At 40.3% G+C, this 1063366-nt stretch overlaps 26 protein-coding genes and 1 non-coding gene across 39 annotated transcripts; 18 read left to right on the top strand and 9 right to left on the bottom strand.

Annotated features, from left to right (window-relative positions):
* The first annotated feature begins 3315 nt into the window (after window positions 1-3315).
* On the top strand, window positions 3316-17653 carry LOC137298838 (proliferation-associated protein 2G4-like). The gene is made up of 13 exons (XM_067831159.1): window positions 3316-3452; window positions 5304-5432; window positions 5690-5795; window positions 6474-6543; window positions 7224-7316; window positions 9469-9532; window positions 10107-10185; window positions 11459-11537; window positions 12033-12111; window positions 12797-12848; window positions 13790-13884; window positions 14779-14906; window positions 15866-17653. The coding sequence occupies exons 1-13, from the start codon at window positions 3368-3370 to the stop codon at window positions 15971-15973; spliced, it is 1167 nt and encodes a 388-aa protein (XP_067687260.1). The 5' UTR covers window positions 3316-3367; the 3' UTR covers window positions 15974-17653.
* A 15999-nt stretch (window positions 17654-33652) lies between these two features.
* Window positions 33653-49995, bottom strand: LOC137297970 (dentin sialophosphoprotein-like). Its single transcript, XM_067829977.1, has 4 exons — window positions 49813-49995; window positions 44654-44855; window positions 42196-43632; window positions 33653-34990 (listed from the first exon to the last, which is right to left on the bottom strand). Exons 2-4 carry the CDS (start codon window positions 44787-44789, stop codon window positions 34605-34607), a joined length of 1959 nt encoding a protein of 652 aa, XP_067686078.1. The 5' UTR covers window positions 44790-44855; window positions 49813-49995; the 3' UTR covers window positions 33653-34604.
* A 5691-nt stretch (window positions 49996-55686) lies between these two features.
* LOC137298600 (chitin synthase chs-2-like) lies at window positions 55687-80220 on the bottom strand. Its single transcript, XM_067830897.1, has 14 exons — window positions 80200-80220; window positions 71376-71503; window positions 70669-71050; window positions 68862-69910; window positions 68386-68464; window positions 67552-67664; window positions 66612-66688; window positions 66001-66100; window positions 63193-63349; window positions 60957-61173; window positions 59651-59851; window positions 58662-59059; window positions 57188-57691; window positions 55687-56736 (listed from the first exon to the last, which is right to left on the bottom strand). Exons 1-14 carry the CDS (start codon window positions 80218-80220, stop codon window positions 55687-55689), a joined length of 4476 nt encoding a protein of 1491 aa, XP_067686998.1.
* Window positions 80221-89519: 9299 nt separating this feature from the next.
* LOC137297997 (cilia- and flagella-associated protein 65-like) lies at window positions 89520-120987 on the top strand. The gene is made up of 43 exons (XM_067830015.1): window positions 89520-89632; window positions 91621-91876; window positions 92341-92479; window positions 93105-93235; window positions 93712-93826; window positions 93970-94054; window positions 94660-94805; window positions 95741-95854; window positions 96258-96366; window positions 97114-97229; window positions 97502-97651; window positions 98305-98433; window positions 99364-99432; window positions 101568-101663; window positions 102166-102246; window positions 102784-102838; window positions 102969-103054; window positions 103458-103584; window positions 103941-104109; window positions 104373-104511; window positions 105190-105329; window positions 105692-105776; window positions 106030-106188; window positions 106304-106469; window positions 107318-107446; window positions 108047-108203; window positions 108977-109045; window positions 109509-109637; window positions 109872-109956; window positions 110204-110362; window positions 112780-112890; window positions 113304-113381; window positions 113470-113583; window positions 114082-114240; window positions 114733-114876; window positions 115157-115273; window positions 115685-115828; window positions 116029-116109; window positions 116806-117008; window positions 117725-117853; window positions 118553-118841; window positions 119459-119589; window positions 119992-120987. The coding sequence occupies exons 2-43, from the start codon at window positions 91647-91649 to the stop codon at window positions 120152-120154; spliced, it is 5427 nt and encodes a 1808-aa protein (XP_067686116.1). The 5' UTR covers window positions 89520-89632; window positions 91621-91646; the 3' UTR covers window positions 120155-120987.
* A 6027-nt stretch (window positions 120988-127014) lies between these two features.
* On the bottom strand, window positions 127015-180864 carry LOC137298361 (advillin-like). Of its 2 annotated transcripts, XM_067830582.1 has the most exons (26): window positions 180729-180864; window positions 160989-161071; window positions 154954-155028; window positions 154073-154114; window positions 150510-150578; window positions 150068-150198; window positions 149577-149679; window positions 148577-148687; window positions 145834-145935; window positions 145331-145443; window positions 144731-144809; window positions 144461-144559; window positions 143221-143365; window positions 142526-142629; window positions 141556-141693; window positions 141022-141108; window positions 136711-136782; window positions 136117-136221; window positions 135406-135489; window positions 134888-134943; window positions 134386-134479; window positions 133980-134069; window positions 133425-133538; window positions 132804-132926; window positions 131933-132115; window positions 127015-130442 (listed from the first exon to the last, which is right to left on the bottom strand). In XM_067830582.1, exons 2-26 carry the CDS (start codon window positions 161061-161063, stop codon window positions 130329-130331), a joined length of 2508 nt encoding a protein of 835 aa, XP_067686683.1. In that variant the 5' UTR covers window positions 161064-161071; window positions 180729-180864; the 3' UTR covers window positions 127015-130328. The 2 variants fall into 2 exon arrangements, with proteins under 2 accessions (XP_067686683.1, XP_067686684.1); XM_067830583.1 differs by lacking the exon at window positions 154073-154114 and having other exon boundaries at window positions 180729-180819.
* A 36055-nt stretch (window positions 180865-216919) lies between these two features.
* On the top strand, window positions 216920-258159 carry LOC137299021 (CTD small phosphatase-like protein). 2 transcript variants are annotated; one of them, XM_067831492.1, is made up of 8 exons: window positions 216920-217138; window positions 249359-249510; window positions 253203-253304; window positions 253605-253661; window positions 255248-255340; window positions 255640-255738; window positions 255999-256085; window positions 257095-258159. In XM_067831492.1, exons 1-8 carry the CDS (start codon window positions 217063-217065, stop codon window positions 257239-257241), a joined length of 813 nt encoding a protein of 270 aa, XP_067687593.1. In that variant the 5' UTR covers window positions 216920-217062; the 3' UTR covers window positions 257242-258159. The 2 variants fall into 2 exon arrangements, with proteins under 2 accessions (XP_067687593.1, XP_067687592.1); XM_067831491.1 differs by lacking the exon at window positions 216920-217138 and adding an exon at window positions 241481-241915.
* Window positions 258160-336306: 78147 nt separating this feature from the next.
* Window positions 336307-776890, top strand: LOC137299020 (frizzled-2-like). 2 transcript variants are annotated; one of them, XR_010957775.1, is made up of 2 exons: window positions 336337-339118; window positions 776875-776890. XR_010957775.1 is itself a non-coding variant. In XM_067831489.1 (1 exon), exon 1 carries the CDS (start codon window positions 336515-336517, stop codon window positions 338237-338239), a length of 1725 nt encoding a protein of 574 aa, XP_067687590.1. In that variant the 5' UTR covers window positions 336307-336514; the 3' UTR covers window positions 338240-340062. The 2 variants fall into 2 exon arrangements, 1 of the variants encoding a protein (XP_067687590.1); XM_067831489.1 differs by lacking the exon at window positions 776875-776890 and having other exon boundaries at window positions 336307-340062.
* On the bottom strand, window positions 389029-399427 carry LOC137298821 (uncharacterized). Its single transcript, XM_067831094.1, has one exon. The coding sequence runs from the start codon at window positions 398569-398571 to the stop codon at window positions 397318-397320; it is 1254 nt and encodes a 417-aa protein (XP_067687195.1). The 5' UTR covers window positions 398572-399427; the 3' UTR covers window positions 389029-397317.
* Window positions 425968-426864, top strand: LOC137298599 (sex-determining region Y protein-like). The gene has a single exon (XM_067830896.1). The coding sequence runs from the start codon at window positions 425968-425970 to the stop codon at window positions 426862-426864; it is 897 nt and encodes a 298-aa protein (XP_067686997.1).
* On the bottom strand, window positions 502333-522627 carry LOC137298598 (metacaspase-3-like). The gene is made up of 2 exons (XM_067830894.1): window positions 522549-522627; window positions 502333-502664 (listed from the first exon to the last, which is right to left on the bottom strand). The coding sequence occupies exons 1-2, from the start codon at window positions 522625-522627 to the stop codon at window positions 502333-502335; spliced, it is 411 nt and encodes a 136-aa protein (XP_067686995.1).
* On the top strand, window positions 580427-640534 carry LOC137298481 (uncharacterized). Of its 6 annotated transcripts, none has more exons than XM_067830764.1 (11): window positions 580427-580519; window positions 625005-625076; window positions 625601-625732; window positions 627807-628661; window positions 629003-629091; window positions 629320-629372; window positions 630297-630451; window positions 631628-631805; window positions 632935-633108; window positions 634157-634237; window positions 638919-640534. In XM_067830764.1, the coding sequence occupies exons 2-10, from the start codon at window positions 625016-625018 to the stop codon at window positions 634218-634220; spliced, it is 1761 nt and encodes a 586-aa protein (XP_067686865.1). In that variant the 5' UTR covers window positions 580427-580519; window positions 625005-625015; the 3' UTR covers window positions 634221-634237; window positions 638919-640534. The 6 variants fall into 6 exon arrangements, with proteins under 6 accessions (XP_067686865.1, XP_067686869.1, XP_067686866.1 ...); XM_067830768.1 differs by lacking the exon at window positions 580427-580519 and adding an exon at window positions 592910-592992; XM_067830765.1 differs by lacking the exon at window positions 580427-580519 and adding an exon at window positions 606087-606231.
* Window positions 645019-645100, top strand: Trnal-aag (transfer RNA leucine (anticodon AAG)). The gene has a single exon. It is a non-coding gene; the product is annotated as a tRNA-Leu (tRNA).
* Window positions 719141-725653, top strand: LOC137299055 (uncharacterized). The gene is made up of 13 exons (XM_067831540.1): window positions 719141-719386; window positions 719628-719786; window positions 720041-720274; window positions 720664-720816; window positions 721104-721181; window positions 721371-721538; window positions 721806-721847; window positions 721983-722160; window positions 722415-722605; window positions 722829-723009; window positions 723346-723513; window positions 723825-723915; window positions 724175-725653. The coding sequence occupies exons 1-13, from the start codon at window positions 719332-719334 to the stop codon at window positions 724241-724243; spliced, it is 1767 nt and encodes a 588-aa protein (XP_067687641.1). The 5' UTR covers window positions 719141-719331; the 3' UTR covers window positions 724244-725653.
* LOC137298597 (zinc finger protein 616-like) lies at window positions 752659-753743 on the bottom strand. Its single transcript, XM_067830893.1, has 2 exons — window positions 753083-753743; window positions 752659-752735 (listed from the first exon to the last, which is right to left on the bottom strand). Exons 1-2 carry the CDS (start codon window positions 753741-753743, stop codon window positions 752659-752661), a joined length of 738 nt encoding a protein of 245 aa, XP_067686994.1.
* Window positions 754321-767013, top strand: LOC137298596 (pneumococcal serine-rich repeat protein-like). Its single transcript, XM_067830892.1, has 11 exons — window positions 754321-756349; window positions 756482-756570; window positions 757176-757237; window positions 758462-758491; window positions 759193-759368; window positions 760519-760690; window positions 762076-762255; window positions 762570-762687; window positions 763143-763295; window positions 764272-764314; window positions 765312-767013. Exons 1-11 carry the CDS (start codon window positions 754321-754323, stop codon window positions 765323-765325), a joined length of 3066 nt encoding a protein of 1021 aa, XP_067686993.1. The 3' UTR covers window positions 765326-767013.
* Window positions 776891-787033: 10143 nt separating the features above from the next.
* LOC137298595 (mucin-17-like) lies at window positions 787034-803380 on the top strand. Its single transcript, XM_067830891.1, has 12 exons — window positions 787034-787142; window positions 787697-787804; window positions 788387-788416; window positions 792035-792132; window positions 793449-793507; window positions 794907-795094; window positions 796377-796539; window positions 797760-797939; window positions 799829-799934; window positions 800822-800965; window positions 801310-801338; window positions 802412-803380. Coding segments are annotated over exons 1-12 (1212 nt in total). The 5' UTR covers window positions 787034-787036; the 3' UTR covers window positions 802413-803380.
* Window positions 803381-805565: 2185 nt separating this feature from the next.
* Window positions 805566-819609, top strand: LOC137299008 (protein phosphatase 2C-like domain-containing protein 1). Its single transcript, XM_067831468.1, has 7 exons — window positions 805566-805625; window positions 806935-807193; window positions 810066-811139; window positions 812889-812990; window positions 813568-813791; window positions 815503-815523; window positions 819037-819609. Exons 1-7 carry the CDS (start codon window positions 805566-805568, stop codon window positions 819607-819609), a joined length of 2313 nt encoding a protein of 770 aa, XP_067687569.1.
* Window positions 819610-830806: 11197 nt separating this feature from the next.
* Window positions 830807-842170, bottom strand: LOC137298404 (EF-hand domain-containing family member B-like). Its single transcript, XM_067830665.1, has 9 exons — window positions 841859-842170; window positions 841272-841334; window positions 840524-840854; window positions 839574-839898; window positions 837268-837490; window positions 836184-836379; window positions 834015-834194; window positions 833065-833246; window positions 830807-832247 (listed from the first exon to the last, which is right to left on the bottom strand). The coding sequence occupies exons 1-9, from the start codon at window positions 841958-841960 to the stop codon at window positions 832068-832070; spliced, it is 1782 nt and encodes a 593-aa protein (XP_067686766.1). The 5' UTR covers window positions 841961-842170; the 3' UTR covers window positions 830807-832067.
* Window positions 842171-848575: 6405 nt separating this feature from the next.
* LOC137299010 (ras-related protein Rab-5C-like) lies at window positions 848576-860973 on the top strand. 2 transcript variants are annotated; one of them, XM_067831471.1, is made up of 6 exons: window positions 848576-848658; window positions 853491-853705; window positions 854590-854741; window positions 856081-856203; window positions 856553-856646; window positions 858277-860973. In XM_067831471.1, exons 2-6 carry the CDS (start codon window positions 853543-853545, stop codon window positions 858384-858386), a joined length of 642 nt encoding a protein of 213 aa, XP_067687572.1. In that variant the 5' UTR covers window positions 848576-848658; window positions 853491-853542; the 3' UTR covers window positions 858387-860973. The 2 variants fall into 2 exon arrangements, with proteins under 2 accessions (XP_067687572.1, XP_067687571.1); XM_067831470.1 differs by lacking the exon at window positions 848576-848658 and adding an exon at window positions 848792-848945.
* A 4764-nt stretch (window positions 860974-865737) lies between these two features.
* Window positions 865738-882196, top strand: LOC137299011 (ras-related protein Rab-5B-like). Of its 2 annotated transcripts, XM_067831473.1 has the most exons (7): window positions 865837-866188; window positions 876293-876450; window positions 876752-876903; window positions 877151-877276; window positions 879279-879372; window positions 880275-880423; window positions 881155-882196. In XM_067831473.1, the coding sequence occupies exons 2-6, from the start codon at window positions 876315-876317 to the stop codon at window positions 880379-880381; spliced, it is 615 nt and encodes a 204-aa protein (XP_067687574.1). In that variant the 5' UTR covers window positions 865837-866188; window positions 876293-876314; the 3' UTR covers window positions 880382-880423; window positions 881155-882196. The 2 variants fall into 2 exon arrangements, with proteins under 2 accessions (XP_067687573.1, XP_067687574.1); XM_067831472.1 differs by having other exon boundaries at window positions 865738-866188; window positions 880275-882196.
* Window positions 882197-884110: 1914 nt separating this feature from the next.
* LOC137299017 (ras-related protein Rab-6A-like) lies at window positions 884111-904386 on the top strand. The gene is made up of 6 exons (XM_067831487.1): window positions 884111-884358; window positions 896678-896846; window positions 897201-897352; window positions 897843-897959; window positions 902228-902321; window positions 903430-904386. Exons 1-6 carry the CDS (start codon window positions 884296-884298, stop codon window positions 903534-903536), a joined length of 702 nt encoding a protein of 233 aa, XP_067687588.1. The 5' UTR covers window positions 884111-884295; the 3' UTR covers window positions 903537-904386.
* A 5583-nt stretch (window positions 904387-909969) lies between these two features.
* On the top strand, window positions 909970-933612 carry LOC137299044 (uncharacterized). The gene is made up of 6 exons (XM_067831519.1): window positions 909970-910294; window positions 915137-915312; window positions 918156-918307; window positions 918769-918894; window positions 929376-929469; window positions 930571-933612. Exons 2-6 carry the CDS (start codon window positions 915159-915161, stop codon window positions 930696-930698), a joined length of 654 nt encoding a protein of 217 aa, XP_067687620.1. The 5' UTR covers window positions 909970-910294; window positions 915137-915158; the 3' UTR covers window positions 930699-933612.
* A 20821-nt stretch (window positions 933613-954433) lies between these two features.
* Window positions 954434-963166, top strand: LOC137298594 (atrial natriuretic peptide receptor 1-like). The gene is made up of 7 exons (XM_067830890.1): window positions 954434-954608; window positions 957525-957887; window positions 958686-958843; window positions 960256-960393; window positions 961942-962077; window positions 962567-962658; window positions 963017-963166. Exons 1-7 carry the CDS (start codon window positions 954434-954436, stop codon window positions 963164-963166), a joined length of 1212 nt encoding a protein of 403 aa, XP_067686991.1.
* A 1235-nt stretch (window positions 963167-964401) lies between these two features.
* On the bottom strand, window positions 964402-966646 carry LOC137298593 (uncharacterized). Its single transcript, XM_067830888.1, has 2 exons — window positions 966591-966646; window positions 964402-965704 (listed from the first exon to the last, which is right to left on the bottom strand). Exons 1-2 carry the CDS (start codon window positions 966644-966646, stop codon window positions 964402-964404), a joined length of 1359 nt encoding a protein of 452 aa, XP_067686989.1.
* Window positions 966647-970812: 4166 nt separating this feature from the next.
* On the top strand, window positions 970813-986210 carry LOC137298592 (atrial natriuretic peptide receptor 1-like). The gene is made up of 15 exons (XM_067830887.1): window positions 970813-970863; window positions 971489-971557; window positions 972638-972715; window positions 974320-974424; window positions 976146-976217; window positions 977126-977288; window positions 978988-979137; window positions 979917-980085; window positions 980446-980598; window positions 981644-981767; window positions 982241-982309; window positions 982851-983025; window positions 983303-983401; window positions 985155-985246; window positions 986160-986210. The coding sequence occupies exons 1-15, from the start codon at window positions 970813-970815 to the stop codon at window positions 986208-986210; spliced, it is 1620 nt and encodes a 539-aa protein (XP_067686988.1).
* A 10688-nt stretch (window positions 986211-996898) lies between these two features.
* LOC137297787 (uncharacterized) lies at window positions 996899-1038808 on the top strand. Of its 3 annotated transcripts, none has more exons than XM_067829735.1 (14): window positions 996899-997015; window positions 1029100-1029295; window positions 1030672-1030817; window positions 1031035-1031200; window positions 1032628-1032767; window positions 1033884-1034064; window positions 1034219-1034373; window positions 1034825-1034948; window positions 1035480-1035604; window positions 1035971-1036157; window positions 1036863-1037011; window positions 1037244-1037361; window positions 1037965-1038086; window positions 1038461-1038578. In XM_067829735.1, exons 1-14 carry the CDS (start codon window positions 996988-996990, stop codon window positions 1038496-1038498), a joined length of 1875 nt encoding a protein of 624 aa, XP_067685836.1. In that variant the 5' UTR covers window positions 996899-996987; the 3' UTR covers window positions 1038499-1038578. The 3 variants fall into 3 exon arrangements, with proteins under 3 accessions (XP_067685836.1, XP_067685835.1, XP_067685837.1); XM_067829734.1 differs by lacking the exon at window positions 996899-997015 and adding an exon at window positions 1026254-1026339 and having other exon boundaries at window positions 1038461-1038801; XM_067829736.1 differs by lacking the exon at window positions 996899-997015 and adding an exon at window positions 1027412-1027638 and having other exon boundaries at window positions 1038461-1038808.
* Window positions 1038809-1038811: 3 nt separating this feature from the next.
* On the bottom strand, window positions 1038812-1060650 carry LOC137298591 (atrial natriuretic peptide receptor 1-like). The gene is made up of 23 exons (XM_067830886.1): window positions 1060608-1060650; window positions 1059792-1059953; window positions 1058964-1059329; window positions 1058208-1058365; window positions 1056792-1056926; window positions 1056023-1056158; window positions 1055154-1055242; window positions 1054258-1054414; window positions 1053488-1053575; window positions 1052547-1052718; window positions 1051906-1051983; window positions 1050811-1050915; window positions 1050113-1050184; window positions 1049501-1049663; window positions 1049099-1049248; window positions 1048549-1048717; window positions 1044840-1044992; window positions 1043754-1043877; window positions 1043155-1043223; window positions 1042585-1042759; window positions 1041468-1041566; window positions 1040860-1040951; window positions 1038812-1040003 (listed from the first exon to the last, which is right to left on the bottom strand). The coding sequence occupies exons 1-23, from the start codon at window positions 1060648-1060650 to the stop codon at window positions 1039947-1039949; spliced, it is 3012 nt and encodes a 1003-aa protein (XP_067686987.1). The 3' UTR covers window positions 1038812-1039946.
* Between the last annotated feature and the right edge of the window lie 2716 nt (window positions 1060651-1063366).

The raw sequence follows: 1063366 nt of genomic DNA, 5'->3' as shown, positions 1-1063366 counted from the left end.
AGACCAGGGGGACTATATAGAGATTGTAGATTATCCCCGGTGAGACTAACAGGGCTGCAGTCAATATGCATCTTATATGGTGCATTCGTTCAGCAAATTTGATACTGTGTTTAAGACATCTCTAGTTGTTTGGATACAGGAGCTGCTAATATATATATATATATATATATATATATATATATATATATATATATAGTGTGTGGTTCATAATTATTGAGAATTTTTCTTCTTACTTTGAGCTACCCTAACACCTCAACTGATTCACTGATGCTTAAAACTAAGTAATGGTATAAGGGAGGTAACTCATCTTGGCCTACTGAGTATAGTACAATTAGAGTTACCTCCCCTGAATTTGTAGCAGACGTCATTTTCCTCAGCACTGTCAACAATGTCTGCTGAAGATAAAAGAAGGTTGATTTTTGAGTTGTGTAATCAAGGAATTGATGATGTAAATACATTGGCAGAGAGAACAGGAACTCCTCTTTCTACTGTGTATAGGATTAGGAAGGATTTTAAAGAGGGAAAGGATTTGGGGCACCAGAAAGGAGCAGGGAGACCCAGAAAATTGCACTTCTCAGATCGCGTCCGGCTGGGAATTTTAGCGTCTAAAAAGCAAAAGGCAAGCATCTCCAACATCAGGTATGAAATGATAGAAAGGGGATCAACAGTTGTATCAAAATCTACAGTTAGAAGAACTTTGATTGTTCTTGGATGGGAGAAAAAGACTGGAATTCCTTCTCCTCTCATGAAACAAGAACATAAAGACAGGCGTGTTGAGTGGTGTTTGGCACATGAAAACTTTGACTGGGAAAATGTGTTTTTTACTGATGAAAGCTCAAAATGGGTATATCCCAATAATGTGAAAATATGGACAAAGTCTGCGTCAGCACCGTTGTATCGACGACCTAAATACAGCCCAAAGTTTCATGTATGGGGAGGGATATCCTTATTAGGAACGACCCCGCTGTGTGTGTTTGAGGGAAATCTGACAAGTCAACGCTACACTAACATATTAGATAATTTTCTCCTTCCAAGTGCACATGTGTTTTATGGAAATGACTGGATTTTGCAGCAAGATAATGATCCTAAACACACCGCAAAACATGCCAAGCAGTGGTTTCAGGAGAAAAATGTGACTGCATTACCATTTCCTGCATATAGTCCTGACTTAAATCCCATTGAGAACATTTGGGGGATGATGAAGGAATGTGTGAATCAAAAGGGGTTGACAAAAATTGAAGACATGAAGAGAGAAGTGGTCCGATACTGGGACAGCATAACTCACGAGACACTAACCTCTCTGATAGGAAGTATGCCTACCCGTCTTAGACTGTGCCGTGAAGCTCAAGGAGACTTGATAAAATATCAAATTGTTACCTACACAACATGAAAAGGTCAGTTCACTTTCACAATACATTCAATTTTATCTGATTTGTTCTCGTTTAATAATATGAAATGCTTTAGCTATTCTCAATAATTTTGAACCATACTGTATATATATATATATATATATATATATATATATATATATAATCTGCAATGACGTAGTTTAGTCGTCATCATGGATTATTAAAAAGATCAGGAAAACAAATGTTTTATAAGCTTAAGCTCCTTTAACGCGGTACTCGCCCAATGGCGTAGATGAAGTTTATATTTGATTTACATACAAATTGTAGTGTATATGGATTTTATACATCAAAGCAGGGATAATCTACAACAGGGATAGGTCAATCGCTTGCAGTTGCTTTCTTTACCATCTACTGTCGAAATACCGACACTAATAACAATGATTTGGCTTAAACTGACATGACAAAACAGTTAGCTTATCTTCTACATATAGGTTTTCAGTTGTCACAACACTCAGCGAATTTAATCAGCTGCTGAAAATAAACCGAGCTCAATATTAAATACTAAGCTGCGGGTTATAGCTAAAACGGCACCACAGCAGAACGGCACCAAAATCGTTTGGTGAAAACGGCACCAAATTGGCAAAAACGGCTACTGATTAAAGGGCTAAAATGTCACCATATATCAAACATTGTTATATTGACTTTACTATTATGTTGACTTTATTGTTTAATTGTTTGTAATGTTTAGATGTTTATTTCTCAAGTTATCAAGCATTCTTTTGGGTTGTTTGTTGGTCCTGAAAAGGACCGTTGAGATAAGAGTTTTTTAAACTCAATGGATGGGCCCATGAATTGCCGCACATCTCGTCAGGAGTTGGGACAAGGAAAGATCGCCATCCTTGAACTGGTTCCACAGGGAGAAAACCTCATCTTGCCTTGCCGATGACGTCTTTCCTACATAGGCCTTCAGACGTCCCTCCTGGATGAGCCTAGTCTGGAGGGGAAGGAGTTTAGCCTCCTGGTATAGTTCTGGGACCAGGCGGTAAATTCGTTATATTGGCTGTCGTTATATTGGCTACACTGGTTACGTAACGACCCACAACAAACGTTCGAGGGCTTTTCGGGGAGTTTCCTCCCCCTCTCTATATAGTCTTGATCAAAGTGAACAAATAAATGCCCCTATGATGCGATTTTCAGTTTTTAAACGCATTTGCCCTTGTCAAGGTCAGAAAAATATTCGGCTTAGCCATAACTGTTTTGTTTACAGGAAATCTCCAACTCTCACATCCTTGACTCGAGTGAGTTCAGTTTTACGCCACCTTTAGCAATATTCCGGGAATTTCACGGCGGGGAACACCAGAATGGGTTTCACGAAGGTAATCGAACATAAAGTCTGTGACGAGCAGACGCTTTCACCACCAGGCTATCCCACCGCCCCGTCGGCTTGAGACTCAAGGTTGTATTACTCCTGAAACGTTCTCACGATAAGACTGAAAAAAATGACGCCAAACAGGGTACATATTAAAAAATAGACAGAGAGGTCCGCGTTTCGAATTCAATTTCGCATTTTGGCCACCGATATTAGTCGCCAGCCCTTGGACGCTGTCACCTTTCTTTCTTTTTTTGTTTGGTGTGTGTGTGGGAGGGGGTTCAGTTTTCAAACTATGACTTTAAAATAGTTTAATGGCACAGTGTCGATTTCTTCTTACAGCTAAGCATTTACGGGTGAGTGCGTTAATTGTTATATCGCAACCATGTGGTCACTATCAATTACAGATCTATTTAGATGTATACTCACCCCGCCACTCACTCGCTAATTCTCATTTTTGACCATTTTCAGAAAACAAACAGAACATTTTATTTATATAAGGCAATGCGCAAGAATACAGACAATGCATTGTGTACTTAGTTCATATTTGCCGCCATCAGTTTTCCGCGACTGGCCTTGACGAAGAACTGGGCCCAAGTTTCCTTTCCCGCCGTCGCATAGGATTGTGGGTACCATGTGAAATAGCAAAATGGCGGACTCAGAAGAGGCAGAGTTAACTCCCGCAGAAGATATCGTCGTCACCAAGTACAAAATGGGCGGCGATATGGTCAATGGTATGAAATTAATAGATATTTCCATGGGGTGTATTTCTGCGAAATAGTACTAGAAATAGGAATGGATTATAACCGTGAAATAGCCGTCAGTATTGTGCCCCTGGTACACCATGTGGTTACCATGCTGCATGATGTCACAACCATGAGCAATTTTTTGTCTTTTGGAAACAATACTAATTGTGATATTGTGCCAATCGTCTCATTATTTTTATTTGATTGTTATTTGACCGCGATGTATCTTTCTGTTGATGTTTATGGTATTATGCCCATTCTGGTTCACAAAGACATTCGAGCTAAACATGCCATATTGTTTGTTGCTGCCATGAAAGGCAAGAATGTGATCAGCTGATTGTACATTAGAGAACCTCAAATATCACCAAAGAAGGAAAAATATCATTCTTATTACCTGCTTACCATGAATAGATTGTTAAACGTGTTTTGAATTTAAATGAATGTCACTAAAGAATATAAGTGGGGCTGAGCAAAACCTTTGTAGTTTCGTCACGAAATTGTAGTTTTTTTTAAAACATTTTAACATGCAGCCTGTTCCTTTTTTCTAATTATTACAGTAACTGTTAAACATATTGACATTGTCAACATATTCTAATACTTTTTGGTTGAGTCCCATCCGGGATTCGAACCCGCGCCCTCAGTCAGGCACCTAATCACCAGCACACGAAGTCAGCCCGCCCAGCCAGCACAACTTCCACAAAAGCGAAAGTCTGACAACTGGTAGTCTAGACTGCGTACTTTGTATACCTCTCTGATAAGTGTAAAATTGGCACGGTTCCCACGGCAAATGCTATGGTTACACGATGCCGTTTTAGAAAGTGGTCATATGCAACATATTGACCAGTTTCTAAAATGGCATCGTGTAATCACATTGACTGCAAATGCAAACGTCTGTTTCTTCTAAAATACATCCCTGAATTTGGGAATATTGAATGGGTCATTATCACCAAGATACAGACAAGTAATATAATATTTGACTTGCTTCCACTGAAAATGAATTTAAACTTTATTGTTTACTTGTGATCAAACCATTGTATAAAAATGTTTTAATTGGAACTGCCAACTTTCTCTTTTGATTGTTAAAATCATCTCAAAATTCTGTACCATACTGAATTATCAAAATATGTGAGAATGATTGATGTGCATGACATCATGTGAAGTCTCAGCATGGGGAATAGTTTATTGCTGCAAGTTGCTCTGTAATATTGTTTTGAGTGGCTTATTTAAGCAGTAATTGGGTCAGACACCTGGCGATTTCTCTCACTTCAGAGATCTTGCATGATTCCTCAATAGTTAACATGCTTTGGGTTGTGTGAGGGTTAAGGAAGGTTGCACCCTAATGTATCCTCAGCCCATGGATCCCTTTTCCATTCATTCCTTTATGGTCAGGTGTCCTTTTACAGTCCCTAGGATTAGTTGTCAAGAGTATACATTACTTACCCCATTGGTAAGATTTCAGCAGATATCCCCCATAAATTCAAACATCAAGGATAAAAGTGTTTGAGAGACATTTTCAGACATTGGATATGTCTTTCAGTATATGATCAGAAACAATTGAAGAAACGTGTTAGAACTTGTCTTTATCATCGGAGGAATTTTCAGGTGATATGATTTGACTATGATTAAATTAAAGATATGTGTGATATGGGCAAAAGTGTGTCTGTGCACCGCTCCCGGTAGTTGAAATCAATGTATGACCTTGTGTCCTTGGTCCTGAGCCTGTTAGCCTCTGCTTTTTCCTTGTTTATTTGATGGCAATATGGCAGTTATATTTACTGAAACACATTGTCATGTTTGATTATTGTGTTAAGTTTATGTGTCACATGTATATATTTTCAGAAATATTGAAGCAAGTGATCACCAAATGTGTCGCAGGAGCCTCTGTTCTGGAAATCTGCGAGTTTGGGGACAAGCAACTTATTGAAGAAACAAGCAAGGTTTTCAAAAAGATGAAAGAAATGAAAAAAGGTTAATACTGATGTTGCTAAGGTTGTGGCATACTGGCAAACAGCAAGCACACCATTATATGATAGGTTTGACAACACTGTGTGCTAGTGTGAAAGAATTAGTCAAAAGTACTTGGAAAAGAATTAGATGTTAATCGTGTTGATTGTAAAAAGTGTGTAGCCCATTTCTTGTATCCATCGCTGTCATTTTGCCTCAATATTGCTATTCTCAGTGTAAAACCCTACTCGCTCACTCATACATTAATCATTTCATCACAGGTCTTGCCTTCCCAACTTGTATTTCCGTCAACAACTGTATATGTCATTTCTCCCCGCTGAAGTCTGAACCTGATGTCATTCTCAAGGATGGAGATCTAGTCAAGATGTAAGCGGCCATGTCATGTTTACATCCATCTTTTAACTGCTTTTTAAGATTGATAGACTTTTGTATTTTTCTCACTGCTCATCTTCAGTCAGTGAAATAATACAATCAAGTATGGGTATATATGTATTGTGTAAAGTTAAGTAATATGTTTCTCTTTTTTGCGCATTTAATTTTTTGTGCCCCAGTATGCTTAAGGACTTTGAGCTTTATCACTGTTAGCATTTTGGATGTGAGTGGTGATTTCTTTGTGTATCTGTGCATGTGTAGCAAACCATGACAGAAGGTCTAAGTGAACCTTGGCATGCCTGACTGCACTTTGACTTTTCTTTGACCCTGAGAGCCAGATGAGAATTTGTCACCAGCATACCTTTACGTCGTTGATCATTTTTCAAGAAATCAGTAGGGTCAAGACTCGATCCAAAACTTTAGTCACTGTGAGTTTATGCTTCAAGAATTTTTCATTGGTACTCTGTCCCAAGTGCCATTATAAGCTGTCACACCACTGACATTTTCAAGTCCAGACTTAAACCCATTTTTTCTGAGCATGTTAAGTATGATTTCGCTGTAAATACTCAAGAGTAGATATTCTGTAGTGCTTTGAACATGCCTTAGAGTGTGGAGTAGGTTGAATAACAGTGGAGGATGTATACGGTATTAGAAACATTGTTTCTCTTTCAGTGACCTTGGGGCTCAGATCGACGGCTTTATTGCAGTAGTAGCACATTCGTTGGTCATTGGTGCAAGTGCTGTAAGTAAACACCATCTTGGATCTTCGGATAAGTGAAATGTTCCCAAATAACGTGTAATGCAAATTGATACACCCAAACATTCACATATATGTATATCAAATGCATTGCAATGAGGCATGCTTGTTTTTAATTAGACAAACAACCAATATGTTACAAATTGGGGAAAATGTGAAAAAATGTCAATGTCATCAGCTGTTGTGATCTTTGCGGCTGTCCTACATGTGTTGAATGAACAGAATACAGGGAAGAGCAGTCTGTCTGTGTTTTGCCTCCTTTGAAAGGCATAAGTCTATAGCATCTGTGTTGAAATTGGCATATCCATTTCCATATTGTATTGTGATGTGTGTGTTCATGTAAATTGTTTCATTACACTGCAAATGTTTAAATGTGTCTTTAGTTGTCTACACAGTCAGGCTGTAATATTCACTGTTGGCCCTTTGCTATTCCAAAGCTGTTTTTAATGCTTTAGTTTGGTTACAAATCATAAATCCTTAATTTAACTGATTTAACTTACCATATTTAGAGAGTAAATATTTTGTCTAGTTTCAAGCAGGACTAGGGCCCTAAATATTTTGTTCCAATAGCAATTGGGTGTCGGGGTGTGGCATAAATCCTCTCACTAGTGGGCTATGACAATTATACTGATATTTGTAAACTGATGAACAAACATTTCATTCAGGAGAATAAAGTGAAGGGGAGGAAAGCTGATGTGATGATGGCAGCACACCTAGCCAGTGAGGCAGCCCTTCGTCTTGTGAAACCAGGCAATGAGGTACAGGTTTTATTGTTTAAACACTTGTTGGGTAGTTGTCAAGACATGATATCCCATGTGGCACAGGGATGGGTTCAAGTTTAATTTTAACACATCTCAGTTTGTAATGATTGATGATCATGGTACCCAGAAACTTAAATATTGTTATTAATGCATTTATTGTATTGTGTATCATGATCATCACAGAAGTTGTTACAGTAATTAAATTGCAAATGATATCATAACCCAGCGTGTAGCAAACTTAGCAATAACATATTGTTACTTGATTGAAAATTTGAGAAAAAGCATATAGAATTTTTCTGTGTCCATTTGTATGTGCTAATAAATGTTGTTGCGTCCACTGTCAATTTTAATGAATATACGATGCATGTATTTGCATCCTGTAAATCCCAGGTTATTTACAGACATCACACCATATAGTAAGAATATTGCAGAGTGTTGCATTCAGCAGCAGACCAAACAACCAGCTATACCTTGTTTATGTTTTGAAACAAGTTTGCAATGGCAAACCATGCCTAAATGTGTATGTTTTATCCAATCTTACCATTATGTCTGAATTTACCTTGACTTTATGTCCCTTAATTCCCACTAAACTTGGCATGGCAAGCCTGCTGGCCTGTCATGGATGCAACGGTGGGATAATAATCTGAGTGATGTCTTCAGTGCTGATGTCTTTTACATCAGAGCTACCAATTTCCTCAGGACATGCTGAATCAATAGAACACTAATTTACTTGACTTCATGGTTGATAGGAAAGGTTCTGTAAACCCTCTTCCCCTCTTTGGCATGACTTTTAAATATTGATCCAGCATCAATGGACCACAAAGAGCAACATGCCACTGAATGACTGCAAAGCATCACATGACCGAGTGGATCATGAAGAATGAGGATTATTTTTATGATTATACCTTTCAATTCTAGATTCTAGTCTGGTGAAGCAAGTGATACATGAGAAGCAATTTTGGGTGATATTTACATGAGATCCTTGGACAAAAGACGTGGGATGAGGCAAACATCCCATGTAAACATCACCCCAAATTACCTCTCAGGTACCACTTGCTTGACAGAGACATTGGAATCTGTCAAAACATCGCCCATACAGAATAAAGAAGTTTCATATTCATGAAGAAATTATCCTCTTTCATCTCAAGACCCGTGAAGGTCCGGAGTAGAATAGGCCTTCAGCAACCTATGCTTGCCATAAAAAGAGGCAAGTAACAGGATCAGGTGGTTAGGCTCATGCAGTTGATCACTGGATTGTCTGGTCCAGACTCTATCATATATTTCCTTGAACTAAGCCAGCATGGCATCAAGCCTACCTTCATGAGTGCTTTTGGGGACAGGAAGACCAAAATGTTAGTGTGAATAAGAACTTTAACAAAATACGAAAGATGATGCTTATGTCCTTGAAGATTGTTCATTATACTATCCACTAACTTGGCATGGCAAGCAAACTAGCTTGTCATGTATGCAACGGTGGGATAATAATCTGAGTGATGTCTTCAGTGCTGATGTCTTTTACATCAGGGCTACCAATTTCCTCAGGACATAGTCATTTTTTAATGATACACACAAGTGGTGACAAGTAATGTGCTCTTATTTGACTTCTGTGAAAGCTTGATCAAGGCTAGTAGCATTTCTATGAAAATAGGACCAGTGAAAAGAAAGCAGTGTAATTTTTATTTACTTTATGTACATTATATTCACATTATATATAAATGTATGTGGAATAGTGTATTTAATTCTGGGAACCCTCAGAATATTCCAGATTCAAACATGACAAATACAAGTGAACCTTTATGCATACCTCTATCACTTCCTGTATGCTTGTGTTTGGATTGTCTGGTAAGGGGATTATGTGAAGCCCATTTCTGGTGATTCTCCTCTCTTTCTCTCTTCTCTCTCCTTCCTTTCACACACACACACACGCCACCGCCACCACCACCGCCACCGTTGCTGGAATAAGGGCTAGAAGCAGCTTAAACTAGCCTCGCACACTGACTCAGTAACTAGTATGGGGATTATGTAATCATCATCAGATAGCTGCTTTACCATTGACTGCTAGTGCTGATGTTCTGTAAATGTTTTTCCATGTGGCTTTACTTTTCTTTTCATAGCAGTTACTTGACAGAAATATTGTTCATTTTCACAGAACTACAATGTAACAGACAACATTCAGAAAGTTGCGGAATCCTTCAAATGCAAACCTATTGAAGGTAGGTATTTTGTACTATCGATATGAATGACGTCAGAGGTAACATTTGAGCTGCCAGGAATTAGATTATGTCCTAAGGATATGGATGTATTTTTCCTTATCGTGACCCATGACGAAAGCAATTGAGCATGAGTCACGATATGTATGAAATATCAATTTTATTCAGAAAATTACATTTTCTTATGTTTATTGCAATAGTAATTGAAAATTGTGAGCATATTCTAGTGCACTTGGTGACATGTAAACCACTGGTTCTTATCGTGATTGATATTTGTTGTTATTTACGATGTAAAGCGGGGAAATGCATATGAACTTTGTCTTCAGATCCTGGCAAGTGCTGTAGGTTCACCAAAGGGTTCATTACATTTGTGTCACTAACCGAGGTTTCTTGGCTTACGTTACCTTGACATACTTTTCAAAATAGTCACATAACTGTTAAATTGTTTGGATTATTTTTTCGCTGTTGGTCATCATTCATGCCATGACAGGTTTAAATTAAATAATGTTAAAGAAACTCTAGCTCTTATCTTTTGTTAGATAAATAAACTAATATTCATTAATTTTCTGTATTGCAGGCATGTTGTCTCATCAACTCAAGAGACATGTCATTGATGGTGAAAAAGCTTTTATACAGAACCCCACAGAAGCTCAAAGGTAAGAAAATAGTACCATTGTAGTTTATTGTGAATGAGTCTCAGGGAGGGAAATATTACGGGTCGGATATTATAAATTTTATATATGCAAAACCATTTCAGTAGATGACGATCTTAGCTTTTATCGTTCACTATTTACTGTGCAGTAACAGTTTGCAGAGACCCATGCTCTAATTTACGGCTGTTAGTGGGCTCCGGGGTGAAAGTGGCACGTTTTGAACGGCACTAGTCTCATACTACGCGATCTCACGCTGTGCTACCCAATTTTAATATTGTTGATATATACATCAAATTAAAGGGGAAATGTTGCACTTACCTTGAAAATGGCGAGCACTTGAAAATAGATGATTTTTTCAAACGTCAATTCCACACAGTTCCTCTTCATTCGTCGAAATATAAAAAATACCACTTGAAAGACCGTCTTCTGATCTTATGGTTCACCAATTTTCATGACATTTGAACTTAGAATGGCAGCACCACGGTGCTTTGAAAATACCCCGACGAAACTGGGCACTGCCATCAAACGGTCCACCGGGTGGGACCTTTGACAGACTGCCAAAGCTGACATTCACCTCGCTGTCGCTAATTAACTAAACAAACAACAAACACCATTTATGGATATTATTTACTTTAATATGTTGTCTAAACATATCAGAAGAAATAATTGAAAAAGATTCAATAGTTTTTCTGTAGTATACAAATAAAGAAAATATTCCAGGGTAATTAGCCAAATCCAGTCAATTAGTGGGAGCCAGTGGTTATAGCTAGTCTCAGTGCCAGAGACATAATTATTTAATGTTTTCAAAGGGCCTTGGGTAGGGGGTTGGTTGTAAGTGGTTAAAGTATTTGCTTGTCATGCTGAAGACCTGGGTTTGATTACCCACATTGACACAGCGTGTGAAGCCCATTTCAGGTCACTGGAAAATTGCTGAATGTAGCATAAACCAGTGCTTGCTTGCTTGCTCATGTACTTCGGCTTGTACGTCTTGGCGCTTCAAGTCATAAAGTATTGTCAAGGAGTAGTGATGTTCTGACTCAGTATATTTTTTATCCAAAAAATGAAGTTATGTATGATGTACTTGGTCACCCAATTTGCAGAGTATTCTTTCATTTGAGTTTACTGTTAACTGGCATTTTAATTATGATGGATTTGCATTAATTTTATCATTAATGTGTAGTTAGTTGAATCAGAATCATTGGATTGTCTAGAAGGCACTCTTTATTCTAAACACCCTACCCCCTAGATAGATACATTGTTTTGTTGTACTTTTCAGGAAAGAGCATGAAAAGTGTGAATTTGAGGTCTATGAAGTGTATGCTATTGATGTCTTGATCAGCACAGGTGAAGGAAAGGTAAGTTTTGGGGCTTATTCCGTAGATTCAGTATTGATGTGATTTTAATGTTCAAGATGCGATGGACCTCAGTCATCTTAGGAACTGCAGTAACCTGTATGGATATAAATGCATTGATAAAAACCTGGAGCACATGTTGATTACTGTTTCAAGGCACATTGTTTTGTGCATCAAGACCTGAACTGAATCGTAATTTGGCCCAATTAAAAAAAAACAACAGGTTTGTCAACAACATGCTGTACTTGTAGCTTTCACCAAAGATATAAATATCAGTGATAAACAAATTTTAGGATTTTATGCCTCTTTTTAAACTGAGCAGCGTAATACAGCTGGAATACTGGTCAGGTGTCTTCAAAACCGACCCATGCTCGCTCTGCCACAGGTCATGGTACAGATGTGACACTACTTGCATACACTACATACCTGTAGTTGCAGCCCATTAGTATTTGTGTGTTTGCAATATGAGAGATGTAGCTGTAACCTGTTTGTCATCAGGGCAGGGAGTCCGACACAAGGACAACAGTGTATAAGAAGAAAGATATTGTTTATCAACTGAAGATGAAAGCATCAAGGCGTAAGTATCTGAATGAAGAAGCCATTTTGACAAGTTATCGTGTCATCATGTTAAGGTGACTGTGTGTGAATCAAACTCAAAAGGTTTCTAAGCCCAAGTACAGAAAAAAGGAACGTTCCTACCAATCCCCAAGCTAGTAGCTTTGTGTGTAAGTTTTCATAGTCCTTTCAAATTCAGTATTGCTGAAGTAATACCTTTGACATACTATACCATTTAAAACAAGCAGGGGATATTTTGCCAACAACTACTAGCCAGTGCCTTTGCAGATGAGGAAAAGTAGTAGATATCCATACAGATTAACTTTTCCAGAGGAATTTAATAATTTATCAATTTTCCTCTAATTTCTCTTCATTTGTGTCCTTCATGGCTTCATCATTTGCTTTTTATCGATCTTGTAAATCCAGTATCTCCCGCCTTTTTTAATGGTATATGATAGATATATGTTGTCGAAAATGTGATTCAGGGTTTGACATTTTCTTCAGAAATAGTTGTCATAATCCATGCAACAAGTGTCATTTTGTTATTTGACACTTGTATATGATCTCTGGATGATGATAAACACAGACCTGTACTGATCTGATATTTGAAGACAAATTACATTTCTGACAGAGATTCTTCTACCTGTGGTTATGACTTACCTTTATCTCTGACTTGCATTACTGTGACGAGCAATGATATTTTTCAGAATTCCTCAGCGAAACTGATAAGAAGTTTGGATTGATGCCTTTCACACTAAGGTAATTCAAGTTGTTTCTTGTTTTCCTCTTACCTTCATAATCTTCTCAAGGCTTATTACATAATCTTCGGGTGTCTCTCTGCTTATTGTAACCCATGAAGCTCCAGGTTAGAATTGGTCTTCTGTAACCATGCATGTAAGAGGCAACTAACAAGATCAAATGGCAGTAGTATCCCATTGGTATATAACTTTGCTCATGATGTTGATCACTGGATTGTCTGGTCGACTATTTACAGACCACCGCCATATAGCTGGGATATTGCTGAGTGTGGCGTAAACTAGGCTCACTCACCCAACTCCTCACACGATGGAGGGGCCCATCACATCAATGTCGTTTTCTCTCCCAAATGATTTTCATGGGTGATTTTAGCCTTGAATTTCGTAGAGGTTGTTTATTCTTTTTGCGAGTGTCTGATGTAATACAAGTTTTAAGTTACTTCCCTTGGTATTATCATTTTTAAAGTGACCCTGCCTGAAAAATGAATTTCAGATTTAACCTAACAGTGGTCAGAAGTCTTGTTTGTTGGTATTTTCATTAGGTTTACTTATACAATTGCTTGTCTTATTGGCTTTAATGTTGTTACCCAGAAAAGCCTTGAAAAAGCCTCATCTTCTGGTCTTTAAATTCTGTACAGACCCTTTAACCTCTTGAAGAAGAAACCCATTTCCAGTGTTTTGTTGATTGTTGTAGCCATTTGTAATATTCAGTGTCACTTGATGCTTTGCAGTCTTGAATGACTTGAAATGCAAATATTTGACATTTCCCATGTTTGTTTTCAAAAACCACTTGATTAGGTAATTACACTGTGTGAATTTTGTAACACTGCACATATCAAACACTGGTGTACCACACACAAAATTTAGACATTGACTGCTGTAGCTTGTTAATGATTGCTGTGTCAGATAATACCTCATTCAAGATCTCAAACGTAATTTTTCCAGGTTATTTGAGGATGAAAAGAAAGCCAAGATGGGTATCGTTGAGTGTGTGAAACACGATCTCATGCAGCCATTCAGTGTGCTATACGAGAGGGAAGGTAAGTGGATATGCATGGGCAGTTTTATTGGCCTGTACACTGTACCCATGTTAAGCCTGTTTAAGACACCTCAAGAAAGCCAAACATGAGTATACCATTTTCATGGTCAAGTGCAAATTTCTTGTCTTTACGTTCACTTGAACGGGTGAAACAGCAGCTACCTCATAGTATCTGAGCCTGAAGTTGTACTGAGGTCTGATGAACTTGCTGCACTCTGAATGATGAGAAACACAGACCTGTACTGAACTGTCTGTGAAGTTTAAAGTATGATTCTGACAGAGTGTTTGCTCATTTCCTGAAGATCATGGCGTGTAAATTCAGATTTCCGCATTAGAATATGGTTTTACCCAACCCCACCTAACCCTATGCTGTGTATGGTATGTATGATGTGGTTATTTGGTAATCTGAAGTAGCCTAGCTTAAGTTAGTGTGTTCCTCATATCAGGCTGTCATGGAATTAATATCAAAAGTACTGATTGCTCCTTTGGGCGGTGGTGTAGCCTAGTGGTTAAAGCGTTCACTCATCAAGCTGATTACCTGAGTTCGATTCCCCACATGGGTCCAATGTATGAAGCCCATTTCCTGTGTCTCTTGCCATGATATTGCTGGAATGTTGCTCGCTCATCCCTGAAAAGCTTTGCAATTGAGAACAGCTACCATGAAAGTATTCCTTCTGACCGTGAGATCACAACTTGCAATATTTGAAACAATCTCTAAACTAGTCCTACTGATAAAAAACTGAATCACCATAATTAACTTTCAATAAAAACTCCACTGTCCACGAGAGAATATTTCAGTGAGGTAAGAGCCCATAGAATCAAACATGCTGATTACATTAGTATTGTTTCTCAGTACAAGCATGTGTTTAAAGGGGTACATGTTTTCTTGTTGCAGGGGAATTTGTAGCCCAGTTCAAGTTCACAGTAATTTTGATGCCAAATGGACCATTGAAGATCACAGGCTTACCGCTCGACACTGATGCATTTGAGACAGAACACAGCATTGAAGATGAAGAGCTGAAGGTAGGGTTGGTTGCTGGGAATAGAATGCCAGACCATTTATCTTCCCATAATGCAATACCCACTGCCACTTTGGGACATTGGTCAGAAAATCTTTATCCCCCCACAACATGTTTTACAGAGGGTATTAAAATAGACTCTGTCTATCCATGTACATTTGTCTTTTCCAGAGCAGAACTTTACTCTGGTGCTGAACTGTTGCCTTTCGGTAGTTTCGGATTTCTGAATCAAAATGTTTTTTGTGTTTCAATGGTAACAAGTTTAGCTTCAACTGCAGTTGGTGGTAGTACTCGTTTCTTAAAAACGGTTCACCGTTCATGCACCAAAGTTGGCACATACATAAGACTTTACAGGGTACTTGTGCCTTTTGGTACTTTTGGAAGTCTGATAAAAATATTTGTAGTGTTCCCATTGCTACTGGTCCACTGAAACTGGTGGAAGTGCTCTTTTCCAGGGCAGTGTTCTAAAACCATTAAATGTTTCTTCACCAAACTTAGCACATGTTTGTCAGGTGATGTACTTGTGCCTTTTGGTATTTATGAATTACTGCATGAAATATATATTATGCGATTCCATGATAACAAGTTGGTGTGAGTGTTTGGTAGATACATCGAACAGAATCTGGCAAGTTGCCTTTTGCTGTTTACAGATTTTTGGCAGCAAAAACAATTAGGATTTAGTCTGAAAATAAGGTGGATTTCATTTCCAGAGCACAACACAAAAGCTGCTTAAATAATATCAGGAATACTTGGAAGATATAATGAACAGATCTTCAGGTGGTGCCTTTTGGTGTTTTACTGTCAGATGATTTTGTTTCCAATTTGTAGGGGCCAAAGAGATTTGCTATCTTCTGATGATTATTGTTATACTTACGATTACAATCTAAATATACTTGGTTGACCACATGAATTCTCTTCCTCCACGTTTTCATTTTTTATTGCATTGTGATAATTATGTTCCAGACTTTGCTAGCTGCATCAGCCTCCAGGAAAAGTGCTAAGCGGAAGAAGAAGAAGGTTGAGAAGGCAATCGCAGAAAACATGGATGCTCCGCCAGCTCCAGCTGACTGAATGTGACCTTGACATTGTAGCCACAATTCCGGAATACATGGCAACCTTGATGTTGCTTGACGCTCAAGGCTGGATCAGCCAAGGGTTAGCAAGTCATCAAAATGGACGTCAAAAGTTGAATATCTTTTCTATGGAGTGGGGGTTTCTTGTCTACATATGTAATGAATGGTGAAGCTTTTCAAAGATGGATTTAATTCTTTCTTTCAGAGACATGTAGAAATTTTGTTGAGAGTTCAGATTTCGAAAGTAATTGGGCTTGTGCTAAATTCTGGGGGAAAAAAACCTGTCATTTGTCTGAACCATTAGATGCGCCTTTGAGAAGCAAGTCCTATGATTTGTGAAGGGATGTCACATGGTAATGGTGGATGGTATAGGATTTATCAAATAGTTGATGAATATAATTCAGTACCATGAGGGACCAGTTCAAATGTTCAGTGCAGGATAACAAACTTAATTCCTTTAGTTTTCAGACATAGTTACTCAATACGTTGAATTCTTAGAAATACTCAAACATATTCTGTAGTCAAGAATGACAAACTAATTTCCAAACTGTTGAGGATGCTATTGCTCAAAGCAATTTTGGTGCTGGGGTGATCATAGCTCATAGACTTGCAAAGGTTGTAGCACTATGGCTTCTTTGCACATTTACATGTAATACTATTTTTGTTATTGTTATGGTACTTGTTATGGTAATGCTACTTGTGCTGTGATGGCATTAAAGAAACCCTACTTCGCATATTTAATGACAACTAGCAACAAATTCTGTTTCATTACGGCCTAAATTATCAATTCAGTGAAAAGCACAAAGCAATGTTAACTATTACTCAACTTGTCCTGAAAATGCTAAGTCTTGTGACTTTTAAATAATATTGGTGAAATATGTTTTGAATTTTTGCCCATGTTAAAATAAGGAAAACTTGTAGGACAAATGACTGTCCCTCCCCGACCCCTAAACATTTGGAATTAAGTTTTTTATCCAACATCAAACTTTTGAACTAGTCCCTGATGGTCTTTAATTGTACAGTTCTCTTAAGGTTTAAATTGTTATGTACTACCCATGTGAACACGTTTCGGTATAGCTGTTGTTTCTCACAACACTAAAATGTACGTTGAAGTTGGGGCCATGCTTTACACTGGAATTCATTGTATTGTGTACTACTACTACTCCCCATCCTACTATTGTCTGCAACATTTCGATGGAATTGGTCAAGACGATTGTTGTATTATTCAGGAAACCGTTGTTAGTGTGATGACATATCTGTTTGTGATGAAACCGGCTGATGATGTTCATGCACTCATGGGTTGATGTTACAAAATTAAAATGGGCCAACAATTATCCAACTGATGTTTACTATTTTTTATCATATGTTAAAGTATACTTTTCCAAATATTTCACGTTCAAGTATAAGATGACGGGGAACCAAAGCATCTCCATGAGTCAACTTTTTGTAAATATATTGATAGCTAATGTATTTCAAGGACTTGTGTAGATTTCAGAATGACAGCTTGAAAAGTGCTATTTATTGTTAACCATCCAAAACTTTTGATTAAGCAAGTGCCCCTCCAAATTTTTTTACCCTTTGTTGGAGAACTTGATTTTGAGAAGAAAAAAATAAAACCAAACCAAAAAAAAATTGCACTTGTTCTTCCTTCAACAGCAATAAATGGCTTCTGAAGTTACCAATTTTGGCACTCTTTGTTGCACTGTTTTATACGCGCACACATACACACACCTGGTCAGGGCACAAAAACTAAGTGATACTGTGTTCCCTATGGTGATGCGATTCTTAAATTCAGATGATTTTGTTTTGCTTAGTTTTCTATATTGATGAAGGCAACTTTTGAAAGGAAGAGTTGACTTCTTAGTTTGAACAAATGACTTAATATTGGGATGTTGTAATTAAGAATTATGTGAGGAGTGAGATCATGATTGTTCCCCTTTGCAATGCATCTGTCCAACCGTACGTACATCCCTTTTTTTGTGAACGTCTTTAAATTTTATGACCGCCCACATTAGGGGATTACATAGAAGCCAATTGATTTTGCTGACCTTGACCGTAATTTCAAGGTCACATGACTGACCACTTTTCAAACTACCATACTATTAACGCGATATAACATGAACTGTTGTACCCAGACTTCAAATTTGGCGACAGTCTACATCTTGGGGGGATTACACAGACACCTTGGGTGTCCTTGATCTTATTTTCAATGTGACCAAAATGCTTTGTCCACTTTTTGAACTAGACAACTGAAACCAGTTCACAAAACTTTGTAGTGCATCTTTGTTGTCTGCACATTTTCATTACAGCTGGAAAGAGACATCAAGAAACCCCTATTGAACTTTGGACCCTAGTTATATTTTACATCTTTGAAGTGGTAATTTTGATCATCAAATCTGAGTTCAGGTCTGTACAAGCCATCCCAGCCCAAACAATTTGAAACTAAAGTCCTAGAAACCCTCTTCACCCACCTGCCACTAACCTCGATGTCTCCAGAAACGAAGCCCATCCCTCCATTTTGAGACTAAGTCCGAAACATTTCCATGGAAACCAAGAATATGATAAATGACAAAAACCTGAAAGTAACAAAACACACAACTTCAGCTTCTGACTGATATATCTACCAAGTTTTGCAGAAAGATATTGAACTTTTTTTGAGTTCTGCTCCGGGAATGAAGCCCGCCCTACCATTAGCCTAACACCTAAATGTTCCATGGAAAAACAAAAAAATATAAATGCCAAAAATCAGTAAATAGCGAAAGGCACAACCATAGGCAGAGATTACTATATCAATCAAGTTTGGTCTAAAAATATTGAATGGTTTCTGAGTTATGCTCCAGAAACAAAATGATTATGGGCGGACAGACGAGGCGTCAACTATATCCCCCACATTACCTGCTGGGGGGATAAAAGTATATACAAGAACTCCTACTTCTTTCAGAAAACATCTGCATGGTTTGTGTAGTTTTTTTTATTGGTTAGATAATTTAAGAAGTGAAAGTTGTGATTGGTATGCTGAACTTCCCAGCGTTGACACCAGAATTGATTAAAGTTGGCCAAGGGAGGTAATAAAATGACTGGGCTGACCCGTAGATGCATCCAGAGTTCAGTGGAGACTTAAAGGTCACATGCAACCAAAAAATCAAACATAATTTAAACACATTTATCACTTATTCACGACATATAATATACATTGCTGCTTTTAAAAAACAAATAAACAAAATTATAAGCGTACAATCGCGATTCAAAAGTGCAATATTTTGTACTTGGGCTTACTTCCCCAGAAACGAAACCCTCGGGAGACCGAACCCAGTCATAGCGGGTGGATATGCACTCAAGTGTAACGACGGTTTCCGATTGGCTGTTTCATTTGCTGACATGCTGAGGGTTCATTGTGTGTACACAAAGATGATGTGTTTGATGGGCATTTTAGAAGTATAGCCAGTCACAAGAAAGTAAGATTCTTTATGGATAACAACTTCTTTTTGTGTACTTGATGCGTCGTTTCAGTATGGATTCATATACATGTACACGAAAAGAAGTCGTTATCCATGAAGAATGTATATAGAGATGTTGGGTTTAGAAAATACATGTTCTCTGAATTTGCGCTCGATCCAATAAAAAATCATGTCAGTAGAGATGGTAAACTACTGCGTGGCTGGAATCTGTCATTCGTCCAAGTACAAAGCAGGACTTGAATCTGACAAGAGTTTGCACAAGTTTCCGTCAGATCCAGTCATCCGAAAAAAATGAATGTAGTTTGTTTGCAACCCACAGACATAAAAACATGTCATGTGTATCACACGTGCCTAATTACATAATGTGGCAGACACGGGACTCGGGTGCACGAGTCATAAATCAACTTATTTTCTTTATGTTGTATTGTCTGATAGGTGTTAAGTTCAAATTGCACATGGTCAATGATTGAAGCTGTGTATTGCATGTTGTCTTCAGACAGACATATAGGTGTGAATAAACCAGACACTGAGCTTTCTCTGTGACACAGACTGCTTACCACAATCAACAAGTTCTTTTACGTAACGAGTAGATTATTTACTTGTTTGTTACTTGGGTGCACGAGTCATAAATCAACTTATTTTCTTTATGTCGTATTGTCTGATAGGTGAAATTGCATGTGGTCAATGATTGAAGCTGTGTATTGCATGTTGTCTTCAGGCAGACATATAGGTGTGAATAAACCAGACACTGAGCTTTCTCTGTGACAGAGACTGCTTACCACAATCAACAAGTTGGTTTATGTAACGAGTAGATTATTTACTTATTTGTGTACACAACCTAGATTAGACTACTGCTCACGACCTCAGACGCTGGGCACGCATACTGTTTAAGCTCCGCGAACCTATTCACTGCGCATGCGTTATGGACGCAGCGCAGCACAGCTGTTGAAACCAGTTTTCCCCCCAGCGCTGGGGGGAATTTAGTGAAACGTTTGAACTCCGATTTCGCGGGCTTTTTTCATCGCATTTTTTTTCAACTTTATATATAAGGTTGAATTGGCATTTTTTATGATTTATTTCAGTAAGTGCACACTGAAAGGTACCAGAATCTGCAAAGTTGTATTTTACGTTGCATGTGACCTTTAACAGAAGGTATACCCTGGAGATAATCGAGGATGACCTGTCACAGGTCCATCATACTAGTAAGGAGGATATCTCTTAATGGCCCACAACATGCGACGGCATCTGTGGTCCAGTGTATTGTGGCTTCACAGACTGCAGGTCATTGGTACGTTTCCATGTGGGATTGTACCAAATGGCATCAAGACATGGTACTACTTACCTGCCCGAAAACCTTGGAGTAGCCAAGTGGTTAAAGCATTCACTCATCATGCCAAAGACCCTGGTTTGATTCCCCACAGGGGTACCATGTGGCAAGCTAAATGCTGAGTAAAACCAAACTCTGATACAAGTATCAAAGTATGAAAGCTTACTTCATTTTTAAAATTACAAAAGAATAACCAATCAATATTCTGACTAGACTTTATTCAAATAAATTAATGCACCTTTTTTTGTGTCAATTGACAAATATGAAATAATTGACATAATAACAAAAACACTTGTACAATGTCTGGCCAGCTGGCAAACAGCACAAGGTTGACCAGTAACACAGTATTCACAATTAACAAGTGCCGTTGGCAGGAGAGGAAGGCTTCTTGCAGTATTATATGAACAAGGCAGAAAGGGTGTCCATGCCTGATGATACAAACAAGACTAATATTTCTTTCTGTCCTGCCTGTATCACTATTTTGAAAAAATTAAATAATATATTTCTTGGCCAAATATGGAGGTAACTTAACTGAGCCTTGTCATTCATACTGCATATCTTGACCATGTTGGACACCAGTGCTTGTCACTGTCCATTAGGCCATGCAGTTAATACTCGTGCTGTTGATCTATGGACATGTAGATGTTTCAACAGTTAGTACACCATGTTTGGTTTTAGTTACCTGATGCATTCAGTGGCTAGTTCCACTTCAGCAAGAATCTTGGGAAGGTAAAAGGTGTTATACTTATTACTGAGTAGTATGTTTACTGCTGTGGAGAGGTCCTGGAAATAGGGAGGACTAGATGAAAGGAATAACAATTATTGGGCTGACCAAAATATCTGTGAAAGACTGAGCTTGATCTGCCTTGAAGTGAAATCTGCTCACAGATCTAATGTTTTCAAAATAAAAGATCTATAGACACTGTATGTAAATAACAACAACAAAAGTGAATCTTTGTGCTTAAAGATTGCAGATTCAAACTCATGAATTTAGTAAAAAGTAGCATAACTTTAAATGAAAATATCAATATCTTGCCCTCCAAACTGAACAATTTATGATCAGTGACAACATATCTTCTACTCTGGTGAGGTAGTGATATATTGTCGTGTGAATTTGACTACAGTCATGTTAATCATATTAATGAGACAATAGATGTTTACAGGAACCATAATTTAAGTAATCTGAATAAAAGCAAGGTTTGACTCCCCAGCTGATTTTCTTAAAATACATTTATGAAAGATAAAGATAATACAATGATTTGAAGGTAAATGATATATGGTCACTACCAGGCTCCCCAATAAATTGTCTCTGGAATTTAGAAATTTTATCACTTAAGCTATTGTCTTCTTCAACTTCGATGACGGAAATTGTAAATGAAAGAAAAATGGACAAAGTTTTCCTTAATTTAGCAAAATGACATTTTCATGCCAGACAGTGAAGACCTTTGGAAACCATGGGATACATCTGATACGATTCATGCAGTGTACATACCCTGTATTGTCACGTTTGTAATGCATGACTAGTCCAGTAAGTGTTAAAAAGGCTTGCATCAGTATACACATCATTGACAAACAACAAAAATCAACATTTCCAACAATTAGTAGGGTGAGTCAGTGAGAGTTCTCTAACACTGCTCTCCATGATATATGACCGCAATCAACTGACTGGTAAGATGACAGGCATCAACCAAGTAATCAAGACTGGACACTTAAGTTCTGAGTCACATTTAACAACAAGTATTGGTTGCTGAAGAGCTGCTCGAACTAGAGCTTCAAGGGATGCAGACAGAGTTTGGTTCCTGTTTTGTCCCACAGCTGAGGCTTATGGTGCCACAATCAATACAAACTGATTCGAACACATGATTGTGTTGCAGGTACTGAAGTTGTGGGCCTACCTTGCCCTCCATTCAAACAATTGTAAACAGAAATAGTTACCTAGGGAACACCATAATATATCCTGCCAGCTGACAGACTCAGTTGACTCTTTCAACATCGATTTTACATCTTTCTTCTTCCAATGAAATAATCCACTACGTCCAGTTCTATGTATCAACAACATGTACATTGAAAGAATATAGAGGCTGAAATCAGATTCTCTCAGGAACTTTCATACAATTTACATAAGTTTATGTGACATGACAAGAAAACCATGCCCTCTGTTGAAAAAAAACAACATTCATCTAAAGCATGCTGTTATCCATAAAATGACTTGCTTGAAAACCAACACTGTATGATAAGTGCTGGGTCCAATGTGGGCCCAATTTAGTTTGCTCATTCAAAGTGAGGAAACGCACAAACTCTCACTTCACTGTTTCTCATGAAAACAACACAAATGTGATAGCTACATCAACTTGAGAAAATGGTGCTGGCTGAATACTAAAATATGATTCAGCCATCTCTCATCCATATGCATCATCCAATAAATTTGTGGCCATAGTACAGAGCTCAAGGGTGCTGACAGCATAATATGGAGGAACACTGAATGTTGATAAGCTCCAGAAGTGCTCCTTCAAAAATGCTTAGGATAATGGTTGATATCTTGCTGAGCACAAATACAATACTAACATGAATATATAAAAGAATCCATATGCAACAATTCCAGGGATACAGCACAAAACAAATGTCAAAAGCACCTTAATCCAGTATCATAATGGTTGGTTGGCTGGATGGTTGTTGAACGTCAATCTTCCAGCTAAATGGAGGCAGTCTGTGATAATGGGATATACAAGTAAGCTTGTCATCTGCATATACCTAAAACAGACCTATCAGCCTATTAAAATGAATGTGGTCTGCAAAGCTTCATATCTTACCTGATAACAAATTACCTTCTTCTCATAATTTACAGCTAGTTGTAAAGATTATTTCATGGAGAAGCATGTACTATGTAAATGATCCCCCCAACTCCATGCTCCTCGCAGTTATGTTCAAAGCAAATGACTCCCCATCTGAGTGCCATGTACAAATTTCTGCCAACTTAATTACCGCAAAATGTTGCTGTAAGGCCAAATTTATATTTCAAACACCTTGATTAATTTGCCAATGAAAGAAACATGGGGCAGTCTTCACCCCTTTGAAATAAAACGTGGCGAGAGTTCACAGCATGATTTTGTGCTTATGCCACATGGCCTTGACCTCCTACCTCAGTGGAATTGAGTCCCATCATAATATTGAGATGATTAATGTCAGGTGAAGGAACATGTTCGCCCGACCATCTCTATCCAACCACCTCACTGTACGTTCAAGACTCAATGTGACCACAATAAACAATGACCTTGACAACCATCCCAACTTATGATGGTGTGACTAGCAACAAACTTAGGCAGAAGCAGATAGTGTAGAGGTATTTATATAAGGCTGTGTGGTAGACATGCTGATGTATGTAAGCTACCAACCATACTAAGTGCATGTATCATAAACTCATTAAATATGAACATTAGGCCAATTTTTGGTTAATTTTATTTCTTCTTTTATGAATCCACCTGCCATATTTTTTCAAGAATAAGAAAAAAGACAAAAGCAAATTTTCCCCGTTCCAAAAATACAATCCTAATGTTTTTATTGGCCAAAAACGTAAACTTACATGAAAATCTGTTTTTAGTTGCTTTTTGCCCCATATACATATCATAAATTGCCAAAAGTAAAATACTTTGAGTATTTAGAAGGAATAATACTTTCATACTAATCATAATTTTTTCCCCTCTTTCCTTTGGCTTTGCCGAAGACAAAAATCCATATAACAAAAAGAAACATTTGTCTGGCCCTACCAATTGTAATTACTGGTGGGGTAACAGATTCTAGTCCAAAAGTTAAAAATTAATTCAAACACACTTATTGCATTTCCTCTAAAAGTGAGGAAGAAAGAAAAAGAATATGGGGATACATTTTTACCGATTTTACTTAACTTTACTTATTTGGGGTTCAGCATTGAAAGCCATTGCTTCTTTTTTTTTATGTTATATTTTGTAAGTTGAAAGCCTTTTAAAACAAGTTCAAAAAGTCTTGCCATGACATATTCTTCCTGTGAATCAGTGTTTCAGTTCCATGGAATACATGTGGAATACAGTTCCAATAAATAGCGTGGTTTGAGATAGAGATCTCACAAATAGACGCAAAGAAATAATATTGTGATGCATCCCTAAATGGGCCCCTTTGAGTTAATGATGTTCGCGCATGCGTGGTGTATGGTTCCGTCATTAAAAGTTATCTAAACAAGAAGCACGTTGTTGGTCATCTGTCCCGGTATTATTACACTGGTGTCAGAAGTAAAAAGAAGATTAACATCGCCAATTAGCAAACTCACATTCGGGTTTGCTAACTTTCAAAGGGTTTGAAGTGTTTCGCCGATATTGCCTCTGCTTTGTAGGTGCACTACTGTGCGATCTACGCGAGATTTCGCTGCCGGGCGGTTCAGCTTACCACTGAAAAATCGTTTGACATTTTATGTGCTATAATCTTCGCCCCATAGTTTTTCTAAGCTTTGGCATTGAAGAGATATAGTTTTTCGTTGTGTATTGCTGGTTGTTGAGCCCGCGTAACTTCGCGCATCAACTGGCCTAGTCCTGTTTTGTCGTCTGCTAGCCGATCGTTTTGTCCACTCTCTGTGTTGTTGCCTATTGAAACATGTGTCCTTGTCTAGTTTTTTGAGTGTATTTTCTGATGATTTTGCATAAACCTTACATGACACATAACCTTTCATTCAGATTTCTCAGATTTTCGCTTAGTATCATTAATTTCTGGCAAGGCGTCTGTGCTGTTGAACATCTGTCATCACAGTATCCGGCCAGACGGGCGTGTTTGTTTCTGCACATCCATGCTATTGCCCATTGATTTGACAGGTTGCCTTGTCATATTGTGCCAAACTTGCTGGTAAGGTTGTTTCTGTTTGTAATTCCATCAGCTAGGCTTATGTAATATGTTATTATGTGATAGTTGGCACGATCTAGCTGTTTTAGTTAAAGTTGACCTACTTTAGTCACAGAATTTCACTTCTGCAACTGGATGTGTTTGTTTCTGCACCTTCATTCTTAAACCTGAGGAGGCTGGATTTTGACTTAATTACTGTGCCTCAGAAGTTCCACCGTAGTGGACACTGGGATTCACTGCGAATCCTTCAATAACTGTAAAGAGTTGTTTAAGGTGTGATTCACTGCGAATCACATGACAAGCTGAATGAGTGAGCGAGAGTTAGTGAAATTCATAGAAAGACACCCATTGAATGTGCCGGATTCGTCCTCTCCATTTATTCCAGTTCTTGTATCAGATAGTAAAGGACTGTATTTGAAAACTGCTGGTCCACTCAAGTGTTTAAATTTGCAATTTGTATGTGTGAGAGGGGGGACAACTGCAGATCTGGTTAGATGTCTTCGTCAAGAGTTGAGGCAAATCGTGGACACCTTTGAAAAACAACCTTATGTTTATTGGTGGACAGGAACCTGCGATATAACTGAGAAACTCCATGGTCGACTGCAAATAAGAAATTCAGAGAGAGAGACATGGCACAATTTTCGTAGAAAACTGAAGGAGGCTAGAGACATCATACTGGCCCTGGACGGAAGAATTAAAGTCATTGGAATTCCCACGTATTCCTTTTCTGCATACTGTGCAAGTGCACATCTGAAACATCCAGAAAGTGCAAATCTTCACGAGTTGGACCTTGAAGTTCAACATCAAGTTCATGAACTAAACATATACATTGAACATTTCAATAAGAAGCTAGGACGCTCCACACTGAAATTTGATGCAGATCTCTTAAAAACAAAACCAGGAAAGAGTCGTTACAATTTTAATCTTCTTCGTGACGGCATTCATCCAGGAGAACTTTTGTCAAGAAAGTGGCTTCACAAACTACAGTTGGACATTGTGAACGATTTATTCAGGGATAGAAGTTCTTCTGTCCTATCCATTGCTGCTGATCCTCAGGAAGTACTTGCCTTACGGTAACAGTCATGGACATGGGAGAGCCAGGGGGAGCTGAGGGAACTCATAAAATTAAAGATTCCAAGAACCAAGAGGATGCACAAGCATCCCTACAAGGAATGTTGGAGCTTGGTCAACAGACTGCCACATTAGTTGGGCTGATTAATGACCAGAGGCAGCAAATAAACGACCTACTTAGTATGAACAAAAGGCTGGTTTCGGAGTCGCAGAGAGACAGAGATCGCGACAGAGATTGTTTCACTTCGACACCGTATAGGGATCCTGAAAGTGAACGTGAGAACATGATGGCATCTTATGAGGACTCAAGCCCATTCGGAGAAGACCGGCGAAGGCAAGATTTTAGCAGGCAGGCACGGACTCTTCAAAATAACAGACACACTTTTGATAGATCCATGGGAAATTCACATGGGAACAATAGTTCCTTCTTTCAGGATACTCAACGCCCGAAAATGGCTTGCTTTGATGGAACCGATGATTGGGAAGGATTTATTTTACCATTTGAGCGAATGAGCCGTCGAAATGGGTGGTCAGATATCGAACGTCTGGATCGACTCCATAGCTGTCTAAGGAAGTCTGCAGCAAAGTTTGCCTATACCTTACCAGAAGAAGTTTTGGAGGATTACCATAAACTGAAAGAACAGTTGAAAGGGAGATTTGGAAGGGATGAACCACCTTCAACTTTAAGGAAGAAGTTGTCTGAACTTCGACAAAAGAATGAAACAATTGATGAATTCGCAGAATCTGTTAGGCGTCTGGCTGCAAAAGCATTCCCCTCCGTGCCATTAGCAATGCAAGAAGAATTGGCTGCAGAGGCCTTCCTAAAAGGAATTAGCAACACACGTATTGCATTTGAGGTTATGAATAAAGAACCAAAGTCTGTCTCGGAAGCTTTAGAACTAGTAACAACCCTTGAGCACAATTATAAAGCCACAGTAGGACGGGACTCAGAGGGAAAACAAAGTAGACGAGTGTCTTGGGACACCGCAAGCACAGGGGAGAAAGCGGTTACTACCTTAACTGAGAATAAATTCGAGGAAGTGATGAAACGAATGGAGAAAAGCATTTCAGACCTCACACTGGCTATAAAAGGAAAGATCCACGATGAGCAGATTGAAAGGGAGAAGTCAAAGGACTTAAGGTGCTACAAATGTAATCAGTCTGGACATTTCCAACGAGACTGCCACTTAAGCAGGTCACCCAGTCCTAGTCCAGCACGAAGGCGCTGGTCACCATCTCCAAACTACCGCAGGTCTAGGAGCAATAGTCCTGTCGAAAGCCCTTCAAAAATCAAAAGGCTGTCAGGCAACGGGAGTACCATGCTAGTTGATGTCACAGTGAATGGGAAAATATGCTCAGCTGTCGTGGATACTGGAGCTGATTGTACAGTGCTTTCTCAATCATTTGCAAAGAAACTCGGTCTTCAGCCAGGTAGTGAAGAAGTACAACTCTTAAATGCCCAAACAGGTAGGAGCATGACCGCTATTGGAGGTATGACCACTTTGATCAAGCTTGGATCTGAAGAGGTGGAGTGGCAGGTTTGCATTGCACCTATTAGTGACACGATGTTAATAGGAATGGATCTTCTTCGGCACCTGAATGCGATAGTTCTGACCAGAGATGGAGACTTGGTGATAAATGGGTCAAGAGTTGAAGGGAAGTCGCGGGGAGAAGGAACAGAATTTCGAGCAGCAAGAGTTAAGCTAGTAGCAAATGAAATCATCCCACCTAGATGCGAAAAAGTTGTTTTGGGAAGGATAACAGATCCTAGTCCATCAACTCTAGGTGTTCTTGATCCGAGTGATCTGCAAGATGATGTCCATGCTGGGTCAAGTCTGGTGTATATGGACAATGTGATACCAGTGCGAGTACTAAATGTAGCAGAGAAGGATGTAAAATTATCGAAGGGAACACTGCTTGGTAAGATAACTGAAGCAGAACAAATTTCATCAAGCAGCAAGCTCAGTGGAACAGTAAGAAGAGTGGAAACATCAGCACCCAAACAAAAACTGCCCCAGCATCTGGATGACCTGTTCCAGAAAGCATCAGCTGATCTGACCACAGTCGAAGCGAAGCAATTCAGAAGTCTCCTCTTGAAGCATCACGAGGTCTTTGCAAAGGACGACATGGATCTAGGAACCTTTTCAGAGGTTAAACACACAATTGAAACAGGGTCAGCTACTCCAATACGCCAGCCTGTACGCAGGACACCAATTGGATTCCAAGAAGAAGAACGAGCGCACTTACAGCTTCTGCTGGACTCCGGTGTCGTTGAACCATCCAGGTCAGAATGGGCATCCCCTGTGGTCCTTGTGAGGAAAAAAGATGGAGGAGTAAGGTGGTGTATCGATTATAGGAAGCTGAATGACAGGACAGTCAAGGACGCGTACCCTCTGCCTAAAATCGAGGAGTGCCTGGACACACTTGGACAAGCAACCTTATTCTCCACCTTGGATCTTCAAAGTGGGTATCACCAAATAGAACTTGCCAGTGAAGACAAGAACAAAACAGCCTTCATCACAAAGTTTGGCCTATACCAATACACTCGCATGCCTTTTGGTCTGTGTTCAGCTCCGAGCACTTTTCAGCGTGCAATGGAACTAGTTTTTCAAGGCATTCAATGGGAATATGTGTTGATATATTTGGACGACATCATTGTCATCAGTGGCAGTGTTTTAGAACACATTCAACGTCTGGATGAGGTCCTTACCAGATTGAACAGGGTTGGATTGAAGCTGAAGCCAAGAAAATGCCACCTCATGCAAACTAGAGTGTTGTTCCTCGGACACGTGATCAGCTCTTCAGGGGTTGAAACAAACCCGGAGCTTACCAAAACTATCAGATCGTGGCCGGAACCTACCCGTGAGAAAGAGCTCTCTGCATTCTTGGGCCTAACCAACTATTACAGGAAATTTATAAAAGGTTATGCCAACATTGCCCAGCCATTGTATAATCTCCTAAAGAAAGGGACCAAGTTCATTTGGAATAGCACAGCACAAGCTGCTTTCGAAGAACTTCGAGAAAAACTGACCAACCCTCCAGTCCTGGCATTCCCTAAGTCAGAAGGCACCTTCATCCTTGATACAGATGCATCAAATGATGCGATAGGTGCAGTGTTATCCCAGGTACAAGAAAATGAATGCAAGGTGATAGCCTATGCCAGCAGGACACTTGGAACAACACAGCGGCGATACTGTGTAACAAGACGGGAATTACTAGCGGTGGTAGCATTCATCCACTATTTCCGCCACTATCTCCTTGGACGTGAGTTTTTGTTGCGAACTGACCATGCAAGCTTGGCCTGGCTATTTCGATTCAAATCACCAGAAGGTCAACTTGCCAGGTGGCTAGAGGAATTGAGCCAATATCAGTTCATAATAGAACATAGAAAGGGCACTAACCATTCCAATGCAGATGCACTGTCACGCCAAAAAACATCAGTGGGTTCATGCAACTGCTACGATATTGGCACTAAACTGGTAGATTTACCATGTGGCGGATGCAATCATTGCCAGAAGAGACACACAGAATGGGAAAAATTTCAGGAAGATGTAGACGACATAGTCCCTTTGGCCATAAGACATGTCGAACTAAGGGAATCTAAAGACACTGAAGAAAAGACAGATGGGTTCAATTCTCTCACAGTAGAGGAGATCAAGAAAGAACAAAAGAAGGATCCAGATCTCCAGGAAGTGTACCATTGGCTTACCACCGGTACAGTGGTGCCACAAGAAATGATGTTCAGTGAGAGTCCAGCACTGCGCAGATATTGGCTATTCCGGAATCAGCTGAAGCTCCGCGATGATATCATTTACTACCAATGGGAAGGTTCTAGTGCACATGATTGGTCACTGCGGCTGATTGTGCCAGAAACACTGAAGAAGAGAGTCCTTAGTGTGAACCATGATGCCCTTTATGCAGGCCACCCAGGAAGCAGTAGAATGCTTGAACGGTTAAAGCTGCGATACTATTGGCACAATATGGCTGATGATGTGGAACAGTATGTTCTCAAATGTGCAACCTGCTGTGCTCAGAAGAAAAGTTGCAAGGCAGCAAGAGCCCCCCTGAAATCATACCAGGCTGGCACTCCCATGGACAGAATCCACATTGACATTCTCGGTCCTTTTCCAAAATCGGAAAGTGGCAACAAGTACATTCTGGTTCTAACTGACCAATTCTCCAAGTGGGCTGAAGCCTATGCGATTTCTGATCAAGAGGCAAAGACAACTGCACAGAAAGTTGTGGAAGAGTTCATTTGTAGATTTGGGACACCGGGAGAAATACATACCGATCAAGGGAAAAACTTTGACAGCAAGCTGTTTCGGGAAACCTGCACTCTGCTCCAAGTTTCAAAGACCAGGACCACTCCGTACTATCCGGCTTCAAATGGGGCAGTAGAAAGACTCAATAGGACTGTACTACAAATGATCCGCTGCTTTGTGAACACGGGTCAAACAAACTGGGATGCCTACCTACCTCTGCTGATGGCAGCATATCGTAGCACACCACATTCTTCTACTCGCATGACGCCGAACTTAGTCATGCTTGGCCGCGAGGTGAGCACCCCTTTTGATGTCCAGTCAGGCGACTTAATAGATTTCACTAACCTGCCGGACTATGTACAGGAACTACAAGCCAAAATGAAACTTGTGCACAGCGAAACTAGGAAAAACCTCAAGAGAGCCTGTAAGAGGCAAAAGCGCCTGTTTGATTTAAGAGTCAACAAGTCTCAATATGCCGTTGGGGATGTTGTGATGATCATTGACACAGCTAGAAAGAAAGGGAAGTCCCCTAAGTTACAACCGCAGTGGATTGGGCCCTGCCTTGTCACAAAGAGATTTGGTGATGTCTTGTTCGAAGTTCGTTGCCAGAAGAAATCGCGGGTTGTTCACCACAACAAACTGAAGCCCTGTTTGGCTGAGACCCTTCCTACCTGGCTGACCCGATGCAGGAGAAAGCTTACTGACCAAGGTACACTGGAGGATACTGTGGTAGAGGAGTACCAGTGTCCGACAACCCCAGAATTGAACTCAGACCAGGAGTCACTGCGACTTCCTGTGCCTGGAGTTTTAGAGAGAGCATCAAGACAGAGGCATGCAAACATCGAAAAGGAGGAGACATCCACAGAGCCGGAACTACATCCTTTGACCATGGAGTCATCCAGCAGTGAAGATGCAGAGGATCCGACAGGCGAGTTGGAAGTCCAGTCACAGCGACTGACTTTCCCAAAGAAAACCATGACTGATCAGTTGTCAACAGCTACCTACAGAACTGATGGTCGTCCGAAACGAATCACAAAGCCACCAGTGAAATTGAACCTGTGAAATGACTTTCTCTTACAAAAAAAAAAAGGGGGATAGTGTGATGCATCCCTAAATGGGCCCCTTTGAGTTAATGATGTTCGCGCATGCGTGGTGTATGGTTCCGTCATTAAAAGTTATCTAAACAAGAAGCACGTTGTTGGTCATCTGTCCCGGTATTATTACAATATCAACACTTACTTTCAAGACCATGCAAAAGGAACACTTCTTTTGTGAATCATGACAAAAAAAGGAAAATCATTCTGAAATATTGAACGATCATGCACCTGCAAATACACAAATATTGCACAACTGACAAAGGTTTGTCAGATAAATACATGTATAAATATACTAACGCATGACTACATGATTCTTTCCAAAATAAATACCATTTCCTAAGGCAATTTAAGTGCGACACAAACAGAAGAATAAATAATCATGAAATAAACCGTTAAAGACTTAATAATAACATATATGAAACCAATAAAACAATTTCTTGGAAATTGATGTCATCCCTTGATTCAAGGAATAACCTTGACATCATCCCTAATTCGCAAAATATCCTCATAATCAATAATATGGATAATCTTTGATTATCCGTTATTTTGTCACCATTCCATCATATAAAAAACAATTCACCTCCTCGACTCAAATATTTCTTGTGAGTAGTCTTCAAATGAAATGATGTTAAAAGCTGAAATTATCAAACTGCAGTGACCTTCCACGATTGACACAATAGGAAATGTTGCCACACTAGATGCAAACCAGCTTATTAGCCTGTCCTTCCAAAAACACACCAATTCCTCAGCTCCAGTCAAGCTCTAAAACAGTCAACATTGATTGCAGCGTAATACGTCATCTGGATAACAGTTAAGAAAATACCTCATCATCATAATCTTGCCAAGGTTAGTATGAAACAGGTGTTGAATTGGGAAATGAGGTTTGAAGGTTATGAGATTATTTTTTTTGACTTTTTGTAATTTAAGATCATTATTTTAATGTTATGTGGAGAATGATACTTATTCTACCATGACTTCATTAAATACTGGACTGTGATTGGTTAATGAATGTCATTCAGAGGTATAAAATCATGTTATATACCTCTGATTCTCCACCACTGTATGTATTGTTTTTAAATCTTAATAAAGCGGCTGTGATAGAATGGAGATAAACATACTGGGTTAGAAAATCAGAGGCGTATAACAAAGTTATAATAGCTCTAAATTTTATATTTACAACCCTACGCGTTTATTTTTAAGTCAAACTTGGAGCTATTATAATTTTGTTATATAACTCTGATTTTCCAATACAATAGGTTTATCTCCTAATTATTTTCAAAAGAGGTGTTTTTTCGGCATAGATCTATCAATCATTGTAAAGGAAGAGGATGAACAGATTTGTTTTTGTAGTCTGCAATGATACCTCCAGTTGCTGACATTCATATAGTTTTTGATCGTTAGTAGTTCCATTTTCAATGCAATATAGTGGGATGGTTTACAAATGCTTACATACACTTGATTTTCTGGAAAGCCCTGAAAAGAATGTCCATACACACTGGCAATTACGATACATACTAATAGTACCATTGATATTGAAATCAACAGTCAACGGTAGGACATGGTGACATTACTGAGATCATTGCTTGACACAATCTGAGATTTTCTTTTTGTATGAGGTGTTTCAAAATGAACTTGTCCACAGTTCAGGTATAAATACAAAATAGACACTACTTATTGCTACCTTGTTTTCCCCCATGCTTACATGTGGAACTATTAAAGTAAACCAATAAGTGTCTGTTCTGTCTGGAGCGTACTGTGATCTCACAGCTCCAGTATCGTCTGTACTAAAGCACTGATGAATCCTTACACTCAAAATGACCAGCATTGTAAACTCATGTCTTATCCAATTTCTGTTAGAAATAGGAAGATTTTAACATACAGTTTCTTCTCTAACTTACAAACAACACTTCATCTCGAACACTATTCAATTTACTAACAGTTTGTTGTCTAACTTTCCATCAAAGCTTCATTTACAACACTATTCAAATTCACTAACAGTTTTCATTCTTACTTATGAACAAAGCTTGATTTAGAACACTACTCAAACTCACTAACCGTTTCCAGTATTACTTACGAACAAAGCTTGATTTAGAACACTATTCAAATTCATGAACAGTTTCCAGTCTTACTTACGAACAAAGCTTAATTTGGAACACTATTCAAACTCGCTAACAGTTTCCAGTCTTAATTACAAAGCTTGATTTAGAACACTGTTCAAATTCATGAACTGTTTCAAGTCTTACTTACAAACAAAGCTTCATTTGGAACACTATTCAAATTCACAAACAGTTTCCAGTCATACTTACGAACAATGTGGTTTCTGTATTCTATAAGACCAGAAGTCAGTAGACTTTCTCCACTGTGTAGAACAAAGTCTGGCATTAAATTTCAGTATCATGTGTTATATTCAATATGTAACACATGCAAGAAAGACATAGAAATGTATTACAACTTTTGAAAGACCATTGAAAGAACAACAACAAAGTTCTTAGATTACACAAACAATACAAACTGACAGGCTGATAAGAAGTGACCAATCGCTCATGTCTTGCTACCTTGAGTTGTCCCTGGTTAAATATGGTGGGACGCCGGTTCTCCTGAACGGGCCATGATTGAGTCGGTAATGCTCCTCGAGGTGTTTCACGCTTGATGCTTGCATGTGACACACCGGGCAAGTGATCATGGCGCTGTTAGCATGACGTTGTAGATGCAGTAGAAGGTGCTCACGACGATGGAATGCCTTTGGACAAACAAAACAGTGGAAGCGCTTCTCTCCATGAAGTGTCTTGTGTCGTGACAGCGAGGACTTGAACCTGAACACTGCTCCACATAAGTTGCAGGTCAAGTTTGGGTCACTCTTCGATTGGGTGTTGGGGGTTATGTCAACATCCCTGCGACTGGATCGGCCATCTTGATTACTGGATGATGGACTTGTTTCTGAAAAAGTACCAGTGACCCAATGTTATTTAACGCCACAATATGTTCCTTCATTTCTTGTTTTACAGATTTTTGTCCTCAAAGAAACTAATGGCAGGAGGGAGAAAAGAACTCACCAGTCAAAGCAAACACCAACATGAGCTTCCATGTTAACTCTTTTCGTTTGTTTACATGAACTAAAACTAAGTTGAGTGAACTCAGGTTTCACACTGATTTCACTTGCATCCCATTATCATTTATATTTTGAGTAGGGAAAATTAATTTTTGTTTCTTAAAAAAAGATAAGAATGAAGGACCCCAAAACAAGAAATAAAATTTGTCTACCTTAAAGGTCACATGCAATGTAAAACACAACTTTTGCAGATTCTGGTACCTTTCGGTATGTACTTACCGAAACAAATCTAAAAAATGCCAATTCAACCTATAAAGTTGAAAAAAACGCGATGAAAAAAAAAGCCCGTGGAATTGGAGTTCAAATGTTTCACTAAATTCCCCCCAGCGCTGGGGTGAAAACTGGTTTCAACAGCTGTGCTGCACTGCGTCCATAACGCATGCGCAGTGAATAGGTTCGCGGAGCTTGAAACAGTATGCATGCCCAGCGTCTGAGGTCGTGAGCAGTAGTCTAATCTTGGTTGTGTACACAAACAAGTAAATAATCTACTCGTTACGTAAAACAACTTGTTGATTGTGGTAAGCAGTCTCTGTCACAGAGAAAGCTCAGTGTCTGGTTTATTCACACCTATATGTCTGTCTGAAGACAACATGCAATACACAGCTTCAATCATTGACCATGTGCAATTTAACTTAACACCTATCAGACAATACGACATAAAGAAAATAAGTTGATTTATGACTCGTGCACCCGAGTCCCGTGTCTGCCATATTATGTAATAAGGCACGTGTGATACACATGACATGTTTTTATGTCTGTGGGTTGCAAACAAACTACATTCATTTTTTTCGGATGACTGGATCTGACGGAAACTGTCCTGCTTCGTACTTGGACGAATGACAGATTCCAGTCACGCAGTAGTTTACCATCTCTACTGACATGATTTTTCACTGGATCGAGCGCAAATTCAGAGAACATGTATTTTCCAAACCAAACATTTCTATATACATTCTTCATGGATAACAACTTCTTTTCGTGCATATGATTTGGTTCGACAACAGTATATGAATCCATACTGAAACGACGCATCAAGTACACAAAAAGAAGTTGTTATCCATAAAGAATCTTACTTTCTTGTGACTGGCCATACTTCTAAAATGCCCATCAAACACATCATCTTTCTGTACACACAATGAACCCTCAGCATGTCAGCAAATGAAACAGCCAATCGGAAGCCGTCGTTACACTTGAGTGCATATCCACCCGCTATGACTGGGTTCGGTCTCTCGAGGGCTTCGTTTCGAGGGAAGTAAGCCCAAGTACAAAATATTGCACTTTTGAATCGCGATTGTACGCTTATAATTGTGTTTATTTGTTTTTTTAAAAGCAGCAATGTATATTATATGTCATGAATAAGTGATAAATGTGTTTTAATTATGTTTGATTTTTTGGTTGCATGTGACCTTTAACAAGTAATTGGTTATCAAGTAATGTCCCTTAACACATAACAAATACGCTGATTCCAAACACTGAATAAATTATTTTGTTCAAAATTATGCTATTGGTCATATTTAAACATAATCACCAACAGACTGGGCAGTAACATGTTGTTTAAGTCTAGACATGACAATCCAGTGATCAAAAGCATCGATCTACGGAATTGGGATGCGATGACATTTCAACGAAGTCAGTGAGTAATGTTCTCTGAATTTGCGTTTGATTCAATAAAAAATCATCTCAATAGAGATGGTGAACTACTGACTATTCGTCCAAGTACAAGTCAGGACCTGAAACTGACAAGAGTTTGCACCAGTTTCCATCAAATCCAAAAATCAGAGAAAAATGGATGTAGTTTGTTTGCAACCCATTGACATAAAAACATGTATGTGTACAAGTATCACACCTGCCTAATTACATAATGTGACAGATACAGGACTCGGGTGCACGAGTCATAAATCAATTTATTTTGTTTATTGCGTATAGTCTGATAGATGTTAAGTTCAAATTGCACATAATCAATGATTAAAGCTGTGCATTGCATGTTGTCTTTAGCAGACAGGCAGGCAGACATATAGGTGTCAATAAGACATTGAGTTCTCTCTGTGACAGAGGCTGCTTACCACAATCAACAGTTTTTATCAAAGTTTTTCTTATGTAACGAGTAGATTATTTAGTTGCTTGTGTACACAACCAAGATTAGACTACTGCTCACGAGCTCACATCATGAGGTCTGTATTATGAGCCGGAATGCCTCTGGATGTAGCATCCATTCTGTTGAGACAGCTGCTGTGGTCAAGATACAGCGCCTGCTATGACATTCTTTGCCTCTGGAATGTGGCATGTTTGCACAAACATGTTCTTCTACGAAATCACAAAAGCACAGCAGACAGAGTTCGAAAAACTGGTGAGGGATCTGGTATCACTCATAGAAGGTGTGTCCTGATCACCAGGATTTGTTTCTCTGGGTCAGAAAGAGAAACGTAGGGACACTTTTCCAGTAGGTTTTCGAGGACTTCCATGTGTACCTCATCTATACAACCTCGGATTTGTGTGTATCGAGCTTGTAATTTGTGGTACTTTGGCAGATGACCCAATCGAATCTTGCTACAGGCTTTGCATGAGAGTTTGCTTCCTGACATTTTTTTCTCTATACCTATGCACCTGCATACTTCCAAATGGAGGTCCAGATTTTTTTTTAGATCTAGGGCGGCCTGCAGCCCATGTTTCGGTTGCCATCTTCTACTCTGTGCTGTGGTGTTGTTCAGGTGATCATTGACAAATCTCTGTAACTCTGTAACCTCCCTTTGCGTGTAATGTTTCGGGCTGACACCAGTAGACCAGATCAATGGAGAGAGTATTGCTTGCACTACCATGTCTTGTATTTTGTCCCAACGATCCTCAGGGACAAGTATGCGACTCAGAGCCTTGCTGAACCGTGTCCCTTAGAATTGTTGATCCTCCAATGGTTCTAGCTCCGACTTGAGTAGATTTACAAACCATCCCAACTGCATTAGTAGCTGAGTAACATTGAGATGTTTGACATATCACATTGGCCAATGTGTCAATAGATTTAATCATCAATACTTCACGGAACTCTGAAGTATCATTCCTTGCAACACTGCCTATGCCACTGCCAAATAAAGTTGAGTCCACCCAAGGAGTTCTAAGTAAAGACTTTGTGTAGTTTTCACTCCAAGTACATGCCAAAAATAAACCTTGCCTCCTCAAAAGGGTTAGTCCTGCAGAAGTCGAAGCCAAGTGCTCCAAGATAAATATCTAGTCTTCCTTTTGAGTCAACAATGAAGACAAGATTATGCAATCTTCCTTGGAGTTTCAGTCCTTGAACCTTGAGATCAGGGTTTCATTGATGGCTCTAGATTGTGCAAGTGCATAAAACAAACTTCCAACTTGTATCCAACTGTGCCATCTTCTTATAATCAACCCTATAAGACCTACTGCGAGACTCTGATACAAGCTTGTAATCTTCGTCTACATTAGGAGCCTTGGTAAACGGTTCTTTGTGGTGCAGGGGAAACTTCTTTATGTTGAACATCGGTATATGCTGACCCATATTTAATTTATCAAATGTCATGCATAGATTCTCCAGAACCCTAGCTTTTGGTTCAGTTGGCGAAATGGTGAGCGTATCAAAATCAACGTCAATCATCTTATAAGTACGTGCGTCTTTAGACTCCTTGGAAGGTGATTCTAATTCAAAACTATTAAATGTTACTTCTGCATCTGGAAAAACGCCGTCCCCTTCATCCTCATAATGGTAGGAATCCATGCAAGCCTGCTAACCATCCCTAAAGGATTCCATATGCCTTCACGCAGGTGAATCCCACGGTGAATAGTCTCGGCGATGATTCCTCCATTATGATGAGCCTCAAAGTCCATCGTCGATGAAGACCCATGTTTACAGTGACTTGTTTTATGTCTACATTGCTTGTCACTACAACTGCACCGTCTGGAGGTGGTCAATTCTTCCTCGCAGGTAGACTGTAAACTTCTGCTGTCCTGCAACGCAGGTTTGGTGCGGAGACTTGCCATAAAAGACAACTATGCTTGTCGTAAGAGGCGACTAACAGGATCAGGTGGTCAGGCTCTTTGACTTAGTTGACACATGTCATCGGTTCCAAATTGCACAGATCGATGCTCATGTTGTTGATCACTGGATTGCCTGGTCCAGACTCGATTATTTACAGACCGCCGCCATATAGCTGGAATATTGCTGAGTGCAGCGTAAAACTAAACTCACTCACTCACTCATGGACATTATCTTGTCAGTAAACTGCTGCATAAACAGATCCAGGTCGAAGCTCTGCACTGAACTTTATGGTTGAGATGAAGGGGAGGACAAACCTCGTGTCTGTGAAGGCTGTAGGGGTTGACTGAAGTCCTGTGCCAGAGTTGAAACTAGCCGCTGTAACAGGTCGACTGAAGACAGGAACCTCTGGCAGGAGGATCAGATGCTCATCAAAAAGACATCTGTTTCATGTGGCGGGATAGTATCTTTTCCCATGCACCCATGCACCGATGTAGACATGTGCTTCTTAGTCTGGGATGACGGCAACTCGGAAGACGACGATCTCTTCTGACTGAAGACGGTAGATGCCACTGCACCAGATGACTGTCTCCAGGAGCAGCTAGGCGATTCACTAGGATGATGAATTTCTGCATCAGTCGACAGACGGTTACTAGCGCTTTTATTAGTATATTTACCCGACATATGACTTGGTTATGCCTTCTATACACCTGGAAATTAATCAAGCAACACCCCAATTTTTTCTATTGGAGCAACTTTGAAGTGTTCTGACAATCAAAATATGCCGGGTTGATATAGTTTGACACTTTTTTATTCAACAGACGATCTCTGACAAACAACTTAAAGGGAAAAAGTATCAAGACTTTGCTTTATTGCAACGAAATCCAAATTCTTAAAACTGTCTTAAATTCATGAAAAAATGGACACAATTTACTATTCATCCACAGACGTTGTTGTCAGGTGTATTAACACAAATGTCACATGGAAAGAAAGAACAGTCATCTGAGAGTCTGCACACCGACTTTCATCAATATCTAGTGTGTCCTCCCTGCGCACGCACCACCGATTCCAGACGCCTCCTCATTCCTTGGATGAGTCTCCGGATCTGATTCTGGGGGATCCTGTTCCACTTCTCATGCAGGGCAGCCGTCAATTCGTTGAGATTATGGACTGGTGGGTCTCTCTGCCTCACACGACGGCCAATAAAGTCCCACAAATGTTCAATGGGGTTGAGGTCAGGGCTCATGGCAGGCCATGGAATTCTGTCAATTGCATTTTGAGGCAAAAAATCATTTACAGCATGCGCCCTGTGAGGTCTAGCATTGTCGTCCATAAATATGGGTCTCGTTGCCAGAGGATGGTTCTCAAAATGAGGTACCACAGCCCTGTCAAGAACCTCCTGTTGGTAACGAACACCGTTAAGGTTGCCACGGATGGTAATGATATCCAACTTGCAGTTCATGGAAATGCACCCCCATACCATAACGGAACCTCCCCCAAAGGCCACAGTCTCCTGGATGTTCCGTGGAGCCATTGCTGTGTTCCTCTGCCTCCAGACCCGAGTACGACCGTCCACCATGTGCAGCAAGAACCGGCTCTCATCTGAGAAATGGACCTTCCTCCAAGAGGCAATGTTCCAGTGCAAACGGTCATTACACCAGGCCAGTCGGGCTGCCTTATGGGCTGGAGACAGTCTGGGTCGCTTGATTGGCCTCCTTGCCCGGTATCCTGCAGCTTTCAGACGATTCCGAACAGTCCTGTTCGAGATGGGTCTCCCTGGAAGCCACTCCTGTCTCAACCGAGAGCTCGAGTCGAAGGACCTGCGCCGTACAAGTCTCAGTAAAGCTCTGTCCTCCCGGACTGTGGTCTTCCTGGGTCTTCCTGGTCTAGGCAGGTCTTTAACTTCATTAGTGGCCCGGTATTTTTTCAAAAGTTTTGAAATTATGGAATGATGTCGTCCGATTTGAGTCCCGATTTGTCTTAGAGACATACCAGCATTCCTCATGCCGATTATTTGCCAACGAGTGGCCTCTGATAATTTCCTACGTGCCATGACATTGAAATGAATGAAAAACCGAATGCAATCGACAACCTGCGCTTGTAAACACCCCAGGGAAAAAGTGCATTTTTCGAAAGTTGAGGTTAAAGCAATGCACGTGCGCTGTGCAAGCTTCACGCGCGTCATATCAACCCATGAAAAGCTCATGCTGTATGTCAATACATCAAAATTGAATAATCAATCATCAAAATTACTTCGTTAAACTTTGTTAAGTTTTTATGTGTCTTTGAATTTGGTGTTGCTTAATTAATTTCCATATGTATATTATAATCCTTTGCTCCCCTAAGAACAGCAAATATATAACAACTGAACTGTTGAATAGTTAAATTTTGACAAAGGTTACAACATGAACTGAAAGAGCAAACATCAGTGCAAGAAACAATAAAAATGCAGAGCAACTGCCGACAACCGATATTTGCAATGCAAACAAGTTTTCATCAAATGTTATGACACATTCCACGATGAATAGAAGTTAAATAGGCAAACAAATTATGTATAATTTAGTAGCAATTTTGTTACATGTTACAATTGTATTCCAAAAACAAATACAGCTGTAATTTAGTTGATTATAAGGCCGAAACTAGAAAAAGATATTTGCTGTACCAGACCATCCGTCCTCTAGAGTGAATAAGGACATGTGAAGTGCATTGCATGTCATGTGGATGGTTTGCTCTTCCAAATGCATGGGCTCATGGGAGGTTACTCGTTGGGTGAGTACTGATTTTATGCCTGCTTTAAAAAATGGATCTTCAACTATGTCTGGATAGAAGGAGGAGACAAGCTTCCACTATGTTGGGATAGACGCAGGAGACAAGCTTCCACTATGTTCGGACAGAAGGAGGAGACAAGCATAATAAGCATGAGTCAGGATAAGGAAAAATGGTGACAATTGTGTTTTATGTACGTTTGTCGTTTTGGTTACATGCGACCTTTATCCATGAGACTATCCCACAATGCTCCTTGATACAAAACAATCACTGACTACTCACCTGCTCCACTGTGAAAGCCCTGGCTGCTGTCAAGGTACTGGTTGTAGCTGATTGCATTCCAGTCGATGCCCTCAAGGTAGCCAGGGCTGGACCTGCTGCTACTGCTGCTGTAGGCAAACTGCTGCTGTTGTAGGAGGTTGCCAGAGTCAGATGATGATGGCTGGTTCATGTAGTTCGGACTGTTGAAAAACGAATCATTAGGCGAAGTGTCAACTGGCTCTAGCTTGATCTGAATTTCATCCAAGAGTGACTCCTCTTTGACAAGTTGAGGATTGACACCAGTCGATGTTGAGTCCTGGTGTGTTGTGGTTGAGGTCGACGGACTCTGTGTTTTACTTGAAGGTTGAGTTTCATCTTTGTTTATCAGAGATTTTTTATTCCTGTTTGCAGATGTCTCATCAGAGGATGCAGTATCATTCTTTGTGGATGACACTGGCAGTGAGCTTGAGCATTGTGTGTCATTTCCAAGTGGCATATTGTCATTTGAGCATTGGTCTTTATCACCTGAGGATTCATTTCTCAATTCTGTTTCCTCGACAGAATCTGTAGATGCAGTCTTGATAGTATCAACTTCAGAGTTTCCATCACATGTCGAAGTACCATCTTCAGAAAGACCTGTAGCTGTTCTCTCTTGTCCAGCATCTCCTTCTTCATCCACCACAATAATGTCCCCTTTTGACCTTGAACTTGACTCTTCATACTGACTAGACAAAACCTGCACATCATCATCCATAGATTCTACAAGTCTACTTTTAAGCTTTGTTTCTGCATCTCCCGGGTCAGATCTGTCCTCAGGATGTAAATCTGAAAACAAACTGTTTAGAGACCGTCTGGTCTGTGATGGAGTTGCAACATTCACTGATGGGCTGACTGACTGTGAAACAAAGGAACTACACGACAAGTTATGACTCTCTGTTTCAGAACTATCCAAATCCATGACCGATTCAGACCCCTGAGCATGTTTTGATGACGTCCCTGACTGTGACACACTGGAGGATATTGACAAGTCTGATTCCTGAGGATGCAGACCAACAGATCCCATATACTCCTCTTTCCTTCTGTCGTCCCGAGCCCCAACCGAGTTGTAGATACCGCTACTCAGAGCTGTCAACAGGGAAGCTGAGCTTCTCCGAAACACCTGCTGCTGTTTGCGTCTGTTCGTCCTTCCTCCAAACAGGGGGCGCTTGAAGATGGGTGTTGTCGAGGCAGAGATGGAGGAAGTGGAGGCAGAAGAGGAAGAGGTGGGGATCCGGTCAGTAGAGAGGCTGGGTTTGGGAACTACCAAACATGGTGCTCGTGGTGAGGTATGCTGAGAAGTGGAGAGGTTAGACTTATCACTTGTGGCAGTAGTGAAGGAGGTGACAGAGCTACTGGAAGATGTTCTTGCTGAAGATTCTGATGAGTTTTTAGGGTCACTGGTCAGACTTGTGCCTTGTTCTGTGGAAAATACAGTCAATGAATGTAGATATTGAATCTGTAACTGTACCACTTCTCAACATTCAACAGCCATTTTGTATTTATAGCAAAGAAAATAAATCACGATTAAATGATTCCAATCAATGAAAGGGGCCATCATCAGAATCCTGTGAGCAGTTCTATTCAGCAAAGTTTGTGTATATCACAAACTTTGTCAATAGTGCTAAAAATAATTCACAGATTGATTTACTTATTTTCAAACTACTTATTACAAACTAGTAATAGGCATACACAACACACAGTAAAAAAATGACTTCACTTGACTACCAAACAACTATCTGCATGCCTGAAATGCTGTGAATATATTCATCCCTAGACAAAAGAATGTATGTTACAGAGCCAAGATCGCAAATTTTCTCATTACCATAAGATAATGTGTTGTTTGTTTTTCTTTAAATGAACTAGGTATCTTTGTTAATTAATAAACTTAAATCTGTTTAACCAGATTTTGTTAGACCCAGTATTGAAGTGTAACGAATAACATTGGGGCTAAATTTACTTTTTACTGTGATCTTTTGTGATTCCATTTTAGTTGCCTAGACCAGTGAAAATGTGTTCACACTTAAATGCTACAAGTAAATGTAGACTACTATCTCTTGATACAGACCTGTCCTTATGCAGTGTATGAAATAAGGACCATCTGATCGCCCAAGACGAGCCAGATTTCTGACGGACCACCTTTATTTACAAGCTAGCCAGCTTGTAAATATCTGTTAGAAATTGTAGATGTTCCATTCATGTGGGTAAATTCACCAGATCTGGTCTGGTTAAATCGGTTTGGGGGTTGGAACATTCTGAAGTTACCAAATAAGATATCTGGCTGGGTTTGGGGCTTTTTCATACACTGCCTTGACACAATTGAATTTTTGAAAATGTCTAGGTCAACTGTCAGAGACTGTGCACGAGACGACGTATGCCTCAGGTTGTGTTATCAGTTCAGAGATGTTTAACAGCTAAAGTCAGCTGTAATACTCGCACCCACCTAGAACCATGTAGCCATAGACTTTGTACTCCGCCACCTTGAGATCCAGCCACATAACGAAGTGTGATAGGATCCATGGCTGAGCCCTCTGGACAATGTCACAGAAGGCTTGCTTCAGTGACAGAAGATCAGTCATCGTCACAATAGTTTGTACGTTGTTTCCTAGTTACTCGTCATCTCTCGACATCAATCCTCCAGCTGTCTGAAAAGAACAAAACTATGAACATAATTCAGTGTTTCCATTTACCAGTAATTACCGGTATTTTACATCCTGTACTGGTAATCTAAAACGCTGTTCGTTCAGTGTGCCGGTAAAAATCATTTGCAGTTAGTTGGCTATTTTGACTAGTTTGGGTAATCTTATGTTAAAAACTCACCAAGCGATAAAATCATGTTGATATGAGTGGTTTTGACTGGATTTCAATGCACACGTCAAATGGCAACTAGAAACCAGATGACACTGTCATCCTTTTTGCTCAGGTTTACGTCATTCGCCGAAACGTAAGGCTAATGAAAGTAAGGAAGCAACTGGTGACATTAGTAACAACAATGATGGCAAAAAAAAGTCAACCTGTCACAGTGATAAGAAGAGAGAAAAGTGGTTTAATGATGACTGGTTTCACAAATTTTACTGCTTCTGTAACAAAAATGATCAGAAACGGAGTCATGTTTTGCAAAGTTAATAAAGCAGCTGTTAAATTGAATGGATTTACTTGTGGGTGCATTAATTTACAAAAATCAGTGTTGGAAGACCACCATGACAGCTATAGTCATCGTGAGGCTGTTTTGCTTTTTTAGGTTTTTATTTTATCAAGTTCAGGTTATAGTACAGTACTGCTGAAAACTGTACCACAAAAAATTCATTGCTGTCGGTACACTATGCCAGCAGTTTGAAAAGCTAGTAGAAACACTAATAATTATACCAAGAACTGGAGCAAGTGAGAGTGAGTCTAGTTTTATGGCACATTAAGCAGTATTCCAGCTATGTGGCAGCAGACCATAAGTAACCGAGTCAGCACCAGAAAATCCAGTCATCAACAGCATGAGCTTTGATCTACACAGATGGGACGCAAAGACACGAGTCAAACAAGAGTCATCAGAAGATGACATATCCCCCCGGCAACCACAAATATTTCAAAGGACAAATCATCTGACAGTTACTTGATGTTTTCTTAGATTAAGTTTGAACAGTTTCCATGGAAGTCACGAAAAATATAAATGCCATTTATCTGTAAACAGCAAAAGGCACCACTTCCAGATCTGTCTCATATATCTGCCAAGATCTGTCAAAAGATATCAAATGGTTTTCTGCGGAAACGAAGCCCATCCCTCCATTTTGAGACTAACTCAGAATTGTTTCCATGGAAACCAGGAAAAATAAAAATGCCAATAGAAATTGTAAATAGCAAAAAGCACCACTTTGTGGTCTGCCTCAAGTATCTGCCAAGTTTTGCTGTAAGATATTAAATAGTTTTCAAGTTGTGCTCTGGAAAGGAAACCCTTCCCTCCATTTTGAGACTCAAGTCAGAATTGTTTCCATGGAAACTGGCAAAATGATAAATCACAACAAGAGTCATCAGAAGATGACATATTCCCCCGGCCCCCACATGTCTGAAAGGACAAATAATCTGAGAGTTACTCATTGGTTTTTTTAGACTAAGTTTGAATTGTTTCCATGGAATTCATGAAAATTATAAATGCCATGTATCTGTAATCAGCAAAGTCACAATTTCATATATCTGCCAAGATCTGTTGAAAGATATGAAATGATTTTCGTGTTGTGCTCTGGGAACGAAGCCCATCCATCCATTTTGAGACTATGTCCGAAACGTTTCTATGGAAACCGAGAAAAAAATAAATCACAAAAATCTGTACATAGCAAAAGGCACCACTTCAGCTTCTGACTGATATATCTAACAAGTTATGCAGAAAAATACTGAACGGTTTTTGACTTCTGCTCCGGAAATGAAACACACTTATCACTTTTGAGACTATGTCCGAAACGTTTCCATGGAAACCGAGAAAATAATAAATCACAAAAACCTGTACATAGCAAAAGGCACCACTTCAGCTTCTGACTGACATATCTACCAAGTTTTGGAGAAAAATATTGAACGATTTTTGAGTTCTGCTCCGGAAACAAAGCCCACCCCACCATTAGACTAACACTAAAATGTTCCTTGGACAAACAAAAAAAACATAAATGCCAAAAATCTATAAATAGCAAAAGGCACAATCATAGGCTGAGGTTACTATATCTATCAAGTTTGGTTTAAAAATATTGAACGGTTTCTGAGTTATGCTCCGGAAACAAAATGATTACGGATGGACGGACAGACAAGGCATCTACTATATCCCCCCACATGACATGCGAGGTGGATAAAAAGACAGCGAGCACAACCACCCTATCCCATTGGTTGGCACTTCAGCATGGGTTGCTGAAGATCAGTTCTAACCCAGATCTCCACAGGTCAACTGGAATACTATAAATATAATAATCCTAAAAGCATATGTTGAGTATGGATTCTCTGCAGAATGCCCTTCATACTACATTATTCTATGTATCAGTATACACTCAAATTACACTCTCATCTCTCTCAGAATACATGTTTCTCTGTGTACTTGAGATACTTTGGACAAAGTGAACAAGCACTGACATGATTTCTCAGACTCTCCCTCCTACTACTTTTGTTTTTTGCTTGATCCTGCGATCTGTAAACAATTCATGTCTGGATACTCAAATGCTCAACACCATCAGGATCAGGATCAGTCTGGGACAGGAAAAGACGAATCAAGTTAGTGAATGAGACTGACAACCTTATCCACTTAGCCAAATTTTACAGTAAGCATGGGTCTACCAAATCAATGGCAATATTTCAGCCATTTCGGGACCACTTCTGAAGGAAGTGTTTCTTCAACAGTGTTTCTTTTGGTCTTTTGGACACTAAAAAAACATCCCTTGTTTTGATCATCACTTGAAGAAGGTTTTTAACTTATTAGACTTAGAGACAACTTTATCTTAAACATGCAACAGTAGTTGGAAAGACTCTGTGTGGCTACCTGCCTCATTGTTGCACAAATCAGAGATAAACTACTACAGGGATTGGTCACTTGCTTCCTTTCTTTACCAGTTGTACTAATTAATGTGCACCTCATCACGGTCCAAGGCACACAGTGACTTGGTTTGTTCCCAGCACAATTTCCGCTGTGTTTAATAGTACTTCAGCCAGCTTATAATTACTGTATAAGGCAGAATTTTACAATGAATGAATGAATGAATGAATGAATGAATGAATGAATGACATCACTCCCCAAACATTTAAAAGAATGCAAAACTATCACTAGAACCAGCCAGTCTTTAACAGGTTGTAGATTATCCCTGCTAGAACACATGTTTTTTTAAGAATCGACTTTGAGACATCTTTTACATTAGTAAGCAATTGCATGTGGGGAATGGCATGGACATTGAATGTTAACTGACCATGCCAGATACCCCTGGAATACAGAAAGTTTTAAACTATCACAAAGCTTTGTAAACATCTTTCCAGTTTTGTCAAATACTAAGATCAACAAGAAAGAAAGAAGTTTTAAATGATAACACTTAAGCATCACAAGCATCAATGGTGGATCAGATCAGAATGGCGATGTGTCATATTTTACACACACATCAAAGACACCTTAACAATTTTTCTGAAAGCATAAACCCATCAATATTACTTGCAAACACCTTTCAACTGATGGTTTATTCCCCTTATAGAACTTAAAGGGATATGCGAAAGAGGTTTTTAGCAGAATAGTTAAAAACACTCAAACAACACACTGCAGTATTTCAATGGCGTATCAGATCAGATCGGCAATATGTCATACTTTTCACACACCTCAAATACACCCTAACAATTGGTTTCAAAGTTATAAAACTATCACCATTACTTGCAAACATATTTGAACTTAAGGTATTGTTCCCTTCTGAAAATTGAATGAATATGTGAAAGAGGATTTTCGCTATAGAATTCAGCCTTTCTTCTCTGTGTATCAAGAATCGAAGCATGTGAGCTAAAACATGCCAACTTGAAACTTTACTACAAATCTGCTGTACCAATACTGACACTAATAACAATTACATGTATATGACTTAAATGAAGTGACAGAAAAAGTAACTTATCTTCTACAGACAGGTTTTCCGTTATCACAACACTTAGCGAATGTAATTAGCTATTGCAAATGTGGAAAACCTTCTGCCAATAACCCCTGCTTAATATGTAATATTTATCTACTTGGACAATTTCGAGGTTTTAAGGAAAGGATTTGGGTGGTAGGGTTTGGGTTAGGAGATGGTTTAGGGCTATGGTAATAGTTGGTGTTAAGGAGTTTTGATGAATAAACTTTTGTTCACATTTCTAGAGTGATAAAATAAAATGGGGGTTACGGGCGGAAATCTTTCCGAAAATGCACCGGACTCAATCTTAGACACCAAGCTGCAGCCATATTGGCAACACTGATCACGAGACGACCTGCAGCTAACATGCTTTTAGAGGAGTGACCATTCCCCTTGTTAGAGTTTCCCTGCACAAATAAACAAGTACAGCACAAGTAAATAAGTATAGCACAAGTGGACACTTTTGTCCTAAAAACATGTGACATCTGAAAAAAGACTATCATTCATTGATAATTGGAATTACTGTGACCTTTGATTGATATGCAACCAGAAATAATATTAGACATTAAAATCAAAATGAAATTGCTACACCCCAGATCTTCAGTTCATACCTCCCGGCATATTATTAGACGATTTTACATTGTACAAAGCATATCCATATGAACTACATAGACTGATACTCAGAATTCCAATCACTGGATAGTCTGATCTAGACAGGGTTATCTACTGAGCAACAAGCAAAGCCGAAAACAACAACACTCGTTTTCGGACGCCATACGTTTTCGGAAGGCAGCTGTAACTTGGGTGTTGAGTCACAGACACTGAACTCTTGAATGATGCATTGTTTTCTTGTATTGATTAGTGACATCCTTCACTACGAATTATGCGATAACCAAAACAATAGCGAATGTTCTAAAGTTCCGAAAACCCAGTAACAAGACTATATGGATCTTTGTTTTGATATTTTTGTTCTGACAGGTGACGATTCTGGTGACTTACTTACCTGGGTTTGCAAGGCCACTGGCAAACCTAGTACAAAAGGCACAACTATGAAACTGGGAACCCTCCGCAAAACAAAACCGTTACTGAAAATTACATACTACGCATGGTTTACAGTGCACCTTGTTCTGTTACGGCATCAATTAATGAAATGGGTGTGAGGGTCTGTCGGAAGTTGAATACAATCGGAACTTTGCTATAACATGAACACTGACTCGGATATTACTATAGCATTGAGTGTTATCGTAACTAGCCGAACATTTCCGAATGTTGTTTCAAGGGAGATAACTCTTATGAAATCTCCACCAAGTAATTTGCCATGTCAATAATTAGAGTTCAAGCCTAGCTCGTCGAAGTATTTATGTTTGTGAATCATATGTTTCTAAACAGTTTCTGCTAGATATTTCATTTGTTTTGGTGCACTAGATAAAGAACAACACTCTACCTCCCTGATAAAACGAAACCGATTCGAAACTTACTGTCATGGTGAAACAAAGTTTATAACAGAATATGAAAAGTTCATTTACTGTATTTTTATTTTTATGACAGCGGCGCATTTCCTAACCTAATACGGAATAAAATAAATAAGCAACGAGTTTAATTCTGTCTTAACAATATATGTTAACACGTAGCTACTGAGTCCTCACCTCATTTACTGTATTTTTATTTTTATGACAGCGGCGCATTTCCTAACCTAATACGGAATAAAATAAATAAGCAACGAGTTTAATTCTGTCTTAACAATATATGTTAACACGTAGCTACAGAGTCCTCGAGTACAGTGTTATTCCATCAATATTGCGGTGTAGTACATAACAATTGGGCTTCACCCAGTGGTACCGGTGCCCATGTCTGGTCTCGAACCAGGCACTTTAGTGTGACGAGCAAAGGAAGGTCTAACAGCGTTGCTTTTTTTAAAGAAACAGACAACCATTTAAATGGAAAAGGAACTACAATGAGATGGCAGATCCATACCCTGGGTAAAATCCAGATTTTCTTGATATGTTTACCTATCGTGTTACAGCTAGGACCTGGTGGGAGATAAAATAGTATTGTTCAGGGACGATCTGTTTGATTGTCATTTTAGAAGTTGTTGAACAGGTTTTACGCCGCTTTTGGCAAGATTTCACCAATAGCACGACGGGGAACACCAGAAATGGACTTCACGCATTGTACTCATGTGTGGAATCGAACCAGGGTCTTCTGCGTGACGAGCGAACACCTTAACCACCAGGCTGCCCAACGCCCCGGTCTGCATAATGAAATACGTCGTTATTTCAAATGGTCTCAGGTATATGCAAGTGAATAATTACCAAACCCTGACGCTGTGTGATTTAAACAAAAGATTCAAACTCATATATATATATATATATATGTTTCGAAAACGTGAAATCTCATAAATGTATGCGTTCATGTTAATGTCTTCTATTTAAAAAGCTAAAAGCCAGAGTTTCGTTTCTTTTGCTGTCCAGTATAAAATCTCACCCATGATGATTACAGAAGAACGATATTCATTTATTCGATGTCATGTCACTTCAACCTTGTGGATTCCTAAATATACCCAAACTGCAAGATAAGGACAAAACTGCACGAGAATACCACGGTATTATCTTATCAGTGGTTACAGTATACTGACAAATGACGAGCTAGTCTTAGTGATACCAAGCATTATGTCTCGCATGTTCGGATTTTTTTGCTTTGTCTTGACTGTTGGTAAGTACACCCTGAGTCTGAAATACCCTACACCTTGTAGTCTGAGCAAGGCCACATAATACAATAGTTTGGTGACTTAACATAACATAAGAAGCCTGGAAACAAGTAATTTCATGGGCGGATACATCTTTTTGAAAAAGTGGTTCGTGTGTGTGTGTGTGTGTGTGTGTGTGTGTGTGTGCTTGCCTGCTCGCGTGCACACACACTATTGAGAAAAAGGTGTGAGGCGGTGTGCACACTTCACTGTTACCTGTATTTCAATGGTCATTTAGCAAAATGTCAAGACAAAAGGGGGCACCCCTGCACCACACACACGCCCTCTGGATCGTCTATGAATTTAGATTGAGGCGAGACTGAAGTAGTAGTAGTGACTGCAGCGGTTGTCGTAGTAGTTGTTTTTATCAGTGTTGTTGTTGTGTTGACAGTAGTAGTAGTAGTAGTAGTAGTAGTAGTAGTAGTAGTAGTAGTAGTAGTAACAGCAGCAGCAGTAGTAGTAGTACTACTAGTAGTAGCAACAGCAGTAGCAGTAGTAGCAGCAGCAGTAGTAGTAGCAGCAGCAGTAGTAGTAGTAGGAGGAGGAGAGGAGGAGGAGCAGCAGCAGCAGCAACAACAACAGCAGCAGCAGCAGCAGCAGTAGTTGTTGTTTTAGCAATACTGGTCGTTTGTAATCGTAAGCGTGTGTCCAACCCCAGGTCCCTTGCTGGGTCAACTCCTCCTTCCCTGGCAGGTGTGTGAGATGCAGTGTCTCAAGGACAATAACACCACCTGGCCCCATCATTCCGCGCCGGAAATAGACGAACATTGCCGAACCTATTGCCGAGCTCACTGGTAAGTACTTAATACTAATTTTTAAAAGAACTATTCATTTTCATCATTTATTATAATAATGATGATACTGGCGTATGAATTATGTTTTTAAAGGTGTTGAAGCATTAACTTCGTTACAAGTGTTGATTTTCTTTGTCACTTTGAAATATATTATTTGTCAGTACTTCGCCTGTGCTCATAGTTAATGTTCATTCTGTAAAATATCTATTTCTTAAATATCTGGTTATAATTTGATCTTTGAATTTGTCCGCGTTTGGATTATTTTTTCTCTCTTCTGTTCGGAAAGAAATATTGAAATTCAATTGAAGAACAATTTGTTCCAAGGAAACACAGCTAACGATTATCGCCCTTTGATGAACGCAGTCGTATCTATCAGTTGATTTTATCAAGTTTGTTTTTCAAATAAAAATATGTGAAGTTAGCATTGTGATATCGAAACGATGATCCAAAACAATATTTCTGCATAAGTCTAATTTTTAAAAAATGGTTTAAAACAAACTTGTAATTATAATGCAGATGTGTAAATTGACATCGTATTTTCATCAATAAATGTGCCTTCTTCGACACAGATCTCCAAAGTAACAACCGTGGCAGAATTTATCGCTCAATTAATCAGTATGCACGTATGCATTCATTTTATATATGCATGTATGTAATCAGAAAACATTTCATTACAGGCAGGACATGTTTACGACACCACCGATGGCTGGTCAGTAGGATGTGAACGTCTGAAATATGACGCTGCACTGGCAATAAATCAAATAAATATATAACGATGTTGTGATCCTTTTGTTTGATTATCTAATTCAAGATGAAATGGTAGAAACCCATGCTTGCCATAAACGGTGACTATGCTTGTCGTAAGAGGAGAAAAACGGGATCAGGTGGTAAGGCTCGCTGTCTTGGTTGACACGTCATCGGTTCCCAGATCGATGCTCATGCTGTTGATCACTGGAATGCCTGGTCCAGACTCGATTATTTACAGACCGCTGCCATATAGCTGGAATATTGCTGAGTGCAGCGTAAAACTCAACTCACTCACTCCTTTTGTTCTATGGGGTGGACACTCGATTTGGTTAGCGATCACTTTAACCGATGATCTACACCATCGTCCCTGATGAAAATGCGACTGTAACACGTGTACGGATTTGAAACGCAAACGATTTATCAAGACTCAAATAAACACAGGAAACACATGGCATTTGATGGTAGACAGTGCTGTGTGTGTTTGGAAGCAAGGCCAACAAATAGTCCAAAGCGACAAATATGGAAACATGCTAGACGCTTATTCGTTGACAATATATATAATCATAGTCTGTCGTAATATAATGATTACCCGTTGCCAATATACCACATGTTCACTTTTTTAATTTCTACATTCTTATTTGTTGACAATATACATTGTACTTTTGTTTATTTCTTGACAACAGAGTACATGCTCACTTTCTGACAAGATTCTGCATTTTTATTTGTTGACAATTTATAAAATGCTCACCTGCTTACAAAGTACTTCATGCTTGTTTCTTGACTATATACTACGTCTTCACTTTTTGACATTCTATAGTCTTATTTGTTGACAATATACATTGGACCTTTTATGTTGCAACTATGTTGCTCACTTTCAGACAACATTCTGCGTTTGTATTTGTTGACAGTATACATGCTGCATGCTTTCTTGCTGACATGTTACAGGGTTTCTTATTGACAACATTGCTACATTCTACTATTTGACAGGAAAGAAAATAGGGAGCGAGTATGGTTTCATGCCGCTATTTAGAAATATCACACCAAGCGGGGGACACCAGAAATGGACTTCACACATTTTATCCATGCGGGGAACTGAGCCCGGTTCTTCTGCGTCACGAGCGGACGTTTTACCCTTACAGAAAATAGAGCGATAGTGATGTCATAAATTGTCACCTGGTGATACAAACTTTGATCTTTTGTACATGTTATTTGAGTTCGCTGGGGCATCCCATCTGTACTACCCAGTGCCTATCATCCCAGTGCCAAGATGCTATTACAGTTTCTTTTAATAAATTTGAAACACTGGACAACACAGAACAATCAAATGCCAAAACACGTCTTTCATGCCAGGTCGCTAATGGACAGAGTTTAGGACACTTAGATAATCTATACCCACAATTGAACTATAGCACCTCAGATCACTGCACAACTAATTCCATCGATGAATGTCGTCATGATCTTTGCTTATAACACAAATAAGGGTAATGGGAATAAACATATCTGTACCCACATTTAAAACTATTGCAACTCAGGACACAGCACAATATATTCTATCGATGGATATCGTCATGATCTTTCTTTATAAAACAAAGATCCATTATGTAACTGGAACAGACCATCACAGCATTAAATAAATCAAGCTTACGCCTGAAGTAACACTTGCATAAGATGGCAAACTGTGTAAACTCACACTCAATATCAACACAACACGCCAACACAACACGAGAGAAGTTACTGTAATTTATATCCGGTTGTGCTCATGCAGTCAAAGCTATGTTTATTAGAAACAATCACAGTATTAATCACTGCAATTAGAGTTTCAGTTGAAATGGCAATTTATCCTTGAATACCCGTTTACTGAATTTCATATACGCTACTTGTGTTTACCTTGTGACCCCGGTCTCGTGAAGATCCAGATAGAATTAGTCTACAGCAACCCGTGCTTACATGGAAAACAGAATGTGGTGTCAGGCATGCAGACTTTGGTAGACACATGGCATGGTATCATAATTTCGATGTTCCTGCTGTTGATCGCATGATTACATACTTGATTATTTTTACTGACCTCCGCCATATAGCTAGAAAATTGCGGAGGGCGCCATGAATGAATGAATAAATAAATAAATAAATAAATAAATAAATAAATAAATAAATAAATAAATAAATAAATAAATAATTTTTTTAAAAAAACGGACAACAACACTGGATTTCAGACATCATACGTTTCCGGATGGCTGTAACTTACTTGTTATACTGTCATAGTTATTGAAAACTCGATTAGTTCGGCGTTAAACAACAAACAAAACAATATTTAACAATCCCGTGGCAGCGTGAGTGAGCTTAGTTTTACACTGCTTTTAACAATATCCCAGCAAATGTCAAGGCAGGGGACACCAGAAATGGGCTTTACATATTGAACCCATATTGGGAATCGAACATGGATTTTGAGGGTGAAAAGCAAACGTTTTAACCACTAGGCCACCTCACTGTCCCGCTAGACACATATGATGACTGATCAATCTCGAGTTATGTAAAATATCAAAGTGTAAATTAGAATACAGTTTCTATAAAACCTCCAGCAGATATTCTACTAGTCATAGTCAGGTTTTATTTCTCCTTCCTCAATTTCCTGGCTGTACAGTGTAGGTATGTCAGAGACAGTTGTGTTTCTTGATGGTCTGCAGTATTCATCTGATCCCAACGTTCCCCCAGTAGCAAGAGCTGGTCGTCTGCGTTTCTTGTCATAAACGGTCAACCCAAATACTGAATTTAAGGTTTTGGACTTTTTACGAGTCTTCTTTTCATCTCGAATCCCACTCTTGAGTGTTTCAGCCAAAACCGTTTCGGCAAACGGTATCAATATCTTGCCATCCCCGATTCCCAACAATTGATCAACTGTCTTTTTCAGCAGGATTTCAATCGTCTTCCTCGACATCAAGGAAAGGTTTTCAAATGACCTCCTCACAGCTTCATCAAGGGAGAAATCACGATTCTGGTTAATGTACATCTCTTTAGCTATCTGGCACATCTTGTGCCATAGATCTCTGTTACCAAGATCAATTTTCACGCTTTTCAGTCGATACCTCCTTCTTCTGTCCTCTGTCTTTTCATCATCCGTCGATATTGTCGTTGTGTCTGAACTCTTGGTTTCATAGTCATGGATTAGCCTCATCAACTCTTCAGGCTGGACATCACTATCGGCTCGTTTTCGTTTGCAAATGTAACTGAAGTTAATTTCTTTACCGGCAATGATCTGCAGCAAGGTCGAAAACCGATGAAATAGCATAGCAATAAACTGAACCAGCAGCAACAATCCGAACACCACTATGAAAGCTATTGATAACGGTTGTACCTTTTCCGGCTTAAATGAAGGATCTGGACACGGGAGTTCAAAGGCCAGGTTTGGTGTATATTGTGCTATGCTCTCCAGTGCGAACAGAAGTATGATAAACACCGCATTGATGAGGATGAATCCAAGACAAGCTGTGTTCCGAAGTGACGTCAGATTCTTTGCAAGCGTTGGATCCTTCTCATCGATAGGTTTCAGGTATTCACTGATAAGATTTGACCAAAATGTTTTCTCTTCGTCGGACAAATTCTCAGAGTGGCCTCTATAAGGATCCAAAAGGTCGTTGGTCATCTCTCCTGCAGCAAGAAACACACATTGGTAATTGTCTTAATCCATACGTCATTACACGAATTCGGATTCTGAAATTGGCGTGATTAAATCGTGGCTGTGCAAAAGATGAGTTGTATCCTAAAAATATATATAAGTTGAATCGCATGATGTTATGTCATAAAGAGCTCCAGTGCTTCAGTTTAATAGTACAAACATGTGGTTAGGTGGTCTGTTGTGTAACGCCAAACACGGCAATATTCCAGCTATATGGTGGCGATCTGTGAGTCTGAACCAGACAATATAATGATCAACAGAATAAGTATAGATATATGTAATTGAAATACGACGATATACATTAGTCAGCAAGCCTGAAAACGCTATCTCGCTAGTCGCCTCTTAGGAAAAGCACGGGTTGCTAAAGATCAGTTCTAACTCGGATCTTCACAATTTAGTACGACAAAGAGTGATACACTGATATAGGTAACTCACCGCCCGGCAAATCATTAGTGTTCCTCTGTGTACTATTCTCATCCGCTGGTCTATCTTCAACCACCTGGTTTTCTTCAAGAAGAGGAGCCTCTAGACCATCACCACCACCAGTTACTCTTGACAGTAGTAGTGACAACAATTTCTTTGAAGTTGCCATTTTCTTCTTCGGTTCATCATTTTTCTGGACATTGGTGGACTCACCACTGTCTCTCGTTCCCCATGACACGTCATTCAAGTTGACCAGAGAGTAAATAACCATCAGAAGGGTTGTGCTTGGGATGAGAAGGAAGTACAGTACTCCGTGGAAAAGGCAAGTGAATTCCTGGAGATGGAGCAGTGCAGAGATAACAAAGATGCCAGCAACTCCTGTCAGGAAGATGGTGGAGATAGAGCAGAATCCGCTCTCTGCTGCCTGTTTGATAATTCCGACCAGCACCACCGTCATAAGCAGGCAGTAACATACTGTAAGAACTTGAGCGAACATCAGCTGGAACGATGAATCAGAATGTAAGAAGACTGGTAAGTTGGTCTTTGAATTCATGTGGGTTTGTTTTGTTTTTGTTTTTTTTCCCTCACTCTTTATAAAGAGACTACGATTGGAATATGTCGACCTGCTTATGTCACGGTTAGGGAACCACGCTCGTTTTCAGACTTAATTTATTTTCATTCGATATCCATATTATTGTAATCCAACGGGTACTTCACTGTAACATAACTTGTTTAACTCAGCAATACTCTAGCAATACTCGGTCTGTCAGTAATCGAGTCTGGACCAGACAGACCACTGCTCAACACCAACAGTCGGCCGTAGTCGGAATACGATTCCATGCGTCAACCAAGTCCGCGAGTCTGACCACAAATCCCGTTAGTCGCCTGTTATAAGCATTCTTTGCTGATGGCAAAGTCTTACCCGGATCTTCCCAGGTTGCTACATGCATCAGGTATTTTGTATTCAGCGTTGGAAATAACCGCCGTCGCGGAGTCACAGCGCCGGTTGTCATTGTATCGGGCCGGCAGTTTCAAATATGCGCAAGTCTTTATGGCCTTCAGTAAATTACATGTCGATTATTTTTCAACTGAGATGTTTTCCCATATTTTTCTTTAGTAACGTTCGGATCATCCACGATCCATCATGTTTTAAGGTTTTACTTCCTGGTGTTTCGGCGCTTTGGCGTAGGAATGTCAACAACAGCCAAACCAATAAAAACTCCCCTGTGAGCCACAGACTTCGCTTGATTTTGTAGAATCAGTTTGAAACTGTGTACAGTGTAGTCTACTTTGTTTTTACTGATTTGATGGGCCCGCAGATTTCATTCAGGGTCTGTAGATTTTAAAGCGTGCAGGTACCAGCAGGCCCTGATGGTAGGCTGATAAATAAAAGTATTGCAAACACTGGTTGTATTAAATGTCACTGAAACATAGGTCTTACAGTGACCAATAGAACGGGATGACCTCACCTGGATTTGTGTACTGGTCTTGAAACAGAGAATAACAAATAGCACCAGGGGTGCCAGGTTAATTAGGAAGGATGTCGTAAGGGTTATGCCCTGGAAGCTAGAACTGAGAGCCCCGACAATCAGCATAAAGACCGTCCCCGGGGTGACAACGGACGAGACAAATAGCCCTAGTTGATAGATGATGTACAGGAAAGAAATGTCAGAATTGTTTCTGGTAGTCGTTCTCCAGGACATGATCAGGTCAAGGATGTTGACCATCGTGGAGGGCGTCCATCGCCGTCTCTGCTTAAAAAATTCTATGAAATCCATCGGGGCAAAGGTGAAGGAGTCGGATGCGGCACTGTACTCCACTCGGTGCCCTTGTTGTAGAAGAAGCGTGCATAGCCATCTGTCTTCACCTTAAATATTGAGTAAGAAAATCAGCAGCTTGTGTTAAAGTGAGTGCATAGGCCCCCACTCCGGCTCAGAAAATCGTTGAAGTAAGCACTGTTTTACTACCCAGTAGCATCCCTATGTAATATATATGTGAAGGTTCATCCCAGAAAGACGGCGACTGGATCGAAAACCGAACAATGCGCACAAGCTTAAGTCAATATGTCGAATTTTACACATGGACTTATATCGCCAAGAAACGGCGTTCGAAAGACATGTTGGTGTATAGACCCTACGCTAGTACTGTATAAAAAGGATCCTTTTAAGCGATACAAGTGGAACTTGTAATGGTCTCACAAGCATCAAAACCTTATGTCAATATCTCTGATGTGTTTAGGGGACAAATACACTTCCCCTCCGTAGGAATGCATGAGTTGGGGTTTTTTTCAAATGGCAAGCGCTTGGCTTTACTCCTTTCGGCAATCTGATTATTATGTGTTTCTTTAAAGAATATTTTACTCGTTTTTTAAAATTTATTACTACCATGATAAAACATCAGGTCGTGACGTCTTGTCAATATGAAAGACGTTTGAGTTTGACGTCACTAACCAACCCACCCAAGTCATACTGTATCTTCTCTGCTGCCTCTGATACCGTCTTGGTATATGCCCTCATCACGTTAGTATCCATGAGTGCAGAACCCCGAAACAGGCTGAAACATCCGGGGCTGCACAAGACACACCCAAGCATGTTCTCTGACGCCTTCTGGAGCCAGTGACTCACTGCATACTCAAATCTCTGATACCACACCATTGGACCTGGAACCATACAGTGAACCTGTGCATTTTGTACCTAACACTGTATTTAAATGAACTGTCTGTTTTTGTTTTGTTTGTGATTTAACGCCGTACTCAGCAATATTCCAGCTATATGGCGGCGATCTGAAAATAATCGAGTCTGCACTAGACAATCCAGTGATCAACAGCATCAGCATCGAACTGCGCATTTGGATATGATGTGTCAGCGAGTCTGACTACCCGTTCTCGTAACTTACGACAAGCCTGGGTTGGTGAAGATCAGTTCTAACCCGGATCTTCACAGGTAAATATATTGTGCTGCATTTGCAGAAACTGTGTATGTGTGAAGCTCAATATACATTCTTTTCATATTGACATATATGTCATAAGATAGAGATGGTCGTTGCCATGGGTTTTGTTACACTATCCCGCGGTGTTTAATAGACCAGCGACTAGATTTTCGAAGCCCTCTTAGCGCTAAGACAGTCGTGCGAGCCGTACATCAACACTATCTTACGACTATCTTAGTGCTAAGAAAGCTTCGAAAATCTAGGTCCAGACAATTAAACGATCAACATCATGATCATCGATCTACCCGTGGTCTACCCGGGGTAGAATAGGCCTCCAGCAACCCATGCTTGCCATGAAAGGCGACTGTGCTTGTCGTAAGAGGCGACTAACGGTGGTCAGGCTCACTGATTTGGTTGACACATGTTTTTGGTTCCCGATTGCTCAGATCGATGCTCATGTTGATCAATGGATTGTCTGGTCCAGGCTCGATTATTTACAGACCGATGACTTATGGTTGGAATATTGCTGAGTGCGGCGTAAAACTACACTCATTCACTCAATCGATCAATCAATCAATCAATCAATCATCGATCTAGGCAATTGGGATACGATGACATGCGTGAAACAAATCAACGAGTTTGACCACCTGATCCTGTGGAAACTCAAGCTTAACGCCACTGACGGACAAGCATGGGTTGCTGAAGACAGGAGGCCTGTTTCAAAAAGCAATCTTAGCGTTATTACTAACATAACTAGGACGGTTATGGCGCTATAATCGCTTTGTGAGACTTTTCTGGCTCATTTTAGGAGCAAACTAAGCATAATGGGTGCCTACCAGACCCTTCTGGGTGAATCCGGCCACAAACAGCGCCTATGTACGGGTTGACCTTCATTCTGTCAAGGAGAATACGAACAGCGTCAGGCTGAAAGTCCACATCTCCATCAAGGGCCAACAGGAAGGTGTTCTGAGCCTTCTCCTCAACAGCCTCTTTGGTCTCATAGTTGGAATTGTCTGTGATGCCATACTTCAGGAAGTAGTACATGTACATCACCTGTCAATGTACAACATTAAGATCAAGCCGGGTACCCTCTGCGTTCTATTCCCATACGGTAATAATGTGTGAAGACCACTTGTGTTTCCTGGTTCATCATTCATTTGTAGGAGTGCATCAAGTGCACTATGTGATTTATTAGTTAACGCTGTTTAGATTGCTGCTCAAGTGATGAAGATGGGTGCGATGATGATATGGCTAAATGCCAAAACAACAGAGCCTGACAGGATATTTATGGTAAACTTTGATAGCTAGGCATCAGTCCAATCAAGTCAGGTAGTCGGTCAGCTTTGTTGATCTAAGATCGTTTTGGTATTTACGGAAAATGGCATTGTAGAATTACGTGTGCCATCGAAGATAAATACCATTTTTGGTAGTTTGTGTACGGTTTAAATACTGCGTGAGAAGTAAATATATGCATCATATACACCCATAATAAATATAATATGCCTTTGGCTTAAAAAATATATTTACTATACAAATTGCTTCAGAATAACTTGTTAATTATTATTCAATATATTTTTGTTGTCACATACACTATATGCTGACTGCCCGCCTGTATGAACACGGGCAGGGCCACCATTCTTCGTAGAGATCTTCCGGTTATGTATGACAAACTTGTATTTACGGCTGTCACGTTGTCCACAGGGACTTGTATCGCTTAGAAACGGCGTTCGAAATACATGTAGATGTATAGAACCTATACAGACTCGGGCCATCCGATTGGCCATTCCCACTGTATATTCTAACCAGTCGGATGACCCGAGTCTGTTTGTGCGGATCTGCTCTGGTTTCTTCGTTACATCCCTTCCCTTTTATATAGTACTAGGGTAGGGTCTATACACCTATATGTCTTTCAAACGCCGTTTCTAAGCGAATCAAGTCCCTATGGCGTTGTCTGCACTTGGAATCATATCAAGGCATCGGTACATTTTGTCCCACAGACATTAAAAAAAAATGCGGCTGACATGCAACGCAGACAACCAACACTGTCAACCAGGAAGTTCTGACCATTTCATGCCTTGATTTTTCGGAAATGGAGAAGGACAAGAGGGTAAGATTCTTTATGGATAACAACGTCTTTATTGTTATCATATGCAATAAAGAAGTTGTTATCCATAAAGAATCTTACCCTCTTATCACTTACCAGCTTCTAATAATGCCAATCAAACAAATCAATGGAGAAGGACGTCTTGTGGGTTGCCAAGGACGCCTACCTCGTCCGCCAATCGCTGTCTAGTTAAAAACCTCATTCATGCGTGTTTTCATGAGGGACGAACATGTGTTTCGTGGAAAACGGTTTGTCCTTGGCACAGTTCGTGGGGAATGGTGTGAGGGTTCTTAGGGTGTGTACGAAGTTAAACTGTTTAATGGAATAAGCATTTTAAATAATGTCTCCGACTATTAGTGCAATTTGAAATGTGACTTAATCTTTATAGGCAAATATTTATCATCCTAAACTGTGTTCCACGTGAGATATTGCTTTTGTGAGATCATACGATGACTCCGAGGGGACATCGTTAGTAGATTTTGTACAATGGCATGACAATGCTTGCTCATGTCACAATGCTATGACATCGCTGCACTGGAAGTCAAATATTAGTTTTGCATTCAGAGATGTACATTGTTTTCAATTAGGAGATAAACATCGCCGGAATGCACGTGTCAAACGCAGCGAATAGTCTTACAGTTTCCGGGAATCAAATACCATTTGATCATTTTTTTCAACCAATCAGATTACAGAACACAGTGACATTTGGGTCACAATGAAAACTAATGAAGAATGATTTTTTATGATAAATAGAATCTCACCCTCGTGTCTACTGGTATCAATAGCACCAACACTCATTGATAAAAGTAAACCATTGCAAGTAGACAGTAGACACTTGATTGAGATTCTCTACATACCCTCTCACTACTCTTTGTCAGTATAATTGCACACGCCCTGCTGTAGATTAGTGAATCTAATCACGTGCGTGTGTCTGTGAGAGCTTAGTCACAAATATTATTAACACTTACTTGACTCCATCTCTTTTTACGACGAATTTTAGAACTGTCTTTAAGATGTACCATGAGCTTGTTATCATTTGGCAAAGTATATTCTAGTCTTCCCCCATAAGGAGTTTTTACTTTCTTGGGACGATCCAGTTCTATTTCTGCTGCCGGGTACACCTCTCTGTAAACATTAACATAATTCAAACATATATGAATATATTAAAGTAAACTCATTTACATCTTGGACAATTTGGTTGATCTAACCACTAGACCATTCTCTTCCCACAGTGGTTACTTGTCACATCGTCCTACGTAACCTCTGTTCTAATACGACCTTTTCATGGCACGAGTATTCAAGACTCGTGATTGGAGGCAATCAGATTTAGTAGTGCAATCAGCGACCTTAATTGATTCAAAAGTAACCGTTCGCAAGATCTCGGTAATTTCCGGATGCATCTTTAAAACTGTAACTTCTTCCCGAGCGCGATATTCAAATGATTCTTCTAGACAGAACTCAGTCATGTTATTTTTGTTTCTCCACATTGCTTGCATTTATCAAGTTGAATCTAAGTCGACGTAACACATGTTCTGATTGGACAGAAAAAGGGAGATAAATCTGCTGCCATTTTTTGCCGCTAGGCGATTTTAAGAGAACCGCAAAATATGGCCGTATTAGAACAGAGGTTCGTAGGAAGATATGCCAAGTAACCTCTGTGGGAAGAGAATGCCACTAGACACAAGTAACCGAAAGTCAGTTTGAAATTATAGTCTTCCGGCCTCATTTACAGATTCCTACGCTAAATCAAGACCAGACGTTAACAAGCTGTTATCGACATCAGTGCATGCAGGCCGAATCTTCCAGGGACGATTGGATGATTTTGTGTTATTGGTTGTGTGTGTATCAGTGTTCATCCATCCAGTAATCGTAACTTACAAACACATTAATATTTGCTTCTGGTGTGGAAGTGGTGCTTGTGTGTTAAGTGTAGTCGGAACAACATGGGGTTTGGGGTCTGCTGCGGTAACGCTTCAGTTTCAGCGTAGCAAACACCGGGAACCAGACTACTCGGAAAAGAAACTTGTTTAACTTTTAATTCATTGCGACTTACCATGTATGGTCAGATTTGACACACGCGATCATGCCATAACTGTTGAAGGCTCACATATTAAAAGAACAACAGCAAGCAAACCACATCATGACTAGTATTAGATGAGCCATAACCTGACAAATGACCCCAGTTGGCATATATGGGAACGCCATCCAGAACATTCTATTTGAAACAAGAAAGAAACAGGTTGTCGTCTGAATGTTGGAAAGTTCAATTTCCTCGTGCTAATCGTGTCGTGATGGTGTTTTGCCGAACTATATCGCTCTACGAAACATGTTAAACTGTAACGGTATTGATTAATTACCAATCTACCTGTAGCATCCAAGTGTATTCGTCCAGATTACTTGCCCCGCCTGCTTGTCACAAACGCGTTCACTGCGCTGGCTCATCTAATACTTGTCACGCAGTGATGCATTGCGTGACAGTGTCACAGCTGGTTGGGTCTGTTATTGCGAAGGGGTGCATGCTTGTCAGTTGATTGTAAACATGTCGGAACAGCCGTCGCAAGGTCGCCATCTGACATTGTAGTGCCGTTATCGTCGGCATTGCCCTAACTTTCTATAAACAATTAGCCTCAGATAGTTCAGTGCTTCCGCTTCGAGCCTTTCGGCAGCCACAGCAGCGGCAACTGGTGTTTCCTGTAAAACTTGGTGGGCGAACTGGCTAAGGCGCCGGGCTAGTGATGCAGCGAGGTTGAGGTTTCGGGATCGAGCCCACCTGTGACCGGGTGTAAAAACCTTGGAGTCAACTTTGTGTGCAGACCCCTAGTGCACAGTACACAACCCTGTGCACTTACAAGAACCCACGAATCCGTTGGTAGATGACCAGATGGTGGCCACATGAACACGTGCATACGGATAGTTGCGGGCACAGTAACGTGCAGTAAACTTGGACAAAGTGCTGTGACTATGTGTCCCAGTCCGCCCAGCTGTGAATGGGTACCTCGTTAGGATGAGAGAGACACACTAAACTCGGTGCGCCTAGTGGCAGCAAGAGTTCTATACTCACCAGGGAGTTGAGATTGAAATACGATGTGCTGTTGAGATTGACATCCAGTAATCGAGCGAAAATACCAGCACCTAGACGCCTAGAGCATGCACTAGTGCGTGGATATGTGCGCTATATAAATATCCTATATCTATCTAAAACTTGAACTGATTGTAGAGGATGATAGTGGTTGTGAATGGAAATGTGAAACGTGAAACTAACGTGTGTACGTTGTAAAAGTAGATGATGTGACTTAAGTCAGTTAAAACATGAAATGATTGGGGTTTTGTTGTTGAAGTGTTGTTTCCCGGGACAGGTTCTCTAATGAATCCGTGTATCCACGTTTCGCACCACCGCAACGTCAGTAACATTCTCTGATCCCCTATTTAATTAAGTTAACTCAACCTGTCGTTTGTGCCATTTGACCTCCCGGGTCATTCATATGTAGAGTAACCCAGGACAAGCTGAACAAGCTGTATACAACATTTGTATAGCGCCGATATCCAGTTCAACTACTCAGAGGGGCAGTATTTGTTTTTCCCTCGAACACTGGCCGGATGTCCATCACAACGGCACATCTTACTTTCAATCTCAACTCCCCGTGGACCATACCTTCGGCAACTGCATATATTTAAAAGGTTATTTAAGAGGTAAAAGGTTATTGAGGAGAAAGTGAACACATATCGTTGAAGTATTGTGAGAGTGTAGGCATCGATACATTCATGCTAAATCTCACCTGCATGCCTGTTGTATTGCCTGGTGTAGTCGCTGGACATACTTGTTAACTGTTCTCTGTTTCTTGTTCCCACGAAAAGCATTGTCGAAGAATATGTTGGCTGCAAAAGTAAACTAAATGAAGAAGAATCTTTTCCATCAGAATAATCGGGCATTGAATGTCTTCTATATTTGCAGCATTTTAGCATTTGTCGAGGCTGATTCGTCAACGGAACCCATATTCTTCCAGTTGCTTCACTGTTGAAAAAACGATATCACCAAAACAGCAAATTTACACTTTCCTTCCACACGTAGAAGACACGCCGGCATCAAGAGAACACCGTTTTCAAAACCTTGTTAAACAACCTCACTCACTCACTCACTCACTCACTCACTCACTCACTCATTCACTCACTTCCATTATTACCTAAAATATTAGCCAAAAGGCTATTAACCCAAACTCAGTGACTCAAATTGAGGCTTAAATTTCAAGTTAGGATAAGATATAAACATGCTGAAAGGCAACTGGCAACTCACTCACCAGTATCAAGAAGACACAAAGTAATGTATCTGACAAACTGTTCTCAGCGATGATGAACAACCTCACAATATGCTACACAAATGTCGGCTTACCGTCAAAGTTATAGTTGTCTTTAGACTCAATTCCGAAAGCTTTACTTGCATGAAACTTGGACTGATGTATGTCTAGCCTGAAAAACACCAAAAACAAATCAAAATCCGAACGGTCACTCACTTAAATTTCAAGTACTGGATAAGTAATGATAAATTGTAAAATTTAGTTTCACGCTGCAGTCACACTTTGACGGAGTAGGGGGAGAGAAAGGATTGTTCTTCCAGTATTTGGCCATTGGATCAGTATTCACTAAAGCAGGGACATTTAATAATTGTATGGTCTCTGATTAAAGGTGCAATATCCACCTGACACGTGTCTAAAAATCAATATTGCATTTTCCTCATTAATACTGACTATCACACACCTCCCCTACCCCACCCCCCATACGCACACACACACACACGCACACACACACACACACCACCACCACCTTTAAAAATCAATATTGCATTTTCCTCACTAATACTATCAACTCCACCACCACCACCACCACCATCCCACCCGCCCCTCCCCCCAATAAAGCTACCCATATGTATTCTGTAAAAATGAATATTTATCAACTTTACAACACAATAAAAAGTTCGAATGAATTACTGCACCGTTGCATTAAAATCGTCTCTCGCGCCGATCGAACTTTTTTTAAAGCGAACCCCATAAAGTTATGTCCCTTGGAACGCTCTTTACGAACATCCTCACAACTTGTCACTAAGGTCAGTTCGTCAAACAGTGCCAGCAGCGCCTGCGACAGTTTTCGACGTACGGAGCAATCGTTTACAATCCATATATAGCAAGTGTTATCAGTTTGGAAGCTGTTTGCCTCGATTTCAGGCAAGTCGTAAGGGGTAGTAGTGAATGTACATGCCCTATTTCATATAAATAAGAGTAAAATGTTGTCGAAAAAGAGTGACATTGTGCCTTTTTTAAATTAACACACCCCACCTCAACATGGATTTGATCAGTTGTACCATTTCTCTCAGTTCCTCCTGCCACATGGTGGCACACAGGTGTATCACTGGGATGTAAGCTGACGTGGCTTGCTGCTGTGGCTGAGCCTGTCAGGAAGATACATGTAAAATGTCAATGCCAGAGAATAACCAGATTATTCTCTGAAACATATTCCATTTCGGGCTCAAGGGCAATATGACGGTGAAACATAAATGAATGGATCACTAACTTTCTGTGATAATGCCATGTGTTCTGTAAAGATTAAGCTTGGAACTAAGATGACAATGGTATACTTTCTGAAGGCAACCCCACGTTCAGTTCAAACGAAACAAGTATTATATTTCGAAGTACAGTGAAACATGTCTAAAGCGGTACCCCACAAGATCGAAACAGAGTGCCGGTTTAGACAGGGTGTCGGATTAGACAGTGGTGACCATTTTCCAACATGGCTGCCATATAATTTACATTCGTCAGTCTCTTTATCTCTACGATGCCTTTGATCTTTTATAATTGTGCAAGAAATCTAAATAATGTTGATGGCACATACTTTTCCTTTATTCAGCAATAAACATTGTTCGCAGACAGATGAAATTTTACTAAATCCTTTAAAAGGAATGATGTAGTGTTACACACCATAATGCCCATCATAATACAATAAGAATGCCAGTCAGTGATTCCGACTTGCGATCAACGGATCCTGGCACAACTAAGGGCTATAATTATGTATTTCTTTTCAGCTATCTCCCAAACGTTTTCGGCAATCTTGACCCTCGTTTACTACAGCTGGACAGATGTTTCCACCAGCAGCTGACGGAGCTCATTACCTACCCACTGTTCTTCCCTGCTGCGGTTGAGAATCAACGATACATCAAGCAACACCCCACAGTATAGGGGCTTCTGGAACAACCTGGACAAAACATCACGGGAATATTTTAAGAAATCAAAATGGTTACCAGTTTTTCATTACTTCAAATTCGAGGATTATGAGAATGTATAATAAGTGGACCCGTAAAAAAATGGTACCCATCAGAGAAAAACCGAATACGTCACCACCAACTCCCAACTCCCAGATTTTGATAATATGTATGACGTTGACCCCTAAGCACCAGAGATTAACCGAATACGTCAACACCCCACCCCGTCCTATACGTTATGCAAAGTAACTGCCGTAGGACGCAAAGCAAACATTTCCAAGTACATGCAAAATGCAAATGAACATACGTTGCTCTTCCAAGCGCTTTTCACCGTTAATTCAGATACTGTTTCTTCCAATGAATGGAGAGCTGTTCTCTAGTATGTCTTACCTCCATGTAGGGCTCATTCGGTTGCACTTTGGGATCCAGATATGGAATCCCACACCGAACATTAGGTATACAACAGAAACAGCCCCAACTGGAATCCAGTATACATTAGTATACGATGTCAATAAAGTAAGTACATCGCTGGCATGGAAATATGTTTGTATCACAGTTGCCCCAATGCCTTCGTTGACATAATCCGTTTTCAAAGAAGCATATCCAAGGATACAGAGGGTTGAAGGGAACGCCAGTGTCAATGGAAGAGCGAAACACAGTTGTTGAGCTTGTATTTTGCAGGCGTACTTCGATATCTTGTAGCACACGGCGCTCGATACCACACTCACACTTGCAACTATCCATGGCAGTGGGAGAGGCTTGTTCAGAAGAGTCACATCAGCATTGAAGCTACATCTGTTTCCTTGAGTCCGGACAAAGAAAAACGTTCCCCAACAGTTAATATTGCCAAGATTGAGGTAAACTGCCGCCAGCCCCAGTGTGAGACAGATTTTACAGATCGAAATGCACAAATTTGCTTTTGAGGCTCGTTTTCCTACCTCTGTCTTTACCCAGCTTAAAGAACAGGACCTTGAAACTCGAGTGCCAGAATAGCTGAATTTTGTATCAACATTTCTGTCTCCGTTCGCTCCGTGTTCAACATTCTTGGTTGTATTTTGCTTATGGTTTAGCCGAAGTTTTGGTACAAAGTTGTCCCAGTATGCGATCGAGATGAGGAAGAGTGAGATGGGTACGAGGCATGTCAGCAAAACATCCTTCCTCACCTCGTAAACCCGGTAGATGAGACATGCTATGACTGTCAGATGCAAAAGAAACGTGACCGTGTTCCAGATTCGTACACACCACATCTTGCTGGTGCAAGTGCCTTGACAACCACCATCATCACATGAACATCCAACAGATTGGAGAAAATTCAGTATCCCTGGAACTGTTCCCACACTCACTGTCAAGACCAACCCGGTGATTGGGTCAAAACTAGGTAGGACATGGAAGATGAAAAGATTCAGACCTCCAGTATGAAGTACTTCCGGGATGAGGGCCTGAAAGAAATAATATATATTATATTTATATTGGGTATGGTCAGTATTCACTGTTTACTGATTTATCTTCATTTTACTGAGATGTACAGAGGAGGAGGAGACTACATGTGAATATTCATGTTTGAACAACACATTTCATGTATTCAATATGAATGTTACCGCCTTGAAATACATGCACCTGTGGGTAATTGGAATTATTTGCAAGATTTTTCAAGAACAGTTTTATATAAGTTGTAATGATAACTATATTTATATTAACTTGTCAGTAATTCAGTTATACCATCGAGTGCCCTTTTTAAAGATTTGAAGATTTTTATATCGTGTTTCCTTGTTTGCTGTGTAACCTCCAACATTATTCCAGCTCTGTGATTTTTCCAGCAACTGTAATACTATGACATGTGTCAACCAAGTCAGAGAGCCTGAGCTTCCAATCCCGTTAGTAACTTCTTACAACAAGCTGAAGACCAATTGTAACCTTCACGGATATCTTAAATGTTGTATGAGCTATATTCATGTGTTGATCTATCTTGTTAATACATAGGGTAGCCAAGTTCCTAAAGTGTGATGAAGACCCACGATATTTTATAGCAAGGTGTAGCATTGGGGTAGCCTCATGGTTAAAGTGTCTGTTCGTCATACCGAAGGGTTGGCTTCTGCACACATGTAAAGCTCATTTCTGGTGTCCAGCGAGATTGGAAAGCAGGAATATTGATAAAAGCGGCGTAAAACCACGTTCACTCACTCACACACTCACTTACCAGAATAAGAGCCGGCAGATGCAATTCGCCAGAAATCATAGTAAGAACAGTCCATAGGGATGATAGCCCTGTAAATATGTAAGGTAGGGTCGTCACACACAGTAACGCCCAGATCCATTGCACATTGATGACCAACTCGGTGTTGGACACGGCGTGATCTGTGGCATTCCTGAACACGACATCGACATCTCTGGCCACGTGGATGTTGGACACCATCACCAACAGGGACAACTTGGAGACGGTAGCCGTGACGAGGACCAGACAGAAAAACAGAGTGCAGACAACGACACGGATGAATGTGTACAACAGGCCCCAGTCTTGGGAAGAACTGTCCTGATGTCTGTCGACTTTTATTTGAGTGGTGTCCCATCCGGCAGGTGCTCTGTAAAAAACAAATCAGTGTCGTAGTTCTTTGAGCTTGGGTGATGGATAGCATAGTCGGGGAAAGTTTTCTATCGTCACGCTGATGACCCGTGAGCCTATGGGAGTAAGTGTCTATTTTACGCCAGCAGTATCACGGAAGGGACACAAGAAATGGGCTTCACACATTGTACCCATGTGGTTAATGGAACCCTGGGTTTCGGCATGACGAGCGAACGCTTTAATCACTAGGCTACCCCCGCCGCTGTAAGAAGAGAGTCACATCACACTATGAGAAAAGAAGTTCTAGAAAGCACCATACGGGATAGAAAAGAAAGAAGACCTACTGGTGAGCTGTACAGACACTTGATGTGGATGGTATAGCGGCTGGGTTGTTTCTCGGCGGTGGTACGTCATCCGGATCGTCGCTTTCAAAGGCAGGATTCTGATGGGTCACGGTCACTGGTATAGCTTCCTGAAAGGAGAACTTTATTGTTCAATCGAACATGGGCAGGTTCATATCATAAGTATCGATCTACGTAATTGTGATACGATGATATCACACACATGAGCTGCCAATGACCGATTCTAACTCGGAACTTCATCATGATGATTATAGATGCAGTGCAAAGAATGGCCGGTAGCTACATAAGCAGCTATTTTTCTATTTGTTATATTTAGTTTATTTGCACATTTTTTGAGAGTATAGGTCACATGTTGCTTGTTGTAATCAATAAACCAGGTTTCAATTGCATGCTGTTACTATTTCCAAGAGAATATGCCAGGTTGAATTCAAGAGATGCCACCCTACTTCTTGCACCAGGTGCAACCTATGACAAGGAAAATAAAGTATGAAGTGATGACCAAACTTTTGTAACATTATCATGTGAACAGGTTGTAAAAGCTATACATTTTGAGACATAATAGTACTGGCAGCAGATTCTAAAAATGTTCTTTTGATCTGGTATTATTCCATATTTTCGGCTACGAAAGATTGTTTGTTTAGTAGGAAGCAAAATTATATTCAAAGGGTCATTTCGATTTTCCTTTAATCCAAATAGTGTAATTTGTGGGGTAAGTTTTTTTTCTTATTCCAGCATCAGACATGAGTCACTCACCAATTTTCCTCCAAAGTCTATGTATCAAATTACAGTCTCCAAAAAGGTGTAAAATAGTTTCATTGGAAGTTTTACAGTAGCTACACAGGGATGAGTTAATGGTTTTTATTTGTATTTTAAGTTCATAATAGTTTGTGCCTAAGATATTGTTAATAACTTTCATTTGGAACCATCTTAATTCTGTACTCTGTGTACATCTACATGTAAATGGAGTAATGTTGTAAGATCAGCGATCTGATTCATCAATGTTAGATTCAAGTATGGTTTTCCTGTTTCACATTTGAGAGTGAGGTCTTGGATTGTGACGGGAGAAGAGTGATATAGAACAGCTTGCTACCGTTATCAGAATGTAACAGTTTATGAAAGTATTAAATTGCTATAGGCAATGCTAATGTTAAGTGGTCTGAGTTAAGGGTAGCAAGATTATAATATTTTTGTAGGTGTTTCAAACAACTGATCATTCTTTGATAAGATAAGAAATTGGCATTGCAATGAAATTTAGTTACAAATTCATTAAATTCTAAATATTTTCCATCATTATCCCGTAGATATTTGACTGACCTTGCTTCTTTCTTGTACCAGTCTGAGTTAAAAGGTGTTTGATTACCAACTATTAGTTTGTTGTTGAACCACAAAGGAAATGTCAGATATTCCTCAACACATGGTGATTGTTCCAATAATGTTTCAGTGTAATCTACCAAAGCTATAATTACATCTCTCCAAAAAGGATTATTCATGTTATCTGCATGTTCTCCTATCTGACTTGGGCCTATTTCAAAGAAACGTACAAGTAGTGCACGGAGATATATGAAAACATGATTTTGTAGATTTGAATCTTAACAAGATTCTATTTATCCAAGATTTTTGGGGGGATTGGATTGTTTTTAAGATATGTGGTACTTTAATTCCTCCATCTTTATGAGTATAGTACATTTTCTCTCTCTATATTTTGTTAGTCTTTCCTCCCTAAATAAATCGAAAACAGGTCCTTTGAAGTTCAACTATACTTATTTTCCACAGGCGACATCATGTGAGTGATTGAGTTTAGTTTTACACATCACTCAGAGTTATCCGAGCTATATCACGGCGGTGTGTAAATAATTGAGTGTGAACCAGACAATCCAATGATCAACAGCATGAGCATCGATCTACGTAACAGCGGTACGGCGACGTGCCAACCAAGTCAGCGAGTATGATCACCCCACCCTGCTACTTGCCTCTTGCAAGCATGGGTGGCTGAAGATCAATTCTAACCCGGATCCTCACGGGTGTTTAAGAAAGACTACGGTCTACGGATTGACTGATCCACGAGCGGAACGACCTAACTGCATTGGCGGGTAACAAGCTTAGACCAAGCTAAAATGGCATACTGACAAGAACAGAAGTGTATCTGGTGATCTGATTTTTTTATAAGGAAAAGTACCTTTTTAATAAACTTTACATCATGTTCATATGTGAATTGTTTGGCGCAGTGCATCCTCGATATCTCCAGGGTATACGTTCCGATAAATCTCCACTACACGAGGGCTGGTCGACAGGTTCTAAGCCTACATAATTTCTAGACTGGTTAAGCCAACTAATGTTCGTTTTGGACAGTGTTCTTCATCAGTATTTCCAATTAATTTACTCATCAGACCACGAAACCAAGGATGATCATCGATCTAACCGATTGGGATATGATGTGTCAACCAGGTCAGCGAGCCAGACCACCCGATCCCGTTAGTTCCTTCTTACGACAAGCATGGGTAACTGAAGAATTTATCTAACCTGCATCTTCACTGGTCTTTGATTCATAAATCAAGTAGCGGCTGCAATAAAGCATTGACTATACCAGGAAGGTGTTGCCATTACAAGCATGGATTTCTTCGAAATGCTTGTGCGTAAGTAGATAGGCGTCTTGTTGGTTGTACGTGGTCTACCAATCACAGGCTAGTAAAATCAGCGTCTCGTGGAAAACATTTCCTTTGTCGCTAAGGCTGCATAAAAAGAATTACATTTTTCTCGAGTACATTTTTTTTGCAAAATTCATAAGGCGGTAGGACTTTGTTTTTTAATTTTGATAAAAAAAGTGACGAGGGAGGAACACATTTTGTTCTCTCAGAAACACAATATGGGAAGTTAAGCACGTGTTAATGAGTTGTCGATTCAGTCACACTCGTTCTTACTCTCAGTCTTGTAGTGGACAAATGGATGATTGGGTTGCAGCCAAGTCAAAATTATTGTTTTAAATGGCAATTTAAAAAATGTTAAGCGCACAAATAAAAGAGACTCGCCGATTCCCGTGAAACATTTCACTTTTTTTATTTAGCCTAACTGCGCCTTTTATCTGTCTATACAAATTTGTGTGAAACATAACACCCAGAGAAGGAATATTTAATGTGAAGTTTAGCTTCAGCTTTGTAATTGAAAATACACTTCCAAAAATGCTACCAGTGTTCCCCTCGTGAAATGTGTTGTGTGCAACTGCGAACATGAAATATTATTGTATAATTCTCCTCGTGTCATCATTGCATGCATTCCATTACAGATTCGACTAAACACGTCAAACACGAGTGTCAATCTAATCGGGTTTTATATACGCCTGAACAAAGATAAGCATTATTCCAGTTTGTTGATTTTCAGCTCACGTGAGCTCACAAACAGGACTTCGATCGGAAAAAAATATTTCTGCTAAATTCCTAACAAGGAATTGTGACGTCATTTCCGATATAGCATACCGCAGTGAGTGGGACAGGGTACATGTGGATGGAGACATCAACTGGACATCAATTGATGTACAAAAAAAAGTAAACACCTAGTGTTGGGGAATAGTGCTGTCCATTGGGCAAACTTGGCTGTCGAAATCAAGATCACTGCATTCTGAGAGTTACGGGACTTAGACTAATGCTTAGTCTGTGAATATATAAACGTGTGCGCAAGCACACACACACATAATGTTGATAATAACAAACTAAACCAAATAAATTGGAACAGAACCCCAGGGAGACCAGCTATTCAGATCCAGGGGAAATCCAGACTTACTTCATTTAAGCCTTCATTATTGTAGAGAAGACATGGCAATAGGCAAAATGATGCGGTTCGTGGACTGTGAGACAGACTTGAGACAACTCTGCACAGCGATTTTTTAATTCACCCAGGTTCACCCAAATTGCCATTATAAGGATCAAGATGGTTTTTACTTTTCTTTGTTGTTATTTTCTATTCATATATGTGATCAAAGATATTCTAGTGAATATTGCCTGTCAGTTTATTGTAAGAATTTCCCCGTAAAGATTTTCACTGCAACATGTCGGTGTTCATGATGCCAAACACTTAATTGTCTATTACATACAGACAATCGTTATGTATAGGTGAGAGCAACGTTAAACATACACTAACAAAATTGTAAGAGTTCGTCCCATCTGCCCTTACACGTAGCTGACATCAAAAGTCAAAGCACTGATAACACAATAGGCTCATCTCCAGCTGACTGGGTTCCGTCCTACTGCGCACCTTAGTACAATAACCAGTCCAGAACTTTGAGAGCACCCTATTCAACTGGATATATAAATAATAATCAGTATTATCTGATACATCCAATGACTTGCATGTTGCAACGATACGCTCCTTCTAAAATTTGCAAACACGCTGTGAAGCGTGCTCTGCCGTACAGCGTGCTCGGATAAACGGACATCTGGAAATCGTATAAACGTCAATACGTGGCTCGGCCGCTAGAAAAGTTTGGTGGTCTGGTACGGATATTATGTCAATCGCAACTGTACGTACAATAATACGTATAATAAGCTCAAAGAGCACATAACAGCATTCTCTTCCCACAGTGGTTACTTGTCACATATTCCTACTCTTCCCACAGAGGTTACATGTCATATCTTCCTACGAACCTCTGTTCTAATACGACCATATTTCGCGGTTCTCACAAAATCCCCTAACGGCAAAAAATGGCAGCAGATTTATCTCTATTTTTTCTGTCCAATCAGAACACGTGTTACAACGACTTAGATTCAACTTCCAATCAATGTGGAGAAACAAAAATGACATGACTGAGTTCTGTCTAGAAGAATCATTTGAGTATCGCGCTCGGGAAGAGATTCTAGTTTTATCGATGCTTCCGGAAATTACCGAGATCATTCGAACGATCACCTTTGAAACAATGTCGCTGATTGCACTACTAAATCTGATTGCCTCCGATCAGGAGTCTTGAATACTCGCAACATGAAAGGGTCGTAGATGTGACAAGTAACCACTGTGGGAAGAGAATGTGCAAGTAACCTCTGTGGGAAGAGAATGACATAACAGGTGTAACTAGTGAATCAGACGAATTGTGAGACATAGTACGACCTCTTCAAACAGGGGCATTATGTAACTTCTAAGTTGACGTTATGCTGCCTAAACCTCGGCAGAAAATACAGAAATAAGTACGACGTTATTAAACTTTAAAATTAATTTATAAATACCATTTTCTTATGAAAAAAGAGAACTGGAATTTAACAGCTATTTGAAGTGTCTAATAGTATTTTCACTTTTACACGATAAAAATCGGATTAGCTGAAAAGTAGGTCTTAGTCTGAATTGGTTAATGAGAATCATGTTTCGGATAGATTTTTACATGACGTAATTAAATATCGAGGTAAAAACAACCCACAGACTTAGGATCAAATTGAATCAGTCATTTCACCATCCACGTGTTAGAAAATCCGAAAAAGCATACATTGCTGCCATACTGCAATCAGACACGAAAAGCAGGGTATATTTTCAAATGACGTCGTCTGATGGACATCCGTCTTTCCTAACAATTATGTCCCACTGTTTAGTCCCACTGATTGTCCAGTGCCCGTGTCCGTCACGGTCGAGGGAGGAGAGACTGACCGGCTTGCAGCCAGTATTCGTAATTAGATTGTCAGAGTGAAACAATAATCACTCTGGATCAGTACCCCTTTAAGATTGCTTGAAGACAGTAAATGGGTTTGGCAAACGAAACAGCAACGCCAATTATTTGCAACCTTAGATAAACACTGACATACCCTCGCCTTGTGTGCGAGTCCAGAGAATGGTATTGAACAAGACCTTTGATGTATACTGTTTCTGCCCAAAGTACACTCACACTCTGTGTAAGGGCCTATCGTGTGAATACGGCTGATAGTGATACTGCCCTTAAAGAACGCGGAAGGTCGACACGGTTGAATATGATTAGGTAATAACGATTCTCCGAAATATGCCGCACGACTTACTGAATACAGTTCATATGTAGTAACCGTTGCGTACACAAAGACATGTATAGCACCGAGAGGGTCCATAACGTCAATTACTCTTTGGGGGTCGGAGCAAATCACTGAACAAAAAACACCCTCATTCACGCATATATCTGAAGTAGACTAAGGCTTAGTTTCTGAAAATATCTACTTTTAAATGTACCAGATAAACCCATTTAAACTAAAAAGGAACCCTAGGGAGATTCACAACGTGGAGAAATCGAGACTTGCTTAATTTAAGGATTTAGCATTACGGGGAGGGCTAAGAAAATAATGTGGTTCAGGGACCGTGAGGCAGACTAATACCCGGGGTGAGTGAGTCAGTGAGTGAGTTTACTGTCGTTTTATGCCACTTTTAGCAATATTCCAGCGACATCACAGCGGGGGACACCAGAAATTGAGGTAGTCAGTTTATAAAATTGGCGTGCTGATTTTTATCTATTTGTATAATATTCATCGCTGTTTTAATGATTAGACTGAAAATCGTTAACATTTTGTATTTGTTTAATTTGGTATAGGAGTGAATCTCGTATGCATATACGTATGCGTTTGCTTTGATGCATTTCAGAAACGTTGCAAAATCCACCTGCACTCTAACACAAAAGTCTTTTAGTCTCAATCGACTACTACTTTCGCGAAAAAAAATCCACAGCAAACTTACAGGATAATTTACGAAACTGTACTCCTTTCACGTGAATTCTTAAACTGAGGTTCGAAAAAAGTACACAGCCCATTCTTTTGGATAATTTTGAAAATAAAAATCAGAAAAATCAATGGATATATTTTGATAACTGTTCTGATTTTGACAAGTTTGCCAGTCTTTACGCGGAATATCATGAAAATCAGGATTTGTTCATCTGATATCCACCAACAGTCAACAACAGTCCTCTGTGACTGAAAGCATGCATCAAAATGCCAACATACCACAAACGGAGAGAGAACGTATTATATAGGAATGACGAAGACAAGGGCTTCAAACAGCCATATTGTCACAGCGTTCCAAACTTTACCGATGACGAATAAAAGAAACTACCCACCCATGCAGTTCTGTTGGATTATTTTTAAAATACATGGAAAAAACTCAACGTAAATTTTGTCAAGGCCTGACATCTGATCGTCCCATAACTGGAAGACCTAAAAGGACCTCATCTCAAGGTGATCATATCACCTGCACATTCTTCCTCTGGATGCTCCGGATGCTCACAATGACTTCATCAGCATCAACAGGAAACCGTGGATGACACGACTTCGTGCTGTGGACATCCGGCCCTGTCGACCATTTCCGGGAGTATCATTAACCGGACAACATCGACTAATGTACGTTGAGCGATGAAATGCAAAGAAAACTCGATAAATATGTCCACTGAAAATCCTCAACTATCAAATTACACAAGTTTACTTTCTTAGTCAGTGTCGTAGAAACAAGAATTTTTTTTTAAAAAAAATACCAGACTCTGTGGCATATCTGGTGAAGAAATACACTATAGTTCTCAGCACTAGCTTCGGGACGGAATCTTGCACGGACGATTTACGAAGTCCATGGGAATACACACCGCAAAAGTCGTGTCTTGTGATTCCTATGAATGAAAATATCTTTTGAAATTTAACTGAATGCCAATACATATGACCTAGAAGGAACATAGCTTTCTGGCCTTAAATTGCAGCCGCTGGAAAGCGCTAATTGATTCGTCACTGATATCCCATCACGGCCACCATGCCAACATGCTTGCGAAATAAACTTTGTGTGATTGTCTGTTAGTCGGTTTTCCCGTTATTTGAGACTTGTTATCAGTTCCATAGGTAATAGTATAGACTCTTTGTTCAAACAGGAATGTCCCCACAGGTAGCTAGCCAGTAGTAGTTCTCTGTGTATTCAGCTATCTACAAATATCAGTCACACATGTTGATAGACAGGTACACGTACGGACGCACGCACACACGTACACGCATTCGCACGTGCATACATAAGGCCTAACAAATGGTCACCGCGACAAAGCGTTATCGATGTTCTTGTCGCGTGTTATCGCTTTATCGGAGCTGCACAACGATGTCCCTTCTTGCGAGAATTTTCCGATGATTAAGAAAACTGCAGCTACAACTACTAGTATTTAAACAACATACATTAGACACATACTAGTCATCTTTAACTTGGCTATCTATGGGATAGATTAAAGCTAGGTTGTACTTACGGTGCTTAATCGATGTCATTCGATAACTAATCAACGGAAAGATGAAAGAAAATTATGTACTTAACTGAAGATGGTTTCTGGAGATGATGTTTGCAAAGTATCAAAACAAAATATCTTCTAAACTCAATTTATTATAAGAATATTCTTACAACAGTTAATTAACATTGCAAGTCTATGGAAATTTCACAACTGATTACTCACTTGTGGCCAACTACTGTAGCTAGAATATTGTTGAGACGGCTAACGGGATCGGGTGGTCAGGCTTACAAAAATGGCTGACGCACGTCATTGTATCCCAGCTGCACAGATCGATGCTCATATCAATCACTGGATTGTTCGGTCCAGACTACATTATTTACAGACCAACTTCCTTTAACTAGGAAAACCGAGCACAAAGAGCATGAAGGAAACTAGTTATTAGTCAAATGTTATCATAATGGATGGTCGGCAACCTCAACACGTATATATATAAATAATGCCATGAATACCACGAAATGGTGAATTGCGTCACAAATCTGCACACTACACCATGGCTTCTTTTGAAAACAAAAACTGATGATTTATTGTTAATCTTTCTCAAAACACAAACACAAATGATAAGAAATGATCACTTACGTCTGATCCGTCAGCTGCCATGTCGTATGATAACGAAAATGTTTATAGCATGTCTTCAGTGAAGTATACACGCCGCTTCTCTGGTCTGTGTAGCAACGCCTAGCTATACATGCACGCGTATACGGTTACCGGCACAGTAAGTATTGACGACTATACCCACAGGTTCCAGCCCAGTGACTAAACCTCACGAAATGACCCAAGAACATGCTAAACTGTCAGTGAGTATTACTAGGCGTTAACAATAAACGATAACCTATGAACACCTTATATCCTGACAAAAAAAAGAAACGCGACTGTTTATCTCTTATCTTTTGTGAAGTTTTTAAAAAGAAGACATAAACATGAACGCTTACTTTTATGAGATTTCACTGTTTCGAAACTTGCTTTTCTTCTGCTGTTCAGTAGCGACACGTCTATTTCCTTAATCGTGCATGCAAAATGTTAACATTGTACGATTCCGACTCTAGTGAGTGAGTGAGTTTGGTTTTACGCCGCTTTTAGCAGTATTCCACCGATATCACGACGGGGGACACCAGAACATGGGCCTCACACGTTGTACCCATGTTGGGGAATCGAACCCAAGTCTTCGGCGTGACGAGCGAACGCTTTAACCACAAGGCTACCCCACCGCCCCTTCCGGCTATAGTATAATGATGTATTTATGAATGACTGTACAGAGCACTGATGGGAGGTACTGGCGAAAACGTGAGTGTATCCATCCGATGTCAAAACAGATGCAAAGCGAAGTCAAGTCTGTATTTACCTACTAAAGACGGGATCACACGGCATTTGTCTGTACGGGAAATAGCATTGATTAATTATAGTCTGTGTCAACAGGCAAATTTGGACACAATAAGACAAATATCCAGTAACCAATATATTCTGCTTACTCCCGTTGAGCCCGTTATCGTTGAGGTTATCTATGTGTTTTAAGACAGAGTGAGTGAGTAAGTTTGGTTTTACGCCGCACTTGGCAATATTCCAGCTTTATGGCGTCGGGTTGTAAATTTGGACCAGACAATCTTGTTATCAACAGCATGAGCATGGATCTTCGCAACTGGGATACGATGACATGTGTCAACAAGTCAGCGAGCCTGACCACCCGATGCCGTTTGTCGCCTCTTACGACAAGCATGGGTTAGTGAAGATAAGTTCTACCCCGTATCTTCATTGGTTTTTTAAGACAGACAATGGTCTTAAGTGCACAGAAAGCACAGAAAGCATTTATATTCATCAGTGGGTGGAGCTTATGTGATTGCGTCACATTCACAGCACAGCACAGCACAGCACAGCACAGCACAGCACAGCCCACCACATACGGTCTACCGAGAACAACCTGTCCTGTTATTGATACCTCTGTTTGTCTGATGCACGAGCGGAACGACATTACTGCATTGTTATCGGTAGACAAAAAATTGATGTTATGGAATTTAAAAGCTGGAGTCAGTGCGTCTTCGAGGTATTTTCTTTGTGAAGTAAGAAGAATGGTCTAGTTTGATTTAAAGGTCGTCTTTGACAGTATTCGGGTTCATAGCCTTGTGTGTGTTTCTAAAAGAAAAAGAAAATGATTGTTTATTTTTCTTTCCTGACTCTCCGTTTCGAATACATCCAGGGGATTGTATAGTTTTATACAGAATCGTTATGGAGGCGAGTTTGACAAAAATGGAATACAGGAAGTGACTGTGAAGAGGACTTATACAGGTGGTTCAATAATCATCATCATACTAGGTCGTGATTGACTATTAATGTTGCTCTGTCTCACTTGTTTGCAGTTGAGCTGGGCTGTAGGCAAAGGGTCTTCTCTCTCTGTTCATCTTCTGTGTGTTTGCTATATTTCTGAAGACCAGATATTTACCACTTTCATGAAAACCAGGATCACAGCCAGTATGTCGAGGAAAAAACTAGAAACATAATTTCGGTCACAGGTTTCTAAGATGAAAATCGCCTTAGACAGCTTGACAAACACTCACTATTATCACGTGTACAAATACCAATTGTGAGTGAGTGAGCTGGGTTATAAGCCGCTTGCAACAATATTTCGGTAATGCCGAGAACGGGTAACACCAGAGATGGGGTTCACACATTGTTTCCTTGTGGGGAATCGAACCCTGTCCTCGACATGAGGAGCAAATGCTTTAACTAGAAGGCTACCCTGAAATATCAGTAGTGATCAGTTGAGGAGGTATGTTAACTTCAATCAATTGACGGAGACGTACTTATTGACAATGAACTTTAAATTTTATTTAAAACCGAAAGCGTTTCACATCACCATACCATTCCCCGTGGAGAAACCATTGTGGCCTATTATATTTGATTTAAAACCGAAATAGAACATTTAGATTTCCAGCTCATCCTACCATAATCGCGTTATTCAGATATTTACGAAATTACATATGTTTGGGAAAATCAGATATATATAACGTGATTTTGCTACACTTTAATTGCTAAAATTGTCGAATTTTGATTAATATCCAAAGCAAATGAAACTGTGTAGGCTGATTTGCGATGGTGTACAAACCGTACACCCCGTCAAATTTGTCACGTGACACACTACATGGGTTGTACAAATGCCCTTGACCTTAGACTGAATGTGGCTTCCAAACGGCTGACATCTGACATGTTTTTATATGTTTGTGGCGATAAATATATCCAAAATGTAAAATGTTTCTGTATTTTATTTGTCATTTAACAAAACCTCAAATTCGATCATTTTTAAAAATAAATTAAGCCATCCCGAGTTATCTCTCTTTATGATCGTTCAGGAAAAATGGCGAAACATTTTGCTTCTCATTCGGCCGAAGGTTGAATGTTGTTGTTTAAAAATAAGTTAATTAAAAAGATCTTAAGGGTAATACCTGTCATCCTAAGATGCATCTGTGAAAGATCAGAGGCGGCGACAATACTTTATCAGACGATAATGTGCACTTTTTGCATTATGTCACAATGTGTTGAGGTCCCTGCGCCATTCCAGTCTGCCCCCTAGTAATCGAACTTTTTTGCATTACGTCACAATGTAACCGACGTCACGATGGATGTCAGTTGCCGTCGCCTCGGACAGCCTCCAACAGTAAACTGCTTCGTCGCATCCCGGTTCTTGGTTTGCAGTTGCATCAAACAGCTAACATCACCGGTGGAAACATTATGTTAATGTTTTCCGAAGGATAGTTCGTAGTTCGGCTCAAAATTTTACAGTACACTTTACATTACACGGTAATGTTTGCAATGTTTACATTCCCACATTGCAATCTTGGAATGTCACATGACTAGTCAGCTGCATCTGAATGTACTGATCTAACCTTTCGTTGGTAGTAGAAATGAGAAGGTGATTTTGCCTTGTATGGTTTAAAGCGTCCTCGTGCTTTAACTATTATAGTTCAGGGCGAAAGTGTGCTTTCACTATACATGGTGGTAGAACGAACTGTATTTCTTAACCCCCTGGATGCCGATCTTTTTTTCAGGCGCACATTTTCGTAAGGTTTGAAAAGTGAACGTTGTGCGAGATTTGCGCTCGCGTGGTCCTGGATCTGCGTACGGCTATGAAATTGCACAGAAATGTAGAATATTTAATTTCCTATCGGTTGGTATAAATATAACTACGGCTACCTCAGAGGTTTGAGAAATAGACGCTGCTAAAAGTTGTCCAAAACTTTTGTGTGTGTTGAAAAACAGTAAATTTCTCCGTTTTTTATCGTGCACCAATAAAGGTACTCTGCTACGATTTTTTTTAATTTGGCATCTTTACGGAAAGTGTGAGCGAAGAAAATACAGCTTGATATCTGAACGACGTAAGTGTATATGTAATGGATGTATTTGCTATTGCATAACGTCATACTCACAAAATAAAAAATGACCTGCAACAAAAAAATGCCAAAAATCGATTTTCTTCTATGACGTCAAACGTCGACAGAGAGGTCATGCACGTATAAAGAAAAGGGGGCATAACTCCGCTGTGCTTTACATTAGGTCAATGTAACCTAACATGGAGAGAATTTGCTGTGGATACGGACAGTATATTTTCGTTATGTTTTGTTCACACTGAGCCAAACCATTCCAATACAAAGTTCCCCAATGTGAGAGGATACCTTTTGGTAGTTTCACAATTTGTAAGAACAGGTGCCAATGTACTACATCAAAAAGCAGATACTAGCGATGTCTCCATCCGATACATAATTTAGTTCCTAGATTCCTATATTCTCCTGTTTGAGTAGATGTATTTTGATTAATTTTGCATCGTTATTAACTGAGTAACAGCCACATTTTCAAATGTAATGAAATAACTGAAAATAATGCGATATTTTAGTTGACGTCACGGCATGTTTTGTGCATTTTGTGACGTCGGAAAAAGACCACTCTGGTTGCTGATTCGTATATATCTGACCTACTTTCCACTCAATGTGTAAAAGATCTCGGTTTCTGTGTCAGAATTCAACACTTTCTAGCGAAAATATAAAATGAGTGGTTTTACCACTGAAATAGTGTCCTGAATATATCAACAATTACACAGTTTTACTACACATCTTATTGTGAGCAACACGCGCACATGTCTAGCATCAGTTTAGTGTAAATGAAAATTTCACAACACCTGAATATTCATTGAATATTCATTTAGGAAAAACACTTTTCTTCTCATGATTATGAAATTATTTCACTTCATGTGTATGCAATGAAAGGTACAAAGAGATCGCTTTTTCAGTACAGAAGTATTAGAATATGGACGTAACGCTTGTCCAAATTAAGACATGACCTGGTTTATATATTTTTAACAATTTTCGTACAAATATTGTTTGAGTTAGATATTCTGCCATCAGATATATTTTAATGGAATTTGAATTGACTTTATTATCGAAAAAAATGATAATGAATCATAAAACGTTTTTGACAAACTCGCACCTTGTCAATCAATATTCATAATTGTTTTGTCTACAAAAACGATACAAACCAATACAATGAACAAGACAATTCCTTTAAATATGCGTGCCTCTACATTTCATAAAATGTACAAATCATTTTCATTAATATTATCAGTTTTACTTATAAGTTGGAATTAAATCGCTGTTTATTAACCTGTTCATATGAAACTGCAATATTTGTCCAAACGTATTGAATATTGTACATCACGTGAACTAAAGCACATGTTGCAGTGATGGCTACGTGTGACTTTCCAACACTTGTGCAGAGGCTTAAAATGTGGTACAATACACTTACTGAGTCAATTTCGCATGTAAATATTAGTCAAACAAGCAAAAGCTTTCAAAGAATAAAAACACATACCTTATATCCACATATGATATGATGTTGAACATGGATATATGTAGACACTGAAATCAGTTTCATGAAAAAATATCTGAACGATATGCAAAATATACATCACAATACTAAAAGTGCAATCGGAATGGTATGGGCATTGTGTTTACTCTTGTTCAACTGACCTTCACCTCCAAGAAATTGCTGACAAGGGTACACAGGATTTTGCGTGGACTTTTTCCTTGATTCAGGGATCTTTTGAACATACAGTATGGTTCAAAATTATTGAGAATAGCTAAAGCATTTCATATTATTAAACGAGAACAAATCAGATAAAATTGAATGTATTGTGTAGGTAACAATTTAATATTTTATCAAGTCTCCTTGAGCTTCACGGCACAGTCTAAGACGGGTAGGCATACTTCCTATCAGAGAGGTTAGTGTCTCGTGAGTTATGCTGTCCCAGTATCGGACCACTTCTCTCTTCATGTCTTCAATTTTTGTCAACCCCTTTTGATTCACACATTCCTTCATCATCCCCCAAATGTTCTCAATGGGATTTAAGTCAGGACTATATGCAGGAAATGGTAATGCAATCACATTTTTCTCCTGAAACTACTGCTTGGCATGTTTTGCGGTGTGTTTAGGATCATTATCTTGCTGCAAAATCCAGTCATTTCCATAAAACACATGTGCACTTGGAAGGAGAAAATTATCTAATATGTTAGTGTAGCGTTGACTTGTCAGATTTCCCTCAAACACACACAGCGGGGTCGTTCCTAATAAGGATATCCCTCCCCATACATGAAACTTTGGGCTGTATTTAGGTCGTCGATACAACGGTGCTGACGCAGACTTTGTCCATATTTTCACATTATTGGGATATACCCATATTGAGCTTTGATCAGTAAAAATCACATTTTCCCAGTCAAAGTTTTCATGTGCCAAACACCACTCAACACGCCTGTCTTTATGTTCTTGTTTCGTGAGAGGAGAAGGAATTCCAGTCTTTTTCTCTCATCCAAGATCAATCAAATTTCTTCTAACTGTAGATTTTGATACAACTGTTGGTCCCCTTTCTATCATTTCATACCTGATGTTGGAGATGCTTGCCCTTTGCTTTTTAGACGCTAAAATTCCCAACCGGACGCGATCTGAGAAGTCCAATTTTCTGGGTCTCCCTGCTCCTTTCCGGTGCCCAAAATCCTTTCCCTCTTTAAAATTCTTCCTAATCCTATACACAGTAGAAAGAGGAGTTCCTGTTCTCTCTGCCAATATATTTACATCATCAATTCCTTGATTACACAACTCAAAAATCAACCTTCTTTTATCTTCAGCAGACATTGTTGACAGTGCTGAGGAAACTGACGTCTGCTACAAATTCAGGGGAGGTAGCTCTAATTGTACTATACTCAGTAGGCCAAGATGAGTTACCTCCCTTATACCATTACTTAGTTTTAAGTATCAGTGAATCAGTTGAGGTGTTAGGATAGCTCAAAGTAAGAAGAAAAATTCTCAATAATTATGAACCAGACTATAAATGTAAGATGTAAGTAATCAGAATTATTCTGACTATCTGTGTTTTGTTATATGTTTTTATCGTTTGCATTGTAAATGACGGAAGAAGCCAGAAATGCCGATAAGTACCGTTGTCGTTCTGCGTGATTTTGCGTCAGTCATGGCGTCACGCTGCACTAAAAGTTTGACAGTTTCTTATGAATTACCAAATGATTTCATTGTATCTGTATTTAATTTGCCATTTCTTGCTACGATACTCTTCCCCCGAATATACTAAGCGTATTGAGCCATTGTAAGCAATGATTAGACGTCTGGATGTTGGAAAATTTCCGAAAATGCTACGCAGTGTAAAACTGGAATTTTTCTTTGTTTACATTTCATTCGAGCTCTGTCTTTCGAGCACAGCGTTCGTTTTCATACCAAGTAGATTTTGTTTCGTTTTGTCTAGACAGTTGGTACTGGTGACAAAGACCACTTGCAATTTAATTCTAAGATGCTTGGGGAATTCAATGATGCATTTGTCGCAGCTAACTATGAAGTATATATGATGTTATAGGCGTCTCAATACCGGCCTTCTCGAAACGTGATTTTGTAAACACTATCCAATACGGTGACGTTTCAGAATTATCATTACTGGTTACATGAAAACTTGATATCAGTGATCATTAATATGCTATTTGTGAAATTCATTACTCCCAGTAATTATCCGATTTTCACATTTGAAAACACACTGCAAATAACGCTGTGAATCTCGATTTTGTACAGTTTGAAAGTTGACGATATTTACGATGAAGCCTATTTTGAAAGGCGATTTTAAGCACTTTAGCTTGGTCTGATGTAATAGTGGATGGTATCAAGAAACTGGGAATGTTCCGCAGAATCCACAACTGTGAAGTGTTTATATATGCGCGATATATTTAGAATTTTATTGGACTTCAAAGTGAGGGATGTAGAGGAAGGACATATATGTCCCTGTGGCATCCAGGGGCCCGTTTCACAAAACTCTCGTAAGCCTAAGAACTCGTAAGTTTTCTCGTAGCCATTGTACCTCCTATATTGTAACACAGGAGCTACGGATGCTACGAGAAAAGTTACGAGATCTTAGGCTTACGAGAGCTTTGTGAAACGGGGCCCTGGGGGTTAAATAGAGCGACTGACATCATCCAACTCTAGTCGACTCTTGTGATGATGATATGGGTGGTAAATGCATTGTTACCTCAGTGTGTTTCTTGATCCGTGTATACACCACTGTGACGTCACAAATTTGACGTCACAGTACACTTATTGTCAGGACAATCTAGGGCCCTAGCTGGGTCCCGTCTCTCATACAGCAAACGGAGTCGGCCGTCAGTTCAGTTCGGACTTGACGTAATCTCCATAAACTCATGTTAATCTAGTGTAGCATTAATAATTTTCGTAAGACAAAAAGTAAATTGTGCACATTTGTGATAAATCATCTTACCTATAATGACATAATTTCTGTTTTATTTTCTGGTGCTTTTTTATCGAATGGCAACGGTTTAATCAACATATGTAACATGGCAGCCTATTGGACTGTACATTGTGTAACCACACGTAAGTTTATAAATGTGATGTCATTAGTTAAATAGTGGTCGGAACTGTAATTATGGGCAGAAGACGATTGCAAATGTACCTGCCTTAACGACGCGCATAGAGAGGATGAAACCAGCCTAAAAATTTAAAAATTGACATGAGAAGATCTGTCTGACGTGCTGCCTTGGAAACGCAAAGGATTTGTTTTCAGCAAATGGTATCAGCTCTGCCTTTATCTGATGTTGATTGCCTGTCCATCCGCTTAGTTTAAATATCAACCGTTGTTACCGCGTGATTCGGAAAATGGTTGGCCAGCAGTCTGAGGTACTGTCTTGTTCATGTCCCATGGGTTCCCAGCAAGATGGGTTCCAATCCCGGTTTATCCGGATTCTAGTTTTAGATTCCTCGTCACATCACCAAACAATTGCATTTGGTGAAACAAATGTGATAAACATCTGATACTAAAGCCAGTGTTATTTCATACTCAAACATAAACCACCTATTGATACCTCATGATACAGAACTGCGTCTTTGGTAACTCTAAAAGATAATTGTGTCTACAGATAGTATGCCTACTGAGTGCGAAGCTCCTTTCCCTTAGCGAATAGACTAGGGGAGAGACATATTCATCTATTCACCTGCCTGTTTAAATGTTAAAACAATAAATAGCAATTTCACCAACTTCTAGAATGGCCATTAAACAAGTATAAAATCTCAGCTAGACAATAGTCACTGAAGCGTACGTAGACTCCTTGGACGAAGTACTTGCGTGATAAGCGCAAAATCTTATTCTTAATATTTCAGTAAAATGTTACATGATATGTAAGAGAGAACTGTTTGTTTAGCTTGATTTTTATTCATAAACAAAGACAATTAAATATTATGCGATTGCTCCGATAGCGATATGCTACGTTAAGGGAGGTAACTATGCTTTATCTGTGTAGCGCAAGCGCTGCCTACCCGGGACACCAGACTACGATCTGCGTTGCTTGGCAACTTCCGCCATGATTGTTTTTAGTTTACAAGATGGCGGATCTCGTCTTCACTGTGACACCCGATAAACATTAGCTAAACCTTGTCATGGATAGAAACTGAGAATAAACTGACCACAGAAAAGGTAAGGAAATCTTGATATCAAAGTTTAAATTGTCACCATGAGCATTTTGAAATCGTTGAAGTTATCTTCGCAACCAATATCGAAAGTAAACATGATCAACGAATTTGTAAGAGAAAAAATGTCGAAGTTATGTATTGAATTGTTTTCTGAACAGATGCCTTGTGAAGGGGCTGTCAATACATAATGATAGTCAATAATACCAGTATTAACGGTGACAGCTCATTTTGTGCGGTGTATTTTTTAAATTTATTCTGTTAGATGAACCATGCATGCTCTCAAATTTATTTTATTGTGCATGTTTATTTTATTTGTCCTTGTGTTGTTATAAACTTTTTGGTTCGTATTTATACATTGATCTTTTTTATCCATATTGACAGTTTGTAATGCACTATAGTAAATGATGCAATATTTTGTAGTTGAAAATCTTTTGTGTTCAAATTCCTCCAGCTAGATGAGAGCTGTGGAAACTGAAAAGTTCGAGAATGTTTAAGGACAGATTACACCCTCAGAATAAGACATACTTATGCAACCCCACCCCACCCCCTCCTTCCACCACGACAAAAAAAATCTAAACAAAGCCAAAATCCCCCAAAAGTCAATAAAAAACCCTCAATAACAAATACATGCATCTATCTCCCAAATGCATTTGATGCCACTTAAACAGCATCACATGGCAGTGTGACTATTCTTAAAACTGGGTGATGGGAAGCATTTTATAAATTTCCAAAATAGAAGTTCAATATTTTGCTTGCAGGAGCCTTAGGAAAACATTTTCTGTCTGTTCTGAACATGATTAACATTATAAATGACCTTTTATTTCAAGTCACTCTGTGTGCAATCAAAAGAAGGATTAAAGAGGATTATCAATTGTAAAAAAACAAACAGATCAAACAGTATTTTGTTGTTTTAGTATAACACACTTGAATGAAGTAAACTAGCTATTAAATATGATGAATATTCACAAACAAACATTCTCAACAGTGTAAAGTTATGCGCATTGCAGAATGTACGCACTTTTATTGTCCAATTACAATTCCAGTGTTTTTCTTGCATGTATGCCTTTCCCTGCATGGCAGTATTTATTGTAAATCCATTCATTAGAAAACACCTGGTTAACTCCCTTAAAATTAGTGATTACATTAAAATTGTATATGTTTCGATTCTAATCAATAATCGTTCACCACAAGGCCTCCAGTTATCAACAGTACATTTGGTTTCCCATTCCCATGCTAATAACTATAATGATAACAACGACCATTGATCAGGTGTGTGCTTGTCGTTATCACTGGATTGTTGAAGACAAATCCCAATGCATCCAAATTTCAGTTGTCATGCATAATTTTTAAATGATGTATGGAGACATCGTGAACCCAGCATTTATCTTTTTTTATTCTTTTTTTAATGTGTTCTCTTGATGATTGTAGGTACAGTGGACTCTGGCAATATCGGCCTACGTAAACACCAGGACTCTGTCTACATCAGTATAAAATTTCAGTCCCGTCAGAAATGCACTTAATTATCATTTGGAAACATCTGTAAATGTTGACTTCTGTCTACTCAGGACATCGGCATTGTTTTTCAGTCTGAATTAACAAATTGTTATGAAAACAAATTACGTAAAAACCAGCAACAGGAAAGATGGTCCAACCCTTTGATGCAGTTAGGTCCAAATGATGTAACAGTTACTCCCGAGAAATTTGAGAAATGAGAAGTGTCAGTCAGTATATTGTTAATTAGTAAGTGGTACGTGTCACTTACATAGAGTTATACATAGTGGGCAGGAGTTACATGTTATTGATTCAAGGGTATTTAAGGTAAAATCAACAACATAATTCCTGAGGTTATTCAGAAATGGGAAACTTCCAGTGTTTGCCAGCGTCACAGGCAAACTGCCTATACCATCACTCTGTGAAAACTGGCATTTTTATTTGATTTTGTTGGTATTGACAGTTTACACTGTACTATAAGGTCTTTTGTTGTTTCTTCAGTACAGAGGAAGAGATAAATAACCAAAATGCCCACTGCTGAGGTAGCCCAACAGATGACCCCGTCAACATATGGCAACATCGGGAAGGTGAAAACCGACATTCTTCCTACAGGAGTGGCACCAGCTGGCAGGGTCAACAAAAATGGACTGGAAGTCACAGAACAGCTCTTGTGGCAGGGCTGGGAGCCTGGGAGAGAGTATACCAAGAATATTGTCCTCAAGAACATACAGATCAAAACACAAAAGCTAAGATACAAGTAAGCATTTGGCAGTGTTAACCCTGTTGCATTTAGAGCTTTAAATGACACAATCGTGATCTAAAACTTAACAAAGTAGCTTCTTAAACAGAATATATCTTTCATCATCACAATTTTCAAGTGAAGCCCTTTGAAGTATTTTTGCTAACACAGTTTGTGAAAAGAAAAGGATTTTGAAGAATGTTGTTGTGAATCAGTGTTCCTAAATAATAAAATAATTAATTTGAAGATCAATAAATGCAACTATATCGATGTACATCATTCTAAATTTAACAAGGGGTGGTAGGGTAGTCAAGTGGTTAAAATGTTCGTTCATCATGCAGAAGACCCGAGTTTGATTCCCACATGGATACAGTGTGTGAAGCCCATTCCTGGTGTCTCACCCTGCTATAATATTGCTGAAAGCGGTGTAAATCTAAACACACTCACTTCTTACCTGATCGTGTGTTTTGATTGGCTTCCAGAGTTCCAAGTTCCCGTTTCTTCAGTACTGTGTACCCAAAGCCAATTGTACTTAGTGCTGGCACTAGTTTCACCCTCCCCATCACATTCCGTCCTTTGGAGAAAAAGCAGTACGAGGACAAGGTTCAGTTCAGGACTAAGGTGAGGTTTCATGTATAGGAGAAAACACGCACCTGAGGTTTAATAGACAGTGTAAAATTGATGGGGGAGATATTTCCCGAACCCGATAGTGTTACATTATCTACCAAAACCAAGGAGAAATGTTTTCTATAACATATATAGGTCAATGATAGATAATTACAATGTGGATGATCATTTAATGAAGCTACATGGGAATAACTGAAGCACAAGTAAACTCAGTTCATGATATTAACTATAAATAAATAATTCAACCCCATGTCGGCCTGGTAGAGCATCTCCCTACAAATCCGAAAGTTGCAGTCTTGCTTTGGAGCTTGCACTTTGAGCTGAATCTTGAACAGTATTTTCAATTCATTTCAAAAGACAATTACAAAAAGTAAAACCTGGTAAGAGGTCTTACTAACAAAACAAAAATTTCAAATGCGGTTCCTCTGGGAAAACGAGAGATGACCTAATATATACTGAGAAGCAAACTTGAGGTTTATATTCATATATAAAGATGGAGACTACAAAGTGTCACCTAAAATGAAGTTGATATTAGTTGATGTGATTCCAGAAGTGGAAGTATGCATGCATGCAGCAGTAAAAAAGAAAATGAACTTGGATATGTTTATTTCTCTTGCAGGATGGGGACTTTGAGGTGTGTATCAAAGCTATTCTGCCACAGACTGTCATTGACAGCCCAGCACACCTGGACTTCAACATGTGTGCCTCCAAGGACTTTGTGGACACGACATTTGAAGTTGTAAACACTGGGTAAATAAATTACAACTTTTGCTAGCATGGCAGAAATGAATGTCATTGAATAATGTCAGCTTTGAGTATATATATACAAGACTAAATAACATTTGTTGTCAGTGAGAGGTACATAGCATTTGTTGTCAATGCAAGGTAAATAACTTTTGTTGACAGTGCAAGGTAACTAATGTTTGTTGTCAGTGCAAGGTAAATAGCTTTTGCTGTCAGTGCAAGGTAAATAGCATTTGTTGTCAGTGCAAGGTAAACAACATTTGTTGACAGTTCAAGGTAAATAACTTTTGCTGTCAATACAAGGTAAATAGCATTTGTTGTAAGTGCATGGTAAATAACATTTGTTGACAGTGCAAAACAAATAACATTTGTTGACACTGCAGGGTAAATAACAGCAACGTTTCTACCAGTTAGTTACACAAGTATCTACAAAGACTTGTCCTGTGAGTTTTTCCAACAAGGTTCTGTTTATGTTGATGTAGAGATGTTGAGACCAGCATTCAGTGGGAGGTGAAGGAACCATTCGTCATCGAGCCAACAGAGGCCAACCTCCCAATCAGGTCATCCTGTCAGTTCAAGGCCACCTTCAAACCAGAGGTACCAACACTGTTCACACAATGAACATCTCAGTGTGTTAAGTGTGTAACTGTTAGAGAATGTTCTATATTAATTGGGTGTTAACATCATCTGTTCCATACAATATTGGTGTGGTTAACCTGATGTAATATGTTCTCTGTCAGGGAGCTACGGTTTATGAAGCAGAAGCCTTATGCAAGTACGGAGCCGACGGAACCTTATCGAAAATTATAAAACTCAAGGGAATTGGTAAGTCAAAGAAGATCACTGCAAGTGGCCTAATGATTGTACAACAGCTGACTGCAGTAATGGTTCATGTATTTCCTTATTATTATTATATATACCTTTACATATTTTATGCATTATATCATTGGTTATAAACTGAATAAACAATATACCCAAGCATGAGGTTTGCTTCCTATGTTTATTACATCTTTGTACTTGTCCACCATTTTTGTTGCTGTGGTCACAATGCATATATAGGTAATTGGCCCGTTGTATACAATAAGTTGATTGTGGTCAGTTTCTCCTGTTTGTTGATCACATGAATCAGCTGCTATTTTCTGTATTGCAATATATGCATTTCATTTGTCACCAGTAAGATGAAAATAAACCTAATTTTGAAAAATTCAATGTGGCTGTATCATTTAAATGTATGATCATCCATACTTGTAACTGTTGCCAGTATACCAGGAATACACCATGGTCTTCTAATTATATCTGATTGTTGCTATAAAATCGTCTGAAATCACATTTTCTGTATATCTGTAATATGTGTCTAAGCTGAGGTTATCTGAAATGTTTATTCTGCCATTACCAAAATTCCATCATACCTTGATTTTATTGGTCATCAGGTAAATATCCTCACCTGCTGGTGTCGAGCCCAGGTAAACCTGCAAGCAACCTGAACAGAGACAACCTGGAGGCTGCAGTGCATTTTGGGAAGACCCCGGTAGGATCTACTATAACAAAGTGGGTGGAGCTTCACAATCTGTCTCCAGTAAGTATCGTCCTTGTCTTGGTTCTAGTCAAGGTTCTGTACATGAAGAGGTGCTGGGGCATACAAGTGGTTCAAGTGTTTGTTGGAAATTTGATTCACAACATGGGTGCAGTGTGTAAATTTGTGTCCTCTTCTTAGTTATTGCTAGACTAGCTAAAGGTTATGTAAATATCATATGTACTCATTTCTATTTTTGTCAAAACTAAAATATGTCCACATGTCTGGCTTTGCCAAGATTATACATTTCCATGTGGAAAGTTGGGCTACAATGATTCAGTTTGATTTGTCAAAAATTGAATCTGACACCAGTTTTGATTCTTGATAACCATTTTGACTATTTTTGTTTGACATTTTAATACCTATTTAAATCATTTCCACCCAGCCAGAAGAAAATTTTGTCTCCTCAGGCAATAAGGCTAAATGTGATAAGTTGATGCTGGACTAAATATCCAATGAAAATTGTTGTTAGCAGCTATTGTCAAGTTGATGATGGATTCACATTAAAAATGCCAACTCTGAGAGTTAACTGAATTCAGATTTTTTTACTTGTATGAAGAATCGGATCGGAAATGATTGAATCAAGGGTTCAGTATCTAATATCAAATCAAATGAAGGTCTGGGTGAATCTTTTGCAGCCCAAGTGGAAAGCATTTGTAGCATTAGATGTCATATCTAGGGCAGATCATTTATGCTGACTCTTTAAGATGCTCATGAATATCTTTTATTAAGAAAATATGCTACAGTGCTTACCAAGTTGCCTAGAAACACGTCATGCAGTACAATATATATATATATAAACTGCATGAAGATGCACCAGAGCTTACAGATTATAGTTGGTTTTTTTTTCATAATGTTTGTGTTTGTTTTGATTAAGATAATTCAGTAATACTGACTCTGACACCGTCGTGTTTAAGTTACTACGTGTTGTATTACAGGTGAGAGCTCCATTCCGTGTAGAACACCCAACAGGTATCAGCAGGATCGACACTGTGTTCCACTGTCCTCAGAAGATAGGCATTGTTCCTCCGATGTCCTTGGTTAGAATACCGGTCAGTTTTATCATGCAACTTCCTCTCTGCTGATATTCAGGTCTGGTGCATGAAACAGTGCAAGAAACATTTCAGTTTTGTAATGTAATCCAAACTTTGTCAACCTAATGAAATCAATACACAGAAGATGATTTGGAAAGTGCAAGAACATGTGCCTCAATGGATGTGACACTTTGTAATTTTAGATTACACCCTGTGAAGTCTTTGGTAACTTTATGCCATGCTCAGCAATGTTTCCAGTCATATGATGTCAGTGTGTAAATAGTCAAGTATGGATGAGACAATCCAGTGGTCAATAGCATGAGCATCAAAGTAGATATTTGGGATGTTGGCGGTCAGGTATGTGTTGCAGCTGAGATTGGTGCCCACATGTCATGGAATGACTCCTGTTTCTGTCACACAGCTGACGTTCAGCCCCAACACAGTTGACACCACCAGCATCGACTACTTCAACATTGCTGCTGTTGGCAACATCAGTCAGAGCATTGTCAAGTGCACTGGTTCCTCAAAAGGTATGCAGTTCATGTGTCCTTTTAGTCAGTGGGATTTGGAAAGCCCTGGCAATGATGATTACATGATATGTTATCTACTGTTCTTTCAAAACTTTAGACTTACTAGGGTAAATATAACCACTTACTTCAGGAAACTTTTCTAAACTAACCTTTGCAAAATATTCCTCAGTGTTTAAAGGTCCTGTTTACACATGAACAGATGTAGAGTTAAACAAATTTGTAATGTTGAAAAGATCATTGTCATAAGTTCAATATTAGATAAATATCAGTGAATTCTTAACAAAACATTACACCAAAATGCAGTTGTTCAAGCATGATATTTTCACGTGCTTTTTAGCTATTTGATGCATGATCCTTGTGCAATTCATCTGCATAAGGTTTTCATATGGTTCCCCAAAGTTAGTGGAGAAATCATTCTTCGATGTAACCACATGTATCCATAACATGTAGTGAGTGTTTTAGGTGAGCCTAACCTTTTGAAAAGAAGTATATATATATATTCAGGTATATATATTTGTTCAACTTTGGTTTATCTGTTTGAAGAACAGTGGATTTGTATGCTTCTCAGTAATCACTCTCAGGAGAATATACAACTCAAGCTGCCTTGAGGATTTTTACAGCTGCCTGTGTGAATACAGGCACATCTTAACTAGGTTTTCTGTAAAAACTGTCTGGCTGAAGTGTCAGTACCTCATAGAGGAGTTTGTTTGATTGGAATAATGGACATGTTGGCAATCTCTCTTCAAGGTCCAACAGTACAACTGAGCTCCAATGTTGTCAACTTCATGGAAGTCGACTCCGGTCAGACAGGGACTCGTACTGTGGACATCATCAACAGCAGTGATGTGGAGGCAGTGTGCCAGGTATGTCAGATACATATATGTACCATACGGAGATCACCTGTTACTGCCACAGGTAGCATTGTTTATACTGACATGAATATAAGCAGTGGACTATTGTCTAAAGGCTTCATTAAAACTCACTCACTCACTCACTCACTCACTCACTCACTCACTCACTCACTCACTCACTCACTCACTCACTCACTCACTCACTCACTCACTCACTCACTCACTCACTCACTCACTCACTCCATAACTGCATTATATCCCATGTTGTCTTTTCTTTCTTCCAGTTTATGATCGACTGTGAGGAGAGCGTGTTCAAGTTCCAGTTCCTGTCTGGTGTCCTAAAGCCCAACTCTGTGCAGACGGTCATCCTCCAGTTTACACCCACCCACCCCATCAACTACTACAGGAGGGTCACCTGCCTCATCCACAACCAGGTGGGGGGACCAGTTCATTGTTACAGTCTCTGATTTGTGTTTCAGAATGGGATTATGTAACTCACGTTCCTGGTGACCACAGTGATAAAACTACGCCCAAATTCACTGCATGGTTACTGGAAATAAGGATTAAGTCCTTTGTCAGTTTCACATGTCAGAGATATTTACATTATATCCAATTTTCTCATGAGATTTGTGTTTGATATTGATTTTTTAATGTGTACCACCATTCTAACAAATTCTTGCTTATGAAGATTAACAATAACCGGAAAATGCAACAGTTTTTGAAATGAAAGAACTGTTCAGAAAAGATTTTGAATTTGGAGAATGTTTCCATTTGCTTGCCTGCATGTCTTCCTTTATTTAACTCATAAATATAATAATGCTTACAGACTAAATGAAAACAACACCAAAAGGCCTTACAAAAAGTAACTTATATCTCCAGATATTTTTACACAATACAAACTGACTAACTTGCAAAAAATCTGCAAACCATAAGATAAGAAACATACAATCAAAATCAAATGTGTTTATTGTGCATGTGAAGTTTAGCCAAACTGTAGAGATATTGAATAAAGGTATGTATCTTAGCACATCTGACATGACATGGATTTACCCAGTATTTGTGTATATACTGCCGGTTGTGTTCTTAGGGTCCTCTGTTCCTGGACATGCTTGGGACCTGTCACTCTGAGATGGTCAAACCGGCGGTCCTGCAGAAGAAACACCTTGACCGCTTCAAGATGCATGTGGAGAGAGGATTCTCCATGTACCCACCTGAGGTAAGAGCTGGTTAAACCTCCACTGCTTGGATGGGTGTAGATCACTGGTGGTGCATTGTCATATTGTATCTATGTGTTAATATCATGGAGAGACTCTTCTCGTTGTTGTATCTTAAATTGTCTTCAGACCCTTTGATTTCATTTACTCAACAGCCATGGTTGTAGGTAAGAGATGAACAAATGATATCAATTCTTTTTTAGGAGATCTTGTTTCGGGATGATTGGACGTACTGTGTCTAAGAAATCAGAACACCCTTTCCTAGATAAACAATGTTTAGTTCACCATTGTCACCATAGTAAAGTTGTTGGGTAGATAGTGCAGGTGTCCTCAGCACTGCCAGTATATGTGTATAGACATTGTCTTGCCCGAGACGTGTGAATGTTAGGGGTAGATTGACCATGGGATTTTGATTTGATGACACCCAGGATAAGCAAACTTTGTGTATCAGAATGTGCTGTCATCCCACAGATGATATCCTTACCTTGTCATCTTGCTGATGGGGTGAATCTCTTTGGTCATGTGGACAAGGATCAGATCAGAAACTCCATGGTTTAAATCCATTTGTGAAACCCAGAAATGCTGTCAGGAACAGAGAAAGTTGCTGACCTGGCTTGGCTTCTCCCTATGTTCTTTTTGTAAACACTATCAATTATAACTTGTTTCACAATACAGTGATAACTTATTATCAGTAATAGATATTATACATTGGATGTATGATAATCACAATCAGAAAAAGAATATGATTCAGGTTTTGTATCAAACCTATACACTATTAAAAAACAGATTTTGTGATATATAGAAATGCTCCTACTGTTCCTGATTTCCACTTCCATGCCATGCAGGCTGCATGTTGTACCTACTCTCAGTACTGTACCAGTAACACCTGTGTATCACCCATGTGTCTGCACCTGGAAGTATGTTTGTTGCAGCAACTGAATGAGCTGCTGAGGGAAGGCAAGCTGGAGACTGATGAGGAAGGGCTGATCAGGATAGCTCTGGTAGGTAACAGTACATAGCAATGACACTGTCGTCTTTGGTGGCCATCTTGGATTTCCTGACTGGGTTTATTTTTTTGCATATCTGTGTCTGTGATGGAGTTCAATCTTAAGTATAATCTTTTATATACACATTTCAAGCATTATTTATTAATTGACAATGAAATTATGAAATGTGTGATCTGAATTACTGATATTTTATCACCCTTTCTTTTAGTTTAAATATTAATAATGAATATGACTTTATGTTAAACTGTACATATTGTATGCTTCCACTACCCTAGCTCTCCTTTGTTTGAATTTTATTGTACATGATTTGCATTCCTTTCAATACAAAGTCTAAAGTTACTATGATAGTAAGACATCTTGCAAGAACTTAGTTGTGTTAGGTCTCATCTGTCTTCAAAAGATATCACTCCCTGTTCTCCATGTGTTGTTCCAGCGGACCAGAGTGACACTTTTACTACCTGACATGGTACTTCCTCCTTTGTCTATACCTGGTGTATCTTAGCCTCTCCTGATACTGCTTGTAGTTTGTATACAATCCTGTTGACACTATTTTACCTCGCAATAGAATTAATATCTGTTTTAACTCTTGTAATATTAGTTAGATGTGTAAAATACAACTGCTTATTCCCTTGCCAGAGTTTGGAGCATTTTAATTATATTTTTGATATTATACATTGAGAATCTGACTAAAGTGTGTTCTGATGGTAATATGTTTGCACAAGTTGATGAAAGGTTAAAGCTGCCAAGGTGTTTTAGCTTTTTATCATCAACTGTAGATGTATTTGATATTAAAACACACTTTGATGTAGTTTTTCAGTTTGTTAACACCAATGATTTGTGTCTTGTGTGTAGAGTAAACATCTAACTAGCCTGAGTGACTTCAGTGATGTACATGACTTGTGATGTCACAGTGATGATAATGTCACCATGGTCTGCAAAGCATTCTGATGCAATGAAATTACAGCAGTATTTCCTAGAACACATTGTTTTATCTCAGCCATGTGTCTCCTATGGAAGCTTGTTTTCTATTGGCTTACTGGCCTATGATTTGATATTGATATTTTTTTCTGTTAAAGAAGGTCATAGGTTTGATTGACAACCGCGTCATATCAAAAGATGTTAAAATGTGGTACTTGTTGGTCCCTGGCTAGTGCTGGGCATTCACAGGTACAGCAAGACTGGTTAGTTCGGAGTCAGTGTAATGTGCCTGAGTGGGGTATTCATGCTTAACTGTGGCTTAGTAGCTCCATGAGCTAGCACAGTAAAACCAGCTGAAGTCGGGGCTAGTACAAGCAGCCACACATACACATGCATGCACATTGTCATAGGAGCAAAATATTACTGAACATAGTAATTAAATGCTAGTCATTAACATATAACATGTAAGTAATAATTTTGAATAATGAAATGACTTGCCAGGACACTCGAAACACTGTAAAATCTTCAATGAATCATTGTGATGGAAGCTCTTACACAAATTACACACAAATTACTTATGTTGGGAATTAAGCTAGGCCTTTGACATGATGAGTAAATGCATTAACCACTAGCCTAGCCCACCATCCAGCGTTGATGTAGATATAGTATCATAGACACATAGTCATGTAGAGTATCATTACATGTGTTTTGTCAGTTAGTGAACAGTAGATAATTGTCTGTGTTCAAATAGTAGCCCAGTTTAATATAATGTTAGCTGTGTGGCTTTTCTTTTGGAAGTATTTAATTAGACTTTAGTATTGATAATATTCTATCACTGGTTTTGAATGCACAAAGCTATTTACAAAGTGGTCAAATGTAAAAAAATTATATTTGGGATTGCCTTTTCTCGGTAAAATACAGATTCTAGCACTTTTGTTGGGTTAAGTCCCATCTGGGATTCAAACCTAAACCCTCAGAGTCAGGGGTTCAAATATCCCATCACCCGACACCCGGGACAAGTCAGTTTTCATTTCGGGCAATCAAATACATGCTATATCACTGGTATAAGAAGAAGGTTTTGAACCATGTTTTGAAAAAGATTTATTCTGCCTTCCATTTTCAGATGTAAATAGATTCAATTATCAAGAGACTTTTAGTAATGTCATGGCAATATGGTATTGTATGAAACACAGTAATGATTTTGTTGATAGACGGAACCAGTTGAGATGAAGGAGAATGAAACAATGACGCCAAGCATTCCTCCGACAGATGAATACTTCAACGATGGATTCCACTGTGACCTGGTAGTAAGTGCTGTGCTTTACATTCTCCTAATGGTGATTCTTCCGGGTTAGGCTTGCCCCCTGTAGTCATCACTGGTGGCAAAAGATGACTTCCTTGACCACTTCTCAGTATAACCCATGAAGATCGTGATTAGAATTAGTCTCCAGCAACCCATGTCTGAGAGAAGAGGCAACTAACAGGATCATGTGGTCAGGCACGCTGCTATTGTGTAGATGGATGCTCATGATGTTGATCACTGGATTGTCTGGTTCATTTACACGCTGCCTCATCATAACTGGAATATTGCTGAGTGCACGTTTTAACTTGTGAGCTAAATTAAATGTCAACAAAATGCTATTTTTTTATGATTGTTTCTTTTTCTCAATTTATGCAACTTGAATGTTCATCAGTGACCTTTGGGAATGTTCAGTGTTTAACTGACACAAGCCACCTTGGTATCCTCATCTGGTTAACCAAGTAGAAGTAGGAGATGTGATAGTGAAATAATGGTGCTTCAACTTTCAGAACTTTGTCCCACATGTGAGCACAGATGTCCACTTGGCTGACTTTGGCAACTGTCAGAATCTGAGAGTCATTGAAGACAAGGTGAGCTTACTGACCATGATCATGTTATTTAGCATACTGCTGAAGTAGTCTACAATGTTCATTTTAGATGGCTTAATGCAAGGTTTTGATATGTAAAGAACATAGGCATATTTTGTGTTTTCTGATTACAAGATTATGTTAAAAAAATGAAAAATGTAATATATGAGATTTGTGTATTTTTCATTTTACCATATTATTATGCTCTTTCGAGATATGGCCCATGAAGATCTGGGTTAGAACTGATCTTCAACAACCCTGCATGTTGTAAAAGGCCTCTAAAGGGATAGGTCGGTCAGGCTCGCAGACTTGGTTGACATATAACACTTGTGTAGATTGATGCTCATATTGTTGATTACTGGATTTCCTGGCGCAGACTTATTTACAGACTGCTGCCATATAGCTGCACTATTTCTGAGTGATGCGTTAAACAACAAACCCACTAACCAATCATCCTTAGTGATGTGATTATTTAGAATTTCTTAAATTCAGTTGTCTTGTCTCATTGCAATGTTGATGCTATTATTGTATTCTCTACAGACTGTGAATATCACCAACCATACCAAGGGCAAGGTCACTGTGCAGTGGATGGGAGGTAAGGATGCAAGCTGTCATCATTGTTACCATTTCCATGTTCAGTACTCATCTATGTTTTGTCGAATAATATCAACTGAGTTTATAAAGCAGCTTGGGTGTAGAGACTGATGCTTCTGATGTTGTTACAGAGGGAAGTCACACGTTCTCGGTCTACCCCACTGTCATGGACATCCCACCCCTCAAGAGCTGTTCTTTCCAAGTCTCATTCAAACCGGTGAGTTGTGACTTTCTTATATCCCTACACTGAACACTACCATTTTAATGACTTTTTAACTTCAAGTAAATGCTTTTGAGTGTTGAAAAGTAACCACTGATTGAAATATAAAAAGTTTTAGAGGTCCATGTCAATGCCTAATGCCAAAGATTTAAGGTGTCCTTAGATCCAAAAAAGACATGAGCACCCCAAAGGACCCCAAAGGGCCCCAAGAGGTGTCTTAAGTTGGAACACTGACATCTGGGTCCTGTCCAATTAATTTTTTTGAGGACCAGTGGAATGAATAAAGTTGTGATTTGGTAGTCTAGTGTTGTTAATGTACCATCTATTACTTCTGTGTATCAAGGAAAGGTTAAACCAAGCCCGACTGTCTGTATTCGTGTCAAATCTTTGGTTCTTCCAGAATGCCCCAAATCAGCTGTATGGAGCCGAGTTGGAGTGTTTTGTATTCTACAAGAGCTTGCGTGACTATCGGCTGGTAGAGGAGGTCACCCACTGTCCACCATGGTGTTTGACTGTCAGCTGTACAGGTAGGTATAACACCAAACCGATCATCCTCTCATATTACATAATTAAGGACCAATGGGGATTCAGAGTCAGAACACATCACCTGGAACCAATGCTGGTCCCAACTGGAGACTTGATGAATTGCATTTTCAGGATCAGAAATTTTATGAACTGCATGTATTCTTACTCTGACAGGATGGCGTGGTAGTCTAATGGTTGATGGATTGTCTGTCTACTCATGATACTGGATTGTCTAGTCTAGAGTTAATTAGTTGAAGGTCACTGTGAAGGTCAGCTGTAATAATGCTGACTGAGATGTAACAACCACAACTTACGGGTGCCGAAAGAAGATGACATCAACATTGTTGTGTTGCTCCAGGTCACACCTTCATGCCCAACAATGAGACCTTCCTGCCACGTTACAATGTCAACAGCCCCAAGCTGGTGTTCCCAGCGGTGAACGCCAAGGAGTCAACGTATCGCACACTGTGTGTACATAACAAGGGCACCACACCCATACTGTTTGATCTGGAGAAAGACCCTAGCAAGTAAGCCACTTTCACATTCATGTTTTGTTGAAACAAAAATGTAATTGATATAAAACTGTAATATAGGGGTCCAAATGTAGAAACGTGAAGGTGTTTTGTATAATTGTACTGTACTGCTAAACTGTTTGAAAAGCTGTATATTTCTTATAACAATACCTACAACACTTTTGTCCTTATTTAATTTTCTGATCATCCAGAATTAACCATCTGGCACTTGTACTTTGTAGGTGAATTCTCACTTCCTAGTGCTTTATTGTTTCCAGCACATTTGCTGTAAAGCCAGCCAAAGGTCTTTTGAAAGAAGGTGTGCAGATTTTTATGGTGAAGTGTACACCTGCTGAAGTGAAGACTTATCATCATGCCATGCTTCTCAAGCTCAATGACAATGACAAGTACAGCAGGGTAGGTGGTGCTTCATTAGTTTTCATTAATAGTGTTCCAGTCAGGACAGAGTAATTGGATATACATGACCTCCAGGGTTAAAGGAGATAATGAACATATTGAAGCAGAATTCTTAGCACCATCAAATTCCAGTTGGTGTGCAGCAGTTTGAGAGTAACACGAGGTAAAAGATTTTGATGAGTGAGTGAGTGGTTTCACAATCATTCTGCAATGTTTCATCAACATCACTAACATGGCCATCAGAAATATCCTCCTCACATTTTACCCATGCTAGGATTTTTCAGAATGCTGAACAAACACTTGAAGGCTAACTGGGTTGTTGATGCAAAATGATGTCATTTTGCTGCTTTGTTGAAAACAATACAATGTGGAGTCATGCATGTTTTCAGCGTGTCACAGACTTACAGTGCCGTTACTTGATCAGTAGGCCGACAACTGAAACTTGTTTTGTTTTTGTAATTGTATACATTTGAATCATTTTCTTTTTAAACTGATTTATGAACTTGAAATTTGGTTACTTATTAACTTTTATGGAATTTCCTAAACCTTTTGATCTTCCAGAGCATGTTGCCAAAGTATTCATTCCTTTGAGTTAGAAGATGTGAAACCCCTTCATACAAGTAGGTTTTTCACTGACTGTAAGACTTGTGGTGTACAGTGTGCTATGTGTTTGTGTAGGCCTTGCAGCTGTGTGGGTCAGCGGAGTCTGCAGAAGTCATGATGGATTCCAGTGGAGTGATGTTCTTCAAGCCTACCTGTGTGGGGACAGCCTCAAAGAGGACATACTCCATCAAGAATGTCTCAAGAATACCTCTCAGGTGATGTAGCCTTCATTGTGGATAGTTCTCCCTGTTCAGCAATATTGTCTGTTTCAAGATTAGGCTCGTGTTAAGAAAACTATGTTACTGTATGGATGACAACATCTATATTACATTTTGATTCAAAGTTTCACTATCAATTCTTATACCTTTGTCAAACATATATATGAGAATCTGTACCAAAACTTTCCATCATAATATATGAAAGAAGTTGTCATCCATATAGTTTCATATGGTTCTGATTATTCATGAACTTCTTCAATGACAGTCGTTCTGGTAGATTAGTGTGGTGCTGAAATTTAAATTATGCGCATTGTGTATATCGCATATACATGTTTTAACATCCTGATGTTTACTTGTAGGTTTGAGTGGAAGTTGAACCATGCGGACTCCAAGCTGCTGAAGGTTCAACCTGACTGTGGCATCATTCATCCTAATGAATCACAGGTAACTCTGACAGAGCCTTGTAGTTATTGTACCTTTAGACCAGAAAGTACTCCCTTCCACTAAACTTTGGGAGGAGTTTTTCAGGAACTGTTTTCTGTATGTTTTGACTTTCAGACAAATTCATTAATGATACTAACAAATTGTTTTTTGCTCTTAAATTCATATTAATACTGATAAATATTTGAATTCTATCAATGCGGAATGATTTCTGCTCCTATGGCCCTTGTAATGGTGGTGTGTATTTGTTGTGTAGAGCCAGACTTGGTCGTTCATCCCCGGGGGTGAGGAGAAGTATGTGATGAAGCCAAGCCTCATTGCGTGGGGGCAGGGCTTCATGACCAACTCATCTGGGGGCAAGAAAAAACAGTTCAAGCTGCGTGCTATTGGAGAGGGATCACTCGGAGAGATCCTGGTAAGTGAACTTTCTGGATGACAGAGATGGATGTCCCAAATATATGGTATACTGGTTTGGTATCTTTGTTGTCAGATGTCATTGAATGTTTTTCATTAATGTACACTCATTGCAGGCAGAGGAGAAGTACTTTGACTTCGGTGACATCGTCGTTGGCAGCTCTGCCTCCCACCACATCACCCTGTACAACAGCAGCAACTGCAGCCTCCACTACCGACTGCTGCTGGACCAGCATGTTGATGGCCCGTATGCAGACAGTATCATGAGAAGTGACAAGATAGGTCTGTAATATTCTACTTATACTTTACAGATCTTTGTCCATATCAACGTTTAAAACTGAGGATGGTTCATGTGTTGTGTTGCTTGATTCAGTAGTACCTGAATCTAGGGACTCCCTCGACCTTTAACGTTCAACAGGGTGGTTGGGTAGCCTGGTGGTTAAGGTGTTTGCTTGTCATGCCAAAGACCCTGGTTCAATTCCCCACATGGCTACAATATGTGAAGTCCATTGCTGGTGTCCCACGCTGTGATATTGCTGAAATATTGCTAAAATTGGCACAAAACCCAACTCGCTCTCTCACTCTAACATTCAACCCCCTGAAATTCTCGAAATTCATGCTTATATCTGAACAATGCATATGGATCTTTGAGTGGTATATGAACAACGGTACTTGATTACATGGTCATTTAGGCTTATTGATCATCGTGCATGTTATTTTGGGTCAGTTGGAACAATACTATTAATTGTAAGCATCGTTAATGTTAAAAGAAATAACTTTAATTGCCTTATATGGCCACTTAGTAAAGATAAATTTCTGATCAATTCTGACCCCAGACTCCCCACCCCCTCCTTTTTTCCTGAAAGTTTATGAATGACCATTGAAACTGTTGTCAAAACGAGTGAAAACGAACTGTGCAGCTCACCCCTTACCCCCACTCTCTTTTTGAACTGTGCAGTCATCCTTTCTCAGAGAGCATTATCCACCCCTGGTCATAGACTTTCAAAGCTTTCTTAGCGCTAAGATAGTCGTAAGATAATGTTAATGTATGACACTTACAACTATCTTAGTGTTAAGAAAGCTTTGAAAATCTAGGCCCTGGTCTGTAAGATGGCTGCTGCATGTTTCAGGCCTTGAACTAGAGACCATGGAGGGAGTGTTGCCAGCTAGATCCAGACAGACAATACTCCTCACAGTGCGTCCACTCAGGAGAGTCACCTACCAATACAGTGTGTCCTACCAGCTCCTCACTCCAGAAGGTAAGGTATCCACCTCAACCATTCAAATCAATCCACAAATATTTAAAGTTTAATAAGTAATTGTGACCTTATTTTAACTACCATGGACATTATAGGAGAAAATAGGTCCTCAGACCCAAGTCTGTTCAAGTGAAAGATTGTGGTTACATCAAATCCAAGCTACACAGATACTCCCAGCTATTTCTTTGCTGGTCGAGACGAGGCCACAGTATTAGATAGCTGTTGTATTCACTCACTGGGATAATGATAATGTTGGGGCAGTGGGATTGCCTATTTGTTAACTTCATCTGGCTGAAGTTCTAGGTTTAATGGAGACAATGTGTGAAGCCTATTTCTTATGTAAAGTGGCATAAAACCCAACTCACTCACTAATGATAATGTCAGTTTGTGTCCAAACCTTTAAGCCTACTGGATCAAATGTGGCTCTGAAGCATAATTTTGGGATTTGTATAGTAGACTGTTACAAGTCCAGTCTGCTACACAGAACAGAATTCAACTGGATTTGGCCTTTAAACTAGTGTACACTAGGCGAAGGTTGGATACATGTTTATGACTTGTCACTGTGTACCAAATGTACTATGTACCAAATGTTCTCCCTAGGCACCAAGTCCCAGGCATCAGTACAGGAACCAAAACATCTGTGCCACATCCTGATGACGGGTGTCTTCCCCATCATGGCCGTCACGGACGCCCGGTGCTACGGCAGCGCCATCGGAATCAGCAAGAAACAGCTGTGGAACCTCTTCTCTCTTGACAAGTTAGTAGATAGATGTGATCAAAATTGTTATTTAACTTGGAATCTGTGTTGCCTTGGTATTGTATAAACATATGATCATATAATTCATAAGACCTGAAGTGTCAAAGTGTAGCAAGTTTTGATAGAGCAAGTACAAACTGGGTAAAACTTCCATGTCCTCTCATCTGTTATATATGGGATTACACTTTCTTGGCAAAATACCAATTCTAGTACTTTGTTTGGGTTGAGTCCCATCTGAGATTCAAACCCATGTCCTCTGAGTCATAATCAACAGCACAGACGTTTAACCCAGTCAGCCACCAACTTCCACTATCTTATCTGTGAACTCTGGGGGAACTCTCAAGCTGTGTGTATATGCGTTAGGTGGTTTGAATTTGTCATTGTTATTTCTCATTGTTACCTGTCATTGTTACCTGTCATTTGATAGTGTTACTTATGCTGTTAACCACTGGGTCAGACTGGGTTAGTCAAGCCATGGTTTAATTGGACCAATCCTGGATCATAAAACAACATTCACTCACTTGACCTGTGTGTCTACATATCAGTGTCCTAAACTATTACAAATATCACAGTGACACCCAATTACTCAATTTATCACTTAAGACAACATACATTTTGGATATGGCAGATCCCTAATATATGTAATGTTAGTACAAATAATGTCATGCTCCTTGTGTATCCTTGTCTAGAACAAAGGATACTTTGTTATATGATCCCAGATGTCTATGTGAAGGTTTTAGTCATTGTGTGAATGATTGTGGTTATACTTTCAGCATGAACGTGTGCCTGGACTCAGACCCATCAGCAGAAGAACTCATGTATAATGTCTCCACCAGGCACAGGTGAGCCAGTCTCAGGAGAACACACCCTTACTCTGTCATCCATTATTACCTTGTACCCATTCAATGCCAGTACATTATCTTGAAATAGAATCAAAGTTCCAACTCTAACTTTCCTCAGATTGTGTCCTGATCGAGAGCTCTTAAATTGTAATGATACCCATTTTGAAGTGATCATTTATAATTAAATGCATCATTTTTTTTTTTCATCTGAAAAGGGGTGTTCCTGGAAACTAACAGACAGAGAGAATTCCTTATGCTAAGCAAGGATTTCTGGTTGTGGTTATGATGGCATGTAAAGCTGAGACTTGTATAAGGTCCCTTTCCACAAGCAATCTTTCCCAGTACTAGCATGAGTCTGTATGTGTGATTGTGTATACCTGTATGTATTTGCTTCAAGATGATGGAGTTTGAAAAATATGCATTGACATTTTTTAAATTTTTGTAACTGACCATTTCTTTTCAGCCATCGGCGCCGTCCTCCAGTGTACACCCGTGCGATCTTGGACTTCAACTTCAGTGCTGCTCCCCTGGACAGTGAACCATGTGTGGTTAACCTGATGTTTGAGAACACCGGCACTGTTCCAACAGAATGGTGAGTCTAGATTGGTCTTGAGACTGCTACTTGGGGCAATAAGCCCGATTAGTTTTATGAAAACATCAGTGCTTTATATGAAAGCATACATGATGAGTACTAAGGTGAAATATTCTTCTTAACTGTAGCATGATTGAAGATGTCAGTCAGGACTATTATTGGATGTCATGAAGGGTATGGATTATTCATGTCTGTTTGCCTGCGGTGATCGAGTACATAGTTGATGTGTTTCAGGTCCTTCCTGTTCCCATCTGACCTGCACCTGGAGTTGGAGTACTGGGCAGAGACTGGCGAGTTTGATGAGGATGAGTTGCACCAGGTTGGTCACTCTAAGCTTCATATACCCACATTCACTCTAGGCTTCACACACCCTCAGGTCATGCTAGACCTCGTATACCCTCAGGTCATGCTAGGCTTCATACACCCCCAGGTCATGCTAGGCTTCATTTACCCACAGGTTGTCTGTGACAGCTGTGTCAGATATTGATTTGATGTAATCATCTTCAGAATGACAGTACATTTTATTTCAAATTTAGTGATGTTAACATATTGTCCTGTGTGTCCAGATGAAGGTGATGGACAACAAACTGTTCAGTATCGAACCAAAGCGAGGCAGGATGGCACCAGGAGATACTCAGACAGTGACCTTCACCTACAACCACACCATGGCTGGAACTGACCGTCTGCCTGTACTCCTCAAACTGTCCAAGGGCAGGGAAATACTGGTGAGTCTGTCCTGATCCTTGAATTTTTTTTAAGGCATTTACAAGTTGGAAGAACATGTATATGAGAAACTCTTTCAAGAATAACAACTTCTTATTCATCATAAAAATGTTTCAGACTAGTGTCTTTCCTTTCATATAATGATCCCTGTATTGTAAAAATATGGTGGGAATACATTGTTCAGGTAATGATCCAAATGGAGACATGAAGTGATTGTTATTCATCCTCCACTAGCCGTTTACTGTGACAAACGGAGACATGAAGTGATTGTTATTCATCCTCCACTAACCATTTACTGTGACAAATGGAGACATGCAGTGATTGTTATTCATCCTCCACTAACCATTTACTGCGACAAACAGAGACATGAAGTGATTGTTATTCATCCTCCACTAACTGGAGACATGAAGTGATTGTTATTCATCCTCCGCTAGCCGTTTACTGTGACAAACGGAGACATGAAGTGATTGTTATTCATCCTCCACTAACCGGAGACATGAAGTGATTGTTATTCATCCTCCACTAACTGGAGACATGAAGTGATTGTTATTCATCCTCCACTAGCCGTTTACTGTGACAAACAGAGACATGAAGTGATTGTTATTCATCCTCCACTAACCGGAGACATGCAGTGATTGTTATTCATCCTCCACTAGCCGTTTACTGTGACAAACGGAGACATGAAGTGATTGTTATTCATCCTCCACTAACCGGAGACATGAAGTGATTGTTATTCATCCTCCACTAGCCGTTTACTGTGACAAACGGAGACATGAAGTGATTGTTATTCATCCTCCACTAACCGGAGACATGAAGTGATTGTTATTCATCCTCCACTAACTGGAGACATGAAGTGATTGTTATTCATCCTCCACTAGCCGTTTACTGTGACAAACGGAGACATGAAGTGATTGTTATTCATCCTCCGCTAGCCGTTTACTGTGACAAACAGAGACATGAAGTGATTGTTATTCATCCTCCACTAACCGGAGACATGCAGTGATTGTTATTCATCCTCCACTAGCCGTTTACTGTGACAAACGGAGACATGTAGTGATTGTTATTCATCCTCCACTAACCGGAGACATGAAGTGATTGTTATTCATCCTCCACTAGCCGTTTACTGTGACAAACGGAGACATGAAGTGATTGTTATTCATCCTCCACTAGCCGTTTACTGTGACAAACGGAGACATGAAGTGATTGTTATTCATCCTCCACTAACCGGAGACATGAAGTGATTGTTATTCATCCTCCACTAACTGGAGACATGAAGTGATTGTTATTCATCCTCCACTAGCAGTTTACTGTGACAAACGGAGACATGAAGTGATTGTTATTCATCCTCCACTAACCGGAGACATGAAGTGATTGTTATTCATCCTCCACTAACTGGAGACATGAAGTGATTGTTATTCATCCTCCACTAGCAGTTTACAGTAACTGTGACAAACGGAGACATGAAGTGATTGTTATTCATCCTCCACTAGCCGTTTACTGTGACAAACGGAGACATGAAGTGATTGTTATTCATCCTCCACTAGCAGTTTACAGTAACTGTGACAAACAGAGACATGAAGTGATTGTTATTCATCCTCCACTAGCCGTTTACTGTGACAAACGGAGACATGAAGTGATTGTTATTCATCCTCCACTAGCAGTTTACAGTAACTGTGACAAACAGAGACATGAAGTGATTGTTATTCATCCTCCACTAGCCGTTTACTGTGACAAACGGAGACATGAAGTGATTGTTATTCATCCTCCACTAACTGGAGACATGAAGTGATTGTTATTCATCCTCCACTAGCAGTTTACAGTAACTGTGACAAACAGAGACATGAAGTGATTGTTATTCATCCTCCACTAGCCGTTTACTGTGACAAACGGAGACATGAAGTGATTGTTATTCATCCTCCACTAGCCGTTTACTGTGACAAATGGAGACATGCAGTGATTGTTATTCATCCTCCACTAACCGGAGACATGAAGTGATTGTTATTCATCCTCCACTAGCCGTTTACTGTGACAAACAGAGACATGAAGTGATTGTTATTCATCCTCCACTAGCCGTTTACTGTGACAAACAGAGACATGAAGTGATTGTTATTCATCCTCCACTAGCCGTTTACTGTGACAAACGGAGACATGAAGTGATTGTTATTCATCCTCCACTAACCGGAGACATGAAGTGATTGTTATTCATCCTCCACTAGCCGTTTACTGTGACAAACAGAGACATGAAGTGATTGTTATTCATCCTCCACTAACTGGAGACATGAAGTGATTGTTATTCATCCTCCACTAGCAGTTTACAGTAACTGTGACAAACGGAGACATGAAGTGATTGTTATTCATCCTCCACTAACCATTTACTGTGACAATGACCATGTCATGAGAGGACTGTTTGTGCTTTCAGCTGAACTTCATTGGAGTGACCGTGGAACCAGAGAGGCATTACATCCACTTCCCCTCCAACAAGCACCTGTTCACACCTGTTCCTGTAGGAGAACAGAACAGCCCCAAACAGGTATCAATGTGCCTTCAGTAACAAGCATTGGGATTGAGATAACTCATGTTATGCATAAGTGACTGACGATATACTTGTCTAGCCAGATGGTTCATGTACACCAGTGTGTGAAATTTATGCTGGTTCTGGTCCAGGCTAGCAAAAATTTATCAGGACCATTAAATGACAAGTTTACTGTGTTCCTGTTGGCCAGTGAATTTGGAAACAAAAATTAAAAGATGTTAAGAGTTCAAATGAATATGATAGTATTGATAGTTAAGTAAATCAGCAAATGTTATTTTGGACCAGTTAAGAACAGACAGGACCACTAATTATTGTCCACTCACTGGTCCTGTGGTCTAGCAGGAAGATTTGAAAGGTTTCTAATGCTGTGTGTGAAAATGTAAGTCAGTGATTGTTGCTGTTTGTTCCAGGTGTATGAGCTGTACAATGGGGGAGCTGTGCCAGTCAGGTACGAGTTTGACCTCACACCGCTGGAACTCATCAGACAGGTGAGTGGAGCTTAGATACCTTTTTATCATTGCTCATATGTGTGTCTTTGGAGCAATTTTGTGATTCTTTAGTTATGATTTGTTATAGGAGAACTTTGACCAGCCAATCTTTGAATGTCTGAACCCCATTGGTGAGATCCCACCAGGACGGTCCGTGGCGCTGGAGTGGAGGTTCTCTCCCTTGGAGGCCAAGACATACATGGTGAGATCACAACCCTACTGCTTATAGTGCAAAGATAAAGAATTATCAAAAATGATTGTCAGCATATTTTTTTTTTATCCATAGGCTGAGAATAGTAGTTTAGTCTATCATGATAACTAAAATATATAGTAACTTTGATTTCAAATGGGCTTGAGAAAGGTTTTGTAATGTTGTTTGTGTACGCCTGGCATTGAAGTGGCTGTCTGTGTCTTTTTGCAATAATGTTGTATGTGTTTCTATTAATACTGACTATGAGTTCATAAATTATAACCTCCTTTCTGCTGAAAAACATTTCCATACATTAATAATACCCAAAAATGCAGTGGAATTTGTATTTGTATAAAGGTTGCATTTGTGTATGCATGACCAAAGTATCAGTGCCTGCTGAAATGAGTGAAAAAAAGAGAACTGCATCATAATGTTAAGCCATGGCAATGACTAGTTGGGTAAAATAAAAGATGGCTGACATTTGTTCCTGAATATGTTGATGTGTTGTAGATCGACGTTCCAGTCCATGTCCATCAGGGAGACACAGCCATCATTACCTTCACCGGTGTAGGGTTTGACAAGCGGGTGATGGGAGACACCATGCCCATCACAGACCAGCACGACCTCACTGGCGTACCTAGTGTGCAGAGTGTGGGAATACCTGGACAGGTACTGTAATCAGTGTCATGTCAAGATGAAAATGTTGATGTTAGTACAGAGTGCATCCTGCTCTCATACCATGATGTGATAGGTTCTCCGCTGTGTTCTATCATTGTGTTGTTGATATTACTGATGACTTTTTACATTGCAGGAGTTTTTGTGATGGAGAAATTACTCTAATCTTTTGATTCCAAAAATAAAATCAATCAGCATCTTTGGTGAAGTATATATTCTTAACCAAACTCTATTTCTACTGAGTTTGTGATAGTTATCTGCAAATATCTGCAACACAATAGCTATTGTTTTCATTGTTTAGTTCTCAATAAAACTTGTTTATAGAGCAAGCTGGGGCTGGTTTTACAAAGATTACAACTAATGAATGTTTAAACTAAAGATGATATTCATTATCCATGGATCTTGGTTTCATTAAGTAACATGATTTAGGATCATGTATCAGTTTGTGATGCTGGTAAGAGTATAAGTGTTGTGCTGATGTTACAGCTGGTGTACCTGTCCCGAGAGCGTATCTCCTTCAACAACATGCCTCTCTTCAGTCTTGCAAGGCAGATGGTGTTTGTCATAAACAAATCCCAACATCGGCCAGTGTCCTTTGAATGGCATGTCACATCTCAAGCCGACAGCAAGGTAGGGTTTGTGATAAAAGTGGCACAGGAATTCTGAGAATTCTGTAAATTGAAATATACGAACGAACTGTGGATTAGGTTCAATACATTATATTTAACAAGAAGTATGTTTGACTTAAAGCTATTTGAACTGTGTGTACCTGATAGGTTTTTATCTGAATTATAGACGTTCTTCTGTTCACATTTTGTTGGCCTAGCTGAATTGATAACTTGAAAGAATGTTAAGACCAAGTTCAGACCTGTTTGATCAGACCTACTACAAGATTCCTGTGTTTGTCCAGTATCTGTCCATCTCACCGGTCAGAGGTCAGTTGGAACCTGGGGGTACTGGGATGTGCAGAGTAACCTTCCTTGCTGCTGGGGTGCCATCATTCTATGACCTTGATCTTGTGTGTGAGGTAAGGCTTTCCTTACAACATATATCATGGATATGTGTGAAAATGTGTTGAAAATATTACTTAAAACAATTTATATAGGCTTATGTATGGAATATTTGCGTATATACTCCTTTCTCTGAGAACAGTCTAGTAGTCTGTGTTTCTTCAGTTGAGGGGCATAGCCTTTGATATTCCAGACATGAAAACCTGTGTCCTGTTTCACGAAATGATCACAAATGTGATTGCAACTCCCATACTTTAACATAGTCTTATGACAGATCGATTTGTGAAACGAGACCCTGATTTGATTATGTTAGAGCCTGAATAAAACATGCAGCCCTTGGGATGATGATGATGATGATGATGATGATGATGATGATGATGATGATGACGACGATGATGACGATGGTGGTGGTGGTGGTGCTATTACAGGTAACAGATGAATATGAGATGGGAGAGTACAGGAAAAGTCTAGCTGACTGGGAGGCAGAGAAGGAACGTCAGAGACAAGAGTTTGTCATCACAGAAAATGACCTCAATGCTGACCTCAGACTGACAGATGATGTGGAGGTGGTGGTAAGTCATTGGAAAGATTTGAAATCATCCTGATAGTGATGTGTCTTGTCTAGTTATAGTTTGAATATTTTGAACAACCAAAAGAAAATTTGACCACTGTAGAATCATGTTGTTAACTGGTTACATGATAAAAGATAACTGATTTAATGAATATAACATGAGTAAAGTTTGATGATGAGCACATACTGTATCTATGACAGGAGCGCCCCTCATCCCGCCTCGCGTCTCTGGACGACTACCGGTCAACACCCAGCCCGGACGGTGAAATGACCAGGTACAAGGTAAGTACATGCAGTCTTAGTAAATTTGGTCTCAGTGTTACACATTACATTCCTACACTGAGTATAACAAACCCTAGTAGGGGGGCACTTCGGAGAAAATAGCAATCGGAATCGTTCGTGTGCAAACCTGTTCCTGTCTCAAAGGTTACCTGATGCGACCTCCTAGGGTTTGTTAGACTCAGTATTAGTGTAGTTAGTGATTTTGAGAGTTAATACTTACACTGTTAGTACATGCTATTGAAGTCCTCATGCTTCTCCATGGCTGCTTGTCCAGTCATTGCTTTATTAGTTAGAGGCAGATTACTGTTGTGTTGACAATTCATGCAAAGACTTGTCACCACCCACTAGTTAAATATATTCATTTCTTTCACACATTTTTTGCATTATTGCTCAAAGCTGCGTCTCTGATATGTATCAATAATCAATGGGCATTTATTAATGATTATTAATCTCTGTGATATATATCAATAACCAGCCAAGACTAGAAAATATGAGATCTGGAAGAATGAGATTCATAAGGTGATAATTATAGAACATGCAGAACTTGACTCTCTAGTTCACTGGATCACTGTTTAGTGTCTGTTTGTATCTCCATAGTGTATGGCAGCTAGTGTATAGAAAAGCACATATTGACAAGGATTGTATCTTGATAAACACTCCTTTACATGCTTTACTGATAGAGTGTGTGTGTTGTAGACACTACCTCCCATCAAGCAGAAGTCTTCTGATGAGGTGAAGGCAGAAGAAAGACGGAGGAAGAGGAAGGAGAAGGAATTATGGGAAAAACCAGTCCCACCTCGCCCCTTCCTGCTCCACCTAGGTCTGACGGCACGCACACACGATGTGCGAGAGTTCCAGGAGAACTTCCCTGATGACTACAGGAAGTTCTACATAGACAGGTTAGAATACACTGTTTATTGTTGAAAGCCCCAATCTGCAATATTCCAGCTATGTGGGGGCAGTCAGTAAATAAGAGACAGTTCAGTGATCAAGAGCATGAGCATCAATTTACACAATTGGGATACAATAACATATCTCATCCAAGTCAATATTCTCACCATCAAATTCTGTTAGTCATCAGTTACAACAAGCATGTTAATGTGAAAACCAATTCTAGCCCACATCTCGGGTTTGATTTTATGATACTGGTGATCTGGATCTGTGATTTGGTTGATGGTGTAGTAGTGATAGAAATTAACTCAGAAGTTTGTCTGGGCGAATTAGAACCATACTACTGGTTGCCCGCTGTCATTGCTGATTATAAAGATGGTGTTTAATATAAAATGAGCTGTTTTGGGTTTTTTTTGTCTGAAAATAAGGTTAATTTTTATGACTGTCGTAGGGTTCTAAACTAAAGGTGCATATTGTTTCGGATAAGATCATTCATGTGATTGTCTGCCTAATGTGAAATTTAACAATCATCACCTGAAATATTGCTGAGTGGGACATCAAACTAAAGCTTTCAGAGTGCCAAATAAAATGTGACTCTCGGTCACTGCTTGACCTGGCATGAAAGGATTCATTGACAGGTCACTGTCTTATCGCTGACTGCAATTTTAAGCAAACTTCATTAACCACTGATCATCATACTGACTGCACATATACTTCTCCACAGGTCTCTGAGTGAGAAGCTGAGCAAGGCTTCAGAGAAGAAGCAGGAGGAGATGACAGTTGTCACAAACACCATCCAGTGCAACCAGGCTGAGGCCAACATCATCTCAGGCGTCCTCAGCAATGTCCTCAGGTAACTCCAGGATGTATTTTGAAGTATCATCAACTTCCAAGAAATGGTGCTTTTGATGTTTCATCGAGACAGGTGGTAGCTGTCACCCTAAAGTAATTGTATGTTTCAAAGAGAGATGACAAAACTTGTCAACTTACTTATCGTCACAGTAGTGATGTTTTGGTTTAGCTTCTGATACTGTTTTAAAGTATATGAAGCTGTACGGAACGTCGCTACTATGAAAATGAAGTTGATCATTAACTTTTGTTATCTCTATACCACCAACTTCTATGATGCCACTCAAACAAATGTTTCATAGAGTAAGATGATAATGATCTCATCTCAGGGATATAAACATGAATGTTTTTATCTATGTTTCAACTATCAGGCCCATAATAACTTTCACTTTCTTTGAAGCCTGTGAAGATGAAATAGGTCTTTTGTAACCCATGCTTGCCACAAAAAGGCGACTTTGCTCGTTAGAAGAGGCAACTAACGGAATCGGGTGCACAGGCTCACTGGCTTGGTTGACATGTAATCTGTGCACAGTTGTGCAGATCGATGCTCATACTGTCGATCACTGGATTGTCTGATATAGGTAATATAATGCTGAGTGTGGCGTAAAATTAAACTCACTCGTTTTCCCGATCCATCATATATTGTAATACTTCTCATATGTATTACTGATAATGTTGACCGTCTTTTGTCCACTGTTACCAGAGGCCTGTTGGACGATGCATATTTCCAAGAAGCAGTCAAGAAAGTGTCCAAGGAAGAGATCCCCTACTTCAGACAATTTGGTCAGCGACCAAAGACGGCGCCACCTTCTGCTAAAGATTCTGAAAGACAAGTAGGGTCCAGACATAATTCAGTTGCAGGTACGCCTGTCAGGGAAACCACCAGCCAAGAAGGGGGCAGTCGTGCATCATTGGTATCAGTGGAGGATGCTGTGAGGACCCCTAACAGTGTAGAGAGCAGGATGTCATCAGTCAGTCTGCACAGTCAGAAGGTTAGTGGCTCTGAGATTGAGATATTGCCCTGTGGGGCTGGACAGTTCCATCCTGTGATTGTTGGTGGCAGCTCACAATATCGATCAGTGGATTGTCTGGTCATCACCGTTGTTTACAGGAAATCTTTATGTAAATTGAGTATTGCTGAGTGTTCCATTGGACAAAGTTTAAGATATTTGGGATGGGAGTGTTCTGTGTTAGTTGTGTGAGATAACAGAAGTGCGGATAGAGTGATTGCAGTGTGTGACCTTGGCCCTGTTCAAGACTGCGCGGCAGTTTTAGTCATCAATATGCAAAGATTACATTATGCAACAGCTCCCAGCTGTAGTGACAGTGTATCTTTTCAGTTGTGTGGTTCATATCATTTTTTTCAGCAGGGGTGGGGAGTGAACACTCTTGAGAAAAACAGGGGTGCACACTTCATTTTCACATGTTCTCACAGCTTATTTAAAATATACTTTCAGGACAAAAGATGAGGTGTGCAACCCTGCTCCCTACCTCTGGATCCGCCTATGCATATATGGCTGTCATGTTGCCATGATTCTGTATTTGTGTTGTCCAGGATTCTGTATGCATATTTTCATGTTTTCTATGATTCTGTATTCATGTTGTTCAGGATTCTGTGACAGCTGGAAGTGTGCAGTCCTCTGTCCGATCAGCAGCTCAATCACAGCATCCATCCCGCACTGATTCCAAACGTGCCATGGAACTTGAAAAGCAAACTCATCAGAAACAGGCTATCAAGAAGTAAGTGAAACATCCACTGCACAATGATGGTTCGTGATCTAGATAAGTAGATATGTTTACACTGAACTCTAACGCTGAATGTAGTTTTTTTCCATTTATCTTGCTTCTAATCATACTTCATGGTATTTTTATATCAATATGGACATATCTTTATATATAGAAAAAACATATATCAAATGATATGGTCAACAATTTACTTTTAAGTGAACTTTTATTAACATATTACTTTTTACAGTCGGTTTTGATATTTTGTATCTAACCTCCTTAGAGTTCTTGAAAAGACCTCAAATTGGATTCAGACCTGTTGGAATATCACTGTCTGACTTAAAACCCTCTTTTTCTCCTAATGCTTGTGCTGTGAATTCATTCTGAGACACTGTACTGATTACTGTCCCTTTCCAGAACTTCTGAGTTTGGCAACTGTTTGGAATCTGTGCTGGAGAACACCCTCTTGAACATCATGACAGAAGCCCTGTCTGAAGAATTCAACATCACAGCTCGTCCACGCTTCATCGCTCTTCCTAATCGTCCATCCTCAGTCAGCAGTCGGACTGGGCGACTCTGAACACTCACAGTGATGACTCACTGTCAACCCAATAGTGTTCAGAACTCTGTACAATTGGAAAAACACAACAGAAATGTTTTAACCTACTGGATTGGAAGTTATCTTGTCTGTGATGTGTCAACTTGAAACTGAGCCTGTATATATAATTTAGTGTAATGATATTGTATATAACCATTTTCATATTGAACCAAACTGTAGTAATAGAATATGATGATGTATTGTTGAAATGCGAATTCCTGAAAACTATTCTTCATTTTCTGTTGAAATGTATGACTGATGATTAATTCAGTGTTGCCATTACGTTATGATTGTTTTCCTCATTCGGCTGGTGTGGTGTCAGGTTGTTGTGACATTAATCCTTAGTTTTCCATATTTTTCATAATTTTTTTTCTTTTGCAACATATATCAAGAACTGGATAAAAACTAATCATTTCAGTTCAATATTACATGATAATCTGTTGTATAGTTTGATAATTTGACAAAAGCAGAATTTCTTGAATCTGAACAACCATTTCTCAGAGAATGTGAACGTATTCTTCGACCGATCATGGAAGCTCAGTTTCTTTTAAAGAAGTAAGATTGAAATATATATAGAATTGCTTTTCAAAATGTGATAAACATCATATCTTTGACTGTATTCATGTTGATATTGAGACAGTCTGTTTTCTTTCCAATTCCCAGTTGTATTGTACAGTATAATATATCGAAGTCTGTGATACGTTCCTGCTAGTATTCCTGTACATAACAGTATTTGTTCCTGTTACATTTACAACCATGATCCGTCCAGCTTGGTGTGTAGACTGAAGAAGGAATAAACAAGTACCATTTTATCACTGTTCAGTCTTGGTACTACTGCCTGATAATAACTCTATAAAGTTGCAAATGGATTCAACTACCTGAAAAAATATTTCACGGAGTGCCTGAGAAGTTCTGATGAACTGTGAAGGATGTATGGCAAATACATATAAGTTACAATACAAGACTTTTCAGGTTTACAGGTTACATTTGAACCCTATTAGAGAACCAGTCTGTCGTGGTGATAGTAATGCTTGCTGGTGGTAGTGGTTAATTTTTACAATAATTCGGGAAAGAATGAAATAATGTGACCTGTGCAGGAAAGAGGAAATGAGGAAGGCCAAGGACAGCAAGAACATTAACTTCCAAGTGAAAGGTCACATGCAACGTAAAACACAACTTTGCAGATTCAGTATGAACTTACCAAAACAAATCATCAAAAATGCCAAACGATTTCAAACGATTCACTGATTTTTCCCCAGCGCTGGGGGAAAAAGTGATTTCAACAGCTATGCTGCACTCATAATGCATGCGCAGTGGATAGGTTCGCAGAGCTTGAAACAGTATGCCTGCCTGCAGTATGAGGTTATGAGCTGTAGTCTAATCTTGGTTGTGTACATAAACAAGTAAATAATCTACTTGTTACATAAAAAGACCATGTTGATTGTGATAAGCACACTGTCACAGAGAGAACTGAATGTTTGGTTTATTGACACCTATATGTCTGCCTGCCTGTCTGCTGATGACAATATGCAAAGCACAACTTCAATTACTGACCATTTGCAATTTGAAATCAACACCTATCGGGCTTACAAGCCATACACAAAGAGCCGCTGAGCATATTGGCAAATGAACCAGTGACCAATGACAAGGCTTTGTTACACATGAGTGCACACGCACTGGCCCTGACTGGGTTCGGTATCGTGGCTGCTTCGTTTTAAGGGAGGTAAACCCAAGCACAAAATACTGCACTTTTGATTTGCGATTATATGCTTATAATTTTGTTTATTTGTTTTTTCACAATCAACAATGCATTTTACATATCATGAACAAGTGATAATTGTCTTTTAATTATGTATGTGACCTTTAAATGAGATAGACACATCAGTAGGAGAGGCACAAGTTCTCGCACAAGACAGGAACAAATGGAGAGAGTGTGTTGCAGCCTTATGTTCCAAAAGAGACGAAGAGGATTAAGTGCTCCTATTCAAACTGCAGGAATTACAAACACCAGAAGGAAATCGAACCAGGCAACATTTAAGCATGCAACAGAGTGGCTAGATATTGAAATGCTTCTGAGAAAAAATTCTGGATCGTCCAAGATCAGGAAGACCTTCAACTGCTGCAGTTCCTAATATTTGACAAATTAAACCCAAATATAAAAATACCAAGTCAGTCCTTATCATTAAATGAAAGCTTGAAGCCATGTGGTATTTGCAATAGATTGTCTCCAAACAACTGTATACAGGAAAGAAGATGAAAATGATAGACATTCAAGACTGAGGAGTGCCCCCTCTTGCATGTAACACGAGCAGATGACATATTCATGTACATAATTTTACACATCCACAAAGTCATTAGCTAATCTTCAGAGAGTAGCTTCTGGACAAGGTTTTTAGGATGCATCAGTCGAGGCAAGAGACGAAAAGAACAGGCAGGCTAAAACAAACTAGAACAAATATGTCAGCTGAAGGAAGATATTTCAAATGACATGGTAAGTAACCATCCAATTCAAATGTTGGTTTCTTGAAAATGGGTTAGTAAAGGCAGTCTGTACAATGCAAGTTAAAAATTAAACCTGAAGACATGAAGTTTTTGGAACCCTGGGGCTCCTTTCACAAAGCAACTTTTACCAAGGTTAACCTTAACTCCCATTTGTTAACACTACACTACACTAAGGTTACATTGGACTTAGGAATGTTAAAGAATGGGACCTTAGTTAACCCTAGGTTAAGCTTAGTAAAGGTTGCTTTGTGAAAGGAGACCCTGGTGAACAAGCAGTAGGATCTGAATATAAAAGGGTATTTGTTTTTCATTCCTTCTCACTATCTGTCCTTGAAGGATGGTTTTGGTCAATACAGATAATATACCATCAATACAATCTAAATATCTTCTTCGTTGATGATACATTCTGTCACGTCCAAAAGTTCAGTTATCTTGGATTATCACTCCCTGATGAAAGGCACAGCCATTATTGGCCAGTATTATGCACATGTGCATCGGATGCATAGGTAATTGCATGAGAATAACAGCTAAATTTGGAGGAACATTCTCTAAAGGTGGTTTGTTCTACCAGGACAATGCACCTGTGCTCACATCAGTTGTCACTGCTTCAATGTACTGGTTCTGTCTCTGAAGTACATGAACATCTTCCATGTTCACCAGATTCAAAATATGCAAAATATTTCTCTTAAGGACTTACACCACCAGACGGAAGTATTCCTCACCTGTGACATCCAAACATCATTGGCAGTGAGTGAATTTAGTCTTACACTACTTTTAGCAATATTCCAGCAATATCAATGATAAATGGAATCTACCTCATGCCATGGAAGCCTTGGTCGGGATGCAAATCGCCATTTGAAAACCACCATCAACTAGACGCCTGTACCATAACTGTAACGGCTTCTCCATCATTCTGTTATCACTGGTAGATGTCGTCTACAGGTTCCTGTGGATAGATGTTGGTGGGATGGGCCACATGTTTGATGCCTAGATATTCTATGCATTGGAGCTTAAAGAATGCACTGAAGACGAAACCATCAACTTCCCCAGGTCTGAACCACTCCCATACGACGACACTGACAGGCGATGCATCCTTCTGGGGCTTTTGCCCTCAGAAAGCACCTCATGAAGCCATACTCCAGATCAAACCTCACAGAAGGAGAATAGTGTTCAACTGCAGGATATCCAGAGCACGCAGAGTTGTTGAGAATGTCATTTTCATCTTGGAATATCGCTGGCAATGCCTTCTGTCTACACTGCAACAAGGGCTAGATCTTCACAATGTCATGAGGACAAGAGTACACTGCCTACCAGGATGCACTTGCAGACAGAGAAGACGATGACCACTACCATTATCCCTGGTCAGTGGCGTCAGATGGCCAACTGGCATGATTTGACCAATGCGATGGGTCCCAACAGAGACATTGTAGAGGCCAAGAAACAGGGAGAGTATCTTAAACCCTACTTCAACAGCAAAGTGGGACATACTGTTTGGCAACCATGTCATCAGACAAGTGTAATTGTGTGAAGATGGATGGATACAAGTATCTTCATATGTAATATGCACACTAGACTCTTGACGCAGTATCACCTCACGCAGTGGACTCTTTATGTATGCTGTCATTGTAAATTATTGTGATATGAATTCGCATTTTTGCATTTACTCCTTCTTGCTTTAAAATGTAGTCTAAAGTTTGCTTTGTCACGTTTTCCTTACAAGTTACAGTTATGTTGGGTTTTGAAGCTTCAGACTTATGTGTTTGTAGCAGCCACAAAATTACCAAGTCCCGTTCTGGGATTCGAACGACGGATCTGAAGTCGGACGTCTTGTCCACATGACCAAAGAGGTTAACCCCGTCACCAAGCTGACAAGGTAAGGATGTCATCTGTGGGATGACTCCACTCCCTGCTACATGTTGATAGTTGGACATCACCATTCCGTGCCTTCCATGTGTGAGTGAGAGTATTCCGTTTTCATCTGCAGAAGAAAGAATATGGGGGAACAGAAGAAACTCCTTCCCTGGAGGAAAGGCGAGGGAGATGAGGAATATTTAGCGGATGCAACAATTTTTGCTTCTGTAATTATGTCATGGCCCAGTGACATGTGGGTATTAGAGTTCTTCCCATTCAACCATCCCAAATAACATTTATAAACTCATATATTACAGAACTATTAACAAAACCTACCACAATAATTATTAGAGGACTCAGAAAAAAACTAAAAGTCCCCAAATTAAATACAATATGTAGGGTTGAACCACATGTTACCTCTCTTAATCTGAGGAAGAAATAATATGGGGAACGGAAGGAACTCTTTCTGGGAATGCATCATCTACATCGCGAACACGTGAGGACTACATATAATCACAAGCTGGAACCAAGGTTAATGACGCTTTGACCAGAGAGAATCAAATCACTTCCAACATACCACCAACATTCAATGTCATGTTCATTAAATCTGATCTTTCTTGGTAAGTGTTGACATCATTATGATAGCCTATTCTACTAGTATTCATAAATTTTGCACAAAGGTAATATCAAATATACTTACATGAGGACTATAATCAACCTTTCTGTATGTGGTATGTTACATATGTGGAGATTGTCAGTGATAGAGACTTATCAATGACACAACTTGCCATTGGATGGTTGAGCTGAGGTAAGCTTACAACAAAGGCATGTTATGTAATTGTGGCTTGGCCGTTTGTCTTTGTTGAAGATGAGCACAAAGTGATCAGTTCCAGGTCAGGAGTGGTTATGAAGGGATATGGTAATGTTACAGGTGGTACAGTTATAGGTTATGGTTGTCAGTCATGATCTAGAGGACTGAGAATAACAAAGTGACAGGCATAGTAAGTAATTCTCATAATTTTCATAGATATAAACTGACAAGCAAAAGAAACTACACTGATTGTGTATCTTTCAATAAGATAAAAATATCAAAACCTTTTGATGAAATGGAAAATGTATGTTGGGTAAGAGTTCCGCCCGTAACCACCGCCTAAGACGAATCATTTATTCATTATGATTGAGGTTTCAGGGTTAGGATCTGGGTTTGCCTTGCCAAACAGTGTCTTTGCAATATGGCTGTTGGAAACACCCATTTGTGACGTTCCTGTGTCCTGTTCTCATTGCCCCAAATGTCAATCTTGTCATTTTCTTGTGAGATTTTTGTCAAGTGATTGTTTAGTCTTCACGACAAACAGGTTTTATACCCTCTGTACAAACGGAACAATAATCACGATCTTGTGAAAATTCATACAAAACGCATACAGATGATTTGGGCAGCATTTTGCCAAATGAAACATGATGGTTGTGTTCTATACAATCAATGCTTCTCAATAATTTTACTAGTTAAAAAGCAAGTTTTGGAATGCAGTAATAATTACACTAGTGTACTTTCTTTTGCTTGTCAGTTTATTAAATATATTTACTTTCATACAAACTATATCCATCCTTACTACATGGTCTGAGAGTTTCTAGAACTTCAGTCCTGCCCGCAACAAAGCACCTGTGATACACCTTAGGTAGCGAGTCTGTTCAAACCCAGAAAATGGGTACCCGGTGGGAAAAGCCACGTGACCATTAACCTTCTAGCAGCTTGGGTTATCTGGGGTAATAATAATCAGATCGAGCGTTAGTGCTTTGAGCATGTGCCTTCTATATGGAAAAGACCCACTGTCACTTCAAGGGGCCGTGGGGTAGCCTAGTAGTTACAGTGTTCACTCGTCAAGCCAAAGACATGGTTTGATTCCACACAAGGGTACAATGTCTGTACCCTGTGATAAGAGTTCCGCCTGTACCCCTACCTCAATCAAAAACTGAACATACAAAGTAACATGCACAGCTTGCCCTGAATATACATTCAATAAGGCAGAACAGGTATAAAAAACAATCAATGAACTTACTTCAGAGTTGGAATAGAGAATGACTCCCTTGGAGCAAATTTACTATGTAAAAGAAGAGCACGGACACAACTCTTTCCAAGTCCATTTGTTTTCCCTTGCCATATTGCTGGAATATTGCTAAAAGCGATATCATTATTATCATAACTACATCATTATTAGTACATCAGGTTCATGTTTGAAGAACAGAGATGTAAACCTACCAGTGAGTACGTCCATGTGGTAACAATCCAATAGTCAGAGTCTGCCTGAGGGATATTTTACCATAACTACTGTTCCCAGATGTGATATCTGTGGATATGAACCTTTTCTAAGTGAGGAGATGATGAACAATTGAATGACCAAGTATGGTAGCACTATTAATGCATTCACTTTCTGTCACATGTTCTTGGTGAGGATTACTGTTACTACCAACAAACAACAAGTCTGGTTACATTCTTTGTATTTTTTAATAATGTAAGAAGCACATTCCTGTTTACAGTGTGTATGCATCTAGATACAGACTGAGTACAGGAAGATCTCAAAGTATGGACGTGAAAAGTAGTGTATATAATGACTGTGTGATAAGAACAGTGGACAGTGAAAACTTGCACAGTCACAGCAAGTTACACAGTGTCAGTTTCCCAAAACCGACATCTTGCACCAAGAGAACCCCTTATGTCAAGGACAACCTATACTGTTGGGATGTTCCTGAAAGTGACAACCAGTATACTCAGGGCATTTTTGAATCTGCCAACCTGTAGAGTCAGAACTCTCCTGAAAGTGACAACCTGTAAAACCACAGATTTACTTGTAGTCTGATGTCAAATCTACAGACTGATGTCTATAAGCAATATTCTGCTGGCAAACCCAACAAGCTCCTTGTGTTTTAGAGCAGCTTTGTACCACTGTCCACTGACAGTCATCTGTACCCAATTAAGGCTGTAATCTTATATATGTTTCTCTTTGAAGGTATGACATTTAGCAGTAATCGACACAGTAAACTGAAATAAACACATTCACAATGGACTGATCTCTTGAATGCCTATTTTTGGGGATAGTTTATTGCCAGTTTAGATTTTGCACCAGTCTACAGTGGTGAAAAAAATACATTGACCCAGCAAGTGACAAGATCGAGTCTCATATAGTACTGGTGACAATATCATTTAGAAAACAACTGATCTATTTGTGTGTGAGAAATATCAGCACAGGCATGTACATGTTATTCCAAACTAACAACATTATTTCCATACAAGGTAGCAACACCTATAATATTAAACATCTTCCTTATCAGTGTCACAAGTTACAGCAAAACTTTACCTTTCATATGTGATGGTATGATAAAGTCGGTCTTGCCATTCTAATCATATCTAGCCACAAACATGGCTATAAGCCCTAGATCTAGGAATCTGGTGTCTCAGATCTAGCCATACACAGACTCAGATATACCTATAGGCCTTTAGATCTAACAATCTGGTGTTTCACATCTTGCCATGCACAGCCTCAGATATACCTTTAAGCCTTGGATCTAGCAATCTGGCGTCTCAGATCTAGCCATACTCAGCCTTGGATGCAGCCATTCACAGCCCAAAATATAGCCATAAGCCATCTTAGATCCAGCCAGAGGTTGTTTCAGATCTATCCATACACATCCTCAGATTCAGCCATACGCCATCTCATCTACCCACAGGTGTCTGATCTAGCCACAAGTCACCTCATCTAGCCATAAATGGCCTCTGATCTAGTCACAAGCCATTTCATCTAGCCATAGATGGCCTCTGATCTAGCCACAAGCCATCTTACCTAGCTATACATGGCCTCAGATCTAGTCTTTCACAGATCTACTGAAATGATTATGCATAAAGTCCATATACACGTCTACAAATATTATGATATATATGCATATACCTGACAGTTTTCATGGTGAATATTCACTAAAAAAAGATCAAGTTAGATTCATCCTGCTAGACATCATTCCCTATAGATGGCATCATTTCACAACTGTGTATATCATAACAAATTTGATATCATTAAGTGTCAAATACCTACAGTGGAAGATCATGTTTTAAATGATTACCAAAAATGAAGGTGAGATTCTTTAGCAATGTCTACCCTGGTTGAATATTTTCCAAGATATTTTACACATGAAAAACATTTTGCCTCTCGTCTCACAACAGTTCCACTTGATGACAATTTCAAAGATTTCAAAAAACAACATACCTATGAAGTGTGTAAAAAAATATGTATATACCAAATATTGGAAGAGAAAAACAAATTGAAACTTCATGCAGTGAAACATCAATAATTAAATGGTGATAACGGACATTTGTAATCTTAACATTACACTGCCAACACCCAGTACATATTGCTGAGCAAACAGACATCTGAGTGTTATTTTGTTTAAAATCCTGTAACAATTAAATGCTTGAACTGTGTAAACAAAAGCAACAATCAGCAGTCTCAGAATGACAACAATGCAGTCACATTGACAAAGTAAGATGCATAACCTATAAGTGAAGTGATATCACCCCAAAATTAGGTAAATACATTATGTACATGAAGAAATTTAGAAATAGGTAATGATTATACAATGTTATGTTCTCTCACGCTAAAAAATAACATACTTGGTTTCCAGGCATAAAAAACCTCACTTCAAGCTGTACTGATTAATGTTCAAATTATTTTCCGATGAAAAATTACATAAAAAAGGTGAAATTGCCTGAAAACCAAATATTAAGTGTTTGCTTTTCGTTAAATCTATCCACATTATGAGTGACAAATTACTCTTCACAAACTAAACATACATTCTTGGATTGTTCTGTACTGTGTCTATTGAGCAAAATGGGTAACAAATCACAATATAAAACTGTGAGCAAGTTAATCAGTGAGGACTTAATATTTTTTAATAATGTCCAACACAAAACATTATGTATCAAAATAATGAGAATGAGGTAAAACAAAATATCAGGCTTTCACAGAACTGATAATATTCTTAAACTGGTGAAAAGTAATAAATTTAAGAATATTTGGAATGAATTCAGTAGGTTGGAATGACATCAGCAAATAGAAATAAACAATATTCACATCTACCTATGGAGGAGAAAATTATACTTACAAAAGAAGCTATTTTTCCCTGGATACAGAAATGAATTGGCTAAAAATATAAAACCTACCAAGAAACTTTCAAAACAGTATGCAGTGGTAGAATTATTAGAAGGTTTCTGTGAGACAGAATTTAGCAATAAATGTGTATCCAAGTAATAACATATTTCAGCAGTAAATACTAGGTGTAGATTGCACACAATTACAATATTGACATAGTAAACATGGATGTGTAAAACTAAAAGTACATACAGCTGGTTTCTGTATATAAGAATATGTGGTCTTGGTAACTGAATGTCAGTCTGTAAATAGTATACAAATCTCTTCTCTATCTCTGTATCTAAAAAAATAAACAACCAATCAGAGTGCACCTGGCAGTGATAGGTCCTGATTGGTTATTTCAGCCAATCACAGAATACCATTATTTCATTCACTGTTGATTGGAATCTGCTGAACAGGACGTTACTCCATATTAATATATAACTGTATAAATACAATTCATGAAAGATATATGGTAATACTACTTCGTTCAAGTCATCTAACACTCCTTTTCTCGAATGAACTATTCCTGAAATAACCAAGGAGTTTTCCATTCAGCCAGGTAGGGGTGAAAGGTAATGAATGTACTGAGAACATAAGCATGTGTTATGCATTAGAGGTCACCAGGTCTAGAACAGTTGTAGGCCTTTTTTAATATGTTGTTGTTTCCATGCTGGCTTTTTGCTAAATTCTTCGTAACTACATTTGAAGACCTGCTTGAACTCATCAGAACTTAAATGAATCTGAAACAGAGATAAAATGAATTTGAGATGAATGACAGTTAAGACAAATCAGGAATATAAATGTGTTGCTAGTTGTGAGCGTGTGAGGGAAACAATTCTGCAATGGGCAGTATTACTTCTATACAACAGTAACCCACTAGTTGTTGGTAGCTGCAGGAATCAAAGATGGCAGTGTATGAAGATAAGCTGTAGACTCACTACATCTTTTCAGTGGAACACTATCCATGAATATGCGGGTTAGCAATGATCTTCAGTAGCCCATACTTGTCATAAGAGGTGACTAATGGGACTGCCGACCTGGTTCATACATCATATATCTCAACTGTGTAGATCAACGCTCATGCTGTGGATCAGTGGATTGTCGATTATTTACACACCTCTGCCATATAGCTGGAATATTGCTCAGCATGGCATAAAGCTAAACTCACTCACTCACTCAGTGTCACTCACTCACTCTCAGATGAACACTACACATTTTTGAGATGCTGAATTAGAAACACATTTGAAAAAGATATTGCATGTATGTATAAATAGTAATCATGACCAGCTTCTTTAATATTTATCATAAAGCCTTGGGGCTGAACTTGCTGCTTGAGAAAATAAACTCCAAGGTTCAAATCTAAGAACATTTTGTTTGTCGACCACCATGATGTTTCTGGATTGTGATGTAAACCTGACCTCACTCAGACACTCATAAACTAACTTATCGAACAAAGCTCTTTCAACCAAATGGATGAAAATCCCCATGGCTGACATTTAGTCCAAGCCTAGTACCCCTTTATGACTGGTTCATTAATGAGGTCAAGATGTGGAGTATGTCATTCCACGAAATTCTTTCACAGCCCATTAGCAGACTCTGGGGTGATGCTCTCCTTCACCCTGTGAACCATGGAGCTGTTGTATAAAGCAGTCTTAGCGCTAAGGTGAACGCACCTCCAATACCTTAACATAGACATATGTAGTCAAAGCACTAAGGTTGTTTTGTATAGCAGCACCCAGGTATTTCTGACCTCCCAGGCAGACAAAACCAAAGTACTATAAACATCAGTATCCAGTGTGCTTCTTTAGAGCAACATTGCTAAAACATACCAACCTCACTTTAACCATCCACAAACATATTAAGGATTCATGAGTTTGGCAACATCAGGTGAAAACTGTTTTGTAGGAGTACGGACAAATGACATACCAGAGTTTAACACAAATACACCACTCAAGCACACTTCACAGACTCTAAGCTGCCCAGTCCTTGTTACATCCCCTAAATGCTAAGCCCCAGGCAGGTTAACTGGATTCTTCTTTTAAACCCTTTTTGGTACGACAGAGCTGGGATGAAACCCTGACTTTCCAATATCCCAAGTGCTCTATCCACTGGGCCACAGTACCATATGATGTCTTCCGTATTAATATACACAACAATCTGGACGAAGGGTCCTGGATAACTACTCTTGATTGTGTTCCAGAAGCCTATCTCCTGCCAGTGTTTGCTTTACCTCTCTGTTTTCTGGGTTGACTCCACTGGGTAGTTCATCAGTGGCCACTATGAGTTGTGAGTAGGGGTACTTGGGAACCTCGTTGAAGTCCTGGTCATTGCCGTTTATAGCCTCCTGGACTAGCGAACCTTGCACAGCCTGTGCTCCCAACTCTCGCTTCAGTTCCTCATACGTCTTGCCTTTCTGTGGACATACAAAACATTATACATGAACAATTCATGCTGCTGATTCATATGGACTCAATCATTGTTCCTCCAGTGTTGGCTTATTGTTGTATTACTGGATCAGCCTACAGGAACACAATGTACATTTAGTGTTCATATTAAACCACCCCACAGTATCCCTGAAACACAATCTTGAGACAGTGTTCTTGTTCACCACCCAATGACATACTGATCTCTGTAGTAATACCCCTGTGTCACTGAAAAAACTATTTACACCAAGTTTTCATGTTATAATGCCAAATGATAAACTTCAATGCGTTATGCTACCTTCTGTTACTACAAAGAATGACATATCTCTATGCTATAACCCAATGAAGATCTGGGTTCGAATTGGTCTTCAGTAACCTATGCTTGTCTCAAGGGGTCACAGTTTCGGGAGGTCAGGCCTGCAAATTTGGTTGACATATGTCATCATATACCAATTGCATAAATTGATGCTCATACTCCTGATCACTGGATCATTTGGTCCAGACTTGATTATATACAAACAACTGCCATATATCTGGCATATTGCTGAGTGCAGTTTTAAACACACATACCTGCCCATTCCCCCCCAAAAACTCTATGCTATACTGTTATATTCATGAATGAAATCCGTACATGCTATACCTCTATGAGGTTTGATCTAGTGTTTAAGCAAGACTTACGCTCCAGAGATCTCGGTCCCAGACTCCAAAGAAGCCAGTAAATGTTGGTGGCTCGAGACCCTGCTTGACCTTGATAATGGGCGTGTCTTTGTCCCTCCCTGCCGGGTCTGTGCTCAAGTATTCCTGAATAATGATGGTGCAACATGCTAAACTTGGGATCTTAACAAGAAACCTCCACGGAACACAAATGGCAAGGAAAGTAATTATTTCATTTCATTTTCTGCCTTTATATACCCAAGGCTGCAACAAATACACTACAAGGCGAATAAAATGTATATCGAGTGATGTACGCTTAAAAAATAAAAAATAATAACTCTTTGTAGTGATCATAAATGACAAAGTGAATTCACAAAGGGTTACTGCTCAACTCATCAAATATAACCAATCACAACAGCCCTAACATACACCCTGTGTAAAGCGAGTCTTATGCCATCAATGTTGGAAATCTGATCATAATAGAAGTTATCTTATCTCACAGAACTACTGGGCATGTTCAGGAACCCGGAAACATTCTAAGGGTTCCAGTCACATTGCCAACTGGCATCAACAGAGCAGGAAGAGGTCAGAAAATAACATGGGACAGGTTTAAAAGTTACCATGGTAACACATCATGCATCATACCAGAGCAACTGTCTCTGCTGAATCCCTCTCTTTCTTGTTAGATCCAGATCCAATCCAGAGATACAAGGCATCCCACACATCTAACAGCATCACATCCTCTGGCACAAGGTCATCCTGGAAACAGGAAACTATTATAGTACTTGAACATATGTAGTGGGTTGTAAAGCATGAAAGCAATATTAACTACATCATGCATGTAAGTAAATGTTGAACTATCAAGACAATTATTATGTATACTATGTATGAATAAATCTGACATTACACACAATCCCTGATAATTTCAGCCATTATGCTTAAATTTGGTACAGCTGTTTACACTGGTTAAAATGATAAGATGCTCTCACCTCAGAAGTAAATATTTTAGGATATTTTGAATCTATATATCAACCAAATATTAGTCTTTGCCTTTAAGTTTGACAGTGAATTGATCATAATTATAATGTTGAAAGTGATCAAGTTCAGTTACTTCAGTGACTCTTGGGTCCATGAATACAGATTGTGTGACACTGATCCACCAGGCTCCTGCTTAATGTCTAGCAGTGACTATGAACTTACCTGAACAAAGTCTTGGATCTGTTCCGCTCTAATTCTGCCGGATGCATTTGAAATCTGGTACAGGCGAGGGGGATGGGCTGACTCGTCATCCTGATGGGGAGGGACAATCGGACATATTTCATTTATATTTCATCTCCTACACCTTGTAGATAACCACAAATGTAAGCACTTTTGACAAAGGAGGGGATAAGAAAGGGAAAAACATACAATAACCACTTCACTGCATCTTTCCAGAGATGTAATTGTAATTCTAAAGAGACACCTTGCACATGCATTCTGATGAATACAGGTTTCAAAACTTAAATACATTTTTGTGTCATCAAATGATCTGTTTGTCCAATACTGACTCAAATGCCAAACACAGTACCCTAAAAACTAATAATAATAAATAATGTCTGATACCTACCTGTAACCGTTTGTCACTGGCATAAGGCTGTTTGCCACCTAAAATATTCCAGAAAGATTCCTTTTCCTGCCCTTCAAACACCATCTCAGGAGTTCTGAAATCAATAAACAAGCATGCAATAATTCTCCTAAAACAAAACACAAAAATCCATAAAATTCTTGATAATGAAGATAATCCTGAAGTTTTCTGCTTTGTAATTAACTATGCAGTCAATACAAATTCTATAATTATTTTTGATTTCACAGATCTTAAATATGTTATAACTTCTGAAGTTTTAAAACAGCACAATGATTCATTTAGCAGCTTGTGTTTCTGATTCTATGTATCACAAGTCAAAAACTCACAACCTGTGTAAAGTCTTAATTTAGTATCTAGCAATTGTGATTTTCGGGCAGTATAATTTATTATAGTGTATCGCTGTATGTTATAACAACAAGGACAATACATGACAGAATTTGTATGACCATATGACAGACAACCCATGCACTATTTAAAGCATTACCTTGGTGACCTGGAAGCTATATTCTTTCCATACTCCCGCTCGTCTCCTGTGCTACCCTGGAACAAAGATTGAATCAACTCTTAAATTTCAGAAATATTAACTAATATTTTAAACTTAATACTACTATCTTTAAATAGAATATTTAATGCAAATCAGAAGCTTCATTGCATACGACAAGTATATACGGGTGTTAAGAAACTATCATCATAAAAGTTTGTAACTCCAGTTATGAATTTTACTATTAACTGCGTCCTCCTGGGCCAAGGGAGAAACTGATAACATAAGTCCAGTTTCCATCATTGCCAAACTAGGCTGAAATTTAGGAGGACAAGGTGTGATGATATGTCAGCAGTTGAAGGATGAAAAGTGAGTTTGGTTTTATCTTTACCCTGACTTTAGCAGGTTACCAGCAATATCATGCAACCAGACACAGGCTTCATACATTGCACCCATGTTAGGAACTGAACCCAGGTCTCCGACATAATAAAGGTGCACTTTGACATGGCATTCACAGTTACCTTTCCTGCCCAGATGCAGACTGCTGATTTGGTAAATACCACAAACACGTCGTTGGAGTTGAGTGATGTTGCAGAGAGGTCCACCTGTAATGGCATTGCTTAAAACTAAATTACTAGGCAGATGATTAAAACAATGCTAAGGTATGAAAAAGGACAGAAAACATATTATTGATGAGATTCCTATTTAGTTCCATTCATATATTCAAATATTTCAAATAAAACTGTACTATACACAAGGAAATTACCTGGTAAAAGTTACAAGGGACATAGTTCCAGGAAACTATCACACCTTGGTTACTTTTTCCACTAATATTCAACTTGAACAAACTGAATACAATTTAAAAACATAATTGGGAAACAAATGGCTGAAAATTTAAAAACTTATATCTTTGCTTGGCAACTGAACACACAAGTAAAACTACTTTCAAGGGAGATAAATATGTTGATGAGTGTAATTAGGTCTTCTCAAGTCCTTTAACTGACTAAGTATTGTCAAGTCAAGATATCTTTTCCAAATAATTCTGTGGTGGGCATGTTGGCTCCTGTTAACCAATTTGCAAATGGACTCTTGAACCTATCTGCAAGTACATTTGTAGGGTATTATTGCTTTAGATGCATGAACTGGGGGTCTTGAACCCAAGTAGTACAACAGGGACTTGTCACAGCCTGTACTGTGGTTTGAGTCCCCGTTGTGGTATCTTTGACACTAACCTGAACAGCCTTGCAGTTCAGTTCTGATGTTCCCCGAACCTGGAGCATGTACTTGTCGCCTGGGCCCATATCCTTATCCCCTTTCTGCCAGCCCGCTTTGCCACCCTACAAACATGACATGTTCAAATGTCAATGAAAATGGAAATAATTACTTTCTGTAGTGTCGTTGAAGTCATTACCCTTTCTGTTCTCATCAATTGACAATTAACATGAAAATGGATATAAGTGGTAGAAAAACATGAACAAAAATATTTCCTGTTGTGTCCAAAACACAGAGAACTTAAGCAAATTTCCTCTTCAAAGTTCTTCAAAACAATCATGTTGTAAGAACCATGAGCTTGGATTCTTTCCAAAACTTCAAACAGTTCATACTTGTAGCAAGAGAGAGAACTTCACCACCAATCAGTTACTACCAGTTATGGTGCCCAGAGGTCATTAATTTTGAAACACATCAGGTACAAATCCAGCTGACCTCTAACCTACAGTAACTACAGATACGAATACAAACATTATTATGCCTCAAAGTGAGATCAACCAATCAGGAAGCAGAACCCCTACATGATCAATCTAACCCATGCTATTGAGGCCACTCACACTGAAGATGACCATCTTTCCTCCAAACATGGCCATGAAGTGTGGGGGTTCTTTATTTTGGACAACTCGAATCTGAAACATATTGGTTTAGTGTGAATTCAAAATCAGTCACAATAATTTAGACAAACCTGTAGAAGTTTCCAATTCTTTGAAGAGAATTGTCCTTGGGGTACATATATGCATTTTCTGCTACCGGAAAATGTCACGTGACAGTTGTATCAATGTTTCAATAAAATATTGTACAATAGACTAAAGGCCAGGATCCGGCGAGAGAGCACGTCTGCTTGCACATTCTCCCGCCCCGGAAGATAAACCGGAATCACCTGACAGTTGAACTTGTCGCACCAGAGGAGAAAATCCCATGGCACATGGGACACCGTGCCGCCTTGCTTCAGGATGTAAGTCATGGCTGTATGGTTGTCCAGCTGAAGACGAACCACCTGGCCCCTGACATGATCCAGAAGGCGCTCGAAAACCAACCTCACAGTTCTCAGTTCTAAGACATTGATGGCTTCAGCTTCAGACCAGCGTGCGGACACCGACAGACTGCACAGAACGCACCCCCCAGCCCGTGAGGGACGCATCGGTTTGAACTGTAAGAGCTGGCATTGGGAGCTCAAAAGGGACCCCCTTGGAGAGATTCCCAACATCGGTCCACCACTGAAGGTGACGAGACAACCACCGGGAACTGTGAGACACTTCTCCAGATCCTCTGAGTGAGCCCAGACTCTCCAAAGCTTGCTGTATGGGGTGCATCCTCAACCGTGCCCGCCATACCACAGAGATGGTAGTCGCCATGTGACCCAAGAGATGAAGCCAAGTTCGCGCTGCGGCATGCAGCAGTGAGAAGAAGGAAGACAACATCTCCCGTACTCTGCTGACCCGGTCGGGCGACAAAGACACAAGACCCTGATGTGTTGTGAACCTCTCCCCGTGAAAAACCAAGTCCTGGGTAGGTACCAGGTCGGATTTCTTGAGGTTGATGATCCACCCTAGCCGAATTAGAATATCAATCACATGAGTTGAGTCTAGACTTGCTTGCTGAGATAGCGCACTGAGCAACCAGTCGTCCAGGTAAGGGTGACAACGCCTTCCTTGCTACCTGGCTAGAGTAGCCGGCACTATCATGAGTTTGGTGAACACCCTTGGGGCTATGGAGATGCCGAAGGGGAGCACCGTGAAATGGTAACACACCCTGTTGCAAGAGAACCGGAGGAAGTGGTTGAACGACGGGTGTATCGGCACGTGAAGATACGCATCCTTCAGGTCGATCGACGTAAGCCAATTGTTGGGCTGAACAGTAGAGATCACCGAGCGAAGTGTCTCCATCTTGAAGGATGGAACCTTTAACATGCGATTCAACCCCTTGAGGTTGAGAATGGGACGGAACTCACCGTCCTTCGGAACGAGGAAGTCTGTGGAGTAAAATCCTGCCTGTTCCTCGCCCTGGGGTACACACTCTATTGTGGACTTGTCCAACAAAGCCTGAACCTTGTTCCACAGAGTACCCGCCTTGATTGGACAGGCCAGCACCGGAGTGCGCCTTAAGCCAACAAAGTCTGGCGGGCCTCGCTTCCACAGCTGTAGATGGCAAACACGAATGGTGGACAGCACTCAAGGATTTCGTGTTGCCTTCTCACATTCCAGTAGGAAGAGGGAGAGGCGGCCCCGCAATGAGACATGCGGCAAGAGGGTGTGAGTACTCCCTTGCAGTACTGGGTGTGACAGGGACTGTCCTGCGGGAACAGCCGGCGGAATTAGTGGTAGGTCGGGGCAGAGCCCCCGCGCCAGCGAAAAGGCTGCTGAAAGCCAGACAAAGAGGTCTGTTCCTTTCCCTTGCCCTTGGTGGCGCTGCTCCTCTTCCTACTCCTGCCCAGTGGCCAAAGCCAGCCAGCAGGCTTGTGCGTAGACTGAACTCGCTACAGGAGCGAGAAACCTGTGGTTGCTCAAGCAAGGCTTTCGAGTCTATTAAAGACGTTGCAGCTGCTGCAGCCTCCCGAATGACCTGCTGGAAACAACGTCGCTCCCGGCCGAAACGGAAGGGCCAGCAAGGCTTGCTGTGTTGCTGTCGAGTACCGAAACGTCGACAGCCACAGCTTGCGCATCCCCATGACCGCGCACATCACTGCACTTCGGATAACTGACGTAGGAGAACTACATTCGGGGAGGTAAGCCGCATGGACCACCCCCCGAACCTCCTTCATGGCTTTCTGGTAGACCTCCTCATAGGTTCGGTATGTCTGCCTCAGGGGGGCTCCCGACTGGGCAAAAGGTGGAACTAAACGCCCTTGCTTGGCAGCCGGAGCACCCGAGGAAGCCGAGCCTCACCCGAGGGCCACCAAAGTGAACACGCACTCGTCCACAACCAGCACAAGGAAGAGAGAATTGTCCTCCAGCTGGTAGCGCCGAACAAGCTCAGGTAGATCAAAGCGTAGGCGGGTACCAGCCAGGAGGGGAGAAGGCGGAGCTGCATCTGCAAGGGTTGCCTAGAGGCAAACGCCTCACCCGGCAGGTGGAACTCAGCCAAGTCCGGGTGGCTAGTCAGGACTGTGGCCTAGGGAATAGCCTGTGCGAGGAAAAGCAGAAAGCTCCATCGGGCTCGTCCACTTCCCTGACATCCATAGCTTTGACATCCAAGCCCGAGGCCAAGGCAGAATCCTCCCTGAAAGAGGACCCACACCCCGACTCAGGACGAGGAAGGAAGAGCCCAAGGCACCTTCCACTCCAGTCACCGAGGCAGTACTGTACAGTATCCCTGTCCCGAGACGCAGGAGGAAGCTCGGACAGAACCGAGTCCTCCGCTCTCATGGGGAGGGATGGCGCAGAGACTGGAACCCCAGGAATCCTCAACGGACCCTGCACCAAGACCGAGAGAAGGACTGGGAGCCAACCCTCCCTCTCCGGTGTAGCCAAGATGTCCGGACCCGAAGCCAAAGGCAACGGGTCAATAGACATCTTGAGGCTAGCAGAGTGAACAGAGCCCGGCGATCCGTCCCCCAAACTCTTTGTCCCCTGTCCAGAGTGCATGAGCAACTCCTGCCGGAGACCTCCAACAGACTCATGGACGAGGGACTTCACCAAGTCCATATGCTGTTGAAACATATCATATCAAAACAACTTGAAGAAGAGGAAGAAAAAGCAGACTTAGGCTTACTTTTAGACTTAGGTTTATCATGCTTAGCATGTTTAGTCTTGGACGAGGGAAGCTCTGACGGCTCCCCTCCCACAACTCTTTATAAAAGAGGAAGTCTGTCGCCCTCCTTTTCCTGGTCCAGGGGAGAAACCCTTACAAAGTTCACAGACTTCAGGGTCGTGGACAGCCTTCTCAAGGCAACATAAGCACATAGTGTCCTGATCTTGGGGAGGGATGTTAGTCCCACACGAAGTACACGCCGTAAATGCCTGAAAGCCAATTATGCCAGGCATAAGCTAACGGCAAACACAACAGCACATATTGTTATAACTATCACGTACAAAACATTGAAAATTACATGAATACCCGCAATGTGAACTAGTACAAGACGCCATATTTCAACATGCGGGGATTCCAGCTTCCTGCCATGGGAGAGCAACATGTGCTTAGCCCACAGGAAAGCCAGCGCTAATACAAAAGTCACAAACAACTTAGCTCTTGGTTTAAAAATTGTTCTGTTTCTCTATTAGCAAACGAATAAACCATACATACAGTAGAGGAAGATTCAGACATCTTCAAAGTACGTAGAGAGAACTCGTTCCAAGAACTTTAATCTTTTTCCAGCACATCCGTACACCATGGTGACAGCAGAAGGAATGATGATACGGACTTGGATGCTTACCTGGTTGCCTGCACATGCGCGGCAGAGGGGTGACTCCACGTGGTGAGGGTATAATGAACAAAAAAAGACTTTTTGTTTATTGTACAATATTTTATTAAAACATTGATCATCAATACAACTGTCACGTGACATTTTCAAGCAGCAGAAAATGTATATATGTACCCCAAGGACGATCTCTATGAAAAAGATTGTAAAATGTGCACTTGGTAAATTGGTATGCATCTTTGTATTTTTTTCATTAACATTTCATAAACACTATCAGAGCCATACCACAAGTTCACCATTAATCAAATTTTTTCCTGGATTAATATTTTTTTAAATAATGCAAAACTCTCTTTTCTTTCTGCAGAATCGATTAACCTAATTCTGAGCAGATAATATTATTTTAGTAACCTAAAAAGAGTTTAAAATCACCCCTTTGACATTATATTCATTATTCCCAAACTTTCTTCTTTACTATTGTTGTACTTTGTTTTTCATTACTGCGAGTTCCCACCTGTGTTGCGGCACCTCCAACAGCGTCATCCATCTCCACAGCTTTCAGTGCTGACGTCCCCCTCTCATCAGCTGTAGACTTGCTTCCCTGTCAATGGCAAGCAGGTCCATTGATCACACAAAGGGGTCATTGATCACACACTGCAGGTGACTGATCACACAAACAGGCCACTGCAGTGGTACAGTCTGCCATGTGGCCTCCCACACTGAATTTATTTCTGATACTGGTTTTATTTATTGCGTTTGTTTTACGCTACTCTCAGCAATATTCCAGGTATATGGCAGCAGTCTGTAAATAATCAAGTCTGGATCAAACAATCCAGTGATCAAATGCACGAGCACCCAATTCTGTTAGTCCTCTCTTACAGCAAGCATGGTATGCTGAAGACCAATTCTAACCTGTATCTTCATGTTTCAAACAAACCTGAACTATTATAATGGTAATAAGAAAATACCATAACTCATTCTCATCTGAAACACACAACCAACTGTGACAATTCTCCACATCAAAAGCCCCAGGTATGCCCAAGCTTACCTGCCAGTAGTAGATGAGGTACTGGTCGCGACCATTCACTTTGTATGTGTACTTGATGACGTAGCTGTCACCTGCATAGAAGTCCCCGTAGGTGTGCTTGTCAACCTCTACCAGGTCGAAGTCTTGCACCTGCCACACCTGTACAAAAGTCAAGGTTAGCCTAATGAATAAAGGTCTCTCATAATCAATACATTATTCTTAAATATGAGTGAGTATGGTGTAAGGCTGTGTTACCACTATTCCAGCTACTCTATTCCCACTTGCAAACAGGTGCAACAAATTCAGTGTAACAAATAAATGATCTTTCAGAAACGCATGCTTTCTGCTATTGTCAGTTAGTGAGTGTGTAGGGTTTTACACTACTTTAGCAAGTTTCCTGCAACATCACAGCAGGGGACACCAGAAATGGGCTCCACATATTGCACCTGTATTCCAGGTCATTGGCGTAACAAGCGAACACTTTAACCAAAAGGCTACACCACCACACCCTCAATGCTGCAACTAATTGTGACAGGGTATTACCAGGCAACCAGATGTGACCCATGGTTTTCAGTGTGTTTCCTGCATTTGAGAAAGCACATGTGAAACACTGCTTGAATTGTCAACCATCCATCCTGTACAGTCTGTGACTGCTCATTTGTGCCTCAACTACACTACTAAAAGAACTGTTTGAGTGAGTGAGTAAATATTGCTGTAATATTTGCAGCTCAAGAAAGAAATAACTACATTAGCACAAAAAGAATCTGTTCATACTTTGAGAACCGTAAAACACTCAATTTTCAGCAATGCAAATAGCTTAATTGAAAACTTTATGCAGCAGGTGAACAGTGAACAATAACTTGAGGTTCCCATTTATTGTAAGTCAGGTGTTATGTTCAACATGTAAACATGTTTTGCTTTGTTCATATTGTCATGGTCAGCACTTTTATGATTTAACCCTGACAGGACAAACACCTGTTGGTCAACCCACCTCAACTTTCCCAGTGCCATCGTCAAACATTTGACTCTCAGCAGCCAGGGCAGTGTTGTTGTTGTGCAGAGTAGATGCATCAAACTTGGTCTGGACAGTCTTTGCTACAGAAACAAGATAAAAAATTACCAACACTCCCCAAGACATCCCATCCCATCACACAAATGTTATGTATTTATTGTATCACTGTTAGGGACTGGCACTGATATAAGCATGTTTTATGCTTGTTTGCCAAACCCATCATGATCACATGAATAAATATGTTAATTAATGTTTGTTGGTTAATGCCACGCCCAACAATATTCCAGGTAGAAGGTGGCAGAAATGTTATGTCCTCCAGATTCCCTGAAAAAAGCTTACGCCATCCATATTCTATAGTTTATCATAGGATGAGTAGACTGCCTTGGGTGGTGAGTGCGGTAAGTTTTACACCGCACTCAGTAATATTCCAGTTATATTGCAGCGGTCTGTAAATAATCGTGTCTGGACCAGACAATCCAGTGACCAACAACATGAGGATCAATCTGCGCAATTGGGAACCGATATGACATGCGACAACCAAGTCAGCAAGCCTGACCATTCGATCCCATTAGTCGCCTCTTACGACAAGCATAGTTGCCCTTTAGTGTAAGAATGGGTTGCTGAAAGCATCCCATGTGGGCTCCATCTACACCCACACCTGCACAATGTCTCACCTATTCTGCTTCTTGAGTAGACTTTTCCTGGAGGTGGAGGTTGCGGCCAGTCTGGGAAGAGACATTTGAAGTCTGAAGGCTCGCCACCATCAACAACTCGAGTCACTGGCGTATCTGTTGGATAGCCCTTCTTCTGAATGAAACCCTACAACAAGAGTAAGTAACTAGATGATAAACTACTTGAAATAAAATCGAGTCCGAAGATTCAAATGTAAAAATAGGTCTGTAAGTTATAGTTTGACCCCATCAAATACCACAGCTGGTTTACATCCATTACAACAATGGATAGATTGCTTTGACAAACATGCCTCCTGAGCCTGTGTGCAATGTAAGTTCAACATAAATCAAATACAGTCTCAATTGCTTCTTAATAATAATAAAGTCCCAAGATGTGTCACTGCAACTTGTTACATACTGGTATTGGGTGACACATCCAGTCCTTCAGTTTATCTTATAGGGGTGACAGATTGCAGAGATAGTAAAAAAATATACTAAATAAACATTTATCCAACAAACTTTTGAATTTTCATTTTTCTGTATTTTCTTTTCAATATTCAAGTTAAAATCAGCAAATAGACCTGATAAATATTATGAGTTTGTATTAGATGTCTCTGTAGAATGAAATGGAATATGGATTCACGTGACTCACATTGCAGTGAATCACCATGACTGCCAATGAATGAAAATGAGCAAGAAAAAGAGGTGATTTGAAATGGGTCTTAGCAATGCACTTAAGAATATCTCGCTCGTGCTGACATACAAGTGTATATGTGTCTGCTTGTACTAGCCCAGACTTAAGCTGGTTTTACCATGCTAGCTCACTGAGATACCATGCCACTGTTATGTATCTGAATGGAGTATTCATACTTAATACTGACTCTGACCCAACCAGTCCTTGCTGTACCCAGTAATGCCAAGCGGCATCAAGTACCATATTTTAACGTCTTTTGGTATGACGCAGCTGGGGATCAAAACCATGATGTTTCACTCTCCAGGCAAACATTCTAACCACTATACCATGGAGGCAGTCAGTAAAGAAAAAGATGAAACCACTAGCTTGCTTCAGGTAAAAAAATGAGTGAGTTTGGTTTTATGCCACTTTAGGCAATATTCCAACATGATGACAGGGTACACTAGAAATGGGCTGTACACGTTGGGAATTCAATCCACATCTTCAGCATGATGACCAACTGCTTTAACCACTATTCTATCCCACTACCGCTAAAACATTTGAACATACCACAGCATTCCTCATAGCCTCCGCTCTCTCGGACTTGGTTGCCTGTTTGCCGATCCACACCCAGATGTGTTCTGGCCCACAGTCAATGATGAAGGAATCCTGATATTAGAAAATTTACAATTTTTGTCAGTTACACAGAAAGTTTTGGCATTCATAAAGATTCTTCTTATAATTCACTACTTATATACAAATCCATTACTCAATATATTTGTCTCACATGGAATATATTCTATATACTCATATCTTCAATGCATGCATATTTGGACTTACATCTGATGTCATGTCCTTACGAGACAGCGGCCCAGTTTTCACTTCCTTGATGGTCAGGTTCCCATCTTCTTCTCGACACCTACATATATAACATCAGTTGTGAGGCCAACAGCATCTTCAACTTTCTTGCAAAAGGAATGTACTTCATGTGCAGAGCAAAAGTACATTACTGTCATGGGGGTTAAGATAAACAATAAAATACGATGGCATGCATTCTTTAGATTTGTGGTCATAATGCCAGTGTAAGTAAGTGAATGAGTGAGTGAGTGCGGAAAAGAACTTGGGTCTTCAACTTGTTGACTTCATTATGGGACTGTCTCAATCAAATTTGCTTGAAAAAAATAATAACAGTTGACTTTGTTTTTGCTGGCTGGTTGTTTCAAGTGATGACAAACTCACAAATGTTCCATGTACATGACAATATTCTGTAAGTAAATGAATCTGCCACCAGATAATCCAGTGACTGGCATATTGTGTGCATTGATCTACATAGTTGGTGACACTCATGCCAGCCAGGTCAATCTGTCTGGTTAAGTCTTTCACAACAAGCTGAAGACTGTTTCTAACCCAGATCTTAATGGCCATCTACTAGCTACTTACGAGAACAGTTTCATATTTTCGGCACTCTTCCTTTCAAACACATTATCACAAGCAACAGCATCTGTGGCCTTGACCTGTGACTTCTCATTCAGGGGGAGATGTTGCTCAAACAGCTGCAAGAAAATATGTCTGATTAGAGCAAAGTGTGTGTGAGAGTCAAAAGATTTATGGAACAGTTACAGTTTCAAGCTGTGGCCTTTATAAATACATTAGAATGAACCAGTCACACTTGTTTGCAGTGGAAACAGAAACAACATAATTATAAATAGAGATAGCCACCAGTTGACCATTTGGTCTTCGTGTGTTCACAGACAGACAAGGTCATTACTTGAAAACAACATTCAATTCATCAGACTTTAAAGCCTTTCATCCAAAGGATTCAAAATGAGAAACATAAAAGCTTAACAGCTTTTGTTAAAAAGGACTGAGAACTAGCATGAAACTTTTGTTATCAAACTGTAATACTCTGTTGGGGTATATATTACAGCAGCTATGTCACAAACCTTTTTCTCATCTGCTGTCATCTTTTCTTCCTCTCCATCTTCAACAGCTACAACAATACCTCCTGGACGCTCATCACGAAGGGACCGGGCATGTTCTAGGGACTGAAACCATGATAAATCCAAAATGAAAATGTGCGATCAAAAATCTTAAGATAATAATACCCAGGTAGCATGACAGCATTGGCCCAATGCTGTATTACTGCCGCGAGTTACGCTTGTGCCGGCAACGGGGCTCACGGCATTGGCACAGCACTGGGCCACCGCCGGAGAGCCACTGTCTCTCAGCCACCAGCTGCTACTAGTAGATTCCCAGCACTGACCCATGTGTTCTAAATTTAACCTCTTTATCAGTTCATCTGCCCGGAGCTACTTTTAGTTGTGAAACTTGAAGATTAACTTACAAATATATCTAAAAAGCCCTTGTCCAGTTTCACACAATCAGTGCACAAGTGTTTTTGCGAAAGATAAAAGTTTATAGTCTAATTATAATTTAATAGAAACTACAAACAATGGAAACATTTGAAACAGGCATTTGCTGCAGACTGTCAACTGAAGAATTTCTCCTTAGAGCGGTATCTTACACCAGTGTTCACTCTTGCACTTGCCCGAGGATTTACAGATTTCAAGTCCCTTTTCCTCGTGATATACCAGGATCATTAAAGAAAGGTATAGTCTACCATATTTTCACAGTTATATAAATATAATGCAAACATGTTACTAAAGGATAAATGGGTTATTTGGAAATGGTTGTAATTTGATACGTAAGTGCCACTGAGTTAAACATGGCCATCCTCACGATTTACAGCAGCATTTCATTTCACTACTTTACTTGTCAGTTTTCTGTAATCAGAAATACATATGCTTTTCGATCAATACCACATTTGGTAACAATTGCATACTTGACTGACTGGGATTGTTAAAATTTAAAATTATATTATGAAAGGAAAGTGTTTGAAACATACAAACTTGATGTAGTTAAATATTAATCAAAATTGAAAGGAGCTTCAGAGGTAAGGCAATCTAGAATTGTCAAACTTGTGGCTTTATATATGACAATGCACAATAATATACATTGAAATGTTTAATGAAATTAGAGAATTATTGATACAGCAGTTTTATGTACTTTTACGTCCAATTTCAATTTCCATTTCAGAAGCAGCACGGAAGAACCCAGTGTGCACAATGGCGTCTGATTGCGAACTTGAAAGCCTCATAAAACTGCAACAAACGTACAATAAACAACTCCATCATCAAAAACTGTGTTCCACAGGAGATATCGCTTGTGTGAGATCGTGTGTCAGCTCATGGGAGATATCGTTTTGACAGTAGACTTTGTACAGTGCCCTGTCAATGAACTTTTTGACGTCACAATGCTGTGGCATCACTGCACTGCAAGTCTAATGGTAATACAGTTTTGAGAGTTGTACATTTTCATTGAAAACTAATGAAGCATGATTTTTGATGATGCATAGAATCTCATTTCATTACATATTATTATAAAAGAGAGAATTAAAGTTAAGAAGATACATTTAATTATTTTGTTTTCTGTTTTCAACCGCATAGATTCAACTATTTATGACATACACACATTTTAGTACTATTGAATTGCATATCTTAAGACAATTCGTAGATATTTGTTAAAGTTCTATTTTTTGTAAGATATATAATGATATGTGAACACATGTTCCGTTTCATAACGTTTTAATTAAACATGTTTTCTTAAACATTCTTGTTAAGAAACCTTAGAATTTAACTTACAGTTGGTACATACAGTGTTTTAAAGTGTTTTACAGTATCTTTACAAATGCTGATTGTCACAATCACAAGGGATGGATGGCAGAGAAAACCAAGATACGATTTTTTGGCATTAGGCAATGAAGAATCATATATGTAGATTAAAAAGCCAGGATGATATGACTGGCAAAAGGAGGGCACAGTATTGGCTACAGGCTGGCACGCCATCATTGGGCCAATGATGGGCCAGTATTGGCTACATATTGGCCTGCAAACATTGGGCCAATGCTGGGCCAACGTTGATAATCAGCATTGGCCCAATGCTGAATGCCAGCATTGGCCCAATTTTTTTTACAGCAGTGGCCCAATGCTGGCCCAATGCTGCCATGCTACCTGGGTAAGTAATAATTGCAATATGGCTGTTTGGGAAAGGTAAGAATGTTGTTGTTCTCAAACCAACGGCCTGTAAAGTATTAAATATGGGCACAGCAAACCAAGTAGTGACATTGCAATCACTTTTATTCTAATTTATAAGGTGCAGTGTGATACCCTAGTGGTTAAAGCTTTCTCTTGTCACACTGAAGTCATGGATTCGATTCTCTACATATGTGAAGTCCATTTCTAACATTGCAGAAACAATGCTAAGGGGCATAAACTAAGCTCACTCACTGTACAAAAAGCATCAGTTACAGCATTACTCCAGATGGAGTGATAGGAAAAGATAAATTTGAGTGCTGTCATCAAGTCTTATGCTTAATTGGTCACACATTCAGTTTCCTGTGTCACACATCTAAGTATGGGTTTACACAGCTTTCAGCAATATTCCAGCAATGGCTGGGACACCTGAAATGGGCCTCACACATTGTACCAATCACGGTGATCAAACCAGGGTCTTTGATGTGACAAGTGAACACTTTAACCTCTTGGCTACCCTACCACCCCATCAAGACATGTATTTGTAAAAGTACCCCAAGACAAACTACCCTTTGCTACCATGTAACACACTCACCTTGAAGTTTTCCTTTCTGGAGCTCTCTTGGCCCACCCACACAAAGAGGACTTTACCAAGGTCCAGGATGTAGGCGTCGCCATGGTTCATGCTCTCCCAGCTGATATCAACCTGTATCACACAATAAACAGTACAAAATACACTGTAACACATGTGATGTTACAAGTTATTACACATGGTATGTTATAAGGGTAACGCTATTTTTCAGGGCATTATCATTTGCAGAAGCCTGAGGTCTTTCATTAACTGCCCGACGAAGGAGGACAGTTGAAAAGACCGAGGGCTTCTGCAAATGATAATGCCCTGAAAAATAGCGTTATAGTTATTATAGCTAAAATGAATAAAATTTTTAATACAATAAGAATAAAAACAGTGGCATCGGTTTAGAAGCATTTACTGCCAACAACAAAGCGACGAAGGTCACTGACACACATTTTGCAAATATAGAAACGTCATAGAACAACACAGATGACGTCACTATTGAGAGCGACGACATTCGACCTTGACCTATGCTCATACTACCAGCCGCCATTGTTTTCAGTCATCAACAACGTTAGACTTCAAGTTGATATTTTCATTGCTGTATGTTGTCATTTATGGTACAATTGTTATGGTTGGCACAGGCAGGAAAGTGCATAATGGCACAGGCACATGTAACGAATGTGAGCCAGATATATGGTCAATAATGAACCCAAGTTCATTCGAGCCGGAGTTGATTGAACTTCAACAGCTGAGCTACTTATGACGTCACCTAACAACGGGCTTGATAATGGCCCATCGTCAAGCATTTTGCGGGCGTTATCAAGTTACAGTGGACCGCTCATTTCTGATAACGAGCGGTCATTTTCATAATTCTATCCATTTTAGCTATAATCACATACAGAGCATTTGTGTAAGTAACATCATATGAAATACATGAGGAGTGTGTGACATGACACTGTTAAAAAAATGAAAGCTGAGTTATCACATAAACAAGGGGACTATTAAGTAAGACTCATACCTGTGAAATACGTGGGTTCCTCTTGCCCTTTACTTGGTACAAACGGATCTGGAAGGTGTTATCTACATGGTTGAAGCCTGACTTGTGACCTCCCTCAATAGTCCTGAAACAGATAATCTCCTCTGAGGGTCTTCTGACGTTTTATGGATGGTCAACTTCAATACATCCTCGAGATCTCCAGGTTATACATTCCGATGAGTCTCCACTATACCCTGGATGAATCTATGGCTAAGCCCGATAAATTTGTTACCTCCCTTGGCTGACTTTTTATCCTTTTATCCTTTCTATCAGGTGTATACGCTGGGAAGCTGAGCAAACCAATCACAACTCACTTTTGCTTGAACACAGTATCTAAGTGACATTGTTTTTACATTCTACAGGCTAGAGGCCTGTATAACATGGCTTTCACAACACAGAAAATTAAGCAAACTTTATTCCAGCAACAGTTCAGAGAAGGAAGAAGCAAGTAGACAAGTGTGAGAGGAACTGACTTGAGTCCTTTGGGGAAGTAGCTGAGGAAGAGCTCTGACTCATGGCCCTCCACCTCACGATGCTGAACTGGTGCCCCTCCAAGAAAGTCATCCAGCTCTACAGTCTTATATGCTGCAGCCCCTGCCTCGTCCTGCAACAATGCAAACAAATGCTTCATCAGACCCATCCAGAATTGCTCAGAGATCGATATTTGGCCCCAAGTCTGTAGATGAGTGAACGCTTTAACCACTAGGCTACCTCAATGTCCATCGGCACAATGAATTGCAGGATCATGAGCATCCACCAGGGACCTACTGTTTGTAGCAGAGAGCACAAAGGTGCAGAAACATACTGTGGTACCTGCTATCAACTATGGTGACTTCTTATTCATTTAGAAAACCTCAGGTTGCTAGGGGCACATCCCAACCTGTAATGTCCACTGAGTAACTGTTAAAAGCCTACCTGTGATGTCTTGCTGCCAAGCCAGAAGTGGATATTCTGCTCCAGCCTTTGACCCTTCACCTCTTTCATCTGAAACACACAGTTTGCATGTAATACAACTGTCAAATCTGATAGTATAGTTCTTCACAAACACACTGGCTACAAGGAACATCTGAGTAAAATCTTTGTATCACTGACTTTCTTCAAGATGATAATGAAATAGATACCTACCATTTGCCCTTACCAGAATGCGTGTGTCATACCAGTCAGCAATATAACCAATGTATCAGTTGAAAGTGATGATGCATTATATGACTGTTTTGTGTCTAACACTGTACTCATAAATATTGCTGCTGCAAGATGGTGGCTCCATTATCCAGTGATCAACACCATGAGCATCAATCAATGCAACTGGGACACAATGACATGTGCCAATTCCATTACTAGCTTCTTACAACAAGCATGTACTCAGGAATGCCAAAAAAACGATATTGAGTGAAGCTAAAATGTTACATGGCTTTGGTTTATCCTATGGTACGGTGCCAAACAACCTGGATACATAATCAGTGTAAACTGGGGATTCAAACCCACAAATATTGTTTTCTAGCCCATCTGACAGACAACACAGTGAAATGTGCCTCCATAAACTCAGTCAACAACCAGGGCTGTTCAGGATTGGTATGGCCAGTGACATGAAAATGGTTTCTAAATAATATGTAATAATGAGAACAAAATATGAAATCAAAACTGCTAAATGAAATTAATCTTGAAGACTAAAAAACTTTTGCAAAAACACCATGTAAAAATAGTAGGGGATATTGGATCTACAAGATTTATAAACTGCAACTGATGAAGCCAATGATGAAACAGCTGATGAAGAGAAATTAAGGGAAATGTGACAATTTACTCTGCATGAACGTAATTCATTGGCCTTGGCTAGTGAAATGCTTGCAAAATGGAATGCCCCCTACTTTTTTTAATGATATCTGAAAAAGTGTTGTTAAAGAACAAAAATAACATTGACCCTGTTCTACAGATTAAGTTATGTCAACAGAACAATGATTCAGGACACTGCAGATGTATTGATATATTAATCATTGAGGGCTGCTACACATTTTCTGAACAACTCAGTCATATGTATAAATAATATCCTGAGCTTAAGTATTTGAAATACATCATGCTGCTGTTGTCCTGCTCTGCTTGATCCTTCGTCAAAGATAATGTGAGTGTCCATAAAATTTAATCGTTTAATCTTCATGAACCAAGGTACATTTGCAAATTCTTGGCACATTGTTTACCAAGGGAGACGACTCATGGATACATATATCGAATTCAAATGAAATTGAATCACATAATGTGACAGTACAAAAAGGACCTAAGGGCTTAGGCGATAAGACTGCTTAAGACACTAGTATCATTTGTAGAAATATGTCTACTTTGTACCCTAATGCATAATTGTGCTCTCAGGAATATTCCAGCTGATGTCATCCTGTAAATAAATCTAGAAGTTAATCCTGTGATTAACATGTTTGGAGATTGCTGACACATAACCATAGAACACACCCAAAACCAGAACTGAACTTGGGCCTAGATTTTCTAAGCTCTCTCAGCGCCAAGATGGTCGTAAACCAATGTTAATGTATGGCACTTACAACAATCTTAGCGCTAAGAGAGCTTAAAAAATCTAGGCCCTGGTCTTCAATTGATAAATAAATGTTTCAACCATTTGCCTACCCCGTCACCAAATGTAATAAAATCAAACACAAAACATTTACAATGAAAATCATTAGACAGCAAACAAAACAATGTAAAAAGGATAACTTTCCCTGTACATACCATGCATGTTAGAAACAATAAGTACATAGCTAACACGTGTCACTGGCATGTATTAACATGATTAATGAACTAGTTGAATTGTATCTTGGTCTAACACACACAAAAGTCATTTTCCTTCTACATAAACACCTTGATATGTTTGAAGACCTATACTGATCATTAGGCCAGACCAATTTTGTCTCTTGTTTATGGATGTTTGTCCTCAGAAAACCTAAAGACAGTGAGGAATATATACAGTGAGTGATATTCCTTCAAAATTCTAAACGCATTTTTCTTTTAGTAATTTATGAAGTGTATATGGGGAAAAAAATTCTTAGAATAATGTTAATGTAAGTTCATATTAATGGCCCACAAAAAAACATAAGAATTGTACTCTTTTTTTTTCCGAAAAAAAATTAATTTACATTTTGGTGGATCTGTAAAACTGGTCTGGCCTTATCAAGACACATCAGATTCTGTTTACCTCTGATGCAGGTCTGAGATATATAGTAAACAATCAACTTATAACAAACTAAGTCTGGAGGTCCCTTACAACCACAGTCTACAAGATACACTTTGCTGAAACTATGTGACACAGATATGGAGGTGGAGGCCAGTGGTTGGGCAGAGAAGTGGGCGCAGTGGTCAGGGAAGGGAGTGTTCTAACATACAATCTTAGGCTTCTGGTGTTAGAAAGGAGGCAAACCGCAGTGCCTTAGATGATTAGGCCAGCCATGATACTTTACTCATTTTTTTACTCAGGTAAAATTAATTCCAGCCATGGTACTTTACTCATTTTTTTACTCAGGTAAAATTAATTCCATTAATCAATCAATTGTGATTAAAAATAAATACATGAAAATCCCAACCATATTAACAACAAGCTTTCAAAAGACAACCTGAAATCTAAATTTATCAGTAATGTTAAAATAAAACATATCATATTCCCCTCTAAACTCCCTACCAGTACAACAGGTGAGTATAGGCGCGCGACACAAGAAACAGTGGGCTGCAACGAGGTGGTGTCCACAAAAGTGGGAATCACGTCTTTGTTGTTATGCCATCTGTGAAGTAGGGCATTGTGAGAGGAATACCTTACACACAACACGGACTGAAAATCACTCATGTGCCTTGTGTGAAAGAGTGAAGGTGAGGTAAGGGAAAGTCAAATAGGAACCAACACATTAATACATCATAGTGTGCAATATCCCGTTACTATATGTGGAGAGTGCAATATCCTGTTTACCATCTGCTAAGTACTATTCCCTCATTATCTTGCTGAGTGAGCTCTTTACTGTTTACTATCTTGCTGTGTGTGCATTTTTCTGTTTACTATCTTGCATCTTGCTGAATGTACATTTTTTCTGTTTACTATCTTGCTGAGAGTGCAATTTTTCTGCTGGCTATCTTCTAACATTTTCCATGTCCATTCATCAATCACTTTTCCAAGATTCCACATTGTAAATGGTATCATCACTAAGGAACAGAATCATCAATGGTATTGTTGTGTGATGCTTAAATAATAATCCATCCACACAAATCATAATGAATACATATTTCTGAAAACATTGCATATATGTACATGTGTTTAATCTTTTTGTTTGGGACCACAAAATGTGTAAAAATAAAATGACTAGTGCTGCCACCCAACTAAACAAAGCAAAAATAACTCTCATCCATTGCTATGGAAGATGGCCCTTGTCCAAAAAGGTTGCCATGGATGCAGGTGTAAACAAAATTGAACTCTAAGAGCAAAGCTCCTACATTACCTGTACATTGAGTCCCCGAGGACTCTGTCCAAAGGCAGTTAGCTGTCAGGTTAAAATCAGTTATACAATGATTCCATTATGATGTGAGTGAGTGAGTTAAGTTTTGTGCTGCAATCAGCAGTATTGCAGCTATATGGTCACAGTCTGTAAATAATCGAGTCTGGACCAGACAATCCAGTGATCAACAACATGAGCACCAATCTGCACAATTAATCACGTGTCAACCAAGTCAGCAAGCCTGACTACCATACCCCTTAGTCATCTCTTACGACAAGCATAGTTGCTTTTTGTGGCAAGCATTGCATGCTGAGGACCTATTCTACCTGGATCTTCACAGATCCCATAATGTCAGTGTTTCACTTTCTATTCATGAAGCTGGACTTGTATTGCAGAATCATGCTATTGATGAGTGAGTGAATCTAGTTTTATGCTGCTTTCAGCAATATTACAGCAATATCACGACAGTGAACACCAGAAAAGGGCCTCACACATTATACCCATGAGGGGAATCGATGCTATAAATCTGTATGAACAATACCAAAATATACTCATGGAAACAAAGAAGGGAAAACATAAAAGTATAAGTGTTCCTTTATCTATTTCCAGATTTTCACCCTCAGTGCAATATAAACCATGACAAGAAACCTGGAAAAGAATATAGGAACACTTGCACTTTCGTGAGTTTATTTATTTGTTTCCATGAGTATATATACTGAACATTAAAAGAAACACAACTTAAAAAAAAATAAACAATGAAATCTCATAAAAGTATGTGTTCAAGTTATGTCTTCTATGTAAAAATTGACGAAATGCAGAGTTGGGTTTCTTTTGCTGTTCAGTATTCATCCATATTCAAGTAACTGAGAAAGAGGTGTACTCACGCTCAGAAGGATATATGAATCTCCCTTGTAAAACTGACCAATCCTGTCCTTGGGGACCTGGACTGGCTTCATGTCCTGAAACACAGTAAGTGCCGGAGTTAATGCAAATATCTCACTTATCTCACACATTGTGATGTTTCCCACAACATGCTGTATCACTAAACCTTCAGACAAGACTTGAAAAATATCCCTTAAGAATGTCATGTATTCCACCACATCTTGGATGTAATGCATAGGTTTTCGTGTTTTCTGTACATATATAGTGACAAGAGACTTAAATAGATATCTGTCATGATAATAATACAGTCTAAGTAAACTTAGTCTCAGTACTTTTCGTTACACTCCACCACTGAGTCTAACAAAACCTTATGGGAGGTCGCGTCAGGTAACATTTGAGACTGACCAATCAGAACAGCTTACCAAATCGCGAAAATGGACATTCACATATACCTTTTGAATGTTTTATCTCGAAAAGGTTCATACCCGAACGATTTCGAATACTATTTAGCTTACGCTCGCTTCTAGGTGATGCACATGGCTTACGTACAACAACGACAACGGTGAGTAAACAGTCGCTGAAAATGGTGTTTTTGGCAATATTCAAGGATGTCATCTTGCAGAAATATTAGCTAATGGTAACCATGTCAACAGAAACTTCAAAGCGTATATACTGCACGTCAAATATTTGTGTAATATGTGGATTTTTGTTTGTGGAGAGATCTGTGTCAGTAACCTCAATATTTTGAAAGTACCTCCTATTCCAAAATAGTAGCTGTTGTCTGATTGGTTAAATCTATTTAACCGTCTCGCGTTTGACTGGATGGTCATTGGTCGCTTAAAGGTTACCTGACGCGACCTTCTACTGGGTTTTGTTAGACTCAGGGGTGGAGTGTAACGAAATACACTGAGACTAAGTTTACTTAGAGTGGATAATAATAATAATAAATGGTTTATTCTGGGCTTTGTTTCCAGGTGTCAGGATGTACATTTTATATTGATCTTAATAGGTCACAAGGAGGGACTGATGGGATTGGGTGCTTTGACTTGCTGACTTGACTGAAGAATGTCAGGTGTCCCATTTATCTTTTGACAAATCAGTCTGGATCAGGCAAACCTGTGATTGACATCATGATGTCAATCACAGGTTTGCCTGATCCAGAAGCGGTATTTTGTAAAACAAATCTGTAATATACATGAGAAAATGTCAAATGCCAGGAGCAATCCTCAATCCCAGTCACATTATTTACTTAAAAATTGGTCGGGAAATCTATTGGGGGTGTCTATTGTTGTATCAGGATGTAGGGCCGTAATTAGCCGTAATTACCACTAACGAGCCGTTGTGAGCGGAGCCATGTTTTATTGCCGTACTCAGTCAAGACAACCACAGTTGTCGGCCCTTGGTGACATTGCAGACCGCTAATAATAGATACCACTACATCTCCCTTTGGGATGGAAATGATGCTCACTCATTAACTTAAACGAAAAACCAAACTTGGGAATGAGAAGGTAAATTATATAATTACCATTACCATTAGAGTCCAAAGCAGAGATGATAAAACTTACTATTAACTTTAAACTATAACGTTCATTAACACTTTAAATTCAACACTGGATCAATAGTGTCCATCACTGGTACTGGTCATCAAATCTGACAGGTGGTTTGGATGGCCTTCCAGATCGTGTGTGGTACACACCAGTAGGCGCTGGAGCTGGTGCGCTGGTCTCTGGAGTGCTGGACATCTCAGACTTCACCACCTCCTGTTTAGGAAGGAAGTTCAAATCTTTCCTGTTGCGACGGTACATTCCTGAGTCTGTCTGCACCGTGTAGGAACGAGGTGACAGTTTGTCGACTACAGTCCCTTTCTCACCTCTGTCCTTCATCCATGTCTCATCTCCCCTACACAGTGGTCGGAGGGGTAGTGCTGCATGGCGTCTGTTGAAGTGTAGTCTGCTATCTTCACGGCGGGATGATTCGTGGTCCATGACCTTCTTTTCATCAGGCGGGCTACACATGAGTTTCTGTGGTAGGATGGGCAGCTTCGTCCGGAGACGTCTGGACATGAGTAACTCAGCAGGACTGTATCCACAACTTAAGGGTGTTGATCGATAGCTCAGGAGTGTAGCATACGGATCGTCTGCTGATTTCAAGAGAGTTTTGATCGTTCTCACTGCACGCTCTGCTTCCCCGTTTCCAGATGCATGACCTGGGCTGCTTGTGACGTGACAAAATCCATATTCGTTACTGAACTCTGCAAACTCCAATGAAGAATACTGAGGACCATTGTCCGATACAAGTATTTCAGGAACCCCATGTCGGGCAAACATACTTTTCAAATGATTGATCACCACTTTCGATGATGTGCTGTTGAGTTTCGCAATTTCGATGAAACGAGAGTAGTAGTCCACAACTAGCACATAAGGTTGTTTGTTGAGTTCAAACAAGTCTGAAGCAACCTTCATCCATGGGCGTTCTGGCATTTCTGATGGCAGCAGAGGTTCAGGGTGATTGTCAAACTTCTTAACGCATACATGACACTTAGAGACAAATTCACCGATTTGCTTGCTCAGGTTCGGCCACCATACACATTGCTTGGCTCTTTCTCGTGTCTTCGTGATGCCCTGATGTCCTTCATGGAGTGCTTCCAGAATTCCGGGGCGCATCGTTTCCGGTATGAGAATTCTCCCACCACAGAGAATTAGATCATTGCAGACAGTGATATCTGCCTTGTAAGGCCAATAGTGTGACACAATGCCTTTAAGTTGATGTCGTTCCGGCCAGCCCTCCATGCAGTATTGAAGAATCTGTCTACAGATGTCGTCTTCATGTTGATGACGTCGTATGTCATCCAATTTCTTGTCTGAGGCGGGAAAACTGATTGCGTTCACGAAGGCCTCTACCTCCTCCTCCAGGTCAGAACGTGATGAACCTTTCTCTGGAGCACGAGACAGTGTATCTGCAGTGTAGAGTTCACGACCTGGCACGTGGTTGATTGTGTATGCAAACCTCATCAACCTCATCCTAAAGCGTTGAACTCTTGGAGGCAAAGTATCAAGATCCTTCAGACCTAGAAGTGGAACTAGGGGTTTGTGGTCAGTCTCCAGTGTGAACTGAAGACCAATAAGGTAGTCCTGGAATCTCTCGCAAGCCCATGTGAGAGCCAGTGCTTCCTTTTCAATCTGCGCATATCTAGTTTCTGTGTCAGAGAGAGAACGAGACGCATAGGCAACAGGTTTCCAGTCTCTAGAGTGGCGTTGACACAAGACTGCTCCTAGCCCGTATGATGAGGCATCAGCTGTTACTTTCGTTGGTAGGTTGGGGTTGAATATAGCGAGAACTGCCCTGCTGCTGACAGCTGATTTGATCTTTGAGAATGCCTCTCTTTGCTGCTCACCCCAGTACCAGGAGTTCTTCTTACTGAGGAGGTCCCTGAGTGGCTTGGTCAACTCTGCAAGGTTTGTGATAAACTTGCCCAACTGGTTAACCATTCCAAGGAACCGGCGTAAGTCTGGAACATTTTGAGGTTCTGGGAGGTTCTTTACAGCAGAAACTTTGTCCTCACTTGCTCTGATACCTTTCTCTCCCACTGTCTGTCCTAAGAATTGGACCTCTGACTGTCCGAAGTCACACTTGTCCTTATTCAAAGTAATCCCTGCCTTCTGTAGAGAGGAGAGTGTCTGTCTAACACGCTCATCATGCTCTGTGTCATTAATCCCGTAGATCAAAAAGTCATCCATGATGCCTGTAATTCCTTCATGACCTTCCAATGTCCGTGACACTTGTCTTTGGAAATACTCAGGCGCTGAAGTTATTCCAAATGGCAACCGTTTGTAACAGTATCGTCCAAATGGAGTCATAAAAGTTGTGAGATAAGAGGACTGTTCTGTCAATTTCACCTGGTGAAACCCTGAATTGGCATCAATCTTTGAGAATACTCTGGCATCCTTCAATTGTCCGAGAGTATGATCCACCGTAGGGAGGGTGTGTCTCTCTCTGAGTACTGACTCATTCAATCTTCTCAGATCAACACAGATCCTGACATCTCCATTGGCTTTAGGTACAACCACCATAGGTGCACACCATTCTGTTGGAGCATCAACCTTCGAAATAACTCCCAGTGACTCCAGTTTCTCAAGCTGTTCTTTAACCTTAGGCAGCAGAGGTATGGGTACCCGTCTCGGTGTAGTGACAGCATACGGTTGAGCATCAGTCTTCAACTTGATGTCATATTCACCATCCATTTCACCTAGACCCACAAACAGACCTGGGAACTCTGAAACCATATCCTCCTTTGTGACTGCTGAACAGAACTGGAGTAATCCGAGGTCCTCACTGGCATCACAGCTCAGAAGTGAGTGACTACTTTCTGTCAAAACATAAAATGTTTCTTTCACAGTTCTCTCTTTCCACTTCACAGTAGCATGAAAGCACCCGACTACTTTCAGCTGGTTCTGAATTCCTCTCAGAATTCGTTTGGGACTCTGAAGTTGTCTACCTGGGAACACTTTGTCGAAAATGTCCTGAGATATTAAGCTAACATCTGCCCCTGTATCAGCTTTGAGAGTGATAGTTTTGCCATCAACTTGCAAGTTGAAGTAACGACGACTTCTCTGCTTTGGAGTATCACTGCTGATAGAGCCAAGAAATACTGTTTCTTGTGAATCGTCTTGCCCACAGTCATAGTCATCCTCATATCCATCCTCATCTATAGCTCGCACATATCCTTTCTGAGACTGGCATACACTTGCGTAGTGTCCTCGTTTCTTGCAACTGTTGCACGAAACATGTCTAGCTGGACAAAACTTCCTGTCATGTTTTTCCTTACCACAATATGGACAATTTTCCCTTTGAAGTTTTTGATTTTGTGCTTGAGGTTTACTTCTACTCGGCAATTTTGGTTTGGTATGACTTTGTTTTCTAGCAGATGGTGTTTTTCTCTTGACATATCCAACACTTGCAGCTTTATCATCCTGGAGGCTTTTTACTTGACTTTCTGTAGCTTCAGCTGTTCTACATATGTTTAATGCCATTTCAAGAGTGAGATTTTGCTCTCTCAATAGTCTTGATCTAGTTTCTTCACTCTGAATTCCAATTACAATTCTATCCCTAACTAGTGAGTCTCTCAGATCTCCAAATTCACAGCTGGCACTTTTATTTCGAATGTCAGTATAGAAAGAGTCAAACTTTTCTCCACTTTGTTGATTTCTGGTTCCAAATACATACCTTTCAAATGTCACATTCTTTCTAGGATTACAATATTGTTCAAATTTTTCCATCAATACCTCACATTTTCCCCTATCATCTTCGTTTGCAAACTCAAACGTGTTATAAACCTGTCTAGCGTCCTTGCCGATCACATGCAGAAATGTAGAAGCAATAACGTTTGCATCTTTGTTTTCGAGTCCGCTTGCAATTTTGTAAAGTTCAAATTCCTGTTTCCATATCTTGAAATTCTCTGAAATATTGCCAATTAATTCCAGTGGAGGCGGTGGCTTCAAGTTATTCATGATGAACACTGAACATTCGCCGATACGAGTTTATCACTATAGGACCGTGCGTCAGGACGATTTTTCTTCAACGGCGAGAACGTGTGTGCAGAGAGCGCGGCAACTTATAATCTGTGCAAGAGGACGATAGTCAGCACGATTTCACGCTACACACAGTTACAGCTTTGTCAATGAGTGACGACCGATCAAAAAGTTCAAAATTTGAGTTTGATTGAGAGTCCATAAGTTGTCTCACCAGATCCCAGTTCTGACACCATGTTGTATCAGGATGTAGGGCCGTAATTAGCCGTAATTACCACTAACGAGCCGTTGTGAGCGGAGCTATGTTTTATTGCCGTACTCAGTCAAGACAACCACAGTTGTCGGCCCTTGGTGACATTGCAGACCGCTAATAATAGATACCACTACATCTATGAGAGACACCTCTAAATATCTTCACTTTAACATTACATGGTTACAACAATGAACCGGTGAATGGTGTTGTACCTATACTTCCATCCACAATTCATCTCTTCTGACTTGGCACTTACCTCAATTCTCCATACAAAGAAGCCAGATCTGTTTGGCGTAACTACACGAAAGGCAGGGTCCACTTGGCTTCCCATCTTGACACCTGAAGCAAAGACAAGAATTGTAGGAGAAGGTGGGTCTAGAAACATCATAGCCATAATGTGAATCAAACTTAGATCTTAGGCCTGGCAAGCGTACGCTTTCTCCACTAAGCTAATACTAGGAGTGGCTCTACTAGCAAAATATACCATTAGTGTGGTGTCAAGATACTGTAAACAACATAACACTGAGTGACAATTTTTGATGTTCCTCTCAGACCTGAAAAAATGCTGTGGTTCCCATATGCCCTGTGGATCCTTGAATTCTGGTGCTAACCCCATTGTTATTAGGCAGTATGAATAAAATAGGCTTTCAGGTATCATTGGTTTTTTTCCCGGCACTGACAGACATTGGTAATTTTGATAAAGAAAGTCAACATAATGGCCTCAAGTCAAACTTGATTTAATAAGCAATTTACTTCTAGAAAAAATGCCAAAACTAAAATATAAATCCATGTACCTAGCCTAAATATTTAAAGGTCTGTAATCAGAACATTTCTTTTTTTTATTATGCCTTATGATCAATTAAAATGTACAGCTTTATAAAATCACAATAAGTTCCTGTAAAAATGTGTCATGTGTATAACAGAAAGATCTTGTTGCATTACACACACCAGTCAATCCACTGAGTTCAGTCTATTATCAATACTATTCTCATTCCAGACAAAAATTTCCATATTTTAAGGAGTAAAATATTTCATTGTGATGGGAAGAAGTGTGTTCCTTCGGCTAGACCAGATAAATTGTTCCAGATTTTTGCTGAATTGCTAAATATGACAATCGGTGGTAATATTTTAAAAAAATGTTTGGGAATTTAGTGTGTATTATCATGCAGTATATTACAAACAGTGATGACAAATCCTTACATTGCATGGCATCAAATGTGCAAACTGCATTATTCTATGCTGCTGATGCTTTATGTACAGTTTTCTTTTCTGATATGATATGGTAATCAAAATCCAGGTAGACATGTCACTCCAAGAGATAAGCAAGGCTCAAGGCCAAGGGAGATAATTAAGTATGAAGGCAATAAATAAAGACCACTGAATATTTTAGGAAAATGACACAAGGTCAGTTTGTGTATAAGCTCTTCTACTGTTTACATGATGTAATGCAGCTGTGACCTGGCACTGACAACAGATCAATAATACAATACTGAATGCAATGCAATACTGAAACAGGCATACATTGTGACATTCAGATCACTTCCATGTGGCAAGAAGAACACTAATCTATATATGTTACTATGTTTACAAGTTAAGACCACCACACAGATACCATGACCAGTTTGTGGTCAATAACTACAGGATAAATGTGCTAGTTGGATGCCCATACCTGTAATGGTATCACTTCAGAAATCTTCAAATGGTTCAAATAAATCATATTGTTTGATTTGCTTACATTAATAACTTGATAGAATAAAAACGGCAATTGGAGACAGCCATATATAGTTAACTTCAGTGTTCAACACAAACACAGTAAACTATACATAAAGCGTACTGATGGATGTAACAGTACATGTCTGGTCCTGGCCATATGCAGTATCTATTACCTGCAAGAGCAAAAATATCAGGGTTCGTATTTTTCATGTAATGTTGTCAGCTATGCATGGTGCATAACAAACTTCTGAAATGTTGTCAGGTATACATGGTGTATAACATACTTATGTTATCAAGTATAATTACCTACCATTTTTAGGGTAGGTTCCTTTGCCTGACAAAGTAAACATCCTGCAACTGTATTGTGCTGTGTGGTCAATGTCCAAGTTGTTCTACTGAATTGATACCACCAAACCTCCCAACAAGAGATAATTATTCCTCATGCACTGAAATACTTCCTAGCCTTCACATACACACAGACATGGACACCAAACAGGCTTGAATTTACAACAAAATAAGTTGCAGAAATTCTGCACAATCATCTATATTTTCAACTTTTGCTCTTTCCAAGGCATCAAAATCTTCCTAATGCTGTACGTAAATTAGTAATCCAAGATTGAATATGTTAACACTGCTTGTCTGTCTCAGTCCACAGATCACTGCAGTCCTGACATTCACACCCTTGAAAATACTCAGCAAACAAATAGAAATATGCCCAGGTCGATTCCAGCCAAGCAGCCACTCCTAATCCTATCAGCAACCTCTAATAGGCTGGACTCCTGTTGCCTACATAATCTGTAAACCTTATGGAAGGGAATAATAGGCTAACTTGTTTTGCTTTTGTTTTGTTCCAGATATGCTTCCTTTCCCCGGTGGAGATGAAACGTGCGAGAGCGTGAACTGTTTGTTCTTCAATATTTCTAGCTCTCCACAACAAACCAACAGCGTAAGAAGGATGTGGGGATGACATTTTTCTCAGCAGTTGTTATTTTCTCATACTGCGGACAAACAGACATGGTAACTATTCTAAAAAATATAAAGTTAACACACAAAGTTTAAACATTTGTGTTTCAGATGAGTTTAACGCCAGAAGGAGATATTTGTTCATAACGCCTGCATGCGAGTCTTTAGACTCTGATCTCCATGATACACATTTAAACTACAGTGATCTTTCCGAATCCTAGTTTCTAATGCTTGTAAGCTTTAAGATTATTGTCTATCCTACATCGGAGATTTGTTTGGTGAGCAAAGGATAAAACTATTTAACTGTATAATGCTATGCAAGTGTTGGCTTCTTCAATCTAATATTCCCATTCATTATCAACAATGTCTGTCATACTCCCCTTTGACTATGTTGACATAATCATTTTTAACTATGCACCACTGGTGTAGGCACAAGTTGATAATTTACTGTTTCAGCAGTGTCCTAAGCATTGTAATAGACCACAATGATTCTGAGTGCTATTTACAGTCCAAGACAGGGTGATGTGGTAGTCTAGAGATTCTTTGCTTGCCACGCTTAAGAACCAGGCTTGTTTGAACTCATGGATACACTGTGTGAAGCCCATATCTTGTGTCCCTGCTGTGATATTGCTTGAATATTGCTAAAAGCACCAAAAAACAAAACTTACTCACTGAAACATTTTTGTTTCTGTTTTAAAGAATGTTTTTGTTGAAGTTGATTTGAACCTCACTTCTTAAATACAACAGTTGAGTGACCATTATTATTCAAGATAGCTTTAAGAGCACACTTTCTGTCAAGTAGAGCATCCTCCCTAACTTAAAAATGCAACTCTCAGAAAAAGTGAGACAATTGTGGGCATAGCAGGGTCCTCCATATAATAAAAAAATACATTTGTTTGACCAAGAAATAATATCACAGAACAAACATTTTATGTCAGAATTCAAATATGTACATTTTTAAAGTTTTGTTTTTGGAGGATCAGGTTAGCTTACGCCCTGTAGTGTTGAAGTCACTGATGTGTAAAGAAGCTTATAATATTATGCCCTATTGAGTAATCGAGTGACAATACTACAAAGAGTTGACAACCTGGAGATATTACCTGTGATGCTGTAACACTTGAATGTTGTTAATCACAGGTACCTGGGTAACAGGTAATACAGCCTCAGGGGATAACTTGATACATAACTTGGGTACTTATCCACAAGTCTTCACATAAATGCCAAGCCTAACTTCTATAGAAATTACGAATCAATTAAAGATTACAACACAGTACAGAGGCATGGGAAAACCTATCCTAAAATTTCTTTAGGCCTACTCATTCTGTTATCCACTTACAGTCCTTTACAGGTAAGTGATGGTCATAACCCAAAGTACAGCACCCATCCTCAGAAAACCCAATTATCCTTAGTATATATAACTCTTACATAATCCTGGGTATAATTTACCATGCTTACAAAACCCTGAAAGCAAAATTCCCATTGTGTTAGTTAGATCAATCCAGCCATTGGTGAATATACCCTTATTGACCACAAACACTGTCTCCGCAGCACAGAGGTCACTAATTATGTTACAAATCTCATGACCTACAGGCAGCTGGTACCAGATCATTTGAGACAATTGCATCAAGGCCAAACAGCTACCAGATCGCTGAGTATAGTCAGCCTTAAAGCAAATTAAGAGTCATGAAGACCTCTTGCTTTTAACAATCCAGTACAGCAGAAGCAGCCATTGCAAGCCTCTTGTGCTGATTATTCACTGCACTGCAATGGAGTACTATGATACAAAGAAGTACTATGGTACATTTTTCACATGACACCTACATACATCCACAGACAAGCATACAATAGAGGGTACAGGTTGCCTGATAGTGTTTCTGAATGTAATTTCTCCTCATGGTTTTCCAGTGTCCTCTCATTAGAATAATGACAGACGTGCTCAGTGTCTAAGGGCTTGTATGTAAATTTGATACCGACATCCTTAACTTGATACTATAAGACTTGGAGGTTTCACGTTTCAATGCTGACTTGCTACCTCAAAACACATTGATGTTAAACCTTAACCAGACAGATATCTGCACATGTTGAGAGTGTCCTGGGGCTATTCTCTACTGCATACACTATTTGCTATAGCACATTCATTCTCCTGAACTGTAATTTATTCCAACTTCACAAATGGTACATTGATATCAAATGGATTGGGACGAGCCTAACCAACTGCATCACTCAGTTATGACCACAATAGTTTAACCCTGATAGTAACATGGTTCAAATAAATCATATTGTTTGATTTGCTTACATCAATAACTTGATAGAATAAAAACGGCAATTGGAGAGAGCCATATATAGTCAACTGGACGACATTGACATGCACTGAAATAACTACAAAGGTGTTAAAAATTCCAAAAATAATCCTGAAACATAATTGTGTTTACACTGCTCATAAATGTTGTCGTTTTAAAAATCTTCAAACATTGCATGAAAGAGCTGAACATGCCCTGTTTGTGTATGCTTGGCTGTTCTTTTAACACCCCTCCACAAGTTAAACATTTATTGTATGTCTTCACTATATTTATCTTGACAACATATGGCCTCTCTAGGACTCATAAATAGCACTGCACTGACTGTTACAGACATCTTACTGTCTGGATTATGCGTACTAACTACAATAAAACACCTTGAGATCTCGAAAGTGTCTGGATAATATCTCAATATACACAGTATAATTCCTGATACAATGTTTGTATACACTATTTAGGATTAACTTACTGTATATGTTTTGGAGGACCCTGATAATCATCAGGCTTTATTTAACTGGGGGACTGATACAATAAGTCATGTTAGTTGAACACAAATATATCGAAAGTCACATAATGTCTCTCCCACTTTCTAAGAGTTTTGCTCAAGTAAACAAATCATGCATTTAACTGTGAGCTCTTTAAAGCTATATTTTTTCTTTAAAATCAGATAAAGAATAAAATAAGATCAGGTTTACTTACAAACACAAATAATATGAACAGTGATATGAATTATTTTGAATTTCCCGGGTTTGACTATGACCCTGCAATGGTCATCCCAACTTTAAAATCATGAAGCAAGAAATAAAATGTGTCTTGCTCACTACTGCTGAATATTATGGGTGACTGCTGAAGGGAGACAACTACTGAGATTGCGATAGTCTATCACAACATACTACTGCGATAGTGATAGTCTATTGTGACCAACTCTTGCATTAGTATCGCTATAGTTTCTCTCTCCCTGAATTGAATCACTTGACGTCATTTCCCAAATGAATGTAAGTGAAACAAAAACATAGACAAGGCAGTTTTAGTCTTGTTCAATAACTGACAAGAAACTTGAAACCCCGATCTAGTAAATAGTTAAAACATAAACTCAAGCTGCAATCCAGCAACAAAACATCCTGCCTTTTGCATTGCGAAATTTATCAATGGAAGTCAGTTCTAAACTACTGATAGTCACACATACAATCGATGCATCAACAGTTTTTCATTTCTGCCAATTGCTATCGGAGTCTCAACAATTGCAATCCTTCAATAGTTTGATGCATCGTTACAACCCTACTAAATATGATCAAAAAACCAACACATCTGAAGCAAACAGTTATCTCACAAGTACAGGAAGTTCTTCAAAACGACAGCCATCTCTTCCTCTCCTTATTGATCTCCAGATAATATGATGAGGATTTTCATACTGTCTTAACAAATATTGGGCATGTGGTCTCTCAAACAGTATCGCCAAGTAAACACTGATACCGACGGCAGAGCATTTTATCTCTTCACACCACATCATTGAATATTATAAAGCTAACCTTTATACTTAATGTAAATTGTCTTGTCAAAATTACAAGCTTTCCACTAGTCCAATTTTTAATTAAAAAAGGCTACATGAAAACAAACTTAATATTCAAAACGATTATGACATACAAGTGGGTCAAACTGAATACTGTTCACACAAGGCAGAAATATCAGCAGGATTAAAACTATATTTTTCAACCTAATCTCTTTGGAAATATATGGACACTAAAATTGTAAAGCTCTGTGACAGGTAGCAAACATGTCAGTGTTGATATATTTCTTGAATCTTTGTTGATATACGAGTTTAAGTATCTGTGTGCCCCAAACACGAGATGGCAAGTAAACACATAGGTTCAATGATGAATATGAAGCTTGAGGTATTCCCCTCCAAGCCCCACCCTGGAATGTAAGGAGCAGTCCGTCACAGATCCATCACCCTGTGACAAGGTGTCACTCACTCTCTTGTCAGTTTCCAAGGAATATTCTGACTTCAGTGTATGCAGCTGAATATATTGTGTCAATATTGAAATAATACCTTGGTTCTCTTGTGCTGTTGACAGTTGCAATACAAACCTGCATGGCTGCACTTTAAATCTATACATATACTTATAGCAGCGCACGCCAAAGCAAAAATATAAAATTCTAACACCCATTTCTTTCCAGCTGGAGAAAGGTTGTTAGATAAGGATTCCAGAATAAGAAAACATGAATAATAATGGAATGGATCTATCAAATGTACGATATTATTTCATTTATCTTCTAATATGGACTGTCACACATCAGATCTTTATCATTTTTTCAAGTAAACACATACATTATCACGCCTACTTATGTCATAGTTATTTTTTATATTTTTGCACCTTCAAAAATTCTATTGATGTACAAAATCATATTATCGAGGACTAGTTCACACTGATCAGTTATTGAGAGATTTTAAGGTTGCTTCAGGCACTTTAGAGTATGCATTTTAATCATGGTAGAGACAGACACAATCATGAAGATCTGAGTTGGGACCTGTCTTCAACAACCAATGCATGTCATAGGTGATGTATGGTGTCAGGAGTCATGCTGTCTTGGGTCATAACTGTGTAGATTCAAGCTTATAAGGTCAGTCACTGACTTATATGACCAGATTCAGATCTTATACTATATTGTTATAAGGTAATTTACATGTATATGTTGATGAACTGATGTAACTGATTTAAAGTACTGTACTCATCAATTAAGTTGAAAAAAAAAAGAAGAAAAAACTTGGCAGACATGATAACTTTAACTATATGCTGAAAAAATGTCTTACTCATGAATTGTGATGGTTTCCAACTTAAGCATGTATAGTTGCATTAAGTCTGTGGACAGAGAAGGTCTCCCTCAAAACTAATTATGATGTCAGAAAGATGCCTGTTGAAAATCTATTTGCAGCACAATAAAAGCCAAATCCAACATCATGGCTATGATGTAATAAACGTTATGTATTCCAAGGAACTATTTTGTACATTTTACTCAAACAAAACTAAAGAACTTCTTGTTCTTTCAAATTACTTCATTAATCTGTCTACATCTGAGCAGAAATTCTGCTCAGTATAATCTGATAATATATTCCTAATTTTCTTGCACTGCTAAGAATGTAAATTAAGGTGTTGAATGAATTAAATGAAAAAGATGTCAATTAACTAAAGTTAACATATTTGTAATTGATACAAAATATTTCTGGAACTTGAACTTGTCAGTATGTTTTAAGCCACTGTTATTAAGTTTTATCATTCCAGAAAGAACAGGGCAGGTAACACCAGAAATGGGTTTCATACACTGTACCCATGTGCGGAATTGAACCTGAGTCTTTGGCGTGGCATGCGAATGCTTTAACCACTAGGCTACCCCTCTGCCCTGAATGTGAACTAAGTCGCACCACATGTATTCATACACTGCAAGCCGCACTATGAAGAGCTGACCTATTTGGTTCAGTTGCGTCAAGCACTGAAACTGTTACTGACTCTCTCTGGACACAATGAAGCGGAACTGGTATGAACATACCCACATTTCAGAATACACGTCAGTCTCTCAGGGGTAAGGAATGCTAATGCATTGCACAGCTGGATAAGCATGCATATGAGCAACTTGTCATAAAGTAGGTGACATGCACAACATATCCAAAGGTATTATGTGTTATTTCTTACATGAGAAAAGTAGGACATTTACAATACACTATTAACATGATTAACAAGAGGGCGCAGAGTTATTTCAGTCTTCCACAGGTGGTGGTTCAGTAGCATAGTAGTTGAAGCGTTTGCTTGTCATGGTGAAGACCTGGGTTCGATTCCCCACATAGGTAGAATGTATGAAGTCCATTGCTGTCCCCCAACTAGATATTGCAGAAAGTGAATGAAACCATACTAAAATACTCAATCTTCCATTGGAAGTTGATAAATAACTGCTTTTGAATGTTCCATGTAATTCAGCTTTGCAAACTTGATACGAAAATATAAACTTAATAATCATTAAAATACCAACTGTGTCTATTGGAAATGTAATCTTGTAACCTAAATAGTGTGGTTTTACTTTTAGCAAAATCACAGCAGAAGACACCTGAAATGGACTTCACACATTGTACCCATTTGAGGAATCAAACCTGGGTCTCCAGTTTGACAGGCAAACCCAAGCAAAGAAGTTAAAACGTAAAATACCAGTGGTGCTTCTAATCAACATAATCTACATGATGCATGTATGTAATTCAGAGATAAGATCACTAAACACAGTACATGTACTGACAGCTCATCACAAGGGCTAAAAAAGTGATGGCTTAACATAGTTTTTCAAAAGTTTGCTTTAAGCATGTTAAGATCAAAAGCTGGGATTTGGTTCTTCACATAGGTGCAAAATCATAACTTGATTCAGGTTTTCATTGATGTAACAGGGACTACAATAAACATACAAAGGGAAGTCTCCTTTTCACTAGTGAATATGCTCCCATGGGAGATATGGCAGCACATACATTGTTATTACAAAGTAATGTAATATTGCAAGAACTAACCCTGAACTGATACAACATCTCTAACCCACATATTTACACTTCAGTGTTTATATTGTTTAAAGCATGCTCAGTCATCCCTGGAGGCTTCACATGAATGTACAAAGATCCACCACCCAAACTACAAACACCTAGTTTGCTGAAAGGCTAGCTCTGTCACACAACATGAATGAATATTGGGCTCATGTCTTTCAAGACTTCACCAATAACCACTGTCACATATTCACATCATACCTGTCTCAATACATACAATCATATTCATAAGAACTCATGGTGTATAAACTCAATTATAACATATTCAGAAAACCATGGTTAGGAAAAACTAAAATTAGTGATCTCTTTGAGTTTGTAACAACCCTACCTTAGAGTAATGCTAAACTTCAAAAGAGATACAGACATGTTTTTGATGCAGTACTCAAAAGAACAGTCAATTATTTCTTGTGATTCTTTCTTGGCACTATTGCTAATCTGTCATGTAACACTAACAAGAAATAATTACATCTTAGCTTCTATTGAGGCAAAAGACATGTTATTATATTCCAAAGAATATAATTATTACTTAAACATTATTTGTCAAGTGGCCTTTCAACCTGATGACAAATTTGACATATATTGCTACTAAGTGTGAGAAACAACTCATTGTGCATAAACTCAATTATAAGTCTAGGTGCAGCAGCTAAAACATCCTATCATTGCATGTGGTTATTAATTAACTTATCACACCAGCGAATCAAATACTAACATTCCACAACACTATCAGAGCAAACACCACCTCTCAGCATTCCACAGTAGCCTGCTAATGAACCTCTACTTAAATGGTTCCATAACCTGCGCCAGCTCCTTCCTACCCTAAACCATTCTCATACAGTCTCATTCAGTAACAAACAACCTCCATGTTTACCCTCACCTCCCACTGACTCCATTTCCTCAATTACAAAGTTTAAGTCAGGGGCCTCCTTGACACTTCAAATATCCCACCAATGTGACTTTGCACCCACCTGTTAGGCATGAGGTTTCTTCCAAACTGAAACACTTTGGTCATTAACTTCCACGTCTTACAATTTACTCTAGAAAAGCCAAATAAATCTGATTGTGTCTGTATTCAGAGCACCTGTTAACACATGACCCTAATTTTGTCAGTGTGGGATAACACATGCTAAAATCCTTGTACGGAAATATCACAATACACCTGATTTCATAACCAAGGAGCCCTTGATCGTATAGACTCAAAAATGCTGAATTGTATCATCAAACACAGACCCATTGTTTCAACTCACATAATTAATTGTTTACCCATTGTTCCTATGTTAATATTTGTTCAAAACCAACATAAAGCTAACTGCATTGGTGTTTACCTTTTGAATTACCCAAACACTTCCATTACTTTGTTTAAACAAATTCTGAATCTGAATTGAATGATAAAGTTTGATTTATGCAAAAACTAAACACCAAGGAAACTTGTTTTTCACAGGAACTCCACTACAAATGCCTTCAATGTAATGGTTGTACTTGTAGAAATGAGATTCTGTAAAGATGCCCCATGCATGCAGACTGTCAAGGAGGGAAAGAGATCTATTCAATTAATGTCAACAACAACGATTCGCAGTATGGACAAGAACTTGGAGTCCAGTTCAGAAAAAAGTCAGACACTTGGCACCAGGTAACATTTCATCAGAATTGGTAACATTTTCTGAAAAAGTGTTTTTCAAGGAACAATCTGAAATACTTGTTTTCTTGGTCAAGACTTTTTCAGACAAGTTTCAACACTAAGAACTGTAAACTAAATAACCTGTCACATCACAATGATAATCTGCAAGAAGAGCTCTGCAGGATTTGGGGGATGTTTGTGGCAACAGGGATTGAGGCTATGTTCATGACTGGTGAAACTCAACCACATGTGTCGAAGGAGAACATGGTGAAGAATAACCTGTTTTATCTTTCCACAAATTTGTTGACAGTGAGCGAGTGAGTATAGCTTTGTGCCAGTCAGCAATATTCCAGTTATATGGTGGTGGCCTGTAAAAAATTTAGTCTGGACCAGACAATCCAGTGATCAACAACATGAGCATCAATGTACACAAATGGCACAGAAAGGCCAGGATCACTATCAAAGCATGTACAACAGTTTACACATGATATCAAACCAAAAACATGGCAAGAAAAATATCCAAAACATTCTAATGAGAGCACTCTCTGAAGAACACGATAGATCACCCTGGAATGTACAGGGAGCATCACATTAAGGCTGGAGACAATTAGCACAGTTGCTGCACTGATCCAACCATAGCTGCAGCAGTGTTTTGATCCCAATCTAGATAACTACCAGGCTCATGAGTTACCTACAAACTGTCAACTGGTGTAATTAATCAAGCTACATTGCTGCATATTGCATGACTCATGCAATAAATATAAACACTAACTTGAGCCAAATCAGGCGCCATGCAATCATTGAATTCTGCCTGCAACATTGGTCAATCAATGTCCATCCGTTCTTGGAAGACCGAGTGCTCTCTATTCTGGTGAATACTAACGAAATAGCACAGAATACATTGACATTACCAAATCAGATACAACCCAGCTAATGGCAGTTCTACTTAACAAGTGTGTTGTTTGATATTTATTGTACCAGCATACATCAATTCAAAGTACACAGAAAAGCTCTCTCCTAGCAATGGTGTGGTATAAATTTTCACATCAAACCAGCTGGTGTATACAGAGCATAGTTGAAAAATGTTAAACATACCAATGATACTATCATCAGATTTCCATAAATGAAACCATTAAATGTATAATTATTTAGAATGGATACAAATAACACCCACTCTGAGATCCACTGGTTAAGTGATAAGTGTTTTTACATCGCTGTTTTAAGCAATATTCCAGCAATATCATGGCTGGGGACACTGGAAATGGGCTTAATTGTATATGTGTGTGCCCTCTGGGTGAAAAAGTGTAAATATAATATATAAACTGAAGCAAGCATATAAGACATATCATAAATTATGTATTAACCTTCTCTTATGTTTACAAAGAATATATACAATTCAATATCAGTTAGTCTTTCTTCATGTAGTCAATCAATTTTAAAATCCCTATCTGATGCATCATCTGAACGTGTCAAGCTATTCTTGGCACAGTGACCACCAAAGCAGAAAATTTGGTCCCTGATATATGTCACACTGTATATACCACTCCTAAAAAGGCTAATATCAATTTCCCATGTCACTGTGTTCTTTAACTACTTTTGAGTAGTAGATATACCCATAATTTACCATGTTTACAGATGTATTTGACAAACATCATGATCTCTAAGAAGCTAAATTCATACACATCTGAAATAATGTTTTGTAAAATATCCACATATTCACATCCTTATCACACCTTTGAAGGCCACTGATTGAATCAAACACTGAAATCCGATCTAATGATCCAACATTCTGATCACTCATTATGTTGAGATGTATGTCTTCAGATAACTGCTGGACCAGGGTGAGCAAGTTCATGCCCAGTACAAAGCCAGGATGATATAGATCATATCGCCACTGGTTGCAAGATTGTACACAAACACAGCCAGTGCTTGGTCTGTCATACACAGATGTTGTTCATTTCAGATCAATAAATCTTTAAACACTACAATAGACATGCAGCCATTACTGATATATATTGCTGACCGCGGCTGCTTACATTACTGGTTGACACTTTAATCATGATAATGGATGCAATTAATATCATCATTCATATTTAATAATTATACCTTATTTTAGACACTGGTACTCTTTGTAGTAAATTGTACACGTAGCTCCTGTTGACCAGACCAGGTATATCATGGTGTATGTGTACATAGATATATGACCCGTGAAAGTCCCGGGGTAGAATGGGCCTTCAACAACCCATGCTTGCCATAAAAGGAGACTATGCTTGTCGTAAGAGGCGACTAACGGGATCGGGTGGTCAGGCTTGCTGACTAGGTTGACACGTCATCGGTTCCCAATTGTTGAGATTGATGCTCATGTTGTTGATCACCGGTTTGTCTGGTCCAGACTCGATTATTTACAGACTGCCGCCATATAGCTGGAATATTGCTGAGTGCGGCATAAAACTCACTCACTCAGATATAGATATACATTTCAACCATGGGCCTGTATATGTGCACCTATATATAAAGGGAGATAACTTATGGATGTCATCTAATAAATCATGAAGTTTCTGAGTGCTTTATGTTGTGTTCCTCATACAGAAGTTGAATTTGAATTCATGCACACCCCTTTACATGTTTCACTTCTAAATGCCATTCAAAGATTGTATACAGTTCAATCAAACTGCACATTGGACAAAGCTGAGTATGGTGAGTTTGGTCCCTCTGACTTTTAAATAACAATTGCTTACAGTAGCTACATTTTGTCCTTAATATTGTTTCTTGCCCTTAACAGGCGATGGGGTAGCCTAATGGTTAAGCATCACCTTGTCACACTGAAGACCTTGGTTTGATTTCCCACATGAGTACATGATGTGAAGCCCATTTCTGGTGTTCCTTGCTGTGATTTTGGTCGAATATTTCAAAAAGCGGCATCAAACTATACTCTACACTCACTCACACCCTTAATGCCATATCCAAAAGGATATTCAAGTTCTTTATTTCATCATAGATGTGGGTCAACAGCCCTAGTGCAACACTGATTGGTCCATGACACAAAAGTATATACATACATGTATACACATTATTGGGGTATGAGGTAGTTCACCTTACTTATGCATGTCTACTCTAAGCTGCGGCAATGGTATATATATTGGGAAGATGTTTAATTAGAAGACGTGAGTATATGAAATTTGTAAACAATTAATAATAATATCATTAGGTCTATATTTAGTCAAATTAGTGTCAACATCTCCCTCACATTTTCTGTTTGACTTCTCCACACAAACCAGACTGCAGATCAGGACTAAACAGGGGTCAGGGCTAACTACACACACCCATCCCACCCCTAGACCTCACCAACACCCCACCCACTGGGACCCATCAGTGATGAGAGGTAGGTGCAATTTATACACTGATGTGACTCATGACTTGGTAGAGCCAGACATGCATGTACAGGCAGTTTCTGACAGCCCCACAAAGTGTTCAACTCGCTACCCATCTGTAGGAAATCCTCACTGTACTTTCCGATGTTCCGCTCCATGTGTTCTATTGAAACCCTCACTTCTCTAAGAGCAGCACATTCCTCAGTATACTATGGTGCTTTATCTACCGACACACTATAATGACCGTCCATGCCTTAAGGGACACATGAATACCAAACTGGCCTGGGGGATTGACAGAGTTCTAGGTCTGTACTCTGACACCTCGCTCTCTCTCATATCGAAGTGCTGATCGTTCAAATTTGTATTTTATGAGAGCATACGATGTATGTTAACTTGTTTGTTGTTTATTATCTCACTCAGCCATCAGTTAACTATATGATGGCAGTCTGCACATAACTGAGTCTGGACCAGACAGACTAAATCAAGGTAGACTGGTCAGATATAACAATCCCAGGCTTTGATATTATTTCTGACAGCCATCTTGACTGCTTAGGTCAGGCCTAATGTGATCTAATTGAAATCAAGTTTTGCCTATTTCACTATATGTCCTAATACAATCTAATCAAAATGAAGCCTTACCTATTTCACTTGATTGATGTACTAATGTGATCTAATCTAAATCAAGTCTTGTCTATTTCACTAGATGTTCTGTGTGTACTTGACTGTCAAAAGACAGACATTGCCTAAAATTAAAAACAAACTAAGCTCAAATTTGTCAAGTAACCCACACCAAACCCAGCAAAACTACATTAAGGCGTGGACAGCTGCTTAAAGTCAAAACTGATAACCGTCATTATCTCAAACAAACCATTGCAGGATTGCTGTATAGAACACAGATCCTATTGCCATGTGTGTCTGTATCGAATCAGCAAATATCACACACACCAATTACCCTTAATTTAGCACAACAGTCATTTTGACACACTCATTCATGAATACTGTGAGCAAGTCATTTCATCTTTTTAAGAAGGCTATATGCAGGTTGAATAGTATGCAAGATTGCTTCATAGTTGAGAATGTAGGTCAGGTGACTTGCGATTCCCCATACAACCCTGTAACTAATGCCGATACCCTCCACCGCAGATAGATGTCACTTAAGCTATGGGGTTTACCCCTACATTCCTTGAGAAGTGGAAACCCAACTATGTTGTACTGACAAGAAAGTCTGAGGTCAAGAACTCTCAGAACTTTAAAGATCTGTGTATAAATCACACACACCTGCCTCAATATCAATTTTTACAAAGTTAGCCAATAAGAAAAGACAAATAAGATCCAGTGAACAAAGTCTTAATGACATTTTAATGGCAGAGATTAGTATGTGTTTTTTCACTCAATGAAAAAGGAAATCATCATTTTTTCAATGGTGATTTGGTGTTTTGGATATGCACTGTTCAAAAGAAGTTAAACAACACCTGATTCTTTCACATTACTCTATTAACCTGACAATTAGGCCATGAAAGATTAATAATAGTGATCTGTAAGAATTAAGTGTTCTTTAGTTTGTTCTGAGTATAAACTCAGGCTCAAACATTGTAATAAGAGCTGTTCTTGTCTGGGTTTTTCTTTTCATGAATGGTACAAATATTTTTATCTATGAAGGCCATATTTCATCTTTTAACCTTATACATTCATAGCTATGCATGACGTCCAGTATTGTATTTATACATAATCAAATGAACTGATAATAAATTCCCTGTTAACAAATCAAGTGATAGCAACAGTGTCATATATAACATAAGGAATAATGATACATCACATATAGTGGGATATAAACTGTTACAAACTCCCTCCATAATTTACACACAGTATTACTTCATGAGATGACATCACAGTGGAAATATCACATTGTTGCTAGTGTAGTGCATACCTGAACAAGAAAAGGCTTGCACACTGAGCTGAAAATACCATTGTTAGGGATGATAAGCATGATGAGCAAGAGCATATATCACTGAAACAATATTTCTTGAAAAACAGTGCGCTTAGACTTCACTCCTAAATATATCCTCAATATATTTATGATCCCAGCTGGGCCATGGTTAGCCCTGTGGTTAAAGCATTCACTCGCCATGCCAGGTTCAATTCCCAACATGGAACAATGTGTGAAGCCCTATTCTGGTGTCCTCGCCGATATTCCTGGTATATTGCTGAAACAGACATAAAACTAAACACCCTCACTCATTCATGATCCCAAAACTTTGTGTCATCAGTATACTGACGCACTAAATTAACTGGTATGCCCGGGTTTACTAAGCCCAAGAGCGACCTACTGTTGAACATGCTGGACAAGAATACAGGATTTGGCCTCATGAATGTATGTGATGGTGCTGTTGACACTTTCATTCATGTTTACCTGCACAACATTCAGTTATTTACAGGCTGCCCTCATAACACTAGAAAGTAGAATATACTTCAGCATTCAAGAAACACGAATACCCACTCACTCACTCACTGACTGCACAGTGTGAATTCCAACTTGTCAACCCCAGGTGGCAATGATGTCAGGTCAAGTTCACCTATCCTTACCTTATTCCTTGCAAGTTACACACGACAGCTGTGTGTTATTAAGTGTTAATTTGTCAAGCCAATATCTATATAAACCCATTGACATGTCCTACACATCCATGTGTGGAGAGGCAGGGTTTATCTTACTCAGCTAAACTAGGGGTCCAGGACTCCTAATTACTAAGATCAAAGTTCAAACAGAAAATATGAGGGTCCAATAAAGTGGTGTTTACTGGAAGATATGATGACATTTATAACAGGAACTTCACACTGCTTGCCTATAATTGATACAAAGAATATTACCGGGTGTGCTTATGTATGCGTTACTTTTTATTCTGCTTCATTCTACAAATCTGTAGGTACTGCATGCATGTTTCTGTGTCATGTAAAACACTGGTCAGGTCAAGACATTCATGTTGTCAAAACCTGTCCTGAAGTTATTGCCTCAACACCTGGTGTAACTTGACAGCCTGATGCTCCTTGTGCAGTTCAATTACTGCCTCAACATGATAAAAGCTATTGTCAGTACCTTCATTTATCAGATCTGTCAGGCTAACAAGGTTGGGTGTGATAATTTATGAATGTTGACATTTGGAGCTGTGTCACCAGTAACAGGAATATTATGAGTGAGTGAATAATCTGAATGAATGAATAAGTGAGTGAGTTTAGTTTCATGCCGCTTTTAGCAATATTTTAGCAAAATCACAGCAGATGACACCAGAAATGGGCTTCACACATTGTCTTCAGTGTTAAGAGAAAATGCTTTAACCACTAGGCTCCCTCATTGGTTCCACAGATATATAACTTGTCTCATCTGACAGTTGACAGGCAATTGCAAAACATTGGTCCTAAATATACCGTTTACATTACACATACAGTGTCTCCTCTTTCTGCAGACAATCCAAATTAAGGAACCTGTGCTTTCATCCTGTAAAAGCCACTACATATGCCCATTGGGAAACTGGTCCCAGTGATTCTCACATGCATTCTGCAAATGAATCTTCATATCTACTGAATTTTGAAAATATACACAACAAATACCCCTTGATATTTTAGATTTTGCTTTCAGTTTAACCTGCATCACTTCAGTTCTACATAAAAGGGTCAGTTGGAAATGTTAGCAAGAGTATGTCAAAGTCAACTTCTTCAATTGTAGGAGTGAGTGAGTGAGCTGAGTTTTATGCTGCACTCAGCAATATTACAGCTATATGGCGGCGGTCTGTAAATAATCGAGTCTGGACCAGACAATCCAGTCATCAACAACATGAGCATCGATCTGCGCAATTGGGAACCGATGACATATGCCAAACCAAGTCAGCAAGCCTGTCCACCCAATCCCGTTAGTCGTCTCTTACAACAAACATAGTCGCCTTTTATGGTAAGCATGGGTTGCTGAAGGCCTATTCCCCGCCGGGACCTTCAGGGTATCAATTGTAGGAAGACTGTTACTAGTGTTAGTGTATCAGTCTATCCATCACCTTACACCTAAACAAGTTATGTATGGCATTAAATGCAGTTTCTGGATCTAGGCTGGAAATTTGATCGAGACATAGTTTGATAGAAATTCAATAGAATAGAGACTTTTCAGAGTCCACTTTTCAAATATGAAATATTTGTGGTGATTTGAAACTATTTCAAGCTGATCAGGAAAGCAGTCATATCCAGGTAAAATTTCACAAGAAATACTTCAAAGTAGTGAAATCAGGATATTGTTATAGTGACTGATTTGACAATACTTCACTCAGAAACATGTATATCTATTTCTACATAAAGACCATACAACACCATAAAATATATGCTGGATCAGCTATAAAATCTCTCATTTGGTGACATCAAGACTCTCAGGGCAGGATTTATTTTCAGTTGTCAAACATGGTAGCAGGTCAATGGATAATTTTTAGCAAACATCTCTCTCAAGGATATAAGTCTTTCTACACTCCTGAAACAAACATGCGTCATATATTACAAGCTTGCAAGAGCCAACACACCCATTAAAGGTCTATTCAGAGAGTTATGGAGACAATTGGTGATCTCTGCTAGTTGGAATGAGGTAAATGAAACACTTTACTCAAGAACTTGCCAAATGTTAATGCTCTAATTTCGTCAGCAATCAACACGTAACCTAATTTGAGTCTGTGACAATGTCTTAATTATCCACAAGCCCTTGATTACAATGTCTGACAATCTACACTATCCACTCTGCTCATAAATGTTTATTATGACCCAGCAGCCCCTATTTATTCATACGAAATTCCCGAACATGACTGAAGGACAATGTTATACAGATGAATAAATCCACAAGCTTATTCTTGCAACAATTATTTTGTGACAAAATACTCTTAAAATTTATAATTATAGTTTAACATTTATTTTCAAAACTGTAATTAGTTTAACATATTCTTTATTGTATTCGTTGGGGCCTATTCATTGAATAACCCAAAAAAAAACAACGTCGATATGTGGCGTTTTAGGTAAACATATTTGGTTGCATTCAACTATAAAGAATAGTTGTTTTGGTCACAGTGGGTGCACCACTGCAGGACGCAACCCGACCTAACCGATTGCAAGCTGACGCTCTCTCGCAAAATTCCATGAAGTCATAACATTATGGGAGGAAGATGTCACGGATTTTTTTCACATGTCCTCACAGCTTTTACCCGCTAATTAAATTAAGTGACACTGATGACTGAGTGCTGGCTTTGGACGCTAGGACGACACTCGCTTTCCGAACCAGTCTACCTGGACTGTTACGGTAGCATCTCACCTGGATTCTTTGATGGACCGCCATGTTTAGACAGCCAAGCGAACGAACACGTAAAATAAGGCAGACGCTTAATCGAGAGAGTGTCAGTGCAAAAATATTTCACGTAGAGGAAACACAAGAAAAACGAGTTAGATCTACCTGATATTCCGAGCTTGTCGACGACACAGTACTACTAAGTTGCTGACAGGCATGCACAGTTATCGTACCTGATGATATGCTGAACCGGTATGCTCTAAAAATAGATCAAACCGCAGCACTCATCTGTTATCAATGCGCGATCGATTGTAGTTCATTCCGATCGTCTGCTCGTCTCATCCAACATGAAAACGTCCCATTTGCGTGACAGGGAGTGACAGGCGCGTAGTAATAGTTACATACCTACATGTAGGTGTATATTTTTCATGTAGGTTATAGTAGTAAAAGTACTAACCTCAACAATCATTCACACTATACGAACGATGTAGAAAATCTAGCCTGTCCACGGGACTGGCTGGTCAAAATTTTTACAAGTCCTGCCAAAATCTAGCCTGTCCTCCAAATATAAATAAAACACCATTTCAAGATACGCACACAGAGAGCTTGGACTGTTAAATCTCTTCTAGCGGAATCATCTAGTTGCAACATAATACTAGTCTTTAGACAAGTCATCAACATCTCCATCAAGATCTGAAAACTGACCCGACATGAGGACGTAGCCTACTAGACGTTTTTTAACCCGTCCACCTCAAAATTCACCCGTCTCGGACGTTGGGACGGGTTATATTTCCTACGCTGTCATTTATAAAGTGGTTCAAATATTACTCAGGTGGAATAGTGTTTTTAAGGATTTTTCATTCATTTATAATCAACGACAGTATTTGAATTAGATGGAGTCTGGTCTGGGGTAGTATTGTGTTAGAAAGTCTGAACATAGGTGTGTGTACTTTTGAATGGTATAACAAAAGCAGCTACATACTCTGTGTATACCTTGGTATGGGTGACGCCTATATAGGGCGTGCAAACATAACGTCCGAAGTCAAACAAGAGTGTATTGATGCAGTTTCATATTGCACAAGAAAAAAATGTTCCCAAGTCTTGAGATAGTTTTCGAAGAGTCCATCGAAATATACACTCGTGTTGGATAAGACATCACGCATGACAGTGTGTTCCTGAAGAAAAACTTCGAAATATTACACACGCATTATCAGTTGTACACTTCACAGAATTGGGAATGTGTGTAGATCTATATTTAGACGTGAATACACCATTCACAATGGTCAGATAGGAGTTTTGTTTGGGATTACACTCTCCCATTAAAAGTACAAATTTCAGAACTTTGTTTTGGGGTGGATGGGTGTTGGGGGTCACCCCATTCGAGATTCGAACCCATACTCCTAGTGGTGAGGTACTAAGTCGACAGTGACTCAAGTCAGCCATGTAATCCTTTCAGTCACCAAGGTGTTCCTAAAATGCTATAATCACCAGACAAGTGTTTGATTCGTGGTATGTATGGGATAATTTGGGAGAACCTAAGTAAATAGTGTGCATTCGTTCCGCGCATTAGATATGTTGGGATAGGGGTGTTTTGATATATTTGGGCGTGCACATGGAAAATTATGTGCTGTGATACATTTCGGAACAAACGGGGTGGTGTGGGATCCAGTGGGTCAGGTGTGTGGTGTGTACTCATAAACATAGATTCATTCAGTGACACCAGAAACCATCAATAATATGGTCTCTGGGGACATCGTATCCCTCGACAAACGTGGTCAACATGGAAATCTGAAACAATAGTTGTGTTCAAGTAGCAACTGACTTGGAGAATGACATAAAACCCCAATAGTTATTCTGGTAGTTTATACATGTAAATAAAACAGTATGTATGAACTACATATATGTACGTGGAACTGAACCGTGAAGATCCCTGTCTGAATCGATATTCAGTGACCTATCCCTGACTAACTGGACCGGAAGTCCGGACTCGCTGATGTTTATCGTATATGAAGTTATATAACGACGCATTGCCGCTTGGTTTACTTGTTACTAAAAAAATCTAAGATCCCCCTTTGCCGACAGTCAGGTTATAGAAGATTTATGAGTCGAGCTTTCATATCAATAAGTTCAAATTTCATAGATTTTTTTTCTTCTTACAAGTGGACACTAACTTGCAGGCCGGACGTAGAGAACGTACTGGAGAGAGTCTTAGTGCTCCCACATAATCTCACCACTGAAATGGAGGGTTTCTCTGATTTTCTTGCCTGGAAGCCAGTGTCCCCAAAAGACCATATATCTGGCCATATTGCTGTCTTGCCAAGGCACCCATGGCTATCCATCATTGTGAGGTTCGTGGTACGAAAGTATCAAGTCACATACTGTTCCATTACAAAGCCCAATACTGAGGAAATCGACCTTCGGGTCCTCCAAGGTGGTGAGGGGAATGTCTACCAGAGACATGTTCTAAACATGGGTAAAGGTAACGGAAGAAGACAGGTCAAATCATACATACGGGCCCTCCCCCGCTCCCATCTAACTCAGCCCAGGGGAATGATGCACACGTAAAAACACATTCACCCAAAGGACCGCTATATCCAGGTCCCTCAGCATGCACAAGGTGACGGTCTGGAGAATATAGCATTGAAATGCAGGAAAATCTCAGATAGGGAATCGGAGGAGGGGGCGGAATGGGATCTATATGGCTCCGGTCTGTAAATAATCGAGTCTGGACCAGACAATCCAGTGATCAACATGAGCATCGATCTGCGCCATTGGGAACCGATGTGTCAACCAAGTCAGCTAGCCTGACCACCCGATCCCGTTAGTGGCCTCTTACGACAAGCATAGTCGCCTTTTATGGCAAGCATTGGTTGCTGAAGGCCTATTCTACCCCGGACCTTCACGGGTCAGGTGGGACAGAACACGGTTTGCAAAATATATGAAGGTATACCCTGTGGGTAATCGTGCATACGGAGATACCTCTGATCATATTTATGGCAGCCATCAATGTTCCCAGTCCATAAGGTCTTGGAAGTATGGAGACAATACTGACCGCAACCCAAGGGAGCATTATTCAATAGAAGGTAACAGCTGAAACCGAGTGGATACCTCACATCTTGCGGCCCGCGCACTAGCGAGTGGCTAGGAACTCAAGCCTCTCCAATATCATTCTGGGTTTTATAAAGGTGATCCTGCACATGCCCCAAGATACAAGCATAGGATCTGTAAACCGCTACGTAATGAGTAGACAGATTCAGAGAGCTCCTCAGCTTGGTACTGGATATTGCAGCGTCCACGGAATAGGACAGCTGTCTGTCAACGGTAAGGTTCCTGTAAAACACAAGACTTTTAGTAACGTCCCCAGGCCTGTCAGTCCCATGTATGCATGTAACGTCTGTAGAAATTTAAAAAAAAACCCAATTAATTAGTAACTTGGTGGTGATGAAAACTTGATGAAGACAAGTATACACAGAACCTGAGGAATGCATATAATTTCAGCTAAAAGTTTTCATTCGTTTCAAAGATATAGAAACGGAAACAGGGCCTTGTATCATATGAGGCCCCGGATACAAGGTAAGGGTCATGCACTGGACTGTCTGGCCCAGACAGTTATATAATTGCTGCATTAAGCAACAAACAAAATTAACGTAGAGCTTGTAATTATATGTGATGGGTGGTTGTTTAACGCCACAATCAGCAATATTACATGTATATCACAGACGTATCTAACACAGCATGCACACATGGCGTTAAATTGAGTTTTTCTACGTTCGATTTTAGCCTATGACATGTGGAACCTCATTTTCAAGTCTATGGTGAAAGGTATTGTAATGCATGTTCTGTGTTCGACAACTCTCCTGCCACATCACCAACCAATACACGCACACACGTACAAACACACACTCTTTATTCATACACATGAATACAACATGTGAAGCCCATTACTGGTGCCCCCCTCTGTTGTGATATTGCTGGAACATTGTTAAATAACGGTGTAAAACCATACTCACTCTCTTTTTAATCATAAGGCCTTTGATTAACCATGATTGCCCACACTCCCTTACAGCACGTCAAAAGGGACGCCAAACCACCCACTTACTGATTTTCACTTTTTCTACCATCTATATGCTCAACCGTACGTACGGACGCAACCACGCACGCATACACACACGCACAAACTCGGAACACGTGTTGCTTGCACAGCTGCCTGGCGATCGACCTGGCAACGATGTCTCGACCAACACATCGAGGTGTCATTACTAGCATGTGTTTAGTAAACATAACGAGGGCTGTAGCATTCACTGCGTGTATCGATTGCTGCTTATGGCAATAATGCTCATTGTCCCACTGCCTGCATGTATCGTCCAGGTATAGGTGACTCGAATATTAGGCATGACATCGGCAGCTTGATTACAGGTGTACAGGTAATGGTTACAGGTACATATATCATGCTTATATGTGGCAATAATGAAATTTGTGCTGTTACGTGAAGTAAGTTTCGTATTTTTCTCACGCAAGTGTAAGTATAACATGAAACTAGTCTCATTATTGTTCCCAGGTGGAGCAAACTGGTTCCCTGGGTATGCTGCGCTATCTCCTCACTCAGCGCCCCGCAGTGAAGCAGCAGCGCAACACCCCAAGGGAACCAGTCAAACTGCTGAGTAGCCCAGTGGTTAAAGCTTGTAACCGGTCCATGGTTCGATTCCTCATATTGGTACAGTGTGTGGCACCATGTCTTGTTTTCCACGCCGTGCTGTTACTAGAATATTGCAAAAAGAGGCGTGAAAGGGCACTAACTAATTTACATTCAGTTCATGAACATTAGGCTTCCTGGATATACGAAGATCCGTTCTGTTTTTCACACAGTTCTTCAGTCACAATATTAAAAACAACTTCCAAATATAAACAAATTTATTAGCGTTTATGTTCTGGTGTTTTGTCAATACACGTATGATTGCAACAATGCCTTTCTAAATTATTGGTATGTATTTCCATGGCGGTACACACATGGATCATCCCATTAACCTTCTGCTCATCTGTTTCCATGGCAATGCTCACACGGGTCATCACATTAACACCTGTTAATATGTTTCCATGGCAATGCACACATGGCCAAAACGTCTACACACTAAAGCAACAAAATATATGATCCAGTGCAGAGCTATTCCCCTGTCACTGGATTGACTAGTCCGGCTAGTATTGGGCTTCGTGGGGGAGGTTATAGGTGTATGATGAACTGTTCATTGACATATAAATATCATAACATGTAATGTATCAGCATTTAATACGATTTTAAAAAAATACACGGTATTGTATTACAGAACTTATATCAGCCTCAGTACTGGCTTCCGTCTGAAATGTTAGAACATCATGTCTGATTGTTCTAATGTCCGTACGCATGTTTCAGGAAGTGGCCGACAGCATGTAGAAATTCCATTGGTGCTTTTTGCCTGGTGAGCAGCTTGGGCTTCAATCTCGTCAGTCGATCCTCTGTCTCGCTGTAGACACGTTTTCTCGTGTCTACAGTCTCAGTCTTTTTAATCACTTCATTTTACCTGAAGATATTTGGATGGCGTTGAGGCAATGTCTGGTTGAGCCTGCTGTGGAATTCCTCCAATTTGTTGTTATAGGTTGTAAGGGTTATAGGTTATATACCACAGTTTTAATCTCTTACAAAATGGGAAGACTCAATTAGTAGTATTAACTTCATCTTTACCGAAGTATTTATCAGGTAATCAGTTTATATTAACATGTTTAAAATTATAACTGCTGCATGTCTCCGCTAATTTGGTTGTTGGGTGATGTTGTTACTGTACACACATAATACTCTTTCATCTTGTTTAGTAAGTAATAAGTAGTTACTGACGTGTTTTGATCCTGCACCCCACCCCCCACCCCCCTGCACATGTAGTCCTCTACTCCCAACTGCTACCTCTATCATCCCACCCCTGAGCTGTTCCATTATTCCACGAGGTAAGTGTATAATTCTGCCTTGACTTTGTGTCGAAGGTTTGGCATGTAGACGTTTTTGGCATGTAGAAGTTTTGACGTGTAAAAGTTTGGGGAGATAACCTTCCATTGCAATGCAGACACGGGTCATTCCATTAACATCTGCTTATATGTTTCCATGCCAATGTACACACGGGTCATCCCACTGACACATGCACATATGTCTCCATTACGGTACTATCACCTGTACCGTGATCACACAACACATATGCTGATTAAAGGTATGATATGAAAAGACGAAAGTTTGGCATTAATAAATGGGCTGCATCAAAACAGTCGTCATCGTCATTGTTTCACCTGCAAAACATCGTCCGTTGCTCGAGGTGACCTTGTTCGTCTCACCTGTGATTGCAGGTGTAATATAAGCTGCCCATGAGTCATTTGAATGATGTCTTGATGACCTGCGGTAGAAGTAGCACTTGCCTTCAGTCATAAACCTTTGCAATAACGTATACAGTAAATCAAACGTCACTTGTAACAGGAAACATGACAGTGAAACATTGTTGCATAACTGTCGTTTTTGTTTGATATCACTTTTTGACAACTGTCACTTTATTTCTGCAGGTCCCAATGGCTCATTAGCTTCAAATCTGGCAACGTTTCCGTAAATTTGGGATATTCATTCTTCATGTCACTTGTTTTGGCCCCTTTTGTCAGTTTTGATCGATTATCTAGATAAGATGTTAATCAATGAAGTACGATAAATCCGAAATTCTGCCCATGGTTACAGGTACCGTTTATGCAAATACCCGTTGTCTTTACTAATTTTAAGTGATACCTCCATGTATTTGCCTTGGCATCCAATGGTCTGTTTCGGTAGGTGATCGAGAGGTACTCTAGGTTGGCACTGGTGTTTGGATCTTACTGTAGTGTGCACCAGCTAGCTGCATGAAACGCCGGGCTGTCTGTCTTCTCATATATCATGACACAAAGCTGCAGTGATCTCACTCGATAGCTCACCCCGTCAAACAGGAATTTGCAGCACAACTCTCACAGCGATGCAAATGCAACAACTACAACTACAAACTACCGTTGCCACTACTACTACTACTACTACTACTACTACTACTACTACTACTACTACTACTACTACTACTACTATCCTCGCCTTTGCAACTACAACAACTGCTGCTACTACAACTACTGCTGCTACTACTACAACAACTGCTGCTACTACTACAACAACAACTACTGCTGCTACTACTACAACGACTGCTGCTGCTGTCACTCGCACCACCACCACAACCAGCACAACAGACCATACTGTCTCAGAGCGCGCCTCAGGCCTCACCGCCATCATGATGGCAGTGGCCAATACGTGTCAATATGTCTAGGAACGTGTAAGTGGCCGGTCTAGGATGCGCCTTTGTTGTTTGGGAAGTCCAGTGGAGTATTTGCCGTGACTGCCAACGTGGACACAACCCTGATCTCTGCCACTGGTGTTTGGACGGCATCGATTTGATCCTCAGCAAATATACACTCAGCTGGATCAGTGTAGGATTAAAGCACAAGTCCGTCCTGATTCATGCCAAATTACTTTACACAAATACAATCTTTGTGAATTTCAGCCAATACGTTCCGTCTTGTTACGTGCATAATGTGTTCGTAATAACTAAGCTCCAAAACCTACCACACAAGTAATTCATAAGTATTCAGCTTACATTGATGTTACTTTCCCTATGTCGCCCTCGTCAGACCTCGATCGGATGGTCAAATTCACTGACCCGGATGTATGCTAGAATGATGCATATGATGGCAATCCCTGTAATTTCAAACTCCAGGCTCGATTATTTATACACGGTCGTCATATAGCTGGCAGATGTATTCGACGTTACACAACAACCAAAGAAAATAAATAAATAAATAAATAAATAAATAAATAAATAGATAGATAGATAAATAGATAGATAGATAGATAGATAGATAGATAGATAGATAGATGGATAGATAGATAAATAAATAACGCCGGTTACATATTCTATTCAAAAGAAGTTGTGAAACACCCATTAATTTGATTTCATACAGATCATTTTGTCATGCGAAAGCAAAGGGTGGCCGTTAACTTCTTTATTTAACATTTTACTTCTGCATACGTTGGTGAAACCAGCAAGCATGAGTTATGTTTTATCAGGCTAAGGGTCATGATCGGTTTGAATTTAGGGTTTGAATTCGTAACAAACGTATCCTTGCATCTAAGGGACACAGCTATGCACTTTCGAGAGTACATTGGTACAGGATTCCTTAATACAAACGCATCTTTATACAGATCATGCACTTGTTTTACTGGTTTCGAATATATACTAAATATAAAACACGTGACTGAGAAAAAGGCCATTGTTTCATGCCTCGGTCACCAATACTATCACAGCATCTCAACATAATGCACCCGGCTGTGTCATACCAAAAGACGTTGGTTCCTGCCTGCGCTGGGTGTTAATGGGTACAGCAGGGACTGTTCGGCTCAGTATAATGTGTCTGAGTGGGGTAATCATGCTTACTTGCGGCATGGTATCTCAGTGAGCTAGCCCTGTAAAACCGGCTAGTACAGATAGTTTAACATACACATACATGCACGTCGGCACATGAGCCAAATATACTTAAGGACGGCGTTAAACCCCTCACCTCACCTCACCTCACCTCACCTCACCTCACCTCACCTCACCTCACCTCACCTGAAGATGCCGTAAAGCAAACTGACCTTCACTTCGACCTTGTTGATTCAATTACACGGCGGGCCTAGGGTATACACTCGATGGGGAAGAGATATAAATCATGCAAAAGCCCTTGGGCCAAACGCCATAGATTTTATAGGTCAAACATCACGTTGCTCAGCATACACCTGAGCTTACAAAAAGATATTCGTTACAACCCTAGTCTCTGTCAACTGATGCTAAATACTTATTATAAGCTGACATTATATATAGCCATATGCATACTGACGAACAAAAGAAAGTATACATCACTGGTGGAAAGACAGCATTAAATTGGTGGTGCTTTTTGGCTTGAACTTTACATTAAGCTTATAGACTTAGGACCACTGTTTTCAGTTTCGTAACGATTTGATAACGCCTGAATCCATGAAGATCCGGATTAGAATTGATCTTCATGCTTGGCGTAAGAGGCGGCTAACAGGATCGGGGGTCAGGCTGGCTGACTTGGTTGACACATGTAATCGTAAATAATTAGGTACCTAGATCGATACTCGTGCCTTACAACTGATCAAAACTGGCTGTAAATGACTGGACACTTCTACTTGAATATTCTAATGTAATTTATGTATCGCCTTGATTTTCAGATGAATATTATAAAGTTCCAGTAGAAACAGGTTAAAACTGGTTCGGAATGCAACAACAGCACACGTATGTGAATGATGTTTTATGCCGCAGTCAGCGGCATTCAAGCTACAACGCCAAAGCATGCTGGGAAAATGTCCCCTCAGTGAATTAGTTTAGTTTTATGAATTTAGTTTAGTTTAGAACAATTTATTAATACTCCAGCAATATCATGGCAGGGGACACCAGAAATGGGCTTCGCACATTGTACCTATGTGGGGAATCGAACCCAGGTCTTCGGTGTGACGAGCGAACGCTGAGAGCGAACGCTGAGAAACCAATGATTAATAGAAACAACAATGCTGGAATCAGTCGGGGCTTTCCACACGGACCAATATGGTCATGTAACACTGTAATCCGAATTTACAACTCGAAAAGAAAAGGGTCATAAAGATGTTTTCTGTGCCGGAATGAAAAACACGTTTTTATTTATGTTAGATTGTAACTTTGAGGTGAGCCACGCTAAGCCCAAGCTTAATACAGTCAAGGATTCTAATGACAAACGTAAACATACCTATCCTGACATATACGTGATCCGTGTACACAAAAGGCTCTATGTACGTTACGTTCTCGGTAGGCTGAAACTTTAATGTCATCATCTTAACATACACCAGAATAATATTCTATGGTAATCTATGTCCTAAAAAAGTATTATGTTTTTTTTTTTGTTCTAGCAAAATGTACCGTTATGTACGTGCGCTTTACGTCATACAATTAAATACGAATAAAAGAAAGAACAATGTATATGTCAACAGCCTGACACACACCATATAGGTGTTCTTTTGTGACGTAAGCCTAAGTCCGAAAAAAAAGTTTTTTTTTCAAGCAAACTGTTCCGTTATGTACACGTGCTTTGCGTCATATATTTAATAGGATAAAACAAAGAAAAATATAAAAATTAAAAGAAAAAACCTCGCGTGTAAGGAATTAGGGCGTTTTTTCTGCAAACCCCTTAAGCATGTGTTAATGTGGGTATAAGTATGTAATGAATTTCTTGTCATTAAGCGTGACAGGTTGGAGTGTCGGGCACAACTCATCGCCATATCAATCAAACAGGGAAACATGACATTTGACCCAGTGTATCCCTACACTCACAGTTATCTTATATGGGCGCGGTCGTTCATATTTTTCTAACGAACACTCAATTGCATTAAAATCAAGTATATGGTATGTCAATGAATAGCTGACACATTTCACAGTGTAATCGGATACATATTCTACTGAACCATTTGTTGATTCGTGCTATTTTTTTCTAAAGAAACCAAGGTCGATCAGGGTCTAGTTAACTTTTCTGAATGAAAGGGGCACTATCAATGTTAAAGTAGGGCTACATCAATGATTTACCCGTATAAGAGAACCCTAAAAGGGCAGCTGCTTCCCCCCTCGTCGAACTACGTCCCTGTCGATTCTAGATCAAATTTGTTGATTGCATAACGTTCGCAGTTGTGTATCAGTCACTGTATTGTCTGAAGACTAACATTTAGTTCAAGGACAAAAAGTTATCTTTCATGAATAAATATCCTCAAAATCATAAGTGTGTGTGTGTATGTGTATGTGTGTGTGTGTGTGTGTGTGTGTGTGAGAGAGAGAGAGAGAGAGAGAGAGAGACAGAGACAGAGACAGAGAGAGAGACTCTCCCTACACAAATTTGTTGTTGGATTGTCACTAAGAGAAACACATTTGTAAAAATTATACATTTTCAAGTGATTAAAAACCTATAAACACTGTTCGTCTCCATTTACACGTTTCTTAGTAAATAGTTAATGTCCATAGACTGTTGGTAAAAGAAAGTATACACTTGAATAATGTATCTGATAAAGGAAAACACTGCACGATGAAACAAGGTTACAGTTCCCGAAATACTGTGAACTTTTGGTACAGAAACTCCTTTCAAATACGTGTCAAATCGAAATTGTCTAAAAATATCACTCCAAAAAAGTCACTTATCGAATAACCTATTTGTGTATGTTTATACAAACTTAAAGAAACACGTGGTGCGTGTGTAAAAAAAAAGACAAAAAAGGAATAAACACTGTTTCAAAAGTGAAGCCATCAACTTGTGTCTGTGAGAGGCTATATCAATATGTCGAATATGAACTTACGACTCTATTCGGTTTTATCAATACGTCGAATTAAACCTTAAGTGATGAGATGTATACTTGCCCACAACGTATGTTTGAAGTGTTATATGTAACGACTTTTCTGTATATAGACATTTCCCTGATACTTTATAGTGAATGAAAACTAAGATAGTCTTCAGATTGTGCCCTTTTGCTCCTTTTTCAAACATGGGGTTCTTTTCACTTTTATGAGAGAAGCAAATATGGTTTGTTAGCTTCCTTTACGTTTGTCTCCTTAGTTTGTAATTGATGGCATGGGAAAGAGTGGCTTATTGCCGATACGTAATAAGCATCACCATTAACTGCCTCGTTGGGATACCGTGAGAATGCAGAATAAGAAAGTGAGTGAGTTTAGTTTTACGCCGCACTCAGCAATATTCCAGCTATATGGCGGCGGTCTGTAAATAATCGAGTCTGAACCTATCAATCCAGTGATCAACAGCATGAGCATCGATCTGCGTCATTGGGAACCGATAACATGTATCAACTAAGTCAACGAGCCTGACCACACGATCCACAAGCAGAGTCGCCTTTTATGGCAAGCATGGGTTGCTGAAGGTCTATTCTACCCCGGACCTTCACGGGTCAGAATGAGAGAGTTAGTGAACTACGAGACGAAATTACATTCAGTAAACATTATCGAACCCCTGTTGTGAACCTGTACGTTTTCGTCATGTCATGGAAAGTGTATCATCGTACTCCATTGCATGTAGTGCAGCGAATGATAGGAGGATTGTCACGAAGACTTCTGCTCAACAGAATTTGAAATAATAATAGTAAAAAAAACAAACAACAAAAACAAGAAGAAGAAAACGCAGAAAGGGAAAACTAGATGCCTTCATGACTCTTAATTATGTTGGAATTGATCTTCAACAGCCCATGCTTATCGTCATAGGCGACTAACGGGCTCGGGTGGTCAGGCTCGGTGACTTGTGTGACACACGACAAAAAAAACAAACAAAAACAAACCAAACCAAATCAAACCAAAAAACAAAAACAAAAAAAACCCCAAACAACAACAAACAAACAAACAAAAAAAACCCCCCAAAATCCTCCAAAAAACAAAAGGAAAAGAAAAAACAAACAAACAAAAACCAGTTCCCCTTTACCAACAGTTTGAGTGAGTGAGTGACTTCGTTTTACGTCACTTTTAGCAATATTCCAGCAATAATCTTGAGGTCTTCTGAATGACGATCGAACGCTTACCGCCCCGCCTCGCCCCGACCATCTGTTCGACAACATATCATACGCACATATAATATTTTGACTATACTCTTCAAAATAAGTAGGGCAACCTGAACTTTCAATTTGGATAGGAACTGTGAACGTTAACAAACGTTTCAAGGACAGACATCTTATGAACGCACCACCATTTCCCTCTATTACCACCCCAAAACACAACGCATGATATGCACGTGCAGAACGCAGTAGCCCCATACACGTGCATGGGGTCCCATTCTTGATTTTGACGTTTTTCCAAGAAGGTCGCGAAATCAATTAGAACATTACATTTGACACTCGTCTTGCATCACACATTTACTAGTGTTTGTTTCTAGTGTTTTTTGTTTGTTTGTTTTTTTTAATGAAAATCGTATGCATGCAAATTACATGCATTCCACCAATCATCTTTCAAAATACATTCCAAATAACTATGGTGATGCGCTCTCAAAACATTCAATAATATCATATCTACATTGATTGACTTCGATGAATCTCCTAAATATCTTTAATCGTAAATAAAAAAATGAAGATCCCCTACTTTTTTGGAACAGTATATTATTTAATGCTAATTTCAGAATACATTTGTAATTTTATTTACATAATTACGCATATGCATGCAAATAGTTGAACTGACAAAGTGAATTTGACTTTCTTGTAAATTTCGTTCAGTGATGATTTAATATTAAATCTGTATGATACGTATCTAACTAAACTAATTGTTTGCGTTTGAATGTCTGACACCGACATCTGATAAAAAAATGTAAGTGACAATGGCGTAATTCGTTTTGGTTGCTCTTGTCTTCAATGTACTTCTACATAGGACTACAGGTACTTCGCTCCCCGGGGAGGAATACTTGCATCTATCTTCTGCACGTTACGACGGCGAGAGTATGCGTGCCGCATGAAGGAGTCAAAACTTGACATGTAAATGTCTGTTTTTGACCTCTTGATCTACGAGTAGTCTACAATAACCGGTTTTACATGTTAGGGGCGTCTGGATATTTATAGGCCCGTTTTTCAAGGTCACGCCTGAGGATACACCCGCTGGGATTCCGGCGCGCAGGAATACATAACCTGCGCAAGGTGACACGGTCGACTGTGTCGCCGTGTGCAGTTTACAGTGAGTGGGTACGTATTATGTGACATGGCTGAATGCAGTTTAAGGTTTGTGAATAAAGAATAAATCGTAAAACTGCTATTACATTTTAAATTCCTCAGACGTTGTGTGGGTATTTTACGACGCTTCAAGTAATATGCGTCTTTAAAGATTTCGATGAAGCTGTGTTCTCTGGATATAGTACACACTCCATGGTTGTCACGTCCTTCCAAGGGGATACGGACAAACCGTGGCCTTGCAACGTGCAGATTCTGGTACTGATGTGCGTCTCATCACGGCCTGTCTGCCGGGGTACGAGGGCGCGTCAAAAGATTCCAGCGGCTGCTGTCACTGGGCAACAGTACAATGGCTGAAATGCGAGGTCTTCAACAGTGTTGAATGAAGCGTTTGGCTTTAAACAGCCACCAGTAGGCATAACACCTGACTTTGGCGGTAAACGCTTTCAACAAAGCGTCATCGTCATAAAAAGCACCTCCTCCACGAACTTCTATAATCGAGGAAAAAAGTACTAAGGATGGTCTGTACAACCGGCAAACCATAGATCAAGCTACAAAGAGCAAATGGTACGCGGCCATTGTATACATGGGTAGCCAAACAATTGGTGCACTGACTGACTCGAGAGTCTTTGTGGGCAATACAACGTATGTAAGTATGTGCTAGTTGTTATTTACAAATGTGGCATGCACACACCCTGCACCCACCCTACGACTGGCAGTTGGCAACCATGCCTGTGCCATTCATATGATTGACAGTTTAAAAGAACACGGTCAACAGATATGCTAACACACTGAGCAACACTCTTCAACAAGTTCACGACACGGAACAGCGAGTGCTCTCAAAATACGTTTGACAGCTACCTTTAAAGATCAGATAACACGACATTTCCGGTAACACAGGCTACATGCCCCGATAATTTCATTAAACTCAAAGAACCTGAGCGGATACCGGATTAAAAGAGAACCTCTTGTAGACATCCTGTAGGTGATGTGTTTGATTGCTATCAGTGTAATATGGGTTGCTGCTCATGATATCAACCACTGGTCTCTGTTTACCAAATTTGATTGTTAGCACGCCAAGTCAAAGTCAAAGATGGGTTACTGTATCTAAGGCCATGGACCCATATACAAAAATACATTTGGTGAAAATTCACCGATTGCTCGATACAGTGGAAATGATAAAAATACAGCATTCTTTTAACAATTGGTGGTAACCAGGGGCGCTTTTTAAAGTAACGTAATGAAAAAACTGTAGTCCATTCAACTAGTTATTTCTTAGTTGCATTCCATGTTTTATAAGTAAATATGAAATACACATTACAACGACATAATTGGATGACAAGATAGAAACAAACTCTATTCTACTCGTCTTTGATGAGAAACGTTTTGGTACATATTTAGTTCAGATTTCTGCATAGTAAGATCATGCAAAGGTAAAATGTATTTCGTCATCTATAGCATAACAGACAAATTCTTTGCATTCTTGCAAGTGATGTATTTATTATTTTTTGACAAGCCAAGTCTGTTTTTAGTATATGTACATTTCTTAGTTTACTATTTGCTAAAAGTGACAGATATTTTCCCAATGATGCCTTTATTATATCAAAAGAGTACAACCTTGTTCCCGGGAACGGATGAAAGAGTTTTGGTAAGGAGTCGAACAAGGGAGACAACTCTCCCAGTACGCAAGCAATGATTTACTGCTCCTGTTATACCACTACTCGACTCGTACTTGAGTACCAGGAGACATGGTTTCGCCCTTAAATGAGACAGTAGGCCTATAAAAGTGACGTTTAGCCACGTTATCAGTGTCATTATAGGTTACCTTATAAAACGGGTTCGTGTAAGTCCCATGGCCCGTTTAAGAGGATCCTAACTACTATCTTCTAGTATTCCTTGTTGTTCTGGTGTCCAGAAGGAACCATGATGTCATACGTTGACAAAGAATGTACGGACTGACTTTGAACATGAACACACATGCGCACGCACGCACGCACGCACGCACGTACGTCGATACTCATACAACTCTCACAGTATATAATGCTACACTTCTTTTTAGAACCTTACTTTTTTTTATTCTGACTCAAATGAGCGACTGGTTGTTATTCCTTAGTGTAGTGATTTGTAAACCTTGAACCTTTCATTGACAAACGAAATCCGCCATACGGGTATATGTGCCGTATACTTAAAACTGATAGTTTTGTAATTGTCTCTCTATATAAAATAATGATACAGCTGGCCAAAGGGCAATTTACCATTGCTTATATGTTATACGACATATTGGTAATTCCTGAACGGTACGGGCGGTAGGGTAGCTTAGTGGTTAAAGCGTTCGCTCGTCATGCCGAAGACCCGGGTTGGATTCCCAACATGGGTACAATGTGTGAAGCGCATTTCTGGTGTCTCTCGCCTTGATATTGCCGGAACATTGCTAAAAATAATGTAAAACCAGTCTCAGTCCCAGAGCGGTACGTTAAACGTTGATAATAAACAAAGCATCATCTCATGGATGTGTCCGCGATGTAACTCGGCTAAATAACGACAGGCGCTTCGAAAATATACAGTGCTGCAAAGACCCCTATTAACATTGGGGGGATGGGGTTGCCTAATGGTTAGAGACGCAGGTTCGATTCCCCACATGGGTGCAATGTGTTAAGCCCATTTCTGGTGTCTCCTGTCGTGATATTGCTGGAGTTAAAACCGGCGTAAAAACATACTCACTCACTTCATTAACACTGCAGCGCCACTTGTGACAAGGTGCTCGCTCTGCAATCCCGACTGATTGTGGTTAAAGGTAAAAACAGACAAAAAAACAAAAATGGTTATTCGATACAGGTATCATAATTGAGTTTTCGAACTTAAACTTGCTGTGTGTCTGCGAGATTTCAACCTAGTAGTGTTTTTTATTCTTTTTTAAATCCAAGTTTCAGGTGTACTATATTTGCCCAGTTATTTATATTAGAAAATTATACATCATCTGTCGATTCGGTAAGTGGGGGGAGCTAATCTGAGGAACACTTCATGTTGTTTACAACCTTAACCCCAGTATACAACCCTCTTGACGTATTTACCATCCATGTAGCCCCAGGCATGTGTGAAATATATCTTTAAGGTGATCGCAAACATGGCTTCGTGGTATACAACATTATGTATAGTGTGTCTCCTTACATAACGCCTCAATGGCATTATGACTTTGATAAATGTGTCAGTTATTATATTTGATACTCTGTCAAAACCGTTTGCGTCATATTTGATTTAGATATTTATCTTCAATGGACGTAGTGGTGAATGTTTGTCTGCTTCTGTCGTAACAATTTCTGATCTTGTTAATATCTTTGTTTTAAGAACTCGGAAACTCGCTGAGCAGCCAAGCAACAACGATCGGGGCACAAGCTAAAGGGACGCAACTCATGCAACCATGCAGTATGCAACAGTCATTTATTGCTGGTTTACAAAGAAGACATAAAGATCGGAAGAATTTATATTTTCTGTATTACGTTTTTCATCTAAATACCATTTAAATATGCCAAACAATGAAAGACATGGACAACATATAGATGGAGTTAGTTATACATAATATTATATTATATTATATGGCCTCAGTTTAGGCTTTGGGTAAATTCCTCTATGTGACTTGAGTTGTTCACGTTAGTGAAGGAGTGAGTGAGTGATTGGTTGGTTTGTTGTTTAACACCACACTCAGCAATATTCCATGGCACTGGTCTGTAAATAATCGAGTCGGGATCACAAATCCAGTGATCAACAGCATTAGCATCGATCGATTCAATGGAACCAAGTCAGCGAGCTTGACTGCCCGATCCCGTTAGTCTCCTCTTACGACAAGCATGGTATAGGTTGCTGAAGATCTGTTCTATACCGGATCTTCACTGGTCGAGTGAGTGTTTGGGCTGCTTGGAGCATCACTCTGTCTTAACTTATCGGCGGAAAGTGACGAAAGTTGTAGACTTTCTTCACAGAACATATAAACATATAATATTTTTGCATTACGTCACACAAAACTGACGTCACTACGCCCTTTTCGTGTTTTAATTAGAACAGCTCAGGCAAGAGCTATTATTTATTACACTACACAGGGGTAGAGCAAACTGCATTAAATTATTAAATATATAGTTGTCCTTTCGTCCCTGCTAACAATACAACCGATAACGGAAAATCGGCCTATATTGCATTGACATGTTATAACAGGTAACAGGAAAGAATGTTATGATAATGGTTTCAGTTTTAAAACATCCTAGTTATAATCCATTCGAATTAGCTTTTAAAATTTTCTTTCAAAATAATCAGGTTTGACATAATACTGACGTCATTGTTTGCCCCATGTTGACTGTTTTCAATAGAGAAGACACACTTTCTATGCTGAAACTATCAAAACAAGCTTGCGTTATCCTTCCCTGTCAGCGGTGAAAAATCGTCGTAAAATCCAGCCAACCATTTATTTCATGTGTCATAGTGGAAGCCTCAAACCAGGGTTTGATGCACAAAATACAAGACCGTCCGTCATATGCTCATTCACCCACACAACCCCCGCGTGTTGACGTCAACATCAAAGAGAAAGATGAAAAGAGTCACTGCTTGCTCTCTGTGCATAATGACTTGAAATGAGGTGAGCATCGGGCGAACTACAGGTGGGTGATCTGACGAGCTGGGTGACATCAGGCGCTGACGTGCTAGCATTATGACATTTAGCTGTTTTATTTTAGCATAAACGTCAATTTAGTTGACAGCTGGTATTACCCGGACGAAATGGACGTTATGAACTGAATAAATATCCGAGCTCGGCCCCCCCGGAGATTTAACAACTTGGGAAGTTATTTATTTTGTAAATGATGGCTTGGCGAAGTAAGTCGCCTTGTCCTAAGGGCATCATATCCTTTACGTTGGTGGTTACGGATATGCGTCTATTGTGTTACAGGGAGTAACGTGTCGCACGTGTTATAAATAGCTGCGGTTACCGTATCAACCATCCATTCATCTTCAGTATCAGCTTTTGGACGTGTCACGTCTGCGGTTACCGTATTACTTCAGCCGTTGGGTCAGTTAAAAAATATCATTGGAATACCGAATTTATAACATACATTCGTTCAGCATGCGTTTTTTTCTACATTACACAACTTCAATTAACGTAGTACCTTAAATATTAGCTTTTTCTTTTAATTCTACTACAACTGTTTTGAATTGTTCGTTTGTTTAACATCTGTATATCTAGATCACAGCTGTGGCTACCGTATTACCTCTTCCGTTTGTTTAATAAAATTTGTTTTCTGTATATCTCTACTGTGGTTTCCTTATTCAGTTAACTTTATATCAGCTAACTGTCTTCTATTATTGTGGACTGCGGGTCGTCGCAATACCAATGCATGATACTGATATTTTTTATCGAGAGTAAATATTAGAGTGAGTGAGAAAGTGAATGATGTAGGTTTTACACCGCTGGTTTGGTGGACACATGTCAACGAAACCTAGTTGAGTAGATCGATCTTCATGCTGTTGATCACTGGATTCTCTGGTCCAAACTGGACATTTACAGATCGCCGCCAATTAGGTGGAATATTGATGAATGCGGCGTAAAACTAAACTCATCCACTGTCAAGGGAGTTGAGCCGTGCCTCATTAACTGATACACCACGGTGGACGCTCCGCTATGTATATGTATGCGATCTGGTCACACGACACTGCTATCAAGCCGCATTACTTCATCGAGAGCTGTAGATATATCTCTGCACGTGTATTACATACGATGTCGATATATATATTCATGTCAAAACACGTGAGGACTCATATACATGTAATCGCTGTCAGCGCTATTACTAGTGAAGGTATATTTATGCATAGGTATACATACACACCCACTGATAAATATAGGTAAAGCTGAGAACAACCCGATGTTATCATTCACCTAGTGAATGATATATATATAACTATATATATAACTATATATATAACTATATATATATATATAGTTATATAGTTATAGAAGTATATAATACATGAAAGTTGGTTTAAAAGTTCTCAGGTATATAGTTAGATACAATTAATTAGATTGGAAAAAGGGACTCAGCTAAATATTGACTCTGAGTCTATTATGTTGAATGCCCAAGCTACTTGTGGTGTACATTGGTTTGAGAGTGAGTGAGTGGGTGAGTGAGTGAGCGAGCTGGGTTTAAGGCCGCTTATAACAGTATTCCAGTTGTTTCAGGTACGGTTATATTGGAGGAAGTCATGTATGTAGTAAGCCAAAGTTCAAAAAACGCCACCACCGTTTTACCTAGAAACACATTTGGGATGAACCGTGATTCCAACCCACGGTTATTAGTTCCTGGCGTGCACAAGGGATGTAACTCTTCACAGCGAAATCTTACTTCTTGATACAAACTCCTAACCATAGTCGAACACTTTGGCGTCGAAGCTGAAGAGACCAACGGAAGTTCGTTATAAGCATTTTAGTAACCCTTAGATGGAGTTGTCGTGCCTTCATATCCAGTTCGGTATAAACGTAGTTTACTGTTTATTGTTCTTCAAATGGTTTGGGTAACAATGTGATCTACGTAAATAATTCGATTTATACGTGGTTCGACACATGATGACAGAGACAGAACGTGCAAATACTTTGTACTACTTTGTGCCCAATAGTTTTGAGTATATAGACAGACACGTTTGTGTCGAAGTTGTTGCTTTTGAGTTTTGCTGACAAACACGTTGTGTCGAAGTTGTTACTTTTGAGTTTTGCTGACGAACGTGTTTGTGTCGTAGTTGGAGGGACCTACGTAAAAACTTCGAATTATCCGAAGATCGACACAACCACATATTTGTTATTAATGAAGAACCATACCTTCTACTCATCAAAGTTCGACACAGTGATATCTGACCGTAAGGTTGGTATAAATCGAAAAGGGAGTGCCTGTATAAGATATATACTTGCAATAGACATTTTTGAAAAAAAATAAAAACAAACGTTTCATACGACATATTAAACCATAACAAGAAAACCCCTCGCTACAATCATCACACACTCGGGCAGCTTTGATGCGGATGGAAAAATGACGGACGAACCCTTTAACCTCAAGGCTACCTCGCTGCTCAGTTTAACACATGCCATTTTATTCACCATACACATAATCAGAGGAATGTCCTAAAAGGAGGTTGGTCACAGGCATTATCCATTGTTTTGACGCCGATTAGTCAATACTGACATGGTGCTGCATAAAATAAATCTTAATCAGAGGCCATCTGGGATACAAACCCAGATCATTCGATTCACAGACACCCGTGATTCAAGGCTAGCACGTCAAATTTCACCGAATAACACTCTCCCCGAACTATGCAATGAAGCAGTTAAATGGATCAAACATAAGTGAATTAGATTTTCAGATACAGTTTACGGATTGATAATTTCTAAAAATATATGATTTAATTACTTGTGAGGAAGGGCAGCGATCAATTAATCGTTCGCGGCGCTAGAACTACGAACTATACGGACGCTTTGTGAATATGGACCTTGAATTTCATCCAGTTAAGATTGCATCGATTTTAGTAAACGTTATTGAACGTAGATCGTTTTAACTGCTCAACTAGACGCGCCGTTAGAACCATTAATATCATGGCGTTATTGTTTCACAAAGACTTCCGAACTCAACAAACCCTATGTGAATATGGACCAGGGTCCCGTTTCACAAAACTCTTGGAAGCCTAAGATCTCGTAACTTGTCTCGTAGCATTCCTACCTCCTATACTGCAACATAGCAAGTAGAAATGCAGCGAGAGAAGTTACGAGATCTTAAGCTTACGAGAGTTTTGTGAAACGGGGCCCAGAACAATACATTTGGATTAAGATGCTTTCAAAGTGCTTGGACTACATCGTAGTTCTAACGTTACACATTGAACTCTGCAAACGTTTTGTGAATATGGACTCAGCATTTCACCAATCTTCCATTTTATTGAAATAATTAGAACATCGCATGTGTCGACTTTTATCGAAGAGTATTACAAGAGTATCGGAGTGATCAAACGTACCATGCGGTGACTGAGCGTGAATCATTACAACTGAACTACGAGGTGTTCCCAGCGTTACGACTACATCGTAGCTTTAGAGTTTGTCTAACGAGCTCTACAAGCGCTGTGTGAATATGGGCCCAGACTTTCCAGTATGTAGCATTTCTTCGAACTGATTAAAACATCGCATATGTCGACTTGGATCATTTCAACAGGATCATGATTCGTTCGCAGTGCTACGACTCACCGTAGTTAAACATTGGCGGACGAAGACTTCAGCCGCTTTAAGATTATGGACCCAGATTATCACTTATTTAGCAATTCTTCGAACTGATTAAGACATCGGATATGTCAACTCGGATCATAGCAACATGATTACGATCTGTTCGCAGTGCTGCTACTACAACCTGTCTACGAACTCTTTAAGAATATGGGTCCAGATTTTCCCTTATTAGACATTACATGTGTCGTTTAAATTATTATAATTGGACTTCGAGGTGTTCGAAGCTCTACGACTACATCGTAACTCTACAGTTAAACATCGTCTAACGAACTCTACATGCACTTTGTGAATATGGGCCCAGATTTTCATTGTGATTACGTCGGGCTGATTAAACACAACATCTGTCGACTGAGAGAGAAACATTACACCTGAATTACGAGGTGTTTGCAGCTCTACGACTACATCGTAGGCCGATAGTTGAACACTGTCTAACGAACTCTATATACGCTTTATGAATGCGGTCCCTGGGCCTAGATTTTCGAAGCTCTCTTAGATAGTCGTAAGTACCATACATTGACATCAACGTACGACTATCTTAGCGTTAAGAGAGCTTCGAAAATCTAGGCCCTGATTTTCCCGAATTTAGCATTTCTTCGAAATGATTTAATCATCGAATATGTCGATTTGGATCTTTACAACAGGATTACAATCCGATCGCAATTCTATGTCTCTGTCGCAGTCAAACATTGACTGACAAACTCTACGAACGCTAAATGGGCCCAGATTTCATCGTGATTACGTCGGGCTGACTTAACATTACATGTGTCGACTGAGCGTGAATCATTACAACTGCACCAAAGAACACCCTCAGGTGGCCCTAATTCCTTTGATGCGACCACTATGATGGTGTGGCTTCTAGTTTGATTGCAATGTATCGCATAGCCCTGTATTCAGATCATCATCACTGCACATCCGGCTGATATAAAACATGTTTCAGATAGAATATTGATCCAGGATAGTACATTATTGAATGCATTACATTTTAAATACCCTGGGACGATATCTCCTGTAACCGTATTAAGCGTTGCTCTGTAGATCTCAGGGCGTGTGTTGTCGGATCGATGACATTCGTTAGTACTGGCCCATCTCCGGTTACCATACACTGGCGCTGTCTGTGTGCTAGTAGTTACTTGTTTTCATACCACACATAAACCACACGGGGTTCACTACATAGAAATGGACTTAATATTTACATATCAGTGTATGTGGACAGCATGTTAGCGGTTCCTTTGAACCGACGAGTTCATATGGGTTGAGCGAGAGAGTTAGTGCTTAAGTGGGAGAGTGGGTGGTTTTGTGGGTGAATGAGTGAGTGGGCGGGAGGGTCTGTGAGTGAGTGGATGAGTGGTTACGAGGTTGTGAGGCGCGGGGTGGGTGGGTCTGTGAGTGACTTGGTGACTGAGTGGTTTGGGGAGTGAGGAAGTGTGTGGATACGGTAGTGCACTTAGTAATATTCTTGAGACTTCACGGAAAAATGATACAAAATATTTGTGGCTTATGATCCCGAAGACAGTTCCACGGGAACTGGTCCGTCATGGACACAGGCCTAATACACTGCGCAAGGGTTAGTAAATATTATCACCCTGCTTCCTGTCATTGTTTATTGTTCAGTCGTGAAAACAGAAGAACACGCATGACACGCTGAGTGAGTGTGTGAGTGAGTGAGTGAGTGAGTGAGTTTAAGTGTACTCCGCTTTTAGCAGTATTCCAACAATATCATGATTGGGGACACCAGATATGACCTTGACTTATAGTACCCATGCGGAGAATCGAAAAGATGATGGCCACAACGAGAGTATTTTCACATTGACCTTGAGAGATTTGTCAAAGGTCTTACCTACATGTACATGCCCAACGCCTAAATAAGTCTCTCCGTATATTTGTATGGGAGGATGGGAGGACAGTGGTTTGTTTACTCTCGTTATAACGAACCAGTTTGCCTCTTACAAACTTTACGTTATAGATCCTCGAATGATCGATAAAGATGTCTTTAATAAGTTGATGAGTTTACAATTATTCACGCGTTAATAGAGAAAACACAACACCATAACACAGAGATATCAAAATGATTAAAACGCGCAACATTTTCAACGAAACCAAACGCAGTATATAATGAAGACGACAAGAAACAGAATGCGCGCGCATTCTTTAATGCTTTCTTTCATTTGGCCGTTTGATATATTTCGTTTTATGAAAGCCGTGTATCCTGCTTGTACCAACTGTATGTTGACCCGGGGCAACGTTTAACCTACATAACAGGTAAAGGAAGTATACCAAGGCCACATACAGTCTAGTAATGACAGTTATTTATCCACTGCATACCTTAATATGTGAAGCTGGAAATAGATCAGTATAGATCATATGTTGATATACAAGTGAGTGAGTCGTGAACTGTATTCTAGCTTTATTTCATGTCTGCTTTACGTTTGAGTGAGTGAGTTTAGTTTTACACAATATTCCAGCTATATGGCGGCGGTCTGTAAATAGCCGAGTCTGTACCAGACAATCCAGTGATCAGCAGCTTGAGCATCGATCTGCACAACTGGGATAGGATGACATGTCAATCAAGTCATCGAGTCTGACCACCCCGTTCCGTTAGTCGCCTCTTACGACAAGCATAGTCACCTTTTATGGCAAGCATGGGTTGCTGAAGGCCTATACTACCCGGACCTTCACTCGTCACTTTATGTGTGAGGAATACTCGACGTGTTGCAGGTCTCAGACGACTGAACCTGTTGTCAAATCCATGAGTGAGTGAATGAGTGAGTGAGTGAGTGAGTGAGTGAGTGAGTGAGTGAGTGAGTGAGTTTAGTTTAGTTTAGTTTAGTTTAGTTTTATTGAGCAATATTCCAGCTATATATTGTGGCACTCTGTAAAAGAGTCCACACAATCGAATCTGGACCAGACAATTCAGTGACGTATGCATATAGGATAACACGTTAGATTTGTGAAAGTATAAATATATGATAATTACCGTAATGATAAATATGATATGTCAACAGCCTTCAGTATGTTGGGGGAACGGTAGTCTGGCTCAGTGGTTGAACGGTCATTTGATCCAGGCTCGATTGTCGGAAAGGCCCGAGTCCAATATGTGAAGCCAATTTCTGGTGCTTCCGACCGCCATATTGCTAGGGGGCGGCATCAAACTATACTCACCCAGTCACTTCAATTCTTGACATTTTTCAATAAACAAATTCATTTATCTTTTATTGACAGTGAGTATTCAGATACGTTAATGTTCTACTGACTTTAAATGTTATTGGTTCTCATTATTGACAAAGGTTATTAAACATCCGGGTAAGAACATACGGGAAAGAATTGGTCTTCAGCAACCCATGCTTGTAGTAAGAGGCGACTAGCAAGTGGCCAGGCTCGCTGACATGGTTGACACATGTCATCGTGTCCCAGCTGCGTAGATCAATACTCATGATGTCAGTCACTGGATTGTCTCGTCCAGACATGATTATTTACAAACCACCACTATATGAATGGAATACTGCTGAGTACGGCTTTAAACAACCAACCAACCAACCATCCCAAGCTTTTCGTGAGCGCCGACTAACGGGTGAAGGGGCGTGATGACATGGTTGGCACATTTTATCGTATCTCAACTGCGTAAATCTGTGCTCATGATGTCAGTCAGTGGTCCAGAATGAAATATTAATTTACAGACCGCCGCCAAATAATTGTAGTATAGCTGAGTGCGGTGTTAAATAACAAACGAACCAAACATTCTTACGTGAACCAACAGACCTCTTCTGTTACATGTTGCGGTGTTGGTAAACATTTTGAAAGCACTTCTGTCTACTTATTTCAACGGAATCATCAGCTGTCCCTAAATATGGGGCTGTTTTCCCAGCAGGCCATTCCCCTGTCCATCAGAAAGCTGGAATGTAAAATCAGCACGGATCAGCTTTGCGTGTGCTTCCTGGTATTCAATACAACATTCTGCACATGCCAAACACGAGATAACCTTAAAGCTGATTACAGTACACCTCCCAAGAAACTGTACGATTCAAGTCGTGTTCAAATCATCTTCTTTAACACTGAGAGGCAGTGGGGTAGCCTTGTGGTTAAAGCGTTCACTCACCACGCCGAAGTCCCGAGTTCGAATCCCAACATGTGTGCAATGTTTGAAGCCCACAGCTGATGTTCCCGCCATGATATTTCTGGAATATTGCTAAAGGCGGCGTAAAACGTAACTCACTCACTCTTTAACACCAGGGGCGGTGAGGTAGCCAAGTGGTTAAAGCATTCACTGCGTCGAAGATTCGGGATCATTTTCCCAGATTGCTACAATGTACGTAACCCATTTCTGATGTCCTTTACCGCGATATTACTGTAATGTTGCAAAAACTACTCACTCGTTCACTGTTTAACACTGAAAGGTATGGGCGTTGATTGCTAATTTCCGAGCCTCACACTGATAGCGAAATTTTGGTTGTGGATATGCATGCAATTCAGTTTGTCCACAGAAACGTGAATGTCTAGTTTACGAAAATATCTCGCTGTGACGTCATTTAAAGAAAGGTATGCGTTCCCTGGAAAACCATTTTCCATAAGAAATAGACCGATTGCGCTGCATGATTTGTGTGTACTGTGCTGAGTTATCCTTGGTAAACCCGGGTATGCAGTTGGGCATGGCTGGCTGCAATGTAATGATTTGGGCCGATCCGGAGTTCTAACATTGGTATGGTATTGGAAACAGGTGGTAGCAGCTTTATGTAAGAAGAAGCCCCTATCTGTGGTAGAGGATTTTTGTGTGTTTGTTGTTTAACGCTGCAGACAGCAACATTCCAGCTATAAGGTGGCGGTCTGTGAATAATCGAGTCCAGACAATCCAATGATCAACAACACCAGCATATGTGTTATCAAATCAGCGAGCTTGACCACCCGTAGTGGCCTCTTAAGGCAAGCATGGGTTGCTGGAGACCAATACAAACCCGGATGTTCACGGCTCTCCTCTTAAGACAGGCTTCGGTTGCTGAAGACCAGTTCTAACCCGGATGTTCACGGGTCGCCTCTTAAGACAGGCTTCGGTTGCTGAAGACCAGTTCTGTCAGTAAAGATGTAGACGGTTGTAGGGCATGTGCATCACTTTGGTGCAGGTATTGTGCTGACAATGCGCTGATCGGGCAGAATCTGGATCAATGTTTGACTGGATCTCCATGGGAATCTATCATTCATTTGGGGGCTGCGTACAATGTTTTCTCTCAAAGGAAAATTAACTGATTGTTGAGGGAACGACGTGAACTCTCAATAAAAAAATTCTGTTAAATTAAATTTGATCCTAGGGAATGGTCAATATTTGATAAGCATACAGGTGAACAGCGTGACAGAGGTATACTTTAGTCTAGCGGGATGCAGAACAGAGGTATAGTGTAATGGAACCAGGGTGGCACAGGTATAGTGAGTGAGTTTAGTTTTACTTTCTTGGAAATATGCATAGCCCAACAGGCCGCTCTTAACAGTGGACAAAAGAAGGTCTACATCGCCTCTAATACATATGAAAAGAATTACAGCATACATTTACACTGGGAAAATGAGAGAGTGAGTAAGTTTAGTTACAGCATACATTTACACTGGGAAAATGAGAAAGTGAGTAAGTTTAGTTACAGCATACATTTACATTGGGAAAATGAGAGAGTGAGTAAGTTTAGTTACAGCATACATTTACACTGGGAAAATGAGAGAGTGAGTAAGTTTAGTTACAGCATACATTTACATTGGGAAAATGAGAGAGTGAGTAAGTTTAGTTACAGCATACATTTACATTGGGAAAATGAGAGAGTGAGTAAGTTTAGTTACAGCATACATTTACACTGGGAAAATGAGAGAGTGAGTGAGTAAGTTTAGTTACAGCATACATTTACACTGGGAAAATGAGAGAGTGAGTGAGTAAGTTTAGTTACAGCATACATTTACACTGGGAAAATGGGAGAGTGAGTAAGTTTAGTTACAGCATACATTTACATTGGGAAAATGAGAGAGTGAGTGAGTAAGTTTAGTTACAGCATACATTTACACTGGGAAAATGAGAGAGTGAGTGAGTAAGTTTAGTTACAGCATACATTTACACTGGGAAAATGAGAGAGTGAGTAAGTTTAGTTACAGCATACATTTACACTGGGAAAATGAGAGAGTGAGTAAGTTTAGTTACAGCATACATTTACATTGGGAAAATGAGAAAGTGAGTAAGTTTAGTTACAGCATACATTTACACTGGGAAAATGAGAGAGTGAGTAAGTTTAGTTACAGCATACATTTACATTGGGAAAATGAGAGAGAGTGAGTAAGTTTAGTTACAGCATACATTTACATTGGGAAAATGAGAGAGTGAGTAAGTTTAGTTACAGCATACATTTACACTGGAAAAATGAGAGTGTGAGTAAGTTTAGTTACAGCATATATTTACATTGGGAAAATGAGAGAGTGAGTAAGTTTAGTTACAGCATACATTTACACTGGGAAAATGAGAGAGTGAGTGAGTAAGTTTAGTTACAGCATACATTTACACTGGGAAAATGAGAGAGTGAGTGGGTGAGTTTAGTTACAGCATACATTTACATTGGGAAAATGAGAGAGTCGGTGAGTGAAATTAGTTACAAAATATATTTACAGTGGGAAAATGAAAGATTGACTGATTGGGTTTAGTTACAGCATACATTTTCATTGGGAAAATGAGAGAGTTGAATGAGTGAAATTAGTTACAACATACATTTACATTGCGAAAATGAGAGAGTGGGTGAGTGGGTTTAGATACAGCATACATTTTCACTGGGAAAATGAGAGAGTGAGTGAATTTAGTTACAACATACATTTACGTTGGGAAAATGAGAAAGTGAGTGAGTGGGTTTAGTTTTACTTCACGGGTCTGCACAGGTATAATTTGCTAACGACCGGTGTTGGGGATGGTGGAGTAGCTTAGTGGTTTAAAGCGTTGACTCGATACGCCGAAGACCGGGGTTCGATTCCCCACATTTCTGGTGTCCCTCGCTGTGGTATTGCTGGAATAGTGCTAAAAGCGACTTAACACTATACTAACTCACCATTGCAAAGAAACACTCACACCTCTGTGTCCAAGTTTAAGGTACCTACGTAAATATTTCGCGATACCCGGGGTCTGATGACTAAGCAAGGAATACTCAAGGATCATCATTCACTTAGACTCAAACGTAAATTCGATATAATGATGATTACATGGTGTGTGTGTGTGTGTGTGCGTGCGTGTATGCGTGCGTGTGTGCGTGCGTGCGTGCGTGCGTGCGTGCGTGCGTGCGTGCGTGCGTGCGTGCGTACGTGTGTGCTCGAAAACCTATCAGTGCTCATGAACAGTTCCCGGCCTACTAACACACATCTTATCGAGCTGAATCTGATACTGCACTATAAACTAGCTATAGATCTGGGGTAGGAGTTATTGTTAGCCCTGGCCAGCACGTGACCTCCTTATGTATAGCAATGTAGATCGTTCCACGGACCAATTCTTCACTGAAGTCCCAAGAGATATCAGCTTGGTGCCAGCTATCGCAACACCAATCAAGGGAGACAATCCACAGCTCTAACAATATATCATTGCCTAAAAGCTCTTTACGATTGACTTAACCAATACATATATTTCATTTTTCACATTTTTCTCCCTCGCACGAAACAAAAGCGAGAAATCCATATACAATAACTCATCCATTTGTCCCTGGGGCTTGGCATATGAGTTTCAGTCAAGGGCTGAAGTGCCTCGAGACTAGATGTACAATCAATCCCGTACCTATTCGCCTCTGTATAAGAAAGTATGGTTTTAACCACAGACTTGGTTACCATAATCAATGCGAACTGCCCATGTAATAAATATGATACGTGAACAATCGGCGTGACGAAAAATCCCTCTAACCTCTAAGCTGTCCATTTGTTCTATGTGTTTGTTTCTTGGATAACGTTGCTCTCCAGCTATGCAGCGGCGGTCTGTCAGTAATCGCGTCTGGAGCAGACAATCCAGTGATCAACAACATGGGCTATTCATATGTGGGAAGCATGGACGCTGACACTTAGTCCCCGTGCCGGGCACAGCCGTGATATCTGATGGGTCTTTCCTTGCCTTGCTACATACACCGATCCTTGCTTTGGGTCAATGCAACCTACACAAAAAACATGCACCTTTGCGAGTGCATTTTTCAAGCAACTAAATCGACACTGAAAATATACCAGATAAAAGCCAATAATTCGCGAAACAATTTGAGTTTGGTTGCTGTGCTATTTCTGCCCTCTACGTGATCAAATCATAATCGTGTAATACTTGACAAAGTCACAAGTACATAAATTCTCGATCCACATAGTTTCCACATGCATATCTACTGCAAAAGAGTCAGACCTCGACCAGATCGACCGAGTTCATGAAGGACAGAATAGGTAGCCCAGTGGTTAAAGTGTTCGCTCGTCAGGCCGAAAGCTCTGGTTTGATTCCCCACATGGGTAATTGTGTAAAGCCCGTTTCTGATGTCCCTGCCGTGGTGAAATATGCCTAAAAGCGATGTGAAACTAGACTCACTCACTCTACAGTGACAGTTGAGCAGTCTAATGGTTCAAACGTTCGCTCGTCACGCCCAACACCCAGATTCGATCCCATACATGATAAACAATAACGCATGAATGTAACTTTGTCTTTTAAACTAGTTAAGTGCACATACAGACATAGTTCACTCTAGCAACCATGCAAGCGATATGTTCACAGATTATATTACCATTTTGTTTATCCCCAGTGTATTTAGCATAGATACATTTAATATAATATGATGTAAACTTGTACCGCTAAAGCCGTACCAACGTGGTCTGAGTGTAAATATAGGTCAGTGTTCAAATGTTCCGTTTAGGGATACAGAGCGTGAACCTCATTTCTGATGTTCCTGGCCGTGATATTGCAGGAATATTTGCTAAAAGAAGTGAGAAGGGAAATCTCTGTTTGAGGTTTTCTTCCAAGCCATCAGACTCATCAAATGGTCTATTGCATGTCCTCTCAGCAACGTTTAATCTAAGCTTTCTTATGCATGTTGACGACTTTTAATATTGAGGGGAGACGGTAATCAGCTCTAGAAAACAGAATATGAAAACGATGTATTGCACTTGTCCCTCACGAGGTAGTCTTCGTTCGTAATTGTCTTCCGAATGATCAGTCCGGAATGTTCTGCTACACGTTCCCGTGAAACAGGCAGGCTGTAAAACCTTTAGGAACAACCGTACACTGTGTTGTTACTAAGCACAAATTAAATGCGTGCTAAACCCACATGAAATATCTAAACACTGCCATAGGCTGTCGGTTCTGTCAAATTACACACGTGCTGACTAGTCTAGACTAAAGGGCCCATAAACGGCATATAGATTCGTTTGTTTTAGACGTGTTTTGCCTTTCTGTCAAACCAATGCCGTAAGCAGGCTGTTCACGTTACAGATGTATTCTGAACGAAGTCTTCAAAATCGCAACGAAAATGATTCAGATTAAAATTCTGAAATCCCTTTTAGCGTGAGAAGTTGCGGCGGGGTATCCAAGTGGTTAAGCCACGTTCGTTTCCCCACACAGGCAAAGTATGGTGTCCCTGTCTTGATATTGTTGGAATATTGCTAAAGGCAACTCACTCAAGCCTAAGAATGCCATCATAACGTTAGACTGCCAGTCTTTTTAAATACATGTGTTTAATACATATATCAACAAAGTTCGAAATAAAATCCCAATGGCGCCATAAACAATGCTTAATTTCAGGGTCGAGGCAAATACGCCGTTTCACGCTAGACGTAAGTGGGAATTCTTTCTCAGTTTATGAATTATGGAATGGGAGACAGACTACCATAACATGCGCATTATGCAAAGGTATATTCATGCAGAATCGTACACATCGGGAATATAAAGGGTTTTGAATTGGCCAATACAATCTGCCTCGTAACTATATGCGAGAATGAAACTGTAGTGTTTTAAGCGCAGCCGGTGGTGAAGTGGATAAAGTGTCTGCCTGGGGACAATATAGTCATTGGTTCCATACGAGAAGACGATAAAAGATTGCTGTTATACCGATTACCATTTTAAAGGGGTAAACAAAAGTATTGACAATATTGGTAGGTGGTACGAACTATGCCACAAGACGTCAGGGTACGATGGTATATAATCAGTCACGTTACACAGCTTACCTATTACTTTCAGTAGACTCTCAGAAACACCCTATGTTGCGACAGGGTGAAATGTTCTAATCTGGATCTCCCAGGTGTGTGTGTGTGTGTTATGGGAGAAATGTTCTAATCTGGATCTCCCAGGTGAGTGTGTTATGGGAGAAATGTTCTAATCTGGATCTCCCAGGTGTGTGTGTGTGTTATGGGAGTAATGTTCTAATCTGGATCTCCCAGGTGTGTGTGTGTGTGTTATGGGGGGGAATGTTCTAATCTGGATCTCCCAGGTGTGTGTGTGTCTGTGTGTGTGTGTTATGGGGTGTGTGTGTGTGTGTGTTCTAATCTGGATCTCCCAGGTGTATGTGTGTGTGTGTGTGTGTGTGTGTGTGTGTGTGTGTGTGTGTGTGTGTGTGTGTGTGTGTGTTATATGGGAACTGTTCTAATCTGGATCTCCCAGGTGAGTGTGTTATGGGAGAAATGTTCTAATCTGGATCTCCCAGGTGAGTGTGTTATGGGAGAAATGTTCTAATCTGGATCTCCCAGGTGTGGGTGTGTTATGGGAGAAATGTTCTAATCTGGATCTCCCAGGTGTGTGTGTGTTATGGGAGTAATGTTCTAATCTGGATCTCCCAGGTGTGTGTGTGTTATGGGGGGAATGTTCTAATCTGGATCTCCCAGGTGTGTGTGTGTTATGGGAGTAATGTTCTAATCTGGATCTCCCAGGTGTGTGTGTTATGGGGGGAATGTTCTAATCTGGATCTCCCAGGTGTGGGTGTGTTGTGGGAGAAATGTTCTAATCTGGCTCTCCCAGGTGTGTGTGTTATGGGAGAAATCTGGATCTCCCAGGTGTGTGTGTGTTATGGGAGAAATGTTCTAATCTGGATCTCCCAGGTGTGGGTGTGTTGTGGGAGAAATGTTCTAATCTGGATCTCCCAGGTGTGTGTGTGTTATGGGAGTAATGTTCTAATCTGGATCTCCCAGGTGTGTGTGTGTGTGTTATGGGGGGAATGTTCTAATCTGGATCTCCCAGGTGTGGGTGTGTTGTGGGAGAAATGTTCTAATCTGGCTCTCCCAGGTGTGTGTGTTATGGGAGAAATCTGGATCTCCCAGGTGGGTGTGTGTTATGGGAGAAATGTTCTAATCTGGATCTCCCAGGTGTATGTGTGCGCGTGTAACAGGGGATCTGTTACACGCGCAAGGTGCCCCAGGTGCATATGGGTGTAACAGAGGGTCTGTTCTGACAGGGATCCCCTGCTGTATATGGATACGACAGAAGGCCTGTTCTAACTGAAGCACCTGTTGTATATGGATGTTACAGAGGGTCTGTTCTAACCTGCTGTTCCAGGTGATATTGATGTTACAGAGGGCCTGATCTAACTTGGACCCCAGTTGTACATGGGTGTTACAGAGGATCTGTACTAACCTGAACCCCCGGCTGTGTGTGGATGTTACAGAGGGTCTGTTGTAAACCCGGTCTCCTAGCTGCACATGGGTGTTACAGAGCGTCTCTTCTAACCCGGACCCACGGGTGTACATGGATGTTACAGAGGGTCTGTTCTAAATGCACTTCCAGATGCCTATGGATGTTACATTGGGTCTACTCTAGCCTAGTTCTAGTTATATGTCTGTTACAGGGGATCCACCCCATGTACAAAATAAGCTATGCTGGGAATCCAGGTTGAAAGGCGATCTCCTTCGACTTCTGATCATGTTATAATATGGACGAGGAAGGGTTTGTTCCTCGCGCATAGCCTCAGTACGTTTAGGGATCTTCTATCCCATGCTCCATTAGTCTAGTTGCTTTATAGGCATCCGGGGTAGTCTTCACTCCCAATATGAATATAATATCTATCCTTCTATTGAATCCTAGCCATACAATGCAACCACAGTAGATATATCCCGAATCGCACCGGTGCGGAACACTGTCTGGTAAACCGGACCTTTTCTAACCCGGATTCTCCCGGGATATGATCTGTCTAACGGACACAGTTCTCCCCGGGATTACCAAGGTACATGTGTGTCACGAAAGACCTGCTTTATCTGCAATCTCCACGTGCAGATGCAAGATATATATAATTGTGAAGGTCCTGACGGTCAGTGGTAGGAGGTTTCGACTTGACAATGAATACAAACACGCACGCACGCACGCACGCACGCACGCACGCAGGCACGTACGTTTTACTTTGTTATACAAGAATTGAGTCAAGGCGTGATTCTATCTAGGAGTCTCGGACGGCGTCATAAGATAAACTCTAATGACAATAGAGAGATCAATTTATTCCTTTAATTAATTACTTTTCCTTGCTTCAATAACCCCTGAAATGACACGAATGTGTATGCAGTTTTCAAAAGTTCAAAACCAACTTAAAAGTGGGCCTGGCTCGGGTCAACAGCTCAAGTTATTAGATAATTCAATCGTTAAATACTACTGGTGTTGTGGTGTTAGCCTAAGAACTGTATGCACAAACATGTCCAGGCAAAATAAAATATTCATCTAAAAGTTGAATTTGACTGAACAATTACAAACCATATCAAGACATTATCAGTCAAAATAAAATATTCATCTAAAAGTTGGATTTGACTAAACAATTACAAACCTTATCAAAACACTATCAGTCAGGTAACGGTCGGGGAAACAAATTTAATATCGAAAGCACAACCAAGATACTTGTATCAAGTACATGACCAATGAATGGACAGTTTTCTGGAGGTTTACATGGAATGATACAAGGAATTATAAAGCATGATGTATAAAACAGAATGATAGTAATAAGATTTGCATATATACAGTTCTAGACATGAAATCAAAGAGTTTTTACATACTCAACACAAAGTAAACGGAACAGATCCTTATATATAATTAAAACCCAAACGTTTGATGAACTGGATGAATAGATTGTTTGGTGTTTGATGTTGCTCAGCAAAGAAATAGTTTGTTAGATACAGTAGGGGAAAGCTATTCATCAAAAGGCCTCCCATCCCTCCTCCTCCCCAGTCGCACATACGCACGCACGCATACGCACGCAATCACACATCCCTTCCCCTCAACCCATCGTCCTCCGTCAAACATTTCAGTGGGGTGTTCATGAGAACTTTGGTCCTTGATCATGTGATTTCTGTTTTTCTTGTGATTTTGAGCGACGGTGGCTTATATTATCTGTCAAAACCAACAGACTAATTAAACGATGTCGACATCGTATCCATGGAAAGAAATATTATCCGACTTTTTAAAAACTTTGTCTCTCACAGCCCCGGTGTTGGTTATCACCACGACGCTTGGCTTGCTATGTGTATCTATATGCATTGTATGTAAGGTTGTATCCTACACGGTCAAGGTGTCACGTGATAGGTACTCAATCTGTGCTGACCTAGTTATTCTGTGTTGCTCGAAGGATGAAAACATCACTTGTTGCCCGACAGGTTCAATTGACACATCGCCTTTGACCACATTTCAGGAAGATTAGCTGGAGACATTTGCATTAATTTTGACCTATTGGAATCTTATATCATCGCTTACTCAAAGGTTTTACTGTCATTAATTCGGATGAAAGTAATAGCAATTCTCATACAGAGAAATCTCACTCTACTTGGCTTATTTTGAAAAGAAAAACAATATTGACATTTTTCCCCACACCGATAAACAAAAGTTTGTGAACTCTTGTTGGGGTGTTACTTTTCCGATTTCAAGTGATTGTGAATGAAAACAAAGCACAAATCTAAGTTGATGAGAGCTCATTAAAAGGTATTTTCAAATGAAATTCGGTGTTTGAACTGTGTTGTCATATTTAGAAATATGTAGGTCACTAGAAAACGTAACAATTGTCTTTCACAACTCAGGTAGCTGAAATTCCGCCGGATCCATCGGAATAGGGTATGACCTTCCGACCTGATTTCTGATTGGTTAAAATATTTCTGCCCTTATGGCGGTCACTGTCATTTGCTTTTTCCCGCGAATATTCACCCTTTCGTAAGCAAACTCTTTATAAAGTCGTGATGACAAATCAAAACTTCATTTAATCATGCTTTTCCACAGCTTCTAAGAATTATTCTTCGTTACATCCGATACGTAGCAGGTGTAAAAAACTGAAGGAAGGCAGTGTAGTAATATTCATGAGGTTCATTAATATTCATGAGTATACAATATCGGGAGCCATGATATTTACTTTGGAAGCCATAACCAATGTTTTCCAATAGGAAGTTTTTGAAGTATTTTAACACCATTTAAGCCACAACGTCGCCCACCGGAGGTAGCACATATCTTCTAAATGGACAACACGTCCATCATTACCCAAGTTAGCCGCGAAGACGAACTACTCAACACATTTCCCGCATCGGAGAAAGGTGAGCGCTATCCTAAGAACGTTGCAAGTGGTCGCCAGAAAATGGCGTCTGAACTGTCGGTATGCTACACCTGCAGTTATATGTTGCTAAAATTTGAGGGATTCTGACCCGCCTAAATGTTGTCGAGGGTGCTGTGTTGTCCTTTGAAGATTAAAATATCTTATGCATTACAAAATGAGCGCGCATGCAACACGGATTACACTATCGACACCCTCCCCCCTCGTGTGTTTTGACAACGAGTTCACTCGTCTGGCCTGGCATGTTCAATGTTACTAATCCCTGTACACAGTCAAATTCGTCAAAAATACAATATTTACAGAGGTGGATAGTGCATCGATGTCGATTTCGTGTGTCCGAAGCGACAACGAGTGTGAAACATGATTGAAACTAGTGAATCTGTTCAATGTAAACAATATGGTCGAGGGACAAGGCCGAAACAAGTGCACCCAGTGTGAGGTCAATTTCAACCATGTGAACATATCAGACAGCCATTCCTGTGTTGTGGCCAGGAGGAATTATTTGTTAACAAACGCTAGAAATAATAAGAAGCGTAATATGTCATATATATGTATCCTAGAGTGTAATTTCTTTATGCAACACATGGTTTCCAAGGCTAGATTTGAAAATGTTTTGACAGATGAATTATGTCCCCTTATCCATGTGGTTTCTGGCACAGACCTTTTATTTGTGTCAGATTTTACTTTTTATTAAAGATACTGTTAGTACTGTGTTTAGGTGAGTTTCTATAAATCATTTGTGACTGGTTGTTGTGCATTTCTGTGGAATTTTCCTTGTTTTATTTGTATGTTAGCATATTTTGGTCTATTTAGTATCATGTTTTGGGAAATTGGGGAAATACCCCTTTGCAAAATCTGGTTCACGGACAATGCTAAACTGCAGGCCATAGGGTAATATTAGACACTAACATGTTGAGTCACAAGATAACTATTCATGCATTTCACCAAACTAAATTCACTTGTGTATGTTGCCAAGAATTATTTTGTTTAAGATAATTCTTTTATGTTACTGTCTTTGTTTGACTGCTTTCTAAATATGAGTTCCGTATGCAAATCAGTCTTTATCAATGATGCAAACAAACCAAAATAGGGACAAAATGTATCCTCAATTTTCGATCGAAGTTCTGAATTTCTCAGTTGGTATTCATTCCTAAATCTTCCTGTATTGTTTTCAGTTGTCATGTATGTGGTAATATTAGTAGGAACAGTTTGAGAGAGTAGTTTTCCTGCTGATGAAATCTTTCGATGTTTGCTGGAAAAATTTAATGAAGTAATATTTTTCCATATTTGCATGGCAGTGTTCATGGCAAAATTTAACAGGCGAAATGGTTATTACACATTTTGATCTTGATATCACAAAGGAAAACCAAACCCTTATCTTATCCATTAACTTTTGTTTTTGCTTGATATCAGATTAATGGTACATGTTTACAACAGCAGATGATGCAAAGAAGAGAGCTTGAATATTGAACGTGATAAAGTAAACCAACCATACTTATCAGTTAATGACTGAGCAAAGTATCATGTTCTACTAAAGTATCTGTTTGTGGTGATACATTGTGTCATAATAGAAATAAGATAAAAGTCAAATAATGTGAAGTACTGTATCAGTACATTTGACATACATTAGGGCTGCAACCATTCACCCAGGCCTCAATTTGATTTTCGATATTGGACGCTCAGTTTGATGATTTTCTGTTCCAATTCTTCACCCAAATAAAACCAGCAGATTTCATATAACTCTCTGAGTTTGCTTTTTTAGCATGAACTCCCCTGTAAACTTGATGTCTGCTAGCAACAATTTTCTTTTGATAATTAGCTAGGCATCAACCAGTCATGTTTTGGATTATTTCAGCTCTTGAAACTGCACGAGTTGCAGTCAGGACTATGTTCTGGCTTTGTGGAAATAATCTATTTAAAATTCATAGTCAAATATTGAATCCTAACAGATGTTATGGATTTTGAAAATCAAAAGTAAGGTGTCAGATTCAATTTTGAAAGTTTTCAAAGTTAAATCGAACTAAATCATTGTAGCTCTAATGCATATATCTTCTCAGACAGTCCCATGCCATGGATTCTCAAAGTATTCGCTTTTATAGTTAAGTCATGACATAGGTCACTTGACTTTCATGCTGAATTTTGTATCCAGCTATCTGTGAACTGAAGCCAGGTTAAAAGCCATCATTATTTTAGTGATATTTTTTATTTTGTGCTCTGACATCATTACAAATAATCTCCCTGGAATTTTCCATGATCCCCAAATGGTCCCCAAGTATTTATCTTTTGTATATAAATGTATGTATACTCGGTACAAAGAAAGGTCATATGATATGGAAAGGGTAACATACCATTTTCTGAAGAAATGTACAAGAGCTCTCAAGCCATTCTTACTTTCTTTGACCAAGTTTCCAATATCTGCTTTGTTTTGTTGCTCGTCTTCCTCATTGATGAATATGATTCAGCTATCCAGCTGATAGAAGTGTTATCACATGCTCATGTTAATATTGTTATATTTAGAATCACAGTGTTATTCCCTAGGTACGTATCATTATCTCTAGAAAGTGGTTAATCTCTGCTGTAGACTCTTCTGAAACTGTGACCAACTGTTATCAATCCTTGGTAAATTTTGATAGTTTCTGCAATCTGCAATCAGTTTTCTTCCATCTCTTAGCTTTTTTTTCACATTTTGATGGTTTATTTCTGCACATTGCAAAGTGCACATTTCTGTTAAATATTCTGCCTCATAAGAATAGCTGAATACTGGAAACCTTAACCAACAGACATTTAAGTCTTTGAAGGGCATTTAGAAGTGAAATGCATAAGAATGACGATTATATGGATATCAACTTGTTTATATGAGAACACAACGTTTCGGAGTTAATGCTTACTGATGAAGGAGTAAGCATTAACTCCGAAACGTTGTGTTCTCATATAAAGAAGTTGATATCCATATAATCTTCATTCAACAGACATTTGTTATCAGGAGATAGTTAACATGGTTTTTACACATTGGCTCTATGTGACAAACTTACCCCAGGTCCAACATATCTTAAGTGGGTCAAGCAAACACTTGAACCATTAGGCTACCCAATCACCCTCCTAAGCTAGGTGGAATTCTTGAGGAATATTTGTGTGACGACATCCTTATTTGCTGTGCAGTGACCATAGACAGGGTGGAGGGGTAGCCTCTTGGTTGGAGCATAACCCAGGTGCGATTCCCCACATGGGTACAATGTGCAAAGCCCATTTCTGGTGTCTCCTGCTGTGAAATTGCTGGAATATTGCGAAAAGTAAAAGTGGTGTAAAACTAAACTCGCCTAGATGAAGAAACCCATGGGGAGTTTGTCAAGAATCTGAAATATGAGTCAAAACAGTTTGTTGATGTGGTCAGGAGGGGATAGGGTAGCATAGCCTAATGGTTGAAGCATTTGCTCATCACGTCAAAGCTTCGGGTTTTGAGTCTCCACATGGATACAAAGTTGTCACACATTTCTGATATTGCTGGAATATTCCTCAAAAAGTGGCATAAAACTAAACTCATTCGACCAGATTACATATTAACAATTCTTCTATGCATGTTATAGTAAATACTAAATGTATAATTAAGACTTCTTAAAATAATTCTAGAAGAATCTTGTTCTTTAGTATATTGCATGTTAATTATGCTCCCACTGTAAGAGATAGAAACTGCATTTTTCATTGGAATGGAAAGTGCCTCTATTTTGTGAGCTTGTAGCATTGATGAAAGAAGAATAGTTTTGGATAAAGTTTACTACTGGTACATTCTTGAATACCTTTTCCTCATGAAAAGAGGTTCATAGTTGGAAACATTCATATCTCCTCCAGTGCTTGTCAGTTGTTCAATAAAGGATCTGTTCTATACAAGCCTTGGGTGGCCCTGTTTTCTTACATGGTATTCTATGTACTTGGAAGTAGGTGAGCGTTGTGATGATCAGAAAGGATTGAAGACACAGCAGTGTGTCAAATGTAGGTGAAGACTGTAATACCATTGCCATTTCATTACTCAGATCACAGACACAGTCACGATTGACTCTGCGGTTGGATAAGGAAATCTGCTAAAGGGAAAAAAGTAGCCAGAGAACCCATCACCTGAAGTGTTCGTTAGACAGGATTAAGAAATATTGTGAACATGAAAGTGGGTCTGACAGTATCATACAAATATTACTGTGCTTGCAAGTACTTTGTATTGACAGGAATAGGGTTAGTATGTTAATAATTTAAGATGTGGCCATGAGTATGTTCAAATTGATCATGAAGGTCAAGGTATCAGTCGTTCCTAGGTTAAAAGACAGTTGCCAGAAACATGTACATCCTTATAACTGCCCTTTATCTACACAGATTTTTTTTTATCACTTTGCTGAAGAAAATAGTCTGGATAAAATTTCAACTTTTGGTTATGTTTTGTTCCATATTTTTTGCAGTTTTGTCAGATGTTTTCATTTTATAATGCAGAGTTCATTCCCAGTCATTATTTTGAAGCTATGTAGTATCATGCTAGCCTAAGATGTGAACTCTACCCAACTGTAATGTCTGGGAATGTCAATGAGGTATTTGCAGTAGGTGACACAATTATCAAAATAAATACCTTGACACTTGCTGTGTGTCTTAATATAAGTGTCCCTGACCTTGGAAGATAAACAGGCATGCACATTTACACCTGCTGTTAATCTACTTGAGATGATTTTTGAAAATTATTTTTGAACTTGGTGCTAAGTTGCTCAATGGGTGTAAGAATAAGTGGGTAATAACAATTTGCTCGCGCCAGAGATCAGTGGTTCTGTTCTGTCGTTAAAATGCAGATTTTGTTTAATAAACCCACTTGTATCTTCTTGAGCTGTGCACAGGAGGTGCCACTTAAGCTAGGCTGTGAAATTTTGCTGGCAGGGTGCTAATTTAAATTCCCTGATAAGTTATTTATTTTTAGGAACAGGTTTTATGTTACATGATAAGCATCAACAGGAAACAATAAGGAACTAGCCAGTCAAATTCAAAATGTGTGTAAATTTTGATATCTGATCTAATTACGGTGAATGGTTTTCACACCCAGTTATTGCCAACAACACTATCATGGGTGGGCCGAAAGCTTGATGCTTGCAGAATTACATGGTTATATAGTGAGTGTTAATATCATATGAAAATTCATTTGATATTGGTCTAGTTTATCATCATCAAACTTTATGACATGCTTAATTGCCTTGTTTACTGCCCCAGGCTGGAAACAGGTATTATTGTTTATGTATATGCTCGTGATGTCAGTCACTAGATTGTCGGGTCTAGGCTTCATTATTTCAAGTCCTATACTGGGATATTTCAGTGTGCTGCATTAAACGACAAAGAAACAATATGTGTCCAGTTGCTTGACTACAGCAAACAATATTCCTTTTATTTTTCTGGAACACAGATTCTGTAATCTAGTTTTGTCTGCATGTTAAGATGTCGCATTTTGTGAGATATCTCAATTTTACAGTTGAATTAATACGATGAATCTGATTGTTTGGAAGCAGGGTTTAATGTGACACACAAATGTGTGTCCAGTACACAATGTAGAGAATGGTTGAAGACAGCATCCAGAGGGGTGGACAGTATTATATATTGTACCCACAACATATGTGACCTCGTTTTAATATTCTATGCTCTACAGAAGTTATCAAAACATACAGCTCTCTACACTTTTACTTCACAGGACCTTCATCTTGTCCCACATTTACAATATCATTGAGGTCCGCCCTCTCCTCTCACTTAGGGTGGTGGGGTAGCCTACTGGTAAAGTGTTTGATTGTCACACCAAAGATCTGGGTTCAATTCCTCACTTGAGTATGATGTGTAAAGCCCATTTTTGGAATACCCTGCTGTTATATTGCTAAAACTGTAAACGTGCCATAAAACCATACTCATTCACTCACTCCTCTCACTGATTCATCAAAGGGTTCATGGTGTGGCCAAACCAGTGTACTGGAATGGTCCTTACCATATTGTTATTTAGGGAAGTCCTGGGTCAGTTAGCTTTAGTCTGAGCAGGAGTCCTGTGAAGATTCCGGTTAGAACGGGTCTTCCGTAACTCATGCTTATCGTAAGAGGTGAATAACGGGAATGGGTGGTCAGGCTAGCTGACTTTGTTGACACATGTCATTGGTTCCAAATTCTGTACGTTGAGGCTCATGCTGTTGATCTCTGAATTGTCTGGTTAAGATTATTTACAAATTGGTGCGACATAGCTAGAATATTTCTGAGTGCAGCGTAAAACTAAACTCTCTCTCTCTCACTGGATTGATTAGGATAGGACACTGTCACTGGTTGACTAAATCAAAAAGTCAGTATATATTTCTCTAGCCATTTGTATACTGTGTATTAATTTGTTGTTTATATCAGTTTGTTACTTCCATCAACAAATATTGTAATTAAAAATATGATTGAATATTCATAATTTTGTAGTCATCATGCTAATTCAGATTTCTTGTCACAACCATAATGTTATTAGTTAAATAGTTGAAGCATTTTTAAATTTATGTTTTAGCAAACATTTTCTTTGGCAAAGAACAAGGATATGACACGTGAATGTATTGAATTTTTGCACCTGATAAGGTTTATCTTTTATTTGAACAAGAGAAAGTTGAATCTCTGATGTGCCTGCCTCTGTGAACAGTTTATAAAAGGCAAGGAGTCCTGACTCAAGAGATGCGATTGAGATGTTGAGAATGAGATGGCGATGACTACTGGTGACGACTTAAGCACGTGATAAGTTCTGCACAGATATCCGTGTTCTAGAGTTGGGTGTGGTATGCTGGAACTGGGTCACCATCGTGGGATTGTTTTTTGTCTGAGATTAACCCTAGGCTACTTAATTAATTTGAAGAGTGTCGTGACATGCAGCTTGATGCAGAGTAAGGGTTAGTACCAGTGCTAGAAAGTGCCTCATTTAATCACTAATCACAAACCAGTGCAGGGAGGATACAGTGAAGGGATCTCTGTCAGGCTCGGCTTGACATGATCGAGGGAGGCGTTGATGCTAACTTAATAACTAGATATGCAGACTGAGCTGGGGTCAGTGTTCCGTGCAGATGAATCTGTTCTTGAGAGGTTATTATAAGACTCTGCTGAGATCACGCCAAAGGGACGGGTAATGAACAGTATTGTTTGGCTCAATTATCCAGAAATCATAGGAGCTCTCTTGCCATATGTTACTGTAATTTAGCAAGCCTGTGAAGGGCAAATTGATGCTAGACCTGTTTATTGTAATGACTAGTTAGGCAACTCACAACACCCATGTTTTTAAGTTGGAACAGTTTCTGGGCTTCTGTTGCTGTACTGTTTAATAAAGCAATGGAGGAAGAGAATGATCTGTGCTGTGGATGAATGTTATGTTTCTACAACAGGAAGTAATATCTGAATCTGTCAGTTTGGTTCAGGACAAAATATTTAAACTCCATAAAAATAAGTTGGGGACAGGCGAACCAAGGTTGATATGTTGAACAATCTGTAGACATATATAATGAAAAATTCTTTTGATATCTCAAACAGGTACTGCATTTTTGGTGTCTTATGTCAGATATTGCTGGGATGTTGCCAAAAGCGGTGTAAAACCCAACTCAGTCACTCACTCAAACAGGTACTGGATACCTTCTCTGGTCCATATGACCTTGAGTGAAGCAGCTGATGATTATGACTAATTCACCTGTAGAGTCCATACTTACTGTATGAAAGTGAAAAAATACAATTATTAATGCAGAATTGAACTAGGCAGTTCTTGAGAGGGATATTAAGTAGATCGAAACCTTATACCCATTGTCTGTGATAAAACAGTAACTGCAGCCAGTGAATTTCAAGATCCACATACATTGGGGTGCTTGTTCGCCCAAGTTAATGATTATCAGTCATACACACAAGATAACACTGAAGTGTAGTTCCTTTGTACTGATGATGGAAAAATTGATCGGCAAGTGCTAGTTCAGTTGTAATATTGATCATTTGTTGGACCACATATATATCCTGGAACAGATTAGAGGATTGCGATGTATTATCTGGTTAAATTGTTGTTCAGTGACTTATGTGCTTGTAAATAGGTGTTTTCTTAATGAAAAATCTCAACGACTCAAAACAAATATACCTTAGTCACTATTGTTTTAAAATATTTGTGAGCTTTGTTCTTTCTTACTGACAAGTGACAAGTGAAGATTGTGCATCAAAGGGAGATAACTTGTAAGGTACCAGCCTGATGGTACTATTGCTTTGCTTTACACACCTGTTCTTTATTGTATAACATATCAAAAGTTATGCATGTTATCTACATGGATAGACTATTTATACCCATGAGGAGAAAAATGACATGCATAGGATTGTGACAGGTTCCGCACACTGATAATACTAACGGCACAGCACAGGTGTAGTGTCTGTGTAATATACAGATACAACTCAAAACTGAGGGATGGGGACCTATTGTGTTGTCATATCCTGTGGACTGATGCTTTCAGCTTATGCTGAATAAACTTCGATTCCTCATCATGGAAACAAATGTGGAACCCGTTTACAGTATACCCATGTAACCTATGTGTTGTGTAACCCATGTTAGTCGTAAGAGGCGCTAACGGAAAGTCAGACTTGGTTGACACATGCCATTGTATCCCTGCTGTGTAGATTGAAGCTCTTGATGTTGATTACTATGTTATCTGGCCCGATTCGATAATTACAGACCACTGCCATATAGCTGGAATATTGCTGAGTGTGGTGTTAAATGTCAATCCAACCAAATTGCTTGCCAACCAGAATAAACATGTTCTATTCCTCACACTGTGGTGTAAAACTGAATTCACTCACTTCAGGTACACCCCTATCATGATATCTCTCTCACTCACCCACCCACCAACCCTCTCATTTATGGTTGATAGGTAAAATTTTTAATGTTACAGTATAATGCAAGTTCTGTAATAGACATGTTTACTGAGGTTATTGAGTTGTAATTTTATCCTCGTATGTGCCAGAATTTATGCAACCAGTTTTGTTTCTAAACTTGGAAAGGCTCCATTTTATAAGTTTTTGCCCAGCCTGTCCGACTTGCAATCCAAAGCTGATACTCGGGTTTGATTTTCTTTATGAACGTAGCCATAGTAACTGTATCATTTGCATCTACAGCATTGTAAGAAATGCGAGCATTTTGAATTTTTTATTTGTCAGCTTCTTGGTGGGCAATTTTGTATTAGAATGCTGTTTGCCAGTAAGCTGTCATTGTCTAGAATGCTTGTTGTCAGGGTGTGCATGTAGCACAAGTTGCTATTTGACTGTAATGTGTGAAATGACTGTTTTGGCAAAGTCTGCGGTATCTGACATGCAGGACGACGTCATGTCTGGTGAGGAATAAGTAGTTGCTGCCGTTACCTGACCTATTTTACTAGGAACTGAGCCAAATTTCTTCACTGGTGTTTGCATTGACACTGTAAGCTCCCACAGAATAGCCTTAGTGCAGCGTTTCAATTAAGCATTCTATCAGCACGGTTAGTGTTAGCAAGAATATGAAAGAGTTATGGAGGGTTGGGCAATGATGTATTAAACTTTTGAGTCAGCTTGCCCAGTATTGCTTGTTAGCATTATTTTCTGTACATTTTGATGGTATAGTGTAACTGTTCCTAGCTGAGTTTGGTAGACCGGGCAGCATTTAGTTGTTTTTTTCGGCTTTAAACAAGTGGCTAAAGTTGAGGACTTATGTATGTGAGTGAAAGTTTGTTTTCTTTTGGCACAGCTACCACTATTCTAGGTACAGTGCTGCATGTAAATATGGTATATATTTGGTACTACGATACACATTATTGAACATGCCACATATTATGGGTTTTTTTTGTTTTTTTTCGTTGGTTGTCTAAGGCTTCTCTCAGTGATATTCCTACTATTTGGTAGCAGACTGTAAATGATGGATTGTGGACCACACAATCCAGTGATCAACAGCAGGAGCCTCGATCTATTCATTTGAGATACAGTGACATGTGTCAACCAAGTCAGTGGGCTTGTCATAATCCCAGTGCATGCATCGACTGCTGAAGACCAGTTCTAACACCTATCTTCCTGGGCCTCACATACTATGACTACCAGACTTGTAAATTCTTTTTCACATAATGTAGAGTTTGACTGGTTCTAAAAGTTACTTAAACATTGAATCCTTTATAAATACCATGTTTGAACCGACATATATACTACTAAAAAAAGTTAATAAATAATAACTGACTGTCAGAATAACTGACATATTCTTTTCACTATAGCAGGTATTGAAATTAAGTTATTTTCTAGCGTGTCTCATGGACACTGTCATGATAATGTAAGCGTACCATTTCAGTTTCAGGTGTGACATAAATTCATGGTCTACTAAACTGAACTTCAAATCATTATATGACTTGAAGTGAAAGTAAAAGTTGTAACATTCCCTAATAAATCATGAGTAATAAAACAATGGTAGCTACATGTTTTTGTTTGTTTACTGACCTTAAACTTTAGTCATAATGTCACTTTAAACCATGAAATGAAAATATGGTGAAAACATGCTTTAATGCACTTTCAAAACATCAAGTGTGCTATAAAGGCATGCTGCAAAGAATTTAACTGTGCCATTTCAGTTTTAGATGTGCAATCAGTGGAATGGCACTAATAATTTCGATGCCTTCTGTAGTCATGGCTAGTAAATATTGCAGCACTCACATATCAGCTGGTGGCGCTCTCTGAACTGTTTTAAGGAATTCATAATTAGTATGTCAAAACCTGAAGGTTGATGTTTTTAAGGGAGGAGGCCAACCTGGACCTTCATGTTTATTCCGAGGATCCCCAAATGAATGAGAGTCCCTTTTGACTCGTAGATATGTAGACTGGTATTAAGGATCTTCGGATCTTGGACTTTGAAACTACCCATATTTTAACTGCTATGCTTGATTTTTATACTGACTCCTTTTGCATTGGATTTGTGTGAGATTTATGAGACAGATTGTACCATAAACACTGCCGTCAGTATTACCTGTGGGCAGATGGATGTGTCATCTCTCTCAAACTTGTGAGTTTGCCACTCTTCACAATGGCTGCTTCATAACTAAGCCTCAATGATTTGACAGCTGACATTGTTCTTTATTATATTTTCTTCCAATTAGGCAAATTATCTTCTGCAAAATGTTTAAGGCAAGTGAGTGAGTATGGTTTTATGCCTCTGTCAGCAATATTCTAGCGACATCACTATGGGGACACTAGAAATGGGCTTCTCGCATTGTATTCATGGGGAGGATTCGAACGTAATTCCATAGAATGAGTTGCAGTGGGGTAGCCTAGTGGTTAAAGCATGTACTTGTCATGCCAAAGACCCAAGTTCAATTCCCCACATTGGTACAGTGTGTGTAGCCCTTTTCTGGTCCTGCCTGATATTGCTAGAATATTGCTAAAGCGGTGTAAAACTCAACTCACTCACTCACTCTATTGCATGACAAGCAAAAGCTTTAACCACTAAACCACCACATTGCCCCAAGAGGTTAAAAAGAGACGACATTGTTGTGAGTATGTGTTAAACATGCTTTAGAATGATTCACATCATGTAGAGGTTGTCTGTGCTGTCATTGTGAGTTAGTGTCAATGGATTTATCTCTGTCCTGCTGTAAACTGGAAACTTAGGATTCAGTTCAAACTACAGGGACTTATTTATGACACCATAGTGGCCATTGTTGCAGGCAAATTGGAATATCAGGGTTAGTCTACTTGACATGCTACAGCAGACTCTTGTCTGTGAGTCTTCTAGACACTCGGGAGAGTGTGAGTCATGTAGACTTGCCTTGGGACCACGAGATTTAGAAACTGAAATTGAAAACTTTGAAATTTTAATTAAGGATATATGTTAATGGGATCTTGTGATCTTGTCTATACTTCAGTGCTATGCATGCAGATTTATAGTGTAAATTGCCACTGTAACCCAGGCTTAAATTTAAGTTAAAATTAAGGGGTACACATTATATCCCTGCATTTAAGGGATTTATTTAAGATTCCAGAGGTGATACATATAATTAAAGTAGACCTTAAGACGCTAAGAACTGGAAAAATACATCAGGTTGCATGAAAAAAAGTAAATGTTTCTCGGGGACATTTTTTTTCAAAGGTGACAAGGGTGGGAGGAATTTTTTAGAAAAAAAATTTATTAAAAAAAGGTAATGAGGGAGACACACATTGGACTTTTTTCACTACGACATACAGCGTGGAAAAGTTAAGCACATGTTAATGACTTGTAGATTGAGCCACGCTTGTTCTCACGAACACTTGTTCTTATAGCAGACAAATGGATGAGAATGATGTGGCAAAGTCAAAATTGTTTTTTTTAAATGGCAATAAAAGATTGTTATGTGCACAAATAAGAGTGATGTGCCAATGCCCGAGAAACATTTCACTTCTTTTTATTTAGCCTTAGGGACATTGGTATCTTTATGACTGATGATTTATCAGTACATCATTATTCATGATTTCAAAATTTACAGATACTCCTTTTGTCCAGTATATATTTCAGAAAAAAATAGTACTTTTGATACCAGGAATTATTGTGAACTAATTAGATTTTAACTTCAGTCTAGTGACTATAGTGACATTATCTTTTAGTCTCTTCCTGTGTTGCTCAACACCACTCTCAGCAATATTCTAACTATCTGACAGTGGCCTGTAAATAATCATAGCTGGACCAGTCAATCCAGTGATTCTAGCTTCCTGAAGAGTCCATGCAGTTGAGATATGATAGTGTTCTCAAGCAAGGTCAGACAACATGTCTGCTTTAGTCCTATTGCAGGACAAACATCGGTTGCTGAAGACCGTTTCTGACCTGGAACTTCTTGCTGGTATTTACTGATATTAACGGTCACTGTGGCTGGCTACACCCTCTGTGAGGTTGTATGTAGGCAGACAGGAAGGAAGTTGCACAAAGTCATGTTTACACTCCATTTGTGTTGAGCCTCATCTCAAAACAAGGAAATTGAATCACCTTGAATTATGGGAGACTTTGATATTTCTATATGAAATTGATTTTGTTGTGTGAACGCACGTTTGAATAGATGCACTCTGCAGTGTTCTACCATTTGTCTGCTGTTCCCTGTCTCCAACCATTCCTCCACTTTCCCTCTGCAGTCCTCGGCCAGCCCTCTAACTCCTATTCCATTCCTCTACCATCCCTTTGCAGTCTCCTTCCATCCTTCTGCTGTCTCCTTCCATCTGCATTCCTCCACCTTCCCTCTGTAGCCCTCTACCATCACTCTGCTGTCCTCTATCCTCCCTCTGCAGTCCTCTACCATCCATCTGCAGTCCTCTATCCTCCCTCTGTAGTCCCCTACCATCCATCTGCAGTCCTCTGTCCTCCCTCTGCAGTCCTCTATCCTCCCTCTGCAGTCCCCTACCATCCTTCTGCAGTCCTTTATCCTCCCTCTCCAATCCCCTACCATCCCTCTGCAGTCCTCTATCTTCCATTTGCAGTCCTCTATCCTCCCTCTGCAGATCCTGCATTCTATTAATTGGCCCAAAGGTCAGCCATACATGTGTCTTTGATGTGTTTATGTAAAGATTGTGCAAGTCACTTTTCCCATGACTATGGCTAGTAGACAGCAAACATTAATCGATTACTGTTTGCCACCTCCTTATGACTGGCGGTTCAATATTAAACATGAAATCACCGGTCCCTAGTCACCTTAATTGTAAAAGTTCAGGATTCAAATACATCATATATACCATGTAAATACCACAATTCAAGGACGCCTGAACTCACTCCTGTTGTACACTGGTGATGTGCAATAATGCTTTTTGAAGTGATTCTAAACAGTATTGTCAGCGGAAGTCAAATATCACCATTGCTTCATATGCCGTTCATCAATATGTAAGCATCTGTTGGCTTCAGCGCATTTGTGGACACATGAGACATTTGCAGTCAAAGCATCCGATATTGTGTGTCATATATAATTCATATTGGATTTCATTTCTGCTGGTGTGAAGTTCATTAGGCTGTGCAGGTGGTAATAAGTTTATGTGGCGACATACACCTGATTAGTGATGAATCCTGAGATTGTCTTTCCGAGGTTGTCGGTTTCGTCTGTCAGTTGGAGTCTTGAGGCTCTTTGGTCTGGATATAGAGGTGTTGCACTTTCTGGAGTTGGGTTTCAAAATTCTTCATTTGTTCGTTTTGAGTCCTACATTAGCTGTTATTTTTTTTTTTTGGTTTGTGAGAACCCTTTCGAGGTTATTGTCACAAATATTCAGTAGCATCGTTCAAACAATATGCTGTTGTTAGTTAACATGAAACTAGTTAGTTAAACTATAAGCCAAAATTGGTACCTAGCATCATTATCAGCAGGCTATAGTGGTACATTAGGATCAGACATCCATAAGGATCTGCTATAGTGTTACATTAGGATCAGACATCCATAAGGATCTGCTGTAGTGGTACATTAGGATCAGACATCCATAAGGATCTGCTGTAGTGGTACATTAGGATCAGACATCCATAAGGATCTGCTGTAGTGGTACATTAGGATCAGACATCCATAAGGATCTGCTGTAGTGGTACATTAGGATCAGACATCCATAAGGATCTGCTGTAGTGTTACATTAGGATCAGACATCCATGAGGATCTGCTGTAGTGGTACATTAGGATCAGACATCCATGAGGATCTGCTGTAGTGGTAAAGTAGGATCAGACATCCATAAGGATCTGCTGTAGTGGTACATTAGGATCAGACATCCATGAGGATCTGCTGTAGTGGTACATTAGGATCAGACATCCATGAGGATCTGCTGTAGTGTTACATTAGGATCAGACATCCATGAGGATCTGCTGTAGTGTTACATTAGGATCAGACATCCATGAGGATCTGCTGTAGTGTTACATTAGGATCAGACATCCATGAGGATCTGCTGTAGTGTTACATTAGGATCAGACATCCATAAGGATCTGCTGTAGTGTTACATTAGGATCAGACATCCATGAGGATCTGCTGTAGTGTTACATTAGGATCAGACATCCATAAGGATCTGCTGTAGTGGTACATTAGGATCAGACATCCATGAGGATCTGCTGTAGTGGTACATTAGGATCAGACATCCATAAGGATCTGCTGTAGTGGTACATTAGGATCAGACATCCATAAGGATCTGCTGTAGTGGTACATTAGGATCAGACATCCATGAGGATCTGCTGTAGTGTTACATTAGGATCAGACATCTATAAAGATCTGTTTTGGAATGGGTCTTCAGCAACCCAAACATGTCATAAGAGGCGGCTGACGGGATCGGGTGATCAGGACACACGTCATCGTATATCACACATGTGGATAGATGCTCAGGATGTTGAACACTTGATTGTCTAGCGCAGACTTCACTGAAAGCTGATTTTGACCCCCAACTAAATGATATTGACATAAATGGCGGACAATAGCAAGGACAATAAGGCCACATGAAGCGGGTGTGGTCAAAGCAAGCCCTCTCATTGGTTGATGCTTTCTATCGTCCGCCATTTGTGTTGTTTGGTTGAGGGTCAAAATTGGCTTTCATTTGACTTGTAGAAATACCAAAAAAGAACTGATAGGTGTTATGAGTGGTGATTGATAGGCCAATCACCCATGATTATGTTTATATGAAATTTTAATCAGATGAATGCGATGGTAGCGCAGTGATCAACAAAGCCACCAAAGTGTCCTGCCTTGTCCAGATTATATTGTACTGTGAAGCATTTCAAGTTTGGGGGTCATCTCAAAATCCTTATATGTTTTAAAAAGAATCTTTAATCCTTGTAATGACACAAAGGCCTGTGACCCTGCTGCCACATATCAATAATAGCTGCTTGAAATAACCAACTTATTAATAATAATCATGTGAGTGAAATCTGAATACATCAGATTTGCAAGAAAATAATATTAAATAGTGTTGTTGCATGAGTTGTATTGTTACAAACCAACAATTTGAGTTAATAAGGAAAAGAAAAGTTCAGCCTGGTTATGGCAAAGCATTGAAAAGGGTATTGGATACGGTTGAACATATCAAATCATGGTTGTGAGCTGATATAAGTGTTTCAACTGTACTAGATTTCAGCGATGAAATGACTGTTTTTATGACTACTTTAACAATGTTAAGTCCTATGTGGATACCTAGCAAGCCAGTTATATAATTGTCATAAATCTGTCGCTCATGTTTATATCATGAGAAATATTTAAATTAAAATAATGATATAGTGGTTTGAGATATCGGAAGTATTGTCAAGCTGTTTGATGTTTCAATGAGCATCTTTTAGTTTTCATGTACTCTACAGGGCAGTTGGGTAGCCAAGTAGTTAAGGTGTTGGCACGTCGCAGTGTTCACTATAGTGTCAATACCTCTGACAAATCCGGCAGATTTGCCAAATGTCAGACAGTCCCCAACCTCCTGGCCCCAGTGTCTGACTGAATATATATGTCAATAACTTTGTCTCAAGTTGTTGTTTGTGGCATGTGACACTTGTTCACTGTTTATAAATTTATGTTTAAAATGTTTGTCATTATATAATGATAATTTCAATGCTTATATGAGAATGTTAAATTTGAAATATGTGTTTAATTTTTTTCTGTGGGTCCTGTGAATTTTCTGTTGGCTCAGACAGATATCTGAAACATCAGGACCCAATGTCCTATTACTTTGAAACACCATTCATGAACACTGACGTCAGACTGAAGACCTAGGTTCGACTCCCCAAATGGGTACAATGTGTGAAACCCTTTTCAGGTAAACCCTGCTGTGATATTGCTGGAATATTGATAAAGCAGTGTTAAAACCCCCTAACTCACTCATTCACTCAAGTCGTAAAGCTATGATGGCTTATAATTATGAATCAGGGACCTGGTATTGAAGTAATGTGTAATGACTGGGGAGTTATTGTAAACATAGACAACACAGGGCCTGAAGTTTCTCTTCTGCACACGCTCTGTGTGTGTGATAGCTGCCACAGTGACAGCAAGGATTATTTGCTTCAGGCATCAGTTTACAAGATATCTGTGCAAAGGTCATGTCCCTCTACTTTTCTCATCAGATGTTATTTAATACTGTTAAAGGACAAAAATAAGTCGTAATGATCAAACAAGCAGAGAGTTAAAGTCCACGCTTAATGTGATGGTGAAAAGTGCCAACTGAGCATGTTTGTCTGTCATTCCAAGATAATATGGCTCATCTTGATGGTAGTAATGGGTAGTCAGGCTTTCTATAACACGTTCATTTATCAAAGTCAGGACATGTACGGGACATTTTTGTATTTACAATTAGTTCAATTCTCTCCTGTGAAAAAAAATTTCAACCAATCAGGAGAGCGCCTGCGTGACATAATGTGTGGTATACCCATGTTTGGGTAGATTATCTTATTTGTAGTTTTATCAGAACCTGCAATCGTTGTTTTGAAAAATAAAAGCTCTATGTTTTCACAATCTATTGCCATTTAATGTTGTCACCTGCTTTGCTTATTTTCTGAGGTACAACCTGTTTCATAGATGATTCTGTCAAAATCGCCTGTCCTAATGGTTATAAATCGTTCAGGTAGTTCTGTTTAAAGCAGTGTAATGCAATATCTTGTTGGTCATAATTCAGAAACATATTTAAACCCGAGTAGGAAGTAGTTTTCGTCTTTAACTTGATGAAAACAAACCAGAATCTAATTGATACTCAAACTGACTTTAGATGGTGATACAACGATATTAAAAAAAGGTTGCGCCCTTTAGCAAACATCCACCAGTCTGAGAATAAATGCTACTTATGATTGTTTTCACCGAGTTACAAAATCTAGACTACTTTCTATTGGTTGTAAAACATGTATTTGATTGATTGACAGTAGGATTTTGCATGACATTGCTTATGACATAACAATTTCACTCTTGGAAGCGAGATGGGTGACAATATGGTTTTACTTACAATATTATTGTCACTTTGACCACAACCTCACTTCCGAGGAAGAAATCTTTGTGTTTCCAGTAGTGCCATCCAAAATCCTTTTGGTCATCAATCATACTACATACTACAACTGGTAAGTTGTTTTGATTTTTTTTAACATACTTCTTTTTTTTTTTAAAACATATTTAAATAGCATATTCTGTCAATGAAGCAAGGTAGGTGTCAAACCACCCGACTTAATTATTTAAAGGCTCTCTTTGCACTCACAAACAACATATTTAGCACAGACTGAGTGGTCATGAGGAAATCTGTGCATGGTGACACCATCACCCGACACCTGGGAGCATTTGACGGCAACACAACAATTCAGCATGTCTTTGTTGATGTCGGGATATCAGCAAATTGATGAGCTTGATACACATTTTATAAACAGCCAACTGAAAATCCTTCCTGACGTGACGTCATTGCGGTTCGCTACAGTGCTCAGGCGACAGAGTTTCGTAACCTGTATGTGGTTTCTTTTTAGGGTGAGAGTGAAGCAGATGACATTTTGGCATCTTTTAATCGCTCGGTATTGATTAACCACATGTTTTTTAAGGATGAAATTGGTGTTCTGATTAAGACCAAGTACAAGTCTTTCATATGTAATGGTTAAAAGAGTACAAAAAATGTGAGTTTATTCGTTCCTTAATAGGTTTTGATTCTTTAAGTTAACTGTGATCATGTGAAAGATACTGTGCTGTGTTGTCTGATAGGAAGCAAGCCATCATGAAGTTTCCAACTGGTTACCGAGTACGATTTCCCCCACATACCCTCTTGACACAGATAAGGTACAAATTTCAGTGTCAGCGAGTTGGGCTTTATGCTGCTTTTAACTGTGCTCCAACAATAGCACAGCGGGTGGACACTAGAAATGGGCTTCACACACTGTACAGGCTACCATAAGTGTAGTCTGTCTCATTGTCCCTGAATCATATTATTTTGCCAGTGGCCTAGCCCTTCATGAAAAGCTAAGTCTAGTCTTAGATTTTTGAAGCTCTCTTAGCGCTGATATAGTCCATACATTAACATTAACTTACGACTATCTTAGTGCTAAGAGAGCTTTGAAAATCTAGAGCCTGAACATGCTGAATAAAGCAAATCTAGATTTCCCCAGTCTCCTGAGATCCTTTTCAATTTAAATGGGTTTATTTGTAACAGTCACAATTATGTATAATCAGAGACTAAGTGTTGGTCTGCCATGGGGAACTGACCATGGGCCTTTAGCACGATGAGTGGATGATGTAACTCCCAGGTTACTTGACCGCCTCACCCGCTAAGACCGTATTCTACTTTCTCTAAAGGGAACACTGTCTATATAAAGTTTTACTAAACTTTAAAGACTAGCACTAAGTCATAGTCCTAAAATATACATAGCATTCAGGGAGTGGGAAAGGCAGGGGCCATTTTGCACATTGGAATGAAAAATGGTCCGTTAAAATTTTTAACTTTACCATTGGTACAAAGGCAGTGGCCCATTCGAAATTCAGAAAATGGCTTATTGTCCTGAAAATGGCCCATTGTCAAATTTCTCTATCCCAATACCTGAGTATTGATAGTAACAAAAAAAACTGAAATTAAACCTTAAATTGAAAAGGAGCTTCAGTGAGTTCAGGAATCTGGGCAAATCTAGACTTGCTTCATTGAGAGCTTTAGCTGCAGGGCAGCTTGGAAAATAATATGCTTCAGGGACTGTGAGACAGGCTATGAGCTTAACTGTGCCGTAAGGAACTGCAGTGCAAGGGCAATAACTGGATGTGAAGATAGACAAGAATTTGTGAGATTGAGAAAGTGGATGAGAGGACAGAGGGGAATTAATTAAGCATGACTTGTCTGTGAAAAACAAAGTTTGGGTTTTGTGATGGCACTTCTTTGCTTCCATAAAATGTATTGTCATCATTCCTAAAAAACAATGTGTCAGTTGTGAGGGCGTTGATTGCGAGTGTTTCACATGTATGGGAATCTGAGAGAGCCGGGGGAGCCTAGTATTTTCATGGCTTTAGGTGGTCGATAATTGGCATTCTCACGCCTCTACAAAGGACAAAATGATCCACATTAGAAGTACCAAATACTTTCCATTTCCAAGTTTGAAGAAGGTTCAACAATTTATCATACAATGCTTTTCCTTGCATGAATTTGCGATGATTTGTCACAGGTGTTATAAAAACAGTGTATAAATCCTGTATGTAGTTTTCCATTAAGGTATTTTTGTAATCATATTGATATTGCTGCTCCTAGTGCTAGTCACTGGTTGTTACTCTATTAATCTACAGTGTGTACAGGTATTCAGGCTGTTGCTATACCTAGTGTACAGTACATTCACCCTGTTTACTGAAAAGATCCACTCATCCATTACTTGATGAACACAGGGTGGAAACACGAAGACATTCCTGCACTGAAAACACAAGTGTCAAAATGTCTAGTATCACCTTGTTCCTCTGTTCACCCTGCCAGGAGTGGGCGACAAATATGTGAAGTGGATGTGAAAACCCTCTGGTACCAGCAGGCAGTTTAGGTTGTATATTCCCCAAGGAGTTGAGAATGATACTGAAGCTGGAATAGATATGGGAGCACAGCACAACACAGCACAGCACCACACCTGTGAAGTATTTCCGGTGTACACATCCTGCACCACACCACACCACACCAAAATAGCTGATAGGCTCTGATGTGTTTGTTATTATCAAGAAGTCATCATCAAATGGGGAACCGTTTTCTGTCTATTCACTTCTGAATGCCTTTGAAAGACTCCAGCTGATATGATGATTCTGCTCGTTTATGTTAAAGCCTAGTAATCCTAGCAGTACCTCCTGTCTGTGTCTGTTCTAGTGGGCTGGTCCTCCAATTATTTTACTGTCAACACCATGCCTCCATATCCAAGTCTGCTTGCCCAAGGACACTTCAAGCCTAGACTACTTTGAGTGCATGACCGGAGTTGGTGGGCGGTTACTACACAACAGGAAGTCATTTTGTCACTACAGTGTAAATAGTATTAAATTTTACTCTGCTTTTAGCAATGTTACAGCAATGTCACAGCAGGCACCACCAGAAATTGGTTTCACACATTTTACTCTACATTGAATAAAGTTCTACTCCGCTTTTAACAATAGACCAGCAACACCAAAGCAAGGGACACCAGAAATTGGTTTCACACATTGTATTTCACATTAAATAACGTTCTACTCCGCTTTTAACAATATTCCAGCAATATCACAGCAGTGGACACCAGAAATGGGCTTCACACATTGTACCCATGTGTGAAATCAAACCCAGGGCTTAGATTTCGAGCTCTCTTAGTGCTTAGATAGCCTAAGTACCATGCATTAACATTAACTTACGACTCTTAACGCTATGAGAGCTTAAAAGATAGGCCCAGGGCTTTGGTGTGGCGAGCAAATACTTTAACCTCTAGGCTACCCCATTTCCTATCATTTACAGACCATGGAACTTGAACTCCAATACAACAGCAATGTGTTTTAATAGATGGATTTCTGGAATATGGAACACTTGTTATTTTGCAATTAACATGATGTATCAATGGTATAGCTTCTCTAATATCTTCGGTATGTAGTCTGTGTGTGCAATTTTAACATGGGGGGTGTCTCAGTGTTCTTTTATCCCAGTGTCCCAACACTATCTTCTAGATTACCAATCAGTATTATTTATGTGTGAGTCTCCAGACTGGCAGTATGCCAGGTCATGTGACTGAGTCTGCTGTTCTTGTGCGACCACTGAACCCTGTCTGTTGGGACCTGTCTGTGTGGAGTAGGCACAAGGGGAGGTAATTGATGAGTGGGAAAGGAGTTCTATTCACGTTTTTATTATCAAAACTGCTGTCAGTCCACCAACAGGTTGTTTTTTGAACAGCTTTAGTTGTTTGTAATCATGCAGCTGTGAATTTTAATGAGTCAGCGTTTGGAACCAATGTGAAAGGGGCCATGTTATAACCTCTTTACGGTTTGGAATACAAGGTTCATTTATTAAACCTAAAGTGCTGTTGACACACTTAGTTTTCTAATGTCATGATATTGAAATGCTTTCCAGCAAGTGTGAAATCTTTTTTCATAGCAGAAACTGAAAGATTAATGAAACAAAATAATAATCATGATTATTTTTACCATAACAATATTATGGCTGTTTAAAACAATCAGATAAAATTACAAGTGATGAAATTAATATTTATTTTCAGTTGTCCACAATGGTGATATTCAGTTGAATTGTCATCAACCTCATGTTTAAAGTTTTTGTACTCCAGAGAGGTCTCATTACTTTATTGTTTTTACAATTTTTGATGGAAGTAGTAATTAAAACTGCTTTTGGTAGACACAAGGTAGACACAAAGACCAGTTTGTCTGAATCAAGCAGGACAGGGCACAAGTTCCCAATGTAATCATGTTTTTCTCTCCTTTCTTAAAAGAACAAGAATTCCAAGGTTGTCAGTGCATTGACTTTGGTTTGATTTACCACATGGCTACCTTGAGTGAATTGACAGCCCTTTCTATATGACTCCAGCTGTTATGGCTGGATTGAAACAAATCATGTAGCAGAAGACTTGCACTGTTCTGCAGACTGAAGAAAAGTGAAACTGTTCATCCCCACTGTGTTCAATTAATTAATAAGTTCATGAGTCAAAGTGATGATCTGCTGTAGAGTTGCATGTTCTAATACACCCTATATGCGTACTTGTCGCTCACAATTAATTGTCACTGGTCCTTCCTGAATTTTGCTCAGGATAGCCTTTTAGGCTTTTGGAGGATGGGGGTTTAGTGGGGTGGGGACGATGATGGTGCAGGTGGCCTAGTGGTTAAAGCTTGTGTGAAGCCCATTTCTCATGTTCCCAGGTGTGATATTGGTGGAATATTGTTAACAGAGGCATAAAACCATATTCACTCACTCACTCTAGTCTCAGGCTGTTTGTTTAATATAACATTTCAGGGTATATTGCCATGGTGTAGATTAATTTAATTAGTTACACCTCAGGTATTTAGATTGAAGTCAAATTTACCATGTGAACAAGCTCCTATGTGTAGTCTCGGACTGTGGTTTCAAATAACCCTAGGCGTGTGGCAGCATCTTCAGTCAGGTGTTCTCAGCATGCTTTAGGGGAAGCAAGGTGGCAGATCACTCTAATATAGACAGGAAGTTTATTGGAACAGGTAACTTGATCTTTCTTGTCTCTTATTGGTAGGCACTCTTACATCTTGAAGTAATGTAAGATGTTTAAGTCTGAATATTTGAACGATGTCTAAATCAGATCAGGGCCCTATTCCAGGAAGTGATGGCTGCCCTGTGACAGTTGTAAGTCATTGTGTAAGTATAGGAGTCACGATTACCGAGAGGGGATTGGGTGGTCAGACTTGCTGACGTCATTTTATCCCAATAGTTTAGATTAATATTTGTGTTGTTGGTCACTGTATGGTCTGGTCCAGATCTGATTTATTACTTTTCACTGCCATACAGCTGAAATATTGATGAGTGTGGCGTTAAACAACAAACAAACAATCTGTGCAGTACAGATCTCACAAGGGTTGAATGTCTGCAACCTGGCCCAGTTGGGATATCTCATTTCTTAATAACTGGTAGTGATTACTGTTTTCTGGCGTATGTTCTCAAGGTAATCTGGGAATTCTCCATCAGTGCATTAAACAGAACTGCTGGATAGCTCTTATTACATTTTTGTGGTTGGCAATATGTTTTCTGTTAAAGTGTAGAGGTGCATATGTTTCCAATAACAGAGATGTGTATATGGAAATACCTTGAACAACCAGTTTAATAGATATAAACTATTGCATATTTGCTGTATCATGGTTGTGAGACTTTGTTGCTTTTAACAATGTAAGGGTAGCCAAGTGGTTAAGGTGTTCGCTCATCACACCGAAGACCTAGGTTTCATTCCCCACATAGGTACAATGTGAGAAGCCCATTTCTAGTGTCCCCCATAGTGATATTGCTGGAATATTGCTATAAGTTGTGTAAAATCATACTCAGTCACTCACTTCTACAGCTGGGAATTTGTTAATTTAATCAGGACTTATCCTTTCATAGTTCACACGTGTTATTTGATTTTGACGATTCAAATGCTGTGATAACAGATTAAACCTTTTTTCAGTCTGTTGATAATGCAGTTGGTGATAATCTATTCACTGAGAGCAGTTCAAGCTGTATCACACGTTGAAGTATTGGACAATGTTTGTGTTTCATCATGATGTCCTTTATAGTCAGATCAAGCTCATCACAACCCTACCTGCTGGCTTGTTTATATTGAATCAATATGCCCGATTAAATGGTTGTTTCTGACTGGCGGCTGAAAACATCGGTTAGCCTGCAAAGGGTTAATTATTGATAGGTGTAAAAATGAGGCAATATGTGATCCTGACCCAGTTGTATATCGAGGCCTGTGTTGAAACAGATGGGTATTGATCTGTGGGAGAGTCTATGCATGTCCTGTGTAAGCAGGAAATGCAGATATATAGAAAAAGTCATCCATTGGTGGTTTTCTTATCATACCACTTCAAACTCGAATGTGTCAACAAATGTGATTCGTCGGGACATGAATGTTGCATTTTCTGATTGGCTGATGAGCTTGTCAACATGTCCACACCAACATGTCGCTTCGGTTCTGCGTATATTATAAACACAATCTGTGGTAGCAGCATTTTGTAAATAGAAGACTGTTTGCGAGGATGTCGATGAATATGAACAATGATGACAGCGATGCTGATGAAGGAATTACTTTCGAAGCCAGAGAGCGAGGATGTTGGGCTGGTTTTGCACGCCACTTTGAGATGTTTATCAAATGGCTTCTGCATCATGCAACAGGTAGCTATAGGAGTTATGACCTGGTTGATATGATCAAGTTAATTACCAGCAGACGGTAGGGAAAGCAGCCAGGGCTAGTTTACCCCCCAGAGCCATGTTGGAAAGATCAAGTCATTAACTGCTTGGTGACATTTCGGTGGGCAGATTCAGCATATGCATTTTGATAATTGTAAACACAGACTATGCTGTTTGAATCTGTTAGGATGTTGAATGAGTGCTACATCACTTTATGTCTGGTTTTCACATATTTTGATGTTTTAAAGGAAAAGTGTTTTACATACAGCTGCTGTGTAACATGTTGATCAATATGTAAAGTTTGAAAACAACATGGAACTAGTTCTAACAAGCTTAAACAGGACTTGTATATTAAAATGTTTCCTGCCTATATGTTGGGTACTTATCATGCTTTCTTTGTCTTTAATTGGAAAAAGGACGGTGAGGTAGCTTAGTCGTTAAAGCTTTAATTTGTCATGCCAACGACCTGGGTTTGATTTCCGACATGGGTATAATGTTTGAAGCCCATTTCTTGTGTCCCTACGGTTATGTAGCTGGAACATTGCTAAAAGAGACGTGAACCTAAATTCACTCACTCAGTTAATTGAAAAAAGTGTGGCATATTTAGTGCCATCATGTGGCTGTGTTTTTGATTGTACAATTTCACGAAGTATTGTTTTGTTAGGTTGGCAAAATTATGAAATCTATGCTTGTTTTAAATGCTGAATGGCACGTTATTTATATCTGGTTTACAGTATCAATTATCTCATCTGATTGTGATTATAATTTTGTTAATTAGGTCCATTAATATTCTTGATATTATTTAGCTGGGTTTATTTTACAGTTGTATAATTTTATTTTGTTCTATACTTACATATAATGAAATCTTGAAGTGAGCATAGTGTTTTATTTGTTCAGTGGAAGAAATATTTTGTTGACATCGTATTTATTGAATTTCTTGATGGGCAGGGTAGCTTAGTGGTTAAATCATTCACTCATTACTCCAGAGACCCAGGTTCAATTCCCAACTTGGGTACAATGTATGAAGCCCATTTCTGGTGTCTCCTGTAACATTACTGGAATATTGCTAAAACGACATTAAACTTATCACACTCCCTTTAAAATATATTAACAAACAAAGAAATAAATGAATGCTTTTGCTTCTAGCTTCAGTCTTGTAGGTAGTTTGAAACAGAATGTGAGCGTTTATAAGTAAATATATGAATAAATATAAGTAAGTGAAAACATAGGAATGAACAATCTGTAATATCTGGAGAAAGTATATTGACATTATTAACCGCAAGGAACAACATGAAACGTGAGTTGATAATGGACATGACAGCGTGTTAATGCATGTGACTGGAGATATATCAATACTTTGATATAAAATCATGTCACGTGTGATGAGTGTAAGCTGTGTAATCAGTTCCATGATTAAAATGTTCTTAAATATTCATTAGTACTAGTTAAGTAACCTGTCTTTGCAAAGTTTTTTAGGCATCTCAAAAAGCAGTTGGTCTTCATATTCAAATGTCATAGTAAAGTTGTAGAAAGTTGCAGCATCCTCAATCTTGTATTAAGAAATGTAAATTTGAACCTGTAGAAGGACTAATGAAGTTAATGATGAATTATTATACTTGTAATTCTGGAGTTTGCAACTTTGCTCTAGAATATTTTTCTATTGGTCATGTAAGAATACAAGCCTCTTGTTATCACAATTATAGACGGTTGCTGTGATTGGATGTTGGTGATAGTAAATATTTACTTGTCGTGTGAACACTTCCTTAATCTGTGAAGGCTTATTGTGGTTTTTTTTATATGGGAAGATTTCATTTTGGAAGGTTGGTGGTTTGAGCGTGAGGAAGGCCATTGATTCTTCCCCTGACAAGGGACAATTGTTGCAGATACCGTCAGCACTGTCATGGGCTGAAAACTGTTGCATGCTGATAATTAGTTTGACGAATCCGCGAGAAATATCTTCAGCAATCTTTGAACCGTAATTAAATAATGACCACACTTAAGAAACAAACTGAATTACGGAGATATTTCGGGCCATGTAAATTGCAGTTCTGATAAGTTTGTTTTGGAAGTAATGTAGCGTTTTTCGGTTAGTTCACACATTTCAAAGGGGACAGGTTATGTGTGGTTAAATGTTGTGTTTGACCTTTTCAATAAGGGTTGATGGCAACATATTGTGCCATAACACATGTAGGTCAGTCGGTAGTGATATTTGTTTATTTGAAAAAACTAATACCTAAACCTAAAAACGTTTAAAAAAAATGTGATTTTATGTTCTTTTCCCCCAACAATATCACTTTGGCGTCGCCAGAGATCAGCAGGCTGTGTCATTCGAACATGTCGGGGAGAGATCTTGGTTTGGACAGAGCAATACTTGGACAATCTGGCTACCCTTCCTCTTTGATTTGTTGTGGCGTGTATGAATTCTTTCAGGAAGTCTGATGGGAAAGTGAAAAACTGACCCCCTTAATCTGCTCTGGCAGTGACAAGTTTGAACAGAGATTCTCAAAACATTTATGAGGGTTTTGCCATCTTATTACTGGTTTCATTGTGTAAGATTTCACAGGCCACTGCTGTTGAACAAAGGGTAATCTCTAAATGTTTGATAGCTATTATAACCATGTAACCGCTGGTGTAACCTAATGGTTCACATGTTTTCAGACGTGTCAGAGGACTCAGGTTTGATCACCACATGGGTAACGTTAAACTAACAACTAATCTCTGAAATGAACATATTTTACTGAAAAAAGTTCATATTAAAAAAAAAATAATAATATAATGAAATGGAGTCATGATATGAGACTTCAAGGGAATCTATACTTGCCACATTTTCTAGACCTGCTTGGTCTTTCTTGGATATATTTGCTTAAGGGTCTGTACAACAGACTAGGGTAAAATGTGTAAGGCCTGTTTCTGGTGTAATATCCTGGCCTTGATATTGCTAGAATATTTCTAAAAGTAGCATGTAACCATACTCACTCACGATTTTAGCCATACCATTCCTGTGTTAATTTTGTCATTTGGCAGCTGGTCCGAGGACTTCGAATTTAATGCAAGATATTTTTGGAACCTGGACAATTTTGTGTTTGGACATGATTTGTATAAAAGTAAGCCGATTTACTCAATTACTAGAACTGTTATGCATAAAAAAATTCAAGAAATCATTCCAAGCATGTAAGTTCTAATTTGTCTGTTTGTGGGATGTTTTTTAGAGACCTGGTAGAATTAGAGTTATAAATTGAATTATTTGTTGTTAATATTTTGGCACGTTCAGGTTTCAGGTTATTTTCAGTTCTGATGCTCATTATGTGAAACTTCTGAAAATAGAAACCTGAGAACATTTGGGTTAAAAATTGGTCTTCAGTAACCCATACTTGTCATAAGAGGCAGCTTACATGATCATGTCGTCAGGCTTGCTGACTTGATTGACACATGTCATTGGTTACCAATTGTGCTGATTGATGCTTATGCTGTGGATCACTCGATTGTCTCATCCAGACTTGATTATATACAGATCACTGCCATATAGCTGTAATATTCCTGAGTGTGGCATAAAACTTAACTCGCTCACTTCCTCTGAAAATAGAAAGCCAAGTGGTATACTTTATACATATCTCTTTCATTAAGAGTGGAAATATTCAGAATTCAGAAGTAGTATTTTGTTAGTAAATCAGTTCACCTCCAACAAGTTTTAGTCACGTTATACATATGTCGATATAAAAGAAAAAGAGAATTATACCTTCATAATTTACTCAAAGCCATGTGAAATATTCGACTATGCGAAGGATGTGCCTCATCTGTTATCATTGAGGTGGTTAATATAGCAGCTGTGTTATCGACTGTCTGAGTCATTAACCACATGAGTATTATCATGATACACATACCTACATACCTACATAATATATAATGTTATACCACATGGAAACACGTGCAACAGGCAGCTATCAGTTCGGATGCATGTAATCTGTATCATATCTATCTTCCACTAGTTCATTGATTACAATATGACAAGGATGACAGAAATGGATCAACTAGAACTTACCAATATATGGGTGCTTTTATTGTGGCAGATGAAATTGTTATGCTCAATTTGAAAATGGAAATTATTTTCATTGAATTCTTAACCAATAAATTGATGTAGTTCATAGCACAAGCTGTTCAAGCTTTAAAGAAAAGTGTAAGCATTAGAATGCACAAAATTCATCTTTCGAAGTTTATCATAAATATTATGGTGCTGTTGTACAAAACAGTGCTATGACAGTCGTAAGTCTATGTAGTGTATTGGATTTAGCCGTACTGAATTTGCATATGTTGATAGTAATTGCGGTGTTTGCCATTTGCAAATGTTGATGGTAATTGCAGTGTTTGCCTTTTGCAAATGTTGATGGTAATTGCAGTGTTTGCCATTTGCAAATGTGGATATTAATTGCAGTGTTTGCCATTTGCAAAAACATTTAGGAGTCATCATGACTCCCTGGTGTCATGAGAGGAGTCATGGACAACTACAGTTGGGAAATTATTTATGTTAAGACATGAACTGTGATTGTTTAACAATGACAAGGTAAGGCAGGTCAGGTATTTAATCATCATTTAGTTTTAGAAGTTAAGATTTATCTGAACAAAGGGTCCAGTAGCATTGCATCAGCAATGACACAAACTTCTAAAATTCACTGTGTATCTGAGATAATTTTGTGCATCAAATACACAGGCATTCTGCATAATGGCAAACACTTGCATTGTGTAATCAAAACACTGTAATTGTTTTAACCCACAGATAAGTGCTGTCATACCCTCCTAAGGAGGAACTGCATTTTGTGGACCTTGCACATGTCAAACCTAAATGAATCTTGATTTGTACTATTATCTTTGTACGTTTGTCAGCACCATAGCCATGCTCATGGATTCCGCCTATGTAGTGAATGCTGTAAGACCTGCAGTGATTTAACTGACATGTTGTTCAATGCAGCCTTCAGCAACCCATGCTTCTCACAAGAGGTGATTGACAGGATTGGGTGGTCAGGCTCTCTGACTTTGCTTATGTGTTATCGTATTGTTGATCAATGGATTGTGTGGTCCAGACTTGATAATTTACCAATTGCTTCTATATAGGTGGAATATAGTGTCGTGTTAAACAGCAAACTAAAAGATTAAATCAGACTTTCGTTTTCTTGAAATTTGATCATGTTTTGAACCTGCCTCCCTTCATTATGTGTATTGAAGCTGTTCCAATTTCAGGATTCTATTTAAACTGTGAGTTATGCAGGAAATATGAGGGATGGTTAAATGTACGCCAAGACCAACCATGGGATGCTGTTGTATTTTTAGAGCTGCATCATCTGCACGAATTTCAGAATATTATAGTCCCAGGTCTGTTGATTAAATTGAGTGCCTGAAATAAACTTTAATCTTCAATACTAATTTTTTTCCAATACTCAACTGGCATCGTGTACACTGTTCAGTGCAATGTTCATTTACTGGTTAAATCAATATGGAAATGAAAAGAGATTGATTGTCTTGGTGCTTAGTCAGATGCTGGTTTCAGAAATTGATTCATAGACGTTATTGTTGTCTCGGTATAGATTTTCATGTATCGTTTCACTGGTTGCCATGCCAACAAGTGTTGTTTTTATGTAGGTTCATGCACCTTTTGTTTGAATGGTGATGTTTTAGGAGCAGTTTTGGTGTTTGATATTAAAAAGGTCACCATGTGAATTGTATAGTGAATTTGACTTTGTGTTGTGGAGAAAGCATGTTTTTTGTTGAGTTTTGAGAAAAGTAACCTTTTTGGTAATGAAATGTGTTTTCGGTAGCTTTGAACAGTAGGTTTTCGCTGTTAGTTACATCTTGAAAACTGAAAACATGTTTTATTGAAAATGTTAAAGAGAGGCATGAATTGATAGATGTGGGAAAATATTGATTGCATTTTATGTGGATTCATTTTGAAACACAAATGAGAGGATTTGATTGATTTTTATTCCCTCCCTGAGCAATACATTTAGTTTTTACAAATGTTTTTGACAAGTGACACTTTCTAAATCGCTTTATGTGACCATGGTGGTTTTGTCTACAATTACAGTAAATACTGATTGAAAGTGTTATGAAATAAAGGAATATGTGTCATACTATGTTGTCATATGAAATTTAGTTTAATTTGAACGTATTATACACAAAGTAATACTTTGTTCATGGACTTCCTGTGTTAGTAATCTGTGCAGAGACACGTCACTACTGTGTGATATGGGATATGTTTATTTCTGAATTTTTGTGCATTTTTGTTTAAAAGATAATTTTAAGAACTGTTTAGTTAACGATTCAGTTTCTGTGACTTGGATCGATATGCAGCCCCATTTGTTACTGATATCCTTTGTTCACCCCTGAATCTCTCTCTGGGAAGATATTTCCAGAATGCATATCAGAAACACTGGAATACCTTGATGTAGTAATATCAGTCTAATGGCTTGAAGAGATAATAATCGACTGTGCCAGACAGCGTGTCAGATATCTGTTTTCAGACGTGCTAAATACGAAGACATCTGTTTGGCTGTAACAGTATCTTTAAGCGGAACAGAAGCAGAATTCATGAATATACAATGACCAGGCCTTTTGAACCAGTGTCACAGGCTGGATTTCATGCTGTTTATATTTCTGTTTATGTAAAGTTTATTTTGTCAGAAGGTGTGTCATTTCTTGTCATTTATCATCACAATTGTTTTCACTTTTGTTTTTGTCAACAAGGGAAGTAATCATGGTTATGGCAAGCTGAGAAGTGGATGGGCAAATTTGTAACAGATTATTCAGAGTTCATTCACAAATTGTCTTTTGTGTTTTGAACCTATTTATAAGGCATTAATGCTACATGGCCAAAAGCACAAATAGTTGACATCTCCCAGTTTCCTTCTGTTATCAAATATTTGTGATGCTTATAAAATTCATAGTTGATACTGTTTTTTATCATATCAAAGTTGTCATCCATGTAGTCATTTGAATATAGTTCATTAATTGTTTTTCACCAGCTTCTAAATTGTCATTGAAACAGATAAGTAGGGCTGCTGTAGCAGTTAAATACATAAATGATAAACTTTCATTCTGTATTGCCTATCAGTTTTGTGGAAGTTACATTTATGTAAGGATAGTCCCATAACTAACTAATATATTCGAGTAATACAAGACATGGTCTGGTCTGGTCTGGTCTGGTCTGCAATAGGATGGAATCAGATGGGTCCCCTGTGAGCACTTTACACATAGTCTTCCTGAAATCTTCAAGAGTTCCGCTGTCCAACTTTTCTGCTGTAGAGAGCGCGGCATCCTGTTGTAAATACACCACAATGCTGATACAGAATGTGTACCCAAATATCATGTCATGGTGTCCCTGTACTTATGATTCATCATCATCATTCCTGTTGTTTATTTTTCCTGTTTGTTTCCTTGCAGGGTCGTCGACGGTATCGCTGAAGAAACCACGCAGCAGTCGTGGTCTGCTGAGTTCATTCTTCTGTTGTTTCGGGACAAACAACAACAATAACAACAACAATGCCCAGAACCACTGCCAAGTGCCTCAATCACCAGAAAATGGCAACCCTAAGGTATGTAGTCGCACTTGGAGAGGAACTCTATGGTAGAATAGCTGACATTGCCTTAATGACAAGAAACATTTTGAACGGTATTTTTCACTTGATTTCAAACACTCATGTATCATTTGAATGTTGATGTTCATATAAAGTGGAAGGTGGTCTTACTAATGAAAAGTAAAACCTGGGAAGCGGTCTTACTAATGAAAAGTAAAACCTGTCCTTCTAAAACAAAAACCTCAAATGCGGTTACTCTGGGAAAACAAGAGGTGACCTAATACACACAGTTGAACCCCGTTTACTCAGATCCCACACATCCGGAAACCCTGCCTCCCAGACGATTTTTATGTGAAACGAAACTAATGTTCATTAATTGTACTTGCTTAACTGGACCTTGCGCTTCCAGACCTGGACGGCGAATTTTGCAAGTATTCCTGTAGATTTCCATCGAAAAATGATTCAGTTATCCGCACGGAGAGATCTGTGCAACGTGCATGTGTATATGTCATGTCACGTTTACCGCACGAATATGTGATTTCATTCTTAATCTATCAGAAGGCATTTGATGTGAATTGATTAATTAGCCATCAAAACACTAGGGACGCGTGTCACTCGGGTTGTTCATTAAGATTTGGCAGGTGTGAGAACATATCATCAATAACGAAAACACATGTTAAGTAGGATGAAGGTAAACTACACTGTAATTGTACTGTATCTAACACTTGTAAATGGACTCCTACTATCTGTCGCGATGCAAGTTAAAAATATCCTGCCACACGATTAAAGTCATGTGATCCCATCCGGAAGTTTACTTTCTGCAGAGAGCATAAGTTCAATGCGATTCCATATGTTTTTATTGCATTTATAATTTAAAAAAAAGAATATGCAATTGATAGAGACTTTTTGTCATTGATTTACGTTTTTCATCTAACATACCACCTGAAGCTCCACACGCTACATGACTACATCCGAGACAAGCTGACAAATGGTAACCTGCGTTCTGTGTTCCATGTATTATGGGTACACTGATGTTATGCTGATTCACTGTTATTACTATTGACCTTTGATTCATTGATAAGCGTACATGAAAATTTTTTTGCTTTCACTGAATTTTCACGATGTGCTTGTTTGATTCAGTTAAGCGGACGTCTTGCTATCCAAACGATTTTCAAGTGAAACCAAAGCATCCGAATAAACGGGTTCGACTGTAGTGAGAAGCACACGTTAGGTTTATATGTGACATATAAACATAGAGGAGACATATAGGTTATTAGAGCTCCCATTGCCTCAAAATGGCTACCCTGTGGTATTTAGTGACATGTAAACATTGAAGATAAATATGGGGAAGAATAACTCCCCATTGTCTCAGTCTCCAGAAAATTGCAACCCTAATGTGTATTATGGCATGTAAACACCATGAGGGGAAATCTGAGATGGAATAGCTCCCCAGTGCTCCTTTCACCATAAAATAGTAACCCCAGTTATTACCCTTATGTAAACACCATAGAGGCAATTCTAGGGAGGTATATATCATACACAAACACAGACAAGTAGTTCTGGGAAAGGTAAGATCCACAGTGACTGAATTAGCAGAATATAGCAACCTAAAATCCTGAATTGTCATTGCATAAAAACAATGTGAAGCACATAAACCTTTGTGACTGTTACATCCTGGCTGACCAATGCTATATCTATTAGGCCAGGATTCAGCAGTGCAAGTTATCTCATATGCTAGATATTGTCTGTTAAGCCTGGATTTAACAATGCTTTGTATCTGATATGGTAGATATTACCTGAGTCAGTCTAGGTGTAACAATTCAAGCATGTAGATGTTGAGTCAGTCTGGATGTAACAATTCAAGGATGTAGATATTACCTGAGTCAGTCTGGATGTAACAATTCAAGGATGTAGATATTACCTGAGTCAGTCTGGATGTAACAATTCAAGGATGCAGATATTACCTGAGTCAGTCTAGGTGTAACAATTCAAGCATGTAGGCAATTCAAGGATGTAGATATTACCTGAGTCGTCGTAGATGTAACAATTCAAGGATGCAGATATTACCTGTGTCAGTCTGGATGTAACAATTCAAGGATGTAGATATTACCTGAGTCAGTCTGGATGTAACATTTATTGTTACATCAGTAATAGCCAGGCAACATGTGTCACATCTCTGTCCTCAGATCCATATTGATTGGGCCAGTCAAATCAGACAACAGCTGTATTGTGTTGTTACTACTGTCCAAATTAATCTAACTCAGAGTTTCCTAGGCCAGGGATTTATGGGATACAAATTCCTGCTTCCTGTATGCATAAGAATTGGCAATGAAGGCAATAGAATTTATTTACGCATCCACAGGGAGACAGAAAAAGTGCATATTCCGTTTAATAAACAATAGGTTATCATTGAGTTTGCTACTGGCTGGGTTATGTTATCATTTGCAATTTAAATACTTTAACAATTAAGACAAAATACAATAACAGTATCAATAATAATATGTAAGTGTCAGGGACTCCCATTTGTTGTCAAGGGACCCCTGAAAATTAAGGGTACTAGTCTCAGGGTCACTGAAATACAGGACTCGAGGTAAATCCTTCTATGCTGATTTGTCCTCTGTCCATGCTGTGCTCTTATTGACTATTCTGCGTTAAACATGATACATCTCCCTTGGTAGGGACGGATGTTGTTCCAATGATCACAATCAATATGAATGCAAAATCAATGTAATCATCTGATAACTTGTCACCATTAGCGAGGCAATTCGATTAACAGGAAAAGTATATTTGAGTATATTTTCTACTGTCCTGCTTGAATACATCATTAGTTAATACGATGTTTTCCTTTTCAGGCTCTTTAGGACTCAATTATATTCAGACAGCCTCCATATAGCTGGAATATTGCTGAGCGCGGTGTAACACTATAACTCACTCACTCACTCACTGATGATAGTTATGTTTCAAGCGTCTGTTACAGCTGCAAATTTTGGACAATTACTCAGAGACAGATTATTAAATCAATAGCTTGATGTCCTTTATAGTGTAAACATGTCAAAGCTTCATGGAGTCGTATGAGGTGTATATAAATAAATATTTGTTTTTCATAAGAATGAGTGACACATTCAATGAAGTAAGGAAGAATTGCAGACAACCAGTCACTTGCAAGCTATCTGCAGCGATTCGCTGTATGAGGTTGCTTTGTTCTCAAATGAAAATGGCTGATTAGGAAAATATGAATTCGACGACTGAACAATAATTGTCAGCTGGGAAATGTTAAAGACAGCTTACATTCCAGAATCCTCAGTTTGTTCCACAGGTTCGGTGTAGTCATCAACAATCATAAATTCATTATCTTGTCATCAAGCCTTGTTCATTGGGGCTAGTCGAGCAAACGGTAGTCACTGCACCATTGAGTGAGATACACTTTGAGCTGTTGCAAACCTGGAACAAGCGATTTATTTGGAAACTCTAAGCAGTTGGTGGCTTGCAACACACCCATAATGTGACTTGTTCCTTTAAAGTTTGTTACATGTCAGGGGCAGACAACTCTGCACAGAGAGTAATGTGTCTCATTTCCTCATTGTGTTACATCTTGCATATTCATTGCTTAATAACAAGTGATAGCTATCTGTTGATTTGGCAAACAAAAGTTTGAGAAACAACAGTATTTGTTTTTGACTTACTGTATATCTGTTTGACATTTGTTTCAGCCCATTGAGAAGTACTTGTTACCTCCAGTCCGGAACATGGACACAAGCAAGAAATGCGTTGTGATTGACTTAGATGAAACGCTGGTGCATAGTTCATTTAAAGTAAGTGTGTCTAATTCCTTGGTTCACTTGCTCAAGGATATGATTATCATGTATTATGATGAAACATTTGTCGCCCACTTTTGGTGTCACATCATCATATAGCTGGAGTATTTTCGAAAGTGGAGTACTCTCCCACTCAATTACTTGTAGCAGAAATTGTTTTGTTCAACAGGCCTTTTCAAAACAATGTCTCAAGTCTGAAAATATGCAATTTGTGTACTTTAGAATCACTGGCATGCTGCAACTTAAATAACAGCATATCGGTCAGATCATTCTTATGTTTTGTATCTTTCTTTTCAGCCAATCAGCAATGCAGACTTCATAGTTCCTGTGGAAATAGATGGCACAATACACCAGGTGGGTGCACACAACATATGGCATCATACTGATCACTTGAGTTTCATTTCCAACGTGGGTTGTTATGTGGGTCCAAGAAATATGTAAAATATAAAATATGTATGTACAATATTTCTTTACTTCCTTAAAATAGTAATGATCTGTGAAGATCCAGGTTTGAATTGGTCTTCTGTAACCCATACTTGTTGTAAGAGCAACTGACAGGATCGGGCGGTCAGGCTTGCTAGCTTACTGGCTTGCTGGCTTGGTTGACACGCATCATCACATCTCAATGGCGTGGATAAATGTTTTGATGTTGGTCACTTGAATGTCTGGTCTAGACCTTGATTATTTACAGACTACTGCCATATTGCTGGAATATTTTGCTGAGTGTGATGTAAAACTAAACTTCCTTACTCTGAGTAGTTTGTTTAGGGTGTGAGTTTACATGGGAAACAGCTGACTCTGAAATTTTGAAGCCCTTGTTAACTGTTCGAATTGAAGCTAAGATACAATGGAAGCTGACAAGACCGGCATCTGTCCAATCTGGCAAGTTGTAAACAGAAGCATAAAATCTCTGTCCCATCCACAGCTTGTACATGTATAATCAGCTCTACAATCCGGCACATTGTCTAAACCAGATTATTTCTTCAGACCTAGTGAGTGCTGCTTTAGACAGCTTCCTACTGTACGTGGATATATGCAAGTGTGGTGAAACTGTACTGACTGACTCTTTTTGGTTTTATTTCTATGATGTAATGATACTAGTGGTGTTCTGATTTATTGAAATAATCAATGATTGGTCGCCACACTCAGCAATATTCCAGCTATATGGCAGCAGTCTGTAAATAATCGAGTCAGGACCAGGCAATTCAGTGATATACAACATAGCATCGATCTGTGCAACTGGGAACCGATGACGTGTCACACAAGTCAGCGAGTCTGACCACCCGATCCCGTTAGTTGCCTCTTACGACAAGCATAGTCGCCTGAAAAGTCATGACTGAATATTTCTTGAAGAATCCAGGAAGTTTTTGTTCATGATATTTTAGTTATTACTTTATAGTAGCAAGCTGCATGTTATACATATATGCAACAACAACCTGGCTAGATAATTCTGATAAATGACACAAACCAATCTTTTACAATGATTGTTCATTGGTAATTAAGCAATCATCAGTTGTGAGATTTCAACCAATTCCTGGCACTAGAAGACATTCGTGTTAATACAGGGATTTACAGGACGCAAATTGCTGAGTCCTATATGCATGAAAATTGACTTTGGACAGAGTAAAATTTATCAGAGCATCCATGGGGATGCAGAATAAGTCCAAATACTTTTGTCACAATTCCAGTCAAGTAACAGTAAGTTGTCTCCGAGTTTGCTACTAACTGGGTTATAGTATCATTTGCTATTTCATTACTGTAACAATTAATGTGTTGATCATGATACACAATACAATAACAGTGTTAATAATAATATTTAAGTGTCTTGGACCCCCATTTTGTTGTTAACGGCCCTTGAACATTATAAGCATGCGTCCCAGAGACCCTCAAATACAGGACTGAAGGTAAATCCCTGTTTATAAGAGTGGTTCATGTTTCAGGTGTATGTGCTAAAACGTCCATATGTAGATGAATTCTTGCAGAAGATGGGGGAGATGTTTGAGTGTGTGCTGTTCACAGCTAGTTTAGCAAAGGTAAGAATTGTCTCATGAACCTGTAGGTTGATAATGACTCGCATATACCACTCAAAACCATTAAGGACTAAAGATTCTTTCACTTTCACCTTCACTGATGGTAGAGTTCAGAATACTTGTTGCAAAACTAATCTCATTTACATATCATCAGTATCCACCTCAATGTCAGTATTTGACCAGTTAAAAAAACCTGCTGATGTATTGTCGAGGTCAGAATAGTGAATTGTATTGACATCAGTTCTGTCACTCGTATATATAAATGTACAGCCCTTGTGAATGTTGTGTGATGATGTTTTTAGTATGCTGATCCAGTGGCTGACCTCCTAGACAAATGGGGCGTGTTCAAAACACGCCTCTTCAGGGAATCTTGTGTCTTTCATAGAGGAAACTATGTCAAGGTAGGTTGTTTTTAGTGGTATAACACTGGGAAACCTATTTGCCATAAATGTCAAGTAACTAAAATTAAGACAGTAGTGAAAGGGAGATAATCCATTAATGACTAAACATACCCATACAAGATGTATGAATCAACTTTCTGTCCTCATAGAAGGTATCAGAGACATTTTTATGATTATCTTTTGATGATGATGATGATGATGATGATGATGATCGCTCTTGCTCATGTTTTGATTCCGTTTGATTGAAACCTTGTGTTCAGGATCTGAGTCGATTGGGTCGAGACCTCCACCAAGTTGTGATTGTCGACAACTCTCCAGCTTCCTACATCTTCCATCCAGACAATGCAGTAAGTCCCTCTTCTCTCACCACTACAAGTATTCATGCAGTTCAGTATCGCATATGTCTTCTTTCCCAGTCTGATAATACTTCCTCAGTTGTCATCAGCAGGTTTTTGTTCCATTCCCCTGCAGGTGACACTGTTCCTGTGGCAAATACTTTATATTGCTACTGATCTTTTGCTTAAGTATTCTCCTGTGAAGGGTCAGTGAAGGATCATACAATATGGATGAAATGTTGCTGATATGACTTCTTAACAACCCGTGAAGGTCCCGGGGTAGAATAGACCTTCAGCAGCCCATGCTTGCCATAAAAGGTGACTATGCTTGTCGTAAGAGGCGATTAATGGGATCTGGTGGTCAGGCTTACTAACTTGGTTGACAAATGTCATCGGTTCCCAGTTGTGCAGATCAGTGCAGATCAGTTGGTCACTGGATTCTCTGGTCCAGACTCTATTATTTACAGACCATCGCCATATAGTTGGAATGTTGCTGATTGCGGCGTAAAACTTAACTCACTCACTCACTCACTAAATCAAATTTTAACTCACTACCTCACCTTCAAGGTACTACTGACATGTAATTACACAGACGTTATTCTTTCAATTGGATATATGTTATTCATTTCCTATAGTTTGATATTTCAGATTATTTAGCTATTCCTTGCAGGTGGTAATACCATATATTATGGCAGCTATTACATGTCCTCAGATAATATTGCTTTTTAATCCCTACTATTAATTTTACTGAACTGTCACACACGTGACTGTGCTAAGTTTGACCCATGAAGGTGTGGGTTGCAATTGATCTTCAGTAGCCGATGCCTGACAAACAGGATTAACTCGTTAACTTCGTTTTCATCGAGTCAGAATTGAATAGGTCGATGCTCGTGCTGTTTATCACTGGATTGATAAATTACAGACCTCCACCATATAGCTGGAATATTGCTGAATGTGGCTTTTAGCAACCAACCAACTACTTAAAGCTGAATTTTTTGGTAATGTTGTTTGTTGTTTGCAGGTGCCCGTTGCCTCTTGGTTTGATGACATGTCTGACACTGAGCTGCTGGACCTTCTGCCCTTCTTTGAGAACTTGTCACGGGAGGACAGTGTATACACAGTGCTCAAAAACAACACAAACTCTCCTGCCTCCACCCCACCCTCATAGCGAACTGCCGCCTGGCAACACAATAACTTAACAAAACTCGTTTATGCAAGTTTTTATTATAAATCAGTGAATGAAAAGTGTGTGAATGATCAGGAGCGCCCAAGAGCAAATGTGAAATTGGACACTTGAAAATTTACACATACTTATCTACTCTGCTTAGAAAAAAAATACAAGAAAAAAAACCAAAAAATGGCGACATGCTCAAATTTTCTGCCTCGCACTCATTGGTTGTGAAGTATAACATGACTCATAAACCAGTGTTTGGTTGGTGAATAAAAGGGTTAGTTAAACCAAGAGTGGCCTGTGACAATCGAATCTTGAGTTGATGAAGAGTTTGTCCAGATGGAGTGAGAAGAAGAGACTTTTGTAGTGACAGAGATTCTCCCTGCAGCAGTTAGCAACCTTGCGTAACTTGCCCTGCAGATTGTCCACTATGACAGGGATTAAGTTGACTGTGTCGACTTCTTCCCAATCCTCGTCCACGTCAGAGCTGGCCCGGAAAAAATAACCAGTACATAAAACACCACGAGATGAACTACAGAGGTGAAAAATGGTGTACAGATCCAGGGAGACAATTTTGTTGTGGCACTCGGCAGGAGAATTTCGGCGCTGAGGAGGACAAAGAAAACTTGGTTGGCTGTTGTTACAAGGAATATCATTGGCTGCTGATGGTCATGTTTTCATCAGCTGATATACTGTACCAGGACTAATCAAGTGCTTGTTGCCAAATGTTTGTGTTCAAATTCAGCTAGTAATATAAGGTGCACAACTGATTTAATTTCTAGCTTACAGTTAATTGTAGTGCAGCAAGTTCAAATCATGTGATATAATATTCAAGAGAAAATAATTCAGACCACTGTTCTGAATTGAAGAAAAATGGCAAAAATTGTTAACTAAAAATGAAACAAACAAAAAAAAGTTAATTTTCATTCTCTATTTTTTCACTCCCAGATGAGCTTTTTTTCACTGTAGAGCTCTGCCCCCAAACATCATGTGCAATGAACTCTTTTAAGTTGTAAAGTTTTAACCATCTGAAACTGAATGATCTTTATAACTTGTTTTAGTGAAGTATCATTTGTCATGCATATATGTCATGTTAACATAAAATGTTTTTTGATGGGTTACCAGGCAACACATGACACAATGTTCTAGTGTGTTCTCATTCTATACTGTGCGCATGCCCACTCTTTCTATATTGCCTTGCTCACAGAACTGATGGCTAAATCCACAATAAATATGAAAAACAACACTGTCTAGCATAGTTGAAAACAGTGGGAAATAATCATACATGTTTATGAGCTGAAAAACCAACATAGAAATAGACAATGCTTTACATATTTAGGGATGAATAAACAACATTATAAATGTTAATAAACACAGAAATATTAACATTGTTGTACATTTTTATTCGATTCAAAGCCTGGCTGTAGAAGCAAAGACATTTATATCTTCCTACCAGTCCAGATTATATCTTGGATGACGAGTCTGATAGAAATAAATTGTATGGTAGATTTTTGTTTTGGAAATATTTCTTTGGCTTTTTCAGTTTTATATATTGAGCTTTCGGTGTTCAGTTCTATCCCTGATTGAGGATATTTGTATTCAGTGTCAACTAAATTAGAGTAACTATTCGTACGTTTATATTTTTGTTGTGGACATTGCCACAACAAAAATGTCAACTGAATTGGAGTAACTATTTGTATGTTTTCATTTTTGTTGTGGATATTGCCATCTTTATGAAAATGGCAGCTATCTTTAAAGTTTGATCAATTGTCTACACAAGCCTGTTGAGTTGGAGTATATACATATATATGCGCCTACATAGAAGTCATCTACAGATATGTTATGCCGTGGGTTTTAATTTCTGTTGATTTCTTACCTAGCAAGAATAGTTTTTGTATTGAAATAAGCCATGTTTGTGACCCCACTGAACGTATATGAACCATATCAACACCACCAACCTAACCCAGTGGTCATTTCCCCATCCTTAAACTTACACTGTAAGAAACATGTTAGTGAGACAACTAACCCAAAACTTACACCAGTGTGTTGCATTCTTGGGTCAACTGAGCTAGTAATGTAGTTAAGTTGTTAAAGAAACTAAATGGTCATATCGGCTGTGCTCTGGTCAAGTAAGTTATTGCCTCCCCACATATGAAACAGCTGGTCGTAGTTATGAGGTCATGAGGTCATAACTGCTGTTTGTTATCAGAAGCTTGCGTTTTTGAAAGACATTTCTTGGCTATCACTTGTGATCACTTATCGTAACTTATTTTTGTTTGATGAGCCACGATGTACTTAAATGATATCCCTTCACTGGAGGTTGATAGTTTATCTGTTGATTTCTCACATGGCTATTGTTAGGGCATTCAAGTTTGGTTCCTGTACTGGGAAACAATGTATCCCACACTGGCTTTCAAGTTTGAATGTATACAAAATATTGTATGCGTGGTGCTTATGAACCAGAACATCTTTGAATGATGTTCCGTATACACCAACAGCATGATGTTCAAGTTGATAATGCAGGTATCCATATTTTATTGTTTCATGTAGACCTAAACGAAGCTCACTGCAAGATTGGTGATACTTGATGCAAGAACATCGCATGATAATAAAACATTATCTTTGGTAATATACCTTCATGATGATGATGATGATGATGACGATGGTGAATGTTACACAAGTCATGGCATTATTTTTAGGTGTATTCTTACAGATGTCGAATCTGATCTTTATGACATGCATTTTAGACGTTGTTAAGAGATATTTTTACTCGAAGAAACCAACCATTCATGTCTTTAAGATTTGTAGAATTTTATGAGAGTGTGTTTATGAATTGTATGTAAATTGAATTTAGTTTAATTCAGTTTCAGGCTGTTGATAAAATTTTCATCTTTTTTCTTGTGTAAAGTAAGATGAGGGTTTGTTAGGCAATGAACACCTAAACGGTACAATGGCCCTCATTGAAACCTTCAGATTGCTGGGCAAACTGTACCAACATGCAATGTCACTTACAGAAGGAAATTATTTTTGCTACTTTTGAAAATAATATATATATGCTTGTAATATAACATTGGCCTTGTCACAAGCTACTTTTTACAATGCCTAAAGGGCAGTGTAGACGTCAAGCTTGAAACAAGTGTTGAGGTTGGTCTATTGTAAATGGAGTTGATGTGTGTACAGACTAGCGGAAAGAGTTTATGAATATACAGGTATACATATGTAGATAATGTTCTATGCCAGTGGTGATGCATAAAGTGTACATGCATGAAACACTTGTCAGTCACCCCTGTTGTTTTCATCAAAACACTCTACTTTACCCACCAAGTTCTGTTGTTCCATCTTTCTTCCTATCCTGGCATATGTGAGTCTGTGATGTATGTTGGTAGATCTTCACTCCTGTCATTTTCATTTCAAATACTTCTGGTGTGTACTGAATGTTTGTAGAAACAACCATAGCCTTTATTGTTTTTGCTTGATTTGTTTTTTAAGATTATGGAAAACGTTTTAGACGCCAGTGCGTTTACCTGTTTTGAATTCATATTCAATGACTTTTTCATGGTTGTTAAAATGTGTTAATTGAACTGCGATCATTACGAATTACTTAACTCTTGAAGGAGAACTCATTGGTTTCATCATTTTTGCTGACTGAACAAAAATGTGAGCACAAATGGTCTGTTATTCTTTTGAAAAATAGTTTTGACAGATGTTTATAGATTTGAAGAACATTGTCTTCCATGAAATGAACTGTTTTGCAAAAATGTTAGGTGACATGTCAATAAAGGCTTATTTAGTTAAGTCAGATCTTGTACTCTGAAACTATGCCTCTTTGTGTTGAGATCTGAGGACACTTTTTGAAAACTGTATCAAGTGAACAAGGACTGAACGTTATTGTGGAAGGCTCAGTATGTTTTTGAGCCATTCAGTTGTCATCTGTCTAAAATGAGGAGGGGCAGTGGATGATGGAGTAGCTACAGCGTTCGCTCATCAGCCTAAGACCAAGTTTGATTCCCACATCGGTACAATGTGATAATCCCATTGCTGGTGTCCCCGCTGTGATGCATAGCTGGAATGTTGCTATCAGCAGCATTAAACTAAACTCACTGAAAAGACAAGACTTGAGTTTTGTACCACTTTGATGCTGACATTTTCATGTTCTGAGATGAGTTTATGAAATGTTCGCAGAAGTACGAAAACAATAACACCATATTTTCTGCTTTTGAAACTTCTGTTAGTTTGACTGATGACATATACTCTAGTCTCAATGCCTCACTCGTGCAGAGAAATCAGTAACAACTACACCCTGATGCTGCCTAACTGATTGAAAAGTTCAGTTGATGTGAGTTCGTTGAGATTTGTCCTCGAATCTGTATACATAGTGGTGTTGTATCAGAGTGTAATACCTGATTATCATAAGATATTAAAGTCACTGTTGATTATTGTCACAGTGTCAAATCTTCAGGTGTTTGTTCATGCAAATATGTTGCATGTCTTGAATGAGAAATATTCTCACACATCCATTACCATTGAAAATGTAATAATTGTGCCATATGACTACCAAATTCACAGTTTTATTCATTGGGATTAATGTATTTTGATATCAACTGCTCATTGAAGCACCCTTTGATTTGTCAAAAATATTTGGTAAAATATTAAGAAGTAGGTAATGTTTATCGAATGGTCTGAATCACAGCTTTGGGATGAGATTTGTGATATGACTACAACCTTATGAAGAGGATTAACCTTGGGTTACCTGTGTAAGAGTTACATCCCTTATCCAAGTCAGGATCTGCAAGTTGTGTGTTTGAGTCCCAAATTTGCCCAGAATATGATCATGTTCTATCCGAACCATGTTGATAGGATTCACCAACATTCTAATGGCCTTGCCAGCTAGATTTTCAGCTCTCAACTACACCAAGCTGACAGATGAAATATCTTATATGCCATCACAACAGCATCAAAACCTAATCCCTCACTTACTTTTCCCAAGGAGACACATCCGTGAACATCTTAACTATTTCCCAGTGTCTGCTGTATTACTGACCCTCTGACCACCCTCTGTTCTTGTGTATATCTATTGTGTATCTCACCTTATGTTTGTTGATGCTTCTTATGGCAGTCATGTTTATTACGTCTCATTATGGAATTGTAAATAGTCCCAGTTAAGCATGTTTTGATCATAACCTTTTCTGCTTTTAGAGCCTTGCATATTTATTTTTTGCAGTTACATGTATATAAGGGCTTTGCTTTCACTAAACCATTAATACTGTCAGTTGTCAACATGAACCTACAAGGCATTATAAATTCTGTTTTTAAGTCTGAGTGCCTCTTGAAATTATGACACAGTGGTATAATCATTTTTAGGAAATATTGGGTACTACATATATACTGAGGGGTAAATATAAGGGATTACATGAAAGGTGGAGTGTTCCTTTTTTTCCAGGTTTCTTCATACGTTGTGCGATAAAGAAACATGGGGGGAAAATAACAAAGAAACACCTGTGCTTTCATATGATCCCTTAGTTCTTTCCTCAGTATATAATCCAAATAGGTCTGTGAGATGTACTCATGGTTAAGTGCTGGTTTGTTAAAGCTCAGGTATGTGTGAAAATCGTTCTTTATATGTCAGCTGCTATTTGAAGGTTATTGCTAAATTCAGACATGAAAATGGATATGAGTGTGAAAAGAGGCAAATAAGCAAGGGGTGTTGGGACCCTAACAAGATCCAATTACCCCAGCGTGATCAAGTCCACCGATTTCTGCGAATCCATGGATAATTCTCATCCTTGTTAAAAAGTGGGTAATGATAAGATAAGATGCAACTTTATTATCCAGGAAAATTGTTTTCAAAAACCGGTTCAAACCTCACTGTCTCATGTTTAATGTTAGAAGTTACAGTTTTGTCGAATGAAGTTTTTTCTCTAAGATTATGTTATGATGGTTAGTGGTTCTTGTTTGGGGAAAACTTAATTGAAAGAATATTTAAGTTTCACATGAACTGTCGGTAGTTGTCATGGTATCACTGCACAAACATATCATAGGGTTCTTGTATCATGTACACAACTGTCGCGTCAGTCGCGTATACAAATATAGCAAACTGTAATTTCATTAGAGAGGCTGGCATATATTTGAGAGATTATGGTAACAGTTATATATATTTATATATATGTGTATGTATCTGAAAGTATCTACCTGAATAATCAGAAGTGTACAATATTCTTTTATTACCAAAACATTTTTTCATGAAATATGAATAATGAATAACACTTCGGTTTGTGACACTGCTTCTGAGGAAATTAGAAATATCGCAATTTGGAAATATTCACCACGTGTACCTGTTTCTAAAAATTGTTGTATAGCGATTTAAGTGCTCTGAAGTTTCTAATAGAGTAATGCTGATGGTATTGTTTGCTCACCTTGTCTGGGGTTTATTTGAGCTTGTATCGAGGTGCATTGTTAAGAACATTTACATTTTTTGTCATCATCTGAAACAAAAGATATTTAATGTTGAAAGTAATATTTAAATGGTCACAGAAACAGCATTTTCAGATAATGCTACAACTGTCATATTGTAAAAAATGTATTTTGATCCTGTTATGACACTAAGCCTCCTCTTATTTCTTATGAGTAGAATCAAAGGTTCTGTTTTCTGAAAGAAAAATGCTTTGTAATGTTTCTGTTTTGAGTTTCACTTTCCAGGGCCTGTTTTGTATTAATCATTTTGAACTTTTGTGGTAAATGTTGCGCAAAATGCAGACAGAGCCGTGTAGTATATCTGTTGGATAAAAACCGGAATCGATAGAATAAGAGACAAGTCATTTGATCTTTCAAGGAAAATATAATGATTTTTTTTTTCAGCAAATGAAAATATGATTTTGTAGTAGAGTTGTCTGAAACTTAAATTGAATTTCAATATCCATACTTAGGAATTAAGGTTTCTAAATCTTCTACGGATATCCAGAACTTCTTGAACCAAATATGTTTTCTTTTGGTCAACATCTTAGGAGATAATGTGGCCTGCCCTGTTGTCATTGAGACCATCATCATCTTCAAATTTGTTTTTGTTATGGGCATGTTTCATTCAGTTGAAAAAATAATATCAAGACTAACTCATGTTAAGTGATTTAATATTCTGTGAAATTTCGCTGTTTGAATTGCATGCAATATTAATAATGAAATTATTGTTTGTTTTTCATTTACTATTTTCTATACAAAAAAGAACATATATTAGTCTGGTTATGCTAGTAGCTCTGAATTGTGTGGACTCTTTTTGAATGAAGTAATCAAGCAGACTGATTGTTTGAGTTGAGTACAAGATTGCACATGTGACAGAGATCATTCTAAGGCTAGATCTGAAACTTGGCTTATGAATACAACTGAAATAGGTTGAATTGTAAAAATAAATGAAAAATGTTTTCTGTTGGTTCTGCTTACCAGAAAAAAAGTAATATTTTAAAAAACCAAACTATCTTACTTCCTCTCACTGTCAGTTAGACCATATGTGAAATATAATTTGACCTGCTTAAAAATCTGTCCTTAAGATCACCGATCCATTTTGTATGATAGTAATTTGAAAACAGAATCCAACCAACTTCACACTGTACTTGAAATCTGATCTTTTCATATATGTATATTTTTTTCGACCTAATATGAACTTTTGCTGAATGTACATAACCCCCAGCATGTTACTAAGGTCCAGCCTGAGGATGGTGCTGTGTTAAAGGTCAGGATGTTTTCAAATGGGTTCCATCTGTCTACTGATGAGAAGCTGAAGCATTATTGATGTACATGAAGGGCATTTGTAGTGAATTGGGGCTCAGTGGTCACTGTGTGTTAATTCTGAATTCCTGCTCCTTGCATGTAGTGTCTTCATTGCTACACCTGCCAATTCAGAAACAATGAATTGTATTGGTTCAAATGGAAACATAAAAAAACATAATTGTTACGGAGATTGCAATGAATTTTATTTTGTTGATATCAAAATTTTCTAAAAATACATTTACTGTTAAATTGATTGAATTTATGAAATATTATTTTGGGTTGTTTATCAGAAATACCTGAAATGTTTGTTACATTGTTTACCTCTGTCACGCTTGAAGCAGGTTACTTGTAATACTGGGTGTTCTATTTTGTAAGGGGCAACAACTCAGTCAGTTCTTCACCATCCCAATAGATGTGTTGTATATTTGTAAATACTAGTATAGCCATTAAGAGTGACTGATTCAATGTTTTGACTTTTCTAAGCAATGTAATTTTCTATACATGATTATCCCCATTGACATGAGGTGATGGGTGTATAATGCATATTTTCTCTGATAATTTTAATATAAACAAAATAAAAAAGTTACACATCACTTGATGTTTTCCTTGTTTGTTAAGATCAGTATTTGAGTATGATCCTTTCACTGCTTGTGTGACATTGAACGAAAGCTGTATATCTATTCCAGTCTACTTTAGTAAATTAGCTTGCATAGCCAAATGTTGGTTTCGCTAGCTGACTTGGTGTACATGTTGTATACCAGTTGTGTAGACTGATGGCGTTTGTCTGTTCCCAGGGGTGGTGGGGTGGCCTAGAGGTTAAGGTGTCTTCTAGTCAGGCTGAAGACCTGGGTTTGATTCCCCACATGGGTACAATGTGTTATACCCTTTGCTGGTGTTCCCGACTGATATTGGTGGAATATTGCTAAAATCCAACTTCCTTACCAGAACAGATTATTTACATACCACCACCAAAGAGCTGGTATATAATTATTGCCGCGGAGTCAAACAGGAACAAAAAGACCCAACAAAAAGTGTTGGTTTCAGCACACCAAAACTATTTGTCAGTTACATTGGGTACAATGTGTCAATACTTGGAAGCAATTGCTTGCTGGGATGTTTAGTCTGTGGAGAGGAAGCATGGACATTCCTGTTCTGGCGATAATAGGAATGGAAAACATCTACTAGGAGAGGAAAGGGTAGGTCATGGGATCCCTAGATGTAGCAGCCCAGAAATACACAAGAAGTGTGATATCTACTGTTTTGTACTTTGTTAAATCCTTTGCTTGGCATGTACATACCTCGTTCTGAAATATCTGAACTCCAACTTGATGCACCTCTCCTGTATCCAGAAGCATTTTTCTGACTGAAACCTGAGAGGACAATATTTTGTGGAGGAAGAGAGTATAGGAGGTGCCCGTACAATCCTTCACCATAGGGATGCAACAACTACAGACCAGTTCTTCCTGAGGGTACGTATGAAAAGCTTGAAGTGGTTTAAGTCTCTCAATTAAACAACCGTGAACTAATCCTTTAATCTCTGAAGACGTGTCATGTTGACTGAAAACATATATGAACTTCCTTTCCTTTGAAATACGGGCCCTGTTTTGATAGAAATAAAAAAAATCACTTCATTTTCATTGAAAAATGGCCCTTAATCTGTTGTATGTGGCTAAGGGTCCTGACAATGATAACGATCAAAACTACATTTGAATCCCTGAATCGTTCGTAAATGTATTTGTGACTGTTCCGACCGGCCTTGCAGCAGTGTCTGCAATTCGAATGCATTCTGTGTCTGAGAGAAGCTCATGAAAAGACCTACGGGCAAATGTGAGTTACCTCCCTTTGACCACATAAACGGCAAGAGCACCGCGTGACGTATGATGGTATATTTACAAGTCTGTTGCAGCTGTTCGTTGGGCTGACACGGGGGCCTAGAATATTTTACAGATTACTTTTGTATACATCTAGGGATTGATATAGCAATCTTTTAACACTCCCCCCCACTCCTTAATGAAGTTGACTTTCTTACATAGCTAAGTGCTGCCTAAGCGCTGGCTAGCTTTCATCAATGCCAGTGGTGCACACACACAGTACTGAATTTGTTAACTAACTTTGGAACTAACACCACATCATGTCACAATACCTAGTGACAAATCATACATATTTCAATCTTATCATGTAAAAAAACAACAGTGGCTTAGGAAAATACCACTAATCATGTTATTATCGGTTTGCATAAAATGGCATCACATCAAATAATGCATAGTTGCTTTTTCCAGTAGTATACAAATGAACTAGCAGTTATAGAGGTCCTGACAGCGTGACCTATACTTGACTGACAGCCGATTACAGGGGTGACAACTACTGGTCCTTTGATCACAGGAGATAACATACTGTCACACACTAACAGCCTCATGGATGTAGCAAAATATTGTACACCCGAGAAACAACAGACATGTAGTGACAAACTGTCACGTTATCCGCACGTTACATGTTGGCGGTGAAGAAAGCATGAGTACAGTTCCGGATTTCTGCTATACTACCACATTCGCAAGCAGGACCCGTGAAGATCCGGGTAAACATTGATCTACAGCAGCCTATGCTAGTCGAAAAAGGTGACTAACGGGATCGGGTGGTCAGACACGCTGACTTGGTTGACATACGTCATCGTATGCCAGTTGTGTAAATCGATGCTCAAGCTGTTGACCACAGGATTGTCTGATCTCGCAAAAGCTAAAACATTGCTGCGTGCGACGTTGTACAATAAACAGAAATAATGTCTGAGCAGTTCGCCTTTGGAAAATAAAGCAGTTCCCTTTGACTAATTAGTTAACGTCGGAGTCCTGATTTGAGAGGTTTTCAATAAACAACAAAGTGTTACAATGCCACTTTAAAAAAAATATCATCATTAGCGAACGTAATTTGACGTTCAGATCAATTCACGAGCAATGAACGGCTGCGAATCGAAATGTGTTCACCAATACATGAACTGCGAAACTCCTAATTACGTCGACGCTCATTATCTTCGCGAGTTGCGATATCTCTAAACTCCCCACAGTGCCCTACAGGGTAACCAGTACCACAATCCCTTCATAACTTACGACCAGGTGCAAGCAAGACGTCGGTATGGCACTGCCAGGAAATTGCAACTTCGCGTCTTGAAAATAATTTACAGGAGGGCTGCGCTGTGGGTTCCTTCGTTATTAAACTAACTTTTGACACTAATTGACGTCTGGCGCGTGCAGTGACGTCACAGAACACGATATGAGTTTTATCAGCGTGTTGATAATACTTATTAAATATGTCGCTCCGTAAGTGTGAAAGTTCTCGGCATCGACCATGACGGTCCATCACCCTGCAGTTCGTCTGAAGATAGCATGTTCCGCTATCAGTGATGGAATGTTGGCGAATTTGAGAGGAGTGTCTGCGTTGAAGCTCATCAATTAAATTTAATGTTGTTTTATTGGTGTTTATTGATGAATATTGCTTGACGAGGATGATATAAGCATAATTCTTATCTCCATAACACCGACCTTATCTCATGCACATTCTCGCTTAGTCAGCAGTCACGAATGAATGGAAAACAGTAATGCAGAGGAGATAAGGACGCTGTTTGGGCATGTTATGATTTGGGAGAATTTCGAGGGGGTAATTATCCTGTTGTCTCTACCACACCGCTGCTCAAAAGAATCAGCAAAACCTCTAAAAACATAGAATGCCAGGCATTGCAATCAGGAAGATAAATACCATATACTCTATAAAATGTGAAATAGATAGGATGGTATTTTTCTAAATAATAAACCTTACTTATCCCAACACTCTGTAAAAGCAATTAAATTATTACATAACAAACATCGAAGTTTAGTAATGGGAAGGCAAGATAATGTTTTCCGCCTGAAATAACGTCAAAGTTCCAAGAAGTGTTTTATGTTGCACACTGTTGCCATTTTGAACTGATGTTGGTTTCATGTGCTGTATGCACATACTGGATATATTATGGAACGAACACATGATATAGGGAGAATTATGCTCAGCATTTGATTTCAGTTAGAGTAGAAATTATACATTGCCGTTGTGTTGAGTTGGGTTTTACGTCACATAGGCATTATTCCAGCCACAAGATCAGTGTTTGCATCCATTACCATTTTGAGTACATGGTCCAAAAGAGTTTGGCTTTAAAAACTTATATTTTCATTTCACCACCATTTAAAATCAGAAGATGTCATAGCATCGAATACAAAAGCAAGCAATGTGTTATTCTACTTATGAAACTGCAATTTGCATATGGTCGGTATTAATACTGAAGACCATTAAAAACACAATTTAACATTCATACTTGTTTTACTCACACAAATGTCAGCATATATAGATGTAACTGGTAGATATGTTTTAAACAGACATCTGTGGATAACGTAATCGGAAAATGTCGAATCCACAACAACATCAGTGACGCAACAACGACATCAAACAAAGGAGGGGTCACTTTCAGTCAATACCGTGTGTGTCCACCGTGCAATGCAAGACAGTCTCCGGGGGCATTGAAAGACACAGATTTCTCAGAAACAGCTGTGGGATAGTCTGCCAGTGACGCTGAAGGGCCCGTGTCAATTCAGCAATTGTCCTTGGTCATTGCACCACCCCTTCCAAAACGACCATGTTCAAAAACACAGTTTGGCGCAAGTCTTTCTTCTCGACGTCAATAAATCCATTGACGTCCATCTGCAAAAGGGTACGTTGAACCTGCATTAAGGCGTCTTCGCACCCTTTGTTCGCTGACATGACGTTGTCTTGTCCCAATTGTCCTCTGTGCAGTATCAGCAGCTGTTTTGAAACAATTTCGCAAGTGTGAGACTCGGATATTGCGGTCCTGTCGAGCTGTCGTCAAAGGTGGTGCACCAGGTCACGGACAAATGCATCACTTCCGCTGGCCTGAAAACGTTGTCTGAGTTGATCAACAGTGGATGGATACACATTACAGTGCTTGACAATCGTCAGATCTGAAGAAACGCCGCTAGCCATATGCATAGCGAGAACCTGATTCTTGTCGTCTTGTGTCAAACGTGACAACGTGATTCAGTTTCCCAATTCCCTGGGCTTTTATCGGGCCTGGGTGCGGGTAACGCACGTGCACAACGTGTTTCATGAATGTGATTGTGTTTATAAGAAATGTTAAAGGTTCAGTTTTAAGCATATAGAAGTTCATAAAAGAGGAATTCTCTGTGACTCAAGCTCGAAATGGGCAAGAATATCAGCCTTTATCCCAGCATCCTCTGTTTTGCAGGAAAAAAAATCTTCAATAGAAGTTTTGTAAGTTCCAACATAACAAATACCAAATGCGTTTTCAACGGTTTTCAGTATAGATAATGTTTGACAATGATAAAGGTAGGCATTATGCATAACGTTTGATCATGACCGGTGTAGAATTGAAATGTAATGTTTGATGGTGGTATGATAAGAAATGATGCATCACACTATCATCTTGATATGAGTAAACATTTGGTAGATGTTCGATGTAACATTTGCACAGGGCCAAGGTAGAAAAAATGCATTATAATTTGATCATTGTTAGGCTGGAAATTGTAATTGTCTTACATTTGATAGAACTGATGGGCATACATGATAATACATAAATAATGAACTGAGTACCGGTAATTCTTTCGGTATTCTGAGGTTATGAATAATAAACACCTCATGCACATTTGGTACACTTGTGAATGGATCTCGCAATGTGTGATTACATGAGGTTCAGTGTATATGACAGCACTGCTATAGACATTCCATGTAGAGCATCTGAATAACGAACCCACTGCTAGCACCTTATTCGTTATTCGAAAAACGAATAACGAAACAGGAACCCTCTGCTAACTGCTAGATAGAACAGTGGCACGCAAGTGGCTCACGAATGATGGTAGAAAATAAAAACCATCGATGCATTGATAGTAAGTGTGATCTTCGACAGTTTAGTTATTGACTTTCGTTGATAAATATTTTTATTAAATATTTATGTTGCTGTATTTGTTTTATTGTTTGTGTGTTGCTTCATTGAGTTTATCACTGACGCAATGATATGTTAGAATAGGCTATCGCTATCACAATAGTATGTTACAACAGACTATCACTATCACAATAGTATGTTACAATAGACTATCGCTATCGCAATAGTATGTTACAATAGAATATCACTATCACAATAGTATGTTACAATAGACTATCGCTATCACAATAGTATGTTACAATAGACTATCACTATCACAATAGTACGTTACAATAGAATATCGCTATCGCAATAGTATGTTACAACAGACAATCACTATCACAATAGTATGTTACAATAGACTATCACTATCACAATAGTACGTTACAATAGAATATCGCTATCACAATAGTATGTTACAACAGACTATCACTATCGCAATAGTATGTTACAATAGACTATCACTATCGCAATAGTATGTTAGAATAGGCTACCACTATCGCAATAGTATGTTACAATAGACTATCACTATCACAATAGTACGTTACAATAGAATATCGCTATCACAAAAGTACGTTACAATAGAATATCGCTATCACAATAGTACGTTACAATAGAATATCGCTATCACAATAGTACGTTACAATAGAATATCGCTATCACAATAGTACGTTACAATAGAATATCGCTATCACAATAGTATGTTACCATAGACTATCGCTAAAGCAATAGTATGTTAGAATAGGCTATCGCTATCGCAATAGTATCTGACTATAGACTATCACTATCACAATAGTATGTTACAATAGACTATCACTATAACAATATTTATTTCCCCCTCAAAAGTCACCAATAATAATTACACACCAGTCAAACATCAATGGCACATCAGTAACAGTGGAATGACACACCAGTGACACACCACTGTCTCACTTGTGACACACCAAGTACTTAAACATTCATGCATTATCGTGAATACATTCAAGATACAGCAAAGTGTAACATATCTGTGCGAGAATGTGCATCAGACGCTGCAATCTTTCTCTACATAAACTAGTTTTATTACATTGTTTTATTGTGTAATAAAACACGTTGCTACACTTACGGCTTAACAATAAAGTGTACTCCACATGGAGTACTATCGGTTGGAAGTGGTCAGGTCTCACGGGAATGGACGAGATATCCATTATCAAGTGATTGGCGGCAACGTTATCACCCGTCACGTGACCTGATAACACATGCGCGGTTAAAGGTTATCAGTTTTCTACTTGTTTACGAGATCATCTCAGGACATGAAATAACAAAAGTTATCTCAAAACTTTGGAATATTTTATTGATGAAAATATTCAGGGACACCTTACACAACAAAATCAAAAATAAAGCGAAAACTGGAAACGTTCACCACTTTTGCAGAAGGCTGGGGATAAACCCTTGAATAATGAGAGTAAATTGGAAATTTAACGGTGTTGTGATAAAGACATTTTGACAGGAATGGGTATACTGATAGAAATAAATCGAAGTAAGGATTGGAAAAGACAGCATTTGTTTTGCAAGATGTTCCAAGTTTTTAATTAGTTGGTGTCTGTAAAGGTTCTGGCTAGAATTGGTCATAAGCAACAAAAGCTTGTAGTGAGATGCGACATTTACGGATCTGGGGAGAGGCATGTTGACTTGGTCGATGTACCGTACCAGAATTACCGAGGTTGGTGTTCATGTCAGTCACGGAATTGTCAGGTACAGACTCAATTTACAGACCACCGTCTGGTCTGTCTCACAGTCCCTGACCACCATTATTTTCAATACTGCCCACTCCTTTAGGTTCTGGATTTCCCAATCCGGATACGAAATCCAATAAAGTAGGCCACGGTGACCACAGGTAGTAATAAATTGCCTACGACACGATGCGTCTGTTATAGGGCCTATGGTTCTGTTCCCCGTAACAGCCGTATGCATGTGCATGTGTCAAATATGTATGACGTTTATGCATGATCCACCAGTCGCATATGGGCACTCAATACGAGCAACGCATTTCAAAGTTATGTCCGCGTCTTAAACCCAGTTTAAAGTATGTGAGTGAGTATGATTTTACACCGCTTTTGGCAACATTCCAGCGATATCATGGCAGGTCACACCAGAAATAGGCTTCACACATTGTACCCATTCGGGGAATCGAGCCTGGTCTTCGGTGTGACAAGCGAACGCTTGAACGACTTGACTTCCCCACCGCACCCCTTGTTTAATGACGCCATTTTCAATAACATTAAACAGACCGAAAATCCAAACAATTAAATGTTTCAAAACCCCTTTCTTTTGATCTAAGAAGTAATTAGGCTCCTTAGGAGTCCTTAGGAGATTCACGCTGAACAGAACTAGAAACATTTCTTAGAAACACAGCTTACAACTGAATTGGATGTTAAGCTTCTTAAAATGGGAATCCGATTTCAACACATACTTATGGCCTTGTTTAATCTAGATCTTTACAGCAGTTATATTGAGGGTGGCTGTATACACAATGAAGTAATTACAGATGGAATCACCCTGTGTAGTTTGTTTATCGTGCAATAAAGTAAAGCCTTTCTGTCGATAAATATCCCGTCTAACGAGGTCGCTTCACACGCTGAATAAATCATGTCAATTACGTCATCGTCTTGCTCTGCAGCTGAACCATCACGGCGTAGGTGCTGATGATGTCACGAAATGGGGCGTTATGCAAGAATCGTGGAATTTAATCAATCTCCATGGCGACACTGCTCTGTTTCGAGCCTACGTTGTTGTTCTACACCGTGGTGCCTTCGATCAGATAATCGAGGTTATGATCTGGTCACCGTGAACCCGTTGAAGATGTATTTCTAGTGCGCTGTTTGTCGAATGTTACAAATATTTAGTGTATTGCTTGACGGAACATTCAGCAAATTGTCTGAACTGAAGTAATCAGGACCAGAAAATCTAGTGGTTGACGTCATGAGCACAAATCTACGAAAATAGGATACGGTGACATATGGTGGTCAGGCCATGAGGTTGAGAGGTAGAGTTAGAGGTGTTGTGATTGAAGAATGGAAGTGGAGCAAGGAAGAGGTAGTGTTGTAGTTAGGTAGACAGATAGAGAGGTAGAAGGGTAGAGGTAGTGAGGTACAGGTAGAGGTAGTATTGTAGAGGTAGAAATAGATGGGTGTTACCTCTGATGTGTTCTCAGTAAATCTCGAAATCTCGAAGTTATAATCTTGCAAGTACGTATTTCAAATTTATCAGAGTCAGAGTCGTTTTTGAATACAATCAATTAAAAAAAAACATTATCAGCGGCAACACTCCATTCATACTAAAATAGCAAAATGATCTACTTGAGACACAAAATATTATACCTCGATATGCTTCAACAACTGGTCAGGTATGAGTGTGACGACTTGACCTGAAATTAAGTGTTATAGGTAATCATTCGGCAAAACCTTCGTCAACCTGGATGATCTCGCGTGAGATCTGGAATACATGCTATTACGAACAGTGCCGACGATAGCGTGAAGGATCACTTGCCATTCGCTATCGAGTTTTTAAGTGTTGTGTTATTTACTTAGAATAATCAATATGATGGCAGTTTTGATAATTCAAAATAACAAAAAATATGGTTAGGTTTTTCCATGTTTTTAAACAATGTAGGGTTTAGTTTTGGCTCTTGTTTATTTTCTGCATTATCATCAAATCTTATTCGTATTTACTCGTGTCATTCCGGCAAGCCTTGAAGGTCACGGAAAGAGACGAGTAGTTACGAATGGATCAAATATCATATATCGAACCGAAACGGACCGAACCGATGACCTTGTACCGCAATACGTACCGTACCGTGGTGAGGGTGTACCGTTTCACCCCTAATAGTCGGGTATAAGTAGAGGCGGTGATTTAATGAGTTAGTAGTAGAGGTACAGAGGTATTATTGATGTATTTGGACAGTGGTAGAGTTAGAAGTAGAGTGAGGTAGAGGTAGAGGAACTGTGACATTAGTGGAAGTAAGCAAGGCTATATTAGTAACAAGTCACGAATTATTATCACTGTTAATCATACGTTGAAAGAACCATCGACCCGTCAGTGATTCTGACCCTGTTTGCCACTATCAGATCGTGCCCATGTCTGCCTGGTCATCTATCTTCTTCCAACCAATGTCTCCAGAGCGTCGTCAGTAGTAACCAGATAACAGGCATACATGGAGACGTCTCCGGTTAGCGAACATCCCCAAATCCTGATTAATAACACTTTGATAACCAGTCATGGCTATCTCCCGCTGGTCAGGGAATACAGGCTTATGTACTTCCTATCTCCTTATCATTTAACCACTCTCGGGAAAATGACCATAAAATGTCCACACGCTGACCCCAAATGTCCTAACAAGCTTTAATTTGTCTTCGAACTGGCCCTAACCCCTTATGATCCAAAAGAACACACGAAGTGCCAAATACCAATATTTAAGCGGAAATGCTCCACGCTGAGAGGACAGAAAGCTAAGTGGTCAGCGGTGCCGACTAATGCACTGTTACGTCCACCATTACCGGTCAATTTTAGCCATTACCAACCGGCGGGGTCAAAGGTGCAAGGCCATTACGGAGAAGATGGTGGCGCTGGTGTTACGTGGCGTCTGATTACAGTGATTTTCCCACATCGGTTGTCATTTCGATAGTCTACTTATGTCCAATCCAACAGAGGAGCTCGATAGGGCATAATGAAAGTATCATTTCTGATCATCTAACAGTGAATGCAATACCATTGTATTGCCACAATGCCAGCCTGTCTACAAGCTTGAATATACATGATGCTGTATGGCACGTCACGTCCCTGTCGCTTCTCAGGGTTGGATGCGTTGTTGCTGATGGCGTCGGTATTATAGATATGTCAGACTCTAGCACTGTGACGTTGTGTCATAATGCAAATACAAGCGACAAAACCTTTTCCATATTCATCAGAAATCTCTGCGAAAATCAGACTCCATTGAGCGATTCCGACTATATCACGACCTTGTAGCTAAGGATCGTCGTCTAATAGTGACAATTATATCGGTTCGCTAAAAAGCGCCGTCAAAACACATGGAAAATCATGTCTGTTAAAAATACTATTAAAACTGGATTAATGCTAAGTCTCTGAATATGTTTATTTTATATTGTAACAAATAAACCCATTTAAATTGAAAAGGAACCTCAGTCAGATGGGGAATTCAGAACCTGAGGAAATCTAGACTTGTTTCATTTAGACTTAAGCACAGCAGGCAGGGCTATGCAGAAGGGAAGATAGTGCGGTTTGGGGACGCTGAGGTATCCCTAAGGGACATGGTGCAAAGCAAAATAGGGACATCATACGTTATTTTAGTCACAGGTGCGTCATACTCGGGAACTGTCCACGGTATGTATCACTGACGCTTTGAATATTGTAATTCAACCTTGAAATCACAAGTTGGGCGGTTCAGTAATATGATATAATAAAGGAGGTCAATCGGAAACTTCAAATCTTAATATATGAATCAGTAACAAATATGCTTTGGATAACTTACATTTTTGGCTGTTATTGCAAGATACAGAGTGATATACGTATATTCGGAATTTCAAAACAAGGAAGTGTAAAACATTCGATATGTAGCCTTCTCTGCCCCGAAACATTTTCCTGAAGTGCATTTGCCCCTTTGAACTTCATGATTTATGTACACCCCCTTCTCCGAAATCCTTTATCCGTTCCTGCACGTAATTTACTTCCCTGTAAAACATTTTCGGACCATTTTGGAACATGACGTTTTGGCAAACTTTATAAATAATGGTTATATTTTTATGCCTTTTATTATAAACGCGATAAATCAATTTCCATAATGATAATTGTTGATACAAATAGAATTCATCATACGATGGCAATTATAACACGAAAGATTTATGAACCTCTTTCAAATAGCCATGACACCAGGTGTTCGGAGCAGAATCATCGTATATTGAACCCGGTGGATATTTGTTTTATCATGTTTGTGTTCTACCCGGCCACTGCTAAGAGTCAGGTGCATAAATGTTTCCCTTCAGACCCTTACAAATGATGTTTCAGTATGCAATGTCCGAAACGAGGGTTAAAATAACACTGTCAGGACTATTTCGCAAACAACAATCGCTATCAAACAACAAATGCACGTAAACTGGCACATCCTGTCTCCATTGGATGTTTGACGACAAATTCATTAGGCTATGACATTTTAATCATCCAAGACAAATTTGCATTTCTAATCAGTAAATTATACTCTGTCATATATGATTGACGAGGAAATTTAACCATGTCGGGAATACTATAATCAGCGTGACATATCGACTCCCACTGTCACCTGAGCATGCGCACTACAGTGATCTGGTCACGTGTTTCAGCTCAATCCGCCATCTTTGTTGTCTTGACAGTAGCTTGACACTTGTCCGGCCTAATGAATTCATCGTGTTCTGGCGTTGGGTTTCGTTCATTGTCTCTCTGGAGAGCGGAATGGATCAGAAATTAAATTTTACACAAACATGTCAAACATCTGACACGGGATATTTGAGGATCAAATATGAGGCTGGTGTTATTCCCATACATCGTCCATAACAGACACCTCCAGACTATTCACACGTTATTTGCAATCATAATTGGTGTCGTTTTTTGTTGATTGGTTCCAGTATTGCATTTTGAGCATATTTTCGGTCATTACGGCTTCGGCATGTGTCACCTGCGAGTCTAGAGAAAAGTGTCATCGTCATCGACATCGCCATCGTCGTCGTCGTCATCATCACCACCACCACCACCACCACCATCATCATCATCATCATCATCATCATCATCATCATCATCATCATTTTTCTTATGTGGCACTAATCAACTTGTAATGAATTACTACACCCCATTTTCCGGTTCTTACATGGACAATTTCATCAGTTGAAATCCTCCACAGACTAAACACACCCCTCAGTTTGTCCTTCTTATCAAGATTTAGTTCTTACGGGTAGTTACGGTCATCCCATGGACAGTGTGTCCGCCTGGAGAGCGGGAGGTTGGGGTTCGATCCCATATCTACCCCTAAGCCAGGCGTGGAGATCAAAATGAGATAATATGATACACCGGACCTAATCATCCATACTACATATCTTGACCATGCTGAACACCAGTACCTGTTACCCTCCAGTTCACCATGTGGCTACAACTCATGCTGTTGATCTATAAACATGGGGTATCAACAGTGGGGTAATGTTGTTTGTTTTTAGTAACCTGATACATTCTGTGGCTAGTTCCATATCTACATGAATTTCCAGAGGGCGACAGGCGTGCTGCTGAGGGATACTAAATGATAACGATTTGGTCAAGGACTATGCCTACGTCATCAAAAACAGATCAAAGACGGTGCTTGTTGTTACTCTTTAAAATCCTCGGCATTAATGGAATAAATTAAGGGCTTGAGTATGAGCAGTTTTCCAACCGGGATATCAAACTGTATTTATATAATATATAACTGATCCAAATTTAAATGCAAAAATGAAGTACACCCTTTAAATTTAGATTGAAATCGTGAACAGCAACCTCCTGGATACTTCACGCGCATATCACGTGTCGTGATATATTAACTGATATCATGCATGAAAAAAAAATCGCCAACGATATTTGTATCAAATACCCCACCATCAAATATACATTTCCTCTTTGTTTCATGTTACTTGACCTCATTTCACCTGCACTAATTTATCGACGACCGATTTGAAGCATTATATCAATCTTCAATCCACGCATTAACACTGTACTTGCAGAGTGACAGTCAGAGATTCAAGATCACATGATAACGTTACTTATTCGGATAGCAAAAAAGCAGAAAGTAATCCGACTATTAATGTCATTCATTGGTTCAAAGTCTCAGGGAAATAATGGTGCTTCCTTCACGAATTCAGAGTTAATGTTGGCGGTGTTTAGCTTGCAGCGTTACATGAATCAATATTTTTTACACTATACATACAGTGAAGAGCGAAGCGATGTTGTTCTTTAAAGAATCCCACAAACAAGAATGATGACGGGTGCTCCTTTTTAAAATTTGAAAACAATACTTAAATCTAACGAGAAGTCGGAAAAGTGTCATATGAAACTAGGGTTGAATTGAAGCTATTTAAACGTTCAATCACGGCAAAATGGACGATACGTCATTATTCTGTGTCAGATTTCTTGTAATTGAACTTCATAAATCTGCCAACGCCCACCGTAATGATACGTACACTTTGTGTATTTCGCTCACCTGCCGTTTGAAAGTAATTTCCATCATTACATCCCACCAGGTACCCGGATGTAACACCGCCACCTAGCGGTGCTAATTGTTAGCTGGCAGTTAACTATCTACCCCACTGAGTAAATCACGGCCTTAAATCTCCGCATAATGCATTACAGGGGATGTCGTCCACATTCATGATGTAACTCCTGTCACTGAAGGTGAAGATAATTACGTTCAAACGTTGTACGTGATATTATTTACGTCTTCTTGCGCTGGGGAATTTGCAAAGAAATTATGTAGAAGGTTTATTGTTGAAGTGTGACTAAAGGACCACAGTTCTCTAAACAAATGTAAGAAAACCTTCGAGTAATCGAAATGCTCGTGATATGACTTGCCTTTACGGGTTATTGTGATTGGTGGAGCAGGATGTGCTGACCATTCACGAACATCAACAGAGCGAACGCTCTCGTCATAGTTGTGTTCAGGAGAGCTGGGGACAAATTAACGCTGAATCTCTGAATATATATAGTTTTGATAGAAACACATAATTCATATTACATTGGAAAGGGGCCCCAGTGAGATTGGAGATTCAGAACCTGAGACTTGCTTCATTTAGGGGTTTTGTATTGCAGGGAGGGCTATGCAGTAAGGGGAAAATATCGTTCTGGGACTGTGCAACAGACTTGGGCTAGGTTAACGGTTAGTCTCAGAATATATATAATTTTGATGGATAAGATAATTCCTTTTAAACAGAAAAGGAGCACGGTGGGATGGGAGATTCAGAACCCGAAAGAGTTTCTTCGTTTATGGTTTTAAACATTGAAGAAGGGGCTAGGCAGTAGGGGAAATAGTGTGGTGCAGCAGATAATTCTTTTTAATGGAAAAAGAGCACAGTCGGCAGTGGGATGGGAGATTCAGTACTTGCGACACTTGCTTCATTTAGGGTTTTAAGCATTACAGAACGGGCTGGGCATTTGGGGAAATAGTTTGGTGCAACGGCTGTGTGACAATGAGGGAATTCAGCCAGAATCTGAGGAAACATCAAACTTGCCTCATTTAAGGCTTTTCACATCGGTGAACAGGGAAGACGGAAGGGCTGGACGGAAAGGTTCCATTGCTAGAATATTAGATGTGCATTAGGTCCCAGCAAGGTGCTCTGAAAGCGAGCTGAAATGGAGATGACGTGGAAAAGGGTCGATTGTTTTATCACACATAATAATGTTCTCAGAGGTGTGATAGAGATCATGAATTTTGAGGAGAGGGAGTGGCACCGCTCATAGGGCGTCAGCCCTGTAGGAGTCCCAACAAGGCAGTTAATCACACAAAGTGATTACAGTTACCTCCCCTCTCTCTGGGCTGAAGGAGGGGGCCTCCCTGACAGCCGGAAAAATGTAGCCAGACAGTGGCTGTTGCATAACACCCTCATGGTGGGTGGGGAATCACTCATTACGGGTGGACATGGGGCGTGGGTTCACAAGGGCACTTAGTTGTATTGGTAACGAAGGCATGTCCCACTCGAACGTGTTTGCACAAAAACCCGTACAGACTGACTTTGAATCTTTTAAAATACACAATGCATTTCTCCGTTTGATTTTTTTGTCGATTAAATCTAATGATATGCAGCTAGGTTAACTTGCCTTTCTTTATCACCATGACAACGATTTAAGGAAACAGGATGAACCTCCAGTCTGGAAGTACAAGCACACCTCCTATACGGGTGTACGAGGTACAAGCGCACCTCCAGCACAGTGACATAAGGTCTAGTGTACCTGCACGAACATACATAGACAAACGTTTAGTCTCTGAAATTGACTTTGTTTACTTAAAAAAGGTTCACGCGTTATATTCATAAGTTATGTTAGACAGGAGCCCAGGGACTTTCGACTGAAACTGTGGTAATTTATATTTGCCACATATTCTGACTTGCATGGGCTGTATTGGATATGTATGTATCAGGGTCTACATGACACTCGTATGGGATACAGATACTTCAGCACGGAGTTAAAACGTACATCGTGCACATATGATGTCAATGTGTATCTCCTGCATGGCCGAACGGCCAAGTTGGATGGTTCGCCCTGGATACGCCCTGGATACACCCTAGGATACGCCCTAGGATCCAAGTATCGGACCTTAACGTTGACGCTTTTCGCCCTAGGATACGCCGTGGATCCAAGTATCGGACCTTAACGTTAATGCTTTTCGCACGTTTGACCAACAACGATGTTTGCAATTTTCCCTCAGTTGTGTAAGTTTTAACTCCTATGTTACTGAATTCGAAGAAAACCTCCACAAATATGGGGAATTGAGTCTTCAGTGTAAATCAGAAAAGATTTCCATTCATAGCGTTTCTGCAATATATTAAGATGGAATTAGATGGTTTAATGTACAGAACAGTCTGTCTAAAATGAAGACGGTCTCAGTGTTCCTTTTAATTGTATTTTATTAACATATGTGATTTATTTTCTGCGAATATATTCATTTCAGGTACGATATGCTAATGTATTAGCTTGTCTCACAGTCCCTGAACCAGGGATTATTCGTTACTATCAATTTTATATTTATTCAGGGACTAAGCGTTAGTCTATTAGTCTATACACAGTACTTTAGGTACAGTGGTCAGTCGTCCCTTGGTCTTCACACGGGGATTAAATGTCAGTGCCCAGTAGCCCCCTGTCTCGGGGGCCTTCAAGAGGGGTGTCAGTGACAGGACTATGGTCAATCCTTCAACAGTTGACTAGTATGTATTACACAACCCCTTAACCGCACAAAGTAGCACAGAAAGTACGTTACGTAATTGTTTATGAATGCGTCTTTCTTGAAACTCGCTTGACTTAATTCGTAATTCCCAGATGTAATGAAGTGAGGAAATACATTATGAGAGATGAAAGATTTCCCGTCTTAATCAAACCTCGTTTTCTCAGCCTCATTTCCCCTTCCTGTAACTCCCCGTCATCTTACACCCCCATACCCAGAGTTACGACACCTGTAATTGGCAATATTCAGGTGAGCTAACGCCCGTGAACGCCAGCACAACCGTGTCAACAAAAAACACTTTCTTCATCAGTGTCATATTTACTTTGTCAGAGAAAGCCGCCAAAGCTTATATTGTGAGAACTAGAAGATTAATGGTTGTCTTAATTTGTAATTCATGGTCTGGGTGGGCTTTACGTAAGATGACGGGGGCTGGCAGTAACAACACGGTGGTATGCGTCACGACACGTCAAGTACAATAGCAGATTCGTCACGTTTCTTAGGACGTATTAAGTCTTTGGTGGTCTGTGGCAGGAACACCAGGACATGAATCTTGCATACGGCACCATATTTAGACTAATGCCTAGTCTCTGAACATATAACTTTGATTGTAACAAATAAACCTATTTAAACTGAAAAGGAGCCAAAAGGAGGAAGTCTAGCTTCATTTAATACTTTAGCACTGCAGAGAGGGTTGGGCAGTAGGGGAGATAATGTGGTTCAGGGACTGTGAGACAGACTACGCCACCATCTGCACCATTTGGTACTACTACTACTACTACTACTACTACTACTACTACTACTACTACTACTACTACTACTACTACTACTACTGCTGCTGCTGCTGCTCTGCTCTGCTGCTGCTACTACTAGTTCTACTACTACTACTACCACTGCTGCTACTGTTACTACCCCGTCGGCGAAAGTAACATCGTTTACAACTATTTTTGTTTGTTGAGATCATGCAGAGGTTAAAGGTGAAGATGACAATCCGAGTGAGCCGAATTCTGGTGTCCCACGCCCTAATATGACTGGTATATTTATTGTTGGAAGTGGCATAAAACTCCACTCATTCACTACAGTGAATGTTGCCACAACAACCCCCTTCTACAATATAGTTGACAGAAGGTGGGGATATATATGGAGGAGAGAAGGGCACACAAACTATTGGTCTTTAAAAATATGTAATTTTCACAAAACCACTAAATAACCCCCAATTCTTTCTAAATTGAAAAGGAACCACACTGAGATGCGACGTTCAAACCACGAGGAAAGTCTAGACTAGAATGGCCTGAGCGGAAAAGAAAAAAATATGGTTCAAGGACGCCACAATCAGCATAAATGCATCATCACGGCGTCTGTCTAAATGAACGAGTTTGCTCCAGGAAATCCTGTGATCAACAGCATGAACATTGATCGGATCATTTGTCATATGATGACCATCAGTTTTTCACGGGCGGACAGACTGAGAGAAGAATGGGATCTTCTGATGTAGTTTGTGGAAGATAATGTGGATGTATGCCAGGAGATGCGACAGAAAGTGGATGGGACGAGTGAACTGCCTACTGCCTGCTGTAGCTAGTAAGGGTAGACGAACACTTATTGCCTGAATTCATGTATATATAATTTTGTTAGTAACAAATAAACCTATTTGAACTGAAAAGGGACCCCCCGTGAGATGAAAGATGCTTTACCTGAAGAAATCTAGACTCACTTCATTCAGGAAGTGAGTACCCTCATGATATCTCAGAATTTGTGACTGGTTCGTGACCTCTGCTGCGCCATCCGCATGCGCAGATGATAATATACGTTTGCACTATCATCACAATGATGATACTCAATAATATTCCATCTTCATTTTGATAACAAATGAAAACAAAGTTAACAATCAGCCAGTGGTAAAAAATACAACGACTGAAAGAATAATTAAGTCAATGTACGCCCTTATATTTTTTCCTAATTACATTTAGTTTTTATCAGATGGGTATACAGTTTGAAACTTCATTTATATCAGGGATAGTGAGACAGACTAGGAGGGCTAGGCAGTAGGGAAGATATTGTAGTTCAGGGACAGGTAGACTACGTGGGCTAGGCAGTGGGGAAGATATTGTAGTTCAGGGACAGGTAGACTTGGAGGCCTATAGGCAGTGGGGAAGATATTGTAGTTCAGGGACAGGTAGACTTGGAGGACTATAGGCAGTAGGGAAGATATTGTAGTTCAGGGACAGGTAGACTACGAGGTCTAGGCAATAGGGAAGATATTGTAGTTCAGTGAAAGTAAGGCAGATCACTAATGGATGCTGAAGTTGCTTTTAGGGATTGGGATGACTTGTCCGGCCTGCTTCTTGGCGGCCTCATTGTCAACGAACCATTAAAACCGAGCAGGTGCAAGCGATTCGCAGCTATCTGGATGTGAATGGATCTATGTCATACATCGCTGATGATATCATATTCAATTTCCGAACAAAACAAAACTCACAGACAATTTAATGTGTTTAGGTTATTGCATACATCGGAAGTGATCCCACACTTCTTGTCAAGCAGGCCGAAGCGCATTTTATGTTGAGTTTGAATAATGAAACCATGCTTCTCGCACTGTTAATGTTCTCGCCACGTGAAAACACAATGTGCAGGCTAATCCTCTTGTATCAAGGCAGATAGGCTTCTTGTACTTCTAAAACAGCACCTGCATTTCGCCATAAAACTTAAAGAGGGGGTAAACCGATGTGCCCTGCAGCTAGTCTAGATTATTTTAGACAGTTTTGATAATAGGCAATGATGGCCAATCCAAGACTTATCAAAATTGGATCAGAATTGCTGCTCGTAAGGCAGGCGAGATAAAGGTGATGGCTGGACTGGGAAACTAGCCCTGAGGTGGGATCAGATGCTGAACTGGTAATTGTTTGTTATCTGCGCTTGCGGCAATTGGCGTGCGTTTTATGTTATGAGGCCGAAGGCGTGAAACATGGCTAGAATATTAATTAATATAACAGATTGGAGGGATTAGTCGCAGAATTGGGGAGAAAAAGAACAATATTGTGTGAATTCGTAACATGCTGATTTTGTAGCCAAATGTTTAATTAAACACGAAATAAAGACGGGAAATTGAGTAATTTCGTGTCGACAATAGCTGGACAGAAGATTCGTGATGCTAATTAAATGGGATTATTATGCTTTTGCAAATGCTTATGCATAAAAATACTCTTCTTCTTTTCTAATAAAACGTGACATGCCTAAGTTTATATAAGGGATAAGAATTCGGGTTGATTTCCAAACAGGAACACAAATCTTCAAATATTTATAAATCCCAAAGCATTACATCAATATTTCCATGGGAGTTTCTGAACAGCCGCAAAAAAGCCCAAGGATTACAACATTAAATCATTTCATTGAAAGCTGTGATATCTTCCCCTGAAAGCACAGTTCTACTCTGGGCTTTCGAAATTATAATATCCACCAAATAGAATTTTGCATTTTGTTGTCTGACGCCCCAGCTAATTGGAAATAACCCAGCCATATGTAAATAATCGAGTCTGGGTCAGATAATCTGGTTATCAACAGCATGTGCACCGATTTAACCAACTGTATGTCATGTATGACATGTGTCAACCAAGTCAGCGAGCCTGACCACCCGATCCCGTTAGTCGCCCTCTACATGGAGCATGTCCATATAGTATGGTTGACCATATAGCAAAACAAGCTGATAACGGGTGTTTTCCATGACAGGTGTATCTTGTCCTCACTGTGGCACCTGTCATAAACGCACGCAGAAACAAGTCAAGTGTTCAGATCAAAATACACGTAAACACGATAGAGTGTTACGCGCCGCTTTTAGCAATATTGCTAATATTCACAGTAAGAAAACAGAATGAGTGAGTGAGTGAGTTTTAGCAATATTCCATGTTCTTGAAACTCCGAGAGTGGTGATTACAAGAAACTAACGCTTACTGGTTAACGTTAATTGCCTGAAAGTGAGAAAAGAGACACAGGGAAAGAATGTTCGATAGGGAATGAAGGTGGTGGGGTCGTTGGTCAGACAACAATATTAGAACTCGAGTGAGTGAGTGAGTGAGTGAGTGAGTGAGTGAGTGAGTGAGTGAGTGAGTGAGTGAGTGAGTGAGTGAGTGAGTGAGTGAGTGAGTGAGTGAGTGAGTGAGTGAGTGAGTGAGTGAGTGAGTGAGTGAGTGAGTGAGTGAGTGAGTGAGTGAGTGAGTGAGTAAGTTTGTTTTAGAAATATTCCAGCAACATCACGACGGGGGACACTGGAAAGGTACCCTTGAGGGGAATCGCCTTCGATCACCGAGACGAGCGAGTGTTTATTTGCTAGGCCACCCCACCGCCCCTCATTATGGAAGAAATCTTCCATTAAAGCTATAACAGATGTCGATAACGATTACATATTTACATGATCGCTTAATTTAATTAACTTACACTTATGTAAACATTCCTGAAAAGAGTTAAAACTCTCGCAATTTCTGAACTGGGTTCCTGAGCTCCTTACTTACAAAATATATTTAGAAAAACAAAAACCCGCTGGTATATTTTGATTCCATGGTTCAGACAACTTATGACATGGTTCAGACAAGTTATGAATAAAATATTCTGGCTGAAGATAACAGACATCTTGACACAAAGATGACCTGTACCAGCAATAGTCTGCGTGTTTCATCTTGATAGGTTGTGAATGCAATGTGGACATTACAGTAACCTTTTGAGATCCACGAAGGCCGAACTCGATTTGTAAGTGAATATTGTTGGTTGAGCTAATAAGCTTGAGGCTGACCACGGACCCAAACTGACCATCTTGGAGAAAACATGACCTCGATCATCAGGCAATTAACCTATATCGTGGTGACAGTATAAATACTTGATGGCATCACAGGTGTGTAGCATCGAGACACAATCAACAAGCTCTCACTGAACAACGCGTGGACACATTCAACCTGTTGTCTTACAGTCCGAGGCCAAATGCCTAAAAATTTCCCAACTTTAGGATCTCTCAGCGGCAGTAAACATGTAATACAGTAATTAGTACGACGCCTCCCATCCTCGAAATACTTGCTGATGTGGAACTAGCCACAGAGAATGTTAGGTTACTAAACACCTCACTGTTGAAATAGTGTCAACAGATCAACACCATGCGTATTAAGAATATGGTCTAGTGGATGGTGACAAGCATCTGTATTCAACATGGGCAAGATATGCAGTGTGGGTGATAACGTCGGGTGTATCATATTGCCTTGATGTTTGGCCTAGGAGAATACGTGTGTACAGATTTTGGAAAGAATCATGGGTTAAAGTCATGCATGTTTGACGGTTTCTTTTCCCTTGTCTTACATATCCATAATCCTTGATCGAGACCAGCACTGCAACGACTTAAACCACAGACTTGCACTTAGTGTCAGAATATATGGGGTTTTTTTTTTATAGAAACACATTATTTGTTTTGAACTGAAAAGAAAAAAAAGACTAGCGAGAAGAGAGACTCAGAACCAGAAAGGGCTGGGCGGACGGGAAAATAATGAAGCTCAGGGACTGTAAAACAAACTAGTAATGCCATTACGTTTTCTTTTATGGGCCTGCTAACTCATAGAGATCAGGGTTCCTTTCACGAAGCAACCTCAACTAAGGTTAACCTTAACTCCCATTCTTTGACATTGCACTAAGGCTACCTTAGTGATTTACGGTCGCCTCAGTGCTTTGTGAAAGAAGAACCAGGGCTCCATTAACGAAGCAATCTTTACTAAGGTTAACCTTAACCCCCATTCTTTGACACTGCACTAAGGTTCCCTTACTGACTTATGATCATCTTAGTGCTTTCTGAAAGGAGGCCCTGCCCTGGAAGATTTGATGTATCTGTTTGCAGTCACATGGTGGCCTTCGTCACGTTCAGCTATACATTAACATAACCAAACTTAACTTTTACTAACATCTAAACCCTGAAATGAATATATTCTACTTCTGATGTTAACTTATAAAGACAGCATAACATGAGCCAAAGAGTTTCTTCATTTTCAGAAACGGCAATATCCTAGACCTCTTTTTATTATCATGCGCATGCGTGGACTGATTTAGACATAATTGTGTCATGGTATGTATGTCAAAAGTCTCCAGTCACACTGCATGACACAGTGACACATTCAGAATGTGTCTATGTCTATACAAAGTTTGGGAGGTGATTGAACGATAGAAGCCATGCGTGTTAAAACCTCCTATATGTTACCTTGTATCACTGTAATCATTGATCTCCTTAAGATAACGCCTATCATGTATGATAACAAGTTTCAGTCGAAAATTAGTTATACAAGCATATACTCTCCGATCTCCTCGCGACAACACGTGTCATGTTACCATTACAAAAATCAGCTGATATCAGTTTAATGTCATAAAAAGTTTAATAAACGTAGATCATTGGATGTTATGTTTTAACAACCACAGTTTAACGTCCAGTCCACATGTCAATATACTTTAGACCTTAGATCATGATATAATCTTGTCAATGTATCAAGAAATTCCAGTCTATCGTTCTGTTTTGAACATGTTTATGCAATTTTGATTTAACAGTGTGCTGTCTTCACTGAACCAAGACAGACCACCACCGAATCATGACAGACCATCACTGAATCATGACACTGAATCATGACAGATCACCATTACTGAATCATGACAGACCACCACTATTGAATCATGACAGACCACCACTATTGAATCATGACAGACCACCACTGAATCATGACAGACCACCACTGAATCATGACACTGAATCATGACAGACCACCACTGAATCATGACAGACCACCACTATTGAATCATGACAGATCACCACTATTGAATCATGACAGACCACCACTACTGAATCATGACAGACCACCACTACTGAATCATGACAGACCACCACTACTGACTCATGACAGAATACAACTATTGAATCATGACAGACCACCACTACTGAATCACGACAGACCTCCACTACTGACTCATGACAGACCACCACTACTGAATCATGACAGACCATCACTGAATCATGACACTGAATCATGACAGACCACCACTGAATCATGACAGACCACCACTATTGAATCATGACAGACCACCACTATTGAATCATGACAGACCACCACTACTGAATCATGACAGACCACCACTGAATCATGACAGAATACCACTATTGAATCATGACAGACCACCACTACTGAATCACGACAGACCTCCACTACTGAATCATGACAGACCACCACTACTGAATCATGACAGACCATCACTGAATCATGACACTGAATCATGACAGATCACCATTACTGAATCATGACAGACCATCACTGAATCATGACAGACCACCACTATTGAATCATGACAGATCACCACTATTGAATCATGACAGACCACCACTATTGAATCATGACAGATCACCACTACTGAATCATGACAGACCACCACCGAATCATGACAGACCATCACTGAATCATGACAGACCACCACTACTAAATCATGACAGACCACCACTGAATCATGACAGACCACCACTGAATCATGACACTGAATCATGACAGATCACCATTACTGAATCATGACAGACCATCACTGAATCATGACAGACCACCACTATTGAATCATGACAGATCACCACTATTGAATCATGACAGACCACCACTATTGAATCATGACAGATCACCACTACTGAATCATGACAGACCACCACCGAATCATGACAGACCATCACTGAATCATGACAGACCACCACTACTAAATCATGACAGACCACCACTGAATCATGACAGACCACCACTGAATCATGACAGATCACCACTACTGAATCATGACAGGCCACCACTGAATCATGACAGACCACCACTGAATCATGACAGATCACACCACTGAATCATGACAGACCAGACCACTGAATCATGACAGACCACCACTGAATCATGACAGACCACAACTGAATCATGACAGACCACCACCACTAAATCATGACAGACCACCACGACTTTTGTTTATGTTCTTGACCATGCAATGCATGCTTGTCGTCATGAAACATAAAATGCTTTTTAGGGATTAACTATATATTCTAGTCCCTCCTTGGGTGCGACCCTTTCAAGCGTATGCACATCAAGTATGGACAGTGGACACTGCGAGTGTCAGCGAGGCGAGACAACTCGACTTGCGCAATGTATACCTTAAAGCGAGTAAATTGTCTATATGTTGCAGTTAGTATTGACACGCCTCGTTAACATTGTAAGGTCGCACCCTAATCATGCCATTGAGTTGAGTCTATCGATTCGGAGACAAAGTATAACAGTAGGATATTATCTCAAATCTGTCTAACACACTCACTTGTACAGGACAACATAACAACACAAAACAGCTTGCCGTAAAGTCGATTTCTGAAGGCGGCATTTATTAGATAATGATTCAATTTTATGACTCACGCAGAGGTTTGAAATTAAAAATGTGTCTGGATAGCTACAATCATATTCCGAGTGAATGCTTCTTTAAAATACAAAGTCATTATACCATCGATTTTAATATTAAATATTCACATTTCGTTTCTTTTCGCCAGAAGGTACAGAAGCTATTTAGAAACAACCTTTTCTGCCGTGCCAGTTTTGCTGGCCATTTTGAGGATAAAAGTTCAATTCAAGTTAGCGTTTCATCAAAGTTTTAATAGACTGGGGTTTTTTTAACTGCAGAAAAGGCAATGTAGCATCATGAGTAACCCCATGTTTGAGTTCTTGGCAAATGAAAACGCAACATAAAAAAGAAAGAGGAATGGAAGCGAGCATTTGAATAGTTTTTACATCAGTTGAGAGACTTCATCAACTCAGGCCGATACAGTTCATGCATGCGTTAAGTACAATGTGTACTGTAAATCGATATGGTTATTACAAGTATTGAGTGCACTTAATGCTGTCAGTCGATACATTTATTACATAAGTTAAGTGCACTTATTGCTGTCAGTCAATTCATTTATTACATGAGTTAAGTGCACTAAAGTCTGTCGGTCGATAAGTACTTATATGAGTTAAGTGTATTAAATGATGTCAGTCGATACAGTTATTACATCAAAACTTGTAGATTACAGCATTAAATGAAATACCGAGAAAGAGTGGAGTTAACATTCCTCACGTGTCGCACGTGCATTAGTTTAACTCTTCCAACTACTGCGCTTACCCCTTGTAATACAAACCAATAACAGCGATTTGAAACTATGATTGTTTGCTAAACAACTTTTAAGCAACGTTGAATACAACTCTGAATTTTAAATGTTCATTTGGCAAGGTAAAGCTATGAAGATTAGCAATCTAAATTTCACTTTAATTGATTTATTTCTGTTGTTTAAAGGTAAATTCGTCCGTACAATTTCACTGCAAACACACTGTAGTTACAATACTCAGTTCATGTGATCAAGACTAATGCTTTGTCTCTGAATATATATTCAGAGACAAAACCATAATTTACATTGAAAAGGAGCCCCAGGGAGACCACAAATCCTGATTTGATTCATTTAGCGATTTAGCACTGGAGGGAGAATAATATGGTTCAGAGACTGTGAGACAGTCTACATGTCATCCTGTTGAGGAATAGGAGAGGGTTTGAAGTCCAACATGTTTTTGACTACAACAATGAACACCGTTGTTTCACACCAAGGACTGAAACACTTACAGTCACATAAAACGTCAGAAGTCAGATACTTCCTCTAATCTTACACGATCACATGACTCTGTGAAAGGTAAACCAGGTATGGCACATAAACACGATTGCGCCAAGTGACTATCCGTGCGTGTTCTCTCGTCATTTCTCGCATGAATAACGAGGCTGTAATGGTCACGTGATCAATAGCCAATGACTTTTCTTAAACGCATAAAAGTCTCGCGAGCGCAGGCACAATGCATTACATATCAAATTACGATTCCATAAAGTTTCTTTGAGTTTACAAAACATTAAATCACGTTTTACGGTGTGTCTTTAGCGTACCAGGCGGGGGTTCTGTAGCTCTCGATCACCGTTTGTGTGTGGTTAACATTACATTTTATGACAAAGTCAATATTGAGAAACTTTTACACCTGATTTGTGTGGTGTGGCTGTCTTTTCACATGGAAAATTGCAAATGCAATATATACAATCTGTCAATAAATGTTTTGCCGCATGGACAAAGCTAGGGTCATGGATTTCATAAAACCAGGGGCGTGTCTTTTATTGGTTCTGATATTGCCTTAACATGTCCTTACAGACGTAATCGTTTTTCATTGTGAAGATAATGCCAGTGCCTTTACGTTTTATCTCGGATATATTACATCAAAGTCGGTACGAAGTAGATGGGATGGGACGTTTCACATCAATTAAGTAAATTATGGCACATAACATGTTATCAGGTATGCTGGCGTTGGAAATGGTCGGAGAAAGGGTATAGGAATTGTTTCGCATGTCTAATGTGAGAACACCGTGATGGCCAAAGATATACAGATATTTCATCGTTATAATGGAAAAGCGGACAGTTTGTGATGGTGATGATGGCGATGAAGATGAAGATGATGGTGATGGTGATGATAATGGTGGTGATGATGAGGTGATGGTGGTGGTGATGATGATGGTGATAGTGATAGTGATGGTGATGGTGATGGTGATGGTGATGGTGGTGATGGTGATAGTGATGTGATGGTGATGGTGGTGATGGTGACACATTCACAAATAGATACACAAACATAATGAAACATTATGTAATACTTATGTATTTCAATAAACATATACACTATACTTAAACACATTAAGGATCATTAATATTCCTATTTCAAATGAATGTTGACGACCTAATTTCATAAGATATCCCCCACAATATTCCCGATTCCCAAATATTCCACTCTTTGGTCCTTTTAGTTCCGTTAGTGGTGTTACGATGATCGACCGTCTGTGGCAAAGAATGGCAGGCATGTTCATCATTACGCTATAGTTGGCGCTGTCGTGTTGCATCTAACCACAGGGTTATGGTCGGTAGCCTAGTGCTTTAAGGATTCGCTCGTCACGCCGTGAACAACGGTTCTGTTCACATGGGTGCAATATGTGAAGCCCATTTTGGGTGCCCCACAAGTCAACTTAGAAATGTCTGATGGTATGAGCACCAATTTGTTGTGTCGCATACTAACACGAAGCACCAAGAAAAGGGGTGCAGGTGTGTGCCCGGTCAACAACCTAACTGTTTTTCCAGGATACTGACCCATAATGCAATCGGCGATCATGTTTATTAAAGGGTTCGCCTGTCAAGCCAAAAGTCCGGGTTCGACTCCCAACATGGGTGGAATATATGAAAACTATTTCTGGTGTGTTCCTCTGGATATAGCTGGAATGTTGCCAAATGCGGCGTAAAACTATACTCTGACTGATGTTATGATCCGATTTCAATAAAATAAAATGCATGTGTGTCAACTCATGATCGCAGTTACTCTTCCTAAAATAGGTCTATTGGCCTTCTTGTATTACTTATCTGGACATGCACGCCTTCAATTGTCAAGTTGGCATTGACGTCTGCAAAAAAAAATGACGTTTATTTAGAAAACCAAGTAGAATCTCCCCCTGTATAGCTGTATGCAACTGTCTAATGTAATAAGAATGTCTGCTCTATCTATAATGTAGAAATAACCAATAGTGTAAGGTAATAAAATCCTGGCTTATCAAGAAACGGCATGGCCACACGCTATCTAGTCTTATAATATTTACACAACTGATAACAACATGGCGGTGAAGGGTAAGCAAAGGTCAAGGACACCGCCATGTGTGGTTCACCGCGATGTTGTTGCGTGGAATTTTCTTACGTCTATATGCGTGATGACTAAGGGGTTATCTGTATTCGTGGAATACATGCAAGGAGATCTCCCTCTGGCGGCAGCTTGAACCTGTTCCTTGACATTTTATCCCTATAAAGAAGTATTTAGAACACAAATGTCAAAATAAAAAGATTTGGATCTGAAATTTAACCTGCGGCACAGAAAAAGTCCCATCCCTGCCAATAAAAAAATTAAAAAAAACAACATACAGATCTCTACGGTAGAAGCATGTGAATAAAAAAATAAACGCAAAAATAATCGAAATTTCAATCAAAGTGCAAATTATACAATAACCCTATCCTTTTCTGAGTTTAGAAGAGGCATATAAGTATTGTTTTGATCAGGATTTATTCAAACATGTCTATAAAAGGGAAAGGATTTTAAATGTTTGAATGCATTTAAAATGACCGGTGATCTAAACTTCGAAGTCAGTTTTAACACGGTGAGATAAATTATTCATGATTTGATTTGATACTGTCCAAATCGAGCCATTAACTCTGAACATAACACTCACGGCATGGAGTTGCCATGTTTCTATCGGGACAATGGCACGCGGAAATGCCAGACAATGTACCAACATATTCCATCAAATTGCAGTTTCACAGTTGGGACTACTGACAATAGTGTCATCATCGTGTACCCGCCCCGCCAGCTGGTGGACGAGCCGGTCGTGCAGTCTGACTAAACGTCAAATCAGGTGTCCTCCGGATTAATAATTGAACGCTGATCCCAAGATGATGTTTCAGTGTAATTTACCTGTCGTACACAGGTGTGTTCAACTTCCAATTGATGATGGGACAAATAGAGAGCATTACACAGGTGTGCAACGTTTCGTAATCAATGCTGCGTTCTGTTTAACTTTTTGCACCTGTCGTTGGGTCTGTTGTCTGGAGGACATTGTGTTTAGGTCCAGCAGTTTAATATTGGGATATTAGAGTCGGGTGTGTGAAACTGCATATACCCGTCTTTATCTGTACGTTGAGGACTACTACTACTACTACTACTACTGCTGCTGCTGCTGCTGCTGCTGCTGCTGCTGCTGCTACTACTACTACTACTACCACTACCACCACCACCACTACTACTACTACCAGTAGTACTAATACTATAACTAACACCACCACCTCTACTAGTTCTACTACCACTGCTGCTACTGCTGCTGCTGCTGCTGCTGCTGCTGCTGCTGCTGTTACCCGTACTGATACTACAACTACTTATACTACTACAACTACTGATACTACTACAACTACTGATACTACAACTACAACTACTGCTGCTGCTACTATGTGCTACTACTATGAGGATTCTAATAGATTAAGTCAAGAGACTCACGGCAAGTCTCCTGAGAAAGTGACAAGTACCGGTGACGGTGTTGATGTGTCAATGTATCCTGTCGGGTGACGTTTCCAGTAATGCCAAACCCAGGTTTGTCTGACACAGTGACACACAGACCGCCGTGACACGTCCAGAATAACTGAAACGTATGTCCTCCACTACTACTATAGATAGAATATTTCTGAGTGTGACGTAAAGCTAAACACACCCACTACTACTACTACTGCTACCACTACTGCTACTACTACTACTACTACTACTACTACTACTGCTGCTGCTGCTGCTGCTGCTGCTGCTGCTGCTGCTGCTACTACTACTACTACTACTACTACAATCAGCTTTTGTAGAATAATCTTAACATTACACTACTCCCATTTTAAGACCTAACCATATTCCTTTCCTGAGGACGCTAATTTCTGCTTAACCTCTCTGCAATAAACATAAGAACACGGTATCTACGTAAACATTCTGAGAGAAAGATACGTAGATAGAGAAGTCACACTCCAGACTACCACTCGGAAACACATAAAACTTGACAGCATCTTCCGGCATAATTTCCGATCGGAGTTGCATCGCCTGGGTCACCGAGTACTTCACCTTTTCACCTACCTGTATTACACGAGCGTCTCTCACCTGTATTATACCTGATCGTGTACCTGTTCACACCTGTATTTACACGACACGAAGCCCAAGCTGTGCCGATCACCAAAGACTGAGGAGCGTCAAGACGACATGAATGTATGAAATCTGATAGTCCAGAAACATGAGCTGGATGTTATGCAGTGAGAGCGGGTATTATAGCTGGCTCGGGAGATGATTGTATGGGACATTGATGTCTGCTTGTGATAGATGACAGTGTTTACATCGCTGTATGAACACAGGGAGCTAATTCAGGCTCCGGTTTTATAACTTTACGCAATGTAAAAGGGGGTCTCCGTCGCTGTCTTGTCGAAATCAAACCCAGGACCTGTTCGTCAAATCGACTGTAGCGCAAAGATTGTGGAAACCTAACGCAGGCCCTGTTCGTCAAAGTGATCTTAGATAGATAGATAGATAGATAGATAGATAGATAGATAGATAGATAGATAGATAGATAGATAGATAGATAGATAGATAGATAGATAGATAGATAGATAGATAGATAGACAGACAGAGAGAGGCTTGTGTTGCGACATAACCTGTGAGATTAACAATGCCATGTTTAATTCTAATAATCTAATAACGAAGACGGGAAAGGTTTATGTTTGACTGCAAGACACGTTATAAAACAATATTGTCAACACGTGTGCGAATGCACAGATTGTGTAAACCTAAATGTTATCATCCATCATGGCGACAATAAAACCGACATATTAACACTGCCGTCCCACCGATAACGTCACACGCACCAATATTCCTGTATATGAGAGCAGTCTGTAAATAATCAAGACTGAGTGAGTGAGTGCGGTTTTACGCCGTTCTTACCACTAATCCGGTAGCCAGGTTTTTCTTGTCATCCATTCTTGTTGGTATTAAGTTTCTGAAATATATTAAGGGAAACGAACAAGAGAATCCATGAAAGTATAAGTGTTCCTTTGCGTATTTTCAGGATTTCAGCTATAGTGATATACATGCATTGTGAAGAACCATGGAAAAGGCGCACTCGTACTTTCATGTGTACGTACCCTTATTCGTCTCCGGACCAAACGTTTCCCTTTAGGAATCGACGTTAGAACGTTGAGTGAATATGGTTTTACGCCACTTTCTGTTACGTTCCAGCAATTTCACGGCGGGGAAAAAAAACAGAAATGGGCCTCACACATTTTGTCCATGTGGGGAATCGAACCCGGGTCTTAAACGTGACGAGCGGACGCTTTAACCATTATGCTACCACACTTCCCCGGGACCAGATGGTCTGGACCAAAAAATCCAGTGACTGGATTACCATAAAAAAAACCCCATAATACCATAAAAAATCAAAACCAAAGCAAACCAAAGCAAACCAAAGCAAACCAAAGCAAACCAAAACAAACCAAAACAAAACAAAACAAAACAAAACAAAACAAAACAAAATAGAAAATGCTTCCTCTAACAAAACAGGGGAGCCCCAGTCCGTTATCATAACGTGGCCATCCAGTATACACCGCCCACATTCAAATCTACTCCATTATGGGAATGAACTAACCTTCTCATTACCCCATAAACCATATCAGGGAATGCTTTTCATTAAACGCAAAACGTTGAACTGGAAGCCGATGGAGTCTTTCTCTATACGGTTGTTCCCCATTACAATGGCCTTTCCCCGTTGTAATCTGACATAACAGGGGAACTGCGTTGAGTGATGAGCAAGAGAGGCTATCTTGAGTAAACAATATCCTGGGAGGGGGATTAGATCCGTATTGATGATTCTCCGATAGGAAGCACGTCATGGGGACCTGGGAAGAGATAGAATCGTCCCGGTCTAACTCTGTAACTGGGATGCGACTGGGAAGATTAATGATCGTTATCTCCCGAGAACGTGAAGTCACGTGAGACGACGTAGACGCTTTGACATCTTATGACGTTTTCAATTCCGGATGTAAATGAGAGTTTGGAGTGGATTTGGCATGTGGGTATAGACCGGACGTACCGGGGGGAATCCGTTGTTTAATTTTCCTTTCTGTTTGATCAAAAGATATTTCGAAATGCTCTTTGATCATAATCCTGTGTTTACATGGATTGTAGACTTGCACCAAAGCTATACTGCATTCTATCCTTGGAAGAGGCTAGTCAAAGAAAGGATTGAGAGTACATCCATGGACCCCGGTCAGTTATTTATCATTTTTAGAACCTATCATTTAAACTCTTAACGTTTACTTCCGAGACTTGTATAAGTCTATGTGGATTAGCACGAAGTTAGGCCAGTTTTTTAAAAAGATAGATTAGGTAATAGCGTCGTCTCATCCTAACCTGCCATTGAGACATACAGTGTACCGCGCATGAACGTCTCTCTCCTTTACCTCACCCTACATACAGACATACAGTGTAACACGCATGAACGTCTCTCTCCTTTATCTCAACCTACATACAGACATACTGTAACATGTGAGAACGACTTTCTCCTTCACCTCACCCTACATACAGACTTTGAATGTTACACTGGAGAAAGACTCTCTCCTTTACGTCACCAGGCTATGACATACGGGACATCCTCCACCCCAGCTGGCTACACACACAAAGTGTAACATGTGAGAACATCTCTCTCCTCCACTCAACCACACATTTTACTAAATACACAATTCAGAGTAACAATCTACTTCAAACAGCCGTGGTTACATTACTGTAAAGACAGCCGTCACAATTACACAGCACTCATGCCCAACAGTAATGCGATTTTCATTCAATAATCTCCCCTTCTCAAACAAAGAGTGACTGGTTGTCATTATGACGTAACACCTATGACGCAACTGAGGTGATTGAAAGGAGACACGTGTTGCAGATCGCTGCGGGGGGTCCGGACAACGCTGCCTGACACATCCATGAATCTCCCTCACGTTGTCAGCTGTTAGCTGTCATACCGTTAATGTCAGTCGCGTTTACATCAAGACTCTGTTGACAATCACTAAAGTGCCTGCTGCGGAATATGGAGATGGGTTTGGTTTAATGGAAGCTCGACAGTCATAGCTATTTCAAACTGTCGTTTCTGACCACGACTGACTTTATGTTTTCATGGGAAATAAATGTCATAACATGCTCTATTGTTAGGTAATAAGCAATTAACGCATATTGCTGAAGCCTGTGTGAACAAGAGTCGTTGACATTATGGAATATCAGACAAAGGCATCATTTAAGACAAGCAATAAGAAATATAATTAGGAAAAAAAACTAACATTTGGCGTTTCATGTCAGTTAACATGTTTGTGTTTTCATGTGACCTGCAGTGACCGACATTTTCGTTTGTGACCTGGAACAGCTGACATTTTCACTTGCTTCTGATCCACTCATGAAAATGTCAGTGTGGTTATTTGATGAGACAAACCAGTTATTTGATATGAAAAGTCAGGTACCTGTTCATGTGTAGTTTTATGTAGATCTAGTCTGCCTCACGGTCCCAGAACTCCTTTATCTTCCTCCTTGCAAAGCTAAAGCCCTAAAAGAAGCAAGTCTAGATTTCCTCGGAATGTTTGGTCTCCGTGGGGCTCCTTTACAGTTTAAACCGGCATATTTGTTGTTAAGATTATATAAATTCATAGACCCAGCGTCAGAATACTCTAAATGAAGCAAGTCTAGATTTCCTCTGAATGTTTGGTCTCCGTGGGGCTCCTTTACAGTTTAAACAGGCTTGTTTGTTGTTAAGATTATATAAATTCATAGACCCAGCGTCAGAATACTCTAAATGAAGCAAGTCTAGATTCCCTCAGGTTGAATTTTTCCCACCTCATTGGGACTTCTCTTCAGCGTAAATGAGTTTTTTTTGTTACTATCAAAATTATATACATTTGGAGATTAACCGTTAGTCTAGTGTTGATATGATGCCGAGTATTATAACCTCCTGTTCACTATTCGAGACAACTGATTACTCGAGCACTCAGCCGTGACTTAAGTGTCTGGCTACAACGGTCTGTGTGTGAGATCATCACCAGGCGTCTCGAGTATTGGTTTGTGGGCGGCGAGGGGCGAGGGATATTCGACTGATGCTTAGTGTCTGAATTAATAAATGTTGATAGAAACAATAATTCCAACTAAACTGAAAAGGAGCCCCAGTGGGATGGGAGATTGAGAACCCGAGGAAAGCTAGCTTGTTTCAGTTCGACCTTTGACATTGCAGGAAATGCTGGATATATGGGAAGATAATTCGGCTCAGGGACTGTGAGACAGACTATATACAACAGCATCACGGAGAAAAGTATAACAATGTTTGTGGAAAACACAATCCTTCCATTGCTAGGTATCTGTTGTATTTGTGTGAATGGGATAATTCGATGTACAATATTGTTTGCTTATTGTTTAACGCTGCATTTAGCAATATTCCAACCTTATGGAAAAGCAATCCAGTCTGGACCAGACAATCCAGTGATCAACAACTTGAGCATCGAACTCCGATACTGGGATACGGTCATGTGTCACCAAAACTGATCGCCCGTTTTCGTTATTGTCGTCCCTAACGACAATAAGGGGGTGGTCACTTTTAACCCGGATGTTCACGGATTGATGCCGAATATTGTAAGAAAAGAACGGTAAACTTCTGCGGTACTGACAATGTTTGTGATTAAATGTACGTTAAAATGTAAACACGTCAACAAGTGATAGAAATATCTCATGCTACAATAAATACACATCTTGTTTATCTGATGTGTTTCCGCAGCAACTCAACATGTATCATCAATGAATCTGTATCAACTTGGAGTGAGACCTGCGCACCCAGTCGCTGATGTTGAGATGATTCATTAGATCTTCCTTCAGGAAACTGGCTCAGACATCGATGCTGACATATCCGTGTTTCTGTGTTAGAAGAGATGTGCGCATCGTTCAACTGGATGCACAAACTTCACCTAGAGTTCCGTCGCGGACTGCTCTCGTACAATTTCATAGGTGTTTTGAGCAGCCCAGTTGATAAAGACTTCGCTCGTCACGATGAAGACACGGGTTCGATTCCCCACATTTGTACAATGTGTGAACCCCCTTCACCGTGTCCCCTGCTGTGACATTTGTTGGAATATTGCTAAAGATGGCACAAAACCATACTCACTCATGTCTTTCAGGAGCCAATGAATGGTTTGAAATATGTATCCAACATCATTGCTGGGTACAAGTTTCAAGCCTTCTTGAAACATAAAAGGGGTGAAACGATTTGGGGAGCTAGTAGAATACATTGAAATGGAGGTGACGTGTATATAATTGTTTTCTATGCGATAGCAGTCGAGGAAAGAGATGACTTTGCATATCATCATGGAAAGGTTTGAATCTGAGCCTAGATTTCCGAAGCTCTCTTAGCGCTAAGACTGTCGTAAGTGCCATACGTTAGCTTTAATTTACGACCATTTACGCTAGGAGAACTTCGAAAATCCTGGCCCTGACCCAAGAAATAGGTGAGTGTAATTTTACGCCGTTTTAGTAGGTACACCAGAAACGGGCCTCACTCACACTCATTGTGGAAATGGAACCCGTCACGAACGACCGCTTTATGACCACTGGGCCACCCCACCGCCTCGAGGAAACGAAAATAACGTATACTATGAGGTGGACATGAACTATATCGTATATCTCAATGGGCTAATAACATAATACCGGCATTTGTCTGGCTGACTAGTACAAGCAAACACGCACGTACGGAGGCAAAGACACAGACGTCCATACAAGATTCTACAAACTGGCAATAATCGTGGCGACAATCATCATTTTATCTCACTTAGCCATTTCTACATGGAAATAATCAAAATGGCCACGGACACAACAAGATAGTGAGTTACCCTGTCCCTCAACCAGTGAAGATCTGTGCAAGAAGTGATCTTCAGTAACCCATACTTGTCGTAAGAGGCGACTAACGCGATCGGGTGGTCAGACGCGCTGACTTGGTTGACACAGATGCGCATCGATGTTCATCCTGTTGATCACTGGATTGCCTTGGCCAGACTCGATTATTTACGGATTGCCACCATATACCTGGAATATTCCTGAGTGCAGCGTAAAACAAAACTCATTCACTCACTTAGTCCCTGGACCGCATTGTTCCCCCAATCCGTCCAACCCTTACTGCAATGCCAATTCGAAAAATGAATCAAGTCTTCAAGGCAAGTCTTCCTCGGGTACAGGTTCTGAATCTCCCTTTTCGATAGGGCTCCATTAAAATTTAGAAATGTTTGCTTCTATCAGAATTATATGTACTCGGTGTTCGACTGCTTACCAAAATTCGTGCGCCGCACCGCTAAAACGAGGACAAATTGTGATGCTGATCAAGGAATGAAAGATTTATTTGCCATTATAGTACACCCCGATTCCTAATAACATCACTTATTTATACCGACCACCTCTCGTTCTCGCCCACGATGTCTCCGGGTGAATCTGGTGTCTATTATTGTGAAATACAAGATATGATTATTTTGTCAAAACCTGATAAATGTGAATATTATGAACAAAATGATATTGATTTTCTTTTGTCCGACTTAGCTTTATCTCCCCGTTTCCTGTTGAGGAAATGAAATATGTTGTTTGCTTCCTGAGAAGTTTTTTTTATTATCATTCGCGTGATACTGATAATAACGACTGAGCATACTCACAACTCGCTGAAATTCGATTCCACTCGTATTTTTAACAAGTTTACGTGAAAATTGAAAATGAAGTCGGATTTTTTTTGCTCCGGGAACTTGCACCCTGAGACGTTAGAGCTATGTGTGGGATTTAAAACTTCTCAAAGAAAATGTTAACCCTCCCTACGTCAGGCCCACGTAACGTAACAGTTGTTGTAAGACTGTGTTAGAGTATGAGTTACGATCTTGTTTCGTGCAAGAATATCATCTCTGTTTCAGATTATAATATATAAATGGATTATTTAGGTGTCACTTAACGTTACTGTCTTAAAATATAAGTGAATAAAACGGAACTTGTTTTAAAGATGTTTCACTGCTGTAAAACGTGTGAACAGGTAGATACACTGCACGCCTTGATCATAACTATACGACAACAGGGCGTTCGCGGATGGCAGAAGCAGAACCAGTTAATCGATCACAATTGTTATGCTGTTGCCTACCAAGACTGAGCTCCGTCCAATGTCTATAGGTTAATTACAGCCATTACGCGGTGTCACATTCATGCAGACTAAAACAGTTTAACTGTATATAATGGCCCGGATTGCCTTTTGTGATACCAGTTCTGGATCTATCTCGAATAGTTTGTCAACATATGTCGACGACCCATCCCGAACATAAGGACCCAACTGCCATGTATATGCAGAATAAGTGTCCTTTCGATATTTATCTAAAATTATAAAAAAGAAACGAAAAAAGTTCTCTCGTCCATCCATGCACGTATGCTCATCAGACTGCTTAATTGTGACTCCAGTATGCTGTTCCGAAACGGCTGTTAAAACTAAGCACATATTATCAACATGGGTTAATTCATCAGTGCTAGCCCCTCTATAACAGATGAGGCACCCGAGATTATCTTCCTACCAAATTACGGCCACACTCGATGACGCCTCGTAAAACCGCTATAACACGAAGCCGTCGTTTCCATAATGACCGCGAGCTACGGGGAACTTGACAGCGGCTATAGTCCTCACAGAGAAGGGAATTAGCAGGACCAAGTTCGCATCTCTTAAAGCAGGTATCCACAGCCTATGGGGCCTTTAAATTATGTGTAAAATATTTACTGGTTGTAAGGGGAACTTGAACGAGGAAGGCCATCATGGCATAATCAGCCATATCGATATCCACTCGATTGCTTAATATGATGCAAGTGTTTATGTACATGGTGCAATAATTGGGTACAGCATCTTTAAATTGTCTGGTATGAGATAATATTGACGAGCATAGCCTGGTGGTTAAAACTGGGTTTTTTCGGCCCGGACGCTTCGTTCAAGATGGTTGTTTGAAATTGATTTTGATGGACGTTGTATCTGGGAGTCACAAGCACGGTACATTTCTTGAATAAAATCACGATTCTTAGTATTTACTGTTGGGTTGAGTCAGCATGAGATGTCGTCTTTGAAATTTTGTGATGTCGAATTCCGTTAAAGGATCGTTATTGTCGGGTTATTGGCAGTCCAAGCATATTTGGTTCTTGGCCTTCTTTCTTATTTTTCTAATGCAGAACCTTTTGCATTGAATGATAACCGACATTTCATAGTGACAATATTAGAGTTTCACACAGATCGTTTTAGTTAGAAAGTATAGATTTATGCAGACCATAGGAGCCAGACATAGCACTGCAGTCTCTCTTTAAGGACGACGCATGTACATAGCCACTGTAGAGTGCATATCAAGCATATCAAGTATCCCCTATACTACTAACCTATATCAAGTATCAAACCTATATCAAGTATCAAACCTATATCAAGTATCAAGTGTGTGGTAATACCAACCAAAGTAAACCCATCCCTAGATTAACATTTCTGATATGAACATTTTCTACAGATAAAAATGATTCCTAAAATATAACAATAAAATATAATGAAAAGGAGCAGAGGGGCATTCTTCATTCTCAGAACCTGACACTGTGGTATCTATACTTGCTACAAATTCTAGACTTGCGTGGGCTTTCGTTGCTATATTTGTTTCCCGGTCTGTATGACAGATTAACCCCTCCATACGTTACCTTTCTAGTCTGTCTCAAAGTCACTGAATTGCAAAAACTTTCTCTTTCTACATAGCCAAAGCCCTCAATAATGCATGTCTAGACTTCCTCGGGTTCTTTACACCATAACCTAGTCGAACTCCTTTCGAATTTAAATGGAACTAGTTGATTGTATCCAAAGTATATAGATTCAGAAAAAAGCATTATTCTAATGGCTAGTGTGTCATACAGCCCCTGAAACAAATATACCCCATTCAATTCTAGAATGTGTGGCAAGTCTAGATTACAAATAGTTTCTGAGAATGAAGAGGAAGTCTCCGGGCTCCTTTTTATTGTATTTATAATTCAAAACCTTTTATTTTCTGTGAAAGACTAGATGTCACTCTATCTAATGGTCTTACTTGCGATTATTCCATTAAATATATTTTTGTGTCCATGTACCGTTTCTGACATATATTCTTGTAAGCTGAGAGCTGGTAGACATAACCTTGGTTATATATTGTCATTATCCAAGGTGCATATTACTGATATAATACCCTCCCTAGAAAAGAAAATATTTATAGCAGACCTATCCTTGTAAGTATTGTAAATCCATAAATGACATGGTCATTGTAATATTTAAGAACGAGCTGAAGTTGGGGAGTTAACGCAGCAGAGTTACCGATGTCCGTGACCGCAAAAACCCCCAACCCCCCCAAAAAAAACCCCCAAAAAGTCAACAAAAAAAAAAAACAAAAACAAAAAAACAACAAAAAACAACAACCCAAAAACAAAAACAAAAACAAACACGCCGAGTTTATTTGATTTTGTCCCTACTTATACCTATAGCACCTTTAATGTTCCCAAATTCCATCTGCTTATTATGTAAAAATGTATTGGTGGAACTTTGCCCGTTTTCTATATGTTAATAGTAAAAGATCTTTCTCGGTTTTAAATGACTGGTATATTTTAGTAAATCCTTTTCTGTTATTTACCGATACCATATCGAAAACATTTTCACGCCATTAATGAAAAGTGTGTTCTTTTATATCTTTCTCAGCTATAAATTGTAAATGTTAATCAGTTAATAGTGACGTAAATATTCTTGTTAATTTTCCTCAGTTATTAATGACAAATGATATATATAATTTTGTAAATCCTTCACAATTAAGGATGAAATATGTCCTTGCAAATCTTCATAAGTAGTTGAGATATATCCGTAATAAATCTGTGTTATATATACAGTTATATATACACAAGAGATACGTCGTTTTGCATCCGTCTCGGTAATTAATGACAGATATATCCTTGTAAATCTTTGACAGTTATTAATGATAGATTTGTCTGTGTAAACTCTGTCATGTTATTGAAGACAGATATAAATGTAGTTTCGTCTTGTACAGAGATGTACCACGACTGCGGCGGCCTCATTAACGACTTCACCCACACGTGAACGCTGTTTTGATTTAGCCCTGACCTTGCCGTTACAATCAATTGTCTCTCCCCAATATAATCAATTTCTGATCAGACAATTCTCATATACTGTGTCTGGGTCAACGGAATCTAGTATCAATCACTGTCACAACGCTAAATATTCCTTAGTAACGATTCCCACTCCTTGACAACTGTCTAGAACACAGATATCACATCAAAAATCAAATAAAAGTCCAGAGGAAAATAGTTTCATTGTGGACATCGCGGATAGGAGTGTAGCAAAGGCCATAGCTCTGCTGTCGAATATTGGCGGTTTGGTTTATTAAACACAAGTGAGTTTGTGTTAACACAAATAAATATGTGTTACAGTATTGTCGGTGACTGACTGTCAGGTTTCCTTCAAGCGACTGGTAAGGAACTGTAGCCCGTCAGATGCGCTCTCATCTCTGAGAGGCGACCGACAATTTCAAATGCTAAACATTGTTGTTGTTTTTCGATTTAAGTTTCGGAATGCTAGAAAGAGGACCTTCTTTTCTTGAATCTACTATATCCCATGTACTTCAAGTACTTGATTATGTTGTTTGATTCCGCTGTTTCTTCTCCTTCTCCCTGTTAAACCTCTTCCCCAATTATGTAGATCGGTGCTCATGCTGTTGAACACTGCAAATGATCGAATCAGGTCCAGACACGATTATTAGCTGATCACCTCCATACAGCGGTGGAATATTGCTGCGTGCTGCATAAAACTAAACTCACTCACACTCTTTAACATCTTTCCTAGTTGCTTCCTTCTCCTCCCTATCTTATCCGCTTACTTCTCTCCCATGCACCTTCTATATACTTCCTTCTCCCATGCTTTTCGTATTTTCTGTATTCGTTCTTCTGCCCCTCTTCCTCTCTGTTCTTCTCCTCAATCTCCCTCAAAGTTGTCTCTACACCTTCTCTCTCCTTCATGGCAACATCCACCCCTTCCTCTACATTACTACTCCTTCTTCCTCCTTCTCCACTCCCTCTTCCTCTAACTGATGGTGTACTTCCGGCTGCTTTCATTATTCCATGCCATATGACTAACGTCATTGAACGGTCCCACCAACAGGTGCTTGTCAACGCCAGGCTGACTTTCACTGGATGAGTGATTGGCGACTGGTGTGCCGTGTGGAACAGTAGGGTTACTTGCTTCAGTCACAGCAGTCAAAAGGAAGCTAGGGTTGGACATTACTCCACGACAAAACCATTGTGCGCATGACGACATCCAGTCCCGAGATATTAACGTTTTTTGAAAGAGACCACTGGAATCTTTACAACATGTAACTTTCCTTTCACACTGCGGCTTTTGCATGACTGCATCCTCTATTCACAGAAGCCGACTCCCAGTTACAATTTTATTAAATTTCTCAAGTGTGCAGAATTCAGTTTGTAAACAGAATGCTGTCACGTGCCGGGGTTGCGTTTGCTAATCTCGTGAGGTTCGGGGGGCTTTGTTGGAGCTTTTCGGCTGATGTCATGTGTCTATTGTTGGGAAAGTGATACAACATAACAATTTGCCTTCGGGAAATGCCTTCGTTCCATCAAAACCTCCTCTTCTATATTCACCCCTCGGCCTAAGCAGATGCACGCTTCGAAAGACACCGTGAGAAACACAGAGGCAGTACACACTATACCTCTCTACCTTGGGCATATTATTTCAGCGCTTTAAACATGAATGGGAACAGAATGGGACTATGTGGATTGTCATAGCAACATTAATCTCCGGAGCCCCATGGGAAGTGTTTCATACAAACAGCCCCAGGTGACCCCAACTAAGGGACAGCGCCCCCACCAACGCGCTAAAATATTTGTATAGGGTAGGTAGGCAGGGACGCCCAACACTACCCGTCCTCTTTTCCGACAAGTGCCATATTACACGCATGGACGGAAGGCGGCCCGATGTCAGTGGTATTGTGGGTAAATATTGTTTCACTGTGACCTCTGACCCTGCCAACACAAACAACTTCTAAGTTCATTGGTACTTCTTCATAAATCGAGAACTGTGAAATCAGTGTTTGAATACTGCAAACAGTGTCACCCTATAGTCCTTCTCTCTTGCCAGGCAATTATGATGCTGACACACAGTCCAATATGTCCAGCCGTTATAATATGTGCATTAGGTAAAGGAATGGAGGCAGGAAGACTTCGATAAATGGCCAGCACAGTTGTTTCTCAGTCCGATAAAACCAGATGTCAAATTCAAATTAAAAGAAAGAAAATAGAAGAAATAATATGCTTAAAGGGTTAGGAGGATTAATTTAGTTCCACGGCTTCATTTTGAATCGTTGTTTCGAACAGAACAAGAAAGATGCAATGGTATGGAACAGGGCCCCGTTTCAATAAGCTGTCGTAGCGCTGGCGCTACCACTGTCGTACCTCCCATACTATAACATTGATTTACGCAAGTAGTAGCACTGCGATAGCTTTGTGAAACGGTGTCCTGGTCCAAGGTATCTGTTCGAACAGAATGAACGTACACCTTGGATACTGATAAACATATGAGGAAAAGAGCGTACAATGATGACTAACGTCACCATCTGATGGCAAAAATGATACCCAGTGTTGAGTCTGTGTAACCGGGCTGTTTTCGCGTGTCATAGTATCCAAATAGTGTGCGTGTTTGTTCTTCTTTCAGTCACTGGTTTGCTTGGTCCAGATTCGAACACCCTTGTAATGCAGCTGAAATATGTACAGCTTTTTGGTATGCAGTGAAAATGGTTTAGGTTTTAGAATGATTCGTAAATTATCAAATGGTGAAATACCAGAATTGGGCTTCACACGTTGCGAACACCTCAAGAACTGGAACACAACTAGGCATTCGGCTTGACGTTCAAATGCTCATGTAATCTAAGGCTTGACGCTTTAGCTTGTCATGAAGAGCAATATATGCGTCCTGTATACGGTACTGCACATGATATCAGTCAAGTGTGTATCCTCTTATAAGCATTTCTCATAAGTTACATGGTTAACACTTTGTCCTTTATAATATGAACTTGTACCTTGGAATATTTCCTGAAAGTGGATGTTTACGATACAACATGCGGATACCTTACTCGTGCAATGACGGGTGCGCAGTAGTCAAAAACATCAGGGTCAACTTTGTGCGCAGACTCTTTCAGTGTTGTCTCAACCCCTAGTGTGAAGTACACAACCCCGTGCACTTAAAAGAACCCACGAATCCGATGGTAAATGACCAGATGGTGCTCACATGAATACGTGTAAATATTTAATTGCGGGTACAGTAACGTGCGGTAAACATGGAGAAAGTACTGTGACTATGTGTCCCAGTCCAGTCAGCTGTAAAAGGGTACCCGTAAGTATAGGAAAGCTGCAATAACTTTGCGCGTCTAGTGGCTGCAAGGGTTGTACTTTCTCTAGGAAGTTGAGATTCATAATACGATGTGCCGTTGAGATTGACATCCAGTGGTCGAGGGGAAAACAGCGCCCCGAGCATGTACCAGTTGCGTGGATATGTGAGCTTTATAATTATCCTATGATGATCATGATGATGATAGTTAAAATGTTCATGTCAAAGTAGGTCAAGTAGAAGACGAACTCGATTCTCAACATTGGTACAATAAGTGTGACTCCTGGCCTCGTTTCATCCTTGAAGATCCGGTTTAGAATAGCAACGTGTAATAAACATGGACAAAGTGCTGTGACAATGTGTCCCAGTCCACCCAGCTCTCAATGCGTACCTCGTAAGGTTGGGAAAGCCACATTAACTCTGTGCGCCTAGTAGGCTGCAAGCGTTGTATGCTCCCCAGAGAGTGGAGATTGAAAATACGATGTGCCGTTGTGGACAATCAATGATCGGGGGAAAAACAAACAGCCCTTGAGTAGTTGAACTGGCGAAATGGATATATATATCCAGGATATATTCATTTACATGTACGTTTATAACGATCTTCGACAAGCATATAATTAAGCTTTATAAGTCTAACAATTTAGCGAGATGGTGTGTATATACTCCAAGCAACATTCCAGCACAACCGCGGGTATATGTAAACGTATATGTAAACGATAGTTGTAGGAGTATGCACCTAAATCGTCCATGAACAACCACAACGTTAGCATCAACGTCAACACCGTCAACACCGTCAACACCGTCAACACCGTCAACAACGTCAACAACGTCAACACCGTCAACAACGTCAACACCGTCAACAACGTCAACACCGTCAACAACGTCAAACAAACGAGTAGATATACATTGAAAATATTAATACTGACGTGTAAGTTTAAACCAGAGTAGTTTTTTTCATATAACCCCTCGAGTAAAAGGAACCGTCAAAACTCTATATTCGGGTCTGAAAGGGGATGCGTGTAGATGCTAAAGACAGGATGAGGATGAGTGAAGGTCAACGCTGCTAAGAAGGCGATGAGGATTGAATGAGATATGTTTCTGTTATGCATTGTCAGGGAGGGTTGGTAAGAAATATATCATGAAAACGAATCCCTCTTGGAGTTAAGCGACCATAAAGTTAGCGTCAGACCACACTGAAGACCAGACAAGTGGTAACTGTAGACCGTTTTACCCGAGGTTGTGTACATTGAATCTGACAGAATCTCGGAGTTCGGCTTCAGTAAACACACACAGAGCGACTGTGTACTGGGTTAGCGATATTTTAACACCATCATACAAACCCAGCTTTACCTATTAACGTAATCTTACTCCGCAAATAGCAAGGAAACGTAGCCTTAAAGTCGCTCCTCAAACAAATTAAAGTTTCGCTTCAGTCATTTTTTAAAACGTTTCGGCCTCAATTGTCATTCAGTCAGTGTTTTCGTCCCAAAATACCAGCCAAACACAAACAACCTGTTAATTGTATCCCATCGAGGTAATCCCTCGAGTATTTCAAACCAAGCTTAGTAATCGTCTCCATTTGAGGACAAACACCTTGTTTAAAATGTCCTGTTTGAGTTTATCGCGGCTCTGGCCACGTTCAGGTCGTCATCTACGCAGCATTGACGTGGGAAGACTACACCGTCGTTGGGGGACGGGGGTAGTTGAAATGCGTCTCAAGACATATTTGTTTTGGATTAAAGAGGAAGGTCCCGCGCTGTTCCCCCCCACTCGACCAGCACTTAAGTGAGAGAAAAAACACTCCAGTAACAAAGATATTGTTTTCTTTAGACGACTCGAATGGTTTCGCACTTGTATGAGATGCTCTCTATGGACGAAGTGAAAAAATCACCGGCTCTCGCCATTAAGCTTACTCCTTTACAGACGTTTAAACCACATTTTATTACTTTGTGTGTTGACATTGAACTTTAAACTAGTTTTACGCTATTATTAATCTAACTCAAATAGTTTAAATTGGAATGTGCAGTCTGACAGGCAGTTTTGTGCTGGTTGCAGTTAAACTGGTTTCTTGTCGCCGCGCTCTCTCTGTAGTATCCGTATACTGGTACGGACATATGTAAATACGCTCTTTCGTTATTGCAGTGAGACAGTGGGTAATTTTTTACTCCGCTTTCAGAAATATTCATCAATCCCGGAGAGGGTATGAGCAGAATCAGGCTTCACAGACTGTATCAATGTGGGTAATCGAATCCGGGTCCTTTAAACTCCAGGCTACCCACCATCGCTTCTAAACTGGAGCATCCTTTTCGCTATGTATAATATATAGGTTCATCATTGATCTTCAAAGAGATATGGGGCCCTGAACTACATATGGACTATATAGACCACGATCAATATAGCTGCTTACTTGTGTGTCTTATCAACAGATACAAAGTCAACTGAAAATCTGCGTTGTCTTTATAACGTAAGTGGACACTTCTACTGACATTCTCAGGGGATGGTAGGTGGTGGACGTTCGTGCAGGTATTGAGCAGCCCCCAAATCATAATCTGGACAAATTGGGATTCAAACACACAAATATCGGCATCCTGCACGTCGCATAGAGAACTATTCCAGCAGTAGGCATCATACACTGTGCCTTTGAGGGGAATCGAACCTGGCCTTTCATCACCAAACATCACCCAGTTGGTGTATATAACCAGGGAGACTACCTGATTTAACATATATGCTACCGACTGGAGCTCAAGAAAAATATTTCTTGTATTTAAAAAAAATATTTTCACATTTTGTATGTTAACTAGAATTTAGTTTTACGCCGCACTCAGCAGTATTCCAGCTATATGGCGGCGGTCTGTAAATAATCGAATCTGGACGAGACAATCCAGTGATCAAAAGCATGAGCATCGATATGCGCATTTGGGGACCAATGCATGTGTCAACCAAGTCAGCGAGATCTCGTTGACCACCCAATCCCGTTTAGTCACCTCTTACAACAAGCAGTCGCCTTTTATGACAAGCATGGGTTGCCGAAGGCCTATTCTCCCCGGACCTTCACGGGTCGGCACACAGACACATATATAGTAGGCAAGCACACACAAGAACGCACGCACTGTAAAATGAGATAATGTGGTAAATTTTTGTTAGTTCATCTTCAGCCCTCATTTTAAATGTGAGGACATTTAGCATTTGTACTATAATACATTAAGGTCAAATAAAATGTAATAGTGTTTAAGCCTTCTAACGTTTCATCTCGGACATTATCGGCTTTATAATTCCAATAGGTAAATCTCCTGACCTACAACTGTCACTCTGGAGCTACTCTGAAGACCTTCAGAGACAGTTCATTGCCAATCCGAGTCCGGATTTACGAAGAATTATGATATCAATACCGACTTTTATAATTAACCCACATTCTGTATATACTGGTGTCGTGATCTCGGAGCGCGGCTGTGTCAGGTCGGTATCGATCGCTTTGGTGAGGCGGGGTATTTATCGGATTTCTTTCGTTAAATTTAGATTTTTCTCGTGGTTAATCTCTCCCTGGCGTGATTGGTCGTGTCACGTGATTTCGTGAACGCGCGAGACTAGCTCGAGAGGTCTTAGACCGCGCGCAATCCAATTATCAGTGATGGTTCGGACCCGTGACCTACCACAGCACTGCGAGCACGACAGAATGGTTTGATCAGTACAAAACGCGGCCGTTCAAAAACGAACGGAATGAAAGTACCCCACCCCAAATGAGCACGTAAAGGTCTTAGCCCTGGTAAACACTGCCGTATACCTGTGTTTTTACAAGCATGCTTTGATGTGGTGCTGCAGCTGACATTGACAGTCAGGTAACGGTGCTTTAACGTCTATTTGACTTCTGTTTGCCATTCATTAGAGAACCGCTATTGTCGGCATCTAAATGCTGAAAATAGGGTTTAAGTCACGACACATAAGCATCTAATGCTCCGCTTTTAATATCACCACCCCTGTCTTCATGGATATTCGGCAATTTTACATGTAGCCGAAGCAAAACAAACAGCAATTACTATGTGCTGAAACCTCCTGTTCCTTGTACACGACCCACGTACGCCAGTTTAGGCACGAGTAGGTTAATAAATGTATCGAGTCGTTGCTGTATTAAATAGGCTTGATTATCAGAAATAGCACACACACTGGGGTATCATAGCAACACGTCAACAACAAAATACTGTTGTGGAAAAGATTACGTCGCGAAATCAAAATAAATATATCTGATACAACGGATTATGTAGAGCAGTTTACTCTATTTAATCTACATGTGCCAGTTTGTTAGTAATCTGGCTCGTTGCTAGGTTGGGATTTGATTGGTGATGAGTACACAGTACACTGAAATTAGCAACAAAAATACTGACTGCATATCAAGAATCGCTGATTATTCAGTCTTGACTGATGTCTTGGTCCATTCCAGTGATGACGTTCTTCATGTAAATCTTTTCTGCTGCCATGGACTAAAGCTTGTCGCTGTAGTCCCTGAATATATATGGATAAAATGCAAATTGCAAAAAATAGAAAAAAAACAAAAGCAAAAGAACAAACAAAGAAAAATTAATATAAATAAAAACCACCTCTCTTACCAACACACACTCACATGCACACACGCACGCACGCACGCACACTCAAAAAGACAAAACAAAAACAAACCAAAAAAGACAAAATCAAAATCAAAACCAAAAACAACGCCCCCGCCCCCCTCCCCTTAAAAAAACCACCAAAAAAAACCAAACCAAAACAAACAACAACAACAAAACAGCAGACAAACAAACAAAAAAAGGTCAATGTTTACAGAGATTCCTTGCAGCAGTTTAGCATAGATTCAAACATATCACACAGATTCAAACATATCACACTGACTCCGTCCATGTTATATCCCCTCGAGCGCAAGGTAGAGTGAGTGAGTGAGTATGGCTTTACGCCACAAATAGGATTCACACATTGTACCCACGAGGAGAATCGAACCCGGGTCTTCGGTGAGAGGAACGAACGCTTTGCGTTAGGTAGAGTGATAGCATACTTGTCAACTCGTTTTGATACGACGTGTCTGGGAATCGAACCAAAACCACAGAGAATTCGCTCTCGAGGCAGACGCTTTGTCTGCTGAACCTCTCCCCTTGCCCTCAGTGAGTTTCTTCTGTGGTCCGTTACAAGGGCTGCATATGTTAAACATTCTGGGTTTTACAGGGATAATAAACAGGCACATACAGCGCCTGCCATGACTTGTTGATATTTGATGTGTTTCGGGGCACCCCCTTGTTTCCTGACGTCTGTGTGTATGGCGTGAGAGACGGGGCAGACACCTTCACGGGCAACAAGCATGGCATCTGCATCGACCTCGACGACTGGCTAAAATAAACGTCAGGTGGCGCTGCATACAGGTCGCTGGCAGACGACAACATCAAACTTGGTTATGTCTTTATTGACCAATCGTGCGCACTGTTGACGCACGCACATCATCTGGCTGTCGGTGACTCAGCATTGGTCAGCAACAGCTTGCCTCGTGTTGACACAAAACTGATTACACTTACATAATAATTCATAACTCCTGACCTGACACATCATGTCGTGATGTGGCAAATGTAGCGATGGTGGCATAACAAGTTAACAACGAACTAGCAGGCAAAAGAAAGTCTGCACCATTACTGCCAGTCTGTCTCACAGTCCGTGAACCATATTATTTTCTCTACACCCTAGTCCTCCCTGCAATGTAGCCTGTCTCACAGTCCCTGAATCATATCATTTTCCCTACAGCTTAGTCCTCCCTGCAAAGTAACCTGTCTCACAGTCCCTGAACCATATTAATTTCCCTACAGCAAAGTCCCTGAAGCAATGCCCAAGTTCCGCTAGCAGAGGCTCTGAATCTCTGGTCTCCTTTTCAGTGAAGATGGGTTTATTTGTTACAATCAAAATGATATATATTCAGAGACGAAGCGTTAGTCTACATGTCTGCTGAAAATGTTTGAACATGGAAAGGTTATTCTATGGTGCCATATTTGAGGTACCACAGCTGCAGCCGTAAGTAAGTGCAGTTGGTTAATGCTAATGACGTTTTGATGATGTTTGTAAAAGTTTGTGCTCTCCCTTTTGCCCGGCAAACCATATATTAGAAGTCAATATGACATGAATTACACCAAAACAGGGACACTAAACTGACCCCGAAAAGAAAGTACACCTCTGGTACTTTGGAATCTATTTTATTAAAAACTGTTACTTGTGATCTACACTGGCAAGTCAGAAACATTGTATAGATGTATTTCCGAAATAATAAAAAAAGTCAAGTGTACTTTCTTTTTGTACTTCGGTTTATATTCAGAATACTTCTTTCTTGAGTTGTCGATATCAAACTGAAATACCATGGTGATGTTTGAGTGAATACAACATCGATGTCCTTTGCAAATGTTTCACATCGTACAATGTTTGCGATCACCCCTTTAAGACACTACGCTCAATCTGAATCAATGTAGACTATGGTCTTCTTGCATTAAGGAGAGTGATCTAAGTTCTGTCGCAACAAACATCCATGAGAGAAAACACTGAGATCGATGCTGGGTTTCACATTGTGAAGCTATTTTTGTCGTACTTGGAGACAATGAAATACCAATCGCAGATGCGAAACCTTTTGTTGAAAGGCAATATATGAAAAGAGACATAAAGATGACGTTGGCACGTTGACACATGTCTAGTGTTTTGGTGTGTACGTGTGTGTTTTTAAAATAAAAATGAGGAAAGTGAAGAAAGTGTCTCTTTTCGTGTAGCTAGCTACTGGTTTTTATGCCGTCCACGTTATATTATGACAAAACAGATATGTCTAGATTTGGATTCCTTGAAATATACCATAAAAAAGTAGAGGTTATTAGGTTTACAAGACTGATAAAATTCAAATGATGAAGCCAAGGAGGAAGCGGGTGATGAAGTGAAATGAAGGGAAAATGTGACACTTTATTCCATTTCTTTGGAAATATTTCACCTGTATGGATACATACTACTTTTTCTCATATAAATTGGTATTTGTTAGTGGTATACTCACAAAATGGAATACCCCCTACTCTTTTGAATGGTATAGTGTTTATTATGTTTGAGTTTAAAAATAATTTTGATGAGTGATTAGAAGCCTGAGAAACATAGAACAATATTAGTGTTTGTCCAGGATATAGTAAAGTTTCAATTTTTGTTTAGAAAATTGAGGCACGCATTAACAGATTTGATGTTAAATGAAGGAAACATACATGTGAAGATCAAACTACTTAGATAAATTAATATAAAAAAAATCCCAAAAGAGAATAATTAGTCTCGATTATCTCCCCATACAGACTCTATCAGTCGTAAAATGCATTAAACTGGTGAGAATATTATATGAATGCTCCAGTGAAAATCAGAAGTGACTCCAGGTGTTCATGTCAATGTGCTGGAAGATTATTTCCATCCATTTTCTATTGCTTTGTGTCTGTTGAGAGTGAAATGTGTACCAGAGCGTTAGTAATCATTCGAGATTAAACAAGTGTTCATAATTGTTTCCATGGAAAGCTGAACTTGGACAATGTAAGTGATCGTTATATCAGTACTTTGCTTCTTCAGGATGGAGGTTTTTAGTACAGGGTATCGTGCAATGATTTAGTGATGTTGCTATATTTACGTTGCATTTGTGTACTTTGCAATATGAAGTAAATATCCTCTGCAACGACAACGTCAGGTCAGGAGGTTACGACGACGTCGACTTACCAGCCATAGACCAAGGGGCCCGTTTCACAAAGCGGTCGTTAGGCTACGACTGTCTTAAGTCTATTTTAAACTATAAGACTATTTTGTGAAATCGGGCCCAGGTTGTTTTCTCAACGTCAGAACCAAGATTAGTCTCTGAGGTGAACATTTAAAAGAAAAAAGGTTCAGAGTCTACTAGTACTACTACTGCTACTACAACTACTACTACTACAACTACTACTACCACCAGTAGTACTAATACTATAACTAACACCACCACACCACCACTTCCACTAGTTCTACTACCACTACTGCTGCTGCTGCTACTACTACTACTGATACTACAACTACTTATACTACTACAACTACTGATACTACTACTACTACTACAACTACTGCTGCTGCTACTATGTGCTACTACTATGAGGATTCTAATAGATTAAGTCAAGATACTCACGGCAAGTCGCCTGAGAGAGTGACAAGTATGGGTGACTGTATTGATGTTGTGTCAATGTAATGTCAAACCCAGGTTTGCCTGACTCGGTGACTCACAGACCGCCGTCCTCGACTACTACTACTACTACTACTACTACTACTACTACTACTGCTGCTGCTGCTGCTGCTGCTGCTGCTGCTGCTATCGCTACTACTATTTCATTAATATAATCACTTTTGTAGAATAATCTTATTATTACACTACTCCCATTTTAAGACCTAACCATATTCCTTTCCTAAGGACGCTAATTTCTGCTTAACCTCTCTGCAATAAACATAAGAACACGGTATCTACGTAAACATTCTGAGAGAAAGATGCGTAGATAGAGAAGTCACACTCCAGACTACCACTCGGAAACACATAAAACTTGACAGCATCTTCCGGCATAATTTCCGATCGGAGTTGCATCGCCTGGGTCACCGAGTACTTCACCTTTTCACCTACCTGTATTACACGAGCGTCTCATGCATATCGCAAGAGGCGACTGACTGGATCGGGTGGTCAGGCTCGCAAATGTGGTTGACACATTTCATCGTATTCAATTTGCGTAAATCGATTCTCATGTTGTTGATCACTGGATTGTCTGGTCCAGACTCAATTATTTACAGACCGCCGCCACATAGCTGGAATATTGTAAAAATGGCAGCCCATCAGGGAGTTTTCTTCACAATACCGACACCAACCACGTCACGATTCCGGAAACAGTGTAAAGGTCGCTGATGACAGGTGCCAAGTTTTAAGGGAATTAACAGTATTTAGTGACATACAGTGGCACGAAGCCGAATTAATGCATTTCATTTCTTCATATGTTTGTATGTGCATATTCACGGGTAATGACGCACCGAAACATCAACACTGACAGCGAAGACGTGCGCAAGCGTCATTGTTTACTCGATATGAAATGGTTTTGTCTGAGCCATGACCTGGTCGAATGTGAAATCATTCAATCAGGATCATGGCGTTCTGGGGTGCCCAAGGGAGGCAACTGTGGTCCTTGTTAGTAGCAATGAGTGAGTGAGTTTTAGGTTTACGTAACCCTTAGCAGCATTCCAACAATATCACAGTGGGAGACACCAGAAAGAGACCTCACACATTGTACTTATTGGGAATCAAACCCAGATATTTGGATTGACGAGTGAACGCTTTAGCCACTGGGCTAAAATGTGTTGGTAAGCTATATGCAAACGGGACCATGGACAGTGGTAATATGACTAGCAAAATATTCAAGACAGGGCAGCGCTTGGTTCATTTGCTGCAGGGTCTGTATGACAGATAGCATAGTGGGCTAAGCATTCGCTCGACACGCACAGGTTTTGGTTCGATTTCCCTCATGGTTTAAAGTTAATTTCTGTTCTCGCCTGTGGTGATATTGCCAGAGCTTTGCTTCCTAATAAAAATGGTACAAAACCATACAGGGCAAGATGCCCGTACTGACTGGTCCTCTCCTGTCAACATTCCGTTGACTCGGTTCTCCACGGACACCCAATTTTATGAAATTATTTGAAAATGCCACTTCGAAAGTTCATCGACTCGATCTGTTTAATAAATGCCATCTAAAATTAACCCCGCTGTATACCCAACATGGCTCATAACATAATTACCTTGATTAAAACACAAATTTGTTTATTTCCCCCAAATCAAGTCAGTCACATTCCCACACTGTGTTTTCATCCAAGAGAGGTTAAACAGTTGTTTGTTGGCTGTCATGGCCCTTTCGAGTAAACACATACCGCGACGTGTAATGAAAACGTCACAACAATGGCAGTTGGGCTATTGTCTTAACAATAAACAAACATCGAGGACAATCAGCATCTTTGGTCTGACCAGTACAGGGTCATACCAATATTGTATCCCCATTTTGCAAACGATTTTTTCCCCAAACAGGCAAACATACCAGAGCTGTGCCAACGCAAAACCGGAAGTGTAAATATTGTTTTATTTTTCTGTTTAACAAACAGCCTGATGACAAAATGGTGCTGTGTAATTTGAAATATTTCGTAAACAAATTACGAAACTATGCTTAAGTCGTGCAGGTGGCTTTGCATCTAACGGTCTGACATTTTGGATGCCGGTGATGGCATCGTGAGATTTGTGAATGAATCAGTGTTCTGAAGCCAGCATCTCTCATGTGATGTTGGAACCAGACTGTTTGTCCCTGGCAATATCAACATCATACATTCAATACAGTTTGGGGCTGTTTCACAAGCAGCTTTGAATTATCCTCCAAACGGGCCACATGTCCTTCCGAATTTATGAAAGTGATCGGTGATCTGAAGCTGAGTATGTATGTCTGTATGTCTGTATGTCTGTCTGTATGTCTGTCTGTATGTATGTATGTATGTATGTGTGTGTGTGTGCGTGCGTGCGTGTGTGCGTGTGTGCGTGTGTGCGTGTGTATGTATGTATGCGTGTACGTATGTATTCGTATGTACGCACACGTACGTACAGTCAAGTTCCGTTAACCTAATTTCCGTGTATTACTCAAAAGACGATAGAAAACACGATACGCTTTTCTAATATAAACCTTTGCTTTGTCATGTCATTAACTGGAAAGAATTCGGTTTTCTTTTTAATGTAATATCTAGATATACTGAAGCACTCAAAAAACACATATCTATTTATTGGGTAGAAATTTCCGCAAAACAGGCGCTAAAAATTTAAACAGGTTGTTCTGTGTACTTAGGAATGAAGTGATAACATACTTTAATATCATCGTTCGGCTTCGAATCTCATTCTTGTTTGAAGCTAGAATCTGTGATAATGTGTCTTTAGTGTGTATCAATGATGGTTCTTCTGTCAGTCCCAATGAGTGCCTGCATAAAGTCCATCCGTGGCTTGTACATTTATCATCAGCTCTACAATCCAGCACATTGTCTAAACCGGATGGTTTCTTCAGTCCCAATGAGTGCCGGTTTAGACAGATTCTACTGTATGCAGGTATGTATTGCCATCAAATCTTACGTAGCCGCACAACTGCCTGTCTCTATCCTTCCGCCCAACCCCTACTGCTATGCGAAATGAGTCGAGACTGCCTCAGGTTCTGAATCTCCGGGCTCGTGGGTATCGTTTTAATTTAAACCAAGTTTTTTGTTTTTGTCAAAAATATGTATTTTCAGAGAGTGTTAGTCTACCCCGACAGGATACTTCGAGTGAAGCATAAATGTAATCAGTCAGTCTCCAATACCGTTCAGAAATATTCTGAATCAGAAAAGAACAGTCCGTGTAGTGGTAGCTCTCTGTAAAACCATTCACGCCAACAACCCGTTGACGTAAAAACGTTTCAACACACGTGACCTCTTTGCACTTCGAAAAATCTGTGAAAATGAAGCTTCATCGATCTCGTAACGCTGTTCATTGCTGATGGCGTCTAAAAATAAACTCCTTCCAATTGGGTTCATTTCATTCTTTAAAAACCCAAGCTAGTGTCACGGACACAAGAGGTGTAACGACCCCCTGGGCAAAGAGGCGTTGGCAACGCTTTGTCACTTTGTGCAATCAACAGTTTAGTAATGCGCTCATTGCAACGTTTTTTTATCTCCCGATTTGAAACATTTCGAAGAACAAATTCAATGCATTTATTCATTTTTTCGTCATTATATTTTTCTGCTGATCTCGAGCCGTAGTTTTCAGGCAGAAAATGCCTCCTGTAGAATGTCCACGTCCAATTACTGTAAAAATCGGGAATAAAATGGAAACAGGCTGTCAAATTAAAACGAAAAAAGAACATTCGTATTTTTTCAGGACGATTGTAGCTAAAAGGCAAAACAGATTATTGCTATCTTGTTAATAGAAGCGGGTGATAACTGTAAAGGCTTCGTGCCTTCCCTAGGGGCATGCATGTTCACTGATAATAGGGACTTCCCACTGCCATCCAAACACTCAATCAATCTTAGATTTTCATCGAGTCAGAATATTTTAAGGGAGAAACTCAATGTTTTGTTTCTGCTACAGATGGGACGAAATGAAGATCACTTGCAGTGTCACATACCTGTTGACTTTTAGCCCGGCAGAAATGACATATAGTTCCTTATATAAATTCTATATGTATTTAACAAAAATGCATCAGATCTGAACTGCAGAGCTGGAAGAAGAATGTTTTAGGCAGTTGAGCCGTGATGGTAATGTGAACAAATGGGGTTAAACAATTGTGTTGTTAGTCTAGTATGTTGTGGGCCCTGAGAGGAGTACCCAGAAGTTCCAGTGCGGATCTTCAACCTGTGGTTTCTTTGCTATGATATTGGAAGCACCTTAAAAGGTCAGACGAAGAGATCACATTTCGTGTTTTGTCTGTGCCACAGGTGGGTGTCTGAGGGTGTCATAGCTATGTGCAAATCTTCTTGTCTTATCAACATTTACTGACAGCCTGCGTTTGGTTGCTTAGGTCACTAAATCAGGCAGCTCGTGAGTACGATTTAGCACAGCTTCTTGTTGTTCAAATGAAATCTAAAAAGTGACTGAGTTTAGTTTTTCGCCGCACTCAGCAATAGTTTAGCTATATGACATATATATAGCGGTTTGTAAATAATAGAGTCTGGACCAGACAATCCAGTGATAAACAGCATGAGCATCGTTCGTCTTCGTTTGGATGTAATATGACACCTATGTCAACCAAGTCATCGAGCCACAGACAAATTAAGGATGGATGGTATATTCGGATGCTCTGTTCCAAAGGAGAATTATATCACAATCAATTCGTTATCGCAATTGTTTATACACATAATAAAAACTCATTCAAAAACTCTGTATTCAGTGAAACACTATTAATATCTCTATCACGACGCATTCCAGTGTAGCGTCTATATTTGGTTGTAGTTTCCACACTGCAATATTTCAGACAATCCAGTGATCAACATCGTGAGCATCGGTCGACAACACTGGATACAACAGTATGTGTCAATAAAGTCAGACAGCGTGGCCACACGATCCAGCTGGTCGCTTCTTACGACAGACATGGGTTGGTAAAGACCACTTCTAACCAGGATCTTAAGGGGTGGTGGCGTCTACAACAGAAAAGTCGCATTACCGAGGCCTATTGTCGGCTATCACTGACTTTAGAGGGACCAGAGACGCTACAAGTATTCCCTCACAATCCAGTATTTCATTTTATACACTGTATCTATATTTATGTATATATCACTGTGTGTTTGTAAGCAATGGAAGACATTAGAACATTTTTAAACACGTTAATCACCGTAGTAAATGTTTATACATCCCGCTTTGGCCATCAAAGAAATCTGTTTATACTGTTTAAGAGAGTGTGAGACCCAAGAAAAAACATATGCCTCCAACTTAACAGTGTTTAATGACATATCTGTCGTTTCTAGATGGTAAATTACTCTGGGAAATAGGTGTCGCTGGTGTCTGTTTACATTACCAACGACCTTTAATATATGACATCCATGGATACCGCATTTAATACAAGTTGAAAGCGTTCTTGAAAGGTTTGATTCCACCCACCATCTTGAACCTGCTCATTACTGCATGTTTGACTTCCGGTTTTGCGCGTGCAGTTTATAGACCTTTGATCTCTTGCAACACTTCAAACCTCAGTTCACTTTTATCAAGACTGCCCTTTCATCCACAGAATGTGAATTGTGAGCCTTTTGAAAAACAGACCAAAGGCCGATGAGCAGGATAGTTTTCACCTGTTGTGACGCGAGAGTTGACGTAATCTCGCGAGGTGAGAGAAGCTCTCGTTCAGCCAGTGTTTTCCCTAAAGTTCAGTCGGGGAGCATATTGACAGACTAGAAACCTATTTCACCTGCATAGGCGGTATGAGGGTACATTTCACTCAGAGTTCAAGCCCAGGGCCTTGTACGTGCGTGGAATCTGCTGACCTGGTCGAAGGACTATCGACTGAGTAAGCGGCGCTGCTGATAAATATTCGCCCCACTCAGAATGGCCCGTGTTACATAATGGTGCATGCTGTGGCGACGGTTTCAAGCCTACAGAGGCTGATCTCGCCACTCGATCAATGCTTTAACCGGGGAAATTAATCGGGCTAACTCTTATTTCTCTCCAAATGGCTGCAGATCGAAGTAAATTCTCGTCCAAATTTGATAGCGTATGATTTTGTTCCGAGCTTGACAAATTGTCGATCTTATTTTCAGATAATCTTTGAATTGAGTTTGTGGAATCGATGGCATGGGTTTCTGTGATCCTCCGGGGCACTTCTGATTGTGCCTGAAGGTTTTTCAGCCTCTTCCAACGAAAAGGACTGGCAAGTTTTTTTATTCCGTTTTCAAACCTGATTTGAAACCTTTCTCGAATCAAGCTTTTATTAGATGAAATTGTTACAGAAAGTAATCAAAGAAATTTTCGGAACGGGATTCAGTCAAATCTGAAAGAAGGAAGAAACTCGCAATCTGTGCGCCAGGGCTATTCATAATGAACAAGAGGCGACAAAAATCGGAAATCAAACTTATTAGAAAGTCTAAAACCGTCAATAACAGTTGTCAGGTTTCATTTCTGTTGCGAATATCGAGTTAGGATTCCAGTTTTTCATCCTTGATGTGACTAACCATCTACTCAGAAGCAGACTTATAATCAATGTCATTCTGTTTGAAGAGGAGGTGTTACGTGTCAAAATCTTAAAAACAGCTCGCTTGTTAAATCCCGTCACGATGGGTGGTTGGGCAATACCTAGCATCTGTGAAGGCAGAATGTCAGGGATGGGGTTCTGATGATCGAACCATCCAAGTAACCATCGCGTCTCTGTGAGTTAGTGAGTGAGTGGGTGAATGATTAAGTGGCTGGGTGGTTGTGAGTGGGTGGCTGAGTGCGTGAGTGAGTGCCTGGTTGAGTCGGTGAGTTAGTGAGATTCTTTATTTACAAGAAGCAATGAAACACTAAAACAACAATACGTTTGACAATGTCGTCATTAACAGAATCGATCAGCTGTAACAGCAAAAGGCAGACCTACGCACAATCCATTTTACCGCCATTTATGGGGACGAATCTGATTGCCACCAACGAACGTGACACATGTACCAAAAAATGAAATTTAATATAAAAATGGATAAAATGAACCTATTAATACTGAAAAAGAAAAATGCTTATTGTGTATAATCTGTCATATAATACATCATATTATGACCTAACCAAATGATTCTTCCCTACAACAAGGACTTGACAAAGGTAACTGACGCATATAAATGGGTGGCAAAAAGACCAGTGAAATTGATGTAAGTTGGTCTGCGTATCTGGGAATGAGTGAATGAAATATGCCAATGTTTTCGATTTCTTGTTCGGGTTCGATTCCCATTCCATCTGTTTCAAGACGCTCTTGGGACGGCGGGTAGCTTACTGGTTAAAGCGTTCGCTCGAAACGTCGAAGACGAAGATTTGATGTGTGGGTTCAATGTGTGAAGCACATTTCTGGTGTCATCCGTGTTTTCATTGTGTTTACTTTTGAAAATTGACGGAGTCAGACGGAGTAGCAGATATGATGACCAACACGGGCTTATGTCTTCATTTTTTTAGCTTATTTACTCTAAAATGGCGGCCTGATCAAAGTCTATTTGTACAGCAGCATTTGCAGAACGCAACATCGGTTCAGAATGAAGTTCAACGAATACATGCTCCTGCATTCAAATGTTTCTCGCCCTGCCATTCATGCATCACAGTTGGTGATGGGAAACCTCTGATAGACTGAAGGCTCGCGGAAGGAAAACATTGGTACATGTGTACCAGCTTGGTACGTAAACTGAATCAACTGAATGGTACAGCAACGCTGAATTGTACTGAATTGTATGTAAACCCTGGATAGTACAATATAGGATTTACTGAATGACGGTTGACTGAATGGTACACTGTTCACTTAATGGTACGGTTACACTGTCTAATGAATGGTAGGGTTACACTGTCTACTAAATGGTAGGGTACACTGTCTACTAAATGGTAGGGTTACACTGTCTACTAAACGGTAGGGTTACACTGTCTACTAAATGGTAGGGTACACTGTCTACTCATTGGCACGATTACATACATTCTCTACTGAATGGTACGGTTACACTGTCTAATGAATGGTAGGGTTACACTGTCTACTAAATGGTAGGGTTACACTGTCTAATGAATGGTAGGGTACACTGTCTACTCATTGGTACGATTACATACATTCTCTACTGAATGCTACGGTTACACTGTGTAATGAATTGTAGGGTAACGCCGTTTACTAAATAGGTACGGTTACACTGTCTTCGTAATAGTACGGTTACACTGTCTTCTGAATAGGTACGTTTGCACTGTCTTCTGAATAGGTACGTTTGCACTGTCTTCTGAATGGTACGTTTACACTGTCTACTGAATGGTACGTTTACACTGTCTACTGAATGGTACGTTTACACTGTCTACTGAATGGTACGTTTACACTGTCTTCTGAATGGTACGGTTACACTGTCTTCGTAATAGTACGTTTACACTGTCTACTGAATGGTACGGTTACACTGTCTACTGAATGATACGTTTACACTGTCTACTCAATGGTACGTTTACACTGTCTACTGAATGGTACGGTTACACTGTCTACTCAGTGGTACATTTACACTGTCTACTGAATGGTTCGGTTACACTGTCTACTCAATGGTACATTTACACTGTCTACTGAATGGTACGGTTACACTGTCTACTCAATGGTACATTTACACTGTCTACTGAATGGTACGGTTACACTGTCTACTGAATGATACGTTTACACTGTCTACTGAATGGTTCTAACAACGTTTACTGAATGGTACGGTTATGGCTTCTGCTGAATGGTACGTTTACACTGTCTACTGAATGGTACGTTTACACTGTCTACTGAATGGTACGGTTACACTTTCTACTGAATGGTACTAACAACGTTTACTGAATGGTACGGTTATGGCTTCTGCTGAATGGTACGTTTACACTGTCTACTGAATGGTACGTTTACACTGTCTACTGACTGGTACGGTTACACTGTCTACTGAATGGTACGGTTACACTGTCTACTGAATGATGCGTTTACACTGTCTACTTATTGGTGCGGTTACCGTGTCTACTGAATGATACGTTTACACTGTCTACTGAATGGTACGGTTACACTGTCTACTGAATGGTACTAACAACGTTTACTGAATGGTACGGTTACACTGTCTACTGAATGGTACGTTTACACTGTCTACTGAATGGTGCGGTTACACTGTCTACTTATTGGTGCGGTTACACTGTCTACTGAAAGGTACTAACAACGTTTAGTGTATGGTACTGTTATGGCTTCTGCTGAATGGTACGGTTACGCGTATTATAGTGAGGGCTCCAGAAAGCTCACGACACACTTTCTTTCCGAAACCATCATGTATTTTCAAATGCTTCAATTTACGACCTGCAGATCCTCTCGAATACTCCGTTACAACGTCAGATCGAAGCCCACCGTCTCGTCAACATCAGTAAAAAACTGGCAACTGTGAAAACAATAACCTTTGGATAGAGGCTCTTGGTATTGTGTTTTATTTTTGTGTAAAACACACATCCTCTAATAAAGTATCGCTTAGCCCTTAAGATTGGTGCGTTAGGGTTATTCGCTTTACTTCAAGGGTATTGTCGGCGCAAGTTTGAGACATCTTCACAAGTGATAAGTAATATCAAGTATACGCATCTTGAATATATAGTTTCATATTCAAAGGAAGCAGGTGATAATGTCTAGTTTCCATTTTTGTTGATGCGGTTTATCAAAGAAGGGCGGCTAATGATAGACATCACAATTTCTCATCGCTTTGTGAACGTACTCAAAACTGAAATACGATAGTGTTAATTTCAGCTGGGCGTTCCACATACATACTGTATAAGCCTATGCGGTTCCCGTATAACATAAAGGCAAATACTCGTCTACCATGGGATATTTGACCACTATAGATATTTAATGATAGACAACGGGGACTTCACACGTAGATATCCTCATATACAGGCGGTACGTAATTGGCATCCTGGAAACATTTGATTGACAGCTAAAGACATGAATGTCAAAGTTGACGTATGTAGATATACTGGTAACGACAATATAGATAGCCAGACATTTCCCAGAATACCTTGCCTTAGCGTGATAAACTGAATAATAATTTCTGGACACTTAATGAGGGTCGACATCAAACGGTTGACCTCAGCCCCCGTGGTGGCAAGAATGACCAGTCCCCTCCCCCGCGCCTACAGTCTCTACCCCCTACCTGGATATCGGGTCGAGGAGACTAGGGGCAGGGACTGTAAACCATCACACACGTCTTTGTTTTGTAGTGGGGATCATTATCGCCTTATAAGACTTAAGCGTATCATGGTATATGAACAGAGCTTCAGTTACAATGCATTGATGATTGTGACATCCTGTCGATATTTTCGATAGTAATCAGGATGGAATGCGATTATTATATATAAAGGCCGTACAGGATGTTTATCCTTTGTATAACTTTTTGGGTAGCTGTATGTAAATATGATATACCAACAATGTGTTCCACCAAATAATTGTCGTTTTAAGGATTTATTTATTTTGAAATAATCTGTCAACTGAAGACGGATGGTATAGTTTGACGAGAATGGTGAACTACCGAAATCTGGATTCTGTTGCATGCATAATCCGTTTATTCACTCAGTAATCTTTTAAATATATATGCATAAATTATAACCAAACCCAACAACCCCCAATCCACCCCACCCCCCACCCCCACCCCCCAAAAAAATAAAATAAATAAAACAAAACAAAAAAACCCAAAATAAACCCAACAACGACAAAAAAGAAAACACTCCTCTCCTACAAACCACTCCCACCCCCCACCCCCCAAAAAAACCCAAACAAAACAAAAACAAAATAAAACCAACAAAAAACAACCAAAAAAATCAAAACAAAACAAAACAAAACAAAACCAACAAAAACCAACCAAAAAAACCGAAAGAAACCAATTCAAACAACAACAACAACAACCAAACAAAGCACAAAAACAAACACCTCAATGAAAACGAAACAACAGAGAACAAACAAGAATGCGCTCTATGAAACCAGCGTATCTGGCCATGTTGTAGTACCGTTTCATTTCGATTTCGCAAAAACTCTGAGAATATTTAAAAAAATAATTGAATGGCAGAATTGTGCCAAAAAGAATTATATTAAGTACCTTGCTTTGTATTCTGCACTTATAGACATGTTGATGTGACTATTAAGTTATACAGTATTTAGTAGTTTGCATTGCATATTTTTGGTGTGTGTATTTCACGTGAAGGTGCAGATTTCGTATATGAACTACACAGTTGAAAATAACACGGATTGTTGTAGCGCTTGAGTTTTTATGGAAGATATATTTTCTTTGTGCGTACTGACATTAATTTACTTGATAAAACTATGTTATTGGACAGAATGTCAACGTGAAACTAATAGGAAATTGTAATTTATAAAACCTACCAATCCTCAGTGGTAATATTTAACACCATATACGAATACATATGAGAATATAACGTTCTAAACTGTGAATAACATATACTTTATTGCTTTCGATACGTGATGCGCGTGACTTGGATATGCAGCAACAACAGGATAAGCATTTTTTATCAAATATCTAGACATAAGCGCTAAGAGTCAAAATGACAACGCTTTGAACCACTCATCGGTACAACTGATGGAGGTAAACATCTCTGAAAGCTTGCTGAGAATATTTTAAAGATAAAACCAATATAAGGTATTTCAAATAGTGAAGATAAAACAAGAGTGAACATTTCTGTTATCAACTATAAGTTTTAGGCCTAGTATTATCTAATGTCGTGCTTATTGATCTATAAACCTCATAAACACCTAAACAAACTCAGTCTTATCGCTAACAGGGTCGCCATTTATCGCTGGAAACCGTAAACACACCTTACCGGGGGTGGATGTTGATCTGGCGTAACAGCCAGTGCTCTGCGCTCTCTGAAGCGAAGAGAAGCCCGGTACTCGTGTCATTCAAACGGCTTTATGTATAGCGGATTCCCCGCCAAAGCTGCTACCACGAAGAATGGGGATAAAGGATCTGTTTCGGTGCAGACGCCTTTGAGCACTGTTTGTGAACCAGAATTTATTGTTATTTCGCGGGGATAAAATTTGACCTGATGTGCGTAATCTAAAAGGTTATTGGAAAGCAAAGGGTGTTTTCTGAGTGAATTAAACATTAGTTTATTTCCTTAAGATCGTTTCATTGTTCGCAGTAGTAAATATCCCCGACTATAGATGAATCGGCAGGGCTGTGAATAACGGTTTGAAGTGAACGTTGAAATTGGCGATATTCAGGCATCTGTTATTATCAATGTTATTTGTTGGCTATCAACCTAAAACGACGTTGATCACTGCGCAGTTGTAGACGAGAAGCTTTTTCCGGTATTTGCTTTACGATATGCCATATTTTTGTTATCGTCATTTCAATATAACTCAGTCTGTCAAAATATATTACGCAAGAAGAGATAACCATTTCCTTCCGTACACATACCAATAAATAAACATTCAGTCACGATAAATATCCAACAGCTGCGCGTGAACATCGCAGCTAGTGCCCTTTATCGCCCCTCTGTCCTGTCTGTACATGCATTGTGTATTCTTACAGTTTCTGAATGGGTATAGTTTCACGCCGCTTTCAGCAATATTCCAGCAAAAACTCGGTGGGGAACACCAAAACTGGGCTCCACACATTCTGAAGAATCGAACCTGGGTCTACGACATAGCAAAAGAAAGCGTTAACTAGTAGGCTACCCCTCTCTTCCTATGCATACAATGGCTGCTATCTATATGAAAGGTACCCTTCATTTTGGATATATTCTATGGCTCGTATTTCACAAATATATCTTTAGACAAGATGCGAATTGGACATGAAAATACTGATAATGTGCACAGAAAGTATTTTTATGTCGATATAGCCGTATTCAGTCTAAATGTTGCAATGTTTGATGACAATCTGAAATAAGGCTCTTATCTTTCTTAGATTGTCTATATACGTACTGCACTTGACCCGCATCAGCAGCAGACTTCGTCATTTACACGTAATATTTTACACGAAACTTTACACAGAATGGGTTACATTTGACAACACTCAGTGAAGGGGTTGGAGGGGTGAGTGGGGAGCCCAGTAGCACGAAGGCAAATACAATCACCAATCTGGTGAATCCGACAGTCACAAGCATTGTGCTGTGAGACCAATTAGTTCGAACTCACGACTAGTGAATCCTGCATGAATAAGGGACGCAACTCTTAACTGTGCTGGTTAAAGCGTTCGCTCGTCACGCCGAAGACCTAGGTTCGATTCCCCACATGGGTACAATGTGTGAGGCCCATTTTCTGGTGTCCCCCGCCGTGATATCGCTGGAATATTGCTAAAAGCGGCGTAAAACCAAACTCACCCACTCACTTAACTGTGCAGAGTGCTGTCCCTTGGTCACACCAGAAACCGATGATAGTTGGTTCAAATTCCTATTGTTTTTCTTAGTTTTGACCGTATGTTCCACCTGCATAGTTCCAGGCCTTCTTCTACAAAGAGAATACAAGCCATGGTGCAATGTTACAAGCAGGTACCGGCCTAAAGCCCCACGACCAAAAGCCCTTCGCTAATTGAGCACTCCTGTCAAAAGCACCTCGAATCATTTACTTCATAAAAGACTGAACATTTCTCACTGCTCAGGTATATTTTATACAGTATTTTAAGTAGGAAAAAGTATTTGATATTATATAAGTATAATGAACCTTTCTCGCTGCTCTTATAATTTATAAAGTATTTTATAGCATCAGTATAAAGGAAATGGAGAAAACCTACACAGGGTATTGGTACTTTGCAAAACAAACATTTCTCACAGACTTTCCCAAACAGTCAATTCAGGCTTTCCGCCATTATTTAGAATCATTCCATTATGGAGTTTTTAATTTCATTAATAATTTATTGTCTGTAATTAAATTTTTCCATTGATACATAAAGTGAGGGGCTTTTGGTCGAGGGACTTTTGACCCAGACTCCTAACAGTGACGTTATTACACAACTCGCTCACGTCTGCACGTACACCAAGAACGAGTCAGAGTCATATGGTGCTATCGAGTTTGTTAAGTGCCACAAAATGTCTTATAAAAAAATACACACTGACGTCAACAAAACAAGCAATAATATTCTTTGCAGGTATTAACAGTATCACTGGAGATATGAATAAATCTCAGTGTCATATGGTAGTGTTTCTTAATAACACATATAAAAAAATTACCTCAATAAAACAAAACATGTAACAGTATTTCTTTCACATGTAGGGAAAACATGTCATAGTTTGATTTTTCACTTTGCGATGGTTGCTCAATTCATTATGCAACAATTAATGGATTGTCCCGGTAGCTTGTAAAAACATTTCAAAATGTCAAGATTGAAGCTTGTCAAATCATGTCACGATCAGCCAGGTAAGTAAATACAGACATTGTGTCTTTAACTGGTTGTGACTGGTAGTGAAATTAACGAGGGATTAATAGTTAATCCCGGGTAATCTTTGGAGTGCTGAGTATCAGTTAGCGTAATGAGCAATTTGCAAGTAATTAGCGTGAAGTGAGAAAGAATGCATGGTTATTAATGCCAGATGTCTGTCTTACATTGGTACATTGTACGACAGTCATTAATACCAACTTATCCCATTAGTTCGTATTCCTGGAAGCATATAAGTATATTATGGAATCTAGAAATAGAATCGGTTTGAATATCAGTTCTTTTTATGAGAAAAGACAAATATGTTTTTAACAAATGATATAAAATATTAACTGAGCCATGTGACAAGCAACCAGGGAAAAAGTACTCATATGTACTCAGTATTCATTTGCAAGCTGGGTTGAAAATATAAGGTATACAGGTTGCAAACAGTCCCTCGTTGTGAGATATTCATTGATATATTGCAATTAATATCGCTTGATACCAGTGTCAAAACATCGCCTAAGGTAGCTATTACTTGAAGAAATAGCTGCATCTTTGACAGGCATCATAGACGTTGAGTAGATAAAGAATGAGGACTATGATTATTGATATACAACGTATTTTATTCAGTGAGTGGGACGTTTCGACACTCACTAATGTATCTACAATTTTGATTACACGCCATTTAGAAAGTGGTCAAATGCAACATATGTCATATCAAATCCCAAATATAACATATGCTGTATCTACATTTGTATCTATGTCGAAAAGTCGCGCTGAATAAAGAAGTTGTATATCCATAGATCATAGTCCTCATTCGTTATCTACTCAACTTCTGTGACGCCTATCAAAGATGTAGCTATTTCTTTTTGCTTCTTGTTTTAGCCACCTTCAATCAAACGTTGCTGTACGCCTTACTTTTCCGGTAGTTAACTATTCCCGGAGATATACGTCTTCAGCCATCAGTGACTTGGTTCATTGTACGTCATCGTACATTGACGAGGGCAGTGCTCGTGATATCAATCACCGGTTCGTTTGTCCAGATTCGGGGTCGTAGGTTTTTCACATGGTCCTTTGTTAAAAAGAAGGGGCACGCTTTGTGGCAAACATTAACACACAAGTTTTTAAAGATCGAAATAGTCAAGTGCTCGACATTTGGTTGTCGTGTTCTATGTTCAGTGATAAATGAGATAATTATTGTGTTTCAGCATTATTTTCAGCTTACTATGGCTAGGACAAATCACGTAGTTATAAGCCGTTATATTACAGTGTTCCGTAACTTTGTGCATTTGTTTGTACATGAAAAGTGGATTTATTCTCTTTATCCGACACTTGCACTGATCCATGGAATACATTCAAGTACATGTACACCAATGTACGATTGTGCTTGATTCCTGCTGATTACAACTGGTAGACTTAAGGGTATCACAGGATTCCATGACGTGTGATAGCAATTATCGCAATACGAAATACATTACGTCTATATGGACTAGCTTTTAATATTATAACGTTAATGTTTGTCTTCTGTCATACAGTTCTGAAACAAATTTATCCTTGAAATCCCATTTAAGTCTAGAATATGTGGCAAGTCCAGATTTCCACAGTTTCAAAAGGAAGTAAGTCTCTGGGCATATTTTCATTTATGCTTATAATTTAATCACTGTTGATTTCGTGTAAAACATGTTCATTTTAGAGACTAGATGGTAGTCTGCGTTAATGTATACTAGTAAGTTAGGGATATTGCTCTTTTTATGACTGATATATCGTCAGCGTGTCAATAAATTAATACATCATTATTCATAATTTCAAAATTTACAAATATCCCTAGTCAAGTATATACATTGTATTCCCGGTCGTACACACATATCATTTGTGACAGTTACATATAAGATTTGTTCATAAATTCTTATTTACAAATTCATTTTACATGTGTACGATACAGAGCGTAGGTCTCAAAACACAAAACGTAATTTTCAGTCGGGTCCAAATAATTATGTAATATTGCATGATAAAAAACACTGTTTACATTAAGCATTTTATCAATGAAATGTACAATGGTTGTACGTAGATCCCGATAAGAACTGCGCGTGTTTCATTAGGAAATAAAAAAGTCCTTATCTGATAACAGTGCTTTGAAGATAGCCGCTCTGCAGGATCAAAGAGGCCGACTTAATTAAAACAATAATAGGCGCTCAACACGGCGATAGCGTTGATTGCCGTCACCATGCATCATAAAATTTGAAAACATAAACATTATATATTCGTAAATTCGGATAAAGCCGAGTTCAAGGTATCGTAATAGCTCACAACAAGGGAGAGGAAATACTCCCTGTAAATATTTAAGTTTCGTATTTACAAGTGCATTACAATTTAGACGGCATATTAGAACTGTATCATAAAAGTATCTCACTTTCCATTGTAAATCCCATTTAATATGTAACCAAAGAATTTAGTGAAAAAAGTGAAGAAATTACTTCAGGCTCTTTGATTAAAGTTGCATGCATTTCTCTCATGAAAGATTGTTTCGGAAGAATTGTTCAATGGATGTTTGGCCGTTAGGTATGAGGGATGCGAGGGGTTGTCAAAAAGTAGTGAGCCTCACCACGACAATGATATAAATGCAGCTGCTTTTATGTTTTATTTTTCTACAAAATACCTGTCAACCTCAAGAAAATTGGTTTGCTATATACCTGCCTCACGATCCCTATTTTGTTTGACTTTTCATCTTGATACCTTGCAAAACGCAAAATCTGCAGTAAAGGCATCACACACCTCAGGAAACAACATATGCAAGAAACATTTTGTGTGTTTGAGGTCGGTAAATGTCCGTTAAAATCAAACTCATATGCATAAAAAGGCAATCGCTTGTTCAGTCACTGCCTCTTTTATGTTTACTGAAAGAGCTTGTTTTGCAGACACTGCTATCACCTTCCAAATAACTTCATCGTAAAGACATAACTGATTCTAATGTTTTCATCATTCATGCTTGATGTAAAAGGGTTATACAAGTGTCAGCTTCCAATATACTGTAAATAATAGTACCAGCTTGAATGTCTGGTCACAATGTTTGTGAAAGATGTCAAAGTGGGAGTGACCTAAAGAACAGCGCCTGTCTAAATAGAAATCAAGCAATCAAAATCTTTGGCTGTTGATTATGACAGGAATGCATTCAATACCATTCTGAACATATTTTATATGATATCATCTGAGGACATACCACTATCCAAGAGGTACCACATGACAATAAGTTTTCATTTTCTGCAATTATTGTACAAATATTATACCCAAATGTGTTGTGATGACTCATATCTCGTGAACCACATTATCCACATTTGACACTTTGAATATGGCTTTGCTACTGATCCTTTCACAATGAATTGATGACTTTACAAACTTTGGACATCTAGAATATACTCGGTTCCTTTTTTACATCCCCGGGGAGAATTAGTCTCCTGTCATTTGCGTGACAACCAAGTGAAGATAGTTGCTTAACATATCAATCACATGATTGTCTGGCCCAAACTCGAGTTTGCCAGGTGCAGCCTTAATCAACAAACAAAAACAAAAATAATATACAGTTATTTTCGGAATTCTTCCTTCACCATCTGAATGAATTTCTTATGTATATTCAATAAAGCTATGTTTAAAGTCAATTCATGGATAATTACACCACCAGACTGAAAAATACTGGTATAGACTGATTGTTTTGCGAGAATACAAGTAGTTGTGTTTTGTAGAGCTAAATTCATAAAAAGTATCAATACTTTTTAAAAGACGTATTCAGCTACATTTATATACCGTTAAGTCCTAACATGTTCTCTGACAACTAAAATATTGATATTGTCTGCACAAAAGAATAGAAAGTTATTTATGTATTATTTATTTCTTTCTTATCATTTCAGTGTGAAACATCAACAGACAGGTCTATGGCTCTTCATCTGGCAAAGGACTAGCCACAAACAGTTTCCCATTTCTTTTCAATTATTTAACACAGAACACAACACACTGAGCGTTCTTCTTCCAGCAGTAGGCCTGTTTGTTGTTATACCTGTGTGTAAACTGTGTATTGAGGGCACATCCGTCCCCAATCGGGTAAAATAGATGTGTATAGGACCCCCGAGACAATACACGTCCCATCAAAACGTGTTTACTGGGGTGCGTGGGGTAGATTAAATAGTAATCAACCACCGTGACCTCCACTAGCTGATTCATTCATGCATGAAACGTGCAGAAATATTCGTCCAAGCTGTGCTTTCAAAAAACGCTCCAAATATACATGAGATATAAAACTGTTTAAGTTTGATCAGAGGTTTGTGAAGAATCAGCAACATTTTCATTAATGTGTCGGTAGAATGCATGCAGCGAATCATTATCACTGCTTCGGAGTCAATAGTCCGCGCATAATATTCAATCGCCCTTGAAAAATATGGCATTTCCAAACGCTGGAGGAGAAAGGAACAGCCACTCGTGGATTTCAGCCAATCGGCGTGATCCTGGCTGCAGTGCTCTCCTTTCCATTGGTGAATCATAGGTCACCGGTTTCTAGTTGCCCCACTACTAGTCACGCCTTTGTTACAGAACGGGCATATGGAATTTGGGGCTCCTAGAAACCGCTGAGCTTAGTTGTCTGTTTGAAAGTGGCCTCACAAAGGCAGCCATGTTTCGCTAGGAGCGAGTGAGATCGTCGAGAACGGGGATTTTACGATTGCCATGAATCGAAGACGGTAAGATATTGAGCTGACCTACACCACACTCGGATATATTAGAGATTTCCCGTATACGACAGTGTGCTTTCAAATATGGGGAAGTTCCGATCCTTGAAGAAACTGTTATTAGAAGTCTTGCTCGTATGTTGTATGCTGCAACATGGAGGGCGAGTGGACTGTCAGCAATCTCAGTACACAAGGATCACAGACCAGGCTTTGGCGCCTCACGGCAAGTGCGAACCTATCACCATACCTCTCTGCAAAGACATTCAATATAATGAAACTATTATGCCGAACTTGTTAAACCACCAAAAACAGGACGATGCTGGATTAGAAGTTCACCAGTTCTTCCCTCTCGTCAAAGTTCAGTGCAGCCAGCAGCTGAAATTCTTTTTGTGTACAATGTACGTTCCGGTGTGTACGGTTCTGGAGGACGCTATACCCCCGTGTCAGTCCCTGTGCAACCAGGCAAGGACTGGGTGTGAAAGTCTCATGAACAAATTCGGATTTCAGTGGCCCGAGAGTTTGAAGTGCGAGAAATTCCCAACCTCAGGTTTGTGTGTAGGAGAAAATAACACCGAACCAGAACAGACCTCTAAGCCCACTCCAACGGGCACCGACTACCCGATTCATCCCGGTGGGGGAGGAATGCATCCGACAGGAAAGAAGAATGATAATGTCACTAGAGATCTGGGTTTCCGTTGCCCCCTGACTCTGAAAGTACCAAAAGGCTTCGATTACAGGTTAAAAGTCGGCACACAACCGCCTGAGCGGGATTGCGGGGCACCTTGTCATGATATGTTCTTCAAACCTGACAATCGGGAATTTGCAAGATGGTGGATTGGAGTGTGGTCGTGTATTTGTCTTGCCTCGACACTCTTCACGGTGCTCACATTTCTCATTGACATGCAGAGATTCCGGTATCCAGAGAGACCCATTATTTTCCTCTCGGGCTGCTATTTCATGGTAGCCCTGGCTTATGTTGTAGGCTTTGCTCTGAGGGAGAAAGTGTCGTGTAACGAACCTTTTGATCCACCTAATGATGAAGCATCTTTGAAAATGGAGCCAATAATCACCCAGGGAACGAAGAAGGAAGGTTGCACAATTCTGTTCATGATGTTGTATTTCTTCAGCATGGCAAGTTCAATTTGGTGGGTAATTCTCACACTCACCTGGTTTCTTGCAGCTGGAATGAAGTGGGGACACGAAGCAATTGAAGCAAACTCTCAGTACTTTCATCTTGCAGCATGGGCTGTACCAGCCATCAAGACCATAGCCATTTTGGCCATGGGGCAAGTGGACGGCGATGTACTCAGCGGTGTGTGTTTCACGGGCATATTTGATGTGGATGCTCTCAGAGGATTTGTGCTAGCACCTCTTGTTGTGTACTTAATTATTGGAACATCTTTCCTCCTAGCTGGATTTGTATCTCTCTTCCGCATTCGTACCATCATGAAGAGCGACGGCACCAAGACTGACAAGCTTGAAAAGCTCATGGTGCGAATTGGAATATTTTCAGTTCTGTACACTGTGCCAGCAACAATTGTAATAGCGTGCTACTTCTACGAACAATCCTTCAGGGACCAATGGATGGTAACTTGGCATGCTAGTGTGTGTACAAAGTATAAGTTTCCTTGTCCATATGGAGTCACTTCCAAACCGTGGCCAGATTTTAATGTATTCATGATCAAATACCTCATGACCGTGATAGTTGGGATTACATCAGGGGTGTGGATCTGGACTGGTAAGACCTTCCTTTCATGGAAACAGTTCTATTGCAAAATCTTTTCACCCAGAACAAACGAATCTGTAGTGTGATGTTCTAGCCAAAAACCAAATGGTGAAAGACAATAAAAGGACGGGGCTATTCCTGTTTTGACAGAGGCTGGGCAGTTGGGAGGCTGGGTTTGTGATGGATGTGGTGCAATGATGCAGTGCATTTCAGGCCTCCCAACACGGAGAGAGGAACAATGAATCAGTGCTTACAAGTGATAATGAATGAGTGGATCGTTAGAACATTTCCATGATCCCTTATTGTTAAACAGTGCTCAGCCTGAACTTAACGTTAGCGTCCAAAATGGTGCCATTCACATGACGGGTCAATTAGACAATTTTAAAGATTTTGGACATCTTGCAAAATCAACATACTTTTGACATGCAAGACAAGTATTTATGTCCTCCATCCCAGCATTCTGGGAATCTTGAACAAATGTGGATGTGAATTAAACAGTATTTATGTATTATACAAGTGTGAATCTTGAAGATTCCGTAGAACACCAAAGCTTAGCCTTGTCTCCATGGACAAGCTGAATGCTAGCTGAATCAAGGATTTGAAGAGATTTTTCTCGACTGTATATCTGTGATTGGTTGTTTTTAACAATGCAAAATTGCTTGGAATTCTAAATTAAAGTCAGACAGTTCACCATAATGACAAATCAAGAGTTGTGCACAAATCCTATGCTTTACTGTAGAATTTACTTTGTGTAAGGACGTGTAGGCAAAGTACTTTAAATGATCAAATTGTGGACTTTAGTTACCATGGAAATTACCATTATTCGAAAAGGATGGTCACATTGTGTGGTTGGAGAGTGAGTGGAGAGATACTGTCTTTCTCTCATGTAAATATATTTTGTAAGAACCACGTTTCTATACTTCCCCCTGTAGCTATATGCTTGTTAAGTTTGTGTACATGTGTATGTAGAGTGAGGAAAGTAGTGTTTTTTAGTTCAAAATTTGCCAATTAAAATTTGTAGTAATTCTAACAATGTTTTATAGTTTTGTTTTTAGGTCAAACTGAAAATCAGTTCTCTGGTTTATGCTGATATAAGTACATGTTATTAAGTTATAAATGCATCCATAGTATATCGTGTACTGTATAGTGAATTATGAAAGAACTGAAAAAGTTACATTGATGTTCCTGGAACATACAATCGTAGAGTTAAAGTGGTTTTTTTTATAAGAAAAGAGTAAAGGAAAATCTTAATTTTTATTGAGGTATTTTCATTTAACTTTAAAAAAAATATTTAATAATATTTTATTGGCTTGATTCTGTGTTTGAAGAAGTCCACAAATGATTCATAGCGGAACTATTTTCAACTGACAGGCAGTCAGGAAAAACAAAACTTCCACTGAGAAATATGCCCCTTACTGATGTTATGTTTTTATGTTGAATGGACCAAAGATGGAATTATTTTGTTTTATTGTAACTATACCGTTTAAATCCAGTTGGCATTTATAATGAACAATTATGATGCTGTGTTAATAATTTAATAGAGCTCTTTGAGGAACAATATTTTGACTCCCATTTTTATGGATATTGACTTGTTTGGACATCTTTACTAGCATTTTTCTGAAATGATTGTTCATTGGTCTCTTTCAACAGGAAAGTGAGCATGAAATTATCAAATATTCATTTCCCACAATTGAATGTGATAATGGCAGTTAGTTCATACAGATTTTTAGTCTCCTTAACACATGCATTATTTTTTATGCTATTTGATGTTATTCCCTATATGCATATTTCCAATGGAAATTAAATCTGTCAAAAGCATTTGTAAGTTTACCATGATTCATTTGCAAACTGCTGTTGGCAGATCAAGAAAAAAGTTTGTATTTAAAAATAAAGCTTTTTTAAACTGAAACTCTGCATTGTTCATTTCTCTATTGTAAATGTGAGTAGGTTACACTTCTTAGGATTTAAAACACGCTTATAGTTCATGTCAAGATACTTAGCCAAAGTCTGTTATATTTGACACTACAATAGTTCTGTTACGAAAGGCATCAAATAAAGTAATAGGTACTATGCATGTTACAAGTCATGATACCCGACTTCAATACATTTAATTGTAGGCTACAACAGAGATTGTCATTCCGGTTTTATGATTTAGTAATTCAAGTAAGTTAATTCTTCCAAAATCTAAAATGAACTTTTAAGGGATTTTTAACAACTTGGAATGCTAATGGTCTCTATGATAACAAGAAGTTAAACAACCCAGAGTCATTTATAGTATATTGTTAATCTGTCATGGCAGATTAGCAAGCTATATGAAGACTGGTGTGTTTAACTTATGAGTTGGATGTGATGTCATTCACAGAGTAAAGAAATGCACTCTTCTTGAGTAGAAGGCACTTGGATTCTGTGTGGTAAGGGAAATATATTTAGGGTGCACTTTTCTCATATGTGTAACTTGTACAAACAACTGAAAGTGAACTCAACTCAAACCAGTATGGGCACTTTTGCTGTAAGCTGTTTTGTTTGCAACTCCTCAACACACTCCGTTTCTATCTCTTTGGGATGTTTGTGTGTGTAGAGTATGTTACTCTGCATGGATTCTTCCTGGTACCAGCTCACTATGGTTAGAACATGGGATTTGTTGTCAAAGCTGAGAGACCATAAGTGACATTCAATCAGAGATCTGAAGACTGTTTGATCCTTCACAACCGATTCCATCTAACAGTGAAAGGTTAACAATTTGGTGGATAGTTGGGGGTGAAGACTAACACAATATTTTAAAAGGTGCTTCCCCCAATTATTCAAAACTTTATTTTCTGTTTGTATTACAGAAAGCCCAGTCCCAGTTCGTGTAGAAATCATGAGAACTATTTGATTTTCTTCCTTTGTTTATAAATGGAAGTAAATTCAATAATAGTTAAAATTTAAAGCAATAGTGAAAATGTTCAATAAAATCTAATAGATTCATTGTATTCATGTATTGTAAATACTAGTCCTGTGTAATGAACCTCATTTAGTGGCATAAGTGGTGTTGTTTCTCTGTCCCTATTAATTCATCACTTCGATTAACTTGGTAGTGCTATCACTACTAGTGAACAATATTGCTAGTGAAATTGATACTGGCATATCATTACTTATGAACAACATGACATGATATTTCTGGTGAACAGCATGAGTGGTGTTGTTATATCTGTTAACAACATAGCTGGTGATATTGTTACTGGTTAACAACAGCTGGTGATATTGCTGGTAAACCACAAGGCTGGTTGTATCTGAAAGTGACCCACATTCCACACAGGTTTAGTAAGCAGGGTAGACAGAGACTTCACCTTAGGGGTGTTCAGTCTTGGTGGAGTTTGATTTATGATAAACTTACATATTGAAATTAAGCTTTGGTAGGCATTTGCTGAAACACACAGGATTGTGTGGAGATATAGTGTTTGTAATTATTTCATACATCTAGTATGAATATGTTTTTCTTTTAAGATAAAAATAAGGGTTGCAATGTGTTGTGATTAACTTATTAATATTATCTGTAATTATGACACAATACCGTTCATTGTCCAGTTGTCCACTTTACAACCAAGAATTGAAAATTATCCCCAAAGGACATGTTAAAAGTCAGTATTCTCTCAGCACCCAACTTACGATGGGGTCACTGAGATATCTTACACAAAACGTTAAGCACATCTAAGTTTTCATTTTTTGACTAAAGCTTTGCAGCACACGACCTTCCTGTTGTAGGTGCGTTATGTTTTGAGTAATTTATTTTAAATATTCAAATAAACTCATAAGTGACTGGTTTGAACACTTGGTATACCTGTCAACAGTTGTATGTGTTTTAAATTTGCAAGGGAAATAACTGCATTATCGTGGTAATGCCTGTCCAAATGCAGTTGTTTCCAGTTGATATTTGAATTGGTGATGTTCTTTTCATGAACTCCTCTTGACTTGAAGAACCTGTCCATCATGAATAACAGGACATAAGTCACAGCAGTCATGTGACCATAGATAATTCATTTATTGTCCCTAGGTAGCTATCACCAGGATTTCAGTGCACTCACAGACACATCCCAAACAAAGGCACATCTCTGTTACCTTTCACAGTCTTGCTAAAGTCTGTCATACAGGCCCTGAATACAAGATAAGAAAGCCCACGCAATTCTCGAAAATATGGCAAGTCTAGATTTCCACAGCTACAGTCTCGCCAAAATATTGGTTTGTCTTGGTTAAAGTGGGATGGGTCTGCTTTGAGATGGATGCATCATGAACTCAAAGTTGGTGCAGAGGATGGAAGGATGGGAACAAGATTCTTAAAGTTGATGGACCATCATTATATGGACCAACGCACTAGGTGCTCTCCGGGCTGTCTGCACTTGGACTGATTGCAGTATTTCCATGGTCACTGACTGACTCATGGGTGGGTGAATGTTATTGCGGTCTGAAAACCAATGGTTGATAGCAAGAACAACAGCCAACACAATTTGAGAATGCCACCCCTTATCACAACCACTTGATCCTGTTTGCGTTTGGTCTTAGGGCAAGCATGGGTTATTGATTATCCATCAAGTTAATATTGGATTTGGTTGCAAGATTAAAGTTTGCATAGATCAATTGAAGTAACCCTAAAGAAGTATACAAAGGTCAAGGGAATTGACAGGTCTTGCAACGAGAGATGGTCAGTGTGTGAGGACAACCTCGTGATTATGTCGTACAACCTTTCAGATCCATTGATTGCCTTTTACCTGACACTGCCCGCAATGTTAGCACGACAGTGAGTGAGTTTAGTTTTATGCCACACTCAGCAGTATTCCACCCGGCGGAACAACGGTATGAAATGAAATTGTTGTCAGGTTATTACACACTCTTTCCTAAAAGTCCTAATTGATAGTTTTAACTGTCTGCAAACGGAATTTCCTTGCGATGCATTCAGGTCACATGCTTCTTTATGTCTTCCAGTCTTTGGGAATCGGTTGATGTCTGTCTTTAAAGTATTGACGATTGGGTCCTGTCCTCTTTCAAGATCAACTTGACCACCAAAAGGAATTGTTTGCTTCTATCCAAATTATACATGTTCAGAGACTAAGCGTTAGTGTAAGTTGCCTTTAATGTATGTTGTTCGTACCATCACAGGTGCTGCCGAAAGAAACGATACTTTGAAGGGAAGATTGCCTTACCAGCAACCACACTCTGTGAAGCCGAAGTGCGTTGTCCATAAATTACAAGACAAGGCATCCACCTCATTCTACGTTACCTAACGAAATACTTTCTACTTACGTAAGGTTTCTTCATAACCAGAGACTAATATTTCGAATCAAATAGCTCATTCCCCAAGGAGGATTCGGCAGCGAGGAGGCGTTAAATGTATTGCAGCCATCGATTTCTATTTTTAAGTTTCAGCTGAGCCTTGAGAAGTATTTAAAATATTTACAAAGACAGCTGGAATTTTTTTTATTTACCGCTGACGTTTTTATCTGTTAGAGGTTAATCCACACCTCGCGTACTTTCGCAACCCATGAGTCAAAAGCCATAACCTTTATCTAAACAATGCCGAATCACGTGTTTACCTTCTAACATGTCTTTACTGGAAATTGCGTGATATAGTTTCAAGATGTGTGTTTCTCCCAGATTGTTTATCTTTCAAATCATATTAATGCAATTATCATTACAAATTGGCCATGTCTGCATGTTAGTTTTGAATGATGCTTACATGCGGAAACACTCGTATCGCAGTCGAACAGATGTAAATGCATATCACAAGATGAAAGGATGTAAGTGAAACTGACCCTAACCTGTGAACGGCGATACTGACATCGTGAGTAGAGGCAGCAAGTGCTCGGGTAGAACTGGTTGACCGAGGTAGTCATGACGTAGCTCAGTGATACTGGATTCTACTCGACTATAACGCCACTGAGGTCAGGTAGGCGTTAGGACGTTTTGGGCAATGTTCCAGAAGTATCGCAATGGTACCAGAAACAGGATTCAAGCTTTGCACCCACTTGGAATAGAACTGGTTCTTTGACGTGATCAAAATGACATCAACCACGACGCTCCCGCCCTGTCGTGGAACACATTGTTAGAAAATAATGTCGGTAAAGGAGAAATCTTCGTCTCGTTATTGAATGATGAGTGGATAAGTGAGTATGTTTTACACTGTTTTTAGCAATATTCCATCAAATTCACAACAGAGAACACCAGAATTGGCCCCACACATTGTACCTATGTGTGGAATCGAACCCGGATTGACGAGTAAACACTTTAACCGCTTGGCTCCCCACCGCCCCTAATGAATAGTGACCGTATCCTAGAGGGTTTTGGCATTTCACGGTTTCGTTAACTAAACTCAAAGTATTGACCTGAAAGATTGTCTTTGGTACCCCAATATGTTACACCTGCTAAAGGGGGCTACAGTCTTTGTATTAAGTGAGTGAGTTTGGTTTTACGCCGCTTTTGGTAATATTTCTGCAATATCACGACAGGGGACACAACATAAACCAATATGGAGAATCGAACCCGGGTGACGAGTGAACGCTTTAACCACTAGGAATACCCATTGCCCCACAACTATCTTTGTACATATGGCCGCTAATGCGTGCCTGGTTACCCTTGATAAATAGTGGTGTAAGTTGTTACATTTGTCAGGATAATCTAGAGTTAACAGATGCTGAAATATATACAAGGATGAATAGTAGCAGGATAGAGTTACCTTATCCTACGTCTTTTTAAAGTCCACTGAAATGACTACATTGTGCCTGACTGATCGTGCTCATACTGTCAACCGTCAGTTTGTTCAAAATTCGACTTTCAGCCTTGTTTGAAATATATACAGTATAACCACCAAATTGCTGTCTGCGGTCGAAATTAATATGCATTCACTCATTGTGTAACGGCGTGTGACATTTCTCTAAAGTACCGTGTTTTAGTCATGCAGCATAGGTAACTAATTTAATCGCTCTTAACTGGACGTAAATTCCTAATCTGATTATATAAAAAATCCCCGATGATGTTGGCAGAATATAAAGTGGCCAGATAGTACTGTCGCATACACAATGACTCCCCACTCCTCAGATCAGCCGTCGTGACGACGTGGCTGGGATTGACGCCGCCACAGAGGAGCGTGCTGTGTATATCTACACAGAGGAAGCGAGTACTGTTAATCGTTACCGAATCATGCCGTCACATTTGACACGGCAATTATTCAAAGCTGAAGGGTTTGACGTAGAGCGACGAAGGGTGCCCTTCTTGGCGAATTTGGTTCATACTAGTCGCAGTAGTAGACAACAATATGACACATCTTACAGCAGAACCCTCTCCGTCGTGGTACAGTGTGTTCCGCTCATACAATCGATTGGCAGTGTTTTCAATTGCAGAAACCACGGTTGCCACGGCTACGAAGTATAACAATACCCGGAATGTGTCGTCACAGAGGATATAGTGTTTCATCATACTGTGGAGGTTAAGACAATTCGCCCGAACCCCTATGACCTAGTGGCTTAAGCGCTCACTCGTCAAGGTCCGGGGTCCTATTTCCCCACGCGGGTATACTGTTTGAATCCCGTTTCTGGCGTTCATATCTCCACCACCACCAATCCCCTCCCCACGCCCCATCCAGACTCGATAACATGTATTTGAGGATCGACCTGTATGGCTGGAATACTGCAACTTTAAACAAACAAACAAACAAACAAACAAACAAACAAACAAACAAACAAACTATGGCGCAGTTACGCTAGATAAGCATATAATTCTCCTGACAAATCCTCGTACGTCATATTGTAACATTTACGGTATTTCGCGGTTCTATTTCATGCCGTTTAACGTCAGAAAGACTGCGCCAGATTTACCACCTAGTCTCCATGGCGTTGTTGCCGACAAGAATGACGTGAGGAAAGGTAGGCTATGATAGACTTTAATATCTGTGAGCTCTTCTCTCTGTAGGATTTATTGGGAGGGCTATAGCGTTTATATTACATGGAGGCCAGTGCTGCTTATGTTCCATAGCTATTTGCGCAGTTGTGTGGAGAGCTAGGCGCACTTGTCTGTGTGTTTAAATGTCATTAGTGGAATAGACGCCTATGGCACATACAACTGTTATACAAATTCACGTCGACCCCGTTACCGTAATAGTGTCGAGAGTTGATCAACGAATTTCAACATTTTGCAAGGCGATTATCAGGTTAAGGCAGTGACGTAAGGGAGTGAGTGAGTTTAGTTTTACGCCGAACTCATCAATATTGTAGCTATATTTCGGCGGTCACTAACTAATCGAGTCTGGAGCAGACAATCCAGTGATCAACAACATGAGCACCGATCTACGCAACTGGGATACGATGACATGTGTCATTAAGTCAGTTAGCCTCCCTACTCCAGTCCCTATAGTCGTCTCTTACGAACATGGGATACTGGACATCAAGTCTAACCCGGGATCTTCACGGGTCAGCCGTGCAGGTATTCAGTGACTTTGCTTTACTTCGCTTTCAGCAAAATTCGAGTAAAATCACGTGGTGGACACAAGGAATTGTCTTCACATACCGTGTGGGATTCGAACCCGGACATGGTTCGCTGTTACGAGCACTTGAATGGCAAAGTCAAGATGTAACCATCCCTCAAATTACGACTGTCAACAGCTGTGACGGACAAGCATGGTTTCACGCTTGGTCCTGTCTATTAGAGTCGGATTTTCCTCTTGAAAATACTCTTGTCACCGGAAATCTGGTGTTAAGCTGGGCACCGTCTCGCATATCACAAACAGATGCGCAAAATCAACCGGAAACCAGTTTAGTACCTGAAGTGGCGCATCGCGAGACTTACAGGCCATATATTGCTAAAATCGACGTAAACCAAACCTACTCACTAACACTTAGTGAATTACACTCCAGTACGTATCCACGAAATGTGAAATGTTTCAACTCGAAGTACTCAGGAGTCTATACCTTGGTGATCCGAGGCAAGTCAGTAAATATGACCCTGACATACACGTAGATCACAAATCAGCATGATTTGACGGAACTCTAAATTGCATACTGGGCAATCACTTTCTCGCGTGTGTCGGCGTATTAAAGACAAGCCCTTGATACTTCACAGTAAGTTATAGATCAGTTTACCGACACGAGAAGGACGAGAAGATGGTTGGATATTTCACAAACTGGCATACGCTCACAAGATTTGACACTGCCGCATTCAAATTGGGCCTAAAACCCGAGATTCTCATGACGTACAATGACGCGCCCTATTCCGATAAACCGATACATATGCTGGTATGGTATCACGATTATAAGATTTACGAAAAATGCATTTAGGAATGCCACAAATGCTCCACTATCTAAGCGGATAACCAAAAATTGAAATCGAGCTCTTCAACGATATGAAACACCTGAGTATAAACATATCTACTTGCCCCTTTGCTAAAATTACGTTTGCCGTGTGTGCCGTTTGAGTGAACCAAGCCACTATTCAGAATCGGGAACAGATAGTGTCCCCACTATCAGTGGAGTAGTACTCAGTTATAATCTGGAGGAGTTCTAAGAATTTTAGGAGATAGGATTAGAAGCCCTGCCACAGCTTAATTTGTTTTCTGGACGAATATGCCTCTGTTGCTAGGTTACCGTCGGCCATGTTGGTTTTTCATGTCGTCCAGTATATGAGGCTCAGCACAGCTGTCAGAAAAAAACTTTCATACTGCATACTTAAAATATTTAATTTCACTCCTCATGTCAAGATTCCGGATAAACAGGTTTATTACCGTTGTACAAACGAGGGACTGACATGTTTACAAGGTGAAACAGAAGACTGTATGAACATAATGGTGTGAGTGAGTTTTGTTTTAAGCCACCGGGTTTTATTACACTAACCTTGCATGATCAATATTTGACTGTGATTCATAAACAGTCACTGATGAAACATTTGGGATCGTATATCGGACATTTCATATTTAAATGGAAAAAGGGTTTTCTCGCTCTGTATGTATACACAACCATGTGCCTCTTCTTAAGGGGTTGCTGGGGGTAGCCTAGTGGTTAAAGCGTTCGCTCGTCACGCCGAAGACCCGGGTTCGATTCCCGTCATGGGTACTATGTGTGAAGTCCATTTCTGATGGTCCCCGTCCTGACGTTTGAATACCGCGGCGCAATACTATACTCACTGACTCTTCTAAGTCTTTCAAATTGTACTTAACTAAAATCCATTGAAATGCCTTAATTGATGCATTCAAATAATCTCTTCTTGAATGCAATATGTATTTAAAGAAACAGATTTCCAAAGGTTTGTAGGTAATTCTTTTCGATTCTTGTATCTCCAGTGTAAAACATAACAAGGTCGGGAAAATACACCAGAGTAGATGGATATTCTCGTTTCCCCTCCACGGAACAATACTGCTAGTGTAGTTTCTCGTCTCGTCGTTGCCTTCTATAATTCATAAATGATAGCATCAAAGTTGGAGTGCCGCTCACCAGGACGCGCTGGCTACTTTACATTTCAAAGGCGATGTTTGTATTTTCACTCGTCGGGCAGAGAAGACCGGGGTCGGGTGTAGCCATCGGCGCCGACTTGTTGTTTGTGTCACGTAATCATATGTGTATTAATATCATTCCAGGGCAGACCCTGTCGACATGAACGATGATGACATAGTGTTTCATAACTGGGTGTTTATAGGACAGTCGACAAGTCAGTCTTTAGATCCCGCTTGAATGGGGCTAGTGCGGGATGCTGGTACACTGAAGCGATTGTTGTATCCGACACTCGGAGAGCAATTTGTTTGGAGATACATTTACGAGTGAGCGAGTGTAGTTTTACGCCGCTTTTAACAATATTCCTGCAATATCATGGCAGGGGACACCACAAATGGGCTTCACACATTGTACCCATGTTGGGAATCGAACTCGGGTCTTCGGCGTGATAAATCAGGGCTTTGGAGATGAATTCACGCCTGAGTGAATATGGTTTTGCGTCGCTTGTAACACTATTCCAGCAAAATCACCACGAGGAACACCAGAAATTCTCTTCCAAAGCAAGAGTTGTCCTTTCTATACCTTCTTTGGCTTTCTGGAATGAATGTGTACCATTACAACGCTTTGCTCTCCATACAGTGGGCGGATATGGTTTTATATTTAAGACGCTTTGGGCAGTACGCCAGCATTATCACTCCGGTGAACACTAGAAATGGGCTTCACACATTATACCCATATTCGGAATGGAACCCGTTTGTGGGACGAGTGAACTCTTTAACCACTGAGCCACGCCATGCTAAGTAGATTCACGCATATGGACAGATGCACTTGGTGACGTACCCCCTTAACGTGACACACTGAAGTGCATAGACAACAACCTTAAGAGGACATACAACAGGGTAGATAACCTAAACCCCCACAGATCACGATAACCTCGGGTCACACAACGTGATAACCCCCACACAACACAACCATTAGGTACAATACGACAACCATAGGGTACTCTCTAAGTCTGACAGAGGTACACCTAAGATAAGGGTACGTGACAAAAACCATCATGGGTACATCCTAAGATCAACGCAGGTACACCGTTAGGTTAACACGGGTTCACCCAAGATGAACGAAGATAAACCCTAAAATCAACCCTGTTTACCTCTAAGACTGAAATAGATACACCTTACGATCAACGCAGACACAATGACACCGACGCGGCTACGCCTAAGACCAACGCGGTTATATACTTGAATACACCAAATATCAACTTAAAGGTCACATGCAACCAAAACATCAAACATAATTAAAACACATTTATCACTTATTCATGACACATAATATACATTGCGGTTTTTAAGAAAACAAATAAACAAAATTATAAGCGTACATTCGCTATTCAAAAGTGCAATATTTTGTACTTGGGCTTACTTCCCCCGAAACGAAGCCCACGGGAGACCGAACCCAGTCATAGCGGGTGGATATGCACTCAAGTGTAACGACGGCTTCCGACTGGCTGTTTCATTTGCTGATATGCTGAGGGTTCATTGTGTGTACAGAAAGATGATCTGTTTGATGGGCATTTTAGAAGTATAGCCAGTCACAAGAAAGTAAGATTCTTTATGGATAACAACTTCTTTTTGTGTACTTGATGCGTCGTTTCAGTTTGTTTTCATTTACTGTTGTCAAACAAAATCATATACACTAAAAGAAGTCGTTATCCATGAAGAGTGTATATAGAGATGTTGAGTTTGGAAAATACCTGTTCTCTGAATTTGCGCTCGATCCAATAAAAATCATGTCAGTAGAGATGGTAAACTACTGCGTGGCTGGAATCTGTCATTCGTCCAAGTACAAAGCAGGACTTGAAACTGACAAGAGTTTGCACCAGTTTCCGTCAGATCCAGTCATTCGAAAAAAATGAATGTAGTTTGTTTACAGCCCACAGATATAAAAACATGTCATGTGTATCACACGTGCCTAATTACATAATGTGGCAGACACGGGACTCGGGTGCACGAGTCATAAATCAACTTATTTTCTTTATGTCGTATAGTCTGATAGGTGTTAAGTTCAAATTGCATGTGGTCAATGATTGAAGCTGTGTACTGCATGTTGTCTTTAGCAGACAGGTAGGCAGACATATAGGTGTGAATAAACCAGACATTGAGCTTTCTCTGTGACTGAGGCTGTTTACCACAATCAACAAGTTTTTTTACGTAACGAGTAGATTATTTACTTGTTTGTGTACACACCCAAGATTAGACTACTGCTCACGACCTCAGACGCTGGGTTGTTTCAAGCTCCGCGAACCTATTCACTGCGCATGCGTTATGAACGCAGCGCAGCACAGTTGTTGAAACCAGCGCTGGGGGGAATTTAGTGAAACGTTTGAACTCCGATTGCGCGGGCTTTTTTTCATCGCGTTTTTTTCCCCAACTTTTTAGGTTGAATTGCCATTTTGTGGTGATTTGTTTCGGTAAGTGCATACCGAATCTGCAAAGTTGTGTTTTACGTTGCATGTGACCTTTAAGTACACCTGAAGACCAACCTGAGTACACTCTATGACCAACACGAACAGACGCTAAGGTCTACGCGGGAACACCAATGGTCAACACAGATCTTAGATCAACGGGGCGGTAGTGTAGCCTAGTGGTTAAAGCGTTCGCTCATCACCCCGAAGCCCGGGTTCGATTCCCCACAAGGGTGCAATGTGTGAAGCCCATTTTCTGGTGTCACCCGCTGTGTCTGGAAGTCTGCCATGCTCACTCTTAGATCAACACGAGCAATAGTAAGTGGGTGAGTTTAATGTTACGTCGCACTCAGCAATATATCAGCTATATGATTACAATCCAGTGATCAACAGCATGAACATCGATCTGTGTAACTGGGTACTGATGATATGTGTCAACCAAATCAGCGGGTCTAACCACCCAGTCACGTTAGTCGCTTCTTACGACAGGCATAGTCGTATTTTATGACAAGCATGGGTTGCTGAAGGTCTGTTGTATCCCTGACCTTCATGGGTCAACACGAGCACTCCCTATGACCATCGTGGGTCACTCTTAATATGGACAGTCACTGTACAGGAACACTTCAGAATAAGGACAAAAACAAAATCCCCATCACTTCCCAAATGACATATTGACAAACAACGTGTTCAGGCCTACGTATGTGTGAACCATGTCACTAAACATTGTGGCATTTTGTTTATAAAAATAACGCCAATTTGAAAAACAACCTGCAGTTGCATAAACACATTCCACATTCCAACATAATTCGGTTATGTTGACGGTACAATTACTGTATGAACAACACATACACTGATTGTTTGATGTCAGTTAAGTTGCAGAATCGAGTTGCAGTATGTTTAAAGGGGCTACTCTCTAGACAATTGACCATTTCGTCAAAATTCATTATAAATGTGAAATTCATAATATATTCATAAAAGTGATGAGTCAAACGATTAGGTTTTGACATAAATACGCCCAAACAAGTCCAAAATTAATAGGTATACTTTTTCACGTGTGGGTGTACAGAAGACTGTGACCTCTGATAATAAAATTAGTTCAGATGAAAAATAGTTTAAATGAAAATTTCTGAAACTGTTAATAAATAACAATCTGAGTGAGGTACTGTCCACTCATATAGACTTGCCTCTATGAAGGATAGAATTACTGTTCATCCATGGGGCCAGCATTCAGTATAGCCTTGGAGAAAGCTAGGCAAACTGTGGACCAAAACATACCTTTAACGGCAAGGTGAACAACATGTTCATCACAGATCTTCACAAACAGGCCTTCATAATACAGCGTCTGTGATTACTCACCTTTTTCAATCATTTAGCCAGTTATGGAGTTGTAAAGTTAAAAAAAACACCCACGTCCACACATTTTTTTATACTTTTTCCTCTAATAACACAAAATCTGTAAACAATTATAGGTACAGGGACTCATTATTTGACCATTAACAAACAGTTGTTGCCAAAGGTACGAAACCAGCGAAATCGCCCAGAGCAATATTACAACACAAGCCCTGCCCACATGGTTTTCAGCCAATCATGAAACAATAGCCCTGTGTACACCCTCAAGCATTTTGGTGACATTTGGTGGCAACAGCGCAACCTACACAAGTTAAAGTTAGCGGTATTTCGAAATAATTGTGTAACTGCGAAAAAAGTGGTGGTTTCGTGATGTTAATACGAGATTTATTTGATTATAAAAATTTACGATTAATGTTGTATCCGCGGTAAAAACGTTTGTGACCTGCAGAGGGTTTGCTGCTAAGGCTAATAATTACTGCTCACAATCTACTCCAACTGCTTTTAACTATTTAAACCAAATACACACCTTTACCTTTTCAACAGCCAGTTTGCTGTTAGTATTTTGTCTGTTTTCGAATAAGACGAGACTGGGGTAGACTACTCACGACCATGTTGGAAAACACTGCTGTTTTGAGTAGCCAGGGTTAACTTTATATCACGATTGCGTTGGGAAACACTGATGCTCTGAGCAACTAAGGTTAAGTTTATATCACGAGTGCGTTGGGAGACGTTTGTGCTCTGAGTAGCCAAGTTTAACCTTATATCATGACTGCGTTGGGAAACGCTTGTGCTCTGGGTAGCCAAGGTTAAGTTTATATTACGAGTGCGTTGGGAAACGCTTGTGCTCTGAGTAGCCAAGTTTAACTTTATATCATGACTGCGTTGGAAACACTGGCGATCCCAATCAGTAACCAAGTTGAAATGAGTTGTCAAACGCCAGAGGTCCGTGTCGCTAGCCTAGGGCAATGTAAATAACGACATTCTAGGGACAGATAGAACCACTGGATGATCAGAATATCTAACCTAAGACAGCAAAAATCTAACCCAAAACTCACCAAGACGCTGGGGCTTGCTATGAGAAACAGAAACAGGTGAAAACTAACCTGACATTTCTTCTTTGCTGGGCAAAACCTGAGGTAAAGGAAAGTGTTAAGATATACACCCCAAAGCCATTTAACCTAGTTCTCGGCTGCGCTTAAAAAGGACCTAACTTACAGCGCGGATGTAGCGGCGGGAGGTAGGACAGCCTGTTTACTCACAGGTGTGAAAAGTAATCATTTGTCTTGACAAAGCCTGTGTGCAATGTCCCAGGATGTTGGTTGTTTATAGCAGCGCTATGCCTCTCACATGGGAACACCGTCTCCCAGGTACATCTTGAAACACCTGGCGAACGTGTCACAGGGATACATGGTGATATTAACATACAAATGCCTTGTGAGGCAGTGGAGACTTCAAACCATACCAGTGACAGATGGGCCATTAATGGGAATAAATTGTGTGCATAATGCTCTCACGTACTTTCGCTGTTATTTACCCACAGTCACATTCTAACAAACCAAACTCCATTCCGAGGGCTGATGATCATTTCATAGTCTCCCACAGTCCCTGAACCGCATTATTTTCCCCACCACCTAGCCCTCTCAGAAATGTATAGATTTCCTCAAGTTCTACATCTGTGCTCTTCCTTTTCAAAATTGATCCATTTGTTACAAACAAAATTATGTATTCTGATACTAAGCATAAGTCCAGTTAAACTGCAGACCAATCGTACAGATCATCCTCGATAGGAAGGGTGTTATTATGGAGAGTGGAAGTTCGGTCCGCTGGTTGCGTCACACCAGAACACGGTATTGGATGGTACTTAGTGTTGCCTTGTCTGGCATCGGCGTCAAGGGGTTCAAAATAGATGGGTATTCGTTAAGGGGGTCAAAATAGTTGGGTATCCACCATCCATGGTAAACTGCAGCATGGTACCCCACTGGGCTAGCACAATAAGCCCGTTATTAATCCGGATTAGTATAAGCTGCCATTAATGGACGCGCCGTGTTATAGGTAATCAATTAATCTGGACATCATCTATGATGAAGGGCTACTGATAATGAACCATTCAATAACCTCTCAAATTTCGATTTACAGAAGGTACACCTATTTTGCTAATATCATATTTATGGTCGAATCATATTTTTGTTGTTATAACCAGTTAAACATTATGATAATCCCTTTTAGTTGTCGCGTAAAAAATGTAAAACAGGTAAAACAGTGTTTTATTAATGCTTTCTGAGTTTTGGCCTGACATAAAATAATACTCTAGAAAACTTGGCAGTAATCCCTGGGATAAAGTCTTATTGTTCCTGTGTCGTATGACATGTAGGCCCACCCATTTAAATGTTTCACGACTTTTCTTCTGTTTTCACAGCTGTCAACTCTCAGAGGTCCCGATGCTGGAGATTTTTGGAAAGCATGAGTGCGTGACATGAGGCTCAAATGCGTGAGACTCACGCAGGATGCGCGAGAGTTGACAGGTACTTGTTCTAGTGAGTCTGAAAAAACCCTTTGCTGTCATTGGTTGGCTGGCGTGACCCAGATCGTATAGAGTAAAGTACGTTTATGTCGAAATGAGTGCATTAACAACTGCATTAACGAACTGTAACTGGTGGTCCATTGGAGTCATAACCATAGTTTTCTGTAAACAGTCTATCTGTACGCAAAACACGAACTGCCTTTAAGCAAGAACAATGAAATTAACCTGTCAACGTCATGAATCACTTACTTATCTCTCATTCGCTTCATTTCTGAACTTTTTTGTATGATCGTTTCTTATGGAATGGAAACTGTAAAAATAGCTTAAACGTCACTTAAAAACATGAATATAATGGTATTCTAAATTTTATCAAGTTCGTTCGAATCAAACAGAAAGTCTTTGAGTGACGGTTGAAATGAACCATTAATGATGTAGGGCCAAAAATTGTATGAAGAGAGTTATCCGCCCTTGCTGCACACGAACGTCCAGACCAATGAGGGCCTCGTGGTGGAAAACGGCGTGGGCGGAAAGCTGAAACAAAAGACCTTTTGGCGGACTGACTTAATTTTTATAGCCTTCGGGTTGACGCTTGGGCAGTGAAAAAGATGCTTCATCAAATGGTACTATTGTTTGCGTGCATCTGACCACAACGGGCTGGGTCCATTAGCATGATGACTGGGCTTTTGTTGAATACCGCTTCCAGCACTACTCAACATTACTTGTTTAAAACCAAAATTGACGCAAACGAAACCAATTTAATTTACAGCACCATGATTATCAGTTACAACTATCGGTGTAAATAATAGCGGCGGGATGTGACCTAATTAAAACAAGGGGAGGTAAATCCGTTACTTCAACTAGTGTTAAGCTTTTATTTGTTGTTTACAGTTGAGAAGGAACGACGAGGTACTTGCATCCCTGATGGTTCACGACGCTGCTATCGGCTTCCTGGGACGTACCCGACGTCGGTTCTACAACAGACGTGATCTCCAAACACCTGGGTAGTCATAAACGCTGACCAGATGAGTTCAAATGTCGGTGGACCTTACAAGTTAACGTACGTTCTAAACACATGTTTAAACGTATGACTTGAAAATAGACTTGAAAGTACATACAAGGAGAGAGAGAGGAGCGTGTGCTTTGCTATTGAGAGAGAGAGAGAGAGAGAGAGAGAGAGAGAGAGAGAGAGAGAGAGAGCTTTTCGCTGAGTTTGAGAAATCGCCTGCTTCTGTTAAAAACCAAACATAATTATTAATTTTTCGCTATGATATCAACCCCTAGTCTCTAAACTGGACGTTTGGTATGGAAACACATGACACATACATGTGTCCTTTCTGGAACATTAAAACATCTGGTGGCATCTTCGATTAGTCCTCTCTCAAACTGTTTCCCAGACAGGTTGAACTGTAGATAGTTTACTCCATGTGACGACCAATACAGCCTTTGTTGTGAAAACTTGGATTGTTATCAGTTGAACTGGTCCCGAGCTCGCCCTGCGCGACACCGTCATCTACACCACCGAGTCTCCTGTTGAAGATACTATCGCACCCTTGTCCTCATTCTGCAGAATTTATCAGCCGGGCCATGCCATCAATACCTCGAAATTCCTTTGTATGGATGTCCAGTGGGGCCTCGGTTAACTCAGAAGAGGAGCTGCCAGGTGTTGGGTTACCCATATGTGTGACAGGCTTCATAATGCTAACTAACCGCCGGCTGAAAACATTTGTTGATACTGAGAACAGTAATACATAACTCATGCTTATTGTATATTCTATCACTGGGTATTATAGAATTTCACACAGTCTATATTGGTTATATCTCTGTGTATACAGCCGAACGCCTCAATGGCATTATGCTCAACAGTCTACCATTAGTCGATTAATGTGCTTTCATGTGATCGCTACTTGCAAGACTAATCGTATCTTGTGAAACGCAGTCACGCACACACTCACACACCGGGCGTTCAATGGATTTCTCTTTTAATAACAGAACTCCTATATTAGACTTTTATCATACATTTATTAAACTTTCTGTATGTTGCATATCTCCGTAAGTCAGTGGCACTGGAACTTGTGTCCGTGGCGGTTTTAGTATGGGAGGTGGTTTTGTTCGCCGTGGTAGAAGCGAAGTGGCAACGTATCAATGTGGTGGTGGTGCTGTCATAGTTCTAGTGGCAGCTGGCAAGTAGTCATACAGACCCTGACACAAATATATCCAAGGAAATCCAGAAAATGTGGCAGGTCAAGATTTCCACAGTTTTAAATCTTAAGGGTCCTTTTCATAATATACTGAAGGAAAAAATGAGGGATAACATGACAGGACAAACTGTTCCTTTGTTTTCTCCAAAGGATTTTTCACAAGTTTTGTATCGCATGGCTTGTAAAAAGAAAAACAACAACAACGGGAACATTTGTGCTTTCATGTGATCCCTTATTTTTTCCCTTGGTATTTTTATTTTATTACAATGAACTCTTTTTTCTGGAAAATATGTTCATGTCACAGACTTATCGTTAGCCTAGTTGGCAAGGCGCGAGCGGTATTAGTGCTGGCAGTTGTTGCTGAAGTGACAGCGGTGCAGGGGAAGCTGTTGTGGCTGTGATATAGGCAGGTGAGTCGGTAGTTGCAGCAGTAGATGTGGCTGTATCAATAGTAGTAGTTGTGGTAGTTGAATTTGTATTGGTCGAATATGGAAAATTGGACGCCTGTGGTACAGGGGCACTGGTATTGGGGAGGATCTGAGGTACTGCATTTTACAAAGATAGTAGACATTAAACGTATCCGGCGAGAAGTTTAAGTGCGATTCAGAACAGTTGTTTTTATTGGTAATAAACTTTCTGCCTCTGCCTCACAATCGGCGTAAACGGAGACGTGTTTCCACCGATTTCACACGCGACATCATATTGCGCGCACGTTCACTGTCCCTTGTCACGGCAGAACAATCCCCTCGGCGGTGACGAATGTGACGAAAACACGTAGTCACTCTACGGTACACCGCACACCCTCGTTACAGAAAAGCCTAACACGCACAGTAATTCAATTACCCAGGAGACTCTGTCCGAGACCATTGAGACATGCCTACTGATTGAGCGAGAGGAATAGGAATTAAAACAAAGGAAAAATAGCATGTTATTATCTTGTCATAAACGAAAAACACCACCCTCTTAATTGATTCAAAGGAGTGTTATGCATACAATTTCGAACAAAGGAAAAAAGAGGGGGGGGGGGGGGGGGGGAAATTACATGATAAAAAAGTGTCTTGATTAGGATAAATCTTGGGAATACTACACCCTACACATTGCTTGGGTTGATGCTCATGATGTCATCCACTGGATTTGTTTTATTAAGACTCTGTTATAAGGACTGGCGATACGTAACAGGAATATTGCTGGATGTGATGTGAAAACGGAACAACAGTAGTAGCAACAACAAAACTGACCCCCCCCCCCCCCCCCCACACACACACACACACGCACACACATAATCAAAACAAGAACAACATAAAAAGCTGCCACAAACGCCTCTTGATAATGGAGGATGGAAATATCTTCCCATTCTTCTGTTCTTGTGGTAACGTCAACATAAACGAAAGTACAGTCAGTACATAACAAAGGCTTGTCATGTGGCCTAGTGGGTAAAGTATCTGTACGTCAGGTCGAATTCCATGGTTCGATTCCCCACATGGGTGCAAGACGTGAAGGCTATTTTTGTGTTGTCCACCGCTTTGATAGTTCTTAGCCTATTGCTAAAAACTTGTGAAGGTCTGAGTTATAAACTGTTCTTCAGGAACCCTTACTCTCAACACGTCATCGTATACCAACTGCGTCGATCGGTGCTTATGCTGTTGATCATTAGATCGTTTGTTCCAGACTCGATTATTGGTAGAACACCGCCATATACGTGGAATATTGCAGGATCCGACGTTAAACAACAAACAATAAAAACAAAACTAACAAACTGAAACTAAAACCACATTATACACAATTCACTCGTTAATTAAACCACGATCAATACGGATTGACAAGGTCTCATTGTACAACTCGTATCGCCCCAAAACAAGAAGAAACATACTTCACACAGGTGAGCGAGAAACATAGGGACTCCTGAGGACAGGAGAGTTAATACGGTTGCACGCTAGGCCTGAAGACGAGGGGTGCGGATTTAGAGTGTATCACCCACCGGTCACAAATACCCTTGTAGCCCAGAACCCCCAGTGGGTGATTGTCTGATCTATACCCTGACAAACTTAATTCCATCGATGTCAGGCAGTTTGTGCCAGGGACTAGGCTTATCTATCGACAAACATCAAGACGTCATAATATAGCAGGTGTGCTGGAATATAAGAACCTAAACAAATTTAATTTGTCCATACGAAAACTTACATTGGCATGCAGTTTGCAAAATAAATTCCTGAATGATTCGGGTTGCTTTAGGTCACTTCCTGTTTAATGACCTTGACATTCAAACTGATCAGCTTTGGCTCCCAGCAGCACTGAAGCGGGTATTTCATAACTTCCACGTGCAAACCGATTTAATGGGACACAAGTGTGTTTATGATAAGCATTTCGAAGTCAGTCTTGGTGTATTTGAGCGATAAGAAAAAGAAGAAACCCGTGTACACAGCTGTGAAGTCCCCTGGCAAGTATGAATTCCCCTAGAAAGTTTTGGAGAAGGTTTGTATTGAATGGTTGATAATGCAAGCAACGAGAGCTGTTATAATTGTGAAAATACGACAATTTCGTAAAATTATTCTCGTCTCATTAGAGTAGAACTCTGTACTAATATTTTAGATTTGTAGTAGGGCAGACATATCATGAATGGGGAAAATGGCGACGACTGATGTATCTCACGACGCTTGTAACACTTCTGGCCATATGCAGGCCATGTTGGCTACACTCACAGTCACGTGTGTAAGAGTATACAGACACATTTTCCTTAAAATTGTTTCCTTGCTATGCTGGTGAGAGACAGTGTTTGGTCTCACTGGATTATCTGGTCCAGGGTCGTCAGACTATTGATTAGATGGCTGCAGTCATCATAACCTCTTTAGCACCCCACACCGCCCCATCCCAAACACCCATGCGGCAACCGTCATCGTACACGAACGCAATATATATGTAATGACAGTTATCAACGTACAGCCCAATATCAGTGTTATACCAAACCACGCAAAGTGTGAACCATCTGTCAGACGCTACAAGATAAAAGTTTGAAAGGTTCCGATGACACTAAGTAAAAAGTTTGCAGTTCAGACAACAACACAGCCTCAAGCCCAAAAGCTGACGCCTTCCCTCAGGGCTCGAAACGTGCTCTTTGTAAGCTGTGACTGTCGATAAAGGAGGAAGATATTGCCGTTTAATTCCCCCACGCCATTTATACTAGTGGATATAAGCCCGGTTTTATGATCATGAAATATTTATAACTCATGTCAGCTATAAATAGGTCAATGGCGCGATCGGACCGCTCGTGTCTCGTACCATGGACTTGCGTCTATCTTCCTGTGTTGAAGACACCCAGAATGTGTATATCGTTCATTGATGCTTCGCTGATAAACTGCAACGAAGTTGATCGACTGCTATATATTGGGAGGAATCTTCTTTGATTCGATTCAGGTAATACTTGCAGTGAGACACTCAAGGAATAGCTTACGAGTTGTGTAGGTTAGCAGAACGAAAACAAGAGACGGAAAGGTTTCTGCATGTATTGTACCGCTGCTGACAGGTATTGGGAGGGAATCATGATTGCACGGTTCGTTTTAGGTAAGACGGCATTAAGAGTCTAAAGCCTCCAAGAGGGAAACTTGAGATTTTTGTAGGTTTACAGAAATCGCTTGTTGACGAATGAAAATCTGAGTGCTCATTTCAGCATTTAAGGCTATGGTATCCATTTTGTGCATTCCTGTTTCAGTAATACTAAAATCTATTCATTGAAGTATATATATCTTATAGAAAGGTTGTGTATTGTTCTAATAAAATATAACCCGTGAGGATCTGGTCTTCAGTAACCCATGCTTGTCGACTAACGGGATCGGGTGGTCAGGCTCACTGACTTGGTTGACACATACTATCGTATCCCGATTGCATAGATCCTAGCTCATGCTGTTGATCACTGGATTGTCTGTTCCAGACTATTAATTACAGACCACCGCCATATAGCAGGAATAAAGCCCAGTACGGTGATAAATAACCAACCAACCAATCTCATCACATTAGCTGAAATTCGGATTCCCATCGAGGCGCGTGAGTGGGGAAAGTGAGAATGAAGATAATGATTGGAGACTGGTGGGTGACACTGTTAATAGGACAACTAGTAACAGCTGCTTCATCTATCAAAACCCTTATGGAGACTCCAGATTTGTGTACAGGTTCGAGTGAAATGTACATGTTGAACATATACCTTGCTTACCTCGAACTTAGCGAAGATAAGAAACCCAAAATGAATAACTTATACACATAGAAAAAGGTTAACCATTGTCATTATGTCATTTCAAGACAATATCATGTACATGTGTATCCATTGCAAATGAGACAGTGGTGTAGTCTAATAAAAAGAGTATACTGCCGGGTTCTATTCCGCACATGTACAATTCATTTGCTTATCAGTTGCAAATGAGGTAGCTTGGTAGTCTAATATAAAGAGTTCACTTGTCACGGTGAAGACCGGGTTCGATTGCCCACATGGTCTTGATACTACTGGAGTATTGCCAAGTGGTGCGTTAACCTCACTCCCTCCCTTTCGCAAATGTCTCCATGTGACCTACTGATAATATTTTGAAATGTGTTATGTACCAACGATATCTGCAAAATATTTATGGAAGAATACAATATGTATCTGTAGGGTTGGACTGCGATTGGGTAGCCCAGAGGACAAAGCCGAAGATCCGGTTTCGATATCTCACGTGTATTCAGTGTGAGAATCCCATTTATGTCGTTCCCTGTCGTGATATTGCTGGTATGTGACTGAAAGCGGCATAAAACCATACTCACTCAACGTTCTAACATTGATTCCTGAAAGGAAGGAAGCAATAGTAAGGGACACTCCTGGTTTGGAACGTAACACAATCTGTTTCAGTTTGTTTCAGTTTCTGTATTTCAGAAACTTAATGCGGGATACTAAGAAAAAAACTGGCTACTTTATATGGATATGTAAAGAAAGAGGCACTTAACATTTTTCCATGCTTATGTATGATCCTAGCAGATGGCGGTAGGCCCGTGTCAGGTATAACAATTTGGGGTGAGACGCACTTGCATCATCGTCTAGCAGTTGTCGTCGTCATCATTGTCAGCAGCAACAGCAACAACAGTATCTCAAGTTCGCACCCTGGAAAACGGTGATTGAACAGATTTCAAGATTCCCACTGAACACGATACACAAAAGAATCCGTGCGCGTATGTTACCCATCTAAAAATATCTCTTGGCACCTATTTCTTATATATTTTATTAACCTGAAGAAAAATTTGGAACATTTATTTGTGAAATATGTTTCATTTCAGAGACTAAGGGTCTAGTTACCTCATAATTGCGTCGAGGCAGTGGGGTATCCTAGTTGTAAAGCGTTCGCGCGTCACACCGAAGGCCCGAGTTTGATTCCCCAAAAGGGTAATGTGTGAAGTCAATTTCTGGTGTCCCCGCGTGATGTTGCTGGAAGATTACTAACAGCGGCGTAAAATTCAACTCACCAACAATTACGTCGAGTTCATGAAACGTGAGATGTTCAATGCCATTGTGAGTTCCGTTGAGTGTGTCTCGCCCATCCATTTATCACTTCAATTTATTTTATGATGATCGCTATTATATGTCATATTTGCCTCTAGTAAAACATCTATCTAAATCATCTAAATTGTAAGACGGTCTCCGATTTTATGCCACGTAGTACAACGTGCACATTAGCTCCAGCGAACTTCAACACACGCCTCACTAACTTCATTCCATTTATAACATCACACACTTTTCTGACGTTTTAACTTTATTCCTCTTTAGAAAATCGTAACGACAATATTCTCTGTATGCATTAATCCCCAGAAGGCCGAATAGTGCACCAGGCATACAAACAGGGAGGCTTTCAAGAAGCGGGGTCACAGAAGCAAACATATCGGTTGTCCGTCTTCACCCTTTGAGTCGTTCACCATGTAGCGCACTGGCTCGGAAATTTACCCCTTGAAGAAAAGCTCAGAATATGATAGCTTAGGTAATTTGTTTAGCAGGAGCTGGTTCTGACTGTTTAGTGGTAATGCATGCACAAGGCGTCTGGTTCGGTCTAACTCTACAATGAAGCTACTTGCGTGGCTCTAGACACCTATATATCGGATCCCGGCGTGACAGAGTAATAGCTCATCGCAATGGAGATCCTTGGCAGAGTTTACAAAAATGATATCTTTACCACGGCGAAGCGATACGGAGACAACTTGAACAGATGATCCCATGTCTGGAAACCTACGTAGACAGTTGTAAGTTTCGGGGGGAAAAACAGGCAAAAAATGCTTGAGATGTTTCGTTTACTGTTGTTTTGTATTTTGTGGGATATAAAAATGTCACGTCTGGAAAGTATGCAGCTGTTAGATGGACCGTTTTCATCTCCGGTAGTCAGGTTTTCTGTGTCTCCAACCCCACTATCATGATTCCATCGCTTCCTCACAGTGTGCGAAATAGTTTCCAAATTGTGCTGACCAATCGGGCTAGCTATACTGCAGAAGAGTTACTAGCCCACAAAATAATTCACAGCCACAAATTTGAATATAGATACGGGTTTCGTCATTAAGCTGCAAACTTTTCTTCGGTTTATTAGCCCATAATATTGCGTGGTTTAAAAGTGTATTAGAACGTAACAAGTGGGGGAGAGTGATATATTTAGAACATAACCTCATGAAAATTCACTAGGCAGTCGGACCAGTGATTGTGGAGATTTACTGGCCCGACTGGGTTATTACTTGCCACGGGCTAGCGAGCCAGTGCACAGAACACTGCTTCCTCCTCAGCTTCATTCCAGCCACCTGATCCCAAGTATTCATCACCTCCACAAAGACTGATATCACCGACTACTCAATGACTACCGTCTCTAATACTTGCTTAGACTTGCTTCATTTGAGGATTTAACACTGCAGGGAGGGGCAGGCAAAAGGGGAACCATTGTGGTTTAGGGATTGTAAGACGGACCACTGACACCCCGAACAACCCACTAAATATCGTCTCTGTAATACCCGAAGAAAGCCACTGACCGGTGTCTGTGTAACCTACTAACCGTTCATCGCCTCAAATGTCCACACTTTCCTTGTGAACTTTGTCTTACATAACGCCCATGAACTAGTATGGGGCTAAGTAAATATAATCATCTAAGATAACCCTCGAGCATTAAGAAACCACAAAGCTTCCTAATTTCAGAAGTGAAAACTGTGAGTTGGCCAAAGACGTCCATGGGATGTGTGTACTTGACTTAGCTGATGTAGGTCGGAAGAGGACAAGGAATGAATGGGAGTGCAACAGCGACGCTACTCGGCTCCTACCGCCATTCACTATCCGAAACAGGGCATCTTCCTGCCTTCGCAACCCCGTCACCTCTAGACACTTCTTCACACCGTCACTGCCGTCTCACTTCCAGGCCCCTTGGGGGGCGGTGGGGTAGCCTAGTGGTTAAAGCGTTCACTCGTCACGCCGAAGACCCGGATTCGATTCCCCACATGGGTACAATGCGTGAAGCCCATTTTCTTGTGTCCTCCACCGCGATATTGCTGGAATATTGCTACAAAGCGGCGTAAAACTAAACTCACTCACTCACTCCAGGCCCCGTCACCTCACCATCCTGTCACCGTCTTCTCACTGCCAGGCCTCGTCACATCTTGTCACTTCTCCATCCTGTCACCGTCTTCTCACAGGCCCCGTCACATTCTTGTCACTTCTCCATCTTGTCACAGTCATCTCACTTCCAGACCTCGTCACATCTTGTCACTTCTCCATCCATTCACCGTCTTCTCACGTCTAGACGTCGTCACATCTTGTCACTTGTCCAGCCTGTCACCGTCTTCTCACTTCTAGACCTCGTCACATCTTGTCACTTGTCCAGCCTGTCACCGTCTTCTCACTTCCAGACCTCGTCACATCTTGTCACTTCTCCATCCTGTCACCGTCTTCTCACTTCCAGACCTCGTCACATCTTGTCACTTCTCCATCCATTCACCGTCTTCTCACTGACAGACCCAGTCACATTCTTGTCACTTCTCCATCCTGTCACCGTCTTCTCACTTCCAGGCCCCGTCACATCTTGTCACTTCTCCACCCTGTCACAGTCATCTTACTTCCAGGCCCCGTCACATCTTGTCACTTCTCCACACCGTCACCCTCTTTTCACTTACCCATCCATTCACCCTCATCTTGCGCCATAGAGTAAGTAAACCCATCTTGTGTTGAAAACCTATTACAGTCTGCGACATATTCTCAGCTTTGACACCAATATCTATTTCCCGTGCCTGGATGAAACCAGCCTGTTTCAAAACGCACATATTTCCATTAAAAATGATCGCATGTTTCGTGACTGATGGATTTATTTCTAAATGTTCTACACGTGAGTTACATAAACACGAGGAATTCTTTTGAAACGTGCGTTTAGAATCTGAGATATATTATAGTTATACACTGTTCCGACAGAGCTTTTAACTTTAGTTTACATTAATAGCATATATTTCACTGCTAGGAGACTACAGGGGTGACTCATAGACATAGCATTGAATTCTACGATAACTCATGGCAGACGGAAGCTGTTGCCAATAACACCGTTTTTTTAGCTCGCTACATGTAGTTACAGTAACCGGAATCTGCTCCCAATGAACGATTTTGATATTGACTAGCTGCAGCACGGAGCTAAGGCCCTAGTAAACAGATTCCTGATGGGCAACATATCCCACAATTAACCCCGCAAATGAACATGAATCGTGTTCCCACAGAAACTGTACTACGATTCCAGTTCTAAAACATCCCAAATGTATCCTTTGTTATGTGTTATCCCAAATGTATCCTTTGTTATGTGTTATCCCAAATGTATACTTTGTTATGTGTTATCCCAAATGTATACTTTGTTATGTGTTATCCCAAATGTATACTTTGTTATGTGTTATCCCAAATGTATACTTTGTTATGTGCTATCCCAAATGTATCCTTTGTTATGTGTTATCCCAAATGTATCCTTTGTTATATGTTATCCCAAATGTATCCTTTGTTATGTGTTATCCCAAATGTATACTTTGTTATGTGTTATCCCAAATGTATACTTTGTTATGTGTTATCCCAAATGTATACTTTGTTATGTGTTATCCCAAATGTATCCTTTGTTATGTGTTATCCCAAATGTATACTTTGTTATGTGTTATCCCAAATGTATACTTTGTTATGTGTTATCCCAAATGTATACTTTGTTATGTGTTAAATTCCAGGTTGAAGCAATACGTTAGCCAGAAATCTCGAAACAAACAACCTCAAAGAAATGTTGTAAATTAACAACTGAAAACAAAAATTAAGGTTACATAACAGTACAAATTGTGGCGAAGGATCAGTAGAGTAGCAGAACAATTACAATGACAGTACAATTACAATGACAGTACAACTACAACGGCAGTACAATTACAACGGCAGTACAATTACAATGACAGTAAATTACAACGGCAGTACAATTACAACGACAGTGCAATTACAATGGCAGTACAATTACAATGGCAGTAAAATTACAATGGCAGTACAATTAGAATGAATACAATTACAATGGCAGTACAATTACAATGGCTTTTAATGGCAGTGCAGTTACAATGGCAGTACAATTATAATGGCAATACAAGTGAAATGACAATGGCAGGAAGGCCTTGTGGTTAAAGCGTTCGCTCGTCACGCTGATGACCCGGGTTGGATTCCCCACACGGGCTCATTGTGTGAAGCCGATTTCTTGCGTGGCAGTGGTGCATGGTATGGCTGGTATAGTGACCAGAACGGCGTAAAACTTTACTCAGTCTCATGATAGTCCTTACCTGGAAGCTAACATAGTCAAACATCCGAAACAGACCCGCACAAGATATCTTGGGTCTAAAACAATGATCTTCACTAGTTTTGCTGCAACGTGAGAAATGATATACCGAGGTCAGATTCAAATAAATAGTCTTAATAGCTTCTTGGAAGTTTCATACCATGTTGGCTTGTAGTTCGCCCGAAAAATTCTACAATACTCTAAACGCTCAATTTGAATATATGCTGAATCTTAGAATACACAATGAAGTATACTTGCAGCACGGTTTTACAATGAATTAAGGGGCGGTGGGGTAGCCTAGAGGTTAAAGCGTTCGCTCGTCCCACCAAACACCCGGGTCCGATTCCTCACATGGGTACAATGTGTGAAGCCCGGTGCCACATTGCTAAAAGTGGCGAAAAACTAAAATCACTTATTCTACAATGAATGACACTGTATAACAACTTCATTTTCGACCAGGTGTCTGTCCTCTAGGTGTTCAGTGTATTATACAACGGTAATGCATGTTTATGACACTAAATGTAGAGTTACACCTTTAAAGCTTTTCCCGAGCACAATGTGTCATAGTGGCATGGTCTCATGCTGTTGTTACATGATACCGCTGTCACAGTTGCAAATGGCGTGGTCATAAATCTTCATGCACACGTCCTTGTCCAATGCACTCACACAATGCAGTGTCAGGCCTAGAATGGGATCTGAGGGTGAGGGAGCCTTTCATCTTTAGTGGGGATCTTTTGGATCATAAAATTACGAACCTTTTGATTTAGAACTCTCTTGTATCAGTGTAGTGCACCCCAGAGCACATCTTTTAAGAATGTTCACCCTTTTCAGTCGCATTTCTTTTTGAGTTCAAGCAGCCTATATCCATCTCCTTTAGCTTAAAAAGACTATATCCATCCCCCTTTCAGCTCAAGCAGACTATATCCATCCCCTTTTTAGCCTAAGCAGAATATACCATCCCCTTTTTAATCTAAGCAGCCTATATCCACCCCCCTTTTAAGCTCAAGCAGCCTATGTTCATCTCCTTTTGAGCTCTAGCAGCCTACATAGATCCCCTTTTTAGCCTAAGCAGCCTATATCCATCCTTTTTTTTACCTGTAGCAGCCTTTATCCATCCGTCTTTGAGCTTTAGCAGACTATATCCACCCCCTTTTTAGCTTGAGCAGCTGATACCCAACCCCTTTCCAGCCTAAGCAGCCAATATCCGTCTTATTTTAGCAAAAACAGTCTATGCTCGTCCCCTTTTCAGTTCAAGCAGCCTATATTCATCCTATTTCAGCTCAAACAACCTATGCTGACAATATTTGCAGCTCAAGCAGCCTATACGCACCGATCCCCTTTTCAGTTCAAGCAGCCTATATTCATTTTATTTTAACTCAAACAGTTTATGTTCATCCCCTTTTCAGGTCAAGCAGCCTATATCCATTTTATTTCAGCTCAAACAGTCTATACTTATATACTCTTTTATCTTAAACATAATACTTATATTCATCCTACTCTTAGCACTGAAATTAAGACGTTAGAATTTCTGAATGCTTTATTTGGCGATATTTTGACTCAGTCTTGCTGAACTTAGACATCTCTATGGACTATGAATCTGTGTAAAAGTGTCACATCGAGGTAAATTGAAACAGGTAATTGGTGATATCGATCAGTCAACATCACCGACCTGAGGTTAAAACTAAGAAAACACATGCGATAATCCAAGATGGCCGCCAACAGAAGTTGTCTTGCTTACATTTAATATTTTATTTATTACATGGTGGAGGATGCGGACACCTGATGTACATATTTTAGCCAGACGTGTCAGTGAGACAAAATATTGCTGTTAGATCAACATTAACAATGCTGACTACTCTGTCTACTTATGCGGTCTGGTTTAGACAACAGCTGTAAATATTAATCTTACGCATTAACAGGAATGGCCGCAGACATAATTCCGTGTCGCCTGTTATACCGTACTACACGACGTCAGACATACAGCTATGACACCCTCCCCGGTGCTCTTTGGATCTAATTCATTGTCTGTAAGAACGATGCCATTTTTGTCTTATTCGAGATAACCGATAGTTCGTTATATTCGGATCTGATTATTTGGAGATTCTGTTGAGTGAATTACGTGATCATTTTGTACAATTAATCATAACTTTGTGTGTCTTAACCCAACGCTGCGCACGGGATTGGTGTTTGAGACCGAACCAGATGAAGCAGTGGTCGATATTATGAGCAACGGGCATTGAGGTACGATGAGATTCTATCAACCAAACCACTGAACACAAACCACTCGATCTAATACGTTCCACTAGACTTGTTTACCGGAGTTTCTTTCATTTTGAACTCGACATGTAGCTTTATTGTCTAGCAATTGGACTCCAAACAAAGCTATGCTTGTCCACGGTGTGTATCTATAAAACAGATTTGAAATATATTGACATGCACAGGAAAATTGACATCCGAAAATTGGTTTGGCCCCAAATATACGAACTTTATCGAGATCGATTCTGAAAACAGTCACTGAAACAGTACAAATGGTAGCCAAATGCCTCGTCATAAAATTAGTGTGAGTTTAGTTTTTCGCCGCAGTGAGCAATATTCCAGCTATATGGCGGCTGCATACAATTAGTGACGTGGATAAATGGATAAGCAAGATTTCCACCGTCCCTATCTACTATCCAACGAAACAACAGTCAAACAAATAAATGATTGAATGTTGTATCGGTTGCTTTGTACATATCTCCATCACATCAGTACAGTTGTTTCTTTCAGGTTTGGCCACACTATTATCTAACGTTAATGTACAGTTTGTTTTACCTGTCAGTATATAATAGACCGAGGATGTCTTCTTGTAGGACATTGTGCTGAAATATCTTACCAGATAAATGCGTGCTTGCGTGAGAGACCAATATTCCAGCTATAACACGGCAAAGAACCCCAGAAATGCCCAGATCAACGAAGTCTCTCTGTTCCATTGCAAATAAGCCAACTTCAGCTGTATGTAGATGTTGGTCCTCTTCTCGAGACGCCATGCGTAGGAGAAAGTAATCACGAAGAGAACACGCTTAACGGCGTGCATTATTTATGTATTACTGCCGTGTCAAAATTTAAGTCGACATAAAATGGAAATTCCAAGTGTAGTTAAACTATAAAATATGTTTACTTTTCCACTGTTTCTCGGTAACAAACACAGGAGAACTTTTATTTAGACATAGCAGATGCTGAGACAATTTCAATAGTTTTTTCAACTTTTAAAACACACGTGAGCATATCATCAAGTCGGAGATGTACACAATAATCCACGCTCACTCATGTCTGTCTCTCGACAGAAGAAGCCATCACAGTCTTACTTCTGTACAAATATATTCCAATTTCCCACAAATATCGCCTAGTAAACTAAGAAAGACGTACTTTTTGTGATTTAATTTACAGCCTTGCTCTTATTTCATTTCCGTCGAGCCTAGTCAGTTTTTTCTATCACCCAGTTGTGTTTTTCTCGTCACCATTCTGTCGGAGATGTGGTGTAAGCCCAATGTATGTTTGGCGTCGCCGTTAGGAGGCGCTGCTGTAATTATTTCCACATAGTGCATCGCATTTGCATAATAGACGATTTCTGTTTAAAAAATAATTAAGCGATAATGACGTTAACGTTGACTCAAAATTTGGGATGGCTTCATCTTTGATTGAGGGCGATGAGATAAGAAAATCCGGTTTTGGATGTGTATGTGTTAGTGTCTGCATGTGGAATGCTTGTGGATCACTTTGGTTATACAGCGGCCTTCGGCATACGGGTTAGCTTTTATGTCAAGTGTAAAATATTTTCAGGTTTTCATAATGTACCTGACCCGTGAAGATCCATGTTAGAATTGATCCCATGCTTGTCGTTAGAGGCATAACCCATGCTTGTCGTAAGAGGCTTAACCCATGCTTGTCGTAAGAGGCATAACCCATGCTTGTCGTAAGAGGCGACTAACGTGATCGGGTGCTCAGGCTCGTTGATCTGGTTGACACACGACATCGTATCCCAGTTACGTAGATCAGTGACCATGCTGATGATCACTGGACTGTCTGGTCCAAACTCGATTTATTTACAGACCGAAACCATATAGCTGGAATATTGCTGGGTGAGACCAAATACTAAACCCACCCACTTGCAATGTATGTCATTAAACGAAGGGGCAGTAGGAAGACCAGTAGGTGATGTGTTCGTTCGGCACGCCTGGGTCCGGGATTGATTCCCCGTAGTGCCTGAGGTCCTTTTTGGTCTTCTCCATCGCGATATTGCTGGAACGGTGCTATGGGGGCGTAAAACAACAGTCACTCACAGACTCTTACCGGTTCTATTATTTCCGACTTACGCGACTAAGACTTAAAGTGTTTATCGTAAAGTGTGGTGATACTATACGTACATGAGGATTCGTGCGGATGTGGTCACGACATATCACGAGTGTATCCCGTTTATCCAGACACCGCACGAATCTGACAGGGGAAAAGTGTGTTTTACGTTACAGTTTATTGATACACCGTGTTCTGCCGAAGTCGCATTTGAACATGTGCGTATATACTTACTGATGAGTGAATCTAGAGTATCGAAACAAACAAAGAACATTGTAGTCGTCGGTTGTAAACTGAAAACCGGAGTTTTGTCATTTGTGCTGTTCAGATACGGCATGACATGGTGCACTGTTAACGCATCATGAGCTTATCTAAAATCGGCTGCATGTAAACGTTGGACTGGCAGCGAAATGACAGATAAACGAAATTACAACCTACGTAGTGCACACAACATCTAAATTAGCAATTTCTTCTACTTTCAAGAAACGAGTTGAAATTCAGTTGTTTTCTGACAAGTACCGTAAAAATGTGAAAAAAAACCCAAGATTGTTTTCCATGACATCATATTCTTAGAGTGACCGCATGTAAGGCTAAAACGTTTTGTTCAGTAAGGGCACGCATAGCACGCCAGGCGTGTTCGATTCTGGCTTTGATAAGAATAAATGAAAAATCAAAATCAAAGATGGTTCGAGTCGATCATTTACGGAAAGACATGTCGTAACATTGCGCACCTTATGTCAGGTGACCATTTGACTGCATCAATTTCCTGTTTTTCAGTCTAGCATCAAAGGTACTCTCTCTCCTTGCACAGCTTACTGTTTGTAAAAGTAAGTTTCGAGGAATAAGAACAGAGAAAACAGTTAAGATCGACAAAAAGAACTCATCGTCGTCAACGTAGCTTATCTCCCTATCATGATCGTCTATTTCCCGACTGACGTGAACAAAAGTCCCGTTACAGATAAGGTTTCCCGAAACTTTTATTGTTTTCCTGAACCATCACAAAATGGAAAGTACACTCCTGCCTGCCCCATCCTATATCTGAGATTTTATAGGTTCCGACTTGGCCGTGAGCTGTTCCTTCCAGAGCTGCTAGCCGTGCGCTCATTAAACAGCAATATCTGGAGACTTGCAGCACCATCTGGGGGAGATAACTCCCGTCTAATTAGATATATTTATTTGAGTAGGAGTTAAGTCTCCACACCTCTGATCTCCGGAGCGGGTGACGGTATCGTGCAAGGGAACGTGTGTCCCTGATAGGGCTCTGTCTGTAGATGTTTGCGTCACTTGTGATTGTGGGGAACAAGTAATGATTACTGGATTGGACCCATGAAGGTCTGGGATAGGATAGGCCTTCAGCAACCCATGCTTGCCATAAAAGGCGACTATGCATGTCTTAAGAGGTGACTAACAGGATCGGGTGGTCAAGCTCGCTGACTTGGTTGACACATGTCACCGGTTCCCCACTCCCCAGATCGATGCTCATGCTGCCGATCACGGGATTGGAATAATGCTAAGTGTGGCGTAAAACTTAACTCACTCACTGGCATGTTTGAAGAGGCTTTTGGAATCAGTGCCTAAGAACACGTTGGATGCGCAATCGAAGTCTCTTAAATGTGGTCCCATTAAAGAATCGAGGTTCAAATCCCAGTTTCGCTTATTAAACGTGTAACCGGCATGACACTTCTTCCCCTACATGCTGCCACTCTTTGAGTGAGTGTGTTTAGTTTTACGCCGCACTCAAAAATATTTCAAATATATGGCGGCGGTCGGTAAATCGTATCTGGACCAGGCAATCCGGTGATCAACAGCATGAGCATCACTGTAACTCTGTGATGTTATGATGATAGCAGCGATACATCCACCACTCCTTCTCTGAGAGGCATTCGGAAGTTTGAGATTCAAAGAAACAGAACACTATACAACCGAAACACTTTAATACAGCGACAGATTCACATCATCACTTGCCCAGTGACCAACAACATGAGCATCGATCTGAGCAGTTGGGGACCGATGACGTGTCAACCCGTTAGTCGCCTCTTACGACAAGCACAGTCGTCTTTATGGCATTATTGCTGAAGGCTATTCCACCCCGGACCTTCACGGGTCAGAACCTCTACCGAAATCTCGCTCTCACTGTAATAAAAAAGTTGTGCATCAGTACATTGTTCCTTCCTTCCTTCATCACTCCCTTAATTATGGGTAATCTAATAGGTTGCAGTTGTCTCCTTCAGAATTAACCATGAATAGTATTGAACTGTATGCGTCTGTGACGAGAACTGTTGTTTTGTTGTAAATTCATGATCAGTAATAGTAATAGCCTGCTTATACACTGGCCAAAAAAGAAACGCATAACCAAAATATCAGTTTACCATGAAGAGTTTTATATAATCGGATGACACAATAAAGAATGTACAACAGGCAAATTTTACAAAGGGTTAGGCACATGTTTCCTCCACTGCATACAGTCATTCGCAGCTCTTGGGGACATCTGTGTATCTGACGGCATTGTGACAAAGTCAGTACCTGGTGTAACCACCACGAGCGTCGATCACTGCTCTGCACCGCCTGGGCATGGACTGAATGAGCCGTCGAATCTGGCGTCGTGGCATCCGAATCTGGCGTCGTGGCATCCTTCTCCACTCATCCTACAGCGCATACTTCAGCTGTTGAAGCGTCTGTGGTTGAGGCTGTCGGCATCGCACACGTCCGTCTAGCAGATCCCACAACTGTTCAGTGGGGTTGAGATCCGGCGATTTGGATGGCCATGGCAGTGCATTCCCATTGTTGTTATTGTAACACGTGCAGTATGCGCTGTGCGTTGTCTTGCTGGAAAATCTCTCTTCTGACGTCAATGGCGGGAACAAGGTGATGTCTGTCCTACCATTGAAGATACATCCCTGCCCACATCATGACACCTTTATCGCCGTATCTAGCGTTCATTTCTCCGTGGGTAGACCCGCATCCTACCATCATGACGATACAGCAAGAACCGCAACTCATCACTAAACCAGATCATCCTCCAGTGCAGTAGGGTCCATGGTCGAACGTTTCTGCACCACAACAGACGTGCACGACGATGATGATGTCGCAGAACAGGTGCTGTATACCGTCACATTGGTCGTATCTCATGCTGTCGTAGGCGATTTCTGATAGTTTGCACTGACACTTTACGAAGTCCTGGAACACTGTTGGCTGTATATGTTGCACTGATTGTCCAGGTGCTCAGATGCAATGGATTAGTGTAAGGGCTGTATTCAAAGTTAGCAATGGCATTTATATTGATTTCAATTTTTTATTAAGACACTCTACTTTGAAAAACAGATTTTAGTTATGTACTTCCTGTTTGCCCAGTATATGTCGTTCATATCATAGGCACATTACCTGCTCACGGATCGATGTACATTACTGTCCCTGGTCATAGGACACTATCGTACATGCGATACTTTTTCAACTTCCTGGGATCATACAGTCATGCTGCCTTGCAGTCGCAATGAACTAAGCGCATACATTGCCGGTACATACCAATTTACAGATGGGTGATCTGAGACAATGTGGACTATGTACCTTGTCCAAGGACACAACGCAGATGTGCCTACCTTGGGACCCGAACCAAGGTGCCTCCACCTAAATCTTTTCATAAGTTTTGGTCTGAATCCAACAGATTACGATACAGTGACTACAACGCCTGTGATCCAATGGCTGGACTACAAGTGTTCGGTTTATCGACAATGCAGAACGAGTTCGATTCCCCAAATGTCTATTTATATAATTCCTGCCACTCTACTGAAAGAAGTAATGGTAATAATGTTATATGTACATGTATACTGAACAGCAAAGAAACGCAAGTTTCGAAAAACCGAAATCTCATAAAAGTAAGCAATGATATTTATGTTTATGTCATCTCTTTAAAAAGTTGAGTTTCTTTGCTGTTCAGTACATTACCACAACAAGTATGTCGAAAATCGGAAGTAAAAAAATTAAAAAGGAGCAATTACCAATTCTCGAATTATGCACACTAACGCATTGTCCCCGCTATTTTATTGCTTGAACCGAACGATCCTACAGCTGAAGAGTTCCTGACATATGCTGGTTCAGATTTCTTGAACCCTCTCCATGAAGCTCCTGCATTTCGAATCAAAGGGAATTGAATTCCTATATTAGAAGGCTGGGGGTTAATGTGTTCTGGTTGAACGATAGAACGACAGCTGTTGGGTTAGGAAGCAAAGCCTGCTACTACACCATATCTGTGTTTCCAGAACCCGTGCTTTATACCTGCAGGACATTTCAGTGCAAAGTAAATGAGGCAATCATCTATATAAACGTCATTATTCACAGCGTTAGGTTTTATCCTGCACACTTTTTCCCTATGTTGCTGACGTTCTAAGACAGGTGCATCTCAGCTGGGAAACCTTTGTGTTATGGGTACCTTTTCTCAAATAACCCCACTCAAACCGATAAACCCCTCAAACAATTACGTAACCGTAATAAACATGCTTCTTTGAACTACTAACAGCGAAATGAAACAAACATTTTAACATCAAAGTTCAATTGGGGATGCATGAAGGCGCCATCTCGTACACTGGGGTATCATAAAATAATACTGGTTTAACATAATAACGTTTCGGGATGTACGATGTCAAGAAACAGACGCGATAGGAAAATAAACAATATGACGTCACACCACAGAAACAATAAATCTACAAGATTACCGTCTTTTATGGCTCAAGCCAATTAGCCTATCCATCAAAAACTGACAGGTTGACATCTGACCAGTGGTCAACGTCAGGTGTGTGTTATGGAGCGTTATACACTGTCTAGACATATCCCACAGGGCATTGCGCAACGTAGGAGCCCAGACACGACGTAAGATTATAGGCGGCGACTGGAAACGATTGCAGTGGTATAAGGTCTAAACTTGTAACCCTGGGGGTGTACAATTTACCTATATTTGGATTACTGTAAGACACTTCACTTGTTTTTATGTTGGTATGCGTTGGCGCATTAGATAAGTTAGTTTAGTTTACTTTTCAGTTTCTACTTAGAAAATATATGATATACCCCATAAACCATCTTATCACAGACACATGGAGACTGGGTTGACATGTATTTTAACTTTTTTTCTTTCCATGAATCGCATGATACATACACCTTTGTTCTTAACGTCTTTGAAGGCTTACAGTTCCATGTAAAACCTACCTGTACTGTGTGCCCTTCGCCGCTACTGACGTACGCAGGCTACATTGTCGACGTCATGTGTGATGTGACGTCATCGCTCTTGATGTCGTTACATACCATCATATCACGTGATCTTATCGACATGTGCGACACTAGACATACAGTTTTGGCTACACATTTCACAACTGGGCAATAAATCGATTATTATGTCGAGTTTCGCGTTACAAATGTTTAACAAGATATAGCATTGCTGAAGTTCATCTTTCCCATTTGATTGCAGAGATGAAATACTTAAATACTCCAAGAGTAAATCTGAAAGGACATTTGTTGGTTGTAGTAGGTAAGGGGTTGTTAAGCAAGCTTGTTTTCCCACGGTAGATCCGGGTTCGATTCCCAACATGGGTCCCTTTCTGGTGTCTGTCGCCGTGGTATTCCTTGAATATTGCTGAAGTGAAACCATACTCACCCACTATTCAAAGTGAATGTTTACAGTCTTATCCATATTGATCGTACTCACCAATGTTGATTATGTTTACCAATGTTGATTATGTTTACTAATGTTGATTATGTTTATCTATGCATATTCATGTTGATATGTTCAATTTCCTATGATTTGATTATAATCTGTTATCACCCGTCACTCACTCACTCATTCACTCACCCAAAATGTACGGATTAAAAAACCGATTGCGGCGTAAAGCAATGATCAACTCTTTCTTATAACAACGCCGGCGCACGGAAATGTGGTGTAAGGAAAGTGTAGGATTTGAATAAACATCCCAAAATACTTACAACCCACACAGCTACGACAACAGCATCAAGTCACATGGAATCAAGCCTTGGGGAGGAGGGAGTGGTGATTTCTCCGCCCCCTCAATGTATTAATACGGGAGACATCAGTGGCACCACATATTGGCTAACAACATCTGTCACAAGGAGACATGTCGCAATCCCTAGACAAACCGATCAGTTTCAAGTACACATTTAGGGTGTTCAAATTTCGATGACAGTCCTCTAATTTGAAAAAAAATGTGGTGTTGTCTCCTACTTACTCGTCAAAGGTCGCCTTTAATCTGCTGGATATGACTTGGGCTTTACTTGCAGTGTTTTTCTGACTGGATGCACAAGTGTGGAGGTGTGTCTTCGAAATGCACAGGCTGTTGTGTTTGGGAGTTAGAATCAAACATGGCGTTGGTGGGCTTCAACTCCCTTGTTTTTCGCTGTGTTTTACAATGTTTCATTTCACTCACACTCAACGAATATTGAATCAGTTGCTTCACTGTATGTTCTAACATGTCGTTTAAAGTGCTCATTAAGCACACAAAAAGTTGCATATACCTTAGAGTATAAATGATCTCACCACGATTAAGTCTATAAATGACTATCAAATAGGGTGTTCCCTTATTTGTTGTTTGTAGTATATATTCAGAGAATAGATGTTAGCCTCACGGGCGAAACCAAAGACTACGATAATCGGGGCAAATTTTGGATTCGAACCCATGAAAATTGGTTTCTGTACCTTCGAAATGACGCAATTTCGCCCTGCAAATATGGCGCCTTGGCCGACCAAGAAACCAGACAAGGCACCCATCCCGCAGGCACGTACCCCCAGACGCTCACTCTCCTGCAATATTGCCGAAGGTTCTTAATGACTCGGTTGGAGGCACGGACTTCGTCATTCATCTGCTGATATGCTGTTAACTTTATTAGGCCATAATGTTGCATGATTAACAAGTGTATAAGAACTTAACACGTCGGATAGAGTGATATACTTAGAAAATAACCTCATGGAAATTCACTAGTCAGTCGGACCTGTGACTGGAGATTGATGGGTCGAGTAGATTTTTAGTAGCCACAGGCTAACGGGCCAGTGGCTGTTTTGCACACCGCTGTCACCTCCCGGATGTAACCACCATTCACACAACCCACACAACAGACAGTGATGTCTCTCTTTCTGTGGTCTTTGAAAAAATGAATAAATATAAAGGTATTATAAGACAGTCGAATAACAACGTTATTTTGTCGTGTTTTATTCGCATGAGATTAGGCTTGATGTGACAGTATTGTTGGAACCCGGACACGCCAGGCTGACAGGTGTTCGTGACATCACACCCATGTTCTCGGGGGACAGACGGAGGTTAAACTGTCAAACAGGAGGGGGATATATGACCCCAAGCCTTACTATATCCCCTCCCGTGAATATATGGGCGTGTCTGCTCTCCCCACGGCGCCATTCTTATGTTCGTGTCAGCGAGCCGGGTAGAGGCTGCAATTATCTGAATACCCTGTCACGCCAGGTATCGCATTGTCACGCAGTTAACGAGATTTGGAGCTTCATTACACTGTTTCTACATTTAACGAGAGTGTAGACGCGGCCTGTGATTACGGTCCAGACGATGGCGTGTCGTGGCGAGGCTGTGTGTCGTTACGGGCGTGGTGTGCATGATTCAACGTATGCGGGTTACATAAACACCTCTAATAGGCGATACTTTCATTGAATCACAGCTACACAATCTACACATTCAGTGTGTTGCTTTCCGTGTCAGGTCGTTCGCTGAGAGTACTTTTTGTTTTGTTCATTATTTCGGTGGACCGGACGGTTCATGTTTATCGTTCAACGCCGCACTCAGCAATATCCCAATATCCCAGCTCAATAGCAGCGGTCTGTAAACAATCGAGGCTGGACCAAACTAGCTAGAGATCAACACCATGAGCATCGATGACGAAGGAAAGTGATACGACTGGAATACTCTTCCAGCTCGTTAATCCACTGACCTTTTCATCATAAACATCATGGACATATTCGACGCCACATTATGTTTTGATTCCGATGGTATAAATAGCGCCCAATCAAATTTTATTCGTTTGCGAGATATTTTGTGGAGAACTACTGATAAGACGAATGGCAACAGTGACTCCATTCCCCGAACTAAGACAGATACTAGGTTCAGGGTATTTATAACAAAATGAAGATGCACTAGATATCCCAGTGTCATGCTTGTTTCTTTTCCTTGAAGAATTCACGAACAGTTTGTATATATTGGAAAAGCCCTTTCTGAAATGTTATAGTACCAATTTTTTCTACAGGTGCGGATTTTCTCATCTCACTTTGGCGCCTTTTCTATTTAAATGGATTTTCAATATTACAGGTCTATATTGATTAAACCTCAGTCTTCTTTCCACCTAAATCAAAAGCTTTTTGGCCAAAATAATTGTGAACTACGAAATACCCTGGAAAGGGTAATGTTGACAATATACCTTTCTATCGAACCTCGGCGATGTTTGGAAATACGTTAATATGAGCTGTACTAAAGAAATAATGTGAAACAGTTTGACTGTACATATGACAATGTAGGGGTGTTTTGTTACTACCCGATCACGATCAGTAACTTGTACAAATGGGACGACGGTGGTAATTGTAGTTCAAGTCGGACCAGATTAAGACAGGGCCAGTGAAAACAAAGTTTGTTTTTAAACCTTGACCTTTGTTCACTGCCAGGCCCATAATTCCTGCACTGTGATCATGCCTCTCACAAAAGGTCAACAATACGAAACAATAGTCAATTTACGACAACCCTCAAGGGGCCTCGTCGCTGTGTTCAACTCTGACCTGGTTCTGTCTACGACCTATAATTCCGAGGCGTGTATCACTTACACCCCACAATCACACCCCTCGATCGGACCCGAATGTCATGGGGGAGATTTACGTGACTGTATTCCGGAGATGAAAGGCTTAGCGTGTATTTGTCCAGTCGTATATCAGTGTTTTAGTGACCGAACTGGCCATTGTGTCTCTGCATGGAGCAATCATGTCACCGATCGCTGGGCACTGGACCGCCGAATGGATGACGTCGGGAGTGAACGTTCCGATTGACTGATTCAAGTCTATCTTATCAAGAGATAAAACGGCAATGAAAGGTTTCAAATCCTTTGAACACTGACACGAAATCCCCAAATATGAAGTTATTACAGAATAGCAGAGGGAGTAAATTATTCGTTAAGATCTCTCTTTCATGCGCTAAATGTTCCTGACTTCCTGAACAAACCGAGGCATTTCAAGATGTCTGAACTCCGGAAAACAGCAGCCATTATAAGCTAGACTAAGAGTCGTTCAAAAGATATTTAGTGTTTGTGCTAACTGAATTTTAACGAAATAAACCGCCGGCCAAAGAAAGTTTACACGGATTTGGCGGCTGAAATGAAATAAACAATACATTTCTCTTCGTGGTGATCGATGTATTGTGTTTGAGAAGATGTGTTTACGACTTGACGTTTGCATCTTTCGGCGACTGTTTTCAGAATTAATACCATTTGAGTGAGAAATTATTAGTTTCCAAAAGTTGACATTCTTTTGTGTGACCTGTGTGGTGAGTTACCTTCAGTTACTGGCGACACTATCGCCTATTTTTATATCATACTGTTGACTAGCATTTTAAAAAATTCTATCAATTGTTACAAATCTTTTCAGGGAGAATATAGTTTTACTGTCCAGTGATTAAAGGTTTAGCATTCATATTTAACTTCTCGTTTCTATGTGGCTGAATCAATCCCGACGTTAAATTTTACTCACTCACATTTTTGACCCACATGTATTACTACCAATGTCAACAGTTATCCTCCAGATGTAAAAGCAATGTCCCATTTGCACAATACACTAATTGCACCGCCTCTTGAAAACTGGCAGCGGGAGTGTAGTCTCCCAATGGTGAATGGCCCGTCAGTGTCCTTTTTAGCTTGTGATATAGACTCAATGACTGAGCAAGTGAATAACGTTTTAGGCCGTTTAAGCAATACCCCAGCATTTGGTGAACACCAGAAATGGGCTTCACATCTGGTGCCCATGTGGCGAATGTCTTTGGCGCAAACACAATCCACTTGTCTGTCTTCACGCCTCTCATGGCCGTAATCATACAGACTTCTCGTAATGGGGGCTCGCACCAAAAGCCGAGGCAAGTCTAGATCGAACTTAAGAATTCTTGTTTTCTTGGAATCAGCAGGGGAGGAAAAGGTCCACTGAAAAAACTTCAAATCATTTCAAAGAAATGTATTCACAGACTTGTTTGCCATGTCAATTTCAATGGTATGTTTTGCGTCTGAGAAAAGTAACACGCTCGAGGATACCATTACCGAATGACCATCATGAACCATTGCGCCGTCGCAGTCATCCCTCACCCCCAACCCCCCATGCAGTCTGTTTAAAGAGAGCATGTATAGTTTTATATTTTTTTTTCATTGCGACAGAGAAACTATAATGGATATTTATCTTATCTCTGTACTCGATAACACACAACCCAGCCGTAAACATGCCGAGACTGCTGAAATAAGTGTCATGGCCTCCTGTGTCAACACTGACGTCAACTACAACGAAATGACCATACGGAGATACCTCTGATATTTATGACTATTTCTGTTTACATTCCGTTAAATTGGAAACAGTGGCTGTTACATGTATGCTTTTTAGGACGTAGGTCGGAGATATGGGGTTATAACGGAGTAGACTGGCTTCTCCCCCTCTGACGAGGGGCATGTCGTGCAAAACAACAGCATACCGTCACGTTTTCTATTACTTTACCTTAGTTACGACGGCCTTTACTTTTACTTTATGTGCAATCACGGTTGTTTTACTTTCACCTTACCTGCACTACGGCTGTCTTTACTTTTGCCTTACATGTGTTACGACTGTCTTTACCTTTACTTTACCTGTGTTACGACTGTCTTTATTTTTACCTTACATGCGTTACGACTGTCTTTACTTTTACGTTACCCGTGTTAGGACTGTCTTTACTTTTACTTTACCTGTATTACGACTGTCTCCACCTTTACGTTATCTGTGTTAGGACTGTCTCTACCTTTACTTTACCTGTGTTACGACTGTCTTTACCTTTACTTTACCTGTGTTACGACTGTCTTTACCTTTACTTTACCTGTGTTACGACTGTCTTTACTTTTACTTTACCTGTGTTACGACTGTCGCTACCTTTATTTTACCTGTGTTACGACTGTCTTTACCTTTACTTTACCTGTGTTACGACTGTCTTTACCTTTACTTTACCTGTGTTACGACTGTCTCTACCTTTACTTTACCTGTGTTACGACTGTCTTTACCTTTACTTTACCTGCGGTACGACTGTCTTTACTTTTACTTACCTGGTGTCTTTATTATCTCCTTACTTGCGTTTCGACTATCTTTTCATTACTCGCGTTACGACTCCCTCTCTCTCCATCGATCTCTGTGTGTGCGTGTGTGTATGTTTGTATGTATGATCACTAATTTGTGTTATAACTTTAGTAAACGTTTTTCCGCTTAAATGTAGAACAAGTAGCAAAGCGAAAATCATTTCGCTATACCCGTCAATTCATTATAGGGATGTTTCTTATAAACCTAGGTTATTGTTTGAACAATTTTAATGAATATGACTCTCTATAACCTTTTTGCTAACGCTAGGTTTGTATGAGACTTGTATGTAGATGTTAGCTACACATATTTGATAGAAGGCTAGATTTGTCAGCTGAATTAAGCATGGTTCTGCGCTCAGTTTGGACTGTGCTGTCATGTATTTTCAGTACACTAACAAGCAGCTGCAGAGGGTCAACAGGGTGAAGGGATAGGGGATGCAGGCCGTAGCAGGTTGTTGATGATATCGTTAGTGTATGCTGTGACCACTCATCCCATCTCCAGAATTAACTGGTCCCTGTCTTATCAAGCTCTTTGTCCTTACCCTACGTACTTCTGATTTTAAATTGCAACCTGGTCCGTCTTGCGGTTCTGACGAAAAGTTCATGAATCACTAGCAATTAGTGATGACACCAGATGTTTGAAACTGCAACTATTGTCTGAAAGTCTTTGTATCATCATGATTCAACTGCACCACCTGCAATGTCCTTTGATGCTGCAGCAGCGGTCTCTGTGCTGGGGGTACATCATACTAAAGAGATGCGGATCCACCATGTGACTACAGGTTTGTGGGCCTTTGACCGAAGTCTGTAACAACATCTCCTCCATCCCCAATGTATACGTGGTCTCAGTGAGTGAGTGAGTTGGGTTTTTCGCCGTCTTTGCAATATTCCTGTAATATCACGGCGGGGAACACCAGAAATGGCGTTCTCACAGTGTGCCCATCTGGGAAGTCGAACCCGGGCCTTCGGAACGACGATACATGCATCAGTAATATCAGAACCCGTTGATGTTGTATACATGTACATCCCGTAATACGTGGGTTTCATTGATGTTGTACACGTGTAGAACCCGTAATACGTGGGTTTCATTGATGTTGTACACGTGTAGAACCCGTAATGCGTGGGTTACATTGATGTTGTACACGTGTAGAACCCGTAATAAGTGGGTTTCATCAATGTTAGAACCCGTAATACGTGGGTATCATCAATGTTGTACACTTGAAGAAGCCGTGTTATGTGGATTTCATCAATGTTGTACACATGTAGAACCCGGAATATATGGGTTTCACCAAGGTTAAAACCCGTTTCATCAATGTTTTACACGCGTAGAACCCGTAAAACGTGGGTTTCACCAATGGTGTACACGTGAAGAGCCCTATTACGTGAATTTCATCAATGTTGTACACTTAAAGACCCCGTCATAAGTGTGTATCATCAATGTTGTACACTTGTAGAACCCGTAATACATGTGTTTCATTGATGTTATACGCGTGCAGAATCTGCAATACGTGGATTTCATCAATGTTGTACACTTAAAGACCACGTCATAAGTGTGTATCATCAATGTTGTACACTTGTAGAACCCGTAATACATGTGTTTCATTGATGTTATACGCGTGCAGAATCTGCAATACGTGAATTTCATCCAATGTTGTACACGTGTAAAACATTAATTCTTGAGCTTTCTCCCAGGTGAGGCTGAAACCCGGTGACATAACCAATGTAGTGCCCAAAGTGTCTCTGGAAACGAATAACTGATTCGATGTAACATTTGTGACATGCTCACAATAACATGCACATGGTCGACCAAGGGTCACATCTTCCTACACTGCCATCCATAGAAGATCTTGGTAAGTATCTTCCCAACATGCTTTTCGCACCATGCGACCGATGAGATCAGGTAGGCCGTCTCACGATCCCTGCACCATATTAATTTACCGTCCGTCCAGCACGTTCTAACGCTAAATTCCTAAATGAAGCACGTCCAGCTTCTGAATCTCCCGCCTCGCTGTGGCTCCTTTTTAGTGTAAACGGAATTTGTCTCCATCACAGTTATGCTTATGCAAAGGCTATGCGTTAGTCAATGGATCACGGGTCCCATTGCTGAGAGCGACCATAGCGCTACGTTGATCGTAACCGCCATACATTAAAATAGACTTACGACAGTCGTAACGCTACATTCACTTTGAGGAACGGGGTCCTGGTTGTCAGGCTCTGTGACTTTGTGTGTCCCAGTTACGTTTATATCTATGCTCATGATGTCAATCACTGGCTGGCATGGACCAGGTTCGATCATTTACAGACCGTCAACATACTGCTGGAATGTTGCTGAGCGATGCGTTAAACAACAAAAAACCAAGACTCATACATTAAACCATCACATACGAACCGTGCAAGAGAATCTTAATCTGATTATTCAGTAATCGTAGGAATGCTACTGATTTCGTGTTAGAGGGGTAAAATGAGATCAGTTTGTCATCTCTAAGGTGTTATGAAGCTAAACCTGTATTTCTCGGCGAATCCCGCCCGTCACAATCCCACCAAGCTTCCCATGCATGTAAAGAGTGAGTTCTACCGATGTTTTATCACTTAAAAGCTTGGTTTCAATCCGGAATGTTTCCTAGAACCATCTGATACAGACAAGACAAGACAATCCTTCCTGTAAGAACATCAAATCTCTTCATCGGGTTAAAAAGTAGACTAGATTCTTCACCGATGCCATTTAGATCTGGAACCGATACGCGATGAGAAATCGATTGAAAATAACAAGAGAAGGCACGTTTTTATTCCAATCAATGTCTTGCAATGGAAATGAAATGTGTTCCTTGGAAGATCCCTGCAGCGAGGTGGCTTAAATACCAATCCATTTGGCGAGTGACAGTGGGCACGTGTTGACAAGGAAAAAATATATACAAGCATTAAATGTAACATTAGTTCCGAGTGTGACGGTTGAATCGCGTTCGTGCACGACATCAACAGTTTGTGTGATCTGACAATTCTCATGGTGATGGTTCTATTGTTCCACGTCTGTTATCCTTGTAAGGAAATGTAATAGCTTCGACATCGTTGGTTGTAATAGTTGAAAACTTTCGTAAGCCCTCTATAGTTTTCTGTTTGGAAATGTTTGTAAACCTTTATAGTTACACATTCCAAATAAAGGATCTGGAAGTGTTTGTAAACCATTATAGGTACACATTCCAAATAAAGGACCTGGAAGTGTTTGTAAACCATTATAGGTACAGATTCCAAATAAAGGACCTGGAAGTGTTTGTAAACCATTATAGGTACAGATTCCAAATAAAGGACCTGGAAGTGTTTGTAAACCATTATAGGTACAGATTCCAAATAAAGGACCTGGAAGTGTTTGTAAACCATTAGATTCTATAGGTACAGATTCCAAATAAAGGACCTGGAAATGTTTGTAAACCATTATAGGTACAGATTCCAAATAAAGGACCTGGAAGTGTTTGTAAACCATTATAGGTACGGATTCAAAATAAAGGACCTGGAAGTGTTTGTAAACCATTATAGGTACATTCGAAATAAAGGACCTGGAAGTGTTTGTAAACCATTATAGGTACAGATTCCAAATAAAGGAACTGGAAGTGTTTGTAAACCATTATAGTTACACATTCCAAATAAAGGACCTGGAAGTGTTTGTAAACCATTATAGTTACACATTCCAAATAAAGGACCTGGAAGTGTTTGCAAACTATGCTGGTAATGTAACAGAAAAGGATTTACAGATTTCATTCTGACAGGAAGTGTTTGCAAACTATGAAGGTTTAGTAGTAAGAAAGGATTTTCACATGTTTTACTGACAGGAAGCATTTGGACACTATGATGGTTTACCGAAGGAAAGGATTTGCTGCTGTTATATTTTGAGGAAGGCCTTTTACAAACTGTTATGTTTTTGAAGGATATATCTACAGTAAACCCTTTCAAATATTTAAGTTTATAAATAGGAAACAGTGTGAAACTGTATAGGTTTCATACAGGAAGCTTTGGCAAGTACTGTTGTTCATGAATGTGAACCCTGAGACACTGTACTATCTTATACATGTAGATAGGAAACATATATGAAATTATTACATCTAACAAATGGGAATCACAAGAATATAAAAGGTCCTTGAATTATTGTAGGTTACAAACAGGAAATGTTTGGAAAGTATTATGCCTTAGGAAATGTTTATAGTAGGCTCGCTGACTTGGTTGACACATGTCATCGTATCCTGTTTGCGTAGATCGATGCTCATGCTGTTGATCACTGAATTATCTGGTTCAGACTCGATAATTTACAGACCCCCGCCATAAAGCTGGAGTATGGCGCTAAACAACAAACAAGCAAAACTTGTATCCTTTGTTTTGTGTGTTCAAACGATGTCTTCTAGTCTCTGCTTTGTCTCATTACTTCAGTTTAGTTTGTACTGCCCGCATAAAACGTATTAATCACTCAATATAATGGATTCTGTTCGGTCAATCACCATGGAACAATTGCGGTGGTCTGTCATAATGTTTATAAAACACTTTCTTCTTCGTAATTTCTTTTGTCAAGCCAGTCGATTAAGATCTTACAGTATTTTTCAAATATTGTAAATATTCTATGACCGATTGTTATTTTTAACAACTTTTTTGAAATAATAATTCAAGTCATTCCATGAAAATGTCAGATTTGATGTGTGTCATTTTCAAGATTATTTTATGAATTGACAGTAATGCGTTATATTTCTCGCAATTGTTAAAAATCAATTTACACTAATGTTGCTGCACCAGGCTGCAGGTTCATTGATATTCGCGAAGCTTTAAGAACGAGAAAGAAAGAGATTAGCCTGAATTTCTGATGTAGTTTCCAGTTTAAAGGTACTTAAGGGTATTTATTATAAATTCTTTGCACGAAAGATTGAAAAGTGATGTTATTTTCCATCCAAGAATAGACGCAAATCTGTTCGTGCTTTATTCCACAACACGCGTGACTGCTTTCTTTCTAAACAATGTTGTTTTTCCTGGCATGTCATGGAGGTGAGACCACGCACCTGCTACCAAACATCTTCTGGAGATCCTTCCTATTTAGACACTGACACGATAATTACGCATTATTAAAGTAATAAAAAAGAAAATCTTAAGTCAATACGTACGGGAAAGTTTAATTACTGTGTTTTTATCTGTTTGCAGATGTATTCAGATCGGCAGCTATCTTTTCAATGCTGTGATATGCGCGGCTGCATCGGCGCTACCAAGGACATGCGTCACACCTGTGGCTTGTGAGATTGAGAAATTAGATTTCAAACTTTTAACACTATCGTCTTCATCTTACTCGATGAATATTGGGTAATAAAATCTGATACGGCCACACCGTAAAAATAACTTAAATACATGTTTGTAATGTTAGGTATATTTTGTTTAATTAAGTGTGTACTTAATCAAAATGATGAATAATTATTTCAGTGTTTTAATCTTTTAAATATTATATCCACTTGGACTACGTTCTTTGGCTAATTGTAATTGGCATCACTGGAAATTAACATATACATAAATAGAAAGGCATACGATTATCAATATGAGTAAATGCAAATCAAGAGTAATTGGTTACTTTCTGGTAACAAAATGGCAAAACATACCCAAACATTAGTCCATCGCAGATCCTGAAACAACCACATCCAAGAAAGCTCACGCAAGACTAGAAAATGTGGCAAGTCTAGATTTCCACTGCTTGTTTAGTCCTTTAAACTTTTATTTTCTGTAAAAGATGTTCATTTCAGACACTAGCTGTTAGTCTAACCCAAACATATGTTTATCATATAACAAAATACTGAATGAAGCGATTACTTTAGAAATTATTCAATGGACCTTTGAACCAAGAGAGGTTTTTGCCTGAAAACTGAACCTGAATATTTATCAAGGTTTGTGAATGGCTCTCCATATCTAACGCTGACCCATTTGTTTAGACACGCTCATATAGACAGCTATCAAACATCTGCTCATTCAGAACCTTGGTCCCCGATCGACAATGCGTTATTAGCACCGAGACGACCACAAAGCCCTGCTTTAACATAGCATCACCCCGATCATAGCCCCGAGATAGATTTGTGGAACTGTCTTTGACACCACTCCTTGATCCGATCTGAGCAGCCCTGACATTCGATACTGTAGTACTATCAACCAGTATTGATCCCAGTACTACGGGGACCGTCTCCTATCTGTCGTAACTGGAATTTGGGTGTTAGTAAACCCTCTTACCAGTTACCCGTTACGACGACCGTTCTGCCTTATTGGGGGTGCTGCCAGCTCTGGTGGCCTACTCGCTTGGTCTGTCCGGGCTACATCTAGGAATAACTGGTCTGACGACCGGGATTCCTAACTAGCGCATATCATTCGTGTACTGGCACTGAGGCATACAATGAATAACTCAACACAAGTTTCTATACTCACATCGGTTTACTCGATCCCTCTCTTCATAACCGTTGATCTTGGCCTGGACAGGGTAGGGCAAGCTCTCGGGATGTGAACGTTCTGCCGTCTCTTCAACCCGCACCGCACCTCGCACCTTTTTGTGCTGACGGTATCTTTTTAAGGTGTTCGAGCCTGCTCCACCCTTGTCACATGACCATCTACCATCTCTCTGATTCGTTAAAAGTTACATCATTCCCTGGTCTCATGTCGTACCTCGTGATTGGAAATCTCCCTTAATTCTAATCAGTGACTCAGCTTTAATTGCTACTTGACGAATCTATTCTGTTGTGTTGTTTGACATTTATTCCCTTTTTCCATCCCTTAATATATTACCCAATAGTAATAGCATTGGTGTTATGCCGAACTAACCGCAAATCTCAGTGATAGATGTATAAATCGTTTCTTGTATACGATTGCAATTTTCACCTTATAACATCCTCCGCCTGTGGACAAGAGCTGCCCACAGCTCGGAATAAGTGAACATGAGAACATGGAAGGGATGTAAAAAAAACATAACATAACATAGAGACGAAGCAATACAGGAGCACGTAAATCGAAGAGTAAATGTGGAATCTTTCTGACGAAATTTTATACGAAACGCAAAAGCGATCAGTATGCCAAAGGTACCTAACTGACGAGCGAAAGAGAATGGCTCCTGTGTTACTTCGAACGAGCACCAAAAGCATGTACACATCAGCACAATTTTTTCCGATAAAGTTTACAAAATAATAACGATGATGAAATGTCACTGTGAATGAGCAGACATGGTCTGATCAAGCTCAAATGTCACAAAGCTCACTGGTCATCGGTCCCCAAACGAATTTACTGTCACTAGTTTGGGCAGGAAAAGTTCAGCATAAACTGCCCGGTACTGTTACCGAACTCCACAACGAATGTCAGATTGAACACACAGCGAAGAGTTAGTTATGAAACACACAGCGTGGTAAGATCCAACAGGATGATCTTGCTAGACAACCTCGTGAGAAGTTGAAAAATGTCCGCACATCAGTAGATTGGCCTGGACAAACATGTTGTTTACCCGACGAGCAGCAGATCAAGTTGAACGATCGTGCCATGGATGGGTGGCAGAACAATGTCATCTGCGATGCTAGGCGATGATGGACAACGTAGTGTGTTAAGTCGTCTGGCGTGTGCATTGGCTGTGACGTGAGCGCACTGAAGTGTGGAGTCAGATGATCGATGTTGGCGGGGGTCCGATGACAGTAGGGGACGTGTGTAACTTCTGTCCCAACTGAACGTTGATCGGTTATGGAGCTGCAACACTTGAGAAAAAGTGTTAAACCACAACCAACCTCTGTGACATAATGTAAACAGTAGTGAAGTTCTAGAGACATGGTAATATGGATGACAACGACCTGAATTGGATATTATGCTCCATGGAGGTATGTAGCCAAGTAAGGAACTTGTGAAGACAAAGTACGATACAAGGTACAAACGACGCATTAACCCGTGTGTACTGGGCTTAAGCTTACGAGCGACCCACACCAGAATACGTTGATGTGGTTGTAATCATCGACAAGATATTATTATAAAGACTTAAGACACATACTTTGTGGTGCAACATACTTTAACAAACAACATAGAAATTCGAGAGAGGGATTATAGGAATACGTTAAAGAGAGATGCGAATCGAGTGTTATCTGTATTGACAGATAAACATTATCAACACTACATATAGACAAGTACAGGTACAGGAAAGTGAAAGAATTACCAATTCTCCAGACTGTGCGTGTAACATATTGTATGAACAATAAAATTATAGCCATCTGACAGTATACAAGGTTAATCTAAGAAAGAATATGGAGAGTATAGTAAGGAGATAATATCAATTACTTGTTACATGGTTAAATAGGTAGAATATAAATTTACAAAATATAGGACGTTATATGATCGAGTAATTGTAAATACAGACATATACTAAAGGTTAAAATGGAATACGTTTGCAATACATATATATATATATAGATAGATATAGAAATGATGTACGACATTATTTTAGGTTGCTCTGGACACGTGTGGATAGTCTTAATATGATTCTGATTCAGAGGATACTGCTGGTGAATTCGGTTGAGCAGGTGGATTTGAGCGACGGGTAGGCTCGTCTGACCCGCTCGATAACCACCCACCGTCCGAGGAATCCTCGTGGTGACGTGGGGACCGCGGTGGTTGTATGAGTGAAAGGTTGGAAGGAGAAAGTGGAGGGATAGTGGGCTCTGAAGGAGAAGAAATTAGAGGCGGTGCACTGGCTGGGCGGGGAGCCACCTGATGTTGTGTTAAACAACGAAGACGCAAAGGTGGCATTGACCTGACAATGTGGGTGAGGACCACACGCCCATTAAGGTACGGAGTACCACAGTCAGGACAATATATGTATGGGATATCTCCCGGCACCGAGGATAAGGCCCGAAAACGGTCAGCGCAGCCCCTATGAATGGTTGCATAGCAACAGGGGAGCGGTAAAATGTTAAAAGTTGGGCCTGCTACGAAAGGAATAGACTTTCTGCAGAAAACGCAAGAGGATTGAGGCGACCATCTTTGGTACCAACGGCGAGTGTTGTCAACCAGATGGCCGATAAAAGTGTGGTTTAGCGGGAAGGTGGTATCGATATGACGGATGAAATGGCAGGTAGGGAATATCGATTTCCCGTTCTAGAAAATCCAAAAGAACCAGTAATGAATATTCACCACATAGATTTTGGTAGTTGGGTCTATTGCCCATACCCACTAAATCTGGTATTTGGTATTTACATACATGAACCCATTTATTTTGGGCAATGTCAATACGCGACGTATGAACGAATACGACTCCCCATGGCAGTCGAAGTTCTGTATGAACAGAAGCAACTTGGTGTTGGATGCTGACAAGCGCCAGAAAGAAAGTCAACCATGAATCATAAACAGAAATGTAAAAGAAAATGATATATGTTATTAATAGTATTATTAGTAAATTCCATGGATTGGAAAAATAGTCACAGTGAAAATACGTTCACCTTATATCTGCTGCCAGGAATAGTAAATCTAATGTTACAGTATTTAAAATGTTAATAATCGTCACACAGAAGTAACAGTAGTGTCCCACCAAGATGCATGCGAACAAACAACATTTTGTTTCATGCAAATATTTCTTCATCACAGAATATATGTATGTAAGCATAATAGAATCATTGAACACAGACTTTTCTTGACTTCTCTCGAGTCGTGTAACTGTAATTCTGTGTTCATCACCGTCTTTCATTGAGCGACATAGTATTTCATCGTATTTCATTGAATATCAACGCGTTTCTCGTAATTTCAGTGCATATCAACGTACTGCACCGTTTTTCATTGAAAACATCGATTTCACCGTAGTTCGCACGGAATATCATCGGATTTGTCAGTATACTGAATCGTCGCGCAACGCACTATCGTCAGAGCTCTGTATAGCGTAGTTCATTGCTTTTTGCACCTGTATACGCACATAGCGAATTGCTTTGTAATAGTCCGCGAATATGTACAACGTCTCTAACGCGATTTATAATCGTTCACGGACAAATAGTAGGACTATATGTAACTTGACCTACACGTTTGTGGTCAGTAACTCGGGAATGTATTCATCAAGTAGTAGTATGCGACGTGACCCAAACCTTAACAACGTTTGGTCATTAATCATAATCCGTGTACAGGAATATATTTTTCATCATCAACCAACATGTGACTGTATGTAGTCCAAGTACTCTGAATGTGCACAACAAGACATTTGACAAGACAATACATACATCAATATATGGAAACATTTCTGTTGTCTTGTTACCTTGGAACAATGACATATGTAACATTATAATGAATGAATGATCTATAGCATGTATCGATATGAGCTGTGCTCCATGTATATAGCATCAACTAGGTATTTTCCTGCAATAAAACACATGCAAAAATCAATATTAGAGGGGCCCTCTCCAACTTGATATTGCTGTGGCAAACTGAAAAAGGAACAAAATATATTAATAAATCAAACAAACTGTAGGCGCTGCGAAACTGTATTGCACACGCTAATGCTTGCGCTTCTTCTTTTTCCGCAATGATTTATGAATCATGTAGTCGCGAATTAAGCTTTGTGGGATATTGGATTCAGGTTCCCATGTTGCTTCTTGCACCGAGAAATTTTCCCAGTGGATTTTGTAGTATTTCTCACCATTAACCAGTTTGTGAGCCAAGATTCGTTTAACAATGAAGACATCATCATCGTGTAAATCAAAAGTAGAATCTTGTGTCTGTTTTGCTGACTGTTGCTGTGACGCGGTGTTCGTCACGTCTGTGTCCGACTCAGACGCATCAAGCTGAGACTGATTAAGGGGCATGTCAGTTTGCGTACGAGGAATGACGTTAGTTAATCTCTCCTTAGGATTGACAAATTTTCTCAAGCGGTTCGCGTGGACAGGCACTTTAAGTAATCTATGGTCATCACAACGACGCAGTTTGTACGTAAAGTGGGGCAATTCATCAGCAATGTAAAAAGGTCCATGAAAAATCTGTCCTAACTTTCGACATTTACCCACAACACGCGCGGTTGAGTGGAGCCACACTTTGTCTCCCAGCTGAAAAATAGGGTTTGAAGTATTCCTGTCATAATAACACTTAGCTTTCTCATGTGCTTGTTGTAAATTGGTGCGTGCCAATTGTCTAGTAACTTCCACATGATGTAAAATAGCATCAAGTCTTTGTTTAATTGTTTGTGGAAGAGGTTCACTTGCCTGTAATTCAACATCAATGGGCACTGAACATTCTTGACCAAACAGGAGGAAATATGGGGAAAATCCAGTACTCTGTGTTGCTGGGCTAGTGTTATACGCAAACATAACACTAGGGAGGAGATCATCCCAATTGTCTTGATTATCATTGATAAACATACGGAGCGTTTGCATAATGAATGAGTTCAGTCTCTCACAAGCTCCATTAGTCTGCTGATGGTAACTACTAGTTTTCAAAGCTTCGATCCCTAATATTGAACACACTGCAGTAAACAGCTTACTGGTGAAGGAAGTACCATTATCAGTTAATAGCACTCTTGGGATTCCATAAACACAAATATACTTGGAGTAGAATGTCTGAGCCACCTCTGCCGCTTCCAGTGTTGAAAGAGGGATGGCTACACTCCATCGCGAAAATGCACAAGTCAACAAAAAGATGTACCGGTGTGATGCTTTCGTAGTCGATAATGGTCCCAAGAAATCAGCTTGTACCCGATCAAATAATTTACCTGGGACAGGTAGGGGTTGTAATGGAGCAGGTTTCTTGTGAAAATCACGTTTATTGACTTGACAGGCCGTACATGACATAATGTATTGCTTTATGTCATCCAACATGTGGGACCAGTAGTATTTCTGTCTAATAGCATTGAATGTCCTATCAATACCAACATGTCCTGCTAACAAACTATCATGATATGATTGGAGAACACTGTTTATCAAAGATTTAGGAATCACTAACTGACGAATAATTCTGTCTTTTCTATGGCCGGGTCCAGGCGGCGCATACAAATGATATAGTATATCATCATCAATGACATAATCCTGACTTTGTAACAACAGTGCACGAGTAGTCTTGTCATCCTTGGTAAATGCATGAGACCTAATGCAGTCAATCAATGGTTTGAGCTCAGGGTCATCATATTGTCTTTGTGCTATTGAATAATCTCCCTGAAACTCTGGAATTACACTAAGAGGATTATTGCTAATGTCTTTGTCATACAAGTCTGATGAATCCTCATGTGTAGTGATAACTGAATGATCGCTATCGCTGTCCGGCGAGGGAGAGGCAGCGTTGCCTACACGATTCACGTCGGTGGCAAATAGATAGGGAATATCAGAAAGTGGGTCATCTGAGTCAGGTGGGCATTCTGGATGCGGCAAACGGGATAAAAAATCCGCATTACCTAACTTCTTGCCTGGTCGATACTGAACGGTGAAAGTGAAATCACTCAACAAAAGTGACCAACGGCTCAACCTAGCTGAGCGGTCCTTATTGTCGTTCAAATATTGTAAAGCCCTGTGATCTGTCACAACCGTAAATGGAGCGTGTGTCAGATATACCTGGAAATGTTTAATTCCCGACACGACTGCCAAACATTCTTTTTCTGTTATTCCATAGTTTTTCTCCGCTTTAGATAAAGCACGACCACTGTAAGCAATGACTACATCCTTGCCATTTCCCTCTTTCTGACCTAATAAATAGCCTAAAGCCTCATCACTAGCATCAGTATACAGAATGAATGGTTTGTCAAAATCCGGAAACGCTAGGATTGGTGGTTTGAGTAAAGCCGACTTAAGGGTTTGAAAGGCGTTTTCCTGGGCGTCGGTCCATACAAATGGTTTCTCCTTTTGTAACAGGATGTGCAGAGGAGCAGCTATTTTTGAAAAGCCCTGAATAAAACGGCGATAAAATCCTACTATACCGAGGAAACTTTTGACTTCCTTGGGTGTTTTGGGGGTCTTGAAATTTGCTATCACGCTAGTTTTCTCTGGGTCAACTTGTACGCCATTTTGTGAAAAAATATGGCCTAAATATGCAACAGATGATTTCGCAAACTGGCACTTGGATGGCTTCGCTTTTAAATTTGCTTTGCGCAAGCACAAGAAAACCTCCTCTAGATCTTTCAAATGGGTGTCAAAATCTCGGGAAAAGCACAATACATCATCCAAATAACACATTGTTTTACGCCAATTGAGATTGCGGAAAACGTCATTGATCAATCTTTGAAAAGTGGCTGGTGCAGAGGCCAGGCCAAAGGCCATACGATTGAAATGGTAGGTGCCACTAGCTGTAACAAAGGCACTTTTAGGCTTACTGTCCTCATTTAAAGCTATCTGCCAATACCCTGATGCCAAATCAATAGTTGTGTAAAACTGGGCATGGGATGTACCTAGGACATCAAGAACATCTTCTAGTCTGGGCATTGGAAACACTACTGGCCGACAGAGTGAATTTACAACTCTGTAGTCTACCGCTAGTCGCCAAGATGGAGGGGAACCTTTGGGCTGTTTTTTAGGTACCATAACAACAGGAGAGGCCCAGGGGCTAGTATGGTCTGGTTCACAAATGCCTAAGTCTACTAATTCCTGAACCTGACGATCTATCTCTGCACGCATTGCAGGATTAGTACGGTAAAACCGTTGTCTCACCGGTGGGGCATTTGCTGTATCAATGTTATGTTGTACAGAATCATTCAAACCTATCTCCGAGAGATTAATAGCAAAGCAATCCCGATACTTGGCTAACAGTTGACCAAGCCTAACCTGTTGTTCCTGGGACAGAGGGGATGCCGAAAAATCAATATTCAAATCACGTAACCTTGCATCAATTTCAGATTGCGAAAGGGGCGGTTCCTCCTTGTGTGAGGCAGATGACTGCATAGGCGCAATTTCCTCTGACGGGACAATGGTAAAATGAGCTACTTCATGACCTTTGGGGATCTCTACAGCATAAGCATTAGTATTGATTATTTGGTACACAGATTTTCCAGGAGTTGCGGAAACAACGCAACGAGCTCCTAAGACCTGATGTGTTTCTGCTAAGAGAGGGTTAGGTTCACATATGCCTACATGATCAGACGGGAATCCACTCACATAAACTGGAAAAATAATTTCAGATTGAGGGGGAATGGTGACAGCCGTCAATGAACGAACCGGTATCTGTTCAGATTCTTTGGGATGGTCCAGAATAGGAAGGGGCTCACTATTATGTGACCAAACCGGAACTACTGTTAACCCATTTTGAAGGGTCAATGTGAAAGATTGATAATTCAGAATTGCAGCTTGTTGGGTCAAAAAGTCTAAACCTAAGAACATAGGCGACGCTAACGTTGTAACAACCTGAAAACAGTGTTCTGTTTGAAAACTACCAATTGTGATGGGAAGTAGAACTTGTCCTATGACCGGGACTACAGTAGAACCTATTCCTTGAAGTGATATAACATCTGACTGTTGAACAGAAATTTTGTTTGTTAAACCTGACGCATTGAATGCATCTAAGGTTATGACACTAATAGCAGCACCAGAATCCACTATAGAAGAAATCAGTTGGTCTCCTAATATAACATGTATCCTATGCCTGTTATCAACCTTTGATGTTACTTGGAAAAAAGGAGATGGGCGTTCATTGAAAGATGGGGCAGAAGGATGTGGCGACTTCAATTTCGAAGTTGAGAAACTTTGCCTTTCCGAACGGGGAAACTGCCTACGTGATCGAGACTGTAATTGCTATTGACGTTGGATAGTGTTTGATCGACTCCTAGCCCTGCATACCTGATGAAAATGTCCCACTTTCTGACAAAAATGACATTTCGCATTTCGCGCCGGACACTTATCAGCATGAGAAAAAACATACTCACCTCCGCATCGATAGCATTGCTGGTTCCGGGCCATGTTGCGTCCCTGTCTGAAGTTGTTTCGTTGGGGAAGGGGCTGTTGTCTTCGTTGATAGTATGGCTCTGGAGATGACTGTTGCCAAAACTGAAAGTGTGGTGGCTGGGGCGGTCCTGATGGATACCTGTTGGGTGGGCTGGCAGATTTGGAGCGCCTGTCCTGTTGGTACTGAAAAGTATTGACCCGTGGCGACGGGGTCAATTTCGCCGATAGAGCAGCAATCTGTTCTCTCAGAGTATCGATTGCCGTGCTCACTCCCTGGTCCTGTTTTACCTGAGGTAATATCGATCGAGCAAGCCGCGCAAATGAAACAGCGTCATTGAGAGTTTTAGGCTGTTTCATTAGCACGTGTTGCCGTGTACTATCATCCAATCCCCTAACAAATGCGTCCAGTATGTCCGTTTCTGTCTTACCTAACAGGCTAGCTGTCTCTGTTAATTCTGCCAAATACACATCTATGGTTTCAGTTGGTAATAATTTACGTGATCCAAACTTTTCGAGCAGAGACCATCGATCGGTTGGGTGGACATATTTATCCTTAAACAACTTTTGGACTTCGTCAAACAGAATGAATTCATTGTCTGATGTCTGCAGCACGTCTTTATACCACAAGTATGCCGAATCCTTTAAAAAGAGTGGGAAAACCTGTATTTTCTGAGCGTGATTCCATTGTTTGAAATTAGCAAAATGGAGAAAACGATCAAGCCATTCCTCAGCATGAGAACTATCTTTACCTGTAAAATGTTCTGGCATTAAAGTGGAATCGCCCATCGTGAATTCAGAATTGGAACTTACAAGTATATCTACATCTGCCAAATGTGTAGAGGAGCTTGAAGATTCTAAATCCTCCTGAGAAAGGGATGAGAGGGAGTCCTGAGAAACAGAATGAGGAAAGTTTCGAAGAACAGGTGGAACTGAGCCCGAAGCGTCAGATGGAGGCAAATTCTGGGGATCCTGGGGGGTGGAAGATAGTAACGGTGGCTGTATTAAACCTAGGCGGGCCGGATTAGTAAAGATATTGGAAGTGATGGGATGAAAGATCGTACTGTCATAGGACGTTGATAAGTCAGAATCATTTGGTTGAGACATTACAAGTCAAGAGGGGTGGAAAAATACTGCAGATACCATATTCAAACGGCGAAAAAAAAAATTTACAGCCGTCAAACGTCAGTACGAGCGAATGAAAAGGTATGAACGGTCTTGTGTAAACAAATGCAGGAGAACGTCTTAAACATTTTGTTCAAGACAAAACCCGCAATCTCCACCATGTCGTAACTGGAATTTGGGTGTTAGTAAACCCTCTTACCAGTTACCCGTTACGACGACCGTTCTGCCTTATTGGGGGTGCTGCCAGCTCTGGTGGCCTACTCGCTTGGTCTGTCCGGGCTACATCTAGGAATAACTGGTCTGACGACCGGGATTCCTAACTAGCGCATATCATTCGTGTACTGGCACTGAGGCATACAATGAATAACTCAACACAAGTTTCTATACTCACATCGGTTTACTCGATCCCTCTCTTCATAACCGTTGATCTTGGCCTGGACAGGGTAGGGCAAGCTCTCGGGATGTGAACGTTCTGCCGTCTCTTCAACCCGCACCGCACCTCGCACCTTTTTGTGCTGACGGTATCTTTTTAAGGTGTTCGAGCCTGCTCCACCCTTGTCACATGACCATCTACCATCTCTCTGATTCGTTAAAAGTTACATCATTCCCTGGTCTCATGTCGTACCTCGTGATTGGAAATCTCCCTTAATTCTAATCAGTGACTCAGCTTTAATTGCTACTTGACGAATCTATTCTGTTGTGTTGTTTGACATTTATTCCCTTTTTCCATCCCTTAATATATTACCCAATAGTAATAGCATTGGTGTTATGCCGAACTAACCGCAAATCTCAGTGATAGATGTATAAATCGTTTCTTGTATACGATTGCAATTTTCACCTTATAACATATCTTTGTTTGCAAGTCATTATCGCTGAGATCTGGGAATGCTATTTCTTTTCTCTTAATCATATCACTGTTTGTTTAAACAAATCTCCATTGTCGCATGTACAATGGCTAGATGAGACCACGAGTTCTCGACTGTTGTACATTAGCGTGTGCGCAGTACTAAAGCGAGTAGTTGTCACCAAGGGAGGCTTTATTGACACTTTGAAGAGTCTCAGCGGGAGTAATCATTGTTACAAAGGTACATTAAGTACCGTGCAACATTACTATCGTCATAAGCGGTGTCGTCTATATTTATGATGTCATTTTAACTATTGTCTTCGAGTGGTGAGCGGTCGCGTGTTGAGATGTACTATTTCCACACTGCTGAGCAATGATTTGGCGGCTGTTCTGTCATGACGTGTCTCGCTTTGATCGTAGTGGCGTTACGGTGGGTATGGAGCCCAACACGGCTTAGCACATAACACAGATATGTGGTCTCATGCCTAACACAGCTTTGTGTTTTGTGTGTCGTTGATAAGCAGCGAAACGTTGGCTTTTAAGGCTATATATATTTATGATTTTTCTAACGGCATTTAGAAAGGGCGTCCGTGAGGTTGTAAATACCTGCACTGATTTTCATGGACGTGGTTTTAGAGTTTGTAGTTCAGAGCCGTTCTAATCAATACATCTGCTACATGACGGCGTTCAGTAAATAAGCCAGTGTGGACAATACTACCAGTCTTGTCGTAGTCGTAGTCGAGGTCGCGTCACAGTCGCTGTCACAGTCGCTGTCACAGTCGCTGTCACAGTCGCTGTCACAGTCGTGGTCGCAGTCGTGGTCGGAGTGGTAGCAGTTAAAAAGCATCATCATAATTAAATTAGTGGTAGTGAGCGAGTGAGTTTACTCCGCACCCAACAATATTCCAGCGGTCTGTGAATTATCGAGTCTGGACCAGAAAATCCAGTGATCTGCGCAACTGAGCGCCGATGTGTCAACCAAGTCAGCGACCCTGACCATCCGATCCCGTTAGTCGCTTGTTACGACAAGCATAGTCGCCTTTTATGGCCAGCTTGGGTTGCTGAAGGCCTTTTCTACCCCGGGACCTTCACGGATCAAAGTAGTGGTAGTAGTAGAAGCAGCAGTACATACAGCTGCAGCAACAACAACAGTAGTAGTAGCAGCAGCAACAGCAGCAGCAGTAGTAGTAGTAGTAGTAGGGACGAAGCAATCCAGTGAATGATATCATGAACACCTATAAACGACGTTGGTGTACATGAACACTGTAATCATCAAAGCTGACGGATAAATCCGTGTTATTGTCACTCATTACAAACATGTGAAGGACAGAAACATGTTTAAATATGCTCGTGCAATGAGTGCGTTCCTGCGTGCGTGTGCTGCATGCGTGTGCATGTACTGATGAGAATTTTCTGTTCTCGCTGTTACTATTACAGTAACATATGAAATGGTCTATCAAGAGTCAAGAACTATCAAGAAAATTAAATCGGAACCCGGTCAAATTGCGTGAAATGTTGCTTTTTGACGCCGCGCTGACCGAGTGAGAGTGCGTGACGGAGCGACAGCGTCAGGGGATGAATAAAAATCAGGTTCTCAACAAGAATATACTGGTGTTGTGATAACACGCTTGCATGCGTACTAGCTTATTTAATCCGCACTCTCTGATAGTAAAACTGGGAATGTTGTACAAAACATGTCGACCACCATTAGCTGTGATTCTAGTCGTATTCAATGACACATGTTATGGCGCTATCGTATTCAGCGTCAGGGACGTCTAATCCCTATCTCAACCAGAACTAATCCGCTCCTCGCTAACCTGCACTAAATCTGCCATCCAGTTGGGAAACCCTGACAACTACATCGTAAACAGCCTCGGTTAACTGAAGACATCTCCATCTAGAGGCCAAAATCAAAGCCAGGGATCAGAGCGGTCGCTTTGATCTTCAAGCCAAGGTCATAACTGTGTGATAATCATTATTATTTGCCTTCTGCTATAACCCGTGATATGTTGCGGTGGAAGTTCATTCACAAACTACTACTACTACTACTACTACTACTACTACTACTACTACTACTGAGAGGTGGACTAGTTGTCAAAGCGTTAGCTCGTCACGCCGAAGATCTGGGTTCGATTCCCCACATAGGTACAATGTGTGAAGTCCATTTCTGGTGTCTCCCGCCGTGATATTGTTAGAATATTTCATAAAGGGGCAAAATCCTACACTCACTCACTCACTCACTTCTACTACCATTGCTGCTACTGCTACTACAACCACTACTCGTTACTGCTAGTGCTGAAACAACAACTACTACCGCCACCAAGAACACTACTACTACTTGCTGCTGCAATCTTCCCAATACCGCTACGTTTCCGTCTGGCCACCATCGCTACACCGACGTGCCATACCTTTTCATCACTGAGGTCTTCAAAGTAACCCCAGCAGACCTTTCCGATGATATAGGTCAACAACACAGCAGCACTTTATTAGATCTAACATACTTGAGCATCTACATGACGAGACAGGTGTACTCCGAGTCGCTGTCTCTTCCCCTCCAATCAATACCATCTCACTGTAGGTATAGGTCCCGCCATTCCACTCGCTCTTTAGTAATTACGCCCATAAAAAAATCATGGAAGATTATATTTTTGTGTGCAAATAAACCAAGCTCTAGCTTTAGTGTCCCCATAACGCACGCGCGCACGGTACTGTTTGCCTGTCCACTGTTAACAACGGTTGCCAAACAAAAGATTTGTCACGGAAGACAAATGGTCGGTTTATGACAGGGCTTATTAGCCTCAATGAATTGACCACTTTCGGACCGGCCCGAATGTCCCGCTTGGGACCTATAAAAGCTACGTTTTAGCACCCCCGTGATGATATTATCCTCACCACAGATGGGACACAAGTACAGCATGCTTTGTAGTTAAACCATAACTATAGTCGGAACTAGTCGTTAGGGTGATAACCTTCGACTCTGGCCGCCATTACAGTTTTCTTGAAGTTATCTACATCTGGTTAAGAAAGGAATCAGTGTAAGCCAAACGGAGACGGCGAGGTCCCCTGGTGCACAAAATTAACGACTTGATAAAATCTGTAGAATTATTTCCAACGCTCGCAAACCAGCCAGACCCTTGTCTTTGAAATGGTAATTTTACATGCGTTTGTCGTGACTTGGGAAAACTGGCTGAGATTTTTATTCCCATCTAACACTTGTGAGAAAGCGCAAAACAGAGCAGAAGTTAATCGCTCCATAGGGACCAAAGAAATCACAAAGCAATCTTTGACATCGCACGACGACCAAAAAAGATGCCCATTGTGTTTCGCCACCTAACAAGAACATATGCCAAGGCATTTCTTTGTCCTTGGGAGAGAAGTATGTTGGTCTGAAGTAATTGTTTAATGCTCTTTGACGAGTATGATACATTGTTCTATGATGAAATCATACAATGGCAATACACAAAGGTTTGGTACACGTAATATATGCATTTAAGCATGTGCAGACATTTAACACGATGGCATGTTTTTGTTATTTCAAAACAACGAGGAAGGAAAATTGTGTGCATATATTACCGCAAGGATAGGAGATTTAATTTGTAAGAGATGGCGATTCGTGTTGGTATTGCTCCTTACATACTTCTGCGTACATCAAGGTTAAACCTGATCTTGAACAACCCATGCCTGTCGTAAGAAGCAACAAATGGGATCGAGTGGCCAGGTTCGCTGACTTGGTTGACACATGTAATCGTATCCCAAACGCGTAGATCGATGCTCATGCTGTAGATCACTAGATCTATTCTCTCCAGCTCCGGTTACTTACAGTTCGGACTGCTGAAATATTGGTGAGTGCTGCGTCAAACACTTGGTTGAACGGTATGTGAAAAAGGTGAGCTGCAGTCCCGTGTACGGATGCTGATCGTCAGCGCATGCGCCGAAGCGATGAAGAGGTTTCCGGTAGTTGCACGACATCACTGTTGACTGTAATTTTTCCAGGTTTAGTATCAATCGAAGTATTTAAACCAGACCAGTATTTGTGAGAAATTGAGTGAGCTGGAGGTTTACGACCCGTTTGTCGCTCTGGAACATTCCGAATATACGAGAAGGCCGATGGGGGAAGGAACGCTAGTAATGGCGGCCGTTTATCACTCCTGTAGAGCCCACGAACATGAATATTGTGTTGACAGATCAAGTTTCAGATTTGGATAAGTCTGGGCAATTACAAAAGGAATTTTGTTCGTGAATACCATGGAAACTGATGCTTGGTTGTCTGTGGGTACAAGCCACTCAAATTACAGTGTTTTATCAATAATTTTACATTTGTGACGTATCACACCGGTCGCGGCAGGTGCAAGAACACCAGGTGTCATTAGTATGTGAAAATGATTCATAAACATATGTTGATAAAATAGTGTATTCGGGTAATGGACTAAATCTTACTTTTAGCAAGGATTTGTTATGATAATAAAAATTAATGTTTTCATCGTAATGTTTATCAGTGCTTCATATTCCATGTCAGCCTCGAATTAAATCCTTTATTCAGCGCTGTCCTAAACAATGTGTTTAAGGTATATTATTAGAAACACTTCATTGCACGCTTGTCTCAAACCCGGAGCCCATCACATGGTAATAAAAGGCAAAGAGTGGTAATCATATAAGGTTTCCTTTTGTACAAGCAGCTTTTTTGTGAAAGAAAATCTTATTTAAATGCCAACCAGAACATACGAGCGGGAATAATAATGAATAATATCGGTCATTTACATCTGAAGTAAATAGTTCCAAATGCTTCTTGCTTACATGCTCGACTTCCCTGTGTCTGGAATGATCTGGCGCATCATAACTCCTCAGCATCGCGTGCAACTTAGTGATATACTGCTGTTTGTCATCAGTGACGCGGTTGGGAGTTTCAACATCATAAAGCACGGCTATAAACTATATACATTCTAAGATTTAAAGATAATTTTGACGTATTAACTCTGTCAAACCGGACGCGATTTATGCTGATCCCAAAATGAAATATCTACAAAGATATTTGATTTGAAATAAGGTCTGGATTTAATGCGAATCGTATTCACATCCGAGCAGATTAAAGTGAATCACGGCCATCCGTCGAGGCATCTCATATATATTGCGATATTGGAATGAAATACATTTCTGCATCCACAAATCCTGATATTCAATAGCTGTACTGATGAGTTGAGAGCCAAGAGATGCAGATCTCCTTGGGCAACCTTATCACATACATCGTCCAACTTCTCACCTCCTGTGACACGCAAAGCAAGTATGAGGAAATTTGCCAGTTACAGTCAGTTAATTACGGAGATTTGGGCGAAGCAAGCACTACGTGTGTGCATGGGGGGCTCGATGGAGACGCTCTAAGGGGGAATAAAATCAGCTTGGCGTTAGAATTTCCCCATTGTTACTCTGGTGGCAGAGAATGAAAGGTCGGCAATGGCAGGAGAAATCCAATAACGGGAGATCAATATCGGCCGTTTGAAGTGTTAATGCTGTATACCTTTTGACTTCGGCCAATAGACGTGGGGGTTGCTCGCTGGGGCGCTGAGGACAATTCTCGCGCACATTCGGCCAACTCTCGCACAGATTCGCCCGAGCCGTCAGGGTTAGGTGTATATTGTACATGCCTATATTGCCGTTTAGTGACCATACATAGTCCTTTGTGACTGGGTACTGGCCTGTACGTAGATTCAAGTGCTATGGAGTGCTGGAGGTGTTATCACAGAAGTGTCTTTCTGTTTGTTATAGTCCGGCTTGGTTCGAAGTGCATGAATGGCAGTTGGATTCTGTGTATACTTCTGTAGGCGTATGGACACAGAATCTGTATATATCGATTAGGTTTTATAACATGTGAGCTCTTATCGAATCATTAATCCGGGTTTTGGGTGGCTGGTTAAGTGAAGGATGTAGGAGAATTAGACCAGGGATAACTGAATGTTGCTCAGCAGAGTGTCCAAGGTGCGACTGGTTACAAAGCTGATGTTAGAAATCAAACCGGTGTTTGTAGCAACTGGTAAGGTGAGGGATGTTGTGTAGGACATGAGATCAAGCTTTGGAGCGACTGGTGAGTTGAGAGATGTTGTGTAGGACGCAGACCAAGGTTTGGAGTGATTGGTGAGGTGAGGGGTTTTTGTGCAGGACGCAGACTAAAGTGTGGAGAGAATGGTGAGTCGAGGGATGATCTTTAGGACTCCGACCAAGATTTTTAGGATATCGGACCAAGGTTTGGAGAAGCTGGTGAGTTGAGCGATGCTGGTTACGGCACCACACCAAGGCTTGGAGAGAATAGTGAGTTGAGGGATGCTGTGTAGGACACCAGACCCAGGTATGGAGAGATTGGTGAGTTTAGAGATGTTGTGTGGGACATGAGAAGAAGGCCTGGCGCAACTGGTGAGTTGAGGGATGTCGTGTAGGACTTCAGACCAAGGTTTGGAGCTTCTAGTTCAGTGACGCAAGTAAATGTGTTTTATTGCTTGCCTCTCGGTGTGGTTCGGTGTTGACAATATCGATCACTGGATAATTTGTTCTAGACCTGAACGGTTAACATCTTGCGCCATATTGCTTGAATACTGTGGAGCGTTATACAACTAACAAACAAACATGCAAACAAACAAATATCCCACATTTTCACCGATTACAGCATGTAGTACTGGTCAGTTGGTCAATTTCTCAACAGCTCAAGTCGAGCCTTCAATCTAAATGTTTGGTCTGTCAGTCAGCAGATAGCATGGGCCAACAGGGGCCACCATGAAGAGAACTTATTCCACCCCTAGTCACGACACACGAGGCTGTCCGTATTAAGAATTCCCACCCGACAAGGCGAGGCTGCTTCCGGAGCAATCTCCACATATACAGCTTGAACGTAAGAATCAATCCGTTTTCTGGAAGTCGAATACAACTCAATCCGACGTTGGTTCGATTCAGCCAGGAGAGAGCTACTTTTAGCCGCTCACACCACGGCCAACATAATATGCCTAATTATATCAGAGTGGTCCGACTAATCTCCTTACAATAACACAACACATAGATTGTGTTTATTATGCGCGGCTTCTCAGCGGTTGATTAACATTTAACACAAGTGTTACGGGGTTGTAGTAAGTAATTCGCGGTTTACGTGCCATACTGTAAATAGTCGTAGCTTGGGGGAAATGGGATTTAGTCTCGTCTAATCTCGTTTAATATGTAATGTCTGACGAGACTGCTAGTCATTCACGCCCTCTCCCGTATTCAACGGATGTTTCGGGAGACATGACCGTCACAGAGAGATGGGACCCGTTATTAAAACATTCGCTCGTTATTTTGAAAATATAAACGCGCTGTTTGTTGTGTCCAGTGTCGTGATATTGTTGAACATTTGTAAAAGAAGTGTAGAACCGGATTCACAGACTCACTCACGGACTCGCTTTGGGACTCACTCTCACACTCACATACACACTCACGGACTCGCTCTGGGACTCACTCATGGACTCTCTTTTACTCACGGACTCGCTCACGAACTTATTCGATCAGGGACTCACTCATTCAGTCACGGACTCACTCACTCATGGATTCACTCACTTCTGGATTCGCTCTGGGACTCACGGAATCACTCACTCACTCACTCCGGACTCACTCATCTTACTGGCTACATTGTCTAAATGTCAATGACGCTGTGCAGCGGTTCCCACAACGGCGGCAGAAGCCGAATGCGGTATCTATTTCTATTTATCTTCCCGTCACTAACCCCTTTGGTGCACTGACCCAGCTGGACAAACTATAAACTGACTGCGCATGTGTTATACGCCATAAGAGCCGTACGCTTCACCATAACACTCATAGACGGTTCATCCGTACGTCGCCTTCACCTTCTGACAGCTGTTGCGTGTGGACAGTATATATTTACGTTTACTCAAGGACATCTCAATACTCATGTCCCGACCACATCTTCCGTATTTGGGATGACCACATCTACATATACTGCAATAGTAGACCACTCGACCGTCAATAGTAGACCACTCGACTAGACATGCAGTTCCTAAAGTAATCATTACTAAATTTAGTTTCAGTGATAATTTCTAACACACGTGAATAAAACGAACACCTTGTCCCTCTAGAAGGCTATCCAGATACACATCTTTGGAGGAGAAAATGACTATACATCCATTGGCTTAGCTTGTCTGTTAGACAGACCCTGCCACAAATATACACAAGAAATCTCCAGCAAGTCTAGGTTATGTAGCAGTTGTAGATTTCCACAGTTCTGAAATGGAGGAAATCTCGGGGCTCCTATTCACTTTATTTTACGATTAGTTTATATGAAAAGTTATTTTCTGTAAAATATGATCATTTTAGGAACTAAACGTCAGTCAACGGCTCATCTTTCAGCACAGGCATGGAGCTAAGAGTCGGACTAATTTAATTTTGTGTTACATGGAGTGCGGAAAATAGAATATGAGACAGTTCCTCATGAAACGTGTAGCGCGACATTTTCGAGTATGCAATAATACTTACGATGCACTGTCACGATATGGCTGAAGTACTGCCGATGTGACGTTAAATATTAACTCACTCACTAGTGATACACGCTACTTTCAAAAGCACAAGTAAATGCGTTTGCTTGGAAACATATAACATCTCCATCAGAAAATAAATCACTACAAATCAGTGCTGACACCAGGTGTTCGCAAAATAGGGATAGAAAAATTAGTGTTGCGAATTAGACTAACAGCTAGTCTCTGAAATGAGCATATTTTATTAAAAAATATAATGAAATGGAGACCCGAGACTTTCTTCACTGTCAGAAGCTTAGGGAATCCAGACTTAATACATTTTCTAGACGTGCATGGGTTTTCTTGGATATATTTGCTTCAGGGTCTGTACGACAGACTGATTGTGATCATTTGTGGAAGTGTACAAGTGTGCTGCAGATAGATAGCTCTTTATGGCTTAAGCGAGTGACGACCAGTGAAGGTCCGGGGTAGAATAGGTCTTCAGCAACCCATGCTTGCCATAAAAGGCGACTCTGCTTGTCGTAACAAGCGACTAACGGGATCGGATGGTCAGGCTCGTTGACTTGGTTGACACATGGCATCGGTTCCCAACTGCTCGATGCTCATGCTGTTGATCACTGGTTTGTCTGGTCAGACTCTATCATTTACAGACCGACGTCATAGCTGGAAGATTACGCCTTTTTCAATGTCAATATTTTAAGAAAGAAAGAGAGTTGCACATGGCACGTTTCTATTATGTTAATCCCAACTTTCATAAGCTTGAATTGCTACTTGGGCAATTGTCACCCCCCCCCCCTCCGCATGTCATATATCCGCAAATTAGCCAAGTTTATAAAATGCATACTCTCCACCTTCATCTAGAAATATTTCTGTTGTCCCCACAAGACACTGTAAAAGTGTACAGCCACACTATATCATAATTGTAAACATATGTACATCCATGTACCACGGTGAGTGGTCTTTGGGATAAACTTTATTGATTGATTGAATTACCTGGTGCAACACGTGTAGGTTTTATCCAAGTTGTCGGGGCAGTGGGGTAGCCTAGTGGTTTAAGCGTTCGCTCACCATGCCGAAGACCCGGGTTGTTCGATTCCCCATCTGGTTATAATGTATGAAACCCATTTCTGGTGTCCCCCAGATTTTGCTGTAATAGTGGTAAAACGGCGTAAAACCATATTCACCCACTCACTGACGTTTCCATTTGTCTCTATACCGCCGTCACTACGTTTCACTTGTATATTCAAGTCAGCTAAAAAACACAGTTTGGGGAGGTTTCACTAATAATTTTAGTTCTTTTCCTAACGATCGTAACAAACACGAAATGTTGCTTTCAAACGTTTTTTAAAGTAACCAGGTGTCAATGAGGTAGCCCAGTGGTTAGTGCGTCATTGCAAAGTATCGGGTTCGATTCCCTACATGTTACATTCGCATTTCTTGTTAACCCGGCGTGATATTACTTGAATATAAATGCATCGCACTCCATACTTACTGACAGAGGGCCGGTTCACAAAACTCTCGTAAGCCTAAAATCTCGTAACCCTTCTCGTTGCATGTGTTCCTAGTATACTGTAACACAGGAGGTGCAAATGCTACGAGAAAAGTTACGAGATCTTAGGCTTACGATAGTTTTGTGAAACGGGGCACAGTTGTGAAACCAGCATATTGCCCTTGAGATCTGAATCGGGTTCCTGTATGGTTTGGAGAAATCGACATTTCCAGGAATTCCACCGACCATCACATTAAGTTGAGATTTAGTTAGATTTACCAAGAACAGATACTGCTTTCAATACGACTACTGGTGTCTTCTCTTCACATAACCTTTGTAATATAGCATAAAAGGTATCGATTTGGACGACCCCGGTTCGGCAATTCATGTACTATGGCATTTCTGAGACTAAAACTCCAATAGATCATATAAATCACACATATTGTATATTTTATAACTGTATCAGAACAAGATGAATCCAGAATCAGTGTTATTCTCCCGGACGTCGCGAACAAATTCCACTTTAAGTAACCAATCCAATTGTTGGGATACTATCAATGTTACCATCCTCTCGTTCATCAGTATCGCAAATAACCAGCTTGCTCCTTGTTAGGATATCTATATGCTGATCGTGACACCATGACAGTATAAACCAGACACTGACCCAGTCGGGCCACAACCGACACCAATAACTTCTTATAATCAGACAGAGGAGATCGCTTCCTTCCGGTACATCATCTCTGGATGAGGGGCCCGAGTGGTTTCAGCGCTTGTTATAACACTGTACCATGGATAAGTGTCGTTTAATTTGAATCTCAGTACCCCAGACTGCTATTTGACTACAAAGTCTATTCACAAGACGAATGTAGCTTTACCTATAGACTTAAGTTCAAAATAGACGATCGTCCGACTGTTGATTAAATTCGATCTGAAAAGTGATTGGACTTGATGAAGCGAGAGACAATCTGATTTTATCCAATCTTCGGGATTATTTATTCAAGTTACAGGCAATGATTGCACGTAAGTGTGAGTTTATTCGGCGAGACAGTCAGAAATTGGCCCCTCCAGACATGGTAGGGGCTACTCCGAGTAGATGTATGACTTAAGTCACGTGATGTCATTGCTGGTCCTTCAAGGAGATAGTCTACTCGACTGTCAAAATAAGGAACCTCTGTATAGGTGCCCGAGGCTATATCCTTCGATTTCAATTATTTCACGGAGCAGACACGCAGCTTTATCTTGCTGTTTTTATTTCATTTTAAGGATTAGACGTGTACTATATTAAGAACGTCTCAACTGGTATTCCGGTTAATATGCGCATCGTGTCAGTTCAGTTTAGATTTGTGAAGGGGCTCGCGTGTTCTGTAAGGAATATCATTGTGGTTTTGATAATGTTCCTTTTTATAAGATCTGATATAATTTTTGAGGAAATCATCTCGATTAGAAGTGGCGATCCCATCGAACGTGAAACGTAGCTTTTGAAAATTGCATTCTCTTATGATTTGAAATGATTTTGAAGACGTCTTTCCTTGGGTCTCCAATACCAGAGTTACATACCCCAATGAAATACAAAACACAATTGATTTCGGGACATTTGATTGACAAACCAAGCAAATCGTTCAGCTTTTATTGCTTCATACACGAACGGACTACCTTTCTCTTATTGTCTTGTAACAGAGTGAGTGAGTGAGTGAGTGAGTGAGTGAGTGAGTTTAGGTTTACAATAAAACTCAGCAATATTCCAGCTATATTATATATATAATGGGATCGGGTGATCACACTCGCTGGGTTGCCACATGCCATCGTATCCCAGTTGCGTAGATTGATGTTCATGCTTTTGATCCCTGGATTGTCTGGTCGAGATCCGACTGTTTACAGCCCGCCACCATGTACCTGAGCGTGGCGTAAATCTAAATTCACTCAGTATTGAAAGCAAAACATGTATAACTGCTTAAACCAACGGTCAAAACTCAAGTATGCTATTCTTAAAAACACATCATCACCGATTGTACTTTATGTATTTTAGATTCCATTAATCATGGGCGTTTACCTCGTTTAGTGTGGCAATGCATTTCATCCGAGCTGAAAATTCACATTTATTGTAGCATTCATCTAAAAAGGAATTGAAGACAAAAGGCGAAAATATGAATTTATAACTGAATCTTTCGAATATCCGTTCCACAGCACATTGGAATTTTTTACGACAATACGTTGTCCGTCTCCTTCCTCCTAAACTGATAACGAGGCCGTCCCCTTATGCACGTGCGTATCACATTACCCAGTCCTTCAGTCGAACCGACATTTCAACGGTTTTGTTACCAGACCTTTGAGGAAATGCTAAAACGATTTTTCCATTACCGTTCTGCTTTTCTCCCGCGGCGCAGTTTTATGGCGAAGGGCAAAAAAACATGGCTGATGATCGCCGCCAGCGCGCGCTCGCTCTGCCCGGCTCGTGCTGTGACGTCATTGCACATTATTGCGCACGCCTGACATGATATATATGACCGTCCGTCGCGCGGGATTGAGCCGGTTTTAGCTTTTAATGTCTAACGAAAAGGCATCAGTCGATGATAGACGGCCGAATGCATGCTCACAAGGCCCGGCCCGTGCAATTGAGCCACAAACACCATCGCGCATGCGTACTGGAAATGAAGACCACCCGACCTCAAGCCTGGAAAGGAGCAATGATAGCCTCCTAGATGGAGGTGATCAACTCATCGGGCGTGAAGAGCAGTCGACCGAAGCAATAGCGACATGTTGATGAAATAAATCAGTGCACGTGCGCTGGGCTGACTAGCCCGGATGTCGAGATAGGGAACATATCAAATAAGATATATGGCTGAATTCTGTTTAATTGTTAACTGTGATATCTCTGCTCCCATAACTCCTGTACGGAAAAATGCAATAATGTTGCCTGGTGAATGCTGTGCAGTCTTTCATTGGATTTTATGCTGATATTAAGGGCATCCAGCTACCGCTAACGTTTTGTTACTTTTACCGGAACACTTATTTAGTTATTGCTGCTGAAAGAACAAGAACAAGAGCAACAACAACGACTGCTTCTACTACTACAACTACTACCACTGCTACTATTGCTGCTGCTACTATCACTACTACTGCTATTACTACTGCCCTTGATGGACATCTCAATCCATTGATTCTACTTCTGTTAAAATAATTGCTCTTCTAAACATGCTCCTTTATGTCTCAGAGTGATTGACTACTACTACTACTACTACTACTACTACTACTACTACTACTACTACTACTACTACTACTACTACTACTACCTTCATCTTCTAGTATTAGCACTACCTAGCATTACTTCTGCGTCTACAGCTACTACACTACACGTCTACGAATTCACTACAACTGACTTCTACTACTTCTCTTCCTCATCACGCCGCTACAAAGACCACTAACTTCCCCATCACAGCTCCCGTCATAGCTGACAGTGACAATTCGTCACTAGTAAGCAACGTGTTTCGTCTCCAAGTACACGAGTATTAAGGACCGCCTCAGCTTGTTTCGAACGGATTATTCCAAATGGCTCCTACTGCCCTTGTTGGGCATCTCAGTCCATTGATTCTGCTTCCATTAAAATAACTACTACTACTACTACTACTACTACTACTACTACTACTACTACTACTACTACTACTACTACTACTACACGCTGACATCAGGGAAATATTTGCTAAATGCACGTAACACCGAACCATATACGCAGGTTGGATCTCCCCATTCAAAGAAGGACCCCGTCATTCAATGAATACCCAACACGCTTGTGGCGAAACACCAGCACATGCAAGCCATTACGAATATGGCAGAATTACTCTCAGGTTTGACTTGAATCCTCTACCAGCATGAGACCCTGCATGATAAATAAACACACAAAGACAATAATCACCCGGCCCATCTTAGTGGGCTACGAGACGCGCTCTAACTGACGCAACATTAAAAAAATCGATGACGTCATATATATTGACAGGCGCTGGTCATTCAGAAATCGGGAAGACGGTTAATTCCAGCTGCAGGCGCTCGATTCGGACGGTTGTTAATTTGTCTGTCACGTTTGTGAACAAAGACTGTTTTAACAATGAATAAACTTAATAGCTTTAATGATAATAAACGCCTTTCAAATGCCCATATTTCAAACCATGAATGAATGCGTAATTATTACAATCCGTTGCATCAGCACTTATTTCAAACTGTTTTATGTTTGAACAGAAGTGTACCTCGGAGAGACAAAGATGTTTGGTTGGTTGGGAGGTTATGTTTGGTGTGTATGTAACCTATAACTGTCCAAGGCGACACATGGGGTCGACAGAAACAGCAAGGGGTGGACATAACCAGACATTGCAGACTTGTCAGGTGAAATTGAAATAGGCACGAGCTGCACGTGCTGTACGCGCGGCTGATTCTGTTTCCTGTTTGATGTTGGAGGATTTTTACAACGAGGCTCCTACTTCCATATACACTTTACTCGAGGAAGGAACACTCACTTGAGGCTCTAAAATGGAAATATTTTTAATGTTTTGTTGGTTAAATTGTCTGATAATATGTAACATACATATGGGCCCAGTGAATTTGTTCATTTCTAAAACAAAACTGGAAAACATGCGCTTGAAAATGCATCTAGTTCTAAAATTCTAAATGCACTTAAATCTGTATTTAGAAATAGATTTGAAAAAATCTAATATGAGGGAACAAGAATTTACAAATTCAGCAGAGTAAAGCTCACCTGGACCAGCGGCAGTCTGGACACGCCCTAACGATTCCAGGCTTTAGTCGGGCTCCTTTTTGTATTTTCTCCGGAGACAGGAGGCTGTAAAGTTGTTTTAGTTAGAACCCACGAGATGTGAGAGGATCGGGTTAGAAACAGTATTTCAGCATACAACGCGTGTATAAGTCAGCTAACAAGATCAGATGGTCAGGCTTGATGACTTGGTTGACACAATCATGTTGACAGCTCGATACTCATGATGTCAGTCACTGGATTGTCTGGTCCAGACTCGACTCCTTACAGACTCAAGTCCTATAGTTGTAATATTGCTTAGTTGCCGTTAAACAAACACACAAACAAAACAAACAAACACCCAAGATCATAAGATACCTGTACGCAAAGTACCTGTTCACGATGAATTTCAGTGCCTTAGACTAAGCAACGTAGTACTCCGTCGGGACGTCTCCTAATGTCATTATGAAACCAGGGGTTTATCGATGGGAATGAATTAAGAAATATATGCTGCATTAACATTTCTTCCTGCAGCAGTTGCAACACAGCAATGGTAACTAGGCAATGACACAAAAATATTGAAAAAGAAATTCTGATTGCAATGAAACGTTTAAAGACAGACAAATGAAGAAATGATTTTTTTTTGTGTGTGTGCTGATCAATGAATATTCTTAAGTCGCCATTTTATCATTGGCATCTTTTGAAAAGTGGAAAATGGCACAATATTTGTGGTAATGGTAGTCATTACCTGTCATTCGAATTATTTGATGGATGATGTAATTATATGGAATTTAAAAAGTCAAACATATTTCATATTATTTAGCTAATAATTGATGCAACATTGACGTATGTATCTGATCCTGTTATTGCTGTTGATGTGAAGGTATTCACGCGGTACTAAAATGTAAAATCCTCCCATCCATGTGAACGTACTTTTACCCAGTTACCTAACGATTAGTAGTTTAATAATGTCATTGTTGAGAACATTATAGGGTGATTCGTACAATTAACGGTCCCCCACGCTCGTAATATCGACACTGGATACAGTAGATTATTATTTAATAATTATATGTACTGAATTCAATATCGATTACAAATGATATTTCGACATATCATACTCATACTTTTTCAGCCATGCGGCATTTGGTGAACAAGGAGCATCTTTGCACTTTGAGAAGATTTCAATATTTAATGTTGATTTTGAACGATTTGTCAATCATAGGTGTCATTACGTATGTGTCAAATGTATATTTAACTGTTGATTTAAGACATCAATTCCTTATCTGTAGAGTAAGTCACAGTAACACGCAAAACAAAATACACGTGCGTCATTGCTGAAATACATCAAATCACCGCTGTGCAGAACTTTTGGTTGCTATGGGGTACGCTCGTTTCGCTGATGACCCGGGTTCGATTGCCTACATGGGTGCACATTTCTGGTGTCCACTGCCGTGATATTGCTGGAATATTGCTAAAAGAGGCGTAAAACCATACTCACTCACTTCGGCTGTCTTGAAAAAATAGGCGGGTCCCTGTGTATTCCATATTTTGGGTTTGTATCGAACGTCTGATATCAGACATTTTTACTCACTTTCCTATAACTTCGATACATAGGTGTTTAAAATACAAAAGGGTAGGTGCAGACAGGAACAGATGGCGAAATTCCGTGCTGCAAGCTGAAAAGATAAAAAACTATCACATGGGATAAGTAAAGAAAGGGCGTGATATGATTGATTGCAGAAAACAATCCATTTCGGTTGGTTGGTTTGTTTTTTAACGCCACACTCGGTGATATTCCAGCTATATTGCGATGGTCTGTAAATAATCGAATCTGGACCAGAAAATCCTGTGATCAGAATCATGAGCATCGATCTGCGCAACTGGGATACGATGTGTTAACGAAGTTATTGAACCCGACAAGTCGATTCCGTTAGTGGTCACGACAAACGTGGGAACAGATGAAATATTTAACCTACACACCTACCTACCTACCTACTTATCTACCTACACACCTAGTTATCTACCTACACACTTACCTATGTACCTACACACCTACCTACACACACACTTGCCTACACACACACACACACCTACCTACCTACCTACCTACCTACCTACACACCTACACAACTACTTATCTACCTAAACACCTACCTACCTAAACACCTAGTTATCTACCTACACACCTAGTTATCTACCTACACACTTACCTATCTACCTACACACCTACCTATCTACCTACACACCTACCTACTAACACACTCACCTACCTACACACACACCTGCCTACACACCTACCTACCTACCTACCTACACACACACGTACCTACCGACACCTATACCTGCCTATACCTATATATACCTACCATGACATCAATGAACAATGATAACATGTACAAATGTCTTAACTTAATTATGACCACATAGAATTTATGGTTTGAAATTATAGATATAAATTGGAAGCAATTACAGTTGGCCTCATAATGTGGGAAGTTATAACTGAAGAAACATTATTTCGTGTGAATGATTTTCCAAAGAGAATCATCTTTCTTGAGACGATGAATGAGAAAAATAATACAGCCTTAATTTCTCGGCAAATCGAACCGTTAATCAAAAATGCAATCAAGTACAGTTTAGTATTCTAATCGTATTGCCTGCACATGCAACATTTGGTGCATCTTAATTGTTTGTACCGAGTGACGTCCTTTTCTGTTTTCAAAACTGTATCCCAAAAAGTTGAAAGGTTCTTTGATGTGCGATGATAATCAAATCACGGCTGGGGTACAAAACGTCTTGCCACCCGTTGTCTACAAAAGCGTAAATTCCTTTCCGTATGCCATGTCCAATTTAATTCCACATTTTACATTCACTCACAAACAAAAAAAATGAAACCATCTTGTGCTCAGTTTACAGGAACACAAAGCGTTGCCAAGCAACCCCTCATTGAGACCAGCATTTGTATAAAATTACCGATTCTCGACAGGGCTAGCCAGAAAGCTGGGAGTCAAAGCAAATAGTTCCTGACCGCGCATGTGCACAGTATTAGAGTCGTGCACTAGGGCTCGGGTTCTGAAGAGTAAATAAACAAGACCCAAGAATCCGAAACACTCGGTGATGTGAAGACAGGGATCTATGTTGATGGAGGGATGGCGGAGCCGGCTGATCCGAGTGTTTGTGGAAAGAAAGCTGGAGAGGGTCTATCCTACGTATTATCTGTTTCACCGAGGAGAAGGTGTTGGGCGAGAGGTGTGTCGGTTTGTGTATGAACTCACACTGAACTCTAGACCCACTCTACACAAACAAACCTTCCGCGTCCGTGTATATTTTTTATTCCGTTTCTGAGGTTTTCCTGTAGTGTTTTTTTCTGTAGTGTTTATTCGTGAAGAAATCCTTGTTGACATATCAGGTTATCCGTGTCACTGGCCTTTTGGGTCTCACCGGTTATTTTCATACCTTCCGATATGGATCTACATGCTAAAACTCGCCCGATATGTGAGAAACGTAAGGGACGAGTTGGTATGTTAAGTTTAATGAGAAATAAACATTTTCACATACTGAGACGAATTATATTGATTTCTTGTTATATATACGTTTTTACAAACAAAAAAGCTCTTGACAGCAAAGTCGTGGTCTTTGTTAGTAATGGGTCTTGATAGTCGTATTAGTAGATCTAGTGGCCACATTATTTGTAGTTTTACCAACGACAGTAGTAGTAGTAGTAGTAGCAGCAGCAGAAGTAGCAGCAGTAGTAGTAGTAGTAGCAGTAGTAAAAGTAGTAATAGTAGTAACAGCAGCAACAATATTGCTAGCAGCAAAAGTAGTAGTTGTGTGCTGATAACGCGCATTATTTCAGCTGTATGAGAGTGGTTTGTGAATAACCTAGTCTCGACCTTACAACCTAGTGAGTGGCTTTATGATCTTCGATTTACGCAATCGGTAACACCCAAGTCAACAGCCTCATCACCCGATCCTCCTTGTCGCCTCTTACGACAAGCATGGGTTCGAATCCGGGGTGGTTCCAGTAGTGGTTGTGGTAGTGGTAGTGGTAGTGGTAGTCTGATCCACACATCACATTGCACATCAGAACAGAGATAGCACAGTTAATAGAAAGAAAGCACCTCATGCGCAAAGACACGCCATTTCCGGACGGTTCTGTCTGAACAACTACACGAACCTTTACAAGAATTTAATTGTAAAGTCGCCGTGATGTAGCTGTTTTTATGCGGCTTAAAACCATGCTCACTCATACGATGTACCGGAACCAAGGGCAGAGAACTCTGACTTCTTCCGGTGAGCCTCGAACTAGTTTCCGCGAAGGAGAGTAGTAGCTGCTTCATCTCACAGCATGACCCCCGGGCACCTGGGCGTGTTACGTGCACTGTAAAGAGGCCTACTTGAAACTGGGGTTTGTTTCCTACCCCTGGGCTCCAATTTCTGTTGTTGTTGAAGATTTTGGTTTACAGGAAAACTCCAATTAGCTCCAGCGGAAACAAGGATCTTGTAGTATACGATTCGGCTAATGCCCTCAACGTTAGACCCAAGAGATCAGTTTATTTATTTAGTTGACGTTTTTGTGCGGAGATCTAATTGATACACTTGTAAAACATGTTGAGATTGGTTCCAGGTGTCTAGTAATATATTGAGTGTGCTTCACCACGGATAGTACCCCGGAACTCTTAGCCCCCTACTTCCGGGTAGAACGTCAATCTGTCCAGTCTGTTGCGTAACACTTTCAACGACTGCTTGCGTTTCCAGTGGCATTGTCTCTCCTTCGTTGTTTAAGGCGCCTCAGTTTGTTGAGCGGGGATGCTTGTGTGAGTTGTTTAACGCCACGTTGAATATTGATGCTATATGGTAGAGCTCTAGAAGTAATCGAATGTGGACCAGACAATCCAGTGATCAGCACCATGAGCGTCGACATACGCAGCTGGGATACTATGACATATGTCAACCAATTCAGCGAACCTGACAACCTGATCCCTTCCGACAAGCATGGGTTGCTGAAGATCAGTCCTTATCGGTTTTTCACGGGTTTTGTGCATTGTTGGTCCTCCTTAACACGACGGAAACGAATATTCCTGGGTTCGAATCCAGATCTGCCTGAATATGTTTCGTTTTCTCAGCCTCATATCTTTCCTCGCAACCAAAGTAGTAAAGGCATCAAGATTTCTTAACAAATCACGATGGCTCTCGGTGATATAACTGAAATTCTGATCTAAGGAGCGTTGGCCATCAGTTGAGATTCTGGATGGGCTGGGCTGGGGATGAGGAGTCTCTTTGTTCCTGTCCCTTTGAGGGAAATTTATAACATGTGAAAAGAACTGTTTGTGAAACAGGCCAAAGGGCACTTGCACAATGCGATCGATTTCCGTGCGTGGGCCCCCGTTTCTGATTGATCTCATCACGTGGTTGTAACCTTCTGACGTTGATGTGGAAATTGATGAGGTAAACAGTGATATCATTGTTGGTGATAATAATCAGTGATATTTTACAAGAACCCGTGGAAATCCGGTTAGAAATGATCTTTAACCGCCTGTGCTCATCGTAAGAGTAACGGGATCGGGTTGTCAGAATCAGCCAGGCTTGATTGATGAATGTCATCGTACCCCATTAGCGCAGATCGATGCTCGTGATGTTGATCACTGGATTGCCTAGTCCAGACACGATTATTAATTTCACACAGTTGACACATTGCTACGGCGTAAAAAACACCCCCAAACAAACAAACAAACAGCGGAACGTACAGCGGAAGAGTGCTATCCGGACACACCACAGTATGAAACAGAAAGTACATAATGTCAATCAACATAAAAAAAGCCCCAAAACCATAACATAAACCACCCAGACATATAAACACTATCAGGTATGTGTTTCGTCAATGAAAGGAATTAACTTGCGATAATTAAATGATTAGGCGAATCACGTTAAGTATCGCTCTACTTATATTCATCACGGTGCAGCAAATTGAAGACTAGCTGTAACGAGTACCACAAAAAATACACGCCATGGTCAAATTTCCGTGTGCTCGAGGGATGAAACTACGCTTGCCTGAGTGGAAGTTGAAGTGCTTGGCACAGTTTACATGAGCACCCAAGGAAATGACTGAGTGATATTCCAACAGACTCCCGTCGGGAGCACCAGACGTGAGCCTCACACGTTGCCTGAGTCTTTTGATGAATACTTAGTCCCTGAATATATATCAATTTGATAGTAACAAATAAACTTAGTATTTAAGCTGAGGGATTCCTAAACCTGAAGAAATCTGGACTTGTCATTTATGGCTCCAGCAATGGATGGAGGGCTTGGCAGCAGGGGAAATAATGTGTAGACCACCGATACCTAGGCGAGATGAGAGAACGGTTTAACCACTGGGGTAACCCATTGTCCTTGGAATGAAATATTCACAGTGGGTTATAAAATGTGGTTTGAATAGCGTTCCGTTCAGGCAAAAGTCAGAGTAGATATTCGTATAGGAAACATATTATTTGTAAGTTTTCAACCTTGCATGTATACTTCTTTTTAAGGTTTCCTTTAATGATGTACTTTCATTGTTGCATTAGAGTTTACACTTTGATCTGTTTGTGTTCTTATCGCGTGTTTACTTTGAAGAATGACTGGAGTATGGTGTGTACACCATGCAAAATCACAGTGACGCTCTTACGAGGCCACGTACTTTAATGATTCTCTTGGTAAAGCCAAATAATTAATTTGGACGACATTGACATGCCATCGTTGTCGATGTACAACTTCAAAATTCAAGTGCTGTTTGTTTTGTTGGTGATACTATACTGACGGAAGGATGAAATACGCTTTTGGCCCGTGAAGATCTTCAGTAACCCATGCTTTGAGGCGGCTAACTGATGCTGATAGTGCCAATCAACAGGCAGCCTGCTTGAATTTCGAAATCCATACAGATCGCAAACAAACACACAAACAAACAAACATGCATTTATAGAAAGGAGGCGTTTTGCCCACAGGTCTTGAATGTCTTTTTGCCACAGTTACGTGCCGTTTATCCGCTAAAGAGTAACGCACAAGCACCTGCAGTACCATCATAAATAATGTATTTGTAATATCACGCCGCATCCACTGGCTTAAAGATTATATACGGACAGTCGCTGTATAGCTGGAGTATTGCTGAGTGATAACAAACAACATACAAACAAAAAGAAAAAATCAAAACCCCCCAAAACAACAACAAACAAACAAAAAACCCCAACCAAACAACAAACCAAACAGCAAAAAACAGAACAAAAAGCCAAAACACAAAAGCGAACAAACAACAACAAACCCAACAAAAACCAAATAACGTCACGTTTCTACACGAATACCACAGGAAGGCAAATTATACCGACTAATCTCTACTAATCAGTTTGAATCGGGGTAACAACAAATTACATGTTTACCGTCTTTTAGTGGGGACCGAACCCCAGACCTTCAACTCTGAGGACAACATTCTGCCCCTTGGAAGGCGATGATATTTTTTATGATATATTATTTTTATTCTATACAACATCTGTAACATATATTTTTTCAGGTTGCCTTGTGACAATAGATTAAAAATTGAAAAGCTGTAAGCTGTGACGCCAGTACCCCCAGTGTAACACGACTGTCGGTCTGCTTCGAGGAGTTGTAGTTGTCGTTGGCAAAACCGCGCCGAGTAGATCGTGATGGCGAACATCCTGAGAACTAAGATGGAAACGTGAGATATGACCAATTAGATGTATTGTAATCGTTGAATAACAATCTAATTACGGAGCGAGACCAATGGAAGATTGCATTGCGGCAAGCACAATGTGTTTGGTCACCGGTTAACACGACACTCTTTAACCCTTTTACTCACACGTCGTGAAGGTTAACCCTTAACCCGATGACCTCATAGGAAACTGATATGAAAATATTGATTAGGTAATGGCGGAGATCGTAAACCCGACCTTTGAAATGATATACATGAAAGCGGATATTTGCATGCGCAAGCGTATAGCGTATTAATGAAGGTTTTAGTATAAAACCTTGGGGTGTATGCAAATAGTCCTACCCGGCATTATCATATTGCCCTAAATTAGCGTCAGTGTCTGGTGTTTTCATTCAGCATACTTGTTAAAGTCCATGTTTAGAATTGAAATGTATTAGATCTCCAGTCCTTGAGGGAGTATATTTTTTTAGCAATAGCCATGTAATATTATGACATGAAGCACCAGAAATGGGGCTTCACACGTTGTATCCATTGGAAATCCGAATCGGGCCCAGGTCTTCGGCGTGACGGGCGAACGATTTAGCTACTATACTACCAAATGTGTAGACTGTAGTGGTTTCAACACAGTAGTGTGTGTGTGTATGTATGTATGTATGTATGTGTGTGTGCGTGTGTGTGTGTATGTGTATGTATGTATGTATGTATGTATGTATGTATGTATATGTGTGTGTGTGTGTGTGTGTTTGTGTGTGTGTGTGTGTGTTTGTCTGTTTGCGTATAAGTGTGCCTTCCATGTGTTCTCTCTTCGTCGCCTAACGTAACACTTTCAATATTCCTTGTACTATTTGAGTCTGGATACAGTGATCCTTTTCCTTCCTTTGAACAGGAATACGATGATACGATGATGATGTGACGAATACTGTGAGTATCACCCGGCCACGATGCCATTACATAGAACCAACCAGTGATTGATACTCCGAGCATCGTCCAATCACGATGCGGTGACAAAATCTCATCGAGCCTGACCTCCGATGCAGTTAATGTTTCTTACCTCAAATTTTGACTGCTGTGACAACTTTAACGTCACATCCCGCGTGAATCCTACCATTCATTGCATCGACTTCATTACTGCATACAAACATGTAGTAACAGCCACTAACTCACCACATCAAACCAGTGTACCATAATGGATAAACGAAAGTCATAGTAGATGGACCCTTTCCCTCATTTCGCCACAATACGGTCCAGTGAACATGGCTTGTAAAGAGGCTACCCACCGTGGGCCTGTTATCAGATTTAATATGCATGGTTAAGTAAGTCGTTGAATATTTATTCAGAAATCACCATTAACTGGTACTTTAATAACTGCAATATGACCTTTGAGGCTTCGGCGGCCATGACTTATTCATTTTCTAGCTTGAATAACAAACCCGACGCATAATTATCACATAGGGTCAACGACTGGAACGATGATACCGGTTCAGCGTTGAGGTCATACTGTGAATCCGACGTTACTTAGTGAACTGGCGAAAATAACTGTGGTCAGTGAACTGGCGTTACGTTTAGAATGGCCTCTCGTTATCTCAACTAAATGAGGTAACACTTTGAGATAATAGCGCTTTGGGATATTGACAGAAAGGTTCATAAATGCTGTATTATGTTGCTGGCATTATTATATTGTGTCTCGACGGCTTGTGAGTAATTATGAACAGAAAAAACAGTGTTTGATAGCATGAACAAATACTCAGACATTCAAAAGATGTAACCGGTCTGGCCAAGAACATTAACCTCCAAGTTCTTGTAGGATCATATGACGGTTTGGGAACCCGTGAAGATCCGGGTTAGAATTGATCTTCAGTAATTCATGTCGAAAGAGGCAACTAACGGGGTCGGGTGGTTAGGCTCTCTGATGCCTGGTTGACATCATGTCACAAATCCAGTGATCAAGATTATGAGTGAGTGAGTTTAGTTTTACGCAGCACTAAGCAATATTCTAGCTATATGGCGCTAATCTGTAAATAATCGTGTCCAGACAATGTAGTGATCAACATCATGAACATCGATCTGCGCAGTTGGGAACTTCTGACATGTGTCAACCAAGTCCGTGAGCCTGACAACCCGATCCCGTTACTTGTTTCTTTCGACAAGCAACTGTTACTCAAAATCAATTCTAACCCGGATCTTCACAGGTAATTTGTGCTTTTAACAGCACCTGAGACCTGAGGGTAGTATTTGAATTATGTGGTCACGTGAAAGGTCCGGGTTAAAGAAATCAGTGATATCAACCCGCCATGTTATTGATAAAACGTTTCTGAGGTGGCACTTCGTCAACCGCAACTGCGCGTCTACGTTTGCAAGAATATATTTTATATTCAGGGGCCACTGGCTGTGACACAATTGTAGTAGATCGCTGTAAAATTCAGTTAAATCCCTTTATGCTTCTTTGTATAACCAGTCCGTTGAATCTCTCTTAATGCCTCAAAACCATATTGTTTTGCTCCAAACCCTATTCTGTAATGCAAAAGCCTCCAGTGAATTGAGTCTCACTTCAGATTTCTACAAGAGTGCCGTCGTACAAAACAGCCGTGGTGCCGTTGCACAAAACACCACCTTAGACAATTAGGCACTAGACTGCATTAAGTCTATGTTAAGGTGTGTTACAGTCACCTTAGCTCTAAGATCGCTTTGTACAACGGCATCCATAGCGCTAAGACTACCTTAAGTCTATGTTAAGATATGGGAGTTGCAGTCAACTTAGCGCTGAAATCGTTATGAACAACGGCACCCATAGCGCTAAGACTGCCTTAAGTCTATGTTAAGATATGGGAGTTGCGGTCAACTTAGCGCTAAGATCGTTATGAACAACGGCACCCATAGCGCTAAATTCTGAATAGTCCATATCACTTTTCAGTTTTAATTGCATTACTTGTGCTTTTCATTTTATTAAAATGATTCATTTCCGGAAAGTAAGCGTTAGTCGTGCTTTCCAATGCATCCATTTCTGTCAGATAAAAGTCTGACTAACCTTGTCATGTGGGAATTGTATAAATTTCATAACACCGAAGCTCGTTATTCACAGGATTCCAAGCCAGAAAGAGATCCTCAGTAAACCCATGTTTATTCTGGAACCAGACCGTACTGATATTGTCATTTTTTGTCTAAATTTATACCGGTACTGATATCTTTGTTCGTGATATCAACCTAAACCATTTCAGAAAACGGTTTTGTCACGAATTCGCCGCATCAGTTACCTTATAAAATGTTTCACCATCGCTGTATTTATTTTCAGTATTTGGGAGGCTGAGGTGGATTCATTTCCAAGCATATTTAGTGACATGTATTGAAACATCCAGACTAAACATTTCTGTTTTCAAATAATAAATCCAGAAACATGACTGCTAGTCTGTTCTGTTAAGCGTTTGAACATGTCTCTAATGGCTGTAGCCATCAGCACATGTATCAGTAACACTGAATGCAAGGCATTGTCTCGAAGACCGTGCCCTCCTGCCCGGTATCAAGGGACATATTGAATTGTAATAAATATCACGTATCACAGAGCAGTTTAGTAGACAATGCATCTCAACGGAACAGAATCAACAATGGATTTTACAGACGGGATGAATTCTTATCCCGCACCAAAACCCATCAGCTGTAGCAGAAGCCCAGTCGATGTCGTCTTTAAACTGGGGTTTTCTATGTTTTACGATACCAGGTTTTTTGAAAATCAATGTATGTTGACCCAGATCATAAATATTATATAGATCTGCCTTTGTTGCTGATGGTGATTAAGATATTGTGCTTTGAGCTTACCTAATTTTTATGGGACAACACTTTTAAGCAAATGAAACACGAGGTGCTTTTACGGTATTGCAAGACCCAAAACACACGTATACGCAACTCATAAAAATATGAAACCTGACACTAATCCTTTCATCTAATCACTATTACTAGAATTAATTTTGAACTATTAAGGTGATGTTATGTTTTATCTATAATTAGGTTGTACAAGATGGTAGAAATATAACTTCTATCTTTGTACTCATCGTTGTAAACGGGTAAACAAACAGATTCTTCAGAAGGGGCTTAAGATATCCTTCTTTCCTTTGCATGATGACATCTCAGAACAACCACCACGACTACCATTACCACTACCACCACCACCACGACTACCATTACCACTACCACCACCACCACGACTACCACTACCAATACCACCACCACCACGACTACCATTACCAATACCACCACCACCACGACTACCACTACAACCACAACCACGACTACCATTACCACTACCACCACCACCACGACTACCACTACCACTACAACCACCACCACGACTACCATTACCAATACCACCACAACCACGACTACCACTACCACTACAACCACAACCACGACTACCATTACCACTACCACCACCACGACGACTACCATTACCACTACCACCACCACCACGACTACCATTACCAATACCACCACAACCACGACTACCACTACCACTACAACCACCACCACGACTACCATTACCACTACAACCACCACCACGACTACCACTACCACTACCACCACCACCACGACTACCATTACCACTACCACCACAACCACGACTACCATTACCACTACCACCACCACCACGACTACCATTACCACTACAACCACCACCACGACTACCACTACCACCACCACCACCACCACCACCACGACTACCATTACCACTACCACCACCACCACGACTACCATTGCCACTACCACCACAACCACGACTACCATTACCACTACCACCACCACCACGACTACCACTACCACTACAACCACCACCACGACTACCACTACCACCACCACCACCACCACCACCACCACGACTACCATTACCACTACAGCCACCATCACGACTACCATTACCACCACCACCACCACCACTACTACTACTACTACTACTACTACTACTACTACTACTACTACTACTTCTACTTCTGCTACTACTACTACGGTATTACTGTTTAAATCGCATTCGCTGTAGATGTCAATGATAGGTGCGTGTGACATATCTCAGGGTTTAATTGCATGACGTTCTCTTAGAATAACTCAATACAACTCAACAGGTGCCAGTCTTTTTGTATTCTTAACTGACAAGACCAACGCAATGACCAGCCCGTTCATCGGTCACTACACTATATTGAGGGAGCTCTTTGCCCAGACACCATAGCTGACAAATTAACCACTGCCATACCCATCATTTACTGGATATTTAGGAAGAGTAGTAATTCCCTGTACGAAGTACACCATATCAATTGATCACGATAATACAATCCCCAGAATCAGCGTACGTCAGTCAATGGCAATATACAAAGGGAACTAATTCCCTATACACCGTGTATCATATTCGTAACTGTCAAAGCCTTGCTGTGGCCAGACTCACCACAGACACTATTAACTGGTCATATGGGGATGAAACTAACGCCGTATACCATAGTATTTGCACGCAACAAAGCAGTGATAAGAATCAGTATAAACCAATTTATGGAACAAATTCCTTTTACACCGGTAAATAGACACTGTTTTACTCATTGTGCACGTACACTGTTAAGTGGTTGTAGGCGGATAAAGATTAAATACCTATACATCGAATATCGTATTGGTGATGGGCATTGCTACCCTTGCTCCAAGGCTGTACTGACTGCCATGCCCATGGATGAATAGTAATTCTACCATTCAAAGTCTGGGACAGTGCCAATCTAGCCATATACGCCGTTTACTGGTTACCCTCTGTCAGAAGGAACTAATTTCCTATGAGCCGCCCACATATCATATTGGTAACTGACAAGGTAAAAGCGGCGACCAGAATAATCCAAATATGTCTTTACGGGTGGATGACGGAAGTCTCTGTACACCGTATGCCATGTTAACTGATAAGCTCAAACAGTGGTTGGAATGGGTGGCGAGATACAGAGGTAACCGCCTCCCTTTGCACAGTACACCTCAGAACACAACAGGTGCTTCAATCACTGCCGTCATTCCACGTACGCCGAAAACGTTGCGAACGTATTCCCTACAGATCGTATTTGTTGGAACATAATCCTCAATAAACCGTGGAACTGAGTCCCGTACACTCACTGATTGAACAGCACAAGAAAGTGGCCAGGATCAGCAACAACATACGCCGGGAACTAATTCCCCATACACCGTATACGTAGGAAAGGGAATTTATTCAGTGTACACCGAACACCACGTTCATTGATCAGAACAATACAGTGTCCAATCACCACACACCGGTGCCGGACAACGAAGGAACTAGTCCGGATCGAATGCCAGATGAATTCCCTACAAAATGAGCTATAAATGGTTGCAGTAGGATCATTATTTCAAAAGTTATACGCCACGACTCATCGAAAATAGCTACTTCCGCAATTCCGTGTCAAAATCATGGATCACTCAAGACAGCGAAAACTCACCTTTTAAATTTCGTTTATTAATTATATTTCACTTGGTGAAATCTAACTTTGATTGAGGAGGGGGTGGTTACGTGGTTACATCCCTTTCGTTTTATATAGCACTAGGGCAGGATCCACACACCTATATGTGTTTCTAACATCGTTTCTAAGTGATACAAGCCCATGTGATAGCGACCAGTCACCACACCCCAGTCCCGGACAATACAGCGACCAGTTACAACAACACACTCACGGACAATATAGCCACCAGTCACCACACCCCGGTCCTGGACAATACAGCGAGCAGTCACAACAACCCAGTCACGGAAAATATAGCACCCAGTCACCACACCCTTGTCGAGGACAATATATCGACCAGTCACCACACACCAGTCCTGGACAATATAGTGACCAGTCACAACAACCCAGTCCTGGACAATGTAAGGACAATACATTGACCAGTCACCACACCCCGGTCACGGACAATACAGTGGCCAGTCACCACACTCCAGTTCTAGACAATATAGCAACCAGTCACCACACCCTGGTCCCGGACAATTAAGTCACAGTCATCACATACTGTTCCCAGACAATATAGCAAACAGTCATCACACCCTGGTCCCGGGCAATATAAGGACCAGTCACCACACACTGTTCGCGGCCACTGTAAGGATCAGTCACCACACCCAGGTCCCGGACAATGCAAGGACCAATCACCACACCCAGGTCCCGGAAAATGTAAGCACCAGTCAACACACCACAGTCACAGGTAATCTCCTCATATGCTGCTACAGTCTGCCTGTCCACTCCGATGATATCAGCCTGACATCAGTGCGTCCACAGTCTGCCATTATATACATTTCACGGCAGTAATACCACGTTTTATTGGCAGAACGAAGACGGTAGCATATTACATGATTGGAAGGTCTTCGATAATGACAATGGCTTCTGGTTCCGTCCCTGCAGCCTGCCGCATGTTCTATCACATCACTGATGACTGGAGTATGTTCACGGTAATAAAATGCCCATGAAACCGCATGTAATGTTACACGGATTCTCTTTGGCCTCTTTCATGTAGATGGCTAAGCCTTGAGAGTTGCTGACGTTCTGGCAGCACTGGTAGACGTGGACGTTAACTGCACATAAAGAGATAATGTCTTGTCGTGGAATAATGTATTCTTCTTACGAGTTGCGCCAGGTTTAATGACAGTTTGCCATTTGCCGCATTGTATATTGGCATTATACATTAGATGCCTGTTTGCATCCCTTGGTAATGGACTTGTGTTCTTTGCATATGTGCGTAAAACGTGCACCAGTGACAGGGGTTTAACGTCGCTATGTACAGGTTTCCATTTTTATCGCTGGGTTTTTGCTTGTTGGGCGAGGAAAGTTTGAAGGAATCGGGTCTCAGATGGTAACCGCTTTGGTGAAACCAACGAAATCGGATATGAGTGCGTGAGTTTTTACCCCACTTTAACAATATTCCAACAATATCACGTCTGGAGACACCAGAAATGGGCTTCACATACTGTATCCATGTGGGGAATAGAACCCAGGTCTTCGGGGTGACGAGAGAACGCTTTAACCACGAGACTATCCCAGTGTCCCTTTCGCAGATCAGTACTTTGCTTCTGTTGAAGCTACCATAAACTCACATTGAATTAGCTGGACGTTTATGGATAAGGCTGTCATTGTGCAGAAAATGAAGAAAGGAAGAATGGCTTCGGAAGATGATGATGAAAATCTCAACCTCATGTCCTCAAATTTATTTCAATTAGTTTACAGTTAGTTCTCGGCTACAGTTTTAGATTTGATTTCAGTATGATTAAATGCATAACCCGCAATGCATTTATTTCCATTTGATCCAAGTTCTCGTTACAGATTTAGGTTTGGTTTCAGTGATTCAATGTGCCTTGGATTCGATATTGTGGATTCTTGAATTGTTTGATTTATAAAGTCGTTGGACCTTCGTTTCCGTTTTAAGGAATCAGATTTTTTCCCACGACACAGATGTTAAATGTTTGGTTCCTTGCTGTCTGCAAATCTGATTTTAAACGCAACAAGTTATTGTGTTAATGTACAGACACACAATACGTGCCTCGTCTTTATCGTCACCAACATGGCGCTTTCTGACAATTATGTCATTATACCACATAACGTGTCATTATATCATCTGTCAGCTGCTCTGTCAGTAGGGCATGTGCCTACAGTGTCATGGTGATGTATGTATGTATGTATGAATGTGTGTATGTATGTATGTATGTATGTATGTATGTATGTATGTATGTATGTATGTATGTATGTATGTATGTATGTATGTATGTATGTATGTATGTATGTATGTATGTATGCGTGTGTGTGTGCGTGCGTGCGTGCGCGCATGCACGTATGAATGATGCACATATATCTACGTCAAACTGGGCAAAGTTGAGTACCTTCCATGATTCGTATGTGAAAAAAGAGGAGGATAGGCTTTTTCACACCTCCTCATCACAATTACTTCAAAACTATGTTCGACTTCAGTCTAAATCTAGTTGGTCAGCATCCCTTTCAGCATACATGAGGTTTGGTCAACTGGGCTGTATGTATGCGTGTGTGTGTGCGTGCGTGCGTGCGCGCATGCACGTATGAATGATGCACATATATCTACGTCAAACTGGGCAAAGTTGAGTACCTTCCATGATTCGTATGTGAAAAAAGAGGAGGATAGGCTTTTTCACACCTCCTCATCACAATTACTTCAAAACTATGTTCGACTTCAGTCTAAATCTAGTTGGTCAGCATCCCTTTCAGCATACATGAGGTTTGGTCAACTGGGCTAGGTATTTTGGTTTATATCATAAGTGTTGTTTTTGGTATCCTTAATCCTAAATCTCTCCATAACAATGGTTGTATCAAAATAACGGTAATACGTCGAACCATTCAATTTAATATTGTTCTAGTCTTATTACGGCGTAAAATAATATTTACTCACTTACTTTCCATATTAAGGAGCCTTTCATGCTCAGCTGAATGTGTTCCATGACTCATCTCGATGTTTAAACAACAGTTATACTCTGGTTTTGAGTTTTATACACGTAAACAACCTCACAATTTATATATTTAAATCTACAAACGGAGAATATGCTAACAAAGACTTATTGATTGACAAGTAGCTTCTTCCATCTTGGGGCGTATCGCCGATCCCAAAATGTTCGATTGTTCTTGAAAAGTTCCTGTGATTTTAGGTGTTCTCGAGTCTTCGTCTCGCGGTGGAATACCACAAGCAGCGGGAGAGACTCAATGAAGCCAGCCAGACCAGTCCGCTTGCTTACATAGGCGACAAGAGCGACCGTCAGTGCTGCCTGCATCTTACATCAAGTGCTAGCTCAATTATACCCTGTCATGTTAGGCTTGGGAGTCTGTCATCTGTTTGTGAGCACTCTCATGGCTATTCAGCCTCTTTTGTCTGACTGTCGTCCTCAAACCAGCAATACCAATGATAATGATAATAGTGATGTAAGAATGTCTAAACCATCGAACTCTAAAAACTGCATGAAAGGGAGATGTATTTTAAAGTATAAGATATTGGTATTTGCTATAAACTCAAGCAAATGCCATATAAATGATTGAAATCGAATAGTGATCAAAATATTCATCACAGAAACCAATGCATTAGAGCGTTGTATTTGTGTTTGAGAGACAGCAGAAATAATTGGCGATATATGTTATGAAATATTTCCAAACTGGGTGTCTCACACAGGTCTTGCAATAAAATAATGATTTAGGAAAACTGCCATGTAATTATCAATACACCCGATACTTAAGCATAGTAAACGAATCTCTTCCATTCACTGATCGGACCGCTGATATGCTTTGCTGAGCATAGCGTAGCGTTGCTTTTAGGTGTCGTGACGTTCCTTTTGCATTGAGAGGCGTGACGATGCTTTTGGTTTGCTTGGTGTCGTGATGTTGCTTACGTGGCGTGGCGTGGCGTGGCGTGGCGTGGCGTGGCGTGGCGTGGCGTGGCGTGGCGTGGCGTGGCGTGGCGTGGCGTGGCGCTGCTTTGACTGGCGTGGCGATCAGCCTCTCGCAGAGCTTGTCCTTGCGTGGCATGCCACATTATATCGTGCTCTACAGTTTCGAGGCATATCCTATCCTGTCATATGCGTGTTCCCGTTCCTGACAGGGCGTGGCTGGGTTCCTTCAACTCAGGATTACGGTTGCAGGCGCACATATGGGTTTTGTGCTAGTAACGATGATACGTTCAATAAGAGCTGGGACGACAAAGCGTTGACCCAGCGCATTTGTATGAAACCCCAAACACGAAGACTACAATATGTTCTTAATGATGTCTTATACCAACACATACATCACGGCCCCCATACGAATTCAATTAGTGATTTACAAACACATCAAAAAGTAACCTTTACGGCGCTATAAACATCAGCCCTAGAAGACCCAATAATTACCCAGAACTTCACTAGACATGGTGACGCCTGCTATGGGTGACCAAACCGTGGTCGCACCAACCGCCCCTCCCCCTCCAACGGACAGTGTTATGACGAGCCACACCCACCTGCTGACCATTACCGGTCTGGGCAAAACTGTTGGCATTGTTTTCCCCATGTCTTTCCTTCCCGGTAGCTCAGTATGGGAAACTCATGCGCCGTTGCCATGTTGATTACTTTAGCATGTCCAAAACGCAAGGAAACTGCACAGGTAGAACGATTCCTCATGTCCTGGATTTATGTATCTCCAAAACATAATCAACAGAAATGGTAACTGAAATAATAACATTTTTAACAGCAGTTATTTAAAAAAATGACTGTGTAATTATAGATATTTAATACGATCGGCAGGATATCAGTTATATCGTGATTTAGTGAATGGATACATGGCTTAACTCCTCATCAGCAATGTTGCAGCAATTCGCGTCCAGAAAATGTCTTTCGTTTTAAAATACACTGAAAAAAGTGATGCCGAAAATCACTAAAATATCAATCAGGTTTTACATGCAATCAGCCAAAAAGCACGACTTGTTATACATTCATGGCACATAGACTTGGATTATACAAACCAGTCGACGAAGGACAGTAAACCAACTAGATTATCCTAGATATAGTTATTAAACTAGCATTCAATCTTTGACTATTTTAATATGTTGAATAAAGTTTCCTCAACAAGGATATCTGAAGTATTATTAAAAAATAACAGTTTTTTTTTAAAACTCTGTTTTCACATAAAGTAGCAGCTGAAATGCTACTTGAAACCATAATCAGATAACATATCCATATCATTGGGTACAATCTCAGTCCCATGGAAATTAAAATAATTAATTATTTGTTGCAAGAGATTGAAAAAAATGTTTAAAAACTCTTCTGCCACGCCTTCTATCATTTATACAGTTTGTGTTTACTAAAGTTCTGCTCAATTCACATGTTGTTTACATACTTTAAATACCATGATGAAACTTATATTAATACGTTGTTAGGATGAATTTCATTTGTTTGTGGAATGCACACGTGTGCCTTGTACTGAATGCATTGTGCCTGTATATGGTTATTTATAGACTGTAGAGAGTATTTCGTTATCACAATTTAGACAATAAGTGTCTGATTTTATCTTTGACAAAATGAATATGGTTTTACGTCGCTTTAGCAATGTACCAGGTCTTGGGACACCGGAAAATGGGCACGTCGTGTCCATGTGGGAATCGAACCCGAGCCTTCTTCGTGACAAGCGAATATTATAACCACTTGACTACCTCATTACATCTTTGACAATGAAGTGATACATTTGTATTTCACAGTTAATTGTAACATATCAGTTGCACGTACGTTTTCAGTCTGACTTCATGACACGTTTTTTCAAATATGTTCTGTAATATGCAATTCAAAACAGACGTTGTGGAAGACCCTTAGACTTGCACAAGTCTCTAAGACAATATTAATGTAAATATTATTCTCTAAGTCATCTCTATAAGAAAGGAATAAGTTGTCCCTAGAAAAGGCTAATGTGTTGTTCAATTTAACTCTCCTCTTTAGAGGATAGAGTTATCTTATATCCATGGACTTTGACATTCTTGGGGCAGGATGACAATGCCCTTAAAGAACTGCCTTCATGAACACAACATTGAAAGCGCTAACCAAAGCGTGGTGCTCTCCTATCCTTTGGCCAAACACATTCTCAGTCAGTCATTACTGATAATCCGGTCCATTTAACACCAGGTGCCATTCCGTCTTTGAGAATACCATTAGGAGGTTCTTCTCTCATGCACCCCCAAACTCGCAGTAGACCACCAAAAATAAGAACAGCAGGGCGCAAACCCTGCATTCCGTCCTTGACTGGGCATCTGTCTAACGACATACGTGGAGACAAGCGCTCAGGCGGCAGCGCATTCCATGAGAACTGTGCTGTTCTTCATCACTGCTGTGTCAAAAGCACTGTAAGTACTTAGTCTAGCCTCTCTACTTCTGTAACCATCTTTCATATGTTCCCTCCGAATCTTTGTTTAGGATCTTTACAGAAACCACGAAACCCCATTACCTTTCCTCAGAAGAAATGGGCAATCAGCTTACATCTTTAGTTTTCGAGAATATCCGCAAAAGTGTGTTTTTTTCATAGTGAAATACCAGATGAGACACACTTTTGTACTTCTGTGTGGAAATAGCCCACCTTTGTCGTGATCTCAAAGCTCCTTCCGCAAAGAATCCACACAATAACACTCATTTCACAGTTAATTTCTCCGGACAGGTTACTTCTATCACAATCTGACAACATGTACACACGTTAAAAGCTTTCAGGCCAAGCGTGATTGTTCCTCAAGAAACCTAAACACATTTTTCAATAACATAAATGTATTTAGACTCGACGGAGTTGAAACATTTTGGTTTGCGCTAAAACTGTTTCCTTACCTTCTGTATCGCTGGATTTCAGGTTTGATCCAGCGCGGTGTCTAATGTTTGAGAGGAGTCCTAAACAGGGTTTAGCAAGGAAAATAAAATGCGTATTGTGTGAGCTGACAATCAAAACTGGGAGTTTTATCGATGTTTTGGAAGCAAAGAGCGGTATTTTGTTGCTTTCTCAATCTGAAGTTGCGAACAGATTCCAGGATTCTCGCGAAAAGTTAATGCTATCCAGAACTCATATCGAAAGTTTTACAGATTTCCTTTTTATTCCAGTAGATTAAAGCGGAGGAATATGAGAGACGTGCTAAACGTGTCGACATTTAACTGAAAGCTGCCTGCCATCAGAGAAATTTCTTCGTACAGAGTACATCAACATCAAATACGAGACGCATCAAAAACTAATCGAATTATTCCAAAATACCCGGACCAAATTACAGATCAAACGAATACAATAGTACTACATACATTTGAGGGATATCGAAACAGCTTTCAAGTTCCTTTGCTCTAGGGCTGACATTTCTCGTGTCATTATCAGAAAAAGACTTTCCATCATCACTATCGTATCCCGTAATCAGGTGCCCAGCTTTATGGTCAGCTGTGACGGAGGATATTTTCACGTCGTTTTAAGAAAGACTGTTTCTTCAGAATCCCTTTGAAGTGCGAAGCTTTCTCTGTTTTAATGTCGTTTGATTTCAAAATGTCGCTGTTCGTCAGAGAACCAAAACAGCCATTAAAAGATTGCAAATAGACCCTTCCTAGCCCCCAGCTGTTTCATGTGGGGTCTAAGGGTCTGGTCACGTGGATTGTGTTAGGTTTCAATTAGTTCAAATGCGGCTCAGAAACATATGCCGATTTTATGCCTGCAGATTATTACCGTGGTGCCATTCACATACGTCTGGCCTGAACATGCTGGGATATTTCCGAGGTGACGAACGCTAGCGGTAATCTGATTGTAACGAAGGGCTCGGGTTTTAATGGCAAGGGGAGATAACGCTCTTCAATAATTGTCAGAATGATGTCCCTTTAATACTGATAAATGACACAGTGTCGTTTTCATGACGGACAGTTCCGGTATTCAGTTGCGATTATAGACTCCAGATATGAGAAAAAATTAACTGAATGGTATTATGACGTTCTTTGGAATTACTAATAATGGACAACAAGTTCGCGTAAAGATCAACAATATATAGTCACAGAAACTCTGAGAAAGTTGGAAATTAAAACGGAATGTTGATATCGTACTGACATATTTCAAAGATCAGCCCTAAAGAAATATAAATATGTTCTGCCTGGTTCGACTCTAAAAAATGTCCGTCTTGTGACACACATAGAGTGTAGGGTAGCCTAGTGGCTAAAGATTTTCGCTCGTCAAGCCGAAGCCCCCGGTTAAATTCCACAAATGGTCACAATGTGTGAAGCAATTTCCGGTGTCCTGTGTGATATTGCTGGAATATTGATAAAAGCGGTGTAAAAAGTAACTCACTTGCACACATATCTATGTGCGGAGCCTAGCGATAGGCATATCGCGACGAGGATGCCTAGTCTGGACTCAACCTTAGAGAAGCCACGGTATGCTGACCTCGGGTGTACAACGTGATGTGATATTTGTCTAGACCTTTATCCCCACTGTAAGAAGTTGCAGGAGGGGTGGTCGGGAATCTGGCAAGTATTTGAAAAAGGGTTATGCCTATTTCTGTCATAGATTCGTCCAATGTTTCCAGCAATAACGCTGTCGTAACGCATTTACTTCGTGCGAGTACAAATCATTAGGTGTCAGTTGCTGTCAGGACCTACATGAAGGCATCCGATGGACGTCATGTAGCTATGTATGTTGGGTGAAACCAGGGATTTCATTTAATCCCTAAAAGCACTGACCCTTTTAAAGATTACGTGAAATCCATAGTTTCACACGTTCTCTGTAACACATGTATCATGACACAATCGGTTTATGCATACGTGGACATGTAACTGCACGGTTCTATCTTTGTGGAGTGTCCTGTGGCGTGCATGTCATATATTGATGTTTTATGTGTCTTATCCTTCTTTCACGTGTGCTGTGCTTCTTACTGTGCTGTATTCAGCTTGTTCCTATGCTGTTGACCTTGTTCCTGTGCTGTTTTGACCTTGTTCCTATGTTGTACTGACCTTGTTGATGTGTAGTGTTGACCTTGTTCCTGTGTAGTGTTGACCTTGTTCCTGTGTAGTGCCGACCTTGTTCCTATGCTGTTGACCATGTTCCTGTGCTGTGTGTCTTGTCCCTGTGCTGCGTCTCTTGTGCCTGTGAGTTTCTGCAACAGCTGTGTATGAGTCTCCAGTCTAAACCATATTCCATATGTTCGGTCACCGTGACACAGAATAACATAGCATCTCGGGATACAAACTGTCTGAACTGTGATCTGTTGTTGGGTGTCTGTTTGTGTTCGCGTCCTCGTCAATCCCTGATGGCTGTCTCTCAAAGACGTCTTTTGTAAAAGACTAATTTACGGCCAGTTGATTCATGCAAGCTCCCTTGAGGATATTTATTTAAGTAAACTCAACACGACTTCACATGTGCCCCCCGGTGAAGATAACATTGCATCAAGAGGTCTCAACTACAAAGATGTTCAGAAGAGCCCATGTATAAAGACCATCATCTTTGGGGCGTGAATTTTTCTGACAAGTTCTAACAAAAACGTCTACTTTACTAAGCGTCGTTGTATTTTTATGTCAGTATTATAAACAAATCAACTGTCACAGCACGACATAAAATCTAATTTCTCTTTATAGCCCCTCAGATGTGTCGCCGCGTTGCCTTGTTGTCTCTACAGTATGTTGGTCACGTGCAGCCCTCGTAACATATATCACGTGACCCATGATGACCCATGACCCACAGTCATCGCTTCTGAGTGAAGGAATTGTCGCTAAATATGACAGCCCGCGGTTGCAAAGACAGGAGAGTGATAGTATCGTTAGATAGGTGATGCGTCTTTGTCCGGGGACGGGTTTATTCGGATATCACACTGCCTGCATACAAAACAGTGCAGTGTGACAAAAAAAGATTTACTTGGGAGAGATTACACGCGTTTAATAACATCGGCATCATCACCATTCAGAAAGTGGGTTATTAGATTCAAGGAATCTCGTAAAAGTCAATGAATGGCACATAAACCGTTCTCGAGGGCTATAAAGGATCTACAGTGGACTGAAGTCACCGGCAGAGGGCGCCGTGGAGTTGCGTCGGCCATGCATGGGTGATTATCAGTGTGCTATGGTACATACGCCATCGTTCAAGTGTATTACTTTCACAGCAAATACATAGACAAAGCCCAGTCGTGCCCCTAGAGTTATCTGCGGCATGAAATTAGCCTTAACACTAGCTGTTTTGCGTGTGTGTGTTTGAGTCTATGTGCGTCTCTTCGTGTATGCGTGCATGTATGCGTGTGTGCTTGTGTGAGTACGTTGATGTCTGCTCGTGTAATAACGGTTTTAAAGTGCATTTAACAAGAATCAGCCTTCAGTCAATGCACTGATTCCAGAGACCATACAACACATATACTCTATTATGCGGTCTCTGCTTATTCCGAGCTGACCAGCTCTTTTCATCTTAAGGTCGACCCTCAGACAGGGTGACAAGCTCACTGACTAGGTTGACACGTCATCGTATCCCAATTCGAAGCTCATGATGTTGACCACTGGATAGTGTGGGCCAGACTCGATTATTTACTGACCGCCGCCAGATTGCTGGAATATTACTGAGTGTAGCTTTAAACAACGAACATACCAAACCAGTCTTTGTTTCAGTGATAGTGGTGAAACGTCCACTTCATGTAGTCGAGGTTACTGATAGTTCTCATGACTGGTTTGACATTAATGATCTTTGAAGACACAACGTTTGTTTTGGTGTTGCTAGGCGTGTTTAATTCAAACTATATTGGCCACAGTTAACAAGGCAGAAACATCGTAAATGGTCCAACAATCTCTGCATTGAAAAACACTTGTACAAGAATAACATAGACTAACATTTGGGTGTTGTGCATTCCCCGACTGGGTGCGAGGGTGAGAGCTAAAGGCATCGCATCTTGCCTGCTGATAAACATTGCACTTCGCAGCAGAAAACACTTTTTTCAGTCGTATCTCACGGCCAACGGAATAGGCTTTCACTAGTTTATATATCTTGAGATTTTTTCTGCTAAAACTCTTTGAAATGTAAGACTTGGTATTTTAAGTTAGACCCTCTTTGATCTAATAAGCGTTTATCGGAATGAATTTCAGGAGCTTGCTTAAAAGAATGTTTGGCTTCTATAACTGTAGACTATAAATATACACCGGCGCAACATGGGGCTGGTGGGAGAGCGGCATTTAGACATCCTCGACGTCTGGAGGCTGAGACAGCGCTACCCACAACAATACGAAGGGTTGGTCGGATCTGAGATTCTTGTTGTAAACTGGTTTTCCTTGACAGACGGATCCCAGCCGCGGGGAGGGTAACCTTTAGAGAAGTTGCCTGTGAGGTTCGGCAGAGTTGATTTCGATTAAGCAGGCACTCTCAAGGAATGTTAATTTAATTCTGAAAAAAATAATTCATTGCGTGAACAAAGTGGAAAAATCTGAGCAGGAGATTCCCAGAGGTAGTTAGAGCTGAAAATACCCATCTGTCTATGTGATTGTATTGTTGTTTTAATCATCATCGACCATAACAACACAGTATTATCATCCTCTTGATTCATCTTTTCATCTACTATACTCATCTCTATTTTTCGCTGTGCGGATCATAGATTTACGCATGGTGCTAGAACGTTAGTACGCTTTCTTGACTGAATTATATGGTCGCCGGTGTTGTTTCCGTGTAAACTGGATACCATCGTGACTAATGCAGAGGTACGAATCTTGACGAAGGTAGAAAAGGAAACGACGAATTATGTACTTCCAGCGTGAGATGACCTTGATTTTAACGTAGACTTCAAGGTCACAGCGCCATGCCCACACGTAGGATAGTTTCAGTCTTGACATATGTTGGTTTTGCGTTAGCACACAAAGTACGCCCCAAGTAAATATCGAAAAGTGAGGGAGTGAGTATGGTTTTAAGTTCCTTTTAGCAACATTCCAGCAATATCACGGCCGGGAACACTAGGAATGTGCCCCTGTGGGAAATCGAACCCGTTTCTTCGGCGTTACGAGCGTACGCTTTTACCACAAGACCACCGCACCGCACCGCACCGCACCGCACCGCACCGCACCGCACCGCACCGCACCGCACCGCACCGCACCGCACCGCACCACATACTTAAAGTATTCACTACCAGCTGTACAGGCCTTGTATTCCAACGCGATGGGTAGTGTTCAGTACGTTTTTAAGCAATATTACAGCAACATCACGACTGAGGAGACAGCGGCTCTGACGACCGAGGAAACAGTGCTAAACAGCTACACTTCTGAATGAGGATAGGCATGCGCAACCTTACCCTGGGCCAAGATTTTAGAGGCTCTACGATAGTCGTAGGTAATTGTTCATGTATGGCACGTACAACTGTCTAAGCGCTAAGAGAGCTTCGAAAATCTAAACTCTGGAGTGCTGGGACTTTCACGATGGCATGTTACAGTCGTATGTGAGTCTATTAATTGTGCGCATGCGTATGTTTGTGATTTGTGTGTTCTTGCGTGACTGTTTTTATGCGTCTGTTTTTTTATTTGTTTATTTTATTTTTATTGTGTGTGTGTGTGTGTGTGTGTGTCTATCTTTCTCTTTCTATGTGCGTGCGCGTGAGTGTGAGTGTGTGTGTGTGTGCGCGAGAGTACTTTGGGACTAGACAATAATTATCAGCAAACTCTTGCGTGGACCATGCAGTCAAGGTCCAAGTGTCCGAATACCCCATCCACTGGATCCCGCCCTAACGTCCAGTTTGGTCGCCTGTTACTACCAACTGCAGACTGCTAGGATACCTCCCCAAGGAAACATCGTCAATGTAACACCGGCGTCGAAAATGACGGAGACAGCAGAAGTAGCTGTATACACGACTGAACCGTGTAATCGTCTACTTCACAGTCACCCAGTATCTTCCACTGTCTACACCAACTTTATAGACTGAAATAAAAAAAGGGACACGATTTACGATAAGGCCCTGACGGCATTTATACATCTCCCTGTGTTATGTACAGCACATCAAAGGCTTCACCTCTCTGAGGTACTTGAACGTGGCATATATCTCTGCTTTAATGTTATATCTGTCTCGGATATTTGGAAGAAAAGAAGACGTATAAAAGTTGCCCGGTATTGCTGATGGATAGAGATTGCAAATTGATTTTTTTAAACATACGTGTTTTAGTGTGCTATTATTTATAAATAAAAACGACAAACTCTTTCCGTATTCATAGGAAATGAAAAATTCAGCTAAAAGCAGAATCGATTGTGCAAGACTGGCTGTATTATAAGCCTGTGTTTAAGAATAAAACAGGCATGATGGAAGGTATTCGCGAAAACGTTACCTGCCCAACGGTGGCACCAGTCAAAAATACACACAAAAGCAAGTCAATAAAACTAAATTTTAGCCACCTACAGTCGATCCCCTAGTGTCTAAAAGTGAGTGATTGCGTGCGTAAATACTAAGTGTGTGTATGCAAGTGAGGTTTAACGCCGCTTTCTACAGTATTTCCATTCCAGCGATCGTGTCGGAAAACTTCCAAAGTTGACAAACCCAGAAACATTAAAGGGACGTCACTCTGTACAATTTCCGGGTGAGGCGTTTAAGTTAACTACGTTCCAAACTGCTTGAAATGATAAAGAAAATAATGTCTTGTCTATATTTAGAGAAGGAAACAGACTGAGTTGGGTGTTTCAAGAAGTGCTTTACACTCCTCGCAATGTGTCAACTATGAAGTATTTTATGCATCAAGCAAATAGACCTGGGTTTTTCTTCCCTGCTGAAGCTGCAACAGACAGGCTATACCAAGTATGGATTATCAATCAAAATCATTCTCTCTAAACATTCCAACCACATTATACACCGGTGCCATCAAAGCAATCGAATTTTGCAATGCACCATCACGATCTTTTGATCGCCATTTAAGATCACGTGACTTCCGGTACATACAAAATGTGGCGACAGGACGTGACACGAACAAAGGAAACGAAATAAGAAGTAGCAGAATAAACCACAGACAGGGATATTAGACAGGAACTATGTACATAAATGGAGACATATTTCTGCGAATCAGAATCGATACAAAATCAATCAATACGAAGCGTGAGATCGATATGTCACACTGAAAAGCCGGTAAAAGCATCCTGTCTCAGGACTTAATCAGAGGACCTAGCACAATTCAACCAGGGATTACTTATTTAAGTTATTTATCAAAGAAACAGGGTACAATGAGAACTTGAATGTAGAAATTTTTGAAAATGTAATTTTATTTTTTCAATTAAAGATACAAAGAAAGAAGATACAAATCATTACTTTTCAATATGGAGGCAATGCCTGTCTTACTAAAATAGATGCAAAGTTTTTGTGTCGACTGTTGATGTGTCGAATATGCGGTTGTCCCGCAGTAAAGCTAGGCCTCCATATAAAGTAAAGCAGTAAAGCTAGGCCTGCCCTATTTGTGGAACCTCGGATGACTCGAAGTATTTACGTATGTCTCTTCAAAGAGAGATGTCAACAGGAAAACCGGTTTCCAGCTGAAATCATATTAATATATGGTCAGCTAATGGGAGTTCAGATAAGTTTGGAATAAAATATGCGGAAATCCGCGGATCCGGGATCCGGGATTTATATTAACGATGCACACCTCGGGAAAAGTGTTATATCAAATTTAAATAAATTGTCGTTGGTAAAATGTACAAAAAACTATCATGTACCACTTGCATATGCATTGGAAGTAACTGGTGAGCTTTCCCCCAAAGCTTCGAACCCCGTGTGATCTGATGTGACCTTCCAGTAAACATGTCTCCATATATGGTCAAAATAACTGAGAGTCCTGCAGTCATCTATGACATCATAGCAGTGTCCCAAGTCCGCAAACCAAGCGACCCGATTCACTTATAAAGCCTATTGTGAGAACAATACGTTTATCGTACTGTATTGTCATGACGTCAGGTAATAACGTCATTCAGTACAAGTGATGTCGTTCAGAATGATGCTAAAAGCCATGCACCTTAAATCTGACATGAAAACGTTTTTCGCGGTTTACTTTTTGCTCATGCATCTGTTGCAATTTCTTGAGTTAATTAATTTCACATTTTGCTCTCCATGGTGCTTCACTAAAAACTAAACTGCTCTCACAATCTGCTTGATGCCGTCACTGGCGTAACTAGCTAAAATCTGCATGTAGTTTATTTCGAGAGATGCATGGTTTACTAATATTGTGAAGGGTGTCTACACGGCTTCTGTGTATACAGATACGATAACATGAAAATTCCTTAGCTAAACCGTCAGTCAGGCGATTGTGCCTGCCGTTAGAACAACGTCGGTGAATGGAGGGAATCCCGTGATGAATGTCAGAACAGTCGTGAACCAACATCCCTCACCATCGCGGCTAATGGATGCAGTGATATTTCTCTCTCACACAGACTTGAGTCGGCCTTCGCTGATGCAGATTTGACATAGACCTGTGTCGGATTCACTGTCTGGAGATGCCCCTCTCACTGTCCTGGGCGTGCCTCACTGATGTAGCTATTCCTCTCACGCAGACTTGGGTCGGTCTTCACCGAAAAAGATTTTTCTTTGCCGTAAACATGGGTGGCGGTGCCAAGACAGGTTGAAGATGTCCCTCGCTCATAGACATGCGCTCACCTTCACTGATTTAGATGTTCCTTTCCAGACTTTGGTCCTTCTTCAGTGATATCAATTTTCCTTTGACACTGACATGTTTCGGCTTCACAGTCGAGAGCTGTCTCTCTGAAACAGACATGGGCTGGCCTTCACTGATTCAGATGCTCCGTTTTAGACTTGGGTCGCCTTCACTGCCTGAAATATCCCTTTCACAGAGACAATGATCGACCATTACTGTTGATGTCCTTCTTGCACAAAGTTGGGTCTGGTTTCACTGTCTCTTGATGTCCCTCTCGCACAAATATTTGTCATGCTTTTCTGTTTGTTGATGTCCTCGCATAAACATGTGTCACCCTTCAGTGGCTAGAGTGGTCCTTAATGTCATCGTATCCTAATTTCGTAGATCGATGCTCATGATGTTAATCATTGGATTGCCTGGTCTAGACTCTGTTATTTACGGCCCGCCGTCATATAGCTGGACAAATGCTGAGCGAAGCGTTAAACAATAAACGAACGAACGAACGAACGAACGAACGAACGAACGAAAGACCGAACGAAAAAAAGTAAAGACCACTCAATAACTAATTTCTCCGTATCCACAGCTACATCGTCAGTACCACCTACACCGACTGGTTACGACGGGCGTACCTCAGGCGTAGCACATTATTACACTGCCACAACCATCAAGTGATAATTTTATGAAAAGAAAGAATAACTTGTTTGTGGTAATAGACCATTTCCACTTCCCACAAAACGGCTTGCCTCATTACCAGTGTACTCTCATTATACCGCCCGACAGAATCAAGTCTACCCGTTGCGTGCCTCATTTGCAATATATTGTTGTCATCATCTCAGCAAACAGTACCAAGTCTACCTCGTCCTCCGCTTCAGTGGTAGCGGGATACGGCTCATGGACATCGTATGGTCGCTCTTCGGGACGCCGTCTTTGAAATGAAACCCTCAGAAATTCATTCACAGGGCAAGTTAAGGAAATAATAAATTGAGATGTCGGTAAACATAATCAGGTGGAGCCCATACAACGTATTTACGCCATGTGAAAAACAGATAGAGTCCAGAAAGGTTCTCGTATGTTTGAAGAGTCTTGCTTGGGAAAGTCGAAGGATCTTTTGAAAATGAAACCAATACTGTTCTATAATGGCTGAAACATCTTTTGAAGCTGCGACTGTGTCGACTCGGTACGACTGTTGTTCGTAAATGTGAGTGAATGGTGAATAAGGTTTAATGTTATATGTCAGTTAAGCAGTATGCCATTTTTACCAGTGTCGGTGTGTTTAATGTGGGATGGAAAGCCTATGTGACACAGGCGTGAGAACCCGGAGTCAATCCGCAATCATAGGTTCCTGGTGTGTCCGAGGGACGCAACTCTTCACAAAGAATTTGGAGTTGAGATACACCATGCGTGATAGAGAATGAGTATGTTTAGTTTTACACCGGTTTTAGCAACATTGGGGGTGGGAGGTGGTTGGGGGAGGGGGCAACCAGAAATGGGCTTCATACATTGTACCCATGTGGGTTTCGAACCGGATCTTCGGTGTGACGAGCGAACGCTTTAACCATCAGGATATTCCATCACTCCACCAGTTGTAGTGACACTAGGTAGAGATACCCAATGTGGAAGAATTTATAGATGATAATTTTTTTGGAGAAACCCAGGAGAATGACTATGGTGTTGACAAAGCACAGATCAAAACGGCGAGATTTCGTAAATGAACTCGCACCCAGCAGAACCTTGTCCACCTTGAACCACTGTGTCCCTGGGGAACAGGGACAATTTGTTCTGTCTCCGAGATTTAAGTTAGATACGGGACGCGGGAGACATCAGTGGCGTGCTCGATGGGATGAAGACATGACTTGTGGTGCAACGTATTCCATCCGCCATTGCTCGCCCTCCGTGAAACGGACTAGCTGCTGGGTGTAACATATAGCAGATCTGTAAGGACACCCCCTGGCCGCTGCTGGCTTGTCTACAAAGCTGATAACCGGTACAACACAGGGCAGACCAGCTGCAGCCAGATCGTCATATCATAACGGAAATACTTAGACATCCCACTTCTGAAATGTCAAGGTGAGAGTGGTGCAGGCAGTTGTGGGTGGTGGATCGGTATGTATCCGATTCTGTGAACGAAGATGAATCTATGGGTATTTTTTGTCCATTGGTCTGTGCAGGAAAAGAGGGTCAGACAGTGAGAGACTGGTTGTAATGAAAGGGAGTGAGTGAGTTTAGTATTAGACCGCATTTAGCAATATTTCAGCTATACGTAAAAAAGTCGAGTCTGAACCAGACAAACCAGTGATCAACAGTATGAGCATTGATGTATATAGCTGGGATACGATGACATGTGGCAACCAAGTCAGCGAGCTTAACCGCCCGTTGGTCGCATCTTCTGTATTAACACGTTCCGTTGTGAAAGTGTAGCCTTGCACAAAGTCGGTGCTGAGCATTTAAACCATGTATTATGACCTTAGAGACTTTGTGCAAGTGTAAATGACAGGAGTGCATAGCGAGATACATTAAGATCATGACGATATAGGTTGTCAGTCTGACATGAGGATGACAACAATTTCTAAGTACTGTTTTTGAGATATGAGGATTAGTTCATTACCTTCTAAAAGAAATGTCACTGGTATTGGATAAGTCATGCACGACTGGAGTGAAAGGGAGATAACTCCCTTTAGCAGGCATATAGTAAGGTAGCCCGTTATGACGAGCGGGTATAAAACAGTGAGTGAATGCGTCCACGTCGTTTTCACACGATTACAAAGACATGGCCGTGTTGGTTTTCCACATTGTGGTACATATCCGACATTATACAGCAAATTCACACCGGGAGGGGTAATTCGAGTCAGCAATTAACAACCAGTAAAAACGTTTCAACATCCTTAGAGGAAGAGCGGCCATGTGGGCAATGTCGATGTGTTGCGGATGCGCTGACCCTCTTCCATAGAGGCCCTTGAAGTGGGATTCTCTGATATTCCTGAAAGGGAAGGGACAAAATACATCGATGGTAAGGACTAGATACTTGAAGTAATGGTCGTACTAAACGGATTTGGCTGTCAGGATAACTGACTTGAAGCATGAACACTTGTACATGATCATAATAGCGGAACGGCTCTGTGTATGTGTGTATGTGTGTGTGTGTGTGTGTGTGTGTGTGTGTGTGTGTACGTGTGTGTGTGCATGCGTGTGTGTGTAGGAGCAGATGAATATGTATTGCGTTATATTGGGTAAAGGTAACACATGGGTGAAAGTATTGAAATTATTGTTTCTTGCGGGTCGTTCTTGCCTCTGGTTACTGTCAGGACTCTGACACTTTGGTTGTGTAAAAGATCAACTGAAAGTGTTTCCAAATTGAAGACTCTAAATTTCTCTTAAAATATGGAACTCGAGAAAACGCGTACGCCATTTACGTTTGTCGATACCAATATAGTTTTTATTTACATGGTTAAAAAGTCACGCAAATGTAAGTATGTGGACAATAAAAAATTCTCAAAGATATTAATGTAAAATAATATACAGTAAATACAAATGCTAATAGTAATTTCGACTACATCACGAAAATTGCTGATCATATCGGTTCGCGGAAAGTGTACCGCAATAAATCACATTCCGAATTGCTCCCACCCTTAGTTGACATCTACCCGAGATGCAGTCGATCCTGAGATGAGATTGTGAAGACAGTTCTGACAAGTATCTCTTGTTTGGATCTGACAAGGATCTTCTGTTCAGATCTGCGAGGGGATCATCCCTTTCAGAAACGCGTCTCGTGGTTGAGTGAATGAGTGACTGCCATGTTTGCCACACTTTGCAATGTTGTAGCAGTATCGGAGGACGTCGACAAGGGCATCACAAATTGTATGCGATACAAACAGGAGTCTCTGGCGAGGCTAGCGAGCGCTTTAACCACTAGGCTACTTGCCCGCCCCTCAGTCCATAGATCACACTGGATAGGGCCCACGTCTTTGTAACTGGATAGTGGACAAAGGATAGGTGGAGGATAGAACTGAAGAGTTGGTATTCATATAGCGATGTTGTCATGACAACGTCAGACAAAATGGCGACGACGCAATGCATTTTTTTATGTGAAAAAAATTCCTTTTCCATTTTTTCACTTTAGTATGTATTTATGATACTAGGAGCATGCTGAATCTTGTCAAATTCACTGTCAAAAACTGGCTACCCTCATAAAAGAGTTTCTGGACTTTTGCATTCCAAGAATTAAATTCTTACTTGTTAGATTTTAAAAGTTCGAAAAAATATGAAAACGTGTTCGTTCACTGTCAAAACTGAGCAGCATGTACCATACTACTCATAATATGTTAAGGACCGCCGATTCTAAAACTATACTTCATTGGCCATCAACAAGAGTGGCGTTGTGGTAGCCTAGTGGTAAAGAATTTCGCTCGCCACGCTGAACAACCGGGGTCGATTCCCGCCAATGGGCAAGATGAGTGAAACCCATTTCTAGTTTCCCCCGTCATGAAATTGCTAAAATCGGCGTAAACCTCACTTACATATCAACAGGAACATGAAATAATGAGGTGGCATGACATTTAACAATATAATATGAAAAGTCGGATTGTTCTTAACATTTACTGAGCAGTATATAAAAAGCAATTATGTGCGTCGAGAGTCTGGCATTTCGCATAAACTAAAAAGGAAACGACTGGTGATTGAGACTCAACAGGAGAGTTTGAAGGGGGCAGGAAAGGCATTAACAATGACAGTTACCATTCCAAGTGGGAATGCGATGGAGTGTATTCTTCAAGAGTCTGGCCAGTTTCATTGGTATACCATTGACGTTATTCCTCGACCCTGCTGCAGAAGACTCACACATAAACATAAGCTTCGGTGGGGGGTCGGCAGGCTCGCTAATTACTGCCTCTTGATGAGGAGCTGCTCTGAGTAACTGTCTTGCAGACCATACACGCACTTCTGTTATGTTTTAGTTGAGTTGATGACTTCCGGTTTCATTACTTCCGGTTTCATTAGTCAGAGGAGGGTACAGATACGGCGGCGGAGTACAATCAGGCTTCATATCTTTGTCGCCCTGTCCATAAAATACGATACCTTGATCGTTAAGGAATGGCGGTTTAAGGAGACAAATGGTAAGTTTATGGCGAAAAGGCCATAATTTGAGACGTCGCTACATGTTTGATACATTTAACGTTATTCTCTAACACAGTTACCAAGTTCTAGTAAATGAACCATGGGCTAGCAGAATGGAAGCAGGGTGGTATAAATATCGTAAATTTATAGAACATTATTGGGCAGAGCGCCAGCTTATGGTCTGGTCATAAAAACAAGGAAACACTTTTATAGTTACATGGAACCATGGGCCATTTGACAGTCGAGTACAAGGTGGAAGATAGTGTATCAGCTCTTTGTCGACACGGACAGGGGCGATTACCCATCGTACAACGTTTAATATATGGCCTGTAAGGCTGGCGTAAGCTCTGATTGGTTGTTACCGTTATATAACGGTATGTTAGCCGTAGGTAACGGATTAGCCTTGTAATTGTAATTAGTAAACATTATCAACATTGGTAAACACGATCAACAAGGACAACACTGTAAACGTTCACTTTGAAGAGTGAGTGAGTGAGTGAGTGAGTGAGTGAGTGAGTGAGTATGGTTTCACGCCGCAATATAACGTCTGGTGACACTGAAAACGGGCTTCTCACACAGCACCCATGTGGAAAATCGAACCCGGGTCTTCGGCGTGACGAGTGACCACTGGGCTACCCCACAGCCCTCACTTTGATTTGTATGTAGCATGCTGGGAAATAAATGTGGAGCGAAATGAAAAAAGAGAGCTTATAGACGCATGTTTATATTGGCTGAAATGAAACAAACAAGAAATATTTTTTCGGTTGTAGGTATCATAGTTTTGTTTTAGTCCCAGCGTTAGCAATGTTTTCAGCCAAGCAACCATTCAATAACGTTTTGTAATCTTTCCATCGAGTCAAATGTTAACATGTATACTTTCTTTTTCCTTCAGTATATCTTGTACTGACACCGTGTGATATACAGGCAGTTGTATAGGTGATGTATAAATTCCCCGAGACTAAGATACAACCGAATCACAACAATCCTTGTCAAACTGACAACTGTATACGGATATAGATACCACCGGTGTATTGATGTAGTGACTACGAACACATCAACCTTCCATTAGAGTAATACTATCAATATACTGTTTCAAATTCAGTTTGACCTCATTCAGTCTACATGAACAACTCTGTACGTTTATTTCTATTCTTCTAACAAAGCATGACCATCTCTTTGGCGTCCGCGAAGATATTGAGCGGAGTGGGTTTGGTCGATTTTAGTATTTGAGCTGGTTGTCGATCTGAGTTAAGGAAACAAAGATAAAAGCTTGTAAAGAAAGGATATCGCTGTATTTGTCCAAACATGAGTTTTCACTTCACTATTCTTTACATTATAGAACAGGGACTGGGGTGTTCGTAATAGTTCACTGGATATATATTTTGAAATCAAACAATCATTGTTCAAAGAACCCTACCCATTTAAATGTATATAAAATGAAACGATGCACGACGAATTATTTCATAAAGATCATTTACAACAATATTGATAGGTGTGATGGTATTTTATGTTAGGGGTCGTTTTTGTAAAGAATGTAAATAAAAAACGCACCAGACGAATTTCGCGTTCTTAATGAATGTCCGGTGAATTGTGATCTTTGCCCAAACCTTTTGAGATTATACCTTTGTACATCAATAAGAACTACGTCATTCATTCCTTACAATGGAGTAATCTCTCTCGCTAATTGTCTGAATCAGATTATATTATTGATGCTTTAGTTTGACGCAGTTCCGTTGTATTATTGCTTTTTAAATTGCGATTGTTGCTTTTGTTTTTGTTTTTTTTGTAAACTGGCACTTTCTGTTCGTGGGTCTAAGGCCTTTTTAGTGAATAAATCACTGACTGACAGACTCGAAGTATGTCGAACATCTGCTTTTTAAGACAACATGAAGTAAAATGAAGTTATCATTGCAAGGTAAACTGTACACTGAGGGGACGCTGTTGTCCCAGGCAATTGTTTGTCCAAAGTTGGTATGACATTAGAGAAGACCCAGGTGGAATTGGATGACAAGATAATCAAGTTACTAAACACAGTGTCAGTTATACCCAGTTGGAATTCACATGATGTCCGGGTTCGATTCCACTTCCTCATTCACTCAACCACTTATTCAGTCCATACATACGTGTCTAAAATCAGCAAATTCTCCACATCCATCAAAAGGCTCTGCCAAAGCATGTATTCATGAAATACCATCTGAATAATGATGACACCGGGTATTCGCTTAAAGGTGGGCGTTTCCTTCCACAACGGCATTAACACATGTTCAAATTTAAAATCACTCAACCTACCCGTGAAGATCAGGGATATATATGGCCTTCAACAACCCATGCTTGTATGAGACGACTAACGGGATCGGGTGGTAAGACTCGCTGACAAGGTTGACACATGTCATCGTATCCCAACTGGGCAGATCGATGCCGGTGATATTTATATGTTTATCACTGGCGTGTCTGGTCTGGAATAGTGCTGAGAGCGGCGTTAAACAACAAACCACCGAACCACGCTTTTCATTGCTAAATACATGCTTGTCGTAGTCGTCGTTGCTGAAGAATAGCTTTCACACACACACACACACATACAAACACACCCAAACACACACCCAAACACACAGACTCAAACACACACTCAAACACACGCACACACACCCAAACACACACACACACTCAAACACACACTCAAACACACGCACACACACCCAAACACACTCAAACACACGCACACACACCCAAACACACACACACACACATCTTTGTAACCAGTGAATTGATTAGTCAATGGTTTCTTACGTTACAAAATATAGAAATCGGGTTGATGCGTGTGGTTGTTGGAATTTTTGTCTTCGTGCCGTGTATGTTTAAAATGCAGCCATTCTCGCAGAAATTATGTCCGCACTTGAACATTGTCTGTCTCTGGTGTTGGCCAGACAGGACCACCTACAAACATTGAAGAAACTCACAGCGATCAGTTGCATGTGTAAGAAGACAATCCCCGTAGACATCAAAGTGACCAAAAACCATCTGAGAGAACATAATCCGAAATCCGCATGCTTACCGCAACTGTATATGCTCAGATTAGAATCTTCCGATATTGTATAGCATGTGAATGTGACGAGCCAGGTCGAGCGCTGACCTGGAGCTTTGACAGCACACCATATAATACCTATGTCGCTGCCAGATGCCATACGATACCCCTGTGTGGAGCCTTAGCACGCCATGCGCTCGTCGGTCTAAACTCTGAATGGGGTTAATGATGGGAGACGGAGTCGCTCAAGGGATAGAAAAGAAATGATCGGTGTAGAGAGATTACGATATTGTCTGGAAACATATTCGTGACATCATGTCAAATTTGCGTGGGTGGTGAATGGTTTATGATGTATTTGAGGTGCAGGTGATCCAAAGCTTTGATATGTGACCGTTTTTTCAAAGTGCAGCGTTATATGTTTGTGTTTGATCCAGATGAAAAGGTTAATCTGCTTCTGACATGGACTGTAGCTGTTGCAGGCGATGACTGACATGGCGTGTACATACGGCTTACATATCCCGATCTCCGCCTTTGAGGAAGGAAGATAATGAGGGCCTATTGAAAATAAACATTAAAATTGACGTAGAGAGGATGGCATGAAACGATAAAATCTTAACAAAGGCAGGCTGTACTCCTTTGTGTGGTGTGATATTTGAGTTCAGCAGAGGCCATATACCGATGTATGGAGACTCAGAGAGTCTGAGTGTGAACAGTATTCCTGTTTAATCAGTGTACCGTGATGACTGCATTTCAAATTCCTTTGAAATTAAGGATATAGGATCTTGTCATATTTTTATAACACCTTTGTTTTCTATCCTATCATGAAGATACGGACAAAACTTGGTCTTCAAGCAGGAACCCATGCTTGTCCTACGTGGAGACTAAAGGAATCAGGTGATCAGGCTCGATGACTTGGTTGACATGTCATCGTATACCAAATGCCTAGAACGATGTTCATACTATCAATCACTGCTTTGACTGCGGTCACGCTCTAAATTGTATCCGTTCTGCCAAAATAGGGATAAATCCTATTTTTAAAAATTTAATACTTACTTCAATCTTTCACATACAAATAATGTTTAGAACGTATCATCATGTGACATTTTTGGACTGTGCTCGATTTAGGTTACACAAAGAACTGTTTCAGTACACAAGAAACAGGGTTGTTAATTTGTTACCTGATTCAAGATATACAAATCGATATGAAATATGTATACCTATATAGAAAGGCAACAAAGCAGGTACATAAAATAACAACATAGTTAATAAAAATAAACATAATGAATTAAAAAGGAAGAATGCAATGCAAATGGAACCCTGAAAATGCTTTCTTTCGAGAAAGATTAAAATCTCGGCATGTGGATTCATTGTGGATTTGAGTTGGAATCATGCATCTGTTTACTCTCTGGAGACAAACTTACGGGCTTCTTTACTCGTGTACTAGCAGCCCAGTGCTCGATGGATTTCATGTGACAAATGAGGGTACATTTTCCAAAACATAAAATTCTTTCTGTAGCGTTCCCGGTACGTACAGGAAGTATTTCAGACAAGGCTGTCTTTATCTCATGAATACTCTTGATACTCAAGGGGTTCTGGTGAGCGAAGAGCTATTTAGAATTGCCATCTAAGTTATTTTTCCTATGGTGTTTACCATCTATCTATCGGGGGACTGCTGTTGTGAATTGTCATCCAGCAACCGGCTCCTATAAAGCTTACAGACCACAGTCTGAGGATTGAGGACTGTGGTATAGGGACTGTCATTCCGGCTTTGTCTTCGATGGCATACCCACTGGTGATTGCCATTAGGGCCTTATCGACTAATGATTGCCATCAGTGGCTTAATAGTGTTTGCCGTAAGGGGCTTGCAAACTAGGAGGTGCAATCAGAGGCTTGCCAACCAGGGATTGTCTTCAGGGGCTTACCAACTAGGGGTTGCCATCAGGGGCTTGCACACTGGTGACTAACGTTATTGGCTTGCCAACCAGGGATTGTCTTCACGGGCTTACCAACTAGGGATTGCCACTGAGGACTGTGACACAGAGATTGCCATTGATGTTCCAACAACTGGTGATTGTCATCTATGGACTGTGTGATAGGGATTGTCATTGATGGCCTAACTACGGAGTGCCATCAAGGAACTGTGGAATAGGGTTGCTGTATTCGGGGGATTGTCGTCAGGAGACTGCTTTGCGATGTGTACAGTTTTGCATTTGACTGTACGCTGGGATTTGTGTACACAGTATATACTATGTATGTATGGTGGTATATATACACCTTCAAGAGCTGCTGAGGACAGTTGTTATGAAGGTTACTATGATCATCACGTCACCTGACCATCTTATTCCATTCAATGCTGGGTAAACAGGAGCAAGTGTGAACAAACGCACATGGTTAAGACCACATGAGCATGGGGCTTCTAGAACTGTACTCCTGAAACTTTCAGTGCTCAATGTCACCTATTCCAGTATTCTTTTTATGTTGCAGGTAAAAACATATTTTTCAACAATCTGAAGTATGTACGTATTTTTCAATCATTTTAGGGGATGAGTTTTATTTTTCATAACCCCCTCTGCTCACCTCATTGGGCAATGTTCAGTCTCCTGAAAGTTCGCGGATTGTATATGCTTATCAACGTTTAGCGTAGTGGCTTGTAAAATTACTGAGAAGTTTTTCCCTGTTAGAGGTCACATTGCGTTGTTGATGTGTCGCTCTACATTATGGGACGCCATATAACGGTCTCTTAACCCCTTTGGTGGTTGGTGAGAAATGTAACTTAAGTGAGACAGTAGCCAGTTCATCGCTGTCCACAACTAGCTGCATTGCGGAGGTCATCTCATTCGTCAACAACTTAACTACGGGGGACATCTTGGAGGGTGTGACATCATTCCCTGAGGTCTGTCATACAGACTCTGAAACAGTCCATTCAAGTCTAGAGTGTGTGACAAGTCTAGGTTTCCACAGTTTCTGAAAATGTCACAGGGGTCATTTTCATTATACTTTTTTATTAGGAACATATAGTGACTAGTTTTAAGACTTCTCATCCCCGTCTTAAATCACGAATTACCACTGTTATATTCAGCGTGAATCTCTTGTCTCGCTGCTTATTACTGAAATCTGATTTCTACTTATCAAAGGCGTTCGGGTAGCCCAGGGGTTAAAGCTTTCGCTCGTCGCGCCGAATACCCAGGTTCGATTCCTCACGAATGACACCAATTTCTGGTGACGCTCGCCGTGATATTGCTGGCTTATTTCTAAAAGATACGGAAACACTTACTCACTCACTCGGTGAGGTGGTCAGTCTCGATGCCTTTGTTGATAGATCTTATTTTCATCATATCCCAATTGGGTAGATCGATGCTCATGCTGTTAATCAGTGGATTGCCTTGTTCAGACTCAGTAATTTATGGTCCGCCGCCATATAGCTGGAATACTGCTGAATAAACTCACTCATTCATAAATTCAAAGATACAAAGAAAGACACAACAGACTAATGACAGTATTTTGTAAACAAGCTGCGACATAATGACCAAAACATAAAAAGTATCGATTTTACAGCATCCGATGGCTGACTATTTAGTAAGAAGATATAATTTTTCATGTTCCTGTGTTTTCCAAATATGATAATGAATCCCGCGTACCATTATGCCCAGTATAAAATTCCTCATGATTGGAAGCGAGAATCTCGTAACGTCCTGCAAAAACAGTTACAGAACAAAAGTTCCAATATCGTCTTGTTTCTTTGTTACAGTGTGAATCTTTTTACCAACATCACAAGTGCAACTATATGACTGTTTCTTTGCATGTCTTGTATTGGTTTCACTTCAAATTGCAGAGGAGCCTTTGAAGCCTGTTTGGAGATTTTTTTGTCCAGCTGTCAAGGCTTGTTTTAAAATGACGGATCACCGGCAGCGCAACGACATCACGGGAATGTTTAAACAAAGAGGTAATTAGCCTGTGACCGATAACAACTTTAATTGCGCCCTTATAATTAAGGATTGCATAGCAAGGCCCCGTTCTAATCTTTATTGATGTTCAAACAAAACACCCGAGGGCATATGTTTTTAAAGAAATGAATTGATTGAAGGTTGTCTGTTACAGGAAATTGAGCTGGAACGCCGCGAAAAAGTACAGAGTTAAATTTGATAAAATTATAGATTTTCAAAATAGGCAAACAGACATTTGTCAAGAGAGGCATCAGTTTCTCGTATCTTTTCCTCGGGGTTCGAACCTTGCACCCTTTGATGGCATTTTCACAAAAGATTTCAGAGAAAATTTGAAATTACATTTCCCCTTCATCCCAGATGAAGTCTTGCAGCATGGGTACTTGTGAATGAGCGCCCCCAGCGAGCTTTTAGCCCGCCGAGACTAGTCAGGCGATTGTTCTTTGAACAATTGAACCCGGATGTTATCTGCCGCCCTGATTGGGCCCTTCCGGGTTCGGTTGCGCGAATATGACGTCATAATTAAAGTGGTCTCGGTTTGAATCGTGAAAATAGGCAATTCTATCACGAGATTGCCCGAGAATTGGGCAGACAGCCTGGGCTGTTAACTTAATGGTATGAAAAGGATGTTATCGGGTTTGTGGTTTCATTCAAAAACCGTTGCCTTCAACTCAATACACGTTGTACAATAGTTCCATGTTTTATGTGGGATCTGTATTTGCAGGGCACAAAACCATGTATGACCCATTCTGCATCATTAATTGATGATGCCATGCGGAGCATCTCATGAAGGGAAAAAGGGGTGACTCGATCCTCTGGTCGAGTGATACCCATGATGTTGATATATTGTCTTTGTATATTTCACCGATGTGATATTTGGTATTAAGAGTATGAAAACTGTTCGTCATGGATATATAGTATATTGTGCCTTACTTAGCATCAAAGTTACGCAGAAGCATGGTATTTCATTGGTCTGGCACTGTAATTGTCCAGACATTTTCCAGCAGCTTTTCAGTACCCGATGCATGTGGTAAGAGGCAGCCGATGCTTGTGGTAAGAGACTACCAACGGGATCGCCGTCAGACTCGCTGATTTGGTTGACTGCATTTATCGACGCTTATGATGGATGATTGCCTGGTCCAGATAGGGCTATATACAGATTGTTGCCAATATAGCTGGAATAGTTTTCAGTTAGAACAAACAATTACGAATTACAAATTTACATATAAGAATACATAACGTTACAAATAAAGTAAACATTCATTAGGAGACGGTTTCTTACTCTTCAAATCCGGGTTCATTACCAACATGGGTTAAATTTACAAAGTCCATTCACCTACGTATGTTGATCACATGGTTGTCTGGTCGAGACTCGATTAATTACAGGATGTCGTCATATAGATGGAGCGCGGCTTTTAACAACAAAGAAGAGAAGCAACAAAAACAACCAAAGCAACCAAAAGCCAACAATCAGGCACACTCACGTGCATGCACGTCCCTATTTGAGGGCACTGATCGTGACGCTGAACCCCACTTCATTTAATCTTACCCTTGCTGATGCATTTATTATGCATGATTTTTCCTGTGATCCCATGGCCACGTATGACTATACATGATAATGCATTAAGTATGATTCATTCTCTGTGGTGTTTCATTGATTAATGATCCCCTGTAACTTGATGCATCAATTATTTATAATACCCATGTAGATTATTACATCGCTTTGCATTCAGTGGCCGCAACGTTGCGTTAATAATGCATTATTACATAATGATGTGCACTGGCGGTTGTTTAACACCGTAATCAATAATCTGTGTGGCAGCTTAATGGTCAAAGCCTACTCTCGTCACGATTAAAGCCCAGGTTCGATTCTCTATATGGGTATAATGAGCGAAGCCAATTTCTGGTGTCCCCCGCCGTGATATTGCTGGAATATTGCTAAAAGCGGAGTACAACCAAACTCACTCACTCACTCAGTTGTCCGGCACTTTAAGTATGTTTTAGGAAAAAATGCATTGATCCATTATTAAACGATAATCCATCCATGTACTGATATTCATTCCGTACACTTTATGCTGAGTGAGTTTTGTTTTAAGCCTCTTTTAGCAACATTCCAGCAATATCGCGGGGGGTCACCAGAAATGGGTTTCGCACATTGTACTCATGTGGGGAATCGAACCTTGGGTTCGGCGTGACAAGCGAAGGCGTTATCCACATGGCGATGTAATTAGTGAGTGAGTGAGTTTAGTTTTAGGCCGCACTCAGTAATCTTCCTGCTAAATGGCGGCAGTCTGTAAATAATCGAGTCTGGAGCAGATAACACAGTGATCAACAGCATGAGCATCGATTTGCGCAATTGGGAACCAATGACATGTGTCAAGCAAGTCAGAGAGTCTGACCACCCGATCCCGTTAGTCAGCTCTTACGACAAGTCACCTTTTATGGCAAGCATGGGCTGCTGAAGGCCTATTCTGCCCCGAACCTTCACGGGTCAGGCGATATAATTAAAGATTCCTATGGCCAGTATCCAGTATCACTCACATATTGCTTACGTGAAATGCCGTTAATACTTTCCTAAACGGCGTTAAACTCGTTGTGAGATGAGGAGCGGTTTAAAAATACGTGGCAGAAACAAAATACCTGTTATGTTTTAGACGAAACAACAGAAGTACTTTCCTGTGGGGTGTTTAAAACGACGACATGGACAAAGGTGTGGTTGCCGGTACTTGAGCGCTGTAGTGCCACACAACCTGGTTAGTTGGTTGTTCGCACTTGGCAACTGTAATGTCTTCAGAGGCGGCTGGATGGCCTAGCGGTTAACGTGTTTGCTTGTCACGCCGGACACCCAGGTTCAATTCCTATCATGGAAAGTGTGTAGCCCATTTCTGGTGTCACCCGCTGTGATATTGCTGAGATTTTCTTTTTCAAAAACATCGCGTCAAACCAAACTTCCTCACTCACCCGGGGGAATCGGTCATCTTTCTTTCTGAAGTACTACTTTTGCATTTCAATAACCATGCGCACAGTGTTGCATTTACTTGGAACTAAACAAGGGTAAAAATTATTGATATATTTAAACCCGTGAAGAATCGGACTAGAACATATATTCAGTAATTAATCCATGCTTGGCGATAGAGACGATAGAAATCGGGCGATCAGGTTTCTGATTTGGTTGACACTTGTTATCGTATCCCGATTGCGTTGATCGATGATTATGCTGTTGATCAGTGGATTGTCTAGTCCAGACTTGATTATTTATAGTCCTCCGCCTACACTAATGCCTAGTCTCTGAATATATATAATTTTGATGGTAACAGACTAACCCGTATAAATGAAAAAGGCGACCCAGATAGACCTGAGATTCAGAACCTGAGGAAATCTCGACTTGCTTTATATCGGGCTGTAGCGTTGCAGAGAGGGCTTAGCAGAAGGGAAAATGATGTGGTTCAGGGCCCGTGAGACAGACTATCCACCTCCCTACAGCTGGGATATTGCGGTGTAAAACTAAACTCACCCGCTCACTCGTATATTTACAGATCAGCGCCATTTAGCCGGAATATTGCTGAGCGCTGCGTAAAACTAAACTCACTCGATCACTCGTATATTTACAGACTGCCGCCATATAGCTGGAATATTACTGAGCGCGGCGTAAAACTAAACTCACTCATTCACTCATTATTAACACATTTCTCGAAAGAGTACTCTTCCCCCTTTTATAAAGACAAATGTCTCTGAACCTTGACTGTGGACTTAATGTTGGCAGAGACCATTATGGTCTCTGATGTTGGTTACCTCGGTACGTAAAACTATTTTGCAAAAGTATAATATTATATTATACTTCTATCATTCGTATCTTCTTACTTGAAGTGGAGCTAACCTTAAACGTGAACACAAAAACGTTATACATATACGCAAATGACACAAACACACGTGCATTTCCCTGTTGCCTTAACAAGAGGGAGCCTGTAGGGGATGTTTGAATAGGGGATGTTTAGTGAAAGTTTTTCGAATAAATCATAAAAGAAAACTCTCAAGAATTCATTTCGGTTAATGCAATTTCATACCCGTCTCTATTTGCATTAAGTAAATGTCACGTGTTCTTTGGTCACATTCATAGGTTCATATCTTTCAGTCATCATTCCTGAAGTCTATGTGACACAGTTTGACTGTACAGAAATCAGGTCTTTCTACTCCTAGAGTCTGTTATTCATCGCTAAATCCATTATGGTAATACGAGAATCTAACATTGCGATCACATACAGAAAACCCGTCACAACCAGTGTCGTCAAGTGCATCAGCTTTTATTACATCCACGACGACTTCCGTTGTGACCCAAATCTTGCCCCTCTTCCTCGCAATAACTCTGTCCGCGCTCCGTAATAACGATTGGTCACTCACCATACAATCAGACCAACCGTCACAGAAGTGCCAAAGCAGCCGCTAAGCCTTGATGTGTAGTTGTGTTATTAGTTTTGTGGGATTATAAATATATTACTTTTATCGACCTGGCCGAGACTTTGGCACCTTTTGTTTGGTGACGTTACAAACAGAGTGCATGGGTACGACGTGAAACACATGGTGATCTGTGGAAAGAGTGGGATACAGCTGACTATTGAGGGGGTGTCTGGCAATGTGGTGTTATGAGGGACGTAGTGGGTTGTAACTAACAGCGTTTGAAAGTAGGTGTATACAGTTTGTTGAGTGGGGAACGTGGGGCAGAAAGGGACTGGGGGAGACAAAGGATAAAAGAAGGAAAGAGCGAGTGAGTGAGTGTGAGAGAGATAGAGGGTGATGATAGGGGTCATATGTGTGTGTGTGCATGTGTGTGTGTGAGAGAGAGAGAGAGGGAGGGAGAGATGTGGTAGGGGCAAAGGGAGGGGGAAGGAAAGAGGACGTAGAGAGGGAGAAAATAGGTCGTGAGATAGACTGAATGAGTGAGTATGGTTTGGGCAATATTTCAGCAATATCACGACGCTGGGAAACCAAAAATGGGCATCACAATGTACACATGCGGGGATCGAACCCGGGTTTTCCGACTATGCTAAAAACCGCCCTTGAATAGAAGAAAGGTGGAGAGAGCGAGAGAGAGAGGGGGGGGGGGGGTGGTAAGAGGGTGAATGAGAGATTGAGAGAGAGAAGGGTGAGGTGGGAGGGTGAGTGAGAGGATAAGAGAATGATTGAGAGAAAAAAAAATGTACGTGTGTAGGTGTGAGAGAGAGAGGAGGGAGAGGGGGTAAGAGGGTGAATGAGAGAGATTGAGTGAGAGAGGAGTGAGAGAGGGAGAGAGGATGAGACCGATTGGGAGAAAAATGGAATGTGTGAGAGAAAGAGAGAGAGAGAGGAGGAAGATATCTCAGGGGTTTGGCGAGCTGTGCCTTCTTCCTGAATAGACCCCGTCAAGGCCCAGGGGTAGAATAGGTCTTCAGCAACCCATGCTTGCCATAAAAGGCGACTATCGACTAACGAGATCGGGTAGTCAGGCTCGCTGACTTGGTTGACACATGTCATCGGTTCCCAGTTGCGCAGACCGATACTCATGTTATTGATCACTGCATTGTCTGGTCCAGACTCGATTATTTACAGACTGTCGCCATATAGCTGGAATATTGCTGAGTGCGGTGTAAAATTATTCTCACCCACTCACTCTTCCTCAAAGTGGTATTTGATGATAAGTTTCGTTATGGTACAAGTGCAACGGATACCCAGTTTTTTACGAATTGTATATTTCATAATCCATTTTGAAAAATCGATACTTTCCACTTCTATCCCAAAAAGAAATTGACGTCTTTTTGGCAAAAAGGAAGGAAGGATTGTTCTTCATTATTTCCACGTGGTAGCGTCTCTCGCTTGGGAGGAAGAGTTAAAATCACGACGCAAAGCGCTGTGATAAGAAATCCATATAGCTTAGAGGCATGTGTTGAAAATATCATGACGTACGTTACATCATTAAAGCCGCGAATAAATTGAATCAAAACAAGATGAAAAAAACTTCAGCAACTGGGCTCAGGGCGATATTGGAGAAGCCAACCATGAAATTATGATTACCTATCAAGGCATTAGTACTCGAAACCTCCGAGTCACAACATGGAAATGACCCAGAATTTATGGCCTTTAGATGACATGAGGTCAAGGTCACGATGCAGGTGGGATAAGGTTATTGTAGAATAATCCCGCGAGGGAAGAATGAGCTGGGATGCCTCATCACCACCGTGATGTACGCCGCCTGACGGGGACCAGGTTTAGTTTGTAGTCTCACGTTCCGTTTATTCTTAACTCTGCATTTTATGTGCTCCCGCACGTGGCGCGCGCACATCAAATGCAAGATGGCGGAACCTTGTTTACGTTTGTGAGGAGATCGTTGGCTCGTGCAGACAACTGACTCTGCTGATGATAAAGGAATCGGGAGGATGACTCTGAGCGGATAAGGAACTATAGATCTTACAGATCGCCTAGCAGATCTCCATGATGCATGACTAATGTTGCGGCTGTCGTTGATACTTATGATAATAATATATAATTAAGGTTTTGGAAGCGTTGTATATGTGGAACAATAACTATGACAAACTCGGTTTCAGTAGCATTGGAAAGCTGCTAGATTAGCCAATTTCTGGTTCACATCCTGTAGTTCACTGAATGTATTGGATGACTGTGTGAATTTAGTTTTACGACACTTTTAGCAATATTTCAGCAATACCACGGCTGGGGACACATTGAACCCTAGCGGGGAATCGAACCCGGGTCTTCATCGTGACGAGCGAACGCTTTAACCTGTAGGCTACCCAACGCCGGGGGATGCACGATACGCCTTTGAACAGTATAAGTGGAAATGAGTTTCGAAAATACTTTTAATTCAGCAAGGCTGTACGCAGCCACTGCTATGACGAAAGAACGTATGCGCAGGGACCCAGCTTTTATTTACATAGAGGCACAAGTTCGACACAACAGAGTTCGACTCAACGATATCAGTATGAGCGCTATATGCTCTTGGCTTGTGACATCGGCCAGGTCGGTAATTGAACAGTTTCTCTGAGAGTGAACAGTGAGTTTAGTTTTACGCCGCACTCGGCAATATTCCATCTATATGGCTGCGGTTCGTAAATAATTAGTCGAGACGTGAATCGACATAGCAAGGATTGATGATTTACCTGGACAGCTAGTCTCGAGTGTGGGCCGAATGAATGAAGAACGAAGGTCGATTGGCTCCCTCTGTTTGACATTTGACAGCAGTTGCAGGATTCTGTAGATGGTAGGATTGCGGCGGTGTGCAAATAATTGAGACTGGGTCATACAATCCACTGACCAACATCACGGTATTGGGCTACGAAGTATCAACCAAGGCAGATACCAGCATGACGACACGATCCCGTTAGTCGCTTCCAGCAGAGACCATATAATATTATATGGTCTCTGCTTCCAGCCAGGCATGAGTTGGTGAAGAGCAATTCTAACCCGAATTGTGAAGGTTCCACCTCGATCGGCTTGAAACAGGTAAACGACACAAGAATATTGGGTTATTTCTGTTTTTGTCGAGCAATAACAGTGCGATGGAAACGCGCATTTGACACACAGATGCAGTAGGCAAAACGTAGGCTGCGCAGCTGTGGCAGTCTGAAGCTCTGTTGGCAGCTTAAGAACCCATTTGGCGTTAGCATATACCAAGTGGGCCAGACAGACTTACAACAAGTAATGTCATATATAGTCGTTTGGTATCACTGACGCGACAGTGAAACGAATTATCGACCTTCCGTTCTCTAGCTCTGTCCTCTTACCAAAGAGGTGGTGCTTTGGTATGAATCATATGGGAATCAAACCACTGACCTTCAGTTCTCAGGGCGAACACCCCACTTAACAAAATGTCTCTAATGCAAGTTGAGCTGAGTTGAGCTGAGTTGAGCTTTACGTCACATCAGTTGGGCTTTACGTCACATCAGTTGGCCTTTACGTCACATCGGCATTATTCTAGCCATTTAGTGACGTGACAAGTGTGAATTCATACACATTCTATTTCAAACAAACAAACAAACAAACATATGTTGATTACATTACTATTTAAAAACAGAAAATGTCGTACTACCAATTACAAAAACAAGCAATTCGTTATTTATATTTTATCGTTACAATTTATGATCAACTTCCTGAGGTAGGTCACAATGAGATGCCGGCTAACGCGGGAAGGCAGACCTTTCGGCATGCTACTGGATACATTCTGTGTTTGTACATCCTGTGGTGCTAGTAGATTCTGTGTTTGTACGTCCTGTGGTGCTAGTAGATTCTGTGTTTGTACATCCTGTGGTGCTAGTAGATTCTGTGTTTGTACGTCCTGTGGTGCTAGTACATTCTGTGTTTGTACGTCCTTTGGTTCTAGTTCATTCTGTGTTTGCACATCCTGTGGTGCTAGTAATTCTGTGTTTGTACATCCTGTGGTGCTAGTAATTCTGTGTTTGTACGTCCTGTGGTGCTAGTACATTCTGTGTTTGTACATCCTGTGGTGCTAGAAGATTCTGTGTTTGTACATCCTTTGGTTCTAGTTCATTCTGTGTTTGTACATCCTTTGGTTCTAGTTCATTCTGTGTTTGTACATCCTGTGGTTCTAGTACATTCTGTGTTTGTACATCCTGTGGTGCTAATGCATTCTGTGTTTGTACATCCTGTGGTGCTAGTACATTCTGTGTTTGTACATCCTGTGGTGCTAATACATTCTGTGTTTGTACATCCTGTGGTGCTAGTACATTCTGTGTTTGTACATCCTGTGGTGCTAGTACATTCTGTGTTTGTACATCCTTTGGTTCTAGTTCATTCTGTGTTTGTACATCCTTTGGTTCTAGTTCATTCTGTGTTTGTACATCCTGTGGTTCTAGTACATTCTGTGTTTGTACATCCTGTGGTGCTAATACATTCTGTGTTTGTACATCCTGTGGTGCTAGTAGATTCTGTGTTTGTACTTCCTGTGGTGCTAGTACATTCTGTGTTTGTACATCCTGTGGTGCTAGTACATTCTGTGTTTGTACGTCCTGTGGTGCTAGTAGACTCTGTGTTTGTACATCCTGTGGTGCTAGTACATTCTGTGTTTGTACATCCTGTGGTGCTAATACATTCTGTGTTTGTACATCCTGTGGTGCTAGTACATTCTGTGTTTGTACATCCTGTGGTGCTAGTACATTCTGTGTTTGTACATCCTGTGGTGCTAATACATTCTGTGTTTGTACATCCTGTGGTGCTAGTAGATTCTGTGTTTGTACATCCTGTGGTGCTAGTACATTCTGTGTTTGTACATCCTGTGGTGCTAATACATTCTGTGTTTGTACATCCTGTGGTGCTAGTAGATTCTGTGTTTGTACATCCTGTGGTGCTAGTACATTCTGTGTTTGTACATCCTGTGGTGCTAATACATTCTGTGTTTGTACATCCTGTGGTGCTAGTACATTCTGTGTTTGTACATCCTGTGGTGCTAGTACATTCTGTGTTTGTACATCCTGTGGTGCTAGTACATTCTGTGTTTGTACGTCCTGTGGTGCTAGTACATTCTGTGTTTGTACATCCTGTGGTGCTAGTACATTCTGTGTTTGTACATCCTGTGGTGCTAGTACATTCTGTGTTTGTACGTCCTGTGGTGCTAGTACATTCTGTGTTTGTACGTCCTGTGGTGCTAGTACATTCTGTGTTTGTACATCCTGTGGTGCTAGTACATTCTGTGTTTGTACATCCTGTGGTGCTAGTACATTCTGTGTTTGCACATCCTGTGGTGCTAGTACATTCTGTGTTTGTACGTCCTGTGGTGCTAGTACATTCTGTGTTTGTACATCCTGTGGTGCTAGTACATTCTGTCGCGCTTGTACATTCTGTGGTGCTTATACATTCTGTGTTGCTTGTATATTTTAGAATAGAATCCGATTCTTATAATTCCTAAATCAAAACCTAATCACTCACGTGTGACAGCCCGTACCGAAACAGTAAAAACCGATAAGCATGATGAAGCGGAAGTTTATCAAATTTCACTTTCTCTGCATCCCTTCTACTTGGAATCTAAAACACGAGATTTCCCTGTCACGATCTCCTACATATAGTTTTTACACCGACAGGTGGTAAAAAACTAATAATCCAAATAAATGATAGTCCTGTCCTTACCTTTGTCATCATATCAACTTTATTCGTTTTATCTTTCTCTCTGTGAGCAGTGTTACGGAGATCAAAGGGAGTGCCTAACACCGCCATTCTTCAGGTATCTGGAGCCACAAGAGGAAGGAGAATTTAAAGAGGTGCTTTCGCAGATGACTGTCCGACTGCCATAGCTCATACCCCGAGTGATGAGCGCTGTCATTTGGTTGTATTTTAGCGATCTGTTCATGTGTCCGGACTGTCACTTGGTTGTGTTTATGCGATCTGTTCTGACGTTCCTTATGTTCTCCCTTGCGTCAAATTAGTCTGTCAACCTCGCATGTCTCTAAAGACAGAGGTGCATGTATTGCTCTAACACCGAGACAAGGCACCTATCGGGCTAAGAGCAACAATTTAGGAGGGGAGCACTTTTATTGATGTATGTCTTGGAAGTTGGTGATCATTAACAAGAACGTATTGTGGATTCTGGTATTTAAAAGAGTGTAGAATTTGGCCTTGTTTCGCTATCGTGTGTAGCGATATTTGTAAACGCTGCTCTTTGGTCACTAACGTCAAGTAATATTCAGTCGTCCACTTACTGATCGTGATATACAGGGACCCGTGAAGGTCCCGCGGTAGAATAGGTCTTCAGCAACCCGTGCTTGCCATAAAAGGCGGCTATGCTTGTCGTAAGAGGCGACTAACGGGCTCGGGTGGCATGGTTGACACATGTCATCGGTTCCCAATTGCGCAGACCGGTGCTCATGTTATTGATCACTGGATTGTCTGGTCCAGACTCGACTATTTACAGACCGCCGCCATATAGCTGAAATATTGCTGAGTGTGGCGTAAAACTAAATTCAGTCACTAGAGACAGGCCGGATTAACCCTACTTTCGGTTACCACCACTTGAGCTGTAGAGCTGTTTCCACATCACGAATTCAGAAACAGAAATGTTTTCCAAAACAGAAAAGGTAAAAGTGTGGTTTAAATATCGATAACAGCATTGTTTGAAAAAAGACATTTCATTTTTAGAGTCAAGCGTTGCCCACGTCTGGGATCCCCCGAGATATTACTTGACTATTGCTAGGGAGGCGTAAAACCATGTCTAGTTTTCATACTTACAATTTCTTAGATAAAAACCCATTCCATATTACATGTTTATAATGGTCCATGAAAATACTTATATTCATTTCTTAGTCTTGAGCAGGAATCATATTTCTAAACTGAATTCCAAACAGATTCAAGTACATTTTCTTTATCATCTTTATCATGTGAATACCGTTAGAATTGTCACAGTGCCCTCCAAAGAACAAGCCGGAGTTTGTTCTGCAAATATTGTTACGTCATGGCATCACATAAAACCCAAACCAGAGAATTTAGTCGCATTTGAAGCGAATCCGCCGCAACAGCTGGGATGATATATTAACCTACCGTCACGGTACATCTGCTCCTGCAAGCTACACTATCCCAACTATATACAACCCAGATGCTACAACTTCTGTTCAGCATTAGACCCGCCATAAACCAGCTCCCAGTCACGTCAAGATAGACCCATCACCAGTTACAATGAAATGAAAGTCGGAGGAAGAGCAGCACTCGCTTGTCATATATCAATGATGAAATTCACAACTGACAAAAAAGACCCATCTTCACCCGCCGGAGGAGGATCTCGTGCGTTGCGGAAAGTTGTGTAGAGTGCACGCGCTCGTTGCGCTTTTTCACTGGATGAACAGGCGTAGAATTGAATATACTTAAGTCGAGGAAACGATCATTGTAGATATAGATGAACAGGTGCTAGCAAGCGAACGAACAGTTCCTGAACTGTAAAATACGAAGGAATGCTGGGAAAAAACATGCCAGTTTCTGCATTTCCGTTGAATTTCGACGCTTCCTTTGCGGAGTATTTTCTTTGCAACATCGCGACATTTGTCTGTGGCATCGTGTGTTTTTGATATTTGGAATAGTCTGCTGTTCCGTGTTCAGAATGTTTCTAGCTTGATGCGTAATAAAGGTTGAAAAATGAGAGGCAATATTAGTCATTCCGCCAAATGCGCTCACAACAATCTTGTCAACATCACCTTATGTTCTCTTGCCTTTTTCGCTCTTACGCTTAGACTTGTGTACATACATGAGTGGAACACGCTTTTGTTCACACGTTGAAAGAATAAGAAGTGAACCATTAAGATGACGTCACGCTATTGTTCTTGCAGTTGATTCTTACCAACGAATTCAATGGCCATTTTGAACAAGTATTATAAACATGTAACTCTAAGACCGCTATCCGATCATCAAAAGAACCTAACATTAAAAAGCTATCATGCAAAATGATAGACTATAAAAAAATTCAAATATCACAATGGTGATGGAAAATAACATCTCAAAAATATCAAATATTTAATTGGTAACGTAATATGATAGATGTTACGAAAATATCAGATATGTGCAGTATTAAATCTAAAATATGAAATACCAACATGGTTATGCAAAATATCAGATCATAGAGGTATAAAAGAATCAAATTGAAGTCATAGAATTTAACCAAAACCTACTGTTTCCACCCTAACATAACACAGATCCAAGTGATTTCTCAATTACGAAACCTTAGAACGTTATTTTCAAAGAATCTGAAAAACAAGTCTGTGCTTTGTTAACGTTCTTGCTTATCACGGAAATAATAGAACAACAGATATCTTCCTAAGTACAAAATAGTTTTAATGTAGACGAATTGTTAAAGAGGAATTTAAATTCTATAACCCGGGTACAACAAAATACGAATACCCCTGAACCGGATAAAATATTTTTGATTTTTGATCCACCGAACCAAATATGCAGATATGCATATGTTTCTGTTGTCCTTTAACACATGCAAAGCATATGCTTGTTATCTTTTATTTCGATCAGAGCCATAGTTGTTTGCTTTAAAACAAAGGGTTATCACCATAGGCGTAAAAAGGTTTTTAAAAATCCGTCTGACGCTTTGTTAAGGCAAAGGCGGTATTATGTAACATACAGCACAGACAGATGAGATGAATACACGACAAAAATGTAAACTTAAAAAGATAGGGAAGATGAGTTATGCTTAAAATGTGAATATGTGTGCATCTATGCACCATCTAGATATCTTTATCGCATACCTCTGTAACGGAGAGAAACGTGATATTACAACTATCTCGCTTGTACTGTTAAAACAAACATAAACAACTTTTAACGTCAACCCCACAGAAAAAGGAACCGTCTCGATATTTGTCGAAACAGACTCTACTGATCTAGACAAAGAGTGTTTAAAAATTTGTGCTGTACCCGTGCTCCCTGTTAACACCGTCACTGACAAAACCCTAGGTTAAAAAAACATGTGTTTGTTTTTAAATTTAGTTTGACCCTGGACATCAGCTTCGATGTTGAGCTGAGTTGAGTTGAGAGTTCTACCCCATTGACTTTATTCCAGCAGAATAGTGACGAGGTGACGTCTGAATTCATGCACATTTCAAATACAAAGTCCAAAAATAGTTTCCTACAGTTTAACTTACATTTTCATCACGTTATTATTTACAGAATATGGGAGGTCTGTAAACAATGAATTAGTAAGTGTGGTCTTACGTCCCCTTTTATGAGTATTCCAGCAAATTGTAAGTGTATCAAAATTTTAAAGTGAGCACTGTCTCTGACACAGTGTGATCCATTTCTGGTGTCACCCGCCATGATATTGCTGGAAAATTGCTAAAATCGGGGTAAAACCACACCCATTCACTAAAGGAAGACAGAGTGACCTCTTGACCGATATCAAAATACATGGCCGTCATTTATCATTTCTTTGTCCATATTTGATAAATCCGGCATTCGCCAACCGTCTATACACCCGCATCCATGACCCAGCATTAATTCATTCCTGACCTCGTTGTCAGCTTTCACGGTACACTTAAGGCCTTTCTCTGTGTCATGAAATCTTCGGGAATAATGCATCAGATAGTACACGTAATTAGATTCCTCCGCTTTAAATGTATTGAATACAGTTGTACAACACGCGAGTAATTTTTGCCAGTGTATGGAACTCATTGCGAAAAATCTGCGCTTTCCTGACAAAGGCTACATGGCCTCCTCTCTAATTGTCTCGATGAAGTGTGTAACAAATATGGAATATTAAATTTCTTTCGGACATGTGGTAGCAATGATCATTCTCTACCCTTCAGCCGACAGGCATAATTCCCTGTGATGTATGCGAGTAATACAGGCCTTATTTGGCATTAGAATTAATTATCGCTGATACTACCATTAAGCCGAAATAACGAGCTCATGCGCGATGGGTCTTCAGTATGTACATTTCAGAATTAAACGCTCATCAATCGCGACCAGTCAGAGTCAGGTCGCATTCAGGTCACATCAGGTCGCGAGGAACCGCCGCTTGTAGGGGTTGGGAGGGAGGCTGAGTGGGCATAGTCATGTCGCTTGGGGGTCTGGGTAAAGTTGGGGAAGGAATGAAGCGTCGTGACAGTGACACTCAGTTTGACAGTGATCGATTCCGCGACTGCGGTATCAGGCTAATACATTGTCTCTGAATATGTATTGATAATTTTGATTTAAACAAACAATACCTTTTAAATTGAAAAGGAGCCCCGGTGAGATGGGAGGTTCAGAACGTGTCCATGAGGACACCTAGACTTGTTTCATTTAGGGCTTATTTACAGTGGAAACTGTCAAAACCGACATCTGTCCAATCCGGTAAGTTGTCAACATCGGCATAGAATCTCCGTCCCGTCCGTGGCTTGTACATCTATCTTCAGCTCTACAATCCGGCATGTTGTAATCTAAAGTGGATTATTTTTTCAGTCCCGACGAGTGCCGGTTTAGACAGCTTCCACTGTATTGCAGAAGGGAAAATGATGCGGTACAAGAACTGTGAGACAAATACTACTGAAGCGCGTGCTAGTCTGTTTGAGGGAAAGCGCAAGGGATTCACCCTTTGGCTTGTTGGGTGAGTCTTGGTGTTATCTGTTTGGGCGCTAGAGGTTGAAGGAATACCACGCAGGACGTTCGATCAATACAGCTGAGTGATGAAATAGATGGGGGTTTGTGTCGCAGTGTCTCGAGACACGGTGTGTTACAACTGATGCATGTAGGCAATGACTTAGGGTGAGTGAGTTAAGTTTTACGCCGCTTATATTCCAGCAATATCATCACGGGTGACACCAGAAATGGGCTTCACACATTGTGCCCATATGAAGAATCGAACCCGGGTCTTAGAGTAATGAGCAGGCAAGGTAACTATCAGTCTACCTCACTGCCCCAAATGGCAGTGTAGAAAGAGGGAGGATAAGAGAATGAGAGAGAGAGGATGAGAGAGAGAGTGATGGATAGAGTGCGTGAGTGACAGTGAGAACGAGGGTGGAAGAGAAGATAAGAGCGGAAGTGTGAATGAGAGATTGAGTGAGAGAGGTGAGAGAGAGAAAGAGAGGGTGAGAGAAATGATGAGAGAGTGACTGAGAGAAAAATGGTGTGAGAGAGTGTGTGAGAGAGTGGTAGGCATGGCGCCTGATCAGGACCGATTGGGGTTCAGACCATAGTTTCTGTCTTAGGAAAGTGACGCAAGTAATTGCACAGGAAGAGACGGCAAATTCATTCGTGCCCTGATTTAGAATGAAGACATACGTACCTATTACAAATAGCCATGTCACAGACGTCTCGTTGAAGCTATTTTCCTCACACTAACTTGTAAAGTAAATCACAGAAGAACGCTTAGAGTCAATCCAAAAAATGGTTTCTTTATTTGTCAAATGCCATCCATGAAAAGATTTGCCAAGATTTATTCACAACACAGAGGAGCATCTTTAGAAGCACTAACACTCCCTAACGTAATGACAGAACCAGACGGAGAGTGGGCATTACTAAGCAGAGGAGTTAGAAATCATTCGGCGTAGACGGTATTTCCTGTAGTTAGTTTGCACGGTGCAAATCAAAGTTAAACTACCTTTTTTGGTCCACTGTCGCCAGAATGTTAAAGTGAGCTTCAGGGAAAAAGGGTGATCTTTTCGCCCCAAAAAGTCAATAAAAGCTTCAGAAAAGTGCGGCGAGAGATGAAGACGATTATTCCAATGTGGCAGGACGTTGGCATCGTTGTTCCAGTCAGATCACACGTGCCATGCGTAGTGACCAAAAGCCTCGATCCAAGATCGAGTTGACGAAGAATCCAGCTGCACCGCCATCCTTCCATCACCGGATATAGCGGGGTTATGTCACGGGAGTTATCTCCCTTTTCTATCTCGCTTCAGCGTTTTCGCTGTTTATTAACGACAACTTAACACTTTGGTATTTCAAACCTTGTAAATAATGCAAGCGCCTATAACTGCCATGGTAAAGCAAATGAAATACTCAAATGGGGGTGAACCTTTGCCTTATGAAATACATGGAACAAGAGTGTCGGTTTACGGTATGTTGCTTTCAAAGGATACACTTTTAAAGACAGCATCGGCAATCTGGCGTGTTCCATAAGAGTTTGTCGTCCTCATTCTTGATCTTAGATCCCGTAAAGATCCAGGTTGGATTTGGTCTTAAGCAAAATATGGTTGAAAGGCCAGGTTGATTGGTTTGGTTGACACAGATATCATCATATCCGATTTGCGTAGCTCGAACAGACCCTGAAGCAAATATATCCAAGAAAGCCCACGCAAGTCTAGGAAATGTGGCAAGTCTAGCCCTAACTTCAGCTTCAGGAAATGAAGAAGTCTCAGGGCTCCATTTCATTATAGATATATGTAGTAGCGTTAGGATGCGGACAAAACCACAAAGCCACTGGGGTGTGAGGAGGTGGATATTTTATTACATAATTGTAATAAAGACGATTTAGCCAGGTTGGTGACACCTGTGCTATTGCCAACTTGACACACCTACGTCATCCTGTCCACATTATCTTCATATATGAAACACAGTCCAGATCACCATGATCTCGATCCCAAAAAAATCACAACCTGTCTGACGCTGACCACATAAGATACTGACATAAAACTAGATCAACTTAAACTTTAAATACCATGATACCTTACATGCTTGGATGAACACAGAACAATAGAACTTACACACTAGCCTGAGCAAAGGACATGCTTTAAGAGGGATTGACAGGAGAAAAGCATGCAGTGCAAATGAGTATTACTGAAATAGATTACATTGAGACTAGATTGGTGTTTAGGGAGCTAGGGTTAGGATATAAAATGTTGAAGGTAAAATAACTGATAAATTTAGGTAGATTTAGGCTATTTAATGAGATAGTATATCTCATCAAAATAATACCATGACAAGATACTTTAAAAGATTCACATGTTTATTATATTTACAGCAGTAACTATATACAAAGTTGACTCTGCCACATACTTCCCCCTCCACACAAATGGCGTCCTCGTCATTTACTTGAGTGAAGAAGGTTTACAACAAACTGTGACATCGCACCACCAAATTGCTCGAAGACACCTGCTGAGGCCAAGCGCTGTACTAAGTCAGATCTGTCATCCCAGTCGTTGAATGTCGTCTGCCTCATGACGTAATCCCCTGAGCGCTGCCATTCCGGTGGTCTCCTCTGACGACGTGATGTCCTTGGTGGTGGTTTAGGCATAGGTCTGGGTCGGACTGGTGGCAAGTCAGGAGGTCTGGCTTCTCCTGTTAGGTCCTCTGGATTCGTCTCAAACACTGGTTCCGCGTTATCCTCAAGCACTTCTTCCTTGACAGATACATCCTCTATGCCGGGATCATTCCCAGTCCCTGACTGATGGTCGTCACCATCAGAAGATGCGCTGCCCATCTCCTCAGACGTCTGGTCGTCACCATCCAAGTGGGAGATGGAATCCTCTTCCACAGATTCAGCAGTGACAACTGTGAAAGCATCAGGCTCTGTAGGAAATTCTACTAGAAGGCTTGTGATTGACCTTACTTCATCCACCTCTGACACATTAGTTTCTGTTGGCTCTGTCACAGTCCTGGCAGTCCTCTTTCTTGGCTTTGGTTTAGGTGGCTCAGGTCTGATCTCCTGAGGGTCGTCTGGCAAAGATCCGATGGGTAGGAGCAAATTCCGATGTAGGGTCCGAGACCTTCCTTCTCCTCGTTCCTTCTTCACAACAAACACTGGAATGTCCATGTTAGGCTGAGAAACAACGGTGTACGGGTCCTCTTCCCATTTATCAGAAAGTTTGTGTTTGCCATCAAAAGCTAGGATCTTCACCAGAACACGTTCTCCAGGCCGTACTGTAGCTCCCCTAACCTTTACATCATATCCCGCCTTCTGATTCTCCTGGGATTGCTTAGATGCTCTTGTTGCTATGTTGTAGGATTCTTCCAGTCTTGCCCTTAGAGCCTGGACGTAGGTGGTCAAACTACTATGCTCCCTATTTAGTTCTATTCCAAAGGCAAGATCAATTGGTAGTCTGGGTTCCCTTCCAAACATGAGATAAAAAGGGGAGTAGCCCGTTGTCTTGTGTTCATGTCTTGTGGCATTATATGCATGGACGAGAGGCGCAACAAATGATTTCCAGTCTTGCTTCTGTTCTGGCTTAAGGGTTCCCAGCATACTGAGCAAAGTCCTGTTGAAGCGCTCAGTCATACCGTTTCCCATAGGATGGTAGGGAGTAGTCCTTGATTGGGAGATTCCAAGGGTAGAACAGAGCTCCTTCATCATCCTGCTCATGAAATTGGCTCCCTGGTCACTGTGGATCCTCAATGGCATACCATAGTGCATCACAAAGTGCTTATAAAATGCTTCTGCTGTAGTCTTGGCAGTTGTATTCTTTGTAGGAACAGCCAAAGCATACCTTGTGAAGTGGTCTGTGATCACAAAGATGTGCTGGAATCCACCCTTTGACGTTTCCAGCGTAAGGAAGTCCATGCAGACTAACTCTAAAGGCTGTGAGGTTGTGATGGAAACTAACGGAGCTCGGATGTTGGTTGGTGTCTTCCTCCTCAAGCATCTGTTGCAGGTTCGTATCCAGTCTTCAGTGTCAGTTTGCATCCCTGGCCAGTAGAAACGGTCCCTGAGTAATCAGAGTGTTCTATCACGTCCTGGGTGTCCAACGTCATTGTGAAGGCCTTGCAATGCTCCCTGGATGAACCTTGATGGAAGTACGAGTTGCAATTTTGTCTCTCCATCCATACTGATTCGCCGATGTAGAATTCCTCTGTCAAGTACAAGTGATTTGAAGGACCTGAACATCGATGTATTGACCCTCGTGCTTGGAACTTCCTGTCTGTGTGGTTTCCTCTTCATCCTAACAGCTTGGATCCATGGCTTAAGGGTAGAGTCTTCAGCTTGGGCCATGCGCCAGTCTCTATCAGACATTCCTTTCAGGTCGGTTGACTTGGAGCATATCTCTTCATCGACCGGTGCTGCTGAGAGGCAGAGGGATTCCACGTAGGGTTGGGTATGAACGACTCCACAGATTGCCTTGACTGTGTCCATGGATAGCTGTTCTGAGGAAAGCTTCTGGTATTCTGGTAGCCTTGACAAAGTATCTGCGTCTGTGTTCTTCAACCCTGGTCTATAGAATATGTCAAAGTCGTAGGATGCTGCTAGCCATCGGTGGCCTGTCGCATCCAACTTGGCACTTGTGAGGACATAAGTCAGCGGGTTGTTGTCCGTTTGAACTGTAAATTTCGCTCCATACAGGTAGTCATGGAACTTCTCACATATGGCCCACTTGAGTGCAAGAAATTCCAGACGATGTGCTGAGTAGTTTCTTTCAGATCTCCCTAGTCCTCGACTGGCATAACTTATTACCTTCTTGATGCCATCCTGCTCCTGATAGAGTACAGCGCCGATTCCCTTACTGCTGGCATCTGTATGAAGTTCAAACGGTGTCCCATAGTTAGGGTAACCTAGGACTGGTGGTGAGGTTAGCATTTCCTTCAGATGATTGAAAGCTTGTTCCTGTTCCTCCCCCCAATGCCATGGTCCCTCTGGTAGCTTCTTCGACTTTTTTGACTTTCCATGGGGCATGAGGGCTGAAAGTGGCTTGGCTATCTTGGCAAAGTCCTTGACATATTTTCGATAGTATCCAGCGAAACCAAGAAACTGTCGTACTGCTGTTGGACTTGATGGTCGTGGCCAATTCAGTATTCTCTCAACCTTTTCTGGATCTGCCATGATACCTTCTTCTGAAACGATGTGGCCAAGGAACTTGATTTTCTCCTTGAAGAACGAACACTTGTCTGGTGAGAGCTTGAGGCCAGTTTCTCTAATTCGCTGAAATACCTGCTTCAGTCTATCCAGATGCTCTCCAAATGATGATGAAAAGATGATAATGTCGTCCAAGTAGATGAGGCAGATTTTCAGGTGAAGTCCCTCAAAACACTCGTTCATGAGCCGTTGGTAGGTAGCTGGGCTGTTACAAAGTCCGAAGGGCATCCTATTGTACTCATAGAAACCTAGTGGTCCAACTGTAAAAGCGGTTCTCTCCTTGTGAGTTTCCTCAATTTCCACTTGGTGATACCCGGACTTCATATCCAGCGTAGAGTAATACCGAGATCCTGCAAACGCTTCAAACATCTCCTCAATCCTTGGAATGGCATAGTTGTCTTTAATGGTTTGTTGGTTCAACTGGCGAAAGTCCACACATAGACGTAATTTCCCTGTCTTCTTCCTAACCAGGACAACGTTGGACGACCATGGAGAACGTGAGCGCCTGATGACGCCACAGAGTAGAAGTTGGTTAAGGTGCTCCTTGACTTCTTCATACATGGCAGGTGGTATGCGCCGATAACGTTGCTTGAATGGTATGTCATCCTTGAGGTCAATCCTGTGTCTAACTGATTCTGTGTGTCCCAAGTCTGTGTCGCCAGTAGAGAAGATGTCCAAGTAGTCAGTGATGACTTGTCTTCCATGTGCTAGCTCCTCATTTGAGACGGATGACTCTTTAAAGTCCATGAGGTCCAGTACACTAGAGTCCTGATTAGGAGTAGGGCGTGGTACATCCTCCAACTTGACGACTTGCAATTCACAGAGTGTAGCACGGCTAGGAATGCTGATGGCTCTTGTAGTGAGGTTAGATACATGTACATCCACATAGAGCTTTTGACCGCTTCCATCATATGAAACAAGTGTGGGCGTGATGTCAAGGTCATCTGGTATCTGTGATCCAGTAGTAGGCTGAACTATGACATGAGTAGCGTGATACGGTAGGGGCTGGTCAATGTAACCTGAGATATGAATCTCCGAGTTGGCAGGCACTATCTTACCAGTTGGCTCGTGGCTCCTGACTTTACCGATGGAGAAGTTCCTCCTGGCTAGTTCCTTCTCCCTAATCACCATACTCCTGAAGGCTAAGTACCACGGTGAATGGAGATTGGCTTTCTGGAGAAACCTTGGTCCAAACTTGTCCTGGCACTGGTTGAGGTATATGGACAAGATGTTGGTTCCGAGTGTGATAGGTACTGTCTTGTTGTACTGGCTGTCTGGTACAACAAGCAGCATACTCTGCATCTTGGTAGATGCATTTCCAGAACCCTCTATATCGACAACAATGACACCACTGTACTGTAGAAGCTCTCCATCCGCGCACTCGACATGGAGAAGCTGCTTCAGCGGTTCCAGGGGAACATCAGGAGAGTTCTGTCGATAAAATGCCTCAGCTATAGATGAGATCGGTGAGATTGGTGAGAAAAATTCGCGGAAAATACAACATGCAACACGTGCTGCATGAAATATGCGCAGAGTTTGTATCACGGCTTACAACGTAGAGCTTACGGTGAAGCCATCAATGATACCCTAAATATATATAAGGCTTAGGGACTGTTCATATTTAATTACGTCAGTGGTATGAAATATTAACTTAAGGAGTATAAGTTACATGTTTACTTTGATTTGTGTTTAGATGATAAATTAAATCAGGTAAATATGTGCAGGGGTACACACGCAGGAGGTTTATATACCGGTATATGGTATGCTACATGATGAATGATTCCAGGCAATACCAAATGAAGATATAAGAAGCAGACAATGAGATAACAACCCCTAGTTACCTGAATGAAATAACCAAAGGAATGAATGAACACAACACAAACCCTACAACTGTACCACAAAGGGAACCAGTATACTAAACTATGAACTAACTAATATAACCTAAACATACAGGTTTATTAGGATACACTACTAAAGTTAACTAAACTAAATAGTGATTACGAACATAAATAATTATTTTACTAACTACTTAACACTACTAATACACATTCATACACACAGACACAACGTGGTTGTATAGCGCGGATGTGTAAGTAATACTAATAATTAAGTTATCCAGCTAAGTACATGAACTAATCTTAACTAATACTTAACTAAAGACAGCACCATAAATTCACATTAGAAAGTAAACACCTTAGTGATAAGATATACTAGCTCCGGAGCAATATATTAAAGGGTACCCAATGTTACTTCAGTTAGGATAACATCTTGAAAATAATATTCAATGTATGAAGTGCAGTTGGCCGAACTTCACGAGGAGGTCAGGGTCATGCAAGTGTCCATTTGTTTGGTCACACAAGTGTCCATTTGTTTGGTCACATAAGTGTCCATTTGTTTGGTCACACAAGTGTCCATATGTGTGATCACGCAAGTGTCCATATATACACACAGACACACATGTCAACAGGCAAACAGTTTCCAACAGTGTGTATTCACTGAACGATGATCATGGGTCGTGGGTGGTGTCATCATTGCCCATGGTTATTGTGGTCATTACTTCATCATCTGTGGTAGACGTAGGTCCGTCGTCTATGGCAGTGTCCTGTCCAACTTCCTCACTGGGGGCTCCAAGATGTAGTAGCGTTAGGATGCGGACAAAACCACAAAGCCACTGGGGTGTGAGGAGGTGGATATTTTATTACATAATTGTAATAAAGACGATTTAACCAGGTTGGTGACACCTGTGCTATTGCCAACTTGACACACCTACGTCATCCTGTCCACATTATCTTCATATATGAAACACAGTCCAGATCACCATGATCTCGATCCCAAAAAAATCACAACCTGTCTGACGCTGACCACATAAGATACTGACATAAAACTAGATCAACTTAAACTTTAAATACCATGATACCTTACATGCTTGGATGAACACAGAACAATAGAACTTACACACTAGCCTGAGCAAAGGACATGCTTTAAGAGGGATTGACAGGAGAAAAGCATGCAGTGCAAATGAGTATTACTGAAATAGATTACATTGAGACTAGATTGGTGTTTAGGGAGCTAGGGTTAGGATACAAAATGTTGAAGGTAAAGTAACTGATAAATTTAGGTAGATTTAGGCTATTTAATGAAATAGTATATCTCATCAAAATAATACCATGACAAGATACTTTAAAAGATTCACATGTTTATTATATTTACAGCAGTAACTATATACAAAGTTGACTCTGCCACACATACATGTAATTTTTTATATATGTTTGCTATGAACTTTAATTTCTTCAGTAAAATATGTTCATTTCAGAGACTAGTTGTTAGTCTACACGTCATGTTGATCACTGGAATGTCTGGTCCAGACTCGATTTTATACATAGCCCTTCCGAGACATAGCTGGAATATAACTGAGCGTAACAAACAAACAAATAAACAAACTTTAAAATCGCATAAAGTATACGATATCATTTAAAAAGCAAATCTATTCTCTGTTTTTACGATATCTTTTCTCATCGCTGTTCAATGTGTGTATTACAAACTATTGTATCAGCTCTAACCTGTTACAAAACTGACTTGACCCGTGAAGTTCCCGGGTTAGAACCTATGCTTGCCATAAGAGGCGAATAACGGGATCGGGTGCTCAGGCTAGATGACTTGACTAATACGTGTCATCGAATCCGAATTGTGTAGAACGATATTCATGGTGGTGATCACTGGATTGTTTGGTCCCGCCGTCATATAGCTGGAATATAGCTGAGTGTGACGTTATACTAAACTCACTCGCTCACTCCAACTTGACTTACATGCCCTGTGTCTAAAATGAATCACAACTTCATGGAAAGTGACGTCACCTTCCTCTTTCTTCTCTCCGCAAATTGTCGCTCGCCTATGGGTTGAATACGATTGGTCAACTCTCGAGATGCGTGTCAGTCGTATAAACATTAGTACGTACCAACGTTAGCGAAGTGGTCCAGTACACAGTTGTCGTAAATCCGTGTTATCCATTCAGATGTTTCAAATGTGGATAAATGAGAACGCTGCTTCAAAACCGCACGTCTTGCGTTCAAAGGAATTCGACATCGCTGACCAATGAGAATGCAGTTGTCTAAAGCGTTATGTCTGTTGTTCTTAGCAATGTGACGTAACAAAAGCGAATTATGGAAGGTGACCTTATAAACTGTTCATGACGTCATAGATGACTTTATATACATGTATATCTCTACAGTAATTTGCATTTGTTTTATTGAAGGTATGATTTTATATGGCCGAGAACATAGATTCGAGCTCCAGAAGACCGCACGAAGACCATGTCAGAGATCTTAGGTGTCTTTAGGCTTGTACGAATGCAGATGGGGTCCAATTTTTCACAAAGGTTTTCACTTCTCACCACAGGCTGTGTGTTTCGGTTTAAAACTTTCGAAAAAAGAAGCCATTGAGCGTTTTTGTCGAATCGGATCGCACGTTGAAAGTAAATCATTTGAAAGTTTTTACCAGCAGTAAGACGAAGGCTAATATTTGAGAAATTTATGATGTAAAGTAAATGCAAAGTCTAAAGAGATGGTAATCACTGGTGCCTAGTAAACAGATTACACACTTAGGACTTTCGACACTTCCCTTGTGCATCACAGCCGTAATTCAAACGGATAGTGCAATTTGTAAAACTCTAGGCAAATTAAAGTGATAACCCTCTCTTTGATAAAAGCAAATTTAAACAGGAAGTCACTGGCTGAAATAAATAATCGGAGACGAAAACGCACTCTTTTACCAACCGCCCCACAGCTATAGCGTGAAAGTGTAATCGGGCACAAAAAACAGTGGAGAAAAACAACGTCTCGTGGTAGAAAACGAGACTTGACGAGAAAGACAGGTGTTCAGCTGAATCTAGTAAAAACACAGTCTCGCTACCCGTACTCTTATCAACGTTGCATAAATTTTGACTTTTTTTCCACCGGAGAGCGAGAAACAACGTCTTGGTAATAGAGATTTATGTTACTGGTAAAACATCAATCATCTCATCCAAACGGGCCACTCTGCTAATGAAGGCAAGGTCCTCGCGTGGGCGCATGCGTAGTGACATTTGTCTAGCGCCCCTTCAGAGCGCGTCGGTTGCAGACTGATAGCTAGGCTGTAAAAGAAACAAGCTGAGGATCAAATGTTGTGAATTTTGTTTTCAATCATGCGCGGTTTCGTTATGTTGTGACTTCAGTCATGGCCGACGTGCTCTGAGGGCGACTTTTAATCAATTTATTGAGTCCGAGAACCCAACTGGAAATGAAAATACACATCATGTCGAAAATGGTCTGACAGTGGACCAACCAGAAGTATGGATCGCCTGAAGGGACAAAGTTGCTCCAAACAAAGGCTGTTTTATGAGGGGCCGGTCTCTCGCTGAGATTTATACGTCTGGTCACGTTTAAAAATATATTGTTTTATAGTTTGGTCAGAGTTATGACTAATGACAGTACTACAAAGTCGAATTGGGAAGTGTGGAAAATACACTTTAGTTCGCAGTATTTTGGAGATTTTAGAAATATTTTGAACATTAACAATCTAATTATTTTGTAATTAGCTACGTTGATTTCAGGAAACTCCGTGTCCCTTTAAACATTCGTCACCATCTCTTTCTGACTCACGTGATGGACCCGTTGAAATTAGCTTTTCTACTGGCACGTGAAAGTGGAGCAAAAAGTCTTAAAAGCTTTGAAAAATCAAACTTAAAAATGCAAGATCTAAAGAGAATGAATTTGATAATATTTGCCGGCTTCCTTGAAGTAACAATCAAACAGCCATTTGCCCATATTGACGCGAACATCCGCAGATTCCAAAGTCTAGTTGAAGCACGTGCAAGCAAAAGAGTTGTTTCTTTTCAAAGCAGATTTCAATTTCAAACAAATCCTGCGCAATATGTCTCAATTTCAAATCGACATATACATTTTTTTGCTCGCCTTCGCAACTGCTTTACGTCGGTGTTTCGTCCATGCTTAGAATAAAAGAAACATCTTATCTAACCGTCAACCCAGCCTCAACAACAGAACGATGGACTCAAATGAGGTATTTTATTGGAATCGTGTGTGTTACGTTATATCCGATTTCCCACGAGAACTAGAATGTGATTGGAGATTGTCGATATCACTTCTTGTTATTCTAGTGTAGTTTGTTTTGCAAGATCAAAGGGGTGTACATTTCAATACCTCAGTATGTCACATACCTCGTTGAACAGTTGATTTGAGTTTAGACGATACAAGTCTGGCCAGTTATAACAAAGGTTATAACCTTTGCCCATGCCGTTGTTTTTTTCGGAGTATATTTCCAAAAGGTTTAAAGACCGTAGGCGTCTGACCGTAATTTGGATCGCAGGTTCCACTGAAACGTCCCTCATGCACCTGAACTAGTGATCGTCCATGGGCGATATAATAAATCGACGTCTTCCTGTACCGTTACTGATCAGATTAAACATGATGTGGATATGAGATAAGGAAGATATGGGATGAGGAAGATATGAGATAAGGAAGATATGAGATGGGGAAGATATGGGATGAGGAAGATATGAGATAAGGAAAATATGGGATGAGGAAGATATGGGATGAGGAAGATATGAGATAAGGAAGATATGGGATGTGGAAGATATGAGATAAGGAAGATATGGAATGACGAAGATATGAGATAAGGAAGATATGAGATAATGAAGATATGAGATAAGGAAGATATGGGATGAGGAAGATATGAGATAAGGAAGATATGAGATAAGAAGATATGGGATGAGGAAGATATGGGATGAGGAAGATATGAGATAAGGAAGATATGAGATAAGGAAGATATGGGATGAGGAAGATATGAGATAAGGAAGATATGAGATAAGAAGATATGGGATGAGGAAGATATGGGATGAGGAAGATATGGGATGAGGAAGATATGAGATAAGGAAGATATGAGATGGGGAAGACATTCACGGCTGCAACTCGGCAATATTTGCAGCAGGTGCATATGAAGATATTCCACTTCATTACTATGCCAGTAGACCACTTCCGTGGTGTATAGAGCGTCCGCCCGGAGAACAGAAGGTCGCGGGTTCGGGCCTGTTCGCGTTATACCAACAGACGTTAAAATATGGTACTTGTCTTGGGCTCGACATTTATGGGTACAGCAAGGCCTGATCGACTCTGAGTGGGGTATTGATTCTTAACTGTGGCATGGTATCTCGGTGAGCTGGCACTGTAAAAACATCTGGAGCCAAATCATAGAAGGTTAGAACAAACAAACAACAACAACAACAACAAAGACAAAGATATGTACGTTGGCCGACTTTCATTTAAGCACACAAGTGACTCTAATAAAATTAGCACAGACATTCACTACCCGTTTAAACAAGGCGCCATAATCTCCTATTTTCGTTCGGGGACATAGTGAAACTCAAGGGGGTTAACTGCGGTCTGAGACACGCATGATTACAGTCACGCATTTCCATGCTAAGGCACTTTGTTATCATTGTCACCAGTCATTTATGGTTCTCCAACCCTTCTGATGGTAACACATCTCCTTACTGTGTGCAGCAGACCAATAGCCTACGTTTGTTCCACAATGCCAGTTAGATTTCTATCATGGCATATTTCAAGGAGTAAGTTGAGTTTTACGTAGCTTTCTAGCAATGTTCCTTCAGTATCACGGCGGGGCGACACCAGAAATGAGCTTCACACATACCCATTTTGAGAATCGTGCCCGGGTCTTCAGCGTGACGAGTGAACGCTTTAACCAACCGACCCTACTTCATTTTCAGCGCGGAACGCAACACAGTGAGTTTTACTTGATATCACGTCTTCTAAAGGCTCGAGTTCAGTCCGACGGGAAGGATAACGATACAGTCACGTTAGTAATAATTCATCACTCATGGCTTTAGCTGGTATACAGGTTATTGATCTGATAAATAACGTACGATATAGGAGTTTGACATGTACTCTGTGCCTTGCTCGCTCTTTTACTGAACTCCTGAAGAAAATGTCAAAGAGAGACCCACTGAATGTCAACTGCAATGTATTAGTTATGTTAAGCTCAGCATGGTACATTGATTGTAACACATTCTACGATTTCTCGTTAGCAAGGCAATCTTATTGTTTTCCTGGGAAATCAATGTTGACATTTATCGCTGTCTTGCGTTGTTGCTTTCGACAGACAGCTCCACGCTCGGTACTAACACTGTCAATAGTTAGGATTTGACGGTATATGTAAAGGTGAGTTAGAGAATCAGTGAGTTCCCTTTTACGCCTCTCTCAGCAGTATTCCAGCTATATGGCGTCGGTCTGTAAATAGAAGGGTCTGGACCATACAATCCAGTGATCAACAGCATGAGCATCGACCTGCGCAATTGGGAACCGATGACACGTGTCAACCAAGTCAACGATCCCATTAGTCGTCTCTTACGACAAGCATAGTCGCCTTTCGTGGCAAGTATGGGTTGCTGAAGGCCTATTCTACCCCGGATCTTCACGGGTCGTATATTTAAGGGAAGTTATGCCTTCATGAATCCTCTGGGCAGGTGGGGTGGCTAAATGGTTAAAGCGTCCGCTCGTCACGCTGAAGACCCGAGTTCTATTCCAGGCATGCCGCCGTTACAACCGACCTTGATAGTGTCAACAAAGATAACGGTCGCAGTTCTGAGAGTTTGTTTGCAATGCTGATCAGATTTGAGGAAATCATACAGACTCAATGTCGGACCCGGAACTTGTATATGCAAGAACTCCTTCTACCTCTTTCAAAGTTCCTCAGCATGATTTTGTACTGCCATCTTTAATCGGTTAAATAATTTTAAAAGCAAAAGTGAGTTGTGATTGGTTCGCTCAACTTCCCAGCGTAGACACCTGATTGGACAGAAAATCATCCAAGGGAGGTAATTTATATTTTCGGGCAGAGCCGTAGATGCGTCCAGGGTATAGTGGAGATTTATGGGAACGTATACCATGGGGATAACGAGGATATCTGTACAGCAGAAACTCTTGAATACTGTTCAAACCAGCGTTAAACCATGCTTGAAGGAGTCTCTGAGGCAATGGTTGTTAGTTATGAAAATAAAAGTAAAACAGAAGTTGTCTTATACAAGACTGGCGTCCTTAGAGTTCGCTTATTGTATTGGTCGTTTAAAGGATAGACGTGCTGTATATCCACGAACTTAGCGTTCAGTGTAGGCTTGGAAGCCTATGGCTTGGAATGCAAACGGACATCTATAAATAATATGTTTGTCCTTGTTGTTTCACTCCACACCCACCACGTTTTTTATTGTACGGAGCGGTTTCTAAATAGTCAACTAAACTATCCAATGAATGAAATCATAGGTATCGATCTTAGGAACTGCGATTCGATGACATGTTAACGAAGTGAGCATGCCTGACCAGCTGATCCCTTGAATCGATATTTACGATAAACAGGAACGGCTGAAAATAAACTCGAATCCAGTCTTTACAGGTTCAATATGATGTCAATATATACTGAACAGCAAAAGAAACGCAAATCTGTTTTTGTCACTTTACCATGAACGTTCCATAAACACGAACGCGTAATCATATGAGATTTCATTTTTTTTAAACTTGCGTTTCTTTTGCGCTTCAGTATACGATACAGCAAATGACAACTGTCATTAAACTCGTTAGAAGGATACATCATTTCACAAGAAGGCGTTTTCGCCTTTTTGTTCAGTTAAAGTCTACGGGTCGTTCAATACATTTCACTCTCTCACTCACTTTTTTTATTAACCTCATAATATGTAATTGGAGAGCGAATACAAATCAGTATAAGTTATAAAACGCAAAATAAGTGCTACCATATTACATCCAGCACGTTTAAGCAATAAATTATTTTCTCCAAACAAGAAAAATGACAAGCATTCCGAACACACCATTCCATAATCAAATAGAGGCTGACGCGTGACAACGAATGTTGTTAAAACACACAGACCCACATAACCAGTCAAAGTTGACGAGAACATTGACATTCGAAGGGAATCCGTAATTCCAAGGTAACGCGTGTGCATACGACAGAATGCTTACAATAACAAGGTGATTTATAACAGCGCAAACACGAAAGCCATTGTTTCGGCGATACATATGAAACAAGAGCGCATCATTGCACCTGGAGCGACTGAGCTGACAATTAGGTTCAACTGCATATGGAAGCAATACATCCTTTGTTATTTGTCTTACTTGCAGCCAGCTTGATTGGATAACGCCTATAGTAACACGTGATGTATACAAAGGGGCGATAACTCTCCCCAACACGTCATTCAAGTCACGTTAACCGAAACATCACAGACAACTCGCAATAAAATAACAGTAAAACCATCACCGACTATTATCTACTGAATACGAAAACAATTCCAGATCATTGCGCGATGTGTCTCCGTGATTGGGCAGCACTTAGTTTGTGCCCGGAAGTTCATCCGCGAGGAAAAATAATTACCTAACAGAGTCCTCCGCGCTGCAATTTCTGGCCGTAATAGGTCTAATGGAGCAGTCGGTAGTTTGTCTTCCTACCCCGACACTGGGGAAGGCAGTGTGGAGAGAAGAGGCCTCGTTTAATTTGTAGGGATAATGGCGCCTCTGCCGCTCAATATTAAAGATATATTACCCCTCACTATAGCATTAATTACTCAATTTAGCAGGTTTCATCCTGTCACACAACAATGTATGGGTTGTCAAAACGAGAGTTCGTGTAACGACCATAGTATAAGACTCATAAGCACTATTACGGACCGTTATAATGCGATGTTGGGTGCGACGTACGTTATAACGAGGACGGAGGACATATCTGATATGCGAGATCAATCTCCCATTGTCACGCTAAATTGCATTTTCTTGGTGTAATCAGTTTTCAGCGCAAGGAGGAGGGGGTCAGAGGGAGTCACTCACTCAATCTCAGTAACTGCACATCCACTGGCTATCAGATTGAGCACGGCCTGGTTCGATGGCTGTATGTGTTCGGTGGCAGTACTCTATGTGCTGAAGGCGAGAATTGTTGCCTTCAGAAAATCATACCTATGTTTAAACGTTCTTATTGCTGTCTCATACCGGAACTTGTTTCTGAGGATAGTCAAGACTGGTTATTATTTTCTACTGATGTTTGAAAGAATGTGTTTCGTAACTTCTTCATATATTTTACTTTATTTTAATTACAGCGGCCTTGGTGCTAGTAATGTTTGGTTAAATCGTCGTGTTCGCAGTCAGTAATGTGGTTTCATAGGATAAAAAGATTGGACACTGGAGTACGTTATTTTACTAGTTTCTCTTGTGGTGAATCGAAAGCCTGAGCATGTGTGCGTGCGTGCGAGAGAGAGAGAGAGTGAAAGTTAGAGAGAGAGAGAGAGAGAGAGAGAGTGTGTGTGTGTGTGTGAGAGAGAGAGGGAAGGGCAATTCTTTCATGAAGACTGCTTGATCGTGAATCCGACCCAGGGATACTACTCGGTGTATACGACTACGGTGGTGATGCTGTCGGTTTTCCAAAACAAACATGGCGTTACCATCATTTCCATAATGCATGTCAGACAGTGCTTTCCTAATGTAGGGACAGAGGTGGGAATCTCACGTTACATCTGGCGAGTACGAAGGATGTTCCATACAATCCACAGCCTAATGAATTGCAATAGCATACAAGAGGTTTCCACGACATTTAGCCTTGATATTCTCAGCTGTCTCAGTAGCATAATAGTGGCCATAAATGGCATCGGTCCCAAGTGCACAAAGCGATTTTAGCGACAGGATAGTCGAACGACTGCCAGGGTATAAGTTACGATTGCATTTACGCATACTTTGTTGAACCGGACAAGGGAGAGTCTGCAAGTAGGATTCTTAGAGATACCAGGAAACCACAGACATCACCTTCCCAGATGATGGAACAAACCTTCTGTCCTGGTTGTTTGTTGGTCTATGACACATCCTGACTACGGACTGCTCTGCAGAAGCCGCTGGTATTTGCCTCTCAGTTTTCAGAATATGCGATGAACATGTACAAGCGTCCAGAACATTGATACCCAGAGTGATGAAACCGTTGTCATTTCTTCAGAAGGTTCTCAGTCATCTCATACCTATCGTTTCATATCAATACTGTTGTTCGTCGATAATCATCCGTATTTAAAGCAGGTATTTAAAAAAAAAACATTTTACTAAGTGAAGCCAGAAAACTCCCACCGGTCATTGATCATCCTCAGCCCCATGGTCAAGTTGTTCGCTGGTCACACAGAACTCCCAGGGAATACCTGATGACATCGTGGTGGCCATTTTGTCCATTTTCCCCTTCAGCTTTGATGCCTCCAGAATTACCTGCCTGGTTTTGCAGTTGGTTCCAGCTCAACATGAATGCATTATTGTAAATAATACACGCATTATTCAGGGTCGGTCATACTGACCCTAAAATGTGGCAAGTCTAGAGCAGGTCTCCTTTTAATTAAAATTTAATTTTTAATGAGCTTTTGTTCCCTGTAAAATATGTTCCTTTTTCAGGGTCTAGTTCTTAGTCTAAGGGTGTTCTACGCATTCTTCTTGACGAGATATGGCCCAATCACAGTTGTGTATAGGTTAATATGTGGAAATAATACGTGGATAGATATAGCTTAAATGCGTGTTCCCGATTTGTGTTAAACTCTTACACATAGCTTGAACATGTGTATGTAATATGTGTAGCCGATGTGTGTTAAAGTGATAACTGTAATATGTAGCCTGTATCCGTGTCGTCGATATGCCGGTAGCTGGTGTTCCAGCTTGTATGCGAGTGCACCCCTGTGGAAATAACAGAAAGAATGCAAAGTTCAAGTAACCAAATTACTCCTGTCTTAATTCGTGCCTGCCTAGCTCGGCCTTGGATACAGCTGAGACAGAATAGTCAATTAGACAGCAGGTCAATTCTGACCAGATTATAGATTTGTCAAGGGGATACAACGTTACAAGGGATACAAGGGGATAGTTAGTCTATGGCATAATATTTGTGTAGAATCATATGGTCTAAGACCTTTTCTTTGTGTAAAGCGTTATGATACTGCCTTGTGTCAAGCTGGCCAATGGTCGAAGAAATCTGCTAACCCATATATGACCGGGCTGTTGACAGTTTAACAAAACAAGATGCTTCTGGGGTTAAGTTCCACCCATGCAGGTGGCATGTTAGTGCTTTTAGGGCCTGTAAATCCTGTGAGGCGCTACTCCCTGCACTAAGACTGTTCCCGACTTACCTCCGGTACCAAAATTCAAACGTTTTTCCAAAACTGGTTCTGGTTCCACATTGCCTGACCGCCAAATATGACTTTACTAGAATGGACCAAGTGTACAACTAAACTTGGCTGTCAAAGCTGTTATCAGTCCTGATAATGTGTAGCTTAATATACTGAGGGAAAAATGAGGGATCACTTGAAAGGACAAGCGTTACTTTATCTTTTCCAGGTTTCTTCACAAGCTTTGTATCGCACAGCCAGTGAAAACAAAATGGAAAAAGCAGGGAACACTTATGCTTTCAGGTGACCCCTTACTGTTTTCCGTTAGTATATATGTGGCTTGTCTGTGTACCTTATGTGTAGCGTATGTGTTGCTGATAAATGTGTAGCTTCTGTACGTAGTTTATAATTGTGTACCGTACGTATGTAGCTTGTAGTTATTGTTTGTGTAGCTCCATGGATGTAGCTCGTGTACCTCAGTGTATGTAGCATGTCTATGTTGCTGGTATTTATTTAGTAGAATGCGTGTAGCTGATATATGTGTACTTTGTGTGTGTTGTTGATATGCGAGTCGCTTTATGTAGCTTAATGTACGAAGTGTAAACGGGTTTCACAGAAACTGAGAAGAATCTCTCTGAATTATTCACATGGATCGAGACTGTTACCCATCGAACCTGGATACAAATAACTAATTGTACCTGTATGTATCACAAGTAAAGGTAATGAACATACAAATGATCACATTTTGCTTCAGTGCGGGTGAGTCTTCGATAGGTGGATTCCAAAACGTCTCTTCTATGATTGGCTTTCAACAGCAAATTTCTAAGGGAAAGCGTGAGTCATTGTCTCTCAGTTTCAGTAGTTTCTGAAACAAAATATTTTTAGAAACAGAATCTCATAAATTGAAACGGTTGACGGTCCCAAACATGCTAGTTCGTGTGGTAATTAGAACACTACATCACGTATGCGCCGTGATTCAAACTATTTCTAATAAATGATCCCTCTGCGAGCTGAGTATTGCGGGCCTATAGCTGTCTTGTTTTGCATCGTGTGCAACCAACGCTTTCATCAGATACTATTAGCGCAGCATCAGTCGAGGCGGTATTTAACAGTTTCATCCAGATACCAGACAACAATCATTAGCCTGTTCAAGCAACAACTACTCTTTATTATCATGGCCAGTCTCCAAAGTGCCAATCCATGTTGCCTGTAGACACGTTGTATCTTTGCCACAGAAGACATCTCGCATAGTCGCCTTGGACAATGGAAAACAGACCTTTTTGTCAGGAGTATCCGTAAATAACTGGAGCAAACAATGACAGCAGTAAATACGACGTCTGAGACGTCCGAGAAACGTTCTCGTTGGAACAAAGTTGTCTCTACCTAGAAAATAACACATTTGTGCTATCAAGGGAAACGTGCTTGTCACCACAGACAATGGCGGGCGATAACAAGAACTTAATTGTCTTTTGCTCTCCTGCATATTTCAGTGCCGAAAAGGTCGTGGTAAGGATTGGTACCGTCTTTGGTCTGATGTAGCATTGATGAGGCACCGTTTGGAGCTTCTAAATCAAGAGTATGTCTGTGGGTGTTACAGAAGACATACATCACTGAAGTTTCATTATCTGAAGGAAAATGGAGATTGAAGTTGTTTTTGACGATTGTTCTGATTATTCTGGAGAAGCGTCTTAATGGCAAATTGCCTGCAAATTACATTTTAATTATTAAGTCTGGTCTGGGGCAAAATGTAGATTTGCCTTATGTGGGGATTTTTTATCAAAGAGAGGGGTGGCAAGAAGAAAAATAATATAGTGTCGGCTCTGTGGGATTGACTGACAATACAGGTGAGAAGAAATTAACATTGTCAACTCGGTTTTGTCAAACACTAATATACCCGTGAAGGTCCAGGGGTAGAATAGGCCTTCAGCAACCCATGCTTGCCATAAAAGGCGACTATGCTTGTCGTAAGAGCCGACTAACGGGATCGGGTGGTCAGACTCGCTGACTTAGTTGATAAATGTCATCGGTTCCCAATGGCCCAAATGCTCATGTTGTTGATCACTGGATTGTGTGGTTCAGACTCGATCTTTTCACAAACCGCCGACATATAGCTGGAATATTGCTGAGTGCAGCGTAAAACTCAACTCACTCACGCACGCAAACACTTATAAATGTCTCGAACGAACTGATATGTGGTATAAATGCATGACATAGACTGTGGTATAAATGCATGAAGAAGACGTAGAAAAAAAGAAGAAGAAAGAGAAGAAGAAGAAAAAAGAAAATAGACTCGCTGATCTGACAAGTATTCTTAGAAAATACAATAGCATGATACTATTATCAAATATCCACAATTATTATGAAAATATTCTTCATTATACGTAACAAAACCGATGTATTAACGGGTGCTTGTTCCGATGCTCCTCAGAAGGAGCTGAAGCCCGACTTGCTGTGGGTCTCTCTTTGAGCCACCATAACCCGGTGTTTATACCCTATGTCTCAACTGAACACGACCAAACGGAGTTAAGAGGCTCGGAGCCAGCACATTACCTTCTGAGAGTCACATATAACTCATTATTCATTAGTTGAGACGTGTGTTCTTTCTCATCATTAGTTTAATAGTCTCCGCCGATACTTAAGGAAGCTTGAACAACTGCTTTGAATTAGCCCCGTGACTCGTTTGGTTATAAACTGCTCTCGGCAAACGACATGGCCGCAATTCGATACCTTCTGTTCTACTTACAGTTCTTTGGCAAAGGAATCGGACACTCGCTTGATCTGTGAAGATAATATACGATGGAAATTGATAGCTATTGGGAAGTAGGGAAAGACAAAAACAGGCACCTTGCTTTGTTGCAACAACGTAATCGTGCAACCATTGGTCTATATCAGCTTGGTTCAGACGGTGTCTTGGTTACCACATTAAGGGCACAAAGAATCTCTTTGTTTGTTACGCTTTGTCGGTCCTGCTCATATTCGTTTGTGGGATGGTTATCTTCATCGGCATCACAACATCGCCAGGAGCATCGACATCACACAGTCTGGGATCAAATGCACCCCGAGCTAACCCTCAAGCCTCGATTAAGGCCCCGTCGCCCATTCTCTCCAAACACATACCTCGTTTCCTGGTTTCTGTTGGCTGATGGTTAAGTGTACATTATACACAGAACTGTATTTTGTGTTTCCGATGAATTCCATTATCCCTTGAATCTAGAGAGTTTTAGTAGGTTTTAAAACTGCTCTTTAAATCCATTTACAGCATAATATATGGTCACATCTTTGAGAATACGAGGACTCAAAATTATGCTGTCATTAATTAGACCTTGAAACAAATAAATATAATACAGTCAAGGCCAATCTCTAATAACTGGCAGGTCTAGATTCCTGCGGTTTCAGAAATTAAATATTTTAAAGTCTCTTGGCTCCTTTTTATTATACTACGTAGATAAATAAATTAAGAACTTTTGTTGGATGTTAGCCTGTTAAACGGACGGACGTGATCAAAGTCCATAAACGTCCCCATTCATGGTTATTTTGGCTAATCCAGCCGTTGACAGTGGGTATCGGGTGGGGTCGTGGAAGACAAGGTGGTGGGATTTGAGGGTGGCTGGTTTAGTAATTGTGGCGGTATAGGAGTGTCATTTATGCCTGCTGTGCACTTTTATCACTATTCCTGAAAATAGGACCTATAGGGCCCCTTTCACGAAGCAGTGTTTGCTAAGGTTAACCTTAACTCCCATTCTTTAACATTGCACTGAGGTTACCTCATTGACATACGATCGCCTTAGTGCTTTGTGAAAGGGTCAGCAGTAACGCATATACATGTACTGAAGTCAGACCTGTCTGGCCTAAGTCCTTGCTCATAGTTTCAGACACCGGTTAGCCCCTCGTACCGCCATATGACTACGGCGATGGACAGCGCTCACTCGACAACGTTTACGTTACGTTTACATTACCGTACGTTACGCTACTCCGGCCTCAAAATGGCCTCCGGCCTCAAAAGTGACATCACTTTACATCATCGTCAGTAACCCAGTAGTTGTGGTCATTCTCGATGCTCATGCTGTTGATCACTGGATTTTCTGGTCCAGATTCGATTATGTACACGCCACCGCCATAGAGCTGGAATATTGTTGAGAACGGCGTTACGCTACCAACAAGCCAACCAATCCCTTACAGCAATGCACGCAAAACCCACATGGAACTAACGTTCATCCATCGTTCTTTCATTGACTGTTTCCGGCAAGTTCTTCTCACGTATTTCCCAGTGTTCCCATCATAAAAATGTGTCTGTTACCACGACCTCGCTCTAAAATGCACCATTCCAGTATAAACTCTTACATCATGTTTTGGTAACGGCCCATATTTCTTCACCAATGACATCTCCTTTCATGCTCGTCCATGCCACGCAGCGAACATGGTTTCCATGATGTAAGCGATCTCTGATGTATTAAAGCCAACAGCAGAATTAGTGGCTATCTGAAATAAGAACCTTTATTGCACATAACTTCCAGTGTACTGGTCTCTTTTTGTTTGCCGTATGTTATTCATCTTAGTCACACACTGCAAGCATCAAACATTCATTTCACTCACACATTCAGCAACGCTGTTGCATAGACACGGCAATTACGTGACAGAAATTCTAGTGCTCCCATTTAGCAGATAATATTTGGGAAATAAAACTGACGAACCACTACTCTCCTGTACCTAGAGACCAATAAAAGTACGCTAATATTTCACCTGTTTTTAATTTCCTGTGCGGGGCCCGAATGACAGATCGATTGAAGGCCTGGCAGCCATTTTGAAATATTGATGAAACTGCGCATGCTTGACCGCCTGTCTAAATTGTTATCAAATCTCACCGTTGTTGCAGAGCCTCATTCTAGCCTCGTGTCATGTCATCTGGAACCAGGGCAGGAAGTTTTTTTCAACAGTGATATAAAGCTTCATGAATGAAAAATACAAGCCTAAATGCAAACTAACATTGGTATTTGTGAAATGGTGAAGGAGACCCAAGGCGTGAAAAGCCAGAATTTGACGTTCAGTGGAACGCGTTGTCTATGTTAAACAACACCACATGTATCGACTCATAGCTCGGGGACAGCGAGAGTTGGAATGAGAAGAGATGAGGAGAATGAGGTGATGTTTTAGCGAACTGGTGTCCCTGCTGAAACGTGTAGCCGCCAAGAACTTATTTACCTTATGTACTGGCAGACACGGAGTCTAGTTCAATCCCAAAGACAGCTTGTATAATCTTATCAACAGAAGATTCATCACACTAAATTAACAGACTGTTTCATATACTACTGTGGTATTCTTAAACTCCAGACGCATAAATGTTAGCAACGACGGCATAAATCAGGCATTTTGCCTTCAACCAGAATGGGACACCCTACCAGCAACACACTACCAGCACCCTACTTTCAAATGTTTTTTCAGCTAAGTGACGAACATACAAACAAGAAAGGTTTACGCGTAGTAGCCATTTATGCAAACATGCTCGTTTCTTTTCAGTCCTTTTCACACTTGTTTCTTATAGGATGCAAACAATATTTTGTCTTCACAATACCTTTAACTCGTTACTTAACAAATTCAGCAATCATATTGGTGAGTATAGTTATCGAGAAATAAATATTACTACAAAGAGAGAGAACAATGCAGTGTATCTGAACGTTACAAGACACCATTACTGCCGACGAGATAAATTATGTATCTTGCAATCTGCTTTTTCCACCACAAGGGAATTCCACGTTCCTTTCCCGCCAATCAGGCTGAGTCGTATTTAATAATATGAACCCTCCCATCAAATATCTTGAAGACACCTGCCGCAGGCAAGGCGCTGATCGGAGCAATAATATCATTTATTCATCAAATATTATCTTTCTAGTGCCAGTCTTTGAATTGAAACACAATTAAATTTCGATGGTGCTTCGTCTGATTTCGTTCAAATATTTATTTTCCGGGTTCCATAAAAATGCATGAGAAGATAGTTCCGAACTCAGCTTTGTCCTGAAAAGTGTGCAAGGCAGTTGTGTGTTTGACATCGAGGTTATGGAGACTTTGGTCGTGACAAGAATTGGGAATTATCGTTTACATGTTGGTTTACAATGAATCATTTTTTGTCTGAAAATCCTAAGTTTGTATTTATTTAAAGTGTCCCGTAAAGAAGACGTACTGTTTAAACAATATCTTCAACATTCTTCATGGTAATGAGACGGGCAATAAAATACACTGATGCCCACAAAAATGCACTTGACTTTAGCGTAGGATTTAGCGTGACAAAAGTACTTTTAGAATTAATTTTTTATCACAACAGAGAAAATAAGTACTTGTTTTATGCCATCTCTTTTTCAGTGCAGAGTGGGGTCCCTTGGGTGTGGAAGGATGCTTGGTTTGTCGGATTGCTGGTTTCACCTTGGTGATCTGATTCACTAAAGATTTTCCCACAGTCCCTGAAGCACATTATTTTCCCTACAGCCTATCCCTCCTCGCAGTGCTAAATTCCTATATGAAGCAAGTCTAGATTTCCCCTGGCTCTCTGGTCTCCCTTGGGTTCCTTTCAGTTTAAAATAGGTTTGTTTGTTACCATCAAAATCATATCAATTCAGTGACTAAGCAATTGTCTTGGCAAAGGAGGGGTTCTCTTGTGGTTTAAGCGTTCGTTTGCCCGCGTTGGATTCCCCACATGGGTACAATGTGTAGATCCCACTTCTTGTGTCCCCAACGTGATATTGCTGGAATATTGCTAAAAGCGTCGTAAAACCATACTCACTCACTCACAACAACACAAAACTGACACACCGTTATATAACTGCTACACTGATCAAAGATGCTTTTAATTAAACTCATTCACTTGTACAACAGCATCGTAAAATACTCGACGTATATCTGAGGTGAACCTACTGTTTGAGGTATATCTCCTTTTTTCATACAACAAACAAGCAACCCTGGAGATTGTGGTCAATCATATTTCATTTTCTTTCTGTACATAGTGAAATACCCGCACACATACAACGTGAACGTACTGTTTGTTGTATATATAATTCAAATTTCATACACTTGCATCTTAAAATACGCACACCTAGTGTGTGGTACGTATCAGTCATATCATAGATGCGAACACAACCTGCAATGGACAGAGATGTCAGTCTGTGCTTTTTGTTGGGTCTCATGTTGTCCACAAATACATGTTATCAGCACCGGCATATTTCCTTCATTGCAGCTCGTACAGAGCGTGACTCGGGTCCCAGCATAATGTAACGATTTCCGCCTCATTTACCCTACCAGCGTGATTATAGTCCTGTATATCGATTATCACCAGCTGAGAAGAAATACCTTCACGTTAATCCGAGACTCCTCGCATCGCAGTACAGTTGGTTTACCCCCTGGTTCAAGGTAACCTAGCTGTGCCTGGGAGTTTCTGTCATAATGTCATATCATTACAGAATCTGTTGCTAGGATACTGTCATTTCAAATGGTACAGGACTATTGTATTTGAATAAGGTTTACATTTTTCATATTCACAAAGAATTGAACTGGAAAATATCGGTAACATGGAGTATTGTTTCTGTAATATTTGTAGTGCATAAAAACTATTTTGTCTATGCTTATCCACTTCATCAATCTCCTTGTACGCAAGTCGAGACAAGAAAAGACAAATGATACAGTTATATAAACGGCTGCTGTTGGTGGCTTTGTTACATATCATTAGGGCAAATGTCGCTGTGTTGCCGTAACTGCTGAGGACAGTACTGCAACTATACTGTTTCTCAGTAATTGTAGACACAATTAACTGTCCTTTGTTATTTTGTTCTGTTAATATTGTTACTAAAACACCAACCATCCACCTTAAACTACTACTACTACGACTACGACTACGACTACTACTACTACTACTACTACTACTACTACTACTACTACTACTACTACTACTACTACCAGTCTCATTTTACATCATCAACTGACACTTCCACTTTCAAAATGGATGCAGAAATATAGGTCAAAGATCCAAAAGTTTATCTCATTTCTCCAACTTTGACATTAGCCTGTAATCACCAAATCAGCATAGTGGAAGAGAGTTGGAAACGGCAGAAAAATCTATACGTGGATCGCGCTGGAGTTCCCTGGAGGATTGTTATGTCAGCATGTGTCGGCTCTCATGTGTGTTTTAATATGAGGCTGCCAATACAGGCGTTCTCTTGGGCGCTCTCCTATATCCTATCTCATTTCAGTTAACGTGCAAAACATTCAATACTGGTTTACTCCGGTGTTTCATAAGAGCTGAGAGACAGGCCGTTCCAATAATCAATTGATATCGATCTCAAAACGGCCCATAAAGCTTTAAAATATCAATATTAATACTATCATCGTGAATATATTTGTCATTCAGATGCTGGGATCAGCGAACACTTTGAGGGCTTGTTGTAACGTTAAATCCACTTCAAGAACATGGCATATGAATTTATATCGAAATTCACGAGGGGAAAACATATATTACCCCATCTATGTCTGACATTCAGAGATTTATTCTGTCGGTTGGCTTGGTGTTTCTCTGTAGGGTTACTGTATAGAACCTATCCGGCTCCAGGAACCATTCCCATGTCAACTACTCAACATGCTCAATATCCCTGCAAGTTATTAGGCTGCGGTATAAGCCCTAAATGAGACCGCTGACGTCGGGGACATGTACAGTAATCAACAAATCACGTTTTTTTGTCCCTAATGGTGTTCCATAGGCGGTGTCTCCGCCACGTGACTAGACTTGACGTCGGCGCTTGCAATATCGTTGCGTGGATGCAAGCAATTACATAAAACGGACATTCTCTGCCGCTTTCCTCGCCACTTTCATATGTTATGTCAGGTTAATCACTTGTTCTCGTTATGTCCACATGCACCGTTAGGTTCCAATGATAAAGTATTGGTTTTCAGTGTTCGATAAAGAAACGGTTGCTGTATTGACGGGTTCTTTTTTGGAATCGGTTACATGAATCTGGCCATTGTGTTAATTGTGATAAATGGCACGATGGTCTTAGACCTATAAATATTCTCCCTGCCAAGATATAAGTTTCGGTAATGTGTCATGGGAGCCGTGGGTTGTCAGCATTCTTTGTCGTTTATCTTGTTGACATTTACTGATGTTTGTTGCATGGAAATAAATTAAGTGCGCTTTCTGTATTTGCTGTATGTTTAAGAATAATTGACTTTAGTAATATTTTTCGTTTATGGAGGTTTTATCGTCCAGTGTGCACACTTTGCGTAAATCCTCGTTCCTATAGGAACACAACTTAATCATAATAACGTCCTTGAGGGCTTTTTTTACATCACTGATGTTAAACAACTGAAGTGAGTGTGTATAGTTTTACGCCGCCTTTAGCGATACTCCAGCAGTATCACGTATGGGGACACCGAAAATGGGCTTCACACATTGCGCCCATGTTGGGGAATCGAACCCGGGTCTTCCGTGAGTTTTCACGCTTTAACCACTAGACTACCCAACCACCTCTAAAACAACTGAAGACATGGAATTTAAATGTACAGTTCTGAGCAAAAATGTTACTTTGTTTGATGGCCGTGTACCGTAAAGGGTTTTTCGGGGTGAGTTTTGAGTAGTGTAGAGGAGTTACATTGTAGTTTGTCGGTCATCCACACCCTGAAAGATATACACCCAAAATCAGCCCATGCAAGTCTGGAGCATGTGCAAAATCTTGATCTCGGTTTCTGGAAATGAAGACAGTCTCTGGGCAACTTTTCGCAAATGATTTTTGAATAAAATTTAATCCAGTATCTCCTGAAACAATAAGTTCACCGTTCCAGAATCGGCGCAGAAACCTAAGCGTGCCATTATAATGCATATGAATAATATGCATAATATTTTATCCGTTTTGGTCAATATCTGAATAAATTAATCCAGAGATTTGTATGAAGGTAAATTTTCCAAATATTTTGTTTCAATGAAAGCACAACGAAAACGCTGTACTTGATGTAAACGGGATGGTACTTAGGACAATGTAACTGACAGACACCCCACTTTCTACATACCCTTTGTACTTTAATCTCAGGACAAAATATGCAAACAAGTATAGTGACTTATGGAATGATTGAGCATGACCTTTATTCGATCACCGTTCAAAAGAGTACAAGACTGGTAGTAATTAGTTATGATACAACCTAGTGGTTGGCATCATGGCCGCCAAATACTCAATTTCGATACCTGTACACTGATCAACCACATTTACGAGCCTGACCAACTACTGCGTTGAGACGCTACTTGGGTTGTTGAAGATCAGTTCATCCCGGATCTTCACGGCATCTTGAAGCTTGAAGCATGGCTGAAGTCAATCAATATGTATTGAAAGCAAATAAAGGGAGAGTTGGAATTTGTGTCACTATCCAAATTTGTGTAGCATCGTGTCTCAAAACTGTGAGTCTGTTCTCGGGATATTTCCCATGCTCTGTTTCTCGTAGTCTGTCTTCAACTACCTTGGGTTATAGACATAATTTATAAAAAGGTGACTGTCCATTAAAGTCTTTAATAACTGTCATACTCTTCATGGCCTCAGCTCCTTGTTTTAGGTTCCGTTTGGAATTTCATATTTATATTGTATAACTAAATGTCCATCGATTATCTGATTGTCTGTGTTTGGTCTTTGAACAGGTAGGGTGGTAAGTTAGCCTTATGTTTAAAGCGTCCGCTCATCACACCCAAGTCCCTGGTTCAATTCCCCACATGTTTACAATGTGTACAGCCCATTTCTGGTGTTAGCCCAAACTGATATTGTTGGGATATTGCTAAAACTGACTTAAAACCATACTCACTCACGGCGGATGACACCAGAAATGGGCTTGACACAGTGTACCCATGTGGGGAATCGAACCCAGGTCTTCGGGGTGTCGTACGAACTCTTAACCACTAGGTTACTCCACCGCCCCTCTCTGAGGATAGTAAAAAGGGTTTTCATTTGCACCATGTATATACTTGTGAATGTACATTAACAAATAGAAATCTTCATTTCTGTTTGTCAGATTTTATTTCCTGCAGATTTATCACTTTGCGGATATCATACATCAGGCGGCATCCTACACGTTGTCTAGTCGTAGAAACTCGCCATTTACTTACTGACCATAAAATAAAATAATATTCCAGACGTTATCATAAATTTGATCTATGTGTATCAAAGGTAGTGTACCCAATATGACTCATTGGGATGTTCTCTTGCCACATAAGAAAATCCATCAACAACAATCCTTTTTTCCAGTAACAATGAACTGCGTATCAAACTGCCCATTCCCCCGGCCGTTACCACTCCAAATGACCCATTGTGGTGTACATAGGTTTTCCGTGGCACAATACTAAAGGGTATTTTTTCAGAGTATAATGAATTACGTTTCTTTACAACAATCAATTACTGTAAAAAGTAGGATTGGAAGCAATTGTTTGTGAGTCAATGTTTCCCCCGACAGTCGTTAAGGTTGTATCAGCTTCAAATCCATGGATATCCCCTTCGATTACGAGGATCACTCTTACCAGACTGGAAAATCCCATCGGAAGAATAATCTACAGACGCAGCTGTAAAACCGGCGCCGTCCTTTTACGCAATCTGAAAAATGATTCAGTTGCCTTTTGACTCTGTCCGGCTGTGACCACAGACTTGTCTGACTTTCTAAGAAGTGGACATTGGGGAGAACGGCCAGTTTAATTATGTATATACCTATTTCTGTCCCTGGGATAGCGAGCGTACTCAACCCTCAGAATTAGCACCAATTGTGATGGTGATTGATGAAGAATGCTGTCAGTTATTCCACGGTGTTTATGTGCTGTTATTAAGAGTGTGCCACGTACTATTCATGACTGAGTGAGTGAGTGAGTGAGTGAGTGAGTGAGTGAGTGAGTGAGTGAGTATGGATTTCAGCAATATTCCGGCAATATCACGGACAGGGACGCCAAAAATGGGTTCCCTACATTGTGCCCACATGGGAAGTCGAACCCAGGTCTTCGGCGTAATGAGCGGACGCTTTAACCACTGGGCTACCCACCTCTCCTTCCATAACTGAGAGATGACATGATCAAAGAGGGATGTTCTGGATTGCTTTTTTGCAGATTCAGCTATTGATGTACGTCTTAGTGAAAGTTATTTTTTATGTTTGAGATTCCTCTCAAATGTAGTTAGTAGTATGTTAATGTACCAACACTCCGCTGAGCCGTAGATACGACTAAGGTTATTCAGGGGGTGAGGTATAATTAAATATTCATTTGGTTTAAGACCGTCCCATCTGCCTAACAACATGGCTACCTGTTCAAGTCCAAACTTCATCAGTGCAAGCCAATTCGGATGCCATGGTGTAGTTTGATGCAGATCCAACACGGATACATTTCACGATCCCCAAGCCGATTACCCCTGACGCATTCTTCATCATTAGAAACATAGACTTAAGCTTGTGACTTGTTCTAAACATGCTAAGGCTGCATAGATATATTAAGTACTAGCATATCTCTTCCGGGTTTTATGACAGACTACAGGACGCTAGGGTGAAGAGATTTTTAACGTTCATGATCAGGTCTTTAGGTATGACGCGACAAGGATATCAAACCATGGACAGTGTATCCTCTTGACCACCGTGGATTAGTCCGAATGTACTATTGACCAATAGGTAAAGTGCCTCCAGATGGATGGTGCTTGAAGCCTGGTATGCGAGTCTTCGTTCATGTGTTGGCTTGATAGGGAGTTATGTTTTGCTTCAGTGATGATTATGGTGTGGATATTTGTATGAATAAGGTTGTAAATGTTAGCATAATGAGGATTTGTGTGATGTCGTGAGTGTAGATTTGAGTGTTGGTTTGGGTCTTGTGTTGGTTTGGGTCTTGTGCTCGTATTGGTCTGACTGAAGGCTTCAATCTTGAGTGTAGGCTTGAGTATTGGTCTGAGACTTGGTGTGAGCGTACATTTGAGTGTAGGTTTGAGTATTGGTCTGAGACTTGGTGGGAGCGTACATTTGAGTGTAGGCTTGAGTATTGGTCTGAACGTTGACGTCTGTATAGACATGAGTGTAGGTGTGAGCATTGGTCTGAACGTTGACGTCTGTGTAGACATGAGGGTAGGTGTGAGCATTGGTCTGAACGTTGACGTCTGTGTAGACATGAGGGTAGGTGTGAGCATCGGTCTGAACGTTGACGTCTGTGTAGACATGAGGGTAGGTTTGAGTATTGGTCTGAACGTTGACGTCTGTGTAGACATGAGGGTAGGTTTGAGTATTTATGTGACATTGGCGTCAGTGTAAATTTGAGTGTAGGTTTGAGTATTGGTCTGAACGTTGACGTCAGTGTAGATTTGAGTGTAGGTAAGATTATTGGTGTAGTGTGAATTGGTGTATAGATCTGAGTGAGACCTCTAACCTTGGTATAAACGTTGGTGTTAGTGCAGATCTGAGTGCAGGTTGGCGAGTAAATACTAGTTTGAGTGAAAGCTTTGAGAGTCGGCATACGTGTAGGTTTAAGTGTAGGTTTGGGTTTAGGTACGATTATTGCTGTAAGTGTAGGTTCGGATTGTGATTGAACGTTGGAGAGATGCTTTCAAACGTTGATTTTGTTGATGTCAATTTGCTGGTGTAAGTGCTTGTTTTAACGTAAGATATATCGTCTGTGTAAGTGTCAGTGTCAATATCAAATGTTGTTCAATAGCAGTTTTAATCGTTGATTGTGTTGATTTGTGTAGAGGCAGTGTGTGTTTGGATAGGCTGGTTGATTGATCGCGTGCCTCTGATTCGAGTGAGATTTTGATATGTTCATTAGATTGAACGGGGACAAAATATTGACATGCTCTTGTTTTGAGCAGGGAAATAGATATTGAGGGTAGTTTGAGTTTTAGTAGGAATACACGTACGGATGATAGCGCTAGTTCTGAGAAATAATTATGGCACTTTGGGATGATGGAAGGACACGATAACTCCCACAAAACAGCAACTACACAATCACAAAACATTTTCAATTTTCAGCTGAAAAGAGGAAATCGAATAGCGTGCATAATGTCCAATTTAAAAGCACATTCAAAATTAAGGTTTTGAATTTCTTTTTTTCTTTATGACACCTTTCCTTTTTCCAGAGAGCACATCTGCCTTGTGAATGAATGAATGAATCAATACTTACGTCACCATCACACAGGAACATGTACAGTTGTCTCGAGTTGAATCTGAAACAGGGCATTTACTGAATCTCTGACTAAAATTGCCAGTAACAGTCATAATATTGACATTTTTACAGATTTCAAATGAATTATCAGGTTCTAAAATACATTCATGAAGCTGTCACGTTTCCATGCAGAATGCTTAGTAGTTTAATTAGCATACGCTATGAGCAAATTAAACTGCTGACATTTATTTTGACACATTCCCTACTGGGATTTGTGTGCAGTTATTACACCACCTCCTGGTCTTAGCACCGCGTGACTCAGTCTTGTAGTGGCGCTCAACGCCTTATGGGATCGCAGTCGTTCCAAAAGCAATGTACACCATTATACTTTTTTTTCAAATCAATACACGCAAATGGCTGTCAATTTAGCTTATTGTTGCTCGATAGTATTACTGGGGCTTAAGGGGAATAGTCAAGTTTTTAAACTGTTAAAATGGGGGAGCAGATGTCATCTTAACTTTACCGTATTTCCTCTGTGATATGCTTTAATCGGGATTAGTGGATGTTTTTTTTGTGAAAATATGTTTGGTCAGTTTTATATTGTTTCAGTAAACCTTGTGGGTTCAGAATTTATAGGTTTATCTTGTTGCCGATATTACTGGAACAGATGATATTTTCTTTTAGTCTCTTCAACCTTCCGTTTTATCTGTCCTTCATAAAATGTGTTCAGAGTTACGGCCCTTATCTGCTATTACCCTCTTCGATTATGTCCCTTGGTAATTCATCGTCTCCCAATTGCATGCATGAATGCTGCTGGTCACTCGGTTGTTGGTCCAGTCTTGGGTGTTCACAGACCGCCACCATATAGCTGGAATATTGTTGAGTGCGGCGTTAAAAAGCATTCATTTAGTCACACATTTTTCGTTAAAGTAGGTCTTTCTGTCTCATCTGCTGCACTTTGGACCTACGGCTCTAACACGACAAGATGTGACAGAAATACTGTTAAATCAGGTTAATAAAAACCCTTTCTGCAGTTATAAGAAAAAGGAATACTCACAACGACTGCATCTTTCGCCTCAGAGACACAGTTCCACTTTATTAAGTGATCTTTTTTCATCATCTAATTACATGAATTTACCATCTGCATGGTAGCTGTGAAGTAATAACGACAACCTTAGAATATAAAACACAAATTTATTTCAATACTCTAACCTTCCTTTAAAAAAAGTTCTTAAACCAATTTGATGAAATTCCGCCCCTTTGATAAACACCTGGTGTCAGGACATTTATCATCGTTATTCATCATCATATATATATATATATGAAATGAAAATAATTCAAACATGATGCAATGTTTAAACTAAATTTGACCTTGAAACACAAGCAAGTGGAAAGCAAAGCGAAGAAAACATTCGTTTAATCCTGAGACTCCCAACACAGATAATACGGTTTGAAAATAAATACCTTTTGAGATCCCAAACGAACTCTTCACCGCTACACTGTAAATTACGATTACGTTGGATCATTTCGGGAAGTCACAATATCTCGATGATTTTTCCAACGGGCCCCGAACGCTCAGCTGGAGGGAAAGGGGGGATGAGCGGGGAGGGGGACGCTCAGAAGCAACGCTGGGATGGTCCATCGATTACCCAGCTGAATCAGATTCTCCTAAATACTACACATTATTGTTGCATGGGACAGCACTTATTGTAGAGTTGAGTCACACGATCGCCCGTGTAGCCCCCGCCATTAAGTTGTTCTCCTTGTCCCGGGTCAGCGTGACCTTCTTGAAAGACATTAACCAGGTTGGTTAGTTCCTTGTGAATTTGTCGTCAAGAAAAGGTAATTTTGAACTGAATCCTTTTTGAATTAGCTGCTCTGAAACCATAATTTTGAGATTTGATGAAGACCGATGTGGGTGCCCCTGAACGTAGTGATCAATAACTACAGCGTCTAACAGGGGCCATATTGTGTGGGCTGTTTGCAACACAGATATTTGAGTTAAGGAAATTATTTCTCACTTGCACTGTGAAAAATCAAAAACGTATTTGGGCAATAAATGCACATCTGGAAACATTTCAGAACCTCGATGGCTATTAAGCTTAAACATAGGGATTCCTATAAAACATTAATAAAGTTTCAAGAATTTCGATCACGTTGAATGCATCTTGGTTAGGGCGATATGATGGCGGAGGTGAATGTTAAGTGTTCTAAATCAAATAACATATTTGTGATATTGATCATGTTTGTTTCGACATTAAACTTGCCCTGATATGGATGACTGTTTGCTGACTAAGTCCTAAAATGCATTTTTTAAAAAAAAATGCTTTCTCTCAATGATTTAACATTTGAGTTCGCTTGCTTGGTCTATTTGTGAAATTTGAAAGCCGATGTCTGAAAGAAGCAGGTATTCTAGGACATCATTCGTTACTGAATGCCTTGAGGGGGTGTTTGTGGATACATTGTCCTGCGTGCGTGTTGTCGCTCACGTGCATTAGTGTTATGTGTTCGTGTTTATGATTTGTGTGTGTGTGTGTGCGTGCGTGTGTGTGCGTGTGTGTGTTTGTGAATGCTATCATGAGCAACGGTGTAGGATTACACTCCATCAACCACGTCACACCACAGAACCAGAAATGAACTTCGTTCATGTACCAGTGTGAGGAATCTAACCAGGACCTCCGCCTTCACCAGAGTATATCTTAACTTCAAAGCCAGTAGGAACAAATAAACTTCGGAGATGCTAGTTAAATCACTATGGAAGGAGCCGAGAGTGGCCCGTATGTTGCACCGCAGTTAGTTGTGTAGAGTGTAGCCCTTTTAGCACGCAGGAACCTGACCCTCGTCTTAAGTCTGTCAGCACCGATCCTCTCCCCATGTGTTTCCCCTAAGTGGCAAAAGTTTAGGACTTGCACCTCTTTGGGTTTTATTCTCACATAAAGTGAGTGATTGAGTTTAGTCTTACGCCGCCTTTAGCACAGCAACATCCCCTCTTTCACATTAAACTGAAGGACTTTGATATAACTGGAATACTGTTCAAATTAGCGTTGAACTCACTCACACTCAAAGTACGTTTCTAAGAAACAAGCACACCCACCTTAAACCGAGTAACGTACCAAGTTTAGGTAAACAGCCAGCAACCAAATCATCAATGTAATCTGAGAAACCTTGCTTATAACAGTGGACCTGTTCTTGATAATGTAGGACACCAACGACTTCTCCTTAAACGCGATACACTGATCCTAAAATCGTAAACATAACCGTACCCACGAAACAAGATCAACACACCGATATGCCCACGGTTGAGTTTCCATCGGAGGAGACATTGTAATCATGCTAATCATTGATATTGTCGGAATGTGTAATGGAATCCAGTTTTTCAGTGACAATCTTTTCATACAAATCTTTTCTTTTGGCAGAGACGGAGAGGAAGATGTTATCGCGCCGATTTTCTGTGAATCTCACCAAAGCAATTCCCTATATCTCCCACAGGGCCTGTTTGCTAGAATCAGTGTAGATTAAGTGCCATCTTCCCTAGACATCTATGCGTTCCTTCCGATATGTAAACGGTGGCTATCCAGGCGAAAGAAACTGCTGTTGAAATAAGTCAGCCGAGAGGGTTCCCGAAGACCTTGTTCCTCCACATGCCAAACCAATAATTGGTTACAAGACAATCTAATATATAGAGACTTGCTTTGGCGGGCAGTCAATACTGAAAGGACCGATGTATTTCTATTATATCTTAAACCTATTTTCTTTTTCTGAGTGTTCGCTCCAGGTGTAGGGCGATGAATTACAAAGATAGAGAAAAAGCAACATTTTTAGAGAAGAAACTAGCTATTTGTGCCTGAGGGCTATGTGCGGGTTTGGAGGAGATTACTAGAAAGGTCACCAGGCAGTGTAACATTGTTCTGATAACGAATCGGGTAAATGCCTTGTTGAAAATGTTATCAGTTTTAAAAACATCATTTTTGAAACTAAAAGAGGTCAAGACTGCAGGTACTCTAACGTTGTTGGTTTTTATTGTTTCGATTTTGGCTAGTGGTGAAAGAATCAGGGTCCCGATTTGATCTACAAATCGTTCGTAGCTGTACGTCTTTCGTAAATCTATGATAAACTGTACTGTTACGACTAGTCGTAATGTTACGAACGCTTCGTAGATCGAGATCCCGGATCCCGATCTATAAAACGTTCGTGGCACTACGACATGCACAAGCCTATGATAAACTGTAGAGTTAAGACAGGTCGTATTGTTACGAACGCTTCGTGGATCGAGACCGAGGTTCGCTTCTCCGTATGGTCACAATGTGCGGAGCCCGTTCAAAATGATCAGTGTCTAGTTCAAGGAAGCATTGACACTCATTGGTTAACAGAGAGAAGATGAGAGTTCACGGGATTCTGTGTTCAGCTCAAAAGTGATTGATGTTCACGGGCGACTTGTGCACTGATTGTTTAGTTCGACATGGAGCTGACTCTCATTCTATAGCTCAAAAGAGTTACTGCTGAGAGTCCTGCTAAAGAGACTTTACAAAGAGAACTGATGCTAGTGCATTTACATATATATGTAGTCTGTCTCACAGTTCCTGAACCACATTATTTCCCCAAATTCTATGCCCTCTCTGCAATGCTAAATCCTTAAATTAAGCAAGTCTGGGGCTCTTTTTCAATGTAAGTGGATTTGTTTGTTACTATCAAAATTATATATATTCAGAGACTAAGCATTAATCTATAATGTATAGTTCCACAGGAGAGTTCGGCAAAGAATTGATAATCGGTGTCGTGTTCAATAAATTAGTTCAACAAACCTTACAGTCGAGTTCAACAAAGAGCTGATGCTCAATGTCGAGTTCAACAAGGAGCTGATACTCAATGTCGAGTTCAACAAGGGGTTGATACGTAATAACTTGTTCAATAGAGTTGATGCTCTGTGTCAACAACAAGTTGAAACTGTATAGTTCAACAGCGCCTTGAGTCATGTCGGGCTCAACAGTGGGTCAAGTTCAACATATTTTGTAATTACGCGAGGGATGTTACTTTCTCAAATCCTATGTCACAATCCCAAGAGATCCAAAATGTAAAGTACATGTGATCCTCCTTTATATATATAGTCGCAGATTTCTCTACGAAACGCAGAGCATCCAATTCGCTGCAGGTTCACAATTTCAACATCGTTCATCCAAAGGATCGCTCTCCCACAGGACAAGGATAACATTATACCACATGACGTAACAGTTATAAAGACATGCGCTTGGTGCTGCAGGCAAAACACATAGCCTTCATCACACTGGCATGGAACACATCCCATGCACACCACGCTTGATTTATTTGAGTAAGATAATCTAAAAGAAGCAACACATTGTCTTAAAACAATGAGTGTTCTGTAACCTTTGGTGTAGACAAAAGGGCACACGCAAGACAGGTGACCCAACTGATGGTGGGTTGGGTTGCCAGGGATGATTTCATGGCCACACTTACACGTTGTTGGGTTGTCCGTTCATAGCGGATTTGTACACCTTTGATATTTACTTTATTTGTGTTTTATCCAGGGAGTGCCCGGATTACTCGCGCGAATCAATAAGTGTACGTGGAAGTACGTCTTGTTTTGTTTTCTCATACGCTGTGGTCATATGTTTCGCCAGAGAGACACACTGAGTGGAGCTTGTTCAGAATCTACTTAGGTGAACGCATTGAGTCAGTTTCTCCTTCAAATATTATTCCACCAACATGTGCAAACAAAAACTGGGTGTACAATTTAATGGGATTGGCAAGGAACCTAAAGTCACTGAGGCATGAGATTTGCTGAGGAACGTTATGAAAAAAATGACATTAGCTATGGCTGGGATTTAAAAGTGAATCTGACAAGTCTTTGATGAAAATAGAATTGTCAATTTATTATGTATGTAACACATTTCACAACTGCTTCCACTCGTTAAATTTTGTGGTCATAGATTGAGATCGGCCAACAGACAGGCATTGATTTTTATACCAATGGGTGAGTGAGTGAGTCACGGACGTACTCAGCGAGGTTTAGAAATATTCCAGCAACATAACACCGGGGACCCCAGAAATGGGCTACACACATTATTCTCTCTCTATAAGAAAGATGAAGATAGTACCAATTGTTTGATTCTAGATGTAGGTGAGTCAATAGCCTACAGCTTTATTGATAATAACTTCTTGAGTAGTGCATAGGGCAATTTTTTCTGTGACTTCGGTAGTACATATCACATGTTTCACATCGACGAGCGGATGACAGTTACTAACTACTGTTCTAAAAAAATGGAAATAATCAAACACGGCAAATCTTTACGATGAGACCTATGATAATATTTATAACGTTCTGCCAAGAATTCCCGTTTGCCAGCACCTGCAAATATAACATATCAGCTCTCATGCTTTTGTTTTAAACTGTTGACGGACTGTGGGGAAAAACCAAAAAATAGCAAAAATCTGAAAGCGAAATGGGCCGTGTGAAAACCATGAATAACAAAAGCATGTTGATAATATGGAACAGATAATCTTCAGATTAGGAAGGTATTTTCAAACGTCTTGTGTGACATTGATAAGCTCGTGATGTACGAGCAAGAACACACATGCACTCATAATTTGATAGCATCTGATGTATATGTGTAAGGTTAAGTGATCATTTTTTCATATCCCTAGCATAATGGAAAGGAGAAACACATGGTTCTTGCTCCTCATCAGTTTTTTTTTCGTAATGAAAATTAGAATAAAGTTGATGAAATAAATCTGATGTATGACTGTCATGATATGACGTTGTCAAAAACAAATCGCGGGTAGTTGAGGTCCGGAAAATGCATCAGAATGGTTTCCCAGACGTCACGTGACTCGACGTGGCGTCCGTAACGGGAGTAACGGATCTTCACGTTCCATGCATTTGCATTTATGGTAATTAAATCGCATCTTGTGTAATATTTCACTGGGTGTCACATTTTGAATGCTTCTTACGTGCATTTCAGATACGATGCCAGAGTCTGATTCATCGGACGAAATCGCCTGATATTATCAGAAATATGCTACATTCTGTGCTCTGGTTTTAGTGTCGAAACTGTGGTTATATTACACATGCACGCGCCCTGGCTAACTGCAGTTAATAGCTTTGTAATCGGGTTTTAATAAGAATGCTTTCAACAGTTGCAGAATGTTCATGTGATGAGCCGAGAGGTGACAGAGCGTGCTCCTGCAGGTGTAAAATAGTTTTGGTCTACAACAGCAGTGAGCGAGCAATATTCCGGCAATATCCGGTTAACACCGGAGATGGGGTTCACACATTGTACCCATGAGAGGAATAGAACACGGGTCTTCGGCGTGGTGAGCGGACACTTTAACCACTAGGCTATCCCACCACCCCTACAATAACAGGTTGAGTCGGTGTGGTATTCAGGAGATCGCGAGGTTAGCGTGTTGTTAGTTCACCCAGCAGTAAAATGGGTACCCGTGAGGATGTTCTGGCAATGTGAGTGTTCAGTTCATTGCTCCAAACAGGAAACATAGATGTATATTGAAACAGTATCGGAAAGAACTAAAGTGCCCTATGGCCGGGGATAGTAATGAACATAGCTCCGTGCATGAGCAGGAAATGTGCCTCAACATGAGCGCCATACCAGCGGAGCATTACTGTTACAGTTATTATTACTATTACTATTTGCTATTACTATTACTATTACCCGGTTACACAGTATTGTTATGAGACCTTAATATAAAGGGCATCGAACGGTCGACTGTTTCACATAGCTCATTGTGAGTGATCGGCCGTGGAATGTGGATCGCGCTCTCCAGTTGTCTCCCCTAGATTCGTGTGATGAAGCTGGGCTGTTGACAACTACGCACTGAAACAACAAGCACGGGTTTTTCATATACTAATTAACCGCAATGTTCCGTGACATTCAAAATTGTCATTTAAAGTGGTTACTTGTCGAGGTTTGACCTTTCACAGAAGATTTTTCAGTGAAGTTAACTTGACATGTCATCCGTATTTTGTCTTATGAGTGATTGGTTGGTTTTGGAGCGATAATAAACTTGCAGGAAATTCTCAAGAGTTCCTCTTGAGTATGTGACATTCGGATGGGGAAAGGAAGCAAAGGGCACTGTCTGAAGTAGCGACGGTGTTCCTTTGGCCGTACCTGATGTGACTTTGCTGGTGTAACCCGATGGTAGAGCATTCGAGTGAGTTTGGTGAGTTTAGTTTTCCGCCGCACTCAGCAATATTCAACGTGTATGACGGTGTTGTGTAAGCAATCGAGTCTAGACCAGACAACCAAGCGATCTACAGGATGAGCATCGATTCACGCAACTGGGATACGTGTCAACCAAGTAAGAGAGCCTGACCACCCGATCCTGTTAGTCGCCTCTTACGACAAGCATGGGTTACGGATCCCGGATCTTTAATCAAATTTCCGGGTTCGACTCCATTCATGGGTACAATCTATGAAGCCCATTTCTGGTGTCCCCAGTCCTAAAAACTGTGGCTTGTTGAAAATGTAAAAATGAATACTCGTTCACATCAATCCTTTGGCCTTGCTTAAAGACTATAATTCACATTGAAATTCACATTGAAATTCACTATTCACACATGTTCATGGTTAAACGTAAGACAAGATGAGGGGTTCCTTTACTGAGTACAACATGGGCCTGACTGAAGGGTACTTGCATCCAGTAACAAACATAATCGGCTGCCGCTGTTTTTTTTGCCGTTGTTATACAGTGGCGTGAGCTCGTTTGAAGAACAAAATGATCACATGTGGCAAATATATCAATCCTTTTCATGATAATATGATCATGTCTCGTTGGGGTCTTTTAGAGAACCTTTTCCTCCCGAATGCACTGCAAACAAAACCCTTATCATTTCCAGCCGCGTCGGTTGCATTCATCAACAAACATTCGATCCTGTAAGTAATTTGCACCGAACAATGCATGAAAGCGTTTTGAAATACATATACACCACAACCGTTGGTTCAAACCGTGCACGGCACACCAACGTCGTTGTTGGCCTTTCTGTAGCGATGAAAACAGCGTTCATTCTTCGCGTTATTATTACCGTTCAGTCATCAGCGGTTATTTCTAGCCCCGATTATTTTCCCTTTACAATTTACGTTGGAAATCCACCATCCCCGTGTGGCGTCCAAACAGAATCAACAAACCCAATCTCCCGTTGTATTTTCGTTCTCCGCACACGTCAATCATACAACCAGGCTTACGTCGTTGAACCAGCGCTGGCTAGAACTTTGGTCCCTCATCAATAAACAAACTTCCAAAGATCGCTTCACGTTTTGCACATGACCGTTTTTAATTCGTAGTTAAAGCTGGTCCGTCCGGTAGCTCCTACGAGATCTGTTATCTCACACACACGAGAGAACGGTGCAGGATCTGCTATATTATCCCACCAGCGTTTATCAATAAACAGAACTGTTGCCCGGACTATCGTTACATGAGTTTCGGACGAATAAACGCGTCGACTAATCGCGACAGAGGAGCGCTCCCGGCGTGAGAAAATACTTCACAAAGATACGAAATTAAAAAATTTAGGTAAATAGATGATATTTTTTATAAGAAGATGGAGTTTTGTTGAGGCTGCGGGGATCTGCCTTCAACTGAAAATAAACGGAAGGATCTGTTTTATTATTCAGCATGGTGCATGTAAAAGAACATGGGATATTGCCAAAGGTAGCGAGAAAAAATAACAGATAGAAGATAACATCAGTAAGTATGGATATCCATTACTCTGGGACGTCTAAGATCTTAAGACATAAAAATAAATAACAGTATTAGGGCCATATCAGTTATGACTTACAGAAATATTTCCGACGCGTTTCACGCCTTTAAACATCCTCACGCTGATGACTTTCATGTTGATTAAAAATCACATGTAAATTGATACATTCCAGAAGATGGAAAAAACGTTCCTTATTGTCTCTGTGTATGACTTCAAAGACCGGAGTAAAATCATCCGTTTGTTTTTTTAGAAAACTCGAGCACGACAGAATAAAAACATAAGGTGTGATGTATCACTTTAATTGATTTATGATAAAGAAGTTCCAAATAAATCGACCAGGGAAGGTTTAAACTTGTTTTAATCCTTTACACAAAGAAGAAACACATCATGAGAAAAAATGTAAATATATCTTGAGAAAAATGTGAATATATCATGAGAAAAATGTAAATATCTTATATTCTTAATAAAATACATTTGCTTTCATTGTTTTGCATTATTTCACATTATTTAAATGCTTTAAAGGAATTGTCTCAATATATATGTTGCTAAACGTGGCACGCACATTCATTTTGTTTTCGATAAGTAAGCAAAATATACATTGAATAGACTTCATTAAGCTATGTTTACACATAAGCATTTTTCATTTATTAATTCACCTTGTGTTATTCCTTGGACAAACGGACAAACAAAAACATTAAACGTATCTTTGCATTACAAAGTCTCTATATATTCTCTTCGTCAAAATGAGGTAGATATTATTAGAGCGATAAAGATGAAATTTGTACTGGCACAATGCAACTATAAACCTATTTTCCTTTCATGGAGAAACCTTTACAAAGGCTGACCTTTTCTTTAACATTACACTACAATTACCTTAGTGACTTATGATCACCTTAGTGCTTTGCGAAAAGAGGCCTTGAAATAATTATGGGTAATATTACCTTGACAGAGAATGTGTATCACATGTAAACCTTAAAAACCGAATAGAGAATGCAGTGTAGCCTAGAGGTTAAAGGGATCATCCTCACGCCGAAGTCCCGGGTTCGATTCCCCATGTGAGTTCAATGTGTGAGACCTTGTTCAGTACTCCAATATCAAATGCGTGAAGCTAATTCCTGGTGGCCCCCGTAGGAATATGGTTAGAATATCGCTAAAACCTGCCTAAAACTAAACTCACTCACTTACTTAAAGCATCAACCTGCCTATCGTCACATCAGCTGAGACACCCCACGTCCCTTGCTTTTGAAACATCCGTAGATACAGTGTGGCGTAGTCATGACGTATGTACAGGATTGAGTAAACACCCTTACTGTATGTCATAAACATGAGAGCGGTGTGAATGAAATAAATATGCTTACACGCTTCATAAGCACATGTGTGCTTGAGGGTTTGTTGTGGACGATGACGTGCCTCACTCGCCATCACGTCTCTCACGTCGACGGAGCAGCCCACGTGCAGCAGCAGCTGATGTATGGCCGCTGGCCCTGGTTGTTTTCTAGCAGTGCGTCAAGGTGTGGTAGTTTATCTATTAGCTCGTGAAGTTTAGGACGGCAGGCTATAAAACGTCAGTGCAAGAAAATAACCAGTTTCGATTATCCTCTAAAACAGTGTGTGTTGTGGACATAAACAAAACAAAACCCTGTTGTGATGCCAATGGCGGTTCTGAAAGTAGGTCCGTGGACTTGTCGTAAGATCACGTAAAACTAACCTCACTCACTCACTCACTATAATACTATTGTCTAGCCTGCAGTTGCTCCTACTGCTACTACTACTGCTGCTGTTTCTATTCCTGCAGGTGCGTGTAATGCTTCAGTTGGAACTAGTAAGCTACTGTAACTACTTCCGCTGATATTGCTGGTTCTACTAACAGTAAACCCGCATCTGCTATTTGACACACTGTGGGTGATATTGCTTCTGTTACAGATGTTGCTGTGTCTGCTACTACTATTACACGCCTTGCAGTTGTTTGGTATACTATGGTTATTGACTAGGACGGTGGGGTAGCCTTGTGGTTGAAGTGTCCCTCCTTCACGGTGAAGACCCGGCTTCGATTGTCCACCTGGGTACAATGTGTGACGCCCATTTCTGGTGTCCTCCGCCGTGATATTGCTGGAATATGGGTGAGCGCGACTTAACACCATGCTCACTCTAAAGTACAGCTGCTGCCCTGTTCGTACACTTTTACTACAGATGTTGGTTATGCTGCCAATAGCATAGCTGCTGCTACTATTTCGGACACTACTTCCACATTCTCAACATCAACAGTAAACACAAGCTTCCTAGCAGTTAATAATCCCAGCTTCTTCAAAATCTTCAGTTCCCAAAGAGTCCTTCACAGATCACTCACACATTCGTTATTACGGCGATGTATGGAACACATTATGTAAGAGAGTTTTTATGTGCTTCATTCATTTCAACACATTTTCCAAATTACACATATCTGTCTGCATATGCAAGCGTCTGAACAAACATCTGGCCAATTTAAACAGCTGTCCCAGTCGGCTAAACACGTGCATTCCTCGAGATGTGTGACAAGCCTGGTCTTCAAAACGGCATCAATTAATGAATTGCACAAGCCAACACGTGCAGGCGTTAATGCGACATCGGTTACTTAAACAAACAAAGCGGTAATGAGAACTCCGGCTATCCTGCGAACAACGGAGCCTTTTTTCACTGTCTCTCGTATCCCAGTAGTCAAATATCTCAAACACGGAGAATGTCGGAAAAAAAGTCTTGAGAATGATACATGGGAAGAGCCAATAAATGCTGAGTCATCCTCAAAGGGCGGAATCTTCAGGGCAGAAAAGATCACGGCTCTGTTTCAGCGATCTTTTTTTCCGTTCGGGAACAAGCACTGTGTGTTTCAAGGGGATCCCTTGACGGATTGTCGTTAATGCGTTAGTTTCAGTCTGTCGTTAGTAGCGAGTTTAGTTCAAGACCGCTTTTAGCAATATTCTTGGAGTATCACGGCTGGGGAACACCAGAAATGGACTTCACACGTTTTACCCATGTGGGGAATCGAACCAGAGAGAGAGAGAGAGAGAGAGAGAGAGAGAGAGAGAGAGAGAGAGAGAGAGAGAGAGAGAGAGAGAGAGAGAGAGAGAGAGAGAGAGAGAGAGAGAGAGAGAGAGAGAGAGAGAGAGAGAGAGAGAGAGAGAGAGAGAGAGAATTACACTCTGTGAGACAGATATATGCGTGAATACCTTACATTTACAGTTAGTTTATGCGACGATGTGAAGAACGTCTGCTGAACAGATATCACGGAAACGTATCACAGCTAGCGAACTCACCACCTGCCTTGATGGTCCAGAGATGAACGAGGAATCGGGACCGAAAGACTGGCGAGTCAGGGGAAAAAATGGTGGTACCAAAGGGCCATCAATCGAATAAAATGAAAAAAAATTCTGGCTGTAATCGTTCATTATTGGGCTCTGGGTATGAGGTTTTGTTAAACATGGATTCCAGTGGATTAGCATGTCAGCGACACTCGAGTTGATGCGGTCGTTTGTCAAGGAGATTGAGAGGGAAGGATCTCACTGAAATCCTAATGAAACCCAGTCATGAACTATGCCATACAGACTTGAGTTCAATGCCGATATTTTTCACTCAACAAGCAATATTAAGAAGATTACTGGAATTGACCATGGATCGGCTTTTACTAGAATGGAAGACTTTCTGTCGTTCTGATGATTCGACATTTTAATGGCATCGACCCGCTTGACTGCTACGATAATATTAACTTGTGTTCATACTTTAAACGTCCGAGTGGTAGTCTAGTGTTCAAAGCGTTCCCACACCATACTGAAGACCTGGGTACGATCATTGCAAGGGGTAAAATGTGTGATGTCAATTTGTGGCGTCCTCTACCGTGATTAAAATTGAATATTGCAAATGCGACGTAAAGCTTCACCCAGTCACGTGTTCATTCATACTTTTGGACCACCAATATGGCAACAATATGCCTGGTATTTATAAGGTTATATACACTGACGAGCAAAAGAAACTTCCCACTCTTGTGAAATGCCAGAAAGAAAATCAAAGACAAATATAGCTGTCAAAACCATTGTTTTAGAATATTTAATGTTTCATGATACCACACTATATAAACACTAAACCAAACAAACAAGAATGTCTATGAAATGATGCTTGGTAAAACAAAGAAGTAACCGATTAACTGCAAATACTGTTTTAAAAAAAAACATATTTTGCAGGTGTCCAAAACCGTGTGTCTCCTCCTTGTGCGTTCGTGAATGTCAAAACACGCCGTGGCATTGGTGTCATTCTCCTGGTGACGTCATGAAGTATTCTGTACCATCCCCATAAATTAACAGAGCTTTACACTTACCCCTAGTCTCAGAAATAGACAGTTTTACAGAAAATATACGCTTCACAATGAAAATTATGATCACATGAAACATGAACCCAGAGATTTGATGCTATGGAAATCTAGACTTACCACTTTTTCTGCAGTTGCGTGCGCGTGGGCGTTCTTGGTTATATTTACGTTTTCAGGGCCTGTATAACAGACTAACAGAGCTTGTTCGGACTGATTTCTATTGACTGGTGGATGTACTTTAGTATTCGGCATATAAAATGCATGTATGGTCCAATATATTTCACAAATTTGTATCTGCATTTATGTGCTGTCCGAAAAACAGGTTTTGCAGTGTTGCAGTGTTTGTAGGATGTATGTTGAGACTGGAAATGTTTTCAAGAATTTTTAACCAATATATGTTTGTATATGTAAAAAAATTCCTTCCGTTTCAGAGTAAATGACTTCCATCTGACGGTATGCTATAATCAGTGGTTTCCTGAATATTGTTCAACAAGAAAAGTAGTATCTACTAACAAAAGATCTCGCTGCTCCGAGATCTCTTTATCTTTCAAAATGGCGTACGTTCGTTCAGCAAGGCAGTGTCGAGACGAGGAAAATCTTTTCATCCAAATAGTGGCCTAATAATGGGACATGTTCGCTTTACCTGCTAAACACGACCCCTCTCTGGCAAGCTTTCATTATTGTTGTAATCCTGAGTATTACAGAACGAACGGGAATATAAACAACTGGTTGTTTACGATTCCGATAAGCGATAAGATGAAAGCGGTTGCCAGTTCCAATGAACCGAGGTCAAACCTCCCCTTCCTATTGCTCTACGTTTATGTTACGATGGATCCATTTTCCTGAACGCCCTGTGTGCTTCAAATTCAATTAGGGTCCTGGTCCCCACAGTCTTCAGTTTAAACTATTAAAACTCCGAATGCAATTATGACTGAGAAAAACGAACCACATTTATAGGGGCCTTGAATGTTTAAAATTCATGTGAATTGTGAATTCAAATTACATTCAAGATAGAAGGAGGGGACCAAAATGGATTAAATGGGCAATTGAAATGAGGTAGCTACAAACTTTCTAAATATAATTGAATTTGGAGAAAAATGTATTCAAATATCGACTCTGTTTCAGTGGCGAATCCAGGAAGGCCGTTCTAATCTGAAAACAAGGTACTTTAACTAATACTGACGGGCAAAAGAACGTATACACTAATGTTTAATGAATGAAAATAAAAAGAAAACAAATGTATAATTTTGGTCATCCATTTGACAGAGCATCCTCGGTGTACTTTGGAATATGAAATGCTTTTAGCTAGTGCCTTAAATATGGCTTGTATTCTTTAGGAAATTGAATTTTGAACTTGTACTTGGACTTTGACATCACGCATGGATGAAAGCATACACGCATGAATGCAGAAACAGGCAATCACAGACCATCCCGAACACGATGTTAAGTGTACGTCTAGAATATGTGGCGAGTTACCATAGTTTCAGTGAACATGAAAGTTTCAGGACTCCTTATTAATCTGTGTCTCAATTCAGAGATGTTAGTCTGGATTCACCATTCTGGTTATACTAGTGAATAACCATGACAACCTGCCGCACAAATGCACACACTTTGAACAACTTTTATAAGGAACTCGCTTATACCTAACTGACGGATATAACGAGCTGTTTTAATCCTGATCACTTACCGTATATTTTGGTCGAAAGTCGAATATTTAATGTCGTTCAGTACGTCCTAGCCGGAGTATATTGTGGTTAAAACAGTGGTACTTTTTTACAACAAGGTGCAGTGGTGTAGCTCAGTGGTTAAAGTGTTCGCTCGTCACGTCGAAGACCCGGGTTCGACTCCCCACATGTGTACAATGTGTAAAGCAAATTTCTGACGTCCCCCACCATGATATTGATGGAATGTTGCTAACATCGGCGTAAAACCGTACTCACTCTCTCTCACAACAGACTTGGGCATGTTTTGTTGTGTTTCTTGCTCGCATCTCTGCCGCATGTTTACATGCTAGAAACCTGTCTGTGTTCTGGTTATTGGGAGTTTAGTGGGAGGCATGCGGAGCAAAATTACCCCTGTGCCTTTCATAATGTGCTTATTAATCATCTCTAATGGCGGAAATTATGTTTCCCACGAGATACCTTATCAACAAATTACTCCTTAGTGATCGACTAACTCAAACCCTCCATTTTGTTAATACCAACCGGCTTAAATCTCCACTAACAACCAAACGCCCGTGTCGGGTTTGACTACCTGGAGAGTTTACGAGCGCTAAATCGCGAATAATTATATTACATGCACATCTGTAAGTAACACAATCAGTTTGACAGACAAATGACCTTCAATGTGAGTTTTCAGGTCGTTATTTGTATCCACGTGACCGTCCTTCACCTTTAGGAAGGATGTATCAGTAAGTGAATAACTGTCAAATAACTTGCGTAATAACCTTTTGGTTACGGTTACATAACCGGTGTTGCAGACCCGAAGGAAATATCTTTACAGTTTTACATACCTTTTCTCACATATTCGTACCACTAATTTATTATTTTGCTTTGTTTTTGTAATTTTGTAATGAGTGAGTGAGTTTAGTTTTACGCAGCTGTTAGCAATATTCCACCAATATCACAGCGGGGGACACCAGAAAAGGGCTTCACATACTGTCACCACACCTTCCCGTTTTGTATTTTGTTTCTTTCTTGGTGTGTAGAAAACATCTTCACCAATCCGTGTGGCATCTTCATCTATCTGTATCAGTATATATATTGTTAGAGCCGAAATTTACGTACAGACAAAATATTATATTTGCAACTTTGTTAGGGTTTCTGTGCGCGCGCGCGCGCGTGTGTGTATGTGTGTGTGTGTGTGTGTGAGAGAGAGAGAGAGAGAGAGAGAAAGAGAAAGTCTACATGTGGTAGTATGTATATAGATTGGTTAAAACATAAGAATCTGCCAGCCCCTGCTGCCAGCGGATGTCCAACGCTAGTTCCCAGGGCTGGTGACAGCTATGATGCACTACAGTAACTAAGACATCGAAACTAATTGTCTTGTGGGGTCTTATGGGTTCTGACCTGATCAAGACCGATAAGTGTCCTGACAAAGAATTTAAGGTACACATGTGAACTGAAAGAGGGTGGAAAAACGAGGAGGGAGAGAGCTTTAAGATATTGAAGGAGTAAGACCTGTTTTAAGATTCTAAGAGAGCAGTGTAGGATTATGTGCTGTGGGCTAAAAGGACATACGGTTTTTCAACCTATCTAGCCACTATCCAGCCTCTATCCAGCTCCTGTCCAACCACTTATCATTTGTTGTGTAGTACCTGTGAAGAAAATGTTTAATTACTTTAATTCTATCGTAGTGTGGATTGTTGTTTGAATAAGTGTCACAAGAACCATTGGAACTTAAGGAATTAAAAGTCATTTTGAAACCATTGGATTGAGTTGGAGCTTTACATCTTTTGCCCCCAACAGAGAGAGAATTTAAGACCTCACATATACGTCTTTCCGACCCCGACTCGGTCTTTACGAGAGAGGATAGGCGAACCGATTGAACGGTCATCGAATAATCTCAGCCTCTGAATATACATAATTTTGATAGAAATAAATAAATTGCAAACAAACCCCGGGGAGGACGGATATTCAGAACCCGATAAAACCTAGACTTGTTTTATTTTGGGCTCTGACACTGCAGAAAGGGCTCTGTTAGGCAGTATAGGGTTAAGGGCTCACCGCACGCAGTTCCTGGTTTCTGGGGCGTGGTGTGGTAGCCTAGTGGTTAAAGCGTTCGCTCGTCACGACTAAGACCCGGACTCGATTCCCCATCGAGTACAGTTATGTGTGAATCCCATTTCCGGTTTTGCAGACTGACCGTGACATTGTTGGGATATTGCTACAAGCAGCGTAAAGCCATATTCACTCCTGGTTAAAATGTTTACGTAGCACTAACTTTCCCGTACCTTCCATCTTACTACGTACACGACAGTTGTAATGAAGTAGAAACTGAAACTGACAATTCAGCTACTTCATCAATGTTACTTGCTGTAAGTTGCCAAGAAGTCTGTCTCAGAGTCCATGGACCACATCGTTTCCATCACCCCAACTCAAAGCCAAAGCCCCAATGAAGCTCACCGGGGCTCCTTTTCACTTCAAATGGAGTTATTTGTGCCCATCAGCATTTTTCACAGATTACTTTTCTGCTTCAAAGTATTGACATAACACTCTTTCAACGTTTTACATTTTCAGAAATTAATGTAAGCTACGGTTCATTCGCCAACCGCTCTGGAGCACTATAACTGGAGGCAGCGGTCGTTGAGCTCTGCGAACGGCTTATCGCTGTGATGAGTCTGAATCACCTGAAGTACGCAGTTTTATTTACGGCAAGCGGACTGTCGTATCCGTAGGTATGCCAGTTCATTAGGAGCCTGGCGCTGGTCGGCCTTGACCAGTGTATCGCTTAATAAGAACCTTAGAAATACTGTCATAGGACAACGACAGCAGCAAAGCAGCAGAGCATTAACGATCAATGCGTGATAGCATTTTCATGTATTTCATGGATCTATCGCTTAACCAATTTAAATAATTATGACTTCCAACCAAATATGTTTACACACTGGAAACTCGATCTATTATTATATTATTACTGATGATTTCAGTCTAGTTTTGATAATAAGCATGTAAAATATACAATGCTAATGCCAGAAAATAATCAGTATCCATTATCTGCCGAAACCGGTTCCCAGGGAACACTTGCGATGGGAATGACAAGTCTTTGTGAGATGCAAAATATATGCCACACGTCAAGGTACCTGTGTAGAGATGAACCAACTAAAATGACATATTTAACGGATTGTTTACATCGGCTGTTTTCTCAAATGATATTTACATAATGGATGTAAAAAATCTGTACATGTAGAACCTCACCCTGCACCAGCACCAGAACCTCACCCTGCACCAGCACCAGAACCTCAGCCTTGGCTGTCACAGACCAGTACACGGTCATGACTAAGTTAGTCTCTGAATATATATAATTTTGATAGTAAACAAACCCATTTTAATTGAAAAGGAGCTCCAGGGGGACCAGAGGCGAAGATAAGGGCATCTAGACTTGCTTCATTTAAGGCTTTAGCACTGTGGGGAGGCTTGGCAGGAGGCAAAATAATGTGTGTGGTTCAGGGACTGTGAGACAGACATATCAAGTCAGTTTGGGCCAGACTTTTCAAGGGAAAACAACATTTTTCTGATGAAAATCTAGCTTCTGTTATGCAGGCTTGGCACATGGTTTGTTTCTTCATAGTAAACTGACACCGCCCTGTGCCCGGTAGCCGGAATTCTGGAATGCCTGCTGACCAAGCGTTACGGACCATCTGACGGTTCTACTCCTGAAAAGGCGAAGATCTGGATTAAAAGTGCTCTTCTGTAACCCACCCCTTGTCACAATTCGATTCCCCACATGGGTACAATCTGCGGAGCCCATTGCTAGTTCCTGCCTTCTAGTTACCGGTGGGGTAGCCTAGTGGTTAAAGCATTTGCTTGTTATGCCAGAGACCCGGGTTCGATCCTCACATGAGCTCTATTTGTGGGGCCCATTTCTGGTGTCCCCCGCCGTGATATTACAGGAATATTACTAAAAGCGGCGTAAAGCCATACTCACTTACTTTACTGGATATAACCTTACATGACCATCAAAGAACGGCAGTCTCAGGTCTGACATTAAATAAACCATACTAAGAACATTGCGAGACAAGCGAAATACCGTAACCATTTCATTAAGCAAAGAATGAGTATTCACGGACTAATATTTGAACTTGACATAAAACCACACCACGTACATGTTTGGAGGGACGCTAATAATCATTACTCAAAATCAAGAACACGATTTAATGTCTTTGTAATATTCAGTTGCAAGGCACTCCCAGTTTAAGTACTTATATATTTAGTATTATTTTGTAAAGCTTTACCATTACAGAAACAGCTAACGTTCTCTTAAAAATACGGAAATAATACCGCTATTATATGCAACTTCAACAAATCTTAAACTCATAGATAATCCTCGGTCACTACGCAATATTTTTTATTGATGTATTGTTATTTAGATATTGTTTTGTATGTTTGTGTAGTTTATAGAATATCGTACCTGTTTATCCACGGGACGTTTGTGAAATCAATATCTTGTGTCCTGTATTTACAAGTGAAAACTGCAAACATATGCTTGTTCCAACTAGGTCCAGATGCTGAATAGATAAATTTAAACGTATATAAACTTATAAAGCACTTAAATTACGAGACAAAAAACGTTTTCGGGTTTGTTTTAAGATCGATGAAAACACATTATTTGCATAAAGTTAGTTTCAAAATGTAAATTTAGAATTGCTATACACTTATAATATTACAATAATGAATAAATGCAATAATTTTATTTGATCATACGTATTCGTCATCGCTTCTGGTTCTTTTCAGAATGTATCAGATATTTGATACTGCGTCAGAAGCATCCATGATGGGTTGAGTATTAATATTCTACACACGTGTTCTGTATCATGTCGGTTGTCAATCTCATAGCACCTGTCAAATTCATGTATTGATCCGGAGGATATCGCTAGGCAACACAACAACCTTCCGAGATGATAAGATTAGATACTGTAGTCATCGGGCAGCTTACCATTCTGCAAATGCTGAAAACCATTACTGAATAATTCCAAGAGTATTTGACTGACCGTTGTGATCGGCACAGGCATGGTTCCATTGGCCAGCTTCCGTTAAACAGGAGGTTATGTGTAAGCGATGACTCGTGACGTGCAGTCGTTTGTCAATGGGCGATATAAGCCTTGTCGCTACAATCAGATGAAAGGACCGTTATGTGGATTTGAGAGGCATATATCAGAAGGTCATGATAAAGGTCGTTTACAACATCCCCAGTACAGCCGAACATGTTTATTTCATTATTTGAATAATCCTGCTTTTCCTGGAAATATGAGTCATGTATTATTTCGGTTGGTCAGATTGATGTAATAAACTACTCAACATCACATCCAGGGCGTATTCCAGAACTCCCAGCACACAAACAATATTGGTGATGGAAAAATATCACGGGAACATTCAAATTGTGACTGTGCAATTTTCAATTGTATTCCGCTTCAACAATAAGCCTATTTTTTTCTCGTGCTTGCGACACATTTATACTTTACGAGGTGATGAAGTCCTACAGCTTGTAAAGTGCTGGAGCTTTGTCAGACATTCCGAATAATGACTGTGGTTTCTGTAAACACACAGACGCTTTGTCAGATTTGTATAAGAGCATTGAATAAATCCGACGTGATTAGCAGAGATCTTGAGCGCCAGTGATTGCCATTATCTTGGCTAATCAGAAGAAAGTGGACCCTATCATCTTACAAGACAACATATATCTCCAGGCCAGTCAAGGACAGACGCTGTAATAGCAGGGAACAGTCGTTTTGGGGGTTCATTTCGCGTCGTTCTAGCTTGATTTATGTAGGGTTCATGACAGATCCGCCGGTCCATCATGGCCGCCCAGCTGTCCCGCAGTGAATGACGTTGCGACGTCATTTTGAACGGATTGCGTTACGGCCATGAGATAATTAGCACCACTGTGGTGGGAAACTCATGTCTGTGACAGAGATATATCGACAGAGACTCAACACAGAAATGTCCATATGTTGACATATGTCATGCGATCCTTAGAAAAAAAACCCCTGGGCACTTCTTATAACTGACAAAGGTCACATGCGAGGAACATGGTGGTGTTACCTCATTTTTCGGTTATCGGTAGCACGATCCTTCTTCATACCGGGTTCAGCAACGCTGCCATGGAGACTGATGCTGACTTTACTTATGAGTGAGTGAATCTGAATCTGGCTCAGCTCCAGCTTTATCCCCATGACCTGTATGTAACCTTGTCTGATACAGGACACCACGAGGGCGCGAATGGTGATTTACCCTAGATTTATCCTGGAGGCCTGGATATAAAGATGTTTTGCACAGGGCCACCATGAGTGAATGAGTGGGTGAATGTTGTTTATCTCCATATTTGTCCGACCTGTCAATAACATGTCTGACACAAGCACACAATGAGTTAGTAAATGAGTGAGTGAGTAAATGTTGGTTTACTCCAGATTGTATCCCTGTGGCCTGTCAAAAACATGTCTGATACAGGCACACCTGAGTGAGTGAGTAAATGTTGGTTTACTCCAGATTGTATCCCTGTGGCCTGTCAAAAACATGTCTGATACAGGCACACCTGAGTGAGTGAGTAAATGTTGGTTTACTCCAGATTGTATCCCTGTGGCCTGTCAAAAACATGTCTGATACAGGCACACCTGAGTGAGTGAGTAAATGTTGGTTTACTCAAGATTTTATCCCTGTGGCCTGTCAAAAACATGTCTGATACAGGCACACCTGAGTGAGTGAGTAAATGTTGGTTTACCCCAGATTTTATCCCTGTGGCCTGTCAAAAACATGTCTGATACAGGCACACCTGAGTGAGTGAGTAAATGTTGGTTTACTCCAGATTGTATCCCTGTGGCCTGTCAAAAACATGTCTGATACAGGCACACCTGAGTGAGTGAGTAAATGTTGGTTTACTCCAGATTGTATCCCTGTGGCCTGTCAAAAACATGTCTGATACAGGCACACCTGAGTGAGTGAGTAAATGTTGGTTTACTCCAGATTGTATCCCTGTGGCCTGTCAAAAACATGTCTGATACAGGCACACCTGAGTGAGTGAGTAAATGTTGGTTTACTCCAGATTTTATCCCTGTGGCCTGTCAAAAACATGTCTGATACAGGCACACCTGAGTGAGTGAGTAAATGTTGGTTTACTCAAGATTTTATCCCTGTGGCCTGTCAAAAACATGTCTGATACAGGCACACCTGAGTGAGTGAGTAAATGTTGGTTTACCCCAGATTTTATCCCTGTGGCCTGTCAAAAACATGTCTGATACAGGCACACCTGAGTGAGTGAGTAAATGTTGGTTTACTCCAGATTTTATCCCTGTGGCCTGTCAAAAACATGTCTGATACGGGCACACCTGAGTGAGTGAGTAAATGTTGTTTATATCCAGCAGTATCCCGTGACCTGTAAATAACATGTCTGACATAGGTACACCATGAATGACTGTTGTTAAACTCCAGCAGACAACTGTACGTCTGACCAAAAGCTGCAGTTGAAAAAAGGAGTGCGCTGATCATATCAGGGAACACCAATTACAAACATTTCATTCATACATACTGGCATTTCAGCGACAGAATTTATAACATATATATGCTAAATGCCACCCCCCCAAAAAAAAACCAAAACAAAACAAAACAAAACAAAAACAAACAAACAAAAAACAAACAAACTTTCATTCTTATTAAAAAATAACATGAGATGATACGTACTGTATCAAATGCAGCAGGACACTACAAATCATTTGAAAGTCAATTAAGCTCTTTTAGCCTGTCGAAACAGACCGATTGATCGGATTGTTCGTTCGTACGTGAGTGGGTGTTAAAATATCTTCCGTTTTGTTAAGTCGTACAGCTTAGGTTTAAAGAACTAGTGAAACAATTATAATTTAACGGTCACAAGAAAATCGAAACATCAACGTGTCCGTCGACCGCACCATCAACTCTCTGGCTTAACACCTCTCGATCTTAAATCTGTTCATGTGATGGTACATACAGATAGAGGAGGGACGTCACTGTTAGGAGATGGGAAAGGCTGCACCACTCTGGCAAAACCGCAGTTACAAATTCTGTTTCTTCACCGCTGAGGTTGTTCGTACCTAGCATTCGCAACTCCAAAAACTTTTGGCAAGTTCCAGACATCAAAGTTAAATTGTTACAACACCACTGCTATTACAGCCATCAATAAACGTACGACCCTTGTCGAGAAGAAGCCCCAGCGGCCATTACGATAGTCGAACACTTGCAACCATAATCCAGCTAGCAGAAATTACAAGGCACGCAGCCAGGTAATACTATAGGCTAATGGCAGAAAACAGGATGATGACCACACGAAAAGGTTTCCTAGAACCTATAAAAGCCGTCTTAAGGTGGCGGGAGTTATCACGTGACCATTAGACGTTCTTTGATCTCATGCCGACTGATACTCACGGCAGGTGGCACACCGGAAATGGAGGCACGGTAATGGCGGATGGGAGGTTGTTGTTGTTTGCTTAGTGCGGCATAATCTAGATGGTGTCTTGGCTAATCACTAGAATGAAGGAAAGATGTTCGTGTTATATCCTCTTGCTTTGAAGGCATTCTGTAAATGACATCTTTCCAAAGACCGGTCGAATTTCCTCAACTATTTATTTGTTAGATGACTTGTCTGAAATTAACTTTGTACACTCTAGTTAGTTCAACATGCGCTCAATCGACTTGTTTGATGAGACCTTCAAACGTCTTCATTATCTTCCAATCGTCATCTCGTTAAACCCTACAGGCATACAATACGTTCATACTGATTCATCTAAACCTAATTGTTTATGTCTTCCGAAATAGTTTTAAAATGTTCTTTCCTTGATAAATGCAAACAGACATCCTGCACTTCTTTCGTGAAGGTTTTGATGACATAATTAAATGAACTATAATTTAAATATGTTGGCTTATCTGTACACGAAATAAACCCGTGAAGATCCGGGGTAGAATTGATCGTCAGTAACTCATGCTTGTCGCAAGAGGCGACTTACGGAATCGGGTGGTCAGGCTCGCTCACTTGGTTGAGACGTCATCGGCACATACACAATTTGATATGTTTCTAAGATCGTGAAAAAGTTAATTCATTTTGAAGATAAAGTCAGTTATTGGAATGAATGCTAACGATTTTATGTATATTACTGCAGTGAGGGAGGAAGATTTTACTTTCAGCAGTATTTCAGCGATATCACAGCCGGGACAACAGAAATGGGATTCACATATTGTACCCATGTGATGACTTGAATCTGGGTCTTTGGTGTGACGGGCGAACGAATCAATCACTTGATTACCCCATTACCCGCTTCATTATGCATTCTGGCTGTGGTGTGACTTCCTCCTCGAGTGGAACTAGGTATTTCTCACTTTTGTCGAGTATAATTTTCCACTCCTAATTCACATGGGTTAAATAATACCAGAAATGCTATGTTTGATTGTACATGTCAAATTTTCCACATCATAATCATGTACATAAACAATACCTAAAATACATGAACCCTCGTGGTCAAAGCGTTCGCCCGGACAGCGGGAGGTCAGAGGTTCGGCCCCTGCCTCATCACACCAGAAGAGGTGAAAAGCATGGTACTTGTTGTTGCTTTGATTGCGGATAAAGCACTGGTGTTGTTAGGGGTGTCTGTGGAAGAGCATCTCTGAAGAGCATCTCTGTAGGCTAGAGCTATAAATTCAGCACATGAGAGTCAGGGTTTGAGCTTACAGTGAGTGAGTTTAGTGTTATGTCGATTTTAGCAATATTCCAGCAATGTGACGGTGGGGGACAGCAGAAATGGGCTTCACACATTGTGCCCATGCGGGGAACTGAACCTGGGTGATGAGAGAGCTTTATCGACCTGACTACCCCACCTCCCAGATTGAACTTACAGAAATCCTCTGGTCATGTTAAGTTGGCGGGGTTTTTTTTGTCAACGCGACGTTAAATATTTCGTTTTCGGTCAACCATCTCAGTTAGTTGTATATTAAATTTTATTATTATATTTCAACAAAACATCCCGCATCGTTTACCATGTACTATTGTGGCCCTGTCGTAATTTCATTTCACAGTAAAATGTGGTTACTGTGCAGTTTTATATCGTCTTCACCATGGCCTCAACAAAGCGGCAGGTAGACGTAATAATTTACAAACTGGTCAAATGAATTCGAGTGCAGTTTCAGGTTGTCTGCATACGTTGTCCCTAAACATCCGGGTAGACGTCAATATTTCATACCATACTAATACGAGTGATGATGATGATGATGATGATGATGATGATGATGATGATAGTGTATGCTCAAAGGGTGAATCCTTTATTACCCCCTCAACTGATGTCTCTTCTCGAGTTTCATTCTCAGCTCCTTGGCAAGGTCAGAAACTATCAGAAACCAATGAATGAATGAATGAATGAATGAGAAGTCTTAACTGTCAGGTCCAATGAATGAATGAATGAATGAATGAACGAGGAGCCTTAACTTATCAGATGCCAATGGAAGAATCAATGAACGAATGAATAAATGAATGGGGACTCGTAACTTATCAGGTCCTATGCATGAACGAATAAATAAACGAATGAGGAGTCTTAACTTATCAGATACCAATGAATGAATGAATGAGTGAATGAATGAATGAATGACGCAGTCTGGACGCAAATCATTTTGACCGCTGTTTTAATTTATTATGCGGTGTAGACAGACAACCTATTGGCTATAAATAATCCAAGTACACATATACCGACCGCCATAACAGCACCCCAGGTAGACGACACAGTGTAATAAATTCCTTATCACTGTAAATGCGTTTGGTACAATTTGTGTTACAAAATCTGCTCATTTGTGCCAAAGCAATACCTCAGGTAGTAGCAAGGTTTAATTTATGACTATAAAACATGACCAGGGATGTGTTAAGAACAATAATGTCCTGGCACGCACTGGCATCCTAAATGACATGCATCCCTCGGTGCCGGTGGCACGACTTCCGTGGACTGAATACTACATCAACATATTGTTAAATCAAATAACCACCCAGTAATTCAATTTCCTACTATAAAGAAGAGATGGTCGCTACAAACTACAGATGAATTGCAATGGGAACAGAGGATACATAAAACGGTGTGTTTGAGTAAATTACATTGTATTATGCTCTCTCAATGGAGAAACATGAGCATTTCAAGACGGAGCTGGGAATCCTTGTTTAGAACATAACAAAGAGTTACCGGCCTTAGATGACTCTCTGACGAGAAAGGAGGTAATGAAATCATCTTGTTCACTTCATCAAATTGCCACATCCTCCCTAGGGGCGACGCTTGGAAAGCGTCCCCCTTAATGAGTTTCAGACCTCGTGGGTCTGTAAGAAGAAATCTGACGCTCACGACAGAGCTGACCCGAAACTGACCGCAGTGACCAGAAGGATATTCTAATCCTCAAATGGTTACCTCCCTTAGAATTGCAATCATCTCCATGTCTCTCATTTCACAATTCGCTGAATTCAATTACTGAGTGGATGTGTCCAGGAAACACATCGTTACAATGCATTTGTATGTAGATCTAATTAAAACCACGGCTTTTGATCTTCATAAGCATGTTCGTTCGTTCTGTCCCCTGAAGACGTAAACAGAGAAACAACAGAGAGTAGCGTAATACAATTTCCTCCTAGGCTTTAGTACATTTACTAGCCTGTCACTGGAGGCCATGATTAACTAGTAGCTAACTGGAATTATTTGCCTGCAGGTATGAAAATTCATTTTCTGGAAGGATAAACTAAATGTCCTCAGTTTAACAGTTGTTTACCTGTCTGAAAGCTACATTTCTAGACGCCCCCTGAAGATCTCAGTCACATTTAATCTTCAGCAACCCGTGCTTGTCGTAAAACGCGACTAACGAGGTCGGGTGGCCAGGCTATCCGAGAATGATCTCTGTCGATTACCCTTAAAAATTGAATCCTTGGGAGTAAAAGACAACACATTAATGAACATTTCATGAACTGACCACTTGACACGAATGCTACCAGATCCCTTGTTCCGTTTAGTACCGCTAAACTGGTCGTTGTGGACAACAGATATCTACCCCAGGTGCGTTTCTTTATAAAGAAACGTACCCGAGCTGAATACTGAATATAGAAACGTAGCATAGGTCTATTCCGCACCGTGCCGTTTTCCTGACAGGAACTCTCTGACTGTTGTGTTAGATGCATGTGATTGCGTTGTAAGAAGCGGGCATACATTGCAGCCAATATTTCACGGTGCACAATGCCACTTGCAATCATTTGAATGCGAACAACTAATAACACTGTTTCTAATTTTTGGTTGCGTCATATGGACTCATCCGCCGCGTAGGATACCGGGTACCTTTGTATCTTGATTTTGTTTTGGGGACATTTCTGTACACAGAAGCCTGGTGTACACATCTGAAGTACCCATGCGGACAACGACCAATTCTGCTTTTGTACTGACATGTAGAGAAAGATGCAAGATACTGAAATCAATTACTGACAAATGCTTGGCATTTTTGGGCGATGACAACACACTATCGCAGAGGTGTCACGTGACACTGATATTAAATGATGCTAGTTGCGATTTACTGTTCGTAAAAATGTTTTCGTTATCATATCACATTACGCGAAGCTAATAGTGACGTCTTAAAGCTGTGATGAAGAAAGCTGTTGTCAGGTGCTGGATACAATTTAAAAATATTGAAAGCGCAATTATTGACTGATACTTCGAAGTTGCTGGCGATGACACTACACTACCGCATAGGTATATGACATGACCCTGATTTAAAATAATATCAGTTTCTATTCTTAAGCATGAATTTCCTTTATCACACCATATTACGTGATGCTAATTACGCCGTGTCACGGTTGTGATGAAGTAAGCTGCTGAGAGATACTGGAGATTACGACTGGCCTTACACCGACACCGTGTCACGCTTTACATGGAGAGATACTCTTTAGTACACAAAGGCTGCTTCTCATCACAAATCTCCTCATTTAGCATCCCCCTTGCTTGTCAGCGTTCCTCATTTACTCTGTCCCCCCAGGGGAGATGTTGACACCAGCGTCCTTTCTGCCATGCACGTGCGGTTGGCAGGAACGCCCGTGTCCAGCAGCTGTGCTGGTTTATTTACTTACGGCCATTTTGGTGTGAAGGTGCACCATAAGTGATGACGTAATACTCATGATGTAATGACATGGAACACTTAATCTGTAGTAAATGACATTTGAAGAAATCGTGATAATTTTCGATTTCTCCCTTTGAAGGTGAATGAACATACGGACGAGGAATGATTGTTATTGCTAGGTGGTGACGATCTTATTGAATGGCTTCTACAACAAGATTCGAAATGAAGCATGTCCGAGTTAATGAAGCCTTCAGATGTCTCGGATGACCTTTGTCAGACAGCAACCTGACAGATGCCCATGGCTACCGTTTGTGGAGCAAGCCCTGACTTAGACTGACATTAAGTCCCAGAAATAAAGACATAATAATTAAAGCAAAAGAAGCGTCGTGATATTTGAAATGACATTTAAGAATCAATAAAGTGTTTATACGTATTTTTTAAAAAATACACGCCGGGTAGCAAGTTCGAGCAAAACATGAACCGTGGTCGTATAGCCTGTTTTGCCTAATAAAGTATTGTTTGGGATTGACGGTAGACATGTTTTTGTTTGTGGAAAGGGAAGAGTTCTCACAAACACAACGTTGAAATCAAGATGCACGTACATCATGCATAAACTGCTACCTTCAATGGCAATCGTTCACTTGTTTTCTGACCACAACAGCTCTTGATGCACAATCTCAATTTCTGAGGTGTTCCCTGCTCTGAAATTGCTGGAATATAGCTGAAAGAGGTGTAACTCGCCCATGCACTTAATGTCTGAGTCAGTCTAGACTTGCCAAATCATTTCATAGTGAGCGCAACAATTTGCCAACCCGTCTTTACTTTATTCAACAGGGTTCAGAGACAGAGTGAGATTGATCGAAGTGAGAAGGGGGTAAGGGTGGAATAGAGGTGATATTAGTGTTTTGCTTTTTTTTTATTTTAAGTGTATGATCTGGTGTCTGTGAGTTATGCATGTGCCTGTGTATGGAATAGAGGACTAAAGTGGTCTTACCTGAACTGCACCGTTGGAAGTTTGAGAACCTTTAGATCGCTTTAATTCAGTTTATGACACATTTAAACACATATGAGGCCATATGAAAATATGTCACCTCTCTTTCAGCAATGTAATCTGCTCGTCTGAGAAAAATGGACTGAACAAAATGATGATAATAATTATCGTGTATGCTGGTGATTAAACTAATACAGACATGATTCATCAGACACTTTACGGATTAATTCTGTCAAGATATAGAATTTCCACATTTTTGCTCTAATTACACGGCTATGGAGAAGTCATTTCAATACGAAACCATCAAGCCGGCATTACTCCGAGGCCTCGAGTCAAGGCGAGATTTGTTTAGCTAAGCCATCAGCTATAGAAACGAAGTACCGAGTCCCACTTTGACAGATCTCGTGCGTGACGAGACTTTGATGTTATAGAGTGGGAATTTGCGAGATCTCGTTCATTACGAGAAATTGATTGGGGACAAAATGTGACGGAGAAGGGTAATGGGGTCGGAGTTTTGTCAAAACAACCCTGCAAAGGACACTCCAGATGCAATTTATTCTATTCCTGCATCTCTTTGTATTTCTTCCATAGCGAGATCTTAGTGTGCACTTAGTAACGCCAGTAGATCTGTATCAAAATTGGTTTGAACCGAATGATTGACAGCGAAATCCAAAAACGTAATTTTCGGTCCTTTGTGTATAAAGACCCACGGTTAAACTTAATCAAAGTGTCGTATTTAACTTTTCTTTTGAAAGCACTCAAATGACATTTTGCATATTGATTAAAGGGGAGTTTTTTATTTATATGGTTTCATGATACTTGTTAGAGATGAAAGGGTTATTGTGAGCTGATGGAATATGTCATCGTTTTTTGTGAACACATTCCTGTGACATGTCTTATCACCATAAACATTTTACAGCAGTTTTTGTGTGTGATAAGTGCAACAAATTGCAGGCCAGCATTTCTTGTGTGTTACAGAGGTGCTCATATACTCGGATGCACCCATGACCATGGGGTAGTCTGTCTCACAGTCCCTAAACCACAGTTTTTTCCCTTCCGCTTAGACCGTTCAGCAATGCTCAAACCACAAGTGAAGCAAGTCTCGATTTCCTCAGGTTCAGCGCCCTATCTCATTGTGGCTCCATTTCGAATTATTTGTTTCTATCAAAATTATTTGCATTCAGAGACTATAAGCATTAGTCCAAGTCAACTGAACGACAGCTTCAAGCAATACTGAATTTTCAGCCGTTGATGTGACGAGATCATGGTATCCTTAGATAATACACGGCGTTATGCAATATACGTTGATGTGGTGGCATGATTGTTGGATAATGCATCATTAGATGTTACCTATTCATGTGGTGGCACATTGATACCATTAGATAACGTGAGACATTGGTTTTTTCGCGTTCATGTTGTGAAGTATGAAACCTTTACATAAGTGCAGGGCATTAGGTGTCCCTCGTTCTTGTGGCAAATTGAAACTTTGAGATAATAAACGACATTACGTGTTCCCCTTTCTTATGGTCACGTATTGAAACCTTTAGATAACACACGACATTTAGTTTTCCCCGTTCTTGTGGTGACATATTGAAACCTTCAGATAACACACGACATTTACTTTTCCCCGTTCTTGTGGTGGCATATTGAAACCTTTAGATCATGCTCGAAATCAAGTGTTCCCATTTCCAATGGCGAAGCGTTGAAACCTTTGAATAATGCAAGACATTAAGTTTTCCCCGTTCATATCGTGAAGTATTGAAACATTTAGATAATGCAAGCCATGAAATGTTCAGCGTTCACGTGGTGAAGTATTGAAACCTATGGACAATTCCCAAAATTAGATGTTCCCCTTTGATGTGCAGGCATATTGAAACCCTCAGACAGTGCTTAGCACTAGCTGCTCCCATTAATTCAAATTCCGAAATTCGCCATTTTCACCACATTTTCCTGCGTTCTTTTAAGAACGATGCACAACTGACTAGTCTTTACATGTGTGTTTGCCAGGTTCCACCAGTGAGGCATGATACGCTATTAGTAACCTTTTCGCAATTTCATGGCGATCCATACACTACTGACTTTGTTTTGGGGTATTTCTTATGGATCAGGATAGGTTGTGTTTTCATTCTATTCACGTGTCCTTTATTTCGCGTATAACATACACGTTTAAAAGAAATATAACCGAAGCCTGAGGGGCCCACTGATCCATACAGAAAGCCGGATACCAAGGACAATGTGAGGTTAATCGATCTGACTTATCTGAGTGTTTGCCGATGAAATGACGGTGTATAGCACAAACATAGTCTCACAGTCCACGATCCGCAGTATTTTCCCATCCGCCCAGCTCTTTCTGCAGAAGTTATAAATGAAGCAAATTCAGATTTCCCCAGGCTCTCCAATCTCCAATCTCACTGAGGCTCCTTTTTCACTTAGAGTTAATCATTTGTTTCCATCAAAATTACACTTATTCAGAGACTCAGCGTTACTGTGAATACATACAATACATGCCAATATTAACAGCATGTCAAGAAAACTGGTCGGGAAAGAAATTGCTAAATGTGCCCAAACTGACACGATGTTTCAGACAGTGGATGGTGTTATTTCACCTTGGAAGTTATATAAAACAAATACAGTGATGCCGTGTTCGGTCAAGCTCTGAACTGGATGTGACCTTACCGCGATCTGGAATCGACGCATTTCACGAGTGGATTACCCGGATTAGAGAACAGATAAAGGGCACAGCACGTGGGGTTCTTCACTTGATCTCTTGTCTGCACACTGGAATTGTACATCCCACGTATCTTCTTACCGGAAGTGACGTGTGTATTTCGTATTAAACCCAGAGGGCAGTTCTTCATTTAGAATAACAGTTAGTCTCTGACATGAACATATTTTACTGAAAAAAAACGTTCATAGTGAAAAAAATAATATAATGAAATTTAGCCCGGAGACTTTCTTCATTTTCCTGAAGCTATAGAAATCTAGACTTGCCACATTTTCTAGACGTGCGTGGGCTTTCTTGGATATATATATACTTCAAGGTCTGTACGACAGACTATTTCTTCATCAAACAGTTCTGTCGCCTTGACATCATCCTTGGCTCTGTTGAACTGATAAATTTTCCGCGTTCATATCTACAGCATGATAATATGAACTGATAACATGCTAATTGATAATGGCGCACAGTGTTGTAACATTTGACCAGAATAAGTCTCATTATTCAGGTATGCTGCTAGGGATCTGCCAGCTGTTGAAGAGTGAGTATGCAGTAAGGATCTGAATCCATTACAGTCGTTCCTTGTAAACATGCAGACAATGTGAACATATATGCCCGTGTGAGCAAGGTATCCAATCTCGAATTAGATGGTTCGTGGTTCGCATCCCATCACGGGACAAAGTGGGTGGCTGAACCCTGTTTGAATAGCCCCTTCTTTATTTCATCGCGTGTTTGGGGCGGTAGAGATGTCCAGTGGTTAAAGCGCCTGTTCGTCACGCCGAAGGCCCCGATTCCATTCCCCACAGGGGTACAATGAGTGATACCCATTTCTGGTGTCCCTGTCGTGATATTGCTGGAATATAGACACAAGCGGCTAAAACCCAGCTCACATACTCACTCATGTCGACGCAGTTTTAGATGTACTGAGATCGAAGTGATGCGGGTCTAGAACCCTTGCCAGTCTGATGGATCCGAGCACAGGTGTTGGGCTGGGAGAAAGCAGAAAGTTGTTTTTTGTTTGTCCTTAAACGCTGCCTTGAGCATTATGAAGAGGTTTTTGTAAACAATCGAGTCTGGATCACACTATCACGTGACTCACAGCATGAACATCGATCTTAGCAGGTGGGAACGTACATAAACCAAGTCAGCAGGAGCACCTTACACAGCATTCCGTCCTATATAGACATTGCTTGCTGAAGGCACATCTAACCCAGCCCTTCTTCAAGTGACAAATAAGCTGAAATTATAACTGAACACAAGGCTAAATGAAAAAAGTGAAATGTTTCTCGGGCATCGGCGCGTCAACAATTTCAACTTTTTACTTGGCTGCGTCTCGATCATCCATTTGTCCACTATAAGAATGAGTGTCTGTAAGAACGAGTGTGACTGAATCTGCTATTCATTATTACATGTTAAACTTCCCAAGATGTATTTCTGAGCAAAAAACAAATAAAAATGTGTTCCTCCCGCGACCCTTTTTTCTATCAAAAATTAAAATAACAGTTCTACCGCCTTCGTCACTTTTGAAAAAAACTTTTAATATTTTTATGCAGCCTAACTGAAATCAAGCTAACTAACGAAACACGCCAACGAATTAAAAAGTATCGAAAAGCATTAAGACCCTTTCATGGATATTCAGCAACACCAACAAAGTTTGCCTTTTCTAGATTGTTGACTATGCTGATACAGTATTCCTTAAACCTTTGAACTTTGGCTGTATGGAGCCAAGGCTTTCATCACAACCAACTGCCCTGGTATAATGTTCATATGCACCAGCAACATCTTCAACAATGTTATGCCTTCAGTTTGAAGTCAAGTTGTACTCTGTCAACCACGAAACCATCGCCCACGTTCAAAAACAAACGCCCTGATCTATGGGTTGAATGATCACTTTATAAATGACTTTTGATTCACCGAGACCTAAGTTATTAAACCCGACCGACATCAGACGTTCTTGTGTTTTTTCGTATGCAATGTTTTACAAAGTTGCTAGACATGTGCGGTCTTATAGTCTGAGATAGCCGTGTTCACAGATGGTCGTCCAACTAGTAGCATTTCTTTGATCAAATGTTTGAGAATTCGGACGCTACAGTGTAAAGGCATCCGTCATTGAAGCAGTTGCTCGGAAGATAAGATCGTGACTGCATTTTGACCAGTTTAAAGCAATTACTGAGACGATACTCGACAAATGTCTTTGTGGTTGACAAGTGCAGTCGTTAGCCTATCTAAATCTCTAGATGTTCTCTGCAGGCATAAGTTTGATTCATTTATAGAAATTTATAGCATGCCTGAAGGCGAGTACACCAGCTGACAAATTGATGCCTCTCTTGGAAAGGTTTATTTAAAGGTACAATATTCATGTTAGACAACACTTCAGAACCCATATTAAACCAACACGCCACCAACATCCACATTAACGCAACCTATCAACATCCATGTTAACCTAACTTTGACATCAATGTTCACCAAATTTGTTATCAACATCCACGTTAACCTAGCTTTCACATCAATGTTCACCAAATTTGTTATCAACATCCATGTAAACCTAGTTTTGACATCAATGTTCACCAAATTTGTTATCAACATCCACGTTAACCTAACTTTGACATCAATGTTCACCAAATTTGTTATCAACATCCATGTTAACTTAACTTTGACATCAGTGTTCACCAAATTTGTTATCAACATCCACGTTAACCTAACTTTGACATTAATGTTCACCAAATTTGTTATCAACATCCATGTAAACCTAGCTTTCACATCAGTGTTCACCAAATTTGTTATGAACATCCATGTAAACCTAACTTTCACATCAGTGTTCACCACATTTGTTATGAACATCCATGTTAACCTTACTTTGACATCAGTGTTCACCAAATTTGTTATCAACATAACCCCACACGCCCTCAGCATCCATGTCAACGTACCGTCGACACGCTGAAGGCCCGGATTTGAAAGTAGATGGGCACAAGCTTATTTCCGGTGTCCCCCGACATGATATTGCTGAAATCTTGCTAAACGGGGCTTAAAATCATCCTCACTCACTCACCCATATTAACCCATATTAACCCATCATAAGAAAATGAATGTTAACCTGCCTTATCATCGGACCCCATTAGTAATCAACATCAAAGTAGGCTACAAAACAGCAGGAATTTTAACCGAACGATTAAAATTTGACTTTACCTTAATATAAAATTAAAAACCTAAACCCAAATAAATGCTCAAGATACGCTATTAAAGACACATGACTGTTGTGAAGATATCAAACACAACTCTTGTACTGCTTCTTCCAGAGAAAGTCTTTTGCAGTGCTTATATTTCTGAACTTGGAACCACAAAAAATCTCATCTGAAGACTTGAAAAAAAATGCATAAAAAGAAGATTTAGGAATATTTTTCTGTCGGCAAGACTCCAAATTCCATTTCTGACTCACAGTATATTGAGGCACTTTGGCAACATTGATGACACACAGGTTAACTAGTGTCAAAAGTGTGTAACACAGCGCAACATCCACAAATAAATTCACCAGACTTGGTGCACACAGTCAAAACTGTCACACCAACACGTCGTGAAGTGAAACACTAGTACCTAGTACGACAGTTAGACAGGTGTGTGAATGAGCAAGTAGAAGGGTTGATGAATGGGCAGAATGGTGGATGGGCTGGTAGGATTGTGGATAGGAAGATGGGTGGGCAAGCAGGTAGGTAGGTTGGATGTTCTCTGCAATACCTTACATTTTATCATTCTAGTGTTCTTTTTCTCGTTACCTTTGTGACGCTTACACGTGACAAATTATGCGATCATTTTGCCCTCATCTAGCTTTATACGACTATTATGAGCCACTTATGGCTGCATAAAAAATACTAAATGTTTCACGGGCACATTTTTTTCAAATGTGACCAGGGCGTTAGGACTTTCATTTTAATTTTTGATAGAAAAAAGTGAAGCGGGAGAAAGACATTTTTATTTTTTATCTCAGAAATACAACTTGGGAAGTTTAGCACGTTATTATGAGTAGTAGATTCAGTCATACTCCTTACAGACACTCATTCTTATAGTGGACAAATGGATGATCGGGACGCGGCCAAATCAAAACTATTTTTTAAAATGACAATACAAAATTGTTACGCGCGCAGAATAAAAGCGACGCGCCGATGCCCGAGAAACACTTCACTTTTTTATTTAGCCTAACGACTATAGTGCACTGACACTGAGTAGTTGGTGAATCACCGATGTGTCTTCGCAACCTAATGAAATACCTCCTCAGAAGAGGGTGAATATCGTTGTTTTTGTACGCGAGAAATACTTTTCACGTAATCCCAGTACACGAGGAACATGACACTTACAAATTCATGTAGCTCATATAAAAGAAGTCGTTATTGTCAGTGCAATGTCTGTACAAACAATGCAAACGATATCTTTAATGATGCAATACGCTGGGCCTGTGAAACATAGATATTGGATTTTTCAACCATGAGGCATGAATTATGAAAATAAACTTTGAGCTGGTATGAGTTAATAAACTGCTGTGGGTAAGTGAGTGAGATTGGTTTTACGAGTAAACGGGTACCCGGTGGGATAAGTTATGTAACCTGCTTGCGCCTCGTTGGCAGCTTGGTTATCGGGGTAATGATGCGTTAGCGCTTCGAGCATGCACAGGTGCGTGGAAACAGGCTCTTTACAAATAACTGTTAGTATTATTATGATTCTGGCCGTGGTACATTACTGAGTACAGAAACCTACCTGCAGTACATATCTGTAGTACCCGCACCGACAACGACCCCTTCACCCTTACTGGCTTACTGCAAATTCGTTACAAAACCACATTTAGAAGAAATATACAGCAAGCACCACAGATTACAGACGTGATTTATTGCACTCATTAACTGATGCACATCACAGGGGTATGACTCCCTTTCATTATCCGAGTAGGAGCAATCTTCTTAACTCAGGATAAGGACAAAACATCGATGCAGAAGTCGTGCGCTCAGACTCGGCTTCCTCTGTGAAACAAGTCAGGGAGGTTGGCAGTGGACACGTCAGAGCAACGGCCCCGCGGCGGAAGGGACGAAAACGTCGGCGTTATCCCTGATGTTTGCTGATGTGATGACACCCTTGACATCGCTGATGGATTGCAGGCCCCTCCACCCACCGCTACCCTGCTTCTCGATTCGCTTATCGACGCCATTGTGCAGCCCTTGGTTTGTGCGGTTTGATCTTGTTAAATGGCGGCCATGATGGATGAGCTTCCGGTCTTCCGGACAAAAGAGTTCTTCACCTTCTCTAAAGAAGAGTACCTTCTGAAAGAAAGTTCGAAAATTGAAATGGTTTAACACATAAAAGCCTTTCGTGTTGCATGTGCGATTGATCTAAGCTGGATTGGATTCCTCAAGTGCTAATTTCGAGTGTTAATTTGAACTCTTGGCGTGTTAACAGTTCAAAGTAAGAAACCCTTGATATTTGTACTGAACCATTTATGGAACACAACGTGTTATTAGCAGATTGAAACACATCTTACGTTCCGAACAAAACTTTTAATATGCAGAAACCGAAAGTTCAAAGACTTAAATTAATGTTCATTCAACTTTCATATAAAAAGCCGGAAAGGTCATCGTGTTCTCCTTACATTCAATAACATCGACAAAATATTCTGTGAAAAGTTTCTTTGAGTCTGGAAATCATCAAAGTGGGGGCCACTTTTAGCGTTAATGATTTTATGTTACAGATATACGCAAATGTCAACACATATATGTTAACAGTCCCTTTTCTAGGTGTTGAAAAATAGATGCTGGATAATGTTAGATACTTGTAACACTGATGCTGGTGTGCATTTGCCAGTGACATGTCTGGACACTTGTCAGCGATGTGTCACACACAGATAAGAAAAGATGGCCACCTGGGCAGATCATGCCAGTGGAAGCTGACTTGTGGTACAAGCTGAGCAAATTGTCTGCTATTTATGTGCATATAAAAACAGGGAGAATGGGCAAGCAAGGAAGGCCTGCAGACAGCGGGAAGGGCGTGGCAGGCCAGCAGAACAGGCAAACCAGGGACATGAAGAGGCGAACTGACCAGCCAATCCGGCCATCTACTGCCCAAGTATCAACCTTACCCAATGGCCTTCCCCTGCTAGCCTCAAAAGTCTACTCATGAAATAAAGCTACCATTTTTGTACGACGCTGCGTTCCTTGTTGTCTAAAGTCCAGCCCCCTGGAGGTGTTACATACCTTTTTTATATGTTCCATATAAATGCATGTAACAGTTGGATGTAAATATAGTGTATGCAACCGTTCAACCGTACAGAATTTGTCCCTTCGCCGTTTTTACGATCCACCGATCGCTAGTTCGAATCTTGGTCTCGATCGTGACTCGTGATTTAAGATTTTAACCAACATTTCTGCATGACTGTGTTATATCACAATGGATGAAATATTCAATGCATAAGATGTCCATGATCAACCACGAACAATACCTAGATCATATAGTGTTTTTGCGGAGGCCATGTGAGTAATCACATTAACTTTTCACACCGAAAGTACGAGTTCGATTCCCAGCATGGTCGCAGGTACTATATGTGATGCTATTCCTGGAGTCACCTAAGTGACATAACATGAACATTGCCACTAGCGGCGTTGAACCACATTCAACCACTTTCCTAGTCCGTTTCACAGTCCCTGTACCCTGCTACATTCCCTTCCGTCCAGCCCTACTGGAAGGCTGAAGCGCTAATATATAAATGAAGCAACTCTGGATTGACTTAAATTTACTGGTTCTTCTTTTCATGCAAAATTGACTTGTTTGTTTCTATCAACGTTACATATAGTCAGAGACTGAACATTGGTCTTCCATCTATCTGAAAGTGAGTGATCCAGCACATGAAAGCCCCGTGCCACGTATGTATATGCAAGCTACCTTTGTAACGAATACTTTTATAACGAATTGACAGCTATAACGAACTGTGGTTATATCCTGGTCAGTTGCCTGATATTTTATCAGAGGTAACAAACTGTGGTTAAAACTAAAGAAAATCAATGGTGCCCTCGAGTTCATTTGACTACACATATGACTGTTATGATTCTTGACTCACAAAACTAGAAATTTACCATCTGATGTGTCAAGAAGAGCGGACATACAACGATCTAGTCTTAACTATTTTTTGTCTTTCTTAGTATTTTTAGATTTGAACACGTACACCATGTGACTGACAGGTTAATTCGGCGACTTCTCAAGCATGGAGATAAAGATAATCCTCTGTCGATTCTTGCTATTATTAATGATAGGTGTGATATGTCGGCAATGGTGCACATCTGAAGTTCGAGTGTCATGTCTATCTTGACCTCTCCTCTTCTTATCATTCCAGCATTAGGAACACAAGACGAAGTCGGGAGACAAATCTAACTATGACAAGCGTGAAGAAAATGGCGACAGATAAGAACCCGGATGCTATCACGAGATCTCGCCACGGTCTGCGAGCTTGAGAGATATTTCCGTCATTGATGGACAGTTGTGGTATTCATTTCTTTGGCTGGCAGATAGGCTTGGCGCGAGATGTGATGCTTGTGAAGAGATGTCAGGGACGGAATGGGGCAACGCTGAACGCCTCAAGGGTCACAAAATGCTCGTGTCACGAAGATGACAGAAGGATAGATATTTGCAATTTATTTGAAATGGTCTACGGATGTATGGCTTAAGTTTTAGTAATTTGTCGCCAGGAAGACCAGTAAATAGTGTTTGTAGACACTCTAGATGTTAACGTTAATCAAACTATCTCCCGGCATCAATGCGGCAGGCTTGTAGCGAATGTCTAGTATTGATGTTCTGGACGTCAGTGACAACTTACAGCAACAGCCGTAGTGTAAAGCCGTCGTAGAGTCTACCCATAATGGGGAACTCAAGTTTCAAGTCAAGTTTCGTTACAAAAATAGATTTGAAGTGCACAGATTGAAAGAAGAATAAATGAGAGGCTGATATATTTTCAAATGCATCATCTGTTGTTATCTCTTGTTAACGCGTTATGATTGTATGAACAGTGATACTTCAGAAAAGGATAAGTATAGGGTTACGATTGATGTCTCGTTGAAGACTCTTGGTTAATGAAGTTATAAGGACTTGACTCTGCTTGTGTACGCGGCGTAATTGATGGTTCACCAAATGCTAGACTATCACGGTGTCTCTGAAAATGTGTAACTTTTATAGAAACAAATTAAAAGGAGCCCAAGTGATATTGGATATTCTGATAATGGTGGAACTCATCATTTTAGCCTCTTAGAGTTGGCATTACGAAAGGAAAGTAATATGACTCCGGGATAGCGACAGCTTTGCTCCAAGGCTGACATGAAAGCAAAGCCCATTGGTGTATATCAGTTCTAATGTCAAAGGAGCAAGTCAACATGAGCGGACATTTAGTGTGTCAATTAATGTAGTAACATTATTTAGATTTTTCAGAAATAGTCATTTAGACTATTACCTTAGAGAATTGTGAAAGTGCCGAACTGAGTCAGATCAGCCAACTCTCATGTGAACGTTGAAACGTGCACAAAAAACAACCAAAGGGTTCGGTTAAATTTGACGATTATGTAACAAAAATAAACGCGTCATAATTAAATTCATAATAATTATTGACACAGCCAAATCCGTGTTTGCATGATCACGTGACCGGATGCCAGGTGAGACGTACTGCAGTATTCATACGCCAATGAGGGAAGTGTGAGGGAAGGAAACATGTTTGGGAGCGGTTAACGTTGAAATAGATGCACTGAAAAACATTTCCTGACATAAACAAAAAACATAACTATCCTGACATCTGTCAAGTATGCCTGTGCATAGCAAAAAGATAGCTGTGAAAACATTACCGGTGATTAATTGATTTTTAAAGATCACTAAGGACGTTCATATGGTGAAGTGCTTCATTTTGAATACGTTAACATTTTCAGATCGTGTGACAACTTTGCAGTGTGTAACACATTTTTGTTACAAGTAAAGATATGATTAGTGTAGATGCCTTCTAACAATGATTCACGTGGAAACAGCCTCAATCACTGGCAGTGTGATGAACGACCGGAATGTTAGGGTTTCCAGTTTGAAGGGTTTTCACTGTAGTTAACTTGATCTCGAGTTTCGTTTGCTGGGTTTGTTCAGCAATGACTTCCTATGCCGGTTTAGTTTTACGTCTTATCTTTAGTTTTATGGCGGCGGTCTGTAAATAATCGGGTCTGGACCAGGCAAGCCAGTGATAAACCGCAAGAGCATCGATCTACATAGTAGGGATACGATGATATGTGTCAACCAAGTCAGAGACCACCCGATCCCGTTTGTAGCCTCTAACGACAGTCCCTGAATCACGTTATTTCCCCTACAGACTAGCCCTCGCTGCTAGTTTGTTCCAATTAAAATTATATATTCAGGGACTAAGCATTAGTCTAGGATTGCTGAAGATCAGTTCTAACCCGGATCTTCACGGGTCTTGCATCTCGGGACAATAAAAGAGTACGCTTCACGCAAAAATGTGTAAGCACCGGGTGCGCCCGCTTACTCTTTCCGTGAACACCTGCTGTCATGAAGGCTATAAGGGTATCAAATCATGTCTTTTTCATTACTAATGTGATTCTGAACCCAAATCGGTTTCTGTCTCTGATCGAAACTGATTAATTTGTGACACTGATGTTTATGTTTATAACTGCAATTTTGTCTTTTATAGATGTCTCCGCCGTTGACGTTACCGTCAATCACATGACTGTCTGGTTCAGACATGATATGTAATGATATTGTAGAATACAAGATACGAGGCATGGAATATTTTTCTATTGTGTGTGCCTGAGTCTCTCAGATCCGCCGAGTATTTAAATTATGTATTGTTAATATTTTATTTCCGTATTGTTATCTGTGTTTTCATAAATGCATAAGATTTTTTTATTCTGTGTTCAGAGGTTCGATCTGCAGATTACCTTCCATAAATAAGATTAGTTTGACCGACACAGACCCATCTGTTAGCTCAGCAGACAGATAGCACATCACCTTTTAACTGAACCAGGGCTGGTGCATGGCCATTCCAGTAAGTGAGCGGTGGGGTCCAGCTAATTGCAAGATGAGCCTACCATGTCATAATGCATTTTGTGATAGAGAATGACACGTGTGGCAGGTACATTAACTTTAACTACATGTGAGCATGAGATGACTTTGTGTGGATGTGGGGCTGAATTGTGGGCAACCAGGGACTGGTTCTACATTCCTCTCCTTAGGCTGGCCGTTTTTAGGCAATGGAAGCTTTTTACCTTTTAAACTCTACTGATGGGATTAGGCATGTAGCCACAGAAATAAGATATATGCAAGATTGTCTAAAGCCCACCTAGCATTAGGGGTATTCTAAAACGAACAGGAGCTGAAAAATCGATGACAATAGGCTGCCAGAGCTTAAAAAAGCGAGGGAATTACATATATACGTCCAGAGGTCTGTAAAAAAGACTGAAGGTAATATTTATACAGCAACAAGGAGGGGATTAGTATAGGCTGCTAAATGGACTGCTGCAACTGAAAATGGAATAACCATAGACCGCTAGATCTGAGAAAGGAATAACGATAGTCTGGTAGATCTGTGAAAGGAATAACTATAATCTGGTAGGTCTGAGAAAGTAATAACTATAGTCTGGTAGGTCTGAGAAAGTAATAACTACAATCTGGTAGATCTGAGAAAGTAATAACTACAATCTGGTAGGTCTGAGAAAGTAATAACTATAGTCTGGTAGGTCTGAGAAAGTAATAACTACAATCTGGTAGATCTGAGAAAGTAATAACTACAATCTGGTAGGTCTGAGAAAGTAATAACTATAGTCTGGTAGGTCTGAGAAAGTAATAACTACAATCTGGTAGGTCTGAGAAAGTAATAACTACAATCTGGTAGGTCTGAGAAAGTAATAACTATAGTCTGGTAGGTCTGAGAAAGTAATAACTATAGTCTAGTAGGTCTGAGAAAGTAATAACTATAATCTGGTAGGTCTGAGAAAGTAATAACTACAATCTGGTAGGTCTGAGAAGCTAATAACTATAGTCTGGCAGATCTGTGAAAGTTATAACTATAGTCTGGCAGATCTGTGAAAGTAATATCTATAGTCTGGTAGATCTGTGAAAGTAATAACTATGGTAGATCTGAGAAAGTAATAACTATAATCTGGCAGATCTGAGAAAGGAATAACGACAGGCTGCTAGACTTGAGAAAGGAACAACAACAGGCTGCTAGATCTGAGAAAGGAATTACAATAGTATGCTAGATCTGAGAATGAAAAAATATAGACTGCTAGATCTGTGAAAGTAATATCTATAGTCTGGTAGATCTGTGAAAGTAATAACTATGGTAGATCTGAGAAAGTAATAACTATAATCTGGCAGATCTGAGAAAGGAATAACGACAGGCTGCTAGACTTGAGAAAGGAACAACAACAGGCTGCTAGATCTGAGAAAGGAATTACAATAGTATGCTAGATCTGAGAATGAAAAAATATAGACTGCTAGATCTTAGAAAGGAATGACGATGGTCTGCCACATCTGATAGAGGAATAATGAGGAATAGCAGATCTAAAAAGGGGATGAATATAGGCTGTTAGAGCTGAGAAGGGGATGAATATAGACGACTAGATCTAAGAAGAGGATGAATACAGGCTATAGGACATGAGAAAGGGATGAGCATGGACTGTTAGAGCTGCTAAAGGGGATAGACCAATAGACTAATAGATCCGGAAAGAGGATCTAAGAAGGAAGCGAGTACAGCCAGCTGGATCCAGCAGGATGTGAGAAAGGAGACTACTGTGGGCTACTAGATCTTACAAGGGGATGAATATTGGCCGTAACAACTGTGAAAGGAATGAGAACATGGCATGTACCTACGACTTGCACGACAGCCCAAGTCTGAGAAGGGGAATATATTGTACTAGGTCAGGTGGGGGGGGGGGGGGGGGGGGGGGGGAGAACGGGTGAATGTTGGCTTGAACAGCTGAGGAAGGAATGAGAATAATTACGGTGTGTACCCAAGGGTTTGAACCACAGCCTACCTACCCTGCCCTACAGGTAATATTGACACATCGCAACCTCTTTTCGATCAGAAAATTACTTCAAAATATTTGATGAAAGACGGATGAAAATTCGCTACAAAAATAATATTCTGGTTCTTGAAAATCCGAAGGAAAAAGTTACGTTTTTGTATTTTGAATAAGATAAGTTCTATAAATTCTAAAACGCAGCCTTTGTAGTCAGGGGGTCTTAGACTAGATTTGATAGCACGCGAATGAAAATGGCGATAATCTAAATCGCTATTACCACTTTTAAAAGTCTAGATCAATAAAGACCTGTTTTGGAGGGACCTCGGCAGCTCGTCACCAGTAATGTGATAATCCAGCGAAGACAAGCAAGGATGCCTTTCAGCTCTTTGTGTCAATATTTACCTAAGTAACCTCTTGGCCTCTGAAACACTTTCGTGGTGGGATGAAAGTGAAGTAAAAACCCTAGTGTTTACAGTTAGGCAATTATCATCAATTGAAAGAAGCGAAACGCTAGAAGAAGAGCGGGTCCTCACTGCGGGCGATAGAGAGCTTTGTTAAACGTGTTTGGTCAATATTTGGAGGCCATCTTCAGAAGATACGGAGAGAAAGGACACCAGTCTACACTGCGATTGGCGTCTTTTTGATCATGTGGAAAATTTTCCCTGAAGTTGTGGTAACAAACATTGAAACAAGAGGACACGAGAGTTGGCAGATCGTTACGGGGCTTTCAACCAAGCGAACACAGCATCATTTCATTGGAGTTTTACTCGATCGATGAGGATGACAAGAGTTGCTGCTGAATACAAGTGTGATTCAAAATTAATCTTCAAACGATCTGGTTTTTGTCAAATGGGAAAAGTTCAACACTCTAATCAAATGGCTGAAATTGAGCAAATAGTTGAAAAACGCGATGAAATTCAAACCAAGATGATAAGCGTCTCAAGCGTCTTTCTATAGAAGCTACCAAAGTGTCGATTCTCGGGCTGAGGGTGCGCAGATCAATGGGGAAAGCTCTTCGCACCACACTTTCCTCTGTAAGGAGCTCACTTGACAAATGCATTACGTTTAAGCAGATGGTAATGTTTGCATGTGAAATCCTGCCCAAGTACTATAGTCAGTCCTTTGATCCTAACGTAACACAGAGGATAAGAAACAGGGTTGCTGCTATGGAGTCTTAAAATGTCCTCACATCTTTATTCTCGTGGAAGTTTGTTATGAATGTCAAGGAAGGCCTGAAGGCGAGTTTTTCAGCCTATCAGTCAATGTTATTGGAATGTTAGTGGAACATTCCTTGTGTTACTCGATATCCTAGGGCGGGACATGTAACACCTAGTGTGTGAGGAATCGGCTCATGTGCCACATGTCCTTTAGATGTCTCCACATCGGGGATTTTTGGAAAATTTGAAAATACATACCAGATGTGATCATTGTTTCAGTGTCAGGTGTATGTGATCTAATTGGTCCATCGGGTGTGATGGTCCATCCTCATGTGGAAATTCTGCTGCAAACTCAGATTCATGTGATCGTTTGGTAACCCACTAGCCTAGTCGCTCATCAGACTCAAGGTCCGGGTTCGATCTCGCACATGTTTCAGAATTTGGTGTTGTCATTGATCTGTATCTTTCATCCGTGTGATGGTTCGTCCTGATGTGGACAATCCGCGGCAGGCTCAGAATCTCATTACCCGGATCGTTTGGCAGCACAGTGGTTAAAGCGTTCGCTCGTCGCACTGAAGGACTGGGTTCGATTTCACGTTTCAAACGTAGTTGTTGCGAATGATTTAATGCGTCCGTCGGATGCGAAGGTCCGTGTTCGATCTCGCACATATTTCAATGTTAGGTGTCGCGACTGATGTGATGCTTTCATCGTGTATGATGGTTCATCCTGATGAGGCCAACCTACGTGCACACACAGCAAGATCTTAGTGTTCGCTGGGTAGCCCAGTGGTCAGAGTGTTCGCTCGTCACACGAATTGTCCTTTCCAATGTCAGTTCTGATACGTTTTCTCTTGTGTGACAAGTATACTTAAGTTTACCTGGACAAACTCATAAAAACCCACACCATCTTCATCTTTCTTCATCGATATTGATTTCAAACTGTTCGCAAAGAGACGCCATGATATATATGACAGATTCGTACCAAATGACAAAATTTCACAATTGCATGAAATACTTTATTGTTTTATCCTCTTCGTCCACCAACTTGTTCGTTGAGGTTGGAAATGAGAAACATATATGGACGCCGGCCACTGTGTCCACATTTGAAACAAACTGTCTCCCTACATTCACTCGCTATTCCCTTGCTCTTACTTCTCCCAGTAACTCTCTCCATCCACTCACTGTGATTTCATTCTTTAATCCCACTTACCCCACTCACTGCTTTAACTAATCCCGGTACACTGACTCCATTCAAAACGTAAGGTGCTAAATAGAGTCATACGTCCAAGGACTCTACCTGACCAACGTTGCTTAACATCAACTGATCTGGGACCTGAGCTCTTGCGTAGGACCTCTCCCTTCCCGATGTTGTCACCCAAATCTGATGGAGATAGGTTCTTGAAACGATTTGTGACTGGATATCAGTGTTGAAGGACATGGTGAAAACGATTTCAGTTTAATGTCTTTCGGTAAATCGTTTCTTCAAGAGGATCAGAAATTACGATATGTATATTCTACGCTAAGTAGTACTTAATCATCATATTATTGAATGAAGTATATCGGTGTGGTGCGCTTCAGCATAAAGCTGATCTTGCCGAATGATGAAAAACTGATCTAGGTGTCTCTACAAAGGCAGCACATTATTCAAGTCGAATTTCTAACTCGACTTAGTAAATATTGCGTGGACATTTGTTCACAAACCCGGCGTAAGTAATTACAAAGCGATGAGGCAACGTCGAGGCGGATGTTTGTGATCGGTGTGTGTCCTTCTGGTCCAAAGTCAAAGTTCACTTCCGCTAAATGTGACCTCTCGCTCATGTGTGCTGAGGGGGTCGTTGTGTATACGTACCCCTGTTAACAATGACATACTACCCAGAATCAGAATACAGGAAGGTACCCTACGAGTCCATTCTGTGTTGTGCCATTTTCTTGATCGGAACTGTCACGCTGTTGGTCAGAAATGCCATCTATTCTCATACTTTACAAGGGAAACTTTTATAGATTAAAACGAAAATGCAATTAAGAGGAGCCAAAGGACTCTTTTCATTTTCAGAAACTGTGGTAATCTAGGTTTGCCCCACATTTGTTTCAAGGTTTGTAAGACAGGCTATACCGATTAGGGTACGGATAAATTTCAGTTTTTTAACTTTGTTAAGGGAACATTTCTGTACACAGAAACGTATCTCGGGTCCATATCTATGGTACCGGCAACTATCAGACTCATTTGTATATCGCTGGTGGCATAAAATGGTCACAGGAAGGTATTATTGAAAATATGTCTACACAATAATGAAAGATGTAGATCGGCACTCGCAAAATTCCTTTGCGCAGTCATCAGTTTGGAATTTGTAAGCACTTGGCATATCCATCATGGGGACAGCACACATTAATGCACATATTTTGGGCATCTGGTCGAGTCTTTGGCGTGATGTGCCAAGTTTAATCAGTAAGTTTCCCCATCATCCTCACTTACAAGGAGCAAGTGAGTGAGTCACTATAGTTTTTAGTGAGTGGGTGACTATATTCCTATCACGACGGGGTACACCTGACAAGACTTCACACGTTGTACCCATGTGGGTAATCGAACCCGGATCTTCGGCATGACGAGCGAACGCTTCAACCACTAGGTCACCCACCGTCCCCACTCGCAAGGACAAACGGTGTTCTGTCTTACACATTCTCGTTACATGTAGAACGAGGACAATCCTTACTTCCGCTCAGTCAATGTAAGCTGCTAAAGGGAGTGAGCGAGTTTAGTTGTATGCCACGAGTTAACCTTTTACTCAGCAGTATTATAGATATATGTCAGCTATCTGTAAATATTCGAGCGTGGACCAGACAATAAAGTGGTCAACATCATGAGTATCGATCTATGCAATTGGGATACGATGAAATATGTCAATCAAGTTGGTAATCTGTTACCGGACAAACTGTGTACAACAACAATGTGTTACTGAAGATCAGTTCAAACCCGAATCTTAATGGGTCTCGCCTTTCCGAAACCTGCTAAACATCATGTTCCAGACACGTGAGGATATTTTTCAAGAATACAGTGTGACACCTATCCAAAACCATAAGCATTAAAGGTAGTACAACCTTTCGAGAAAAGGTACCGTTCAACCGAAGAACTGCTGACCGTCAGTCAGACTGGGTGGTGATATAAAACAAGAAAACAGACAAAAAATAATCCATTTCGTAAAGGGAGACACAGTACAGTTTCCTAGATTATCTGATTTACCAAATTAAATGATGATATGGCGCTCCACAAAAATAAACTCTTGTCACTACTAACCAAACTCGTTTAATACCCAATATAACCAGAAAAGAAGCCACAAGCCTTTGGGTTCGTACCAAACATTTACAAAGCTTTGCTTACAACCTCCAGTAAATCTCCATCCGTTACCCGAACTGCTGGTCTAAGCGTTATATTGATTTAGAGAGACGCCTCCTATGCCGAACAACTCTATTTTGATAACACACTCAATTTAATCTTGTTGACAGACGTTTTAGTCTTATAACGAATTCGTGAGAGTTGTGAACTTTTCTCAATTTAACAAATTGGTTATATCATGATTCCAGACTGGTTTTTTCCACCTGATCAAGCATGTTGTTGCGCTGCTTCGCCTCGCCAGCCACCGGTTGCCCCGAGGTCGTTACCTACTCCGAAGCGACTTATATATTTGAGACTTGACTTCTGTCTCTATAAGTTTGTTGTAGCAGCGGAGCAAAGCACATTACGCGTAACAGCAGGGAACCAGTTTGTGACTCCTCTGAACCCCGTGTCTGAGCACCATCGCCCATCCATCATAGCTGGTTTAAAAATAGAATATTGGAAGTTTTAAACTAGTTTCAGGTTGAATATATTCCTCAGAAGTGTTATCGTTAGATTATGAGAATGTCACGGTGAATAATATACGTGATGAAAGCCTTGAAGGTTTTGTGGTAGTTTTTAAGGCCGAGGACGGTAGCGCTTATCACATGGGAGACAAGTTATTAAAAAGGATGGGGGTAGACAGATATTTATCATTCCTGTAAGTACTCCATTACCAGACTAACTGTAGGTAAAAGAGTACTCTTAAAGAAAATAGTCAAACTGTGTTTCCGGCGGTGTCCAACTGTGGCCAACGGGATATAGCTGTGACCTTTTGCTTACACGTTGTCTCTCAAAATATATGATTTGAGGAGAAACAAACTATGTTCAGCTGAAAAGGAGTCACAGTGAGATGGCAGATTCCTGACCCTACGGAAAATGACATGACATATTTTGTTAGTGTTACTGACTTACAGGTAGGTGGCTCGTGGACTGTGAGACGCAACGCTGATCTTCAAACCTGAAGCAACGTGCCGATGACGTCAAGTACACCCACGGCCTGCAATGTGGGGGATGAATGGATGTTGCTTTGCACAGCAATTCATCAATATTTTTCTTTAGGGGTTTTACGGAATTTACTAGTGGTTGATTTCATGAGCAGAGGCCCACGCCGTCATGGCATGGTGTATCATCAGTGTGTGTCACAATCACTGACACCACACCTTCTCCTCATTATTCGACTACTACTACTACTACTACTACTACTACTACTACTACTACTACTACTACTACTACTACTACTACTACGTTTTGAGAATTCGGGGTGTGTGCACTTCATTTTCTCCCGAGTTTCAATGGTCATTTAATAAACTTTCATCCGCCTATGCAAACTTTATGGATAACAAATTCGTTATATCTTTAGACCGATACAAATTACACCGCTGTCCAGCAGAAATGACAACGGCATCTGTATCGAAACGTCGCCCACACGCTCTTGATCTATATTGTACTTCCCCACTTCTAAAATGTCACTGAAAGAAGTGAGACAATGATTTCCTTCTTCTTCACAAGACTAGTGAGAATGACTTGATCTCATTTTGGGCACTTACCCAGAAATGTTAAAATGAAGGTCACTGCGAATGTATTTGTACGCATCACTGTATTACCCACTTGAGGATTCTAATGCTTTACAGCGCAAAGCTATACAACAGATTTAGTTTTTCATGGGCAACCGACTTACTCCGAAACTTCTGATGGAGATAACAGTAACAAGTATCGGAAGTACTGTTCGAATGTGAAACTACACAGAAATAACCTCACTGAAAAAAACCCCGATACAATTAACTTACTGAAAATCGTTATCGTGGGTAAAGACATGTCAGGGATGACAATGTTGATGGAGGATCAACTTTTATATTAATCGTCCATAAAGACCTGTTATTCCTACTGCTTTCAACTTCTAGAATGCCTCTGAAACGGTTTAGAGAAATGTTCCAGCAAAACATCATTTATATGTTTTTAAAAATTTTCACTAGGAATGATATTTTGCCATTATACCATTATTATACCATTAAGACGTATGTTTATCAGGATCAAACTGTGCACAGATTTATGGGATGAAATGTTCATCATCATCACAACATCAGAATGGATGTCCTCACTTTAGTATTGTCATCCACAAAAGGTGACTATGCTTGTCGTAAGAGGCGACTAATGGGATCGGGTGGTGAGGCTCGCTGACTTGGTTGGCGCATGTCATCGGTTCCGAATTGCACAGATCGATGCTCATGTTATTGATCACTGGATTGTCTGGTCCAGACTCGATTATTTACAAACCGCCTCCATATAGCTGGAATATTGCTGAGTGCGGTGTAAAAATAAACTCACTCACTCACTAGTATCGTCGTCATTTCTATTTACCATCATATTAATATTCTTCCCCACAAAACAATATTCTTCAATCGTGTGTGTGTCTTTATTGTGTCGTCTTTACCATGATGCAGTCATGTTTATATTCTTCATCCATCGTATCATCACCTACTTCGCCATTGTGTTTTCATATTTTTCGCTAAATTGTGGACATTTCTGGTGTCTCCCGGCGTGCTATGGAATTCTGGAAAGAGCGACGTAAAAGTACATTCACTCACTTTACTAAATCATAATATTCCTCTCCTTGATCACCACAGTAGTACGGACAATAACTTTAATACAGAACAATCTTCCCCATTACATACCAAACGATACTGTTATGTTTTACATGTGCATGACAAATTTGATTTGACATATTCAAGTTTATAGGTATACAAAATTACATCATAGCTAAAATAATGCCGATGTACTTTTACTCACTCTCTCATTACAACACCATCGTCTTCAGAACTGGCCTGATCTCCAAGAGATCCAAAAATTCTATGTATCTTTAAACCGTCAGATAACTGACCTCACCATTCATACACGCTGGGTGGTCAGGTAGCATAGTGGTTGAAGTGTTTGCTCGCCACGCCGAAGACCCGGGTTCGATGTCCCACATGAGTACAATGTACGAACCCCACTAGTGTTAACCATTGTGATTTTTTATGAAATATTTCTAAAAGCGGTGTAAAACAAAACTCCCTAACTCATTCATACACCACCCACTCTCTGTCTGTAACTCTAACAAAACAACCTCTGTAATGAGGTGTTCAACCAAACTCATTTAGTTCTTCCCTAATTCACTGAATGAAGCGGACTGTCTGTTCCGACGAAAGGTTGCTGTGAGCCCATCATGCAGTACTGTTAGTGTCTTCAATTAGGCTACCGAGCTACCAAGGCAATTAGAGTGATGGAAACTTCACAGAGAAAGCACCCCGCCGAACAGAAGAATTTCACCTGATACAAATCTGGCACATCGTGTTCCACCTGTGCTGCATCTTGCTTCGTGGTGAGCCTGTGTATAGCTAAATGTCTACATGTGCCATCATATTCTAACGTAAACCTAACAGGCGACCCAGCGAAGGAAGAGAAGCCAATTTCGTTTCCCGGTTCCCGATTCCTGTTTACACACGCACCCTAGAACTTTTGGCACGTTTTCCTTGCTGTTCCCTTTGATGTTTGGGAGAGATCAAAGGGGTTGCTGTCGACGTATCGGTCTTCATTGCCAGGAACCGTTTTCGGTCGGAAAGTGTTTTTTCTTAAGATGTTGAATGTTATTTGTAAGCGGTGGGTCAAGGGTCGATGTTGCCCCAAGGTGCATTGGTATGTAATTGACTGACAAGAGGCGGAGGATTTAAGCTGCACTATCAATGCTAAGGAATAGGAAATCAACGCTCTACAGAACCGTTGTGATCTTTTAGGTCAACAATTCTACCCTTGAGGTTTTTGCCCCGTTAACGTTTTTGACTCGTTATAATGATCTTCAAACTTCTGTAGACGTCTTCATCCTTTGATGTCGCAGCTTTAGAAATAATGAATATTTCTTTACAAAGGTTCTTCACGTTTTTCTGAAGTTATCAAAGTAAAGGTTGATATCAGATATACACTCGCGATGACAGCTGTATCAAAGGTGCATTAACTGTTGTCATTTTGTTATGTTTTAGAAGGGATGTCTTTGTGATGGGATGTGCAAATAGATACAAGCCTTTTATATTTGGTGGAGATGTATATCGAAGGTGCTGGGAAAGTAACGCTGGATGTTGCCGATTCCTCATCTGTATCGCCATGCAGGACACTAGTAGGCAAATAATGGACAAATGCTTCAATTTGTGATACAAGCTACCAAATTTGCACGTGTGTTCACTTTGGTACACTTACTGAAAAGGTGACACAAATATGTTGGAAGTCACGGAGAATTCTGTTTTCAGGAGCTGTAGCAAACGCGGTGTAATTTTTCGAAACGGGGAGTCCATGGTGAGCAATAATACCAATTTTGGTACTTATATCACAAAAAGAACTATTCGAACTTGTCTCTTTCGGTCAGTTATCGGCCAGACATTTTTCAGGCCAAATGTTTCAAGGCCGAATATTGACGTTTTGGGTCTTTCTGTACGCTGTTCAGCAATGTTTAAGGTGTACGTTACTGCTGATTGTAAATAGCCAGACCTGGGCCAAGTAAACCAGTGGCTGATGTGATGACCAAAGCCCAGGTACAGCCATTAAGGCACCGAGCATCGATCCAAAAGACAAGATACCCTATGCTATTTCCTTGTTAGTATTTGGTTGATTGGTGATTTAACTCCGCACTCAGCAATATTCCAACTAAAATAACTGTAAATAATCGAGCCTGGCCAGATACTCCAATGGTCAAAATCATGATCATCGATCTACGTAACTGGCATACGATGTTCATTGTTACCAAAGCGTAAGGATTTAATAGTCAGATTTAACTGATTCAATACATATTACATCATAAGACGCATTAAATTTTCATTTTAATTAAAAATACAGATTTTCTGGTACAAATTTGCAAATTATGTCGGATTTTGCAGTAATTTCAAAATATACCATTAAGGCCTAAGGATCTTTCGACAAGCATGTGGGGCTGAAGATCAGTTCTAACCCGCATCTTCACGGGTCGAAATGGTACAGAAAGATCATGTTCAAACTTATGTTCGTAAAAGTTCACATCAAGGAAAAGGAAAACAAATGTGGTTTAAAGTTGACTGCATTACATGTAGCTATACACTAACAAATTGCTTGCTGTCGGTAGATATATCATCAAAAGAGGAAAACGCTGGCATCAGTTAGAGAGTGATCAATCACTTCATGTGTTTCTTGAAAAAATAGAATCCGAAATAATCGGACTACATGTATTTTAGTTTGTCCAGATTGAATGGTAGCAGCGTTCACGTTGGATATTATCCTTTATTAGAATAAATGTCATCATTAAATGGCGTACTTTAAAACACTAATGTAAACTCCTTATATTCCTTAAGTAAACCCAAAATAAGTTTTGTAAATTCTATTACACCAGACAGCCAAAGGGAAGCAACTCTAACATATGATATGCCAGCATAGGTTACTTCCCTTTAAAAACCCCAATGTTCGCCACAGTGGTTCAAGTGACGTTGAACAGGCGAAACATTGTTAGCAAGAGTGAGTGAGAATTATTTGATGCCGCTTGTATGAATGAATATTCCAGCATTATGACGGCGGGGGGTTAGCTAGATCTGCTCTGAAGACACGGGATTTTAGCCTTTGAGCCTTTGATTTTAGTCATTGTGCTAATTAGTCGAGAACTTGCCTAGGTGGATTTGAACTATTAAGCTGTATTTTTGCGTTCTTTTGGATTTTGCTGATTATATTATAGATCTAATTATGTTTAAATAGCTTTATTTCTGTCACTGTAGGGTACCGGGCTCGTCACCTACGAGGGCCATTGAAGGTAGCGCAATGTCCCTGCTACAGGTCTGCCTGCTTTTGTCTGTCGGCACGCACGCACTCACACACACACACGCACATACAAACAAACACACCTTTGTTAATAGTAGTTATAGCGGTTGCAATAGAACTCACAACTTTCACAGCTAATTCATTTACAACTTGTTAACTCTGAACAATTCAATTCCTTTCTATAACGCTGGAAGTAAACAGTATCGTATACATGTCGGGCAATGGAGGCGACGACTCTGTCACAATCCACTGCAGACCAGGTGATGAGCACTTAGAAATAATCCATATGGCGTCGGTCTGTATATAATCGAGTCTGGACCAGACAATCCAGTGATCAGCATGAGCATCGATCTGTGCAACTGGGAACCGTTGATATGTTTCAACCAAGTCAGCGAGCATGACCTCCCGATCCCGTTAGTCGCCTATTACGACAACCATGGATTACTGAAGATAAATTCTGATCCGGATCTTCACGGGTGAAGCACGTATGAAGCCGGCGAGCAGCTCAGTTATCTGACAATCGCTTCCATATTATTTGATGGTTACTCCATTTGCGGGACTTCACTTTTCAAATATCACTCTACCATGTGTTTGACGAATAATATTAAGGTCAATCTGGTCTCGAACTGAAACCATACTACAGTCTGTTTGCAGTGAAAACGTACCGATGAATTTCACTTTAAACAAAATGGTAAATCCAAAAAAGTGAAATTAAGTTTGTGAATCCTCATAATTGTACCTTGATGAGAATCCATTGCGCTCATTCAGAACCGAGTAGAAATGTACTACAAACTTCTTAAGAACAATTCATTTGGTTTTGAGAATATTTGCACGGAATACCAAAGTAACTAAGAACATAATGCGGTCGAGTTTCGTCTGGTTGCGAACGGAGTTGACCTGGTGGAAACTGTTTACAAATGCATTGCATCTGATGTCCAACTATATTATGTTTGCACACATCCCCATTAAGTTTGAAGTAAGGCGATTCCGTTCGTCATATGGCAATCTGTGTTATCACTCTGTCCCATGTTAGAACATGTAGAACAGTAGTCAGTGGGAATTGTCTTACTAAAGTCATCTGAAACTCACCAACGACATTAACACAGTTAGGTGACAATCAGGATTTTGTCGGTCATTGTATTTTGTGGACAGTTTGAATATAAAACCACCCCAAATCAAATCATCATTACACCTGGCAGTGTCTGATTTACACACTTTGAAACAGGTAAAAATACTTCAGTGTAATATCAATCAGAGAATGTCAGAAAATGTTCCAGATTGTATACGCGTACAACGCGACCATCAAATCCCAACGTCCAGAATAGCTGAGAGAGTGAGTGAGTGAAGCCGTTTGACAATTAGTGAAGGTTGGATCCCCCAAAATGTTAGTTTTAAAGCCATTCTTAAGGATTCTCACGTCATATATTATTATGTCCTCATTTTGTGCAGTTGCTCCAGTCTGCCGAATATGCCCTACCCTGAACCAAGACACAAGAAAGGTCATTAAAACATCGGAATTTCACAAGAATATCTTTAAATTTTAGGGAATATATGGGACTTTGATTCAGTAATATAAAATATGTATTAATTTATATGCTCTATTCTCTGCAACCAGATCTTAATACACGCATAGGCAATGTACGATAATTCAAAACCAGATTTAATCCATAAATGTACAATCTACGATCATTTAGATTCTAATCTGAATAAACAGATGTACAATCTACGATTATGTAAAACCAGATCTAAATCCACAAATGTTTAAACTACAATGTACGATGACTGGAAGATGCATCCACACCATGACTTGTATCTACGTGACAGCTGATTTTATCAAATGTACATGTAGCTGGAAATATAGCCAAGAGGTATTCTAAACACTAACTAGTAAATATAACATCTTATAATCCATATCGAGAGATTTAATTCATTCAAACGGTACGATCCTACTTTGTCTTTCTAGGATGCATGTCGCATCACAACACATCTTTAGAACTAGTTTGCACGAGGAAAGGATGAACAAAGCCACCACTGAACGTGATGGGCTAAAACACTCCAGTGTCCACCATAGCACCATATCTTGATGATGACATGCATACAGTGATAGATGTGGTTTGGGTGTTCCCGTGGTGTAGTGGTAGATGTAGTTGTGTCGTAATTAGTGGTGGCTGTGTTGCGTCCCATGTTGTATCGGTGGCTGTGGTGTCTATATGTAGTGGTGCATGTGGTGGTGGTGCCCCATGCATTGGTGGATGTTGTGGTGTACCCATGTAATGCCGGTGGTGGTGCGCCATGTATTGGTGAATGTGATGGTGATGTCTCATGTTGAGATGATTTCTCACTTTAATCAAAAAGTAAACCAGACATAGTGAAATTTTAATATTTCGAATCCACGTAATTTTATCTTGACAATAGAAAATTTAAATCTTAGAATTTTATTCAACTTAGGATAAAAGTTGTTTAACAAACGATCACAGATTCAAATCGTTATTACTGGTTTGTGTTGCCAGGGGGTATGCACAGCAGTTAGAACAGTGAAACAAGAGCACGTGCGGTACGTGATGAGCGTTAACTTAGACCAACCCAACTTCTCGACGTTTAATTTAATGTGCATACCCCCTTGTAATAGAAACAAAGAACGCGATTTGAAATTATGATCGTTTGTTGAACAACTTTCATCCTAAGTTTAATAAAATACTGAGAATTAAATGTTGAATTGGCAAGGTAAAATTATATGAATTTGCAATCTTAAGTTCATTTTTTCGATTTTCTTTTTTGTTTAAAGAGAGATTTGTCGGTACGTTTTCACGGCAAACAGTGTAATCGCAGAATAACACGAGTGAGTCAAGAATGGGATGATCAGTGATAAGCACATCACAATTTACAACATTCCCACCGGCGGACGACAGTTTGTTTTAATTCATTCGTATTGAATGATCTATGTCACCTATGTCACTTTGGGTTTAACTTGTAATTTTAAATTTACAATGCGTCATATCTGTATTGTACTAGCCATTGATTATGTCTTAATTATAGTGTCTTACATAAATAGATCTGTAATTAATGAAGGAAATTTTTGTTTCGTTTTGTTTCAACAAAGAATATTACCAGGTCTTAGTTGGCTCACGCTAAACCAGAAAACATGTCTCTGTGCTAACACTTGTGATTGAGGTGTTTTCAATAACTTTAACCCTTTGTTTCGGGTTCGGCGACTGGGATTAGGCTGCATAAGGTGGCTGGTTTGCCCTTTGTCGTTTCCAGCTGCGCACTTTAAGCAAGCGACTGAAGTCCGCTTGGTGTCTGAGCATCTACTCACAATAATGTGAAATATATCTATTTAGTAAGTATCAGTGATATGAAACATTAACCTATTCGTTATCGTTACTATTAGGAACGTGGATACTGTCGTCCTGGGGGCAGAATTGGACCCTGAAGTCCCCCAGAGGCAGGACGACTGCCAAGAAGATATTCCATGGACAGAAATGGATCACGGACTCTTCTAGCGGCAGGACAGCGGCCACAAAGCCACCAGACTACCAGGAAGGCATGTTCTCCAGCCTATCTTTTGAAGACAACATACAATATATTCTTGTTGACAATGACGTCATGAGCAAGTTACAACTTGTGTTTCAGGTTACAGCGTTTTTCTCACGAAAGAGCATATACGTTTGATAGTGATTATCTATGTAGTAAATATCAGTGATATGAAATGTTAACCTATTCCTTATCTTTACTATTAGGGACGTGGATACCATCGTCCTGGGGGCAGAATTGGACCCTGAAGTCCCCCAGAGGCAGGACGACTGCCAAGAAGCATTCCATGGACAGAAGAGGACCAAGGATTCTTTGGATGGGCGACAGAGGACCAGACAGGCAGGTGTTTCTAACTCTATTTGGAAGAAATTATGCATTTTCCTGAATGTTTGTTTCATATACAGTTCACACTCATTCTCTCATAGAATACAATTTAGGTGTGAGTGAGTGAGTGGGTTTAGTTTTACGCCAAACTCAGCAATATTCAAGCTATATGGTGACGGTCTGTAAATAATCGAGTCTGTACCAGACAATCCAGTGACCAACAACATGAGCATCGATCGGTGCAATTGAAAACTGATGACATGAGTCAACCAAGTAAGTGAGCTTGACTACCCGATCCCGTTAGTCGCCTCTTACGACAAGCATAGTCACAGCTATTCAGGTGTAGATGGCAAAGGTTGATACTGGTTTCTGCATGTAAACGGAGTGGTAGTGTATCCTAGTTGTTCAAGTGTTGGTACGCCATGTTCAGTGCCAGTGTTTGAGTCCGCACTTAAATACTATGTTTCACACCCACTTCTGAGACACGTCTTTGGAATATTGCCAAAGTGGCATGAAACCACACTTACTCGCTGTTGTTAAATCAATCTCCATCCGAGAGAAACGTGTTTCCTGATGCTTATGCATGGCTCATTTGTTTCAGACGCAGGAACCCTGGCACATTCTGGATTTGGTGTTGTGTCCCTCTAAACCATTCCACCTGGACTTTACTACACTGACTTTCCAAGTAACCTATGGGATGAGCTTTTGTCTCATGATGGCTCCATAGTACGTCAGCTCTCCGCGTAGCCCCCTGCCGACTGTACATGGAGTAGGTTCGGTGCTAGGGCCTGATTGTACAGTCAGGATGGTTGTTACAGAAACCCAGCTAGTTTAGGGTTGGCACACTCTGTGGCCCCAGTCTTTTCAGAATCCCCAGTAGACCCAATGCTGACTGCACTTGCCTGGTAGATTTAGGTGGTAGTGTAGATAGGGCCCCCTTCGTGCATGCCCTGTACGATGCTATCTATAGATGGCAGAACTTAGTGTTAACCCACCATTCCGTCCTTCAGTAGGTAGTTCGAGACAAAGCAAGTCCCGGATGGTCACTTTGAGAGTCAGTGTACTGGTCGACTGTGCGGCCACCTGCTGGTAAAGTATTTCAAGATTTCAGTTTAATATTTAGATTAAAGTTTGTTTTCACGTCCCGACATATTTAGTTTGCATTTAAATTTATGGGTATCGTCGAATAACCGAATGATTAAAGCGTTCGCTCATGACGCTCCAAACAACCCTAAATCGATTTCCCACATAGGAATGACGTGTGACGCATAAATTTGTTGTGATATACCTGGTATATTGCTAAAAGCGGTGTAAAAAGAACACTCACCCAGTCATAATCTGTGTGGTAAGCATAAATTATGTAAAGTGTTCTTTGCCTGTTTTAGTAGAACCGTCGCTTACACAAGCAACTGTTTCTTTCAGGCAATCTTGTGACGAAAACATAAAATGCAATGCATCCTTGTTTACCATGACGTCTGCTGCAATGTCACAACTTCAGTTTCATGTTTGAGATGTTTTCACGTGTAGGCACATAACTTGCACTTATACACACAGTAAGTACCAATGATGTAAAATATATTCACTTTACTATTAGGAGCAGTGATACCATCGTCCTGGGGGCGGAAATGGGCCCTGAAGTCCCCCAGAGGCAGGACGACTGCCAAGAAGATATTCCATGGACAGAAATGGATCACGGACTCTTCTGGCGCAGGACAGCGGCCACAAAGGAACACTACCAGGAAGGCAAGTTCTCCAAACTATCTTTTGAAGACAACATACAATATGTTCTTGTTGACAATGACGTCATGAGTATGTTAACACTTGTGTTTCAGGTTACAGCGTTTTTTCTCACGAAAAAGCATAATACATTGTTTACATTGACGTCTACTGCAAAGTCACAACTTGAGTTTCATCTTTGAGCTGTTTTCTCGTGGAAGCATATATTTTGCATTAATACACACAGTACCAATGATGTTAAATATGTTTATCTTTGTTATCAGGAGCGTGGATGCCGTCGTCCTGGGTGCGGAAATGGACCCTCGAGTCCCCCAGAGGCAGGACGAGTGCTAAGAAGACATTCCATGGACAGAAGATTCTTCTGGAACGGGATGTGGATGTGTTACTGTTCGTCGAGAAGACATTCCATGGATAGAAGTGGATCAAGGATTCTTCGGAAGGGCCACGGTGATTTTGTGACAATGAACTATGCGTGTCTACTACTGTAAGCCCTCCAGTAGAATAGGTAGCGTTGCATACGTTGAGGGAACACGGTTCCAGAGTTGTATTTTTTTCTCAAAAAAGTTTTTTTATCTCTGGTTTTAGGTGTGGGGCTTCAGTTACCTTTGGCCTAGTTCAAATCTGAAATTTGAACAAGGTCAATTTACACACACATTCTGCGGCAAGAATGCTGGTGTTCGAGGATTTGGTACTGTTCCATGTTAGGATTGATGACATTAAAAAAAATCCGCCCAGCTGGTCCAATTGTACTTGTTTGTTTTGTTGTTTTGTTTTTGAAACTTGTGAACTCGAGAAGAACAGTCTTTGTCCATGGAAATCGGATGGGCCCGAGTTTATCGCCGTGTAGGAGTACTTGTTTTTGACATACACTGCCAACACAGAAACACATCAAGAAACAAGTCCAACAAAAATGCATCAGTACACGGGTGTATTATAATATCTACAAACCAGAACTTACAATGCAAAAGCCTATCAACATTACCAGATCGCACAGACTTTCAGTTCAATGTATGTACCAAACAATCCAGTGATGTCTGTAGATGAGACAAGATATTAAATGAAAAGCTCCTACCAACATCCAGCAGTCTAGAATATCACATTGAGCAAGTAAACTACCAAGTATAAGTTTGGAAACAGTATCTGCAGCCAATCATATTCCTTTAACAGTTGACCATGGTTGGAGCATTTGTGATGGTCAGCTTATCGCTTTTCTGGTGTTCTGATGTCGAGAGATTCTGCTCCCCGTGGATTGGTTGAACTGACATAGAGTAAATACAATTAAGTCAGTATGATAGCAGAGAGATCTGTCAATGCAGATGAACTGATTTATTATTATTTTTTGTATGGCTTGTAGATGACTCCAATTCTGACATGATGTAACATATGATATGAAAGAAAGTGAAGAGGAGAGAGAGTTACACGAAAACGCATCAAGGAAAAAGTCCAACATTAAAACAAAAATACATCAGTACACGGGTGTATTATAATATCTACAAACCAGAACTTACAATACAAAGGCCTATACACATTACCAGATCACATTGCACAGACTTTTAGTTCAGCGTATGTACCAAACAATCCAGTGATGTCTGTAGATGAGACCAACAGTCTAGAATATCACATTGAGCAAGTAAACTACCAAGTGCATATTTGGAAACAGTATCTGCAGCCAATCATATTCCTTCACCAGTTGAGCATGGTTGGAGCATTTGTGATGGTCAGCTCATCCCTTTTCTAGTGTTCTGATGTCGAGAGATTCTTGTCCCCGTGGATTGGTTGAACTGCCAGCAGAGAGATCTATGTCAATGCAGATGACCTGATTTATTGTGCACAGAGACATGTCTTTTTGTATGGGAGGTGATTGTTGCCCGAACAGCTTTGGCTTGTAGATGACTCCACTTCTGATATGATGTAACATATGATATGAAAGAAAGTGAAGATGAGAGTTACTTGTAAGCTTCTGAATGTATCAGTGATTAAGAGTTATCTGACAGACCACTTTGAATAGCTACAACAAGAGCTTAGACGCAGTTATCCACCGTGAATAATAGTTTTCTAATACTTTGGATAATGTTATTTCATCAGATAGTTTAGAAAGATGAAGCTTTCAGTAAACATACCACTGAAATTTAGGTTTTTTCTATACTGTGTTAAACATGTGACACCACATGAATTGTTTGTTTACATATCAGTACAAACATAGTCCTCTGCCATGTATTTGTAGTAAAACTACAATGGCGGCCATCTTGAATTCTGGATAACATGGAATATTTCCATACAACATACTGTCACTCTAGAAGTAACCAGGAAACAAAAACAGCTGATTCTAGTTACAAGAATAATGTAAACTTTCAATAAATATATCACCACCACACATTTCCATGAAAAGTCGGAGAATCGCTAAAATCCCCTGTCTGAAAGAATAAGCTGTAAAACATTATATTATCACGACATGACCATACAAAATTATTTGTTTTCTGCCCAAGTCACCACTCTAGAACAGACAAGTGTCAAGAAACATCAAAAGTATGCCGAGAAGGCAACACACGACAATTCAAGATGGCGGCCAAAATGGCGGCCATTTTGATTATTTTCAAAAGCAAAAAATGTGTCAAATTCTACATCCTTTTAGCAATACACAAAAGTCAAAATGAAAGTGATCAGATTGATAGTAGTAAAACTATCCATAATTAACTTTGAGATGTTGTCGGGCAGCAAACCAAATGTCATGAAAATACTCACAGACCCCCACCGCATAAAAAGACATCATACTAACTAAAACTAGTGACAAACCAAATCAGTATTGTGGAGGCTACGACATCAGATTTTTCAGCTGCCTCCTCCTGGACTACTCCTGTCCAGTTCCAAAGCCAAAAGATGTAAATACTGACTGGTGAAAAAATGCGAAAGAAGCATTACAAATGAATGTGTAAGCAGCAAGATAGAAATTATCGTGTGCAATTTCATTCATAGCCTCACCTCAGTGAAAATGAAGTTTTACGTATGACATGTATTTTTTGCGTATGACAGTGTTGAAGTATGTATGACATCACTATCGGGAAGCTACTTGCTCAAAATGGCGTATTAGTCGACACGAGTACGCAGGACATTTAAATTAAGGCACACTATAAATTACTATTAAATTCACTAAATTTGCCCCGCAGTGAGCGGATGATATAATAGAAAAACGAATTTCAAACAGGATTGTAAACTGCGAGTTGTATCTTCGGCATGTATTTGGATTGAAGATGGGCTACGTATATTGTACGATATATGTAGGAATGTACCAAACGTAGAATGCACTGACATTTACCAATGGCAAGCAACGTTTGAGTTTTGGTGAAAGAAGTCATGGTTGGTTGGAAAGACGGCCAACTCAGGTTGAATGTTATACAATTTTGTTACGTTGTAACACTTTTTGTACAATATAACAGGGTAAAAAACCGACCACATATCCAGCTGATGGCAACAGCTGTATTAAAACAGTAGCCTGCGTATCGAGACAGAAGAGCCACACCCATGACCCACGTGAAATGGGCCTAATAAGGTGTAACGACGCCATACGTTTCTCGTATGGGCACCAGTGACGTCATTGCTATGCTGTGTTCATTCTGGACAGAGAACTCTCGCTTAATGTAGACATTTTGAATCGATATAACGCAAAAGATCAAATAGTTCTTTCTGATATATGTTTTGTTTTGGCTTTAAAACTACTTGACAAACATTTCTTATGAAAAAGTGGAAGACAAAAAGGTTAAATTTGGTGAAAAGTTGACCTTTTGAAGGCGTTTGATACCCACATGGGTACAATGTGTGAATCCCATTTCTGGTGACCCCTACCGTGATATTGCTGGAAGTTTGTTAAACGCGGCGTAAGGGTAAACACACTCACTCACCCACTATTGTTATCGAGTTACTTTGTTCATTGTAGATCCGTGAAGGTCCGGGGTTGAATATGCCTTCAGCAACCCATGCTTGCCAAAGAAGGCGACTATGCTTGTCGAAAGTGGCAACCAACGGGATCGGGTGGTCAGGCTCGCTGACTTGATTGACACATGTCATCGGTTCCCAGATGCGCAAACCGATGCTCATGTTGTTGATCACTGGATTGTCTGGTCCAGACTCGATTGTTTACAGACCATTGCCATATAGCTGGAATATTGCTAAGTGTGGCGTAAAACTAAACTCACTCATTCACTTGTTCATTGTAGTCATCTGCGTAAAGCGTCAGTAAAATACTCTAAAAGTCCCTGCACTGGTCCTGCATATTATCTTGGTTGGTCAGAAACGTTAATTTTCTAAGAAACATAATAAAACCTGTTTTGGAATTGTGCGTTCTCATAGGCACGTTTTTTTGTTTTTTTTTTTGTTGTTTTGCTTTTTTTAAATCAACGTTTTGAAAAATAAGAAAATGTTCATAGCACTGAATATTGGTATCACCAATTCAAATATAAATAGTGATAGGATACACAGATTTATTGATAGTTACCAAAATCATATTGTTAGACTCGTAATGTTTGAGTTAACGATATATATGCTCAGATAAATATCTTGTGCCATCAGAGTTTGTGATCATGATCACCAGGGAGGAGATTGCCCGTTGAGGTTGACATCCAGTGGTCGAGGGAAAAAACCCCGAAAAAACCCAAAACAAAACAGAGAAAACCAACGAAAAGCGAAAAAAATAGTATAGAATATAGTAATATAACATAAGAGGATCGATCACGCCAAACAAAACACCTTGGAAACATGATATAGTAGTTGGTGAGTGAGTGAGTTTGCTTACATACCGCTTTGAACAGTATATGTCATATTAGTTCCTCGTGCTAGGCTGATGTGGGAGAAGAGCCCTAAATGAACCACGTATCAAAATTATTCCACTTAGGCAAAACATACGTGTACAGATTAGGTTCCGACTAACCTTGCAATAATCGGACCAAGATTCGAGCTCACCGAGTGATGGCAACAGTGAATAATGATTATTTGAAACCCATAATTCGAGTAAAGTTTGCAAATTACAGATTATATGGTTTTACGGTTTTACACATTCGTTTCTGGACAGTTTGTCACCAGAAGACATAATTAAGGCAGTTATTGATATACTGATATTGGGTATAAATGATAAAACTGCATCTGATACAAAGCCTTTCGGAGAGCATCCAAAAAGCAGAGAACGACTTCGACTTCGACTTCTTGGTAATGTTACACAGTAGCTGAATTACGCAACACCCTTCTTTACGCAACACCCTTCTTTGAAGAATGACATGCGGATACAAAATGTCAACTAAATGATGTTTTTCTGCATTATTTCACAACCATATTATTAATTTGCTTGCCAGCTGAGCACCAGCTATCGCCCTTCCAACGACCAATCCCCTCATACACATTGCCCGAAGGTCTGCGGCTGTATCATCCTATAATTACAAATATTGCACAATTCACGCGGTTTATACCGATGTCATCCCAATGGACGTACCTCAAGATGTATCCTCCTTAATTTCTAATACCTTGGTAAAAAAACACACACAGGGAACGTTCTGAGAAAAATAATCAGGGCGAGTTGGGATTTTTTCCTTTTCATCTGAAATTAATTATTCATAACAATTTTGTGACGTCAATAAATGATGCTTTCTCGAAACCCCTAAATTAAAATGTTTAGATTATAGTGATTACCATATCATTGTAATCAATAACTAATTATTTCTAACGGTAACACCTTTTTCGGAGCGTACATAAATGCGGATGTGAAAATGACAGCTTATAGGTGTTTTACTGCATTATTTCACAATCATTATATCGTGAAACCGTTTCTCAGAAAGACATCAGCAAACAGTCCCATCACACGCACAGCTTGGGGGTCTGGCCTTTGTATACTCAACACACGAATATTGCACAATTAATACCGTTGTCGTCCCGTCTAACTGTTCTCATGATTTACATCCTGTTAATATTGCCGCTGACATATTTTGTACACACTTTAATATTATATCAGATAACGTGTTCTTTCTTGTCCGCATCCTTATTTTTCAGATTCATGACATTTAGTGTATTGGATTTGAAAATGTAGTCTCTGTGTTTCCATTTCCAACCACCTCAACCTGAATATTCATCTGTAGAATATACAAATTGATCAACTAATTAGATATAACAGTAAAATGGGGAGTATATGTACTTTTTTTATATATGAATCCCGAACGGCGCAGTAGAATAACAAATGAGATTAGGGAGACGTTTAGTTATGACCAAGAAGTTATTTTGATGAACTGTTATTATTTAAAAAATATTATATGTATGTTTGCAGAGAAGGCGATGACGACTTCGGCAGCAACACTTATACGACTGCAGCAACAGTATCGTTAGTAATGATCATAACAAAATGGTTACATCAAGCATATCCCAGTCTCTGTGGACAAGAACAATGCCTCCACGCATATGAAAACACTTTACTTTACTTACTTTACTAGTTCCAGGAATGTAAAGTATTATCGAAAATCCTAAAACAAAAACCATTTGCTAATTACATTTACTAATGGGACCACACAGTGACAGATTGTGGTTGCCGTAACCAGTCATGAATCCCAGTCTACCTTGTCACATTTCATCAAGCAAGTGGCCATCCAAAATAAATAAAAACGAACGTCTTAATGAGGTCTATGGTAAAGATGCAAAGCCATTGGTGGGGACTCTTCTGTTACAATCCATGTTGTGAATCAGCACGATGCTATTTCAAACAGAGATATGTATCTCATCCCTTTAAAGAGACCAAGTTATTTTAATGCAAGTTTTACACGTCATGACAACCATGTAGCAGCGCTCTGGCACGTAGGATGACTGTTACACGGTCAAGCAAGGCTGATAACTACAAGAGTATGAATCCTCTGGTTTCTTCAGGCTCAAACAGTTCACCATTGTTGAGTAAACGTCGAAATATCGTTTTTTGTATATTAAATGAGTTCATTTCTGTCAAACACAACCATGTGATTATGATGACTCTGTGTGTACGACGTGAACATATTCTTGGGGCATTTGTCCTAACACTGCCCACCCAACTTTATGACCTGAAGAAATTATACAATTGTGAAATTTACTTAAGTTTTAATACCGTATGTAGCCTAAGCTGAAATAAAAGTACACGTACATGCTGTATGGTGGCTTAAAGGAAACAAATACAGTAGTTATGATTATAGATTAACAGCTAGTCTCTTAAATGAACATATTTTACTGAAAAAAAAACGTTCATAGTGAAAAAGAATAATATAATGAAATGGAGCGCTGAGACTTTCTTCATTTTCAGAAGCTGAAGCTAAGGGAATCTAGACTTGCCACATTTTGTAGACTTGCCACATTTTCTAGACTTGCGTGGGCTTTCTTGGATATATATACTTCAGGGTATGTACGACAGACTATTGTGATCAGAGTGATGACTAATACATTATGTCAAGTGTTTACTTTTTAAAATACGTCAGTGTATTAAGCGTTCCGAAATAACATACGCCCCATGTGTTTTAAATACAAGTTTGAAATTTACTTTAGTTTTAATATCATATGTAATATCACGTGTGACATAAACTACAGAAAAAAGAAAAGCATACACTCATGTTGAATGATGGCTAATACCAAACAAAAAACAATAATTATGAGCAGAGCGAAGCTGGTTTTGAGATGACTAATCCATTTTTTCAAGTGTTTACTTTTTCAAATACGTCAGCGTTAAGCGTTCCGAAATAACATACGCCCCATGTGTTTTAAAGATTACATGCTTCGTAGCATAACATGTAGGTATTTCCTTACGTTGGCTGTTTTGTTATGTCGTAATTAAGCTAAAACCAGGTAAGACAAAGCAGGACGAATTACAATGTCTGATAATAAGCGCCTCCTTCAGCTGGGAACCACTGAGGCTTAAAATGTTAATACGTTCACTGCGTGCTCTGTGAAAGCCATACTTGGATGAATTCGGGCCACGTTTTTAACGTCCCTTATTAATACTGTACTTATTTTGATATTTTATGTATATGTTAAATATTGCTAGAGAAGGTGGATATCACACATGTAATCATACCATATGGTTAAATTAGTTGACACTACTGTATTTTGATATTCTATGCATCAATTAACTATTACCAGTGTAGGTGACTATTACATAATTATGTAATTTTGAGTGAGTGAGTTAAGTTTTACGCTGCACCCAGCAATATTCCAGATATATGTCGGTAGTCTGTAAATAATGGAGTTTGGACCATACAATCCAGTGATCAACAACATGAGCAACGATCTGCGCAATTGGGAACCGATGACACCTGTCAATCAAATCAGCGAATCTGACCACCCGATCCTGTTAGTCGCTTCTTACGACAAGCATAGTCGTCTTTTATGGCAAGCATTGGTTGCTGAACGCCTATTCTACCCCGGACCTTCATGGGTGTATTTCATTTTGAAACCATACTATATAATAATTAAGTTGATATTATGCAAAGCTTCATAATAAAGGTAAAGAAAGAAGCAAGATAATGTAGTGTGCTACACACAAATTATATCTTCATTCTTGCTAAGCAATGAAGTAGGTGCTAGGTTAGTTATTAAAGTACTAAGTGATTACCCAAGGGCCCATGATCTATTCCAGGCATGAATACAATGCGTAGAGCTCCCTTCATGATATTTTTGAAATATTACCAAAACGACATAGCGCTATAATACGTGACTCACTCTGAATTATTACAGGTGTTCTATGTTTGTCTTCTCGTAATACATACTAGCAGTACCAAAGATACTATGAAATAATATATGACATTCATTAAGTCAATAAATTACTTTGACGGGTTAACATAAGGTTAGGTCAAGCGGTGAATCACCTTTAGCTGCTCGCATCACGTTGTTACACCAACCACTGCGCACACAGTCTGAAGAAGGAAGGAATGAAAGTACATCCCTGTTGAACGCCTGTTGTTCTACATATTCCTTTCCCTATTTGTGTTCCTTTTTCATTCAAAACAGCAGTAGGGAAATGTATCATATCACTTGATGCTTGCCTTGAGTCACTATAACCTGGCAAAGAGTTTCCCCCAAAACACATCCTTTGACCCGAAAAGCATTGACCGTACGTTGAAACTTCCCCGTGTATTTTTAAGCGGATAATAACGGACAAACAGAACGGCGCTTAAATGTTCCTCACATGTTGCTCATATGCTTAAATGTTACTCACATGCTTGAATGCTGCTCATATGCTTAAATGCAGTGATTATCCAGGATTATTCATCGAATGAAAGCAACTAATTACGTCAAATGTTGTTCTTAACACAAAATAACGTTAGCACGCATTTCCTACGTAACATTCTGCTTTGTATTCTTGACTATTGCACAATCCTCTCGGGCATTTTAGGGGCGGCGGGGTAGCCTAGTTGTTAATACGTATCCTCGTCACATCAAAGATCCGGTTTCAGGTAAAACGTGCGATCCCACTCACAATTGAAGTCAGTTGGTTTCCGAACCACTGTTAAATGTTTGCTGTGGACAGTGAAGAACCTCTCTCTCTTTCTCTCTCTCTCTCTCTCCCTCTCTCTCTCTCTCTCTATCTCTCATTTTACGCCTTTGAACACGATGGCAGTAGTAACATAGAGTAGTAGACACATTCAAAAGCTATTAAGGGCTGCCAGATTCTTCTTGAGATATGAAATTCATAGCAGGCTGCGCATGCAAGTTGTGATAATGATAAGCAGTATCAGGAAATGTTCAAATGTCAGTGAACATTTTGTTGTATACTCCTCGTCGAATTGTATCCGAAAAGTGCCGCAAATAAATGCTCCCAGTAATAACATCACCACAGGACCTATCCAAACTTAAGAATCCCAGCACAGCACATTGCAATTTGGTTCTACCAAATTTAATCCTTAATGCCTTTCCATAGTCGTCAAGATATCCGGATTTGAAACTGATGTAGAATACACTAGTATGTGGGATAAACTAGATATTCAGTTACAATGATTGTCAAGATCAAAACACAGTTGCTATTAACAACAGTTATTGAACGACTGGCCAAAGTGTTGCTGTTTAAATGTTGAAGAATTCCAAAAGTTCAATTAAGCCGTCTGTGCCAAGGAGGTGCATAGTACAAACAACATTTCTGTCTCCCTCTGTGATATTGTTGGAATATTGCTAAAATCGGCGTAAAACTCCATTCACTTACGAAAACAGCACTCCATAACAGCACACGGTGGTCACACCATGCAGGTATTGACCGGAGGTGGACGAACGTGCCTTGTGAAGCATTGCCATTATAGCCTAACATTATTTCAAAGATGCCAGGTTTCGACGTAGATCCTAACACCGTTACCAAGCAAATCACACATGTTGTATTTGCACATATTAAACAATGTAATTAATTAAATGGTGCAAAACTTGCTTACATTTTATCTTTTTGTAATCGTGGCTCATTTGTGTACTGATTTCGGTGAAGACATGTCCACCGGTATGGATTGTAGAGTGTGAATAAGATTTAGAATAGGAAACGTCACTTCCCGTCACCTCATTATGTGATCAACGAGGAAATACATCACCAAATAAATAATACATTACTCAAAAAGGAAGTAGAATACTATGTAAACAGTCCTAACCGGTAGGTGGCGAGGATCCATTCCTCGGTGTTATATATACTTAGCAAATTGAGTGCTGTGAAAATAGACATTACCACTCTGCATTTGAGTCACTTGTGTATGTAGCGTCGTAAGTAGTGTTTACGTGAAATGACATGATGTGGGAGAAAAACCCGAAGTCATAGATGCTGTAGAGGTTACCCACCAACTGATGCTGAATGTCCATAAACATAATCAGGGCGAATCGAACTAGGTTCCTAGGACGCCTCTAGGACGCAACTCTTGCATGGATCAATGTAACCTTATCTTGTTTGTTAAAGATAGTAATACAACATCTTTGGGTAGTAGTTTGTATTGATTTTCATTCCAAACTTCGAGGGTCGGTGGGGTTGCCTGGTGGTTAAAGCACCCGCTCGTCATGTTGAAGACTGGGTTCAATTCCCCACATGAGTACCATGTGTCAAGCCCATTTCTGGTGTTCCATACTCCATAGTTCCAGGCCGTGATAATGCTGGGCTGTTTCTTAAAGCTGCGTAAAACAATACTCACTTACTCACTTCCAGCTCCGATGTTTGCCGACTTATAAGAGACACACACAATAGATGTAGGTGATCTGGACTGCAAGCAGTAAAGCTTCAACTGCCTGTGGCTCAATGGGTTAAATCTGTGACGTTGTATGCTGGCTATTGGGTGCCTGAATCCGAGAGTATGGCTCAAATCCCTGACGTGCCTCAACCAAAAGATGTTCTGGATTCAGTACTTTACTGAGAGGTGTAATAGGAAATATGTAATATTTAAGGTTAAATTTACAAAAATAAAAGAGGAAGTACGTCGTACAAAGAAAGCCATTGAAGAACATTCCTCTTCCTTGACGTTGTAACCTGCTGAATCACAGTAACCAGGAAGACTTCTGACACTGCAGTGTTTGTTCTGTAATAGAAGGGGACTGAGTATTGTAAACCACGCACTCATGTGTAGCTACGGAGCTTTGCCAAACACCCGACAATGTTGCAGCGGATGTCGTTGAGCACGAAGTGGTGTAACAGTATCCCAACAATCCAGGTAGACGGATAATAAATCACTATCTGTGAGGTGTGGTTCTGAGACAAGTTTCAAATAAATTTACAGGCACCTGCTGTGTTGATGACAAAATATTCGTCGTGCAAAACTGCTTTTCGAAGTTGTGCCAGAATTCGTTCCTACTAACGGTGGTTCCTTCCCATTACGATGTTCCTTAAATTTACCTGACAGGCAAATGTCTAAGACAATCGGGTGTTTCTTCCATGTTTAGCAGCCGCATGGCGGTATAGTTGAAAGGCGGTTCATTTCGCTTATATCATTTCAGCATGGAAAACAATTTCCCAATTGAATATTATGCGTACAGCCTAGTGCAATGGGTGAAGTGTCTGTATTGAGAGCGATGGGTTGTCGGCTCGATAGTTGGCTGCGTCATACCGGAAGAGGGTGAAAAGATGGAACTTGTTGTTAAGGGCAATATCGGGGCGAAACAAAAGCACTGCGGTTGGGTAATAATAAGAGAAAACACATTTTCATATTTTCGGAAATACAAATGACCGAATTTTCGAATTTCCTAACTGATTGTGTAAGGTTAAAACATTATTTATATTGGCAATAACAGTGAATGGCGCGTTGGATGTGAAACGCAGATCCCCCATATCAAACACAAAAAAGTGTCACGCCAAAGATTTAACAGGAACCACCATGGCGATCAATATCTAGCTCATTGTCCGGTTTCTGCCATTGATCATAAGAATATGTAATCATTTCAGTTAGTTATTAACGCTAAGTAAACTGAACCTAAAACACCAGTCCATTCTGTAAACAGATCGCCACACTCTCTGTGCATGTTCTGAACAATCGCATCGCCATTTCACAGTTCATTTGTAGGTGCTGTCAGTAACTTTGATCTAGATCATTTCGACCTGACAGTGATGGATTTGTTTCTTTGTTGTTGTTCAACCCCAAACTCGGCAATATTCCAGCATTATGGCGGCAGTCTAAAAAGAATCGAGTCTGTGCCAGATAATCCAGTGATCAACAGCATGAACATCGATCTATATTGTTGGGATACGATGATATGTGTCAACAATGTCAGTGAGTCTCAACACCTGATCCCGTTGGTTGCTTCTTTCGAAAAGCATGGGTTGCTGAAGATCAGTTCTGAACTTCATGGATCTTCACGGGTTGACAGTTATAGAAGAATACATGCAGTGCATATATTACCATCTGACAGCCTTAGTTTAGTTGATATGAAAGACATAAATACAGTTGTACATTATGTAAATCAAAATAATCTAATATTCAAGGACGACAAAAAATCATCAACAATCTTCACTTACACTACGAAAGATTCAAATCAATTGTAATTGTGCCACAAAGAGCAACATTATTTATTTAAACATGTGATGTTAAAGATACCAATGAGCAGTAATTTTAAAGTGTTCTAGATCAAGTTACACTCTAGAAACAAAGTGTTGAAGCAGTTTTCCAGTGCTGAATAAGCGGCAATGTTCATATTTATACTTTATCTTTGAACTGTCAACCGAAATTCAAACATATAGCAAATATTCTTTGCTCATTGGTTTCTGGCAGAGTGTACGAAAACTTATTCCCCCAAACAAAGATTTATATCAACAAAACCCTTTCCACATTCATATGAAAGCTCTGCTAAAAGCACAATCGATTTTACAATTGAGATTTTGCCCGTTGTATATATTTGTTTCAGCATCATTACATCTGTATGGTGTTGTTTGCAAACAAACCGAATCTGGAACAGACAGTCCAGTGATTGTCACCATGCGGTGCGATGACAGAGCATGTGCTTGTGAATCACTTTGAAACAGTGCTGATACCAGGTGTTTGCGAAAAGGTGAACGGATCCAGCCAGACCGGTGACACATGCCATAAATATATGCAAAGTCTGATCAGTTGTTCAAATGATATAGGATATAATTCGGTAACGTGTGGTACACGTCAAATAGACAATTGTATCTTTGGAAAAATAGTATACGAAAAGCATAATTCAGGGGTTGGGATGCTGAGAATAATGCTTAATTTAAGAATTTACCGAATCACTCTAGATTTCTTTGATTCCCAATCTAGTTTCTTCTGCATGGTCTTGGACACTATTGACAGCTGTGGGAAGCGTTTTCGTTTATCTCTCCCAACTTCATTTAACTCGCTGGTCTGCATTTAAGGTATCATGCAGTAATTAAAATATAATCTAGGTATGTCTTAATTATATTATCTATCTAAAAATCCTGATAGATTACTCAGCTAGTTGACGGATTGACGTTAATTTACTACCTGAAAATGACATCATGACGTCCTGTTCACTTCACACCGTGTATGTGGTAGCGTAACCTAATGGTAGCGTAACCGAGCGATCGCTCGCCTTGCCGAAGATACGGTTTCGATTCCATACGTGGTAGAAGGTGAAGGAATGAAAGTGGTTTTATGGCGCTTTTACCAATGTCCGAGCAACCATAAGACAGAGCACGCAATAAATGAGCTGCGCACATCGTACCCATCAAGGTACCCTGAATGAATGCTCCAACCACGTCACTATGCTGCCCATCACAACCGCTACAGCGGCGTTGTAACGCCAGTCACGGGTAGCATGCGGTAATGCCGTTATTCTCACTAAACAGTCCATTTGAACAATGTGAAGACCTTTGAGATTATTGCTCAGTACCTGCCGATCCGGGACCCAATCCAAAAACCGTTCGTGGGGCGGTTGGGTAGCCTAGGGGTAAAAGTGTTCGTTCGTCACGCCGAAGACTCGGGTTCGATTCCCCACATGGGTACAATGTGTGAGGTCCATTTCCTGGTGTCCCACGCCGTGGTGTCGCTGGCACTTTGCTAAAAGCGGCGTAAAACCAAACTAACTCACTCACAAAGCGTTCGTAGCGCTACGACATTCGTAAGCCTATGCTAAACTATAGTCACGACCGGTCGTAACGTTACGAACACTTTGTGGGTTTTCTTGTCATACCCGTGGGGAACGATTCCTATTATAAGGCACAATTAAAACAAACAAATAAATAAATAATAAAAAAAAACCGAAAAAGGGCCTGATACAAGTTTTTTTTCAGGTTAACATTTACTCGCTTGTATTTACCTGTTGATAAATCATGACACCTGGACGTATTTGACAAGTGAAGAACAACTCTGTCTTCTTTGACATATCAATATACTTGGCAATATTTCCACCGTCTACTTATATACCAATGCGGGGGTCATCAGAGGTGCCATTCGTGACCAGTCGTGTTATTCCGTGACAAGCCAAATAGGTTGTTGGACGCTACGGAAAGGGTCGAGTGGTGACGTATACAAATGTGTGGCTCTTTGTTGTCTCCTCTTAAATATTTCATCATAGCTTACAGTTTTCTGTCCTAGTAACTTGCTCGTTTTAAGATGTGGGATGGGCATGCCTAGACAAAACTGTGGGCAAACCCGCTGTAAGGTCACGACAGAATCAAATATGAATATCAGTTGACGTATTCGTGTTCTGACACCAAGAAATATAACAGGAGAAAATACACTCGATATCTGCAAGATCATTTTCTATAATGACGCTAATGCACTGGTTCAAAAATATTTTTGAAAAGCCACTTGCCACAGGGCAATGATTTTATGACACAATGCGTGATGTTAATGTTTACTTTAATAGCTTCATTCTGAGCTGATATGAAATGGAATCCAAGATCATTTGCAGTTTGAAACTGAGCGAAAATTAGTCCACGCACAAGTAAGATAGCATTATTTAATTGCCCGAAATGAAAACTGGCTTGCGATGGGATTTTCGAACCCCTGTATTGTTGCAATTCTCGAAGACTGTTTAACGCTTTAAGTTTTAATATTAATAATTTTATGCTTTTGACAAAAATGCTAGTTATTGATCGTACAAACCTACCATCCTAACCCGTACAGTTAGCTACGGTTTAGACGCAGTCGCGGGAAACACAAAGTTAGATCTTCATAACTGTAGGTCTTCGTTATTTATGTGTATGGCGGCAATGACCTTTTAACACGTAATTATTCTTCAGTTTTGTATGATACGTGAGGTACCTGAGCCTTATCGATTATACATTAGCCATAAAGAAGCAATTGGTCCGCCATATACCCTCTCAAACAAATCCATGCACGTTTTAATACGTGACAAATCTACATAACTTGTCTGGTTTATAAAAATGAAAAGGTTTTCTGGCCCCCTTTTTATCACATTTTAAAACTTAAGGTCTGATTTTTAACATGTTCATTTCATAGAGTGGGTGTAAAGCATGAATCAATGGCTGAACACATTTATGTGACCGATACAGCTTTCGTTTTTGAAAATTAAAAAAAAGTAGTATTATACATTGTAATCCTTTTCAAATATGATGACTTGCAACAACACAATAGCCTCACACATCGTCCATGCTCGTGTGAATCCAGTATTCCACTGTCCGTAGTATTCGATCGGCATATTTGAAAGGTAACTCAACAACTCTTTGTCACCGCCATTTTGTTATTGTGCAACCCATACCGGTGAACAGTGAATACCCACTTTACTTTAGAAGAAGGGACTCCTACATCCGCTCTTCAAATCAATACAAGCATGCATAAATTAAGGCCTCGATGTCATGTAAAGACACCGAGTTTCCCGCCGGTGTATTGTCGTCTGCTTCCTGCTTTCGCGGAAAAACACAGCGCGAGAACTCGCGAGATTGGGAGCAGCCGACATTCAGTCTAGTGAGTTTACGTGGGACAGTACAGCTTGTGACACTGTCTTTGTCAGCAAGCGGCAAATATCTAAGGAGCACTCAAGACAGGTAGGATTCACACTCATGGCTTCTCGTAATAATATCCTACATGTACTCATTTCGAGTCGCGGCTTTTATGTAGAAATGACGGTTGTAACGCATTGTATTTCATTGGGTGATGGATTTTTCAGTAAGAAGCGTTTCACAATTAAGTATAGGACTCTCATTATGATTTATCTTGGTTAACTATGTTTTACATTTCATGAAAATCAAGAAATTTTACAAGTATAATTTACGATTCGGTTAGTACTACGACTCAGAAAATAACAAGTGTTTCTTTTTTCACACATAAAGTAATATGTGCTGAAGAAAATATTCATTTATTGCATAAAATATTCCCTTAAAGACACGTCAAACATATGTTTTTCTCTTTGAAAGCTCCACATTCTGAATGTTATACAAGAGTATAAAGTAGTGACTCATCTTGATCCTCGTATACGTGTAATTAAAAATATATGACTTTCGCTTTCAGCACTGATAGTACGTTAATAAATCCGTTAGGAAGTAATATAAATGTAATAAAAATCATTTTACATAATCGTAAGAATTTGTAACCTGTGTAACTAATGCTTTGGAAGAATGATTTAACGTACAATGGTTGTTTGTGTGAATGCTAAGAGATATTTGTTCACACTATTTTGTATGATAATCAAACCGCTCCACGACTGAACACCGATAGTAACGCCAGTCGTTATGGCAACCCCACCTATCATTATCTTATCGTTTTTCTGTTGAAACAACAGATATCTACAGTTTCACAATATTTGAACTGGAAGACCTAAGGTTCAAACAACTTACTTCAATGTGGACGGCATCTAAAGCAATAAAGGTGATCCATTTTGTCAGTATGTGGAATCGCCCGGAAAGCTTCGATGAACGCACATAACGTGCCTAGCGTCTCCAGCAACGAATACTACCATTGTAATGATAATTATGTGTAGAATGACAGTATTTACCTGTCATTATCATTTTATCACCATTATGGCGTCATTTTTCACGCTGCCTGACGTACATCGTTTGTTATACAGTAACTATAATCAGCTACATGCGTAGACGATACACTGACTCACATGTATTGTTATTATGTCGGTACAGATATATCAGTGTCGGGATTATGTCGGTACAGATATATCAGTGTCGGGATTATGTCGGTACAGATATATCAGTGTCGGGATTATGTCGGTACAGATATATCAGTGTCGGGATTATGTCGGTACAGATATATCAGTGTCGGGATTATGTCGGTACAGATATATCAGTGTCGGGATTATGTCGGTACAGATGTATCAGTGTCGGGATTATGTCGGTACAGATGTATCAGTGTCGGGATTATGTCGGTACAGATATATCAGTGTCGGGACTATGTCGGTACAGACATATCAGTGTCGGGATTATGTCGGTACAGATATATCAGTGTTGGGATTATGTCGGTACAGATATATCAGTGTCAGGATTATGTCGGTACAGATGTATCAGTGTCGGGATTATGTCGGTACAGATATATCAGTGTCGGGATTATGGTGGTACAGATATATCAGTGTCGGGATTATGTCGGTACAGATACATCAGTGTCGGGATTTTAGTGATACACATGTATCAGACGTGGTGCACGTGTATCAGTGCCATGACTAAGAGGTGGTACACGTGTATCAGAGCCATTACTAGGAGGTGGTACACGTGTATCAGAGCCATTACTAGGAAGTGGTACACGTGTATGAATCCCATGACTAGGAGGTGGTACACGCCACGACTAGGAGGTGGTACACGTGTATGAATCCCATGACTAGGTGGTGGTACACATGTATCCGTGCCATGACTAGGAAGTGGTACACGTGTTTCAGTGCCATGACTAGGAGGTGGTACACATTTATTAGTGCCATGACTAGGAAGTGGTACACGTGTTTCAGTGCCATGACTAGGGGGTGGTACACATGTATCAGTGCCATGACTAGGAAGTGGTACACGTGTTTCAGTGCCATGACTGGGAGGTGGTACACATGTATCAGTGCCATGACTAGGAGGTGGTACACATTTATTAGTGCCATGACTAGGAAGTGGTACACGTGTTTCAGTGCCATGACTAGGGGGTGGTACACGTGTATCAGTGCCATGACTAGGAAGTGGTACACGTGTTTCAGTGCCATGACTAGGAGGTGGTACACATTTATTAGTGCCATGACTAGGATGTGGTACACGTGTATCAGCGCCATGACTAGGAAGTGGTACACGTGTTTCAGTGCTATGACTAGGAGGTGGTACACATGTATCAGTGCCATGACTAGGATGTGGTACACGTGTATCAGCGCCATGACTAGGAAGTGGTACACGTGTTTCAGTGCTATGACTAGGAGATGGTACACATGTATCAGTGCCATGACTAGGGGGTGGTACACATGTATCAGTGCCATGACTAGGAGGCGGTACACATGTATAAGTGCCATGATTAGGAGGTGGTACACATGTATCAGTGCCAGAGATATGAAGTGGTACATATATGTTCGGCATGACCCTTGTAACTGTATCTCAGAAAATACGTTTCGAAAGTATATCTCTTTAATTTACTAACTGACATTTTATGTGACATTCTGTACCCCACCCCTAAAACTAAACTCACTCACTCATTCTTCAGTTTATCTTTTCTGGGAGCAGGTCACCCCAGAACGATTCTGCTTGATCAGGATCATTCTAGAGTGAAATTCAGTTGGTGTTAAACCAGCTTTAGAGCCTTCTAGAGACTTTTACCTGATATAGTCCATCACCATTACCCCTGTCACGTCATACAGCGCTACCGTATTGGATCGATGACTATCAATCGATCAGCTGATTTATATGAAGTCAAGGGCTGGCAATAAGACGTGTTTCTCCACACTCTGTTGCTGGATGAGAAATCTAGACCGTACAGCATTGTGCTATGACATTGATCGGCTTGTGATGCTTGTGGACAGAAGTGCCTCGCTTTATTTAATAGAACAGTAAAATGCATGGACGAAATGTTGAACACGTTTCTGGGAATGACACACAACTGTTAATTGATACATTTGTAACCAACAGACTAGTGGATGAATGGGTATTGGTTTACACGGCTTTTAACAACATTCTAGCCAAATGACGGCGAGGGACACTTGCAATGAGTTTCACGGAGAGATTGTTCTCCTCTTAATACAAAGGTATATAGATAGAATTTACATATATAAGTACAACGAGCCACCCAGCAATGGGTTATGAGAGACCATGTAAAACGAAATGATATACTAGTAATAAGATATTTACATAGCATAAACAATAAATGGCTTATCACAAAGTGCATAAGATAATTACATATAGGTCGTCCAAGTACTTGTTAAAAATGAATTGGATAAAAGGATTACACAGATTTGAAATACAAAACGAGTAAAACGTAAAGGGAAATATACCATAAAGAGTAAAACTAAGCAGACAAAAGACGTTGTACTTTTATGTAGGGAATCGAACCTTGGTCATCGACTTGACGAACGAACACTTTGACTGCTTGGCTAACCCAAAGCCCCATTAGAAGGCAACGATCAAGCACCATCCAAGTCGAGAGTTTCTTTTTTATGTATACAGCTCAATTAACACGTAGAAGAAAAGGAAGCATAGCGTAAATGTAATGTTATTTCAAAGCAAAAGGAACAGATTTTGGAACAGGATATTCTCCCTAGTTGAGGTAGGGAGTTTGGGAGTCATTTGCGAGTTAAGAAACATAACACAGCGCGAGCAGTGTGTATTAAGTTATCTTGGCATGTGTATATGTAAAGATATCTGCATTTCTGACAGTCGTGAAGTTCATTAATCAAGATATATTTCAGCATGTATATTAAGGCCTGTGGTGTACACTTGGCACAGTGTGGTGATGTCGTTGTTCGTCCTTCAGCTTCCACCCCCAAGCCCAACCTACATTCCTACTATCTATCATTTGACGATGCCTTTTTCGTAGACTGAATGGTTCCGTGCGACATATAATGAGGGAAGCAAATACAGGGAACACGTGAAAGGTCAAGTGCACCATTATTTTTTTTCCAGAATTCTTCGCAAGCGTTGCATTTCACCGTGAGTGAAAATCTGAGAATGACCATAGAAACACTGTGATGAAGCAATGTTCACGTACGTCTTTCCCTCAGCATACTTTGGAGTACTTCGCACGGTGGGTTAACTCACCTGGAGAGCCGTTTTAACCAACTCACTAACGCGATTCAAGGATGACTGAATTAGATAACGACCCTTATAACATTGACGCTTGTGCACCCGTTCGTCTTTGTGCAAAAGTATGTTTCAGTTCATTCATAATGAATCGCTTGCACACGAGATATGAGGCTTTTTATGCACAAGGATATAAGAACACAAATAGCTGAAGTTCTAAAAGACATTCTTTGTCATTCACACGATCGTGGTAGTCAGTGTCTACATCAGAATTCATATAATGTTCAGTCGTTAAACAGGATCACTCTATTCCTCGAACAATACACAGGTCTACATTCCCATGCAACTATCGAGTACCTTAAGCTTCACAAGACGACAGGACATCAATGACCTTGAAGTAGATGATTTATACGTGACCTTGGATTTCCACATGTGTGCAGGCATTTCTTTCTGCAGACAGGATATGTTTAACCATGCAGAACGTATCATGTACCATCCACTGCAGGAATGAACAATGGGTACCTCATGTGATGCCGCGGCGACCAATGCAATAAATCGGGCAGTCTCACTTTCATGTCATATACAATTACCTCTACTACACGAGTGCAGTCGGGTGTTCGTAGTCAGCTTGTTACAGGTTGTATGTGTCGCTTGTTGCACAGTGCACAGAGCTCAGGCTCGGGACGATTGTAAACCTTCAACTTAGAAGGAATGAGTGGTAAAAAAATGATTACACAGTTTGTGTTATCCCAAATTGGTAATATTCTCCAGTATCAGTGTATTGTTTGTTCGAGATATGTTTCATGTAGAGTACTCTTTATCAACGACTTGTCAAGGACGTCATTTAACCTCGATGACGTTGATTGTTGCTCATGATTGTAGCCTCAGACTCAGAGTATTCACCTGCGTTGTATAGCTGAAATAGTGCGGCGTTAAACAACACTTTGTTACTGATATTTACCGTTGGTTAGTACTAGGTAATGGCTTTTTTTGTCGTTTTTTTAGCATATATCTTATCCCTATCTACTGCCGTTAAAAATACGCCGGACCCGTGAAGGTCCCGGGGTAGAGTAGGCCTTCAGCAACCCATGCTTACCAAAGAAGGCGTCTATGCTTGTCGTAAGAGGCGACTAACGTGATCGAGTGGTCAGGCTCGCTGACTTGGTTGACACATGTCATCGGTTCCCAGTTGCGCAGATCGATGCTCATGTTGTTGATCACTGGATTGTCTGGTCCAGACTCGATTATTTACAGACCGTCGCCATATAGCTGTAATATTGCTGAGTGCGGCGTAAAACTAAACTCACTCACTAAAAACACGCCGATGTGTAAGCAGTGCTCATTTTCCTTATTGTCTCCCGCTCGTTAAGAAATGATCCAATATCCTTTTAATGTGATATGTAACATTCCATGAGACCAATGCTGTGTTCAATTAGACTAAAATATGTCAAAAATATCGTTTTCTTTTTAATCGAGTCTTTCTAATAGCGATATCCTTCATACGTTTCCATAAGTGACATCGGGGGACCTTCTTCACACCCATTGCTATGGACTTTTCGCAGCGTATGCAGCAAATGTGTGGTTGTCTTGTTGGGCCTTTCTAAGAGCAACGGTTGAAATCTGGCCCTGAAAGGCTTTCGTAGGTATGTGTTCATGCAATTACGTGAATCAGTTTTCGACGCATTTCTCCTTGACATATCTGGAGAGTTAGTCATATTGCATATATTTCTCGTTTTTTTCTCCTCTTGTTTGGAATTTAACCCCGCGGTCAGCAATATTCCAGCGATATAGCGGCGGGTCTCTCAATAGCTGAGTTTTGACCAGACTATCCAGTGATTAGCATCGTGAGAATCGGTCTCCGCATTTGGTACACGATGACACGTGTCAACCAAGTCAGCGAACCTGTTCACACGATCACGTTAGCCGCCTCTTACGACAAGGATGAGCTGCTGAAGATCAGTTCTAACCCGGATCATCACGGTTCGCCTCTTACGACAAACATGAGTTGCTGAAGATAAATTCTAACCCGGATCTTCACGGGTCGCCCTTTACGAAAAGCATGAGCTGCTGAAAACTGATTGTAACCCGGAACTTCACGGGTCGCATTTACGAAAAGCATGAGTTGCTGAAAACTGATTTTAACCCGGATCTTCAGGGGTCACCTCTTACGACAAGCATGAGCTGCTGAAGATCAGTTCTAGCCCGGATCCTCAAGGCCTAAGACACACTTACCTTCTGTACCAGATGTGTTTCGGCGAGACTTGTTCACGGGGAAGTGCACGTTTTTTCTCGTCCACTAGTTACAGTAGCAATAATTATAACAGAGAGTGTGATAACATACATTAGTGTGAAAGGGGACAGTGCCATTTGTTCCCACGGCCTGCACGATGATTGTATTTCCACATAGACGTTATCTTGCCAACCTCAAGGGTCAAACATAAGCTTACTAGATAGTGGTCAGTTCTTTTGGGGGTATTTCTTGTCCTTTATCTTCAGTGTAGGCGGCAAAAAATATGTCACAGTAGTGAGCAGGTCAGGTCATCTTCCACGTGTTACTGAAGTAACGTGGTTGATTCTTAAACACAAGGGACGGGGGGTAGCCTAGTAGTTAAAGTGTTCGCTCGTGATGCTGAATACCCAGGTTCGAGTCCCTACGTAAGTTCCCTGTGTGAAGACCGTTTCTGGTGTCTCCCGCCGAGACATTGCCGGAATATTGCTCAGAGCGGCGTGAAACCGTACTCTCTCACTCACTCACTCACTTATTGTTCGTGTGGAACGTCCATTGTTTTCATGGTTTGCCTCGTGGTAATATTCCAGCTATATGACCGCGATCTGGTGACTGACATCATGAACATCGATCTACGCATTTGGAATACCATGCCCTACATGACCAACAAACCAGACCATCTGTTAGTGTTTCCACTTTTGCTTTCAGCATATTAACGTTTTCCTGACATCTGTAATTATTTTAAAATTCATTTTTTCAATTTTGATCTTTTGTCACGAAGACTAAATTTTTAGAACAATGTACGATTTTGGAAAATGGTGGACCACACAATCTGGTGACTGACAACATGAACATCGATCTACGCATTTGGAAAACCATGCCATGTATGACCAACAAACCAGACCATCTGTTAGTGTTTCCACTTTTGCTTCCAGCATATTAACATTTTCCTAACATCTGTAATTATTTTAAAATACAGTTCTTCAATTTTAATCTTTTGTAACGACGACTAGCATTTTTTGAAACCGCTGTCAATTTGTACATTTATAATATTTTTTGTGTCTCATGTACTATTTACGCTGTTTCCCTGGTAACAAGAAACTGCCGTGGAAAACTATAATTGCTATAACATGCTTCTACTCATGCTATGAATTATGAACAGTTTCGAGTTTCGGACGTATCACCCTTGACAATCTTTCGCCATCCTGTCGCAACCAACGACTAACTCAGACTTTGTATGTAACTCTGACATTTGAAATCGAGACTTCCCTTTAATATTTAAAAAGGTGGATACCATGTGTATAGTCTTAGCTGTGTATCGATCCAGGTGACATTGAGCTGTTGCCTGTTCTGACATCCTCTTCTGCACATAAAGCTCCGTATTTCTAAGCCCATATAGATGTACAGGAATGTTATTATTCTTCAAATGCCTGACTATGGAATCCTACAGGGGACATCATCGCTCCTACAAAAACAAGTAAAAAGTGTCACATTAACCAAAGCGCGACATTGTGACAACCCGACATATTCTGACCTTGAAAACCGACGTTGTCACGTTGTCGCCTTTTGTAGAATAAACACATTATTCAAAGCATTATGACAATGTGACATGGGAGGTGGCAGCATTAATAACTACCAGGAGAAAAGAAAAATATAAACTTTAGAACGTCTCAAGTAGCCATAACGTACGGAAGCCTTTTAGGGACATTCGAGTTTACTACCTTGAAATTTGAAGATCGCAACTTTATATTTCATTTCAGATAATGATCTTGTATTTTAAAATTCTCATCTTGACATTTCTTGTCTGAAATCTATTCTTAACATTTATCTTGAAATTTGTACTTGTCATCTTGAAATTTCAACGTAATATCTAAATTTTGAAAAAGATTAACATTTATTGCGTACAGTTTTTGGTCTGAATGAATGCTATACGCTGGGAACCCACAACGCCAACAGGCAAATGTATCTTGGTAGAACAGTAAAGGTATAAGGCGATCTCAGTCTGTGACAATGATAATGAAATTTGAAACTCCCGCTGTGGGGAAAGTACATTAACATGTTACCTGATATCCAATATGTGTTTATTTGTCTGTATCGCTATTTGGGAATGAATTCTGAATAAATACATTCAACTCATGCTAACAGCCATTTAAATATATTCATTATAGATAGAATCTGGAAGATCAACTTGAACACATGTGGTTACATTTGACCTTATCTGTCATCAGTATTCCTTGGGTGTTTGTTTCGTATTATCTCGTATCTCGTTTGTAATGGGTAGTTGATCGTTCTCATAATTACTTCATATTGATAGTAGTAAGTGGCAGTAAAACAGTTTCTGTTAAGAATTTAGACAATAAAACACGTCTAAGGCAAAATACGAAAGGGTATTGTTTCTCGGGCATTGGCGCGTCACTTTTATTTGTGCACGTGACATTTTTTAAAATTTTGACTTGACCGCATCCTGATCATCCATTTGCCTACTACAAGAATGACTGTCTGTAAGAACGAGTGTCACTGAATCTCATTAGCACGTGAGAAACTTCCCAAGCTGTATTTTTAAGAGGAAAAAATAAAAATGTGGTCCTCCCCCGTCACATATTTTCTATAAAAAATTAAAAAGATAGTCCTACCGCCCTCGTCACTTTTGAAAACAATGTGCCCGAGAAGCACTGACTTTTTTATGCAACCTGAAGTGTTTAATAAATACTTATTTCCAGTATATGAACAATACGATAACTTATAATGAATTACAGGCAAAGTAGGGTAAAGGATAAGTAGAGGAATTCTTCACAATTCCGTTGTGATAAAGCTACGTGATTGCATTTACGTGTACATCAGTATCAATATCAGTATCAGTATCAGTATCAGTATCAGTATCAGTATCAATATCAGTATCAGTATCAGTATCAGTATCAGTATCAGTATCAATATCAGTATCAGTATCAGTATCAGTATCAGTATCAGTATCAATATCAATATCTGGTGTGATGTTGAGTGGTTTCTTCTTAGGAGCAGTGCCACCGTAAAACATAATTTTTCGACATCCTGATCGTTATATATGTTTATTGTGACACGTGCATAGATTCAAGCTGTTACCTGGTATTATCAAGTTGATACATGGACGCGATGCTAAGATTCAAGACGAAATCTTTAGGAGCAGTAAGACTGTAAAGGCAGCCTGTCTTCAGCAACATTCTTCATTGCACATAGAAACAAGTTTACAATGGTTCGGAAACCAAATGACTTCAATGGTGAGTGGGCAGGTATGGTTATACGCGACTTTTAGCAAATATACCAGCAATATCACGCTAGGGGACACTAGAAATAGACTACAAACATTGTACCCACATAGGGACTCGAACTCGCTCTTCGGCGAACGCTGTAACCACTCGGCTATCCCTCTGATCAGATTTCAATAGGCAAGTGTTTCACAGAACACTGATTAGTATTAAAGAGAGGGAGTACTGTAGGTTGGATTATTCTGGGTGGTGACTTGGTTACTGTGTTAAGCAAAAACAATTGCCACGGTGTGTCGCCCTTTTAATTTTTGCGATCGATATTAAATCATATGGTTGAATCCCCGGACAAACATCGTCCTGTCAGCCAGCTTGACGAATCATTCTATTTAAGACCCTTTATACATCGTTGGTTAATTAGTAATTTGTTAATTAAAATGGCAGTCGTCCTTTTAATGTTGATGAAGGGTTACGAAGTTCAAACTGGAACATTAAAATCAAATAACGTATTTAAATTGTTTTACTGATAAGCCAGGTGCCGATTTCACGTACTCGAAACAAAGTTAAATCTTTTTTTTCACCTAAGTTAGAGCTTTCTGTCAAATTTTAGAACTCAGTGTGAAATTTGATGAAGAACTTAAGTTTGTTTCTGGAAATCGAATCAGGATAATTTTCACGAACATTTTGTATTTCCCATTACATGTTATTGTAATTAATGCAGTATGTTCTAAGCCTTTGGCATCCTCGGTTGTAAATGCAGAATTTATAACCTATGCGTCGACCAATGTTATGTAAAGGTTAGCTTGGTGACAGTCAATACTAGGGCTTTTGAAAACCATTATCAGCTGGTGCTAAATTGCAGAAATCAATATGCCTGAAGCATGTGCAGTGTTCAGAAGAGGGTGAGTATTTGCTGGCTGCAACTTCATAAAAGGAACGGCAAAAAGATACCCAAACCGCCTCTGTCTTCCTGGCACATGTGAAATGCATTTAACTGCATGATGAATGGTGGATATAATTAATACAGACTTTACACAGTAAGCAGAACACGAGACTACGTCAATATATTTCATCAGGGGGATTTCATCTTCAAGCTCTCGATGCCGTGTACGTATGTATATTTCTAAGCCTGGCTGGTATGAATGTGTCGTATATTTAACATCAGCTGATATCAGTATGATCTAACTGAAATGGCAAGGACCAATCCTTGCAACCAGTTTTGACACTCCGAATTCGAAAGAGATTAACTCTGCACTCCGGCTTTTTTATAGACTGGTTTGTTTGTTGCTTAATGCCGCACTCCGCAATATTCCAGGTGTATAGCAGTAGTGAATAATGGAGTCTGAACCAAACAATCCAGTCATCAACATCATGAGCATCGATCCATGCAATTTGGGTACGATGACAAACAAACAAGCCAGCCAGCGAACCCGACGATCCGATCCCGTTAGTCGCCTCTTACGACAAGTATTGGCTTGCTGAAGACCAATTCTGACTTAGGTGTTTTTGGTTGGTACTATATGTTATCCCATACTATCTTGCACAGGAGAAATCAAGCGATATTCTTTAGGATATATCGCTACGATGAACTGCTATTTTAAAGCTTTGCAGATCACAGTGTAAATGACGTCACTAATTCTGGTACTAATACTAGTTAGTTGTAGGTTTACACCCAAGACACCGTGTTACACTCATTATGCGCGATACAAGTAAGAAGAAAGATCGTAGGATAATAAATCCTTATCTCTATGATTCGGCATTAGAGACGTCAGCACACAAGTCACATAATTCTGTGCACTCATGGGCGGTAGGGTACCCAGTGGTTAAAGCGTTCACCCGTCATGCCCAAAACCCGGGTTCGATTCCCAACATGGGTCAGATGTGTGAAGCTGATTTCTGATATCAATCGCCGTGATATTGCTGCAGTATTGTCAAAATCGGTGTACAACTGTTAATTACACGTTGTGATTTGCCCGGACCCACATCAGTGGAGTATGACGATCTACTAGCGCCCGCGTGATTGACTACCTATTCAAAACGTGTTCAGCACCAGATTCCAGCCTTGTGGTAATCACGTGGGTGATACTGTGAGCATGGACCCAAGCCGTCAGGATACGATGACCAAACCATAGCCTGACCAACCGATCTATTAAGTCGCCTCTTGATGCCAGGTGGGACGATGTGATAGCCTAAAGGTTAATGACGTCGGCGAGTAGGGTTCGATTCCCTACCTGACTCGTCAACCATATCCGTAAGGTGCAGGTTAGAACCGGTCTTCATCAACTCAAGAGCTCGAGGCGACGAGCTGAATCGTGTTGTCAGGTTAGCTGACTCGGTTTACTCATGCCATCGTACCTATGTAGATCGATGCTCAAACTGTTGATCACTGGATTATCTGATTATATATAGACAGCCGCCAAATAACTGGAATATGGCTGAGTGTGGCGTTAAACTCCAAACAATAGAACCAACTAGGTTGCTGGGGATGTATTCGAACTAAGAAACTCCACGGGATTGAGACTGTTTAGATACGCATGGTGAAACTATATTTAATTTTTGCGACACGTAGATGTAACGCCACATTGTAGAATGTACTCAAGGATATCTTCATGTGCTGGATAATTGCATCGCTATTTATCCAGTCAGTCAGTTAAATCATCAACGAGACTGAAGCGTGACAATTGTCAAGTTGTTGTGACTTGTATCCCAGTGGCGTTTGACAAGTACAGCAGCGAGGGGCACTTACAGAGAAGACGTGTTTCAACAAGCAATACACGTCTTTACCGTATTATACCTCAACAACAGCCTTCCTGGTTCGAGAATCTCATTCCCTGCCACTTTCACTCGTCACCTGTCAGGTTAGTTCCTACCTGTAAGTGATAATCGATACACAATCATTATTCCTTCGTGCAATGATCAATGAGTTTATCGCCTCAATCTCTCCCACTAAACCGACTAAGACATGGGATTTCAGTTTACCTGGACCAATAACACTTAATAATGTTGTACATGTTCTTCATAGACGGTGTAGAGATTGTTCAAAAGATTGTAGTCCAAACTCTGTTATACAAAATTGGTAGAAACTCATTTTGGAAAACCAACCTTTCATGATAATTTGGGTTTCCGTGATTTGAAATTGATAAACGTTATTCTAGACCGAGACTAGTAAAATTCAAGGACTGGTGACATATCCTTGTCTAATCTTGCTTTTACGATTATGTTGAAGTAACTGTGTAACAAAGGGTTTCTTCTGTAAAATTAGATCCGCACTGCAGTTCGATGGTAGAAGCATCATCCGTAAAGAGGGCATGTTTAACTGCTGATCAAGCTGAACAATCTGATCTTGTGAATTTCGCTTATGTACTGATGTGCCTTGCGATAAAAGTCTTCATCTAAGATTGAAGGACCGATACTCTGTTTTCAACAATATGCATTTCCTGATGTTCCCCAGTGCTATTTGTTCATTTCACACTATCTATCAATGGTTTAGTCATTAGACTTGGGTATCATCCTTACACAAGTAGGGAACTGAACTTAGACCTTGCGTGACAAGACCCGCTAACACCTTAATCAGTGTGCTACCACTGTTGAACAAACTGTACGATATTGCTGGTGCACTTCTATACCTCGAATTACCCCAGTTCCCTTTGTGCTGTAAGCAGAACATTGGTACTTCAAAGATGCATACCGTCTTATTAGGAAGAATACAATTAGCCTAATGTGAATAGTTATTTTCTGCATGGTATGCTAAAGAATTGTACATAGTTCTTTATGATATTTATTATGTGGACTCCGAAGGCTATGTACCAGGATAAGAAACTCCATTTATTGAATCACACTTGAGGAAGCTAATAGTGTGAACAGTAACTAAAGTTTATATTTTGATGTTGATGAATGGGGCGATTATTAATATCTTCACCTCGTGCCGACAGTGTATTGTATTTCAATTGCATATTCAACAAGGCGCTATTGTCATGCTTTACCGGAGAAGTGCAACAATTGTTCCGCCTATGACTATTGATTAGGTTATTGGTGAATATTGGGGTACCATTTAATTTTTTAGGATTTTGTATTTTTTACACGATTTGCATATTTAAGTTGAAATAATATGATCCAGTATTTTAAACAGATTAAATATGTGTGTGCATGAACAAGGAAAGTGGAAACTTAGAGTCAGTGACACAGTAACCACCGTAAATGTGATACATATGACGTGCCATACTTAGTATCACGCTTGCTAAGGTCGATGCCTAGCTAGGATTTACATCCCTGGATTGGATGGCTAGGATTTACATCCCTGGATTGGATGGCTAGGATTTACATCCCTGGATTGGATGGCTAGGATTTACATCCCTGGATTGGATGCCTAGGATTTACATCCCTGGATTGGATGCCTAGGATTTACATCCCTGGATTGTCTTGTCCAGATTCGATTAATTATAAACCGATGAAATATTACGTTAACGCTGGAGTACCGGGCCAAACAACAAATACAACAATAGCAACAACAACATATTTGTGGGCATAGCTTGAAAAACCTACTTATAGCACAAATATACAAGCCATGATTTCAACACGTCAGTAGGATTTATTTCGTCTGACAACTTGCCATATATATTTCTGTTTAGTCATCACGGAAAATGTGTGACATTTCTTTGGGTGTCATATTTTCATTCTTATTTACTGCTGCTCCTTGTACATACGCGAGTCTCACAACGATGATGGAGGAGAAGAAAATGGCTGTCTTTCTAGGTATCAGAACGATAGCTCGCACATGCTGTAACTAGCGAGTAACTTAATGTCTTGGTCCACTTGCACCGAAGGATTAATTATATGTTAAGGAAGAAAAAAAGGAAAAGGGAAAAACAGCGCCGCAAACCGTCTGTATAATCAGAGACACGAACATAAGAAAAAGGTATTTATTTCTTGTATTTCTTAGTGCTGGGTGCTGTTGTGGAAAACACCTTTATCCTTAAGCGTTCTAAGCATTATAGCGTTCTAAGCGTCATAGCCTTTTTTAAGCGTTATAACGTTTTAGCGTTGTAAGCGTTATAAGTGCTACAGCGTTACAAGTCTTGGGACCTTAGCGCTAAGATCGCTTTGCTCAACGGTATCCCGATAACGATGACCGTATATCGTTAACAAGCGCGTCCGTTTTCAACAGTATGGCATACAATCCGCAAGAAGTAATAATAGTATCGAAGACCGAACACAGTGATTGTATCTGGAAAAAGTGCAATAACATCCTTGACCCTTCTCCTCATTGATAGTATCAGACGTTAAATTTGACGTTGAGGTATTGGTTCTGTTATTGATGGACATCTTGTTTCAGTATATCAAGATTTCGTACACGAGGATCTCTCTGGAGTATTCTGCGATCCATAATGTGATTCTGAGAAGGAGAGTGTATTCACCCAATAAGTTGTCACGCGTGGTCAGCCATAACACCGGCCCTTGTTGCATTAATTTGCTGATGTTTATCTAACCAGTCGACGGATAGTACGTCGATCTCTTGCAATAACCCCCAGTGACATCCACCATTCTGCATACCAATTTTAGTTTGCCGTCTTTGGGAAGTTGACGTTTAAGAAGACTCTATATTTGCTTATCAACAACTATATCAATTGGTGTTTCAAGTTATCAAGCGGTAGGAAGTGTTTCCGGTGACCAGGAATTTCACATTGCATGTGCATATCTAAAATTAATGTATGGCGTGTCCAGATGGGTAAGAAACATCATCTCCACAAATAACGATATGGACTGCTTCTATCGGGATACAATCATAGTTGTTGTGATACTTTTTCCATGTGTATATTTTCAAAATGTTTTTCAAGTTATTTCGAATGTGACGTCACCCTTCTCCTTGGAATGCTATGAATAATGACACGTGGTCTGGTATTATATGAAATATGACATTGGATAAACAATATCGCAGCTGTGTAATAAACAGTTACATGTGCACAGTTACGTGTATTACACGGAAGGATATTGAGGGTGTTTACAATTACTGCACGTGAAACAAGCAATAAATCAAGTCGGACATGACATTCAGTTTCGGGAAAAGACCACGCCATAAAATACCAGCGGACAGAAACAGCCATATATCGCACAACCCGTGTTCACTACCGTGTATTTTGTCATCAGCCCGTATATGGAAGGGATAGGGGAGACAAAAGCCTTTATCACCCAGACACTCATAGCCTAGGTATGATAACAATCCATGATAGATGGTGGCTCCTGCAAACAGCATCTAGACATCAGGTAAATCAGTCGACGAGACGAGCAGTGAAGATCTTCCTGATGGTCTCTATTTGCATTTCTGATTTAATCTGTGGACATAGAGGCTATTGACAAAACACTTATTCTATTAGTATTCGTTGAAAATATTTGTTTTGTATGGCTATTTCTTCAATGCTTCCAAATGGAAATTCTTGAAGTTATTGTTTCCTTTTCGTCAATACATCGATTGCTCTCTTCAGTTCCAAGTGTCTCCACATGGGAAGAAAGGGTCGAGTATTCCTTGTTTGTGTTTCTGTGGAATGTAAAGGAAGAGTGGTTCAAATATTCCTTGTTTGTCTTTCTGTTGGAATGTCAATTAAGAGTAGGTTCAAATATTCCTTGTTTGTCTTTCTGTGGGAATGTCAATTAAGACTAGGTTCAAATATTCATTGTTTGTCTTTCTGTTGGAATGTCAGTTATGAGTAGGTTCAAATATTCCTTGTTTGTCTTTCTGTGGGAATATCAAGGAAGAGTGGTTCAAATATTCCTTGTCAGTCTTTCTGTGGGAATAGCAAGGAAGAGTAGGAACTACTATTCCTTGTCAGACTTTCTGTGGGAATATCAAGGAAGAGTAGGTACGAATGTTCCTCATTTGGCATTCTGTGGGAATAGCAAGGAAGAGTAGGTTCAAATATTCCTTGTTTGTCTTTCTGTGGGAATATCAAGGAAGTGTGGTTCAAATGTTCCTTGTTTGTCTTTCTGTGGGAATAGCAAGGAAGAGTAGGAACTACTATTCCTTGTCTGTCTTTCTGTGGGAATATCAAGGAAGAGTAGGTACCAATGTTCCTTGTTTGTCTTTCTATGGGAATAGCAAGGAAGAGTAGGTTCGAATATTCCTTGTTTGTCCTTCTGTGGGAATATCAAGGAAGAGTGGTTCAAATATTCCTTGTTTGTCTTTCTGTGGGAATAGCAAAGAAGAGTAGGAACTACTATTCCTTGTCTGTCTTTCTGTGGGAATAGCAAAGAAGAGTAGGTACCAATGTTCCTTGTTTTTCTTTCCGTTGGAATATCAAGGAAGAGTAGGTACCAATGTTCCTTGTTTGTATTCCGGTGGAAATGGCAATTTAGAGTAGGTTCTAATATTCCTTGCTTGTATTCCTATGGGAATGTCGAGGAAGAGTAGGTACCAAGATTCCTTCTTGTCTTTCTGTTATGAAGTCGGTGAGGTCTAGGTACCAATATTCCTTGCTTGTCTTCATTGTAGAATGTCAAGGCAGGTTATGTGCCATTATTCCTAGCTTGTCATCCTGTCTGAACGCCGAGGAAGATTATATAATTCGGTGCCTACATCCCTTGCCTACGTTCCTGTCTGATTGTCGAAAACCCCTTGTCTCCTTATAGGAATATAAAGGAATACAAGGTGCCAACATCCTGGGCCTATCTCCCTTTGATTAAGAACAGTTCCACAGCTGTTAGTACACTAGCTTGCAAGAGTCGAGTAAAATAATTGGGTTATTTTAATGTTTGACATAACTGTTTGTGGGTCTTCACCCTGTATTGATGTGTCTGATCTGAACCCGATAACAGGTCACCTTGACACTGCAATTGCTGACCGACCAGATAGTCATTGATTGATGAATTCGATCGTCATGTCGAAGGCTTAGGTTTGATCGCAAACATTGACGCAAAGCTATTAGTGGTGTAACCTTAGATTAAATTCTGGGATGATAATAATGCGCCTTAAAAGTCGCGCAGACATTTATTTATTTTCGTCAAATTGTCTGTCAAACACTTCATCCCCAAAACGATAGTCTTAAAGTCTCCGCACATTTTGGTGTCTCCCGTCGTGGTATTCCTGGTATAGTGCTCAAAGGGCATAAACCTAAAGTCACTCCCTTAAAATATCAATTGACATTCGGCATCTCTGATTCATTTCCCGGCTTCTGATCTGATTCCGAATGAAGTGGTTGTGGGTGATAAGCAAGAAGTAAATGGCGATCATCCGATCTAACTTCATGGATAGATGAATGACACAGGCTGTGCTTCTGGTCGTAAGAGGATCACGGTGTCTTCAATGAGAGGATTGTAAACAGCATATTAGATCTTGTGCGTTAAGGCCTCGGAGGTGAAGAGTCGGAGAGTCGACAACGGGATTTGGGCGTGAATAACCAGATGTGGAAATGTGAATGTGGACGACATGTCTGAATTTGAACTGGGACTGTGCACATTATAAATCCTAAGACAACCGATATTTCGGTACAGTGTCACAAATATATTCTCTGATACGAAAATATAATAAAAGTATAAATGTCACTGACAAAAAGACAGTTCTGCATAATTCTTCCGTAATATATACAGGAGCATAATCATATATATGCATGTTTCATAATTTCGTTTCGTGTTTGATAAAGCAAAAAGTTGTAGTAAGAGATTGTAGTAAAATATTACAAACTCCATGCATTACGTGCGTGCGTCACCAAGATCTATCAAAAACATTTGTTGGACATATTTCATAAAATGAAAATTATCTATATGGCCATTTATCATAGGGAGAGGGGATCTGAAATCACAAACTGTATCCCAGCCCACCCCGCCCAATCCCTCACCCACCGCCATATTAAATGGCACCACTACCTTTCTTTATTCTCATGAAGAATTTGTCAACGCCCAGTTTTCAGTAATTCACTCCTCGAAATGTAGAAAATTGTAGGACAATGATTTCGCCTATGCTGCACGTGCATATTTCTCAAGTTCATATGTTATCATATAGACGCGTCCCACTCACGACCTAGTAAATAGTGCGGGTTGTAACGAAAGTCCCCATGTTAACAACACGAGACACGTGTCGTGACAGTGATGTAGCAGCTTCTGGTTGGAGACCCGATCACGTATGTGCCGCTGACATACACGTTCAGACTATGACAGATATATCTACAGCGTTGTTCTGGCTGATCCCGTCACCGTCCATACATTATACTGGTACTGGTGTAGCGTAGTGCCATTGTACACCTGCGTTAACTACTACTGCTTCTGCTACTACTACAAGTGCATCTCCTACTACTACTGAAGCTGCTGCAACCACCACCACCACTGCCGCCACCACGAATACTACACATACCAGGGCTTTACCGTTACAGCCAGGTTCATGCAGAAGAGAAAAGGATGTGGTTGAAGGACGGTGAGACACACATACACAAAGGCACTCAGACACACACGTACACATAGACACAGAAACAAGCAGCCACATCTACCCGCACCCCACTCCCCCTCCACACACCAACACATTAGCACCATGTCAATCACGATCGGCCATAACCAGACATCACCTTCATGTTCAACAAAATTATATTTCTCCATGACGACTTCGAATGTTGGAGTTCTGTTCTGTCACTGCTCTATTGCATGTACAAACAATTTCTGCAACACCCACAATCGCTATCCGGACATCTAATTTAAACAGCCAATTGAGTTTTCTACAAAACGTCAAGGAAAATGAAGTTTTTAATGTTTTTCCAAATATAATCTCATCTTTCACATGGAAGCTCCTAACATGTCCCGTCGAGTTCACTGTACTCAAACATGTCTGCATGATTTTCATACACGTCAATTTAACACATACGTGAACGCATATAATACAATATAGAATATTGATTAAAAAATCACGACATATTTTCTGTTTTGTGTGAATTATGTTGAAGAGTTTTTGGTTACCATGGTAACACGTACTGACGTTACGTGGATACTCTGACCGTTGTGATTAAGCCCACAATTAGCACATTTAGATGGCTCACAGAACGATAGTTTTGCCAATTTGCCTTGGAATATGAGCATGCAACTGTCGGTGTATTCATTGACACTGAACCTAACAATCATTCAAGACGCGAGTCAGTGGCACAAAGCGTATGAGAATCCATTCTGCTGTCAGTGCGATGGTGTGAATGCAGACCCGCCCACGGGGAATTCTGGTTATATAATATACATCTAATTCTGAGTTATATTTAGTTCTGAAGATGATGTATCGTGTTTTATCAACGGGGATACTTAGTAGGACTATTTTGGGCGTGCGTCGCTACGTATGTCTTTTACACATGACAATATTATGTATATATTATTTATACCGCCATCCATCAGGACAGCAAAATGTGTCACCGTGATCTATGTGTATGAAGTTGGCCGTGTGTTATTTAGGATATAAGTGTTATGTGTTTGCTTGTGAATGTTATTGAGTATTCGATGCCCTGAGATTTCATTTGGAACCGACAGGGTTGACTTGACACAACGACAGATTTGAATGTTATGATGTCACCATGCGTTTTCCCCAGCAGCAAGCTCCATGTTCAAGCTGAAGTAGCAATGACTTTATCCTACAAAGTCCCGTTTTATTTATATGCCATTTTAAGTTGTCAGGACCTCATTCGGTCTTGACAGAGATTCAGATTTTCGCTTGAGGAGCTTAATGCGTACCTGACCATGTATACATGCACTGCCACCTGTTGTTTTCTTTTGGGAATCATAATCCACTTGTACAATCCATATACACGAAAGAAAAACATACAGAAATTGCAAGAATTCTTTTTGAAAGCTAAATTCGTCTTATTTCTAGTCTGTGGTCATGGAAAATGAACTATGAATAAGTGGGGCGGCTTTAAAGTCGCTTTGAACAGTATCCCAGTTACCTCGCGGTGTCTGCTTGATGTTGAGGAAATCCCACGTAATGTACATCTCAGACGCGGCACTTTAAACATCCAGTTTGAAATACCTGAAATATGTTTAGATATAAAACAAATGCATTCTGCCCTGAGCATTGATCTCGGTTTTGTAGTCATTCTGCCCATGCTTTCTTTTTTTCATCATCTGTATGATTCAGTGTATGACTGTATGTATGACTGTATGTATGACTGTATGTATGTCTGACTGTATGTCTGACTGTATGTCTGACTGTATGTATGTATGTATGTCTGTCTGTCTGACTGACTGACTGACTGTATGTATGTCTAACTGTACGTATGTCTGACTGTATGTATGTATGGGTAATTCCAACCAAAGAACGATACAGCCAGATGTTCGAAAAGCACGTGCACAAGTGTCGAGAAAGTTATTTATTTATTAACCTGTGCTGTGCTGTTTCCATACTTTCTAGCACACCTGGCTATCCCCTTTTTTCATCATCTGTATGCTTCAGTGTATGACTGTATGTCTGACTGTATGTATGAATGTCTGACTGTATGTATGTCTGACTGTATGTATGTATGTATGACTGTACGTGTGACTGTATGACTGTATGTACTGTTTCCATACTTTCTAGCACACCTGACTATCCCCTTTTTTCATCATCTGTATGCTTCAGTGTATGACTGTATGTCTGACTGTATGTATGAATGTCTGACTGTATGTATGTCTGACTGTATGTATGTATGTATGACTGTACGTGTGACTGTATGACTGTATGTACTGTTTCCATACTTTCTCGCACACCTGGTTATCCCTTTCTCTGCACTCCTCCCTCGTAACAAATTGTGAACTGTGTCAATATTTTCAAAAACATTCTACGAAAACCTCACAGAGTTGATATGATGTTCTGATTATGATCAACATTTCACTGAGTATGTTATGTTTAGTAGTTTTCGAGCGAGACTGCAATTCATCGGTCCGCTATTGAGCCAAACGGGCTATAGAAAGTGTTTATTTGATGATTACTGAGGGCGATTTAATCTTTTAAAATCGATATACTGCAGGAATAATCTGGTAGTTTAGGTTGATCAACGTTGATTCTTGTCATTAAACACCTTGTCCCTCCATGTTTATAGCATTAACCGGCATTTTTGACATATATATTCTCATATAATCAATCATATTATCGTCATGCTAATATCATAAAAGGTAACCGACATTTCAAGCCGCTTGATGTCATCATCACCCCAAAGAAGATACCTGATCACATGGGATATGCACCGACCTTGTTGACATATGGTCATACTATCGACATATTATAATCAACGTTTAAGTCGCTTGATGTCATCGTCATCGTCATCCCCCAAAGGATACCTCACCAAATGGGATATGCACCGACCTTGTTGGTGCATGGTCATACTGTCGACATGTCATACCGCTTGATGTCATGATGACCCCTAAAGGAACCCTTGCCCCGTGGAAAATAGCCGATTGGGTTACTAATCTGTGAACCTGAAACACAGAGAATAGTAAAGTAAGATTTAGGCAAACAAATGAGACAGATTTTGAGTGACGTGACTATTTACGAGGCCTGCTAATCGGTCCGATCGTAGTCCTTCATTACGTACCTCCCGGATAAGCAGGATGTTAGACGTATCAATGTCACCTAGCCCTAGCGCTCTGATCCGTATTGACAGTTCGTGCTTCGCGCATATTATGTTGCAAGTTGATTTGGAGTAATATGGCAGTTGCACCAAATCGATTCAACAATCACGCTGAACAGAACTAGAAATAGATTTGGATGGTGTCTCGAAACTGAAAATCAGTATTGCTGGGGATTGTTTGACCAGTCAAATGGTGATTTATGATGCGGTTTATTGGGTGTATACTGTGATAGGAGTCGATGAATTTTTGCCTTTGTCTTTCTGTCGTTACTGAATGTGGAACACTGTTTTCCAAAAATGTTTACGATTGTAAATATTGACAACATTTTAATCAAATCGGAGAGTTTCCAGTCCATGTCGAAAAATGGTAGTCTCAGGCCTTAACCCATATTATTTCCACCTACAGCCTAGCCCACCCTGCAGTGCTAAATCGTTAACTGAAGCAAACCTATATTTCTCCAGGTTCGGAATCTCTGGTCTCCCGGGAGCTCCTTTTCAAAGTAAATGGGTGTATTTGTTGCAATCAAAGACATACATGTTCCGAGACGAAGCGGTTGTCTAAACGGTCGACGTGTAACGATTTGTGAGTTACAGCATATAAATGCATGAACATAATGCAAGTGACCTTTTCCTATTTTGACTTTGTGCCAGTTGTGTTTTTACCTAAATAATCGATTTTCCTTGTCATGTGTCTGTGACATCCCTTTTGTGGCGCTAGAACATAATTATGACTTTACATTTTCCAATGGAATCGTATTGTCGCCGTGTTTCCATTTGGGGGCGTTTAAGAGGCATAATAAAAGATACCGTATCTTAATCACATGTTTGTCTGACACAACACATCTGGCTACAGCACGAGAAAACACTACAGCCGTTAAAACGCATGATCACCTTCCTGTTATGTAACGCTAAAAGTCACTGATGCTGTTTTCAGTAAATTCCGTTAACATGTCTTGCAGAATCAATAGCATTAGTTGTCATTAAAAGTTTGCGTGACACTGGATTAAGCTTTATTAACCGCAACAGAGCCTGACCCATATTTAGTGCAATGCAGCATCGCAAGTCTCCATCATTTAATGAATGGAATCACAGCCCTATCTCATGGATTTTCGTTCGTATGGAAATCAACTGAGAGAATGCTGTTTGGACCATGGGCCATGGACCATGATCCCGGACCATGAGCAACAGTCCGTGTTATGGCTTTCATAAAGTAACGAGTATTGTTTTACGCCGTTTTTAGGAGTATTCCAGCAATACCACGTAGGGGAAGGTCACATATTGCACCCATGTGGGGACGGAAGTGGTGTCGGTGTGACGAACGAACGATGTAGCCGAAAGGCAACCTACGGCCTTACTTTCATGAACATGTGCTTATGACATAGTGAGTATCGTACAAAGGACAGTGCTACCAACTGTAATTTCATATAATTGCTGAGACGGTGGGGTAGCCCAGAAGTTAAAGCTTTCGCTCGTCACGCAGAAAACGCGGATTCTATTCCCCATACTGATACAATGTGTAAAGCCCATTTCTGGTGCGCCCCCGTGATATTGCTGGAATATTGCTGAAATATTGCTTAGGGCGGCGTAAAACCCCAACTCTCTTGCATAACAGTACGGGTTGGACGGAAGGCAAAGCACTATCTTTCAAGGGTTGTGAGACAGTGTTTGGGGTTTCGCACTCGAAATCTCTAAGTGCAAGACCCCATTGCCTGTTTGAATGCCCAGGGACACGGTTCATGCACACTCCGCATACTGACATAAAGTCACTTTGTTAAACACTATTCTATCGCTGTCATATAATACGAACATACTCCGAGGTATCTCGATACTGAATGCGGCATAAACATTTGTTAAGCGACATAATAATACGGGAACGATTTCTAAAGGAGTGATGCTTCGTCATGCGTGTTTAACAGAGCTATGATTATTCTCACTGTTTCCGGCTGGATAGTCAGATATATCGCTGGCGCAAAATACGACGATGTGGAATCCAAATTATATCATAAAGGTCGTTTTCATCGTGTATGCACCCAAGTGTGCATTGTTCATTTTTGAGCGTTGACGACTGCAGCATTTGGAGCCGTTGGCGATTTTGACTGTGTAACGTTGCATTTGCAGCTGAATAATTGGTTTGCCCTTTCATGTGTTTGTGTCCGGTGCCAGGCAGGATAGCTCATGGGCCTGTGGTATGGACTCAGTCGTTCAATTCACTGCATTTTGCAATGAAATCTTGTGAATAGGGAAAGGATATTTTCGTTAGTATCCATGATTATCCCGATTGTATATTTTGACAATTTGAAAGCATGAAGGAACCTACTGTTTTTTGTGAATGATCGCAAATCGACTCACAAATCACATATACATGTATTACCTGTCATTTCAGGCACTCGACATCACATCTTAAGTGGCTCCAACGTGATTGAGTGTTATATATGCCTTCTCAAGACATGAAACAAAAGACATCTTAATACGCTTAGTGTGCGATTTCAGTTGATGTCCTCAATGGTGGAACGTGATGGCGTTTATATTTTTGCTGACAGGGCACAATCATTACATCTGCCAGTGCAGACTCTGCTCCTTCTTGCCTACCCATCCATTTTCTTACTACCGATATACACCTCCTGTCAACACAAACTCATCCCATAACTACACTTTACCCTTTCTCGCCTCGGATGAAAAGCAAATAGATACTCACATTGAGAGATCAATGGTTTAGTCCTTTTTAAAGCAAAACATTTACTCACGGGTGGAGTGTAATATACATTTTTTCACGTGGCAAGTTGCAAATATGTTTAAAACATGCGTACGTACACACGCCTGTTTGAAGGGATGCTTTTTAGGGGTATGTTGTACAAGTGGAAGAAATTTTTACACACGTGCTTCTTATATTGTTCAGGCATAAACTTATCATTGACAATCCCTACCCATACCCTTCTCTGCAAATAATGTCTGTTCCCACTCTTCTCTTCATCTGCCGCCCTTACAAATTCCCACACCCCCTCATAGCAAACTTTAGACTTGAAGCCATCGACCTTTTCCTCGTCTTTCGTGTGCTATTGTACCCGGGAAGTGACCAAAAGACTTTATGTTCCCGCAATCCTCTTCGCCTTAGATTGGTGCTCATGTTGTTGATCATTGTCCAGGCTTGATTTTTTTACAGACCGCTGCCATACAGCAGTCTAAGAGTATTGCTGAGTGTGATGTTAAACAACAACCAAACCAAACCCCCAACCCCAAACCTCCACACCCCTTCAGGCCAAACTACCAATCTAACCCTTAATGCCCTCCATCTCCTCATCTTTAGGGTACTCGTGTACCCAGGAGATGATGGAGAGATATTGAGAGAAGGCAACCGGGGCAATTACCCGATGAGCGTGCATAGAATCCGTCACAACCTCCTCGCCAGCTGCGCCACTCGGTGTGAACGTCGTGAGCCGATTACTCTGTGTTATCAGTGGATGGTCAAGTGCAGTATTGACACACATTTGAAGAGTGACCACTTCGTGGACATCAGTCGAGGATTAGCATTAAGGAGATTATAAGGTGATTGCATGCAGCGTTGTCAGGTGAGTCAGATACAGCAGGGCACCCTGTAGCGGTTCAACGAGGAAATATGGATCGTTGTGGCCACTAGGTAGTTCCTACTGGTACAATACAGGATGTGTGCTAGTTGTTGCTGATTGACATCGGAGTTCGTGTTTAACTGCAACGTGTAACAGTGAGTACATTTAGTGAGGACTCATTGATGGTTTGTTAATCACTGTCGATGAAGTGCAAGAACGACTTTTACGAACCGACGTTTACTCACTGACTCGGGTTGGTAGATAAACATTCAGGAAAGGTGGATAATGCACCTTTGCAGATAGACAGGCATTAGGGGTAAGGTAGATATCGGGAATCTTCAGGCAGACAGGCATTGGGGTAAGGTAGATATTGGGCATCTTCAGGCAGACAGGCATTGGGGTAAGGTAGATATCGTGCATTTTCAGGTAGATACCATGCATCTTCATGTAGACGGGGATTGGGGTAAGGTAGATGTCGGGCATCTTCAGGTAGATAGGCATTCAGATAAGGAAGACATCATGCATCTTCAGGAAGAGTGGCATTGGGGTAAGGTAGATATCATGCATCTTCAGGAAGAGTGGCATTGAAGATAAGATAGATAATCGTGCATCTTCAGGCAGACAGGCATTGGGGTAAGGTAGAGATCATGCATCTTCGGGTGGACAGGCATTCCGATAAGGTAGATGTCATATATCTACACGGAGAGTCTGAGAGCAGTATACAGATAAGGCAAACATGGTACGTCACACGTAGAGGGACATTCAGGTAAAGGGGTAGTGGTACATCTGCAGGTAGACAGGTAAACAGATAAAGGAGGCGTGGTACATCTGCAGGTAGACAGGTATTCAGGTAAGGGAGGCGTGGTACATCTGCACTTAAACAGGTATTCAGGCAAAGTACATGTAGTACATCTCGAAATTAATGGACAGGGCAACCACCTCATGCCACCTTTCCCAATAATTTGCGATGTGGGGATTTTAGAAACGCCTTGGAACGAAATACCTCATGGGGATAAATAACGGTCACATTAGCACCTGGTCAAAGGTAAATCGTCTAATCCAATGAGTGCACGAAATGTCCCTCCACTCCACTCCACACAGGCTTTATTATCTTTCAAACACGTTTCTAACCAACTAATCCAAAGAAAAACCAACATGTTTGCTCTGGCGTAACGTTCTTCTTTACGAAACAACGCGTGACGCTGTCTTTAAAACGAGAGCAAGACTTTAGTGGGAGGTAAGGTGTCGGAATCTAGGTAGGTTACAGTGTATGTTCTTAATAGTAAGACAGTCAAACAGGAAGTCTGTCTCACAGTCCTTGAACTGCATTATATTCCCTTCCACCCAGCTCTTTCTGCAATCCTCAAGACATAAATGAGGGAAGTCTGTATATTTCTTCAGATTCTGAATCTCCAAGCTCATTAGGGCCCGTTTACATGTTAAATGGAATTAAATGTTTCAAGCAAAATTATGCTGCAGCATATTCAGCGTGTGTATAAGCGTTAGTTTATAAACAAGTCTGCAAGGTTAGATGGTTAGAGGTATTACCTTCACTGGAAAATGTAGTGTTGCTAGGTTACTAGACTCATGATTATTGATGGCATCGACATTTAAATTGAAACGGAGTCCTAGCGGGTTGGAATGTCAGAAAATGTGTAAAATATAAACTCCTTTGGATCTGTAGCAGTGCAGCGGCGATTAACAGATGCCGCATTGACGGACCTAGAGGTGGGTGCAGGAGATTAGAGACGACTGGGTATACTCACTACTTTGCTATTCGATAATGACACCAGGTTATTTTCAAATGGTATAATAACGTCTTTGTTAAAATCCACACTTCATACCAACCATCGAGGCTCCCCGGAAAACAGACCCCTGAACGGGATAATGACTGTCACTTTACATCTCGTGCCGATATTGACACAGGCGGGTGCACAGGCTAGTTGCATAGGCAAACGATACTGTCTCTGAATAGGTGTGTTTTCTGCAGTTGTACAATTGCAAGTCAGCAGATTCGGTCTGAATGCAGCGTTGTACATGCTTTTTTCAGTAATTTGAACAACGCATCTTGTGGATTGTTGAAAATATGCCATCTCGACAAAGAGAAAAAGTTTATACAAAATTCTGGGCTCGTACGCTTTTTGACTCACTAATAATTGAAAGCGGATTATACACCCGCGATGAAATGAAAGACATGCATTTCCATTCGTGCCTGTGTTGGACATTTAAATCCTTGATTGTTCATGTACTATTACCACAACAACGCGATTCCTAAACGTTGTTAGGAACCGCTTTTTCCTACATGTGTCCCAGCCGTCGAGCCATAATTCGTCATGTCCCCAAGTCGTGACATCAATTCACACGATATCAATGAAGCTGTTTAATGTTAACGTACGTACGATTGTCGACGTGCTCATTTCGAGGACAGTCGATAAACTTGTCGATCGGTAGAGTCAATGATATATTGTCCAACAATGTATTTTTTTCAAACTATAGTTTGATGTGTTTTCAACCACCTGTACATACTGATCGCATGAAGCCAATCTTATGTTGCGAAAGTGTGTGGGTATGATTTAATTACGTCTGCTTCCAAATTGTATCGGCATTAGCGAGAAGTTAAGATCCATGTCACAATAACTCTTGCATGACAACATAAGTTGGCGAAGAGTTACATTTATGTCCGCATCCCAGGACCCATGAAGGTCCATGGGTAGAATAGGCCTTCACAAACCCGTGCTTGTTCTGAAAGGCGACTATGCTTGTCGTTAGAGGCAACTAACGGGATCGGGTGGTGAGGTTCGCTGACTAACGGGACCAGGTGGTCAGGCTTGCTGACTTGACTGGCTCATGTAATCGGTTCCTAACTGGTCAGATTGATGCTCATGCTGTTGATCACTGCATTGTCTGGTCCAGATTTGATTATTTACAGACCTCCGCCTTATAGTTGGAATATTGCTGAGTGCTGTGTAAAACTAATCTCACTCACTCACTGACTCGCATCCCGGTTTGTCGTGTTGTTCTGGGATGTCAACTCCGTATGCTCGTGGGTTCTCAGCACTGTTCATAATCCATAAAAAAACCCGCTTGAATACGGTACAAACCTTTTCAATCCATACATCACCCACTATAGCACATTACGCATTTTTAATCATGTTATCCCAATATTCGATATTTCTAGCACGTTTTCCTTCAACTCTTGTCGTGAAAGGCTACTTAAGGTTCGACTGTCTTCGTAACTACTCGTGTCATTCCGTATGTCATGGAAAGAGGCGAATAGTTAGACACCCATCATATAGCTGTAATGATAAGCTAAACCGAAAACAAAACAACAACAACAAATAATGAAAAATAAAATAAAAAATAAAAAATAAAGAGCGTGATGATAAGTACCAAGATAAGAGCCACGCTGTACATTTATTTAGAAAAAATATTCCTATTCCTGCTTGATACGAGATCTCTATCATTCAGTGATCTTCAGTCAGACATCCTGCACAGATCATGTTGATGATGTTTGAGTCGGCGAGTATCGTTATATCAGTGAAACATATGGCGTTGTGGGTTATCTCTCATCACCTGCTTCAACTTCAGCGCAGCTCAGCTGTCAACAACAATCGATCAACTTATTCCACTCAGCTCAGTGTCATGACCATGCTTGCTTTACGCAGGAGTGAAAATCCGCCTTATCTCTTTACTCAGATTCTGTTTGTCCCCCTCAACACAATGTCTATCAGCCGTGGTCTATGTCATCAATTAAAAAATTTAACCCCCCCCCCCAAAAAAAAAACGATGAAAGCATTTGCATAATAACAAAACATATAACGTCAGCGGAAAAGAATTCTATTCTTAGAAACAGATTCCATTTGGTGTAAATGTCAAAACAGCTGTAGATAAGGGATATTAAATCAATAATCATATCGGGTGTTTAAAGTAAATATACGTTTAAAATGAATATAAAGTTATATACGTTTTTACAAACGTTGACGCGATCGAATGTAGTTTTACGCCCATTAGCAATATCCTAGCAATACTACGTTGTGTGGGATTTGGTGGGGAACACCAGAAATAGGTGCCACACATTGTAGCCATGGTAACCAGTAGCTTACGTCACGGTCCCTCGTAACACATAACAAACGCATCTCACCACTCTATATGTTATACGCATAAAACTGTTTATTTCCCCACATGGGTGCAATGCGTGAAGGCCATTTCTGGTGTCCCCGCCTTGGGATTGCTGGAATATTGCTAAAAGCGGCGTAAAACCATACTCACACACTCACTTTTCATTTCACTCTATAACGGATTGACTTAATGTGATATGACGAGACAATTTACCTGTCTGTTCAAGGCAAGGTACATTGTATTAAGCTAAATGTATTCCAGCCAGAACCTATTAGTAGAGCGCTGATTACAGGAACTGATTGATAATATTATTTTCTAATGGACTTCCGTGTTGACATGTGTTCTACTAAAATGAGTGTAAGTGCGTCAGCAAATACATACTAGCATAAAATCTGCAACGGGATATTTGAAAACGCGTCCGCTTCTGACTGAAGGTAATTTATATGCAATTTATAGACTTAAGCAAAGATATGGATAAGATCATTATGCAGGATATGATGCGGGCACTTTAATGCACATGCATTGCGTAATTTTAATGGCTAGGGAAAGTGAATTTTATTGAATAATTATTATATATAGATGTTAGATATGGGAATTATTGGACGTACTTATATCATAGAGAACTAGTATTGCTTGAGTTTGTCCATGGCATGTTTAGGTTGATTGCTTTGTTGTTTTACGCCGCACTCAGCAATACGCCAGCGGCAATCTGTAAAATATCGAGTCCGGACCAGATATTAGTCTAACTATGTTGAGTTGTGTTGTCAGTCCATCAATCTATTGTCAGTTAAGGGGACACTCACTTGCTGTCACTCACTTGAGGAAGATATAGGACATCTCTATTAACGTCATGTCTGTTGTTTAGCTCCGCAGTAAGCATTAACTCAGCTCTCTGTCGGCAGTCTGTGAAAGTCGAATCCGGACCAGACAATCCAGTGATCAACAGCACGAAGAATTGGGATACGATGACATGTGTCCCCACGATCCCCGTTAGTCTGTAAGAATGGTTTGCTGACGATCAGTTCTAACCCGGATCTCCACGGCCGAAAGATGTCTCGTTTGCATTTGCAGATGAACCAACATCCAGTCTCCATCCAAAATCTAAAACGTAAATGTGAAACTCCTGTTCCTTGAGTAAGTCTACTCAGAACTTGGTATTTGCAACTGGACAAACCTCCAGATTATCCTCATATTAAAGTTTCCCAGCAATATGGCCGCGGACTGTAAAAATAATGTAATCTGGACCAGACTATCTTGTGATGGAGAGCATGAACATCTACTCAACAGGGATCCTATTTGCGCTCAAAAACCGTAATACATGTACAGTGCGTCACTCATTGCGTCACGTGCATGAAAGATATACAGGTTTAGGCGTATTGGTGAGTGAGGCGTAATGGGGAAATAGAAAATGGGAAAAACAATGGACGAGGATATAATAAGTGACTCACCTGCAATCAGTATACGTCAAGTAGAATAGGTAACACTACACCTCTTCTCAAACACGCCCATTTGGCACATCACAGTTTTCCTCGTAGCTATAAATAAAAAAAGTAATTGAAACAACATGTCTTTAAGGAAGGAAAGCGGCTGTTTAGGTAAATTGTTTTATAACCAAAACACATCGTGTCCAACAAATTTGCAATATGATAATTGTTATGCTGATACTTGTACAATATTTGATAATTGTTAAACCAACTCTTATGCTATTGTGTTCATGATAATGCGCGCGAATGATCGTTACATTCACGATAATCCCAGGGCTTGGGCGTTTGCTTTTGTCAAGGACAATTCGTTAGATTCATCTTCATTGAGTTAATTAAAATACTGGGAGCTGAATCGTTACTGAGTTAATGATAGTCCTCGGCACTGATCGTTACTTAGTTCATGATAATAGTGGACACCAACCATTTTTGGGTCCATGATAATCCTGTGCACTGATCATTACTGAGTTCGTGATTATTCTGTGCACTAATCGTTACTGAGTTCATGATAATCCTGAGCACTGATCGTTATTGAGTTCATGATAATCCTGAGCACTTATCGTTATTGAGTTCATGATAATCCTGAGCACTTATCGTTATTGAGTTCATGATAATCCTGAGCACTGATCGTTATTGAGTTCACGATAATTGTTGATAATGGTCGTATTATTGCATGAATGACAGTCCTAGGTATCGGTCGTCATATTGTACCTATGACAATCCCACTGTTTTCACGTTATGATTTATCAGTTGTTAATCATAGATTGGCCATTATGTTGTGTCAGTGATAATTCAAAGTACTGCTCGTTCTCTTGTGTCAACCTAAACGCTCGATATGTCGATGATCGATGCTATTCTCGTTGATTCTGAACGTCAGCGACGTCTCGCAACAAAACTAGACTCTCAACGATAGTACGCAGAGAATACTTTCGTTGGGGTGCCACATCTCAACGGGTAGGTCATTATTGAGCCGGTGCGTGAAGCCCATCTCTGGCGTCTCCCCGGCGTGATATTGCTGGAATATTGCTAAAAGCGGCATAAAACAAAACTCACTCACACCGACTCATTCCATTTAGTCAGATTTTGACATGGTAGTAACTGGGAGGGTGAGTGCGGTTTTTCCTGCATTATCGCTCCATCAATACCACGACGGAGGACACCCGGTATTGACTTCACGCACTATACCCTTACAGAGATCCAAACCAGGATCTTCAGCTGACAGTTGAATCACTAGACTACCCACCGAACCTGCATGGCTAGAAATACAGTGAGGATTAGCCCATTAGTCCAGGAACAAGGAACTATACCTGGAGTGCCGAGTAACGGTTCCCGGCAGAGTAATGACAACGGGTGGGGGTCTCTTATGGGTATCTCGGAATCCACATGTACATAAATATGTCAATGCACGGGTGTTCGTTTGTCATTTGACATTATATAACCATTATCAGGTTTACCCTAGGCCTATCGTTTGATCCAGGTTAAAATGATCTGTCATTACAAACACTTTCATTACTTATGGTCGGCTGGAGACGAGGAGACAATGTGAGACAAGGCTTGTCGACATGAGGCCGGTACATACGTTTAACATATAGTCGCTAGGTCGTTGTCTCCCTGGCCTCAGCGAATACAGTTCAGAAAGAAAAACAACTCAAATACAGAAAAATTAGGCTAGTCTTATATTGCCTCAGCACTGACACGTAGCATTGTATTGGGGTCATTTTCAGTTTCATTGCACATGTTGTGGGCACATTAATACAATTAAATTCAGATGATTTTCCTGTTTTTGAATGTTCTTCCTCTAACATACATGACCATGGAGATCGATGACTTTTGGTAGATGTTTGATACGTTTGTCAAATTTTTACTAACAGCTGACGTAACTATTTTAAACTAAACCTCTATTCCTCTCAGAAATACCACGCATTCTATTACATGAAGATTCAGCTACATGTTTCATGTTATAGACCTCTCCATGTACCAACTGCCCTTCAACGTAACGTGACAGTTTAATCCACAACTACTTTACTACCACCTACAAATATATGTTCTTCATGCTCTGATAAATTCCCACACCCTTGTTACCTATTTTCCAATGTCAAGGGCCTTGCCTTTCTAAGTCAGAAATGCATATTTGGGGCATAATTCACTTTGAGGAGATCTATTCTGTCACGTGACTATCATGATGGTGACGGATACACCTGACGAGCAGCGCTTGTGGCACGGTTGGTTAATTTCACTTGTGATCGGGAGTTAAGGGGATTCACTATCATGGCAAAGGACGCTTTTTAACCTACTTGTAACGTTCAGTGTTCGGAGGTGCAAGCACAGTCATTGCTCAGGTAAGTGAAACGAAGATTAGGTTGAAAATTGTGGCATGAAATCTTCGTTCAGATTGGTGTGAACTTTGTAGCACGTGTTAAAGCATGGTATGTATGCCTGATTGTGCTGATTTACAGACGAAGGAGGTAGTGCAGGTGGAGTAGTGGCTGAAGAAATGTCCTTGTATCACGCTGTTGTGTTGCAAATGTGTGACTACACGTGGTAATTTTAGTTCACATATGCTGGGTCATTGTTTAATCAGAATGTAGTGTACCTACTATGTAAATTAAGCTTCTTATCATCATCATCATCATCATCATCATCATCATTTCGTCTTGAATATGATTGAGTTTATGTTGCTTAGCAATGTTTATGTAAGCTAGGTGACTACATCAAGGAGGTTTGATCCACAAAACCTTTCAACCTCACGAAGAAAACAGGCTTTAGTACATTTACTTACTCACCACCCGAAGCTTCCTTTAGTTCATACGAACAATATATAACATAAAGCACAAGTTTATGATTTTCCTATTTCCATAACTATTGACGCAACAATATTTGACCTATTTCGATTCCGCGTCTTCCAGGCTATATGAGTAGGTTGAAAATGTATTCTTGAGTTGAGCTGATTAATTAGAGTACATGTAATGTAACCAGTTTTGATGTGAACATGACTTGTCACCCGGCACCTGGGTATTCCTGTCTCCCTGGGACGCAAACGTCATTCATCAGGGAATTAGAGCGTTAATAACACTACGGTGTTGTCTTGGTCCTGGATATGTAACAGCTAATTCCGTTATATATAACGCTGGTGTTACAGCAAGTGAAAGGTATTATTTCATACTTATTGTACTTCCTTTTAAATATTTATGTTAATCGAAAGTCTAGGATAGAGTGGTTTAACCCTATTCGGTCAGAGGTTTCTCACCTGGGAGATCAGGTGTTTTCCTAACAGTGATATATACTAAAGAGGTAGAGAAGCTGCGAAAGTTGATAGTTTTCTTGTTATTATTTTGTCTTGGATTGCACACAGTGTAGTTATTGTTACCTCATTGTGTGGCCTGGCCTAGTGGTTGAAGCGTAGTTTCGTTACGCTTATAAAATGGGTTCAACTTCATGCGAGGGTACAATATGTGAAACCCATTTCTGGTGCCCCCGCCGAGATATTGCTGGAATTTTGGTAAAAGGGGCGTAAAACCATACTCACTCACTGTATCTTGCGGGCCGGGTAGCCTAGTAGTAAAGCCGTTCGCTCGTCACATAGACGCCCTGGGTTCGATTCATTACATAGGTGAAGCCCATTTCTAATGCTGGTATACTGATAAAGTAGCGTAAGACTAAACGCATGCTCTGACTCTTCCATTAAAGAAAACAAGTACCTTCTGTTGCACTTTGTAAATGATACCAGTACGGTCAGATCGTAAATTACGTTTCCGAGGCCTTCATGAACACTGCTTCGGGATTGTGTCCTATGCTCAGCTTACGTGCTGGAATAGTGTTTAAAGCGGCGTTAAGACCGAATCACTCACTCGTGATTTATACACACTGACGCTGTTGTGACATGCATTCATTAACCAATGTCACTGACTTTACGGGCGGTGGTGTAGTAGGTAACGCGTTCGATTGTCACGCCAGAGACCCGGGTTCGATTCCCACATGGGTAACATGTATGAAGCACATATCTGGTGTTGTTCAAGGCGGCGTGAAACTCAACTTACGCACCACTAACTCAGTGACTTTTGACTTCAACTAATATATAGTATTTTTGAGTGACACAATAAACAGCGAGTAATGACTTACTAAGATTAAGGATTATGACAATATCTGAGAAAATGCTATGACATTAATAAGGTCAGATCGACGCTCGGCATGTATCCACACCCCATGATTAATCATGGCAATCAATGTTACTCCGAGAGCATTGATGTTTATTGCCCGGTGATGTATCACACTCCCGTTATACGTGTTGCGTGCCACAGACAGACAGCTCGGGTTGACCAACGCCGAGCGTGTTGTAAATCAAGCGTGCGTCTATAATCCAAAATAGCCGCGAAATCGATGGACCCGCCGTTACACGTATCTTATAGATTCGATTTGGTGTTATGAAGCGGCTACAGAATACCATGGTTACACAATTCTGCCAATATCTAACTGTTTGTGTCGTCTTCAAAGTCAACATGGTTTATGTGTGGATCATGAGTTGATGCTGGTTCAAAACATATCCTGTTGCCATGGAAACGTTTGCAGCTACACATCATCAATTCAAGGTACCGTTAAGCTTTGTACGTTGATCAACACAGTTCATGTCCTGCACGTGTGTGTTAAAGAGTCATTTACCTGCCTGGCCCTTGCAAGTGTTTGTGACAGATGCTTTCGGCAGTGAAGGATACATTGATCCGATGGTTAAAGTGTTCGCTCGTCACGCCAAGGACAGGGTTCAATTCCCCACATGGGTAACAATATGTGAAGCTCATTTCTGCTCTCCCCTGCCGTGGTAATGTGGACTATTGCTAAAAGTAGCGTAAAACTCAAATCACTCACTCAGTCACTCATGTTACAAGTTGACAGTGACTCATAAACACCTGGTGAAATCAGAATCTTTATATGGAATTTGTTTTTAGCCGAGATTTATTTTACAGAGTAAGATTGAAATGCAGCAGAGAGGGTTTGGGTGATCCTGCCACAGTCAGGCTGGTCAAGCTCATCATCAGCTCAGGGCCCTCACCCCCTCTACACGCAGCCCAGACAGCGAATGGGACTTCTCCCAGGAAACACTGCCTAGTCGAACCCACCAAGAACTTTTCGGAGAATATGAAGGCTCCCCAACACTGCAGCCTTCTGCATTACCCAGATTGTCAAAAGGGCTGTGCTCCCGGTGGAGAACCCGGGCACTCTCCTCATCTGCGCCAAGAGATCAGGAGGTACCAAACCAAGGGCACCGAGAACAATGGGGAGCCTGACGACAGTGTACTTGGAATGCAAGCGAGACATTTCAAAGGCGAGGTCCGCATATTTATCATGCTTTTCCTGAATCTTGCCAATCACATTGCTGTCAAAAGGGACAGAAAATTCAATGATATAAATAATTTCATTGGCTTTATCAAAAAGGACAAGATCAGGTTTGTTGGCTGGAATTCGTCTCAGGTTGTATATTGGCCTATTCCAGAGAAGTTTGAAAGCATCATTTTCCAGGACGCCCTGGACATGTTCAGGGTCGTACCATGGATGGACCTCAGAGTCAAAGCCACAGGCATGGCGGAGACGATAATAAAAGCAGCGAGCCATGCCATCATGTCTTTTAAGATATGCTGTTTGTGCCAAGGAAGGGCATCCACTGACAAGGTGATGGACAGTCTCTGCAAAGTGATTGCAAAGACGACATTTCATATTGATATTTTCTTTAAGAATCACATTCTGGCGATTGCGAGTGGGAAGTGACTGGTCCTGAGCAGCAAAAAGGAAGCCCTCAGTTTCACATTTAAGACCAGCCGACTTCATCCAGGCGAAGGAGTCGGTTGGATTGCTGTTCTGTTCCACACACTGCATATACACACGATGCAATGGCTTCTCAGACAGCTTCTCCACAAAGGACCGACTCTGGGCAGACTTGGTGAAAGACTTCACCTGGTTTACTCCCATCACTGTACCGACCAGCAGTACATCGCCATCAACAAAATCAACTTCAAATTTCAAATTGTGTCCAACAACCTTGGCACGCTTAAAGTAGCTGTGGAATTCCTTGCTTTCATCATGAATCTTGACGTGCATCACCAGAGGATCATCTGACAAATAAATATGTGCAAAAGTACACAATAAAATTCTGTCATGAAGAGCTTCCACATTAATCAAACCCCGACCTCCCGAATTGATTGGCATATATAAACGATTAAGAGAGGAACGAGGGTGGTGTGCTCTGTTATCAGACATGATCCTTCTGGTCAGGCGGTCAAGACTCTGGATGTCTTGTTTTGTCCAATCCACTACTCCAAAGGAGTAGGAGAGGGCTGGCACAGCAAAAGTACTGGTGGCTTTGACTTTGTTTCGAGCATTTAGCTCTGAACTCCAGATTTTCCTTAAACGAGATTTATACTCGGCCCGAAGTTTATCTTGAATCAGGGCATTCTGGAGCTTGTCTCGAACTTGCATTCCAAGATAGGTGTAGGCCTGATCTTCCACAAGATGCTCAATAACTCCTCCCCTTGTAACTTGACCGATCCATCATTAGTTACCTTGCCACGTTTCAGATGAAGAGTATTACATTTGTCGAGTCCAAATGTCATGCCAATATCATTAGAGAAGGACTCGACAAGGAGAACCTGTTCTTTCAAATTGGTCTCTCCCTTGGCAAGGAGCTCGATGTCATCCATGTAGAGGAGATGAGTGAGAGGTGTTGGGGATCTGTGCTGAGGAGGTCCGGGATGGTACCCTTCCTCCCCGTTGAGCAGGAAACTCAAAGGATTTAGAGACAGACAAAAAAGCAATGGACTGAAGGAGTCCCCCTGAAATATTCCCCTTCTGATTGGAATAGATTCCGATGTCTGCACCTCTCCTTGCGAGTACATCTCAAGTTGAGTCGACCAGCAACTCATTAAAGACTTGAGTAAATCAAGTAGTCGCTCAGGGAGGTCAATACACTGAAGAGACTTCAGAATCCATTCGTGAGGGACAGATTTATTATTATTATTTACAGATTAGAATGAAAATGCAGCAGAGAGGGTTCGGGTGATCCTGCCACAGTCAGGCTGGTCAAGCTCATCATCAGCTCAGGGCCCTCGCCCCCTCTACACGCAGCCCAGACAGCGAATGGGACTTCTCCCAGGAAACACTGCCTAGTCGAACCCACCAAGAACTTTCCGGAGAATATGGAGGCTCCCCAACACTGCAGCCTTCTGCATTACCCAGATTGTCAGAAGGGCTGTGCTCCCGGTGGAGAACCCGGGCACTCTCCTCATCTGCGCCAAGAGATCAGGAGGTACCAAACCAAGGGAACCGAGAACAATGGGGAGCCTAACGACAGTGTACTTGGGATGCAAGCGAGACATTTCAAAGGCGAGGTCCGCATATTTATCATGCTTTTCCTGAATCTTGCCAATCACATTGCTGTCAAAAGGGACAGAAAATTCAATGATATAAATAATTTCATTGGCTTTATCAAAAAGGACAAGATCAGGTTTGTTGGCTGGAATTCGTCTCAGGTTGTATATTGGCCTATTCCAGAGAAGTTTGAAAGCATCATTTTCCAGGACGCCCTGGACATGTTCAGGGTCATACCATGGATGGACCTCGGAGTCAAAGCCACAGGCATGGCGGAGACGATAATAAAAGCAGCGAGCCATGCCATCATGTCTTTTGAGATATGCAGTTTGTGCCAAGGAAGGGCATCCACTGACAAGGTGTTGGACAGTCTCTGTAAATTCATTGCAAAGACGACATTTCATATTGATATTTTCTTTAAGAATCACATTCTGGCGATTGCGAGTGGGAAGTGACTGGTCCTGAGCAGCAAAAAGGAAGCCCTCAGTTTCACATTTGAGACCAGTCGACTTCATCCAGGCAAAGGAGTCGGTTGGATTGCTGTTCTGTTCCACACACTGCATGTAAACACGATGCAATGGCTTCTCCGAAAGCTTCTCCACAAAGGACCGACTCTGGGCAGACTTGGTGAAAGACTTCACCTGGTTTACTCCCATCACTGTACCGTCCAGCAGTACATCGCCATCAACAAAATCAACGTCAAATTTCAAATTGTGTCCAACAACCTTGGCACGCTTAAAGTTGCTGTGGAATTCCTTGCTTTCATCATGAATCTTGACGTGCATCACCAGAGGATCATCTGACAAATAAATATGTGCAAAAGTACACAATAAAATTCTGTCATGAAGAGCTTCCACATTAATCAAACCCCGTCCTCCTGAATTGATTGGCATATATAAACGATTAAGAGAGGAACGAGGGTGGTGTGCTCTGTTATCAGACATGATCCTTCTGGTCAGGCGGTCAAGACTCTGGATGTCTTGTTTTGTCCAATCCACTACTCCAAAGGAATAGGAGAGGACTGGCACAGCAAAAGTATTGGTGGCTTTGACTTTGTTTCGAGCATTTAGCTCTGAACTCCAGATTTTCCTTAAACGAGATTTATACTCGGCCCGAAGTTTATCTTGAATCAGGGCATTCTGGAGCTTGTCTCGAACTTGCATTCCAAGATAGGTGTAGGCCTGATCTTCCACAAGATGCTCAATAACTCCTCCCCCTTGTAACTTGACCGATCCATCATTAGTTACCTTGCCACGTTTCAAATGAAGAGTATTACATTTGTCGAGTCCAAATGTCATGCCAATATCATTAGAGAAGGACTCGACAAGGAGAACCTGTTCTTTCAAATTGGTCTCTCCCTTGGCAAGGAGCTCGATGGCATCCATGTAGAGGAGATGAGTAAGAGGTGTTGGGGATCTGTGCTGAGGAGGTCCGGGATGATAGCCCTCCTCCCTATTGAGCAGAAAACTCAAAGGATTTAGAGACAGACAAAAAAGCAAAGGACTAAAGGAGTCCCCCTGGAAAATTCCCCTTCTAATTGGAATAGATTCCGAAGTCTGCACCTGCCCTTGTGAGTACATCTCAAGTTGAGTCGACCAGCAACTCATTAAAGACTTGAGTAAATCAAGTAATCGCTCAGGGAGGTCAATACACTGAAGAGACTTCAGAATCCATTCGTGAGGGACAGAGTCGTATGCCTTTTTGTAGTCTATCCAGCACATGGAGAGGATGCGGTGATAGGTTTTAGCCTCTTCCAAAATCATTTTCTGTACAAGAAGTTGATCCTTGCACCCCCAACATCCCTTTCTCGCCCCCCTCTGCTCCCTGTAAATTATCTCATTGGAAGAGCAGTAACATGACACGAGGTTTGTCAAACACCCTGTGAATAATTTATGTTGAGTATTTAGACATGTGATAGGGCGGAGGTTTTTGGGATCAGTCAAGTCTCCTGTTTTGGGAAGGAGTATTGTGCGACCTTTGCAGAACCATGGAGGAACATCACCTGTATCCACAAGAGAATTGAAACAGTGAAGGAGTGGTGCTTGGACACAGGGAAACAGTTTCCAGTACCGGTTTCGAATGCCATCAGGCCCTGGAGCTGTCACAGTATTAGATTTGGACTTTTTAATGACACTTTTAAGGCAATCTGGTGAGATGTAACACACAAACGACCTAGTTACTTTCTCATGCATTGCATGGTCATAATCACTGACCCATGGTGCCTCCAGGTTACAGTTGCCGGGTACAGACCACAACTGTTTCCAGAACCTTTCATTGGCAGCCATGGGAGGCCGTTTATCATGCTCACCATCACCACTTGTTTTAAATTGCCTATAGAATTGCTTTTCATTATTTTTGAAAAGTTTATTTTGTTTGATAAATTTGTTTCTCTTTTCCCATTTTTTCTTTCTTTCAGTCCAAACTTTTATTTTTGCCTTAAGGGAATCGACAATTCGGAGAAGTACATTTTCTTTTGTTGTTTTGTACTGTAATTTTAATTTTCTCCAGATTGCCTTTTGTCGTTTAGACATGGGATTCCCTGATGATCTTAATTTCAGGCACAGTTCTATCCAGGAAATATATTTTCTAGTTTCTGTTAATTTTACTTGAAACCGGTTTTTTCTTGGTTTATTTTTAGTAGTATTAGAAGACTTTTCTTTGGAAACTGTGTGAAGTTCCTCCAAGGTTCGAGCGGCAGCATAGACACAACAATTTACTTCATGTAATGAACAGTCCGCAGGAAGTTTTAAAGAGATAATTACATTAAGTAAATCAATTTCATTTTTGGGAAAAGACATGTTTAGTTGTTTAATTAGCCTCCGTTTCTCTAAAGGTAAATCACAAATTTCCTCATAAATAGAAGTAAACAAAATATAAACAGGGTTTTCGGTAAGGTCTGCAACTGAAGAAGAGGAAGATTGAGGGTCCAAAATTTCGGGGCCAATTGGCTCTTTCTCGGAAGAGTTTCCACCAGGAAGAGGAAAGAGGTTGACGCGGACGTCCATAAGAAGTTTTGGGTCTGCTGCCACTTGAGTATTTTGCTCTTGCAAAGGTTCCTGACGGGCACCAGTTGTGGGTTGAACTGGCTCACGGGGCATAAGATGTTTTAGCCTCCGGAGTTGATCTCGGAGATTTTGCTCCGTCAGGTAAGCATACATGGGCATGGCATTGTCCCAATGCAGCTTAAGCGATTTGCCATTTATGCGTGGATTGTCAGGCCATCCAGTCGCCATCGCACACTCAAGTAGTGTGGATTTTAGATGTTCTGACCAAGATATTCTTGGTCGGGTTCTGTGCCTTCCCCTGGGGCAAGTCCCATCTCCAGTGTGGTTGGTGTCACTACCGGAGGAAGGCTGACTGGGCTGCGGAGTTCTCCTTGTTTGTCTGTAACCCAGTAAAAACCAGCTTCGGGGGGTCAGCCCTAACTGGGTGATGTACGTTCAGTTCAGGGAATTAAATTCCCCTATCTAGGCCCACCACGGAGAGGCGTACATCAGGCCCTTATTATTATTATTATTATTATTATGTTTTACAGATTAAAAATTGAAATGCAGCAGAGAGGGTTCGGGTGATCCTGGCACAGTCAGGCTGGTCAAGCTCATCATCAGCTCAGGGCCCTCGCCCCCTCTACACGCAGCCCAGACAGCGAATGGGACTTCTCCCAGGAAACACTGCCTAGTCGAACCCACCAAGAACTTTTCGGAGAATATGGAGGCTCCCCAACACTGCAGCCTTCTGCATTACCCAGATTGTCAGAAGGGCTGTGCTCCCGGTGGAGAACCCGGGCACTCTCCTCATCTGCGCCAAGAGATCAGGAGGTACCAAACCAAGGGAACCGAGAACAATGGGGAGCCTGACGACAGTGTACTTGGGATGCAAGCGAGACATTTCAAAGGCGAGGTCCGCATATTTATCATGCTTTTCCTGAATCTTGCCAATCACATTGCTGTCAAAAGGGACAGAAAATTCAATTATTATTATTACTATTATTATTATTATTATTATTATAGAAAGAGTGTTGTAGTTTTAATTGATAAATGTAGGCGCAGTGGCACAAAACCAGATGATGTTACTTGGAACATCTTATCATACGAACTGTATTATACCACTTGTTTCATTACCCACTTGTTAATAGTTACAGGATTTTTACAGTCCATCGTGAATGAATCAACGTCAGCAAATGAAACGCCGGAGACGTCGCGTTCATTCTCGGAATGATAAATACGTGCATCAAGAGACACTATTTCTCGAATGCAAGCGAAGTATAAGTTACATTTATTATGTAATGGAGGTTGTTATTGTGCAATAAAACAGTCTGATAAACCTGGTATCCAAGTCTGATCAATATGCAAATTAAGTCAATGCACGATCTACTATCATAAAACTCCGCACATACCATGCGAGTCCTTAAACGGTAACATGTCGTTGATGACGTCGTCTTGAGGTTAGTCACAACCCTATGCCACGGTCAGAACAACCTTCCCATTGGTCTGCCGCTTACACGAATGCTCGAGTCTCTTCACATAAATTCACGTACGATTTGCTCCCATTTTTAGAGTAAGTTTAAGAATGACATTACATGATATGCAAGCCTCATTTTATATTCCTAATAAATATAATTAATAATACGGAAACACATGAGGGTGATATCTGTGTTACACTCAAGCAAAGGGCCCCAGGATAGCTATTCTCGAAACGTTCGTAACTCTACGAACTTCTTACGGTCATTCTTAACACACTGGTTAAGATCACATTTAAGAATTCTTAGGGTTACGAATAAGGCCCCTGGTATTATGAAGATCAGGGTTAGAAATCGCCATCACCAACCCATGCATGGGTGGCCAGACTCACTGACTTGGTTAACACACGTCATCATATCCCAAATGCGTAGATCGGTGCTCATGATGTTGATCACTGGATTGTCTGATCCATACTCAGATCAGTTATTCAGCTGCAAATACATGTGCTACACGACTTCCCTCATATCCAGTAGTGCAAATTTTCTTTTCACTGTGTTGAAGAAAGATTATTACTCACACCACGAGACGGCGAAGATCCGAATTAGAATTATTCTTCAGCTTCCCATGCTTGTCGTAAGAGACCCGTGAAGGTCCGGGGTAGAGCAGGCCTTCAGCTTCCCATGCTTGTCGTAAGAGACCCGTGAAGGTCCCGGGGTAGAACAGGCCTTCAGCTTCCCATGCTTGTCGCAAGAGACCCGTGAAAGTCCCGGGGTAGAATAGGCCTTCAACAATCCATGCTTGTCGTAAGAGACCCGTGAAGGCCCCGGGGTAGAATAGGCCTTCAGTAACCAATGCTTGTCGTAAGAGGCGACTAACGGGATCGGGTGGACAGGCTCGCTGAAGTGGTTGACACATGTCATCGGTTCCCAATTGCGCAGAGCGATGTTCATGCTGTTGATCACTGGATTGTCTGGTACCGGCCGCCACCATATAGCTGGAATATTGTAAATATTGAAAATACTCACTCACTTGTCGCAAGATCGATGCTCATGATGTTGATCACTAGATTGTCTGATTCAGACTCGATTATTACAGACCACCGTCGCCTTACCCCTGAACTATTGGTGAGTGCGGCGTTAAACAACAAACAGGTGTTACTGTAGTAATTTTGAACTGTTTTAACAAATATATGTCGTCATTTTGGTAGAATTTGCTCTTCACAAAACATAATGTATTGGATGATGTCCTACTTGAGAATTAATGTTCGTATGCTAAACATGCCGTTAAAATCCACTTTCTCTTTAAAATTAATTTCAGATTTGAATTTTGGAATGTTTCAGAGGGACTCATCATGGAAATCCAGCATGTTTACAGCCTTGTTGCAATCTGCCTGCTATCATCAAGTGTATATGGTACGTTGCAAGAACAAACATCACGGAATTAACTGAATTCTAAATTATGCAATTCAAATAAAGTCAAGGACGACCTGATTCTGATGACTTGTATTATGCTGGACTCATTACAGGCTGAAAAAATATAACTGTATTATATATGAACTGTTATGCAGAACTTGAACCTGTTTAGAACCGTAGTAACCTGTGTAGGCTACCTTTGAAGATCCAGGTTGGAACTTATCAACAGGAACCCAGGGCTGACTAACAGGATCGGGTAGTCAGGCTTGCTTGGTCGACATGCTATCGCATCCCAACTGCGTAGATCGATGCTCATGCTGTTGATCCCTGGGTTGACTTTACCTTGATTATTTACAGACCGTCACTATATGGCTGGAATATTGCTGAGTGCGAAACTAAACAAGCTAAACCATTTTCAGATATATTGGTGCAAAACCATTTTCAGATATATTGGTGCTTGTGCTTGAGCGCTTTATATTCCTGTAAGTTGGGCTTGAATGCATTATCCAATTGCTTCTACACAGGATCTACAACAGCCTCTACTTCATCGTCACAAGGGGCATCATCGACGGTGGAGACGGCGTCTAGTTCTGCAGCTCCAGCCAGCAGTTCTATAGCAGCAACAACACCTCCACCGTCGTCTAGTGTAGAAACAAGTAAGTCGCTAGTAAACATTGGTCTACAGACGATATTACTTTGTCACCTGTCTAGTGAACAAGCACTATTAAAGTATGGATATTCCATTTTGGGATGATTTTTAACTCTGGATGTGTATAAAGGCAAAAGTGGTTTTAGGTGCATACTTTATGCATTGTATATGCTATCGATGGATCATAACACATTGTTCATGTTGGAATGTCAAGGTGAAGGTCATCTGTGCTCAGTATTTTGGTTGGTTATCATGAGAGTCCAGAACTGCCTGGCACTGTCGACCCATGCATGGAGATTACGAGTTGTTGCCTGGCAAATGTGCACCCACTCTTCCTGCAGTGATTTAGCCAACTGTTGGAGGTCACGTGGCTGTTGCTGACGGGATCGCACATTCCGACAAGGCGGATGGCGTCTCGTAAACATCCCTTGGCCATGTTTTTGACTTGGCCCTGTCTAAGAACAAACGGTCTACTATTATTACAAAGGAAAGATAACTCCAAACATGAATTTCCAAACATGGCTATTCCTTCAGAATATCTTATACACCGTAAGCAAAACAGCAAAATGGCCGTTCCCTTTGTAGATATGTTTCAGTGTAAAAAGTCTCTGATCTTTTAGCTCTAATTTTTAAATTGTGTTGGATAGTCTAGAGAAGTTTCAAAGATCAATGGTGCCACCATTTTCCATACTTTGAAATGCGTTTAAATGTGATCGGTGTGTCAGAATCTTTCGAAATAATGGGGTATTATACAGGTACGAGTCTTCTTGTAGCTCACGGAAAGAGGCACGTATGTACGAATGAAGGTCGGAGACTCTGATCAGGTGCATCCCGCAAATGCTGTATGGGATTTAGATCTGGAGGCATCAAGAGCCAAAGCAGTACTTTCATCTTGTGGTTGCTAAATAAAAGACCATTGTCAGTCTTGTCGTGTGATGGTTGCCCAAAGCACTACCCTCTGCCATCAAAACTGTCACTTTTCTGTGAACCGTTTCTCGTGTAACCTTCATATGACGTCTGTAAACACGAAGTCCTCGTCCTGTACGCGGAAGGAAAAGGCATGATACATTTCCATCGCTGCTTTGACCGTACACTCCTTGACACCGCTGAGTGAGTGAGTTTATTTTGGCGCCATTGACGGCGTAGTCAACGATGCTGTCCAGTAAAGTCAGTGGACAGACTATTCGTAATCCTCAGTACAGTTGGAACTTGCATGTCCAACGTTTTGTCATGAATCAAGGATAACTTTGGAATTTTTCGCGTAGATATAATGAACATTTTCATGACGTTAACTTTAGGCAGAAACGATCTTTTGGGGGATACCCGTGAATGTCCCAGGGTAGAATAAGTTTTCAGCAACCCATGCTTGCCATAAAAGGCGACTGTACTTCTCGTGAGAGACAACTGACGAGATCGGGTGGTCAGGCTCGCTGACTTGGTTGACACATGTCATCGGTTCCCAGTTGCGCAGATCGATGCTCATGTTGTTGATCACTGGATTGTCTAGTTCAGACTCGATTATTTACAGACCGCCACCATATAGCTGGAATATTGCTAAGTGTGGCGTAAAACTAAACTCACTCACTCACTCTTCTTGGGGATGGCTCATTAACGGTGTTTGGTGGAATCAGTGTGGCTGGTAGAACACCTTCACATGTCATTCACGGACATGCCACTAGACAGGATTGGAGTCACACGTGCCATTTGCGCGACGATATAGGCGTCGTTTCATGTTTCAAGGAGTGTATTGATCCTCAGTACTTCTAACAATCCAGATTTATACCCATTGAACATATCTGGGATATCTTTGGACGGATCTTACATTGCTGTCAACAACCACCTCCCTGGGCGTTGCATGATAAGGTTATGTAATGTTCAGCGACTAATGCAAATATCAGATATCAAATGTTCCCTCATATGTAAATAGTTTATGATTCAATTGGGACGTTACAGAAAGACGGAGAACTGTGTTCTACAGTTGCTTCAAGCGTTTAGTTCCTTCCTCATCCCAGTAGATTATGTAACCTGTAATAATAATTTTGAAAGTTTTATATGTTCTGAACTTGAATCTGTTGTTTTAGGTGCATCGTCGACGTCTGTGGCAAGTCCTTCGACCTCTCCTGCAGAAACATCCAGCATTGCCTCTGTCTTACCTGATACGTCTACCGTCATCTCCACAGACTCAGGTACTTCCGTCGTTACCTCCCCTGATAGCCCAGTCAACTCCCCCGTTGATACGACTCCTACTACAACGTATACCCCATCTAGTAGCCCAGGCTCTTCCTCTCCTAGTTCAACGTCCGACACATCAGCAGGCTCAGTGGCCACCTCACCTGAGTCAGTAGACATGTCCTCGATCACACAGCCACCAGTTTCAGTATCAGCATCTCCATCAACATCTTCATCAGCTGCAGTATCTTCAACGGTGTCAGCATCAGCGACTCCATCAGTTTCAGCTTCAGCAACTCCACAAGTTTCATCCTCAGCATCTCCACCAGCTTCAGCATCTTCAACGGGGTCAGAATCAGCGACTCCATCAGTTTCAGCCTCAGCAACTCCACCAGCTTCAGCGTCTCCTGACACAAACACACCAAGTTCCACACCAAGTCCGACACCAACGAGTGAAGCTAATAACGACTCGTCAGTTGAAAGTTCACCGACCAGCTCGTCCAGCCCATCAGCAAGTCCAGAGTCCAGCACATCCGCAACTCCCGTTGAAGGAAGCACTGGAGGACCTACAAGCCCTGGACCAGATTCTAATACATCGGACGCATCTTCCCCAGTAGCCTCAGCCACTCCATCTTCGACAGATTCAACCGCGTCTTCTCAGCCAACTCCAACAAGTCCTGTGGAATCGACATCAGTGACGACACCTGCCCCTCCAACAACACAACCTCCGTTGAGCACATCATTCCCTTCCTTCTCTGCGAAGACAGGTGAGTCCATGAAGAGTCCGATCCCATCTCAAGTCAGATTCGTACCTCTGAGTAAAAACGTCAGGATTCTCACATAGATTGCGTCAGCAAGAATCAATCAGTTAACCAAGGCTTCTAAATTCACCGTTCGAGTCAGCGAGCCATTCAGACTTGCTTTTTCAATTTCAGGATCCCGAAAACAAATATAATCAGGGAAATCCGACTGTACAATGATAAAGCATGTACCCCGGTATTATGTGTTTTTACATCTTTTTCACACAAAAGGGTCCTTTATCGACGATGTAGGTGCTCAGAGTGCAATTTCTGATTCAAGTGTCATAACACTGTTCATGTATATGTAGATGTGGCCAGGTATCAGCTGTCCCTTGACTTTACCGGTGACAACAACGGCCCGACAACGTCCTGCAACGATACGGCATTACAGGCTGAGGTATTATACATGTCAAGCTTTAATATCATTTCTCCATCTACGTTTTTCCTGTGATTCCTGTAAAAGTAGGTAAATGTTAGTTATGATTAACACTTTATGGAGTTGATGGACTCTTTTACAGAGCGAAAACGGAATAAGTGTATGTATATTGTGGATACTTGTAAGTATAATCATCATCATACCAATTTATATTAATTTAATTCAGTCTATAATTTCTTTAAAATTCAGCTTGAGAACAAACTAAAAACAACGGACGGGTACTCTGAAACCATTCGCACTTCGTGAGTATATGATTTGAACATTTCGTTGACGTTGAACATGAACGTTAAAATACGTATTTAATTGGTAACATAGCTAAACTGTTGTTCAGTAGCATTCCACTTATATGCCAGCGGTCTGAATCATCGGGGGGGGTGGGGGGTGGGGTTATGGTCGCCTTGTGGGGCATATGCGCTCGCTCGTTTCCCGAAGACCCGTGTGCGATTCACTACACGGGTACAGTATGTGACGTCAATTTCCGGTGTCCCCCGCTGTGATATTGCTGTGGAGTACGCTGAAAAAAAGCGACGAAAAACTGTACTCAGTGAATCACTCACTCACTCGACCATCCAAAGATTCACATCGATCTATGCAACTGGAATACGTTTGTCAAGTCAGCAAGTCTGACCCCCCGATCCAGATCAAACATTCACAAGTCATTTCATAGCCCAGTCGTCGTGGAGAGTGAGTTAGTCAGTTTAGTTTCCACACGGCTTTTATTGCAATGTTCCACCAATATCACGGCGAGTGACACCGGGAAAGGGCTTCACACAATGTACCCATGTGGGAAATCGAACACTGGCCTTCAGCGTGTAGCTAACGCTTTAACCATTAGGCTACCCCACCGCCCCTCTTCACGGGTAAATTTCTAACATTACATTTGTGTAATGTTTGACACGCTATGTTATTAAGTTTGTGTTATTATCTCATTCACTTGTCCCATCACCGGGACAGTCCAGTGGGTACGGTCCGGTAGCCTGTTGGTTAAAGCTGTGGTCACTCCGAAGACCTGTGTCGATTCCCAGTATAGGTACAGTGTGTGAAGTCCATGTCCGGTGTCCCCGCCATGTTATTGCTGTATATGGGTGAAAACGGCGTAAAACTCAACTCACTCGCTGACTGACTGACCGACCGAACCACTCACTCACTCACTCAAATATTTTCAGAAACAAGAAATTCTCGGCGATCTATAAGGCCAAACAACTCTATGGTAAGATGGCAAATGTTACAACAAAACAGCTTCAAGATGCCATGTCTGCAAACCCCAGCTGTTACAACTACACGGCGTTTAATGACAGTTTTCAACAATCTTTTGCAAGATGTAAGTACTGACGGTGAAGGGGATAATTTTATATGAGCTTCATTACTGTCTATCAAGCCAAGGGGAGGAAGGACAGGGGAGGTAACTCTTGAAGCACTAGTTCCTCGACACGTGGGTCTGACTGTTCCATTGGGTTTTTTCCCTAAGAAGTGCACAAAGGTGTCCATCAGCGTAGATTTGTTTCCTCAAACAAGTGCTCAAAGGTGACCATCATCGTAGAGGGTCTAACAGAATTATTCACACCCTTGCCTTGCGATCTTTCTATATTTCGGGGCCGTCGTGTATATTTTAGGATTTATAAACCCCTTTCACATTTACTTTTAGTGATTCCTAATACCGTATGTTAAAATAATTCCAGCACAATTGTAAGTAATCATACATGTTGCAAGCTAGTTATTGTTTACTACAAACAACGATTCCCGCTATATTTATATATTTGCACAAAGAGAATGAGATACATATGCCATGCATGTATGTACATTTACTTATGTATCACGAAAAATGTTACAATGTTACTGTTACAACGTCCGGCCGGCCTTCCTTGGGATCCCTTCCACCTGAATTAGAGACCCAAAAGACACTGGACCCAACTGATGTATATGAATCGCAGACATATTTTAGCGAGAATTCAATGTTTTGTATGGAATATCGACCTCATGTGGCCTTAACAATGTTTTTCAACCTTCGTTTTCGGATTGAATATCCGGAGATGAATTAACCACTAATTAATACAATTTCAATGTTGCACCTCGAACTTTGAAATTTGTTTATCAGGATTACCTGCAAAATGTGTCTGTACACCTTAAAACGTATTATATACTGTTAAACATGTACTTATATTCCTTTGCAAAATAACGAAAGGTGTCTATGTCTTTGCTGCAGCATATTTTCTTTTGGTTTGGTTGGAAGTTCCGGCCATAATTGTGAGAAATGTTACTGCCGCTTCGGACAGTATTTAATCGGCATCGCAGCATGTTAGCTCAAGGAGATAATACAGGTCTCAGACGTATAGAGTTGCCCTTAGACTTAAGCCTAAGAAATCAAAACTACGGCTTCGAACCATGATCAAAAGTTTCTGGTGTGCTAAAGCTTGCATAGCTACGGATTATTTAAAACAAAGAAGTGGTGTGTGTCTTTTTTCCTGGCGCTGTAACAAACATTTCTGTCTGCGGGTAGTTGCTGCTTTGACGGATGATTACTGCAAGGCCGATGAAATCTGCAACACGGGCTACTCGTGTAGAGACCGGAAGGGGTCTCCTCTCTGCATCAGCTTGTGCGAGGACCATGCGTGTCAGAACGACGGAGTTTGTGTCGTCGTTGTCAAAGAGGACGGTCAAGCTGCTGCACAGTGCAGGTATTGTAGACTTTTCTGAAAAACATAATTTACTCTTATAATGTCTCCAAGAATGCGAATATATCAAATAGTTCAAGCTTGTTCTTGTCAATAATGCATGAGGGGTAGCCTAGTGGCTGAGCATTTGTTCGTCATGCTGAAGACCTGGGTTCGAGTCCTCACAAGAGTAGAATGTGTGAAGCCACCTGCTGGTGTCTCCAACCGTGATTTTGCTGGAATATTGCTAAAGGCAGCGTAAACATATACTCACTCACTCAGTCACTCACTCAGTCACTCACTCACTCACTCACTCACTCAGTCCCTTAACCTACTGACTGCAATGCTAAAGCCCTAAATAACGCTAGTCTAGATTTCTTCAAATTCTGAATTTCCCATCTCCTCACGGCTCCTTTTCAATATAATGGGTTTAACAGTTACTTTCAAAATTATATTCAGACATAAAACATTAGTCTATAGTTTTTGGTACCGATAGCATTTTCTTTTTTTCACGGAATTCGTACGAGTGAATGTTCTTGGGTATAATGTCGTTTTCAGACGTTTTGTCAGTGTTATTACTGCGTAGGGTTAATCCGATATCCCACTGTGATTCCGTAAAGTGAGTGAGTTTAGTTTTATGTCGCACTATGAAATATTCCACCTATATGGCGGTGGTCTGTAAATGCACTCGTACTGACCAGACACTCAAGTGATCAGCAGCATGAGCATCGATCTGCGGAATCGGGATAGGATGACATGTCAACCAAGTCAGCGAGTCTGACCACCTGATCCCGTTAGTCGCCTCTTACGACAAGCGTGGTAAAGATAGCATAATGGTGCTCATATGCAGTAGAATAGTCCAATAATTCAACCCAAAGCCAGGGTTCACCAAGGGCTGATACAGCCTTTTGAGAAAACGGGGGTTTGGGGTTGCATGAGAGGGGGGAGGGGTGTGTGGAGGGATAGGGGTGGATTCGCACACGTTTAAGAAAGGGAGCGTGAACACTTCATTTCATTTTCACGGGAGTTTCAGGGTCGTTTGATGAATTTTCAAGACAGAAGGGACTGCGCACCCCACCACACTCCCACCCTCTCTTGTTCCGCGCCATTAGTAAATGCGACATATGTATTCTCTAAATCTTTTATATTTCAGGTGCACCGATAACAACGAACAGGTGTTTTCCGGAGACAAGTGCCAGGTAGCGCGCATGAACCCCGATCGTGTTGCCGCCATAGTCGGGGCCGTGTTAGGAGCCTTCTGTTTCATCTTACTGGTGGCACTATACTGCATGTGCTATAGGAAGCGCGAACGGTCAGGACAGAAATAGTAAGTACTTCTTAGACACGTGTGGCTAGTACTCGCCTTCTTGCTAGTGTCGAACTACCTCATGATATAGCCGTGTCTATACCCTATATTGGTGATGGCGACCTGGACGGGGTTGTGTATGAGCGAATGTGGGACCGTGGTTTAGTGATGTCTTATAGTGGTATCTGCGTTTGCGTGGAAACTGGAAACGGTGAAATTGTTGCGAAGGTTCAAGGGTTGTCTTGCGCAAATTATATGCACCATCCCATTATCCGATATGACATTTATAAAATCAAAAGATTAATAAGGAAAGCTTCCTACAAAATCATGTTTGTCTATATTTTATCTTATCATTGGTCAAACGCTGAATATTTGTTTTATCTAAAACGCTTTTTTAATTTTTTTAAAGTAACTTATTTGTGTCGAAATCGAAAAACCCTTCCTCAAGAATATAACCGTACCGCTATTAAGCAATACAGAGTTACCGCCCTTACATCGTCACTATTTACGCAGGTGGAAAAGTACAAACGGATTTTATTCCGAGTGCTTTGAAATAAGATTTCCAATCTCCCATGTAATGTTAATCCTAAGTTTAACCTCACCGTGAGTGTTATGATAACGAGTGCTGTATACAGTGTGATAGGACACACCCTACATGCCGGCGTGTCCTTGACACTAGTTCACATTGCCATTATAGGGTATAGACGCCATTCAGAAAGCTAAGAGTCTCTTCTCGTCTTTGTGCTGAATTTCTGCATATGAATTTTATTTATAAAATATTCAGCAATAAAATATTATATACAATTTAATGTATATTATTAATGTATAAATCCCATAATCGTTGTTTCAGTTATGTCTCCTTTCATTTTTTTTCACATAAAGAGTAAATTAAAATTATAGTAAATTAAAATGTTTTAGATCTTTGCAAGATTATTCATAAGGAGAAAATTATTCATATAGCCCTTGCCATCTGACATATTTTTGTGACGTCATGTTACCTTGGTGATGGCGTTGCTAGGTAACGCTTGCTATGCTTGCCGACATCTGGAGCATTGTGTTTCTCTTTCAGTCATCTTTCTGGTGTATATAACGAAACGTATGAAAGGTCCTCGCTTGACATGAAGAATTTATAGAATATATAGTATTTATGGTAAGTATTTCACGAAAAACTCGTCAAGATCAGCGAGGAATAGCCTTCACCTACACATGCTTGTCATGTGAGACGACAAATGAAGCTGTGTTGAGTCTGTTTGACTTGGCCAGTATTGGCCCGTGAGGTAGCCTAGAGGTTAAAGCGTTCGCTCGTCACTCAGAATACACGGGTTCGATTCCCCATATGGGTACAATGTGTGTAACCCATTTCGGGTGTCCTTGATGTGATATTGCTGGAATAATGCTAAAATCGGTGTAAACCAAACTCGTTCACCCTCTCAGTATGACATGATATCCCAGTCGCTTACATCGAAACGATCACTGGATTGTTTGGTCCAGACACGATTGCTTTCATACTGCTGGAATTTGGTGCGTTGGCGTTAAGCAACAAACAAAACCAAATTATGAGGCTTCTAGCTATAGGGTTGGTGGAGTAGCCCAGTAGTTAATGCGTTGTATTGTTACGCCGAAGAGCGGGTTCGATTCCCCACATTTCTGGTGTCCCCCGCCGTATATTGCTGAAATGTTGTTAAAAGCGGCGTAAAACCATATTCACTCACTCATGAGATTTTTTAGAGGAACTTAGGTCCCAGTTAAATGCATATTATTACATATTGCCAAGCATATGACTAGCGGGGTATTACTACACGGACAGCCAAGTCGTCTATGATTTCGCAGTTGGCAGAGTTCGAATCCCGCTTCGCTAACAGTAAGGCTTTAGGTTTGCCAGCGTGATGCCAATGACCGTGAGTTTCACTAAAGTGTTTAATGTCTGAGATCTATATCGAGTTTTCCTGGCACATTCAGCAGACCGTGATATAACTAGAAAAAAACCACAAAAATAAAAACCAACAAAAAGCCCTAGTTCTGTTGGGGTAGCCTAGTGGTTAGAGCGTCACGCCAAAGACCCGGGTCCAATTTCTCACATGCCTACAGTGTGTTAATCCCATTTTCCCCGCTGTGACATTGCCTCGAATATTGCTAAAATGAGTGAGTGAGTTTTACGCCACTTTTAGCAATATTCCAGCGATATCACTGCGGGGGACACCAAAAAATGGGCCTCACACATTGTACCCATGTGGGGAGTCGAACCCGGGTCTTCGGCGTGACGAGCAAACTCTTTAACCAATAGGCTACCCCACCGCCCCTATTGCTAAAAGCGGCGTAAAGTTAATCTCACTCACTCACTCACGCATAGCCTTGTTAAACGCAACTCTTCAGGCTAAATCGTTAGCTCATCATGACCAAATTTCTAGTTCAACTCCTCACAATTTAAGCGTATTTCTGATATCCCCTTAAAATGTCGTAAAACCATATTAACTCACCCTTCACTGCTTTGAACAATATATCCACTGGCTTTTTAAATGATGTGCGATGAAAATCTATTGATTCGTTTACAATATCGACAAAACATAACTGGTGCTGACCGACCTACAGCTGAACGTGGAAACCCGGAATTCGAGCCCATGAGCATGAGAAAAACCTCACTGTTTGAAAGAAAATCACAAATGTATGTATTAACAAAAGCCTCTTAAAAAATAATAATAGTACAAAATGGTGTTTACACGCTGGGTATCTAATCTGGATTAGAATTAACTTCAATAACCTGCTTGTCGTAACGGAATCTGGTGGTCAGGATCACTGACTTTGTTGGCATATGTCATGGTATCCCAGTTGCGTAGATCGATGATCATGCTGTTGATCACTGGGTTGTCTGATCTAGAATCAGTTATTTACATACCGTCGCCATATAGTTGAAATATTTCTCAGTTCAAAACTATAGTGAACAGCTATAGAAACGCAACTTTGTTTTTTTGTCAAGATTCTAAACATGTACATGATCGTTTACTTTTACGTTTTTTTCGAACTTCGTTGAAATCCTGGTGACTTGTCGAAATGAAATGCGCATAAAGAAATACTATTACAGCAATTAAAACCAGTGGTCTTTTTGAGTTCATTATTAGTATGAGATTGTGTCTGTTCATAGAAGGCGAGAGACAAACTTGAAAAGCACATCACTAAGTGTCCCATGCTCCAAACATACCTATACTTACTACCAAAGGAAGGTTAATGTAAACCAGATGGCTCATCTCAATAACCGACAAAAGAAACGTCAACAATAAATATCATTGACCTAAACGCATTACTGAAGAAACAACAAACCAAAAACTCAAACCAGAACCTTATTTCATGTTTCCGCTCTTGCTTTCTTTTTTCCGCGCAAGTGCAGATAAAAATATAACCCGTAATTCCCATGATAACGCTTTTAAGAAGTAATATTCTTATTGTCAATATGAAACTCGTCTCTGACAGAGCACGATCTATGCTGACACTTTAGTGGATCCCGAGACGTGGGAACGAGTCAGTGTCATATCTCAAACCAACCCAACAGCATGCTTTATGAGAGCACTAACGTTTTCACGAAGACCCCCATCAAAAGGCTGAACTGGGCGTTGCCTCATGACGTTGTAGGCATGTCTCTTTCCTATTGATACCCTTGTTGCAGCGGAGAAACATACTATTCAGACAAATTGACCCCGATGAGTCTGTTTGTGCTAGTGGCATACAAAGAGTGTCTCTTTTCAAGGATAACATTGAAACTAGCCTTTTTTATTGGGTGTATATGATGACGTTTAAGGGATTATATGTATGTACTGCCTCTATGGGAACGTATATAATTTCTGTTTCACTTATTGCAAGTATTATAATAGATTGGGGTATTATCTTACCCTGGTAAGCAGTTTAAAGTGACAGCTTCGCATGCTGTGTTATCTTTATTGGAAACTCAAACACAAAAGAGTTTCATACTCATATGTGGCTGGTAGTCTTTCGGGTGTTTTATTTTTGTTTCGCAGGGAAAAGTGAGTGAGTTTAGTTTTACGCCGTTCCTAGCAATATTTCAGCAATATCACTGCGGGTGACACCAGCAATGAGTTTCACACATTGTACCTATGCAGGGCATCGAACCCAGGTCTTCGACATGACGAGCGAACGCTTTAACCTGTAACCTCTCCCACCGACTCCCTTAAGGGTGTAAGTGTTTGGAATCCTCGCTAGAAAATTGATTGTGCAGGTTGGGCTTTAGACTAAGTTTAATGAACGGTCTAATCGGTACTGCAGTGTTCTAAATGGCAACAGCCCCGAATTGCTGCAATGTTTGCTGGTGCGGCTTAAATCAACATTTGTTCTCTAGCTGGATTGTCTGGCCCAGATACGATATTGCTAAACAACCAACCAGCCAACCAACCAACCAACCAACCAACCAGCCAACCATGCTTTGTCGTTTCTTATTAAATCGTAATTCTTTCGATCGCCGGCATCCTTTAAGTCACACTAAAAACAACTCCATGGGAACTGATGTTGATATATTTTCATCGTGGCGTGCTAATGTGTTCTGTTACAATTCACTGTTAGACGAAGCGAGACAGCTGCTCAGACAGTGAGCAGCCATGTGTACATTAAATGTATGATCCTATAGCTGACTTCAACCCACTGATGTCAGCCTATATATCATACACAGCGCATTCAGACCCGCATGTTATGTGTCTAGGGTAGCATGTGTTGGGGTGAGGGTCGCGTGCATGTGGTAACCTTATTGTAAGAAATAGTTTAAACATCAAAGACGATAGGGCAGGGAGCTGCTCGGATCGACAGCGTATTTCTGTGAATCCGTTAACACATCTACTGAACACCAAAAGAAAAGCAACTCTCTTTTTGTCAAGTTTTTAGGTAGGCGAAATAAACATGAACACTTACTTTTATGAGATTTAAGTTTTGTTTCGAAACTTGCGTTACTTTTGCTGTTCAGTATATATTGTGAGGACTGTGTATCAACCGGGTTATGCCAGGGTGCTATTTAAATGTAAGAGCGTTTATTTCGAAAACAGCTTAGTTATCGTGAGATTGTTATGGATCAAAGTACTGACACTGTTACTGGAACAACCTTCATTGACAACAGACGCAACCGATACCGCTGTCAGTGCAGATACGGGGCGACGAGGTAGCATAGTGGTTAAAGCATTCGCTCGCCGCCCCGAAAACCCGGGTTCGATTCCCCACATGAGCACAATTTGAGAAGACCATTCCTGATGTCCCCCGCTCTGTCCCCGGTACAGTTCACTACGTTTGTAATGAAAGCGCTTATGGCGAACTGACGGGTATAACGAACTACATTTGTCCCAGAAACTTTCAGTCGAAATATATACGTACTATAGTTATTACGAGTTAAATTAATAATGCCTTTGAATTGAATTTGAATGCCATAGCCGTAGCTTCCTGTTTATACCTTTTCATGCATGTAACACATGTTATAGTTGGGATTTCACATTCTTAAAAAAGTACAGATTTTAGTACATTTGTTGGCTTGAGTCCCATTCGGGACCGCGGTGGTTGAGCGGGTTAGGCGGTTTAGGCGGCTGACTTTGTGTGCTGGTGATTTTTTTTTGCCAGATTTTGAGTTTTTAGGTTCCAGACTTTTAGAAGCCAATGGGAAACCTTTATTCACAGAGCATGTTCGAAATGCGAATGGGACTCAACCCATCAAAAGTATCAGAATCTGTACATTGTTAAGCAAGCGTAATCCCAAATATAACATGTTACATCTGACCACTTTCTAAGTGGCGTTGTGCATTCATAGATTTTCATCCAGTGCTGAATACATTCTGTTCCATCTATTTCAGTTCCCACGCAGACTTTACAGACTTGTCCATGACAACACACCACTAGCTACGACGTCACCAGCCAAACAACGTTGTTGCAAGAAAAGAAATAAAATTTCTATCTGTAATCTTAACGATTGAAAAGTATGCGTGCTTTGTGACGGAAATTGAAATATAATTTCAGTTACATCTGGATGTAAAGCAATGTAATATTCTTTTACTTTCAATATACAAATCTTTATATTAAACATGAAAAAATACAATATATAGACGTTTAATTCTACTGTAATCAGAGAAAAGTATAGCTAACTCTCATACGTACAATATGACAAGCTAACAGGCAATGAACTAACCAAATCAAAATGTTATTCCATCTGACGATATCCAGTTCAAGTTTTTTGTGGAAACTCGTTCCACAGTATGTGTCTTAACTGTAAACCTTAATATACGCTAACGATAAGATCTTTTTCGAAGCTTACATCTAGATTGCAATTACAGTCATCCCAACAGCGCAGTTCTCATTTGGCCATCGTCAAATACAGTGAAACACTGTTGTATTGAAATTGAAGGCACCAACGTAAATGCTAAGAAACAACTTGACAAAACTGAAAAATGATAGCTAAATTGATAATAGTTTGGGACCAAACTATTAATTCGAGGTAACCGGAAGTGTTCGACACTTGGTTTCTACTGGCACAGTATTGACACACTCAACGTACACGTACATCTAGCCTACTCAAATTTAGAGATTTATAATCTATTTAAGAGAAAATGTGTTTTGAACTATATTTCGATGATTTTAAAAAAATAAATTTCAAAGCTACGGTTCAAGAGAAAAGATTATTTCAAGGACAAAAATAACACGTTTTGTTTCACCGGATGTGTCTTAGGTTTGACAGGAGACTTAGGATACTAAGATTTGATGGTCACTGCATGTGTCGATATCATAGATGCTATTTCTATCAAAACGTGTACATGGCGTGTAATATTGTATATACTATATATACATGTATATTTAGTGTGAATGTTTGGGTGTGTACATTCTCAATCCGCGATTTGTGCGACTTGATTTAACTTATTGTTGTCATGAAATCGTGCTTTTTTGTTATTGTTGCGCAAAACTTCCATAAATGCTCAACACTTAAACACGGACTTGCCCACAAACTTTATTAAAACACAACTCGTGTGAAAATATTGCTCCCGTAAACTTAAGGTTCAAAGGTAAATACGATACCTATATCACATACATCGCCATTGAAATAGATAATTTTCTTGTTAATTTTTAGCCACCTTTAAATATGAGAGTCTATTTTCCCTTTACAGCTGTTTAGAAATATTACAGATTCAACAGAAGTATTTTTAGATGTTTTACCTGAATGTGTCATCATTTCTGTGTGTATATTTCGTATGCCAATCATATACAGGCAGATATTGTTACCGCTGGAGTTAAATGCATTACTAAACCATGTAAGATTTTACTTTTGTCGTATTTCTATCACACATATAGGTTATTATTTTATGTTGATTATAGCAACTATGGAACACATAGCTGTTTTATACCAATATATGTATATATTTTTTGTAAATACGTTGTTGATTTGTACTTGAATATAAAAAGAAATAAAATGTGTACCGTTTGATGTTTTCTGGTTACTGTGCAATGAATTTGTTACAATGTTCTTGAGCTGCAACAGAGTTCCTTCTGTTAATGTTATATGTTAGAATTAATCTTAGATGGATGCTCATTCTGTTGATCACTGGATTGTCTGGTTACTCACTGCCGCCATATAGCTGGGATATAGCTGAGTGCGGCGTACAACTGAACTCACTCACTCACTCTCACTCTCTGCAGGGGTTAAACATGTGATGCAGAATTCTGACGTCCCCGTTGTACATGTTTGGAAAAGTGACGAAAGTGGTGTAAAAGTACATTCAGTCAAGCGACAGAGTACACCACGGCCGGGGACTGGGCAACACACGATGTGATGCTAGTCCCAGTCGTTTACCATTACGGTAAAAACCCACGAACCTTGCAACAAAGCAGACAACTGTGGAACCGGATCCGAAACCACCTCGCTGAATCCTGCACAGCAAAGGGAAACTCTGCAAAGCGAATGATCAAAGAACCCCTGTTGAATAAAGAAGGCATATATCTGTTTAGTTATACGATATGAGTTGTCCATCTCGACCAACTCTGTGATAAGAGAAATACTATGAGAATACTGTGAAATATAGTCATAAATATTCATGGTCGGAGATAAAGAGAAGCATATCATCATCTGTGGGAGAGACTTAATCCATATTTGAATTGTCACGGAACAGGCTACCCACTGTCTCTATGGCAAGGCAGCAGACAATGAGGGTAACTTCGGATACTCTGGATCGGGGGAATTCAATATAAGCACTGTCTTGCGTGTGGTCGATTTTCACGAGACTGTGCACGGATATATTGACGTGTTAGGAGACTTAAATTGTTCATGATGAAATGAAATAGCCATGTAATGACACAATGGAACATTTAGTGCGCAAATATAGGTATTATAAGAAATAACACAGTCACTGGCATTTAAAGAAGATCATCAAAGAATATGGATACGTTTCTTTTCAAGAAGGGCCATCGCTTTCTCGCCTTAAGGTACGTCCGCGAGAAAGCGAAAAGTTCTCGGCTACCAAATATATATGTTTGTGCACATTCAGTGAGTGAGTGAGTGAGTGAGTGAGTGAGTGAGTGAGTGAGTGAGAAACGTTTTACGAGGCTTTTAACAATATCACAAATGGTGACAGAAGTAACATGGCTTGTGCCCATGTGGGGATCGAACCGAGGTCTCAAACGTGACGAGCGAACGACTCAGTCAGTGGAGTACATACCGACCGTCAAACAAACATGTCAGGACATTTTAAAAAAACTTATGTTCATTTTAGTATTTTTCAAAATGAATTCGTATTAATTCAATTGCACTTGTTCACCGATGCTGCTATTTCACGGGTATTCAAATATGTATTACAACCCTTCATACCAGAAATACAAGCACGAAGCAACTGAAAAGAAACCATTGTACGTGAACTTAAACATCTTCGATAAAACATGATTTCATATGGTTGAGTCCAGAAAGGCTTTCTTTAAAAACTAACCCTAAACTAATACCAGTCTATATGAAGCGCAAACAAAAATGTCTCCATTGACAAACACGGCAGGAGTCAAGGGGCGTCAGCTCACGTAAACCACACCCGGAGAGAGATGGGGGTGTTGAGGACAACTGCTGGACTAACAAAGACAGCTAGAAGTCACGGCGACCGTCCCTCCCCCAAATTTACTTTGATGTACGACAGAGGACAAAGATAAGGCATCAATGGACAAGTCAGTGACTAAATATTGACACACGTTCTGCTGTTGTACATGTCCAAATTACGGCTGTATTGCATTCCCTCTTTGATGGTCATCGTCCTTGACAACACCTGTCCAGTTATGGACAACAGGGTGCTACTGTGTGATTTGGTAATTTTGAAATAAAGTCTTTTTCTGGTGGATTTTGCTGTCTTTGAAGTTTGCCACTTCGAATCCTGTTCTCACACACGAATGATGAATTCATCTCACGAATGGAAAATTGATTTTAGACGAGGCCACCCACATCCTGTACCTGGCTAGTTATATGTGGCTTTTTCAGTTTATCTAGGTATATCCCATAGGTATTCAATGAATGTCTCGGTAAGAATCTACCTTCAGCAACCCTTGTTTGTCTCTGCTGTTAAGGGACGTTGGTGTATCCTGGTGGTTAAAGCGTTTGCTCGTCACACCGAAGACACGGGTTCGATTCCCCACATGGGTACAATGTGTGAGGCCCATTTTCTGGTGTCCCCCGCCGTGATATCGCTGGAATATTGCTAAAAGCGGCGTAAAACCAAATTCACTCACTCACTCCGCAGTTAAGTGAATGAGTTTTACACCGCTTTTAGTAATATTTAGTATTATATCACAGCGGGCGACGCATTACATTATGCTCATCTGGGACATCGAACCAGCGTGTTCATCTCACATTTTATGTTTCCAAATGGCAGATGTTGTCCTTATCCACGGCCTCTCTAATCTCTACTGCCACAGTCATGCATTTGTCGCGGTGTGTAGTGATTTGAACACTCCGTAATTCATGCGATTTTATGCTATTTGGGGCGGTGAGGTGGCCTAGTGGTTAAAGCGTTCGCTCGTCACGCCGAAGGCCCGAGTTCGATTCCCCACACATGAGTACATTGTGTGAAGCCCATATCTAGTGTTCTCCGACGTGACACTGCTGAAATATTGCTAAATATTGCTGAACCCAACTCACTCACTCACTACTATATTTACCGACAAATATCCTGGTACCTACCTACACATTCCTATGTGCTTACCAGTACCCACTCCCTTCCTCTTCACTCTCTCCCATACGTCCAGGTACCTTCGTACCTTCCAACCCTTTAACCGTACCGCCCGTCTGCCGTACTGACACCACTGAAACAAGCAGAATGTAGCGAGACAAACTACAACCGTTTATGAGCCCAAGCTCTACTGTTGATGCACGTATACAGCAATCCTATGCCAAGGTGATTACACCTTTACCTGCGACGGGGACACCGCCCAGAGTTCAACTTACATGCACACGTTTCATGACGTCTATTAAAATGTTTTCTATAGGTTCAATTTCAATGTTAAACAAAAACTATTTTGAACTTTCAATGTAAAGGTATCCCTCCCTTAAGCCCCCCGTTAAGTCCTTGGACACACAGACAGACATGTCTTGATATCGTTCGTGATCTATCTTCCGGATGGTTGGGTAGCATAGTGGGTAAGGCGTTCGCCCCGAACCCCGTGTTCGATTCCCCCTTGGATGCAATATGAGAAGCCCATTTTCGGTGATATTGCTGGAATATTGATAAAAGCGGCGTAAAACTAAACTCACTCACTTCTTGTGAATGTGCGATAAAATACACGTTAGATGTAGATTGCATTTATTGCGTAGGGGTCTGATTTTACCGGAATAAAAAGGTGATTTACTCATAGTTGGTAGTCATGTGATTTAATTATTCGTTAGTAATGGCTTACCTGTATTCTGGAGGTGGGTATTTCAGGCCATCCTTAAGCAATGATCTAGTTTACAAGCTGTGTGTCGAAACGTGAGGGAATATCAAATAGTGAGCAACTTCGTCGACCACATGACATCATGTTTGTTCAAAATCTTTTCAAGTGCACTTTCAACATCTAGATGTTAAAATCAAGACGACTTGATTATACGATGGACTTAGCTTAGGGCGTGTGGTTTTGAAAACCGCTCGTCACGTGTTTAAATTGATATAAGCGATTATGACCTGTACGTCTTTATCAAAATCTGAGTTCTACATGCAAGCACGATTTCTTTGTAATTTCAATATGTTTTGACAGCCATGCAATCATAAAATCAAATATTAGACCGGTCTTTCGAGAGTGAATAAAAGACGTGCCTAGATACTCAGTGCAGAATAGAGTTTATTAACTAGGTCTAAAAAGTTTCTATTTGCGCATAACCAACTATTAGCTTATTTCTTTTTTTATAAAATAAATTTCTAAAGTATCACGCAGCTGTCACGTACATGCACAATTTTAAGTACACGTAGACTCGTAGAGGCGTGACGCAATCAACCGTCCGCTGTTGAACATGGAACTACTTTAAAATACTGACTTTTGGAGTGAGTAAAGTTTTACGCCACTTTTACCAATATTCCGACAGTAACACCACGGAAGACACCACGAATGGGCTTCACACATTGTAGACATTTTGGGGAATCGAACCCGGCTCTTGTGTGTGACGAGAGAACGCCTTAACCACTAGGCTCCTTCACAGTCTCTCGTACATCACGGTGATGTGAGAGAAGCAATGTGTTTAAGCCATGTTTTTGGTTCCGTGAGAGATGGCGTAAAATCATCTTCACTCATCATCATCATGCGTTGGTAAGCTGGAATCAATACCGAAGACAGGCAGCAACAGGTATGCACACTGTTGGTGCTGCCTGGTGCTAAAGTAAATCTATTTTTACCTCTCTCAGATAACATACTGGGCTTATCTTTTCTTACATTGGTGCTCTTACGTTTTTTTTCCAGTAGAAACACATCGGTAGCGTGGCCGAGCGGTCTAAGGCGCTGGTTTAAGGCACCAGTCTCTTCGGGGGCGTGGGTTCGAATCCCACCGCTGCCATATACATTTTATGTCAAGAATATTTTAGCAATGAAAACTAATGGAACCAAAACCCAATATTTCAGGTAATTGCACGACGTTCTTTTCGTTGGATCATTAGGTTTGAACCATTTAGGTAGAACCACACTGACACTGTTTAGTGACCATGTTGTTGATCACTGGATTGTCTGGTCCAGACTCGATTATTTGCAGACCGCCGCCATGTAGCTGGAATATTGCTGAGTGCGGTGTAAAACTAAAATCACTCACTCATCATACGACGTATCTATGCGTATTATACCCACACCTTTGTCAACACTTTTCTACGTCTAACAACCGTTATGAATCGGAAATCTTTTCACTATATGCACATACATGCAATACGATTCAAGTACATTAGTTACAGGTGGTCCATACACGACAAAGATCTGTTGAAACCCTACGTTTAATGCAGGAAGAAATATTCAAACGCTTTTCTGAAAGCAATTTGAATCTCTCCATTTGTTATCAAAGCAAACGGAATTGAAACATGCCAATTTCACTTGAGACGCATGTAAGTACGACCATCTACTTGACCGAACTTCAGTCGTTTCTTAGCATGCGTCACTAACAGACTAGACCTTGTATGCCCAGTGAACGATATATTCAACAAGCGACGTGTATTATATAAGCAAACTCCTGAATAGATATCTGTATATTCGCAGTATAATATTTGGTAATGGCATTAAGATTTTGGGGTGAGGTCAGGTTCTGTCCGTCAGCATTAACACAAGCAAATCAAATTTATCTGGATCCCTGCCTTAACAGCTGCGATTCAAATTATCAAAAAAATACATTTGTTAAGTTCAAGTTCAAGTTCAAGTTTAGTCGAACGCAGGTGCATAATAGGTATGAGATCCTTTGTGAGTGAGCTGGCAACCAGACAGGGTACCAAGTCCAGTGACGTAAGTGAACATGCACTGAATGACTATGCAATGCCTGCAAAGCAGTACAACACAGTGGAACTGTGCAGGCGGGCAACGGAGGTCAGAGTACTTTTAGAGGCAAGACGATCGTACAGGCATACATTAATGCAGACGTGCGAAGATATACCGACTTTCAAAAGTTTGATCTCAACAATGTAGATATAGCCACTAGCAACTGTTACACATGGTACTGTTTACACATGAACTGGTGCATAGTAACAAAGTCGTACGGTCGAAAGGATTTTTGTCATAAATGAAAAAAAAATCAGAGAAAATTAAATTTGAACAAATCTTAACATCAAAACAAACACAGCTGTGCACATGTACGATATTTGTGCATTTTTTCAGCATTTTGATGCATGATCCTCATGCAGTGCATAAAGATTGCAGCTGTTTCCCCTAAGGGGAGAAATCAACCTTCAACGAAACCATGAAGTTTAAAAGGAACTATATTGGCTTTAAGGAGGATCATCCTGGTCATTACAAGTTGTATGTGGATTTTTTTCGTCGTTGACCATGTCTCGTCGTCTTGAGAATTAAGGCCATGCTCGGACATCTAGCTGGAAAAATAAAACTGACCATTGCATGATAGTTCCAAGGTGCGCACGGTCTGAAAAGGCTCAGAATCCATTGAACTCAGACAAAGTTGTTGTCAGGTGTATAGATATATTGAGTTTTTAAATTGATTATGTTTCTAAACTCGATAACATTTTGTTCTAGATATTTGCTTTTTGCTATATCGACATACGAGCTAACAAGTGTGTGATAATGAGATAGGCGTTGTATATGAGTGATGTGTTCTGCTGTTATCGATATTAAATGAGCAAAGTGTTTTGGTGCTATCGATGTTATAAGAGTGAAGCATTTTTCTCTTATCGATGTTATACGAGTAAAATATAATTCTGTTATCAATGTTACAGTGTTTTGATGTTAATAATGTACAAATGTAATAGAGTAAAATAATTTCATTAATGTTACCGATGCTCTATGAGTAAAGTGTTTTTATGTGACCTATGTTATCTTAGTAGCTTTTTTTAGTTCCTGCTGCTGCATTAGTAGAGTGTTTTTGTGTTACGTATGCTATATTAGTAAAGTGTTTTTGTCTTTCCGATGCTCTATGTGTAAAGAATTTTTGTGTTACCTATACTATGTCAGAAGATTGTTTTTGAGTTACCGATGCTATATGAGTAGAGTGTTTTTGTGTTCCTATGCTATATGAGTAGAGTGTTTTTGTGTTGCCGATTCTCTATGAGTAGAGTGTACACGTGTTAACGATGCTATATGAGTAGAGTGTTTTTGTGTTGCTTATGCCATACAAATAAAATGTTTTTGAGTTACCTATACAATATGAGTAGAGTGTTTTTGTGTTACCGATTCTCTATGAGTAGAGTGTTCATGTGTTACCGATGCTATATGAGTAGAGTGTTTTTGTGTTACCGATGCTACATGAGTAATGTGCTTTGGTGTTACTGATGCCCTCAGAGCAACGTATGTGGTGGTACCTATAGTGCATGTGTAATGTGTCTTGGAGAGACGGATGGTACGTTAAAAATCTAGCTTTCCAAATTAAGTGAAATAAATGAAACAATTGTATTCTCACGCACGTGTACAAACGCTTTAATAGTTTTTGAAAATATTTTAGAAACTTAAAAGTGCTTATAATGTGTTTACAGTAGGGATCAAACTGAACAGTCATGTGAATTTGTAGATATTGGACTTATTGTTACAAAATTATGCATAAGACATTTTAGGGCTATACGGTTCAAACACTGCCGACTAAAGATCCAAAACAAAACTGTGGTCTCCAAGTATTAATTTCATTTCCACGCAATGGTTTACATTTGCTTAGGCACTGTATATAAACTACCGGACAAAAGAAAGTTATCTTTCACTTGACCAAAAAATAGAACTGTAGACGGATGTGAGAATTATGATAATTAATTCATAGAAAGAAATCAGTTTCCGATTATTTGAATGAAAATTTATTCAGCGCTGGACTTGCATTTGACAAATGTCACCGAGAAAATGCCAAAGGGTCAAAATGAAACAGTTCATTCACAAAGAGTCACATAGTGAGACAGGAGTTAGGGTTTCACATCACCAGCGAGTGTAACCACCCCTTTCGTTCATACACGCCAACACACATGTGCTCATTGACGTCGTCAGTCGGTGGATATTGGAGCTGGAATCCCGTTCCTTAAGCCCAAGGGAGCCCATTCAACTTCCTGTCGGTTCTCTGGAGGTGGTGCCCACTGCCTAAGATGACGATCAAGATGAACCCGGAGATGCTCAGTAGGCTTCATGTCTGGAGTACGCGTTGGCAAAGGCAATACGTTGACGTTAACGCTGTACGGGTATTTTCGAACAATTCTGTCGGTGTGGGGCAAATGACTCCTTTGGGCAGTGCAAAGGTATCAACACTTGATCTCGGTATCGCTGGGCATTCAGATTGTCACGGACGATGACATGTCTTGTTCTCTGGCCACAAACGCCACCCCATATCATGACACTTCCTTCATCAAAACGGATGAACACAGTTTGCGCCAGTCGCTTTCCTCTACGAAGCAAAACTAGAACTCTGCCATCTTGTCTGGACAGACACAGACTATTTGATGCCGGTTCTAGTCCTGTCTCGAACGAACACATTTAGCGGACTTCGGCCAGGGTCAGGCCTGCAGCTGATTAGTGTCAGTGGGTTGGGAATTTGCTGATGGTGGGCTGGCTGCAGCTGCAGCTTCCTGTCAACTGGCATTGTGAAGTCATATCGGTCATAACGACCGCTTACTGAATGTATGTTCTGTCCAAATGTGGTGTCTATGCCACAATCATGCACTTGCATTTTGGTCATTGTCGCTAAATTACGTTTTTATTCACGTTTTTTAAAGATACAGAGCTGGTCTGTCATCGGGACCATGTACTAGCAGTTTGCTTGTTATTCAATTACTTAGAAAGTGATAGCTTTCTTTTGGCTGTGTATGTGTTTTACTCCATGACACTGCCATACGGCCATGAACATATGAAAAATCATCGCATGAAACAGTCATAATGTCCACATGACACTTGCATGTTTGTTGGGACCTATACAACCAATCATCTGTGTCAGCCCAATGTACTTTATTAACTGATATTCACTTTGATGTTGGTATAACGTGTGTACCTTTGCATTGAAACTCTGTCACTGTTCAATGAACGCCATTAATTGATTCTTTGCCCACATAAGCACGTTGCTGCGGGTTCCATTTCACACGATTAATACCTGTGTACGGGCACAACATTATAATTCTTAGTCAGTTTACAATCGCTGTACAGTTGGCAAAGGTTCAATGGAACAAAGGCGGAAAATCGAATGATCATTTCAGCGCCGCCTAGTGACATACTGCGTCTAAACTCACCCGCCACTATCGTCGCGTGGAGAACTGGGTCAAAGGAATACCCATTCATGGTTTTGAGGATCATGGAACAGATGAATATATTATCATAAGACATGCATAACAACTGGAATTCCCATGTCGGTGATTGCTGCACTAACATATCCACTACACAGCAGTAAATATACGTGGAATACCCAGTAAAGGTTGACCTTGCTACTACTCTTTCCGTGCCTTTGCGTGTGTTTGGAGCATGTTGGTAGTTGGATACGCTCACCTTATCGAAACTAATCCTGGTTTAGTCACTAACTGATAGCGATTTATCCGCACACAATCACGATAAAGTGGACAATGGACTGTGGGCTTTTTAATAATTAAGAAAATGCTTTTATTGCTTTTGTTCTACTTGAATGGATAACTATGTGCAAAATTCAAAAGTCACGTTAAATGATGTCATTGCAATTTTTGAAGTGACATAATTGAATTTATTTGTCTCACTGTCTCTCTTGGTATCGTGAACGCCCTTTTCATTCACGGACCATAACTAACGATTCATACGTATTCCCAACACAAATACTGGCACTTCAAGGAAAACCCTAACGAAACCCAAGTCCTATCATGCAGAGAGGACATGAAGAAATTAGAGCTTTAGCATTGCAGGGAGGGCTAGGAAGAATTGACAATTATGTAGTTCGTGGACTGTGACACAGACTAACAGTACATCTGACATATACAGATAAGTTACATATCTAAGCGGAAGAATTGCCCAGAGAAAAGACCCGATAACGGCATAAAAAGACAGAGCTAACAACCTCCAAGTGTGAGTGTCTGGCGTCGCCTTTGTAGAGATCCACAAATCAGATGGTCGTTATAGGTAAGCCTCTTTGCTATTAGTCCCGGGGGCTGGGTCTAAATATAGGCGGTATATAAGCTGCCTAACCCTCATGTGGAGGAGTCAGTTTATCACGTGGTTCCAGAGTGGCACACTTCAAGGTGCCGTCTACTTACATATAGTTTTTTGAAATTTTTGATATAACTACTTCTGAAATTCGTTTTGCCTGTGGCCAGCTTAGTGTACCAATTCTGGAAGTACAATAGTAAATGCTTGTTGATATAAACACATGCAGAACAGAGATACACGAGGGGCAGGGGAGATTTGGAGGGGACCGGGAACGGAGCTAACAAAAGCATTTATCATCAATTAATGTGGATCTCAAAAATTGCTAATAGTTGGTCTTTTTCGTTTGGGCTGCTTTGGGAGTTGGGGTTGGGGGTTGGTGGTTGGGGGTTGGGGGTTGGGGGTTTGAGCTGTTTTGTGAGTTGGGGTGTTCGGGGGTTGAGCTGTGTATCTATCATCAGTAAACATGGCTAAAAATACACACACACGTGCGCGCACGCACGCACGCTTTTGTTGTATAATACATATTTATTTGACATTAAAATTCACACATTCCCATGTTTTATACGCCCATACACTGATACATCTAAAATCTCATGCAGCATGTCTCCTCGCAAAAATCATCCACTGAAGGTTGACTTATGATACAGGATCTGATGTAATTGCCAGACGAGATGAACAGATACAAGTTTGTAAGGCACACTGTTATCTGCCATCTCTACCCCAACATTTTCATGACATTCTTGTACACAGATTGAATAATAAGGCACGGACCACAAAACTGTGGCAAAAATTCTAACAATGATAACTGGAAATTTAAATATTATCTTTGCCACATGTCAATTTCGGCAATCTTGATACTATTCAAGGGTCCACCGACATACGTTCCATTGAAGAAATTTTAATTTTTTGGTCATGGTGAATTTGTATGGCATAACCTAGTCGATACATTTTATACTGGTTGTAAATTGAAAGGATTATCGTGCAACCCTTCTGTGCAAATGTCCTTTTGGTCTCAAAAGAGTGAGCGTGTTGGGTTTGAGGCCGAGTTTATTAATATTCCAGCAATATCATTGGACACCAAAAAAACGGGCTTCACACATTGTACCCATGTGAGGAATCGAACCCGGATCTTTGACTTGCTATGTTGTCTTGATAATGAAAATTATATGTATTCACCTTATACGTATTTTACCTTTACCATTTAAACTCTGAACTCGATGTACTCGACAAATACATGGAAACTGTTTCTGATTCTCAAGAATCACAGGAAACCAAAACTGTTTCCTACTTTCCGGAGTCAGTAGTTTACAGGCAGTCATCATGTCACGTAGCCCTGACATTGGGGCGTTAAACAACAGACCAACATACATGGGCGTATACAACCCAAGCAGCCAAACAAGGTGTTTACATCCACCCACCTGTAACATGTCAATTTAACCTTTTCCCAGAAGATGACTCGTTCATTTAACACGATGGCATCCCGAATTACCTTTAATCAGAAATCGGATGTGAAACATGTCGCCAAGAATCATTGATGGCGACATGTACCACAAACCTGCCTGTATTTGACATATGCTTTGATTATCACTGAAGCGTCAAGCAAACCGAACTACCTATCTAATAACACATAATATACCTGCCCTCCCTGTCTAATGTGCTTACCATGAAGACACACTGGATGCTGAACCTATTGCCCAGATCACTTTTGACATTAACAAACATTCTATTCACACGGCAGTCAGACTTTTCAGCAACAATGCCTATCAGAGAACGTTGACCGGACATTACCCTGTTGTACAGTAAGTGTATACTGACCAACATAAATAAGGGAACTACCCGATGATCCATTGAAGGCAGAAAGTAGATATATATTAATAGTCTATGCCATAATGGGAGGCCAATACTAATGTCTTCTCCCTGCTTACAACGTGGTAGTAAAAGACGATTTTGTTAGTGAGTTTAGATGTATCAATGGTTTCTTGAGACGATGGACATTACAGGTTGAACGGCACAGCACACCCTGTTTACGAACACCCAGTGCCTTCATTTTATGCTATACATTTGTATGTAAATTACAAAGTTATCAACAGAACACCAGTCTCTTAGACAGTGGAAACTAATGTCCAAAACAAAACCCGTTCCAAAACATCACCATTAAAGAAACTGTTAAGCGAACCAACATTTCACTTATCAAACACCATCAAACATACTTTTAGAAATTTTATGCACATACCAATTTCCCAAGCATGCAAAAATGCAAAACGTAATTCATGAAATACCCGGTACTAAAAACTAGGTATTCAATAAGTTCTTTTATGAAAAATTTCATACCATTCAAACATAACGAACATAAAATCAGCAGCTCCCACTCAAAGCATGAACCGACCAATTGAGCACTTAATCTCAGTTTTCGAGGCAAAGAAATTATTCTCTGCATTAAAAATTATATGTATAGACATGAACATGCAATTTCATGTCTCCATTTGAGATGAAATGAAAACAGTTTCATATTTCTTAATTTTACATTACTTTTTTTGGTTTCTTTCCAGTGACTGTTTATTTCTACTTCCCTCCTTTTGATTAGTCGGGCGAATCATGAGAATCCTTTCTGCATAAAAAGCCTCTTTCTTGTCTACCGCTATACACCCTTAACAAAGAACTGCACTGCATACGTTGAACGTAAAATATCTTTGAACTCGCACTCCTAAAGAAATTATCATACCTGCTATTCACACGACTGTCAATACAATGAATGCAAAACAACGACAACCACACTTTTCAGGTGACAATCTATGCCAGTTGCCACGCCAAATATATTCAGTATTTAATATTTTAAACACAAGGAATAGGCGCAAACAGATCTTACTCACAATGAGTCGATTTTAGGAAAAGCATATTGAGTGTGAAAGCTCGCTAATTTGTCACTTGTACGACTGCAGATATTCATCACTATATTCTGTCGTTACCTAAACGGAACGAGTGGTCAGGATCTTTGACTTGGTTGATAGTATGTCATCACATTTCATTTACGATGCTCGGTGCACATAAGGAGCGATAGGGTAGCCAAGTGGTTAAAGCTTCACCCGAAGATCTGGGTTCGATTCCCACACGGACACGATATGTGACGCTCATTTCTTGATATTCCTGGATATTACTAACCTCGGCGTAAAAACAAACTCACTCACCCGATGCTTACAATGTCAACCCCAAGATTTCAGATCCAGACTTAATTTGAATGCACACGAATACAACGGTCTCAACTGAACAAACAAATATATTATCTTATAACTGTATAATCAGTCACCCCACATTTCAAATCACACCACACCCATATCATAACATTGAAAAGCCGATACTGACTATAGTATTTGAAGCTACTTAACAGTTTAATATGCACCGGAACAGCAGTGCCAAGTCCCGATGACAGAAACACCACTTTGAGGTATAGCATTACACATTCATCTACACCATTATACCCTAATTTTCACAAATATGTCCGGCTTACTGACAAAAACGAGCGCCATGAAAGGCTCGGTGACAAGAGATTGTATTATCGTGGTATGATCGCGTATTGTGCGGGTATAAAGCGGGGATTGCCAGAGAAGGTTAGACTATGTAGCCTCCTATTGTCTGTCAACACCACACAAACACGCTATACACAAGATGGATATAATAAAGAGCCTTCTAATAGCGGTTGAGTTGAAGGAGGAATGTGAAACGTGTGTACAAACCACTTTAGCGATGAGTTAATGAATTCCCAACTCAAATAACTTGTGTCCGCAGACAATGTGTTTTGAAAAAAAAATGAGTTGTTCGGTAAAGAACTAATTGACGTCCTCGAGGATTGTTTCATGTCTGTCGACATAGCCGGGATTCGATACAAGCGTTGTGGCGATAACAGGCCGCCACTTAAGGGGTCAGTTGAAACAAGAATCCTGAAACGACCTAATTGCTAGGGCTTAGATTTCTCGAAGTCTCTCAGCGCCAAGAGAGCTTCGAAACATCTAGACCCAGGTCAAGATGGTGGACTTCCTTTTAACGTATGCATGGTTTGAGTGCGGGACTGCCAGTTTACACATAAAGATTCTTCATCAGCAGGTCTTTAAACAGTAAACATTATGATTTAGAGGGGTATAAATGTTCTGAAACATGATTTTGTACGTTACTCTTCCCGTCACGTCTGCACGAATATAGTATTTCACATTGATCCCTTAAGTGTGCTACTAAGTTGAAACATGAATTCTAGTACAGCCATTAACATTGCGTGCAGTGTTTTCGAACCCCAGATTCATAAGAAAACGTTTTGAAACCATCCCGAGACGTTGAGTTTTGTAACAATTAAACGGCTTTTACGCATAACTTGTGTGCCACACTTTGTAAAAGAGCACACTCGATTTGTTGCTCAAAGGGTTAAAGTGACTGTTGAAAGCTGAAGTCATCTCATTTGTTGTAAATTTAAACAAACGTATAATTTTATGAAATTGAAAAACGACATCAGAGAGGAGGCAATGGTCACTTTGTGGCGATACTTGTGGCATACGCCCTTCAAGACTAATTAGTCAAGTAATTTAAAAAAATCAAATTGCAAATTTCCTAAACCACGGCTACCTTTATAACATCCTAAGCAATAGTTAATAACGACAATTGTGTGTAGGTGTGTGACTGTGGGTGGTCATGGTCTTTCAGTGGTGACGAAAGGGAAGTGCCCTGTAGTGGAATTTCATGGGTTGTATCCGATATTGAAATGCTATAATGATGAAATCAGCTTTAGTGAAGAACAGAAACAATACACAAATTTGAATATTTTGATGTTGTTCGATGAGGAGGAGGAAAAGAAAACTTTGCCTTTTTCCTATGTCAAATTTACTACTATACTGTTTAAATAATTCTAGATCTGTTTCTTTGATTGTGACCAAATTGTCAAACAAATACATGGATGATGTTACTTTACTATATGTAAGTCTTACGTCGGAATAAAAGGTTGAATTAAACATGTAAATAGGTAAAATGCAATATACATGTCTCCTTGAGTGATTCATCGGTTGAACACGCGCGCGTCTGTTTGTGTGTATGTTTTGTGTGTGTGTGAGATATATAGATATATAGATATATATAATGTGTGCATGCATATCCTTGGTTTGTCGAACAGATCCACTTAATAATGAAGAATATTTAATTTCAAAAAGTACACTTCAATCACCAGAAATATAGTTACACTATACTATATATCTTCTCATCTTCACCGTCTCCATCTAATTTTTCTACAAGTGGATCAGCCCTGTTACCTCGTTCAGACACCTTTCGTATATACCAATGACACACATTTGTATTGTAGGTTTAAACTCAGAACAGTTCACTTTCCAAAGTGCGTCTCTGGGCGTGTATACACTTTGCGTATTCAAGAAAAAATAACCCTCGATTCACACACAAAGAAGTTTGATATGACAACGATGTATAATTAGCAAATATTAGTCTGGAGTCTAAATGAGCAAACAGACACTCCTTCATATATCGAAAGTCGTGTCGTTGTACAATACACATTGACAAAAAGTGTGCCAACGTTGTTGAAATGTCCAATGTTAACAATCGAAATGCTGAAACGAGTAAACAGACCCACTTCATGGGATTGCACATTTTGTGAAATCATTTCCAGAATCAAAGCAGATCTGTAGTAAAAGCAGAAACTTATGTTAATATACAGTGTTTCCCGATTCTTACAAATTCGGCTATATCGAAGTTTCAAATCTCGCAAAGACTCCACTGCCAGAGTAATGAAAGCCGATTATAATTTGAGGATCACACAAGAACTTAATCAAGGTTTCGAATCTCTGAAATCTTATCTCCCACATTTACGTTTGGATTATATAGCTCGGTTTCTATCTGTATTGTTTGCTAAGTATGTGGTAACTATGACGTTCCCATAAAACTTGAAGCACTTCATCGAGATTCGATATAAGGCATACACAGACATCACACAACAAATATTCAAACATTTTCCAATAAAAAAGAGAACATTTATTCGAGGTACTTGGGATAAGAGTGTGCACTGTGACAAGATTATAGTGACAAAGCAATAATGTTAAGTAGTACGTTCATGATGTTGAATTTTACAAAAACTGAGAGAAGCTGTAATAAGCAAAGATAGCATACAACAAGCAAATCAGCCAGTCTGACCACCCGACTGCCGTTCTTGTATGAAAATGATGAAAATGTGGAATGCACTCGGGTAATGGCATAGCCCTGTGGTTAAAGATGCGATCGCTACGCTTAAGACCTGGTTTCGATTCTCCACGTGGGCACCCGTCGTGATATTGCTGGAGTATATATCTACAAACGGCGTAAAACCACAAACACTCAGTCACTCAAACTTACTAATATTTACTTGAGCACACTTTTGAATCACATTCATATTAAGTAATATGAACACACGTCAAACTAACATTCAGAATATCTTATGTCCACCTTCACTCACCCTCAAATTTACATTCAACCACTTTCACGGTCTGTCACTCTCAGACTCACGTTCATTTGAATTATCATTATAATTCAGTCGCACCTAAACTTACTTCCAGAAACACATATAGTCACATTCATACCAATGTTGAGTTGAAATGAAGTCATATTCACATTCAGTCCAGTTATCATGCACATGAGGTCATTTTCACGTTAAGCCACGCTCACACTCACATGAAGTTGTTTGCTCCTCCAGTCACTCAAAAAATCATGCAGTCATGTTCGCGTTCAGTCACACTCACATAAAGTCATTTGCACCTCCAGTCACTCACAACCTGATGCAGTCATGCTCACGTTCAGTCACACTCACATGAAGTCATTTGCACCTCCCTTTACTCACAACCTGATGCAGTCATGTTCGCGTTCAGTCACACTCACATGAAGTTATTTGCACCTCAAGTTACAACCTGATGCAGTCATGTTCGCGTTCGGTCACGCTCACATTTTCACATTCAGTCCAGTTCTCATTCACATGAAGTCATTTTCGCGTCCAGCCACGCTCACACTCACATGAAGTCATTTGCACCTCCCCTTACTCACAACTTCATGCAGTCATGTTCACGTTCAGTCACACTCACATAAAGTCATTTGCACCTCCCCTTACTCACAACCTCATGCAGTCATGCTCACGTTCAGTCACACTCACATGAAGTCATTTGCACCACCAGTCACTCACAACCTCATGCAGTCATGTTCCCGTTCAGTCACACTCACATTTTTACATTCAGTCCAGTTCTCATTCACATGCAGTCATTTGCACCTCCAGTCACTCACAACCTGATGCAGTCATGCTCACGTTCAGTCACACTCACATGAAGTCATTTGCACTTCCCTTTACTCACAACCTGATGCAGTCATGTTCGCGTTCAGTCACACTCACATGAAGTTATTTGCACCTCAAGTTACAACCTGATGCAGTCATGTTCGCGTTCGGTCACACTCACATTTTCACATTCAGTCCAGTTCTCATTCACATGAAGTCATTTTCGCGTCCAGCCACGCTCACACTCACATGAAGTCATTTGCACCTCCCCTTACTCACAACTTCATGCAGTCATGTTCACGTTCAGTCACACATGAAGTCATTTGCACCTCCCTTTACTCACAAACTCATGCAGTCATGTCCACGTTCAGTCACACTCACATGAAGTCATTTGCACCTCCCGTTACTCACAACCTTACACTGTCATGTTGCGGTTCAGTCACACTCACATGAAGTCATTTGCACCTCCCCTTACTCACAACCTCATGCAGTCATGTCCACGTTCAGTCACACTCACATGAAGTCATTTGCACCTCCCTTTACTCACAAACTCATGCAGTCATGTCCACGTTCAGTCACACTCACATGAAGTCATTTGCACCTCCCGTTACTCACAACCTCACACTGTCATGTTGCGGTTCAGTCACACTCACATGAAGTCATTTGCACCTCCCCTTACTCACAACCTCATGCAGTCATGTCCACGTTCAGTCACACTCACATGAAGTCATTTGCACCTCCCGTTACTCACAACCTCACACTGTCATGTTGCGGTTCAGTCACACTCACATGAAGTCATTTGCACCTCCCCTTACTCACAACCTCATGCAGTCATGTCCACGTTCAGTCACACTCACATGAAGTCATTTGCACCTCCCTTTTACTCACAAACTCATGCAGTCATGTCCACGTTCAGTCACACTCACATGAAGTCATTTGCACCTCCCCTTACTCACAACCTCATGCAGTCATGTCCACGTTCAGTCACACTCACATGAAGTCATTTGCACCTCCCCTTACTCACAACCTCACACTGTCATGTTCCCGTTCAGTCACACGCGCATGAAATCATTTGCACCTCCCCTTACTCACAACCTGTCATGTTCACGTGCAATCACACTCGCTCTCACCTGCAGCGAGTTTCTCAGTCACGCTCACATGCACACGAAGTGTCAGATTTTACATTCTGCCACGCTCACAATCAGTCATTATCACACTTCCACTTACAGGTCGATTAATATGAAGACTAACACGCACAGGAAAGTTTTGTAAGCATTTCAGAACACAAGCATGTCCTTCTAAAGCAGAAATGTTTAAATCAGCAGCTGCAGAGGTTGATTAAAATACTCCGTAATCTTACCATAGCTCTGTTGCAAAGAAAACATTTGCTATATCAAAACAAACACTCCACTTCAGAGGCGTGCATGGCGGGCCATACTTTGCAAACCACCTCAATATGTTTAAATATGCATTGCAGAGGCTTGTGTACAAACCGCTTCGTACTGGGGGATTTCAGCATTACAACACTTGAAAAACACACATAGTTGAGAACATGGGTGTATTTTGAGTCTTTGTAGGGGCGTAATTAGTTTTAATCTGGTTCAGTTCGGTCAACGAGTGTATTGAAACTATAGTATGTACCACAGCGAGGGATATAATTTACATATGAGGACATATGTATTTGAACAGACAATATTGACAGTCATCCATTTTATCGAGGTGTACTATATATTTTGAACGGCAGACAAGGTAAATATTTCATGAATATTCGGGAGTGTAAAAGTGTAAGTGTCTATGCTACCAGACAGTGCGAACCACATTGTAGGTCTATATTAAAAATGTCTGAAGTGTGCATGCAAGAAAATAGAAAGTAAGAGATTGAGGGTCTTGCTGACTATTTAAGACTCTTAAAACACAACTGTGAAATGAAAACAACATAAAAATGTCTTCTAAAGTCTGGAAGTAATGAAGCGTCATCGTAAGACTCTGATAAATGATAAATCTATCGATGACGTGACAATCCGACTATACAACGTTAGGTCTGTTCTTCACCATTCACTTCTGCAGACACACGAATGCCCCAGACCTAAACGATGCAAACTAGCATCAGAAGATCCGGGTTTAATACCTGTATCTAGATTATGAATTTTGAAGTGTTCTACCATCCAGTAACTCGACCTCGCTGGTTATTGGAGAATTGACTTCAATATTCTTTTTCGTTCCTTTCACTCCGCATTCAGTCATTTTACATTAAATCACACTCATACTAACATCCAATAATTTTAACCTTAAAGCACATTCACATTCACAGTCAGTCCTTTTTGCATGAAATCACACTCATACTAACATCCAACAATTTTAACCTTAAAGCACATTCACATTCACAGTCAGTCCTTTTTGCATTAAATCACACTCATACTAACATCCAACAATTTTAACCTTAAAGCACATTCACATTCACAGTCAGTCATTTTTGCATGAAATCACACTCATACTAACACCCAACAATTTTAACCTTAAAGCACATTCACATTCACAGTCAGTCATTTTTGCATGAAATCACACTCATACTAACAACCAACAATTTTAACCTTAAAGCACATTCACAGTCAGTCCTTTTTGCATGAAATCACACTCATACTAACATCCAATAATTTTAACCTTAAAGCACATTCACATTCACAGTCGGTCATTTTGCATGAAATCACACTCATACTAACACCCAACAATTTTAACCTTAAAGCACATTCACAGTCACAGCCAGTCAATTTGCATGAAATCACACTCATACTAACACCCAACAATTTTAACCTTAATGCACATTCACAGTCACAGTCGGTCAATTTGCATGAAATCACACTCATACTCACATCCAACAATTTTAACCTTAAAGCACATTCACAGTCAGTCATTTTGCATGAAATCACACTCATACTAACATCCAACAATTTTAACCTTAATGCACATTCACATTCACAGTCAGTCATTTTGCATGAAATCACACTCATACTAACACCCAACAATTTTAACCTTAATGCACATTCACAGTCACAGTCAGTCATTTTGCATGAAATCACACTCATACTAACACCCAACAATTTTAACCTTAATGCACATTCACAGTCACAGTCAGTCATTTTGCATGAAATCACACTCATACTAACACCCAACAATTTTAACCTTAAAGCACATTCACATTCACAGTCGGTCATTTTGCATGAAATCACACTCATACTAACACCCAACAATTTTAACCTTAAAGCACATTCACAGTCACAGCCAGTCAATTTGCATGAAATCACACTCATACTAACACCCAACAATTTTAACCTTAATGCACATTCACAGTCACAGTCAGTCAATTTGCATGAAATCACACTCATACTCACATCCAACAATTTTAACCTTAAAGCACATTCACAGTCAGTCATTTTGCATGAAATCACACTCATACTAACATCCAACAATTTTAACCTTAATGCACATTCACATTCACAGTCAGTCATTTTGCATGAAATCACACTCATACTAACACCCAACAAGTTTAACCTTAATGCACATTCACAGTCACAGTCAGTCATTTTGCATGAAATCACACTCATACTAACACCCAACAATTTTAACCTTAATGCACATTCACAGTCACAGTCAGCCAATTTGCATGAAATCACACTCATACTAACATCCAACAATTTTAACCTTAAAGCACATTCACAGTCACAGCCAGTCAATTTGCATGAAATCACACTCATACTAACACCCAACAATTTTAACCTTAATGCACATTCACAGTCACAGTCAGTCAATTTGCATGAAATCACACTCATACTCACATCCAACAATTTTAACCTTAAAGCACATTCACAGTCAGTCATTTTGCATGAAATCACACTCATACTAACATCCAACAATTTTAACCTTAATGCACATTCACATTCACAGTCAGTCATTTTGCATGAAATCACACTCATACTAACACCCAACAAGTTTAACCTTAATGCACATTCACAGTCACAGTCAGTCATTTTGCATGAAATCACACTCATACTAACACCCAACAATTTTAACCTTAATGCACATTCACAGTCACAGTCAGCCAATTTGCATGAAATCACACTCATACTAACATCCAACAATTTTAACCTTAAAGCACATTCACATTCACAGTCAGTCAATTTGCATGAAATCACACTCATACTAACACCCAACAATTTTAACCTTAAAGCACATTCACATTCACAGTCGGTCATTTTGCATGAAATCACACTCATACTAACACCCAACAATTTTAACCTTAAAGCACATTCACAGTCACAGCCAGTCAATTTGCATGAAATCACACTCATACTAACACCCAACAATTTTAACCTTAATGCACATTCACAGTCACAGTCAGTCAATTTGCATGAAATCACACTCATACTCACATCCAACAATTTTAACCTTAAAGCACATTCACAGTCAGTCATTTTGCATGAAATCACACTCATACTAACATCCAACAATTTTAACCTTAATGCACATTCACATTCACAGTCAGTCATTTTGCATGAAATCACACTCATACTAACACCCAACAAGTTTAACCTTAATGCACATTCACAGTCACAGTCAGTCATTTTGCATGAAATCACACTCATACTAACACCCAACAATTTTAACCTTAATGCACATTCACAGTCACAGTCAGCCAATTTGCATGAAATCACACTCATACTAACATCCAACAATTTTAACCTTAAAGCACATTCACATTCACAGTCAGTCAATTTGCATGAAATCACACTCATACTAACACCCAACAATTTTAACCTTAAAGCACATTCACATTCACAGTCGGTCATTTTGCATGAAATCACACTCATACTAACACCCAACAATTTTAACCTTAAAGCACATTCACAGTCACAGCCAGTCAATTTGCATGAAATCACACTCATACTAACACCCAACAATTTTAACCTTAATGCACATTCACAGTCACAGTCAGTCAATTTGCATGAAATCACACTCATACTCACATCCAACAATTTTAACCTTAAAGCACATTCACAGTCAGTCATTTTGCATGAAATCACACTCATACTAACATCCAACAATTTTAACCTTAATGCACATTCACATTCACAGTCAGTCATTTTGCATGAAATCACACTCATACTAACACCCAACAAGTTTAACCTTAATGCACATTCACAGTCACAGTCAGTCATTTTGCATGAAATCACACTCATACTAACACCCAACAATTTTAACCTTAATGCACATTCACAGTCACAGTCAGCCAATTTGCATGAAATCACACTCATACTAACATCCAACAATTTTAACCTTAAAGCACATTCACATTCACAGTCAGTCAATTTGCATGAAATCACACTCATACTAACACCCAACAATTGAGGACCACATGGTAAAGAGTTCTTCCTTCGGTGTTTTCCACCAATGTTGTTTTGCCTTTATAGAGGTATTCACGTAAACTCGAGTGTATACTATATATATATAGCTACACACTGTGTAAATACTCGCAGCGGGTTGTCATAAAGTGTGTGAATTTTTACGATTGCATCGCCTCAAAATCAAATGCATACATGTCTTATAAATAAAAACATGTCTACGTGAAAACTTTACAGCCTGTTTATGTAATCATCAATGCAAAAAACGCACATGGTAATTGGAAACAGTGACACCGTTCAACCGCAAACACAAGTCCCGTCCGTTCTGATATTACCGTTGGTATATAACCTTTCTGGTTATGGACTTACAAAACTGCACCTTGAGATTATCAAATAACAAGGAGTCACCTGCAATGTATTCACTGTATGTAATACTCTATTCGAAATTACAAGTTACAACTTATGCTCCCGCTGTGCTAGATAAGCAATTGTAATTCGTGAAGATCCGGGTTAGAACTGATCTTCAGCAACCCATGCTTGTCGTCAGAGGCGACTAACGGGATCGAGTGGCCACGCTCGCTGACTTGGTTGACACATTTCCTCTTATCATAATTACATAGTTCGATGCTCATGATGTTTATCACTGGATTGTCTAGTGAAGACTGTGCTAGAAAGTGTATAATTTGTCAATGTCCTGAGCTTCATGACCTGTAGCTCTGCACTGAACCTGCTACCACTCGACATCGGACAAAGACGTTATAATACTCCCTTGGTGACATTGGTTTCTTCAAAATAGAATATCACTTCAATCGTCGAAAAGAAGATAATAGAGAATATATGAAAAATGCCGTTGCTATCTCTTTTCAAGCATCAGACATTTTCTGTTTTAATCTATTTACATGTACATGACGAACCAAAAATATCATAACATCTTTGAGAGGCATGAAGGAAAACCGAGTATCAATTCCTTGTATCATATGCTTGATAGCTGTGTTAGTACCTAATACTTGATAGCTGTGTTAGTACCTAATACTTGATAGCTGTGTTAGTACCTAATACTTGATAGCTGTGTTAGTACCTAATGCTTGATAGCTGTTTTAGTTCCTACATTCAAACGTCGTACTCATTGCAATAAAGAAGACACTATCCATAGAACTTAGTTTTCCTTTTAAAAAATCATGGATTTGTTGTATACATGTGGGGACAAGCCCATGTTCAGTCGATGACTGCCAATAAAATTTCAAACTGGATTTTTATTTGTAGAACTATTGCATTGAGATTTATTGTTTGAACCATGTGAGCATTTTTACATCAGCGATATAGAGCGCCCATGCCAGCGATTAGTGCACATGGTAACCTGAATGTCTGAATGTCGAGAACCCTGGGGTCTGAGATTTCATTATATACCAGTCGAATATAGAACAGGAATATTTCCAAGACAAAATTAACCACATCTGAAGTGCCAGAACAGGTTCTGGTTACTGCATTCATTCGCTTTGACAAACCACGCCCAGTATTTTACCTGTTGTCAGTCATGTTACTATGTTGACACATTGGTTCACATGTCCACTCTATTGATACCATTGGTTCACATGTCCACTCTGTTGATAGCATTGGTCGAAATGTACCACATGATCGTTTTAATGGTTTAAACCTATGACTACGTCTGTTCTCGATGCCCTACCCTCTTAAGTGTATGTATTATTCCATATGTTCTTTGTGTTATTGAAAAAAAAATACAGACAAAATACACTATAATTATGTTAGTAATTTATCAAAACTGCTTTTCAATTTATTGCAATGTTGAAATGAAATTCCGTTTTGTTCCGTTCCATATTTTATTTTCTCTCATATATAATTCTAAAGCCATTATGTGGATATTCTCTATATGTTTGTTCCTACTGTAAGCCTACTGGGTGTGTCCCCGTCGTCATTGTGTTACATGTCTGCAACTATTGACATTACAAGTTACAATAAACCACTCCTGTCAAATGTCTTGCTTTTGTACAAAGCATAGCGCAAACTGCCTGAAGCACATGCTTTATGGAAAATATTGCCGTTAGAAATTGTGGAATATTCCCCCAGCCATGGTGAAAAAGGTGCATCTACGGTCAAAATAGTGTATTCGAATGACAGTGCAAATCTCGTTTTAAAGTTCAGGCAAAAGGTTTGAGTTAAGAATGTAATCTGAACAGATTACGTACATCAATTTGTTGGAAAGTTCGATGCAAAAAATCCATTTTGTAAGTATTTTTATAAGGTTTGCTTAAATAAAAGCGAGAAAAGACGTACCATAATCATAAAAATAAACTAAAAGAGTAAGTTGCATAATTCCCACAAACTCGTTAGCAACTTTTCAATAAAATTTTAATCTCTGTGATGATACCTGTGAAGGCCCAGGTTAGAACTGATCTTCAGTATCCCATGCCTGTAAGAGACGACTAACAGCATCGGAAGGTCAGGCTCCCTGACTTGGTTGACACATGTCATCGGTTCCCAGTGCGCAGTTCGATATCCGTGCTGTTGATCACTTGATTCTCTCGTCTCTGGACTCGAATATTTACAGACCGCCGCCACATATCTGAAATTTTGTTGATTGCGGCTTTAAACTAAACACACTCACTCACTCTGTGATGACGACACCAGGTGTTTCGACCGCGTCAGTCATTATTCATGTTTTATCGTCAAGGGTTTGTATAATCCGTGTGTAATAGTATGCATTGCGAAACAGTGATGTAATTGAACTACGTTGTTTAGGTCTAGTAGCAGGCATGGGGGTGCCAGTCCTACATTCAAACTGGAAGCTTTGGTTAATATGGAAACATATAGAACATCACAATAACCAAGTTAAGTCAAGAATGATGTGGAATTCTAAAATATTGTATTATGTTGTTTCGATTCGTAAATCTAGTTATTTTATAAGGTTCTAAATGCATTTAGAAATTGGAAAAACATGAATACATGACACGTTTTATGGATGACAACTTGTTTTTCTTCTTTATTACGACATTTCCACCTCCATCATTCATCCGGTGATAACACCTTCTTTCTTATTCTTCATTACGACGTTTCAGAGACACTACTTGCACCGTCATTCACCTGGGGATAACAACTTTATACGTGTATTTTTTATCACGAAGTTTTCACTGCTAACTTCATTCGCCTGATTAATAAACTATAAAAAGAAGCTGTTTTCCATAAAGTAGTGATGTATGCATGCTAGGGTACACTTGCTGATGCTACAACATAACTTCTCGTTGGATTCACATCATATCATGTGTCACACTGTGGCGCCTGCATGAGACGTCGTCCACGGATCTGTTTCGCTCTCACTCGATTTCCTTCAGTCTGTTGTCATCTATTTCAGTCTAACTGAAATTGTAATTGAAACAACATTCGTAAAAGAAAACACATCTTTTGAGACGTATTTAAGTAAGTGAGTGAGTTGTGTGTTACGCCGCACTCAGCACTGGCGCCAGCACGCCAGCTGCATGTAATGATGGAGTCTGGCCCAGACAATCCAGTGATCAACAGCATGGATCTGCCCAGGTTCATTCTATTTCCATCAGGTTCGACACCTTAACACTTTAGACAGGAGCACTTACATTCATATAATCCAGCGATAATGATCAAGTGAAAGTTACACTATTGTCATGCTATCGTTGCATGTTTTTGACCTGCCTGTGCCTGTGTTTTGACGGGTGACACTTTTTTCGCCTTGTCGCGAGCCCTCTACACTGATTAATATTATTTATTAACACACCCATGCACAACATAGGCGGAACCACATAGGCGGCCAGGGTTGTGCCCAGGTTTAGGTTTTGTATGTATATGGAGAGGGTTGGGTGCTTTTCTTTTCATGCCAAATGCATAATTTATTAAAGAAAACGTGAGGTCTCGGTCGAGCTCTCGGTCTTACTGGCGTATTAGTGTGTCAGCCAGGGTATGCTTTATGTCGTACACGTAAGCAGACAAATTTTTAACCTAAACCGCGGAATAAAACTAACGGTAAATACAAAAACACAACGTACACGCTCTGTCAGTTTTAAGGGATGTAACTGCATACTGCACCGTAAACTAATCCCATTCCACCCTTCAAGAATACAATAAAACATCAAGAGGAAAGTTTCGTATATTAAGAGATATAGCGTTTCATGGGTCACAAGAGCAACTAGTACGTTTTAGTTAGAACGAAACATCGTACATGCCCTGTGTAGTACATACCTATAATCTTTAACATTTAATTCGTTCGTTTCTTTTCTCTTACAAATATGCATATTACTGGGAACGATCAACTTGTCATATATTTGCTCTACTTATGATATGATATTTTTCATGGTAACTCCATCGACATCGAGCTCCGATCATCTGTCCTTTGTAATACTGCGAACATTTATATAGGGGGCTATTTTTAACATATACTGGATTATGTAAATGAACTACCAGCAACATACAGAAACACTAACAGGCATGGTTGGCTACTGGTTGTTTGGACGGGCCAATCAGATGTTTCATACCTTCAAAGGACATGAAAGAACCAGACATCAAGCAACCGTCTTTCATACCCCAAGTCAGACAGTTCAGATTTTAACATACACGCCTTATATTTATGATAGTATTTGAAATTAATGTCACGATCTTATGTCTGTTTTAGAAATAGTTCAGAATGTTTTTTGTATAATCTTATTTTTTTTTTAGAAAACAAAAAAGAAAGAAAACTCTTGCTGTCATCCATTGGCAATGTGGTTTCAGCTGCTGGTACAGTACACAACATCACCAGCCAAAGGAACCAGCGTTATCATTCCTTCTTCAACATTCAGACAGCTCCACACGTATACTCTATTTACATACATGTACTTACCACTCGTTCACTTTAACTAGACGTACATGTCAGATGCATTACGTCAGTGATACTTTAGGTTTTAAGATATTGTTTAGTGCAGCCACGTAAAGTAGCTAGTGACAATGCTATTAACGTGTATCAATCGAATAACATGTATATAGCGTATATAGTACTGACACATCTACAGACTGACACCTTTCAGCTCCATACAATATACCCGTTTTATTTATACTCTTTCTTTCTTTACTTAAAATCTTGGGATTGGTATCCAATAACCTGATTTACAAAGCAGATATGTGCTTACGTGCAAAAGCATAGTGCACAAAGCGATAAAATTATACCCTTCCACAATGATGACAATTTTCGCCCAGAAAGCAGAGTTTGTTGTGGGTTCTGTAATAATGATGCGTTTATGCTTCCCTTCGATTTAGAGATGACACCCGGTTTTCCGGAAAATGTGACAGAATCCTGTGTCAGTGAGAGCACCTGTCACATAACTCGTTAATGTTAATTGCTAATTTTACTTGACGTTAACTGAACAGGAATATCCTATCTCCATATCTGGATGTTTAGCGCTTGATGTGCACTTAATGTATCTAAGCGTGCTTAATGTATTAATGTGTCAATTTGTCGCAGAGCGTCTCAGTCTTTACGAACCTGTGCTTGTTGTGAGAGGCGATTAACGGGAGCGGGTGGTCAGGTTCGCTGATTTGGTTGACACAAAGCATTGGATCCTATCTGCAAAGGTCGATGCTCACTCATGCTGTAGATCACTGGATTGTGTGGTCCTGACTCGGTTGTTTACAGCTGGAATATGACTGATTTCGGAATTAAAAACAACCAAGGAAAACTGTCGCATAGCGTCTCTGGACTTGCACTTCAAAAACGGCTTACACCTCGACTAATACAAGCAGAAACACGCACACGCACACGCACACGCACACGCACACGCACACGCATAGGCATACGCACACGCACACGCACACGCACACGCACCTTATCACCAATAAGAATCGGAAGTAACTCAGGTGATAGTAGTGTGAATTTTCCAAATTTTAGAGTAAGGTCTTGTAACAGGAACATGGATAAGCAATACATGTGAATTACAATTCTACTCGCCGTTTTGTTCACGATTGAAATCGTTCATCCTTTTTCGAATATCTGTTAACATCACTGTCTGATAGTGATCTATACTTATGGAATAAAGTAACTTATTTTATTTGGTGTTATGGCAGTTTGTTAATGCAAAGAGATAATAACATGACTTGTGGTGTATTCCTTAATCACTGCTTACCTGTTAATAATATCGAAACCTTATGAATTGACAATAGGCTGGTGTTATCACTGATTCTCAGTGATAAATTCATACACTTTTCCCACCTTTTTTCCCTTTACACCAGAGTTTGTTTCGAAGGATACTGACATCCTATATTCAACAGAGTGAGTGAGTTAATATTTAACGTCACATCGGCAATATCTCAGCCATATCGTGACGAGTATTCAACAGAGACTTGACTTGATTCTAGACAGGAGTTCGTTTCTTCATGTCCATTGTCCAATAAACTATTTTACAATTATACTTTTTTTAATTTAGCTACTTGTCTACGTATTTAACCGCCCATAAATAAGTCGTTTCCATTCATGAATGTTTCGGTATTATAACTGTTTTGATGTCCGTTACAATGAGCCGGACTTGTGAAAAACTTCGGGGGAAAGTCATCACGTCTGTGTTGAAGTAGGTAGTCTGACGGTGACAGTGTAACGTTCCACCCCACAAGCAGAATAAATGCGTGAAACTTATTGAAGCCGATGAATAAACTAATTACTTTTTTGACGATGGCTAACGTTTGCCAAATCATCCTTTAAACTGTGTACCACTTCCGACAGGTACATAATTGGGGTTCTTTTTTATATTCGCTCTCAACTATTCGAATGAACGGAGCTGTTAGATAAATACAGGCTATGTGAGTTACAAGACGATATAAGGTTGCAAATTCTATGGGAAGTTTACACTGAAGTGTTATCATTTTCCGGCAGATTCGTTTCATGGGTTTTATTGCTGACGGAAATAAAGCAATTTGCGTTATGGACCAATACATTATCAGCATTTGGAAGTCATGGGAGCTGTAACTTAATTAAGGATAACTTAACCCTTTTTCTTTGTCTCCTTTCTCGCACCTTCAGTAAGTTACATACACTGAGCGAAAGTAACCCTTCCAATTATCTACGCTTGTGAATAATTGTAAATCTAAACCTTTGATCTTCACATATCCAGTACCCCGTAATTTTGGGTACTCAGTGTACCTCTATCGTAAGAGGCATGTTCAATTCGTATGAAGACTTATTGAAGCATAAGCATTTTGTTTGGATATAAAATTAACGAAGAATGAATGAAGCATAAGCATTTTGTTTGGATATATGTGCTTAGTTTCCAATAGATTTATATAGGATAGTTGATTATTTAAGCCACAAATTCTTGAAAGGATAACGATTAGGGAAGGCACAGATGGACCCTGCAGCTTATTGCTTAAGTTGTCTTTGCGCTAAGATTGAGGTGTAAGTGTTGTAGCGAAAAGCATTTAATCTATGTCGATTCTCAATGTGACTTAGTGCTAAGACTGCCATCAAAGTAACTTAGTGCTAAGATTGACATTGACGTATAGATGTAGCGTAAAGCATCTGAGATATGTCGAATCTCAAGGTGGCTTAGCGCTAAGACTGATGTTAGTGTGTAGGTGTCGTAGCGAAACATCGATTCTCAAGGTGACTTGGTGCTGTCATAGGTTTATTTCAAATGAAGAGAGAGCGTCATGTCTTTCAGAGACTTGTCACATTGCCATATGGATCTATTACAACTTCCATTTCATATCTATTTGGGGGATTGGGGCGAGGGAGTGGGAGTTGAGCTTTGCGATAGAAATACAACAATCAGCCCTAACACTTTCCTGGAAGAACATTCAGGACGTGTGTGTGTCAGATTGTCGGACTAGATAACGCTGAGGCTATATTCAGTTACTGGTCAAATTGTCACGCACCGAGAAGAGACCACCTGGTGTCTACTACACGTTTCTTTGGAGTGAGGAGATTTCACCTGAACAAGTTCATATTTGATCTAATATGGTATAATCTATTTAAATTCAAACGATAAAACAAATTCCATAATTATATGAAACAGGTTCTACTCCTTGCAGAAACCCAAGCTGGTTGGATCAAACAGGTACAGGTTTAACAATAGGATTTCACAAGTCAACGTCTTGTTGACTCTCGAGGTTACCAAAATGGAACTGACAAAAGTCTGTCTACAGATGTCTTGGATGATACAAAGCAAAACTACAGGCCTACAGTAACTGTTTGAAGTGCCGTTAAAACAGGATTTTCCGCTCATTGTGATTATAGCGGTACAGCTGTACAGTCAGAGAAACTGCATCCACTATCTGACTAACAGATCGTCTTTTCAAATGCAGGTAAATTATTAAATATCATAAGATATAATCTCAGATTTCTGTGTATGTATAAACTGCGGTACAATATATCATTTGCAGTGTTTTCATTTGAGAGAGTATTATGTTTCCCATTGGTGGTACAACTGGAATAACGCAGAAACCAACCTTATTCACTCAGGCAAGGGTTACCAAACTAAAAGCGTCAAAATCATTTATGAATTATAAAAAAAAATGTTTATTTAGCAGATTCCGTCGTATCCTAAAAAGTGTGTTTATGAATAAGCATCACAGAGTGACAAAACGAGGTTATCCCAAAGTCTATGAACGCACCCAGCCCATGGCGAGAATACCGCACCGTGGGTCGAGCCTGCTGATATGCTATGAATATATAATCATCTCATTTCATGTTTGTCTGTCTAAGAACATATAGGGAGAGGAATCATAATCAAATATTCTATACACATATAATACAATAAGCATACGTGTATTGGTGTATGCGATGAACAGACATGACAAATTTAATTCTGAAGAAAATCTATGGACACATTCGGTCTTTGATTTGACAGCCTCAGAATTGGAACAGCGTCCTGGTGACGGTAGTCAAGGGCTCCACCCAAGTTTTTTAACAGGTAGTGTTCAGGTAAACAGACATCCTGCATGGCTCCATGTTCCCAGGGCCAATATGGCTCATCCCATTAATATTCAAATATGAATTGGGTGGTTTAAAATATGGCATATGCAAGTAAGAACGCGCAGTGGACGCCAAATAACGATAATAATAACGAATGACAGTAAACGCCATTGATACCAATCTCTGGACAATTTATTTTAGTTCAATATAAGCTCAGTTCGTTACAGTCATTAGGATATAACGAAATAGTTCGTTATACGTGTGCTCGTAATAAACGTAGTTTAGTGCACAGAACTGTTTTGCCGGTCCACTCTGATAATAATCAGTTGAGGATCGTAGACATGTGGAGGACATTTAAAAATTTCAGGCATAACTGACACCGTGTGTTTATAGCAGCTGTAGCATTTGATCCAATTCGATGTATGTTAATACTTTTCTAAATTGTTAAGACTGATGCCCATGATATCAATCACTTGATTGTCTGGTGCAGACGTTACTATTCTCAGGAAACAGTCATGATGGATTATTGTAATTATTAAACAAACATCCACAAACATCTAATTATTCTCTCTATAACCCCTATTAATGGAACGATAAAAATACGGGAAATGTTCAAGGTTTTTTAATGGTTTACAATTCAACTGTATATCTGTATTCACCTGTGACAATTCATGTATTTTTCAAAGTATTAAATGCATAAGTGCACGGTGGGGTATGTCATGCTCTGTATCGCTACGTGGGAATTTCATATTCATCGCCTGGGAATCCGCTGGATTATTTCATCTGTAATAGTTCAGTTGGTATTGGAGCGGAGAGACGTGACCGCACCCTTTCTTTACGTCAACATCAGTGTCTGGGTGAAGGCTAGTGAATGGTATTGGAGCTTTTGGTATTGTTGACGATGATCTCGCGCGTGCATATGGAAATTCAACAGTTGACGCCCTGTTCATGTTTGATTTTTGTTCTGAGTTGTAACCAGTGATGCATGATGGTGGTTTTGTTAACAGCATTAATTACGATTAGAAATAATAAATATGATAATAATGTGATAATTATGAATGAATGATTACTATTTACATCATTGAATGTTTCGTCCCTTTTGACAGCAGTATGCATATGAATGGCAAGATTCGGGGAAAGCATGTTAATATGCGGATCTCGCCTTTGAAATGTCTCTCTTGCATTCTAAGTACACTATCGTCAGGCTCACCATTGTCAAACTGACCGTTCATTGTTTATATTACCTTGTTACAATCTACACTACACAAACCGGCGGCGAGCTTGTCCCACTCGATTCAGACGTACATCACTGTGGTGTGCCAGAAACATATTGAGTTGGGTTCGAATGCTCTTTTTAGGTTTGTCATCTCCGCTCCTGTTTTCGTGAATTATGTTTTTTCTCCTCCATCGAGCTGTCACGACATTCACAGTTGTAATAACAATGATGGTAAGAATAATAAGAAAAAGTCCTGCTAGCTAATCCTGATTTTGTCTTGTTTGATAAGGCCAGTGAATCAGTTTTTTATAACATTGAATTTTCTGTCCCTTTTGACAGTGCTCAATGAGATTGGCAAGATTCAGGAAAAGCATGCTACATGTAAGTATGCGGACCTAGCCTCTGAAATGTTCCGCTTGCATCTCAAGCACACTGTCGCCAGACTCCCCTTTGTTCTCGATGCCCTTGATTTGGTACCTCCTGATCTCTTGGCGCAGATCATGAGAGTGCTCGGGTTCTCCACCGGGAGCACGGCCCTTCTGACAATATGGGTAATGCAGAAGGCTGCAGTGTTGAGGAGTCTCCATGTTCTCCGGAAAGTTCTTGGTAGGGTCGACTAGGCAGCGTTTCCTGGGAGAAGTCCCGTTCTCGCGCTGGGCTGCGTGTAGAGGGGGCAAAAGCCCCGAGCTGATGATGAGCCTTTCCAGCCTGACTGTCCTAGGATCACCCGAACCCTCTTTGCTGCATTTCTCTCATCTTAATTTGGGAAACATAAATAGTATAGTTTCTAATGGTAACATGTTTTTAAATTGCTAAAGACCACACACACACACACACACACACACACACACACACACACACACACACACACACACACACACACAAGTCGAAACACACATCCTCTTACACATATTTGCTTACACAAGATATACACACACAGACAAATACTCACACACAACCCGCTACCACAAACTCACTGCCTTCACTCAGGACACTTTAGTCCACTAAGGTAGCTGCTATAAAGCATGATAATTATAAGTGCGGAGCAAGTATTGAAAATAGTACAATCTCACTGTCTGGTAATTACGTTAGATTATAAATATTTATACGAAGACGTCACTCGTTTACGTCTGTGCTAATGTATTTATAATATGTATGATTTGCGGTATGCATAGAATGTAATCACTCGACCAAGGAAACAAGACGCCCATGTTTGACATCGGCTCTGTGGGACGTAATCGATGCTGTAGGTGAGTGCATATGTTTTAGATTTATAAAAATCTTGCACATGAGACAACATGTAATCATGGGATTTGTGATTGGCTGTGGTGGGACCAAACGGGGTTGTTATTAGAGGTTTTGAATTTGTTTTTTGTACTTGTACCAGAAGTTATCATTAGCAATGTCGGCTCATTTTAGGAATAGATGAACTTCAATGAATTTGTGTTTTTACTTGAAACGATAATCCAATCTGCTTATGTCTCGTGTACCCACCGCGCGGCGTCAGTCGGCGGCCGTTCGATCATGGCACGATTCGCCGTAGCCTCTGCGCTTTTGTCAATGTGAAAAAATCATAAGCCCGTTGTCCGTAGGTGGCATTGCACGTGTACCTCACGGAGGCCACACGATGGTTATCTAGACTACAGGATCGTATGATGGAGGGATGTTCTCACGGCCACCGCACAGCTACCACACGATCACGGCGTGGTCTTTCTTAAGATCTCCGTACAATCTCCAAACAATCTCCTTATGATTTCTGTGCAGCCTCCTGAAGACAGTGTGATGTCAAACGTCGTAGCCCCTAGTTATCCACAATGTTTAAAAACCGTCCCGAAATTCGCAGATTACTTCACCGTTCGGCAAATGTGACCCAGGTTCAGAGAACAGCATCTACAGACGACCGTCGTGATGGTGTGTTCGAGTCATGTAACTGAAGAGTGATACATTTGTCGGTAGTATACACTAACTTGCCATATGGGTGAGTGTGTATTTTAGTCTCACACGGCTAAAACAATATTTCACCAATATCACTGCGGGAGACACCAAAATGCACACATTGTACTTACGCGGGGACTGGACGAGGGTTTCTGATGGGATGAGTGAGAGCTTTACTCAGTAAGTTACCCCATTGGTACACGAAACTGAAGATCCCCAACATTAAGTAGTGTTGTTGGAACGGTATCCCCAACATGCTGCATGTGAACAACTCACAATCACAAAATGCATTTACTGGTTTAAATAATGATAATTTGGAAATACATCAGTTTGTGTGCAGAGGTGTTTTTGTTTAAGAGAAGTGTTTACGAAAATGGTTTGGGACAATTTGAATATCTCAGCCTAACCATTCCAGTGTCACATGCATGCGATATAACGGATTCTGCGCGAAGTAGAAGGTTCTTGTCATAAAGAGGGTTATTGGTGTCAATGTAATTTACATATATTTACAGTTAGATAAATATATTTTCTATTGGTTGTACTTGAAAATTGTAGAACTGTTGTTGTCACTTTCAGTTACCAGGAGACTCAATTACGAACCTAACACATGAATTAAAAACATATACTTGATACATAATTTTGTCTCGAATATTACCAAGCCCTTCATTTGAAATTCATTGTTTAGAACACGCACAATAATTGAATTATTGCATATTTCTGCAAAATGATTTACTAATGAATATAATGTTTGAAGGTTCATGATGCAAACTAAATATAGTTATCACCATTTTTGAATCAATATCATTTTCTCATTTATTCATATCATAATGTTTTGTGCAGAATACGTCAACAGGAATGCAACAAAAGAGTCGTGCGTCGTATAGCAATAAGGTTTGTTTGTTACTTCCGCTATATGGCGGCGGTCTGTTAATAATCGAGTCTGGACCGGACAATCCAGTGATAAACAGCATGAGCATCGATCTAGGCAACGGGGCTACGATGACATGTGTCAAATAAATCAACGAGCTTGATCCCCCGATCTTTTAGTCACCCCTTACGACAAGTATGGGCTGCTGAAGAGTAATTCTAACTCGATCTTCACGACATAGCACTGCTTGCTTTTTGTCATGCGCAGTGGGAAGGTGGCGTGTAACATGGAATTTCGAGTAGGACATAACATGCAGTAAATACATTGCAAGTGACTCCATAATGTTCATATGCTCATGTTACCAACGGTAATAATAGAATGGGTGTGGATGTGTTGCATGTTTGCGTATGATCTTAGTGACCGTTTCATATTGCTGTGTACGGTTAGTTTTGTATTAATCATTAAATATACAGTTTGTAATTGTAACTTGTAAGAAATTACTTCAACGCATACATGTGCCTGCATTTAAGGAATAAGAATGTGCACACTCTATGTCAGTGCTTTGCGAGTATTTACATGGATCTGTCCACAGTATGCACATTCGATTGTGTATGTCTTCATAAAGACAAAACAATAGAAAGAGTGAGTGAGGAAATTGTCGCTAGGCGCCAGAGATATGACTGTGCTGCTTAAATGCATTTCAGTTCAAAGCGGTGGGATGGGCAAGTTAATATAGCGATCCATCCTCACGTCCAATGTTCGTGTTCAATTCTCCACATGATGTCCTGCGGCATAAAACCATCTTCACTCAAAGGCATGGCTATTACAGCAAGTTAAAACATTTGCTACTTCTGTGGCCTTCAAACACGTTCCCGCAGCAGAAAACATCATTCTAGGATAATGTCCTACCGAGAAACTGCTCACTACATATCTTATGTTTGTTAGTTCAACAAATAATATTGATCGATAAACACTTAGCACTGCAGGGACGATGAAAGAACCCTTTCATGGAGTAAAAGGATGGTTCAGAACGCCTTCCAACTTTCCCGCACTAACAGGTGTTAAATCAAATATGTGCAAATAGTCAAAATGGCAACGTCCATCTTTAAGAGCTATACGCCCTTGCCACCCGTGGTGTGCCATCTTTACAAATTCTCTCCTTTTGCCACAGCACATGGAACAGCCAGCGCAATGTCTTTATTGAGATCGGGTGTGTCGGTAATCTTTATGTGCCTTATCTTAAAGCAGGTTAAATATCATTACAGAAAGAAAACGCATAATCTGACGTATCTAAAATGTCTGAGGTTGTTTGTAAAGAGGTAGCGATATTATCAGCTTGATAGTGAGTGAGTGAGAAAGTATGGTTTTACGCCGCTTTTAGCAATATTCAAAACACACCAAGGCGTGAGATACCAGAAATGGGTTTCACATGTTGTACCAAGGCGGGGAATCGAACCCTGGGCTTCGCTGTGGTGAGCGAACGCTTTAGTCACTAGCCTAGCCACCGCCCTGTCTTCTTGGCAGGAGTAGGTACGATATAAGCAGCAGTCAGTTAAAACTGACCTTATATCAGCTAAGTAGTCAAGGTCGTTCAAGTAAAACCCTTTGAGTGAAGAATGGAATCAATGACATCTTTCAAACATAAAACATGAAGACCTGACAATAACCAGTCTTGATCAATAAAATGCCAAAAACATATGCCAGTGGTTTAAAACATTTACGTAAAATAATGACAAATAGAAATGAATTACTGCAAATGAGTGATGGTAACAAGCGTTCTCGAAAAAGGATTTTTATATAACTGGAATGGAAATAGTTGCTTTGTTGTCCTAAATAATATTGTGTTGACTGGAAAATTCTGCTGTGGATCCTACAATATATTCTTCGCATTGTCCCGGTTTAGTTTGAAAACACGTTTGCTTGTTTTTGTACGGACGACCCCCACAATAAAGCGTTAACGGGAGACAATGTCCCTTCGAGAAGTTCCAGGTGTATAAGGGTTGTCCGTAAATGATGGAGTGTGGAACATGATCCAGTGACTGACGTCATGAGCGTTGGTCTATGCATTACGCGTATAACTACTTGTCAGCGAACTCCAATAGCTGATCTATAAAGAATCTGGGCTCCTATTATATATGTTAGTCACATACTCCCTTCCATTTTCTCTCCTGTAAAAAAATGTCCATTTCAGAGACATGCAGTTGTGCAAAATAGTATTGTACAGAGTACATACTGAAGTGGTTGTGACGATCTGACCCAGACATGAAAGTACATATTGGCAATTCACACCGCTTAAATGCATTATTCCCATACACAGGTCTTTAATGGAAAATGAATGTGAAAAGTCCACCGAAGGAAACATGAACAGGATACTCGTACGAATACTTTCTTATTCCGTGTACCACACCTTCTACACAGACGAGCAACCAGTAAACATACACTAGGTTATTTGGAACAATCTGACATGAGAATACATGGTTGATTGATCACACTGAAAGTGCGTCCATAGTGATAAATACGGGGACAAAATGTGTATCACTGTTTTAAGTGACCATACACACCCAAGGCCAGAGAATAACCAGTCTCGATTATCTGTTGTAAGAATGCAAAACAGCTGTACAGCTGTAAATATATTTGAAGCGTAAACATAACAGTCAGTGAAGACTTCCTTCACTCTGGACCTTGCCAACTAGGTTTATGTGTATTATACGAACCATTTTGATATTTTAATGATGGGACCCCAAGCAACAGTGTTAGACATGTACGTGCATCGGGTGTAAAATAGTGTTCAAACTGAACAACAATTTGGTATACAACGGTGTCTCAATTGAAGGTGCGTCTGATATACAATAGTGTTGAAAATGAGGGTGCATCTAATAGACAATAGTGTTCAAATTGAACGTGCACCTGGTATAGAATCACGGTCAAGTTAGACGTGCATCTGGGTATATAGAGGATACTAAACGGCCTTCCGTGTAATACCATTTTTATTAAACGAGTTAATGATTTGGTATCAAACGAGCGAAAGCGAGTTTGATACTAAATCTTTAACGAGTTTAATGAAAATGGTATTTCACGGAAGCGAGTTTAATATTCGGTTTATTACTCGCCAACATAAATTGACAGAAACTACGGCGAAATCGCCTATAGTGTGAGGACTTTCAGCTTTCACGTCAAGCAAGGTCTAGTAAAACCGCGACATCAACATTAGCATTGTGACGTCACAACTTTGAACCATTTTGACGTCATACGTCAAGCGGTATTACACTAGTGTAATATTGAAGTGAAAATATTACACTGCAGTATCTTCAACGGGCGAATAATAAACTATAATATTCGTACAGTGGTCTTTCCTAAGCAATAAGGCCCATTACTTCTAAAACATCACAACGCGATATGGATCGTTTACTGAAATGTCCATACTTAAAGCATCATCGTAGTTTTAAAATCATGTAACATGTAAGCCGACTGAAGAAAACTGAGAATGAAATAACAGGTGAGCTTTCTTATAGTTAAGGGTGTATAAATATCCTGTTCAGCACATGAAACTAAAACATCCATCAACTTATTCGTTCTAGATCCGTTTAGAACGTTCGTTAAATGATTGGCCGAAAGTGAATATCCTCTCTCTATAGTTTCCTGCTTTGTTGATCAGGGCGACTAAGGGTTGATGGAGCACCAGTCTAAATGAGAATACAGTGAGGTTTGAGTTGCAAACCACAACGGTCCAGCATACCAGCAATCAAGTCTGAACGACGTCACACTAAGGTCCAGCATACGAACAGCTGAGCTTGAACGACGTCACACTAAGGTCCAGCATACCACTAGAGGATCCATTCCATAGATTTTAACAGGTCAACAGAGAAAGCTGTGTTCGGTGAGTTGAAGTATTAATACCTACTCCATGAGTGAGTTACGCTTTTATCGACATGCTAGGTATACCATATTATCGTCACGCCGAAGACCTGGGTTTGATTCCCCACATGAGTACAATTTGTGAAACCCATTTGTGGTGCCCCCTGTCGTGATATTGCTGGTGATTACTAAAAGCAGTAAAAAACCATACTCAGACTGTGTGCCGAGGTGTACTTGTTCTAAACCTTTAAAGCCTAGCGAAAGGCAGGGACACAACACGCATCCTCGTCTTTCATAATACGTTGTTGGGTATGGAAAAAACTGTTTCTCTGTGCCGTAGGTCTCCAAGGCGTGAATTTGGTTTGTGAGAGGCCCATTTCTGGTGTTCCATATCATAATAATTTGGGAATGTTGCTAAAAGTGGCCTAAAACCATACTCACTCACACTATATATACTGTGTGTCTTTAAATTCATAAAGTCCTATGCTAAACTACTCACAAAAAAGAAACGCATAGGTAGTATTTTTTAAACTTCCCATGTAAGTATGAATTCACTGTCATTGAGGACAACTCGCCAAAAGGCACCAAAAATCCGTTTTCCTGAATAAATGCAATAAACTGTGAACGGGGAGAAATTCATGCGTTTCCTTTTGCACGCACATTCTATGCATCATTTCCAATAACATTCGGTGGCTTCAATGCACTTGCGACAGCTGGCAATCTTAAATTTGGTGTTTTAAGTCACCAAATGACTTACTGAGGCTCAACACAACAATGCGACTGGTCATTTGTAGGCTGGGGAGTCCCAGTCTGCGATTGCAAGGCAACTGAATGTGTCACAGAGTACCATGGCAAGACTTTGGCGTCACTACCAGCAGCAAGGGTCAACATGTGATCACTCCAGGTCAGGTCGATCCCGTGTGACCACGCCCGCTCGACAGGTTTATTCGGCTTCGACATTTGCGGAAAAGGTTCACCACAGCATCCTCCGCGACATCGGTAGTGCCAGGACTCAGAACAACTTCTGATCAGACTGTGACGAACCGCTTACGTGAGACTGGTATTCGTTCCAAAAGACCTTCGCGAGGACCTGTCCTTACACGTCAACATCGGCAACAACGCAGACAGTGGTGTCGCCAACATCTCCTAGGCCATTTCAAAGGTGGAGATCTGTTATCTTCAGTGATGAGTCACGTTACATGCTGCGACGTCCCGACGGAAGAGCACGTGTCTATCGACGTCGTAACGAACGCTAAGGTGCAAATTGTGTACAGGAAGTGGACAGATCTGGTAGTAATGGTGTCATGGTTTGGGCAGACATCTAATACAGTGGCGGGGCAAATCTCATTCAGGTCCAGGGCAGTTTGACAGCTCGACGTCACCGTGATGAAAACATCAGACCTCATGTCCTTCCTTTACATGAACTGCCAGAACCCCATTTTTAGCACGATAACGCTCGAACTCTTACAGCAAGAATAACCAGGAATTTCCTTGCCAATAACAACGTTCGGGTTCTTGGTTGGACCTCACGATCACCGGATGTTCTGCGGGACGAACTGGATCGTCGTGTGCGACACACGTTACCTGCTCTGTTTGTAGCCTTGAGGGAAGAGTATCAACTCATTCCTAGGCAATTCATCCGGAATCTGGGCCAGTCTATGGGACGCCGATGCCAAGCAACCATTGATGCTTTTGGTGGCCACTCAAGATACCGACTGTCATTTGTGACGTACGGTGTCTTGCAGCATTGGACCGTTAGTGTTCATTCAGATTTTCTTCAGGACTCCCCTATATTACTGAACCTCAAGTTTATAAATTGATAACAATTGTCAGCTATGCGTTTCTTTTTTTAGTAGTACAGAATCGCCCTGAACCCACCTGCACAGTTCAAATCCAAAACTTCAGATAACATACATACGTACATACATACACACACACACACACACACACACACACACACACACACACACACACACACACACACACACACACACACACACACACACACACACACACACACACACACACACACACACACACACACACACACACACACACACACACACACACACACATACATACATACATACACAAACAAACAAATAGCTTCTAACTTAAACACTGTTTTATGATAGTCGGTTTGCTAAGATATCCTTATCATAGGCCCCGACTATCCAACACATACCCAATGGAAATCAAATGCAACTTACAAAATTCACGCAAAATGTCAATATGTCATCGAGAGTCTTTCTTGATTAAAACCCATATTCTGGAATTGAAAGGCATTCAAGCTTCATGCGAACATATTCCGATGTGTAATCGATAATACGTTAGTCGTAACACTAATGTGACACTCATGTAGTCTGAGGGAAAGCATGACTCATGTCAATCTCATCCCGTACATTCCACGTTACTGTACACCTCAAATATTCTCCATGCGAACTTAAGTGTTTCCTCTCTCAGTTTATGAGTTTTAATTACAAGCCTTATTTGTCCAAGGAGAAAACGACCCTCTAGACTGTACGTGTTGACTTTAGAAATGCATTCGCTTCTGCGTATTAATCTGTGGAATTGCTTTAGAGATATGGCATACAAGATAAAAAGTTCAGAGAACTTTAAGCGTCCATGCTGCGAGTTTGTAGGATGCAATGAGAGATTATATATGTAGTGAACATTTTGACTATCCTGTTGGTTTACAGCAAGGTTGTATACTTAGTCCCTTTATTTATGGAAATATTACACAAATGGAAATAAAACATGATTATTCCCTGATGTGCTTGAGAATAATGAGATGATATATCAGATGATATATACAACAGTTTTACTTATATCTGACGTAATATGAGAGTATTGAGCAACACACCTTAATATTTTAAAATGTCATGTGGATGTATGAGGTTTAACAGTAAATCTAGAGAAAAAAATATTGCTGTGGACGAATGATGATCGTTTATAAAGATGAAAAGGTTCGAACCACTGACTCATGGAGATATGTATGGAGTATGTTTTTATCTAATATTGCGAACTCAAGTAAACGATAACAATTCGTTGTTCTTGGGCGGTATAAACAGTGGTGATGATTATGTATCCGCTGTTCCGGAGAATTAAAGCAGAAAATATATTTACGTGAACGTTTATGACCTCTCAGTAATTACAGGATAAAATGATCTTGAGATACAATTAATGTAGAAAAACTATAAATGTGTAATAGATATAGAATATTTCTCTTTTCAACAAGTCACTGAGAGAAATTGGAATACATGTTTTTCAAATTAATGGAATGGGCGAAACCTTTCCAAATCCCAGGGCTAGTACGGTAGTATAGTGGTTGCAGCGTTCTCTCGTCTAACCGAATCATCGTTCTCTATGTATGAGTCTAATTCCTTAATAAATATTTAATTTAAAATAGTAAAGTACACTAAAAGTACAAAAATACAAACTTTAAATCGACGTCAGAAAGGCAATTTCACCAACCAACATTCAGGAAGCACATTCACAGCTCTACACAGTTCTTTTCACCAGCTTTTAAAACCTACATCATTCTTGATAATACATATGTGCAAAACACACCATTTGAAACTAATGAGTTCCTCACTTATTAAAGCAAGTACATATAATGAATGGCAAAAGAAACACAGTTTTTTAAAAAACGCTTAAAGTAAGCGTTCATGTACATGTGTTCTATATAAAAACTTGACAAGCTTGATCAGTATATGATAACTGGCTGGGAGAACATTATTCGGCGTCATTGTGCTGAACTTATAATGTTTTCTGATGCGTAGTTTAAACGAATACATACGAGTACCCACGAGATGATGCATGCCATCCAAACAAAACCATCTAGTATTCACAAACACAACATGCTTCAAGCTAAACCTGTATAAATGTGCGAAAAACAAAGACCATTGTGAAAGGTGTCTTGATAACACGCCGGAAATTCCAACAACCTTGCCCATATTGTGACTGACGTGAAACGCGGAAGTAGGTCTATGAAGAAGAAAAGCTGAAGAAAAGGGCTGATCACCATTGGCACAAACATGCAATGTCTAGTAGAAGCTGTAATTGGCGAATCCGGTTGTTTAAGGAAATAGGAACCAAATCCTGGTATGTAAGATTTTATCATAATCGTTATTAGTGCTACTGTCCCGTATGTGGATGAAATACAATTGTGTCTCTATGGGTAATACACTGAATTCTCTTCGTGTAAAAAACAATCGATGAGTAATGTATTGATCACTCTATGTGCAATAAACTGATCCCTCTCCGAGAAACACACTGAACTTTCTTTGTGTAAGACATCGACACCTCTGCATTTAACACGCTGATCTTTGTGTGTCACAGTGATTTCTTTGTGTGTAACACAATACCACCTCTCTGTGTAACATGCTAATCCTTCTTTGAATAATACATTCATCCTTTGGTGTCACACACTAATCCATCTCTGGGTAACACAATGAAACCTCTCTGTGCAACACATCGATAAGTCCCTCTATATAATTGCACTGACCACTCGCTGTGCTATCCATTGATGCCTCTGTGTACAATACATTGACCCGTTTGTTGGTAACAACATGACACCTCTATGTGTAACACAATGACACCTGTATATGACACCTTTGTGTGAAACTAGAAGACACATCTATGTGTAACACAATTACACATCTATGTACAACAAATTGACGCCTATGTGTAACACAATGACTCATGTACGTGCAACACAATGACACCTATGTGTAACACAATGGCATCTATGTGCAACACAATGGCATCTATGTGCAACACACTGACAGCTAGGTGTAGCACAACGACAAATCTAGGTGCAACACAATTACATATCTATGTGAAACCTGTGTGTATATTACAGTGACACATCTATGTGTAGCACAGTGACACTAATGTGTAATACAATGGCAGATCTATGTGCAGCATACTAACCCCTGTGTGTTGAACACTGGTCCCTCTCTGTGTAAAACATTCATCGGGTGAGAATTGGTCGTCGGAGTTAGAACTGGACTTCAGTAACCAATATTTCCAATATATACGAAGGGTATCGCTTGGTCAGTTCGCTGACATGGTTGACACATGACATCGCATCCTATTTGCATGCATCGATGCTCATGATTTTGATCACAGGTGAAGATTGTTGACGTCATCCGACAACGAAAGAATTTAGAAATTATTAGTAATGCTGATTTTATGAAAATGAAAAAGAATCCATCTCTCTCTTTCAACAAATATGTTCAAGCGTTTTGACACTCGCTTTGTAACGTCAGTTTGATGTGCTCGTATAATAATTTCCATATCGAATGACAATGTAAGACATCGAATGTAATGCTTCTTTCGTTTTGGAAAGATATTACTGAATCACATTATGGCCAGTTCGCCTATTCGTCATAACCATAAGACCAATGGATCCTGTTTAGTCTAAGGGACATAATCCTCACAACGCACAGTAACGCCTTAAAAGGACGGTCAACCTAATCTTCATCTAAACATCGTACAGACCAATCAATGCAATGAAACAATTGTTTCCCAGTTCAGCCGTTGTCAAATTATGTATAACAAATTGAATGGTAGGTTCTCGGTTACATCCAATCAAGAATGCTTCAATGGGTAATCTAAACCGACAACATAGTAACTGAATTGTTCCTTACTATCTCTACCAAATCGTCAGTGTAGTTGTAGGTGTAGTTGTAGTTGTAGTTGTAGGTGTAGGTGTAGGTGTAGGTGTAGGTGTAGGTGTAGGTGTAGGTGTAGGTGTAGGTGGAGGTGGAGGTGCAGGTGCAGGTGCAGGTGCAGGTGCAGGTGTAGGTGTTTTGAACTTATATCATACATTGATATAAACGTATTCATTATCAAATACACAATTTAACCATTTATGTTAATCTTGAAAATACTTCGTAAGGAAAATCATGCGTGTCAAATACCTCATGGATAACAGAATGTTTTATCAGCTATTGCACAATTGCAATAGTTTATGTCAGCATTGTAATCTTTGAAGGAAGGGTTCGGGGTTGCTTTTTTTACCTCAGCCAATACCTAAAATATATGTCCATACGTTTATTTCAGTGAGAAGGACATCATAAGAAATTATTAGTCTGGTATTTTTTCTTAGATTTACTGGAATGTGATATCATGTTAATCTTATTGTGGTTTTCCAGATCGTAATGCCAAGTTTACCTGATCCTGATATTACGTTGACAGGTTCATGATATCAAGTTTATTGGATGGTGATATGTTGATCGCATCAAGATATTTTGTTTACTGGGCGGTGATATCATGTTGACCGGATCGTGATATTGTGTTTACTGGGTGGTGATATCATGTTGACCGGATCGTGATATTGTGTTTACTGGATGGATATATGATAAATTGACCGGATCGTGATATGGTGTTAACTGCATGGTAATATGTTGAACGGATCATGATGTCATGTTTACTGGTTTAGTTTCTCACATCACATCGAAAACACTGAAAACCATATACCGGTAACGCAAAAATGAGCGTTTATTGGGTTTTGTCTTGCAATGTTCCATAACATTGCGGTTATCTCTGTACAAATAGTTCAAGGAAAGTGATCAGGACTATAATCAGCTAATATCTTTCCTAACACACACTACACACCACCAAGCCTTTTCATTTGTTTGTCAAAATTGCCTGCCCGGTGAGGAACGTAAGAAAAGGTCCATATACCTGTCTTGCATGAAGACAATTAATTTGTCATATCCTTGTTATCACATGAAATGACTAATCCTAAAGTATGGGACTGTCTTTCTGTGTGTGTCGCTGTTGCTTGACAAGGTGTAAACGACATAGCTCCCAAACAGATAAACATGCATTTTATTATCTGCAGACTCATAAAGCACCGAATATAATCCCCACGTGTGTGGGATTCATTAACATACATAATGGTACGTGTGATTAGACTGCAAATGGGGACCGGGCGTAATACACATTATGCAACAATCATTTTTATTCTGGGCCTTAGTGGCATATGTAAACACAAATACGTAGTTATAGTGCATGCTGTGATACTGAGTGAGTGAATGAGTGTTTACTACTGTAAACAACTCCACGGCACAGGCTAACACTACAGACAAACTATGGCCAAACAGTTTATCAATAACCCAGTGATTAATGAATCGCAATTCATTATTACGGATCATTTAATATGTAATGTCAGGACCAACGTAATCAACTACGTATACTACTTCTTGTTGCCATCGTAGCACTGTCGCAACTGATAACATCACAAATGTAATCAGTAAGGTAATAAGCAAGGTTTACACGCACTGGACGCAGAGTCACGCCAGTGAGGTGTTTCCTTCTTCAAAGGACATAATTCTGTCCTTATTAGTTTTTTTTCGATCTGATCTCAAGAGCAGTCTACTCAAGTGGTAATGCAGCCCAGCTGTTCACTCGTCACGTAGGAACTTTCATCCAAAGGTCAACGCAAGTGGGACAACGTCAGCTGACTTGACAAGAAGGCAGCAGCAGAGGTAACATGTCCCTAGAAAGGTCGCGAACCGACAGTACATCTTTACGACAAAGCACGGAAGTGTTGTAACTGTTGTTTAACGCCGTTGTTTGTTGTTTAATCTTCCATATAGAGGTAATTTTCCATATACATGATAGCGTGCCCTCTCATGCTGTCTGGCTATAATCGATCCTGGACCAGACAATCCAGTAACTGACATTATCAAAATCCTGTAAGTCATCTTACGACACCATTGGTTACTAAAATCCAATTCTACCCCGGAATTTCACGGACAACACGGTGTTTACAAACTTGCACGTTGTTTTGTGATACTCCCATGGCACTAGTATTTTGGGTGAACGAGTTGTCTCACTTAAATCCTGGCTCATCAGCCTGACAGCTTCTCTCAACCTCTCAGAACTAATGCAGCCTTATTGTCCACCTAGATCACTTCGATCAGAAAACCAGGCCTCTTGACAGTACCCAAAGTCAAGCTCACATGATTTAGACAACGCTCATTCTCTTATGAACTGCAAATCTAGCGGCCTATTTGAAAATAAGTCTAAATAATAATAATAATAATAATCTAAAGAGTAGAATGATCTGCCTGACCACATTCCTGCTCTGTTTATTGCAGATTAAGATTTCTTCTGAAAACTCGTCTCTTCTAAAATGCTTCCTGTTGACTCTATTGACATTTTGTGCATCTTCAGCAGGACATTCAGACTGGAAAGGTGCTATACAAATGCTCTATTATTACGTGTTTTACAGATTAAAAGTAGTATGCAGCAGAGAGTGTTCGGGTGATCCTGGCACAGCCAGGTTGGTAAGGCTCATCGTCAGTTCAGGGCCCTTACTCCCTCTACACGCAACAGCGAATGGGGCTTCTCCCAGGAAACACTGCCTAGTCGAACCCAAACCCGATGGAGGAGGAAAGAAGGAAATCCTCGAAAACAGACGCGGAAATGACAAACCTAAAAAGAAGATTCGAAACCACCTCCATATGTTTCTGGCACACCTCAGTGATGGGACAAGCATGTCGCTGGTTTTAAGTGTAGATTGTAACAAGGTAATATAAACAATGAACGGTCAATTTGACGCACAAACATTCTATGTGGGAGGACCTGATCCTTTAAGCTCACAGCCAGCGGCTCCAGGTGCAACAATCTTTAATGATATAATGAAGTTATAATGGTGGTGGGCTTTAGATTGTGCCGCCTGGAAAACAACGACCTGTTATTTATTTTGTTCCCGAGCACCTTCTATTTTTAATACAAATTATCGTGAAGTCAAATGGGTGTTTAGTTCATACGTCCTCGTTTTTCTTTTCTTTGTTTTTGCATTAATACGGAGGAAAGGAGGAATCAAAGAGCTGAGGGGCTCTGTAATTTCATGTGAAGAGTTGCGACCTTCAGCAGTGCAAAGGTCCGCTGGTCATGGATTTGAAGCCAAGCTTCTCCCTGATCAAGACCCTTACTTTGTCAGCACTAAACAAACAAATACCCCACCCCTATCTCTACCTCCAACAAACGAACAGAATGAAAAGACTCTAACTCTCTCACCTTTACCGAATAACTTTTTAACAGCCCGCGTCGTATTCACAGATGTGCGTTTGATATGCTTACTATAGCTACGCCACAAGTGGTCCCAGTTGTTGAATAATTTAACCAAAATATTTACGATGTGAACTTTCTAATATTGCCGTGTGTCATTTATTTAAGAAGTAGAACACTGAACTGACATTTCGTTGGTTTGTTTGGCACAGCTATTTTGGGAAATCAAATATTGTCTTGACTGTTTCGTCACCTGTAGATGTGAAGGCGCACAATGTAATTAGGAACCGAACGCACAACTTGAGACTTGAAAATCGGAACACTTTGCTTTCATTTCACTTTGAAATTATGATATAGAAGAACATGAGTATATACACTGGGGTAGTTTAAGTTCCTTAGTTTCATTAGGTTATCGACTTGCGTTATAGAAGAATCAGTAATACTTGTCACAAAGCAGCATAGTTTATATGACAGGTGACAGTATTATATAATCTTCACAGTCTTTATCACACATCGCTGAGAATAACTGGCTAGAATTACCGTAAGGGATGTAATGGTGGTGTGGGTGCTGTGTCCTTGTCATCTGAAGAGTCGCAAATCCTTGAAATCGAAACTTTTGTTCGAGCGTTCGAATCCCTGTTGCCAAGATTATATTTCCAGTTCAGTCACCAAAGCCCTAGTAGTAGTGGGTTTCACCAAACTTTGGAACGACTGATACCTACATGACTTTAGTCTGTCTCGCAGTCCCACATTTCTTTCATCGCTGCCAAACCCTCTCTGCAGTGCTAAAGCCTCACATGAAGCAAGTCTGGATTTCATCAGGTCCTGAATCTCCGGTGTCCCTCGGGGTTCCTTTTCAATTTACATGGGCTAGTTTCTTATGTGAACATCCGGGTTAGAATTGATCTTCGGTAACCTATGCTTGTCGTAAGAGGGGTAATGTGATCGGGCTGTGACCCTCGCGGATTTGGCTGACACAAGTCATCGTATCAGAATTGCGTACATAGATGCCCTCTCATGCTGTTGATCACTGGATCGTGTTTGCCTCCAATGCGATTTTGTCGCAGTGCAATGACCAAATTAGTTTATCTGTATTTTCTTTAAAATGTACACTCAAGTATTTGTAACTCCAATGTTTCACCTTGATAACGCCATTTTATTGTTTTGATAATTTCCTTCCATTTTGGAAAATGATGTCTTATCGATACTGACTTTCAAAGTCCGTTGATTACAAGACTACTCAAATTCATGCTTTAACTTTTGAAGTCCGGATGCTGTGCTCGCGAATGTTGCAATATCATCAGCAAAAAGGATGAGAAAAAGGTTTTGATTTCCTGATGCCATTGAATGTCTTCGTATTTTTAATATATCTCTCACGATAGACTCTCATTTATGAAGAACGAAAACAAACATGGACTCAGTATACATCCTTGTCTCAGCCCAATGTTAAAGCAGAAAGAATCAGATAAGAGGTGTTTCTTTCGAACACAAGTCTACAACATAATGAGCTACCAATTTTCATACTGATGCCTTGAGATTGCAAAATCAATAAATATGGCGTACATTGTTTGTAAGAGAGAAAAGAGAGAGGGACATTTACACAAGCTAGCCACCAACTTAAAAAGCACGACTCTCGAGTGTATACAATTTCAAGCGGCGCACACTGACATGTATGTCTCTTCTGCTTGCTCAAGTCTTCAACAGTTTCGATAAATATGAAATTATGTCAGTTTATACAAACAGCCTATGATGAAAAATAGTTATTAAACATAAGGTAAAGAAATACATTTTACGTTCAGAACGCCCATTGGAATATGAATACATCTACCAGTGTAGTACTTAACATTTGCAAACACGTCTCTAGTTCAGATTCAGTGATAGAGGCCCTGTCAGAAAAGTGGCATTTGGTGTGAGTAAAGACATAGATGTCTGGCTGGGCAAGGAAGTTCAAACTCATGAAAATGAATTTATTCAAATATTGGAAGACACTTGGATAGACACTTGACCAAGTGCTGACATTTTGACGCTTGGACAAGCCCCTTTGTGTCTCAACTATAATGTAACACCAGCACGCAAAGCCATGGTCATCGAAGTGTCGTTACATTACACTCATGAGTGCAAGCAACAATCACATGTCTAATCACTCACAAAAGAGTTTCGAGTAACCCTTCATTCTGATACTATATATCAACCGATCCCATGGACTCGCACATTGAAAATCATCTCCTTTGAAATTATTTGCTTTTCAAAAACGATCGATACACATTGTTAACTGCTGTTTTGGGACAATCAGAGGTTGACAAAAGTTGAAAAGGCGGCTAACTGACAACCCGCAATAGCTTTCAGTCGAACCGCTGTGTCCATTGTACCTATGTAGTAGGGTATACGTATTACGAAGCCAGGGTCATTATATCGTTGCTCGCCAAGAAAACCTTTAACGGTTGCCTCGGCACAGCTATCGCCAGCAAATAGCGCTATTGAAGAAACTGGGTGGAGTGAGTTTCTCAATGGACGCACACCTACCTCATACCAACCGTTGCCGTTTATCACTTTTCACAAACGATACAGAGGAATCAGACTCGAGGCCGTTAAATTCATCCAGGACGCTAATGGACGCACCGTTATGACAAAACAAAGGAAAGGAGGTATGTCCATACAATAATTTTCGTTTCATTGTCTCACTTTCTATACATATATATTATATAACAGGAATATATATTAATCTTCTGGGGTTTTACTCCCTGAAGAAATGAATGAAACATGTTGGGGTGATAATGACTCTGTGTTGCTTTTTTTAAAAAATGATTTCCAATTAAGTAGTTTTTAAATTATATATTTAAAAACACACACAATTCATGTTTTACTGTTTTAAATAATTTAATTCTTTTCTGATTTGTCAAAAATTTACTTTCGTTATTAGGTAACTATAACGCAACATAACACACGAAACGGAAACATAACGCTGAGTTGTAAATCTTTCATCTATGTAAATCAATGTCAAAATGCTAAATTATATTACCTTATCCTGACAACTATCACGTACGTAAACTTGTACTGTAGATCAAATGAGTGTACAGGAACGCACAAAAACAAATATACCAATAAATGTAAATTAATAGTTAAATCTTGATAATCAAATAATACAGTAAATCTCGGTTATAGCAAACTCACTAAGTTTTGTTCGTAATAATCGCAATTAGTTGTACTCATTTCCATTATGACGTACAAGAAACCGAACCGAAAAGATACTTCGTTATGAGCGCGTTCGTCGTAATTCTAGTTTACTGTAAGTATGTACTCATGATAAATCGTATATGGATGATAGAAAAGGTATGTTTAATGCATCGTCTATAAATGATAAAGGGATTGGGAGGAATTATGGTTTCAAATCGTCCTCAGCATCTGCTTTCGTTGACAAAATCAAAATTGTATTCATGTAATAAAATGTAACAACCCAACGAGTTTACAGTCTGTATTGTATTGTATTGTATTGTATTGCATTGTATTGCATTGTATTGTATTGCATTGTATTGTATACAGTTGAACTCTTAAAAGACAACTCGTTATCAAATTTAAAACTTCAGTTGTAATATTATTTTGCAGAATTGTAACGTGTTCTTTCCATCTCATATAGCACGGGGTATTGGCTTTCCGGGAGAGGAAATTGAAAGTTTTGAGCCGCGTTGATACACAATGGTAATCTCGTAGCCTTTGTTCAGTGCTGCCTTGCTACAATGTACATTAACGTGAAAATATTTCGTTTGGCCGACTGGTTTTATGTCTGAACTCTACGCTTGGAATACGTTAAACATAGCTGTATTGTGGGTACATTTTGCGGAATATGCAAACGTTGTTTCTGGGACCAGTTCCACAAAGTGGACTTAGCGCTAAGCTAATCGTACATAGAGTAATTTTGGGTTAAACGTGGTCTTATATTTGCCCATTACCAGTGACCATGTACTTATACATATACCGGGTCTCTGGCATTATCTTTTCATATCGGAGATGCTCGAGTATTTGTACTGCCCATCGTTGACAGGTTTCTCTCTTTAAACTGTTTTCATATTTTATTGATATGGCTGCGATACTGCGTTAGAATTTTAGACAGGAAGACAAAATATTATATCGCTAATGGAGCATCTATCTTGTTCATTGCATACGTATAACTTAAATCTCCACGTTCATAAACAATTCATTGAATGCAATGTAAAGGAGATGTACCAGAGCACAGTTAGATATGAAATAATCTCTTTTAACTACCTGTCTAGGTAGCTTTCCATACTCTTTACATCCTCCTGAATACATTAAATCTTTCCTTGTAACGAATCTGTGCTGGGTGTGGCTGTGTGTCAGCCCAAAGATCTAGAAGCAAGTCAATGGCTTTACGTTTATGTTTAAAGCTGAATAGGTTCCGATAATAATGTGACCAGGTTTTGAAACATACAGTGAAAACGTGATTTAATCAGATCGTTATGACCTTTTTAAAATGTTGAAAAATGTCGCTGACTCACTGCAAGCTAATGGTCCAAAACACAACTATGATATCAAAGAGGCCATACCAAATGAACCATCACAGAACAATGTCGAGTCACGTTTATTACTCTTTCACTGTGCTTTAGTTAGAGGAGAACACTCACTCACTCACGTTATACCTCTCCCGTTAACCTCCATGTTTCTCATTCACTCACCCACACACCCACACACCCACACACCCACACACCCACACACCCACACACTCACTCACTCACTCACTCACTCATCATTCCTCTCGTTATGCTCCATATTTCTAATCTCCCCACGGGTATCTCTGTATCACAGATAGGCCGGTTACTAGCCTTGTCACTGCCAACTCAAAAATGTCAAAAGCGGTAACACATGATCTTGTCAATGTCTGTAATAAAACGCACAACTAATTCACCTACTTCCTGTGAGCTAGTTTCGTAATTCCATCAGTGGTTCGTTCGGGATATACGATATACAGAATGTTTAGTTATGTACAGTGATACTCTGCTCTCACAGTAGTAAGACTACAGTAAACCTCATGTCACTGTCCACTTGAAGAGTGAAGAGCGTGTAAAGAGGTGATTGATTATAAGCGTGTATAATAACAAATCTGACAGCGACACCATGTTCTCCCGTGTGCTGAACTGTCACGTCAAGCTTGAGTGTGTAATATATTCAACCGTGTCCTTAAACTCAAGTCAGGTATACTTTCACACAGCTAAAGTGGATTTAGGATTTACATGTCTATTCATTTTGATATATTCATGAGTCGTGAATGTATTCGTGAAGGCCTAGTGACACAGCACCGGCCACTGAACCCTATACTGACTACATAACCTTCTAGTTAGTGGGCAGCATCTTGCATTGGCGATAGCATAATAAATCATATATTTCTATGATGAAACATAAATAGACAATGTCAGTATTATTAGCTGTTGGTTTATAATGTTTTAATACTGACAATGAAAACACATCGTGTTTTCAAGAACAGATTTGTGCTTTTCATGCTCAAGTACATCTCGACACACAAGGAAAGGTTGTGTTTGTTGTTGTTGTTTTACGCCGCACTCAGCATTATTCCAGCTTTGTAGCACCGGTCTATTCTTATTTCGGTCCACACAATCCGGTGATCAACAGCATGAGCATCAATCTACGCAAAGGGGATAGGATTACAGGTGTTAACCGAGTCAGTGATCGCATCAATCGCCTGTTAAGACAAGCATGGGTTACTAAAGACCAATTCCAACCTGGATCTTCAAGGGTCATTAAGAATGGGATTTGAACCAGGACGACGATGTAGTTGGGTACCTTTATCCTAACATACAGAAAAACGTATAATTCACTTGATTCGTGTGTCCACTTTGCCAGTTATTTCAAGTGTTATAATATTGCTGAATAGGGCGTTAAACAAAAACACACGCTCTCATGATCGACAACGGAGACGGATTTCGTTTTGGGTATGGCTAGAGGAAACTGACTATAAATAACTTGTAGGCTGGTCTTTCTGTCATTAATCCCATAAGGTGATATAGCATAATGTCATCAATACGTACCATCCTCAGAATTCACATACCATATGATTCAAAACGCTGCGTCTTAACGTGTGGGCTATGCATGAGATCCTGTTGTTAGGGTGGGGGAGTAATCCTTTGTATGGAGTGTTACATCCTGCAACAGGTGTGACTTAATACACACAGGTGCACCAGTGACGAACCAATATATTATACGTTTCGTAACGTTGAAACACAGATGTTGTACATGTAAGATTCGGGATAGAATTGGCCTTCAGTAACAAATAAGCCATGCTTGTTGTAAGAGTCGATCAACCGAATCAGGTTGTCAGGGTGGCTGACTTGGTTGATTATCACTCACTCACTTGAAATAGATAGCGTTTCTCTTTCATAACCTTTCTATCTAAAATGGTTGTGATCATTTAGATTTATGGGTTCACTTACAACTTTCAGTCTGACCGGACCCTTGAGTCCGGGGTGGAATAGGTCTTCAGCAACCCATGCCTGCCATAAAAGGCAACTATGCTTGTCGTAAGAGACGACTAACGGGATGGGGTGGTCACACGTTGACTTGGTTGACACAGGTCATCGATTTCCAATTACGCAGGTCGATGCTCATGTTGTTGATCACTGGATTGTCAGTTCCAGACTCGATTATTTACAGACCTCCTGGAATATTGCTGATTACGGCGTAAAACTCAAGTCACTCACTCACTCACTAACTCAGTCTGACTGGTTTCATTTCTTATACTTAGAGGGGTGGTTGGGTAGCCAAGTGGTTAAGGGTGGTATTTCTGTGGCACTGACGTTAAATATTTAGTTTGGTCTTGCAGATGTAGATGAAATGTCAGGTCTCAGAACTTCAAATCTATACCACATACATACTCACAAATACTTACGCACGCACACAAACACACACACACATACACACACATACATACATACACACACATACATACATACATACATACATACATACATACATACATACATACATACATACATACATACATACATACATACATACATACATACATACATACATACATACATACATACATATCCTCAAGTGATTACGGAAAGCAATCCAAAACGCGATTTCCACTTACACTGAAAGTTCAATAAGTTCGCACTATTTCGCTTTAACAACTTAAAGACACACTAATAGATACCTATTACCTTTCATATGTGAATGTTATATGGGATGTCTTTTTCATGGTATGATAATTGCCCTCTATTGTTGACAATGTCCTATTCACATCGCTCCTAATGCACTGCAGAGTTGTTGACTGTGAAGGTCAAGGACAACGTTTGACGCCGTCAAAATACACAGAGCAAATGTCTGTTAAGAAGATGGTGTGTTTACTGATTGTATCACGTGATTTGTGCTGTGGGAAAGAGGCAAATGTACAATCATTCTTCCAAACAGAAGACCTTCCATCTTGAAGGTTCACAAGTGGAGAAGTGTCTCTGCATGTAATTTATTTACACTTTGTAAAAAGCCTGTTTGAGAAACTATCGGAAAAGCACACTGAGAGAGACAGTTAAAAGGTATAAGGTTGTTTAATACAGACAGATACTGAATAGAAGTATATTGACTTTAAGATGGCCTGGTGATAAGTCGTGTGTTGGAGGTAGATTTACTCACTGTGAAAAATTCGTTATACCCAGAAACCCTAGGGAAATAAATCGAACATTTATGGCTCGTTAACTTGACACAATTTCACAAGACGAAGTAGGTCAATATGTTAGGAAAGGTGTTGTGGGTTGTGCTCTGAATGAAAGTGAACCAGAAAGTATCAAACCAGGATATTTGATTAAGGCGAGAATTAATTTGTATCTTTAGAAACAGGGATGGGACGGTATCACTGCGCCTGCGGAGTAAAATACTTTCGAGGTATGTCGTCCCGTAGTGTTTCGTTGTTGCTAAACTCCATAATCAGCTATATGATGATGGTCTCCAAATCCAGAGATTGACATCATGAGCATCGAGCTACACAGCAGGCTTTTGAAGTGAATGGATTTAATGCCGCTATGAAAAGTATTGCAGTTGTATTGTGATATGTCACGAACTTGACAGGACTTTGACGTTTATTAACATCATGAATGAATGAACGAGTGAGTGAGTGAGTGAGTGAGTGAGTGAGTGAGTGAGTGAGAAATGGGCTTCACACATTGTACCCATGTCGAACCCGGGAACCCGGCTAACGTCATGAAATCCAAGAGGCCAGAAGTATAGTGCTGACAAACATAAAAATATAATCGGGATTCGAATCTCAAGTCTCCACAAATATGTGACTAGTGATATTCCCCCAACCCCCCACCCGTAACTTCCCTTCCCCCATGAACTTTGTATCTGAAACAGGTGATTGTGCGTTGATAAAAGTTGCGCTGGACTTTACTCCAGCAGCTATCTGACGGTCGGACAATCCAGTGAATTACTCCATATTTATCGATCGATGCAACTGGGTAACGATGATCTGGCGTCACGCAAATCAGTACGTCCAACGTCACGGTTAAAATGGGATCTAACATTGATCGGGGCGATGGGGTAACCCAGTGGTTAAAGCTTTTCCTAGTTCATCTGATGACTCCGATTCGATACCTCACATGGTTACCATGCGCGAAGCCCATGTCTTGTGACATTACTGCAATGTTGCTAAAGCGGCGTAAAACTAAACTCGTTCACTCTAACCTGGATCTTAAAGATAATTCACTGAACACTTACCTAGGCCACTTTGATGTCTGGTACACCGCTGGTTCGTGAGAATATTACTTTGGTGAGTAGCTAAAGGGACAAAGAAAGGGCATTATCCGCCTGTATCATGTAGTCCCGGCTCTGTACTCACAGACCGGGGTATGGGTCTGAATAGGCTATAGGATTAATGTTGTATAGAAATTGTTATTGATATTGATACTCAGTCTTGTAAACATTTTACTGGTATTTATGAAACATATTTAATCGAACCAGCAAGACTGAAGCACGGATATTTAGAAGTAAACAAGTTTTAATATCAGTAGTATTTCGTTTGATATCAAAGTCATAAACACATCCTTGCACATCGGGGCGGTCCTGTATCTTAAACCAGGTAGTTCAGTATTGTGTAAGACGTGTTAAACTGTCAAGGATTGAGACAGATCTGTGAGTAGTAGCATGGACCGGATTGACGAGATTCCGCTTAAAAGTTCACTGTAAATGTTTTCTTCAAAGGGATGGGTTTTGTTTAACCTTACAGGAAATATGAAAAGGAGTTGAATTTTAGAGGGCAGATGTGATGGGTTTAGACTGACAAAACTTAAACGTTTGTTAGGTTCTATTGTAATCTGTCTATTGAATTGAGGTTAAATGTATTGTTATCGTGATAGGATAGAGGCCACACTCACGTTCACTTTAGGTAACCGGCCTGCATGAAAGACACATTAGAATGCTCCAGAAATGCATGTCCACACTGACCCACATGCATAGAAGTCACAGCGCGCCAGAAATGTATGCCTACATTGACCCTCATGCATAGACGCCACACACGTGCGCCCCAGAAATGTATGTCTACATTGACCCTCGTGCATAGACGCCACACACGTGCGCCCCAGAAATGTATGTCTACATTGACCCTCATGCATAGACGCCACACACTAGCGCCTCAGAAATGTATGCCTACATTGACCCCCATGGATAGACGCCACACACTAGCGCCCCAGAAATGTATGTCTACATTGACCCTCATGCTTAGAAACCACACACGTGCGCCACAGAAATGTATGTCTACATTGACCCTCATGCATAGACGCCACACACTAGCGCCCCAGAAATGTATGTCTACATTGACCCTCATGCATAGACGCCACACACTAGCGCCTCAGAAATGCATGTTCATACTGACCCTCATGAATAGAAACTTGTCCAGTAAGACTTGAGTGGAAGTCAAACCACATACCATAAATAGCGATCTGACCCCGATAACATGTGTAACTACATCCATGGATAAATGCACCCGATAAGATAAACTAAAATCTGCACCCGTTACGCACGTATTGCGTGCACATTTCTCACTTATTACGCATCATCCCACTCAACCAATTATTGTCGCCACGAAACTGATCAAATTACCTTCTCTCTAACTAAATTAACCGCCCACCGGAACGATACAACAACTCTAAGCTATTGTTACAGACCGTGTTTACTGGATATATGCTCCGACGAACATTCAGCCATGTGAATACTACCTGTGGGAAAAATGAAATTGTTTTGTTTACGGAAGGAGTGCACGAAGGCATGCAACCTTCTCACATCTTTTCTCACGCATGTGATAATACATTATGCACATGACAAGAAAGAGATGGGCGTTAAGTTAATGATGTTTGTGACACTGCTTTCGTAATACACTACACTACAGTTGGGCTATACGCAAGTAGAGTGCATAAACATCTGCCTGTTTGTTGAAGACACTCTCATTCTGGTCAAGTGTAAATGTGTGCGGTTACTCTTACTTGGCAGAGACCGTATACCAATGGTAAATGTTCCCTTCATTGGTAATGACGAATGACTTTCAATGACGAGTTTTATCGTCCACGCTTTCCATTGAGCAGGAATAGTGTCTGCACGTACTAGGCTCGTGTCAACAGTACCTGGTAACCATTCCATTCAAGGGCCTAGGTGCACCAGTTCTCACAGAATGAGTTTGGGACAAATCAGCGATACCATGTGCACTTGATCCTTCCACTGCCTAACCCACCTTAAGCTCCATTGAGTTAGTGAGTAATTTTACGCCACACTTAGCATTATTCCAGCCATATGGCGGCGGACTGTAAATAGTCCCTTTATCGTTCAATAGCCATCAAACAGCTATTTACCTCCGACTAGGGGGGGGGGGGGGAGGGGGGGGGGGCAATATTCCAACTGTTCCAGCCCTTGACATTTATATTTCACATTTTCAAGGTTTTACTCTACTTACCAGGATTTCAAAGAGCCCAATGCCTGTCTTGCTCAAAAGTTATTTGGTCAAGGTTACAATATCCGAGGACACAGTAAAGCTTTCAAGAACTTTTATTGTAGACAAGAGGGGGATATTCCGAAATTTGATGCATCAGTGACATAGATTCTACCATACGTTCCCGAATTATTTTCAGGTGAATACTTGTTTAGACTTTGTATATGGTTATGACCCCGTCCTTCGACGGCGCAGGGTACGTTCACCTTTTCGCGAACACCTAGTATCATCACTATTTCATAATGATTCATAAACGCATGCTGAGTCATTATATGACATGGTGCAAGTCACTGTATTGTCTGATCCTGACTCGATTATTTACAAACAACATCCTACAGCTCTAATACTGCTTAAACAAATACATGATCATGATATATATCACAACTGAACAATCGACTCTGCTTTCAGCAGATATTTCTCATGAATATGGCAAAGGTTTTGTCGCTTTTATTTAACAGAACGTTACCTACATAAATGACAATAAACCTTTATCAGCGATACACGCCGTCCCTTAGAAAAAGTTTTATTGAGAGCTAAATTACCATCACAAAAACAGTACTATGTTCAGAAGAAAAGAAATGTTAAGAAAAGAATCTTATATACCTCTGTTGGATTAGGAAAGATCGACAAATGTCCCATTTTACGCCTTTAGACTTTAGCTGTTATCATAACTGTCTGTGCATAATGCTTCGTGCGTTGAAGTAGAGCTTTTAAGATGGTTAAGACTGGACTTTCCCACTCAAACCTTAACCAGCTACATGAATAAACACTATCACTAACGCCCTGGCCTGCTGATGGATTTAAGAACATGGATATAGACGATCATTTTCTGATGAAAAAGTATATAATTATGCTCTTCTAAATAAGGCGTTTTGCCCCCATTTTCTGTTTCAAATAGTAACCTTGTCAAATCTCATTTAAAAATAACTGCTAACAATGCATTATTGGGACCTAAATAAATCCATATTGGATTTTAATTGTAAAAATATTTAAGAGGTAATTATTCCGCAACTGTGTGACTGGTGTCTTGAAATATGGAATTGCATTACTTAATATGCAAATGGTCAAGATTGAATTCAATAACTTCAATTGAACACATACGTTTTGAGATAGTTTTGATTCCTGGGATGGTACATTCACTAATTTCTACTTGGATCAAAGAAAAAAGGAGTTATGAAATATAGCACTGAAAAGTGTAACATACTATAAAGCAAAAGAAACGCAATTTTCGAAAAATAAATGAAATCTCATAAAAGCGAGCGTTCACTTTTGTGTCTTCTATTTTAAAACTATACTTGAGCTCCTTTTACGGTTCAATATATGTAGACAACATTCCTCTATACAATCATTGTGCATAACGTCGTTTGATGCTTTCAAAGAGGCGGGTGTGGGGTGTGGGGATGTGGGGGTGGGTGGGGGGGGTGGGGTGTGGGGGTGGGGGTGGGGTATGGGGGTGTGGGATGCGTTGTGTGAGGTGTTGATGTGTGTGGTGTGTGGTGTGTGGTGTGTGGTGTGTGGTGTGGGGTGTGGGGTGTGGGGTGTGGGGTGTGTGTAAATTATCCCGTTCTGTGACCAGGTCGCCTTGTTTGTATACGATATATAACATGTATCAATATGAAATGCCTGTCATCCGTTCAGGGGTTGACAGGTTAGGTCTCACCCAAGCTGCTTGTAATACGACCCCTATAGTGAGAATCAACACACAGTCATATCTCAGGGTCTTTAGACCTCGTGGTGCCAGTTTGTGATGGAGTTCCAGACACTGTATCAGGGTTAATCGGTTACTGCAAAACTCAGTTTAATAGCCATACTGTGATGTGTTTGTGACGGCAGCGACCGGTGAGACAGGATCCGCTAATCTTTTCTCGCAGATCTGATAATTGTATCATTACTTTTTGATTATGTGTCATAAACGCGGGCTCATGACATGGTTAGATTAGGAAAATTGGCTTAGCTTTTAGCAAGTATTTTGTATGAATATGAAATTAATTTTATCGCTTTTTAACAACGAACGCTATATTTCACACTATTTAATTTTACGTTGATTACATATAAATAGAAATTTTGTGAAATATATCAACATTTGTAGATATATTTATAAAACTCCTTACGTTTTCCTTGTTGAGAGCAGTATGAATATATATGAAACCGAGAGTTTAAGGATTGTCATTCGTTTCATGGTAAAAAACATCTTTTCATCTTTTTGACTTACTAGGGGGTGGTGTAGCCAAGTGGTTAAAGCCTTCGCTCGTCACGCTGAAGACCCGGGTTCGATTCCTCACATGGGAACAATGTCTGAAGCCCATTTCTTTTGCACTGATGTGATATTGCTTGAGTGGATTAAATCTAAAATCACTCACTCACTTTAATCAGTAACAACCGATATTGGGCGAAATGTTAAATTAGCGTGAGTGGATAATTGGTGATTTGGTTATGACGTCATAATCTTTACGTTCGAATAGTTTCTCAGTCAGCCCTGAATCTGGTGGTCTAAAGAATGAATGAGTGAGATAGTAAGGTTCTACAACGCATGTAGCATTATTCCTGCAACATCAAGACTTGGCACACCAGAAATGGGATCGACAAAATCATTGTGCCCGTGTGGGGAATTGAACCAGGGTGTGACAAGTGAACGCTTCACCTACAAGGCTACTTGATCTCCCATACCACCGCCATATAGCCATTCTCTGACATACGTGTCATATCTATTTACGAATCTCTCTTCTAATTAGGCCATATTTCCGGGTTCTCGTAAAATTCCGTAGCGGCGAAAAATCGCAACACTCCCTTCTTCTTATCCGATCGCGTGTTCCATCGACTTAGACCCACCTTGACTAATGCAATCAAATAGAATATCCCTCCTCTGCCTGGGACTTGTGTCCATGTGACACACAAGATATTTATGGCTAGCGTGTCCGTTTTCAACGAAGGCGAAAGAGACACCATTGATCCGCCATTACATTAATGAGTTTTGTCCGGGAGAATCGTTTCAGGGGAGGAGGTTCATTCCGAAGCATACGGAAATTACCGAGGCCTTGCGAGTGATTACGTCGCTGATTGCTGACTACATCTGATTGCAACCAATCACGAATCATGACCACTTGCATCATGAAATGGCTGTATTAGAACCAGGGAGACTGCAAGTGTTGTAGATTTTCCCTGTTAGAATCGAGTTTCATCGGAGATATGACAAGTAACCTCTGTAGGAAGAGAATGGTATCTTGAAAAATTAAAAAGTCATCGTTGCTTTCATTTGTGGTTTGTAGTGTGTCAAACATTTCTGGTGCCCCCCGCCGTGACATCGCTGGGAAATTCGGCTTAAAACTATACTCACTCACTCCTGTACGTCAACGTCAACGTTTCATGTAATGACTGGAGGCACTGCTTTCGCCGTTACTGAGACAACCAGGCCAGCAATATGTCCTACACACATATCCTCTTAAGAACAGAATGAAACCAATCTCACACACGGAAATAATAGTAAAAACCGCGACGTATCAACACAGGTAGTGGCGGGGGATGGGTCGAGTTTTCCAGGGCACGATACGATAATCGTATCATCTCTTCCGTCCTTGGGTTTCGTTTGCCCAGTGCACTGTTCCGACTGTATTCATCCGCGCACGATTCTAAACATTGCAGAGTTAAAGGGGAGACAAATACACGGTCGCGTTTCGGTCAGGGAACAATAGCCAGGTCAAACTGTGGCGTTAGGCGGTGGACACCTATATAAGCAAAGAGATCTTTATTGTATGGACAAAATTGTGTGGGCTTTAAGTGATGTCTGGGACACGGATAAGCTGTGAAAGAATTCCTATCATTTTGTGGCGACCTGGATATCAGCGAATCTATAATCTGACGTACATGTCTTTGTTGAGTCGCATTGTGTTTACACTGCCTATCTCATCTTGACCCCAGAGCAGCGGACAATTTACCGTTTGTAATGCTCAATATATGTGCCGCAGAGGTCGGATGACGGATGTGTGAGGTTGGTGTGTGTGTGTGTGTGTGTGCGTGTGTGTGTGTGCGTGCGTGCGTGCGTGCGTGTGTGTGTGTGTGTGTGTGTGTGTGTGTGTGTGTGTGTGTGTGTGTGTGTGCGCGTGTAGTGGGGTGGGGGGTGTTTGGGGGGGGGTTGTTTTGGGTTTTTTTGGTTTTTTGTTTTTCAATTTGTGATTTATGAGAGACATACAGAATAATATACAGGTATACAGGTATACAGGTATATATCCATAACAAATGAATGTAGAACATCTTTTTGACTGACTAATCAGTAAAAGAGGCGGTGGGGTAGCCCAGTGGTTAAATCGCTCGCTCGTCACGTTCGATTCCTCACATGGGTACAATGCGAGAAGCCCATTTCTAGTGTCCCCCACCGTGATATTCATAGAACTGGCTAAAAGCGGTGTAAAACATACTCACTCACTCAGTTAAAGAAGCCGTATCTCGACTGAAAGACTTTGTGCCTAATGGCCCTTGGAGGCAGTTACAGCTGGTAGCAACAACAATGACGGCTGTTGCAAAGGTAATGTGCAATGTACTTTTTGCGTGGATCACGTAATGGATAAGTCATATGTTCCTTTGTATAAAAATACGTAATGGTTTTCGTCATTCACGGGAACTAGCGAATAAATAGACATTGAGACTGGAATTCATTCACGTGAGACTTCTTTGACTCCTGCGATTCACATGTTTCACCTGTAATACAAAAATGAAGTAGAGAAATGTAACATTCAATTCGGTTTATAGACCTACAGTCACCATGTACGTCACTGTTGCTTATACTGATTTCGTAACGTTAGGATTTAACTAATAGCGTCAATGCGCATCTGTTCCATGTTATTATTTGTTGTCGAGTTCTGCGGTAACTATTTGGCAATTTCTATTATTCGAAAAACACATTCGGCGGTACAAGAGCATACAATTCATATATAGTTCATAGGCATACTTGTCGGATAGACAATTGAATACAGTCAATAATTCCTTATACATATAAACAGTTTCTAGTACATACAAATGTATATATGTAACATATAAATAATAATATAATACATGGCAATAACGGATAACGGAAATATATGTAACCATATGATCAAAACGGTATTTCCAATTCCAGATAAAGGAACTGAAAATGTTTAGTTTCTCACAACGACTTAGAACCCAGCTCGTGTTTATTCCTGGAAGGGACACTGTCGCATTGTCGAGTTTCCGCTCTTACCTAAACAAGCAAAAAGTGCGACATTTTGGTCATATGTCGCATTTTCGCTATGTCACATTGTCAAACTTTGAGTAACACGTTTCTACTCATCCAAAGGGCGACAATGGTGAAAATGTGTCTCGTTGTGGCAGTGGCTTACAATCTAAGCTGTTAAAAAAAAAAGACATAAAATGCGCAGAAGCAAAGTGTCGATCACTTCGTGGTTTACATATGTGGCATGCGACACACGCTGGCGATCGATCTTTGATGAAGCAGTTGACCCTTGTCGATGACAATAGTTACAAGGGACATTGACTTGAAAGACTGAGCTCAGAATAGATGCACCATCCAATTTGACGAAACAACGTTCACTTAGAGTACACCACACGGTACGGATACTGAAAGAACTCAACTGCTTGTCAGTTAGTAACTCCAGTGACCCAAGAAGCCACGAAGAAGAGCTACACCCAGCGTCTACGTCATTAATAGAAATCATCTCCAAATATCCGGAAAAGTTTTTTTTATGTCATGCAATGAATAATGTACGCGCTGACCATAAATGATCTGTATTGATACCATTGGTTTCCTATTTGTTCACATACAGTGTGTTTATCCAGGGGTGGGGTCGAGGTGGACAAGAATGTGATGGAGCCCACTCACACTGTTATCCCCAGGGACAGCACCTGGTGTCGACCATGACATTGCAATAATTCATCGAGTTTATGTAACGGGTTGTTTCTACGCCCAAAAAGGCGTTAAGGTCCATTCGCGTGTTCTGTTTCCTGTAGAACACCACGCAGGCGGACCCAGAGAGAGAAGGGGGTGCGGAGATGAAAGTTTATTAAATGACCAACGGATCACATGAAAACTGATGTAAATGATCTCCACAAACCCCCCCCCCCCCCCCACACACCCTTCACCCCACCACCTCCCAACCGTCACTCATGCTGAACTGTGCACATATGTCTGAATAAGCAACACAACGGCCGATCCCTCTGCACAAATATGTTACTGTAAAATTGAAAAAGAAAATTGAACAGTTGGGTACCAATTTGGGTCAAATATATTTAAATGGTTAACTGAAATGTGGTATACAATATAAGGTCAAGCGCCATTGAGGGAGGGTCACGACTCTGACTGTGTGACAGTTGCATGAACCGGTGGAACTACTGAATCTCCCAAGTTTTCCAAGATGAACAATGAGACTGAGGTTACCTAAGTACTCGGAAACCGCCCAAAATGACCCCTAAATCCTCAATACGTCTCGCTGTTCAACTGTATTGTATATATTCAGTCGGCAGTATGTAAGAATCGTGCATTCTGAAATGCCCACCGGCGGCATCAAAAACAATTTAGCTTTTGAACCTATTACAGCTATTGAAATGCCCCGTTTTCATTTCTAGATATTCATGAATGTGCTTGGCAATATGAACAACCGGGCAAAATGCTAAACAGTTGAGTACCGAATTTCACAAAAATAATATAAACGTTGTAAAAGTTTTCGAATAAGTTTTCAGATAAAACAAAACAACCGCGTGCAAAAGACATCGGATTCACGTTTTGAGCTTGTTTCATTAGTGGAGAGTGTTAAACACGTATGAGTACTTTCTTTTGCCGCTGAGGTGAGTATATGCTGAACAGAAACTTCGACTTAATTGTCTCTAATGTTCATCATTTATTGAACTCATGACAACACTCTTTTCAACATTACGAATTTGTTTTAAATACCACAGTTCATGTCTACATTGTACATTTAAACAGAATAATTATTTTGCAAAATCTACATTAGATTAGTTGCAGATGACTAAAATAACCGGTTTCATTTACACTAGTTAGTCTTAAGTTTTGATCGGCTGTCTAATATTTACAAAGTGTGTGGTATTTTTATCACCTCTTAATGCGATGTGATTCTAGAATGACCTTGTGGCAATTATATCCTCAGGCTAAGAAACTGGGTTAAATGATATTATCGTCGTGCTAGGGTGGATATTCGTTAGGTAAAGTTCTCCAGTCGTACTTGTTAAAGAACTACAATTTTAATTCGTTCAAACATGGTCTGAATCTCCAGGGCGTGTTCAAATCGTACTTCTGGTGAATCTGAGCGCGTGTACGAAAGAGTAAGTCATGGCTGGTGCTGTTTCTTGTTGGGAACTTGGTAGAGTTAACTGAACTCCTGTGCGCTGTCTAACAACTGTTTGATTGGTGCTGTCTCTTGTGGGGGACTTGGTAGAGTTAACCGAGGTCCTGTGCGCTGTCTAACAACTGTTTGATTGGTGCTGTCTCTTGTGGAGAACTTGTAAGAGTGGACTGAGGCCCTGTGCGCTGTCTAACAACTGTTTGATTGGTGCTGTTTCTTGTGGGGAACTTGGTAGAGTTAACCGAGGTCCTGTGCGCTGTCTACCAACTGTTTAGGGTGAACGTAATTTATCTAGCTGCGGGAAATGACGTTCTGTTGAAGGTTGCAGGCGTATTTGGCGCGTGGTTAGGGGTAAATGACGTGTTAATACGGGTACATAGCGCATAAGCACAAAAGATGTACGAATACATGATGCACAGATATGAGGACTTGGCGTGTAAATACAGATATATGGCGTGTAAATACGGGTACATGGTGTGCTGGTAGAGGTAACGACATGTAGGTACGCTACATCTACATGGCGGGTAGATAGGGGTTTCATGGCGTGGATAGAGGTGACGTGTTGATACTGGTACATGGCGTGTAGATACGGGCAAATGCACTGTAGATACGGGTACGTGGCGTGTAAATACGGATACATTGCGTGTAAATAGGGGTACTGACGCATAGATACGGTACATGACGTGTAGATACGGGTACATGGTGTGAAGATACGGGTGCATTGCGTGTAGATAGAGGTACATGGCTTATATAAAAGGTACACGGCGAGTAGATACAGGCACATGGCGTCTACACGTGACAGCCAAATTGCAATCAGAATTGAACGTTCCTCGATGTAAAATTTCTTATCACATTCCCATTTTCCAATTCAAAAGCTTTTATAAAATCGGCAGTTATACCGTACGAACCATATAGAGAGGGATGGGTCGGTATGCGATTTACAGTGAAATCGACAATGTCAATATCCCACTTCTGCCTAAGGTGCGACGTTGGTAACGGATCAAGTCGACTGGAACTGAATTCGTTTAAGGGCTCAAGCCAACCAAACATTGCCACAAACGACTTATTCAAATTGACTGGCTTACGTTTAGTGTGGAAAACGACTAACGTTCATGGCTATTTGTGTGAATGGGTGATCGCGCCACAGTAAGACCTTGAGAATATTAACGGGTGATGGTATAGCATGGGATATCAGCGTTCGAATTCAGTATACTTACTTGTAAACTTACATATATGAATATTTTGTGTAAAAGAAGAATAGAGTAAAGTGTTGGTGACATTTCAATGTACACCCTACTTAAACTGTTGCGTTTCAAGTAAGGACATCGCCCGGTATGCTGGCACAGACGTACGTTTTGCTAGACCAGAACATGTGACCTGTGAAGATCCGGACTAGAATTGATCTTCAGTAACCCATGCTTGTCGTAAGAGGTGTCTAACAGATGTCTAACAGATGTGTGGTCAGGCGGTCAGGCTCGCTGACTTGGTTGACACATGTCATCGTATCACCGTTACGCATGTTTTCATCGTAGCTCCAAGTCGACCGTAAAGCCAAACTTTTTTGGCGACATACGAATTTCGATAAACACGATCGTAGCAATATGGTAATCGTAACAAACATACTTTAAAGTAGACTACAGAGTCGAATAAAACGATCGTAACAATCGTAACACACATACGTTATAGTACACGTAGGTCTGAATCGGCCGTATCACTATGATTATCGTTACGGTAATTCCTTCTCCTTGAAGTAGACTACGGACTCTTTAAACTCTAAGACCGCTTTACTGAACGGGATGCCACATGTTGCTGGTGTCATGTCATGATATGATATTGCTGATGTATTGCTAAAAGTGGCGTAAAACTAAACTCATTCACTCACCACTGAATGGGTTTACCGTTATATCGAAAGGCATTAACGCGGTTATGTTGACAGACCTAGAACTGATAGTACAGTACAGCAAACGGGGCTTTAAACCATTGTTTAAACCATTCAGTGAATAGCGACTCCCGAGAAAACGAGGCCACCCGCTCCCTCTCATAGTTTCTACCTGCGTCATGTAATCTAGACGTGCCACGCATAACAGTGCAAACAGTTCATTGTGAAATGATACGATAATCTGCGCGTTCATTTCAGCCTGGTGCACCTATAGTTACCCAGTCAGGTAACAAGACATATCAGGATCACACCCTAGAATGGCCAGCATTTGAATCAAAGCAGCCATTACGTAGTTTGAATTTACAACTTTAAATAGCGGTGCACAAGGCGTAATGCAGACTTTGGACAATTATGGTCCTGGAGCATGTGTTTACGTGTTGAATACGTCATGATAAAAAGCCCGAATAGGGTACACCTGGCAGACTGAACAAGAAACCTTCTGTCCCTTAAACTGTTATAGCTTCACGGCACATAGTAGCCGAGTGGTTAAAGCATTCGTCCGTCACGCCGAAGACCCGGGTTCTATGCCTCATGTGGGAACAATGTGTCAACCCCATTCGGGTGTTCTCCACCGTGTTATTGCTGGAATATTTTATACATAATCGGCGTGAAACTAAAGTCGCTGACTCGCTGACTGCACACACTGCTTGACAGGGTTGGAAATAATGGACGTCCCAGTCCAGTGTTTTCATTCTGTCGGGCAAGCGAAATTGTATATGACGCTGTACCGGTGTCCAGATGACTTTCCAATGTCATTCATTCATCATTCATTTATTCATTCATTCATTCATTCATTTTAAAAAGAACAAGATTGAAAAAATATCCGGCAAGTGATTTTACATGTGCCACTACACCGGATCACAGTTATTTCGAAGTTATTTCCCTGACTGGTGTCTATGACATGATTCGTTTGTCACCCAATTCCGTTTGGGAGACATGCAGTTCTTGACAATCACTGTTATATAAACATGAAAGCATTAAAACACATTTTGTACAAAAAGAGTAACTCAAAATGCCGTCACATGGAAGCTCTATTGTGATATTTCATGCAGAACAGAACTATAACGGATAGCCAGCGAACCCTTTAAATTGGTGTCAGCAGTAGGTATGCTTTTCTTATGAATAAATATAATTTATGAATGTTTTATGGAAAATATTTGAAAGGCCTTCTGACAGGTAGGCTAAATCAAGTCGCCAGGAGTGTATGGAGGTCTAACAATAAGCCATATCGTATATGGCTGAATCATTCAACCGTTTGTATAGAAGCAAGGTTACAGACAGACTCCCATAAGTTCGATGAGTCAAGCAAACGACGCGGTTGGCTGAGAGATAATAATGAAACATTTCTGTGATTACTTCCCAAGACGTTTGTGTGTAGACATCAGGGATTTATCAAAGGAATGGTGTTGAAGGTTTAATTTGTTTTCACAATCCCTAATATGCTTTCTTAGAGTCGTAAAGGAAGACTGGAATCTCACTGACTGGCCACGGTCAGATTTGGATTGACAAAGCAATCCAAGCGTTATGACGACCGTGACTTGTAGTATGACAGACGTAGCGGTGCCCTTGGAGTGTTGTACGGCAAGACCCCTGAGGGTCCGGGTTTGAATTAACCTGCAGTAACCAAGCCGGAGACGATCTGGTGGTGACACATACGTTCTTATCAAAACTGGGAAAATCGATACTCATGCTGTTGATCACTGGTTTGTCTGGTTCAGACTCGATTATCTATAGACCGCTGGCATATAGCTCTGGAATATTGCTGAGAGCAGCATAAAACTAAACTCACTCACTGAACGGGGCCTTGATTATACAACAAACAAACAAATACACACACACACACACACACACACACACACACACATACACACACACGCAGGCACTCTCTCTCTCTCAAACACAGAGACTGTATAGGAACAGGGTTCATATGGCTGGGGTAAGATGCACCTGTGCTCATTTACGTCAGTCTTATATGAATTAATTCTTTGAATTTGGCAGTAAGTTCAAAAGATTATCAGGGTACATAACCTCAAGGCGATGTCATGTTGACAGAACGTGACATCCCAGCGGCTGCATTCACCTGGGATGATGATGCACTGAAAGCATAACAACTAATCACTTTTGATCCAATGTTGATAACGAACGGCGCCTTGAACTGGCTATCAAGAGGAATACTTACCCTGCTTTCTTTACAAACGCTTATGTATTGACCGGCGTTAGGTGTGACACAAGGGTTGTGTACTGTTCCCATGTGATTCTATTCAGAGTGCAGGCTCCGAGCAACCGAGGATTTAGCGTCTATTGGACATGGGCTAGACTTGCAGTTGGTATTTTTTTCGCGGCAAATAAATTACCTACAATATCCCCATTCAGAAACTTCATTTGATTTTTCCCAATTGAACACTCATAGTTTCCTTTGATAGTTTTTGTATAAAAGTCCAAACACAAACGTTAATAATATTCTGCACATAAAAAGAAGATGGCGGAACTACACGATACAGTAACGAAAAGTTATTCGAAAAGATTTGTACGATGTACATTGTGTGACTAAATTTGTATTGATGCAATGGACACAGATCGGAAGTTAAGATAATTTTAAGTTCATGAAAAAACAACCAAATGGATACCAAAATGCTATTTTTTTCTTTGAGAGTGAAGCCTCATACATTTCCAGTACAATTTGTCCCAACAATTTTTGTTCAAATGTCCGCGCCCATCCTAAAATCTCTGTAAGTACGTATGGGAGTGATTAACCAAACATTTCACAAAGTACCAAGTCAACATTTGAAAAGTTAAAAAGAAGTGCACGGAGTAGATGAATTCAGCAAAACAAATCATAAGAAATCTAAAATAAACATATTTTATACACAGGACGCTGCCACACCTTAACCCGTCGTCGGTAGGGGTACCAGGTAACTGCCTATGGAAAGGAGACGGTATCACTTCTTATTGAGCAGAGCATGTACTGAAGGCAGTCGTATTCAAGGCGTCTCTCTTTAAGCATGTAGTGTATGCTTGATCGAATGGGTGACATCATAACTGACATTAGAACCCGTGCACTCTCGCAGATACCGAGTGTTTATAAGTGTTTTGTTAGCGTTAAGTGACAATCTCTTGCGCAACAGTGAAAGGTGCACAGTACCTCAAATCTGATAGACGACAAAGTGAAGACAGTTAGGAGTAACTGGATTTCACCAACACGTAAGTGTATTTGACGGGATTAAATGGTATATAGATGGAATAATAAACATATACTAATAAAATGGTAATTAACAACAAATAACACCTTCTTATCTCGACGCCCTCGGCATAATAGTCAGTTTAGTTTCACGCCGCTATTAGCAATATTCCAGCAATATCACGGTGGGGGACACCAGAAAATGGGCCTCACACATTGTACCAATGTGGGGAATCCAACACATGTCTTCGGCATGACGAGCGAACGCCTTAACCACTAGGCTACGCATCACTTTTCGGTATAAGAAGTATTGATCTAGAGTTATCAATAGCCATCAGCGGTGCTGAGACTGAAACTTTACTACACCTTAAATGGTAAATATAACGGACCTGAAGTGAGTGAATGAGTCAGTTGGGTTTATGCCGCTTTCGCACTATTTTAGATATGGGCTCCATGTGAATAATTGAACCCAGGCCTTTAACCACTGGGCTACCCCAGAAGGACTTAAAGGACGCAAATACGAGCAGAGTGAGTGAGTGAGTGAGTGAGTTAGTGTTACGCCACACTCAGCAATATGGCGGCAATACGAACAGAGAGATCGTGAAACAGATGTACATGGATGATTGTTAATATGAATGACAGTTAAAGTTGAGCATCATTTCCGATGAATCACAGTACGCCATGTTAACAAACGAACAAGGTGTGGGATAGCTTAGTGGTTAAAACGTTCGCTTCTCAAGCCGGAGATCCGGTTCGATTCTCCACATGGGTACAGTGTGTGAAGCCCATTTCTGGTGTCCCCCGCCGTGATATTGCTGGAATACTGTTAAAAGTTGTAGAAAATCACATTCACTCACAAATGAATGAACACGCTTTCAAGGAACAGCCGGATATACCGAAACATAGCTCAGGCTTTTGTGGTCTCCAATGTACAGTTGATATATTAATTTATTGAATATAACCAAGCACTTTTGCAACGTAGCCGATCCTACAGAAATACAAATAAAATTTGTGTTTACGTACTATATCCCTCGGGTCACTATAAATAAATCGGCCTCTTATAGTTATAAATATTCATATTTTAACGCAGCAACTTCGTGCCAGTATATGTACTTTGGATCGTCATATACTAGACACACCCACCAAACAGTTTCAGATATAAGTCGATAAAGTGACCTGGTTGTTCAAATACAGACGAATAAGCTGGACACAATGATTTAAGAGAACTTTTCTTATACTGCTAATAAATTCAATATTGTACTAAAGACTGGATACTGTTTCATAACAGGCAGATCCCCTGCAACCCGTAGAGCAATAATGGGGCGATATGCCCAGGCAACGTAAAAACGAAGTACTCTTGTTTGAGAGGCAGTTAGAAGTTGGAGCACTATGGATGGACAGTTTAATACAGTGAGATGTTATCAAGAAGTGATCAGCAAGTTGTTCATCCGTGTAATGTTATCCTTTCTTAAAGAAATACTTTTACTATAAGGGCCTGGTTTGCATACGTAATATGTGAATGTTAATGTTCCAGCTCCTCACGGGGGGTTTGAGTAGTATACTCCCCGAGGAGTTGACAATAAAAATTGAATGGACACCGATCCATTGACCAGGGTAATGAGTGGCAATTTAAGAGTGTGTGAGTGAGTTTTACGCCGATTTTAGCAATATTGCAGCGATATCTCGGCGGGAAACACCAGATATGTGTTTTAAATAGTATGTACCCGTGTACGTAGACTTTATGAAAGATCAAGTCACTAATAAATGAATAAAATAGTCTTGTCATTTTATGCATACTGTATGAATGACCAATTCTATAATAAATGAATAAAATAATATTGTCATTTAAGTTTTTATTGGCAATACATTCCTTAAAATACAACATGCGCTGAAAACGTGTTTTCTTGTGAAGAGAGAAGCTGTTCCATGGAATGCAGATTATAAAGTGCAGAAATGGAATTACGCATGTCAGCATTGACAGTATTAATAATTACTTAAAAACCTGCCTTTTTATTCATACTTTATTAGCGGGATATTTAGACCAAGCGAGTTTGGAATGTCTGTTTTATTAACTGATTAGTTTTAGAGACAGACAGCTGTGACAACATGATGAACTAATGAGTGAATTGTTAGAATTGTTAGGTACGTTTGCAATGGTGATGGATGTATGTTCTTTATTCTTTACATGCTTTGAACGACTGGACAATAAGCTTTTCTGAGTTCAGTTTTTACACAAGTGTAACACTGGGACTGACAGACAGATTATTAATTTTATTGGAGCCTCACTTCAAATTTTCACATAAAATATTCACGATACAGAATGCGTATAAAACGGATGTACGTGCAGGGCTATCTTCCAACGACATACTGTCATTAAGTTCAAATGTATAATGTATGAAGCCCATTTCCGGAGTCCTCCTTCGTGATATTGCTGGAATATTGCTAAAACTAGCGTAAAAGGTTCGTATCCAGATTCAGTGTTCCTTCTGACATTTCATAAGCCGAATAAATGAATTCCTTCCTTTGAAAAGAATTAATGTGTCGAATCTCTTAAACTAAACAATCGATTATCTTGCTGTCAAAAATAAAATGATGTTATTTTTCAAAGAGGTATCCCAGTCTGGACAAGATCTTGGAACAACATTTTGGAACGCAACATGTGTGAGATGTGATGTCTCCATTGTCTGTCCTTTCTGTTGTTTGTGTATGTGTGTGTGTTGGTATAACGAAGACGACTGTTACGCTGAAACAGGAAGTTTCTCTTTCTCGGCATGCGCGTTGAAATGAGCAGTTACATTCGTACCTACTCGTGTCATTCCGGCAAGGTCACGGAAAGAGGCGAGTAGTTACGAATAGGGCAGTCACTGCCAGCGGTTTGTCAAAAAAAGTAAGGAAATTACATTTTGTTAAATAATTACAGCATCTTCGTTATTACCCAACATCTCTCCCCTATCAATCCACGGATATAATGTTTATTCAAAATTGTATGTTACAGAACGGAAATATAGTGGGTGCCTCAACAAGAGAGAAATAGCCCGAATGAGATCACAGCAGACCAGACTGAATAACCAGAGACGAGGTAGGTGTGACGAGCTGGTATTCGCAGTTGTTGTTTCTCTGGGACATGGTATTTGTTTGTTTGTTTGCTTGTTGTTTAAAACAACACATAAATCTACTCATCCCGTGAAGATCTGGATTAGAACTGATCTTCTGCATTGTTTGTAGGCGGCGACTAACGGCTTCTTGTTCTTGGATTTGGTTGGCACATGTCATCGTACGTTAGATCGATGTTTATGCTGTTGATCAGTGGGTTGTTTGGTCCAGACTAGCTAATTTAGAGACCGCTGTCATATGGCTGGAATATTGCTGAGTGTTTTGAACAAGAACAAAACAAATAGAAAAAAAAAACAGCGAAGCATTTAGGGCATGAAGCAGTAAGCTTGGCCACCTGAGTCTGTTAGTCATCCGCTGAGGACAACACGGGCTGCTGAAGACCATTTCTATGCCGAAATGTGACATTTGTAATCGTGAGATGAAGTCGACTATGTAGTTTGCCTCAGGTGCTCCGTAAACATTCGTTATACATTTTCTGGCGCGCAGTATCGTGGTTGGATGTCAGACTGTGTGTGTTTAGCTTTTCGCCGCTTTAGCAATACTCCCGCAATATCACGGCGGGGGACACCAGAGCTTCACATATTGTACCCATGGAATGTAGGGAATCGAGCCAAGGTCTTCGGCGTGACAAGCTAACACTTTAACCATTTGCCCACCCCACCTCTTCACGTTAGAACAGACCCTTCGAAAGGGACGACTAAAACGAAAGGGTGGTATGGTAAGACATTGTTATTATCAGTGCTAAAAGAACACTTCTTCCAGAAATAGGGATGTGGTATGTGTGTAAGTGAGTATGGTTTTACGCTGCTTTCAGCAATGTTCCAGCAATGACATGGCAAGGAACACCAGAAATGAGCTTCACTCCTTGTACCCTTCTGTGGAATCGAACCCGGGTCTTCGTTGTGACGAGTGAACGCTTTAACCACTAAGCAACCCCACTAAGCACCCCTTTTCAGACAACAAAAAATAAGCATTGCCTGCCACTGAAATATCTTTTTTGTTGTTTTATCTTACCCACACTATTTCAGTACAAAAGAATATTTTCCGGTTGGAGCTAAAACAGTATCTCGTCTTTAGACAGTCTTAGTGCACTCCTGCTCCATAAATCAACATCTGTACTATAACGAATTGTCGGTCCCAAAATATACTCATTTATCCTAAATCACCACATACATAATATCTATGCAGTATTTCTCGGCCACAAAATTTCAGGAAAAGATATTATTTATCATGATGCGTTTTACTAACGTCAGAATATATCCATGTAAACTTGAATATCTATTATTACAACCTCCTGCTATCTATAGCCCAACCCAAACTGATGTTAACACAACCAGTGAACCACAACCGTTTTCTCCCAAGAACACATGTGCATTATCTACACTAGTCGATAAATATAGTTTTCGTGATTCATCAGTGAAAGAATACATGCTGAACCCCTACTTGGATGACGTCGAAGTATTATTGTCGGATAACAATAGGATACCAGTGATGTGGAGAACTATTTTGTCACTAGCTGCGTCAGTCTCAAGTCACCGCGTGCTCTAGCGTGACGACCACGCCCACGAGGACAAATAACGCGGATGTCTGTCCACACTGTTTTTAAACGTCTTTACGTAAACGCACACTACCAGCGTTATTGATGTTGGATCTGATTCTGTTTAGATAAGTAAAAGCTCCGTGACTGTAATAAGAATCTATTTATAATGATAACCATGCTTATTGAAATGTACTTTCGGTGATAGTCATCATGTAACAGAAGTATTTGTATAAAGAAAAGCAATATTTTCATACATAATTTGATTTCAATATATAACGAAGATTAATTTGTTCATAATATCGACGTTATAGGACCAACTGCACCAGTCATACATATGCCAGAAATCATTATCCACGTTTGAAAATATCAAAATAGTGCCAAAGTAAAGCTATAATAAAAAGTTATAGCTATGTTCCAGTTTGTCTTCTTTAGTGGGTGAGACAGAGAGGTTCTTTTTACCTTTATGATTTCTCTATGTAAAAGCAACAACACTGAAACGATTGTTTGATTCATGGAAATCTGCAGTGCTCTTGACCCAGTTCTGGTCAGTTTAGTTAAAAAAGAAATTTCTTAACACACATCAAGATATAATCACAATTGCACAATAGTTGGCAAACATGGAGTAAGTATACCTGACATTAGGAACAATAGAGCATCCGCTATTATCGTCATAAGGGATGACTCAAACGTAACTTTATTGCACATGCCTATATGGTGACTTCAATGTCCTGATGACAAGACAGATATGTATATCGTACCTGGTTTAGTGATGAGCAAACTGCATCAGTCAAATTCCTGGACACGATCGGCAGTTTTACTGGAGTTACACCTTAGGCGCGGCGAGGAAGCCTAATGGTTAAAGCGTTCTCCCGTCACACCGACATCCGGGTTCCGATTCCATACATGGGTGTAATTCTCTAAACTTATTTCTAGTGTCCCCCGCCGTGTTATTGCAGGAACATTGCTGAAAGCGTCGTAAAACTAAATTCACCCACTCTAAGAATCGTAGGATGCGCACGTGCTGATAACAAAGTATATGGACTTCTGCAAAACAACATTTAAGTTTTATCATGTTCCCTTTAAGATCAAACTTTAACAGCCTAAGTTAAGTTCAACAAAGATTAGATGACTGACATTTCAAATAATTCGCTCTGGAAATAAAAATGAAAAATCCTTTCCTCTTCCACAAAAATAAATAAATAAATATAAAAATTAATAAAATCAATAAATCGCAACCAACAGCACTGTACATATCTTTTAGCGAATCCGACTATACTTTAAGGGGCGATGGGGTAGCCTAATGAATAAAGCTTTCGCTCGTCAAGCCGAAACCCCGGGTTCGATTCCCATTTGGGTAAGATATGCGAAGCCTGTTCTGGTGTCACAGCGGTGATATTGTTGGAATAATGCTAAAAGCGGCGTAAAACCATACTCACTCACCCACTATACTATGAACATGTGTTAATTAATCATTGTCATTAGCGATGACACAAGTTGAGGTGAACGCAGCCCGTTCCATAACAAATACACCCGTAAGCAAGGCAACAACAACACCGCAACAGTTAGTACAAGCATAGGGAATTGAGTCTGTTATACATATTCATTCAATATGCCCGCCACTCTCTACCATTAAACATTTAGAAAGCTTCAGTAAAAAGACTGTAAACAACATGGTGAATGTTTCATTCCTTATCTACAATTCAAAAGGACATGTACAAAATAATGAAAACAGTGTTGTGAAAATAACGGTGAAAAAGCTGTCATATTCACATAAAACGGCAGATCATTTCCGTACTATAAAAGCGGGGTCCATTAAGGCCGACTACATTAAAACGGGTGTGTGAGTCCAAATTTTTAACCTTAAATAACTTTTCTAAATGATAGTCTACTTGACCTAAATGTACTTGATAATGATATGATGCTGAGGTGGTTGTTTACGAGACATAATGACAGCGGTAAGCGACGTAATACATACTCGACAATAGCAATCATGGAGCAGAGTTTTCCCACAATAGCGACGAAATCTTGAATGGCACAATTTACACGCAACGGTTATCTTCGCGTATTGTGACAACGGAGAGCGCACTAGCTCCTCCCGAAAGCGTTAGACACACCCTGTTGTGGTTGTGATTGGCTGACGGGGAAAATAACTGTCCTGCGTCATAATACTTTTCTCTTCTACAATATGTGACCAAAATAACAGCTATATAAGCTGCGATTGGAAATGGCAGCCGATTCACTCATACTTAGAGAGTAGCTATGATCACTTGAACATTAGTTTTCAAAGCGGCGTACATGCTGGTTCATGTGAGCGCTCGTGCTGGTTCATGAAGCGCACGCCATTACTCAGTAAGGCATTGGAACTTGGAGTACGACAAGGAAATATTACCTGACAGTGTGTTTTATGCGATTTCAGAAACTTCGATGAATCTGTGGATTATACTGACCATCACTTGGATTAGCATCTCCGTTGTGATAGGTGAATATTAAAATATTTTATGATTATTTTATTCAGAAACATTAATTTTTCAATTGTGTAATAATTAATTTTGATACTTCTCAATTCTAAATATCATTATCCCACAATATCAAAATATAAGACAATATTTTTTAAAACAAAAATTATGTCAGTGATAGTTATTTATACAAGATATCTTATTCATCCACATTAAGATTTAAGTCTGTTTTAATTGGGGATTTTTATATTTTATTTCTCGTAGCTGACCCAAAGTGGTTCGTTCACGACTATCCCCTGGATGGGGGAGATAATGAAGATCTTTTCTCAAGCGAGCATCTACTACCAGTACAACTTAAGAAACAAACAAATCCAAAACCTGCCGCTCCTCATATAAAACCAAAACCACAGACCCAATCACATGGTAAGTATTTTGAAACACCTCACCCAAACATTTCTTAACTTGATATTGAACTTAGAAGGAGTGACACCACAGCACTCACGCCTACATAAATATTTGCTTAACTGCGATAACACTTGCGCAAAAGGGTCCTTCAAAATTGAAGCTCTCGTAAAATATTGAACACACAATGTATACCGAATACTGGTTACAGCTCATCTATTTATAAAAAGCTGATCTGTATTGACTTGTTCTCATGTTCATCTTTTCAATGACAGATACTAAAATCCAGAAGAGTCCAGAAAAACCCAAAGCCAAACCAAAACCTAAACCAGCGGCCAAACAGGATGTGAATGAAATTGAATCAGAGAATCTGATCCCAGTACACAAAAGACCCGTACATGCAACAGGCAGGAAACCTCTTCAGGTCGCAGATAACAAGCAGAGAGTTAAAACTGTCAGGACCGACAAAAAACCACCCCATGTATCTAGTCGGCAAGTAGTTGATGAAGGTAAGTTATGGACGTAAATTTACTGTTCTCGCAAAGATATGTACTGATTATCTTAAAATAGGAATTTACATTAGCCTCAAAGTATTGCTATACAATAAATTTCATTTGGATGTAATAAGATTTCAACTTGAATTTACTGATGTAATATGATTACATGGATACGTGTAATGATTATCTTAATATAGGAATTAACGTAAGCATCATAGTAATGCCACGTAATGCTTTTCATGTGGGTGTAGTACGATTTTAAAGTGACTTTACTTTCTTGGTGCAGTTTAATTGCATAGACATGTAACGATTATCTTAACATAGGAATTAACGTTAGACTGAATATGGCTTAGGCAGGTTTTTAAGGTCGGAATTATCAATGCAGTGTTTGACTGTTACAGAAGAACCATGTGATCCAGACACCGATATGGATTGTCTCCTAGAGACAGAGGAACTCATCCTCGTTGGTAAGAAGAAGGTGGTGCCAGCTGCAGCAAGGAAGCCGAGCCAGCCCCTCATCAAACACGACTTGGTGGAAAACATGAAGAAAGAAGGTGGGCATAGTATATACTGACAGAAAAAAATAACCGAACACCAAAACATTAAACATGCATATTTTATGGTTTAACATACAATGTTTCGAATTATCGAAATTGGTCTTGCAGCAATCAAACGACTGTCTGTTGTCCTAGCACCACTTTTCTAGGTTCATATATTTTCTGCCGGTGAACAATAGCGAAGATGTATTTCAACGTTGTAAGGTATACGTTGTGATCATTCATTTTTCTTTTAAATATCATTTTAATACGTTTCAGTATAGTTATATTATTCTTAATATCAGATGACATCAAACCAGAAGTTAAGAAACAAACTGAAGTGGAAAAGTCGGCACTTCACAGAAGACTCCTCCAGAGAGATGGTAAGAATCATGAAATCATTATTCACAACCTGTCTGTCTGTTTATATATGATATCATTACATTGACTTTCTGAGTTCACAGAAAATGATCTTGTGGTTTCCATGGATTCGAAAATTCGCGACCGTACATAATCCATTTTACAGATAGGTCTCTGACAACGTTTTCATATTGATAACTTTCTTATTACAGGAGTCAAACCTGCCCTCCCTGAGAAGCCTATTCTGCAGCCTTTGTTGGAAGAGGTTGGGGAAGAGGAGTTGACTGAAGATGAGATCTATACTAACGATCAACAAGCCGAGGAGATCATACGGCGATACAAAAGACAGATTCAGCCAGATGATATTATCGGTTCAGGAGGTAAGTCAGCACCGGACTAATATTGATTTTTATGTAAACTAAGTTGAACATGGTACCTTCGATAAATATTTCTGGACTTCCTTTTTCGCCTCACCGGAAAATCCAAATCTCAGTCGCTGCAACAGATGTCGTTGTACTGCAGTCGATGGATTCAGGGCTTTATTTATCAATTGCCTGTGTGAATATTTCAAAATACGATTAAACGATATTGAAGAATGTTTCGAAAATTACACTGGTTTCATTATTGTGATCTTTGTCTTTCGACAGATGGAGGAGCCAGTTTCATGGTCAATACAACTACGACAGAGAGTAAGTACCTTTTTGGACAGTTAATGGCACTTTTATTCTGTAACATTGTGCAGTTACCAAATTTCGTATTGAAGAATGTGCTGAAGCTCCGACACAAAGTTGCCAGAAATGACATGACTGTGCCGTCTTTTTCAGATCCGTCGTTCAATATGCAGTTCAGCACAAGTCTGGACAGACAACGCAATCAGTCTCTGACGCCGGAAGAAATAGCGAACTATACTCAGGTGTTCACTCAAGAACTCAACAAAATTTTGGGCGGGTTGAACACAACTGGATCATTGGAAGCTGTTGTGAAAAATATTCGCCTTGACGAGTAAGTTCCGTATGTTCCGTGGAATGAAACAAATCTGAATTGGGGTTTAGAGATATTGAGTGCTACAGATGATGAAATACCTGAAGCGAACCAAAGTAATTCCTTCTTTCGATTATACCTCAGAAAACCTACACACTTGCAGTCCATCAATATGAACGAACGAACGAACGAACGAACGAACGAACGAATGAAATAACAAACGAAGGGTTATCCACCAAATGCCGTGAAATCATGTGCAATCTACTTTTTTACAGGAACAACCGTGTGACGGCTGATTGGGATCTTGTGGTCACTCTCACTGGGGCCAGAGGCAATACGGACAATACGCAGACCCAAAACCTTCTTGACCAGTTGGTCCAAGTTGGCATACCTGCGATCAACAACATGACCATAAACGACCAAGTTGTATATTCAGAACTGAATGGTCTTGTCGTTGGAGAAGCAGGTAATATTTTTGCTTTCAGTAACACCTTCCATTCAATATATTTCGTTCGTGACTATAAATATATGGATATGATCAATAAATGGGATTTTATAATTCAGAGATTATTGAACGTAAAGCTAAAATGTGCTGAGAGTACGCTTCTCAGTAATGTGGATGTGGCGCTAAAAAGAACTCTTATTAGTAATATTATTATTATTAAGATGTAACTATTTCTATTTTCCAGCCAACCTTTTGTTAAAGGATGCATGTAAAGCAGAAAACGCCTGTCCCAAAGAATACACATGTGTCAGAGACCAGGCATCTTTAACTTACTGCCATCATAAGTGCTACAGCACAGGGCTGATTGATCAATGTCAGAATGGCGGCGCATGTCAGATCAACGACAACTACGAAGCATACTGCCAGTAAGTAGCATCATCGTTATCGTAATCATCATCATCATCATCATCATCATCATCATCACGACATTGATTTGTTGGTTGGTCTGATGTTTAACGACGCACTCAGTAACACTCCAACTTCATGGCGACAGTCTGTCAATAATAGAGTCTTGAGCCTGCCATTGATCAACAGCATGAGCATCGATCTACGCAGTTGTGATGCGATGATGTGGTAACCAAGTCAGAGATCCTGACCACTCGGCAAACATCGACTAATATGAAAATATGATTTACAAAACAGAAGAACGTATAACGTATTCGGCTGCGTCACCTTTAATATTGTGTTTCCTCTCCCAACAGATGCGGTACTGGATATTCAGGGACACTGTGTGAGCAGGCCCCGTCCAACCAGTCCCCGTCCTACACCACAGGCCAAGTTGTAGGTGCTGGTGTCGGTGCCGCCGTGATGATCATGGCAACGACGGCGTCCTGCATATACATCGCGTTCTTCAGGAAGAAGAAGGAAGAGTAAGTTGAATTTCTTAAATAATGAATGAGCGAACAGATTACACTTGTCTTGGAACAGTAGTCCGTGGACTGAGAGTTCGAAGAGACGAAGGTCTCAGATATGTATCGTAATGGTGAATCATGCAGGTGTTTGTTCAGTTAGTGAGAATCATCGGATATATTCGTGTTTTAGTTTCTTGCGAAGTCGTTGGCTTTCAATGATTTTAGAAAACGTGTGTGTTTGATACCTGAAATAGGTAGAATGCGTGAAGATATACTGGGAAACACTAAACATACTCACTCAGGACTTATCTGTGAACTTGTTTTGCTAGGGACATGGACTACTCGTACTTCGGTGACGATGACTCCTCAGGTCCCGGCGCCTTCCAGGACGCCGATAACGCTCTTGGAATTAGCAGCTATGTAAGTATTGAGTAAATGCTCATATGTTCATATCTGTAAAGAAAGGGGATTATCGATTTATGTCGAGTTATCCGGACCTCGACACATGCCGATATAAATTTATGATTTAAAGCAAATGTGAATTCTATCGGACAATATTTTGAGTTATAAATTGAGATGTTAAATAAACAAAAACTCAGTCAAGTACAATTAGATATATATGTTTTGTTCAAAATAACCACTTTGCCGAGATTTATTTCTATTTTTTTTCTGTTTTCAGTATATCGATCGTCCTAGTGTGAGTTTGACGCCCCTGGATATATACCATCAAACAGGAACGCATGCTTAAATCGGAACATTAAAACTAGGATAACAAATTATTACTTGCTCAAATGTGACGATTGTCCCGACAGGGGCTTAGCAACCGTTGCTAGGCTATTCGAAGGAATGGAGATGGATCTTGTTTTCTTGGAGTTTTGACAACCAGTTTCGAACCAAGGAAACGTGCAGAAACCTGATATTCTCAAGGCAGCTAAATGGGACGATCGGAGAGTGCGAGTTCCACGCTCTGCGCGTACTGCATGTGCATGCCACGTGACAGGAAACGGAACCAGTGAACTGATCTCAGTGGGCGCAAAATCGCAAGTGGGCCCTTGGGCAGCTGAAAGATGCAATAATACAGAGACTATACAACATAGTCCTAGGTGACCATATAAAGGACATTTGTTACTGAGGGATGTGTTAGAAAGAGGACGTATATTCCCATCGTGTAGTCGTAAACAATCACGCTTTATAATGTCACATAGTTGGTGTGAGAGAGTGAGTGGGGTGACTGTTACGCCGCTTTTGGCAATATTCCAATATGTCAAGGCGGGAGACACCAGAAATGGGCTTCACACATTTCATGTAGTTGGAATAACAATGTCAAAGATGCAATCTCTCGATGTGAACCCAAACCAGTATTTGTAATAAGAAGACCAATTCGAAATATTTTATAACAGCAAAATACAGTCATACGTTTCACTTTTTTGGGTGTTCCAAATTGTGGTGTTCCAACTTTAGGTGTTTCAGTTTTTAGCATTTTCAAAATTTCTTCTTTTATATCTTGGTCGTAACATGACACAATTTCATTGTTTATTTCGAGGGATGCGATGAGTCTCAAGGCTTTAATTTATAACTCTAGTGCCACGTTTGCCAAAAATATTTTGCTCACCACGGGTATTCCGCTCTAAAGGAGGTTGGTACGGCAATATTTTTGAGTGCCGATCTAGCTGTAGTGAAATGTCTCATACTGAACGATACTGTGATATTTTAGCATAGTCTTCCATATTCTTTTACACAGTGAAACATATTCCAGGTACTTGACGAGGGAATTAGCTTTGGTTTTTTAAATTTCAAACTGATTATAACCAATCACCGCTTTATATTCTCTAAGAAACGTAATTTCACTTTGCAATATTTGACTATCTTTGTGGGAGACATTTGTCGTTTTGTACAATCCAATATTTACTCTACTTTCTGAGAAGTTTGGGTCACTATCAAATATATCTCCATATTTGTTATATTAGACATTTTAAGTTATTGAACATTGTATATTTGTCTTGTAAATTGTATATAAAAGTGTAAATATTGTAAATACATATTGATATATCCCGGTGCAATATTCATATGTAAATAGACATCACTTTTGTAAGCATTCACACCACATATCTCATGGCCATGTTGATATGATATTTATTAAATGTTATGATGTACTTGATCTTGTCTTTATTGTCTTTATGTGGTCATGGATATACCCACGGACTAGACTGACCAGGAGTCATCCTGAGGTAGTTCCACGGTGGATGGTCCCACTTGGCAAATCTGGGTTTAATTCCGTGTGTAAAGTGTATTTATAACCACAGCGTTGACCTACTGCTTAACGACGGTAGTGTTGTTGAATCTGAGAGAAAGCTAACAGACTTGTCCCCCTTGTCGATGCCAGGATCATCTGATTGCAGATTCGAACTTAGTATGACCCTTCGTAAATACATCTGTGTTGATATGCTTCCAACAAGTAGAACTCCACTACCTGCACATCTATTTGAAATTATGAAAACACTGCTTAAGCGCCGTAAAACAACACTCAGTCATTTTAATGACCGGGATATTATACGTTGATTTTACTTTGTATCGGGGTAAAATAGAGTGCAAATGAAGTGTACTGTAATACAAGAAAGCTTCCGAGCTGATTAGACTGAACATTATTACATCACTTACATCACTCACATCACAGAGGATAAGTCATCAAGTGGGATAACAAAGGATAAGGTCATCAAGTGGGATAACATGATAAGGTCATCGAACGGGATAACAGAGGATAAGGTCATCGAGTGAAACGCCACTAAGTTAGATGTGCCAAATATGTTAAGACTTAAGAAGTTGGGCATATTCAGATACCACTATGTCGTTGTGCTAGTCTATTGAGCTAAGTAAGTAATAACCCAGGTAAGATACCCTAAGATGATGAGATGAAATGGCATAGCATTAAGTGATGCAGGTAAAGAAGGATTCAATTAGGCGCCCTGCTGAACTGATAATTTTAAGTGATTTAAGTTCAGATGGTTAGTAAACACCATGAAGCAGGTTGGATTCCCCATATGAACATGAAGCCCATTTCTGGTGATATTGCTAAATTCACTCACTCACTAAACACCATACATACAGTAGTTAAAACTGACTGAGACTGGTCAACCTGACAGTCAAGAGAATATGTCTGTAATATATAGAATAGGATCTTTATTGTTATTTGAAAGAATATCCCTATAACGTATCTGTCCACCTGTCAAATAATACTACAACAGTTATCGTTAAACCGTCCGATCTGACACACCTGACAACACCGTTACCGCTGGATCGGTTCTTCAAACCATCGTAAACATGTCCCTTTATTTACCCCACTGATATATCAGCGTCCCCGTTTATCACTGGGAGGGACTGCTCAGAAGGAAATTTGTGAATAGGTGTGTGTAGCAGGTATGGCACCCATACGCGAACAAACCAGACCCGCCCAGTGATATGTAACAATTATTTTCCCAGCTTCCAGATCCTTTCTCTGGGTCATGCCGGCGACCTGCTACAATGACATCAACAGCAGCAACGTGGTACAGGGAGACATCGGTAGCCCCGATACAGAGACAGTGTGCTCTCTCTGTCACAGAGGGTCGTTAAGGTCAAGGATGTGCATTCTTAACAACAAACAGGTTATTGGGACAACCCTTTCAATTTAAAAGAGACCTTTGATAATAGACGTAGCACATCAACGATCTTAAAAAATCAAATTTTCTTTATGGTTGAACATGTTTGAAACAGGAAATTTATACTTTAGTAAGATGACGTCACACCTTGGTCACGTGGACGTCGGTGAAAGAATGCAGTAACTTTCGGCTGGAATGGAATATGTTTACCGAAAGGGATTGCAAAAAAAATAAATAAATAAAAAAAAAATAACGACAAAAAGAGAGAATATTTGCCTTGCTAAAAAAAGATATCTTAAATGGACACTACCCAGTGTGAGAGATGAACAATTTGTGGAATTGTAATTTTAGGATTATTTTGTCAAAGAAGATTTGAAAGCATACAATAATAGATTCTATATATACAATGTGGCCTGTTTATTTAGCGTGTTGTTGGTGTTTACGTAGACAGGACCTTGGTGAAACATGATGCGCATAGACATGTGGAACAGAATTACTGTCGGTAATGTGGATCTTTGCCGCTGCGTCGTTAGCTATGGTGGCTGATTCGGGCCATCGCTTTATCGCCCGGCAAAATCAAGGCGACATCGCGACAAAGCGATATCACGACACGACATTGCGATACGGCGACACGATATAGCGATATTGCGATACAGCCAGAAAACGAAATAGCGAAAACCCGACACGATATAGCGATAACACGATACGAAATGGCGATACGGCGACACGAAATGGCGATACGGCGACACGAAATGGCGATAACACGACACGAAATGGCGATAGCAAGACACGAAATGGCGATATCCCGACACGAAATGGCGATATCACGACACGAAATGGCGATAAAACTGGGCGACATTGCGATATGGCGATAACGCGAAAAGGCGACATTGCGATATAGAGACACGATATGGCGATACAGCGACATTGCGATAACGCGAAAAGGCGACATTGCGATATAGAGACACGATATGGCGATACAGCGACATTGCGATATGACGATATTGCTCCCTTTCCATTTGTGAAATGTGGAAAAGTGGATAAGTTTATTCACTTTCAGAATCTAATATGTGAAGTATGGGATTAAACATCTGGCTAATAAAAAATAATTTACATGATTAATGTTCATGGGTTTCAGTCTATCTCTACATATATTTTTAGATTAAGAAAGTCTGGGTCTTGTAGTTGTTATTGCATGATGCCTCTGGAAGACGATTTGGAAACAAACAGTTAAACTCATGTGTGGCCATGGTAATATGCACAAAAGGATTAATGAAGCTGATTTCAAGTTTTCCGAAAGTCTACGTCTTGCCGTGTCAAGTTAATGTTTAGTACTAATGTCATGATTTTTATCAGTTCATAATGCACAAAGTGCAATTTTGAAATATACTAGTATACCTCAATGTGCTAGGCTCGTTCAGAGCACATCATCCTGCAGCCGACTGGTATATACTGGATGAAGAACGTGCTTTACGTGCGCATTCTAGTAATATCTCATGTTTGTTTATTTATTTATTTATTTATTTATTTATTTATTTATTTATTTATTTATTTATTTATTTATTTATTTATTTATTTATTTATTTATTTATTTATTTATTTATTTATTTATTTATTTAAAATTAGAACCTTATCTTTTACTTGTTAAAGTTAACACTTTCTCGATTTGGTTGTAGCTTAGAAGTTCGTTTTAAAGTACGACAATGATAAATTTGTGGACATGGCCGATAATACCGCTTAACCGTTATATTGCCATACGAGCTTCACAGTACTATATTTCGCAAACCGGTTCACCCGATACGATCTGCCATTTTTGTGATGTAGCCAAACTACTAATAATATTCGTATTTCCTTTATATTATTATATATTAATACACTCCGTATTGGGTCTTCTTATGTTCCTTGTTTAGATAAATGAATCACTTATTGGTATCAAGCAACATACTTTTATTTGCTGATGATACCTCCCTTTACATAATCATACGTAACCCCACCGTTGCAACAAGAATACTGAACAGTGATCTTGCTAATCTGTCTGAATGAAGAAATGAATTGCAGGTGTCGTTTAATCCCCCCAAACCAGTGACTACGTTATTCACTGAAAGACAATACCTAGAGCGAAAACAGATTTAATGATGGATGACTATCATAAACATTTAGGGCTACGATTTCAAAGCAATGGTATATGGAATATGCAAATCGAATATCAAGTAAAGAAACTAGTCCTATAATATATTGCTTTTGGAGTCTTAAATATGAACTAATAAACTAAACAGAAAGACTGTATATAACATTCCTCCTTCCTGTCTTTGAATACTTTGACTTCATTTGGGACAACTGATCCCAAGAACAAGGATCAGTACTAGAAAGATTACACCTTGATGCTCATCGTACCTTAAGCGAGGCCATCATGGGTATCAGTCATTAAACAAATGACGAAGAAACATGTATGTCATCTCTCTTTCAAAGGAGAAAGAATCATAAATTGTTTATTTTTGATAAGATGGTACATGGCTTAACGCCAGAGTACTTAACAAGATCAGCTCCACAAGAAGTGGGCAAAAATACTCACTATTGCCTTCATAATGCCAAAGATACTCAAGACAGCCAGAACAAAAACAACTAGACGAGTTTAACACTATAACACTCTCTTCTTCCATTAGTCATACAAGGCTACAATAATCTGGACGAATATGTAAATCGGCAGAGTTATTGTCTAAATTTAAATTATATCTTACTTATTACACTCTCATTTTCAGAGCTATAAATACTTTAATTATTGCCACGCGCTTTTTCCAAATTATCATGTCCAAACTGAGACTGGGTGTAGTGTTTTAAACTTACACCATTTCGAAAGACGTAAAAAGAAAATAGTTCATACCAATGTGGCTTTTTAACAGAAGATACCCCGTACTTCACTTTTTGCCCTGTATTTCGTCATATCAGACATAATATAACCAGTACTTCTACCGCAATAGATTCTCTGTTGAAGAAATAATCTGTGGCAAAGATAACGTATCCAATATTCATGCAGAATTACTTCTTACATCCATTTATCATTTCATAATTCAACTCCAAACGTATGGTTAAATAACACATAAACTCGTTTTCTTGGTTTTGAAAATTGCCTCATTGAATTATACATCCTTTTACAATCTCTTAATCGTGTTTAATTCGTTTAAGCTGTTTTCTCTTGGGAGAGACATCAGTACAGGCCTTGTTCGATCTGTTTGCCATTCCTTTTTGTGGGTTCTCCGTTGTCTTTCTGATGTCTTTTCTTCTTTTATTTTGAATAAATACTGTTTAAACCGAATATTTTTAGTTTCGAAAATGTTAATTGGTCATGTGATTGTACTAGCATGAATTTTAAACCATGTGAATCAAAGAAAATAGATTGGCGGGGCCCTTCTTGTGGGGATAAACAAACCGAAATGGGGGACCCTGCTGCAGACGCTTTTTCTCGAGTTCCAAACATTAGAGCAAAGCATTCAGAAACATGTTCATTTGATCTCTCTTACAATCACACCTGATTCCTAACTGGCTAGTGGCATTGTTTCAAAAGAAATGAAACAGTAATTTCATGACCTTAAACCATGCGTTCCACTTTCACAATGTATTGCAATACATATTGCAGTACGCCGACGTATATCACAAAACATCGCTATACGAACATTTTGGTAACACCCAACCCTGCTAATGTCTATTTAGAGAAAATCGGTAAATATCTCAAACATTTCTACATTTAGTGTAATATTTTTTGTCCTTATGTATGGAACAATGTGTCGACTTTGTTCCATTATTCTTTAGTTAGTGGTAATATGACGCCGCAGTTACACAGATGGTAAGACATAAGAGGTACGTTTTAAATAGTAATAACCACCCCACCATTCAAATACAACATTGACATGGTCAGAAAGCAAACAAACAAACAAACATACATGTTTTTATCTGTTTGTTGCCAAATCGTTTACCAGAGGGATCATGCTATAACAACTACAAGACCTACACTTTCTTAATCCATAAATATCTGTAGAGACAGATTGAAACCCATGTGCATTAATCATATACATTGTATTTTATTAACTAGATGTTTCACCCCAAAAACATTAATTTTACATCCCTGTAAATTGTACCTTTCCAGTCAAATTCTATTGCTCTAGCCTCAACAAACCTAAACTAAAGTCAATTCAACTCAATTTTGTATCAAATTGTTTAATCTAATCATGTGTAATATTGTATCTCGGACTGTTTAATTGGGCTGTCTCCTCAAACGCCTGAAGGTCATCAGTGGGTCCACAATACTGTATTCGGCGTCAAATATATTTTGCTTTAAATTCTTTAAATTCTGAGAGTGACTTACTATACTTACTGAAATTAATTCAGTGTACAATGTAATATTTTCTTATTTATAGATACAAGAATATAAAGTCTTCTACAACTTTTCTTTATGATCATATTCTCATTTCGTAAAGAAGAAAAAAAGGCACGGTATGATGCCAAATCCGTTCTGGTGAAATCCTATAGCCTACAAAGTTAGCATGACCATGGCCTGCACAACTATCACAGTTTGAAATATGTCATCACTCATCGTGCTTTTGGATGAGCTATAGCTATTTCTGTAAAGTGGATGGTTTTACAAATGCGTCTATCTCACATACTCCACCTATCACATTCTAAACTGAATCAGCTTACCCGCTTTTCCATATTTCATAAATGGAAAGGAAGCAATATCGCAATATCGCAATATCGCAATGTCGCTGTATCGCCATATCGTGTCTCTATATCGCAATGTCGCCTTTTCGCGTTATCGCCATATCGCAATGTCGCCCAGTTTTATCGCCATTTCGTGTCGGGATATCGCCATTTCGTGTCTAGTTATCGCCATTTCGTGTCTTGCTATCGCCATTTCGTGTCGTGATATCGCCATTTCGTGTCGTGTTATCGCTATATCGTGTCGGGTTATCGCTATTTCGTTTTCTGGCCGTATCGCAATATCGCTATATCGTGTCGGCGTATCGCAATGTCGTGTCGTGCTATCGCTTTGTCGCAATGTCGCCTTGATTTTACAGGGCGATAAAGCGATGGCCCGAATCAGCCACCATAGTTAGCCGACAGTCAGAGAGATGTTTGTAGATATTTATTGCATCTTTTGTACTGTATAAACTGGCATTACCGTATATTTACCCTTCATGTTCTTGAACCGAATCCCTTTGCTGATGCTGGGAAGGGGTTTGATGGAATGATTTGTATTATTATGATCCGCCCAGGTTTTAGTTGTGGGTGAATGAGTTTGGTGTTACGGCGCTTTGACCAATATTCCAGCACTATCACGGCGGGGAACACAGAAATGGCTTCGCAGACGCGTTGGGATTCGAAGCCCGTCCATTGGCTAGAACCACTAGGCTACCCCACCGCCCCAGGTTTGTGTACACGGACAAACTTATTTGTTCGAAGTTGGAGGGGTCTACGTAAATTCTTCGAGTTATCCGTGGTTTGACAGAGCAGAAACGTGGAGAAACAGACAGCACATAAGGGACAAAACGTTTACTTCCTGATATCCGTGGGTTTGCGGCAAGATTAGATGTATTACAAATTACGTGTGGATGATGTAAATGTAACAGAAGGATGGGTGGATGATGTAACTGTAACAGAAGGATGGGTTGATGATGTAAATATAACAGACGGATGGGTGGATGATGTAAATGTAACAGAAGGATGGGTGGATGATGTAAGTATAACAGAAGGATGGGTGGATGATGTAAATATAACAGAAGGATGGGTGGATGATGTAAATATAACAGAAGGATGGGTGGATGATGTAAATATAACAGACGGGTGGGTGGATGATGTAAATGTAACAGAAGGATGGGTGGATGATGTAAATGTAACAGAAGGATGGGTGGATGATGTAAGTATAACAGAAGGATGGGTGGATGATGTAAATATAACAGAAGGATGGGTGGATGATGTAAATATAACAGAAGGATGGGTGGATGATGTAAATATAACAGACGGGTGGGTGGATGATGTAAATGTAACAGAAGGATGGGTGGATGATGTAAGTATAACAGACGGATGGGTGGATGATGTAAATATAACAGAAGGATGGGTGGATGATGTAAATATAACAGAAGGATGGGCGGATGATGTAAATATAACAGAAGGATGGGCGGATGATGTAAATATACCAGAAGGATGGGTGGATGATGTAAATATAACAGAAGGATGGGTGGATGATGTAAATATAACAGTAGAATGTTTGGATGCCGTAAATATAACAGTAGGATAGGTGGATGACGTAATAGCGATTTGAAACCGTTTCTTAAACAACTTGTGTCCTAAGTTGAATAAAATTCGGAGACTTAAGTGTTGGCAAGGTAAAATTGTGAAATTTTGCAATTTCAATTTCACTTAATTCGATTTACGTTTTTGCTTAATGTGAAATTCATCTTATATATAATGAGTTACAACAAGCAAACGACAGCTGAAAAAGTGTTGTGACGTAAAACTGAACTCACTCACTATGAAACTACTGATCACACCAGGTGTTTGCCGATCTTACGTCACAGATATGAATCTGAACGTTACCGAATACCAATGAATAAAATGCATTTAGCAAATCGAATGAATTCTGCGAAAATCTTCAATGGAGCAACCGCCTAACGTTTTGTTCAATGGCTTGTTTAATCAAATTCATCGTAGGCCGATGCCAGTGATATCAGTCACGGGATTGTTTGGTCCAGGATCGTTTATTTCAAGACAGTCGTCATTAAGCTGGAAAATCGTTGATCCCAAACACACTGAGTGAATCAGTAAAAGGTGCTGGAGGCGTACCGTGTGACCCCAGACCGTCGTGGGTGATCGTAGCGGTATAAGGGAGGTAACTCTATCAAGACTGCTTGTGCTCTCTGTGGCTGATGAATGTAACTGCTCCTCCAAAGAAGTGTCAGTATGTATATTATGTATCTGCTAAACGAATCTTTTGTGATCAAGGTTAGAACAGATTCAATAAAATGAATACTTCTCTGAATGATATGGTAATTTTATCTGAGAATGATGCATCATTCAGAGACCGATGTGTTGTAATACAGATTACTATTAGCTGGACAGATTTTGACACCACTGCCAGTCAGGGGCCCGTTTCACACTGTTATCGTTGCGCTACGACTGGCGTAACTCCCATACTGTCACATGGACTTACGAGAGGCGTGGTGCTACGGTAGCAATCTGAACCGAGGCACTGGTAGAGATCTTATACTGGATGAAACGAATGTCGTGTCGGTGCTGATGACTTTAAAATCTAACATAACATTATATTAATTTTGTCACTGTTGCAGTTAGCTCCACCGAGATTGTGTCGATTTATATAGCATTCAGATTTAGACAACAGGACAGTTTTCAGGCCCCATGTGATCCTGATATATATAGGTTTGTCTTATGGTAGAAACCGTTATGCGTTGATTTTTTATATTGGTACAATACGTTGAGACCCCATTTCCCACACCACAAAGAGTAATAATCGCAAGACGCTGAATCACGAACGCTGAAAGGAACCAATGTTTTGCTTCTTGGTCAATTCATTGACAATTCATTCACTCACTCGCTTATTCGCTCACTGTCTCACTTCGCCATTCAGCAAATCGCTCTTTCACTTACTGAAATAGTAATTCAGAGAGCAAATATATAACACTCTTTGTCAAAACAATTACACTGGGGTCCACTTTAACTTCTCCCTGGCTACTCATGCGGTACTTACTACACGGTTTCTGTTCTTAGTTAAACGCTATAATAATTCGGATACAAAGCCGTTAACACCTGTTTGAGTATTTTCTTAGATAACCGCTATTGTGTTTCATATTCGTGTACTACCGTTGATTAAATCCTATCCGTGTACAATTGTTAGTTAAATCTCATCCGTGTACTATTGTTAGTCAACACCTATTTGCCTTAACACCTATATCGTTATTTACTATTATTCTGGTGCTACTGTTAGTTAAATCCTGTCCGTGTACTATTGTTAGTTAAATCCTATCCGTGTGCTATTGTTAGTTAATTCCAATTCGTGTACTAGTGTTAGTTAACACCTATATCGTTAGTTAACTATTATTCTGGTGCTACTGTTAGTTAAATCCAGGGCCTGCATTTGCGCCGCTCTCGTAAGTACCATATAGTAACCGTAGTTTGCGACTATGTTAGCGCTACGTGAGCGTCGTAAATCGACACCAAGCCCCTTTATGTAAACGGTGTAACATACAACGTTGCAACTGATAAGGACATAACTGACACCACACACGACCAGCGGGTCTATGCAGCTGTTATCAAATCTGATCGAGTCCCAGGACCTTATATTATGGTGTATTTATAGACAACCAATCAACAGCCTTGTCTGGATGATTGGGAGTGCCAGAAGGATTTAGACATTATGGCACTAGAAATCCCCGTCACTCTCACATGTAATTTATTAGAGATCATTCACGATGCGTGATAATGATGTCACCGTGCTAGTAGGTCGAAACGAATCGCCTGGACTGAAGGCAGTGATCATCACGGTGTCATAACGGCATGTCCGCACGGTTCAAATGTGTTTTTGTGACTAATATACGACATAAGTACTCCTGCAATTGCTCCAACGTATCGCAGAGAAGAGGGCGTGGGTTATACGGTTATCGTTATTGCCTAATCAGGTTACTTGGGTGTGTGAGGCAGTGTGATAATTTACACTAGTCACATGTACTAGCAAGTTACATTCGTTTTGTAAGTTATTACATCGAAAAGGTGGATGTGGTATTTTTTTTCATTGTGTTTATTCATTGGATGTGGTATTTTTTCATTATTTTTATTCTTTGGATGTGGTAATTTTTTCATTATTTTTATTCATTGGATGTGGTATTTTTTCGTTATTTTTATTCATTGGATGTGGTAATTTTTTCATTATTTTTATTCATGGGATGTGGTAATTTTGCGTCACATATATATCCATGGTAATTGTTGTCTGGCCAACTATTTTATGCATCGAAAAGGTGAATCTGGTGACTTTGTGTCACATACATGTAACTTGTTAATTCTTGCCAGTTATGTTATGAAGAAGAGTGTCACCCATTTTACGAAAGTGTGCGGCCATCAGCCTATGAGACACTGACATATAAAGGACATGTTGTACATAAAAGTAATATATATTAAAAGATTATGTATTGAAAGAAGAATCTGGCAATTTTGCCTCACCTAATAGTATGTACCTTTTTGTCTTGCCAACATTTTTATGCATCGGAAAGTGGTCATACCTTCATGAAGTACAATTGTCGGTTCACATACATTATCTTTCTCAAGTAAATAAATTTATGTGTGACCAACCCGGATCAAAACCAGCCCAGCCCAACATACTTGAATAAAATGTTTCCTCATGCATTGTCATACCCTGAACAAGGTGTGGCGTCGATGTGGGTAATTACCGTGTAAAACACATTTTAAACCGGTATGACAGACACACTTGAGGTTTGCCAGATCTGGCGTGTCACTACGCTATAGAATGACTTTGTGCACGTTAAGTGTTTGTGGGGTAGCCTAGTGGTTAAAGCTCGTCACGCTGAAGGCCCGGGTTCGATTCCCCACATCTGGTATTCCCACCGTGTTATTTTCTGGTCTAAAACAAAACTTAAGCTAAATATGGTAATGCTAAATGCATTATTGAAAAAAACAAACCTTTATTACATTACACAAGTAGACACAACTCATATTATATGTTTTTAATAATAAACAGAGGGTTGTACTGTACACATTGGGTCAATGTTAACTGTTTCTAAGTGCAATGTGACGACACTCCTTAGTCTCCCTAGTCCCTACGTGTGTACCGCGGGGAATGTGTCGAGTGTTATCTCAACTCTCCCGTCCCGGGGGTCATAATTCTTCCTAGTGTTTACTTTCCGCGGTGGGGGAGCTGGCGCGAACAGGTATATACCATCCACAAAAGTACTGGGCTCTTGAGGGCCAGAGTAAGAATGTTGGACCCAACCGACGCGACTGTCTGGGTTGGGTGGACAGGCTGGGGTGGGTTTGGTTTGGTTGTTGCTTAATACCGTAGTCATTAATATTTCAGCTACATGGAATCGGTCTGTGATTAATCGAGTTTGGATCAACAGCATGAGCATCGATATAGTCAGCTGGGATACATGACATGTAGGACTTCATGAGTCCGGCTAGGGCGGGGTGGATGTGGATGTCAGGTTGATCACAGCTTCTGCTATCAATTACTGGATTGTTGAATCAGGCCCTTTACGCTCATGTAGCCGCAACATTACGTCGTCAATAATCTTATAGACAACATGACCAAACACCAAACATTTTGGGGCGGTGGGTAGCCTAGTGGTTAAAGCATTTGCGCGTCACGCCAGATCCGGTTCGATTCCCCACATGGTGTGTGAAGCCTGTTTCCGGTGTCCTCCGCCATGGCATTGCTGGAACATGGAGTATTAGTAAATGCGACTTAAAACCATAGCCAATCGCCCAACCAAGTACCGTTATCGTCGTGATAATGAAGGAAGAGGGGAGAGAGAGAGGGGGGAGGGAGGGAGGGAGAGAGAGAGAGAGAGAGAGGGTGGGAGGGAGAGAGAGAGAGCGCGGGAGAGAGAGAGAGGGTGGGAGGGAGAGAGAGAGAGAGAGGGAGAGAGAGAGAGAGATAGAGAGGGAGAGAGAGAGAGAGCGGGAGAGAGAGAGGGTGGGAGGGAGAGAGAGAGAGTATCTATATGATTTGATACACCATTATAACTTTAACTTTGAACTTTGTACAAACTGTTTGCAGGGCTTGCCGTTGCATGTGTTGTTTTACTGGGAGTCTGGATAGTTAATATCTCCTGACTACCTGATACCTTTACTTGACAGCGATTCATAAACACGTACGAGGGGGGTCCCAAAAGTGGTCGGCCTCACGACATTCTCGCTATCTAATATTAGAAATATTCCAATTATTTTGAAGGAATCATAAGCAAAGGCATATCCAAAATTTCACAAATGTGGTTAATGTGGTTAACGAGATATTTGTCATCACAACACATTTGGGTGTAATAATTCTTTAAACACTGCAGAAACAATCTGTTATTTGGTACCTCTTGGATGATGGCATGCGCTCAGATAATATGATATGAAATATATTCAGGATAGCATGGATGACTTCACGCCACAATCGCCATTCAAAGATCTGAATTACCTGATTTATATTTAGGCGAAGCTGTTTTAAAGGACACCCCCATTTTTATCTTTCAAAAACATTTTGTCCAGACATTCAAGTTGGCACTGTTTACCATATACCGAGAGCTGACACTTGTGTGACCATTCAGTATTTCATTTGAATCCTTGGCATCAACATGAATAAGTGAAACCATTAGAATAAGATATGTCCTTCTGATTACGGGGGCGGTGGGGTAGCCTAGTGGTTAAAATGTTCGCTCGTCACGCCGAAGATCCGGGTTCGATTCCCCACATAGGTACAATGTGTGAGGCCCATTTTCTAGTGTCCCCCGCCGTGATATCGCTGGAATATTGCTAAAAGCGGCGTAAAACCAAACTCACTCACTCACTCTGATTACGTCATCTGAAAGTGGGACTGAATAGTGTCCCAAAAACAAGCTCTGTCAGTAAACATCATTTTAACAAGCGATTGTAGTTTCAAATTGTATTTTTATGCACTTAAATATCTACGGTTGATTCTAGGGGACATCTGCTCATGTTCATCTCAAATCACACGGAATGTTTCTTTCATATGTTGTTTCCTGAAGCTGTGATGAATTTATTGCGTTTTGCGTTTTGCGTTTTACGTTTTGCGTTTTGCGTTACCAAGATAAAAAGTCAAACAAATCGGGGATCGTGAGGCTGGAACAGGGCAAAAGCAATCACGTCGAGGCTGGCAGATAATATGTAGAAAAATAAGACATAAAAACAGTTGCATTTTTACGATTTTCCAGGTGAGGCTGGCCACTTTTGGGACACCCCTCGTATCTGTGGTATACAATGTATAGTTGGACTTCACAATGGATCAGGCTACTGATAAAGAATTGTTATGACAGTCTTTACTTAATTCACGGACTTATCAAATGTGTTTGTAGTGCTGTAGTTGAGATGTATAACGTTTTACAAAACCCCGCAATCTCACGCCAGTACACTGTATAGCATACGGTTTGTCCGACGCCAAGGTAAACGTCATATATATATTGTCACAGACCGAAATATAAACGTCATTTATATTTCGAGGCTCTGGCGAAGATAAGCATTTTACCGATGATTAATGACACGTGCTGACGAGAATGTGAAATGTGCTATGGGACAGCTGGCGTTAACTATACATGGAGCCTTGATGATGTAACTTAATGTCTTTGGTGTTAACTAAACGCAACTGCAACTGACGATTGATTGAGTGAGTGAGTGAGTGAGTGAGTGAGTGAGTGAGTGAGTGGGTGGGTGAGTGAGTGAGTGACTGGGTGAGTGAGTGGGTGAGTGAGTGAGTGGGTGGGTGCATTTGGTATTGACCCTACACACAATTGCTAATGAAAGTGTAAATGGGACGAATGAGTAAGTGAGTTTGTGGGTGGGTGTGTGCGTGCGTCAGTGCAAGCGTGCATCCGTGAGGAACTGCTACAAAACTCAGCATTCAATCCTGGCCCTGTAAAACCTTTGTCCGGGAATCGTGTGAGTAACGTGAGCGACATCGATACGCATCACTGCCACACACAATCTGCCACTGCCCCAGTTCACACTATAACATCGACTGTGTTGTGACTCTATGTTAATGCATAAAAGGCATGACCTTCTTCGAGATACTATCATTTTGTGGAACCTGGACAAGATCTGATCTGTTAAACCTACATGAACTAAACCTTGAAGCGTCTATTGTTTGGACTTGATCCTAAGAAAGGAAATATCTGAACCCTCTGTCAACAAGAATAAAGAATTCGTGCAAATGTCAGCCCAGCAACGAGTATACAACCGAACCTTTCTTAATGTGAACAGACAGCTAATAGTATGTACTATTGTGCGTACTACGAAGGTGTATCGTTATAGACTGGCATTGACGTCAGTATTTGCACGTATGTTAAAACAGAAAGAGCTAAAGAATATTTTTGACTTTATATTCAACAGTGACCTCTAATTTATTCTCTCCATGTTCGTGATATTGTGTCTTCAATGAAGACAATGAAGTTGGCTGATGTTCATACGTATCAAGTGGAGTGGCCCCATTGTTAAATGGTTTATCATGTTCGAATTCCAACAAGTACGAAGATCACAGCTACTTCCGCTTCACTGATCCTAAGACGTAATGCTAGTAGCTAGCCACAACAAAGCTCAGACACGAAGCTTCTAGTTTTATACCCTTCCAAAATATCGACGATTTCGATTGGACTGCAGTCGGTGTAACGTCATGAGGTATCGATTGCGCATGTCAACATGCGTTTGTCTCTGTATAGAGCACTTGAAACATGGCGCTTATGACATAATCATGTTTGTGATTTTATCGTGGTAGATATTGAATGCTCATTTACATTTTCAGATTACATGTGAACATGAACGACCAGTGTTTGGTATTGTGCAGAGAATAAGGTATTTTTCAGTAGTGTAAACTTCCTATTTCAAAGACGATAAGTACTAAACATTACTCGGAATTTTCATTAAAATTAGGCTAAGGTTTTTTCACACTGGGGCGGTGGGGAAAACCAGTGCTTAAAATGTAGACAGACAGAACATACTGGACAATGGACGATTATATACAAATAACTGAAGGAATGTGAAGGTTACTGAGCTATATAACGTTGGGGTGGTGGTGTAGCCTAGTGGGTAAGGCGTTCGCTCGTCATGTCGAAGACCAGGTTCGATTTCCCAAATGGGTACAATGTGTGAGGCACATTTTGGGTGTCCTCCTTCGCGATAAAACTGGAATATGGCTAAAAGCGGCGTAAAACCCAACATGTCTTCTGATCCCCGCCGTGATGTTGCTGGAATATCGCTAAAAGCGGCGTCAAACCCAACATGTCTTCTGGTCTCCGCCGTGATGTTGCTGGAATATCGCTAAAAGCGGCGTCAAACCCAACATGTCTTCTGATCCCCGCCGTGATGTTGCTGGAATATCGCTAAAAGCGGCGTCAAACCCAACATGTCTTCTGGTCTCCGCCGTGATGTTGCTGGAATATCGCTAAAAGCGGCGTCAAACCCAACATGTCTTCTGATCCCCGCCGTGATGTTGCTGGAATATCGCTAAAAGCGGCGTCAAACCCAACATGTCTTCTGGTCCCCGCCGTGATGTTGCTGGAATATCGCTAAAAGCGGCGTCAAACCCAACATGTCTTCTGATCCCCACCGTGATGTTGCTGGAATATCGCTAAAAGCGGCGTCAAACCCAACATGTCTTCTGATCCCCACCGTGATGTTGCTGGAATATCGCTAAAAGCGGCGTAAAACCCAACATGTCTTCTGGTCCCCGCCGTGATGTTGCTGGAATATCGCTAAAAGCGGCGTCAAACCCAACATGTCTTCTGATCCCCGCCGTGATGTTGCTGGAATATCGCTAAAAGCGGCGTAAAACCCAACATGCCTTCTGGTCCCCGCCGTGATGTTGCTGGAATATTGCTAAACCTTACTTACAAACCAATTCACAAATGTCGGATTGTCATGACAAAATGCACACGCACGTCTCTTCCATGTAGATGTGATGCTGAGCACAAATGAAATCAGAACGTTTAGCAATATTGCGGTCATTTCATGATAAGTTGGCAGATTGTCATCAAAACTATTGTCACCAATAGTTCGAAATGTCTTGATTCAAGAGAAGTCTCCAATCACTAGAGGTAGTCTAGACAGACATGAGTTCAGTATAACAGCCATGATGCATTACAACAGTAAAGTCATTATTCAAGGCAATATCCATTGCTCTGTACAAAACCACGATTCGGTACAACTTCTAAGTGAGTTTAGTTTTACGCCGCTTTTGGCACTATTTCAGCTATATTACGACTGGAGACACCAGAAATAGGCTTCACAAGTTGCGCACATGGGGGATCGAACCCGGGTTTTCCATGTGACGAGCGAATGCTTACCCACTACCCTACACCACCATCTCGGTACAAATAGATATAAATCAGTACAACAAAAGTGAAACATCTGCAATCACTGCCATGACCATGATTCATTCCGAAAATTCACCGATTCAGTCTGCAAGCCATGATTCCGTCTACAAACCATTATTCAGTCCACCACAAATGATTCAGTACATTAATGAATCGGAACAACGTCCGTGCATTTAAATCTGTATACCAATCATGGATCAGCACAAAGACCGTGTTAAGTGTAATAAGCATGGATCAGCACAAAGACCGTGTTTAAGTGTAATAAGCATGGATCAGCACAAAGACCGTGTTTAAGTGTAATAAGCATGGATCAGCACAAAGACCGTGTTTAAGTGTAATAAGCATGGATCAGCACAAAGACCGTGATTAAGTGCAATAAGCATGGATCAGCACAAAGACCGTGTTAAGTGTAATAAGCATGGATCAGCACAAAAACCGTGTTTAAGTGTAAAAAGCATGGATCAGCACAAAGACCGTGTTTAAGTGTAATAAGCATGGATCAGCACAAAGACCGTGTTTAAGTGTAATAAGCATGGATCAGCACAAAGACCGTGTTTGAGTGTAATAAGCATGGATCGGCACAAAGACCATGATTCAAGGTAATAAACCATGTTTCAACATGACAGCAATGATTCAGTACACCAGCACCAGCACCTTTCACTGACAAGTTAAGTCATCAATATGTTGATCTTGAATGTACATAACAAATTCACCATGAATATTTAGATCGAGTGACCTGATTCAAATGTCACGCTATTGTTCCTTCTGTACACATGCCAATGTTTGATCAACTGGGCTTGTGCAAGCTGATATCAGTCAAACGTGTTATACTGCTTTGTCGGCTTTATATGTATGTCAAACGTTAGACCTTCCTGAAACAACACAATCAGGACGATGCCAAAATGCGTCCTTTAACGAACTTCAGTGTGAGTGAGTTTGTTTTGTCCCAAGTCTCTGTGGTAAAGCTAGGTCACGGTGACCTAGTAGGATCATGGGGACCTAATGTTTGATTGCATGAACAATATTTTCCATGTCAGAGGAAATAGTGACACATGAGAAGTCATATTTTGGATTAAGTGAGTGAGTGAGTGGGTATTGGTTTAGCTTTGAGCAATATCACGCCAGGGTGAGCCAGAAATTCAGACATTGTACCCATGTTGGGATTCGAACCTGGGTCTTATCTTTGACGAGTTAAAGTTTTACCCACTAACACGTTTTCATTAATGTAAAGTTTCCGGTGCTGATTTTTCTCATGCGGTATTCCAATTCACACGCTCAGAGTCAAACACCTAATCTCCACCACTTCAAGTCAGTCATCTAACCCTCTCGGCCAACGCTATGAAATTCATTTATCTTCCAAATGTGTTATATGACTTACATAATACAGTGGAAACTATCAAAACCGGCATCTGTCAAACTAGGCAAGTTGTCTAAACTGGACGTACTAAATATGTAGTATGCAGATACCTATACCTAGTTATTGATGGTAGTAGTAGTAGTAGTGGTAGTAGTGGTAGTAGTGGTAGTAGTAGTAGTAGTAGTGGTAGTAGTAGTAGTGGTAGTAGTAGTAGTAGTGGTAGTGGTAGTGGTAGTAGTAGTAGTAGTAGTAGTAGTAGTGGTAGTAGTGGTAGTAGTAGTAGTGGTGGTGGTGGTAGTAGTAGTAGTAGTAGTAGTAGTAGTAGTAGTAGTAGTAGTAGTAGTAGTAGTAGTGGTAGTGGTAGTAGTAGTAGTAGTAGTGGTAGTAGTGGTAGTGGTAGTAGTAGTGGTAGTAGTAGTAGTAGTGGTAGTAGTGGTAGCAGTAGCAGTAGCAGTAGCAGTAGCAGTAGCAGTAGCAGTAGCAGTAGCAGTAGCAGTAGCAGTAGCAGTAGCAGTAGTAGTAGTAGTAGTGGTGGTGGTGGTGGTGGTGGTGGTGGTGGTGGTGGTGGTGGTAGTAGTAGTAGTAGTAGTAGTAGTAGTAGTAGTAGTAGTAGTAGTAGTAGTAGTAGTAGTAGTAGTAGTAGTAGTAGTAGTAGTAGTAGTAGTAGTAGTGGTAGCAGCAGCAGTAGTAGTAGTAGTAGTAGACAGGGCACACAAGAAATAGGCTTCACATTCGAACCCAGGTCTTCTGCATGAAGAGAGAGAGCTCTTTAACCACAGGGCTAGCCACCTCCCCTAATTCTGGGAATACCGATGGTGGCCATATATAGCCTTCCCTATATGTGTATGAATGTCCAATTAACGTCACTTTTGCTATCAGGAGACTATTCAGGTAGTGAGATATTTTTCACACTGAGTCATAGAAATACACAGAAATAGTAGATGTAAGAAACAGAAATAAATCACGAGGCTAGATAAACGGAGAAACAGAATAATTCCGTTGCACCGTCAGCTGACGTACATGAGCACCCGTCCTTCGACTGTAATGCCCGGTGATAGTGTCCTACGACATTTACGATCTTTACTCTGCGTCAACAACTAGGTGTGACTATGATAAGGTCATGACTATTTACTCAGTAAAACCTATGACGGTGGACATTAACACATGACACATGACTCGCCATTCAAAGGATAGAATATTTAAAGCAGGTGTAAAATGTATATGGACCTTACTCGTTGAAACAGAAGCCTATAACGCTATTACTACAACTACCGTATTGTTCCAAATTGACACAACTAATGACACAGTATTTCATCAGTATAGCAATCAAATGCATATCACAATTACATGTTCAACACCTTCCTCTACCATTGATAGAGATGATGCTTTTTATAATATTTTAAAAATGTTTGTAGTTGTTGTTTAACTGACATTCCAGCTATATAACGACGGTCTGTAAATAATCATGTCTGGACCAAACAATCCTGTGATCAACAGCATGAGCATCGATTTATAAATATGTCGATGCTAGGGCAAAATATCTCTGACTCTGGCCATTTTTTGTGAAAATTATAGACAATTTTACATATACATGGTAACATAATTCTAGGATAGATATCACAGATGGGAGATTCCGGTGAAGATCCGTGTTAGAAATGATCTTCAGTAACCCATGATTGTAAGAGGTGACTAACGGGATTGGGTGTTCAGACTCACTGACTTGGCTGACGCATGTCATTATGTCCTAATGGAGTACAGGGACGCAGTCAACTTTACTTAATGAGGGGACACTATCAGCGTTAAAAGAATGTTATGCCAATGCTTTGATGCATAAAAGGTAATGTGAACAAAAAGTGCTAGGGGTGCATCGCCCCGCCCTCCGTCCCCTCCCCCATCTGCCCCTGGTCTACCTACGACCCTAGGCCTGGTGTAGATCGATGCTCTTGGTGTTTATCACCGCATTGTCTGCTCCAGATTATGTACAAATCGACGCCATATTATTACTGGGTACCGCGTGAAAAACAAACCATCAACAATCCACTAATGAGAGTGTCCTTCACAGAAATAAATGTTCAATTCTATTACGTCGTTTTCAGTCACGTTATTTGTCTACATTTAAATTGAAGTTGATACCGGCAATGATTATAAAGTTCAATACCGGGGTACATTTTACCTGACTGACATTTGAAGGTTATTAGTCACACTGTTTCTATACAGGGGATTACAGTGTCAGTCGGTGATGTATCGCTTAACTATTGTTGTTGTGGTATAGCAGTGAGCTGTGAGTGCGTTTCCCGGATGTTCAGGTAACGGTAAACACGTCTTCTGTCATGTGCCAGAAGACTAAAGAGAAGCGGAATCTCTGAAATCCCTGATTATGAGAAATATTTCATTCCAGATTCTTAATAATGGAAATATTTCGTATCTGTGAGTGAGTGTTTGGGTGAGTGAGTGAGTGAGTGAGTGAGTGAAAAAGTTAACTTGCAGACAGCGTTAACAGACGCTCAATAACTAATCTAAAGAATTAGACACGGCTGTTACTAGTGCGATGCATGTTGGGTAACGAGAGGCTTGAAATTGGTATCGAATGAAAAAGACGCTTGAAGTCGTCAACCTTCATGCCTAGGATTAGTATAAGGTGTGTCTAATTCTATTACCGTCACAATAACATATACTGTGTTTCATTTTTATTTAGTAATTTTTAAGATAGACAACGAATATTATCGTAACTGTTAAACCTTAAGCTTGTTTTGTTCGAACCAGGATGTTCGATAAGACGAGCGAACTTGACACTTGACCATCCACGATATGACAGCTCGGGACGCCTGAATTTTATTTAGAATTGTAGCGGTGTTGGGAATAGATCCCGTCGGTTCGACATGCCGAGCGAACACTTTAACCGCTTGGTCTCACACAACAATCATGAGTGGCATCGAACTGTACCCTTGATGGGAATCGAACCCAGGCTTTGGACACTTCAACGACTCAGCCACCCACTGAATGTCAGCTCAGTACAGACAAATACATATAGAGTGAATGAGTTTAGTTTTACGCCGCCTTTAGCAATATTCCAGCAATATCACGGCGACGGACACTAGAAAATGGGCTCCACCCATACCCATGTCTTCTGCGTGACGAGCGAACGCTTTAACCACTAGGCTACCCGACCGCCCCAAAGTACATATAGAACTGCTTCACCACACACCATCAGAGAAGTCACAACAGATGGCCACCATGTGGTCATATGTACCGACTCCTTGTCGTATCGACTTTCCGTATAAAGAGCCAATATTGAGATAAACTTTCAACTGAAGGAAGTATTGAATTACTAAGTATCACAACAAAAAGTAATTAGGTATTGTCAAACCAAACCTAAACGGCAAATTTACTCTCTAACATGTCCCATATGTCACGGTTATGTTCACGCATAATCAGTATCCTCTCAAAACTTAAATTGCGATTTTATTTTTAAAAATGACCACTCGTATCGTTTTTCCCACAAAGTGCACGGAAGATTGAGCAATGCATTGCTATTTTACGATGCAATATTGATCGACCTGGAAAGGTTGTTACTACGTCACAAAGGATGTCTGATAAGGATCGTGTCTACCATGAAGAAACACAGGCCGGTTAATCGAGGTCACATTGTAGACACGTACGGGTGGGGTCCTACTCACCCATAAAACCCGGGGTATATGTGAGATCAGGTATATTCCGTATCAGTGTCGCGTCAAGCGGATATAGATAGCAACGTGATTCGAGTTATTCGCCACTCTACGTTGCCAGATTTGTGGAACTTGATTGTGGATTTCGCCGTTGTCAGGTAAAAATCTAATTATTAATTCTTTTAAATCACTTGATTAGTTGGACCATATCCTCGTCATTTTTTATTTTGATTTAGAACACACTTTAGTTCGAACATATCCTGGTCATTTTCAGGAAACTCGTTTTGAAATAAATAACTCTACTTTTGAGTCGTAGGTTAAAATAATGTAAAACCTACTCATACGAGAATAGAACGGATAATTTATCATGGTTTGTTAAGGAAATACTTGCTAATCTAAAGAGTCACATTTAACAGGAAAATCACAACATATTTCCTCTATCGATCAAACAATTTACGATAACATGCTGTCTACCTGCTGTCACAATCAAGGAAAGTTAAAAGTGTAATGGTCACTCTCTTTGCTTGATACTCTTAAAGGACAGATCAAGTTAAGTGATTAATGATAAACAGATAAACAGACAAATCTCTTTTAATCATTATCAGAAAATTGCATCATAAATCGGAGTTCATTTACGATTCAGACTGTACTCGATGCATTATCCATCAGGACAAGTCATTACAATTTCTGTTAAATAGAAACGTTACTACCTTTTCTACATCTGTAATAAATCTCACCCAGTGGATAAGGCGTTCGCAGAAACCTGTGTTCGATTCCCACATGTATACAATGAATGAAGTCCATTTCTGGTGTTTTCCCCGTGACATTGCTGGAATACTGCAAAAGCGGCGTAAAACTAAACTAAAACTAAACTCATAAGAAATCTGGTGAAAGCAACAACAATGTCAATTGCTTTCTTTCAGCTTTGCAAACTCCCGCCTGCCCGACCGTCCGAGACGGTATGTTTTGCGACCGGGCGGTCAGTTTTAAAAAGTTGCATGCCCGATGGTCTTGGATGAATCTCACTTTGAGTATAATGACTAAATCCTTGGCTGAAACAGAATTGCAAACATCAAACAGTTTCCCTACTCTTATTAACCTTCTTATTATTTTTCTTGATACCGAAAATTCTGGACTGGCAACTTTCCAACCGTTCTGGTAACTATTGGCAGTTACCAGACCAGTTGTCTGGTTGGAATTTGGGGCAGTTTCTTAAGGTTATAACCAATAAGGTTATAATTATATATGTACCGTTAACTTCGTTTACAGTGGACACGCTTATATCTAGCTGACAGATATAACGAACTGCCGGATATAACGAACTGTTTCTGTTTGGTCTCTTATACTTTAAATAACTATGAATATTAAGCCAAAATGCTGTTAAGAAAACATAGTTGATAACGTTCATTGCTTAAGAATGTGCGTGGATCGCTCTCTGTGTCCACGCGATAACGACAATTGTGTACTTTTGTGATCAAACAGCCGTCACTTATCATTTGTTCACTTAGCAAATTATGCAATACAGATGTGGCTGATAGATCAAGCCTCGTTCATCCTCTTCGAAAACACCTGGAGTCATCACTTCATTTTCGATGATCGATTCACAGTTTTCACAAAAACTGATGAGAACCAGACTGATTATTGTTTGGTATTTTATACTTACAACGTTGGATTTTGATAGGAAACAGGAACATTGTGTACAAAGTTTTGTTATTGCTAACAGAGTCGTAAGCCTCCCTTATTGATTGATTCATTTACTTATTCCATCCTCCCTTCACTAATTATTAATTGTTGTGTGGTTGTTTGTTCGTTTGGCTGGTTGGTTGACCCGTTGATCGGTTTGTTCGTTCGTTCGTCCTTTCGTCCTTCCGTTCGTTCCTTCCTCCCCTCTTTCACCCTACACCTACAGTCTGTGTCTCGAATTCTTTACTGTTCTACAGCATCTGTTATATAACTTAAGATATATATTCCTATTTCAATATTTGGAAATAACGATCTTTTGGTTGATATATTAACTTCTCAAACAATAAACGTTGAAGTTTTTTAATCTATCGATCTTATCTACAGTCCAATCAATCACATGTCAAGAGATGTTTAATGCCCGACTACTTGCTATAAGTACTAACCCCACAGCGTAGTGAATATACGTGGCGAGTTTCTTCTTATCTTCGCGGTCTACACCATTGATAGACATGTCATGCACAGAGCTGTTATCTGCACCGCGTTTGGTTGTTATAGAGATGGCATTATGCCCTGGAATGTTGCCACGCCTTGCCATTACAGTGAGTGTGGTAAGCTGATTAGGCTTCTGTATATAAACTGACCACTTTGACCTGTCAGAGGACACGCAATAAGATTGAATGAGTGAGTTAGTAATACTCCAACTATATGGTGGCGGTCTGTTAATCTGGACCAGACAATCCAGTGATCAACAGCATGAGCATCAATCTACGCAACTGGTAACCGATGACGTGTGAACCAAGTCAGCGAGCCTGAACACCCGATCCCGTTAGTCCCCTCTTAAGACAAGCATTGGGCACTAGAGATCAATTCTAGCCTGGATCTTCACGGGTCCCACGCATTAAGATGTTTCATTGACATGAGTCTATATTCTCACCTAATAAACAAATTTCTCAGTGACACGAAATTGCCTTGTCAAACTATTATGAAACGAATTACGTGGCAAACGCACCCCGTGATCTCTAGATAAGGTCTGTCCCGAGTTACCTACGTTTACGGTAGTGTAGAAGGGGGTTTGGTTGGCTGTCTGCCATACGACGACCCGAAAAGTCGTCAATTAACTACATGTACCTCATTATTTGATCCCGATGAGTGTGCACTGGATAGCATGAAAAATGCTCATAGTGTGTAAAATAATATTCAGTCAGTAAACACTAGCCATAATATTCTCTGTAAAAATTATTATGATACAGAGATTTGGATGAACGCAAACACTCACTGGCGCCGTCACACACATTTGATATGTTCATTATCTCAATATCTAAAACTCAGTACTTACACTGTCAATAAAACCAAAGCTTTCAACGTTTCTCATACACAAATACGCCCTTTAAATACTTACAATTAAAACAGTTTCCTGTTATTTTGAATCAAACAAATATACCCCTCGTTGGAATATTATTGTTAGAACAATCCCCAAACGAAATTGATTCATATTTAAGATTAAAGTATAACTGTGAAAATCATTTACAGTAATTATGATTCCATGTGGTTGTGCTTACAAAAATGCTAAATTTTATTTACAAAAAATACTATGCCACGTCCACGTAATTGTCGGTAAACCGATGACGTAATACTGACGTAAGATCCTTATCGCATCCTCTGTCAGTAAATAATGATGAGCTAACATCGTGACCCATCTCGAAGTGTCTTCGAGGACAGCGTGACCGTGACTCACTACACAAGTCTGTATTTAGTTCTGTTCACATTGTTTTGTATTGACATTAAAGCCTAGTTGAACTTAGGTGTTGGTTTGGGATTAAATTCACCGAGCTTAGGATAATCTCAGTACAATACGCTTGTCTCTTCCTTGTGTGACTGGAAAGACTGTTCACTCATGAAATTATGAGTGAAGACCTTAAGGAGGGCATGTCGACGGCACTGTAACTAAAGCTTTAAGGGTAGTCCAGTGGATAAAGTGTCCGGACGATGAACAAAGGGTTCAATTTCTTCAGCTGAGGACAACTGTGACTACCATTTCCGGTTTAATAGTCGTGTAGTGTGTGAGTAACCCTGCTTGGAATTGTTGTGTTCGATGTCGTGGTTTATGTCTTTCTTTGTTTTTGTTGAATGGGATGCCACAGCCGAAATGTTTGTGCAAAGAATGACTATGAAAAGGGCTTTACGTACACGTACAGATTTTGACTAAAGGCTAATAAGACTGAACCATTCAATGGTGGAAAGGATCAAATGCAAATATTCTAAAAACGGTAGGACCAAGTACACAGCCCCGCTTTAGTACACTGCATGATGCCTGTCTGGATGCTTGGAGTAAATGGATGGAATTAACCTCGGTACTGAGGTATGAAAGCTTTTGCGAGGTTGATGAATGCAGCACAGATCGGTTGTTAAGAAGGGAAGTCAAGTTAACTCCAGGTAACATCAGCTGAAGATAGCGAGACTCATTTCGTTATTCAGTGATGAATGCACGACTAGGAAAGCTTGGTGATTATCTCCTTTCTCGATTGGTTATTCTAAACCTTCCTGTCCTTTTAGGGCGGTGGGGTTGCCTAGTGGTGGACGGTGGGGTTGCCTAGTGGTGGACGGTGGGGTTGCCTAGTGATGGGCGGTTGGGTTGCCTAGTGGTTAAGGCGTTCACTCGTCACACGAAGATCCGGGCCCGATTGTCCACATCAGGACATGCTGTGATGTCCAATTCTCGTGTCTCCAGCCGTGATATTGCTGAAATATTTCTAAAAGTGGCGTAAAGCTAAACTCAGTCATTCTCTCACTGACATCCGCTCCTCTTTATACAGAAACAATATCATTAAAACTAAAACATATTCAGTTAAACAAGCTGTTAATATTTCTTTTCCAAAAACACCATCGACCACCCAACCCTCACTCAATCCCAAGTAGAAAATTAATTCGTTGCCCTGTTGCTCTATTACTCCATAAATCACGGAAAGAGAATTGTAAATGTTCGGGTGAATTATATTTCACAGCCCTCGGGATAGTTGTTCTGCACTTACGTTTGATGGTTCTGTGATTTATGGTTTCCCAAAGACGCAGAGGTAACTAAAACATGAAGGCTTGTAAAATACTTAACTAACTCCTAAAATACAATAAAGCATTCGATAGAGGTCTTCATTTCTGTTCAGTATTGATATATGTATGAATTTTGTGTGCGTACGCGCTCGTGTGTGTGTGCGTGTGTGTGTGTGTGCGTGTGTGTGTGTGTGTGTGCGCGTGCGTGTGTAGTGTAGTGTCCTATAGCCTGAACATACAAATTTGTAACAATATCTTGAAAATATTCCTGTAAACCGTCTGTTCAATATCTATCACGTCTGTGAAAACGTTATCTCATTTCATAAGTAACATACTAATCAATCACTGAAAGGTAAAATACACTTACGAGACGTTTTTATTTCTGTGCCAGGCGGTACTTGATCCATGTTTACCAAAAGGCGTTGCCAAGTGGTTCATGTTGATCATAAGGACAGCATGATTTCATGCACACATGCGTGTTATGTGACGAGCTGTTGCTGAATATGCTGTTGCTGTTGCGTTTGAAACTCCTGTAGAGACATTTTCCCTGATTGTTACTTCAGTAGGAAATACGAATACGTCTGTCTAAAATCAAACCGACGTCACACATTTACAAGGTAAGTCCCCGAATAAAGTCCATTACTTTATTTATTCATCCCTGTCCATCACATTATTTACTCTATTGTCTTGGTGCTTGTGATGTTCTTCAACAGAACACAAAAGTTACCCTTCCACCCTTGTTCTGGCGATGCTACGCAAGAGGTCACACAAGTGACCCTTTCACACCTGTACTTGCGATGGTCTTGATGAATTACTGGTTTCATGAAGATATTGTGCTTGAATGACCTCTTCTGGAAGTGTTTAGTGGAGATATTGTGCTTGAATGACTCCTTCTGGCAGTGTTTAGTGGAGATATTGTGCTTGAATGACTCCTTCTGGAAGTGTTTAGTGGAGATATTGTGCTTGAATGACCTCTTCTGGAAGTGTTTAGTGGAGATATTGTGCTTGAATGACTCCTTCTGGAAGTGTTTAGTGGAGATATTGTGCTTGAATGACCTCTTCTGGAAGTGTTTAGTGGAGATATTGTGCTTGAATGACTCCTTCTGGCAGTGTTTAATTTAGTGAAGATATTGTGCTTGAATGACTCCTTCTGGAAGTGTTTAGTGGAGATATTGTGCTTGAATGACCTCTTCTGGAAGTGTTTAGTGGAGATATTGTGCTTGAATGACCTCTTCTGGAAGTGTTTAGTGGAGATATTGTGCTTGAATGACTCCTTCTGGCAGTGTTTAGTGGAGATATTGTGCTTGAATGACCTCTTCTGGAAGTGTTTAGTGGAGATATTGTGCTTGAATGACTCCTTCTGGAAGTGTTTAGTGGAGATATTGTGCTTGAATGACCTCTTCTGGAAGTGTTTAGTGGAGATATTGTGCTTGAGTGACTCCTTCTGGCAGTGTTTAGTGGAGATATTGTGCTTGAATGACTCCTTCTGGAAGTGTTTAGTGGAGATATTGTGCTTGAATGACCTCTTCTGGAAGTGTTTAGTGGAGATATTGTGCTTGAATGACCTCTTCTGGAAGTGTTTAGTGGAGATATTGTGCTTGAATGACTCCTTCTGGCAGTGTTTAGTGGAGATATTGTGCTTGAATGACTCCTTCTGGAAGTGTTTAGTGGAGATATTGTGCTTGAATGACCTCTTCTGGAAGTGTTTAGTGGAGATATTGTGCTTGAATGACTCCCTCTGGCAGTGTTTTGAGTGCATTTTCTTGTGGCATGGATTAATGTTGGCATGATTCACAGTGAGATTATCTGAAATACGTTATAGCGGCTCCCTGTCCTCAGATCACGCCCACACACACGGTGGCATTAAGTGATGATCGATTGGTCATTTTCTTATGGTTTATAAAATGTACCCGAAGAGTTGTCAGCAGGTTTTACCTTGCTGAATATAATACTAGCTGTGGTGTGGTAATATGTTTACTGTTTCAACATCAGTCTCGTTTTCATTAAGATTTGATTTTCTTTCTTCCACATTTCAGATATCAAGATGGGAACCTACGCGTTTGTGATATTTATACTGGTGATATCCACATGCATCAACTCTTCAAGTGGTAAGACGAAACTAAGGGCCGCGTTACTTGTGACATTGACCTCTGCATTAAAAAGAGATTTTTCATTATCTGTTTTATCTGTTTTAGATTCTCAAAAGCTAAAACGCACGGCAAATTTATTTTAATTCATTATTTTCAATACCATGATTATTTGCATATCTTTACCATTTCTGTCATTAACTAAACAACTTATAGATCCAAATAACGAGGAAAGTTTCTTTTAGCAAAATGAAACAAATCTTAATTTTCACAGAAAGTTCAACACCAACATCGACGGACAGTTCATCATCTTCGGGTTCGACAGACAGCACATCATCCGTGGATGTGACAGCCAGCTCATCATCTCAGGGTACGACAGCCAGCTCGGCCCCAACATCATCCACAAGCAACTCAGCAGTGACGAGCACGACAGACAGTTCATCATCTTCGGGATCGACAGACAGCACATCATCTGTGGGTGCGACAGACAGCACATCATCTGTGGGTGTGACAGCCAGCTCAGCCCCAACATCATCCACAGGCAACTCAGCAGTGACGAGCTCGACAGACAGTTCATCATCTTCGGGATCGACAGACAGCACATCATCTGTGGGTGCGACAGCCAGCTCATCATCTCAGGGTACGACAGCCAGCTCGGCCCCAACATCATCCACAGGCAACTCAGCAGTGACGAGCTCGACAGACAGTTCATCATCTTCGGGATCGACAGACAGCACATCATCTGTGGGTGCGACAGCCAGCTCATCATCTCAGGGTACGACAGCCAGCTCGGCCCCAACACCATCCACAGGCAACTCAGCAGTGACGAGCTCGACAGACAGTTCATCATCTTCGGGATCAACAGATAGCTCACCATCCAAAGACTCCACAGACAGTTCAACACCCACGGGTTCGACAGACAGCTCTTCATCTGTGGGTGTGACGGCCAGCTCATCATCTCAGGGTACGACAGCCAGCTCAGCCCCAACATCATCCACAGGCAACTCAGCAGTGACGAGCTCGACAGACAGTTCATCATCTTCGGGATCGACAGACAGCACATCATCTGTGGGTGTGACAGCCAGCTCAGCCCCAACATCATCCACGGGCAACTCAGCAGTGACGAGCACGACAGACAGTTCATCATCTTCGGGATCGACAGACAGCACATCATCTGTGGGTGTGACAGCCAGCTCATCATCTCAGGGTACGACAGCCAGCTCAGCCCCAACATCATCCACAGGCAACTCAGCAGTGACGAGCTCGACAGACAGTTCATCATCTTCGGGATCGACAGACAGCACATCATCTGTGGGTGCGACAGCCAGCTCATCATCTCAGGGTACGACAGCCAGCTCGGCCCCAACATCATCCACAAGCAACTCAGCAGTGACGAGCTCGACAGACAGTTCATCATCTTCGGGATCGACAGACAGCACATCATCTGTGGGTGCGACAGACAGCTCATCATCTGTGGGTGTGACAGCCAGCTCAGCCCCAACATCATCCACAGGCAACTCAGCAGTGACGAGCTCGACAGACAGTTCATCATCTTCGGGATCGACAGACAGCACATCATCTGTGGGTGCGACAGCCAGCTCATCATCTCAGGGTACGACAGCCAGCTCGGCCCCAACACCATCCACAGGCAACTCAGCAGTGACGAGCTCGACAGACAGTTCATCATCTTCGGGATCGACAGACAGCACATCATCTGTGGGTGCGACAGCCAGCTCATCATCTCAGGGTACGACAGCCAGCTCAGCCCCAACATCATCCACAGGCAACTCAGCAGTGACGAGCTCGACAGACAGTTCATCATCTGTGGGTTCGACAGACAGCTCATCATCGGCAACCACAGCCACGGGTGCGACAGCCAGCTCAACTGCCACCGGTTCTACAGAAAGCTCACCATCTCTAGATGCGACAGTCAGCTCAGCAGCTACAGGTTCGACAGACAGCTCTTCATCTACAGGTTCGACAGCCACGAGCCCTACAGGCAGCTCGTCATCTTTGGGTGCGACAGACACCTCAACTGCCACGGGTTCGACAGACAGCTCATCACACACAGGTTCGACAGATAGCTCAGCACCTACAAGCTCCACAGACAGCTCAGCACCCATAGATTCGACAGGCGTTACTTCATCCACTCATTCCACAGACAGTACAGTGTCGGGCACTATGGAGAGCAGTAGTCCCTATTCTACGTCAACCCTACCGCCAACAACACAAGCTCCTCCTGCAACAACGGCCTATCCCGTCAAGAAGCCTTCCCTGGGTAAGACGTTATCGTATGTGAGAGTGAATGTGAAATAACACACACACACACACACACACGCACAAAAATATATACATACATTTATTTGAGCTTATGTCACCATACAAGTTTTCTGTATTTTTACTGTTTTAGATGGCGCCAAGTATGAACTTCGTTTCATAATTACCGTGGAAGCAGATTCCCACCAAGCTCTAAAGCTGATTGGAGCATTATCAACGGAGGTAAGTACTTATTTCAACAAAAAATCATATAGACTACGTACACACAAAGGAATCGCACTTTAAGTCAGTATGTTTCCTACAGGAATGCAGTTTTCCCCTTCGAGGCCTGCACCATCATCTTAGCGAGTGTAGAACTGTTAGGCAAAAGCTTTTCGATGTGTATAACAATGCATTCACGAAGCTCACGCATCGCGTTTAATTATTACTGTCAGATAACCCGTTTAAGTTCTCAACTCAGTAGATAAAGCTAGACGTACTGTTGGTCTTTTCATAAATCCTACGGTGTCTCAATTGCGTTGGTCATGATGTTAATCACTGAATTATCTCGTCCAGGCTCGATTATTTACAGACATATTGCTGGAATATTGCTGGAATATTGCTGAGTGCGCAGTAAACAACAAGCTAAGAAACTGGTCATAAAAGCTTCATACAAATAATAATAATGAACCTCTTATGAGCCTAACCTTACTACAATGTAGAATTTGAGGAAATACAAGCGTCATGCGGAAAAAAACAACGAAAAATGGACATGAACATGTTTACGTATGTTGTGCAAATACCGATGGCTGTGTCAGAATGTATTAGTTCTTTCTGTTTTGTTTCAGTTCGAGAAAGCGTTTGGCACTTTGGAAGGTTTTTTCAAGGTGTCATTTCTCACGGAACCTGAGTATGTATCCTCATGTGTCCTTTCATTAGTAGGGCGGCGGGGTAGCCTAGTACTTAAAGCTTTCTTTCGTCACGCCGAAGACCTGGGTTCGATTTCATACTCGGATACGATGTGTGAAGCCCATCTCTGGTGTCCCCAGTCGTGATCTTTCGGAATATTGCTAAAATTATACGCTTATAATTCTGACGCTCTTTCTTCAGTGATCATAATTTTAGCTTCAATGCGACATTAACGAATGCCGATTGTACGTGACATCAGTTACAAACAAAATATTAAGATCAAGATCTTTTATGGATAAAGCTTCAATTTTTCTTTGTGACACAATGCTATAGTTATGACTACACGATGCCATTTAGGAAGTGGTCAAATGCATGTGTCATATTTGGGATTTCACTTCCTCAGTAATAGCTATAGTTCATAGCATCAACTGTCAGTTCATCTGATGAAGGGGTCTGAAGTGACCCGAAACGTTGCGTTTCAAACAATTTAAGAAAAGAAGATTTATTCATAAAAGGTCATATATACAACTTCTAAATACCGCTAAAAGACTACATATTAACATATATATAACTTACTATAATTGGTCAGTGAGATGTACCGTTTAAATTTACGCTTCGGAAGTCAGTCTTCCAGGCTGTTGTATTTGGGCGTTGGAATGAAACATGTTACTAGCGTGCTTCAGCACCCTTGTTTTTAGGTGTTTTTGACAATGCTTCTTTTCACTTAAACTCAACGGATATTGAATCACTGCATGCTCTGACATGTCGTTTGAATTTCCCATCAAGCACACACCTGCATTTACCTTGGAAGCTGTACAAACCGGCATCTTCCAATCAGACAAGTTGTCAACACCTGCATGAAATCTCAGCCCCCATGTATGGCTCGTAGATTTACCATCAGCTCTATAATCCAGCACTTTGTCTAAACCGGATTAGCATCAGTCCCAATGAGTGCCGGGTTAGACAGCTTCCACTGTAAATGACCTCACCATGTTTAAGTTTATGTATGACTAAACGTTTAAGGTGTTTAAACCAGAGAGTGATAGGTTTTCAAGTTTAACCGAAAACAGATGACTTGAACGTAATTATTATTTAGGTTACGCATAGATGTTTCCATGATTACACGCATAGATGTTTCCGCGTTAAAACACATGACGTTGCTCCCCGCATAACTCTCTATGCGCTGATTTTATTTTGTGTTATTTCAATCCGTTTGTTTCTTCAGAAATACCCGTAGACGAAAGAGAGACACTCCGTAAGTATACGATTAATTGTTCTACAGTCTGTGGGTCACAACAGTGATATCAATACAGTCGATAACACGTAGTTATTTCCAATAAACATTAAACAGTTGTACCAGTTGTATTAGAAATATCAACCATAGTTTATTATCTATGTGGTTACCTTGAGGGGCTAAAGTGGCTAGATTCTATCATGGAAAGTGATGAACACTGACAAAAAGATTTGTGTACACTGGTTTAGATCGTAACTTTTCTCGTAACAATTGTACCTAGTATACAGTAACATAGGAGGTGCAAATGCTACGAGAAATGTTACGAGATCCCAGGCTTACGAGACTTTTGTGAAACGGGGCCCACACTGGTTATCAAAGGCAATATTGGATACATTTATATATAACCTCAGCCATTTCATTGACAACCATGTGCATCTGTAAGACACTCTACTACAAAACCCATATATCATGATCTTTGCGATCATTAACAAATTTAGGCCTGGTTTAGTCTGTATCACAGTCCCCGTACCGCAAAAGTCCTTCATGAAACAAGTCTTGATTTCCTCAGGTTCGGGAATTTACCATCTCTCCTTTTCGGTTTTAAAAGGAATTATTTGTTTCTCTCAACGTGATACCTATTTATCAGGATTACTCGTTCATACATATCACTTTATTACATCCGACCTAACACATTAGGTCATTACTGTACATCTGTATTACAGATCAACAGTTTTGTACTGTAAGATGGAATTTAACGCCTCGGATGTTCATACGACAAATCCGACGGCAGCCAGACACCTGGGAGAACGGTTGAAGGATGCCATGACCAATGTCTCCAAAAATGTAAAAGGTTTCAAATGGGAAGAAGATCCAAAGTTTGACAGTCTTGTAGCTGATTGTAAGTAGCAATTCCACACCTTACGCCTCAGTACGAAACATGCATCACTCTGGGGCGGCGGGGTAGCTCAGTGGACAAAGCGGTCGATCGTCACGCCCAAGATCCGGGTTCGATTCCCGACAATGCGTGAAGTCCATTCCTGGTGTCTCCGCCGTGATACTGCTGGAATGTTACTAAATGCGACACTGATACTAATACACGAGCTCATATGCATTACTGACGGAATGATTGGCATCTGTACATTGTTGTAATGCGCAGCTTTGATCCGAGACAATCCGAGAGTATGCCGTTGGTCCAAACTGATGATTGTGGGTTCGAACCTAGGATTTTGCTTATTAAGTTGTTGGTATGATCGTTAGTTAAAAATATGATGAAAGTGTAGGACCTACATCCGTCTTTGCATCAAGGAAATCCGAGCAGTTATGTAAAGGACGAAGAAGCTTTTCGTCAGATCTAGAGCTAAGGAGGTTTTTGTCAATTAAATTTCCTAAACGAATGCTGACAATGATGACAATGCTGACAATGCTGACAATGATGACAATGATGACAATGTGTCATTCGTATGTGCACTAGACTCAACTGCTCCGTCCAGCTGGTGAACCTATATCGTATAAACTTCATTTTTGAGACAAAAGGAATCAATAAATAGATTTCCCCATGCATTGTCGAAACGTCTAAGTATTAATCTGCTATTAGTGGACGGGTGGGTACCCCGGTTTAAGCGTTCGCTCGTCACACCGAAGACCTGAATTTGAAGCCCAAAATGGGTACAATGTGTGAAGTCAATATCTGGTGTCCCCTGGAATATAGCTTAAATATTACTGTTGGCGGAGTAAAAGCCAACACCTGGTCTTTGAAGCCTTATAACTGTTACCATGTGTTCTTAGATGTGATGGACTTCGGTTCCAAAAAGGTCAATGTATATCTAGTGCTTGCTGATTAAATGGGCAATAGATAGACAGTGGTTGCATGTCGTCGAGCTCGGGTAATGCGGATGATCTGTCGCCGGTCTAACCGTAAAAATCTCGGTTGTTTATAAGTCGTCTAGACAGCTGGAATACTAGTGAGTGCGGCGGCGAGCAACATTCATTCGCTCACGATGTTTCCTGGACAGAGAGTCGTTGTTTATACATTTGCGTCTCTGTTACAGTTACGGAAGGGCTGCAAGACCCCTGCAAGGCGGCCGGAAGTGGTGTATGTTCATTCAATCAGATCTGTGAGCGTGATTTGTGTTACCACCGTTGTGAGTTCCTGAACTGTGGAGAGCATGGAGAATGTCGTGTTGTTGGTATAGATGAAAGCTCCATTCAAGCACAATGCCAGTGAGTAGAAGTACATACTCGTATACCACTGACTACTACTACTACTGCTGCTGCTGTTGCTCCTGCTGCTGCTGTTACTGCTGCTGCTCCTCCTCCTCCTCCTCCTCCTCCTACTACTACTACTACTACCACCACCACTGCCACTACTACTACTACTACTACTACTACTAAAAACACTACTACTACTACTACTAAAAACACTACTACTACTACTACTACCACTACTGCTACTACTCCAACAACTAGTACTAATAGTAACAACACGGCACACACTACCACCACCACAACCACTACTACCAAGATCAACGCTACTACCACTACTATTACTATTGCTTCTACTACTACCACTATTACTATCATTGCAACTGCTACTAATCTTACTACTACTGCTATTAATATCACAACTAGCACCTTCAGTCTTGTAAACGTATTATAACATGTTAGCTTCATCAATAACTTGGACGTAGATATTTGCATACTATTATATTTGTAAGTCATATATCTCACTTGGAGGCTAAGTGGGTCTTATGGCGGTGGCCGAGTGGGTTAGATGGCAGACTTTTAGTGCTTGAGATTAGGTGTTTGACTCTGAGAGTGTGATATCGAATCCCCTGTGGAACTCAACCAAATCAGCACCAGATTCTGTACATTAGTGAGAGGGTCTGTTGGGTTAAAGCGTTTGCTCGTAAACTCAAACACATTACTTCTCGTTTTACTTATGTTTTCATTTTTTCTGTTTTCTTTGCTGTTTTTATTGTTCCTGAAGGCACAGCGTTACACATCATTTACATCTGAGATCAAACTACATCTTTATCTGCAGCTACTACTACTACTACTGCTGCTACTACTACTACTACTACTACTACTACTACTATACTACCACTATTATACTACTACTACTTCTTCTAATATTGATACTGATGTTTCTTTTAGCTCTACAACCAATATTTCTACTGCCACAACTCCTATTCCTAATAATGACAATAAAAACTGTGATAATTCCAATGATGAAAATACGCAAATCGCAGCGTGGGTCCATTTCTGGTGTCCCTCGCCGTAAAATTGCTGGAATATTGCTACAAGCGGGGTAAAACCACACTCACTCACTACCTCAGTCTTATACGCATATCGACCCTCAACATACACAGTATGTGTACCACTATATTCCTACTCACAAAACACACACACTCCCCTCTCTCTCTCTTTCTCTCTCTCTCTCTCTCTCTCACACACACACATCCATACACATACTCACACACGCATGTACACACACACGCACAAACAAACAAACACACACACAGACACACACAGGTACACACTAGCCCTGCTAGGTATCATTGATTCTGGGTCAACACTAACCGCTGGCTAACTCCGTCAATCTCCAGGTGTTCGAGCGACAACTTGTACGACTACAGTGGCGACACGTGTCAGACTAAGGTCATGAACTGGATGTACATACTGGTCATAACCTGTAGCATTGGCGGGGGCATCATCCTCGTCCTTTCTGTCGCTGTCATCTGCTGCTGTCTCAGAAGAAGGAAAGGACCCAAGACAGACCAGTCATTGTACGGATTCCTCTTTTCCCGATAATCAATAACATTAACTCATTTAACCCTTTTTAGGATGTCAGCCTCAAAATACTTTCGGTGAAACGAACCAGGAATGCATGTCACTGTCTGTTGTAATCTCCTATCATTGATACGTTCTAGTAATTCGAGTTTTTATCAGTTTTTCATGTTTTAATGCAGTAAAGATACACTGTAAATGATATGCTTAAGAAGAAGAAATGCATCAGTTTATAAACCTATGTTAAGAAGGAAACAAGCAATGCAGACATATAATATTTATATGATGTACTCAAATTATGTCTTCTTTCCAGACTTGACGGTTATTCTGAGGGGGGACATGATATTTCACTACAAGACTTCAGTCAGCGCCGATCCCTTATTAACCCACGCTTCAAAACAGGTTATACCAACATGGCGCATAGAAACGAGGTAATGCCATTGTCGGACTTCTGTCTTCTATCATTTACCCTCTACAAAGGAATAAACACAAACGGAAATGTGAAACGAAGTTAAAATCACTCATCAAATATATACCGAATGCAATGTAATGAGTTGTCTCAAAAGGTAGAGAGATCTTCCTTCAGTTATATTGGTAAAGTGGATGGATCTTTGGTCTAAGAAAACAAACTATACAGTAATAATTGACAAGAAGAAAAAGTATTTCATCTGAATATCCGTAAATGAATTAAATGCATGACATTGTATATTATGGCCTTCCTCAACGTGCAAATCAAATAGAAAAACGTAATTACTGACCGCAGAGGTAATGCTTGTAGGCATTTTTTGCCATGCACACAAATGTACGTGACAAGTGTCACGGTTATACTTTGGTTGAGTATAAATCCAGTTAACTCATGGCTATGACCTACATCTCTTGTTTCCAGGGTTACCAACCAGATGCCTACGATCCGTACTTTTACCAGTCAGAAAACAGGTCGTGGCTGCATTCGGCGGAAGCCCAGAGCGCCATGGAGAAGCAGCGCAGAGCTGAGAAGGGCTTCCAATCAGGCTTCCACAGCATCGACAGCGAAAGGAGTGTACGTACTTCTATCACTGTAAAAAGTACTTATTCAGCTTGTTTTGGTGTATGGATGGATCTTCGTGTACAGGCGGATGTAGTGATTTTATTTTCAACGCCAGTTTTCTCGTGAAGATACGGTTTAGAATTGATCTTACGCAACCCATGCTTGTCTTAAGAAGAGACTAACGGGATGGGGTGGTCAGACTCGCTGACTTGGTTGACACATGTCATTGTATCCCTGTAGATCGATGCTCATGTTGTTGATCACTGGGTTGTCTTGGTCCAAATGCAATTATTTACAGACCGCCGCGACATAGTTGGAATATTGCCGGGTGCGGCCTAAAACTAAACTCAATCACTCCTTGTGCACATACGGAATTTGTTTCGACGAACATTCGAGATTACATATATGATGATTTTCCAGCATTGGCGTATCGTATTAACTTCTCAATTCCTAATGTAAATGCATTACAAGTAACCTGAGTAGAATGTTCGGCATTGTTGTACCTCAATGTTTGAGTAAACACCCCGTGGCGGAGCTCAAGACCGTTCAGCCTGTCAGTCTCCCTGAACACTATTGACAAGTGACGATATGGACCACTGTTGAACAGTACTTACAAGTGTCCAAAGACCCGTATCGGCCTCAAATTCGGCTTTCTGAAACGAAATTGACCTTCCCCGAATGACTGCATTGTTGGAGTGACCGTTTACTTGGCAGTTTTACGGTATTCGGATAACGAGAATCTTCTGGGATTGTACAACGATAATTCATAAGTACAGAACACTCATCTCTGCTTAGCCCTGAACAACACCGTGTATGTGTAATATTACGGTTTTCTATAATAATTTGGAAGACTCGTTGTGTGTAAACTGAGACTGTCAGTGTACATCGTGAGATTTTTACAATTTTTAAAATTAATGACTTCATCTTTTTGATCAAGTTATGTTAGTTGAGGAAAGATCACATATTACTATCAATATTCTTTTTCCAGTTCTCAATAAAGAGGCCACAGGTGTCTCCGAGGGCTGTGGGAGGTATGTATTGTAGACTCAGTGAACATATATACATCACTGACATTACATATATATAAAGGGTACAAGCATTACGTACTGGCAACATATTTTGATCATATTCAGCTACCGTCTATTCGGAATATCACTGACAATACACCTTAGTATATATGTATACCCAGGTGTATTGTCACTGACAATGTGTATTGACACCTGGATGTGTGTGTGTGTGTGTGTGTGTGTGTGTGTGTGTGTGTGTGTGTGTGTGTGTGTGTGTGTGTGTGTGTGTGTGTGTGTGTGTGTGTGTGTGTGTGTGTGTGTGTGTGTGTGTGTGTATACAGGTGTATTGTCAGTGATATTCCGAATAGCTGAATATGCCGACCAAATTATGTTGCCAGTACGTAATGCTGGTACCCTTGTGGGGATTCGTTATGCCTCTAGAAAGTCTAGGACAACTGCCACACTGACAGATGTATACATGCCTATTGTTTACCGGAAGATGGGTCGTCACGCGAAATATTATGCTGGAATATTGGTACAAGCGACGTAAAAACATATTCACTCACTCCATTCTTTGCATGACTCCCAAACCTGTCACCCGGGAAATGATGAGGTCATATAATTTTAAGTACTTTAAGTAAGTATTTTATTGCATTGTTAAGAACTTAGTTTTAGGTGCCTGAAGATGGTATTAAAGTGAACAACGCTAGGCAGACATTCGAGTAACCAGTATCTACTCTGTTTCGATCAGTGTTGCACACCATGTGTTACGTTTATGTCTCATTAAATATATAGCAATGAAATCGTATTTATAAATAAGTCAAGACAAATACTTAGCGGACTGCTTTTTCAGGTATGAACTCGCAACCAGTCAAATAAAGTCAAAGATTGAGACCGTAATTACGCTTACACACCGCCTTGCCTCTCATCGGCCAATCAGGGCACACCAGTCCGATTGTGTGGGAGGCCTATTTTGTTTTGCCAATCAGATGTCATTGTCATTACTGTTATTTCTGTACAGATGAACAACTCTAGGATACGGATTTCCCAGAAGGCAGTTTCCGCTTCTTCCAAGTTACAGGAAGTCCATTGTGTAGAACACTCCTGGAGTGGTTTTATCAAGGTCAAGGGTGTTGTTGAAGTCTTGCATGCCAGATGAACAACGACAACCATGGCTCCAGTCTGATCAAGGAGCCAGAATCATATTTTCAAGAATGTACAGAAGCATTGGACGACATTTAAAAAACTCATTTCATCTAACGAAAAAAACTACGAGTACATTTCTGTGTTGTGGTCCTGATAGACTTATGAACAATTCATCAAACTCAAAGACAAAACGACGAATGTCACAAAAGTATTCCTCAACATGTGCATACTCATTTCATCTAACGAAAAAGTATTATACATTTATAACCACCCATATATGTCAGAGGCAATATATTTTGTTTGTTTATATAGTATACTTCATTAATACATTTGAACGTGTTTTTTCTTTTTCTTTTTCTTTTTTTTGAACGACTTTCGTGTCTCCACTTGGTAAATATCTCATATCAGATTTCAATACATACTTTTTTCACAAAGTGAATATAAAATCACTGCATTTACTGAAATTATAGTGATCGTGTAATTAACTATAATTAACTCGAATGAATGAACAGTTATTATACTGGTGCGTATTGATGCTATTTTAATATCGGTATCCAAATGGCATCAACACATTGGATGGACCTAACTGTCTGAACTGTCTGTTGTGTGTGTTACATAAAGGTGCTGCTGGTGCTGATTATTTTAAAATTATTAACATGGAGTTATAACAGAAGAGTATTACATGTATTTGGTACAGTGGACCCTCGGTAATCTAGAACTGCTCTCGGAACGATACTGAAGTCACATTCGCAACTACTCGCCTCTTTCCGTGACCTACAAGGAGACTCGTACCATTCGTAACTACTCGCCTCTGTCCGTGATCTAAAAGGAGACACGTACCAGCATGGTACGTTATTGCCAAGGATCGTGGCAAACTACTTAAATCTCACGTGTAGTAAAGTAAAGTGAGTCAAGAAGTTTCTTTGCGATTATTTTAATTATTATAATTGTTTCCGGGATTATAAAATTATCATGTTTTTGATATTTGTTAACGACACAAGAAACCTTCTTAAAGAGACTTTCGTGTTGCGTTGGAAACTTCTAGGCGTAGTCATGCCTGGGAATTCAGAGTGATCTTTCACTGGAAATAGTCTGATCATCCCTGGTCACGAGAAGGGTACGAGTCGCCATCCGGCTTACAAATGCCATAGCCTCTGTACACACAAAGGGACATAACTCCATAACTGTTTTTCGTTTGTCCTGACGTTTGCTAACTGGTATTATAGGTTGGAGTTATGTTGTCCGGATTAAAGAGGTTTCACTATTACCATATGCCTCTTGTGTTAGGCACTGAAGAAATACTTCAAGAAGAGAACAGCCGTCCACTTGCCCTAGACAGTCATCCTGTTAGAGATCCACGTGCTAAAAAGAAGGAAAGGATGATTTTGTGATTTTCAGCGTTGCATGTACTTGTCCATGTTTTAATATTGCTCATACTTTTCTGTAGCATTTACATGGATTATAAGACACCACAGGGTCGGTCGTCATATAGATGTGACACCTAAATCTAAAAAACACACGATACGAAGTATTGTTGGTTATGATGAAAACATACAAATAAACTGAAATTGACAAATCAAGCGTTTTCTTTCTCATTCCTATCAGCCTTCCTATTAAAGCAGTCACAGCTGTCTGCTTTCTAAATATTTTGTTGGAAGTTTAGACCGGTTCACGCAGGAAAAAATAGAGGGAACAAATACGCAATAAGAGCAATGTCAGTTTGCTACCGGCGGGGATGAACATGGTTATCCTTTTCTCGAACACCCGGTGTCCCCCATTGACTTACTGTACTCCAACCGCCTAAGGTTGCTTTGTCTTTTACTTCAAATGGAACCTGTTTCCAAGGATACTCAACACCTGATATTCTCTTGACGTTTTAAATTTACGCACTTATCGAATTTGGAACAAACGCTGACATTTTAGGGGAAGGGTTTCTTTCCATGGTAGTGTGGCGGTGGGTAGCTTAGGGGTTAAAGTGTTCGCTCGTCGGTCCGAACACCCGGGTTCGATTCCCTAGATGATATGTGATATCATTTCCATTCCATTCCTAAAATAAAGTACAAGGAGGAAAGCACGTCAGTTGTATACGTCATGTCAGCTAAGCGTACGGAAGACAATTTGCCGTGTTTATGCCCTGGGCTTAATAACGGAGATCACCCGTCTCGGTAACAAATACATACCCCATAATTAAGCCCAGGGCTTTAACTCGGGAAATGCTTTGTAACTGAAGAAAATCATCCTAAGACACAGCAAAAAGCAATGAACTTAAAATAAACGGAAAATGCAGAACACCAGAGCCTCAGGCAATCATTAGAAGACGCAAAGTTATAAACGATCTACAGACGGGAAAATCTCCAACTGCACAACAAACAATATATGTATGTATGTATGTATGTATGTATGTATGTGTGTGTGTGTGTGTGTGTGTGTGTGTGTGTGTGTGTGTGTGTGTGTGCGTGCGCGCTGATGTTCGCCATGTGCTTTTCCAAAGGGACGTCACTCTAAACAATAAAATGTTCTTTTTTCTTAATTTAGGCAGGTTGAATTTATTATTAATATATCGTGTGCGTATCACTTGTAAATGCGTGGTATATTTATATATAGTATCTACACACCTCATAAACGAGTGATGCGGTGGGGTAGCCTTGTGGTTAAATCACTCACTCGTCACGCCGAAGATACAGGTTCAATTCCGAGACTGGGGACAATGCGTGATGCCCATGTCTGGTGTCCGCCGCCTTGATGTTGCTGGATTATTGCATAAAAACGACGTAAAACTAAAACGCACGTACTCGCTCACAAATTAATGTTTAAGCTGTCATCAAGGGATAATTCACGTGGAGTGACTTTCAGGGCTTCATTCAATAACAATGTCCGTAACTGACCACACGTATGTCAGTTTCAGCGAAGTTTTCTGTACCAAACAAATATCTAACTATAAAAGGTTTAAGCCAAGTATTTTGAATTGATATCTACAGTAGAATTTCGATATTTTACAACCGCTTCACTCACTTTAAGAGTAACTGCTTATGAGTGTACTTTCACAATATACAAGTTACGTAATTTTGCGCTATTCCAGAAAAGGAAAAGACAATAACATAATTAGATAATTATGTTTTACGCCACTGAACAAACTATTTATTGTTTCATGCATAAAATGCATAAACATATACTCCTAGTTTTAACTGATAAAATACCCAAGACCCGTGAAGGTCTACCCGGGGTAGAATAGGCCTTCAGCAACCCGTGCTTGCCATAAAGGGCGACTGTGCTTGTCGTAAGAGGCGACTAACGGGATCGGGTGTTCAGGCTTGCTGACATGGTTGACACATGTCATGGGTTCCCAACTGCGCAGATCGATGCTCATGTCGTTGAACACTGTATTGTCTAGTCCAGACTCCATTATTTACCGACCGCCGCCATATCGCTGGAATATTGTTAAGTGCGGCGTAAAACTACACTCACCCTCTCACAAATATACCTAGAGGATAGCCAATCTCCTTAAAGTTTATACAACATGAATAATCGCCGTCTTTCGTACTCGGACTCACAGCGTTAATCCCAGTTACAGCACTTTTCTATGATTTTACGTTCAACTGACATTTCCATTCCCACGTAAGATTTTAAAAAAAACTGATCTCAACATTCCTGCCTCTCTTGAAATGTATGCTACGATGCCCTGACAAAATAAATACTCTACCCTTCTACACTGATCAATTACAAATGAATCCGTAACAAAGCGACTCGATATACATAATTTGTATATACATAACTTTTACCAAGAAATATAAGATAAAAAGTGAATAATTCATTTTATGTGTTTTTCTCTTGCTGACTTAATTGCTGAGGTTAAGGATGAAAAATATATAATGAGTCAAGAAAGAAACTTCACATTCTTTCTTCAGGGAACTATAAAAGAACAAGAGATGGTAAGATGCTTAAATTGTTATTATTTCATTGCTGAGATCTGTGTAGTGTGCTCGATACACGGACAGTGCCACAATCAGTTCCATTAGGCTACACCGCCGTTCCAAAACATGGCTATACAGAATGTCAAGTCGCAAGAATAAAAATTCGAAATTTCTCAGTTCAATATTGTGTATGGCCGCTCCGCGCATTCACCACGGCCAAACACCGCCTCCCCATCGACTGATTGATGCGTGTGAACACGTGGTTGCTCTTGCAAGGCAGCGCCAAGTTCCTGCAAATTTGAGGGTTGGTTCCTCAGACCACGAAGCCTTCTCCCAAGTGCATCCCAAATGTGCTCTATTGGATTAAGGTCAGGGGGACCGTTAACGGCGTAGTCTCCAGACTCAATGCCTGCTGTCCACGAATCTGAGGGTAAACCTGGATTCATCGCTAAAGACGACTCGATTCCAGTAACTCTGGGTCCATCGGAGGTGACATTGGGCCAACAGGCGTTAATATTGGCCCACGATATGGACGTCCGTTTGTTGCAGACGACCTCGCAAGTCATACACAGTGCGACGGCTGCACCCCGTTGCTCTTGCGACGTCAATAACTGATCTTCGCGCTTGCAACTTGCCAACGGCACGTTCACGTTGCACATTTGACAATCGTCAATAGAACCGATAGAACTGTGGCTTAAAAGTGTTTTTTTTTAATTCTTGAGGTCAATGCAAACACGTGCAAATGAAGAAAACTTCGATGCGAAGACCACGTGATCGACTGCATGTGCAAAACCTGATTTGACACTAACGTCATTTGCACGACGAATGGATGGGTTTGAGTGGGTTTTGCTAACGTTTTACTTGAGTCGAAGGATAGGGATCCCATTTCGGATACATAGATATATCATCAGAGAAAAACACATTCATTATTTTTAAAAATTACATTTTGTGAAGTTGTTTTTTTTTTTTTTTGACTCAGTATATATTACCATATAAGGAGGACAAACCTTGAAATTGATAGAGGACACTGGGATTGACGGTCAAAACGTTAAATATGTAACTTTATGGATAACAATGTCTTGTTTATTGTATAGAGTGACGTTTCTCAAAATTAGATTCTTACACCCATTTTATGTCTTAAGAACTGCACCGAAACGTCTCTCCGTGAAATATACAAGAAATTCTTTTTCCGTTTTGTTGTTTTTATCTCGAATGCCGATGGAACAATTAAGGGTTATATGTTCTGTCATTTGAAGATGAACACCCATTTGTCTTAATCATAAATACTAAATTTTATTTATCTATTAAAATCACTTGTAGAGAATAGAATTTATCAAATCCGTAATCCGTAAATTTCCCATCTGTGGTTTTACGTAATCTTCTAACTCTCCACTTTGGAGCTTATCGTTTCAGAAGAGGTAGGTGATCGCTGAGGTGACGCACGTCCCGTTCAGACGTTGATTAAGTTGACGTCCGCCACTGCCAGTAAAAACGAACTGTGCATTCCGTGTCTCTTATAATTCCAACAGGAACGGCTCACTTTATATTATGTTATTTTATAGCATCTCATATGATAATTAAGGCGAGGAGTTATATATAATACATATTTGTCAGTCAGTCCGTCTGTGAAAGAATCTTCCAGTCTGAACTCGAAAAGATTTGTGTGTTCCACACGCTACGATCACGGAATTACAACAATATTAACAATAATCTAAATATAAACCAGATAGCCAACATAGCATGTGAGACACAAATCAAACAAAACAATACCACACACATACACATGTGTTAGTGAAAAGATCCTCTGACTATTCAGATCAGAGCAGTTGTAATAGACGAATTTTAAAATTGTGGTTTTCGGCTCCTGAAAATTACATCGGTTTGGGGGATCTTCGTCCGGGAGAGGTAAATAGTTTACTTCCGGGGAGCCATTCCGGAGGCGTCATAATTCAAAACCAGATAATTGTAAACGTCGTCTTGTGAAAATCTCAAAGGTATTGGACATAAATCAGTTGTCCATTCTTGTTTAATGTCCGAAAGCTGGGGAACATGTTCTCCCGAAGGACTGGACTTGGACATAACATCAACTGCTTCTGGTGCACTCCGAGTAGGTCTGCCTCCATTATCTGGTAATTTAGAAATTCTGGTAATTTAGAATGAGTGCTTTAAGCAATATTCCAGCAATATCACGGTGGGGGACACCAGAAATGGGCTTCACACATTTGACCCAAGTGGGAAACCGAATACGGGTCTTCAGCATGACGAGTACCCATGTAATTTAGAGATGCGTTGTAGTGGCGTTGCGTTTGGCGTTGATCTCCGGAAGTAATCATTAATAAAGGGGGGTAACTCCAAACATAATTCGATTTAGTTTTTAAAGTGGACTATACTGATCCGTCCATTATCGGGGCTGCAACCTTAACCTTTCCGCCTGTTTGTCTTGCATCCCGTTGTTAGTGTTAAGCGGGTATCTGCTTACTTAAAAACATCAATGCTTTGGCTGGGTTATTGCTAAGTGTTATTAAATCCGAAACGACATAAATCATCTACCATTAAAATCATAATGTGTCGACAAAGGGAGACTGCTCTTACAACTGCATAAATTAATAAGTGAATTCTGATTTTCAAGACAATAATTGTCGTGTTCGGCCGTCCAGAGCTTCAATTGTCAGTTCACTACATAGATTGTAGACTTTTGACTCTTTTTAGATGACCAAATTGTGCTATTTTAGGTGAGCGAAACCATCTTTCTGCTAAAATCTGTTCCTACAGACCAGGGGCCCGTTTCACAAAACTCTCGCAAGCCTAAGATCTCGTAACTTTTCTCGTAGCTCTTGCACCTGGCATACTGTAACATAGGAGGTGCAAGTGCTACGAGAAAAGTTACGAGATCTTAGGCTTACGAGAGTTTTGTGAAACGGGGCCCAGTACCATCCAAAGGATGAGTGCAGCGTAAACTCACTCACTCACTCACGCACTCACTCACTCACTCATCTACGGTTAAATGAGTACCTGGTAGAATGTGGTTATCACACTAACGGATAGCTTGAAATGTATTCTTCCCAGGGTCCTCAGAAAGAAAATACACTGCACACTACTAGGCCCTTGACCGTGGTCATAGAGTTACCGTGTAAGTATGCTTTAGGGTGTACACTTGGATGTTATAAATGTGCTGCAATTATATCCAATAAATCTTTATGAAAAGTACATGACGCTTAAGCGCAAAATACAACTTAAAAACTGTTATGAGTTATCTGTGCCAGTCCTTTGTAAATATATCATACAGGTGGCACATATCATGTAGGTCATTGATATATCACCAAGAGATACTCTTACAGAAGTATGTTTAAATCGATATTTTCATGGTCATCATATTTACAAATCAACATAAATTATATATGTGAGTGCAGTGACTAAATTCATTGGCTATACAAACCACATGACAGTCGAAAATAAATAGTTGTGGTAATTAAACCAGTGGTGAAAATATTAGTCTAACAGGTTTCCAGTACGGCAAGATTAAAGTTGTTGTCCGCCCAGAAAATGTCTCAGTCTCAATGGAGCTCCTTTTTTCATTATAAGGGCAGTGAGGCAGCCGAGTAGTCACGCCAAAGACCCGGGTTAGAATCCCCACATGGGTACAATTTCTGATGTCCCCGAGGTGAATTGCTGGACTACAGGAGGTCGCGTCAGGTGACCTTTGAGATTGACCAGTCAGAACACAGCTTACCAAATCGCGAAAGTGCACATTCGCACATACCTTTTGACCTTTTTATCAGCAAAAGGTTCGTACCCGAACGATTTCGAATGCTATTTAGCGTACGATCGCTTCCGGGTGATGCACGGCGTACGTACAACCATGGCAACGGGGAGTAAACAGTCGCTGAAAATAGTGTTTTGGCAAGATTCAAGGTTGTTATCTAGCGGAAATATTAGCTGATGGTAACCATGTCAACAGAAACCCCAAAGCGTATATACTGCAGGTCAAATAACTGTGTTATATGCGGATTTTTGTTTGTGGAGAGATCTGTGTCAGTGAGCTGAATATTTTGAAAGTCCTTCCGATCCCTAAATAGTAGCCCTTGTCTGATTGGTTAAATCTATTTAACCGTCTCGCAATTGATTGGACAGTCATTGGTCGCTCAAAGGTTACCTGGCGCGACCTTCTACTAGGTTTTGTTAGACACGGTGGTGGAGTGTAACGAAATGCATTGAGACTAAGTTTACTTAGACTTAGATTATACCGGCACATGTTTATCCATAAGGGCATAAAACGCATCAGCAGAGCAGTTGTCAGAATCTGTTGGTTCACTATGACTGTCAGGTTCACCTCCAACTGCCTCTAAATGGTATTCAGCAGCGCCGATGTAAAACGCAGCCCCAGCTTCGGCCCACTGTAGTTGTCTAACACTGAAGTAAAAATAAAATGATGAAAAACATCTAATTTTAAAACGTCAGAATACACCAGTCGTTTGTGCTCACTCGTGGATGTTTATGCCACGATATAGCTGTATTACAATACCACAACACCTGCGTGGTAAGTTCACACCATACCTCATCCGTCACCAAATATTGTGGTAGAGATTACTATAGAGGGAAGATTGAGACTTAGCAATGTATCTACCGACCACACTCAAGTCTAGACACATTTGATGTTCTGTCTAACAAAATTAAGTAAGAGAAAAATGTGTTCAGTTTCAGATAATGAGCTCTACGTGGTTAGCAAAAAGGTGTTTTTCGTTGCAACATCAAAATTATAATCCATATATGTCAAAATATAGATGATAAAACAAATGAATGGTGTATCGTATCGTGCAAGCTTGTCGGCGATGCACCAATGCACTGGTGAATCGTGACATGACAAATGGATGTTATACAACATGCAAGCAAGCCTTTGGTAAGAGAATTTGTATTTGCAGCACATTTATAACATCCAAGTGTACACCCTAAAGCGTACTTACACTGTAACTCTATGACCACGGTCAAGGACCTAGTGTAGTGTATTTTCATTCTGAGGACCCTTGGAAGAACACATTTCAAGCTATCCGTAAGTTTTATAACCGCATTCTACCAGGTACTCATTTAACAGTGAGTGAGTGAGTGAGAGCGTGAGTGAGTGCGTGAGTGAGTGAGTGAGTGAGTGAGTGCGTGCGTGCGTGCGTGAGTGAGTGAGTGAGTGAGTGAGTGAGTGAGTGAGTTTACTTTTACGTCGCACTATTCCGGCTGCATGGCGCCTGTCTGCGAATAGTCCAGTCCAGTGATCAGTATCATGAGCATCGATCTACGCAACTGGGATACAATGGCATGCGAGCCTGACCACGTGATCCCGTTAGTCGCCGTGGGTTCCATAAGATTAATTCTAACCCGGATCTTCACGGGTCGATATTTGGTTGAAGTGCAGTACCTATGTATTATCTAATTTAATGAGTGTCGTGTACACAGTACTTACATGTTGTCATGAAGTAGTCTTGGCAGACACGTTATGTTGTCATGAACTACGGTTAGCGTAGCTGCTTCAGCTGCAATTGATTGTTGATCCACGCTTTTAGACTTCTTGCCAAAACGCTTAGATCGCCTTCCAGTGCACCTTTATATCGTGGCATCTAGAGAAAAAAACCGAATGTAAGTTAAACAAATACTTCTACTTGATCATGCCTACGTTTGACCAACTGTTTGACGCTTGAAACACATCAGAACAATGGAATTCGCTCTCAGATTTGACATAAATCATATACATGTATTGTAACAAGATGAAAATAGCTTGGGCTAAATGTGTGATTTTGTGTGTATTGTCTTTTTTTATCATCGTTGAAAATACTTTCGTAAGATAAAAGTGACATTATCCTAGAACAATATGTTACTATAAGGGATCTCCGTCTTCTATACTGCCTTGTGTACCACTATTCTTTGACTGTATTTGAACATACTGAAAGAACATATAACACAGAAAAATGCCCCTCAAAGAAATATTTCCACATCGTTAACATTTAGGGCGGGGATGGGGTTGGTTACGAGTGGAAGTCTTACCGTCAAATAAAACTTTACGATCCTCTTCTTGGTTAGGGCTTGGTACATATATGCGGTATGACGAAATAGCAGGATTGCCTGGCGTTTTTATCAGAATACCATATATATTCAGAAATAAATTACACATAGAAAATTATAAGCAATCGTCCAAGGCACCTCAGCTACTAAGCACCTTGGATAAAAAAGATGAACTGGTAAAGAATCTGTTCCCCCCTAATTCACCGAGGGGATCACAATGATCTGTTCCCAATCATCTTTGAGGCCCGTCCCGCGGTTTATGGTCTCTGCCTTATCCTTTCGCAAATGGATTAGGCAGTGCTGTCAGATATATGGCACACCAACACAATGAAACAAAGCAACATGCAAAATATTTTTTCTTACTTGTTATTGCTAGCGTGGCGTAAAACTAAACCCATTCACTAATTCACTTTTCAAGTCAGTCGGAGATATGGAAACTAATCCCTTTGAAACTGAAACATGACAATGGCCTAAAGAACTATTCAGCCCATCCGAATTTTCTGGTGTGAAAGTGACAAGAGACACTACAAGCAGCTATGGTTACACTCAATTTAAATTCCTTGCTTCTTAAGAAAGTGAAGTTAAGAAACGTTTTTAAAAATGATTGATGACAATAATAGTGATCCGGGTTAGAATTGATCTTCAGTAACCCATGCTTGTCGAAAACCGCGAATAACGGGATCGGACGCTCATAGTAAGACTCGCTGACTTGGTTTGACACATATAGTCGTATCCCAGATCGGTGCTCATGCTAACAATCACTGGTTGGTCTGGTCCACACTCGATTGTTTACAGAATGGCGTCATATACTAGAAACTGGAATATTGCTGAATGCGGCGTAAAACTAAACTAAACTCACTCTGTCATTGTGGACTGCATTATTAATTGATCGTTGTAGTTGTCAGATACATTTCATGTTTCATATAGCTCTACCACGAAGATTTATAACATCACGAAAACATGCAAGGTAGGTTACAGTGCGTGAGTGAGTTTAGTTTTATTCTGTACTCAGCAAAAGTAGGTAGGTTACAGTATACTAGAGGTTCGAGACAGTTTCGCAAATCTTTTGCAGTGCACGTTCATATGTTTTCGTCAGTGACGTGACAGGTAGATATGCATAAAGTATACACCTTCACACCTTTTTGCATTTATTTTCACTCAGTGTATAACTCAGGTTATTTTTGCAGTAGGGCATAAATAGGGAATGGACAGCTCCGTACGTAAGGTTATGGGAATTCACTGAAAGTGTCGCTCATTTTGTTCAGCTCATGATTATTTAATTCACATCACAGAAGGAGTGCGCAGGTTAAGATGGATACCTCATTCAGATAGGTACTCCGAGTTGACCAGAGCCACGTTACACAAAATGCTGTGGCCAGTGAAGATCCGGGTAACAACTGATCTTCAGTAACCCATGCTTATCTTAAGGGTCGACTAACGGAATCGGGTGGTCAGGCTCCCTGACGTGTCATCGTACCCCAGTTGCGTAGATCGAGGCTCATACTATTGGTCACTGGATTGTCTGCTCCAGGTCCGCATTTCACCAAGCAATCGCAGTGCTACGTATTTTAAAGGTGATCGTAACTCCCATACTAAAACACTTACGACAGTTGCAGCGCTACGATCTTTTTGTGAAAAGGGCCCAAAGTTCGCAAGACACGATTAACTGGATCACAGTATCTCGACTTCGTACATCGATGCGCCTGTTGACAATCACTGGATTTTCTGGTTCAGAATCGATTATTTACAGACCACTGCCACAAACATGGAATACTTCAGAATGCGGCGTAATACTAAACTCACTCAGCACCAACACAAAACGACAGTAGCGTTACGAGTTTAAAGCACTTCGGTCGCCTTGTGGAACGGAGCCCAGTCTTGTACTTCCACGTGAAATAATTAAAAAAAACCCGATTGCTTATCTCAATTGTCCTCTTGAACCTCAAAGGAGATATATATTGCCAAGAACGTTCCATGTGACTTGACGTAAGTATCCTATCGCGATAACCTATGCAAGATATGTATTGTGACCGCTTTATCGGTCTAATGTGCACCGTAATAATACTCTCAAACAGTCCGACGTCACTCGATGTCTTATTTCTCTTATATGTCAGTGGCAAAAACTGTTACGTTTCTAAACGTTTGCAGGTGCGATAACTTAAACTATGATTGCATTCACTGCAAATTCAACGGAGACCATTTTAATTTTATAAAATACTGTGCAATAAAGTTTCTTCAACACCATCGAGTGTTGCGTTGAATGTATTCCTTGTAATAACTAGCAGGTCATATGTCATCAGGTCACAGTCGCATTGAAGTACATGTAGTCAGTTTTAGAGTCCTTGAGCCACATTAGTTTCACCCCCGCCCAGCAATGCGAAAGCAATAGCGATTTTCCTTACTTCAAGGGTCAGACTTTTCACGATAGGGCCTTTGGGGTAGCTTAATGGTTAAAGTGTTCGCTCATCACACCGAAGAACCGGGTTCCATTCCCCGCAGGGTTACAGTATGTGAAGCCCATGGTGCCATGATATTGCTGAAATATTAATGAAGCGGTATCAAACTAAACTCACACACTTTTTCAATGTTTCCGTAAAGTTATTTATGCTCACTAAGGGTCAGTGTACCATTAAACGGGCGGTGGGGTAGCCTTGTGGTTAAAGTCTTCGCTCGTCACGGTGAAAACCAGGGATTGATTCCTCACCTAGGTACAGTACGTAAAGCCAACTCCTGGAGGTCCCTGCTATGATAATAAACGTTACTCACTCACTGCCAATAAACTTGGCGTAAATAAAATCTATTATCAACAGAATCGATTTTTAGATTGCACACTTGCAGTATTTCTAACTGTGTTCGTCAAGTAGTTGGTTCGGCGTTGCGCAAATGTGATATTTGACAGGTGAATGATAACAGGTTAGAGATATAGTGCAGCGATATTTCACCGCCTAAAAAAGTGTAATATATTACAGTGGCACTCAGTTTCCAAAGACCGTAGTACGGTATAAAACACTGACAGGGGTGGCTACAAATATAGACATAGTGAGGTAGGGACGAGTAAGTATGGTTTTATGGCACTCTTGACAATGTTCCAGCAGGGGGATACCAGAAATAAGCTTCAAGTATGGTACTTCCGTGGGGATTCGAACCCGGTTCCGTAGCGTGACGAGCGAATGCTTTAACCACTAGGCTACCCCACTGAGCCTCGTCGGGTATCGAATTACGAAAGGGACCCTTTGATATTGGTGGTGAGAGGAGAAGGGTTTCATTCTACACAAGATTAATTCCTTCAGAAGTTGTGACAAATGATATTCATCATGCTTCAGACTGCTGGAAAAAAGCCAGAACTAATGTAAATTAGTTTGCAAGAAAATGTTATTTTCTATATTTGTAAACTGGTACCTTGGAATGAAAAGAAATATATATATATATATATATATATATATATATATATATATATATATATATATATATATATATATATATATATATATAAGGATATGGATATATATGGATATGGATATATGGATATATGGATATATATGGATATATATATATATATATATATATATATATATATATATATATATATATATATATATATATATATATATATATATATATATATATATATATATATATATATATATATATATGGATATAAGGATATAAGGATATTGATATATATCTATATGGATATGGATATATGGATATATGGATATATATATATATATATATATATATATATATATGGAACATGGAATGTAATACTGTATTTAATGATATGTTCAGATTTCATTAAGATCAAATGGTGACTACTCAACTAAATTTACATTTGTAATGACCTCAATCCTACTGTTTCTTCACTAAGACTGACATACGTACAAGGAAGAAACTGAGCATGCTAATATACTCTTAAATAAAAGGTGGAAATAGTGAATTTTCAATTTGGATAGGAAGTGTAAACTTTAGCAAACGTTTCAAGTACAGACATCTTATGAACGCACCACCATTTCCCTCTGTTACCATCCCTATACACAACGCATGATATGCACGTGCACAACACAGTAGCCCCATACACGTACATGTGGTCCCATTCTTGATTTTGACGTTGTTTCAAGAAGGTCGAGAAATCACAAGGAATATTAATTTTGACACGCATCTTGCATCACACATTTGTTAGTGTTTGTTTCTAGTCGTTTGTTTTAAAATGAAAATCGTACACATGCAAATTACCTGCCATACACCAATCATCTTTCAAAGGCCACCACTTTCCAAATATGTATTGTTGTAAGGAAGTGCAGATGGTGATGCACTCTCAAAACATTCAATATTATCACATCAACATTGACTGACTCCGACAAATGTCCTAAATATCCCTTTAAGACACCAAAGGTATCCACTGTATCATATTCAGCTCTTATGTGCTTATCGAAGACCAGGCATAACTGCTAAATTGATAAAGGTCACATGCAACCAAAAAATCAAACATAATTAGTGTTTGTTTCTAGTCGTTTGTTTTAAAATGAAAATCGTACACATGCAAATAACATGTCATACACCAATCATCTTTCAAAAGCGACTACATTCCAAATAACTGTGATTGTAAGGAAGTGCAAATGGTGATGCACTCTCAAAACATTCAATAATATCATATCAACATTGATTGACACCGATAAATCTAATAAATGTTTTTAATCGTAAATAAAAAAAAAGTTCCCCTACATTTGTAAGAGTATATTTGCTGAAGAATACTACAAAACGCCTCCGTGTTTTGTCCTACGCATCCTGACAACGTATTCTGTTCTGTGGACAGGACCCGTGAAGATCCGGTTTAGATCTGATCTTCAGTAACCCATGCTTGTCGTAAATTCGTTGAGTTGCACTAGGCTGTTGTGCTTGAGCGTTTCAATCTAACATGGTGCCGGTGTGTTTTAACACCCTTTTATCGCTGTTTTTCACAGTGTTTCATTTCACTCAAACTTAATATTTAATCAGATGGTTCACCTCATGTTCCAACATGTCGTTTAAAGTGCCCATTAAGCACACAAAAGGTTGCAGTTAATTTAGAGTGCATGTTTAAGCTTTTATATGACTATCAAATTGCAGGAGAATTTTTGAGAGTAACAAGTAAATTCAAAAATTAACAAGAAGACACAGCCATCAATATCAACCGCATTACTTCCAATTTCAGTCTACGTCACACTTGTTACCATGAAAACGCGAAAAATATTTTATTAAGAATACTCAAATTAACAAAAGGCACTAATACGCCACCACATCTATCTATGTGCCAAGTTTGGTGAAGAAATATTGAATGGTTTAAAGTTCTAAAAGTTAAATGTGCACGGACGGACTGAGTGCATTTTAATGCCCCCGCAAAACGGGTTGCGGGCGTTAAAAGGAGCTCCAGTCAAATGGGGAAAAAATCATCTTGAAATCTAGACTTGCTATCTTTAGGGCTTGAGAATTGAAGGGTGGGCTAGGCAGTAGGGGACAAAATGTGGTTCGAGGAACATGAGACAAGACTTGTTGTATTTGTACACTACACCAAATGACCAACATGTAGCTTACGCCAAACAATGAAAAATGCATTTGTATTGAATATTTCATTATAAACATAATAATTTATAATATTTGATTTATTATCTCGCTTTCCTTTTTTCTCTTTGATGTTTACGAGGAGCGTATGCACATTTTTCTTGCACGGGCCTAACTACCAATATAAAAGCCCTGGCTTACACGTCTTTTTGAAAATGACAGTTGGACAAGCCCTCAATGCTATCAGAATACAAAGCTTTGAAACCCATTGGCCTTACCCGAAAACCATTGCTTGCTACGCCTGTCTTTAGCTCGAATTTGAACGCAGTCACCTGACACTTGTCAAGTACAGATCTCTTACGTGTATAAGACACGCTTTTGAACAAATGTCCAAGAAGTTCAAGGGTTGATCGCGATAAGCCTTCTTCCTAACAATCAGAGCACACCCTGTCAGAACGATTGCTCTACAAACTGTTAGTGAAACAGTAAGACCTCACAAAATCACGAAGGCAAACTAAACACTTTCCGCAGCTGCACCGTGTATTTTCGTTTGTTATTTAACGCTAAGGTGCGAAATATTCCGCCTGTAAATATTCGAGTCTGATAGATGTTAGTATGGATACGACGAACAGTGCTGTTGCCAATATCGAACAGCATAGGTCAGAGATCTGTCGGAACTGGAGAATACTTATCACATCTGTGCACCTGACTACCCGAAAATATCGGGGTTCATATCTGTCATACGATGATGCCGTGTCATTGTGACGTCACGTGTTGAACAGTTCTGTGTCAAGCAGCACAGCCATGGTTGGACTTATCGGCCGGTGCAAAGCAGTGACATTTGTGAATGTACCTTACATGTTCACATACGTGAATGTACCTTACATGTTCACATACGTGAATGTACCTTGCATGTTCACATACGTGAATGTACCTTACATGTTCACATACGTGAATGTACCTTACATGTTCACATACGTGAATGTACCGACTCGTGAGAATCCATGTTAGAATTAATCTTCATCACCCATGGTTGTTGTATGAGGTGACTAACAGGATCGGGTGGTCAGACTCGCTGACATGTTTGATCCAACTTATGTTGAACGAAGCTCATGATGTCAGTCACTGGGGTGGCTAGTTTAGACTAGAATATTTACAGTCCTCGGTCGTAAAGCTGGAATTTTGTGCGCTGTTAAATATCAAACAAAACTTAAACTAATATTTTACATGTGTGCATCAATAAATATGTACCTGCATGTGTATATTAATAAATTTATCCTGCATTTGTATAAATAATAAAGTTATACCTGCATGTGCACAATAATGACATTTGTTACGGTAAATAATTTGCCGTGACAAAAGGTGTAAGAAATCCCCTCAGAACGAGCAAAATAAAACACTGAGAAATCTGAAATTTTAAATATTTTTGTAAAACAGAAACAAAGATACAATGATTCACAACAGGGGTTTCATGTACAATGCAAATTAGTCAAATCTAAAGTAGGTGACGGAACAAATTTTGTGGATGATCAACTTCTTTATTTTCACAACGGCGACGTTTCGGTATGGATTCTTATACCGTTTTCAAGCATATGGGAGGACAAGGTGTAGCAGTTTATATACAGGTACAGGAGATATTGCTGAGGAGATTAATAACATAATTGAGGAGATGAGATAACAAAAACATCAAAGAATATAACTTTAGTTGTTGACATAACCAGTAATTAGTGTGAAGCCAGGGGCGGGGGTGGGGGATTACAGCTTTGAGGAGACCAATTAATAGAGGATTAGTGACGGAAGCCAGAGATCAATATTTCTTGATTAAAGTGTCGAATTGGTTTGGTAGAAATATACCCTGATCCCTGCTTCTGCCAATTTTCTCTGCTTGTAATCATGTCTGTTGCTGGAGAGTGTTTTGATAGTGTCCCAATTGATTTTGTGGTCAGGAAATTTGGTAATGTGTTCCGAAATGGCTGATTTTTTTTTGGTCTGCTTTGTTTGTTGATGTCTTTCCTCTATTAATTGGTCTCATATAAAAAAATAACTCGAAGGAGCCACTTCGATTAATCCTTTATAACCGTTGTTCGTTACTCCAACAAAAAATACTCAACGAATGGTTGGGAAAAAAACAGTTCGTTAAAAACGACATACCTTTAATTTGCATTCCTCGACAAAGCCTCGCTGGTGTAAACTAAGCACATGCGGTCCCTTGGATTACCAGCAAATGTTGTGAGACCTTAAAGTTCAAGGCACAATTTTACACATTTTCGACAATTGTTTTGGAATATATTGTTATCTACTTGGACACATGGGCTCACGTAGCTTCCTACTGATGCAATAAAAGAAATGAATATTTAAAACTTCGAGGCGACCATTTTCCACAAACTTTTCCATTCACATTTGTTCCGTAAATCTAAAACAGTGACACGTATAGGGTATTCGTGAAGTGCGCTCCAAGGGACATAATTCTATGGTGTTCGCTTGAAGTGATATTCGGCCGGCAGTGGGCGCGAGAGTCGATTTCATACAACGCTGCTTTTATTTATTCGATTTATTTAATTTAATATTGTATTCTAGATACGTATTTGCTTTTGGAAAATAAATAAATACTACCTTCCCTGGGGGCTGGTCATGAAATTTAGTATTATTGAGAGAAATGAGTCATTTATTCTCGAAGAAATGTTGTGTGAAATAATCTCTTCAAGTCAGGGATATTTCTCACCATTTATTTCCCAAACTCACAAATTTTATGGCACATAAGACACTCCCCTGTTAAACAATCACACTGCAATCAATAAATCTTGTATCACGACAGGACCAATCGTTGAGAAGCAGTCTGGAAGTTTATTTACGTCCGCTATAAAAGGCAAGTCTCCCCAATGCCGAATCGTGAAGTGGTATATGCACAGCTTGCCTAACCTTTACATTGCCTCTCTTGTCGTTCGTGCATGTAACAGAGCAGAGAAAAGCAGTGACATTTGTTTTGTAACCAAAGTCAGGGACAGGGTAGGTTCTTCGTTCTCCTTTCAAATCAAGACCTCTGAGTTGACTGGAAGAGAGGTTTGGGAGTCTTAGTTGGAAAGTGGTGCATTCAGAAGGTAAAGCATGTTCTTTCGTATGCTGAGACATACGTACGAAGTACAGCATAGGAGGATTGACTGATAATTTGGGAATATATTTGTAAAGGATTTATGTAATTCTGATTGTGTGTTGCCATCGGGATCATCAAGAAACTAGAACTGAGGTCAGTATGCATTGTATATTCTTTGTGAGAGGTCAGTGGAGTACGCGGAAATTATTGATCCTTGTGAACTTGGCAAACGTTTGGGGCGTGATTCGGTACCTCACGATAAAAGACAACTCCAAAAGCCACGCCTTATTTTTGAGCAGGCTGTTGTACGATAACCCTTGCCTTTCGATAAGGCAATCACCAAAGAACAAATAACTAAGAGACGCCATATTGGTAGTTCGATAATCATTTCGAAAAATAATTTCGGCAGTGAAGAAATATCAGCTGGTTCGGTTCCAAAGGGTGTGGCGTGTGATCAGGCACTTATTATGCCTCTTTATTATCTGCCTCTGTTCGAAGCTGTTCGTGCAATGATCAGTGACTTTGGACGAAACCGGTGGCAGTGGACAAATATCAGCTTGTTCTGATCAATAGGTTCTGGCATCTGATCAAACACGTAACAGGCACGTATTCTGTATCTTCCTATTCTGTCTCTGATCGAAGCTGATTCATAAAGATTCTTGCAATGATCAGTGACCTTAGACGAAACTGGGTACACATTCAAAGTGTGAGTCCAAAAAAAAAAATACAATTTGAGAGTTTGGGGTCAGGTTTTAATCTAAAGTCTATAAAGCAGTACGATTATTCCTGTCATGACAAGAAAGAGTTCAAATGACACGCCCATATCATTAGTTATGTAAAACAGAAGCACTATTTGGCGGGGGGTTTTTTTCATAGAAAACTTCCCGACATATCCGAACTGCTGTGACAACAGTAAAGCAGTGATTGCGATAAAAATCACTTTTTTCTGTTACAACTGATAGGAATTTACAGAAAGATCCCTTTGATACCCTCTAAATTCAGTTCGCTTGGGGAATACTAACGTCTTATTAGACAGGTGTCATAGTATCTGTTTGCGTTTGGTGTGTATCAGTTGCAAATTCCTTCACCATTTACAGAGACCTGGCGTGTACATAAGGTTAACTCGTGAACACAATGTAAACAAAGTGAAAACAAATGTCACTATGCATGATAATCTCTGCACAATAAGCACAATGTGTAACATATACTGAAAGCAAAAGAAAGGCAACTGTGTTCTTGTCCAGTTATTTTTTAACTAGAAGACATGAACGCTTATGAGATTTCACTTTTTCGAAACTTGCGCTTCGTTTGTTGTTAAGTATATGTTGCCCACAGAGTGGCGATGTCACTGACGTTACCGAATGCTAATCTCGAGTGTCTCTCAAGTGCCATGTGTTAATGTCACTCTGTGTACTTAGTCCAGCTTACAGTCAGGTGGAATACACTGCTGGACAAAAGATTATACCCCCATGTTTAATCACTGGTTAAAATGCAACAAAGGGAAAACGGTTATTTGAAGGTGCTTGTTGGATACGGATTTTACAATCAGACAAAAAAACATGTCAAGAAGAGAGCGAGTGAGTAAAATTTTAATCCAGTGATCAACACCATGAACTTTGATCTACACAATTAAGAGACGACGGTATGTGTCAACCAAGTCAGTCAGCCTCACAACCCTATTCCGTTGTTAGCCTCTTACGATAAGCATTGGTTGCTTATATCACATAGGTCCGGGGAAGAAAAGGCCTTCAGCAATCCATGCTTGCCATAAAAGGTGACTATGCTTGTCGTAAGAGGTCACTAACGGGATCGGGTGGTCAGACTTGCTGACTTGGTTGACACGTCATGCGTTCCCAATTGCGCAGATCGACGCTCATGCTGTTAATCACTGGATTGTCTGGTCCAGCCTCGACTATTTTCAGACCGCTGCCATATTACATTATGGTATGTTATGAGTGCGGCGTAAAACTAGTCTCACTCACTTTATCGGATTCATGTAAGACCATTTCAAGACATTGACAGTAGGAGTGGCAAGGTAGCGAACTGAATCGCGTGGTGTATGTGAAGGAGCGTTGTCATACTGGGACAGCTCTCCCTGTCGGTCCATAATCGGAAGCATGTGACATGCAAGGACTTCGTTGATGTACCGAGTTGTTGTCAGATTCCAGTAAACACCAGTAAACTATATTTTGTGTGCTGGCTATAGCACCCACGCCATGACAGTGCCTGCTCCGAATGTGTGGACTTGTCGAATACATTTAGGGTTAAAACGCCGGTGATTCGTCACTGTACCAGACGAAGATTCCAGTTTCTGACTCTAAGACGCCACCGCAAGCAATTGCGTCGATGGAAGTTTCTCAAACTGTGGGTGACAACTGGCCTTCTTGGGCTTCGTCTCAAACAAGGGATGTTTGTACACGACTGCAGCAAGACAATGCACACGTGACAAACCCGGATGCAGCGGTTTGGGGCTTGGGGTAACTCTTGAATAGTCGCTCCTCGGGCGATCTTGTACGGAATTGATCTAAAGGTAACGATTCAAAAGGCGACAATTAGGTGCAATTGCAGACTGCAACTCCCCAGCATCAATTCGGCCTATGGCGATGTTTCGTTCATGATGGTTTCCACTTTTCCAGGCAAAAACGCACGACGAAGCTAAACATGTTTGCCCTCTCGTAGTGATCGACACCACATGTTTTTCACGTTCAGGTGCATTTTACTTTGCATGTTTTCTTGTTGACGTTTTGGCAAAAACTTTCTTCGAACGCTTCTAAAACAAGGGAAAGGGTTAAAACTCCCACGTTACAGTCACACGAAAATGACGTTTTGGCTTTTCCACAGCCCAATGTTATCAAAATTCTCAAAACCAGATTTATTTAATTTTTTTCTTTCTTTCTTCCTTTTCTATTTTTTGAGAAGTTTGTGTGCAGTGTAGCCACGGTACGTATGGTTGTTGATATCCTTCAAATTCCCGGAAGTGACAGGTTCTCTCCACTTTTGTTTCAGAGGCGGACAATGATAGCATTTGCCACTGTTCTTCTCTGCATCTCACTCGGTGCGACACAGGGGATGACAGACACACCTATATTCGAGGAGTCTCAGGACCTAGTCAACGAAAACGGTAACTGTAAAACCCAGCAGCCCCCCAGTTACAGCAGCAGCTGATGTGGTTATGGTCATTTTATGGGAAAATGCAGTGTCAGCACTTGTGAGAATTTCCCGAAATGTCATTAATTAATTAAGGATCAAGGCGGTAATGGGGTATAAGACTAGCTTGTCATGTCGTTGTGGGTAATGTATGTTTTCAAACTGTGACGGTATCTGACACAAATGTTAACGTCTTTTATTTACCACCGATTCTACAATAGAACAATAGAACAATAGTATTTCGTTTGTCTCACCACAAATCAGGTGTTGTTGTTTGTTTGTTTGTTTGTTTGTTTGTTTTGTATTATTACTTGAGCTTGTTTGTTTTAACGCCATACTCAGCAATAGTTTAGTTTCGTGATCACTGGATTGTCTGGTCCACACTCGATTATCTACATTCCGCCGTCATAAGGCTGGAATATTGCTGAGTACGGCGTTAAACTCACTCACTCATTCACTGCTACGTTGTGGTTGCGACGTGTATGACGATGTCTTCCTGACCCTAAATATGTATTATATCTTTTACAGCTGATATAGAGGATGATGAACTGGACCTGGCAAAGGAGTTTCTGTACGCTGTCACTGACCCACCCCTCTCCCGGGAGAGGAGGGATACGGAAGTCGAGGCGTCGGGAGGTAAGTGTGGGTTCCGGGTTGTCATGTTTTAGGGTGGAGGAAATGTGCTACGGTTAATGAACTTTCAAGTTGATCACATTACATAAATACTAGTACTTTGATTTCTGTGTTGTTTGTTTATCATCGGATTTTACAATATATGACATCAACTGGTAAATAAGCGATTACGGTCCAGACAATCTAGCGATTCCCATCATATGAGCAAGTGAATAAAATACAATGACATGCATCAACCATGGCAAGGCGAATGACGTTAGTGGCGTCTTACGACAAGCATTCGTTGTAACAGGAATCGACTGGCTATTGGGTAGCCCAGTGGTTAAAGCGTTCGATCGTCGCGCCGAAAGCCTCGTTTGTGTGCCATGCTTTTGCATTAAAATAGGGAAAGAAATGCAATATAATAACATTTTTTAAAACTGACTGTTATTTTCGTACTCGTATTTTCTGTGTAAAACGCTGTTACAATTTTATACTTCGATGTCGCAAAAAACAACAGATGCAAAATGTAGTATTCTTGATTGTAGTGACGAGAATGTAGTGCTGTGTGTACCTGTTGTCAAAACAATGCTGCATTATTCACAGATACGTATCCTACGGAGGTGCCTCGTATAGGTAAGAGACAATTTAATGTTTCACAAACAAAACAAGTATTTCCTACCAACCGCACAGTTCACTCACTCATGAAACTTGTCACGTCTCCGTGTGTGTGTTATTGCCCTGTCGTGATTAAGATGAGGAAAAATCTAAAAGCGCCAGTGTTATTGGCTTATTGCACACCTTTATTATCCAAAAGGAATACTTAAGATGTGGAAAAATCTAAAAGCGCCAGTTTTATTGGCTTATTACACACCTTTATTATCCTAACCTCTTGCACTGAAATCTGACGCTCTGAAGTCTGTCGAAACTGAACTCTGATCAATCCGGATGTTTGTCAATACCACATTTTACTAATGTTTTTTTATGTATTCATCCTTCTTTGTTTCTCGCTTTAATGTGTAATGTATAACCTCTTTAATATGCACTCTCGTGGACTTCAATACAGTCTACAGGAAATCCAGCTGAGACAGGGCGGTTGGGTAGCCTGGTGGTTAAAGCTTTCGCTCGCCACGCCGAAGACCCGGGTTCGATTCCCCACATGGGTACAATGTGTGAGGCCCATTTTCTGATGTCCCCCGCCGTGATATCGCTGGAATATTGCTAAAAGCGGCGTAAAACCAAACTCACTCACTCATTCACTCCAGCTGATACAGGTTATATTTATGTAATAATTCCAGTCTAAGTAAACTTGGTCATAGTACTATTCGTTACACTCCACTATTGGGTCTCAATAGTTCATTACTAACCAACGTATCATATTCAGCTCTTCCCATGTGTTTGTCGACGATCAATCATAACTGCTAAATTGCTAAGGAAAGCCATATTTATGGATTTTAACTTGTTTATTGTGAATAACATGACGATCCGGGAGCAAGCACATGAAGGAAGCGTCGTGTTATTCAAAATCACGAAGTTGACATCCATAGATCTGGCGTTTCTTAGCCGCCACATGCAACGTAAACTTTGCAGACTCTGATACCTTTCGGTATGTACTTACCGAAACAAATCATCAAAAATGCCAATTCAACCTATAAAGTTGGAAAAAAGAAAACGCGATAAAAAAAAATTCCCTCAAAATGGGAGTTCAAACGTTTCACTAATTTTCCCCCAGCGCTGGGGGAGAAAGTAGTTTCAACAGCTATGCTGCACTCATAATACATGCACAGGGAGTAGGTTCTTAGACCTTGAAACAGTATGCCTGCCTGGAGTATGAGGTCGTGAGCAGTAGTCTAATCTAGGTTGTGTACACGAACAAGTAAATAATCTACTCGTTACATAAAAAAAGCATGTTGAATTTGAGAAGTAGACTCTGTCACAGAGAAAACTCAATGTCTGGTTTATTGACACCTATATGTCTGCCTGCCTGTCTGCTAATGACAATATGCTATGCACAACTTCAATCATCGAACCGACCACACCCTATGGGGCTTAATACGCCATAAACAAAGAGCCGGCTTAGCGTATCGGCAAATGACCCAGTGACCAAAGACAAGGCGTCGTTACACATGACAACAAAAGAGTGGACGTCGATGAGTGAGATAAACTGGCCTACATTATCTACATAAGGAAATAAAGAACTCGTTTAAACTGTTGCCGTACTTCACCCACCTAAGACACACTTTAATCAGCCATAAATCTGCCTGCACTTTTTTCCAAGTATTCAGTGGATATGAACTTCCCGAGAAAACTCAAAGTGCTGGGAGAAGGGATGGGGGTCCCTGATAAAGTGGGGTACGGGGTGAGAGGGTAGGAGAGTAATAAATATTTTTGCTGATGATAAGGAAAGGTGGGTATCGATTTCCTGTGATACTATTGTTTAAGTAAAAGAAACGTAGATGTAGGTATCTTCCACTTGTATCCTCTATGTAAATGGTATTATTATCTGCTCAGTTGTGGGCATTATCAATGTCGGTGTAAGTGCTATGTACGTAGTTGTAAGTATATTCCACATAGATGTAAGTATCTTCTAAGTAGATGGTAGCATCATTTCTGTAGATGTGGGTATTATCTATCAAAGTGTTATGTACGTAGATGTAAGTATACTCCACTTAAATGTAAGCATCTTCTAAGTAGATGGTAGCATCATTTCCGTAGATGTGGGTATTATCTATCTAAGTGTTATGTACGTAGATGTAAGTATATTCCACTTAAATGTAAGCATCTTCTAAGTAGACGGTAGCATCATTTCCGTAGATGTGGGTATTATCTATCTAAGTGTTATGTACGTAGATGTAAGTATATTCCACTTAAATGTAAGCATCTTCTAAGTAGATGGTAGCATCATTTCTGTAGATGTGGGTATTATCTATCAAAGTGTTATGTACGTAGATGTAAGTATATTCCACTTAAATGTAAGTATCTTCTAAGTAGATGGTAGCATCATTTCCGTAGATGTGGGTATTATCTATCTAAGTGTTATGTACGTAGATGTAAGTATATTCCACTTAAATGTAAGCATCTTCTAAGTAGATGGTAGCATCATTTCTGTAGATGTGGGTATTATCTATCAAAGTGTTATGTACGTAGATGTAAGTATACTCCACTTAAATGTAAGGATCTTCTAAATAGATGGTAGCATCATTTCCGTAGATGTGGGTATTATCTACCTAAGTGTTATGTACGTAGATGTAAGTATACTCCACTTAAATGTAAGCATCTTCTAAGTAGATGGTAGCATCATTTCCGTAGATGTGGGTATTATTTTTCTAAGTGTTATGTACGTAGATGTAAGTATACTCCACGTAAATGTAAGCATCTTCTAAGTAGATGGTAGCATCATTTCTGCAGATGTGGGTATTATCTATCTAAGTGTTATGTACGTAGATGTAAGTATATTCCACTTAAATGTAAGCATCTTCTAAGTAGACGGTAGCATCATTTCCGTAGATGTGGGTATTATCTATCTAAGTGTTATGTACGTAGATGTAAGTATATTCCACTTAAATGTAAGCATCTTCTAAGTAGATGGTAGCATCATTTCTGTAGATGTGGGTATTATCTATCTAAGTGTTATGTACGTAGATGTAAGTATATTCCACTTAAATGTAAGCATCTTCTAAGTAGATGGTAGCATCATTTCCGTAGATGTGGGTATTATCTATCTAAGTGTTATGTACGTAGATGTAAGTATATTCCACTTAAATGTAAGCATCTTCTAAGTAGATGGTAGCATCATTTCCGTAGATGTGGGTATTATCTACCTAAGTGTTATGTACGTAGATGTAAGTATACTCCACGTAAATGTAAGCATCTTCTAAGTAGACGGTAGCATCATTTCCGTAGATGTGGGTATTATCTATCTAAGTGTTATGTACGTAGATGTAAGTATATTCCACTTAAATGTAAGTATCTTCTAAGTAGATGGTAGCATCATTTCTGTAGATGTGGGTATTATCTATCTAAGTGTTATGTACGTAGATGTAAGTATACTCCACTTAAATGTAAGCATCTTCTAAGTAGATGGTAGCATCATTTCCGTAGATGTGGGTATTATCTATCTAAGTGTTATGTACGTAGAAGTGGGTATCTTCCACTTAGATGTCAGCATCTTCTAAGTAGTGGGTAGTATTATCTATGATTACCGTTTGATATTCTATTAAATGTTTTCTTAAATAGAATGTATTTAAATTACAGACGGTGCGGTGTTCGTTTTCGAGGTCACTTTTACAATTCAAAACATGACAGTGCCAGCATTTGACAAAAATGGAGCAAGAGAAAGGTTCCAGACCCTGGTACGTACTGACTTTGAATGATTCATAATCGCAAATTGTACTTTACGAAACAGCATTGTTGTTACTAATAGTAAGTTGTCACTTGGTCAGGAGTTAAATACGCCGCAATTGAATAATAACACGGGAGACAATGTTATGGGCTTCAAGGTTTTTGTGTAGCATCAGGTCAGCAATGACCCGTGAAGATCCGGGTTAGAACCGGCCTTCAATAACCCATCGTGTTGTGAGGCTCGCTGACTTGGTCGACAGATGTCATCAATTCCCAGTTGCGTAGATAGATGCTCATGCTGTCGATCGCTGGATTTTCTGGTCCAGACTCGATTACACCGCTATGTAGCTGCAATATTGCTGGGTGCAGTTTTAGACGACAGCCAATCAATCACCTGTAACGTTTTCACCATCTTAATATGTTTTCATGTACAAATATAAAGCCTTTCATTGCCTTCATTCATCTAATGAAGGAATAATGATATACTCCAACACTGTTCCTTATAACATAGAGTACCGCGGTTCAAGATAAACATACTGAAGACAGTTTGTTGCCTTGTATTATAATTGTTTTAACTGTTCTTATTTTTTAAATTGTGTAAGAAAGACCGAGTGGGCAATATCGCAGCAAATCAATGTATGTGGCCTCAAATCTGATATCATTCTGGTTTGTCTGTACCATGCGTATCTATGATAAAACATAAATATGATATAACGCACTATGATATAACGCAAATACTTCCAGTGGTGCCTCCTTCCCATGGTTCCTCATTCGCTCACTTGTTTCATCACTTGCTCACCTGTTTCCTCACTCACGCGGTCGCTCACTTGGTTTCTCCCTTACTCATTTGTTTCATCATTTGGTCACCTGTTTCCTCACTCATTTGTTTTCTGACTCATTCATATGTTTATTTACTCACTCACTAGTTTCCTCACTCACTCAATCACTCACTCTCTTGTTTCCTTACTCACTAACCTGTGTCCTCTGTCACTCACTTGATTCCAGACTTGCTCACACTTTTCCTCACTAACTTGCTCACTCACTCACTTGTTTCCTGACTCGCCCACCTGATTTCTCACTCTCACTCATTTTCTTGTTTCCTCACTCACTCACCTGTGTCCTCACTCACCTGTCTCCTCATTCCCTCACCTGTTTCCTCACACACTCACTTGTGTTTTCATTCGCTCAGTCCCTTGACTCCTTGCTCGCTCGCTTGTTTCTTCACTTTTTCACTTAATCACTTGTTTACCTGCTTCCTCACTCGCTCACTTGTTTCCTCACTGACTGACTGACTCATCATTAACACACTTGTTTCCTCACTCGACAGTTGAAAGATTCATTCAGAGGAGTGCTGGGATTCCTTGGTATAAAGATCACTGACGTCAGGTAAGCAAATAAATTACATAGTTTTTGTTCCAGCCACAATAAGAATTTTGCCTGTCAAACATACCTCGAAACAAATACATGTATATCCAAGAAAGTTCATACAGACATAGAATATAAGCGTCGTTCCAGCTGACACGCTAAAGTCTAGACTAACGCTTAGTCTCTGAATATATATAATCTTTAGCAAACAAACCCATTTAAATGGACAAGGAGCCCCAGGGAAATCTCAGGAGATCTAAACTTGCTTCCTTTGGGGCTTTGGCGTTGCAGGAAGAACTGGACAGTAGGGAAAATAATGTGGTTCAGGGATTATGAGACAGACTAGTAACAACCTATAGCTAGTTTGCAAGTCTGACTCTGAAGTTTAGTAATGCAACTAAATTCTATATTTCATAACATATTTAAGCAACGGCAAAATAGCCATTTCAGGAAAAGTCATTATTCTATTTGACCAATAAACATTCAAGAAAAAAGTCCATGGTAGCTCCTGACTAGTTTATATATAGACATGATTTGAACAAATGACAACAAAATGGATGCATAAGGAAAGCAAGTCCGTATTCTGAGGAGTTTTTGAAGTGCTATATGTTAGCTGGTTGGCATCACAGCAGCATACGAGTTATCCGCCCTTCATAATAAGGGAGACAACTCTTGAAAAATAATTCCATGCTATACCACAGGTACAAATGTGTAGGTACGTGCCTAATGTGCCTAAGGGCAGGTACGCTACTGGCTAAATTCGATTTGGACTTCATTCTATTTTGTTGATCATTAAATATTTTTAAAGGCCCAATGTCACACATTTTCGACAGTGTTTTGCGTATACATTGGGAGCAGAAGCTCTCTCCTTAGGTTCCTATTGGTGCAATAGAAGCATTATCAACCCTATCCAATTATCTGAAATCGATAATTGAAACTTCGAGGCGAATTGCCCCGTATATCGCAAACTACTGTAAGAGGTGTTCTCGGTGTTTGCCGAACTGGTTTCAATCACGAGCTGCCTTATAGGATATTCGTAAAGAGCATTCCAAGGCACATAGCTGTGTGGTGTTCTCTCGAAAAAATGTTCTGCCGGTAGATGGCATGAGAGTCGATTTAACGCAACGTTGCATTATTTCATTCTAACGTTTTAATTTAATATTGTATATAACTGGGTGGGAGTGTGTGGTTGTGGGTGGGGAATAAATGATATGTAAGTTACCCTGAGCAGAGCGCCGAAAATTAGTGTTACCGAGAGAAATGCATTATGTATTTTTAGAGAAATGTGATGTGACACTGTGATTTACATTTTTAAGATTGTATTTTATATACATCATATTATAGATTTCATAGTAAGAATTAAGATATTGTGCTATAGCTTCGATAATGTTTACAATTCTGACTTGTATTTGAATTCCAGAAGTGGGAGTGTCATTGTGTCTACGGCCTGTGATATCGATGCCGCTAAGGCCCACGATGCTACAAACAATGAAACACAAAAACAAGAACTTAAACAGAGCCTACTGACGGCGTGCGATAAAGTTGCTAAATCCAGTGAATACGACGTGAAAAATGACAGTGAAACGTGGAATACAAAAGCTGAAGGGCGTATGTAGCACATCCTTTGTATATTTGATTAATAGATGCATATTTGTTTTCTTCAATTCATATATTTATCCTGATTATAAATTCTATCATAATAAATTAAACATATAACATTACTGTGTCACATTGTATGATAATGAATAGATTTTAGCGCTGGTTGTTGAAACATAGAACATAGAAATCGATAATCATTTAATAAATCGATCGATTATCGATAAATATCAGAGGGGCCAAATTCTGACCAAAACTCCAAAAAGAAAGCAACATATATCGATATATTTCACGTCACCAGTGAACGTATGCATGGATTACCAACCAAGATAATAAAAATGTAAACATTAATGACAATACAAATTCGCAATGCCCATGACTGAGGATATATCTTTGTATATTTAATAACCAGTTGTCTGTGATTAATCCGTGTATAATGCAGTAAGCTACGCTTGTAACGAACTGGGCCTATATTTTCGAAGCTCTCTTACCGCTAAGATAGTCGCAAGTTTATGTTAATATATGGCACTTACGACTGTCTCAGCGCTAAGAGAGCTTCGAAAATATAGGCCCTGGCGGATATATAATGAATTCACTTAAGGCCCAGGCGTAGTCTACCTTACAATGGATGTCCTCCAAAGCCGCATTCCTTTGTACCGATCTCAATTACAAGTACATTGTATAAAGGGCTTGGTGGTTTAGAGAATGTTTCCCTTTTTGTGTGCCGTAAAATACAGCTGGTTGATAGTTATCATATTTGTTATTTCTCAATAAAGATAACATCAGAAAAATGCAACACAAATGCACGTGTACGGTATTGTTTCCATTTTTCGGTATAAATCATGAGGTGAATAAGTCAGTAACTTTAACTCGCTGTTCCTTTGATCTCGTCTCAGCGACATCAATGAGCTTAATGCCGATGGTAATCCACTACACGTTGTGTAATACACGTGCAGCCACTCAGCCAATCAACAGGAGGCCTGGGATACCTGGTGCCGGTTTATAGAGCGTCAAGTACTGTACAAACATTCAAATTGGCTATCTTTGTTGTGCCGGATTAGACTGACACCGGATTAGAGGGCATGAAAACGATAACGAATTAATCAGCTTATTTTGGGACCAAATTCCAAAGTCGATTTTGAGAGCATGTCGGATTGGAGGCAGCCGCTTTTGAGAATTTCCCCGCTGTATATTCCAAATATTCACACCGAACCGTTGTTCCAAACTAAGATTAAAGGTCATTCTAACATAGTTGTCGTAGTTTACTGTATATGTGTGTTATGTTGACTTACAGTTGTAGCCGATGCAGAGGATATGTGTAAAGCAGAGGGGGATTTGTGTGCATGGGGGAGTCGATGTGAAGAGAACGCCTGTGTTCACCTGTGTGCCGATGTTGACTGTGGCCAGAGGGGTAGCTGCCAACTCGGGGGAACAGCGAAAGCGGAGCCGGTTTGCAAGTTCGTTGTTTCCCTTAGTCAACATGATTTAGTTCACATGTAAACTTGACAAAATATGTTTCCCGTATTACAGACTGAGTTATATATCGACAATTATATGTTGGATAATTATAAAATGGCACAAAGGAATTTGTTTTTATTGCAAATCAAGTCACAGACCTTTCTACGGAATCGTAGTAGGGCCACGGTGAAATGATTTCGGTCTCACAATCTCCTACGCAGTACATACTATCTCCTTCGTTAAAGTTATTATGTACTACGTAGGAGATACTAAGTCTTACATAGGAGATACTCTGACCTGAGAAGGAGATAGTAAGTCCTACGTAGAATACACTACGACCTAATACACTGCTAGATCCTAAGTCCTACATAGGAGATACTATGACCTGCGAAGGACATACTAAGTCCTACGTAGGAGATAATCTGACCTGCGAAGGATATACTAAGTCCTACGTAGGAGATAATCTGACCTGCGAAGGATATACTAAGTCCTACGTAGGAGATACTCCAACCGAAGGACATACTAAGTCCTGCGTAGAAGATACTCAGACCTGCGAAGGATATACTTAGTCCTACTTGGGATATACTATGACCTGCGATGGACATACTTAGTCCTACGTAGGAGATACTATGACCTGCGAAGGATATACTAAGTCCTACGTAGGAGATAATCTGACCTGCGAAGGATATACTAAGTCCTACGTAGGAGATACTCCAACCGAAGGGCATACTAAGTCCTGCGTAGGAGATACTCAGACCTGCGAAGGATATACTAAGTCCTACGTAGGAGATACTCTGACCGAAGGACATACTAAGTCCTGCGTAGGAGATACTCTGACCTGCGAAGGATATACTAAGTCCTACGTAGGAGATAATCTGACCTGCGAAGGATATACTAAGTCCTACGTAGGAGATACTCCAACCGAAGGGCATACTAAGTCCTGCGAAGGATATACTTAGTCCTACGTAGGAGATACTATGACCTGCGAAGGATATACTTAGTCCTACGTAGGAGATAATAAGACTAAAAGCAAATTTCACCGTGGCCCACTACGCATCCGCTTCAGTTTGATTTTATGTAATTCTTTTTACGATGACTGGTCAATAAAGTATTACTGATAACCGAATTAAACATTTATTGTAATTGGGAATTATTTACAGCACCATACCGCATTGTCAGTGGTTCGACTTTCAAGGGGAGCTACTTTACATATTTGTAGGTGCGAGTCTGACGATTGGTTTAATTACACTGGAGACAAATGTTCCGTGTCCGAGTTCCGTTGGGAGATCACGCTGGCAATATCCGGCGGTGTCGGAGGTGCTGTTGTGGTTCTACTGGGGACCTGCCTCGCTATCTCGTGTTACAGACATAGGAGAAGGGCTTCGAAAGACAATTTCAGGTATGTACGTGGAAGATACGTGATGAGATCAGCCACAAGTCCTGATACAAAGTGTTAGAGGCTGGCAGTGAGAAAGTGGCAATATGTACTTTGTGGCTATTTTTCTTGGTTTTTGTTTTTGTTTATGTAGTTTGTTGTCATATATGTTAAGTTTTTTTGTGCGCCATTTCGGTTGTCTGGTTTTGGGGGGAGGGGGGTGGGGTGTTTTGGTTGTTTTTTTTGTTGTTTTGTTTGGGGGGGTTTGTTGTTGTTTGTTGCAGTTTTTTTAATGTTGATGTTTTTGTTTGCTTGCTTGCTTTTGTGTTGCTTTGTTTCCGTTTTTGTTGTTTGTTTGATTGCTCTGTTGTTTGTTTGTTGATTTTGGTTGTTTTGCTGTGTTTGTGGGTGTTGCTGAGGGTGGTGGTGGTGGTGGTTAGGTGTCAAGCCCCTGAACATGAGGCTACTCCACCTCGCTTGTATAATGAGGGAGGTATATATAAACTGACGTACAAAAGACAATTTACACCCATAATTTCGAAAATATTTTAAAAACCTATAACGTAAACTTGAAATCTGTGGTCAGTACGATATACCAAACACACTGCATATGAATCATTAACCCCAACACACCACCATCAGTGGAGTTTATTTTATTTATTTTATTCTTTTGCTTTTGATGGATGTTCCTCGAAATTCGTGTTTTTGGCGAATGCATTTGCAGTTCATGTACTAAGGGTACAAAAGGTGATCGGCGAGATGAAGTGACATTATTGCAACTATAAGCACACAAAACCAATACCAAGGCTAACAGCACAACAACGAGCGAGAGCAGTCGGTATGTTCCGCAAGAGAGCAAACAGACTCGATGCGCAAGAAGACCGCTACATCCGGTTACGCCATCTCCGCAACAGGTTCCTGACAATGACGACAAGGGCATCAATGACACTCGGACGCTACATCCACAGGAACACCGTCATAAGACGAATGAGTGCTGCTGAAATCAGGGCCTATTAAATACCGGCATGGGTTGCACATGCAGTCACCAATAAACATGAATTTCGAGAAACATCCATCAAAAGCAAAAAAAAAAAAAAAAAGAAAAGAAAAGAAAAGAAATGAAAAGAAAAAAAAACAGAAAAAAAACACAGAAGTTGGGCTAATGATTCACATGTGGTGTGTTTGGTACAGATTTCGGGTCTGCTTTATGGGTATTCAAAACATTTTCGAAATTAGGGTGTACAGGTTTTTTTTGTCCGTCAGTTTAGAATTACGAGTGATAAACATTGTGTTTGGAAGAATCTGTACTTCAGTTTATGTTCGACAAGAAAAGGTAGCTATTAGCAAACCCCATAGCAAAATGGATTTACATGTATTTTGATGCATCAATATAGTGCAAGCTGTTACTGAAGGTCGACCTTGGAACATTAGGAGATTAAGCACATAACATAGATATTCATCTGCAGCTAGTCATAAACATGTTTCTTGTATTAAGACCTTGAACTGATCCCTTCCACCCCAACGCTACCCCGCACATTGTGAAGGACGACATCTAAATGGTTTTCTTATTTTTCCAAATCATGCAGATGTTGCGTGACAAAACACGGGCGGTTCCAAAGGGGGTGGCATTGCGGTTGCAGGGGTGCGCACCCCTACTATTGTCCTGAACGTTTATTTAAACAGCGTTGAAAACTCTCATGAAAATGAAATGTGCACCACCACTTTTTCAAGAGTGCGCGTCCCATTTTCTTTAAAAGCTGCACGTGCCCCTGATTATTATGTTTCCTTGCCCTTTATTGAAACGATTATTTCGAAATAACCCAAAAGTACCAACAAACGAGAAAATCATAAGTATCAGCTAGAGATTTAAGCGTACGCATTGTAGATTATAATCAAGCATTGTCCGCTTTCAGCGTGAGATCCAACCAATCTGAGGAGTCCCACCCGGAACCAAACAATGGGAACCGGCGTTATGGCTCTCTCTTCTCATCCACAGGATTTGGAAGGAGTTTGTTTAGGGTAAGTAGAATGTGGACTTTTATCAACATGTTGAAATTTGTTTTGTTTCCTGTCATATTAATTTAAAAAATCACAGACTTTCTTCTGCATTTTCTGTATGTTGTCAATGTGACACTAAAGTGTTTTCACGTAAAATAAGTGAGAATGTTTTAAAGCCGCCTTTGGCAATATTCCAGCGGGGCACAAGATCCATGTGAGGAATCGAACCCAGGTTTTCAGCGTGACGAGCGAACACTTTAACCATTAGGCTACCCCGCCACCCCAACGTAAACGATAGCATCAATATGTGATGTCACAATATATTACACTTCGAAGACTAATTTCACAGCCTATCCCTTGCCTCCTAGTGGGGGCACTATTGTGGCGTTCTCTCGTCACACCGAAGGCCCACGCCCGATTCCCCACATGGGTGAGTGATGGATGGACTTTAATTTTACGCCGCACTCAGCAATATTCCGGCTATATGGCGGAGGTCTGTAAATAATCGAGTCTGGACCAGACAATCCAGTGATCAACAGCATGAGCAACTGGGAACCGATAACATGTGTCAACCAAGTCAGCGAGCCTGACCACCCGATCCCGTTAGTCGCCTCTTACGACAAGCATAGTCGCCTTTTGTGGCAAGCATGGGTTGCTGAAGGCCTATTCTACCCCGGGACCTTCACGGGTCTCCCCACATGGGTACTATGTGTGAATCCCATTTCTGGTGTTCTCCGTCATGATAGTTCTGGAAACTGCGTAAAACTAAAATCACTCACTCTTGTTTCGCGTTTATGTTTTGCCCTCTCTGCCTGGTTGATGAAGTAATGCCATTTTTTCTGGTAATGCATACATACTGGCATGAAAAGAGAGACGCTCCTATTTAACAACGTTTTATCCCTTTCCAGGCCTCGTATTTTGCCAGCACCAGCCCGGGGGCGACGCCAAGTTATAAGCTGTATGGCACGGACTCAGTGTGGGGGCCGAACGAGATTGATGAACAGTTTTCAGACTTTGTACCCCGACTAGATCACATCGATCCAGAAGTTCAAGTAAATTTTTTTCAAAATACACAGAAAATATGAATCTATCACAACGCCAGCGTGATTCAGCTGAAGCAAGACGCAACAGTTACACTGAAAAACAGCTGCTTCACATCAAACCTTACACATCTAACAGACCCTTTTTTCTAGAGAAAAATTGCTGCACTTCGCCGCTGATGCTGTAAACAATCACACAAAGAAGACTTTTGTAAAGAAATGGTATACTCATATCGTTTTCTTTTTGGGAAGAGTATGAATTGATTCAGTATGTTGTATTTTAATATATAAATCTCAGTTATATACGCTCTGAACATCTCGATTTTGAACATCTCCATTTTCTTGTTTTTTTGCAGTATACAATCAGTCGGCCGAAAATCGGATGGTAAGTATCTTCTCAAATATGTAACCTACAAATGGTCTTGAGACATGACAATGAATGAGTGGATTTTTACGCAATGAGTGAGTGAATTTTTGGCAATATCCCAGCAGTATCACGCCGGGGAGACACCAGAAATGGGATTTACACATTGTACCCATATGGGGAATCAAACATATGGGTTTTCGGCGTGGCGAGCAAACGCTTAACCACGAGGCCACCCCACCGCCCCCGACATGACAACGAGCCCCCGACATGACAACGAGAGTTTGAGAGGGAAAATTTAACGGGAAAATTCAAAGGGGATGCCGGTAGACGTAGATATAATACAGGGGGAGTAGCTTCTGTTTTGTGAAAATGGCAAGGTGCTGAGTGCGTGGGATATGATTGGATGAGTGAGTGAGTGTTATTGAACGCAACTTTGTACAGCGCTTCATTGATGACACTTTCATATGGGCGAAGAGACTGGTGTGAACCTCTCTTAGCCCTATGGCAATTCGGGGTAGAAAAGGCCTTCAGCAACCCATGCTTGCCATAAAAGGTGACTATGCTTGTCGTAAGAGGCCACTAACGGGATCGCGTGGTCGGGGTTGTGGCAGCTCTGCGCATCGCATTGCCGTGCGATGTTTAGTTTAGTTTTACATGACGCTTAGCAATATTCCAGCTATATGGCGTAGATAATCTGATCTGGACCAGACAATCCAGTGATTAGCAGCATGAGCATCAATCTAAGCAGTTGGGATACTATGACATGAATCAGTCAGTCAGCGAGCCTGGCCACCCTGTCCCCGTTAGTCTGCCGAAGGTCTGCCCCGACCAACTTTATAACAGACGCAGCGATAACGCGAAATTACCTGTTACACATAGAAAAACACTTCCGATGGCTTCTCAAAAGACATGTCATACTTAGCAGATCTATAGTATAAGCAGACCGAGCTATTCTATAATGTAACAGAGACTTCGACAGTTGTCCTTTTGTTTGCGGTAATGTCATCGTTAGTTGGATCGTGTCATCGTTCTGGGTCGACATGAGTGTTAAAACACTAGCTTTACTACATGTAAATATTTTCTATTTTCAGAGACAGACTATCCATCTCTCCACACAAGAAGCGAGGAACACCAAAGGAACACCAAATACGCGATTAAAAAACATGAAGTCAACTTGGCCATTATGGATTTATGGCATAACGTTATGTTGATAAAATACTTCTATATTACTCGCAAACCACATTTCCTCTATTAGGCGTCGGGTCTCCAGTAAGCGCTGGTAAAAGGCATTTGTTCAAGAAATACGCGCCAATGAGCGTCACATGTTTACTATGGAGTTTTATTATGTAATATAATTCATTGGAGAAAATCTATATTTGTTACTGTTGAAACTTAATCGCTGGGTCTTCAATAAAAGAGTTTAATTGATGAGCGCCCATGCACGTATTAGAATAAATACGGCACTTTGTTAAATTATATATATATGAGAATTGTTGACAAGCATTCTGCATGTAACGTATACTCGAGTTATTACGTTTGTTGTGAGTGAAAAAACGGGACACAAGCAATGTACCTATTTCAATGACGACCTCTGATGAAAGTTTAGTGGCTAACAAGGATAAGTTGAGCATCGACCTGACAATTGATCCATATTAGCATGTATGGCTGCCGCCTACCGGGGCTTGCCATTGAGAGCGAATGGGCCCAAGGATGTTTGTGATCAAGCGTAGTGCGATGTGTGAACCACGTGTCCAATCTCGCCAAACTCCTACCCGAAGAAAAATCAATTTCATCGTCATGCACTGTGCATGCAATAGCCAACGTCTTTTCTACCTTTTCCAGACTCCTTCTTCGTAACAAACAGCGAGCTGCGTCAATATGTTAATGATAGTTTGTTAAACAACGTTTTGATCCTGTTTTGAGCGAGGTCTGTATGTAGTCACGTTTAAAGTAAAAGTCGTTGAGCATATTGCCCCAGTCCTGTTCCAGATTGTTTTACTGTGATCTGATTTTGATATTGACATTATGTTTATCTCAGGGAAAATAAAACAAAACAATTCTGAACCATGCATTTTGTTCTTTGTTCGATGTTTCTTTACAAGAGCCTAATATCTTCTACATCGTCTGGTACTAAAGCAACATGAAATATAACAGTTTGTCATTGGGGAAAGGAGACATTGAACAAAGACCGAATCTTAGTCATGTTGATGTTAAATGGAGTTTCAGGTCACGTTCAAATGAGCGTGGTTTTACGCCGTTTCTTGACAATGTTCACGGAACATCACGACGAGGTACTTATTACATGTAATGAGCTTCACACATTATATACCAACGTCGGAAATCTGGTTTTTAACTCTGTTTTTTTTTTGTGAGAAACGTCACTCAATCATTATTCATTCCCATCGACCGCTAAATTTCGTTCAGGTTTTCTGCAGTTTTATAACGATGTCAGTGAACGAGTTTAGTTTCGTGCCGATTTTAGCAATTTTCCCACAATATCGAGCTGGAGGCAGCAGAAATGGTCGTCACATGTCGACCCATATGGGGAATCGAACCCGGGAATTCGGCGTGACGAGCGAACGCTTTAACCACTAGGCCACGCCACCGGCCCTCTAAAGTGATGTACATTCACGAGGGCGTCTGTCTTCCTATATATATTAGTCCGCATTCATTCCGGTTTTATACCGCTATCCTACAGTGATGCCATGTCGCATAGTAACACGGATACCCCAAGGAGACACAGCCCGTGAAGACATGGGTCCGAACTGATCTTCAGCAAACCCATGCTGTCCACCCAACACAGACTGACACCCACTCCCACACCCACCCCACCCAAGCCGGACTCGAGAAAATCCGGGTTAGAATTAATCCTCAGTAACCCATACATGTCATAAGAAGGGATCGTGTGATCAGGTTCTCGGGCTTGTTTTGCATGTCATCGCATCCCAGTTGCGTAAATAAATGCTCATGCTGTTGATCACTAGTGGGAGCATACTCAGTTGTTTATTGTTGAGTTAGGCGTAAAACAATAATTATACAAGGGGACACAGAAACCGTAAAGAAAAGTCTCTTATGAACGCGCTAGCCTCACGTAGGAAAAATAACACCTATCATCAACTCGACAACAGAAACAGTCTGTACAAAAGTACTTTTACGCCGCAGTCAGCTATATGGCGTAGGTCTGTCAATAATTCAGTCTGGACGAGACAATCCAGTTATTAGCAGCATGAGCATCGATCGACGCAGATGGGATAAAGTGAGAATTGTCAATCAAGTCACTGAGCCTGGCCATATGCTTTTACGACAAGCATCGGTAACTGAAGATCAGGTGTTACCTTGATCTTCACAGGTCCCCCTGTTTGCAAACATGGGCGACTATCTTGACACGTGATGGCATGAAACAAAGGAACCAGCACTAACAGGTGTGTCGAGTTACGTTTAAGAGGGTTCAACTCTGTTAGACTTAGTAATTTCTTTTATTCAATTAACAAACGTGAACAATAATAATAATCTTTAATCACTAGATTGTCTGGTCCCAACACGATTATTTACCACGGCCAAATAGCTGGAACATTTCTGAGAGCAGCTTTAAGCAACAATCCAAACCCCCAAAACCAAGTGTGTCAATCATAGTCGTCCTTGGCATCTGACCTCAGAAGAAAGCTACGCGTCTTTGGGGACGGAGAGTAGAATGTTGGTTAAAGCGTTCGCTCATCGCGCCTAAGATCTCAGTTCGATTCCAAACATGGTTTCAATGAGTAAAGAGCATTTCTGGTGTGAGGACGTGTGGTATTCTGCCTTGATATTGCTGGAATATTCCTCACGCGCCCATAACTTTCACTCGTGTCAAGATGCGGTAATATTTACCGAAGATGATTTAAATTACGTATGGACCACAGACGATGGACTGAAAATCTAAGTTCTATATGTTTTTATTGATAGATGTGACACCGAAATCCAATTGCAAGTGTTTTAGTGACGTCTGTGTAAAATTTTACATTTTATGTGAAATATGTTGGAAAATAACTGTACAATAAACACCATAATCAAAATATTTACATAAACACACAAACGAAAATCACGTCTGGTAGTTTCAGGGTGAAAAGAGTTCAATTATGAGGGCAGTCACTAAACTGCAAACAAATTAATTCCAGTCAAGAGCGCACGCGTGGTATTTAAGATCGCCGGGGAGGAGAACAGAACAGCCAGACTTCCGGTAGGTTGTTTACAGTTCTCCTGGTTACGATGTCACAGGTCGAGGTGTACATAGGACCGAACAGCCCGGTAAGGCTGTCAATATCGCAGGTTGGTTAACAATGCCTCGTTTCAGATAATATTGAAGGTGACACCGATGAATGGGATATGTTGATTTCGTGATAGATTACATGTAGAAATTAGATCGAACATGAGGGATAGGGATTCCCTAGCAGGAATGAAGTAAACGCTTAAGATGACCGATCCTAAGTTCGTGTGTGGTGTAACCCATGAGGGGGAGATTACGTTTCAGCTCTCGCAATTCGGGTTTGAGCGACACAAGATTATCTCAAGCTCTGCTTCAGGGCGGTGTTCATTCTTACGGGGATTAGGGCGTGTACTTTGTCTTAAGTGTTCCCCTTTAACTTGAGAATAAGATTAATTTATAGGTTATATAATCTAAATATGTGTCAGCTACACATATAGTATCGTTAGATTTATCCGTTAGAGTTGGAAATCCGAAAATTCTTGTTAATAATTTTATTTGAATAACCTTCAAAATATTTGTAAGAAATATATCAATGTAAAATATTAAATAATTTTAATAGTTGTACTTCCTACTTTGGCCAATTTGTTCTTTCTTGGTTTATCATCATCATCATCATCATCATCATCATCATCATCATCATCATCATCATAATACCAGGTAAATGGTTTTGTCGATGTGGTAAATTCCTGAGACTTGGGCCTATTTAACAGACCTGCTGTGGTTTGAATGGAAAACTGTCACAAGTGGCATCAAATCCAATATTTTCATACTGCACTTATCAGACCATCATCTATTTTTTAAGTGTTATTATGTTCTTGGTTCTTGTGTATACAGTGTATGAAATTTACGCTGGGCCTGTGGTCCCTGACTAGTAAATATTCATCTGGCCTTGATTTCTCAAAACAAACTTGAGTCTGAGTTTTAACTTAAGTTAGAGTTTTTACTCAAATTTGAGAAAATACATTTCCCAGAACGTACTGAAATTTTTATATTAAGCTCACAAATAGTACACTCTTTGAGTTTTGTGAATATATTGCCTAAGTTGTTTTGGCTTTCTTATTTTAAAAACTCAGTTGAGTTAAAAAATTTCAAGTGTTTGAAATAGACAAAATCAGTTTGAAATTTGAATAAAAAACTTCAGTTTGTTTGGAGATATCGGGGCCAAGACCACTAAATGATGACTTTGCAGTGGTCCTCATGGCCAGTGGATTTTGTAAATCTACAAAGTACAGTCAGGACCACTGATTATAATCCATCTACTGGTCATGTGGTCTAGTGGGAAATTTTGGAAAGTTTCTTTCCTTGATATGTGTCTGTATTGTTTAACCTTGTAATCAAACTGGTAGTTTATTGTTCTGGTTGTGTTTACAGTTGGATGCCAGGTCACAACAAAGCTATCCAAGAAGACGTAGTCCTACAACTTCCGAAAAGAGATCATACATGAGCATTTTGATGAAGAACTTACAGAAAAGCAACCCACCTGGAACCCCCATGGGAGGGAAGGAGGAAACGAAGAGTGACAGCAAGGATCCGGCAAAGAAAGAAGCAATCAATGAGTCTCAGTTACATCCCATTTTAGCATCAAGATATGCTACAGAGCTGTTTAAGGCACAGAATGTTATCAGAACAGGTTGGACATGATATTTTATGTTATCTGTTCTTTATTTGAGAAAATTAATCTTCTGCTCTTTTAAGCACTCCATCACCTGCTCAAATGTTAATGCATCTGAGAAGATATTTTAATTCAGATTTCATTTAAACAAAAAGTCTTTGTCTCTTTTTCATCTTTAAATTTTGTCAAGCGTAACCAAATTGTAAATCTACAAATCATAATTAATGCTGCTGGTAATTGCTGTAGTCAAATATTATTCAACTTGCTGATAAAACTTGGTGTGCACACGAAATTCCCAAAACGTTTGACAGAAATGTTGTTCTATTTCTGAGCGCATAGTGAATGCATGTCGTATATGCTGAAGTGGAACCCTCTCTGTATTACCAGACATTGTAACGAGTGAGTTAGGGAGTTTTGTTTTCTGTCGCATGCAGCAACGATATGCAGCACTTGATGCCATAACGATAAGCATGGGTTACTGAGGATCAATTCTAACCTGGATCTTCATTGGTTCTCAGACATTGTAACAGTTATACATATATGTGATTTTGCTGGTACTGTTTTTCAATGCACCTGTATATAATAGTAAGACCTACAGCTGATAGCTTCCTTATTGCTGTGTAATAATTATTGAATTTGGAGTGTGTTTTCCTAAAAATAAAAAATAATAAACAAAGATAATACGAAAAGCAATATTTATCAGCACATCTTGTCAGTGTAATACCATTGCGTCCCAACCTGGAAAATGTTTGAAGATGATCATAGTTCAGTCAGACAAAGTGGTATGTTCTGTTTCTTGTCCCTGCTTATTTCATTGTCAACCCCAACATTTCTCTTTTTTAATATTTTTAGCCAGGAGTCTTGCCCCAATATGGACATGTTTTCATATTCACATAATCTCTGTGTATTTAACTGAACAATTTTGAAAACTAACAAAACATTTTCATCCTGTTGACTCAGCATTATTTCTAATAAGAGTACCTTGAATCCAAATAACTCCACCAAATATGTTAAGCAATTTTTTTTCTACTGTAAACTGCAATTGGCAAAATAATATCTATGTTTTGAAAGCCCTTCGCTTATTTAGAATCAATATTTATTTTTTACCAAATATTTTCATGACTCACAATTCAGAAAAAGACTTCTAAAAACGTTTACTTTGAATGAAAATTACTCCTGTCTTTCCAAGTCTGTTTAAAAATGTGTGTGTATGTACAGACTGTGTGTTTAGGATTAGCTTCTTTGTTCTATAAAGACCTTTCGGCTTGTCAAATGAAATTTCACTTTCACAGCTAAACTTGAACAGATTGCTGCAAAAATATGCATTTTCATACTTCTTTTCTGTGTTGTTGATGAAACACTATTTTTTTAAAGAAGAAAAGAAACAAAATCCCTTCATAACCAGAACTATAAAATATGAATGTTCTGGCCTAAGGCTTATGCCTAACATTGCCTTGTTATTTCACAAAACTACTGAGTTGAGAGTTTACTAGAATCAGATTTATTTATTTGTGCAAAGTGAATGCATTACATGTAGATTACATATTCTTTGTATCTTGAATAATATCAAAAACAAAATGATTCATCATTTCATCATATCCATAATATTACAAAAACAGAATATTAAAATTGAGTAATAAATTTATTGTTTCCATTCGAAAATCCATTATAATCCTGGATATTAACAAATATATGTTTTTTTGCCCAAGACTTATGCGAAGACTTATTTTCCACAAGAATATTATCAAAGACAGAATCTAATAGCTCACAGGTTAACCTGGAATCAAAATATTAGGCATTGTTCATACATTTGTTCAGCTTGAAGGTAATATTGTGTTCCTGTGTTGCATGGTTGGGTTCCTCCTGTGTCTTGTGTTATCTGCTAAATCCAGGTCTATCAGTTACCTAGTGTGAATGACATATGATCAGATTAAGCTATCATGTTACACCGTATAACACGTAATAAACTCTACCCATCACGTTCTGTCACTACACTTTAACAATGTTTACATATCCATAAGTAGACTTACATACTAAAACTGAAACCGTCCTCAATTGTAAATATGAAGATTATTTGAGGGAAAGTCTGTTTTTAGTTTTAGCTTTTAGATAATGAGCTATTTAAGTTGTGATGTTTTGGTTATGTACTGTTATTGAGGAAGTATGGTATGTAGGAGCTGATGGTATGGTTATTTCACAGTACTGGTCAGTGCCAGTCTGTTGTGAAGTAAGCTAAGAGTAAGTCGAACATCTGTAATGATGCCTCGACATTCATTGATCAGACGTACCCCGAGTCAGTGCCGGTCCAAATCGGACGTCACACCTCTGATGATGTATTACTATTACAAGAAATTCTGTGAGTAATTTGGTTGTGTTTGTTGTTTAATGTCATACTTAAAATGTTATCATTATGTTATAGCAGTCTGTAAATAATTGAGTCCAGATCAGACTATTCAGTGATTGATGTTTTCAGCAATGATCCACAAGCATTTGCTTATCATGCCAAAAGCCCAGGTTTGGTATCCATTTGAGTACAATGTGTGAAGCCCACTTGTGGTTTCCCTGCCATGAAATTTCTGGAATTTTCCTAAAAACGGCATAGAACCCAACTCACTCACTCACTCACTCACTCACTCACTCACTCACTCACTCACTCACTCACTCACTCACTCACTCACTCACTCACTCACTCACTCACTCACTCACTCACTCACTCACTCACTCACTCACTCACTCACTCACTCACTCAGGTATTTTCGTATTGTTGCATGGATCTTTGCTCACAGACTTGATATACAGGTAATGTTATAAAGCTGAACTATTGCTGAGTATGGGATTAATTACCACACTAACAAATAAAGACATTACCTAAAAATGATGATGATTTCAGATACCCCTGACACTCTGATGACAGAGTACACGAATAAGCCTGATATTACTGTTAGATGTGACAAGTGTGGCATCTTCATCGACATCCGGACCCTCCTCGACCACCGCAGCTTCCACAATGCCCTCACTGTAATGAAGTTCAAGTGTTCCACATTGCCAGACAACTCTGAAGCCCTCCTCAAGCGGAGAAATGCCATCCTCCGCAGGCTGAAGAATGAGGCCACTGAGAAAAATCCCATTGACCCAAAAGCCATAAAAGTGATCAATGACGCCTATGAACGTCTGAAGTCTGATATTGAAGACACATATGACATGTGTCGACAGATTCGTCAAAACATAAACACAAATGTAAACGGAGTGTCCTTGAACTGTAGCCCATCATGCACACTAGCTGTAGGCTTGTGCTCAAGCCAGAATGAAAGATGGAAAAGTGTAATGGAGGATACAAGAGTGTTTCAAGATTATTTTGGAGACGATCGTGACAAATGCTACCTTGCTCTCTTTGACGGCCACCATGGCCGTTTTGCAGCAGAAGTGGCAGCATCAGAGCTACATAGACTTCTGCTCAATGAGATGGCCAAATTTGACCCCAAGACAAAGTCCACAACTGCCCACAACCTTGCTGATGTGACAGACATCTCGCACTACAAGTTTGACCGCCCAGACACAAAGGACAGTGAGAGAGTTCTGCTCCACCAAGAGAGTATGGACATTATTCAGCAGATCATTGCACTGTGTGAGGACAAGTACGACCTTCTGATGAAGGACAAAGAACAGAATTCAGAAGGTGATGAAGAGACAAAGAGGAAGAAGTCTTCCAAACCTAAGCATCCCCTCTCACCCAAAATATCCAGTGCCTTCAAGAAGGCCTATCACCTGCTGGACATCTTGTTGTCCTATGGGAAAGATGAGTGTTCCAAGGTTCGCTGGAGTGGATGTTCTGCTCTTACTGCCATAGTACAGGCTACGGAGCCTGGAGACAGTTTCAAGGAATCAGAGAACTCTCCTCAGAAGGATGAGGGTGGGAATGGTGACACGGCCATGCAACTAGGGCTTGTTCATCTGGCTAATGCAGGTTTGTACCAAAATACATATTCCATCAACAATCTGTACCACATTCCTCTTATCTCAAACTCTGCTATCTCAAATGTACAGATATTCCAGTCGTATCCTCCAGTCCCCATTGTCTTTTCAAAATTCTTATAAATTTGCCCTCTTATCTGTTTTCATGTATAGTGCTGAGCTAAGTTCAGTCTTAGCTTTTACGCTGTCATATTTTTGTTTTCATTTATTGTGCTGTTTTGATCTGCATAACTGCACATTGTCTGGAATATGTACACATCATGACATTACAGCAGTGTTTGCTGTGTTTATGATAACAGGTTTCAACAAAGTATGTTTAGGCATAGCTGAAAAATAAGTGTACCTAGCATATGTTAGGAAATATGTTAAAATCTGATAATTGATGATTTGTTCTTTGCAACTGACAATCATCGAAAAGAATTGGTTATCTTTATTCATGGATTTTCCTGGTTATTTTTGCTTATGCACAAAAACAAAAAATGAAAAAACATAGTTTTGGGGGGGATTTTCAAATTTCACAAAATGCATTTGCAAATTTGGCAGCTTTGAAGGTGGACTAGTATGTTAAGAACATAAATTTCTTCTTTAAGTCTTTAAGATAAATTCAGTCAGTTCTAATGAAATGTAACAGACAAAACAAACCTCGTGATAAATTAAAGGAAACAAGGGTTCCAGAATTGTTTGTGTTTGATCAGAAACATCATCAACTGTTTGGTCTTTAAATCACTATGACCAATCTTCGACTATTTCAGTTATTTGGACCACCTCTAGCTATATTTGGTGTTATAGTTTGTCAGTACAGTACAGTTTCTGGTACTTTTGTTGACTCACGGAGTAAAAGTGAGAGTCCATGCTCTCCAGCACATAGTTTCAAAGACCCACTGACCTCACACAGCTTTGGACTCAGTCCACAAAAGTACAAGAATTTTACTGATAAATTAGTGCAATCCCAAATATAAATATGTTACATTTGACAGGTTTCTGAATGGTATTGCGTAATCTTGTGTATCTTATTTCAATATGGATACACTATTTTGTTTAAATATCTTTCTTTAATGGCACAGTCACACATTTTTGACAGTATTTTGGCCTATATTACATTATATATATCAAGGATTATGTGCACATTTTTGCTTCCTATTGATGCAATAAGTAACTTATCATCCAATATGACTTCCTTGAAACCGATAATTGAAACTTCGAGGCAAACATCTTCCAAACAGAAAACACTTGCCACATGTGGAAGTAAACAAACAAATGCTCTGTACATTGAAAACTGTCACATGCAGTGTTGTAGGTGTTTGCAGAATTGGTTTCAATCACAAATTGTGCATAGGAATTCGTAATGAGCACTCCAAGGACCATAACTCTATATGGTACGATTGAAATAATGTTTGGTCCGTAGAAGGTTTGAGAGTTGATTTAATGCAACGTTGCATTAATTCATTTGAACTGACTTGGTTGACACATGTCATCGGTTCCCAATTGTGCAGATCAATGCACATGCTGTTGATCACTGGATTGTCTGGTCCAGACTGGATTATTTACAGGCTGCCACCATATAGCTGGAATATTGCTGAGTGCAGCATAAAACTAAACTCACACACTCTCTATCATAGTCGCTCTTGATATTCATTTGATCATCATAACAAAACTCACTCATTCACTCACTTGATATTCATTTGATCATCATAACAAAACTCACTCATTCACTCACTTGATATTCATGATTTCTGCACAGGCAATATCCATGGATTGTTGGTACGAGGAAACACTTCGTATAGGTTAACAAAGGATCACACACCAAGCAATCCGAAGGAACGGAAGCGTGTTCTCAAGAATGGTAAGTACACAGACAATGGTGTAAAGCCTTAATGACCGATTTGATGTTATATAGTCTGTATAACCTGAAATGAGAAAATGTTAAACCAGTTTAACAGTTTTATTCATCTCTCTTATTTTTAGCATTTCTACCACCTCAGACATTTTAAAACTGTAAAGCTGAATTCCATAAACATGAGAATGCAACAGGAAATGTGGGGAAGGTTTTCTCAATTCAGAAAGGGAGATAACTCTTACTTTACTTTACTTTACTTTTACAAACATCATCAGGCAAATGGTAGACAACTCTTCCTGCCTTCATGAAAATTCATTCCACACAAAAATAACCCCTTTCTTTTATTGAATTACATTTTCAAATATACACTATAATGATATGTTCCGTAGGATAAGGTGTTGTGTTATAGAGACATCTTTTTCCCCATATGTCAAAGTATGTTAAATATATGTGACACTGAACTACAATTTTTGAAATTTTACTCTTGAGCTATTCACTTTAATGGTCATTCTGTGGGATTAGAAAATGAAAAGTGGACATAAATATCTCAACACTTTGGGCTAAAATTGTGTTGGTGTTTTAGGAGGTACTCTCAGTGAAAGTTCTCGTGAATGCCAAGTGAATGGCGTCGTGGCAACCACCCGTGGTCTTGGTAACCATGGTGATCTCAGTCTGAAGAAATGCCTGCAGGTGGAGCCACACACTACCTGCGTGTCCATCGACCAGTATGCCCAATTTCTGGTGTTTGCCACTAATGGCGTTTGGGAAATATTTTCAGACCAAGAAGTCACATCCCTACTGCTGAAGGTAATGTTAGCTTATACGACGTAATGTAAACTCCTTTTGTTCTATTGTTGTTATCAAGTTTACATGTTGTTATGTAAACTATGAGATATTACGTATAATGTCATTGTTGTCATCCTTCTCATTGTTGTCATACTTGTCATGGTGTTCAATATTGTCATCAATATGGCCACAATTATCAAGGTATGAAACTCCCAAAACTTCCAAGCTTCCTGCAGGGCTCATTAGATGTAAAACGTGTAAGCCCAGGTGACCAAACCTTACCTGTTTGCACACAATTTAGGTTTGACACAAGGGACATAGTTTATCATCCAACTGGAATTCATCATATATTTTTGTGAGTGAATTACATATGATGAATTCAATATCCTGAAAAATAATGCATATCCTCATACACATGTCTAAATATAGACCTGACTGTCAGGCAGGTGAATTTGAGAATGACGGCACTGCATGTTGAAAATAACCGGTCCCAGGTGGTTGAGCAGGCAGGTATTTCGAACGCCGCGAACTTATTAGTGTTTGCATTTCATCAGTGTTGTCATCATCATGATCAATGTCAGCAGTGCTGCCTCTGGAAGGTCATCATTGTGAGAGTCTTTACAGGAGAGACACATTAGGTTTTCACAGGTGGGATCATATAAAAATGTTGTGCAACTTTAGGAGTGTCATTAAGAAAATTGGAATGTACTGAACCATGAACTCCAGATAATTATTTTTCCAAAATGTCAATATGTTCAAAACACACACAAAATACAGATTCGTTCAATGCTACCAGTGTTTGTTTGTTTGTTTGTTTGTTTGTTTGTTTGTTTGTTTGTTTGTGTGTTTGATTGATTGATTGATTGATTGATTGATTCAATTTTGGGTGGATTTTCTGAATGAAGAAAATAGATAAATACATTTTGCGTGATACAGCTCTATTTGTTTTCAAGGCAATGAAAAAAAGAGGCAGTAATACATGAAACTGCAAATTATACTTATGTGAGACTCTACAAGATATATGTTGTACCACTGTATCTGTTTCTCATGTCACTGGATCCCCTGATGAATTTTATTACCTCCCTTTTCTGCCTCCGCATTCACACAGTTAGTCAGTCAGCTAAGCTGCAATTACAACTGAGCTTGCCAGTGTCAACAAAGATAGCTTGCAGCTACAAACGTTTGTTCACAGTGCAACTCAGATTTTGGGGAAATCATACAGGCAAACTGACAAGTCCAAAACTTTTACAAATGTTTAAGAACTCCTTCTACCTCTTTGAGAATACCTATGCATCACTTGTGTTCCCAAGTTCAATCAGTTAGATAATTTAAAAAGCAGAAGTGAGTTGTGATTGGTACGCTCAACTATCCAGCGTAGATACCTGATTAGATAAAAAGCCAGCCAAGGGAGGTAATAAATTCATGAGGTTGCTGTAGTTGCAGCCAGGGTATAGTGAAGATTTATCGAACGTATATCTTGGAGATATCGAGGATGTAACTTGGTTGGTTGTATGTCATCATGAGTCAATACATTAGGTTGTTGCTTATGATACTGATCACTGGATTGTCTGGTGCAAAGTTGTTTATTTACAGGTTATCATTACATAGCTGGAATATTGCTGAATATGGCATTAAAGACGAAGGCAGACATACCCAGACATACTTTAATATTTATTGCATATGTTGTAATGATGATGCTTAATAATTTTAATTCATTGTTTATTTAATTAAGCGTCTGAGAAAATTACAGAAGGTAATGGCAATGGTTGAAGTTTCAAATGTAACTTTTAAATCTCTTTGTTCGGGTGATTTAGTTTCAGGTAGTACTCAACGTCATCTGTTTCTCCCTTCACCACTCTCATAGTACTAAACCCTCATCAGTTTCATCATATAGCATTGACAGAACATAGATACAGAGACTGTCTTAATCTTAGGAAGAAATGATTGAAATATAATATCCAAAACTGCATTTTCATCAGTCAGTTATGTCTTCCACAGTAGACCTCATACACTTACCATGCAAACTCACAAACTCTAATGTACATATATGATGGTACCTGTCTAGAAATACAGTTCTTTTTGCAATAGATATTTTGTATGAGTTTTACCTACCCTTTGCTGTGTTCCACAGATAAGATAACAGAGAACACTCACAGATAAAGTAACGGAGAACACATCACATATAAAGAAAAACAGAACAGTTACAGGTAGAGCATAAGAGAACACTCACAGAAAAAGTTACAGAGAACACTCACAGATAATTTAACAGATAACACTCATACTCACAGACAGAGTAACAACACTCACAGAGAAAATAACAGAAAACTGTTATACTCACAGGTAAAGTAACAAAACATTCATACTCACAGATAAATTAATAGAGAACACTCACATATGAAGTAACAGAGAACACTCAGATAATGTAACAGCACCTCACAGAAAAAGTATGGAAGACACTCACATGTAAAGTAACTGTGGCCACTCATATGTAAAGTAAGAGAGACCACTCATATGTAAAGTAACAGCGGCCACTCATATGTAAAGTAACAGAGACCACTCATATGTAAAGTAACAGCGGCCACTCATATGTAAAGTAACAGAGACCACTCATATGTAAAGTAACAGCGGCCACTCATATGTAAAGTAACAGAGACCACTCATATGTAAAGTAACAGCGGCCACTCATATGTAAAGTAACAGCGGCCACTCATATGTAAAGTAACAGAGACCACTCATATGTAAAGTAACAGAGACCACTCATATGTAAAGTAACAGAGACCACTCATATGTAAAGTAACAGAGACCACTCATATGTAAAGTAACAGAAAATACATATAAGTAATCATATTTAGAGTACACTCACATGACATGAGAGGTAACAGAATAGATATATAGTAATATATATGAAGTAACAGAGAATACTCACAAAGTAGCAGAGAATACTCACATACATGTATAACATAACAGAAAAAATCCTCAATTATGCCAAATTACATTTGTAGGGCCTGTGCCCATCTTGGTCATGAACATTGAGGAATAATTAACAACTTATGTCAAAATGACATAACAGCTTTAATTAAGGTATCTCTCAAATGTTATTCTGATGTGCACCTTGAAATTTTACACACACGGTGAACACTGAATCCGATATGCTGTGACTCTTAGCCTAAGCTGTAGCCTAAGTCCATGAGAGTAGTCTCCCTTTAAAGCACCAGTATCCTGTCAGAGTGCAGTGTCAACAAGCTTTGTAAGCATGTTTTGTGTAATTGCTGATTTTTCATGAGACATGGTTTTATTTCTGTGATTGTTTTATAATTTTTCCTTTGAATTTTGTTTTATAATGGGAAAAAAGACATATGCCACCCTTGCCAAATGATTGGTTTGTATGTTGTTCTCACATGCACTTTTGAAACTATGGTTATGGTAATATCTTGGATTGGATATAACACTAATTGATTTTGATGTTTAATTTAAAATTATGCTTAAATATGCTTATTTTCAATGTTTATGTTCATTCTTGCCAGAGGGAACCTGTATTTTATTAGATGTGTGTGTTGATCATTAACACTGGTCATAGAGTCCTTCACTGCTATAGTCTTGGGACGAAGGCCTGTAGTTTGAAATAGGAGCTTCTAATATACATTAAGTTAGCCTCTGAATAGGTAGGTGATTTTATATGCTTATTTCAACATTTATGAATGCTTTTGAAACCTTTTAATGTATGCAGTTGAAAATTAAAATCTGTTTCTTTCGATTACTAAGTGCAATGTATTTAGCCTATTTTAACCCTTTGGATATATGCTTCTAAGGCACTTTTTATGATAATGAAAGTGTAAAGTGAGTATTTATCTAAGAAAATTAACAAGTAAATGTGAATTTGACTTTAACAAACATTTCCATCATGTCAACTGATCTACAAATTTCTGGAATTGTATTTAAATGAAAATTTGTTTATAACTGCTCAAGGGTAACACAGAAGACTTATGGCCTTCAACCCATCACTGTAGAATTGAGGACAGTTGTAGATAGATGAGATTTCACCTTATGGAACATGTTCTTACCAAGTATCATCATCATAGGTCGAGGTTTGAATCCCACATGGGTACAGAGTGTAAATACAACTATGAGGTCCCTGTGATAATATTGCTGAGATACTGCAAAATGTGAGGTGAAACTACCCAGAACTACAAAATCAGGCCCTCAGCAAACTTCATGTTCATCTTCAACACAACACAGGTTGTATGAAGGGAACAGTGTTTTAATGCAGAACTGATAGTATCTAATGTTTCATTAAAGTGCAAAATCAGGATTGCAGTTTTATTAATATTAAACCATTGCTTATGTAAAAGCAACTGGATAAGACTTAAGTACAAGTAATCCTAGAAATGAATCTGTAAAGATCCTTTCTTTAGATAAAACTTCTACATTTTGACATTGACATTAGTGTTAATATGTAAATTCATTTTTATAAATTGGAAGAAGAACATAATCTAAATTCTGAGTGGACAGAATTAGTGACAGAAAGTCTCTATAGTATTCCAGGAAAATGAATCACACCTCACATTCTGCGAAAAGTAACCTTTATGTTTAGAAACATGTCAAATAAAGAATGCTTCATGTGGTCAGGTACAGTGACTTCAGAACATATGAATAGATATGACAAGTTTGTGGTTTGCTACTCAAGAGTGTCAAAGTTTTCAACAAGAAATATAATGTTTCCAGTTATAAATTATGGAAGTCAAACGAGAGCTATGTTGTATATGAACTTTTGTTAACTGCCATGACTTTATATGGTACCAATGTGATGACAAGAGGACAAACAGCACTTGTATGTGTGAAGTGTTATGTGGTTAGTGTGCTGTTTTACTTCTCGCATGAACAATTCTGTCTCATAATTCATTGGTGAAAAGTACAACTACAACTAGAGTGTCAGTGGAAACCATGAAAATCTGGGTTAGAATTGGTCTTCAGTAACCCATGCTTGCAGTAAGATGCGACTAACATGATGGGGTGGTCAGCCTCACTGACGTGGTTGACTCATGTCATCATATATCCTGACTGTGCAGATTGATGTTCATGATGTTGATCACTGAATTGTCTAGCCCAGACATGATTATTTACAGAGTGCTATGGCAGGAATGTTGTTGAGTGCAGTGGTATGAGCAAAGGGACAAAGTTACTGTAGATATGAAACAAAATCTGTGAGAATTCAGAGTTATGGAGAATGTAGTATGCTACCTGTGCTGACGATGCTTGGCTGTTTCAGATGCTGCCAACACATCATGTACCCCCTCCTCGTAGCGTATCCTCCAGTCTCCAGCCCCTCCTTGACGAGATTGAGAACAATGAGAAGGCCAAACAAGCTGAGGTCATGAGAGACAATTTAAGCAAGGATGACAGCAGAAAAGTGTCATTTTCAAACAATGACCTTGAACAGGGTGATCTTCCTGACATTGATGTAGAATCTTGCTCCAAAGAATTATCAAATATATGTCAGTCAGAAGATGGTGTAAGTGACGCACAAGCTACCTCAACGCCTGTGGAAGAGATTAAGACTGGACAGGTAAATACTCTGACCATTGAAGCAGATCTGAGAACAGAGATTGGCAGCCATGTTGAAGATACTTCGGATTTAGATCAAGGTCATGGCCTTGACCCAGACTTTCTGACCCTCCCAGTTCATGCAGACATTCCCGACCATGTTCCGGAGACCTTAGAGGAGAAACAGCGAGAACTGGCGAAGAACATGGCAGAGTATCTGGTACAGGCAGCTCTGTTGGCTGGTGCCAAGGACAACATCTCTGTCATGGTTATGCTTCTTCCTGGAAGTGGTGTTTGACCAACTGATTTTATTAGCTGGCACTCTGTGATATCTAATCTGCCAAACTTTACTGTTATGGATTATGTGTTATGAGTTTGCTCTGAATTAATGTAAACTTTTTGAGAGACATATTTATTCATGGTTGACTGACATCATTTCGCAGTCACTCACTCTGTTCAAGTTTACATCAAAACACTTGTGAGAGATTATATTTATATTTTCTGTACTTTGGAATTTTTTGGACCAAAGCTGTTAGATGAAAGAGGGTAAATGAAAGGATAATATCTGTCAGAAAGCATTAGGTGTTGTTAACTTTCTATCATTACCTCTGTCAGGGAGGATGGTAACCTGTATCTGTCAACGTTTGGTAAAGCCATGCAAGAAAGTCACAAAACTCACAGCCTTGCTGGGACCTGGTGCCATTTTCAGTAATGCTCAAATGTGTGTACAGCATTAATGAGCAAGGTGTGATTTCATTGAACGAGATGCATAAATCTTCCTATAAATTGATCTACACTTCACTAGCTGCAGGTTACAGCCATAAATGTTGCTTCACGACCATCTGAAATCTGTCAATATTTTAGTTTTGATGTCATAATATGAAGCTACATGTCTGTTTTTTTCAATTGTTAATTTAAAACAGACAATCACAAACTGTTCATGAGATCAATGATACAAGGTAGATTGTAAACCAAAAGTTACTGTGTTCTGTAATCTGATTGGTTGAAAAACATGATTAAATGGTATTAGATTCCCGGAAACTGAAAGACTATTCACTGCGTATTGACACGTAAACAATTGTTTTGTTGTGTCATCAACAGTGGTAACGTCATTCAAATCATATTGTGACGTAAAGTTAAAATGACGTCACAAATGAGCAACTCCAGACGCTACCATGGGAACCAGCTGAAACGGCCAGCTGATGGCACTTCACTGCTGTGTCCGTATTCGATGTAAACGAGTGCAGACACTAAAACCCTTTTGGTTTACTTTTGTGTTTACAATGTCGATAAACATCATGTGTTGGCCAATTTCCGGGTGTTATTGAGTATTTGAAGCACGGGAATATTTCATTTGAAACCTCCGGCTGACGCCGTCAGTTCCAAATGCATTCCCGTGCTTCAAATACTCAATAACACCCGGAAATTGGCCAACACATGATGTTTATCTCCTAATTGTTAGTCTGGCATTACAGCATCTTTTCAAGGTTTATCATTTGTATATTTACGTTATTTGCAAATTCCAAAGTCAGAATTTAGTTCATGCATTTAGTTCAAGTGTTTGCTAGTCACACTGAAAACCTGCATGGGTACAATGTGTGAAGCGCTTGGTGATTGCCAAATTAATAAATACCTTTTTGAAGATGAATCACTGAAAATAAAATGAAAAAGGTTTTTGGTAGGTATGTCAAGTATCCTATTATTAGATGTAAGTCTGTGATGAATTGATACATCAGTCGCTGTGAGTACAGTGTTATGATCTTGTATTGATGGTCAGTTTGTCGTTACTGAGATATTACTACTTTAGGGTAGAGTGTAAGGAGCTTGGATTTTAGAAACCGATATTGTTGTCATTGCTTGCATTGTTGTTACTGCGATATTACTAACTAAGGGTAGTGTGTGGAGCTTGGATTTGTGAACTTAATGTTATTAATGCTACGATATTACTATAAGGGTACACTCTCCTTCCCAGAGTTCCAGACAGACATCTTTGTACCACTGCTCTGTGATAACTTGGTACAAGAAATTGGACTTTTTTCATCTGTCAAGTTTGTGATGACAATCCACAACTCTAAAAGCTTTCAATATCTTTCAGTAAAATTTTGCAGATATATCAAACAGATCCTGAATGAACTCATGCCAGTAGCTCTTTGAAGATTTTGAGTATTTTTATGTGTCTCAATTTCCATAGAAACAATTTGTAAGTCTCAAAAGAGAATAGGATGGATTTTATTTCCAGAACAGTGCTCAAAAGACACTTTTTTTCCAAACCATGTACATTTATCAACCAAGGGTTGGAGTGGTGCCTTTTGCTGTTTAGAAATCATTAGAAAATGAATTTGTGTCCTGTTTCCATGGAAACAAGTTTGACTTTGACTCTGTCAATGGTAGTATGCTTGTGTGGATTGTATCTTGGCCCAGGTATTCTTTCATGAAATTGTGTGAGCACGAAGACCAGGAGCCTTTATCCTTGGAGCCTTTATTGTAGCTGCTGTGGTATCACCATTTAGGGTACAGTGTGTGGAGCCTGTGTGTCTTGCCAGAGCTGCTTCTTTTGTGATATTAAAACAAGGGTACACTGTTAGGAGCCTGAATTGTTTTGTTTTAGTGATATCAATATAAATGTGGGCAAGAAATTTCATGGAACTATGTAAAACAACACTGCTCTGAAATGAATAATGCATTTCTCTCAATGACAGTAGTAGCTATCAGCATTTGGGGAAGCATATGATTTACGGGGTTGGTTTTACATATTTAGATTATAATATGCAATTGAAAAGTTCAAATGAATTTATGCAATGTTGCATTAAATTGACAATCAAACCTTCTAGTGGGCAAAGATTATTTCAAGCAAACGTTAAAGAGTAATGTCCCTTGGAGCCCTTTATACGAATATCCTTAAATAACGCAACTTGTGATTGAAACCAGTTTTGCAAACACCGACAACACTGTTTTTTATGTATGGAGCAATTGTTTACATTACATGTATGGCAAGTGTTATGTGTTTGGAAGCTGTTGTTTCCAAGTTTTAATTACCCATTTCATGCAAATCGTAAGAGATAATAAGTGTTTCCTGCATCAAGAGGAAGCTATGGTGAATACATATGCAACAATATGTATAATATAGGCCAAAATATTGTCTATGTGACATTGTGCCTTTACATTCCAGCATGATATTATTTTCTGTTTGCTTACTGTATGTGCTATATATGTAAAAAATGTAATTTTGCTCATTATGTCCTAGTCAGTCTTATGATCTGAAATGTGTGCCTTAGTTGTTACTGTTTGTATAGATTCAGGTGGTCAAATTTATACTTAGGCCCACCAGGTTTAACATTTTGTTACTCTGTACATTGTCATGAGGAAGTTTGATTAATAAATGAACAAAAATAATGTGATTGAGGTAAATTTCTCTCTGGTTTTGCAGTCAGAGTCAATGACAAGCACTTATGGTCAAAGGGAGATAACTCTAGATGCTAGATATGATAAGGCATCTGTCAGTGTGGGGAAATTCTAATGTTGCTTAGTAACTGCTAAGAAATGGTAAGTGATGGGATGTTTGGTACATGATGGTGGTATATGTGGTTAGGTTGTGAAGATGTAACAGAGAGTAACTCTGAGTTTTGAGTCCAGATGTTGAATGAACAAGTCATGTTGTAATGGACTGTCTTACAATCTTGATGTGAAAACAATCATTTCCCTTATAATAGAATCTGTTCATAAGATTAGCCTGTGTGGCCTCTTCAAGAGGATTTATGGACACTTAAGTCAAATTCTGCTTAGGTGGAACTTTCTTCCTATTTTCGTCTGTGAAGACATGATTTCATTCACGTATCTGTTGACCTTTTTAAGTAATTAAATGAGCACAAGGATACAACACCTACTTCAGCATGTTGTGAAACACTCACCATGCAGAATTTCTGCTTTAATGACCTCTTCTTTACTCTCACCATTTCTAGTACTAATGGGATATGGTGATCAGACTCACTGACTTGGTTGACCCATGTCATTGTATCCCAGCTGTATAGATCGATGTTCAAGATCATTGGATTGTTTGGTCCAGACTTGATTATTTAAAGATTGCTGCCATATAGCTGGAATATTGTTGAGTGCAGTGATAAACAACAAACCAACCAACCAAATCCAACAAATATCTAAATATCTTCATATGCACCAATCATGATGCACACAATCACAATCCACACCATCACAATCCACACTATTAAAATCCACATCATCACAACCAACACTATCACAATCAGGACCATCATAATCAACACCATTTCTAGTACTAATGGAATATGGTGATGCCATTTTGAGGCACGTCATCACAATCAACACCATCATAATCCACTGCATCACAATCCACTCCATCACAATCAACACCATCACAATCCATCAACACTATCACAATCAGCACTATTGCAATCAACACTATCCCAATCAACACCATTACAATCCACACTATCACAATCCGTACCATCACAATCCACACCATCAAATTCCACACTATCACAACAAACATCATCACAGTCAACACCATCACAGTCAACACCATCACAATCCACACTATCACAATCCACACCAACACAATCAACAAACACAATACATCAATACCATCACAATCTACACCATCACAATCCACACCATCACAATCCACACTATCACAATCCATACCATCACAATCAACACCATCACAATCCACACTATCACAATCCACACCAACACAGTCAACACCATCAACACTAGCACAGTCCACACCATCACAATCCATCAACACTATCACAATCAGCACTATTGCAATCAACACTATCCCAATCAACACCATTACAATCCACACTATCACAATCCATACCATCACAATCCACACCATCATAATCCACACTATCACAATCCACACCAACACAGTCAACACCATCAATGCCGTCACAATCCACACCATCACAGTCAACACTATCACAATCCATACTATCACAATCCACACCATCAAAATCAACACCATTACAGGCCACACCATCACAATCCATAGCAACACAATCAGCATCATCAATACCATCACAATCCATACCAGCACAGTCCACACCATCACAATCCACACCATCACAATCAACACTATCACAATCCACACTATCACAATCCATACCATCACAATCAACACCATCATAATCCACACTATCACAATCCACACCAACACAGTCAACACCATCAATGCCATCACAATCCACACCATCACAGTCAACGCTGTCACAATCCATACTATCACAATCCACACCATCAAAATCAACACCATTACAGTCCACACCATCACAATCCATAGCAACACAATCAACATCATCAATACCATCACAATCCATACCAGCACAGTCCACACCATCACAATCCACACTATCACAGTTACTGTTTGTAAGCATCCAATGAACTATATAACACTAACTGGCGATGCATTGGGTTTCGGTAAACTGAAAGTACACATGATGTGATTGGTTATCGCAACATGAACTGTCCAATCGTAAAGTAGTTTCCACATAGGTATCCTCATACCTTAAACACCTTAAAATGATGACATGAGAACCTGTCTTAAACAAACTTGCAACACATCAAGCACTTTATTTGAAATAAACTCTCTACTCTTTAAAATCAACAAATATTTGTTTTGTTCATTCACACAACACATAGTATAAAATGTGCTCCATAAATGCATTATTTAAATCAAGGAAGGTTTTTGTCAGGTTAAATAGTGGAAGAATGATTAGTAACAATCTCAATGTTAAGTTAATGTCATATTTTCTGTGTCCTTGGGCTATGTGTTTTTACCTTTAAGAAACAACATCTTACTTAAATTAATTAAAGACAATTCTATCTTTAGCAAAATCACCATCTGTGTATCTACAGTATCATTCAGGCACAACACAGCCTGGTTTTGAGTGAATTATCGATGCTTTCTGAAACATATGATATGGTGTCCAAAACCACATCATCTAATAATATGTTTAACAGTGAAAAAGATTTATTTGGTTGCACCTAAAACATTAAAACTGACATCAGCAATAATTATTTGGTTCACATCTTTCAGAGTTATCATGACAGGAAAAGCCTTGGACATGCCAGTGATACAATGGTACAGAGTCCCTGCAGCCTGTGCAAGTCTTAAGAGTCCAGCTTGGTGACTGTGTGTCACTGTTCTCTCAAAGCTGATTCGGGACAGCCATTGTTTGAATAGGCATTTAGATCCAAAGGTCAAATACTGTGTATCAGTGTGTAACTTAACTGCAATTAATCATATGACCATATTCCACATCCTTCATCCTCATCACTGGACATTGACTTGTCAGTGAACCTGTGGCACAGTTGTTTACATTATCTACTGTTATTATATATGACATATATAGCCTTATCAAATATTCACTGGGCTCTGGAACTTGAGGGCATGATCACTGACAATGCCCAGCTCAACATCTTTGTGTCTTCATCTTCTGTTGTTGTTTATTTATATATATGTGTTTACAGTTAATTGTCGGGTAGTACGGTATTCCATCTGCATCAGTAAGGATGAGCACTAGCAGGATGTGTGCTTGTAGAAAACGTCCAAAGATTGAGCTGGAATTCCTGTCACCTCATATATGTCTAAGCCCCAAACTCTCCTCATCGCTGGCCTTGTTAAGTTGTTGCTCTGACACTAGCCAGAGTACTTCAGAAGTTGCAGATGATATAAATTACTGGATTGTCTGGTCCACAACTGATTTCTAGCAGGTAGCTGTGATGTATATCTGGAACATTGCTGAGTGTGTCACTACACTAACTCATTCAGATAGATCACCATATCAGGGGTGGAGAGTAGCTTAGTGGTTAAAGCATTCACTTATCATGCCAAAGAAAGGGTTTGATTCCAACATGGGTACAACCAAGGTGTAATGCCCATTTCATGATGTTCCCCTCCATGATATTGCTGGAATATTGCTAACAGAGGCATAAAACCATACTCACTCACTATCACTGGTGGATAGTCAATTGCAGCTTTTACTCAAAACTTTATTGAACAAAGAAGTATGTGTTTCTATTTCCTGTTTGTATTGTTGCCATGGTTACTTTTGTATTGTATTGTATCGACTTAACTGAGTCTGAACCAGACAATCCAGTGATCAAAATCATGAGCATTGATCTGCACAACTGGGATACCATGGCATGTGTCAATCAAGTCAGTGAGCCTGACAACCCAACCCAGTTAATCGCCTTTTACAATAACTATAGGTTGCTGAAGACCATTTCTAACCCAAATCTTGACAGCTTCATAGAATGGAAACACTTGCCATGGTGACCAACTCATCTCTATGTGGATGTCATCCTCAGCTGGTAAACAAAACAATGTTTTATATCATTTTCTACAGTTTATTTACACTCAAATTCTATGTACAAAGTTGATTAAGTGGCACATAGGTTGATATATCACAGTTTCAAAAATACAAGACATAAAGGACTGTTTTCTCTGCAACTGGCTTCATTCTAAATCACTGGGCACGAAAAGCAACAATGTAGCAATGTTGGTAAAATAGGACACCCTTCATCTTCTCACTGTATCCTGAAGCAAGGTCACGAATACTCCCTGCAAAAACTTTCATAACCAATATAGTCTGACGGATAATAGAGTCTACACACAGACTTTGGAACCGTCATAATTTATGGCTAAGGGGTGTGATGATGATTTTACGGAGAGGCCCACCATTTTGTTCTCAGGAGGTATGGGGTCATCCAAAGTGTACACATGTACTGGGGTTCGGGGTGTTTGATTTTGTAAATGACATGCTGGTGGTCGCTGTTCACAAATCTTAGAGGAATCACTGACATTGTACATGCTCCTTCAAAAAAATCATCACCCAACTAGCCATAAATTATGAACTGTCCCTTACAACAGTCAGAAACAAAGACCATTTTGTGAGAAGGAATGCTGGTCTTCAAACTGATCCCTAAGGTATGTAACAAGTGGGTTCTACTGCTACTATATCCCAGTGTCATGATGTGTGATTGCTGGCTGTCGACACAGTTGTAGAAATAACAACTCTGACTGACTGACCACGGAAACTAATACAAAAAATATGCCAGATGTGATAAGCATTGATGACTTGCTGGTCTAGCAAGCTCGGGTCTACATCTGCAGTGAATACCGCTATGTATGTAAAATGCAAACTGATATCTCATAATAATCATACATACTCTAATGAACAGTCACTTACTACAACCAGTGGATGTAGATATTGGCAAATCTAGTCATGAGAAAGTAAAATAATACAATTAAAGCTTTATTGCATTTTAGTAAAGTATATTGAAATGCATACAATTCAATTTATATTGATAAATATTCACTCTACATATTCAAACTTACACAAAAGAATACTATTTTGATGGTTCGCTGTATGAGGAAATGCTGCTCAGACATAAACTGTGACAACAATTTGGTAAATACTGATAAATGGTCCATTGAACTGATCAATTATTGACTGAAATTGTTCAAAAACATTTTACAGTTATGTTGTTATTGAAAGTAAATATTCATGGCTTGGAAATCTATAATTACTTTTCAGTACTGAATCTTTATGCACACTGTAGACATTCTATGATGTAAGACATGGCATCGTTCAGGAACTACCACACTGACAATCTCTCACTGCAGTGTAGCAAAGAAAAATACATACAGCTTAGATTGTATAACTATTAACATGGAAGTGTTTCAATGCTGAATCTTTGCAAGTACTGTATACTTTCTTTGATTTGAAGCATAGCAAACATGTCTTGACTGAAAATTGTGCTGAAAGTACTAGTACCACTTTGATATTCCCTCAGTGTTGTACTGTTCAGAAAAAATATTGTGCTTGTAAATGCATACTTGTAACAGTGGAAGAGGTCAATACTGAATCTTTGCAAATACTGTAGATCTTTGCAAATACTGTAGACAATCTTTGATTTGAAGCATACTTAATCCTTACTACAATTGTGCAGTAACCTCACTAAAGGTAAACTATTCATTATCAATCATTGTTGAATAGGATTAAAATAATCATAGTTGGAAATCCATACAGTGTTCAAAACTGAATTTCTGCAAATAATGTAGATGTTCATTTACCTGAAGCAAATAATTCATACAACAAATTCTCATTCATTAAAATCAACAAGATGGAAAATCCAATGTTAATATATGCAAACTTTAAAATACCTGAATGTAAAAAATATTTCAATAGTGCAAGTTATTACGCAAAATAGTCCTGCATTGTGAAATAATGCTGTCAAACTCATGTAAAAAGTGTAAATGTAAATAGTAAGGTAGTTGCTGAATAGTAAGAATATTGCAGTTCATCATGTGTTTTAGTCATCCCAGTGGAAGAAAGGATTGGCATTTATGTTTCAAAATCTTTGACAATACTGTCCTGTGATACAATGGTAGTTCTATCTGGTATTAAGCACAACAGTGCTTGGTGGAAGAAAAGGGATTCCGCAATACTGGATGCTGTGAGATGTGTATCACTTGTGTGAGGGCAAGAATATCAGAAAAACACTGTGAACACAGTCAGATTAAAGCTGTTGAACATTCTGTGAGAACAAATCGATGCTGTAATAATACACACATGCAATTACGTTGAATCGGCAAAATATACAGTAGGGGTATGCCCATATCTACATTTGAAACATTTTGTATTTTAAGAATTAGGTATATACCAAGCTATAGTGAGCAACACATTGGTACAGACAGATTGACATGATAACAATAAGTCAAAATCTTAATGAGAAAAACAAAGCGTTGTACGTAGGAGTTTTAAAATACCAAAACAAGGTGTATTAAGAAATGAATGATGGAGTAAGGTTAGTATTACACCACTTTTAGAAATATTCTAGCAATGTCATGGCGGGGGACATCTGAAATGGGCTTTACACATTGTGCCCATGTGGGGATCGAACTCAGGTCATCAGCATGATGATCGAAATGTTTAACCACTAGGCTACCCCACCGCCCTTGCAAAGAAATGAAGAAATACTCAAACTGGCATGACAGATGAACTACAGTCATATTGAAAATTTGACTACTATTGTGGAGCATATGCATTCTTAATTACAAGATTGTATTTACATTTCTGTAACTATTCCATAAGTAATGATGATAGCCTGAGCTGCATCATTTGAGAAATAGCACATAAAAATGAGAAAAACTGTATGAGGTAAAACCATGACAATCTGTAGTGAAATAACAGGTTGAAAATTTACATAATGGCAAATGTTATTTAACACTCACTGGAATAAACCAGTATAAAAATACTTGTGCCATTAAAAATATTGAAGTCCGGTTCTAAAATTATGTTTCTGAGACAAGTAAACCTTGCTACACTCAATTTTCTCGTGTTCATTAACTGGGTTGTAATACTAAAGTGTTTATAATACCTAGTGTATTTTCGTTGTTAAAGGTAATGCTTTGGAGAGTCTGATACAAAATGTGATGACAAATTCTCGTAATATGATCAGATACAGATGCATAATCGCATCAGAAGTATCACAATACAATGTTACTAGACTACTATGAGAACAAATTCATTTGGTTCTATCAGAATACATCATCTAAATTTTGGTAAAAATATATACTGTCAGGCAAAAGAAAGTATACAATTGAAAGTTGGATTGGCCAAAAACAGTTTGATATTACCAAGACAAATATTTTTCAAAAGAGGCCTTCACATGGGACACTAAAGTATGAGTTTGAGAGTGTGAACAATTCCAACAACTAGACACCAACACCAATTAAGAGTTGTCAAACTGTTGTTGAAACTAAAGTTGATGCATGAAGTGTTGGCAAACTTGTGTTGTTCAGAAGCAACCAATCACAGTCAACAGTGACAGCACATGTTTCGTTCGTATGGTCAACTCACCCTACATAATGGCATCGACAGGAAGTGTTTGAAAACAAGAGTTTGAAACTTTTAAAATTTTAACAAGTGTTGTCAAACTTTAGTTTACCATGTGAAGGCTGCTTTACATTTAGTGGTGATACATATATATTGAGAAATTAAGAATGTCACCTTCAGCATTATGTGGAACCCATTTCATGTTCTCACTCTTACTTTCCTTCATAACGTTACCTAAAAGTGGAAATCAGTTGCTGAAACACTGCAGATTCAAGATCAAAATCCTGACCATATCTACTGGACAAAAATAGTCACGGATATATGCAATTTTTTAAATTGTGTATAATGATCTATCTATTCACTGACACAATGATAAAATATCAATCATGAAAACACCAATATCCCTAACATTTGTTGTCCAGTATGATATAGCCCTATCAGAGTAAACAATACCAAATAACTGCTATTAGTTCTTGCCGTTTCAGTTTTAGCAACTTTCAAACAAGAGTTCTCTTTTCTTTTGCCCAACAGTTAAAATGACTTAGGTTTGTGATTCCATAATGCATCTAAGATTCACACCTGAGGATTTAAAATAACATATTGTTGACTTAAATGTTTTTTACCCATCACCACATGAAAGTGTGGTTTGATCAATCAACATTCTGATTGCGGTTATAGATGAAGTTTGATTTACTGGCAGACGATTCCATCAAAATTAAATTTTTTTCTAACTAAAATAAATCATTTTGATAATTAGAAAGGCTGTATAGAGAAACAGCCATACCGACTGAACTTGGGAAATTCAGTCATGACTGAGTGATAAAATAGGTTAAAAAAATGCCAGTGTTGCATCTAGAGAAATCATATGAATCCATATTCAAATTCAAGTTATATTATAAATAGTCCCGCTCTCTATGTGAATGTCACGAAGTATGTTATTTTGATAGTTTGCTTGGAAATGCTGGTCAGACCAAAGCAGTGAGGCTGAATACTAACAAATGCTTTTAAAGTCTGTTGCAATACTGTTTAGGAAGTTTGTCATACTGACAATACCATACTGACAAGACGTTGACTGAAATTGTTCTAAAACTTATCTACTTCTACTGCCTATCAATTATCAATCAGTGTTAAACTGGAATGGTGTATTCTGCTTAGAAATGTATAGTTATAATTATGGAAGTGTTTAGATACTGAATCTGCAAAAAAGATGTTATTTGATTTGTTATGAATAATGCATTTCCTGAGGAAACTGATAGACGTAATCAGTGTTGAATTGTACAGAAATAAAATATTTGTGGTTTACAAATGTATAGTTGTTACCATGGAAGCGTTCAATACTGAATCTTTGCAAATACTGTAGACATTCTTTGATTATAAGCATTCATTTGTTGACTGAAGTTGTACAGAAAGTAGCACACTTATAATCTCTCAGTGTTGAACAGAAAAATAATATTCATACCTTATATATGTAAAACTATCACCAAGGAAGCTTTGCAAATACTGTAGAGGTTCTAGATTTTAAGCATTCATTTCTTGAATGAGTTGTACAGAAAGTAGCATACTAATAATCTGAGACTCATTGTTATATTTTTATGACTTAGAAATGAATGTATAATTACCATGATGGTAGGGGCAAACTGTAGTACTAGGTCATGTTCCTTTCTACCACAACACAAACTTAATTACTGATAAACAAATAAAACTTAAATAGTTTTTTTAAATATACTGGCATGTTCAGTACCAGACTTCTAATTATATTCATGAGTATTATTGAGCATGTTACCAAATACCTTATTATTTAATTCACTAAAGTTTTCAACATCTAAATCAATTTATGGTAATAAATAGTTAAAATAGATGCATTAAAATTGTCAATTTAGATTGCCATGGGATGCGTTTCCGACTGGATTTGTTCAGCCTGTATTTCATCGAGCACATTCCTGAAAGCTTCCAGACTGACATGGCCCTTTGGGTGTTTATTTGCTGCACATTTCCACACACTCTCAAATGTCTCCCCAGGCATGTGGATTCCCACCTGGGTAAAGATATCACGTACCTGAAGCACAGAAATATATCGTGGTACATTAGATGCTGAATTTTAGATAAAAACAACAAGAAGACAAAGTCGCAATGGCAAAATACTTTTTATACATAAGTCTACTAGTTATGATTATATCAAATGTTTTGGTGTGTCTATGACAGTGGAAGTACTGAAAAGAGATACAGTACCGCCAAATGAAGCTAGCACGTATAGTTTGGAAGATGTACTTCGGACAAGATGACATCCTCATAGTCACAGACTATAAGTCATGTTTCCATGGAAACAGCAAAAATAAATTATATATCTGGGTCTAACTGACATAAAAGGCACATCTGTAGATCATGCAAATTGACATGTGCATCTCGTTTATTTAAGTCATCACAAATAGTTTAGGATATATGCCTCAGAAATTGCACACATGCAAGAACGCATGGAACTAAACAATGTTTCTATATGCCCTGCAGCTTTGTTGTTGCGGGGGATAAAGGGGATGATGGAATCAGGTGACATGTTGAAGTGAGTGAGTTTGGTTTTAAGCAGCTTGTAACAATGGTCTATGAAAACATCAAAACAACAAAACAATACTAATGAGCAAAATTCCACAGCACCCTCAGTATGCTTGTTGACATGCTCAGAGCACTCTACCATCACTATCCTCAGCCTCAGTGCACAGAGCTTTCTTAGCGCTAAGGTGTCTGTAACTCACCTACTTTGTAATGGTCTTATGACAGTCGAAACACGAAGATCACTTTGTGGGACAAGGCCCAAGCCCTTGGATCAACATGCACTCAAAATCCATTCTCAGCTCCATCAGGAGTATGCAACGACTTACCTCCTGTTGGCTTCTAGGGAGAAGGAAGTCCTTCTCATACACTCCATGCTGGCTGAAGATGGATGGATTGAGCAGGCCATAAGCATTGGACTCATCCCCATAGTTGGTGCGGTCATCCACGCGGCGGATACGTGGCGCAGAGCGGTCAGTCCTGATAGTTGGAACTCCATATGTTCGATAATCTGGACAAACAAACATCAATATAGAATTGTTTGTTGCGACATAGACGTCCCATCAAACCATCAAGACAATAAATAGGTCATTATTCATGAGAAAAGGGATAAAAAAATACTTCAATGAAAATGACAAATATTACAAATATAACTGTTGCAGTGTGCATATCATTGTAGTTTGAATGTCATATTTGACATCAATCAAAGGTCACATTTTATACAGAGATTCGTAAAGTTCTTCAGGCACTGAGTCTGTTGAAGGAATTTAACGCACGCACGCACGCACGCACGCACGCACGCACGCACGCACGCACGCACGCACGCACGCACGCACGCACGCACGCACGCACGCACGCACGCACGCACGCACGCACGCACGCACGCACGCACGCACGCACGCACGCACGCACGCACGCACGCACGCACGCACGCACGCACGCACGCACGCACGCACGCACGCACGCACGCACGTTTAAAGAAATCAACATATAGATTACCAAGAAGGCAGTATCTCGAACATAATTCTCAAAACCTAATGAGTCTATGATCATACAGTTAAACAGTGATACTTTGATTGTACAGATTTGGTACAATGTCAGTTTTCATTGCTGTTCTTTAAATAACAGTATGCTACGTCCAAATAGGCAGTTAATGAACAGCAACGATCTTACATAAAATAGAATCAAAACATTTCAGTTTTGTCCATTTTGCCATGGAGGGTAAAGGGACTTAACTCTTGGAGCCATATTCCACACTGCCTCACAGTGTCACACATACCTCGTGTGCTGACACCTCCAACCACAGCATTGATCATGCTGGCACTGGTCCTGTGTCCCCCGATAGCCTTGTCTACCTGTTTCTGTAGCCTCCTTGGGGTGCTTTCTTGGCTCTGGGGAGATTTGGGGACCAGGTCCTTGTTCTCAACCACTTGACTGTCACTCACAGCAGGGGCGTCCTCTGTACAGGAATACATGAAGATTCTCCATCACAGTCACATGAACATTCTCCATCACAGTCTTGTATGAGCTAACAACTGACAAACAAGGATAAGTTGAGTACCAACTTGGCAATTCAACTCTATTAGCATGCGTACAGACTGCATTTACCAACTGCTGCTTGGCATTGTGAAGGAAGGGGCTCCAGGTTGCCCGCGATCAAGTGTAGTGTGATGGGTGAAGCCACGGGAGAGTCTTATGAGCATGGCATCTGCAGCTATGCAGGGAATCAATTTCATCATCATGTACTGCATGTGCACTAGCCTACATCAGCTTTCCCTTTCACAGTCGGGTTTGCTCACTTCCGTGCACCACCTACTTCTTGTAGAGATGTCCTCTGCACCTGTCCAAGTTATCCTTGTTTGTCATGGAGAGACAACATGTTGATTCAGTGTTATCATTGATCCAGGAAGAATTACAACCATATGTTCATAATAATGATGATAGCTTGTGTTATGAAAATGCTGAACAGGAAAAATTGTTTTCTGACAGGAAATAACCACAGCAGTGGCAGAATATCCGCAAATAGTCAAGAGTGAGTGAGTTTTGTTTTATGCCACGTCTAGAAATATTCAAGCAATAACATCAGGGTGACACCAGAAATGACCTTCACACATTATACCCATGAGGGGAATCAAACTCAAGTCTTCACCCTGATGAACAAGCACCTTAACCACTTGGCTACCTTGTATCTGCTGAAGAGGTAGTATCACTTCATATAATTATCTAGATTTTTATATCTTTTTTTAACACAAACTTATTACTCATGTTTTAATGTTCTAATGGTCTAACTATATGTTGCCCATAGCAGCAGGAAGATTTGTGACATATTATCAATAATCATTATTTCTGCTTCATGTTGATTAGCTACTTGGCCCAATGACAGAGTTGTTTCATTGCTTTCATTGTTTGTGAAGATGCCATCAGACATGTGACTTCATTGTTTCAACAGAGAAGACATTATCCATTGTTCATATTACATCTGGACTTATGTGATGCTACATAACATATGTCATATTTAGGATAACACTTTCTTAATAAAGTACAAATTCTAGTACTTTTTTTGGTTGAGTCCCATTGGGGATTTGAACCTGCACCGTCGAAGTCAGGCACCGAATCGCCAACACATGTGATGCCATTCCAAAAAAAACATTTGAGATTTGACCAGTACACTCTCTTTGATTTATCAGAAAAATGTTATATAAAAAATGCATACAAGATGTATTTAATGTATCGAATAACACAGCCACAACTGGTGAATTCATTCATCATACCTCACCAATGTTTAGAATAGACAACAGTAACACACTTGAAATGACCTCTAAATCTCCACATCTTATAGTTTCATCCATTATCAGCCAGGACACATTATTTTCTAAATTTCAAATTGTGACCATCTAATTTATTGTTACTTGAAATGTGTTTGATTTTTGTAGACTAAATGTTAGAAAATTATATCATCAGATTGCGACTTTTGGCAACAACTGACCAAAAGGGCATTATGTGTACCTTGAAATTATTATGTGTAGGATATAACATGATCTGCGGGCAATAGTGAAAAGTAAGCCTGCTTCCCAGGGGAAATGCCTAAGGACTTTTCAATAATACCCACGAGTCATGTTATATCCAACTTATAAACAGATTGGAGATATACTTTACATGTTGGAAATTGTCAATAATTTCATATTTTATGATCATATTCAGTGATGGCAAGTAATAATTTAAGGTTCCTTGGCAGAGGGATGTTATTAAGATAATGCCCTGGGCAGAGGGAAATTATTAAGATAATACCCGTGGCAGAGGGACATTATTTCGATAATTGCCTAAGAAAGCCAGATTGTATCAGACCTAAGGGATGTTACGAAAAAAAAGAGTCCCCAAAGAAATATAGCGTGACGTTACTGTCAGTTTATAAGTACAAAAATCCTGTCTCACATTGTGTAAAATTTACCTCTCTTCTCTCCAAATCCTGAGTCCATCTTGTCTTTCCAGTTGAGGAAGTTGGAAAATTCTAGGTAGTCAATCTGGCCATCCCTGTTTACATCGCAGGTGTCCATGAGTTGCTCCAGGAGCTCTGGCTCCACTGGCAGGTTGAACTGGAAGCAGGCCTCTCGCAGCTCATCCATGTTGATCTTCCCTGACTGGTCCTGCAATATTGAGCACTCACCTATAGTCTGTCAACCCAACTTTTGGAACACCCCTTTTGCCAAATATCTTCTAACTTAAAGACCAACTGACCACATGCCATTAATGCATATCTGAATAATCCCCTTTGACGTAATAAGAAAAAAGATAGTTTTACTTTGTTGGCCTCTTGGGGAAAACGTTACTTAAGAAACTATAAATAGAATTTCTGTTTGTTTTTGTGTCAAGAGATGGGGTGTAGTAAACAAAACAGCCTGCGGCTTAGGTCAGAGTACAATTCACATGCTTTACCTTAGGTCTCGTGAGATCAATCTATGTTATTGTGGGCACTGTGTCACAGTTTATCCTTGTTTGTCGTTGTAACAGTCTTTGGACAATCCAAGATACCTAGCATTTCTGACAATGCACATGACAATGCACCCATGCACAAATATGAGCAGTCACTAAGGGTAGCCCAAGGGTTAAAGTCTTTGTTTGGCACACCAAAGACATGGGTTCAATTCACGGCATGGGCACAATGTGTTTAGCTGTTTATGGTGTCCCCTGCCATGATATTACTGGAATATCGCCAAAAATGACATAAAGCTCACTCACTTTACTTACTCATGCACAAACAGCACTGTATGACATCCAGAAGAAAATCGCCATTTGTCCTTATCAGTTCATCATGTTCCAGTAGGTAGCACAGTTTCAGAATATGAACCACACCTGAGTAACTTTTATTTTCAGGAATAAAAAATTTAGGTTGACAATTTTGTCACCAGAAACATCTGTTAGTAGTTAATAGTCGTAATTTGTTATTGGAGAGAATACAATCACAACATTATTAAGTCATGTGATAGTGGTCTGGAAGCCTTTCAGGTATGAATAATGATGACCTTTAAACTCACCTTATCGTAGAATTTAAAAGCATGAAGTAGATCATTGAAGTTGTGGTAGTTCATCTTCTTCAGATGGTGCCTTGTGGCTGCAATTATGCCCTGCTGACGGTCACTGCCCCGCAGGTATGACCCAGGGGCACGGTTGTGTATCAAGTCACCAGCGCCATACTCATCAGGCTTCAGCAGAATGCCAAATGTGTGGTCTGGCGGCACTTTCAGTGTGTCTTTGATTCTGAAATATAATTGGACACAATAAGGTATTAATGTGAAATTGAGAAGTGTGAACCACCTGGAACAATATTAGACATATGAAGAACAATATTAAGACATGTGCTACCAGGTTGTTTCTGTGTTTTAGAGGAAATGTCAGGAAAGCTGTTTATGAATCTGAACATTGTTTAACTTCAACAAGTTTGTGATATGCTTTGGTAGAAAGAATTAACTACATGAATTAACATCTAAAAGTAGTAAAAACAAACTCAAAGATCAAATCAAAGATCAAAAACAAAGCTCAGAAGAAAAGAGTCTGAAATATAGTCTTGATGAAGGAGTCAGGTCAAAGGATCCCTCTTTTTTGCAAGACCTCAAGAATAATCATTCATTTTGTTATGTTGAAAATAACTTTAAACATTAGAAACCTTGAAACTGTTCCCTGTCAACTGTGAAACGTGAGTAGCAGACGTCATCTTGTTTTTCCAAACAGATATGTCATTATTCAGAAGGTAACTGAGTATCATCATGTGATTTGGGGGTGTACATTCAAATCTATTGATTTAATTCATCTCATAGCACAGGATTATCCAATGGAATTGCATGATTCTTTTCATAGATATAGTAACACTGACCTTATAGTAGGTCCAGCCATTTGTTAAGATTTCAGGTAACTGGAATCTATTTTAAGCTAAGGTGGGTGGCTATTGTAACCTACTAAAGCTTTCACTTCAGATTTATCAGAAAGTAAGAGCCCCTGAATGACAGTGTTGTTCTTGGGTTCTTAACATTTTAGGTATGGGAACAAAGATATGGCTTTTCTCAACAACATACGTTTTTCTGTATCAATAATATGTGAAGAAATAAACAAAGAAAAACCTCACAGTGATTCATGCACTACACTATTATTTAAGTAAAGATGATATTAATTTGTATCGCATGAGACAAAGCATATTCATGCTGTTTATCATTGTGTTCTTGGATCAAAATTAAATATACATGATCTTGCAGCTCATGCATTATGGAAACTTACTAATGCACTCTATATTCTATGACCAGAAATTATTGAGAGAGTAGTTTATTGTTTTCCACTCATTACTCATGTATTAAATGTGAATACTAGCAGAACATAACTCCAGATTCAAAGACAGGTGAACAGTTAGCATTCTGTCAAGTCACCATTGGCAGCAATACAGGCTTCAAGGCAGCAGGTCATACTACTGATCAAAGAAGTTAACCAGTCATGATCCATGCTGTCCCAATATCAGACCACCTGCTCCTTCATTTCAGCAATGCTTGTCAGATGTTTTTTATTGACTCTTTCCTTCATAAGTCCCCAAACATTTAGTGGATTTAGGTCAGGACTATAGCATGGCCAATATGACACAATATTGTCATATTTTGGGCCCAAAACACCTCCTGTGAATGCTTTGAATGATGTCTTGGATCGTTGTCCTGCTGGAAAATCCAAAAATGTCCATAGAACATGTGAGGAGTTGTCTCTCTTGAATGAAACCAAGCACTTGATTGCTGGTCAAAGTTGTTTATGCTACAAATCCAATTAAAAATATTCCTAAAATTCTCAACAATTTCTGGTCATACTTTAAGACACTACCCATGAAGATCTGGGTTAGAAGTGATCTTCAGTCACCCATATTTGTTGTAAGAGGTAACTTACAGGATTTGGTTGTCAAGTTGTTAGTTCATATTCTTCAAAGGCATTTAGAAGTTGGCGTAGCAATACAAGACAATTTTTATGGATAGCAACTTCTTGAGTTTATTTTCACGATGTTTCGGGGCTTATCCTAGCCCCCTCATCATCTGAGAGTTAACAGTTAGCCTTACTGTTCAGTTCAGCTCAATCTGATGAAGGGGCTAGGATAAGCCCTGAAACGTCGTGAAAATAAACTCAAGAAGTTGCTATCCATAAAAATTGTCCTGTATTGTTAGTTCATAGCCTAATTGCATAAATCAGTGCTCATGCTGTTGATCATTGGATTGTATGGGCCAGATTTGATTATTTACAAACTGCCGCAATGTAACTGGAATATTGCTGAGTGCAGTGTAAAATCCAACTGACTCATTCTAAGATACTAATAACTTACGGGTCATGGACCTTTCCCAACTGAGGTTGTGTCCTCTCACGGAAATCATCCACTCTTTTGGACACAACCTTTGATGCCTTCTCTGACTCTGTTTCATGCAGCCACTTCAGTGTCTGTCTTACATGACGTCCATCATTGGCATGAGGTGTTGGTATTCCAAATCTGTTCTTTGGGTTGTAGTTTGGAGCTGTGTAACATCGCTGTACCCTTTCTCCAACCTCGAAGTCAGCATGGGTTTTGATGTACAGGTCATGACCGACTTTGTTCTCCTTCTCTACTTCTTCATACGTCTTGTTCGGGTTTATCAAGCCTCCAGCACCGATATCTGCAGTCAATATATTTAACATATCAAGGTATGAACCTCAAATACAGTTAACGCATGAGGATACTAGTACATCATTCTTTATTCCTTGGTCTTTTAGCAAAACATCTTATAGACTCAAACCCTTGGGATTCCAGTCAAGAATATACTTCCCCAGTAACAATAAAGTTTCAGAATGCAAGCTGGAAAAATGTCATCACAACTGGAATTTTGTGCCATGAAGTTTTTGAGGCTCGAGAAAATTCGGAAGTTTTACAATGGGATGCATACAAATGCAGAAATCAGCAGTTAGTGATGGCCACGATGAAGATAATTTTATCACTGAATTATGAGACAATTTATATTGTGACTTTTGTTATGCTGACCAACACATCTCAATTTCACTCAGCTATTGCAGTAACTACCAATTTGACAGTCATAGCCAAACCATGCATAAAAAAACAATTCTAAATACCCTGGGAGAAGATTTAACATTGCTGATACCATTCATACAAAGAGCCAGTATCTTATGCCTTGAAGACTTTCCAGAATGATATAGAGTTAATTTACCTGAGCTGAAATTTATATGTCCAACTTTTTTAAACTAAATGAAAAGTCACAAAGCAACATTGCAGAGGCCACAACTCACCCAGTTCCGTTGGGATTCCGAATGTAAAAGTGCGTGAATCTATTCTTGCCGGAAGTCCAGGCCTCTGATCATGTGACACTCCGAGTGGAGCACGGATGTGTGTTGCATAGATATTCTCTTTCATATCGGAAAGCCGTTGTTGGAATAATGTTTTTGGATGTGGATTAACAAGTTCTCCAGATGTCAAAGAAGGTCGTGTACTGACCCCATGGGTCATCTCTGCTGCCCATCGTCGATGAGGATCCCGTGCTCTACCATAGAACACTCGCATTGAACCTGCAGCAGGCTGCACACTGGCACGGAAGCGCCTAATAACATCTGCACTTTCTGGCTATAAGGGCAGAAAATATATAATAAATGAGACAATATGCTACAACTTCATAGTCTTTTCAAGTAATTGCTTCAAGATAGTTTGTTGTTAAATACAGCACTAAGCAATATTAAAGCTCCAAGGCAGTGGTCTGCAAATAATTGAATCTGGACCAGGCAATCCAGTGATATGGGATATGATGGCATGCACTAACCAAGCCAGTGAATCTCCAACCACTTGATTCTGTAAGTTGCCCCTAACAAAAAGGATGGGTTTCAGTGGATTGATGCCATTTTGAATAGTATTTCATTACCTGGGATAAAATCTCAAAGCGATACAGGTCCTAGATATTAAACCATTTTGAGAGAGAAAAAAATGATTTGGGTGAATCAGGCCTTTTTGGACTTTAATCATATAACATACTTTGACTGAACTTACTCTGTCATCTGATGGTTTCAGACATAGTTCTGTAGTGTCTCCTGTTGCTGTCAGCTTCCCTGCCTGCAAGACAATAAGAGTTTATTGTTCTGTGTATATATCAGTGTTACCACAAAATGACACATATCACAACTCATGGATAATGAAAGCAATAACAAGTCAGTAGTTGATGTAATATTAGTAATAATGTCTCAGTGATGCAACACTCATGACATCCACAGTGTATTGGTCCCTGTCTATCGCAATTTACCCTAACTCAAACCCTAACCTTATGGGGCTCCTAAAGTGCAGACTCTACCCAACATTTTCTTACAAAAGTATTTTCTTCCAATTGTACAAACAACTATTACTTCGGAAAATATGGCAAACTGACTGAAAATTATGACTGACATAAACGGTAGGCCTAGATGCATAGCTGTAACCTTTTTTCCTTGCATTTATTTTACTGGCTAGCTATCTTTCAAATGCTAAAACTGACCACCAGTTCATGAAGCCGTGACTTGGCTGATTATAAGGATGTTATTTTTATACTCTGTATCAGTATCTGCGAATTTCCAGTAAACTGTAGAAGAATCGGGGAAACTCACTGCACGATACTGTGGAGTCCAGTCTTTGTATTTTCCAGCATATATGCTCCGTGTCTGTATCTCTGGAAAACGGACAGAAGCTTCTGTTGTTGTGGAGGCCATACTGGCGATCAGTAAAACTGTAAGAAGTCGCTTTCGGTAAACGCTTAATAGAATAACTTCCTTAGTCTACCAGGCATGAACTCTCCTTCACGCATAATAATACACGGCGAAATAGTTACACACGATCAGAGGCCCAAACTGACATAAGACACGAGTCTGTCGGCGAAAAGTTGCAAAGAAGCAATCTATTGTTTTGGTGACCCTAGCAACAGTAGCAAGGTGAAGGACGTTTCCCTGTTCCGATTCTCAAACAAACGAGATTCTGCGAGCCTGGTTAAAATTTACTTATTTGGTACATATTCCCCAATTAGTGTATACGCATTGTAGTTACGTGTGAATAGTTATATTAATCAGTGACTACTGATATCACGTTGCTCATTAGACTAGTCCCTTGACTCTGTTGCGCAAAGCACTCAAAATGTGCACAACCTGCTCGATGACAGGAAACATTGGGGCGGTGAACCAGTTTAATACCACACGTTTCAAAGGGTGACATTCGCGAAGCGCAAACTGCTTGACTGCTGTATAGACTGGTTCCATTGTTGGTATTCAGAAGTTCACTCCTTTTTGTCTACGTAGACAGGAGCCAAGTCATAGTGTCAGCAACCACCACTGGGAGGCTCGCCTTCAGGAAATAATTTGTACGTGCACTCTTAAAACCACGAATAAAACACAGTCAGAGTCGATATGACATAGCTCCAAGCTATACGACATGCATGACTACACCACTACATTGTAAGTCGTTGTAACATATACAGGAGGTACAGATTTTAGCATAAAAAAAACGAGATTAGATGTGTGTAACTTAATTTGTTCACTACCCCTTTAACAGGCATACATATTCTCTCCAAAACGTTATACTACAAATCTAAAGGAAATTCATTGTTTTATAACGTCACATTCAGAGTATCATTCAATCTATATGCCTTCAGTTTGTAGGTTATCGATTCTGAACCAGATTATCCAGTGATCAACAGCATAGATCTACGCATCTGAAACAGTCCAGCATCATCAGCACAGCACAGGTAGCATACTACATTGTTCCATAACTCTGAATTCTCACAGATTTTGTTTCAAATCTACAGTAGTTTTATTCATTTGTTCATACCACTGTGCTCAGCAATATTCCACCCATGGTGGCACTCTGTAAATAATCATGTCTGGGCCAGACAATCCAGTGATCAACATCATGGACATCAATCTACACTATAAGGATATACGATGACATGACTGTGTCAACCAGTTCAGCGAGCCTGATAACCAAATCCCGTGAGTCGCCTTTTACAAGTATGAGTTATTATACTGAAGGCCAGTTCTAACCCCGGGTACCTGTAGTCTCGCTCGTCAAGGCGGTGTGGTATAACTACATACAACTATTTAAGGAACTATATGTCAGTAAATTAATTAAGTGTCATAAACAAAACAAATACGCCTTACATTTATTGAGAGATCGACCAGTACAATGTGGACCTGCCCATTCAACTTAACCTGAACACGAAATTCTCTGCATATCCACAGGCAGGAAGCATGGAGGTGGTGACGAAAGCCAAGGCGGCGAATATATGGCCAAGGTATTTATCATAATAGAATGAAGATAATGTACACTGGCTGAAAGAGGATGGTCGGGTGTAGCTTCATTCGGTTTCACGCACTCATTCTGTATGTACAGAATATCCCGTTAGTTGTAGGATAGTTAGTTGCCGGATAGTTAGTTGCCGGATAGTTAGTTGTAGGATAGTTAGTTGTAGGATAGAAATTGTATGATAGTTAGTTGCAGGATTCCGTTAGTTGCAGGATAGTTAGTTGTAGAATAGTTATAGTTGCAGAATAGTTAGTTGTAGGATAGTTAGTTGCAGGATCCCGTTAGTTGCAGGATAGTTAGTTGTAGGATCCCGTTAGTTGCAGGACAGTTAGTTGTAGGATAGGTACCTGCAGGATAGTTAGTTGCAGGATCCCGTTAGTTGCAGGACAGTTAGTTGCGGGATAGTTACCTGCAGGATAGTTAGTTGTAGAATAGTTATAGTTGCAGAATAGTTAGTTGTAGGATAGTTAGTTGCAGGATCCCGTTAGTTGCAGGATAGTTAGTTGCAGGATCCCGTTAGTTGCAGGATAGTTAGTTGCGGGATAGTTAGTTAGGAGTGGGTGAATGAGTTGAATTCCAGCAAGTCACAGGGAATGAAAGACTGAGTATGGTTTTGGCAGCTTTCACATTGTATCCATATGGGGAATCGAACCGGAGTCTTCAACTTGACGAGCGGGCGCTTTGTTAGGCTATCCCACCGACCTTCAACAGGAATGGGTTTTGTAAGTGTCGTTCATAAGTAGAAAAGAACCCTGGTTTACATCAAAGATCAATTATTTGAAACTGATATGTATAAAGAAACTATGTGCCTAAAATGTAGTGATAAAAATAACTTGTGTTACTAATGTCCCAGGGTGTGCGAGATAAAACTAGATATATGGGGATATATTAACGTTAGGTGCCATGATGACAGGTAAAAAATCAATATACCAGCCCACATTCAGAGATAACAGGCTAGATTTCTCAACTGCTCAAACAGACATTTTCAATATCATGCACTTGCAGACACATTAAAAGCCAGCGTGTACGGTTCATGGGTATCATTGTTAGGTTATATTTTCTGCACATAATTCATAAACTTCAAAGTGTTGATTCATCAATTTCCAAATGTCAGTTCAACCTGACTCACTAAGGGACAGTATGTTTGACACGGCTACACATACTAGGAAATGTAAGTGTTGTCCGGTTTCAATTTGACAACCGTTTGAAATGTACATATAATTACCCGTCGGATTTACACCTTCAGTGCAGGACGCAAGAATATTCAGTATTTTGCCCTATCATATTTGTGTTTATTTCTTGCGTATGATATAATCGTAAATGTTTGAAATAAATATAGAAAACATGCCTCATAGCATCAAAACAAAAAATAACAGACAAACAAACAAAACAAATAAATAATAATGATGAAAAAAATAAAGTGAATTAACTGTGTAATGAAAAGAAGCCGTAGGCTTGCCACATTGGACTTTCTTGGCCTCTCCTGGATATATGCTTCATGGTCTGTATGTAGCTGGCGTTCTTTTTCGGTCATAAAGAGAGTGAGTTGGGTTTTACGCCGCTTTTAGCAATATCCCAGCAATATCAAGGCAGTGAACACCATAAATGGCCGTCACACGCCATGTTGGAAATCGAACGAGCGAACGTTTTAAACACCGACCCTCTTCGGAGGCTTGCTAACCTTAGCATGTTGTTCAATATCTGGGCAATAGTACTACATGCATTGCATGGGTTATTTTTGAAGCGAGGATTAGCTAGAGTGTAGCTTGCACACCCTCATGAGTGACTGAGTAGGGTTTTGCGCCGCAATATTTCATTAATATGACAACGGGGGGAGGGGGTGGGGGTAGGAATAGTATCCATGCATGTGGAAATGGAACTTCCGGTTCGGCGTGACGGATGATCGCCATAACCACTTGGATACCCCCTAAATGAGATTATTTGTACACAACGTTACGAGGAGATACGCATTGGTTGCAGTTCACTACGTGTACCTCCTCTGCGTAGGTTGCGTACTTCTTAACCCAGACTATTTTCACGAACTGCATTAAATTGCAGTCAGTTTACGTCAAGAACGACACACTGTTGTATAAAATGTGCACAGGATGGATATGATGAGAAACTATAACAGTGCTCCATGGTACAGACGCGTTCATGTGTATTTCGGTTATATATATTACTATGAGTCATAACATCATCAAATTAACATGCAGCTGAGTTATGAACAAATTTCACTTATATACATGGTTCAAAGAAAAGTGTCCATATATTTATGTTTCCGTGTGGGGCGCTTTGGTATCCTGGAGCAGTTAGGGTGGACTAACAACTATCTCTGAAATAAACAATTTTTTTTCTGAAATTTTTTTTTTATAATAATAAAAGAAAATGTAATTAAAAGGAACGATGCGGCTTTCTTCATTTTCAGAACTGCGGGTATTTAAAATACCACATAATCTAGACATAGATTTTCTTGTTTCAGGTTCTGTATGACAATTAGGATTGGCGGTGTCTTTTCTACTTTCATTTATTTCCATTTATTTTATTCAGATTTTGGTCGACTTAAGATATTTGATAAGAAATGGGATCCATTAAATAACACAGCTGCGATGCATCCCAAGCTTGCGAGGCGAACAACATAATTGGGTAACAGTGAGAGATATTTATTCAAGTGATAATGCCCGAGGCAAACAACCAATATAGTTCATATCACTACGGTAAATTTTCTGAAGTGTGGTCTCAGTACCGAGGCTTCAGACATATTAAGTACACCCTTTAGACAATATGCCAGTTGATTCAATGTTTTTGCTGGATTTATGTAACATAACAAAAGGGTTATTTGACATAATGTAAAATTTTATACAGACAACGTAATTATATAAACAAGTACTGAACTACCATCTTTAATCTCTCATCCCTGTTTCATGCTTTTGCTCAATGCCCCGTTGGTTTGAGTGTGCAGAGACAGTGGATTAGTCTTATGGTTAAAGCGTTCGCTCGTGTTGCCGAAGACCCGGATTCGATTCTCCATGTTGATGAGTTCAGTTTATGAAACCTGTTGTTCCCTTCCCTTGCTAGATATTGGTAAACAGTCACTGAAATCATTGTAAATATACTATGTGTCTCATTATGGTATGTCCTATTGGAAAGAAGTTGCTTGCCACAAATGTCGACTATGCTTGTCCTACGAGACGACTAGCGGGATCGAGTGGTCAGGCTCGCCGACTATGTTGACACATGTCATCGGCTCCATATTGCGCAGGTCGTGCTGTTGATCACAGGATTGTCTGGTCCAGACTCATTTACAGACTGTCGCCATATACCTGGAATATTGCTGAGTGCGGCGTAAAACTAAACTCACCACCATATTGGCAAAGTATGTTACATCATAACAGTACTGCCAGATTTACAATGCATAGCATAAGAGAGACTCGAATGAAGCTGAACTTCTGATGGGTAGCATGTTATGAAGCAGTAGCATGGTTAGTTAAAGCTTTCGTTCGTCACGACGAAAACAACGATTCCCACGTGGATATAATGTGTGAAGCCCATTTCTGGTGCCCCCTGCAGTGATATTGAGGGAATATTTGAATACTGCTAAAATGACATGAAACTCACTCATTCACTCACTGGGATGTAGCTGAGTGTGGTTTTAGATAACAAACCTACCATGATGCATTTTCACCAGGACAAATGCATGTTTAATCGTAATTCTATAATGAGTGAGCGAGTGAGTTTAGTTTTACGCCGCACTCAGCAATATTCCAGCTATATGGCGGAGGTCTGTAAATAATCGAGTCTGGACCAGACAATCCAGACCAACAACATGAGCATCGATCTGCTCAATTGGGAACCGATGACTTGTGTCAACCAAGTCAGCAAGCCTGACCACCCGATCCCATAAGTCGCCTCTTACGACAGGCATAATCGCCTTTTATGGCAAGCATGGGTTGCTGAAGGCCTATTCTACCCCCTGACCTTCACGGGTCCGGAATTCTAGAAGTTTGTGAATCAACAAACGTGTTCCCTGTCGTGATAGTGCTAAGAGCGGCGTAAAACTAAATTTAATCACTCACACTCAGATTTGCATCTAAACATCAGCGGATCCACAACGGGAAGGGGACGCAACCATGTTCTATGTACGTACAGTGTCACTCTATACATAGAACAGTTGACCCTGTGACCCCCCGAAAACTAACACTTGCAAATATATCGTGTCAACATCCGCGTTATAATGCAAGCTTGCATTCTCTAGAACGTGATATATCACAGTCTCCGCACATTGCATATTACATTAGTTATACATATCAAAACCATGGTCCAAATCCACCATCATACATATTGATGAAATATTTCCATAATAATACTCTCCGTGTTACATTATGTCGTGTTATCCCGGACATGGCCTCTATATCCCATGTGCAACATAAACAACATATACATTTCAACATGACTCTCAAACCAGGATCATCTGTCTATGGGCGTTTCAGCACGCAGGATACAGCCACAACTTGAATGTCTCTGCATGATTTGTTTGAACTCTACAATTTCAATCATTTTACAACATGACCTTCACAATGAAACCCATTTACAGTCTGTAAGACTCAACTGTTTTTAGTGGATAGTCATTACTTTGTCCCGAATTTCCATTTAATTAACTTTAGTGGGGTTAAATGAGTTAGTATCGTTATTCACGAGTGTTAATTTGGACATTTTAATTTTTAATTTCCACCTGCAACATTCTGTCTACATGAAAATCCATATATATTCGATCCCCCACGGTGCCCTCAGTTACAAAGTCCCTTGACATAACTTCAATATACACTGCACGCATATGTACACAAGTGATACCAAGCTGTAGCTTTCACGGTCAAGGTCCTTTCGGTTTCTCATTGTGGAAATTGTAAAACGACTTATTCTTCAATAATTCATATTAATATGCAAACTTTTCGATGCAAAACCAATGTAATGTCTGACATTCAAAGATCGAAGATGCTCTGTCTCTGAAATATATTGTATTTATGACGAATGACGTCATTCCTATGGGGCGTACATTTACAGCACAAGGTGCGTCTGGCAGCTCATATCAATCCGCGTCGGGTGATTGTACGAAGAATAGGTGAGTTATACAACCAGTTGTACTGTGGCATAGAATTTGCAACAAGCAAACTAGCCAGGGTATTACATTCATGTATTGATGTTTGGTTGTAGTGTATATTCACCGAAGAATGAGAATTATATTTTTGTGCGGAGACACATCCTCTATCCGCATAAATTAGCCCTGCTCAAGGAAGGAGGGTGTAAACTGCGAAGATAAAAGCGATATTACTTTGTGCACCATCATCCTGTATCGCTATTATTTCGTCAACGCTTCGTGGTCATTTCTGATCTAATTATATATTACTGGTAAGTAGACAATCAGTCGATCGTTGTATTTTTAAGTTCTTCTGGACATGTGAAGAGACTGTCCGTCTCGCTATTCTGATTCAAAATGGCGACTCGATCATGATATGTTTACATCGAATAGATTGTCAAATTTATTATGTCATATGTGTTGTTTTGTCCATGCGTGGCCCCAGCTGGTCTAGACTCCACCTGAGAGCATTAGCCTATTCAGTGGATAATTATATTATGATGTGTTGAGCACTGGACAAGCGAAATAACTTGGGAATTTAAGACGACCAACAAATGGGGAAAAAAATGTCACAAACATGACGCGTTACTCATTCATATTGTTCAAGGTATGTTTTATTAACAGTTGATGTTTCTGAAATGAAGTTGCTTATGTGAACTTACTATTTGAAATGTACAGATTTAGGAAAATGTTTTCAATAGTTCTGAATAAATCATGTCAATTTCATGACTCATCGTGGGTAACAAACTACTGCCAACCTCTGTTGATGTGTCGATTACTCTAGTGTGTCCTATTGTCCCATGGTTTCCTATATGTCAACTTTTGAACCGTCGTTGTGATTCTGATTCATGCAAACGCATCAACAAGAAATGGTGCTTGGTCTTTTATTTCATTTTTCATTTGTCATAAGGGAAACTCCATATAAATGAAGATCACCATGATTGTAAAGACTTCTTGTTAGTGATATTTGAGTTGACCATGGCTGCCCAGTAAAATCAGTCTTGTTGATGGAAATTAGGTATGAATGTGAGTATACCATTGTCTTTATGTGACTGGTTAAAAAAATGTTAGACTTTATGGCTACCAAGTTAAAGCAGTTTATATGAAGGGTACATCACTTATCCTTTGTTTTTGTTTTGGTTTAAGAGGAAATTTTGGATGTTTATTTTCCAATTTTGGTGATTTTTGTTTTGTTTTGGTGCATATGTGTTCTGTTTTGAGGATTTGTTCACTGTTTGTATGGTAGGCCTTAAACTGGCAATTTGCAATCTTTCTTATCGCATGTAGCTCTGTATTACTTGTCAAAATGTCTAGTGTGGGACAAAATCAACATTATAGTACCTGTGATAGGAATTTGACAGTTACCCAGGTTAAACCATTACAAGGTTCTGTATTGTTGTGACAGCTCCCGATACATTAGAAACTAGAAGTGACATACTTTTTAATAGAAAATTGAAAACAATAGAGCACTTCTTGCCTGAAGGCAACCTGTCATACAAGGCAAAATTCTGTTGGTGAGTGTCTCTACCTTTAAGAGAAGTCAGTAAAAAAAAAGATGACTCCTTTGTTTTTGACTCCTCACTAGTTTAACTCTGAACTGGTAGTGGTAATCAACACTTTGCTTTAATGGATCTTTCTTTTTTCCATTTCATTTATTAAAGAATAATTTCACAAGATATAAATCATGTGTTACATTAAAATCAGAGAGTCAGTGCAAAGACCCTTTTTAGGCAGATAGACATGGGCTTCCTCCACTTATATCTTTAGTTGAGAAGAAACTGAGGGTGCTAGATACTCAGGTTTCTCTTTCAAGGTATTTGTTTTGTGTATTGAGATATCAGGTGGTTTGAGAACACTAATTTTGATGTGTCCTTGTATTCACCAAGCAAATGTCTCTGAAATTTTTTCACTCCAAAATGTGAGTATTGTTTAGTTACAAAGGATAGTTCCACTTTCCTTGTTTAGAGTTACTAAGAATTACAAGGTAAAATTGGATTGTGCTTGGCACAAGTCAAAGTGAGGAATCATGTAGTACCTTGTGTGGTAAGACACCTGTCAAGATTGGGAGTGGAGGAAAGGAGCCTAATGATGAACTTTTAAGAGTAAACATTTTTCAGAATACTGTTTATTCATATTTATATATTTATCTATCCCCATAGAAAGAGGAATGTCCTGGATTGTTTCTATGAAATAAGAGATACCCTACATTGTGTAATATAAAGTCTTATGAAGCATTAAACTCCTGAATTTTTAGTATAAGCTGACATTAGTATTGTCTGCATCTAATTTTATGTCAACATTTCAGTGAAAAAGTGATCTAGAAAGGGTATTGCACTGTTTTGTAGTATTATCATATCATGAACAAAACTGATATTAAGACTCCCAAACGTGGTTAACCATTTGGTTAGAAAAAAATGGTGTATTCATTCTTCCTGTTAAGTGAACATCAAAAAGTAATGTGATTTTTTATTTTAAAAGTTAAGCTTTTCCTTGGTTGTTTTGATTGTGGTTAATGTCGGGTTGAAAAGTAACAAGGCTGCTTAGAAAACGGGAAAATTGAAGGTCACATGCAACCAAAAAATCAAACACATAATTAAAATACAATTATCAATTATTCATGACATATAATATACATTGTTGCTTGTAAAAAAATAAATAAACAAAATTCAAAAGTGCAATATTTTGTACTTGGTCTTAATTCCCTCGAAACGAAGCCTTCGGGAGACCAAACCCAGTCATAGCGGGTGGGGGTGCACTTAAGTGTGACGACGGCTTCCGATTGGCTGGTTCATTTGCTGATACGCTGAGGGCTCATTGTGTGTACAGAAAGATAATCTGTTTGATGAGCATTTTAGAAGTATGGCGAGTCACAGAAAGTAAGATCCTTTATGGCTAACAACTTCTTTTATTGTACTTGATGTGTCATTTCAGTATGGATTCACATATCGTTGTCAAACAAAATTGTATTCACTAGTAGAGGTTATACATAAAGAATGTATATAGAGATGTTGGGTTTTGTAGATACATGTTCTCTGAATTTGCGTCTGATCCAATCAAAGATCATCTCTGTAGAGATGGTGAACTACTGCGTAGCTGGAAATTTTGTGAATTGTATGAACTTCGATTTCGGTGGCTTTTTTTCTTCATGTTTTTTTTTTTTTCAGCTTTATAAGTTGAATTGGCATTTTTCATGATTTGTTTCGGTAAGTGCATACCTAAAGGTATCAGAATCTGCAAAGTTGTATTTTACGTTGCATGTGACCTTTAAGGACTGACCATGAGTCGACAGTACCATGTGTATACTTGGCAAACTAACATGACTTGCACTACTGCAAGGTCATTCTTGTGTATCTCGCCTTGAAAAAGGACATAAGGGTTCAAGTAAAACACACTTGCTAAAAAAAATCATAAATATTTGTTAATATTCGGTACTAGTGACCATGAATAACAAATTGAATCTATGAAGGGTCCTGGTTCAATTTACCGAATATGTGAGTGAATCATAACAGCCTTAGTGCTAAACAACAAACCAACCATGATGCATTCTCAATGGGAGAAAATAGAAAAACCAACCATGCTTCATTCTTATAAGGAGAAAATAGACACTATTTAGACAATAGTCACTGCATGTTAAATTGGAATTCTAGATGTTGGTGTGTCAATAATGAAACATACAGCTTTATGAATGCTACATTGCTTGATGCTGTAAGCAAGAAGTTGTCGTCTATGAAGTTGTATGCTTCATTGTTGACAATCACTGTGGCAATTATATATATATATATAGAGAGAGAGAGAGAGAGTGAGTATAAAATGAGCTTATTTTATCATACACTACGAGCACTGGTAAGAACACTTTTCATTTGTGAACTGCATAAAAAGTCATATAATCTGAAGCTGCTGCATTGAAGAGGATTTTTTAGACTGAAGTTGAAATGCACAATGCCTGTTGGAGTCGGACTTGTAAACCTTGTGACATCATGTTATTGTTTTTGGAGGGAATTCATTTTTTAGAACAATTCTTCACCATGGACTTTCTTTGGAATATCTGCTTTTTATATTCTTGAAGTCCCTCTGTCTCCGGAATTGACAAGAGGTATTGTCTGCATTTGAGTATAATCCTCCAAAAGTAGGTTTGGTTATTGAACCAGTACTAGATGTCTCCTTTATGTTTCTTTGAATTGATTTTGCATCATTCATGTTTATAACTAAGTGTGTGAACTTATTGGCTGCAATGTAGTTGCTGATAATCCAAAACACAGTACATGTGTATCAGGAAGAGATATTCCATATGTTTCCTTAGTCCCCAAGGCATGTGATGTTTGAAACATTTGCTGAGACTTGTCTTTCAGTGCATAAATTCAACGAAACTAATGAGAATGAAGATTGTCAGGCTAGGAAATTCATTATAAGAAGTGACTTTTGGGGGATTGAAATTGAGTTTTCTCTGTCATGAAAATTTAAGTGTGCCATTTCATTTTTAGGTTTGCTATATATTCATGGTCTGTTAAAATGAACTTCAAAGCATTATGTGACAAAGTGATTGTAAAAGTTGTAACTGTAACATTCACTAACAAATCATGAGTAATAAAATAATGCTAGGTATGTGTTTTTGTTTGGTCACTGACCTCAAACTTTGAAGAATAAGCACTTCACAATGTCATAACCAGGAATTGTTAGCTTAAGTAAAGGTGACATTGATTTTCACTTAATTTTGATCACATGAGGTGTCCTTCCTGAAACATTGTTTAGACCCAAGTGCAGTTTTGCCAGTTTGTGTACAGCAACACTCTGTATTGTTTGCTTATTTTCTTTTGCAGTTGTTAGTTGAATCTCTGAAGTAGGCCGAGGTAACATCCATCGTGTCCAACAATGGCAGGGCGAGGCGGGGCACAGAGGCCTAATGGGGCAACCCAAGGAAAAATATGTCAGTTTAAATTGGTGCTGTTAGGAGAATCAGCTGTTGGAAAGTCCAGCTTGGTCCTTCGATTTGTCAAAGGACAGTTCCATGAATATCAAGAAAGTACTATAGGAGGTATGTATTAGGGCTGAAATGAATACACTGTGTGGTGAATATGGTATGTATCATGAACTTTGGGTAACAAATACGAATAGTTATTCACAAATATAATATTGTAGTTAAGTGACTGAAGCACACTATGGAACCACTATGTTGACACTCAAGTTAGGTATGTAAAATGACTATTAGTTATAGTCCAGAGTACCATGTGCAGCCTTTGCAAACTAACATGACTTGCACTTCTGCAATGCTGGTACATATTCTTTTCTTGCATATCTCACTTTAATAAGGGCTCAAGTAAAACATGCTCAGATAAAGATTTGTAAATGTTCATTCACATTCAGTTCTTGTGACCACGAATAATGAATTGTAATCATAAAGGGCTCTGGGTCGATTCGCTGAATATGTGAGTTTATCATAACAGTCATAGTATGTATGCACATTTCGTTGTTTCTATTCACTTGAACATGTTTCCTCTGAATCATGATCTAAGTTGACATTTGGAAATCCTGGCACTTGTTTACTGTCTTGTACCTGAAGTTCATTCCTATGGGTGAAGATGTCAATTCAGTAAGCAGTTTTTGAAAACTAAACTTGACATATATTGTCTATTGGGGCATTTGTGTAGCCCTCTGATAAGAGATTTCATTCGTCAAGCCAAGGACGTGTTTCATTCCCCACATGGGTACAATGTGTGAAACCCATTTCTGGAGTGAATTTCCTATAATATTGCTGAAAGCAGTGATATAAAACCTTACTCACTATTTCCTGCCCGTCTGAAATGGCAATTGGGGCATAAGAAAGGATCAAATGGTTTCTTTTTAGCAAAATTTATATGCTCAATGATTTCTGTTCTGTTTGAAGGTGATCAAATTTTTACCAGCACCTATCTCTTGCAGCTGCTTTTTTGACCCAGACAGTATGCCTGGATGATACTACAGTGAAATTTGAGATCTGGGATACTGCTGGTCAAGAGCGATATCACAGTCTAGCACCTATGTACTACAGAGGAGCTCAAGCTGCCATAGTTGTATATGATATTACTAATCAAGTAAGTTGCGTTATTCAGTTTTATGTTTTTTATCCAGCTGTAAGTAGAGTTGAGAAACAAGCCCTTTTTAGTGCTAGAAATGAAATTTAAAAGTTTTGGTATTAAACCATACTCTGATGATAAACCAAGCAGGAACAGGTTAGGTTTTCTCATAAAGATACAGACATTTGTGTCTCATAGTGTAAAATACTTAAGCCATACATAAGTTTGGATCAACGTATATATGTGTCTTAGAAATGAAAAATCTGGGTTGTTTTCTCAGTATGTGCGTGTACCAGAGATGTGAGTGAAGGGAACTAGCAAGTTGTCTCCCTTGACAAATCATCACCACCATTGTTTGATTTTTATTTAAGGAATTTGTCAGTATTATGAATGATGGAAAAACGCAATTTTGAAACAAGGATTGGCATGAAGATGTTAGTATGTCATTTTGTAAGGATGATAAGTTTATCTGATGTTAGGTTTTGAGCTTGGAGTTCGTGTGAACTTTTGTCATGACATGACAGTCGTTATTGAAACCTCAGAAACCTCAGAAACCTCAGGAGCATCTGTGATGCTTAAACTTGACTAAGCTCTCTGACCTCAGTATGAGCAGTTAAGTCTGTGAATTAATTTGCCTTATACCTGTACAATTGTTTCAAGTAATGCATAGCAGTTTAGGTGAACTACATGGCCTAAATATTGCTGAGTATGGCGGAAAACTAAACTGACTCTCACTACATGGCCTTTGACGCTTTTATGACTTTCTCAGATCAGGAAAATGTTGCTGTGTAGTAGATTGCAATGTTTACTGGGTCCTTGCCACTGTCAGGGCAAACAGACCCGTGAAGGTCCCGGGGTAGAATAGGCCTTCAGCAACCCATGCTTGCCATAAGAGGCGGCTCTGCTTGTTGTAAGAGGTGACTAACGGGATCGGGTGGTCAGACTCGCTGACTTGGTTGACACATATCATCGGTTCCCAATTGCGCAGATCGATACTTATGTTGTTGATCACTGTATTGTCTGGTCCAGACTCGATTATTTACAGACTTCCGCCATATAGCTAGAATATTACTGAGTGCAGCGTAAAACTAAACTCGCTCACTCACTCACTCTTCCAGGGCAAACAGTAATCTAACACATGGCAAAGGATGATGTTGTCCATTAACAGCTCTTGCTTCAGCTCATAACTCTTTGTCAGACTTCATTATGAAATATTTTCCCTTTTGAATTTCATTTGACTTGCCTGAAATTCTGATTTGCCTTGGAACATTTTTTGCTGAGTCCTGTTTTTCATCTCCAATGAGATATTGATAGAAAGTGTTCTTACCTCATGTACTAAACTGTTCCTCTTGATCAGGACACATTTGGCAGAGCAAAGACTTGGGTAAAGGAATTGCAGAGACAAGCCAGCCCTAACATTGTGATAGCGCTGGCAGGGAACAAAGCTGATCTGGCCAACAAGAGAATGGTGGAGTATGAGGCAAGTGAAATAGCTTCATTTCTTGTTTTATCAAAGAAAAATCATTTGTCCTAAACTAGGGGTGGTGGGGAAGCCTTGTGGTTACAGTATTCACTCATCACTCCGAAGACCAGGGTTCGTTTCCTTATAAGGAGTCATATGAGTACAATGTGTGAAGTCCATTTCTTGTGTCCCCTGCTATGACCTTGTTGGAACATTGCTAAAAGTGACAGAAAACTAAATTCAGTCAGTCATTGTAAACCAGGAATTCCATTACTTTGTGACTATTTATTCACATTGTATTAATGTTGATGGTTTTCTGTGTGAACCAGCAAACGTGATAAAGGTAACACATTTGTTTCTTCAACAGGAGGCTCAAGCATATGCAGAAGAAAACAGTTTACTATTTATGGAAACTTCAGCAAAGACTGCCATGAATGTTAATGACATTTTCTTGGCAATAGGTGAGTTGAATAATGTTGTTAAAGACAAAGTTTTAAGAAGCAGTTGGTACATGCGCACTAAAATGCCGCATAAAGACTTCAAAATTTAATGTTTTTGTGCACTGATTTTGAACTCATGAGTAAGTTAAAATTGCATTTTCATTCTCATGTACATTATTCGGGAGTTCTTGGTCAGAATGTAAAACTTGCTCAAATGTCAAGGCCAATGAAAATCACTTCTCATGATGATACATGTATATGAGCTGTCACCAACATGCAACATGCAATTTAAGGGATGCTTAGTTTGTAATGGCCAAGAAGGAATATTGTCATTGAGCCCAGGTGGCACAACAAGAGTCATAATACTAATACCAATCATGATTATATTAGAGGAAAGTGTAATCAATTTTAAGCAACTCTAATGATTGAAGACCAATTTTTACACTCAAGCCCACAGCTTATTATGAGTGTAGACATAACCGGAAATCCTGGTTAGGATGCTAACATAGTTTGTGGGCTAGTTTATGGGCAAGTTTATGGGTCAAGGACAGTAAGAAGCTGAATTATCCTTGCAGTTGTAGTGTTCAGGAAATCCTGCTCTGATTTTTTGAACAACAAAATGAAATGGCATAATTGTTGTGATATTTTAAGTTAAGTCATCAAAGATATGGGCTCGCTATTTTCAGAAAGGCACATGTAAATTATCTGTATTGTTCCCAGAACATCAGACAAATTCTGCATCAGCTGTCACTGGACATGTTAGATTGATTTATGGTTGTAGGTACTCATAGTTCTTCCACATGGGTATGTTCATTATTAAGCTTTTCTTTTGAAGTGAGCTTAGTTTATAGTTTGCTTAACTTTAATCATCGACACCTTTTCTTCTCTGAAGTATTGAACATCCCATTATTGAAAACACAACAGTTGTAAATCACCTTTCCTAAAATGTATGTGACAGCCTTTCTGTTCAATACCACAATCATTTCCTTAAGCTTTTCTACAAACTCATATTGCCTTAAATTTATTTTTGGAAAATGGCAATAAGATCACTCTTTTCAATGAATTAAGGCTTTATTTGGAAAATCATCAAACTGGCTGCAGTGTCAGTAAGACGTGTGCCTTTAGGTACCTTTCATCAGTTCAGGAAATATGTATATTTGACATTCTACTTGATTGTATGCAATTTTGAAAAATGTATTTATGTTATCTTTTAAGATAATCTGTGTCCAATGAAAGGGTATTTCATGGAATCCAAAGAATCCAGGGTGCAATCAATGCCAAATGTGTTGACTGAGACATATTTGTAGCTGCAAAGGACCCTCACAAAAAAGTATTTAATGTAGTTGAATAAGGTTCTCTTCCTGGAGATTCAGGTTGTCGCCTAAATGCCAATTTTTCTGTTCAAAGATCATCTAACAAAGGACACTCATGTGACACTGATATCTGGATAAGTATACAAAGTCTAAGTCCCTGATTACTGACAGCATCAAGTAGTTTCCAGATTGATTGTGATGTCTCAGGCAGGGTGTCCTTGTATCATATGCAGATTGAGGATTACAGGTCCTTTGTGTTGCCTTTATGTGGGACAGCATGTGATTTGTAGCCTAATTAGGAAAAAGAATTGACTCACTGTTTAATACTACTATTTCAGCAAAGAAATTGCCGAAGAATGAAGGTGGTGGCGCTGTGCAACAGAGGAATCAGGGAGTGAGGTTGAACAATGAACAGAACCAGCAGTCAGAGGGAGGCTGCTGCAAGTAATACAACCATTTAGTGGACAGCAAGGCTGTCATGTGATCAGACTTTGGTCCAATCAGAAACTTTGTTACATCATGTGAGCTGTGTGCCAGCCCATTGTTTCTGAACTTGACAAACATGTTCAGCAGTGAAACTTTTTGAGGGTGAGGAGCCCCACAGATGAACAAACATTGAACGGATTACTTTACAAGGAAAACGATTTTTGAAATGGCGGCGTGCGGCTGTTACTCACTCTTCAGTATGGATGCGTATTTATTGCTGAATTTGTAAATTTTCATGATAAATGTCTCCTGATAATTTTGAAATAACAGAAGGGACAATTGGGGGTGGGTGGGTGTTTTGTTCTTATCTTCTCCTAAGATTAATGTTTTTGATTTTGCATGGTAATTACAAGATAGTATTGGACAGTGTACAGAAATCAATATGAAACTACTTTCCATGTTACACTTCTTTTGTTACTGAAGCACGAGTGATGAATTTGTAGAGGCTCCTCTTCAATAAGACTCTTTTACAGGTTGTAAGATGCTAAATTTTGCTGAATGATTTTCATTAAGAAGCAATTTTCTCTTCTGCTTATTTCTTGTCAGACCAGGGTGCAGTTCTGAGGTGTTCTTAAAACCTAGCAAAAAAGCTGCTGCTTTCTGCACAGACAGGTCGTTGAAAATTGTAGAAGTATACATTTCAGTGTTCAGCTATGATCTAGCCTACATGGAAATGTGGTTGTGCTTTCTTGCTTTCAGCTTCACCACCTGTCTTCTCTTCCTGTCCATCTTCACTGTGAGGACTAGTCTGTGCAATAAGCTATGCTTAGTCTCCTTATGTCCTATTAATGATATATACATGTATATCAAAATGCTCATGAGGATGTTGAATGGGTCATGGTAATCATGAGCATGGTTCCTTGAGAAGCGTTTCTGGTACCACCAGTTAACATGCTGTTGAAATAGATAACATTTGCCTGGTTAAAAATGGCTAAAGTAGAAATACCTGTTATGGACCTTCAATTTATTTCAACTGACTTACTCCATTTAAATGTGTTACTGTATGTGGCTGAAAGGAGAGACGGATTCCTTCTCTGTGTATTGCCATGCCATTAATGTCACTAACATAGGCATATAATTCCTTATACATTACAGTCAACTGTCTGTGTGATTGCCCCCTGGTCTGAAGTGGGAGTTGTGTATATGAGAGCCGAAAATGGCTGTTGACTGTAATATATCTAGCAAAGTGAGAATTGCACATTGTAATTTTGTTGTAAAGGTCCTGTTGTGATCGTGTATCAAAGATTAACATGTATATTCATATTCTGTACATAGACATCGATGAAGTGTTTTATACCAAGCCCATGAGGAATATACACATGGTCTTTCATAAACAGAGACAAGAAAGATGACATAAGGCATTGTATATGTGTGTTCATTGTGGTCATGTGCTGCAATCATCAGGTTCCACTAGAAGATAATTCAACATTGGTTCATTCAGTAACAGATGTTCAAAGTTTAGTTCTTCTGCCAGTTCAGTTTCATTTTCCAATTTGTTGAAATTCCTCAAAATTGATAAAGAGTATGGATTTCAATGTAATGAATTGATAGTTTGAAATGAATTTCTGTATACCTGATGTCCAAGTTACATTATTAATTTCTTTGGATATAGGATGCATTTACGGTCATTAACCTATCATTGTCATTGTAGTATATTCTGCTAAATGGTGTCTAGGGTACACAACCAAATGATTCAGCTTTCTCTTCTGAAAACATAGTCTTTGAAACATGCTTTTGTTGCTGGTGTGTTTCAGCTTTAATGTACAAGGTCTTTAAATTTTTTTTAATCTTTGAAATATTATTAGTATTGGTTTGTTAAAATACTCCTAAGGCCTATTGTTATTTTCAGATAAATTATTTTGACAATTGATGATGCTGTTGCTTGGTCTGATTCCTTTGTTAAGAATATATGGAAGGCATAAAGAGCTTCATGATGAGCCTGATTTATGAAATAATACGAAATATGAAGGTCAAATTGTAGGACCAGACAGGTTTTTGATGCTATTGTTATTCTGCTCATCACTTCAAAGAAAGCCTGTATGTAGTGATTGTCTGTCTGCAGTACAAAGTGTCATTTGAATGGAAAACACCACAGTTGGGGTCAAACATTTCCAGAAAAGCACCTACTCTGACTTCGTTCAAGTGAACGATTAGCAAATTTGTAATAGTTATGAAAATAATCTCAAAATGTTAATCCTTTTAGAGAATAGTTCTCATGAGTGTAATTTATGATTTAGGCATGGTATGTCTGCATCTTTTTCAGGTTGATCAGCACCATACATTACCATTTCATCAAGTAATGATATTATTGGCACAGGTATCTATTGAAGACTCACTTGGTGACTTTCTGACCATTGAAGATCTGAGTTGATAGGTAGTTAGGCTGACTCAGTTGACCATGGACACTATCATAGATAATATTCAAAGATGCGGTTTGCTCATATATGTCGGTCCTGTTCATGGATGTTGCAGGGTTCAACCGTGTACAAACTGATGGAAACCGTGTATAATGTACACTTCACAAATAAACTTCTGTATATAGTAAAGAAGTAATATCTTGTTTGTTATGTTTCTTCTGAGTCCAGTCCTTCTGTTGAAACTTACGGGATAGTGTGACTTTGCTGATGATAGTAATGCTGTTTATAGTACACTTTATTTCCATACCACACAGGAACACACTCAAATTACAGGACAAGTGATTGTGGTTTGGTGAGAAAGTGCACATAACCAGAAGGGCAGAGTCAATAGGAAGTGATGTTTTCAGCCTAGACCTAAAATTTTAGAAAGGATTGGAGGAACAGGTCCCATAGAGAAGGGGCATCTACTCTAAAAATCAACAGCTGAATGATGTGTTGATTGTTGCTTATGCTATCAGTCCTTTGGTTCTAACTGAGTATTTATAGTGATTTACTTAGATTTTTACTGCATCAACAGCTTTTAAATCGATGTTCTTGTGTGGAATGCCACACTCAGCAGAAACGAAGCCCTCGGGAGACCGAACCCAGTCATAGCGGGTGGATATGCACTCAAGTGTAACGACGGCTTCCGATTGGCTGTTTCATTTGCTGATACGCTGAGGGTTCATTGTGTGTACAGAAAGATGATCTGTTTGATGGGCATTTTAGAAGTATGGCGAGTGACAAGAAAGTAAGATTCTTTATGGATAAAAACTTCTTTTTGTGTACTTGATGCGTCGTTGCTGTATGGATTCATATACTGTTGTCAAACAAAATCATATACACGAAAAGAAGTCGTTATCCATGAAGAATGTATATAGAGATGTTGGGTTTGGAAAATACATGTTTTCTGAATTTGCGCTCGATCCAATCAAAAATCATGTCAGTTGAGATGGTAAACTACTGCATGGCTGGAATCTGTCATTCGTCCAAGTACAAAGCAGGACTTGAAACTGACAAGAGTTTGCACCAGTTTCCGTCAGATCCAGTCATCCGAAAAAAATGAATGTAGTTTGTTTGCAACCCAGAGATTAAAACATGTCATGTGTATCACACGTGCCTAATTACATAATGTGGCAGACACGGGACTCGGGTGCACGAGTCATAAATCAACTAATTTTCTTTATGTCGTTTAGTCTGATAGGTGTTAAGTTCAAATTGCACGTGGTCAATGATTGAAGCTGTGTATTGCATGTTGTCTTTAGCAGACAGGCAGACAGACATATAGGTGTGAATAAACCAGACACTGAGCTTTCTCTGTGACAGAGACTGCTTACCACAATCAACAAGTTGTTTTACGTAACGAGTAGATTATTTACTTGTTTGTGTACACAACCAAGACTAGACTACTGCTCACGACCTCAGACGCTGGGCATGCATACTGTTTCAAGCTCCGCGAACCTATTCACTGCGCATGCGTTATGGACGCAGCGCAGCACAGCTGTTGAAACCAGTTTTTCCCCCAGCGCTGGGGGGAATTTAGTGAAACGTTTGAACTCCGATTTCGCTGGCTTTTTTTTCATCGCGTTTTTTTCAACTTTATAGCTTGAATTGGCATTTTTTATGATTTGTTTCGGTAAGTGCTTACCGAAAGGTACCAGAATCTGCAAAGTTGTGTTTTACGTTGCATGTGACCTTTAAAGCATTTGGATTTACTCTGATAATGACATGTCTGCACCATACATAGGGTCAGATCTACTACTGGCCAAAAAATGACACCAGTCATAACGATTCAGATACGTCTTGCCACGCACCAAACGTTCTTACACCAACATACACACATGGTTTCTGTCGAATAGTGAGCTGGTTGCTCACGGTGAAGTTTCAGAATACTGTTCAAAATGTTCGATATCTCTAGTTCTGATAAATCTTCACTATGCACGGAATGCATCTACAGCTCGACCCTACGGTGTTATTACCTTCTTTGGTTGGCTTTTTATCTAATCAGGTGTCCACACTTGGAAGTTTAGCGTACCAATCACAACTCGCTTTCGCTTCTTAAATTATCTTAAAAGGTACTCTGAAAGAGGTAGACGGAGTTCTTGCATATATCTGTTTTGAACGTTTTGGACCTATCAGCATCAAAACTTCGCAGCTTCGACCGCTATAGTTGTGGACACTGGAAACCTCGGTTGTAAAGGCGACTTAGCTGAAAGGCTACTGTGAGAATGTGGAGCCAGCAAAGCGAGTTAATTTCAGTTATTTATTTGTGACGTCATTTCATTATGTGGTCGCTCCATTACTTTTCAGGAATGGAGCTATCTGTACCAGTTTCAAATTAAAAACATCAGTTTGTCAGTTTGACATTTACTTTTGCTAACAGATATATTCCCAATACTTTGAATGTAATTTAATGAGGGTAATCTCACTTTGAAGGAATGGAGAGTTACTCGGATATTACCATACACGAAAAAGCTATGTCTTTGTATGTGATCCATGGCTTCAAAGTTTAAGGTGAGTCACTGGGATGTCCTCAAAAGGTTGTGTAAACTCAACATTCAAAGCATTTAACTTTGGAATTTGACGTAACGATTTCCAGGCTTATCACGATTAGTGTTAAAGGTCAAGGTCATTGCAAGATCATCAAACCGGAAGTGCTTCTTTTTTGTTGGTTTTGTCCTCATAGTTAGTCAGCATGGGTAGGTACTTTCCCAAACCTGATTGATGGTAATAAACAGGTACAGCTTATTGCGAGTGAGTTTAGTTTTACGACGGTTTAGCAATATTCCAGCCATTGTTCATAAAGGCTAGGCTAGGCTAGGCTAGGCAATAACACAGACAGGTGGTTACATAAAAAAAGTACAACAAAAACTATCCTAAATAATACGAACACTGGTGCTACGATTCGGGTGCATATAAGTGACGAACTGGCAAAGAAATGTCAGAAAAGCAAAATTACTAACAAAAAAAGACTGAAGTAATATGGTTTTCGTATCAGTTCAATATGATACAGCTTTCATATAATTCCTTACTGCAAAATGAGAAACAAACATATTATTGAATGTATACCAGTGAGTGTTGTGATCTTATAGAAAGCAGACCAATGTGACACAGCTGTAATATTACTGATTATAGATCGAGTGAGTGAGTGGCTTTAGTTTTACGCCTCTTTTAGCAATATTTTAGAAATATCACGACGAGGGACACCAGAAATTGGCTTCACGCGTTGTACCCACGTAGGGAATCAAACCCGCGTTTTCACTGTGAGGAGCTCCTCAACCACTAGGCTACAAACCAAAGTGATACTGTTGAACTATTAATTACTGGAAGTCAGTACTGTTTGACACATCTGTAATAGTACTGACTGCAGGTCGGTATGACACATCTGTAATAGTACTGACTGCAGATGCGTGTGACACATTTAATAAACACAAAAGTAAACCAAAGGGTTTTACTGTCTGCACTCGTTTACATCGAGAACGAGTACAGCAGTGAAGTGTCATCAGCTGGCCGTTTCAGCTGGTTCCCATGGTAGCATCTGGAATTGCTCATTTGTGACGTCATTCTAACTTTACGTCACAATATGATTTGAATGACGTCACCACTGTTGATGACGCAACAAAACAATTGTTTACGTGTCAATACGCAGTGACTAGTCTTGCAGTTTCCGGGAATCTAATACCATTTGATCATGTTTTTCAACCAATCAGATTACAGAACACAGTGACTTTTGGTTTACAATTAATATTACTGACTGCAGATAAGTATGACACATCTGTAATATTATTGACTGCAGATCGGTATGACACATCAGTAATAGTACTGACTGCAGATCGGTATGACACATCTTAGATTACTGACTGCAGATCGGTATGACACATCTGTAATAGTACTGACTGCAGATCTGTATGGCACATCTGTAATAATACTGATTATACACCAGTGTGATCATATCTCTTAGCTAAAATCCCCATTCGCACGTCTTTAGACATATAAACATCTACACAGCATCACATTACAAGAGTAAAGCGTAATTATTATTATTTATTATTATTAAAGCATAATACTTCAAACTAATGGATGCTGGTAGATCGTTCATAAGTAGCGTGATGAGGCCACATATCTCATCACCTATTTACGGGACGATCAGGTGATGCTGCCATTGACCTGTGTAATAGGACACTACGTGTTGAATGCCACAAATATGTAACCTGTAATATTATCCCAAGTGAAATAGCCCTTTTATGCCACTTTAGGAATACACATTACAATACACGTGATCGTCCGATAGACTGCAGACTTGGTGAGGCTCTTTGTAATAAATCCAGTCGAACTTCATCATACCATCTGGCGAGTGGGTGTATGCATGATTAAGTCTAAGACATAAAATAAATACACATAGTGGATACAACAACACTGAAACATATTCACTACCGTGTCTGATAAGCAATAATAGTAATGATAACAATAAATATATATTTATAATCCACCTTTTCAATGTACAATGCACATGCTCAAATCGATACAGACTATTTATTTCCCCGGATAAACAAAGCTGCCTGTGAGGCGCCAGAAGGGTAATAGCCACATTACGTATTCCACCTGGTACCCATTTCCTCCTGGGTGAACAGAGGCAGTTTTTGAACAAACTCACTTTTGCCTAAGGTGAGCAATGGTTGTTTATTAATAACTGTAAATCCAGACATTTTAAAATTTTCTGTTAACTAATAAGGCGAGAATACAGCATATGTCATTAACTATAAATCTTGTTCGTTTAATACTTTTCACTCTCAATAAAGTATTTCATCAATTAAGATTCTGTAAGAGTTTACAATTGGAAAGCTGTTATTTAATATCTCGTTTCGCAGAAATTGTGAAAATTCTAGGAAAAGTAGGAAAAGGATTTCCGACTGTTGACTCTTAACACTGGGAATGAGTTGGTAACATTTAGTTAAACCACATTGTGAAGTGTATTTATGGGTACTCCAAGTCTATCGATCACACCTATACTAAGGTATCGTTACTGCGTTACACGGGACGGCTGATAGCTTGTCGGAGCTTTCGTCTACCGCTAGGGGGAGCTATCGCAGGAATGAAGTCCTGTTGATATTCACGTCTGCTCGTGTGTGTAATAACTTCAGCCTACTGCAGCAGAATTACTGATTCAATGGATGACTGAGTAAGGGGGCCGTGGAGGGACGTGGAACATTCAAGTGTGCTGTACATCAACGGTTTATATTTGTCAACCAACTTGGAAGGATTATTTCCGCTGTAAGGGGGCGTATCCACCGAGCGTGTATTTGACTTGAATTGAAAACAACGCGTTTGAAAGATTCTGTTTCATTTCGAAGATGATTCAGCACTAGAGGTGAGTAATGTGCGCAGTTTGTGAGATTCTCGGTCAGCACAATGGCTGGTTGGTTGAAATGACTCTGCTCCAGTTTCGCTTGAGGGACTTGTTGACCTTTGACCCTTCGTGTCGTATGCAGGCAGTGAACAGGTTCACGGTGACACTCGCTCTCATGACAAGCTTTAAATTTCTGTTGTGTTTTTGAAGCAGGGATAGTTTAACCAGGGAAATTTACAGTGTACGTGACAGCAAAGACGGAAAGTGTACAACATGACAGTGTCACACATTAAAATACACCCAAACAGGAAGCTACCTGCACTCGTCACGTGAAGTAAAATGTCAAACTTTAAAACACCAAAATAATTCGACAAATAATTAAAGTCAAACGGTTACACTGTGTTATCAGAATGATGATAACAATAAGCACACGTTCATAATCAGTGTACATGACCTTCCTGATCAGCCACTAGTTATCGACAGTGAAGCACTGAAGGCAAAAAACGGATAGAAACACTTATATATAACGAACTGTGTTCATTTAAACGTTCTCGCTTACACTAACCTATGCTGATTACGTGAGTGATAAAGGATTATCCGTCATTGCTAATGTCGTATCCGTCATTGCTAATTTGATATCCACCATTGCTAATGTCGAGTAGGTCAGTGACCACTGTGTGCTCCCAACATTGAAATGAGGTGAGTGAAAGAAGTTCGCCTCATGAGGATCGTCTCCCTAAATCCCCTCATGCCTATTCCCCGCCTCTATTACCCCAAAACATAGTTTACAAGAGGAATTCACCTTTATCATTTGTGGAACCGTCCAATGTAGCTAAAGCTTCTTGACCATCAAGAAGAAGGATAACTAAAACCTTTTAAGAGAAATTGTTAACTGAGGTTAAGAATATTATTGTAAGATGTTATCAAATATATTTATGCTGATTATATGACAATAACTATTTCTTGGAAAGGGTAGATTCGCTGAAGAAAAGAGGAACCATATTTCCATTTAAGGTCAGTTGTAAATCATTTTTTTATTGACATGAACGAATTACATGGAGTAGTTTTAGTTATATACATATGAGGAATGCCAAAGACAACATTACCATAAGCTGTTGTGATAACACTATGGACGGAGATGATTATACGAGCAAGTGCGGCAAAATGGAAAGACTTCCAACCAAAGTAAGAAGTCAAATTATTTCCCGAGTGATAGGGTGAGTAGTACAGGAATTCACACACGAGTTTAGTAACTTTCGCATGACACCCACACGAGTGCAAATATTTATTACCAACGATATCCTGTTCCTCTTGACCTCCCCTTTAGGAAAACGCACAGATCACAACTGTCATCCGAGGAAACGACAATAGTCAAATGACGTCACTGCTGAAAGTTTTTTCTAGTGTGACGTTATTCAATGCAATGTCACAATGGGATTCCAAGGACGTTTACAATCCCATCTGGATCCAAATCCACAGTTGCATAGAAAATACTAAACGATTGCATTTTTACTCACCCAACATTAGCAATCTGATAATATCGAGCAAAGTACTTCTTTCCCTGAGAATTAAACGAGTTTGATCACTCTCAGTTTTCTACCAGTTAAGCGAGGTTTAATACTACTGTGACAGAGGTATTAACATTGTGACGGCATAACAGTAAACCACTTTGACGTCATACGCACGCCATCACGCTTAGTTATTACACTGTGTGTAATAATTTTGTTAAATTATTAAACAGTGATATCTTCAACTGATGAGTATTAAATGGAGAGGGCGTGGGGGATTCTATTTATCGTAAAATATCTTTCTGCATTAGTTTTCTATGAGAAATGTACATCTCTCACACAGTAATACCATTAGAATTGCAGTGCAGTGATGTCATAGCGTAGTGACGTCATCAAGTTCATGACGTCATAGCATTGTCGGGGCATTGTGCAAATTCTAGTGTCAAAACAATATCTCTTAGCAGATATATGATCTCACACAAGCGATATCCCCTGTGGAACACAGGTTTGGTTTATAAATCACTTTAAACTGCACCGACAGTATGAAACAGCTGATGATGTCGTATTACTGTCAACAGCGACTATGGAGCCTGGGGATATGGTGGGGACATTAATCCTACAAACCGTTTAGCCGCCTCAGGGATGTAACTAAATTATACTACAATGGAAGCTGTCCTGACCGGCACTCACTGGGACAGAAAAAATAATCCGTTTTAGACAATGTGCCAGATTGTAGAGCTGACGATAAATGTACAAGCCCCGGTAGGAGATTAGATATTGTCAGAGTTGACAACATGCTGGATTAGACAGAAGCCGGTTTTGGCAGCTTCCACTGTCCACAATGAAAACCATGTTATTACACTGTGAATCTAAGCATTATTTTCACTCACTACAAAATGGTTTGTTGGTAGGCCTTGGTCTACATGTATTACGTTTTCATAAGAAACTGTAAGGACAGAATGTACACAGATATCATTCACTTAATCAACGTATTCTTCATGACGTAAATGTATGATCCTGTCACTCCGTGAACGTGTGTTTGACGCCATATTGAATTGTTCTTTACAGTGCACCTGTATCATGTTACGGTATTATTTGCATGAGAACTGCTTGTCGGCACGTTTGTATTGTATAACTCTCGATCTTGGCTAATACCTGTATTGGGTGATTTAGGTCAAACACCCACGAAAGTTCAGTTGTGTACCCTGCAACAATATTTAGTCTCGGAACTAATGTTATCTTATTTAAATGCATATATCTACACATATCAATCACATCTGAACCTAGACTTGCCAAATTATTGTCGACTTGAGGTACAATTCAATTCAGTCTCAGGGATATGCCTTGCAGATTACTCCTACCGGACTTACAGACTGTACTTGTAGTTGACAGCAAACAAACAAACAAAAAAAACCCAAACAAAACAAAACAAAAAAACCCAAACAACAAAGCAGCAACAACAAAAACCATTAAAATTCAAAGCCAAAACAGAACAAAAATAAAAACAAATTAAAAAAAAAGATCACCCAAATCACCCAACCCCAAAAAGAAATGAAGACGCCAGGTGTTCAAGTATGGAAATATAATGTCACACTGACAGGAACAAATGTATGATGAATCATTGCACAAATTATCCTTTTTTAAGGATGCCTGTACATGAGTATAAAACTCATGCCAGGCTGCCGCTGTATCACATTAAATTTATACACAACCTGTGTCCTGAAATGATCAGGAATATTAATCGAAGCATCACCGAAATACCGACGGGATACTTTGCGATGAAGAAAAGGCGAGAGAATGTGGGAATTTTAACAGTGAAATTTAGTTGATGAGGTGAGAGAATCGATGTTCATGAGTGAAAAAAGCGGTAATTTGAATTGATTAAGATATTTTTTATAACTATTCGTTAATGTACAAATGAATTAATGAATGAAACCAACGAAGCAGACTGTTACTCGAGTGTTTCTATGGAAACCGGCGTCGTATCAACTGCGAAAACTGGAACTGGAATTCGGATCGTTCACACTATTCACTTCTCAACTGTACTTTAATCAGATGTGTTATGATTGTACAGGCTTCTTACTTTAGATTGAAGTGCAATCTAACGTGTGTTCCGTGTAGCGTGTGATGTGTCGTTCTTGAATCTGCACAGTATAGGATATACGCATACTTTCTTAATTTGGATTGAGAACTTGGCGAATTTTCATTTTCATTTGGGTGTTTTCTGTTGTTTTTCTGTGTGCTCATTATCCATTACGAATCACTTCCAACGTTCCATTCGAATAACGACTTGTCGCCGAGTTTGTTATTTTTCTTCATGAAGTCTGTCACTTGATTCATCTCATAGGGGGAGAAGGGGTAGCCTAGTGGTTAAAGCATCTGCTAGTAACACCTACAACCCGAGTTCGATTCCCCATACTGGTACAATATGTGAAGTCCATTTCTGGTGTCCCCCGTCGTGATGTTGTTGGAATATTGCTAAAAGCATTGTAAAGCCATACTCACTCACTCACTCACTCTGATGGAGTTGCTTATTGAAAATAGAAGTAGCAACGTAAGGCACAGCTTAATGCATCCACAGTTCAATACGACTGCAAATTCAGAAGGAATGTCTGTTTTGAAGTATCGATGGCCATGGTCCCCTGATAGTGGTCATGTGCCCATCCGGGGCGATGGGGTAGCATAGTGGTCAGTGCGCTCGCTCGTCAAGCTGATGACCCCGGTTCGATTCCCCACATGGTACAATGTGTGAGGCCATTTCTGGTGTTCCCCACCGTGACTGAATTGCCGGCTCTCGAGTTATGCGTGTTTGCTTGTGACCTTTAACGGAACAAGAGCTAGGAAAGCAACCCAGTACTTTCATATACTGGTATCGCTGATTGAAAATTCGAACCTGGCAAGGGAAGAACATAATACTGAAGCATATATTTGGCAGTCTAAATGAAGACTGTGTTCAGTGCAAACTGTGTAAACGGTAAACGATGAATTGAATACATTCGTAAGGAACTTTATGCAAACTATCGGGGGAAAGAAAGTATACATTTGAAAATATACACTTACGTCACGTGTTAAGCACATCTGTAAAGCTGTATAAAATACTTCGATCAAATACTTCATATTTATTTCAGTTTCAACCATCGTCACTTTCTCTTTCTGTAACATAACGGATGATATATATCTGTTTATAAGTGATGGTAGTGTACGTTCGTACAGACTGCCAACGTGTAAGATAACACGCGTATCAATGTGTCACATCATTATCCGAAAATCGTGATTCAGTATCAGTGGATCAGACACATCATATAACAAGGGAAGCACTAGTACAATGTTTTTAAGTTTCCATATATTTTCCTACAAGTTGCTTTAACTTTCTTCAGAAAAACTGGCAGCAACTTTATAGGAGAAAGGTCGTTGATATTCTCCTGCGAGCATGCGATTATATGAAAAAAAGTAACTGTCTCTGAAAATGCTTGAAAGAATAATAGTGTTTCCGAGCGTTACGATGCTGATGTGTAGTAACGATGTTAACATTATTTGACGATATTCACACAGTGATAATTTTGGCATACACTGTCGATACTGACACATGGTGGTGTCTACATTAAAGCAAATTGGCAATATTGACAGAGGGTGTCGGCACAAAACTGACAAATGATGGTGACCATAGTGACATAAATTGACATAGGGTGATGATGTTGACAAAAGGCGGCGACCTGTCATGACCAGTACTGTCATGTGAGTGAGTGAGTGAGTATGGTTTTACACTGCATTTAAAAACATAGAGAAGACAGAAAACGCATGCACACAGACAGACACGGACAAAGACAGACAGACAGACAGACAGACACACACACACACACACACACACACACACACACACACACACACACACACACACACACACACACACACACACACACACACACACACACACACACCGAATCCGCCAGTAACATTAATAGCCATTGTATGTCCTGGCAGAATGATATTTGTTTACTTTTCGTTCATTCAGTAAATTGTTTTAGTGTATCTTTTTCTATCGATGGTTATGTTTGTACGGTTGTCACCACTATACTCGTGTTCGTGTCTTATACGGACATTGTTAAAGTGTACGGTCCCTTGGGCAAATCCACTTAACATCACGTACACTCCACTCTGAAACATTACACGGTACTTATGTATGTGAAATAATACATTGGCAATTCTCTCTCCTTAACACATAGCCTGGCATGCATCGGATGTGAACAGCATCCCTCATCCACACAGCTGTTATCTCACTTCCGTACATTCAACTATGGACGTAAAGGTCACAGGTTTGGGACAGTAAAGTCCATCACACTTACATCTTGGTGATAATAGGCAGATACTATGTAATAAATCAGATATAGCACCATTGTTTCCTGGAATTCAGAATTATGGTAAATGAGACTTTAGGCGTGAGGCGTCGAATGAATGCCGTGGATCTTTCAATGCCTGTCTCTCTATGCTACCGGACAAAAGAAAGTTACACCAATATTTGATGGTGGTTGCGAATGAAGGAGGCGAGAAGGTTGTTCGATGTTGACGTAATTAGGTTCTCACATCGTAGATGTGTGTTTCACTTTCGTGAATTTCATCCGAATGACGTTTTGAAAAAAAATGATAATTTGTATGTTCAATCCATTTTTCAAATACATGCTTACGTTTGTCCACCAGTATGGATCAATTGCAATCAATAGCAAGGCGCATGACACCAGGAAACATGGTTAGTTGTTTGGTTTGCTCTTTAACGCAACTCTCTGGAATAGTCCAGCTATATGTCAGCGGTCAGTAAAAGTCGATAATGTCTCGACAAGACCATCCAATGATCATCAACAGCATAAGCATCGATCAGCAGAACTGACACGTGTTAACCAAGTCAGCGAGTCTGACCACCCGATCCTCTTAGGACAAGCATGGGTTGCTGAAGATCAATTGTAACCTGCTATCCCTGAAAGGGACGCCACATAGTTTACTCGGGGGAATCGAACCCGGGCCTTCGACTTGACGAGTGAACATTATAACCACCTGTGTACTCCAGCTGTCTGCCACGTGGAGAAATTTGAAAATAATGCAGAGATAATGTATCCTGGAAGTATTAGAAGCATCATCGAAGTTAAATGTAACCTCCAGAGTGTTCTTGTTTTTGTTCTTGGGAGCTGGGTCATTGCTTATTTAACTGAAATGTTATACGTTTACTGCAGTTTGCTGGTAGGAAGACTGACTTGACTGATTTACTGAAATTTCAAGACTTTTTGAAATTTCTAATTCACACCATGATCGCTGCTACTGTCATCATCATCATCACCAGCAGCAGCAGCAACAGCAGCAGCTGCATCATCACCACCACCATCATCATCACGATTACGGCGTAGTCGTAATCGTCATTACCATCACCATATCGCAGTCGTGGTAATGATGATTTAGTGATGACGTTTACAGCATAAACAATAATAATTATACTAACATCCAAGTTGTCGCTTTCTATCCAAAACATGTTCTGTCAGGTCATACAGACAGGCCAGCAACACGTATTGTCCCTATCAAATAAACTCACTTCATATTTTCCCTATTGTACATGTGATATTGTATCTTTATTGCACTAATGCAGCATATTCCTTGCTCGTTGTGTTGGTATCAGTTTATGCGGAAACACTATACAGCGACCTCACTATGTAAACACGTGTACTCATTGACAAACACACCAGACAAGGTAACAATTTTATGGACGATATTATTCAATATATATATGTATGTATGTATGTATGTATGTATGTATGTATGTATGTATGTATGTATGTATGTATGTATGTATGTATGTATGTATGTATGTATGTATGTATGTATGTATGTATGTATGTATATATATATATATATATATTTAAATTTGACAAATCTGGAATATTATGACTGTTCGGATGTGTATTCCATGTACGCTGGAAGTATGTTAATCATGGAACTTGAAAATAATTATCCATCGGTGGACATACCATTCGCCATCACCCATGCTGAACTCTTCGTCATGGCTTAAAAAAGGGCTGACGCAGGCATTCAATGTGTTGTGGAAAGTAGGTCAGTGGGTCTCGTATATATAACTTACATAACCACAGACAACGATGCGTTGCCATTGTTTCTAAAGTGGTTATTTAAATGTTTGTAATGCCATTGAACCCATGTAACGTTAAAATTACATTCGTTATTCGTGTTTTTAGTAAGATGTGCGAAAAACGTTTGATTAGCGAAGTTTTGAAATGTTAATATGTTTTCATTATGTTTAGCACCTGAGTGTGTTTTTATGGAGTTTTAATGTCCACGTCGATGACTCACTGTAGTTAATAGGATCTGCTCATGTGAACAGGTCTAAAATGCAAAATCAATTAACAATCGATTTCACGACCAGAAATGTTCATATTATGGTAACAAGAGTTATCTCCCTTAGATCGTAGTCGTATACACACTCCCACTTTTATATCGCAGCATATATTTCAGATTTGTCGATATCAACCTTTTGTCACGAAAACTAATAATATATTCTGACTTATCTTAGAAAGTAGAGCACGAGGTGACTTGATTGGTTCCTTACAAACGGCGTGACTCATACCTATAAACTAACTTGGAGTCATCAATGGTTGTACGAGGAGTGTTTAAACGTTAAGAAGGTTGTGTTGTTGCACGGCAGTATCACATACACCTCAGGTATGGCCGAGTTGATCGTCGTTGATGTTGCTAACGGTTGTCGTTACTCTGGACAACTAGGCCAGTCCAGGTAATTACTCTTTATTGATGCTCTTTTCTGTGTTTTTTCGAAGGATTGGATAGCCCCTACTGGCCCCCTGGTAACATAGAACTTGAAAACCTGCAGGACATTTTGAAATATTGGTCAAGGGCTTATTAGGAATGTTGCAGTGTCTGACTTTTAAGTTTAGTAAAATTTCATACAATTGTGATTACATTATGACTGCAGATTTTAAGCCTAATTTTCAGTCATGTATGCTGATGTTGCAGTCTGTATGAGATCTCGCGTCGTAAACATCCTATTCTCATACACTGCTGGATTAATCAAGCTGAAGCTTCACACACTTGTTCCCCGTGAAAATCTGGGCTAGAATCGGTTTTAACTATTCCGCTTTTGTCGTGAAAGGCCTCTAATGGTACTGGGTGGTCAGGCTCGCCGACTTGGTTGACTCAGGTCCTCGCATCCCGATTGCATAGCTCGATACTCATGCTGTTGATCACTGGTTTTTTTCTGATCCAGGCTTGATTATTTACAAACCGTCGTCATTTTTCTTGAATATTACCAAATGCGGCGTAAAGCTACTGTCACCACGGTATATGTTTTCAGTTGTGACGCCCTAATTCAAGCTTCGAATCCGAATTTCAATATGACCGCCACGACAACCATCCCAAAACACCTCTGTAAACGTCTCCTCGTCTGAAATTGCCAGACCTTTGCATCAACTTATGTGTGCTACTTGTTACATAACATATGATGACAGCATCTGTTTATACAGAACATTTTAAAACTCTCAAGATGGCATTCTGTATTTATAGTTTATATATTGGAGCCATACTTAACAAAGGGGTACACAAAATCCGTAGTCACGACTACGAATTTCATTTTGTCTAGGCCGCGGGTTAGGCGGCTGACTTTGTGTGCTGACAACTAGATGCGATTCTGAGGGTGTGAGTCCGAATCTCGAATGGGGTTCAACGCAACAAACGTACTAGAATCTGCACTTAGGTCTTTACTGACAAAGAGTAGTCCCAAATATAAAATATGTTACATGGAGTTGACTATATGTTGACGATAATATAAGTAGGTGAGCTACAGTACCGTGATACTTTTGTCAAAACTTCAAAAATGTAAGTATGATTACGTGAGCGACCAAAAGGAAAGTTTTTAATGCAAATTCTGTGAGTGGCATGGACCGCCATTACGCAGAACACCCTTACACCTTTCGCGAACACCTGGTGTTAACACTAATCCTTTCGGCCGTCGTATATCTACTCTAGTGAAGTAAGGCGTTTACTTGCCATCCTGAATACACTAGTTCTACCCCTCACGAAACGTGAAGCCACTTGGTGTCTCCCGTTTTGATTTGGCTACAAGATTGCCCAGCTCTAAGACCAGAATTATTGACGAGAAGAATCGAACGGGATTGGTTGACTTTGCTGACGGGGCATGTTTTGGCTAACCCCTAATGTGTAGCAGATGCTTGGTTGTTCGGATTTAGGAGTTATGTCATCCTTAAGAGCAGTGTTATGTAAGTCTAACGATTCTTAATATACTTTGGACGTCTTTGGCAGCATTACAATATCTGTGGAACCAAAAGGTCTCTTTCACTTTTTCGTGTGTTTTTTTCGAAATCCATTTCAAGGAAATTCTATTATTTCTATTATTTCGTTGTATCAAGTCTTTTAAAAATAATTTCGAAACATATCAACTAATAATTGCGATGCCAAAACATGCGGCATCATTAGGTCTTCATGCCGTTATGAGGAATGCGGTGACGCAGTGTCATTTGATGAGGCACTACAGTACAGCTACGGCCTTTGCCATGGACAAGACGTGTTGTAATTGTCGTTCCGTCATTTACAGGGACTGTCGGTCTATAGGGGTGATGAGCAACCAACCAAAATCGAAAACCCAGCATGTGAAGCTGGTGTTGCTTGGCGACCAAGGAGTAGGAAAGTCCAGCTTGGCGCTCCGGTTTGTCCGTGGGGAGTTCCACGAGAACAGCGAGGCCACGATTGGAGGTGAGTTGATGCCGAACTTATACGATAATCCCTTCACAAATCTTCTAGGGTGCCAACCAGCTTATGCATCTGACATATCAGTGTGTTTGGTCTGGCATCCAATTTAAGAAATTGTCATTTTATCGGTGTACACAGTTAGTGCGAGTATTTAGACTTAGGCTATAGTCCTGGAATATTGCTAAAGGTCACATGCCCGTCCTTGAGTTACACGTGTTCGCTTGTGACCTTACTCGCTCACATGAAAATGTTACTTTGAGCGTTTTTAATGCAACACAAATTACCCATTTACCGTTACTTTCAGCTGCGTTCCTCACACAAACCACCAATGTGGACAACCATTCCATCAAGTTCGACATCTGGGACACAGCAGGGCAGGAGCGCTACCACAGCCTGGCTCCTATGTATTATAGAGGGGCTCAAGCCGCGATCGTCGTCTACGATGTCACAAGCGCTGTAGGTCATGAAATTGTTAAAACACCTCCATATGTTATTTGTTTCTCGACATTACCCGTATCTTTTTGACGGCGGTGTGTTAATAATTGAGTTTTGGGTAGTCTGGTGGTTAAAGCGTTCTCTCGACACACCGAACACCTGGGTTCGATTCCCATATGAATGCAGTGTGAAGGCCAGTTCAGGTGTCTGTCTAGAATATTGTTAAATGCGGCGTAAAAGCAAATCACTCACTATGCTCTGGTTCCAGAATTCGTATAACCGGGCTTTGACGTGGGTACGCGAGCTGCGACAACAGGCCAACTCTCAGATAGTTCTGGTTCTGGCGGGAAACAAGGCGGACATGGCTGGGCCAAACAGAGCCGTTCTCACAGAGGTAGACAGAACATTGCTGTGATTTCTGCAGATATGTGTAGCTCATTTGACGTCGTTATTATGCATATACACACACAGCATAAGTAAGAGAACAGTGTACTTGGCATCCACGCTTAGCTCAGAATGCCAACAGAAACACAGAAAATAAAACTAGTTACATCATTATGCATTAAGATACACACGGATTATATAAGACAAGAATACCACACACACAGACTGTACATAGCATAACAGTAAAACACACACGGAGTATACATAACACAACAATACAATACACACAGATTGTACATAGCATAACAGTAAAATACACACGGAGTATACATAACACAACAATACAATACACACAGATTGTACATAGCATGACAGTAAAATACACACGGAGTATACATAACACAACAATACAATACACACAGATTGTACATAGCATAACAGTAAAATACACACGGAGTATACATAACACAACAATACAATACACACAGATTGTACATAGCATAACAGTAAAATACACACGGAGTATACATAACACAACAATACAATACACATAGATTGTACATAGCATAACAGTAAAATACACACGGAGTATACATAACACAACAATACAATACACACATACTGTACATAGCATGACAGTAAAATACACACGGAGTATACATAACACAACAATACAATACACACAGATTGTACATAGCATGACAGTAAAATACACACGGAGTATACATAACACAACAATACAATACACACAGATTGTACATAGCATAACAGTAACATACACACGGAGTATACATAACACAACAATACAATACACACAGATTGTACATAGCATGACAGTAAAATACACACGGATTATACATAACAATACAAATACACACAGATTGTACATAGCATAACAGTAAATTACACACGGATTTATTTTTAACACAACAATGAAATACAAACATATTGTACATGACATAACAATAAAATGCACACGGATTATTCATAGCAGTAATAAAATACCGCAGGATTATGTATAACATAGCAATGAAATACACAAGAATTATAGGACAATAAATTTTCGCGGATTATGCATAAAGGAGTAATGAAAATACACAGGGATTATTAATTCCACACAAGTTCAGCGTACGCGAACAGAGGAATAAGACACACACAGTGTCTTATTCACAGGACGCTGTGTTACAAACACAACACAGCATTAATCGCACGAAATACCAACATCAGATAATGTATTCCATCCAACATCCACATGTAGCCCAGCGCACGTGGAGATAGTAATATAATGCACACGTAATATTAGTCACCGACACCACACTCAGCTCACAAGCACAGTCAAGAGATCATTGTCACACACGGGTCATTGGGCCACTCACCTCTCCACTGACTGAACAGTGCTACACAGTGCCTCTACATTACAAAAAACCCTCAGCAGGATGTGATCACTTACGTTTAATAGTTATGTGTAGGCCATTGTATCACTGAAGGACATAGACAAGCATACATTCCCTGTGACACACTGCATTCTTCACGGTGTCACAAATATCCTTCCTCCATGGACAGAGCTTTTGAGTTTTAGAAATTGTATATTTCTTAATTTTCCTATAAACCGTTCTGTCGAAATGTAAGTTTACAAACCTGTTCATATCCTGAGAAACATTTGAAGAGGAGAGGGCTACAGATTACTTCTTTTTTTTAACATAGACGTTCTGCATCTTCAAGTTTCCAAATGAATTGTATCAGATGAATAATGATGCTATTTTTCATTTGCGAGTATGTTCTTTATGAGTTTATCGCGATTTTACTTTTTGTCACGGATGATGACTTTTAGAATGCCAATACGCCTATGAAAATATGTTTGCATTAGTGTTCCCCTTTTAGGTAGGTTATAAATTAGGTCATTTCAAACCGAACGTATTATTATGATTTACAATAATTATGGTAACTTCAAAGTTATTGTTTTCTTTAGGTTTTAAATTGAATTACTTTGTGACGTCTTGGAGTTGTTTCAGGACGCACATGCATACGCGGCAGATAATGGCCTGATATTTGCCGAAACCAGTGCTAAAACCGGAATGGGCGTCAATGACATATTCATCAAAGTCGGTAAGGCGAACTTGATACTGATTTTATGCTGCATGTGACTTTTAGAGTGCAAAGGGCGTTTTTTGGTTACTGGAATGGCGAAAAAAAATCTGGAATCATTGAAATTTGGTATGGAACGAATCAGTCATTTACATTTTCTTTCTCCAGCTTTTACGTTTCGAAACTGTATACACACGCATATCCACAGCAGATAAAAGTGGCTTGTTTCAAAGTTAAAATAAACAGTATAACTTTGCGCGAATCGCTGCTCAAAAAGGAATGCTTTACATACGTATGAGTGAACACCATCTAAGAATATCAGACTTGAACAAACCTCTTTGAGAAATGTTAGCCCTACCAATGCATTTGTTGGTATGTTTACTGAACATTTCAGTCACGCTCAGATATGACCTATCAGCCTTACTTTAGTTGTGTACCGCAATTAGCTGTAGTTTGGAAAATATTACATTTACATAACTGTAGTTTGGAAAATATTATATGTACAGACAAAAGAAATGGACTTAATATTGTATCAGTATATATATATTTATTTTCTCATGTGGGACCGTGGGGTAGCCTAGAGAAAGCTTTGCTCGTAATGCCCAAGTCCCGAGTTCCACTCCCCACTTGGGTCCAATGAGTGAAACCAATTTCTGGTGTTCCTCGCCGTGATGTAGCTGGAATATTGCTAAAGGTGGTATCAAACATCTCTCTCTCTCCCCCTCTCTCTCTCCCTCTCTCTCTCTCACACACACACACACGCACACACACGCACATACGCACACACCATCTTCTTATGACCTTCTCTTTCCTGGATCTCAATGTATTCCTCTAACCGAAGCTTTTCTCTTCGGCATGTCTACAAGCAAATCAACGACGATTCACTAATGAGGTTCCCCCTTTTATATTTGTATACTCTACAGCACATAAACTGGCCCGTAGACTCGACCAGGGCGGCTCGCTGGAAGGAAACAGAGATGGAGTGCGGTTAAAAGGGGAAGAAGGCGAAAAGAAGAAAGTTTGTTGCTAGGCAGCCAAATAATCGACAGATCTGTGAAAATATACTCGATTGGTAAAGGAACTGTGATAACACTTCCACTAGCAGCTCTGTAATATATTTAGTACCATCAGTAGACTTTGAAAGTCTAACCTTACGGTATAGTGTATATAGTAATATCAGCGATATATGTCAGTATGGTATAAGGAGCGCATAGAATACAGTTATGAGCAGACACTGACATTTATCTCTGGATTGTCTGATATGTCAGTTTCATCATTATGGAAAGGTCGGATATGTCAAACAGTTGATTTTAAACCTTTCACGTGTGGCCACGAAACACCTATGTTACGAGTCATCGAACAGCGTAACGCCTTGCGCCACTTGCACATGACGTAATATCAGTGTGACGTCACGCACTAGGGGATGTATTTGATTCTGAACTAGCATTTTCAACAAGTAAATATGATGTACCTATAGATCATTATGCAATGTTATACAATTATATCGTGTATTGTGTTTTAACCATTACGAGGTTTAATACAGAGAAAGAACTCGAATCTCTTGATTCCTTGACTCAACAGATTCGTGATTTTTCCGATACGAAATATTGTTTAAAGCACCTTTGTTAACTATAAAGATGTTTTTCGCTCTTATGACGTTCATACAGGCCTATTCCCTCAATATTCACTTCAATCTGACAATGCCGAATGTGTCGGGTTGTACCCAGCTGTTGACTGATTAAACTTGAATACCTTTAACATCAAAACCCACCTGCATAGTACAATCGAGATTTTGTATTTCAGCTTTGAAAAATCACACAGACACTCCACTGGGTTCTTAAGACCGTGCAAGTATCCTCTTCTGTTTGAGTCTTGTTTTTTGTTGTTGCATTATTCATTGTTTGCAAAAACAACCAGATACTTCCAACGTTCGTCTCCAATGTTCTAATTTCTATGCCGGTATCGCCCAGCACACACAGGGCCCGTCACAAATAACCCCGACTTTAATGTCAAGAATATATCTATACATCTCTAGTATGCGAAGTAAGGATGACTTGAAAGGCTCAAGAATGCGCTCCCGACTAAGCAGGGATCCGCTGGTTCGAATCCTTAGTTCCCCGTTATCACGGCCGTGGGTCAGTCAGCGCCCTCTGCGGTTGTGATATTTACTAAATGATAAACGTGTACCATGTCCAGAGTTTCCTTCGTTATTCAGGCGACTATGTTTGTCATAAGACGCGACTAACCTGATCGGGTGGTCGGACTGTCTGACCTGGTTGACCCTTGTCATCGGTCCACTATTGCGCAGATCGCTGCTTATGCTGCTGATCACTGGATTTTCTGGTCCAGGCTCGATTATGTACTGTCGTGAGAGAGATGGAATATTGCTGAAAACGGCATAAAACTAAACTCACTCACGACGTCATTCAGCTGACATGCCGTAACATAGGTGGAGTATTATTCAAACGGGCGTCCTTAAAATCTTGCTCACTTGTTGCCTAACGAACTGATGGGGCGAATGTTCTTGTATAAGGTCAAACAATAATCATTATGAATATATTAAACATGTATATTAATATGTGTGGTCTGCTATTGATTATGTACGAGGACACTGACAACACTAAATAATCATAAAACTATACTTTGGCATTCTGTACTTATATACCCTGTATGTACTTGGAAACGAAATTTAGTACGTTTTTATCAGCTTCGTTCTTACAAAAGAAACCATTTGGATTTTGTTGATGTGCGATGTGTAGATAAATATTTGTAGAAATCTACTTTTGTCTTGCAATAAGCATTGATTGTATTGCACTTGAAACGAGTAAAAACGTTTACATTGAAACAAGGTCGTTTTTGTTTTACAGTTCTACATATACTGTATGTAAAGTAAACCAGTACGGTTTTATGCCGCTGTTAGCAATACTCCAGCAATATCACGGCGGGAACACCAGAAATGGGCTTCACACATTGTACCAAGTGTGGAATCGAACCGGGGTCTTCGGCGTGACGAGCGAACGCATTACCTACTAGACTAGTCGTCCGCCCCACATGAGAATGAATATATACCGAAAACCATTATAAACGCAATTGGTATTTGTTGTCCTGGAACTTTCAAAACTGCTACTGAAGATTTTTAACCTGCGATATAGAGGATGTGGGGATAAGAGGCTGATATTCTTGCCCATTTCGAGCTCGAGCTTCAGATGCTTATTTAAATAATATCCGCCAGTTACATGTATATATGTTGACATATGTGAGAGTAAAGAGAGTATGAATGTCAAATTGCTTTTTAAATGACTTTCAGTATGTGTGTGTGTGTGTGTGTGTGTGTGTGTACATTTGTGTAGGTTACCACCTTTGACCTCATCGCTCGGGTGTGATTGGTTAATGCCCGCACCATACACAATGAAAGATCGGGTGGAGATTTCGAGCATGATATCTAATAGGCCTGGCAGATACCACTTATCTTTCAGTGAGCTATTTCGTTAGGTGTTTGACAATCGAAAACGAGTTGCATACGTTTCCAAACAACACACATAAAATGGCATAAGGACAATCGACATGAATCGTATCCATTACAGGTGTCCCCCGCCGTAGCTTTTATTTTTTTCCTCGTAATACTTCTAAAAATGGCATAAAACTATACTCACTCAGCACAGACATGATGGTGAACCAATGCATGCGCCAAGCGTATTGATTTTCACTCAAAAGCCACCAAATGTATGACACAGAAGTAAGACAATTTATCCGAAGAACAGCTAACTTAAATTATATCATAAGCCTTCGAACGCTTTGACCACAGGACAACACCCCCCCCCCCTCCCCACCCCGTAATCAATTAAACAGCGAAACTGCATTTTAATCACGGTAGTTTACAGAATGTATACCGAAACCAATTTATTCACCCGCTCAATCTTTTTAAATATACTTCCCAAAATGCTGTATATGTAAACTTAGATTGTTCTGCGCATTTTAACATGAGATACACACAGCAATAAACAATTACTTCGGTAAATAAAAAAAAAACGATTTTCCTCTTTCGAGTTAAGTTGATTATGGTAATGTCATTTTGCGTCAGTGAGTATAACTTTCCTCGATTGTGTCTGGGGGCTGTGGGGTAGCCACGTTTTAAAAGCCCCGCTCGTCACGATGAGGTGAAAGGTGGTCACCTACATGAACGTTTTTTCATATATTCATTCTCATGTGGCACGGTCGGCTAACCTAGTGGGTAAAGCGTTGGATCGTCATGCCGTCATGTTCGATTCCTCACATGGTTATAACGTGTGAAACCCATTTCTGGTGTCTCACGCCGTGATTTTGAGGAAATATTGCTAAATGAGGAGTAAAACTTAACTCACTCACTCACTCCAGTATGTCTAACGTGTAATTCAATTCTTCCTTTTAGCATGTACATTATGACTCACACGTGTCTGTAGGGGTGAGAAGTCACTTCACCTATGAACGACTTGCAGGAACGAAAACCTCCATTTGAGCACAACCCGCAAAAGATGAAACCTAACTGAAAACAATCTCCTGAACATGTAGCGAAAACACATCCTCCGTAAAGAGACGGAACACAGCCTACACCTTTCGAAACAGACAAACCCAGGGCTACTACTTTCGCTAGTGATGTGAAAGCCAGTTTTCGTTGGAACAGAACTACCGATAAAAATTAAAAACACTTTAATCAAATGTCAATAGCAATGTTTTTCTCGTACCACTGACGACAAGCAAACACAACTTGCCAGGCGACAATGATAAGGTTAGTGTTACAACGTTGTGCGGGTGTTTTACATCACGTGACGATCACGTAGCTTCCGAGGCGCATTTCCTCGAAGGAGGTGATATTCGGAAACCCAGCTTTTACGGAACAGTGTTAATAGACTCTGGTAAGGCTATAAGTATGACACTTACTATTTCGTCATGAAATAAGACGACATCATGTTAACATGGCCAAGACGCAAGGCGCTGCTCACCCAACAACACGCTAGTATAACAGACAAGGTAGGTCCTTAATTACAACATATTCCGAGTCGCATTGTTGTGCTTATATCGATTCATTACTGCAGTGCAATATCTACATATGTTCCTTGTCTGGGGAGCCTAGTAGTTAAAGCGCCTATAGACGCTCGATTTCCAACATGGGTACATTGTGTGGTGACAAAGACAACACAAAGTCGACTGCTGTGTTGGTCATCATATTACCTATATTGGACCAATGGTTACATCGTGTACTCACTCACTCGATAGGGAAAAAACCAAAACAAACAAACAAAGACCAAATGAATTACAACATTACGGTCGTTTTACAACAATCTGCAGCAGTGGATGTTATTCGGGTGTTATTTTTCGCATTTGGTAATCTTCTTCACTTTACTTTTCAAGATATCGAAACCAGTATATCATGAATTTAGTTATTTCCCGAAATCGAGCGTGATATATTAGTAGAGTTTCACATTACAACGGAAAAAAGGGCTAGAGAACTGAGGGCAACACAGAGAGATCATTTTACAGCGCACTGAGATCATTATACCAACATTCATTAGACATAACACCCATACATCAATGATCATAGTCTCACTGACTAGTTACACAAGAAAACAACCATGATTTCACAATAAAAAACGACTAAACTCGCATGATTTCACAGCTACAAACACCGCACTACACAACCCAATATACATCATATCACAACCACAAACACACCATTACACAACCAAACTGGCCTACAGATGATTTCACGTCCAAAAAAAACTAAACACTCAGCATTTCACATCTACAAACACAGCACTACACAACCAAATGCACATGATTTTACAACCACAGACACACCATTACACAACCAAACTGAACTACTGATGTCACATCCAAAATGAGACTATTTCAGAACTAAACTCTCATGATTTCACCACCTCAAACACAGCACTACACAACTAAATACACATGATTTCACAGCGACAAACACAGTATTTTCACAACCAGTGCACAGTTAACACAACTAGATACACATGTCACAAGTACAGCAGTACACAACCAAATTCACACATACATTACAACCACAAACACAGCGTACAGCAATCAAATACACACGATTTCACAGCGACAAACACAGTATTTTCACAACCAGTGCACAGTTAACACAACTAGATACACATGTCACAAGTACAGCAGTACACAACCAAATTCACACATACATTACAACCACAAACACAGCGTACAGCAATCAAATACACACGATTTCACAGCGACAAACACAGTATTTTCACAACCAGTGCACAGTTAACACAACTAGATACACATGTCACAAGTACAGCAGTACACAACCAAATTCACACATACATTACAACCACAAACACAGCGTACAGCAATCAAATACACACGATTTCACAGCGACAAACACAGTATTTTCACAACCAGTGCACAGTTAACACAACTAGATACACATGTCACAAGTACAGCAGTACACAACCAAATTCACACATACATTACAACCACAAACACAGCGTACAGCAATCAAATACACACGATTTCACAGCGACAAACACAGTATTTTCACAACCAGTGCACAGTTAACACAACTAGATACACATGTCACAAGTACAGCAGTACACAACCAAATTCACACATACATTACAACCACAAACACAGCGTACAGCAATCAAATACACACGATTTCACAGCGACAAGCGCATAATTACGCAATCAGCCCGAAAATGCACAGTGTTATACCATCACATATCCAGCATTCCACAAGCAAATCACATGACAACACAGCCAGACAGTTTTCCTGAACATTCGGATGTGATGACAGTTCTTGAGGGATATTTCTGCCTTCTGCAACCAAGAACGAGTCACAGTTTGAGGGAGACTGTTGTTCAAAGTAAAGACTTAAAACAACACCAGTATCTGTTGCGTCAAAGGCATTTAGAAGTTGGTGGAATCAAACTCAATATACTTTATGGTTCAACTTCTGTATTATACAAGGTCACAATGTCACAACGTTTCGAGACAGTTCCTAGTCTCTTCTGTTTAGTTTTACCCTCACTTCACCTGAAGACGAGACTAGGAACTGTCTCGAAACGTTGTGACCTTGTGACCTTGTATAATAAAGAAGTTGAACCATAAAGTATATTGAGTTTAACACCAGTATCTCCTGGCCATTACTTTAAAGAGAGAGAATTCAGGGACTTGATGAAGAATCTGTCTAACGAGACTGATGTGTAATCGATCTTTTGACTGGTGCCTGCCACACCGAACAGAGTTGTGTCGTGTTGAGTTGGTAAAAAGTAGTGTACTTACATACGTATGATTGTACCTAAGTAAACAGTAACCCAGGAATGCGTCGGCTTTGTGACAGGTAACATCTAACCGTTGGGCAAGGTGAAACAGTGACGCCATCCCAGTCACCATTCACTGTCTTGAGTGAGTGAGTTAATATTTAAAGTTACATCGGCAATATCTCAGCCATATCGTGACGCACTGTCTTGAAACGTAACTGCATCAGAGTGAGTGAACGAGTTTGGTTTTACGCCGCACTCAGCAACATTCCAGCTATATGGCGGCGGTATGTAAGTAATCGAGTCTGGACCAGACAATACAGTGATCAACAACTTGAGCATCGATCTGCGCAATTGGGAACCGATGACATGTGTCAACCAAGTCACCGAGCCTGACCACCAGATCCCATTAGTCACTTCTTACGACAAGCATAGTCATCTTTTATGGCAGGCATGGGTTGCTGAAGGCCTATTCTACCCCGGACCTTCACGGGTTAACTACATCAGAATAGTGGATGGGCATACACATGTGCATCAGAGGTATTAGTACACGTCTTGTTGGAACCTTGCATCTTGATAATATAATCTTTGATTTGGTTCTAGTCTGTTGTATGGCAATATGCCTTTGAAAGGATACGGGCACGTTGTAATAGGTAATATTATAATATTTGTATTAAGAGGATACGGGCCTTTCATGTATCAAATAAAAATTGGTATACTGGCGTATTGTGTGAGTTAATATATTAATATGCTTTTTAAAGGAAACAGGCTTATTGTGACTGGTGACATAATCTGTCTTTAAAAGAACAAATGCCGGTTATGTAAGACAATATGTTTTTGAAAGCATATGGACCTACACTGTATGACAATACGCTTAAAAAATAATAAATAAAAAAATAAAAGTAAATAAAAAAATAAATAAATAAAGACTCATGTAGTGCGGCAAAAATTATACAAACAAACTGTTGCTTTCCAAAACGTCAATTTCGTGTGATTGTAAATACATTCAGTGTCAAAACGCGGCAATTTTAACTTTTCCCTCGTTTCAGAAGCGTTTGAAGAAATGCTCGCTGAAACGCACGGAAAAGGCACGTGCAAGTAACCAGAAAAGTATTCGGTATCGATCACTATAGGCAGGCAAACGTTGTATTTCATTTTGTCATTCATTTGTGTGGGGGAAAGAGGAAATCCTCATGCCACGACTTAGAGTTGCCAATCGAAAAATCGTCAACTGTGCCTTGAGGCTTGGGAGTCACAGTCTGCAATTGCACAACATTTCAACGTGTATCAGACCTCCATTTTTCGCATTTTGGGTTGTTCCCAGCAGACCAGCTCCGCCAAGATCACCCGAGAAGCGGCCGTTCATGAGTTACTAGCCTACACCCAGGACCGCTAGATCCGGGTTATTCACACGCGTGATGGTCTACTCAAAGTCGCACAGACTGCGCAACGCTGCAGGCGAGTCTGGTTCGGTTCAGTGAATATATCACGATTTCTTCTTCACTGACCTCGTGTTTACCGTCGGAGAAATGAACGGTTTTGCCCCTAATTGTATTCGACAGTTCGACAGTTGGAGAAAGTGTGGGTTGATGTATAGAGCACACATATAGTATTCCCAGAAATTATTGAGAATCATGTTGCGTCATGTAACTCATTACGTTTATTAACTTCTGGCGTTTTACTTACATAAACATGTTAAAACATCATCCTTTTACAGTCTCAGTCTTGTTTTAGTACTTTGTTAGACCTCCTCGCTCAGCAATGCCTGCCTGAATACGCCTAGGCACACTACCCATCAAAGTTTGTAGGTAATCGTGTGACAGGGTATCCCAATACTGGACCACCTCGGCCTTCATATCTTCAATATTTCTCAGTCCCTTTTGGTTTATTCTGTCCTTCATGACTCCCCACACATTCTCAATTGGGTTTAGGTCTGGGCTGTAACTGGGCCAGTCTAAAACTTGAACATTTTCGCCCGACAACCACTGTTTTGTGTAGCGCGCAGTGTGTTTTGGGTCATTATCATGCTGGAAAATCCAATCATCTTCATACAATGTTTGTGCTGTCGGAAGAAGGTGACCATTTAGAATGTCAACGTATCTTTCTTTTGTCAGGTTTCCTGTGAAAACACACAATGGCGTCACTCCGCGAGCCGATATGTCCCCCCCCACATGTGAAACTTCAGGCTATGTTTTGGTCGCTGGTAGATAGGTTTGACAGTATCTTTGGTCCAAATTTTCCCACAAATTAGGGAAAAGCCAAACAGAACTTTCATCCGAAAAGAAAACATTATCCCAATCTTGATTTTCATGAGCCCGACACCAGTTTAAACGTTTTTTCCTTTTGTGCATCTTTCATCAACGGCGAGGGAATTCCACGTTTTTTCACCCAATTAAGTCTCTGTAATTCCTGCCTAACTGTTTCATTGCATACCTGAGGACTTCCTCTGCTAATCATTTCATTTCTGATGTTCTCAACACTTTTCAATTTGCCCCTAGTCACAATCTGCCTAAGTCTTCGGCGATCCACAACACTGAATTTCCTAGGCCGACCTGCCCCTGCTTTGTGCTCTATCCCGGTTCCTGTTTGAATATTCTTCAAAGTTCTGTATACTGTAGACAGAGGAATACCATGTCTACAAGCTAACACTTTAGCATCAGCCTCACCCCTTCCAAAATCATCTAGAATGAGCTTTCTTTTCTCTCTTGTTGTAAATTTTGCCATGTCAACACAGGAAGCCGTCTGCTCAGACAAGGGAGATAACTCTTGACGTAATGAGCTGCCTTCTAAGCCTTCAAGAGTTGTCTCCCTTATTTAGTATGTTTAGTGCACAGTGAAAGCCCTTTTTCCAATCAAAGACAAAGATTTTCTCAATAATTTCTGGGAACACTGTATCTCTGATTTAGTGGTGGTTCCGGGGAATTTGACAGCTTATCTGTACGTCATCGACGTACTTGCACGTTACATGCTTCCGATTATAGACGGACAGAGGGAGTTCTTTCAGCATGACAAAGCTACTTCACATACAGTCCTCGTCTCAGCCCGCGATGTTGCCAATTCTAAAGTGCGTGTCTTCCCGGTCACATGATCCAAACCTGATACAACACCTACATACTCTATCGACGTGAACGTCAACGTCAGAATACGCCGTAGACACTTCCATAGTCTGTCGTACAGACCCTGAAGCATAAATATCAAAGAAAGCCCACGCAAGTGTAGAAAATGTGGCAAGTCTAGATTTCCACAGCTTCAGGAAAGTCTCAGGGCTCCATTTCATTATATTATTATTTTTTCACTATGGACGTTTTTTCAGTAAAATATGTTCATTTCAGAGACTAGCTGTTAGTCTAACACTTCCACATCCGACCATCTCATTGAAGGAATCCATCATGTGAACTCAGGTAAACAGAAACACAGCAGTATAGGCTGCTGTTGTGTTGGCGAACTCTTTGTCTACTGACTTGTGATTTTTTACTTTTTGTACCATTGAAATATACTGCATGAAATAACTGTACCTAAACAAACGCATTAACGTCTTCTAAAAATGGCTTAATGCTTTTCTTTTTTCGAAGAGTATATCTTGGATAGGATACGGGGCTACTGTGTGAGATACTATATATCTCTTTGAAAATAAGAAAGTAACTTTGGGGATAATAATGAGTGAATATGGTTTTACTCGTCTTTTAGCAACAATCAAGCAATATGACGGCAGGGAACTGAACCCGAGTCCTCGGCGTGACAAGCTAACGCTTTGACTACGTGGCTACCACACCGCCCCATATCAATGACGAGTTTGTCCACTCACACATGAAGCATGTTCTTGGAAAATATTACGTACAGAGAGTTACACATGCTTCACTTCACGGGACAGGTAGAACTCTTTATGTCATTATGTCTCTTTATGAGACGGGTATACGTGTATTCTGGGTTTGTTGGGTTGAGAAGGTTGCACGTGCTATTCTGGGTTTGTTGGGTTGAAAGGGGATATATGGGCTATCTAGGCTTTTTGGACTTAGAGGAGTACACGTCCTACTCTGGTTGTGTTGGGTTAAGATGGGTACACGCGCTATTCTAGGTTTTTCGGATTGAGAGGGGTACACGTGCTAACCTAGGGTTGTTTGACTGATAGGGGCACACGTGACATTTTAGTTTTGTTGGGTTGTTAGGGTTACACGTACTATTTTAGTTTTTGGGGTCGACAGGGGGTACACATGTTATTTTTGTTTTTTTGGGTCGACAGGGGGTGCACATGTTATTTTAGTTTTGCTGCTATTCTAGGTTTGTTGGGTTGAGGTTGATACACATGCTTTGGTTTGAGCTTGACGTAGATGTCGTAGAGTTATATCCACAAAATGTAAATCAGGTCATTGCAAGAGGACAACGTTTTTTTCCAAATGGACACACTCGAGGAATGTGCAGTGTCCAAATACGTGCAGCAAGGGGACTTAACGCACCACTGATAAAGTCGGGCGGGCTTTTAATAATAGAAATGGACTGCAGAATGTTAAAATGAACATGCGTATGTTTAAGTATGTACCCAGCGTTCACAAAACATTCATATTTGAATGTCACTCTCCCTCATAGACCGGAGTACAAAAAGCTCCTGACACAACCAAGTCAAGAGAGGTGATTTTGCAATCAACAGTTACTGTCCCTCTTTATGTCGGACATTTCAACAGGTGTAGGCACAGTGAAGTAGCCTAGTGGGTACAGCGTCGGCTCGTCACGGGTTGCGGGATACTTCCGTAGGTGTCTCAGTATATATTGGGATAAATCTGCGCTTGAAACGTTGCCTCCTTGTCTTAGTACGTTGGAGATATATTTTCAACACTCTGACTGGCCATGATGATACATCCTGTGTATCATGAGACCCGAGGACTGTAGATAATGCCGGGATGTGGAATTGTGTGTCCGGTTGTCCAAGCAGTTGATTTTTGGCGATAAAATCTCATCTCAATCCTAGACGTACAATCTCACGATGACTGGACTCGAATCGTGTGCGATTTTTGTTTGGGGTATGTTTCAAACCGCATCCGTTTTTTGTCATATAATATGCGGGTAAATCTACGTAGAGCTAGGGTGACTGCCGTCATTGTTCTTGTAGAATATCCTCGATGTTTCAAGCAGGCTTTGATACGATCCATAAGTGAAGTTTGGACGATGTTGGATTGCCGTGTGCTTGCTTGGTGTGCAGATGGACGAGTAGGTTCTTCCACTCTGGTAGTTGGAGTGTTGGTTGTCCTAGTTCTCGATAGGTACTGGGAACCAGTCTCACGCTGGCCACTAAGCATGACCAAAATCCGTTGTATCTGTATCGTTTGTTTTATCTTCCCGATGATTTTCGGTAGTACTACTGGAGGCGGGGACGCGTAATCGTTCAATCCTTCCTACGAGATGCTGAAAGCGTCTGTTGCCCATGCTAACGAATCCGGCACTGGAGATACGAATGTTGGTATCTGCATGCTGAACGTTGTGGCAAATAGGTCTGTTTGCAGGGATCCGAATGTCTCACTGATGACTCGAAACGCCTCTCGATGATGTAGCATCCATTCTGTTGGAGACGGTTGTGGAGGGCATGACAGCTCGTTGGTCATGACGTTGCGTGCAACTGGGATGTGACAAGCCTTTATGTGGAGGTTCAAGTCGTCGACGTCGAAGAGTTGAAATGTTAGAACTGCAGCAGTGTGTGAGATAGTGTTGAACCTGGCTTGTTTATGCAGATCGCTACTGTGGAGTTGTCTGTATGAACTATCAGTAGTGTGTTCGTCACTTCGACCAATGCCGTACTGCGTTCATTACAGCTTTCATCTCCAGGTGGTTGACATGCTGAATGCTTTCGTTGCTCGTCCAGATAACTGTCGCCACTACCATGTTCAGGTGAGTACCCCACCCTTGAAGTGACATCTTCGTAGTGATGGTTATCGTAGACCGGCTCTAGCAAATAGGTCCCTGTGCAGATATTCGATTGGTGAGTCAACCATAGTAGATATGGTCTCAAATTATCCGGCAGAGTAATCCGATCCAAGATGTGGAGGTGCTGAATCAGGGACTGTTGTAACAGGCGTAATTGTAGAGGTCCTAGTCTGGTCAAATCCTGTGCTGATGTGAGCATCATAGCCACTGCCACTGTCATAGCGGTAACGGAGAGAGTAGAGCGTGTTCTGTCATGGCTGGAATTTTGACCCACCAATCCTCTGGGACGACGATGGGTGTCAACGGAGTGACAAACCGATTCCAGAGGTGTTGAAGACCTTGCTGCGGCTCTAATTCCGATTTCATTTGGCTCACAAGCCAGTTAGCAGCCTAATGGTGAAGTCTAACTGTAGTCTGAGTTGACTTGTCTCATGATGCACTTGAATGCCGTCGTCCAGGTAAAAGACTCCGCGAAGTCCCCGCCGATGTATGTAGGTGACCATTGGCTTGGAGACCCGAGTAAATGGCCACGGGGCCAAAGATATTCCAAAAGGTAGAACCATCCATTGGTATTTATATTTTTCTTGGAGTTCAGATGCCTCGGCATGTGCAGGTAGGAATTATGTTCGTCAGTGCTGGTTAGATAATCCGCTGGACGGATGAAATGCCGCAGTTGTTGTATTGGTTCATTCTGAATCGTTCTAGCTTTAGTAGATAATCTTTGTTGAAGTCATTCATGTTGCATAAAAGTCGAAACTTTTCCTTGGAATTTTTCAAGGGTACCAGATTGGTGGAGTAGAATCCTGGTTTTAGTCGATCTAGGTGTAGTTCTTCAACTGCGACTTTCTCTAGAAGAGATGATACTGCAACGGCTAGTTTGTTCCGGTGATTTCCAGGCGTACATAAAGAGTGCTGGGTTTCTTGTGAGTAATGGTGTTGCCTCTAGTGTGATCTTGTAGCCGTCTCGTAGGTCGAGTTGTGGACGTCCGCCCACTCGTGAAGGTTGTGCGGGAACGGCTGGGGTTGGAAGGCTCCAGTCGTTCCGAACCTGAGCGCTCCTGGCAAGGTGTCCTGTTCCATAGGAGCGCCTGTTTCCCCTTGCCGTTGCGGGCGTTGTACGTCTTGTCCCTCGCTCATTGACCCCGGAGAACTTTCACTTGTCAGCTTGAGGACAGTAGTCAAAGCGTCGATCGATGTCATGTTTAGCGATGTCATAAATCCTGCCGTCGAATACCGTCAATTCAATAATAGAGACTTTTTCAGCTTTTTACCTGACATCACCCTCTAAGGATGCATACAAATAATCTCGGGCACGTTTTTTTCAAAAGTGACGAGGGCTTAACACATTTTTATATTTTTCTCTCAGAAATACAGTTTGGAACGTTTAGCACGTGTGTTAATGAGTCGTAGATTAAGTCACAGTCGTTCTTACAGACACTCATTCTTTTAGTGGACAAATGGATGATCGTGACGCGACAAAGTCAAATTTTTTTAAATGGCAATAAAAATTGTTACGCGCACCAATAAAAGTGACGCGCCGATGCCCGTGGAACATTTCACTTTTTTTATTTAGCCTAATATCGTCACCTCCTTTCGAAAGTGTTTGCCCCTTAATGAACTTACCTGGCTGATTTGTAGAGGATCCCAAGCGAGGTCCATTCTCTTCCACGAGTGCAGCTGGAAAGGAACAAACCAGACAATTTACACAACATATTAATCTTTCGAGCTTGAAAGAATAAAAATAAATAAATAAAAAAATAAAATAAAAAAAATAAATAAAAGCCCCTCAGTGACCGGCGTTTACAGAAAAACAGTTCCTCGATTTTACATGAGCTGAGTGAAATCTGATAAAAAGTTCCTGATGATTAATTACTGTTTTTTTTCAGTTTGTGACGTATATATATTTAGCTGTACATAACAAACATGTTTAGACCAATAGTGACAGAGATGTGATTCAGTACAAAAAGTATACAAACAAACACAAATACATCTATACATTCAAAATAGGTTGTAAGGGAACGGTTTGGGTTGGAAGGCGCCAGTCGTTCCGCACCGCTCTTGGCAAGGTGTCCTGTTCCATAGGAGCGCCTGTATCCCCTTGCCATTGCGAGCGTTGTCCCTCGCGCTTTGAACCCCGGAGAACTTTCACTTGTCAGCTTGAGGACAATGAGGGTTAATTACTGAGTTGGACACCATTGACTGTACCTCATGAAAACAGATGATGACTTTTATCCTGCTTGAAATATCAACTTTCCCCACTACTCGATGAGTACTCAATGAGTGAGAAAAAAAAACAGAAAAAAAGTCTGTCATGTACTCTGTCAGATTCTCTGCCAGGCGAACAAAGCCTTTCACATGATAAGGAAGATGTTCCAGATGTTATAATTATAGTTTATGGTTTGCTGAGAAAGTGATATGGAAACAATCATTGTCTTTGTTGGGTATGGTTAGTCTGTATTCACAAATGGTGTTGAACAGAGTCGGATAACATCCAGATATCTGAGCACTGATGTTGTATTAATTCTGAAACACCACTGACGAGCAAATAAGATAAATTTCTGTCCACATTTCTTGTACAAACAAATCACATTTGATAAAGGCTCTGACACAAAAATTGGACTCAATATCCCAGTGAAACAAGCCAGTACAGATGCTGACCTTGTCATTGTACAAACAGGAATTGATTGTGCTTATAATGGGCACAAAGCCAGTGTTGACTGGATTCTGGTGCTCCTCATCCATTTGTGTGCTTCAGAAAGACCGCTGATAGTCTATATAACACTTCCTTGTTACGGCAAGCAGTGGCAGAGAGCTTCAATTCTCGGTTGCTCCTCCATGTCATGACTGGCTGTGACACTGCATCGGTCTTGTACAGAAGTTTTCATGTAGTTCACAAACAACAGGACTGGCAGCAACTTATTAAAACGTTCCATAATTTTCCAGGAGTGCTGTTCGTACTGGAACTGTTTGGAGCCCAGGTTAAATCCCTGAATGATCACAGCAATATCATTGTTTCACAACAGCAGTTGCCAAATGTCCCATTCACACACAGATGCAGTTATCTGCGTTGCCACCTATGTCGACAGCGGCGAGAGAACATTGTTCGAGGATTTATCTGCAACTGCGGCAATATCTTGGAAGACGTCTTCCACCAAATGAATGAGGATGGCAAATATTTTATGCCCAGCTCAAGCCAGTAACAATCCGTGACCTCCCAGCAACATAATCAACATGATCAAATTCAATTGTAAACATGGTGTAAGCGTATGTGTGCGTGCAGAAAGATAGGATTGAACTGTTCGCGTCTGTGCGGATATTGTCACGGTAGTTGCAGCAGTTCAAACTCAGTATACCTTTTCGAGGAGTATGATGAAGATCATGAACTACCATCTGATGAAACATCTCATGAATTGTCTCCCAGCGACGCTAATATTAGTGAAGTTGAAGATGAGCCACAGCGTTCGGCTTCCTTCAGACAAGGAAAAGAAAACTATCTTTTAGATCTTTGATCATACATGTTTGGGATGCATTGTTATATAATCTGTAAATAGTGTTTGATGTTCTTGGTATTTTGCAGAATATCAGTTACTTTTAGGTACTGTCAGGTTTAATTATGATATTTTCTTGAAACTGTGAGTGTCCAAAGGCTATCAGTCTTTTTACAGAATGGAAATGACTACATATATGAGTTTTCATATGACTTCTGAAAATGCCCCCCAAAATACATTTTCAGTTTCAGTAAAAATATAAAAATATGGGGTTTTTTATTTATGTTTGGTGGTTTGTGGTGACAAAGACATCGAACAATACAGTTCATGATCTTTTGGGTTCATGTAAGCCTAGTAAATACACCTTTACGTCTTTGTGTCTTCCAAGGGTAAAAACATATAAAAATTCTTTTTTTTAGCACAAAAAGGGCCACCGCTCCAAAATGTGAAATTGTTTTCTTTCTGAAATAACAGTCAACAATCTCTTCACATATCTGCCAAGTTTAGTTTCATTTCTTTTTCATTTTCTCAATGTTTAGTAATTTGACAGACGTTGTGCTCAAAAGAAAGTATGCATCATGGTCGACAAAACTTGAAAAAAAGAAAACAGCAAATATAAACAAAAACCCTATATCTGTTTGAAAGGTTGACAGTGACAAGTGGAAATGCGGGACGGTGAAAAGACACAACGTTGGTGGCCAAGTGATAGCTGCCAAGGTAACCCTGGTTGGGAATCTTAGCGCCGGAAAGACGTCGCTGGCCTTGCGGTACTGTCGTGGATCTATAGACGCACATCCGAAACCCACCGTAGCTGGTATGACACTTGATTATGCAATGGTTATTATGAATGGTAGTACACGTTATGAAATGGTAGCTACTCTCCGTCGTAAAATCTGTAGATCTCGAGCATCCACGAAAGACATTTTGCCATTATTTGTATTGGCTTGTATATTTAGGCGGGTCTTACCCATAATGCATCTAATAATCCTGACTTCTTTCGGGCTGCACAATTTGCTCTACTTTTGAATCCCTGTTTGCTTTGATTGTATATACCCTCGATCGAGTGTTGACTTAAACTCTCTCTCTCTCTCTCTCTCTCTCTCTCTCTCTCTCTCTCTCTCTCTCTCTCTCTCTCTCTCTCTCACCGCCCTGTATTGTATCGTTGCAGTTGACTGGCTGCACCACAGCGAGATGGTCAACAACCGCCGCGTGAACTTGCAGATCTGGGACACGGCTGGCCAGGAGAAGTTCGAAGCCGTCATGCCAAACTTCCTCCGCTCATCCGCGGCAGTACTCCTCTGTTACGACGTCACGGACGTGGTGCGTACACACATTCACAATGCTATACTGATATCATTGAGTGAGTGTGTGAGGATAGGTTTAACGTGGGATCGCGTGGTCAGGTTCGTTTACAGATGCCGTTCTAGCCCAAGTGCGTAGATCGGTGCTCGTGCTGTTGATAACTGGATTGTCTGGTCCAGACTCTATTATCTAGAGACCGCCACCATATTTCTGAATGCGGCCGTAACTCTAAACTCACTCGCTCGCTGGCTTGGCTGACACATTTTATCGCATCCCAATCGCGTAAATCGATTCTCACGTTGCTCAGTGGATTGTCTGGTCCAGACTCGATTATTTCCAGATCACCGCAAAATAAACAGACAAACAAATAAACAAAAACAAACAGAATGGCCCTGTTTGTTGTCAATATATCAAGTGCTTAGATTCGATCGAGAGTGGGGTAAAACTACATTCAGTCACTCTCGGTTACATGCTCTTCTCACTAAACGCTGACGGTTTGTTTATTAAGAGGTCCTTTATGTCGAAGACGAAATGGCTAGAGATGATCAGAGGAGAGGTTCCTGAAGCCCTGGTAGTCCTGGTGGCGACTAAAGTGGACAAGGCCGACAGGATTATCTCTGTACAGGTAAGCGAGGTAGTGAGGTAGACAAGTGGTTAAAGCGCCATACCGATGACCCAGGTTCGATTCCCCACACGGGTACAAAGTTTGATGCCCATTTCTGGTGTCCCCTGCCGTGATATTCCTCGAATACTTCTAGAAGCGGCGTAAAGTCACACTCAGTCACTCAGATCAGAGGGTACTTGGTTCAAAACACAGCACTGCCTTTGAACATTTTATGGCGACTACATTCCGATAAGGAAATAGATATCAAATATGTAAATGTTGAATGTGTCGCACGTACTGAAGTCCACCAGAAATCTCTATACACTCATATTTACCATATGGCCTACTTATCGACTCCAAGGCCTAGATATCCGTACCTCTCTTAGCGCTAAGGCCGTCGTAAAAGCCGTACAGTAACATTAACTTACGACGATCTTAGCGCTAAGAGAGCTTCGAAAATCTAGGCCCAGAGCTTTGCGCACTTGAACATCTTCCCTTCTTGGTGACTGGTCCATTAGTCTTTGTGTTTTTAGGGAGGCACATCCTTATACGTGTGCACGCACGGTGGGGTAGCAGTATAAACTACATTGTCGTTCCATATACTCGAAGACTGTATATCTTCGACAGAATACTTATCAGTGAGTTGCCTAACGACAGTCCCACAAGTCGGTTATGTAGTCTCAAAGATTTCGAGCGAGATGTCACCATTGCCAAACTGCAGTTTAAGTAAACTTAGTCTCAGTATTATTCGTTATTATCTTAGGTTCTCGACTCTGATATATATGGAAGTGTGATATAAGTTACGTTTTTGTCTTACATCAGCGAAAACCCCTAACACCGGGATATAAGATATAGAAAGGTGTGACATTAAATCGAAACAAAATGGCACGCCTCGACTCGTTTTCGGCCTGACAAACGCTCTGTGGCAATCCAGGAATAAACACCATGATCATCGACCTACGTAACTGGGTCCCTCAAGTCAACGAGTCTGACCATCCGATCCCGTTTGGCGCCTCTTACGACAAGCACGGGTTACTGAAGATTAATTCTAACCCGGATCTCCATATAGCTGCAATATTACTGAGTGCGAAAAAACTAAAACTAAACTTCCTCACTCACTCATCATGCTGAAGACGTTACTGATTTATTTGCTAAAAGCGATTTAAATTTATACTCACTCGTATTGAATATAAAGTAAACATACGCTGGCATTCAGTGTTATCAACATTTGTCACAGGACATCCAATTTAGACATCAAGAACCGTATTTTCAAATGCATTCTGTTTTAAACAAATCCTTTTACGCGATCGCCAAAACACGTCTAGGTGAACACAGTCACGGGGCCCAGATAGAGGAACATGAATTGAAACCGGAATAATTGCTCTGGACTTCCTGGCTGTCTCTTCAGTATTGGTTAAAGGTCACCATTCCAGATGCATTGTGGGATATGATAGCAAGCGAGGCGAGCAGACGATCTAGGCTATGCATAACACATGGGCAGCGATATGTGAATATTATTATTATGCTAATATTTGTATGGCGCCAATTGGCCCAATATCCAGCCCTGCTGTTTAAAGACCCTGTGTCTCAAATGGTACATTAAAGTTTCAATTTCAACTCCCTGAAGATCATATAATTCTTGCAAACACAAGCGCAAGAGTTAATGTGGTTTTCCCATCCTGATGAACTACCCAGTCACAGCTGGATCATCCTCGATGTCTCCAGGGTATATGTTACGATAACTCTCCATATAGTCGATATTTATCGGAACGTATGCCCTGGAGATATCGAGGATGCGGCTGGATGGACTTAGTACAGTACTTTGTCCAAGTTCACTGCACGTTGATGTACCCACAACTAGGTGTTTGGATGTGTTCATGTGGCTATCATCTGGTCATTTGCCATTTGCTTGAAGGTACATTCAGGAGGCGTGAAAACTACCACATGAAAGAACATTACATTTATCACTAGTCAGTATGAGACTGGGGTAGCCTCGTGGCTAAGGCGTTCACTTGCCACACCGAATGCCCGGGTTCGATTCCCCTCGTGGGTACAATGGATGAAGCCCATTTCTTGAGCTCCCCGCCGTGATGTTGCTGGAATATTGCTAAAAGCGGCTTAAACAAAGTTGACTCAGAATGCGACTGGGAAGCTAGAGATTTGATTGGGATGTTAGACTTGAGAAGTGGTGAGATTGTGAAGCTAGAGATGGGATTGGGATGTTAAACATGAAAGGAGATGAGACTGGGAAGCTGGAGATGGGATTGGGATGTTAGAGTTGAGAAGTGATGAGATTGTGAAGCTAGAGATGGGATTGGGATGTTAGACTTGAGAAGTGATGAGATTGGAAATCTAGAGATGAGATTGGGATGCGAAGAGGTTGGATTGGGATGTTAGATTTGAGAAGTGATGAGACTGGGAAGCTAGAGATAAGATTGGGATGCGAAGAGGTGGGATTGGGATGTTAGATTTGAGAAGTGATGAGGCAGGGAAGCTAGAAATGAGATTGGGATGCGAAGAGATGTGATTGGGATGTTAGAGTTGAGAAGTGATGAGATTGGGAAGCTGGAGATGGGACTGGGATGTTAGAGTTGAGAAGTGATGAGATTGGGAAGCTAGAGATGGGATTGGGAAGTTAGACTTAAGAAGTGATAAAACTGGGAAGATAAAGATGGGATTGGGATGTTAGACTTGAGAAGTGATGAGAATGGGTAGCTGGAGATGGGATTGCGATGTTAGAGTTGAGAAGTGATGAGACTGGGAAGCTAGAGTTGGGATTGGGAAGTTAGACTTAAGAAGTGATGAGATTGGGATGCGAAGAGATGGGACTGGGATGTTAGAGTTGAGAAGTGATGAGACTGGGAAGCTAGAGATGGGATTGGGATGTTAGAGTTGAGAAGTGATGAGATTGGGAAGCTAGAGATGGGATTGGGATGCGAAGAGATGGGATTGGGATGTTTGAGTTGAGAAGTGATGAGACTGGGAAGCTAGAGATGGTATTGGGATGTTAGACTTGCGAAGTGATGAGATTGGGATGCGAAGAGATGGGATTGGGATGTTAGACTTGAGAAGTGATGAGATTGGGATGCGAAGAGATGGGATTGGGATGTTAAACATGAAAGGAGATGAGACTGGGAAGCTGGAGATGGGATTGGGATGTTAGAGTTGAGAAGTGATGAGATTGTGAAGCTAGAGATGGGATTGGGATGTTAGACTTGAGAAGTGATGAGATTGTGAAGCTAGAGATGGGATTGGGATGTTAAACATGAAAGGTGATGAGATTGGGAAGCTGGAGATGGGACTGGGATGTTAGATTTGAGAAGTGATGAGACTGGGAAGCTAGAGATAAGATTGGGATGCGAAGAGGTGGGATTGGGATGTTAGATTTGAGAAGTGATGAGGCAGGGAAGCTAGAAATGAGATTGGGATGCGAAGAGATGTGATTGGGATGTTAGAGTTGAGAAGTGATGAGATTGGGAAGCTAGAGATGGGATTGGGATGTTAGAGTTGAGAAGTGATGAGATTGGGAAGCTAGAGATGAGATTGGGTTGCGAAGAGATGGGATTGGGATGTTTGAGTTGAGAAGTGATGAGACTGGGAAGCTAGAGATGGGATTGGGATGTTAGAGTTGAGAAGTGATGAGATTGGGAAGCTAGAGATGGGATTGGGATGCGAAGAGATGGGATTGGGATGTTTGAGTTGAGAAGTGATGAGACTGGGAAGCTAGAGATGGGATTGATGTTAGACTTGCGAAGTGATGAGATTGGGATGCGAAGAGATGGGATTGGGATGTTTGAGTTGAGAAGTGATGAGATTGAGAAGCTAGAGATGGGATTGGGAAGTTAGACTTAAGAAGTGATGAAACTGGGAAGATAGAGATGTGATTGGGATGTTAGAGTTGAGAAGTGATGAGATTGGGAAGCTGGAGATGGGATTGCGATGTTAGAGTTGAGAAGTGATGAGACTTGGAAGCTGGAGATGGGATTGGGAAGTTAGACTTAAGAAGTGATGAGATTGGGATGCGAAGAGATTGGATTGGGATGTTAGATTTGAGAAGTGATGAGACAGGAAAGCTAGAGATGGGATTGGGATGTTAGAGTTGAGAACTGATGAGATTGTGAAGCTAGAGATGGGATTGGGATGCTGGAGCTGGAATAGGATGCGTAAGGCTATATAAAACAGGAGATCATAATGAAATTAGTTACGAAATGCTTTGTGTTGTATATGCTCACGGATCTGTTAGGGTGCGAACTGCATGTTTCATTTTGAGCTCTGATCTATCATTTCAGGACGGGGAACAGTTTGCCCGTGAAAACAGGCTAGAGTACATAGAAACATCGGCGAAAACAGGACACAATGTTGATGGCCTCTTTTATGAGATTGGTAAGGAGAAATATCTTCGTGGTGTGTGTTAGCCATCAATATGATGTTTTTGGTGTTAATGTATTGTTGAATACTACTACTACTACAACTATATGACGGTTCTGGAGCACAGCTTGAAATGTTCTTAATATCTTTCAGGAATACTTGACAGATATGTAAGGCAGATCCCAAAGTGGTGCCTTTTGCTATTTCCAGATTTTTGTCATTTCTAGTTTTCCCGGTTTCCATGAAAACGTTTCAAAAAGGGAGGGTTGTTCATTTCCAGAGCAAAACTCGAAAACCGTTCAATAGTTTTGACAAATTTATGAGGCAGATCTTGATCATAATATTATATATTTTTCATGATTTCCATGGAAATGACCTGGACTTATCGTCAGATTATTTATTCTTTCAAATATTGGGGATCGGTGGGATATGTCATCTTCTGATGACGCTTGTTACTGTAGGCAAGTTTTGCTGGAGTGAGTGTGTGAGTGAGTGAGTGCAATGACGTTTTACCCATGTGACAGGTTTCGTGATATTTCCCGTGAGACACCATGTTAACTCTACTTCAGATTCAAACTGAAGGTTACAGGGTTACAGAGTTCTAAGGAATCATTTCCATGACATAAATGTATGTGCTGGTTGCCAAGGAAACACGTATACGCCATAATGTGTGTGTTGGTAGCCAACCAAACACATACACTCGTTTTAATGTGTGTGCTGGTTGCCAAGGAAACACGTATACGTCATAATCCATATGTGGATGTACATTTGTTTATCAAGGTGACATATCGAAGATATATGTGTCATATACCAGGTATATGTCAACGTGTCATGGACTTATGTGGCAGATATTTGCCAACATTTCAAATATAGTGATAGTTACCTGACAACATGTCATGAATGTATGTGAAAGTTACAGGCAACATGTCATGAATTTATGTGACAGTTCGCAGGCAACATGCCATGGATGCGTGTGACATATACCAGGCAACATGACAAAGATATATGTGTCAGTTAACAGGCAACATGTCATGGATGTGTGTGACATATACCAGGCAACATGACAAAGATATTTGTCAGTTAACAGGCAACATGTCATGGACGTGGTCTCAATTTGTTTCAGCTGCACGGATGGCAGGCATGTGGATGATGAACTACGCCAACACCGACGAATTCAACCGCATCACCATTGAAGAAGATAGGAAAGACCGGAAAACATGTCACTGTTGATCGACATCTTGTGTCGTTTACGTTGGGCATGTTGGCATTGTGAGACTAGATCTTGAAAGAGAACATTACGGCAAGCAACATTACTTCACATTTATCTCGGGCAAACTGACAGTCCTAGGTGGAATCGGGTCATCCAGAATTACTTTGTTCCTCTACCGCGGAGACTGCATCTGGTACATCAATATACTGGAAGCAATAATCACAAAGGAAATATTTCACAGATTCACTTGTTATAGTATCTAGACACTTCGGGACCCCATCAGATTGCGTCCTAGGAGGTGATTAAGGAGGTGTCCAAGAAAACCACTAGGGAAAACTGGCCTCCATTATCTGTACTGGTTGCTAGGGGAGATCAAATGTATACGATGGTAGGGCTGGGTGAAGTGGCTGACTAATTGTCAAGAATGTTGCTCATAGTATCACTCACTTTGTTTTAGTCTACACTGCTGCACTGAACCTGTGTTCGCTTCAGAATCAGAAGACCTGACGCACAGGAGTATCAGCAACAACTGCGACCATCACGTCAGCAGTAGATGCAGCACACACGCTTCGTTGTCCTAATCCGTGAAGATCCGGGTTGGCATTGGTCTTCAGCAACCCATGCTTGTCGTAAGGGTGGTCAGGTTCACTAACACATGTCATCGTATCCCAGTCGATCGTTACTCATGATGTTGATCACCGGATTGTTTCATCCAGATTCAATCATTTACAGATCGCCGCGAGATAGCTGTAATATTGCTGAGTCCGGCGTTAAACAACAAAGACATATATGTCATAATAGTATCTATAAATGGCTTTTGTTACAAGAGCCCATGGCGTTTCATAAAGTAACATGTTTAGTTCAGACTCACCAGTGTTTCCTTGTTTATTACTGGAGGGGGTACTTGAAGACACGCCCATTTTCTGCAGACCTTAGAGGTCACATGCACCCAAAACACCAAACATATTTAAAATACATTTATCACTTATTCATGATATATAAAATGCATTGCCAATCTAGGAAAAACAAATAGACAGAATTATAAGGGTATAGCCGCTAATCAAAAGTGCAATATTTTGTACTTGGATTTACGTCCCTTGAAACGAAGCAACCGCGATACTGATCCTCAGTCACCGGTGGGTGTGCACTCAAGTGTAACGAAGCCTTTTCATTGGCCACTGTTTCATTTGTGGATATGCTTAGCCGGCTTTTTGTTTAGGACATATAAGCCCGATAGGTGTTAATTTCAAATTGCATGTGGTCAGTGATTGAAGTTGTGCATTGCATATTGTCATTAGCAGGCAGGCAGGCAGGCAGGCAGGCAGGCAGGCAGACAAATAGGTGTCAATAAACCAGACATTGAGTTTCTCTTTGACAGAGTGCTTATCACAAACAACATGTTGTTTTTTTATGTAACGAGTAGATTATTTACTTGTTTGTGTACACAACCAAAATTAGACTACTGCTCATGACCACATTCTCTGGGCAGGCATACTCTTAGAAACTCCACGAACCTGTTCACTGCGCATGCGTTTAGCCGCAGCGCAGCATAGCTATTGAAACCACCCGAAGATCCGGGTTAAAATTGATCTTCAGCAACCCATGCTTGTCGTAAGAGGCCACAAATGGGATCAGGTGGTCAGACACGCCGACTTGGTTGACACATCGGTTAATCACATTCCAACTGCGTACATCGATGCCCATGCGGTTGATCACTGGCTTGTCTGGTCCACACTCGCTTATTTACAGATCACCACTACATAGCTGTAAAATTGCTGAGTGCTGCAAAAAACACTAAATTCACTTATTAATGTGCCTGCGAGATCACTGACCTTCACCTCAGAGTACCATCAAGTACTCCAGGGTATGTATGTGGGAGATGGATATCTATGTATTCATACAGTGATATATTGGCGATATGTTTTCGACTAATGACCAAAATAACTGGCATGACAAGTGAGATGCTAACTCCATATCTAAGTAAGGGAAGGTTCTGAACCATGAGGGCGGTTAGGCAGCCAGGTGGTTAAAGTGTCCGCAAATCACGCTGCTGAAGACCCGAGTTTGGTTCCCCACATGCGTAAGATGTGTGAAGCCTATTTCTGGTGTCCTCCGCCGTGATATTGCTGGAACATTGCTAAATACGCCCTGTAACAATAATCATTCTATCACTCCGAACCATGATGATAATGATGCTACTGACCTGCTTATAATCGTATGTCTGTTGAGTCCATCCTGGTTCCCGGGCCTTCATGAATTATTAATGAGGGCCCGGGAACCAGGATGTGTTGAGTCGTTCTTAAGCGCCACAGTTACCTTACAGAGTTAGTTCCCTTGGTCGAGCCAAATTTTAACGGATTGTAGATCCTGGCTGTCTGGCATCATGGCATAGTCGTGTTCTTCACCGAAGTGGGAGACGTCGCAGCACGGCATTTCCGTTGGCACGAAGCTGATGACCTGAAATTCAGTCCAAAGCGGTAGCAAGCCAAACGCACGCACGAATGCACGCATCCCTCGATTGCACTATCCATGTAGATTGAGGATTTTATTCGATTACATATGTATGTATGTATGTAAATCGACACCCCATGATGTACCTGAAGTACCGCTAGAAGCGGCTGTAAGTTATACTCACTCCCCGAATCCTCTATCCCAATTCTTTTAAGATCTTATTTGTTCGCAAATGTCCGTTGAGTATATAATGAGGAAATAGTGTTACATATTTGCTTTTCTAATATTAAATGTGTGTTTTCATTACGTGTTGTACGTCGCAAATATTATGTGGCATCTTGCCAAGCAACCACCCATATCCTTTCTAAGATGCTTCGGTGAAAGATCAAAGGCACCGACAGTACTTTATCATCGATAATATGCTCTTTTTGCAATGCGTCTGCCCCCTCGTAATCAATGTATCCGACGTCATGATGCATATCATTGTAAACCTAAGGTCACTGTGTTCTGTGATCTGATTGTTTGAAAAACATGATCAAATGGTATTTGATTCCCGAAAACCGCAAGACTATTCGTTGCGTATTGACACGTAGAAATATCGTTAACAGTACACCGCAGTTTCGTTGTGTCATCAAAGCTGTACCCGTACTTGACGTACACGAGTGCAGACAGTAAAATTATTTGGTTTACTTTTTTGTTTACGATGTCGATAAACATCATAGCCGGAGGTTTCAAATGAAATATTCAAATACTCAATAACAGCCGGAAATTGGCCAACCAACACGCCGTGATGTTTATTTCCTGAGTAAACTTCTCCGTTGCATCCCAGTTCTTTGTTTGCAGATGCGTCACTGAGCTGACATCACTGGTGGAAACATTACGTCTGTATTTTCTGACGATAAAACATAATGTTCGTAATGTTTACATTCCCACAATGCAACCTTGGAATGTCGTTTGACTAGTCAGCTTGATCTGTATGTACGTTGGTAGTAGCGAGTGAGTGAGTGAGTTTAGTTTTACGCCGCTTTTAGCACTATTCCAGCAATATCACGGCGGGGGACACCAAAAATGGGCTTCAAAAATGGTGGTAGAAATGCGACCTTCATATTGCCTCATATGGTTACTCTAATCACAGATGTAATAAAAATAATGTGGAGAAGATATTTAACCCGAATGTAAACCGTTATCATCTCTTCATCATCTGTTTTGTCTGGAAACCTTACCGTAGGGTGGCAGACACGTCAAAGGCGCGTCAGTTAGCCCTGTCCGGGGATTCGTAATTAAGGTCACTCACCGTCGTTTGTTGTGCGCCTTAGATACGTCTTTGTTTAAGTTAATCGGGATTATCATCAGAATTTTATCATCATAAATTTGGCATCCAAAACATTGGAGTCAACTTTGTGTGCAGACTCTTTCCGTGTTGTCACAACCAATAGTGTGCAGTACACAACCCCGTGCGATTAAAAGAACCCATGAATCCGTTGGTATAGGACCAGATGTGGCCATATGATTTTACAGCGCTCGAAATAATCGCCGGAAAGGAGGCCGGTTGTTAATGTATCGGACTGGCAGTTTCAAATATGTGCAGATCTTAAGGCATTCAGTAAATTATCTATCAATTATTTTTCAAGTAGAATGCTTCCCTTTTCTTTCTTTATTAAGGTAATCTACGATCCACCACGTTACAATAACAGTTCTGCATGGCGCATGCATTTCTGCGCTGTGTTGTCGGAATGTCAACACCATTCCATCAAATAAGAACTCGCTTGATTTTGTAGAAACGGTGTGAAACTGTGTACGATGTAGTCTGTTTTGTTTTTTGTGTTTTGCCCTTAACCAAATGGGCCTGCAGATTTCATTCAGGGCCTGCAGATTTTATAGAATGCAGCTAGCAGCAGGACCTGATGACCAGCTATTGCAAACACTGCCCGCAGTTAAATGTTTGCACGTATTCACTTGGACAAGGTGCTGTGACTGCGTGTCCCTGGTCATCTGGCTGTGAATGGGTACCTCGTCAGGATGTGAAAGCCACAAGTGGCTGCAAAAGTTGTATGATCCCCGGGGATTTGAGATTGATAATTGTGCCGTATGAGACTGATATAAAATCATCGAGGGGAAAAAAATGTGCCTTTGAACAGGTGATCTCGATATTGGCGCTATATAAAGAAATATAACTGTTACAAAGTCCTTTAGGGCCTGAGTGGTCAGTACATTATTTATGAATCCTGTTTCGTTTGCATTCCGATTCCGTTTACAGACCTATGTTTTGTATGATTGCAAGTTTTGTAGAAAACAAAACCAAAAAAAAAAACAAAACAAAAAAAAGAAAAAAAAAGAAAGCACATGGCGGCAGCCATGAGGCGCTGGCAAGCAGAATTAAACCTGGTCCCGTGCACACCTGCACCGTGTTTTCCATAACTATAAAATGTCCTGGTCCCGTGCACACCTGCACCGTGTTTTCCATAACTATAAAATGTCCTGGTCCCGTGCACACCTGCACCGTGTTTTCCATAACTATAAAATGTCTTGGTCCCGTGCACACCTGCACCGTGTTTTCCATAACTATAAAATGTCCTGGTCCCGTGCACACCTGCACCGTGTTTTCCATAACTATAAAATGTCTTGGTCCCGTGCACACCTGCACCGTGTTTTCCATAACTATAAAATGTCTTGGTCCCGTGCACACCTGCACCGTGTTTTCCATAACTATAAAATGTCCTGGTCCCGTGCACACCTGCACCGTGTTTTCCATAACTATAAAATGTCCTGGTCCCGTGCACACCTGCACCGTGTTTTCCATAACTATAAAATGTCCTGGTCCCGTGCACACCTGCACCGTGTTTTCCATAACTATAAAATGTCCTGATTTTAATGAAACCTACGAATGTGGTATTTACAGATCGCCGTCAGATAGCTGCACTATTGCTGAATACAGCGTTAATAAACAAACTTCAACCACAATTATACCATATGGCTTAATTGCTGTTTTGTGAATTCTTTCTTAATTATTGTATAACGCAATTCTCAGTTGCGTTCACTGCTTGGACAATACCTTTTACAAATGAATGACTTTTGCAGTCATACATTGTAATTTTCTGTTATGATTAACATATATATTTCAAATTGAAACGAAATCGGCTACATCATAAAATGTATGTAACATATAAAAACAACAAATGATTGTAATAACATAGATTTTAATTTTTAAAAAAGACTGTCTAAACAATTATTCGAACCCCCTTGTTTTAACACCACGCTCAATAATAATCGTAGCTCTAGATGAGGTGGTTTGTAAATAATCGTATCTGGACCAGACAATCCAGTGCTTAACATCATGAGCGTCCTGTCAACAAAATCAGCGAGCCTGGCAATCTGTTGCACGTCTGAAACTGATGTTCTGAAGTTTAAGATTTCATGTATTGCTCTCTCGCTCGATAGAAACAAGACCAAACTGTTTGTGTACATAATAATCTCGGTGTATTTTACACAGACTGAAATCGTCATTGGTCTACAGCAATCGACACACTGAGTAAGTATGGTGTTAAGCCACATTTAGCAATATCATGTCAGGGCAATCATATTTAACGATAAAAAAACAGTTAGAAGGACTTTACCTTTGGATAATACGGAATGATCCTGAATGTATAACTTCAAATGAAACCATACGAAGAACATGACTGCACAAAAATCGCAAGGCAGATCTTGAGCTGAAACACTCAAGAAGGAAAAAAAAAGACTGACATTTTTTTTCACCTGATTACCAGAGTGCAACAGCCTTTGCTGTCACTAAGTTCAATAACAAACATCAACCATCTTTCTAACCATAACATTTTAATTACAGTCCACAATATTTGTTAGCAAGAAAGAAGTGAGACTTTTTAACTCGGTTATAAGATTTAAGACGTACTTTATTTAAGACGTAGTAGTTTAAAAACGGCCGGAATACCTTCTTTCCTTCCCTCTGCTTAATAACGCGTGTAGTGAAGGAAGGGAGATAACTCTGAGTTTCAAACCTAAGTTGTCAACGCGGAAGGAAAGTTTGGACCCTGGAAATACTCGAGTAACGAATTGTTATGGCCTGACACGGAAGTTTGGGGTGATCCATGCGCTGACAGGAAATCAGTCTACAACTAGTCGCTGACAGAGTCACTTTGAAAGCACTAGTTGAAATGGCACTTTTATCAGTGAATCATACACGTAAACTGGTGGAAGGACGTTAAGTCACAGCTAGATCAGCTGGCGAGTGACAGCAGTCAGAGCAGACATTATTTGTCGTATCCCAAGAAACGTGACATGATGATCAACGCTGAATTAACATCTCCATCACGTAAGTAGATGGTGACAGCGAACTGTTTCCTGTTGGTCCTTTGTTTCCTGGCATTCATTGCAAGGGTATACCCCAAAACTGCACACACAAATACAGCTGACATTTATAAATATACCCACCCACCCCACCCTTTTCACAAATACAAACAAACTGTAACTGTTGAGAAGATTTTCTTCATATCTGAACATGGTACAATATTGTGTTTGTAAATCTGTGTTAAACTTAGAACTTTATTGATAAACAGTTAGTGAAAATAGCTTTAACTTGATCACTTGAATTAGTCTTTAGTATCCCATGTTTGTTGTAAGAGGTGATGAACAGCATCAGGTGTTCAGGCTTGCTGACTTGGTTGACATGTTATTCATTCCCAAATGCGCAGATCGATGTTCATGCTGTTGATCTCTGGATTATCTGGTCCAGACCCCACTATTTACAGACTCATTCCAGGCTATAGGGGCGGTATATACATATTTGTTAGCACTTTTAAGGTGTTACTGTAGAAAGTATCACATCTTAAGACACATTTTTGAAGCTTTTTCTTAATAATATTTCAGAAGTTTTCTTTAATTGTTTCCATATATATCTAATTTGCAATTCAAACAAAATAAAATCTTTGATTAATGCTGAAGTAATTTACAATACTAATTCAGTTTTTCATGTTTATGTTGCAGTTTGTTACTTTGACTTGGCGTTGGTTAATGTATAAACAGTATGCCCACACCAGTATGGTTCTGAAAACTGGTTGAACTAGAAACTTTATTGTGTTTATCTAAATGTATTTCTTTAGTGTTACAGATATCGTTTTGTGTTTTCATGCGTTGACCAGTATTGCTTAAGTATTTAGAATTGAGATGCTATTTAATAACCATGAGATGCTGATATTGGTAAGCTGGGATTTGAACACAGGTCTGTGGTTTGATGGGCTAACAATTAAATCACTAGGCTTTTCCACTCGAGACTTCAGAATGCTGACCAAATGTATTTATGTTTGTATGCTTGGTTGTTTCAAAATGAGTTGACCCATGAAGATCTCTGTTAGAACTGATCTTCAGTAACCCATGCTTGTCTTAAGAGGTGACTAACATTATTGGGTGGTCAGACATGCTAACTTGCATTGGTTGATGCATGTCATTGGTTCCCAATTGCACAGGTTGATGCTCATGCTGTTGATCACTGGCTTGTCTAGTCCAGACTTGACTATTTACAGATCATCACTATATAGCTGGAATATTGCTGAGTACAGCATAAAACTAAACTAACTCACTCACTAAGAATGTAATGAGTGCTGCCTTGCTCATGTCCTTTAAAAGAAGTCTTTCTTAACGAATCTTAACCTGACTGAAACTCATTCAAGTGGAGGTATCTTCGCCTGTGAGTGTACAACAAAATAGTGGAATGTCCCCAAGGTCTCAGTACATTCTCATCACCTTTAGAAGTGATTAAATTGCTAAGAATGACCATACTTGACACAAAAAATGACGTATGTCAGGTCTTTGTAAATAAACTTAAAATAAAAGTGTGCTCGGAAATACATAAAAAAATGTGTGTCAACAATATTTTACATTGCTGGCTGCAATTGTCAAAAATATGGTATAGGTAACAATATATTATTATCAATATTTTGAAAATAAACTCAATGTTAATGACCATGCTTTATAGCTATGTTACTAGTTCCTTGTGATATTTTAAACAGGACCCAAACAGCTAGATAGTCATGTAACTACATAACCAGATAGCTATACAGTCAGTCACTGTGAAGGGAATGCATCACTGCCTTCTGTTCGGATGTGTTAAGGAAGTCCTGCAACAGTGCACCCCTAAATGAGGAAAATGTTGAATGGAGACCTTTAACGCCTTGCTTATTCCATGTACAAGTGAGTTTATAATTCCGTTTTAAACAGTATTTTAGTGTCATAATATCATGTTTGATTGATGTTGGATGAACGACTGAAATAATGCAGGTCTCAGTTGTTAAACTTTTGTTGTAAGCACAAACATGGGCGTAGCATTGACAAACCTGAAAGTGTACTGGGATGAATGATTCCACAGTGACAGGTTTTAAGAGTTTCAGCTTTTTTGGAGGACAGGTGATACAGTGGCTTGTCATGCAGAAGATCTGGGTTCATTTCCCCACATGGGTACAATGTGTGAAGCTGGTGTCCCCCGAGTGTACTGTAAAACTAACTAAACTCACACGCTTAAAAGACCGGGTAACTTATTCCCCCAAGTGTATAATGCTCTTGTATATACTTTTTTGACCTTGGTTGACCAAAATGCTATTGTCAGGTCTGACAAGCTGACTGTACATAAAATGAGGAATGTTTCATTGAGGAAAAACAAAAATGTTTAATATCAAAGTGAAACGTTATCAAACAACTGAATATTCATACCAGCTACTTCTAATAAATCTGTGTTGGATGACTTCCTCTAAACCCAGGAAGTAAATGAATATGATTGACCTAGATTATAGATTTTGTGCCATCATCATTAATGACAAGACATTTTTGGGTGTTCCTGTGCATAGGGCACAGGTCACAAATAATTTGAAGTTATGCAACGTTGATAACCCAAACATCCTGTGAGGAGCTTTGATACGTCAATTAGTTTCCCGCTTCTTATTTACCCTCTTGTTACTTTTCTCAATCCTGAAAATTCTGGATGGGCAACATTCCAACCAATCTTGTAACTTTGGAGAGTTATCAAACCAGTTGTGTGGCTTAAATTTTAGGAATTTACAACACTGACATAATATCTAAGAAGATACATCTCACAGTAAACATGTAAACATGGACATGAAATATACTACCGACAAGAAATAAGGGAACTAATGAAATAATAGCGAATTTGAAACTGCTTTAAATATCCACTAAATCAATTTTAGGCGTCAAGTTCAATATCTGGTGTGTCCACCATGTTGGGCAACACATTCACGGCACCTTGATGGCATGCTGTTAATCAATTTCCGGATGGTTGCCCGTGGTATTGCCCGCCATTCCTCTTGGAGAGCTGCACCAAGCTGGGCCAGGTTGGCGGGTCCTGGGTCCCTGGCGTACACCCTTCGACCAAGAATGTCCCAGAGATGTTCAATTGGGGACAGGTCTGGGGACTTAAAGGGCCAGTCCAATGTCTGGATACCTTCTTGTCGGAGATAAGCGGAGACAATTCGGGCCCGATGTGGTCTGGCATTATTATCTTGGAATACAAAATTTCGGCCGATAACTCTAGTCAATGGAGCCACAACAGGACGCAATATTTGGTCAACGTATCGCTGACCAGTCATGGCTCCGTTAATGATGACCAAATCTAATCGTCTGTCATGTGTAATCCCACCCCACACCATGACACTAATACCTCCATATCGATCACGGTCAAGAATTGCTGCTCGGGCATATCGCTCCCCGCTCCAACGCCAACAACGTTTTCTGCCATCTGTGAATCGTAGGCAAAACCTTGACTCATCAGAGAACATGGTGTAACGCCAGTGGCGCACAGCCCGTCCCTGATGCTGCCTAGCCCATGCCAATCTTTGGCGCTTATGGTGAGCTGAAAGTGTGACACCCTTGAAAGGCTGTCTTGCTTTCAGACGAGCTTGTGAATGTGCGGAATTCTCTATTGATGGCAGGGGCCAATTTAAACCTATTGCGTAGAGCAATTAACGTAATGAGACGATCCTGTCGTGGTGTCGTTGATTTTGGTCTACCACGCCCAGGTCTCGTTGCAACCCCACCCGTTTGACGGTACTTATCCCACAGGCGTGAAATTACACTTTTTGATTTACCCATCTGCCGGGCAACTTCACATAATGATGTCCCCCCCTCTATCATCCCCACAATTCTCCATTTTATTGCTTCACCGAGATACTGCCTTGGAGGCATTTCTGTCAGTAAGTGTCAATCTCTATTCCATTAGTGATTGCGACTTCTCCAGTACATTTACAGGAGTTAATTTCTGTATGCACGTGTAGCACGTGCTGGGCATGCATTATGCGAAATTCCATTGTCATTGGATGTTGCGTTTGGGAGATATGCCACGATAACGGACCCTGTCACAGTCAAAGTCATCTACATTCAATTTCTTGGTTCCCTTATTTTCTGTCGGTAGTATAGTAGGACAAAACCTGCTGTGGACAAATGCTCCCTAGGACAAAAAAAACTCTTGGACAAAAAGAATTTAGGACAAGAAACCATAGGGACAAAAAAAAACAAATGAGGACCTGTGGCGAAAACCACCAAACATGTCTTAACTACTAAATACACACTGAAGTGACATGCTTTGATTGAATCAGTAAAAAAGATTATCATTAATTAACTTAGTATTTCATTTGTAAACATCATTAAGGGTGAACCTTCATTATTGATGGCAATTAACTGACTTCAAAAGTTCAAATAATCAACTTAGTATTTTGATATGTACACATCACTAAGTATTTCAACTCGCTTACATTATATTGCAACTGATATAAATATATGCCCCAGTAAGTAACCGTCAGTATGCATGGAGATATTGAAGAATAAAAATGGTGGTATATTTGAATGATAAACAATCTTCATTATTCTCTTGGAGGTTTGGGGGTTTTGGCCTACGTGGTGAAGGGTTTTGTCCTGAGGGTTTTCTGTCCTAGGGGGCTTTTCTCCACATGGGTTTTTGTCCAACGGAAGTTTTGTCCACAGGGTTTTTGTCCGCAGGAGATGGTTTTGTCCACACACCAGACAGGCAGCCACTGGTACATTAATGTTTCATTGCAGTATTAATCCTTCACGTTTAAGCCATGTTTTATGCGGTTAACTCATTGTGTAAACTAGATATATTTCTGTACATGGCCTTACTCTGTATTTGACACAGAACACTAGAGGAACCCTTCATCATGCAGACAGGAGTTGAAAAGACAACATCCCTCAGACGGCATGTTCAGAAGGTGAAGGTCGTGACTGTTGGCGACATGAATGTAGGGAAAACTTGTCTGACAATGAGGTTTATGAAGAATACATTCAACGAAGACCATGGCGGCACTGTTGGTGGTAAGTCAGGGTTTGTGTGTCTTTATTGTGCCTCTCAGTCAAAATCAATCTCTAAGATAACAGTATAATGCATTAGAACATCTTAATAAGGCCAGACCAGTTTTGTTTCTTGTTTTACAGATTTTTATGCTCAGAAAACCTAAAGGCAGTAGGAAAAAAAAGTAAAAACAAAATCACCAGTCAAAGTGATATTCCTTCTAAATACTCAAAGTTTTACACTTTTGGCAAGTTATAAAGTGTATATGGGGCAAAAAACAATCTACAAAACATTTTTTGTAAGTTTACATTTTTTACCAGTAAAAACATTTGGATTTTATTTTTTGAGCATGGAAAGTTGTTGTTTATTATTTCTTATTCTGGAAAAAAATATGACAGGTGGATCTGTGAAACAAGAAATAATATTGGTCTGTCTTAATCTATCATAAAAATTCTTGGCTGTGGCAAGGTCAGGTTGATGTTTTTTTTGCCTAAGAAAAATGAGGTCAAATCCCAAGTTATATTATGAGAAAAGTCACTTGCTTTGGATGCACACACTCACATAATCACACAAACATATACAAATATGTGAACTTATGGTAAGAATGCTCAGAAATTACAAGAAAAGATGCCCTTCCTTTAAAATTTCAGTGTTTCCAACTGACCTGGGGTAAGAGTAGTAATTTTGACAAAGGAATTTGTCACATTTTCAGATAGATCTCTCATGATTAGTCGTGAGAAAGTCTTGTCAAATGCTGATGTATGTTAGAGATACTGCCAATGTTTGCTGAGAATTCATCATTCCAGTCATATCCTGTTCTTCATCGTCAGGTCAACACCTGACAAGTGATTGAATGGAATTTATTCATAAACCTACCTTTAACATTTCCAGTCAGGGTCCAAATACTCAATATATTACACTGCCATGTCATGGTATATATTGAAATGGCACAGATAAAGAATGTTCATCCATGTCCTCATTGGACACCTAATTTTTGAAAGACATAGCTCACCTATAAAGGGCGTAATCCCCAAAGCAAAACACTTGAGCAAATGACAAACAAGAAAAAACATTTATTGACTTCATCAACCAGGAAATCACTGGAATTATGATGGTTGATGTACAGAAACTGGTTGTTTTCCCTTATAGAGTAATGAAAGTACTCATTGTTTGGTTATTGAGGACATAGTTTATGTTTGATGTTTATGTTGATATATTGAACAAGCAAACCTGTCACAAAATTCTTAGCAATTAAAGAAATTAGGGAAGCACAACAACGTTGAAACTTCAGAAAGCCATCTAAAACAAGAGACATATCAGTTATAACAGAAAACAGATTGCATTTTCGTTTACAAACAAAAATTCAAATGATCATTGTCATTGCTACAGTCATTTATTCTGAAAACATGTGGACACACTTGATTTCTAAAAGGCACATCTAAAATAATAGCTTTATATAAAGTACCCTATGGCACACTTAGAAAATGTTTGGGATAGTGATTTTAGAAATGCTTGATGCAAACTACTGGGGGTTTCCAAAAAGAAGCTTCACGGAAAAAAGGGTTTTTGACAAGTGAACTTTGACACCAGATAGAAACCTGCGCCTATGTTTGGAAACAGGGGCTTTTATTCAGAAAGTGACAATCACATGGAATAAAAAGGCCATAAAGCAATATTTTAAGGAAATCATTTCAGTATTACTTTCACAAATATTGTAGTGACTATCCAATGACATGGAATGCATACAAACTGTACTATAACAATGGGGTTCAGTTGAGTCAATCCATCACACAAAGAATCATAGCAGTCGACCCTGCATAACAGTGTAAACAGATATGTTTGTCATGTCAAATATCCGAGGAAATAACATGGGTGATTTGTTTTGTAGAGAGGACAGGCTACTCTCATTTGACACACTCTGGAATTGAATGAAAGTCCAAGGGCTTCTATTTCGAAACATTTTCTGAATAGTATTCCACAGACTTATAAACGAAAGGGCTTGCTTTTAGAAAACCCTGGTATGAAGGATATAGGGGCACTTGCCCACAAGTGAAAGCAACAGCCATAAAATGTCTATGTTATGATGAATCAAGTTCATTTGTGATGTGAAATCAAATTTATTAAGTATCAACACTAAGTTGATTGAGAGTACTTAGAAGTGCTACAAACAAGCAATCAAAGAAAGAAAGAACAAATCAAAGAAACAGATTGAGTTTTCCCCACTAATTATAACTGAAACTTGTCCGTGTGCAGTTCAAATGGCTGATTGATTGCACATCATCAGGAACATAGTGGATCTTTGAATGTCATGTCACCAGCTAATTTGTCCTCTTCAGACTTCATCACCGACCAATATTTTGTCCGCGCAGCATAAAACACCATTCTCTCCCTTTTAAATATTTAGTCAGCAGGCCTATCTTTGATTTATGAAAATGAGTGAATTGTATACTACAAAGCATGAATATTTCAGTGTGTACATTTCCCTGAGAATTGTTGAAACATGCCAGTGAGAAGATTCAGTTATAATCCTCATGGGGAAAAAAAGCAACCTATGATACATTGTGGTCAGTTTTATCCTTTTTTCCTCTAGTTTCCTTGCTAAAGCTGTGGACATCCCAGACAAGACACGCTATGGTCAGTTTATCCTTTCTTTCAGCTAGTTTCCTTGTTAAAGCTGTGGACATCCCAGACAAGACACGTTATGGTCAGTTAATCCTTTCTTTCAGCTAGTTTCCTTGCTAAAGCTGTGGATATCCCAGACAAGACATGTTATGGTCAGTTAATCCTTTCTTTCAGCTAGTTTCCTTGCTAAAACTGTGGACATCTCAGACAAGACACACTATGGTCAGATTTATCCTTTTTTCAGCAAGTTTCCTTGCTAAAGCTGTGGACATCCCAGACAAGACTGTGATATTCCAGGTTTGGGACACAGCAGGGCAGGAGAGATTCCGCAGTCTTATCCCCATGTATCTCCGGGATGCCAAGGCAGCCATTGTTGTCTATGATGTCACAGACATGGTGAGTGACGTATCAAGCATACTGTTCTAAGTTCTGAGTGAATGGGTGAATAGGTTATGGTATGGCATTAGCCATATGCCAGCAATGTCACTGCTAGGTACACCAGAAATGGGCTTTACATACTGTACCCATGTGGGGATTCAAACCTGGATCACTGACATGATCTACCACACCGCCCCTCTAATGAAAGGCAACACAGATCATTGCATTGTTTCCATTTGTTTACTGAAGGGGCATTGTTTGTTCTGTATTTTTTTAATTGTTTTCTTATTTATGAAATAATCCACAAGAATCAAGTATTTCTGAACATTATGAAATGGAGATTATGATAGGAGATGCTGGCATCATGTTCTTCTGATCTTCTGAAAAGTGCATGAGAACGAATTTGGCACATCACTTTGAGATGGTTACCTGTTATAATAAGCCATATTAGGGTAACATTAGTTTACTCACACTTGCAGGAATCATATAAAAGCATCAAGAGTCACTGGCTACAGATGCTTCACAGACATGGACCCACCGATATACGAGTAGCCATCGTTGGCAACAAGATAGACAAGATATCACAGAAAGTTGTACCCACAAGGGTGAGTGAAGACAAACAAAGGAGTGTCAAGGAGCAAGGACAGTTCATAATATAGGACTAGGGGTGGTGATGATTTTTTTTTTGAATAATGTGAATGACCCCCCTAAAATTTCTGTACAAAGTGAGTGACCCCCCACCATAAATTATGAACTGTTCCTAATATAGGTGTAGATGTGAGATGCTGTGTGCAAAACGAGTGTTGGTTGGGGAGGTAAATGTCCATTTTGTTGTAGGTGGAGATGACCTTGTGTTTCGTCAAGGCAGGGGTTGAAATATCCCATCGCCTGACACCCGAGACAAGTCAGTTTACATATCAGGCAATCAAATATTGGACTTGTCTATGGGGTACTACATAATTTCTGCTAATGGTTTCAAATATGGTTTCAAGGCTTCAAATAAACTTGGATTTCATTTCATGTCTGCTCAAAATGTAGCTATTAAATTTCACAATGATCATAAAGAAGAGTTATCTTTCTTTGCTTTTTATCACTGCTCCATATAGTCAAGTGAACATAAACATCAGATACCATGTTGATTTACTCTTTCATAATTACGTCATTATAATTATGTCATAAAAATCAGGGCAAGTGGAAAATTAGTCAGGACAAGTTACTTTCTTAAAGTCTCTTCCCTGTTGCAAGTGGCAGGGATGTAACTCTTATTACAGTCATTATGATTTCATCTGAAACCAATAAATTACAGCCAGGTAATCAACAATCATGTGTTGACAACAAGATGACGATTGTTAATAAAACAGCTTTTTCGTTTGGATGTCCAAAATAATGAGACAAATCATAAGAGATGGTCTGTCCATTTCCTGTGACTGTACAAAAAATTTGTGTTGCTGTGTTCAACAGATTTAGTGTTAGTGAACAATTCATTGGTCTCAGATGAAATCAAACTGACTGTAGTTAGGAATGACCAGTCCAATGCAGCCTTCATTTTAGTATTATGAATAACCCAGGCATGTTCTCTAATTGCTGACATCTCTATGCGTCTACAGTCTGGAAACAATACTCCATGGTCGGTTGACCACAGATTACGTAATGATAAACGAGCGTCACCCCTATGATCTGAAAGTGGACTCGTCTTGAAAGAAGGAAAAGAGGTGTACAGATGTGTAAAATGGCTTTATTTATTGATAACAATGCCTTTAATGTATTATTTGTATTGTACAGAAACATGTATTGATAGCAATATCAATTTATGTCAGTATCAGATTATATATACAGATATTGTTATACATGTTTTAATCACATTTCATTAACATATCATAAATATACATATGGAAATTAATTAAGCAACACCAAATTCAAAGACACATAAAAACTTAACAAAGTTTAACGAAGTAATTTTGATGATTGATTATTCAATTTTGATGTATTGACATACAGCATGAGCTTTTCATGGGTTGATATGACGCGCGTGAAGCTTGCACAGCGCACGTGCATTGCTTTAACCTCAACTTTCGAAAAATGCACTTTTTCCCTGGGGTGTTTACAAGCGCAGGTTGTCGATTGCATTCGGTTTTTCATTCATTTCAATGTCATGGCACGTAGGAAATTATCAGAGGCCACTCGTTGGCAAATAATCGGCATGAGGAATGCTGGTATGTCTCTAAGACAAATCGGGACTCAAATCGGACGACATCATTCCATAATTTCAAAACTTTTGAAAAAATACCGGGCCACTAATGAAGTTAAAGACCTGCCTAGACCAGGAAGACCCAGGAAGACCACAGTCCGGGAGGACAGAGCTTTACTGAGACTTGTACGGCGCAGGTCCTTCGACTCGAGCTCTCGGTTGAGACAGGAGTGGCTTCCAGGGAGACCCATCTCGAACAGGACTGTTCGGAATCGTCTGAAAGCTGCAGGATACCGGGCAAGGAGGCCAATCAAGCGACCCAGACTGTCTCCAGCCCATAAGGCAGCCCGACTGGCCTGGTGTAATGACCGTTTGCACTGGAACATTGCCTCTTGGAGGAAGGTCCATTTCTCAGATGAGAGCCGGTTCTTGCTGCACATGGTGGACGGTCGTACTCGGGTCTGGAGGCAGAGGAACACAGCAATGGCTCCACGGAACATCCAGGAGACTGTGGCCTTTGGGGGAGGTTCCGTTATGGTATGGGGGTGCATTTCCATGAACTGCAAGTTGGATATCATTACCATCCGTGGCAACCTTAACGGTGTTCGTTACCAACAGGAGGTTCTTGACAGGGCTGTGGTACCTCATTTTGAGAACCATCCTCTGGCAACGAGACCCATATTTATGGACGACAATGCTAGACCTCACAGGGCGCATGCTGTAAATGATTTTTTGCGGCAAAATGCAATTGACAGAATTCCATGGCCTGCCATGAGCCCTGACCTCAACCCCATTGAACATTTGTGGGACTTTATTGGCCGTCGTGTGAGGCAGAGAGACCCACCAGTCCATAATCTCAACGAATTGACGGCTGCCCTGCATGAGGAGTGGAACAGGATCCCCCAGAATCAGATCCGGAGACTCATCCAAGGAATGAGGAGGCGTCTGGAATCGGTGGTGCGTGCGCAGGGAGGACACACTAGATATTGATGAAAGTCGGTGTGCAGACTCTCAGATGACTGTTCTTTCTTTCCATGTGACATTTGTGTTAATACACCTGACAACAACGTCTGTGGATGAATAGTAAATTGTGTCCATTTTTTCATGAATTTAAGACAGTTTTAAGAATTTGGATTTCGTTGCAATAAAGCAAAGACTTGATACTTTTTCCCTTTAAGTTGTTTGTCAGAGATCGTCTGTTGAATAAAAAAGTGTCAAACTATATCAACCCGGCATATTTTGATTGTCAGAACACTTCAAAGTTGCTCCAATAGAAAAAATTGGGGTGTTGCTTGATTAATTTCCAGGTGTATATATACACTGTTATGTTTGCATCACAGTTACTTGAAAGTTTATGTCCATTCTTAATTCAACCTAATGAGGTGGCCAGCCATGTCAAGGAACTGTAGGGGGGATTTTCTTCCAGTGGCAAGTTGTTCACGTAGTCTGCCTATAAAGCCATTCAGGTTTTGGTAGATCCTGGATCTGGGACGGACAGCTGCACCAAGTTCCACTTGTCTCTGTGTTAGTCGGTTTGTTGTCTCTAGTTTGTTCATGGTGATCACAAATTCATAGATGTTTACGTGATGTTTTCTAACCAGTTTCTTGAATCTGTTGTGGAATCCTTCCAAATGATTGTTCGTTCTGGGTCCAGTATTTTTATAGACGAGGACGAAACCTTGTGACGTAGTCTACCCATGCAGTGATCATGTAGTTGTTGAAGGCAGCGGTGCCCTGAACATCTGGAGACACATTCAGGGCATCCATCCACGCATCCTGAACTTGATCCACTGGGGGGAGGGGAAGAGAAGCAGCTCGTCGCACGTGTGTGTTGAAGGCTGGGTTGTTCTTGTAGTTGTAGCGGTAGAACTTTAGACATTGACGATAGAGGCATGAGCGAACACTGCAGAAGGAAGCAACAGTATCACCAGCATCTTCCTCAAGGTTCAGGATCTCTTCATTGTAGATCTGTTGGATGGGCTGTATCTCATCTCGGACACGGTGACCGAGTCTGGTCAGGAGTCTGGTCTCAGCTTCATTCACCAGAGGAGGATGGTTGTGCTCTGTGACAGAAGATATGTGGTCGCCTATGGTACTGCATTTCCCCTTGCCTCTATCTGTGATGCACTTCCACTGTGTGGCTACTTGTCTCACAACATTTAGACAATACCTGTGTCCTATAAAAATGTATAGGGTTAAGTTTGTTTAGTAGCAGAGAAGTGAGTATACAATGATAATTTCAACCCTTTCATTTTATTTGATCCCAGGTGTGACTTCATATTGAATATACTTATCTTTCTACTGCACTAAATATTATACAACCCTTGTCAGGCGGTTTCATTATAAGAGTGGAGGTGCATTTCATCCTAATTAGTCAGGTGTGTTTTTGTTGGCGAATGGAGACGTAGACGAATAGAGATGTTGGCGATTGGAGACTAAACCGTCCATCAGTCAGGTACCACACGCACTTAATTAACTCATTAAGCCCGAGAGCCACTTCACTGCTCAACACCTGGAATCCCGTGCTGATTGCCTGGCGTGCTGCGGCAAGACTAATTAGGGCTACTCAAGCCTGATATCCCTGGCAGGTTTTGCAGATTACAGGAAACTGTCCCCAGCTGAAACCGCACCATGGTTGACCATGGTCAACCACGGCTTACCACAGTAAACCATGGTATTACCATGGTTTACTGTGCTATATATACCGTGGTCACCAACATTTCTAGACCATGGTAGACCATGGTCTAACATGGTCATCATGGCAGACCATGGTCATTATAGTGAGTGAGTGAGTTTAGTTTTACGTCGCACTTAGCAATATTCCAGCTATATGGCGATGGTCTGTAAATAATCGAGTCTGGACCAGACAATCCAGTGATCAACAACATGAGCATCGATCTGCGCAATGGGGAACCGATGACATGTGTCAACCAAGTCAGCGAGTCTGACCACTCGATCCCGTTAGTCGCCTCTTACGACAAGCATAGTCACCTTTTATGGCAAGCATGGGTTGCTGAAGGCCTATTCTACCCCGGGACCTTCAGGGGTCCCATGGTCATTATAGACCATGGTCACCAGTAACCATGGTAGACCATGGTCTTTTCCATTTTACCATGGTAGACCATGGTCATCACAAATCATGATCACCAGAAACCATGGTAGACCATGGTCATCGTCCTTTTGCCATGGCAGACCATGGTCATCCTAGACAAAACCATGGTAAAACATGGTGTTCTGGTTCAAAGCAGTGGTTGACCATGGTCATCTCATGAAAGTCCATGGTAGACCATGGTCATCACAGAAAAATTTTACATTTTAAACTGTGATAAATAAAAAATTTAAAAGGGGAAACCTGATGGTTTCATGACTCTGTGTTTCATTTATGAATAACAAATCTTGTAGGTCCTTGTTCTTACATTTGTGTGCATTAAACAACTAAATCTTAACACCTCAGTGAGTGTTAAAATGTAGTGTGATTTAATAAAAAAAAAATAGAACACGATGTCATAAAAATACTCATAAGCGGAACTATTCACTGATTTTACTTACTAATAATTGCTGCAGAGATACACAAACAAAACAACTGACGTCTTATACTCTGGAAAAGCAAAACAAAAATAACCCTGTGTTCATCTGAAAATAAAATAGGTATGGTTTATTTCTCCCGATCCCTTTGTTAAAGTTGTCCCTTAAACTGAGTAAATCTGGTCTCTCTCTAATACTAGTTTTTGTGTGTGGGTGCCTTTTTCTTCTTGTTTTAAAATAAACACAACAAACATTGTACGACAGAAAAGCTAAACAATGCTCTGTCTAACACGAGTTGTCTCAGCAATATAGACAGTTCAAAGAAAAACTCACCATCTGTTAATAGCTACGCAACTAGTTGATACTGTAGAGGTTTTCTAATTGCCCTGAATATTGATATTTAATCCATAAAGTACAGACCCTGACGCAAATATATCCAAGAATACCCATGTAAGTCTAGAAAATATGGATTGTAGATTCCCTTAACTTCAGGCTGCAAATGAAGAAAGTCTCAGCGCTCTATTTCATTATATTATTATAGTATTATACTATAGTATTTTCAATACGAACTTTTTTCAGTAAAATATGTTCATTTCAGAGACTAGTTGTTAGTCTATCCATAAAGTAAAACTTTGAAGTACGCTGTCAAATTCGTCTCATTTCATTGAATTTCTCCCGTGATTTTCTCGATCGCAAGTGAGCAGATACTTATAAGTACGTCTTTGACAGTGTTTATGGTGAAGCAAAAACATAAAACAGTAAAAACAACAAACAATTCACTTGGTACTATAAACAGAAAGAAATGTTGAAAAGTATTTTGATATCGATGTGTTTTTTTACAGCTTTCCAAACCCGTACGTCGATCTACCCGTTGAAAAAAAAATCAGTGCTCTCCACTTTTGAACACATTTCACTGTCACATTCTGTTCACCACGTGCAAATACGACCATGAAGAAATTAGGTCAATTTTGACTAATGAAATTAAATTTATGGGCGGGGATATGTACATAAACTGTCCTTCCACAGATCGATTAAATCGATCAAGAGACGAAATACTGTAATTCTAGCCATTATTACATCGTAAGATTAGAATTTATCTACTGTTGTGAAGTAACACGATCGCGCGGTACATGGCTCCGATTTTCGCGCCAAACACGGCCACGCCCTTCGTTCTTCCGTAATCTATTGCGACTTCATGAGCGCTAACCGTACAGCTTATTTATTACACATGCAGTTACGATTATATTCCTGGTCGTAGTAGATCTATGTGTATATATCTATGAAAACGTGTTGGCTTTAATTTTTTTCTTAAAAAATACGTTTCCACTTCTAACTCGCACCATTCCGGGACAAGCCGAATGGGAACGATCTCTTCGCGGCACGATGCCATTACTGCTAGTGCTATGTGTCACGTAGACCTGTGTGAGCGCGCAAAGCGAGCGAGAGGCGCCAAACACAACTTTTGCCAACAGACAACGATCTAAGCGAAGAATACCCTAACGTATTAGCGATTCACGGATTTCGAGGATAATCCAACGCTGGATATGTGAAGAAGGAATAGACTAGATTTATGCCGATGGATACGTCTAAGGTTGATTTCCAATGGAGATGAGCACGAGCGGTAAGTAAACAAAAGCAATATTGAAATCGTTTTGAGTGCCCCGATATTTAACTTGTTTTGAGTAACTTAAGGTTCGCATACGAACATAGGTAAAGGGGTAAGCAACACTCTTTGATTAGAATGACGTAAGACAATGTAACAATAACATATATAGCAATGTATGAAGTGTTTATGTCGTACATTCTCAGTGAATATCTCTCAAAGGGAAGGAGTAATGTGTGATGAACGTTAATTTGAGCTTTTATGTAATATGTTCCCATTCATTTATGTTAAGACACGATCAGTATCTAACGGTACTTTAAAAACCGTTATGGCTTAAAAAAATGTGTAGCACAAGGTGTCAAAGTTCACGGTGCCTGTAAGGTCAGCCTGAAAGATTCCGTTTGTTCTCAGATTACACACACAATAAAATACACTCAAATGATCATAAAAGGGAGGTAATTGCTATAGGCACGTTTATGGACATTCCATTTTCTTTCTATCTTATAAATTTGTATTCAGCTTTGTAATAACTGCTGTTTGTAAACCAATACTGAATGTGTCAGTACATTTTGCCATTCATTTAACGTGGAAATAGCTTCAAATACGTTTTTATACGTTTTTGAGATACGTTTTTATCAATATTATGATAGTGCTGATTAATATAAGTATTATGAAATTTTATGCATCATTTCAGAATATTGTATTTGGTTATGAATGTAGACAAGTGATTTGGAAGCCAGTTTTGTGTTTTAACTTCTATTGCATGTTTTGCTACAGGTATACACTCTTCACATTGAAAGAAAGTGATTCAAAGTCATTAATGTATAGAAATGTTTTTAAATAACATGATTTAGTATAATACTCAGGTGAAAAAATATCCGAAGTATGGGAAAATACTTAACATTTTTTCAGCAGTTATAAATATACAATTAAACAACACAAGAACCTTTGAAATGGGGAAACACTGTTATTAAATGTTGTTTGTGTGTTTTTCAGATTTCCACTGGACAGTTCTGAAGAAATGGTACTATGTTGAAACACTGAAGATTAAGTTATGTTCCAGAGCCATTTGCTCTTCAAACTGAAGACTTAGATTCGATTCCTCTCCTGGGTACAGTGGGTATAGCCCCTTTCTGGTGTCTGTCGCCGTGCTATTGCTGGAGCATTGCTAAAAGTGGAGCAAAACTAAACTCAGTCACTCACTCACTAACACACTATCCCTGAAGCAATGTTGGTATCTTCTGTGATGTCCCCACAGCTCTTCCTGAAGGTTCTTCCAACGTGTGTATAATCCTGTCTCCTCTGAGAGAAATTGTGATGCCCCCTGTACAACTGCCAGGTAGATGATTTGGGGCACTCGTGTAAATTCTGTGTTGGTCGTGACTCTCATTGTGTCTACTTTTAAATCATATAGTCTAATGGGATTTCTGAAATTGTATATTACTGCATGAAATGTTGTCCCGAAAGAGTTCATTTTCCTGGATACAGACTGGAGGACATCCCATTTCTGTTTTAAAATAATAAATAATAATGTCTTCTGAAAAAAGATGAACATGTCCACATACCATTTGTCCTCAGCAGTGTAACTGGATTTATAATTCTAGCTGCACAGGATATCCCACAATCCCTGTGAGCTTTCCAACAGCTTTCGTCAAATTGTCTTTCATTTAAATCTGAGGCAATGTTCGTAATAAACTTTGTCTTCGTAATGTAAACAGTTTGTTTTCAGTGCATGGGTCTTTTTTATGTTAATTCTTTAATATTTGATATTCTAATTGATTTCTATGCCATGGTGTTTGTGCTATATCAATTTTCTATGTAGGTTGTGTGATATGGTTGGTTTTCAACATGGTCTCAATAGCCAAAGGTTATTCTGATGGTAAACTGTTGTGCAATCTAATGAACATGCTGTACTTACTATGGTCTCATTTTTTTCAGTAGTAATCCATGGTACACCATGGTCTCCTTTCACCATGGCAAACCATGGTACGCCATGGTCTCTTTCTGCAATGATAGACCATGGTTTTACTTAACCATGGTAAACTGTGGTGCCATTTACTACCACCATGGTGTTTTGTTACCATGGTAGACCATGGTGAACCATGGTCTATTTTTGCCATGGATGACCATGGTCCACCATGGACATATTTTATTCTGGTTTACCATGGTAGACCATGGTATGCCATGGTTTTTCTTTTACCATGGTTTACCATGGTACATCATAGTCACTTTTTACCGTGGTAGACCATGGTTTTATTTTACCATGGTAAACTGTGGTGCCATTTACTGCCACCATGGTCTTGCTACCATGGTAGACCATGACTTACCATGGTCTAATTCTGCCATGGTTGACCATGGTAGACCATGGTCTTATTTTACCATGGTAAACTGTGGTGCCATTTACCGGATGTGGTAAGCCATGCTAGACCATGGAAACCATGGTCTGTGAACCATGGTCTACCATGGTATACCATGGTATACCATGGTTTTTTCATGCTTATTTCAGCTGGGTCTCGCCATATGAGCAATCCCTGATTGTTTAATTGTTTAATTTTGTTGTGAAGATATATGTTGAAAGAAAGCAGGTGTAAATATCATATATGCAACATTTTATTGCACTTTGTCTTGTAGACTTTTGGTGGCTTGTACGTATATATTTTCTTAACATATGTATGCATGCATTGTTTGTAACACATGAGACATACTTAAACAAATTGTCCCTCTCATATCATTGTGTGAGGTTACATTGTACAAAACATCAATGTCAGTGGCAGTAAAGAAGAATTTATGCACATGCATAGTGATCTTCCGTGAAATATACTGAATATTTTAATAAGCTGAATGTTACCAATAAGCTAGTCTGTGACTTACATGGAGCAGAGTGACAGTCTGTCACTTTGGTTCATCTAGATTTAACGCAGAAAACATATGTTATCACACAAACATACATTTATACATATTGTATAATACTATTCCTTGCACATATATAATTCCTAATATATATAGAAGACAAAGGGTCATGATATGGGGCGTCATCAAAGTTCCCGAATAGAACATTTTGTATGTCGGCTGTTCAATATAGTGGCTGATTTGTTATCTATGACCAATTGTATCATGAGATACCTGTAACAGGAAATGACAGGTGATGGGGCGTGGACATTTGGTCACTTGACAGCTTGGATACAGATTGATTATTCACTATGACCAATCGATATGCTGGATTTCGGATATATATATATAGCAAGAGTTATCACTTCATATTTGATTATGTAATGTTAGAATTATGAAAAACCAATAGTCGCAATTGAGTTAGGTCTAAATTAGTAACTTGGATTATTTAAGAACTATACAAACATGGATGTAATACAGTATTGCTATTTATGTCTCTGATTCATTATATAAACTATCAAAGTATTCTATTCTGATTGCTTTGTATATACTTGATATTTCTTGTTTTATATTACATAGTATTTGCATTTTGAAGAAGGTTTTGTAATCTTGTCACCGTTAATTCCATCAATATGCAAAATAGTATTTTTGTATTCACTCCCAGTAATGTGTAACAAACACTTCCCTCCTCTAACAACATCTCATAATCCCCTTTCTCTCAGACGTGTTCATTTACCTGTATAGGCCTATGACATAGCACGCGGCTCTCGCTGTGAGAAGCTAATTAATTTCCCACACATGCGTGTCTCTTGGCCTTAATGAGTTAGCCTGTGAGATTCTACCTTACCATTTGCCATTTATGACCATTTTGACTATTGCAGGAAGCTCTTAAATTTGCTGAAGATCACAGGTTTCTTTTCATGGAAACATCAGCCCTCACAGGAGACAATGTAGAAAAACTGTTTTATGATGTTGGTAAGTACAGCCATCATTACAGCATGTTTGTTCTTGGTAACCTAGTCAAAAAATCTTAGCTTTACAAGCAAACTACAATCAAAACACTATTTTACAGCTCAGTGCCACCAGTCTTACAAGGGATTGGGCTACCTCACTCATATAAGAACACTTGGAATCTTTGGAGAATTCTTAGTCTGTCGTACAGACCCTGAAGTATAAATATCCAAGAAAGCCCATGCAAGTCTAGAAAATGTGGCAAGTCTAGATTTCCATAGCTTCAGGAAGGAAATGAAGAAAAATGAAGGAAGTCTCAGGACTCCATTTCATTATATTATTTTTTTCACTGTGAACGTTTTTTTTCAGTAAAATATGTTCATTTCAGAGACTAGCTGTTAGTTTAGAGAATCCTTCAAATTGGAATTTCTGTTGGTGTCATTGAATTAGGTCTTACCTCAAGCAGGAAAATCTTTGTTCAAAATAAATCATAAAGCAAAGTCATCATCTTGAAGCAGGAGAAGTTATGTTTGTTAGAAAACAATTTGTAGCATACATTTCTTTAGTTTAGAGTGCTGGAGGTATTATTTGCTTATATTATCATAGCAAAGCTGATCTCATGGATAAGTCGAGGTGTTCATTTGATCCATAAAATCAGAAGAAGGATATGTATATCATAAATAACACATAATGATTCCTTAAAAATTATATTTATTCTATCTGGACTATTGCCCCTGGATACCTAGCAGAAAAAGGGTACCCGGTGAGATAAGTCATCTGACTATTAAGCTTTTAGGCAGCTATTTTTTTCTTGTTGTAAGAGGTGACTGACGGGATTTGATGGTGAGACTTGCTGACTTGGTTGACACATGTGGTTGGTTCCCAATTGCATAGATCAATGTTGATCACTGGATTGTCTGGTCCAGACTTGATTAGTAACAGACCGCCACCATATAGCTGGAGTGTTGCTGAGTGTGACATAAAACTAAACTCACTCACTCACAGTATTTCATGAGGATTTCATGTAGATTTAGGTTGTGGGTAGCACTCTGGTTTGTTTACATTGTAATTCCTTTAATCTATGGACCAAGATCATTTTCATGCCTTGACCACGCCATGTTTCAGCCCATCTTCTGGGAGATACTGTGGATGATGAAGTTCCCAGTCGAGATAGTACAGAATTGAATATCCAGCTCTCAGATGAAGTTCCTCCACTTGTCAGGAGCAAGAAGAAGTGCTGTACTCATTCATGATGCTGGCTTAATCATATTGTAGTCTATACACATCTTCAGGTAGATTGTAATTATCATTCAGGTAGATTGTAGTTATCATTCAGGTAGATTGTATTGTAAAGGTGGGTAAAGTAGTAAACACAGTTTCGCATACTCACTTGTGATACGGTCAAACTCTGCTGTGTTGAAGTTGACAAGACCTACATAAATATTTTCTGGTATTTGAGTCTGAGCACAACTGAAGATGATGATTAAAGACATGGGACCAAACTTTCACTTTTGAGATATCCATATTAGGCTTGACACTTCAAAGTTTGACGTAGCAGTGTTGACAGTATGTATCTTCCCCAAACTAGCTTCTGCAGGTGATATCGATACAATGAAATTGTACTTAGTGCTAGCCTCAACAGTTGATATCGATACAATAAAATTGTCACTAGTGCTAGCCTCAACAGTTGATATTGATACAATGAAATTGTAACTGGTGCTAGCCTCAACAGTTGATATCGATACAATGAAATTGTCACTAGTGCTAGCCTCAACAGTTGATATCGATACAATGAAATTGTAACTGGTGCTAGCCTCAACAGTTGATATCGATACCATAAAATTGTCACTAGTGCTAGCCTCAACAGTTGATATTGATGCAATGAAATTGTAACTGGTGCTAGCCTCAACAGTTGATATCGATACAATAAAATTGTCACTAGTGCTAGCCTCAACAGTTGATACTGATACAATGAAATTGTAACTGGTGCTAGCCTCAACAGTTGATATCGATACAATAAAATTGTCACTAGTGCTAGCCTCAACAGTTGATATCGATACAATGAAATTGTAACTGGTGCTAACCTCAACAGTTGATATCGATACAATAAAATTGTCACTAGTGCTAGCCTCAACAGTTGATATCGATACAATAAAATTGTCACTAGTGCTAGCCTCAACAGTTGATATCAATACCATGAAATTGTCACTAGTGCTAGCCTCAACAGTTGATATCAATACAATGAAATTGTATTTAGTGCTAGCCTCAACAGTTGATATCGGTACCATGAAATTGAAACTAGTGCTAACCTTAATGATTGATACTTGTACAATGAAATTGTACTGTAATGCTTGTCACAACAGTTGATGTCAATACAATGAAATTATTCCATAGTGCTAGCAGGAGATATCGATACAATGAAGTTGTACTTTAGTGCAAGCCCCCTCAATCAGTAGATATTGATAGAATGAAATTGTACAATAGTGCAAGCTTCAACAGTTGATATTGATACAATGAAATTGTACCTTACTATTAGTCTCAACAGTTGATATCGAAAACAATGAAATTGTATCATAGTGCTACCCTCATCATCTGAGTGCTAACATCCTCAGTTGATGTCAGTGCAGTGAAGTTGTATTATATTGCTTGCCTTCACAGGAGATGTTGCTGGAAGGTAATTGTTTCACACTGTGCTATCTTTCACGGGAGATGTTACAACAATTAAATTACATCACAGTGCTAACTCCACATGAGATATTGCTACAATAAAATTACAGTAGATTACTTCGAAGCCTCCACAGGAGATATCACGGCAATGAAATTACATTACAATACTTCAAAGCCTCCACAGGAGATATCACGGCAATTAAATTACATTACAATGCTTCTAAGCCTCCACAGGAGATATCACAGCAACGAAATTACATTACAATGCTTCTAAGCCTCCACAGGAGATATCATCGCAATGAAATTACATTACAATGCTTCTAAGCCTTCACAGGAGATATCACTTCAATGAATTAGTATGACATTGCCATCTTCAACTGGAGATATTGTAATGATTACATGGTAAAACTCGCCTCCTGTGACATGAGCTACCACAACAATGGACTTCCATCACAATGCTATCCTTCACAGCAGATATGGACCAAGTGAACTTACATCACAATGCTTTGCAGCCCATCATGTCATCAGTTTAATGAAACTTGCTTCATATTGTTATAAGATAACATGATAACGTAAATGCCCTGCTTCTTTTTAAGGGGTCTTCAGACCATACAACCAACAAACAATATATAGCATATAATCAGTCAGTTAGACCATGGTAGTTGACAATTAATATTCGATTTCAAAATGGCACTCCTGCATGAATTAAACAGATAAAAGTTATCTCCCTTGGACACGTGACTACAACTTAGTGACCTCATCAACTGACGTCACTAGTCTGCAGCTGAATTGGTTCAGAGGTACGATATGAGAAACATCATTGAGCTATATAAGTACCTACCGTTGTTAGTAACAGTGTGTAGTTATAATGTGTAGCTTTTTATACCACAGATACACCATTCTAGAAAAATGGGGTATATTGGATTTATAAGATGTTAAAATTTGAATGATGAAGGAGGAAACAGATGATGAAGAGACATTAAGGGAAAATGTGACAATTTTTTTCCATTACTTTGGAAATGTTTCATCTGTAAGGATATATATATTACTTTTTCTCATATTCATTGGCATTGCTAGTGGCATGCTTGAAAACGGAATATCCCCTAGTTCTTTTGAACGGTATATGAAAATGATAATGAAAATAAAATGAAACCAAAGTTAACCATGCTGCAATCAAATGAGAATTAGTCAAACAGGGTATTTATATCTGTATTAATATATCTGTATATGAATATGTCTTAGATATTTTGCTTTTCATTGAGCATATCAAAAGTCTTACATACTTTAGTATGCTGCATTTAAAAAGAACATGATTATAACAAATGGTGGCTATAATAAACTGCTGTCCTGACTAATTGTATATGTATATTTTGTGTGAATGTTTGTTTCTATAAGTATCTTTTCTGTTTAATGCATCAAACTTGAGGTTTCCTTGTATCTGCCAAGTAGCATGTTTGTTTTCACAAAATGTTGAAATAGAATACCAAAAATATAATAAAATATAGCTGCGAGCAGCGATGAGGGCTTCTTGGATGTTATGCAATACATCCATTTGCATCTGTGACGTACTTCCAATAGTAGTCATGGCTACAGATAATATAGATACATGCTACTGTCAGTAATGGGAAATGTGTCATTGTTTAACTCTGAATTCATATTGGCTTTAAATACAATGCTACCCGTATTAGGATATCAATCAAACAAACATAATGATTGTCGCTTTCAATTCTTATATGCTTTGAAACAGATGCTACTTGTAAATTAGCATGAAAAGAGAAAAAAACTTAGTGGTTGTCCATTCAGTGATCAAAGCATGCACACTTCACAACAATCTTTTCAAAATGTCTAAAACATAAAAGCCTAAGCTGAATGTGATTCACGGTATGTTACTTAAATATATATATAATATATGTTGTATTAAGTAAATCTATATCAATGAACATAACAAACATGTCCAGTGATCTAACTTCAATAACATACAGGAAAAAACACCATTGATCTTGTTGACATAACTCGTACTTGAATTGTTCCTGAGCTTGTGATTAATCTTGGAAATTTCACACTACCAGCACAAACGTAGTACTAGTCTAGATGGATAGACAACGCCATTCAGTGTGTTCACTTTCGTGGTTCAATTGATGTAAATTTGACTTATAATATTCATAACATCATACCAGTACCAGCTGAATGCTCAATACCATAGGACGATAGCACGTTACTATAGTCCAAATGATACTGGTTGTGATTGTGTATGAATTTAAAAACAAGTTAACAGCAGCTATACCTGCTTCAGTGACAATATTTCGCTAGATCATGAGCACAAGATACATCAGGTTGTAGATATGCTAAAGCACACAGAATATTTTAAATGACTATTAAAACCTGAACAAAATGGCTATTAATCTTTCTATGGTTGATGTGGCGTACGTTATGGTTGTGTATGTTTGGAATGTAGCTGTGCTGTTAAAACCTGCTTTGTGCTTTAAACAGGAAACCATAACTATCAAAACAAGACAGGTATATGGAACAGAAGGCAAAATACCGCGGTTCCACTTATATCTCGGTTTATTGTTTCACAGACGAGGAATTTCTAGAATGAACGCATATATGCTACTCCATTGTACACTAAAAAGTCTATGCATTAAGAGGTAACAACATCAGTCCAAACAAGGTAAGATTTGGTTGGAGAAGTACTGCCAGACCTAGTTAATTTGCGTATTTCAGCGCCTTCTAGCACGTCGACCTGGCGCAACATTTTATTTTTGCCATTTTCAAAAGGATGAATGAAAAATCTATGAGACCTGTAAAAAATGTTATTTTACTTCTGGTACGATTCATACAATTAAACAATCACAGTACATAGATAACATGCATATACTTTAATACATTTTTAGACCAGCCACTGAGTTGTACAAATTGAGGGATTTTCAAAAGTATATAATCTTTTGCGAGACGCATGGAATTGTTCTCTACATCTGTTGTTCTTTAAAGTGGAAAATAATTGTAGTTTAGGTTCGCAAGCTTAGAAGCACCATCTTCGTAAGTTAAGTTGTCAGAAGTTTAATAAACGCTTATATATCATAAATTTCATAGTGTGACACGCTACACAGTGTAAATTTGCTAACATCTGTGAACTCGTTAATTAAAGCATGGGCTGGAACTCAGTGTGAAAACAATGCCATTTGTGATTAATTACTTTAAATGACACCAGCAAGTCAGTCTATCGTATCGGTGCTTGGCGAGACGCTCCCGATTTGTCACCTCCCGGCTTGGAATGAATTTCACGTGCATTTCATGCTCATGCAGAGACAATGAGGGTGAAAAGGAGAGAGATGGAAGCAAACTGATTTTCAATAAGTCTTGATCTTGAAATCCAATCAAATGCATGTAAAATTATTTATAATATTAATAGAATACGGAAGCTCGACCGAAAATAGAGTATAAGTAATCATAAGTTACATTCATGGTTTCCTCGCTGCATCGGTAAATATCCACACTGTTTTAAGCAAGGAGACTCATCGGAGGCCCCACGCCAAGAACAGAAGCGATATTGACCGATACACTTCGGACTTTGCTTGCTGATGAATTTACTTGTATGAATCGACGTATGCACTACAGAACACACAAAAACCTTTAACTTTTTCGCATTTTCAGTTAGTTTTCAGATATATTCATAGGCCTATAAAAGGCGTTTCAACTGATTTCAACTGAAGCTCAGATCAAATGTATCTGCTAAGCGTTAGTACTTTTGACATACACAAAGGCAGGTTATACTTATATACACAGAACTCATACATATCGCCAACTTTGAACGAAACGACTGAACTTAGAGACAATAGTGAGTGCCGGTGTGCGGTCCTGTGAGACACATGTTTGAAGGAGCGGCCGTATTCGACCTCCCACTTTCCTTCAGATTTTCGTGCTCTTTTCTAGGGTTAAACGTTAAATGCTGTACTAACTTTTAGCACGTTCGGCCGCGTATTCATGGGCCGTCGGTGATAAAAAGTAGTGCTTATATCCTTAATATGCAGAAATTTGGGGGTTTTGATGGCTAGTATTGTTTATGGTGACGTGTACATAGAGGCAAGCACTTTCGATAGATATTTAAAGCGGTCTAAGCAGAAATATTAATAAATTTGCTCCGCACTCTTTCCTTTCATGTGGGGTACGTCTCAAATGTTTTATCTTCTTTTTTAGCTAATGCAGTGTGTATCGATGTCAAAACGGTGCATTTTAGCAAAGATGTGACTGTGTGTGGGAAGTGCCTAGAGACAAAGTATGGCAAGTTTGAAAGCGGTAGCTGTTGTAGTTGTAGTGCAGCAGATTTTGGGAGCAAAGTAGTCAGAATTGGGCTGAAAAACAGCAGCAAAAACTTCAATCGCAAATAGCGGCCAAACGGTGCATTTTAGCGACTCGACCCGTCCAGGCGAAATTGTAGACATTTTGATTGCGCATCTGCTCAAGAAGTTTGGTAGTCATTGCAGCTGTAGTTTCGGAGATATTTGCATTTCAAATTGAAAATTTCGAATTAATTTTGATTTATCTCCCCTTTGCTATTGGGCCCACAGCCTAGAGATTTTAATGGGGAATATCTACACCTCGGTGCGCATCTGCCTGATTTTTTTCAAGCGATTCTGTCCACTGGTGCTCTTTGTAGCGCTGGAACAAAATCCGGCGGAAAAATAAATAATAATAATAATAATAAAAACATCAGTAATTACAATAGGTCTTTTGCCTTATGGCAAGAAGCCCTAAAAATGGTCTGAAGTCAGTTGATTGCAGAAGTTACTGCATGATATCAGGTTTCATCAAGGCATCAAGTGAAATCAGACATGGAAATCAAGTATGGTTAATGGAAGTAATTTTGTACAATAAAAATAGATATTCATCCTTTATCCATAATATTCATCCAGTGGTTGGGTAGCCCAGTGGTTAAAGCATTCCCTCATCATGCCAAAGTCTGGTTTGAATCCTTAAATGAGTTCTATGTGTAGTTTCCTTTTCCGGTGTCCCTCACCATGATACTGCTGGAATGTTGCTAAAAGCTGCATAAAACTAAATTCAGTCACTCAGTCATTCTATGTCATCTCGAAAGGAAACAAACAAACAAACAAACAAAAACAAAACAAAACAAAACACCTCTAGAGCACATGATAGCTCTTACCAATAATTACACTGCAATTTGCCTGTTCAGACCTGATGTTAAACGTTTTCTGCAACAGCAACCTTCTACAAAAAGCTATTTACAACCAATTTGTTGAAAATGTACATACATGTATTTAGTTAGTAGTTTGCTCACTGTTGGTGTTCATTTTGTGGCAGTATTTTAATTTGTCTTTTTATTTTACTTGACTATGATGCTTTTAATATTTTTCTGTGTATTGTGTATTTAGTCTGTGAATCTCTGAAATCGCCAAACAAGGGAGCTCAAAATTACATTGTGATATCACTTGTTCATATCTTAAAGACCTATTGTCTTCAGAAAAACAGAAAAGATTGATGTGAATGCTTAGAGTGTCTTTTGTTAAATGTCTGTTTTTGTTGACTATATTTTTTGCCTGGGGATATAGTCAACGCCTCGTCTGTCCGTCCGTCCGTCCGTCTGTAATCAGTTTGTTTCCTGAGCATAACTCATAACATAACAGCTTTGAAGAGATGGAATTATTGTACCAACTATAAAAAATCAGTTTTATATTGATGTATTTGGCATTCACTAAATGAGATAATTTAGTCACACTTCTTTACCTCTGTTTCATGTACAGTCAGGAATTAATTAACCACCTTAATTTCATATAACTTTTTGTATGTGTTCTAGCCACAATGCATGTCTTTTGGAAAACTTTTGTCATGTCACGGGTGAGTTTGGTTTTAGATTACCCTTAGCAATGTTCCAACAATATCACAACGGCAGACACTAGAAATAGGCTTCACACACCCTACCCATGTCGGAATCGAACCTGCGTGACGAGCGAACGCCTTAACCACAAGGCTTCCCCAATGATCCTACCAAGGTCATGCCTTCAAGAGTATGAATCTCACAATTCTGACAACCATACTCACAGAAACATGTAGGACCATGTAGGAAGTGGTAATGTTCTACCGTAATGACTACAGTTACCATTGTCTTGAAATATCAGAGAAGGAAGAATAACTGACTTGACACCTACGAGATTGTGTTTGTGCATTTTGATCTATCAACTTCAGAAATACAGATTTCAGATTTTGTGTATATTTCTTCATGATCTTAAATCCGCTAGAATATTGCTGAGTTCATCGTAAAACTAAAATCAGTCACTCATGATCCTAAAAACTGTTATTGATGTATAACGTATTGTTTTATGACCATTTGTACATCTAGGTACATGTTTTGCGTCATATTGTAGTGAATTTAGTTTTACGCCACACCCATCAATATGACAGCAGTATGACAGCAAATGTGACTTTGCAAGTCTGGACCAGACAATCCAGTGATCAACAAAATGAGCATCGATCTACGCAATGGTGAGTCGATGATGTGTTTCAACCAAGTCGGCGAGTCTTACTGCATGCACATGATCGCGTTAGTCGCCTCTTACGACAAGCATGGGTTACTGAAGATCAATTCTAAACAAGATCTTCACGGGCCAATGTCAATTTATTTTTTTGTTATGTCAATGATTCATCTATTCTTAAGCAATGAAAATTTGATTAAATGTCTTTTTCACCTTTTCACTTAGTGACGTGTCATTTTTTATATCAGATGGTCTTGAGAGTCTATGGTTTGAACATTGTGATGTGCATACCTTTTCCACGAGACTACTTTTGAAGTCTGTGAGTGGCATTTAGAGGAACAGATCTTTTTCCTGTTCTGAATCAGATCATTCCTGGAAATTCCCGATGACGGCCGTATTCGTGTATAATCTTTGTTCCACATACTAATGAACTTGACAGGCATACATGTATCACCTATTTTCTTAAACATGACTTAAATATTGACGGACTAAGTTAACAGGGAATTCCTTGCAAAACATGATAAAACACAAAACCGTTCTTTCTGATCCTTTAGGACAGGAGTCAGATGCGAGAGCTTCACGTTAGAAAAAGTCAAGCTGTTTGACTGAATGTGTCTGGTGTCTCCAGGCTACGAGCATTTCTAGGCAATGAAGTAAATGTTCTCTCGAACAGTGCCTGAGCTGACAGTGTCAGGAACTGGCCACAGTGTGACCAGTTTCTGGTCTTTCCGCTTTCCCGTAAATGTATTGTGACGTGTTGTCCAGACCAATGGTCTGTTTAGCAGGCGTTAATTGCTGGTATCATCGTAAGGACACGATGCATCTATTTCCTCAAAATCACATCTTTGGTATCACCACAGTTTCGTAATGATTGTTGTCACATAGTCAGTTGACTCCATAATTATAGACCCTTGAAGATCCGGGATAGAACTGATCTTCAGTAACCCATGCTTGTCGTAAAGAGCGACTGACGAAATCGGTTGGACACATGCCATCGATTCCAAATTGCCCAGATCGATGCTTATGCTGTTGATCATTGGATTTTTTGGTCAAGACGCCGTTATTTACAGACCGCCTCCCTATAGCTGTAATGTTGCTGAGTGTGGCTAAAACTAAACGCACTCACTCACCCACGAAGATCCGGGACAGAATTGATCTTCAGCAAACCATGCTCGTTATAGAAAGCGACTAACAGAAAAGGTGGTTGGGCTCGCTGACTTGGTTGACACGTCATCGTATCCCAGTTGCGTAGATCGATGCTCATGCTGTTGATCACAGGATTGTCTGATTGTCCGCCGCCATAACTGGAACATTGCTGAGTGTGGCGTATATTTACACCCATTCACTCCATAACTGCAGAGAAAGTTGGGTCACCTTTGTGTGTATGTATAACAAACATAAACGAGTAATTACACTAAATACAACAGACCTTTAAAATATCGCCGCACGTACAGTCACTAGGACTAAGACGCCTTCACACATTGCACAAGTTCAGTTGAAAATTTTGACACTTGTCTACAAATGCTGTCGTCAGCCAGCTCCTCCATGTTCCAATGATCTCTTTGACAAATATATACCACTCTGATCACGTCGATTAGCCAACCGTCTATTCGAAGAAACAAAGCACAACCTGAGACAGTTTGGATACAGATCCTTTGTCTGTTGCAGGCTGCAGTGTTTGCAATATTTTAATTTACCAGTTGGCCATCAGTGCCTGCTGCTGACTGCAGGCTTTGAAATGTACAGGCCCTAAATGAAATCTGCAGTCCTATATATTATTAAAGTCAAACCAATAAAATCAAAATAGACTACACTGTACACAATTTCACACTGTTTCAACAAAGCAAGCGAGGCCTATGGCGCACAGATGAGTCACACAGTTATTTGTTAGACAAGTGTTGACATCCCCAATGCGCTGAAATACCAGGAAGTGAAACATGATGAATTGTGGATGATTCCCGGGCGTTAATAAAGAAGAAATGGGGAAACATTCCGGTTGAAAAATAATTTACAGATAATTCACTGAAGGGCCTGTACATGTTTGAAACTGCCAGCCAGTTACAACAACAACCGGCGATGGGCCTCCGGACCGGCGGTTATTTTGAACGCTGCTTTGCTGCCACTGCATGGAACCCGTTACCTGTTCAAATCAAGGAGGCAGAATACCTCGACATTTTTAGGAGCGACCTCAAAACCTCTAGGAATGAGGATATCTCTTGTGAGCAATCATGAAAAACACCTCCTATGAGTTTTTGCAGTGAGTCTGTAGCGCCATGAGCAGGCATTCTGAGCGTAAAGTTTGGGTAGTGAACTAGTGGGCAAAAGAAAGTGAACATTATTAATGATCGACAAACCAAAGGAAAACATACAATTATTATGGAGCATGGTGAATCGGCTTTCCTCTGTGAAACCAACTCGCTCCCAATTTTATACCAGGCAACGACATAAGTCCTTGCCCATTGTAACCTACGATGACGATGTTCCTTGTTTATCACGATGTTCATGGTTTCCACGCAGGTGACGTCGAGCTCTGATACCTGCTGCGATTAGACGCCGTAGCTCGATACGTCGACAAATGACATGTCCTAGGCTTATTGCCGTTTCCGTTTCCGTGATGACCCAGTTGCGCTGATGAAGAGTACGCAGATGGTGGTCTTCCTGTTGGGGCCGTCACACGTGGTCTGCCTGATCGTGACCAGTCTTAGGTGCTGCTAGTGTGCCTGCAACGTTGGGACAGCCTGATGATGGTACCATGTGTGCAGTTCAGGGTCCTGGCAATATGGCTGTTTCTGGCGCCCATCTGTCTCATAATGGTCCTCTCTCTCTCTTGAGCTGTTAACCGTGGCATGGCTTCGGTGGTTTTCTGTCAGCTGAGATGTATGGCCCCCGATTCACTGCGCATTTCTCGACAAGCATTTTGCAAAATGTCCGAAATGCACGTTTTACAATTTTTGCAAATTCACGTGCTTCTACAAAGCTAACGTGCTGCGTTTGGAGAGTGTTGAGTAAGTGTCGGCCTAAAGGATTTTACTAAAATGGACAAGTTTGCCAAGAGTACAAATTAAACAAGTGTTCAATTTCTTTTGCTTATGAGTTTATAAGTGCACATATCATTCATCATGTGCTATAATATACTACCGACAGAAATTAAGGGAACCAAGAAAATGAATGTAGATGACTTTGACTGTGACAGGGTCTGTTATCGTGGCGTATCTCCCAAACGCAACATCCAATGACAATGGAATTTCGCATAATGCATGCCCAGCACGTGCTACACGTGCATACAGAAGTTAACTCCTGTAAATGTACTGGAGAAGTCGCAATCACTAATGGAATAGAGATTGACACTTACTGACAGAAATGCCTCCGAGGCAGTATCTCGGTGAAGCAATAAAATGGAGAATTGTGGGGATGATAGAGGGGGGGACATCATTATGTGAAGTTGCCCGGCAGATGGGTAAATCAAAAAGTGTAATTTCACGCCTGTGGGATAAGTATCCGTCAAACGGGTGGGGTTGCAACGAGACCGGGGCGTGGTAGACCAAAATCAACGACACCACGACAGGATCGTCTCATTACGTTAATTGCTCTACGCGATAGGTTTAAATCGGCTCCTGCCATCAATAGAGAATTCCGCACACTCACTGGAAGACGCATTTCAACCTCAACCGTTAAAAACCGACTCTATCAAGCTCGTCTGAAAGCAAGACGGCCTTTCAAGGGTGTCACACTTTCAGCTCACCATAAGCGCCAAAGATTGGCATGGGCTAGGCAGCATCAGGGACGGGCTGTGCGCCACTGGCGTTACACCACGTTCTCTGATGAGTCAAGGTTTTGCCTACGATTCACAAATGGCAGAAAACGTTGTTGGCGTCGGAGCGGGGAGCGATATGCCAGAGCAGCAATTCTTGACCATGATCGATATGGAGGTATTAGTGTCATGGTGTGGGGTGGGATTACACATGACAGACGATCAGATTTGGTCATCATTAACGGAGCCATGACTGGTCAGCCATACGTTGACCAAATATTGCGTCCTGTTGTGGCTCCATTGGCTAGAGTTATCGGCCGAAATTTTGTATTCCAAGATGATAATGCCAGACCACATCGGGCCCGAATTGTCTCCGCTTATCTCCGACAAGAAGGTATCCAGACATTGGACTGGCCCTCTAAGTCCCCAGACCTGTCCCCAATTGAACATCTCTGGGACGTTCTTGGTCGAAGGGTGTACGCCAATGACCCAGGACCCGCCAACCTGGCCCAGCTTGGTGCAGCTCTCCAAGAGGAATGGCGGGCAATACCACGGGCAACCATCCGGAAATTGATTAACAGCATGCCATCAAGGTGCCGTGAATGTGTTGCCCAACATGGTGGACACACCAGATATTGAACTTGACGCCTAAAATTGATTTAGTGGATATTTAAAGCAGTTTCAAATTCGCTATTATTTCATTAGTTCCCTTATTTCTTGTCGGTAGTATATGTTGCAGATTAAGATTGAAATGCAGCAGAGAGGGTTCCTGGCACAGTCTGGCTGGTGAAGCTCATCATCAGCTCAGGGCCCTCGTCCCCTCTGTACGCAGCCCAGAGAGCGAATGGGACTTCTCCCAGGAAACACTGCCTAGTCGAACCCACTAACAACTTTCCGGAGAATATGAAGGCTGAAGCCTTCTGCATTACCCAGATTGTTCCCGGTAGTGAAACCCGCGCACTCTCCTGATCTGAGCCACGAGTTCAGGAGGTACCAAACCAAGGGCACCGAGAACAATGGGGAGCCTGACTACAATTATCATTGTTATTACATTATTAACATTATTACCATTTAGGATTTCACTTACAACGTTTTTTACCCCATACTGTCAACGAAATACTTCACCCACTTTCAGATCTCCTACCCATATTGTGGCACCATTAGTGAACACATCAGCTCTCCACAATTGTCTTTAAAGGTGGCGAATATGTCAAAACGGTCACGAAAATAATAAGGTAAAATGTATCTGTGTCCTCTGTTACAATACCGTTTCCAGATGAAGGCAATAACACACAGCTAATAGCAGTGTAATAGGGAGAAATGCCACTGTATACAAATATGTCTGTGGAACAGTTTGATCAAACTGAAGACATATTGATTTTCAAGGATTAGTCTCGTTTTTCATGCACACATCATAGTTGTGACTGATGACACGACAAAATGTATATGTTCTTGTTAATCTGGTAATGACAACATTAGGCGTGTAAAAATGATACACTGATTCGGCAAAAAACATATTTCCTAATGAAAGATGTCATCTGACATATGCCAGATATGATTTACCTATGTTACTGCCCATTGCTGTGTAATGTGAAGGTGTTAAAAAACATTCGAGGAGGACTGATAGCTACCGAAGTTCACGTGGACAGGATCGATGTGTGTAACAGTAAACGTCCACGTTATTACCAACACTGCCAACGTTGTTTTTTTCATCATTTCGAAAAATCTTTTTTTCTACTCAAGAGTCACCCACAGCTGCTACCATCGTACAAGTGGAAAACATTCCTTCATGAACGGTCGTCATGTTTGGAAGGGTTGTCAGGTAGAATAAAGTGGGTATTGCAAAATCTCGAAACCACAGTCCAGATTCAAGATAACCTCGTGCCGCGTAGTGATTTTGCTTAAAGAAGCTCTGGACTTTAGAGCTAAATGCTCAAAACAAGGTCAAAGCCACCAATACTTATGCCGTGCCAGTCCCCTCCTACTCCTTTGGAGTAACTACTTGGACAAACGAAGACAGCCAGAATCTTGACCCCCTGACCAGAAGGATCATGTTTCATAACAGAGCACACCACCCCCGTTCCTCTCTTAATCTGTTATATATGTCAGTCAATTCTGGAGGTTGGTGTCTGATTAGTGTAGAGGCTCTTCATGATAGAATTTTGTTTTGTACTTTTGCACATATTTATTATCTGATGATCCTCTGGTGATGCACGTCAAGTCTCATGATGAAATCAAGGAATTCCACAACCGTTTTAAAGGTCGGAAAGCAACGTAAAATACAACTTTGCAGATTTTGACACCTTTTCGGCATGCGCAGTGAACAGGTTCGCGGAACTTTAGCATGCCTGCCCGGAGTTTGAGGTAGTTTGATTTGCTGCCGGACAACATCTCAAAGTTACTCATGGATAGTTTTACTACTATCAATCTGATCACTTTCATTTTGACTTTTGTGTATTGCTAAAGGATGTAGAATTTGTTTCAGATATTTTCGCTTTTGAAAATAATCAAAATGGCCGCCATTTTGGCCGCCATCTGGAATTGTAGTGTGTTGCCTTCTCTGCGGTTAAATTTACATAAAAATTAACACCGAATGTGTCCATTTACATCCAATGTTGATACTTTTGATGTTTTTTGACACTTGTCTCTTCTAGAGTGGTGGCTTGGGCACAAAACAAATAATTTTGTATGGTCATGTGGTGGTAACATAATGACTTTCAGCTTATTCTTTCAGACAGGGGATTTTAGAGATTCTCCGACTTTTCATGGAAATGTTTGGTGGTGATTTATTCATTGAAAGCTTTCATTATTCTTGTAACTAAAAGCACGGGAATATTTCATTTGAAACCTCCGGCTGACGCCGTCGGTTCCAAATGCATTCCCGTGCTTCAAATACTCAATAACACCCGGAAAATGGCCAACACATGATGTTTATCTGCTAAGTGACATCCCCCCGTAGTGCTCGATACATTCGGTCTTGTTGTAACCCATTCAAAGGGGTCTGTCAGATAACTCTTTATCATCATTACAAATCAAATCAGCATTACACCTGGCAGCGTCTTATTTACACACTTGGAAACAGGTCAAATCACTTCAGTGTAATATCAATCAGAGAACGTCAGAAAATGTTGTATACGCGTACAACACGACCATCAAATCCCAACGTCCAGAATAGCTGAGAGAGTGAGTGAGTGAAGCGTTTTGACAATTAGTGAAGGTTGGATCCCCCAAAATGTTAGTTTTAAAGCCATTGTTAAGGATTCTCACGTTTAGTGAAGTCCTACATTATTATGTCCTCATTTTGTGCAGTTGTTCGAGTCTACCGAAGATGCCCTTCCCTGAAACAAGACACAAGAAAGGTCATTAAAACATCGGAATTTCACAAGAATAGAATAAATTTTAAGGGAATAAATCGAAATTTGATTCAATTATGTAAAACATGTATTAATTTATATGTTCTGTTGTCTGCAACCAGATCTTAATACACGCATAGGCAATGTTCGATTATTCAAAACCAGATTTAATCCATAAATGTACAATCTACGATCATTTAGATTCTAATCTGAATAAACAGATGTACAATCTACGATTATGTAAAATCAGATCTAAATCCACAAATGTTTAAACTACAATGTACGATGACTGGAAGATGCAGCCACCTGACACCTGATTTTATCAAATGTACATGTAGCTGAAAATATAGCCAAGAGGTATTCTAAACACTAACTAGTAAATATAACATCTTATCGTCTGGAAAAAATAGCTGACTAGGAGCAAGAATTAGCTCTGAAACGTGGTATAAAGAATAAAAAGGATGTACTTTTGTCAATAAAACGTGTCATGTGTTTAAAGTTTTATTGTTGGGTTTTTTTGTTAGAATATCACAAAACTGGGAGTATATCATATGTACTTTGTAAATCACCTGGTGTTAATATTGTGGTTTCAAATTCATCCACATCGAGAGATTTAATTCATTCAAAAGGTACGATCCTACTTTGTCTTTCTAGGATGCAACCCGTGAAGGTCCGGGGTAGAATAGGCCTTCAGCAACCCATGCTTGCCATAAAAGGCGACTATGCTTGTCGTAAGAGGCGACTAACGGGATCGGGTGTTCAGACTCATTGACTTCGTTGACACATGTCATCGGTTCCCAATTGTGCAGATCGATGCTCATGTTGTTGATCACTGGATTGTCTGGTCCAGACTCGATTATTTACAGACCGCCGCCATATAGCTGGAATATTGCTGAGTGCGGCGTAAAACTAAACTCACTCACTCACTCACTTTCTAGGATGCATGTCGGATCACAACACATCTTTAGAATCCACCACTCAACATGATGGGCTAAAACACTTCAGAGTCCACCATTGCACCTTATCTTGATGATGGCATGCATACAGTGATAGATGTGGTTTGGGTGTTCCAGCGGTGTAGTGGTAGATGTAGTTGTGTCGTAATTAGTGGTGGCTGTGTTGCGTCCCATGTTGTATCGGTGGCTGTGGTGTCTATATGTAGTGGTGCATGTGGTAGTGGTGCCCCATGCATTGGTGGATGTTGTGGTGTACCCATGTAATGCCGGTGGTGGTGCGCCATGTATTGGTGAATGTGATGGTGGTGTCTCATATTGACATGATTTCTCACTTTAAACAAAAAGTAAACCAGACATAGTGAAATTAATATTTCGAATCCACGTAATTGTATCTTGACAATTAAAAATTTAAGTTTTAGAATTTTATTCAACTTAGGATAAACGTTGTTTAACAAACGATCATAGATTCAAATCGTTATTACTGGTTTGTATTGCCAGGGGGTAAGCACAGCAGTTAGAACAGTGAAACACGAGCACACGCGGTACGTTATGAGCATTAACTTAGACCAGCCCAACTTCTTCTCGGCGTTTAATTTAGTGTGCATACACCCTTGTAATACAAACAAAGAAAGTGATTTGAAGTTATGATCGTTTGTTAAACAACTTTCATCCTAAGTTCAATAAAATACTGAGAATTAAATGTTCATCGGTACGTTTTCACGGCAAACAGTGTAATCGCAGAATACCACGAGTGAGTCACGAATGTGATGAGCAGTGATAAGCACATCACAATTTACAACATTCCCACCCGCGGACGACAGTTTGTTTTAATTCATTTGTATTGAATGATCTATGTCACCTATGTCACTTTGGGTTTAACTTGTAATTTTAAATTTACAATGCGTCATACCTGAATTGTACTAGCCATTGATTATGTCTTAATTATATTGTCTTGCATAAATAAATCTGTAATTAACGAAAGAAATTTTTGTTTCGTTTTGTTTCAACAAAGAATGCTACCAGGAATATGGAATACTGTAAGGGACATTCTCGCGATCTCGCATTCTCGCGATCTCGACCTTTGGAAGCAAGCCTAAAATGCCAAAAGTGCGAGAATGCGAGATCGCGAGAACGCGATATTTGGCCAAAATCTCGCGTTCTCGTGTTTTTGGTACAGACCACGTTTCTGTCTAAAGTCGATAACACGAGAATGCGACATTTGTACATGCTGTCAAATCTCGCAATCTCGCAAACTCCACTTGTCAAATAAGGCCACAAAAACACGAAATCGCAACATCGCCTAGCATTAACGTTTTGTCTGTGAATATATAAATTTTTGATTGCATAAAATATACCCAATTAAACTGAAAACTCGCCAAAGACAGACTAGACCTGAACCCGAGGAAAATCAAGACTTGCTTCATTTAGGGCTAAAGCATTGCAGTGAGGACTGAGCAGTAGAGAAAGATAATGTCTTCAGGGACTGGGGGCAGAATTGGAGCCGAAGTCCCCCAGAGGCAGGACGACTGCCAAGAAGACATTCAATGGACAGAAGTGGCCCAAAGATTCTTCGGAAGGTCGACAGAGAACCAGACAGGCAGGTGTTTCTAACTCTATTTGGAAGAAAACATGCATCTTCCTGAATGTTTGTTTCATATACAGTGCACACTCATTCTGTCATTGAATACAACAATTTAGGAGTGATGAGTGAGTTTAGTTTTACGCCGAACTCAGCAATATTCCAGCTATACGGTGACGGTCTGTAAATAATCGAGTCTGCCAGACAATCCAGTGACCAGCAACATGAGCATCAATCTGCGCAGTTGAATACTGATGACATGAGTCAATCAAGTCAGTGAGCTTGACTGCCCGATCCCGTTAGTCGCCTCTTACGACAAGCATAGTCACAGCTATTTAGGTATAGATGGGAAAGGTTGATACTGGTTTCTGCATGTAAACAGAGTGGTAGTGTAGCCTAGTTGTTCAAGTGTTGGAACGCCATGTTCAGTGCCAGTATTCGAGTCCCCACTTAAATACTATGTCTCACGCCCACTTCTGAGACCCGTCGTTGGAATATTGACAAAGTGGCATAAAACCACACTTATTCGCTGTTGTTAAACCAACCTACATCCGAGAGAAATGTGATTCCTGATGCTTATGCATGGCTCATTTCTTTCAGACGCAGGAACCCTGGTACATTTTGGATTTGGTGTTGTGTCCCTCTATACCCTTCCACCTGGACTTTAGTGCACTGGCTTTCCGAGGGACCGATGCGATGAGCTTTTGTCTCATGGTGGCTCCATAGTACATCCGCACTCCGCGTAGCCCCCTGCCGACTGTACATGGAGTAGGTTCGGTGCTAGGGCCTGATTGTACAGTCAGGATGGTTGTTACAGCAACCCAGCTAGTTTAGGGTTGGCACACTCTGTGGCCCCAGTCTTTTCAGCATCCCCAGTAGGCCCCTTGTAGAATTAGGTGGTAGTGTAGATAGGGAACCCTTCGTGCATGCCCTGTACGATGTTATCTATAGATGGCATAACTTAGTGTTAACCCACCATTCCGTACTTCAGTAGGTAGTTCGAGACAAAGCAAGACCCGGATGGTCACTTTGAGAGTCATTGTACTGGTCGACTGCGCGGCCAGCTGCTGGTAATGTATTTTCAAGATTTCAGTTTAATATTAAAGTTTGTTTTTCACGTCCCGACATATTTGTTTTGCATTTAAATCTATGGGGATCGTCGAATAACCCAAATAGTTAAGGTGTTCGTTCATGACGCTCCAAACCACCCTAATTCCATTTCCCATATCTGAATGACGTGTGAAGCATATATTTGTTGTTTCGGACCGTGATATAGCTGGTATATCGCTAAAAGCGGTGTAAAAAGTACACTCACGCAGTCATAATCTGTGTGGGAAGCATAAATTATGTAAAGTGTTCTTTTCCTGTCTTAGTAGAACCGTCGCTTAGGCAAGCAACTGTTTCTCTCAAACAATCTTTTGAAGAAAACATAAAATGCAATGCATCCTTGCTTACCATGACGTCTACTGTTTTTCATGTGTAGGCACATAACTTGCATTTATACACACAGTAAGTACCAATGATGTAAAATATATTCACTTTACTGTTAGGAGCGAGGAAACCATCGTCCTGGGGGCGGAAATGGACCCTGAAGTCCCTCGGAGGCAGGACGACTGCCAAGGAGATATTCCATGGACAGAAATGGATCAAGGACTCTTCTGGCCACAAAGTCACACTACCAGACAGGCAAGTTCTCCAAACTATCTTTTGAAGACAACATACAATATATTAAAAAGCATAATACATTGTTTACAATGACGTCTACTGCAAAATCACAACTTGAGTCTAATGTTTGAGCTGTTTTCTAGTGGAGGCATGTATTTTGCATTAATACACACAGTACCAATGATGTTAAATATGTATACCTTTGTTGTTAGGAGCGTGGATGCCATCATCCTGGCGGCGGAAGTGGACCCTGATGTCCCATAGAGGCAGGACGACTGCCAAGAAAACATTTCATGGACAGAAGATTCTTCTGGAACGGGATGTGCATGTTTTACTGTTCGTACATTTTGTGACAATGAACTCTGCGTGTTTACTACAGTAAACCCTCCAGTAGAATAGGTAGCGTTGCATACGTTGAGGGAGGTATTATAATATCTACAAACCAGAACTTACAATACAAAGAACCCTATCAACATTACCAGATCATATCGGACAGACTTCTAGTTTAGTCTATGTACCAAACAAGCCAGTGATGTCTGTATATGAGACCAGATGTTAAATGAAAAGCTCCCACCAACGTCCATCAGTCTAGAAGATCACATTGAGCAAGTAAACTACCAAGTGCATGTTTGGAAACAGTATTTGCAGCCAGTCATATTCCTTCACCAGTTGACCATGGTGGGAGCATTTGTGCTGGCCATCTTATCCCTTTTCTGGTCTTCTGATGTCGAGAGATTTTGCTCCCCGTGGATTGGTTGAACTGCCAGCAGAGATCTATGTCAATCCAGATAGACTGATTTATTGTGAACAGAGACATGTCTTTTTGTATGGCAGGTGATTGTTGCCCGAACAGCTTTGACTTGTAGATGACTCCAATTCTGACATGATGTAACGTATGATATGAAAGAAAGTGAAGATGAGAGTTAATTGTAAGCTTCTGAATGTATCAAAAGTGATTAAGAGTTATCTGACAGACCACTTTGAATAGCTACAACAAGAGCTTAGACGCAGTTATCGACCATGAAGCATAGTTTTCTAATACTTTGGATAATGTTATTTCATCAAATATTTTTGAAAGGGGGAGCTTTTATTGAAAATACCACTGAAATTTAGTTTTTTGTTCTATACTGTGTTAAACATGTGACACCAAATGAATTGTTTCTTTACATATCAGTACAAACGTAGTCCTCTGCTATGTATAAATAGTAAAACTACCATGACGGCCATCTTGAATTCTGGATAATATGAAATATATCCATATAGCATGCTGTCACTCTAGAAGTAAACAGGAAACAAAAACAGCTGATTCTAGTTACAAGAATAATGAAAACTTTCAATAAATAAATCACAACCACACATTTCCATGAAAAGTCGGAGAATCTCTAAAATCCCGTCTCAAAGAATAAGCTGTAAAACATTATATTACTACCACATGACCATACACCCAAGCAACCACTCTAGAAGACACAAGTGTCAAAAAACATCAAAAGTATCAACATTGGATGTAAATGGACACATTCGGTGTTAATCTTTATGATTATTACGTAAATTCCAGATGGCGGCCAAAATGGCGGCCATTTGATTATTTTCAAAAGCAAAAATATGTCAAATTAAACATCCTTTTAGCAATACACAAAAGTCAAAATGAAAGTAATCAGATTGATAGTGGTAAAAGTATCCATGATTAACTTTGAGATGTTGTCGGGCAGCAAACCAAATGTCATGAAAATGCTCACAGACCCCCACCACCTAAAATGGCCGGTGCAAAAAATGATACCACAATCTGAGAGTATTACAGGCCATTTCATGAGCCCAAGACATCATAGTAACTAAAAATAGTGTCAAACCAACTCAGTACTGGGGAGGCTACAACATCAGATTTTTCAGCTGCCTCCTCCTGGACTACTGCATGTGACCTTTAAGCGCGCAAAGGTTGATGGACAGAATCTGAAATTTCCAGTTGGCACTATTCTGCTCAGAGTCGGTCCTTTGTGTAGCAGGTGATTGTTGCAATTGTTGCCATTGCATCCTGTGTATGTGCAGTATGTGGGACAGAACAGCAAACCAACCGACATTGTCCGCTTGGATGAAGTCGGCTGGTCTCATATGTGAAACCTGGGTCTCCTTTTTGGTGGTCAGGACCAGTGACTTCACACCAGCACTCGCCAGGCTGGGATTCTTAATCAAAATGTTAACATGAAATGTCGATTGTGTAATGAATTTACAGACTGTCCAACACCTTGTCAGTGGATGCCCTTCCTTTGTACAAACAGCATATCTTAAAAGACATGATCGCCTGGCTCGCTGCTTTTACTATCGTCTCCGCCATGCCTGTGGCTTTGACGCTGAGGTCCATCCATGGTACGATCCTGACCATGTCCAGGGCATCCTGGAAAATGATAGTTTCAAACTGATCTGGAATAGACCAGTACAGACTGATGCGAATTTCAGCCAACAAACCTGATCTTGTCCTTTTTGATATAGCCATTGAATTTATTTATGCCATAGAATTTTCTGTCCCTTTTGACAACAATGTGATTGGCAAGATTCAGGAAAAGCATGATAAATATGCGGACCTCGCCTTTGAAATGTCTCGCTTGCATCCCAAGTACACTGTCGTCAGGCTCCCCATTGTCCTTAGTTTGGTACCTCCATCTGGAGAGTGCCCGAGTTCTGAACCAGACGCACAGCCCTTCTGACAATCTGGGTAATGCAGAGAGCTGCAGTGTTGAGGAGTCTCCATGTTCTCCGGAAAGTTCTTGGTGGGTTCGACTAGGCAGTGTTTCCTGGGAGAAGTCCCATTCACTGTCTGGGCTGCGTGTAAAGGGGGCGAGGGCTGAGCTGATGATGAACCTGACTATGCCAGGATCACCCGAAAGCTATCAGCTGCATTTCTATCCTAATCTGTAAAACATAATGATAAATATATGGAATCTATATATTGCACTAAACTACACACCAAAGTATGCTCAAAGCGGCAACAGCGTTCACATATATATTACGTTTGCAATCCATTTCCGCTGAACAGGTTGAAACAAGTTAGAATTGCGCACCCCCCACCTCCCCCCCCCCCCCCCCCCCCCCCCCCCCCTTTGTAGTCGAATTTGATTTTGTCTATGGCAATCACTCAACTGAATCGTTGTCATGGTGGGAGAGCAATACATGCCTTCCCACTATGAACATGCCTCATCAGTGGAGCATAGTATCATCCGTTGTCGGTTGTTTTTAATCCTTTACACCGTGGCATCATCAACGCCCCAGAACATGAACATGCCCATTACCTTTCCATCTGAAGGGATAGTATTTGTTGGTTGTGATGACGAATGGTGGCAGAATGGTTACGGTGTTCGCTCACCAAGCCGAAGACGCAGGTTCGATTTCCAAAATGAGTAAATGTGTGACGCCCATTTTAGCGGTTCAACTTTACATGGATGGAATATTGCTACAAGCGCGGTAACGCAAAGATCACTCACTCTTCGTGATGACAAATGCATCAACTCATATAATTAAATAGTTGGACGCAAACGTTGAGCCCAAATGTCAATAGTGTCCAGGTCAGCTTTAAACAATCACTGCTATAGTCCATTTGATTTCATCAGAGAATATCATTATTGAATATCCCCCGCTTTATTTGAATATAATATATTCCAGAAGACTACAGCTTGGTCTATAGGGTTTCGCTAAGTAGACTTGATGAAATTTGAAATGTCTTGCTGTTCGTTGGTTGAGTCAGGTGCTAGCATTTTCAAAACAACCCGTAAAAGCTTGTCATCTAGTAATTAGGTACTTAGCATCAAGCGAAACAATTCCAGGTAATTTGAGAGTCAGGAAACACTGCATTAGAAGCAGTCAGCTAATGAAAGAATGGATTAACAACGTTTCCTTACCTTAGCCATCTGTAGAAATGTATCAGCCATGCAGTTATTGATAAATCTGTCCATTAACGTACCATCGAAGACATAGGGATCTCAAATCGTCTCCTGACTGGACAATAGCCATCCGCCAATCGGGAAGAATGAATACTCCACTCTCTTAATATAACCACACCTTAGACCTTAGCGTTGGTTGACGGGTCCAATTTGTCGCTGTCATCTGTAGGTTTACCGTGAACTCTGGTTGCAGATCTGACTGTGAAGCGGAAATTGTATTGGTCTTCAGCTATGTTCACAGACGAAATCTACAGTTAAATAATACTAATGCGAGCCCAGGTGTCACAGAGGCATTAACTGAAAGTGACCCCAACAATCTGAGGACTACATAAATTTCATAACTATTAGAAAGGTGGGTCGTGACGTAATTCCACGGAGGTGTGTGTCCCTAGATGTGAGAAGACAGAGAATTTAAATCCTAAAGGCAGAGTTCCAATGTTCGAAGTAAATCATAAACATATGTGGTCTCAAACGGTATACCAACAGTCGGTTCTGGTGTGTCTTCTGTGTACAGGATTGTGTCTGGAAGTGGTAGCTGGTAAATATGTAGTCCGCATTGGCACCATAGAGAAAAACTCGAGCTCCAGTTCATTAAGCATGGGCCGATCTGGTGCTGCAGTCGATATGGGACTGGAGTATATACGAAAAAAGTACAATGACACTTTGGACATCAAGTTCACGCCTGGGTATGCGGTTAGCGGGCCAACAGAAGCAGGGGCTGCGGCCGCCGAACTGTACTATAAGCACAATGTCGATGCATTCATTGGTCCAGGTGAGTCAACATCACGCCAATTGTTTAAATAATACTTCACCCGGAACTGTTTAAACAGGTTAGGATATCGTTTAAAATTACTCCTGAATCTAGTTCAGTGTTGTGTGTTATAACACAGTAATACCACGATTCCCGAGATACGTTAATTTTGTTTAATACCTCTGGCCCCGATTTCTCGAAACAAAATTAAGTTTTTACTCAAATCTCAAACTGAGTTTCACAATTTGAAACAGATGAATTTTTAACTCAACTGCATTTTTGACATATAAAACCCAAACAAATTAAGTAATCTATTCACGAAACTCAAATTGTTTCCTACAGTTTGAGTTTTGTGCTGATTACAGTTCATACTGAGACATGCGTTTTCTCAAATTTGAGAAAAATCTCAGACTTAAGTCAAAACTCAGACTTAAGTTTGTTTCGAGAAATCGGGGCCTGATCAAGTTGTTCTGGAATCCTGTGTTACGTCGATCAACTGCGTTTTCGGACATATTGAATATATTTGATTTTTGCTAGACAAAAGCCGCATGTTAAATTTCAGGATCTTGTTCCATTCTTTGAGTTAAGAATCTAGTTTCTGGTTTCCCTCTCCGTGATATTGCTAGAATATTACTAAGAGCGGCTTAAATATTACTCACTCACTAATCATACTCTCCATTTTAGCACAAACAGAGGTAATCCATATTTACTCGTTACGTAGAGAATTTACGTCATTTACACCTTTTAAGACCAACACCTGCGATATAAATCGTGATAATTGGTGACAAGAATTGTACACCCGTGTAGACTCGTACAATACAATGGAAGACTACTCTATACATTCTCAAGCAGTCACTGGTAATGTGATGACCTGTGGTGTTGTGCTTTGGGCGGAGCTCACAAATCAGTTGTTGGGTAACGTTGGAAACGTTGGTAACTGTTTACTCTCACAAGAAACACATCTCATAAGTGCTACATCACACATTATCTACAAGGATTAATTAGGGATTAATTACCTGAGTGGAGGCACCCCCACGGCATATAGTGGCCTCACAGAATAACCGTAGGCTTACAACCGTAGAGTAGCTTGATACAGGCGAAAAAAAGGAACCCAAAACAACGACAACGACAACGACGACAACAACAACAAACAAACAAAACAAAACAAACAAACAAACAAAACAACAACAACAACAACAACAAAAAAACAAAAAAAAACAACAAACAAACAAAACAAAAAAAAACCAAGCCAAGCTTAGTGTATTTAAGACCGGGTGATCGTGTTTGGTTGCTTGACCCCTGAGAGTTTCTAGCACTGACCAACAACACAGCACAAGTGATGGATGTGCTTTCAGAGAATACACAATGATCGGGTACACCATTGCTTCTGTTAGCTCGTTGGATAAAGAATTTATCCTGCTATTTCCCTAGGTATGTCTTATGAGTGCCTTCTTTAGCCAGAATCGGCATTTATACTTTTGTTGAGCGATTATCGGCTTGTTTCTTTTCAAGGTAATCGAGAACTAACAGACAGAAAACACTTTCAGTTTTTCCCGTTGATCTATTTCATTCGACAAAAGTATACATTAAACTATGGTTTAACGAACTCAACGGTAAAGCAAATTCTAGTTCTTAATAACCGTAGTCCGTTGTACGCAATTCGACTAAACTATACATCAAGTGATCACACTGTCATAGCGCTACGATAGCTTAGTGAAACGGGACCCAGAACAAAATAACAATATCTGTCAGTTATATGCGTGTTCGGTATAAAGGTAGTTTGCTTTATATTCTGGATTTGCGCGCTATCATAATTTGTCCAAGATACAAAACAACAGGTGGCATGTTGGAACTGTAATGTCAACAGTTCGGCATTTCGATCAATCGACATGACAAATGTACCTTAATGTCGGCGAGGTACATTGGTTAGATGTCAGGTAATGTCTTAGTTACGATACCATTTCCTATACATGGACGTCATTGAGTGATTGTCTGATGATCGTTCACTATGTGTTTATGCATACCAGGATCCGATAACCACAGGTTCGAATCTCTGATTTGTTGTGATAACAATGACTGAATGTTTTTGCACTCCACCCGTTGTCTTGAGGAGTTGGGCTCGAGTAAGACAGCTATAAGGAGGTGTACGTCAGACCGTATTACCTTCGAGAGAAGTGTACAATTATAATGTAATATACTCCTCACAGGAAAAAAAGCAACACGTATTTTCAGCGTAATATCTTTATCAATTTCGGTAGTGATTTTTGGTGGCATGTTACTAAAAGGTAAATATTCAAAGAATTATACATTACCTTTAGTGACTGTCAAATTCAGCACAACCACCCTCAGAAACAACATGCAAAATGTGTTGCCTGGATACGCTCCAAGCTTCACACATACAGTCTGATCAGTTAAAACCTACCTGTAATCATTCCTCTGGTACAACAAGCGGGGCCTTACTTCATTTTAGGGATGGTATTAATGCCCGTCCATCTATGTTGATACCCGAGAAAGAGTTGTGTATGACTTTCTCTAGATGGTACACCATTCCACAACAGCAACTGTAAAGGCTCATTTGGTCAATGTAAAGACACGTAGAACCTTGCATTTGTGCTCACGGTTGTCATACGCATTACTGAACACTGCTTCACTGTCCAAAACTTGAACCTTAATGTTAACATTTTGCTCCATCAATGCAGTACACGACTGTTTCAAGGGTACATGCTTTTGAAGATTTGTAAGTCTGCTATTGTTCAATACCATTTTACTTTGTTAATCGTGTGCACATACGTTTCAACTTTCTATTCCATCATTTGAAATTTGCAATTTAAATAAATGAAAATTCAATGGTACTAAAACTTTGTGTTGGTTAATATTTTGTGAGGAGTATAGGTTCAGATAGGTACAACCTTATATTACTCACACGTCATGTTGCAGGCTCTAGTACGTCGGTGGAGGCTATGGGGCATTTGGTGACCCAGTGGAACCTCCCCTTCATTACCCCTGCAGGGGGATCGGGCACACTGGCTGACAAGATTCTCTACCCGACCCTCACAAGGATGTCCCCCATCTCCGTCGAGAGCTATTCATACTTCATTCTCAAGATGATCGACAAGTACTCTTGGAATCACTTCGTGATATTCCACAGTGGCTCCGTCTCAAGACTGCATTGGTACAGCATGGATGATATTCTGAAGGCAAACAACGACTATTCATGGTCGCATTATGAAATTGACCAAGAGACTTTCACAACAGCTGATTATGAACGCATCCTTATTGATGCAAGCAAGTACGCTAGAGGTAATTTAATTCAAACGTTTCCAAAGCGCATATTTTCTACCAGGATGTTTGTGACTAACGGGATCGAGAGGTCAAGCACCTGACGTGGTAGATTCATACCGTCGTATCCGAATTAAGTAGATGAATGCTCTTGATGTCAGCCACTTGTCTAGCCCAGACTCGATTACTTATATGCCGCCATATAATTGGAATATTGTTGGGTGCGGCGTTAAAAAAATGAAATTAACACGTACAAAAAGTTAGTGTTGCATGAAATTGTTTTATAGTTTTGTATATATAAAGTTAAGGTATGCCATGATATCATTCACTGACTTCAAACAACCCGTGGAGATCCGGGTTAACGTTAATCTTCAGTACCCATGCTTGTTGTTAGAGGCGAATAGCAGGATCAGGTGGTCAGGTTCGCTGACTGGCTTGACACTTGTCATCGTATTTTCAATTGCATAGAGCGATGCTCATGTTGTTGATCTCTGGATCAAGACTCGATTATTTACAGACCGCCATCATATAGGTGGAATGCTGCTGCATTGCGAATGAATGCGGCGTAATGCTAAACTCAATCATTAACTTTAAACACCTTAAGACGTTATTCAGAGTTGGATTTAACTTTTCTTGCTATAAGTCTGTTTTCCAGACCCGTGAAGGAGTCAGATTTATAGTCGAGCCTGAAATGATTGGGCAAGTTTGGAATGCCTCAGATGAAGCGTGAAATATTTTTAAACATTTATTTTGTTTTATTTTACACATTTTTAAACACATTTTAATTCACGTTTATTTGTGTCTTTGGCTTTGTTTCAGTCTTCATTCTCTACACAAACGCCCCAGAAACAAGAGAGATTTTGTTAGTGGCACATCGTCTCGGCTACTCAAAGGGGGAGTATGTCATGCTGGTGACCAAAGGTCTTGACAGGTCCATAGATGAAAGTTACTGGCGATATGGGGATGATAACGATGAGGTACGCACCATCTTAGTGGCCGTCAATTAAGGTGAAGATGGAGGACATGTTCTGATAATCAAAGAAGAGTCAGTTCACAGAGATTCACAGAGATCAATTCAGATATTACTACACAAGTGTCTGTCAGATACCATTTACTGTGATGAGTTCTTGAACAGATAAGAACTAAGTTTCGTTTCGGAATAATGTGTTGTCCAGGAGCGAGTGCATTCCCTAGACATCCTTTACTCGCACCATTTTAAAATCGCATCGGCGCATATTTGGTCATCCTCATGGTCGCAGTTGCGTATTAACACACAAATTCACTTGCGCTCCTTTTCAGTCAAAATGGGTTTATTTGTTGCTAACCAAATTATACACGTTCAGTCTTTCATTTGTGATGTCAACCGGTAAATGGACATGGCCAGAAAACAATTATTCAAACACTAAATCCTCGAATAAAGTCATAGACGTGAGTTGAATTAACATATCCAAACACTGCAGTCAGAAAAGTGATCGAGTTTAGTTTTACACCGCACTCAGCAATGTTCCAGTTATATGGCGGTGGTCTGTAAATAATCAAGTGTGGACCAGGCAATCCAGTGATCGACAGCATATCGATCAGTTGGGAACCGATGACATGTGTCAACCAAGTCAGCGAGCCTGACTACCCGATCCCGTTACTCGCCTCTTACGACAAACACGTCTTACGGAAGATCGATTCTTCACGGATCCAGTCAGAAAGGCAGTTCGACATAGTAGTCCGAGTTTAGGATATCACCAAGGAGTAGCTAATCAAAGACCTTTCATGGAGAAGTAATACGCAAAGACAATAATGAGACCAAGTTATAATAGTTATTAACTTAAATCAACATTAAGGATTGTGTTGTGTGCCGTATTCCCGAGAAATACATTGCATATTATAACCCAAACTGTGTGAAAGGTACCTCTGATCACCTTGCAGTGACTGGGTACCCGGTAGGTCACTGTTAACATTTTATGAGCTTAGAATGAAGGTCGAGTGCAAATGATAACTAACCAGTTATAACGCGTCTGTATAACCGAGGGCGTGGAGTTCGGTTCATTATATATAAGCACAGTATTACTATTGTTAGAGTTAGTGCTATTGTTAGAGTTAGTGCTATTGTTAGAGTTAGTGCTATTGTTAGAGTTAGTGCTATTGTTAGAGTTAGTGCTAAGGCAGAAGAGACATAATATGCTGAGTGATTTATTCTCGTTTACGCGCAGGGCGGTGGGGTAGCCTAGTGGTTACAGGATTTGTTCTTCACCCCTAAGATCCGGTTTCGATTCCCAGTATTGGTACAATATGTGACGCCTGTTTATAGTGTCCACCGTCGTAATATTGCAGTAATATTGCCCAAAACGGCGTAAAACTAAATTTATAACGCATGTTCATTCTTTTCACCCAAAAGGCAGCGAAGAACGCTTACCAAAGTTGCCTGTTCTTCACCGGTGAGGCAGTGTCCTCTGCCTTCGCCGCATTCGAGCAGGAAGTCAAGGAGCGAGCTTTAAGAGACTACGGTTTCGACTACGTAGGAACGAACACTTCTGTAAGTGCAAGTGATTGAAAACACAGGATGGGGGTGGAAGTGGAGAGTTTCGACAGTTAACGCCACTCTCGGCAAGGGAGACGTCTTGTTTTTGTCACAAATGAAGAAATTATAGAGATTCTGAAGTTTCCATTGGCTCCTTTCCGTTTCACATAGATCTATATCTTAGGTTAAAGTATATGTTTTCAGAGACTAAATGTTTATTTATCATGCTGGCAAAGATCTCTTTACGTGTATCCGTCGAGCTGTAGTATTTACATCGTAGTAACCGTGATCATGTGTTTCGTGTTTACACTTACAATATTGTCGATTGGTGTGTACAATACTAATAAGAACTGAACACATTAGTAGCAACTGTGAGGGCGTATGTATATTTAGTAAAAACTTCCAGAGAGTATTTACATATCGTGCTGCATTGTCGCTTAATGCTTTACGTCAGTAGCTAAGCCTCAGCGTATTGATACACAATTAACAATAGTCGTGGCACATATCAACGTCGGCATCTGTTCCGAAAATGTGTTTATTGTATTACCTTATTGTCAGCACAGGCGGGTAATTATAGATATGTAACTGTAGTTAGGTCTGTCTGACACAGGTCATTCTGGACTGAAATTATTCATACACAACCAGCCGTGACGCCGTCAGCAATAGTTGATACAGACTGCAATAGGTGATATATACTTCAATAGGTGGTATAGACTGTAATACATTTAGCTGATATAGACTGCAATAGTTGATATAGATTGGGTAATTGATATAGACTGCACTAGTTAATACAGGATGCAATAGGTGATATAAACTTTAATAGCTGATATAGACTGCGACAGTTGACATAGCTTTAATAATTGAAATAGACAGCCATTTTTTGACATAAACTAAAATAACTGAGATCGACTGCAATAGTTGAAGTAGACTGTAACAATTGATATAGACTGTAATAGGGGATGTGGACTGCAATAGGTGATATATACTTCAATAGGTGATATAGACTGTAATAGCTGAAATAAACTGCAGTGGGTGAAATACACTGCAATAACTGACATAGACTGCAATAGTTAATATAGACTACAATAGGTGATACAGACAGTAATAAATGATGTCGACTGCAGTAGTTAATATAGACTGCAATAGCTGATGTACACTGTAATAAATGATATAGATTGCAATAGTTGTTATGGACTACAGTAGTTGAAATAGACTGCACTATTTGATAGTGATATTGAATGCAATAGTTAATCTTGAATGTAATAGCTGATATAGTCTGCAATAGCTGATACGGATTGTAATAGTTGATGTTGAATACACTAGTTGATATAGACTCTTATGATTAGTATACGTTGCAATAGTTGATATATACAGCAATAGTTGATATATAATCTTTTGTCTCTTACAAAGATCGTAGTTTATTACGCGTGTGCAACACATCACAACAAACCCTGAATAATGTTTTCAAAAACGGTAAACGCTATTTTTCACAATCATACTGTATCTAGAAATCTAGAAATAAAGACTTTGACTGAATAAGAACATACATTTTTTTCCGTGTAGGTCCATTTCCTCACGGCTAGTTATTATGACTCATTCGTCATGTTTGGACAAGTGCTTAATGAAACTGTGGCGGAGGGAGGAGACCCTCGGGATGGAAGAGCGTTCGCAGAGAGGTTATGGAATCGCACATACCCTGGTAAGGAAACAATATTCGACATATCAATTTTTACTCCCTCTTTGATTTTTTTGTATAGGGACTGAATTTTGTTGCTAATTACATCAATGAAACTAACTAATTTTATGTTTATGACAATATCCCTCTTGCGACAGACTGAAGTATTTTCAAGCATTTTTGGCACAGCCTATTTATAACAAAATGCACCTGAATACTATATGTTTGGTCACTAATTATCAGGAATATGAATGCATAATGTAGATTGAGGATAAACCTTTCCGAGTACATTAATTTTCGTTTGTTTTTCTTTGAAAGGACGTTTTTGGACGCGACCCAAATAGGTACTAGCATCTGCACTGTATTAACAAAGAGTATTGCTCAATATAGCATATAAAATATATCGACAAATCTAAGTAATTATAGAAAAACGTTTCACTGTACTTAATCCTGACACTGACGTCTGAACTTAAACAATGAATTGCTGTTATTTATGTTATTTTTTATCCGAAGGTGTAACTGGTGCGTACACAATCAACAGTGAAGGAGCACGTGATTCCGAGGTGTACATGCACGACCTTGACCCTGCAACAGGAGCCTTTAAGGTATCGCAACCATCTGACCACACGTCTCTATTAATGTTTGGTATTGGGGCGGTGTGGCAGCCTAGTGGTTAAAGCCTTCGCGCTTCACGCCGAAGACTTAGGTTCAATTTCCGACATGGGAACAATGTGTGAAGACCATTTCTGGTGTCCCTGTCGTGATATTTCTGGGCCATTGCTAGAACCAGCGTAAATCCATGACTGCAATGAAATGTTACTAGTGCTTGTGTATTTGTCTCTATCGGCGGAAGGTCTTGTATAGATAAAGGAGTTCAGACAATGAAGAATATCTAGACTCATCTTTTAAACCATATCTATTGATTATGAACCTAAACAAAACAACACTTGTATATTCTTGCAGTTAGTAGGCCGGTATATTCGAGCCAAAGACTCCCTGATAATTGTTGACGAGATCCACTGGCCAGGGGGTGGACCGCCACTTGACATACCCAAATGTGGCTTCAGAAACGACAGGTGTCTGTCTTCAGGTAAGCTCGGAACTGTCAGGTAGACTTACCTACTTGCCAGTCAGAACTTTGACAAATCCAGCCGACATTGTGTATTTATAATATATAAAAAGTTAGGCTAGTTATATAGAGCCTTAATACGGAAAACTGCTGAAAGGTGCTTACTCGTATGCTCTTTAGAAGATGAGGGTTTTCAATTTTGTACCTTGATCTAATTCAGATTCTGTATTTATGTTTTCTTATTTGATTCCATCAGATATGTCGATATAACACTACGGTAATCTGCCTTTGGTTACAAAAGTGTTATTGAATAATACCTCAAATATTTGGTCACTACGATTCGTTGTGCCTATTTGCGGTCTCATGGGCAGGTAAAAAATCCGTGATGTTTTGCTCGAATCGATTATTTTTCTAATGTTGTCACTGCTACACCCATGAACTGGGGCTCCGACAATGGGTGGAATGTCCGGGACCTTCATTACTTCGGGTTTTTCTCCCACATCAAACAGACACACAAAATGACCGGAATAATTTTAAACCAATTCACTCGCTAAACAAAAATATCTCGCGTTTGCTTCTAGAAGATGTGAAAAAAATTAAATAAGTCGATACACCCAGGACTCCTGTGCAACTGACATATGTCCATACCTAGCTTAGATCACTGACAACATTACCATAATAATTGTTAATCATTAATCATTAGACAATCCTCCCGCAGACAAGAACGCACAAAAAATGTACCATATAACCGATAGTTACTGTTCATCTATATAGAGATAAGTGGTGTGCGGTAATGCAGTAATGGTAGGATTAGAGCTGTATACTTCCACTGTGTGGGGTACATATATACAATTGTGAGTATTCAAAGGATATACTGTTATGTTGCCAGTTTTCGTAATCTGTTGAAACACACGTGTGTAACACACGTGTCTCTGAGATTGCCGCCACACTTTACGTAAATCCATCTATTTACCGTTATAGCAAAGTTGATTCAATAACAGCTACGTAACCATGGTTACTCACCTTATAAATCTGGGTGCAGATGGTGAGTTGGTCTTTATATTATTGTCGAGGAGTGCTCGGTCATCGTGAGTGCACCCGAGAGTTCAGCAAGTGTTTTCAGAAACGTAGCTGAATATACTCCAGCATAAACTGAATCGAAATCTTGCTTGATATATCCTGACATGTCTATCTAAAGGGTAGGGGATAAAGAACTGAACTAAACTGAAGTGATCTGAACTGAACCCACCTCGCGCTCTGCGACATTAGAGGAGCGTGTTTATATCATCTCTATGTATAGACTATATATGTTACATAGCAGAATGATACACAATATGGGTGGGGGTGGCTGGGTGGCGGTGTGATGGTGGCGGTGTGATGGTGGCGATGTGATGGTGGTGGTGGCGGTGTGATGGTGGCGGTGTGATGGTGGCGGTGTGATGGTGGCGGTGTGTTGGTGGCGGTGTGATGGTGGTGGCGGTGTGATGGTGGCGATGTGATGGTGGCGATGTGATGGTGGCGGTGTGATGGTGGTGGCGATGTGATGGTGGCGATGTGATGGTGGCGGTGTGATGGTGGCGATGTGATGGTGGCGGTGTGTTGGTGGCGGTGTGATGGTGGCGATGTGTTGGTGGTGGCGGTGTGTTGGTGGCGGTGTGATGGTGGCGATGTGATGGTGGCGGTGTGATGGTGGCGATGTGATGGTGGCGGTGTGATGGTGGCGGTGTGATGGTGGCGGTGTGATGGTGGTGGCGATGTGATGGTGGCGATGTGATGGTGGCGGTGTGATGGTGGCGGTGTGATGGTGGCGGTGTGATGGTGGCGGTGTGTTGGTGGTGGCGATGTGATGGTGGCGATGTGATGGTGGCGGTGTGATGGTGGCGATGTGATGGTGGCGGTGTGTTGGTGGCGGTGTGATGGTGGCGGTGTGTTGGTGGTGGCGGTGTGTTGGTGGCGGTGTGATGGTGGCGATGTGATGGTGGCGGTGTGATGGTGGCGATGTGATGGTGGCGGTGTGATGGTGGCGGTGTGTTGGTGGTGGTGTGTTGGTGATGGCGATGTGATGGTGGCGATGTGATGGTGGCGGTGTGATGGTGGCGGTGTGAAGGTGGCGGTGTGATGGTGGCGGTGTGTTGGTGGTGGCGATGTGATGGTGGCGGTGTGATGGTGGCGGTGTGATGGTGGCGGTGTGATGGTGGCGGTGTGATGGTGGCGGTGTGATGGTGGCGGTGTGATGGTGGCGGTGTGTTGGTGGTGGCGGTGTGATGGTGGCGGTGTGATGGTGGCGATGTGATGGTGGCGGTGTGATGGTGGCGATGTGATGGTGGCGGTGTGATGGTGGCGGTGTGATGGTGGCGGTGTGATGGTGGCGGTGTGATGGTGGCGGTGTGATGGTGGCGGTGTGTTGGTGGTGGCGATGTGATGGTGGCGATGTGATGGTGGCGGTGTGATGGTGGCGGTGTGATGGTGGCGGCGTGTTGGTGGTGGCGGTGTGATGGTGGCGGTGTGATGGTGGCGATGTGATGGTGGAGGTGTGATGGTGGCGATGTGTTGGTGGCGGTGTGTTGGTGGTGGCGGGGTTGCTTAAAATGAGACACTATAATTTTCCAAAATATTGCTACTCTTCCTGTGGTTTCTTGTTTCTTAGAGTGAAAAAGATGGTTCATTTTCAGGTTTCTACACTTATAAATGTTGATATAATTTTTGAAAATGTGCATACTATTTTGACGTAAAGTAAGCCTTCACTGCAAATATGATACACGAGAATGTGTTTGTGTAACTTATGAACGAGCTGTAATTTGCTTGTGATACATGAGCTCCACACACTCGTAGAATGTCATTCCTATGTTACAATCTTTCTGGGAACTGTGGTCAATATCTGTTGGCCGTTTTGTATGTACTACTCACTCTGCTTATCAAAAAGTTGTGATTAACTTTGTTACCATTTGTCTTTGAAGAAGGACTTTGTTTGTTTGTTGTTTAACGCCGCTCTCAGCAATATTCTATCTATATGATGGCGGTCTGTAACTGATCGAGTTTGGACCAGGCAAACCAGTGGTCAACAGCATAAGCATCGATCTACGCATCAATCAGAGATGCAATGACATGCCTAAAGTGTTGCAGCGTCTGAAACGCGCCTAGCGTATTACGTTCTGCAGCACTTACGAGTCCAAATATTTAACGTTAAAATTTCCACATTTTATATCTATTGTCGGCGTCTAAGCCATCTACTGGTCGCACTGTGTACCCAATCTGTTATTTAAACAATTACCAGAACTAAAATCTCATTCAATTTGCAGAATTATTTCTTGGGTAAACTATATTACGAGTTTCCACTATTTCTCTTCAAGATAATATATCAATTAGACCAGCGAGTGTTAATGCCGATATTGTTATGTACCGTTACATTTCCAACCGAACTTTGCCTGACGTGTCCGTCATACTTTCAGGTGCCAGCGATTCACTTACCATTGGACTGTCGTCAGCCTTCGGAGTGATTTTAGTCGTTGCTTCTGTAATCGCATCTTTAATAATATGGTAAGAGTGATATCATAATTCGACACTGTTTTATCTAAGTCTTACTAACGACGGTTACTCGTCAGTATGGAAATATACTGCACAAGAATAGTTAAGGATATATGTAAATTTTGAAATTATGAATAATAATGTATTTATTCATTTCATACTGATAAAATATCATTCCTAAAACTACCAATGTCCCTAACTTTTTTTGCCCAGTATACATAGCATTTAAATCCATGCACACTTATCACTTAGTTGACCAAAATAATTATCGCACCCAACATAATGCGTTTTGACAGTACTACCCCATATAACCTAAGTTGTCTGTAGGCTCTAAAAGATTAAGAGTCATATGATTTTTTTCCACCGGGTACCCATTATTTGCCGAGTGAGTAGAGGCAACGCTGAAGAAACTCACATGACGATCTTCGATAATAATAATAATAATAATATGATGTTCCTCCATGGTTCTGCAAAGGTCGCACAATACTCCTTCCCAAAAAAGGAGACTTGACTGATCCCAAAAACTTCCGCCCTATCACATGTCTAAATACTCAATATAAATTATTCACAGGGTGTTTGTCAAACCTCGTGTCATGTTACTGCTCTTCCAATGAGATAATTTACAGAGAGCAGAAGGGGGCGAGAAAGGGATGTTGGGGGTGCAAGGATCAACTTCTTGTACAGAAAATGATTTTGGAAGGGCTAAAACATACCACCGCCACCTCTCCATGTGCTGGATAGACTACAAAAAGGCATACGACTCTGTCCTTCACGAATGGATTCTGAAGTCTCTTCAGTGTATTGACCTCCCTGAGCAACTACTTGATTTACTCAAGTCTTTAATGAGTTGCTGGTCGACTCAACTTGAGATGTACTCGCAAGGAGAGGTGCAGACATCGGAATCTATTCCAATCAGAAGGGGAATATTTCAGGGGGACTCCTTCAGTCCTTTGCTTTTTTGTCTGTCTCTAAATCCTTTGAGTTTCCTGCTCAACGGGGAGGAAGGGTACCATCCCGGACCTCCTCAGCACAGATCCCCAACACCTCTCACTCATCTCCTCTATATGGATGACATCGAGCTCCTTGCCAAAGGAGAGACCAATTTGAAAGAACAGGTTCTCCTTGTCGAGTCCTTCTCTAATGATATTGGCATGACATTTGGACTCGACAAATGTAATACTCTTCATCTGAAACGTGGCAAGGTAACTAATGATGGATCGGTCAAGTTACAAGGGGGAGGAGTTATGGAGCATCTTGTGGAAGATCAGGCCTACACCTATCTTGGAATGCAAGTTCGAGACAAGCTCCAGAATGCCCTGATTCAAGATAAACTTCGGGCCGAGTATAAATCTCGTTTAAAGAAAATCTGGAGTTCAGAGCTAAATGCTCGAAACAAAGTCAAAGCCACCAATACTTTTGCTGTGCCAGTCCTCTCCTACTCCTTTGGAGTAGTTGATTGGACAAAACAAGACATCCAGAGTCTTGACCGCCTGACCAGAAGGATCATGTCTGATAACAGAGCATACCACCCTCGTTCCTCTCTTAATCGTTTATATATGCCAATCAATTCGGGAGGTCGGGGTTTGATTAATGTGGAAGCTCTTCATGACAGAATTTTATTGTGTACTTTTGCACATATTTATTTGTCAGATGATTCTCTGGTGATGCACGTCAAGATTCATGATGAAAGCAAGGAATTCCACAGCTACTTTAAGCGTGCCAAGGTTGTTGGACACAATTTGAAATTTGAAGTTGATTTTGTTGATGGCGATGTACTGCTGGACGGTACAGTGATGGGAGTAAACCAGGTGAAGTCTTTCACCAAGTCTGCCCAGAGTCGTTCCTTTGTGGAGAAGCTGTCTGAGAAGCCATTGCATCGTGTGTATATGCAGTGTGTGGAACAGAACAACAATCCAACCGACTCCTTCGCCTGGATGAAGTCGGCTGGTCTCAAATGTGAAACTGAGGGCTTCCTTTTTGCTGCTCAGGACCAGTCACTTCCCACTCGCAATCGCCAGAATATTATTCTTAAAGAAAATATCAATATGAAATGTCGTCTTTGCAATCAATTTACAGAGACTGTCCAACACCTTGTCAGTGGATGCCCTTCCTTGGCACAAACAGCATATCTTAAAAGACATGATGACATGGCTCGCTGCTTTTATTATCGTCTCCGCCATGCCTGTGGCTTTGACTCTGAGGTCCATCCATGGTACGACCCTGAACATGTCCAGGGCGTGCGGGAAAATGATGCTTTCAGACTTCTCTGGAATAGGCCAATATACAGCCTGAGACGAATTCCAGCCAACAAACCTGATCTTGTCCTTTTTGATAAAGCCAATGAAATTATTTATATCATAGAATTTTCAGTCCCTTTTGACAGCAATGTGATTGGCAAGATTCAGGAAAAGCATGATAAATATGCGGACCTCGCGTTTGAAATGTCTCGGTTGCATCCCAAGTACACTGTCGTCAGGCTCCCCATTGTTCTCGGTGCCCTTGGTTTGGTACCTCCTGATCTGTTAGCGCAGATGAGGAGAGTGCCTGGGTTCTCCACCAGGAGCACAGCCCTTCTGACAATCTGGGTAATGCAGAAGGCTGCAGTGTTGGGGAGCCTCCATATTCTCCGGAAAGTTCTTGGTGGGTTTGACTAGGCAGTGTTTCCTGGGAGAAGTCCCATTCGCTGTCTGGGCTGCGTGTAGAGGGGGCGAGGGCCCTGAGCTGATGATGAGCTTGACCAGCCTGACTGTGCCAGGATCACCCAAACCCTCTCTGCTGCATTTCTATCTCAATCTGTAAAAAAAAAAAAATAATAATAATGGGATTGTGTGTGCTTTGAGTATGTGTCTTGTATATGGAAAAAAATTCACAATATTGAAAATACCTTTGCTGAAAAATATTGCTACTCAAATATCTCCAAATGGATTACTAGTATATATCAGTAGCAAAGTTCAACAAAATTGGTCATTATTTCAAATAGCAGCAGAAAGCTGGTATGAAATCAAAATTACGGAAATTCCCATCTGAAATATGAAGATCCCACGAACTAATGGAATGGTACTGTGGTGTACGATGAAATGATTAATTGAATTACAGAATCCACGTCTTCTTGTGAAATCAAGCCTTATCCTTGACAGCAATAACCTATTGGTCCTTATCCTTGACAGCAATAACCTATTGGTCCTTATCCTTACGATCTTCGACCACATGAATTGGTGTCTAAACCTTTAACAAGTTTGGTAGAGCACTCTCACGCTAAGAAAAGGAAATTGTATTTTTCGATCAATTAATTTCATCTTGAAATAGCTAAAGCTATACGGATACAGTTTGTTATTATGACGAGACTGTTGCCATGGCAACGCATTTAATGTCTGACTTAACAGATAGAATGGAAACAGAATCGGTTTCCATAAGGTTTCATTTCTTATTACTTGATGGTACTGTTGATATAGATGTACGAATTTCACTACGATAACGAGATATACTGAAGTAAATTATATACACGAATGTATTACTTGAATTTGAGTCGGAAATATCGACATGCAAGCCCGGTCCATACCATTGTATATGGTATACTGAAGTATACCAGATATACTGAAGTTAATTATATACACGAATGCATTACTTGAATTTAAGTCGGAAATATCGACATGCAAGCCCATCCATACCATTGTTCAAACTATTAGGCATTTCTGATGTCTCACGCCGTGATATTGATGGAATATTAATATTATTGCTAAAAGCGGCGTAAAACTAAACTCATTCACTCTTTGATAAAACTTACATTCTGTTGAAGGGATAGAGAAAGCAGTTGAAATATATTACCCAAATATGATAATTATGTTCTTCGTAACGACTTGAATGAATGTTTATAATTGATGACACTGGTAGGTTTGATTATTAAAAAAATACAAATGTATAATGAAACTCTCATTGAAACTGCTAAGGCTTTCCTTTAATAAAACGTCGAGATTCCAGTGTCAGTTAACATCTTGCCCGCGACCTTCACAATGCTTCTTGATCCTTTGCGGCTGGTGTTCGTTTTCGGGTTCTCCCAGTCCCTCCCCATTTGTATACATGATTTGTCCTAAATGTTCAAAGGCGCTGGAAAAAGAAATCCGAGGAGGGCCTGTGGTGGTGGAAGATCGACTCAAGTGAATTAAAGATGTCTGACGACAAGAAAATCGGAAGCTGCATCATGTCCTTCACGTCAAGGGTACCCCATTGCATCATAATGATTAAGGACATGTCCATATATAGATTACATGCCCACAGTATGTGATTGTTGAAGGTGCTCTGTGCTTAAGTTGAATATTGCATTAGTAATTTCTTGCGTTCATTTGTGAAAATACGTACGAGATCTCTGTATCTTAGGGCGTTTGTCTATTTGATGACACTTGGAGAAGGTTCGCACAGTGAATACGCATTTCTGTTACAAAATCATGATAATATTGCTCATTAATGAATTATGGTATGATATTTGAATGAATGACGAAAACAGCCACCAATGCTTCGAGGGGAGACGACCCGTGAATGTCCGGGTTAGAATATTGGCCTTCAGTAATTCAGGCTTGTCGTAAGAGGCGACTAACGGGATCAGGACGATCAGGTTCATTGATTTGGTTGACACATACCATCAGTTGCGCAGATCGATGCTCATGCTTTTGATCACTGAATTGTCTGGTACAGATGCGATTATATGAAGACCGCTGTCATATACAGTGAATATTTCCTTAAACAACAAACAACATACCACAGTAATACAAACAATACGACAGAATGTTACTCTAAACACAGCAGAAATACCTTAGGGAATGGACCTTGGTTTATATTTTTGACAGATCAGCATACTTACGGGAAAGGAAGACACGCCCTTCCTGGACTACATGACGAACACGGCTGTGTACAAGGTGAGAGAATGTTGTACCATAAATAGTGAACAGCAAGCGAAACACAAGTTTCGAAAAGACAAAATCTCAGAAAAGTAAGCGTTCATGTCTATTTCTTCTATTTAAAAACCTGACAAAATGGTTGCGTTTCTTATGCTGTTCAGTGTATCACCATTTCCACGCCGCGTACATGTTACATCACAATTAGTAATATTCATCAGTCTCTTAAAATATACACGCTGCATGTCGAAAAGGTTTTAATGGACGCTAGATTGTCCAGATCCATTATCTTTTGTGGTAGGTTTTTACATTTACCGTCGCATCCGCGTTATTTTGGTTATATAGCAACGAGTCTTTTCGTAGATACAAGTTGTACTTTTTGAAGACGTGGATCATAAAATTATTATCGGCGAGGAGCCATCTGTTAGCCTAGAGTTTAAATCGTTCATTCTTCACGCTGAAGACCTGTTTTCTTCTGAAAACTGAACCCCCATTTCACAAAACCGTCATAGTATCTCTCACGTTAACGTCGCAGCGTTCAGATCGCTTTGTGGAACGGAAGCATGGTTTACGACTGTCCTAAGTTTATGTTGCAATAGGAGGTACGACAGTCGTAGAACTTCGTCATTAACTTTGTGCCCTGGGTCTCGATCCACAAAGCGTTCGTAGAGTTACGACATTCGTAAGTCTATGACAAACTATAGAGTTACGACAGGTCGTAACGTTACGAACGCTTAGTGGATGGAGACCTAGGGCCAAGATTTTCGAAGCTCTTTAAGAACTAAGATACTCGTAAAGTACTCGTTAATGTATGACGCTTACGACTATCTTAGATCGAAGAGAGTTCGGGCCCTGGTTAACAATTGGCAGTAAATGTGGGTCGTGGCCTTTGTTCACCGACGTCACGTAACTTGACTCATCTTTTCAATTACTTCCTTGTGTGAAATGCGTGATAATGAAGATGGTGTTGTTAGCATTTGATATTGAATGGACATTGCTTTGCTCTAACACAATACACATGCAGTCACTGTGAACAGTATGACATTTAAAGCATTCCGATTTCCTACGACGTATGCTACACACTGTTTATGTTTATTCCAGGGCCAAGTCGTGCGACTTCGGAAGCTGACACTGAAAAATCAAACCTTCAACAAAACTCTGTTGTCTGAATTTAAACAGGTAACGGTACAACTAACATGAAAAGGTTACCATATATCTGGAATATTGCTGGAATGAGTGAAATCACACACAGTTCAAACAGGTAACAGTGCAACTAACGTGAAACTTTTATCATATATCTGGAATATTGCTGGAATGAGTGAAATCACACACAGTTCAAACAGGTAACAGTGCAACTAACGTGAAAATTTTACCATATATCTGGAATATTGCTGGAATGAGTGAAATCACACACAGTTCAAACAGGTAACAGTGCAACTAACGTGAAAATTTTACCATATATCTGGAATATTGCTGGAATGAGTGAAATCACAAATAGTTCAAACAGGTACCACGAGAGAACTAGAGTTACCACATAACTGGAATTTTTCAAGAATGCGTAAAATCACAGACATTGAATGACAAATATTTTAAGGGATTGATACGGGTGTTTGTGTTGTATATAACGGATATCGTGCGTTCGGCAGCCACGTGTATTCTTAATAGAACGATGACGAGCCAGCCGTACTAATGCCGTAGATAATGGTTTCTTGGTGCATGTTATTGCCATTCAGAGATAGTAATGATAATTGGGGTGGGATAACAGAAAACGATGATCTCACTGATACACTAATGGAAAACCCTTGCCATGGTCACAAGAAAGTAATTAATATGGGAAACTATTTGATTAGTCGAAGTCTTCGAAATGGATCCATTGATGAATGATGCCGTTTACAGTCGGATTGCAGTGCAATAGTCTATGGTGTGGCAGTTAATTATAATATGCCGATCGAGGTAAGGTTACATTCCAGTGTTAAGGAATTCATTTTACACGCGTTTTAGCCCTTGTCGTTCCTATATCTCGGGTAGAGGCTGGGGTGTTTGTCTGTAGGTAGGTGGTGTTTGGAAGTGGGTGGTGTTTGGAGGTGGGTTTTACATATTGGAATCAAAGCCCGGTCTTTGGCCTGACAAGACAAACCTGGTCCTATCCACCTCTTTTGGCAGTAAAACATCTGTCTCTACCCCAAATTGTTTTCAACTGCAGCAAACATTTATGCAGCAAAAATACTAGAATAAATACATTTTACTTTGGGACATTTTTTTCTGCAAGATGTCGGCGATAGAAATATCAATACAAAAGTGTCACGGGAGGAAAAATATTTTATTCCACACTAATCACTGGTCCACTGCACTCGACTCTTCATTTGGCCGGCTTCAGCTTAATATCCTTCGCCGCCATACGGCTGGAATATTGCTGGCTGCAGCGTAAAACTAAACTCATTTCTTCATGTAAGGTGGGGATCTAATTTTTTTAGCTTCTAATGACTGAAGCGCAGGATTTATTCTCACTCGTCGATATCAGAGAAACCTTTGTTCCTCTTTGTCATACGTCGTAACCTCATAAATCGTAAGAGGCGACTGACGGATTTGATTGTCTGACTCTCCGGCTTGGTTCGTATCCCAAACACGTAGGTCGGTGCTCAGTTTGTTGATCACATGATCACCTGGTGCAGACTCGATTATTCACAAACTGCCGCCATTACAGTTGGTATAGTGTTTAGTGTACAGTCATTCACTCACTACTCACTCACTCACAGACTCTCTCCTTCCTAATTGCGTTTCAGCTGCGGGATTTGAACCAAGGAAACCTGGCGAGGATTGTGGGGGCATGTTTGGATGGCACTCCCAAGTACCTGGTGACAGAGTTCTGTTCGAAGGGAACATTACAGGTAAACAGACTAGCATAGACGCTTCTGTATGCAAAACGTTGCCCTCCCGTCTCAGAAGGGGCATACGTAATTAAAAAGGTAGCTATGTGAGCTATAGTGAGATATTCATTGCAGGAAGGGTTCCTGTGTTGTACTTTATGGCATGACTTTAAGAAACACTGCGCACTGTTCGTAAAGTAATGTATGTAGATGTGTGTGTGTGTGTGTGTGTGTGTGTGTGTGTGTGTGTGTGTGTGTGTGTGTGTGTGTGTGTGTGTGTGTGTGTGTGTGTGTGTGTGTGTGTGTGTGTATATATATATATGTGTGTGTGTGTGTGTATGTATGGGGCCGTTTCCTATTCTCGCGGGTTTCCTATTCTCGTGGTAAACACATTTTAGGCCGAGGTCGCCGATGCGTGATACTTAGCGGTTGTTTACATCATTGACCAGTAACTAGGAAGTGACCCAAGTCTGTGAATTATTTGCAATGTAACGAATATTCGTGAGTTTTAACCAGCTTGGAAAAATCGTAACTTCCCCCGCCCTTCCCGATAAGATTCCCCTTCCTTACACCTAATAACGTTACTTTCTCGTTGTACCTTGAGAATAGGAGACACCTCGAAAAGTCGCGGCGGACGACCATGTTTTTCATAGAGCTCAAGTGAGATTGTTCACTTGATGGATCAAGCAGTTGATAAATGCAGATGTTAGAGGGGGAATCTCTTCATTTAAAAACAACAAGCATACATACGATAAGAACTGTTTATATTATTTTTTCAGCTGATATTCGTGAGTACCACGAGAACCACCAGTATATGTATGTATGTGTGAGAGAGAGAGACAGAGAGAGAGGAAGAGAGAGGGAACATACTAGTGCATTTGGTTGTCTTGTATTGAACTAAGATGTCAGGAGACCAGAGAAACAAGTCATCATCAAACTCGTTGTTTCTCTGCTCCTATGACTAGAAGCTGTTAGATGCCATTGGAGCTGAAATGTCATCAAAGATGTCATGGGAGCATCTTCTCGTCCAATACAAAACATCCAACTGCATTAGTATGACGTTCTATATTTCTTATATTCCCTCATATCTCGCATTAATCTGTTTAATGAACTTTTGAGAAAGTATAGCCGGCAGGGGTTTAATACGTAATCTGCGAGTCAATATGGAATTTGATTGCGTCATCCTTACTGCAAACCTGTATTACCGTCCTAAGTTTTATTCGTATAGGATAAAACTAAGTAAAATGCCCGAAATAAGTTTGCAGTGCTGCAGCTTTGTTGATTTCAGTGTTAACTGAATTGAGAAATTTACGGTCAAATACTGCTGTGTCGAAGTTTAAGATACAAGCGTAATTACCTCGAGACAACCAATTTTGACAACAGTGAAACCTGTCTTCATTACCCTGAATGTTGTGACAGATTTACCTCAGGCGGCTTGGCTTGTAGATTGAATATTGCATTTTGTATAACACTGGGGATATCACTGATAGCTTTAAGTGTCTTCGTGTATTCTGTTACACCCAAGCATCAATTAATTGAAACAGCTGACAATTTGGTATTCAACAATGACGCTTTTCAGCGCGTTCTTATAACCTCGATGCTGTACCAGATGTCCATTCAGGACATTGATTGATCAATGTGATACAGATGGGATTTAATGTCTTTTTGGAAAGCCATAACCAAATCGTTATTGAAACAATGAGCGGAAGTCGTATTTTTGTTTTACTTTCTACTGTTTACAGGATCTCCTTGGCAACACCCGACTCCCTCTCGACACACATTTCAAGTTTTCTCTTAGCATTGACATAGCACAAGTAAGTTAAATAATGTCGTTGTTAGTACTTCTGCGATTAACTCACTTTGCTTGCAGGGAAATTGATTTCCGTTATGTATACCGTTATACACTTAAATCACGAGACAAATACCGATTGATTACGTATTATCCGCTGTATTGATGCTATGACAACCAATTCAACATGGTCCACTTATACATGCAGTACAACTAAATTTATTGGTCTCAGCAGCGTCATGTTCTGGGTGTGAGAGGGTATGACATTGATAGGCTGGTCTCACTACAGTATGACATTGATAGGCTGGTCTCACTACAGTATGACATTGATAGGCTGGTCTCACTACGGTATGACATTGATAGGCTGGTCTCACTACAGTATGACATTGATAGGCTGGTATCACTACAGTATGACATTGATAGGCTGGTCTCACTACAGTATGACATTTTCTCTGTGTTGCTTAACCTGACCCAAACACATGTTTCTGTGCTTGTTGTCTCTGAATAGAATAAATGATTGTTCTATTTCTGCAGAGCTGGATTGATGCTGTGTATGGGACCTGTCATATTGGATGTGTTCTTGAATGCTTTTAATGTTATTGTCCTGTTTAATTTAATTACAACTCATAATTTTGAGATGTGGGTGTCAGACATTTCGTACAACGTAATACTGAAAAAGTATGCTTAAAAAGGTGGGTGGCAATGGTTTTGTAGATGGCATGCAAGTGGAAGGGTAGGGGAAGATGTCTTGTAATTTGTATCTAACTTTCGGGGGTAAACATGACTGTCCGCTGTGAAATTGTTGGAACATTGCTAAAAGTGGAGTAAAAACGCACTCACACTCTCCAGAGTTTGGGATTGTAGTTATGTATTCACGTGGGTTTCTGATGTTCCCGATGGTTATTCCCTAAGATGCCGCTGTCGTTTTCACAGGGGATGGCCTTTCTTCACAACAGCAGCATTCACTTCCATGGCCGCCTCAACAGCGCCACCTGCCTCATCGACAACAGGTTCTCTGTCAAACTCACCGATGTTGGTATCCCTTGCATTTTTGACAACATCGTGGTTGACAAACAGTCACAAGAGTACCAACTGGGTAATGCCTTGTATATGTGTGTTGTATAAGGTCCCCTATACAGCAACTATAAATGCGGAATTTTATATCGACAGATGCATGACTGTATATATTTATGCACGTACCCATTCATGAATGTGTGACATGACATTACACTTTATACATGCTCACGGTGCACTCAATCTGTGAGCTCTCGATTTACATTTTTTGCTTTCTAGAAGGTCAACCAGTGAAGATCCGGGTTAGACTTGATCTTCAGTAACCCATCATGGTATGCTTGTGATAAGAGGCGACTAACGGGACTAACGGGTGGTCAGGTTAGCTGACACCTTGCGTAGATCGATACTCATGCTATGATCACTGGATTTTCTGGTTCAGTTCGATTATTTACAGACCATTACTATATAGCTGAATCCGTCTTTAAACAATAAGCACTAAACGCCCCTATCAGGACGCGACCGACAAATCACAGAAGGAAGCCGAGAAATCTCCGAATACCGCCGAGCGTGTTTCAAGTATTACCGACATTGCTTCCTATAGAGGCGTTGTGTTTATGTTATTACCGCTAAACTACCGATATCGCTGCAATTGTTTCGAGAGTTGGCTGCGTTTTTTTACATTGGAGATGAAATTCCTTCAAATTTGCCGTAATTCCTTCAATTACTTAGAGGGGCCTGAATATGGACGTCTTGAATGGAGATTGGCAGTCCGTAACCGATTCGAATAGTCTGTGAGGACAGTCAACCTCTAAACATCTCTGCCCTGGTTCGCGTAGCCGGCAGAAATCTGTCACAACGGTGACGTAGGACGATTTGACGGTCTTGTAGTAGACGACCTCGCAAGCCATACACACTACGACGGCTGCATCCCACTGCTCTTGCGACGTCAGTAACTGATCTTCCCGCTTGCAACATGCCAAGGGCACTTTCATGTTGCACATTTGACAATCGTGGTATATAAAGTACCGTTAGAACTGTGGTTTAAAAGTGTTTTCTTTTCAATTCTTGAGGCCAATGCAAACACGTGAAAACTTCGATGCGAAGATCACGTGATCGACTGCACGTGCAGAACCTGATTTGAAACTAATGCCATTTGCACTACGAATGGATGGGTTTGAGTGGGTATTGCTAACGTTTTAATAGAATCGAAAGAGAGGGATCCCATTTCTGATACAGAAATGTATCATCAGAGAAAAAATATTCATTACATTTAAAAATTACATTATATATATATATATATATATATATATATATATATATATAAATAAATAAAAAGAAATATATATATATATAAAGAAATATATATATAAATAAAGAAAGTGATGAGAATACCAAGTGTACAGTTGTAGATATTATAAGAAGTAGTTTCCGAAATAATAACACAACACAGATCTTCTCCAACCTGACATGGAGAAGGTCTGTGTTGTGTTATTATTGGAGAAGATCTGTGTTGTGTTATTATTTCGGAAACTACTACCTATATATCTACACCTGTACGCTTGGTATTCTCTCTCTCTCTCTCTCTCTCTCTCTCTCTCTCTCTCTCTCTATATATATATATATATTGAAAGTGATGAGAATTCCAAGCTACTTCTTATATATATATATATATATATATATATATATATATATATATATATATATATATATATATATATATATATGCATGCTCCCCCTCCCCTCTCTCCCCTTCCCCAAGTTATCAAGTGTTCCCCATCCAGAGTGCCTGTGGAAGTCCCCAGAAGAGCTGCGGGACCATACCAAGGCGGGAAGCCAGCCTGGTGACGTGTACAGCTTCGGCATCATCCTGCAGGAAATCATCACTCGAGAGGCGCCTTTCTTTGAGGAGACTGACACAATAGGCGTGGATGGTAAGAGCGGCAGCTAAAAACAGCCCCGAGAGTACGCCCGGGTTGTCAGATATGTCAGTAAAAACACACATTGTGCCCATGTTAGGAATCGAACCCGGGTCTTTGGCGTGACGAGCTGATGTTTTAACCACTATGCTACCCACCGCCGTTATTTTATTTATGCCTTCAGCAACCCATGCTTGCCATAAAAGGCGACTATGCTCATCGTGCGAGGCGACTAACGGCATCGGGTGGTCAGGCTCACTGACCTGGTTGACACATGTCATTGGTTCCCAACTGCGCAGATCGATGCTCATGCTGTTGATCAGTGGATTGTCTGGTCCAGACTCGAATATTTACAGACCGTCGCCATATAGCTGGAATATTGCTGAGTGCGGCGTAAAACTAAACTCACTCACTCACTCATTTTACTATGCCGATTTGAGCATCATTCTAGCAATACCACGGCGTAGAATACTAGGATCGATAAAGGGAGATATCGATAGTATGGCTAACCATATAGCGGATATTTTTAGCGGATAAGTTAAAGCAATGATATAGGTCATGGGGGTCGTGTGCCAACAATCCCGAATTTTGTTATTTGCGAATATTTCTTTTGAACCATCAGGACTATGAGGTCAATACTCTTACCTCGAAGAATCGTTACATCAATTGTGTGTACATAAGAACGTATGGAAGTGTTTCTGAATGTGAATACATCATACAGATCTTTATATTGTACTCATTCTCAGAAAGATGCTACATGTATTGAAAATACAGTCAAACCTGATGATTTCAAGGTGTACTCCACAAAGTGAAGAGAGGCGGTGTCCCGGCATTCCGACCCAAGGTTGCCGTCCCCGACAACATGAGAGACCTGTCGGTACTGATGGAGACGTGCTGGGATGAAGATCCTAGTCGCCGTCCGCAGTTCCACAGCATCAGGAAGGCACTCAAGGCCCTGGCTGCGTACGTAGTAGTAGTAGTAGTAGTAGTAGTGGTAGTAGTAGTAGTAGTAGTACTAATAGTAGTAGTAGTAATTGTAGAAGTATTAGTAGTAGTAGTAATAGTACTAGTAGTATACGTCCTCTTCCCCAAATGGCAAAGTCCGTTCCATTAATGGATTAGGTTTTTAGCGATTCCAAATGAATTCCTTTACCCCTCGAAAGTAAGAACACTAATAGCCATTATGCTGTCCCACAAACGTAATTTCTGGGGATTACATTTAGAAAAAGCCACCTACATAGTCCACTCTTGTGCTCAGAACTCGGAACGTTCCAGGACCTGCTATGTTCAGTGACGAAGCTATGGTTAATCTGTTGTTTTCAGCCGGTTCGGGGCAAGTGGTAGTCTCATGGACAGCCTTCTCCGTCGGATGGAGCAGTATGCCAACAACCTGGAGAAGCTGGTGGATGAGAAGACCGTCGAGTTGCAGGAGGAGAAGAAGAAATCGGAGGAACTCCTCTATCAAATTCTGCCCAGGTGCGTAACGAAATGTAATCCCGACAAGGGAGCCGTCATGGATTTATGTGGTAGTTTTATGGTAGACATTTACACGTGTGTACTACTAAATTTCAAAATTTGTCCGATGCAATTCAATATTTTGACCTCTTTTGCTAAAAGAAAAAAAATATGACTGATCTTCGTGGTCCAAAGCTTTCTGTTAACGCAATCTGGTCCATACAGCGCACAAGGAGTGCTTTGGCTGTTGGTTCAGTCTAAATAAACGTATTCTCAGTGCATTTCGTTACACTCCACCGCTGAGTCTAACAAAACCTAGTAGAGGGTCGCGTCAGATAACCTTTCAGCAACCAATGACTGTCCAATCAAACGCGAGATGGTTAAATAGATTTAACCAACCAGACAACGGCTACTATTTAGGGATCGGAGGGACTTTCAAAATATATTCAGGTCACTGACACATATCTCTCCACAAACAAAAATCCGCATATAACACAGTTGTTTGACCTGCATTATATGCACTTTGGTGTTTCTGTTTACATGGTTACCGTTACCTAATTTTTCCACAAGATGACATCTTTGAATATTGCCAAAAACACTATTTTCAGCGACTGTTTACTCACCGTTGTCATGGTTGTACGTACGCCGTGTGTATCGCCCGGAGTACGCTAAATAGCATAAGGAATCGTTCGGGTACGAACGTTTTCGAGATAAAAAGTTCGAAAGGTATGTGCGAATGTCCACTTTCGCGATTTGGTAAACTGTGTTCTGATTGTCATTCTCAAAGTGTACCTGACGCGACCTCCCATAAGGTTTTGTTAGACTCTGTAGTGGAGTGTAACGAAACGTACTGAGGATAAGTTTACTTAGTCTGGCTGTTGGTTGTTATCAATATGGGGTTGTTGTCCGTGTTATCCACATCTGACTGTTATCCAAGTTATCATATGTACTTCTTATCCTTGTTATCCTCATGATGTCGCCAGCCTTATTATCCATATTTGGCTGTTATCAATGTTGTCCGTGTATAGGTGTTATTGCTGTCAGTGTTTGTTGTCCTTGATTTCAGATCAGTAGCGAACAGTTTACGACAAGGCTTTAAAGTCGACCCCGAGGATTTCGAGAACGTCACCATCTACTTTAGTGACATTTGTGGCTTCACAACCATCTCCGCCATGTCAACGCCCTTCCAGGTTCGTCGCAAACAATTGTTTTGTTGTGCCATCAACAGTGGTGACGTCATTAAAATTATATTGCAATAACACCTGGAAATTGATGTTTATCTCTTAATTGTTACCTACTTCGGAGATGTCTTTGTTAAACTGGTAACTAACATCATCAGATTTCGGGCAAAATATACTTGAGTTCCACTGAATATCCTAGCAAATTTTCTGCTATTTAATACCGACATCTCTTGCATTCACATCCATCAGTCAATAGGATCAAATACATTCACAATAAGAGATTTTGTTAACGTTAACAATGAGAAGCGAGTTTATATTCATTAACTATGATCGACTTCTCAATACAATATGTTTTGGAATATGGACGTAGTGAAGATTATCTTTGGAATGATAACTAGAAGAACAAGAAGGGTTGATTAAAGTAAGTTTTCACAACTCTACAAATTGAAAGCAAGTCGTAGGATTTGTGATATCGTTTCAAGGTTGTCGACCTTCTCAACGACCTCTACACCTGTTTTGATGCCGTGATCGACAGATTTGATGTCTATAAGGTGAGTGATCGTGCAAAACCGCTTGTTTCCAGATACGTATTCTGTCTCACAGTCCCTGAGCCATATTACGTTCCTTTCCACTCAGTTCTCCCTGCGATACTAGAGACCTACATTCAGAAGGTACTAGATCTGCCAGACTCTCAACTCACGAGGGGAACTTTTCAAATTAAATGGGTTCACGTTTCTAAATGTCATTTACAAGATCAAAGACCTATCTAAATATTTAATATGCCCCTTTAAACATACTCTGTATGTGATTACGTAATGGCTTTAAATGTGTCATTAAAAAGATGTAAGATCAATAAATGAATAATAGGTTTTACTTACAATAGGTGTACTCTTTTAAACAAGGACTGTTCTTTTCCTACAGTCGTATTTGTTACTCTCAGTATTTTGAGTTATATATATTCAGGGATCATGCGTTAGTCTGCCAATTACAATGCATCAGCATCACAATCAATAGACGTTATTACCCTTAAACCATTTCCTACATTTAGAGTTCGCTGGTCCATGATCTCTTGCCTGTGTTTTCCTAACGTAGGTGGAAACAATCGGCGATGCCTACATGGTGGTTTCCGGACTTCCGCAAAAGAACGGAAATCGACACGCCTCTGAGATTGCCCGGATGTCACTGGCTTTACTGAAAGAGATCGACACGTTCAAAATTCGACACTTACCTAACGAAAAGCTCCTGTTGCGTATTGGATTGCATTCGGGTATTTCATTCCTTCATAGGAGTAAGAATTGAACGTCTGAATAATTGACATATGGTTTGTTATTGATGATTCTCGTGCGATGTTCAATGTATAATTAATTTTACTTTAAATTTGAGCAAGCCTAATAGTCACCCTTAATGAGCATGTGAAAGGTATCTTACGTCTTTCGTAAGCAGCCTTCCCAAGCAGCCTTTCTACGTACATTTCGTAACCTTTATCCGTCCTATGAATATGACCCTCTTCTCTCACCATTGACCATCGAATACCCTGTCTACAGGACCCGTCGTCGCTGGAGTAGTTGGCTTGAAGATGCCCCGGTACTGTCTGTTCGGTGATACAGTAAATACTGCCTCCCGGATGGAATCTCATGGGGAAGGTAAACCAGCTTCACATTTTTTTTTGTCTCATCTCATGATTCGTCATATTGTTGGTGTATTATTCCATATTTTCTTGTAAATGATCGGGGATCGGCTACAGTTCAAATATTATCAGTAACCCCTCTCTTTACAACGACACCAACCATCACCCCGCATCTGTTTGCCAGCTTTCTATTAACAGTATTAGTACCCGAAACAAAATTAGTTTCATGTAAACTTGAACTGCATTCATTAATTTCATTTAAACTAAGAAGAACTCAAGAAAGACAGGGCACTGAGCCTGAACTTGTGGCAGATCAGAAGGGACTGAAGGGGAAATATCACGGTTTTTAAGTCCGGACCCTGTAAACCTTAATAACCCACAGAAAGACTATATGCTGTCATTGCGATGTTATAAGCATACAATTAATGCTATCGCCATCCCCTCTTTGTCTTTAATCCCACATCAAGTTGGCACTCACAGAAATACAGGTCAAACTGCGGTTAAACCAAGTCTCACCCTTAGCCAGCAAGTCTGTCCACGTGCACCCGATCCCGTTAGTCGCCACTTGCGACAAGCATGAGTTAGTGAAGATCATTTCTAGCCTAGATCTTCACAGGTCGGGAATGAGGAGTGTTTTTCACCAGAGTATGGGTTTCCGTTTTTCTTTGACTCTACTTCAAATGCTTCACAACAATGAGCATTACGCAATGCATCTTTTGTAGGATTCAAACTCGGGTTGTCTGTTTGACAAGCCGTTTCATTATACCAGAAGGCTAACCCTACGTCACCTTGGATGTCACTACCTGCAATAAGGTCACACAAAAAAGAAATGCATTTAGTGTGAATGGTGTGATTTGTGGATCATGTTCAACCTTTTCCATGCGTGCGTGGTTATATCTGATTTCAGTTCATATAATCCTTAGCGTTATTTTGCCTTTTGATTATATACTACAAACAAAAAAATTGGGAAAACTCTAAACTTTGATCGTCATACATGTGCTTAAACGTGGAGAGGTCATTTATAGCCTAAGGTAGATGCAACTTTTTGTGTGCTTAGCGGACACTTTGATCAACATGTTAGAACCTACATTGAAGCAACTGATTCAATATTCGTTGAGTTTGAGTAAAATGAAACATTGTAAAAGGATTTAAAAATAAGGGTACTGAAGCACTCTAGCACCATGTTTGATTCCAATTCCCAGCATGGTGCATGTGGAAGATGCCGTTACAGAGTCCATTAAGTACAAAAAAAGTTGCATCTGCCTCAAAATATAAATGACCTCACCGTGCTTAACTTTATGTATGACTATCACATTTTAGGGTATTTCAATACTTTCTGTTTGTAGTATAGTACTGATGTTCGTCGACAGGTCATAAATAATGTGTTAGGTCTCTCACTGTAATGACGCTGCTATAGCAAGGATGCTTAGAACGTTGCCTGTGGTGGAAAAAAACTGATTTTCTGGATCACCTCTATGATCCATCCACCTACAATGTGTAAAAGTGAGAGAAGGTATTGTGCAAGGAAACTTTATATCACCTAGCGAACACAAGACCTATGTACTTAGTAATTCTAACTGCAAATGGGAACTACGGATGACAAATGGCCGCTGATATGGAGGTTTGGAGCTTTTGTAATATTCCAGCAACACGTTCGGAGGGTTTGAACCCCGTGAACACCACCACTCCGCCGCCACCGGGGCTTAACAGAACGTTCATAGCCCGAAAGCACCACACCTGAGAATTATGGTTCCAATATCTCCTTTCAGAGCTGAAGATTCACCTAAGTGGAAGCACAGCACAGCTCCTACGGAGGTTCGAGATTTTCAACGTCACGTCAAGAGGATACATTGAGATCAAGGTATGTCCGACTGCTTTTCTTAGTAGGGATCTTCATTACTGAGGTAGCGAGTGAGTGAGTGAGTTTAGTTTCATGCCGGACTCAGCACTATTCCAGCTATTTGGCGATGTCTTCATTACTGACTTGGAGTGACTGTCTCGCAGTAACTGTTTCAGTACCTTCCCTTGGGTACGCCAGGAAAGTTCATGCTGATGGGTTCGAATCCCGGTTTGCTACTATTATGTTTCTAGGTTGGTGAGAACCATACCATACTCCTGGTTATTGGGGTAGCCCAGTAGTTAAAACATTCGCTCGTCATGTCGAAGACCCGGATTCAATTTTCCCACATTGTGTGAAGCCCATTTCTAGTGTCCTCCGTCGTGATATTGATGGAATATTGCTAAATGAGGCGTAAAACCATACTCACTCACTCACTGTTGGTTATTTTAAAAGTAATGACAAAACATCTGTGATGTTCTAGGGAGAGTCATGTGGACTCGAACATTTATGTAGGAACATGTGCGGAATTCATAGCGAAAACTAGCAACTGACGGCAAAACAATGTCAGAATCACAACAATCCCTTCGTCAGTTCATAGTGCGATTTTGACAATTCCAGAAGCAAGATTGTGTGTTTACTAATCACCATCAATTAATTCCAGTACCATGTCAACGTTTTAACTGTTTTTTTAACTTTAAAAAGATTTTTTGCGGGCAGATTTTGGCTGGCTTCAACCCAAGCCAAGTAACATTGGCTTACATACACATAGAGTAACAAATGAATTGCGTCAATATCTGTTTTCTAAGATAAAAATGGTTGTGTGATTACCTTTGAGGTTCACACTATAACCTGATTTGAAAACACATTCCCCCACGGTAACCCCACAACACACAACTCCTTGTATATTTGTTGTCGTTTTCTTTTTAAATTTCAGGGCAAAGGGTTGATGGAAACATACTGGCTTCTCGGAGTGACCAAAGTGTGATGACTGAATCCGGCGTGTAAATCCCTTGTCTCTGTTGTGTTGATACAGTAATGGAACATCCCCGTGAAGTATACGTGTTTAGTTATCACCGCACCTGACGAAAACCATTGAAACGCATTCTTATCGAAGAAACATTTTTACAGTTGTTATTCTATTCGGATGGGCATTAAACGATAGCCGGACAAAACCTGTTTTAGAGAATAGTGTTACATTTCACTGACAGTGACATGCTATATATCAAACTCAAGACTTTTAGCTTTGAATCAATTAGGTACTGACTTCAGAATATCATCGCTTTGTGGCCGCCTTCTCCTTAGAAAATGAGCGGGACTCATGTTTTCGAGCTGCTGTAGGCTTGCTGAACGGAAAAAGTAGTGCCTTATCGTAAAAGTAAGAACTGCCCATTACCACTCTCTGTGCTCTGGTGATGATACCGAGTGTTTGTGTATAGGTGAGCACATACAGTTGCTTTGGAGAAAATGCAGAACCGTAAACAGAAGTGGTACAGGTCAGTAGAAGGAATTGCGTCACGTAGGTTTCTGTGACTGATGGTGAAATTGGGAAATGTTTTCGCATACATTTTGAAAGCTTTGCTAAAATCTTGAATGCTACAGCCTTGTGGCTTTTTTCACGAAGCAACCTTCATTAAGACTAACCTTAACACCCATTCTTTGAGATTGCACTAAGGCCACCCTAGTGACGTACAATCAGCTAATTGCTTCGTGAAAGGGGCCCCAAGTCAAACAACCACCGGCTAGATCTGTGCTGGAACATAGAATGTCCCTGAATTCGACTGATGTTTTCACGTAGCGTAGTGAATTCGTAAACAGAATAAACTTGGTTACCGGACCTCAAATGCGTTCCTACGAATGTTCTTGTTTTTATTTAGCCAGTTGTGAAACTAGAGTTGTGCTACCTTAAATATAAATTGTTTGGTAAAAGTTAATTCAAATTTCACATAGGCATGTATATATTGATTCATTCACTAATTATTGTTTTGTTACGTTTTTCATTTCTAAAATAACAGTAATGAGCAGGGTTATAAAAGACAATTATGATCATATGAATGACCAACATGAATGCTGATCTGCGTTGGCAACTATTTTAAAATAGAAAGGAAAACGTTGTGGGATACTCATAAAAGGCGTGAGGTTCTAGCGGACATATCTGGATGCACGAATGCAGTTTTGTACTCATTCAACATCCTCGGTGACACTGCCAGAATTCCACCTTACAGTTGCTGACTTGGTTGACACAGGTCATCAGTTCCCAATTGCGCAGATCGATGCTCATGATGTTGGTCACTGGGTTGTCTGGTCCAGACTCGATTATTTATAGACCGCCGCCATATAGCTGGAATATTGCTGAGTGCGGCGTAAAACTAAACTCACTCACTCACTTACTCGACCTTACAGATACAACGATTTGTCACCATACGCCTATTCTATATAGCGTGACGTTGTTACCGTTGTTACAGTGGACCCCATGTTCTACGGCATTGTTGGCACATGTGTGCGAACCTCGTACCCAGCTAACAATTTCACATCGTGACAATGTTATGCTTTCGTTGTTACGTTCTTCTGTGGACTCCCATTTACGTTGTCACGTAACGTGACTCTGTTTTTTTTTTTTGTTTTTTTTTAAATAGAAGACATAAACATGAACACTTACGTTTATGAATTTCATTTTTTCGAAGCTTGCGTTTCTTTGGGTGTTTGGAATAGTTATGGAGCATAAACTTCCTGATCTGAAGACATCCTTATACGTTCTTTTACTAAACTATTATTATCTGTACATTTACCATGCATGCAGGTGATATTTGATAAACCCACTTTTATATATAGACGTTAAAGAGACATTTTCATGGGTAGGCAGTGTTCTATATTGAGAGCAAAAACTAACATTACTCAGTTTCAGTATTGTCGTATACTGTGTGTATATTCACTCGACAGTGTGATTGTGGAATGTGTCCAAATCGCCAATAACTGGCAAGTGTATACAAAAATACTCGTTAAACCGGAACGTTGCTGTGATTCTTCATACAAATAACGTCTTTGGATTTTAACATGGTTTGGTTATGATTTACATCATACTGGCAGTATTACAGCCATAAAGTCACATGTTGTTTTACACAGGAAGAGGCAGCGTAAAGATGTATCAGCATATTCTGCAAAATAAAGAACTGCAACATATAATTATAAAGATTTGTAATTGACGATTACAAATCTGTTATACTTTGCAATTTTAATAAAGTCATTTTTGTCAAAATTATGTCATGTCTCAAGTGCAAATAAATTTGTTTAGCGATGTCAGAGAGTTTCTGCTTTTTCAACACAACTTGGAAGTGTTGATATAAGGAGCAACATCAAGGCAAATAAATTCAACATACCCATTTTCAAAATCATCGGAAACGCCTACTACAAGCAGTTCACTGTACGGGTTTGATTCTATCGTAGGCATGCGTTTCATGATAATCACCGAAGACAAGGTGAGTGCGTCCTGCAACACGTGACACCTGTCACTCAATATCTGATCGATGAGGTTCATTGGGTTGTGATATCATGGCGTTGATGTTTGGCAAGGTATTATTTTTCAGTGTGCACGCATCATTACTCGACGTTTACCGACGTATTTAGCTGCTCTGAGCCCCGACGCTTGAGCAACGGGCCCAGATGGTTGGTTGGTTTGGCTTGTTACTACCAGTATGGATTCAGTGAGTGAGTGATTTTAGTTGTACTCCGCACTCAGCAATATTCCAGGTATATGGCGGCGGTCAGTAAATCAGACAATCTAGTGATTAACAACATGAGCATTGATCTGCGTAATTGGGAACCGATGATATGTGTCAACTAAGTCAGCGAGTCTGACCACCCGATCCCGTTAGTCTCATCTTACGACAAGCATAGTCGCCTTTTATGGCAAACTTGTGTTGCTGAAGGCCTATTCTACCCCGACCTTCACAGGTCTTATGGATTCACGATATTAGAAAATGCGGAGTTCCTCAGGAGTGAACATGGTAGTCCAGTGTTTAAATCGTTCGCCTAACACCCGGGTTCTATTACCCAAATGTGAAGTCCATTTCTGGTGTCCCACTTTGTGATATTGCTGGAATGTTTGAAAAACAAACAAACAAAACAAACAAACAAACAAACAAAAAACCGGCTTAAAACAAAACTCTTTTACTATTTACGGTTCTTTCGAGCACATCAAGAGCATGACCTTTTCCAGCGTCCAGCTTAGAATGTTGTATTCATTAAACCGTGGTTGACGTGAGGGGTTCGGGTTGGCTTCCCAGTTGATGCAGAATACACTGGCAATACGCCACGTCCTGATGTTGACAACTTTGAGTTTATATCAGAATGGGTACAATGTATGAAGTCTATTTCAGGTGTCCCTGAAATTGCTTAAATATTGCTAAAAGTGAAACTCTCTCACTGCAAGTCGTATCTACCTTGTCTGACTCAATTCTCATGGTGTCAATCACTCGATGTTTCAATCTTGAATATTTACGGACTTATGTCAAGCAGCTGGAACTTTACTTTACCACTAAAGTATATTGTCAAATGACAATGCCCGAAGAGATATTTCATCACGTCATGCTCTTAGTCTTCTTAGTGTTCTTACTATGTTATTGTGGGTTATTGCGACTGAATCATTTATTTTTCCCATCTTGAATTTATCTTATCCAATGATCGTCCTTAGAATAAAATAAAATTGTTGATACCCCTACACAAACACACAAACAAAACCCCCCACCAAACAAGCGAACAAACAAAAAAGCCAACAAAAGCAAGAAGTACAGCAAAAAGTACAACAAAAACAAAAACAGCAAAAGAATAAACAAAACAAAACAAACTTGACCTAATAACACAACAAACAAATACAACAACAGGAAACAAAATATATCATTTTTGATTAAATGTCATTTTTTATACTTACCTGGTAGAAAGCCAACAATGCCCACGTGAGTGGCGCTTACTCAATTTCTCTCATAACACAGTCTACAAAAAGTAGAGATGCGAGGTCAACATACGGGCGGTAGGTCACCCAGGTCACGAGATGACCTGGACACGTCATTCCCTTACCCAGCGAGGCAGACAACAAAACCCTCAGGAGGGGAGGCTGGGCGGGAACTCCCGACTGTTGGCTTTCTACCAGGAAAGTATAAAAATGACATTTAATCAAAAATGTTATATTTTTTACATACTTATCAGGTAAGAAAGCCAACAATGCCCAGAATGGCACAGAGGCGGAGGGCTGAGAGCGTGGACGCGAGACCTCGCCCGTGCGTCTCTACGTAAAGAGGAACCAAGAAACCCTGAGGAGAGCTATCCACCGGCATCCGCCTCCGCACTAGAGGGCGGGTAGGACACCAACCGCTGTCCGGACATCTCCGATAAGGAGGAGGGATCGGCCGACAACCCCGGAAGGGAAACCCAACACGAGAAAAGACAACTCAACACTGAAGGAGTGGAGAGAAGCAACAGAAAAGTTTATTTGAGGCAAAAAAGGTGTGTAGCTGAGGTCCCCAGCTTGGCACCATACGAGAGGCGGGGGAGTGTAGGCCGCCTAAAGAGGAGCAGCCCCGCGCCGAATTAAAGGGTAAGGACCCCCCGTTCTTTGCTGGGCAAAGACCTGGGGTCCTAGCCTTGAAATGCCCGCCAGATCCTCGTTGGAGAGGGTTCGTAAATAGTGGTTGGCGAACACCAAGCCAGACTTCCAGAAGCAGCCCGCCATGATGTCCGCCACCGCAATGTTGCGGTGATAAGCCATGGTGGCCGAGACGGCCCTGATCTCGTGTGGGTTGGTTCGAGTCGGAAGAGGTCTGTCCTGGCCTTTGTAGGCCTCTATGATGGCCGACCGAAGGTATACCCCAAGAGCTCTCCGATCAATCTCCCTTTTGCTCCTCTGGGAGTGAGGGAGGAAGAGCCTCCGCCGCCTAAGGGAGCGGGTACGGTCGGTATACACTCGGAGAGCCCTGACAGGGCAGAGAGAGAGTGCTCCCTCCTCCGTCGGGTCTACCAACGGCCCTAAAGAAGGGATGTGGAAGGTACGTCCCAGTTCGTCTGCCTGTTGGTTCTTGCAAACGAAGTCGGGGGCGAGGCCCAAGGACGCAGATCCTCCATCCGTGGCCTCAAATCTCAGGAGATCCGCCTGAAGAGCGTGAAGCTCCGATATTCGGGCCGCCGAGGCCATGGCCACTAGAAAGGTGGTCTTCACCGTGACGCGGAGGAGGGGAACCTCTTCCAGAGGCTCATAAAAATCTGACTTGAGGTGGTCAAGGACCACTGCCAGATCCCACTCAGGAGCCCTCGGCTTGCGCCGACCCTCCGCCTGTCGGAAAGACTTGATGAGCTCCCTCAGTACAGAAATGTCCAGTCCCGGCGACCTCTTCCTTATAACGGACATGATGGCCGCCAGATTGGTGTTAATGGAGGAGGCCTTGAGCCCTCGAACGTTGTGCAAGTGAACCAGATAATCAGCTATCTGGGGAAGAGGGGCAGAACCGGCCTCCACGCCGTTGTCTTCACAGAAGGAGGAAAAGGAACCCCACTGGAAGTCGTAGAGCTTCTGCGTGGTTTTCCTCTGTGAGGAAGCCAAGGCCGAGGCTACTCGCTTGGAGTATCCACTGTTCCTGAGCCCCCTTTGAATACAAGCCAAACGTGCAGATCGAATACCTGAGGGTTTTCGTGAACACGGCCGCTTGGCTTGCTTATGAGAAGGTCCCTCCGGTGAGGGATCTGAACGGGATCCTGCAGACAGAGTCTGCGAAGGGGAACGAACCAGGGCCGGGCAGGCCACATGGGAGCCACCAGAAGCAGTCTGATGGACTTGGTGGTCTGAACCTTGGCCACTACCTGTGCTAGAACCGCTGGGGGAGGGAAGGCATAAGCGTCCATCCCTTCCCACTCTAACGACAGTGCATCGACGGCCCAGGCCGCTGGGTCCGGCACGGGGGATACATAGATCGGGAGCTGGCAGTTCAGCCTGGTGGCAAACAGATCCAACATGGGCCTGCCGAACTGGAGACAGAGGGACTGAAACGTCCGCGGGTTCAGTTGCCACTCTGTCGAAGGAGGCGCGTCCGGCCGGGAGAGAACATCTGCCAGGACGTTCTTGGCTCCTGGAATGTGAACTGCACGGATGCTCAGGCAGAGCCTGTCTACCAGTTCGAACAGGCGGAGGGTCAGGTCTAGGAGAGGAGTGGCTCTGGTGGAGCCTTGACGGTTGATCATCCAGGCTGCGACTGAGCTGTCCGTGTGGACCAGTAAGGTCTGGTGCCTGAGGGGAACGGACCAATGGAGGATGGCAAGTCGTACGGCGTCCAACTCCAGCACATTGATGTGCCGGTCCTGCTGGGCTGCCGACCAGGTACCTGCCGTCTGGTCCGACCCCAAGTGAGCGCCCCATCCTTGGGTGGAGGCGTCCACGAAAAGGTGACTGGTCGGGAGAGGTGTCCTTAGGGGAACTCCTTTGAGGACGTTGTCGTCCACTTGCCACCAGGTGAGGAAGTGTCTGAGGTGAGGTGGGAGACTTATTGGGTGAAGACAGTGGGTCTCCCTGACGTGCTCGTTGAGGAACACCTGAAGAGGTCGGAGCATCAGCCTCCCCCTTATGGTTAGGTCCTGGGCTGACGTCAGGAGGCCCAATATCCGCTGCCACTGCCTGAGGGACAGGGGCTCTGATAGTGCCCGAGTCATCAGGGGCGCTAGCCTGGTCATCCGCTCCTTGGGTACAAAAGCCTTGAAGGCTACTGTATCCAGTATGGCACCTAGGTATTGGAGAGAGGTGGTTGGTACCAGGTCCGACTTCTCCAGGTTCACTAGCCACCCTAGGCGTCGAAGGAGGTGGATGACGAGGTCCCGTTGCGCCTTGAGAATGGAGGGCGAAGGGTTGTGAGCGAACCCATCGTCCAGGTACATAAGGAATTGGACCTGGAGTTCGTGGAGGAACTGGACGATGGGTTGGGTCACACGAGTGAACAGCCATGGGGCAGAGGAAATCCCTAACGGGAGGACATTCCACTGAAAGTGCCTGCCCCCCAGGACGAAACGGGGGTACCTGCAATCCGCCAAGTGAAGGGGGATGTGCAGGTACGCATCCTGGAGGTCGAGGGACACCATGTAGTCCGAGGGCTCCAGTAACCGCATGACTGATGGAACAGTCAAGAGTCGAAAATATGGCGGCTGTTCGAGGTAGGAGGAGTTGAACTCCTTCAAGTCGTGAATCAGCCGCCATTTCACCGAGTTGCGTTTGGGCCTGACAAAAACGGGGGAATAGAACCCGGGAGTCAGATCCTGGAGGGGGATTTCCTGAACTGCCCCCTTGGAGACTAGAGACTCCACCTGCTCTAAGGTGAGTTGGAACCTGACCGAGTCCATCGGACGTTCCACCGGAGAGCAGGTTAGAGGGGGCGGAGAGGAGATCGGGATGCGGAAGCCACGCTCCAGGATCCGACACACGAATGGGTTCCGCGGAGTGCCCTTGCTGGGGGTTTGGAATCCCTGGTTAGCCTGGCTGGGCTGGTTGGACTGGTTCGTGGGTCCTCGGCCACGACCTCCGAACCGAAAGTCCACCTTCCCTGTCCGCTTCCTAGGAGTGGATTGGTCTGCTGGAGGACCTCCCTGACGCTTGCGGGGGGTGGAGCCTGCTGAGGGTCCGCCACCCGTCATGATCCGATTGGTTAGGTCCTGCTGCTGGATCTCATGGCGAGTGCACAGAGCTTCTGGGATTTCCCCCGCGAACAAGGTGTCTGCCGACACTGAGGCGTGACGGAGGGAGTCCCTAATCTCCGGAGGGAGATTAGTGCGCCCCAGGAAGCCTTCCCGTCTGAGGTTGGTAATGGCAGCTGAAATCCTAGCAGCCGACAGGGTGACTTGTGCCACTCCGCCAGCTACCGCTCCAAATGCCCTATACAGAGGTTCCTCACCCTGTTCCATCCCTGCCTCCTTGGCGAAAGTGGCCATAGCTTGGCAGACGTGAGCAACATAGTTGCTCAGCCCCACAATGGATCTGGCCTCCTTGTCCAAATGGATAAGGTGATTGTCCGACACCTTGTGGGGTACCCCAGCAGAAGCAACACGAGAGATATCGGGATCCAAGGAGGGAGGATCTAAAGGAATGGGCGAGTTCGCCACTGGAAGCCTGATCCTCTGTTTGTCTGAGAGGAGGAGCTGAGGGGTAAGGCGACCTGGTCCGGCGGTGGCAACAGCCTCCTTCAGTTCCTTAGCGGCTGCTTCAAGGAAGCGGTGCGGAGGGAGGACTTTCCGAGGGGAGAGAACACAGTCTTCAGGGCAGAAAGACTCGCCTCTCGCCCTAGAAGCGGCAGAAGGTTGATCGTCCACCTCCGCCAACACCACACCGGTGTATTCCGCAATTGCCTCCAGTCTAGACGCAGAGTCAGAGACTGGAGGGTTAGGCTCTGGAAGGACAGGGTCGCTGTCATCCCCCACCTCCCCCGGGAGGATAGGAATAAGTGGAGGGTCTCTTGTGTTAATGAACTCCCTAGAGGGGGAGGACCTGGGAGAAGGAGAGCGCCTCGGGGAGTGAACAGGCGTCCGCCTCCGGAGGCGGAGCGGAGGGTTCCGCGGAACGTGCCGATGTGGGCGGACCAAGGCGTTGATCAAGGATGGACTCCACTAACCCTTTAACGGAAAGGAGAAGCCTCTCTGAGCGAACCTGCTCCCTGTCACGAGACTTCTTCGCTTTTTTCTCCTTCCTTCTCTTCTTCTCCTTCCTCCCCTCCGGTGATACGGCTACGTCCTCCCTCAGGAGGGGCCGAGAGGGAGAGACGGAACGGGAGCTAGTAGCGCTCCCCTCTGGCATAGTCCTGATGGGGTCCGACTCCATTCCTGACTGAGAGTCGAACTCCTCCGCCTCCTCGTGAATAACTAACTCCTCTGATGCGGAGGGAGAAGGAGGGCGGATGGGAGAGCGAGGCACCGATCGTCTAGATGATGCCGAAGACACTGGCGAACCTGCGGAAGGCGCTGCCTTCTTCCGATGAGACTCCCTCTCGCTCTTCCTAAGTACTGCCAGGTACTGACGAAAGTCCCGCTCAGAGAGGACCTCACACTCTGCACAAGTGTTATCCGCAGCGCAGGGACTCTTGCAAAGCCTACACAATGTGTGAGGATCCCACTTAGCCGACTTCCTAGTGCCGCACTGAGTGCAGAAGGAGGCGAATACCATGGTGGAACGCACGACAGGGTACGCTGCCGAGGGGTGACGGCAGAGTAAACTTCTATCCGAGGAGGATAGGCACGTCACAAGCGAATGGTCCGACCAGGCGGAAGGTTCGCCTGTCCTCCGCCTCTCCGTCAAGGCGAAAGGTCCGCCAATGCTCCTCTACACCACACAAGGGTTGAGGGGAACGACAGAAGAATCTCCTAGCGAAGGGTCCGCCTAGGCGGAGGGTCCGCCTGACCTCCGCTACTGCGCACAAAGGCGCAGGTGAACGATTGTTAAGGAACCCCTAACGAAAGGTCCGCTCGGGCGAAGGGTTCGCCTATCCGCCAACCCGCCTATCCGCCAGCGAGTAACGCGGAAGCCCGACAAGGGTCCGAGTGCACGAGCCACACAAGCGTGAACCGAGACACAATCGGGACACCCGTGAAGCACCTGCAAGTGGGACGACGGCCGACGACCCACAAACTGCTGGCAAGAAAGAAAAAATCAGCTAGTCGCAGATAACGAAAAACACCTAAAAGCGACTAGAATGATGATAGTAGAGAGAGAGAGAGAGATATAGAAAAATGCAATAAACAAAGCACACACTTAACTAGAATCCAGTAGCGCGGCCAAGCAACACGTCTTGACTCGCTCGTCTCTAGTAAGGGAATGACGTGTCCAGGTCATCTCGTGACCTGGGTGACCTACCGCCCGTATGTTGACCTCGCATCTCTACTTTTTGTAGACTGTGTTATGAGAGAAATTGAGTAAGCGCAACTCACGTGGGCATTGTTGGCTTTCTTACCTGATAAGTATGTAAAAAATATCCAAACCAAACAAAAAGCAAAAGAACAAAAAACAAAAGCACTGTCTGACAATGGTTTGCCCCATATTCATCTTGAGATGAAATTGTCAGACACGGTTCCATATTTGCCAACAACAGTGTCAATCAACCATATACAATCCAACCAAGTTCCATCACTCAACACTATGCCCAACAGAAAATGGGTACTCGGTGGGATAGGTCATGTGACAATTAACCTTCTGGCGGTACACAGGCAGCTAAGCTTATCCGGGATTATAGTAAGAAGATCGTACGCTTTGAGCACCATGTGTGCGCTTTGAACAGGATCTGAAGCCTGGAAAGGGGAGTTATAAATATTCTTCTTTTTTTTTAAATAATAAAATAAAATACCCAAATAACATTGCTGGAGAATAGCAGGAAGCTGCTCTAAACGAAACTCAATCGTTTCTTGCAGTCATCCAATGCCCTAGCACATTACGTGAATAAGGCATGGACACTTTGAAAGCAGACTTTGGCTGATGGTTAACCGGAAGCGTTTTGTTTCGAGTGGTAGTGAACGTGTACCAGAATACACTGGCAATACGGCACGTCCTGATGTTGACAACTTTGAGTTTATATCAGAATGGGTACAATGTATGAAGTTAAAATATTGCTAAAAGTGAAACTCTCTCACTCACTCATTTCAGACAATCCTTTCTGTTCGTGTTTGACTGTGTATGTAGAGAGAGGGCACACTGAACCAGATAAGGTGGTGATAACGCAAGGTCACCTGGCTTATATACATTCTGTCTGTCTGTCACAATGGTCAACATGTTCCTGGAATGTCTGGGTAAGTTATAAAAAGTGGACACAAATCCATGATATTTGCTTGTTTCTGGACTTTTTTGTGGATTAGCTGGGCAGCCACACGTGATGCCGACACCAGTATATTTAACGAGATTAATTTTGTAGGTACTCACGTGTTTTTCATGGTGCTCTAATATTTTGTAATTGGAGCACTTTATTAAATCGCTCTACCTATACCGGTACCATTGTTTTAGCTACTTCCGGTTGGTGTATATAGGAGTCTAACCTTAACCCTAACCTTATGCTTCCTTCCGATCATGCGTCTTGAATTTAGTTTGCCCCTCTCATAAGAGATCTCATAATTTTACGACTGCTGTGAACATGGTTTAGGAGTTTCAGGGCCAGGGTCACCGAGTGGAGTGTGTCCCAGTCTGTGATAACACTTGACACCTGTGCGTCTACGGAAATTGGATAAGACCTGTATTTGAAGACCTGTATTTGAACAGACACCACAGAGACATGACACAGACCCTTTCCGTTTTATAAATAGTACTCATGTGTCATGGATTTTTCGCAAGAAATGCAGATCAAATTATCATTTTTTATGATTACTCAGCGTCATTATTGAAGGGCCAAGCTATTGGAAACACTATTTCTTAAAAGTTTTAAATCTTCGATTTTGATGTAAAATATGCAACTGCGTGTTTTACAAACTTTCTTAACAGTATGGAAAAACACATTAGAAGTTGATATGCCGTTATTATGTTCTTGAACGTCCGATACATTTTCTAATTCAAATTATCAATATGCCACTTAATGTCAATGACTTGCACGTGCATAACGCTCTGTCTATGGAAAGTAGAGGACAATAAGGATTCATTGATCGTTTTCACTGTCGCTCACTGTTCAGTTACCTGTTAGAAATCGCAGCTTAAAATGACAGTGTTTACGCTTGCTGAAAGAGGTCAGGGTTTAGGACTTTTGGAATCTGGTCAATGTTAGCAGCACGTTTAATACGAGTCAGAGGTATAGGTAGACTGTGGCAGAGATTTCAGGTCAATGGGGCCGTGGAATATGCACATCGACGAAGTTGCCCCGGAGTCCCAACACTCTGAGTCCGATCTGCAGTTCACCCACAATAACACCACGTCACAGGCAGGCGTGTTTGAGATGACCATCATGACCATTGCAGACATCGTCACTGGTATGGTGTGCACTTCACAGATGAAAGCAGATTCCCATAACTGTCGCAATGGAGAATCACAGATGCACATATGGCAACGCATATCCAATTTGTCGGGAGCTTGGGCATGGGCATAACTCCAACTGGACGTACTCCACTGCATGTAGTCGACGGTAATCCTTCCGGAAGCATTAATGGGACGAGATTCTAGTTCCTATACCAGTACTATTCCTCCAAGCTATGCTTGGAGTTATGGTCGCCCTTCTTTCCTGCAAGAGGACGCCAGGCCTCATAGGGCCTGTGTTTGTCACGGAACTCTTTAGACTGCGGGGTGTAGAGCGGATGGAGAGGTCAGGATGCTAGCCAGTTCTCCACCCAATTGAACGTGCATGGTATGAACTCGGTGTGGACGTGTGTACACACGTCACCCAGCACTACTGGATCTCCCATGACTCCGTAGAGCTCTTATAGAAGATTAGAATGCGATTTCGAAAACTTTTTTTATGAATTTGATGAAAAGGAGCAAATTGTCTTGTCATATATGTGTTATATATATCATTTGATCCTCCATTGATGACGCCTAGTATATAATGTCTTCTACAAAAATGATCTTTATGCCTTGATACATTCGTAGAAAAAAATATGCTAAATTGTTCCAGTCCCAGTCACTGACGAAGGTTCATCGTGGTATACATGTCACAATCGGTTCTAACGGTGCAGGTAATCTGTTTTCAACATCTTGTATCCCTCCCGAGAGAGCTCAACACTACCTGGCATCGTCACCCTAAACGTGGGGAAGGTTTATGGGGCCGAGGAATTGCGTCTGTGTAACGCCGTATCATTAAATTGAACATGTACCAAGTCCCTTCTATTGGTGTGGGAGATGGCAGTCTACATCATTACCCAGTCACCCCCAAACCAGTCCACGTTTCAGTATGAAGTTTCGAGTATAACGTTCCCAACGACGTTTGTAAAAACGACTTCTGGCGTCTGATGGACCAACAGGAAACCTCACTCAATCAGACACTTCTCCATCCATGTTGTCACCATACTTTGTGTATTTCCGATGATCACAGACATCGATGGTGCTCATCAGTCTGAATGACACCTCGTTCCAGACCAATACCTGCGCCTCAACGACGGTCCCTCGCTGTCTCGGCTAAAAGTCCACGCAACCATTGCATTCTTGTAGCTGTGGGTAATTGTCATGGTGAGTCTATCAAGTAAAAGACGAACCCGAACAAACCTGTCCTGCGCTGTAGTTGAGACATACAGCCCACCAGACCACTGCATCAGATAACGGTTCCATACATGGGATTTCTGATGGTCCTTAAATTGTCCATACATGACAAAACGTGGCTACGACCTAACCCGCGCAACCTGTCTGCAGTAGACCGATGGCGTTGAGTTTCTGTCAGTTGGAGTATTTTCTCACCTTTCATTTGCTGTAAAATAGTAATGACAGAAAAACCTAACATTTCATGTTTCACCTTTCATTTGCTGTTAAATGGTAATGACAAACAAACCTAATATTTCGTGTTTGTGTATTCGGCCGCTACATTCTAACGTGTAGCGTTTCACCCACATCGGTATATTGTTTCTGTACTTTTTCTGCCATCATGCGCCACTTCCGATAACAATATCAACAAAGATCAACAAGTCGAATCGTCACCGGTCTGTACCGAGTCAGCGTTGAATTTTGAAAAGAATGAAATCATGTGATTTCCTTACTACATCTTCAGTGTGCTGCTATGTTAAATGTAGATTCGCTCATGTGTTGTGCCTAGTTGAGGACATCGACTTTCTGTTCTATTTAACCTTCGACATTGTCAATGCACGTAACTCCTAAGGTTAAAGCTTGCCTCTGCCTACTCCAAATTTAGCCGGCTGTGTCAAAACGCGACGGAACTACGTAGTCATGCATTGACGTCACGATGCAATGTTCACAAAACAGTAAATATACGCATTACTGCAAACTTTCCACATAATTGTCCTGACTAGAATACTGTATTGTGAGTTCAGTTATGCCTGCGTCGTAAAATATTATTCAACAATGCATTTTGTCTGTCTCGTATAATGAAATAATTATTTACAAGGCGGGGGTTAGTGTAGGTACACCTCACATCACCAGGGTTCACAGTTCTTTATAAAACCAAAATAGCTTCCACAGGCAAAGACAAAGGCCCGAGTCAATTAATCTGATAATCTTGGACCGAGAGGTTAAAATAAGGAATTCGACATTGGACATCTGTGGTATCGGAACCCTATGGGTTATTATGATTGTTATTGATCGTATCTATAATGAATATATCGTTGATGGGGCGTCGTCGATGAAACCCCTACAGTTTGCTACACGGGTGATAATATTGTACACGTGTCCATCAAACAGAACACACTTTTGTGCGGTACCATGACAGTTTAAAGTACTTCGTAATTAGTTAAAATTGCTTGCATATATGTTCATTACATAGCTATGAACTGACTGTGTAGATTGTAAGTAGACAGCCTTCCCCACCAACAAGAGCAGTAGCGTTCTCTTTTTGTAAGAAAGTGCTTGTTCTATGTCTCTAAATGGATAGCTAGGTCGCGAGACTTAGAAAGCACCCATAAACTCATAAAATGTGATTGGAATTAAGTTAATTGTGACTTCATTATCCGATGCAGTTATTCTAATCCAGTTCAAAGCCGATGACGATGATCATTCTAAAGGCCTTCCAGTTGTCAAGGGTCAGTTTGTTATTCTGAGCAGTAATAATATCAGTTTCCCTGGGAGTAGTCAACTCGATATCAACTCCCAAAGATGAAGTATTTTCCGCGCGGTAACTGGCTTTAAATTAAAGAGATATATTACCCATTGTCATTTGTTGAAGGAACTCCCGTCCATTAGATGCAACAGATACATGTTACTTCCCCGCTGGATCCGCCTATGTTTAGGGTCGCAGAAGGCCGAGCTGTCTCAGACGTCGCAATTCTCTTGTTAGAGTTGCGTCCCTTAGATGTCCCAGAACCTGCTATAGTAGGTTCGAATCCCGCCGTGCCATGATTTAGGCTTTTTCAGAACCACATTCATAATGGTAAACGTTAAATGGCTGCTTTCCTCTACAGTCAAGCAAACACGTGGTATAGCTGTGTTTAGTGTTAAATCAATCGTACTTACTCACTCACTCTATCGTGTCAGTTTTCAGCTGTATGCTGGTACCCACCTTAGTTGACTCGTGTGCTGATCCGGCTCAATTTGTATCTCAAAATACAAAATGTCTGACAGAAAACAACATAACGTTTAAAGTCCCAACAAGCGTCAGTGTAACGGCTGACAACGTTGTGGAAACACTGACGACGGTGCTGACACGTGCGGATCCAGCTGCAATGTGCAGGTTTGTTTATATTTTATGGTCGTATCACGTCACCTACCAGTCAACCTGCCAGTGGAACACGCTTGGATCCAAACAAATCTTGTTTGGTCATGTTTGTCATACCTAGGGCACTGGTGAAGATACGGGTTACGGGATCTTCAGTAGCACTTGCTTGTCGTAAGAGGCGACTAACGAGATCAAGTAGCTAGGTTCGTTGACTCGACTCGATTATTTACCAAACTCCGCAATATAGCTGTAATATTGCTGAGTGCAGCGTATATCCAAAGCGGTGGGGTTAGTGGTTAAAGTGTTTGCTCGTCACGAAGGAGATCCGGATTCTATTCCCTATATCAGTCCAATCTGTGAAGCCGATTTAATGTGTCGATATTGCAGGAATATTGCTGAAAGCGGCTTAAGACTCATCTCACTCACACACTTGTAACCTAGCAGCAGGGAACGATAGCAGCAACATCAGAGTACAACATGGCAGATCCTCGGACATATGACATATCAACACTACATTAACTTCCACCGTTCTTTTACATTCACTTAGACAGCAAAAACATATCGTCATTTATGTGACGATATCTCCTGTTCAGTGAGTAATGATTAATTTAAATGAAAGACGGATCCTGTTACATAGTGTATTTGCAAGATACCAGTAAACTGATACAGTCTCTATCTATCTAATGCATCATCAGAAATGTCTCCCATATACATAAGTACATTAGTTAACGTGCATCAAAGTCTTAATTAGATTATCGTCTTTGACTCCATAAATGTTTCGAAACAGCATCGTATCTTATAGTACATGCCTTGCAAGTACGGATGTTGACTGTACCTCTAGGTCAATATTGTTAGTCTAGATTTGGGCATAAGCACACGTTGTTTAACAGTCACTGACAATGTAACACCATCACTGGAACAGCATTAAAGAACATTACACTGACGTATCCAGGTTGTTAGTTAGTTAATGCACCCTGAGCTCTTAAGACACTTCCTTTTGCAGTCACATTGTTTTTGAAGTCAGATCTCATGTCACGTCTTTAAGGGTCCACGTTATCGACATGGGGACATCATCGATTCTTATCATCAGTAACGTCCAGGCGAGTGACGAAGGCACCTACTTCTGCACGGGGTCGTCAACGAAGACAGAACATGCTACAGCGTATACGGCAGTGCGGGTTTACGGTAACGTTGATATCATTGCTCTCAAATCGTTGCTATACCCATTAATCCATTACCATGTTTGGAACCGTATCGACTCAATGGTAAATGCATAGTGGTTTTCATGTCTCTAAATGGATAGCTAGGTCGCGAGACTTAGAAAGCACCCATAAACTCATAAAATGTGATTGGAATTAAGTTAATTGTGACTTCATTATCCGATGCAGTTATTCTAATCCAGTTCAAAGCCGATGACGATGATCATTCTAAAGGCCTTCCAGTTGTCAAGGGTCAGTTTGTTATTCTGAGCAGTAATAATATCAGTTTCCCTGGGAGTAGTCAACTCGATATCAACTCCCAAAGATGAAGTATTTTCCGCGCGGTAACTGGCTTTAAATTAAAGAGATATATTACCCATTGTCATTTGTTGAAGGAACTCCCGTCCATTAGATGCAACAGATATATGTTACTTCCCCGCTGGATCCGCCTATGTTTAGGGTCGCAGAAGGCCGAGCTGTCTCAGACGTCGCAATTCTCTTGTTAGAGTTGCGTCCCTTAGATGTCCCAGAACCTGCTATAGTAGGTTCGAATCCCGCCGTGCCATGATTTAGGCTTTTTCAGAACCACATTCATAATGGTAAACGTTAAATGGCTGCTTTCCTCTACAGTCAAGCAAACACGTGGTATAGCTGTGTTTAGTGTTAAATCAATCGTACTTACTCACTCACTCTATCGTGTCAGTTTTCAGCTGTATGCTGGTACCCACCTTAGTTGACTCGTGTGCTGATCCGGCTCAATTTGTATCTCAAAATACAAAATGTCTGACAGAAAACAACATAACGTTTAAAGTCCCAACAAGCGTCAGTGTAACGGCTGACAACGTTGTGGAAACACTGACGACGGTGCTGACACGTGCGGATCCAGCTGCAATGTGCAGGTTTGTTTATATTTTATGGTCGTATCACGTCACCTACCAGTCAACCTGCCAGTGGAACACGCTTGGATCCAAACAAATCTTGTTTGGTCATGTTTGTCATACCTAGGGCACTGGTGAAGATACGGGTTACGGGATCTTCAGTAGCACTTGCTTGTCGTAAGAGGCGACTAACGAGATCAAGTAGCTAGGTTCGTTGACTCGACTCGATTATTTACCAAACTCCGCAATATAGCTGTAATATTGCTGAGTGCAGCGTATATCCAAAGCGGTGGGGTTAGTGGTTAAAGTGTTTGCTCGTCACGAAGGAGATCCGGATTCTATTCCCTATATCAGTCCAATCTGTGAAGCCGATTTAATGTGTCGATATTGCAGGAATATTGCTGAAAGCGGCTTAAGACTCATCTCACTCACACACTTGTAACCTAGCAGCAGGGAACGATAGCAGCAACATCAGAGTACAACATGGCAGATCCTCGGACATATGACATATCAACACTACATTAACTTCCACCGTTCTTTTACATTCACTTAGACAGCAAAAACATATCGTCATTTATGTGACGATATCTCCTGTTCAGTGAGTAATGATTAATTTAAATGAAAGACGGATCCTGTTACATAGTGTATTTGCAAGATACCAGTAAACTGATACAGTCTCTATCTATCTAATGCATCATCAGAAATGTCTCCCATATACATAAGTACATTAGTTAACGTGCATCAAAGTCTTAATTAGATTATCGTCTTTGACTCCATAAATGTTTCGAAACAGCATCGTATCTTATAGTACATGCCTTGCAAGTACGGATGTTGACTGTACCTCTAGGTCAATATTGTTAGTCTAGATTTGGGCATAAGCACACGTTGTTTAACAGTCACTGACAATGTAACACCATCACTGGAACAGCATTAAAGAACATTACACTGACGTATCCAGGTTGTTAGTTAGTTAATGCACCCTGAGCTCTTAAGACACTTCCTTTTGCAGTCACATTGTTTTTGAAGTCAGATCTCATGTCACGTCTTTAAGGGTCCACGTTATCGACATGGGGACATCATCGATTCTTATCATCAGTAACGTCCAGGCGAGTGACGAAGGCACCTACTTCTGCACGGGGTCGTCAACGAAGACAGAACATGCTACAGCGTATACGGCAGTGCGGGTTTACGGTAACGTTGATATCATTGCTCTCAAATCGTTGCTATACCCATTAATCCATTACCATGTTTGGAACCGTATCGACTCAATGGTAAATGCATAGTGGTTTTCATGTCTCTAAATGGATAGCTAGGTCGCGAGACTTAGAAAGCACCCATAAACTCATAAAATGTGATTGGAATTAAGTTAATTGTGACTTCATTATCCGATGCAGTTATTCTAATCCAGTTCAAAGCCGATGACGATGATCATTCTAAAGGCCTTCCAGTTGTCAAGGGTCAGTTTGTTATTCTGAGCAGTAATAATATCAGTTTCCCTGGGAGTAGTCAACTCGATATCAACTCCCAAAGATGAAGTATTTTCCGCGCGGTAACTGGCTTTAAATTAAAGAGATCTCATGTCACGTCTTTAAGGGTCCACGTTATCGACATGGGGACATCATCGATTCTTATCATCAGTAACGTCCAGGCGAGTGACGAAGGCACCTACTTCTGCACGGGGTCGTCAACGAAGACAGAACATGCTACAGCGTATACGGCAGTGCGGGTTTACGGTAACGTTGATATCATTGCTCTCAAATCGTTGCTATACCCATTAATCCATTACCATGTTTGGAACCGTATCGACTCAATGGTAAATGCATAGTGGTTTTCATGACAGTATCAGGTTCTATATACATTGTAGCTCCATGTTTTGTTGACCCGCGATGACGTATAGTTATATCTACATTACTATGTTTTATTTGCTCATGAAGTTTTTTTCCAGATTCCGATATCTTTTTGCTTTTTCAAATTACTAGGATGCCAAAATGTGTTCACTATATGAATTATGGAGTTGTTTTAAAAACCATTAATAATGTTTTGTATTGTACCTGATAAATATTTAAACGTATTGTAGTTAGTTATGATGATTGCAAGTGTTCTTGGTGTTTGTTTTCGGGTGTTGAATATTTGTTTTTACATTTTCGTTATGCTGTTATGCATTTTATTACAAATGGCATCTTTGTCTGTAAACCTTAAAAAGAAATATAACATTTGTGAAGTCACAAGCGAAGCGAACATTCGGAGGTGAATAGGAACAGTGTTTATCGTAACACTGGATAATCATTTTCAAATAAACAAACCTGTATAGCGCCTGCTATGTAAAGCGCACATCCCATTTATAATACTTTAATAAATTAAACTGCAGAAGGTAGGCAGTGCAGTACATATATTCCTTTGCAGATATTCTGCTCGGACTTTTCTTTTTCAGTTATATTCTAGTAACAGAAATGGCTGCCCAGATGGCCGCCATTGTAGTTTTACTTCTTATACATAGCATAGGACTACGTTTGTACTGATACGAAAACAAACAATTCATTTGATGTCAAATATTTATACAGTATCGAAAAAGAACAAAATTTCAATGGTATGGTTTATGAAAGCGTCATTTACCTAAAATAGCTGATGAAATAACATCATCCAAAGTGTTAGAAAACTATGCTTCAAGGCCGATAACTGTGTCTAAGCTCTGGCTGTACAGGGTCGGGGAAGCAGGGGTACAGCTGCCCACTATAATTTTTTTACAGGTTACTTTTTATGCATAAACGTATTGATATAACACTCTTTTAATGTTGATAGTGCTCCCTTAATTGGGCCTGTTGTAGGTAGTCAAAGTGGTCAGATAACTCTTTAGCACTTTTGATACATTCAAAAGCTTACAAGTAACTCTCCACTTCACTTTCTTTCATACCATATGTTACATCATGTTAGAATGGGAATCATCTTCAAGCCAAAGCTGTTCGGGCACCAATCACCTGCCATATAAAAAGGCATGTCTCTGTGCACAATAAATCAGTTCATCTGCATTGACATAGATGTCTCTGCTGGCATGCTGACCGTTTGCACTTACTCGATGTCAACCAATCCATGGGGAGCAGGATCTCTCGACATCAGATAAGGGATCAGCTGACCATCACAAATGCTCCAACCACTCAATAAGACGTTTTAGACTGTTGGATGCTGATGGGAGATCTTGTCAATAATTCATCTACAAGCATCACTAGATTATTTGGTACAAACATAACATTAGAAACCTGTCCACAAGATGTAAAGACTGTTTCGTGAACATCAAAAGTGTGACCCATTTGTTTTGTGGAGCTTCTCATCCCTGGGCTTTACAGACTTTTGGGAATCAATGTAGAAGAGGAGATTTCAGTTTCAGGTTCAATCGATGTAAAGGTGACCAAATGTTTGTCTTGGAAGAGTTCAGCTGACCACATATGATATTAATGCTTTTCCTCTGTTCAACGTGCAAGAAACTGTGAATTATATCATTTGGGGCAACAACCCTACTTGCAATGTTCATAAGATACAGACATGACACATCATTAATTTGGAAGACTGAATGGATTTTCCATCAATCCTGAGTAGTACATTGACATTTCTGGTGTTCCTTTTACAGTGGCTCATTCAGATGGAACACCAAGAAAAAACATCAAATGCGGTTTGTAAGAGGAACTTTAAACGGGATTGTTTGGTCCTCCATTGCCTACTAGCAGAGGACAGAATGCTGGCTCTTCATATAGTTACTGGAGTGTCAAATTGCAAATGCGTAGAGAGGGAACTGCTCCAAAAGTTACAGATTTGGCTGATATGCATAGAGACAAATTCGGAATCGAACTGACTACAATAGAGTTGATGCTGCGTGGGACAGGTATGCCAGGCAAGAGTCGGTCAAAGTAGGGAAGCGAATCTGTATATGACAGGAAGTCGCTTATGGTCTCATGCTTGTCGTGAAAGGCGACTAGCGGTATCGGGTGGTCAGGCTCGCTGACTTGGTGTACACATGTCATCGTGGAGATGATGCTCATGATGCTGATCACTGGATTGCCGAGTCCGGGCTAATTAATTAATTACAGAACACCGTCATGTTGCTATAAACTTACTAAGTATGAACAGAATAGTAACGCCCCAACTTCACAACGTATTCATAATTATTCGATTATTCTCTAAATGTAAAATGTGGGTAATTAGTTTTCGCAGTATTGATGATCCTGTTAGCCGAACATTGTTGTAATGACAGTCACTTTTCTTTATTTAGCGGAAGGCAGTGGAATGGCTTAGTGGCAGATAGCGGTGCTAACTGCGGGTGGCGTGTATGAGACAAGAAAAGCGTGAACTGTGGCCCTGGAGACGAATGTGTGCATCGCTGTAAGAGAAAAGATGATGTACGATTTGGTTGTTTGGAGTGTATTGATTCTGCCCCGAAATTTGTTAGTAATATATTCATTTGCATATGCATGCGTTGTATATGTACTTAAGAAATATTATTTATAAAAGTACACTTACTTGCCAAAATATTGATAACTACCACCATTATGATGTGACACGTGCATGTTTTTACCGCATCTTGAATGATAAGTAATAATAATAATGCGGACCTCGCCTCTGAAATGTCTCGCTTGTATCCCCATTGTTCTCGGTGCCCTTGGTTTGGTACCTCCTGATCTCTTGACGCAGATCAGGAGAGTGCCCGGGTTCTCCACCGGGAGCACCGCCCTTCTGACAATCTGGGTAATGCAGAAGGCTGCAGTATTGGGGAGCCTCCATATTCTCCGGAAAGTTCTTGGTGGGTTCGACTAGGCAGTGTTTCCTGGGAGAAATCCCATTCGCTGTCTGGGCTGCGTGTAGAGGGGGTGAGGGTCCTGAGCTGATGATGAGCTTTACCGGCCTGACTGTGCCAGGATCACCCAAACCCTCTCTGCTGCATATCAATCTTACTCTGTAAAACATAATAATAATAAGGTAATGTTAGTAAGGTAAAAAGGTTTTATTTTATACATAAGGGTATCATCCGAATAAGCCTCTGTTTTGAATGGTTTCAGCTTGAACCTGTTACGTGTGATTTACTGCTACTAATAACTGTCACAGAATAAAGCAGTGTTTATGAGCTTGGCAGAATCTCCTACTGTTCACTTTTGAAACTGACACAATCAAAGATGATCGTCCACGGCACAAGACACTGGGACAAATCAGCGGTCCTCTTAACAAGTCTAGTCTTGTCGCACATACGAACGAACGATGGAGTTCTGTTGGTCCGACCATGCTACATGTTGGATTGAACGGGTTTTGAGAATATTTGTACGGAATACCAAAGTACCTAAGAACATAATGCGGTCGACTTTCGTCTTTTTGAGAACGGAGTTGACCTGGTGGAAACTGTGTACGAACGTATTGCAACTGATGTCCAAATATATTATGTCTGCACACATCCCCATTAAGTTTGCAGTACGGCGATTCCGTTCGTCATATGGGATCAAGGTGTGCTATCACCCCGTCCCATTTTGGAACATGTATAACATTGGACAGTGGGAATTGTCTTACTGAAGTCATCTGAAACTCACGACCTGCATTCACACAATTAGGTGACAATCAGGATTTTGTCGGTCATTATATCTTGTGAACTGTTTGAATATAAAACCGTCCCAAATCAAATCTTCATTACACCTGGCAGCGTCTTATTAACACACTTTGGAGACAGGCCAAAACACTTCAGTGTATTATCAGAGAATGTCAGAGAATGTTCCAGATTGTATACGTATTCAACGCGGACATCAAATCCCAACGTCCAGAATAGCTGAGAGAGTGAGTGAAGCGTTTTGGCAATTAATGTAGGTTCGATCCCCCAAATGTTAGTTTCAAAGCCATTCTCAATCATTATCACGGTTAGTTAAGTCCTATATTATTATGTCCCCATTTTGTGCAGTTGATCTAGTCTACCGAATATGCCCTTCCCAGAAACAAGATACAAGAAAGATCATTAAAACATCGGAATTTCACAAGAATATCTTTAAATTTTAAGTGAGTGGGTCATTGAGTTTAGTTTTACGCTGCACTCAGCAATATTACATCTATTTGGCGGCGGTCTGTAAATAATCGAGTCTGGACCAGACAATACAGTGATCAACAACATGAGCATCGACCTGATGACAAGTGCCAACCAGGTCAGCGAGCCTGACCACCCGATCCCGTTAGTCGCCTCTTACGACAAGCATAGTCGCCTTTTATGGCAAGCATGGGTTGCTGAAGGCCTATCCTACCGCGGGACCTTCACGGGTATTTAAATTTTAAGGGAATAAATCGGAAGTTGATACAATCATATAAAAAATGTATTAATTTAAATGTTCTGTTGTCTGCAGCCAGATCGTACTACACGCATAGGCAATGTACGATTATTCAGAATCAGATCTAATCCATAAATGGACCCGTGAAGGTCCCGGGGTAGAATAGGCCTTCAGCAACCCATGCTTGCCATAAAAGCCAACTATGCTTGTCGCAAGAGGCGACTAACGGGATCGGGTGATCAGGCTCGCTGACCTGGTTGACACATGGCATCGGTTCCCGATTGCGCAGATCGATGCTCATGTTTTTGATCACTGGATTGTCTGGTCCAGACTTGATTATTTACAGACCACCGCCATATAGCTGGCATATTGCTGAGTGCGGCGTAAAACTAAACTCACTCACTCACTAATCCAGAAATGTACAATCTATGATCATTTAGATGCAAACCTGAATAAGCAGACGTACAATCTACGATTATGTAAAACCAGTTCTAAATCCATAAATGTTTAACCGACAACGTACGATGACTGGAATATGCATCCACACAACGACTTGTGACTACGTGACAGCTGATTCAGCAAAAGTACATATAGATGAAAATGTAGTCAATAGGTATTCTAAACACTGGCTAGTACATATAACATCTTATCATTTGGAGAAAATAGCTGACTAGGAGCAAGAATTAGCTCTGAAACGTCGTATGAAGAATACGTAAGAAGTGGCGTACGTGGTGTAAAGAATTAAAATAAAGTACTGTCATAAATAAAACGTGTCATGTGTTTAAAGTTACATTGTTTTATTTTTAGAATATCGCAAAACTGGGAGTATATAATATGTACTTTGTAAATCAATAATGTGGTTTCAAATGCATATGCCTTTAACCTCAAATTTATCCATATCGAGAGATTTAATTCATTCAAAAGGTATGATCCTACTTTGTCTTTCTGGGATGCATGTCGTATCACAACACATCTTTAGAACTAGTTTGCACAAGGAAAGGATGAACAAACTCACCAATGAACATGAGGTCTAAAACACTCCAGCGTCCACCATAGCACCATATCTTGATGATGACATGCATACAGTGATAGATGTGGTTTGGCTATTCCATTGGTGTAGTGGTTGATGTAGCTGTGTCGTAATTAGTGGTGGCTGTGTTGCGTCCCATGTTGTCGAGGTGGCTATATGTAGTGGTGCATGTGGTGGTGGTGTCCCATGCACTGGTGGATGTTGTGGTGGTGTCTCGTGTACACGTATGGTGGTGTCCGATGTTGAGATGATTTCTCACTTTAAACAAAAAGTAAACCAGACATAGTGAAAATAAAAATTTTCGAATCCACGTAATTTTATCTTGCCAATTGAAAATTTAAGTGTAAGAATTTTATTCAACTTAGGATAAAAGTTGTTTAACAAACGATCATAGATTCAAATCGTTATTACTCGTTTGTATTGCAAGGGGGTAAGCGCAGCAGTTAGAACAGTGAAACAAGAGCGCGTGCGGTACGTGATGAGCGTTAACTTATACCAACCCAACTTCTCGGCGTTTAATTTAATGTGCATACATCCTTGTAATACAAACAAAGAAAGTTATTTGAAATTATGATCGTTTGTTAAACAACTTTCACCCTAAGTTGAATACAGTTCTGAGAATTAAATGTTCAGTTGGCAAGGTAAAATTATAAGAATTTGCAATCTTAATTTCACTTTATTCGATTTACTTTTTTATTTATAGAGACATTCATCGGTACGTTTTCTCTGGAAACAGAGTGTAATCACAGAATAACACGAGTGAAACACGAATGTTTGTTTTAATTCATTTGTATTGAATGATCCCTGCACCTATGTCACTTTGGGTTTAACTTGTAATTTTAAATTTACAATGCGTCATACCTGCATTGTATTAGTCGTTGATTATGTTTTAATTATATTGTCTTGCATAAATAATTCTGTAATTAATGAAAAAAAATGTTTCGTTTTGTTTCAATAAAGAATATTTCCAGGTCTTACTTGGCTCACGCTAAATCAGAAAACAGGTCTCTGGGCTAACACTTGTGATTGAGGTGTTTTCAATAGCTTTTGTTTCGGGTTCGACGACTGGGATTGGGTTGCGTAAGGTGGCCGGTTTGCCCTTTGTCGTTTCCAGCTGAACACTTTCAGCGAACGACTGAAGCCCGCTTGGAGTCTGAGCACCGACTCACGGTGATGTGAAATATTCGCCGTGGGGACAGAAAGGCTTGAGATTCTGTAGAGGTAGGACGACTTCAAGCATTCATCGGAAGGGCGACAGAGGACCAGACAGGCAGGTGTTTCCAAATCAGTTTCGATCATAGTATGCATCTTTGATATTAGTATATTAGTATGCTTGTTTAATATACAGTATACACTCATTCTCTCGTAGCATACGGCCATTTAGGTATAGATGAAAAAGGTTAATACTGGTTTCTGCATGTAAACAGAGTGGTAGTGTAGCCTAGTTGTTCAAATGTAGGCACGACTTGTTCAGTGCCAGTGTTCGAGTCCCCACTTCAATACTGTGCCTCACGTCGACTTTTGAGTCCGGTCTTTGGAATATTGCCAAAGTGGCATAAAACCACATTTACTCGCTGTTGTTAAACCAATCTACATCCGCGAGAAATGTGATTCCTGATGCTTATGCATGATTCATTTCTTTCAGACGCAGGAACCCTGGCACATTCTGGATTTGGTGTTGTGTCCCTCTATACCCTTCCACCTGGACTCTTAGTACACTGGCTTTCCAAGGGACCGATGGGATGAGCTTTGTCTCATGGTGGCTCCATAGTACATCCGCTCTCCGCGTAGCCCCCCGCCGATGGACATGGAGTAGGTTCGGTGCTAGGGCCTGATTGTACAGTCAGGATGGTTGTTACAGCAACCCAGCTAGTTTAGGGTTGGCACACTCTGTGGCCCCAGTCTTTCCAGCATCCCCAGTAGGCCCAATGCTGGCTGCACTTGACTGGTAGTTTTAGGTGTTAGTGTAGATAGGGCCCCCTTCGTGCATGGCCTGTACGATGCTATCTATAGATGGCATAACTTAGTGTTAATCCACCATTCCGTCCTACAGTAGGTAGCTCGAGACAAAGCAAGTCCCGGATGGTCACTTTGAAAGTCAGTGTACTGGCCGACTGCGGTAAAGTATTTCAATATTTCAGTTTTAAAATTAAGATTAAATTTTATTTTCACGTCCCGACATATTTGTTTTGCATTTAAATCTATGGGGATCGCTGAATAACCAAATGGTTAAGGCGTTCGCTCATGACGCTCCAAACAACCCTAATTCGATTTCCTATATGGGAATGTGTGAAGTATATATGTGTTGTTTCTCGCTGTGAGTGAGTACACTCACGCAGTCATAATCTGTGTGGGAAGCATAAATTATGTGAAGTGTTTTTGCCTTTTTAAGTAGAACCGTCGCTTAGGCAAGCAACTGTTTCTTTCAAACTATCTTTTTAAAAAAACATAAAATGCAATGCATCCTTGCTTATCATGACGCTACTGCAAAGTTACAACTTCAGTTTCATGTTTTAGATTTTTTCACGTATAGACATATAACTTGCATTTATACACAGAGTAAGTACCAATGATGTGAACGATATTCACTTTATTATCAGGAGCACGGATCCCATCGTCCTGGGGGCAGGATTGGACCCTGAAGTCCCCCAGAGGCAGGACGACTGCCAAGAAGACTTTCCACGGACAGAAATGGACCACGGATTCTTCGGAAGGGCGACAGAGGACCAGACAGGCAGGTGTTTCCAACTCTATTTGGAAGAAAACAATGACGTCATCAGCAAGTTACAACTTGTGTTTCAGGTTACAGCGTTTGTTCTCACGAAAGAGCATATAGTTTTGATAGTGATTATCTATGTAGTAAATATCAGTGATATGAAATTTTTACCTATTCCTTATCTTTACTATTAGGGACGTGGATACCATCGTCCTGGGGGCAGAATTGGACCCTGAAGTCCCCCAGAGGCAGGACGACTGCCAAGAAGACTTTCCACGGACAGAAATGGACCACGGATTCTTCGGAAGGGCGACAGAGGACCAGACAGGCAGGTGTTTCCAACTCTATTTGGAAGAAAACAATGACGTCATCAGCAAGTTACAACTTGTGTTTCAGGTTACAGCGTTTGTTCTCACGAAAGAGCATATAGTTTTGATAGTGATTATCTATGTAGTAAATATCAGTGATATGAAATTTTTACCTATTCCTTATCTTTACTATTAGGGACGTGGATACCATCGTCCTGGGGGCAGAATTGGACCCTGAAGTCCCCCAGAGGCAGGACGACTGCCAAGAAGACTTTCCACGGACAGAAATGGACCACGGATTCTTCGGAAGGGCGACAGAGGACCAGACAGGCAGGTGTTTCCAACTCTATTTGGAAGAAAACAATGACGTCATCAGCAAGTTACAACTTGTGTTTCAGGTTACAGCGTTTGTTCTCACGAAAGAGCATATAGTTTTGATAGTGATTATCTATGTAGTAAATATCAGTGATATGAAATTTTTACCTATTCCTTATCTTTACTATTAGGGACGTGGATACCATCGTCCTGGGGGCAGAATTGGACCCTGAAGTCCCCCAGAGGCAGGACGACTGCCAAGAAGACTTTCCACGGACAGAAATGGACCACGGATTCTTCGGAAGGGCGACAGAGGACCAGACAGGCAGGTGTTTCCAACTCTATTTGGAAGAAAATATGCGTCTTCATGAATGTTGGTTTAATATACAGTGCACACCCATTCTCTCATACTATACAGCTATTTAAGAGTGACCGGGTTTAGTTTTATGCCGCACTTAACAATATTCCAGCTATATGGTGACAGTCTCTAAACAATCGACTCTGGACCAGACAATCCAATTATCAACAACATGAGCATCGTCCTGTGCATTTGGGAACCGATGACATGTGTCAACCAAGTGTGCGAACCTGACCACACGATCACGTTTGTCGCCTCTTAGGACAAGCATAGTCACAGCCATTTAGGTGTAGATGTGAAAGGTTGATACTAGTTTCTGCATGTAAACAGAGTGGTAGTGTGGCCTAGTTGTTCAAATGTTGGCACGCCATGTACAGTGCCAGTGTTCGAGTCCCCACTTCAATACTGTATCTCAAGTCCACTTCTGAGGCCCGTCGTTGGAATATTGCCAAAGTGGCATAAAACCACACTTACTCGCTGTTGTTAAACCAATCTACATCCGCGAGAAATGTGATTCCTGATGCTTATGCATGGCTCATTTCTTTCAGACGCAGGAACCCTGGCACATTCTGGATTTGGTGTTGTGTCCCTCTAAACCCTTCCACCTGGACTCTTAGTACACTGGCTTTCCAAGGGACCGATGGGATGAGCTTTGTCTCATGGTGGCTCCATAGTACATCCGCTCTCCGCGTAGCCCCCCGCCGATGGACATGGAGTAGGTTCGGTGCTAGGGCCTGATTGTACAGTCAGGATGGTTGTTACAGCAACCCAGCTAGTTTAGGGTTGGCACACTCTGTGGCCCCAGTCTTTCCAGCATCCCCAGTAGGCCCAATGCTGGCTGCACTTGACTGGTAGTTTTAGGTGGTAGTGTAGATAGGGCCCCCTTCGTGCATGTCCTGTACGATGCTATCTATAGATGGCATAACTTAGTGTTAACCCACCATTCCGTCCTACAGTAGGTAGCTCGAGACAAAGCAAGTCCCGGATGGTCACTTTGAAAGTCAGTGTACTGGCCGACTGCTGGTAAAGTATTTCAATATTTCAGTTTTAAAATTAAGATTAAATTTTATTTTCACGTCCCGACATATTTGTTTTGCATTTAAATCTATGGGGATCGCTGAATAACCAAATGGTTAAGGCGTTCGCTCATGACGCTCCAAACAACCCTAATTCGATTTCCTATATGGGAATGTGTGAAGTATATATGTGTTGTTTCTCGCTGTGAGTGAGTACACTCACGCAGTCATAATCTGTGTGGGAAGCATAAATTATGTGAAGTGTTTTTGCCTTTTTAAGTAGAACCGTCGCTTAGGCAAGCAACTGTTTCTTTCAAACTATCTTTTTAAAAAAACATAAAATGCAATGCATCCTTGTTTACCATGACGTCTACTGCAAAGTTACAACTTCAGATTCATGTTGTAGACCTTTTCACGTATAGACATATAACTTGCATTTATACACAGAGTAAGTACCAATGATGTGAACGATATTCACTTTATTATCAGGAGCACGGATCCCATCGTCCTGGGGGCAGAATTGGACCCTGAAGTCCCCCAGAGGCAGGACGACTGCCAAGAAGACTTTCCATGGACAGAAGTGGACCACGGATTCTTCGGAAGATCGACAGAGGACCAGACAGGCAGGTGTTTCCAACTCTATTTGGAAGAAAACAATGACGTCATCAGCAAGTTACAACTTGTGTTTCAGGTTACAGCGTTTTTCTCACGAAGAGCATATAGTTTTGATAGTGATTATCTATGTAGTAAATATCAGTGATATGAAATTTTTACCTATTCCTTATCTTTACTATTAGGGACGTGGATACCATCGTCCTGGGGGCAGGATTGGACCCTGAAGTCCCCCAGAGGCAGGACGACTGCCAAGAAGACTTTCCATGGACAGAAATGGACCACGGATTCTTTGGAAGGGCGACAGAGGACCAGACAGGCAGGTGTTTCCAACTCTATTTGGAAGAAAATATGCGTCTTCATGAATGTTGGTTTAATATACAGTGCACACTCAATCTCTCATAGTATACAGCTATTTAAGAGTGAGTGAGTTTACTTTTACACACTTAACAATATTCCAGCTATGTGGTGACGGCCTGTAAACAATCGACTCTGGACCAGACAATCCAGTGATCAAAAAGATGAGCGTCGATCTGTGCATTTGGGAATCTATGACATGTACGAGCCTGACCACACGATCACGTTTGTCGCCTCTTACGATAAGCATAGTCACAACCATTTAGGTGTAGATGTGAAAGGTTAATACTGGTTTCCGCATGTAAACGGAGTGGTAGTGTAGCCTAGTTGTTCAAATGTTGGCACGCCATGTACAGTGCCAGTGTTCGAGTCCCCACTTCAATACTGTATCTCAAGTCCACTTCTGAGGCCCGTCGTTGGAATATTGCCAAAGTGGCATAAAACCACACTTACTCGCTGTTGTTAAACCAATCTACATTGTGATTCCTGATGCTTATGCATGATTCATTTCTTTCAGACGCAGGAACCCTGGCACATTCTGGATTTTGGTGCTGTGTCCCTCTAAACCCTTCCACCTGGACTCTTAGTACACTGGCTTTCCAAGGGACCGATGGGATGAGCTTTGTCTCATGGTGGCTCCATAGTACATCCGCTCTCCGCGTAGCCCCCCGCCGATGGACATGGAGTAGGTTCGGTGCTAGGGCCTGATTGTACAGTCAGGATGGTTGTTACAGCAACCCAGCTAGTTTAGGGTTGGCACACTCTGTGGCCCCAGTCTTTCCAGCATCCCCAGTAGGCCCAATGCTGGCTGCACTTGACTGGTAGTTTTAGGTGTTAGTGTAGATAGGGCCCCCTTCGTGCATGTCCTGTACGATGCTATCTATAGATGGCATAACTTAGTGTTAACCCACCATTCCGTCCTACAGTAGGTAGCTCGAGACAAAGCAAGTCCCGGATGGTCACTTTGAAAGTCAGTGTACTGGCCGACTGCTCGGGCACCTGCTGGTAAAGTATTTCAATATTTGAGTTTAATATTTAGATTAAATTTTGTTTTCACGTCCCGACATATTTGTTTTGCATTTAAATCTATGGGGATCGTCAAATAACCGAATGGCTGAAGCGTTCGCTCATGACGCTCCAAACAACCCTAATTCGATTTCCTAATGGGAATGATATGTGACCCATATATTTAACAACACATACGCATAAAACAACACTCAAGCAGTCTTAATATGTGTGGGAAGCATAAATGATGTAGATTACTATTTACCTTTATTAGTAGAACCATCGCCCAGTACACACAGTACCAATGATATACAATATGTTTATTTTCAGGAGCGTGGATGCCATCGTCCTGGGGGCGGAAATGGACCCTGAAGTCCCCCAGAGGCAGGACGACTGCCAAGAAGACATTCCATGGATAGATGTGGATCAAGGATTCTTCGGAAGGGCCACAGTGATTTTGTGACAATGTACTATGCGTGTCTACTACTGTAAACCCTCCAGTAGAATAGGTAGCGTTGCATACGTTGAGGGAACACGGTTCCAGAGTTTTTTTTCTCAAAAAAGTTTTTTGTCTCTGGTTTTACGTGTCGGGCTTCTGTTACCTTTGACCTTGTTCAAATCTCAAATTTGAACAAGGTCAGTTTAGACACTTTCTGCGGCAACAATGTTGGCGTTTATGTTCGAGGATTTTGTACTGTTCCATGTTGGGAATGATGACATTAAAACACGTAATGCGCACAGCCTGTCCAATTGTTGTTTGTTTTGTTGTTTTGAAAGTTGTGAAGTCGAGAACTGTTTTTGTTCATGGAAATCGTATGTGCCCGCCGTGTATGGGTGCTTGTTTTTGCCATACATTGCCACACGCTGCTAAACACTGCGAACCAGGAAACACATCAAGAAACAAGTCCAACATTAAAACAATACATCAGTACACTGGCGTATTATAACATCTGCAAACTAGAACTTACAATACAAAAGCCTATCAACATTACCAGATCACATCGCACTGACGTTTAGTTCAATGTATGTACCAAACAATCCAGTGATGTCTGTAGATGAGACCAGATATTAAATGAAAAGCTCCCACCAACATACAACAGTCTAGAATATCACATTGAGCAAGTAAACTACCACGTTCATGTTTGGAAAAAGTATCTGCATAATCATATTCGTTCACCAGTTGACCATGGTTGGAGCATTTGTCATAGTCAGCTTATCCCTTTTCTGGTGTTCTGATGTCGAGAGATACTGCTACTCGTGGATTGGTTGAACTGATGTCGAGTAAATGCGAAAGCTCAGAGATCTTTGTCAATGCAGATGAACTGCTTTATTGTGCATAGAGAAATGCCTTTTTGTATGGCAGGTGAGTGTTGCCCGAACAGCGTTGGCTTGTACATGACTTCAATTCTGACATGATGTAACATATGATATGAAAGAAAGTGAAGTGGAGAGTTACTTGTAAGCTTCTGAATGTATCAAAAGTGATTAAGAGTTATCTGACAGACCATTTGAATACCTACAACAAGAGCTTAGACGCAGTTATCGACCGTGAAGCTTAGTTTTCTAATACTTTGGATAATGTTATTTCATCAAATATTTTAGGAATGTGAAGCTTTTATTAACCATAACATTGAAAGTTAGTTTTATCCTATAGTGCGCTAAACACGTGACACCAAATGAATTGTTTGTTTACATATCAGTACAAATCTAGTCCTCTGCTATGTACAAGTAGTGAATCTACAATGTCGGCCATCATGGCTGGCATATTGAATTCTGGATAATGTGCAATAATTCCATATAACATGCTGTCACTCTAGAAGTAATCATGAAACAAAAACAACTGATTCTAGTTACAAGAATAATCTAAACTTTCAATAAATAAATCACCACCACACATTTCCATGAAAAGTCGGAGAATCGCTAAAATCCCCTGTCTCAAAGAATAAGCTGTAAAACATTATATTACCACGATATGACCATACATAATTACTCGTCTTGTGCCCACGTCGCCACACTAGAAGAGACAAGTGTCAGAAAACATCAAGGTATGAGCTTCACACATTGTTATCATGTGGGATGTCGAATCAAATGATAGAGAAGGCAACACACGACAGCTCAAGATGGCGACCAAAATGGTAAAAAAATGATACCGCAATCTGAGAGTATTACAGGCCTTTTCATGAGCCCAAGACATCATACTAACTGAAAATAGTGTCAAACCAAATCAACGTAATTGCTGGTAAATGACGGGAAACCCACCCCACTAGATCCTGGTCCACGGAGGTACATCAGCGTAGTTATTACAGTTCATGGATTGGATACCCTTGCCCACACAGCTGTTTCAACAAAACAATGGCTATGATATTTTTTTTGGTTCTTCAAGCTTAAATTCAGGGATGAGAGGAACCCGTTCGGCTTACAAGCTCTTCATTATTATTCTGTCTGGAGATGAATGCTTCAGGGATAAATATGTCTTTCAACATCTTCAAGTAATTGTCCACCTTTGGAATGGTTTGTGTTTTCAAAGAGCAAGTGTGAATATACCTCTTAGCAGATTGTGTGATTCAATAATGGGTCCTTACCTAAAAGCCAAACGAAATCAATTGTTTGGTCAAAGCATATGTTCTCATACATATCGTAATCCACTATTCGAGTTTCTCCCAGCAAGTTTTGGTTTCATCACAATCCCAATATACATGACATAAGGTCTCAACAGAATCATTACAAGAATAACATTGTGCTGTCAACCAGATTCATTATGAAAAGTTCTTTTGTTTTTGGTATAAACAGTTCCGTGCTGAAATTTAAATTGAAAACCTAACAGTTTCACTTCTTTTAAATTCTTTCTACTAGCATCAAAAATCAAACGCCCAATAGAATCAATACAATCATGTAATGTTTCCCATTTTTTGCACGTGTGAGGTTTAACATTTTCAGATAGCAATTTATCGTAGAAGCCCCTTCAGCCTTCTCTTGGTGATGTAATCATTTAGGAAAAAATACAAAGCTAGATCATTGCTGTTTATGTATCTATATTCCTCTATAGTCTTCTTCCAAGGTGTGAGTAACATATATCCGAAATCTCAGTGTGTACATGTTATATCAAATTTAAGCTTCAAATGATGAAACGACCTGAATCTATGCTCATCACACAGATCTATTATTGGCAAGTTTCCACTGACACGACCAGTGTCTAATAATGTGGTTTGAGTTTCTGAAATTGTTGGTCAGCCGAAAAGGCTGGGAAAAGATTTCATTAATGTTATCTGCATCTATATTGTCTTGGTACAATATAATTCCCATGCCTTTCCAACATCTTTTCAAAAAAGATTATCAATTGCAATTATGTTCTGACAATTTATTCTGCGCGAACTTGAATAATATCAACTGACCAAGGAAACACAAATAACAGATTTGTCCGGCCTTTGGACGTGTTTCTTCAGAAACCGATTCAAATGAACCACGCAAATTGCTTTATTACAGAACCAACAGTTGCGTTAAAACTACGTCTTAGAGTGGACAGTAGAACTCTACTGAAGACTGAGATCGATCTCAAGAATGCCACTCGACACACATTCATTGAGACATATGGCATGGTCCACGTGCAGTGATTGTGGTGTCTTTGGTACGGTGCTGCCAGGGAGATCAATCCGTCTATTAAGTGAGTGAGTGAGTATGGTTTTACGCCGCTTTCAACTATATTTCTCACCGTGACGGTATTAGCAAGTGATCTCGTCAAAGGTTTCAACCAAGCTCTATAATGAATAGGTTTGGTTCTACGGTGCCTTTGAACAGTATCCTGGCAATTTCAAGCAGCTTCGTAGGGGAGAAATCCCTAAAGATGGGGGAGGGAGGGTGGGTGAAAAGCATGCTGGCTTGGTTACATCCCGCACGACGGAGAAGGCGATCACAAACGTATGCTAGTAATAAAAAGCTAATATAGTATTACCATGGAAAGGTCCCTTTAGTACCTTTGCACAATACCTTGAGGCTTGGGCTGACAACGAATAATTCTCAATTAAAACTTTTTTGTGCAATTATTACGAAATATATATGTGTTCGTAAAGTGAATGGTTTTCCATACATTCTGGCAAAAAGTTGGGATTCTGTAGGAGAAATGTAAATATCTGTTCATATTGTAATTTTGTAGAAGCAAACTTAATATGACTTCTAAAAAGCAAAAGAAAAAAACAAGAAGAAGAAACAAGAAAAAAAAACAAGAAAAAGAACCCAAACAAAGAAAACAAAAACCAGTGTAGGTTCCGATTGTAATGACGTTAATGACGTTGACGGCTTTAATCTTAGGGGATGGTTGGTTAGGTTGAGTTCGTGTTGTGTATTGTCTACTTGCACTGGACCCGTGAAGGCCACGGGGTAGAATAGGCCTTCCAAATTGCGCAGATCAGTTCACATGTTGTTAGTCATTGTATTGTCTGGTAAAGACTCGACTATTTACAGGCCATATAGCTGGAATACTGCTGCGTGCGGCGTAAACCTAAACGCACTCACACTACTTGCACTTACTTTGGAATGATCTGGTGGAGAAGTTCATCAGTTCTCTTCTTCTGCTCTCGTACTCTGTGAGTCTTCTCATCCACCAACTTCTCCAGATTGTTAGCATACTGCTCCATACGACGACGAAGTTGCCGGAAGCACCAAACTGTCTGAAACGTCATTTGCTAATTAAAGGCACAGCTACGAGGCGAGAAAGCTTCCAAACAGATTGCCAAGGTGTCAGGTATGGATGTAAACACAACATCGGAATCTTGTCTGCAAACATCCGAGTTTGAATCAATTGTCTTTGAGGACACCTCGCCAAAACGCACCAAAATCTGTTTTACTCAATAAATGCAATAAATTGTGAACGAGAAGAAATTCAACCTTTTCCTTTTGCACGCATATTCCATGCTTCATGACAACAAACGTCGGTGGGTTTCAATGCTCTTGCGACAGTTGACAACCTTAAATTTGGTGTTAAAGTCACTGAGGCTCAGCGCAACAGTGCGGTTGGTCATTTGTAGGTTGGAAACCACAGACAGGTTACATGACTCTGTCGCCAGACCCTATACTGACGTTATAGAAGGAACGATTTTCAGTTAGTTGTATGGAAACTATGTAGGAAGCTCATAATTTTCCTGATTTCTCGACGTCACGAAAGACATGCCGAAATGTTGTGTTGCCGTCAATTGCTCCCTGGGGTCGGGTTATGGTGTCACTATGCACAGATTTCCACCGGACCCTGTAGTTTGTGCTTAAATTGGTTGTTTGTGTGTGCGAGGCGAGCGTTGTGGAGGCCTGTAGTATATACTAAATTGGATGATTCGCCCCCTACCACGCTTCCAGGATAGAAAATGGAGTTCAAGTTTCATCGAGTTTATAAAATCAAGACTGCTTACTACACATTGCTGACCAAAGGAATTGTGCATGGCACAATTTGTAACATAACCTACTTCTTCCACAGGAGCAAGGTGGGGGTCGAAGTGACATTAATATTGCAAGTAATATTATATCGACCCCCGCCTCGCTTCCAAGAGTGAAATTGTTATGTTAAGTAAGTTTGATTTTTTAAGTTGGCAAAAACAAACTCCTCAGACTGGGCGAAGCCATATTTGAAAATCGTGTAGCACGGGCTAAACTCTGTTAGAATTATTGAGATTATGGTTTGTTTTCATCAAGTTATAAAATCGAAACTACGTTTCACTAGTAGTGAAATGTGTATTTGAATCATGGCCAAAAGGATTTTGCATGACAACTTGTAACATAACGACTTCTTCCACGGAAGCAAGGTAGCGGTCGAAGTGACATTAATATTGCAAGTAATATTACATTGACCTCCACCTCGCTTCTAAGAGTGAAATTGTTATGTTACAAGCAATGTCGTGCAAAATCCTATTGTCCATCAATAGAATACATATTCTACTACCAGTACAAAGTAAGTTTGATTTTGGAAAACAAACTTAAAGAGCACTCCTCCTCAGACAGGGTGCCACCATTTTTGAAAGTCGTGAAGTCGCGAACTAATGTTCACTTGCATTAATGAGAGTATGGTTTGTTTCATCAAGTTAGAAAGTCAAAACTACTTTCTACTAGTAGTTAAATATGTATTTGAATCATGACCAAAATGACTTTGCATGACACAACCTGTAAAATTACCTAAGCGAGGTCGGGGTCGAAGTGAAAATACTGCACGATAAATTTCTTCACTGGCTAAATTTACTTGGTTTGTAACGTTCACTCACCAGTATGTAGACACTTGTCAATATACGTCTTTATATTTGGTCTCATAATCCTGATTACTTTATAATCATACTTGTATGCATTCTGAAACTTAACAAAAAGAAGCGATCTGAGAATGTATAACAGGAATGTAATATCTAGACATTTTAGAGTTTGCATATATGAATCATAATTCGCACTCACGCCCTAGTGTATGTCGTCTGTATCATTACACTTCACGACGAAAACAATGGTTCTGTTGAAAGCTACGACAACTTAATTAAAACAAAATGCAAATATTAAAATTAAAACAAATTAAAGTTATAGGAGCAACGTCAGGCTATTACCTTGTTGTAGGAATGTATCCATCAATATCCACAAAAACGAGTGATATATAATCATTTGCAGATGAATTCTGTACCCACTATTACATCACGGAGACGCGCCGCTTTGATTGGTTGAAAGTTCGTTTGCGGGTGAGCATTGTGCACTGTTGTCAAAGAGGTCGATTTAAGGTAATTAAAGATCGAAATGAGCAGTTTTAATGATATGTGATCACCGCTCATACATTTTCATGCGCGGGTTGGATTCTTCATTGTGTTAACGACTCTTAGGACATGGACGAGAATACTTACACTTTTATAAACGAAAACAGGGACAGTTTCCATACTGACGCAGCCTTATCTTTGAGGTCCTTTTTTACTGTCGCTAGTTGGGGTCGCTCCTTTGGATTTTCAGCCCAGCACTGGGACATGAGTAATTTCATCGCATCCAGTGAGGATGGGGCGTCAAAGTTTGGCCTTAATGGATCGTTACCGCCCTGTTTTATCTTGGATAGGCCAACTGAAATATGAAACACGATATGACATCAGATCACGTAGCGTTCGTCACTGACAGTGATTGTAACTACACATGTTCTATGTCATATTCTCGGCTATAAACCCGAGAAAAGTCGGGTTAGAAGTAGTCTTCAGCTGCCCTTGCCTAACACCCGGGCTCTATTACCCAAATATGAAGCCCATTTTTGGTGTCCCACGTTGTAATATTGCTGGAATATTGAATAAAACAAAACCAACCAACAAACATACAACACGGCTTAAAACAAAACTCTTTTACTCACTATTTACGGTTTTTTCGAACACATCAAGACCATGACCTTTTCCAGCGTGCAGCGTAGAATGTTGTATTCATTAAACCATGGTTGACGTGAGGGGTTCGGGTTCGTTTCCCAGTTGATGCAAGTCGTATCTACCTTGTCTACTCAATCCTCATGGTGTCAATCACTCGATGTTTCAATCTTGAATATTTACGGACTTATGTCAAGCAACTGGAACATTACTTTACCACTAAAGTATACTGTCAAATGACAATGCCCGAAGAGATATTTCTTCCCGTCATGCCATTAGTCTTCTTATTATTCTTACTATGTTGCTGCAACTGGAACACCAATGAATCATCTATTTTTCCCATCTTGAATTTATCGTATCCAATGATCGTCCTTGGAATAAAATAAAATTGTTGATGACCCTACACAAACACACAAAAAAAAACACCCAAACAAATAAGCGAACAAACATAAAAACCAAAAAAAGCAAGAAGTAAAGCAACACCAAAAAGAAAACAACAGCAAAAGAATAAACAAAACAAAACAAACCTAACCTAATAACACAAGAAACAAATACAACAACAGGAAACAAAATATCCAAACCAAACAAAAAGCAAAAGAACAAAAAACAAAAGCACTGTTTGACAATGGATTTTCTCATATTCATCTTGAGGTGAAATTCTCAGACACGGTTCCATATTTGGCAACAACAGTGTCAATCAACCATATACAATCCAATCAAGTTCCATCACTCAACACTATGCCCAACAGAAAATGGGTACTCGGTGGGATAGGTCATGCAACAATTAACCTTCTGGCGGTACACAGGCACCTAAGGTTATCCGGGGTTATAATAAGAAGATCGTACGCTTTGAGCACCATGTGTGCGCTTTGAACAGGATCTGAAGCCTGGAAAGGCGAGTTATAAATATTCTTTTTTTTTTAAATAATAAAATAAAATACCCAAATAACATTGCCGGAGAATAGCAAAACGCTGTTCTAAACGAAACTCAATCGTTTCTTGCTGTCATCCAATGCCCTAGCCCATTACGTGAATAAGGCATGGACACTTTGGAAGCAGACTTTGGCTGATGGTTAACCAGAAGCGTCTTATTTCGAGTGGTAGAGGCATGTACCAGAATACACTGGCAATACGCCATGTAACCTCACCTGATGTTGACCACTTTGAGTTTATATCGGAATGGGTACAATGTATGAAGTCTATTTCAGGTGACCCTGAAATTGCTTGAATATTGCTAAAAGTGAAACTCTCTCACTCACTCATATCAGACAATCCTTTCTGTTCGTGTTTGACTGTGTCTGTAGACAGAGAACCAGATAAGGTGGTGATAACGCAAGGTCACCTGGCTTATATACATTCTATCTGTCTCTGTCATAATGGTCAACATGTTCCTGGAATGTCTGGGTAAGTTATAAAAAGTGGACAAAAATCCATGACATTTGTTTGTTGCTGGACTTTTTTGTGGATTAGCTGGGCAGCCACACATATATTTAATGAGACTGATTTTGTAGGTACTCACTTGTTTTTCATGATACTCTAATATTTTGTAATTGGAGCACTTTATTAAATCGCTATACCTATACCGGTACCATTGTTTTAGCTACTTCTGGTTGGTGTATATAGAAGTCTAACCTTAACCCTAACCTTATGCTTCCTTCCGATCATGCGTCTTGAATTTAGTTTGCCCCTCTCATAAGAGATCTCATAATTTTACGACTGCAGTGAACATAGGTAGTTTCAGGGCTAGGGTCACCGAGTGGAGTATGTCCCAGTCTGTGATAACACTTGACACTTGTGCGTCTACGGAGATTGGATAAGACCAGTATTTGAAGACCTGTATTTGAACAGATGTGTGTGTTTGGTTGACACCACAGAGACATGACACAGACCCTTTCCGTTTTATAAATAGTACTCATGTGTCATGGATTTTTCGCAAGAAATGCAGATTAAATTATTATTTTTATGTATACTCAGCGTCATTATTGAAGGGCCAAGCTATTGGAAACACTATTTCTTAAAAGTTTTAAATCTTCGATTTTTATGTAAAATATACAACTGCGTGTTTTAGAAACTTTCTTAACAGTATGGAAAACACATTAGAAGTTGAAATGCCGTTATTACGTTCTTCAACGTCCGATATATTTTGTTACAAATGACATTTTCTAATTCAAATTATCAATGTGCCACTTAATGTCAATGACTTGCACGTGCAAATCGCTCTGTCTACGGAAAGTAGAGGACAATACGGATTCATTTATCTTTTTCACTGACGCTCACTGTTCAGTTACCTGTTAGAAATCGCAGCTTAAAATGACACTGTTTACGCTTGCTGAAAGGGGTCAGACTTTAGGCCTTTTGGAATTTGGACAAAGTTAGCAGCAGGTTTAATACGAGTCAGAGTGCTATAGGTAGACTGTGGCAGAGATTTCAGGTCAATGGGGCCGTGGATTTTGCACGTCGACCAAGTTGCCCCGGAGTCACAACAGTCCGAGTCAGTGCGTTATCTAACGGATTCTGTAATGTAGCAGGTCATCAGGCAGAACACTTCAGTGTTAACAATGTATGGATATCCAGGAGCACCGTTCGTAGACGTTTAAGGGTAGCCGAACTCTGTAGGCGACCTCCAGTTCACCCACAATAACACCACGTCACAGGCAGGCGTGTTTGAGATGACCATCATGACCATTGCAGACATCGTCACTGGTATGGTATGCACTTCACAGATGAAAGCAGATTCTCATAACTGTCGCAATGGAGAATCGCAGATGCACATATGGCAGCGCATATCCAATTTGTCGGGAGCTTGGGCATGGTGTGGACAGGTATAACTCCAACTGGACGTACTCCACTGCATGTAGTCGACGGTAATCCCTCCGGAAGCATTACTGGGACGAGATTCTAGTTCCTATACTATTCCTCCAAGCTATGCGTGGAGTTATGTTCCTATACCAGTACTATTCCTCCAAGCTATGCGTGGAGGTATGGTCGCCCTTCTTTACTGCAAGAGAACGCCAGGCTTCATAGGGCCTGTGTTTGTCACGGAACTCTTTAGACTGCGGGGTGTAGAGCGGATGGAGAGGTCAGGATGCTAGCCAGGTCTCCACCCAATTAAACATGCATGGTATGAACTCGGTCGACGTGTGTACACACATCACCCAGCACTACTGGATCTCATGACTACGTAGAGCTATTAGAGACGAATAGAATGCGATTTCAAAAGCTTTTCTATGAATTTGATAAAAAGGAGCAAATCGTCTTGTCATATATGTGTTATATATATCATTTGATCCTCCATTAATGACGCCCTGTATATTATATCTTCTGCAAAAAATGATCTTTATGCCTTGATACATTCATAGAAAAAAAATATACTAAATTGTTCCACTTCCACTTGGAGATGGCAGTCCACATCATTACCCAGTTACCCCAAACCAGTCCACATTTCAGTATGAAGTTTCGAGTATAACGTTCCCAACGACGTTTGTAAAAACGGCTGTGTCGAAACGCGACTGATCTACGCAGCGATGTATTGACGTCACGATGCAATGTTCACAAAACAGTAAACATACGCATTACTGCAAAAGTTTCCACATAATTTTCCTGACTAGAATACTGTATTGTGAGTTCAGTTATGCCTGCGTCGTAAAATATTATTCCACAATGCATTTTGTCTGCCTCGTATAATGAAATAATTATTTACAAGGCGGGGGTTAGTGTAGGTACGCCTCACATCACCAGGGTTCACAGTTCTTTACAAAACCAAAATAGCTTCCACAGACAAAGACAAAGGCCCGAGTCAATTAATCTGATAATCTTGGACCGAGAGGTTAAAATAAGGAATTCGACATTGGACATCTGTGGTATCGGAACCCTATGGGTTATTATGATTGTTATTGATCGTATCTATAATGAATATATCGTAGATGGGGCGTCGTCGATGAAACCCCTACAGTTTGCTACACGGGAGGTAATATTGTACGACGAATCCATCAAACAGAACACACTTTTGTACGGAACCTGATATAGTAGTTTCGAATTCCACCTTGCTAGGATCTAAGCTTTTTCATTCAAAATGGTAAACGTTAAATGGCTGCTTTCCCCTACAGTCAAGCAAACACGTGGTATAGCTGTAAATCAATTGTACTTACTCACTCACTCACTCAGTTTTCAGCTGTATGCTGGTACCCACCTTAGCTGACTCGTGTGCTGATCCGGCTCAGTTTGTATCTCAAAATACAAAATGTCTGACAGAAAACAACATAACGTTTAAAGTCCCAACAAGCGTCAGTGTAACGGCTGACAACGTTGTGGAAACACTGACGACGGTGCTGACACGTGCGGATCCAGCTACAATGTGCAGGTTGGTTTATATTTTATGGTCGTATCACGTCACCTACCAGTTAACCTGCCAGTGGAACACGCTTGGATCCAAACAAGTCTTGTTTGGTCATGTTTGTCATACCTAGGGCATTGGTGAAGATACGGGTTACAATTAATCTTCTGTAGCACTTGCTTGTCGTAAGAGGTGACTAACGAGATCGAGTAGCTAGGTTCGTTGACTGGATTGTCACATGCCATCTTATCCCAGTTGCGTCTGGGATCTATGTTCATGGTGTTGATCACTGGATAGTCTGGTCCAAACTCGACTTACTTACCAACTTCCGCAATATAGCTGTAATATTGATGAGTGTTGCGTATAGCCAAAGCGGTGAGGTTAGTGGTTAAAGTATTTGCTCGTCACGAAGGAGATCTGGGTTCGATTCCTTATGCAATCTGTGAAGCCGATTTAATGTGTTTATATTGCAGGAATATTGTTGAAAGCAGCGTAAAACTCACCTCACTCACAAACTTGTAACCTAGCAGCAGGGAACGACAGCAGCAACATCAGAGTACAACATGGCAGATCCTCGAACATACCCAGGAACTGATCATCCGTTTAAGGACAATGCACCTAAAATAAACAGTATTTTAACCACGACTGGTCACTTGAAAGGGACGTCCTCAGAGTTGTACAACTGTACTGGACATCACCGATTTTGCACCCATTGAAAACATAATTCACACATACTCAATACAACTTTCACAATAGCATTGAACATGCGTAGACAAACTACTCATGCATAGGGAAAATGTATTATCAACATAGTTTACTTGAATGTTTCAAGTCCGTTGCAATTACAAAAATCCCATGCCTTGGAGTATAACCTACAAAACTTCAGGCTCTTCAGGTATGGGAACCTGAACTTTGAGGTCCAGTAGAAGGAAAACCCACTGAGGAATGTTACATTTGTATATGTTGCATCGTTTCACGTTATCACCACACGCAAACACTGCATGGGAAGCACGTGCACAACGTGGGAGCCTCCTACACGTGCACGGGGTGTCATTATGAATCTTGACGTTTTTAGGCAGGTCCACTGTAGACCATTTTTCCGATAATTATCTTGCATCTGTGCATGATCCGGGTTTTCAGGGTGAAATCACACACTACTGACTGAAAATTGTAAACCTGAAATTTTCAGCCATACGCCAGTCACACAACTAGGAGGATAACTGAACGAATAGCTTTGCTTTGAATGAAATCCATGTGGTGATGCATTCTCAAAACATCCAATTTTATTGTATCAATATTGATTCAGTCCCATATATCTCCCAATTTCGACAATCGCACATTAAAAGTACAGTTCCCCTACTTTTTTTGAAGAGTATATAACAGTTTATTTCCATACTCGACAGGGACATTGACGCATGGACAAAGGCAGTTGAGTGTGTGGTCACTCTAGGGGAGCAGTGTCATGGCACAGGAAGAGGAACTTCACTTTCCGCGCAGAAACTTGATGAACTGAAGAAGATTCAACAGGAGGCATGTTTTAATCTAAAACGTAAGTAAAGAAACAGTTCGCTATCTTATAGATAGGGGGGTCTTCAGCATATACAGACCGCCGCTACATAGGTTCAATATTGCTTAGTACGGCGTTATACAACGATGAATAAACCCAACCGCTCAATGTTGAACATGAAACGGACTAAAGTTTGCTACCTCTCTAATATACATATATTAACATGTTTGGAAAACACATGTGCTTGCTGGTCTTGTAGAATCTGGTTCTGTGATGATTGTTCCTACTGGCCGGCACATATACACTGAACGAGGAGGCACTGTGAGACTATCTTGTGCAGGTGTGGCTCTAGGCGATGGAACGGATGTTCCAGTTTACCAGTGGAGAGATCCGCATCGAAACGACATAAACGGGACACAGGGCAGGTAATCAGTGCGCGAAATAGCCAGTAATCAGTAAATCTCCAAAGTCACTGGCCCGACTGCCTAGTGAAGTTTCATGAGGACATCTTCACTCTCTCCGACTTGTTAAGTTAAAATACAATTTTAGATAATGCAAGATTATGGCCTGATAAAAATGTTCATTATATTAGCAGTTTAATGATGATCACCAACATCGTTTCAGGTTTTCGACAAATACGTTTGGTATCCCGTAGCATTTAAATTCTTCTATCAACACATTCAGTTGCTGCTTGTCACTTTTTTTTATCAATATACATGTTACGGTAAAATGAACTGTCAGTTTTTATCAGTATATCTACGTAGCGTAAACACCCCGTGAAGGTCCCGGGGCCGAGACTCAATTTTTACATGCCTCAACAATATAGCTGGGATATTGATGTGTTCGCCGTTAAAAGACTAACAAACGAACCAAACAAACCCAATTTGTCCTCTCGAATTACAACATATATACCACAAACACTAGCCCTATCCCGAAGATTTGATAAGTGTCAACAGGTTATTATCACAGACCCGTGAAGGTCCCGGGGTAGAATAGGCCTTCAGCAACCCATGCTTGCCATAAAAGGCGACTCAGCTTGTCGTAAGAGGTGACTAACGGGATCGGGTGGTCAGGCTCGCTGACTTGGTTGGCACATATCATCGGTTCCCAATTGCACAGATCGATGCCCATGTTGCTGATCACTGGATTGTCTGGTCCAGACTCGATTATTTACAGACCGCCGCCATATAGCTGGAATATTGCTGAGTGCGGCGTAAAACTAAACTCACTCACTCACTTAGTGTAAACTTAGAGTAAATCACCATGTAAAAGCATTCTCTGAAATCTGTAGACACGTAAAATTAACTTGTAATATTTGTTTGGTATAAAAATGGCATATCAACACCACGTTAATTTCTTTTTTCTTTTTTTTGCATTCACTTAGACAGCCAAAACATATCGTAATTTATATGACAATATCTCCTGTTCAGTGAGTAATGATGATGTTTAACTTAAATGAAAGTCGGATCCTGTTGCATGGTGTATTTGCAAGATACCAGTAAACTGATACAGTCTCTATCTATCTAATGCATCATCAGAAATATCGCCCATATACTTAAGTACATTAGTTAACGTGCATCAAAGTCTTAATTAGATTATCGTCTCTGACTCCATAAATGTTTCGAAACAGCATTGTATCTTATAGTACATGCCTTGCAAGTACGGATGTTGACTGTACCTCTAGGTCAGTATTGTTAGTTTAGACTTGGGCATAAGTTTAACAGTCATTGATAATATAACAGCATTACTGGAACAGCATTAAAGAACATTACACTGACGTATCCTGATTGTTCGTTAGTTCCTTTCGCAGTCACACTGTTTTTGAAGTCAAATCTCATGTCACGTCTTTAAGGGTCCACGTTATCGACATGGGGACATCATCGATTCTCGTCATCAGTAACGTCCAGGCGAGTGACGAAGGCACCTACTTCTGCACGGGGTCGTCAACGAAGACAAAACATGCTACAGCATATACGGCAGTGCGGGTTTACGGTAACGTTGATATCATTGCTCTCAAATCGTTGCCATGCCCATTAATCCATTACCATGTTTGGCACCGTATCGGCTCAATGGTAAATGCATAGTGGTTTTCATGATAGTATCAGGTTCCATATACATTGTAGGCTCCATGTTTGTTGACCCGCGATGACGTATAGTTAAATCTGCATTGCTGTGTTTCATTTTCTCATGAAGGCGTTTTCCAGATTCCGACAACATAACTACACATGCATTCCTTGTAATTCAGAAATAACAGCGCGATATTTTTTTTTTGCTTTTTCAAATTACTAGGATGCCAGAATGTGTTCACTATATGAATAATGTTTTTTTCCAAAACCATTTTTATTCTTCCTGCTTCCATATGTCATTTACCCGTGAAAGTCCACCTTATAATATAGGTCTTCAGGAACCCATGCTTGCCACAAAAGGCGACTATGTTTGTCGTAAGAGGCGACTAACGAGATCAGGTGGTCAGACTCGCTGACTTGGTTGACACATGTCATTGCATCCGAGTTGTGTAGACCGAATCTCTGAATTGTCTTATCCAGACTCGATTATATACGGACCACCGACATAGATCTGGAATATTGCTGTTTGCGGCGTAAAAGTAAAACTCACTCACTCCTTATGTCATTTTAGTGAGTGAGTGAGTTTAGGTTTACGCCACACTCAGCAATATTCCAGTTTTTTGGCGGCGGCCTGTAAATTATCGAGTCTGGACGAGACAATCCAGTGATCAACATACATGAGCATCGATCTGCGCAATTGGGAACCGATGATATGTGTTGACCAAGTCAGCGAGCCTGACCACCCGATCCCGTTAGTTGTCTCTTACGACAAGCATAGTCGCCTTTTATGGCAAGCATGGGTTGCTGAAGGTCTATTCTACCCCGGGACCTTCACGGGTGTGTTATTTTAGTAATGAAAACATACTTCTATAAAACGTAAAGTATCAGTCGACTTTTATTGTCAGATATGAAGAAATATGGGTGACAAACACCCCTTTTCGCGATTATGAGACATTTCATGGTGTGAATTCGACTAATTCACATGTGAGCACTCTGAGCTTTTCGAAATTGGAATTGTGTTTGAATGAATCGTGTTTTACAGATCCTTTTCATGTCAGCAATGTCGACTGCGAAGACACGACCAGCATAAAGGCTGCTTTTGATGAGTGTGCTCATTATTACAACATCACGGGGTTGACTTTCCCTAAAGTGGTGGGCGCACCAGATTTTGTCAGCAACAATGCTGATGTTTTCTTTACCCAGGATATCCCGAATATGTGCAGGTAACTCCACGCACTACAGTTTAAGAGCGTGAGTGAATGTGTGTGTGTGCGTGCGTGCGTGCTTGAGTGAGTGTGTGCTTGAGTGAGTGAGTGAGTGAGTGAAGTTTTACAGTTTCTAAAATATTCTAGCAATATGCATTAAATCTAATTTCAGTAACCCAACGCCATACAACCAGGCCGCACGGTGCGTCTCTGGAGTCTCGTACAAGTGTCTCGTAAATAACTCGCTTCCTCACCTTGTTGACTACCTCCACACTGGCAACGATGTCGTCGAAGGCATGGAGGCCATTTGCTCTGCTTACGTTGCTGGTAAAATATTTCTCTGACTCTAGATATGGCGCCCCTTGACGCGTTTTTCTCTTTTTCCATTTCGAGAGCGCCAAGTGGTCCAATATGGTCCAAAGGTTCTCCACCCATAGAACCATTGGTGTGTCAGTGAATGAGTTTAGTCTTATACCACGCAAGGCAATAGTCCAGCTATATGGCGACAGTCTGTAAATAATCGAGTCTGGACCAGAGACCCCGGTAATCAACAGCACAAGCATCGACCTACTCTATTGGGAATAACGTTAAAACGTACACAGTGCCGTCATGTTTACGTGTAACGAATGTATGACGTTAAAAAGACGCATACAGTGCCCACCAGGTTTACTTGTGAAGCATGTATGACATTAAGACATACATAGTGCTTGTCATGTTTACGTGTGAAATATGGCATTGCATGATATACACAGAATGTGAATGTATGTTTACAACGTAGGTTCCTACAACGCAAGCTGTGTGAATTCTGTAAAGGACGATTTGCCACAATGTAACGTTATGGAGTACGCTCACCTTTCGAAAGTGGACTCGTCACACGGCATGGCGAAGGCAATTATGTGCAGGTAATCTACTGGGGCTCTACTGGGCCCCAAGTTAACCCAAACCTTAGACCATTCCCTTTCTACTATACACAACTAGTGATCATCCACGACGCTTCAACCCCTTCCATCCAGCACTCTTCGCCCAACCCGTAATCCTCTGCTCCCAACTCTAAACCCTCTTCCACTCGATCCACAACCCTCTTCCACCCGGATCTAAACCACCCTCCACCTGACTCTAAACCCTTTCCCACCTGACTCTAAACCCTCTTCTACCGGATCCACAACTCTCCCCTCGCCCCCCCCCCCCCCCGAATCTAAACCCTCTTACACCTAACTCTAAACCCTCTTCTACCAGATCCACAACCCTCTTCCACCCGAATCTAAACCCTCTTGCACCTGACTCTAAACCCTCTTCTACCAGATCCACAACCCTCTTCCACCCGAATCTAAACCCTCTTGCACCTGACTCTAAACGCTCTTTCACTTTATTCCTAACTCTACTGCTAATGTGTATTAAACAGATAAGACCTTGCCTTGTATGGTATTCTTCAGGATGTATGGTTTCGCCTTGGATTGTGGGGAGAAGTACCTCCAGGTATGCACTCCGAAGATGCATACTGTTGAGGCGTATAAAGTCGCCTACAGAGCCATGAAACCAAGTCAGTGTGCCACAGATGGTACGTGTATGTGCCATATCGACGCATGTGGGGGAAATGAGATAAGAATAGTGCATATTTATAATGCGCACTATACACGCTCGAAAAGCATGTTTTTGCCGCTAACACATTATTGACCCGGATAACCCAAGGTACCTGTTAGGCGCTAGAAGGTTATAATCGGGTGTGGGACACCAGAAACTCGCGTCACGCACGTGGGGAATGGAATCTTCGCCTTCAGCGTGACCGAGCTAACACTTTAACCACTGGGCTACCCCACCGCTCAAGAGGTGTTCGCATCGTGTTTTACAGTAGATGCTTTACAGACCTCATGATCCAGGTATTGTAGTTTACCGTGTATGTGAGATGTGCGTGTTTCATGCACAGATGGCCAGCCAGGTGCAGTGACCGACTCGCGAGTTTGTTTCCACTCAGCGGACCTCCATACCCAGTACAGACAGTGCTTTCTTCAAGGAAACTACAGCGTAACCCTACCAACCTTCATCTCGGAGATGGAGATGACCTACACCATCCCGGGATTGGTCGTTCTCCAGGCAACGCCGGATTCCTGCAGGTAAGGAAAAAGTGATTTTGGTTTGACGCGATTTGGATTGTTTAGCAGCAATATTCCTGCTACATGACGGTGGTGTGTAAATAATCTAGTTAGGGTCAGACAATCCAGTAATTAAGAAAATGAGCATCAATCTACGATCAACCATCGGTGTCTTGTTTGCTCTAGACTCAAGTATCTATCGCCGTCAATTAGCTGTGGAGCGTTATGAAAACAAACAAACCTTTAAAAAACAAAAAGCAGCAGACTGGGCACCAACCACAAATATTTCCATATGGTCACATCAAAATGGGGACGTTAGAGGACTCCATTTACGCACTCGATACGCACGCAGTATGTCTCTCTGTCTCTTTGACTTCGTAACCCATGCTTATTGAGGCAACTAACGGGTGGGGCTCGCTGACTTGGTTGACACATGTCATCGTATCCCAAATGTGAAAATAGATGCTGATGCTGTTGATCACTGGATTATCTTTTCCAAACTCGATTATTTGCAGACCGCCGCCATATAACTGGAATATTATGGCGTAAATTTAAACTCACTCATTGTTTCCAGTTGTACATCTTCTCTGATTCGCCCTTTCTCGATATCCTTTTTTCTAGTCTAGTCTAGATAACTTTTTCTAGTCTTGGTCTGACTAGAAACTAGGAACAGTTATTGACCAGTGTATGACCATGCTTCGAGCTGTATCCGAGTACATGTTCCAGCAATATAGCATCCCTAAAGGCGGCATCCCAGTGCGTGAGAGACATCAGCAGAACCTGTTTGTATCACAACTGGTACAATCTCATTTACCACATCCCTGGGACTACAGATGTGGAAGCGGCCCTCCAGTACAAATGTGCTCACATCGCAGGTGGGCCGTTTGACACGTTATCTAAACTACATTTTAAACAGATATTTATCTACATTATGAGTCGTTATGCCATATCATAAGCAACGTTGTCGGTGCACGACGACACACAACTACGTCTCTGTGCCTTCCTCATCTGATGCAATAAGTCGGTTCTATCGCAGCCAATAAGAACTGAGGAATTACAATGGACAACGGGCATTAAATTCTTTGAAAGTTATTTGAATATTTACAGATTACGACGCCGCATGTGTTGCAACAAATTCCCCCAAAGTGTTCCAGTGTGCATGGCAAAAAATGGCAAATGAATTTAACCTGGTTTACCAACGCAACATGCAGGCCATGTTTTGTAGGTGAGCATTTCTATGCATTCGTAACAGCAAAAGGAACGCGACTCTGTTTTTTGTCAAGTGTTTCAATGGGGGACATAATCATGAATGCTTACTTTTGAGATTTCATTTTATCGAAACTTGCGGGGTTTTTTTGCTGTTCAGTATATGTTGTTTCTTTCGAGTGTTAGTTTATTCGTACATTTGTCGACAGGTAGAGCAAACGTACAAAGAACAGATAATGTTGGCTCGTAACCTTCATTTTATAAAATGCCATTGGATGGCACTCTCTGACAATGGCTTCAACTGCACGACATGTTTTGCCTTGACGCGATCGTCTGATGCTATCCCCGGATTTCAGAGATCCATTCATGATTGTCACATGATGTTGGCTTTTAAGCGCAATGCAGGGACGCAACTACAATTATGAAAAAAGTCAGGATTTACTCACGATTGTTGCCAAAAAAAGTTGGACAAACTCCCAATACTGTCTAAACATAAAGCTTTGCAACCTACAGCGCTTACACGAAAATATTGTTTGCTGGGTGCCTGCAATTGAATTTGTATTAGTCAGTAAACGATACTGGTTATTGTCTGGCGTTTAAATGATGTATACGTATCTTGTAGAATGCGGGAGCACATTGACGAGTGTGTTCAGTCCGCTATGTCCACGTGTTCAGCCTCATCCAGGAAGACCGTTCTCAGCATCAACAACCTCCTCTCACCTAAACAGAACGGCTGTGAAACATGTACGGTCACGGTAGTTGTATTAATCATACCGACACAAGCCTTCCGACCTGTTTCTGGGCTTATCGTATTAGCGAACACATGTTTGCAGAACAGAAGTCATTGATAACGACTTCCTATCGCATTAAGACAAACTGACTCGCTGAGAAGCATGACAGATGTGATCGTGACTCATTTGCATAGGTCGATGCTGTTGATCACTGGATTGTCTGATCAAGACTCGACTATCTACTGTCGCCAGATATATGGAATATTGATGAGTGCGTCATAAAACCTAAACTCACTGAATTATGGCTGGTTATTCCTCATCACCTGAAACTGTAGTTGAACATTGTTGTGAGAAGTAAGTTGAACTCTCTCTCTCTCTTTCTTTCAGTCGGCCATGCCGTCGCGGTCTCCAACATCGTTGGGTAGGCTAGCTAGTGCAAGGATTATCCAGACATGGAGATGCATAACGTGTTTTGCTTTCAATAAATACTGCCCCCACCCCCCCACCCTTCACTATTGTTGTACTTACGGTCACAGTGATTGCCCCGTGATTGAATGAATGAATGAATGAATGAATGAATGAATGAATGAATGAACACACACACACACAGAGGCATTAGAATCTATGACGTAGCATCGCTTTCCCGAGATAATTATTGAACTTGTTTATTTATAACAATTATCATCATTCTTCAAGTAAAACCCTTGATCAAATCTGGGATTGAACAAGACAAGACAATTTGTGTTCTTTATTTTATTTTCGCATAAATAACACAGTTCCAATGAACAATACAATGTAGTCATTTCAGTTGATCAGCAAGTACGATAATACATATCAGTTGGATGATTAATGAAAAAATATCAAAGTTTGAGTTTTATGCATGTATTGCAGACAAAACTTTGTCACTATCTAACGAACAGCGTCAAATTAGAACACTCTGTTTGGTATTATTTGTGTAAACACGTTACAAACGTAGACTACATATAAGCATGTAACTAGCAAAGGCGTTTGCTTGGAAGATAGAGAAACGTTAAGATACACGAAGATGCTACACTACTGTAAAACTGGTAATAGATTAGCTTCAAAACAGATATAGGTCTGTGGTACGTATATTCCTACACGCTGGTGTTGCTCCTAATTGTCAAATAAAAAAGACTTGTGTGCACAAAAAGACTTCTACAACATAGAAACAAAAATCATTTTCTTTCAATCAGTGATATTTAAACATAGTATGCTACAGTGTCTATTGTTCTATGGTCTTTTATATAAATTGTAATATTCTGGCTGTCATAAAATGGTCATACAATAAAAGTTGTTCACTGGTCCCTCGGGGCCCGTATGAATATCAGAGTTAGGCAATTTTGCAGACAAAAGAAAACCTTTTTAGAGATGTCTCCCTTCCATAGATCTGAATTCGCGAAACATCAATAACTTACATCATACGTGACTCAATTATTCGAGATAAAGGATGACTGACATGAACTTCCAAATGAATTCCCACAGTTCGGCATTCCAGGCGGGTGACATAGAAAATCGGAAAACAACATCATCATCAACAACAACACGACAATAACATTAACACCACCCATAATAATACATGACGATCTTTGATCATTAGGGTTTTTTTCGGCTATAACGAATGATATTTCTAAGCAACATCCTTTCTATTACAAGGCAAATGTTTTAAGCAACATCCTGTTTATTACAAGGCCATTGTGTTAATGCAGTCGGTGTTGAGACTAGCCTTTCCATCAGTGGCAACATCATTCATCATTTACAAATATTCAAGTAACAGCTCATAAGAACAGTTACTTGGCCTTAGCGAAGACATTGTACAGTCTGATGTCCGTTCACTTCCGTTTAATGTCAGTTGTCATCTATTCCATATCTTCTCTCCAAGTAACCAGTATGTGTTCATGGATCCCAGGCCCTGTAACATACATTCAGCAGCAGGAATTAAAACAACAACAGCTTGTACATACTATGGGTGCGTTGCAAACCAGGAAAATAAGCAAATGAATCACTTATTCCGGGCTTACAACAGCTTCAAGCGTATCTCACTCTTCCAAAATGGTGCAGTGATTACCATTTGCTCGTCTGGCCCTAATAGAGAAGGTATAAGAAGAGTCTTGATGACAAGATAATGGATTTATGATTGTTGATGACTACACTGAACCTGTGGAACAAACTGAGGATGCTGGGATGTAAGCTGTCTTTACCATTTCCCAGCTCACAATTCTTGTTCAGCCATCGAATTCAAATTTCCTTAACCAGCCATTTTGGTTCGAGAATGAAGCAACCTCATACAACGATTGGTGCGATTGAAAGCGGCTGATTCTGCAACGTACCCTTTACATTCGGATTCCAAGCCGAGAACATGGAATACAGTGGCAGTTGAGAAAAACTGACCATGCTCAAGGATTATCTTGTTTTTGATGTATCACTACATCCAAACAATGCCTCGCGATGTCTTTCCACCTTTCCACTTCATGTTCTAGATTATATATCAGACAAATATTCCAATTCATCTTGTCTAGCCACCATTGTAATATATGTCTAATAATTTTACTTGTTATAAAATGTGCGTGAATCCAGTACATATCCCACTGACCATTAATAATGCTTTACGCGGCTTTTAGCATTATTCCAGCAAACATCACGGCTGGGGAGTCGAACCCGGGTCTACGGTGTGACGAGCAAAACGCTTTAAGCACTAAGCTGCCCCACCGCCCCTCAAGTTTGTTGTTTACCTGTTTATCACGTTTGACACCTCAGCCATGACTCACCTTGACGTCAATACTTCCACGGGACCCGATGATAAAGATACCACATCGATCCAAGATATTCTTAGTATCCACACTTATGTGAATTTTACAGGCTGTGGAAAAGGAAGCGAAAAAGTGTCACTTAAACTTATAACAGTAATGCAAAAACAATAAATACTTTATTTTATCGGTGTGTGAGGGGGTGAGTGAGTGAGTATGGTACTACACTTCTTTTAATAATATTCCAGCAATATCACGACGGGGAACACCAGAAATGGGCTTCACAACTGAGCCCATGTAGGGAATCAACCCCGGGTCATCGGCTTGGCGAGGGAAAGCTCTAACCACTCGGATACCCTACTGTCTCTTCATTGGTGAGGCATCGTCACTGATAAACCATTCCGGTGTCGTAAATTAGGGTCATCTAGGGATTAAATGACTGCAAATGACTTAAAAAGAAAGTACTATAACCAATATTTGTTTGAAGAACTCACGAAACAACACACATAATGCTGAATATCACTGACTTAGAGATGGATAGTCAGTTGGGCGAATGAATGAACGAACGAACGAACGAACGAACGAACGAACGAACGAACGAACGAATGAATGAATGAATGAATACAAACCCTCTCCGTGAGATTCCATCCGAGAAGCGGTGATAACGGTATCGCCAAACAAACAGTATCGGGGCATCTTCTGTCCTACCACACCGGCACACACGGGGCCTAAACAGCAAGAAGAGGTTTCCGGCATAGACAAATATAAATTATAAATACAAACAAAAGTTAAACGTCTAAAGCCGTGTGCTCCACGTTGTTGAACACACCATATGCATCACACTTGATTGTGATTGTGCAATGTACAATTCTAACTACATCATAACAATGTGCTGACAGTTTCACCTAGGAAACTAATTGAAATGAGGACGCGGTGGAAGAGCTGTCTAAGACGCCAGGCTATAAATCCAGCGAGCTTGGAGGTGCCGGGGTCGAGCCTACCTGTGACCGGGTGTAAAAAGCCTTGGAGTCAACTTTGTGCGCAGACTCTTTCAGTGCTGTCACAACCCCTAGTGTGCAATACACAACCCTGTACACTTAAAAGAACCCACGAAAAGAACCCATCCGTTGGTAGATGACCAGATGATGGGGACACGAATACGTGCAAACACCGTGCAAATAAAGTACTGTGACTATGTGTCCCAGTCCACCCAGCTGTGAACGGGTACCTCGTAAGGATGGGAAAGCCACATTAACTCGGTGCGCCTGGTGGGTTGCAAGATGTATGATATCCAAGGAGTTGAGATTGAACATACTATGTGCCATTGTGATGGACATCCAATGATCAAGGGAAAACAGCGCCCTTCAGCAGCTGAACCAGCGGGATATCGGAGTAGTATAGTATAAATGTACACATAAGATCAAAGCTAAATATTGCCCACAGAAGACATTAGGTCTCATTTAAAAATGATAAAATAAATACATTTTCGGATATCTTTAGATGAGCGATAGAGTATTGTTTTGCGCCTCAATAGTAGCGTAGAGGGAAGGGGTTTTGTACATTGTATTCCTGCAAGGAATCGAGCCCTAGATGAGTACATTCTCATATACGAACAAGACTAAACTAAGTAATAAATACTGAACATAATCAATAATTTTTTACCCATGTACATGCCAAATTTGGCTTTTTTAACGGATACTTAAAGAGGGATTTTTCAAGAGCTGCAACACACGTGGTACTTCATACCAGAATGGATGCCGACTCGCAGACGGAGTTTCTCATCTGGTAAGTGCAGGATCTTGATGGTGTCAATAGCCCGGAGAAGGGACAGAGACATTCGAGAGATCTCGGGTGCATGGCGATCACCGTTCCGTACTGGTAATCCCGAGACGACCATGTATGCATCGCCGATTGTTTCCACCTGCGAAGGTAAATATTTATTCGTATATTCGCTTGTTAATGTCACACACTGCAATATTCAAGTTACATGAGGGTGATATATGATTGATCGTGTCTGAACCAGGCAATCCAATGGTTGATACCATGAGTATCAGTCTGCGTAACTGGGTTACGATGACATCCATGTTTGTTGCCTATTTCAGAATCCACGAGAACAGTATAGTGCTGACATATCAGTCATAGACAATGAAAATCAGATTTCCGAAGACATGCGGACAGTTCTACATATAATAGACCACGTGGTCAGTCAGCTAAAATACTGCATTTGCATAAAACGTGACAAGCAAATAATACGAGCTCCTTTGGGCTCCTTTTGCTGTTCAGAATATTGTAAGCGTGCTCTGAATCTACACTTACTTTGTAAACATCGTATCCATCGATGATGTCGTCAAAGCAGGAGTAAAGGTCGTTGAGGAGATCAACAATCTGTGTAAGAATATTGATAAAAATATAATATAAGTTCAAACATGATAAAGATGGGTACCTTTGGTAATTGGTTAATATCTTTCTTGACATATTGATTTGATAATAATCACAGGGAATGAAAACCAACTCTAATTAAGATCTATGTCGGTCGAACTGAATGAATTTATCGTATTTAAAACCCATTTTTTCTATAATGATGATTGATTTCCCTCAAGCAATATTCACACACACTCACTTTTGGGTCCCTGTAGTACCTTTACACAATACCTTGAGGCTTGGGTTGACAACGAATAGTTCTCAATTAAAACTTTTTCTGCAATTATTACCGGTTTTCGCCCGTCTCTCAAAACGACCAGCAGACCGTATATTACAATAAGATCAGTTGGGTAAATTTCCCTAAATTATATTTATTACGAGTCGAACGACAATATACCATAGCATTCCTTTCGAAAACATGTAAAAAAAAGCTGCACATTTACTTACCAATCAGAATCGTGCAGGTGCCTGCAAGGTGAGATGAAATGTGTTACCTGCATGGGTGTGGACCGAGCTGAGAGGGTGGTGAAACCGCAGATATCCGTAAAACACACGGTCACGGACTCAAACGAATCGGGCTTCACTCTTTTACCGAGTTTCAACTGGTTAGCAACAGATCTGAAATGACGAAAAGCAACTTAGTCTTCACCATTTAGCCATTACAACTTAGTTTTCACAATTTAGTTTTCAGCATTTAGTTTTCACAATATAGTCTTCATATATAGTCTTCATAGTGTAATCTTTACACTTGAGTTTTCACAATTTAGCTTTCGAAATTTAGTATTCACAATTTAGCCTTTATAATTTTGTCTTCACAACTGAGCCCGAGTACATGCGGAAAGAGATATTGTATTCAATTTTACGATTCCGATCGTGCTTGGCGGTAAATTTAACTGTTTAAATCGTTACTTTTCCTTTTCCATTTCATTATCGTAACATTCAATCATACATTCATTTCCACATGTGAATCGACATATGCATATGTCCATGTGAAAATATATGTGTTCGTAAACTAAATGGTTACGAAATACTCTCTGTCAAAATCTGTTGGGATTTTGGTTTTTTTGGTTTTGTTTTTTCTTTTTTAAAAAAATGTAAATGTTTGCTCATACTGTGATTTTGTAGAAGCAAACTTAATAAGACTTCTAAAACACTAAAAAAGAGAAAAACAAAAACAAAACAAAAGATCTCCCAAACAGAAAAATCCCACTGGAGGTTGTAATTATGACGTTAATCTTAGAGGAGGGATTGTTAGGTTAGGTTTGTGTAGTGTGTTGTCTACTTGCACTGGACCCGTGAAGGTCCCGGGGTAGAATAGGCCTTCAGCAACCCATGCTTGCCACAAAAGGCGACTACATATGCTTGTCGTAAGAGGTGACTAACGGGATCGGGTGGTCAGGATCGCTGACTTGGTCGACACATGTCATCGGTTCCCAGTTGCGCAGATCAATGATCATGTTGTTAGTCACTGGACTGTCTGGTCCAGACTCGATTACATGTATTTACAGGCCGCCGACATATAGCTGGAATATTGCTGAGTGTGGCGTAAAACTAAACTCACTCACACTACTTGCACTGACTTTGGAATGATCTGGTGGAGAAGTTCATCAGTTCTCTTCTTCTCCTCTCGTACTCTGTGAGTCTTCTCATCCACCAACTTCTCCAGATTGTTGGCATACTGCTCCATACGACGGAGAAGGTTGTTGAAGAAGTTGCCGGAAGCACCAAACCGTCTGAAACGTCATTTGCTGATTAAAGGCACAATGTCACAAATATTTGATTCATATTTCACATATATTGGGGGCATATGCACCCATTTTAGCTTCCTATTAATGCAACAAACGGCTCATTATCCCACACGACTTGCCTGAAATCGATAATTGAAACTTCGAGGCGTACAGCTTCCAAACAGATTGCCAAGGTATCATGTATGGATATAAACAAAACATCGGAAACTGACGCACGCGATGTTGTTTGTGTATGCCCAAAATGTTTCAATTACAGATTTGAGCGTAGTATATATTTGTAAAGAGCGAAATGGTTAATTGTAATTCATTCGAAATGATTAAAATAAACTACTCAAAAAAGGAAACCCAAACATTTCCAAGTTTGAATCAATTGTCATTGAGGACAACTCGCCCAAACGCACCAAAATCTGTTTTCCTCAATAAATGCAATAAATTGTGAACGGGAAGAAATTCATGCATTTCCTTTTGCATGCATATTCCACGCATCATTTCAAAAAAAAGGTCGGGGTTTCAATGATCTTGCGACAGTTGACAACCTTAAATTTGGTGTAAAGTCATGCCTAGACTCCTAGACTTACTGAGATTCAGCGCAACAATGCGATTGTTAATTTGGTTAATCTGGGGAGTCTCAGTCTGCGATTGCAAGGCAACTGAATGTGTCACAGTGTACCATAGCAAGACTTTGGCATCGCTACTAGCAGCAAGGGTCACCACGTGATCGACCCAGGTCAGGTCGACCCCGAGTGACCACATCCGCTCAGGACAGGTCTACTCGGCTTCGACATTTGCGGAACAGGTTCACCACAGCATCCTCCACAACATCGGTAGTGCCAGGACTGGTATTCGTACCAGAAGACCTTTGCAAGGACCTGTCCTTACACGTCAACATCGGCAACAACACAGAAAGTGGTGTCGCCAACATCTCCTATGGCCATTGTAAAGGTGGCGAACTGCTTCAGTGATGAGTCACGTTACATGCTGCGACCTCCCCACGGAAGAGTACGTGTATATCGACGTCGCAGCCAAAGCTACGCTGCAAATTGTGTACAGGAAGTGGACAGATTTGGTGCTGGAAGTGTCATGGTTTGGGCTGAAATCTCATACAGTGGCAGGAGAGATCTCATTCAAGTCCAGGGCAAGTCCAGGGCAGATTGTCATTTTTCAGCATGATAACGCTCGGCCACATACAGCAAGAATAACCAGGGATTTCCTTGCCTAGAACAACGTTCAGGTTTTTGGTTGGCCCTCACGATCACCGGATCTTAACCCTGATGAACATTTGTGGGACGAATTGGATCGTCGTGTGCGACAGTGTGACCCTCAGCCACAGACGTTACCTGCTCTGTTGTGGCCCTGAGGGAAGAGTATTAACTCATTCCCAGACACTTCATCCGGAATCTGGTCCAGTCTATGGGACGCCGATGCCAAGCAACCATTGATGCTAATGGTGGCCACACAAGATACTGACTGTTTTTTGTTTGTTTGTTTGTTTGGGTTTTTTTTATATTTTTGTGAGTAGTATACATTTAGTAATTATAGGGTAGCTTCCCTGAGGGCTGATAATTAGTATTATGCAGAGAAATGCAATATATATTTTTAGAGAAGTGTGGTGTGACATTTTGCCTTTAAATCGTGTATGGTTATTACATGTCTAACCTAGTTCCTGCTTTGCTTATTACACAGTTGTTTGTCAGATACCATTTATCGTATCTGATGTTTCGCTCGTTAGACATGTGTTGTTAGATAAATGATACCTGAGTGTTATGGGTTATCATTTGTGACGTCGTTAGATGAATGATACCTGAGTGTTAGGAATGATCATTTGTGACGTCGTTAGATGAATGATACCTGAGTGTTACGAGTTATCATTTGTGACGTCGTTAGATAAATGATACCTGAGTGTTACGAGTTATCATTTGTGACGTCGTTAGATAAATGATACCTGAGTGTTACGAGTTATCATTTGTGACGTCGTTAGATGAATGATACCTGAGTGTTACGAATGATCATTTGTGACGTCGTTAGATGAATGATACCTGAGTGTTAGGAATGATCATTTGTGACGTCGTTAGATAAATGATACCTGAGTGTTACGAGTTATCATTTGTGACGTCGTTAGATGAATGATACCTGAGTGTTACGAATGATCATTTGTGACGTCGTTAGATAAATGATACCTGAGTGTTACGAGTTATCATTTGTGACGTCTTTAGATGAATGATACCTGAGTGTTACGAATGATCATTTGTGACGTCGTTAGATGAATGATACCTGAGTGTTACGAGTTATCATTTGTGACGTCGTTAGATGAATGATACCTGAGTGTTACGAGTTATCATTTGTGACGTCTTTAGATGAATGATACCTGAGTGTTACGAATGATCATTTGTGACGTCGTTAGATGAATGATACCTGAGTGTTACGAGTTATCATTTGTGACGTCGTTAGATGAATGATACCTGAGTGTTACGAATGATCATTTGTGACGTCGTTAGATGAATGATACCTGAGTGTTACGAGTTATCATTTGTGACGTCTTTAGATGAATGATACCTGAGTGTTACGAGTTATCATTTGTGACGTCGTTAGATGTATGATACCTGAGTGTTACGAGTTATCATTTGTGACGTCGTTAGATGAATGATACCTGAGTGTTACGAGAGATCATTGGTAACGTCGTTACATGAATGATACCTGAGTGTTACGAGAGATCATTGGTAACGTCGTTAGATGAATGATACCTGAGTGTTACGAGTTATCATTTGTGACGTCGTTAGACCTTCTGCTTCCTGAGTGAGTGATTTTTTCGATATGTTTAGCAATATTCCAGCAATAACACGCCCGGGGACAACAGAAATGGGTGTCACACATTGTACCCAGGTGGGGAATCGAACCCCGTATCTTAGCCGTGACTAGTGAACGCTGTAAACACTAAGCTACCTGAGCGTACCCTCTACTGCTGACCTCGTGAGATCCTCCACATAAACGATTGCGTCATTGTCTGGACTATCATTGCGAATATGATAATTATGAAGCCATGGAATAGACCACGTAAGTGTGATAGCAGTTTCCCCTTCCTCACGGGTACCCATGAACATCCAGGCTCGCTATTCTCGAAACGTACGTAGCCCTACGAAGCTCTTATGCCCATTCTTAACACATTGGCTACGACCAAACTTCAGAATTCTTAAGGGTTTCGAGAATAAAGGCCCAGGTTGGAATTGATTTTCGGTAACTCGTGTTTGTCGTGAGAAACGACTAATGCAGTCAGGTGGTCAGGCCCACTAACCTAGTTGGCATATGTCATCGTATCCAAAATGCCCAGGTCGATGCTCATGCTGTTGATCACTAGATTGTCTGACCCAGACTCAATTACTCATAGACCACAGCCATATAGCTGTAATATGACTGCAGCGTAAAACTTACCGCTCATACATTTTCATGCGCGGGTTGGATTCCTCATTGTGTTAACGACTCTTAGGACATGGACGGGAATACTTACACTTTTATAAGCGAAAACAGGGACAGTTTCCATACTTACGCAGCCATATCTTTGAGGTCCTTTTTTACTGTCGCTAGTTGGGGTCGCTCCTTTGGATTTTCAGCCCAGCACTGGGACATAAGTAATTTCATCGCATCCAGTGAGGATGGGGCGTCAAAGTTTGGCCTTAATGGATCGTTACCGCCCTGTTTTATCTTGGATAGGACAACTGAAATATGAAATAAATCGTGACATAAGTTCACGTAGCGTTCGTCACTGACAGTGATTGTGTCTACACATTTCAATGTCATATTCTCGGCTATAAACCAGAGAAAAGTTGCCCTTGCCTGTCGACTAACGGGATCGGGTGGTCAGGCGTGTTGACTTGGTTGCCACATAAGATCATATCCAGAATACGGAGATCGAAGCCCATGCTGTTGATCACTCGATTGTCATATCGCTGGGACATGGCTGAATTCGGCAAACCATCCAGCTAATTATTACTAGGTGTTATTACAATGTGAACAAATACATTCATTTGTTGTATGTTATTGGCAAACTCTGATGACATCACAAACAAATGTCTGTAATATAAATATACAAAATATACCATCGATTCCGAGTGTTTCAGTCTCGTTTCCAAACGGCGAATCTCGAGAGAAAACTTCCTGTAGAATTATCCCAAAACTGTAAACGTCTCCTTCCCGACTTCCACGTAGGTCCCTGGCCCGTAGGAGTTCAGGTGCACGCCATAAGCATTCTGTTGTTGGAATTCACATCAATCATAATTTTGTATCGAAATTGAATTTATTAAAAAACGAATTATTACAATTAAGTCGTAAATGGGAAATAGTGTTGAAGTTACTTAGTGTGCATGTATATACGATGTAATACAAAAATGGTGTACCTCGAGAAGGGTGAAAGTCCAGAAAGTGACACGGAATCAGAAGCTATAATTGAATACCACAAGAGAAAAACATAATCTTATCAACAATATGGTAAATATTGTTACCTGTTTTAAATTCTTGAGATTTGAAGTCCGGTTTTATTTGATTAAAAATCAGATGAGGTCCGTAATCGGCTATTTTGACTGAGAAGCAGTTGTCCACCAAACATACGCTGCTGGTAAGTCGGCCATGCTTCTTAAGGGGGCTTTCGTGTAGGTAACACAGACCCTGATGTATAGAGCAAATTCATAACAATAAATAACAACAGTGCATTTCTATGACGCTATTTCCATACGTAACCATGCCCACATAGCATAATCTAATTATTATTACCCCGGATAACCCAAGGTGCTAGAAGGTTAATAGCCATATGATCTATCCCACCGGGTACCCATTTTCTGCTGGATGGACAGGGGTAATTTTGAACAAACTCACTTGCCTAATGTGAGACCTTATGCATCGCGTGTGCTTCATTGCGGGGCAGGACAGAAGCCCTTGAAACTCTAAAGAGTCAAGGTGTCACGGTCACCCATCCAAGAACTCTCCGTGCCCATAATTGTGACATGACCTTACCCCTCCTCTCAGTTAGGAAATAATTAGCAGTTTTTGCATTCAATCAAACCAACGTCTGCAGGTTTTAGTAAAAATAAACTCCTCCACTCTCTGTGTGAATTTACCTTAAGAATGTCGATACAAATGGAGAACTTGAACTGGGCATCTAGATTTACGTCGCTATTCCCAATTATATCCTATAAGAAAAGATGGAAATATTTCCAGTAAACATGCATTCTGAAAGACAACATACATCGTATCATGATTTCACTCAAATTAATGGAACACAGATTAGTATACGTAGTTGTTGACTGGTGGTATCTATTGGACAGGATACCTGATGGGCTGTGTCACCGGGTCTTTCCTATGTCCTTTATGCAGAGATTTCTTATGGATGTGTCGCTTTGACTTATTATAATCCGACTGTGTATCACATATGTCCAGACGTATAAGACAGCTGCTTTTCACGATCTAAGAAAGTAGCATCTACACTTGCCATCAATGTGAGAGAGAACAATTTTTTTATCTACCACCGTATTTCCTCCAATAAGCACCGTGTGTCTTATAAGGGCGGTCCTCTAATAAACGCTTCCTTTCCTTATACCTTTTTGACACACGTAGTCTCTTTTGATCCCAAAATAGATTTATTAAGGAATATTCCCCAAAGCACACTAAGAATTAATTACGTTACACCAAGTAAACGCTATAAGCGGCGGGTCTCCAAGAAGCACCGCACTAAGCGCTGTGTCTGGAGGTCCTTCAAAAATTGGCATCCAGGTGCTTATTAGATGAAATACGGCATGCTGAAAGAGAAATGCTTTACCGTTAGGCTTCCTTTCTGACAGAACTCCGTTACCAGATACTTCTCCTCAGCTTCAAACACAGCTCCGTGAACCCGGACCAGGTTCTCAAAGTTCAATTCGCGGATCTGACAAATTATGCACACTGATTAACACGAGTTTATTTACAAAATAATGAGATCACACCTGTCTTTTCATATACTGAACAACAAAAGAAATGCAAGTCTGTCTTTTGTCATATTTTTAGATAGAAGGCATAAACATGAACGCCTACCTTATGAGATTTCGTTCTTTCGACACTTGCGTTTCTTTTGCTCTTCAGTATATATTCTGTCGCATGCTAAAACCGGTCCTAATTGTTAATTTTCCTTAAATGTCGTTGGTTATGACTAATTTCTGTAGGACAGTGGTGCTCGTGATACCGAAGATTGAAGCTGATAATTCTGTGTTTCGGATGGTGATGTTTGTAATTTGAGTAAAAATGAGCCAAACCATACATAGATATTAGCCCCACATAGATCCAAAGTGATTCTTGTCATGCTCATAATAAGTTTTCAGTTAGAGAGAAGCTCTTCGTGTCTTTAGGTGAAGAGTTATGTGATCTCACAAATTATTCGTGGGCATCCGTGAATAATCGAGTTTGGATCAGAACATCCAGTGACTGGCAACATGAGCAAGTGGGATACTGAGACGTGTCAACGACGACATCAAGCTGTCATCAAGCCACACCGCCCATTAGCCGCCAGTTTCATCTATCATGGGTTGTCGCAACGTTCGAACCTGGTGTCATAGTCAATTGATAGAGCTTACAGTTTCTAGTGTTATTAAGCACACGTTATCAAACTGCACCTTGTTGCTGGTTAGGTTCTTTGTTGCTTAACGCCGCAGCCAGCATTATAACAGCAATACAGGCAGTCGGCAAAAAATCGAGTCTGGGCCTGACAGTTCAGTCATCCACATCACGAACATCGTTTTATGCAAGTGAGATACACCGACGCGCCTCATCCAAGTCACCCGACCCTATTCATCCCCTTTTACGCCAAGCATGGAATACGGAAGACCGATTCTAATCCGGATCATAACGGGTGACAAAAAACTCTGTGTCACAACATACTAACATGCAAGAATTCCTCTATCAGGGTTTCATCTACGATGATAGAGAGGAGATCTATCTTCTTCAGTCGTACGGGGTATCCCTGAAACAGATGGTAGAGTGAGTGAGTGAGTTAGTGAATGAATGAAAACCATCACAAACGTCATGATAAGACCGAGGACACTATATGTTATAATATCAGTGAGTGAGTGAGTGAGTTTAGTTTTACGCCACACTCAGCAATATTCCAGCTATATGGCGGCGGTCTGTAAATAATCGAGTCTGGACAAGACAATCCAGTGATCAACATACATGAGCATCGATCTGCCCAACTGGGAACCGATGCCATGTGTTAACCAAGTCAGCGAGCCTCACCACCCGACCCGTTCGTTGTCTCTTACGACAAGCATAGTCGCTTTTTGTGGCAAGCATGGGTTGCTGAAGGCCTATTCTACACCGGGACCTTCACGGGTCTGTGATAATAATCTGTTGACACTTATCAAATCTTCGGGATAGGGCTAGTGTTTGTGGTATATATGTTGTAATTCGAGAGGACAAGTTAATTTAACGGTGTCGCTAGTCAAATAAGATAATTCAAAATAACAAGTATTATCACTCAACGCATCTACTAAACCCGTTTAGTTCAATGTGCGCATGAACACTTACCCTGAATAATCCGAATCCGCCGCAATAAGATGGTACAGAGTCACTTTTAGGGGTGAGGGAACTATATTTTGAGTTTAGACTTTCCTGTGATCCGCTGGAAGAGCCAATGTGGATGTCGGCAGCATCTATCCTCCACCACAATTTGTCCACAACAGTTTTCTTCTTGCGGTATCTGGAACAGTTGAATGTAAGTTGCTGAGTCAGACAGAAAATTACATGCTTTGTGAACAAGGTCGACGCAGCATGAAACAAGCCGCGTGATTAAACTACGCATGTGATTTATTCTTTGTATGGTGAGTATGGTTTTGCGTCTATTTCAGGAATATTCCAGTAGCAGCGGGTACACCAGAACCGAGCTTGACTCATTGCACCCTTGTGGGGCTTTAATTGGCGAGTAAACGCTTTAATCACTTGTCTGCTCCACCGCCCAAGATAAAATGTGTACATACTCGCTAGTATTTGCACCTCACACACTGCGCCGATGTGGGGAATCGAACCGAACGCTTTAACCACTAGGCTACCCCATCGCCCTTAGTCTTTGGAAATTAAAGGACAAGAACTTCTAGACAGGAATGATGAACTCTTTCAGCAACGTATTGCATGTTTAGTGCATGAGTTATTAATTGTATTATTTCACAACAAGTTTCAAATAACCAATTTAATAACCCCCGTATGTTATGTTCCACAAACGCTAACGTCACCTCAAATGCACCGTATACGTTGTTGAAGCTATTCCATTGTTATTGTGAGATAAGGTTGGAATGACATCACACGTAGCCGTAAACGTCATTCGAAATCTCGTGTAGGAAATCATATAATACAAACGTTCTCCCAAGATATCTAACACTCTAACCTACAATATTTGCTCACTCAATACAATGAGCAGGTAACTTGTATGGTCCGTCTGAACTGAACTAAGAACACAATAGCTTATGACCTACCTGAGCTGTACAAAAAAAGCCGTGGAACCGATGAGTATCAGAAGAGAAATGGTTCCGACCAGGGCTCCAATCAGATTCACCTCGGACACTGAATCGATAACAGTAAAACATTATTCATCTCATTTCACCAACCGAACATTTATGAAATAGTAACATACATTTCTGAGACATATTTTCTGATACAAATTATAAATTTGATGTTCTAGGGTCTCGCTGACTTGTTTGACACCTGTCATCGGTCCCCAATTGATCAGATCGATGTTCATGCTGTTAATCACTGGATTGCCTTGTCCAGACTCGATTATTTACAGACCACTGTGATATAGCTGGAATATTGCTGAGTGAGGCGTAAAACTACACTCACTTATTCTGCCGCCTTAGTGAGAACGGTGCTTTCAGCAAATTGGTGGACATATTTGATAATTACAAACGTCCCCTAAGGACGCAGACACAGGGTTCTCAATGATATATTGCGAGAGTACACATATATGATTAAATATTGATATTGAATCTAGGTAAGTAGGTAGGTAGGTAGGTAGGTAGGTAGGTCAGATTTCGACCCAAATGCATATGAAACTCGTCAGATGCACTGCAACAAAATAAACTCCCATCCTATGTTTACGTAGAAACAATATGTAACTTTTACTTGAATAACAGCATTACCCTTTTCGGTAGGTAAGATCAGGTGTTGTTTTTTTTTTGTTTGGGTAAACTCGACAAGTACTTAGGAACTGCATATCATGCACTGAAACGAAGGTACTTCCACTCACATGTTAAATGGGACATGTCACCCATAAACGTGCATCGCAGTCCCTTGAAACCGCATTCAGGGACGTCTGGTGGGGGACCAGCGTTGTGAGGCCAAATGATGGTCCTGCCTGGTGTATACCTGAAGGTCTTTGATCCTCCCAGGAAAGTGCCCACAGCCTGAATGACACGAGTAGTCAGTCACCCCGAATAACCATTATTTCCCCCAGGATCGAAAGGTTTTCAAATTTCATTTGCTACAATGCATATATGCTGTTTGAAGAGTAAGGGATAGTATTTGAAAATGTTGACTATCAACCATGTTCAGGGCGTCCCAGGGTCACGTTTCACGATGATCGAAACTACGATGATCGCAACTCCTCTACTTTAACATAGACTTCCTGCGGTCTCACCGGTAAGAACGCTTTGTGAAACGGAACCCAGGCCAACGACAAGAGGACAGGATAGATGAAGTTGATGTCAAAACGTACACAGATTTCGTTTCAGTCTATCCTGTACTCTTCTTTATAATTCATGTCTTGTCTATTCTGTCTTAACTCATAAACTTTGTTTCACCTAAAACATCTTATAACTTCGTTTTTTGCATCATGCGTTTGTGTTACGAAATAAACTGCTACATTAAGTGTTTCTTATAAGATGTGGGGTGCAACTCCCTTGTTTATGAGTTTGTGGCCATCATACAATCGGAAATGAAACTAGAATAATATGTCAACCACTAAGGTTGTCATGTCTGTCAGCAAGGTGTATTTAGATTCAATTTGAATTAACAAGTGTTACTCAGGGACAATTTAAGGCACTGTAAGAATGATATTACACAAAAATGCACCGGAAAAATATCCAACTTGTCAGCACTTTCGAGCTGGGATGTTTAATGAAGTGGAGTTATAAAGACACTCACAATAACTCTCCCAGCTTTTGTCAAATCGAGGAGGAAAAGGTCCGCTTCCCGAACTCCGTTTTCATCCACTGTGATGTTCCTCTCCACGCCTACACAATACATGAAGTGATTGCAAACCACTCTGAAATATTCTGGACATCGTCACTTCACGCACAGTTGTATAACCGAAGGAAAACAAGACTAACTTACTCACAAAATTCCCCGTTTTGTCTCTTAGAAGGTGCAGATAGCTTCAAGCATGAGCTTTGGATTTTTTTTTTAAGTTTTACTTATTAACTGTACTTGGTTATTGTTGAATATGATACATGGGTAGAGTAACAGTAGAAATTGCTATGAAAAAGCAGGTAATATATTATCATACCGTATTGGGAATATAGTTCAGGCAGTTAAAAGCTACAAACTAATACAGAGAATGTGAAAGACTTAACTCTAAATTACAGAACTTCATCTAGAACACTCCATTTTATGTAAAAGACGTTTCACACTCGCCATGTTTTACTGATACATTTCTCAATTTCATAAACGTACTTCGATGATGTTTTGTTTTGTGAAGCTAGTTTTTTGTCCTTTTACGTTTCAAAAATGTCGGGCTTTGCCAATGATATCATGTGATTGAGCAAATGGTTACAACTACAACATAATATACTGGACAAAATAAGTTGGTGATATTGGGATATTTTATTGAATTGTATTGTACCCTTGAATAAATACATCATTATTCAAAATTTCCAAATTTTAATATATATCCCTAACTATTTTTGTCCAGTATAGAATATCATGGTATGACATTCCTTCTTGTTTCCTCAGTTGTTGGTTGTAGTTGGTGTGTATATCTCTCCTTGCTATCAGTCGGGATGTGTAGTGCATACCTAGATACGTCCTATTCCACATTTTTCTTGTCAAGGCTGATCCATTGTTCGGGTCGCCCCCCTCCTTGAGTGTTTCGTACAACACCTGTGCATATATAGAGACGGCGTCGTGGTAGCCTACGATGAAGTCGCCAGGCTGTGGGAAGACATTGCAAACACATAGCGACCACTTTTTCTTAATAATCTTCGTTCAGTTTGCACATCCAATCTCACTTTTTGAAAAAAATGTGATATTTCTAATCTTAGCTGTTGATTACACCGATGAACAGGTACAAGGGTTCGTATTTGCGTTTTTACTATGCCCCTAATAACTATATATTTGTTTCGGAAGGAGAAAGTCACATATTTCCGTCACATGTGACTCTTGAAGTTAGTATATTGTGCAAAACTAAATTAAAAATGTGAATATCGTTAAATATTTATTCACTTTAATACTTTATTAACGAGGTATGCATGTCGCAAAGACACATGGCATACTCTACAAGAAAGGACAAACCACTTTCCACAGAGTCGATTTACAAATATGACTGTATCATGTGTTCCTTTGATGCCGTATTCTCAATATTAGAGTTTTACGATGCGGTTTGTAAACAATTGACCAGACAATCCAGTGACTGACGCTGTGAGATAAAGAGGTACTTATCAAGACAGATACTCGCAGTGAACATTCCAGGATTCTGAATTTGAATAATTTGTAAAACAACTACATTGGATCATAATTTATCAGTATAATAATTATGAAATGAATAAATCTAACGGTTTTACTCACATCATCCCCGCCGAAGTCGAGATCCCAGTTTTCCAGAGCATTGGCAACGACGTTTGCTCTGAAGCGTTCGTATTTCTGGGTTTTCGATTCTCTCAAGGCCAGGAAGAATACGCTTTGAAATGCTTCCAGTGCCTTCTACAGTGAAGAGCAGCGTTTATACGACAGACATACTGATATTAAAGAACTGCTGAACGTTAGTGTCATAGGCAAACGTGCTGGCATCCACACAATAGCAAAAAGCAGTATTAACTCAAAACATACCAATATTCACTCATTGACAAATAGCAATATGTAGTCCAAATATATAGATATTCACACAATGGCAAATGGCAATATTAAGGCAAAATATACCGATATTCACACTATGGAAAACACCATTATGTACACAAAATACATCGGTATTCATACTATGGAAAACACCATTCTGTACACAAACTACATCGGTATTCACACAATGCCAAACAGCAGTATTAAGTCGATATATATTGGTATTCACACAATACCAAATAGCGGTATTAAGTCGATATATATTGGTATTCACACAATGCCAAACAACAGTATTAAGTCGATATATATTGGTATTCACACAATGCCAAACAGCAGTATTAAATCGGTATATATTGGTATTCACACAATGCCAAACAGCAGTATTAACTCGAAATATACTGGTATTCACACAATACCAAATAGCGGTATTAAGTCCAAATATATTGTTATTCAAACAATGCCAAATGGCAGTATTAAGACAAATTATATAACCATACAATTGCAAACAGGGGTAAAGTTCTTAAACCTTGCAAGTTCGAAAACCTCATCTAACTAAACTTTGCAGTTAATAGTTTCCACGTAGCACACAGTGTACGGGGAAATCGGGCATGTGTCTTCATGCCAAGAACGAACGCTTACAACTGAATCACGTGGGAAACATTTTCACAGTAAAAGTACCTTGGTTGCCAATATTTGGCACAACCCTTAGAGAGAGGCACCGGGCAAAGCGTAAAACTGACGCAGCTGAATTTAGAAAAAAGCCCAAACATTGAAACATTATTTAAGTAATAGTCGCCGGTAGGAGTGAAAGGAGGGAAGGCAGGCGGAACAGGGGTCGTAGAAAGTGTATTCTCAACACGGTCAGTTGAGCTTCCTTTGAGAGCGGCGGGGAAGTCTAGTGGTTGAAGCGTTCGCTCGTAACACTTGAAAACCGGGTTCGATGCTCCTAATGGGTGTGAAGCATATTTCTATAATCCCGGGATATTGCCAGGATAATGCTTGATAAACCACTCACGCACTCACTCACGTACGCACGCTCGCACGGACTTATTCATTCTCTCACTCTACTTAGATGACAATACCACCTTGATCCCTCGATAAGATTGCAACGAGGTTGTCTTGGGTGTCGTTGTCTAATCCGCTACTTGCCTCGTCGCTTTCGTCTCCTCTCTGCCAAACATCAGGGGTGACGTTCTCCCGTAGAGTTACTGTGATGATAAAGACGTACTCGCCTCTGGTGAAGCCCATCTCATGGGCAATGAGCATGATTTCGCGCACAACATCAACAGGAGCGTGGATGATGAAGACTGTTAAACATGACAAATGTTACTTTTTCAATCTTTGATGAGAGTTTTCATAAACAAACTTGTGGAATAACAGGGATTGGGATTCGCACACTTGAAAAAAAAATGTTTAACGTTCTTTACAATTTTGACGTCTGCTATATTGATACAAGGGTAATGGCCCAGTCTAGAAAATGGTTAACAATCCTGAAAATGGCCCGGTGTAAAAGTTCTCCTGTCAAATCTATGGGAACAACATAGAAAATTCCAGGAATTACGTTTCTGTTTGAATAATGCCCAAGATATATACCTTTCATAAATGCCATACATTTCCCCATGCCTGTAAGTATAAAGAATGACGCATCTTAACATCTCTATCAAGGTGAGTGAGTAAGCGAGTATGGTTTTACGCTGCGCAGCAATATTCTAGCAAGTTTACGCCTGGGGTTCATATATTGTTCCCATGTGGGGAATCAAACCCGGATCCTCGGCGTGACGAGCGAGACTCTTGTTCGATTTCACACATGAAGAATAAAGAAGGCATAAAATCAAACTTACTCACATTCATTGCTGAAACATTGCTAGAATCGGCGTAAAGCAAAACTCACTCACTCACACTCACCTCTTGCATTCTCGCTGCCCTGCTCCAGAATGAATCGGTATCCCGCGGTATTCAGGCGCTTCCTTCTTAAAGGTAGATGAGTAACGTCAAAGATGGAGGTTTTGAAGGTCTGGTGGAATAGCCTTCCCATTCTACTTGACTCAGAATATCTGTCACTGTTGTCATACATGAGAGCTATATGGCTCCAGTGGTACAACTCAAGGATGGTTTGAGTAAATTCCAAAAACAGCCCAAAGGGAGATAACTTTGTAATGGTAGGGTATTGTTCGATATCGCCGAGGTTTTCCGTACTTCCGGCTGGAGTTATCAGAGGAATGTTCCAATCTGCTACCATGAAGCCGAGCATCTCCACAGCGTCGCCACAAGCTGGGGAAATTTACATGCATATGTTCTTTATTTTGTTTTTAAAAAAATGTGAAATCAATCATACTTCAAACTGGAGACAATCGATCAGTGTTTGGCAGGAGTGATTACATCGAGAAAGATATAAGAGCCCATGTAATTTGTTGCATATCAACTTTTACTTGTAATATTTTTATATGCATATGAATGAGTCGACTGTTTGTGATCGAGTGGGATACCCTTACGAAGATACTTTACATCAATCCATGTTTTCTTCGAGACCAGTAAACAACTTATAATGGGGCGGCAAGAGCTGTATACTCCCAAAGGAGCTGAGATTGATAACACGACGTGCCTTTGAGACTGATATTCAGTGATTGAGGGAAACAAATAACAACGCCTTGAACATGCACTAGATGAGTGGATATCTGTGCAATTTAAATATCCTTCATACTGACTGAAAAAATGTAAATACAAGACGCTCACCTGGTCCAATGAAAGCAGTGACTCCCTCGTTGTAGTAAACGTCTGCTGCCAGAGCGCCGATTCTGTAGCCATTGCATGTGTTGTTCCGAAATGTAACCTGAAAGTCGATCAGATCTCCATACTTCTTTTGGGCCTTGCCTAACGCTAGATTCACCGCTGGGCCTGAACGAGGGAGGGCGAACGAATAACGGGTATCGTTCACTTCGATTGTTGCTATTTTAGCTCTAAATTTGGCAGCCAAGGTAAGATTTACCAAACATAAAAACGTACCAAGAATACAAACCACGGTCGTGGTGTACATGTTGCATGCAATGCCCTTCCCGAAGTGGTCGCCAATCTAATGCAGCGTTTTCGTATACAGGGGGAATGAGCCGGCTTCACAGTTTGCCACAAATTAGCCCAACTGTTATATGTGTCATCTCTTCTCACCTGCATCACGTCTGGTCAATACAGTTGTTACTCATTTGGATAATGATCTTGATTACTTGAGTTACGTTAATAGTATGTTCAATAGTTGAAAGTTGTTGGATAAAGTTCAAAATATATGACAAGATGGTGTAAATAAAGTGTGTTTCTCTGTTTAATAGTGCAGCATATAAAGGGTGAAAATGTATGCCATCTGAATATATACTAAAGGGTAAGGCGTTTCACAGTATATTCTTGTTCTTTTGTCATGTCGCTCATTATACAAAAGATGATTCCTAAAATTTCCACTCTTCATGTGTATCACTTCTAAATGCCATTTTGGGGCGGCGGGGTAGCCTAGTAGTTACAGTGTTCGCTCGTGACGCCGAATACCCGGGTTTAATACCGTACATGAGCACGATGCGTGAAGTCGACTCCTGGAGTCCCAGGCCATGATCTTGCTGGAGTATTTCTAAAAGCAGTGTAAAACTTAACTCCCTAACTAACTCTCTATATTTAGACGTTAAACCATGGACATTGCATGGAACATTCTGTAGTGCTCATTCGTCGACGGTGAAGTTGCTTGTGCATGATGTTCATATTCTCACAAAGTGTTAAGTACTGATGATATTAATATTCAACCAAGATCTTCTTGAGTATTTGGATGTTCTGATATTGTAAAATAACGGTGAAAAAGTTTATTTCCTTCTCCTGATTGTACCACCTGAGTTGGGGAATGTGTACATGAGTTTTACGATTTTACCAATATCCCTACCATACCATGTGGACAAGAAATGGGCCTTATTCCATGTTTGGTCTGTGGATTTTACAATTCACAAAGTTTGAGATACAGCATGCTTTGATCATTTGCCTCTTGCTCAGTCAGTTGTTTGATCACATTCAATGCCTCAGCAAAGCAGGAACCTCTGTGACACAGCCATTGACACAACAGTGACAATATGCTACTTTGACTTGAACAATGTGTTCTCGTCTTTTCAGATCATTTGACTTGACTTGACGAGTGCCACCTAAAGACCTCGATACGCACACATGGTATCATCACTACTTGTCACCTACAGTCAGGCCGCGTTAATCCGGACTACAGTACACAACTACAGTAGAGTTACTTCCCTTTGACATGGCGATACAAAAACATACGAACGTATATACGTTTCAAAAGACCTTATTACAGTTTGTTTGCATAGCAAACAAGATTGGTTGCTGCTAGTTATTGTTCGGATATCGCGGGAATCGGATTGTCGGTGTCTGGACTAACGCGGCCTGACTGTATTCAAAAACACATGGCCAGACATATGGTAGTTAAACAACCCTTTTATAAACTTAATCAGTTTGCCCGACACATGCTTTAAGAAGACTTCAGCAGTTTGGTCTCGTTAGGTAACATCAGGAATAGCGTTTTATAACATATCTAATATACTTTTGCTCATATAATAAATTGCAACTTCGTGCTACTGTTGCTTCGAGTGTTGTACCTGTATACGGATGATTTTCAGGTCAATAAATGTAAATATTTGGAATTTTGACGTTTAGCATATCGACTCCCGCTGAGGCGTAAATATAACACGAAAAGGAACACATGTCGCGATGTAATGAGACTCGTGTATATGCAGCATGGAGTAATTACATCCCTCCTCTTTACCCTGTTTGTACACAATACACGAACTGATTATATTGTTATTATCAGTTTGGAAATGCACAAACTGATCATCTGATGATGTGATTGCTTATGGCACCTGTGAGTGTGCCGTTGATTGCATGAAGATAATGAGCTGTAAATACACTTAAGCAGGCACAAAGTAATGGTAACAATTTTCGCATATGTCACTGCGAAACAGCAACGATCATTACCGAACAGAGGCATGGAATATTGCTGAGTGTTAACAACCAGCCGAAACAAACCTACTACAGTCAGACTTTCCCGTGTGTACTTTGTCTAATAAGAACTGCATTTTGGATGGAACGGAAAATAATTTATGTGAGGATTTGTTTAAAATTTTGCGTGTCTCATGCTGAGTGAAGTGGTACTGTGAACACTGTTTGACGTGTCGGGTTGAAATAGTGAAAATATAGGTATGAGTTGTTAGGTTTGGTAAGTGTGTTACTTAACATTCCGCAGAATAAAAAGGAAACAAATAGCACTATTTCTCCCGTTTCACTTTTGTTCTAACCCGTGAAGACCCATGCTTGTCGTAAGAGGCGGCCCTAACAAGATCGGGCGGTAAAGAGGTCGCTGATTCGGTTGACACATGTCAAGGTATTCCGCTGATTTGGTTAATATTTCATAAGATTCCAGTATTCCAGTAATTGCGAAGATCAATGCTGATGATGTTGACCACTGGATCGTGTGACCGCAGCCATATAGTTGGAATACTGCTAAGTGCGGCGTTAAACGACAAACGACCCAACCTACTGCATTTGTTCTTTCATCACGAAATCATTAACAAGGAATATATTGTTTCTTTTACATATCTCGGGCAATCCGTTTCTATGACTATTCGGGCGTGTATGGTTTACTGTTTGTCTGTTAAATAGCAAACCAAGAGCCTGCAAAATATATTTTTGTGCTTCATGTTTCTTTAGGTACATAACAGACAAAACCTTTTTTGAATTGTGTCTTAAATTTGTCTAGACTAAACACAGCAGAATACGCAGATTGATCAGGTCGGACAACTCCGGAGTGTGAAAAGTTAGCATTTATGTTTCATGAGGGAATCATTCGTCTGTGTCGACTGAATGATTCCTTTCACACAATAGCAAAATATCACTTCCTTCATACAACTTTACAGTGAGTGAGTGAGTGAGTGAGTGAGTAAGAGACTTTAGTTTTACGCCTCTTTTAGCAATATTCCAGCAATATCATGGCACGGGACACCAGAAAAGGGTTTCGCACATTGTACCCATGTGGGAAACGAACCTGGGACTTCGGCGCGTCGAGCGAACGCATTACCCACTAAGCTACCCAACCGCCAAACAACTTTACAGGGTATAAAGAAACCTAATTAGCTTGTAAAATCAGACTTATAGTCATCAATGCTATTGCCATGACTGTTGTGATTGATGAGATTGCCGCCAGCCTCAATGATCTGCATCAGGAACTGCCGTCAGAAGTGGAATATTTCTGCGTGTTTTCATCCCCGTTAATTCATTCA

This window comes from Haliotis asinina, chromosome 10 (genome assembly GCF_037392515.1).
Source record: "Haliotis asinina isolate JCU_RB_2024 chromosome 10, JCU_Hal_asi_v2, whole genome shotgun sequence".
NCBI classification, from domain to species: domain Eukaryota; kingdom Metazoa; phylum Mollusca; class Gastropoda; order Lepetellida; family Haliotidae; genus Haliotis; species Haliotis asinina.
The sequence above is the reverse complement of the archived record's forward strand: the minus strand, read 5'-3'. Positions and strand labels throughout refer to the sequence as shown.

What these genes read in the sequence shown, in the direction of transcription:
- LOC137298600 (XM_067830897.1), bottom strand. Translation starts at nt 80,220, where the DNA reads ATGGCAGCTGACGGATCAGAC. An exon ending in CGAATGAGCCCTACATGGAG is followed by an intron (nt 68,465 to 68,861) that starts GTAAGACATACT and finishes TGTTTTGTCCAG; the next exon opens with GTTGTTCCAGAAGCCCCTAT. An exon ending in CTGATCAAATCCATGTTGAG is followed by an intron (nt 66,689 to 67,551) that starts GTGGGGTGTGTT and finishes GGTGTTTTTCAG; the next exon opens with GCTAGACATACATCAGTCCA.
- LOC137298591 (XM_067830886.1), bottom strand. Translation starts at nt 1,060,650, where the DNA reads ATGGCCTGGGACTCCAGGAGTCGACTTCACGCATCGTGCTCAT. An exon ending in CAAAAGCTGGGAGAGTTATT is followed by an intron (nt 1,054,415 to 1,055,153) that starts GTGAGTGTCTTT and finishes CGTGTCATTCAG; the next exon opens with GCTGTGGGCACTTTCCTGGG. An exon ending in TTTGTATCGACATTCTTAAG is followed by an intron (nt 1,049,664 to 1,050,112) that starts GTAAATTCACAC and finishes TCTATACATCAG; the next exon opens with GGTCTGTGTTACCTACACGA.
- LOC137299055 (XM_067831540.1), top strand. Translation starts at nt 719,332, where the DNA reads ATGAATCTGTGGATTATACTGACCATCACTTGGATTAGCATCTCCGTT. An exon ending in TCGGCAAGTAGTTGATGAAG is followed by an intron (nt 720,275 to 720,663) that starts GTAAGTTATGGA and finishes TGACTGTTACAG; the next exon opens with AAGAACCATGTGATCCAGAC. An exon ending in AACTACGAAGCATACTGCCA is followed by an intron (nt 723,010 to 723,345) that starts GTAAGTAGCATC and finishes CTCTCCCAACAG; the next exon opens with ATGCGGTACTGGATATTCAG.
- LOC137298595 (XM_067830891.1), top strand. Translation starts at nt 787,037, where the DNA reads ATGATAGCATTTGCCACTGTTCTTCTCTGCATCTCACTCGGTGCGACA. An exon ending in GGACCTAGTCAACGAAAACG is followed by an intron (nt 787,143 to 787,696) that starts GTAACTGTAAAA and finishes TATCTTTTACAG; the next exon opens with CTGATATAGAGGATGATGAA. An exon ending in GCTTCGAAAGACAATTTCAG is followed by an intron (nt 797,940 to 799,828) that starts GTATGTACGTGG and finishes GTCCGCTTTCAG; the next exon opens with CGTGAGATCCAACCAATCTG.
- LOC137298821 (XM_067831094.1), bottom strand. Translation starts at nt 398,571, where the DNA reads ATGTCTCAACCAAATGATTCTGACTTATCAACGTCCTATGACAGTACG.
- LOC137298361 (XM_067830582.1), bottom strand. Translation starts at nt 161,063, where the DNA reads ATGGGAAGCCAAGTGGACCCTGCCTTTCGTGTAGTTACGCCAAACAGA. An exon ending in TGACAGCAGATGAGAAAAAG is followed by an intron (nt 145,444 to 145,833) that starts GTTTGTGACATA and finishes ATTTTCTTGCAG; the next exon opens with CTGTTTGAGCAACATCTCCC. An exon ending in AGGCTATGAGGAATGCTGTG is followed by an intron (nt 143,366 to 144,460) that starts GTATGTTCAAAT and finishes CTCTTGTTGTAG; the next exon opens with GGTTTCATTCAGAAGAAGGG.
- LOC137299010 (XM_067831471.1), top strand. Translation starts at nt 853,543, where the DNA reads ATGGCAGGGCGAGGCGGGGCACAGAGGCCTAATGGGGCAACCCAAGGA. An exon ending in TCAAGAAAGTACTATAGGAG is followed by an intron (nt 853,706 to 854,589) that starts GTATGTATTAGG and finishes TATCTCTTGCAG; the next exon opens with CTGCTTTTTTGACCCAGACA. An exon ending in AGAGAATGGTGGAGTATGAG is followed by an intron (nt 856,204 to 856,552) that starts GCAAGTGAAATA and finishes TTTCTTCAACAG; the next exon opens with GAGGCTCAAGCATATGCAGA.
- LOC137298592 (XM_067830887.1), top strand. Translation starts at nt 970,813, where the DNA reads ATGTCTGACGACAAGAAAATCGGAAGCTGCATCATGTCCTTCACGTCA. An exon ending in GCACTCAAGGCCCTGGCTGC is followed by an intron (nt 980,086 to 980,445) that starts GTACGTAGTAGT and finishes TGTTGTTTTCAG; the next exon opens with CCGGTTCGGGGCAAGTGGTA. An exon ending in GATGGAATCTCATGGGGAAG is followed by an intron (nt 983,402 to 985,154) that starts GTAAACCAGCTT and finishes ATCTCCTTTCAG; the next exon opens with AGCTGAAGATTCACCTAAGT.
- LOC137298597 (XM_067830893.1), bottom strand. Translation starts at nt 753,743, where the DNA reads ATGCACTCAAAACACTGCCAGAGGGAGTCATTCAAGCACAATATCTCC. An exon ending in ATTAAACACTGCCAGAAGGA is followed by an intron (nt 752,736 to 753,082) that starts GTCATTCAAGCA and finishes CCTCTTGCGTAG; the next exon opens with CATCGCCAGAACAAGGGTGG.
- LOC137298838 (XM_067831159.1), top strand. Translation starts at nt 3,368, where the DNA reads ATGGCGGACTCAGAAGAGGCAGAGTTAACTCCCGCAGAAGATATCGTC. An exon ending in GATGGAGATCTAGTCAAGAT is followed by an intron (nt 5,796 to 6,473) that starts GTAAGCGGCCAT and finishes TTTCTCTTTCAG; the next exon opens with TGACCTTGGGGCTCAGATCG. An exon ending in CAAATGCAAACCTATTGAAG is followed by an intron (nt 9,533 to 10,106) that starts GTAGGTATTTTG and finishes TCTGTATTGCAG; the next exon opens with GCATGTTGTCTCATCAACTC.
- LOC137297970 (XM_067829977.1), bottom strand. Translation starts at nt 44,789, where the DNA reads ATGACTGATCTTCTGTCACTGAAGCAAGCCTTCTGTGACATTGTCCAG. An exon ending in CTATGGCTACATGGTTCTAG is followed by an intron (nt 43,633 to 44,653) that starts GTGGGTGCGAGT and finishes TATTTTCCACAG; the next exon opens with AACAAGGCACAAGTCTGACC. An exon ending in GGGCTTTCACAGTGGAGCAG is followed by an intron (nt 34,991 to 42,195) that starts GTGAGTAGTCAG and finishes GTACTTTTTCAG; the next exon opens with AAACAAGTCCATCATCCAGT.
- LOC137298481 (XM_067830764.1), top strand. Translation starts at nt 625,016, where the DNA reads ATGGAAATCCAGCATGTTTACAGCCTTGTTGCAATCTGCCTGCTATCA. An exon ending in ATACGGCATTACAGGCTGAG is followed by an intron (nt 629,092 to 629,319) that starts GTATTATACATG and finishes TTTAAAATTCAG; the next exon opens with CTTGAGAACAAACTAAAAAC. An exon ending in TCAACAATCTTTTGCAAGAT is followed by an intron (nt 630,452 to 631,627) that starts GTAAGTACTGAC and finishes GTCTGCGGGTAG; the next exon opens with TTGCTGCTTTGACGGATGAT.
- LOC137299021 (XM_067831491.1), top strand. Translation starts at nt 241,780, where the DNA reads ATGTCGATGAATATGAACAATGATGACAGCGATGCTGATGAAGGAATT. An exon ending in CAGAAAATGGCAACCCTAAG is followed by an intron (nt 249,511 to 253,202) that starts GTATGTAGTCGC and finishes CATTTGTTTCAG; the next exon opens with CCCATTGAGAAGTACTTGTT. An exon ending in TGGTGCATAGTTCATTTAAA is followed by an intron (nt 253,305 to 253,604) that starts GTAAGTGTGTCT and finishes CTTTCTTTTCAG; the next exon opens with CCAATCAGCAATGCAGACTT.
- LOC137299011 (XM_067831472.1), top strand. Translation starts at nt 876,315, where the DNA reads ATGAGCAACCAACCAAAATCGAAAACCCAGCATGTGAAGCTGGTGTTG. An exon ending in TCTACGATGTCACAAGCGCT is followed by an intron (nt 876,904 to 877,150) that starts GTAGGTCATGAA and finishes CTCTGGTTCCAG; the next exon opens with AATTCGTATAACCGGGCTTT. An exon ending in TGACATATTCATCAAAGTCG is followed by an intron (nt 879,373 to 880,274) that starts GTAAGGCGAACT and finishes TATACTCTACAG; the next exon opens with CACATAAACTGGCCCGTAGA.
- LOC137298593 (XM_067830888.1), bottom strand. Translation starts at nt 966,646, where the DNA reads ATGCGATTACAGAAGCAACGACTAAAATCACTCCGAAGGCTGACGACA. An exon ending in AGGCTGACGACAGTCCAATG is followed by an intron (nt 965,705 to 966,590) that starts GTAAGTGAATCG and finishes TCTCATTTTAAG; the next exon opens with CAACCCCGCCACCACCAACA.
- LOC137298599 (XM_067830896.1), top strand. Translation starts at nt 425,968, where the DNA reads ATGACATCTCAGAACAACCACCACGACTACCATTACCACTACCACCAC.
- LOC137299008 (XM_067831468.1), top strand. Translation starts at nt 805,566, where the DNA reads ATGTCACAGGTCGAGGTGTACATAGGACCGAACAGCCCGGTAAGGCTG. An exon ending in TAAGGCTGTCAATATCGCAG is followed by an intron (nt 805,626 to 806,934) that starts GTTGGTTAACAA and finishes TTGTGTTTACAG; the next exon opens with TTGGATGCCAGGTCACAACA. An exon ending in GTCTGAGAAAATTACAGAAG is followed by an intron (nt 815,524 to 819,036) that starts GTAATGGCAATG and finishes TGGCTGTTTCAG; the next exon opens with ATGCTGCCAACACATCATGT.
- LOC137297997 (XM_067830015.1), top strand. Translation starts at nt 91,647, where the DNA reads ATGCCCACTGCTGAGGTAGCCCAACAGATGACCCCGTCAACATATGGC. An exon ending in GTGCACTGGTTCCTCAAAAG is followed by an intron (nt 96,367 to 97,113) that starts GTATGCAGTTCA and finishes TCTCTCTTCAAG; the next exon opens with GTCCAACAGTACAACTGAGC. An exon ending in CATCTCAAGCCGACAGCAAG is followed by an intron (nt 114,877 to 115,156) that starts GTAGGGTTTGTG and finishes GTGTTTGTCCAG; the next exon opens with TATCTGTCCATCTCACCGGT.
- LOC137298594 (XM_067830890.1), top strand. Translation starts at nt 954,434, where the DNA reads ATGGGCCGATCTGGTGCTGCAGTCGATATGGGACTGGAGTATATACGA. An exon ending in TGCAAGCAAGTACGCTAGAG is followed by an intron (nt 957,888 to 958,685) that starts GTAATTTAATTC and finishes GCTTTGTTTCAG; the next exon opens with TCTTCATTCTCTACACAAAC. An exon ending in ATGGAATCGCACATACCCTG is followed by an intron (nt 962,078 to 962,566) that starts GTAAGGAAACAA and finishes TTTTATCCGAAG; the next exon opens with GTGTAACTGGTGCGTACACA.
- LOC137299044 (XM_067831519.1), top strand. Translation starts at nt 915,159, where the DNA reads ATGCAGACAGGAGTTGAAAAGACAACATCCCTCAGACGGCATGTTCAG. An exon ending in CCATGGCGGCACTGTTGGTG is followed by an intron (nt 915,313 to 918,155) that starts GTAAGTCAGGGT and finishes TCCTTTTTTCAG; the next exon opens with CAAGTTTCCTTGCTAAAGCT. An exon ending in TCTATGATGTCACAGACATG is followed by an intron (nt 918,308 to 918,768) that starts GTGAGTGACGTA and finishes TCACACTTGCAG; the next exon opens with GAATCATATAAAAGCATCAA.
- LOC137299017 (XM_067831487.1), top strand. Translation starts at nt 884,296, where the DNA reads ATGTTAACATGGCCAAGACGCAAGGCGCTGCTCACCCAACAACACGCT. An exon ending in GTTACGACGTCACGGACGTG is followed by an intron (nt 897,353 to 897,842) that starts GTGCGTACACAC and finishes TTGTTTATTAAG; the next exon opens with AGGTCCTTTATGTCGAAGAC. An exon ending in ACAGGATTATCTCTGTACAG is followed by an intron (nt 897,960 to 902,227) that starts GTAAGCGAGGTA and finishes CTATCATTTCAG; the next exon opens with GACGGGGAACAGTTTGCCCG.
- LOC137298596 (XM_067830892.1), top strand. Translation starts at nt 754,321, where the DNA reads ATGAAACAAATCTTAATTTTCACAGAAAGTTCAACACCAACATCGACG. An exon ending in TGACAGTCTTGTAGCTGATT is followed by an intron (nt 759,369 to 760,518) that starts GTAAGTAGCAAT and finishes TCTCTGTTACAG; the next exon opens with TTACGGAAGGGCTGCAAGAC. An exon ending in TCCATTCAAGCACAATGCCA is followed by an intron (nt 760,691 to 762,075) that starts GTGAGTAGAAGT and finishes GTCAATCTCCAG; the next exon opens with GTGTTCGAGCGACAACTTGT.
- LOC137297787 (XM_067829736.1), top strand. Translation starts at nt 1,027,605, where the DNA reads ATGACCATCATGACCATTGCAGACATCGTCACTG. An exon ending in GGCATGTTTTAATCTAAAAC is followed by an intron (nt 1,030,818 to 1,031,034) that starts GTAAGTAAAGAA and finishes CTGGTCTTGTAG; the next exon opens with AATCTGGTTCTGTGATGATT. An exon ending in TACGGCAGTGCGGGTTTACG is followed by an intron (nt 1,032,768 to 1,033,883) that starts GTAACGTTGATA and finishes CGTGTTTTACAG; the next exon opens with ATCCTTTTCATGTCAGCAAT.
- LOC137298598 (XM_067830894.1), bottom strand. Translation starts at nt 522,627, where the DNA reads ATGACCGTGTACTGGTCTGTGACAGCCAAGGCTGAGGTTCTGGTGCTG. An exon ending in GGTTCTGGTGCTGGTGCAGG is followed by an intron (nt 502,665 to 522,548) that starts GTGAGGTTCTAC and finishes ATGTCTACACAG; the next exon opens with ACGTCAACGTTCAGACCAAT.
- LOC137298404 (XM_067830665.1), bottom strand. Translation starts at nt 841,960, where the DNA reads ATGGCCTCCACAACAACAGAAGCTTCTGTCCGTTTTCCAGAGATACAG. An exon ending in TTGGGAAAGGTCCATGACCC is followed by an intron (nt 837,491 to 839,573) that starts GTAAGTTATTAG and finishes ATTATATTTCAG; the next exon opens with AATCAAAGACACACTGAAAG. An exon ending in TGGAGGTGTCAGCACACGAG is followed by an intron (nt 833,247 to 834,014) that starts GTATGTGTGACA and finishes TTGTTTGTCCAG; the next exon opens with ATTATCGAACATATGGAGTT.
- LOC137299020 (XM_067831489.1), top strand. Translation starts at nt 336,515, where the DNA reads ATGGGGAAGTTCCGATCCTTGAAGAAACTGTTATTAGAAGTCTTGCTC.